The 851,947-nt window shown below is 47.1% G+C and overlaps 180 protein-coding genes, 4 long non-coding RNA genes and 5 other non-coding genes across 305 annotated transcripts; 88 read left to right on the top strand and 101 right to left on the bottom strand.

Moving 5' to 3' along the window:
* Positions 1-8,400: 8,400 nt before the first annotated feature.
* LOC6532024 (CCAAT/enhancer-binding protein) lies at positions 8,401-10,953 on the top strand. The gene has a single exon (XM_002092766.3). The coding sequence runs from the start codon at positions 9,031-9,033 to the stop codon at positions 10,399-10,401; it is 1,371 nt and encodes a 456-aa protein (XP_002092802.1). The 5' UTR covers positions 8,401-9,030; the 3' UTR covers positions 10,402-10,953.
* A 20,642-nt stretch (positions 10,954-31,595) lies between these two features.
* Positions 31,596-38,281, bottom strand: LOC6532023 (tubulin beta-3 chain). Of its 2 annotated transcripts, none has more exons than XM_002092765.4 (4): positions 37,993-38,281; positions 33,043-33,151; positions 32,737-32,981; positions 31,596-32,678 (listed from the first exon to the last, which is right to left on the bottom strand). In XM_002092765.4, exons 1-4 carry the CDS (start codon positions 38,047-38,049, stop codon positions 31,725-31,727), a joined length of 1,365 nt encoding a protein of 454 aa, XP_002092801.1. In that variant the 5' UTR covers positions 38,050-38,281; the 3' UTR covers positions 31,596-31,724. The 2 variants fall into 2 exon arrangements, with proteins under 2 accessions (XP_002092801.1, XP_015051664.1); XM_015196178.3 differs by having other exon boundaries at positions 32,737-32,978.
* Positions 38,282-45,958: 7,677 nt separating this feature from the next.
* On the bottom strand, positions 45,959-50,045 carry LOC6532022 (long-chain fatty acid transport protein 1). Its single transcript, XM_002092764.4, has 4 exons — positions 49,926-50,045; positions 48,276-48,573; positions 46,741-48,217; positions 45,959-46,422 (listed from the first exon to the last, which is right to left on the bottom strand). Coding segments are annotated over exons 1-4 (2,085 nt in total). The 5' UTR covers positions 49,927-50,045; the 3' UTR covers positions 45,959-46,113.
* A 3,073-nt stretch (positions 50,046-53,118) lies between these two features.
* Positions 53,119-69,082, bottom strand: LOC6532021 (protein CBFA2T3). Of its 2 annotated transcripts, XM_039372399.2 has the most exons (7): positions 68,660-69,082; positions 59,269-59,515; positions 58,065-58,070; positions 54,839-56,172; positions 54,596-54,775; positions 54,412-54,537; positions 53,119-54,301 (listed from the first exon to the last, which is right to left on the bottom strand). In XM_039372399.2, the coding sequence occupies exons 1-7, from the start codon at positions 68,660-68,662 to the stop codon at positions 53,939-53,941; spliced, it is 2,259 nt and encodes a 752-aa protein (XP_039228333.1). In that variant the 5' UTR covers positions 68,663-69,082; the 3' UTR covers positions 53,119-53,938. The 2 variants fall into 2 exon arrangements, with proteins under 2 accessions (XP_039228333.1, XP_039228334.1); XM_039372400.2 differs by lacking the exon at positions 58,065-58,070.
* Positions 69,083-75,555: 6,473 nt separating this feature from the next.
* LOC6532020 lies at positions 75,556-77,664 on the top strand. Its single transcript, XM_002092762.4, has 2 exons — positions 75,556-75,828; positions 75,887-77,664. The coding sequence occupies exons 1-2, from the start codon at positions 75,826-75,828 to the stop codon at positions 77,234-77,236; spliced, it is 1,353 nt and encodes a 450-aa protein (XP_002092798.2). The 5' UTR covers positions 75,556-75,825; the 3' UTR covers positions 77,237-77,664.
* Positions 77,665-79,761: 2,097 nt separating this feature from the next.
* LOC6532019 (sphingomyelin phosphodiesterase) lies at positions 79,762-87,032 on the bottom strand. 3 transcript variants are annotated; one of them, XM_039372203.2, is made up of 7 exons: positions 86,507-87,032; positions 82,857-83,043; positions 81,486-82,803; positions 81,218-81,426; positions 80,864-81,158; positions 80,621-80,806; positions 79,762-80,206 (listed from the first exon to the last, which is right to left on the bottom strand). In XM_039372203.2, the coding sequence occupies exons 1-7, from the start codon at positions 86,507-86,509 to the stop codon at positions 80,149-80,151; spliced, it is 2,256 nt and encodes a 751-aa protein (XP_039228137.1). In that variant the 5' UTR covers positions 86,510-87,032; the 3' UTR covers positions 79,762-80,148. The 3 variants fall into 3 exon arrangements, with proteins under 3 accessions (XP_039228137.1, XP_015051663.1, XP_002092797.1); XM_015196177.3 differs by lacking the exon at positions 79,762-80,206 and adding an exon at positions 80,234-80,409 and having other exon boundaries at positions 86,507-87,031; XM_002092761.4 differs by lacking the exon at positions 79,762-80,206 and adding an exon at positions 80,234-80,409 and having other exon boundaries at positions 86,514-87,031.
* Positions 87,033-87,614: 582 nt separating this feature from the next.
* On the bottom strand, positions 87,615-89,866 carry LOC6532018. The gene is made up of 3 exons (XM_002092760.3): positions 89,326-89,866; positions 88,898-89,269; positions 87,615-88,732 (listed from the first exon to the last, which is right to left on the bottom strand). Exons 1-3 carry the CDS (start codon positions 89,677-89,679, stop codon positions 87,860-87,862), a joined length of 1,599 nt encoding a protein of 532 aa, XP_002092796.1. The 5' UTR covers positions 89,680-89,866; the 3' UTR covers positions 87,615-87,859.
* A 133-nt stretch (positions 89,867-89,999) lies between these two features.
* LOC6532015 lies at positions 90,000-102,093 on the bottom strand. Of its 5 annotated transcripts, none has more exons than XM_039372310.1 (8): positions 101,714-102,093; positions 100,242-100,639; positions 92,476-92,561; positions 92,128-92,377; positions 91,379-92,060; positions 91,189-91,322; positions 90,986-91,126; positions 90,000-90,921 (listed from the first exon to the last, which is right to left on the bottom strand). In XM_039372310.1, the coding sequence occupies exons 2-8, from the start codon at positions 100,532-100,534 to the stop codon at positions 90,753-90,755; spliced, it is 1,755 nt and encodes a 584-aa protein (XP_039228244.1). In that variant the 5' UTR covers positions 100,535-100,639; positions 101,714-102,093; the 3' UTR covers positions 90,000-90,752. The 5 variants fall into 5 exon arrangements, with proteins under 5 accessions (XP_039228244.1, XP_015051662.1, XP_039228245.1 ...); XM_015196176.2 differs by having other exon boundaries at positions 101,770-102,093; XM_039372311.1 differs by having other exon boundaries at positions 100,242-100,625; positions 101,770-102,093.
* On the top strand, positions 93,570-97,008 carry LOC6532016. Its single transcript, XM_002092759.2, has 2 exons — positions 93,570-94,872; positions 94,937-97,008. The coding sequence occupies exons 1-2, from the start codon at positions 93,955-93,957 to the stop codon at positions 96,170-96,172; spliced, it is 2,154 nt and encodes a 717-aa protein (XP_002092795.1). The 5' UTR covers positions 93,570-93,954; the 3' UTR covers positions 96,173-97,008.
* Positions 102,094-119,351: 17,258 nt separating the features above from the next.
* Positions 119,352-136,894, top strand: LOC6532014. Its single transcript, XM_002092757.3, has 2 exons — positions 119,352-120,055; positions 133,621-136,894. Exons 1-2 carry the CDS (start codon positions 119,690-119,692, stop codon positions 134,137-134,139), a joined length of 885 nt encoding a protein of 294 aa, XP_002092793.1. The 5' UTR covers positions 119,352-119,689; the 3' UTR covers positions 134,140-136,894.
* A 3,879-nt stretch (positions 136,895-140,773) lies between these two features.
* LOC6532013 (lipase 3) lies at positions 140,774-147,595 on the top strand. 2 transcript variants are annotated; one of them, XM_002092756.4, is made up of 5 exons: positions 140,774-141,376; positions 142,742-143,310; positions 143,534-143,692; positions 146,812-146,896; positions 147,094-147,595. In XM_002092756.4, the coding sequence occupies exons 1-5, from the start codon at positions 141,304-141,306 to the stop codon at positions 147,405-147,407; spliced, it is 1,200 nt and encodes a 399-aa protein (XP_002092792.1). In that variant the 5' UTR covers positions 140,774-141,303; the 3' UTR covers positions 147,408-147,595. The 2 variants fall into 2 exon arrangements, with proteins under 2 accessions (XP_002092792.1, XP_015051661.1); XM_015196175.2 differs by lacking the exon at positions 140,774-141,376 and having other exon boundaries at positions 142,580-143,310.
* LOC6532012 (ubiquitin-protein ligase E3C) lies at positions 147,482-151,850 on the bottom strand. Its single transcript, XM_002092755.4, has 8 exons — positions 151,237-151,850; positions 150,456-151,176; positions 149,991-150,402; positions 149,813-149,934; positions 148,990-149,754; positions 148,789-148,933; positions 148,031-148,730; positions 147,482-147,971 (listed from the first exon to the last, which is right to left on the bottom strand). Exons 1-8 carry the CDS (start codon positions 151,570-151,572, stop codon positions 147,804-147,806), a joined length of 3,369 nt encoding a protein of 1,122 aa, XP_002092791.1. The 5' UTR covers positions 151,573-151,850; the 3' UTR covers positions 147,482-147,803.
* Positions 151,851-152,280: 430 nt separating this feature from the next.
* Positions 152,281-153,840, bottom strand: LOC6532011 (7-methylguanosine phosphate-specific 5'-nucleotidase). The gene is made up of 2 exons (XM_002092754.4): positions 153,644-153,840; positions 152,281-153,562 (listed from the first exon to the last, which is right to left on the bottom strand). Exon 2 carries the CDS (start codon positions 153,445-153,447, stop codon positions 152,488-152,490), a length of 960 nt encoding a protein of 319 aa, XP_002092790.1. The 5' UTR covers positions 153,448-153,562; positions 153,644-153,840; the 3' UTR covers positions 152,281-152,487.
* A 224-nt stretch (positions 153,841-154,064) lies between these two features.
* LOC6532010 lies at positions 154,065-162,736 on the bottom strand. Of its 2 annotated transcripts, none has more exons than XM_015196174.2 (6): positions 162,582-162,736; positions 159,711-161,064; positions 158,682-159,651; positions 158,455-158,621; positions 154,503-158,392; positions 154,065-154,436 (listed from the first exon to the last, which is right to left on the bottom strand). In XM_015196174.2, the coding sequence occupies exons 2-6, from the start codon at positions 161,061-161,063 to the stop codon at positions 154,304-154,306; spliced, it is 6,513 nt and encodes a 2,170-aa protein (XP_015051660.1). In that variant the 5' UTR covers position 161,064; positions 162,582-162,736; the 3' UTR covers positions 154,065-154,303. The 2 variants fall into 2 exon arrangements, with proteins under 2 accessions (XP_015051660.1, XP_002092789.1); XM_002092753.4 differs by lacking the exon at positions 162,582-162,736 and adding an exon at positions 161,438-161,785.
* A 711-nt stretch (positions 162,737-163,447) lies between these two features.
* Positions 163,448-164,766, top strand: LOC120320961. Its single transcript, XR_005560481.1, has 2 exons — positions 163,448-164,507; positions 164,597-164,766. It is a non-coding gene; the product is annotated as an uncharacterized LOC120320961 (long non-coding RNA).
* Positions 163,824-163,910, bottom strand: LOC6532007. Its single transcript, XR_005560911.1, has one exon. It is a non-coding gene; the product is annotated as a small nucleolar RNA Me28S-Gm1083 (small nucleolar RNA).
* On the bottom strand, positions 164,055-164,143 carry LOC6532006. Its single transcript, XR_005560909.1, has one exon. It is a non-coding gene; the product is annotated as a small nucleolar RNA Me28S-Gm1083 (small nucleolar RNA).
* On the bottom strand, positions 164,294-164,377 carry LOC6532005. Its single transcript, XR_005560912.1, has one exon. It is a non-coding gene; the product is annotated as a small nucleolar RNA Me28S-Gm1083 (small nucleolar RNA).
* On the bottom strand, positions 164,542-164,629 carry LOC6532004. Its single transcript, XR_005560908.1, has one exon. It is a non-coding gene; the product is annotated as a small nucleolar RNA Me28S-Gm1083 (small nucleolar RNA).
* Positions 164,759-167,202, bottom strand: LOC6532002 (H/ACA ribonucleoprotein complex subunit 4). Its single transcript, XM_002092752.3, has 6 exons — positions 167,069-167,202; positions 166,640-167,008; positions 166,312-166,563; positions 165,845-166,119; positions 165,213-165,617; positions 164,759-165,150 (listed from the first exon to the last, which is right to left on the bottom strand). The coding sequence occupies exons 1-6, from the start codon at positions 167,079-167,081 to the stop codon at positions 164,938-164,940; spliced, it is 1,527 nt and encodes a 508-aa protein (XP_002092788.1). The 5' UTR covers positions 167,082-167,202; the 3' UTR covers positions 164,759-164,937.
* LOC6532003 lies at positions 165,675-165,814 on the bottom strand. Its single transcript, XR_005560906.1, has one exon. It is a non-coding gene; the product is annotated as a small nucleolar RNA snoR639/H1 (small nucleolar RNA).
* Positions 167,203-167,608: 406 nt separating the features above from the next.
* On the top strand, positions 167,609-168,295 carry LOC6532001 (28S ribosomal protein S17, mitochondrial). Its single transcript, XM_002092751.4, has 2 exons — positions 167,609-167,798; positions 167,866-168,295. Exons 1-2 carry the CDS (start codon positions 167,691-167,693, stop codon positions 168,223-168,225), a joined length of 468 nt encoding a protein of 155 aa, XP_002092787.1. The 5' UTR covers positions 167,609-167,690; the 3' UTR covers positions 168,226-168,295.
* A 113-nt stretch (positions 168,296-168,408) lies between these two features.
* On the bottom strand, positions 168,409-179,058 carry LOC6532000. Of its 3 annotated transcripts, none has more exons than XM_039372558.2 (9): positions 178,813-179,058; positions 175,436-175,524; positions 171,961-173,374; positions 171,265-171,904; positions 170,939-171,207; positions 169,760-170,867; positions 169,172-169,698; positions 168,816-169,035; positions 168,409-168,755 (listed from the first exon to the last, which is right to left on the bottom strand). In XM_039372558.2, the coding sequence occupies exons 2-9, from the start codon at positions 175,458-175,460 to the stop codon at positions 168,675-168,677; spliced, it is 4,284 nt and encodes a 1,427-aa protein (XP_039228492.1). In that variant the 5' UTR covers positions 175,461-175,524; positions 178,813-179,058; the 3' UTR covers positions 168,409-168,674. The 3 variants fall into 3 exon arrangements, with proteins under 3 accessions (XP_039228492.1, XP_039228491.1, XP_039228493.1); XM_039372557.2 differs by having other exon boundaries at positions 178,819-179,058; XM_039372559.2 differs by lacking the exons at positions 175,436-175,524; positions 178,813-179,058 and adding an exon at positions 174,049-174,088.
* A 998-nt stretch (positions 179,059-180,056) lies between these two features.
* Positions 180,057-182,260, bottom strand: LOC6531999 (RNA polymerase II-associated protein 3). Its single transcript, XM_002092749.4, has 6 exons — positions 182,001-182,260; positions 181,670-181,947; positions 181,403-181,611; positions 180,684-181,270; positions 180,341-180,626; positions 180,057-180,277 (listed from the first exon to the last, which is right to left on the bottom strand). Exons 1-6 carry the CDS (start codon positions 182,154-182,156, stop codon positions 180,186-180,188), a joined length of 1,608 nt encoding a protein of 535 aa, XP_002092785.1. The 5' UTR covers positions 182,157-182,260; the 3' UTR covers positions 180,057-180,185.
* Positions 182,261-182,329: 69 nt separating this feature from the next.
* On the top strand, positions 182,330-183,327 carry LOC6531998 (dnaJ-like protein 60). Its single transcript, XM_002092748.4, has 4 exons — positions 182,330-182,496; positions 182,556-182,667; positions 182,721-183,049; positions 183,110-183,327. Exons 1-4 carry the CDS (start codon positions 182,453-182,455, stop codon positions 183,276-183,278), a joined length of 654 nt encoding a protein of 217 aa, XP_002092784.1. The 5' UTR covers positions 182,330-182,452; the 3' UTR covers positions 183,279-183,327.
* A 142-nt stretch (positions 183,328-183,469) lies between these two features.
* Positions 183,470-183,947, top strand: LOC6531997 (uncharacterized serine-rich protein C215.13). Its single transcript, XM_039372593.1, has one exon. It carries the CDS (start codon positions 183,508-183,510, stop codon positions 183,835-183,837), a length of 330 nt encoding a protein of 109 aa, XP_039228527.1. The 5' UTR covers positions 183,470-183,507; the 3' UTR covers positions 183,838-183,947.
* Positions 183,850-194,850, bottom strand: LOC6531996 (arylalkylamine N-acetyltransferase 1). Of its 2 annotated transcripts, none has more exons than XM_015196172.2 (4): positions 194,568-194,850; positions 185,646-185,819; positions 184,560-184,712; positions 183,850-184,494 (listed from the first exon to the last, which is right to left on the bottom strand). In XM_015196172.2, exons 2-4 carry the CDS (start codon positions 185,778-185,780, stop codon positions 184,060-184,062), a joined length of 723 nt encoding a protein of 240 aa, XP_015051658.1. In that variant the 5' UTR covers positions 185,781-185,819; positions 194,568-194,850; the 3' UTR covers positions 183,850-184,059. The 2 variants fall into 2 exon arrangements, with proteins under 2 accessions (XP_015051658.1, XP_002092782.1); XM_002092746.3 differs by lacking the exon at positions 194,568-194,850 and adding an exon at positions 186,742-187,192.
* Positions 194,851-196,406: 1,556 nt separating this feature from the next.
* Positions 196,407-199,278, top strand: LOC6531995 (N-alpha-acetyltransferase 35, NatC auxiliary subunit homolog). Of its 2 annotated transcripts, none has more exons than XM_015196171.3 (6): positions 196,407-196,588; positions 196,679-197,048; positions 197,112-197,679; positions 197,741-197,922; positions 197,985-199,022; positions 199,084-199,278. In XM_015196171.3, exons 1-6 carry the CDS (start codon positions 196,536-196,538, stop codon positions 199,222-199,224), a joined length of 2,352 nt encoding a protein of 783 aa, XP_015051657.1. In that variant the 5' UTR covers positions 196,407-196,535; the 3' UTR covers positions 199,225-199,278. The 2 variants fall into 2 exon arrangements, with proteins under 2 accessions (XP_015051657.1, XP_002092781.1); XM_002092745.4 differs by having other exon boundaries at positions 196,676-197,048.
* On the bottom strand, positions 199,259-200,530 carry LOC6531994 (programmed cell death protein 2). The gene is made up of 3 exons (XM_002092744.4): positions 200,167-200,530; positions 200,025-200,109; positions 199,259-199,970 (listed from the first exon to the last, which is right to left on the bottom strand). Exons 1-3 carry the CDS (start codon positions 200,433-200,435, stop codon positions 199,281-199,283), a joined length of 1,044 nt encoding a protein of 347 aa, XP_002092780.1. The 5' UTR covers positions 200,436-200,530; the 3' UTR covers positions 199,259-199,280.
* A 376-nt stretch (positions 200,531-200,906) lies between these two features.
* On the top strand, positions 200,907-207,478 carry LOC6531993 (protein tamozhennic). Of its 2 annotated transcripts, none has more exons than XM_015196170.3 (5): positions 200,907-201,471; positions 204,200-204,361; positions 204,427-204,626; positions 204,688-205,956; positions 206,025-207,478. In XM_015196170.3, the coding sequence occupies exons 2-5, from the start codon at positions 204,238-204,240 to the stop codon at positions 206,820-206,822; spliced, it is 2,391 nt and encodes a 796-aa protein (XP_015051656.1). In that variant the 5' UTR covers positions 200,907-201,471; positions 204,200-204,237; the 3' UTR covers positions 206,823-207,478. The 2 variants fall into 2 exon arrangements, with proteins under 2 accessions (XP_015051656.1, XP_002092779.1); XM_002092743.4 differs by lacking the exon at positions 200,907-201,471 and adding an exon at positions 202,452-202,906.
* A 525-nt stretch (positions 207,479-208,003) lies between these two features.
* On the top strand, positions 208,004-209,273 carry LOC6531992 (venom allergen 5). Its single transcript, XM_002092742.4, has 4 exons — positions 208,004-208,644; positions 208,698-208,802; positions 208,855-209,014; positions 209,067-209,273. Exons 1-4 carry the CDS (start codon positions 208,094-208,096, stop codon positions 209,073-209,075), a joined length of 825 nt encoding a protein of 274 aa, XP_002092778.3. The 5' UTR covers positions 208,004-208,093; the 3' UTR covers positions 209,076-209,273.
* LOC6531991 (antigen 5 like allergen Cul n 1) lies at positions 209,267-210,380 on the top strand. Of its 2 annotated transcripts, none has more exons than XM_039372591.2 (5): positions 209,267-209,802; positions 209,860-209,964; positions 210,021-210,180; positions 210,237-210,278; positions 210,333-210,380. In XM_039372591.2, exons 1-4 carry the CDS (start codon positions 209,267-209,269, stop codon positions 210,243-210,245), a joined length of 810 nt encoding a protein of 269 aa, XP_039228525.1. In that variant the 3' UTR covers positions 210,246-210,278; positions 210,333-210,380. The 2 variants fall into 2 exon arrangements, with proteins under 2 accessions (XP_039228525.1, XP_039228524.1); XM_039372590.2 differs by having other exon boundaries at positions 210,329-210,380.
* Positions 210,378-211,498, top strand: LOC6531990 (scoloptoxin SSD43). The gene is made up of 4 exons (XM_002092740.3): positions 210,378-210,916; positions 210,971-211,069; positions 211,130-211,289; positions 211,359-211,498. Exons 1-4 carry the CDS (start codon positions 210,378-210,380, stop codon positions 211,380-211,382), a joined length of 822 nt encoding a protein of 273 aa, XP_002092776.2. The 3' UTR covers positions 211,383-211,498.
* LOC6531989 (uncharacterized protein DDB_G0283357) lies at positions 211,394-218,047 on the bottom strand. 3 transcript variants are annotated; one of them, XM_002092739.3, is made up of 7 exons: positions 217,860-218,047; positions 215,152-215,173; positions 214,455-214,830; positions 213,873-213,982; positions 213,225-213,804; positions 212,868-213,172; positions 211,394-212,801 (listed from the first exon to the last, which is right to left on the bottom strand). In XM_002092739.3, exons 3-7 carry the CDS (start codon positions 214,702-214,704, stop codon positions 212,709-212,711), a joined length of 1,338 nt encoding a protein of 445 aa, XP_002092775.1. In that variant the 5' UTR covers positions 214,705-214,830; positions 215,152-215,173; positions 217,860-218,047; the 3' UTR covers positions 211,394-212,708. The 3 variants fall into 3 exon arrangements, with proteins under 3 accessions (XP_002092775.1, XP_039228521.1, XP_039228522.1); XM_039372587.1 differs by having other exon boundaries at positions 214,455-214,820; XM_039372588.1 differs by having other exon boundaries at positions 217,875-218,047.
* A 252-nt stretch (positions 218,048-218,299) lies between these two features.
* LOC6531988 (beta-1,4-glucuronyltransferase 1) lies at positions 218,300-220,179 on the bottom strand. Its single transcript, XM_002092738.3, has 4 exons — positions 220,040-220,179; positions 218,996-219,981; positions 218,784-218,937; positions 218,300-218,727 (listed from the first exon to the last, which is right to left on the bottom strand). Exons 2-4 carry the CDS (start codon positions 219,784-219,786, stop codon positions 218,503-218,505), a joined length of 1,170 nt encoding a protein of 389 aa, XP_002092774.1. The 5' UTR covers positions 219,787-219,981; positions 220,040-220,179; the 3' UTR covers positions 218,300-218,502.
* Positions 220,180-220,444: 265 nt separating this feature from the next.
* LOC6531987 (helicase ARIP4) lies at positions 220,445-227,727 on the top strand. The gene is made up of 8 exons (XM_015196169.3): positions 220,445-220,740; positions 221,494-223,923; positions 223,985-224,592; positions 224,648-224,846; positions 224,910-225,606; positions 225,662-225,773; positions 225,830-226,063; positions 226,113-227,727. Coding segments are annotated over exons 1-8 (5,037 nt in total). The 5' UTR covers positions 220,445-220,738; the 3' UTR covers positions 226,868-227,727.
* Positions 227,728-227,791: 64 nt separating this feature from the next.
* On the bottom strand, positions 227,792-235,633 carry LOC6531986 (histone acetyltransferase KAT6A). Its single transcript, XM_002092736.4, has 5 exons — positions 235,444-235,633; positions 234,081-234,949; positions 233,938-234,021; positions 229,139-233,876; positions 227,792-229,074 (listed from the first exon to the last, which is right to left on the bottom strand). Exons 2-5 carry the CDS (start codon positions 234,941-234,943, stop codon positions 227,887-227,889), a joined length of 6,873 nt encoding a protein of 2,290 aa, XP_002092772.1. The 5' UTR covers positions 234,944-234,949; positions 235,444-235,633; the 3' UTR covers positions 227,792-227,886.
* Positions 235,634-236,051: 418 nt separating this feature from the next.
* LOC6531985 (serine/threonine-protein kinase Genghis Khan) lies at positions 236,052-242,730 on the top strand. The gene is made up of 11 exons (XM_002092735.3): positions 236,052-236,204; positions 237,197-237,415; positions 237,477-237,748; positions 237,805-240,708; positions 240,768-241,044; positions 241,112-241,540; positions 241,606-241,812; positions 241,876-242,061; positions 242,118-242,211; positions 242,278-242,474; positions 242,545-242,730. Exons 1-11 carry the CDS (start codon positions 236,177-236,179, stop codon positions 242,643-242,645), a joined length of 4,914 nt encoding a protein of 1,637 aa, XP_002092771.1. The 5' UTR covers positions 236,052-236,176; the 3' UTR covers positions 242,646-242,730.
* A 51-nt stretch (positions 242,731-242,781) lies between these two features.
* Positions 242,782-248,195, bottom strand: LOC6531984 (E3 ubiquitin-protein ligase RBBP6). 2 transcript variants are annotated; one of them, XM_015196167.3, is made up of 8 exons: positions 248,082-248,195; positions 247,036-247,220; positions 246,741-246,975; positions 245,933-246,686; positions 245,545-245,870; positions 245,108-245,257; positions 244,754-245,047; positions 242,782-244,688 (listed from the first exon to the last, which is right to left on the bottom strand). In XM_015196167.3, exons 2-8 carry the CDS (start codon positions 247,199-247,201, stop codon positions 242,915-242,917), a joined length of 3,699 nt encoding a protein of 1,232 aa, XP_015051653.1. In that variant the 5' UTR covers positions 247,202-247,220; positions 248,082-248,195; the 3' UTR covers positions 242,782-242,914. The 2 variants fall into 2 exon arrangements, with proteins under 2 accessions (XP_015051653.1, XP_002092770.1); XM_002092734.4 differs by having other exon boundaries at positions 247,945-248,152.
* A 316-nt stretch (positions 248,196-248,511) lies between these two features.
* LOC6531983 lies at positions 248,512-253,677 on the bottom strand. 2 transcript variants are annotated; one of them, XM_039372567.1, is made up of 5 exons: positions 253,606-253,677; positions 251,224-251,337; positions 250,520-251,159; positions 249,974-250,454; positions 248,512-249,868 (listed from the first exon to the last, which is right to left on the bottom strand). In XM_039372567.1, the coding sequence occupies exons 1-5, from the start codon at positions 253,610-253,612 to the stop codon at positions 248,795-248,797; spliced, it is 2,316 nt and encodes a 771-aa protein (XP_039228501.1). In that variant the 5' UTR covers positions 253,613-253,677; the 3' UTR covers positions 248,512-248,794. The 2 variants fall into 2 exon arrangements, with proteins under 2 accessions (XP_039228501.1, XP_002092769.1); XM_002092733.3 differs by lacking the exon at positions 253,606-253,677 and adding an exon at positions 251,759-251,845.
* Positions 253,502-253,993, bottom strand: LOC6531982 (MICOS complex subunit Mic10). The gene has a single exon (XM_002092732.4). The coding sequence runs from the start codon at positions 253,859-253,861 to the stop codon at positions 253,616-253,618; it is 246 nt and encodes an 81-aa protein (XP_002092768.1). The 5' UTR covers positions 253,862-253,993; the 3' UTR covers positions 253,502-253,615.
* Positions 253,994-254,075: 82 nt separating this feature from the next.
* Positions 254,076-256,603, top strand: LOC6531981 (carboxylesterase 5A). The gene is made up of 2 exons (XM_002092731.4): positions 254,076-254,735; positions 255,091-256,603. The coding sequence occupies exons 1-2, from the start codon at positions 254,324-254,326 to the stop codon at positions 256,506-256,508; spliced, it is 1,830 nt and encodes a 609-aa protein (XP_002092767.1). The 5' UTR covers positions 254,076-254,323; the 3' UTR covers positions 256,509-256,603.
* Positions 256,604-256,610: 7 nt separating this feature from the next.
* LOC6531979 (muscle LIM protein 1) lies at positions 256,611-259,767 on the bottom strand. Of its 2 annotated transcripts, XM_015196165.3 has the most exons (8): positions 259,399-259,539; positions 259,154-259,313; positions 258,499-258,601; positions 258,340-258,436; positions 258,183-258,279; positions 257,836-258,132; positions 257,453-257,773; positions 256,611-257,380 (listed from the first exon to the last, which is right to left on the bottom strand). In XM_015196165.3, exons 1-8 carry the CDS (start codon positions 259,511-259,513, stop codon positions 257,110-257,112), a joined length of 1,461 nt encoding a protein of 486 aa, XP_015051651.1. In that variant the 5' UTR covers positions 259,514-259,539; the 3' UTR covers positions 256,611-257,109. The 2 variants fall into 2 exon arrangements, with proteins under 2 accessions (XP_015051651.1, XP_039228528.1); XM_039372594.1 differs by lacking the exons at positions 256,611-257,380; positions 257,453-257,773; positions 257,836-258,132; ... (1 more) ...; positions 258,340-258,436; positions 258,499-258,601 and adding an exon at positions 259,654-259,767 and having other exon boundaries at positions 259,066-259,313.
* Positions 259,768-261,259: 1,492 nt separating this feature from the next.
* Positions 261,260-265,685, bottom strand: LOC6531977 (glycerol-3-phosphate acyltransferase 3-like). Of its 5 annotated transcripts, XM_039372586.2 has the most exons (7): positions 265,411-265,685; positions 264,807-265,010; positions 264,507-264,749; positions 263,794-264,030; positions 262,530-262,763; positions 261,770-262,026; positions 261,260-261,700 (listed from the first exon to the last, which is right to left on the bottom strand). In XM_039372586.2, the coding sequence occupies exons 1-7, from the start codon at positions 265,543-265,545 to the stop codon at positions 261,397-261,399; spliced, it is 1,614 nt and encodes a 537-aa protein (XP_039228520.1). In that variant the 5' UTR covers positions 265,546-265,685; the 3' UTR covers positions 261,260-261,396. The 5 variants fall into 5 exon arrangements, with proteins under 5 accessions (XP_039228520.1, XP_002092763.2, XP_015051650.1 ...); XM_002092727.4 differs by lacking the exon at positions 262,530-262,763 and having other exon boundaries at positions 265,411-265,683; XM_015196164.3 differs by lacking the exon at positions 263,794-264,030 and having other exon boundaries at positions 265,411-265,683.
* A 533-nt stretch (positions 265,686-266,218) lies between these two features.
* On the top strand, positions 266,219-268,711 carry LOC6531976 (transcriptional coactivator yorkie). Of its 2 annotated transcripts, XM_002092726.4 has the most exons (5): positions 266,219-267,199; positions 267,434-267,525; positions 267,976-268,131; positions 268,385-268,437; positions 268,508-268,711. In XM_002092726.4, exons 1-5 carry the CDS (start codon positions 266,349-266,351, stop codon positions 268,610-268,612), a joined length of 1,257 nt encoding a protein of 418 aa, XP_002092762.1. In that variant the 5' UTR covers positions 266,219-266,348; the 3' UTR covers positions 268,613-268,711. The 2 variants fall into 2 exon arrangements, with proteins under 2 accessions (XP_002092762.1, XP_015051649.1); XM_015196163.3 differs by lacking the exon at positions 267,976-268,131.
* Positions 268,712-269,208: 497 nt separating this feature from the next.
* Positions 269,209-271,579, bottom strand: LOC6531975 (ras-related protein Rap-2c). Its single transcript, XM_002092725.3, has 4 exons — positions 271,103-271,579; positions 269,744-269,881; positions 269,510-269,627; positions 269,209-269,435 (listed from the first exon to the last, which is right to left on the bottom strand). Exons 1-4 carry the CDS (start codon positions 271,235-271,237, stop codon positions 269,278-269,280), a joined length of 549 nt encoding a protein of 182 aa, XP_002092761.1. The 5' UTR covers positions 271,238-271,579; the 3' UTR covers positions 269,209-269,277.
* Positions 271,580-272,189: 610 nt separating this feature from the next.
* On the top strand, positions 272,190-272,849 carry LOC6531974 (60S ribosomal protein L39). The gene is made up of 3 exons (XM_002092724.3): positions 272,190-272,296; positions 272,383-272,486; positions 272,701-272,849. The coding sequence occupies exons 1-3, from the start codon at positions 272,294-272,296 to the stop codon at positions 272,747-272,749; spliced, it is 156 nt and encodes a 51-aa protein (XP_002092760.1). The 5' UTR covers positions 272,190-272,293; the 3' UTR covers positions 272,750-272,849.
* A 476-nt stretch (positions 272,850-273,325) lies between these two features.
* On the bottom strand, positions 273,326-274,372 carry LOC6531973 (60S ribosomal protein L12). The gene is made up of 5 exons (XM_002092723.3): positions 274,286-274,372; positions 274,156-274,217; positions 273,981-274,054; positions 273,738-273,918; positions 273,326-273,591 (listed from the first exon to the last, which is right to left on the bottom strand). The coding sequence occupies exons 2-5, from the start codon at positions 274,190-274,192 to the stop codon at positions 273,386-273,388; spliced, it is 498 nt and encodes a 165-aa protein (XP_002092759.1). The 5' UTR covers positions 274,193-274,217; positions 274,286-274,372; the 3' UTR covers positions 273,326-273,385.
* An 860-nt stretch (positions 274,373-275,232) lies between these two features.
* On the bottom strand, positions 275,233-276,929 carry LOC6531972 (eukaryotic translation initiation factor 5A). Of its 2 annotated transcripts, none has more exons than XM_015196162.2 (4): positions 276,796-276,929; positions 276,029-276,236; positions 275,583-275,784; positions 275,233-275,522 (listed from the first exon to the last, which is right to left on the bottom strand). In XM_015196162.2, exons 2-4 carry the CDS (start codon positions 276,232-276,234, stop codon positions 275,451-275,453), a joined length of 480 nt encoding a protein of 159 aa, XP_015051648.1. In that variant the 5' UTR covers positions 276,235-276,236; positions 276,796-276,929; the 3' UTR covers positions 275,233-275,450. The 2 variants fall into 2 exon arrangements, with proteins under 2 accessions (XP_015051648.1, XP_002092758.1); XM_002092722.3 differs by having other exon boundaries at positions 276,800-276,858.
* Positions 276,930-277,005: 76 nt separating this feature from the next.
* Positions 277,006-285,482, top strand: LOC6531970 (acid-sensing ion channel 2). 14 transcript variants are annotated; one of them, XM_039372575.1, is made up of 14 exons: positions 278,743-278,865; positions 279,845-280,176; positions 280,237-280,582; positions 280,642-280,778; positions 280,828-280,924; positions 280,988-281,175; positions 281,224-281,306; positions 281,358-281,405; positions 281,463-281,550; positions 281,608-281,729; positions 281,783-281,884; positions 282,113-282,229; positions 282,345-282,484; positions 282,538-283,296. In XM_039372575.1, exons 1-12 carry the CDS (start codon positions 278,764-278,766, stop codon positions 282,121-282,123), a joined length of 1,656 nt encoding a protein of 551 aa, XP_039228509.1. In that variant the 5' UTR covers positions 278,743-278,763; the 3' UTR covers positions 282,124-282,229; positions 282,345-282,484; positions 282,538-283,296. The 14 variants fall into 14 exon arrangements, with proteins under 14 accessions (XP_039228516.1, XP_039228513.1, XP_039228509.1 ...); XM_039372573.1 differs by having other exon boundaries at positions 282,113-282,484; positions 282,549-282,646; positions 282,975-283,296; XM_039372574.1 differs by having other exon boundaries at positions 282,113-282,484; positions 282,538-282,646; positions 282,975-283,296.
* Positions 277,156-279,112, bottom strand: LOC6531971 (cell wall protein DAN4). Its single transcript, XM_002092721.4, has 2 exons — positions 278,829-279,112; positions 277,156-278,769 (listed from the first exon to the last, which is right to left on the bottom strand). The coding sequence occupies exons 1-2, from the start codon at positions 279,110-279,112 to the stop codon at positions 277,227-277,229; spliced, it is 1,827 nt and encodes a 608-aa protein (XP_002092757.2). The 3' UTR covers positions 277,156-277,226.
* Positions 281,874-285,324, bottom strand: LOC6531969 (potassium voltage-gated channel unc-103). Its single transcript, XM_002092719.4, has 14 exons — positions 284,447-285,324; positions 284,146-284,389; positions 284,015-284,085; positions 283,849-283,959; positions 283,634-283,788; positions 283,457-283,577; positions 283,276-283,396; positions 283,095-283,213; positions 282,973-283,027; positions 282,779-282,914; positions 282,582-282,721; positions 282,329-282,522; positions 282,171-282,265; positions 281,874-282,119 (listed from the first exon to the last, which is right to left on the bottom strand). Exons 1-14 carry the CDS (start codon positions 285,314-285,316, stop codon positions 281,981-281,983), a joined length of 2,571 nt encoding a protein of 856 aa, XP_002092755.1. The 5' UTR covers positions 285,317-285,324; the 3' UTR covers positions 281,874-281,980.
* Positions 285,483-285,813: 331 nt separating the features above from the next.
* On the top strand, positions 285,814-287,623 carry LOC6531968 (gamma-soluble NSF attachment protein). The gene is made up of 7 exons (XM_002092718.3): positions 285,814-285,974; positions 286,037-286,104; positions 286,302-286,417; positions 286,478-286,672; positions 286,740-286,810; positions 286,889-287,243; positions 287,440-287,623. The coding sequence occupies exons 1-7, from the start codon at positions 285,910-285,912 to the stop codon at positions 287,476-287,478; spliced, it is 909 nt and encodes a 302-aa protein (XP_002092754.1). The 5' UTR covers positions 285,814-285,909; the 3' UTR covers positions 287,479-287,623.
* Positions 287,624-287,985: 362 nt separating this feature from the next.
* On the top strand, positions 287,986-290,295 carry LOC6531967 (cofilin/actin-depolymerizing factor homolog). Its single transcript, XM_039372592.2, has 3 exons — positions 287,986-288,132; positions 289,619-289,809; positions 289,891-290,295. Exons 1-3 carry the CDS (start codon positions 288,130-288,132, stop codon positions 290,141-290,143), a joined length of 447 nt encoding a protein of 148 aa, XP_039228526.1. The 5' UTR covers positions 287,986-288,129; the 3' UTR covers positions 290,144-290,295.
* A 10-nt stretch (positions 290,296-290,305) lies between these two features.
* On the bottom strand, positions 290,306-296,812 carry LOC6531966 (integrator complex subunit 1). Its single transcript, XM_002092716.4, has 3 exons — positions 295,368-296,812; positions 294,328-295,307; positions 290,306-294,274 (listed from the first exon to the last, which is right to left on the bottom strand). Exons 1-3 carry the CDS (start codon positions 296,683-296,685, stop codon positions 290,411-290,413), a joined length of 6,162 nt encoding a protein of 2,053 aa, XP_002092752.1. The 5' UTR covers positions 296,686-296,812; the 3' UTR covers positions 290,306-290,410.
* Positions 296,813-296,944: 132 nt separating this feature from the next.
* LOC6531965 (CCR4-NOT transcription complex subunit 11) lies at positions 296,945-298,062 on the top strand. Its single transcript, XM_002092715.4, has 4 exons — positions 296,945-297,364; positions 297,431-297,570; positions 297,632-297,797; positions 297,854-298,062. The coding sequence occupies exons 1-4, from the start codon at positions 297,119-297,121 to the stop codon at positions 297,983-297,985; spliced, it is 684 nt and encodes a 227-aa protein (XP_002092751.1). The 5' UTR covers positions 296,945-297,118; the 3' UTR covers positions 297,986-298,062.
* Positions 298,052-300,494, bottom strand: LOC6531964 (inner nuclear membrane protein Man1). Its single transcript, XM_015196152.2, has 2 exons — positions 300,337-300,494; positions 298,052-300,072 (listed from the first exon to the last, which is right to left on the bottom strand). The coding sequence occupies exon 2, from the start codon at positions 300,060-300,062 to the stop codon at positions 298,110-298,112; it is 1,953 nt and encodes a 650-aa protein (XP_015051638.1). The 5' UTR covers positions 300,063-300,072; positions 300,337-300,494; the 3' UTR covers positions 298,052-298,109.
* Positions 300,495-300,772: 278 nt separating this feature from the next.
* Positions 300,773-303,217, top strand: LOC6531963 (LIM domain-binding protein 2). Its single transcript, XM_002092713.3, has 2 exons — positions 300,773-300,931; positions 301,178-303,217. Exon 2 carries the CDS (start codon positions 301,213-301,215, stop codon positions 302,944-302,946), a length of 1,734 nt encoding a protein of 577 aa, XP_002092749.2. The 5' UTR covers positions 300,773-300,931; positions 301,178-301,212; the 3' UTR covers positions 302,947-303,217.
* A 299-nt stretch (positions 303,218-303,516) lies between these two features.
* LOC6531962 (allergen Tha p 1) lies at positions 303,517-304,014 on the top strand. Its single transcript, XM_002092712.3, has 2 exons — positions 303,517-303,754; positions 303,816-304,014. Exons 1-2 carry the CDS (start codon positions 303,559-303,561, stop codon positions 303,956-303,958), a joined length of 339 nt encoding a protein of 112 aa, XP_002092748.3. The 5' UTR covers positions 303,517-303,558; the 3' UTR covers positions 303,959-304,014.
* Positions 304,015-304,102: 88 nt separating this feature from the next.
* Positions 304,103-305,353, bottom strand: LOC6531961. The gene has a single exon (XM_002092711.3). The coding sequence runs from the start codon at positions 305,276-305,278 to the stop codon at positions 304,175-304,177; it is 1,104 nt and encodes a 367-aa protein (XP_002092747.1). The 5' UTR covers positions 305,279-305,353; the 3' UTR covers positions 304,103-304,174.
* A 547-nt stretch (positions 305,354-305,900) lies between these two features.
* Positions 305,901-306,932, top strand: LOC6531960 (probable protein BRICK1-B). Its single transcript, XM_002092710.3, has 2 exons — positions 305,901-306,087; positions 306,724-306,932. Exons 1-2 carry the CDS (start codon positions 305,967-305,969, stop codon positions 306,831-306,833), a joined length of 231 nt encoding a protein of 76 aa, XP_002092746.1. The 5' UTR covers positions 305,901-305,966; the 3' UTR covers positions 306,834-306,932.
* Positions 306,933-307,327: 395 nt separating this feature from the next.
* On the bottom strand, positions 307,328-308,384 carry LOC6531959 (ejaculatory bulb-specific protein 3). The gene is made up of 2 exons (XM_002092709.3): positions 308,230-308,384; positions 307,328-307,840 (listed from the first exon to the last, which is right to left on the bottom strand). The coding sequence occupies exon 2, from the start codon at positions 307,827-307,829 to the stop codon at positions 307,449-307,451; it is 381 nt and encodes a 126-aa protein (XP_002092745.1). The 5' UTR covers positions 307,830-307,840; positions 308,230-308,384; the 3' UTR covers positions 307,328-307,448.
* Positions 308,385-308,949: 565 nt separating this feature from the next.
* On the bottom strand, positions 308,950-310,558 carry LOC6531958 (adenylate kinase). Its single transcript, XM_002092708.4, has 4 exons — positions 310,373-310,558; positions 309,686-309,922; positions 309,459-309,626; positions 308,950-309,394 (listed from the first exon to the last, which is right to left on the bottom strand). The coding sequence occupies exons 1-4, from the start codon at positions 310,472-310,474 to the stop codon at positions 309,179-309,181; spliced, it is 723 nt and encodes a 240-aa protein (XP_002092744.1). The 5' UTR covers positions 310,475-310,558; the 3' UTR covers positions 308,950-309,178.
* Positions 310,559-310,810: 252 nt separating this feature from the next.
* LOC6531957 (xyloside xylosyltransferase 1) lies at positions 310,811-312,450 on the bottom strand. Its single transcript, XM_002092707.3, has one exon. It carries the CDS (start codon positions 312,272-312,274, stop codon positions 310,844-310,846), a length of 1,431 nt encoding a protein of 476 aa, XP_002092743.2. The 5' UTR covers positions 312,275-312,450; the 3' UTR covers positions 310,811-310,843.
* Positions 312,451-312,683: 233 nt separating this feature from the next.
* LOC6531956 lies at positions 312,684-314,921 on the top strand. 2 transcript variants are annotated; one of them, XM_015196151.2, is made up of 7 exons: positions 312,684-313,012; positions 313,238-313,403; positions 313,462-313,778; positions 313,840-314,025; positions 314,083-314,214; positions 314,276-314,401; positions 314,443-314,921. In XM_015196151.2, the coding sequence occupies exons 1-7, from the start codon at positions 312,821-312,823 to the stop codon at positions 314,455-314,457; spliced, it is 1,134 nt and encodes a 377-aa protein (XP_015051637.1). In that variant the 5' UTR covers positions 312,684-312,820; the 3' UTR covers positions 314,458-314,921. The 2 variants fall into 2 exon arrangements, with proteins under 2 accessions (XP_015051637.1, XP_002092742.1); XM_002092706.3 differs by having other exon boundaries at positions 312,686-313,012; positions 314,464-314,921.
* LOC6531955 (radial spoke head protein 4 homolog A) lies at positions 314,918-317,406 on the bottom strand. Its single transcript, XM_039372568.1, has 4 exons — positions 316,995-317,406; positions 316,723-316,915; positions 315,749-316,667; positions 314,918-315,695 (listed from the first exon to the last, which is right to left on the bottom strand). The coding sequence occupies exons 1-4, from the start codon at positions 317,300-317,302 to the stop codon at positions 314,986-314,988; spliced, it is 2,130 nt and encodes a 709-aa protein (XP_039228502.1). The 5' UTR covers positions 317,303-317,406; the 3' UTR covers positions 314,918-314,985.
* A 99-nt stretch (positions 317,407-317,505) lies between these two features.
* Positions 317,506-319,862, top strand: LOC6531954 (synaptic vesicle 2-related protein). The gene is made up of 9 exons (XM_002092704.4): positions 317,506-317,819; positions 317,960-318,088; positions 318,143-318,399; positions 318,449-318,573; positions 318,634-318,697; positions 318,755-318,880; positions 318,943-319,014; positions 319,071-319,465; positions 319,520-319,862. Exons 2-9 carry the CDS (start codon positions 317,977-317,979, stop codon positions 319,803-319,805), a joined length of 1,437 nt encoding a protein of 478 aa, XP_002092740.1. The 5' UTR covers positions 317,506-317,819; positions 317,960-317,976; the 3' UTR covers positions 319,806-319,862.
* A 702-nt stretch (positions 319,863-320,564) lies between these two features.
* LOC6531953 (obscurin) lies at positions 320,565-339,415 on the top strand. 8 transcript variants are annotated; one of them, XM_002092703.4, is made up of 38 exons: positions 320,565-320,971; positions 321,836-321,957; positions 322,036-322,167; positions 322,233-322,403; positions 322,466-322,631; positions 323,945-324,037; positions 324,184-326,284; positions 326,849-327,160; positions 327,227-327,383; positions 327,447-327,532; positions 327,593-327,728; positions 327,793-327,977; positions 328,039-328,599; positions 328,710-329,570; positions 329,626-329,731; positions 329,787-329,968; positions 330,133-330,207; positions 330,846-331,012; positions 331,078-331,192; positions 331,262-331,501; positions 331,556-331,924; positions 331,988-332,244; positions 332,302-332,513; positions 332,569-332,708; positions 332,768-332,960; positions 333,019-334,011; positions 334,073-334,374; positions 334,428-334,609; positions 334,670-334,839; positions 334,893-335,033; positions 335,089-335,274; positions 335,333-335,570; positions 335,634-336,215; positions 336,284-336,984; positions 337,046-337,178; positions 337,240-338,891; positions 338,970-339,075; positions 339,132-339,415. In XM_002092703.4, exons 1-38 carry the CDS (start codon positions 320,963-320,965, stop codon positions 339,270-339,272), a joined length of 12,675 nt encoding a protein of 4,224 aa, XP_002092739.1. In that variant the 5' UTR covers positions 320,565-320,962; the 3' UTR covers positions 339,273-339,415. The 8 variants fall into 8 exon arrangements, with proteins under 8 accessions (XP_002092739.1, XP_015051635.1, XP_039228487.1 ...); XM_015196149.3 differs by having other exon boundaries at positions 321,833-321,957; XM_039372553.2 differs by lacking the exon at positions 330,133-330,207.
* Positions 339,416-339,516: 101 nt separating this feature from the next.
* LOC120321097 lies at positions 339,517-339,893 on the bottom strand. The gene is made up of 2 exons (XR_005560651.2): positions 339,756-339,893; positions 339,517-339,698 (listed from the first exon to the last, which is right to left on the bottom strand). It is a non-coding gene; the product is annotated as an uncharacterized LOC120321097 (long non-coding RNA).
* Positions 339,894-339,994: 101 nt separating this feature from the next.
* LOC6531952 (oxysterol-binding protein-related protein 2) lies at positions 339,995-342,874 on the top strand. Its single transcript, XM_015196145.3, has 9 exons — positions 339,995-340,221; positions 340,290-340,520; positions 340,581-340,801; positions 341,144-341,402; positions 341,456-341,653; positions 341,713-341,914; positions 341,976-342,101; positions 342,160-342,383; positions 342,444-342,874. Exons 2-9 carry the CDS (start codon positions 340,486-340,488, stop codon positions 342,544-342,546), a joined length of 1,368 nt encoding a protein of 455 aa, XP_015051631.1. The 5' UTR covers positions 339,995-340,221; positions 340,290-340,485; the 3' UTR covers positions 342,547-342,874.
* An 86-nt stretch (positions 342,875-342,960) lies between these two features.
* LOC6531951 (PAS domain-containing serine/threonine-protein kinase) lies at positions 342,961-346,286 on the bottom strand. 2 transcript variants are annotated; one of them, XM_002092701.4, is made up of 3 exons: positions 346,092-346,286; positions 343,395-346,022; positions 342,961-343,334 (listed from the first exon to the last, which is right to left on the bottom strand). In XM_002092701.4, the coding sequence occupies exons 1-3, from the start codon at positions 346,177-346,179 to the stop codon at positions 343,093-343,095; spliced, it is 2,958 nt and encodes a 985-aa protein (XP_002092737.1). In that variant the 5' UTR covers positions 346,180-346,286; the 3' UTR covers positions 342,961-343,092. The 2 variants fall into 2 exon arrangements, with proteins under 2 accessions (XP_002092737.1, XP_039228499.1); XM_039372565.2 differs by having other exon boundaries at positions 346,143-346,280.
* A 291-nt stretch (positions 346,287-346,577) lies between these two features.
* On the top strand, positions 346,578-350,150 carry LOC6531949 (peptidylglycine alpha-hydroxylating monooxygenase). Its single transcript, XM_002092699.4, has 8 exons — positions 346,578-346,905; positions 347,342-347,399; positions 347,465-347,552; positions 347,609-347,681; positions 349,077-349,209; positions 349,264-349,312; positions 349,368-349,706; positions 349,772-350,150. The coding sequence occupies exons 1-8, from the start codon at positions 346,717-346,719 to the stop codon at positions 349,938-349,940; spliced, it is 1,098 nt and encodes a 365-aa protein (XP_002092735.1). The 5' UTR covers positions 346,578-346,716; the 3' UTR covers positions 349,941-350,150.
* LOC6531950 (transforming growth factor beta-1-induced transcript 1 protein) lies at positions 347,711-348,427 on the bottom strand. The gene has a single exon (XM_002092700.4). The coding sequence runs from the start codon at positions 348,291-348,293 to the stop codon at positions 347,730-347,732; it is 564 nt and encodes a 187-aa protein (XP_002092736.1). The 5' UTR covers positions 348,294-348,427; the 3' UTR covers positions 347,711-347,729.
* A 101-nt stretch (positions 350,151-350,251) lies between the features above and the next one.
* On the bottom strand, positions 350,252-356,960 carry LOC6531948 (putative transcription factor SOX-14). The gene is made up of 2 exons (XM_002092698.4): positions 354,890-356,960; positions 350,252-351,900 (listed from the first exon to the last, which is right to left on the bottom strand). Exons 1-2 carry the CDS (start codon positions 355,466-355,468, stop codon positions 350,422-350,424), a joined length of 2,058 nt encoding a protein of 685 aa, XP_002092734.1. The 5' UTR covers positions 355,469-356,960; the 3' UTR covers positions 350,252-350,421.
* Positions 356,961-358,409: 1,449 nt separating this feature from the next.
* Positions 358,410-360,068, top strand: LOC6531947 (protein phosphatase 1 regulatory subunit 15A). The gene is made up of 2 exons (XM_002092697.4): positions 358,410-359,522; positions 359,578-360,068. Exons 1-2 carry the CDS (start codon positions 358,761-358,763, stop codon positions 359,785-359,787), a joined length of 972 nt encoding a protein of 323 aa, XP_002092733.1. The 5' UTR covers positions 358,410-358,760; the 3' UTR covers positions 359,788-360,068.
* Positions 360,069-360,200: 132 nt separating this feature from the next.
* Positions 360,201-363,203, bottom strand: LOC6531946 (anaphase-promoting complex subunit 2). Its single transcript, XM_002092696.4, has 8 exons — positions 363,045-363,203; positions 362,467-362,983; positions 362,172-362,410; positions 361,930-362,110; positions 361,169-361,870; positions 360,846-361,109; positions 360,543-360,784; positions 360,201-360,486 (listed from the first exon to the last, which is right to left on the bottom strand). Exons 1-8 carry the CDS (start codon positions 363,105-363,107, stop codon positions 360,286-360,288), a joined length of 2,409 nt encoding a protein of 802 aa, XP_002092732.1. The 5' UTR covers positions 363,108-363,203; the 3' UTR covers positions 360,201-360,285.
* Positions 363,204-363,514: 311 nt separating this feature from the next.
* On the bottom strand, positions 363,515-365,311 carry LOC6531945 (zinc finger protein CKR1). The gene is made up of 2 exons (XM_002092695.3): positions 364,974-365,311; positions 363,515-364,914 (listed from the first exon to the last, which is right to left on the bottom strand). The coding sequence occupies exon 2, from the start codon at positions 364,870-364,872 to the stop codon at positions 363,670-363,672; it is 1,203 nt and encodes a 400-aa protein (XP_002092731.1). The 5' UTR covers positions 364,873-364,914; positions 364,974-365,311; the 3' UTR covers positions 363,515-363,669.
* Positions 365,312-365,511: 200 nt separating this feature from the next.
* On the top strand, positions 365,512-366,635 carry LOC6531944. The gene is made up of 2 exons (XM_002092694.4): positions 365,512-365,976; positions 366,047-366,635. Exons 1-2 carry the CDS (start codon positions 365,566-365,568, stop codon positions 366,431-366,433), a joined length of 798 nt encoding a protein of 265 aa, XP_002092730.1. The 5' UTR covers positions 365,512-365,565; the 3' UTR covers positions 366,434-366,635.
* LOC6531943 (AP-3 complex subunit sigma-2) lies at positions 366,627-367,626 on the bottom strand. 2 transcript variants are annotated; one of them, XM_015196142.3, is made up of 5 exons: positions 367,469-367,626; positions 367,322-367,413; positions 367,061-367,263; positions 366,790-367,006; positions 366,627-366,730 (listed from the first exon to the last, which is right to left on the bottom strand). In XM_015196142.3, the coding sequence occupies exons 1-4, from the start codon at positions 367,535-367,537 to the stop codon at positions 366,795-366,797; spliced, it is 576 nt and encodes a 191-aa protein (XP_015051628.1). In that variant the 5' UTR covers positions 367,538-367,626; the 3' UTR covers positions 366,627-366,730; positions 366,790-366,794. The 2 variants fall into 2 exon arrangements, with proteins under 2 accessions (XP_015051628.1, XP_002092729.1); XM_002092693.3 differs by having other exon boundaries at positions 366,627-367,006.
* A 159-nt stretch (positions 367,627-367,785) lies between these two features.
* LOC6531942 (nuclear receptor 2C2-associated protein) lies at positions 367,786-368,483 on the top strand. Its single transcript, XM_002092692.4, has 3 exons — positions 367,786-367,904; positions 367,955-368,045; positions 368,111-368,483. Exons 1-3 carry the CDS (start codon positions 367,870-367,872, stop codon positions 368,402-368,404), a joined length of 420 nt encoding a protein of 139 aa, XP_002092728.2. The 5' UTR covers positions 367,786-367,869; the 3' UTR covers positions 368,405-368,483.
* A 384-nt stretch (positions 368,484-368,867) lies between these two features.
* LOC6531941 (5-aminolevulinate synthase, erythroid-specific, mitochondrial) lies at positions 368,868-370,854 on the bottom strand. Its single transcript, XM_002092691.3, has 2 exons — positions 369,498-370,854; positions 368,868-369,350 (listed from the first exon to the last, which is right to left on the bottom strand). Exons 1-2 carry the CDS (start codon positions 370,735-370,737, stop codon positions 368,974-368,976), a joined length of 1,617 nt encoding a protein of 538 aa, XP_002092727.1. The 5' UTR covers positions 370,738-370,854; the 3' UTR covers positions 368,868-368,973.
* A 136-nt stretch (positions 370,855-370,990) lies between these two features.
* On the bottom strand, positions 370,991-372,698 carry LOC6531940 (senecionine N-oxygenase). Its single transcript, XM_002092690.4, has 5 exons — positions 372,418-372,698; positions 372,161-372,347; positions 371,926-372,097; positions 371,329-371,864; positions 370,991-371,269 (listed from the first exon to the last, which is right to left on the bottom strand). The coding sequence occupies exons 1-5, from the start codon at positions 372,600-372,602 to the stop codon at positions 371,102-371,104; spliced, it is 1,248 nt and encodes a 415-aa protein (XP_002092726.1). The 5' UTR covers positions 372,603-372,698; the 3' UTR covers positions 370,991-371,101.
* Positions 372,699-372,880: 182 nt separating this feature from the next.
* Positions 372,881-374,171, top strand: LOC6531939. The gene is made up of 4 exons (XM_002092689.3): positions 372,881-373,253; positions 373,325-373,518; positions 373,570-373,649; positions 373,701-374,171. The coding sequence occupies exons 1-4, from the start codon at positions 373,212-373,214 to the stop codon at positions 373,991-373,993; spliced, it is 609 nt and encodes a 202-aa protein (XP_002092725.3). The 5' UTR covers positions 372,881-373,211; the 3' UTR covers positions 373,994-374,171.
* Positions 374,016-377,906, bottom strand: LOC6531938 (alpha-catulin). The gene is made up of 6 exons (XM_039372566.1): positions 377,537-377,906; positions 377,227-377,407; positions 375,631-377,156; positions 375,246-375,563; positions 374,974-375,180; positions 374,016-374,450 (listed from the first exon to the last, which is right to left on the bottom strand). Exons 1-6 carry the CDS (start codon positions 377,564-377,566, stop codon positions 374,334-374,336), a joined length of 2,379 nt encoding a protein of 792 aa, XP_039228500.1. The 5' UTR covers positions 377,567-377,906; the 3' UTR covers positions 374,016-374,333.
* A 415-nt stretch (positions 377,907-378,321) lies between these two features.
* LOC6531937 (uncharacterized protein C6orf136 homolog) lies at positions 378,322-379,420 on the top strand. Its single transcript, XM_002092687.4, has one exon. It carries the CDS (start codon positions 378,576-378,578, stop codon positions 379,335-379,337), a length of 762 nt encoding a protein of 253 aa, XP_002092723.1. The 5' UTR covers positions 378,322-378,575; the 3' UTR covers positions 379,338-379,420.
* LOC6531936 (THO complex subunit 5) lies at positions 379,351-381,661 on the bottom strand. The gene is made up of 6 exons (XM_039372569.1): positions 381,502-381,661; positions 380,655-381,446; positions 380,488-380,600; positions 380,342-380,429; positions 379,752-380,288; positions 379,351-379,696 (listed from the first exon to the last, which is right to left on the bottom strand). Exons 1-6 carry the CDS (start codon positions 381,574-381,576, stop codon positions 379,454-379,456), a joined length of 1,848 nt encoding a protein of 615 aa, XP_039228503.1. The 5' UTR covers positions 381,577-381,661; the 3' UTR covers positions 379,351-379,453.
* A 51-nt stretch (positions 381,662-381,712) lies between these two features.
* LOC6531935 (cytochrome c oxidase assembly protein COX15 homolog) lies at positions 381,713-383,232 on the top strand. Its single transcript, XM_002092685.4, has 4 exons — positions 381,713-381,917; positions 382,004-382,106; positions 382,164-382,296; positions 382,355-383,232. The coding sequence occupies exons 1-4, from the start codon at positions 381,825-381,827 to the stop codon at positions 383,205-383,207; spliced, it is 1,182 nt and encodes a 393-aa protein (XP_002092721.1). The 5' UTR covers positions 381,713-381,824; the 3' UTR covers positions 383,208-383,232.
* A 44-nt stretch (positions 383,233-383,276) lies between these two features.
* Positions 383,277-386,540, bottom strand: LOC6531934 (stomatin-like protein 2, mitochondrial). Its single transcript, XM_015196140.2, has 7 exons — positions 386,270-386,540; positions 386,103-386,204; positions 385,834-386,041; positions 385,571-385,770; positions 385,366-385,510; positions 385,192-385,307; positions 383,277-383,586 (listed from the first exon to the last, which is right to left on the bottom strand). Exons 1-7 carry the CDS (start codon positions 386,315-386,317, stop codon positions 383,305-383,307), a joined length of 1,101 nt encoding a protein of 366 aa, XP_015051626.1. The 5' UTR covers positions 386,318-386,540; the 3' UTR covers positions 383,277-383,304.
* On the bottom strand, positions 383,614-385,184 carry LOC26536167 (fizzy-related protein homolog). Its single transcript, XM_015196141.3, has one exon. It carries the CDS (start codon positions 385,053-385,055, stop codon positions 383,697-383,699), a length of 1,359 nt encoding a protein of 452 aa, XP_015051627.1. The 5' UTR covers positions 385,056-385,184; the 3' UTR covers positions 383,614-383,696.
* A 456-nt stretch (positions 386,541-386,996) lies between the features above and the next one.
* On the top strand, positions 386,997-388,859 carry LOC6531933. 2 transcript variants are annotated; one of them, XM_002092683.3, is made up of 4 exons: positions 387,103-387,261; positions 387,368-387,413; positions 388,108-388,144; positions 388,421-388,859. In XM_002092683.3, the coding sequence occupies exons 1-4, from the start codon at positions 387,193-387,195 to the stop codon at positions 388,680-388,682; spliced, it is 414 nt and encodes a 137-aa protein (XP_002092719.1). In that variant the 5' UTR covers positions 387,103-387,192; the 3' UTR covers positions 388,683-388,859. The 2 variants fall into 2 exon arrangements, with proteins under 2 accessions (XP_015051625.1, XP_002092719.1); XM_015196139.3 differs by lacking the exons at positions 388,108-388,144; positions 388,421-388,859 and adding an exon at positions 387,553-388,004 and having other exon boundaries at positions 386,997-387,261.
* Positions 388,860-388,869: 10 nt separating this feature from the next.
* Positions 388,870-393,367, bottom strand: LOC6531932 (G protein alpha s subunit). 3 transcript variants are annotated; one of them, XM_039372589.1, is made up of 9 exons: positions 393,246-393,367; positions 390,918-391,421; positions 390,737-390,833; positions 390,548-390,668; positions 389,967-390,095; positions 389,734-389,913; positions 389,543-389,667; positions 389,276-389,358; positions 388,870-389,204 (listed from the first exon to the last, which is right to left on the bottom strand). In XM_039372589.1, exons 2-9 carry the CDS (start codon positions 391,191-391,193, stop codon positions 389,058-389,060), a joined length of 1,158 nt encoding a protein of 385 aa, XP_039228523.1. In that variant the 5' UTR covers positions 391,194-391,421; positions 393,246-393,367; the 3' UTR covers positions 388,870-389,057. The 3 variants fall into 3 exon arrangements, with proteins under 3 accessions (XP_039228523.1, XP_002092718.1, XP_015051624.1); XM_002092682.4 differs by lacking the exon at positions 393,246-393,367 and adding an exon at positions 393,023-393,159; XM_015196138.3 differs by lacking the exon at positions 393,246-393,367 and having other exon boundaries at positions 389,276-389,349.
* Positions 393,368-393,742: 375 nt separating this feature from the next.
* Positions 393,743-395,507, bottom strand: LOC6531931 (probable transaldolase). Its single transcript, XM_002092681.3, has 3 exons — positions 395,351-395,507; positions 394,680-394,803; positions 393,743-394,612 (listed from the first exon to the last, which is right to left on the bottom strand). Exons 1-3 carry the CDS (start codon positions 395,445-395,447, stop codon positions 393,838-393,840), a joined length of 996 nt encoding a protein of 331 aa, XP_002092717.2. The 5' UTR covers positions 395,448-395,507; the 3' UTR covers positions 393,743-393,837.
* A 324-nt stretch (positions 395,508-395,831) lies between these two features.
* LOC6531930 (U3 small nucleolar RNA-associated protein 25 homolog) lies at positions 395,832-398,228 on the top strand. The gene is made up of 3 exons (XM_002092680.4): positions 395,832-396,176; positions 396,236-396,940; positions 396,997-398,228. Exons 1-3 carry the CDS (start codon positions 395,861-395,863, stop codon positions 398,130-398,132), a joined length of 2,157 nt encoding a protein of 718 aa, XP_002092716.2. The 5' UTR covers positions 395,832-395,860; the 3' UTR covers positions 398,133-398,228.
* Positions 398,229-399,793: 1,565 nt separating this feature from the next.
* LOC6531929 (calcium-transporting ATPase sarcoplasmic/endoplasmic reticulum type) lies at positions 399,794-408,777 on the top strand. Of its 5 annotated transcripts, none has more exons than XM_002092679.4 (10): positions 400,019-400,136; positions 402,973-403,120; positions 403,196-403,213; positions 403,298-403,380; positions 403,456-405,627; positions 405,687-405,802; positions 405,865-406,101; positions 406,162-406,279; positions 406,349-406,466; positions 408,519-408,777. In XM_002092679.4, the coding sequence occupies exons 2-10, from the start codon at positions 403,003-403,005 to the stop codon at positions 408,545-408,547; spliced, it is 3,009 nt and encodes a 1,002-aa protein (XP_002092715.1). In that variant the 5' UTR covers positions 400,019-400,136; positions 402,973-403,002; the 3' UTR covers positions 408,548-408,777. The 5 variants fall into 5 exon arrangements, with proteins under 5 accessions (XP_015051619.1, XP_002092715.1, XP_015051618.1 ...); XM_015196132.3 differs by lacking the exon at positions 408,519-408,777 and adding an exon at positions 407,967-408,229; XM_015196133.3 differs by lacking the exons at positions 400,019-400,136; positions 408,519-408,777 and adding an exon at positions 399,794-399,886 and having other exon boundaries at positions 406,349-406,667.
* An 8-nt stretch (positions 408,778-408,785) lies between these two features.
* LOC6531928 (WD repeat-containing protein 47) lies at positions 408,786-410,458 on the bottom strand. The gene is made up of 5 exons (XM_002092678.4): positions 410,279-410,458; positions 409,948-410,105; positions 409,483-409,885; positions 409,199-409,422; positions 408,786-409,144 (listed from the first exon to the last, which is right to left on the bottom strand). The coding sequence occupies exons 1-5, from the start codon at positions 410,312-410,314 to the stop codon at positions 408,919-408,921; spliced, it is 1,047 nt and encodes a 348-aa protein (XP_002092714.1). The 5' UTR covers positions 410,315-410,458; the 3' UTR covers positions 408,786-408,918.
* Positions 410,459-410,644: 186 nt separating this feature from the next.
* LOC6531927 (solute carrier family 12 member 6) lies at positions 410,645-419,832 on the bottom strand. Of its 12 annotated transcripts, none has more exons than XM_015196128.3 (22): positions 419,648-419,832; positions 418,418-418,573; positions 416,292-416,483; positions 415,815-415,948; positions 415,674-415,756; positions 415,502-415,604; positions 415,303-415,408; positions 415,111-415,240; positions 414,932-415,050; positions 414,643-414,861; positions 414,431-414,587; positions 414,117-414,376; positions 413,803-414,055; positions 413,386-413,748; positions 413,138-413,324; positions 412,864-413,079; positions 412,693-412,800; positions 412,328-412,381; positions 411,608-411,700; positions 411,155-411,288; positions 410,953-411,092; positions 410,645-410,895 (listed from the first exon to the last, which is right to left on the bottom strand). In XM_015196128.3, the coding sequence occupies exons 2-22, from the start codon at positions 418,551-418,553 to the stop codon at positions 410,804-410,806; spliced, it is 3,279 nt and encodes a 1,092-aa protein (XP_015051614.1). In that variant the 5' UTR covers positions 418,554-418,573; positions 419,648-419,832; the 3' UTR covers positions 410,645-410,803. The 12 variants fall into 12 exon arrangements, with proteins under 12 accessions (XP_015051614.1, XP_015051616.1, XP_015051612.1 ...); XM_015196130.3 differs by having other exon boundaries at positions 418,442-418,573; positions 419,648-419,824; XM_015196126.3 differs by having other exon boundaries at positions 419,671-419,824.
* Positions 419,833-420,977: 1,145 nt separating this feature from the next.
* On the top strand, positions 420,978-423,152 carry LOC6531926 (nucleosome assembly protein 1-like 1). Its single transcript, XM_002092676.3, has 6 exons — positions 420,978-421,121; positions 421,608-421,715; positions 421,799-422,267; positions 422,334-422,474; positions 422,538-422,726; positions 422,790-423,152. The coding sequence occupies exons 2-6, from the start codon at positions 421,630-421,632 to the stop codon at positions 423,018-423,020; spliced, it is 1,116 nt and encodes a 371-aa protein (XP_002092712.1). The 5' UTR covers positions 420,978-421,121; positions 421,608-421,629; the 3' UTR covers positions 423,021-423,152.
* LOC6531925 lies at positions 423,018-424,678 on the bottom strand. The gene is made up of 5 exons (XM_002092675.4): positions 424,348-424,678; positions 424,073-424,279; positions 423,950-424,022; positions 423,713-423,888; positions 423,018-423,655 (listed from the first exon to the last, which is right to left on the bottom strand). The coding sequence occupies exons 1-5, from the start codon at positions 424,676-424,678 to the stop codon at positions 423,225-423,227; spliced, it is 1,218 nt and encodes a 405-aa protein (XP_002092711.3). The 3' UTR covers positions 423,018-423,224.
* Positions 424,645-429,697, bottom strand: LOC6531924 (histone-lysine N-methyltransferase 2C). Its single transcript, XM_002092674.4, has 9 exons — positions 429,023-429,697; positions 428,846-428,968; positions 428,619-428,788; positions 428,371-428,561; positions 426,340-428,303; positions 426,134-426,278; positions 425,775-426,073; positions 425,407-425,715; positions 424,645-425,347 (listed from the first exon to the last, which is right to left on the bottom strand). Exons 1-9 carry the CDS (start codon positions 429,615-429,617, stop codon positions 424,698-424,700), a joined length of 4,446 nt encoding a protein of 1,481 aa, XP_002092710.1. The 5' UTR covers positions 429,618-429,697; the 3' UTR covers positions 424,645-424,697.
* Positions 429,698-430,105: 408 nt separating this feature from the next.
* On the top strand, positions 430,106-431,454 carry LOC6531923 (protein-L-histidine N-pros-methyltransferase). The gene is made up of 3 exons (XM_002092673.4): positions 430,106-430,321; positions 430,379-430,663; positions 430,715-431,454. Exons 1-3 carry the CDS (start codon positions 430,229-430,231, stop codon positions 431,252-431,254), a joined length of 918 nt encoding a protein of 305 aa, XP_002092709.1. The 5' UTR covers positions 430,106-430,228; the 3' UTR covers positions 431,255-431,454.
* Positions 431,359-433,267, bottom strand: LOC6531922. Of its 2 annotated transcripts, XM_002092672.4 has the most exons (3): positions 433,157-433,267; positions 431,632-433,100; positions 431,359-431,571 (listed from the first exon to the last, which is right to left on the bottom strand). In XM_002092672.4, the coding sequence occupies exon 2, from the start codon at positions 433,077-433,079 to the stop codon at positions 431,649-431,651; it is 1,431 nt and encodes a 476-aa protein (XP_002092708.1). In that variant the 5' UTR covers positions 433,080-433,100; positions 433,157-433,267; the 3' UTR covers positions 431,359-431,571; positions 431,632-431,648. The 2 variants fall into 2 exon arrangements, with proteins under 2 accessions (XP_002092708.1, XP_015051607.1); XM_015196121.3 differs by having other exon boundaries at positions 431,359-433,100.
* A 233-nt stretch (positions 433,268-433,500) lies between these two features.
* LOC6531921 (regulator of nonsense transcripts 3B) lies at positions 433,501-435,271 on the top strand. Its single transcript, XM_002092671.4, has 3 exons — positions 433,501-433,661; positions 433,719-434,861; positions 434,918-435,271. Exons 1-3 carry the CDS (start codon positions 433,569-433,571, stop codon positions 435,158-435,160), a joined length of 1,479 nt encoding a protein of 492 aa, XP_002092707.1. The 5' UTR covers positions 433,501-433,568; the 3' UTR covers positions 435,161-435,271.
* Positions 435,156-437,830, bottom strand: LOC6531920 (DNA ligase 1). The gene is made up of 6 exons (XM_002092670.4): positions 437,725-437,830; positions 437,603-437,665; positions 437,257-437,547; positions 436,564-437,196; positions 435,883-436,508; positions 435,156-435,829 (listed from the first exon to the last, which is right to left on the bottom strand). The coding sequence occupies exons 1-6, from the start codon at positions 437,739-437,741 to the stop codon at positions 435,216-435,218; spliced, it is 2,244 nt and encodes a 747-aa protein (XP_002092706.1). The 5' UTR covers positions 437,742-437,830; the 3' UTR covers positions 435,156-435,215.
* A 236-nt stretch (positions 437,831-438,066) lies between these two features.
* On the top strand, positions 438,067-439,287 carry LOC6531919 (mRNA-decapping enzyme 1B). Its single transcript, XM_002092669.4, has one exon. It carries the CDS (start codon positions 438,159-438,161, stop codon positions 439,260-439,262), a length of 1,104 nt encoding a protein of 367 aa, XP_002092705.1. The 5' UTR covers positions 438,067-438,158; the 3' UTR covers positions 439,263-439,287.
* Positions 439,288-439,457: 170 nt separating this feature from the next.
* Positions 439,458-441,323, bottom strand: LOC6531918. Its single transcript, XM_002092668.3, has 4 exons — positions 441,171-441,323; positions 440,245-440,435; positions 439,912-440,189; positions 439,458-439,854 (listed from the first exon to the last, which is right to left on the bottom strand). Exons 1-4 carry the CDS (start codon positions 441,217-441,219, stop codon positions 439,590-439,592), a joined length of 783 nt encoding a protein of 260 aa, XP_002092704.1. The 5' UTR covers positions 441,220-441,323; the 3' UTR covers positions 439,458-439,589.
* A 2,474-nt stretch (positions 441,324-443,797) lies between these two features.
* LOC6531917 (homeobox protein ceh-17) lies at positions 443,798-445,144 on the top strand. Its single transcript, XM_002092667.4, has 3 exons — positions 443,798-444,365; positions 444,470-444,663; positions 444,906-445,144. Exons 1-3 carry the CDS (start codon positions 444,092-444,094, stop codon positions 445,095-445,097), a joined length of 660 nt encoding a protein of 219 aa, XP_002092703.1. The 5' UTR covers positions 443,798-444,091; the 3' UTR covers positions 445,098-445,144.
* Positions 445,145-446,014: 870 nt separating this feature from the next.
* On the top strand, positions 446,015-447,619 carry LOC6531916. Its single transcript, XM_002092666.4, has 3 exons — positions 446,015-446,303; positions 446,358-446,697; positions 446,854-447,619. The coding sequence occupies exons 1-3, from the start codon at positions 446,101-446,103 to the stop codon at positions 447,529-447,531; spliced, it is 1,221 nt and encodes a 406-aa protein (XP_002092702.1). The 5' UTR covers positions 446,015-446,100; the 3' UTR covers positions 447,532-447,619.
* Positions 447,572-449,942, bottom strand: LOC6531915 (leukocyte surface antigen CD53). Its single transcript, XM_002092665.4, has 5 exons — positions 449,493-449,942; positions 448,636-448,824; positions 448,387-448,572; positions 448,074-448,274; positions 447,572-448,002 (listed from the first exon to the last, which is right to left on the bottom strand). Exons 1-5 carry the CDS (start codon positions 449,556-449,558, stop codon positions 447,784-447,786), a joined length of 861 nt encoding a protein of 286 aa, XP_002092701.1. The 5' UTR covers positions 449,559-449,942; the 3' UTR covers positions 447,572-447,783.
* Positions 449,943-450,569: 627 nt separating this feature from the next.
* LOC6531914 (transcription factor Ken) lies at positions 450,570-457,668 on the bottom strand. Its single transcript, XM_002092664.4, has 3 exons — positions 457,047-457,668; positions 452,896-453,065; positions 450,570-452,839 (listed from the first exon to the last, which is right to left on the bottom strand). Exons 1-3 carry the CDS (start codon positions 457,053-457,055, stop codon positions 451,222-451,224), a joined length of 1,797 nt encoding a protein of 598 aa, XP_002092700.1. The 5' UTR covers positions 457,056-457,668; the 3' UTR covers positions 450,570-451,221.
* A 1,534-nt stretch (positions 457,669-459,202) lies between these two features.
* Positions 459,203-461,177, top strand: LOC6531913 (trifunctional enzyme subunit beta, mitochondrial). Its single transcript, XM_002092663.3, has 4 exons — positions 459,203-459,362; positions 459,612-459,771; positions 459,830-460,004; positions 460,060-461,177. The coding sequence occupies exons 1-4, from the start codon at positions 459,299-459,301 to the stop codon at positions 461,068-461,070; spliced, it is 1,410 nt and encodes a 469-aa protein (XP_002092699.1). The 5' UTR covers positions 459,203-459,298; the 3' UTR covers positions 461,071-461,177.
* Positions 461,169-462,459, bottom strand: LOC6531912 (NADH dehydrogenase [ubiquinone] 1 alpha subcomplex assembly factor 3). Its single transcript, XM_002092662.4, has 3 exons — positions 462,109-462,459; positions 461,437-461,635; positions 461,169-461,384 (listed from the first exon to the last, which is right to left on the bottom strand). Exons 1-3 carry the CDS (start codon positions 462,357-462,359, stop codon positions 461,244-461,246), a joined length of 591 nt encoding a protein of 196 aa, XP_002092698.1. The 5' UTR covers positions 462,360-462,459; the 3' UTR covers positions 461,169-461,243.
* A 63-nt stretch (positions 462,460-462,522) lies between these two features.
* Positions 462,523-464,915, top strand: LOC6531911 (ceramide phosphoethanolamine synthase). 3 transcript variants are annotated; one of them, XM_015196120.2, is made up of 2 exons: positions 462,523-462,772; positions 463,463-464,915. In XM_015196120.2, exon 2 carries the CDS (start codon positions 463,523-463,525, stop codon positions 464,681-464,683), a length of 1,161 nt encoding a protein of 386 aa, XP_015051606.1. In that variant the 5' UTR covers positions 462,523-462,772; positions 463,463-463,522; the 3' UTR covers positions 464,684-464,915. The 3 variants fall into 3 exon arrangements, with proteins under 3 accessions (XP_015051606.1, XP_039228936.1, XP_002092697.1); XM_039373002.2 differs by lacking the exon at positions 462,523-462,772 and adding an exon at positions 463,017-463,127; XM_002092661.4 differs by lacking the exon at positions 462,523-462,772 and adding an exon at positions 463,165-463,281.
* A 785-nt stretch (positions 464,916-465,700) lies between these two features.
* On the top strand, positions 465,701-467,953 carry LOC6531910 (scoloptoxin SSD14). 2 transcript variants are annotated; one of them, XM_039372882.2, is made up of 3 exons: positions 465,701-465,777; positions 466,123-466,887; positions 466,951-467,953. In XM_039372882.2, the coding sequence occupies exons 1-3, from the start codon at positions 465,773-465,775 to the stop codon at positions 467,894-467,896; spliced, it is 1,716 nt and encodes a 571-aa protein (XP_039228816.1). In that variant the 5' UTR covers positions 465,701-465,772; the 3' UTR covers positions 467,897-467,953. The 2 variants fall into 2 exon arrangements, with proteins under 2 accessions (XP_039228816.1, XP_015051605.1); XM_015196119.3 differs by lacking the exon at positions 465,701-465,777 and adding an exon at positions 465,911-466,025.
* A 185-nt stretch (positions 467,954-468,138) lies between these two features.
* LOC6531909 (TAR DNA-binding protein 43) lies at positions 468,139-471,681 on the top strand. 7 transcript variants are annotated; one of them, XM_039372977.2, is made up of 6 exons: positions 468,139-468,242; positions 469,267-469,518; positions 469,578-470,150; positions 470,210-470,841; positions 470,901-471,044; positions 471,110-471,681. In XM_039372977.2, exons 2-6 carry the CDS (start codon positions 469,278-469,280, stop codon positions 471,179-471,181), a joined length of 1,662 nt encoding a protein of 553 aa, XP_039228911.1. In that variant the 5' UTR covers positions 468,139-468,242; positions 469,267-469,277; the 3' UTR covers positions 471,182-471,681. The 7 variants fall into 7 exon arrangements, with proteins under 7 accessions (XP_039228911.1, XP_039228910.1, XP_039228912.1 ...); XM_039372976.2 differs by having other exon boundaries at positions 468,140-468,242; positions 469,264-469,518; XM_039372978.2 differs by having other exon boundaries at positions 468,143-469,518; positions 471,110-471,193; positions 471,224-471,681.
* A 61-nt stretch (positions 471,682-471,742) lies between these two features.
* Positions 471,743-477,381, top strand: LOC6531908 (benign gonial cell neoplasm protein). The gene is made up of 5 exons (XM_002092658.4): positions 471,743-473,482; positions 474,767-475,120; positions 475,175-476,140; positions 476,202-476,883; positions 476,939-477,381. The coding sequence occupies exons 1-5, from the start codon at positions 471,988-471,990 to the stop codon at positions 477,072-477,074; spliced, it is 3,633 nt and encodes a 1,210-aa protein (XP_002092694.2). The 5' UTR covers positions 471,743-471,987; the 3' UTR covers positions 477,075-477,381.
* On the top strand, positions 473,598-474,689 carry LOC26536030 (partner of Y14 and mago). The gene has a single exon (XM_015196114.3). It carries the CDS (start codon positions 473,772-473,774, stop codon positions 474,381-474,383), a length of 612 nt encoding a protein of 203 aa, XP_015051600.1. The 5' UTR covers positions 473,598-473,771; the 3' UTR covers positions 474,384-474,689.
* Positions 477,382-477,414: 33 nt separating the features above from the next.
* Positions 477,415-479,101, bottom strand: LOC6531907 (protein 60A). The gene has a single exon (XM_039372981.1). The coding sequence runs from the start codon at positions 478,894-478,896 to the stop codon at positions 477,526-477,528; it is 1,371 nt and encodes a 456-aa protein (XP_039228915.1). The 5' UTR covers positions 478,897-479,101; the 3' UTR covers positions 477,415-477,525.
* Positions 479,102-479,551: 450 nt separating this feature from the next.
* Positions 479,552-483,460, top strand: LOC6531906 (U4/U6.U5 small nuclear ribonucleoprotein 27 kDa protein). Its single transcript, XM_002092656.4, has 3 exons — positions 479,552-479,718; positions 479,784-480,077; positions 481,925-483,460. The coding sequence occupies exons 2-3, from the start codon at positions 479,836-479,838 to the stop codon at positions 482,256-482,258; spliced, it is 576 nt and encodes a 191-aa protein (XP_002092692.1). The 5' UTR covers positions 479,552-479,718; positions 479,784-479,835; the 3' UTR covers positions 482,259-483,460.
* LOC26534543 (eukaryotic translation initiation factor 6) lies at positions 480,245-481,416 on the top strand. The gene has a single exon (XM_015196113.3). The coding sequence runs from the start codon at positions 480,584-480,586 to the stop codon at positions 481,319-481,321; it is 738 nt and encodes a 245-aa protein (XP_015051599.1). The 5' UTR covers positions 480,245-480,583; the 3' UTR covers positions 481,322-481,416.
* A 323-nt stretch (positions 483,461-483,783) lies between the features above and the next one.
* Positions 483,784-485,647, bottom strand: LOC6531905 (thioredoxin-related transmembrane protein 1). 2 transcript variants are annotated; one of them, XM_039372982.2, is made up of 4 exons: positions 485,315-485,647; positions 484,950-485,111; positions 484,709-484,883; positions 483,784-484,541 (listed from the first exon to the last, which is right to left on the bottom strand). In XM_039372982.2, the coding sequence occupies exons 1-4, from the start codon at positions 485,485-485,487 to the stop codon at positions 484,059-484,061; spliced, it is 993 nt and encodes a 330-aa protein (XP_039228916.1). In that variant the 5' UTR covers positions 485,488-485,647; the 3' UTR covers positions 483,784-484,058. The 2 variants fall into 2 exon arrangements, with proteins under 2 accessions (XP_039228916.1, XP_002092691.1); XM_002092655.3 differs by having other exon boundaries at positions 483,784-484,520; positions 485,315-485,644.
* Positions 485,648-485,883: 236 nt separating this feature from the next.
* LOC6531904 (synaptosomal-associated protein 29) lies at positions 485,884-487,137 on the top strand. The gene is made up of 2 exons (XM_002092654.4): positions 485,884-486,244; positions 486,314-487,137. The coding sequence occupies exons 1-2, from the start codon at positions 485,977-485,979 to the stop codon at positions 486,898-486,900; spliced, it is 855 nt and encodes a 284-aa protein (XP_002092690.1). The 5' UTR covers positions 485,884-485,976; the 3' UTR covers positions 486,901-487,137.
* Positions 487,138-487,393: 256 nt separating this feature from the next.
* Positions 487,394-489,246, top strand: LOC6531903 (inactive peptidyl-prolyl cis-trans isomerase shutdown). The gene is made up of 3 exons (XM_002092653.3): positions 487,394-487,551; positions 487,618-488,362; positions 488,430-489,246. Exons 1-3 carry the CDS (start codon positions 487,493-487,495, stop codon positions 488,985-488,987), a joined length of 1,362 nt encoding a protein of 453 aa, XP_002092689.1. The 5' UTR covers positions 487,394-487,492; the 3' UTR covers positions 488,988-489,246.
* Positions 489,122-489,867, bottom strand: LOC26534659. 2 transcript variants are annotated; one of them, XM_039372983.2, is made up of 3 exons: positions 489,717-489,867; positions 489,502-489,660; positions 489,122-489,448 (listed from the first exon to the last, which is right to left on the bottom strand). In XM_039372983.2, the coding sequence occupies exons 2-3, from the start codon at positions 489,638-489,640 to the stop codon at positions 489,255-489,257; spliced, it is 333 nt and encodes a 110-aa protein (XP_039228917.1). In that variant the 5' UTR covers positions 489,641-489,660; positions 489,717-489,867; the 3' UTR covers positions 489,122-489,254. The 2 variants fall into 2 exon arrangements, with proteins under 2 accessions (XP_039228917.1, XP_015051598.1); XM_015196112.3 differs by having other exon boundaries at positions 489,502-489,862.
* Positions 489,868-489,907: 40 nt separating this feature from the next.
* On the bottom strand, positions 489,908-511,079 carry LOC6531900. The gene is made up of 9 exons (XM_039372973.2): positions 510,845-511,079; positions 500,761-501,074; positions 500,265-500,543; positions 496,790-496,943; positions 496,393-496,660; positions 496,218-496,321; positions 495,718-496,084; positions 495,451-495,660; positions 489,908-495,383 (listed from the first exon to the last, which is right to left on the bottom strand). The coding sequence occupies exons 2-9, from the start codon at positions 501,044-501,046 to the stop codon at positions 493,422-493,424; spliced, it is 3,630 nt and encodes a 1,209-aa protein (XP_039228907.1). The 5' UTR covers positions 501,047-501,074; positions 510,845-511,079; the 3' UTR covers positions 489,908-493,421.
* Positions 504,582-510,847, top strand: LOC6531899. The gene is given in 6 exon segments (XM_039372984.1): positions 504,582-506,443; positions 506,445-506,498; positions 506,501-506,728; positions 507,073-507,154; positions 507,234-507,482; positions 507,542-510,847. Coding segments are annotated over 6 exon segments (1,113 nt in total). The 5' UTR covers positions 504,582-506,152; the 3' UTR covers positions 507,751-510,847.
* A 1,928-nt stretch (positions 511,080-513,007) lies between the features above and the next one.
* LOC6531897 (facilitated trehalose transporter Tret1-2 homolog) lies at positions 513,008-519,152 on the top strand. Its single transcript, XM_002092648.3, has 5 exons — positions 513,008-513,291; positions 515,748-515,907; positions 516,582-516,720; positions 516,791-516,999; positions 517,829-519,152. Exons 1-5 carry the CDS (start codon positions 513,278-513,280, stop codon positions 518,906-518,908), a joined length of 1,602 nt encoding a protein of 533 aa, XP_002092684.1. The 5' UTR covers positions 513,008-513,277; the 3' UTR covers positions 518,909-519,152.
* Positions 519,153-519,281: 129 nt separating this feature from the next.
* LOC6531896 (NTF2-related export protein) lies at positions 519,282-520,006 on the top strand. The gene is made up of 3 exons (XM_002092647.3): positions 519,282-519,386; positions 519,445-519,531; positions 519,603-520,006. The coding sequence occupies exons 1-3, from the start codon at positions 519,378-519,380 to the stop codon at positions 519,906-519,908; spliced, it is 402 nt and encodes a 133-aa protein (XP_002092683.1). The 5' UTR covers positions 519,282-519,377; the 3' UTR covers positions 519,909-520,006.
* LOC6531895 (gastrulation defective protein 1 homolog) lies at positions 519,952-522,073 on the bottom strand. Its single transcript, XM_002092646.4, has one exon. It carries the CDS (start codon positions 521,969-521,971, stop codon positions 520,004-520,006), a length of 1,968 nt encoding a protein of 655 aa, XP_002092682.1. The 5' UTR covers positions 521,972-522,073; the 3' UTR covers positions 519,952-520,003.
* A 268-nt stretch (positions 522,074-522,341) lies between these two features.
* On the top strand, positions 522,342-524,988 carry LOC6531894 (FACT complex subunit Ssrp1). Its single transcript, XM_002092645.4, has 3 exons — positions 522,342-522,537; positions 522,617-524,191; positions 524,250-524,988. Exons 1-3 carry the CDS (start codon positions 522,484-522,486, stop codon positions 524,799-524,801), a joined length of 2,181 nt encoding a protein of 726 aa, XP_002092681.1. The 5' UTR covers positions 522,342-522,483; the 3' UTR covers positions 524,802-524,988.
* Positions 524,989-525,011: 23 nt separating this feature from the next.
* On the top strand, positions 525,012-527,142 carry LOC6531892. Its single transcript, XM_039372284.1, has 4 exons — positions 525,012-525,142; positions 525,198-525,353; positions 526,615-526,779; positions 526,841-527,142. Exons 1-4 carry the CDS (start codon positions 525,053-525,055, stop codon positions 526,994-526,996), a joined length of 567 nt encoding a protein of 188 aa, XP_039228218.1. The 5' UTR covers positions 525,012-525,052; the 3' UTR covers positions 526,997-527,142.
* Positions 525,438-526,546, bottom strand: LOC6531893 (putative HVA22-like protein g). Its single transcript, XM_002092644.4, has one exon. It carries the CDS (start codon positions 526,414-526,416, stop codon positions 525,550-525,552), a length of 867 nt encoding a protein of 288 aa, XP_002092680.3. The 5' UTR covers positions 526,417-526,546; the 3' UTR covers positions 525,438-525,549.
* Positions 527,143-528,300: 1,158 nt separating the features above from the next.
* On the bottom strand, positions 528,301-529,754 carry LOC6531891. Of its 3 annotated transcripts, none has more exons than XM_039372880.1 (2): positions 529,525-529,754; positions 528,301-529,443 (listed from the first exon to the last, which is right to left on the bottom strand). In XM_039372880.1, the coding sequence occupies exons 1-2, from the start codon at positions 529,633-529,635 to the stop codon at positions 528,988-528,990; spliced, it is 567 nt and encodes a 188-aa protein (XP_039228814.1). In that variant the 5' UTR covers positions 529,636-529,754; the 3' UTR covers positions 528,301-528,987. The 3 variants fall into 3 exon arrangements, with proteins under 3 accessions (XP_039228814.1, XP_039228815.1, XP_002092678.1); XM_039372881.1 differs by having other exon boundaries at positions 528,301-529,427; positions 529,525-529,611; XM_002092642.3 differs by having other exon boundaries at positions 528,301-529,753.
* A 3,103-nt stretch (positions 529,755-532,857) lies between these two features.
* LOC6531889 (venom metalloproteinase 3) lies at positions 532,858-584,583 on the top strand. 9 transcript variants are annotated; one of them, XM_002092640.4, is made up of 15 exons: positions 532,858-533,921; positions 539,432-539,555; positions 545,191-545,634; positions 558,702-558,797; positions 568,785-568,914; positions 569,446-569,708; positions 570,448-570,552; positions 577,157-577,299; positions 578,373-578,428; positions 579,568-579,694; positions 580,055-580,219; positions 580,280-580,511; positions 580,653-580,732; positions 580,989-582,686; positions 583,829-584,583. In XM_002092640.4, the coding sequence occupies exons 2-14, from the start codon at positions 539,484-539,486 to the stop codon at positions 582,385-582,387; spliced, it is 3,312 nt and encodes a 1,103-aa protein (XP_002092676.3). In that variant the 5' UTR covers positions 532,858-533,921; positions 539,432-539,483; the 3' UTR covers positions 582,388-582,686; positions 583,829-584,583. The 9 variants fall into 9 exon arrangements, with proteins under 9 accessions (XP_002092676.3, XP_039227832.1, XP_039227838.1 ...); XM_039371898.2 differs by lacking the exon at positions 578,373-578,428 and adding an exon at positions 577,460-577,512; XM_039371904.1 differs by having other exon boundaries at positions 532,859-533,921; positions 581,616-582,686.
* On the top strand, positions 540,291-540,955 carry LOC26535414 (S-phase kinase-associated protein 1). Its single transcript, XM_015196110.3, has one exon. It carries the CDS (start codon positions 540,377-540,379, stop codon positions 540,857-540,859), a length of 483 nt encoding a protein of 160 aa, XP_015051596.1. The 5' UTR covers positions 540,291-540,376; the 3' UTR covers positions 540,860-540,955.
* LOC120320959 lies at positions 547,531-553,607 on the bottom strand. The gene is made up of 2 exons (XM_039371896.2): positions 549,069-553,607; positions 547,531-548,352 (listed from the first exon to the last, which is right to left on the bottom strand). Exons 1-2 carry the CDS (start codon positions 553,018-553,020, stop codon positions 548,276-548,278), a joined length of 4,029 nt encoding a protein of 1,342 aa, XP_039227830.1. The 5' UTR covers positions 553,021-553,607; the 3' UTR covers positions 547,531-548,275.
* Positions 584,584-584,760: 177 nt separating the features above from the next.
* LOC6531888 (transmembrane protein 14 homolog) lies at positions 584,761-585,448 on the bottom strand. Its single transcript, XM_002092639.4, has 2 exons — positions 585,288-585,448; positions 584,761-585,225 (listed from the first exon to the last, which is right to left on the bottom strand). The coding sequence occupies exons 1-2, from the start codon at positions 585,361-585,363 to the stop codon at positions 584,963-584,965; spliced, it is 339 nt and encodes a 112-aa protein (XP_002092675.1). The 5' UTR covers positions 585,364-585,448; the 3' UTR covers positions 584,761-584,962.
* Positions 585,449-585,765: 317 nt separating this feature from the next.
* Positions 585,766-586,113, bottom strand: LOC122319560 (merozoite surface antigen 2-like). The gene has a single exon (XM_043206968.1). The coding sequence runs from the start codon at positions 586,111-586,113 to the stop codon at positions 585,766-585,768; it is 348 nt and encodes a 115-aa protein (XP_043062903.1).
* A 738-nt stretch (positions 586,114-586,851) lies between these two features.
* On the top strand, positions 586,852-587,199 carry LOC122319559 (merozoite surface antigen 2-like). Its single transcript, XM_043206967.1, has one exon. It carries the CDS (start codon positions 586,852-586,854, stop codon positions 587,197-587,199), a length of 348 nt encoding a protein of 115 aa, XP_043062902.1.
* A 1,124-nt stretch (positions 587,200-588,323) lies between these two features.
* Positions 588,324-588,822, top strand: LOC6531885 (early nodulin-20). Its single transcript, XM_039372634.2, has one exon. It carries the CDS (start codon positions 588,366-588,368, stop codon positions 588,771-588,773), a length of 408 nt encoding a protein of 135 aa, XP_039228568.1. The 5' UTR covers positions 588,324-588,365; the 3' UTR covers positions 588,774-588,822.
* A 632-nt stretch (positions 588,823-589,454) lies between these two features.
* On the bottom strand, positions 589,455-590,062 carry LOC6531884 (cell wall protein DAN4). The gene has a single exon (XM_002092635.4). The coding sequence runs from the start codon at positions 590,013-590,015 to the stop codon at positions 589,521-589,523; it is 495 nt and encodes a 164-aa protein (XP_002092671.1). The 5' UTR covers positions 590,016-590,062; the 3' UTR covers positions 589,455-589,520.
* Positions 590,063-590,886: 824 nt separating this feature from the next.
* On the top strand, positions 590,887-602,911 carry LOC6531883. Of its 2 annotated transcripts, none has more exons than XM_002092634.4 (8): positions 590,887-591,551; positions 593,196-593,473; positions 598,913-599,158; positions 599,391-601,356; positions 601,418-601,516; positions 601,580-601,829; positions 601,891-601,979; positions 602,041-602,911. In XM_002092634.4, the coding sequence occupies exons 2-8, from the start codon at positions 593,308-593,310 to the stop codon at positions 602,252-602,254; spliced, it is 3,030 nt and encodes a 1,009-aa protein (XP_002092670.1). In that variant the 5' UTR covers positions 590,887-591,551; positions 593,196-593,307; the 3' UTR covers positions 602,255-602,911. The 2 variants fall into 2 exon arrangements, with proteins under 2 accessions (XP_002092670.1, XP_039229266.1); XM_039373332.2 differs by lacking the exon at positions 590,887-591,551 and adding an exon at positions 592,582-592,686.
* A 1,992-nt stretch (positions 602,912-604,903) lies between these two features.
* LOC6531882 (sestrin homolog) lies at positions 604,904-615,328 on the bottom strand. The gene is made up of 8 exons (XM_002092633.4): positions 615,173-615,328; positions 608,803-608,988; positions 606,744-606,926; positions 606,306-606,672; positions 605,861-606,179; positions 605,606-605,789; positions 605,442-605,552; positions 604,904-605,367 (listed from the first exon to the last, which is right to left on the bottom strand). The coding sequence occupies exons 1-8, from the start codon at positions 615,221-615,223 to the stop codon at positions 605,281-605,283; spliced, it is 1,488 nt and encodes a 495-aa protein (XP_002092669.1). The 5' UTR covers positions 615,224-615,328; the 3' UTR covers positions 604,904-605,280.
* Positions 608,995-613,391, top strand: LOC120321224. The gene is made up of 2 exons (XR_005560811.1): positions 608,995-611,686; positions 611,747-613,391. It is a non-coding gene; the product is annotated as an uncharacterized LOC120321224 (long non-coding RNA).
* A 155-nt stretch (positions 615,329-615,483) lies between the features above and the next one.
* Positions 615,484-624,694, bottom strand: LOC120321223. Its single transcript, XM_039373334.2, has 3 exons — positions 624,407-624,694; positions 623,563-623,811; positions 615,484-615,862 (listed from the first exon to the last, which is right to left on the bottom strand). The coding sequence occupies exon 3, from the start codon at positions 615,784-615,786 to the stop codon at positions 615,523-615,525; it is 264 nt and encodes an 87-aa protein (XP_039229268.1). The 5' UTR covers positions 615,787-615,862; positions 623,563-623,811; positions 624,407-624,694; the 3' UTR covers positions 615,484-615,522.
* On the top strand, positions 618,121-619,277 carry LOC6531880 (purine nucleoside phosphorylase). Its single transcript, XM_002092631.3, has one exon. The coding sequence runs from the start codon at positions 618,240-618,242 to the stop codon at positions 619,245-619,247; it is 1,008 nt and encodes a 335-aa protein (XP_002092667.1). The 5' UTR covers positions 618,121-618,239; the 3' UTR covers positions 619,248-619,277.
* Positions 624,695-629,289: 4,595 nt separating the features above from the next.
* On the top strand, positions 629,290-633,666 carry LOC6531877 (lethal(2)neighbour of tid protein). Its single transcript, XM_002092628.4, has 2 exons — positions 629,290-629,649; positions 632,339-633,666. Exons 1-2 carry the CDS (start codon positions 629,364-629,366, stop codon positions 633,577-633,579), a joined length of 1,527 nt encoding a protein of 508 aa, XP_002092664.1. The 5' UTR covers positions 629,290-629,363; the 3' UTR covers positions 633,580-633,666.
* On the bottom strand, positions 630,088-632,036 carry LOC6531878 (protein tumorous imaginal discs, mitochondrial). 4 transcript variants are annotated; one of them, XM_002092629.4, is made up of 2 exons: positions 630,619-632,036; positions 630,088-630,465 (listed from the first exon to the last, which is right to left on the bottom strand). In XM_002092629.4, the coding sequence occupies exons 1-2, from the start codon at positions 631,937-631,939 to the stop codon at positions 630,263-630,265; spliced, it is 1,524 nt and encodes a 507-aa protein (XP_002092665.1). In that variant the 5' UTR covers positions 631,940-632,036; the 3' UTR covers positions 630,088-630,262. The 4 variants fall into 4 exon arrangements, with proteins under 4 accessions (XP_002092665.1, XP_015051593.1, XP_015051592.1 ...); XM_015196107.3 differs by having other exon boundaries at positions 630,088-630,460; XM_015196106.3 differs by having other exon boundaries at positions 630,606-632,035.
* Positions 633,667-633,736: 70 nt separating the features above from the next.
* Positions 633,737-636,667, bottom strand: LOC6531876 (protein lethal(2)denticleless). Its single transcript, XM_002092627.3, has 2 exons — positions 636,468-636,667; positions 633,737-636,187 (listed from the first exon to the last, which is right to left on the bottom strand). The coding sequence occupies exons 1-2, from the start codon at positions 636,508-636,510 to the stop codon at positions 633,921-633,923; spliced, it is 2,310 nt and encodes a 769-aa protein (XP_002092663.1). The 5' UTR covers positions 636,511-636,667; the 3' UTR covers positions 633,737-633,920.
* Positions 636,668-636,770: 103 nt separating this feature from the next.
* Positions 636,771-640,272, top strand: LOC6531875 (tumor necrosis factor alpha-induced protein 8-like protein). Of its 3 annotated transcripts, XM_015196105.3 has the most exons (4): positions 636,771-637,031; positions 638,356-638,424; positions 638,622-638,914; positions 638,982-640,272. In XM_015196105.3, the coding sequence occupies exons 2-4, from the start codon at positions 638,361-638,363 to the stop codon at positions 639,255-639,257; spliced, it is 633 nt and encodes a 210-aa protein (XP_015051591.1). In that variant the 5' UTR covers positions 636,771-637,031; positions 638,356-638,360; the 3' UTR covers positions 639,258-640,272. The 3 variants fall into 3 exon arrangements, with proteins under 3 accessions (XP_015051591.1, XP_015051590.1, XP_002092662.1); XM_015196104.3 differs by lacking the exon at positions 638,356-638,424 and having other exon boundaries at positions 636,773-637,031; XM_002092626.4 differs by lacking the exon at positions 636,771-637,031 and having other exon boundaries at positions 637,100-638,424.
* LOC6531874 (39S ribosomal protein L43, mitochondrial) lies at positions 640,197-641,095 on the bottom strand. The gene is made up of 3 exons (XM_002092625.4): positions 640,857-641,095; positions 640,681-640,787; positions 640,197-640,620 (listed from the first exon to the last, which is right to left on the bottom strand). The coding sequence occupies exons 1-3, from the start codon at positions 640,991-640,993 to the stop codon at positions 640,286-640,288; spliced, it is 579 nt and encodes a 192-aa protein (XP_002092661.1). The 5' UTR covers positions 640,994-641,095; the 3' UTR covers positions 640,197-640,285.
* A 219-nt stretch (positions 641,096-641,314) lies between these two features.
* LOC6531873 lies at positions 641,315-648,857 on the top strand. Of its 2 annotated transcripts, none has more exons than XM_015196102.3 (8): positions 641,315-641,548; positions 641,606-642,031; positions 642,097-642,790; positions 642,967-643,952; positions 645,405-646,265; positions 646,324-646,524; positions 646,709-647,572; positions 647,626-648,857. In XM_015196102.3, exons 1-8 carry the CDS (start codon positions 641,540-641,542, stop codon positions 648,253-648,255), a joined length of 4,671 nt encoding a protein of 1,556 aa, XP_015051588.2. In that variant the 5' UTR covers positions 641,315-641,539; the 3' UTR covers positions 648,256-648,857. The 2 variants fall into 2 exon arrangements, with proteins under 2 accessions (XP_015051588.2, XP_002092660.2); XM_002092624.4 differs by having other exon boundaries at positions 641,316-641,548; positions 642,085-642,790.
* LOC26535829 (protein angel) lies at positions 643,992-645,228 on the bottom strand. Its single transcript, XM_015196103.2, has one exon. It carries the CDS (start codon positions 645,107-645,109, stop codon positions 644,045-644,047), a length of 1,065 nt encoding a protein of 354 aa, XP_015051589.1. The 5' UTR covers positions 645,110-645,228; the 3' UTR covers positions 643,992-644,044.
* LOC6531872 (peptidyl-alpha-hydroxyglycine alpha-amidating lyase 2) lies at positions 648,545-651,086 on the bottom strand. The gene is made up of 6 exons (XM_002092623.4): positions 650,542-651,086; positions 650,124-650,322; positions 649,949-650,062; positions 649,803-649,890; positions 649,528-649,627; positions 648,545-649,471 (listed from the first exon to the last, which is right to left on the bottom strand). Exons 1-6 carry the CDS (start codon positions 650,946-650,948, stop codon positions 649,168-649,170), a joined length of 1,212 nt encoding a protein of 403 aa, XP_002092659.1. The 5' UTR covers positions 650,949-651,086; the 3' UTR covers positions 648,545-649,167.
* A 179-nt stretch (positions 651,087-651,265) lies between these two features.
* Positions 651,266-655,786, bottom strand: LOC6531869. Its single transcript, XM_002092620.4, is given in 10 exon segments — positions 651,266-651,812; positions 651,929-652,011; positions 652,079-652,210; positions 652,384-652,522; positions 652,524-652,689; positions 652,692-652,720; positions 654,654-654,800; positions 654,854-654,926; positions 654,983-655,440; positions 655,498-655,786. Coding segments are annotated over 10 exon segments (1,584 nt in total). The 5' UTR covers positions 655,767-655,786; the 3' UTR covers positions 651,266-651,724.
* LOC6531870 (protein lethal(2)essential for life) lies at positions 653,550-654,543 on the top strand. Its single transcript, XM_002092621.3, has 3 exons — positions 653,550-653,706; positions 653,803-654,190; positions 654,253-654,543. The coding sequence occupies exons 2-3, from the start codon at positions 653,803-653,805 to the stop codon at positions 654,426-654,428; spliced, it is 564 nt and encodes a 187-aa protein (XP_002092657.1). The 5' UTR covers positions 653,550-653,706; the 3' UTR covers positions 654,429-654,543.
* Positions 655,787-656,327: 541 nt separating the features above from the next.
* On the bottom strand, positions 656,328-657,657 carry LOC6531868 (amine sulfotransferase). Its single transcript, XM_002092619.4, has 3 exons — positions 657,232-657,657; positions 656,640-657,170; positions 656,328-656,577 (listed from the first exon to the last, which is right to left on the bottom strand). The coding sequence occupies exons 1-3, from the start codon at positions 657,564-657,566 to the stop codon at positions 656,427-656,429; spliced, it is 1,017 nt and encodes a 338-aa protein (XP_002092655.3). The 5' UTR covers positions 657,567-657,657; the 3' UTR covers positions 656,328-656,426.
* Positions 657,658-658,442: 785 nt separating this feature from the next.
* LOC6531867 (high affinity cAMP-specific and IBMX-insensitive 3',5'-cyclic phosphodiesterase 8) lies at positions 658,443-682,238 on the bottom strand. 7 transcript variants are annotated; one of them, XM_002092618.3, is made up of 20 exons: positions 679,939-680,125; positions 679,131-679,252; positions 673,689-674,306; positions 673,553-673,637; positions 667,200-667,312; positions 664,935-664,991; positions 664,659-664,864; positions 664,441-664,500; positions 664,305-664,359; positions 664,082-664,180; positions 663,831-663,941; positions 663,588-663,757; positions 663,300-663,510; positions 662,083-662,250; positions 661,926-662,024; positions 661,613-661,861; positions 661,324-661,546; positions 661,095-661,252; positions 660,764-661,034; positions 658,443-660,705 (listed from the first exon to the last, which is right to left on the bottom strand). In XM_002092618.3, exons 3-20 carry the CDS (start codon positions 673,956-673,958, stop codon positions 660,563-660,565), a joined length of 2,748 nt encoding a protein of 915 aa, XP_002092654.3. In that variant the 5' UTR covers positions 673,959-674,306; positions 679,131-679,252; positions 679,939-680,125; the 3' UTR covers positions 658,443-660,562. The 7 variants fall into 7 exon arrangements, with proteins under 7 accessions (XP_002092654.3, XP_039228182.1, XP_039228181.1 ...); XM_039372248.1 differs by lacking the exons at positions 679,131-679,252; positions 679,939-680,125 and adding an exon at positions 681,785-682,238 and having other exon boundaries at positions 662,083-662,223; XM_039372247.1 differs by lacking the exons at positions 679,131-679,252; positions 679,939-680,125 and adding an exon at positions 681,785-682,237.
* Positions 682,239-685,068: 2,830 nt separating this feature from the next.
* LOC6531866 (protein dead ringer) lies at positions 685,069-707,682 on the bottom strand. 3 transcript variants are annotated; one of them, XM_015196100.2, is made up of 12 exons: positions 706,993-707,682; positions 697,569-697,735; positions 697,334-697,484; positions 696,907-697,246; positions 696,730-696,845; positions 692,142-692,214; positions 688,782-688,965; positions 688,239-688,386; positions 687,675-688,162; positions 687,243-687,341; positions 686,502-687,025; positions 685,069-686,271 (listed from the first exon to the last, which is right to left on the bottom strand). In XM_015196100.2, the coding sequence occupies exons 1-12, from the start codon at positions 707,077-707,079 to the stop codon at positions 685,916-685,918; spliced, it is 2,733 nt and encodes a 910-aa protein (XP_015051586.1). In that variant the 5' UTR covers positions 707,080-707,682; the 3' UTR covers positions 685,069-685,915. The 3 variants fall into 3 exon arrangements, with proteins under 3 accessions (XP_015051586.1, XP_002092653.2, XP_039228186.1); XM_002092617.3 differs by having other exon boundaries at positions 696,730-696,830; XM_039372252.2 differs by lacking the exons at positions 696,730-696,845; positions 696,907-697,246; positions 697,334-697,484; positions 697,569-697,735; positions 706,993-707,682 and adding an exon at positions 693,539-693,708.
* An 18,610-nt stretch (positions 707,683-726,292) lies between these two features.
* Positions 726,293-733,469, top strand: LOC6531865 (aquaporin AQPcic). 3 transcript variants are annotated; one of them, XM_015196097.2, is made up of 3 exons: positions 726,293-726,362; positions 732,369-732,918; positions 732,999-733,469. In XM_015196097.2, exons 2-3 carry the CDS (start codon positions 732,388-732,390, stop codon positions 733,215-733,217), a joined length of 750 nt encoding a protein of 249 aa, XP_015051583.1. In that variant the 5' UTR covers positions 726,293-726,362; positions 732,369-732,387; the 3' UTR covers positions 733,218-733,469. The 3 variants fall into 3 exon arrangements, with proteins under 3 accessions (XP_015051583.1, XP_002092652.1, XP_015051584.1); XM_002092616.3 differs by lacking the exon at positions 726,293-726,362 and adding an exon at positions 731,546-731,631; XM_015196098.2 differs by lacking the exon at positions 726,293-726,362 and adding an exon at positions 732,006-732,103.
* Positions 733,470-734,353: 884 nt separating this feature from the next.
* Positions 734,354-737,305, top strand: LOC6531863 (aquaporin NIP2-1). The gene is made up of 5 exons (XM_002092614.4): positions 734,354-734,962; positions 735,023-735,242; positions 735,848-735,893; positions 736,062-736,620; positions 736,979-737,305. The coding sequence occupies exons 1-5, from the start codon at positions 734,369-734,371 to the stop codon at positions 737,198-737,200; spliced, it is 1,641 nt and encodes a 546-aa protein (XP_002092650.2). The 5' UTR covers positions 734,354-734,368; the 3' UTR covers positions 737,201-737,305.
* LOC6531862 (aquaporin-2) lies at positions 737,300-738,438 on the bottom strand. Its single transcript, XM_002092613.4, has 3 exons — positions 738,182-738,438; positions 737,724-738,126; positions 737,300-737,664 (listed from the first exon to the last, which is right to left on the bottom strand). Exons 1-3 carry the CDS (start codon positions 738,307-738,309, stop codon positions 737,479-737,481), a joined length of 717 nt encoding a protein of 238 aa, XP_002092649.1. The 5' UTR covers positions 738,310-738,438; the 3' UTR covers positions 737,300-737,478.
* An 83-nt stretch (positions 738,439-738,521) lies between these two features.
* Positions 738,522-739,019, top strand: LOC26536223. Its single transcript, XM_015196095.2, has 3 exons — positions 738,522-738,632; positions 738,683-738,755; positions 738,814-739,019. The coding sequence occupies exons 1-3, from the start codon at positions 738,571-738,573 to the stop codon at positions 739,003-739,005; spliced, it is 327 nt and encodes a 108-aa protein (XP_015051581.1). The 5' UTR covers positions 738,522-738,570; the 3' UTR covers positions 739,006-739,019.
* Positions 739,020-739,199: 180 nt separating this feature from the next.
* On the top strand, positions 739,200-739,738 carry LOC6531861. Its single transcript, XM_002092612.4, has 3 exons — positions 739,200-739,334; positions 739,396-739,465; positions 739,523-739,738. The coding sequence occupies exons 1-3, from the start codon at positions 739,276-739,278 to the stop codon at positions 739,721-739,723; spliced, it is 330 nt and encodes a 109-aa protein (XP_002092648.1). The 5' UTR covers positions 739,200-739,275; the 3' UTR covers positions 739,724-739,738.
* Positions 739,739-739,823: 85 nt separating this feature from the next.
* On the top strand, positions 739,824-740,070 carry LOC6531860 (immune-induced peptide 18). The gene has a single exon (XM_002092611.4). The coding sequence runs from the start codon at positions 739,826-739,828 to the stop codon at positions 740,024-740,026; it is 201 nt and encodes a 66-aa protein (XP_002092647.1). The 5' UTR covers positions 739,824-739,825; the 3' UTR covers positions 740,027-740,070.
* Positions 740,071-740,201: 131 nt separating this feature from the next.
* LOC6531859 lies at positions 740,202-740,917 on the top strand. The gene is made up of 4 exons (XM_002092610.3): positions 740,202-740,369; positions 740,430-740,513; positions 740,570-740,636; positions 740,695-740,917. The coding sequence occupies exons 1-4, from the start codon at positions 740,287-740,289 to the stop codon at positions 740,890-740,892; spliced, it is 432 nt and encodes a 143-aa protein (XP_002092646.1). The 5' UTR covers positions 740,202-740,286; the 3' UTR covers positions 740,893-740,917.
* An 87-nt stretch (positions 740,918-741,004) lies between these two features.
* LOC6531858 lies at positions 741,005-741,441 on the top strand. The gene is made up of 3 exons (XM_002092609.4): positions 741,005-741,097; positions 741,155-741,218; positions 741,273-741,441. The coding sequence occupies exons 1-3, from the start codon at positions 741,027-741,029 to the stop codon at positions 741,417-741,419; spliced, it is 282 nt and encodes a 93-aa protein (XP_002092645.1). The 5' UTR covers positions 741,005-741,026; the 3' UTR covers positions 741,420-741,441.
* A 200-nt stretch (positions 741,442-741,641) lies between these two features.
* LOC6531857 lies at positions 741,642-777,139 on the bottom strand. Of its 3 annotated transcripts, none has more exons than XM_015196092.2 (5): positions 776,999-777,139; positions 743,965-744,070; positions 743,637-743,897; positions 743,322-743,568; positions 741,642-743,262 (listed from the first exon to the last, which is right to left on the bottom strand). In XM_015196092.2, the coding sequence occupies exons 1-5, from the start codon at positions 777,011-777,013 to the stop codon at positions 742,446-742,448; spliced, it is 1,446 nt and encodes a 481-aa protein (XP_015051578.1). In that variant the 5' UTR covers positions 777,014-777,139; the 3' UTR covers positions 741,642-742,445. The 3 variants fall into 3 exon arrangements, with proteins under 3 accessions (XP_015051578.1, XP_002092644.2, XP_039228004.1); XM_002092608.3 differs by having other exon boundaries at positions 741,642-743,259; XM_039372070.2 differs by lacking the exon at positions 776,999-777,139 and adding an exon at positions 760,104-760,476.
* Positions 777,140-777,236: 97 nt separating this feature from the next.
* LOC6531856 lies at positions 777,237-777,981 on the bottom strand. Its single transcript, XM_002092607.4, has one exon. The coding sequence runs from the start codon at positions 777,968-777,970 to the stop codon at positions 777,299-777,301; it is 672 nt and encodes a 223-aa protein (XP_002092643.1). The 5' UTR covers positions 777,971-777,981; the 3' UTR covers positions 777,237-777,298.
* Positions 777,951-781,674, bottom strand: LOC6531855 (phosphatidylinositol 3-kinase catalytic subunit type 3). The gene is made up of 8 exons (XM_002092606.4): positions 781,515-781,674; positions 780,823-781,444; positions 780,672-780,767; positions 780,531-780,616; positions 779,589-780,475; positions 779,258-779,531; positions 778,829-779,190; positions 777,951-778,771 (listed from the first exon to the last, which is right to left on the bottom strand). The coding sequence occupies exons 1-8, from the start codon at positions 781,583-781,585 to the stop codon at positions 778,326-778,328; spliced, it is 2,844 nt and encodes a 947-aa protein (XP_002092642.1). The 5' UTR covers positions 781,586-781,674; the 3' UTR covers positions 777,951-778,325.
* Positions 781,675-781,863: 189 nt separating this feature from the next.
* On the bottom strand, positions 781,864-785,605 carry LOC6531854 (integrin alpha-PS5). 2 transcript variants are annotated; one of them, XM_002092605.4, is made up of 7 exons: positions 785,436-785,605; positions 784,440-785,340; positions 784,270-784,372; positions 783,450-784,164; positions 783,029-783,391; positions 782,220-782,964; positions 781,864-782,151 (listed from the first exon to the last, which is right to left on the bottom strand). In XM_002092605.4, exons 1-7 carry the CDS (start codon positions 785,603-785,605, stop codon positions 782,011-782,013), a joined length of 3,138 nt encoding a protein of 1,045 aa, XP_002092641.2. In that variant the 3' UTR covers positions 781,864-782,010. The 2 variants fall into 2 exon arrangements, with proteins under 2 accessions (XP_002092641.2, XP_039227999.1); XM_039372065.1 differs by lacking the exon at positions 785,436-785,605 and having other exon boundaries at positions 784,440-784,945; positions 785,001-785,131.
* A 111-nt stretch (positions 785,606-785,716) lies between these two features.
* On the bottom strand, positions 785,717-795,714 carry LOC26535009 (phosphatidylinositol 3-kinase catalytic subunit type 3). 2 transcript variants are annotated; one of them, XM_039372068.2, is made up of 8 exons: positions 795,572-795,714; positions 788,058-788,679; positions 787,907-788,002; positions 787,766-787,851; positions 786,824-787,710; positions 786,493-786,766; positions 786,064-786,425; positions 785,717-786,006 (listed from the first exon to the last, which is right to left on the bottom strand). In XM_039372068.2, exons 1-8 carry the CDS (start codon positions 795,640-795,642, stop codon positions 785,717-785,719), a joined length of 2,688 nt encoding a protein of 895 aa, XP_039228002.1. In that variant the 5' UTR covers positions 795,643-795,714. The 2 variants fall into 2 exon arrangements, with proteins under 2 accessions (XP_039228002.1, XP_039228003.1); XM_039372069.2 differs by lacking the exon at positions 795,572-795,714 and adding an exon at positions 788,750-788,897.
* LOC26535249 (integrin alpha-PS5-like) lies at positions 788,977-792,972 on the bottom strand. The gene is made up of 7 exons (XM_039372063.2): positions 792,665-792,972; positions 791,663-792,569; positions 791,493-791,595; positions 790,673-791,387; positions 790,252-790,614; positions 789,445-790,189; positions 788,977-789,376 (listed from the first exon to the last, which is right to left on the bottom strand). Exons 1-7 carry the CDS (start codon positions 792,832-792,834, stop codon positions 789,236-789,238), a joined length of 3,144 nt encoding a protein of 1,047 aa, XP_039227997.1. The 5' UTR covers positions 792,835-792,972; the 3' UTR covers positions 788,977-789,235.
* Positions 795,715-795,919: 205 nt separating the features above from the next.
* Positions 795,920-799,698, bottom strand: LOC6531853 (integrin alpha-PS5-like). The gene is made up of 7 exons (XM_039372064.2): positions 799,509-799,698; positions 798,513-799,413; positions 798,343-798,445; positions 797,523-798,237; positions 797,102-797,464; positions 796,293-797,037; positions 795,920-796,224 (listed from the first exon to the last, which is right to left on the bottom strand). The coding sequence occupies exons 1-7, from the start codon at positions 799,676-799,678 to the stop codon at positions 796,084-796,086; spliced, it is 3,138 nt and encodes a 1,045-aa protein (XP_039227998.1). The 5' UTR covers positions 799,679-799,698; the 3' UTR covers positions 795,920-796,083.
* Positions 799,699-800,291: 593 nt separating this feature from the next.
* LOC6531852 (exosome complex component RRP4) lies at positions 800,292-801,396 on the top strand. The gene is made up of 2 exons (XM_002092603.4): positions 800,292-800,823; positions 800,882-801,396. Exons 1-2 carry the CDS (start codon positions 800,377-800,379, stop codon positions 801,329-801,331), a joined length of 897 nt encoding a protein of 298 aa, XP_002092639.1. The 5' UTR covers positions 800,292-800,376; the 3' UTR covers positions 801,332-801,396.
* A 672-nt stretch (positions 801,397-802,068) lies between these two features.
* Positions 802,069-807,883, top strand: LOC6531850 (oocyte zinc finger protein XlCOF28). The gene is made up of 3 exons (XM_002092601.4): positions 802,069-802,344; positions 805,809-806,891; positions 806,948-807,883. Exons 1-3 carry the CDS (start codon positions 802,183-802,185, stop codon positions 807,740-807,742), a joined length of 2,040 nt encoding a protein of 679 aa, XP_002092637.1. The 5' UTR covers positions 802,069-802,182; the 3' UTR covers positions 807,743-807,883.
* On the bottom strand, positions 803,164-805,424 carry LOC6531851 (caspase-1). Of its 3 annotated transcripts, XM_039372071.2 has the most exons (4): positions 804,917-805,424; positions 803,744-804,315; positions 803,389-803,676; positions 803,164-803,330 (listed from the first exon to the last, which is right to left on the bottom strand). In XM_039372071.2, the coding sequence occupies exons 1-3, from the start codon at positions 805,066-805,068 to the stop codon at positions 803,420-803,422; spliced, it is 981 nt and encodes a 326-aa protein (XP_039228005.1). In that variant the 5' UTR covers positions 805,069-805,424; the 3' UTR covers positions 803,164-803,330; positions 803,389-803,419. The 3 variants fall into 3 exon arrangements, with proteins under 3 accessions (XP_039228005.1, XP_015051573.1, XP_002092638.1); XM_015196087.3 differs by having other exon boundaries at positions 803,164-803,676; positions 804,917-805,423; XM_002092602.4 differs by having other exon boundaries at positions 803,164-803,676; positions 803,744-804,312; positions 804,917-805,423.
* A 106-nt stretch (positions 807,884-807,989) lies between the features above and the next one.
* Positions 807,990-808,670, bottom strand: LOC6531849 (cytochrome c oxidase subunit 6A, mitochondrial). Its single transcript, XM_002092600.4, has 2 exons — positions 808,511-808,670; positions 807,990-808,369 (listed from the first exon to the last, which is right to left on the bottom strand). The coding sequence occupies exons 1-2, from the start codon at positions 808,605-808,607 to the stop codon at positions 808,137-808,139; spliced, it is 330 nt and encodes a 109-aa protein (XP_002092636.1). The 5' UTR covers positions 808,608-808,670; the 3' UTR covers positions 807,990-808,136.
* Positions 808,671-808,932: 262 nt separating this feature from the next.
* On the top strand, positions 808,933-812,243 carry LOC6531848 (serine-threonine kinase receptor-associated protein). Its single transcript, XM_002092599.4, has 3 exons — positions 808,933-809,452; positions 811,065-811,730; positions 811,788-812,243. The coding sequence occupies exons 1-3, from the start codon at positions 809,332-809,334 to the stop codon at positions 811,985-811,987; spliced, it is 987 nt and encodes a 328-aa protein (XP_002092635.1). The 5' UTR covers positions 808,933-809,331; the 3' UTR covers positions 811,988-812,243.
* On the bottom strand, positions 812,108-813,036 carry LOC6531847 (eukaryotic translation elongation factor 1 epsilon-1). The gene is made up of 3 exons (XM_002092598.4): positions 812,877-813,036; positions 812,501-812,806; positions 812,108-812,422 (listed from the first exon to the last, which is right to left on the bottom strand). Exons 1-3 carry the CDS (start codon positions 812,955-812,957, stop codon positions 812,270-812,272), a joined length of 540 nt encoding a protein of 179 aa, XP_002092634.1. The 5' UTR covers positions 812,958-813,036; the 3' UTR covers positions 812,108-812,269.
* A 78-nt stretch (positions 813,037-813,114) lies between these two features.
* Positions 813,115-814,602, bottom strand: LOC6531846 (putative gustatory receptor 59f). The gene is made up of 4 exons (XM_002092597.3): positions 814,501-814,602; positions 813,540-814,449; positions 813,336-813,488; positions 813,115-813,285 (listed from the first exon to the last, which is right to left on the bottom strand). Exons 1-4 carry the CDS (start codon positions 814,560-814,562, stop codon positions 813,178-813,180), a joined length of 1,233 nt encoding a protein of 410 aa, XP_002092633.1. The 5' UTR covers positions 814,563-814,602; the 3' UTR covers positions 813,115-813,177.
* Positions 814,603-814,692: 90 nt separating this feature from the next.
* On the top strand, positions 814,693-816,003 carry LOC6531845 (putative gustatory receptor 59e). Its single transcript, XM_002092596.4, has 3 exons — positions 814,693-815,628; positions 815,685-815,840; positions 815,896-816,003. The coding sequence occupies exons 1-3, from the start codon at positions 814,693-814,695 to the stop codon at positions 816,001-816,003; spliced, it is 1,200 nt and encodes a 399-aa protein (XP_002092632.1).
* Positions 816,004-816,120: 117 nt separating this feature from the next.
* LOC6531844 (sodium channel protein Nach) lies at positions 816,121-818,277 on the top strand. The gene is made up of 6 exons (XM_002092595.4): positions 816,121-816,820; positions 816,877-816,973; positions 817,039-817,142; positions 817,222-817,300; positions 817,571-817,925; positions 817,991-818,277. The coding sequence occupies exons 1-6, from the start codon at positions 816,129-816,131 to the stop codon at positions 818,248-818,250; spliced, it is 1,587 nt and encodes a 528-aa protein (XP_002092631.1). The 5' UTR covers positions 816,121-816,128; the 3' UTR covers positions 818,251-818,277.
* Positions 818,278-818,624: 347 nt separating this feature from the next.
* On the top strand, positions 818,625-821,569 carry LOC6531843 (protein brown). The gene is made up of 8 exons (XM_002092594.4): positions 818,625-818,787; positions 818,893-819,125; positions 819,265-819,857; positions 819,910-820,104; positions 820,172-820,277; positions 820,330-820,431; positions 820,489-820,945; positions 821,002-821,569. The coding sequence occupies exons 1-8, from the start codon at positions 818,625-818,627 to the stop codon at positions 821,187-821,189; spliced, it is 2,037 nt and encodes a 678-aa protein (XP_002092630.1). The 3' UTR covers positions 821,190-821,569.
* LOC6531842 lies at positions 821,180-825,535 on the bottom strand. 3 transcript variants are annotated; one of them, XM_002092593.3, is made up of 9 exons: positions 825,259-825,534; positions 824,984-825,047; positions 823,872-824,926; positions 823,675-823,809; positions 823,480-823,614; positions 823,355-823,416; positions 822,687-823,297; positions 822,412-822,572; positions 821,180-822,351 (listed from the first exon to the last, which is right to left on the bottom strand). In XM_002092593.3, exons 2-9 carry the CDS (start codon positions 825,044-825,046, stop codon positions 821,754-821,756), a joined length of 2,820 nt encoding a protein of 939 aa, XP_002092629.1. In that variant the 5' UTR covers position 825,047; positions 825,259-825,534; the 3' UTR covers positions 821,180-821,753. The 3 variants fall into 3 exon arrangements, with proteins under 3 accessions (XP_002092629.1, XP_039228000.1, XP_039228001.1); XM_039372066.2 differs by lacking the exon at positions 825,259-825,534 and having other exon boundaries at positions 824,984-825,112; XM_039372067.2 differs by lacking the exons at positions 821,180-822,351; positions 822,412-822,572 and having other exon boundaries at positions 823,099-823,299; positions 823,356-823,416; positions 825,259-825,535.
* Positions 825,536-825,671: 136 nt separating this feature from the next.
* Positions 825,672-829,498, top strand: LOC6531841 (ras-related protein RABF2a). Its single transcript, XM_015196086.2, has 4 exons — positions 825,672-825,772; positions 825,872-826,150; positions 827,179-827,312; positions 828,388-829,498. The coding sequence occupies exons 2-4, from the start codon at positions 826,108-826,110 to the stop codon at positions 828,994-828,996; spliced, it is 786 nt and encodes a 261-aa protein (XP_015051572.1). The 5' UTR covers positions 825,672-825,772; positions 825,872-826,107; the 3' UTR covers positions 828,997-829,498.
* Positions 829,499-832,173: 2,675 nt separating this feature from the next.
* On the top strand, positions 832,174-832,971 carry LOC120321064. Of its 2 annotated transcripts, none has more exons than XR_005560608.2 (2): positions 832,174-832,433; positions 832,558-832,971. It is a non-coding gene; the product is annotated as an uncharacterized LOC120321064 (long non-coding RNA). The 2 variants fall into 2 exon arrangements; XR_005560607.2 differs by having other exon boundaries at positions 832,544-832,971.
* Positions 832,972-837,388: 4,417 nt separating this feature from the next.
* LOC6531840 lies at positions 837,389-838,404 on the top strand. The gene is made up of 2 exons (XM_002092591.4): positions 837,389-838,072; positions 838,221-838,404. The coding sequence occupies exons 1-2, from the start codon at positions 837,428-837,430 to the stop codon at positions 838,317-838,319; spliced, it is 744 nt and encodes a 247-aa protein (XP_002092627.1). The 5' UTR covers positions 837,389-837,427; the 3' UTR covers positions 838,320-838,404.
* A 7,653-nt stretch (positions 838,405-846,057) lies between these two features.
* Positions 846,058-846,958, bottom strand: LOC6531839 (cell death-inducing p53-target protein 1). The gene has a single exon (XM_002092590.3). The coding sequence runs from the start codon at positions 846,553-846,555 to the stop codon at positions 846,211-846,213; it is 345 nt and encodes a 114-aa protein (XP_002092626.1). The 5' UTR covers positions 846,556-846,958; the 3' UTR covers positions 846,058-846,210.
* Positions 846,959-849,254: 2,296 nt separating this feature from the next.
* Positions 849,255-850,375, bottom strand: LOC6531838. Its single transcript, XM_002092589.4, has one exon. The coding sequence runs from the start codon at positions 850,190-850,192 to the stop codon at positions 849,605-849,607; it is 588 nt and encodes a 195-aa protein (XP_002092625.2). The 5' UTR covers positions 850,193-850,375; the 3' UTR covers positions 849,255-849,604.
* Positions 850,376-851,947: the final 1,572 nt, after the last annotated feature.

Here is an 851,947-nt window from a genome sequence, read left to right as displayed (position 1 = left end):
AATGCTCTAGAGGATTTGCGTGGTGGGCCCACTTGTACACAGGAGCACGAGTATTTCGCCATGTCCTTAAATAGAGGTTCGCGGAATGGGGCAAGGGGCAGGGGGCGGTGTGGCGGAGTGGGCATGGCCACGTGCAGCGACTAGCAGATAGCAGCAGATATAACATATAGTGGTAGTATACAGTAGTAGCGCAGATAAATCGATACACTCACTGCGCCCCGATCCGCGATCGAAGATGATGCATTCCCCAGCTGCAAATGGTCATCGTTGCCTTTTCCAGCCATCGGTGTCGTTGTCGCCAGCTTGTCTCTTCCGCGAATAAGCCAGGTCTTTGGCTGCAGTCCACCAGTCCACAAGTCCACAAGTCCAGGCAAAGATCGAGACCCACTCCGACTCCGATCCAGGAGCAGGACCACAGCCAACGGCTGCTCCGCTCCTCTCGCATTTAATTAGATGGAATATAGGAACTCGATGGTTTGTCTACCTGCCCGGGCTGCCTAATGATTTAAATTAATCATAATGACTGTCAAAATAGAACGTTTGCCGCTGCCAGCGGATCATATAAGGATCGATCCACGCAGCGGGCACCCGATCTTGCAGACACTAAGGGAAAACTAAGGACTTGGATTTGGATATATACCAAATACTGTTAAAGGGTAATAACTTATATTCCATTCCATTAGATGAAGATAAAGTTAAATGATCTTAACACATTCACAATAGGCCATAGATATAACGATGGATCATCACATCCATTTGACATATGCAACTCTGACTCAGCCATTCTACTGGTAAACTGTATTACTTTAGTTTTATATTCTACCTCACCTTTTATTTGAGAATGAGTTCTGCACTGCCAAGTATTTCTCCGAGTGCAGTTCGCTGCAGCTCCTGGTCCTGCTGACATTTCATCATACTCACACGGCCTGCTGGCTTCTTGGCTTGTTGGCTTCTTGGCCTGCAAGCCTGGTCTAAGGTTCTCACAATTGTAGACGCGTTCTGTGCAGCGCTTACTAATTGGTTAGTTGGCTGAGGTTGATGCTGATGCTGAGGCTGGGGTTTCCACAGTCTGCAGCCATCTAGACCCCTTTCTCCGCCCCTTTCTCCTCCACAGTCGGCAGTCCGCAGTCCGGTGGCTCCAGTGCGGCTGTCTTTCTAGGCGATCGTCAGCCTGTCTGGAGGAGAACTGTTGGCCAGGAGGCTGCTGGCCAGCTGGGAACAACTGCAACATGCTGTAGTTTTTGCCATCGCACTTTCCGCGGAATTCTCCTCAGCTGAACATTTCTAATACTTAATTATTTGCCAGCGCTCGCTTGCCGTTCTACGTGCACTTATTCCAGAGTAGAGAAGCGGGAATGAGGTGGATACTCCTGCTGCTCGGAATCCGCATTATGTAATCCTGCAGAGTTCACCTTCAAAAAGCGGTGGACAGATCATCTAGGCGCTCGGATGGCATAGGTATATTCCCATTCCCAAATATATTTATAACTCGAGAGGAACGGTTTGTTCCATTTACGATTTCGAACAACTTTTGATTTTGCAGCTAGCCATAGCCGCATATGTGTATTTCTATATACATATATATAGACTTTTTTACTATTTATAGCGCTACTTGGGCATTTGCCTTAAGCCAAAGCCAAAGTGTTTTAAATAGTCGAAATATGTAAATTTCTCTTGCTGTTTTGTCTTTTTCGGTTTCAGTTTGGTCATGTGGGAAAGTATCTGCGAAATGTTGTGTTAGGATTCGCATTGAAGACAGTCATTCGAGTGACTGACTGGTGATAGAGCAATAGTAGCTGCATAAGATGCACTTGAGATACCAAATAGAAGTGTAATGAGCAAAGTAAGCAAAACTCCCCAGGTATCATTTAAAATAGAATATCTATTATCTGCGCAGCAAGCCGGTTGATTTACACACTTTACCTACAAACCACCGAGCACACTCCTTATACAGATGGACCAATGAATACCAGTACTCGTATATCTGATTGAATGCAAGAACGTGGCACATGAGTGCGATGCATGATCGCCAGAAAGCGAGTGGCTGAGCAGCTCAGGTGTCTAATTGGGCGCTGGGGTGACAATGAACCACTTAACCAAGCCCCAGCTTCAACTCCAACTGAAGCTCCAACTCCATCGCACTAAGCCAAAGCCCAGAGATTGACAAAGCCGGCAGAGAAAACCGCCAACGCCAGCTCAAAAGTCGAACCAATTGGCAATTGGTACAGGCGATCGCAATGTTTTTGCCTCATGAATAACGCATAAGGAGCAGGGAGTAAGGATTGGGCTGGGAATCGGCATCCACATCGGCATTGGTATCGGGATCGGCAACGGAATCGGAATCGAAATCAGGATCGAGGCTTCGGGGCAATTGTCTGGTCGCTTGTGTTACAATTTAAATAAAATTGCGGCTGCCTGCGCGAAAACAAAAGGAAAAGCTGCGATTTCAGTTCTTGCTGCTCTGTTCCTCGAACCCCGTTCCCTGATCCCAATTCCCCGTTCTCGGTTTTCGGTTTTGGTTTTGGTTTTGAGAGGTGCTTTTGGGCCGAAGTGCAAGTACCGTTCGCGCACAGGAAACAAAAGCACCGCTACAATCATAAAACGATTAACAGGTCGTGACCGCTTCACCTGATTACCGGTAGTCCGGTAGTCCAGCTCATTTGCATGCAGCTGGTGCTGTGGTGTGTGTCTTTTCTCGGCGACCAGTGACAAGTGCAGGAAGTTCTTCGCCCTCCAACCACCACGCTCCACCAGCTCCACGCAGCTCCAACTTCCTCGCCTTCCGCGCATTTCAATTCACCCAATATTAATTATGAAAATCAAAAGGCAGGTTGCGCAGATTGGTGCGTGCCTCGCATGGAAGTGGGCTTCTCGGTGGAGCTGCTTTTGGCCCAACTCCAAACCAAAGCCCAAAGCCCAAAGTCAAAAGGCACTGCCAATCGGAGCCTCTACAAATTAGAACAGAATTATCCCACGCATCTCGGATAATGTACGCGAAATACTTGATCGATTGCCAGCGATCTACGGCTGCTTGTACTCGGTCTCCAACTGACAACAACGGCAGACAAGGAGACGGAGTCTCAGGCTGAGACTGAATCCGAGGCTGAGGCCATCAGAACGGAAAACAAACTGAAAACTGCAAACTGCCAACTGCCAACGGCGGAGAACAGCAGCTTGGGATCTTCGTCGATGGATCGTCGATGGCACAACAAATTTCAGCGCGTAGAACGGTAACTTATTTTTTCCTCCCCGCTAACTAGAGGGTATGTGGGGTAGCTTGGACCGGAGATACATAATATGACACTTCATTGCTCATTTAAAGTAAGAAGAAAGCTCCTATACTAAAGTATCTAACAGTACTCCAGTTATCTGTTCATCATTCTGCAGAAGTTTGGAGCTAGGATATTGCAACAACTTGTAAAGATCCTTGAACTAACAGGTAGCCCTCATTCGATTCCCATCTCTCCACCTGACTGGGAGCCACTTATTGTCAAGCTGCGCAGAAGCCACAGAGGGCATGAGGGGATCGGGATTGGAGCTAGCCAAAGGAGTTGGAGGAGTTGGAGGAGGAGGAGGCTCACTCAGCGATGTCTCCAGTTTGGCTGTGATAAAATGTGCGTAAGTGATCAGTTCGAAGACGATGACTGTGGATCGGGTTGGGAATGGGGTTGGGGTTGGGGATCGGGGACTCGGACTGAGATTCAGACTGCCAGTGGCAGTGCGACTTGGGGTTAAAATTCCTGGACTTGGCGATGCTTGGCTTGGCGTTTTTTGTGCTGCTGCTGCTCAACTCTCTCGGCACTCGGCAGCATTTTAAAATTACAAGTATGTAATTTTGCTGAAATCAAGCGCTCATATGAAAATTCCACTGGCAGAGGCCAGTGCTGTCGATCCATCGATCTCGTTCTCGATCACATCGGCAATTGTGGGGCATTTTTAATTTGTGCCAGGCTTTGACTTTTGCCTGGTAATCAGAGCAGTGGACAGAGTCGCCTGGCAGCGGACTGTGCGACCTTATCGCGCCCACTGTGCACAAATGTACAAATGTACAAATGCACAAAAGTACAAATGCACACACAAAATGTCAATTCTGCGCACGTCGCTTCACCAGGCATCCCAATCAGTCGTGCCCCACCGATCCCCACCAGACTGCGAAAGGGGGTGGTGGACCAGCTCCTGGCGAGGCTCCTTAGCCTCTGGCCGGGCTGGCAGCTCGTCATCATTATCTCTGCGCTCTGCCAACATCACAAATAATATGAGCAAGCCACAAAAAGGCAGCACAATCGAGGGCCCAAGAGCCGAGCTCCGCTGGCCTGCAAATAAACTATTTCAATCAATGCGTTTGTCGTCGGGCCATCGATCGCATGCCAAAGGTAGTTAGGCATCCCATAGGATGAGTTGTTGGCTCATCGGGCATTGGGCATTGGGCTTCGGGAATCGGGATGCTTTTTCGTTGTATTTTCGAGGTTCGGCCGATGGGCATGGAAATGGGCGCAAAGGTGAGAGGCAAACCATAAATACCAACGCTCAACTTACAATTTACTTATGAAATTTTACAAATTCCTTTGGATTTTATAGAAAATACTTTGGTAATTATTCATTGTTTACCTAATATTACTTTTCTAATACGAATGATTTACTTCTATTACTCGCCGTATTTTCAGATTTTGAATTGCACGAATTGGCGCCAACTGTCAAGCAGGTAACCACTCGCAAGCAGTAAACAACCGCATATACGCTGCTTGCCTAGATGGCGCCACATAAACTATCGGATTAACTGCTTAGCAAGCAGTTGAATATGCTTGTACGCCTATCGATATTGTTATGTTTATAACAGCTTTTTGAATTCAAATTTAAAGTTTTCAAACGCAATTTAACTATTTACGCACCGTTTGAAAATAGCTGCGAAAATAAGCAGATTCGAAGTAATAAGCAAAGTAGCCAGAGGACAGTAAGTTAACATATGTAAAGCTTTTTTTATCATTTTTAATATACAAACTTTTAAATTTCTTAAGATAAAAAAAAAACAAAGTTACAAAGTCAACGCTACTATTTAAATGTTAATTTTTAAAAATATTATTAATTGAAATATTTTACAGTGGTTGGCTGAGCTCGATTTATTCTCACGCTCCTATTAATTGGGAAGACTTTTCTAAGCAGCAGGCAGCGAAAAGTTTTCGCCGAAGAGCCGACTTTCATTGCCGAATCGCCTGGCATCAGCATTAAATGTTATTCATTTCTGTACTCATCAGCACACGGTGACAGGGAACGGGCTCGTTTTCAGTGGAAGTAGAGTCAGAATTACAGAGGTGAAGCACAAAAGCACGAGAATCCCCTTTTGGAAAAGAGTTTGGGGTCGTCGAACTGGCTGCACTCTAAATGGTGTTAAGTACACTGCAATTAGGTGGAAATCGCCGCAGTTTTCGCTAACTGGGCTTTGTGAAAAGTATGAATTCGTCTGCGGCGATTAGTCAATGCAGCAGCGTGCTCATAGAACTGAAGAGCTATTCTATCAATTCCAAATGCAACAGAACAAACCACCTTCATAGGATGGTCTTTCTTATAAACAGGGGCGTGAGAATAGAACGAGTAAGTAACCCCACACCCATCGACTCGAGTTCACTTAGATTGGGGCTCGAATTTAAGGAAGTGCAGCGTTGAATTGTAGAATTGGCTACGCGTCATCGAGATAAGGTGACTGATATGGCGAATAAAATGAAATCAAAACAAAACACAGCACAGCACAACGCCGTCTAGAAATCATTGGCCAAAACTCCCAATTTATAAACACAATTCAGTCGGATTTTCGCATGTGTCAGACGACTTTTTGCAGAGTGCAACGAACGGCAGTTGGCTTTTTGCTTTTTGCTGTTGGCTGTGAGCTGTGAATTGTGAATTGTGGCCGCTACTCCTCGTATTTGTTTTGTTTACGAATTCGCGGCTTTTAGCCGTCTTATCAGTCGTTTGCCAAAATATACGAGTATAAATAAGACTCTTAGGCACTTTGCGCGTGGTCGTTGTCGACGGCAGATAAACACGCCTACGATTGCCAGCTGGGGAATCGCTTAAACAGATCAAGGAGATAAAGAGGTGTTTTATCTGCTAGACTTTCTCCAAATTTAGTATCAATTGGTAAATATTTATGATTTGTGCCAGCATCTATGGTTTCTTACTCAAGTTAAACAAAGGGAAATTTCTGGGGGCGCATAGCATTTGCATTTCTAATCTTATCACAGCTCATATTTTGCGTATTTATTTAAAGGAATAAACAAGGTATGTCTGTATCTTGTATCTTTATAAGAAACTATTAATTTCAAGTGTTTATCTTAACTTTCAAAAACAGATTTAAGAACGATTGTGGATCAATCATTTATATTTTATAATTTCATAGAAATAGGTAACTTAAGCACATCGAATCTTTTCAGCTATAAAGGGGAGCCAGTAAATAAGTGACTTTGCTTTGCTTTAATCCCAAAGCCAATAAACCAGTAGTTTCCCCATAATCAACATGATAAGATAAGGCGGACAGGAATCGATCTTGCCTCATTTAAATGGCGGATTTCATCATCTTGCCCAGCTGACGGACCCGCTATCGATCGATGTGGAATCAGTTCTTGGGCAAGAGCACCCCACAATGCAATCCCCCAAGAACAATAAGGGTGCAGTTAAGAGCATTTTGAAATACGAATATCTTTGTGGACGCACAAGGAAGCACTTTTGCACAATCTCGATGGAGTCATCGATATGGGCGATATTCGAATCAAATTCGCTGCAATAGCTTGACTGATAAGCGCGGCAGAGAGGCTGTCCTGTCATCGACGGCGGAATACCCTCTTATCGTGCAACGGCGCACGGGGCGTATGAATAATAAGGTCCGGGTAAACAAAAGGTAGATACACAGGCAGAAAAAAGGGGGGAGCGCAAGAGGGGCGCACCTTCGGCAAGTAAACGACAACTTGACCCAAATTGCAGACTCGAAAACCTGGGAGGCGAGCAGAGAAAGAAAGAGCGCCAATGGAGAATGGAGAAGAGCGAGAAGGGAGGCGACTTCACAAATCGCTGCATTTAAATAAACAAAACTACGAGGCGTGCTAATTTTGATGAATTTCATAACACGGTCTTAATTTTAATAAGACATCGCTGCCTATTACGTGAAAGCTCCCCGATGCGTTGCGTTCCGACTGCGAAGTCACGCATGCGCGCCAAAAACAGGCCCCAATCCCCAGTCCCCCATCCCCAAGCTCCAAGTCAACTGCACTTCTGTGTTTCTGCTTTTCTGTATTTCTAAGGCGAAAGAGCGAGGCGAAACCCAAACACGAATCGGAGTGGGCAAGGCTCCAAATTGGGGGATAAATGGGGGTCGGAGGTTGCGGGGGGTTACGCAGCGGAGTGCCGGTGTGTGCGGGCGTGGTGTTGTTGCTGCTGCTCTTCTCCCAAAAAAGCAAAAACCGAAAACTAAAAAGAAAAAACCAAAAAGCAAAAACCAAAAACCAAAAAGCGAAAAGCCACCAAAATGAAAATGAAAGCGAGAGCCAAGGAATAAAAAGCGCTGGCTGCGCTGCCGACGTCGCTCGTCGTGTTGGTGTGTGTGTGTGCTTGCTTGCGCTTGTGTGGGTGTGGGTGCCGTTGGGGGCTCCCTTTGTGTGACGTCACGCGATCGCCGAATCGCATTGAGTTTTTTCACGAAATGAATGCGCTGCGTGCATCAGCTTATCACTGGCACTAAGTTTTAAGATAGGAACTTGATAAAGCAACTCATTTTGATTAGCATTTCTTTTTAGAGTTAAGCTATATTATAATCATAGAAAACATTACAAAAATGCATGTTTCTTTAATAAATTCTTATTCATTTCCTGTAGTATTAAGTTCCAGAAGCCAAAGAATTATCTCTAGAAATCACGAATGCTTCAGCATTAAATGCACATTGCTGCCTGGTTAATGACTTGCAGTGGTGCTTTTGGCCCGCAGCAGCAAAAAGCAAAAAGCAAACGGCAAACAGCAAACGGCAAACACAAGAACTTGGCCAAGTGAACTGCCTTGCGACGAGAGTAAAAGTGATTGGGAAAACTCTTGCTTTTTTACCTGATCGCGGCTCTCGCTCTCATCCACAGGTAGTTGCCATTGCCTGCGTCTTTACTATCGTGCTTGTGCTTTGCTCTTGCTTTGCTTTTGCTCTGCTCGTGCTGTGCTGCTTTTGCTTTTGCTGTAACGGCGACGTCGGCGCTTTGGGGCTTCGGCTTCGTTAGGGAGCGGTACGAGCGTGTGCTGGTGTGCGGTATGCGGTGTGTGTGTGTGTAAGTGTGTGTGTGTTACATGCGCTGGCCGCTCATTTTCTTTTTCTTCGCCTGCGTCGCTGCGCCAAAGACTTTTTCACTTATTCACTTTGCCGCGTTCGCGTTCGCGTTTTGTCACAGTTACAATTTACCACTCGTCGGCGACGGACGCGCGCTCTCCTCCGCTGGCCAAGAAAATCAAAGAAAAGCTCGCTCAGCTAACGGTTCTTCAGGAGCGTTTCTAACACCAACACAAGTACATACACGTACACACATACACACACAGCGAACGGCAGTCGTCAGGCCGTCTCGTATAAAATCTGTTGCATCACTGCTGCGGCACTTCAGTCGTTCGAACGCGTGCGGCCCGAGAAGTGCAGTTTTGCAGTTTCGAGTTAACAAAAAAACCTAATCAAAGTAAACAAACTCAACTGAATATTTTGCGCAAAGAATCGGAAAGTCGAAAAGTCGGAAAGTCGTAAACTTGTAAAGTCGGAAACTACGGAAGCTACGATGCTCGGCTGCAGTGACCACTTAGGCAGCCTAAGATGAAACTTACGGATACGAATACGAATACGAATACGGATACGGATTAGCGAGTTATCCGCGTTGAACATTTCCAAAGACCCACTTACCTCAGTGCAATGCTTTAGGCGCCAAACCCATCAAGTTTATTCCAAAATCAGAACTCTAAAAAGCAGCCAAAATTAACGCTCTACAAGGCATCAAGATTCTACCCTCCTTCGCGCAACTGAAAATGCTGAACATGGAGTCGCCGCAGATGTACGCCGATGCCGTTCAGACATTGGCCCAGCTGGACCTCAAGAAGGAGCCTCCGCTGCAGCAGGCCACCATTGGCCAGATCACCCTGACGGCCATGTCCACGGCGCAGCAGCAGCAGCAACAGCAGCAGCAACAACAGCAGCAGCAGCAGCAACAGCAGCAACAACAGCAGCAGCAACAGCAGCAGCAGCAGCAACCACAGCAGCAGCAGACTACGGATGCGAACAACAACACATCGCAGGACGCGTCACTGCTGGTCAAGCAGCACGCCATGCACCAGATGCAACAGGTCGCCGCCCTGGGCAGCAACAACAACCTGCTGCAGAAGCAGATGCTGCAGCAGTACACCACCCAGACGGACCTGGACGAGCTGACCACCCAGGAGATCACGCTCGATCTGCAGCACCTGATAGACGACCAGTTCAGGGACACGGAAACGCTGGGCATCTTCAGCGACATGGTGACCAGTCCGGGCGGCCTCTCCGCCACCCTGCCGCCCAGCGGCATGGTCTCCGCGGCGGCGAAGGTCCTGCAGCAGCAGACGCTGCGCAACCAGCACGGCTACGGGGGCAGGGGCGGCGGCGGTGGGGCAGGAGGCGCGCTGGCCTACATGCCGCAGCCCGTGCACGCCACGTACAACAATTCCAGCGACGAGAACAGCTCCGTGGGCTCCGACTCCAGCACGATCAAGGAGGAGCCCATCGATCCCGAGTACAGGCGCCACCTGCAGGAGGCGGCCAGCCAGCAGGCAGCGTTCATGGGCAACGGCGGCGGCCTCTACAACGGCTACGGATCGGGAGCGAACGGGCTGTCCGGAGGCGGAAACCCACTCAATGGGGGCAACACGACGCCCAGCAGCAATGGGAGCAACGGCAGCACGGGCAGCAGCAACGGCAGCCAGTTCACCAACCTGACCACGGCCAACGTCCTGGCGCACCACAACCTGCCCCACCTGGCGGCCGCCGCAGGAGCACACAACCTGCTGAAGCAGCACAGCAAGCTGCACGCGCAGCAGCAGCACCAGCAGCACCAGCAGCAGCAGCAGCACCGCAAGCACAGCAACAAGCACGTGGACAAGGGCACGGATGAGTACCGCCGGCGGCGGGAGCGCAACAACATTGCGGTGCGCAAGAGCCGGGAGAAGGCCAAGGTGCGCTCCCGCGAGGTGGAGGAGCGGGTGAAGAGCCTGCTGAAGGAGAAGGACGCGCTCATCCGGCAGCTGGGCGAGATGACCAACGAGCTGCAGCTGCACAAGCAGATCTACATGCAGCTGATGAACCACGCTAATCCCGAAGTCAGTCGCGTCTGCCGCAGCTTCCTCAACACCAACGAGCACTCGCTGTAGCTGCCGCACAGCTAGTGTCCTGTGTGCATGTGTATGCATGTGTGTCTGTGTGAGTGTGTCTCTGTGTGTGTGTGTGACTGCTTGAGTGTGTGTGCTCCAGCACGTATGCAAGTGTGTGCGTGCGAGGAGACTCTGCTAAATCAAAGATTCAAATGCTGTGTGGGTAGCTCGTAAGTCCATTCTCCTCCTGCTCTTCATTCTTCACTCTTCAGTCATCAGTCTTCAGACCTCAGTCTTCACTCTTCTGACTTCAGTCTTCAGTCTTCTGGACGTAGACTCTTCTGCCGAACGCTCTGGCATTCCTTTGTACATTTACTCTAGCCCCATTTCTTGTTATCACTGTAAAGCATATTTTTGTACTTAATTCTTAACGACTGTAACATATATTTCGCACGTTTTTTATACATAATCTTATACGTTACCATAATACGTTATCATAAAGTTAAGCCAAAGAAAAATGTTAAAAATATAATAATGTAAAAAGAGAATAACACGCAGGAAAGAAGAACGAAAATACAAACTTCAAAACCTATTAACTATTTATACATCTAATTCAAATGTGTACATTTCTCGATGGTGTGCGGCTTCGTCCTTTGCTTGATGCCTTGATGCATTGATTCATTGATTCATTGATGCCACGCCCACTCCCACGCCCCCGCCCAGCCCCGCTTGACACACAACATTAGCAAATCTCTAGTTCTTAAGTCGGAGCATCAAGCAACGCTTTACCAGCACCAGCCCCAAAAGGAATCCATCCCGAAATCCAATGATTTTTGGCGAATTCCAAGAGTTCGCTGCCGAGAGCGTAGAAGATATGAATGCTATTAGTTGTAAGGCCAACGCAATGTTCTCATTTTAATTTATATATTCGTAAATTAAATATACACAAACCAAGAAAACTGTAAAGCAAATCTAAATAAATTAAATAAAATTTACCATATACACAAAAGCGATTTGAATTGATTTGATTTGGTTCCTGCCTTCAACTTGCACGTTAATTTCCACAGTTTAGCTACCAATCTGCAATTAGCCAGCACCTAGCCACAATTCGATGTAAAAGCCCTGCCAAAAAGTGCCTAATTAAATGTCGGCCATCCTTAGGCGACAAACGAGAAGACCAGAAGAACAGAAGAACAGAAGATCAGAAGGCCAGAAAGAGACGCACCACATTGGCGATTGGTCGAAAGGGACAGAGGGACATACGGAGGGCAGTCTTTCTTCTGGGCTGTCTTCTGTCCGCCGTCTTCCGTCCGCTGTCTTCTAGCCACGTCTTCTACCCGCTGTCTTCTGTCCGCCGTCTTCAGATGCGACATATACGACATGGCAATGCATTTGGGGCTGCCAGGCGCGACAGTTGGCCGATTAGAGGGGCAGGAGGCGGGGTGGAGGAGCCCAGACAATCGCAAGGCGGCCGTGTTGACACAATTTGACAGTAAGACAAACCCGAAACGAAACGAAAAGCAAATTTATAAACGACAAAGCGAAAAAGAATTAATGCAACTCGAGAAACCGACAAATTAACGCGCCGCAGAGAAAGCCCAAACAAAAGCCACAGAGCCGCAGAGCCAAAAAGCCAAAAACAGAAAAACGCATGCCGACCTGGGGCAGATAATCACTTACAGACATTTGGGCTCGAGCTAAGCCCTTTTGGTCAAAACTTTCTTTCCATCCGTATCTGTATCCGTAGCTGTAGCTTGTATCTGTATCTTGGCCAACTGCTGCTGCTGCGTGCGCCCAATTTGTCTAGCTGCATTGTTGAGTACTTTGATTGATGAAAGCTAATTGCGCATGCACTCTGGGCCCAAAAGTGAAATTGCCTCGAACTCGTGGGTGTCGCTCGGTAGCCACAAACCGCAGCCACAGCCACAAAAAAATCCCAATTTAAGCCTGACTTTGATAAGGGTTCTAAGCAGCTTACAGTGAAAGTTGCCCCCACCTGCATCCATCCCAGCCAAATGCATTTGCGTTTTGGCAAGCGCTCAGAAATCGCCGCACAATTACTGCCCAATTAGGCGCCGCGGCAACGAGGCGTATGAGTTATGAGCGGCGGCAGCGAGAAGTGATAAATTCGCAACTTGCAACTGCAACGGCAGACGAGGCAGCAAGCACACTTCTCCCTGTCTCACCTGATAAATGCTAATTGCCGCCAAGAAGGAAGGCTGCGAGATTTAACGATGGGCGGGCACTTTGAATTTATTAAAGAATTAATAAAGATGCTGGCCATCTATCGTTTGCTTTCAAGCAATCAAACAGAATCTATTGAATCATAGGCCATGGTAACTGGATATCAATGGGTTACATGATCGAGCTCAAGCTTGGCGGATTGCATCTCCCATGAGCTCCAGCTCCATCTCTAGCAGATCCCGGTTTGGATCCATCTCGATGCCGTTGTCATCCAATCCATCTTTCACACTCCAGTTCCACTTTGTCCGCTCCGCATTGTTGTGGCTCCAACATCTTGACTCCTCATCTCGTCTTCAGCTGCAGCGACTTTAAAAACCATAACGGAAAAAGTGGGTTACTTCACTTTTATTTTCGTGCCACAAGCAAACGATAGAGATAGAGAGAGAGAGAGACAGAGAGAGGTGCAGAGAGCAACTTTACATCTATTCATCTATCTCCATTTTTCTTTTTAGCACAGATTGAGTAATAGTTAGTTGTTTGGCTTATATCTTAGAGCCGGGCTTCGTTCCCCCGTTCCCTCTCCTCTCCTCTGCGCTGCCTACCAACGACGATCGTGTGGCGAACGCGGTGGTTTCACTTTCTATGCCGACTTCTACTTCGCCTCCGACTTCGCCTCAGACTTCGACTTCGACTCCGACTTGGAGGCAGACAGACTTTTGCTTTTGCTATCTAATACAGCCGCCGCAACAACAATGGGCCATCTAGCTGCACTCAGCGAAAAACCAGGCTCTTTGAACCGCAATAGCTAAACCAGAACATCTGTGAGCGGGAAAATTTTTATCTTACCCTGGAGATTTAGTTGACTGGCAGCTGAAGTATGCAAAAATATTCACAACATACCCGCAGTATTCTCGCAGTGTAGCGCTCACCTCTTTTTCTTCGCGCTTTGTGTTTTCCTTCCACAATACATCGACTATTTTCTTTTCGACGACGCCATACGCCATACTCCATACGCCATGTTGGCCCAAGTTGAGCAGAGTCCAAAAGCTGAGGCTCTGGCTGAGATTCGGCTCCACTCGCGTAGCCGCGGCTTGTATCTGTATATGTATCTGTATCTGTATCTGCATTTGTATCTGTAGCTGTAGCTGTTTCTTTTAGCCGAGTGTGGGGGTTATGTAATGGGCCAAGCCGAGCGCTGTTGTTGCCGCTTTAAAGATGCCTTTTCTTTTGTTGGGCTGTCTGCTCTGCCTGATGACCAAGTTAAGATATTATGTTCGTTATGTTGCGCTTATTAACGTGGCCCACAAAAATTGTTCAGCATTTCAGTTTTGCCTAAACGAATTTTCCGTTATAAATCAAGCGAGCCACGCAAAATAGAGACATTTGCCGCGTTGGCCAGATGGTAAGCCATCAAATAGATGGTGCAGCCACAGTGACCCACAGCGAAAATGATATCGCATCCCCCTGCTCCCCTTCGCCCTTTCCCAAACTCTCCTTACGCAACTTGTGGAGTGGAAATGCTATCCATCCATCTACCTTTTCTCGGTCCAATCAGTCGGCACTGCCATTTGAAACAATTACGCAGCTCCAGCGGACATTAAAGAGTAGTAAAAGTATGCAAAGTATGTATTTGGGGAAAAGTGGCCCACCTTAGGGAATTCAAAAGCAATTTATGGACCTAACTACTGGGTACTAGGCATAACTGGGTACTGGGTGAAGAAAAGGCTGCAAAGTGGAAAGCAGTCTTACTCTTGACTAACTAATGTGTCTCTTAACTATAAGTAAAGCCTATTTCTTGGCCAGTATTAAGAAAAGTTCAATGCACAAAGAACTTAGTGCATTATCTTCAGGGTAATGCACATCAGAAATTCATAGCTACTTAAAGGTAATCCCCTTACTATGAGTAAGGTGTAAATAGTTAATGGATCATTATAAAATAGTCACTTAAACAACCAGGTGCAATGGGTGAGTAAGTAATATGAATACGAAGTGAATAGAATAAAGGCCCAAATAAAATAGCAAAATCAAAAGAAAGCGAGAGCAAGAGGAAGGAAAAGAGGAAGAGGGCGAGACACAACAAAACTAAATCTAAACCACTCACCCAAAGACCCATTGGCCTACTTTTCTTACAGGCCCAGCAGCAGCAACAACAATAAAAATATAAAAAATGCTAGAAAATAATCTCAACGCCAACACACACACGCATACACACACACACGCACACATGGCTAATCAGGGCGTATCTGTGTGTTGGTGCGTCCAAATTTACAAGGGGCGCCCTTTTCGAAAAAGTCGAAAAGTCGAAAAAACGAAGTCTTCCAAGAAAGCTGCGCGCTCTTCTATTTTCAGCTGCGCGTTGGCGTCGCCGTCTTTATCAATCTTCCGGGGGGTGGGGAGGGGCAGGGGTAGCGGTACGAGGAGGGCGCGAGGGGCGGGTGGTTACTTATCTTAGGGCAAGACCCGCGTCCGCTGAGCGAAAGAGATGGCTGCCGCCGCGAAGGGCCAGACACTTGTTGCAAGCAGAACGCCCCACCAAAAAAAAAATAACAAAAAGAGCAAAACGGAGCAGCAACAACAAATTGACCCAATTTCGAACATTTTTCCCTTACTGCACACAGATACAGATACAAATACAGATACAGATACAAGCAACGCCACACAAACAAACCCAAATATGCGCCCCGAAGTCGTAAAGAAATATGTGCACGCAGAGAAAATCTTACAAAATGTTATAAATTGTACGAAATCATACTCTTTGAAGAGCTATTATCTATATCTATAGAGTTGTAAACTGTTCTTATAGAGATGTAAGTTCTGTTAAGTACCAACCCCTTTCTCTCCGTGTAAATGCGGGTAAGTGTGTGTGTGTTATGCTCCCCTAAAACTGAATTGTTGTTAATTGTTGTTGCTGGTGCTGTTTGTTGTTTGCTCAGTGGCATTGTTAAGTTCTTCGCCGGTGGGTGGGGAGGGGGGTGGCAAGGGGTGTAGGGGGGTTAGGGGAGGGGCTGCAGCAGCCCAACACCAGAATTCACTTTCAATTTTCGGGCACTTTTTGATTGGGCGCATGGAAAGAAATGTTCTATGTTCCATGCGGCAGGAACAACGGCAGACAGAGCAACACACATTTTCTTGACTTTGGGAAAAGTGGGTCAGCAGCTGTAAAATAGACTCCACCAGACTGGGCCTCCCCCCACCCCCTGCTCCACTCCACCCCCCGCGCCAATCAAGTCGGAAAAGAGGGAAATGTTTGTGCATTTGCGGCAGTGGAATGTGTCTGGATGTGTGTATCTGCGATCTGACGCTGTTTAGACGGTGTCTATTTCTCCTTCGCTTTTCCTAGCACGTTTCCCCCCCCTTCCGGCCACCCTGCCCCGCCCCTTGCCATTCGCCCACCCGCGGCCCACTGTTAAGTAGGTCAGCACTTATGGCCCGATCCACGAGCAGTTTTCATTATCATGTGCAGCTGATGCAGCGATGAGGCTGGCAAACAAGAAAAGGCAAAAGTATCTTTCAGTTTGCCCCTGTGTGTTGCAACTTCTGGGCTAGTAATGGCGAAAAGAACGCTTTTCGGGCTTTTATGTCTAAACAATGCAGCAGCAACTTCATAAAATGTGTCTTTCCATGCGGAAGGAGATAAAACAATTGGGAATGGAAATGGGAATGCTTCTTTAAAGCACTGCCATCGTGATGGATCTCTACCAGAAACACAAGTAGAGGAGTATATGGAATATACAAAATGGAATTGAATGAGTTAGCCATTAAATTTTAGAGTTAGATGTGGATATACCCCCTGAAATCAAGAGTATCTTATCCATTAGCCAGTATCTTAGTTTCAATAGCAAACGATCATAGACATCCGAAAGATACTCTCCCAGAGCATGCGTATCTGTGGCCATTTCACGAATTTGTCATTGTCTCCTTGGGTCTGCAGGCCATCCCAAATCCCTTGGCCATCCCATTGGTTTTCGCTTAAAAATAGCACCAAAAAAAGGTTCTTTGCGACCCAGAGAACAGAACAATGGGATGGGGCATAAATATGTGTGGCTTCTGGTTTTCTGCGTCGCATTTCTCATAGCAGCCGCCAGAATGCCAGAAAGCTGCCAACAAATAAATAAATAAGTGAACTGAAATGAAATAAAATGAATTACATTTGTAATTAGTATATGTACACAGATCTACAAACTAGTCGTGAAATCATGTGCTGTATATTATGCTTAAACATGTCAAGATCACAATAGTCTTCATATCACTGCGATTGGGGAAGTGGAGCGTATGTTCTTGGGCTCTTTGGCTGCCGAGATGAGGAACTTGGGTACTTGGGAACTTGGAAAGGGAGAATTGTGGTCTGCGATAACAAAAAGGGCTGATTGTGGGAACAATAAGGCTTATTTACACTGTGCAGTGTAAGTGGGTCAATTACTTGATGGCTTCCTGTAGGCAGTCACTGCGTGAATCACAGGTGTGAAACTGAGTCACTTTATTAGGATGGCGTGTCCCTGAAGATTTCACTTTCTCCGCTCTGCGATTTGCAAAGTAATTCAGACTCCTCTTACTTTTAGAAGACCCTTTAAAGGGTTATGTCTGAAATCGATTAAGATTAGTAAGTAAGTTAGCAGCGCTTAACACTTGTTGCCTCAAGTCGTTTCCTATTTGGCTTCGTGTGCACTTGATTTTGGCGCCAAAATCATAAGTCCGCAGCCGCCGAGTTTGCAATGCCATTGCCTCATTTCGCCGGCTTGAGCTTGAAAGTAAAAGTGGTTTGGCTTTCTTTTGTGGCACACGCTTTTGGCGCTGCTTTCCAACCACTTTGGCTTGGGTGGCCGCCACCACCACCACCACTACCACTACTACCACCAGTGCCACCACCAATACAGCTGCAACACGCCGCCAACGACGACGACGACGACAAGTTGCCGTGTTGTCGAGTCCAAGGTCAAGAGGAAGACTTTGAAAATGCCCCAACAATGTGGTCGTGGATGTTGCCGCTGCTGCTGCCTCTGCCTCCAATTTGGATGAATAATGCAGGAGACTCCCAGGTAAGAGTGAGAGTGAGAGTGAGAGTTTCGGCGGGGAGGGGAAGGCGAGGTATCAGTGGGTCTGAAGATCGCGCTTTGTCTGCTTACCGTTATGCGGGCCAGTTCCGGTTTACGACTGGCTCACTAACTGGTTGGATGGAGATGGAGATGGCGATGGAGATCCGATACGATGAGAGTGGTTTTGGGGTCCCATCTCGAAATGTAGTCCATGTAACTGGCACAGCCACCGATGACGCAGGCGACGACGGGTTTTCGACGGCTTTATGATTACGCGAAGAGCAGCGAGATGTTGGCCTAAAGACCATTTAGCAGCGGATCCCAGCTCAACTCACCTGTTGTGGCAGCATTGGCGGCATTATGCGTAGTTAATAACCGTTAACGGAACTGCACGGAACCCGCAGGAGAAATAGTTGCTGTTCGGGGCACCCAAATTTCATTTGAGTTCATTTGATTTAAGTTGGCTAAAAGGGGAAAGACAACAATTAAGCGTAGCTGTTGCAATCGGGGCGAACTAAAGGAAAATGCATAAGCGTACGAGTATGTAACATAATATTATTACGATTATATTTTTCGGGGTAGTTAAGGCCTTATACAATCGCTTATATATCGCTTATGTATCGCTTATGTATCGCTCGCCCTGTTAGCTATGACTGCCCCGTGTTATTTAATTGCCGGCAGCCAACGAGAAAAACGAAGGAAAATAAAAAACAGCGGCAAATAAAATGTGTTTTTAACTGTTAATGCAACTGCTTATGAAATGAGGTTGCCTCGACAATTAACTCGCAGTTGGCCAGGCCTTTTGCCCGGACTTTTATGTAAATGAGCTCCCAAAGAGCGAACCCAAACAGCATAACCCTCCAAAGGAAGTTAAGCTCAACTCCGTTTTAAGTGGGTGTCGCGTGGGCAGAGATGTTTGGCATTTGATAGGGCCAAAACCAAAAAAAAACAGCATCGAAAGGCGTCAGAACCAGCACTCGGCTTTAATTGCTATTTGAGTTCGTAATTGCGGACAGCAAGTCGAGCTGCAGTCTCAACTGCAGTAGATTTGGAATGTTTTAGTGGAAATTTCAAAGATAGTTATGGGATGTTTTGAGTGGAATTTGAAAGATAGTTTTGGGATGTTTTGCGTGCAATTTGAAAGATAGTTTTGGGATGTTTGGAGTGCAATTTGAAAGATACACATCTATAGAATATATCTTTGATTGATTCGCAGTACCAAACACCCCTTTGCTCCCTTTGTCCGTGCACTGAAAGCAAGGCAGAAACCCAGAAGACAGAAATCAGAGAAACAGAAAGACGGAAAGTCTTGTTTTGATTTATTTCCCTTGCCTTTGGCTGAACAAAAACAGAAAAAAGCGAAAGTGGCCGGGCCAAGTCGACACCTTTTCACTTTCAAGGCCGCGTAATCAAAACGCTTCGACCGTTGTCAATACGGTCGAAACAAAAAACAAACACAAACACATAAACCCAAATACAAAATACAAAATAAAAATAAAAATAAAAATAAGAAGGAAAAGAAAAAAGACAGCGAAAGACAGCGAGTCACGCATGTGACCCACAGCACGGAAGTCGAACGCCGAATAAAATTAGAAACAAATAAAGTATCTCAAACAAACCAGCAGCAGATACTGTATCTTTTATCGCCATGTGTGGTGACTGGCGGTGCGTTTGGGCCCAGAATCATGAATGGGATGCAGTTCAGTGGGCCAAGCGGCTAACGGCAGTTAGTTGGCGGTTATCTAAGACATGCTAAGCAGCTGGCGACGCAACATCGACTGACTTAGGTCAGTTACGTAAGCCGATTCGAAAAGCGTTAGTTTATCTGACGGATGCGCCGCGCACAAGCGGAAGTTGTAGGTCGTATGTGGATGAGACTTTGATTTAAAGTTATTTTATTATATCTAGACTGGGAAACTGCGATGATCAGTTAATATTCGGAAATGCCTTCCTATGCACACCATTTAATATAATATCTTGTGGTTACAAGATACAAGACTCTGCAGTTGATAACTCCCGCTGGAGCCGATGAAAAGTGCACTTCGTGGAGTGCTCTCAGTGTGAAAATTGTGGAAAGGAAACCCAGCGCCACAGAAAAAGACTTGAACTCAAGTGTTGAAGTGTTGTCTTGAGCAAACAAACAAACAAACAGGAACAACAACAACAGCAACAACAACAACGACAACAGCATCGACAACCGCGAGACAGACAAACTTACAGGCGGGACACCCAAAGGGGTGGAAAAGTGGGGAGTTGGGAGGGGGGTGAGTGGGCCAGCGACAGCCACACACTTGTAACTGCATGCTAACATGTTTCGCCTAAAAAAACAAACGCAAAGGCAGCAACAAATTTCATTTATTTATTAAACGAACAAAAAAAAAACAGATATATAGGCAAACTTGTTTATAGTTGTGCCGCTTTTTGTTGTTGCCCGCATATTAAACACTCACACACACACACTCGCTTTTGGCCAGGTTGCAAGTGCGCGTGTGTGCGTTCGTATACGTATATGCAAATGGGAAGCGCCGACCATCCGCCTAAATTCATAAGTTTTTTGAGTTGACAGCGGTTACATCACTTCACCGTTATGCGTATGACATTAATTTTTGCATTTAATTCGGCGAGGGGCATAAATCAATTTCTTCCCCTAAATTCCAGCGCAATTTGAGGAGCAGCTCAATCAAAAGAGTCACGCCGCTCTGCCTGTGGTTCTTTGTTGGCCAGTTGCAAAATAGCCGCGTTTTGCCCAATATTTACCATTTCCTCACCGTTCAAGCCCGGCTTTTTCCCTCCAACACTCAGTTTTCCTTTCGCTTTCATTGACGCGTGAAGTGGCTCAGACGCAGGGCAGGAATATGGCAGTTGGATACCCAAATGGTCGGATAGTTGGATACTCGAAGAGTGGAATAGACCAACAGCAGCAGCAGCCAACCACAGCAAAGCGGCCAGCAGAAACAGCAGAGTGCACCGAATATCTACATACACTATACTGAGATAATGGAATCTTAAGGCGCAGAGTTAACTGAAAAGTGGGATAGCTGAATACAGCTTTTGAAAGTACCAAACATGGTAAGCCCTATTAACAATTCAGTGATTCAGAGTGACTCATACTGTGGTACTAAAGAAATCTTCAGATATTTAAAATTGCAGATTAACATCCCAATGATTCAAGGGTTTTTCCAACATACACGATGCTAATGGTGGCAACTCATAAATTAACTTAGCTAATGGACTCCCCACTCAGGGCAGTCCAAAATGCTTAGTTAATGTGCATTACATTTTCGTGATTCTGATCGATATCGCCAGCGAGCGTCTCGTCTCCGTAGTTAATAGAGCTTTTGTTGCAGACATAATCAGCGAAGCAGAAAGTCGGCCCCAATCCCCCAGTGCCCCAGTGCCCCCTCCCCCTTCAAGTGGGTCCCCAACTCCACGATGACTGGGCTCCACGGTCCTTACGGCTGCCATGTGCTCCACGTTCGCCGGCTTGGATCTCTGAGGAGCGCGCAATGGAGGCCAATGCATAACCGATGCTCCCGATCGAGCTCCAACTCCAGCTCCCATTTTAATTTCAATTGCAATTACAATTTCAATTTTTTAGTTCAATTTCAACTATTTGTCAGCGCGGCAGCATGTGGGCCATCCTGCATAATGCCGCGTATCGGGCGATCGGCCCGTCGATCGGCGGTCGATAATTGATAATGGAAGTACGTGTGTCTGGATGAGGGGGGTGCATCGCTGGCTGCAAGAAAGGGGGGAAAGACGGAGGAAAGACCGCGGCACGAAAAGCGGCCAGAAAATGAAGCGAACCAACCATAATAATATTAATTCCAGTGTGCGCCTCCGCTCGCCTTGGTATGTGTATGGTGTATGTGTATGGGCATTGGTATGGTATTGGTATTGGTGTTGGTATGAGAAACTGGGTCAGCGTGTCGACAAATATATGCACACATGTAAGTTGCTGCTGCTGTGTTGTTGCTGCTGCGCTGTTGTTGCTGTTGCTGTTGCTGCGGGGAGCGATAGAAAGTGAAAACGAAGCAGCAGCAGCGACTACGACAATAAAATGGCTATGACGAACGAGCTGCGGCAAGAAAATCACATAATCGCCGTCGACAGCGACGCCAGCAGCAGCAGCAGCAACAACAACTACCAACAACAACAACAACAACAACCACTTGAGGAGGCAGAAGGGCGATCGGCGGGCAAATGAATTATAATTTAGGGAAAATTATGCACGCGGCACTGCGAGCGAGCATAAGTAAATAAATAAATAAATAAGTAAATGGGAGGCATACGAAATTGAGGCACAAATCAAACGCACGTCGCCAAAATGGGTGAAAATAATAAAAAGCGCTGCTTTCGAACCTTTTTCCACTTTTGGGTGGCCCTTTCCAAAGCTAAATCAAAACAATTACTATACATTTTAATGGTCTTTGCAGGCATTAATCAAAACAGATCACATAACACCACACTTTGGATCAAGTGGGCTGCGCGAAGAGGTTTCGTATTTGGGCAGGTCGTTAAGCTTTTTATAACTCCTTGATTAGGCCAAAATTATATGCTGACTCTGCTGGAATTCAAAAACGATAATAAGCGATAGGGAAAGTATTTAAAATAGCAGTTTAAAATATGCAGCGATATGGCATGGCTGCCAAAATTCCTAATCACAAGCATAATCTGCAAAATGCTCAAATATTACGTATACGCCAGGGCAGCCACTGGATTCCAAGATGCCACTAGTGACTAGTCTAGGCAACACATTGCACAATCGATCCAGCGAGATCCTATAGCAAAATAGCAAAATAACAAAATATATTCGAGGCTAGCAAAAAAGTACCGAAAATCCATTCCATGTGGAAATTAGCGCACGTTTGGCGACTGTTTGCCTTTGAGAGGGCCATAAATTGATGTGCCCCGAATAAAAACAAAAACAAATGCAGAGGGAAGCCAAGTAGATAAATATGTCAACGGCAGTACAAAGGGAATCAAAAAAGTGCCCGATTCCCCCGATTCAGCTGCCAAAGCTGCACAATCAAAATCGTGACAAGGCAATTACAATCGGCAAAGCGAAAGGGAGGCGGCAGGAGAAGCTAAAGCCGAAGTCGAAGCCTTTGGGCCAAAATCTCTGGCCAAATGGTCAGCATTTTTGAGTGAGCTGTGTGAGGTGAGGAGCTCATGTAGGATTCAGTTTTGGAGGCAGCCCCCGCCAAAATACACAAAACGAGCTATGCAACCGGTTAAGGATAGGCCCGGCACCCCCCACCCCCCACCCCCCACCCACAATCCACAGCCCACAATCCACAAAACCACGCCCAAACAAGAAAGCGCGTGGAAGATTACGGCCCCTGATTAGGCCAAACAAATCTGCGATGCGTCTGTGTATCTGTATCCGTGTATCTGTACCTAAGTATCTGTACCTGTGCATCTATAGCTGTGCATCTGCATCTGTGTATCTGTGCATCTGCATCTGTGCTTGTGTGCCTGAGTGGGCAGAACTGCAGCCCCAAAGAAGCAACCGTCGACCAATATAGCGCTGGACTAACTGGCTGGGCTGCTAAGCTCAGCGAAGCGCTGCAAAAATGCACAAAAACCAACAGTTGCGAAAGCTCCGAAGATACTCCAAAGACCAGCCAAGTCGCAGTCACAGTCGCAGTCACTGTTGCAGTCACCGTTTGGCGATGGACCCGTGACACGGATCACTTCTTAGCTTCTAATGCTGCAATAACTCTCACTTTCTTTTCTTAAGTTTTAGATGCAACTGAGCCTATCAACCTTCTAGTATCCTGACTGCCTCAACTGAACTGCCTGACTTCAAGTCAGTCATTTTCCACATAAGCTCTTTGATTAGCTTTTGGCGTACTTAATCGCTCGACAAATTGCAGACAAATAGCTGGCCAACAGTTTGTGACCCAAATTGGCGACTGCGTGACTGCTTTCTCGCCAATCACGACCCACTGGCCGTCCCCGTGACGAATCGCTTGCATCTCTAGGCGCTACTAAGTCACTAAGTCACTAACTCAGTCTGTGGGGCGGTATGCGAGCTGCCCCCTCTGCTCTGCTGCTCCCCTGCCATTCCATTCCATTCCATGCCATGCTGCTCCAAGAGTCGGAGTCCGCATCCAAGCCACTCCAGCCCCGATCCGTTTGGCATACATATTTGCTAGTAGCTGGGTTTTGTTTTGTTTAGCGCTATTGGCCCGGGCCTGGTTATATCATCGAGCACTCTTACGACGTGCCGCAGCCAAATGGTCAACAGCTTGGTCGCTTGGCTGGAGTCGCTCCAGCCGACCAGCACACCAGCACACCAATAGACCAGCCGACCGACTTAGGAGCCTCCAGTGGCCAAGACATGCACCGAGAGAAATTTTGGTAAGTAGTGCTTATGGGGGAAGATGGATAGATACTCGTGTCTCATCTTCTAAACTTGGCATTGCACATCCTATAAGAGCTAGTATATACACGCTGTTCGTTAGCAGTATTTTTGATAATTTAAATATTTTTAAAAACTGTTTTTTTCAGTGCACACTGTCTTCAGTTCGAGCCAAAAGCCCGAGCGCGCGCTTTATGCATTTTGGAAGCGGTACGCGACGCAAACGGCGCTAAATGGCCGAGTGGCCGACTGGTTGCTTGGCTGGTCAGCTGTCCGATCGTTGGATCGTTGGAGCCCCCCTCTCTCCAGTCCCCACTCTCCCAGTCCCCAGTCCCCAATCGGCGATCCACAATCCCCAATCCCCGCTGAAGTCTTCGCCACACTCTCACTATTCATTCATTCAGTTGAGCGTCGCCGCTCGCTGTATTTGAATAATGTTTGACCCAAATTCGAGTTTTGTGCGCTGTCTCTGTGTCGTTTTATTTTTCCCTCCTGACAAGAAAGTGTTAGTTACTAACAAAAGCCTGGCTGAAAAGTCAACAATGTCTTTTATTTCATTTGGCTTTTTCTCCCCCCTTTTTTTTTTGGTGTTTTGCTCTCGAACGGCTTTTATCATTCTGCTGTAACAGACAATCGCCAATTTTGGGGCTGCGTGTGAAATGTTTCGTTCAGCTCGCCAAAAGTCGGATATTAAGATGCCAAAATATGACACAAGAAATCAGCGAGCGGATTTGGCTTACACGAAAATCGTAAAACTGAAACTGCAGGGGTAACATCGAGTAGAAACATTCGAGAAACGCACCGCGCTGATTCAGACTAGTAAACATCACTATAAACTATACATCGTCCTTGGGCTTTGAGTCAACAGTTTATAAATAACAACAAGCCATTAGCCATGCGAAAGTTGTTGATAAATATTCAATTTGTATCTGGGCGAATCCCAGAGGGCCTGCTCTCAGATTTCGAGATAGATGAGTGCCGGAAAATCATTAGGCCTTCGATTGGAAAGCCATGTCTGTGGGTCTAATTACAACCGAAAATCAGTGGCTTCAGCTGCAAAGGTGCAGCACTGGATAACACTTAATATTTGCACTAACAATTAACAATTATTTGGGTTAACTATCTGGTGAACAGCAGATCCAATCCGTTATTGTGCCCAAAAAAATGCTGCATCATTGGCTGCCGTTAAAAGGCCATTTTACATATGACATAAAGCCAAACAAAACAAGAGCCATGTGCTCATGTTCGTGCTCAACATATCAACATATTTGTCTTAATGTCCCCCGTTGGCCGAGTGAAAAATCCGTAGCCAGCACATTAAACATTAAACATAAAACATAAAACATTAAATCACGGGGGAAAAGAGAGCGCGCCGAGCTGTTTACATGCAGTTAAACTTGATGAAAATGTCAAATGTTTTTGGCTTAAGACAAAGGCCACAGCAGTACACACAAAAAATAAGCACAAAAAGTGGCAAACAGTGCAGCCCACAACACTCACAACACACTCACTAAACAATCGGCAGGCAGCCACGAATACGTGAGCTTACGAACGTGGCCCCGAGTGTCAAAGCCCCAAGCCAAAAACCAGGTGGGAACTTTGAGCCCTAAAGTGAATCACTCGCCGCAGGAGGAGGTAGGTGAAAATGGAGATGGGAAAAGTGGGCACTAGTAGCATTATATAGCTGGGTATTCCAAGGACTGCTGCCTAGAGGTCTTACAACTTGGGACTCTTCAGGAAGGTTCCAGATTTAGTTGCTATATGAAATCTATAAGATCTGGTAATATCTATAGACTATAGACCACCATAATCACACCCATTTGAAGTGTAACGCCTGGTCATTCATTTGATTTGCTGCATGAATCAGTCGCCAATCAAAATATCTATCTATTTCTATATCAATATATCCATTTGCGGAATCACTTGGACCGACAACATGCCGTTTCTTCTGGAAATTCTTCACAGCTGCTACCTTGCACTGTTTAGAATTTACAATGACGCACTCATAAATATGCACCAGATTCGGCTTCTGTAGAATTCTGTAGGTATCTTTGTTTATCAGCCGGGAGTTCAATATATGCCGACTGCGATAAGCCTAGGAACTTGCTTCCTTTTAGCACTCGGCCTCATCGAAATGCACATTAATTCCACTGCGATTGAGAGTGCAGACCGGGTTCTGCCGCATCTGTATCTATGTATCTATGTATCTATGTCTGCACATCTATGGGGAACCAGGTATCTATGTATCTGTGCAAGGCAATCCATCAGGCGACAGGCGGCACAATCGAATTAGCATTTGCATCAGGTCGCATTGCAAATGTGCCGCAAATCTGCTGCAAGTCGGTGGTGAGATGGGGAGTCGGGGAGATGGGGTACGTTTCATTCAATTGGCAATACTCGTAGTTATTAGCACCTATTTACTTGGCTACTTGCTAGCTGTGGCAACAACGCATTAGACAAATTGCCCGACTTCGATTGGATTGATTTGCAGCAATGGCAATTACAAATGGCCAAAGAAGAAAAAGTATCGCCACTCGCCGCTGTCCGCCGCCGTTTCGTTTTGTAAGCCAGAAAAGCCAGAAAACTGGGCCGGAGTATATTCCTGGGAATATACTCGTAAAATAATGAAAATGTGCCATAACGGCACTGCCAGTACTTCAGCACTTTAGCACTTCTGTATGTCGTCTTCCGAATTAAGTGGAGCTAACTGTTGGCCGCCGTCGAGCTACGTGCGTTCAGCAAATGTCAACGGTTAACAAACCCGGCCCAAAATTAAACCCCACTCGAGATTCCACGAATTGGCAGGCGATAAAAAAGCGCCGCACAAGATCTCCGCCTGTGAAACAGTGGCCAGTACCAGTGGCCAACTACAAGTGTTTTGGCCATTATGCAATGCACTCAGAGAAGAAGCACTACTTACAGACTCTCAAGTATCTTACAGATCTGAGGTATAACTTTATGAGTGCAGATGCCTCTAAGATGAGTCTAAAGTACCAGCGTATACACTCTTTTTAAAATGGCATTCGGAGTTGCTACTTAAAAAGTATCTGAGTCCTGAAAGTATCTGAGTTTCTACAAGTATCTTTTATATCTGCTTCGCCTTCGCCGAAAGTGTCAATGAATGGGCCACTTTGGCAGTGCCCACTGTAATAACCACGGCCTAATGCCCCGCCCCGCCCCTCATTCGATGCCAAAGTTAATTAACACACAATCAGGCAACGCACACATGCAAAACCCTAGTTCAAGCGACTAAAGCAAAGAAAAGCACCGAGGCACCAGGTGGAAAAACCATCGCAAAACACACGTCGCCACTTCAGAGACCGCGAGAATGCACCGAAATTAGCCGAAACACAAAACACCAAATACAAAATACAATATACGAAGTACGAAATAAAGTTAGAAAAAATAAAGGAGATGAGGAGAGGAAAAGCGATGAAAAACAGAAATTAAAGTTGCAAGATTACAACAGAAGCAGATTGGAGCTGCATGTGTGTTTTGCTTGGCAGAGGAGTTAAAGTTGCAGCTAGCATGCCATGTGAACCAATTTGTGGCATCAATCTCAGGCGTGATGTGAAATTGGCCAAGACGCCCAGCCAACCAACTAAGCAACTAAGCAACTAAGCAAGTAACCAAACTAAATGAATCGCGGGAATGGCATTACTTATTCTGCGCGGATCACTTGACTCCTCCGATTGGGAGGTGAGTGTGATGCAACTTCACCCGGGTGATATTTTACCCAGTTGCATGCAAATGCAAAAATGATTGATAAATGAATGGGCCGAGTCGCCTATTAAAAGTCTTTAGGTCTAAGCAATCCAGTTGGCCAACTGAATTGGGAGCGTATCTTCAAGATACTCTGGTATCCTTAAAGTTGCTTTGGCTCGAGAACATCGGAGATCTTCTAGTTCAACTACCAAAAGGAGACTAGGAATGCAATATTTGTAAAATGGTATAAATAGAGAGTAATATGCAAGCACTTCTCGCATTCCTCTGCAACTATGAACATAAAATGCACACGTTATTGGAAAATGCGGAAAGTGATCGATGGAAGTGGCCAAAAGCCTATTACCAAATAGCCGCGATTCGTCCTTGAGTGCGTGGTGCATTCGGCGTAGTGCCTTGATTTGCACGAGTAATTTGCATGTACTGGGCCAACTTTTCGCATATCATTTGCTATTCGCTTATGACAGCGCTGGCTGCCCAATGGAAAGCCGGGCCTGTTAGCCAGGCCAAGTAGAATTCGGAGGAGGCCCAGCCCAGGTGGAGGCACTTCCGCTGCACTTAGTAATGCACTTGTTGTTGGCCAGAAACAGAAACAGAACAGCTACAGAAACTTGGCAACGTCGCAAGTGAACGTCTGCCAAACAGCAATATTAAGTATGAACATGTGAGCCGCGGTTTTCGCTTTTGGATTCGTTTGTTCGTTAGTTGTTTTTCTCCGACTTTTTGGACTTTTTGGACCCCGTGCGGTCGCATCAATGACCAAGTCAAGCGTGTATTTTCGTGTGGGTCTCTGGCTCCGCCGATTTTCCTAGCTGCAATTTGTCTGCTCATTGTTGTTCTACTCGTGTTTGTCTGCGAGCCGCAGAAGACAGCCACAAAAAAAAAATGCTGATGATGGTGGTTGTAGAAAACTGATGGCTGAAAATCAAAATGCGGCGCAGATCGGGTTGTCTAAGTCCAATCTAAACTAGTCGAGGCGTTTGCGGCGGCTTTTGGCTACCACAGAGCATTGACGTGTTGTTCGCATGCCCCCCACTGCCCCCCTTTTGCCCCTTGCCACGCCCCTCCGCCCCCTGCAACTTTGCCACCTCAAGCGGGTTTCGTTTTTTGGCTTTCCGAAGAATCGGCGACTAGCTGCAAAAACAAGATTTTTCCTCGATTTTCCTCTGCCGTACTAGAGTGCAATGCACTTCCCCGGGCAAAGTCTCCATCTCCGAGTCACTGCACCGAGATCCAAGAGCTCCAAGAGCTCCAAGAGCTCCAAGAGCTCCAAAAGCCCCAAGAGCTCCACGAGATCCAAGCGATCCAAGCGATCCAGTGAGTGAGGAGTTGGCAAGTACATGGATAGCTGGGTAGGTAGGTTGTTGTCGTCTCGGGAAACTGGGTCAATCACTGCAGTGCCGCCTTCCTCGCTCCCCGCTCCCCACTACCCACTCCCCACCTCCCACTCCTCACTCCCCACTCCATGTTGCTGATCTCGGACTGAACATTTTGGATTTTCTTGCCTCCGTCTGCCGGACGACTGCGACTATAAGGCTCTGTGGATAGTGGATATTGGATGTTGGCTGCTGGATGTTGAATGTTGGATGACGGCGCCAAATGAGTGTAAGTTGGCAACTATTTATTGCTTTTTCATTTGCCTATTCCCCGGCGATCTGGTTGCACGGCAAGAAAAGAAGCTATGCTCAGCAAGTTGGACATTTGGGATGCGTTTCTTGAAGATAAAGGCAGCCAACGGGGCATACATGTTGCAAGTACAAGTTTGGTTAAAAGTATCTGGAATATTAAACATTACTTCTTCTACCTTAGATAAAAAGCCTGTAAATCTTTTTTCCTTCCTTTAAGTGTCTTCAAAGTAATAACAGCTGAGATCTGTAGGAATAAATTGGAAAACGCAAACTCGTTTTGGCAGACGAATGATGATATCTCCGCCAGAGGAGTTGGCCCACTTTTCAGAGCAGGGTTCTCAGCCTGAACTCCTCATCTCCTCAGGAAGGGGAACTTCCGCTGGGGATAACCCTTGCTGACCCGCCGGAGTGACATAACTAATAACTAACGGTTAAGCGCACTCTAACCACTTTAGCCACTGAGAAGTCAGACGGAGCGGAAGAACGTGTTATAGTGTTTTGCTCGATGTTTTGGTTGGCTTGGAAAAGTTCTCGGTTCTGGCCGTCATTCAGAAAAGCCGGCCGGCTCTTTCGGTCGAAAGCCGAGCAAAACTGGTTCTCGTACTTACCTCTTCTTTTCATTATTTTCCGTGTGTCTGGGTTTTGTTCTAAGCCGACTTTGCTGTTGGCTGGCTTTTGGGCAGAGCTTTGCCTTTGTCACGAGACCGCTAACGTGGCTTTAATGGCTTTTAATTCCGCCGAATTTGTCGCATATGAGTTCTATATGAGAGGCAGTTAATGGCAGGGTTTGTGCGACTCTGAGATCCGCTCGAGATTGTCGTGCATTATGTGTGGCAAGTAGAGTTTTATGTGAAAAAAATGCGGTTAATTGGTTAGATCTTTCGAGAAAATTAGGCAGTAATATTTGTATAAGAGAAAGATGGCTTTATCTTAAGTCCGCAATGAGAAATAGTCTTAAGCGCGTCGTTTAAGCAAATTTTCCATTTTAAAAACAATTACTGGGTCATACTGAGTCATGTTACTGAGTTATACTCGTTGTCTTGCTAATTTCAATTAGGTCTATAGTTTATATTCCTGAATATACACCGTTTTATACGAGTAACTAAAATAGCTTTCATATTATCTTTTAATTTTAATTAATAATTAATTCTTTGGTTTATCTAAAAAAGTTAATAAACTTTGGAATATTTTTAAACAAAGTGACAGTTACACGCAGCGTTGCCACATGCGCTCAAGAATATTCCAATTCGACTTCCAATTGGCGCTTTCCAATTCTACACGTTATTTACTTGACGCATGTAATATACATTTTACACGTGCTATACATACATTTCTGCTGTAACGGAAGTTTTCTGTTTAAAAATTATTGTAAAATTGCAGTGAAGTTATCTATTGAAAAGTTTTTATTAATTATAGGCAACGGATTATACATAATGTGTATATCAGAGCACAAAATAGGTAATACAGAAATAACTCACTCTTGAGCGTATAAACTCACATCACAATAAACAAAGACAGGATTTAAAATTTGAAATAAATTCCATTTATTACTTGTCAGAAATGTTTGCCATTATTAGTCGTTTATTGGGTACAAATGTTTTTATTCATATAAAACTACAAGAGAAGTACTGCACACGAATACAAAGTGAATAGCTTGTGCCCTAAGATTATGTAATATGTAAATACAATTACGGATGCTTTTTGAAATTGCCTTTTATAGAGGATCGATCTCATGACGATGAGAGTTGTCGTTCGATTATCTTTGGATGAGCTCCTTTATCGTGTAGCCCTAAACGTATGTGTCGCCAAGTGGACGCTGGACATTCTCGAGGTGAGATTTCTGCATAAATTCGATATCCTTTGAAATACTAGATACTTGCGGTTCCCTCTGCTGACGTGGCGATATATGATAAATAGTAGTATAAAGTTGGGGTGGTGAATGAAGTGATGGTGGGTGGAAAGCGGGTGAAAATGGCTGCGAGAAATGCGATAGACGTGCCTCCGTGTAAAGTGTACTTGGTATATATGGTAGAGTTTATAGTATATAGTATATAGCGCAGCGGAGGTGACAAGTGCCGAAAATGAACAAAGAGATGAAGATGCGAGATGCGAGATGTCAGATGTGAGATGATGCGGGAGCAGCGATGATGGATGAGCTGGATGATGGGGAGCAGCGGAAACATTGGGAACATTGGGAACATTTCCGTTTGATGTTCTAACTACGCTTGACCTTCCTGTCCGTCTGCATGTCCTTCCTGTCCGTGTCCGTGTGTGATGATTGTGGTGTGTGGTCTGCGTCTGCTGTGACTGTGTGTGTGTGTGTTCCACGGCGGTGGTCACAGGATGCTGCAGTGCTTGGCCGCCAGCTGGTGGCGCATGCCGCGCAGAAAGCGGACATCCCTATGCCCCCCGCCGTCACGCACGCCCCTCATTCCTCTGGCCACACCATTAAATACAATCGCCCTCGACCTCCTCCTGATTGACCTCCGGGTCGAACTCGTCGTCGGCGGTGGCCTCCTGGTACTGCTGGTACTCGGAGACCAGGTCGTTCATGTTGCTCTCCGCCTCGGTGAACTCCATCTCGTCCATGCCCTCGCCGGTGTACCAGTGCAGGAAGGCCTTGCGCCGGAACATGGCCGAGAACTGCTCGGAGATCCGCTTGAACAGCTCCTGGATGGCGGTGGTGTTGCCGATGAACGTGGAGGACATCTTGAGGCCCTTGGGCGGGATGTCGCACACCGCCGTCTTCACGTTGTTCGGGATCCACTCGACGAAGTAGGAGCTGTTCTTGTTCTGCACCGCCAGCATCTGCTCGTCCACCTCCTTCATGGACATGCGGCCCCGGAAGACGGCGGCCACCGTGAGGTAGCGACCGTGGCGCGGATCACAGGCGGCCATCATGTTCTTGGCGTCGAACATCTGCTGGGTCAGCTCCGGGACGGTGAGGGCGCGGTACTGCTGCGATCCCCGCGAGGTGAGCGGCGCGAAGCCGGGCATGAAGAAGTGCAGACGCGGGAATGGTACCATGTTGACCGCCAGCTTGCGCAGATCGGCGTTCAGCTGGCCGGGGAAGCGCAGGCAGGTGGTCACCCCGGACATGGTCAGCGAGACCAGGTGGTTGAGGTCTCCGTAGCTGGGATTGGACACCTTCAGTGTCCTGAAGCAGATGTCGTACAGCGCCTCGTTGTCGATGCAGTACGTCTCGTCTGTGTTCTCCACCAGCTGGTGGATGGACAGGGTGGCGTTGTAGGGCTCCACCACGGTGTCCGAGACCTTCGGCGAGGGCACCACCGAGTAGGTGTTCATGATGCGGTCGGGGTACTCCTCGCGGATCTTCGAGATCAGCAGGGTGCCCATTCCGGAGCCAGTGCCGCCGCCCAGCGAGTGCGTCAGTTGGAAGCCCTATGGAATTATATGGAATCAGCATCGGATTATCTCGATCTTAACTAAGAGTACCAACCTGCAGGCAGTCGCAGTTCTCGCACTCCTTGCGGACCACGTCGAGCACATGGTCCACCAGCTCGGCGCCCTCGGTGTAGTGACCCTTGGCCCAGTTGTTGCCCGCTCCCGACTGTCCGTACACGAAGTTGTCCGGCCGGAAGAGCTGGCCGTAGGGACCGGAGCGCACCGACTCCATGGTTCCCGGCTCCAGATCGAGCAGGATGGCCCTGGGCACGTACTTGCCGCCCGACGACCGCGTGACTGCTGAAAGAGGATGCGATTAGTGAAACCCACTGGGTCATCTGGTGACATGGCAAAGTGTTACCCGATGCCTCGTTGTAGTAGACACTGACGCGCTCCAGCTGCAGGTCGCTGTCGCCCACGTAGATGCCATTGCTGTCGATGCCGTGCTCCTCGGAGATGATCTCCCAGAACTGCGGGAGAGTAAAGGATGTTACAAAGGTGTACTTGAGGCAGGATGCTAGGATCATAACTAAAAGAAAGCCATATATATTGAACTTTGCCTTTTCATATTACGCTTCATTAAGCTGCTTTGATTAGGAGTAATTAGCATGAGTTATTCAAGCTTTAGTCTATTAAACCAATTAGCAAATTTCCTGAACGCAACGAATGTTTTATTCAAAGAAAACTGGTTATCTTTCTCAGAATATAGTAGCACAAGCACTTGAGATAAGAAGCTGCAGCCCGCATCTTGGCAGCTCCTTATCCACCGCTCAAGCGGAGATCTTTCATCCTTATCAGCCACCCATATGATGTCTTTATGGACGCAGTGGCGCACTGGGCGATTGCGGACTCTTTAGCCGGCACAAAGCCCCACTAAATATTCCCGGGGTCGTTCATCAAGTTGAGTAATTGTGCCCACCCAGCCATGTCAGAGTTCATGTTGGGCACTGACATATGGCCGCGGCCACAGAATCCGCCCGAAATCCAAAAAAATCTGGAGAGGCACAGAAGAACCATTCTAGCTATCCCTGTTCCCGCCTCCTCCTCCAATGTCGCAATGTAGCAATGTGGCAATGTGACAATGTGACAAACAACAAGGCGCAGCCGCAGCCCATAAAGTTTGAGGTTTGGAGAAGTACACAAGTATATATATGGGCTAAATGCGGATGCGGATGGCCATGTGTCCATATATCCATATGTCCATATATCCATATGGCCATATAGGGGGCCTACGATGGCGCAGTCAGAAGTGAGACAGATTGCCCCGAAAAAAGGGAAAACCGAATTTATGTTTAGTTTTTCAAACGTCAGTTTTGGACGCCGCCGAACATCCGAACATGCCCTGATTTAGTGCTAAATTTAAAGAATGCGTCCGGGGCTGGTAAAAATTAAATACAAAATACAAAAAAGAAAAAAGAAAACACTGCCCCTCTCTCACTGTATGGGACAAAATTTCCACGACACGTCGCTCCTGGGGAGAAATGCATTTAAAAATAGCAGAGCAGAGCGGAATGGGTTGGGATGGGATGGGTTGGGTTGGGATTCTTTGGTTTGGGTTGGATTCGGATTGGGATTGGGATAGTGGAGAGGAGAGATACACTTCGGCGACTGCTGACTCATCGGGAGCCAAGAATTAGAGACTGCAGGCCAATGACCCACCATTAGATGGGGCCACCCCCCTAGACTCCCCCTCCAGTGACCCCATCGAAATGCGATAAATTACTATAAGTATCTCATGGATACACAGCGATGGATCGCGGCGATTTATTGAGGAAGTGCTCTGCAATTGTTGTGCTGCGTTTAACAAGAGCCAAATTTGGGCGCCTTTTGGAGATCATTGGGCGACTATTTGGGGATCGGTTTTGGGGATCGGTTTTGGGGATCAGCAGGGATCGCTCTCCACCGGAGCGAGACGCTCTGTGGCTTGGCAACAGTGCCCGAGATTCTTCGCCGGGGAAACGGGGGAAATAATAAAAATGTTAGCGATGTCAGACGGCAGTCTGAGTTGTTTCCCTTTGGCACTTGAACTTGACGTGTGCGACTATAAACAAAGGCACTGCGCACTGTGGATGGGGATTCAGATGGGGATGGGGATACAACTAGAGATGGGGATCAGACTCTAAAGAGAAGAAAAAGGAAGGAGGAGTGGAGCTACCCATGGCGTCTGCATTTCTTTGTTTATTTAAGGCCCGGCGGAGAGGGGCAGAAACAACTACGGCAACGAAGTGAATCTCAGCCAACTGCAATCTTAGCAAGATCATCAAATTTAATTGGAGTGTGGCCGCTGCAATTATGAAGCTCCAACAGCGAAGCTCGGCTCAGAAGGCCGAGCAAACAGAAAACAAAACCACACGCGGCAGCAACAAATATGAAAACCGAATTAGCACACAAAACTGTTGAAGTGAAAAGTCGTTTTTCACGGCCTCCCCTTTTCCATTTCCCCCTCTACTTTTGGGGCACGACCATCGCTGATCGCTTTACTTTTACATTCGACTAATGCTGCAACTCGGATTTTCATTTGCCAGCTAATGGATAATGGCTTTGTCGGAAAAGCGTCGGCCTTTTCGGTGAACGGCAGTTGGAAGTATAAATGGACGCACAGTTAGATTGCAATTATAGATTGATGGCTTTTCGGCCAGATTTATTTCGGGCAAACACGATCGCTGGCGAGAATTCAATTTGCTGGGGAAAACTAATGTCGAATCGGATTGGTTCTTCTAAAGTAAATGGTCTTGAAAAGCCTCAAGCTAGATAGTTTATGGGGCTGAGATGATAGAATGTCCTAAGGAGTATATATGCTTCTTTCACCTTATAAGGTAAAGTCTCTATTATGAATGAAGCTCTCTGACAATTAGTTTTGCAGGCTCTCATCCAACATCTGTTCTAACAGCTCTTTACTTCATGCAATTGGCTTTCAGCTGGAGAATAGAGTCTAAAGACTAGAAACTGACAACTAGCAACTGGCCAGGTCTAAGCCCCCTTTGGAGTTGCGACCGCCGCCCCTGGCCACGCCTCTAGCATGCGATCTTCTGGCGACTGGCAATCGAGACGCCCTCATTAAGTGTTGCATGTCTGGGAGCCAGAGACTCCTCCACTCCATCACTGCATTACTGCTGCACTTCGTCTAGGAGGGAATCACTCGGGCGTGAACTTGGGCTCCAAGTCTTCTCGCTGCCGAGGATCGCTGACTGTTCAGAGTGTCGGAGTGACGGAGAGTGCTATTTTCACAAGATACAAAGCATTTGGCATCCGACGGGGAAAATTCCTCAATTGCAGACCCCCCACACCATGCCACACCACCCACTCCTGACTTTTGTCTTGCCTCGCAGCTGCTGCAGAGTGTCAAAAAAGAAGGAGGAAGCCGATAAGATTCCGAGGGAGAAGGAGCCGCGGGTTTATTGACTTCGTCGATCTGGACGGCCTTTTGGATTCGTATTCGGATTCCACTTAATCTCGCAGGCCGCGCACTTAGTATGCATTTATCGTCGTGGCTCGAGCCAAAAGGGGAGTCGCACAGTGGTATCCTGTAATCGTATACAGGACAGGTCCGGTGAGTCACTTCCTTCCTTCTTCTGCTGCTGCTGCTGCTGCACTTGTGCGGTTTTTGGCACCGACAGGGGACAATTCTTATTCAAGAAACAGCTTGCCCACTCAGCTGTTAGTTTTTTTTGTCAGTTTCTCTGCTTTTTTTTGGGTCTCACATTACCAGGGGGAAGGGGGTTCACTGCTCAAATTACCAGACAAACTTCCCATCATATCTCATTCAAGTACTTATATACCTACAAACGCTGCCCCATAAAACTGCCCCATTGCCATTGCCGAAACAGCGAAACACCGAAATTCCGGGAAGCCGAGAAGGCAGGCGAGTTTGCTTTCAAATAGAAGCTGCTGACTAGTCGCCGCGTTGTTGATTGACTCATATCAAATGATTAAGATCCGCGGGCTTATCTTTCGTGAGTGTACTACGGCTATGTGGTTTTATCAGCACGGCGCTCCAAATGCGACCCACTTAGCAGGGGGGCAATTCGGCGATTGTACAAATCTGTGGCATTGACATTGATGCCGCAGAAAAATGCACTCAGCGGGGACTTGTCCACTTGCCCACTTGTCCGCAACATCGATCCCAAACTGGTATGGCCAAAAAGCAGCCGAGTTGGCCAAAAGCCGGTTGGCCGCCTGCCTCCTTTTCGCGAAGAGCTGCACTTTGTTTTTCGGGCCTGCTGATTGAGTGGACTATCCTATACGAGTATGTGCCCCACTGGAAATCAGAACCTAATTGCTACGATTCGCTGGCATTTCTCGGATTTCCGTTGCTCATTCACTCCGATTGATAAAAGCCCAGTAGTTGGCATTATTGTCGCCTACTTGCTGATCAGTCATCGGATACTCTACTCTAAACGAAATTCTGGGGAAATTGAATAGAAACAGCTGCGAATCGGTGGATATTGGGGAACCCGCTTATAAATATTTGTATATAGCTGCGGCAGAAACTATTATTTATTTATTAAACATATATCGGATTAATGTGTATATTATACTCATGGTTATTTATGATTTCAGCCATGCCTTTCGGTTGCTACTCCAGTGAGTACAAACGCGAGTCAAGTTATATGGTCCGACTATAAAGATTTCTTTGCCTACAATTACTTCGTTTATTGCAATTTTTGTGGTTTCTCTGGAGCGCAGGAAACTCAAGCAAAGCGAAAAGATTTCTCCGGTCAGATAATTCGAGAGATTTCCCTTCTTGGCCAACTGCAGGGCAGCGAGGCAAAGTCCGCTGGAAATTGCAGAAGTGCCGAAGTTTTCTCGCCGATTTGCGCCTCACTCATAATTCTCCCAATTATTCAGCCAAACTTCCCCTCCCCACCGCAATTTCCCCGGGGAGGGTTTGCCATGAATCACTTTTCGTGATCTGCAGCCGGCCCAACCCGTTTTCTTTTCTTCGTTTTTTGTGATTTCTGTGTTTTTTGTGATTTTTGCGAAGCAGAAAGGGCATTTTGAGTGCCAGACGAACTCTGAATAAGTTTCTTTGCCCGTCCACTTTTTGCACTTTGCATTTTTTCATTTTTTATTTAACGTATTTTTTGTTGCTTGCGCTGTTTTGTTGTTAATTTTCTTTCGCTTTAATTGCTGAATGCGCTGAAAAAGGCGGCGACATCGATCATTTTGGAAACTCATTGAAAAACGTTTTCGGGCAATCTGAATAAATTAAGTGCCACCAGAAATCAGCCGAAATCAGTCGAAATCAGACGAAATCAGCGACTGACTCGAGAAAATGTGAGCTGCAAAAGAGACTAGTAACGAAACGTACCTTAGCGCCGATCTGGTTGCCACACTGGCCGGCCTGCAGGTGAACAATTTCTCTCATCTCGAAAGTGGCGATTTGTGGAGTGGAAGGCTAAGGCTGGAATCGGATCTGGCTCTCAGTCTGGAGAAGGATGCGCCGCACGGTCCGAGTATCTGCTGGATTTTCAGACGTTCAGATGGTCAGATATTCAGATGTTCAGAGGTTCTGATTCTCAGCTTTTCAGGTTTCAGAACGAAGGCGCAACTTCACCGCACAACGCACAAGACACAACTGATCGGCGGAACCAAACTCGAGTCCGTCGACGATGTTCTGGTGACTTTGAGTCGACGGCGACTCGAGTGCCAGAGCGAGACGGCCGATCGCACTCACACCGAGGCAGCGGCAGGCACACAGATACGCACACAGACACGCGCGCACAGTGGGGCCAATGCGGAGTCCACCAGCTCAAAACTCGCCACATGGCAGTATGAATTCACATGAAGTAAGTGAGCAAGTTACTTCAAAAAAGCTAGTTCATAGTTACTTTGTGGGTAGTTATGTTTAATTCGAATTAATCATTAGTGACCAAACACAATTAGAAAATCTCGCCAGTGACACACTCCCTTTCACTATCAAGTTAAAATTTTTAGAGTTACTTTATCGCACATTTGCATTATTGTTTATTGTTTTCAAAAATGACTGACTGAGGCACTCGAGCTGAAACTCAATAAAAATGTTTATAAATTAGTACTAAGCTTATCCATATCTGCGTATCCCAGAATTGGGCATGAAACACGCTTAGTGCATGTTGTTTTGTACCAATAAAAATGAAACAGTGACTGTATTATGACTGGGCTAAAAATACTCGTATGTTCCCAGAGGAGGGGTGGTGGCCATGGGGTGGTCTCCAATCATTTTTGGTAATTCGAAAGTTTATGCGTCAATCGGCGGAAGTTGGGCAAAAGTTTGGCAAAAGGAGTTGGGCTTCCTGCTGCCTGCCAAGTTGGTGGCAAGTGTAATTTGGAGCCGCCTTTCGCTTATTCGTTATTAATTTCGAATCGCAGAAAATCAGAGAAGCCCACATATATCGTATATGGCATATAGTAGCATACTCGCAGTCGCTTTCCTGTTCCTAAGTTCACACATTTTTACGCTGTCAACTGCAGCGACTTTCACGTTCTAATTTTATCCGGCAGAATGCACAGGTATGCAACTCGACTCCCCGACTCCCGACTTCTCCGTATCCGCATCTAAATATATGTATCTGAATCTCAGTCCTGCGAGTGTGTGCATTTTCCGACTGTGCGGACTGTGTGCACTTCCACAAAAGTGTCACCGCAGTCATTAGAAATGTTTCGTCCTCTTACATGTGTTTTTCCCTCGTTGCGCAGCTCCTAATGCACTCGGGCAAAATGGAAATGAAAACGAAATGAAGATGCAGATGCAGATAAAGATGGAGATGGAAATGGAGAGGAAAAGCGAGATGCCGTGTGGAAAACGTGGTATTTTTAGACAGACTCCGCTCCGCTCGGCTGGCGACTTTCCCGACTCGCAGTTCGTGGATCTGGATTTGGATCTGCGGCGTCAATTTTCCCATTTCCTCGGAAATCAATCAATGCCCCAATGCAAGACAATTTGTAGTCGTTTTACTTTCTAATTGCATTCAAGTTGAAAGACCAAGAGCAGGCCTAAACGGGCCCAAGTGGGGAGGAAGTTCGGACTCATCGGACTCATACTCGGACTTTTGCTTCTACTCCTCAAGTGCCTCTGTTTTTCCTATTTCCATTCAGCGGCAGTCAAACCGCAAAATTCACTTTAAATTGGATGGCAAAACAAGCATGGCGCTGCGGATCGGAGCATCCATATCTCTATGCCTCTGTTTGCTAAATTTAAATGCGCCACAAAATAATCTCGAATTTACGAGCTCGAATAGACAAAATGTTGTACATTCATGCGCAACAAGAGGACAACAATCTGCAGGCTCGTGTTCTGGAGGGCAGCAGTCTTTTGGCCAGAACTTCCAACCTCCAACCTCCGAACTCCAACTTCCGACTTACAGGTCTCTGGACCAGCGGACAATGTATGCAAATGTGGCTGACATTGTATAGAAATGTCAGTGGGCGTGGGCAACAGAGGGAATTAGTGCCGAAACTGACTGCATCGATTCAAAAAAAGGGAATCGAACTAAAGAAAGAGAGACGAAGATCACTAGAATCGCTAGAAGTGAGTACTGCATCCAAGATGCTCCCAGCTGAGTAGTTAAACTACCATGCCAACACCATTAAGATTTAGTGATAAATGTGTAATAGTAATACTATAATATTTTTTCGACGCAATGGGGGCACTAAGCTGCCTTCCAAGAGGCCCTGCAGCTTAAAGTTTCGCAACAATAACACCAATACATACATCCTTCGAAAAGGACCCCTCGTTGGGCAGCACTACGCTCGTGACGAAACACACCGCCGTATTTCCACAAAGCCCACTAATGCCAATGGAAAGCGCTGGCCTGCATTCTGTGTGTGTGTGTTTGTGTGTGTGGATTTGGGTGTGTGCGAGTGTGGTCACCCCCCGCCGCCCGCAAAAAGTAACAAATGTTTTTTTAGGATTTGTGTTTTGGGAATTTTTGCACTTGTGTAAATGCGGCTCGCACACGCACAAAAAACACCCACACACACACATCACAAATTTGGGCAAAATATATACATACATACTCGTAAATATATGCGTACAATGCGAAATGTAGACAGCATTTGTCTTTGTGTTTTTTGTATTTGCGCATTGCCATAGTCAAATTTATTCGCAAACAGCAAAAACAACACGGATCTGCATACTAATATATATATATATTTATATATATATGTAGATATATATGGATGTGCAACAGTGCAAATGTTATTACCGTGTTTACATAGTCGCACATAAGCAGGCAATTGGTTTTGATTGATTTGCCAGGCAGGACATGGGATATTTTAATTTCTTGCCTACTTTTCGTCTCTTAATTGCAATTTGTAATTGGCATTTTAATTTCTGCTGCTGACAATCCTTTTTGTTCTACACACACTTTTTATATTTTTATGTAAAATTAATTCTGCATAATTGCATTCTGGCTGCATGAGTTTCCCTGCTTCTTTTTTCTAGTTTGTTGGGTTTTTTGAGTTTTGTGGGCTCTTTTTGTGGCCGTTGGCAGCATTTTAATTGAACTTGATTGATTTTTGCTGATGTTGTTGATGGAAAAATAATATTGTTGTAAAATCATAACAATTCACGTTGGCAGGGGGCAGTGAAAGCCGGCAGCTACACTTTCATCCCGAGGCCTACGGAATCGAACAAAGCATAAACACCTGTGCTTTCAACCCTTTTTTCCAGCTTTTCCCTTAAAAAGTGCGGCATGCTGCGAGCTGGCATCCCTTAAATTTCCACTACTTTTGCGAAAGTAATAGCAGTGGAAATTGGGGAAAAGCCAAATAGTTGTCAAACCAAAAACACATTTATATTGGCCAGTTCGCCGCTGCTGGACACTTTTTCGAAAGGAAAAACCGAGTTCAGCACTCTGCCCACCCCACCTGCAATTAGCCAGCCCCGCAAAGTTGCAACTTTTAGCAGAAATTTATGCAACTAATTTTTCGCATAGTTTTTTATGGAAGCACCGCATTTGCCTGCGCAGCAACGAGCAGCTAACATCTGCTGCTCTGGCTGCCGAATAGTTTTTGCTGCCAATTAGTTGTTTTAATTGCAAAAACGTTGCCAATTATGCAACACGAGGCGAGACAAGCAGCAACAAGCGTTTGCACCGACACCGACACCCAGAACGACACCGAAACCAACCAAATGACAATTTAATTGTTATGGCCCCGAAATCGCGCATACGCCATGTGGCCGCAGGCTCCAACTGCCCGAGGACTCCTTGCACCTTTCCAGCGCCTGAAGACAATATCGGGCATATTCAATATATCTATATACATACATATATATATATGGACGAACCGCCGCAGCCATTTCAATAAATCTTGGCAATGCCCTAAAAATATTAGCATAATAAAAGGCGCGACAACAAAGCAGAAGGGTCAACTCAATATCGGAGGAAAAGAGGCGGGTGCTTCCAGCGCATTTGGCACATTTACACAAACAGAAGGCCCAAGGAGCAGCAGATTTATGTCAGCAACAAGCTATCAGGCAACTGGGATATCTCAACCACCCACCTCCCCCTCAAAACGACCTTAATACGCATAATTTGGGGGCGGCAAGTGGGCGGCGGTGTCATATAATGTGCTGCAGGCTTCGATCAGCAATAAAAATTCAAATTTCGCCCAGGGCGCACAAGAAATGTTCGTTGTGAGATATAGATACCCTGCAGTCGGGGTAGTATGAGTGTGATGGTCACTCTTCCTCAAATGAAAGTAAGTTCGTTAAGTGAATATGTAAACTCCTTTATCATCAAACAGATGAGAAACTTACAAAAAGAAAACATTGTGATTGGTACAACCTCTCATTTGTAGGTAATTCAAAGTGCGATCAACTAGCGAGGGTGCTGCCTATCTCCTCCTGGATTTTCATATTAGGTAATGTGTGTGATTGCGTGGATATGTAGATGTTGCTTCTCGCCCACGTATAAACATTATATTGCCCGGGGAACGGGAAGCGAGAACTCAGCTGAGTTGCCGCCTTCACATTTTGGCCAATTGGCCAACAAGTGTTGCCAAATTGCGTTGCGGTTGCTGGCCATAAATAACGGTACTTTTGTCATTTATACACATAAATTGCAGCAGACGCTGAAACGCGAAAAAAGAGCGCCAACGAACGCCAGTTCCGTCCAGTAAGCCGCGTTGCAGGAGAGCTCCACGTTACTGGCCACGTTCTGCTTTGGTTAAAATGGTAAAAAAAAAAGAAGAAAAAATAGCTCGGCACAGCATAGGCCTCCTGCCATTCGTCCAGCTGGGATGCCAGAGCAGCAGAGCATCAGGAGGCCAGGAGGCCAGGAGACGCCACCACGAGTGCCCACCAACTAACGACATTGGCGACACAACGCAGCTGTCGCTCGCCGTTTGGCAATAATTGTTTAATATGCGGGCGCATAAAGCGGTGGCCCCATAAAAAACAACACAGCGGATTGGCCGAGCGGAGCCAGCTGTGTGCCTTCAAAGTGAAATGGTGGCAGGGAATGGCTAAAACCCGGAGAAAGCAGCCCACAGCGCACACACGTGTGTCCTGTGGTCCACTGGCTCTGCTGCAAGCTGTCACGTACTCCCTATCAACTTGATTCGCTGGCAAACTTTCCGTTCCCGGAATCCGCAATCCGGAATCCGACATCAATGCCTAGTGGAAATGAATAGGAAAAAGTTTTTGGAGCGCCGGCAAAAGTAATTGCGTTACAAAATGCCAATGCGGATTGAGGCGCCCCCGAAAGTATGCAGCACACTGGGGCAGCCCAATGCAGTTAATTACGAAACTGTCAAATCCAAAAGGTGCCACGAATCAAAAGGCTCACACACACTCAAAGCCACGGGAAGATGTGTGGCAGGGGGCAGAATCGCCAAATAGGCAGATCAGCTGACAAACAGCCGAAATTCCGTAGAAAAACAAACAAAAAAGCACACAAACACAAAGCCATGGGTCGCATGTCGAGTGTGTGTTGCATTGTGTGAACTTTTGACGCTCCAGCACAAACACACAACAAACAACACACAACACACACACGTTTGTGAAATATAATTCCGCCGCATTGTTGTATTAAATGATGTCAACAACAGCCGTCCAGCTGAGCACCAACTACCAATAGCAGCTCGAGTCTCCGGCAGTCGAGTCCCGACCAAATCGAATTTAATTGCATTGCCGCCGCACGTTGGCTTTTAATTAATTTTTGCTGCCTTCTGCTGCTGCTGCAGCTCAGTCAGCGCCCCAAAAAGGCCAAAACCAAACAAGCTAAGCTCACTCACACAAACACACACCCTGGCTCTCTTTGGCCAACAACAAACACAAGCGACAGTCGAAGCTCGACAGGCCAACATCAAACGTCATGCACAGGTGCAATGTAATTAGCACGAACTGACAAAGCTCGCCAAGGACCCGGAGTGGGCTAAAAAAGGGCGAACTGCGACGGGGAGTGGCAGTGGGAGTGGGTGGCGGTGTGGCAGTGGCAGTGGCAGTATGAAACATAAAAACAAAAGCAAGCAAAACCTTTAAGCCCAAATGCATACAAGCAGAAGCGGAGCGATCCAAACCAATTCAGCCAGCAGCAGTAGCAGCCACACCAAGTGGCACAAGCAGGGCGAACGGGGTGCCGACTGATCAGATACCCTGTAATTATGGCAGATTAATTTCTTACCAAATGTAAGAGAACGAGCTTGTAAGGTACCTTTAATTTCACAGTCCGCCCAGAAGTAGGCAACACGAATTCACATTCCGCATGTGCACTTTCGCCGCCCGAAGATGCCCCATAAAAACGCTAGCCAAATCCGGGACTAAGCCGAGCAATCAATTTGGCATACCCCACTTCGGGAAAGGGTACGAGAATGGGGCGAAGGGCAGCAGCAACAGCAGCAGCAACAGCGGCAGCAGCGGAAAGGAAAGGAAACGGAAACACTGGTGCCGTTTGGTCGTAGCTCCACTGGCAGCGTTTTAATAGCTTTGGAATTCCAATGGCAGCTGTGGCGCCGTCGCCGAGCTTCGGCCTCCGCCGCCCAACGCCACCCACTGCCACCCCAAACCAACCACCCACCGCCCGTCTGTCCACCCTAGAAGCCTTCTAAATGAGCCCAAAAAGGAGCAGGAGCAGCAGCAGGAGCAGGACGAACGGGAAAGGACGTTCTTGTCGAACATTTCGAAAAATTATTGAGAAATTTTTAATTTTCCCACTTACGCAGGCCAGGCGCACGCGAAGTTACAACAACAGCAACAGCAACGGCAACAGCGGCAGCAGTGGCAACTGGCAACAGCAGCAACAACACCAATGTTGCAACAACAACAACAACAACAACTCCGCTGCTGCCTGTTGGTGTCAGCTGCAATGGCTGTTTTTGTTGTTGCTTTTATTGTTATTAGCTATGCGAACGTATTCATGCACTTCTGCACCCACAACTGCCATTTTGTTTATGACATCGACGATGGCGTCGCGAAAAGGGCGGCGGCGGCGGGGGGGCGTGGCCGGGGAGTTTGGCAGCTGCTGCAGCTGCAACTTTATGTGCATTTTGGGCATCCGGCTTTTACATTGTGTATCGGAATCCCCAGATCCCTGCGACACTGAAGTTCACTCGATAGAATGTTCGAGTGCCCAAAACAAGTGCGAGTACTTCTTTCACTCGGAACCTCTGTCGCATGTTGTGTATCTTAATTAGGCATAAGAGATACATATCTGAAAAGCGCATTCCAGGAGCCTTAAGACCTTTCTTATATTCCAAGTGAAACGGCATCCTGCGAAATCGAAAAGGAGGAGGTGCAACAACTTTTAGCCATCGCAGAACCTTTGGCTTCCCAGGAGCAGCAGCAGCGCCATTCTCGCTGCCTTAAAAGTGGCGCCCAGCTTTGTTTGCCATTTCTTCGTTTTTTATGATTGCCTGCCACAACTTTTTCGCCATCGCCATCGACATCGATATTGGTGGCCATCGACGATGTTGCGCTGCTGCGCGGCTGCGGTTGCAAGATCTTGCCTTCCCTTCTCCTGCCATTGTTTTGTATGGATTTTGCACATCGTTTATCTTAGGCGACGGCCAACGAAGTCGCAGCTGCCGCAAGCGAGCGGAAATGGCGTTAATGTTGCAACAGCACAGCAGCAGCAACTGTAAAAGTAGCAACAGCAACAGCAGCAGCAACTGCAGCAGCTGCCAATGAGCGAGAACTTAATCTTGGGGATTTAACACTTTCGATATATCTTGTGGCGGTAGCAGCATCTTCTGGCCGTAAAACGTATTGGCTCCCATTATCGGTTAAGCTGCCATTTTATGGCCAAGAAACGCGCCCGGCATTTTGGCCCAGCAGCGAAACAACTTTATCACTATTTCGGCATTTGCGCATTTAGGTATTTTGGTATTTCGGAATCAGTCGTTGTTTAAGCGTTAAAATTACATAGGGACAGACAAGCGTTTTGCTATTTACACACAGTGCGAAGTGGCTGGAATACAATTATGGGCACGACAAGGTGCAACTCCTGGCTCAGAGTCCCGCCTTTCCGGACAGCAGCGACTCGTACTGCTCCTGGCTGAGCGGCCTGTAGATCCCGTCGCGATTCAGGTAGTAAATGGGGTCTGAGAGCTGGCCAATGTCGTATGCCTCCTTGGCCAACTCGCGTTTCTTCAGCTTGAAGGTGGCGGTGCGCGGAATCTCGTCCAGCAGTCGGATGAAAAGGGGGCGGGCGTAGGGCGGCAGACTGCCCCTCAGCACCACGGACAGGTAATCCATGTCCACCTTGCGATCCGGATCCACAATCGCCGCCATTCCCGCCTTGCCCTCCACATGGGGGATCTGCAAAGATAAGCGGGCCGATAGTGAAAATCAAGGTTTGCGACTTGTTTCAGGTGGTGCGAGTGTGTTATCTACATGGCACAACCCAAAAAAGGTGACTAAGTTCCACATGGGTAGTTCCCTTGGCTGCACTCAAACAATAGTTATATATGCGAACTACAAGCATATTTCAGTTTCCCACTAAACGGTAATCAAAAGCAAATTCGATTCACCAGTCTCAAGTGGTCTCCAAACCATTTGATGATAATGATAAGCTCCCAATTATTTACGATTCCTATGGTGCAAACTAAAAGAGTATCGGAAATATGTGAAACCCACCTGCACACCGTAGACCACGCAGTCCTCCAAGCCCACGCAGTTCGTGATGATGGCCTCCACCTCCTGGGTGGCCACGTTCTCGCCCCGCCAGCGGAAGGTGTCACCCGTGCGATCCTTGAAGTAGAAGTAGCCGAGTATGTCGCGCACCACCATGTCGCCCGAGTTGAAGTAGACGTCTCCGGAGGTGAAGACATTCCGCAGGAGCTTCTGCTCCGAGGCTCCCTTGTCGGCGTATCCATGGAAGGCACTTACCGCCCGCCGGGCATCGACCTTGCCCACGAGGAGACCCGCCTGCCCGGGCAGACACCTGATGCAGTGACCCTTGGAATCCTTGAGCGGCTCACCCGTGTACTCGTCGCAGCGCAGGACTTGGACAGGGTAGAGCCGGGCTCCGTAGACGGGCACAAATCCGATGGCGCCCACGCGGTTGGTGATGTTGATCAGGTTGGAGTTGCCCTCGGTGGCGCCGTAGATCTCTCCTACGTGCGGAATGCCGAACTGGCGGACGAACTTCGACCAGATCTGCGGCCTCAGTCCGTTTCCGTACATCAGGCGCAGGCTGTGCTTCTGCTGGTCGGGCTCGTAGGACGTGGCCAGGAGATAGCGACACAGCTCCCCGATGTACTGGGCCACTGTGCAGCTGTGGCGATTGCAGTCCAGCCAGAAGTTCCTGGCCGAGAACTTCTTGCGCAGCACCACCGTGGAGCCATTGAGAATGGCATTGCCCACTCCCACGATGCCGCCGGCGGTGTGGTAGAGGGGCAGGGGATCGTACACCACATCGTTGCTGGATATCCTCAGCATGTAGTAGGATCCCGCGGACATGAAGAGGAAGCGCAGGTTGGTGATCACAGCTGCCTTGGGCAGGCCCGTAGTTCCGGAGGTGTACACATAGAGCAACTTGGAGCGCGCTTCTTCTGGACGCGCAGTACGCGGTAGCTGCAGCTTCGTTTGGGTCTTGAGAGCACTAACCAAGTCCACTGCTCCTGGCAGCAAATCATGTCCAGCCACGCCCCGCACCTCATCATCGGTGTATTGATAGATGGGCACATCCGCCAGCTGCTCCTTCTCCCTGAGGGATTTCAGCACATCCAGGAGTTCACTGCCCACAATCAGGGCCTTGGCATTGGCCACCCTAATGGAGTGTAGCAGCGACTCCCCGCGCAGATTGGAGTTGATAAGGGCCGTGATTACGCCCAGCTGGGAGAGACCCAGCCAAATGCAGGGATACTCCAGACGCGTCTCCATCAGCAGGGCCACACAGTCGCCCTCCTGCAGGCCGCGCTCCTTGAAGTATCCGGCGATCTTCTGGCTAAACTCCAGAGCCTCTGCAAAGCTCAGCCGGCGATCGTCCATCACAAAGCACGTCTTCTTGGGACGACGTCTGGCCTGCTCCTGGAAGCAGCGGGCCACAGTGAAACCACCGCGGTCCTTCCTCAGCAGGTAGATGTTCAGAGCCACAAAGCGCTGGAAAGCCCTGAAAGAGTTGGAAAGTTGGTAGGTTCCTCCGGGAGATTAGCCACACGTATACCCACTTCAGGTCTCTGGAGGCGGTCATCACCAAGGCAAACACGAAGGTGGGATTTCTCAGCAGGAGCGCCACCACTGCTCCCAGTGTTAGGCTGGCCAGCGCGCTGTCCCAGCAAAGGCCGACGAAGATGCACGTGGCCACCAGGACGGTGCCCAGCCGGGTGGCCAGCTTCTGCTTTAGGTTCAGCTCCAGCAGGATCTCCATTTTCCCGCCAGCCTGTTCCTGCTCCTGCTCCTGCTCCTGCTGCTGCTGCTGATCCTGACCCTGATCCTCAAGATCGGCGCGCTTCTCGTTCTCGCTCACTTCAAAGGGCAGGGGGCGAGAGCAAACATGGTCAAAATAGTTAGTCAAAAGTTGTTCAATCGTGCGATAGAATTATGATTCTAGTGACAGCTACGGCAAGGCCTTATGGAGCACTATGTGGATGCCACCCTTGCGATTCCGTTTCCAGTTCCCAGTTCCACTTGTGCCTAGGGCAACCGACTGCGAGCGACTGAGTGATAAGCGCACCATAGCGTTTCCACAGTCTGATACCGATTTACTAACTGTTTGTGGACTTGTGGGCCGCAAGTTCTTATCAGCCGCCATGAGCAGTACGTGTGGTTTAGGGGGGAGTAGGGGGGAGTGACAGGTGCTTAGGGGTCGGCTGTGAAAATCCCCTCATGCACTAAAAACATTTGTTCGCACCCAGTTTAATTTAAATAACTGGAATGGAAAGCAAGATGTGGCCAGCTACTGCACTCATTACACTACGCTCTCCCTATGATGGCTAGGAACTATTTAGGCCAATATAATAGAAACATTATCTTACGATCTTGTTGGGTGAGAGTGGCTAATTACTTTTACATCATTATAAAAGTGTTTTATGTGGGAACAGGGCTAATTGCTACATTTCATACAACATTTACGACCCAAGCGAATGTTTTTATTATGGCGACTTATATATGGAAATTTTCCTAGTCTCCAGGTGAATAATCTTTCACTAATCTCCTCGAACTCCTAGATTGGATGGCTAAGTGGGCTCCTGAGAGGGCAATCAGTCCATAAAACGGCTCCAGCCATCGAACCTCCCTGCTGGGAGCAGCAGAACCCAACTGAACTGAACAGAACTCAACTGAACTGATATCACGGCGTCTGGGGCTCTTTGTTGTGCCGGCTTATCGCGAAGCGCCAAACAATGGAAAGGTGTTCGAAACACTTGTTAATAATGCAGTTATGTTTTGCACAGGGAAACGAGTAGGAAACTGGTGTAATCGGAACCCACAGAGCACACATGGGTTAAGGAAGCTATCAAGTGACGCGCCGGCTTCAAAGTTCATTGCTACCGATTATGCGCGATTATGGATGGGTATATATGGCATATGGGTGCTATCTCTATAAGTCTGTGGGGCTGTATGACTTATGTTCTGGCGTTAACTTAAGCCAGTGGACCTTGACTTATTTCGTATGCCAGTCACAGAGTTTTCCCAAGCGCCTCTGCGCACACGCAGTTCTTGGCAAAACTTTTGGTTGCTTGGTAGATTTACTAGTTGGTGTGGCCTTCAAACGAGTTACACTATGATTTATTTTTTCGTTTGGCGACATTTCGCATCCCCATGTCACGATCAATGTAATTCACTTTTCAGTGCCAGTGCAGCGCCCCCCAGTGACATACTTTTTATTCGCACGATCACAACGGTTACTTGCACGGAAAACCAGAACACATAGATGTTGGTGTATATAAGGAACGACTAATCTGTTCACCCGACGGCGGATCGTCGAAATAACTGCTGCTGCGAGGGGGAGCCGGCTTTTATACCCACAGACGTTCTGCTTGGAGAGCGGCGGAGAGTAAGAGAGCTAGAAAGAGCTGAGAATGAGAGCGGTGGAGAGCTACAGCCTCCGAAAGTGTAACTCAGTGGAGAACCTGCTGTTACGAGATCGCTTAACAGCTGTTGAGTTAACAGAGCCCTGTTATCTCGCTTGAGTAATTAAAAGAAGAGATCTTACAAATTTCATTGCAACTTTATTCAGAGAGCAATAATTCAAAAAATTAGTTAATAATGCGTATATATAGAAAGCCAAAGTCTTCTACACAAGAAGTGGCAACTGCGGGCACTGCTGATTTAAAGTGCCCGCCAAACTCTTGGAGCAGCAAAGTTTGGCCGTTCTACTTAGCAGCTGGCCTTTCCACCTGTTACAGCGAAACGGAATTTTTTAATTAAGCTTTTTTATTTGCCAACAAAAACAGAGCCGGAAAGTAATTTGCACCCTCCCCCCACCCGCACAGCACATACAAACAAACAAAAAAAACAGCAAATGCTGTGTGAAAATAAATTAACATAGGGCAGCGTCGCTTAGCTGTCAAATGCCGGCAGCACAAATATAAAAAATATGTGCATACTTTCGGGCGGCGCATATAAAAAATGTGCTCATACTTTTTGGCAGCTTTTTGAGTTATCGACGGTGTGAGAGCGAAACTAAGTGAGCGCATATGCGTTTGTGGGTGTGTGTGCTGGTCGTGCCGGCTGTTTTTGCCGCTCTCTGTGTGTGTGTGCGAGTGTGTGAATGTGGGTGTGGGCGCCTGTAATTGACACATGTTACGCGCACAAAAGAGCCTGCGACCCGGGGCTCAGGCTCAGTCCATCGTTATTATCGACAATGGCGCCGCCGAAAACACACACCAACCCACCCACCCACAGGACTGCCGCACACACACACTCTCCCGCTCGCACACTGCCTCTCGCTCCCACCGCCGGGCTTCCATCGTGCCTTGATGTCAGATGCCTTTGCTGCACAGCCTTCAAATGCAGGCTCGCAGACACGCAAACTGGCAGCCTCAGTCAACTTTGTTTGTAGCCGGCGAAAACAAAAACACACACACACACTCGCAAAGGAGAGGCCCAGAAGCAGGCTACCACACACACACACACGCATACAGATGCAGGAGGAAAGTTAAGGGTGACGACTGTGAGGTACCCAATGATTCACTTTAAATATGTTAGCAATAGAAAGATGCTTTAAAGACAGTACCTGAGGTAGGCAATGTTGTATGTTAGTTAACTGATGACAGTAATTCGCTGTTGCACAGATGGCGAAGCTTCGAGCATGCCCCGCAAACTCCTGCACGGCTGGGTATGAAAACAGACCCACACAATTTCACCGGCACAGCCGCTTGCTGATAACGTTAACGTCAGCTGTGCGGCACTTTGGGCCACACGTGAGTCCTGGCTCGGGTTCAGGGCCAAAAGAGCTTGGCCAGGGGGGTGGTGGGCGGTGGGCGGTGGTAGGTGTTTGGAGGGCGGTGGGCAAAGTCGTGCGCAGGCAAGCGTCAAACGGTTTGTACCTTAAGCCCCCAGGCGACGGCATCCCTGCTGCCCCCCGTCCCCCGCCCCTCGCCCCATGCATTTGGCATTTGTTTGTGTTGTCAACAAAAGTTTCTTTGAAATCAGTAACAGATGTCGATTGAAATGGCACAATTGCTGCCAGCTCGGCAGCTCGGCAGCTCTGCTGCTCGGCAAGTCGGCAGCTCTGCTATGTCGAGCATCGCCGGGTGGCCGCCACTTATGCTGAATATTTTTATGCCAGACGCACACACAAGAGGGCCCGGCCAAGATATCCGGCGATGGGAGCGGGCTCATTGTGCGCTAGTTGCCTGTCACATTTTAATTAAAATTTCAGCACCCAAGTTTTAATGTTAATGCATTGGCATCGATTGGCGCTGCGAAACAATAGAAGAGGGCCGTGGGCTTTTTAGCACTCCACTTGGGGGCATGAAATTCGGAGTTTCGAGAGATTAAAGAAGCACTATATTTGGTCCTCGTTTTCCGGAATCCTACTCGCAACAGGACGCGTATCTTGCACACTTCAGCCCCCAATTCTGCAGACTCAGCGCTGCTAGGTTATATAATTAAGGGATTTGCAGGGCATCCGGATTCCGGAGTCCGGACTTTGCTGCGCCCAGCACTGTCATCCCTCTTCAACCTCGCTGCCTGTTGACAAGCTGCTTCTGTGGGAGCTTGGCTTGTGGCTGCTGGCGATAACAAACGATAACTGCATGTTAAATAGAAGCCAACTAAAGGCTGGCCGGCACAAAGGGGTAATCGAGTGGGGAATGGCCGGGGACTGGAGCACTCCCCGGGAGATGGAAATGGTAGCACATGCGAGCTGGACGTGCAGCCATTTGAATGTGCATGTGAATCCCACTCGCAACCGGAAGTGGTAGTGGTATTGGTAGTGGCAGCAGGGGGAAGGGAGGGTAGTGGAGTGGAGCAGTGCTTTAGGAAATCACTCAGGTAGCAAATGCCACCATCATCATCATCATTGTTGTTGGCTGAAGGCTGAAGGGTTGCAAAAAAGCGCACAGCATCCAGACAAAGGCAAAGCCAAGGCAAGCTGCTGCCCCTCTGCGAGTGTTGGTGTGTGCGAGTGTTGCTGTCTGTGTGTGTGTGTGTGTGTGTGTGTGAGTGGGTGGGTAGCCGCAGGCCATGTGTGTGCGTGTGCAACAAATGTTGTGGGCGTCCTTGGAAGTAAAGGAGGGGGACTAACGAGCTTTTGCTTGCTCGCTTGCAATGCGACAGCAGCAGGTGTGCCATACATGCACACACACACAGACGCAGATACTCACCCTGGCGCTCACACAGATACTTACATACGCACACCGACAGGGAGCACACAGCTGAGTGACGATAATTGAAATTTCATCACAGTAGTTTGTGGTTTTGTAGCACACTCTCAGGCGCACACCCGCCTCACACTAATGCGCTTTTCATGGCCTTCTTTTAGGCTGCCAATCGAAATGTTATTTTCTAATTCACATTTGGAAATGGGAATCGAGACTTCAACTTCAACTTCAACTTCGTTTTCGGTTTGGTTTAAAACACTTTATTTCTTGGGTTTCTTGGTTTTCGTTTGCCGGAGCCTTGCGGCCCGCGTTTTTGTAGGTTTAACATTTACTTGGTATTTGTTTATGATAAAAGTACATTTAGGTTTTAGGTTTAGTTTAGGGAGTACAATAAATACTAATCAATAAATTAAACTCGATCAATAAATTAGCCATAATCGTAATCATATCCGTAGTAATATACTGTATTGTATTTTATTAATAAAATCTACTATGTTCAGTTTTTTGTTTTTCTCTTTACTCGCTTTGGGCTGCTTACACAGAATACAGAATTACTTACAGAATTTCACTGCTTCTTGATTTGATTTAAATGTTTTTGCTTGCTTATGTAATTCCTTATTAGTGTGCACATATTGTTATTAATATTTATGTGATTCTTGCGCGAAGTGCTGATGGTAAAAATGCGATTTCATACATTAAGTCACAGGCTGAGAATTGCTGCATAAATTCCGTAAAATGTTTTGTGAGATTTGTGAGTAATTAATATTGGTTTTCTTCCTTTGGATTTTCAACCCATTTAATTCGACCCGCTCATTACGTTGACCTTCTTGAAACGTTGTAATGTATAAACTTTAGTGAAAATGCACATCAATCTGTATCTAATTATGCGATTCTGAATTCTGGATGTTAAGCATCATCTACTTCATCATCTTCCCTCGTTTTTGGTTTTTGGATAACTCTATATTAGCTGCATACTTTTAAGTGTGTGTATATGGTTTCGTGGTTCACCCCCTTTAATTTGACTAGCACAAGTACTTCTTCTTGGGTTTCATCATGCGAATGCGTCATTTGGAGCCCAACCCGTTGGCCACCAGCGCACCTGGAGTGGCGGCGGCCACAGCAGCAGCCGCAGATCCACCGCCACCTCCTCCTCCTCCTCCACCGCCTCCTCCTCCGCCGCCGGACTGACCGCCACCTCCCGCTGCCGCACCGCCGGCTACTCCTGCCCCAGGTCCTCCAACTGGAGCACTGCCCGCTTCACGGGCTCCTGCTGCAGCAGCCGCAGCAGCTGCCGCCGCCGCCTGCAGGTGGGCCGCCGAGTTGGGAGTGGGTGGTGAGCGGGTGGCCATCGCGTTGCGCAGACTCAGGTTGCTGGCCGAGTGCAGGTGCTTGGCGCTCAGCTCACTGGCCCGGGAGTTGCCACACACCTGGAAAGCACAGAAATAGGCGATCATAAAGTAGCTACCAACGGAGTACAGGAGGAAATCCCTGGGCAATCAAGTTAAAATAGTATTTGGTATAATAATAAAGCACCCACCTGATGGTGACTATCCCAATCCCTGTATTGGCACGAGGCGCTGCAGTATCGGGCCATGTTGCAACCTGAACAGGTCTCCGTGGCCTTGCGGCCGCAGTTCCAGCACTGCTGCTGCAGATTGCTGCCCTGAAAGTGGTTGAAAGTTGAAAAACTAGGTATTAATTAACCAGTTAAGTGCACTTACATTCTGAGCACTGGGCATCGAGGGCGACTTGTTGTCCAGATCCCGCTCTCCGCTGGAATGGCGGCTCATCTCCATGAAGAACTTCTCCATGCGCAGGCGTTCCTGGGTCATGATCTCCGCAGCCCGCGTCTCAGCAGCCACCACTGCCCGCTGGATTTCAATGACAGCTTGCCGCTTCACCTGGAGAGGATTATGGTGTCATTTAACAAAAAAATACCTAAACAAAAGGGGATGGTGCCTCACCTGTGTCACTGCATCCTCGGCATTCCGCTTGAACTCGGCGACCTTCTCCTCCGTCTGGCGGCGCAGCTCCGCCATGGCAGCCGGGGTGACCTCCTGGCCGCTGTTGGGATGCTGCGGCTCGATGCCCCGCTGCTGGAGGATCGTGATGGCGCGCTTCGTCTTGTCCACCATGGCGGAGATGCAGTTGAGCATGGTGTGGATGTTCTTCCACTCCTCCTCGCCACCCGCTCCCGGAGCACCGGCGGCAGCTGCATTGGGATTGGGCTGGGGCTGGGGCTGTGGGTTTGCCGCCCTCGGGGGCGGGGCAGCGTGCCTGGCCTGCGCCTCGCTCATCCGCAGATCCCGTTCGTCGCGCTGCATGAAGGCCGCCGCCGAGGGGAGTCCTTCCGCGGAGGAGACGCCGTAGTCCCCGTAGGCCACCACCGAGTGGGCGGGATGCAGGGTGAGGCGCTTGCTGGGCGGCGGAGGATAGCCGGCGCCACCGCTGGCCATGTACTCGCTCCACTCCTGCAGGCCGTTGTGGCCGCCGTGCTCCATCATGGAGTCGGAGGAGCGGCGCTTGAAGACCGCACTGCTGCCGTTTGATGTGGGCGCCTCCAGCTGGATGAATATGTCCCCGAACTCGGCGCTGGCCACTCCGTGGGGCGCGAACTCCATTACCGCCTGCTCGTTGTTGGTCACGTACTGCAGGGCGGATTGGTTGGTGGCCCTGGCCAGGGCCAGGATCTCCCGCTGCACCAGGGCGATGCTGTTCTTCAGCAGCGGCACCACGTACGGCCGCAGTGGCAGATTGATGGCCTCCTGCAGGGCCAGCCGGAACTCCTCCACGGAGATGCTGCCGCTGCAGAGGGACAGCACCAGGGCGCGCACCCGCTCGCTGACCTCCGGCTGTCCCAGCTCCTGGGAGAACTGAACGAGGGCGCCCAGGAACTTGCGCATCTTGGCCACCAGACGCGCCTGCTCCACATGGGCGGCTGCTGCGGCGGCGGCGGCTGCGGCCAAGGAGGCGGCGTGCTGACTGCCCGGTGTGGGTGTGGGCGAGGTGCCGGAGGATCCCACGCCTCCGCCGCCCGAGGAGCAGCCATTGACCACCGGCGAAACGCTGGCGTTGCGCTGCGGTCGCTGGTGCAACTGTAGAGGGGAGTGGGGCGATCGGGGGGCCAGGCTGCGAGAGCTGTCCGGCGGCGAGTCCGGCGGAGTGCGGCAGAGGCGATCCCGCTCGCGCTCCCGCTCCCTCTCCCTGTCCCGCTCGCTCCTGCTGCTGGAGGTGTGGCTGCTGCTGTCCTTGCTGCTCGAGGATGAGGAGGAGCTCTTGTCCCCGCCGCTGCTGCTGGCTGTTTTCGTTGGTGGTGGTGGTGAAAAGAGAGGAGGAGAAGGAGGAGGACAAGTGGTTAGTTGCATGTTCATCCTGGAACATGGGAAACAAGTCCAAGTCCAAGTTGGAGACCAGGACAGGATGTGCAGCCCAGGCGCATTACAAATGCATTAGCCGAAACCGAGGAACGGAAATATTATATATGTGCCACCTAACCACAACAAGCTACGGCACTTGTCCCACAGATCTGGTCAACTGCGCAACTACACACAACATACAACCCACTACACACGGGATACTGGATACTACATACTGGATAGTGGATACTGCATACTGGATGCTGGATGCTACATACCAGGCTCACTACAAACCAGACCAACTGCCGGCCGGCATTAACAAATTTGTTTGAACATGGGAAATAAATTAGCAAACATTTTTGGCCCTTGCCAAGTGTGCTGTGTGTGTGCTGTGTGTGTGTGGTTTGGGCCCAGTCAGGCAAGCAAATCAAGCACCACATAACGCACTAATTGCAGGACGAGTGGACGAGTGGGAGGATGTGAAAGGATGTGGGTGGATGTGGGAGCATGTGGGTGCTCTGCGGTACGTGCTGTCCCATCGCAGCCAACCATGATCCTGCCAAGCGATGGTGTAGCTCAAAAATGAAAGCTTAACGCAAATCCGCAGGACGCAGCTGGACATAGAAGCTGCTGGGAAACTCATTGTCAGGCGACGAAATGGTGGCAAAGTGAATTGGTTTCAGCATTTGGAAAGGGTTCTTGCTCAGTAGGAAATAATAAAGTAAAATAACTTTTAGTCTTTTAAATGGCACATACATAGGACATGAACTTTTTATAACCATGTATAGTTAGTCCTTTAAAAACCAACTATTTGCATGTATTTTCAACCTATTTGCAGGGTCTGTGCTGCATACAAATTCTTGCTATCAATGTTGCAACATAGAAGTCGCTTACTTTCCCGAATTCCTGAAATGTGGCAAGCATTTGGCACAAAATAAAAGGCTTAGGACACATTTGTCGCCTGTAACGACCAAACACACACAAACTTTGTTTGCACAAGCTAATGGAAATTGTTTATGGGTGTGGGTCGCTGCTTCGGTGGTGTGGTGGTTCGGTGGGTTGGTGGGTGAATGGGTGGCTAGATGGTGGCTGACAGACATTGTGGGCGGCGAATGTTGCTGATGACCATGATGATGAGCACGATGATGACGACAACGACGATGGGAATGGCAGTCAGTTGATGTTGCCGCTGATGCTGATGCTGTTGCTACTGCTGCTGCTGCTGTTGCTGCTGTTGCTGCCGTGCGGCTGCTGCACAGTTTGCTTTTGTGATAATGATTGTGGATACAGCTGCAACTGGCTGTGTTTTCACAGCCATTCAGGCACGCCACCGCCTTGCCAATCGAAGGGCCACACGACCACCCAGAGCCACCTCCACTGCCAAACGAATGGGAGATGGCAGACACACGGATGCGGATACAGATGGTCGTGGTGGAGTCGGAGTTGGAGTTGGAGGCATCAGTCAACCGACTCGGCGGCTCTTATCAAACGCCAAGCATAGACAATGATGGATCACATGCTGCCCCCCTCCCCCCTCCATCCCTTCGTTTTTCCGGGTTTAATTGGCCATTGCCACATCCCTTTTGCTCCGCCTGGTGTGGTGTACAATTGTAAAATATTGCACTTGACCGGGCTTAAAAGTTTCGGTTTGTTTTGGTTTGGTCCTGTTGCGGGAAAGCCTCAACTGCTGACCCAAAGTTGCTGGCCGAGTGGCAGCTGCTGCCAAGAAAAACCCCACGCAAAACCGAAAAACTATTTACGAAAATTCTGTGTTGACAATTCACATATTTTCTAAAACATAATGTTTCGAGCGGAGGACTCGGGTGGTTTCGACTGCTGGCCCAACATTTGCCAGCTCCATGAGCTCCCTCCATCGATTTAAGGTTACGTATACGCAGCGTGGTCCCAGCCCAGCAACATGCAACTGTGTGTGTGTGTGTGTGTGCGTCCCTGTGTGTGTATGTATGGGTGCTGTGTGTCTATGTGGGCAACAGAATTTGCACAGCTGCGTCCCATAGATTGCAGTCGAGCGCACAAAACGAAACGTTGGCAAGTTTAGTTTGTTGTTGGTGGTGCTGATGTTGCTGTTGTTGCTGTTGCTGCTGCTGCTGCTGCTGTCATTGCTGTTGCTGGCATAGTCATTTGGGAAAACAATCATTTTGGCAAATATTCATCATGCACTGCTTCTGATTATCATCGGCAGCGGAGCGGGCAAGTGGGCAACTGGGAGGCACACACACACAGTTGAGAGCTGTGTTTGCCCGGAAAATGCTAATTGCTGGTGAAAGGAAAGAAATTCAAGCGACTTAAATGCCGGGCCACACATCATTTGCCTGGGAACAGGCGCAGGTAGTCCACAGAATCCGGACAATCCGCAATGATCCCCTTTTCCGACGCCCCTGCTCTAAAGCAGGCAACAAAATGCTGGTCTGATGCTGGGAACAATGCCAGCAGCGGTTGCCGTTTTTTCCTCCTCCTCCTTTTTTATTTTTTTGGAGGAAGAGTTTTGGGGTGCGGTGGAAACTAGCAAATGCTTTTGGCCTTTTTCATTCCCATACACTCGTGAAGCCGGCAGACTGCGGCCTGTGGTCCCTGTTCGGTTCAGTTCGGTTCGGAAAACCAAAAACCATTTAAAAGTAACGAATCCGAAATGCTCTGATGTGCAGTTCCAGATGGAACTCAAAGTGGAGCTGGTAACTGGGAGCTGGTAACTGGGAGCTGAGAACTGGGATCTGGGCCCAGTTTAAAGGATGGCGGAGCACGTACAGCTGCTCAGGTTCACACCATCAAGTAAACAGCTATAAATATTGGGGATTTTGAACGTACACTGCCACTTCAAGTGCTCAATCATAAACGTGGTCATCCTGCACTTTAAGCTTGTTACCCTAAGTAGCTTGCTTTGGCATTGATAACTACCACTAGTAGTCACTAATTATATATATTTAAGTAGCCTGTAAAACTAGTTCCCTGTTACAATGCGCACAACTTTCGCCCCGTTCTTTTCTCGCAGTGCAGTCTACTTAATGTGCTCCACTCACCTTTAAGCCGACGACTAATTGCCGCCGCTGTGGCTGCCGCCGATGTTGTGTTGTTGGTGGCCGCGGCGGCTGCCGCTGACGCTGATCCCGCCGTGGACGATGACGCGGGTGGCACCTGGACGGCCGCGGCGGAGGCCACCGCCAGAGCGGCACCCGCTGCCACCGCCGCTGCCGCCGCCGCAGCTGCGTCGTAGGCGTCCTTGTCGGTAATCTCCTCCTTAATTATCGCCTTGCCGTCGAGCGCCATCTGGAAGCAGGAGGGGAAGTGGTTAGCTGGGTGGTTTACTAGAAGAGATACTATGTGGGGAGGAGCTGGTGCCCACACCCAGCTAATTTAGACGGCAGACTGTGCAGGTTGCCAGGCTGCAGGTTTTCTGGTTCCCAGGATCCGGGCGATAGACGAAAACATCAAGTGACAAAGTTCTCACATTATGTTTTCAACTTATTTGATTTCAATTTGATTAAATGGTTGTCTGACATGCAAATTGGGCGCACCCGCAATACCGAAATACACTTTCAAAGGCGGAGACCTTGGGCTTTTGTTCGCTTCGAGAGGAAAGAACAGCTGCCGCTTTAATTTGGCCAAATTGCTTTCATTTTAGAGGCGCTTAAGTGCGATTATTTTAAATATTCACTTGCCATTCAACACAAACCAGCTGCCTTAAAGGACTCTTAGCAGTCCTTCATCCTCATGCTTTGCACTTGAGAGTTGCCCCAAAAAAGGATTTTAAGCAACTACTTTGCTTTAACAATGGGCGCACCTTTGTGCAGCAACTAATATGGTATCTATCAATATTCTACAAATTCTCGGCCTTTTTTTCTGGCCTCCAAATGGCGCAGACCAAAACCAATTTGCAGTCAAAGAATGCCGACAGCTGCCAGCAGTCCGCACGCCGTAGACACCTGTTTCGTAATTGAGTCGAAGAACTTTTCACTCGCGGCGGCCGACTAAATGAAAAGCCATGGGGAAACCTGGCCGATTTCTCAAAGGGGAGAAATCCCAATCGAGATCGGGAACGCAGCCTTGCTAATTGACTCGACACTGCGCTTCCTGTTTACCCACCACTGCGACCCACTTCCCTGGCAGTTCCGGCCGCACAACCACCATCCACCCACCACCCACGAGCCAGCCACAATCCACCCACTCGACGCACCACGCAACCACCCATCTTTCCACACTCCCCACCTGAAAGTTGTTCATGTCCAGCTCGCATGAGGGGAGCATTTTTGTGTTGATTTTTATCACTAAAATATGTAAATACCTTTGCGGACTGTGGGAGTTTGTGCAGCTTGCCATGCTTTCGTGTAAGCAAGGTAGCTGGCAGGAGGGGGGGAGAGGGGGAAAACACGGAGAAAAGCCGCTGGAAAGGCGGAAAAACCTGCTCAGTTTCATTCATGTTTTCGATCAATCTCTGCCCGCCGTTCGAGGTGCAAGAAATGTTTAGAGCAATTGTTTAAAGTCAATCGTCGCGGCCGGCAATATTTACAATCGAGTGGGGATACCTCAGCCCCCCTTTGCAGAGGGGGGAGGGTGTGCAGCGGGGGGCAGTGGCAGCAGCTGTTTGGCATCAGAGCGAAATTACACTCAAATGCCGCAAATGAAATTCTATTAAAAACAAACACTTGACACGCCGCCAGCTGCCGTTCGCCGTTCGCCAAACTGAGGGCCGACTAATGACGACCCAGCCCCTATTCCCACTCCGCTGGGAAAGTCCCATTGGATGGGATCTTCTGCTATCCCCCAGTGGCGGGAACACTTGACAAGTGTTTTGCAGCGAGGTCTTTCCACAGTTCGCAAAAAACAGGCAGACAAAACATGCGTGAGGCGGTGGAGATGGAAGTGGAAGTGGTAGTGGGTGGTGGTGATGGCGAGGCAAACAACAAGTGTTTGTGAAAGGCGGCAGGTGAGCTTAATTGGGAAGTGGGTGGAATGGGATGCCGCTGGAGGGGAATGGATATTCGTAGTGGTGGTGGTGGTGGTTCTGACTCACTTAATAGCCGGCAGCTGCCGCCTTTGGCCCTGGCTATGACGAATGAATCAAATGTCAGGAGCAGTCGTGTCGTTGTCGCTCAAGCAGCTGTCGCCTGTCGTCGCCAGAAGGCGCCCCCAGTTCACCCAAACCCCCAATCCCCTCCTCGTCCTCGGCCTCGTCCAGTGTAAGGCAAGCACTTCAAAGAGCCGGGAGCCTCACAAGCTTCCATCGCAGCAAAATGGAAAATGTCGCCCGCAGAAGTTTTTCCCACAAAACTTGGGCCAGCTGAAGCCGAAGCTGTAGCTGTAGCTGAATGTGAAGCGGCAGGAAGGAGCGGGATCCAGGCTGCAGGATCCAGAATCCAGGATCCTGGATTTGGGGGGGAAATGGGGTAGAGACGGAGGCTGCGACGGCTGCCGGCGAAATTGCCAAGAGGAAAAGTAATTATTTAAACGGAGGCAGCACAGTGGGATAGAAGCCCAATTACGCACTCACTTTTGGGGGCATATCAATGGCGTGATTTATGGGCACACATGTACCCAGTCATCAAGGAATCCCATTTATTGGGATGCGGTTTCCATTCTGAGTTGGAAATTTGCACACCTCTGTGAGTTAAGGTGCGTGTTTCCTTTTGAAGTTAAAACAATTCAGCCTTTTGATTTTGATGATTACTCTGGAACTGCCCCACTACCCACATCTTGCCACAAGCGGTGGCATCTTCTATAGTAGTCATCACTTCACTTGCAGGACTATTAGCAGCCCCTGCTCGACGATTTGACAAATGAAGGCCAACGGCACCATATATTTTCGCTGCATAATTTTCAATTAGGCTGGCGGAAATCGTAAAAAACAAAGGACACATTTTAAGCGACATTCATTTAATTCCCAGTGGCGGGAGACTGGCCGCTGGACACCAAAGCATTTTATACTTTTATCCCTTTTGCTAACAAAAACACCCACACACACAGGCACACTCCCACACACACACAAGCACACACAGATTGTAGGAAAGCTGGTTAAAAAGGACGAGGAGTGGTTAACGAAAAGGCGCGCCAACTGAAATAACAACAACAAAGGATGTGGAAAATGGGGAGTCGGTTTTTCCGGGGGTTGAAGGCCAGCTGAGCAGGAGGAGGGAGGAGGGAGGTGGGGGGTGGATGGGAAATCACAGCACAGCTGCATGTGCTTGCCCGGTAAGCTGCCCATTTACCCTGCCCCCCCGCCCCCCTCGTCACTCGCCATCCCCCGCCACATATGTGTGTGTGTGCGAATGACAAGCAACTGGACCTCGGAGCTCGGACCTCGAAACTCCAACCTGGGACTACCGGACTGTTGGACTCCCGGACAGCTGGACAAGTGGACTGCCGGACAGCAGAGTCCGCATTGTGCGTCATTATGCGCAAGTGGCGCCCGACCCGCGTCCCGCTTCTGGGAGGGATTACTGGCGATGGGAGAATGGCGAATGGCGAATGGTGACTGGCGACGACACCTGTGCAGCAGCAACATCGTTTCGCAGTTAAAACTTTTTGCAACTTGCTGCGTCAGCTGCTTCATTACACATGGAGCTACAAATGTATGCTGGCGCAGGCGAAAAAGTGGGTTGTTCAAGGAGTTCTGGCACTCTGCGTTCTGGGTTCTGGGTAATTAGCGTTAAGTGGGCGGCCGGCGTTCTGGGGTTAATTGCACGGCAGGCGACTACAATTACAGACATTCGTTTTTCAATGGAGATGTGAGAAAATGCCTCAAAGTGACTACTAAGCTTTTGATTATGGCCCAAAAATCGATTTGTTGACTTTCCCAGCGAAAGGAACTATCAATTAAACGAGTATAATTTATATATTCTTTACTCTGTCTACTCATTATATATCTCAGTAGGGCTTATTCTTTAAGCCCTTAAGATATTTGTTTTTAATTAGATGGGTAAATCCTTTTACTGATATTGGTTTACCACATGTTCGAATTCGACACCCTGCTGATTTGCAAACTAAAAAAGAATCGTTTTCACCCCTAATTCGTGCTCATTAAATGGCAATGCGATTACATAATTGGCCACTGACTGGCTGGAAGTTCAGGGGCAACCCTCGTCAACTATTTGCTAAGCGCCTCTCAGTCTGCCAAAGTGCCTCTGCATGTGTGTGTTGGTGTGTGTGTCTGCTGGCAACGTGCCGCAGCATTGGCGTCATTTTAAATTACACATCGCACACACACACACACACACACACAGCCACGCAGACTGACAACGAGCAACAGGAAGGGGTGCGGGGGGTGGGGGGTGTGGGGGGTGTGGCAACAATGGCAACAGCAACACCAGCATTTTTACACTACTCGGCCGCACGTGCGAAAGTTCCTGCCACGCCCCCCTCTCCCCGATTCACCCTTCATTTGCAGCCTGTGTGGGGCGTAATAAGATAATGGCTTGTCACAGGGGCAACAGCAACATCAGCAGCAGCAGCACAAACAGCAGCAGCAGCAACATCAGCAGCAGCAGCCGCAACTACGAGGCAAAAACAGTTGGACGAGTGTCGCGCTTAATCGGCTTTATGGTCTGTTTTATTTCCGATACGAACTGCTTTATGTGCTTAATAAGGGGGGAGAGGGGAGGGGGGCATGGGGCATGGAGAACATTTGGCTGCCACATGTTGCCCGCAAAGCGTATTTAGGCATCCCAATTATGCCAGCGAGGCAGCTGATGGCCGCCAGCTGGCAAAGTTGCTGCTCGTTGCTGCTCGCAATGCTCGAGTTGCTGCTGCTGCGGGAATGCAATTTCCCGAGCTGTGTTGTTGCAAGCGAAGATTTTCCAGCTGCCACCGCTGGCGGCTGCTGGCTGGTGGCTGGTGGCTCGTTCTCCTCTGATTGGAAAATCGTTCTGCCAGCCTTGCAGCAGCACGTGACGCTATTCAAGTTTTTGCCAACTTGTCTGCCAGCAGCAACAGCAACAGCAGCAGTGGCAGCAACAGCAAATGGCAACACATGGTGGCACGTGTCGACGCTGATGTCTCTAGGCCAAAAGGCTGCTCTAGACGGCGGAGCATGTGCCACCGCTGCCGTTTTCAATTAAAAATTGCGAGTGACAGCAGGTGTGCTGTATCTGCTCGCTCGATGGCCCGACCGTTGCAGATACACATGCAGATACAGATACACATGCAGATACAGATACACATGCAGATACGGATACACATGCAGATACGGATGCAGAAGCACCTGGGCGGTCTAATAGGAGCAGCATACGAGCACAGGACACAGGATACAGTCGCAGGACTTGGGGATTGCCCAAATCGATGAATGTTGCCCCCTTTGAACGAGCAACACATGCCACTCTTTTTTGGCACAAATCTGTGGCAGACACTCGAGGCAGCAGCTCAAACAACTGTGTCCTGACAACTTACAACCCTGCTCCTCTGCTCCTCTGCCCCTCTGCTCTTAATCTTCTTCTGCTCTTCATCTGCGGCATCATCTGCGTTTCATCTGGGGCAAGAAATATTGCGCCAGCTGTGCCAGCTGCTTCGTTGTCTTTCTCATCCAACGCCCCTGCTCCTCCTCCTGCTCCTCCTGCTCCTCATCCACCTCGACCATCTCGACCACCTCCTCCTCCTTGGAATGTGGGAGTGTGCGGGACAAGGTCAGCCCAGTCTGGGCCGGAGATTTAGGGCTGCGCTGTGGCGCCTGGCAAATCCAATTCAAATGCCGGCAGGGGCACTTGGTATTTGGTAGCCTGCCAGCGACTGGCGTCTGCGTTTCTGCCATCTGCGATTGTACTGGACATGCGGCACTCGTGGACTCTCGTGCACAGTACAGTTTTTTGTCCCGATCCGGCAGAATGTTTAAAACATAAGAGCCCCTGGACGGGGCGTGCAGCTGGAGCTCCGGACGGGCGCCGTTTGTGGGCGGGCTAAGGTTAATGGCTAAGACTTTGAAATATATGGCCAGGCGGCGAGGAGATTTCAGCGCAACTCATGGAATATCGAATGGCATACAAGTAAATGGTTTGAGCCATAAAATCACTGTTCTAGCTCTTTCCAAAATGATATCCACGTTACTTAGGGTATCCAAACTATCATAAAGACAGAGGTAGGAAGTTAAACGGACTGTAACATTTTAATAATGAGTTCGGACCACCAAAAGGTCAAGGAACACATTTAGACTCCTCCAAATCACGGAAATAGTTTCGGACTTTGGGAAAGCGTATACTTAGCAAGCACTCAATTGAAAATATAAACCTCCCATATAGTTTTCCCCAACGAAACTCAACTAAACTGTGGTGTATCCATGGTATTTGCCCCATTGTTTCTGGCGTAGAGAAATTCGTTGTTTTTTTTGGCGCTGGCTTTTCCTATGACATTTTTGCTTGCCCCCAAAACATTCTGTGGCCCACGTCTTTTTAATAAGCTGCCACTTGCAGCGCCAACAATTCCGCAGTGGCGGGGCGGTGGAAAAGCCACAACAGCGGAGTGGAAAAAGGCGAGGAAAATCGAGGAAAAACGAGGAAAAACGGGGAAAAACGGGGAAAAAGGCAGGCAGCCAGGCGAGCAGAAGAACTAGGAGTAGGAAAACTGAACTGGATGAGAGCGACGCCGAATTTTGTTTTTGACTTTTTCGATTAAGCGTATGCAGCCCCGCTCGCCACTTTTCCGCCTTTCCACTTTTCCGCTTTTCCATTCGGCGACTGCTGTTAGTTGCTGTTCTGTGTGTGACATTTGCGCGATTTTTTGGCTTTTCTTTTCGTTTTTCCACCCTCTCGCCCCTTTAGAATCCATGCCACCCGTGCTTTGCAATGTTTGCGTTTGGGCTTCAGGCGGAGTACTCCAATCTGCTCCACTCCCCGCTCCCCTTTGGGGGGGGGGGGATCCACTGACAAGTCTAATAAGCAAATTGACTTATTTCCGGTCGCCATCGCATCGCATCGCCATGTTGTCTGTTGTTGGCTCAGCTGCGCCAGGCCGCAAACAAAATGGCGTCTCATTAGTCAATGTCGTCTAGGCAGCATCTTAATTGCAAAAGGTGTGAAAATCCAAAGTTTTTCTGTTTGTTTTGGGTTTTCCCGCACTGCCCCGCTCTGCCCCGCTTTTCCGCTTTCCCGCCGAAGTTTGCCTTTGCCTTTGCGTTTGCGTTTGCAGTGCTAATGATTGATTGAGCCCTTGATGGATTGCCCGGATTTGCAGGCACATGGCGAATGTTGAATGTTGAATAGCGACTGGCGATTGAGGGGGGAAATGGGAAACGGAGGAAGGGGGGCGGGCTAATTTGATGCCAACAGCTGCACTTGTCATGTGCATTTTCACCTGCCTCAGGTTCGCCAGTGTTTTGTTTGCCCCCGACCATTACGCTAATAACTTTGCCCTTTTTCGCCGCTGTCCATTTTAAATTCAATCACCATGTGCAACCAGCCAGCCAGTGGAGTAGTAATCCCCTTCTCCACAAGGACATGCATTATTTAGCAGGACTTTGTTGAATGCCTGATTGCCCGCTGATTACCGATTACCTATTACCTATTGCCTATTACTACCCAGTAGCCAGCTGAGCTGCCCAGCGGCCAAAACAAAATTAAATTGCTGACACTAATTGGTCCTGAAATATATTGTATCTATTTGCCGAACACGATTAGGCTGTCCACTTGGCCCGTAGGCATTTCAAATGGCAGTGATTCGAGGCCAAATCGATTGGTTGCTCCAAATGAAAAGAATAGTTCTTATCTCAGAGTTAACAAATTGATTACATAAATTGCCATATGAATATCTTCTCTCAGTAGAACAACTACTTCGAGACAACTTGTATAGTTGATATCCACGAAGTGACATATGTAACATACTCCTGGATTATCGCATTTGCCCACAGCTGGGTATCAATTAGTCTAACCCCCAATTAGGACCCAGCCCTGCCACTAGCACTTTTCGCCTTTTTTGCGGTGCCACTGCGCTGTTTAATGAGCAGCGGCAAAAAACGAGAAAAAACACAATACAAAACAGACCGCTTCGGCGGAGTCCACAAGCTGTTAAAATGTTTATGCAGGTGTCATGCCAATGCAAAGGAGATGGTCGAGATGGAATATGGAATATGGTATATGGAATATCGAATATGGTAAATGGTGAATGGTAAATGGTATGTGGAATTCAGAATTCGGAAGAAAAGAGCAGCCGCACTGCCAAAAACCATAACAATAGCAGCCAAAAGGAGAAGCCGGCCAAAAGGCCAAAAGGCAGCTGGCCTCACACCGAACAAGTGTCCGCATTCCGGATCCCGCTCCCTGCATCCCTCCACTGCATCCCTCCACTGCCACCTGCCCCTTTGGATCCGCAGTGGCAACAGCTGCCGAGCAGCCAAGGCCAGATCCACCAGGTGATTTCCAGAATGAGTCACCACCACGGAAGATCGCCAGATCAAACCAGCAGATAATGCGAGCATTTGAATCAAGAATTGAGGATTCAAGATGATTATTGCTTATTGAAATCAGAGAACAGCATCTGCTCTGGAATATATTTCTAATTTTTGAATAGCTTGGTTCTTCCAGTAATGAAACTTGTAATGCCTGGTGAAAATTCGCTTTTTAAGGGACTGATTCAGCTGATAGCGCAATCAATTAGCCCTGGCGGCACTCAAAACTTTACTGCCAACCATAAACTGTGGGCTGGAAAAGGCCCATCTGGGCGAGGGTTTCCTACCCAGAGGGAAGTGACTTCCCAGTTACCAGTTACTAGTACTCAGTTTCCAGTTACCAGTTACCATTTACCAGTACCCAGTTCCCAGATGGAGGCTGTTTGGCCACCAGAGCTCGGGGTGCGACCACTGATATACGGCTGTAGCTGTAGATATGTAGCAGCAGATGGAATCGACAGACGGTGGAGGCAGCAGATCCGGAGCGGCGACACATGGCAGCCAGCTGCAATTATTTGCAGTTGGAAGTTCTGTTTCTGTTGGGAACGCGGCGCGGCGCACAAGGCCATCAGAAACAGACGGCGGCGGCGGCGGGCAAAGTCATGGACCAAATACCCACTGGATGTTGCCCCCTGCCATCCAAAAAGCGGCAAAAAGCGGGCAAATAATTTATAATTTCGCACGTGGAACTGACAAAGCAGCGAAACTGAACGGAGGAAGTAGAGGGAAAACGAGATTTCCCTCCTCGCAACGTGTGGCGTCTTAAACTATTATTCGAGCACTTGACAAACGACAAACGAATTCGTATCTGCAATTCGCTTGAGCTACACAGTTGTGTTGCCCAAGGAACAGATAAAAAACAGATGCGACCATGTGTAGATACATCTGTCTCTGTATGTGTGTGTGTGTGTGCAGATGTGTGTGCTCTCCTTAAGGCCAAAGACACTTTGAGTGCTTGAGTGGCGGAGGACAGCTGGCCGCAATCAACATGTGTTGGCCGTAGCTCATGTTCATCGAGATACGTCGAGATACAATTTGCATGGACTCACCATTTTGGCAGATCGCTGCTGCTCGTAGATGCTGGAGTGTATCTTCTGGGTTGATTTAGTAGTATGGTGTAGTATTGCAGTAGTTGTATCTGCGAGATACTTTCGCTGGACCTAGCACTTGGCGTTAGTGTTATTGTTTACCAACGAATCATTGTCGGAACGGCGGCGGCAGCGCGAAACGCGAACCGGCATCTCGGAGTTGCGGCAAGCGACTGGCTCACAATCTGCCTCTGAATCGGATGCAGAAACGCAATCTACAGCTGTAGCTAAAACTGAATGGATGCGAAAGTATCTGCGGGTTGGCACACGCGAGTATCTCGGATGCGATTCGAACTGCGAACTTCACTGCGAACTGACACAACTGAGAGTTGCCGCGGAGCTGAGCACGTCCGTCCAGTCGAAAGTGGCGTTTGTTTGTGAGGCGACTGGCTGCTCTGCTGCTCTGCTGCGGACCAGGTAGCACATGTTCGACCGCTCCGCTCGGCAATCCGAGCGCCATTCGGACGGCGGCTGGCATCCGCATCGGATTCGGGATTCGAGGCGCCTGCGCGTTTGCACATGGAACAGCTGTTCCGGCTGTGCCGCTCTGCCCGCTCTGCCCGCTCTACCACCGAAACTGGCAGCAGGGCAGGCAGGCAGACATTCGCTGGCCCGCTGGGCTATTAACATCAGCTGCTGCCGAACTCAGACGCCCCTCCTCCCTGCTCCCTCCACTTGGAACAATCTGCCTGAGAGGCAGCTGAAAAATTCCTTTTCGACAGCAGCACAGCAGCTTGTTTCGCATTTACTCCACTGCTCTGCCTTGGCATTCCACTTGGCACTGGCCTCGGTCTTCAGCTCAGCTCCTTCAGCTCAGCGCCCAACTGCGTGCCGATATTTAAATAAATTGCCAGCCAATTCTCCCCCCCTTTTTGGGGATTCCCCTGCCAGCGGGAAAGTGGGCCTTATGCGAGTGTTCACACCATGTCAACTGCTCAGTGGGTCCACCCCCAACCCGACTCTGGTCCACCCCAACCACGTGAACCACGTGAAGTGGCAAATGGGAAGCGATTCGGCGCGGTTCGCTGCCATGCGGGATCTCCAATTGGAAGTGGTCGCATCCCGGGCTCAACAGAGATCAGCGTTCAAGAGCAATTAGTGCGGGAGGTGGTGAGGATACACATTTGCTCGTCGTTAGTGCATTCGCTTTCCTAATCCCTGGGAATACACCCAATCATAGGGGTTCATTTGGGCAGGAAACTACCAGATGCGCAGGGGAGAAACTATTCCATGAGAGGTGAGTATAATGAACTTAAGCTGAACTAACTAACTTCAAATTCAGCTTGCAGCTTAGGGTGCTATACCTATGGTCCCAATCCAGTTGGTCAACCCATTCCGCTGGCAATTAGCCACCGATTGACACATCTGTCCCTGGGGCCATGCCATCTGGTGGCTCCATCAATCTACGCCTGCGAAGACGTTTCAATACATTCCTACAAATTGACCACCGCAATTTAAACAAAACCCGCTTTGGCCAATAAGTGGCCATTCATCTTGTCCAGCAGCCGCAGCTCCCCGGATTCCCCGCCCCTCCATGGGCCAAAACTTGCCACAACCGAAAACCCTAACACCCCAAACCACAAACTTGAACGTGGAGCGACAGAGAGGGCATATTTGGCACTCCGTGCTCGGAAAATCCAGGGGGTGGAGTTGGGTGGTGCTGGGTGGTGGGCGGAAGGCCGCTTCTTTTACTACTTGGTAGCAGTTGGCCATGGCAGCGAAGTCGTCGTCGTCGTCGTCGTCGTCGGAAGAGCAGCATCAGGCGGCAAATAATGTAAAACGCCATTAGGCGAGATTTTCTCATACAAACAACAATTGTGCATTGGCACACCAGCCTGACGTCGTCGTCGTCGTCGTCTGGGATTTCTGGGGGGGATTGGTTCGGCATGGCGCATGGAATGGGAGCGGGATGGGTTGGTTTTGGGTTGGTTTTGGGTGGCTGTGGGCGTTGGACACAGCATTTTTTATGCGCATTTCGCACTGGCAGCGGCAATGGCGAATGGCGAATGGAAACGAGAGAGAAGAGCCGGAAAATTCTCATGGAACGTGGAGCGTAGCAAACGAAAACAATTTTGGGCCGCGCTGGCTGGCAAGTGGCAACATTTGTTGCTGCTGCCACCGCTGCTGCTGCTGCTGCTGCGACAAATTGAATGAAATCACGGCAATTTGGAGTGGCATACATCGGCAGGCAACAGCTGCGACCAGACCGGACCAAAAGTCCGCTCCCAAATGGCCAGTCGCAAAAAGCATGGCACTGGGAATGGCCATGGATGTGGATGGGGATGTGGATGTGGATATAGATGGGGATTCAGATATAGATGGGGAATGTGGGGGAGGGCAAACAGCGGAATGCTGTTGACGCATAATTGAATTATTAATTTTTATTTTAAACAACGAATGACACATTGTTGCTGCCGCCACTGCCGTGCCCCCTTTGCTGCATATGCGTCACATGCGTCACTTGCCACTTGCCACTTGCCACTTGTGTGTTTATCTGGCGAAAGGCAGCGTGTATCGCTGCGATAAGGAAGTTGTTTGCTCAGCGGCAGTTCGGCAAACAAAATCAGAGCAATCCCGAGCAACCCACCACTACCACCACTACCATCATCGCCACCCACTTGATGCGTCCTCTAGGCCAGCAGGTCAGAATGAAGCTGTTTGTTTGGGCATCTCCCTCCCTGTGTGCGGTGCTGCCGGGAAGGAGGAGGAGGAGGAGGAGGAGGGTTTCTGGCTGGGAGTAGCCAGATATGGGAATCGGCAACTGGGTGTCGGCAGATAACACTCCATGGATGGTAATGGCCTTGTAAACTGGCCACCCACTGGGCGGGTTATTAAGATGCCCTCGTGCTTCTCTCTCGCTACTCGGGCTTCTGCTCCCAGCTGCCTTTCCAGACAGCCGGAGACAGTTGCTCAGCGGTTGTCCTGTCCAGAGGCGAGGAGGCAAAGGACGCGCTAAAATTGTCGCCGTCAGCGGCAATCCAGCAGGCCTCTCCTGTCCTCTCCTCTCCTCTCCTCTCCTGTCCTGGTCGCTCCTGTCCTGTCCTGGTCTGTCGTGTCCTGGCCGGGACATGAAAAGCCAAAGCCAAGCCAAAGCCAAGAAAGGACCTGCCTCGCAGCGAGCAAAGTGAAGAGCGCAAAAACGTGGACTGCAACTGAAGTGCGGACAATGCAGGGCGTTTTGAGGAGGCGAAGTGATGCTGCTGCTGCTGCTGCTGCGTGACAGCAGCAATTACACAGTTGTGCTGATTTCTCAATAACTCACCACTGACAGCACTTTATCAGCCATCTCCGAAATGGGAATTTGTCTTAAATTAGAAACAGCACTGACAGCAGCCACCAGCGGCAGTGGCAACCACTACTTGCAACAGCAGCAGCAGCAGAAGTAGCAGCAACAGCAGAAGTAGCAACATGTATGCATACTAAGCTCTAGCCACAGCAGTCGCATGCCCCAAAGACACAAAAACTCCATAAGGATAATATGCGTATTTCTGTGTGTGTGTATGTGTGTGTGTGGCAACTGGCAGCTCTCAGCCGCAGCAGCAGCAACAAAAGCAGCAACAGCAGCAGTAGAAGCAACAACAACTAGCAAGAGTAACCGTTATTAAAGATTTTGAATACCTAATTATGAAAATGTCAGAAGCAAACGTTTTTTTGTTGCGCAGGGGGAGGTGAGGGGGTTGGAGCAATGACAGGAACGGGCGTAATCTCCGCCAGGACTCTTTCGGCTGTGTGGGTGCGAGGATGTGGCTGCCACAGCTTTCCTATGCCATAGTTGTTGTTAGCCGCAGCAGCAGCAGCAGCAGCAGCAACAGCAGTAGCAGCAACATGAAGAACAAACTGTGTTTGTGATGTGCCTGGCAGCCAAACACGAGCTTCCTCATCTCGGCGGAGAGCAACAAAAACATGGAGGGGAGGTGAGGGGGTGGTAGTGGGAAAATATGAAAAATTCCATTTTCATGTCACTCAATTGAATTTCCATTCAAACTGCTTTTTTCCTTGGCCAGATTCTCTGCGTTTTTTCCCACTGACTGACGGTGACGTCGAGCGCGAGCTCTTCCATTTCCACCCCCCTCCCTCCTCCTCACCCATTTTCATTTTGGCCCATTTTCCGCAAACACACACACACACACACGCACACACACAGGTTGGAATACGCAGACATGCGGGCGTTTTGTATTTTTGGGCTTTCTAGCCAAATTAATTGCCTACGGATTTGTAGTTAGTTGCCATCGTCATCGCTTTTGTTGTTGCTGTCGAAAGCTCAAACACAAATACAGGCACAACAAATGCCTGCCACACACACACACACACACGCACACACACGCACACACACACACGAGCGCGCACACAGAGAAAATCACAATGGTTTTGGCCAAAAGTCCTTTTTGCCTTGACTGCATTCGGGTTTATGGCAAAAATAAATAAATTTTGGGTTTATCTCAATGGCACACAAGTCATTTGCAGCTGAGATTTTTTTGCTCGCTTTCCTATCTCTACTACTATTTCCCCAACCAACCAAACAACCAACCTACAACCAACCTACATACATCGTTTTTTCGAACATCCCCATACTCGTGATTATTTTTTTATTCGTCCTGCACTCCCCTTCCCCCTCCTCCCCCTGTGGTTGCTTTTTGATGCCAAAGGTGAGCACATGTGATGGTTCCGGGTTCCGGGTTCCGGGTTACGACCTCCTCTTTTTCCAGGGTTGTGGAATGGGGGGAGTTGGAGCTGGAGACTGTCGAGAACAATATGTCGGGAACAATTGAAGCATGATGTGGAGATCTGTGGACTTTGGACACGAGCTTACATCGGATTAACATTGTGCTCAAGGCGTTCGAGTCTGTCGAACTCGAATGCATTAGGTTCCTCCAGCGGTCACAACCGATTGTTGTGCCATAAAGCATCTGGAAACCAGCCAGCAACTGGATGAATCCAGGTGGAGCTTTGTCACATGGAAGGAAAACAGATGAACTGGCGGACAGTTGTGCTCAGATTGTAAAGAGGAAGATGCACATCGAAAGGACACTAAAGAGGAAGTATTTAAAAGGTTGTCGAATTAGCTTGACAGCCTAAGCTTTTCAAAAAATCCATTTCAAATTATTTTTTAAAATTTTTCACAATGCTTTCTTTGGAAACATGGTCTGAAATGTATAAAAATAGTCAAAAACCTTCAGAAATTACTTTTTTGCATAGCTTAAGACCCAAACTAAATATCCCTAACGCAATACTGTAGATTTTGAAAAAATTCATTTTTAACCATTTTTCGATTTTTTTATAAGGGGTAACATCATCAAAATTTGCGAAAAATTGACAAGAAATAAATCTTTCATACTGGAATGGCAATCGATTTGGGATGTAATTACGAGCTAAACGAGCTATAACACTCGTGTTTTGGACCATGGAATCGACTGCTTTGGCCAAAATAGCGATTTTTGGGTCGAAAAATCAAAGGGTCACTTCCAGAACTTGGTCAAAAATAGTCAAAAACCTTTGAAAATTACTTTTTTGTGCGTCTAATGACCCAAACTAATGATTTCTAATGCCATCCAGTCGATTTTCAAAAATCCATTTTTTGCCCATTTTTGCATTTTTTGTAAGGGGTAACATCATCAAAATTTGCAAAAAATTAACAAGCATTAAAACTTTCAAATTTGAATGCCAATCGATTCTGGGTGTCATTACGAGCTCAACGAGGTATAACACTCATGTTAATAGCGATTTTTTGGCCCAAAAATCAGGAGTTTACTCTTATTACTAAGCCAACAAGTATCTCAAAACTCTAAAGTAAATGTGTCGCACAGCTAAGGATGCAAACCAAAGATCCTTAATAAAGCTAAAGGAATTTGTGTATGTATGTACATATATGTATGTATGTATCTCTGTTCTCAAGAAAACCTTATAAAATTAGAGACCATCGCTTTAGCCCAAAGCAACTCAGCTGACCCGAACAGAACACCAGAATCTGTGCTCCCAGGACTCGCAGGACTCTCCAGACCCTCCGCAGCCACCGCAAATAAGTGTCCTGCGATTTTTGGGCATGCAAAATGGTTTACGAATGGGCACGGTACAGTGCCTGCTTTTGTTTAGTGGCCAGAAGCGATGCCAACTGCAGTCGCAGCCCACTTGCTCCTCCTCGTGCTTATGGCCCATACACCACACCACTAAACCGCCCACCGCCCCTCGTGCAGATTTATTTATAAAATTTAAGTTTAAACAAAAGCGAGCAGCAGAGTGACCAATGCGACGACGGCGGCGGTGGCTGCTTTCCATGGCGCCTGCTCCTGACAAGCTGACAGGCCTGCTGAGCCTGCTGAACCTGCTGAGCCTGACTCTGGATGCCGTATCCTGGATCCTGGTACCAGGCGACATTTCCACTTGTCATGCTTTTGCTTGAGTAATTAAATAACAATTTCCCTCCGCGCTTTACACGCTGGCCGAAACAATGGCGCACACGCCATTGACAGCCCCTGGAAGTGACGTCGGATCGGGATCTGGTTGGCCAAAACCGGACGACAACTGCCTGAATACCTCGATGCATTCCTATGAGAATGAGTCTTTGGGTGAAGTGGAATGAAATGGCCACAAGTTGAGGCACCACCTCCAATCTGTGGCAGTGGGTCGAGTTCAGCAGATTAGCAAGATATTTTACCACTTAAGATTAGAATATGGGGATGATAGCCTTAGTACTACTACTAGTAATTATGCAACTATTCGGTGCAACTCAAAACCAATATTCAAACTAACATCTATATTGTAAACTTACAGACTTTGCAGCACTGGCTGCAAACTTTAATCGGAACTGTTACTTGTCAGGCCCACACTTCGCAGCAAGTTGGCAGCACCCTGTAATCATTTTGAAATGCGAAGTGCTCATGTAAATCGTTGCTAGTGCTTTATTCAATACCAGGAACAGTGCGGCTTCCATTAAATCAGTTTTGGTATACAATCCTCTTCCATGGAATCGTGGCAACTCTGACTCGTGATTGTCGCCATCTTAGCTCGCCTTCTTCCCTTCATGATTGACAATCCCCACGTGGATTCCTTCTTTCTGAACCCTTCAATTCCCACGTGGATTCCTTCTTTCCGGACTCTTCAATCCGAGGAGTTAGTTGCAAGAGCACGCAATGGCAAGAGTTGGCACCAGTCACATACATTCACACCTAACCTATTGCCTCCACTTCGCAGTCGAAGCGCTTCTGGAACCGAAACCAGCGCTCGGTGTCCCTGCCCAGAAGCGAGTTGGTCGAAATAAACCCCATGGTGCCCGGCAGGAGCGGCGCGGCGGAGGGAGCAGCCGCACCATCTTCATCCGGACCGCGGATGACGGTGGAGACCCTGTTTCGCACTACTTCCTCGCCGCGCAACGGGTTCCCAAAGTTGGCTGGAAGACCCACTTTTGTCCGAACTCCGAAGCAAAGCTCCACGTCTAAGAATTTGCCGAAGATGCGTGGTTCTCTGCTCCCCACCAAGTCAGTTGGAACTTCGAGTAAGTCGAGCAACAAGGAAAACCTGCATCATCGCAAGCCAGGAAGTCGCCACCTGGCTGCAACTCCCTCAAGACGCCCACCGCAGATGGATGAGTTGGGTCACGACTGGCGGAAATCATTCCAAGGAGAATCCGCCCGGGAGAATAGTAGTAGCCCCCAGCTGACCAGTACACAAGTTGCTTCCACAAGTTCTACTGTCATTTCAAGCGACGACGACGATTACCCCGATTTAAAACTGGCAATCCTTGGGAAAAGGATCCACAAACTCACAGGAAAGGCACCGAAAAAGGCTGCCAAAGATCACAAGGCAGGAAAGGTTGCCCCTCCAAGGAGTCTAGGTGCCAAGATCAAGGCCACCAGCCAGGTGACCGATCCCAGGCGCAGCAAAGTGGGTGCTTGCGACTTCGTTTACCATCAGAACCTGAAAGATAAGATCGCTGTGACGACGGTGATGCCCCAGTTCTATGCCCTTTGGGACTCCTCTCCCCCGCCAGATTGCCAGCCGTCGACCAGCAAGTTGAATTCACCTCAGAACTCGAAGAGTCTGCCGACCAGTGACGCGGACTTCCTCTTCATCGAGGACCTGGAAAACAGGCGGGCGGTGGAAAACCTGATGCCCGAGCTGCTGACGCCTCCGAAAGCCTCCTCTTTGCGGCCGCTGGAAAGGAATCCCCCGACTCGGGACTTGTCTTCCTTGTTGGGCGACGACGATCACTTCCCGCTTAGCATCTCCGCCGGCGAGAGCTCGCAAAGGGATCCATTGTGGAGCTCCACCTGCATTCGCTGGCAAGAAAGGAAGGAGCAGCACTGGGACGGCGCTTGGCGGGAGAACGACCTGTGTGAGAGCGCCATGCGGGAAATCCCAGTGCCAGCTGCTCCTCCGGAGAGCGTGGAGAACTGGCGAGCCGTCGAGAGCATCTGCATGCGAATGCGGGGCGTCGATGTGCCGGACAACCAGGGTTTTGTGGAGGAGGAGCCCTCCTTCGATGAGCTGCTCGATGTGCTCGGCGTCTGGGAGCAGGAGGCCAAGCAGGAAGCCAAGAACTAGTGGCAGAGCAACTGTTCCTTCCTCAGAGATCTACATATATGAGCAGCATGCTGCGTTTAACTTCAGCCTTAAGAACCTGCACTCTAAGTACCCAAGCTCTTTTTTTTTAGTAAACAATTGTAACTATTTTTTTTGAAGCAAGATACAATTTATTATGATTATCCGCCGAGCTATTCAATAGTTGTATTACCTGCGCATTTCTGTGGCCAAAAACCAATATTGCCGCAAGAACTTGTGAAGTCTGCCATGTTAGGCAAATGTTTTAAACCATTCCTCGCTCACTCCCCGCATTTTGCCAGCTTGTAACAATAAATAGTGAGTGCAGCTGCAGCAACAATGGCTGGTAAAAACAGCAATGGCATCAATTTTTTGTAACATGTTGCCAAACATGGCAAGCGACGAGACCACGCCCACCGCCTGGAGCAGAAGGACTCCGCCCTCTGCCGTTGCCACTGATACTGATACCAATGCGAGTGTGCCAATGTTGCTGCTCCTGCTCCTGCTGCGGTGGCCACTTAAATGTCGTTATGTTGTCGGGTCACGCGCACTGCCTCCTGGCTCCCCCACACCCATGTCCACATCCATAGCCTCGTCCTCGTGCTCGTCCATGACCATGTCCTTCGACCTCTTCCCTTTTTTTTGGGCAGCGGGTCAGAGGGAAAAACAACTTTATTGCCGCAGCAATTATGCGTAGCTAATAAAAATGTGCGGAGGTGTTGGCAGCAGCGGGGGGTCGCCAAATCGGAAAATTGCTTGTTGCTGGGGGAGAGAGGGGGGAGTACAATTTTCCTGGGGCAGGCAGCATCGACAGCGCAGCGATTTATGCAAGCGCGAATAATTAATGCGCTGATTTATTTAAAAACGTGTTTTGGCATTCAAATGAAGGCGCCCATTTCTAAAGAGCGCCGCTCTTTGCTCCATTAACCCACTGCAAATTGGCAGAAAACTGCGGAAATGGCCAAAAGTGCTACGAAAGTTCGCAGGACATTCGAATTTTCAGCCATTTTAAGTCGCAGCATTTGAGTGGCTCAGTGGGGGCATTAATGGGTTAACATGTGTGAATTCTCGCGCTTTGTCGAAATGCAAATTTATTTGCCAGCTTTTGACAGCAGCAACAATCGCATAACCAAAACAAACAAGGCCAACACGAAAAAAATATGGAAAACGCGGCTGAAAAAATTGGCAAAAGAAGGAAAATCAAATATGTTAAGCGGCATTTAAGCGAATGTGCCTGCCACATGAGATAATGCCACGCCCCCTCCACCATCCCTCGTTTGTTTGTATATTTTTCTAAAAATTTGCAGGCACTGCATTGTTGTACTTTTGCCTGTTTTGGGTCCCTGTGTTTGTTTGTCTTTTTGTTTGCTTGTTTGTTTGTTTGCCGCACACACACATGTGCGGTTCCCAGCGGCGGGTGCGCCCAAAAGTATGCAAGGCAGCCAAAACAGGAGGCAAATCAGGAAAAAAGGAAGGCGGCACACGCCACTCGTGGGTGTAATGGTGTGCGGAGTCAGGAGTGTGGGGTGTGGAGTGTGGCACTGAATGCTTCGCCGGAGATGTGGGAAATGTAAACGGAATTGTTTTGCTCGATGCTGCCCGCTTGTGTGTGTGTGGGGAGTGAGTGTGTGGGTGTGGGTGTGGGTGTGGGGTGAGTGTGGGAAAACGTGCGGGTGTGTGTGTGACAAAGGGATAATGACTGGCAGCCAGGATAACCCATCCCCCTACCCACACACACACACATCTAGCGCTGCGTGTCTTATCACCAATGAAGGAAAACACGCACGGCCGCTCGACAAGCTCAAGGCAACGGCCAACGGGGCGTATTGACAACGACTAGGATACGCCGAGCCCGCCAATTCCCCTGCGTCGCCATCGGTGCCCGAGTTTGCTCAAAGAATCAGCGTCGGTTTATGCTGCAGGGCAGGGATTCGATATTTCAAGGGGAGTCGAAGGGGAGTGCATTGCGAGCAGGTAATCGTGACTATTTCAGCACACTCTGCGCCACTCGATAAGCTTTCAGTTGGCAACTCAAACAATGCGAGTTTGTTATGCCTTAATTGATGTTATTAGAGAGACGAATCATTAATTAATACATTATACTTATTCATGAAGTCGCTTGCAATGCAATGTTTATTTTATAACGAATTTCCTTTTTAAACAATTATGTATGTAATTTCCTCTGTTGGGATTTTTATTCATTACCATTACATTTTTGAATTACACCAATTACTAATCATCCATTCGCATTTGTTAATTTAGGCTCGTTATCAATTGCTTCGCTTTTCAATTTTCCCGCGCAGCTTCGATACATTACGTCGATTACCGATAGCCACCGCCTGTTATCGATGCGCACTACGTAACGTAACACTGCTGCCAGCTGTTACGTCGCTGTTAAAAACAGTGCTGTAAGACGCAAGAAAGTGCCTTGAATCGCCGGTAAATTTAAATTCAAATTTGAATTCAAAGCTTAAGAAAGAATGCTGTTTTATTGTAGAAAACAAAGCCCAAAAAGTAGAAATATATTGTTTTATAAAAATAATTGCACTTTATTTAAGTTAAGAGCTAGATTAGCATTACAGTTAGGTGTCTAAAAGGTAATTTGTTCAACAATTTCCATTGCGTAGAAGGGCGCAACCAACCACGCCCACAAATGCTGCGTGGTGGGCAACAGCATCGACTCGACTACAGTTAAATGACTATTCTTCACTGACTCAGTTTCCGAGGGGCGCTTGTAAGGTTTCAAGGCGGGCAGTACTGGGACATCATTGCGTTAACGTTAACGTAAACTAAACAAATGGTTTTAAGCACTAGTTATCACATAGTAAACTTATGGGGTAGGACTTCTCCTTCGTTGCGATTGCATTGCATTGACTCGCAGTTGGCGGACCTCAAACGATCGACTTACATCCGAATCAGCGATATCCCAGCAGATATTTGGGCAGGTAAGTGATGGAGGACAGGAGGCTATAGCTTTTGGGCAGAAGAAAGAGTTGGGGGTAAGTAGGTAGGATAGGTCATTTATTGTCATGGGCACTACAGAATCTGGCCACCAGCGATATGTACAGAGTCCTTATTCCTTAGTAAATCAACCACCAACGTTTACAATCACCACATCGAGCGGGCCATAGCCATCGCTGGTGGTGGCCGCCGGCACTTCAGTCCGCTCCTCGGCGCTGTTCGATCGTAAGTTTATAGGTTTTAGTTGTTGCATGGACCACACCAGTGCGAAAAATAAAATGTGTTATTAAGCAGTAATAGTATGTTTGAAAATGCAAACAACTACAAATATCTGATGGCTTAAACTAAGTGAGTGATTACAATTACAAGTCGAGCTTCTACCGACACCACAGAACACCACACGTAGTTGAAATGAACAGTGCTTACGAATTGGTCAATCCCTTGTAGAACCAGGACTTCCAGGACTTGGACGACTCCTCGTCGATCTTCGACTCGACCTCGGCGCAGAAGTGCTTCCGGTCGTGGGAACGCCCACTTCGGCAGTCGCAGATGAGCCGCTTCTTGCACTCCGCATCGCAGGTGGGACGCGCCGGCGAGTTCTTCCAGTAATATCTGAAAGCAGGACCCAAAACTGTGTAGAATCGCAACTTTGTAAGCACCAGAACCTACTTGTAGTACAGCTCGAATAGCTCCTGATTGTTGGTCAGCTCGTTGAGCAGGTTGTTCCAGTCGCTGGGACGCAGCGCCTTCATGTTGTACGCCGCTCGGGCGGTGTAGAGCTTGTACCAAATGGGGTAGCCGTACAGATTGGCCTCCTTGAGATTCATTATCCAGGACTCGTGGTCGATGACCAGGCGCGTCGTCGCATCGTGGTCGCCATCCACGTAGTAGATCCGGTAGCCAGGATTCAGATCATAGTAGGGCGACACAGAGGGTCCAATGTACGCAATGCCATTGGGATGGTCTGCAAAAGGGGCAATACATGAGGCTGCTGTGATGTGGCTCCAAGGGATGTGGTCTTACTCAGATCGTGGGGATCGTAGAACATTTCGAACTCATCGTAGTGCGTGTGTCCGTAGAACTGGGCGGTCACTGTGCTCTCGTAGCGCGATATGATCTTGTAGAAGTTGCGCGACCAGACCTTCAGGCAGTCCGAATGTCCTGGCGGAATGTGCCCTATGACATGCACCTTTTCGTTGGAGAACTCGGCGCTTTGCAGCTCGTAAATGAACCTGCACAGTAGATATTCAATTGAGACATAGTTCTTATTTCCATCCAATGATTTCCTTACCATTGCAGCTCGGTGGCGGGATCCGTGGAGTTGAGCAGCAGCCACCAGTTCTTGTTGTTGCAGTAGTTCATGTTCAGCGAGGTGATCCTGAATCCGGGTCGCACCAGCACCGAGTAGAAGGCACCGCGTCGCACCGTGTGGGTCACACTTTGGGGCAGCCAGCGGCGCCACTGGATGTCCAGCTCGTCGTAGAGCCAACTGATGGAGATGTCCACCTGGTTGACGTACGGCGGCGGAAAGCTGTTCACCGGAGCGCTCTCGTGGTTGCCCAGGGCGGGGAAGATGGGCACTCCGGGGAACATTTCGACCATCTGCTTCACGGTGTCCTTGATGATGGCCAGGTTCTCCTCCTTGGTCTGGTTCCACACGTCGTGCGGCGGCAGATCGCCCGTCCACAGGATGTAGTCGATGTCCTTGTGGGTCTCCGCTATGTGCGACAGCATGTGGTCCACCGTCCGCTTGGGCGTGTCGCACTTCCGGTAGTCGCCCCACTTCCCTGCTGCCGCATTGGGCGTGGCAGGACGTCCGCTGCTCAGGCGGCAGCAGAGCGGCTCATTGCAGTCGGCATTGGAGCCCTCCGCGTAGTGGGGATCGTAGTGGGTGTCGGAGATGTGCAGGACCTTGAAGAAGGGTGCCGCCTCCATGGGAATGGGCAGGTCTGCGAGGCGCGGTGGCTTGGGCACTGGCGGGAATATGACCTCCCACTCGTGATACGGATTGTACACGTCCGCGCAGCCATCGCCAATCACAAAGCTGCAGAGCTCGTCGGGACTGAGGTTCACCCGCTTCAGGACGTAGATCAACTCGCTGCCGAAGAGCTGGGCCACGCCCTGGCAGACGCGGGCACTCTGGATGTTCAGATTGGTGCAGTAGTCCGTGATCATGCGGATGAGCTCCGCGTCCGTTTTGCCGGACTGGATCTGATGCTGCAGCATGCCGGCGCCCGCTCTGCAGGCGGTGCAGGTCACCTTGGACATCACGCTGTTCTCGATCTCGAAGGCCACCTGCTTGAGGTTCAGCAGCTTGAGGGCCTTGTCCACGAACGGTGGGTAGACGAGGCCATCTCCGCCGGCCACATCGTACCACAGCATCCTGGAGCTGGCGGTCTGGTTGTGCCGGATGCTGACCAACCGCTGCAGGAACTCCGCGTCCGTGCTGTCCGAGGAGAGGACGCGGTGGGTGCGATTCGGATGGAGCACTGGCTCCAGGTGGGGCTGTATGCTGCGCGGCTGCTCCTCAATCACCCAGCTCTCCATCTCCGGCTGCGTCCAGTTGATCTGCGGCTTGAGGTGCGTGAACAGGAAGGGCAGAGCTCCAACTGCGGGGGAGGTATCATTTAGAGGCTGACTTCATTTCCATTCGTTTACTCACCATCTGCCAGTGGGAGCACGGCTATGAGTACCAGGATGAGCCAGCATTTTCCCCTGGGATTGGGATTGGCATTGGGATAGGGACTCGGCCACGGCGGCTGTTGCTGTGTCATAATGTGGATAATGTGGGGACTACGCCAGGTTCGACGCTTCAACCAGGTGAGGTGGACTGGAGTGTGCTGCTTGACCTACATAGCCGGGTTTACCCGGAAAAAGAAAACAATAATAATGATATTAAGAGACAACCACAGCCAGTTGGAGATTCAAGAGTCGAGAGTCATTATCTGGTGGAACGAGTTCCATTACGCCGCCTTTGTGGGCAGGAGTAGGAGTATGTTCATCAGCGGTGTGGTATGTCATCAACGTTTTCGGTTTGTTTTGGCTGTCGGCATGCAGTTTCTTTCGCTGCCTGCCTGATTAATGGGTAGCACAATCATAAACATTTATGTAATGCAGGGGACAGGCTCTCAAGTAAACCGGCTGCCATAACTCTTTTATAGCTACGCGTTTGCGTGTTTACCCCCTTGGCAGCTCAATGGAAATATTTGCCAAGTTTTTGGACTTTTCCAGAAGGCATGGCGTTGTGTACTCTATGCTTCTGCCCATGGAAAATCCATCAGCCAAAAGTCAGCTCATGTTTTACCGAGTTATTACATCTGCCGCCACAACTGAACCAGAATGAGTGAATGAATGAATGCCAAGCCTGTTTGCGAATCCTGCTCATTTATTCAGCCGTAAAGGTATCTTCTCCACGCAGACCATAAATTGCCCCTTGGCTTTTGTCGCATTACGTTGCCTGGCCACAAATCCCATTGCCCCTTCCCAACTAACCACTCCCCCCCCCTTCACTCCCAGTTGACCCTTTCGATGGCTCATCACTGGGGATTCCGAATCTGCATTTCAATTTGTGTGCTGGTGTTTGGCGCTTTCGTCAACATTTGACAGCACTTAAAATCTCGTTAGCTGTAATGGCAGACGTGTTTGGACGCCCACAACACAGCAGCAACATTCACAAACATTCACAACATCCACACACAGGAGCAAACAGGAGCAACCTCATCGACAAAGTCGGCCAACTGGGAATGCATCCGCATCCACATTAGATGGAATTGTGGCGGCGCTTCGTTCGGATTGACAGATACATTTGCAGTCCGCAGTTGCCGGCGACTCATGTTTGCTGTGTTTATAATATAAGCTTATAATCCACTCACTGATTTCTGAGATGGCCTTATCAGGTCGCCTTATCAGCATCTGTTGCCCAGATGTAGTTGGTTGAAGAGCTTGTGTACACTACACTATTTGCCCAGAGGTTTGCGCTATCAAGCTGCAGTTGTTTTTGGAGGAAATGGCTTTATCAGTGTGAAGTAAATAGCACGCAATATAAATATGTTTACCCCCCACAGCATTTGAACAACAAAATGGTTAAGATAAGCTGTTTAGGTATTGAATTTAATTGTTGAAAATAAACTTGTAAGAAATACATCAAACACTTGTGCAACGATTTCTTGTGAATAGTATGCTTAGTTTACTTTTGCAGCCACAGCTTTGTGCGACATTTAATGCATTTAATTATTATTGGCGTTCAACAAAACACTTCAAGAGGCGTCTTTGACCCTGGGTCATCCCTCGAGGCATCCAGTGGATGGTTCGCCCAGCCAAAACAGCTTTGTGTCACATGACACGGCGTACAAAGTAACAATCAAGTGCGAGTAAACAAAACAACTAAAGCCAATTGATTTGCTCGTGGCGGCGGCTTTCTGGGAGCTTCGTGCTTTGTGGGGGGCCAAACCCACACCCACACCCACATTCACAGCCACATCCACATTATGCGCCCCACTCAATGCCATCCAATTGGCATGGCCACAACAAATCGGCCGACCATGCCTGCTCACACATTATCCGTGATCCATGAGCTGCAGCTGGAGATGGAGCTGGAGCTGGAGCCAGACAGTCGGATGGATAGACAAGTGTCGCACGAAGGTACATTGCCCCTAGACGAGCAGAGAAATCGTGCAAACAGGGTGCAAAGACTTTTCATTTGCGAGCGAAAATCGAAAGTGCTTCTCTAGGGCGCTAAAAACTGAGCTTGGTCGTAGGAAAACTGCATTATTAACGCATTTGATGCGGAGGGCGGGAAAACTCGTTTCGCGGACAAGGTTAACCGAGGACAAGACTAATTTCCAGCTGAATGCAGGTCAAGTTACAGCCATCAAAAAGGCATTACAAAACTATCAAACGCTCGAAAGCCAGACTCTTTGACTCTTTAACTCTGTGGCCAACCGGTTTCATCGAGCATATTTACTACACCTGCAGCACGTGCTCAGCACAATGGATTTGGATTTGGATTTTTGGCACACACACATCACACAACACACACCATCTGCAGCTGACCCCAACCGTTCTGCTGTCCAGCTTTCTCATTCACAGCATTTTGGGGGGCTAGCCCCATTCATTTGGGGCTAAAGGGCCGCAACGGGAAAGAAATGTGTGCGCGCCCGAAAAACTTTCACTTTCTTTAGAAATTATTTTTGATAATATAATTTCTTCGCTTTGTTGTGTCGGAAACATGTGCTAAATGGAGTGGGTCCCACGCCCAAATCATTTACTATCTACCCTCTCAATCTCAATTTGAATCTGAATCTGAATAGTAATCTCCCAGAGCTCGACGCACTGCGTCCAACTTGCTGCCTTGGCGGTTAGAGTCTATTGTATAATGCTGCAGTCGCGGTCACGCTGCATGTAATGTTTTAATGGACATTTCTGGTTTTATAATAATTAGGAAAGCCACGGAAGATGAAAACGAAAGTGAGTTTCTTTTCTCTCCCTTGGATATTTCGTGGCTAATTTCCCAAGAGTGATTGATAGCTCTTAATTGATTTCACAAAAGAAAGCTTCGATCGGCAGAATGTGGCCCAGAATTGGCCCATTTAACCCGAGGCACGAATGACTAAACACAAATGAATTGCTATTTAAGGCACGTAGGTGCTAGAAAGGTGACTTATTCCGATCTTCCTCCCTCCAATCGAAGACATTTCGATCTTCCACGCACTTGGTATTCATGGTCAAGCTTTGGGGAGCGCGTGTGGCTGGTTTGGCATTCCTATGGACGAGATGGTGGTCAGTGGTCAGTGGTCAGTGGTCAGTGGCCAATGGAACAGCCTCGTCATGACCAAATACTGGCCCATTTATTTGCTTTTGTGGCCCGAACACTTTGGTTAGCGGGGGCTAATTAAACATGCAGCCACATAGCCACTCGAATAGCTCGCGTACAGCAAACTGCACGCAAATAGAAACAGAGAACAAAATGCCAGAATGCCAGAATGCCAAATGAAAGCGCAAAGAAGCGCGTAACCAGAAGTTCGCATTTGGATGGATCTCAGCCTTATACGAGTATGCAAGTCTGTGGAATGGAGTGGCGGTGATCCTTAGAATGGGCTGCGAAAAGTGAAACAAGGCGGGGATTTCGCAAGACGGTCTGCGCATGCGTGACAAGTTACAAGAAACTCAAAGTGAAATGCGCAAACGTGTTTTTCCTCTGACGAAATGTGTAGCGGTGTAGAAAAGCGGGCAACTGGTTTCGAATCGAAGTGAGTTTAAGCCAAACCAAAGCGAACCAAAACACGAAGCTAAACAGAAACTTCGCATATTTACCATTTACCTCTTCGAAAAGCGCTCAAAAATGCACAATCGATCCGAAACGGGCACTTTTTGGGCCGAACTTTCGTTCTTGACCCACAACGAACCCGCCTTTGTTCTTTCGATTTCTGTTTTCTTGATTTCTTGGTTTCTGGATTTTTTGTAGCGCGGCTCTTTCCCTTGTTGTTGTGCCTTTTTATTTTCTTCGACGACTGCCACTTTTTCTTTCCTTCAGTTACACTATTTATAGGCAGCAATATTGTGCCATAACTCGCAGCTCTCTGCTCCGGTGACTGGCCTCATTTATTTGCGATTCATTTGTTTGGCTCACGACTTTTACAGTCCGAATTATGATCTCTTCTTTTTTCTTTATTTTTTGGTACGCTATGCACTACACACTTGTCGCTTTTTCGGTTTCTTCTGCCTGCCGCCGAAGATTTCACCCGCCGCACTGAAGAATTCGCGTTTCACCGCCCAAAACAATCCACAATCCAAAATCCAACCGCTCGCCGCGAACCGCCGACACTGAATGCCAGAAGACGAAGACTTGGACGCGGCATTGAGCTTTGAGTCGAGCTTCGGTCTCCAAAAGTTCATGGAAAGAGAGCAGAGAGAGCATGGGGCTCGGATCCGAAGAGAGAGCTCCAGAGAAACTGGGAGAGAGCTTTCGACTGGCGTGCCCGCCATTTGACAATTAACTGCTCATCTCTCAGCAGATTTGCTACCCATTGTTCCAAGCGGAAGCCTCTAGTATGCGAGTCTGATACAATCTAGTTCTATTGCAATACAGCCTCATTATCTCGTTTACGATCTGCTGACTCTGGAATGAGTGTGCTAGTCAGGCTAACTCTTTGTTAACGTTCGTTTCGACCACTAGCATATTTTTATATTTTGGCATGACTCAAATTGGTAGAGTCTAAGTTCCGTTTACTAAAAAACTACGATTTTTAAACAGTCTGGTTTGAGCAAATCTAGTCACATTCCCACACCTTTTTGCATTATAATTTGCCAAGTTTAATAGCCAACTTAGTTATCTACACATAGTTTAAAGTGTCACTTGGAAGGTCTTCAGTTTGCGTTATGATAATGACTAAGACCTTCCCCATGGCGACTAAGCCAAGTGTTAATGGTTAGTTAGCTGCCAACACGCATTCGCTTTATTCCTCATATTTACACATTAGACGAGGTACATTATATGTGAGCTTATATCTTATATGCGTACTACTGTATTCGTGGGTGATATGGCCACCGTGACAAACTGTACAGACTGAAATGGGGGCTGGATCCATCAATCAAGTTCTGGGCTTCTGCTCACCGTTGGGCCCCCGCACCCGCATCCGTACCCAGGTGATTTATGAGCAGCGCCTATCAGGCGGAGGACTCGATTGACGCACTCGACGAGTCATCGCACGGCTTGTAAATGGAGAACACCTCCTGCTTGTAGCTGAGGAACCGGCGCAGGCTGCTCGGATCCGGTTGCACCTGGTCGGAGTCCGGATCTGGCTGGTCCACATCCCGGATGACGCTGGTGGCTGCCCCATCGCGGCTGGGATGGCACCTCCAGGTGAAGGTGGGTGGCCGCAGGCCGCAGCAGCAGCTGCTCCTGTCCATCTGATCCGTGGGCATGCCATCCTGCACTTTGCCAGGCGGACAGCCAAGGAATCGCAGAACCTTCTGCTTGACCAGCGACACAGTCCGGATGGTTTGGGTGAGGAAGGTGTAGAAGATGGGGTTCAGGGCGCAACTGAACAGGTTCAGGATGCCGAAGCTGAAGTACAGCAGCCAGTCGATGGGCTCCGAGTAGGAGCCAAAGAGCCGCATGATCAGGAACACCCAGGCGGGCAGTCGCAGGCAGATGAACACCGCCATCATCAGCAGCACCACCACCACCATCCGGCGATGCCTCGCCTCCCTGGCCAGAGCAGCAGCGTTGGTCTTCTTGCCGGGATCCCTGGCCCCTGAACTTGGACTCTTGGGTGGCAAGGGAGTCTTCTCCAGGGCAAAGGGCACCGCCACTCCCATGGCACTGACCAAGGTGGAGGGCATGAGGAGGTCGTTGCCATTCGACATGGTCTTGAAGTGACCCTCCTTGGGCTCCTGCTGCTGCACCTGCTGCTCCTGGTGGTAGTGCCGCCGCAGCCACAGTTGCCTCGCAATCACGGCGTTCAGCCAGAGGAAGGACACTATGCAGGGCAGGAAGATCAGGGTGAACAGTATGACGTAGTAGAGTCCGACGTCGTGCTGAAACGGAATATTTATAGAATTGCATAAATTGTTTTCGACCCGGCTGATAAGATAATCCGAACATTGATTCAACAACTTGACAGCCCCCGCCCAAATCCCCTTAATCGCTGTCAACTAAGCGAGTATTAAGCGATAATCCCATCCAGTCAGTCGTTGACTTACGTCGCCGGCCAGGCACATGTGCACCATTTCCAGCTCGGTGACCACCAGCTCCTCGGGCACAGCGGTGGCCCCCTGCTCCTCCATCCCGCCACTCTCATTGCCAGTGTCCTCGCCAGAGTCCTCCGCATCCAAGAGAAAGATCTTCTGGTAGTCGTAGATGCCCAGCAGCGGGCCAGAGGAGCCTATGGAGCAGGCCCAGATGAGCAGCATGCACAGGGTGCTGAAGCGCTTGTCGGGACTCCAAAATCCCAGCACGGGTCGCATCACGGCCAGGTAGCGGTCCAGGGCGATGGCCACCAGGGTCAGGCTGCCGGACAGCACCGACGTGGTCGTGATGAAGGGCACGAACTTGCACATGAAGCCACCAATGGTCTGGGAAGAGATGCAATTAGTTTCTATTACGTGTGGCCAATCTCTTCGATATTCACCCAGAGCTGCAGATACTCCGCCTGGAACTGGGCCATGTAGGACACGGTGCAGAAGACGCTGGAGACGAGGTCACTGCAGGCGAGGGAGATGAGGCAGGCCCGGAAGAAGGGACGCAGCTTCCGGCGGGTGTTCACGTAGAGGGTGCCCAGGTTGCCGGAGAAGGCCAGCACGAAGAGGATGCCCACCACGGCGGAGAAGGCGTGCCGCTTGAAGCGGTTCAGCTGGCTGAGATCGCCCACGAACACGCCCGGAAACGGCTGGATGGAGGGACTCGGCGTGGCCTCTCCGCGCTCGGCGAATGCCCATTCTAGGTACAACTCCAGCTGGTCGAAGGTGTAGTGGAGCAGGGCCATTGGCGCACTGGAGCCCGAAAGTATGCCGCGCAAGGGTTGCGAACCTGAAAGCTTCCGCCAGCAAACTGCCGCTCAGCCGACGAGATTTATGACCAGCGACTACCGATGGGTGGTGGATTGTGGGTGGTGGTTAGTTTAATGTTTCATTATCGGTTGCCGCTTATCGGCCAGATTGCCATCCGCTGTCATTATTATGCGCAGCTCGTTGCACACGCCATCGTCGCCAGGATGATGAAGATACGAGTGGCAATCACTCATCCCATTCCCATTCATGCCCCAAAAAGCTTCTTACTACGGCGGAGTAAAACAGCATAGCTGTATTCGGTAGCAGTGGTTCACATTTATTTGCGACACTTTCGTCCTTTACGAGTATAGCACATTTGTTTGTTTATTGTCTCCTTTCGGTTGCATAAGTTCGGCTTCAAAAAATACAACGCTTTCAACGCTTTCAATGCTTTCAACATATATGTATGTTCGTTTGATACATATATCAATCTAGTGTAGAGCTAACTGTAAGCTTAATGTACAAAAGAACTACTCAAAACTTCTAAACTTAACAGCAAAACTATGATTAACTTTAAACATTAAACTAGGAGTGCTAGGGCTAGAATCTAGAAAACGAGCTTATCGAATAAAGCGGAGTGGGCAACCAATGAAACAATGAAACAATGAAACAGTTTATACAAACATTTAACGGCTAGCTACGAATACAGATTACAAAAATTACAAAAATTACAATACTAAGCACTCGAGAATACTTGGAATCAAATGGCAACTCAATCAGAAATCAGAAGTCACACGCACACACTCACTCGCGCCCACACAACACATGCCTCGATATTGTTATTGTAATATATATATATATATATATATATAGATATATATATAGTACTCGTATATGGAGCTAGGTGTATAGTCTTTTAACCAGCATAGTTCTTGTAGGATAGTAGTTGGTAGTAATCGTAGTGGATAAGGTAGCTTTACAACGACGGATAGTTCAGTGTTTGTATTAGAAAATGCAGCGAAGCTTTGGGTTTTGGATTTAGGGTTTCTGTGGTTTTGGGGAGTAGCGCTTAGTAGAAGGACTCGTGGGATGCGTCCAGGCACTGACTGGCCATGTGGAGGGTCAGCGCCTGGTAGGGCAGCGGCTTGCCCATGCTCAGGTTGGCGGTCACGTAGACCAGGTAGCTGGCGCCCGGCGTCAGGTTCATTATGGTCTCCGTCTCGATGTTGTCCGGACTGCTGGGTAGTATTAGATCATATTATGGAATATCATTAACATATATGTAGACTGTTCCGAACCCACCTCTGCTGCCGCTCCCTGCAGGCCATCCACTCGAAGTTCCTGTACTGCTCCACCCGCTTGGGCACAAAGTCCATGCAGTAGTTGGTGAAGTCCACCACGCTGCGGTTGCGCTGTGGCAGGTTGAACACAATGATGCAGTAGCTGCCAGTCGAAGGGGCATGCAATGCGGTTAAAATAGTTTAATAGAAGACTTTGCAGCTCACCTCAGCTCGCGCTCATCCGGCGAGCCGTTCCAGGCAATGGTGGCTCTACTGCACCTCGTGCGCACATTGAAGACCGTGGTGTTCTGCGGCAGCTCGGGCAAATCCCGGAACAGAGCCTCGCTGCTCAGGGCCACCTGGAAAGTAGTAATATATACTATATATTCTGGACCAGACCACATAGTCTACCTACCATGACTTTCTGGGCGCGCAACGCCTCATCGTCGTTGCTGGGCTCGAAACGCATGAGATACCGCTGCCCGGGAAGGACTCCCTTCTGCCGTATGTACGTGGGACTGTAGAAGGCCTCCGTTGTGCCCACCTCGCTGCGCTGGCGCAGCAACTTCACCCGGATCTCGCTGCCCGAGCAGGGGATGAGGAGGTGCCTCATAAACGGCTCCTCCAGCTGCCGCGTCGTCTGCGGCACCTTGAAGCTGTACACCTGCTTGCCGTGCTGCCCGCCGATCTTGAGTTGCATCAGAGCCTGCTGCTTCAGGGCCAGCGGTTGGGTGCGGTTGAAGTTCACCTGGCTGCTGGCCAGCCGCAGGGTGAGGTTCTGGCGACCCTGGTGGACGCCAAACAGGTCCAGGTGGTAGCTGCTCCGCGGGAGCAGGCGGCGCAGCAGCTGCTGGCGCCTCTTCCCCGTGCACACGATGTGCACATTCTGGCGGGGATTGAGCCGCCTTTCCCGCTGCGGTGGTGCGCCCCAAATCCCCTCCAGCGGACCACCTGGCGCCGCGCAACTGGGAGTCATGGGTCGCTGGTTCGCGTAGGCGGCCACCGCCTGGCAGAAGTGGGTGAAGCTCATCCGCGGCGTGTCCGTGGAGAGTCGCTGAATCACCAGGCAATAGTGCATGGCATGGAAATCAAACTTGCTGAAACGATTTGAAGTAAGTGATATAGTATTTGTGAGTACTTGTTGTAAAAGTATGTAGAACTCACCTCATTTCCCACTTGACGAACATCTCGCGCTTCCGCACGCGGTTCTGGGTGCGAATGGCGATCCGGTGCGTGGCGTTGAGGAGGGGCCAGTCGTGCTGGGGATGCTCCGCCAGGGCGTCCACCTTGAGGGCTCCCGAGTGGCGGGCGAGGACGAAGAGGTCGTACTGGCCACGCAGGGCGCAGGGCAGCACCAGACTGCCCACAGCCACACCTGGCCCAGGTGCCACTGCCGCCGGCCGGAGGGGGTTTCCTGCAGAGGCGGTGGCAAGGTGGAGAAGGAAAGGGGGTTAGTGGAAGGAGGGACTTGGACTCGGACTTGGACTCAGCTCCACAAAGGGGCGGACTTACCTGTCTGATTGTAGTACATCTTGCGGCCCACGGGCGCCGAAAAGCGAATCGTCAGCGGCGTCGAGTCGTTCAGGTTCAGCACAAATCTGGAAAACAGAAAAGCAGAACGAGATGAAGATGAAGGCGGCTCTTCGAGGGGCGGAGTAAGTGAGCTGTTAACGCCCTTTGTCAAAAATGATGACACTAAATTATCACACGCAATTTGTTTAGCCGCCTGTCTGCGCCGAACTGAGCCAAATGAGTCAGCGGCTTTTGCTTTTGGCCATACCCTCACCAGCAGTAGAAGATCAGTTTGTTGGGCTGGTGGGTGAGTATGAATAGCTATCTTATAATTTCATTCATATTGATTTCAAAACATATGCAAAAACCTCAGAAAGTGTGCATACTTCTAGCTACCTTGGCCTAGCAAGTCGCTTTGATTGTTCGCTGTCAGAAAGAGTATCCACTCTTCGACTGCCGCTGTGCTTTCGCCAGCTTTGTTTATCCATCTTCGCTGATGCTGCTGCAACTTTGTTGCAGCCAAAGATTGAGTCCAAGTCCCCTGGGCACTGGGCACTGGCCCTTCGCTGAACTTGCTGGCTCTTGTATTGTAATTAAATGCGAAATTTACGAGCAATTTTTCTAATGACAAACTGCTGAGACAAATGAGCTCGCCGATACACCCACATGGACACTGGGGCATGCGGCATGGGGCACATGGACACAAGGAGCTGGCAGCTGGCAGCTGGGCTAGGATGCAGTTTTTCGAGGGGCAGGATGGCCATTGGCCATTGACCATGCCATTGCAGCAAATGACTCATTGACTTGGCGCGATGGCCGCCCATCTCGAGTTTTATTTTTATGACCGGCTACTTCCGGCCAACGCCATGGCCCATCCTCCGCGTCATCATCCCCCGCAAACCGGAGGAGCGAACAGAAGTTGGTGCGCCACATACCCACATAGCCATGTTGCCACATAGCCATTATACCATATAGAACCATATAGTGAGTCCGTCGTATTTTTGGCCGCCCTGCCAAAAGGTTTGGATTGATGGAGTGTTTTAATGCATTTCGACCATTGTTGGCGGCGGCGCCACTGCGACTGAGCAAATATTTGCTTTAATTTAAGCCTTGCATGTTGCAATGGCGATTGTTTGTGGATTTCTGTTGCTTTTGTTGTTGTTGGGGGCATCCTCGTTGTCGGCACGCTGACAGCAGTCAATTATACAAGGCAAACATCGGCCAAAGGCGAAAGTTGAATGCGCTTCCGTATGCGAAACTCCAGAATGACTTAATGCACTTATATCTACCAGCCAGCAGTGGGTGTTTAATGGACAGCATTATCATATTACACCGATTTTATTTAGTTTATATTCTTTTAATGACCCCAAACCCATATACCCACGAAATAGAGTGTAGGACAGCCGTCACATCACCTGCCCACTGAAATTCACACCAGCCGCAGTTAATTCGCAATTGTCCGACGTGACAGAAGCAATAATGCGGTGCCATAATCCGGGTGTCATCATTACCATCTTTCTGGTGCTGATTTTCCAGCCCGTCCAGGGGATTGTGAATCCTGCGAACGAGACGGCCAACACGGTGATCTTCATGCTGCCCGAAAAGGACTTGGGACCCGAGGTGTGGAAGGCCGGAGTGAGCTGCCTGGATAGGTTTTCGCAAATCTTCTTCTATCGCAAGCCGACGGAGCGCTTCACCAGAGCCTACAACTTGATGCTGGTCAATGCCTTCAATCTGTCCAGTCCCGCGGATCAGATCGTGGCGGGATTCAGCAAGCTCATCAACGAAGCAGCCACGAATCCCACGAATGACAGGGAGGAGCTCTTCCAGATGCGCGTGGCCACCGATTACAACAGGACGAAAGCGACCAAAGATAGAGTTGGGGGGGAGCTGATCCTGGCGGACAACTATGTGATAGTGGTGGACTCGGTGAATCGACTAAGAGTCCTGATGAACAATACAGTCATTAAAATGCGATCCTGGAATCCAGGAGCACGTTTCCTGGTCCTCTTCCACAATGCAACTCTGCGGAATCGCGCTCTTGACGTAGCCACCAATATCTTCAAGGACCTAATGCACCTGTTTTACGTGCACCGAGTGGCGCTGCTCTATGCCAACTCCTCCATGAACTACCATCTGCTGGTCAACGACTACTACAGCAATGTGAACTGCCGCATTCTGAATGTGCAGAGTGTGGGCCAGTGCCACGATGGCGAACTTTACCCCAATCTAGCTGTGGTCAAGGCCTCCATGGTGGACTACGTATCGGGATTCAGTCCCAGGAACTGCACCTTCTTTGTCTGCTCCTCCATCTCCGCTCCCTTTGTGGAGGCCGACTGCATCCTGGGACTCGAGATGAGGATCCTGGGATTCATGAAGAATCGACTAAACTTCGATGTGAGTCGCACTTCTGGTGCTAAGCTAAGGACTAAGGACTAAGAACTAACTACCCACTGTTTAGGTTAACCAAACCTGCAGCCTGGAGTCACGTGGCGAAATGGAGGACCATACCAACTGGACTGGCTTACTGGGAAAGGTGCAGAACAACGAGTGTGACTTTGTGTTCGGCGGCTACTATCCGGACAACGAGGTGGCCGACCACTTTTGGGGATCCGATACCTATCTGCAGGATGCCCACACCTGGTACATCAAGCTGGCGGACAAGCGACCCGCCTGGCAGGCGATGGTTGGCATCTTCGAAGCCTACACCTGGCTTGGCTTCATTCTGATCCTCATCATCAGCTGGCTGTTCTGGTTCACCTTGGTCGAGATTCTGCCGGAGCCAAAGTACTACCAGCAGTTGAGTCTGACGGCCATCAATGCCCTGGCCGTATCCATATCAATAGCCGTCCAGGAGCGACCCATTTGCGAGACCACAAGGGTGTTCTTCATGGGCCTCACGCTGTACGGCCTGAACGTGGTGGCCACGTACACGTCCAAGATGATAGCCACCTTCCAGGATCCCGGCCACCTCCATCAGCTGGACGAGCTGACGGAGGTGTTGGAGGCGGGCATTCCCTTTGGCGGCCATGAGGAGAGTCGCGACTGGTTTGAAAACGACGACGATATGTGGATCTTCAACAGGTACAACACCTCGCCGGAGTTCATACCCCAGACGGAGAACCTCGAGGCGGTGAAGTGGGGCCAGCGCTGCATCCTCAGCAACCGGATGTACACGATGCAGTCCCCGCTGGCGGACGTCATCTACGCCTTTCCCTACAACGTCTTCAGCAGTCCGCTGCAGATGATCATGAAGGCGGGCTTCCCCTTCCTCTTCGAGATGAACAGCATCATCCGCCTGATGCGCGACGTGGGCATCTTCCAGAAGATCGACGCGGACTTCAGGTACAACAACACGTACCTGAACAGGATCAACAAGATGCGCCCCCAGTCCACGGACACGGCCATCGTCCTGACCACGGAGCACCTGAAGGGACCCTTCTTCATCCTGGTGGTGGGCAGCTGCTGCGCCGCCCTCACGTTCCTCGGCGAGCTGCTAATCCGCAGCTGGCGAAGCCATCTGGTCAGCAGGAGCAGCGAGCAGCAGAACAAGAGGAGAAGGAGGAGGAGGCAGCGCAGAGGAAGGAAACAAGCAAAGGACAACCGCTGGCAGCGCCAAGTTCAAGTGGCTCCAGTCGTTCGATTTACGCCAGTCAAACGACGCAAAGTTTTCCAGGGACAAACAAGTCAAAAGTAAACTAACCCAAACTAACTCCCTAGCTGGCTGCGATAAAATTGACTCAATTCACATAAATTTGCAATTGAGAGACACTGACTCTGACTCTGACTCTGAATCTGACTGGCAATCCCCAAGTCCCCCTCCTCCTTCGCTGTCTGGGGCGCTTGTCTGGTCTATAGTCTATATAGTATATAGTATAGCATAGTGTATGGTGGTCTGGTCTGGTCTGGTCTGGTCCGTGCCGCTCGGGTCGCTTCTGTTACTTTTCACGCGAAATACTTAAAATCAGAGACAAAATTCTATTTTTGCAAACAACAACGGCGGGGAGTCTGTGCCCGTGTCCGTGCCTCTGGGATTGGGATTGGAATTGGCATCGGTGGGGGGGGAGTGGACAGGAGAGTGGGGGGACAGGGGACGAGCTGCCTCCGCCTTCCGCAAATTGACAATCAGCTTTTCCAGCTTTCCCAGCTGCTTCGCTGTTGCACTGTTTCACTGCGCTGCTGGAAAAACACTGGGAAAACTCCGGGCGAAAACAGAGATAAAGAACGAGTTAAGCAGATATCCCCATAAGTGGCGCATTCGCTGATTGCAAAGGAAGTTACTGCAGCAGCCAAACAAATATCAGAAACTCCGATATCGGATGGCCCAAGTTTCGCTTCGAGTCGAAAATATCCCAAATGGAATTGCAAGTAGCGCCGCGGAGAAGGGACAACTTTTGCCGAATTATGTGAGTTACGGGAAATAAATACGCTGATTCTTGGGGAATCCCATTGAATGGGCAGTAATCTAGGTTGGTGGAGCTTAAAGCATTCATATAAAAACGTGGAAAGTAATAAATAAAATTGAAGAATATACGCAGCATACTTTCGAAATAGCAAGGAATGGCTCTATAAAATATTCTATAAATTCAATGTTAGCCGCAGATACTTTCAGCATTCAAATGAAATCCGCTAGATACTAGATATTGGGAGTCATAAATCAGATTGCGCCTTGAATAATTTCCCACGGCAACTTGTTGAGACAATTTATCATCTGTTTTCATTAATGGATCTGGTGGCAGACACTGAGTGCCTTGGATTACTCATCATCCAATCCAAGCGAAGCCAAGTGCAAGTGGAGTTCGCCCACTAGCCCAGTTCTCCCATTTCTCCCAGTCCAACAGTCTCCCATTTCACTTGTGATCCTGTTGTCGGCCAAGAACATAACAATTATTTGATATCTCTATTATTCCGATGATACTGATTCTGTGAGTGATTCACGCCGCAAACAATGCGAAACAAAGACGCACTCAATTACTCACACCGAAATGGGCACAGTGAGCACTTAGTGTCCGTAATTCGAAAATGGCTTTCCCCTCCCTTCCCTTGTGGCATCCCATCCCCCTCCCCTTTTCCCCTTTTGCTTTTTGGGATTGGGAAATTTTAGACTATTGAACTATGCTGATGAGTCGTCCGACTAGGAGCGACGCCCCTCTGTCTGTTCGGTTCGCTTTGGTTTGCACTTGGCTATCTCTCTGCTGATTCTGATTCGGATTCTGATTCTGATTCCGATTGTGATGCTGATGTTGATACTAATGCTGATTCCTATTCCGATTGCGACTCGGATGCCCATTCCCATTACAGCTCCCATGCCGCAGACTCAACCTCAGACGGACTGCGTCTGGCCGAGTATTTTCGTACTCTGACAAGTGCTAAAAATACTATACCCACTACATGCCCACTCGCAGGAGATCTTTTCTGGCGGCGCACAACGATGACGCCGATGTGAAGTGAAGTGATGTGGATGTGTTGTGGATGTGTTGTGGATGTGGATGTCGATGTGGCTGCTGGGTTTGATGATGATGATGGGGCATTGGTCATTGTGCGAAATTCAGTTTGTTTTGCTTCTGCTTCTGCTTTTGCTTTTGCTGGCCGGCCGGCAAGGTCTGCGTAGTTTCAGTTGCGACCCGAAAACAAAAAGTCGAAAACTAAATTATGCTTCGTATTTTATGGCAATTTGTTGCTGGGCCTGTGGCTCCTTTGATGCGCTTACAAATAAATAGTTTCACGCCATAAAACTGGAGATGCGGGCGGGTTTGCCGAGTGTCGGCCGGCAATAAAAGTTGTTTACACGCCGAGCCTGCGGCGCACATAAAAATGCAACGCCAACAACAATCAAACAACAGCATCAACATATTAACAACATTTTGCCTCCATTCCCTGCACAAGTCGCCCGAAAGGGAGGATTAGTTGGTGGATGGGTTCGTAACGGGGTGGAAAGTTGGACCAGGGAATTAAAAGCATTTTAATATGAATGATAATGCATCTTAATTGAAATATAAATAAAATAAACCTATGTGGAATTAGGTAGGTTAGGAATACTAACTCACTTCTGACACATTATCATCAGAACACTTAGTTTTAAGAGGTATCCGCCTGTCGAGGCAGTTCCTCCGCTGGCAGCCACACATTCACCTTTCCGGCAGTTTTGGGGTTTGTTTTGATTTCAGGCCACTGACTGGCTGCCCCAACTAGCGAATGCCACAGGTGGCCGCCAGTGGCATCCGCGTCCTGAATGATCGACTTGCGAATGCGAATCGGGAACTCTGTACTGCGTACTCTGCACTGGGAATGGGAATGGAAATGGGAACGCGAACGGGAGCGCATATTGCGCCGTCGAATTAAGTCGTAAAATTAATATTTATGATTTGTTTGCGCAAAAGTATAATGCGTCCTCCCCTTGATTGGCGGCATGGCGTGGAAGGATACGCACGGGGCCACTGCCAATGGGAATGGGTATTGGGAATGGAAGTGGGAATGGCAGTGGGCATGGCAGTGGGCATGGAAATGGGTATGGGTATAGGCATGGCCTGCTGATTCTAGCAAAACGCCTAATGGCTGCACGCGCCATAAACGCGATTCTTGCCAAAGCTGCGGCTCTTTAGCAACAGTGCCAACAACTCGCTCCTTTCACACGCTCAGCAAGCCGGGCAACTCGAGCCGAACGTCACGTACTCTGGTTCTAGTGATGGATCTGGGCTCTCGGATCTCCGATCTCCCATCTACCATCTCGCATCTCGGATCTGGCTGGTCACTCGAGCTGCACTGGGGCAATTGGAGCACTCTCGCCGGGTCGCGCGACACCGATGTACACTCCATACGAGAGGGAACAAAAATGCAGAGGAAAAAACTCTAAAAACGAACCGAAAAGAAGTTGACGACAAGCCACGACATTAATTTGAATGTTTGCTCTGGCATTCTGTGGCAAATGATCGAGTGTTATACGAGCCGAGGGCTTCCAGTTTCCCCGCGTCGCCAAAACGGCAAAAAAATCTAGGCACTGGGTGCACGTTCTCAATGGAGAAGATGAAAACTGAAATCCCGGAGTCCAGAGCCTAAGCGAAAACGTGACGGGCCTCTTTTGACCCAGGCCCAAGCTGCGGCCCATTGGAAACCAATGAAAATCGTAAAAAAAAGAACGTTACTCATACGCCACGTGCAACGCAGTGGAAACAGTGGGGCAAACTCGAATTTGCTGCACGAAACTTTAAGCTGTACCATAAATATATACCCAATACAGTCGATTTAATGCATTTAGGAACTTTTACCTTAAGAATAGCTACTCGCTTAAATGAAATTACCAAGAATCTAGCTTCATTCTCCACCAAAAGCAATCACTGATGAAAGTGACACACTTGTCCCAGTCCAAGAGGTTTCACTAGCAACGCAGCCTGCCCCACAGTGCGATTTGTGGTGGCAGCTGGAAGGACAACAAAACCCGCACACTAGACAAATAAGAAGAGGAGCTACGGAAACACACACATGGAGAAGCGTAAAAAATCTGGCTGTGGATGGTTTTTTGTTTGGGCAGCCACACGTCGTGGTTATAAATTATTTTTTGCTTCTGCTCCTGGCTGCTCTCCTTCGACTTGGAGAGGCGTCCCTAAGTTTGGCTCCTCCGGCCATCTTTCGCATTTGTTTGGCCGTAATTTGATTTGTGTGGCAGGCGGCGTCGCCAGCGCACTTAGCCGTATTGCCACCCATCATCGCAAACCCAGAAAGCCAAAAGCCTGAACGCCAAAAAAGCAGAAAGCAAAAGCCGCACTCACCGCTTCCTCTGCCGCTCCGCCAGAGCTATGTGCACGGGCACGTCCACGTAGAGGTCCTCCAGGTCGTCGAAGTCCTTCAGCATCTTGCGGTACCGCTGCAGCGAAGGACACTTCTGCGGCGCAACTGGCGTCGCCCTGGCCGCCGGCACACCGTTGTCCGGAATCAGCGGGTTCTGCAGCAGCTCCGTGGAGTCCAGGATGATGCGGTTGCTGGCCATGGGCAGGTGGGAGATCTCCGCGAGCAGCGACGGGCTGAGCAGGAACAGCAGCAGCAGCTCCACTCCTGGCGACATGGTGCTCCTTGCTTTTAGTTCACTTTGTTTGCTTATTTTTCACTTATTTTCTTCTTTTACTGGAGTTTTGGGGTTTTTTTTGGGATTTTGACTAGGTGAAACAACCTTTGAGTGCGAATTGATTTGCAATTTTCGTTAAATGAATTGCCTTTTGATTGGCGTATCAGATAACTATGGTTTCAATGCTCGGCAAATTGGATTAATTTCTTGTTGGGCGCATGTTTATTAATTGAACTAGAGGCCACTTTTAATTGGCGACCAAAATGCACAGAATAGTTTACTTAATACGTTTAAATTGAATCAGAAACTCTTCACAAAATGCTGCCTTTTCTCCTACATAATTTATGAACTCAAGTCTTCCCCTTCTTATTGAGTTTTGCAGTTCTAAACTTTGCTAGCGTTAATCCACTTGTTTTTTAAACTATAGGAATACTACTTTCCAGCATCTCCAGCACTTCTAATAACGTTAAAAACTTGAATGCCTGCAGTTTGTGTTTCCCTAGCAATTTCTCCTTGAATGAAAGCTTCACAAATGCGCTGGGATACGAGATATTGTGTTTCTGCCCGACTTTTAATTCTCTGCCTGCCCCGAGGAGAAATAAATTGCGTTTCGCTTCTAATCCGTAAAGCCGAAAATCCGACAATCCGAAAATCTGAAAAACCCGAGATGCGAGATGCCCTCGCCTGGAGTCGCCTCCACCCTCCTGCCGCATCCACCCCCGCGCTACTCGCCTCCTGATTTTCTGTCCTCCGCTCAATTAAGGCCTGTCAAACCTTTGACACACGTCGCCTGCTGCCTGCTGCCCCCAAAAATCCCCCCAAAATCCCCCAGCTGCCACCCACTTTTCTCCTTCGGCCAAGAAAACGGGCAAAAAATACAAATAAGAATTTCCTTGCGACTTTTTCTTGGGGGAGTTACGCTGTTACGCTGTGCGTCGGCTCTCCGCTTTGGAGATTTGGATTCGGGCCCCAATTAATGGGGGGCTGCAGTGAGTCGATTCTTGGAACTGTTAGATTTGCTAATTGCGGCTGCCGCTGACCTTTCGCCCGGACTCCCCCACTTTAATTACGCTTCTGCGAATCTGCGAATCTGCGTGTGCCGCAACAATTGGCCGTGTGTCGGTGTGGGCGGCGCGAAAGGGGGCGTGGTTGGGGGGTTGGGGTGTTTGGGAACACCACCTGTGGCTGCCGATACACGAGCAATTAGCCGATGGCCCACGCACGAGCACTCCTACTTTTGCGTGGCGAGCGAGCACTTTTCATAAATTCGTATTTTGATTTGTGGTTGCACGCATAGTTGGGATTCTTCAGCGGACTTTCAGCCGGCTTTTCCGCCGCCCCGACTCGGGAAAATTGCTTGGGTTTCGCGTACGAATTTTCCGTATTTCCACTCGCGTAGCAGCGTAGCACACGCGACCGTTTCCCGGGTGCGGAAGTTCAGCTCTTGCCACTTGCCGCCACTTGTTTCCGCAGTTTATGTTTCTGCTTCTGTTTCGGATTCTGTTTCGGTCTCTCGCTCGTCCTCGTCGTCCGCCTGCCTTGACGTGCAAACGCAAAATGCCCGAGAGTCGTGCGCAAAGAAAGCCAAAAAGCCCGAGCGTCGAGAGCAGGAAGCGACTGCGACGCCAGCGCTGGCAGCGACTGCGGCGGCGACCGAGGCGGCGACGCCAGCTGCGGCAGCGGCAGCTCGCAAGGAACGAAGAAGGCCCCAACGAAAAGCCGAAGACGAGCCGAAGTCGACACACGCACACACACTCGCGCACAAAAGCCGAAAAACGGCAAGATGGAACGGTACTCTGGAGCATCGACTGTGGGATACCCGTTACGCCGTCTTGGTTGCAAATATGCTGCATACTTACAAGCGCCGCTCGCCAAATAAGGTGTGCGCCATAAGTGTGGAGTAACTTTGATTGCACAAGTGAGTTTCGAAAGGGGGAACTATGCCTCATGCTTGAAAGTGATTAATTGATAAGCACCTCTCTACCCAATGTGACGAACTCTGCCCCAAACCAGGCATACCCCTTCTACCCCGCGATTAACGGGTATGGGAAAAGAATAAGAATAAGAATACGAATACGAATAAGAAAAAGAAAAACAATACATACACTCTGGCTCTCCCCTAATTAATGCCCTCGCTTTGGGCCTGCCCCATTGATGGCTTGTGTGGCCGCTGCTTTGTGTCGCGCCAACATTTTGTGGATTTTTGGATTTCGTTTTCAATGAAAACCAGAACTGAAGCAGCCAGCCAGCCGGGCAAGAACAAGAGCCCAGAATCGGCGGAGCAGCTTGATGTGCGTTGATTTTTTTATGTGCCGCACGTGACTTTCGGTGGAAAGCCTGAGCGCCACTCGGCCGCGTCTTGGTGGCCAGCCGCCTCGGATGGGGAATGGGGGGCATCCCCGCCAGCCAACCGCATGCAAAGTGCCCCACAAGAAATCGGAGCTGGCCGAAACACGGAAGATAAACATTAGATCCGAGTGCCACTGGCACAGGCAGTGGTGGAGTGGAGGAGTGCCAGTGGCACGGAGGCGTCGAAGTGCAGTGGAGTGTGGATTGGGCTGGTGGATTGGGGATTGCATGGGGTTGGTGTTGTGGATGCAACATGCGATGAGGCGATGCTTTGGAAACGCTTTGACAGGCGAGTGTTTGCCGATTCGAGTCCATGTGCAGCTGGGTTTGGGTCTGGGATTGAGACTGGGACTGGGACTGCCCATTACATGTGTCCCCGAGAGATTAGGGCCACTCTAGGGCGGCGGGCGCAGCTGTATCGGTTTCTCCAGCCAAGGCTGCGGCTGAGTGGAGTCCATTTCGGGGGATTAAGTCATTAATGGCAGCAGAATACACATGTTATTCAACTACTTTTAGCGCAGTTTATAACAGTTAGTTAATAATAAGTTAACATTTAACTTCACTGCTCTTAATAAGCCATACCAAACTTGAAGGCACTAAGTTTCTATGATTGATATGCCAACATTTAGAAGTTCACTTGTTTTTAAGCCAACTCACTTTTGAATATTCGGCTCTTTTTGTTTTGTAATTCAAGAGCCAGCGAACCAGAAGCCTCGTAAATGTCAGCTCCAAGTTGTTATGAAATTTTCGCTGGCATTATTATGCATTTTGCTGATATAAACAAATTAGTTTTTGCTGTGCTCCGCCTCTTCCCCTATTCCCCTCCCCCGCCGACGTGCCCGCTATTTGGCTGGCTTCACCTGATTGTGTGTGTGTAAGAGGGGGTTTTCCCGGAATTCTGACGGCAGAAAGCGAGGGAAAAAGGCAAAAGGTAAAACAGCATTTTTGGCCTGTGACAGGAAGGAAATGAGTTGCGTCTGGCCGTAGCGCAGCAACAAATTAACAGCAAATTAGTTAGAAAAGCAGCCGCCTGCCTTAGTGACTTAATCAGTGGCACTGTGGAGCAGTTGGGGCTTGGGACAGGGCGGAGCAGTGACAGGGATTCCTGTGGCAGGAGGCAGGCGGCTGGAGGAAGAGCATCGCGAGTTGACAACCGCCAACCTTGAAGGCGCCCCTTCTCCAACCTCCAACCGCCAGCTTCCAACCTCCATCATCCATCCGCCGTCCACCTGGCTCCAGGTCCAATCTCATGCATAATGCAGGCCGCTGTCAGTGCGCCTCTGTCCGAATACCCTGCCATCCCCACCAGCTCCGATCCCCAGCCCATGGCCCATGCCCAACTCCATCTCCATGACGCCCAGGGTGGCCCAGAGTCGGCGTTGCATTTTCAACAAATTAATTATTGGCGAAGAGGTGGAACAAGTCACTTAGCTGCCGAGCAGAATGGACCCTTGCCTTGTTCCCGGCCATCGAACGTTAATTTGGCAGCAACTTAGGCCCTTTCGGCTGGACTTTTGCTCTTAATTGGGCCCCGATTTTGGTTGCTATATAATATTTTATTTACATAGAATGAACATCTATAATTGAGTGATTGCTCACGAATATTCCGACTGCAAATGTTTACTCAGCTCTCCACTTTTAATTGAACTGTGTGTACTTGCACAAACTGAAATCCTTTTAGCCGCCTCCTCCTCCTCACTTTCCCTTTTTTAGTTCAACCATTTTGGTCATATATATCCTACACACTTTTGATTGATTTTCTTTAAATTGCTGACACGCCAGTAAATGCCGCGCGAATCAAATTGAGTGCATTTGCTGTTGACACAATACTTCAGCTGCTCCGTTTGTGCAACGATAGAGTCAACACGCTGCCCCCGACAATCGATCAGCGATTTGCGACTGCCACACTGTAGCACTGAAATATTGACGAACTGCCTCCTGACTCCTGGCATCTCCACATCCTGGCATCCTCGCGTGCTGGCATTCTGGCATCCAGCACCAGGCACCGAACCAATAAGTTCAGCTCCAATAAGAACAACATTTTTGCCTCACACTCGCACTTCATCAACGCAAAATGATTGGCATGCCTCCGTCGGCAGAAGCTATAGCCGCGCAGTACTATATAGCTGAAACTGAAGCTGTGGCAAGTGGCAGGGGGTAGGGGCATGGGGCAGGGGCAGGGGACTGGCGACGTTGGCGGCGAAAGCCTCCGACATGTGTAAAGGAATCGTTTAAAATAAATGACAGGCGGGCCCCCCATCCCCATACCAATACCCATTCCCATTCCCATACCCATACCCATTCCCGATCCCCCATCCCGATGGCCATGTCGAAAGCGAAACGAAAACCCTACTCCCGCAAAGAGTTGGGTCCCCTGGCTGCATAATTACCCCCAGAGCGGAGCACACGGCAGATCACAATAATCAATACGGCCAGGCCAGAAGATTCGGGAGCAGGAGCAGGACTGGAGGGCAGGCAAGGGGACGAGACGGAGCTGGCCGAGTTTTTGTTGTTCCTGGGCCGAACTCCTTACCGCCGAACTGAAAGTGGCGTGTGTGGTCCGGCTGCTCGTTTTTTACATGTTTTCGGTGGCTCTGGCTTCGTTTGAACTTGGGCGCCTCTCCTGCAGCTCCTCCTGCAGCTCCTCCTGCTGCTCCTACTCCTCCTGTGGCTCCTCCTGCTGCCTGGGAGCTAGATTATTTGTTTACACGCATCCGCAAACGGAGCCACTAGGGATGCAGAGCACGATGCAAATGCGTGGGTTTTGTGGGAAAAGCTATAAATCAATCCTTTCGTACAACATGCTGGCTACAGGAAATGCTCCACCAGGATATGCCCAGGCTAAAGAATTAAAACTGAACTCCAGTGCTTTAAATCAAGTGCTTTTTAAGCCAGCTATGCTGTTTTCTGAATATAGGTTAACTTGTATTTGAAGCTTAAACATTTGAGTCTTTATTCCCTTCATATGCATATATTACCTACCATATACTGGAGCACAAATCCACCTCTTATCCCAGCCCTCGTTCAGCGAATTATCATGCCAGCTTTCAGTCGGCACAGAAAAAAAAGGAAAAAAGAAGCCGCTCAAGTTTTTAGCACCTTACAACACCTTTGAATGGCAAACTTTGCCGCGGGCCACGAAGACGGGCTCAAACACCTGGCTCTTTGGCGTGGACAAATTGCTGCCACGCCCCTGTTGATTGACAGCGGAGGCGTTGGGCGGAGGGCGTGGCCTGGTTGAAATCAAAAACTTGCTAAACTTTCGGCTTATCCCTTATGGCCGAGTGGGCGGCCCAGTGAAAATTGTCAACTTGGCACGCATTTTATTAAATGAAAGAATTTTCCTTAGCTACAGTTGGTTGGGAAAAGTGGAAAAGTCGAGGGCTGCGAGGGGAGGGGCGGTGAGGCTGCTGTTTCTGCTGTCAAAGTTACGCAAAACAAATCGGAAAAGGCCAACTCACACACTTGCCCAGCGAAAAAAGAAGCAAAATGAGAATGAAAAGATAAGAAAAGAAAAGAAAGGAAAGCATAGGGGGAAGGGGAAGGGGAAGGGGAAGGGAAAGAGCGTTTTCTCCGTCCTGCCAGCGACAAAGTGGAAATTTTTTAATTGCATTTTTGCCAACTGTCGCAGCGGATTATTGGCAAGCAATTCATTCCAGTGGAAATTGCAGCGGAAAATCTCTTCGCATCGCCAACACAAAAGTTGCATTAGGCCCCCTCTCCATTTCCCCGTCTCCTCCCCGCGGAAAAGTGAAAAGCGGGGGTGGTACATTCAACGCAGAATTGTGCATTTTCCTTGAGCGAACCATTGTACACTTTCGAATCCTGCCGCTCGTTTTGTTTTCTATGAAAGCAGAAGGATATTGCTACTTATGCTAATGATGAAATGCAGGCAGCAATGGCAGTAGATATAAAGGATCCACATTGTCCTTTCAATTGCTTGGCTTTGAATCATTTTGGCTGAAATCAGGAATGACTTCGAAATCCTGTTAGGTGCACAAGCTGACTTGGCAGTACTTTGAATAATTTTCCCATAACTCTACCTCCCAGTTACTCGAATTAAATGTTTTACCATGGAAATTTTAAATGGCAGCCAAGTGCAATTGCATCGTAAAGTTACTTTCCACCCTTTAAAAAGCATTCTCTAAGTATAATCTTGTGTCCCTAGGACATCGCTTAGATATTTATGCGCAACTTCACAGAATTCCCAGAAATCTGCAGTTGAAATTGTATCTCGGATCAAAGAAACTTTTGCTTTCGTTTCAAGATTACTTTTTCAAGTTTCGTGCCAAATTAAAAGCCAAACACTTGCCAACACAAAAACGCACACAAAAACACAAAAAACTCCTGCCAACAAAAGCCGCAAAAAAAATGAGATACATTTGTATCTCTTGTTTTTGCTTTTTGCCGTTGTCATGCTGACCATGTAAACAATTTAATTCGCTGGTTGTTAATGATATTTCCCGATTGTTGTGCATAAACAATGCAATACGGTGGCGCAGCTCCACGTATTTTAATTTTCTTGTTTACTCAGCGCACCAGCACAAAATCAATAATACTAAACCAAAGTTTTTGCTCTGCGCTTCAACTTGTTGACCGCTTTTTCGTTTTGGCTTAAACGTTTCGGCCGCCTGTCATGCGATGAAAGAGCTTTCTGGGCCCATGTTATGCGTCGCCACCCAGAAGCTCAAGTTCGCCGGAGCCCACGTATTCCATCATCATCATCATTTCGATGCGCCACCATCGTGATCATCGTTTTGGCCGCCCGAGAAGTTGTTGCTCGATAAGTTGTTGCTGCCACGCAACCGTGGATCTTCGCTCCTCCTCCACTTCTCTGCTCCTCCGCTGCTCGGTTCCAGTGAAAAGGGACAACCCCCATATCGATCATCATCATCGCCATAGTCATCGGGATCGGGATCGGGATCGTTGGGAGCCAAAAAGAAACCTGGCTTGCAACAACACCCGGCCAAATGATCATGATCGATGCGAATGTTGGCAATAGGCACAGAGCCGAGCTGAACAAGCTGGCCCTAAGGCAAAACGGCGTCTGCGTTTGATTTGTTTGCTGCTCCTGCTGCTCCTGCTGCCACTGGCCATTAAAAGTACAATGACCAGAGAAAAATAACGTTATTAAGCCATCCATCCGCAGGCAGGAATCAGGGAAAAACCAAAGCGAACCGAACCCACAAAAAACCCTCCGAATCGGGATCAAAACAAAGAGACCGAGAATTGGCCAAAACTCACACGCAATCGGAGGACTCCTTGGATTTATTGAGCACCCAGTAAAAACAATGGAGTTGAGGCATATTGGTGATAGTATGCCCAGTTAAGCATTAAGTAATATAAATATTTTATACCAATTAGTATTATCTTCTTATCAATATCTTACAATATCAGAATTAGATATCTTCCAATACGTATTATTTCTGAACAGCATGAATCTCTATAAACTTTAGATATGTCTATAAGGTATCTTAAAGTTGACACTGATTTTAAGTAGTATTTGTATCAATTCCAGCTCGTTTGAAAGCGAAAACGTTGGAGGTCCAACCTGCGTAAACAAAACTCGATGTGGCGCATACCCAGTTCATTCTCGTTGGCATTTTGGCCATATTCCTGGCGGGCTAACTGTTTATCACATGAAAGAAGCGGCTAATTGGCTTGAACCGTGAACCGTGCGGTTTTCATGTTTGAGTTGGGTTGCGGATTTAGAACGTTGTAACGAACTGTTTTTCCTATTTCGGCTCGCTACGAAATGCAACGGCTAGCTCAGAGATTTTGTTTGTTCGTCCCACCAAATTTATGATTTGTGTGATTGCCCGACCAAGAAGAAGACAGATTCTCAGATTTAACCACTTTTATTTATCGTCACTTGTTGACCAGGATTCGGTGATCCTCGCCGCTGGTTGCACGTCGTTGCTCCTTCGTCGTCCTTCCGTCGTACGCCTGCGTCGCTGCCGACGGGGATCCGTACCGGCTCGCCTGGGGCTTAGGATGTTATGGGGCAGGGTGTATCGTCCACGAGTTGAGCTAGCGCTCCCCTCCGAACCACCGTTGCGACCACTGACTCCACTGTCCCTTTCTGACTACGCTAGGTCCTCGCCGAAGGATATCCTGCGGGCTCGACCGGGGCTTAGGATGTTATGGGGCAGGGTGTATCGTCCACGAGTTAAGCTAGCGCTTCCCTCCGAACCACCGTTGCGTCCACTGACTCCACTGTCCCTTTCTGACCACGCTAGGTCCTTGTGTTCGCTCGTCCTTCGCTGATCTTCACGTGCGGCGATCCACTCTGGATGCCCGCTTGACGCACTTGTGTTCCCGTCGTTTCACTGTCACTCGGTATCGACTCTTCGCGTACTTCTTCGCTTTCCGTATGGCTGTAAGGCCCTCGCGTACTTCTTCTTTACTGTCTGGCTGTAAGGCCCTCGCGTACTTCTTCTTGACTGTCTGGCTGTACGGCCCTCGCGTACTTCTCCTTGACTGTCCTTGTGTGGCACTTCCGACCGTCTGATCGCACGCCCGTGTCCGGGCAGAGCGCCTCGCGCCCGTACTCTGCGCTTGCGCGTATGACCTACGCGTGTTTAACTGACTGACTGTCCCGAGCCGCGCCGGCGCCGTCCCTTATATCGGCTGCGGGAATCCCGTTATTTCCCGTTTTGCACACGGCTCGCTCGGGCACAAGGTCCAAACACGTCCCGTTAGTTCACGGTGCGTCCTCTTTGTGCCTGTCCAAAGTCCGCACCGTTACCGTATGACCTCTACGCCCTTGGCGGGTTCGAGTCCAAGGTCCAGCGCGGTACCGTTAATTCACGGTCTCTCCGCTTTGCCGGGGTCCAAGGTCCATTATTTACCGTTCGACCTGACCGCCCTTGGCTCCTCTCGCATTCCAGCCGTCTTCGCTGTTGCTATGCCGATCTCCTACACCCGGATTTGTGGGGAGTTTTAAGACTCCTCACATCTCCCCCTTTCTTCGGAAGATTTCAAAAGAATGCTGCTTCCGGCGGTCCTCTGCTTCGGTGTCTCCTTGCATGGGCAACTTCCTCAATCACCTCTCGTCGACCCTGCGCCCTTTGTTCTCAGCCTGGCAGTCGCAGCTTATTAGACCCCGTCGTTCAGCGTCTTGACTTGGCATCTTGAACCTCCTTGCGCCTTCCTGATCGCAGCCTTACGTCTCAGCGTATTCGAGCATCTCGACGTGGCATCTTGATCCTCACCGTTCCATTGTCCTCACGTCGACCTGCGCCTCCTTGATCTCAGCCCGGCAGCCTCAGCCTAGTAGACCCTGTCGTTCGACGTCTCGACTCGGCATCTTGATCTTTGCGCCCTTCTCCAGCCTCCTGTATCTGTTGCCATCCGCTTCTCGTCACCAGCTCCGCATTTAAACTTGCCGCCTCTTCCTCGCTTCGCATCTCTGGCAACTCCACCGATACTCACCATGATCGACTTATCGATGTTGGCGACCGGCGTTGCCACCTCCGATTCCTACCGATATTGTCCCATCGCTGATTGCGCGATCGAGTTATCGATATTGGCGACCGGCGTTGCCACTTCCTGTTCCGATGTTCCGATGTCGTGCCGATTGCTGCCAATAGTGTGGCAGCGTGTTGAAAATCAATTAAAATCCAGTATTTGTTGTTCCCTATCGATCTCACTATCGATCGACCGCTATTATCGTAGCGCCCCCATCCCGATTTTCTCCAGTGTTTTGATGCCCACAGCTGACTTGGTTTGTTTTCATCCAAAGAAGCTTTATGGTGTCATCCTTGCATTCTGATGTTGGGGACCACCGCTGGTACGTCCCTTCTTGTTCCGGGGCTGCTGACCCTGGACTCCAAGCGCACTGGAGACCATCCTGCGGCAGCACGTGCCCCCCTCGCTTCCGCGCCTGCGGCATCCTCGCGCCGACCTGCTGCTGCGGTTGTTTCCGCACCTTCCTACCAAGGTGGGCTGTGTCGTGACCCCCATCCTCCTGTGTGCCAATCCACACGTTGATTACCTCGGAAGCGATGCTCAACGATTCGCTAAGAAAGCCTCCTCCTCCCCCGTCGTCTCTACCACGATGATGCCATCCTGGCTCTCGGCATACGGACTCCCTCGTCCGGGGATGGAGTCGCGACACCAGGGGTGACGCCCGAAGCTGGAGATAGGAACCGGAATCCCTACTCCATCTCGCTCCGGGCTGTTCCCCAGAGCCGGTCTCCCGCAACTCCCTGCTGTCGCTTGTTGCGCGTGTCGTTGCGAGCTGCTCCTCCTGGCCTCCGCCCCGCGCTTGAACTCCTCCTTCTGAACGTAGGTTGGGCGTTACGATACCCTGTATCGTCTTCCCCCTTCCTCTTCTGAGAGACTGTCCTTCAGCTCTGCCTCCAAACCCCGTGCTTCAGGTGTCTTCAACCCAAGGCTCCTCCTCCTCCTTGTAGGCTCCTTGACCAGGATTTCCACGCCGGTCTCCTTCCACGATTTCACCATCTTCCCCTCTGTTCTTTTGGCCAGGACAATCACGGTTGGGCGCCAGATGTAACGAACTGTTTTTCCTATTTCGGCTCGCTACGAAATGCAACGGCTAGCTCAGAGATTTTGTTTGTTCGTCCCACCAAATTTATGATTTGTGTGATTGCCCGACCAAGAAGAAGACAGATTCTCAGATTTAACCACTTTTATTTATCGTCACTTGTTGACCAGGATTCGGTGATCCTCGCCGCTGGTTGCACGTCGTTGCTCCTTCGTCGTCCTTCCGTCGTACGCCTGCGTCGCTGCCGACGGGGATCCGTACCGGCTCGCCTGGGGCTTAGGATGTTATGGGGCAGGGTGTATCGTCCACGAGTTGAGCTAGCGCTCCCCTCCGAACCACCGTTGCGACCACTGACTCCACTGTCCCTTTCTGACTACGCTAGGTCCTCGCCGAAGGATATCCTGCGGGCTCGACCGGGGCTTAGGATGTTATGGGGCAGGGTGTATCGTCCACGAGTTAAGCTAGCGCTTCCCTCCGAACCACCGTTGCGTCCACTGACTCCACTGTCCCTTTCTGACCACGCTAGGTCCTTGTGTTCGCTCGTCCTTCGCTGATCTTCACGTGCGGCGATCCACTCTGGATGCCCGCTTGACGCACTTGTGTTCCCGTCGTTTCACTGTCACTCGGTATCGACTCTTCGCGTACTTCTTCGCTTTCCGTATGGCTGTAAGGCCCTCGCGTACTTCTTCTTTACTGTCTGGCTGTAAGGCCCTCGCGTACTTCTTCTTGACTGTCTGGCTGTACGGCCCTCGCGTACTTCTCCTTGACTGTCCTTGTGTGGCACTTCCGACCGTCTGATCGCACGCCCGTGTCCGGGCAGAGCGCCTCGCGCCCGTACTCTGCGCTTGCGCGTATGACCTACGCGTGTTTAACTGACTGACTGTCCCGAGCCGCGCCGGCGCCGTCCCTTATATCGGCTGCGGGAATCCCGTTATTTCCCGTTTTGCACACGGCTCGCTCGGGCACAAGGTCCAAACACGTCCCGTTAGTTCACGGTGCGTCCTCTTTGTGCCTGTCCAAAGTCCGCACCGTTACCGTATGACCTCTACGCCCTTGGCGGGTTCGAGTCCAAGGTCCAGCGCGGTACCGTTAATTCACGGTCTCTCCGCTTTGCCGGGGTCCAAGGTCCATTATTTACCGTTCGACCTGACCGCCCTTGGCTCCTCTCGCATTCCAGCCGTCTTCGCTGTTGCTATGCCGATCTCCTACACCCGGATTTGTGGGGAGTTTTAAGACTCCTCACAACGTTTGATTAGACTTTTCAGTCATTTCAAAAAAAGCTCAATTAGTTTAATTGTTGATTGTTGCGTTATGATAAATCCTTTATTTTATTTGTATAATTTAAAAGCTTTTTTGGCATTGCGGGCCGTGAAATGCTCAACATAGTTCGTAAAACCTTGGTAAAACCGTCTTAGTCTTAACTATAACTATTTAAGCTTCTTTAAAGTTTTATCCTTCAAAATGCTGTGCAGTCGAGTCAATTTCCATTGAATTTCCAGTTTGGTAATTGCAGGCAGTCAACTGCGAAACGGCTAAATTGGTTACCCTTATGTCGCTTTGTCTCTGGCTTAAAATTGATTGAAATTATCAGCTTTGGTTTTTGGCATCCACTGCTTTCCTGTCTCCCACACCCCCTTGTATACTGCCACGCCCCTTGCCACCCAGCGGTCACCACCCACCATCCACCGCCCACTTTGGCTCTCAGTTTCAGTGTGTGCAACATTAAATGGGTTAAACGAGGCAATGTGTCGTCGTTGTCGACATTTGCCAAAAAGGCTTACGCTTGTTACTTAATTGGATTTGGTTTGAGCTACAAAATTACAGCCAACATTGCTCACAATAACAATAAAGCCGTAGTTAAATTGCTGCCATTTATGTGGCCAGTGGCGTCGAGACGAGTGTGTAATGAAATGATTGCCATTGCCATGGCCATTTTCATTCCCATTTCCTCGAATCCTCATCTGAATCCGCATCCCAATCTCCGCCAGCTGCGCTTATCGCAGTCGCACAGGCACATAGATTTTCTGGCAATGAAGCCTGTCACAAATCCGGCAAAAAGAGCCTGCACATTGTAATTAGCCTGGCCAGGACGAACCTATCTCCAAATGCCAAAAATTGAACGCATCGCCGGCACAAAGCAAATCCAGTCAACTGCGGGGATATTTAGAATTACTATTTGTCGTGAGCACTACATTCGGCATCTGACACTCAAAGCATTTAAACCCAAATGACATTGAATATTATTGCGAGTTTAACGAGATACAAATACTGGTCATAAAATAGGCTTTTAATGGAGGCAATAACTTTTCTACACAGCTAACGACACCAGCTAACGACCCACATCGCAATCGCGCCTATTTTCAAAAATTCATTTTTGGCCAATTTTTGCATATTTTGTAAGGGGTTACATCATCAAATTTTGCAAAAAATGGGCAAAAATAAAAAATGTAAAATTCGAACACCAACCGATTAGGGATGTGATTACAAGCTAAACGAGGTATAACACTCATGATTTGGACCATGGAATCGACTGCTTTGGCCAAAATAACGATTTTTTGGTCGAAAAGTCAAAGGGTCACCTCCATAACTACGCCAAAAATAGTCACAGGCCTTTAAAAATTACTTCTTTGTGCATCTAAAGACCCAAGCTAATGATCCCTAATGCAATCCACAAGACTTTTAAAAATCCATTTTTGGCCAAATTTTGCATTTTTTGTAAGGGGTAACATCATCAAATTTTGCAAAAAATTTAAAAAAAATAAAACTTTCAAATTTGAATACCAATCGATTCTGGGTGTAAATACGAGCTAAACGAGGTATTACACTTATGTTTTGGACAATGGAATCGACTGTTTTGGTCAAAAAGCCGATTTTTTGGTCGAAAAATCAAAGGGTTGCCTCCATAACTAGGCCAAAAATAGTCACAAACCTTTGAAAATCACTTTTTTTGCTTTTCAATTTTGCAAAAAATTGGCAAACATTAAAACTTTCAAATTTGAATACCAATTGATTCTGGATGTCATTACGAGCTCAACGAGGCATGACACTCAAGATTTGGACCACTGAATCGATTGTTTTGTCCAAAACTCCGATTTAACTAACGAAAAAACCGACACTAAGCCTCAACTAACCTTAAAATATTTCAAATAATTATAAAATATATCTTACCACGTGCACAGAATACTTCAACCAGAAAATGTCCTAATTGAATGTTTTAATAAATACTTGAGCAAACAAATCCCCTTTGAATTAGCTTCATATGCCTGATGTGCCAGGGAATCTCTGCTGCTCTAATTACAATATTTAAATGACTACCACCTGTTTAGGGAATGTGCAGGCAACTTAAAGGCCGAGCCACACAAACTGCACATTTTAGTCGGCGTGGCCTTCTAAGCCAGCTAACTTTGAGGTGCAATAAGCAAATAACTAGCCAGCTTTGCTCCGCTTCTCCTACTTGCCACCAGAAGCCACTGATGAAATGATAAATTCCGCAATAATGGAAACCAAGAGTGCTAACCTCAGTCTGCTGAGGTCGAGGAACTGGCAAGTGCCGGAGTTGCAGGAGTGCCTTTTTGGTTAATGGCTCCTGTTTCGTTTCGTTTCGTTGTGAACCGAAAAAGAGCAGGAGCAGGAGTGCCTCGTTGCCGGAATGCTTGCCATTCAAATTCAAATTGTTAAATGGCAAAACTAATGCCGCTCGAAGCCAGCTGGAAATTTTTGACATGCCTTTTACATTTCCAACAAGGATCTCCGGCGACCCCCTGACTTTCCGTTCGCGGGAAACTTGGGAAACTTGCAGCTAGGAGCTCGGAACTAGGAGCTAGGACCTAGGACCTAGGAGCAAGGAGCTTGGGTGTCCCGAAGACGAGGAGCAGGAGGACATCCTGGCAGCATGTTGGCAGCTCGGCCGTCAGTCTGTCATATTCGTGAGTCTTATAAAATGTATTTACATTCTGTATATTGTATATGTATTGTATTCCTAACTGGGTTCCATCATGCTCGCCTTTGTTTTGTGTCGCCCGTACTTCGTTATTTTGTTTTTCCTCGCTGTGGCAACATATTTCACTGCATAATTTCCCGGCTGATGTGACTGTTGCCCCCCTATTCCCCACCCCCCTTGCAACGCATGCAAATGACAACAGCAACATCACGAGCGGCAAAAACAGGCAGCACTAAAAAAGTTGACAAGGGGCAAGCCGCAACAAACGTCTAACTGACAGTCGTCGCTGGGCTGCTATCTATGTGCAAAATATGCTCAAGGCATATCGAATATTACCAGAAAGGATATCGGTTTTGGTTTTGTTTCGTTACCTGAATTCAAAAGTCAAATATTGTGTTTGTATTCTCCAACTGCTTGTTATGAATCAGTTCAATAAACATTACTTATGCTCGTGAATGTGCGTTTTGTTTCTGATTTAACTGAGCTAGTAACTCTCGCATCCTGCCACCCTACAGCTTACAGCTTACAGGGTACTCTGTAGTCGCGTTTCGCGAAGAATCTGCCGCCTGGCAACCATTTTTTCTGCTCCAAGCTTGGCTTGTTATCATTTTTTAATAACATTGTTGCGCACAGCGGTGAAATTTGCATAAAACACACAGCGGGCGACTGGCGACGGGACAGCAAGTGGCCGAGGGAATCGGATTCGGGGATTGGGAACAGGGAACAGGGAAGTGGCAAATAGGAGATGGGAAATGGGACATTGGACAACATGTGGTATGAGTAATTTCTGGCTTAAGCACAAGACAACGACACGAGCGTGCTTTTGTGATTGCCAGTGTGTGTGTGTGTGTGAGCGGGAATGATGCGATGGAATAAAACAATTTTCATACAAATTCCGTGCATTTGCATAAATTTCATGCACTCCGGACGTGGCGATGTCGTCATTTTCATTTTCATCTACTTAGCGCTGAGCGATGCAACCGCCGGGGGCGGACGCAGCGCAGGTGGGCGTGGCTGATGAAGGCATCGGGGCACGACACTTAAAAAATACGAGAAATATGGAAAAGTGGATGTGAGGAGGGGGTACCTCCCCATTCACACGCCTGCAAAAGTTAGCGGCACAACTTTTTGTCGCTCGGCAATAATCATAAAATTTCACTGCATATGAAACAAAAAACCATAAAAGCGGTACCAAAAAGGGAGCACAAGAAACGTGATTGCAGCATAAAAGCGTCATTTACATGCCGTTGTCGTTGTCGTTGTCGTTGTCGCTGCACTTGCATCACTCGTCCTGCCACCGTGCCAGCCAGATGTCCTGGAGTCCTGCCATCCTGCCATCGCAGGACCATCCTGGTCCATTTGCGCATGCGTCGCAAACTTTTCCGTTTGCCATTTGCCGCCTCAATAGTTCGCAGTACCCAGTTACCAGTTACCAGTTACCAATTCCCCGCCCCACGGCTTTATTGAGGTTTTGTTTAAGCTTTTAGCGTAGTTTCCACATTTTCGGGGGCAGGAGTACCAGCAGCCAGGGGCTACAGCTACAGCTATAGCTATTGCTGAAGCTTTAGCTACCCATTCCATTCCATTTGGCCAAAAAAAGTTTTTTCGGTTCTGTGTTTGGCCGGCAGCATTTTTGCAATTAGGCAACTGTTCTATACGAGAGTACATTTCTTTTTTACTTCTCTTTTAGTTTGCCAAATGCAATGGAACTTTTCATTTTCGGCCACAGTTGCAGAGTTTTCATGGCTAGCAGCATTCGGCCCACACACACCCACACACACACACACACACACACACACAGAGAAATTCACATTCACGCAGAGGGACAGAAATTGGTGTGTAATTGAGACCGAATGTAAGGCCATAACAGCCTTTGAGCTGCTTTTTTATTTGCAGCATTTTCGAAGTGGAATATTTATTAAATTATGAGTGGAAACTCGCATACGCAAAAATTATTTAATTGGATATGGTATGGTATTTTTTCTACGGCCATGCCAGACGAATATTTCATTTGATAGTCCGGCAAACGGGATGGATTTTTGGATTTTTTATTTAAATGGAAATTAGCATGTCTGGTGCAAAAGGGTCTCTCGACAAATTTGCTTTTCATATAGGCTCCGAAAAGTGTGCTGCACTTTAATATATTCTGTTTCCCCCGAAGAAGGTAGATCTAACTCAGTTGAATACTTTCCCAAGAGCTTCTCTGCATACTCCATTAATACTACTTTAAGTTTGAAGTGACTGTAACTCCGTTATCGAGCCATCCCTAATCCCATCTCCACCTGCTGTTTGGCATCGGCAAATAGTATCTGACCCCTTGATCTATTTGCTTGTTGAACTTGTGCTTGGCACTTCATTCCATTTAACGCCAAGCAAGCGGAAGGCTCATCAATATGATGGTCGGGTCGCATTATCAAACGTATTTATTTGGCAAACAGCAGGAATAGCATAAGCATGAGCACGGGCATAAAGATAAACCAGGAGGCTCTTATCGGCCGAGATGAAAGCAAGAAAAATGACAACAAATGGCCACGGAATGCCCAAGGAATGGCCAAGGACACACACGAACACGAAACTCGAGCCGGATATTCGCATATTTGGCTATTAAGAAGGGGCAAGAAGGGGGGAAGACTCTGCGGATACAAAAATATTGCGCACGTTGACAGCTTAACGTACATAATTAATGTGACAATCTAACGGAATGCGTGTGTGTGCGGACATTAATATATGGGCATTCGGCCAGATAAACATGTTGCCGAAATGATCAGACCGAGTGGCACCCGGTGGTCCACACAGATGACGAGGCATACATTAATTACAGGCCCACAACCCACAACCCAAACCCAAAGCCAAAACCAAACCGTTTTGGCCTGCTGGCCAAGTTGACTGCTCGGCAAAGCTGCGAACTCATTAAAGGAGCAGGCAACGGGGCGTATGCGTGACGCGTGCTAAATAAATTGAGAGACAAACAACAAACATTAAAAGTTTTTATTGCCCAAATGCGTTCTCAGCAGAAATATAAATGCGCACATCCGCATACGAGGCGGATCGCCGGCATTCTCGCCAACAAAAAGCATTAAATTACTTTATAATCCGTTTATAGCTCTGCCCGGAAGTGGTCCAGACTCAGACTGAGAGCAAGCAAACAAACAAACAAACGAACAAACAAACGAACAAACAAGCTAGCAAACAGACAAACTGGCAAACACTCACGACCCGCCCCCTGGGAGGGCAGCTCAACAGCATAATCAAATCAAAGATTACGTTGAAACATTGAAATTACGTCTAGGGCCGAAAGCACTCATACTCGCAGTCATAGGCACTACCACACACACGCCGCACACGGACACATACACACACAGTCGCACAGTCACACAGTCTCACGTTCACCCACCGCCTCTTCTTCTTTCGCGTCCTTGTTGGCCGAAATTAAATGCTTTGGCCCTGCTCTACCAACTTTTTAATACCCACAGTGGGGGAATCCAGTACATTGCCACCTGAATACTCACCCCCATCATCTTGTGGCACTATTAATGCTACGTAGCTTCAAATCAAACCACAAAAGGTAGCAAGTTTAGATTCAAAGGCGACAATAATCATAATTAACACGCAGAAATGCCTCCGTGGTACCCATTACACTCGAGTCTCGGGTATTCCCCTGCCGCCAACGAACAACGAAAAACTCACAGCCTAACGTGGGGCGCCACAAACAATTACAAACATAAAGCGGGGGGCTGTACAACTTTGACCCTGGGAAACGTAAACAGCAAGAACTACGGAACTGTGGACCACAAAAAAAAAGAACGGTAATAACTGTGCTTCATTCATGCACACAAGGTGATTCGTGTGTCTGCGCACTCTCTCCCCCTCTCTCTCTGTCTCGTGCTCTCTCCCGCTCTCTGCCTCGCTCGGCTCAGTGGCTCTCGTGCGAGCTGCAACGTCCTGCGGTTTCTCTTTGGAAAAGGTGGCAACCCTGCAGAGCGCACATTTGCGAGCCAGAAGCCACGGCTTTTATCAGTTGGCTCGCTGACTTTGTCCTGTGAACTTCGGCGCGCTGGCAGGTCCTGCGAAGTTTCCGCACTTGCTTTGCTGGTGTGGGTGCGACGTGTTTTGTGAGTGCGCGTGTGTGTGTGTCTGTGAGAGGGCGCCAACTTTTCGGTGAGACTTTGGCCACCAGTAAACAACAACAAAGCAGAGAAACATTGACAAAAAATCAAGAAAGGCGGAAAGGACGAAGGACACAGCCTGCGGTCAGGGAAGCCGCAATCAAAAATTGTAAACAAACACTGGAAATCGAGCAAAATCAACAAGGGAAGACGACGCCGCCCTGTAGGCAACGATTCCGCTGCTAGCCAACATGGAAATGGACGTCAACCGCCCGACCGGCCGCCATGGCAACCTAATGACCATATCCGCCCGCTGCTCCAACAACAATGCAACCGGAATTGGAGCAGCGGCTGGAGCTGGAGCCGCCGGAAGTGAGGCACCGCCCAGCGGCTGCTGCGGCATCTTGGGCCGCCTCCTCTGCGTGAGTCGCCACAAGGCTACGCAATCGGTGGCCGGCAGTGATCCCTTCTCCCAGCTGCAGCTGCAGCGCAAGGGAGTCGCCACACCTGCTGCCGTTCCCGGACAGCGACGCCGCAGGACGCCGCAGGAAATCTACTTCGAGAGTCGCGGCAAGTCCTGCAAGAAACTGCTGAAATTCAATGGCAATTCCAACAAGGTGAGTGGCGAAGTGCAAAGAAGAAATGGTGATTCGGCGAATGGCGCATGAAATCCTTGCTAGCGAAGCTGCTGCATTCAGTGGCTCCAATTGACTTGAAGTGGCATACTCAGAGCACACTCTAGCATTGATTTTGGCATGCTCCTACTTTGAAAGTATTTGATTTGAAAGGGGGGAAAGATGAACCAAAAGGGTTAGGGAGCAGCCTGCATCTTCCTTTGAAGATTCTTGAGCCAAGGAATAAGTGGATAATTAATTTGCACTTTGACCCAGTGCAGCTGGAATGTCTTAGGAAGCCGGCTCCTTTTGTGGCACAGTGGAACACCTTGAGGGAGTCCCAGTGCTTATCGCATAATGGAACAATCCCCTTCTCGAGCGCATGGCAAACAATCCTAAAAGTGCATAAATTTTACAGTCTCCTGGCTACATTGTCATCCATTGCGAGGCGAAGACCCCAAAGCCGGAGTCCTGGCGCCAAAGTGCCACGAGCCATGAGCCACCAGCCAGGAGCCACGAGCCATGAGCCACTCAACCGTAAGGTAGCCAATACCCAGTAGTCCTCCCCCTTCCCCTTTCCCCCACAACTATACACGCGTGTGTGTGTGTGGGGCCTTTGTTATAAATTTTGGAAAATTTGTAGCAAAAGCTGCGGAGTGAAGTTCGCTCGATTGCCCCCGGTTTGTTTGCTTTGGCCTAGGTAAAATGGAAAATGTAATGCGATGGGTTGGGTTTGGGTTGAGTTGAGTTGAGTTTGGAAAATAGGGCCAGGAAACACATACACCACACACACGGAATGCTTATGCCACTTTGCATATAAATCATTCGGCATTGTGGCCAGGGCGCAATGCGCTTATGAAATATTTCGTTTGTTTAATGCGCCAAAAGACAACATTCCACTCCGCACAGTGCCACACACAGTGGCTCTGAAGTTTACCCACTTTCGTTCGATATCCCCAAATTCCCACTAATTAAAAACGTGCAAAAGAAAAGCCAATCAAACAGGTCGATGCACAACAATGGCTGCGTGCTCCTTCTATTCCGAAAACCCCAGGAAAAGAGATGTTCAATTATGGCACTGCACTGTGAGAAATAACTACCCAATGATAACTTCCCAATGATACTTAATGCTTGGTGGTTCCAGTGAATGGTTACTCTTGAAGTTCATTTGCGACCACTTGAAGCAGTAGATTGCGGAGTCTCTTGTTTCATTATCAGCAGCTACTATTTGTGCCACCCGAATTTTGTTTCTCTGCACTGGATGTGTCTGCATCAAATGCACATTTCGCACACACACTCACAGTCACACTCACACTCACTCGGCCCGCAATCTGCTGGGCATCACGCACTGGAGCGCAAGCAACAGGATGAATTTGTTAAACAACACGAACACGAAGGATCTGCAGGAGCTCTAGGATTGGGCTGCGGAGCGGAGTGAAAAAGTGAAAAATGAAAAACCCATTCGCCCTATCAAGTGACATCATCAATTTCAGTCTATTTTGCACACAGTCGACTTGTGGCCCTGGTTGTCCGGTGGTCCGGTCTTTTGGTCGTCGTGGTCGTCCTGGTAGTCCTGCTCGTCCTGGCAGTGCAACAATGCCAAAGGACATTAACACCAATCCGTTGACAACGAGTACAGAGGAACGATGGAGACATAGACGCTCTCGAGCCCGCTCCTGTAAAATTCAATTCGAAAAGCTTTACTCGGTCATTGAATCAAGCGCTTTGAGCCGCAGGAGCAGGACAAGGAGAAGGAGCAGGAGCAGGAGCAGGATGCTTTGATGAACAATCTGATTACCCCCAGTTTCGTCCTCAAAGGGTAGTTTACACATCGTCCCCCATCGATTTTATAATGAAGCAATAGCAACAGCAATAGCAATAGCTTAGGTAAAACAAAAACTGTTTGTTCACAGGATAGGGATAAATGGTATCCATTTGCAACCACCCAAAAAACGGAAATCAACCCCCAGATGGTTGTACATAATGTTGCAAGTGAAATCTGACGGGTGGAGTTTACCCTCTTAACCAAATGCGATAATGCTGTAAGACATATTTACATTAACAGCACAGCTCGAAGTGGGTAGAAGGTGTCTGAGGAGTCAGGGAATACCGCAGCATATGCGAATTGAAAGTGAATCCATGGAGTCAAGTCTCGATCGAGTGATATGGCCCATTTGCCTCATTATTTGAGCGCCGACAATGGCTAATGCAAAATCCTTTACTCTTTAATCTGCCCATTTAGTTTTAATGAGCCTTTCTTCATGCCGTGTAATTAGCTTGCCGAGCGCACAAAGGCCAATGCAATCAAGGACTCAACGAACTCGCCGAGCGAAAGAGTATTATGAAAAAATGAACGTCCTCATCGGGCGAGGCGGAAGTGACTAGCCGCTGGCCCTCCCTTTTCGGCCCACTTGCCACCCCCTCTGAATGTCCTTGTAAGCTGCTGACTGTCTGCGAGCATCGTTATGTCCTGGCTCGAGTGTGAGTGTGTGAGAGTATGTGTGTGTGTGCTCTTGCATATGCATATAAAAGGAAGAAAATGCCATCAACATTGCAACGTTGTAATTGCCAACAGGCAATGAAGAGCCACAGCCCGAAAGCTGAAGGCGGAAGGGGCGTGGCGGGGAAAGCGCAGCAAACTGCCAACTGCCACATGTCCTGCCAGCTCAGCTCCAACTGAAAAAAGGACTCGCCGCCTGGTCGCTCACTCGCTACGAGGGTCACTCGTAAAATGTTCAATTAGGGAAAGATTTCATCATTTAATGTAAACAGGATTTCCGGTCAAATAGAAAGCTTACCTACTTATTTGGGGCCAGTTGATATGGTGGTACTTTGATTTACTACATGCAAAACTACATATAAAGATAGTTATATTTGAAATTATGCATATGGGTCGTGAATTTTGGAAGCACGCTCCTCGCAGGACATGTGCGTTGGCCGACTGGGCTGTGCGACACTTTTAGCACACGGCTAATGTGTTTTGGCTGGCGTTGCTGCTGCATTTTCCATGATGAAGCAGGCAGGATGCAGGATGCAGGCTGCAGGATTCAGGATTCAGGAGGCAGAATGCTGAATTCATGGGCTTTGCGGTCCACTCCAAACTGCACTGTCCGTCTGGCTGACTGATGAGCTGGCCGGCTGAGTGTCGCCTCTGGTTTTGCTGTTTGCTGTTTGCTGATTTGGCCAACTGACTGTATCCCATTTTCCAACTATTCATTATAATCAGGCCTGATTACGCCCGCCCAAAAGTTAAGCAGGCCAAGTCAATTTGGGAGTGTATTTATTTAACTGGCGTCGGAAGCCGGAAAGTTGAATGCGGACTGTTGGGTGTTGGTTGTTGGGTGCTGGGTGTGTATAAAATAAAAAGTCATAAAACTGAGCTGAACCGTTGATCCAAGTAGTTGAAACACAGACCCTTTTTTTGTGCCGAGCAGATGAAGCGGTTCGCCTGCCTTTATTTGGCTGAAGGGAGTTTCTCTTTCCTTCAGTTCCCCTCATTTCCCTTTCCCTCACAAGCTCCTCTTTTTCGTTGGCGATGACGATGACAAGGGTGCTTTGCCGCCTCACTGACTAAATAAAATTGGAATTTATTATCATGATTTGTAGCAAGAAGCAGCCAAGAGACAGCGGCAAAATGGCGGGCATAAAAAGCACAGCATCCACAGAAGCCATGCCATCCCATTGCTCCTCATCAGTTCCGAGATCCGAGATCCCCGACCTCGAAACCCAACTCCCAACTGCCTGACTCATCCTCGAATCCTGAGTCCTGCTGAATCCCGAACGCCTAACCCAAAGTCATAGACTTAGATAAGTAAGCGGGGCACTCTTAAATTTATATTCCCCGGCAAAGATTTAAATCGCTCTGGTCAAAGTTGAAGGCAACGCCTACTACTATCGGGGCGGAGGCTGTTGGAGAAGGGGGCGTGACAGCCGCAGAAGGCTTAACTGTGCAGTTCCTTGCTGGTTTATTAGGGTTTTCCCTCCAGCTGCTAAGGCGATTTGCTGCCACCCGCATTCAAGCTGATGCAGCTGGCCACGGGCCGTATGCGCGATTTTGCTGACTGGTTTCTCGGCTCCTTTGTGGTAAGTGCTGGGTGGAATGGATGGAGGAATAGCAAGTGGCAAGTGGCCAGGGGAACTGGCGGCTTACAGCTATCAATGAGCCACTGAGTGGCAGGTTTTCTAATTGCGGCGACTGCAACATGGCCAACAGGATTTATGGGCCTAGGCCGACTTTAGACTTTAAGTTTAAGCCAAAGTAAGTTGATTGTTGTTAAATGTTAAAGCACTCGAATAAGATTGTCATACAAAATTAGTAAGTCCAACAGCTCCTATTACCAAATTAAAATTCTTCAGCCGTTTCAAAACCCCAACTGCCCCCAAAACTCGTAGAAAAGCCCTGGCTTACGCTTGCAGTTGAAGCTGGCCAAATATCTTGGCCACTATTGTTAAGCTTCCCGGGGGAAGCTTACCTGCCCGGTATTTCTTGTTTAAGCCACAGTCTGCTGTCACTCTGCAGTATTCGGCTTCCAACTACAAGTGGGAAATGGGAAATGGGAAAAACTCGTAGCTACATATTTTTGTGGCTGTCAATGTTTTCGCTGGAATTTTCCATCTCCATGGCGTATTCAAAGTGGGACCGGTGGGATAAGCCTAAGTTGAAGTGGAAAACGCTGCGAAGGAATGTGTAAGTGCAGCCCACGCAATTTCATTTCACCTGTCAGCTCAATGTTGCAAAATAAAGGTATAAGTAAAAATGAAAATATAAATAAAAGAAAAAATAAAAACACAGCCACGTACTTGCTAACTTCTCTATACACACAAGCCAAAATGTTCGCTTTTTACATTTTTTTGGAGCTAAGCTGCCGGCTCTCTTCTGCCTGTTCTGCCGTGACAAATTGCGTTAATGCCAAGTTAAGCTGCTGGGAAGGTTGAAGCACCTGGTGGGGGGAGGGGGGGTTTTTTGGCTAAGAGACTCCTCGACCATTTCACCTTCACCTCGATGGCTTTCTTCTGTGACTCAGCTCAGCTGCTCCTTGCAGTTAATTATTGCTGCATCCATCTAGCACGTCTGTCTGTCCATCTGTCTGTCTTACCTTTACCCCAACCCCAATCCCCTCCAGCTTAGCCTAAGTGCTGAACTAAAAGAGACACTCAAATTTCAGGGAATTTCGGACCACTTTCCTGTGCCACTATTTCCCCACTTGGCACACAGCTGCCGCTTGATTAGCCCCGAAAAAACAATTCCTGCCATGTGCCACATGTGCTGTCAACAATATTTTGGCTCTCCACCCACAGGGGCGAAGGAGGAGCATTAAAAAGACATTTGAGCCAAAAATTAAATGAATTTCTCCTTTGGCAGAGGCCAACGTGGAGAAAGCAGTCCGCCTCCCAATTTGCCTGCGCATCAATTTAATTCAATTTATTATCTTCGCTCGAGCGAGCATGTTAGGGCTAATTCAATGAGGTAGACAACGAAATAGCTTGAAATTCCATGTCCTCCGGAGAGTGTCGTCCTTAAAGTGTCTTGAAAACGGGGTAGCGGGGCTGCCTGGTGAATTTTGAGGCAGTCACTGGCAGAACCTCCAGGAATCCTGCGAAATCCTTCGAGGCACGCGAAAGGCTCGGTTGGGATGCGCGATATTTGATGGATGGCTTGGCATCGGTGATATGCTAACGTGCTGGCAGCCAAACAGAATGTGAGTGCCAGCCAAGGACGGCAGGACACCCAGACACCAGGACATCAGGAGGCCTGCCTTTGATGTCGAGCACTCACATCGCAATAGCAATCGCACAATGGGACAACTGGGTCGCACACAATGGGAATGGGAACGAGCATTTAGACTGGCGGCGAACAATGATATGGGCTTTCAAGGCTGTGATTGGAAATTGTTTGCACTTTCCGTGAATTGGGTGGGTGGCACTGGGCCACCGTTCTATTGAACTCTTCCGCGAATCTCCAACTGCTTGGCGCAACAAACATGCCTTTGAATTCAAAGTTATCAATCTTGAAAGAGTAATTCCACGCGAGAATGGCAAAAATGGCAAGTAACAATAAATTATGAAGTCTTTCCATTTTTGACACAGAAACAGATGCTTGTAGAGCCCTGTTGATTCGCATTCAAAATAGGTCGTATACCAAGCCATCTTTATCATTGATATACTCGCTGGTGCAGGCCGTCATGATGTAGCCATTAAAATGTGTTATTAAATTTTTTATTTATTTACTTGCACCATAAAGATGGCGCATAAATTCCAAAATGCCGCATTTGATATACTATCGCCCGTTGTGCCACTGCCGAAACGGAAATTCTAGCCGTGTAATGGGTTAATGCCCGGAGCCGAAAGACAATATCTCGGTCTTTAAAGCAGTCTCGAATAAAATGCTATTTTATGTCGCCATGCCGAGGAAATGAAGCACGAATGGCTAGTGGTGCGGGTAAGGTTGCCCAGTTTTATGTGCCGCCATATAAATTCGGTTGGCTGGCACTGAGAATGGGACTGGGACTGGGAGTCCTCGGATGCGAGTACTTGAGGCTCCGCATTACGTTTATGGCTGCCTAAATTAAACACAAGAAGCCAGCCAAAGACGCCGAGGAAACCAAAGTGGCAACGGCCCAAAGGATCCTGAGCAGCCAGCGGAGCCAAAGGAGACGAGGGCAGGGGAAATTGCTACAAGTTGCTTTATTTTATGCGCATATTTGCGCATATTACTCATACGCCCGGCTGGCATACATCTTCATTTAAGGCAAACGTCTTTAGCCCCGAGGAGCAGCTACTCCTCCTGCTCCTGCTCCTTCTCCTCCCTCGCAGCAGGCCTGGTCGTATACTTTTATTTTATTAAATTTTCATTTCATTTCGTCTCTCAGACATTGCCATACATTACACGTCCAACATGTTGCATGCCCCGGCTGAAGCACTGAAATTTTGGAAATTCGTGAGCATTTGCCGCCGCTTTAAGATGATTTCCATGGGCTGGAAATGGGAATGGGTATGGAGTTCCCAACAGGGGCTGTCGCTCATTAAAAATAACTGAAAGAAGCATTTCCTCGCTGATTCGTTGATTGCCAATGAAAAGCGCAGATGTGGGAGATTTATAAGCTGGTCCGATGGGTGGGCCTCGACCTGATTTATGGGCCTCCGTCTGAATGGCAAAGTGAATACACGGCGGGGCCCACCGTTTTGTGTCCACAGGGATATCGGGCTCAAAGCTGTTTCCGTTACGTTCCGTTTCTGTTTGCCCGTGGGGAAGGTCGTGACCCGACCCCCGAACCACCAATCCACCAACGCACCAGTCACCCAACCTCCCAGATTCCCAGTTTCCCAGCTTCCCGGTCGCCCTGGGCCATTGAGCACCACACAAATGGGTTATTGATGAGCTATTCTGCGCGGTGACTCGGCTCGGTGGCAAAGTTTAGAGCCCAGTCTGTGAATTGAGGCGTGACCGGGACCTCTGCCCCTAATGAGACAATCCGAGGCCGAAACATTCGGGCCACAGGACTTTAAGCCGCCACTCCTGACTCGCATTTACCGGGTAACAGTACTTGGGCAAACTTCCGCCAGCTGTGAGCCGTGGTATCACGCCCAGGACACGTCTCTCCAGCCAAATTGCAGGAGTGCAACAGTGCAGTAGTGCAAGGATTTGCCGGATTCGATGCCATTTTTGATATCTGCTGTGGCGCATAACTTTGCAAGTCTGCGATTGCCTGGCAGCTGGGAAGGCGGCAGCTCAAATTTCATTAGTGCTCAACTTTAAATTGTGGCACATGCGTGACTGTCGCTCGTATCCTTCCCCAGGACATGAGTCCCATCACCATCCTCATGCCCATCCCCATCCCCATCGTTGTCTCCGCTGATGTCGCACTTGTCACATAAATGTGCTTAATCTTTTACACCGGCGAACGCAGAATCCCGGGATCCACAGAGATGACAGTGTGTGCTTCGCTGGAAAATGGTGGAAAATCTCGCAGCCTGAAGACTTGGAAAATCAGAAACTCGGAAACTTTTGCAATGACAAAATGCTGTAACATTTATGAAAATTAAATTTAATGCGAATTTGCCGAGGTATGGCATTGATTTCGATCAAAAAGTTTCAGGGCATTCCTTGAAAAAATTGTTAGCTTTAAAGTTGGGAAACGGGAAATAAATGCAATGAAGTAAAGAGAATTGGCTTATAATGGGTTTCAAATGAAATTAGAATGCCATTAGATGCGCAAAATTAAATCAAAAATATTTTAATTTGCATTTTAGAGGAAACTTGATTAGAGCTTCATGTTAATGAAATGAGAATTTGCCTTTCAAGGCCGAAAAGTATTAAATTCCATGGTAGCCGCAGTAATCCCCTAATAAACGACGGCATTTACATGGCTGAACTAAAAGCAATATCTATATTTCCGCTCGCATTAACCCCACAATCCAGAGTACAGAATCCAGGATTCAGGATCCTGGCACTGCCAATAGTTGCTGCTCCGCATCCTTCCGCAAAGTTTGCCGGCATTTATCGCCCATGGTGCAGCGACTGTAGGATTGCAAGTGGATTCCCATCCAGCCCCGAGCTGCCATTTCCCACTTTCCACTTCCCGCATCTCGCGTCCTGCATCCTGCATCCTGCATCCCACTTGCCATTTCCATGTAGCCGGGACTTGTCTAACATATCAAATTTGTAGCCACGCATATCCTTGTGCGACTCAACATGTCAACTAGCGCTGCGAGGATAAAGGACGAAGGATGGAGGAAACTTTCAGCAGCCACTGCCTGCTGTAGTTTGGCAAAGAACTTTAATTTGTGCATTACTTGCGACGCCGCAAGGACTCGCGAGCGAAACTTTGTCATATAGAAGTTTACACCAAGTTGCGGCTGGCGGGGATGCGGGGATGCGGGGCTGGGGGCTGCCCTCTTTAAGCTGCTCGTAATACAACTCATTAAATTTAGAAAATACTGGCGGGCAAAGTTTCGCTGTGGGCCCATCCGTTGACATCTACATTCAGCCATAAACTTGGCCAACATGGCCAAGATGGGCAGCAAGATGGTGGACCAAGTCGCCGTCTTGGCCATCCGGGAAGCCAGCGGCGATTCCTAACCCGGAAATTTAAGTTCACCCTTGCAGTTTAATTGCAACGGATGTTGGCGTGTAAATTATTTTGTCTGCCTGCCACACCACCAGCAGCAGCTATTCCATTTCTGTGCTAATGAGCAACTTATTAAAACTTTCGCCAGCCTCCGAGCTGCCAGGACCTCCTGAATAGCTCCACTCGAAGGACAAAGAATGCCGATGCGGATGCGGATGGGAATGCGGATAGTGGAGCGCGTGAGGCGCATAATGAAACACAAACAGGAAATATCCGATACAATTGGCACTGGCAATCGAAGACAAAGCCAGCAGATAAGTTTTACAATCAGCCAAAAACTCATTTACGCTCTCGAAAGGCGGCGAAATGAATCGAGGAAAACTCCAATTTCCCCCAATCTCAGTAAACTCCGTGGAATGCTATTCCGCACACGTAAGAATGGCGTAGAGAACTCGAGGCGAAGTTTGCACAAAGCTCACTTTTCACCGGATGAAACAAAGGCTCTGCTTTCAGGGAAAAATCTGTGATATTGTGATAAACTATAGCTTAGAATGTTCCACACTTACCATACTTTCACCTCTAATAATTATATTAGTAGATATTGTTGCAGTCACAATATTCTACAAAAATGGAAAGCATGGTAGTAACTACGTAACTAGTTTAATCTTCCAGAAAGCTCCTTTCTCCATCTTGGCGGAAAACTTGCTCCACCCTGTCTCATCAGAAGTGTTCATAAAATCCTCGAAGGACCTTCGAGTGGAGTTGCGTGCTGGGATGGATGAGTGGGCTACAAGGATGGGGTGGCTAGAAGGAACTCGATGGGCCGGGGGCTCCTCAAGTGCTTAGACAATCGTGTTGAAGCTTTGATTTTCGAGCTTATGCTGGATTTGGAGGCACATCGGCAGGGTGCTCATGAGGGCGGGTAATTAAGTTGAAGTGCCCAGAGATATACACTCGTACCCCCACGCACACACAGACCATTTGCCTAAGTAATGCCCGACGAACCGACTGACTGACTGACTGACTGAATGACTGAGTGACTGACTGACTGGCAAAAGTGTTGAAATGTCTGCGGCAGCACTTAATTAATTAATGTCGAGCGAAGCGAACGGGCGAGCGAAATGAGAAAAGTTTCTGTGCTCAGGACTCAGGACTCAGGAATCGGGGATCTAGGGGTTCCGGGGGTGCCAAGGGTTCCAAGGGTTCCAGGGACTCCAGGGATGCCAGGGACCCCAAAGGATCCTGCAAACTTGGCAGCTATTTGTTGAGTTGCAGCCGTTCAATATTTGTCACCGAACTCATTAAGCAAATTAATAGACAAAGTTGCCAATTGGCGACAATGGAGCTCGCCTTCTCGGGCTGCGCGTTCGGGTATTGCCGTTTGCCATTTGGCATTTTATTTACCGAACCGAAGCTGAGAAGCCAACTGGGAATGGGAATAGGGTCGCCGTGGACTTGTGGTGGCAATAAAGTGGCGCGCCATAAAAACCCAAAGTCAACAAACGATTCCAGCGGAGAGTCGCAGAAATCGATTACGGACGCCTCAAGGAGGAGTTCCCTGCGACTGCGACTGTGAATGTGAATGTGAATGGGCATCGACGACCCAGTCCTGGCCACGTTTTCGATTTCGCCACTCGGCATTCGCCACCTGATGCCAGTTGCCCTGGACCACCTCCCCAGTGCTCGCAGTGCTCCTAGTGCCCCACATCCACATCCACGTCCGCACCCAGTTCCCATTTATCTGCGCTCCTCTGCGAAATTGCCAACGTTGCAGCTCAAAAGCGGAAGTGATTTTCCAGCGTGTACGTGTCTGCTCTCCCCTGCGTGTATGTGTGTGTGTGTGTGTGTAACTGTGAGTGTGTGCGTGTCCCTATAAATAGTTGTGGGTGCTGGTGCTGGCAGTCACTTTGGAGTAGGGATATTGGGTATACCACTACCAGTTAATCAAATAAAATAAAGTACATAACTAGAAAACAGGGATCATTACAAAATATTAAAGATTAATATAAACTAGGAGATATACAGCAAGTTTAAAGTAAAGCTAAAAGAGCACATGTAGTTCATAGTACATTTTTCTTTTATTTATATGTAGGGTATGTCCGCACTTCCAATCTCCGTGGGCATTAGTGACTTCTGGGCCACCACTGGTGCATCCTGCTGCATAAACCCCACAGCCAATATGTGTGCTCAGTGCCGAGGGGGAAGGGGGTGGTGGGGTGAGGGGGTGACAAGGACGCGGATGGCAGTGAAGGATTTTATGACCCTTGATAGTGGCAAGCGATTTGTTGCGTGCATCGGTGGCTGCCGTTGCATTTTCAATTTGGCAGCGCGCACTTTTGGCGTCTTTGAATAATGCAATGGCAGTCGTGGTAGAAGAGGAGAAGGGGAGGGGAGAGGGGGAGGCGGAGGAAGGCAACCAATCAGTGGGGTATCTGTCGTCACTAAGCTCATTTTGGCAGCTTATTAGGCAGTCGTAGCCAGAGCTACAGTTCCATTTTACCCGCTTCTATAATTTCCAAACACGAGCGCGCAATTTCAGCGAAGCCAATCGCGTCATTTGGGGCAAGTTGACAAATATGCAGCACGTGCTCTGGCTCGCCACAAGGGCAGTTTGTGGACCGGATTGATGTGCCATCCATGTGCCATTTATGCAGCCAGAAACCCAAAAACCCAGAAAGCCAGCAAACTAGATAGCCAGACATCAGCTTGGTTTTTCCGCGGAAAATGTGATTTTCGGTGTCCCATTACGGGCAATAGCGTGAAAAATATGCTTCTAATTGCGCAAAAGAAATGGCAAACGAGGCTGGAATTTTAAACAGAAAGATGACATAATTATCTAGGAAAAATGGAAAGTACAAAAATAGCTTTAAACTCTGTAAACTTTCCAAATGGTCAATTATCGTTTAATAAGATGCACACGTCGACTTCCATTAAAGAGCTTTCGGAATTGTGGAAATATTTTGCAGACACTCTGCGCGTTTATAAGTTAAATGCCTTTTCATCAGTATCAGGCATTCACCGGCAGGGAAAAGCGTTCAATACTCATTAATGTTAAAGGCGATTTCCCATTTCCATTTGCAGCTTAATGTGCCGTAGCCGGGCTTTTCACCTCCATTGGAGGCATCTCCATTCAAACACTCAATGGCATCGATCGGCCTCATTGTTTTCGGTCAGCCGGAGTCGAACGTAAATAAAACGTAAGCGGATGCATTTTTAAGTGCCCTGCGATGCATTCATTTAACACAATTCACCTGGCAAAGCCCAGTTGCGACTCCAGGCATATGCGAATCTATATTTTAAAGTCAAAATGCAGTACAAAGGCGTGGAAAATCAGGGAAAACCAGGGAAAATCTGGGAAGAATTCAGAGCCCCCGGGGCGAATTTGCTCGTGGCTGCAGCTGCAGCCACTTCAATTTCAAAAGCATCAGCTCCTGCTGGTGGCTGCCTTCTGGTTATGTTTCCAGGCTCCTGCGGTGGCCACTGGCCGCTTTTCCACTGGCTTTTCACTTTGGCTCCAGATTTTCCCACTCCACTCCACTGTCCATTTGGCTCCCCTTTTCAATTTGCTGGAGTTTTCTTTGCAGCTTGCCAGCGCAGGAGCCTTTAAGCCAAGTTCAATGTTTGATTAGCCCCTCGGAGCAGCGTGCTTCCTGTTTGCCGGACGCTTATTAAGCATACGCCTCGTTGTGCGCAAATATTTGAAATGTCTGGCATTTAGCGACTGTGAAATGTATTAATTATGAACGAGCAGCGTGCATTGACCGCAGCAACCGCATTCAAAATGGGCAAATGAAATTGAAGCCACGCGCTTGCAGGACAGTCATTTTGGCCAATGATAAACTAGCTGACGAATTTCATTTAGGGCTTCTGTTGGCCAACTGCGGTTTCCGTGGCAGTGACATGAATGTCAATTTAATGCGAAAATGCAGCTTTGCCAGCAATTGAGCAGAAGTGGGCAAATGCACAGGGGACACTGCCTAAGAACAACAGGTGAATGGGAGGGCAAGTGAATTATGAAATCAGATTATATGTGGTGGTGTAAAATTCAGCAGCATAAAAGCGTCAAAAGCAATTCCATGTCGATTTTATGCCAATTTAATTCGACCAAATTAAACGAAAGCCTGTTTGGCAATAATTGCCCACTTAATGATAAACACTCGCAGTGGACTTGATTAAGGTGCAGTTTCATGGCAACCGAATCCGATTCCAAATCCCGGCTAAACAATCTGCACGATTTTAATTACGATTTTCAATTAAAGTGCGACACAGAAAACCAATTTGCAATTGGCTCCGATGGTCTGCAAGAGCTACACGGAGAAAAAAAGGCTAGCTAAAGAGTTTCTAGTTTCTAAAATATACAAATGTGCTTTCAACTGAAACTCTAGTATAACATGCCCCATCTGAATCTGAGATAAACTCGTTGTGTATTATTAACTTACTATTTAGACCACATAATTTGCCGCAGTGCACTCATGTTTCATCATCTCCGCCTCCTTTCAGATACTGCTGTATCCCGAGGAGGGCTGGGCGCGGACCGCCTCGTCCAGTTACTGGACCATCACGCCCTGCTTCTGGCAGCCCAATCGCTGCCGCATCGTCGAGTGCTCCGGAACCCAGCGGCGCGCGACGAAGGCCCGGATGCTGCCACTGGAGCAGCAGGGATCCCTGCTGATTGCCGGACACTTTCGCCGGACGACGGCGCCGGGTGGAGGAGCTGCATCGCCGGCGGGGGGCGGGGCAGCGGGCAACGGGTCGGTGGCTGCCACGCCCACGCCCGCAATACCTGCCGATGCAATCCGGACGGGGTCAGCGGGCTGTGACAAGTCGCCGCCCGCGTGGAACGACGAGTTCAAGCTGTATCTGACGTCGAACATCTCGATGGAGGACTACAACATGGGCTACTGCCTCACCGGATTCGTGGAGCGCCGCTGCCAGGTGACCAACACCTTCCAGATGACACACTTCGCGGTCATCAAGCGCCAGTGGCCACCGTCGCCGTCCAACCTGGGCAACTCCTAAGGCCCCGCATCCCACTTTTGTAATTGTGATCCGACCTTTTGTTCCGCATTGGAATCGAAATGAAATTAATTAGGGGGCTGTGGCTGTTCTTACTTTTGGAGCATTTTCCGAGTTCTTGACATCAAAGATCCGCACAGTTAACAATTAATAAATATTTCAATATTTCCCTGAATTCAACATGCCAAATACTGTTGCATACTTTAAGGCGTTTTGTGGCAACGTACATTTAAATATTTCTTAGAAAGGCAAAAGAAATTAAGATCAGACACAGTCCTTTAAAGCAAGTAGCACTTAAGTTTTTAGCATATAAGTAGAGCCAAAATGTTTGTTGTGCAATCCCGAATGAAAATCAAAAGAAAAGTTCGCCAGGTCTTTAGAAAATGTAACATAAATTGCCGAGGCCACTAGATCATAAGGCTTAGAAAACTAATGGCGGAGGGGAATCCTTAAGGACGTACTGCACTTGCCGTAGTTTAGCTACATTTTCTGCATGTTTAGTGCGTAAATTGTAATTTTAACTAAATGTGCAACAGAAATGGGAAAAAGAGAAAACTAGGAAACAAAAAAACTTTACGTGTGCTTTCAGTGTTGTGTAATTTGAAAAACGGAAACAAACCGGAAAAAATAAGCGAAAAAACCAAATACTAGTAACTGTTAAATGCTAAATGAAACTAAACCGCTTTGCCAGCTCACACACACACACCAGCACGTACTAACACCAACACATACTCACACCAACACACAGGCACCCACTTACACACTCGCACACTTAAGCCGGGACGGCTACTTAATGCTTCAAAAAGTGCAACAAATTGAAACTTGTGCTTGTCGAAGCATGTGATTGTGAGTGCTCACTGTAAGCTGCTACAGTATACACACATACAAGTATTTACGAGGCTGCGTGTGTGTGTGTGTAGGAGCTGGTACTCTTTTCTACTACATACGAATATGTACTTTAACGGCCATGTTTGCGAAACCTATTGCCTTTAAGCTTTAAAATATAAGCACAACTCAACTGTATTGCAGGCAAGCAAGTCAACAGCTTCGAGCGATGGCCATTGGCACTGAACAGCAGTTTGACGACAGGCGGGCATTAAAGTTAATTATTTAACGAGCTGTTTAAGGCAAACAAACATGATTTTATGCCTCGTAAGCCGATTTCCTGTTTCCGGCACATTGCATGGTCACATTGCAGCCCAAGCGTGCTTCTCTTGGAGGCTTGGTCACACTGCGATTCATATTTTCGCTCTTTTGTAGCGAAAGCGAAGTAAACTTGTTAAGCAAGTGCTAAAAACTGCTGATTACTGTCACTGGCCGCTTAGCCGACTCTACGCTAATCTAAGGAACTAAGCCCCTAAAAATCTCTATCTTTCTCTCTCACTAACTCCACCCACTGACCCACTCGTGCTACGGCTCTATCCCTCTTATTCACTCACTTTGAGCATGATACGCAACGTATATCAACAATTCGTCCAATGATTGGAGTCTTCTGGCGCCACAAATTGCCACGTGTCAAGTTGGCAAGGCCGGAGCTCCAATTGCCAAAAACCCTAAGTGTTAAAAAACAATGAAACCAAACGTAAAGGAAACCAAAGCTAAGTCAAAACTCAACGTAGGCTAAGGATAGTTTAAAAATCCATATTTACAAGCTAGAATATGAATCTATATATATATTATATATATATATCTATATATTTGTGTGTAGGCTGAACCTTTTTGCGTATTTATCTGTGTATTTGTATAACTGTATTGCGATTACATATACAATAACATTTTTGCTGTAGTTCGCATAGCTCGCTTTTAGGCGCTTTTACACGCAAGCGAATAAGGCCGAAACCTCTAAACTCCCTTTTTTGCTTCAGTCGTCAGTTTGCAGATGTCCCTGCCACTTTGCCCCACAACTTATTGATATTGATATTTAAGTATCAGGTACCTGCCACAATCGACACGAAAACCAAACCAAACAAACAGAAAAACTCGAATATACATAACTATTTATTGAGCGATTACGATTACGTCTGTGCAAATATTTGTGTCCATTTTAATTAGAGAGAATACAAAGATGTCCAGATGTCAGAAAAATCAAGTTATTTTTTAGAGATCACTCTGTCCCAAAATAAAACCCGCAAATCGATGTCGTACACCCGAGTTGTATAAATGTTTATTAGGGATTCTTGCTCTCTGTGTGTAGCAAATATTTCCGCGCCTATGCTTAAAAACCAGACACAGACAACAGACACGAGTTGTTCGGCTTAAAGCTGAACAGCACTTGCAACACTTGCAACACTTGAAAACAAATCGAACAAAACACGCATGAGCTTTTTTGTAGTTCTATTTAAACACTTTAAATAGCAAACAAGTCAACAAATAAATCTATTTTCCGTGCTGCCGAGCACAGGGAATAAATTAATGTTAAGCTTCTATCGAAATAAGCGATGTAAGCGAGCATAATTAGTCTAATCGAGAGATAAGGTAAATCGCTAGAAAAAAAAAGGAAAACAAAAAAAAACGGCAGAAAAAAGGCAGTAAAAAATCAAATCAAATCAGATGGAAATGCAAATGAAAATATAAATCGAAATCGAAATCAAACACGCCGATGTTAATGCAACTGCATAAATCAAAAGGGAATAAAGCCTCGGCAAATGCAATTTGAGCTGGCAGTGGATTCGTGTAATGAAAATAAATACCCCAAAGGTATGTAGAATGCAGTTGAACATGAGAAATCAAAACATTGCAAATAAAAAAGGAAAGCAGATGAAAGCTGTTTCTCTGGGCTTACAATGGGTTAAATCAGAGTATCAAGGTATCAATTCAATACCCGATACCCTTTCCCTGGTGGGTGGTTCAGCTTGGGGCCAAAGAGTATTAAATATCCAGAAAGATGTCTTCAAGAAACTCGTAATAGCAATGACATGGGCAAGCGTAATCAAAATTGATTTACGAGGTAATGAATATTGTAGAATATTTTAGCCCGCAGCCTGCACTCTCCATTCATTACAACCGTATGCTAGAATGGATCGAGGTGCCCAAGTGAATATTCAATCATTTAACCTGCCACCCAGCACTCCTGGCCATTTTACGGCGAATCAAAGCAGATCTAACCCCTGAAGTGCGCCAAGCCATTAACTTTTGTCAGTGTGCGAGACACACGCGGCGGCCAAGGAAGAAGGACGCAGGATGCAGGATGAAGGACGAGTGGACACTTGAGCACAGCTGGAAATGCACCTGCAACTGCCGCTCACCTGTGCACCTGTTCCCGCTGCGCCGGCGGCATAAATCGCGCCCTTCGCTTCAGCTTTCAACAGAGATGTAAGCCAAGTTAATTGCTTTTTGTTGCCTTTTTCCAGCTCACTTTTGCCACGCTGGCGTTTCTGTTTCTGCTGCCGTTTCTGTTTCTGTTGCCTCTGCAATGTCAACAATGAAACTAACGGCGGGCGGGTCCTAAACTCCCCGCCTTTCGGACCCCAGGATCCGAGGACCTCAGGACCTGAGGACACCAGAACACCAGCACACCAGGAGCCATCGTGCTGTTGTTCTTGCTGCTCCGGTGCTTATTTGAACAGCTCTTCACAAACAAGAAGTTGGCAACATGGAAGCATTTACGAGCGCATTTCGCGCAGCCATTTTGTTGCCTCCTGTCACAGGACACGGCCTAAACCTTGGGCTCTGAAGTCCTGGGAGATCCGGACGAATCAGGAAATGAAAATGGTAAATTCAGCAGCAGCGCAAAATATATATTTTCATTAAATACGACGAAGCGGTAAAGTGGCGCCAGCTCTCACGCTATTTGCACTGTCATTAGAGCCAAGGATACAAACTTACAAAATAAATTAAATTAAGCCGAATTTGGGAGAAGCATTTGATATTTATTGGAAATCCTTAAAGACCTTAAAGGTGTCTGAACTATACTTCTAGACACACATTTTGTAAGTGAGAACTTCACTTATCGAGCTTCAAGTTTCTATTTCCTGATTTCTCTGCCAAAAGAAAGTTCTTTAAGTTGGCGACATTCAACGATTTATGCGCAGAGAAACAGGCCACTATTATTAATGATAAAGACCAGGAATCCTTCAGGGGACAACTCGGCGAACTCGGATGATTTCCGTTTGGGTCCTCAATCAATTTACAATTCATGCTGTAAGCCGAGGAAAAGCCGTCGCTAGAAATCGAAATCAGTCGTCTGTGAATATTGCAAAATGAGCTTCCGCCTTTTTCTTGGCTCCCAACTTCCGGCAACAATTTCCGTTTCCTCATTACCTTGCTTTTTTTTTTGTCAGCGCCGCTGCCAGGACGAAGTCCTGGCGAAGTCCTTGAAGGCCGTGGGGGCGTGTTTCCGCCCCTGCCATATGACAATTTATTACGCTCGCAGCTTCGATTTAAATTGCTTGACAATTATTACACAATGACGAGGGACGCCGGCGAATGAAAAATGTTCCCTTCGACAATTTACCAAGCGGCACGGCTGCCACGCCCCTTTGCCCCCGCCCAGAATTAATGATGGCAAATTTGCAAAGTTCACAAATTTCTTATTAGTAGTCCATGGCTAAGGAAGTGGGCTTTCCCCGCTTTCGCCACACCGCCCCCCTCGAATTCTCCCACTTTCACCGCACGTGGGTTCATATTTCATTTTAGGCAGTTAGTTTTCCGGCGCAGGAAAATGCTGGTGGAAATGCTGAAAATGGTGGTGAATGGCGGTGAGTGGTGCACCTCCCAGTGGCTTCAAGTTTTCGCACTTTTGCCACCAGACGGGGAGGGGGTGGGGAAATTTCGCAAGCGCTCTAATTTGAATTTTAATTGAGGTTCTCTTTGTGGTTTTCCCTGTTCCTGTTTTCCTGTTTTTCCGAGCTCCATTTTTCTGTTTGCCTGCTTGGATGGATGCCTGCTTTGAAAATTAACAATAATTATAAATAATTGATATGCCGAGCAGGTTTTCCTTCGCCTTCGCTGCGGAAATGAAAATACGTGCCCGAGATTACTATAAAAAGAAGCAAGCGAAGGAGCCTCGATTTATTAAAAATATCCTTTATGACTCACCAAGTGGGATTTATACCGCAATTGGAGTCCCTTTGTAAATGTTTGACAGCCGGCAATAAATGAAAAATAAATGTTATGCGATGCAAAATCAAATCAGAGTGAAAATCTCCTGTATACACATGCACATTTAAAGTGAAATGCAGAAAAAACGACAAAAAACAGACACATAAATAATAGGGGAAAACATCCATCGCGGCGGCAAATAAATATAAATAAAAAATCAAACCCAATATGCAAATGTCAAACAAATAAAAATGGCAAAATTGCATCATATATCTGCTCTGATTTATCCACCGGCTGCCGTGTGAGAAACATCGCTGTAAATATAAATTTAATTGGATGAAACAAAATACGCAGCAGCAACAATTCAATACAGCAACTGAATTGGTTGGCAAAGAACTCTCACTCTGTCCGAGATATGCAATTATTTCGCTGGCTGCCATAGAAATTGTAAATTGAATGAATTATTTTATAGAGCCCGCACGCCGAGAAGATAACACAACAAGTGGCGCCCCACGTTTTTAAATGATTGCCATTCGCCGAGCTGCGCATTTACATGGCGAGGCATTGCAGCTTAACAACTCTGATACCCTATTAATCGGGGTGCTTTGGGACATCAGATGGACTAGTTAATGCGGAACTAATTAAAAGGAAAATGTGAAATCATTAAACCCCCAGACAGCAGACACTGCATCTCGAATTCGCCTGACCAGAAAGTCTGGCGATGAATGATGGAGACGACGTTGATGATGACATTATCTCATGCTCATTGAACGCAAATGTGGCGTGCACGCCATAAAGGAGCCAGCGAAAGGTGTAATGGCCACAGGGACTCGCTGTAGCGACTAACACATACCCTACTCGAGTAAATACTGCGAGCTGCTTACATATGTATTCTGCATAGAGACATATTATTTAGTTAGGCATCAAATAGATCATAAGATATACTTTACTTACTGACCAAATTACCAACTCCATTTCACTTTATTTTATTCAGCTTTAAAGAATCTCTGGCATTGCTTTCAATCAGATTGCCATTGCTGAATTTGCATCTTTAAGGCAACCGAATTGTGCATCCACTCAGCGCGTAAAATGAAAGAGAAATGCTGAAAAAGTGAAGTATTTATAGAGCATTTTAAGAACTTGGCTTGACCAGAAATCAGAATATGCACAAGAAACATTTCCGACGACTGAATGCCCCAGCCCCATTCACTGCCCACATTTTCACCTGATGTCACTCATTGTGCAGTGAATTGTTCTGTTCGAGAGGCTTTTGTACTTTGCCATGAAATGAAAGTGGAGCTCTAGATGTGGTTTCTGTTTGCCAAAAAAAAAACAAAAAAAAAAACACTGCACAAAGTCAGAAATGTGGGGTTTTCGGTGTGTGTCAGAGCATAGGAGTGATTGAATATGCTCTCTTTGGCTTGCATTGGTTGGAAAATATGCAGTTATTACATAGATATTATATTGTTGTTCCATGGCTAGTACTTTCAGTTCAGCGCCCCTTCGTTTTCGGGCTGAAGCGCTTAGGGCGCATTTAAATTAACTTTAATGGCGAGCCCATTCAGGACCTCCTCCTCTCCTTCTCCCTTACGTAGTCCTTCGGGAACTACGGCCCCTCGAAAAGCCACATTTACGCCAATTACTTAACAACTTTAATGAGCGGGGAATGGAAAAAGAAAAGGGGGAGGAGCATGGAAAAAACTGCTACATCGGGGGAGGAGCCAAAGTAGCCAGCGCGCACTTAATACTAATGGCTGTCATTATCCTTTATCCTTTGCCTGTCGCAACAACTGTCTATCCTATCCACTAGTGCCCTCTCGCTCCCGCCATCGTCCGTCTCCCTTCCGCCCGTGTGCGAGCATTGTGGCTCTTTGTTTGCACGCACATTTATTAGGCAAACCAAAGCGCAAACTTCGCGCTGCCGAAAAAAGCCAAGAACTGGGCTAAAACAAAGAAAAATTAACTTAACTCAATTTACAAAAACTTTTATTTCTATTTTTTTTTTGGCTTGTTTTGTTAGCTGTTGACAAAAGAAGGGAAACGAAACGAAAACGAAAACGAATTAAGCGCCGAGCAGGGCAAACTTTAAGTAGCTTTGTGCGAGAAAGTATTAAAATCACATTTCAAATGGCTCCCTGGGATGAGGAGATGGAGGAGGAGGAGCTGGAGGTGGCCAGAGATTCCCTGTGCAGAAGGACAAGTGGCCAAAGGGATGCCACAGCCAGCCAAGTGTCCTTGAGTCATATTTACTGAGCTGAAGCATCTCCCCTTGATTTTATTTTCATTTGCCAGCAATTTCCTTTCTTTCTCGAGCTAAAATGAATTTCCATAAGTCAGAGTCCACAACTTTGTGGCTTAAGTCGCTTAATATGTGATGGGACTCTAAAAGTTCTCAAGTTTGGCCATTGAGTTCATATCGAGGAGCTGCAGTTTGCAGAGTTCGAATGGCAGTGCCATTAAATAGCTGACCTCTGCGCTCTAATATTGCAATTTCTGGCCACAGAAACCACTCGATCCTATCCGTATCATTCTCAGTGACTCCGCAGCTGCATCCGCACTCCATAATAATTTCACACGCCCTGTGTCGCGGTCGCTTTAATTAGCACGATTGCATTTTCAACACGTCCTGGCCATTCAGATTCAGGCACCTCGCATAGGCTGCCCCGCATCTGCTGTCCACTGGCAGTCACTCAAACATGCAGTCCCTCAAACATTCGGTCATTCAGTCACACAGTCATTCAGTCACACAGTCATTCAGTCATACAGCCAGGTGGTCAGTCGCTCATTATACATGATGTGTACTCAAACGTCGGTGCATATTTGATTTCGTCTCCGCATCCAGATGCATTGTGCAGCAGCCTGCGGTTTGCTCCTCATCAGCTCGTCGCTGGCATGGAAACTATATGCATATACATGTATGTATATGGCGCCAAATCGGTGGAAAGTTGTAAGTAAATTAATCCGACTAATTTGCGCACGGTACTCCAGAGCAGGTAATTTGATCAAGTGCTCGAAATTAACACCATCCAGCTAGAGTTTCATTTCAATCAGCTGCCCTTTGACTTTAGTTTCCTGGCTACAAAGTTCATCAATTTAATATATATTGTAAAAGATTCCCAGTCTAATCTGAATGCGATTAGCTAAGAAAGCCAATAGCTACACATTAAAAGTGATTTATTTGCTGAAAAATAGTAGCTACTTCGCAACTGCATATCTTAGCGTTTCTAGGCCACCTACGCATCGTACTGTACACATCGATTGCCAGTCAACAAAAGGTGCAAATGTGTTTATTTAAAGCTCCATTCAGAGTGCCTTCCCCCTGCCCCTTCCCCACACCGACACTCTTCCCAGCCCACGTTGCGTATACGTATTCGCAAACACAAAAACCCAATGCGAGTGCCCCGAAAGCCGTAGTATCCGTTCGCACGTCTCGTGGCACCAGTCATGTCTTAAGGCCCGCACTCCAAGTCGAGCAGAATGAGTCGCGGATGGGTGTTCTACGCATGGATTGTGGTGGTGGTCTTCTGGCCTGGTGCCGTCAGCGGTCAGGGGACGCCACTGATAGACTCCGTGTGCCAGGCGGTGCAGCGACAGCAGCTCCAGTGCCAAGTGCATCGCGTGGAGACCGCCGATGGCTACCGGCTGAGTCTGCACCGCATTCCCGCGCCCCCGAGTCGTCGGTGTCCGCAGCATCTGCGCCCCTACCTCCTGATGCACGGCCTCCTGGGATCCGCTGGGGATTTCGTGTCGGCCGGAAGGGGCAGATCCCTGGCGCTGGAGCTGCATGCTCGCTGCTTTGACGTGTGGCTGGGAAACGCCAGGGGCACCACCCATTCCCGCGGGCATCGCACGCTGCAGACAAGTGACGCCCGCTTCTGGCAGTTCAGCTGGCACGAGATTGGCATCTACGACCTGCCCGCCATCGTGGACTACGTGCTGGCGCGAACGAATCGCCGCCAGCTGCACTACGTCGGCCACTCGCAGGGCACCACCGTGCTCCTGGTCCTGCTCTCCCAGCGGCCGGAGTACAATGCGCGCTTCGCCAATGCCGCTCTGCTGGCCCCAGTCGCATTCCTCCAGCACCTGAGCAGTCCGCCGCTGCGGCTGCTGGCCAGCGACAGCTCCATGGTCACGGTGCGTATACTTGATGCGTGCTGCTCTTGTCACTCGGGCAAGTACGCAGTTGCCTTGAGGAGATTAGCATTTGTCTAGTTCAGCTCTCAGTGCTCAAGCACACTTACTTAGAAATACTAAGTAACCAGGTGAAGAAAGTAAAAGGAGTAGGGAATAGAAAATATTATATTTCAATTTAAAAGATAAAAGCTAGGAGATAAAAGATGGCATTCTCTCTGTGCAGCTGCTGCTGAACAAACTTGGCCTCCACGAGCTGCTCCCGGCGACGGCGCTGACCCAGGTGGGCGGCCAGTTCTTCTGCACCGCCTCCCGGCCCACCTACGCCCTCTGCACCCTCTTCACCTCCCTCTACGTGGGCTTCAGCGACTATCCATTGGATCGTGTGAGTACGATTATATATGCGGGCCATAATTTAGCCAACAAAGCGCCCGAAACTTTTTTCCTCTCGTATGCAAAAGTTTTTATTGCACTCTGGAGTGGGACCAGCACACCCATCCCCCTTTCCCCCTTTCCCCCTCAAGGCCACCTCCCCCACCCCCAAAACTTCCGGAAACAGACAAACATACGTACTATCGAGGGCCGAATGCGAAAAACGGATGGCGGAAGGGGGCGGAGGCCTTAGTTTCGGTAATAAAAGTTATTTGAATTTAAATGCGTAAACGAGCTGCTCCTGCCGGCCAGAGCTTCCTGGCTGCCAGCCGGAGCAGCACCATTGTGGATGTGGATGTGGATGCGGATTTAAAGGGGATTAGGACGGGGTGATAAATGCCCAACCGAGCGGGTTAATTGGTGCCAGGGTACGAATGGTCAGTTTGCAGGAATCAAAGTAACCTGTATTCACATTTAATTACTATACAAAACGAAATATTTAAATCCAAATCAGTTGTATGTTTTATATTAAACTTAAGAGCATAGGTGCGTATGAACATAGATCACATATTCTGAAGAATTTAAGTTCAAAAGTAGTATTTAGAGTATTTCCGCATAGACTCTGTAGCATCCAGAATGCCCGCCATAATGTGCAACCGAAAGGTGCTCGAAACTTTGCCCTGCCCCCCGGAAAACGCCGCTCCAGCTGGCGGCTAACAAGAGTGTAACACACATTACGTATACGCCACGGTGGCCCGAACACTTTTTGTTTCCCGCGCACACGGTACATTTAAATTTTGCTTTGCCGTGAAATATGGCAAATAAATCGCGAGCGTGCAACGAAGGAAGCAACTTTATGGCTTATCTGTGTGTTCCGAGTGCTAGTGTTTTCGGGGCGCGTGCTCAAAAGGCTTACCATTCGGATCCGAAGTGAGTTAGTTGGGGTGTTTTTTGGGCTGTATTTAGGGTGTTTTGGGGGCGGAATCGGGGTCGGACCTGGGTGCCAAGTGGCGTTTGTAAGTTATTAAAGTGGCGCTTTGGCCAATTGGCTGCGGCCCTGGACACGGCGATGCAAAGCTGGATTTGGACTTTTTTAGTTGCCCGTGGAGCACAAATAAGGGTTAGGAAGTTCTCTTCACATATGCGGCCATAAATAAGCACTTCAGGCGCTGAATAATCCAGGGGATAAGTGGGTAGTGGAGGCCTGGGATGCACGTTTTAAATGCATATAAAGTAAATATGGTAAAGAGTTCAGTTAAAACCAAGGAGATTATTCAAACTATAGATGTAGCAAGGAGATTATTCAAACTATAGATGTAAAAGTTATTTCAAGTGATTGGAGTACCCGTTGAATAGAGTACACTTATCAGTATCAGCTGAATGTTGAAGCAAAAAACTGTGTCTATATAGGGAGCTCCCCTCCGAAAAGTAGTTGCCAAACTGCTATTTGCGAACTATTGTTTCCGATGCGACTGTTTAACTCGGAAAACAAATTCCCGGAGCTACTGCCACTTGACTCGAGAGCCACAGATACTGTGCGCAGTCATAACCTCCACGAACCTCCGAAAGTCAACAAACCAGATCCGGCAGCGGAAAATTGTTAAGCAAATACATGGAAGACGCCGAGCTTGAGCAAATGGAGCGAGGCGATGCTTGCGTTACTAGCGATACTTGCGACAACTGCCGAACATGCCACATGCCACCCAGATGGAGGTCCGAATAAATATTTGTGCATATTTAGTAACCCGACGACTCTCCCACACCCACGACCCCCAAAGTTCAACACTCTTGGAGGACTGCACTGCGTCGAATAAGATTGCAGCTGAAGTGCAGAAAAATACAAAATTCGAGATGTAGGAAAAATAAATGCAAGGGATGATGGCAAAGGAAACCAAAAGAAAAACTCGGGAAACACAAACAAGCTGGCGGCACAAAATTGCCAGTATTTGCCACAAGTTGCAGGCTGCCTGCTGCTTGCCTGTAAAAAAGGAGAGGGGAAAATGGTAAATGGAAAATGGGAAATGCAACGGCCAGGCGGAAAATCAAATAAACATCAAAACAAAAAATGTGTCGCCGCAGGACGCATGCAACGTTTCAATGGCTTGTCATGGCATTTTAAAGTCGGCCGATTTACATAAAATGCTATAACTGAGGGGTCGCAAAAAGTGGCCAGCATCACGGAGGCGGCAAAAAGTGCACTGATTTTTTATTCAGAAACTCTGTTTAAACAACGAATTTCGGATTTAAATGGCATTGCCAGCAGAGCTCACGAGCAAAACTCCGCAATTAAATTGATGAAGCTCTTCAGTCCCATTTCATTTGCAATCAGTAAATCAATCAGGCAATAGTTAGTTTTCTATAGACAAAAATAAGCCTTATAGCTAGAAAATAAGTTGTTTAATGTTAGAGGTAGAAATTTATAGAAATTAAGAACCTTATGAGTGCAAACCCTCTAGTAAGTAAATCGATATATAGCTTATTTAATGTGTGCATTGAAGAGAGCTTTCTCCAACGCATTTCCCGACCAATATGAAGACATTCACCTGTGCCAGCCACTTGCAACGGCATTTCCTTGGAAAAGGACTTTGTGTAGACCTCCCTCAGCCGCCTTTTCAAATCCGTTGGCAATTCAATCAGTGGCCCTTGGCCCGTGGCAATATCAATATCAATCTCGATACAAAACTGAAAGGCTCCCTGCACTTACCTTAATCAGGGGCTGAGAATGCGGCAAGTGAGCGAGTAAACGTGTAAGCGAGTAAGCAGCTAATTTCAAAACAAATACCCGCCATATAAACTCAGCCGGCGCCTCCTCCGCAGGATCAAAGCAAGGACCTCTTGGCCTTTGGCCCGAGTCCTCGCTCCTGTGCCCGTTCATGTGTGAGTGGGCGTGTGTGTGTGTGTGAGTGCGAGTGTGGGCGAGTGTGCTTGCGTGCACTTCCGCATATGCTTTGTGTCGCAATGAAACGGAAATAGCAGCCTGAACACACACCGATACACACATGAGTGGTCAGGCACAACGAGGGGGGGGTGGTGAGGTGCACCGGAGTCCTGTTTCCGGCGGTTGATCATAAAATTTAAGCATTGCGGCAACTTAAGCCTAACAAAATGGCCTGCCTGCTCTTCCGTTGCCAGAACATCTTGCCACGCATCCTGGAGACGACGCCGGCGGGCATCTCGCGGGGCCAGCTGCAGCACTTCGGGCAGCTCATCAATAGCGGTAAGTCCGATGTACTGCGAGAAATCAGATGGAGTTTCAAACATTTCTGGATATAATTTTCTATATACCCTTACATCACTTCCTCCATCAGTAAAGATTAGCCTAAAAAGTTTACAAAATGTTTGAATCTTTAAAGAGAGAACTATTTTCTCCGTCCATGTCATCCTTGTGTGATAAGTCTGTCGCTTTGTTTGCAGGCAAATTCCAGCAGTACGACTACCGCTCCCCCCGGCTGAATACGCTGCGATATGGCCAGGCCACGCCCCCCTCCTACCAGCTGGCCAATGTGCGCCTGCAGCTGCAGATCTTCCACGGCAGCAGGGACGCGCTGTCCAGCCTGGCGGATGTGCAACGCCTGGTCAGAGAGCTGCGGAACAGCGTCACGCAGATGTATCAGGTGCCGGGCTATAATCACATTGACTTTCTGTTCGCCTCCTCGGCGCCCCAAGTGGTCTTCGAACGCATTATTCAACAGGCCTGGCAGCTGGACGTGGCGTTGGCGGCGCTTTAAGGCGGCCATTCAATGGATATTCATGGAAAGAAGTGCCAACAAGGGGACTCCTCCGACGGAACAAACGTGCGGACTGACAACGCTGGCCCTTTATTGAAATATTCTTAGCTCGCGTTGATTTACATTTATATTTTGTAATACGAAAAACAATCTGAATCGAACTACAAAGAAAAACATGGATAAACAGACCTCATAAGCTTGATACTTTACACTAAGCAATTGCGGTAATCAAATGTACATTGGTAATAGATTAACTGGAATAGTTTTCCTGCCTGTCAACATGCCGTCCTGCGATCCATTCGCACTGCCAGGTGGGTGGATTGTATGGGATTTCGTATTCGTCTGTGGGGGCTGTGATAATTGGATATGTTTTCGGGGTCTCTGGGGAGTGACAGTTTAGCTTAGTTCGAAGCCAGCGCCAGACTGTATGGCATAGAGCAGCTTCTCGCGCATTTGTTCGACGGTTTTGAAGGGCGGAAGCTTCAGCAGATTGGTGCAGGTGCTGGCCGTGGGCAGACGTTCCATGTCTCCCGTGTTTTGGATAAAGAATGGTGGGTCCAGGTCCTGTCATGGAAATCCAAATAAGTAACAAAGGTTCGCTTAAAATACGATGCAATACCAACCTTAAAGCCCAACAACGGCGGCCTGGAGCAGCTGGTGACAAATTTAAGCAGCTGCCGGCGCTGCAGATCATCAAAACCTTCCAACACCTCCCAGAATGCCACAATCGAGGGGTGCTCCGGACTGAATTCGCCGCCGTATTCGCAGTGCCTCTTTAGATCCTCCAAGTCAATGGGTATCTCAGCACCCGAGATGAGTATTTGCAGCTCCTTGTTGCTGAACATGTACAGCCATTCGATGGGCAGAACGTTGGACAGACCCTTTCGGAAGGCGTTGCAGTGACTACGTATCTGCACGTTGAGCTTGTAGTCGGCTATCAACTGCAGGTACTCAATGCGATTCGAGTTGGTCACGGGAATGCTTTGGCCCTGCGGCTTCAGCTCCACGATCTGCGTCTGACCCAGCGAACTGCTTGCCACGGTAAAGTCCAAGTTTAATTCGCTAACATCGCCCGAGTAGTCCTTCAAGTAAAGTAGATTGCGGTACAGCTCCGGGTCCAAGGAGGCCAACTGGTGGATGTCCACATCGGAGTATTTACCAGCCAGCTTGGTAAGGAAGAACTCGGCCAATGGCAGTTCGACCAATAGGTTTTCATATATGGACTTGCCCAGGATGCGGCCAATAAAATAGTAGTGCTTCTCGTAGTCTTCGAAGAGATCGGCCACATTTGGATTGGGATATAGCTTGTTGTCCGTGGTCACCCTAAATAGATAAGTAGGGAATCATAAGCTAATGGTTTGAATACTTCGGTAATACTTACATAAAGAATCCACGGTTGGGATCAAACGCTGTTTTAATCAGTTCTGACAGAAACTCGCGAAAAACTCCACCACCATCGATGCCTGCCTCATCGAGACCGAGCGAGGAAACAAACTGTATGCGGAACTTAAAGCGCAGATCCGGTTCTGAAAGTAAATAATTAATGACGTGGTGTGCTTAAGGTCGTTATGTTGCCACCAACCATTTTCCGGACGCAACTTGTCGTATGCGTCCTCGTAGAGATGTGACCGCCTGACAGTGATCAGCACGGAGGGTCCTTGGAGAAAGGCTTGCATATTGCCCTGCACCCGCATCTTGTTGGCAGCAACCAAGCTCTGCAGAATGCTGACGCGCTTGTTAAAGGCCACCACAAAGGGGATCTCGCGCAAAATGGTTATCGAGCGGATCTGTTTCGTGGACATGGGTGGCCCGTTCTCGAAGTCTTCCCGAGTGAAGTCTCGAATCGGCTGAAAGGGTCGTATTCCACGCAGACGACTGCTATGGGTCAGCGGAAGATCTGTGGGCCTATCCAGTGGTAAATCGAGCCGGGTGACGGTCCAGTGAGCCTCCGGACAGAATCCTAAGCGCAGGTCGCGTGTGTGGATCTGGTTGAGCACAAAGACGACCACATTAAGCAGGTTGGCCCAGATTTGTTTCTGATGCCGCAACTTCTTGTCGTCGGCCTCCGTGTGACCCAGGACCTTGCGGTAGTTGGCCAGATTGCTACGGGTCTCTGGAAAAGCCAGCTCCACTAGGCCCATACTGATGTCCTTCAGCGTCTTGGACATTTGCACAATTTCCGCTATGGAAAAGGGCATGAGTCGCACGTGGTTGATGGTGGTCTGCACCTGCAGCAGCAACTTGTCCTCTACAAACTCGACATCATGCAAAGTGGGCAGCAGGCGTCCAAAAAGCATGCAGAAAGTGGCCAAAAGAGGAATAGTGCGATCCACTCCTTGATGTTTGGCTGCGTGAAGAAATCTCTTTAGTAATTGTCTACTCAGCTGGTTTTACATGGTACTTACGCACAACACCCTTGGAAATGAGGGTTAGAGGAGCAGAGAAACCTAGTTGAGTGGACTCTGCAGCCAACTTAAACCACACAGCCCGTATGAATTTTGGAGTGAAAGCCAACGTATAGAGTAATCTAAAAGGAACAATGGATTAGATATTGCATAGGAATATTGTGGATAGGCATCTCACTTGTACTCGAAGACCGCATGCTTGTTGTATATCATCAGATTGTGACAGATCTCGCAAAGCGCATAGATGAGGTGACTGTTCTCAATGTGCGGATCTAGCTGCTGAACAATGAAGTCCACCCGCTCCGTTTCGTTTAGTATGGCAATGGACTCCAGTAGACAGTCGCGCTCTTTGACACTCAGTTCCCCGCTCGTCCGGCAAGTCTGTTCCATATCGTAGTCCAGGGTTCGAGCCGCTGGCAGCCCTTCGTCCTCCTCATCCGAGTCCTCGGAATCGTCGTCGCCGTCCCTGTGACGATGTGGAGCATTGGCATGGCCGCGAAGCGTAGACTTGGGCAGCTGCAGTATGTTGGGCATCATTTCGGCAATGAGGCGGACGTAGATCACCAGCAGAGGGCTCTGCTGCAGGGTGGCTACAAGAGAATAACGATTAGTGATGGCTATAAGGCCATTCCTTGCAACTTACCCAATTGCCTACGATCGAGAACCATGAGGGAGTTGAGTAGAAAGGACGAGAAAATCGAGTCAATCCGCTTAGCCTTTTGGCCAGTTTCTGCACTGTGGAAGAGAAAGCTGCGTCGACTGGACGTGCTGTCAGATTCCGCTGGTCCTGCTGCCTCCAGTGCGTCGAAGAGCGAACGCATCAGCAAATCAAATGGGAAGTCCACATTCAGCGCAAAGCAGGGTAGCACAAAGTATCGCAGAGGATCCGTGTGCGGCGTGGCCAAGATGTCCCGAGTGAAGTTCTGGCAAACCGCCATTGACATAGGCGACATCTGGCCGCCGGCGGAGGCCTTCTTAGCTACTTCCAGCGGTCGTAGCAACAACTGGAGCAGGGCTTCAGCCAGCGGACTCGGGGCTTGCAGGGTCTCTCCGTCTAGCGGCGGACACTTGTCGTCCAGCAGCCGTCGCAGTCGCACAAAGTAGTTACGGGCAATCAGGAAGCCAAAGACGCGCTCCAGATACTGAAACAACACAGTCTCATCCTCCATATAACGCTGGACAGAGGACACGGTGGTAAAGGTTTCCAACATGCGTAGTGGAATGGCCTGGGGCGTGTGCGACAGACTGAGCTGTAGCAGGCAAGTGTCCAGCAGCTTGCAGAGTCTCAGAAGCCACATAGAGTCAGGGGAGGAATGCTGCAGCAGACGAGCGGGCTGGCGAAGAATCTGTTGACAGACCTCAATCTGTGGGGATTGGGAGCAGCATTAGGGAGTTGGAAATGGAGTACTTGAAGGGAGTATTACCAATCGCTCGCTGTCCTTGGCCTCCCGGCTGCTGTAGAAGAAGTTGAGGCGCCGCAAGAGGAAGGTAAGACTTTCATCCTCCACGATACGATCCTTGTGGCCCATTAGATAGACGTCGAAAGCCTCCCGTTCCGCTCGCTTGCGACGCTGGCGGTGGATGAAGGAGCGGGCGTAAGACTGCAGCAGCACTGCCCCGTTCTCCTTCTGGCGCAGCTCGTTGCGCTTCTGGCGCTCCAGGGCCGCCTTCCGGATGACAGTGTCCCGGTCGCAGGTGTGCGAGGCTCCGCCCAGACTTTGCACCGGCCTGCGGCGGTACTCGCCGTCAAATCCGAACATGACGCTGCGCTTTTGGTTTGCTTTTGTGTCCGGATCGGATTGAATCCACCAGCCTTTTGGTTCTGCTTGTTCAGTCGACGCTCCTCCGCATTCTTCACCTGACTGCGGTGGCGGTCGGAATGCTGAGATTCCGCGGTGGCTGTGCTGCACTTTCTGCTCGATCGGAAATCAACTGTTTTACACGTGTTTCCTGCCGATACGATCGAATTCAAAATGCGTAAAATCCCAATTTGCCAATGATTTGTATATTTCTCTTGTATATTTCGATAGCAAGTTATCGACAGCTGTCCCAGCACTCGCCTGGAATGACTGGCAGGTTGTCCATCCCTAGTCGACGGCGCGTTCCAGATTCCCGTTTCGATAATAACCGCTTCGAAAATTCCGGTACGTGTTTTTAGTGAAAAATGTTAACCAAAAATGTAATATATGGAAATTATAAAATTGATTTATAATTTTAATAATTCGAAAACTGAGTAGCTCTTTGAATTAACCGTGAAAAAAGGATGGCTATATAATACGCAGATTTCTGAAAAATTGCATGCCATTGAAATCCGATTTCAAATGATTGCTTAATCCAAATTGATTGGAGGTCTCCACTTTACAGAGTTAACAACAAACAATCCATTTTATCTTTACAATGTAATTCCTGACTAATTCCTGTAATTCCTGGTAAAACTATCAACTGATCCAAGCACCAATCCAAATTCCTTTGCAATGCACAACGTTCTCTTTAATATGATTTGAGTCCATGAAGTATACATTCATTCGTTAAGATGAGTAAAATGTTTAAGCCTAAACCACCTAATTAGTAGCTTCTGTTGTGTTCCGGTTAGCAACTAGAAACTAGCCTGCTAATGAGAGAGCAGGAGCGGCACGAGTACATTTCAGACCAATTGCAGACACTCCCTGCGGGAATTATAGCGAGCTCTGTTTGACGGCCTCCAGGCTCAGCTTGTGCTGCTTCTCGATGAGAGCGAGCAGGGTCCTGGGCACGTCCATGGTCTGGTCATCGACGAGCACTATGTCGAAGGTGTCCATGTACTTCTCCATGTTGGCTTCGACATGGTCGAAGAGGAAGCCGATCTTCATGATGTGCGAGGAAGCGGGCACCCCGGAGGCCATGTCCGCATCCCCAATGGAGTCGCCCATGACTATGATGTGGTCCCTGGTGTGCACCAGGTCGTAATACTCGCTGGTCTCGTTCAACACTGTTTCGTTCTTGTTGAAGGTGTGAATCATCGGCTGTTGAAAGCCATCAAGCAGGCCATCCCTGAACTGAAGGAAGTTGGACACTACCTTCACGTTCGGATGCAAAACGTTGGCCTGGCGGAGCACAGAGACCACCGAGTTGCCCAGGCCGGCGGAGAAGACCAGCGTGGGTATGTCTAAGCGCTGGAGGTCCGCAAAGAACTCGTGGGTGCGGTCACGTAGCGCATGCTTGTACTTGCTGGCTATCTGATCTATTTCCGACTGGTCGAAGGCGAAGCCGCTGGTCAGCTCGCCCGACTTGGTCCACCACTCGATCATGTACTGCACCTTCTCGGCGATGGGCATGTGGGGATCGATCTCGATGGGCCGGTACTTGTGGTACAGCTTGTCCGTCTCCGCCTTGAAGTTCTCCGGCAGCGACTGGCAGGCGTTGAAGATCCCGAAACTGGAGGGCACTGCGCCGCCGTCCTCCGTGCGCTGCTTGGTAATGGTGTAGTCGAAGTCGGAGACGATCTGCATGCGCTCTGGTCCGCCGAAAACGAACTCGTTGATAATGCGCTCCACCTTTGCCGGGTCCCGCATGCGGCAGTGGTCCTGGGTGAGGGCCGGAATGTCCTGCACACGGAGTCTGCCGCCGGCATTCTCTCGCTTCTCGTCACAGCCCATCTTGAGCAGTCTTCTTGTCCAGCAGCTTAGAGGTCTTCCCCTGATCACGGTGACAGAGTATCTGAACTCTGCGCGAATCGATCAACAAAATGCGCTGAGCTTTCACCAGCGATATCTGCGAAATGTTTAGGCAAGCGATTTAGTTCTGCTTATATTGGTGATCACCTGTGTCGGTGGTTCTATATCTAAGGCTGACCTTGGACGAGTGTTTTGCCCACTTTCTTGGTCTGCGTGCAGCGTTCTCAGCTATCAGCTGGCTATCGAAGCTCCGTCGTGACAAGCTTTTATTTATTTATATAGACTATGCCCGAAAATCAGTTAAGAGCGCTGCGTAAACAATGGATTTAGTTTAAACGACGTTCAGCTCACTTCCCGTTTCACATGCCAAGCAGCTGTTCGCAAGCGAAACGGTTGGTATTTGGAACGGACAATCAGCTGGCGAGGGCGCCAAATTCGAAATTTCAACCAGTGAACGGTTCGCCAACGACATTTTGTTTTCCAGGCGAAAGAAAACTGTCCCAAAAGTAATATACTCTGCTTAGCCACATATTTCTTCGTCTCACAGGGCAAACCAAAAGAAATACATATTTAGAACTCAAAGTTAAACAACATTTTTGTTTTCATGTACCTAAATTTAATCATTTTAGTTTACAATGATTACAACTCATGCGGCGTGATAATGGAACAAATTTAAGTGGCCTTTCCAACTGAACAATGCTATACATCATTAAAGTAACTGATCGTTTATGATGATGATAATAATAATAATAGTAATCATAATAACAAAATAGTCTATAACTAAACAGTTTACATATTTAATATGTATCCGTATTCGAAAAATGTGATGAAAAACCGCTCAATCTTCGATTACGATGGCAGCAGGCGACTGCTGATTCCTAGATGGCACCTGTTTATTGACCTGCTCCAAGGCATGGAACTTCCACTGGGCCGGCAAAAACTCCTTGAGTTTGGGATCCTTCGCCACATGGCTGCAAGAAAATTGATGGATACATTAATAAGCTTTCGACTTTTCGCAGGATTCTGCGTACACTCACCGACTGAGAAAACTGGCAGTTAATCCGAATGTTTTGAAGCGAAACACGCCATGCTCTGGTATCTTGACCATGAAGTGCGAGCCCTGCACCTTGGCGCGGAAGCGCGGCAAGCCCTTCGCGACCATGATGCCGTAGCAGGTCTCTTCTTGTGCCAGCTGAGCTGTGGATACGTTGGTGAGGTTTTGGCCATAAGCAGCAACCGCATCCGGACGCACTGCTGCGGGAGGATTTGATGGCACCGATTGTCGTGGTGGCAGGTGCTCTCCAGCAGCTGGAGGCTTTGAGGGCAGAGACACGCGAGCAGATGCCTCACCCACCGTAGGCAATTTGGCTGATGCTGCAAGCGTCTCGACTGGGAGGGATTGACGTGCTGTCACTACTGACGGTTTTGCATTCACCGGCAGGGATTTCCGACCGGCAGCTGTGGCTGGTTTTGGATAAAGCCTGACCACATTGCTCGGTCCCGTTGCACCGGGTCGTAGTAAGGGTAGACCTTTGGAAACGGGGGACGATTGTGGTCTGATTACGGGAGCTCGGGCTGCCGGAGCTGTGGCCGTTGAAGGTGCCGCCTTGGTTACTTGTTTATGTATCCCGGTAATGGAGATGCGCTTGTTGTTGCTGGCACTCTGGACGGATTCACGTGATAAAGTCTTCTCATTGCTATCCAACTTGGTGATCGTGATGCCTCCAGGAGTCAAAGTGTTTCCACTGCTCAGTAGCTCCTGCAGTGACTCGTTGATCTTGGTGTATGCTGTTTTAGCTGCTTGCAAGTGTGTAGAGGAACTAGTTGTGAACGTTTCGGGATCACCTTGCGACGTGGTTACCTGCACCTGGGGTGTCAGGTATTGGGTGGTGGGAGGCGTATCCCCGATCTTTGCGGGCACGTTTGCAATGAACGGCATGAAGCCACCACTCAAGTGGCTGGCGGCCACATCTTTGGCAGGTCGTAGAGATGGTTCTGCTGAATCTGAGATCGTGATTTGCAGAGCGCCACTGGAAGGCAATGTTTGTATGGTGAATCCTGTGCGCTCCACTTCCTGCTTAATGTCGGTCACTGCCAGCTGATCATCCTGCTCATCGATTACCAGTTGTCTCTCCGCGTCATCATCTTCCTCATCACTGTCAATGATCACCACCGGTGGCACCTCTTCTTGACTCTTTTCTATTTCCACGGACAGCTGCGACGGAATTTTGACCACATTTAGACCAGAAGTTGCGGTGGAATTTTTGTGTTGCGCTGCCAGCTTTGCAGTCGACTCTGTGTCGATCTCGAAGTGCACTTGTCCGTTTATGTGCAGCACCCAGAACGCCATGCTTCGGCGATGGCGCTGTACGGGAATGGAGTGCTCGCGCTGGTAAACCTCGCGCAACATCATCTTTCGATCGACGCTCTGCAGTAGCACCAGGACCGGCGGCGGCATGTCCAGGCTCAGCGGTCCAAAGTAGATCTTCTTCTTGGACGATGGCGTCACGAAGGCATCGTAAGGCGCATTGGGAAAGAACTGAAGCTTCACCACCTTCTGCCTCTCCTCGGCCACCTGCATCACGCTGTGAATCCTGGTCAGCGAGATCATATCACTAAAGGAGGGCACGAAGATGTGGGAAAAGTCATCGAATATGTCGAGCACCACCCAACGGTGGTCTGTCTTGTGCAGCTCGGGAATTTGCAATTCATCGACATCGTTGTGGTTAACCTTTCTGAACTCGATATTGCTCCGGATTCCAGAGGCGCTGCTTTTGCTTTTAGTAGAGGCTGGGCTAGTCTTGGCAGATCCGGCAGAATGCGTAGAAGTGCCAGGGCTTAAAGCAGAAGCTAACGCCGTAGACGTTGTCGCAGTTTCAGGACCACCTGCAGCAGCTGGTTTGGAAGACTTTGCCATTGAAGGCGCACTTAATGACGATTCATCGCCCTGAGACTTTCGCTTAAGGTCCCGTGAGCGGTGCTTCATAAGTAGCGAAGTTGGAGGCGGAACATCTGCTGTCGGACTGCTCAAGGCTTCAGAAGATAAACTGCCGCCACCCAGCAGCTTCTTCTGGTGTTCCCGGATGCGCTGCTTCACCAGCAGCGAGCACAGCACATTGATCTTCTTGGTGAGCAGCGGATGAGTCATCGGCGTCGGTTTTGTGCAGGCATTGCCTTCCATATGTCGCAGAAAACCCTTCACTAGCCAGAAACTCTGTCTGCCCTGCATCACAACTGCGAGACGGTTGGTGTTGTCATTCCGAGTTGAATTCATTAGCATTCGAGCCATCAAGGGCAGTGCCTGGGGATCGGGCGCAAACTTGGTGTTTACAACTCCGATGGCGCCGCACACAGAGGGCATCAAATTGGTCGTGGTAGCCGCCAGAAAGCTGTGAGTCTTCATTTGAACATCCCAAATAAATACGAAACCAGATTCAAAGGCAGCGAGGAAATTCGTCCACTTGATAATGCAAAGAATCTCCTCGTTGGGCGACGGGATTATTTTGCTCTCACGCTGCAGCGCCAGGTCAATATCCTGCATCTTTTTGCTTACCAGGGTATTCATGTTCTTCACCACCTCGTTGTAGAAGGACCGGAAATTGGGGGAGTCCACTTCCGTGGAACTATGTGACGATCCCGTGGCTGCAGCAGCCGCAGCTGCTTCGTTGGCCATTTCAGAAGCAAGAACGTCCACCGAAGCGGCATTGAGGGAATAGCAAGCGGCTATGCGGGGCACTTGAATGTCCAGCTTATGGGCCGCCTTCTCTTGAGCAGGAGGCTCTTCCGTTTGCAGTTTAATGCGCTTGCCAGGAGTCGGCCCCTTGATGGGGTTTTCACTCTTCTTCTGGCACACGCTAGCATCGCTGGCATCGGAATCGTTCCGCACTTCTATGACAGAAGTTTGGACAGGCTTTTTGGTCAGCTCCCGCTTTCGCTGTCGATCGATTTCCTTGCGATAGTAAATGACGGCACTCTGAATGCGCATCCTAAGCAGCTCAGCCGTCTCTGCAGTCTCCTGGCGAGCTATTTGGTGTCGCACACGATCTGCCCGTCTTTGGTTTAAGCGCTGGTAAGAGCTCATGGGAATGGAAACGGCTCGCCGGCAAAGATATTGATGCCTACGGAAGTAGTTGAAAATCGCATCCAACTCCATTGACCTTTGCGTAGGACTCTCATCCTTGAACAGGGAATCAGCTGGTTTCGGTTCTTGTTTGAATTCAGTCTTTTCCGGAGAGGTCTCCGCTGCTTGAGTCTGCGGATTCGGATCCTCTTCGATCGTTTTTGGCTCCTGCTTAGGTTTGGATTTTTTTTCCTTTCCTTTCTTCTTGGTCGAAGTCTCCTCCGGCGGACGCTCGAAGCTGTAGTGAGCCCTGACAGCTAGATCCAGATTAAAGTGGGTCACTGGTGCGTTCCACTGTTCCTTTTCGATTATCACAGGCTTGCCATCTGGGGAGTCACCGCCACAGAAGCACTTATAAAGCTGGTGGGTCATGCAGAACGTGGCCAAGTTATCTACATTCGACAACCGTCGTAGTCCCACAAAGCAATGTCTCAACTTGGCCAGGTCCGTGTCCTTCACATAGCACGGTTCGCTTAGAGCAGGAGCCGATACCTTTGCATTGGCAGCGGCCGCTGCAGCAGCAGCCGCAGCGGCAGCCGCAGCAGCAGCGGCGATCTTCTTTTGTTTCTTGCTTGTGGGCGATACCACTTCCTTTTCCTCCTCGTCGAACATGGAGTCATCGAAGTCTTCATAGCGCTTCGGCGCCTTTGTGCAGCGTCGCTTCTTGTCGCCCTGCGACTCATTGATCAGCAGCGTTTCATTGTCGGTGAGCACCAGTGTAGAGGTAAAGTCCTTCTCCATCTTGGCCAGTCGTGCTGTGGCCTTACGGCGCAGGTTGAAAGCATCTTCGTTGGAAATTCCGCGCCCCTGTGTAAAAGTACAGCTTATTACTTTATAGTCACATAGAATGGTAATATATTGAGTATTACATCTGCGGCTTCCACGCGCATGACACGACCCTGCTCTGCACTCAGGCAACGACAATCCAGAACACACTCTGCCCTGCCGCAGTGATCCCGCACAGGTAGCTCTGTACCTGCCAAGCTGGCGCATAGGCAGCCCAGCTGACAGTGATCCTTACTGCAAGGTTTGTTAGCTGGAGAAGAAAGTAATTCAGATTTACTATTTAGTATCAGGTAGTAATAAGACAACTTACCATCTGCTTTCCTGGCAGCAGCATCTATGATGGTGGCATTTAATCGCCTCAGTTCGTTGGCCAGACGCTTTTGCTTGTTGGGCAGTCGCTTTGGCTTGGCGCCCGACTTATCCGTATCCTTGCCAGCCTCCTCCTTCGCGGGACTCGGATCGGAGGACCTGGGCAACGAGCTATCGCCTAACGCATCCGGGTCCTCGCTTATGAAACTGTTCTCGCTGCAGCTGATGGCCACAGTGTTGATCATATCGTTGATCATGTCTGCGCAGGCCAGAATCTCGGCATCCGGCTGAGGTGGAAGCATTTCTCGGAAAGCGAACTCTTGGAGCTTATTGGGCTCCTCTCTAAAGCTTTTGTCTAGGTGCTCGGATCGGTCCACCACGCGGCGTACGAGAATGTGATTCCGATCGTTGAGATAGGGAATAAAGAAGGTGAAGCTCTTTCGACGACCAGCTGGTGTTTGGGAAGCCTGCTCCTCTGCATCCTTCATGCTGGCGGGCGGCGCCTGCAGTGTAGACACACTAAACTCGGCCCACTCCCGCGTTATGTCGTGATGGGGCAGTATGTGCTGCAGATACCGCTTGGCGATTTCGTCCAGTGGTCGGCCCAGCTGCGGCATCACATCAAGCTGCACATTTGGCATGCTTACCACGGCCATGCTGCCCCCAGCGAGAAGCAACGCGGCCGTGTCATCGTCCAGCGGCCTCTGTAGCGGTTTCTTTGATAAGGGGCAGGGGCGGAAGATGGCGGGCAGCGGATACTGGTTAAGGATCTTGGGGTTCCTTGGTGGGCTCACTCTTGTGGGAATCACTTTCAGTTCCTGAAGAATGCGGGCATCCAAGCACTGGCTGCTGCACTTCAGTTCCTCCGCTTCCTTGCGACTGAGTCTGCTGAGGTATGGAGACTTCTCGCGCTTCAAATTATTGCCCTGGGCGCCTGGCAGGCGCACCATCTCACCGTCCACTTGTATTACCTGGAAAATATGGAATTGATTGATAAAAGTCCAAATAAAAGTGTCCTTCAAAAACACACCTGATAGTAGTAGTTGGAGTGCTCGGTGGCCACATAACTGGCCGCCTGCCAACCTTGGCGGGTGAATGGCATTTGGGAGTCGGAAGCCTGAAGCGCTTGCATGGCACCGATTTTCACCTTTCGCTGGCGCTGCTTCCGCTGCAGCTCTCTGTATACATTGGCTTCGTTGTTGATGATTCCCATCTTGTGGTTCTTGCAACGCTGCAAGTACTGCCGCCTCTCCCCCACCGTTCTCAGACGCTGCAGTGCCTCCGGAACGGCTGGCATGTCCATCGGTGGTGGCATGCTGTGCGAAGTTACCTGACCATCGTGTCCCATGGGCTCGAGCAACTTGTCCTTGTCGTCCTGCTGCGAATCCGAGTCATTGATATGATGCTCCCGCATGTAGGCGTCCAATGACTCGCTGACAAAGGCGGAGTTTCCCTCCGTGGTCTTGCATTTGTTCGGCACCAGCGGCGTGAGCAGCATGCCCGGCTGATGAACGCTCTCGTCGAAGCCCACGAAGTCTTCGCTGCCCTCGTCCTCGGATGTGCAAAATGTGACCGCACTGGGTTCAGTGGGCATATTGTCTTCCCGCGCAAAGTTCTTAACGCGCACCTTACTAATGAGCATGTCCAGGAACTTACTGCCCCCGCCGGCCTTTTCCGTTTTGTCTGTCTTCTCGGCACTGGAGCAAGTGCTGGTCTGGCCACTTTGCTCCTTGCTGGGCGTGGCCGGGGTTGGAACATCCTCGGAGGCGGCGAATTGCGCGGGCGACTTTGTGGGTGTCCTTTCAGCAGCCTCCTTGGAGGGCGCTGCATCCAGGCGATCATCGCTATCATTAATGACCCTGGCTTCTTCGGTGATATCGGGCATCTGCTTAGGCTTCTTAGGCGGCACCTCCGCAATGGCAGTTGTTTCTTCAATGAGCGACAGACTTCTCTTGCCCGTTTTGAGCAGCTCCAGTTGCTGCTTCATCTGCTTGGACAGCTCCTCGGCTCCCAGAGGTTCTGCCACGCGGTACACCTCCGTCTCTTCATGCTCTACGATTCTGCCCATCTTCTTGTAGTAACCAACTAGGCTTCTAGACCACTGGCGCACGTTCTGCAGACGGCGTTTGATCATCCGCTTGAGACGCGGATCGAAGAGCAGGATACGGACTCGCCGGATGATGCGGACGCGGTGGGTGCGCCGCCGGCGCCAGGCATAGTTTCTGATGACGCAGCGGGGACTGAGGGCGTACACTATGAACCTCTCGACGTTCCACCAGTTGCTCTGCAGGAAGCCCTTGGACACGGGGTATTTTCGCTTGAGGTGCCGGTATTTGATCAGTTCTTTGCCTTTCAATATGATGGGGGGCAGTTCGTAAGTCATGCTGGAATAAGACATTAATGCGGGTTGTCAAAACTGTAACCTCAAAATCCAGGATAATTTGCAGTGCTAACTGCACTCTTGATTACTACGGGTTTACCAACACTGGCCGGAAAATAATAATCCCATTCAACACTAAAAATCTATGGCAAATTTTCACAAAAAAAACATATATTTTATTATTAGGAACTATGGTGTTCTTATTTTAGGAGTAAAAAACTAATTTTATGTCTGCAAATTTTAAGGCAGTTTGCCGAAAAAACAGATACACACACAGGTTAAGTGTGCTTTATATGCAACTCAATTGCAATTTTACAGGTTACTTTTGCCAGTAAAATACATGACTAAATGACTTATTATTTTTATTTGTTACGCACTTTTTGCAAACAGACTTTCTATCACAGAAACGGTGTATTCACGATTGTTGTTGTTGGCTTAGCGCCTTTTGCCGCACCCCCACACAAACAAACACGAGATGCGTTGCGATGCGAAGAGCAGCATCAAAACATGTTGGCTTTGCTTTCCGCACTTTTTCTGACAGCGAGCTGTGGCCAAAACTTTGGGTGAATCAGTTCCACGACGGATTCATCTTCCAGTTGCCATGAAGTTCGCCAGCCACACACAAGTACGCAATGCACTGCGATCAGATCACAAAATAATCCCGATTCCGACTCAGCGTCACCGCCACATGCGTGCTTGCGAGTGTGTGTGTGTGTGGGCCCGTGTACGAGCCCTGGCCACTGTTTACTTCCAGACATTTCGCGGGAACGAACGGCATGGACTAGCGGCTGTTGTTGTTGCTTCAGCAAGATTGGAATGGAGAGGGGGTGGCGCACGTGCGTCTTCCGATTACCGATAAATTGGTTAAGCGAATATGTTGGAAAAAGAAGGCGAGAACTTCGGAAAATGTCCTGTTTTTACAACACTCAACATATGATTTAGATTTAGCTACCTGATAATGGGTTATACCTGGTCTATGTATGCGAAAAGATTAGAAACATGCTGCAGAGGGAGAGTTAAAAGAAAACTATTTTATTTAAAACTGTTTTTTCACCAACACTAATTCTATAGGCTGTTCTGATAACTATTAACTGCAAATAAAACTAAAATAACTGAAGCGAATACCATTGCAAATCAGTTCAATACAAAAACGATGTACAGTACTTCCTGCTTTTTGAACAGCAGCGATATTCTACCTGCCACGTTGCTTAAGTTAAGAGCGCCTAAACCTTAAACTATTCACCCTCGCCCGAACAATATTAACTTTGGAATGGGTTTCCTAATAATTGAGTGCACTTGATTAATTCTGGACACTAAACGGTTATTTTAAAACCAATTCCCGGTCTTGCGGAAAATTAATCAATAACCTCAAAATGAAAATCCAACATGGCGGCGCAATGGATACAAACGCACACGATCGCATGCGTCACTCAAAAGCACCCTCTACACTCCGCACAAAATCTCGCTCACCGGCAAATGTCCTGCTGCATTGCAATTTAGCAGCTTTTGGGGTCCACTTACCTGCACTGAGAGCCACGAATTGGAGTCTGTTGGTTCGCCGGCAATTGTAAATCCGCAACTGCGCCCCAAAGTTTGAAATTATTTTTACAATTAACCTGCTGTTCTCGTTGACAACGCGACGGAAAAAAGCATAGGCGAATACACACACAAATAGTGACAGACAAACACACTGCGATAAATCCAACATGGCGTCCGATAGGCAGCGCGGCAAGGGATGTCGGAATGGAACGCAGAGCTGCTTAGGTAGGAAAAAACTCAAGCTGATATTTTCGGGTCCGCGAAAAACGTGTTTACACATCTGAACAGGCCGACCACAATCAAACATTGCCATACGATATAAAGATCGATATTGTGCTTGATTTTTCACATTCACATGTCGGTGGTTATGTTCTTTATCCAACGGCCGTCCCTCTTCTTCTTGCGCGCTTTTTTTGCACCCCTGCCCCACGATTGCCCGCCCAAAACAAGCAGGCCAAAGATTTCAGCTGTTTTAGGTTATGAGCACGCATGACCTAGTCCAATTAAATAGAAGTCACGTGCTTTTGTTTCTTTTATTTGATTTTCAAAGGATTCTAACAATACGATGTTTTGGAAAGTGCTGTACCTGAAAAAGTGCATGTAACGGAATTGAATTGTAGCAAAGTCAGTGGAAAGTCGCCAAAAGCACAACTGCAATTAGAAGAAATACTTAACTTAGAATAATGTCTGGTTAAATCACACATTTAGTTTCTTGTGAAAACATTCAGTAGGACCTATTGGAGTAGGATTTGTTGCGGTTAATGTGAAAATCATGCCACATAATTCAGTTTTTTCTTTTCAACATTTTCACTAGAAACTTTTCAAACGAGCTTTTTTATTTACCTTGTTGTCTCAACAACATGCCATGCGAACTGAAAATGCAAACGAGAGTCAATTGTTAGGCAAGGTTGTTATTATATTGGGCAGAGTGCATTAGAATTTTGTGAGAATTGTCAGTAGGACCTATTGGAGTAGGATTTGTTGCGGTTAATGTGAAAATCATGCCACATAATTCAGTTTTTTTTTTACATCAGTAAAGATTTAAAGGTTTTATAGCAGAACGAAAGATTCTCGCAGAAGAAATAGTTAGTTGCAAGTATATTTACCTTTACAAATTCCTGTGGTATTTAATGTTTTTCAAAAAATCTCTTGTGAGCCCATCTGAAAATATATAGTCTCTTTTTAGAAATGCAATTGAAAAAAATGAGGCTTGTTTTTAAATGTGAGGCATTTCAGTAAGACCAATCTCGCATTCAACAGGAGAAGTTTCAATTTCAGATAGGGGCGAAAGTTAATGCTCATCACTTAAAAAACTTTTAAGTAAAATTTAGTAGTTTAATATTTACCTCTTTTATTGAAAAAGCAGTCCAACATCACATGATTTACCAATCTGTAAAGAGGATACAAAAAACTGGGTTAGAGTACTTTCAAACAAATTTTCGTGGTTTTCAAGCGACATTATTTTCAGTAAGACCAATCTCGCATTCAACAGGAGAAGTTTCAATTTCAGATAGGGGCGAAAGTTAAGGCTCATCATAAGAATTAGATAAAATTTGAAATGAATGTGTTCTCACCTTAATTCCGATGTTTATTTGAGGCACGTTTATAGATTTTGTTCCGCTGATCTGTAAATATATATTGGAATTTGAATTATATTGGATTCAGACAAAGATAGCCCACATTTGTTATAGTTTTTAGTTTTTCAGTAAGACCAATCTCGCATTCAACAAGAGAAGTTTCAATTTCAGATAGGGGCGAAAGTTAATGCTCATCAGAACTATTACAATCTAAAAATAATTATCAAATTGAAACTAACCTAATGATCACTGTCACTCCGCTTTGTCCTTTGAGAAGAATTCCAAGCTACAAGAAATGGAAACAAAAATTAAGTTAATAAGAAGTCAGCAGGTAATCAAACAACTCAAATGAGCTTTCCGATTTTGCGTTATTTTCAGTAAGACCAATCTCGCATTCAACATGAGAAGTTTCAATTTCAGATAGGGGCGAAAGTTAATGCTCATCAGATAACGCATGGGAAAGCCACACTTGAAGGCACTCAAATATGTAATATGAAACTCACCTTTAGTCTGCAGAGCCCTGCCTTTCTAACTGAAAAAAACCTAGGAAAAAGCTGAGTCCTTAAAAAACTAGCAAAAGAGTTCCACAATAAAATATACAATTTATTGCATTGCGAATGTCACTTAAATGCATTTGTAATTTGTATGCACTTCTACACATAAAAACACTCCTTAAACCTAACAGCTAGCAATTGGTAGGTGGCTCTACAAAAAAGCGTAGAGTTCTCTTTAAAACCTAATCCTACAGAAACTATAGATTTCTATTCCTGAGCTTCGTCTTTCTCCCTATCCTTGTCCTTCTTCTTCTTTTTTTTCTTCTCCTTCTCTACTGGCTCTGCCTCCTCCTCAGCAGCTTCTGGGGCCTCCTCATCGCCCTTGTGCTTCTTCTTCTTCTTCTTTTTGTCCTTGGAAGGAGTCTCGTCGGATACCGCGACCGCCGCAGTTTCCTCAACGCTGGAGGTGCTTAACTTGCGCTGCAGGAACACATTTAGTAAGTAACTGAAAAGCGGAATGAAACCGATTTCAAAAAACTTACTTTGCTGGGTTCACTGGAGCCATTCGAGGGGGTAACTTCTTGAGCTGCTGGCTTCTTGGCATTGTAGTCGACATAACCAGTCAGCCACTCCTTCGGTGTGTTTTCATTGGGCCTTCCGAACTTGTCTAGCTTGCCGGCGGCAATGAGCGCCTTCTTGGCCGACGCCTTTGGGCCCAATCCCCACTTGCGTGGGTATGTGTCGCGCTCCATGATCACTCGCTTGATCTTGGCCACCACACCATGGTCACAGGAGGCCATGGTGGCTGTGGTCATGAGGGCGATAGCCAGGCAAATGGCCTCGCCCTTGGTGGTGCATATGACGATCTCCTGATCGATCTCGATGCCATCCTCGTAGCGCAGGACACCTGGCAATGTAATCTTGGCACCATAGCAAACGGCGTTGACCTGGCGAAAGAAGAGGCTGTTAGTGGACATCAAAAGGGGGTTTTTTTCTGGAGAAAATGTCGACCGAAAAATCTTTGTCAAGCGCGCAAGATCACAGCGCTGCCCAACATACACACATCAGCAGCTTTGTTGTTCCCAATCATAGTCACAGGTGCCCGTGGGGATTGCAAGCACCTGCCGGCTTAATATCATGGGGTAGTTCGTATAAACCCAGTTCCCAAACTTACAGAGCTGTCCTTCATAATGATGCGCTTGTGGTTGACCAGCAGACCTTCGAGCGGCTTGATCACACGTCGCAGCATAGACTCGTCCTTGTGGTTTTCGTACAGCCACATGGCGTCCAAAACATCGTGCATGGTCACCATACCATCGCGCTCAGACTGAATGCCCGAGCGGACACGACGGAGCTCCAACATCTGGCCACCGACACCCAGTACGAGACCCAAATGGACGCACATGGTACGGATATAGGAACCGGCCTCGCAACTAACCCAAAAAACACCTGATCACGTGAGTAGGCAGAATTGGAGAAGAGAAAAAGACGAGGTTTTAACAATTACATTGTGCATTTGCGTAGTTAGGCAAATACTGGTGTTTCACTGGCTTGAGCGGGCTGCACCTCTGCAGGATAAACTAATCCAGCAGCAACGCACCAGCTCTGGACGAAAGTAGACAAACGAAATTTCTGACTTACCCATATTGCGGTTTTCATCGTAGTCCAACAGCTTGCTGTCGTAGACAGTACGAACGCGCAACTGACGCTTTACGGCGGAGATGAGCGGAGGTCGCTGGAAGAGGGCACCGCGCAGCTTCTCCAGGCCTTGACGCACCTTGGCCACCGACTCCACGGCTCCGTGCAGCTTAAAGATGGCCACGTACTCCTTACCGGCGCTCTGCTGGGACTTTACCAGACGGGTAGCCCTATCGATGCAAACAATCAGGCAACCTGCAGGAAAAAAAAACACGCGGCACACAATGAGGTTAGGTTTGTACGGGGGGAGGCGAGCACGCGGTTTACTTACCCGTGACTTTGGGATCCAGAGTGCCGGAGTGGCCCGTCTTTTCAACCTTGAGGATCTTTTTGATCCAGGCCACTACCTCGTGAGAGCTGGGGTTGGAGGGCTTGTCCAGGTTGATGAAGCCCGTCTTCATGTACTCCTTGATGTCGCGGTTCAGGGGCGACGATCCGTGAGCCAGCGGAGTGTAGTGGTTGGAACGGATGTTCAGCTTGTCGAAGTTCTTCAGGAGCAGCGGCCATTGCGAGGTGTCCAGCTCGGCGATCTTGGAGGATGGCTTGATCTGGAAGTTGCCCTGCTTCTGCAGCGTGCCAATGTCATCGCCGTCCAAGGGCTCCTCCTTGATCTTCTTCTTTTTCTTCTCCTTGCGTACTTCTGTGGGCGTATTATCCGTTTAATTGGGGCCTCTTTTAATTTATCACTTTCGAGACTTACCCACGTCGGCCATTTTATCTACGTTTTCTGCTAAATCCACTAATAGACGGAGAGAAACCTCCGCACGTGTTGCGCGCTGCGAGAAAATGAACGAAAAACACGTGGAGCGCGCGGTCTATCGATAAGTACTACGATAGCTTTGCGCAGCACTGCATTGCAAGCAGATACCGATACGTACGTGACAATCTTGCGATATGTCTTCGTGAGTCAACCTGTTAAATACATTTTTAATTAAAAGTTTGTATTATTTGTAAATAAAATACATTTTAATACATATAAGTTTAGAATAACCACTCTTAATTATTGTTTAGTACGTTCTAACTATCATTCGAAATTAAGTTGTTCATAGCTCTTAATTTGTTAATAATAAAGTGCAACAGTTATGTCCAAGGATCCACTTGTTTATTATTATGAAAAGTCAACCTTGCCTACTTTCTAACAGGAGCTTACATGCAATTGCTATTGGCGGGAATTTTGAAATCTAAAACAGCTGCATAAGAAGAAGAACTTATAGTTTCAATCGAAATATTGATATCGATACTATCGCGAGTGATCGACCAGCTGTCGCTTTCAACCGGTTGTTTATTTTTGCTAAACTTTTAAATCAAAGTCCTGCAGCGTAATGTCGAGGCGAGGACTCCTTCTAATGGGCCAGTGCATGCCCTGCATCAAGCAGAATGCCTCCAAGATTCGCATTCGCCGCATGGAGCTGGACAAGAACCTAAATATGGTCGGCAAAACATACATAAGATCTCGCCTCAGGAGATTTCATATACTTTCATATACTTTACTTGCAGTACTTCAAAAAGGACGAGTTCTACTTCGCCCACGATCCGCAGAAGGTGTGCAAGACCGGGGACGTGGTCCTGATACGGGAACTCCCCGAGCGCCTCACCCGCCTTATCACGCACAACGTGGAAAAGGTGGTCTATCCGCTGGGTGACATAACGGACCCACTCACTGGAAAGAAGGTGGTCGTGGGCAAGTACCGTGAGGACATCGAGATGGCCAACCAGCTGTTCGGCAAGTCCGAAAAGGCCTTCGACTACGAGAAGGCCCCGCCCCGTGGTCGCCTGGAGGGAACCAAGGACTTCACCCACGGGGAAACATACATCAAATACCACGAGGATGGCAAGGACCAGCCGTTCGCCGTTTAGAGAGTCGCCGGTCGTTTATCAGTTAAGTTTTCCTTTTGTTTAATAGTAAAGTGCATTATTATGACGTACACATTTTGCTGGGTTTTTTTTTTATAAAATTGGCTAATCAATTTAATAATAGTATTTCATATTTCGGATTCTTAGGAATGTTTTATATGACTACTAGGAATTAAAAAGACGGTCTTAAAAGATTTCTCTACATATTTTATTTAAATGGTCGATAATTGTTTTGCATTTATTGATGATTTGTTTTCTATACGTATAAATGTATTCATTTTCAACTTCCGCTCGCTGATCAACAGTTTTTGATTATTTAATTTTCGAATTTTCCTAATTCAAACGATTTTTCCGCGTTGGGTGCCAGGACACATCCGCAACATCGAAACATGCAGCACACGCACATATTTTTGGAGTTCAGATTCGGTCCGTGCCATAAATTAAGCTGTATACTAATCACATTCTCTTACGATCCTAAAGTTGTACTGGAGTATGGGGTTTGCCAGGTGAGCGTTGTCGTCGCACAGTTTTTGCTGCAACAAAAAGAAGGCTATAGTCGCTGGATTTTGCGGAAATGAGCCCGGAAAACCCACCTGCTCCAGGTCGTGGCTGGCGCGGAGCATGAACTCCCGTAGGAAGTAGCCACGTGCGGGAAGATCCAGGGCCAGGCTCAGTTTGTTCTTGCCCTGCTGCTTGAGGATCTTCACTCCGCTGGTGGACTCGGGCTCATCGTCCTCGTTCAGCTGGGCGTTGGCACTCGGCTTGGCCTGATCCTCGTCGACGCAGATGGACCACTGCAGCGGCTTGTTGGAGCTGTTGGATATAGAAGAGATATGATTGTGAAGGATTCATTAACAGTCCTTGTATTTGTGCTGGAGACTAGTAACAGTATCTTTGAGATACTATCTTAGCCAATACGGATACTTCTCTTCTAGAGTCATCAACTAACCTCAGATGGAGCTCCAGGCTACTGGCCTGCAGATATCGCGACACCGGAACCACATAGCTGACATTGAGGTAACTGCCCAAGGTGGGACAGAACTGCTCCACGTCAATGGTGTGGTTGTACTGGGCCGCCAGAACGCAACTGGACACACTCCAGCAGTCCAGCTGGAAGGGCGGCAGCACGGACTCGTCGGACTTGGGCGCCTGATCCTGCCCAGAGGTGGACTGCACCAGGCGGTAGACGGGATCGTCCTTGGCTCGGTCTGCTGCCACCGTTTCCGTTTGCTGGGGAAACTTCTTGGTCAGGGCGTCGGTGCTGTGTGAGCTCTTGCCAAGGAATCCCGGCTGGGCCTCCAGAGCGGCGGAGGTCTCATTGCCTGTCGAGGCAGCGGGTTGGGTTTCTACGATGTCCGGATCGTGCTCCTGCTCCTCCGCCGACTGCAGATCGTCCTCCACGTGCTGCTCCTTCACATTGGCATCCACGTTGTCTGGCTGAGGCTGAGTCGGCGGCAGTTCCTCAAAACAGACGGACTAGAGAGGATACAGCATGTTATAGCCACTTGATGTGCGTCATTCCAGCTAAACAACTTACCTGACAATTGTCGCTAACCGACTCATCCCCATTGCACTCCGCCGGCTGCCCGAAGATGGCCGTCTTGATGGCTTTCTGCCTGATCCATTCCAGACTCCGCTGACTTGCAGACCGCCGGCCCAGATTGGATTCCCGCAGGCCCGCCTCCTGGTACTCGAATCCGAACACCTGGGTGATGGGGTTGTCCACTGACTCGTTGGTGTTGCTCAGGTTCTGCAAATCCAGGGCATCGGGATTGTCGCTGCTGTTTCTCACGGGAAGAGCCGGTGGCGGCACGTCCAGAGCTTGGGCTAGTGGACTCTGGGCGGACTCGGTGCTCACCTTGTTGGTGGTCAGTGCCAGATTGGCCGTTGGGGGCGATACCGTCTTGTAGACGTGGGTGTAGACGGTTCCAGGATTGAATTTGCGAATGGGATGTGCGGCGGCGGAAGGAGAATTGGAATCATAGGCATCGGAGGCGGGACTGGCGATGGTGCCCACTACCACGATGTGCTCGTGCAGCTTCAGCTGCGACTGCTTCTGTTGGGCATCGATGTCAATGGAGTTATTCTCAAAGTCCTGAGGCAGCGGAATGGCCTGGGGCGGCTTCTCCGTGGAGGCCACTGTGTCGTTCAGGGCAGCTGGAGGAGCCTTAGCTGGTGCAGCAGGAACCACATGTACCGGCTGAGGTAGGTGCAGCTTCTGACCCGCCGCCTGACGCAGCACCTCCTGGGTTGGCGGCCACTTGCCCTTTTTGCTGCTGATGGTCTTGTTGCTGAATCGCGGTGCCGTCGTCGTGATGACCCCGTGCTTCAGACTCTGCTGCTGCTGCTGCTGGCCAGCGGACACCTGTGGCTTGGTTAGCACCGCCGCCAGGTCCTCCGCCTCCTCCTCGGCTGGGCGGGATCCGGGCGGACGCGAGGTGCTGGTGGCGTACATTTGTCGAATGGGCCAGGGTCCGTGCGTCTTGTTCTTGAAGAGCGTGTGCAGGTTGTGGAAGTAGTGGCGCTCCTCGTCGCTCAGGTGCGTTGGACCCGCCTCCTGGCGGAACATGCCGGCGCCAAAGAAGCCGTCCGCCTGTTGCTGCTTGTTGTGCTCCACAAAGTACAGAGTGGACACCGCCGCGAGACTACAGGATGTGGAAATGGTGGTTATTTAATATGCTAAACATGCATGATGTTGCTCCAAGCTGCAACTTACCAGGCTGCCATTACGATGATCAGCAGGAAGATGACGATTTGCAGGGAGCGGCTGGAGCAGACCTCGTACCCATCGCGCCGACTGCCGTAGGACGTGATGGCTGCTCGCTCCGGCAGGATGCAGCGCGGCTCCAGCAGATCCTTGGCACGCAGTTGCTGGCTGTTTTGGCCGATGTTGGCACGCTCCAGGTGCTCGATGCGCGTCTCCAGCGAGCAGGTCACCTTGCACAGCTCCTTCACGGCTCCAATGTTCTCCATCAGGATGCGGTCCTTGAGAAGGGTTCGAAGGTTAGTAAAGAATTAAAGGCATTGGGGAATGGATCCCACCTTGTTGACCAGCAGGAATTTCTCAATCACGTTTCCGTTGGGCAGCACCACGCTGCCAGCCTCTTGCACCGCGTCTGGAATGACCTCGCGCACCTCCTGCGCAATCACGCCGGTGTCCTCCACCTCCCGAGTGTCGCTCTCCCGCCGGAGACCCGAGTGCACGGCGAACTCCGGCATGTAGCGGTAGCGCACTATCCGGATCTTCTGCAGGTTGCGCAGCTGCACGGAGGTGTCCAGCTCGCCGATCTCCTGCTTGGCGCGACTGTCGCTCGGCTGGACAATGTGGCCGGACACCTTGAGATTTCCGTGCACCACCAGGCTCTCGTCCGGCCGATCCGTGTTGATGCCCACGCGGCCCGTGTGAAAGACGGACTCTGGGGTCAGACCTCGCTGCCAGCACAGATCCACGTCGGACTCGAACTGACCCGGATTGGAGGCACGCACGATGATCTTCTCGCTGCCGTGACTCACCACCGGGAAGTTACCGGAGATCGTGTGCACATGCAGACCCACCACCAGCTGGAAGAAGCGCTGCTCCGGATTGGGACGACCCTTCTTGCGCATGTTGTTGTTCGTCGTCTCCGAGAAGTGCAGACGACCCACGGTGATCTTGCTGACGATGTGCTTCTGGAGATCGATGCTGTGGGAGGAGTTGTTATATGATATATACACCTATATATAGCTATATGTACTCACGGAACGGGATGGAAGGCCTTCTTGGAGCGATCCGACTGGCTCTGCTCCACGCGGATCGTCTGGTTGGGCGCCTCAAACTTGACGCCATAGAAATGCAAGTGGAAGGATTTGATTTTCTCGAAGCCGGACGGTGTCTTCACGAATTTGGCATCGCCTTGGAGGCGCGCATGGCAAGTAACCTGGAAGTGGTTCTTCTTCTGGCACACGTACGCGTCGTCCGAGACGCTGAAGTTGAAGCCCTTGTCCGCGTCCACGCGGTAGTAGATCACAGACAGCTCCTGGAGGCTCTGGTCGAACAGCTTGTGCCAGTTCTCCGGCTGGAAGCCGTTGAACCGTATGCACTGGCCCCCCGCCGGATCGCCCGCCTCGCTGCCGGATCCCGAACCCGATCCCGAACCGGAGCCAGTGGCCACGCCGCTCGGCTGTCCGTCCAGACTGTTGTCCGCCTGGGAGTTCACGGCAGACAGGGCTGGCGAGACGGAGGCGGAACAGTGTGAGGGCGCCGGCGTGGGCGTGGCCAGCGAGTGGTGGGAGGAGCGCAGGGGACTCATCTGCAGACCCGCATCCACCTTGGGAGCACTGGCAAAATCCGGGCAATCCAGCTGCGTGGACATCTTGCGCTTGCGCGACAAGGAGTGCACGGGCGTCGAGGGAGCGGACACGCGGTTCAGGGACAACTGGCTGGTGCCGATCACCTGGACGCGATCCCCCAGCCCCAGGGCGGAGGTCAGGGTGCAGGTGGACAGGTTCTGGTAGCTGCCGGACGCGTACATCCCCGCCCCGGCTCCATTGTCGTAGTAGAGCATCTGGTCCTGGAGGATTCCGTCCTGGTGCTGCTGGTGTGGGTTGAACATCTGCTCGTTCAGCTGCTGCTGCTGTTGCTGTTGCTGCTGTTGCATCTGCTGCTGCTGTTGCTGGTGGCCGAGCAAGTTGCTCGGGTTTATGATGAGCTCGGACTCGTGCTTGATCCGCACATCAGTCTGCGGAGCCGCAAAGTGGTGTTGCTGCTGCGGCGGAGAGGCGTACTGGCCCAGATCCGTCTGCAGCATGCTGGCCTGGTGCTGCATGGGCGCCAGGCCCGGGTAGATCAGCTCTCGCTGGAGCGGCATGGCCATCCCATGGGCCTCGCCCAGCGGACTGTAGGCGGGCTGCGAGTCCGGCGGACTCTCCGGCAGCTGCGGATGCACGTGGCTCTGGGCCTGCGCCGCCACGGGCGTGCTGCCCACGCGGCTGGTGTTGCTCAGGTGGGCATCTAAGCCGTTCATGGGCGGCGTGTGCGGCGACTCCATGTGGGAGTGTACTCCTCCTCCGGCAGATAGGTGACCATTGTGGCCACTGTGCCCTAGCTGGATGCCATCGGCGAAAGCCCCCTGGACCAGCAGATCCAGATCCGTGTCATCCAGATCTTGGGGAGCTGCAACCGTGCAAAACGTGCTGATTAGATCAGAAAATGTATAGATTTCTCTAAGTGTAACACAGTGTTACTTGGGAATTACTTGGGAAACTAGAGAAATCTGAATAGTTCTGGATGTTGAGCTCAGATGTAGAAGTTACAGTGGCATAAGTGTGGTTTAATTTTACAAGACTACGTGGAACCTACTACTACTTGGCGTATAGAGCCATTGGGCTCTCAAGTAGCCAGTTTGTTCCGGAGAAATATACAAATTCTATATGCAGTGCTGCGGGGGCAAGGAGTAAATGGGTAAATATTGACATCCAATATTTTATTATCTTTCGAAGTAGAGCAAAGTCCGGGAATCGCGAGCTGCTCAGACTGCGAATCAGAATGGCAGAAAAACATTTCAATTATGGGGAAATTAAGTGTGGCACGTTTCTGAGGGGGCGTCTACCAGCCAGTCCACCAGTTCACCAGTCCGCAGATAATTATAGTTGAATCAAAAAAATATTCATTTTCGGGGCACTGGAAAACGGGGAGCAGCCGCTGATAAGCCCTGAAATTCCCGCTCTGTGTTTGATCGATACTTGGCCAAGCGGATTGTTGACGTGCCGAAAGTGAGTTGTATTGTGTAATTTATGCAGGTGCTGCGGTTGGGGGATTCGCTTTATTATGCTATGCTTATGCATTACCGCTCAGGTTCTTGGGATAGTCCATAGCTAATGGTGGCTTATAGATGCGTCTGCAGGACTCCAAATCGCGGCTTGCCTCCACTCGGCGACTTGGCGCGCACTGATGGCCAAGTTACCTGGCTCTAACTGCCAGCATCCATGCAGACCTCATTCGATTCCCAATTCAACTTCGATGCTTCTGCTGCTGATGTTGCTGCTGAGTTGCTGCTGAGTTGCTGCTGCTGCTGCTGCGATCCGCTGCATCCGATGGAACAATTATCTAACGCACGTATGAGCGAGCATACGGTTGATGCACTCTTCACAACTGGCTGAGCAGCGAAAATGCCCGAAACGGGCCGTAAAACTAATAATCAAACTATGGAGTCCACTGCCAGCGGATCGGCATGGTAACAACAGCCGATGAAAACGAAACCTAATTGCTCGGAATGAAAATGGGAGCCCTCGGATCGGCGAAACTCCAGCAGCAGATCATCGCATTCAGGGCTTTGGATCGCAGTTACTGTTTGTGCAATTGTTCTGCGGTAAATTAGTTAGCAAATGCTCCTGTTTCTAGCAAAACTGCTTCCACAATCTATCAAGTTGGGCTATGGACTATCTCTTGTGTTTGCTTAGTCACTGGGCACTCTGGGCACTCGCGACACGTCGCACATGGACAGGAAACATCTGGGCACTGACTGCGGCCTGCGGATTCATAGCCGGAGTGCAAATATTTGGGCTTCCGTACCCCGGAGTCGGGTTATTGATCAAACAACCTGCTCCTTTCGTGTGCCGCCCAAGTGGCATGCAGTCGGAATTGTATGGGAATATATTAAACGGTTCCAGCTATCATATATCCTGATTGCCTCAGTCCGCCTGCTCCTATGTAGGTGGGTGTACGAGAGCAGAACCTTTGGCTTTGGATCCATAACTTGCTCATTTTGAATACTCTTTCTCTGCACTGAATGAATCTGAATCAATTTATACTTGAATTATTTGAACAGATGGTTATAGCTTTGGCTGGAAATGAGGGATTTCGCCTTTGGCAATATATCCCTAATCCTGCATCCCCTTCTCCTGTGTTCCTTAAGAACCAAAGTTCTCAACTTTAATTAGAAGCAGTTTAAAATGTTCGACTTCATAGCTCATGGTATATGGATGTATTGACACTCAAGAGCGGGTATACCCAGAGTGGGTTGCCCTTTCTGGCCAAGAGTAGCTGTGGGACAAGAGGCACCCCTACCCCAACTTATCTATTTCTAGTATCCACTTTGGCTGTCAATGACGAGGAGAGCCGGGCCAGCCTTCAACGGGGCCACTACAAGGACCCCATTTGGATTCGGGCACAAACACTCAAACACTTGCGGTAATTGAATGGATTTGGCAGTCGATTTGGGCGCTTTCTACTTACAGAGTTCGAAGAAATCAAGGTCCATATTCGAGTCACTTCAGAGCATCCTGTCCGGTGGCTACAGCATGTCTGATGGTCGTCTGGTGGGTCTAAAAAAAAGCAGAGAGATGAGACCCTGAAGTGCCGGCGGTGATGGTTGGGTTCCAAGTGCCAATTGGGCACATCAAGGAAGTGATGAAATGTTAAAGATTTAAGCACAAAACGATTAACGTTATCTGGCATTCATAAAGTAGAGCAAAGTCAGCTTAAATCTAGCATTTCAATGCCCGGGAAAAAACCCTTTTCCTTGCTTCATCTCGTTTAAATGTGTGGATTAAATGATTTTGAAATTTAAATTTCATTTCCGGTGATAAGCTCAAGAATTTCGCCGAAAAGTTTCCCTTGCAAATGTTTTTTTTTAATGTCACAGGAAGTGGCAAGTTTTAAACTAAAACATTTTCAAGGAAACGACAAAACGAAATTCTAAGCAAAGGTGGGGAAAGTACAAAAACCAAAGGGGATCCCATATTCATAAATGAAATAAAACAAAATAAAATGAAATTGACTTAAGATGGCTGCTCCAGCTATAGAACTTGGCTATATGATTACCAATCGGAAATTGGCACAAGTTCACCATGAATACCCAAAGAAATCCTCCCCCAAGTCGGAAAGTACACAAAAACACAAGGTCCGCGTGCAAATGCGACTGCTGCGATGCAGAATATAGGCACATGTGTATACTGCAAGTTGATATCTGGGATGTCTGGCATCAGAACAACGCAAAAAGAGAAACCAGTGCCAGATAAGTGCTGCGATTTCGATGAAACTCGTCTGTGAGGGGGCTTATCCGCCACTGAGCGCCACGACTCCATCATCGTTTCATGCTCATCCGATGTGGAGCGTCTGCTAATTTGCAGGGAGCACGTGACTGCCGATTTGCAGTGGATGCGAATGCACAGAGTGACACAGAGCCCGGAATTTTGGAGAGCAAAGTGGCTGGAATGCCCGGCCACATTGCAGCGCAGATAAGCCAAAATGTATGCTACAAAAGGTGTTTGGAAACACGCGGCGTATGCGCAATATTAAGGGATCTGCGTTAGTTGGCCGAAATCGAGGAGTTCGGGTGGCTTTAGGTGACTTCAGGTGACATGTGGTTACTTGTGGGTTTCGTAATGGTCTGTGGCCAGCCTTGGATCGATTTTAGCTGCTCGCTCGTGCAATCCGATGACCGAAAGTGGTTTCTGAACCAGGCGGGACTTTGCCTTCGCTTTGTCATGGCTGGCTGTCGCAATGATTTTGATTGAATTAACGCCTTGGCTTTCATGTAGGTTCATGTGTATGTGCGGATAGACTTGTCCCGCGGCTGTTTGCCCGTCGGATAAAGAACGCTTCCTCCTATAACAATAAAATGAATGGCTCAAGTGATTTGATTTAGTCGGCGGCAGGGCAAACTAAAAATAAACCCCACCGAAACCCAAACTCAAACTCAAACCAGACTTGCGATCGTGACTCGAGTTTCACTTGAAGATGCCAGCAGAAATGAAAACAAAATAAATCCAAAGAAACCTGTAGCTGCTGTCCGACTATTGATTGGTGCTTTGCCTCTATGACGGAGTCGGAAGTTGGTGGTTTCTTGGGCTTTTCGACTGAGACACTAGAGTCGTGGCCTAAAGTCATCCTTGAGGCTTCTGAGGCTCCGAATCGGCCATCTCATCATGCCGGCGCATTTAGCGTTTTATTAGCATTTCAATAAACAAATAAAGCAAATCTGCGAGCGACCTATAGTGCTCTCAAATGGCGTGCGGCGGCTCAAAAACACGATTGCACGTAAGCGGCGGTAAAATTGAGCCATAAATATGAATAAATTGTATTTGGTACGTTGTTGGTATGTTGTTTTTGTGCTAATTGCCGCTGGATTGGCATGGGATTCACTCGGCCAACAAGTCAATTATGGCCAGCACACCGCCGCTCTACTATGGCCAAAATCTGGAACCCATGACTTCAATTTGACCAGCCGCCCAGCCCAAAATCTCGTCCAGATGAGTTTATCAAGATGTTCGTCGACAATAAAGGGAATTAGCACCGACTGCCTAACCAAGTGCTCAAATATGGGAGCAGTGATCTGGCCGAGAGCATATGTTTCAATCTATGTATCTATGTATTTTAGTCCCTAGACGGAACTGCGTCACTTGACATGAGTCACTCAAGGAGTGATAAGGCGCTGGTCAAACCCAAATTTGAACTGGATGTGGAGTGGAGTGCGCTTAGGATTTCATTTGGAATGCAAATGTGGCGGATGTGAGAGAGGCGAAAAGAAAGTCGGTGCCCGATCGGGATGGCATGGAATATTCCATTTGTTATTTCTTATTTGTTATTGATCGCATATTTAGCATCTTTTCGGCGGCCGCGATTCCAGTTAGCCGGACCTCAGCCCCTCCCCCGCCCATTAGCGCCAAAATAAACTATGCTAAACAGCTTTCAGAGTCACAGCCAGAGCCAACTTCTTCGCCATCTAGATTGTTATTTATAAGTATCTCGACTTGACTTTTTTTCTTCTGAATTTTACATACTGCTCTCCGATTTTCTGTTTTTTCCATTTTTTTTCAGTTATTTTTCTGTATTTTTTCTTTTTTTTTCTGTTTTCAGTAACTGTGGCTGGTGCTCGAAAAGCAAACCAACCGGTTGACTTTATGTCTTGGCCCGATGGCTCGCTGCTAGCGTCTTTTTGGGCTATGGGACACGTTTTAGCTGTTTGCCTTTATTTTGCCGATCTTCTCGTGTGTTTTGCTGCTTTTGGCTGTTTTGGCTTTTTAGTGCTTGGCACTGGCTGAGCCGAAGATATAGTCGCAGATCGGAGATCGCAGATCGGAGTAATCTCCGGCTACCGAGAGCATAACGATCGAACTAATGGAATGAAGACGTGCACTTGGCGACGGCAAACAAAAGCGATAAATAATGCAGAATGAAACCCGTTTCTGCCGCATTCTTATTGTTTTATAATTATTTTTTTTTTGACTTCACCGAACATTGAACACCGAACAACGTGGGGGGAACTACGGCTGATTGCCATTTGATTTGCAGTGGGAGGCTGGGCCCATTGTCTCGCTGTACGGATGTACAGATGTGTGTGGATAGGTGCACCGATTTTGGCCAGATTCGGGGTTACGTATACGCCACAGTGGCTGCCCAAACACTTGTCACAGCAGTGAAATCGCCACTTCACTCTACACACACATGTTGCACTCAGAACTCAATCACCAGCGTGGCTATTGGATTATTGGATGGGATGCATTGGCCAAAAGATTTGATCACTGCGATTGGTTTGGATTAGCTGGGATTAGCTAAAGTCGCCTTCCAATTAGACGCACACACACTGGCACACCCGCACACTCACTTACACTTACACTCGCACGAATCGCCGTTACTGTGATTGTTTACGAATCTGTGCTGTGGCTTCACTGTGTTATAGTCGCTGTCGGTTATAGTCGATGTTTTACGCTCCGTATACTCGATGCACTGCCTCTAAAGTCGCGCCAACTAGCCGCCTCTTTCGATTCCCCCGATTAACCGCGATCTCGGATCCGCGGAGCGACTGCACCAAGTCGGTTCGACAGCAAATCTCGAATGAGCGATAGCCCCCAGCTCGCTCGATTCCCGTTCCACCTCGCTCGCTTGGACTCGTGGAATCGGTCTCTTCGGAGCGCGGCTCAATCGGGGGTTGCCACTGCGCCTAGAGATCGCGGCTTGGAGATCGCAGCTTGCAGCTTCGGAGCTTCGTGCTCCGAGGAACGGCAGCTGGGCGGGATTTATCGAAAATAGAAACATGAAGATTTAACTTGCATCAAAATGATGCGGCTTGTTAAAAGCGGTTCAGCATAGGTATCTGGATTAAAGATGATTGATTGAGAGAGCAGCAGATCAGAGAGCAAAATAAATCAAAAGCCAGAACAGGGTACACATCATTCCATCACTCGAATGGCTCCAGCTCGACTGGCAGCTATCCGGGCGCCAAATGGAGCGACAACCCTGGATGAAGCGCTCTCGCGGATTCTCTCGCGGCGAGAAATTGATAAATCGCAGCCCGCGTTGGTTAAGAAAAATGTAAATTAAATTATAACTAGCGGCGACACAATGGGCTTAAGTAAAACCCGGCCCCTGTGCTTAGTGCAGCAGCTCTCACGCAATTAGTGGGCCGCCCGGGTGCCTCGGTCCGCGGTTCTCGCCGAGATTTTCCCTCCTCTTCTGCTTTGTTGGGGGCCCCTTCTGGTGCTCCTGCGATGATGGTGTCGCTGTAATGATATGTGCGCGGATCGGATAAACCGACTGATCAGCGCTTCCAACTTAACGTCGCTTAATGGAGTTGTTGTTCTTGCTGGCAGGCCCATTTTAGGTGGCTTCGCAGATTGAATTAATGCGCTGATTTATGTAAATTACACTAATTCGTAATTCGTATTACTCAATTGGTTATTCAATATTCATGGTCTGGTCGGGCAAGAACGGCTTGTTTGCTCAAATGGTCTTTTGCATATTGGATTTTCGGCTTATACTAGGCTAAAACATGAGTCACACCGAGAAATTCCCAGCGAGTGTAACTAGCGTAACTTAGCGTATCTAACAAGCGTTGAAATAAACACATTTCGCATTCTGCGTAACGTATTGGGATCCTATCTACACATCCTCGTTGTATTTTAGTGTTTAGTGTTTAGTGTTGGTTTTTGAGCTAACAATTTGAAGCAACATAAGTACATTTAAACTTGAAACATTCCAGGGCTTAGGCTACTCCGTAATCCTTGAAGAGGTTGTCGAGCACAGCTGGATTCTTGTTTGGCCAGTTCTTGATGGCGTTGAAGATAGACGAAACCACTATGAAAAGGGAAGACGCATGACATCAAAACAAAATTGTGCGAATTACGCTTTGCCACCTACTTTTCTTCTCCTCTGCGGACATGAGCATGGCCAAAATGGTGAACTCGTCATTTTTGCTGACCTCCAGCAGCACAGCCGCCGTGGTTGGCTCCTTATTTGGTACATAGTAGTCGTGAATGGTGCGCAGCAGGTCCGCGAACGTGTCCGAATCGAAGCCTGCTCCCAGGATCTTACACAGATTCGGCACGTCAATAGACTTTAAGTATTGGTATTTCTGCGGACCACTCAGCTCCTTCCAGGTGACATGGAACTGTGCGGTGCCCGTGGGTGCAGGCGGTAAGGAGCGCTAAATCATAAAGATATGGTTTAATAATAGCTTGGCTTTGTTTTTGAGCGAACCTACCTCTATTGGACTGGGTGGCATTGCGTTGTTGCTTGATGTTTGTTCGATTTTTTCAGTTTGCATGGTAGTGACTTTTGGCGCCTTGACTTCTGGGCTGCCTTGTTGTGTGGTCTTTGGTGTAGAAACTGCAGGCTGAACCTTGGAGACCTCGACAGCCGCCTTTTTGGGTGAACTCGGCTTAGTCTCGTTGTCGGATTCAGGCACATTCGTGGTATCCTTCTGTATTTCTTTGGGGGCTACCACAACTGGAGCTACTTTGACCGCAGACTGCTTGGTAATCTTGGCTTCTTTGGAGGACGCAGCAATGGCCTCAGCTTTGGGTGGACTTGGTTTGTCTGGCATCGGCTGTGGTTTTGATCTTTTCACTTCCTCGATTGCGCCGCAATTACTATTAAATATCTTGTCTATGTCCTCATCCGAAATGCGTAGTTTGTTGCTATCATCGCTAATACCACGAGGGGATACCACGTCTACAACGGGTACACGGCGCATTGCCTTCTTGGAGCGCTTATAAACAGGCTTGTCGATTGGCAAGATGTCAATCATGCCAGGACGATCGGGCGTAAAGTTTGGCCCACTTTTGGTGGCTGTAAGAAAGCCAATGAAAACGAGGACATAGTATAAGTCAAAACTAGATTACTAGGTAATTAAAATTAATGAAATTGACTAACTTTAGGTAATATCTTATAGTAAATGATCGATTGTTGGATTATAGTTACCAATCTTGCGCAGACGTTCGTTGATCCTGGCCAGGCTTTTCTTGGCCTCGATGTTCTTGGGCTCGATGGCCAGCACAGTGGTGCAGTCCTTCAGGGCTTCCATGTTGTTGCCCAGGGACTCATTGGCCTGCATTCGCCGGTAGTAAGCCTTCACGCACAGCTTGTCCAGTGCAATGGCGGCCTCGCAGTCCTCCACGCAGAGCTCAAAGCTGCAAGGATACAGAAGATGTAGTAAAGAAGTTTCCAGAACATTCTAAGCAGTCCTACCACTCCTGTTTTAGGTAGCACAGGGCCCTGTTTATGTGGTATATAGGATCGTGGGGATAGACGGCAATGGCAGTGGAGTATGTGATGATGGCCTTTTCGTACTCCGCCTGCTTGACGTAGGTGTTTCCACGATCCTTGATGTCGTTGGCCTTCTTGTGCTGCTGGGCCACAGGATCCACTGGCAAGTCCTGTTTCTCCGTGGGTGAGCTGGCCGCCGAGGATGAGGGGCTGTCCTTCCGCGACTTCTCTGACTTGACATGGCTGCGCACTGGCACATCCTGCATTAAAAGTGTGTGGTTTACTTGGTAATTTCTGGTAATTTAAAGCTCACCTTATTGGCGGCAGAATGCGGCGCCTTTTGGAGTTCTTTCTCTTTGTTTTTGATGTCTTGCTCCCAGGAGTACAAGTCCTTCACGGAGCTCTCGTACTCCCGCGCGTTCTGGCGCACCTGGCGCTGCAGTTCGAAGGCCTTTTCCTGTGCACTCATGCTGGTTGCCCTGTCAAGTGACTAAAGAAATATTAAATGAATTTTTGTTATTTCTGTTGCTAGCGCTCCAACAATCTGGCAGCACTGCCCGCTGTCGATAGTTCAGTTGAGTTGCTGTTTCATCGGACAGCGCTGCCAGCTCTTTTTCGTCGCTGGCCGCTTGCTAGGGTTGCCAGAGTGTTTGGGGTCAAAAGCCCACGAATCAGCTGTTTTTGTTTTGATTGATTTTATTTTGAAAACTACTTAAAAATTATGCTTTTTCCGACAGAGTACAAATAATACTAATATCGCACACAATGCTGAGGCTGTGCCTCCCCACTCGAGCTGGATATGTGCGTAAGTAAGGACTTCACGTCTAGGAAAGTTGTTATGTTATGTAAATATTTGCCTATTGCGCAGTTTTTCCCACGACAAACCAAGAAAACCGGAAACGCACTATGAAGTTTTGAATATTCGCAATGATTGCAGTAGCCGAGAAGTCCGTAATGCCTTTGTCCAGCTCTCCAAATTGGTAAGTAGCTCCACGATTCCAAGGGATCGTTCTAAGCCCTGCATTTCGCACAGTACCATCCAGATGTTAAGAGCAATGCAGCGAGTCCGGAGAGAACAGCCCGGTTTGTGCAGATCTCCGAGGCGTACAAGACCCTGATAAAGCCGCAGCGGAGAAGAGACTACGATGACAGCCTGCTGTGGCAGCCACCGCGCTCGGATCGCAGTCCCGTGGGCGAGACGGTCAGTCCCGGCCAGGCGTGGGACGTGCGACCCAACTACGATCCCAATCCAGGACCATACTATGGCATACGGGGTCTCAAGAGGGTCTCCAACTGGCAGGTGGCAGTGGTTCTAATGGCCCTTGGCTTCTTTGGGGCACTTTTTGGCTTCACCTCCGTCAGGTGAATGATTATGAACCAAGCCACTCAAGTATTTCACTAAAAATCCGCCATTTCCTACAGGTCGTCCTTTCAGCTGAGTCGGCAGATACAGGATGAAATCTCCGCAGAGGCTAATTCCCACCATGCCGCCGTTGTGGCCGATGCGCAGAAGTACGGCAATGAGGAGCAAGTGCGTCGTATGGTGGACCGCATGTCGCGGAGTCCTTTCAACCAGTCTTCCGCTAAGTAATCCCATTTCCCCCCAGTAACTTTGGTCAAATTAAACGTGAAAGCAGATAGCTATTTTTGAATATTTTGTTTTGGTTCAAGGCAAAGCAAACGCGACAGTGTTTTGCCAAAATTAAACAGTTTCGTCGGCCTTCATAGGCGATTTGCAAACTGTGCAAACAAGCAGGGCGACTACTTAAGCACTCCGGCCGCATCCATCGAAGCATATTCAAATCAATCCTACTACCAACATGAAGTCAACTATTCAAATGGGCACCCTGTGCATCGTGGTCCTAGTGCTCTGCTGCCTGGATTATTCCAATTCGGCTAACTCCACCTCTTCCAGTTCCCCCAGTAGCTCTTCCTATTCAGACACGCCTAAGAAAGTGTACCTGAGCAACCTCACGTACTCGATTGTGAGAAGGATCCGTGTGGGCACCACCACCACCAGCAGCACCAGCAAGAGTTCTAGGACCAGGAGCAACAGGAAACTGAACGCCAAGAAGACCCAGGCCAAACGGAACCAGGCCAAGCGCTCCAGCAAGAACAGGAAGTCGAACTCCCGCCGCGCCAGGGGCTAAGTTGTTATCCAGTTGGTTATAAAGACAATGTTTTATTTTGAGCTCGTTCTAAACACAAAACACTTAAGTTTACCGTCGCAACGGGCAAATTAAATTATATAAATACGTAACTTGTACTGTTTGTTTACACTACTCTGAATCGAACGTGGATACACTACCGGGAACCCGCCACCGCACTACAAACTAAAGAATCACATAGTACAAAATCCGAACTCAGATCGTCTACAGCTTCGTCTGCAGCGCCTTCGCAGGACCCACTTCCTTGGCCATCACCTGGATGCCCAAATGCGGTGCCGCCGGCTTGAAGACCACCTCTCCCTCTGGCTTGTAGTCGGCGAACAGCATGCGGTACACCTCGTGGAAGCCCAGCTTCTCCATCACCCGGGCGGAGTAGTGGCTGGAGCAGAGCACGTGGTACACATTGATGCCGTTCTCCCTCATGTACTCGTACGCCCTCTCCGTCAGGCGGCCTGCGATGCCCAGGCCCCGGTAGTTGGTGTCCACCGACAGGATCTTGCCGTCCAGGATGAGCTCCTCGTCGGGGTACACGTCGAAGATGTTGAACTGCTCCTCCACGTGGTCCATCAGCGAGAGGATCTTCTTGAATTTGGGATGATCGCAGGAGTCAGCCGCCTTCTCGGGCACATCATCGGGGGACTACTCATAGAAGGAGCACAATTAGCTATGCAGGATGTGAGAATTCGTTAAATAGGTTCACTTACCGGACGCCTCATCAGTCCGTTTAGGAACAGACCAATGATCTCGCCCTTCTTGTTCACCGCCTTGTATGAGCAGTTGTCGGGCAGGGGCTTCAGGGAGTACTTCTCCAGCTCCTTGCACTCTCCGAGATCGAGGAACGTGTTCAGGGGTTCATCCTGTACGGAAAGAGGGAAATGGAAGCGGATTAGATGCCAGTTCTAGGCCAACCATTCGGATGTAATTGCTCATCAATCAGGGGATCTTGTGGCCGGGACAAATTGGCGGCGCTATTACGCGACACGATCGTGGAATTGATCAGCCACTCAGGTGATTTATGCACGCATTGCCGTGGCTTAAGATTTTCCAGTAATTTATTGAGCCAGCTGGAGAATTGCGAACGGAACTCGATTTGCATATCGACATCGCCGCCGGGGGGCGGCTGTGGCCAGCGGGCGTGGCATGCATACTAATGCATACTAATCAGCGGTGGCTTTTTATATGTGCAGTGCACAATGTATGTATAAATATAGGTCTTGAGTACCCAATTGGTCTTTGCAGGGAGCCTTCTCATTGGCCGGCCCGATCTCGCACTGGAACCTGATCCACTCAAGATCAACCGAGCACATTGGATTCAAATACAGATTCAGTTTCAGGTTCAGTTTGAGACTTAGTTTCAGATTCAGATCGCCAAGAGTCGTGAGGCGAGACCAGCTGAAAGCTAGCCCTGACATGGATCATGTCAAGAGACCTCACGACAGCCGAATACTGTGCTCTACAAGATGCCACCTGCCCCAAATCGGAATTCCCGCTGGAGTTCCCAGGGATTGGCCCAACCCAAAAGCGCAATTAAGTCAACTTTAGTGTGCGAACTTCGATCTGAATTAAAGCCTAATTAAGACGAGTGCGCAGTTAATTGAAATTCGTTGGAAATTATTTAAATTCACCTTTTGTGCGCTGCCTCTCGATTCAAATTATTTGGCAGGTATAATGGAAGTTATAAATTCTGAGCCACCTAATCGGAAAGCCAGGTGTTCGGCATGATTGGCTTCCATGATATGCAGCCCAAGCGGATTACAATACAATGGGCAGCAGTCGGGATCGGTACTTACCTTGAAGAAAAAGGTCTTGAGCATGGCTATCACCGCCTCCCCATCCTCCGGCTGGATCAGTTCGATGGTATAGGGGCAGTCCTTGTCGACGGCGCCTGCGGCTGCCTTTCCAGAGACGGTCAGGGCGTCCTCCATTTTCTGCGTCAGCCGGGCAATCGGATACAAGTCGTTCAGCTGCGAAACGGCACACAAACAAATCGTTCAGATACTTTGGATATTGGATAGTGAATAGTGAGTATGGGATGGGGGATAGAGGGGCGGTGCATAGAAAACATTATTATTTATGGCTCTTAGATGAAAGGCAGCTTAATTTGTTTTGAATATTTCGTAGCTCATGGATGACGATGCCGTGCATTTCCATTTCAATTTTCACTTCCATTTTCCGCGAATGTTGTTTTTATGTTCGCCAGCGACAGGAGCCATTAATCATGGAAGCGAATCTAAGGTCGCAGTTCTTGAGGGTGCTCCAAAAACATATAGCACATGGCCATCTGAACAGGATCAGCCATTTGTGAGTTATTAACTGGTAGAAACTAGCAGCCTAGATGTGGTTGTGATATTCACTGAATATCATTTTGCTTATATTAATTATTGGAGGAGAAGAGGTGGGTTGTTTATGAAGCCTACTTAAGGTTGCAAGTTTGTTTATACAGCTGTCTTGGGTATATATTGGGACACACTTATCTTATGGCTGGCCTAAAACAGCTTCAAGTGATTTATTAGTTAGTTAGTTTGGGTTGGAAGAAGTCTTCCCCATAAAAATGGGGAGTTCTCGAGTTCAGTTGCACCTCATAAAATCACGTATCATTCACTTGTGCCCCATAAATGCCAATCGCACTCGCCGAGTGGCCACTAAACCGATCCAGAAGGCATTTGCGAAATTCGCACATGCCAAATTACAGAACTGGCTGCCTTGCCCCCCAAATGGCCAGGAACATTGGCCCTTGAGTGGTGTTTACTCGCAGCGAGACCACTATTAATCCGGTCTATTATTGGATCCCCACTGGTATTTATAGAGCGCCACGGTGGCCCCAAAGGAGTGGGTGGATCTGGGGTGGTGCCTAGGTGGTGTCCGCTGGGCGGGAGCCACACTTACCCCACATCTGGAGTCCAGCATCATGCTGGAGAGCAGCGACTGATCCGGCAGCTTCTGCACTTCCATGTTTGGTTTTTTTTCTTGCTGCTTTTGTTTATTGCAAAACGCTTTCTTTTGTTCTACGTCGGCGGTCAGTTTTCTGCGGGGCGACGAGCAATGCGGGGAGGGCGGGGGTTCTCGGGAAAATTTATGGCGAATTTTTCCCTTATTTAAATTTTTTGTTGGCGCGCACGTTTTGCGATGTTTTGTTTACTTCGCCGCCAACGAAATCGTTGTTTGTATTTGGCGCTGTTTGGCTTTTAATTTTACTTTGCTTTGATAAACAGTGGGATACACAAACACAGTGATCTTTGGGTCTTCGACTGGCACTCGGAACCAGAGATTGGTGCTGGATGAAAGGATCAATCCTTCGTCCTGGCGCGCGAACTCGATGGGCCTGCGAGCAAACAATGAATGCCAGAAGTCGGGCCCGTTTGCACTTTATATAGCCAGCGGAGAGTGTATATGGCGAGAGAGTGTATATGGAATCGGATTTGGATTCGGACTCGGATTCGGAATCGGATTCTGAATGGGGGAATCGGAATCGGAATCGAAATCGGATCGGTCTAAGCGCTGAGCCCCGCACGCCGGCTGTTCACTCGCGACTGAGAGAGTCACTGGATGAAGCCAGCACTTGCCGGTCGATTCCATCGGTTTGTGGGCCACATAGCAGTCTATTTGCTCGGATATCGACGGCAGAGCGGCAGATCGTGACAGGTTTGCCCTCTCTTGGGCCTCCAAGTCGCGCGACCAGTTTGCAGCCGTTTCCTGGACTCTCCAAGATGGGCCTTTCCCCACACGACACTTCCGACGTGAAGTTGGGCGTCGTGTTTGTGGTCAGCGGTTCTTGACATTTCCCTCTTGGCTCGGCTTAAACAAAAGTAAGACAAAAAAACCTAGACCGCAAACTGGTTAGAAATTAGTGCAACCAAGTCGAAAGTCTAAAATGTGCCGGCTGGCAAGGTCAGTTGGCCAGGTGATCGGCTGGAGGAGCAGGCTCCTCCACCAGGAAGGTGTCCACCGCATTGCCATTCTGCTCAGGTCTTTCTATCTTACGATCTAAGCATTTCCAAACCATATATTTTATATTCAAGACAACACTCCAGCACTGAATTTATAGTTAATTATGAGCAGTGAAATGTGTATGCACCAGCTATTTTCTCGTCGCCGACCACGGGGCGTATGAGTGATGTGCTTACAGCGTGGAATGCTACAGTAGCCCTTCGAGAATACCGAGTAAACAAATCGAAGGGGCACACCCCCGAAACTTTGGCCGCAATTAAAAGCCACACGGCGTATGCGTACTATTACGGCAGTGAATGATTTACCCACGGCGGACTGGCCGATCATCCCGTGCCGATTTTGTTTACTTTCCGCTCGCAGCTGTCGCGTATTTTATTTTCTTGTGTTTTGTACTTTTTCTTGTTTTTTTTTGCTTTTTTGCTTTGGTCGTGCAAACGGGCAAAACGGAGCGCACGCCGCTGGCTCAATTAAAATGCGACAAAAGCAACAGAAACACAGCGCTATTTTGGAGGTGGAGGTGGAGGTCTCTCCCAGAAATCGGCGGATCGTTGGCTTGGTGGATCTTCGGATCGGCGGGGTGCTCATATGGATATTTACATTCTTCGCCGTCTGGTTTGTTTGGTTTGGCGCGCGCTCTCCCAATTATCACCCATGAATATCTATCTCTATTTCTCCGGCTCTTCGGCGCGATTAATACGGAATTATTACGGAATTATTCCGGCCATTAACTCCCGCGATTCACAACAAATCTGGCTGATATTTTATATATATATAACGCCTTTGGATTATTCAGTCGGTCATAAAAACAGACCGCAATTAGCGGACAACAAATGCAAATTGTCAACGAAACTGTTTATCATGCACAGTCGCTGGAAACTTTTCATGGATAATTTTGTTTACGATATTATTATTATTTTAGTGGACGGTTTGTCCGCTCATCCAGTCACGTTGTTATCTCTGTGTTTTTTTGGGAAACTCGTTTCTGGTCGTCTGATCTGGGTGCCACTCAGATGTGGAGCACTAAATTTAGCCCAATCGCCCAGAGTCGCGCCTCTTTTCATTGTCTGGGCTCCAAGACCTTCCTCCAAATGACTCAGTGCTGGGTGATCGGGTGCAGGTGCAATTGGAGTATAAATACACTTGAAACCACACTTGGTGCCATATCCGGTGGGTGAGTAAAGACGCCCGATGAACGCACACTTAGGTGGATATTTTCGACTTAATAGGTGGGTAGCGCAGTTCCCTTGCATTCGAAGTGCGAGTCCAAAGCGTCGAATCATGCTCCTAATGATACGCCGCAAAGTAAAGTCTTAAATCTTGAAGCTTAAACGACGATCGCTGATTGAGCTGCCAAAATTGTCGAACGGCTGCAAAACGGGTTTGCACATTCTGTGGGGTCTGCGGATTATGCACAACGATATCGCACTAATTGACAGATACAAATGTTTACTGCACCATAACTTAGTTACACGCATAAGTTAAGTACTGGTAATTACTCATTCAGTCAATAAAGTGAATAGGCAATCGCATAAAGTGTTGATGGTGTAATTACACTGAATGCTGATTTGAGCGGAAGTGACAGTGTGGCATGGAAAAGACGGAAAGGAACCTAATAGTTACTCAACTCGAGTGTTGCACTGTGTGGCCCACAGTGCGAATAAGTGATATTGCGGCGCGATTAACTTCAAAGTGCTGAGCTGCACGCCGTCAGCGCCTCGTTGCGATTTAGTTTGCATACGGATAATTAAAATCACAGCGCCGTTTAGCTGAGCACCGAGATGGCTGGCAATTGTGAGTTCAATCAAGATGATTGTAATGAAATGCGTCTCTTCACCAGAAAACTAGTGAACTTTCCCTAAGAACTGCGCTTAGTGTGGCGGTGGTTCAATCAGTTCAATCTCTAGTGGAACCCGCTCAGATCAAGGTCCCATGCAAATCCACACCAGCTGCAGTGCACGGATCATTTATCAGCATTAGTAGACTACTCAGGTAATGCCTGAACAATTATTTAAGGAACACGCCAAGTCGATTAAGATGCGATAGCCGCCAGTGGGCGTCCTCTACTAATTTATATGCTAACTAGCCAGCTGGAGAATCTATCTTTGTCCACCGATCTGCTATCTGCTGGCACTCGATGTGTCGCAGGTAATGAATTAGTTATTAAATTAAATTGTCATGTAATTTCACGGCCTGAAATCAAAGTCATACGTTTCAGTTATGAAGGCTGTCATGGGCAGTGATAAAATTAATTAACTCAACTTAAACAACTTTTTAAATACTACATGTGATTAAATGAATTCATTAGTTTATGGCTCGTTTGGGTAATATAAGTTTATGAATTTCAAGTAGAGTCCTCTTCATTTTCTAAAGTCAGTTACCTGAAAACTCAATTATTTATTATAGAATATTATTAGCTGCTACAGATTAAATGCAATTACACGTGTTAGAGTACTTTGAATATGCAAATACTGCCCAGAATTCACAGTATTGAATACTTTTCACCTGCGGGACGGAACCGAGACATACCCACAATTAGTGGTCGCTGTCATATAAATCACAACTTTTCATTTGCATTCGCCATAAATCATTTGAATGCTGCACTGTGGGATCGGTGCAAGCGGTTTGGGTGATCGGACCATAAACTTGGCCGCTTTGTCACCAGCTTTTCCGACAGTTGCCACAAGCCGGAACCGATTTTCTGCGTTTAGGCTTGGACACCCCACCCATGGCCACTCCAACCGTGTGGAGCTGGGAGCTGGGATCTGGGCAGACAACTTCGGAAGGCAGAACGTGACTGGCAAGCGAGAGCCACATCTGATATGCAGCTGCAGTGGAGCAGGGGCAGCACAAGTGGAGGGCAGTGGCCAGAGGCCAGAGGCTTTGAAAGTTTGATTCAGCTTAATAGAGTTAAAAGCCGCCTAATCGGATTAGCCGCTCCTCCTCCTCCGCCAGCGTGGCCCCCACGCCAATCCATTGCCAGAGAATGAGGCACTAGCTCCGCTTGTCCACTTGTCCGCTTGTCCGGCTGCCCGGATTCGCGGAGTGGGTGGAGCTTTGGAAGCCAGGCCAAGTCAGACAGGTATGCTCGACGAAAACCCCTGGATGGTCATGATATATAATGCTTCTATTAAAATATATTACTAGGCACTGTTTGGCTCCAGTAAAAAGATTAGAAATGCAAATTTACTTAAATGCTAGATCAACAAACACTGTAATTAAGTTGATAAGCATACAACATGGTAACAACCAACGATTTATGATCATTTCATGGGAGAAATATTGTTGTATGAAGTTAATTATATAGAAATTAAATACTCAATCAGTTTGTGCAACAAATTATTCAATATGAGTAAAAAATTTCCATAACTTTGGTCACCACAATCAACTCTTTGAGTTCGTGAAACTATAAAGTAACAGCTTCATTTGCTAAGTACGAACTAGTCGATCAGTTGGCCCCCAGCTCTGCAAACCGCTTATTGTGCAGAATTCTAAATGCGGCATTCTAAACACATTAGAATTAATCTGCTGCTATCTGCGAAAAGTGCACGAGTGGCAAACACAATTGTTTGAGCTGGTGAAACGGAAACGATCCAAATGGATTATCGGGCTATTCACACCAGGCATATGGGTGCTCTGACTGCTTGAGCACGACTCATTTGAATTCATTTGAATTCGAGGCAAATTGCTCGTTTAATTCCACATGGAAAATGCCGCATATGCGATGCATTTCGTTTCCATAAACGAGCGGGCAGCCCCAACCACTCAGTTCCATCTGCAAATTACCCATTTAAGTTGTAAATTGCATTTTGCCCATTTCAGCAGCAAACTTCATTTAAATTCATCACGGGCCCGGGCAATTTCCTCATCCTGAGCAGCCATCCCGCTGAAAGGGATGTCTGAAATCCCGACCAATTCAATCCGGGCTAGTTACCATTGAAATGCAAAATTCCAGCCAGCCAGCGGATAATGTCTGCCATCTGCTGGGACAGAAGACGGGCGAAAAAAGGATTCAAAGGATCTGCTGTTGTTGCAAGCAACAGTGAACAATGAGCTCTGGCCTCCTCCTATCTCGCTGGCACACACATTCGTATCCTTCCCACTCCTTGTCCCCTTTTTTCACCCAGGCAACGGATGCAACGCCAGCCACATTGCGCATACGCCATGTGCACCGCGCTTGAAAAACACTGGGAAACACTGTTTAGTCACACTCTCTTCGCTTATCAATTTGTTGGGTTTTTAGTTAATCAGGCTCTTGATGTGACATAACGTCGTACGCGACCTGATTAATTTCCTTATCAACTTTGTGTTTGCTGGTACTGTAAGTACTATTGATAATAAATTTTAATCAACATTTAATCAAATCAGACGTGCCAAAAGACCTTATATCTTTTGCATCAAAGCTGCACTCTCAGGAGTTTCTAGGAAAACCATAAGTGCAGATAACAACCTGTACTTTCTCTCAGTGCACAAGAAACGCACGGCAGCGCAAATTGCTGGCAGGAAGCCAATCGAAATCCGTGCACCAGTGCACAGGCATCATCATCGCCACCGTCACCGCCATCGTGATTATACTGAATCCTCGCCATCCTGTACCCACCCGCCTGGAACACGACGGCCTGGAGCAACAGAACCCACTGGAGCAGCAAGAGCAGCAGGAGCAGCAGGGGGAACAGAAGCAGCAGCGGCAACAAGCTGACACTCTGACAATGTTGGCGCCATTTTGCTGTTTGTCTTTCCTCTTGTAATAAAACGACATCCTCGACTCGGGAGGGATACTCGAATGGGATTCGGAGTGGCGGAGGGGGTCGGCTGAAGGGTGTTTTAAACACTTGGGCGACTCCGGAGACCGTGGAACGGAGTCCGGAGTGGCGTGCTCCTTCACAACGTAATCATCATCATCGTGGAAGGGGCTTTGTGTGGCACGTAGTCAGGACGCTTTGTCAGTTTGCCGGGGGCGGCGTCTGTGTAGTCAGCACTTTGCTCGACTTTTGTTGACAGATTGATTTTGATGTGTTTTCATTGTTATTGTTTGGCTGAGGGTCCTTTAAAGCGAATCTCCGGCTGCTCGGCGCTGATTTGGGGACTCAACTGCGCTGGAAGAGGCAACAAACATTTTAGCCTAATTGGTTGGCTCTTGAAGCGCTTTGACTAATTGACAAAGACTTTTCCCTGGGCTTACGGACTTAATGAACTCTCTGAATGGGAGCTGCAATATTCATGGAGTTTCATTTATTTAATTGAATGAGAAATGACCCTCCATAAATCTACGCGCAAACAAGGAAAAACTAGGCAAAATGGTACAACTTTTTCGCCTTTTGCATCCAGTTGGGTCGGGGAAATCTTTTGTATCGAATGTACAGATTTTTCCGCATTTTTACTCATTGGTTGTTTGGCCAGAAGGGTCAGCTACAGTGCGGCCTCGCTAGCTTCGATCTATAGGTTCTTATATACTGTCCAATTAGATATACTGCCTTAAAAGTGCATTTTTTTTTGCGAACTTAAGTCTGAAGAGGAATTATTCAAAGCATTTAACTAGTGAGTAGTTGGAGCCATCGAGGCCACCCTGTAATTAAATCCAATTAAGTCAGGCGTGCAGAGCGCCCAGTCAGCTTTATTGGAGCGCATTGAAAAGCCACAAAACCGTGCGGCAGGGGCATCAAATGGAATGAAATCCAATCAAATCGATACAAAATGCTGTATAAAAGTCGTGACTTCGAGGGGGGAGGAGAGTTGGCGAGGGTCCTGCTGCCAGATGCTGGGAATTTCAGCTTTTTCCTCCTTTTGCTGCCTGCGGCGTTGCTCATACGCCACGTTGCCCCCAAATCAATTGAAATAAATAGGATACACATGGCTCGCAGTGTGAGTATCTCTGTGTGTGTGTGTGTGTGTTTTGGGGGGAAGTTGGCCGGGAAAAGAAGTTGTTTTTCACATATTTGCTTTTCCCAAGGGAAAAGTCCAAGGACCGAGATTTTCATTGCCCGTGTGCAGTTTGCTGGTATTTCATTTACTTGTCTGCTTGTTATTGGCAGCCCAGTCGTGCGTGTGGGCCACGATTAAATTTGGTCAATTGTCACGCCCTGCGGTGGGCGATGGACTGCCCTTTGGGCTGGAAGACTCGAAACCGCCCTGCGTTTTTGCCTTGACAACGGGTTGAGCCACAAACAAGTTCCCGGATCGATGTGGCCAGCACTCCACTTCTGTTTGGAGCACTTCTCAGCGCGAAATACTGGAAAAGTTTTCTTTGATTGGTGAGGAGGATGGCCTGTTTCTTCACTGCTGATAAGAAATGCTATCTTATCGGGGGCCAGCACTTCAAACGATATTTATGCCTTGTTAGACAGTCAGTGGGGTGATTAGCTTTAACAGTGTCTTTGAAATATTGCTATTTATAATTTATAGTTAGTACTTGTACTGACTCATATCCATCCTTAATCCCTACACTTTTTCAATTACAAACATGTAAAGTGCCCACGTCAACATCTGTGTTCTCAAGCAGCTCGGCAATTTAAACTATTTGATTTGGTCGCCTGCCAAAAAGTCGCGTCTTGGGCGCCTAAGTTTTCGCTGTTCGCATTTAATTAGGACGTGTGTGCCGTTTGGGAAACACTGCGGTCTTTATGTACACATATAGAAATAGATATAGTTTATAGTGAGTGTTTCTTGTTTTATTCTCGGCGAACTTGAAATGGAAAACATTTGGTGGCGGCGGCACAAATGTCACCGCTGGTTTCTAAAATAAAAATGTATTTTCGTCGGCAACTTACGCGTGAAATTGGCTAATAAGTGGACCTAATGCGCCGCCTCCTTTGATTTGGATACTTCGAAGCGTTAAATTCGCTGAATTTCGGAATTTGTGTTGGAGATTCTCGCCCGTTTCGTTCCGATTCGACCGACCAAGTGAACCGTTAGCACGTTTTTCAAACAATGATGCCCAGCTTTTACAGGCTTGAGAAACTTATATGTATTCGAATATTACGGCCGGAATTCTTTGCGCGATTTGGGACCAATGTTTTCGTGTTATTTTTTAATGGCCAACGAAAACACATTGAATTGCAATGAGCAAATGAGCGTTGCTTAAATAGTTCGCCGGTCGAACTCAGAAACTCAGTCGCTTCCAATCCCAATCTCTCTGCCCATCTGTTCTGCGTTCTACTCATTCATTGAGTGGGTTTTCCTCCTCTTTGGGCTCCCAAGTTCTCTCTGCAGACCACTCAATGCCGGCAGAGGAAGTAATCAGTGGATTCAAGTGGGGATTTGGGGAAATCCGTGCAAATACGTTATATAAATTGACGTACTAAAATTCGAACTCTATTGACTCTCCCAAATATGTTGCATAACTCTAGGCGCTGTATATTCAAGCAAAGTTTAAAACTTAAAATTAACTGAATTTTAAAGAAATCTAATAAAGAAAAATAAAATATAATTTTTAAAGACGTATCTTTGTAAATATTTTAACTAATTTTAGAGCTTAATAATCCTACATAAATAAATTATTGAGACGAATAAAACCACTGTTTCTGTGAACATTTTGACTTTCGGTTTAAATGAGTGTTCTGATTTGAGTAAATCGCCACTAGCAAGAGAGATTTGGAAGCCGAGGCTGAGAAAGATAGCGATTTGGGGAGAGCGAGCGAGTGAAAGTGGAGCCTCCGTGGTAAACAAACCAATCCAACCCCTCGGTTTCAGTTTTTACTCGCAACTTGGATACTTGTAACACTCGGAGTGGTGGTCAACCCCAAAATCCGTGGGGCGGGCGCCGCGTTGCTCGAAATCCGGAGTGGAACCGCGGAGTGAAAGCGCGAGCGAGCTTTTCCGCTTCCGATAAGAGCGGTCACAAACGCGGCTGATAAGGTTGTTGAATGCTTCGATTCAGGGCATATTTTGTCTGTTTTAGTCAAAATTGGGCGAACATAAGTGAGATTAAGCAGAAAAAAAAAGAGCTCGTACTCTGAACCGTGCTTTATGAACCGCGAAACTGTTCTGATCGGTCTGGATCGCCGTCTGGGTCTTGAAAAACGCTGGCTTGCACTTTCAGTCATTTTGTTTAGTTAATGGGCCAGCCCCCAGTCCAATGAACTACGCTTTTCTTGTTTACCTCCATTTTCACCTGACTCAGCATTTGAACTTGGTAACAGTTGTAACGGTCGACGCTGTTAAGAATAACAGTGCATTGGAGAAGGTGCCAAGGCTTCAATTCCGCCATTTTGAATGATTCACTTGACTTTTGGGTAACTTACAGAAATTCTATGCTGAATACATAGAGAAATCATGAGAAAACCCCTAAAATAGTTCCTGGCTTTTGTTTAAAAGCTTTGAAAACATTTCTAATTATAACAGTACACTGTTAGCTTTGCCAGGGCTGCCAAGTTACATATTGGCGGGCAGAAAATACTAAATGCGCTTTAGCATGTTCTACTTTAAGACTATATCAATGAAATATTCTTCTTGTAATAAATGATATGGTTATCAGTCTTCTAACCAACATGTAGCCACCGACAATCTTCGCAAATACAATAAATTAGATTTAGATTTAGATTAGAAACGGAATATTATGTTTTCCTCGGTATCAAGCGGTATATTTGCAGCATAAAGGCATGGCTGACCGTTCGGCACTTGGTCACACTAGAAGTTACATATTTTTATTCATAAGAAAGTAGAACTTTTATAAATAAAAGAAAATTTGTAGCACATCGAGCTACAGGTTGACCGCCTGCAGAATATAGGTACAACAGATGTATCCCTCGACTTTGCCGGCGGAGGCAGATCCGAGCACCATGAACGGAAGGTGAGCCCAAGACCACCGGCAAGAACCCACAGATGTGCCTACATACAGAGCATAACCATCTAAATTTACATACACACATATCCACAGCAGCGTTGCGGAGCCTCCGGACTTCCAGGCGGTCACGGCGGCCGCGGCTGCCGCTGCCCGGGCCCTTAGCTTGGAGCAGGACGAGTGGAGCGTGGGCGAGTGCGGATTCTTGGAACCGGAGGTGCAGCGCACCATGCGGAGCGGCAGTGCCGCCGAGGACATCACCCAGTACCCCATGCACGGCTGGGTGGACGTCACCAAGGAGTTCCACGACGCCTGTGCGGAGCTGCAGCCCGGGGAACTGGCCCAGGATATGCTATTCGGCCTATTTGAGGCCATGTCAGCCATAGAGATCATGGATCCCAAGATGGACGTGGGCATGGGCTTCGACAAGCAGGATCTTCCGCCGCCCTCATTCGAGGCAGCCATTGCCGTGAGATTTCCCTTTCTGAGTTCTAGTTAAACTATGTGTATCTTAATAGTGAACTCTTTGCAGACGGGCGCCATCAAGCTGGACGATCTCACACCCTCCGAACTGATTGGCATCTATGATGCTCTGTTTTCCTGCCTGGTGTCCTGGCTGGAGGGCAACTCCATGGACCAGGTGCTCTTCACCTGCCTCTACCTGCACGCCCCCGCGCAGATCAAGGACAAGGCGCTACGCGTCTTCTGCACTGCCGTGCGCAACCTCATCGTGGTCATTAAGAACATTATTGCTGTGGCTGCTGTCAATGAGGAGGAGGACTTTCAGCTGTACGGAAATTCTGCTCTTCTGGCTGCGGAAAAGGCGCAACCAGCCAGTGTTTATAGCTCGCTAAAGGATGTGGAGGATGAGCTCATACGCAAGTGCAAAAAGCTGACTTCCACGGAGGACTGGATGGCTGTGGTTCACCGGCTGCGCTTCATGCGCCATCTTTTCCAGGTGATCTACCACGTGGAGCAAATGGCCAGCAACGATACCGTCGATGACAAGGTGGACATCTACAAAATCTTGCTTGTGGCCTCCGAGATGCTGCCAGGAATAAGGAATACCTTGGATCGGGGCACACAACCCGAGAAGGGGTGTAAGTGGTCACACAAGACTTCCGTTTGTAAATGCTGAGTATTTCTATTCTTAACCTCTAGCTGAAGCTCCCAATCCCATGGGTTTCTCTCCGCGCATCCACGACCGTAGCCAACCACCCGCGTTTCCGCGTAGCATCAAGATCAGGGATCGTCCGGCCAGCTATCAGTTTCTGGAGGAAATGATTTCGCGCTTCAAATACGCCTGCAAAGTCACCAAGTACAAGGATTACTATTCGGCGCTGGTGGGTGACTAGTTAACTTGTAACTTAATAACAGAATTTATAATAACACACACGCTTTCCAGAACTTCTTTATCGAGTACAGCAAAAAGTCGGGCCAGTGCATCCTGTCCAGAAGCGTGCTGCAGAGCCTATTCAGCGCCAACATGAGGATGGCGCATGGAAAGCTTCCCATGAAGCAGTTCCTGCGCCACTCGGTTCAGATCTTTAACTCGCCACCCGTGTTGAATGCCAAGCATCCAGTGGCAGCCGATCCCAAGGTCCAGCAGCACCTGGAGAACTTCTTCCGCTATTGCTTCAACATGAACACCTTCACGCAGTTCATTCGAATCTGCGGCTTCAATCGCGCCAGACAGCGGGATAAGCTGGCGCGTCTGATAGAAAACTTCGACACCATCCAAGTGGATGCAGCGCGACTGGACTCTATGATGAACCAACTGGCCAACGAACGAGCCATGGAGGGAAACGAGCCCATGGCCACCGCTCTGAAGCACAGCACCCACTTCTCTACATGGGTGCTGTACAACTGTTTCCGTGCGATGCTGATCTTCCTGATGTCCGGCTTTGAGCTGGAACTATATGCTGTGCATGAGTTCCTCTACATCTACTGGTACCCGTACGAGTTCCTCATTGGCTTCCTGGTGTCTGCGCTGACGCGAACGGAGAACATCCTCCTGGCTCAGGAGGAGTACGCCGAGCACCAAAGTAAGATTCAGTCGGGCGGCGGCGGAGCGGCCAAGAACCGCAAGGCGGCCAAGCCGAAAAAGAACAAAAAGACTCAAAGACCCTATCGCGCCGAGATCGTCTTCTACCACGCGGTCCTCAGCCTCTGCGGCGGAATGTACAAAGCAATGGGCGCCTTGACCAAAGATGGACGCGTGCGCTTGCCGCTGTCCAAGTTCGACAACGAGGAGATCCGCTATAACAGACGCTTCCTGCCCTTCGCCACTCTCACCAGTCCGCCGCCCGTCTCGTACGCTGAGTTCAAAAACATTCGGGAGCACATGATGCGACCCAGTGTCGAGGATCTGTACACCTATGCGGCCAAGCACTTTGACCAGGCACGCAATGTTCTCGAAAGCATTCAAAACCCAGATCAGGAGGTAGGTCAATGGAGTTTCTGAATTGATTATCATAGATTAAGATGTGTTTCGTTTCCTGCAGATGCTGGACCTCTTGCAAATCGCGCGGACCAACTTTGTGGTGATGAATGTGCTGGCCCGCGGTCACCAGAAGGAAGTCAAGCGGCAGCCAGAGTTCGACTTCTCCAAACACAGCTACTTCCCCATCATCAAGCTGAAGTAAATATTCACGTGTTCCGTAATTGACAAGAATAAAATTTAAATGTACGCATTTTAATGTCAACTCTGTTCCTCCTCCACAATGTCCTGCTTGATAAGAAGCTCCTCCACGTAGCCATCGATGGGGCAGCTCTTGGCGCAAGTGTAGACGGCCAGGACGCCCCAGTCGAGGTTTTCGTCCTCTAAAAGAGTCAGTGCTTGCGGCATGATCTGGAACTCGAACTGACGGCTTCCTCCGCAACCGGTGCAGTTGGGCAGCTTCTTTAGTTGGTCCTCCACCGTTTTGGCTGTATTGGTGATCCAGAGTGGCTGGCCTCCACGTTTGTAGCGCACAATCTGATCGGGTTCGGTTGCCGTTTGCTTTTTGAACTGTCTGAAGGTCTTGTCATCGGCGGCCGCAGAGTTTCCAAAGTACTTGTCCATCTCCGCCTCGGAAACATTGCTCAGGTCGCCCGTCTTTCCACTGGCCTCCAGCTCCTGGAACTCCGCCAAACGTGCCTCGTCGTTCTTGTCGTCTTCGCCAGATTCCACGGGATTGCTGTCCATAACAATCTCAAATTCTGGGAACACGATTTGTGTCAAGGGGTTCACGGTGGCTGCACCTGGTGCCCCGCAGTTCGGCTTGTGCTGCGGCCAGTGGGCCCTCTGGTGGTCCGATGAGCAGTAGTGGATGGCCTTGCATTTACTGCAGGCGTGCGGAGCATGGCAACCGCAGGCGGCGCACAGCTTCTTCGGGCAGGGAACGGCGGGCTAAGAGAACATATTGAAATAAAAGTGCTTTGAAATTATGGCTGCTATAGCTACCAGGGGTTCTCCCACGTCACTCGGCTCTTCCTCCGAAAAGAACTTGTTCTTCCGAGGCAACTGCGACCTCAGTACTGTGAAATTGCTGGAAGTCAGGGTAAGGTTAGGTTTCTAGTCGGTTAGCAGAGCTGGAAGGGATTACCCTGCACTTTGGGCCTCCTGGCAGTCGGGATTCCGGCACAGGAACACATAGATGGACCGGTGAAAGTTGAACTCGTCATCGAAGGGAGCGTAGAGTTGAGCCAGGAAGGATTTGGGCGCCTGGCACTTGCTGCACTGCAGCTGCGACGTGGGCGGCAGGGCTTCCAGTTCCAGCCAGGCGGGCTGTCCGCCCAGCTTGCTGGGGAAGTAGCGGTTGCTCAGCCAGGCGCCATCGTCGCTCTTCTCCGCAAATCCCAAATCAATCTCCATTTCCAGAACAAATTGAAACTCGTGTTCAGTGTGACCGCAGGTGGAGCGCCAGAAAATGCCTCTACAAAATCCACATACTTTTGAAATTCAAAATTTGAATACCAACTGAAATTTGGGGGAATCACACTTTTCGGTATTTAGAAATAGTTATAAATTACATATATATAGTTTTATTTGTTAATTTAGCCAATACGATACACATTTCAAATAAAATATTACTTACTTTATTGCATATTTACATAATAACATAAGGAAAAACTTACACATTTCCATATAATTACATTAATCTGGAAGAATCGCAAATCTCATTACTCTCAGACAAAAAAATGGCAAACATTTGAAAATTTTAGAGATTGGCTCACACAGATGAACCCTTCTTACTACGCCTCTGGTAATAAAGCTTATATGCCATGCCATGGATTTGGTATTTTCCGCAAAGTCTTCCGTGGCGATCTCCCGGATTTTCGCCACTTCAGTATGCGGTTATTTCTCACGGTTAAAAGTTCTCCTCTCCGAGCTGATTAAACTGGCTAAATTGCTATTTTATTTACTGTTGTGATAAACGCGTGTGAAAAACAAAGACCTTCCCATTGTCCACGGCCACAAACGATTCACCAACGAAGTAGTGTGCCGCGAAAAACGGGCGGAAAAACGAGTTTTCCCCGATTTTGTGTGATTGTGAAAGCGCAGCGAGATTTGTCAACGCAAACAAGCAAGAAGAAGAGCCAGTGGGCAGCGTAATATTTGTTAATAATAACGGCTGCGAAAACAACAACATTGCGGAAGCAGAATCTCCGACTTATCGCGTTTCCGTCGCAGCAGGGCTAAAAATAAACCCACCCACGCTCCACCCCCTCTCAAATCGCCACCCACACCCCGCCCACCGTCCACCTACCACCTTCCGCCCACTCCCCCGCCCACACCCACGCACAAATTTGGAGAGGTGAACTTGTGTTGACTTTTCCAGCGCGCGGACTTTTCCGGAGGAAAATGCAAAAATGAGAGTCGAGCAAGCAGCAGACCACTGGGAATTTGCGTAAGTCTAAGGCGGCTGCTTCCTGTTTTCGGATTACAGGGTATCACGTGCGCTCTCGTGGGCGAGTGAACTAGCAGGCTCAAAAGTGAGCACCAGATGTTTGATGAACAAGTGTTCACTGTACCAGCGCACAGAGAGAAAAGTGTGTGTGATGTGTGTAGGAAATGTAGTCTAGGTAGGAAGACTATATAAAGAAGAAATAGGTTGGTCACCAGCACAGGGTATCCCCGCTTCGAGGCCCTGGCGTTGGCTCGCCTTCTGGCTGCCAAGGAAAGAGCCGGGTGAGCTTTTACTTGCTAAATTTAGTGCCGCATTGCTGAAAATAAGAATGGGAGCACCCTGCCATCGGTTGCCGGTAGGCAGACTCATATACTCGTACGTACATATGTATAGGCATAATCGCCCCTGATGGCCAGCATATGTATATGTATGTATATGCATAAGTGTGGTGTGGTGGATCTGTGGCCAGGGCACATGGCTCGAAACTGTTGCATGGCCCATCCTCGTCCTGGCCAATCGATGCCTTGGCTTGAATCAATAAACGCCTCAAATCCCTGCCATATTGCGTCCATTGTAATGTCAGCACACGAATTCTCGGTCCATCGAGAGGCATTTTCACTCGGCTGCAGGCATTTACTAGTGGCATGTGTCCTGGCCAGGCAATAAATATTGAAAATTCAATTAGCAGACGGACGGGCAGCCGAAATGCCATGAATTTATCACCGCCTGAGTGCGAATATGCCTGTGGTACTCATGGTAAATAAGTAACTACATGCATTCCATACTCAGTCCTTGCTACACCTCACCTGCTGCACCTGCATGCTGCCTATTGATTTTAATCCGCCCTGCAATCATCTTGCTTCATTTGGCCACTGAATTTATGGGTTCCCACGAAAGCTCCACTTTCTTCGGCTCGCTTTTCCATTTCCATTTCCCACTCTCATTTGCCATTTCCCATTCCCACCAACAATGTGTGCTGTTTCGGCGCTGGAAAACATTAATTAAAACGCAGTGGACTGGGAAAGCTATCAGTGGCATGCATATTCAATTGATTCATTATTTGAGGACATCATACATGCAGTGTTCTGCCCATTAATTGGTTGACTGTTTAAACCGCCTTTATCATTCATATTTGGGGAAAGCATTATTATTAAGTGGTAATGATATATGTACATACGACCCGAGCACAAGCAACTAAACAGGAAGTTGTCAGTATGTGTATCGTCGAAATTATTGCATAAGTAAATCAAATTCTAGAGGAACAAAAGATTTATGTGATATACTCTTATCACTCCTCAAGCTGTCCTCCTTCACACGCCGTTTATCCGGTTCCTCTTGCTGCCTCTTCGCCGTTTACTCAGTTGCACTGCACTTGCTTCTCCACGCCCGCCTCATTGCTGCTCATTCGCATTCTGATTGGAGCGCGGAACGCCAAGTGAGTCACTCCACTCCCCAAGGTTGTTCAACGTAGCGCCGCTCTGGGGCTCTCCGTTTCTCCCACTCGCAACCGCATCGAATGCCAAAGGCCAATGGACGATCTTTGGCTCCACGATAGCCGATATCAATATCATCGAGATAGCCAGTCAAGTGGCTCGGTTCTCCAGTTTCTGGGGCCAGGGGCGCGATAAGGCCAAGCGATGCCATCGAGGGGCTTCTGGGCTCCTATCGAGCACTTGTGGGCTTTCTTTCGGGTCAGCGAGCAGATAATACCCATTGGTGAGAAGTATCCGCCAGGTGAAGCTCACGGATAGTAGAGGGTTGCACTCGAAATCTTATAAGTAAGCAGTGCCTGCTTGAGCGTTATCTAGTATCACCATATTATTAGCGACGAACCTGGACATTATCTCCAACTTAAGCGTATTACACTTGCTGTATTTACTACACTCATTTTCACGTATAATAGGTAAGCCTACAAATCGTTCGTGATTAGCATTTCCGACCTTATGACTCACCGATCAAATACAACGAACAGCCACATTTAGATGATTTCTTACACTTCCTTATCTTTTGTTTCAAAAAGGGGCCCCACAGATTAGATTAGCTTTTATAAATAAACAAATTTTGCAGTCGAGGGTTGATTAATCTCAAAATAGCATATTAAGACATAAAATATTTTGTTTTTTGGTTTTTTATGGGTACAATTATAATAAAGGGCGCATTCTTTTGTCCTGAAGATAGTTAGACTTTTGTTTTTTAATGAATACAAAAACCATTGATTGTGGACAGACTCAACTTCTAGTTTCTTAAATTCCGGGAAACCCCCTCCAACTGATTTTCCCCGCCAATGACTCAGCATCCACTGCAATGGAATGAATGGCTGCTAGAGCACAGCAAACGTAATCACAGGTGAGCTTTTTGTTGTCAACTGATTCTGTCGGCGAGGAGGGGCAACTACTGGTTGCTTTGGGTGCTCCGCTGGCTGGGAGGAAATTGATAAGGAGTCGGGAACGCCACTATCGATGACGGGCCCCAAATGGAGCCCATTGTTTGGTCTTATCTGCCAGTTATTGTTACTCCATTCGAACCCAGTTAGTTGTTTATTTATTTGCTGCATGCCTCGATGGCGACGGCGTGCGTCATGCGGGGAATGCGGGGAAGGATGTGATTCGGGTGATTCATGCCAGAGAAGTGCATCCCCACCCCCTGGTGGAAAATCAATAGCCATGATGGCGTGCTCTGGCCTCTCGAGATGTTGGCCGTAGTGTAACCTTGCGTTTTTGTTTTGCAGGAGCCGGAGGCGACTTGAATGAGAGTCCTTAGCCCGAGATGTCAGATTTCGTGCCGCGCGACCTCATCCCCGATCTGTGGGATGAGATTCTCCGGCGCCACTGGATGTTCCTCGAGACGGAGGAGAGCATACAGAAGCTCGAGGAGCGCAAGCAGCTGGAGGGTGAGTTCGTCGCCTTAACATTGTCCCAAATGGAATTTAGCAATCTTAGCAAATCGCATTCACAGGCTGCCTGAAGGAGTTTCTCTGCGTGGTGCAGCACGATCGCAAGTTCTTTCTGCCGGAAACAGGACATGTCCTGCGGAGGTCTGTGCTCGAGCTGCCCGACTTCTCGGCCCAGAACGCCATCGTAGCCTTCGAGACCATCAGCCAGTATGCCAACAACCTGTTTACGAAACCCTGGCGAAAGGAGTATCGTACTCTTAAGGTGGATACATGAATATATATATTAAATACCGAAATCTAACTGAATAAACCATCTTCCGCAGACCTATTCGGGATGCTTTCAGCACGACATCCAATCCCGCCTGCTGGACGCCGAGCAGCTCTTCCTGGCCATGGGCTATCGCCGGACTGCCGAGGACACCTTCGTCCTCGAGGGTCCCATCTGTCCGGATCAGGTGACGAATGTCTCGCGCGACGCAATGGCCGCGTACGTGGAGTGCCAGATCATGAAGCACATCTACGCGGGTGTCACGGCAGCGGGATACAGCTGCACTTGGAAGGACATCTTGCAGTTCCGCGAGCGCTATGTGGGCGGAACTTCCACAACCATCAAGGAGATGGTCAGGCAGCTGAGTGAGAAGCGTGTGCGCAAGGAGCAGCCACCGATGCAGGAGAACACGTACAGCAATGTGGCGTCAGTTGCGCCAGCTGCCTGCGCTATGCGCGGCAACAACGTAGCCCATCATCCCAGCAGCGTCGGCACTTGCGCCCTGCATCCAAATGGACTGAACGATGCGGGAAAGTATCTGCCGCCTTACCCAGTGCCTCCGCCGCAGCAGCCGCACCTGCCTGGTCCGCTGATGACGCATTCTCGCAGCCTGGAGCACTACCAGGAGCCGCATGCCCATCTGCCTCACCGCCACTCCTTCGACCAGCAGCTCCAGCAGCAGTGCCAGCTGCCGCACGTCTACGAGGCGCCCTATGACTGTCTGGATGGCCTGAGCATGGGCAGTAGTGCCTCCTATGCGGCCGTGGCTGGAGCCTACAATGCACCGGGTAACCGCTATCCGCTGCCGTACAACATCTCCAGCCAGCTGAATGCACCGTATGCCTCGCCCGGCGACCCTTATGGCAATGGACAGCATGCGAACATGTACGCCACGCTGGAAAAGTCGGGTCCAGTCCACAGCTGTGACTACCACCGTCGACAGCCGAGCACTTCTGCAGCTGCCGCCGCTGCCTTGGCGGCCATGCAGCACCGCCAGAGCACCTATCCGCCGGATCACCACCTCATTGACTTTGACGACCGAGCACATCTGACACAGCATGACTTTGGGACGCACGACTACGATCCGCAGTATGCCGAGCTGAGGGGTCAGGTGCAGCCAAGCATGCGGGGTAATCCGGCAGCCATGTACGCCACCTACGGGGGCTACGACCTGCCTACCACGCTTCCGCAAGCGCCGCCACCGACCGGCCAGGACATGTACATCTACGCACGGCCTGTTCCGAAGAGCAGCCGTATGCGGGCTTTAGCCGAGGCGGGCGGCATTAATTCGACTGAGAAACACCCGCGATCAGCGGAAAAGCAAGTGAGTTTTAAATCTAACATCGTCATACGTATATAGTTTTTCTTACGGTTGCCTGATTCTTTAAGCAGAACACCATGGACAATAATCGCAAGATGCACAAGGAATTGAAGGAGCGGGGCAGTCGTACGGCTCCAGCCAAGAGGTCCGGCAACGAACGTGATATACCCACCACCATTTCGGACATGAACAGCTACGACTCGGCCAGTCTGGATGGATTTGTGGCCCTGGACAGCAGTTCGCCGCCTCTGATGCCCAAAGTGCAGGAGGGCGTCGGCAGTTTTGAGTCCTGGAACTATGTATTCAAGAACCTCGAGCGCTCCGGCTACACCAAGGATCTGGGAGACCGCGAGGATTTGCTGGTGCAGAGCTTGGACCTCGATTCGCTGGCCATAACCAACGGCGGTGCAGCTCCTCCGGCGGAAAAGCGCCGCGAGCCCGCGAAACCCACAAATGGAGAGAAGGCGCGCACGCTGGAAAAGAAATCCGGGACGGGGCGACGCGAGGCGAAGGTGGTGCAAGCTCCAGCACCAAGTCCTCTGCCCAATAGCAGCAGTGCCGGCGTTAAGAAGGTCAAGTCCGCCTTGAAAACGGCTGTCGTGGACAATCGGGGTACCGGGTCAAGGAATCGCACGGGTGCTGTGCCCAAGCAGCCGCCGACGGTGTCCCCGCAGCTGATTGTGACCAGTCCGAACGAGTGGAGCTGCAGCTTCTGCACCTTCCTCAATCCGGACACCAAGCGCATCTGCGAGATGTGCTGCCGCAGCAAGGACTTCAACCTGGAGGCCGCAACGGCGGCTTCCTCCTCGGCGGCTGCTGCGGCGGCGGCAGCGGCCAGTGTGTCGCACGCATCCTCGACCTGCGTGTAGGATGCAGTGCAACGGAACCCTCGTTAGTGATACAAACAGTGTATAGCTTCATATATTTTTTATACGACCAATGTAAGCCTGTGCGCGTGTCTCCAAGATCTAGTCTCGAAGTCGTCGTTCGATGGCAGGCAACCCTTTGTTATCCGCATTCGGCTCCTTGGATCAGCGGATGGCGCTGCAGACGGGTGATGCAGATGGGTCTGCAGTCTGTACATACGAAGTATTCTAATTAGTTACCCCTACTCGTAAACACACGCTTTAATTAGTTTTAGATTGTTTCCCATTGTTAAGGGCGCTTCTGTTTCAAATTACGTGCCTCCCTGTATAAGTCATCTATATTATACATATATATATATACAGCATATAGACATTTATATATTTGTACGTGTGCATGCGCCGAGAGGAGCGAGAGAGTGAAATTCAAACTTGGAAGTTTTCTAGGAAATCAACTGATAATATATACCTTATGCTAATAGTTGCATTCACAATACGTATTTCCGACAGTAAATCAGAGTACATAGAGTTATATACCGATCTTGCATAGATAATACACCTATAGCCTATAGCCGTAAGCGACATAAGCGATTTCAATTCGAAGAACCGAGCTACGCATAACGCAACATAATAAATCGAACAGAACTGGTACGGGTTGTAAACTTGAAGATTTTGATTCACATTTTACGAGAATGAAAACGAGACCGAGAACATGAACAGAGTACCACGTCACCCCACCCACCCAAGCTATGTGACAATTCCCAAAGCCATTTGTTTAAATGTTAAATGTTACTATTGTTTCCTGTTGAAGCATCCCCGTAGTAGAATCGAAAGCACTCGAGATATTTTTGTAAGCGATACCACGTACCTATTGCTCTATGTTGAATAGTTTATTGTATTTTTTGTACACCTCCGTTAACGTTTCGAGTTCCAAACGCCTATCTGTGTATGCCATTGCCAGCAAACCGAAGGAATATATCTAGACTTTAAACCGACTAAGGATTAAGAATCGATGAATCGTTGATGAATGAAACCAAGAAATTTCACCATGGCCATTTAGGCACAACCTTCGCTCAAACCATTTTATTACATAACTTTGCATACTATTACCGAATGAATTTAGCGGCAGCTCTTTCTAAACTCCCTAACGAAAAAATAACAATAAAATACAATTTTGACATATCCAAGCTTTGTTTGAATGGGGGAACATTCCACTTTACTCAACCCCACCTCACCCCGAATACTGATTAAATTAAAGCTCCCGCTCCGTGCTCCAAATGTCCCCCAATCTGCTGCTCGCCGTGATGCTGATGGTGCTGCTGCTGCCCATGGCTGCCGGGTACAACTACTGCAACAACAGGACCCATCTGTGCGACCTGGCCGGGAGTAAGCACTTCATGTGCAAGCTGGAGGAGCTGAAGCCCTACGGAGGCCGGACTAAGTACCACGCCAGCATTCCGGACACCAAGAAGGTGCGCAAGGAAATACTGGGCGTGCTCAACACCTTCCGGAACATGTTCGCCGGCGGGGAACTGGACCTACCCGAGAACAAGACATTCCCCAGCGCCAAGCGGATGAGAGTGCTCATTTGGGACAGTGAGCTGGCCTACACGGCACGCACCCACGCCGCCACCGTGTCCTTCATGCACTCCGAGTGCCGCGCTACCGTGCGATTCCCGATGACGGGTGAGATCCTGGTCCTGTCGCCTCCTACCGAGCACAAGTTCAGTCTAACGGAGTTGCTGGGCATTGTCTTCGGCCAGGTTTTCGACGAATACAAGACTGTAAGGGATCCGCAGAATTTCCCCAAAACCCTTGATTCCGAAAGGTGAGCATGAGCCGTAAAGTTCTTGGAGCTTGGATAACTCTCAACTGATTTAGGCACTACCGCGCGGGGCACTTCTCCCTCATCGTCAACGATCGGATGTCTCGAGTGGGTTGTGGGATCTCCGTGGGTTCCAACTGCGAAAGGGACGGCGAAGTCGGGTGAGACCCAGGATCTTTCCACTGATCCTCCCCTGATCATCTGCTCCCCCAGCTTCTGCCACTTCCTCACCTGCCACTTTGATCGCACGAACGTGAACGGAACCTTTGTCTACAAGACGGGCAAAGCTGCCACTGGCTGCAACGACTGGAAGAGCACCGCCAGCATCAAGTATGCGAATCTATGCGAAAACACTGGCGAAATCTTTCCCCGGGTGAGAGGATACTCCTCCTCTGATTTTTTTGCTATAACGTGTATACTTGCAGGAAGATTAGCGACGTTAGTCCTTTAATTTGCCGAACTTATTGAAAATCGTTTCAGACTGCCGTTCCTTTTAATTCACGTTCTTAATCATAAAACGATCTTTAGATATTCAAGGACCCTCCAGCAATCGAAGGTCCTTTTCCCTTTACATCACAACTCATTCAAGTTAGAAGTTTCCCTAACTGTTTAAATTCCTAGTAAAATGATTTTGAGTGCCGTGCTGCCTGTGATTTTGCTTTTGCCCTTGGCTTACGGCTACAACTACTGCAACAACAGGACCCACAGGTGCATCCTGGAGAATAACGTGCACTTCATGTGCAAACTGGACAAGATTCCCTCGCTGGGTGGTACGCGGTACTATGCCGTTGCGCCGGATACCCCGAACCTGCGGTCGGAGATTCTGCAGACCATAAACCGTTTTCGCAACCAGTTTGCGGGCGGCGGATTCAGGACGAAGGAGAACATGACTTTCGCGCCGGCCAGACGGATGCGCCAAGTCTTGTGGGACAGCGAGCTGGCGTACATGGCCCGCGCCCACGCCTCCACCGTGTCCTTCAAGCACACCCTGTGCCGCTCCACCCTGCGGTTCCCTGAGGTGGGCGAGTGCCTGTCCATGATGGTGCCCAAGTACAAGCACACTCTTCGCGAGGCATTGCACAAGTTGTTCAAACTTATGTTCGACGAGCATCTGAACATTAAGGATCCAGATGCTCTTCTCGAGGGCTTCCATCCCATCAGGTGAGCCAGGGACTCCTGGGATCCCAAAACTTGGATAACCACGAAGTGCTCCCACAGGGATTACATCTGCGCACACTTCACCATCTTCATCAGCGATCGGGTATCGCGCGTGGGATGTGGCGTTGCCGTGGGAACCAACTGTCGCCAAGGGTCCACCTCCAAGTAAGCGGCTGTATCCTGGCCGGCTTGCTAACTGATGCATCCTCCTGTTTCCCCAGCTTCTGCTTCTTCCTGACCTGCCACTTCGACTTCGACAACGTGAACGGATCGTATGTCTATAAGGCAGGTAAGCCTGTCTCCTCCTGCAAGGATTGGGGCACAGGCAGGTCCAAGGAGTTCGCGCATCTGTGCAGTAATAATGGTAACCTTTTTCCCGCTGTAAGTACAAGCAACTGCAATTCCAACTAGACTCCCTCAAGATAGCTTCTCCACAGGATCATTAATGGGGCCTAGAGGAATTTGAGTTTTTGTTCTGGGTAATCGGCAGTTCGTTTCCTTTAAAATCAGATCTAATCCAATAGTCTAGCTAGTAACTGACTGCTTTCCATTCCACACCGTATAAATTCGAAGTAAAGATGATCGGGAGCCTTTTGGTACCTTTGATACTGCTCCTGCCAATGGCCTCCGGCTACAACTACTGCAACAACAAGACGCACAAGTGTGTGCTGGAGAACAAAAAGCACTTCATGTGCCATCTTCAGGACTTCCCCATCTACGGGAACGACACCAAGTTCTTTGCCTCAGTTCCGAACAACTTGAAGATGCAGAGGATAGTACTGGACATCCTCAACCAATTGCGAAACGAGTTTGCGGGCGGAGAACTGACGACGAAGGGCAACAAGAAGTTCGCGAGAGCCAGGCGGATGCGCCGGCTCTTGTGGGACAAGGAGCTGGCCTACATGGGCCACAACCATGCGTCCACCTTGTCCCTGATGCCGTCGCCGTGCCGGTCCACCCTGCGGTTCCCCCACGTCGGTGAGGCCATTGCCCTGGTGACCCGCAGGGAGAAGGTCAATCTAAAGGAGATATATTCGATGGCGTTCAATTCGATGTTCGCCGAGTACCGGGATGTCGTTGATCCAGACGGTCTCCTCCAGGCCTTTGAACCTACCAGGTGAGCTGGAAAATATGGTTACCCCGCACCTGTGGTGATCCTTCGCTGCCACAGGGACTCCAAGGTGCACTACTTCACCAACCTCATCAGCGACCGAGTGTCACGCGTGGGATGTGGCATTGCCGTGGGCTCCGACTGCCATCCATCCTTCAAGTGAGTACGCTGGTGTCCTGGTAGCGAATGTGTTTTCCCCCGAACCCGCTGCTCCACCAGGTTCTGCCACTTCGTCACCTGCTACTTCGACTTCAGCAACCTGCCTGGCTCGTATGTGTACAAGGCCGGGGATCCCACCTCCTCCTGCGACGACTGGGGCGTTGTTAGCTCTGATAAGTTTGCGAATCTCTGCAAGAACAGCGGCGAGATTTTCCCCCACGTGAGTTCAGGCTGCACCCACTCTAGCACTGGCACCCACACCCACTTTAATCCTTACTCCGTTCCGCAGGATCAGGGCGATCGAGTTGAGTGAAAGTCGGATGGTGAGGTGTTTAGTATATTCGTACATTTATATATGTTTTTCAAGCACAGGAGTCCGACTTAGAAAACCTCCCAGAACCCGAAATACAATCCTTACATTTCCTACGATCCGTTTCGAATTAGTTTCTATGCTGATGCGAGTTCGGGCTCTCTTCTTACACGGCTACTTGGAAAATGTACTGGGTTTCCAATTTCCTACGCGGTTTACATGTAATTCTCTACTTCCATCTAACAGCTAACAGACTTAGTCGGTTGTGCCTCACTATCGTTTGTCTATCTGCGATCTTCGAGTCAGAATCGAGGGGGATTTGTCGAGTGAAACCAGCTTCCTCTTCGGAAAATGTCGTTAGCGTACGAGATAAGCAAATATTGAACATTCAACGACTCTAAATGAGGACCAATTGACCTTCAGACTAAGTTTGCATTTTGCGTATTCGTTAGTTCGAGTAAGTATTCGATGGAGTTAACTTGGTTTCGCCCTGCAGGTTGCCCCTTCACTTCACCATCGATTTGGGCCTAAAACGCGCACAAAAGTGCCGACTAGCTTATTCTAGGGTTCGCTGCTGTGGATAACATGTGACTAGTGGTGTCATCTTTGCGGGAACTCTCGACTACTTCATCACCAACTGCAGCCAAGTGTTCTGATTGGAATGTGTCCGTTTGCGAAGGGCACTGGAATGCCGCTCATCCTCTAATCTTCCTCAGGGCTCAAGCCTTCTGCTCCACTCACACTCTACACTTAGAAAAATACATATAAATACGAGGGGCAAAGCAGCTGGGGAGTACTGATGCAGAAGTTGCAGGGATGACAAGCTCAAGGACTGGGCAAATGGGCTACATAGATTTCGAAATATTCGCCGGTAAAGCGGCGGCCAAAGAACACACTCAAGGATATTTAGATGTTCATCTGCAAGGTGGGTAACTTGACCTATCAATTAACTTCGTGGTGCTTCTCATTGTCCGATTTCGTTTCCGTTTCCAATTCGATTTTCGATTCCCCTAAGTCCTACGGCTAAGACCAAAAATATACTCCTACCGCCCGGTGCGCTGGTAGTGATCCCCCACTTTCCCACTTTCCCCCGATTCCCACTTTTAAAGCCCCTAAAGCGGCTGGCCAATTGGCGTTCCACACGTGATACTCCCCGATTCCCTCTATGTAACATATATCAGTATCGGTGCAGCATTACCTTAAAATAATGTGCAAACACTCAGTGCTAAGTACGTGAAAAGACGTCTCCCTCATAACATGTACAATACGGATAAATAATTGTAGTTGTTCAGCAAATCCTTGGGGGAATCCGCGTCCGGATGTCGTCCCCTACAAAATGTTGCACCCAGATCCGTGCATCACCTCGCTGATAAACATGGGCGTGCCAGCGCCCAATCCTCCGTCCGTCTTCTGGTGCTCGTTCTGCAGGAATTCGAGGGGATTCAAGATTACGGATAAGGATTACTGGACACTCCAATGGCAACTCACATCATCGTAGTCGCAGTCGAAGTAGTGACTCTGACAGTCCATGCAACGACAGCTCTCGGACATCTTGCAGGTGATGCCCCACTGCTTGGCCAGGTCCTTGTAGATCTCCTTGCTCGTCTTGTTGCTCATCATCTCCGGCGTGAGCAGGCTGGTGTGGCAGTTGGGCGGCTGACCCTGCTGGTTCTGCCGCCTTCCACTTCGCCCGCTCCTGGACGCAGATCCCGATCCGGATGCAGATCCGCTGCAACACGCCTCCTGGCACATCTGGCCGTTGGCCGAACCAGGTCCCGAACTCGCAGTGCCACCTAGGATTCGATAAAGTGGTCATCCCTATGGAACTGAAGATGTAGATCCTACCTTCACTGTAGTTGGCGTAGCTGCCCCGATTCAGGAGCGGATCGTAAAAGTTGTGGCCACCGCCGGATGACGCCGCCGCCTGACTGCTGGTGCTGGCCGCATCCCTGTCCTCGCCGCTGGCCCGCTCCTCGCTGCACTGCACGCACTGCTCGTCCTGGCACTGGCCACCCTGATCCTCATCCGCTCCTGCTCCGCCCGCGTACCGATCCTCCAGTCGGCGAGATGGTGAGGCCGCCATCTCAGTTTCCAGCAGGAACTCGTTGATGCTCAGCTGCTCCTCGTTGTCGCTGCGCAGCTCCAGTTCCGTGACGCCCTCGAAGATCTGCTCGCCGTCGTTGTTGTTGTTCGTGTTCTGGATGTGGTTGCCGTGGCTTGTGGCTCCGTTGTTGTTCAGGTTCTGCCTGCAGTCCGGGTCGTTGCAGAACTCGCCGGCGCCCCCATTCCCGGCCAGCTGCTCCAAGGCGGCACTCAGCTGGGCGGCACTGTGCCGCGAGCTGTTCGCCGAGCTGCGCCGGCTGTTCTGGTTGGGAGTGGCGCTGTCCAGGGACAACTGTCGCTGGTGCTGGGACAAGCGCGTGTTCTGGATGGGATGGAAACAGCCAGAGTTTATAGAGCAGCATCTGGTATCCTCACCAGACTTGGACTTACCTCCTCTAGAACATGCTCGTAGGAAGGCGGTGGGGTGGTGGGCACTGTGTCCGCATCCGTGTCCGCCAACGACTCGTTGATGCACGGAGTGCGGTTCTGGTTAAGGTATCCTGTAATAAGTTTGGCGAAATGCGTTTTTAGAAAAACAATGGAACACCGAAGGGGAAATGCCCAATAAGCTTGACTTGAACTTTTCCAGGATAGAAGGAGGTGCAACAGTAGGGGAAATATTCGTGCGTGGAGAAATGTAGGATCTGTAACTACCATTTTACCCAGTCATTTACATACGAGTATGTGCTTATGCATGCGATGTACTACACAGAAAAAAAAAAGGTACAAAGGCTGCCGAACTACGAACATTATGATAATAGTCTCAGTTCTCAACTTAAAGCTAGTTCTTATCGGATTTGTAAACGTAAATACAAGTTTTTAGATAGATTCTTATAAAGTGTCCTATTCCAGGATCTTAAAATGATTCCTTGTTTTTCCCAAAAGCCTAATTTTACTCAAAAGATATTTGCTTTGTTCGGGATACCCACTCTGGATTTCTTTGTGTGCAGGATGCTACAGTGTCGTTCTTACCCAATCGCATGGTGCTGCTGGTGGGCGGCAGGAGCAGCTTGCGCTCGCTGCTCAGCTGGCCGAGGCTGCTGGAGTCCGCGAGGTCGAGGCTGGAGCTGCTGCTGGCCTCCACCGCCTCCTGGAGCGGCTGCGGGTTCTGCTGCTGGCTCTGGGCGCCCAGGAGCGCCTCGTTCACCTGCGGGTCGGGGTCGTGCTCCTGCGAGGTGCTGCGCGAGCTGCCCATCCGGAACTTGAGCTTGAAGGGCGCCATGGGGTCGGGTCCACCTGCTCCTCCTGCCTCTCCTGCTCCGCCTGCTCCTCCTGCTGCCGCTGGCTTGTGGTTACCTTTCTACTGCGATACCTTTTCTATTCGAACGGGCATGGGTGCTGCGGCAGACTTGACAACACCAAGAGTACGGAAGAGTTACAAGGATTACGGAAATTACACAAGAAGAACGAGAGCGAGAGCGAGTGAGAGAGGTGACGAGAGGGAGAGGGAGGGAGACAGAAAAAGCTTTACAATACGCTTCTATTTCAGAAATGGTGACTTAAGTACGAATAAAAAGAGTAATAAACACAGATTTCCATCGGATTTACGCCGATACGAGTATAAATACGAGCGGAATTAAGTCTCCGTTTTCAGCTCTTCTCGATTTTTGATTAGTGGCATGCAATTATCTTGATTATTCATAGTCATCAAGCTTACTGCCTAAATTACCTGGGTGTTCAAAAGCAGTGACCTGTAATTGAAAGAATTTTAAAGGTGACTTAAAGTATGCTACATAATATATCAGAGTTCAATCAAGTATAACAATCGTTCACAACAAATAACTAAAAGTTTAAAGCGAACCGCTTTCCATTCCCCAAATGGCCTTGTTCCGAATTTCCATATCCATCTGCTCTCCACAAGGAGATCACCATCGCCACCGTCTTTGGCCACACCCACACACCTGGGCTGTTTGTGGTTTCATTAGGGCACGACAAGTGGTTGGAAATCCAGGTAACCACCCTCCTCTACGCCCCTTTGTCATTATTATGCAGATTGCACCGAAACCCACTTTCGCATGCCCATCCAAAGGATGCGAGCTGCACAAAGTCTGTCTCGGGTGCAGGCGAACTATTATTATGCTTATTGCGCCGAGGAAGCTCATTAAGTCTCGCATGGAGGCGTCCTTGAAGGATATACTAGTGCCTCTGCCTCTGCCTGTGCCTGTGCCCCATGTGGGTGTCTGCATCCCAATTAAGCCAGCCGTGCTCCGCCTATTTGCATGCCGATGCCCATCAGCTGCTGATTGATAACCCATCCGCCGAGCTGGGCGGGATTGGCTCCACATAATTCAACAAACATTCGAATGTTGGCATATTTGCCGACAATAAACTGCCAATTGCCGCTGTTGACTCGGCAAGCGAAATCATATGGAACTGCTGATTGGGTGCAGGCGCATCCCCACTCACCCCAACCCAACCCAACCCACCCGAAGGCCACACAATCCTGGCAGGAGGTGAGTCATTTGCTTAGTTCCCACTCCCTGTCAACCTCCCACATGCCAAGTATTTTGTGTGCGAATTATCCTCGCTTGGGAAGCGTTTGATTCCAGCGACGGGGAGGAGGAGTCGACGTATCTGCTTGGGTATCGGTGCTCCATGAGCTCGGAAGTCTGGATACTCAAGAGATAAGACATTTCCAAAGAGCGTTTCCTTTTAATTGGATTGACTTTAATGAATGCAGCAAACATTCATCATGAGAAAGCCCCAATCTGACCAGGATTGGCGGCCATCGGATCAACAGTTGCAGCTAGGTGGCCCCCACTCGCTGCTCGGATGCATATGCATTCCGGGAAGTGGACTATGAATTGTTCATGAGACGGGGGACACGGAGTCGCTCTGATATGGCAGCCAGCTTAATCTTTAATCGAAACTTTGCGCTTTCGACTTTTCGCTTTGACTTTGAGCAATGGCAGAGCGCATTTGACATTCTCATTAATTTCGCAGCAGACGGGCTCCTAGTTTTACGGCCCGGACAGTTGGTTGTTGGTTACGTGGTGGTGTCATCCTGCAGTAAATTGTTTTTCCCTGCTCCTGTCGTAAACAGGGACATTAAAAAGTTGACTTGACTGGCTTCGGCTTGACTTGACGGCCGTGGAACTCAGCTTGCCCAGGCATATTCGGCCAATGCCAATGTATTAATAGTGGCTTGACCCAGTTGCACTCCCCCTGTTCCTGTTCCTGTTCCTTTACCATTCTGCTGCCAGGACCAGATCCAAGTCACAACCAGAAGCACAGCCAGAACCAGAAGCCAACCAGCAAGTGCAGCCTGTTTGCCGTGCAATTGACGGAAGCAAGGTCACTTCTCATCCCGGGCTTAGCCTGCCGCCACTTTCTGGATAATGGTCACGATATTTAAATGTCCTCTTTCGCCAAGTCCTTTTTACCCCCCTCCTCGCTCCCCGCGGGCAGCTCACCCTGATTAAAACGCTTCCCACTTTGTGGCCATCAGCATAAAAAGTACACTGAGCGAAGACGCTTTACGAGGAGGCATGTAGTCCTTACAGAAATCATTACTATCAATGTAAGCCAAATCAATTTCAAAAATTTTCTGTTATACTTAAAAAAAACTCATTTTTAAGCCAAATATATATAGAATAGAGCAACTTCTAGAAATGCTGTTTATCTGGTTGGTTGAAATTGAGCTTCAAAAACTGTTTTCAAAGTCGCTTTCCGTTTCATGCGAGACAACGTTTTTTCTCCGCATTAAAGTCGAATTGCGGGCCATAAAATCAGTCGGAAAGTCAGCTCTTTGCCATTATCGGCGAGAAATGAATATTTTAGCTGCGTTTTTTACGCCCAAGTGCCCATCTAAGTGCTTTGTGGATTTTTGGGGCACTGCCACTGGCAATGGCACTCGAATGGCAAGCGGGTGCGGCACAATTACACAAATTGGATATTAATTGGCTGCTCCCGAACCTGTACATGTGCCTGCTCCTAAGTCCGCCGCTGACACTCGCAGCGCAATTAGTGGCCATCGAAGGGCGCCCAGGTAAACAAATGCGCCTCGGGGCGAAAGGATGGGGCCTGATAAGGGTGTCCTTCGCGCCGGATATCGATATCGAGGTGGTGGCGATGATGGAACGCCTGGGCAATGGCATCATCGACATTGGGACAGATATTGCAGGCGTCGCAGGATAATGCGTCTGTCGCTGGAAAACTGATACCTAATTGGGCAAACAGCCGGGGGCTTCAAGTCGTTGGATGGATGGATGGTTGGATGAATGGTTGGATGGATGGATGGGTGGGTCAGTCGATGCTTGTTTTTTCCCTATTATTTGCATTTTTCCTTTGTGTCCTGCCCGTTACGAAAAATCGAAAACACGGACGAACCGACTGGGCAGCCTTGGAGCGCCGAACGGCGAAGGATGAAGGACTCACCTGCGGCGGACTTACAGCCGGATCGGATGGGGATTAATCAAGTTCTTCTGGTTATTCCCGACTTCTTTGCTGCTCGCACGGAAATCACCTTGCCTCATTGCGCGTTGCGATTTTTTTCGTTTTTCTTTTTCTCAGCACTCACAATAAATAATCCACTGGGCCCTCTGATTGCCACAGACTGCGGAAAGCTGACCGATGGAGCGAGCTTTTATTGTCCTGCGAAGGCGACGGCAGCTTTTTGGCGGAGCACGTAGCTTGCGAAAGTCCTGCGCCGGCGCTCTGCTCCTTCCGGCATTCGGCCTCCACGCTTTTCCTTCACACGGTCCATCCTCGCGCCCTCTGCTTTGGGCGCCAAATTCGCGTGGAAGCCCGCAGATGACAGTACTCCGGCACTCACACCCCTTTCAAGGACCTCCAATCCCCAGAAACAACGATCAAAGTACTTCTAAAGTCGGGAATGTATTCCGCATTTTTAATACTTTACTGTCTACAAATCCATTGGTTTTTTTTCGTCTTCATATTCTGATATATTGTAGATCACTTACTTATTTAAAAAGGTTTTTTTGTCTAGTTAAAGTTAATCCTTGCTTTTCCGTAATGAACAAAGACGCATCAATAAGACTTACATTATTAACTATTTTATTTATTTCACTAGGATTTGATTCTTCTTGGCTTTCAACAGCAGGCGTGGATCGTTTTTGTACCGCACGAATATCTCACTTTTGAAGACGTCGAACTTTCGGCGATTCGCATTATTCTGCTGCTCTCGCCAAGCTGGTCTGGCCTGCTTCCTTTGCAGTCCCCAGTGGCCGGTGAAAACAGGAGTAAGGACGTAGAACTGATAGCCAGCTATATGCATCTCATATACCTGCAAGTAGGAAGTCTTTGAGCAATGCGCGGTTTCTGCGTTCTAATTGTACTCACCTGGGAGTTCCTGGTGAACCCATAACCCAGAAATCGTTCGTCGTGCGCTGGTGCGTTGTCCACAGATATGTAAAATGGTTCATAGAGGAATTCAAAGTTCGTTACGATGTGACTGACAGATACTTCCGTCTCATTTGTGTTGGGGGACAGCCATCTGAAGTACAAGTACATTTATTACAATTGATTTAATAAGTCTAATTGGGTAATCATACTTCGAGAAGTTAGTTGCGTATTGGTTGTAGATAAAGACCTTTTCGTGAAAAGGCCTAGCTAGTCCCTTTCTTATCAGGCGCACCAACGCAGTCTTGGAGCGGGGAAACGTAGCCCTAACGTCTATTTCAAATGTGGGGATTACGTAGGCACAGCTCTTGGTGCAATTGGCTGTCCTGAAGAAATGGTTCAGTTGGGGCACACTGTTCGTGCTGGGAACAATGTCGATGTCGGTGAGAAAGACGTACTTCGTCTGGCATCCCTTGCGTGCCAGGTTCCTCATATGATTTTGGGGATATGTGTTTCTCTGCCGCCACTGCAGGGTCTTCAAAGAGCGAAACTTGAGCAGAGCCTTGAGCGTTCTATCCGGGTACTGGCAGTCGAATTTGCCCTTCATGTTAGGGGGAAGGGCGGACATGCGGGGCAACTTGTCAAAGTCCCTCGGTGTGAGTAGGTGAAAGGTGGCATTTTCGCGAATGTTGGCGAAGCACAGGCGCATGTAGGTAACAAAGTACTGCAGGACCACAAATTCCTCGGGACCAGCTGCAAACAGGGCCACGGACATCTTGCCCTGCCAATTGGCGGCCACCTGGGGCAACGAGTTGAGGCGCTCCACTGAAGTCTGGGTGGCCAGGCACACCAAACTGCTCTCCGTGGTGTCCGCGTACTGTTCGCCCAGCAGAGCAAAGTCCTTGATCCTGTACAGCTGCTGGTTGTCCCAGCGGCCGTAGCTCAGGTCGATGTTATCAAAGGCCAGGGAAGCGGAATTGTTCGGAACTACGAAGCCGTCCATGTTGTTGAGTGGCTGGAGCAGCGCATAGGCGATATCCGAATGCTAGGGACACTCTATGGCCGCGGGACTTTGAGGAGTGGGCGGACACCTCTGCGGAGCATCTCCCGCCGGAGGATACACCTTCAGAAGCCAAAAGATGTTGACCGAGAGGAAGGCCAGCACTATTTTCAGCGAACTCCAGTTTGATATGTGGCACTGGCAGAAGGGACGAAAGATAAAATACTATATCCTTTAAATGCAACCTTATAGCTACCATCATTCGAGCAATCGAGTATCACAATGCAGTTATCTATCAGGAAAACACAACCTTAATAACACATAAAAGATATACTTAGAAATGTCCTTGCAGTGTGACCGCATTCGCCAACTGGCCGTTATTCGTCGAGTAACTGGTTCATTCCATCCCATCTTTGTATCGGATATCGATATGTTTCTTATCTCTTTGTTATGTTCGATTCTTATATAAGGAAATGCGAATTCATCATGTTTTAAATGAGTCATATGAACTTTTCCCAGAAATAAATGCACACTTTGAATTTAACAGTTTCACTGTTCAGTTTCCTCCTCGTTTCGATAACTATCGCCCATGAGTCGTGCAGAGAGCCCCACAAATCGGTCATTCATCGTGCAGTCTGACCGTTCAGCTGGGCAAAACTTTGTTCATATCTATGTAGAGTAATGTATACATTATATACAAACGTACATGTTGAAAACAGCGAGAAAATAAATCGAGAATAACATTTTAAATTAATATAATAACAATCGGAAGGACCTGGTCCTCGCAATCAAAGTGGCGCACGCGATAAGCCGAGAATCTCACGAACGTTCACCAATTAAGAGAACCTCCCAATCGTGCATATAGAAAAACATCCATATGTATAAAATAACAATAATTAAGAACCTGCGTTGTTAATTATTTTATCTAAAAACCCCGTTCGCCGGCTGCATGTAAATGTACGTAAGATTGCTGTTGTCCGAACTGAAAACGAAAAATTCTGCTTGTAATTCAGGAAACATTCCCCCCCGTAATGTGCATATATAATTGAATTAGTATTTATAATGATAACTCCCCCAAACCGATTTCATTTGGGTTGTCCTTGAGTTGTCCTGATCGTTGAAAGGGCCTCTCTTGAGGAGGCCTCTAATAGCCCACTTATGGGCCATTAAGAGACCAAAATCCGGCCCGGTTACGATTTCAGTATGTACTTGGTATGTGAGTATGTAATGTGCATGCATGTGTGGACTGCAAAAGGCAAATCGTGGTCAAAAGTTCTTCTCCAGGCAGCAAATGCAAGACCACGATCGTCCAGTTACCACTCAGGTTGCTATATAGCACCTGTAAGTAGAACCTACTTAGTATAATCCATCAAAAGTCGGACAGGTATTACACCTGTATGTATGTAAGTGTGCAAAAGTGCTTCTGAAAGTGTCAACAGCCAAGAGTTTATCCATGCCAAGTAAATAGGAGTCTGCCCAGTGAGTTGATAGCTTCCGATACACATACAGACCTCCCTGCGTAGTGGATACCACGAATTAAGCAGATCCAGTTCATTACAACGCCCCTGTCCCCAAAGAGTTGTTAATGGTTTTCGTGACCTCTGTTAGCGATGGGATAAGTTGGGTTTTCTATTGCTTATCTGCCACTTAGGTGTGGAAACTCTAATTTGTAGCTAGTATTATAATAGTCTATTTCTCTTGCTTCCACAGGGATAATCCAGAAGCCAACATGGAAGAGTCAAACCCAAATTACCATCCCGATGTTAACCAAAGACTACAAAAGCCGGAGGGTTGGCCCAACGTCAATGAATTCCATCCCTCCATGATGTATCCGGAGGATCCCAGGCGGTACTTCCACAATGCCCCCACAGAGCCACAGCTTCAGCCGCAGCCACATCCGCAGCATCATCCGCAACACCAGCCGCAGCCACTACCGCAGCAACACCAGCCACATCCGCATCAGCAGCCGCACCAACATCCGCATCATCAGCAGCAGCAACATCCACAGCAACAACCGCCACTACAGCCACATATACAGCCTCCCATTTCCTTACCCATACCCATACCCACACCCATGGAAGGAGCAATGGAAGTGCCCGTTAAGATGCCAGAATACTGCCCCGAGATTAGCCAGCCTGTCGACCCCGACCGGGTCATAAATCCCCTGGCCGAGGTAGCCAAGAACACAGTACCTTACGGCCACAAACGCAAGAACTCGGCGGCAGAGGATCAGGCGGCGAACAAGAAGCTCAGTCTGGCGGCGGCCGCCGAGGAGAAGAAGAACAGTCACCTGCGGAAAAACATCCGCGACGTGATGAACGAGGACAATCTGGACTCAACCACGCTGGCGGCCCAGCGGGAGGAATCGGAACGCTTGGCTCGCGTTGCTGGTCAACAAAAGTCAATGCGCGAGATCCAGAAGCAGGTGGTGCACAAACAGATCTTTCGCATCCTGCAACTGGACGAAAGCGAGGGCATCGAGAGCTGTGCGGTGGCCAACCCCGTCGAACACCACCCGCCCGTCGACTTTCCGGAGGAGGAGATTGCCTCGGACACGTTTGACGAGTCGAACAGCAGCAGCCTGAGTGGTGGCAGCATTGAGGATGTGCTACACAAGGAGGCCAGCGTGCAGCAGCCCAGCGAGGTTGTCACAATAGATGATAGCTCCGACGACGACTGCATTCTCCTCTCCGAGGAGGAGGAGGAGGAAGAGGACGAGGACTTAAACGAGTCGGACGACGCCACCAACAGCGGGATGCATGTCAAAGATATATACAATGTTCCCGATGAGAACGGACAAGTGGTGGTCAACATGGCGCATCCGGAGGGCGAGGAGACCCTGTACCTGGCCCCGCAGATAGCGAAAGTGATAAAGCCGCACCAGATCGGCGGCGTCCGCTTTCTGTACGACAACATCATCGAATCCACACGGAGGTACAACAAATCGAGCGGTTTCGGCTGCATTCTGGCCCACTCCATGGGCCTGGGCAAGACGTTGCAGGTTGTTTCCTTCTGTGATATTTTCCTGAGACATACCTCGGCAAAGACGGTGTTGTGTGTGATGCCCATCAACACGCTGCAGAATTGGCTAAGCGAGTTTAACATGTGGGTGCCGCGCTACTCGGCGGACGGCAATGTTCGCGCCCGCAACTTTGACATCTTTGTGCTGAACGACCAGCAGAAGACGCTGACGGCTCGGGCGAAGGTGATTCTCAACTGGGTGCACGAAGGCGGTGTGCTTCTCATCGGCTACGAGCTGTTCCGATTGCTGGCCCTCAAGCTGGTCAAGACGCGCAAGCGAAAGGGCAGCGTCATCCGGCCCGACGGCATGGACTCCAGCAGCGATCTCATGAATCTGGTGTACGAGGCCTTGGTGAAGCCAGGACCTGACCTGGTAATCTGCGATGAGGGGCACCGGATCAAGAACTCCCACGCCGGCATCTCGCTGGCCCTGAAGCAGATCAGGACGCGGCGCCGTATTGTGCTCACCGGCTACCCCTTGCAAAACAACCTGCTCGAGTACTGGTGCATGGTGGACTTTGTGCGACCCAACTACCTGGGCACTCGCACGGAGTTCTGCAACATGTTCGAGCGGCCCATCCAGAATGGCCAGTGCGTGGACTCCACGCCGGATGACATCAAGCTCATGCGCTACAGGGCGCACGTGCTGCACTCCCTGCTGCTGGGCTTCGTTCAGCGGCGATCGCACACTGTGCTGCAGCTGACGCTGCCTCAGAAGTACGAGTACGTCATCCTGGTCAAAATGACCGCCTTCCAACGCAAGCTCTACGACACCTTTATGACGGATGTCGTGCGCACAAAAGCTTTTCCCAACCCGCTAAAGGCCTTTGCCGTTTGCTGCAAAATCTGGAACCATCCAGATGTTCTGTATAATTTTCTGAAAAAATGTGAGACTGATTTAGATTTAGAAATCGACGAGGAGGTTACCAAGGGCGCTGCCACGCCCATTGTGGAGCCAAGTGCAGATTCTTCCTTGAGTTTGGCATCGCCTCTCGAGAAGAAAATCAATGGATCCGGGGATCCGATCAATAGTATCGAAACGTTTTCCAAAGCCGAGAATCAAACTCTATTCAACATCCCCGCATCATCGGATTTGAATGCTAAATATTTAAATAAGAGGTATGGTATTAGATAATACTTTCAATATATTCAGATCATTTATATAAATATTTTATTGCAGTCCCAGCTTCTATGACGAAAAACCTGAGCCACTTAACTATGGATCGTTCGGTAGTGAGGCTAAGAACAACTACTGGATGGATTCCAGTATTCTACCCAAACCGGGATGCGTGGAAGTTATTAAGCAAACGGACACAAACATGTCGAGCAACTTTGAAAGTATTACGGGGTCTTCGGAGATCGTGGATCTGGACACAAACGAAATAAAGACCGTCGAAACGACGATACAAGCGCCGTGTACCAACAATCAACTAGATAATGGGTGCAATGCAAGCAAGACAAGTGAATGGAACGCCGGAGGCAGTAAAAACGTTGGTGGCGTTGCTGCTGCCGAGCCGTTTAAAAAACTACTCAAGAGCAAGCAGCGAAACGATGAATTCTCGTGTTCGTGGGCTGTGGACTTGATGAAGAATTATGTGTCGGGCCTCATATCGAATTCGCCCAAAATGGAGATATTCTTCTGCATCTTAAAAGAGAGCCTGCAGTTGGGAGATCGTATTCTGTTGTTTAGCCAAAGCCTATTAACCTTAAACTTACTAGAAGTCTATCTAAAATCCAGTTATGTTCCTGGAAGCAATCAACTGTGGACTAAAAACAGCTCTTATTTTCGTAAGTATGCACATCCGCTCATTGGAATTTCTCTAACCGTTTGCTCCGGATTCAGGTTTGGATGGTTCTACTTCCTCGCAGGAAAGGGAAAGGCTAGTCAATGAATTTAATGCAAATGGTAATGTTAAGCTTTTTTTAATATCAACAAGAGCCGGCTCGTTGGGAATAAACCTCACCGGAGCGAATCGCGTAATCATATTCGATGCTAGTTGGAACCCCTGTCACGATACTCAAGCTGTATATAGGATTTATAGGTACGATATTAATAGGGCTATTATATCACTACAATGCTCAATTATATGTACTCTACTTTCCAGGTATGGTCAGACAAAGCCGTGCTTTGTGTACAGAATCGTAATGGACAGGTGTCTGGAGAAAAAGATCTACGATCGGCAGATCAAGAAACAAGGAATGTCCGATAGAATCGTCGATGAATGCAATCCCGAGGCTCATCTCTCCATGAAGGATATTACCAATCTGTGCCACGATTATGACTCTGATGAAGACACAGTCGAGGAGGTAAATAAATCAGCAGGCGACTTGAGTAAGCCAGGCTCGCCGTCCGAGGATGGAAGCAAGCCAGGAAGTGCAAAAATTAAGATTGAGGTAGATCCAAATATGTCGCCAGAGGAGTCGTCGAATAAATCAAATAGTGGACCCACGAAGCCACTAGACGATCAAAATGAGCCTAAATCACCAAACGGTGCCTCTCACTCGCCAATCAAGAACGAAAAGAACGATGGCCAGGAACATACTGTTCATTTCGACGCTATAATAAACACTATTCTCGACATGCATAGGCACTGTGTTACAAAGGAGCCCTTCTTGCACGAGAGTTTGTTGGTCGACCAGAAGGACAGAAAGCTGTCGCAAGCGGAAAAAAGACAAGCTCATCGAAGCTACGAGCTGGAAAAGAAAGCTGCCGTCAATCAGAGATTCACCTATGCACCTGCGAAGATGCACTACAAGATTGTGAACAACGATGGAACGGTGATTACCAAACCAATGAACCAGGTAAGTCACTTACATCTAGATGCAGTGCATTTGTTAATGTTTTTCTAACCCATAGCAAATAAAAACCAATACATCGTCCTCAACTGGAGGCCGATCAACCCGATGGATTCCGGCTGACGTTTGGCAAAGACAGGGGATGACTGCCCAAGAAATGACATTGCCTCTTGGTAAAACGTTGTGGTTTCTAAATGAACTCCAGATATTTAATACGCATTTATTTCAGATGTTGTCATTCCCACAAATTCGGCCGACAAGGCCAATATCATTCTAAAGGCTGGTCAAAGAGTTATGGTTCTGAAGTCGGCGAAGGGAATTTACATGCAGTTGGACAGCGGGAAGATCATAGCTATAAGGACCACGGCCAAAACAGAACCAGAAAAGACAAACAAGGACGATGTGATTGACATAACTGACGATGGTGACACCGATACCGCGAAGCCTCAATCTCCAGAAGAAGGTACGAACTGTAAAATTGCCTTTGGTTAAAAGTTAATATCTTCTTTTAGATGTGAAAGATCTGACTGCTGATGACGAGCCACGTGTAGTGAAGAGCAAGGAATCCACTCCGGCGACAACTAGCCGAACAGAAATGCCTACAAAGGATAGAAAATCCACGGAGAACGTGCATTTTAAGCCGCAGACACAACCAAATACTACTTTAGCCACCCCATCCAATCATCATCAGATGCCTTCTGACTTAAGCTACCCACAGCCGTCGCAGTCACACCCACAGCAGCAGTCGCATCAACAGTCGCAGCCACAGTCATCGCAGCAGCAACCGGCGCAGCAGCCACCTCCACCGGCATACAAACATCAGAACCACGTGCCGGCTGCCGGCGAAGGTTACAGCAACGCCAATAGTATTCAGCCCAATGCCGCGCTCCCACCGCATCCAGGAGCTCCAAACAGCGAGGCACCGCCGCCAGCGGATAGTTCATACTTCCAGCCTAAGCCCTTTCAGCACACATATCCTCCCCAGTACTACGATTACTACGACAATAAGCACAAGTCCGCACCACCCGCTTCCAGCTACCACATCAATAACTACACCTCCTACGGCAATCTGAACTTCGCACCGTACCATTCCAACCTGCATCCACCGGCGTCTTACATCGGCGCTCCGTCGTCTTACGTCAACTCAAATGTTTTCCCCCGGCAGCATTGGAGTTCGGTTGTAAACTCACCAGCGTCAAGCGAGTCTATTCGACAGCCATCGTACATCGGTAGTACTTACCCCATCAACGAATGGTCGTCGCAATAGCGAGTGTAAATAGACTATGGTCCAATATCTACGTGTCCAGTTCAGGGCGAAGCCGCCATAACGAGCTCAAATATACTCAGAATATTAGTTACTGTTCATTTTATTGCTTTGACTCACATTACATTTGAGTTGTAACGATGTTTGTGCATGTGCATGTACTGTATAGATGATTGGTCGAAAGGCAGTTTTCAAATTGTTTCTCTTACATTTTAGAATGTATTTAAAAAGCGTTATTTGTGTGGGCGATATATATGATATTTATTCTGTGTTTTCCAAGTTAGAATCGCCCAATAAGTAAACTTAATTATATTAGACAATTAATAAGATCATATGTATGTGATCAATAAACCACTAAATGCTTCCTATACTTATTAACTTTCTATTTCCTGCGGCTTGCAAATCAGAATTGCTTGCGAACACATTTGATTTTTACCTTGTCGTTTAGGTGCCACCTTGACTGGACAAACAGAGCTCGGCCTTTATTCCTTACCATTATTTTCCTCTAATTTATTTATTATTATTATCGTATCATAGTGAATTCCTTTTAAACGCATAATTACGCTAAGTTGTTAGTTTTCATTCTGAAAAACAAACAAAATCTAAATAAATATTCATAGCTCGTAACATACTGTCTAAGCAATCGTTCTACCCAATTGTATTTAACATAAAACCCACGAATAGAAAAACTCATACGGAATAACATTCGAAGATTGGTCTCTTTTTGTTAAGGGCAGCCATGCCCAGAAGGACACTAAACACACATTGACATTAGTCTAGATAATAGCAGATTCGATATAATAAACAAGCTTTGATTAAACAATGTTAGATCTAAGCAATAAAGAAAAGTATTAAACAACAGACACGCTCACGACGCTGAATCATTTTTAACCAGGGGATGGTTGGTTGAGGGAAACAGCCAGCGGATTGGATTGTTAAATTGACGTAATATATATTTATTTACAGCACACATTTATGTACAAGCATACTTAATAAAGTAACATATAAAATGTGCGCATCTATTATCTGCGAATAGAACCGTTGAGAGGTAAGTAGGGGGGATACGTGGAATACATCGGGTTGGATGGAGTGCCTCGCTGCAGCACGCAGGCATCCGGGTACTGAGATTGCATATTCATCATCTGCATCGGAATCTGCGAGTTGGGGTACTCGCTCCCCGAGCTATAGCTTCCAGTGGGCGGGGATTGCTGCGGCGACATCCGGTAGCTGTTGATCGCTCCGTAGGGTGCCATCAAATTCGGACTGATGTGGACATTGGCGGTCCTGTTGTTGCCGCTGCCCATGGGCGCCGAGGTGTGCTGCACCGGTGCAGAGGGCGTGTTGCGGGTGTTCCGACTCGTATTTTGCGCCGAAGAGATTGGCGGGATGTTCATGTTGCCCGGATAGTACTTGTACTGCAGCGGCGTCACCTGCGTTTGCAGCATGTTGGGTGGCGTCGAGATGTTCCTGTTCTGCATGAGCAGATGCGGCGGAGGAGTCATGGAGTTAGGCGGAATAGGATGGTGCGGAGAGGGGGCCAGATTCACCTGGGCACCCGGTGACGTGTTACACGGCTGGCTCTCCAGGCAATTGGTGAGCTGCTGCAGCTTTGACAGGCTGCACAGATTTCCCGCCAGCGAAGCTGGTGCGCCAGCACTGTTTGCCGTGGTTATCGAGTCCTGACCTGCCTGCCGCTGATCATTGTTGCCCGCCGTCGGCGGACCGCCTAGAGAACTGGAGACCGGCACTCGCGGCGCATTCTCGGTTGCCGGCATGTTGTTTTGCAAGTAAAAGTTATTGACGGCACACGCTGACGATGGCTGCTCGATGCGCTGGTGCGTGTTAGCCAGCGAGTGCACGGAACCGTTCAGTGACATCCGCTGCTGGATGACCGCCGGCATGCCCACAATGTCATAGTTCGAGGGATTTGCCGAGAAGTTCTGACTGATTTGCGGGATGGGCACGTAGTCGATGGGCTGCATGTTCTGCTGGTGTCCGTGCTGCGAGAACTGCAGGTTGTGCAGAGAGTCGTGGTGCGACTTGGAAATATTTGGCGCAGCTCCGCCCTGGGGAATCTGATGATGAGTATTTGTTGTGGTTGTGGGTGGCGCCGCGTTCTTAGCGTCGCGTTGCTGGGTATTTCCGCTGCGTATTTGCTTGGGCGTGGTGGCTCGGTGCGAAGGTGTCGGTGAACTAACTGCAATATCCGACTGTAGAGTGAAGTTTATAGAAATTAATACATAACACTAGCATATAGAAAGTGGTATCCATTACCTGGGCATTCAGTTTCCTGCTCTGGTGCTGGTGCTGTGGATTACTTAAGAGGTTAATATTTGACGAGCCTTCTGGCGCCAGATTTAAATTCAAGTTGTTCTGCTGCTGCATGTGGGAGTTCTGGATGGACATGTGCATGGGCGTGGTAACCGGCTGGTTCTGCATGGAGCAGTCGGAGAACTGCCTGTGCGGCTGATGCATATGCACATTGGACGTGGCTGAGATCTCCTGAGGACCGTGCGCGATGGCGGTGCCAATGTTGGCCGGCGATTCCATGTTTATCTGGGCACTGATTCCGCAATCGTAGTGCTGCATGGCCGAATTCGCCGAGGACTCCGTGTTGTAAACCATGTTCGGATTGACGTCGGACTGGCCGCCTCCCACTTGAAGATTAGCATGCTGTGCAGTGGCGTGTATGTTGGAATGCCCAATCTTGTTGAGCTTTCCCTCGCGCGAAATGACCGATGTCGAGTTGACGCCGTGTTCGACTTTTTGCTTGGCCGGCACAGATCCCGCCTGGGAAATAACTGGATTGGGCATCAGAACCGTGGACTCTGTCGCGTTGGAGTTGCTCTGCCGGAGCACTGGGTTCTGGACATTGGCCAGAGACTTCATTTGCTGCGCTTGCTTCTGCTGAGTTACGCATTTCTGATTGTACAAGGCCTGATTGTTGGCCGCGTACTCGTTGCAATGCTGTACATGGGCATCCTCGCGAGCCGTGCTGACCACATTGACACTGGACACTACCTTGGGCTGCTCCTCCTTCTTGCCACTGTTTTTGCGCTCCACCTTGTGCTTCTCCTTGGTCTGGTGCATCTGGTGATGGGCGTGCATGGCCAGATTGGCGGACTGATAGAGGTTCTGCGTAAAGTTGTGCGTGTACGCCATGGTCGTGGCCAGGTCCTTGTGGAACTGCTTCTGTCCCTTTTGCGATGCGTCCAGGTGCGAGAGATTGTAGCCATAGTACTCCCACTGCCAGTACTGCGAGGTGTGATAGTTGGGCATCTGATTGAGTGGGAACTGAGAGGGAATGGAGTTCTGTAGCTGGGCGTGCTCGTTACCCTTTAGTTGGATCTTGTCCCGGATGGGAATGGGTGCCGATGGCGCTCTTGCATTTAACTTTTCCTCCTCCTTGACCTGCACTAGTTGTTGATCGCTTTTGATACATTCTTTTTCGAGTACCACCTTAGTCTTGCTGGGATCGATTTTCTTTTCGCAGCTAGATGCCTCAGGCTTTACGACAGGCACCTCTGGCACAGCTTTTTTAATTGCCTTATCTTTGATGTCGACAGCTTCTTTGGCCATCGGGTGCTCCACTTTTTCTGGCGCAGCCTTGACTGGTGGCTGTGCTGGTTGCTCCACATGAGAGGAAACATCAGTACGGTTTGATGGCGGATTAGATACCGGGGTTTCAGTTTTCTTTACCCTCTCTATTTCTGGTGGCTTCTGTGAAACCTCGCTTGGCTGAGCGGGCAGAGGTTCCTTAGGTTTTTCCTTCTGAACACTTGCAACTGGAGGCTCGGCCACTGGTTTCTGCACTGGAACCACTGGTGGATTGAGCGCAGAGTCCGGCGAAAGCTTCAAGTAGTTCACATCCAACTCCAGTTTACTCTCTTCCGTGGAATTGGCGATCTTTTCCGTAACCACAGGAGCATGTACGCGCTCCAATACTGTATCCGCAGCCACCGCATCCGGTGCCACCGGCTTCTCCGGAGTCTTAGCCTTGGGCTTTTGCTCGGGAACTTCAAGCGGCTTGGTCTCCTTTATGATAGCCTCCTTGGGACTTTCTTTTGGCTGCGGTGCGATGGCCTTTGGCTTGTCCTCTGTATTATATTTTACATCCTCAGTGTTGTATGATGTAACATCGGAGAACAAGGTCTTTTTGGTTTTCTTGGCCACTGCATCGAGCACTTGGTCGCTGACGCTGTTGGGCTCAGCATCGTGCTTTGCCGGCTCCTGGTTTTTGACAGGACTCTCCGTTTTTGCCACTTTAACCAACTCTCTGGTTGTGTGACTCGTCGACGCAACTGCGACTGGATTTTCATTGAACTGAGGCTCCTCGGAGCGTTTACCATTGGACTGCTTTCCTCGCAGTTTGGGCACAATGTTGACTGGTTTGTCAACATGCTCCTTTTCCACAACACTCTTGCAGATCTCCTTGGCAGCAGTTTCTTCCAATTTCGGGCCGCTTTCGGTGCTCAAAGTTTCCGCTTGACTTTGAGCTGGCGGATTCTGGTCACTTGAATTGGCATTGCTCTCAAGCGGCCGGTCGAAATGCTTCCTTTTGTTGGTGTGGGGAATCACGTCGTTGCGCTTGGCCAACCTTTGCGCTCTTTTGGTCAACTGTTCCGAAAGTTCTTTAGAAGATTTGCAGTCCGAAGAGTCGGAGAGCTCGCCAAAGGACTGATCCTCAAGGGTCGGCTGAGGTGCAGTCAGCTTGGGTTTTTTCGCCTCATTAGACGCCGACTTTAAGAACTCCTCCGGATATGCACGTTTTCGCTGGTTTTCCCTTTCATCCAGTAACTTTTCAGAGCTGGGTCCCCGATTCTTCGCAGGCAACTCGGGAGGTTCCTGATTCACCTTCGAAGAGGTGGGAACACTCTGCTTAACGCTGCTTTTGTCTTCATTAATTTCCTGGAAATCTGACTTTTTCTCTATTTGGTTGTTCAAATATTCCCGATTGGAAATGGGCTTGATTATGTTGGGTAATTTGGACACCGACAGCAACGGACTCCACCTCAAGCAGTCGGGTTCTATGATTATTCGAGTCTTACTGCTCGCCATTTTGTTATGGTGGGCCACAACCTTTTTCCAGTCAATTTTCACATTAATCTGATACCTGATGTCGCCATCGTTCTTCCTCAGCTTGATGAAGTTCAACAGCTCGAAGGCCAGGGCGATGTCGGAGATAGCCAGCCCCGTTTTAATGGCTATGTCCTTGAAGGTGATCTTTGTGTAGTTGCGATGCTTGTACAAGTACTCCAACACGACTGATTTCCAGTAGGAAAAGTAGGAAAGCCGACCCAGATCCGAAAGTGGCTTCTCCGGAGTGCCCAACTGTCCCTCCTCACGGCTTAGCAGGTAACTGAAGTCGATCAGAAACCGACCGTAGCCTTGCCTCTGGTACTGCGGCATCGTGAGGATGCAGGACACATTGTATTTTTGGGTGCAGTGCTTTTCCTTCGAGAAGTAGCCAACCAAATGGCAACCGCTTTGATCATTCTTCGTAAGAATATAGAACAGAAAAGGTTCTACGTCGTAGTAAAGAGTTTTGTGGTCGAGAAAGAACTTGGCCAGCAGGCACAAGTTCTGGCAATATATCTTGTTGACATTGCCATCCACCTCGAACACCGATATGTTTCCCTGTCTGAATATTTCAGTGCCTGGGGGCTGCTTCCAAATGCATTTATTCTGATGTCTGTCCAGCACAGATCGACTCTTTGTGTACTTGAGGCAGAACTCGCACAAAAACAGCTTCAGTAGCCTGGCGTACTCTTGCGGAAATGGGCTGGAGTACCAGGTTTCAATGTCCCACTTTCCAATTTGGATCGACTTGGGACTCTGGGTGTGCTGACCGGATTTCAGGCTGACATCGTTTACCTTCTCTATATGATTATTGGACATTTGAACGACGGCCTTGTGGAGAACCTCTTGATACAATTCCACGTCCGTGGCGGTGACGCCAGGCGGAAGGGGCTGGTTCTCAAAGGGATTGGTCCGCTTCGTGCTTTCCTCAGGCACTTCCTCATCGTTGTTATTTTCCCGCTTCCCATCAGCTTCGCTGTGGGTTTCTCTGCATCGTTCAATCTCCTCCAGCAGTTGAACTTTCATAACAGTCTCCTCTGTTAGATACGGAATGTCGTCCTCGCACTTTTCGTACGACTTGCCCGCTTCCAGGGGCATGCTCTTCAAGGGAACAATCTTTTTCTTCTGCCCATTGGCAGTCTGACGCTTGATGGTCATGCCGCCAATTGGTGCAGAGCTCTTCTCGGGAGTAGACGAAGCTACTGGAGTGCTCTTTTGCGCTCTATTTGCTGCGGGGGACGTGGCAAACGTGCTTGCTGTTGGCTTGGAGTAACCGATTCCTTTGACACTGCTATTGTTTTTTGATTTCACAAATATGTCGATGGGGTTTTTAGCAACGGCAGCAAACCCCCAATTCTCACTGCCCAATTCATTGTTTTGCGGGGAGCCTAGGCCATCGCCGGTATTGAGTTTAGCGCAGCTCTGCTTGTCATTCTCAAAGATCTTTCCCTTCAGCGTGCTGCGATCTGTGTCGTAGTCTTCCTCGTCGTTTTCGTCATCGCATTCGGAACTGTCGCTGGAACTCTCGCTGGAGTCCGAGTCTGAGCTGGATGAAGTGCACGAATCCGAGGACGTGCTCTCGTCTTGATCGTTGTCATCGCCATTTCTGTTCCTGTCGTCGTCCTCATCGTCTTCGTCTTCACTCTCGCTGGACGAACTCGTGGAGGACAGATCCGAAAAGGTACGCTTCCGCGTTTCCTGGCTAGCCAAGTAGCCTCCCTGTAATATTTGCGACCTCTTTTGCTTGCTGGGGAACTCGAACTGGTCCTCACTGTGGTTTAGTTTCCTAGAGCTTATGCTGGCGGGCATTTTCCTTCTCTGGCCGTTGCCATCGTTGTAGACGCAAAGTTTTGAGGTCGAAGGACTCTCGATGTTGCCGTCCCTTTTGATGGATTGGCGCTTATTGGAGGCATACTTATCCGAGGGGGTCATTCTAAAATAATAGATTTTCCTTTTTAATATAAATAGTTTGGTTTAAATGTAATTAAGATTACCTCTCAGTTTCCATTTTTATTCTTGAATTGTCTTTCTTAACCAACTTCGGCGTATCTAGGCCTTGTTTGCAGCACGTTTTACACCTGAATGGGGAACGAAAAGGGTAAAATCCTGTAGAGCTCACAACGTATGGATGACTCACCTGTATGGATGCTTCGGCTTCTTGTCTGGAATCGTATCAAGGCAAGTTAAGTGAAAGTGGTCCTTGCACACGAAGCACTGCAGCAGACAAGGGCCCCGGTTTCGCATTTTGCAGACGGCACAATCCGCGCAGTTCTGGCAATCCCAGATGGTGCCCTTGGTGACGAGCATGTAGAGCAGCACGTAGGATTGCGACTTGCACCTGCCGGCGATATTGGCGCAGGTGGTGTGCAACGAGATCCCACACTGCTTGCAGGAGCTCAAGGGCTCTGGGATACCGTTGAGGTTCTTCTGCGAATTTCCCGAGCAGTGGGTGCAGGACTCCTCGCCTTTTATGACCACATCCGAGACGGGTGCACATTTCCGTGGAGTTGTCAAGGATTTGCCCTTCTTGTATAGCTTTCCCTCCTGGATGAGAAAGCCGGCATCCACGGCCTTCTTGATGGATGCCTTAATGACGGCCTTAAAATCCACATTCGGCGACAAATCGATGCAGTTGAACTTTTGAATGTAGTTCTCAATGCTCTTGATGGTGGATCCCTCGCATTCGCCCAGGTCGTGAACCGCCTTGGCTACCAGCTTGTACAGATTGGTGTTCTTGTCCACCTTGACGCGACGCTTGGCCATCGGGGCCTTGTAGGAGTGCAGTCCCTTGTTGTAGACCTTGATGACAGCTCCCGACTCGACAGCTTTTTCCAGCTTCTCGGCCACAATGTCCTCGTGGAACTTGTGGTGTGTGCCGATTGCCTGGCAAATCCTCTGCACGGAGGGCCTCTGCTTCTGGGACCTGATCTTCGATATGGCCTCGAGGATCCACTGCTTCCAGGTATCCATGTTGATATCGTGCGCCGATTCCCTCATCATGGCTTACTAAAAAGAGGTATTTGGTTAGTGGATGCACAGTAGATAACTCTGCCTTATTCAATCTGTTAATCTGTTTTCATGTAAGTCTATATTGGTATTCAATAGGTAGCGGATTTCAAGATACACAAATTAAGGTACTTTAACTTCTCGAAGCTGGATGCATCTCAAGGAAGCAACCTTTAAGAACCTATGTATATCTTTCATTCTACTGTCAAAACATACGTGCTTATAATTCGATTGTACTATAAGAAGTCGAGTAATAAGCAATGGGCTATTTGCACTTCTGAAATGAACAGCCCCCGGCCTTTAGAGTTCATTCAATTGGAACGAAACGCTACAGAGAAAAACACTTTGCGGCCGTAATTCGCGCAAATCGAGTATTCCGAGCAGTTTCCGCACAACTATCCCATTTTATGTACGTATCCACTTTACAAAAACTATCTGCTGCATACACACATATCCAGATACATATGCGAGCCAGTACGCTCGTGTGTACATACGTTTATTATTTCGAGTGCGGTGAAAGTAGGCGCAATTCTAATCCGATGCGCGAATATATCTCAGCTTCGCGTTACACGTTTGGCGAAGAACGCATCTGAAGGCATTTAGTATCTCGCAAACAATAACAAATATTAATTTTGCAATGAAGTTTGATCGCTACTGAGTATTAGAAGGCTTTATTGAGGGCCTATGTGCACTGCGCCACAACAAAAACGCGGCTAAATGCCGCGGCGACGCATTTGGAACGGTGGAATGGAATAGGAATGGGGCCCGTTAAATTAAATTTATTTACTTAAAAAAATGTAATTCTTTGACAATGTTAATACGTTCTTGAGGAAATCTCTTAAGTTTACTAACTTTTATTAGCCATCTACAGGTTTACATGAAACTTGTCATAATCTTAGATTGAATAGCTGGAAATATATATTTTAATGTCGTGAGCAAGAAGCTATTTTCTGTAGCTAGAATCTTTCATAAATGTTTGTATCTATAATAAATATTTAGTTTTTTACGTTATTTGCAAAAAGTTCAGCTGATCCACGCAGTGTGGCCGCTCTGGGAAAAGCCTAAATACCAATTCGAAACGCGGTACCCATAGGCTGCCTTGAGACCGTAGAAGGGTCACTCTGTTTTCCCAACGATACGGAACACTACAATTCGACAACAGTTCGGCTTTTCTTTTTGCACTATTTCGGATAAATATGGTTTAGGCCAGACGGAACAACAACTAAGATGGAATACGAATCTTCCGAGATCAGTGGTAATACGCGCGGTTCGGTGACACCAAAATCGGCACAGCAGCGGCTGTGTTTGTTTCCATGTTGACCATTTGTTTTTTTCGCACTCTGCCAACCGTACATACATTACATACATACGCATATAAACAATTATTTATTTATATCTGTGCGGAGAACCAGCGAGCATATAGCCGAGACTTGTTTGTGTTGGGTATATAGGGTATATTGGGCGTAGGGTACGGTTCCATACCTAATATATCCTCCTGCACGGGGGGTCGGTCTAACACACATGCAAGCCCCGCATACATATTGAAAAATCGAAATGGCCCGAATATGAGTCGTAAATAGTGGTGGCCAATAGGAAAATGGAAAATATGGGAAAGCCGTGAATGCATGGAAACATAGTGGAATCTATTAGGAGTACGGCCTTCTACTCGGAACCCATTGTTCTCCGGCCCAGTCACTGTGTCGAGAAGCACAAGTCCGGGTCTACGTTCCCCCACGTTTCGGCTCGGGCCTCCACAATTACAGCCATAGCCATAAGCAAACCCACCCGTTTGAGCTGATTTCTGCCCCCCCGAGCCGCATTTCCGAGTTGGAAGGAGCCAGGTGACGGCGACGTCAGTGGGTGCGGCATTGCTGCGGGGCTGGCTGATGTTTGCGATGCATGTGTTGGTCGGCTTTTTGGGCTAATACAACAATTGCACGCATTCTTAGCCGAGTTTTTAACTGCTGTCTGCTTATACATATTTGTTTTTTATTAATGCCAACGATACTTACAGTCTAGGTTTATATGCTCTTCTACAGAACGTTTTATACCCTTTCTTATTTCTTCATTTAATATAAATTTTAGAACATTGTACTTTTTTTTAAATAGCTGGCGTTGATTTAAAACAAAGTACCTACTTAGTAAATACTTTTAATGTTAAAGTAACTAAAGCAGCCAAATCCGTACTTTCATGGATTCAAAGTGGTCATATCTTTAGTGACTCAAGCAACAAATTCTTCATTGCAGATATAACCACAGGAAGCTGCAAGAAAAGACTCACATTTCTAAAGTACATTCTAAGCGACACCACAAGCGATCAAAAATGGGCGGCCGAGTTCGGCGAGGACACGGAAGGGCATCAGTTTTCGTTGGATTACCTGCTGGACACCTTCATCGTCCTCTATGACGAGTGTAGCAACTCTTCTCTGCGCAGAGAGAAGGGTGTCTCTGATTTTCTCAAACTATGTAACTATGCTTATTACGAACCTTATGTCATGAAGTACTTAAATCCTGACTTACCCCGTAGCCAAACCCTTCGTGCACATAGTGCGAAAGCTTCGACTAAGTCGAGATGACTTCGACATACTCAAGATCATCGGACGCGGTGCCTTTGGAGAAGTCTGCGTGGTTCAGATGATATCCACCGAAAAGGTGTATGCCATGAAGATTCTGAACAAGTGGGAGATGCTCAAGAGGGCGGAGACGGCCTGCTTTCGCGAGGAGCGGGATGTGTTGGTTTTTGGGGACCGGCAGTGGATCACCAACCTTCACTATGCCTTTCAAGACAATATTAACCTGGTATGTCAGCACTTCTCTACCATCTCCTTCGTCATTAGCAGCTTTCTTTGTTTTAGTATCTGGTAATGGACTATTACTGCGGCGGCGATCTGCTTACGCTGCTCAGCAAATTCGAGGATAAGCTCCCCGAGGACATGGCCAAGTTCTACATCACAGAGATGATCCTGGCCATCAACAGTATTCACCAGATTAGGTACGTGCACAGGGACATCAAGCCGGATAATGTACTGCTCGATAAGCGCGGACACGTGCGCCTGGCTGACTTTGGATCCTGCCTCCGACTGGAAAAGGATGGCACCGTTCAGTCCAACGTGGCCGTAGGCACTCCCGACTACATTTCACCGGAAATTTTGCGGGCCATGGAGGATGGAAAGGGTCGCTACGGAACGGAATGTGATTGGTGGTCCCTCGGAGTGTGCATGTACGAAATGCTCTACGGAGAGACGCCCTTTTACGCAGAAAGTTTGGTGGAAACCTACGGCAAGATCATGAACCACCAGAACTGCTTCAACTTGCCGTCACAGGAAACCCTGAATTACAAGGTATCGGAGACATCTCAGGACTTGCTCTGCAAACTGATATGTATACCCGAGAACCGACTGGGTCAGAACGGCATCCAAGACTTCATGGATCACCCCTGGTTTGTGGGCATCGACTGGAAGAACATAAGGCAGGGACCAGCACCGTATGTGCCGGAAGTGTCAAGTCCGACGGATACCTCCAACTTTGATGTGGACGACAACGACGTCCGGTTAACGGACTCCATTCCACCGTCAGCCAATCCTGCCTTCTCTGGATTTCACTTACCGTTCATTGGGTTTACCTTCTCGCTGACCAGCAGCTCCGCTTTGGACTCGAAGAAGAACCAGAGCTCGGGCTTCGGTGATGACACCTTGGATACAATAAGCAGTCCGCAGCTGGCCATTCTGCCAAGCAACAACTCGGAGACACCGGTAGACTCAGCGCAGCTCAAGGCACTGAACGATCAGCTAGCGGCTTTGAAGCAGGAAAAGGTGGAATTGTCAAAGCAACACAACGAGGTTTTCGAGCGGCTCAAAACTCAAGACTCTGAACTCCAGGACGCCATCTCTCAGCGAAACATCGCCATGATGGAGTACTCGGAGGTCACCGAGAAACTCTCGGAGCTGCGAAACCAGAAGCAGAAGCTCTCCCGGCAAGTCAGGGACAAGGAGGAGGAGCTTGATGGTGCCATGCAGAAGAACGACAGCCTGCGTAACGAACTGCGAAAGTCGGACAAAACGCGGAGGGAACTGGAGCTGCACATTGAGGATGCCGTCATCGAGGCTGCCAAAGAAAAGAAGCTGCGGGAGCACGCAGAGGATTGCTGCAGGCAGCTGCAGATGGAGCTGCGGAAGGGCTCCTCGAGTGTGGAGACAACTATGCCACTCAGCATTTCCTCCGAGATGTCATCGTACGAGATAGAACGCCTTGAACTTCAGTTCTCGGAAAAGCTAAGTCATCAGCAGACCCGTCACAATATGGAGTTGGAAACATTACGCGAGCAGTTCAGCGAGTTAGAGAATTCGAATTTGGCACTCACCAAGGAGTTGCAACAAACACAGGAAAGGCTGAAGTACACTCAATTGGAGTCGATTACCGATTCCGCCGAAACGCTATTGGAATTGAAGAAGCAGCATGATTTGGAGAAGACCTCCTGGTTCGAGGAGAAGCAGAGGTTAAGCTCCGAGGTGAATCTCAAATCAAAGAGTCTCAAGGAACTTCAAGCGGAGGATGACGAGATCTTCAAGGAGTTGCGAATGAAACGGGAGGCAATTACCTTGTGGGAGCGGCAAATGGCGGAGATTATTCAATGGGTGTCCGATGAAAAGGACGCGCGTGGCTACTTGCAGGCCTTGGCCACCAAAATGACGGAGGAGTTGGAGTATCTGAAGCATGTGGGCACCTTCAACAACAACGGCGTGGACAATAAGAACTGGAGGAATCGTCGCTCTCAGAAGCTGGACAAAATGGAGCTGCTCAACTTGCAAAGCGCGCTGCAAAGGGAGATTCAGGCCAAGAACATGATATCGGATGAGCTGAGTCAAACCCGATCGGACCTCATATCCACGCAGAAAGAGGTTCGGGACTACAAAAAACGATACGACTCCATCCTGCACGACTTCCAGAAGAAGGAAACCGAACTGCGGGACTTACAAAAGGGAGGCTTAGAATACTCCGAGTCGTTCTTGAACAAATCAAGCCATCATGGCCTAAGCAGCGCCTTCTTCCGGGACATGTCGAAGAACTCCGAAATTATAGATTCCGCCGAGAGCTTTGGCAACGAATCCAGCGACAATTTCACTCCCAACTTCTTCCAGTCCGGCAATTCGGGCATGCTCTTCAACTACGAGCCAAAGTATGCGGGAAAGAACAGCAAGGACGTTTCGTCCATGAAGGAAGCTTCGGTCAGCGACTTGTCGCGCGAGGAGAGTGACCAGTTGGTAAAGGAATCTCAGAAGAAAGTGCCCGGCAACACGGCCATTCATCAGTTTCTGGTGCGCACATTCAGTAGTCCCACAAAATGCAATCACTGCACATCGCTGATGGTGGGACTGACACGGCAGGGTGTTGTGTGCGAGATCTGCGGATTCGCATGCCATACGATCTGCTGCCAGAAGGTTCCCACCACGTGCCCCGTGCCCATGGATCAGACAAAGCGACCTCTGGGAATCGATCCCACCAGGGGAATCGGCACGGCATACGAGGGCTATGTAAAGGTCCCCAAATCGGGGGTGATTAAGCGTGGGTGGATTCGGCAGTTCGTAGTTGTTTGCGACTTTAAGTTGTTCCTCTACGACATTTCGCCGGATCGGTGTGCATTGCCCAGCGTGAGTGTGTCCCAAGTGCTGGATATGAGGGATCCCGAGTTCTCGGTGGGAAGTGTGCGCGAAAGTGACGTCATCCATGCCGCCAAGAAAGATGTGCCATGTATTTTCAAGGTAAACAGACTGCCATCGCACCATCTCCCCAGACTAAACATACATCTTCCCCATTGCAGATAAAAACCGCCCTTATTGATGGCGGTCTCTCGCTGAACACGCTTATGCTCGCCGACAACGAGTCGGAGAAGTCCAAGTGGGTCATTGCCCTGGGCGAACTACATCGAATATTAAAACGAAACAGCTTACCAAATACTGCTATATTTAAAGTTAACGAGATTCTGGACAATACCCTGTCTTTAATAAGAAACGCATTGTGTTCCGTCATCATATATCCAAATCAAATATTGTTGGGCACCGAAGACGGCCTGTTCTACATTAATCTAGACCAGTACGGTAAGCAATCAGATTTGATCAAAAGTGACAACTGAGGGCAGATCTAATTGCTAACAACCCTTTTCAGAGATCGCTCGTATTGGTGAAAGCAAGAAGATTCTTCAGCTATGGTACATTGAAGAGGAGCAGATCCTCGTTATTCTTTGCGGCAAGCAACGCAACTTGCGTTTATTACCTATAAGGGCATTAGAGGCTAGTGATGTCGAGTGGATCAAGGTGGTCGAATCAAAGAACTGCATATCTGCTTGCACTGGAATAATTCGCCGTTTTCCCAACATCGTTTATTCATTTATCATCGCTCTGAAGCGGCCGAACAACCACACACAAATCGTAGTTTACGAAATAAATAGAACGCGCACAAGACACCAGAAGACTTGCGAATTTACCATTGGCTATATGGCGCAGCACCTGCAGATTCTGTCCGACATGCGATTGGTTGTAGCTCACCAAAGCGGATTCACCGCATACTTCCTTCGCGGAGAAGCAACTGCAATGTGTGAGTAGTAATGGCTTCCGTTTTGTGTGTGTTTTCTGTAACTTATTGGCATCTTTCAAAAACAGCTTTGGTTCACCCGGAGAACCAGTTATGTGCATTCTTGAACTACTCCGGAGTGGATGCGGTCAGGGTCATTGAAATTCTGTGCCCAAGCGGTGGCAACTTTGGCGAGTACTTACTGGTGTTCCAAACTCTGGCCATATACGTGGACCTGCAAGGGCGGAAGTCTCGGGATAGGGAAATTATGTACCCAGCCTTCCCTACGTATATAAGTGAGTAAAAACGAGATCTTGTTATGACTCACACTGTATAATTCTTTTGTGGATCCATTCTAGCCTTTTGTGATGGTCACTTGCTGGTGTTTTCGGATACACATTTGGATATATTCAATACGCAGACTGCCGAATGGGTGCAATCGATTGGACTGAAGCAATCACTTCCCTTAAACAATCTGGGAAACGTGGTGCTGTCCTCAGTCAATGACACTCCCCTCATTGTTTACCTATCCAATATTCACACAAGTAAGCTAAATCAACATTTCTTTATCAGGGTCATAAAACACATGCTTTTTTTGCAGAGGGCCTTTTGCAATACCGTGACGGAAATCGAAAGGGACTTCCGAGCATAAAGCGGAGATTCTCCATCCGAGAGATAAACAAGACCATCAAAAGGTTGGGGTTCAGTTAACACATTGGCGCAATCAATTCGAATCCTCATTATTTGCTTTTTATTTGTAGTGATCGTAGATCAAAGATGATATCGGCACCGACTAATTTCAACCACATTTCTCATATGGGGCCAGGGGATGGCATTCAAAATCAACGACTCCTAGACTTACCAACAACGCTCGAAACAGCCGATCAAGCCTGCAGTCCAATAATACATTCGCTGAGTTGCATACCCCAGAGTAGAAAATCAAATTTTCTAGAACAAGGCAAGCAGCATTTGATGCATGAATGTGTTGTGTGTTTTGCCTAATGCCAATTATATTTCTGTGCTTTCAGTGGATGCAAACTCCGATGACTACGGCAATGATAACATAATCTCCAGAACCCCCAGTCCAATGGCATCTTCCTTCATGGACGGCTTAAGCAATAATGATTAACTTCAGTCAATCTCTACACGTGTAATGTAATCGATTTTTTAAGATAACTGTTTGTAATAAACATATTTAATTTCTCGAATATCAATTCACCGTTTTTCATCTCTTAACTTTAGATCATAGCAAGCAAGCCATTCGATTTACATTTCCTTGAGTAGTTCTGTTTTATTTGTTTACTTAGTTGCATGATAAATACATACATTAAAAATCTTTGATTTGTACACAGAAATCTTCAATATTTATATTCTTCTTATCTCGTAGCCTACCGTAACCTACTTCTTTGATTTTTTCTTCTTTTTCAAAATCTTACTCTTCTTTTTGCTCTTCAAATCCTTGCGTTTTTCGCTTCTCAACGACTCGGTTGACGAATATTTAGAATGTTTCTTCAGCTTCTTATCCCTCTGCTTCCTGTGCTCCATGCCGTTGTCCGAGGACGCGCCATCATTCTGTATCGTATTATCATATTTTACAACTAAACTGCTCGACGAACTATTGTCGACGAACTTCCGGAACGGGTTGTCCGGACGACAGGGCTTGGGAGGAACAGCCACGGCCGTTACAGAGGAGACCACTCTGCTGTCGCTGGACTTGGTGTTCCTGGCCGTCCTTCGATCCGAGTCGTCGCTATTGATTTGATCATGTTTTCCGTGCTTGGAGTCGGAGCGCTCCTTGTTCTGGCGCCTATTTCTGTCATCCTCCGGAGTTCTTCGTTTATACGACGAACGCTCCTGCCTCTTTTCTGAAGGCGCCGTCCGGTCGCGGGATCTGTTGTCCCTCTTCCGGCTGCCATGACGATCTGACCTGCCTCGATTCGCATCGTCGTCGGAGCTCTTTGTGATCGCCTCCCGTCGCCTGCCCTTTGACTTGTCCGGCGAACGGCTCCTGTCATTGGAAATCTTGTTTCCCAGCCTCTCCTTTACCGACTTGCTGCTGGTACGCCTGGGTGAAGGGGAGCGATCCTTGTCATTCCGAATGACGGAACGGTCCTTGCTGTTGTCCTTGGAGTTGATAATAACCTGAAATTCCACGGGCCTGATGGCGTTAATGGCCTTGGCAAATATTGCGTTTTCAGCCTTCCGCAGGACGTCTGAAGTGATTTCCGACGGATCGTCGGAGACGCCGGCCGATTTTTTGGTGGCATCCTCCAAACTTAAAATATTTTCCTCCATTTCCCATTTGGATAGATTGACAGAATTAGCCTCGCTGAGTTTGCTTCTTGGGCCGAGATTATCGTCGCTAGCAACACTCACATTTAGGAAGGAATGGCTCTTCTTCGGACTAACGTTTTCAGTAGCGTTGTGAGCAGGTGAAAGCTGAGCCGCGTTTATCTCAAAGTTGGAACTGGCCCTGGGAGATGAGACTTTATAATTTGGCTCATTCGCTAATGAGCTGTTGTTAATATCAGAGTCGGATCGATTAACAGAGGAGCTTTTCTTCTGACGATCCCCTTTCTCCTTCCTCGCGCGCTTATCCTTCTTGCTTTTCTTGCGGTCAGCCTTGTCCTTGTCCTTCTTCTTCTTCTTGCGATCCTTTGACAATGGACTCTTTGCCTTGTTCTCCTTGCCCACATTGGTCTCCATTTCAGAGTCGTTGATGTCGGGTTGGGAGGCCATAATTCTGGCCCTTGCAGGCAGATAATCGTCGTGAGCCCTTTCCGGCGTTTTCGGCGTACATTCGCGTTCCCTCAACTGGGCAGCAGTCATTTTCGGTGTGGTGATCTTTGCTGGCGGAGTCAGGCTCCTATAGCTGCTGTCGGTCGGCTTCGGCTCCTTGCTCTTGCTGCGCGACCTGTGCCTTTTTCGTGGCGCCTCTTCGTGTCGGTTGTCCCTCTTCTTGATGCTTTCCGCCTTGCTGCTTTGCGATGCTTCCGAAGTGGTCGGGTGCTTGTTCCTGTAGCCGTCTTCATCCGTCAGCTGCAGCGGCTCGAATCCGGGGGGAGGAGGCTCAACTGGCTCCGGCTTTGGAGCACTGGGCTTGTTATACGGCTTGTCCCGGTAATCACTCTTGTAGCCCGGCTTTGGAGAAGCAGAGCGGCGATGGCCAGATCTTAGAAGAAGAGAGTAGATAATCTATTTAGACATTTGCACAGAAAAGGCGGGTGGTACAACTACCTTTTGATTCTGCCACCTGGTGACTTAGAGCCATCATTCGGCTGGCGACTAGAACGAGGGTGACGTATATGCCGTTCATAGCTATGTTCTCGCTTTCTTTCCCGAGATCGCGGTCTCTTGTCCTTGAGATTATCCCTGGAGTTGTCCTTGTCGTACATGGGCGATTTAAAGCGATGCCGCTGTCTATCCGGGGACCTTGATCGGTGGCGGTCGGAACTGCGAAATCGGTCCACCTTCTTCCGCTCCTTCTCCTTCATGATGCGATTGAAGGCCTCCAACGGATCGTCAATGAGACTGCAAAACATTGGCATTACTTATTATCCCAGGCTTCTGCAATGCCTTAGAGATACTCACCCGGAACCGACCTTCGCTGCCACGCCTTGGTATATCGAGGCTAAATTGGGGGACTGAAATGGTTGTGACATATTCATATTCATACCTCCGCCTGCAGCTCCGTACGGCGTACGCATTGGGTGTACGGCCTGGTTTTGATACGGCACATAGCTGCAATTTTAGAAGTTAATTACAATTCAAAAAGCTTAACGTTGATTGTAAGCAATACTGTTTTAATTAGGAATAACCAATATTCAACAAAGCATAAAGGCTCGTTAGCCCAGAGCTTAAAATACTCTTAACTAGTGTGTGTATAGTCTCTGTTGGAACTTAAAAATATTGAGATCAGGCAGGACCGGCTGCGTATGGATTCGTCAACACCTCGGAGTTCCAGTGGCTTCGACACTTGACTCAATCCACGTGGTGGCGGGATCCAGACGGGTGGAAAAGAAACCTACCTTAGGGGAGGCCTCTGTCCCATGTTGTTATACCCGTTGTTGTAGGCTGGCATGTGGTGGCCCATCATGTGCATTGGAGGTGGGCCGCGCTGCATTTGCATATAAGGGGGCTTATAGGCACTCGATCGACGAGCCTCTTCCGATTCGGCCATCATGTGTCCCTGGTAGCTGGGCACGGTGCCAATGGGTGTGGGCAGGAGACTTCGGTCCTTGTTAGCAGACTCCGATTTCGATGGACGGTGGTGCTTGTGATCGTGTTCGGAAACATAATCTGACCTGTCCCGGCGGTGAGAGGACTCACTTCTTTGGGAATAACTGGGGGATCTCTGAAACGATAAATAACTAATTAGTATCTATATTGCACCTGTGTTAAAGATGTAGGTCTCACCTTGCTTGGAACTGATGCGGAATCGGCAGCAGGCTGGGGCATTTTTATTGTAATGTTATCCTCGTAGTCCGAATCATATTTATCTTTCTCCTTTTGTGATGGTTCTGTGGTTGGAGGAGGCTCGGGAGATTCCGATTTTGGCGGATTGCTGCCATTGGTTTCGGATTCTTGTTGCTTTCCAGGTTTCACCTCAGTCTTTTCTGGTTCCTCCTCCGCGACCGGCTTTTCCTCCACTTCTTTTTCAACCGGAGGTTTTTCCTCAGTTTTTGCTGCAGCTGGCTTAGCCGCGCTTTTGTTGTACCCGGTCTCGTTTTTAAAGGCGTTCACTGAATTTCTCAAGAACCGATTAGGTATAAGGGAGCCAGGGGAACAGTTCTTTTCCTTGCAGTCGGGGCACTCACTATCCTCTGACTCCAATAAGGAAGTTCGCACGCAGTCGTCACAAAAGGAACTTCCGCAGCATGGTATCATGACAGCATCGACGAATATATCTCGGCAAATGCCGCAAATCAGATCCTCCGGTATCTCCTGGTTTTGTACAGCAGGCAGCACAAAATCGGATGATTCATTCTCAGCCGCGTCTGGCTTGTCCCGGAAAGAGCGCGGAATTCCTGTGTTCCTTTTCACCTCTTGCTGGTCCTTTCCCGTTACAAATGGACAGTTCTTGATCCAGTGACCGCTCTTCTTGCATTTGTTGCATCGGTAGGATGCGGGAACTTCGCCCACTTGCGATTGCCCTTTAATACGATGGTACCTAAGCAGAAAATACATTAGATATGGGCTTTTGTAAAGATTTTAAACTACATACGTCTTGGGATCATAGTCGACGGTGCTCTGCATCATCATTGCCTGGATTTTGTCCTCCTCGGTGCCTTGCATTTTGGAAAGGTCCATGTTGAAGTTGTCCTGCTTGGCAGGAGCCGCCGAAAAAGCATTTTCTGCAGCTGGTGGCTCCCAGCCCTTTTTTGCGGGATGGGCAATGGGAATGCGCGATATGATAAGCGTTGTGTTCTTGGGAATGAGCACTCCATCGTCCTTGTACTCTGGGGAGGCAAAGTATATCATGTAGCAAGGGCAAACACTGCGGATTATGGTGGACATACCTTCTTTACTCTGCGCATTTGTGATCTGAAGATCAAAGTCGATTATTTTGCCCAGTCGCTTCTGCTGCACAATCTCCCTTTTCAGGTCCCCGACAGAAATGTGAAGTCCATCAAACGTAATTGTATCAAAGTTGAGGGTACTCTTAAATTTATAGTGTACCGACATGGTTGCACACGAAAGAAATCTGCGATGAAGATATTAAATACGATTATCTTATAGTGTCCAAGGCAATCGGGTTATCAGAGAATATGTACAGAATATGCTTCATAAATATCTTAATAAGCAAACAGATAAAGCTGTTTACATAACGTTTACAAAGCTAGAGTAAAAAGTTAAAAACGTGTGGGGGTGCGCTGCAATCCTAAAAACCTGCTTGACACGCTTACTGGTCTGTCTTAAACTGATACTATGCCATTAGTCGAATTGTGGGAAGCACGAGATTGCATAAAGTATCAAAAGATCACTTGAATAGGTTTCAAACAACATCAATCCCTGCTAGTTATGAAATCATAGTTGGTTGCATTGGATAAGGTGAATGTGGGAACTTCATTATAGGAGCTATGCTATAATTACAGCGGCGGACCAAATATGTTATAAATTTACGAATTTATTGGCCTTTTACCAAAGTATTCTGAATATAGATTCCCAAATTGCACCACGCACTTCATTTGAACCACGGATAATTATGCCAACATAAGATCATACGTACGTACGTATGGTACGTATGCGAAGTTGCACAGTTCCGGGAACAATCTGCTGATATGCAAATGTATGTACCGCCTAGAATCCGATCAAATCCATGATCTTTCTGCGAAGAGCGTTACGCATTTTTAGCACCTTTGCATGGCAGCAGCATAAAATTGCATGTGCATAAAAATACACACGCGAAAACATACATATGTACGTACACATCGGTTTTCTTCCAAGATAATGGGTTGCTCGAGCTTAAGCCGCACTTGAATTGTGTTGAGGATTGCAAGGCATTGCTGTTCCCGCGTGTTGTTTACTACCGGCTAGCAGCAGGCATAAAATAGCAAGTACTTACACTACTTTGCAAGCACATAAAAACTCCGACGATTTTATTTTTTTCCAATTTTCTAGAGATGCGTATGTGCCGCAAAAGCACTAGAGATGTGAAATGCGGACGCACACGCGGGTATCGATAGAAGCCAAGCTATCGATATCGATGGTAGAGTGTGATTTATATTGCAAAGTGAAAGTTTTAAAAAAATGTAAATTATTGATTTTAAGTGATGTAAAGGTAAACATTTGGTAAAAGTCGAATTGTCCGGAATGAATATTTGATCATTTGTTTGCAAGGCAAGCAGGTAAACATTGGTTCTTTTTTGCATGAAACGATGGAATGGAATGCAGTGCAAACATATTACTATCGATCATTTACAAATCAAATAACTGTTAAGTTGCAGTAAATAAAGTGAAGTGAATAAAGAGTAAATAAAACGGTAACAGAAATCTAATTTAGGGGATAAAAAGGTTCAAAAATTTATTAACAGCAGTTAAACCGAACTACAACCATATTTTGCTTATCTTAGATCCAAACAAATTCGATGCAATTTTAATTTAGTCTTAATTCGAGTATTTACATTAACAACTTTTGCGACAAAGTGCTCATATAATCTAATAAAATCTACTGCTTTTTGTATCACCGCATTTTCGATATTTGCACGTGTTCTTAAATATAATACAGGATTTCTAGTTACAAAGAAGTAATAGGGTCACGCAGATCAGTTCTAAAAACTAACCAACATAGGCAAATGGATTGTAGGGAGGCGGATAGTAGTTGGGGAAGGATTGACCTGGCTGGCCGGGAATCGTGGCGGTTATTAACCTAGTGACGGCTGTGGGAACGACAGAAGTGGAGAAGATGGTGGTGTAGGCGGTTCTGGCACCGAAAGTCAGTTTCAAGACCTTGGAACTCGTTTCCGTCACCATGGACTGCTGAACCTCGGTGGAGGTAATGAACTGCTGGGGGGGAATGGGCAGTAGTGGGTTGAAGGGATTGAATGGGTTGATCGAGAAGGGATACTGCGAGGATGGCGTTGGCATGGAAATGGTGGCGACATCAGTGACGTATTCCGTCTTCTCGACGACACCCACGGACTTGGAGAGCGTTCTCATGATGGTTTCGGTTCCTCTGACCAGGGGCACCACATGGGACTCCCAGATGGTCTCCAGTTTGATAACGGGTCGCGTGGAAGTTATCAAGCTGTTGTGCAGCGTTTCTGGGAAACTAATCGATTCCGGGATCAGGGGGATCAGTGGACTGGTAACATTACTCTTTGCCTCAACTTTGAGTTTCGGCTTTATCTTTGCGTCGAATTTGCCCGTATTGTCTTCGTCTCCGAACTCCAGGTCCAGGTTGATTTCCGACCCGGCCTCGTCCAAACTTCCTTCGAAGTCCTTGAAGTTCTTCGAGGGATTGAAGTCGTCGCTCAAGGGGGAAATGGTTTGGGTCACAGTGATGAGACTGGTGTAGTCGTAGGTCTGAACCAGGGTAACTTGTATGGTTTCGTTTCTTTTCGCGTACACAACTGGGAGGATCTGGGTTTTCAGCTTTGTGTGCGTTATGGAAAAGGACTCCGTTATGGTCTCCAGGCTGGGGGTCTCCGTCTCCTCGCCCAGATAGATGGGTTTCAAGGTCGTAACGCTGCCCGTTAAGGTCTTAAGGTCATCCGTACTGGCGGTGGCCTCCAAAATGTTCTCCGTCAACGGACCATCGTCTTCGGAGTACTCCTTGGTGTGCTCCTCCTGGATCACCTTCTCTATGGTGGATGTGACGGTCAGGAAGCGCGTTTTCTTAACCACTCCAGCCTGCAATCAAAGGTAAGTATGCCATTAATGGGGTTTATGGTCGTGGGAACTTCAAACAAAGAAACTGAGTTTGTTTGAAATGGAAAAAACACACAGCATAATTACCTGGAATATAAACGGAGTCTTGATGGTTGCAATTTCGTAATAGGTGTCTATAAATGGTTGGGGTGTAGATATTTCCACGTTCAGCGTCTGCACAAAGTATTTGGAGTTGGGGTCGTCGTTGTTGTTGTTCGCAACGGGTCCGTTTTGGGAGCCGGACGCCTCTAGATCCCTTCCATTGTTTATGGCCTGGTTGGTGATGATGTCCACGGGTATCTCCTCACTTGGCGCCGTGTCGTTTTGGATTGCGCTGGGCAGATTGGGGTTGGCGTTCTTCCTGATGTTTACTTTGGGCTTCGGCGAGGACTTGTACTGCCATCGTCCAGGACGCCTGTTGAGCTTGAAGGCGTTGGGACTCACCACCGACACTGGCTCCTCCTGCACAGCATTCGCGTTGGCTTTCGTTCGGTACGAGGGACGCGAGGTGGTTTCAGTTGCTGATGGAGCTACTGCCGGCTTGGCACTCTGGGTGTGCTTGTTCCTTCTGCAATGGAAGTGGGCCAAGTCTGTAAAAAACACTAAGATACCTTTGAAATAGGGGTGTAATACCGCTTTCCCTTGGGTCGAGAGGGCTTCCTGGTGCCGGATGATCCTCGGTTGTCGCGGCCACTTTGGTGGCTTTTCCTGGGCGGCTTGCTGGACAGCTGGGTCTGGGTGGAGAACTCCTTGAGAGTCCTGCTCGGCTGGATCGAGGGCGTGACTGGCTTGTTGGTCCGCGTCTGTCGCGGCTTGCTCTTCTTCTCCACACTTGAAACTGCGTGGACATGCGAGACCTGGGAGACCTTTGAGAATTTCCCAGAGTCCTTGGTTGCCGTTACGATGCTCCTGAACTCGCTGGATCTCGTTTGGTAGCCATGGACGGGCTCCTTCTTGGACGCATATACACGTTGGCGGTCGGCCTCGTTTTTGGACTTAAAGTTCACCAGACGGTAGGTTTCCTCGGCGAACTGCTCCGGCTGGCGGGACAGCAGGTCGTATTCAGGGGTATTCAGGAGGGTCTGAATGGGCGAGTTGGAGAGACTTATGTTGTAAGATTCAATCTGGGATGTTTCGGTCTCGGGCATGACATTCGAGTGAGTCACAATCAAAGGCGTTGGCTTGATGCCGACCTTCTCCTTTTCTTTCTTGGTTTCTTTCGGCTTGGTCTCTATAATATTCACTATCTCGTGTGTGTCGTTGGACTTGAGTTCTAAAATATTAAGGCATAAAATAATAGTTTCCCTATATTGTTGGTGACGTAGTAATGCACTTACCGAAGGCTGGAGAGCTTTGGGGCGAGAAGACCATGACGGTGTTCCCAATAGTGGTGGTGAAGTCCAGGAAGCCATAAACAGTCTGAGTTAGCAGCTCAACATCGCCGCAAGTAGCTGGGGAAAGGTATCCGAATTCGGTGTTCAGTTGAGTTTAGGAGTTTATAAGCCATAGAATGACTTTTTGTATTAGCTTACAAATATACACATACTCGTAAATATGAATTCAAGGCAAGGCGCTCTCGTAAAGTACAAGCGCGAAATTTCTTTGTAAACTGGTTTTTTGAAAAAGTTTTTCTGATTGGCAGGCGCAATTACTCAAGAAAATATACATTCAATTTATTAATAAGCTGACAAAGATCGAAACGATTGTGATTAAGATATGTTACTGCCAAACAATAGGGTAAACAATAGGCCGAACGCTGTAGGTCCGGCAGCAAATCTAAGGTATAATATATGCGACAGTTGGGGACAGTTTGCTGGTTTCTCCCCCCTACAAGGAGGTGTTAGAAAGTTGATCTTAACTCTATAAACTCACCGCTTCCGAGGGCGCAAAGAATGAGCAGGTAGCGCAACATGTTTTTTGTATTGTAAAACTCAACGGGTGAAAAGCGTAGAAAGGTTTGATAAGATCTGAAAACCGAAGAAGTTAATATTGCGATAATTACTGGCAGTTGTCAGGCAATTAAAAGGCTTTCTCCCGCCGAACCGATTTGAATAATGAACTGCCTTTCAATTAAGCTGTTATGGCTATGGATACAGGTGTAACACACAACGTGTAATTAGCGCTGTGAAGACTGGACCATTGCTATAACTTCTTGGTCCAATTCGTTGCGTAGGGCTTAATTGAGGCCATAAACAATTAAATTGGCCACTCGTGAGCACTTTGGGCCAGCATGTGGATGTGGGCTTGAAAGCCAGTGTGTTGTACTCAATTCGGGGTTATCTATGCAAGTGGCCACTGGTTATGTAAGATTCCAAGTACTCGGCGAGAAGGCGAGGAGGAGTTGGGCCAGCATTGTTTGGATTTCGTATGCTCGCATTGCGATCGATCGATCATTAGTTACAAAATGAAGTTGAGCCAATTTGCTGACAGCCAACTGGTGTATCGTTAAGCATATTCAGCCATCGACCGCTAACTTTTGGCATTGAATGGGTAAACTACATATGTGGAGTGGGTAAAACTGGGTAGGGTGGCCCCTAATGATGGAGCAGATATGTGCACGATGTATGTATTACTATACATTATCTGGCGATCTTTCGCGGCGGCGGATCACTTTGGTCTTTGGAAGGCGCCGTGCCAAATGCCTTGGCTCCCACAGAACTGGTCAGATCACTTTTTGTGGCAGCAAAACATTGAAACGAGTAGTTTTCGCACCCACTGTATGTAACTAATGCACACGCACACTCGCAAGCACAAAGACAATCGAAAGCATTAGGTCATTGAGAAACATTGAATAGAGAAAGGCTCCAACTTAAGCTTCAGTCTTGGGTCTTGTGTCTTTGGGTCTTTGGTATTCAGTTTTTAGTTTTTCGACTTTAGTTCCCGTTGTCGCGAAAGGTAATCGATTCAGTTTCTTTTCTTCCGCGGCACAACTCACTTGCACTTCAGGCTCAAGAGTGGGTTTCTCAGTGGTTTTTCATTGGCAGCTCATATTTTCATTCACGTATTTTCGTTCGCCAGCTACTTGCCACATACACGTACATACATATACAACACGCTCAAAAGTGCATTTTTTTAAGCACTTATTCGGGCCAACACTGCACTGATCTGGCTAAAACATATTCCGAGCGAAATCATGAACTCCGCCGCTGCTGGCCGAGACAATTATGAAACTGTAGCAGCAAGCCAAGCTATCGGTGGGTCCAACGCGAAGCATACAGCTGGAGTGGCAACGAATCCGAATCCGAATCCAAACCGAATCCGAACGTATCTGAATCTGAATGTGGATGTGAATCTGAATCCGAGCCCGAGTCCGATACCCGCAGCTACCATGGCCCATGCACACATGCGCAGTGTCGGACTCCCGAAGAGAACGGCCACATCGGCGATGGTAATGGTAATTGTGGCTGGCGAAGAGTAGGGTTACTCGCGCCGATCCCCAAACCAGTTTGCCACTCTTGCTTTTCCGCTGCGAGACGCCGTGGGAATAACTAAACTTTCGGTGGCCAAAGACCAACTTTGCGCCATTTGCAGCGGCTGTTTCAGCTTCAGCTTCAGCTAGCCGAAGAGTTTTGAAAAACGCTTTTTCCAAAACGCTCTCGAACAGGCTTTGCCAAGTAAGTAGCTCGGATTGTGTACAGTTTAATGTAATACAAGTAATTAAGAGGGGAAATTGCCAAGAATATCTTTAAAAAGTTTACAAAAGACCCCGTTTCATTTACTCTTCATGATTCACTGCTGATTCCAGCGGCTCTGGCAGCAGTCGTAGGCCACGCCCATTCCGATGCCCAGTCCCAGCCAAATGGGATAGGTTTGTGGTCGCGTGAAGAACAAGGTGAAGGCGCAGCCGACGATCAGGCCACTTCCGCCCTTCATGCAAAAGTCCGCCAGGCACTTGTCCGTGGTTCTCGTCTCCTCGCTCACAGCCGGAGTCTCCTTGACTGCCGGCTTGACGACCTTCTGCGGTTCATGGGTCATTTTCGATCTTGGAAGCAATATTCAAAAATTTCGAGGTGTATATGTTAATTGTGGGGGAAATTGACGTTTAAGCCAAACACATGACATTTGGAATTTGGGAAATATATGAAGCTCATAAATAGGGTTTCATTTATATTATTATATTCGAAAATTCGAGCTTTGAAGATTCCTAGCTGAAATGACAGCTGATTTCAATATTTCTATAATATATATGTATGCTGTAGCTTTGAAATGGGGCCATCTGGGGTTAACAGCATTCCGACGGTGACGTAGGCTGAATAAATAAATACAACCTCAGCGCAAGGAGATGGATAAGTGCCATAGCCATAGTTACAAAATCCTAGGCAACAATATTTTTGTGTATTTTCGCCATGGCAACGAAGGGCTCGCGTGCCTCAAAAGATTGCGAACAGTGTCGCCCAAGTTCAAAACAGGGAAAGATGTGAAGCAACCGGACGAAGCATGGATTGCAGAGCGAACTTCCTGGCCTACTTGGCCGTGTTTTTTCACCTACTCAGCGATTACTGTTTCGCACCTGTGCAATGTGTGGACGCACCCTTTATACACATTCCGGGCAACGGAGTCATATCCGGCACCTATCTGAAGATGTTCCGGACCCAAAACATCAAGGCCTACCTGGGCATTCGCTACGCACACGCCCGGAGATTCCAGCCGCCGGATATCGAACTAACACCGTGGAAGGGCATTTTCAACGCGACCGTCTTCCAGCCGGACTGCTGGCAGAACGCCATGCCCTCCGTGGGCAGGGAAACGGAACAGATCCTCAAAATCATACAGTCCGACTCGAGTGCCCAGGATGGGGAGAGGAAGTTCGAGGAGAACTGCCTGTATCTGAACGTCTTTGTACCTGATGGTATGTATGGTGTGCTTTCATTATGTAGATGGGTCTTTGGATCAATGCATTGGCGATCCTCGTATATCTTCGCTTGTTAACTCTTTTAGGCTCTCAGTTTATGTAAATATTTGTCTCTTGTTAGTTTTGAATTTATAGTTTAATATTGGTCGGCTATCATAATGAATCTAAACACAATGGGGTTGGCATAGAAATCTCTCGGGCGGGATTTAGGTTGAAATTTGTATGCAAATGCATTCATATCGAATATCAACCGTCGGTATTTCTGGGTCACCCCCACAAAACGACCTTGTTGATGTAAAGATAATGATTTTAAAAAGGTTAATTTGGCATTATACTTATGTTTCTCGACCAGGACTGCCCGAAATCAATGGTTACGCTGTAGTGGTGTGGATCCATTCCGGCGACTTCTCCACCGGCAGTCCGGCGGATGTGGAGCCATTTCAGTTGGTCTTTAAGCAGAAGGTGATTGTGGTGACCTTTTCGTATCGGCTAAACATCTTCGGCTTCTTCACCACCGACGACGGCGAGGCCCAGGGTAACTATGGCCTCATGGACCAGTCGGCAGCGCTTTACTGGGTCAAGAAGAACATCAACTTCTTTGGCGGCGACTCCAACCGCATCACCCTGATGGGCCATGATGCGGGTGCGGTGAGTGTGGCGCTGCACATGACGTCGGGTGAGTGGTCGAAGGGTGGCTTCCACAAGGCCATCATCATGTCGGGCAATCCGCTGAGTCCCGTCAAGATGCCGTACGAGTACGAGGGATCGCTGGACCAGGTGTCCAGCACCTTTGGCTGTCCGCGCAGGCCGACCTCGATGTTCATCCAGTGCCTGAAGAGGATCGATGCCAAGCGGCTCTCGGAGAACCTGCCCTCGGTGAGCTGGGGCCCTGTGGTGGATTTTGGGCTGAGCAACACCTCCTATCCGTTCATCGAGAACCAGCCGGAGATCCTGTTCAAGAAGGGCAGCTACCACAGGGTGCCCGTGATCATTGGTGTGACCGATATGGAGGAGGTGCTGACCCTGTTCAAGGACAACCTCGACACGGACATCAGCGCCGCCGATCTGGAGGGATTCTTCAACGACATCGCCGTGAACGACATGCACAAGCTGGTGCGCAACTACGAGTGGTGCTCCAACTACGAGTTGATATCCGATGCCATCAACTTTATGTACGCAAACGACTCGGATACGGACGCCAAGAAGTCGAACAGGCACATCATCAGTGCCCACACCGAGAAGTTCTACATCTCGCCCATGCAGACGTTCGCGGATCTGATCAGTAACGACAGCCAAGTCTACAGCTACCTGTTCAGGATGCGGCCGCGGTCGGTGCTCCAGGATCTGCCCAGTTGGATAAGTGTGCCCAAGCACTTCGACCAGGTCTTCGTGTGGGGCAATCCCTACATGACCAACTCCGTGGACTGGAAGTCGACCGACAAGAAAATCGCCGACATCATCATGACCTTGTGGGCGAACTTCGCGAAGACCTCGAACCCCACGAAGTCAAATGTGTACGTGAAGTGGAACGCCATGACGCCCAACAACGACTCGGTGCTCCTGGTCGACGAGAGCTTCAACACGGACAACCTGCTGAACAACCAGCGTATCAACTTTTGGCGATCGCTGTACCCAAAGATCCTCGTCTACTCCGCCGACTGCTGCAACTCCACGTTCTCGGGCGGCGGCCTGGTGATGGCCACTTCCACTTCCGTTCCAATACTATGTACCCTTAGCATTATCGCATTATCGTTAATATATTTTGAATAAAGAGATCCTGCAATAGATGCCGCTTTGACCCTCTCCAAGCAATCTGTCCTACCGTTACTTATTATTATATGAATAAATACTTGAAAACAGCAGAACCACATGTACAAAGTTACCACTTGTCGTTTATTGGTCGTTCGAAACTTATAGGATACTGGTTGTGGTTGCTACGACTGCCATACATATCATATCATAGGAGTGCCTCAGAAGTCCCAACGATTTCGAAATATTGTGTTGCATACTTTTACACACCTATCCTGTGGATTTCTGAGGCATCCCCAGTAAAGTTTGGAAATTCGTTTTCGCAGGTGGAACAATGAAGTTCAAGTCGGAGGTCAGAATGCATTTTTCGGTACTTATCTTCGAGACTTATACAATTTCTATACTAACCACCGCCAACTGATTCGCCCTCGATACTAAATGTTCATTACTAAATGTCGTTGTTTTGGAGCTAAAAGTACCCTTTAGTGGAAATGCAATACTACACCTATTCGTCAGCCTCAAAAATGTGGGCACCCAAGGACTAGAAACCCCAATACGAATCTTGGAGCTTATTGCATACTGGGGGGGATTAGTTCTTGAATGCGCTTTTTTGGTCGAGTTCTTAAGCCATTGTCAGTGTGCCAGCTCCGATGCCGTAGCCCACGCCCTTGGGTCCGTAGAACTTGCCGTAGCAGGAGCGGCAATAGATGCCGCCATCGGGTCCGTCGTTCAAGTTGGTCGAGTCCAGGTACTTTCGGCACTCCATGCAGTAGAAGCAGAGCTTGTGCCACACGTTCTTGGCGCTCTTCACCTGTTCCGCGGCGAAGACCATGAATCCGCATCGCGGACACCCGTTCTCCGACTTCTGTCCGTTGCGATCGATGGTTCCCCAGCTGCAAGAGGCAATCAGAAGGGTTGACGATCTTTAGCAACCATGGATCCACGGATGCAGGAGAAGTGCTTACCAGCTGGGCGTGTACTCGTAGTTGGTGGACACCAGAGTGGGAGTGTGTCCGTACCCAACTCCTTTGGGACCAAACAACTTCGCGTAGCAGAGCTTGCAGTAGATTTTGTCATCCGGTCCGTCGCAGGCGAGCACCGAGTCCAAGGGTCGGGTGCACCTCTCGCATTTGAAGCACTTCCGGTGGTACATCTTCCCCTTGGACAACTGCAGCTCGGCCGCAAAGACCGCGCCACCGCATCGGGGACATCCCTCACCGTCCGGAGCCATGATCGAAGTGGTGTCCGGAGCCACGAAAGGTCGCTCGGATGCCAAGTTATCCTCACTGCAAGAATCGGGGATTGGATTTTGAGGAAGATGTGTTCCTTGGAGAGGAAACACGCTTACGTAATGCCGTCGGTTTGCAAGAAACTGGATCCACAGGCGAATCCGTAGCCATGGGGTCCCCACTTCTTGCCGTAGCAAGTCTTGCAGTAGACCTCATTGTCCGGACCATCGCACGCGATAATGGAGTCCAGGGTTTTGGTGCAGTCCCGACACTTGAAGCACTTCCGGTGCCAGGGCCTTCCCTTGGAGAGGACTTGTTCCGCGGCAAAGACCACGCCTCCACAGCGTGGACATCCCTCACCGATGGGCGCCTGGATTTGCTCCACATTAATGGCGGAGGACTTGGGAGCCATGTCGCTGAAAGCACCAATGTAATTACCTCGTTTTGGTGATGGTACTGATCTCACCTTTGCCACTCGCAATCCTTGATGTCGGACATCAAGCCCAAGGACGAAATGCCGATGTGGCCGTAGCCCCTGGCCCCAAACTTCTGAGCATAACATCCTGCAATGCCAATGCTTCTAAAGATCCCATTTATCTAAACTCTGGGGGTTTGAAATGTACCTCTACAGTAAATGTCCTTGTCCGGACCATCACAGTGAAGAGTCGAGTCCAGCGTCTTGTTGCATTGCACGCACTTGAAGCACCTCCGGTGATAGCCCTGCGATAAAGAAGAGCACCTAAGCGAAGGGCCGACGAACCCAGAAGACCCCAATAGTTCACCTTTCCTCTGGCCAGCATCTGCTCGGCGGCATACACATATATGCCACACCGTGGGCAGCCCAGTCCGTCGGGTGCTTTTGGGGGAATCTTCGGCGGAACGAAGCTAGAAAGATTCCAAGCCCCCCTCAATCATACCGCTCTGCATGGACACTCATTAGTGGGGGGACATCTTAGTCACCCACTTGGCGAGAAACACAAGGAACACTCAAAGGTCGGTCGTTGTGCCCGAACAGAAAACGAATCGGGGGAGTACACGAAATCCACATAGACAGCGACGAGGAGATGGGAATAGAAACCTATTAATAGCACGTGAATAAGCCTACGACTACTTTGTTTTATTGTACATTTATTTTATCAATTTACAGTCGGTGGACGTTGTAAACAAAGATACAAGAATTATTTCACCAAAGACCACAATGTGTGTTTGTGTGTTGAACATTAACAATCGGTAGCGTTAGTGGAATTTTCCAGGGAATCAGAAACTGGATATCCCTGGTGGTTTCTGCCCAGAAAGTTAGGTGGAGGGGTCTGATTTTCAGGGGCGTGGAAAAATTTAAAACATACAGGTTCTAATAGAAAGCAAAACTACACATTTAATTCAAGGAATTTTACACAATTTTCATACAAAACATAGTTGTTCTTAATTAGTCCTTACTCTCTGTTTAAGTGGGCGCCAGTGTCCGTGGACAGGCAGCCGGCACCACCACCGAAACCGTATCCCTTGGGACCGTATTTGCGACCATGGCAGTTTTTGCAGAAAAGCTCCTTCTCGTGCTCCGTGCAGTTGGTCGAGTCCAGGGCCTTGTTGCACATGCCTGAAACGGGCATTAGTTAGTTATCCGCCACGAAGGACCTCGAAAGGAGCAAGGGGATCCGGCTCGAGGGACCAAAAATACTTACTGCACTTGAAGCAGGTCTTGTGGAATTTGTAGCCTCCGGCAACGCGCTCCTCGGCAGCGTAGACCGACTTGCCGCACGCGGGGCACTTGGGGGTTTCAACGGGAACGAAAGGCATTTTGTTCTGTGTGTGTGCGTGTGTGTCTGCGGGGGCAAAAAACTGTGATTATGGCTAACTGCAGCGGCAATGCGTGGATGCGTGTATGGATCGGCGCGATCGAATTATATACATATAAATATAATCCTTGGGATATATACCTCGGAGGTACTCTGTGAAGTAGTTCCTATTCGTCGGAAATGCCGCGGACTAGACTGGAAAGATTCTGTACACAGGTAGTCTATATTTGTGGATGCACACGGCACAACTAAGAAAATACAGTTTGCGTAATAAAAACAGCACTTTCTGAATATATCATTTATTTATCATGCAATGCCCACGGCTCTGTGTATGTGTACTCTATGCGGCTATATCCACGCCGATGTCTCATTTCTGGGCTGGCTGGTAACCGCCCAGTTTGCCTAACTTGGATTACTATATGCCCCCCATCAGGAATTCGCCTTGCCTTGGCTTTAAGTACTTTGTTTTAGTGCACTCTCAAGTGCGAGGCATGCAAGATTTGGGTAAAAATCGAAATATATAATGGGCTGCTTCTCACGAAGGTTCTGTACTACCCATATTACCAACCAACCACCCCGCCATCAGCCATATGTAATCTGATTTTACGCAACAATTAATTTATTAGCTTTCGACACGCACACCGAGATCCGCGCAGATGTAAATATGTATGTTTGTAGTCTAAAAATATATGCACACCCATGCGATGTGTATCAAAGTACATTCATGGCCTTATTTTAGTCTTAGAAATTCGAAAATAGCTCATAACTGCTCAACCCAGATCCATAAATAAGCACATTACGCATTCGTCTCTTGATCTGTGTAAGAGCACAGATCGCTCTTCGATCTTAAATCTATTGAAATTGGAAGCGGATTTGGAATCGGAATCGGATTTACACGCCATAAAATGCTCGAAAATAGGTTCCAGTTTTCGAAAAAGCGCTTTTGAGAGTGGATCGAGTAGCCACAAGTGTTTCATTAGCGGGGCCACATGAATATGCACATGAATGTGGATGGAGTGAAGCATCTTTTCATCATCGCAGGCGATGCCCATGTATAAACATATCTATAAATAGAGGGGCACTGGGTATTTGTTAATTGTAAATCGCTCACTTGCGATTGGCAATGAGCCTAACAATTTATGAAGGCCAGGCCCAGGCCCATTGACTCGACAAATCTGACGATATGGGGTTTGTTTTGCCAGCATTGTTTATCCGATACCACCATCAGTTTTGGCGACAGTTCAGGGTTAGCTCGCCTCACCTCGCCAGAATGCCAGAATGTCGGGAATTAACCACTCAATCCGATCGATCGCCTCAAGCTCGGAAACGAGCGATATACGGAAGTGTATCTTAATTACCTGTATGGGTGGACAATTAGTGCAAAATAGATACATACATACTGGCACAGCTCTGAGTCACTCGTATTATTAGCCGCGCGGCGCATAATTATGAATATGTAATCCATTTATTAGCCATCTCTTTGGCTTCGCTTAGCTCCATTTAGGTATGTATGATATGCAGCTGGCCAAAAGCATCCCCACATCAATAGGTTGCTGACCTGGTCTCGCTCCATCCAGCTAAGTGGCCTCACCTTCAAGCCCATTCTTCGCCAGAGTGTGGCTCGTGTGGTTTAGCATGACAAAGAAATGAATTTACAGCGAGTCGAGTCCAGATGTTGTGATAATCAGCTTATCAGATATCGTTTATTTTTACAAAATAGATAAATTAATTAATATACAAATAATTATTATAATTGTACATGTGACTTCATCGTTTATTTAACCATCCAATTGTTAATCGTAATTTATACAAATTACAGTCGCTGCAATACAAATTATGCAAAATAATGTATATCATTTACAGTCACTGCAGAAATATGGTAATTTAGGTGGAGTCCGACTTCAGCCGATTGGCAAACTCGACTTGCTGGATCTCCCTCCACTCCTTCTTTGGCTTCATGCGCTTCAGCTGTCCGTCCCAGACCAGATCAATCAAGCCTCCCTGCTTGGCGATGACGCTCTTCACGCGGTTCGCAAAGTCGATCGCCGATTCTCCCTCCTGCCTGTACATCGGGGGCAGGTACCACACGTCGCAGACGATGGCCCACGAGGTCATCATCATGTACAGATACTGCATCATCGAGTACTTCGCGCTGTTCCAGAAGGCATCGCCGAACCGCGGATCGTACCTTCAAGACGGAGACGGAGAGACCGCATGGATGAGATATAACTTGCACGCCAAAACATCCAGTACTCACTTAATGGCCACTGGATAGATGACGCCGCCAACTTCGAAGCTGCCCTTCTTGAACTGCATGACCGACGTGTTGTTGATGCAAGTGCCCTCCGGGAAGATGAGGATCGGTGGGTTGTTCGGATCGGAGACGTGCTGCTTGAGCCGCTCAGCCACCAAGTGGCGATCCTTGGCCTCGCCACGCTCGAACCAAATGTGGGGAGATGCTCTGGCCAGAGCCCTTTGCAGCACACCCAAGAAGCCTCCATGGCGTTGGCCAATCTAGAAAGTCAGACAAAACTCTTATTATCTGGCTTGGGAGATGCTTGGTGCTACCGCAAACACAAAAAGCCAAAACATTAAACATGCAAAACAAAAACCATCACCACAACAAGCTTAAATTCGGGTTAGTACCTGCACGTGCAAATTTTCGATAAGTGTCATTTCTTTTTAACGGCCTAGTTGATTTTTTAGAGCATTTCCACATGGGCTTGAATTCTGACACCAGTGGCTTCTTTTGTGTAAATATGATGTAATTGAAATGAATTTTTCTTTGTGACTCGGAAACTGAAGGAAATGTCTATATATATAGCTAGTCCCTTTCCCTTATTGATGTCATAGGGAAAAATAAAAAAGCATTCAAGCGTTTTACCACTTTAAACGGGTTATATGTTTGTGTGATTCTATGTACTACAGGAAACTGAGAAAGTAAGATGTTAAAAACCAAAGATCGTGATTATTTCCATAGGGGGGTTAGTAGCTTCAGGTTCCAAACGTTGCCTTACCAGCGAGTAGGTCGAGTCGCACATCAGGACCAGCACATCAATGGGGCTGGTGTGATTGGCAACACAAATACCGGATGACGGGCGATTATCCTCATTGTGGTAGGTGATAACCGCCGATATCGCGCTGGACAAAACGCCGAAGCACATGCCGAGCACCTTGTGCACGAGATCCCGCTTGAAGGGCCCATCCTTCAAGTATCCCACTGCAGCCGTGCACACTGTTAACCACACTACCTAAGATGGCACAAAACGAGAATGGGAACAGTGAGGGGGTTCAGTTACTTAGAGCTTCAAGTTCTGGATAGGCGGTCTTCTTCAAAATCATCGGGGGTCATCTCCACTCGTCTTTGAGACATTACGTTTACACTTTTGGCTGATAATTAACTCTGTGACCCACTGGTATACCGTGTTTCTACTAGGCTGCTCCTAGGCGTAATCTAAAGGTTATCATTTGCACTTCCGTTCCGTGAAGCGCACCCCGCAAACAAAATTCACCGGGGAAACCACGGAAAACAGCTGAAGCTAATCGACAGACGTAATAGACCGCGGCACCGGGGGAGTCATAAACCAAGTAATAAATAAGTGAATTTCATACCCATGGCGCTTATCTTACCTGGTTCGCGTTCTTGGATACACTCAATACTCCTGCACGGCACGAACGAATAAGCTAGAATCAGCAAACTACTTTGCAAATAACACACATTAGGCGGGGACGAAACAAAAGCCAGTACTGCAACATAAACTAGGACCACATGGAAAACTGCACCTCCAATCAAAAATTCATGCATGCATTCTCGAATCGACGTTCTGCCTGGACTCGGAACGTCTCCGACTTATCAGGCGGTAATAGTATGAAGTAATTCATGTCAGCAAGGTGGGCCGAAACTTATCGATGCCTGTAGGTATGTTAATATGCGTCGGGTCTAAACTCCATGTACACACAGAGATAATGGCTATCTGCCAAGGCGTTCACATGGGAACTCTTTGATAAGTTTGGGCGAATGGAAACCAATAAAGCCATTGCGAAATTTATCGGCAGTTACCAGGCTGTTAGCCAAAGTCAAAGCCAAAGTCTGAGGCCCAAAAGTCGAGTTTCTCCTTATGGGATAAAATGATCGAACTGATAAGTTAGAGCGCCACGATTTAGTATGTTTAGGTACAAGAACGGATTACAAAATGTGCTATTTCGGGTGTTACATGCATGCATTTTAACTTAAATGATACCAGTTTATGTGACGAATTTAAGATAAAATTTCTTTCTCACCAAAGAGTAGGTACAATCGGTCGATAATATAGCCACATCCAAGGGAGAGGTGTGGTTGGCTACACAGAACCCAGAAACTGTGGGCTTATATTGCTTATTGTGGAACTTGATAAATGAGGACATAGAACTTGAAATAAGGCGGAACGTAATTTTGAATGACAAGCTCGCTAGAGAAAGCCGTACAAATCGAAAAGGTAAACAAGCCACAATAGAGTTTGATAAAACTGCAAATAAAACCTAGGAATTAAATAGTTTTTATTAGAGAAGTAAATTAAAAGACGCACACAACACAAATAAATGGTGGTAAATTATGGAAAATTAACAATTGTTAATCACAAGTTCGCGGTACTGCGATCTTCTAGTGAACGTTAGTGCAAGCAAATTTAGATAACAAAACGCGCCATTGGGGGTCGTCCGATACTCTACTGTTTGCCCAAAGTAACTGAAGAGCTTTTCGCTGAAATGTAATCTACTGAGGAAAACATTCCTCCGCTAGTAGGAAAAGTTTTACCAGTTCTTGTCCGTTGGGTCCCTTTCTTTTCATCCTGTAAGATAACTACTCGACCGCCCAATCCCTATGCATGTTGCTAGTTGAACGTCTGAAGAGGAATACATTATTTAAGCGCATCCTTTGGGGTAATTTGTCGCATGCATGGGAATCGGGACGATCGGGTAGTTGTGGAAAACCCACTAAATGAACCAAATGTACTCACACCAACGAAGCAGACCAATACTCGGAGGGGCATTAGGATCACGTATCGGATGAAGAAGCCAAACACCCAGATGGAGGTTATTTTCCAGGAAATGAACTCGTAGTGCCTATTGGTGCGTGTCAGCATGTTCCAGCTCTTGAGCTCCTCCGCCTCGAAGCGCGACGTAACATCGTCCTCGATGATCGCCTCCACGCCAGACTTTACGTAGTCCAAGCATTTCTCAAAATCGAAATTGATTTCATCCTGCAATTGGGTAATGGTTCTTGGATTAGATGCCCATCTACAAAAATGACTTCTTACCTTTGTGGAGGAAACTGGTTTCTCTGGAGCGGGCTCCTGCGCCTGGGGCAGCAGCACAGCGTCCCTGGTGATCAAGGTGGCTCCATTTGTGCCTTCTTTGGAATCGGCGTCGTCCACTAGTTGCACTCCCTGTTTGTCATCAGTCTTGGGATTTTGAACGTGTTGGTTTTCTTTGGATGCTGTCTCTATACTAACTCGACCGTACTGAAAATATATGTGATTAGTTGTTAACGAGGTCCAGTAGGGGATTATCTGCAGATAACGGTATCGCAAGCATATCATCGAACGAGGTAATGACTGGCACTTTGCATGTGTCAGCGGAGTGGCAAATGTGAACTTGGGCACTTCTGACTCACGGATTCTTGAAGGATAGCCGGAGAACTACTCGAAATTACTGGCCAAGCAATGTTTTCTGGAACTCGTCTGTATTGCATTTAATGCGTAGGGCAGACGTAGTTTGATGTACTCCAAAAGCTGACTATATTTATGGACTTTGGAATAGCTTAACTATTGGCCAGACAGCACCTTTCCAAGACCGCCGTTACCTTGGAGCACCTCAAATCGGTTCATGCCAATCTGCAAGCCAAAGCCAAGCAATATTTACCTCGAATATCCTTAGGAGGAGGTTCACGTACGCTTTTCGGACGCCGATTGATTTGTTTATGGCGGAAATAAATATCAGAAATGAGAGGAAGCCCCCGAGGGGGATCCAGAATATGTCCAATAGCACGTCGATCATTTTACATTTGGTTCATGGGACATTAGTTATTGTCAAGCGCAAAATGCCTCCGAATTGTGTCGTGCCAATATATACAATGTTAAAATACTTTTTTGCTGTACGGCGAACTAGAGATGGAACTTGGCTGTGTCGAAAACCTGTCTCGTGCTTGCAGACCTGGCCCGCGTTCATCCCTATCTCTGCCGGGAACAGACGAAAATGGGACGATTCCGGTCAGGCAGGAGACGGTAAGGCTTGTTCCATTGTTAATCGTTTCGAAAGGGTTGAGGAACCTTACACTGAAAACAACAAAGGTAGTTTACATTTAGCTTTGTAGTAATTAAGTATGCGTTCATGGCTCACCTTCGTTAAAACTCTGGATGAACTTATATTCACTTAGCAAACAGTTCACTTATGCCAAAAAATAATTATGGTGAGCATAATAATCTATAGTTTTATAAATGGCAAACACTTTTCACATTTATTACACATCTCATAAGTTTTTTGCCCTAATAATTACAGAGTAAATAATAAATCTTGGCAAAAGCTAAGTAATATTGGCAAAAATCGTAATCGGTTTGCGGAATACCCCTGACATTCCGCAGGTGCAGCCACGAAGCCGATTACACAGGGTATGCTGGAAACGGAATGGACAAGTGGATGGGGCTACCTATCTGGCAACACTGGGCTAATTTTATTTTATGTTGGCAGTTCCGTAATTATTATTATTACTATTATTTATTGCAACGAAGTTTAGTTTTTAACACCTTAATGTTATAGTTTCGCGCAGCGCGATGGAGTGATACGTATATGGAAGAACATATATGTGCGCGTGCCTAATCGCTAAGATAATTCTATGTAGTTTTCGTTTGTATACAATAAGTGCCTTTTATATGTTAACGACGATGTCAGCCAGCAGCAATACAAACAGCCTGATCGAGAAGGAGATCGAGGACGAGGACATGTTGTCGCTGATGAAGTCCAACAACCTGGTGGTGCGGGTCAACCAGGACACGGACGACAACCTGCAGGCGCTGTTCGACAGCGTCCTGAATCCGGGTGACGCCAAGCGCCCGCTGCAGCTGCCCCTGCGCATGCGGAAGCTGCCCAACTCCTTCTTCACGCCCCCGGCGCCCTCGCACTCGCGGGCCAACAGCGCCGACTCCACCTACGACGCAGGCTCCCAGTCGAGCATCAACATCGGGAACAAGGCGTCCATCGTCCAGCAGCCGGATGGCCAGTCGCCCAACGCCGCCATACCCCAGCTCCAGATCCAGCCGTCTCCCCAGCACAGCCGCCTGGCGATACATCACTCCCGAGCCCGCAGCAGCCCCGCCTCGCTGCAGCAGAACTACAACGTGCGCGCCCGGAGCGACGCAGCAGCAGCCAACAATCCGAATGCCAATCCGAGCAGCCAACAACAGCCCGCTGGGCCCACTTTCCCAGAGAACAGTGCCCAAGAGTTCCCAAGCGGCGCCCCGGCCAGCTCGGCCATCGATCTGGACGCCATGAACACCTGCATGTCGCAGGACATTCCCATGTCCATGCAGACAGTGCACAAGAAGCAGCGCTCCTACGACGTCATCAGCCCCATTCAGTTGAACCGCCAGCTAGGCGCCTTGCCACCGGGATGGGAGCAAGCCAAGACCAACGATGGCCAGATCTACTACTTGAAGTGAGTATAGACTACTTTAGGAATAGCTTTAGTAGCATTAGTTATTACTAGGTCTTCGAATATCGATACCGTTGAGTACAAAAAGAACCCAAAATTAACTTTATGCACAATCTTAAGATCTCTTCTCGTGAGTCACAGAAATCACTTGACTTCGCTTAAAACTTATCTCTTGAACATTACTAGCTTAACTATACCTAAAACAGCACGCTCAACAATGGTGTTCTCTACTTGCAGTCATACTACAAAATCTACGCAGTGGGAAGATCCCAGAATCCAATATCGCCAACAGCAGCAAATCTTGATGGCCGAGCGAATAAAGCAGAATGGTAGGTTCCCTCTGTGATTTCATGCCTTAGATATATAAGTCGTTAACTGCCTGTGGCTGCGTCTCATTGTTAACCCACTTAACTCACCTAAATCAGAGGACTAATTTATGCTAGAGACCAGGCAGGGACCAAATAGGCTCTAACTCATTTCATCTAACGCATGAACAGCATACGCAACCGATTTCAGGGAGTCCATTCCGTCTATTTGAACGTGTCAATGCACTTTTCGGGATTGGGTTGGAGTCTGATCATTTTGGCATTCGGAAGTGGAAGTTTGATTGAATTTGCTTTGAGGAGTACTCCCTAATTGATTTTGAATTGAATTGTGCTGCATGCTGGGCGCAAATGCCCCTCAGTTATCATCCGCTTACACTGCAGCATTACGTTGAAGACATATTTTAATTTGTTTTTATTTACTTTGGTTTGTAATTCATTGTTTTTGTTCGATAGATGTTTTGCAAACTACAAAACAAACTACCACATCGACCATTGCTAACAATTTGGGTCCACTGCCGGATGGTTGGGAGCAGGCAGTTACCGAGTCCGGAGATCTTTACTTTATAAATCACATTGATCGAACGACTTCATGGAACGATCCCAGAATGCGTAAGTCTCGCTCCAACACCCCGACTAGCGTAAGACCACGAGACACACACAGATATCGTAGCGATATCGCTAGATAACATTGAGTGCGCAGTGGGCGGGGGGCCGATCACGTAATTCCCATGGCATCTCTGCTTCACTATACATAGTACTGATCTTGAGATAGAGGCCGAACACTCCACACTCCTTATCTTTCCACGCCTTGCCTTAACCATGCCTTTATTAACGCCTCCATCTTTGCCGTATATCTTTGCAGAATCTGGGCTTAGCGTGCTCGACTGCCCAGATAACTTAGTGTCTTCCCTCCAGGTAAGCATTCGCAGTTGCCAGTTGGATTACCGAGTTGCACTCCACCCATTCACCACTTAACTGCTTTCAGATTGAGGATAATCTTTGCAGTAACTTGTTCAATGACGCACAGGCCATTGTAAATCCGCCGTCTTCCCACAAACCTGACGATTTGGAATGGTATAAAATTAATTAATTCAATGTATACATCTGTATTAGACCTAAAAGTTTTATATTTTGTATTATTCTAAATTAAATATTTTTCAAATTTTATAGTATTTCTTTATATAACGAAGTTTGTGTGTTTCTCATTCGTGGGCGCCTTCTTATTGGGTTTTCAGGGCTTCCAAATCAACGCGCTGATTGAAAAGAAGAAATTGGATGGGCCAACTAATTCAGATGACTTTCGAATGACAAAGAGAGAGTTCAGGTGGATGGAAGGTGTGGTCAGTTGCGATGACTCATGCTGAAACCCGAATAGCCCCGACTCATGTAAAGTGCAAGCCAAGAAGTAAGCAGCGTGAAGCTTGCGTTTGGACCAGAATTCACGATTCAAGCGCCCAGTTCGCAGATTCAGCTTTACGTGGCGCCCAATTCATCCATATACCATGATATATACTATACCATGAGTCAGTAGTATAAATTTTCTAATTTGCCCTCGGATTACTTATTTTCGAGATGTCAAAACAGTCATCGTTCGAATTCTTTCAGCAGCTTTCATAGATGATAAGAGTTAAGACTTGCGTGTTTTCAACAGAACTACAGAGTCGAGACAATAAAAAGTCCGTCCAGTTTTCGTTATCTATTAAATATTAGTAATTTTATTTTTAACTATAATAATCTTACAATTTTACAAAATTTCTATAAAAGCGTACAACAACAGTAATTTTTTTTTTGCCGATTCTCTTGCGTCAAATTCATCTCTCGAACGATGGTGGCGAATACTTCGTTTACGTTTATCCGATCCTTAGCTGATGCTTCGATAAATGGACAGTCCCACAGTTGTGCCAAGGCATTGCCTGTAAAAGCGGAGAAAACAGGAGCATAAGTATGGAGTATAAGTCTGGTCTGGATATGGGATATCGGTACGTACCTTCAGCGGTGGATACCTCTCTTTGGCAATCTAAATCGAATTTGTTCGCGACTAGTAGGATGGGTGCTGGCTGACTTCCTTTAACTCGAGTGATCACATTTTTCATACTAGAAATATCCTGTGGAGCAGAGCGAGACCATTAGTTGGCATTAGTGGGAGTACGTGAAAGCGTTTGGGGAACAAAAAGTTGAGCAAACACAATGGTGACCGCGCAGGAGCTTGCGGCGTTCATACCTGAAATGTTTGATGGTTCGTAAGTGAATACATTACAATAAAACCATGACCATTTTTGATGTAGAGATCTCTCATGGATGCGAATTGCTCTGTGCCCGCGGTGTCCAAGATTTCCAAGACGCACGGCGAGCTGTCCACCTGCAAGAGAGCGTAGGGTAAAGTGCATTAGTACATTGTCTTGGGGCGTTGAACCCAAAGGAGGAGAAGGAGATGGCCCCAAAAACGTGGGCAAACAGTCGTTCTCTTGGCCCGGGTGGGATTAATTGAAATAGTTATTTGCTCTGCCAGCAAAGCTGCAGTATTAGGGGTTGTACAAGTGCTGCCCACAAAACGGGGTGGTACATACGATGGCGGGTGCGGGCATGTGCGAATGCGGAAGAAATGCTCGCCTTTGTCTTTCAACATCATTAGATATATTTTATTTGCCGAAGGCGGCTCTTATGCGCCTGTATCAGACTCGTTTCCGAGATTCATGCAGTATCAGATATCCGACGAACTTGTAGCTGCGAGTGAGCACACACGCATGTGTCACTCAGCTACTGATTCCATGGCAAAAAACGAACTCACGTCGCAGTTAATGCGAGCCATTTTGCTTTCGCTTCGGCGGCAGTAATGCAGTTCTCAAAGGAGGAAAGCATGGCAGGATGGATCTGCAAACCAAATGTTCCGCAGTATTCGGTTCCAGCTGATTGATTCATTCTTTAAATACATGGGCTGCTTTGCCAGCGATGACAAACTGTGAACTTTTGCTCGGGCTGCGATACAAATGGCACCCTGCTCGGCGTAGAATGCACATTGTAGCTTGGGAACTAGTTTGGCAGGCAGGCCGAAACGAGAATTGCACTGCAAGGGAATGAAAATGCAGGTTTCGGAGTCGGTCGGTTGGCGTTATCAGTCCGCTCCCTATTTAATAAAACCCCCCCACCGACAGCGGATGCGAACGCCTATGAATCATGTTTGCGGGCTGAAAACTGGCTTGGCCATTAATCCTTGCAGCAACACCCACGCCTATGCTCAAATATGCACATTTGGATGCACAGACGCCAGTGAATTTATGAATCTATATGTGGCCGTTCGTACATACGTATATGTATGTATGTATGAATGTACAATTAATCGCCCATTATATGTATCTACATATGTGCACATACATACATACAAACGGACATACATCCGTATGTACGACCGTCTGTGCCTGCTGTGCTTACAGACGTTCGTATGTATGCGCGTGATTACGCTTAGTACATACATAAATATTTATGTAGATCTGTATGTGCGTGTGGCTGCGTTTGTAAATTGATTATGTCTGGCCGATATCCCGTGCATATGCAGGCCCAAGTTGACGTTTTATGTACATACCTCGATTTCCTTACGGTAGAAGTCCTCGATGGTGGGATCGTACTTTTCAATAAAGCATCCCGAGACGAATTGCACCGTGAGGGCCGATTTACCAACTCCCCCCGACCCGAGCACAACAACTTTGAATTCGCGCATTGTTAAATCAGCTTTTTGTGTTATTCGATGCGTGCAATATAGATGCAAATGAGTCTGCTGTACGTGTTTATATTTAACACCACTGTGTGTATGTATTTCAACTCAAAAACCGTTTACAAAGCAAAATATTATGTATGGGTTGACATTGCGTTTCGATTCGCACGTAATGCACGGAAGTTCGGTGACAAAACTGCGCTCTGTTTGTGCCTCGTCCTCAGCAGGAAGCGTTTTTTACTTTTCTTAAACACATATTATATTGTAAAATATAATAATCAAATGATAATTGATAAATGATGACACTGACACTTATGGGAAAATGGAACGATGCATATGTATAGAGGAAATGAAATAATGGTTTTAGAACAAAAATGTTAGGGGCAGATACACACGACTATTGAAACCGCTATCGATAGCCTCTAATCGGAATGTCGAAAAGAAACTAATAATATAATGATATTTTATTAAGTACTTGACAATAAAAAATATTTATTCGCCACCGATTATAAAGGAACGTGACCGAATTAAAACATTATAACAATAATTGCTCCACCTTCGAATTAAATTTTACCAAGTTGCATGTTTTTCGTGTTAATATTTTTCTATTGTACATTTTGTAAACAGTTACTATTTTTGTGATGTATCTTCACTGAACATTAAGATAGTCCTTTTAGAAAAAATATAGTGATGAAACAGATGCAAAGGTATATCAATTTTATATAAAAATAAATATATATATTACATTGCAGTCACAGCTTTATTAAAATATTATATGCTTGGTGTATCTTATCGGGTTTAACCTAAGTTTGCAAAATATTAAACTTATGGAAATAGTAATAAATGAACAAAGCTACTTTAGGATTAATATACATTTTTAAACCCTATCACGGCAATAATAAAATGTACATTTTACAAGGCATTTTTTGTTCTCTCTCATCGTTCCGTATACCATCATCTTTTGGAACCGTGAATTTATCGATACTTACCCAGCACCAATGCTTCTTCCTTTCCGGTTTGGTTCTTTCTTTCCGGTGTGGCTCGTTGAAAAGATTGGACGAAATGGTGGGAAATAATTTTATTTTGGTTTTTGATTAAATGTTTTGAATGTTTCGAGATACTAAAACTGTCGTAACTTCTTTCTCCATCAGGCTGCACACAAGTCGTTCAGAATAAAGCAGAAGCTGGCTAAGAAGCTGAAGCAGAACAGATCTGTTCCCCAATGGGTTCGCCTACGTACTGGCAACACTATTCGGTAAGCTCGTCGTTGATTTTGTATTAAAATTTGAGTGTTGCGGGCAAAGTTGCCCAAATCAATTGCCTTCAATTGTTAAGTGCGTTGTCACTAGCGCAATTTGCACGCATCTATTGGTTAGCCTTGATAACATTAAGAACCTTTGTGCAACATTCTCTTAGTCCACTAGGATAGTTAATTAGCCATTCTAACTAAAACTCCGTTTTTATTTCAGTTACAACGCTAAGCGCCGTCACTGGAGGCGTACCAAGTTGAAGCTGTAAGCTGTAGCTGTTGATTCCAGGAGCTCCGCAACTTTGTGGAATGCTGAAGATCTTTTCGAGAATATGAAATAATAAATTCGTCTACAATATACGGATTAAACAGCCCGTTTTATTTGAATCTTGGGCAGTGGGTGGGATCATGCATATACAAATGCAAACGGGTTTAAATCAACATCTGGCGAAAATGTGAAAGAAATGTGCATCCTCCCTTAACGAAAACTGGAAAGTTTCTTATCAAGCATGTGCTTTTAAGGCGGCATGTGCGAATTGTTTACGTCTCATATAGATTTTTGAGCATAGAGCTTCTAAATATATATCGGGGTAACAACAAATGCAAATGTTGCATTAATGTACGCAAGAGTTTTGTGCTATTGAGCTTAGGCCTAAAAAGAATTCAACAGCTGAACCGAACTACTAAAAGATTTTCCTGTTGCACTTCCAAATTGGCAATGCTCCTCCGTGGTTTCGATGCATCTTTTGCACTTCCCAATTTTCCTGTTGATCAACAACATTTCACTAGCATATCCATTATCACATTCGCTACCAAAGTCGGCTCGAAAGTAAAATTCTGTCCGATTGGGTCAATTATTACAGACTGTATCGCGTACAATTTATTAATTCTGTATCAAAAACTGTTTATTCCGCGGGGACTTCAATGGAGCCCTCGTTCAGTTCGTCAATAACATCGTGAGGGTGCTTTCCGTCAACGGTGCAGCCGACGCTCTGGGCGGTTCCCAGAACTTCCTTGCAGGTTCCCTTCAGCTCACGGGCCATGGACCTGGGCCTCATCACGCGGGCGATGGCCAGAATGTCTTCGAAACCGATGTTTCCACTGTGCTTGACTGTGAATGAGGAATATCTCCTGTTAATGGGGTGAGCAAGCACAGAACCATCCATTGCATGTGGGCAGTGCGGTGGGAGCATAAAACATGCTCCACCAAACGCCGGCACAGGCAGCTAGAGTCCAGGATTCGCGGGTAATACTCACTGTTCTTCTGCTTCTTGCGGTCACGTGGGGGTTCCTTCAGAGCCTTGATGATCAGCGAGGCGGCGGAGGGAACCACGGAGATGGCGGCCTGTCGGTTCTGGATGGTCAGGCAGACGGTGATCTTCAGACCCTTCCAGTCGGAGGTGGCCTTGGCGATGTCATCACCGATTTTCTTGGGAGACTACAGGAAATGCTTTTGTTAGCGCGAATGGCACAGGTAAACAAACCGATTTGCATGCTTACCAGACCGAGGGGACCGATCTTGGGGGCCAGGGAGGATGTGGCACCGACTTCTCCGCCCACGCAACGCAGGTACACTGTAATGTGGATGCAGAAATTTGTTATAGTAGGCAATCCTCTATTTCGAACTTCAGTTTGTTCAAAGCTCAACTCCTCACATGAACAATGGTTTACTTACCCAATTTAACTTCCGTCGGGTCGAATTTGGGAGGCATTGCGGTATCTTGGCTTGAACAGTCGCTGTAAGGCAAAGATTACATTAGTTTTCGTAGATTTTATTTGAGACATTTTCAGCTCATGTACTTTACCGCAAAAAAGACACACAGAAAAAGAAAGAAGAAGCTATCGATTTCCGGGAGGACCGTTTGCAAGTGATGTATCGCCCAGTGCTATCGGATAAAAACTGTAAAAACTGAAACGCGGAATTGAAACAAACTTAACGATTTCTTATATATTTTAAAGTTAGAATATTTTGTATGTAACTTTAAAACAAGTTTATTTGGTATACATGTTTAAAGATTTAAAATTACAATTCTGATTGAAATCTTTTTTTCGTCTACATTTGCTCAGGGGTAGTTTTGTATCTAATATTGTATAGTATTTGATTGTTAATATTGCTGTAAAGATCTTAAATATATTTTTATGGCATTTATGTATATTTTATTTAAGTAATGGCTATTTGCTAACTGAATCAATGTGTATTTAAATTAGGTTTAAAAACTTACAGAACCAATTTCCGATACCATTTGTATATCGATTGCTCAACACGGCTATAAAACCATCGGTTCATCTTCTTATCTTTCAACTTATGAAAATTGTTTTTGTTGTTATGCTCCCCTTATACATAGCTTTTCAGAAAGCCGGTACATCAATGTTGTAATATTATTCATAGCATTTTGCACATATCATATCATATCACATATCATGGTTTGGTACTATACGAAATTCCGACCTGCCTCAAACGATATGCCTGCATTTACTGTATCCCAGTTTCTTATTTTGTTGAGGACAATGTTGGACTACAATTTTAAATGTAGTGTAGTAATTCTCAGTAGCATTGTCAATAATACAAGTTTTTCTTAAACCCATTCAAAACCGGTAGCGTCACCCCACCTGGTTCCCGCCGTTTACCATCTTCATGCTAAGTGACGCCATTCATTCGACCGTCCAGCGCAATTTGTTTACTTTCCCCATCTGGCTTTGCGAATTAAGCTTGCTAAAATATGGAGTTCAGACGCAATGAAAAGCAGGCGTATCATAGTTTTACGGATGACGTTTAGGTAAAAAATTTTATTGGCAAACGTGTATCTTGTTACTTAGTTATTCAAACATGGATGCTTCGAGTTTCTGTTATATTAATTACAATCGTTAGAACCAGATTTCAGATGTAGAGCCAACTAGCCTATAACAGCATCTTTGAATAAATTTGTTTCAGATGTAAATGCAACAGAAATTTACAGCGTCACATTTTGCCTATTTGTCCAGAGCAGTATTGGTTTTAATTGCGATAACGCACTCCTCTCCGCACGCCTTGAGAACGGTGCACTGAAAAAGCATAATACAATTAATTTCCGAAAATATAATACGGTGTCAAGGTAAACTTACCAGTAAGTCCTTGCCACTGTCAAAATCTGAACGCAATTGATCACCCAATTCGCCGTCTGGAACCTTCAAGTCTTCACGCAAATCTCCGCCCTCGTTCAACAAAGTAAGGAAGCTATCGTCACTAATAGCAATCAACTGAAGGTCCTCCCTTTTGACATTGGGCACATCCATGTTATGAGTAGATGGGCAAATATCTTCATATCTGCAAAGACGATAGACACAGAAGGTGTTAAGTAACAGGATCTGGATTTGGCTTGATGTGGCGTCGCCGCGGTGTACACTTTTTCTTCATAAATTTATTGATAACTTTGGTCCAAGATAAGATTACTTGCGCACACTTTCCGTTGATTACATTCGAGAGCAGCGCAACGCAGCGAAGCTTCCTTTGTGCTCTCCACAAATGCTGCTGTCACAAGAATATTCGTACAATAAACGAGTATACTCACTTCTTGTTGGAGAAAATATCAATGCCAACCATGTGAACCTTGGCGTGTCCGTGCTTTCCAGTCTTTGAAGTAGACATCTCGACAATCTTGCATGGCCGCGACTTCAGCATGACGAATCCGTTTTTGCGCAATGCCGAACATTGCATGGGATAGGTCGACGATGCGCCGGAATCCGTCGTCTCGAAATGATCGTCCATATCAGCCATATCTACCGCACAAGAAATGATTGGATTAATTATTTGTCGATTGATTGATTTGGCGACTTAAATGCATTCACACTTAGGCACAAAGACACTAGCGGGTGTAAAAAGCACATTATATACCTCGGCGTTCTATGGGTACATACAGACACAGACGGATTCGCAAATATGTATGTAAGTGCGAGTGTGTGCAAGCCGAAAAAATGCATTCATATGTATGTATATGTATATACGTATCGGCGAATGTATGTATCCGAAATGTCGTATGCCAAATTGCACACCCAGGCACTTTAATGTTCAAACATTTAATTTGGCAAAGTCATCGAGACACGGCACTCGAAAGTTGTGTACTGCATATTTGCACATGTGTGTGTGTGTATGCATGTTTGTGTGTGTGTTAATACTTTCTTTCGCACATTACTGAATGTGCCGAGACGACCGGAGGTTAATTCTAGCTTCCACGCAAATTTCGACTGTTTCGCTTGTCTGTAAGTGCCCTTAAGCTCGCCCGCCGCTTCTCGGGCGAATTTGCAATTTTTTTATCCGCAAAAATGCAAAATTACTAACCTACTTGCAAAGTCCAGTGACTGTTCCAACCGAAGATGTAAAATGAAAGAACCCTGCTATCGAATCAAACCCACGTTTTGTTTCCGGTCAATAATAAGAAACGCGCAGTGCTGCATCTTAGCACCCGGATTTTCAGCGCCGGTCGCTGTGCCAAGTTTAGGAACGGTGGAAGTGGAACGGGAAAATCGATGCAATTTTTTTTTGCAAAACTTTAAATGGCCTGCCAACTCAGTCTGAATTTAAAATCAAATCAATATACATATGTGATGTATCTGCAAATTGTAAATTGTAAACACTTTTGGTTTATGTATTTATGTTTTATTATGTATTTGGTGCTTAAAATGTCTCTGTAAGTATAAATAATGTTTACGACTTTAATTTGCTCAGTTCATTAACACAAGGTATATGTATAACTTGAAGGCTACTGCAATTTACTGCTGATTTACTTTTTTAAAAAATACCTCGATGGGCAGCGACGGTATGAAATTATCGTTTTCCAGGTGCGCAATTTTTCTGGACCTCTGCGGCTTGGCCCTTGCCTTAATATGGGGCTGTCTCATTTTTAAAGTTCCACTGGAAATTGTCATGATTGCCGATTCCGTGACTAAAGCGTGCTTTTCCTCAGCTATACCATCAGCGCGAGATTTTGGCAAAGTGTGACTTATCGCCTGCGTTGCGTTTCGAACGATAACGCTGTCATCGACGTTCGTCGATTTCCGTGTGCTTGCTGTTGTTCGGCGCCTAAGCTTGTTTATTGATTCGGAATCAACTGTTGTGTTTTTCGTGGGTTCTGGCATTGCAGTGGTGTTCAAGTGTTTGCGCCGTTGGTAAATTCTTTTCGGTAAAGTCTTTTTAAATTCTGCCTTGGCTTTGCTGGAGTCTGTAGAATTCCTCGAAATCTGCACCGGAACCTTTTTGGTCGAAGCCAAAACTCGCAGCTTTCTCAGTTTTCTGTTGACACTGGTTCTTCTTCTTGGCGTGGGCGCTGTTGTTGTTGTAGTCGTTTCCGGCAACTTGGTGTTGCTGTCTAGTACAGATGGAGTTGTTAGATTCTGATCGTTCTTCGGCGTTTCCCTAGTGGTAACTAGGTTCTTAAGGTGCAGCTTTAAAAGTTTCAGTTTGGTTTCAATGCTCGAGGAAAAGTTTTTGGTCGCCTTCAGGGACTTCAGTCTATGCTTATAGGATCCTTTTGTAACATTCGCCGTAGAAGTAGAATAGACGCTCTGTACGGGTTGCGGTGTTGTCCACTTCGGGGGATCCTCCGAAACTGCAGCCTCGGTTGTTGTGGTGCTGGAGGTAGTGGGGCTGAACCAGCTTGGTCTGGTGCTATATCTGTACTCCATGTCCAACACCGTAGTTCTCCCCGGAAAAGTGAATGCAGTGGTCGTGGTTGTGGTTGTGGCCGTTGGAGGCGGCGTAGTGGGCTGGAATAGCTCGGTGAAAAGCTGCTGGGGCCTTTCCGTTGTGAGCACTTGAATACTGGGGCGAAACTGCTGGTCTGGTGCCGGAGATTTCGGTAGTTTCGATGCGGAATGGGGCAGAATGACGTCGTCCAGGGTGAAGTAGGTGTGCGCCACGTAGTTGAAGTAGGGCAAAGTAGTGGTCGTGGTCACCGGCAGGTCACTGGTCATGCTCTGCGAGCCATATTGGTCCTTAGCATACTCCTGGTACGGAACTTGGAGGCAGTTTTCGCGACACTTCTTCCAGCCGTCGTTGAAGGATTGGGATTCGGAGTGGTTCCAGTGACTCGGAGGGCCAAGTAGGCGTTCTGCGCTTGGCAGCGTTCCCGCCGTCAAGGGCACGAACGCGTTGACAGGGGCTACACTGAAAGCAACGGGTGGGTGTACCGGGGGGGAGCTGTACTCAATCGTGTTAAGCTGGGCCGCCACGAAGTCCACTGGGGAAGTGGCAGTGGCAGTGGGCGGGGATGTGGCTTTGAACCCATTCACATTGCTCAAGTCCCTGAAGATGCTCCTGAAAGAAATGCAGCAGGATTACACATGTGCGCATATGGAGGATGTGCTGATAGAGACCTCTTGGAATTACCATAGGCCTCGTGGAACTGAACAGGTGAGTGGACGTATCTGGGCAGCATTTGCATGTTGCGCATGTAGTTTTTAAGTCGCATTTTGCCCACCAAAATGGGGGTCCTGGTGTTGTACCAGTAGAACTTTCGCATGGCGTTCGGATGCTGTCTATAGAGGACAATCGCCGGATGATCCACGGGCCACATCTGAAACTCGAGACGAGCGTTCAAACTTTCGCTTTTCCTGGCGCGAAATCCGCTTGGAATACTTACCTGGCGTTTCGGCCTCATGTAGGTGGAGGATGCCTTGATGCTGAGCAGTATGTAAAGCAGTCCTGAAGCAGAGCAGGTGAGCTTAATGGGAATTTAGTTGAGTTAAACCTCCATACCAGTGGTCATGTAAATGACAATAATGCTGCTTTTCACTTTCCCCAACATCTTGAGCGAATACTTTTGGCTGCAGACAATTCAAGACTACCAGCATTAGTTTTCCATCCAAACTACTTGGTACTTGGATGGTAATCAAAGAGATTGGGGCTTTTCACGGCGATATACACCTGCCAGATCACTCACGTTTGTGGTGCTGAATATATCTTTGGTTGCGGTATGAGTGCATTTACTCTCCTGATGTTCTTGGAAAAAGGGGTCCCAAAAGGTCCTTGGAAACGATTCAATATTCTAGCATTATATCCGCCCAGGCTGCCGAGTGAATGATTGTGGCCGAGTCAGTGCCCAGATGCTGCATCCAAATGTTGGCGTGTGTGCTATGGAGCATAAAACTCAACGCTTGGACAAGCTCATCTTCTGTTATAATTGTTGCATCTATATGATTGAGCACACTTTCAAAAGGTATGCACACTTTCCAAGTTTTCCAAGCAAAGCAATTCTTGATACCCATTAATGCAGCTGCAGTTTGCGTGCTTCATTCCCAGTAAAATGTGTAAAGTATAAATGTATGCAACATTTATAAGCTATATTTCCTTCTTATCTTTCCATTAATCTTGATGACATTTTGCGCTTTAGGACGCTCTCAACTTTGCGTGCCTCCATCGGCATTTAAATAAAGGATTGACACATATATTCGAATTAGTCATGAAGAAATTGTGGGACGGATTTCATGAATACGAAATGTGGCGGAAGGCAGTGGCGATGTTTCGTGAATTTATAAGGACTTTCCCGACGGCCTTTTGTGGATTTATAAGGTCTTTTGTGACAACCTTTTGTGGATTTATAAGGACTTTTCCATCGACCTTTTGTGGATTTATAAGGACTTTTCCAACGACCTTTTGTGGATTTATAAGGACTTTTGTGACGATCTTCTTTGGATTTATAAGGACATTTGTGCAAAAAAAAGGGTAACTTTTATCAGTTTAAGGATGTTGTCTACGGTTCGCAAAACCAGCATTTCCTTGCAGGCTGCTTTGGATTTTTGTGCTCGGCATTTCTGGATGGAGCACGGTTACCATATTGGTTCTTTTAAAAAACAGATACGAAACGGACTCCACGACCATAGGGCTGTCGACTGCCTATCTTCGCTGGACAAACACCTTCCCATCGATTGCAATCTGTTTGACAAAAACGCAATCGGGAAGCGAATTCCAGGACGCAATAAAGAAACGTTTTGGTCCCAAAATACCCTACGTCATAATAAGAAGTTTATACTCATATATTTTTGTTAACCCTAACAGCATCAACGCAGCATCAACCGCTTGCAAGAAGCCGAACTCGTGCAATTTTGATATCTTTGAATTAAGAAGAGAGGTGTCGCATGGAACGCCATTTGGATTATATGTTAACTAAAACAATTTATGTACTTTCAGTTCTTTCCAACAAATTGCACTGTGATCTTTGAGAAAGTATACTTTCGTGAAGAATTGCAGCCAGATTGCGAAGAGATATTCAAGTTTCATGAGACGGAAATGGGCTACTGCTTTCTGGCAAACAATCTATTGGACTAGTAAGTTTCATAAGTAGTTGGAATCATAAATAAAATATTTCTCCTCCAGTAAGTCTATCGAAGAGATGCCTCTCAGGTATTCTTCGTTGGAAAAACACCGAAATCTGCGATTAATTTTACGACGATCTCCAATATATGGGTATGAGGTGTGCTAAGCTCCAAGTTCACAAATAGCTGGTATGGGCTACAATTCAATTTATGTTTCTTAGTTGTACGTCAACAGCCCTGAGGATCTTCCCTTCTTCAATGCCTTGTCCTACAGCATCTCACACGAACCCCAAGTACACGCCTTCAACGTCGAGGAGATTGACAATCACGAAGGCGTCATCGACGAGCCTGTTTCCCAAAGGAAGTGCAAGTTCCCAAGCGAAAGTTCCGTCGAGGGGTTTCCTTACAGGTGAGTAGAAAAGTCCTTCACCGGAGTTACCACCTAATGTTTCCCCAGCTTCTCGACCTGCATGTCCATCATCCGGAGTAAGTTTGAAATGGAACTGTGCAACTGCTCTTTATTCAGCCCCCAGAATCGCAGTACGTTAGCCACTTTAATATAAAGACTTCATTGACCCCTTTCATTTGTAGACGAAAGTATCTTTTGCGGAATGTTGGATCTCCAATGCTTGGACAACGGTAATTTAGATTACTTGGGCAGATGAGAAGGAAATCGTTGTAATCGTACAATTTTAGCAAAGTTGGCATCTAGAGTGAAGGATTACGTTGGACAGAACATGGCTTGCTTGCCATCCTGCGTGGAGCAGCAGATAAGTCTAGTGGGGTAAAGGCCCCATCCCCGAACTGGTTTATTTCCCTGGTAATACCCCTTCTTTTATAGGTCCCAACTAGATAAAAACAGCTCATATATGAATCAAGAAAACGTCGTCGATATTCAAATAGCCTCTCCACCCACAGCGAGATATCACCGAACAGTCACCCAGACCAAACTGGATCTAATAGGTATGACTACCCAGTCGGCACACATGGGATTAATTTCCAAACCGCTTTTTTAGTTGGCATCGGAAGTGTGGTAGGACTCTTCTTCGGCGCATCCCTGCTGAACCTCTTGGAGATCATATCGTACTTCATAAAGACGGTCAAGACTATGGTTTTTGGTTAGAACCTTTATTGATTTTCGCTCTTCAACTTCGCAACAGCTTGTGCACAAATGAATAAAATAATTCCGCTTGGGGGGCAATCATATGTGAGCCCTAATTATTATTATCGAACAAATCAAGGTGATAGTTAGCGATTTCGTTTTCTATAAAGACATTTAGGTCTCGGGAGTTATCATTCTTAACTTTATGCACAGAGGTGTTAACATTTTGTTTCTTATAACGCAGCCCAACTCTGAAAAGAAGAACATGAGACAGCATTCTCCCGCACGTGGCATTTGCTTACATTCTTATGGAGGGTATGTCAGGAGAGCTCCTCATTTTGTCGGAGGACTTTGCTCTCAGGTAGCGGTGCTTGATATCGACGCCAGAATGTTCGTCCTGCAAAGGAACAGCATATGGACTCCACTTAGTTAAGCTCTGGATTGATGTCCGTTTACTCACATCTCTCATGTTGTAGGTTATTACCAAGTTGTTGACGAAGCTCTCCAGGAATTCCGGATAAGAGTCCAGTACGTCCAGCAAGTCGTCCCTGTGCAGTTTATGGATATCACAATATGTCAGTGCTCTCACCACACCGTTCGACTTCCCGACCGTTGGGTATATACACGGATTCTCGCCGAATATATCGTTTTTACCTTAAGCATCAATAGTTTTAATTCAGCTATCAATTGATCACTGAGCTCGCTTAACTCACCTAGTACAACAATATTGCCGGCTCTCTGGATTTCTATGGACCCCCTGGCTATGAAAAACAAGGAGGTGAGTACATCTCCCCGGTGGACTAGAATATCACCAGGCGGAGCATGAGTTGTTTTAAACTTGAGGGAGAACGCTCTGCAATTTGAAAAACTAGTTCCTCCTTCTTGCGAATGTCGTGGCACGCAAACTCACCGTAGGCAACCAGGACTTGCCTCCGAGAAAGCCGCGCATGTCGTCAGCAACTTTCTGTTCAGGTGCAGGCAAATGTCCGCTTGCAGGCACTCGGGGAATCCCTTGAGCAGCGAGTTCATGTCGATGCCATTCGTATCTAGAAGGCAGTGCATTAGCATGGGAAAAGATATGATAAAATGATAAATAATGATTACAGGTCCACGCGTGCTGAAAGTACTCCTCCAGTCGCTGCCTGAGCGGGTTGGGAATCTGCAGAAGAGGAAGGTGCTCAGTTCTATGCTATACTATGCTAAATAAGGATGTGCGTGCTTGGTACCTGGTGGAAGCGAATAAACTCCCTAACGCGCAGCATTTGGGTGTGATATCTGGCGGTTCCAGAGTATAGCCTTTGAATAATGGCAGATACGTTTCCAAAAATACTTGCATACATAAGAGCTTGAAGAGGAAATTAAAGGTCTCAATACACGTATTTAGAGAAATATATCGAGGTTGCCTACATCCAACGAGCATCACGCAAATAGTAAATGCCTTTTCAGCATCAGTATTCGGTGCCACATTGCCAAATCCCACGGAAGTGAGCGAGGTGAACGTGAAATACAAAGCTGTGATATAGCGCGACTGAAAGAGGATCGTTTTAGAGTCATGCGAATCGTTTAGGTGGTCGAAGGGAAGCTCTACCTTTATAGAGGGACCACCAGTTCGGTTGTCGAAATAGGGTTCTTGAATATCGTAGGCCAACGAATTGAGCCAACCGATGTTCTTGGAAGCGATAGACTTTTCCGCATTTCCAATCGCATACCTTAAATAGAGTTAAGCAATTCCAAAAACAAATCGACTAATATCAGGCTAGTTTACCAAATGCATGCCAACCAATGGGCAATTAAAATAAAGGTCGCCATCAACAAAATAAGAACTGCAGCTCCGTATTCCGAATAACGATCTATTTTTCGGGCCACGCGAACGAGTCTTAAGAGTCGAGCTGTTTTTAAAAGTCCTATTAAGGTAGTTGTCTGAAATGCGGAGTGCAGGCGTTAATCAATTCCACGTAGGAGTGCATAGATGGATCTCACCTCGTCGGTGTCACTGCCCACCAGTAGCAAATCGAATGGAACAGCGGCCACCAGATCGATTAGGAACCAGCCGCTCAAGTAGTGAACGGCTATGCGCCCAGGATGGGATACCTAGAACGAGTGTGGATTACTTTAACTTCCAATTTGAGTACTTCACCCAGCTGACCACTTCGTCCTGCGAGTTGACAAAGGTCGTTCGAAAGTTTATTATGATGTCGACAATGAAGGTAACATCCACTGAAAAGTTCCATTGATAGCTAAACTCATATAATGCAACATTGCATCACTAGTGCTTACCAATCAAATCAATGATGACAATTGGGTCGGAGTTGATGTACTTGTTGTTCCGCCTCTGGTAATCCTGTTCGCCCAGCAAAAAGGCAGCCACGTACGGCGTGAAAATGGCCGTGTACATCACCAGAATCAGTATTATCCAGTCCCACACAGCCTTGAAGGGCGAGTAATGCAGGAGAGTCCACTTGTGGTAGTAGTTGTTCTGCAGCTTCTGGTCCAGCAGTATGTTTCCCCCCAGGGAGGTAATCTGATACAGGATAATAACTCATGAATATAGTACTTCACTCGGCTGACTCAGATATACCATTTCGTTGGGATCCTGCCCTCCCTTGGGCTCACTCTTCGATCCGAGCAGAGCCTCCTTGTCTAGCATGTCGTCATATGAGCTCCCCAGCACGTTGTCGGTCGCTTTTTCGGCCTGGCCGTATTTCTGGTTCTTGAACATGCACTCGTAGGAAGTGCCTTTGTGGGTCTGGAAGAGATCGGCGTTGTTTTTGCGCAGTGGATCATACGAGCAATGGAGATCGCAGTCCCGCCTGGCGGACACCTGATAGTTCTTAATATACAGCTTCTTTTTGTCGCACTTGATGCATTTTTTGAACGTTTTCTGCTTCTTGTGCTGACTTGGCTTGGGTTCGATTAGGATACTATTAGTTTCGACTGCATTTTCCCCCTTGATGGGCTTCACTTTCTTCAAACACTCCCGTTTATTGTTGATTTTGAACAGTAGAGGCGAAAAAAAGCAATCTGCAGTGGTTTTCGGGAACGATCTTTCCTTCGATTTCGCACCAGCCTTCAGTTTTAGTGCTTCATCATCGTTAGTGGGTCGAGTCCTGAGGAATTTGTGGTACACCAGAGTGTTGTGGTCGGACACGTTCTTTGGAAATCTGGCCAAACTCTCCTTTTTGTCGTCGAACATGCTGGCGTTAATCAGGATATCTGAAACGAAAACCTGCTTTTTTTCAATCTTGTTCAGGTTGCACATGAGCGAGAAGAGTTCCCTCTCCACAAATTTGTTCGATTTGGCAGGACAATTTCGTTTGAATTCCTTCAAAGGCGGTTTCTTAGCGGCTGTATCGTTTAAATTGTTGTTGGACATGTACAGCTCGCATTGCTGCACTATTTTATCCAATTTTCGAATTTCGCTCAGTTCCACGCAAGATTTGTGGGACATTTTTAATTCTGCAAAATATGGAAACGAAAAAGTATTGCAAATTATAATCAAACATTCGCAAAGCTCAGAATATGCGGATTTGGAAGCAAATTTAAATAGATCTTCGCTTAAAAAAGCACGAAATCTGATATTTTCACTTACTCTAGATTGAAATTGGCGAAAACTGCGATTGCTTACCTAATGCACTTTCCTATTTACTCGGAAATCAAAACAGAACAGGTATGGCATGCACACGAAAAAATCAGAATTTTAAATTAATGTATAGTGCATTAAAATCACATCAATAAGATATTTGTCGTTACATATTCTTATACTTTAGAGAAAGATTCTAGATAAATTAAATATCTAAATTAATATATGTTACTACACTCCATTTTCATTTCAAAGTCACTTGCATTATAGAACAACTATTTATTACCAGTGTAATCAGGCTTTGCTTTTTTAAAATGTTTGGACATGCGTACTGCTTTCGGTTTTGAAAGTTTCGAAACCACCGTGATTTCCGAATCATTGTTATTTTACTTCTCGCATTCGGTCACACTAAATTCAAACGTAAACAATTGATTTTTCCTGCTAAACAAAAATTGTTGAAAATGTCGGGAATAGCTGCAAAAAAGATTGCCGAAGCGGAGGACCTGGTGAAGCAGGCCGAGAAGAGGTATTCCCAACAGAAGCATCCTTATAAAGAGGTTCCCAAATACAACCAATGTGTCTTTGCAGCTTGAAGTTGTCCATGCTAAAATGGGTTCCTGATTACGATAGTGCTGCGGATGAGTATTCCAAAGCTGGTAAGTTTCACAAAGTAGCTGTGACTAATGTCATCCACAGTATCTGCATATCTATGAAATCATTATGAGAGCAATAAGATTTATAGATACTATGTATTTCTAGCACCCTTTTTTTCTAGAGCATCCGTAACTTTCAAGATACACACATATTGGTGTACATACGTATCTTAATCTTTGTTGTGAATTTTTTATTCCAGCCACTGCATATCGAATAGCTAAAAGTTATGATAAGAGCAAGGAGTGTTTTCTAAAGGCCATCGACGCCTATAAAAACAACAAGTCCTGGTTCCATGCTGCAAAGGCATACGAGCAGGTGAGCTTAAATTGACGTTAACATATAAGTTTAAGACCTCAAAATGTGCACATATTCTAGATAATTTTGCTGTCTAAGGATGCCGATAAGCTGCACGAAGTTGAGGAATACGCCAACAAATCGGCAAGTCTGTATCAACAGCATGGTTCCCCCGAGGCAGCTGCATCCGCCTTGGATAAAGCCGCTAAGTTAACTGAATCCAAGCATCCTGACATGGCCTTGCGGTTCTATCAGCATGCTCTAGAAGTTATAATGGTTCGTGCTATTTTCCACAACTTTAAGCGCCCATTCTTTAACTAGTTATTGCATTCTTACCCGACAGATTGAGGATTCCGTCCGTCAAGCAGCTGAGTATGCATCAAAAGTATCCAGGATACTGGTCAAACTTAGGAGGTATGTACATATTTTCGCCGCATATCACTCTGTGGATTCTTAACTGATATAAGTTATTATTGTTTATTATCACTCCAGGTACGACGAAGCCACAAATGCGCTCAAAAAAGAGATCAGTTTGAATCAGCAAACAGAATCATACGGACAAATTGGACGCCTAGTTGTGGCCTTGGTGATGGTACAATTGGCTCGCGGGGATTCCGTGGAAGCAGAAAAGACCTTTAGGGAGTGGGGAAACTGCTGCGAGCCGGAAGAAGTGTCCACCCTGCAAACCCTTTTGCAAGCCTTCGATGACGAGGATCCCGAGTTAGCTGCCAGAATGCTGGCATCCCCATTTATCCGACACATGGATGTTGAGTACGCTATTCTATCCAAAAACATTCCACTACCTCAGGGTATACAGCTGGAGAAGAAAGCTGGCGAAAATGCTGTTGTGAGTACTACTATCCTTAAATTGCAATCTGCAGCTGGGATTTTTGTTTTGTAAATTTGGCTCTTATTATGATGTTATCGATATATTATATGTTATTATATGTTATCCATCGGTTAAAAGCTATATGAGTAATCGATAGGAGCATTGCTAGGACCCCCAAAAAGCTAACAAGAATTTCGTATTTTCTATTTTGCAGGAAACCAACGACGCCGAGGACGAAGGTGGCTTGTGCTAAATTTCTTAATGTTTGGTCTGCTTGTTAGTCAAAATATATTAATCGTTAACAATAACGCTTTTAAATATTATATTAACTGTTAAATACAAATTTCATCGCAATCGTTGTACTAATTAATAAATACTAAGATCAATACAATATAAAAGAGAATACCATTAGCTTGGGGAAGTGTGGATATTGCAGAAAAAAATATACTAATCAATTGTTGCTACGAAAAGTTAAATTATGTACGATTTAATTTCCTGTGTTCCAAAACAGCGAATGTATTAAGATTCAAATTTGTAATTCTGCAGGATTATTACACGATATTATAGTACAATATATTAATATTAATAAATACATACTCATGACTTAGAACTTAATTACGCAAACAATTAGTGTTTTATAGCGCGCTAAACCATTTGATTATTATTTCAAAGAGCAAATGAGTACCATTCCAACGTTCCAAAGGCTAAGCAAACGATGCGGCGCGTCACGACGCATGTTGATATTTTGCAGTGGCCTGGCAACCCTAACCTGTGCGAAATAACCGACCAAATTGATTCGTCCGGTTGTTCGTGAAAGAAGGCGGAAGGTTAAACAGTATTTGTAAAATATATACTCGGCGAGGCAGCAATTTTAGAATTGTGAAAGCAAAAAACTACAGGAAAAATGGTACGTACACTTGGGACTCTAATTCAAATTCGGTGGGAAAAGCGGCCGGTCATTGTGAATTATGGGGAGCGATGTGGAGTGCGAATAATGTCTTCGATTCGATGAATCATATAAGCATCTCTCCTTTGAAATCTGTATATACATACATTTAGATAAGTGTGTATATATTAATCATACATATATTTCCACTTTTTTTTGCCTATATGTTCGTTGGCCATATTCGGGCATATACATGGTCATGATTGTGTGCGTATACATATATACCAAATTAGTCATTGGTAGCAGCGGATATTACTCATTTATTGGAGTGTTTCATACATCTCCGCCGACACTCACACTCATAAATGGCAAATTCGCGAAAGGCAATCGCGAAAGAATGCTCAAAAGTGGCAGCTGGAAAAATGGAGCGATTAAAAATTGAAATGTTGGAAAGAGAAATGCACACACATTGGATTTTCATGTCTATACATATATATATTTTTACACACTTGAGCGTGTGTGGGTATACCGCTTTTTTTATAATTCGATGGCTATAAATATGTGCGTATGTATGTATCTGCGGGGCAATGCTTAATGCTTATTTTCTCGCAGACGCAAAATGTGTGTATGTACGTCCATATTACCATACAGAAATATGTATAAATATATATCCATACATGTATCCGCAGGCATACATATTTAAGGTGTGATCGTTTCCTTGCCGCCTTGCGGATGTACATACATACATACATAAGTACGTGTGATGTCTGGTTGTGTGTGTCAGCAGACGGCTGTTTGCATGTGTGACGATTTTGATTTTCTCGGCATTTTCCGAATATTATGGAAAATCGGGCATTTTCCTCCGATTTTAAGCGCAACAAAAGCGTGGGGGAAAAAGCCACCTCCCTTTTGGTTTTCCTTCTCCCTTTTGTCGGCTTGTTCTCACCCTTAAACTTGCCGGCACTTGTGAACTTACCCTTGAACTTTCCGAATGCCGGGAAAAAAGAAGGGAAAATGAGGCTGTAAATGGTGCCACGCCCACCGCTCCCAAGAGCCAAATCGGTGTGCCAAGTGTGCGCACGCCTTCACCGGTAAAACTTCTGCGGTAGCAGTGCAAATAAGTAGCATAAATTATTTACCTTTATGTTTGTTATTGCCGGCAATCAAAGAAGTAAAATTGCAAAGCCGAAAAGGGACGGCAATACTGTCAGCTGAAAGTGGGCAGTTATGTCTGCCAGTCAGTTACAAGCGCACACACGTACATATGTACATCAGTGAGGTATAGGGTGCCTCGAGTCTTATGCTGAACCTCAACTGCACTTATTGTTTTTACAATTCAAAGTACTGGGCGTTTCATGAAGATTTACTTAAAGTTAATACATACATGCAAGAAACACAACAGATAGAGCACCCTGTATCATCGCACACATTGCCGAAGACAGTTTGGCGCGCATTGAACATTCAAATACAATCTTTGATTTCTATCTTTACCTTCTTTTTTTTAAAGGCTTCTGGTGTAACTGTGTCTGATGTGTGCAAGACTACATACGAGGAAATAAAGAAGGACAAAAAACATCGCTATGTGATTTTCTACATTCGCGATGAGAAGCAGATTGATGTGGAGACTGTGGCAGATCGCAACGCCGAGTACGACCAGTTTCTAGAAGATATCCAGAAATGCGGACCCGGAGAGTGCCGGTAAGTTTCGCCAGCTTGGAGACCCCTAAAGAAAACAAAACTAAATGAATCATCTAACTTATCATCTATTCGCTTGCGCAGGTACGGACTGTTCGACTTTGAGTACATGCACCAGTGTCAAGGCACCTCTGAGAGTTCAAAGAAGCAAAAGCTGTTCCTTATGTCGTGGTGTCCCGATACTGCCAAGGTCAAGAAGAAGATGTTGTACTCCAGCTCCTTCGATGCTCTCAAGAAGTCGCTCGTGGGCGTGCAAAAGTACATACAAGCCACTGATCTTTCCGAAGCCTCCCGGGAAGCCGTCGAGGAGAAACTCCGGGCCACCGACCGCCAATAAACTGTACGAGCACTGTGCATTGCATTTAACAAACAAGGCATGCATGAAACAGCGATGGAAACACGTATCCTGTTGAGATCGCCAATTTGTATGAGAATTTTCTACATAATTTGTATTTTCAGTAGAAATAAAGAATGAAATATTTAACTTGACCAAGTCGCGTTTCCAATGTGGTAAAAATATCGTACCGCAGATACACTTTATTATTAAGAGCTAAGATTACAATATACATACGATGACGGTTCTTATATCTTTTAAACCGAACGCTTAATAGCCATGCTGAATCACTAGAGTCTGGAGAACCTTGCGAATCTGGTGGCCCGTGTTCAGGCACGACTTCAAGCCCAGCGAGAAGGCCACCGTAAGGATGTCGATTGCGTGTTCCTGCAGCAGCACTGACATCTCCGGCAGATTGTCGATGGCCGTCGCTGCCACCGAGGAGTTCTCGTCCCGCAGGCACTGAATGTAGGCGTTCAGGGTGCACAGGTTGATGTCCGAGTTTCCGGGATTGTGCTTGAGATGTCTGATCAGGATGATGAAGGCGATGGAGCGAATCTGGGCACTTGGCGAGAATATAAGGTTGAGCAGTCGTTCGAACAGCTCGTTGATGAACACAAATCTCTTGGAAGTTAGGCACTCTAGCTCCTGCATAGGACCCAAGACCACATCCTCGGTGTTGGCCTGCTTAATGATCTTGACCAGATCGAGGAAGTGCGGCGATATGTCCGTGTAGTTCGATCGACTGTACGAGCCCAGGGTAAGAACCGATAAAGGACCCCTACTGCTGCTCGAATCGATGGGTGTTTGCGGGATCACTTCTATTGGTTCCTCAGCTACCACGGGCTTGCTGACCGTTGGCTTTACATCGAAATGCTCATCCAGATCGTACTCGTACTTAACCTCCTCGTCGTCCAACTCCGTGGCCGAGTGCGACTTGTGCTGCAGCAGGGCAACGGCCTGGACTAAAACCTGGAGTTTGCCCAGTGAGGTGTATTTGGCAGCCAGTTCCTTGAGGATGCCCACGTACTGTTCGATGAAGAGGAGAGCACTTGAGGGATTGTAGTTGATGTAGGCCTGGAGCATCTGCACAAACTTATTTAGCATTTGCAATGCCTCCTTTACGTTGCTGTGGTGCTTAAAGAAGTTGAAGTAGCACGATAGCGTGTTTTGGATCTCGTTCTTGTACGCCTCCTCGAAGATGGTTGGTTGCAGCAGCTCCAGTGTCCTCAGGATCTGTACAAATCGGTGGAAGTGGTGCTCTTCGCGCAGGGCCTTCATGCTGAGCTGGGCCCGACCCTGCATAATGGACGACAGCACGCCCAGCTGGCGAAGGAACAACAGCGGGTGGGAGGCAGCCAGCTTGCGGAGGAGCAGCTCGGTGTCCGTTGACAGGGTTTCAAAGTCCTTTTTACCCACCAGGCTACCCAAGCAGGTGATTAGATTGTTGGACACCTTGTCGGCCTGACAGCCCTTCAGATTCTGCAATTTGTACGCCTGCTCGCCGGTTTTGCTGGGTTTCAGGAACTTGATGCGCGGATACATGATGTACATCTGCTGCAGGACCTGCAGTTTTAAGTAGTCGGACACCGAACTGTTCTCCACATGCTCCATCACCTTGACCATGAGGTCTCGTCGCTTCTCCGTGAGCTTAAAAAGTAAGTTCATTCGCGAGCAGAGCTTGAAATCATAGTTTTTGCTATCCAGTTTGACCTCGGACAGCCCTTCGTGCAGGATAAAGTGGGAAAACGGCTCCAGTTCAGAGGTCCTCAGCATGAAGAAGGCATCTGGCCGTACGTTCTTCGACATGTATTTCTCACGGCCCTTCCACAGCTTCGGATTGGTGGTCAATGCCTCGAAATAGTTGAGGACCGTGGCGTAGTCGTAGTCTTCGTGGAAATTCTTGAACAAGTACTTGGCAATCCTTTCAATCGTGTCCCAGTTGGTTTGGTGGTTGATCAGGGACAGCAGATAGAATCTAAACTCGCTACAGGACTTCGAGAACAGGAAGCGCTCCTTCATCAGCTGCGTTGAAACAATCTCAGGATCCATTTCGGACAGCCAGTCGATGAAGAGTCCGTTGTGGAAGAGCTGGTCGCTCTTGGACTTAGCCACAGTCTTGCAGTCCTTGGTCTGATCGAAGCTTTGAACGATTCCCCTGACGATCCGCTTTCTTGCCACCAAGGCGGTATTCGCCTTGAACTGCTGCACATAAATCTCGCGCGAGTTCCTCAGCATGAACACCAAGCTCTCATGGTATAGTTCGGATTTCTGCAGCAGACTGGAGTCGGCGAATGAGTGCTTAAACACACTAAAGTTCTTTTGCAGAGCGTTCTCTAGTATGTGGTACTTGTCGCTGTGCAGCATGCAGCTGAAGAAGGTCCTTAAAAATGTGCAGGCGTGACGGCTCATTGTGACTTTGCAACCCACGGCTAGCACCTCTGTTATGGCGTTAACCACATCCGCTCTATTGCTGTGCGGGTTAGCTAGCATGTCTAACAGTTTTTGAATCAAGGATCGGCAGTCACTTCTCGACTCAGTCAATTGGTCGGGCTGCGTGAGAATGGTTTGGGCCACTTCCTTGGTGGCCAGGATGTTAGTGGGACTGCTATCCGAGTCCGAGGAATCGTAATCACCGATTTCCACGGTCTCCAGAATGACCACACTGATCTTGGGCAGATCTGGCACAGTCTGCGAGTGGGAATGCAGATCAAGTGCCTGTACGGTGTAGTGCCCGTTCTTTGCACCCCGCGCCTGCTGAATCTCAATCAACTGGGCCAGATATGCCTTGTTCAGTATGGCATTCTTCACCAGATCAAACTGCTCCAGCACAGCGGTGTCCAGCATTGCCAGCAGCTTGGACATCGAGTTGACCGGCGTGCCGAAGTTTTGCACAAAGAGCACAATCTGATCAGGCGTTAGGTCATTGAGAGCTGCCTCAATTAGTCTGTCCACCGAGGAGCGGATCATCTTCAGCTTCAGCCAGTCGGGCAGCAGTTGGACCTGTTCCTGCGGCATGCTGGGCAGAAAGGCCACAGGCGCCGGTCGTCCGGGCGGAAACCAATAGTCCAAAATGGGTATCGATTCGGGCATGTTGCTGTTGGAATATGTGAGCAGGATAATAAAGGCGTGGATGATATTAATATGGAGCGGCAGCTGTACTCCATCGTCAAACTGAACCATCAGCAGGTCCGGATACTCGGTCCACTCGTATGGTTCGTGGTACTCCCTCAGCTTAATTATATAGTTGTTGAACATGACAAAGAGGCATTTCAGTGTCTGAATGCGGTTCTCGTCGGGCACATAATCGTAGTCCTCCTGGGAAATTATAATGTGCTGAAACATTGTGCTACGCTCTACAATCAGCTGCGCCATATCGATGACATGATCGAGCATTTCGTTCACCGGATCGTTAAGCGTGTGCGCCGTGATGAACTGAATGTAGGCCATAATCAGCTCCGGACAATTCTCCACCTGGCAGGCAGCTCGCAGCTGGGGAATTATAAATGGTTTGACCTCGAAGAAGTGTGGAATCTGTTGGAGCGACTTCAAGAGCCATTCGTTTTCAAAGTCCCCAGAGTGCCTGAAGATTATCTTCAGACCCGAAAGAGCAGCGACTCGCGATTGCTTAACGGTGGACGACAAGCGTCTAAATATGTAGTCCAACAGCTCGCACACGATTTGGTGGCTGAGATTCCCGTCAAATATCAAGTTTCGCAGGAAATTGACTAATTCGGCATCGCGGCTATTCTCCTCGTTAATGATGTGCGCATTGAAGAGCAGAAATTCGCACAGGCATTGCACTGGAAGATGGCTGAAATCGCCCTCGCTGTTCTGCACCAAGTCGGAAAGCCAGGGCATGGATTGCGTGGTGCCCTGCCGCTGAATTATGTCCAGCAGCAAGTCCGGCTTGCGGCAGCGACAGAACAAGTGGCCCAGCTTGTAAGTCTGATTAAGGAACTTAAGCTGATCCAACACCATGGACGGCACTTTGCGCGGAGTGCCCATAGGATCCATCAGCATGAGCTGAGTGATCAGAATCGCAGTTTCCTCGGTGATAACGGCATGCGGTGATGTTTGGGCAGCCAAGTAAGTCTCGAACTGCAGAATGTGATCCCTTTCCATGGTTATTATCTGAAAAATCTTCACTTTAGAACCATCAAATTGCTTATATATTAAACACGCACCTGCAGCTCATCCTTGGTGGCCGCTGAGTTGTTAAACTGATTCGTTATACAAATTTCCATCATCATCTTCATTGTGGGATAGTGATCCCAGCAAAAGGCTCCAAACGAGGATGGATTGTGAGCGGATATCATGAGCAAAATAAGCCACGCCTTCCAGTAAAATGCAATGATGGCCAGCTTTGGTGGCTCGTAATCGGAAGGCAATCGAATGTTCTCCGGATGATGGTACTCCGACATGCTGAACAGGAAGTCGATGATGTCGAATTTGTTGGCTTGCACAGCCGGAATATTGGTGGCCTTCATACCGGAAACTCGCTTTATGACTAGCAGCAGGACATCAAAGGTGTTTGCAATGGAGAAGGGAATATCCTTGGTGATGCCAATCAATATGATTCGCAGCAGCGTCTCCTCGTGAATCGGCGTCTCAGAGATAATCCTCAGGATTGCCCCTCGCTCCGGCTCTGAAGGCCACTGATCGCAGCGTGAATACTGCTCCGGACTGTCCAGCAGTAGCAGCTTGTGCAGCGCCTGGTGATATTCCGCTGCCGGAATCTTAAAGACCGTAGGCACTGTTTCGTACATCCAGGACACTGTGTCCAGTTGAATCTGCGACATCTGATTGTACAGCTTGAGTAGAGCATGGTTGTTTTTGGTGTCCCGATTTGTTTTGAGGGACAAACTGGCTTCCCTGGCTTGTGGCGTGGCCGACAGAAACATGCAAAGGCACACTATGTCCACCATGGAGTTAAAGATTCGCTCCTTAAACTCGAACATTTCGATTTGCGGAGTCAGATCTTCCCGTTCACTCAGAAACGTCTTGCAAAACTTGACCAGGTTCACATCGAAGCGCAGCATCCGCACCAGCTCCCTTAAGAAAACGCGCAGGGTGCGCAGGCAGTCGTCCCGCTGAAGTAAAAATTCCTGGTATATCTCAGCCAAATTTGCAGCTGACTGATCAGCAGATGTTTGAAACATTGTGGCTGGCAAGTATAAGTAAATGATTAATATTGCAATTTTAGAAATAGTTTTTTTTCACTTACCCAGCATCCCCATATTGTTTGGATTCCTGGTGTTAGACAGCTCATTTTGCACGACCAGTTTCATAACAGTACTCAAGATTTCCGGCTGCAGAAATATCATCTCCTTTAAGCAGGACATGTAGTGGTTTATCAGGGGCTTGGTTTTGAGCCGCATCTTCACCAGGACCAAGAGCACTTCGTTGTCCTGCGTGTTGCGTCCCTTGATGTTAAAGCAGATGTACGAGAGCAGTTGCTGGGCGAACTTCACCAGTTTCCCGTTGTGGATCCACAACTCCAAGCGGGAAATGCTCAGACATCGTACCTCTGCAATGCCGGAAGTGGTGCACAGGAACTTTAGGAAGTTCCTGGTGTAGTTATCCTGCTGCTGTCGCTTGTTGAGCTGATCGCGAATGGCGTCGCTAACATGCTTCTGCACCACAGCATCGCTGAATCTGGATTTAGTAGTGCACATGGCGTCGGAAACTGGTTCCGATTCGGTATTTAAGGGACTTGCATCCAAGCTCTGAGTGGAATTGTCCCCGGAATCGTCATCCACGGTCATGCTGTCCCTGTGTGCTTGCCCAGAAGGCAGGGCCGTGCTCACATCCCAGCGGAGGAGACTAATGTGTGGAGTGCGGGTTTTAAAAGCAGCGCATATATTCTTCACGAGCGGAGCACATAGTTCATTGTCCGCCCAGTAGCGCTCATTAACCGCATCGTCAATGTAGATGCGGAGCAGTACCTCCGGCCACTGGGAAATCTCCATAAAGCCACGGGTCAGCAGATTGGCAAACAGGATGTGCAGGTTGGTATTGTACCGCATTTTCACGTTGGCCTCCCGCCGCAGGAAGGATAACAGCGCGCAGGCCACTATGTCCGTGCAGAATATACTCGGTTGCAACTTGGCCACGTAGATAAGGGCCAGCAGGGCTATGTTGTCCACCTTGGAGCGCGAGGAGCTCGTCGTTGTCTGCTTAATAACGCCGCATACGAGGCGACCCACAGTCTCGCTGTCATTTTGCTCCAAGGCCGCGTATATGGTACCGACCACGGTCTCCAGATCGCAATCGACGGCGAACTGCTCCCAGGTCTCGCACTGACTGCTGCCGGCGGAGATGTCCGGGGCGCCCGCATCTTTCAGGTTGCCCCGAAACCGCTTGCTCGAGCTGGCGAGTGCAGAGGAGGCTTCCCGCTTGCGGTCCGACGAGGACATGCCCTTAATGGGCAGGATCTTTGATTTGGAGTCATCGCGTACGCTCTTGCCGAGCGCGAAGAGTTCTCCGCCCAGCGGAACCTTCTTCTGCGATCGGTTGGATCCGCTTCCTTTCCCGCGATCCATTTAGTGTAATCTGTTCGCAAATTAAGTTATTTTCCGTCCATAAAGATGGATAATTCAAGCGCGGCGCATTATATTTTGCTTTGCGATTTACAACCGTGCAACGGTTGCAGTGTGGCCAGACTGCATGTGCATGGTTTCGGCGGCTAACGCACAGAGGCGTCGGTGGTATTTCTTTGATTGGGAACGATGGAAGTTTAGAAACATTCTTAAATATAAAACATAAAACTGATTTTATATTTTATCTTCCTATTTTTTGCAAGTGTGTAATGCAATACCGATAAGCACACATTTGAATCCATCGTTTTTCAATTGTTTTATTTTATTGTGCAGATTGTTTTTAAGAACCTTTCAGAAAGGTCACACTAAAATTGTTTACAAAATTTTGTAGCAAACATTAAGTCTGGTAATTTTAAATTAAAATCAGCGAACCACCATGTTCCTGTCCATCGCCCCGCCCCTTATGGACTTCGAGGACGAGCTCCTCTGGATAAATCAGTCGAACAGCGACAAGGTGGAGATCATCTACGACAAATCCAACTACGTTACCCCCAACACAAAGCACCTCATCGAGCAGGCTTTCCTCCAGCCACTCAGTCTGCAGAATCAGCACATCCTCTTCGACGATCTGCTCAAGCAGAACACGGACATTGCGCGCCAATATGGACTGACTCCGGACAAGGTAAGACTCGAAGGCATTCCTCGATATATGTCTCATAACCGTGCATCCTTGTTTTTTCCACCTCAGCTGCCTCTGCTCGTGGAAAACAATCCTCTGATCTCCATCGAGATTCTGCTACGACTGATGACGACCTCTGACATAACTGAATACTTCAACGTACTGGTTAACATGGACATAACACTTCACTCCATGGAGGTGGTAAACCGGTACGAATCCAAAACATCGAGTATTTGAGCCTTCTTTAACGTGCTTGAGCTCTCATTCCAGACTAACCACTTCCGGACCCTTGCCCACTGAGTTTATCCACCTGTACATCAGCAATTGCATCTCCACTTGCGAAACAGTCAAAGACAAGTACATGCAGTCTCGTCTGGTGCGACTGGTTTGCGTATTTCTCCAGTCCTTGATTAGGAACAAGATTGTGAATGTTAGGGTATGCTCTACTACCATTTCCGTAATTGTGCTTAGTAACTAGATTGTTATTTTTAGGAACTGTTCATTGAGATCGAAGCCTTCTGCGTGGGTTTCAGCAAAATCAAGGAAGCTGCTGCCTTGTACCGACTCATCAAACACTTGGAAACAGGGGAGAGTGCTATATCGTCCAATTCACTAGCAAAGTAGAGTTTAGCAGCTTTTTAAGTTTAAAACTAGTTCATAATTAACCAATTAAAGCGACAACTCCAGATGTACATGTAAAACAAATTCGCATTTAATAACTTAAGTATCTAATGTAGAGTTGTGTGTTTTATGAGTGAGTGTTGGCTGCCTCGTTGGTGTGAAAGTAAAGTGGCTCGGCCGAGGGCTTGGGGAAACGGCTCAGGTAGCGTTCCAGTCTTAAGAATTTAATCGAAATCAGGCGCTTGTCAAACCACCAGCCGTTGATCTCGTTGTGAATCGTGCCGGCGTCTTCCTCACTGGCGCAGCGGATGTACACGCAGCAGGACTGGACGTCCAGTTGGACATCGCAGATCTTGCAGCGTGATCCAACCTTCTCGATAATCGACTCAACGATGGACTGCTTCAGGTTGGCCTGATCCACTTCTGAGGAGTCGAACATGTGCCTAATCTTTAGGCAGGGAGTCGGCGGGTTGGCTATCTTGTTCGAGTTGTCGAAGGCGGGACTCTGCCACTTCTTAACCAGGCCCACATCCTTTTTGTCAACGTTCCTGTTCCACGCAATTGTGCGCATTGCCTTCCCGTCACGATTCACCATTCCGAACAGCACACGGCTATCGTTTTTCTCCAACTGCTTGAGCGCCTTGTTCCAAGAAGACATGTGCTTTGAGCGCTTCTTGGCCGGCAGAAACTTCTCCTGCAGCTGGTTTATGATCACCTCGGGACTCTCGGACTGGGAGCTTAAGTAAATTAGCTCATTGATTATATCCTTTTGGAACTGGTCGACCGCCAGCAGGGCTTCCTTCTGTTTAACACGATAAATTACCACCGCAATGTATACGATGAGAAATCCAGCGACTATCAAGAGAAGCGTACCGATTACGGTGAAAAATCTGGTTATTTTCTTTAACACAATGCATTTGAGCGGCAGATTGGGCTCAGAGAGCTCGAAGTGCAAGGTCTGTCCAACGTGCTTTAAGGAATCGACCACTTGGATGCTCCACTGCGGATTCTCGATAATCAGATATTTGGCAGCCATTAAGTTACTGTGCAGATTTCCCCTGTGAGTCTTTGGGTTGCTGACCATTTCCTTCACAAACTCTCCCATTTCCAAAGCAGGGGACAAACTGGCATCTTTGCAGTGATGGAGCCTGGCTCGCTCGTTTAGATGCTTAAAAAGCTCCTCGCTCAAATCCAGCGCACCCCTTAGTGAATCTTTTGCTATGCAATTCACCCTTTCGCTGATCACTTGCACATCGTTGGGGTTACATAATGTATACTTCAGAGCGGTCTTATCGATGGGACTCTGCTCAAACCTCTTGCCCACATAGAGGACAGTGATTATTGTCAAAAATATTAAGAACAGCGAAATCAGCACTCGTGGTATTACATAGGGCCTGATGTCGGGATTCTTGATGAAGGATTTAAGGTCCGACAAAGCGAATCGAGTAAGCCTTTCGTTCCTAGGCGGGATTCTCGACGCCTGGCCAGTGGGATAGTTGAACTTCCGCTGGATTGTGGTGTCCCGAAAGCTGAGCAGTCTATTTACCACGCCTCCATCGGATAGCTTAGCTTTTCCGCTCGGTTTTCCATAGTTATTTGATGTGTCTATGGCGTACGGCATGGAGCATGGCTGCCGGTATTTGCCATTTAGTCCCAAGCTGTGGGGTGAGCAGTCCCCATCGTAATTGGAAGCCACAACCGGTGGTGGGGCGTACATCTTGGAGGCAGACAACTGAAGCGGGCTCGAGTCGTTCTCATCGAAGCTGCGATTGAAAGCTGAGGAGCCTCCGGTGAGGTCCAAGTCATTATTGTTGTCAAGGCCATTGGCATAGCTTTGGGGCGGTTGGGGGGCGTGGTACTGTTGGTACTGTGGAAATGGAGGCGACTCTTGTTGCTCCTTGGAGTACAGAACGTACTTGTTGCTCCTCTTTTTCAGCTTGTCGGCGCGGGTGTGCTTTCTCAACTTTTCGATGAGAACCGCTCTCGTTGTTTCCGTCACCGGAGTGCTGGGGAAGCCGCTCTGGATTAGCTTTCTATGCAGCTCCTTGTCGCTCAAACTGTTCAAGCTCTCGGTTGACATTTTTCTCGTTCTGCAAATAAAACAACATTTTTTTAGAGTGTAGGACAAACTGCAGCACACATATGCATACACAGGAATGTGCATATATAACTGCATAGCAAAGCACATTTTCACAAGCCCTTGAAAATAAGCATAGGGTTTTCGGGTTTCGGTGGCTGTTAGCCAATAAGTTTCCGGTTAGGGCAGATTAATAAATTACGAAAAAGTATGTTTACAATTCAACTGACACAAGAAAATGTGCGAAATAGTTGCATTTTATAAATACCTAACATACCTAAACAAGTATTCTAATATATAAAAGTCCAACACTTTCGCACCACACCATGGGTTTGCAATGTCACAGGCCGAAATTACATAAATATAAAATAAACTACCAACGTTAAAGCAACAGTCTTACAACCATATTTTGATTACAAATTTTTACGGCACGGCACATACTAAATTATTAAGTCAAGGGTGCGGCGTGGGATAATGTGAAACGGAATGAAAATGGAATAGGATAGAGTCGCTAAGATATATCGATAGGTTTTTTATACAATTAATCACATATTTAAAATACATTTTATGTACAATACGAATACGGTGCTATTGCCGTATTGAAAAACTACAAGCAGTATTGAAGGGTTAGTTTTATTTATCACAATAAGAAATATTGGTTTAAGAACATGGAAACCTTCAAGGCGATAGGCCCTCCTCCCGCTCGTTCCAAATGCGAAACAAACCCACGCTTGCGTTCTCACGTATCGAAATCTGCTATTTGGAAAGCGATGGCAAAACTATCGGTGGAGGCCAATCAGTTTTCTTAAATTGTAGATACATTTATATGTGTTTGTGCTTTAAGAATTAAAATATTGTATGCCTTTTGCAAGGTGCGTATACGAAAGCAGACTGCCTGCACTGAAATCCGGGCGATGCGGCCCTCCGCAGCGTTTTCCATTTCGAATGCGAACGGGCCGTGAAAAGTGTGTGTGTGTACACACATATTTTGTAAATGCAGTGCGACATACAGACAAGTGCATACACATACGCATGGGCACCATAAAAATATACCGAACCCGAAACGCCGAAACGAAATAATAATGGGTTTAAACTAATGGACTCCTCTCCTTTCATAGGCCGACGCGAATGCCCGATAGAACCGACAACAGGCATGAATCGTAGGGGTTTGAACGCTGGCAATACGATGACTTCTCAAGCGAACATTGACGACGGCAGCTGGAAGGCGGTCAACGAAGGCGGATCAATGCTGCCCGCGTCCAACTCGGCGGTCCTCAATCCGGACGGAAGCAACCAGAGCGGTTTCGCGCAGGGCGGTCTGCCGTACAACTCGGGCGGGAATCCGTACCCGCCCGCCGGCCAATCCTCGCCAGCCGGCAACCAGTCCATCGTGTTCCAGAACTCCAACCAGCCTGGCTCGAACACACCTCAGTATACCTCCTCACCTGCTCCCTCGGGCTCATCGACACCCGGACCTGTTGGTGCGCAGAACATTCCCGGCAACTACCCGCAGTCGGCGACGGCGGGCAATTTTAATGGTCCAGTTGGCGGGCCCTTCGGCTCGCCCTCCTCTGGACTCGGCCAGTTTAGCCGGCCGGCCAGCTCGGGCACTCCGTTTAACAGCGGTCAGGCCGGGCACTTCTCATCGCCCACAGTCTTTGGCGTTGGCGGGCAGTTTAATCCGATGCCGCCAGCGTCCCCATTCGGCCACGGTGGCAATCATCCGATGATGGGAGGGCCGCAACAGATGGAACGCATCGACCAGGGCTTCAGGCGACACAATTCCTATTTCAGCCATACGGAACACCGCGTCTTTGAGCTGAACAAGCGGCTGCAGCAGCGCAACGAGGAGAGCGACAACTGCTGGTGGGACTCGTTTACCACGGAGTTCTTCGAGGACGACGCCCGGCTGACTATTCTGTTTTGCCTGGAGGACGGACCGAAGCGGTACACCATCGGGCGCACGCTCATCCCGCGCTTCTTCCGCAGCATATACGAGGGCGGCGTTTCGGATCTGTACTTTCAGCTGAAGCATGCTAAGGAGTCGTTCCACAACACATCCATCACGTTGGACTGTGACCAGTGTACGGTGATCACGCAGCACGGCAAGCCCTTCTTCACGAAAGTCTGCGCCGACGCAAGACTGATCTTGGAGTTCATGTACGACGACTACATGCGAATCAAGTCATGGCACATGACCATCAAGGGACACCGCGAGCTCATTCCAAGGTCCGTCATCGGCACCAGTCTGCCTCCTGACCCGATGCTGCTAGATCAAATAACCAAGAACATCACGCGGGCTGGCATAACCAACTCCACCCTCAACTATCTGCGCCTTTGCGTCATCCTCGAGCCCATGCAGGAGCTGATGTCGCGGCACAAGGCGTACGCCCTGAGTCCGCGCGACTGTCTAAAGACAACGTTGTTCCAGAAGTGGCAGCGCATGGTGGCTCCGCCCGGCAAGAAGGATCCACAACGACCACCAAATAAGAGGCGCAAACGGAAGGGCTCCAACTCGGGTGGTGGCAACAACTCGAACACGCCGCCTGTGACGAACCAGAAACGTTCCCCCTCCGGTCCCAGTTTCTCCCTCTCCTCCCAGGACGTGATGGTGGTGGGCGAGCCGACGCTGATGGGCGGCGAGTTTGGTGAGGAGGACGAGCGGCTGATCACCCGGCTAGAGAACACGCAATACGACGGAACCAATGCCGTGGAGCACGATAATCACACCGGCTTCGGACACGCCGACTCGCCCATCTCCGGCTCGAATCCGTGGAGCATCGACCGGGCGGGAGCCATCCCGGCCAGCCCTGGGAACGGAGCTGCCCCGCAGAATAACGCGAATATATCTGACATAGATAAAAAGAGCCCCATTGTATCGCAATAGAACTTAATAAAACATAATATTTCGCTATATTGTCAAATGTATTTTCATACTTGCATGTAAAAATATTTAAATAAAGCTTTCAAGTTTTAGGAAATGTATATAAGACATACATACATATTAAATCTATATAATTATACTTTAAGTCGTCTACTCTATACACTATCTATTATATAATTAAACCGTAGGATACTTCTGTTCTTGTCTTGACTGCCTTGCAAAGTACTTAATGTGTTGTTTTAGTAAAACATAACTTTTAAGCACAACGCAAAAACATTAAAAGCTCTTTATTTACCTTCTCATCGCATGGAACAGCAGGTGCTGTCTTACAAATTGGGTACAAGAATGCTTTAGACATATCTCAGATGCTTCTAAGAAATCAGAATCCAGAGATGGAGTATCAAGGAATGCTATCATTTACAGCAGATTGAAGTGTGGTGGTACGTGGCATCTCATCAGATATTCGGATTAGAGTCCAATTGCTTACAAATCCTTACCCTTACCGTGATTTTGCCAAGTCCAGCTCCTTTGCGCATGCACGAATATCTGCGGGATACAGATACACAGTTTCTGCTCCACATTCAGTTATACTATACCGTCGCGCGTTCAGGAAGGATGCTATTTCTCAATAAAAACCGAGTGCTTTCTTTGGTCGTTAATTTTATTTTTCTTATCATTCTCATTTCATCGAGCGTCCAAGCAGATGAGAGAAACATAAACAAGCTGCTGAACAACCAGGTGGTGGTCAGCCGCCAGATTATGTGCATCCTGGGCAAGAGCGAATGCGACCAACTGGGCCTTCAACTTAAAGGTAATAAGCTTGTAAAGAGTCAAACACATCCGTGTAATAATTTTGTATTTCTTACTTACAGCTGCCCTGCCAGAAGTTATAACCAGGAAATGCAGGAACTGCTCGCCTCAACAGGCTCAAAAAGCGCAAAAGCTGACCACATTTCTGCAAACTAGATACCCGGACGTTTGGGCAATGCTTCTAAGAAAGTACGACAGTGCCTAAATGGCATTAATATGTTATTCACTTGCATCGAATATAATAAACTAGTATCGACATCATCCCTAGCATTTGGTTTTGTAGCTTAGGGGACTTTCTAAGGATTAGGCGACTGAAAGAAATCCCTTCTTTAAATAAAACATGGCTTTGTACACATGACTGTCTCTTTACATCTTATTATTACATAAACTCTAAAAGTACGTCTTTAAAGAAGCCAGGCCATCATTTACTGTGGCTCTCTAGGTAAACTGTTGTATTGTCCATGGCCATAAACTGGTGTATACTCAGTGAGGACAGCATTTTCATCTGGCCCTGATACAGCACATCGGCGATGATCTTTTCCGCATAGATAGCCTGTGTTCCGTCCATGGAGCGAAGCTTGTGGGCGATAATTTTTCCAAAGTTGGAGAAGTGGTCGTCTAGCTGGCTGTCTGCACTCTTTAGGGCCAGCGAAAAGAGACGCTCAAAGTCAATGGTTGAAATGTCCGCCCGGAATTTACCTGGCGGCGGCTCGTTGTCCTCTGAAATCTGCGACGAGACCGAGGAGGATCTTTTCCGGATGATGTGATTGGTTTTCAAGATCGGGCTCAGATTACTGATCAGTTTGTTCTGGTTCTGGGCGCCGACGCGCTTGCACTGCGGCGATTCTGAGTCGCCGGGCGGAGACTTTATGGCGTCGGGCACGGATTTTCTGCGGGCGGACAGCAGCCTGTTGTTAGCAGGCACCACGATTTCGACCTCTTTGATGGTAGCGCCACTTGCATGGCTGTTGGTGTTGTTGACTGTCTTAATACTGATAACGGGGTCAACGGCGGCGGTGGCCTCCTCGAAGATGTTGGCACAGAATTCGTTGGCGCTGTTGTTGGGTGACAGCTTGCTTGGATCTACCGACGACTTCGGTGGCTTGGACAGGCTCTCGGCGTCGGAGAACTCGTCGCAGTTCTCTGGCGCCACTAGCTGCACGGAGCTCTCCAGGCAAACCGACGACTGTTCGCGTTTGCACTTCTTGTCGGCGGGGATCTCCTCGTCCTTCAGGAACATTAGGGACTCGAAGTAGCGGCGCTTGGGGCAGTAGGGCTCATACTTCTCGCCCTTTTTCTTGACCTCGTTGTACTTCCTCAGCTGATGACGAAATGCACAGCGCAGATTGTTTATCTTTTGCTTTGTTCGCTCCACATTGTACATCTCGCCGTGCTTGGTGGCCACCTCGATGAGCTTCGCGTAGGCCTCCTGCCGGCGGCTGCGGTTCCTGAAGTCCGCTGAGTCCGCCTTCCACAAGCATGGATTGCTTTTGTATTCCTCGATGAAGTCGTCGATAAAGTCCATTTTTTGTTTACCAAATGAAAAACACTGTAGTTTACGGGGCCACCTAGTTTATGTTTGTGTGTGTGTGCGTGAGTGGCATCAATAGCTATCGTTTCGTTCGGTACGTTCCGATTGGCACACGCGGAATCGGAACGCAAAATGGGTACATACTTTGCTTGCTTGCCGTTATTCCTTCATAACAATTAATCACCCCACAAAACCCACGTTATATACAAAATGAAGTAAAAGGAAATATATATATTTTTATTTCATTATTCATATTTACCCGTTATTGTGGCCGAACAAATATTAAAATTCTTGCTTTCCTCGCGCTTTCCCGCCCAATATTTAAATAGTAGTACTGCTCAACATAAAAGAGCTTACGGAGTGTTGTAAAACGCCGTTGAACATTAGCGCCTAATGTTACTTACCTTTAATTGCTGATATGTAAAGATTCTTTTTATCATGTTTTGTACATTAATTAAAGGTATATTAAGAATTAAAGAATTTAGTTGGTGGAGTAGGAATTACCAAGAATCACCGAGGAGAATAAACGATTGTTGGTGAACAGAGTAATACTGTGACATTATCAATATATTGTATTTATCGATGGTGCCAAATATACGTCGATAAATGTCCCGGCCCATCTCATCTCTCCTCTCTAGATAAACACAATTAAAACGAACAGAAACAATAAGGATAAATAAAGATGAGTGGGGCTCACAGAGAGGCGATCCAAAAGCAAATCCACCAGGACTGGGCGAACAGGGAGTATATCGAAGTGATAACTGCCAGCATAAAGCGAATCACCGACTTTCTGAACTCTTTCGGTAAGCAATCTGTCCACTTCCCTAGCATGTGTATGTGTGTGCGAGTTTTATTCACACTGGGATTGGTGGTGTGGGTGAACGCATAAATAATATTGCTAACAAATATTCATCAGTGACACTGACTTTATTTACTTGAGTCTTATGTCAATAGAAACAAACATTGGTTGCTGCGATTAGTATGTATGAATAACAATATATGTATCTACATACGGATATGTATCTTGGATAGGGCTCAAAACGAGAAGAGGTTTATCTCTACCCGTATTAGTCACTTAATTTGGGTAAGCTCTCTCAGCTCTTCTATGAATAATTTAAAGCACGCTAAATACTGTGATAAATGATAAGCCAAAGAGTGCGAGGTAGTTGGATTCGGCAAGTCATGCAAATGCGGCCTAATTTTTCCTACAGCAACCTCCTTTATAGGCAACCTTTGAAAGTTGTAAATGCAAATATTATACAGTATAACTAAATTAGTAAATTATATTCTTTACAGCGATGGAAAGTATCGCTCAAAACAAGAAGAATATTACTAGAATGTGTATAGCGATATAAATGGGCCTAATTCAAAAGTTTCCCTAATATAATTTAAGTATAATGTTCTTTATTTTATCATCATGTCCTACCATTCCTTTTCAGATATGTCTTGTCGCTCGCGTCTGGCGGTGCTGAACGAAAAACTAACGATCCTGGAGCGACGCATAGACTATCTGGAGGCGTGTGTCGCCCAGGGGGAAACATTAACGTAAACGCTGCCCACAATCTTACACTAAGCTTTGTACATTTATAAGTAATTAAAATACTGATATAATAATTAATTTCACGATGTGAATTTGCCCTGACATTAATAATTCGCTGTACATTGTTCGTTCTTTGAAGGACGGTTTTCATGGTTGAGTTACTTGCGGCCATCGGATTCGATTCATTGCCCCTTTTAAGAATAAGTAATAATATAAGTAATAACTCAGAACCAAGCCAAGCACGCGATGTTTTTGCCAACTAACGTAGCTGCTTTTTCTGTCAATGTTAATGCAAATCGTCCGCCATATATAAGCCTCTTATTAGGGTCTAGTCGTAATCTTGTGAATGTTTTTTCTAAGACCTTAATTGTTCTTAGATTAATCATCTTATAAGAAGCAAGAGAGTAGACTAAAGTGCTACGTTTGTCATACTCAATTGATGTGCTTACTGAAACCTGGTAAATCCCCCTTTGATACGATTGAAACGATATACTACGCAGGTGTACAGTAAAAAACAAATCTCTTTATTCGGAGCACGATCGTAGAAATAATTTTGATGAACATATAGACGTAGACCTAATTAACAGTGCACATAACAAATTGCTTCCTGAACTGGGATCGCAGTTACACCTTGATTCCGGAGGACTCGGCGGTGGCGCGGTAGCGCTTGATGTAGATCTCCTCGGGATCGAACTTGGCCTGCAGCTGCTTCCACTCCTCGGGCTTGTTGTCGATGATGTAGCGGATGACCTTGTCGGTGTTCTGGCGCTGCCTCTCGCTGCACTTGCTGCACTCCGTCTTCAGAGCATCGGGCAGGGACTTCTTCAGCTCGCGACCCTCGGGCGTGCACTTTCCGGTGTCCACCAGGCACTTGAAGTAGTTTCCGAAGAGGCGGTCCGACTTCAGGATCTCGTCCACATCGATGTTGTCGTACTTGGTGGTGTACTTATCTTCGGCGGCGACCAGCACCAGTCCAAGGACGAAAAGCGCAATTATCATCTTCATTGTGGAGTTGGCTGTGGGCGAATTGGGGTAAGTGTGTATGATTAATCAGCACTTTTCGGCGACTTCGTATACGTTTTGTGGCTTAGTGGGTCTGTCGGTCGGGCAACCAGTTTTGTGAGCGGGGGATTTTAATGGGCGATGGAAATATTTTAACTAGCTACTGAGCTGACTGCATTCGCAAAATGTGTCTATGGGACATATCAGATATGTATGCAAATTAATGCATAGCAAGCCCACTTTGTATGCGTATCTGAAACACATTCGTTGACTGAAAAGATGTCACTGTTTGCACACAATGAAACTGGTTGCCCGTCTGGCTTCGTCCATGAGTGTGTGGAATACCACCAGCCACTAGCCACCCGAACCGATCGGCTCCAAAAACTATGAACGGCGGTCTTACAATGGAGCTCGACTTATGGCGACTCGGAGCGGGTAGATGTGAAGCAATTCAGCTGCTGGAACTAACTGAGAAATGTTTCTATGAAGTGGGCTTTTATACCTGGGCCCACTTTTTACCTGGGATTGAACTTCAAGTGTAACACACACAGCGCTGTGAGCCTGTGTTCGGGCTCAGCTCGTATCCATATAGGATTGCACACACTTTAGACTTTGAAGCGCAAATCGCTATTGCTGAAAAGTCAACCCAGTGATTAGTCAATCGTCGTTATTAATTTATATAATATATGTGCGATAGTTATACACACTTAATTTGCCATTACCATTAGCCAGGTGACGTCTGAGTACTAAACGGCGATCGAAAGTCGGTCTATAAGGGATTCGCAGCCACGATGGACGGGCAAACTTGATCAAATATTATTTGTTTACCAAATTTAACGATCTCGTTAACGATTTCCATTAGCGAATTTCTCATTTATTACACTTGAGATCGCGCTAAATGACCCTTCGATTGACGTTTTGAACTTGATTGCAATAATAGTTCTCCAAACAATTAGTGACTTTCCATCTCACGCTAAAGCCTCGATTCCAAACTGAGTCAGACGTATTATATTCCAGAAGCTAACCGGAAAACAATTGTGGGATGTTTAAACTTGATGTTGTTGACCGAAAGTCATCCCTCATTTGAACGCAGCCCAGTTTAAGGCAGTCATATTTAGTAAAATTTAGTTGTATTTTTTTTTATTAAGTTGTATTGTAGTTACAAATAGTGAAATGTAAAAAGTAACAAACACTTATACATTTTAGAAATCTGTACAAGGAAAGTAGTCGACCTGCAAAGGTAATTTCGTCTGTTCAGGATTCCCGGATGCAACTTTAGGCTTGACGTTGTGTGTCTCAAAATAAATTGTCAGGAGGCAGTTATCAGTAGTTGATCATTGCGCGGGAACAAATCATAACTGGATCTGGGCAGGACGCTTGTTTTGGAATATAGAGTCGATGGTGGAGAAGACGTCGCTGGACTTCTTGGCGGCGTCGACCTTGAAGTGCAGACCCCTCAGGCCGTAGTAGTCGACCAGTGGCTTTGTCTGCTTGTGATATGCTTCCAGTCGCTTCTTCAGAGCCTCGGCGTTGTCATCGCTGCGACGGATTAGAGGTTCTCCAGTGACCTGCAAGTACGCAAAGTGGAGTTTCATTTAAAGTTCTTGGAGAGGGTCCTATAGAGATACTTACATCGTCCGTCATTGGCTTCTTTGGTGGGGCAAACTCTTCGTGATACGAACGCCCGCTGGCCTGGTGGATCAAGCGGCCAGTGATGCGCCTCACCAACAGACTGTCGTCGATGGCAAACTCGATGACGGCATCCAAGTTGGTTTTCCTCTTGTCCAGCAATGTGTCGAGCTGGAAAGAATACATCGAATTAGACCCTATAGTACAAAGCGCTGAACGCGTGCGACTACCTTCTCAGCTTGAACGACAGTCCTGGGGAATCCATCGAGGAGGAATCCGTTCTTGCACTCGGGCTTATCCAGGTTGGAGTCGATCATGTCCACGACCAGTTCGTCGGAGACCAGTTTGCCGGCATCCATGACCTTCTTCAACTCGGCTCCCAGTTTGGAGCCGGATGAAATCTCCGCGCGCAGCATGTCGCCAGTGGACAGGTGGCACACGCAGAACTTCTCCTTCAGCAGGGGAGCCTGAAATGGCATAATTAAAAACATTGATAAGTTTCAGTTGAAGCTAATCAATTTAGCACCACATCGGAAGGTAAGCAATTAACGATCGGCTAGATAAGATGCATTTCTTGTGGCCGGGAATGTTCTGGTCGGCTTTTAATAGATGGTCTGCATAACACCCAATTGATTGCTTAAAATTGTCACACTTAATTCGCCACATCTCGCCAAGGTTTTGATTTCATTCAGGGTCAAGAGAAAGACACCACTTGACGCATATGTACATATTTAGTACATGGATACATACATCCAAATTTCCATGTACACATCGTCTTATATAACTTCACTAGTTTTAATTCTCTTTCATGGCATATTTGCAAACAAAAGCCGCGCACTTGAACACGTTGTATTTATTTATAGACTATATGGCGTCCGTGTCACCAATAACACATCATTATGTAACTTTGGACCCACCTGCGTTCCTTTGCCGGAGCCCGGTGGCCCCAGGAGAATAGCGTTGATCCCGATGTTCTGGGGCTCATATCGCTCCACTGGTACTGCTGCATTCGGCGCCATCGTTAACTGTATATGCTCGACTGATTCTTCGGGTCTGCTCCTAATTCATAGCTAAACGGAGCCAGAAATGAAGGTTAAAGATAAGAAACGCTAGGAGAAATCACTCACACGAAGCACCCTGTGCGAATGTGACCACGAATTCGGCGTGTTCCCACTCTCTTACTTCTCGCCTATCGATAACATTGTTACATCGCTTAAATATTTGAAAAATATCTATTAATATATTGGAAGTAGGGTTGGTTTTTCCGTTCCTTTTATATAAAAATGTATTTATTGTTTATCTGCCATCCTCTATACCCACATCTCAATATTCCGGCAATAAATAAACGTTTACAGTTAATTTATTTAATATTCCTATAACAATTTTATTTATTCTGGAATTCGCGTATTACAGTTGCCATGGTACATTTTAATATTGCCCTCGCACCGGAAATAAGCGTCGAATATCTGTGAGTATCCGTGATCCTTCCACCAGGTGCACAGCTGGCGGTTCCAAATGCAGTCCAGTCTGTAGATTAAGTTTGGGTACTCGTATCCCAGCAAAGTGAAGAAGTCCTGGTCGCCGAGGTGGCCCTTGAAGGAGTACTTGGCGACTAGGGTGTGCACCTCCGTGTGGGTCAGCTTCTCCAGGTAGGACTTTGAGTTCCGGATGCGGTTGAGGAGCAGCAGGACCACGCCGGAGTTTAGGCCAGGATAACCGTGGTGCACACGGCTATGTTGGTTGCTCCCTTCGTTGTTTATCGGATAGTAGGGATTTCCGAAGCTGGTCTTCGGATACCGCACGCGGTAGCGGTAAAGGATGTGGCGATAGACGGGGGTCAGTTCCGGTGCCAGTCCGTAAAGCTGGTGCGGCAGAAAGTTGTCAAACTCGTTGAACAGCAGTCGGACATCGGATCGGAAGACTATATCACAATCTAGCAGAATGGCTCTGTTCAGGCTCTGGTCGGCGATCCTGTGTAGGCCGAGGGACAGGAAAAAGAGGGAGTCGCTGTAGTACGAGTTTGGGGCTGAGCTAAAGTACGGGGACAACTTGGCGGCTATGTCCTGTATGATGCTGGAGCAGACCTTCACGTCGTATATGGTGTATATTACCGTCCGCCGGAACCGCCGGATCTGCCGCTGCAGAATCTCCAGCACCGAGGGCTGGCTCTCACTGTCCGTGATCACGTGCAGGTGCAACTGGGCACTGGTGTGCTTCAGCAAGCTGTGGGCGAACAGGTCGAACTTGAGGTTCAGGTGGTAGTTCTCCCGGGTGTAGATGACAAATATGTTGTAGTCCGAGGATAGGCCGTTTAAGTGCGAACCCAGCTCCAGCTGGGTGGCGGAGTAGTTGAGCAGGTAGTGCGTGGGCCTCAGCACCGGGGGAACGGCCGGGGTCGTGGCCTGGATGTCGGGATATCTCGCCTCCTGCTTCTCCGCGTGCGAATGCTTGGTGAGCCGGTTTGAGAGGAAGGCCGAGAGGATGTTGCCGCGAACCAAGAGATGCGTGTTGGCGAAAACAATCAGAACGCACACACAAATAAATATTAACAAGAGAACTAGCTTCTTTTGCCACCTGCAACGCAGCAGGGTCCAAGCCCAACTCTTCGGCTTCTGGCGGATTGAGTTCCGCCGATTGATGATCAGGGTCACGTTCTCCTGATCCTCCAGCAGCTGCGATTTACACTTCATTCCGTACATATTGATGTCCGCCGGAAACGTTTTGTGTTTCTGGCTGATTAAAGTCTTAAAGCTGTTCTTGGCCATTTCGAAATCAGCGGAGGAGCACCTATTGCAACCAAGCACCAAGTACGTCAGCATCAACGAACATATATCCCATACGGAGCCCAACGTTAGAAAACACTAAACGGAAACTCTGAGCAGACGAGCAGAAGCGCACAGAACATTTTTGACGGCTATGAACTTAATTAAACTAGATCGATAAAGCGAGCACGGCGTAAAAATCAATGCAAGTCTTTTGGGGGCAGTGAGACCGTTATTAAGAATCCGGAAATTGCCAAACCTATCGAACGCCCCCCACTTTTTGGGTCAAAATTTTGGACCCACTACGGATGTTCAGAGGTAAATGTGATTAAAAAACAGCGCATTTTAGGGGGATAAATAGCATAAGCATTCAGTTTTATTTCCAAAATAATTTGAATCTGCCTATCGATAACCAGCGATTAATCATAATCACCGTAATCTGAAATCATGCGCAGAAGTATCTTTTTTATCAGTATAAGTACATGTTATGGTTGCTCCAGAATTACAAAAGCCACTGGACTACGCTGAGAAAATGTAATAGCTTGGGCCTGCGACCGATTGCAAGAATTCCACTGGAGACCAGAGTTTCTAGAAGACGACCCCATGGACTGCCACCATCGCATTGAAGTGCCCCTGCGGGCCGGAAAGAAAATGAAGAAGCGTCGGGAGCTGGACGCCCTGATAGCCTCCCAGTCGTCCTCGGGCAAGAGAGCCAACCGGAGAGTCCCCGGAGCCACCAACTCCCAGGACAAGCTGCTCTCCGTCTCGACCGACGACCCTGAGGATTACGCATGGGTAAGGTATTTTTACGCTTACGATACGTGCTGCTTACATCCACAGTCACTTACATACTCGATCAAGTACAAGGTTAGCTGTATTTGTATCTATGTATCTGAACCTGCCCAATTGAACTTTCCCAGCTAACGCGTATCCAAAGATACACATTCATTGGGAATTTCTACTTACATATGTACAAAGAGCGAAATATGTAGCAACCCAATAATATTGCGTTCTTTTCAGACAAATGTCGCTGGCAGTCGCCGCAGCCATCGGAAAATTGCATATTTCCGCATGTGCGGCCCGCTTTTATTCGGCATTATGGGCATTCTGATTGTGGGCATTTTGTACTGGCTCTACTTCGATCTGCGCCAGCAACTCACCGACTATCGCCAGAAGATCGAAGAGGGTATGCTATATATACAGGCTGAAGCGTGCGGTGCGTCCTCACTTATGTAATCTTTCAGTGTCTGCCATGAGCAAGAACTTCCCGGACACCCTCCAAAGATGGCACGAGACTTCGTCCTACCTGCTGAAGAACCAAACAGCCGTCATTTCGGAAATAAATGAGCTGCAGAAATCCATGGAGAGCCTGCGTAACAACTTCAGCAATCTGGAGGCGGCCGTGGCTGCTCAGAGAAACCACGGAAAGGACGAGAAGTTGGTGGCTGACTTCGGGGCCAAGATAGAAGCTGTGGCCACCGACATAGAGGCCATCAAGGAGCACTACAATAAGTACACCGAGATGCAGAAAACACTGCAGGCCGACACAGAAGCCTTAAAGGTAAGTCCTTAAATCTGTTACTTTGAGTATCAACTCAGTAATAAATGTGAAACCTCTGCAGCTCAATCTCTCGCAACTACCGACGCTTCAGTCCAACGCTTTGCCCGCAAACATAACAGATGATATTGCTGCGCTGAACAAAACCACTTTAAATTCATTTAAACTACTGGCCAACGATCTGAAGAATGTGAATAATACCCTAAGTCAAACAACGAAAATCCTCAGCGAGGAAATATCTCTGCACAAGGTAATCTCTTCCACAGTCGGTGACGTTATCAGCTCTAATTTGCGTTATTTATTGCAGACGAAAATAGACGACCTGCTGGATCGATCTGAAAACATTACGTCCCATGTGGCCACCATAAGTAACAGCTGGCCGGAATACAAGCAGAAAGTAACCAGTTTCGATGAGTCTTTGGAGAAAATTGAAAAAGAGGTAGGTCCGGCGAACATGATTATTGGTGGATATACATATACTAAAACTTGATTAACTCCAGATAACGCTGGCAAACAGCAAGAATAATATGCTGGCTGCTTCCGTGGATCAGCTGAAGAACTTTTGCATTCAGAGCATGGGTAGTATTAAAGCTCCCAGCGGTGAAGACGGCTCCGTAGTTCCCAAGGTATATATTATAATATACGTATGATTGCTTATCTTCTATAGAGTCTCAATGTTTGATTACAGCCCGAAGCGATTGCCGCCAAGCAGGAAGTCATAAAGCCGTCTGCAAATGCCACAGTGAAGCTCCAGGAACCCCTGAAGCTGTAAGCTGCTGCATTGCCTAGTGATGCCCGTTGTATTACCAAATTTGTTCGATTCCGTAATTAGCCATTAAGACCTCATGGGTTCCATGTGTCGGAGTTACAGCCAACGATAACTAAATTACATTTACATTTATTACACACGAAAACTGCAATGTACATATGGTTCGAAGAGCTATTTAACTTAATGACAATTTATAGGATGACGATGTGCACGTGTGATTTCAGTTAAGCAGTTAAGTTTACTTTTAAAAGTCCGTTTAGAATGAGTAAATGTACATAAGGGAGCGAAGTAAGTGTAAGTCCAACTTTATTCACTTTAGATACACGATATGTATTTTATTTGCAAGTAATAAATCAAACTAAAGCTCACAACGTAAACGCAGCTAATACATTTTATTGCAGAACTTGAAAGGAAACACATAAACAATCAATTTAATTTATTTCAGTCATCGTCATACTGATCGGCGAACTCGTCATCATCGTAATCCTCGATATCTTCAGCCACATACTCGGCCTTCTGCTGCTTCCTGAGGAGCCACGCCTTGTACGCTTCCTCATCCTCGACAGTCGGATCATTGGCCTCGATGAAGTCCTCTGCGTTGTGAGGGAACTCCTCCTGCACCGTCGGCAAGTGCTTGAAGGGAATGTTGCGGGCGTAGTACTTGTGGCCCCAGCCCAAGTATATCGATTCGCAGGTCTTCTCAAAGATGAACGTGTAGGCGCCTGGCCAGATGTTCGACTGCATCACGAGCATTCGCTCCTTCTGATTCGTATACTTGCTGGTCATGCGGACAAGCCAGGAAACGGGAATCTCGGGGTTCATGTCATTGGCGCAGGAGGAGAGGATACTGGGACCCAATTCGGGTTGATTAAAGCCCTCGATCATGCCCTCTTCCTCGCCCTCCTCCTCGCCTTCCTCCTCTTCCTCCTCCTCTTCGATCTCCTCTTCCATCTCGCCCAGCATTTGCATTTTCAGGTACAGGGCCAACGCCTTTTCCCGCTCCTTGCGAGCCTTCTCCTCGTCGTACCATACAACGCGGCCCTGTTGGTTGAGAATATTCGACCGGACATGGACCCAGGCCACTGGAGTGGCCAGCGATCCCAGTGGTTCTACCTCGTACTTCTCATTTTTCAGGAGCATTACGTCGTTATCTGCAAAACATTGCGAAGTATTGCTATGCTAATAGTGAATGTCGTATGCCCACCTTCTATTTGCTCCTCCTCGCCTTCGTTGAACTCCTCCTCCTCTTCTTCCTCCTCCTCCTCCTCACCCTCGTCCTCTTCCTCGCCATCGAACATCCGCTTCTCCTTCTTGGTCATCCGCCTGTAGTAGCCCACAGGAGCGATGTAGGTACCCGCGGTGATGCGACCAATCAGGGCCCGCAGGTAATGCTTCTCCTTTCCAGGAAAGCAGGGGTAGGAAATGACATCCGCCTCCAGATCGCCAGTTAGGAACTTCTTGATCTGCCGTGACACGACAATCTGCCGCGGAGTCACTATGGGGAGCTCGATCCAGTCGTCGAAGAGCGAATTCACAACGAAATAGGAGTACCTATTGCACCCCTTGCCAATGAACTCCGGTGGAATGTCGTAGAACTCCATCTCCTCCACCAGGGGAACGGGCGCTGCCTGGGGCCTCATCTTCTCCAGCTCCTCCGGCGGAAATTCCTCCCAACCATAGATGCCCGGCGTGAGCTCGGGTCCAATGTGCGGCGGCGGAGGCTTGTCCTCCCTGTCCTTGCGCATCGGGAGCGGAATCTGCTTCTGGCGCATCTCGTCCTCCATCATGACCAGGCGCGAGGCGATCTCCTCGCGGGTCAGCGAAGCCTCCACTATGTAGTAGGAGGCCTTCAGCCCGTTGATGCAGCCCCAGAATCTGCACTGCATGATCGAGGGATGTGTCTGCAGCCGGTTCATGGCGCTGGCCAGCTGGAAGATGTCGTCGTTGCTGATGCTAAAGCCGCACTGTGCCCAGTAGAACTGCAGCTGCTGCACTCGTTCGTTGAAAGTGACGAAGTATCGCATGGAATCGTCGATGACAATGCGCATCTCCTCGTTCGTCCTCAAGTCCTCAACCGACATGTCCTCGCCCATCATATCCTCTCCTTCAACGATGTAGGGCAGCTATGTGAGTCGGGTTACATGGCGTTGATGCTTATATACATATCAAGTTACTAACCTTCATGGATTGGAGAATTTTCTTGGCCACCCGGAAGAAACGAACCTCATCGAACACCCCGCTGGGAGGAAAGCGTTCTGGCAAGTGGAACTTCTGTTCGCGAACATTTCGGCTGAATTCCTCGAAGAAGTCTATTACATTCGGAGGACGTTCGTCAATCACGCGCTTTATGATATCACTAAGATGATCAAACCTGTGCGGATGATAGCCGACATGGGTAAAGGTGTATGACGATATCTTATAAGATCTTCATCTTTATGAAGGATACTCACAGATTGTCCCCACTGAGAGTGCTATACTTCTGCAATATGGACTTGGCCACGTTCAACTCATAGCCAATATTCGGGGCCTCGGGATTGCGGGCATTGTGGAGGTTGCACTGCGAATCAAAGGCGCCTATGGATATGGTGGTTGTCGAGGACGAGGACGACGATGTGACCACGTTGGAGCACTCGGGAGATGCCTCCTCAGCTGCGGGCTTTTCCGGCTTCTTCCTCCTGGGAACGCAAACTGGTGGAGGAGCAAAGTGCGAACTGCTCGTGGAGTCTAATGAGAAATTTTGGCAGGAATCGAGGTCCATCGCGATGTGATAGTGGAACTCTGATCTATAGTCCTTAAAAACATGTGTTGTTTGGCTTGGGGAAACCTAATAGTTGTAGCTATAATGCTTTGACAAGCAGCCTATTAAGTTATTTTAGAGATTGCATTCAAATAATATTTACTTTTATTGAAGATGTTTAATAATAATCTTGTTAAATTTAAAAACCTTTGAATTGCGCGCTTTCTATCGTTATCGATCCCAGAGTTCGGAAGACAGTCTTCAGTCGTTACCTTAAAACCAGTTTGGGAGAATCGGTGGTGTTGTATGCTAGTTGTTTACATTGCTTCTGATTCTCAGTTGCTTACCAGCGAAAAGAAAGTGCTTGAGAAAGTTTTTGTTGTGGTACTACATTCTTGTGTTTCCCTAATCAAAGCCAAATTCAAGTTCGCCAAATCGGATTTGTTCGAATAAAATGGATAAAACTAGGTGTATCTGCATTCGAAGACATAAATCACAGTCTTAAAATCGAGAACAACTTTCTTTACGGTTGAGGAAGGTAAAATACGCTTGTGCATACCAATATCATAAATATCATAAAGTACTACAAAAAAGGGTTAATAAATATGATATTGTAAATAGTTGAATTATAATCCAAATCAAGAAGTTACAGTTCATTGACCCAGTAACGTTCCTCAGTGATTCTAGACCGCAAGATGTACTATCTGAGCAACGAGCCAGCCGCCCATTCCTCTCCTGGAAACACCGCCCCTCGGGAGGTGCACTCATCCACCTTGGAGCTGAAAACGGTGTCTATAAATCCGGATGGTAAGTGGTCCGAAGAATTTCACACATTTCGGGTAACAAGCGCACCTTTCACAGATACCTACACTGTTCAGCAGGCGATCAATGCCTTCGGTTTCGGATGGTTTCACGTGAAACTGTCGCTCTTGGTGGGCCTTTGCTGGATGTCCGACTCCATGGAAATGGCCATCCTCAGCATCTTGGGTCCGGCTCTGTTCTGTGAGTGGAATGTCACCAAATTTCAGCAAGCATCCGTCACTACGGTTGTGTTTTTGGGCATGATGTTGAGTTCCAGTTTTTGGACGCAGCTGAGCAACAGATATGGCCGAAAGTCGGTAAGACTGGCAGGTGCTCCGCTAATCTACGCTAATACCAAATTTTCAGGCCCTCACCTTGTTTGGAGTACTTCTGGTTCTGTACAGCATTCTGAGCTCGGTGGCTCCCAGTTATGCCTGGCTCTTGACCCTCAGGGGTCTGGTGGGCTTCGCCATCGGCTGCGTTCCACAGTCGTGAGTAGTTCCATGGGCTAGGAAATGCCGCGCCACCTAAAACTTTCTTTCACCCAAAAGAGTTACCTTGTACGCGGAGTTTCTGCCCACCAAACACAAGGGAAAGTGCGTCGTATTGATGGACGTGAGTACGTGCCCCTATGTGTGGAACCTTTGTATCACATTTTTTTACTGGTTTCAGTGCTTCTGGGCCCTGGGAGCTTGCTTTGAAGTGGTCTTGGCCCTGGTCGTCTACCCCTATTACGGATGGCGTGGTCTCTTGGCACTTTCGGCTACACCCCTACTGATCTTCACCATCCTATCACCGGTAGATATACCTCTTAAGGAACATATCGTGCTCTTATCAAATGTATCTCTTATCAACTACAGTGGCTCAGCGAATCCGCTCGCTATTACTCCTACAACGGGCACAATGACAAGGCCATTAAGGTTCTGGAGCAGGTGAGCAATACCTTTGGGATGTATATCAAGCAAGCTCCAAGAACCTCCGATTGCAGATTGCTCATAACAACAAGCGCCATATGCTGATGGGTCGGCTGATGGCCGACGACGAGCCCAGTTCCTCGGAGAGCTTCAGATCCCTGCTCAGCCCGAGCCTGTACAGGACGACCATCCTACTGTGGTTTCTATGGCTCGCCTCGGCCTTCTGCTACTACGGCTTGGTGCTGGTTACGACGGAGATGCTGGTGGCCAGGAACAAGGAAAGCCATCCCAATGAGTGCGTGACCTTCATGACCGCCGACTTTATGGACCTGCTGTGGATCACCCTGTCTGAATTTCCCGGAATATTGCTGACCATCAAGGTGGTCAAGCTGTTTGGCAAGAAGAAAACCATTGTCCTGCAGTATCTGGTGCTGGTTCTGTGCACCTTGGTCTTGATGTCGGTGGAAAGGTAGGTGTGCTGCACTCTGTGATGAAAACCATAATCACTTTCTTCCAATTCCAGTCGCTTCTCAACTTCCGTGACCCTCTTCATTGCGCGAGGCACGATATCCGGCATCTTCCAGGCCATTTACGTGTACACTCCGGAAATATACCCCGCCGCCCTGAGATCCGTGGGAGTTTCGGGCTGTTCCGTGCTGGCCAGACTCGGCGCCATGCTGACCCCTTTTGTGGCGCAGGTGCTGATGGACTCCTCCAGGGTTCAAGCCATGTCCACATACGCAATCGTGGGCCTGCTGGCCTCCATAGCCTGCTTCTTCCTGCCCAGGGAAACTGTTGGCTACCACTGATTGCACTGATACTATAACTTATTAACTTATTACTACCATTAAACCCATTAGTCCCTAGAAGCTGTGTGCATATTTCATTCGGATTGCCTAGTTTTAGGCTTCGTGGGCTGGGAATCTGTAAAGTTTACAATAGATTCTATTGTTGCACTAAATTAAGATGTTTCCAAGTAACAAAGCTTCCAAGTGGAAAGCTCTAGTCTAGCATTGGCATAAATATTCAGTAGGGAGGTGTTAGTAACTACCACTTTGGGATGCTCTAATTGGTGACTAATCTCTACTTTGTAGGCCAATTTGCCCCTTTGATGAGTGCCATCCCCCACTTGTGGCACCATTTATGATTTCATTTCAGGTGACAGGAGGAAGTGCAGTGCAAATTAATTAAACAAGCCAATATTTCAGACCATAAACATGGCGAATAACGTATGGGCAGAATAACGTATAAATAACTTCGTGCCCGCGTATATATTATAATACTTAATTAAATATGTATGCTGGCGCACTCTGGGTGCCGAAATCTATATGCACTCCTCTGACAGCCACAAACTTTTCGACCGTCCACTGTGTTCGGCATCTAAGCACATGGCTATGCACATGCAGATGCAGATGCAGATACAAATGCAGTTGCAGATGCGGATGGGGATGGAGATGGGGATGCGGATGGCGATGGCGATGGCGAGTCCGAGGTGCATGTGCATTATTTTTAAATTGTGAAACGATGTTCGAGGGGAGCTTTTGTTGTGATCAGCGAATATCGATCAGTCGTACAGTTGTCGGGATGCAGTTAAAATCATTGGTATCCGCACGCAGTAGCCAATATATTTCACGCGACCGCAGTTTAAATTTAAACCTATTCCACTTTTGAATCGGACTGGCCCGCGGAAAAGCGGAAAATTCCTCGACTTTTCAGTTATGACAAACGAACTCGAGTGCCCCGTAGCCTAGACTAGTGTTCGTAGTGTTCGATACTGGGCTAATCCTGCCCATGATGCCTCAAATCCAGTGCAAATAGTGTATTGGAAATAGAAAATTCGAAATCGCCCCAGTAATAAGTTATGCAATACATTTTCGAATTCGTGCCAATGTGCGTGAGTTAATCAATTGTGTGCGAAGTCGAGTGAATCGAGTGATTCGAAGTCAAAATAATCAAATCAGCCGGAATGGATGCCGTAAGTTATGCGTGTCCGTCCGGAAAATACACCATAAATCGGTCTATGAACATGTGCCAAATGTACTTATTAATACTTCTGGCCAACCAGATGTACATAAATTGTGTGAGATAAAAGCTACAGTGGTCGTCCTGCAAGAGAATAGATCCTAGTTAATGGATGTTTGCTACTTGCAAGTATGGATGTGTCATAAGATCGTAACTGGTTAACCAGCTAGTGAGGATTAAAGTGAAATTTTGTTTTTCAGTTTGAGTGCTTTAAGAAAGGCAAGGAAATGTGCACCCCATAAAAAAATGATACAAGTGACCTTAAAACCAAAAGACCTAATAGTATCTTATACTCGGTGAAGAGATATTTCTTGAATTTGAAAAGTGGAAAGTGCTACGAAAGTGCTCCGAAGGTGCTGCGAAGTGGGTGGGAGTCCATCGTGGCCGGTTCCACTGTGGTCTCGGATCATTGGCCCGAAGTGAAGAACCCAGTTCGAGGGAGAAAATCGGGGGATCAGCTGATTCGGCTGATTCGGCTGCACAAGCTTTGCACTCAGTAAAATTGGACATCGAAATAAATAGCCGAGCCCGCGTGTCTATGTCAACGCAAAATAGACTTTCAGCTAGCGGGCTAAATATTGCTCAGGCACTTTTGTTTGTGAAACACCGAAGTCGAACGCGTTGAAAGATCAAATCGATATACAGCTCCTATTTGACGGATTGCATAAAGCCCCTGAACTTCCGGTCACTGAAATTAACGATCTATAGTTGCTCTTTTGGTGCCAGAGAAGCGCAATGGGTGAACGAAATGTGTGTGACTGTGGAAGATAGCTTTAAATGGAAAGTTCATACATAAGATGTCGGTTTTACCCAGCAGGTGGCGGATATCGTGTTTGTGAGTCGGGACTACCAGGCCCAGTCGCTGGCCTCGGACGAGATCAGCGTTTCTCGCGGGGATCTGGTCGAGCTGATAAGTTCAAAGGCTTCCGAGAAGTCAAGGTGAGTGATGGTACTGTGGTACTGTGGTACTATGGTACCCAGAATGTGGTATGACACTAAAGGAGGCGAGTTTTGCAGATGCTTTGTGCGAATGTTCGATAGCGGGGACTCCCCCAAGGAAGGCTGGGTGCCCATTGAGATACTTGAGTTCAATCCCACCATGAGTGGTTCGAATGGCAAGGAGAGTGGCGATGCGGAGTTTAGGAAACTGTAAGGGCTATCAACTCACTCCATCCAGTTGGACAGTTCGATACTAGTTGTAATGGCCGTTATAGAACCATTCTCAGGGAGCTGGTGGAAACCGAGGAGGAGTTCTCCAGGGATCTGCTCCACGTGGTGGAGAAGTACATCAAGGGCATCGACAAGCCGGTGGTGCCGCGCTCCGTGCGGGACAACAAGGACATCATATTCTGCAACTTTCTGCAAATCGCCGAGTTTCACAACAAGTAAGCATCCTGGATGTAATCAGGTGGACAGGAGTAAAGGCAGTTAACACTTGGGTTTGCAGCGTGCTGAAGGAGGGCCTTAAGTGCTACAGCAACCAGCCGAACATGGTGGCCAAGACCTTCCTGCGCCTGGAACGGGACTTCGACAAGCATGTGGTGTACTGCCAGAACGAGCCCTTGGCCCAGGACTACCTGGGCTCGAATCCCGATGCCAAGAAGTACTTTCAAGTAAGTATCTAATATATCCAGGTATCCTGGTATCCAAGGTATCCAAGGTATCCAAGGTATCCAAGGTATCTAAGATATCCAGGTATCCTGGTATCCAAGGTATCCAAAGTATCCAAAGTGCCATGTAGTCCGCAAAGCCAAATGCTCCCCCGTTTGCTGCAATTGTGGGCAGAAATCAAAAGCAATTGAGAATCGAATAAACTGCGAAGCTGAGCAAGTGTGGAATCGTCTTCAAATATTATGCGTGCGCTGTGTGCGAGAATCGGAATCGGTTTATTTTTAAAGGCAGACGCTTTCGAATCCAAAGCTTTTGCAGTTTTCAGTTGCTTCCGAGTAGTGTTCGCGGTCGTGTCGTGCTAATTATTCACATACGTAACCGTTGCGCCCTAGGTACTTGAAGTTTAGCCCCTAACTGGACCCATCTCCATCTAGTCCCCCTTCCTCTTCCAATTTACTATCTCCGGATAAAGAAAGCCCTTCAGTCAGTGAAATTCTGGGAGCTGTGAAAGCCCATTCAGGTGAATTCACCTGACGTGGAGTGACTCCGCAGCCGATCAATCGAGTGGCTGGAGAAAGAGCATTCTCAAATCGATCCGTGGATATTTGTGACTTTTCGCCCGTTATGCAACATTTCCGAAATTTTACTGTGCGAGAGTATATATATTTATTAAAAGATACGCCAATACGTATACATTTATAAATATATGCATGCGAGCAATTTTTCCTCAGCCCACATATTCCGACCTCAGATCTAAAAGTGTTTAAATATATACTGGCGAAAATATTGTAACATTGACTTTAATGAGTTCACTTCTACTCGTTCGTTTCGAAATTGGTTCAGCAGTGAATATTCGTGGTTGGTGAATATGAATATGAACATGAGCATGAGCACACAGCTCATTCACAGAGTGAATAAAGTGAACAAACATTTCAGTATTCGAATGCGTACATGGTGTACATACACACACGCGTATAGCCTTCCAAACCACAGTACTACATGCATATATAGACTATAGACAATCATTCACCGACGCACGCACACGTATCCGTTTTTGCAACAAGTGATAAATTTTTAAACATCGTTCCAAAAATAACCCCAAACGCGAGAGGGATCGAGAATGTATATGTTCGCCAGGCGGTGGGCAGGCGGATGCAGAAAACCACCAAGTCCGCAACCCACCAAAAGTGTTGTTATTTCATTTCGAACTTTGGGATTGGGAATTGGAATGGACAGATAGTCCAGTGACCTTGCAGCATCTGTAAATGTATCTGTATCTGTAGCCAGTACTAAAGCACCTGTTCTTACATTGCAGGAACTTTCGAAACAGCTCGGAGACGACAAATCTCTGGCAGAACACCTCAAGCTCCCCATCCAGAGAATAAACGACTACCAGCTTCTGTTCAAGGTTTGCCGACATATCCGTACCCATACACCTGTTTCATTCACCTGTTTAGTGTTAGTCCGCTCCGCCCCGATCTTAGTTAAGCTCATCCCCGTGCCACGCTTGACCGCCAAGTTGCTAAAGACCTTGATAATAATTTGTTTTCGCAGGACTTCATTAAGTACTCGCTAAGCTTGAAAGAGAACGTTAAAGACTTGGAGAGGGCCTTAGAGTTAATGCTTAGTGTGCCCAGTAGAGCGTACGACAATAGGTTTCTTTCCAGCATCGAGGGCTGTCGTGGTAACATCTACAAGTTGGGCCGCCTGCTCCTCCACGCCTGGTGCAACGTGGTCGACAAGGAGGGCAAGGCGCACGATCGCTACTGCTTCCTGTTCAAGTCGCGCATTCTGGTGACCAAGGTGCGCAAGATATCCGAGAACCGATCCGTGTTCATACTGCAGAACATCGTGAAGCTGCCCCTCTGCAACATCGAGCTCAAGGCCGACGAGAAGCAGATCCACTTGAGTCTGAAGGCGCCGGAGGCCAACTCCTTCCTACCCATTGACATTAAGCCCCATGGCCCAGAGGCTCACTTGACCTGGTTCAACGAGATCTCTAGCCACATCAACCAGGACGTCACCTTGCAAGAGCACACCGCCGATGACCTTAAGGTCGACGCGTCCCAAATCGCTTCCGAAAGCGAGCTAATCCTCCATCTTCCGCAACGGGCCGAAGCCCACGATCCGAATCTCAGTGTCCGTCCCTCGGACGTGGCTGAGAACTACTTCCTGAGCAAGGAGACCAAGGAGCGGCTTCAGCACGAGCAGCAGGAGCTGCTGAAGCTAGAGCAGGAGGCCATTGAGCTGTACAAGAAGCAGCAGTCTTCCAAGTCCATCTCCTCCAAGACCGAGTCTGTGGAGATCACTAGCTCCCAGATCAAAACTAGCTCGGAAGTCCGTAAAGAGGCTCCTGCCAAAGTGGTATCTCCTTCTCCTCCACCACAAGCTCAAGTGAAGGAGGTTACTCCAGTGAAGGTAGTGACACCTCCACCGCCACCGAAGGAGGTTACTCCTGCGAAGGTAGTGACTCCTCCACCACCGCCGCAAGTGGTTACTTCTCCAGTAAAGGAGGTTGCTCCTCCACCTCAGCCTCCAGCGGTCGCTTCTTCTGTTAAGGAGGTAACTCCTTCGCAGCCCGAGCCTGTCAAGGCTGCCTCTCCTGCCAAGGAAGTCCAGAGTAAAGTGTCCTCGTTAGCTTCACATTCCAAGGAAGTCGAAGCTTTAGCGGCGACAGAGATTCGTGAATCTGTAACCGAGACCAGGTCAACTGTAGTCGAATCAGGCCAGTCAAGTGAGATCCGAGAGCAGATATTAGTCACAGAAGAAGAGAGCTCCTTAGCCGGTAAGCAAGCCGAAGATCTCGAGCGAGAACCGTCACCATGTTCGATTCCAAAGATCCAAGTATACCGACCCGTAGAATGCGAAAACCCTGTGGTAACCAAGCACAAGCCCATCGAGCTGAAAGACATTGTTGGCTACAGCGAGTCCCTCCGCGATGGAGACACCGCTCCTCCGGGGGGATCGCAGGGCCGCCAGCAGGGGTACACCGCCAACATAACCGACCACGCTTCACTAACCATCTGGAATAACCGGCTAGCCAACATCGCCGGCGATCGCAGCGGGGCCAACCAGCACCTGCAGCAGTCTGGTCCCCCGCCGCCGCCCATTCCGCCCAACTTCACGCGCATGCCCGGCTTCTTCCAACCGCTTCCACTAATCGCTTACGAGACCACCATCGAGATACTAATAGTCAAGGCACGCCCCCCCTCACCGCCGCCTCCGCCGCCGCCCACCATCAAGCGCCTCCTAGTCCATACTGAGAGTCTAGAGCAGCGGACGCAGAACTTCTTCGAGGGCATCTATGATGCGGCCTCCTCGGACACATCGCTTCGCAATGCCAAGCAGAAGATCCGCAGCATCAAGAGCACGGTGCTCAAGTCGAAGGACTCCACCAACTATGCCCAAGACACCGTGCAGAAGGCCAAGGCCCGCGACTTCCTGCACATTTTCACCCCGCCTGTTAAGAAACGACCCATTTACGAGATCGTTGAGGAGCCCGTTAATATCTTTGAGCTTGAAGGCGACTATACCGAGTCTATTGCTGACGATTTCAGAGAGCCAAGTGCCGATTTCGAAGCCAGGGGCCAAAGCGTCGGTGGTATGGATGATTATTATTCTGGCTACTCGAGGGCTTCAACACGTCGCTATGAAAGTAAGTTCGAAAGTATGACCGATCCGACCCATCGGTCTGGAATAGTTATGTATTGATCGGTTTTTGGAATCCATCGTCGGATGCCCGTGTTAAATGTGCTCTAATGTGCTCTGAAGCCAGTTAAACTCAATGTCTGGAATGTCGTAACTTACTCCATAATCAACCGAAACCCCACTGATCTTTCAGTGTGACTCCGTGCGACTTCTTGCAAGACAACATCGGTTTACTTCATGTGATTCACGTCTATCATCCGCACATAAATCCGTTGAGTTAATCGTAAATAACTTTGTTTTAAACTATTCTTCACATTTTACTCTTCATTGTTTACACACGTTGTTTACTTTACAAATAACACCTTATGTGTCTACCTCTTATCCTACATTGAATCCCAAATCTATCCCATCCTTGCTAGTTCCTGTTCAGAATGAGAATTGGTTTCCGAAGAGGGGTTCCTGGAATCTCTGGACTCTCGAGATCTCAGGAACACCTCAGTCTAAAATTGAATGATCAGTTCCAACTCGACCCACATCTAATAAACCTTTCCGCCTCTGGCCATCCGTAAAGCCAAATCTCGGGACTACGACCGGGGAACCTCCTATGACAGCACCGTTGAGCGATCGCAGTATGGCATAAGCTCCAGGCGGGATCGCAGTTCCGTCGACAAGGTCGAAGCCCGTTCCTCTCTGCTGGCCACCGGACGCACAGAGAGCCGTGCTGCAAGTCGCGCCGAAAGCCGAGCCGAGAGCCGTGCCTCCTACTCTGTGGCAGAATCGCGTGCCGGAATCCGGTCATCGTCCCGTCTCCAAGAGGATCGACCCCTGCGCTCCGTCGACAAGCCAGTGGTGGTCAAGATGTTGAAGAGCGTGCAAGTGGAACGTAAGTTCGTTTGACTTCTATGTTCAGGGATAAGGTTTTAAGTGATTATGTTTACTGCCCGATTAGCTGGAGAGACTGCCCACTTTGAGATCCAATTCAAGGATCAGCCAGGCCTGGTTACTTGGCTGAAGGACAACAAGCCGCTGGAGGACCGTTTGGCCGACAGAATCACCCAAACTGCCGCTCCCATGAACTCCTACCGCTTGGACATCAAGAACTGCAGGTGGGTAACATCATCGCTTTATCCAATTAAATTTATTTAAATGCTTTTTCAAACTGTTTCCAGCGAGACCGATGCGGGTACCTACACCATTCGGGCCCAGTCCGCATCCGAAACGACAACTGTGTCGGCGCAACTGGCGGTTGGTCAAGGTAAGAGTATATATAAGGAGGGTTTGAAGCCATAAGATGACTAGCTTATTTGCCGTGCAGCTCCTGGTCATGATGAAACCAAAACCAATACGGAGCCAGCCTTCCTGGTGAGCTTGAAAGATGCCGAGATGATCGAGAACACTCTGTTCCGTTTCATGATCAAGATTATAGGAGATCCCAAACCACGGGTTAAATTGTGAGTTTACAAGTTACTTTTAAATACAGCTATATGATAAATTGATTTTCTTATTCCGCCACAGCTACAAGGATGAAAAGGAGATACTCGAAACCAATGACAGGATCCAAATTATTCGGGACAAGGACTACCTCGGTTTCTATGAGCTGGTGATTGCCGACGTGCAGAAGACCGACGCGGGAACCTACTCCTGCAAGGCCACCAACAAGCACGGCGAAGCCAACTGCGAGGCTGTCGCCACCACAGTGGGTGAGTCCCATAAAGATTGTCCAATAAATATCACGTAATTACCAGTTTGTAAATTCCACAGAGGATAAGAATCCATTTGGCGCACTGAGCGGGCAAATTCTGCCAGCTGGAGAGAAACCGGTCTTCCAATGGAAGCGCAACGGCGAGGAGTTCGATCCCGAGGAGCGGTTCAAGGTGCTCTTCGGGGAGGACGAGGATTCTCTGGCCCTGGTCTTCCAGCATGTGAAGCCCGAGGATGCGGGCATCTACACCTGCGTGGCCCAGACCTCCACCGGCAACATCTCGTGCAGTGCCGAGCTCTCGGTTCAGGGTGCCATCCAGACCCTAAACCGGGAGCCCGAGAAGCCCACCCTGGTGATCGAGCACCGCGAGGCGAACGCAAGCATCGGCGGCTCGGCCATCCTGGAGCTCCAGTGCAAGGGCTTCCCCAAGCCGGCGGTGCAGTGGAAGCACGACGGTGAGGTCATCCAGGTGGACGACAGGCACAAGTTCATGTACGAGGATGAGGAGAGCATGTCGCTGGTGATCAAGAACGTCGACACCGTCGACGCCGGAGTTTACACCATTGAGGCCATCAATGAGCTGGGCCAGGACGAGTCGTCCATTAACTTGGTAGTAAAAGGTAATAACTTAAACATCCCCAAGTGAAAGTCCGTTGGTATCGTTTTTTTAAATTATTTATTAAGCTCATATCAATTATATGCTGCGTACTAATCCTATACCCCCATTAAGCTCCACCTAAAATCAAGAAGATCACGGACATCACTTGCTCGGCCGGCGAGACCATCAAGATGGAAATAGAAGTGGAGGGCTTCCCGCAGCCCACCGTCCAGGTGACCAATAATGGCAAGGACGTGACCGCCGAGAGCAACGTCAAGATCTCCTCGAGTTCCATTGGCAAGAGTCTGGAGAAGGTCGTTGTCGAGGTGAAGGAGATCAAGCTGTCCCAAGCGGGCAACTACTCCATCAAGGCCACCAACGATCTTAGCCAGACCTCGGAGTACTGGAGCTGCACGGTGAAGTCGAAGCCGGTGATTGTGAAGAACTTCGAGAGCGAGTACATCCACGGGGAGAAGGAGAACGTCCAGATGACGGTGCGGATCGATGCCTATCCGGAGGCCAAGTTGACTTGGTACCACGACGAGACCGAGATCAAGATAACCGACGCGAAGTACACGGTTAGCAGCGACGGCAATGCCTACACCCTGAAGATTACCGGAGCCACCCGTGTGGATGCTGGAAAGTACACCGTGAAGGCCACCAATGAGCACGGATCGGCCACCAGCTCCACCCAGCTGCTCATCAAGTGCGCTCCTGAATTCACTCACAAGCTGAAGAACATTACTGTGGCCGAGGGCGACTCCAATGTGGAGCTCGTGGTGGGTGTGGATGCCTATCCTCGCCCGCACGCCAAGTGGTACATCGATGGCATCGAGATCGACGAGAAGAGGAACGACTTCCGTCACGTGGAGGAGGGCAACGACTTCAAGCTGATCATGAACAAGGTGGCCACCAACATGCAGGGCAACTACACCTGCAAGATCATGAATGACTATGGGAAACTGGAGGACAACTGCGTGGTGACCGTCAACTGTGAGCTGCAGTAACTCCATATATCGCATATATCTGATCTCTACTGTAATTTCAGGCAAACCCAAGGTCAAGCGCGGGCTCAAGAACGTTGAGGTTCAGGAGGGCAAGTCCTTTACTTTGGAGGTGGAAGTATACAGTGAACCGGAGGCCAAAATTAAATGGTAAGCAAGTGAGAAATCATAGTTCAAACCTTTATTAATCTGCTGCTTTGTTCAGGTTCAAGGATGGTCATGAAATTTATGAAGATGCGCGTATTAAAATCTCTCGGGACACGCAGCGCATTGAGAACTACTATCTCACCTTGAATCTGGCCAGGACCGAAGATGCGGGCACCTATGAGATGAAGGCCACCAACTTTATTGGCGAGACCACCTCCACTTGCAAGGTGGCCGTCCTAAGTAAGTATAGTTATGCAAAAAACCACTGGGTTCTTTAAGAAGGTGAAAAAAAGAACAGGGTGTGATACCCAAGGTAGCCAAGGAGTGATACCCATATGTATTCCCGACCCCCGAATATGTCACTAAACCTAATCTCCTGTCTCCAATATGAAATTCTGATGCAGCTAGCGAGGCTTTGTCTCTGGAACAGACCGTGACAAAAACTATGATTGCGACCACCGAAGAACCTGAAGAAGGGGGTAAACCAAACCATTTCCAATGCATCAATTAAGCATCACTATAAGCACCACTAAAAATATAAATACTTGGGGAATGCCATGAATGAGAACGAATCGAAATAATTCTAAATATAAACGAATTAACCCTGAAATGACAAATAACCAAGAAGATGTCGCAATAATTTCATATGCACGCCCATTGTACATATCACATATAAAAGCATTTCATGTCACATTTAACACAACCACCTAACTCAAAGTGTACAGAGAATATAAATCAAACGATGGCCTTTAACAAGATGTAAGAAACGCGAATTTGTGAGCATCGTGAATGAAATTAGCATTTAAGTGGACTGATTTTAATAATTGCACGACCATTGGGGAACTGAAAACCGATCCTTAAGTTTCTCAATCTACTGTAAACTTGTACAGTTGACTTGATAAGATATCTCACATCTGTAATACACTACGATAAGATGGTTAGCTGGTCACTAGGTCCTTGGGGTCCTAACTGACCTGTAAGATACCAATTACTGAAGATGTTGTAAGTGCTGCACTGCCGAAACTAATCCTACGAATGATCTATGCACCCTGTACAGAATTCTAATAGCACACACCTCTGCATACACACAGATATTGACACAAGTCTTGTCTTATAGCCGTTCCGGAGATCGTCCACGTCGATGTCTTCCAGCAGCACAGCTACGAAAGTGTGCCCCTCAAGTACGAGGTCATTGCCACGGGCATTCCCAAGCCGGAAGCGATTTGGTACCACGATGGAAAGCCCATCACGCCCGACAAGCACACCGCTATCACCGTCGATGGGGTTTGTTCTTATCAAACACTTCACTTCTTAAGCTGCGACTTACTTTGAATATCGCAATCCTGCAGGACCACTACAAGCTGGAGGTGCAGTCCCTGGATCTGGTGGACGCGGGCGAATACAAGGTGGTTGTGCAGAACAAGGTTGGCGAGAAGTCGCATCAGGGAGAGCTTTCTCTGTCAGGTAAGATGACTTTCCTATCTTCCTATTTTTCAGTTGAAATCTAACACATCTAATATTTTTGTATCGTAGGCATCGCTGAATATCGCAAGCCAATTCTGACCCAAGGTCCTGGACTGAAGGACATAAAGGTGAACAAGGGCGACAAGGTCTGCGAGCCAGTTGTCTTCACAGCTGATCCCGCTCCTGAAATAGTCCTGCTCAAGGATGGTCAGCCCGTCGTGGAGAGCAATAACCTCAAGCTGAAGGTGGAAAAGAAGGACGCAGAGAACGGATTGGTTCAGTACAGCTGCACCCTGAACATCTTGGAAGGTAATAGCTGAACTAGAGTCTCGTGAGAAAAATATATATCTGACTAAATTGCAGCTGAGATCAAGGATTCCGGACGCTATGAACTGAAGGTGAAGAACAAGTACGGTGAGCTGGCCACTAGCGGATGGATCGACGTGCTGGCCAAGCCGGAGATCTCTGGCCTGAACGACACCAAGTGTCTGCCCGGCGACACCATTTGCTTCGAGGCTCTCGTCCAGGCCAATCCGAAACCAAAGGTTTCCTGGACTCGCGGCAACGAGAACCTCTGCAACCATGAGAACTGCGAGGTCATCGCGGACGTGGATGCCGATAAGTACCGCCTGGTGTTCCAGTCGGTCTCACCCAGCGAGGACGGCAAGTACACCATCACAGCCACCAACAGCGAGGGAAGGGCCGCCGTGGACTTTAACTTGGCAGTACTGGGTATGGACTCATCATTGGAGTGGAATCTTCAAACCCCTTCATTCATGATATATTTCTTTTCAGTGGAGAAACCCACTTTCATAGTGCAGCCCGAGAGCCAGAGCATCCACGACTACAGGCCCGTTTCCACGAAGGTTCTGGTGCACGGTGTTCCACTGCCCACAATTGAGTGGTTTAAGGACGACAAGCCCATCAACTATGAAGCCATCAACAAGCCCGGCAAGGACAAGCTGTACGCCAAGGAGGACACCAAGAAGGCCTCCGACCAAATCGAAAGTGTGCTGGACATTAAATCCTTCAGGGAAAACGATGTGGGAGCGGTAAGACCTCACTCGATTGGTGACCTAATCAGTTAACTAATGGATTGAACCCATCAGTACACCTGTGTGGCCACCAATGAAATCGGAGTGACCAAGGCGCCCTTCAAGCTGGCTCTGCTGGCCCTCGCACCCAGCTTCGTGAAGAAGCTGGACAACGCTCTGGATGTGCTGCAGGGTGAACCTCTTGTGCTGGAGTGCTGCGTGGATGGAAGCCCTCTGCCCACTGTCCAGTGGCTCAAGGACGGCGATGAAGTCAAGCCTAGCGAAAGGTAGTTCATATCATGTCATATTCATATTCGGAATCCTGCTAAACCTCTACTATAGTATTAAGATTTCTACCAATCCGGATGGCCTGGTGAAGCTGGAGATCAACAGCTGCCAGCCCAATGATTCGGGAGCATACAAGCTGATTATATCCAATCCTCATGGCGAGAAGGTGGCTCTGTGCGCGGTGGCCGTTAAACGTAAGATTCAAAGAAAGTTCACTTCAAAAAGGACATACAATCATTTCTGACACCTTCAGCTGAGGAGATGCAGCCCAAGTTCCTCAAGCCCATCACCGGCCAAACGGTTGTCGTCGGTGAACCCCTGAAGCTGGAAGCCCAGGTCACTGGATTCCCAGCACCGGAGGTCAAGTGGTACAAGGATGGCATGCTGCTGCGCCCAAGTCCGGAGATCAACTTTATCAACAGTCCCAATGGTCAAGTTGGCTTGATGTAAGTACAAGCAATATGAACTGAGATTGGTACTCATCCCAGGATATTCTCACTTCAGCATCGATGCTGCTCAGCCATTGGACGCCGGAGTCTACAAGTGCGTGATTGCCAACAAGGGCGGCGAGATCGAGGGCGTGTCCAAGGTGGAGATTGTGCCCAAGGAGTCGAAGCCCGTGTTTGTGGCCGAGCTGCAGGATGCCTCCAGCATTGAGGGCTTCCCCGTGAAGATGGACATCAAGGTGGTTGGCAACCCGAAGCCGAAACTTCAGTGGTTCCACAACGGCCACGAAATCAAGCCCGATCCCAGCCACATTGCCATTGTGGAGAATCCGGACAACAGTACGAGCCTTATCATCGAGAAGACAGTGCCCGGTGACTCCGGACTGTACGAGGTGATTGCCCAGAATCCCGAGGGATCTACCGCCTCCAAGGCGAAGCTCTACGTGGCTCCCAAGGCTGATGAAACAGCTACAGAGGAGGCGCCCCAATTCGTGTCCGCTCTGCGAGATGTGAACGCGGATGAGGGTCAGGAGCTGGTGCTCTCCGCTCCGTTTATTTCGAACCCCATGCCCGAGGTGATTTGGTCAAAGGATGGCGTAACCCTGACTCCCAACGAGCGCCTGCTGATGACCTGCGACGGCAAGCACATTGGACTGACCATCAAGCCGGCCGAAGCTGCCGACTCAGGAAACTACACCTGCCTGCTGGCCAACCCGCTGGGCGAGGACTCCTCCGCCTGCAACGCCAATGTCAGGAAGGTCTACAAGCCGCCGGTCTTCACGCAGAAGATATCCGACCAGCAGCAGGTGTTCGGCAACAACGCCAAGATCCCCGTGACTGTTTCCGGCGTCCCCTATCCGGACCTGGAGTGGTACTTCCAGGACAAGCCCATCCCCAAGTCGGACAAGTACAGCATCAAGAACGACGGCGACCACCACATGCTGATTGTGAACAACTGTGAGAAGGGCGACCAGGGCGTGTACAAGTGCATCGCCAGCAACAGGGAGGGCAAGGACATCACCCAAGGACGTCTCGACATCGTCAATGAGATGTAAGTAATTCTTTGGCCTCTGAAGTATAGGGATACTTTACTATCACTCTTTTCTTTGCAGTAAAAAGCACTCCCGATCGGAGCCACCAGTGTTCCTGAAGAAAATCGGCGACTGCGACATCTACGAGGGAATGGTTGCCAAATTCACGGCATGCGCCACCGGATACCCGGAGCCAGAAGTCGAGTGGTTCAAGAACGACCAGAAGCTCTTCCCTTCGGACCGGTTTTTGATCGATGTGGAGCCCAACGGCCTCCTCAGGCTGACCATCAAGAATGTGACCGAGTACGATGTGGGCCGCTACTCCTGCCGCATTTTCAACCCCTACGGCGACGATATCTGCCATGCTGAGCTGTTCTACGACTGTAGGTCATAAGAAATACTCTGTGAGCTATGATTAACCAGCCTCCCATTGCAGCACTGGATAGTCAGCAGAAGCCCCTGGAGGACCAGTACACCGATTTCAAGAAATACAAGAAGTCTGGTGCTCCCCCGCCGTTGTCGGAGGGTCCAATTATTTCTCGGATGACCGATCGTGGACTGCTCCTGACGTGGAATCCCTCGGTGCCTCTGACTCCGCGCTATCCCATCACTTACCAGGTAAGTTAAAGAGCATCTAACCCACACCAACAAGGCTGATCCTTCAACGACAAACTCCAGATCGAGATGATGGATCTGCCGGAGGGCGATTGGCGTACGCTGAGGACGGGAGTTCGCAGTTGTGCCTGTGATATCCGTAACCTAGAACCATTCAGGGACTATCGGTTTAGGGTGCGTGTGGAGAACAAGTTTGGTGTGAGCGATCCCAGTCCATATACCCAGACCTACAGGTGAGAGAGCAGAATGTTATTTGCCTTCCCATACTAAATATTCTTGCTTGCAGGCAAAAACTGGTGCCTGATCCACCAAAGACGTACACCTATCTGCCTCCAGGCACTGACTTCAGGCCAGAAACCTCGCCCTACTTCCCCAAGGACTTCGACATCGAGAGGCCTCCACATGACGGCCTGGCACAGGCTCCTCAGTGAGTATTGGTTTATATCTATTATTCGTAATACCTATAGCTTTCTTCCACTTAGATTCCTGCTGCGCGAACAAGACATCAGCTACGGCGTCAAGGATCACAACACCGAGCTGATGTGGTTCGTCTATGGCTATCCCAAGCCCAAGATGACCTACTACTTCGATGACATGCTCATTGAATCGGGTGGCAGATTCGACCAGAGCTACACCCGCAACGGACAGGCCACGCTCTTCATTAACAAGTGAGTTGGAAAGGGATACCTTTGAGTATAGTAACATCTGATTCTCATAATCCTACAGAATGCTGGATCGTGATGTTGGCTGGTACGAAGCTGTGGCCACAAACGAACATGGCGAGGCTAGGCAACGCGTCAGACTGGAGATTGCCGAGCATCCCAGGTTCCTCAAGCGCCCAGATGAGACCTTCATCATGGCCCGCAAGAATGGCAGGATCGAGGCCAAGCTGGTGGGCATTCCGCTGCCAGAGGTGCATTGGTTCAAGGACTGGAAGCCGATTGCCGACTCTTCCCGCATCAAGGTAAAACGAAGTGAATACACCTTTTATCTCTCTGCCAAATTTAACTTTAAATTTTATTTACAGATTAGCTCATATGACCCCGATATCTACGTGCTCTCAATCCACGACTCGATCATCAAGGACGGCGGCTTGTACTCCATCAGTGCCAGGAACATTGCCGGATCCATTAGCACGTCGGTCACCGTGCACATCGAGGAGAACGAGGATCAGTATATCTACAAGACCTACGGCAGACATCCATACGTGCGCTCCAAGCAGCTGCGCTACCAGGACAAATACGACATTGGAGACGAACTGGGCCGTGGAACCCAGGGCATCACCTACCACGCCGTGGAGCGTTCCTCCGGCGACAACTACGCCGCCAAGATCATGTACGGAAGACCCGAGCTGCGACCATTCATGCTGAACGAACTGGAGATGATGAACACGTTCAACCACAAGAACCTGATCCGTCCATACGATGCCTACGACACCGATCGCAGTGTGACCCTGATCATGGAACTGGCTGCCGGCGGGGAGCTGGTCAGGGACAACCTCCTGCGTCGCGACTATTACACGGAGCGTGATATTGCCCACTACATCAGGCAGACTCTGTGGGGCTTGGAGCACATGCACGAAATGGGAGTGGGACACATGGGTCTAACGGTAAGAGATTCTATACAGAGATAGTGCCATAAGTTCAACCACCTCAAACTTTTCTTGCCATATTGCAGATCAAGGATCTGTTGATCTCCGTGGTCGGCGGTGATATCATCAAGGTGTCTGACTTTGGACTGTCGAGGAAGATCAACAGGCATAATCTGTCCACGCTGGACTACGGAATGCCCGAGTTTGTTTCGCCCGAGGTTGTGAACAAGGAGGGAGTCAATTTCTCCCACGACATGTGGACTGTCGGCCTGATCACCTACGTGCTCCTTGGAGGTCACAATCCATTCCTGGGCATTGACGACAGGGAAACTCTGACCAAGATACGCGAGGGTCGCTGGGACTTCAAGGACGAAATTTGGACCCACATTTCAGATGATGGCCGCGACTTCATCAGCCGCTTGCTGCTCTACAGTCCAGAGGAACGCATGGATGTGAAGACCGCCCTGAAGCACCCCTGGTTCTTCATGCTCGATCGCCAAGTGTACGACCACGACTACCAGATCGGAACCGACCGGCTGCGCAACTACTACGACCACTTCAGGGACTGGTATGCCAACGCCTCCTGCAAGAACTACTTCCGCCGCCGTCGCCTCAGCGGCTGCTTCCAGCATCCGTCCAAGATGGTCTATCCCCCGGGTCATGTCTACACGCCGGAGAACACCCCGGAGCCCCTGCCTGAGCCTAGGATCAGGGCAAAGCGCGAGGAAGTGGTTTCCAAGTACTTGCATCCCGACTACGAACTGGGACTCATTCAATCGGAGAGTCAGTAAGTATAGGTTTGAAATAAAGGTGTATCATCTTCTGAACTGCTCTCTGCTTGATTCCAGCTACCAATACGGACCGGATACCTATCTGCTGCAACTGCGAGATGTCAACTTCCCGGTGAGATTGCGCGAGTATATGAAGGTGGCTCATCGCCGATCGCCGTCCTTTGCTTTGAACGATTCAGTGGATTGGTCGGTGAGTAAAGTGGGAATAGATCCATGTCTGAATGTGTCTAATTGAGAATGTATCCGAGCAGCTGCCCGTGATCCGCGAACGACGCCGTTTCACCGACATCATGGACGAGGAGATCGACGACGAACGCACCCGCAGTCGCATCAGCATGTACGCGGCCAACGAATCCTACTCCATCAGACGACTGCGCACGGAGCTGGGACCCCGGCTGGATGAGTACACCGAGGCCGACGCCATGATCGAGACCCAGCGGGAGGGCTATCCGCCCTTCTTCCGGGAGAAGCCGCAGACCATAGCCATAACCGAGAACCAGCCCAGCCACATCCACTGCTTCGCCGTGGGAGATCCCAAGCCGTGTGTGCAGTGGTTCAAGAACGACATGGTGCTGACCGAGAGCAAGAGGATCAAGATATCGGTGGACGAGGACGGTCGCTCCATCCTGCGCTTTGAGCCGGCCCTTCACTTCGACGTGGGCGTCTACAAGGTGGTGGCCAGGAACAAGGTGGGTCAAACCGTGGCCCGTTGCCGCATTGTGGTGGCCACCCTGCCCGATGCCCCCGACTCGCCCGAGATTTCTGCCAACAGCGGCACCGAGATCCTGCTCCGCTGGAAGCAGCCACGCGACGACGGCCACTCCACAGTCCTCTGCTACAGTCTGCAGTACAAGTTGAGCAACTGCGATGCCTGGACCACGGTGGCGGACAACATTGACCACGAGTTCTATTTGCTGCACGACTTGCAGCCCAATACAAACTACCAGTTCCGCCTGGCCTCCAAGAACCGCATCGGCTGGAGCGAGATGGGCATCCCAGTGAGCGCCTCGACGGTGGGCGGAGATGCACCCAAAATCCACATCACCAAGGCCATGAAGCATTTACAGCAGCTCACCGAGAACGGGCATCAAGTGGTTCCCGAGGAGGAGCGCGTCCACACCGACTACCACTGTGAGCGGGAACCCCCTAACTGGGTGACCGACTCCTCCGTCAGCGACAAGTACAGCTTCATTTCGGAGATTGCCCGCGGCGAGTTCAGCACCATAGTTAAGGGCATCCAGAAGTCCACCGACACCGTGGTGGTGGCCAAGATCCTGGAGGTGACCGACGAGAACGAGGACAATGTGGTGGCTGAGTTTGATAACTTCAAAACGCTCCGCCACGAACGGATCCCGGCTCTATTCAGTGCCTACAAGCCGCTGAATGTGCCCATTGCCATCTTTGTGATGGAGAAGCTCCAGGGCGCCGACGTGTTGACCTATTTCAGCAGCCGGCACGAGTACTCCGAGCAGATGGTAGCCACTGTGGTGACCCAGCTGCTGGATGCCCTCCAGTATTTGCACTGGCGTGGCTACTGCCACCTGAACATCCAGCCGGACAACGTGGTCATGGCCTCCGTGCGCTCCATTCAGGTGAAACTGGTCGACTTTGGATCGGCCAAGAAGGTTAACAAGCTGGGCATGAAGGTCACGCCCTGCGGCTCCCTGGACTTCCAGCCACCCGAGATGATCAACGACGAGCCCATATTCCCGCAGAGCGACATCTGGTCGCTGGGAGCGCTCACTTACTTGCTCCTGTCCGGATGCAGTCCATTCCGCGGAGCCGACGACTACGAGACCAAGCAAAACATATCCTTCGTTCGCTACAGGTTCGAGAATCTTTTCAAGGAGGTCACGCCCGAGGCCACGCGCTTCATCATGCTCCTCTTCAAGCGCCATCCCACGTGAGTACACTTAGCTGTCATCTTCCTCATCTCCATGACCAGAATCACCAACTACACTCTTTCCTTTTACAAATTCAGCAAACGGCCATACACCGAGGATTGCTTGGAGCACAGGTGGCTCATGTCGTCGGACTACATGGTCAGGAAGCGCGAACGTGCCATCTTTCTGGGCAGCCGTCTCAAGGTAAGGAGTGCAAGTAATCTATGTTTGGCGTAATCCTATCTCTATTCTTCCACCAGACGTTCTGCGACGAGTACCACGACCTCAAGAACGCCTCGGCCACGTCGTCCAAGGTCCTGAACACGGTCGCCGGCGGACCTACCCCAACTCAACTACTTCGATCGAATAGCATCCAGGAGGAACTGCTCACAACATTTTAGTCAATTAGCTGCGAAGTAGTGTTAAGAGAGATGTTGTTTTTATTTCTTGTATATATGGAATATATATAAGTGTACAACATGCAAATTCTATATATATAAATATATTATCTGGTTAATTAAAGCGAAACTATTCAAATTCAAAACTGCTCAATGGAATCAATCAAATGAAAATGGCCTTCGGTGGATATATATAGCATACCGTTTTCGGGTATTTATAAAAATAACTTTTCCGGTGGGCGTAATAAACATTTTCTGTTTGCGTCTATGGGAACATTCTCTGATGATTCACAACCTTTAAAACTTTTAAATTATTAGACACTTTTAATTGCAATGGCGATAAATATCTTGCGGATTGCGGTGCTGGAAAGCGCCGAAATCCAAAGCTCCCGAATATTTTTGAATTTTTTGTAGTGTATAGTCTCCAAACTGTAAGATTATAGAACTGCATAACGGCAATTGCATTTAAGTAAAACGTATACTAACTGTAAGCTTAATCTGGAATTCAGTCCCCTCTAAATGATTTTGTTGTTTATTTTAGTTTTACTTCGTCAAAATTTATTTTTTTAATGGAGTGCCTACTGTATTTACAAATACAGACAGGTATAACCAAGCGGTAAACAACAAGAGTAATCACAAATCGATTCAGCGAAAGCAACTCTGCGAAAGCTCGCTCTGAAAAGCTGGCGAAAGCTTTCTTATCACTATTGATTAAATTTTCGTGCACAGCTTATACCTTAGAGTAAGTGCTAGGTACAACACGCAAACACCTCAATTAGCTCAATAGGAAATTCAGTTTCGTCGCGATGTGAGGCGAAGCAAAGCAGATCTCAGCGCACTCACATAACTCACAAGCCCAGCGTTCATTAGCAGCAGAGAAATCAATGAGTGACAAGCCCTGGTCACAAGATTACAATCCATCGAAATTGAAAACGAAGGGAGAGAATAAAAGGTATGAATCGCCCAGGTGTTTATGTACCCACTCCCACAGCCAAACTTATCGGCTTATCTCACCTTCAGAGTCTAATCCTTCCCAGATATCGGACTGGCCATCGTTGGCCCCGCAACACACAACAATTCCACTCACATGTCTTTCCGTGCGTAAACTAATTGGTCTCCACAGCACAGGGTCAACTAGCAGTCAATTAACCCACAACGACACCCTATAGCAATCTGATTCCAGTCGGTTAAAGCTGCACCTGATTCCACACCCAACATGGCAGAGGGCGACTACGCGGAGCATGTGGAAAGGTGCGTAGTTCGAGTGACTCCGGGTGACATTACTCATCCGCCGTATCTTATCACCCATAGAACTGAGCTTCCGGCCCCGATGATATCCCGCAAGGAGGTTAGCATCTGGGCCATTCTGAAGAACTGCATCGGCAAGGACCTGAGCAAAATCACCATGCCGGTCATGCTGAACGAACCACTTAGCTTCATCCAGAGGCTCTGCGAGTACATGGAGTACGCACAACTGCTCACCGAAGCCGCTCATCAGGAATGCCCGGCAGACCGGATGAAATACGTGGCGGGTGAGTGTTATCAAGGGTTACGCCTTATCAAACCACCGGTTATTGATCAGCGTTATTTTCCAAAAGTACTTCGATCCCTAAAACTGTCGTGATGTTCAAATTATTATAGACTGTCTGTATCTGGAAAAGTTGATATGCCTTATAGAGTACTCGCTGGTTATGGTTTATTTATTGACCACTAATGATAAGGCTATTACTCTTGAGAACTAGCCAAAACGTATTGTCTGTGGTAATGGATTTCTTTTCCACACTCAATAATGAGTCTTCATATCTTGAAATATGCACATATCTTATACAAGAGTGAAAGATTTATCTTCCTTATTGATACAAATTATTTTTCAGCATTTGCCGTATCAGCATTAGCCTCCAACTGGGAGCGCCTGGGAAAACCTTTTAACCCTCTTCTTGGGGAAACATACGAGCTGCAGAGGGGCGACTATCGAATCGTCTGCGAGCAGGTGTCCCACCATCCTCCAGTATCTGCATTTCACGCAGAATCCAAGGACTTCAAGTTTCACGGCACGATTAGTCCAAAAATCAAGTTTTGGGGCAAGAGTGTTGAGGTGAATCCGAAGGGAACTGTGACCGTTGAGTTTCCAAAGTAGGTTTCGCCGTATACGATTTGTACAAGTATACTTACCTAAGTGTTTTTAGATGGAACGAAAGTTACAGCTGGACTAATGTCAATTGCTGCGTTCACAACATAATTGTGGGCAGGCTGTGGATTGAGCAGTATGGAAAGATGGAGATCACTAACCACGCCACTGGCCATGTGGCAAGTCTCACCTTTAAGTCCGCCGGATCTGGAGCCAAAAACTTGCACCGAGTAGAGGGATATGTGAAGGATGCCAGGTAAATATAACTGCATAAAAGTTCGACAGAATGCTAATCCGAATCGTAAATCAACTTAGTGAAACCAACATATACTTCCTTTATGGCAAATGGACCGAGTTCATTAAATGCTGCTCTGCCGAGTCCTACGTCCAGTTTTTGAAGCAGGGAACCAGGAAGAACGATGAGTACGATGGCTCCCCGAACGGAACGCCAAAGAAGATGTTCTCGAAATTGAATAGTTTTAAGCTTAACTCATTTCGCAGCCTGTCCATTCAAGACGTAAGTGTAAGACTTTCTTGAGTTACCCGCGAGGAGTATCTCAAAAATTATTACATTTCAGGGCGATAGTTACCCGCCCATGGAGCAGGAAGGCGACATCCCGAAGAGTGACTCTGCATATTCACTTGATATTCCTGACTCGACGACCCTGTGGAGCTGTAAGCCCCGACCTTCCAATTGTAGCGAGGTGGGACATCTCCCCGGAAACACTGAATCGCGGTCTCATGTTTACCCTTTCATTGCAGTACTACCAGTTTACGCATTTTGCGCTGCAGCTTAACGCCATGGATAGCAACATGAAACCACCGCTGACACTATGCCCTACCGATTCGCGACTGCGACCTGATATATTACACCTAGAGGAAGGTAACTTGGACGGTGCCTCCAAGGAGAAGACTCGCCTCGAGGAGAAACAAAGGCACACACGAAAACAAAGGAAGTCCACCAATAGCGATGACTGGTCCCCCAGGTATAAAAGTCTGATTGCTATTTTGGAGTGGATTGCTCATTGTGCCAATACCCATTTCAGGTGGTTTAAGTACGCAACTAACCCCCATACCAAAATCGACGATTGGCTGTACAGCGGGGGATATTGGGACCGCAAATACGACAACACCGATACGATATTTTAGAAACATTTTGTAGCGGGCTTACGCTTACAGTATATATATTTGTAAAAAGTTTGCGAGCTGTTTAAACTTAGGAACCATTAAAACCTGGATAATTGTAATGGTTGGCAGGTAGAACATTCCAAATCCCACCGTTTGATACCATCACGTTCATGTATGACCACGTGATTGTACGATCTGGTGGGGCAGTTGACCTTAGTCAATCAAGTCGCACAAGAATCCATAATGATATTTAGTTGAACGCTTACTTTTCGTAGTTTCTATGTATGTGTATAGAAAGTTGTTAAATCGTGACGATTCCATATGAAGCTATTAAAGTGTTATTCAGTTATTTGTTGCGCTAGAGCGGACTGTAATTTATTTAATTTGCCTGCGACCGATGAAAGGTAAGATCATTTCGATTAAAACCCCGTAGAGTAACAATTTAATTGATTTATTCATCTACATGCTCTTTCGCCGCAATCCTTAATTGTCCTTTCACAAATGTTGCTATTTACATATGACAGTATGCTCAGGTTCGATTTACACATGTACAACGTATTCAGAACTTCATTTTAGATCAAGCATCTTGGGTTTCGTGCTCACGTCGTGGAGACTAACTACGTTGTAAGTGGAGACGCAGGGCTGAAGCTTGTTCTTGAATATATCGTTCTCGGATTTCGAGGAGCATATGGAACCCCCGATTTCCGGGTGGCTGGAGTCAGGTAACGAGGCCCTCAGCTCGTGGTTGCTCACTGAGGTGTTTAGCTGGAACTGTTTCGCATAAAGTGTGTCCATTTTGTTGTGCTTGGCTAGAACGGCAAAAGGATCCTTTAATCACAAACTACACAGCAGACGCAGAAGTACTGTACCTTCATTAACGCACAACTTGTTTCCGGTCCTGTGGGATGCCAGTCTGGCTTCATCGCTGCCCCCAATCGAGGACTCCTCGATGTGGGAGAAGCTCTCCTGCGGCGAAATAGTGGACAGCACCGAAGTGCTGGAATACAGGTAGCCGGAGAAATACAGATCCGGATTGGCCTCGTGCGCCTTGCACGGCACTATCCACGAGAAACTGAAAGCCGAGGGATTCACCTCCTGGGTCAGCCAGGGATCGGTGATTAACTGGTGCATGGTGCAGCGGTACTTGGGATCCTTGTTCAGCATGGAGCTCAGCAGACGGTTCAACTGCTCGGACACCGCTTTCGGTATTTGGATCTCGGCCTTCAATGTCTCTTCCACATCGATGAATGGATTTTCGAAAAACATCAGAACGTACAGAGTGACTCCAAGGGCCCAGATCTCCAGCTCGGGACCCACGTATCTGTTTCCGGCGAGAACCTCCGGACTGCAGTACTCCGTCGTGCCGTAGAACGTGGAAAAGAATTTGCCCTCCTCCATGAAGGTCGCCGATCCGAAGTCAATCAACTTTATGGTGAAATTCTGGTCGATTATAATGTTCTCGTCCTTGATGTCCCGATGCAGGATCTTCTGTTCGTGCAGATAGTTGACGGCATCTGCCACCTGCCGGAAAATGTAGCTTCCCAGCTTTTCGTCCATCAGGGGCCGCCGCTCTATGAACGTCCATAGATCCATGCCGGATCCGTGCTTCTCCATGACCAGCTGGTAGAAGAGATCGTTTTCGAAAACATCCAGAACGGACACAATGTTCTTGTGGTTCAGGGTCTGCAGCAGATGGATCTCGATAGGAACTTCCTTGCAGTCGCGGCTCTTGACCATAAACTGAGAGCAGAGCTTCTCCTTGAGAATAAACTTGGTGATCACCAGCAGGCGGTCGGTGTTCCGGAAAGCCATGTTCACATACCCATAGGCCCCCCTGCCGATCTGGCGAATGGACGTGTAGTATTTGCTGTAGTCACCCAGGTACAATTCGTCCTCGTACTTGGACACCAAGGACAGAGAATTAGGTCGGCTGGAGTTTTGGACAGCCGTGGTCTTTATCACCTGGCCCAGCGATTGCTCAACGGTGCTGGCCATGCTGTTGAACGTGGACGTTAGGTTTGCATAGTTGTACTTCTCGCCGTCCAGCCGAGTGCTGGGGTTTCGGCACACCCAGATGCAGTACACCCGGTTGGAGCACGGCAGTATCTGGAGGAGCACGGAGTAGACTACCTCTATGACGGAGCCATCGGCGTGGATGGCCTCCCCCACAAAGCTTCCGTTAATGGAACTAAGCAGTCTGGTGGCGGGATTGCTGCCGGAGGCATCACAGGTCTCTGTGGACACGGACTTCGCCTTATCCAAGGACGACTCATTCACGTGCGAGTTCGATCCTGCCTCAAACTCGTCGGCGGGAAAACTGTTTGAGGCATTAACAGGTGTAAGGATGTCATCTATGGTACAATCATCTGGCTGGCGGACATCGCAGAATAGTCCACTGCTGCTCTCCAGATTGCAGCTCAGGTGGCCATCGCCCACCGAAGAATGTTCGTTGTTGGGTGCCGTCCGGTTGGTCGAGCTCTTCTTGCAAGATTGCAGCGAAGAGTCGTTGTCCACGACGAAGGGATCCGTGTCCGGCTCCCAGTCGTTGCTGGTTATCGAGGTGTTGGACACATTGGGGCTCTTCTCCTCGCGGGAGTCCTTGCCGAAATTTGGTAGGATCGCGGATATATGCATGTTCATTATCTTGTCCTGGCCATATCCGAACATCAGCAGTGAGAAGGGCTGGTTGCACATCAGTATGTTCCCTATGTCGTCCACCACAATCAGGCCACTGAGATTCTGGAACACCCATACGGTGATGTTTAACCCGGTTTTCCCCGAATGGGAGTACCCCGCGGAAGCATCCTCGTCCAGGGCTAAAAGCAAGCACAGGGGAAACTTGACATTATCCGTGGTTCGCCCAGTAGCTCGCTGCTTCCGCAGGCTCTTAGGGATTTCACGGCATTCCGGATCGGGGAGCTTTATGAACGGGATAAGGGCGACAATGCTGATGCCCACAACGCTTTCGATGGATTCGTAAAAGAATATGGTGGCGGTGGTGGAGTCTACGGAGGTTATCACTCCGGATCTATCGGTGCTGATGTGGCATATGTGCCTCTCCACAGGCTCCGCGACGGCTATGTGTCTGCCATCGCTGCTGATCTGCCGGATCCAGAGCGAGACTAGGATTTTGCTGCCCGTCTTGGTCTTCATCTCGATCACCTTTCCACTTAGTAGGACCACCCGGCCCTCGTCGCCTTCGATTTGCATCTCCGCCAGGGAGGAGATGTGGCTCTCCGTCTTTCCGTTGAGCAGGTCAAAGAATCCCTTGTTCCTCAGCTCCTGGGACGTGTAGCCCAGCAGCTGACAGGCCTTGTTGTTCACTATAAAGATTTGTCCCGTGTTCGCGTCGATGGTGAATATCGCCTTATTCGGGTTGATCACCTTCGAGGAGTGCAGATTGGGGGGCGGCATGCTGAAGGAGCTGGCGTCCATCATGTTCAGCATGCCGGACGAGTTCTGGCGACTCTGGCTTTGGGTGCCCATAATGGGGTCATCTGGGAATTACACGATTGGTTGTAAATAATTGAGTACCGCTCTTGAGTGTACGTTTGAAACATTTTTACCATTAGCACATCGGTTTCTGGAGCACTGGGCATTCGAGCTACTCAGCTTACCAGCGGCTTGGTCGGTCACGTCGCCCTGGTCCTCCATTTAAACGTTGGATGTTTTCCAAGTCCCAGCGGTTCCAACTTGAGGCCTGCAGCTACATTCAAATGAGCGCACCGTAAACATTGGAAACTCTATTCGTAGAAAATCAATTGAATGGCGCATGCGAAAAGGAGAATTCACCAGTGGGTCGAACGGAATGCAGCCCCGTATAATTGGGCAATCTTTTGTGGGGTTTCCCTATGCGTTGAGGTGTTCTTTCAAATACTGCATTCAAATAGTTTGAAATAACAATTGTATTTATGTATTTTAAGGCAAACAAGTGAATTTCCGGTTGATCTTTGAATTTACCGCTCACTGCTGGCCTGCAGCCCTGGCGTCGTCATCGATATAATGGCTCTGGGTATCGATTACTGCCTAGAATACACCTACATATATATAAACTGGGCCTAGCTACGTGTGGAAAAATATCGGAGAGAGCAATACAAAACGTATTGTTCTTCCAAACAGGAAGGCTGTTTTTCTTTTTCTAAAAAGTATTCAGTGCAGTGCACACTCGAATAAAGTTCGAATACGGGAAAAATGCCACGCATATCCGAAGTAGCCGCTGCCGTGGGGCTGCTCCTGCTTATCGGAATGATAAGTGTGGACGGCCTTGTGAAGGAGGGGGATTACCAAAACTCCCTTTATCAACAGAATCTCGAGTCGAACTCCGCAACAGGCGCAATAGCTTCGTTTCCATTCCTAATGCCCAACGTTTCCCCCCAAACCGTAAGTCCAGGTTCCAGAAACACTAGGCATACACACAACACCTTACGATTTTGCTCCATATGGATGAACAGATGAACAGTACGCATACAATCCCAATCAGATTGAAAAATTAGCTCCATATATGTGGCTCTGGGTTTTCCCATATCTTTCGCGCGGGGAAAACCCATAAGTGTACTGTGCAAATTTTTCCATATGGTCAGTTATAGCCGAATACACACGATTCGACACCCACATGTAAGGCCCTGAAACCGAAACCTGTAGATTGCACTTCTCGAACCTGCGCCGTAGATACGAATTTGTTTTACGAGGGTGGCGAAAAAGGGCAAAAGAGCCACTGAAGGCCATACTCCTATTTGAATAATACTTGTTGACTAATCCTATATGCCTATTCTCTCTAACAAAACTAACAAATATATATATATATATATGCAAATAGCCCGATCTGTACTTGTGCACGCCCATCAAGGTCGACCCCACTACCACCTACTATATTGGTACGTTACTACGAATGAGATACATCCTTTGAAAATACTTAAGCTAACTTTTCTACTTCAAATAGTTGGCTTCAATCCCAATGCCACCATGAACACGGCCCACCATATGCTGCTCTACGGATGCGGAGAGCCCGGAACCTCGAAGACCACCTGGTGAGTTACAAGTAATGTTTATAGACTCGTAAATACATGCATATTGTTGCGCACAGGAATTGTGGCGAGATGAACCGAGCTTCCCAAGAAGAGTCTGCCAGTCCCTGCGGACCCCACTCCAATTCCCAGGTATGGAAATGCCCAGAAAGGCCACCAGATAGACGCTACACTACACATTTATGGGGTTGACAAGTTTCGGGGCTGCGAGTCTACAGGTTGACAGGCTAGGCAAATGGGTTGTCCGTTCTTGATCCAGAATACCCGAGCGCTGATCCTTTTGCGACAGAGGTGGCACTTGAAGCACTTGGCATGCCACTTGGTGCTTAACGCAACCACGGCTTGGCGATTAATGGGCTTCTCACAGCCTGAGCAGCGGGACGAAAACAGTTCTCGGTAGTGCGACCTGCAGAACAGGTATCCGTTCACTTCAAAGAAGCTCGTCGAGACTAGCGACTTCCTGCAGCTCACGCACCGGAAACACTTTTCGTGCCACTTGCGCTCCGCGGCAGCCACGCCGCGCTCAAGGATCGGAGTCCGGCACGCGGAGCACCGGACGGCATGCTTGTCCAGATAGCACTCGCTGCAAACCACGTCGTCGTCCACTGCAAAGAACAGCGTAGGATCCACCACCAAGCCGCAGTCCTTGCAGGTGAAGTGGTGCGGATGGTACGCCTTGCCCGAGCTGCATACTGCCCTGGGCCAAATCTCCTCGTTGCATCTACAGCAAATCGAAGTCGACATGCTGCAAGACAGTTTTGTGATAGAAAATTATAATTTTAAGGGGGAAGTCTGAAAGTCAGTTTCAAAGGCCGATTTTGTCTTGTTGTGACAGAAGAGAACGTGTTAGCTTGTATTACTTTTAAAAGTGATTATAGGGTATATTCATAAAATTCGGATAATTCATAAGTAAATCCTTGGCAGTTAAAATTAATGACAATTTCAAAAGACAAATTAATTAATTAGCCGCTTGTTTGTTTGCTTAATAAGGCTTTCATTAAAGATTTTTCACGTCACTCCGACATTCCGAAATGTTTATTTAATAAAATCTAGTTAATATGTAATATCTAGTAATATTGAAAATCATTTTTTTGTTTTTTTGAGTAAATAATTATTAGTATTTTTATCACAGCATTCGAAATAGTGGTCCATATATGGAATGCCGTACCTCGTTGAGCTCATAATTAAAATTCCAATCGAACTGTGTTTTCAAAAAAATATATTATTTTTTTCACATTTTTTGCAATTTTTGATGATGTTACCCCTTACAAAAAATGAAAAAAAATGGTCAAAATTTATTTTAACAAAGTCGGTCAAAAAGTGATTTGGTTGGATAGTATTGGTAATAAGGAGTAAAAAACTGTAATTTTTTTCGCTTTCCGACCATTTTGAGCAAAATTATACCGAAAATAGCAATCGAAAATATTGAAATTTTGGCGAAAATCGTTTTTCTGCTTTTTTGCCATTAAACGGCATCCACATGTGCTAATAGTTAATTCTACTGGACTAACACTTACCTCTTAACAGATCGTTTACGCTTGGGCCAGAGACGCTCAAAAGTTAAATCTTCCCGAGGGAGTGGGTTTCAAGGTGGGCAAGAACTCGCCCATCAAGTACCTGGTACTGCAGGTGCACTATGCCCACATTGACAAGTTCAAAGGTGAGTACTAGAATGCATTCAATATCAGGATCTATAAATGTGTTTTTTTTTCAGATGGCTCCACTGATGATTCTGGGGTGTTCCTGGATTACACAGAAGAACCGTAAGTTCCTTGTTACAAAAGTGATTCATAAAATTAATTAACCCTATCCCGACAGTCGTAAAAAGCTGGCTGGAACTCTGCTGCTGGGCACGGACGGACAGATTCCGGCCATGAAGACGGAGCACCTGGAAAGCGCTTGCGAGGTGAACGAGCCTAAGGTCCTGCATCCTTTCGCATACCGGGTGCACACCCACGGCCTGGGAAAGGTGGTCTCTGGCTACCGGGTGAGGACGAACAGCGACGGCAGACAGGATTGGCTGCAGCTGGGCAAGAGAGATCCCCTCACGCCCCAGATGTTCTACAACACCAGCAGCAGGGAGCCCATAATCGAGGGAGATAAGGTCGCCGTTAGGTGTACTATGGAAAGCACCCGCCATCGAATAACCAAAATAGGGTAAGTACGCAGTGACCTGAATGCAGCTGGAACACGCTTTTAATCAAACTCTGGATTCATAACAGTCCCACGAACGAGGACGAGATGTGCAACTTCTATCTCATGTACTACGTGGATCATGGAGAGACGCTCAACATGAAATTCTGCTTCAGCCAGGGCCCCCCCTACTACTACTGGTCCAATCCCGACACCGACCTACACAATATCCCACATATCGAGGCAAGCACCTTGTAATCCGCTCGCCTAGAGCCAGGCAATCAACCAGGAAATGCGGAAAGAGAAACGAATGTATACTACCTTACTGTCTGGATTATTTTATCGTGTACAACAACTAATGATGGTTTAGCCTCATTCTGTATCCTGTTCTGTTGCCCACCAATGATTTATGTAAAATATTTGTGCGTGTAAATAAACATATGTAGATAATTCGCGAGATCCGCTGGAGATCCTATTAAGTGTATTCGGGAACAATTAGCTGATCGCCGCAAGGTTAATCCCCCATTCGAATGCAAGTCCACTACGCAGTAAATGAGACTGCTCCGACGTAAATATTTTCAATGCAAAGCATTTTATTCTCGCGTTTTTTGTATGTATATAGAATTTATGGAATATATGGTATTATCTGCATACATATACATATTTTTATATATAATTTGGTGTAAAATTATAAACGTACAATTAGATTAGTTATAAATTACACAAACTTAAATATCTCTCACATTTTATAATAACTTGCAAACTCGTACTTGTTAGTGTTAAACTCTAAATGACTACCGGTTGGCTGAGGCGGCAAGTCCTCAAATGTGTAGGCTAGCAGAGCTCCGTTGTTATCGTGTGCGGCGTAGTTGAGATCATTGTGTGTTTCAATTACACTTCCGGTGTAGTCTTGTTGCGCGTATGTACAAGTGCTCCCGATGGCGTCCGCCTCCACGAAGCTGCTCCCATTGAAGCCGATCTGCGGCGAGTTGGAGGTGGTCAGAATGCTGCACTCGCTGTCCTCGGCGGCCGACGGGATCGCGTTGAAGTCGTCGGCCTGGAATGTGTGCCCACCGTCCGGTCCGCCGTAGGGCAGCGTGCAGGTCATGGTCATGGTCACCGTCTGGGGCCGTGCCACCTCGAACTCCACCTGGTGCGAGGAGCTATCCCCGCCGCAGTCCTCCGCAAAGCAATCGTGGCTGTCAGGCACATATGGAGGTATTTGATGGCTGGCCGAGTGCAAGTTGGCGTCGTTCACAATGTTGTCTTCGGAGTCGAACACGGGCTCGTTGAGCGGATTGTCCAGCAGGCTGGACTCCACCTTGAGGGTGAGGCCGTCGCTCGTGGGATTCACCTCCAGGTAGGGCAGGTACCGCATCACCTCCTCGGAGAGCTCCTCGCGGTCGTTGATAGGGCTGATACCGGAGAGGTTGTCCATCAATCCTGCGGTGGGATCCGACTGGTTGTGTTGGCTCTGCGCCAGGCTGCTCACATCCAGCTGCGAGTCCTCGTTGCCGCCGAGGAAGAGCGGCAGGAACCGGTGGACCACCTCCGACAGGTTCTCCCGCTGCTCCAGCGGACCCGAGCTCAGCTCTGAGTGCAGCTTCTCGTCGCAGTCGGCGTTGCTGTGCGTGCTTAGAGGTAAGTATTCAGACGATTGATAGCTTAACAGATTATCGGCTGAGGGTAGTATAATATCCGCGGAGTTGAGCTGCTCAGCAGACTCCAACTTAACTTCGTACTTAGGCTTGGAGGTATCACCCGAGTCGTTCCTCAATCGTTTCGAAGCGGAACCCGATTGACATGTAGAGGTAGATCTTTTGCTTTTCCGGCCGGCAGTGGTGGTGGTTCCATTAATTGCAAGTGTGGTCAGTGAGTTGTTGTTGTTGTTGTTGTTGGGCGTGTCATTTCTGGCTTCGCAGCCGTCCGCGTCCTGGTTGGGCTTCAGCGATCCCGGGGAGCGCGTCTGCTTCTTCTGGGGCCTGTACTTGTAGTTCGGATACTCGATCATGTGCAGCTTGCGCAGCTTCTCCGCCTCGATGATGTACGGCTGCTTGTCGTCCTTGCTGAGCAGCTGCCACCGGCGGCCCAGCTCCTTGGAGATCTCCGCGTTGTGCAGGTCCGGAGTCCGCTCGCAGATCTTGCGCCGCTCCATCTGGCTCCACACCATGAAAGCGTTCATGGGTCGCTTGATATGGCCGGGCGAATGTTTCTTGGTCTGCAAAGGAGAGGAAGGGGAAAGCGGGTTTTACTATCGCCTTAATGTTGTTGGATCATATCGGCACAAGTGGTAGGTAGTTATAGGTATCTTAGATGTGCATGGTAATCCCCACCCAGCTAAGCCCATAGATATTACCCTAGGCCAGGCGAAAAGTGCAGTGCAGCGCAAGGAAAGTGAGTGAGTGAGTAATATTGAATATACTTCCGGCATTTCAGAGCCCATAAATTACTGCACTCCCTTGTTTCCACAAAGTTATGGAACAACGAAATTTGCTTCAGCTTTCGGAAACCGCAAATATGTAGGCAGATACGCTCCGTTAATTCGTTCATGCGAAAAACACATTTACCTATTGTACCTGCGTATATAAATGCCGACTGACTGCATATTAACGTATCGCAGATAAAGAGTTAGGAAACAAATTCACGCCAGTGGTGTACAATATACATATATGTACATATACACATATATATGCACTTATTATATAGTACATCTGAGCAGTTCGGCTGTGTGGCCGACATATATCGTACATGCACCGCGTATACCGCCTTGTCTATGGCGGTATGTATGCGTTTGTATCAGTGCGAAATACGTATCCGCAGCGTTTGAAGTTCAATGTCCCTCGCCAAGGTTAATAAAACGCTCCTAAAACGAAATATGGTTTGTGTCGTGTCTGTGTGCACTTGTATTGAAATGTGTTTCTGCTCGGTGTGTGTGTTTCTGTTCGACTGTTGAGATGCTCGGACAAGTGGGTCCGCTTCCTGGTAGCCCCTTCATCTGTTCCCTAAGCATTCCGACCAACCCAACCATCCCAATCATTTGACCATCTGATCCAGGCTGATCTCATGTTATGAGTAGCCATGTGGAAACTGGGCCCGCGAGGCCAGGAAGACTGACTTGGAATAGGTCATAGCGGTGGTGACGCGCCGCCTCGTTTGGCCAATGTGAATAACCGTTTTATTCACGCCGCGAGAGACGGCAGAAACCACCTATTAATAGCGTTAACTTCGACCTTGCAGCAGTTCGTGCACCTCGCGAGTTCATCCACATCCGAAGCAGAGGCGATACCCTTGGCGCTCCGAGCTGAACCGACTCGCGCTGCGAAAGCTGAGCGGGCTGAGTGGAGCAGACGTGGTATTGGGGCCGACGGGATGCGATGCTCCATCGGCCATTGCCTCAGCCATTGCCACTGCCACTGCCACTGCCACTCTGCCATTCTGTTGCTGTTGCTGTTGCCTTTGCCCTCGCAACTCTGCTCCGAAACTCAACTCACTCTCAATGTCGCCGACGTCGTCAGTCAGACGGTTCAGTTCAAGTCTAATAAGCAGCCCGACTCTTGTAGACACAACACAACACACTCGCACTCACACCCGGGCCCAAAGCACACAAACACACACATACACATACACATCCACATCCACGTACACGGATGCGAGGAGCAGGGAGCAGAAGGGCTCCAGTTTGCAGACACCCGCATCCGTGCCATACAGCTACAGATACATTTACAGATACACAAACACATGCAGCGATGTATCTATGTGCGCTCGCTCTTCGGGGAACAAGTAAAAGTGATGAAATGGGGCTGGGGCTTTCGATTTTAACCGTTCTTACGCTTAGATCCTAAGGTCATCAGCTTGAATACTATATTAAACATGCTTTTTTTGCAGCACAGATAAACATGTAGTCGCAGAAGTCAACGACTCAGTTCGTGTGTACCCGCTTCCCAATGCCCTGTTCCCAGTTCCCAGTTCGCAGTGCCCAGCTCCCAGTTGCCAGTTGCCAGTTCTATATATGCGAGTAATACGCAATTGAGCGTTCTGTTCGTGACGCCAAAGGCGAAAGGCAATGGCAAAGGCGAAGCCATTGCCTCCTCCATCCGTCCGCACTAATAACCGTAAAAAACAAACTGCTAAGCAAGGTCAATGCACCAAATGTGCTATGAGTGCTGTGAGTGTGGTGAGTCGCACTCGAATACAACGCTCATTTGCTAAATTTCGAATTTCCAGTTAGGTAGATAGTGCGTTCTTGATTTCCCCGCCCAGGTGGCCGGTAAACAAGATGACGAATAGATGGGTAGATGGATAGATGGGTAGATCGCCATAGGGAAGTGGCGAGCGGTTCCGACGAAATCATATCAGCATACGACGTATTGCTCACAAAATATAAAAGTACTATCCGCCCGACCAACATATCCATATCCATCCGCACTCTGGCACCAGATACATATACATACATATCTACAGGCTACATACATACATATATGCAAGCTCGACAAATACTGTGAGTCATCGGGGAAACGAAACGCGGGTACAACCGCCCCGTAAATGAAATGCACGGGGACAAAAACTGCACTTCCATGCGCTCCACGAATGTATCCGTGTATCTATGTATCTATGTATCAATGTATCTGTATATCTATGGATCTATGTATATATGAATCCGTGTATCCATGGTCGGGACTCATCAGCACTTAACCATCCATCAATCCTGGCTATTTCATCATAATAAGTCAGCAGTGAGTTTGAGCTACAATTCAATTGCTAATCTGCCATTATTGTTTTGCCTGCTGGTATTTGTAAACAAAGAAAATAATCGCAAAAAACTTGAATCTAATCTCGACGAATCTTATCAGTCAAACTTTTGTTGACCTGTCCGGCCTGCAAAGTATTTGTGTGGGCTCTCTAAGTAGGTCTCCCTGCCGAATATCAACCAAGTTCGCCTTGCCGAGACCGAGACAGCTGGGTGCGATTATCTACATAAATAGTTCCCATTAGAGGCGATAAGAACTGCATCGCTGTCGTGGTGATGGAGCGGATATTCCTATCGGACGAATGGCCCAATGGTGATGGTGATGGTGACTTCACCAAATGAATCCCCGCCTGTTTGGGCAGAATCTCTGGGTAAATGGTATGCAAGATCAGGCCTACCTCTGTTAAAGCACAAAATCGTCAAGCACCCAATTTCCCTCAGTGTAGACTGTGTTACTCACTCGAGTCGCATCCGAGTACGGGGTGCTGGAGTTGACAGGAACCCGTGCAGATCCGAACACCAGGCTGGAATCGATGCCGTTCATGCTCAGTGTCATTTCATGGCCGCTGTGGCTCGGAGATCTTTCGTCGTCCATTTCGGATTCGGATTCGGTTGGGGGGGTGACGAGCTGGCTGCTGGTGGGGCTGTGGTCGAGCCTGTAAGTGTGGGTGCTCCGGGGTTCCGGGGTCTTGGGGCGCTTCGGTGCAGCTGCAGCAACAGGCGCGGAAGGCGAAGTCACAGCCGCTGGATGAGTAATAGCTGGCTGGCTTTGTGTTTTTTGCGCTTCTGGGTTTTGCGCTGGCAAAGGCGAAGGCAAAAGCGAAGGCGATGGCGATGGCGAGAACGGTGGCAAAGTGTGGGGTGGTGAGTCCGCTTTCGGGGCTGGATTCCTTCGCTGGATGGTCGCTGGTCTGGCTGAAGTGACTGGTCTGGCCGATGTGGCTGGGGTGGTTGCTGGAACCGTTGGCACTGTTCCGGGGCGCAAGCTTAATGGTGGTTCGGTGGTGGTGGTGGTGGCCTGGTTGGGCTTAGCTATCATCTTTCAGTGCGTTTGGGGCCGCTGCTGCAACTGCATCCCAGTCCTGGTCTCGGTGTCTCTATCCCAGCGATGATGTCCCGATCCCCGCTGGAGCATAGTAGCCGAACCAGTGGCAGTGGGTTGCCGATAGGGTGGAGCGCTCCGTTTCTCCGATGCTCCGATGCTCCGGTTCTCCGGGGCTTTATCACGAAATTATGTGGTGGGCACTATGTCTACTGTGGGCACTCTAGGCTGTGCACTATGTGTACTATGTGTACTATGTGCACTATATGCACTATGTGTCCGTGGTCGCAGTAAGATCGGGCTGTTTCTGTTTCATTTGGCGCACACTGCTGCACATGTGCGCTGCGCGTGTGTGAGTGCGAGTGTGAGTGTGCACTAGGTATTGCTCCTCAAGGTGAAACTGGTTCCTCGTTATTTATTTATTTTTTGCTGTTTCGCTTTATGTTTTGTTGTTGTTGCTGTTGCTGCTGCTACTGCTTTTGTTGTTGTTGTTTGCAATATTCCAAGACTCACGTTCGCTGCGTCCGTGTAATGAGCTTGCATAGGTGTGCGTGTCCGTGTCGCTCCCTCACTCTCGCACTTGGTAAATTTTATTAATTTATAAATGCACTGAAACTGAATTAAATAGATTGGCTCGCATTTATGTGCAGAGAGTTACACACGTATGTAATGATATGTGTGAGTGTGTATCTGTGTGTGGTCACTACTAATACTGCTGCACTCGCGCTTTCGACTGTGTTTGTTTGCTTTACGTTTAAGTGTTGATTTTGAAACACAAATGTTTTGATAATGTTTTGATGTTTGAACTCCAGCTGGTTCCAAATGTTTCTGGCTTCTGGCCAATCTCGGTCTCGGTGTTATCACTCGACAATAAGCGGGATCGGTTGCTTATATCTCAGCTCTTTGGCTGCCACGGTTTACACGCACTCAGGTTTATAGACAGAGTTACTAGACTTGGCTAGACTTATTTCGAATTGTTCTACACGCCGCGTTTAGTTGAGTTGGGTCCACCGTGTCCTGGCCAATCTACACTAAACATCGATTCGAATCCAACTGAATCCCAACCGAACTGAACTGAACTGTGAACTGAAGAAGCACCAAAAACGAAACGAAACTCTCGGCGCAGCGCAACGCAACGCAACGAAACCGAAGCGATGAGATACGAGTTGGGTTTGGATTGGAAGTGGAATCGGATTGGAGTGGAGTGGAGTAAGTGAAGAAACGAGCGCGACGCGAGCGAATGAACTACGCAAAAGATTTTACGTTTTTACGTATTTTGTTGTACATTTGTGTATTTGTGATTTTGTTGTGCTTGTTTCTTATGCAGCCCCCATGTACTGCGCTGTATGTAATTATGCATATATGCCTTGCATATACAGCATATATGGCTCTGCTCTCTCTGTGTGGGTGCGTGTGCTTGTGTTTGTGTTTGTGATTGCTTCCCGACCAACGTCGATCGCTCACAGCTGTTCAAGTGAACTGACTGCAAAGTTTACTTTACTTACGATTTGATTCGATTCCGCAGCACGTACATATACATATACAGATACATGCACCCATGCAGCAACAGATATACGCGCTGTCGTTGTGTGCGTGCCAGAGAGCGAAAGAGCGCAGGTTTTGCGAGAGCATGTGTGTGTTTGTGTGTGTGATATCAACCAGCTGGTGTGTGAGTAACTGGACTTGCGGGGAGGGTGCAGGAGGGGTGTGTACATGTACGCTTATGAATCAGCTGTTCCACTATGTATTAATCATATGGCTGCTTAATCTGTACGTGTGCTGTGTGCACATACTGTCGAGAATAAATACAAATGCTCGTATATATGCGTGTAATGTATGTGCGCATGAATATCAATCCGTCTTCTGTTTATTTCAGACGGTTCCGAACGCTTTTAAGTGCGGAAAATCTGAATATTATACGTAAATATCTGATATTATATGCATGGCTATATATGTATGCAGGCACTATGCTGCCAAATACAAGATCTCGTATTATATGCAAAACTGGCGTGCAGTTAACGTAGAGTACTCAAGTATTATGCGAGAATATAGAGATAACTATACATATTGACAGATACAAGTACGATGTATATATGTACTCCATACTATTTATCTACGGAATGACGCAGCGGAACATGCACTTGCATTTTCATACAGTGTCAGGTATTAATATCGGTTAAAGAACCATGTACATGTGTACGTATGTACATGCATTGTACATACGAGTATGCATGATTTAATTGTGCTCGGACACACGGAAGTAATCGAGTTGATCGCTGCGACCGCAATATTTCATCTTAAGTTTTAAGGCTGCGAAATATTTCAAAATATATTCACATTAAATTCTCAGTTCATTTATTACAAAATAAACAAATATATTCTCTACATATTTCTTCTAATTGGAGTAGTATAACTTGATCTGTGCCTTGATGTTTTACGTTCATCGATGACTCCGCAAAAACCAGAATCATTAATGCTGAATCATCAATCATTCAGAACATGATCAATTTTGAAATTATTGGCTTCCTAGGAGTTAATGATTCATCAATTTGTACATCGGTGTTACATCAACATTAAATAAAATTAACCATTCATCGCCATTTCTTAATATTGTTGTATACAATCATTATCTGAATATGATTTGACTAAGTTTAAAATATTTAGTTCTGAGGAAAATAAAATTTTCAACAATTAGAAAATTTTCAATCAATAAATACGCAATATTTAAATAAAAAAAAAAGAACTTAATATAGTTTTTAATCAAATCATTTTCATAATAACCTATTGATCTTAATAAAACTCGATATCCCGATTAAGAAATTCACAGAATATAATGCTTATCGATAGACAGCAGCTGTCCGTTATAAATGTGAAAAATTTGTCGGGTGCGAAAGTGAATGGTCACAAAAACAACAATACCCAAGGTGATTCAACGTCTGTTATCGATAAATTTTCAGCTCTAGTGAAAAAGTATGGAACTATTCTGGTATAAAACGTGTAAAACTCTGAATATTATTGTGCCTGGACTTTATATCTCGCTATATACGCTAGAAACGAAAGCAGAACTAGCCTACAACTGAAAAAACTTTAAAGTGCAAAGGATCAGTTGCACGACATACGTAACATTTCGCCATTTCACTCCATATTACATTAGTTAATCGCAGTAATCATGGAAAAATGTGTCTCAAATTAAGCTGGCCACCATGCCCCCCAAAGCCAAGTTCAAGAAAATGGCCATTCGCAAGGGATTCCCACCACACCAAGAGCATAATTGTGTCTTTAAGTTCAGATGTCGCCATTTCACACCCTTATGGGCGCGCTGTTTGACCCCTTCCTCTTTGTTCTCCGCCTGATTGCAAACATGAGTTCCCCCATCTACGAACAATATCGGTGCGGGCCGTCACGTCCCCTCTCTGCTGGATCCCGCTCCATGTGGAAGCCAAACAAGGTGCATAAGGAGGCACCCGAGGTCAAACCGCTCGAGGTCCCCGAGGATTTGAGGATCCCAACCCTGCAGCCAGACCCCCTAGATCCGCTGGCCACAATGATGTCCTTCAAGCTAATGGCCATGGACGTAGTAACTCAAATGCAGACCGCCCTGCACAAGTGCGTCAACGCCCAGAGTCCGCCGGGCACCAAAATGGCGGGAATTGAGCTGGACGCCTTGCGGCGTTGCGTGCCGTCCTCGTGCTACTTCTTTATTGACCTGCATCCGCACCACGGCTTTAAGGATACCGCGGAGGAGTGCCCCACTAGTCAAGTCTCCAGTGACCGGAATAACAACGCAGGCAGTTCGGCAGCATCGACTGCCAAGAGCTCCTTGCATCGGCAGCGTAGTATTTCTGAGTGCAGTGAGGACAGCTTCATTTGCTTCGAGGACGACGCCGAGGAGGAGGATGAGGATGTCGAAGACGAAGACGACGACTACGACGAGGATGATGACGATGACGACAGCAGCAGCGTGCAGTTTACAGCATGCGGCGAGGATGAGAATACCGAGGAGCTAAAGGATTGCCAGTGCAGCGACGACAGCTCGACCCCCGTCAAGAAGGTGAGTTTTTGCGTGGCATAAATTTGAGTATCTAATAAACAATTAATGCCCACAGGTTCGTTTCAATATGAAACCCGAAGTTCACGTAATGCTCGCCTGGGACTATGCTTATCGGGCTGCCAGGAAAAGCGAATGGCAGGTAATGGCGCGAGATCGGGATCGCTTTCAGCAGCGGATTCGACGGATTTCACCCATTCTGAACGCCGTCCTGACCCCAGTTCATCGAGAACGTGTCTATCAGGCTCGATTCTTGCATGAGGACTAGCCGGTCCACATACCTGATGTAACTTTTGATGTACAGATTACAGTTTAGAACGATTACAACATTAAATTAAGCACAAGTTGTTTGCGTGTATAAAGTTATCGACTTAGCCACTGCGTTCGTGATTGATTTTATGAAACCAAAAACTGTTTAACCCTGTAATATCAAAACCAAGTACACTTTTCTTCGTTTTTAGTTTTAGAGCCCTAAGAAGTTTGAATTTGTTGATAACGGGATTAGCATATACCTTAATGTAACTTTAAATAAATTAAGCATTAGACGTATTTTTCTGTGTGTTCTCAAGCCAAACCAGTTTGGGCAAAGGGCTTTGTGTGTACGTGACTGAGCAGAGATAAGCTCAGAATAGAAATAGATAACACGACAGGAAAAATCTACGTTATGCATGGAACAGTAAATTTCATAAACGTTATCACGTTCATTCATTATTTATTTCATGATTTCTTCAGTCGTTTGCAACTTGGTTTTGGTAATCTCCGCAACTTATTTTGCCAATTGATAAACTCCACCCGAGAATATAAGCTTGTGCTCTCTGACTTTTCGCTGCAAAAAGTGTTTCAGCTCTTCCTGAGTAAACTCCACTCCGCCGCTGTGGGAGGCAAACAGCTTCAGCATCTGGTGGATTCGGTCAATTGGCATGGAGTCCAGATTCGTGAGCATTCCAACAATATAGGACCAAAAAACCTGCGAAGCTTAATGCATGAGAAAAGCCGAAAGATGACACTGTTCACCACACTTACTTGGAGTTCCTCTTCCCTTTGATCGCTGGCCGAAGCCATTGCGGATTCCAAATCCTCTTCGTCAGCTTCTGCGAGGCTCATGTCCTCGAACTGAGACTTTTCCGATTCCTTTTCCAACAGAGTGAAAACTCCGGGTGTCGTTTCCGAGATCAGTCCGTGGTTTTGCCAAAAACTCAGACGGCGTCGCAGTGCAGAGGGTGGAACTTTCGTAATGGAGCTTAGATCCTCGATAGTCCATTCATCTAAAAAATGTTATCATGCGGTTGTAAAACTGAAGAATCTGACTGCTAAGTTTAAACTCACTCTTAGTTTGGAAGTGGTATATAATGACCGCCAAAATGGGGCTCACAACCATTTCCATGGTTCTGTCTCCGATCTCGATTTCAATATTTACACGACCAGTCACTGTACGCCAGTTCAGCGTGCGGTTACCCTTGTAAGCCTCATAGGCTTTGGTGTACTTCTTGAACTCATTCTCAATCTCCTCAGGAAGTTGGAGGCTTTCTTTATTGAAGGACGGCCAAAACTGGGCAGAAACAATTAGCGAGGAGATTTCGAATAACTGATCTAAAATGAGATGGTTTGTTTAATGTCAAGTATACATTTGAAGGTGAAAAGTAACCCACTTTCAGTTCGGTTGCCATCGCTGTGGATGTGCGCGTTAATTCGCTTGGAATCTGTTACGTCTTTCAACATCACCTCACAGCTGTGCAGTAGTGATTCCCCAAATCGGATCTTGAGCAGTTCCAGATTTCGAATTTCCTTTTCGGAATTGAAATCTAACTGGGCCAGCAGTCTATCTGCCATTAGATTGCGATATTCTGTCATGAACAACTCCTTACTGCCGTATATGTCAACCACCATCGATATAATGTCAGCCGACCTCATCTTCCGCGAGCTGTTGTACTGCATGATGCTGGCATCTATTCCAAACGGATCCGGCTCCCAATTTTCCCAGTTGCTGAACTCATCGGCACCCGAGTCCTTGCATTCCTTAATTGATTCTCCCTTAGCGAGTTCCTCGGACAAGTCCGTGGGTCCCTCTTCAGTCAGCCCAGTGACTACGCGTCGCACTGTGTCGTTTCGTTTCCTCAGGTAATCTTTGATTGGTGCCGTTACCATCTCTAAGATGACTCCCGTGCTATCCAGATGGCGAATAGCTTTGATGGCTGCCACGTAACCGGTCAATATGTCCATGGTGTTGACTCCAGGATGCAGAATCCTTGCCTCTAGCGAACTCCTAAGGGATTCAGTGAGGTAGACTCTCATATCAATTTTCTCCATGCAGATCTTCAAGTCATCTATAGCCGGTATAGAATCTGGATAGTCTGTTTATAAATAAATGCATATAGTTAAGGGTTTTTTGACTGTTTCTAAGGACACATACCAATTATAATGCTGAAGAACTGACCAATAACGCTTTGCGCAAAGGTCTCGTACATAAAGTAAGTCAGTTTAACTTTGAAGGATTTTACAGACTCGGGAACTTCGATATCGCTTATGCTGTCCTTAGACTTCCACTCCGTGAATATGTTTGTCAGCCAGGACATTATAACGTCCGACAGCCACTGCAAAGGTAGTTAATAAGTGTTCCAAGATGATAGCTGCAGGAAATCCTATTCCACTCACAGTTTCCAGCTGCTTAAGATGACTTCTGTCGAAAATTCCCATGCATGTGTCGTTAATGTGCTCCTTGATTTTCAGCTTGATGAGAGCCGTCAGAGCACTCCCAGTTAGACGGTCTATGAGGTTCATTTCGAAGAGTTTCATGTTGGTCTTGTTAACCATATCCGTCAGCCTTTGGCAGCAGCACTGCTCTGCGTCGAAGTTGCAGCCAATGCAGAGGAGCTCATCAAAAACATCCGAGTCTGATGGGAAAAGAAAGTGAGTATGCAAACTACATGGCTATGTGTCTAAATCATACCAACTGTGGTCAAAGCGAGATTTGAGGCCTTGGTAAAGAGCTTAAAGTGCACCCAGTAGAATGCCCCAACGACCACACTGAAAGTGGGTGGCAGTTGAGCCAGCAAGGAGTCCCTTAAGCTGTTCTTGATGCCATCCTCCTGCATAAGCTTTACCGTTTTAGCAGCGGGCTTTCCCCCAGTACCAACTAGCTGGATCAGCCTGGGCTTCACCTGCATCAGGCTCTGAAAGCCGTCGTGCAGCTCATTGATGGCATCTATGAACTGGGTGAATAATCGGTTCTTATCGGGCAGGGCTTCTATGGCCAGAGCTCGGTCGTTAATCCCGCCCTGCAATTCAGACGAGACCAAGCCGGCATGGAAGTGCTTCCAGAACTTGGGCACCAGGACATTCCGAATGGCCGACTGGATTTCCAGGTCCACCAGCGCCGCAAAGGTGTCTATGCTCCCCAACATATTCAGGTGCTGGCGAACATTTTGGAATACCTTCTCATCAACCGGGTCATTGGATATGGCGCTCTGTAAAAGTGGCTGAGTGCTAGGACCAATCCTTATTACTAAACCGAAAGAATAAACCTACCGCTCCGCCCAAAACTGGAAAGATTCTCAGTACATCCGCCCACAAGGCGTCAAAATCGCACATCGTTTGTGTGTAATTACTTTAGACGATACAACATTGCTTGAAACTCGAAATCAAATGCCAATGGTGATGACAGTGTTATTATCGATAAAGCTCTTCCATCCAAATCGATAGACGATGATTCTTGGATTTATCAGATATTATATATCTATTATTAATTCTTTCATACAATTCCTTACCATTTTCCAATTCCCACCAGGATCGCGCCCACAAATATGCACAATAATTTTACTAAAATAAATTATATTAATAGATACGGGGACCTTAGTAGCCAGAAAGTAAGAAACAGCAAGAGTTTTAGAAATACATATGTATATCTTCATGTTCTGGCAAACACAAACAGTTAGAGCTAAAATTAAATTGCATACGACTTATTTACATACATACAAATTGAGATTTGAGAGCCAGCGTTGATCTTGCATAGGAATATAGTTGGATTGCGAATTTATTTAATTTTATTGTACTGTGTGCCTCACCCGACACACGTCCGTGTGGTAGCCAACATAGATTGGATGCGGATGCCATGGCTAGGATGGCTAGCGACTTAAGGAGTATAACTACGAAACTATCGTATCTTCAAATGCGTCTGCTGGTGTTTTTTCAAGTGGTCGCTCCTCACAAACCGGCGACAGCACTGCGGACAGGCGTAGGGCTTCTCCCCGGTGTGCGTTCGTATATGCCGGTTGAGGTCGTCCTGCCGCTTGAACCGCTTCTCGCACTGCCGGCAGTGGAAGGGCCGATCCTGGACAAACTGGGGCATTCCGTACGTGCCGGGTCCGTCCGCCGGCGGTAACTGAGAGAGGGTATTTACAATTTCTTCGGTCGGCTCGTATTTTACCTCGGGCTTGGCCTGGTTAAGGAAATCCGGAAGTTGGCTTTGGTTGTGGCCATGGTTCTCCAGAGGGTGATGATCAGGAGTGACGATCTCGTACTTTTCGCTGTGCTCCGACCGCTCCAGCTTGATCTTCAGCGGCTTGTGGGGGCTGTCGACCATGTGCGTGGGCTGCTGGTGGTGGTTTTGCTGCTGCTGATGGTGGTGCTCCATGCTTGGGTCCCCGCAACCAACCATGGCGGCCATGAAGTGGAAGCCAGAGTCCGACTCCGACTGAGTCTGCTTCTTCGAGGGCTTGAGCCGAACTACACCACTGCTGCTTGGTACCGTTCGCTTCGGGGTGCTGCCCTTTAGCTGCCGATCGTGGGTAGCAAGGTGCTTGGTGAGGTGGTCGCTGCGGGAAAACTTCTTGGTGCACTGGATGCACTCGAAAGGCTTCTCGCCAGTGTGCGTCCGCAGGTGCCGGTTGAGCTCATCGGAGCGCGTGAATCCCTTTCCGCACTTGGGCTCGCTGCAGACGAAGGGCTTGATGCCAGTATGCCAGGTGAGGTGGGACCGCAGGTGGGAGCTCTTGCCGTAGCTCTTTGTACAGTTGTCATACGGGCAGACGAACTTGCGCTTGGGATCGGAGGCGTGCGGCGTGGCCATTAGCTTTACACTGGGCGTTATCCGGATCTTGGAGCTGCCGCTCCCGCCATAATGCGAGTCATCCTCCAGCTCAGTCTCAATTCCGTGATGGGGCACATTCTCCATATTCGCCTCGTCGTGCTTCAAGTCCCCGAAAATCGTCGAGGCCCGCAATATCAAATCGGACGCCTGCTCGTGTATGTTTGCGCCGCTCAGCGTGGGAAACGCTGGTGGTGGTTTCATGGGTTCTATGGGCGTTGATGTCGTCAGCATTTGGGGTGTGGGCGTGTTTGGTATTACTTGTGACATTGCGCTTACGTTCGGGGCTCGCTAGCGCCCTATCCGGAGTGTCTGGAATCGAGAGTTGAGATACTGTACTGCCAGGTGCGCGACTACCTCTCCCTAATTACCCAAATTGTGTTTATCCAAAACTACACTCCTGTACAGGAAACTGTGTTCAGTGGGCGTCGGCCTAGGATTTATCAGTTCTGTGGAGCCTCGTCACCATAGCCAGCACGGAAAACGGTCTATAATCGTTTCTGGCGTCCCGCACACATTTTCCAATTGTTTACGGCTAGCGCGAATGCATATTCCAGTGGATTTGCTTATTTTACTTTATTTTATTTATATACTGAAGTACATCTATTTAATTGCGATGAGATAAATCGACTAGTCGATAAGTGGAAAAGATGCGACTGAATGCGTGTGCGGACCTATCGGATTTTAATTTTGTAGTTATCGATTGCTCTTATTTTGTATTCAGTCTAATAATTAAAAATATATTTGAAATTGACATTAAGTTAACAATATAACTTTGAGTGAAATAACTTTCTTTGCGGTAGAACAACAAAATTTTCATCGCTTGCCTTGTTTAATAAAATACTAAAACAAATACTGTATTGTTACGATGGCTGTATGCTTATCGATAGTTCGGACTCGTCCATCCCCAATCTGCACTGCAATAAAATTCAATGCATGTTTACAATTTGTTAGTTTGCTGAAATGCCAAATAAATCCGCAGATCTGGGCGATACGCAACTGACCAGAAGACAGAGGAGAAAGCAGACGATTTGGACGCGTGAGAAGATCGCCAAGCTAATCGAACTTTACCGCTCATCGGATTGTTTGTGGAACCACTATTCCGAGCTATATAAAAACAAGGATTGCAGGGCTAAAGCCATCGATTCCATCTGCGCCTCGCTCGGGATAACGAAGCACGACTATGGCAAGAAAGTACACAACCTGCGCAACCAATTCAATGCGGAGCTCAAGAAATTGGAAAGGAGGCTCGAGGAGTCTGGAGGAGATCGAGATTCCGAGAAGGCTTGTCGATGGGAGCACTTCAAAACGCTGATGTTCCTGCGATCCGTTATAGAACCGCGACCAGGATATCAACAAGGTCTTCCGGGCAAGGTGGGCTACTTCGAAATCGAAATCTTTACGCCATAAGTTAAACAATATATTTGGTTTTGGTTTTTGGTAGAAATTGGTGTCAAAGCTGGACATGTGCTACCCAGATCAGGATGTGGAGAAGCAGAGCCAGTCCTCAATAGAAAGCTTGGAATCCAAATTCATAGAGAACGATGCAGAAGCAAGTGAGCCTCCAGAAGTCAGCGAACCCATTCCGATGCCTCCAGAACCTGCGCCGCCTTTCAAGTTCTGTGATACAATTCGAGCTGTCGAAGCGCCCGCTGCTCCAGCTCCCATCCACATACCATCAAGTGGTCGGGATCAATGGGACGCTTTTGGAGAACTAATCGCCAGCGAATTCCGCAATCTGAACTCAGAAGTTTCGCGCAAGAGGCTGAAGCGGAAAATAATGCAAGTTATGCTGGAAGTCGGCGAAGAAGATGATCTTGCAAACAGTTGATTGTAAAATGATGTACATGTTTAATACAGGACACCCTTTTAAATGTAAATCTTTAATAGAAGCAGCACACAGATCATTCAAAGACTTCATCGCAAGACACTTTGTATGTACATTTTAAACACCTTTCAATATAAAACGGAAGTGGTTAGACTTCGCATTGTTAAGCTATCAAAAACTTGAGAATCGTACTTGCTACTGGTAATTCATTAGCATTTTTATTAACGTAGGGGAGATATATAGAGTACGTGGGTCCTTATATTACGAAACAGTCGACAGCTGTTGGAAATTCATGAAGGACTGCGAAAAAGCACTAGATTCAACAGATTACAATTAGACGAGAGACTTATCAGACGTACATTTGTCAGAACTTAAAGTCCTTAATGGCCTGTGGCAGATCAGGTAGCTTGATGTCTTTAATCTGTTGCGGAATGTTCATACTCTTCACGGCGCTCACAGCTCGGGCAGGTGCAGCCGAGATGCCCGCCTCCTGCTTGACGATCTTGTTCTGCTCCTCGATCCTGGCCATTATGTCGTTCATATTTGTCTGCAGGACCATTCCGCCCATTACCAGTTCTGAAACAAAGTCATTATCAATCTGAATGGATTGCAAAGGATTGCTCTCCCAACCTGAGAGGATGTGGTGGACGGCATCGGCGTGGAATATCAGGTCCAGCTCACACACGTTTTCGAAACACTTGTCGAGGGTTTCAACGAATACCTGGATCAGGTCCAGGATTCCCAGTTCGCTCTCCGAGGAGTCCACACAGAAAACGAAGTACAGCGTGGCATAGTGCCTGTAGATAAGCTTGTAGTCCGATCCGCCAATCAAACTGGTAAGGAAGAGGTGCTTTTAGATATCCCGGGTGTATGTTTAATAGAATTGCTCACCTCCCCCCCTCCAGAAAGTTGCAAACATTATCATCCCGCTTTGACACCAATTGGAAAGTCTCCTTGATTATTTGCTGCTGCAGGCTTTCATCCTACAAATGATATTCCCAATTAAATAAGAACTCGATTATATGTCGCAGTACTTACGAAATACTGATAGAACTTCGAAAGCCTCGGCTTCCCGTGATTGTTAAAGACGAGTATGGCTTTTATCATCTCAACTTCTATGATAAGTCAACAAAAAAAATGAAAATGTTGTTTAAACTGCCAGCTGTTTTGGTTTTTCGACCAGGGCTGCGAAATCAATACTTGGCATAGCATCTACAATATCGATATATCTTTATACGACGGTTCTATTTCTAAAATCTAACAAGATTTCTAATAAAAACTAATCCAAAAAAATATGTATATTTTCAAAACCAAAATTCCATAAATTTGTTAGTAAAGATACGTATAGTATGTTTTGGAATTTCAGATTGTTGCCCATCTCTAATATCTCTAACCTCGCGGTACCCGATTTGTTTATTTCCTGTTTTTTTTATTAAATTATGAATATTTTAACAAAAGTCAAGTACAGTTGCAGGTACTCTTAGTTTTATTTTGTAAATCCCCTAGTTAACATATAGTTTTCAGGGTGAGCTCGGTCTTAAACAAAGATGTGAAGCAGCACGGAAAGCAGTTCATGTTCGATACGCGGGAAGAAACTTCTTGGAATTCAGATGAGGTATCCAAAGTTTTTGAAATACATACATACGCTCGGGAGGAGCTAACTCCAAGCAATCATTTCAGGGAACCCCCCAATTCATTACCATTAGCTTGGAGGAGCCACAGAAAATCTCAGGATTTAGTTTCCAGTTCCAAGGAGGATTCTCTGGCCAAAAATCGGAAATATTCCTGTACTCCGCTGACGGAGCCCCAGTACACCAAGAACCGTTTTACCCAGAAGACATCAACTCTCCACAGCTCTTCCAGATTTTGGACACAGCCCGGGACAAGCCGTGCTCCAAGCTGAAGTTCGTCTTCGAGTCCAGTACGGATCTGTTCGGTAGAATCATTGTTTACGATCTCCAGCTGTTAGGCTAGGGTCTGACCCTTTGGATCTGACCAAATGTGTACATTATCTACTCTAATCAAAGTGTATAAAATCGGAATATTATCTAAAGTTGCATTATCAAAAACATTGGCTCGTAATGGGATGGTCATGGTTATCAGGAATAATTGTGCTGATTCACCCTGCCTCTGCTTAAATTGATATGGACTAATTTCATATAAATATTTCTAACAAGGTAAGCCCTTTTAGGTTTCCGAACTCACATAAATGTCGGGGAAAAACGCCTATTCATATCTTTTCAAAGTGCTTATGACTGTGGATCGAGGTTCATTGAAAATGTTTCCACGCAATTCCTCAATTTGAATACCATTTGCATGAAACTTGCTCGCGAAACACGCAACTTCCTAACGAAGGTGACACTATAGTCCATGGCCTATCCATGTCCTAAGTGCGTCATCAATCAGCTTAGCCCATTCCAATTGAAATTTCGTTGTATATATTGCACCAAAACCAATGTTTATTTGTCCAAAACCGCACAGATAATTTAGGCATAGCTTAATATTTCGAATGCTTCATTTATGGTCATGTTTCAAAGGGGCAACTAGGCTGCAACCGAGATCTCCAGGCGAGGGCAATTGGGAATGCCACATTCCAGGTCGGGGGACGTGTCCTTGTGCCAGCAGCTCTCCGAGTTGCAGAACATGCATGCGTTGGGCGAAAGCGGGACGTTCGTGGACAGGTCCACCATTTCCCACACTTTCTTCAGATCGGTAACCAGGGCGTTCATCATTTCGAAAGTGTGGAACGGGGTGGGGGCCAGCCGGAGTTTCTCCTGGCCCCGGGCGACAGTTGGGTAGTTGATCGACTGCAGGTAGTGTCCGAATTGTTCGATCAGCACGTTTGAGATTTGACTGCTCTTCAGAGCGTCTCCGATTTTAATGGGAATGATGTGGCTGGGGGTTTCTTCAACGGGAAAACCTGAAATGGGGCGAATTATAGATGCAGTCAGTAAACTGAAAGTTAAGTGTCTTCTTCTATATATAGCCAGCACTTAAAATAAAACGAAAGTGCGAGAATAACCTTCAATTCGTGTTACATAAATGCCAGAATTGGATTACGCCTTACCTTCTCGTTTCAGCAAGCTTTTCAGGTAGGAGACATTTCGCTGGTGCAAGTGGCGCAGCTGGCGACCTTCCTCCGATGCCAGGATGTTGACGGCCTCCAGGGCGCCACACAGCACCGTGGGCGGCAGTGAAGTGGTGAAGATGAAGCCAGCCGCATACGAGCGGATCATGTCGACCAGGTTGTGAGTTCCAGCTATGTAACCCCCAATGTTACCGAATGCCTTGCCCAGGGTGCCCGATATGATGTCCATTTTGTGCAGCACTCCATCCCGTTCACCGACACCGGCCCCATGGTCGCCGTACAATCCCACGGCGTGCACCTCGTCGATGAACGTGATGGCCCCGTGCTCGTGGGCCACGTCAAGCAGCTCCTCGAGCGGGCAGATGGCCCCCGTCATGGAATGTACCGTCTCAAATGCGACGATCTTGGGCACGCTTTTGTCCGTCTGCTTCAGCAGCTGATGCAAGTGGTCCACGTCGTTGTGCCGGAAGATGTGCTTGGGAACGCCGCTGTTCCGGATTCCCATAATCATGGAAGCGTGGTTGCCTGCGTCCGAGAATATCTCGCACCCAGGCAGAAGCTTGGCGAGCGTGAAGAGAGTGGAATCATTGGCCACGAAGCATGAGGTGAAGAGCAGCGCAGCCTCCTTCTGGTGCAGCTCAGCCAGCTTACTCTCGAGGCGCTCGTGGTGGAGAGAGTTGCCCGAGATGTTTCTGGTGCCGCCAGCCCCCGATCCGTGCCTGTCGAGCGCATCCTGGACGGCCCTCTTGACGCCGGGGTGGGCGGACATGCCCAGGTAGTCGTTGGAGCACCACACCGTGATGGGCTTCTCCCTCCGCTCCGAGTACTCCAGGGCGTGGGGGAAGAGCCCGTCTCCCGCCAGGCGGTTCACCTTCTTGAAGACCCTGTAGGAGTGGTCCCGCTTCTTTTTCATGATCTGCTCGTTAAAGAAGCGCTCGTAGGGGAAGGTCTCCTTGGCGGATGCCTTGCCGGGATCGGCGGTGGCAGTTGCGGGTGCGGAGGCACCAGCATTGCCCGCAGCAGTGGCGACGTTGGCGTGGGCGTTCGCCCCCGTCGAGTAAGACCTTGTAACACTTGCGGCGACGAGTGAAAGTTTCTTCTCGCCCGAGCTCAAGGTCTTGCCAACCACGGGGCAGTGGCTCCCGTAGGATTGGCACAGCGTCTCCGCGTAGTTGCGGATAAAGCTGGCGGTGAAGCGATTCAGAAAGGGACACTGCATGATGAGGCGCTTTTCCACTTTTGAAGACCCGACCTAAATCAGCGAACTTTGAAAGCGAAGTGAGGTGTTTCGAAAATTATGCAAGAAGGTGATTGCGAGGAGGCGGGCGAGTGTGGCCAGAGCTGCTGAAAGTGTGCTGCCCACAATCAGCTGACTGGAAAAATACCAACAAACATGTTCAAACAAATGTTGGCGGCCGTTCAAAAAATGTTTGTTCGCGGATAAATGTTCAATTTTTCAAACTATGCTGCCATGGAGTAAAAATTTAGATATGTTATTTATTTCAAAGTAAAGAAAAGACGAAAGATACCGTTTTTGCAATAAATAACCTTGTGATTGATCAGTTATTCAGGTTCATTCGAATCTAGTTGAGCTTAATGAACGTTTCGTCATCCAGAATCGCAAAGTTGTCCTCCCGGAAGTGGAGCAAGTTCTCATTGAAGCACTTGCTGCTTTCGTTGTGCAACTTGGTCATCACAGGCTTGATGTTTTTGATTCCTGCCGTATTCGACAAGTCCGTAAAATAGTCGATCTGGAAAATAGGATAGAATTCAAAACCAGATAGAGGAATAAAGTCAACCTGCATCTCACTTGTTTGGGACCCAGCATGTGGGCATGGCGTTTTCTTAAACCTGCCTCCCAAAGTTTGCCCATCCTGTCTCGGGTATCTTTGAGCATGTCCTCCGTGGACGGCAGCTCGTTGGATCCGGTGTAGTAGCTCATGATGAACCTGGCCTGGATGTCCATCATTTGGGCGGCACACACGTAAAACGGCAGTCCGATCAGCGCCATGGAAGGGTTCCTGATGTTGATGCACTGCTTGTACAGCTCCTGCACGTAGTTGTCCTCCACATGGATGCCCGAGTCGACGGTCAGGAAGGGAAAGGCGTACTTGTAGCCCGTGCAGAAGAAGATGGTGTCAAACTCCTCGTAGGATCCGTCCACGAAGTGGGCCCCCTTCTCGTCCAGCTCCCGGACATCGGGCTTCTGCTGGACGTTGTCGAAGAATATATGTTGGCCGATGTCTGTCAAGTGGTGACTTATGGTGACCCGAACCGCCGATCGGGAAATGATGTTGGACAGGTCCATGCCACTGGGTCCAGCTCCAATGACCAGAACGGATTTACCTAGAGCAGCACAGACACCATGAGAAGTTTCTTGTGCTCGCACAAGTTCTGCTGTAGTTACCCTCGAAAACCTCCCTACTTCTGAAGTCGTGGCTGTGCAGGAACTCCCCTTGGAACCTATCCATACTCGGAATTTGGCTGTAGTTCGGGGTGTGGTAGTGGCCATTGGCCACCAGAACCTTGTCGAAGTACTGGAACCCTATTTTGTTCGTGACCAAATCCTTGAAGAGCACCTGCAAGCGGTTTGGTTAGGTTTATATATATGTATATCTATATAGAGTGACTCTACGACTTACTTGCCACTTTGCCTTCCTCTGCAACACCCGAATAACGTAGGTATTGAACTTGATGTGCTCCTTCAGCTCGAAATGGTCCGCGTACTGGTTCAGGAAATCGCAGATCTCGTCGGATCTCACATAGGAAGCCTCGTTCTCTGCGATTTGGAAGTCCGGAAAGCCCATCACCTCCTTGGGCAAGTTGGTTCTTTGAAGTAGCCCGAAAACTCTTAGAATATCAAATGTTCTTTCGTAGATTTGGGTTTAGTTTTTCGTACCGTAGGTTCTTGTACATGCTGCTGTGGACATCGATGCCATTGACCACACCTGTTGCCTCATTGTACACCCAGGTTCCGCCGATTCGGTCAGATAGCTCGAACACCGTGGTCTTGAATCCATTTTCAATCGAGTGGCGGGCACAGCAAAGACCCGCGGTTCCGGCCCCAATTATGCAAACGCTCATTATTTTATAGTATATGTAACAGTTTATAATTTTATTAATTGCTAAGTGTCTAGTTGCGATAGTTGCTAGTCCAAATGCCTCCACGAAACTGAGGATCGCACCGTGATGAACTTTATGGCTTCCCCGCCTGATTGCCCTGGAAAAGTGGGGTACTTGGAATCCATGGAGAGGTTCAGACATTCAATTAGTATAATCAAGCTAGACCCACATAAGCAGCTTGTCTGCTCTGCAGTACGTTTAATCAGAGTATCTTGTATTCGCAATCCGGATCGCTGTGCTGGTTTTCTGTAATCGCGCTGATAAGTAAGAGCATAGAGCCTCTGCTTTTGTCTCGCTTTTTGTTTATAAGTGAAACTATATAGTATATACTTATTATATTAATATTTACACTGCTGATAGGAAGCATAGGCAACACAGATGTTCAAGTGTACTCGATTCGCTGTGCAGTTCAAGGTTTTGGTAATAATGGGCAGAACCGTGAGGCCAACTTCTTTGAGTTTGTCTTTCCCACGCTAAACTGCGAAACCAAATGTGAGAAAATTTGCATGGGTCAGGCGGATTGGGAACGTACGTGCCTCAGTAGCAAAGTGCACGTCGAGATCTTCCAACATGGGGCTACCAGCTTGCATATGCACCAAAGTTCTCCAGCTGGCGAGTATCTTCGAGCACAAGGACACTTTGAATTGCATTGAATGACAGTAACTAAGTTAGTAAATCATTAGATTGCCACGGTGGCGGCGCTGATTGTGAAGAGATTGTCGGACAAGCACTCGGAAAGGGTGTTCGCCATCAACAAGAAGCAGTCCAGGGAGTGGACCCTGCTGAACAGCATCTCCTGGTCGAAGGAGGGCGATGACTTCGGCACGCTCACCTTCCTGGGATTCACCTTCATTGCAGCCGTTCTCCTGCTCACGAGGTAAGTGTCTAGTGACTATGGTTCACCAGTAACAAGTCCATCGCCTTTTAGGATCATCGAGGGCACCTCGAACTATGCCACCTGTGAGATCATTCTGCTGACCTGCGGAGTTCTGTTCTTCACCATAGAGGGTAATATGACTTTTGGGATGTAATGTCCGACTGCTGAACTGTCTCCTCCAGGACTTCTCATATTCTTCACTGTGGAGCAGCTTTCCGAGGACCTTCTGACCTATGCCTATGCATTGGGCGCACTTTCCTTCATCTGCGCAGCACTTTTCGCTCTGGACTTGATGTTCTTCAAGAACCTGCTGAAGCTAAGGAGCTCCACCGCCCAAACGGAACAGTTGAAGGAAACGGTGGCCCTCAAGGTGTACAATCTGTCCCAGGAATCGAAGGCAACCTGCTGCAACATCGTGCCACAAACTCACATGGTGAATGAGAGCAGTAAGAACTATCTGCGAACCGATTTGTAGAACCCAGTGAAAGAGCTTGAGATACATATCTGCATCTGCGTTACCTTTATTGCCGTAACATTCGAATGTAGTGAAACAAAATATGCATTATAAGATCGTGCTGCTGAAACAACTAATTGGACGCGTACTGGTACTCGTACTCGTATGTTAATAAAGTTAATAAAGTTTTCGACATTAATCAACGCTAGAAGCGGCGCAACTAATACACAGAATGGAACGCAGTGCCAACAGTGTAGACTACGATAGTAAAACCCCTGGGCTCCTGCTCCTCTCAGAACAGCAGGAAGGACACCCTCGTCCTCCGTGCATCCCCCTTGGCTCGGCGAGCCATCCCGTAATGTCAGGGAATGTCGCTGCTGCTCGTCGTCCCCTTGGAATCGCACATGCCGCCGGCCATGTTCTCGTTCGACCGCTCCGACGTGAGTCCTCCGGTTATCCCAGTTAAATTTAGTTTGTACTGCAAGGCGGAGCAAGGATTAGGGTGGTGTTAGTAGGAGTAGTAGGGGCTGGCACTGCGGCTTACGAGTGGCCAAAGTCAATTGGTAGTTAAAGTTCAGTTGGGTTGGTTAAACACTTGGGGGGAGTAACTAGGGGATCTTAACAAGCTAACAGGCTACTAACATCAACTCAAGATTCAATACATTAAAGATACAGAGATACAAAGATACATACGTAATAGAGAAAGATACAGCGCAGTCTACATTAGCATTAGCATTTAAAAGTAAAAGTTGGAAAGGTAACTTATAAGATTCGTAGTAAGAAACGGGGAAAGCACATCCGCCAACCAAAAAACCAAAACGCTTCTCCTGCGAACGAAAAGCTCTAAAATCATACCTGTAATAATGCATGCTTTAATATCACAGTAAACTATAGAAATCATACACATCGAGAGTCTGAAGTACCCAGTAGTACCCAGTAGTACCCCGTAGTACCCACTACATATAGGAAATGGCCGCGTGGCCTGGCCTCGGCCTATTTACCTTAGTTGCGCACTCAAAGCACTTCGACACTACTTTATTTATAACGTTCATAAGGTTCTTGGTTTCCCTGATGACGTGATCGACCTTCACGAACGTGGCAGCTTTACCAACCGTGTGGTCTTTGACTGTAAACTGGAGTGCTTGGACAAAAGTCGGCACTCTATCTAAAATGTTGAGGAGATCCTTTTTGTTGTCACTAGCGGGGACCTATAAGTTTCCACAATTAGAATGGCCCATAGCTCTTGGCCCTTAGAGATAAGCTCGATGATTACCTGGTATGAAAAGTGGCGGAGGACTTTGTAAAGTCGGTTGGCCTCCTCCGCAAAATATTCGGCTTGAGTAAACAAATCCTGAGTTGTTCTTAGAGAACCGTTGCCCTTGGTAAACTGATACATTAGGAAAGCCATCGCGGACATGTTCTTGGCTCTCTTCAGTATGTCGTTGTCGTCCGACAAGTCTTCGCTCCATTTTGATTGATATGTGTTCAGATCTCCGTTGTTCTTGCCTTCGAGGCCAGAATACTCAACCATTTCTCCGTCTTCTGTTGCAGGTACACCGGATTTTGTTAGTTTGTCTGAGCTCTCGCATTTCTGGGGAAGATCGGATATACACACATTACTGGGTTACTCTTGGCGGTAGGTGGTGGTTGGTACCCACCTCAGCATCAGCTTCTCTATCACTCTTGGTGGTGTTGATTGAAACGAGGATCTTCTTGGCGATCATGGAGATCTCGTTCGTCAGCCACTTCCACATGTCCGAGAAGGACTCGAAGTTCTCGTTGGCCGCACTGCTGTTCGAGTACTTCCACAGGATCTTGGCCGCAATGAAGACCTGCGGCCCGTAGATCCTCAGGTTGATGGCCAGGCACTTGGCCTGCACCTGCAGCCGCTCCGTGGGCGCAATGTGCTGCAGCAGCTTGCAGATGTCGAAGATGTGGTCGCAGCAGTCGTGGAACTTCGTGGAGCGCTGATTCAGATTGTCGATGTCGTAGTTCGTTGCCAGTACGTGGAACGACTTGACCAGTTTGGAGCAGATCTTGAGCGACTCGTTGAAGTCCTCGATCTGGCTGGACACGGAGACGACCAGCTGCTTGCACAGCTCCTCCAGGCTGCTCAACATGCCCAGCTCGGGATCTGAGCGGCCCTTCACCTGGCCTCCCACTCCACCCGCACCTCCCACTCCACCAACTCCGCCGACTCCGCCGCCCTCGTGCTGATCCTTCATGATGGTGTTCAGGTACAGGTCGAACTCCAGCTTGCAGTTGTCGCAGTAGGAGAGGATGTTCTTGCGGTGATTGTGGCTGATGTAGGGGGAGTCGGTGAAGTCGTGCGCCTTCTCGAAGAGCTTCTCGAAGGCGAGGGAGAGCTCCTCGCGCAGGTCCAGGCTCTCGGAGCTGAGGTGCTTCCTGAAGTTGGTGTTGTTCACCATGCGACCGCCGCCGCCGCCCGCCGCGGAGGGCAGGTTCTTCTCCGACTTCCACAGGTCGTCGTCCAGGAAACTGAAGTAGGCGTCGGAGTTGTTGTTGCCCTCGCCGGAGCCCTCGTAGTAGCTCATCTGGTACTTGTACCGCTTGATGAGGTTCACAATGCGCTTTATTGTCGTGTAGATGCTCTCGTTCTCGTAGTTCGGGTTGCTCGCCTGCTTCTCGAAGGGCATGTGCTTGGCTGAGTCGAAGATGCTGTCCTTCACCACGAAGTGGATGAGGTCCATGGCCCTGCGGATCTGGCAGAAGACCGTGTCCCGGTTCTCCTTCACGATCACGCAGTCGCTGTGGATCAGGCTGTTCTTCGACGACGTCAGCAGGATGGCGATGGACTTCTCCAGGATCTGGCGTGCCGAAAACATCTGGGCCCGCCGCCGTTCCTCCTTGAACGAGTTGCGATGGTGGCCAGTGAGGTAGGCCAGCTCAATCATTTCAGTTCCGAACACGGAGAAGGCCCGCACGAACTCGGTGAAGTTCATGACCGACTCCAGCTTCTCCAGGCTCTCGGAGGCCCGCTTCTTGGCGGTCAGCAGCTTCTTCACAACAATGATGTCGACCAGCAGTAGGATGCGCGTGACGGAGGACAGCAGGGAGCGGGCAGCCAAAATGATGGCTCCGTAGTCCTTCAGGGGCTCGATGTGGTGGCGCAGCTCCATGCCGCTTAGAGGTGAAATATCACAAAGTCGTTCAATAGATTTTCCTGCAACCCAATCAAGTGCGTTACGATTGGTGCTTTACCAAATTACCAAGCTGGGAAGGATATCTCTTACCTGCATCTCTGGCCTCCTTCGCCGCCTCGTACATGTCTCCCTTGATGTCGATGTTCTCCTCGGCGATGATCTCGCCAATCGTTATAAATCGCTCCACGGCAATGTTCAGTAGGTGACCTATGTTCCCAAAAGTGGACATGATCTGCTCGTTATCCATATCACGAACTCGAAAGCGTTGATTCTGCAAGGGAAGGAGAGTCCGCATTGGCAGTGGGTTTGGTTTCAAGGCCAATCAATAATCGCAGAGGACTTTCAGCCCGAAAGTTATCCGCAAAGGAAAGTTATTCCGGACAGCCGGTGGGGTACTTACGTTTACAGTTGATTGAGTGATTCCGTACATCTTGGATACCTCGGTTTCCAATAGAAAAACTGATTATACGTAGTTTAAGAGTATTCGCCAAGCGAGTTTCACGCATGCAGCATTTTTATTTACTTCCTATTGATTTTTCTCAATACTAGGGCTAGCAGAGTCGCGTAGACATTGGAACTAAGTCAAGAATTTGGCACTCAATAATACGGACACCGATTAGCGCGTCATAGTACGAGGCTCTATAGGTTTAAGCTCAAATAAAAGTCGATTTTTCAGCCAGCGAAAGCTCCTTAGCTTAAATTAGTGTTATATAGATAGGGGGCTGTAAACAACGTGTTTACCTGCAGACAGATATATGTGTATGCCCCCAGATTTGTGTGTGATTCGAGCTTGTAACAAATTGGTCTGCGCAGGAAGTCTGCGCACAAAACCATATAGTACTGTAAAGTGCAACAGTTTCCCGTCGCTCGGGACGCGGAACTCGAAGGGGGTACCAGTATTCGATGGATTCATAGTTAGAGTATATACTTCCTCAAACTTAAAACCACGTACTTAGATGAAATGCTTGAAAAAGTATTCAAGCTTGTTCCACTCTTAAAAGGAGTCAACATATCTCAGGTAAGGTATTACTTGCATAACCAGAAACACTACCTACCACCAATATAAGAATATTTTTCGTTGTAGTAAGAGGTTTTGTTTCAAATTTCATAACTTCCGGTAACGGAAATTAATATACGAAACTAAGCAGGAGTGACAACCCTAGGCAACGGGAGTTCCGCTAACATCACCACTGGCACTTGAACGCGCGGCACCTGGTCACACTGCGCACCAACGACCATATGATTTTTGCCGAGTATTTTATTTCCAAATGTTGTTACCTAAACACGAGCACGTCAAATTCCTGAGGGCCACAAACGAAAAACAGCCGACTATCCAGGATCGGAATACTATTTGAATGGTGTGATCTGCAGACGAGCTAGATCCGTATCGAGGGAAACGCAGTTCCGGTGAAGACAGAAGCACACAAAGTCCTTGCAAGATGTTGCGAAATTTCGGGATTTCATCAATAAGAAGGAGCAGCTGGATGGCCAACTGGTGCTCCAAGGAGCGGGCGTGGGCGTCCGCCATGCGGCTAAATGCAGCTGCGCCGGCAAAGTGTCCACAAAAATTGTTAAGCTGCCATGCCGGCGATAAGCTCCAGCAAAGTCGAAGGGTTCACGAGAGCACCAATGCGGAGAGGGTGCCCGGGAACCCCAAGGAGAACGAGAGGAAGCCGGAGGATCTGGACAGGGCCTACGAGGTCCTGAGGACCACGCTGCCAAAACTGTTTGTGGAGCCCCTGGACTACTCCATTTACAGCCCAGGTCTGATCTTCCACAACAACATTACGGGCAAGCACACGGTGGGCCTGTATCACTACGTCAAACAGATCGCCATTCTGCGAACGGTGGGACACCTGAAGTACGCGTACGTAAAGTTTGAGGTGCTCAAGATCACGAAGCACCAGGACGACTACACGGTGAGGATAAGGTGGCGAGTACGGGGCATTTCCGGCCTGAAGGTCATGTTCCAGTTCTGGAAGTACAAGATCTGGCAGCTGAAGGAGGTGCTGAAAGATCAGGAGGCGTGGTACGATGGCTACTCTGTCTGCTATCTGGGCGACGACGGGCTGATCATCAAACACGTTGTGGACAAAGTGATGCCGGACGAGAGTCGGGAGGCGGTTGAGAACCCTTCTGCGACGGCACTACCTCCCGGATCCTTGGCAGCGACCTCTTCCCAGAAGATCAACTGCCAATGAAGTCGTAGCTAGCTTTAAATGTTACTTATTTATTGTATTACTAATCGTAATAAACGGAACTGTGAGAACGTTTAGTAACCGCATTCGAACTTTGTACAACATTCAAAATTCAACCGTCACTGCTTGAACGCATAGACCGATCCCTTCTTGATATATTTGTAGGGCCGTGAACGACTCCGCTTGGCAAAGGCGCTTATGTAAGGCTTCTCCTTGTTGTACTCAATGGTGTTCTGCATGGACCCCTCGGTCTCGAGGAATATATCGAAGCTGTAGATGGTGCGGAAGAGCTGCGCATACAGGACGTGATCGTTGGGCTCCAAGTGTTTGGGCTGCAGGGAGTTGGTCCAGAACTCCATCATCTAAAAAAAAAAAAGGTTAATAGGTCATTGAAGGAAAATGAAATCAAGTTCAAACCTTGATGGCCGAGTTGTTTTGCGAGGTATTGCATCCGTTCCAGTGCACGTTCAGAATCCATAAAGGCATCTCCAGTGGATAATTACTCGGTATCCTGATGAAGCACTCCATTTTGGCGGAGCCCCGGACGATTACAGCGCGGTAAGAGTTGTACGTAATACCCTTTTCGGCGGACGAGGTATTCAGTACGTCTGAAATTTGCGAGTGAAACTCCTCATGTGTGATGGCCGTCCATTGGACGAGGCTGCACGACAGGCCGGCTGGATAGATGTTTTCCTTCAAGCTATACAAATCAATATCCTTGTAGGTCAGACCGCGAATCTGTTGGCTTAAACGCTGCCAAGAGTTAAAGCGCCTGGCAATGCGGTCAATGATCTCCTTGTTGTTTTTGTTCAAGTTCAGCTCGTGGTTGTACAGCATCGAACTGTTGACGGTTGCAATCGAGCACATACTTTGCAGCCAGCAGAAGGGTTTTCCGAAGTCCTTGGCCTTGAGATAGCGCACACATTCTTCAGCTGTTAAGTCCGAGCTTCGAAGCTGGAAGAGCATAATTTGATTTGTTGTCCAGCGTTGGAAAACGAAGTTCTTACCTCGTGTTGAATTCCAGGAATGGGTATTTCATTGCCCAAGTCATTGGGGAACAAGTGCCGCAAAAGGTGGTGCACAAAGTTTGTATCACTGTGAAAAAATGACAAATTATTTATATTATTTATTTCTTGATGTGTTCTAAGCTTACCCCTGGCTGTTGGAATTGCTAGAGTAGATTATTTGGCCCCAGACTGTGGCACACTTGATCAAGTCGAAGTAGCGGATTTGCAAAACGAGCTGATTCGATCCAGCGGCTCCAATCTTTAAAGTTCAGGTTAATAAATATTTTGGAACTAGCAAACAGTGTCTTCTTACCGTCAAGCAAATGTGTAGTGGATGCGGAGCGAGTGCCTCTTCCAAGCTGTTCTCCCCAATCTTATTCTGCTCCCCAATTTCCGTTTCAGTCTGTTTGTGGTTCAATGTGGAGTACTTTTTCTCCTTAAGCAACTCCTGCATTTGGGCCTCGCTCTCATAGCCAACCACCTCGGCGGTGAAGGACTGCTCCTCGCTGACCCGCTGCAGGGATTGCAGGACAATGAACAAAACGTAGAGTGGCTTTGGCAGGTACTTGACCACGGCGCTTAACTTCCATTCCACGTCCAGGGATAGTTGCAGTGCATCGTGTAGCGGTTTTGTGGCGCTCTGCAAGGTGCGCAAGGCGGGCGCGAAGGAGACGTACCGCTGAGCGTGGCTAAGATTGTCCTGGAGCAGTTCCTGCTTGGAGCTCAGCAGGGCGCTGTACTGCTTGTCGAGTTCCTTTCGCAGACGCAGCTCGCAGTCGAGGCGATGAAGGTGCTTTTTGTGGCTTGACAACTCCTCCTCGTCGTTGGCCATGTCTGGCAGACTGCTGGAGTACTCGGCGTCTGAGAGCAGCTCCAAGCTGGTGTCCCTGCTCTTGAACTTCTGGCAGCGCACAATCTCCTTCTTCAGGTGGCTTACCTCGTACAGAAGATTCTGCAGCTGCAGCCGGCTGAGGTCCACCTTGCACTTCTCCAGGTGCAGCTTGTCCCGGCCGGCCTTGATCTTGTGCTTCACCTCGCGGTTTGCGTGCTTCAGCGCCACGAACATCAAGGTGGCCGCAGTGCGCGCCTCATCCGTAGATTGTCCCTGCTCGTGAAAGGCGGATTAGGAGCTGTGCGAAGGGCACGGAAATCAAACTTACCTTGCTCTTCGCCTCCTTGATTCCCTCTATGGCCTTTTGCAGCTGATCGAACTGCGTGTTTAATATCGTTTCCATTTTATTCGCCAAAATTGTAAATTGGAAGCCGCAAAAATTATTTTGTTAACAATGCTAAAATAAAGTGACCAGACTGTTCGAGCCGGTACAACTCGCCGGTACATTTCGAAATGATTTCAGTATATTTGTATTTCCTGCAGCTGCGGTCACACTCGCAAGCGGCTTTGTAAATATAGTTAAAAACCAAAGTATCTCTTTAAATATTTGCTGTAAGCTAACGTAAATCTCCCTGAACCTTAATTAACACAATGCTGCGAATGCTCCAGAAGAGAACCAGTCTTATAAAGCTAGCGGTGCCCGGCCCCCGACTTCATCAAACGATTGCGCAAACAGCGATAAAGGTTGCATTGCCATCATCACAGTGATTACATATAGAAATGTGTTATGTTATAAATAAAGTAATATTTTGATACGCTCTACACTGCAGGAAATCCCAGTGATAAAGCCCATCAGCACACCGAAGAGCGACAAAACCGTCGGAAGATGGTTCCTGGGAGTCAGCGGCATGGTGTTTGTGGCCGTTGGTCTAGGTAACCAATAACTACATATTAAGTTTGTAGTTCCTTACGAATGTGAATCCTTTCCAGGCGGAGTAACCAGGCTGACAGAGTCCGGTCTGTCCATGGTAACTTGGAAGCTAACGGGTGAACGAATGCCGCGAACGCAGGAGGAATGGTTGCAGGAGTTTAATCTATACCAACAATACCCAGAGTACAAGCTGTGAGTACTTTCCTAGATTCTTCCAAAGCCGGGAGCCACATGTATACTCTGCTTTTAGAAAGAACGTGAATATGACTGTGGAGGAGTTCAAGTTCATCTTCATGATGGAGTACATGCACAGGATGTGGGGACGTGCCATAGGCGGGTTCTTTCTCTTGCCCGCCGTTTACTTTTGGAAAAAGGGATACTTCTGTGCGAAGACCAAAAAGAGCGTTCTGCTGCTGGGCACTCTGATTGGCCTGCAGGGTCTGATGGGTTGGTACATGGTCAAGTCCGGGCTGGAGGACAGGTTCCAGGATCCGAACGATGTGCCACGGGTCTCCCAGTATAGATTGGCGTCCCACCTGGCAGCTGCCTTCGTCCTGTATTCGCTCTCACTGTCGAGGGCCTTGTCCCTGCTAATCCCAACCAACACATTCGTGATCCAAGCCAAGAAAGCATTTAATATCAAGGGCCTGACCCATTTGACAAAGGCAATGGTCCTGCTGACTGCCATTTCCGGAGCCTTTGTAGCCGGACTAGACGCCGGACTGGTATACAACTCGTTCCCGAAGATGGGCGATCACTGGATTCCCGAGGACATGTGGAAGTTTGCGCCAATACAGAAGAACATCACCGAGAATCCGACGACAGTGCAGTTCAATCACCGCATCCTTGGTATTAGCACAGTAACGCTGACCACAGCCCTGTGGCTGGTGACCAGGCGGATGCAGTTGCCCAAGCGCGCCAACTGGGCCATCAACGCCGTGGTGGCCATGGCCTGGACGCAGGCCACGCTTGGAGTAACCACCTTGCTTAACTACGTGCCCGTGCCTTTGGCGACGGCCCACCAGTCCGGCTCGCTTATTCTGCTGAGTTTCGCTTTGTGGTTATCGCACGAAGTTCGGCTGTTGAAGTATTTACCGAAGTAAATAAATAGTTGTTTGTTGAACCAAATCTAATGGCTTCGCCTTGAAAGTAACAACGATAAGTGGGACAAATGTAATAGCAACAACCGTTTATTCATTCCTATTCAATATTCATTTTCACACTGCTTTTATCCTCCTGCAACTCCTTGTACTCAACACTCTTTGCGTTCAAGCAGGCACCCACACCCTTTACGTTTTCCGAAGACTTGGTGGCCTGGTTAGAGGTGGAAACGTGATTGTACACCGCCAGTGCCTGGGCCACGAAGCCATTGACATCGCCAGGATTCGAGGGCAAGATCATGGTGTTATTCGTCTTGGCCAGTTTCTTGAAGGCTCCAATATACTGCTCGGCCAGGGTGAGGGAAGCAGCATTCTGTCCATCCTGAAATGCAGAAAACGAAAACAACGATTTGAAATCAAGAAAGATAAGAAACTTTAGCTAATAATAAATATAATTCATCTGAGCACAAGGAATACGTCGCAATTTAGTCCTCATCTTATGCCTTGGAACAAACTGAGCCCAGAGTTCGTCTCCTTGGACGTTTGCTGTTTGGTGAAAACGGTCCAGAAGCGAAGCGTCTCATCTGCGCCGCCAGTCACTATGGACTCGTTGTCCGGGCTCACGGACAGATGGAGTACCCGCTGCGTGTGCCCGGACAGCCTGGCCACCTGCTTCAGCGAGGGATAGCGCCAGGCAATGACCTGTGGCTGCGCGTGTCCGTGGGTGGTCACCAACTCTCGAGAGTCCCTAGCCCAGGCCAGGTTGCTGATCTGGGCGCCGGTGTTGATGCACTGGACCAGCTTCCCGGTGAGCACGTTCCAAAAGCGCAAGCATTGATCGGCGGACCCACCGCCACTGGCCAGCAGACCGGATTTATGTGGCGACCAGCCTAGCGCCTTGACCACCGCCTTGTGCTCGTCGAAGGCGTAAATGGGCTCTGGCCAGTCGTCCGTCCAAACCAGCAGGCGGTTGTCGCTGCCACCGCTGGCCAAGTAGCGATTGCTGGGCGACCACTGTAGGCCACACACCTCTAGCTTGTGTCCGCGCAAGCAGCGTGTTATGTGCGTTGGGGGATTACGGACATCCCGCTGCAAAATGGAGCGATCGCGCGAGCCACTGGCCAATCGGTTGCCCCGCCAAGCTAGCGCAGTTACACGCGCCGAGTGCCCGTCCAGACGGTTTAATTGCTTCTGTCGCTCAGCATCCCAAATGGTCACGTAGCCGGACTGGGTGCCGATGGCCACCTGACGTCCCTCACCATGCCAGCTAACTGCTGTAACCAGGTTATCCTCGTTGTTGAAGTCGCACAGTCGCGTCACCTGTCCACTGACTGCACTCCAGAGATAAACCGAGCACCCCAGGCCAACGGCCAGCGTGTTTTTGGACGACCAGTCAATAAGGTTCAGGTAGAAGTCATCTTGCAGCTCTGGCGCATCGAGTATCTTGTACGGCCGACGTGGCAGTCGGCGCACGGGTCTTTTGGAGATGCTGAGCAGCCGCTGGCTGCTCTCGCTGATGTTGGAGAATGGTGTACGCACCGGCGGCGAAGAGCCTTTGGCAAATCCAAAGATGCGGTTGTTATGCCGCTCCTTAAACTCCTCTGACTGGGCATGGACCTGTGTGCTTTGCTTGCAGTTCTCCAAGGACGTTATATTCTCGTCCAGGAACTCGTTGCGCAACAGACTGGAGTACACAGAGTTCTGGCACTCACTGGAGTCTCCTGGAGCGAGTGCGAAGTTGCGGTTCCACTGATTACCAGCTCGCGTGGGAATGCAGCGTAGATCGAGGTACTCCTTCTTTCCGCCGGCGACGCCCCGAAGCAATCGTTGTTCATACTCCGGTTGAAACATCTCCGAATTGAAATAATTGTTTGTCGTGTGACGCTTGTCAGAGTGTGCACCGATTCCAAAGGGTTTTAGGGGAAATGCCTAGCATCCTACCTAATCGGATTCGAAAGTTTGTGAAGTCTCCCGGCGAACTACTTACCAGGTGGGATAGGGATTTCGCTATGGCCAGCAGACTGCGTGCTCTGGCATCCGCCACTGCTATTATGGCAGCCGCCTCTCCGCTAGCCTTGTTGATGTGCTCCTGGCGCTCGGCCTCTGTGGAAGAAGGATCCATGAGTATTTTGTACATTCTATGAGGAACACTGCCGCTAACCGGAGGCTAAAATCCTGGACTTCCGCTTGCCCTCGGCAATGTTGATTTCAGCCTCGCGAACACCCTCTGATTCCAGAATAGCGGCTCGTTTTCGCCGCTCGGCCTCCACTTGCATCTGCATCGCCTCGTGAACCCTGGTGGGCAGCTAAAAGAAGAAGCTATCAGTTCATCTCTACTTTACAGTCAACAGAAGAATGTGACCTACTCGGATATCACGGATCTCGTATCGCAGGCAGGCAATGCCCCACGCCTCGCTGGCCTTGTTGATCGAGTCCACGATGCTGACGTTGAGGGACTCCCTCTCGCGGAAGACCTTGTCCATTGACATTTTGCCCAGCTCCGATCTCATCGTCGTCTGGGCCAGTTGTGTTATTGCGAACTCCGGATCCTCCACGCCATACGACGCTTAACGGTGAGATGATATAACAGATATGGTGACGTGCCGGTGCGTATGGATTGTGGACCTACCTTTGTATGGATCAATGATGCGCAAGTAGAGCACGCCGTCAATGCTCAGGGTCACGTTGTCTGAGGTAATAGCACTCTGTTTGGGCACATCTATGGCGATTTCCTTCAGGCTCTGGACGTATTTGATTTTGTCCGCCACCGGTACCAGTATGTTGAGTCCGGGGTCCAGAATCCTATGAAACCGTCCCATGCGCTCCACCACCCAGGCCTTGAAAACGGATCGGATTGGAGTGGACTGCAGGCAACCGTGATCTGTCAATGGAACCTACCTCTTGCTGGGGCACAAACATAACACACATGTTTATCGGGGTGGAGGCCTTTCCCCTCCGAGATTGCGACGGAATCCATGAGCCGGCGAGCAGGAAGTCTTGCTGCAAGTAGGAGTATTAACGGACCGTTAGCCCATCGCAGGGATGTCGACGGATCCGGAACGTACCTGGACCAAACTGGGAACGAATCTTTTGTTCAAAAGAAATCTCGACATTTCGCAATATATGTGCCGATTTTACGAGTCGAAAAATACTAAGAAGAAAACATTATGATAGTCCGGAAACAGGGTGCCTCATGTCGCAGTGGCTTGAGAATCGATTAATTTTCTCGTTGGGGGTATCTGAAACGGGTAAATTTTTGAACTCTTTTCGAATCGGAAAAGTGGATTTCGAATGTCTCTTAATTGAAATCAAATATTGCTGTGGCAAGTGACAGTAAGTAATGAGCAACCACATAATAATTGTTTCTGAATCTGGCTAGTTCTAACCCGATTTATAAAGAAGATATATCTTCGCTATAAAGTCAAGCGGAAACTTTAAAATATTTCACCTACTATACATTTGGTCAGCGCCAACCAAGACCGTTTCCAGATGAATCGGACTCGCGGTTAACTCAATTAACCGGGAAACGACAAAGGCAGCAGACACAGGGACCTTTATGGTGTCGCACCAATGAAAATTAAATCTAATAATCGAACATATGTCCGGGTGCACGCATGTTTGCTGAAATCTTGACACTCTCACTCTGTTTGTGGGAGTGCTTACCATTAGTGGCTAGAAATATGGTGCAAGTGACGCATTAAGAGCATCAAGGAGACCGCAGTAGCCCACCCAACCCACGGCCATCGCCATCGCCACAGCCATCGCCATCAAGCCACTAAGCCGTTAATAACGGGTGCGTTCCTGCGGTCTTTTAGCTGTCGTCGGTTATCTGCATCATAAATTTGCCATCACCCTGTTTAAGTCAGAGGATGTTTGCCCCGAATCGGGTATAAAACGAACCGCGGCGCGACAAAGCGGCACAGTCGTCTTCAAATCCCAGCGAGAATCGTTCCCAAGTGCACCAGGCAAACGGTCAACGGCTGGAATCATGAATCTATACGTGCTCCTGGTGGTGGTGTCGGTGTTCCTGCACTTCATTCAAGCAGCGCCCAGTGTGGTAAGTACATCGAATCGGTTTTTAAAGTGTTTTCGAGAAATATTCAACGGAAAGCCACGGTGCTTGTGTGTCCGGACTACAATTACTATAGCTAACTATGTTTTAGGATATTTCCAACGACGAACTGCTGGATGGAAAATATCTTTGTGAAGGTAACGAGACATCCTGAGGTTTTCAAACAAAACGTGGGATATTCATATTGTATATACTCGAACTTTTGAATTAGTTTAACCAGCAGCTAAGCTTATGTACAAACCCATTAATATCCTTATTTCTTATTATTTCGATTAGATTTTCCAGCGTTAAGAGAGTTGTGTGGAAACAGCGCGAGTTTGCGACAAACTGGATTTCCAAACGACGACCTTTCCACGTCGCCGTTGTTTAACGACTTTTACAAGCTCTTCCAACGCAATGTAAATATTTTTCTGGCCAAAAACAAGAGCCCCGAGTCCTTGCAAGAGCGCTTCTCGAGAACAGTTTCGAAACGCGGCTTGGACAGCATTGGTGGCGGCCACTTGATAAAGCGGACGCCACTTGATAGACAGCTCCTAAGCGACTAGAAATTCCACAATCCCCCAACTTCCGCACCACTCCATTGACTTTGACAATATCGAGGACCGAGGACGGAGGACCGACATGAAACTGAAGTGTACATACATACATAAGCAGCATGGTCTTTCTTTAAATATGCGCATATGAATTGATGTAGCTCCTAATTGTTAATAAATTATTGCATTTGTAAAGAGTTTTACTTTCACCCTCTGTATATACCCAAGTCTACACTAACCACTACACTATGACTTACACTAATCATTTACTACCGCAAACACATGCTGCCCCAAAAAGCTGGCTCCAAGAAGTACGATGGACCCTTCATAGTGAGGTGAGTGAGTCCAACACAGTGGTACAGTGGTACGCTCAACAGTGGCACGTGAATGCCCATCGTGCGACACGCTTATCAGGTATCTGAGACTGGGCTGCTGCTATCAGGTCTTATCCGGATGTTATCGAAATGGGTGCTATATATAAAGCACATAAAGTATGTAAATATGCAGATAACAGATCCGCTTAATACGTGGCTATCCCTGCCTGCCCGCCTATTTACCATTACTCACTGAAACTAATCCCCAATCACTGAAACATATGCCCCGATCCCCAGATTGATTTCGGCTGCCAATGGACAAACGGTCGTCTGCTACGAGTGCAGCCAGTCGGACTTCAAGGCGAAGTACTCCGTGAAGCCCTGCGGAGATCGCTTCGCGCCCGGCAAGATCGGGTCGGGCCACCACCGGGACCTGGTGCCCTACCTGGTGAGGATGGACCCCCTGTACAAGGACACCTGGAGCAGTAAGCTCAAGCGCAACTTCGACGAGATCGACAAGGCCTCCGCCAGCTTCAGCATCCTCAACCAACTCGTCTAGTGATACCTGCGGCGACAGCACCTAAATGCAAATGCAGATGCGAATGTAAATGCCCACGGATACGGATTGTAATAGCGGAAATACTCTAAAATGCTTCATGTCAAGGGACTATAGAAAATAAAAGAAATAAAACAGGCGCATCCTGATACAGTAATTGAAAAGCTGAAATAATTGAAACGAGCGTGTCTGTTATTAACATGTTTATTTATTATTCTTTAATGTTGAGTTTTGTGAAAGGTCATACCAGATCTAAATGCAGCGAATTTTTTGTTTTAATCAAGGGACTATTTAAATACAAATTACATTTGATAATTATATTTAAAACAGTAAGTCATTAATATTTTTATTTACTTGCATTACGGCGATGGGGATAACCTATAACAATTCATATTGACGAAGGTGCATCCTTTGAATAATGTCTCTGCAATCATTAAACACACGTTTAATGTTTTCTGTGTCAACGGCGCATGTGAAATGTGGATAGCAGTAGTGTTTTCCGTCTCCGCTAGCGGTAGATATACGCTATATAGGAAAGAGTTAGAGTTCCAATAAGTTGGATAGTTTGGCTAAGAAGATAAGAGATTATAACCCACCAGAAACTCGTCTCGTATGAAATATTTTGCTCGTATTACTTCTGGGTCGTCATTGGATTCCATTATTGCGTCACCTGTGTCGACAGCACATTTGAAATTAGACAAAACACATTATCCATTAAATTTCTTAAGTTAACTTGGGCATGGTTTTCATATTTTAGAAAGGATTTCTGGTCCAGATCTGATTGTTGAATGAGTTCCTCGCCGACCTACTATACAGCTGCCAAAAGATCTGGGTGCAACTATGGGTTATACTATTTTACTTACTTGGCGTTTGGTATTTGTTAAACTCGGAGAAATATTCCGACAATTTACTTTTTCCAGCCTTAATTTTCTCTGCTAACAAATCTTGCTTATTTAAAAATAGTATAATAGAAATCGTGCGAAGCCATCTGAAAAATGAGAGAACAGCTCTTTAGTTTCTGAACCTCGAGATTGGCTCAAGTTGCAAGGTTCACCTGTTGTTCCAAATACTCTTGAACAAATCCAAAGATTCTCGAAGTCGATTTTGGGTGGGATCCTCCCGCAAAACCATGTTATAACTTGAGCACGCAGTTACGAATATAATAGCAGTTACATCATTGAAACACTGAATCCATTTCCTACGCTCGTCTCGCTGTCCTCCGACATCAAACATGCTGCACACAAATATACATTAGTTCTAGAATACCACTGGCGTGGTCACACTTACTGAAAGTTTACTTTGTCCACTTGAAATCTTGTTTCAAATATTCCAGAAGTCAAAACACGGCACCGAAGAATATCCTGCTCATTAGGGGTGTAGTTTGGATTCTTGATTGTGCTCACTCGGTCCAGGAAGCTTCAAAGCGGAATATCAAGTGTATAAATGAGTACGAAGTTGTTTTCAGTGCCTAATAGCTTCAACGAGCTTTAATACAGGTACAAATGCGGTTTAAGTACAGAATTCTACTCATTCTAAAGCTCTAATACTTCTACAGACAGACAACTAGGTATTGGTGGTGGCTCTATATCCAGATAGCCATACTGCAGCAAAGCAACAATGTTCGAAGATTACTTGATCAAGCGGTTTACTTTTTAGAATTAAGAGTTGCATACTTTCGATCCAACGATTTCGATTTCTGCACTTCCCAGAGAAACACACAGTTAAGCGTTCAGAGCAATTGGCATGCACTCCGTGGTTAATAAATAATGAAATCTGTTTGTATTGCTACAGAAACTATTTGTTTGGCTGAACACACCGACTTTGGAACTTTAGAATTTAGAATGTCAAGTGTAAGGGGCGTTACTTACTATTTCGCACAATCGATTAATTGATACTCATTCGACCTCTCATAGGTTTGAAGAACGCCCTTGTCTTTCCATAGTTCTTCTGTATGTTCATAAAATTCAGGAGGATAATTAAAGTCCGGACCTGCGAAGTGAGTAGAGGAGAGGTGAGTGTTTAATATAGACATAGGCTAGTGCGGCAGAGCCACTTACTAGATGCGTAATCCTGAATGTACTCCACTCTGGGTTCATTTTCCTTCTTTTCTAAAGCTACAGGTGGATTAAGTGTGCTCATGGCTCCTGTAATAGTCTGCAATGTTGGGAGTGTTAGGAATGTAATGTAAGACGAGTTTAGCAAGACGAGTTGACTTGAAATTGCTGGCGAGGAACTCACCAAGATAGCGTCTCGAATATTCTTTTTAATATCATCAATTTTCTGTTTCTTCTCCGAGTCAGAAAATCCGTCGACATGCAATATTCGCATTTGCTTGACTATGGTTGATTTGCCGGACTCGCCCGCCCCCAGGAGGAGCAGCCTGTGTGTGGCCCTGTAGAGCTGTTTGTCCTTCTGCAACTGTCTAGATATTGCATCGCTCCGGCGCTTCTGGCTCTTCGAGTCCTCCGAGCTCACGTCCGACTGCTTGGAGGTGGGCGACCCAAAGCAACCCATCGCAGCCCACGGGGTCCACCAACACGTCGCTCGGTTTTCCTGGTTCGCGTCGGGCGACTCGGCACCCCTTGTGCTTTCTCCGTTCTGCTCCAGTATAGCTGAGTGCTTGGGTTCCTCGGATCTAACCACAATCCCTTGTGTGCTCGTCGGTCTCCGGTCTCCGAACTCCGATCTCAGTGGCACCACCGTTGGCGTTGGCTCAGCGCTTCAGTGGATCTCCGCAGCAGGCTGCATTCGGTGGTACAGTAGATGGAACAATGAGTAATGGATAACAAAGTGCGCGCACCAGAACTTTCAGAACCAACTAGTTAACTTTTCGAGATTCCCTAGTCTAAGCTAACTAACTGAGCAGCTCCAGCAGAAACCTATTTTGATTGCATATCCAAAGCCATCCTGCATGCAAGGGATCAGGAATCCACTTCAAAGCCCCTATATCATCCGGGTGCGCGTGTGTAGCGCCCCAAATTGGATGCCTAAGCCAAGGCGACGCTGCTGACATTGCCGCCCACGAAAGTCCCGTGAGTCACTGGGTTTCGGGTCCCAAAACCGCTGGCAAAGCATCGGAATCGGCATCGGCATCGGAATGAAAATCAAAATCAAAATCAAAAATTACTCCACGCAGCGCGCGTACATTGGCGTTGGGCGATTGGAATTCATCACATTCATATTCACATCCATATTCACATTGGCAGGCGCACATTCACAGCCATATTCACAGGCACATTCACATTCACATCGACATCGACATCCACAACATCGGCGTAGTGTAACAGGTGAAGAAGGGGGCGGAGAGGGTGGAACTCTCGCGCATACTGGGCAGCAGGTACGCATGTATATAGAGATACCAACCCAACATAATTCCATCTGCAGTCGAGGCTCGGACGGAAGGGTCCGGATACGCGGATTCGATTAGCTTTGGCTCGAATGTGTGGTTCTATGGTCTAAGGTCTACTCTGTGCACGGCAGGAGTGGGGCAGTGGAGGAGTGGAGGAGGCACGCGTATATTAAAAGTATTTAATCTAGCAATTATTGCCGACCGACGGGAGTCGCAGGATGTACATTTGATGTACATATTTACTATACCCTATACACTATACATGGCATCTGCATAGGCATACAGGCGGAGGGGGTGGTGGGAGATATGTCAGATTTGGCAGATATGCAGATTTTAATGTAAATATATGTACATAAATTCATCGGAATCGGAATCGGGATCTAAGCGGGCACGGGCACAGGCACGGGTACGGGTACGGGCACTGGCACATATATATCTCACAGATATGAGTACACACCGTTGTGTATCTACTCGTATATACGTGCGTATGTATTTAGATATATACACAAGTTCTCGGTTCGCATGTGTGAATGGATGTACATAAATAAATGTATGTACATATATCAATACGTAGTGCTCCGTGCCTCCGAATCCGAATATTTGCCATTTCTTTGACACTTGGTTAGGAAAACTATATTATACCTATACCATCGCGAATCGGATCGAATCGAGTCGAATGGAATGGAATCGCATCGCATCGCAACGCAACGCATCTGCTCGGATTGGTTTGGATTGGAAGGGATTGGACTCGATGGATGGGATTGTATTTTGAATATTCATGCGCGAACGATTTTTCACTGATTTCAGGTTTAAGGACATGGGACGCAGGTCGCAGGTCGCAGGACGCAGGACGTCCGAAAATCGGTAGGTCGCTCGAGATCGAGGGGCTGCGGGGGCCACGGGGGCGAGTCACATCTCTGCGCGATGGCAATTACGTGTGCGAACGCGACTATTCCCTGCGTTCGACAATGGTTATTGTTTACCGTGAAATTACCGAACATTTTTATTCATGGGAGCAACTTCGGGCCAAGACTATGGGTGCACGACTCGGTTGGGACGGTTGGGAGCGACTTTTGGGGGTCTGAAAAACTGGCAATTCTATCGCACCCGACGCGCCAGCCACTGTTTTCCGGATTCCCACTGTTCTTGGTCTCTGCGTGCTCGCAATTCATCAATTTGTAGCTTAAAAATTACTTTTAATACCAGTACTAACTCACTTTTTATATATTTTTTATTTTATGTATCAACCTAGGGATGCAACGAAGTAGATACTTTTATCGATAGTCAGCCCGCCTATCGGATAGTGCGGGCGCAGATGTAGATAGATATATTACTGAGGCAAAAACTTCTATGCAAAATGATTATGCGCTATTTAAGCTCATTAAAAAGTTACCTTAAGTTAGGGAATAAAGTATCCGAAACTATGTAGATTAGTAAATCCCAAGAACATCGGTCCGATACTTTACATGGGGAGCCTTCTCTACAGGCTTGCATACTTATTTTACACGGGCGTGTAGAAACCCAGTTTGAAGTTTTTTTGATAAGGTATCAAATGTATCTTTATCTGTGATATAATTTGCATATTTTGTTTATTTTGTAACCTTTTAGCATTCACTGTTAGCATCCCTATCTACAACGAGTAAACATGCAAATATATGACACATATATTTATCACATAAATATTTTCCATTACTCTCAAGTGAAACTAGTCATCTGTTTTAAGTGTATTGTTTATTAAAGTATAAAATCATTGTCTTTTAAGAAACGAATGTATTCATCCTCCACCTGCTAGCGGGTCCAGAGGAACATCTACTTAAGATAGGTCTTAATCAAATTCTCCAGCTTAACAGTATCCACGGCGAACTTCCTGATGCCCTCGGAAAGTTTGTCGGTGGCCATGGCGTCCTCGTTGAGCAGCCAGCGGAACCGGCTCTCGTCGACGGTGATCTTCTCGATGTCCTGCAACTTGGCGTTGCTCACGGACAGGTAGGTGACCACCGACTCGGTCTCGTTCTCCAGCTCCTTGAGTAGCGATGGGCTGATGGTGAGCAGATCGCAGCCAGCCAGGGCCTTGATTTCGCCCACGTTGCGGAAGGAGGCGCCCATGACCAGGGTCTTGTAGCCGAACTTCTTGTAGTAGTTGTAGATGTTGGTCACGGAGATGACGCCCGGGTCCTTGAGGGCCTCGAACTTCTTGGTCTCCGTGTTGGCCACGTACCAGTCCAGGATGCGGCCAACGAACGGCGAGATGAGGGTCACGCCGGCTTCGGCGCAGGCCACGGCCTGTGCGAACGAGAAGAGAAGCGTCAGGTTGCAGTGCACACCGTGCTCGTTCTCCAGGATCTCGGCCGCCTTGATGCCCTCCCAGGTGGAGGCCAGCTTGATCAGGATGCGCTCCTTGTCGACGCCCAGGGATTTGTACAGGGCGATCAGCTTGAGGGCCTTCTCCACGCTCTTCTTGGTATCGAAGGACAGGCGGGCATCGATCTCGGTGGACACGCGACCGGGGACAACCTTCAGGATTTCCGTTCCAAACAGCACGCACAGGTAGTCCATGGCCTCGGCCACCTGCTCACTCACGGAGCTGGAACCGAACGTATTATATGTAGCTATGTAGCTTTGTGTGCCAAACACCCAAGTGAACTGCTTACCCCTTCTTGCCCTTGGCGTACTCCACCGCCTTTTGGACCAGCGGCTGGTACCGCTCCATGGATGAGGCGGACAGGATGAGGGAGGGATTGGTGGTGGCATCCGTGGGCTTGTAGATGTTGATGGCTGGAAGCAATAGGTAAAGTATTTGCATAAGTGCGGGGCCAAATTACATTGCGAATTCTAGAAAGACCTCGAAACCTGTTGAGCGACTTTCATTTTTCAATCGCGCGACCGAAAATATCTTCGAACTTTTCAGATGTCTGAGCAGGTTTGGCACTCCGATCCGAAACCTTATCTCTCTGACACTCTGTAGTATACTTTACTATAGCGGTCACATTTCTAACACACGTAAGCACCTAAGGTCAAACTAAAGTCAGCTCGGCTTTGCTTTTCACTTTTATTTGATCTTCACTGCGGCAGATACGACAGATTCAGATATGATGGCCCATCGGTAATGTTTATCTTTTGGATAAATCCATGTATCCTATGTATCACCGGACCGGGAATGTATGTATATATGATTGTTTATTTGTCTCCGAGATCAGATCCACAAACATACGAGCATGCGTTTGCATTTCTAGACTTCCAGTTTTCAGACAAGCTTACGTTCGCTTTAAAATCGGACTCATCTTGCTTAAAGATATATCTTTTCCCATGGGTGCGCACTTACCTTCAAAGTCGCCGGTGTCAGCCACAATTGTGGTGATTTTCTTGAGTTCCTGTAGTACCGACATCTTTTGCTTTTTCGCCGTGCGATCACTTCCCATTTCCCAACTTCAGTGCAATAAGACCGCCATTGGAGCGGCAATTTATACCGTCCGGCTCTGGAAAAATACCAAAGAGCCCCAACTTGGGATTGGGAATCGGTATTAGGGGGATTCCTGTTAATTAAACGGACAACATGCTAAAATTACGAGTAGTAGTTCGTTAAAATAACTATCTTCTGGGAATCATTTTATTATTGGCCACCTGACGGGATTAACTGAAAATTAGTTAATCGTTTGTAATCTACAGGAATTTCTGGGCATTTTATGTGATGTCTTAAAAGTAAATAATTGGGATTTAAAAATTAGGAAGTACGTATATTTTAAATGAATTTAACGGCTTTTTTGCTGACAATTCACCACACGTAATCTGTGCGAGCTATCGATATGTTTATCGGACGCCTCAATCAAACCATATGTTAGTTGATCCACACGTGTGTGCGAAAGATACTAGTAACAAACAGTTTAAAATGAAACAAAAACACTCGAAGAACAGGGCGAAACCCTACAAGAAACCAACTCCCGCCCGCCGAAATGAGAGATTCTCGAAGAACTACAGCTTCATCCAGAGGAGCAAGCAAATGGAGGAGTCCCACCGCAGAGAACGGATGCCCACAGCACCGAAACAGGAATACGAGCCCGTGGCAGAGCTGCTGCCGGAGATCCAGGACGATGTGGACGAGACTGGGTTTTATGAACAGCTCGTAACTGGTTTTAATAACATACCCACAAGTAATCATCTTTATGGTCAAAAAATCTAGCTCTGTTTTAACTAAGAATATTGTTTTCAGGTGACATTCTAAGTTCAAAAGCGGAGGAGGAAGAGGATCACTTTATTGCCGTGCCCAGGAAGAGCAAACCCAAAAAGGAAAAGCGTTCCGTAAACTTAAGTGCCGACTTGGAAACATACAATTCGTTTTCGAAACGCTTCGATTTCGAGCTGTCCACGGACAATATCAACGATTTGATTGCGAGAAAGGACGTTAAAACAATCAAGAGCAACTGGTCAGCTTTGGGTAATGTAAGGTTCGATATACCACGACTGGCTGACGACTTTAAGGAGCCCGACTGCAGGGAGCCCAAGGACATTGCGAGTTCGGGAGATCTCCAAAAGTTGGAGGTAAAGGCGTCCATTTGTGGGAACGCCAAGCTGCCACTCACCGCCCTGCAGTCCCAACTCTTTTACATCGCCAATAACTACCAGGATGTATACTTTCCCCACCGAACACATGGTAACGCCGAGGATATTCGCTATGTATACTGTCTGCACGCCCTGAATCACATGTTGAAAGTCAGATCTCTGATATTGCGCAACAACGAAAAGGTTTCGGCGCTGGCCAAGACACAAAAAGTGTCGCCCAACGAAGTCTCTATACCAGAGAGCTACAGGGACCAAGGACTTAAGCGAATGAAGGTGGTCTTTGTAGTGCCCTTTAGGGAATCGGCTCTAAAGATTGTTAATATAATCGGCGATCTACTCTTTGGCAGTCAGGATGGTAAGTGCAGCCGTTGACAGCAGAAACACTGAATAACCAGTCATTGTCCTTTACAGATCAGGCCAGGAAAACCTCGATTGCTAACTATGAACGCTTTCTGGCAGATTACTCCGGGAATACGATATACTTCCCGAAAACCAACCCAAAGCCGGTGGACTATGAGCAGACGTTCAGTGGCAACACGGATGACAACTTCAAACTAGGTATTCGTTTTACGAAGAAAACCATGTCCCTGTTCTCCGATATGAACTCATCGGACATGTTGATCGCGTCTCCCTTGGGACTGAGAATGCTTGTAACAGACAAGGAGAGCGATTTTGACTTTTTGAACTCCATTGAACTGCTGATAATGGACCAGGCCGAATTGTTCCTGGCGCAGAACTGGGAGAACCTCCTGCACTCCCTGGACCACCTTCACCTGCAGCCGCAGAAGCTGCCCGATACGAATTGCCAGAGGGTTCGAACTTGGTGCCTGAGTGGAGCATCAAGCTTCTACCGCCAAACCCTGTTCTTCTCGTCCCACGAGCTGCCGGAGTTCCGAGCCGTGATAAACAGCAAGTGCAACAACTACCAAGGAAAGGCGCGAGTCTCGAACCTCGTCGAGCACGGAGACATCAGGAACGTTCTGACCCCAATACAGCAGGTCTTCCGCCTGATTAATTGCTCCAGTGTTGAGTCGACTTTCGACGACCGCTTCCAGTACTTTGTCAAGAATATTATGCCCCAATTCAGTAAGCCCGGCTTTTCGCACTGCATGCTCTACGTGCCCAGCTACTTTGACTATGTACGGATACGCAACCATTTCAAAACCGAAATGGTCAGCTTTGTGCAGATAAATGAGTATACCAAGAAAGAAAAGATTTCCCGGGCGAGAGATATATTCTTCCACAGCGGAGCGTCTGTTCTATTGTACTCGGAAAGAGCACACTTTTTCCGGCGCACCCGGATTAAGGGCATCCGGAACTTGATCATGTACCAGCCGCCCAATTTCCCGCACTTCTATTCCGAGATGATCAATCTGATGCTGGAGTCGAATCAGAATCCGCGCGATGGATTCGGGGACGCAATGTCCGTCAGTATCCTGTACACCAAATACGATCTGCTAAGCTTAAGTAACATTGTGGGTAGCGAGAATGCTGTGAAATTGACCTCGGGCAAAAAAGATTCTTATCTTTTCTCCACCAAAACGTAAATGATTTCAAGAGCTGACTTTGAAATATGTACATATTTTGTTTTCAATTAAAATATACTAATTGTTAACGCAAGTAAATAGTAATGTATGTGATAACTTTCAGTTGTTGCTCTATTTTGGGACCCAAATGCTTTTGTGACGTATAGGTTTTAGGAGGAACTGGCTAGGTGATTGATCTGATGTTAAGGGTGGCGATGTCTTCTCTTTGTCATTACGCAATTTGAAATTATGAAAAAATGAATAATTGGCAAATGGTTGTGTAATAACAGGCACCATAGGTGTGTTTTGCTTTGATGAGCTAAAAGTATTTGAATTTAAGTGGGATATTCACTTTTAACCATTTTGATAAAGGAAGATTGGCTAGAGCAGAAAATTACCTTGGATCTCATTGGCTGAACTTGCATTATGTAATAAAAGGCAACAATTACACAGCATGTGAATGTTGTTATTATTATAACGTATATTTTTATTATTATTATAATGCATAGTATTTTGGTTTTTATTATATGATTACCCCGAGCATTTTGATAAGGAAAGCTACCATTGTTCTTCTTGTTGAAATCCTGAATTATCAAAAGGATTCAGTGGCCATTTAACATTATCAATTAGCGCGTTCTTAAATATACGATATCCAGCGGTTGACAACCGCATCAAACCCAGATTTGCTGGTACCAAAATAAATCACAATTTCTGGCTGCATTGTCATTTATCAACATTTTTAAATATACACATAGGTAGCTTATAAAAGTTCTGGCCTAGACATATAGAGGTAAAATAGTAGCCAAATGCATATTTATGGGTCTCTGTGAAAAGTCGTAATAGCTGCTGCACAAGGCGGATAGTTGATGGCGGATTGCGGATGGCGGATATCATACGGCAGAAACGTGTGCGGAGAGCGCTCTTGCCAAGATGTGAGAGTCCGAGTCCGTAGGGGCATTACAAGCCTATAAATAAAAATAGTCGACGGCTGCCAGTCTCTGCTGAAATTGGGGAAAAAGGCAGAAAAGCCAAAGAAAGAATGACGGATTCGTAGGCCGACTGGGTGATGCTCTTTCCATTTCCAATCCCCTTTTGGATGGATCCCAGTTTGACTAGGTTGGGCATGGGAAATAAGTACTGAGGCTGGGAAAGTCATTAAGGAGTGGAATGTGAGAAAGAACAAGTAAAATATTTAAAGGGCAGCTAGGGATAACTATGATATATTCTAAACTAGTGAACGTGGATTGGAGTAAGCATAGCCAGGTGCCAACATTTCCCAAAACCCATTCAAAAGGACCCTAAATATGACCCACTTGAAGCAGTTCGCAGCCAAGGTAGAAACACCTTTGAGTGACAAACCCTTCCACACAACCCAGCATAATTTCCCCAGATTGGTTTAAAAATACCGATTTCTAAATATTAGACAAACACACGTGCATTTCCCGAACTACGTCTGCACTCACACTCCCAGGCAAAGGCACAGGCACAGGCACAGGCCGAGATCACTTCGGCCACATTGCCATTGCTCTAGACTTTCGTGGCCGTGCGCTCCCGCGGATCCGAGAAGATCGGGCACATGCATATGTACATACGTGTGTGGATGGATGATGCCCGTGCTCGTGTGCCCATGGTATTCCCACCTATACCTACCTAGTCACATATATCTCTAAGGGGAGAAGTCTGCCTCGGCGAGGTACGAACGAGCTGCACGAGCAGATCTGAACCGCCACCATTCGAATTCGGATCGCATTGGAGACGATAGGATAGGATAGGTGGTAAGTGCTCGAAAGTTTGTGCGTGCTAAAAGTATTTTCCCGGGCCAAAATAGAGAGTGTATGTAGTTTTGGGAATTTTGCCAAAATATATGAATTTTGTAATTCAAATAGACACTCTCATCGAGCAGCGTTCTCCTTGCGTTCAGTTGCCGTTGATCGTTATAATAGCGCGATCTTTGTGTTAGCTCTTGGTCTTCCGACTGAAATAAATTATTATATAATAACGGAATTTTTGCTAGGAATAATAATTGTAAGTTTTGTTGATTTTCTGCAACAACTCCAAAGCGAATACGCCAGTGATTTACTCCAAACTGCCAAATCCATTGGGTAAACCAAATAAACCCCTGAAAATATCAAAATATTCAAACGCGCGCTTTAAAGAAAAAACCAAAACTGGAAACCAAAAGTTATTGAAATGCCTACATATCTACATACGAACATGCTTACACTCGAAAACCGTGCTTCAAACTCAAACTCAAAGTGTTTTTGCCCCCAGTTTACCTGCCACCCCGAGAGTCCAAAACTCTTAGTTCAATCTATCTATCTACATATGCAATATCCGTAAGGGCGACGATTCGGTGACCTCGACCTCCGCCTCCGGATAGAATTGAAAATTTGAATGTCACCAATACGTGAGCACTCCACGAATAGATTCGATCCGATCCGTTCCGATCCGACACAGATGTAAAGTTTTCCAAGTGCCCGAGCTCTATGTATCTGTGATTGAAAATCTGGTTATGCAATCGCAACCGCAACCGTTGGGAATATTCGTACCCGAATTCGAATGATCCATAACTCGTACTGCACCTGTAGCCCATGTAAAAAGCTCTAGAACACGACCTCTAGAACCCCTCAACTGCTCACAATCGTAGTTTAATGGTGGTTACTTCGGTTAGTGACTGTAACAGTTGTAGGAAATCCCTAAAAACACTGAAAAGTTTCATATCGGATAGCTAGAAGTACATTCATCCCAGGAGCTTGCCCCAAACAGCTTTCTTTGAACCCACCCAGCTATTATACAACCCCTTCGGTGGACATGTCAATCGGAAATTCGGATTTGGATTCGGATTTGGGGACGTGGGAAGCGTAACGCACAAGTGTCGACATCCATTAGCGTGGAACAGAGATATCTCTGCTCGCAATATCATAAGCCGTTAAATCGTACATATAACCGCGCAGAATAGGAATCTTTCTCCCTACGATCGTCTCTCTGTATATGTACTCAAACTTATTTATGTGGTCCTAGTAGTACATATCTCTATATCTTTATATCTACGAATGTTCAAAATTGAGCTGTATTTTTCGGGTGCTAGGACGCTATTTTTAGCCCATCTCTCGGACAGAGGCGATTTTTTGCTCCATAATGCACACACACATGTGTTCATTAGAGGTATATAGGCTATATGCATGATGATGTTTTCGAAACACACGTCTCTGTGCCCAAAATATAAGTAGTTTTCGAGCACATTGCTTGACAGTTTTTCAAAAACAGAGTAACGCCTTTTGAAGGCGGCCAACTCTAGGAGCCTAGTTATCAGAAGTTACGTATGTAATTATGCCCCAGCGTCCCCAGCGTAATATTCAAGTATTATGCGAGTTGGCTGCCGTTCAAAATTCCCCGTATGGCCTGATTCTAGTGTCTGGTCGCGAAAAAGATTAAAATTAAAATTTAAAAATGTCGCTGCTGGCGAATACCTGGCACCCAGATCTATTTATTGCGGGCTCTTGATCTCGATCTCATTAATTTGAGCACAAAATGCGCGAAAAGAATAGTGTTGCTTGTTGTGTGGCCGAAACAGTGCGGCTGTCTCTGTCGCTCGCTAAGTGGAAATATGCGATGTATTAATAAGTTTAACCATTCGTGATAAGGATTTCAGTTCGATTTACACCAGAGAAAGCAGTAAAAACATTTCGTTTTCGAACGCAATTACAACTTGACTTTTAACGGTTGAGGTATTTTCTAACAAAGAAACTTTTCAGTTGTATAAGTATTAAGCATTAGTTGTTTGCCTCCTGATTAGTTTGTATTAATTGCGGCAACAATTTAAATTCCTTACCCACCTCAGCTATCGGTATTATTGAACACGGAAACTCAACAGTTAACCATCGCAGTTAAGACTCCCAGTTATCGATAACGCCGGCTATCGCAGTTAAGTAGCACAAATTGAACGCGTCAGTTGAAGTTAAGCGAAAAGGTAGGATAATCCAAGAACTCCAGGAATTACGAATGGTTAAAAGTTAGATAAAGAGACAGCTCTGCACAAATAACGTAACTGGCACGATATACGTTTTCAGTCAGCCCTGTTTTGTGCGAATAATGTCGTGTCATAGTGAGACAGAACGGCGATAGGCAGTAAATCGCGGCTTGGTACTTAGTGCAATAGTTATCAGCACACATATTCAGAAAAAAGCGCCATGGGTTATATTATATAGAGAGTCAGTGGAAAAAAGTACTTAACACACGCAGTGCGTCGTTTAGCGAGGTTAACGTAGGAGCAGAGCACCCGGATCACTGACCAGATCCCCCAATCCCCCGCAGAAACCGAGAATAGAAAATCGAGAACTGCGTCTGTTGTGCGAAGTGACACGTGTGTGAATCTCATAAGCGGAGCGATTTGGCCAGGGTAACAGCCCCCAACCAGACCATCATAGTAATGCAATATTCCAGCATATTCTCCGACCTGATCCGCACAATCCGATCCCAAGTTGGCGCGATAACTGCGCGACTATAGTGGCCAGTTCGGGCCCGATCAGAAGTGACCGAAATCGGGGAATTAGCATGTAGCACCTGTGTATGTGCGTATGTTGGAAAGTACCCGTGAGCCGAGTACCGTGCACATGCACATGTACGACCACTTATTCAGAACCTAATGAGGTAGTTTTAACTGCAAACGTACATGCCAGCACAGATGTACCTATGTACATATGTGTGTGCAAACATACGTGCATACACACTTGCTATTCCAGTCAGTCGTTGAATAGAGCCTAGAATACAGCAAAATAGCCCTGCCAGAGAATTAAAATGAGCCCCTTGCCTTGTGTCTACTTTCAAATCGCCACCTGAATCGCCCGGAATCTGGACGCAGGCCACTGAACGAAGAGGATAACGAATCAAGATGGAAGACGGTCACTCGAAAACCGTCGAACAGTCCCTCACTTTCTTCGGAACGGACCCCGAGCGCGGCTTAACCCTCGACCAGATCAAGGCTAACCAGAAGAAATACGGACCCAATGGTGAGAGTCGCGCGTAATCCCCCGCCGCATTCCGAGACCAAATCGACTGACGTGTTTGTTTTCTTATCGTTACAGAGTTGCCGACCGAGGAAGGTGCGAACACAACCCGAGCAGATCCCCTGCCCCTGCCCCTACGTCACTGTATGCATTAATTATAATAACCATTGTATTCCACAGGAAAGAGCATCTGGCAGCTGGTCTTGGAGCAGTTCGACGATCTGCTGGTGAAGATTCTGCTGTTGGCAGCCATCATCTCATTTGTAAGTGCAGCAGCAAAAAGAAAACCCACCCCTAAACTTAGTTACGACCACTCTCTTCCTATCTGCAATCCCTAGGTTCTCGCCCTGTTTGAGGAACACGAGGAAACGTTCACTGCATTTGTAGAGCCCCTAGTTATTTTACTTATCCTGATAGCCAACGCCGTGGTGGGAGTATGGCAGGAGCGTAACGCCGAGTCGGCCATTGAGGCCCTCAAGGAGTACGAGCCTGAGATGGGCAAGGTGGTGCGCCAGGACAAGTCCGGCATCCAGAAGGTGCGCGCGAAAGAGATCGTGCCCGGTGATCTGGTGGAGGTGTCTGTCGGTGACAAGATCCCTGCCGATATCCGTATCACCCACATCTACTCGACCACTCTTAGGATCGATCAGTCCATCCTCACCGGTGAGTCGGTCTCCGTCATCAAGCACACCGATGCCATCCCCGATCCCCGCGCCGTCAACCAGGACAAAAAGAACATCCTGTTCTCCGGCACCAACGTTGCCGCCGGCAAGGCCCGCGGCGTCGTCATCGGCACTGGCCTGAGCACCGCCATCGGCAAGATCCGTACCGAGATGTCCGAGACCGAGGAGATCAAGACCCCCCTGCAGCAGAAACTGGACGAGTTCGGTGAGCAGCTGTCCAAGGTCATCTCCGTCATTTGCGTGGCCGTCTGGGCCATCAACATCGGCCACTTCAACGACCCCGCTCACGGAGGCTCCTGGATCAAGGGTGCCATCTACTACTTCAAGATCGCCGTCGCTCTGGCTGTGGCTGCCATTCCCGAGGGTCTGCCCGCCGTCATCACCACCTGTTTGGCTCTGGGCACCCGCCGTATGGCCAAGAAGAATGCCATCGTCCGCTCCCTGCCCTCCGTCGAGACCCTGGGCTGCACATCTGTCATCTGCTCAGATAAGACCGGCACACTCACCACCAACCAGATGTCCGTCTCCCGCATGTTCATCTTCGACAAGGTTGAAGGTAACGACAGCAGCTTCCTGGAATTCGAGATGACCGGCTCCACCTACGAGCCCATCGGTGAGGTCTTCCTTGGCGGTCAGCGCATCAAGGCTGCCGACTACGATACCCTGCAGGAACTGTCCACCATCTGCATCATGTGCAACGACTCCGCTATTGATTACAATGAATTCAAGCAGGCCTTCGAGAAGGTCGGCGAAGCCACTGAGACCGCCCTGATTGTGTTGGCCGAGAAACTGAACAGCTTCAGCGTGAACAAGTCTGGCCTGGACCGCCGCTCGGCTGCCATCGCCTGCCGCGGTGAGATCGAGACCAAGTGGAAGAAGGAATTCACCCTGGAGTTCTCTCGCGATCGTAAATCCATGTCCTCGTACTGCACCCCCCTGAAGGCCTCCCGTCTGGGCACTGGCCCCAAGTTGTTCGTGAAGGGCGCCCCCGAGGGTGTTCTGGAGCGCTGCACACACGCCCGCGTTGGCACCAGCAAGGTTCCTTTGACCTCTGCCCTGAAGGCCAAGATCCTCGCCCTGACCGGCCAGTACGGTACTGGACGCGACACCCTTCGCTGCCTGGCTCTGGCTGTTGCCGATAGCCCAATGAAGCCCGATGAGATGGATCTGGGTGACTCCACCAAGTTCTACCAGTATGAGGTCAACCTGACTTTCGTTGGTGTTGTGGGCATGTTGGATCCCCCCCGTAAGGAAGTTTTCGATTCCATTGTGCGCTGCCGTGCCGCCGGTATTCGTGTTATTGTGATCACTGGCGACAACAAGGCCACTGCCGAGGCTATCTGCCGCAGGATCGGTGTGTTCTCCGAGGACGAGGACACCACTGGCAAGTCCTACTCGGGTCGCGAGTTCGACGACCTCTCCCCCACCGAACAGAAGGCTGCCGTTGCCCGTTCCCGCCTCTTCTCCCGTGTGGAGCCCCAGCACAAGTCCAAGATTGTTGAGTTCCTGCAGAGCATGAACGAAATCTCCGCTATGACTGGTGATGGTGTGAACGACGCCCCCGCCCTGAAGAAGGCTGAGATCGGTATTGCCATGGGCTCTGGTACCGCTGTTGCCAAGTCTGCCGCCGAAATGGTGCTGGCTGATGACAACTTCTCCTCCATCGTGTCTGCCGTTGAAGAAGGTCGCGCTATTTACAACAACATGAAACAGTTCATCCGCTACCTCATCTCCTCGAACATTGGTGAGGTCGTCTCCATCTTCCTTACTGCTGCCCTTGGCCTGCCCGAGGCTCTGATTCCCGTCCAGCTTCTCTGGGTCAACTTGGTATGTCCTAATGGCGTATTTACCATTTGGAGTGGTTAGTAATTGTTACGTGGTCACAGGTTACTGATGGTCTCCCAGCCACCGCTCTGGGCTTCAACCCCCCTGATCTGGATATCATGGAGAAGCCCCCCAGGAAGGCCGATGAGGGTCTCATTTCCGGATGGTTGTTCTTCCGGTGGGTTACGCAAAAGCACACATCCTTTAATCGGTATTAACTTGGCCTCAATTGCATTTTAGTTACATGGCTATTGGATTCTATGTCGGCGCTGCCACCGTTGGTGCCGCCGCCTGGTGGTTCGTGTTCTCCGATGAGGGACCAAAACTGTCCTACTGGCAGCTGACTCACCATCTGTCCTGCTTGGGCGGTGGCGACGAGTTCAAGGGCGTTGACTGCAAGATCTTCAGCGACCCCCATGCGATGACCATGGCTTTGTCCGTGCTGGTGACAATCGAAATGTTGAACGCAATGAACAGGTGAGTGAGATAACGATTGATGGACACGATAGATACGAACCAAACGCCTTTGTTTGACAGCTTGTCCGAGAACCAGTCGCTGATTACCATGCCCCCATGGTGCAACCTGTGGCTGATTGGATCAATGGCACTCTCCTTCACTCTTCACTTTGTTATTCTTTACGTCGATGTCCTCTCCGTAAGTATCGAGCGATGATAAGCCCTTCTGCGCCTCGGAAACTAACCCAGCCACCCGTTTTACTTACAGACCGTCTTCCAAGTGACACCGTTGTCTGCAGAAGAATGGATAACTGTGATGAAATTCTCAATTCCTGTAGTTTTATTAGATGAGACATTGAAGTTTGTTGCTAGAAAAATCGCAGATGGTGAGAGTCCTATATATAAGATGCATGGGATTGTGTTAATGTGGGCTGTCTTCTTTGGCCTGCTGTACGCTATGATGCTTTAAGAATATAATTATAATCCATAAGCCCAACTTCATTATTCTAATTTCTAGTATAAAATGTTACTAAATATAAACAGAAACAAGAACCCACAATTATATACATCTAACGTAACGACTTTAACCCCATGAAGTTTGTTCCCAAATACTACTGATTTCCACCCGGTGTCACAGAATTGACTGGTGGCACCAAAAGATGGGCCGACTGACTCGCTCCTGGCTTTTGGCTTTGAACAAACAGCGTTAAATGATCAATATTTTCTATGAGCTAACGATTTATCTAACACGCGTATACCCTACATAGATATCTGTGTTTGTATATTATTAAATTTAGCAGGATTGCTTTTTGTACATACAATGCTCTATATACATAAGAAAGTTCGTCATTTAATTTCACCGGGTTGTCAAAAAAAACCGTGTAGGGAAATCCAAGTCTCTGGAAATGAGATGGCTGTTTGTATTAAACCAAACTTTTGTAACTTAACCATTTCGTCTCTGTGTTTAGTAACTGAAATACTAAAGTGTAGGCTTAACCATGCAGAAGAACAAAACATTACAATCGACGAATGTTCACGAACAATTCTTGTTTAATCCCATTAAGTAGAACCAATACCAATAACCTTTCCAAGTCGAATCTGTGCGTTGATGTTTAAAAGATTCCAACCGAGCGTCCTAATGTTTTAAGAGTGGTATCTATCCTATCCTTTCCCTGGGTTTGTTTAACGTAATTGAATCCCCCACGAGTATTTACCGAATGCAAATATTGGTTCATTCATTCCATTATTGTAAGAATTTTTTGAGCACAAGATATTAAGAAGATAAGGACACGGTACGCAGTTAGCTCCCCAGATCTGGGCGCCACAGCAGCGTCTCGGTGTCCGTTTCCATTTGTATTGTATTGTATGTACATCTATGAGCAAATGATTAGGATCAGGACTCTGGCAATCGTACATAATGCAAAATGCATCTGAGTATCTGAGTAGCCGAATAGAAAATATTGGGGACTTATTGAAAGAACATGTGTAACTTATGTCAGTCTCAGTTGTAAGGAGTTAAGTAATCCTTCTACCATTCTATAGAATACCTACTTAAATTAACATTATACATAGTTTACTCTGTTATACAATTAGAGACGCTGTGAATTGATTAAACAAAAATTACCTACACCTAACATTAAAGAAATAAATTATGCAGAACTAAACCGTGCTGGCTCTACGAAACCGGACGACTGGGCTCCCAGAATCCCCATGTCCCAACGCTTATGTTCGCTGCCCCAGTTCATATTTCTTAATTCCGTTTGCTTGCACGATGCACGTGACCCGTTGGTGCACCTGAATCCTTCTTGGCCGACGACCTTTTCGTTTCCAACTACCCAGCTACCTACCTACCATCTCTCAATGAACTATTGTTTTATTTTATACAGTCAACCCCAGATTTCATTAACTGGACCCCGATTAGTTACCATAACACAAATTGAATCCATCCCTGCTTTAGAAAAGTACGTGCAGTTATTACATTATGTCCGGGTGCGCCAAGTCGATGCGAATGTAGAAAAGAACAATTGCTGTACATTATGGTCTAGTACATTATCGTCGCACTCGCCGGCATAACCGAGAACACACAGTTTTGAAATTCAGCATGTAAGATATCTAAACGTAAACGAAACAATAAAACAAGAAATCCGAACCCGGCCTGTGTACTCTACTCAATTACCCCCCTTCCCCCACAATCCAAGTAGCACCACACGCCCAACCCACAGTATCAACCCGAAACTCCAATCCTCTAGGCTGTAAGTACGATCCCACCGACGCTGCCAAATTCCAGAGTTTCGGAAGATGCCGCCCGCTTAACCCAGTGGTACCCAGTGCCACTCCATCGCCATCCCACCCACGAGTTTTGGTTTGCTCTTGCGTTGGTTAACCCCTTCAGATCGAGAATCCCCGGTAATAATGCGTATTCGCCCCCGAAATTGTAGTTCCTGATGTCGTCGTCGACAGGATGTAGAGGTTTGGACCACCAAAGCCGATACGAATGTGAAAGTGAATGTGAAGGAGGACAAATTTTTCTGCCTTTATCATTCGTGTATTAATCGCTAAGCCAGCCCTGTTACTTGCAACTGCAACATTAAATCCAACATAAATCAATTTATTTGCCTTAGAAAGTAAAATATTAATGGAACTGTGGGTTAGTAAGAACGGATTTAAATAAATATATACCAAATATATAAATTAGAACGGGTCTCTTTCACTTGCGGTCGGGTTTGTTTATTTAATAAATTAGATCAGTCTGGACTATTCTGCGGAAATACAATATCGACAACGAAGTTAAAGCCGTCACTGGACCACTGGACCACTAGGCCACATGGAGCCTTGCTCCTACGAGGGAGGTAGAGCCCACAGGGTGGCCGTCTTGTCCGCCGACGTGGAGATGAACGAGAACTCGGTCGGATGCCACCGGATGGTGATGGCCTTGTCCTTGTGCTCCGCCACCACCACGGAGGACAGCTCGTGGGCCAGGTCGCCCTGCAGATCCGTCAGCCGGATCGAGTTGTCGTAGCTGCACGTCAGCATGTAGTAGGCGGATGGGGAGAATCGGACGCACCTTTGAGGAAGTGAAAGGTTAGCCAAGTGGGGGAGGATATCTCCAAGTTACTACCTTATTTCGGCGGTGTGGAGATAGAACCGCTGAATGGGCCGGTTGCCCCGGATGTCGTACAGCGTACAGGAGCTATCGGCGTGCCCAGAGACCAGGAGCCTGCCCGTGGGATCCACACAGACCGCGGTTACAGCGGAGCTCTCCAGACCGCCATCCTTCCGATCGCTATCCAGGGTGTTCACAGAGACGTTCACTCGCAGATCCCAGAAGCGTATCGTTTGATCCTGAAACAGAGAATCGTAAATGGTTATAGCGCGGCTGGGAAAGATCTGCTGCAGACCCACCTGGGATCCCGACACGAACATCGCGTTGTTCCAGCTGTAGAGGGACAGGATGTGGCCAGTGTGACCACTGTAGGCCTGGAAGGGAGTGCCGGATCCGCAGTCTGTGATGTAAATCTTGCAGTCCCCGGCGCCGCCGCTCGCCAGCAGCCTGGACTTGGTGGACGAGTCGTCCAGGAAGCACATGTCCCGCACGGTGCCGTCGTGCATGTTCAGCTCCATCTCGTGGCCCACCAGCTGGTTGGTGTCGTTGTTGAAGCGCATGTACTTGATGGTCTTGTCGTTCGATCCGGTGGCAATGAGCTCCCCATCCCGCGACCAGCAGGTGCAGTATATGGATCCCCGATGGTGCTTCGTGCGCTTGCAGAGAACGGATGGGGGATACACCGCCGTCTGGTGTCCATGTCTGCGTGGAATTTAAGGGGAGACACGTTTGAGATGGGCAAGCTACTTAATCAATTTAATTACCTCAGCTTGGAGAGCGCGGGGTACTGGCAGATGCGGAAGGTCTTGGAGTTGGAGCCCACCGCGTACAACTTTCCATTCGGATGAAAGTCGACGCTCCGAATCGCCTGCGAGTCCGACAGTGTGGTAACCGCCTCGAAGTGCGGCCTTTCTACATCGCCCTGTGGCAGAGAAAATGGTCAATGGTCAATCAATGGGTTAAGTGTGTACATGTCATTCGGATCGGATCAACCCAGATGCATATGTTTAGACTCTTTTGTTTGCTGGCCACCAAAAGTTGCTTGCGTGTTCAAAATAAACAGAGCCATCTTCAATGGCGGATCGGCACTCGCACCTTTCCCAAATCCAGGTCCCTCGATTCCGAATTCATGAATGGAGCAGTTGCCGAGGATCTCTATAGTTTTTCACACGTATTTCGAGTATTTTCCGGAGCTTGGATCGGATCTGCTTCGCCCACAAAATGTCTAAGCCATCCAAGGTAATAGAACGTACAACTCGCCACGGTTGAAATAACAAAAGTGGGGAGAAACCACCGAGTCGTAGTGTTGGTCAATCTTTCGGATGCATTTGATTTTACGTTACGATTGTAGAAAGATAGGTAAAGTATCTTCAAAGCGCTGTTTACTCCGTTTCCAAGCGACGTTACCAGGGTAAATAAATATATGTATGTATAGATCCAGTCGAAATGAAATGCGTGCGGTTCTTATTGTTACAATTTTTCGATATTTTATTTACGTAAAAATAAAATATTTGGACATATGATTGAATATAACAAATTAATAACCTTCTTTAAAAATTTGATTGATTCTTAAACTTGTCTAGTGTTGCGAACTCTTATAAAACTGAGCGATTAATGCTCTTAAGAGTAAATTGTTATAACTTCTCGGCCTCCTCCACGAACCATTAACACTTTTTCAAGGCCCTCTGTTAATACCTCCAGAAATTCCATATCTACGAAATGAATAGATGGTTAGTTTAGGCTTTAGATACTCTCGTTTCAGATCTTACAATTGCTTTCACGCTCCGCTCTCACTTCCCTAGGTGGTCCAGGTAGATTCATTATGACCAACTGGGCGTCCTGGGACTTTTCTACAATAACCTCGTTTAGTTTTATTGCTGTGTGCATGCGACGAACGTTGAACTCGTCCCTGTGGAAAAATATAAGAACAATTAGGACACCATGTAGTGGCCACAGATAGCTGATCCATACGGTTTCACACTGGACTTGAAGTCTCCGTCGGCTTTCTCTGTCGATTCATCCTTGTTAGACGTAGTTTCGGGTGTGTCCGCATTCTCGGGACCATCCAAATCAATTGAGTTACGTTTCTCGTCGTTTTGAGAATCCTGCAGAGTTACAAGCAGTCACATTATCAGATCTCTAAATTAGTATGAGCCTTGAGTTCGAATGACAAGTGCCGTCGAAGTAAAAAACTCAAAAATTCACGTAAAATCAACCATGTAAAAAGCGAAAATATCAGTTAGAACATAACGCAAGTTAACTCAGGAATGGATTTCGCGTTCTACTGTGGATTATGCTTCAAAACTAAAATGTTCCAGGCTTACATTTGATGAGTCGTTGATCTCACTTAACTTTACTTATGTCTTATGTGTTTATCAAGAGATTAGAGACAATGGTAAATAAAAATCTTAAGGCAGTACATACGTGATGCTGTGTTTCTTCTATAGTTGGATCGGCGAAGCGAACTTTAGACGCCGTTTTGGTGGCGTCATAATGGTGGTCTACAATTGTTTGAACCTGAAAATGTCACCATGAGGAGTATGAGAAAAGGTTGGAGCAGAGTGGATGGGCCAATATCAGAGGAGAGGTAGCTATTCTCGGGATGCAAACCGGAAACGCAAAGCAGGAAACGCTATTTTTACTTTATTTCCCTAATGATAGTCGAACAATATAGATGGGATTCAAGTCCCATTGCATTGACTTAAAATAAGGATTTTGAATTTAAAGTTTACCGACTTTTCTTTATCGCATTCGATAGGTTATATATTATTTAAGAAAACTTTGTTTAAAACTGTCGTAATACAATATAAGAATTATTAAGTACGCGGTCTAAAACTAATCTTTCTAAAAAAGGAAAACATTTTATTCTAATCATAGATTATTGTAGAAAAAGACGCGGTGTTGAGAATAATTTGCAATTTGACAGAGTTATAGTAGATAGAAGGGTGAGCATTAGCAACATCACATTGACACAACATATAAGGATTATGGTAGGTATGGAGATGAAAGGAGCAGGTGCTCCTGCCGAGAAATGCACTGATGAGATACACACAATCAGGTTTCATACTTTCATACAAAGTTCGGGCAATGAATAGTTTGTATCTTGATATATCGATAGATAGGCAATCTGTTTATACTCTTTACCAAAGACATTTTATTATCACTGGGTGTTTCCTTAAAGTCCATTATAGTCTGAACCTTTTGATTTTCAAATATATAAAGTGTAAAGTTTTAATTTGGATCTCAGATAGTAATATGGTATGGAAATTGGAGTTCATGAGAAACAAAGGGCAAAATGGTTTCCTCTTAACAATTACTGAAATCAAAATACGCAACCTTCAAATCGAACGCATACAATAACTATGCTAATAAAGATTAAAGTAAATGAAAGTCTAATGTGCATTATGGCCGTATAAACAAAACAAGAATGAGTTGAATGATTGATGTTCTTCAGTTCGCAGAAGTACAGATGACGTGGCTGACAGTCGCCCCAGATGTGGACCACTTACCACTTTGGAGTTTTCTTTCTTATTTAAACCTAATGCTCTCAGCATCTGATTACGCTGTTCCATCATCAGGGTCCGCTCGTAGGTATAAGCGGAAATATCGCTGTTGTTCTGCAGTGAGCAACGATAAAATCATTAATGTGTTTGAAATATATCCTTGCTGCCATATCATACCATCTCAACAACTTCAACATCGGCCTCGATTCGAAGATGGTAGAGGAATGTCTTCAGATCCTTCTTCATTTGAATCGAGTTGTCCTCGATTTGAGCAACTGTGAAGATCCTTAGCTTGCAATTGCGCCAGGTGCGGTGTTGCTTCAGCAGGAAGGGCAGCAACATGAGCAGACCACCGTCGTGGACAATCCACCAGATATCAATGTTGCCACCGATCTGAAGAGAAGGACATGTTACACATTGAAAACTTGGGATTCGGAGCGGTAAATACTACTTTGTGGTTTGATTCTGGGTAGAAGTTGATGCCCTTGGGCACCATGAGGGCCATGTGGCAGGCGGCAACAGTGCGGACCGTTTGGATGAAGGTCTTCCAGCTGTTCCTGCCCTCCTGACGCCAGCTGTACGGCCATCCGATGATGACTGTGTTGGGCTTCATGCCCCCCAGTCCGATGGTTTGGATGCTGTGTGCAGAATTCAGTCATTAGTCGCCTCAGTCATCCCTCAATTGCTAAGCCAACTTACACTGAGCTGAGGCCTTCACCAATCTGCTGGGAAACCAGGACATCGCAGAAGCCCTTCACCTTCTCGTCGGTCATGTACTTGCGCAGCGTGGCCTTCGCATCCACGGCTTTGTTGGTGATCTTGGTGTGGTCGCCCTTTATCACAGACACACAAATCGTCAATCCCTTGCCAGCTTTCAGCTGTGTGGCAAAGGAGAATATCTTCCTGTACTTTGGCAAGAGGTTGTCGTTGAGCTTCGAAAGCACCAAAATTTGGGGACGCCAATTTTTCGTATGCGGTGGGCCTTCCTCCAGGCGGAGGAGCGAGTACCTGGCGGCGGTAAGGGCCATTCCACGAATGCCATCACCCCACTCCTTCTCAGCACTGCAATCAGCGGGGTTACTAGATGCTCTGGGTGTATTTTTGTGATTAACTCACCCTCGGTACTCGATGTATTTGTAGATGATGATGGCCATTCCCATAGCAATCAGTGCGAAATACCAGGAAGTCATGATCATGACTGATATGCACAGGGTCAGGCCGATCAGCGACAAGCTCCAGTGGTAGAACTTGAAGCGTGGTCTCCAGTTGGGAGTCCTCAGCAGGGTTTGCACGGCGCAGGCCAGGTTGACAAAGCCGTAGCACATGAGGAAGAACATGGAGAGCAGAGGAGCCAGCAAGTCCACGTTGCCTGTTTAAGCATAGATAATATTATCACAATGTATATATAAACGGTACGATCCGATGCTTACCCAACAGGATGCCGCACTGGCAAATGACGATGGTCAGGAGCAGTGCACGGGTGGGTTCGCCACGCTTCGAGGACTTGGCAAACGGAGCCAGGAAGGGGATGATCTCATCCCTGGCAATCGCCTGCAGCAGGCGAGGTGCTCCAGTTAAACTCTGCAGACCAGCGCCCAAGGTGGAGAGGAAGGAGCCAATCAGAATGACCCACTGATTTGGCCAGGCAATGTTGGCTACTACCAGTTTGCCACCAATAGACTGACCGAATCTGGAATAGCAGGGAAATAAGACGTGAAAGAGTCAGAAGAACTATGCTACTCACTTGTCCCTCAGCAGGAGATTGTCCACTGTGCCGGCAAAGAACATAACGCTGGACAAGTAGACAGTGCTGGTTGTTAGAATGGCACATATCGTTCCGATGGGTATGCTCTTCTGGGCATCAGCCAAATCGCCCGACCGATTGGAGCCAGCCATGATGCCTAGTATAGATTGGGTTGAATATCTGAACAGTTATATCTGCAAGATTGTATTAACCTGTGACCGATGGGAAGAAGATGCCGATAAGAAGGGTAAACGACGTGGTAATGTCGGCCATGATTTGGTTGTATGACTCTCCACTGGTGTTCTCAATGTCGATTGCATTCTTGCCGTAGGATATGAACTGGCCCTTCTCCAAGAACGAAGGGAAGATGTTGTCGTAGAACACTCCGCTGGCCAACCCCTTGATGCCCTTGACTTTGGTCACGTTGTTGGCTGTGGAAGCAGGATGAGGGATTTTAGTTTCAATGCGAGAACTAACTCTTCATGTATGGAAGCAACTTACCCAGGTAGTATTCCTCGCATTTCCCATCTGGGCAGTATATGTCGCGTAAGAAGGAGTCTTCCTTTGTGCAATTCTCGAGCGGGATGTCCTTCAAGAGTCGTTTTCCCAGAACACACATGCTGCAAACAGGTGAGGGATATTAAGTGGCTGCTTAAGGAGCATACTCGGCGCATACTTACTATAGCTTTTCGTTGCCATGGATATTGTCAAATATTCCCACATAGACCGCTATTATCGAAAGGATGACGCAGGCCAGGGCTACCGTCGCGAACTTATTGACGAACTTCACCCCCAGGAACACAATGAGACCTTGATTTGGTGGCGAGACATTAATGTTTGCTCCTTAGTAGTGGGGAGCAGGCTTAACTCACCCATAAAGATGAGCAGCAAAGTGCCGTAGACTCTGAAATTGTTGTACATCGCGTCAGCATCCTTGGTGAAGTCCCCAAATATCGATGCCCACGGCGCCATGTATGTCTGCAATGAATAATTAATGAGTGCTTAAGTAATGGCACTTTTGAGTGGAACTGCGACTGGTAGTGGGAGTGGAAGTGGGGGCTCTTAACTTACCAATACGATTTCCACGGCACCAACGATGTACATCGCCGCTGCTAGTGTGGTGCCCGTATAGAACAACATTCCCACCGCTCCACCGAATTCAGGGCCCAGGGATCTGTTAACGATGGCACCATTAGAGCTGCTACTACTTACTACTCACTACTAATGACATTGCAGTAATTACCGTGATATCATGAAGTAACTCCCGCCCGCCGGAACCACCCCGTTCGTTGCAATGGCCGACATCGAGATCGCGGTTAGCATTGTCTGCAAAGAGGAATCGGATGAGGTCGAGTGGGAGGGCTCAGCTGCAGGATGCGCTTACCACACAGCAGCAGGTCAGAACAATCAAGAATCCACACACGGCGCCAGCCGTTCCAACAACCCATGTTAACCGAATGAACAATATGACACCAAAGATGTTTTGAATGCATGGCAAGAACACTCCAATTAGGGTACCTTATGAGACATTCACACGTTAGAGCGTTAGATATAAATGGGGAATGCTTGGGGGAAGTGCGCCATAAGTCACCGGGTCCATAAAACCATTAAAGGAGGTGCCCGAAAGTATGCACTCAGCACCTCGACAGGCAGACTACACTGTTGCATACTCTGGGACAGCTCTATAATATTCCGCCGCACAGTGAAGGCTGAAACACTTTGAGGGGATTACAGCAATCATTGGTCCACAGCTTTGTTGTGCTGCGAACATTGCGATTCCATTGTGCGGCCTTTTATTTGTACGCCTTTCAATATGGGGGAACATGGCACAAGTAAGTTAATTAATGCGCGGCGAACATACCCATTCGAGCCGATGGAGCTGCCGGCTTTGCATCGGGATCGGTGGCCGCTGGTATCGTGTTCTCATAATTGGCAATTGATGAAATGAACGTTGATATATGGGGCCTGGTCTCCAAGTCATCGTCGTACAGATATAGATTTGGGTCGATGCTGGACTTCTGGTTCTCCTCCGCCCTGTGGATATCCCCTGAGTCTGTGGAAAGAGGAGCAGTGGAGATTGACTGGAGTTAGAACCTCTCACGTTATGTAATCAAGCTACTAAGTAGCACTATTAATATACTAGTATATACAAAATAATAGACGAGACGAGCCTGCGATCCAACGCATACCTTCATTTTTGGTTTCGAGAACTGTACCATTGTGTTCGGATGGTATTATTTCCATTTCATCCGAATCATCTTTTGCACTGTTACTTTGCATGTTAACGTTGGTTGTTTGGCTTCAAACCCTTGCTCTAGATTGCACTTTGTTCACTTAAAATTAGGTAACACTAGAACGTGGTCGAGAACTAAGAACTAAGTGGGCATGGTCCTTCCGCAGGCGGAGCTCCACGCATCGGCGTTATATAACCGAAAGGCGTGGCCGATGCGGTGTATATATTCACATGTCTGGGGACGTGTGCCTATATACTCGAGATTTGGGTTTTCGGGAGTGAGCTCCTAATCGGCAAATGCCCCAGGACCTCGGAATCGGAATCTAGGCGGGTGTGGGTGTGGATCAAAAATTGCGTGCAGCAGGCAGGGATGCTGCTGCTGCGAAAGTTGAGCCAGCACGGGCCACAAAAAAAAAAATATGTAACCGATTAATTTAGGTCAAGGATTTTCAGGCCGTCGTCGTGGGGCGGTAAATAAATGCCGTAGAGTCGTCCTTTTTCGCCGTCAAGCGGCTCTCGAGCTGGCCAAATGCACCGAAAGTGCGGAATGCAGCTGAAAATGGTTACGAAATGAGGCCGTTGTATGGGAATGCGGGGTAATCCGCGACACCGAGTGCCCCCAAATCCGGGCTCCGGGAAAGGACTTTGGACACACTATGTGGTTGAACGCACTTGTATTCATGTATTTGATTATTGTTAGAATTTCGTCGATTGTTTAAAGTATGTTATTTGTTAAAGGTGCTCAAAAAGAACTGGTTTCTCATGTTTTCTCGTTTTTTTGTTGTATTTTTTTATGTTTTTTTAGGTATTTTGTATTATGCGAAAGAAGACTCCTTCTAAAGTTATTTTAGACGAGCGAAAACGCTCAGATGTATGCTACTTTTCGTTCGGATTAATAGAAAAACTAAGAAAACTGTTGGTATTCGGCCGAATAAAAATTATGTTGCCCAGGACCCTGAGCGTTCAATTGAGATGAAATCGAAAGCTTTTGTCTACACACATTTTTAATACACACACACTCGCCGCGGAGAGCGAAATCGAGAGCGATGCTGAGCTGAGCTGGGAAGAGTGGAGAGCAGAAACAGGAGAGCGGAAAGGGGAGAGCAGAGCAAGAAGATTGGAGAGAGCCTCGTTGCAGGTGTACATTTCCATTTCTTGGCCCACAGCCCAGTGGGCCCACTGAACCCAGTGCCTTGGCCAGGACCTGCCCACCAGCCAGCTAGCCAGCCAGCCACTCTCGCCCAGCATCCGACGGCCGCTGGAAGGGATAGCGGGAAAGCTGCGCCGCCTGGATGACCCTCTCTCACTCTCTGAATCTCTCTCTTTCTCTCTCTTGATGAGAGCTTTCGGCAGGTACAACGAGCTTTGGCTTACAGCAGCCGCGAAATGTGTCACCAGGACATCCTGGACTCGGGCAACTAAGGGCAACTGGGGCAACTCGGGCAGCTGGGGCAGCGCAGGATAGTATTGCAGGGCCGTAAGCTCTATCCGGGCATACAGTAGTCACTCGAGGGAGGGGAAATGCGTGTGCCTGGGGTGGGCAGACGAAGTGCGCTGATGGAACGAAACACATCAAGGAGCAGGCACAATCTCTTCAAAGTTAATTGTTCGCGTGTATGTATACATCTTTCTTAGTATCTATCTTGCATTCCTTAAAGTCTTCCAAAGGCAGCTGGTATTTTAATAATAATCTTATAATTAATTATAAAATATAATAAATAATAATAAGAAAAATAAAAAGCAAACATCCTTACCATCGTACGACCCATAGTTCTCACCTAGGGTTTCGTCGTGAATGTCCCCCAGTAGCTTGCCGCTCGCAGACTCATCCTGGTTGTAGTCCAACGCGGTGTCCTCGTCAGCTTTCGTAACTTGAAATCTATCTGGCATATTTCCGGATGTAAGGCACTCTGAAATCGGAATGACATTAGTAGCGTCGCTGGCACCACGGAGACCCTCCGGAGGGCACGGCTAGGAATTAGCGATCAAAAGCATTCCCGACGATCGCTAGTCCAGTGCGGCTGGTTCCGAATTCACATAAGCCCCCAAGATAAGGATACCATTTCGTTTGGTTCCGTATTCCGTATTCCGAATTCCGAATTCCAAAGCCCACAAGATACCAACTAATAAGACGCTTAGTCTGGCCTCTTCATTTCGGCCGCACCTCAACTGGTGTGATAACCCGTGATCGAAGGTATCTAGTCAGTCGCACTATTTGCATAAGATTAGTCCGCTATCACATGACCATCGAACTTAGTGGGTGACTGCCCGAAATGGGCAATTGCACCTGCGATGTATGCTCCACTTTGGGCCAGAGATAAAGGCCGTTTCCGATCTTTGGCGCTAATCGCTCCGCACTCGCTGCTGCGAGCATAAGATAACGACCATTTAGTGCCATTTAGTGGGTCTCGGCGGTGTTATGTCACCGGCTTGGTTACATAAGACACGACTTGGCGGCCACCCAAGATGCGGTGCGGAGTGGCAGCCGTCTTGTGGGAACAGTTTTGGCGGTTCCCTGACCCTGCCACTGAGATTTGCACCGACTGCTTGAAAGGCGCGCAATCCGCGCAGGAGGGCGCTCAGCGAGATCGGGCTCATCCCGAACCCGGGAACGAGTCAGCTGGCCCAGGTGTTGGCCACCAGCAGCGCGCTGATAGGTGCACAAATCTGTTCCCATCGATTGGGTCGCTCACAGCCGCGTACACACAACGCGGGGCAGATAGATTAACGCAGATACGGGTCTATGTACGTGGAACACAAAGAGCTGCAAGCAGATACATCCAAGTCCGCATGTGCACACACGCACGCACATACTCGTACGCAGATATGTACGTAGCTACGTAGAGGTGGTGGTGCAGGATGGACTGGACGGTGTTACCTAACCCGAGGACGTGCCCACCCAGGCCAGGCTAGGCGAGGCACTGGACACTGGACACTCGTCGTGCGGGAATGCTTTTGGCCCTTGGCTGGGGGATTCGATTTACTTGGGCAAGCGCCTTCAACTCGCCTTCACCGACGATCCAACAATCCGCTCCACTCCTCTTCAATCCTCTCCAATCCGATCCAATGCGATCCGATGCGATCCACTTGTGCTGGGCAGAGCCAACGGCAACGTCCTTTGAGGAATTGTGTTTACTTTCGGGGGCTTCGGCTCCTGCTGCCCAACGTTGGTGAACTTTTCAATTGTACGAATAAAATAAAACTATCATATTAAAGGCGCATGAGTAATACAAAATGATTTTCCAGCGTATATACTTTGGAATCGCGAGTGGGGGAAAGCGTAGTATTAATGAAAAGTCTAATTGAAATCAAATGTAAACGCATAGGGGACGCCGAGTGGCGATTGTATTTTGGAAAACACGTCCGCCAGAGATATGCTTATGGCAATTAGCACCCATGATACCATCTTATGATGAATCCGCCTCCTCGTCCGTGAACGCAGAAAAGTACTGATTCCGCGCCAAGTTTACAAGGCAGTGAACAGAGTCTAATTGGCTATGGCTATATGGGCATCTGAAGTGCGCCGATGTGGGTGTACGTGTGTAAATGCATATATTTTATATATATATATATATATATCTTGAGGCCTAAAATATTTTTAATTTCCAGAATGGCGCGTATTTGGCATAATTTCAAAGTTTACACAGTACATTCCTGCCACGTATTTAGGCTTTTTTTGCTCTAGAAGTAAATAAACCCGTAAATCGGAACAGATTAAGCGGAATATGTTCAATCCCGTGCTTTTTTAGCTGGCGCAAATCCAAAATTGTTTAGAATTTACTAATCACAAAGTGAGCCGATAGTTGGGTGAGCATATCAAAACTTGTTGGTATACGTCCTAAAAAGGAACGGATTTGAGAAGAGCTCTACAAGTTGCTAATATATTTAAGCTCAGGCTCTTTTAATTTTAAGTTTGGATCCTTTAAAAAGAGTTTTAACTCAAGCCTCAGCTGTTTTATTCGGTTTTATTTGGCCGATAGTATCGATAGGCAATTAAGGATCAAATGTTTTCCGACTCTTAAATCTTATCGCTATATTGCTAAAGCAAAGTTTAATTTGCTGAAAATTGTCAAATTAAATAGCTAATTATGTATATTAAATTAATGAAACTAACCACTGATCTGGTCCAAAATAGAAATAAAGTTTTAATTGTTAGGGGCACTCTTGCCTTTGCTAAGCAAGTAAATGGATTTAAAGTGGAAGATTAAACAAACTAAATTTATATTATATAAATAAAATTTGTGATTGACCTATTTAAGTTATTAATTAAAAGTATAGATATTTAAAAATAATTGTTGTACTTTGAAGGTTTGCGTCTCTGCTAGGAAATGAATGTGACCGTAGCCCGTCATGAAATAGCACGTTTCGAAAGAAAATGGACTCCTCACCCACGAACCGAAGCGTTCCTTTTTGAACATTTTCGTGGCGGTGCTCATCGTGCGTCTGTTCCAACCGAAGGTAAGTGGCGAATTTCTGACTGATTGCCGGCAATTCGGAGGCCCAATTTACCGCCCAGGCACTGACTGTTGGTGTCCGTGGTCAAAGTGGTTGCTAGCCCCCGAATTCCGCCTACAAACGGGCTTCATTCCGTCCACCACGTGTTTTCCCAGACCGCGATGTATGGTAATTCGCTTGAATCGCACATGCACACACACACACTCGCACGCCTATTCGCCGAATGGCGTATTAGTTTTTACAACGCCCTTCTATGAGTGCGAATATGCTACATGTTCAGTAATATTCAGTTGTAAGCGTAAATATGTAGCTCCCTTGTAGCAAGTGCACCCAGTCTGGGATGGCAACGCAGTGGGAATTTTCTGTATAAGAATCTGCACATATGCATGTGCACATGTGTACATCAGTCTGTACATCACTTGCGAAAAAGTTGCAGAGTGCAACATTTCCAGTAGCAACCGAAACCGAAACTAATCGAGAATCTTGCAGTGAGATCAGCATTTATTGAACAATGGACGCCCCAGCCGAAGGAAACGTTGACCCCGAGTCCTGCAACGAAATCGAGGATGAGAAGTCCGGCTCGGACTGCCAGTCGATGTAAGTAGAGGGGTTTGGAGGGGTGGCGACATTTTGGCAAGCGCAGCGCAGCAGAAAAATGACGCACACAACTCACTTTTTAGGCCCGCCTACATGAACTCGGTCTTGCGGCGGCAGTACCTGCAGGAAATGGTCAAGACGCTGCCGGCTCCGGTGCAGAATCGGATTGTGTTCCTCAAAAACCTACAGCTGGAGCACCTGAAGATCGAGGCCGAGTTCTTTGAGGAGGTCTACAAGCTGGAGCAGAAGTACCAGGTGCAGTACCAGCCGCTGTTCGACAAGCGCAGGGAGATCATCGAGGGCAAGGTGGACCCCGCCGAGGAGAAGCCCAAGTGGAAGGAACCGGAGCCATCGACCGACAACGAGGCCGATGCCGAGCAGTTCCGCGAGGCTCTGAGCAGTTTGAAAAGTATTCCCAAGGATGCCAAGGGCATTCCCGGCTTCTGGCTGACCGTGTTCCGCAACACGGCCATTCTCTCTGAGATGGTACAGCCCCATGACGAGCCCGCTATCCGCAAGCTGATCGATATTTCCATCAAGTACGACGACGGGGTGAGTTCTTGGCCACATTCCAGCAGTCCTGTCCACCTAACCCGCTTTATTTTTATTTCATTGTAGCATTCGTACACCTTGGAGTTCCACTTCGACAAGAACGAGTACTTCTCCAACTCTGTTCTCACAAAACAGTACGTTCTGAAGTCCACCGTGGATCCCGAGGATCCGTTTGCATTCGAAGGCCCAGAGATTTACAAGTGCACGGTAAGCTAGCTGGACACTCCAACACCAAGGGATGACTAAACGAATGCACAAATCAAATTACAGGGGTGCACCATTAACTGGGAGAAGAAGATGAACCTTACTGTGAAGACCATCCGCAAGAAGCAGAAGCACAAGGAGCGCGGCGCAGTGCGCACCATCGTCAAGCAGGTCCCAACGGATTCCTTCTTCAATTTCTTCAGCCCTCCAGAGGTCCCGACCGACCAGGAGGAAATTGATGACGACTCCCAGCAGGTAAGCTCAGCCGAGATCAGGTTCCGCTGGGGCTCTTGCTGATCTGTGTTTTGTGCTTTGCAGATCCTGGCCACCGACTTCGAGATTGGTCACTTCTTGCGCGCCAGAATTATTCCAAAAGCAGTGCTTTACTACACTGGCGACATCGTCGATGATGAGGACGACGAGGATGAGGAGGAGTTTGACGAGAACGAGGAGGACGAGTACGACGACGACGATGCACCGCCAGCAAAGGGCCCCAAGGGGCCTGGCGGTAACAAGAAACAGTCGCCCAACGACTGCCCAAATCAGTAGGTTGATGTGGCCGGATTACCGATGTAATGTATATACATAATTCAAATTTGATTTGAAATATATTTTTGGTGAATAAAAACTTAACTACAAACGATATGAGCTGAACTCGAATAAACCTACATGATATTAGAACTCGGTTGACTTTGATTTAAACATAAATCTGCTGAGGTAGCTATTCTTGATTCCTGATCCGAACGAGATCTGCTAAGCACCACCTATAGCCAGCAGCTTTAGCTGTTTTTTGGACAAGTTGTAGGGGTAGTGCAAGCTGGTGGGTACAAAGATTTGCCCCGTTATCTGGCTGTCGAAGTTCTCCTCGTAGCCCACTGTGTAGCCATCTGGTATCCTGGCCGCCTTTTGCCACGTGAAGCATTCCGGCGGAGTGGAGTTCAGCGCGTAAAAGGGATAGTCGAACGTGTTGATGTATATGTCGACGCAGAGGCCATGGCTGCCCAGGTGAAGTTGGCTGGCCACCGAAGGCTGCTTGAGGCCGCAGCTGCCCAGCATTATGTTCCGGTGGCAGGAGTAGACGAAGGTGCCCTTGTCGCGGCTCGAGTGGAAGCACTGCACATGCTTGCCGGCCTTGGAGTGGTCAACTGCAATGGGATCGAACCCGGGTCCGGCCATGTCACACGCTACAATTTAGTACGTTAATTACTGGGTGTGGCTGAGATAACACTTGAGATACCGACTGTCTATGCTTTCGATTATGTGGTGTGGCCGTAAGGATCTGCCCACTGCCGAGGCCAGTTGTCCGCCGAAGCTGAAGCCAAACATGTAGCCTCTCTTTGGGTCGAATCCCTGCCTAAACAGCGTTAGGATAATGGAGGATATGGCTCCGGTGAGGACGTCAAAGTATGTGTACAGCCTTTAAGTGGCAGAGAATGAGAATCGGAGCTTGGGTGCATCATAAGGCTAGTATTACGCACCACATGTACGAGGAACTGGCCACCACACTGTAGTCTATGCATATCACGCATCCGCCGCGGTAATAACTGAGCCCTAAAATAAACTTTTCAACTTTGGCATCTACATATGCATAAAATGCTCACTTTCAATTAGTGACAGCGCCCACGCGTCCGAACAACTTTGAATCCAGCCATGCAGAACTATGGCGAACTTGTCCGAGGGCGAGCACCCTGACCCACTGAGATCGTAGGCATCGTCGTAGGCCGAAGTTTCCATGGTTTTGGTGTTGTTCTTGTAGAACACCACCTTCATGGTCTTCTGGGCATCGTACTTGATTCTCTGTTGATAGGCTACATAGAAAACATCGACATGACGCTGTTCCAGCAGAAACTTTCTCCAATCTCCACTAAATCCATACCCAAAGTGTCATTTTGTGACTTGGCTGCCTGCTTTTGCCTCAGAATCGCATATCTAAGATTCAGTTTCGAGTGCGTCCCATCAATTAAAAGAACGAAGCAAACAATTAGGATTGAGTGGAAAATACTGAACAACTGCATCGTTATCTGGAGTGTTAACTGAAAACGAAAGGTAACAACAGTACAAACTTCGTATAAAACCAGTTTTGTGTGCCGCAAAGATAACAATTCGATATGGTCGGCAATCGATGAAGAATTGGCTTTGGCGCCAAAAAAGAGGCTCCATTCAAAAGTGGTGCTTTCTATTAAATATTGCATTTTCTTTATTTCCATTAAAATGATTCCTCTTTTCCTATGTAGAGCACTTTTCATTGTCATCAAAATCTAGAGAGTTGAGAACATTCACATCCAGTTCTGGGTCCGCGTACTCCAGGATATTGAAGTCGTCGCCCATTTCGGAAGTGAGCGACTTGAGTAGGTCATCGTCGTCGCCCTCGCCGAGTCCTCCCAGAAGGTCACTGAATCCGACGTTCTCCAACTCCACGGCGGAGGAAGTGGCCTCCTGCGGCTCGTTCATCTTTACATCCTGCTCTAAGGCCCTGCCTTCAGATGGCTGAGATTTTCCACTTATGCTCAACATGGGATTGTTCTGCGTGATGGGAGTATTCTGCATCATACCCAGCCGCATTACATCGTTTCCCATGAACAAGTCCGAGTTGGCCCCCATGAGCATGGGCTCCGTGCTGTTCTTCTGCAGCAGGTTCCTGAGCTTCTTGTCCCCAATGGGTTCCGTGCCGTACACCGTGTTCAACTCTATCCGATTGTCTACGGTGGTCATTTTTAAGGTGCTGGCTGCTGTTGTGTGCACCTGAGTCCTCTGCATCGTAGTCTTAATAACTAGATTATCGTTAACGTTCGGCATCACATGATGCGGGTTGTGGTTGTTGGACGTCACCTGCGCCGGGCCACCAACATAGTTGGGCATGTCGTAGGCATTTCCATCTATACAAAATGCGCGTTATAGTAACTGTAACAAACAAGACTTGAGCTGCAGCACTTACTGTACGTGACAAACATGTTCGGCTGGTCTTCCTTCAGCTTAGGCGGTTGCTTCCACACTCTGCCCAATTCCTCCTGCTTCTGTGGTTTTGGTGGCATAGGTATTTTGTTTTGTTCTCGTCTCTGACGCAGTGCTGAGCGATTGTCCTTGGCCTTCTGCAAGAACGGCGCCTTCTTTTCGTTGCACAGCGAACGCCACCGCTTTAGAATCTGCTTGCAGCGGTCATTCCAAATCGGAAACAACTCCTTCAGGTTGGGATGCTCCGTATTGGCATACAGCACTGCCGAAATGGTGGCCATGAGTCCAAGATCTGCAAAACAAATAGGTTAAAAAGCATTTGAACCCAACGCAAAGAAAATGCATTCGTACCCTCATCCTTGCGCATTTTTTCCGCCGTCTTTTGAGTGCCAGCGTTTAGGGTTTCCGTCACGGGCTCCACAACCTTTTGCTCCTCCTCTGGTCTCTTTTCGGTTTGCAAAACAACCTGGCTCATTATAGTTTGCATATTCTGCTTATTGGCATTGGGAGGCGCCTGTTGTCGGAACTGCAGCTGTTGTGTGGGATTAACTGAAATATTTCCACCCAGATATAGCTGATTGTGAAACTTCTGATCCTGTGGCAACTGGTTCGGAACCATGAAACTGTCTACAAGCACCGCAGGTGAATCCCTTTGAGGAAAAACAAATTAATAAGCTAGGAATAGACTGGCATATAGACATGAGCCTTACCGCATTGGTTTTTCAATAACTTCAGCTGATGACACCGTATTAACAGAGTTAGCCATGTCCAGTTCCGGGACATTTGGCGAAGCCAAAGTATCCAAAGGATGCCTGTTAGCGAAGACAGTGTTCGAAATCTCCGTTTGCAAGGGATCTGTAAAAATTTAAACGATAAAACCTGGGAATAAAGTAGTCAGAGGTGCTAACACAATTACCAAAAACGTTGGAAACTGGTGTCGTTCCGTTCTTGTTCTGGATTCCCATTGGCATTTGCTCAATGAAAACTGTTTTGTTCTCAGTTTTCAACTCCGATTTGACTTTCTTCAGGGTCTTCGCTGGGCTCTTGCTCACCGCCAACGTGTCCTGGTTGGCAGAGCTCTTGTCCTCGGGCCGTGTGAAGTACACCTTCATGGAGGCATCGATTTCGTCAGAGGAATCTGACTCGGCCATGACAAGCTCTCCACCTTCCAACAGAGGTTTTCCGAAGAATGCCTCTTGCAAGTACACGGGATAGGCTTCAATCAGCTTGTTCTTTTGCTTCTTGCGTATGATTTTCTTCTTTTTGTCCATGGGCATAAGGGAATTTAATTGGTCAACAACGTTCGCCTCCTCGCTGTCCTTCTTGAGACCTCGGTTGCGCACGGAGAATCCACCAATGCCCAGCTTTTGCAGATTGCGCTGTCGCTTTTTGCGTAAAATGTGCACTCCCTCGTCGTTGGTGGAGATGGTGAAACCCTCGGGAATAGCGTTCTCCGTCCCATCCCAGACCATGCCGTCTTTGTACTTTTCCAGCGCCTCCTCGGCGCCGCCCTCCAATTGTCCATCCTTGCCATTGCCGATGGCTTGTCGCATTTTGCGCTTGCGTTTGATCTCCGTTGACAATGACTTGATCATGCCCAATCCGCTCTCGCTCAGGCACACGCCGTCAATCCAGTGGAGGGCTTCTGGGGCAGCATCGGGCATATCGCTGGATAAGGTGAGATGATTGCGCTCGGCGCCGCCTTTGGCATCGAAGGACGGACCGGAGTTGGCTGTGATGTGCACAAATGCTTTGCTGCCCTGGGAAGCTATGGCCAGCGAATCCTCGTTACCAAACTTGGAATCCGTCAGCGAGTTGGTGCTTCTCGTGGAGCAGCGGCACTTGAAGCACTTGTACACATTGTTGTCGTAGTGGTCAATGGTTAGCTGGGCATTGACGGTGTCGCAGTGGAAGTGCGCCCACAGTTCACAATGCTCGCACTGGATAATCATCTCGCCGTTGCTGTACGAGACTTTGCACACGGGGCATGAGGATTGGCTGGTGCAGGATGGACACTCGAGCATGTTGGATTCCCCAAACTCGTTCTTCTCGGTGGGGTTGCGACCGCACTTTTGACACAGCGTACAGAAGGAGCACTTCCAGTTGCCCGTGGGCACGGTTTCCAGCGGAGGATTCACACAGTAAATGTGGTACGAAATGTCGCACTCGTCGCACAGAAGAAGGCGCGCCTCGTCGTTCTTCTTGCCACATCCCTCGCACACGGTGCAGTCCAGGCATCGCCAACCCTTCTGCAGGATGCCTCGCGAAGGCTTTACGCCGGCGCAGTACGGATGATAGCATTGGCCGCACTGCGCGCAGGTGATCATCACCGAATCACTCTCAATGCCCAGAGAGCCGCACATAACGCAGATGTCTTGCGCTTGGATAAACTTGTCCCGCGCCGAGCAGAGCAGCAGCTTTTTGTCGCTAGTCAGATCAGTTTCTATGCTGCGACTCAGGCAGCGATCGCTCGAGATGTTGGGCAGTGCAAGCTGGCGCCCCTTGCCTCGGGTGCTGCGTTTCTTGTTGATCTGAGACATCACACCCATGCGGTGTAGAACGAACTTTCCGCTTCTACCGCGAACACTCGTAAGGCACACTTTTTTCTTGCCGGTGGGTAGCTTGTGGAGCTCATCGCTCGATGGATCCATTGTGGGTTTGCCCTCCAGCGGGTCAAGTTCGATTTCCTTGAGGCTCAGTTGCTCGGACGACGAATCCATGGCGGACAACACGATCGAGTCAATTGCCTGTTGAGATGACCCCGGGCCCGACGAATTACTCTTGCAATTCGGACACACGTAGTCGTAGTCTGGGTTCTGCTCCTTCTTCTTGTGGTAAGCCGTTAGATCCGCCTCTTCGTCACACGTACTGTGCACAAATCTGAAAGGAATCCATGGATAATGATCGAATAAGCATGGCTAATCAGGCAGAAGCGAGTGAAACGTACTTGTTGCACCAGCTGCACTTGACCATTTCCTTGTGCGATGCTGCTCTGTATGCTTTCTGGCAAATCGGGCAGGAAAACCCCTTGTTCCGCTGCTGATAACACGAATCGCAGATTGTATAGTGGCTATGCCAGCGGGAGGAACTGCCGCCGCCAGGAGTTCTTGATCCACAATCCGTGCAGACGCGACAGCGCTGGAAAGAGTCTAATAAGTACTGGATAACACTTTATTTCAGTCAATGCTGGCTTACATTGCACTTCCAGCCATATTTTGGAATGGCTGAGATGACTGGCCGCAAGCAGGAGGCGTGGTAGATCTTCTGGCACTGCTCACACTTAACGTACTTGGTGTCGTTCGAGTCTTGCTGCCTGCAAATCTGGCATTTGGTGCAACGCGCGCAGTTCCAACCGGAACGGGTATCTAAGGAAACACAAGGCATGTAACTAACCAAAATCGATGGTACTTGACAGTAATTACCTGGCAAATTGGCCAGACCAATGCAGGTCGAATGAAAGTGGTCTCCACAGGTACTACACATGATCAGCTTGGACAGATCCCCCAGCGAGGAGCAGGACAGACACTCCACATTATTGTCGCTGCCTGTAAGTCAAGCCATTAGTTTCTAGGAGACTTTACTGCCCAAGAATCACTTACATATCACAGGCACCTGGCTCAAGTGCTCCGTGCAGAAGACCGTAAAGCTCTCCAGGATCAGAAGGCAGCCAGCAGCGGCGGCACACGGCCAATGGTGCACCTGACGGCAGTTCATCTTGCAGTTGATGGAGGCCCCGTAGCGGCCGCAAAAGTTGCACTTCTGCTCCAGGAACTCCGCAAAGTGCGTGGCAAAATACGCGGCATCCGTATCGCTTATTTGACTTTTGCGCAGCGACCACATTATACACATGCGGTGCACGTAGACAAACCCCTCGTCCAGAAATTCGGCGGGATGAACCACCTCCGGCTGTCCAATCTTGTCCAGCTCGTAGTGGCACTCGCCCGAATTGGAAGCAGCCTGTTTGGGACCGTAGAGCAGCCTGGATCCGTCCTCCCTCAGCCGATCCGTCGGATATTTATCCTTGATCTCAGCGGGCGCGGGCGCCTTTAGTTGGAGAATCTCGCCCTGGCCCAAGGCACTCTTCTCGCCGAGATTGCATAAACAGCACAGCTTGCCCGGAAACTTCTCCGGGAAGTACGGCAGGTCGTCGGCCACCGCCTTCTCCTCCATGCTCACAACAACGTTCGTGCTCATCGCGGATTGATGCGTTTCATTAAAATAACAAAAAATAGCCGCCGCTTATTTTGTATACATTACTCGACAGCTAAATAAAATGTGAGCGTGCAACGCGCCCCAATGTTATCGTACAGGCGTCGAAACTGTCGGGAACGATGTAAGTTCGCAGAGAGGGTAATGCAAACAAGTTAATGTATACAGTAATAGGATACTCATTTAAAGGGTTTTCTTATACAATATATTTATATATTATATATTTAATAACATTCAAAGAGCTAAACAAATATTTATTTCTTCAGATATTTAAATGCTATTTATTTTAAGTAAGTACCAATTTATTAGAGCTCTTAATACTTGGGTATTAAAATACTGAATCATTTCATTCAATAGTTTAATGTTATATTTAAATAAGTTAGAACTTTTGTGGGTGCTGTCACGCCTACTTATCGATAGACTATTTCTAATCGTATGCAGCTGTTTAAACTGCAACTCTGCAAGACACCAGAATCCAGCCCTGGAAAATACCGTACTTCAGTTCTTCAAACGGGAAAATGATGGCACAATTCATCTAAAACACACAACCGTAGAAAATGTAAATAAAAGCACAATTATAAATTAACTTTGTGATCATGGCTGTTTATCGACCCCGCGGCACCCTGGCCAGGGTAATCCACGCCAAATTCCACAACGACAACTCTCTGGAGGACATAGACACCCGAAAGGTAACTTGCATTCCCGAATTAAGATACAAATTTTCCTACAATATGGATGCATTTCAGTGGTACTGCCTAAACCATGAGCTGCCGCCGAGATTCCAGGCGAAGTTCGTGCCGCTTGAGCCGGATGCCACTACGGTGAGCTGGCTGGAGCGCACCAAGGCGCTGTCGGCGAACATCTGGACCCACTTGTGGCACGCACTGGCGCGTTCAATCCTGCAGTTCTTCATGACCCAGACGGACATCAACGGATTCCTAAAGCGCGGCTCCATGTTCATACTGTCAGAGGAGCAGTTCCGCAAGCTGCTGGTAGCAGGCGGCTTTCAGCCTGCCAGCGGCCAAGAACCTGTAAACCAAAATGCTCTTGCACTCGACCACCACTCATCTTTCCTATCGTAGGTCACGTTACTGGACATCGGAGCCGGGGACGGTGAGATTTCGCTGCGAGTGGCCAACACCGTGTCCGAGCTGAGCGGGAGTGCCGGGCTGCGGGTCTTCGCCACCGAAGCCAGTTGGACCATGCGCGACCGGCTGAAGAAGCTGAACTTCAACGTAATCACCGAGATAGACGGACTGCAGAACCTGGAGTTGATTCTGTGCCTCAACGTTTTGGACCGGTGTTTCGATTCATTTAAGCTGCTGGAGGACATTCACCTCGCACTCGCTCCCAATGGTCGAGCCGTGGTGGCCTTAGTTCTTCCCTACATGCACTACGTTGAGACGAACACCTCGCATCTGCCGCTGCGCCCGCTCCTGGAGAACAACGGGCGGCAGGCGTCGTTCGAGGAGGAGGCAGCCAGGTTTATGGAGCTGCTGGAAAACTGTGGCTTCCGTGTGGAGTCGTGGACCAAGGCGCCGTACTTGTGCGAGGGAGATCTCCACCAGTCGTTCTATTGGTTAATCGATTTAATCGTTGTCATTTCCAAGAAGACATTCTAGATCAAAGCTTCCAGATCTTAAAACAAATCTATCTGAAGTAATTGTATCCTCGTTGAGTTAGGTGGCTGCATTGAGAAACTGAGCATTTATACTTATTACAAATGTAGGCTATAAACTAGTTAAACAATTTATTCTAAAAGAATTACCAAAAATGTAAATGGATAAACACGTTTAAATTAAAGTGCGAGTTCGAAACTGAATACTGTTCTCGTTATTGTTAACTTATTGTAGTTATTCTACGGCATTGGTTGGTTGGTACTTCATATAGTTCTATACATGTAGCAGTAATCAGGTAACTTGTTATATGTGACGAGCACCTGCTTAATATCATAGGTCAATATAGTCAAAGGTATTCTGTGAACTAAACTAAGCCTTACATAGTCTTTGGTAGTGATTAGTGATTTTTGTTGCTGGTGAACATAACCTGTAGGTAGTTATTGGCGTAGACAATCTTTTCGGTATCTTCGGGAGCAGGATTGTGCAGTGGCAATATTTCGCGATAGGGATTGTCCAATATATTGTAGGCTCGCTCGATGGCAATCTTGTTCTTCTTGGCGGACAGGTTGATAGCCGCACAGTCGGACATTGCCTGAGCCTTTGAGATCGAAGTATAGCAAATGGGGACACCAAAGGATCGAATAATACTCGACAAGCAGCCCGTCCATTCGAGTTCAACTGGAACTTTCTTTTGCACCAAGCTTGCAATTCTCTGGGTTACTACACCAGCGCCGAAGAAATCGGGTTGTAGGATAAGGAGCAAGGTGGGATCCACGTTAAAAATGCTGGAGTATTGTGAAAACGACAAAGGGTAAAAGTGCTTCACCACGGTTTGCTCAAAGTTCTTGTCGCTGAAGCTGATATCTACTGGTCCGATGTGCCCAAGGGTTCTTCCAATGAAGTGTATCTCCAAGTTACGAATGCTTGGGTACTGCAGAAACAGGAAACGCAAGTGCATGTCCTGAAAATAGCGCAAGGTTTCCTCAGTGGCGCCCGCCACGTAAACTATGACAGCTTTATCCGGATCTGGGACCCAGGAAATGTGCGACAAGGCCAGACACAGACTTGCGATGCCGCTGAAGGAGGAACAGGTCGCGAATAGCTGGTACGATTCCAGATCGGTCCAGGGTGTGTCGCTAACCCTCATGTTTGTGGCTTCGGTGAATGCTCTAATTAGATGCGACTCCTTAATAGGGCAGCTGCGGTGGAAGTCCCTGATATTCACTAGACAGTTCAATTGACGAAACGGAGTTGCAATCAGAGCCAGAGTCTGGCAATCCTGTGGGGTGTGATAGCCCCTGACTAGACGTTGGTGCGCCTCGGAGCAGAAGGCCACTCCTGCACAGCGTGCACAGTCCTCGAGAGCTTCAGTGCTGAAGCACACATCGCATACGGCCGGGTTGCCGATTAGTTGACTCTCCCGCTGATGCAGGGGTCGGCCCAACTTGACCAGCAGGACCATCATTAGCTGCGAAATAACGAGCTGAAGCTTCCTGCGGTTGGTGATCCTGCCGAGCAGCTTCAACGGGTGATCGATCTTCATGGACTTCTGCAGATCCCCCAGCACCTGGCAGAGTGGCTGGTGCTCTGGACGATCTGCCACAAGATGCGACACGCTGCAGTATCGCTGGATTTTGCATCCTCTGCAAATCACTTTGGGCCTTACGTGTGCTTTCTCCAGAAGCGTCTGAAGGAAGATTAGGTTCCTTTCCAAGTCATCCGAGTCCTTCGTGAAACCTTGTATTACTTCCGTCCAAATCCTTCCCTCATTCGAGACGCAGACGATGCACTTGAGGAAGGATCCCACTGGTGGATCTACAGGCACCATCGTTTTGTAATGCTCAGATTCCTGAAAGCGATGCGAGTCAGTTGTGTCGAGCTCTAGAATATCTTTTTACGCATTACCTTGCCTGATTTTCTTGTATTTATCCGATTCTGGCATTAAAGGTGCATAAATATATCGAATCTGTTTAAAAGTTGGGCAGGTAGCAGTGTGCCGGTCAAAAAAAGCGCTCTTCCAAAGTGGTTCGCAAAGAACTAGTTCCAGTTCTAGTTATTCGGTCTAATTGCAAATGCTCAAAATGGCACAGCTTTTGCAGATTTTACATTTCCCAATGTTCAACGAACTAAATATGCACTTAAATCTTTGATATACTCTATTTTTATACTGGGTATAAAGGTTAATGGCATCATTCATGAGCTTGAGAATTTTTACTAGTTCGAGTCGAAAGTGTCATCTCTATCGGTTCCACATCATGTTTGCATTTGTTGGCTTTTCGGGTTTGTTTTGATTTTTGTGGATAAATAGAAATAAAAAATGGCTGAAGCTCTGGCCGAGGAAAAGCCTAAGGAAAAGCAGAGGGGAAACCGGCGCAAGGACAAGAAGGACAAGACCAGCCAGATCGTCAAGGTAATGTCCAAAATGCATAGATCCCACGAGCCGCCCAAGCTAATGCACCCTTTTCAGATTGTGATGCGGCATTTGCCGCCGACCATGACGGAGGCGGACTTCCTGGATCAGGTGGGTCCTCTGCCGGAGAACGACTCCTACTACTACTGCAAGGCGGACTGGTCACTGGGCCACGAGGCCACCTGTCGCGCCTACATCGACATGTCCTCCAAGGACATAACCGAGGTGTTGCAGTTCCGCGACCGCTTCGACGGCTACGTCTTCGTGGACAACAAGGGTGTCGAGTACATGGCCATCGTGGAGTATGCTCCCTTTCAGTGCTTTCTTAAGAACAAGGCCAGAAACGACGACAGCAAGGTGAACACCATAGAGAGCGAGCCCCACTACCAGGAGTTCATCAAGCGGCTGGCCGAAGAGCGTGAGGAGGCGAGCCGCATGGGCGACGTCAAGATCGACTTCAACTTCGACCGGCGAACAGACGAGAAGGTCAAGTCTACACCCCTCCTGCAGTACCTGGCCAACAAGAAGGAGAAGCGCCGGGAGGAGGCCCGCAAACGGAACGAAGAGAAGCGGAAGCAGCGCGAGGAGCAGAAGCAGTTGCGACTCGCAGAGCAATCGGACGCCAACAAGCTGAAGGAGGCCGAAGGCGTTGGAGCAGACACCAAGAAGCCAGCCGGCAATAACGTCAAAAAGGATGGCAAAGATCCGCAGTCGTCTGGATCCCAAGCCAATGATGCCAAGACCTCGCGCTCCAAACGACGAACTGAGCGCGATCAGAGGCGCCGGGAGGAGCACGAACAGCGTAAGCTTGCCAAGCGGGATAAGAAAAAGGATGATGGCCAGGGCAAGCAGGACAGGCAGGACAAGCAGGACAAAGGCAAGCCATCCAGCGGCAAGCAGAACAAGAATTCGAAGTCCATGGACATTGTTATCTTGAAGAAAGAGAACAAGCCAGAGCCCAGCGACACTTCGGACTTGCCATCTACTTCCAAGGCGGCGGAGGCCGCCAGAGAAAAGGCTGGGACTGAAAACACCGAGATTCCAGAAGCTCCCAAGGCATTTACACAGGCTGCCAGAGGTCACAAGGAAAAGGCATCCAGCGTAGAAACACAGCCAGCAGTGTCCTCCCACGAAACTGCAGAGGAAGCCATCAAGGCTGCACAATTTCGAGCTTCAGAGGAGCGGCGCATTCGCAATAAAGTTGGTTTTACAAAATCTCTATTTCCACATTTTACTAACCCATTCGATTTTTACAGGATCGACCCTCGATTGCCATTTACCAGCCCAAAGCCCGCATTCGTGCATCAGATGAGCTGCCTCACAGTGCAGGCGGCAAGGATGGTTCGGATGGAGAGGCTTCCGTGGTGGAGGAGAAGACTTCCAAAAAGAACAAACGCTCCAACCGACGCAACAAATCAAAGCCCAAGGAGGTCAAGGAGTGTGAGCTCGAGACTCGACGCTTGTCCAAATCCTCCGAGAGCGGCAACAGTGTCAAATAGCGATAACAGACTTTATTGTTAAATAAATCGTGTACACGTGGATATAGGAGACTGGTCAGTAGAACTCGTCCTCCATCTCCATCTGTGTGCTCGACTTTTGATTATTTTTAACCTGATCCTGTGACTGGTACATGTGGGCCACCTGATTGGCGTCCGTTGCATTTTCGCTGTTCTTGTCGTCGCGTATCCGAATGAACCGAGGGAATCTCAAGGAAATGCCGCGCTCTCCATCCACAATGCCTATGGCTGCTCGGTGGATCGGGCTGAGCGATAGATCCGCACATTTTACTTCCCACACCTGGACCGGTTCAAACCAGTGATCGGGCTCCAGGCTGGGGTCGTATCTGTAGTAGGATTTGGCGGTGCTGGTCACATGCTTGCCCAAGAACTCGGAGTGCGTTTGCAGATCCTCATCGGTGAAGCCTGTTCCAATTTTGCATATGCTCTGATACTCCTCGTTCTCAGTGTCATAGCAAGCAAGCAGGAAACCTCCATAGGTTCCAGTTCGCCGGCCCTTGCCTTTGTAGCCACCAATGACCACTAGATCCAGTGAGTCGCCCACATTGGATAGGTAGTCCTTCTTCAATTTGAGCCAATTCCGGGATCGCTTGGCAATCTCATAGGTAGCCTCCTCATCCAAAGTCTTCACCATGAGGCCCTCGCAATTTCCTATTGAAATAAAGCTTTAGTAAACAATTTTTAGGTAGATGGGCAGGGCAAACCTTTGATAGATTCCTCTAGGAACTGCTGCACTTCGTCTATGTCATTGGTGTCCAGAGCAGTGGCGAACTTCCACTCGCCCTCGACCTCTTGGAAATGCTCTAACAGGAGCTTGCGACGCTCTGACAGGTTTTTGGTCACCAGAGCGGTGCCATTTATGTACAGGAGATCGAATATGTAGACACAGACTTGAACCTTGATTTCTTCGATATCAACGTTTTTACGTTTGCGCGTGCTGAGAACCTGGAAGGGCAGAATCTGCTTTCGCTCGACATCCCAGGCCACAATTTCGCTGTCTATGATGTAGGACTTTATGTCGCCCTTGAGCAGGCCAGCGCTCCTGGCAATCAGATCCGGATACTTTGCCGTGTTGTTCTCGGAGTTGCGCGAGAATATGCTGATCTCCCCCTTTTCGTTGCGGTGGATTTGGGCCCGCTCTCCATCGTACTTCCACTCGCAGGTGATTTGCATGCCGCCGAATCTCTCAAATACCTCATGGACCCCCTTGGTGGGCTGGGCGAGCATGGGCCTCAGCGGCATGCCGGGGTGCATGGGGCAGCGTTCCTGCAGCTCCTTGATATCGTACTTCAGAATGGCCGGAATAATGATGTCGTAGTTGGGACATTGGCTGCAAGACTTGGTTAGCATCTGAATTATTAGCTAAATCTTCAGTTAGTTCTTACCAGTATGCAGTTTTTAGCAGCAAAGTGGTCTCCGCTATTTCATCCTTATAGACTTCTGGCACCTTGCTAGCCTTGCAGTCATCGATGTGGTTCTTCTTGACCAGCCCAACGGCCAGAGCTGTAAGCAGACTCTGCTCGGCAATGCCAATTCTTAGCTTGCCAATCAAAGATCGAATGAAGAAGCGAGCCTCCGACGATCGACAAGCCACAAACATATTGTACACTTGGTCCATCTTCGACTGGCCGGATATCTTAGCTATTTCCCGCAGCTTTCGGAACACATCTCTCACATTCAAGGGCGCTGGTTGGAACATCATGCGCTGCGAAACGCGTGACTGCTCGGCCACAATGCCCAGATCCCCGATTAGGTGCGTTTGCGATTTAATGTGAGCCAAGTTACGCCCCGTGGCCTTGCAAATGGCCTTCATCAAGGTGGTCTCGGCCACGCCCAGCTCCAGTCCCTCGTAGGCGGGCGCCAGTTGGTTGATGCTGAGGTACACGCTGGGCACCAGATCATCCGGGCTAACCAGCATCACCGAACAGAAAAAGTTGCTCAGCGTGTCGATCATCTTAAGCCGGCCTTTGGTCTCCTCGATTACTTGAAATGTGCGGGCCAGTGCCAAGTAGGGAGTGCTGGAAAGGATGTCCTTTGAAATGATTCACGTTGGAGGCAGAAAATCCTGCATTACTTACACCTTTTTGTCCTTCCAATAGGCATTTTTGAGCGGATGATAGGAATCGGCAGATGGATCGTAGTTTTCCATATCCTCCTTAGTGGCGGAGGTGGAGTTCAGACCTATGGTTGTGACCTTCTTGTCCGTGGTTTTGTCCTCGACATCCTTTGGCTCCGTCTTAACATTCTTCACTGGACTTGTCTTCTCCTCGGAATCTACAGACATAGGTTCTACCTTGGCCTTAGTTTCCGGGGAGGCACTCTCGCTCTTGATGAGAGGTTCATCTGGAAGTTCAGTCTTCGCATCAATCCTATAATTTGTCGAGGAATTTAGTAATGAAACACAAAAACAGCGGAACAGTTTACTTTGGAACTTTCTTGGGTGGCGAGGCGCTGTCGTTGGCATCGGATTGCTTCTTGAAGAAGGAGCTGAAATGAGATATTGTTAGATTGACAATAGCTTAGCTTTAGGATATAAGTGAATTTACGTTATAGACTTTTGCATTTTGATGGAAAAGCTGTGTTCAAATAAATATAAATTGCAATGCAATGGATTCCCGCCAGTTTCTAGAGGCGGCCTAAAATATCGATATATCGAAATGGGAATACCGTTTTTACGCTACATAATTGAGAAGTTATACCACAGCAAATATACATTAATTCATAATGAACAATGTGCTGGTAATTGATGGAACCCAGCTTTATGCATTTAGATTGACATTATTTAATATACTTCGAAATATACAAGAAAACATTAATCGATATAAGGATGTGTATATAATCGCTCGGTGTGACCGCAGGACAATCGCTGCCAAACACAGGAAAACATCAAAGCAGCAGTGTGACCAGAGCTCCGTTAAATTCACAAATAATTGCAATTCGCAATAGCACAGCCAAAACCGAAGATTACATACAATTTACAATGGCCGACGAGAGCATCACGCGAATGAACCTGGCGGCCATCAAGAAGATCGACCCGTACGCCAAGGAGATCGTGGACTCGTCCTCGCACGTCGCCTTCTACACGTTTAACTCGGCGCAGAACGAGTGGGAAAAGACTGATGTGGAGGGAGCCTTCTTCATATACCACCGCAACGCGGAGCCCTTTCACAGCATCTTCATCAACAACCGACTGAACACGACGTCCTTCGTGGAGCCCATCACCGGCAGCCTGGAGCTGCAGTCGCAGCCGCCGTTCCTGCTCTACCGCAACGAGCGTTCCCGCATCCGGGGCTTCTGGTTCTACAACAGCGAGGAGTGCGACCGCATCAGCGGCTTGGTGAACGGACTGCTCAAGTCGAAGGATCAGGGAACAAATGGCCAGGTCCAGCGAAACGCCACCCACGCGCCCCAGCAGCCAAAGCAGGACAGCAACCAGCCGGCCAGCATATTCAACATGCTGACCAAGGCCCAGAAGGACTACAATGCCCAGGTGAGCGGCGGGCAGCCGAAGACGCCGTCGGCGGAGAACGTAACGGCCGGCAATGTGTTGAAGTTCTTCGAATCGGCCAAGCAGGCCACGGCAGAGTCGTTGTTCCACCGCGTCCAGCCACTCTCCGTGGACCAGCTGGAGAAACAGCAGCGGGCAGCCACGCCTGGCGAGGATTTGTTGCCCCCGGCGGGCAGGGACAACCAAGAGAGCCGGCTGTCGCCCTTCCAGAAGACCCAGCAGCTGAACATCCAGCTACTAAGCGACCTGAAGATAGGTAAGAGCTACACCACAGCTCAATCTCCGACAGGTGCGCCTTCCTCGTCGGCTCTGATGGCCAACGACGATGCCGGCAAGTGCTTACGAAGACTTCTGGCTGGCGACAAGCCAGGGCCGGCCCTGATGCCGCCCACCATGTTCGACGCGCCCAACAACGGCAATCCGGAGCCACAGCAGCCTCTGCTTAACTCGACGCAGTTCGTCCAGGCCTTCACGTACCTTATCCAGAACGATAAGGAGTTCGCCAACAAGCTGCACAAGGCCTATCTGAACGGCTGTTCCAATCTGCTGCTGGACTCCAGCCCTACATATCAATAAACAGAATTATTCAACATTTCCGAAATGCAGCCCATCTTTTCATTTGTTCGCATGGAGTTTAAATCGAGTTCAAACCGAGTTAATTTACAAAATGTAATAGCTATAAGCCGACAAGGGCAGTTGTAGATTTAAAATCTAGAAGCCCCGCAGGATGGCATCCATTTCCAGAGCAACCTTAAGAGTTAACTAACGTAGTTGGTTTTGTGAAGTATTCGTATTTATTTACAAAATGGTTAACTAAGCCAAAGGGGCGTAGAAAAGGTAGTTGAATGGCAAACAGAATTCAATAAACATAAATTTAGTAACAATAAATAACAACGTTTTTATTTAGATTAAGACCTTCAGCTTCGATAGCAGGTAGTACAGAAAACAAAACAGCCACAGGCTGAAGTCCAGGTGGCCCACCCCCGCCGACGTGGATGTGGCCACGGTGGTCAGGTTCTTCCCGTATCCCTCAAAGGACACCACGCACTGGTAGGCGTCGGGATCATCGTCGGTGTCGTAGGCGGCCACCACCGCGCTGCCATCGAAGTAACCCTCCTCGTCCTCGTACACCATGGGCTCCCGCTTCACCACGTCCATGTCGTTGGATCTGTAAGATGGTTGGATGAGTAAACAAGGCTGGACGAAGATAGGCGCTCATCCTTACATGATCGTGATGGTGGGTCGGGGATACACATTCGTCACGGTGCAGTTCAGCTGCGTCTCGTTGTGGATCGTCTTGTGGGACAGCTCCAGGGTGTAGTTCCTCAGATCGATCACCTGAACCCGCTGGTGGCTGGAGAAGGTATGCTGCGAGGTCTGCACCACGCACTTGTAGTCGCCGGTGGTGCTGATCGTAGGGTTGATGAGCGCCAGCGAGCTGTACTGCTTGCTCGGCTCCGTGGAGCTCTCGTAGGTGCTGTCCACCTCGTTCTTGAACTCGGGCTATCAAGGAAAGCGGTTAGCATCTGAAACCCATTAAATCGCTTGGCGCACTCACGATGGCATATGGAGGTGTTCCATAGATCCACTGATATATGGACTTTTCGTCTCTGTACCACTTGACGGTGATGAACTTCGGGTTCTCCTCGACCTCGTAGTCGCACTCCAGGATCGTGGGCTCCATCTCCTCGTTTTGGAGCACTATAATCTTGTCTTCGGACTCATCCCTTGTCGGATAGCATAGCACATCTGAACGAGAGCGAATATCACCCATTAGAACGTGGAATTCAGAAACTAAAAGCTTTTGGCAAGACGAGGTATTGAAATTACAGAACACATTACTTGGAATCTGCCACTGGCAAATCCAAAACACATTTTTCAGCGCTTGTATACAAATCTATATAATTTGGCGAATGGCGTATATTTACGAAAAGCGAAAACGCGATGAGCGGATGCCTGTTTCGTTTAAAAATAGACACTAATAACAAACAAAAAGCTAGAAAATTGAACATTTTTCACTCGGTGCTTTGTCATGTGTGCCAAAATTCTGAAAACTCTGTCCCATTTTATTGAGTTCGTATCGCTGGAAACTTGTCGTTTTCTAAGATCTGTTGCTTGGACTTCAAAATCACTTGCACTTTTTTCACTTTGATATAATTTTTAAATTTCTTTCGAACACGAAATTCACTTAAGATCCTTGAGCCCGTTTTTATACGAATTTTAAAGGATATTCCAAGTTCACGGTGGCCAGTTGTTTATATTCCGTTTCAGCACATGTTAACTCAAAACCGAATGTGAATGGATATACGTTCGTATTTATAGGTATCCGATTTGTCATTATTTTTCTCAAGGTTTGCGCCGATGTACACTCGCCACATTCGTATATTCGTTTATATGCGCCTTCTGAATGATTTCATTTCTTAATTTAAAAATGTCGTTTCGCGTGTGCAACACTGGCTGGATCGCCACAAGATGTGGTAGTACCTCTGTGGAGTAGTCCGATGGCCAGAATGGCAATAAGCAGGGGATCCATAACAGTCACTATCTACACTTCCACTTCCTCGTATGCCAGACTTCTCAACCGATCCTAACTCTGCGGTCTGCTCGGCATGGTACGTCTATAGCAACTGAATGCTCTTGGCCACCAGAGAACCGAAATTCGAAAACTGAAAACAGAAAACCGAGAAACGAGCGCTCTTGGCCAAAACCACGCAGCGTAACCAAACGAATTCGAATTTAGCCGAGATAATGCCGGCACTTCCTCTCCGGCACACGATCCTCCTTCTCCCATAGTCGTAGCCCGTGCCACTTGACTACTTGACTTGGGCACGACTCTCGGAGCACAGTAGCGCATGGACATGTGTGGGGAGATCGCTCCGCAGCTGGCCAGGCACCACCACCAAATCGCCACGGCCCTGCATGTGTGGGGGTTGGAGAACCTTTCCGCTTCGATACTCTCCGCTGCTCCTAGCAGCCGTTGTTGCCTACTCGAAAACCAGTTGGCGGCCCAGCTGAGGCCCACTCCTACGACTAGGGATAGCCAAGGGCCAGTTTCGAAACCGTTAAAGGACGTGCCACTGCGGATGGGGGGTGTCGCACCCAGTCCTTAAGGACCTTTTCTTCTCGGCCGAGTGAGGGGCTGTTGTAACGTTCGGCCTTAATGATATGCTGTCGCCATAGCAATAGGGATCATTAACATTCCACTAGTTCTATGGAACTGAAATCTTTAATAATGTTGCTCTGGAATGCTTGTTTAATACTTATTTTAAAACATTTTATGTTAGGGTATTACACGTTCAGTTTCTCATGTGCTTAAGTAGATCCATTTGCGCTTTGCTTGAGGTTTTGTAAAGACTTAGCTGCTCGTTCCAACTCGCTGATTAGCAAAAGAAAAGGCCTTCGCCACACGAAGCCAGTGTGTAAATACAACACACCTATGATAAACCCTTTTTTCTTTACTTTTTCTAAGCTAACGTCAGTTGGCTTCAGAATGACTCGAGCAAACGTGATACTTCTACGATCTATGAGTTCTAGGCTCAGCTGCACCCACAACTCGCACAAAACCAAGGCTCGTTTTCTTGTGGGTTGAAGTCAACTTAAAGTTGCTTCCCATTTTTAAGATTGTATACGTTTATAATATGGTATAAACCGACTAATTTGTAGTTTTACAGGATCTTTGGGGTGGGTTTGGGATCGGGTTAAACACACATTCCATCTGGGTTACGTTCAGGTCGATCACCTCCTACCTGTGGTTAGTACTTGACGTGGAATGAGTTACGCACTTGTAATCATCAGTTGTTCCTTTTCTTTGCTTAATATTGTTATTTTTATGCAATCAGAATAGCCACTTACATAGTTACTTTAGAAATGAATTATCATATTCTTATTATTTATTATTATACCCCAAATGATTACCATTACTATGCAACACAGTCGTTTATTCCAAGACTTTCTTTAGAGTAAAAGAAAAACTCGCAATGGCTTATTAGTATGATTATGATTTACATAGGCTTGCAATTTAAGTAATGGCTATTACGAAGTAGAGTTTCCTTTTGCACGAGTGTAAGTTTGAGTATGTGCATCTATCAAGTTGTTTTTCTAAAGACTTACTCGTTCCAACTCGTTGGCTAAGAAAAGAAAAGGCTTCACTCTACCATGCAAATGTGCAAAGAAAATCCACAAGAGCTACTAAGACCATTTTTCAACTGCAAAGAGGCACATTTCTCTATTCTAAACTTATACCTTGTATGTATTATACAGCTCAGTGAATCAAGTTGTATGCGGAAACTGTTTTATTAAGTATTGTTTTAAGAGATTAGAGCAACATGCCTAACAACACAGGGTAGCAGCCTTCCTATTCGCAATCCAGTATTAGGGTGTCCAAAAAACGATTTCAGCGTAGAGTAAATAAAAATTAGGCAAGTCTCTGATTAACAGGAATTAACTAATCGAAATAATCCGCAGAGCAAATAATTGTTTCCGAAAACAGGGGTTGTATCCTGGCAGCGCCTTTAAACAATGTTTCAATCAGCCCAATATTATAAACAAGAAATATAGTAAGGTGTCTGTTATCCATTGTGTTCGGTACAACACCATTTGTTTTATCAAGTTGCGGAGGCGCTCTACTCGTGCAGGCAGACTGCCAGATACCCTTTCTTTTTCAGATTTTAAATTCGCATAAAATGCACAGCTTAGTTGCAACGATTGTGTATTCTTACAGAGTTACTATCACGTTCAGTACTCGAAATTAGGGATTCTTTTTCATATAGTTTTTGTGCTATTGCAAAGACCCATTTTTCTTAATCGCAGAGGAAGGACATTCCAGCTTCATGGTTGCCCGATAAGCCAATTTAATCTTCTGAGTGTTGCTTTTTGAGGCCTGTGAAAATTGGTGCACTTGAAAAAAAGTTCTGTAAAAAGTGGGTAAGAAAATCTTTTCAATTCGAGTAAAATTCCTGTGAAAACAGGACTCCTGAGTGACTATGAAACCTTGGCAAAGAATCAGCGGTGCAACCAATGAAACTGACAAAAGTAACTCCATTTTTCGGGCACTTTTATCTAGTAAATTTAGGGAGTGCATAGCATTTTGGCGCAGTGCACGACACGCGCCGGAAAATAGCATTTCCACCCTTATGTCGAGTGGAGCTCGTTAGCACCGCCTCCAAACGCGGAAACGAATGAAATTTTCCGTCCCGTTCTCCCGAGACAAGTGCAGCATCCTTGTTCGGCCAACGTGAATGTCCTGTAGTTGATACAATCGTAATCGAAGCTTATTTATTCAAGGGCAGTTAAAAAGTGTGTGCTGCCGCGGAGCTACTATAACTATGTGTTTTATGGCCGAATGACTCATTAGCGGGCTGTAAAATTTCAATCGAGTGCCGTGTGTGAATTTACCTGCAGATGCGATGGAATTTTCACTGCTCAACAAGGCCAACTTCGACAAGGATTGTTTGTACACCGCCAACTCCGAGTTCTATAACAATAGCGCCAATGGAGGGCTGTCCGTGGCCAATCACATGAATCACTACAACCTCATGATCGACTCCGGCTACAAGCTGTGCGCCAACGAGTCTGCGATCCGCGGCTCCCTCAACCAGGAGTCGAGCTTACTCTTTTCCAAAATCACCACAGTCTCCGAATTTTACCCAGCCACCCACAACATTGGCTCCTACAACACGGGTAAGTTCAGTAGCCATTGTCCCATCCACTGCACATCCATCGAGCCAGTCTGGACTATAACCCTGTAATCTCGAAACCTCTTGGTGCCTTTCACCTTGCCATAGACTTCCATTTGAAGTCCTTTGGAGACGACGGCTTGAGCCTGACCGACAAATCAAAACAGAGGCGGATTCGTACCACTTTCACGTCCAACCAGCTGAACGAGCTGGAGAAGATCTTCCTGGAAACCCACTACCCAGACATCTACACCAGGGAAGAGATCGCATCCAAACTGCACTTGACGGAAGCCCGAGTTCAGGTGAGGAAGACCAATGAATGGGTGGTTAAGTAGATGAGTAGTTATAGGATATGTATCTTTCACATTACAATCTGTTGTATAATATAAACATTGAATGTGTTCATAGTAGCTATTTATGTATATAGTAGCTATGGAGTCCTTTCTTTCACTAACCTTTCTAGGTCTACAATAATCGAAACCAGGTTCAAGGATACAAAACATTCGAGTAATCCACTTTACAATACCAATTACCTGTATTTCAGGTGTGGTTCCAGAACAGAAGAGCAAAGTTCCGCAAGCAGGAGAGGCATGCAATTTACATAATGAAGGACAAGTCCAGCAAAATGGATGGCCGGAAGAATCCTGCGGCAGGATCGAAATACCTGGGCCCATCGCTCAAGGGACCCCAGAATGGCCATGCCCGTCAAATGAAATGCTTATATGATCAAATCTAGAATCCACTAATATCTATGTAAATATTAGTATACTTTTGATGAATGCAGTTATTTTGATATTATTTATACCGACTACTTGGAGCGAATTGCGTTAAATAAATAAGATCTGTGTAACACCCTGCTTGTTTACCCCTGGACCCGAAGTCACATCCTCTGGGACAACTGGCTTAGCAGCACCCTTTCGAGGGCTCAGCCGGCTAAGCCTGTGGGAAGGAAAACAAGGACTTTGCTGGGGGTTGAAGGGTCACCAGCTACAAGTAGCGAACCTCACGCCCTTCAGGGTAAATTGTCATCCAATTACCGGGTGGAAAGTGGATTGGATCGGCATTAAAGCGAGTAATCAGTTGATGGTGGCGATTCGGTTCGCTCAATATAGCAATTGTTGTGTCATGCCAACCGCAAAGATTGAATACCCCTCGAAAACCTCTCAGATATAATTACCAAGATCAAATTCAATTGCAGTTTATTGAAATCATATGTGCCTGGGTATATCTACCTCAGAAATTACCACTTTTGTTTCTCGAGCTTGCCATTTATAAGTGATTTCCCACTTGTAACACCTCAAATGATTTAAACTAACTATGAAATCTTCGTTCTTTTAACATTTTTCTGTACTTTATAAGTGAAAAGTATACACAGATTCTAAATATACCTTTTGAATCTTAAAATACAATTATTTTCTACTTTTTAACGATACCTTAAACGTACTCTTCCATTTCTGAACAGTATTTTTACATTCGCATAGAAATTCAACACTTTAATTTTTTTATTTCAATTTTCAATACAAATTCTTTTTATTTCAATTCTCCAAGGACTTTTTCAATTCCATCGTTCCCAAGGAAAGCAGTTGAAGTACCCTCAATGCGTTCGAAAGCAAAAATACCGCCATCTGCGGTATTAATACGCGAACGCGCTAGGGATTTTGTTGCTCTTCTGGCCAGCTGCATGTTATTTGTTAATCGGCTGGTTATAACACTTTATGAATTAAAACTAATCACTGACGATGCTGCGATCGAGGATTTCCTGCGCACTGCCACCCAGGAGACTGGTGTCCTACTTCTCGGCGGAATTCAACAAGGTGGCGCACGAGGGACCGGCAAAATTCGCCACAAGCAGCAGTCATGCCGTAACGAGTGTGGATTTGGATCTGTTTGTCAATCCGGATAACCGGCCCATGGACCTGGTGGATCGGCTGCTCAAGCTCAGGTGGGTGTGACTACAGTGAAAGTGGTGTCCCTACTCATAGTATAACGCTTGCAGGAAACAGAAGGAGGCCAGTTTGGTGCCGCTGCTTCCCAGTGTCTTGGTCAAGCAATTGCTGGACTCCACCAATCCCCAGGAGGCGATTTCGGTGCTCCGCAATCCCATCCAGTACGGCCTCTTTGTGGACCAGTTCTCCGGCTGCTTCCTGTTGGACTTCCTGCTGCACAATGGCCACGCGGTGGAATCGGCGCAACTGGCCACTATTCTTGTGGACAGAAACTTATGCAACAATGAATTACTGGAGTCCCTAGCCCTCCAGTCCTTCTGGTCCTTCGCCAAGGACTTCAAGCCCTTCGAGTCCTCTCAAGTTCAACCTCCTGCCAAAAATGCTGAAGTGGTAAGCCAATCCGAATCCAGTATTAATAGTTATGAAAAGAAGTTTAATATAGAGTTATCAGCTAACCAGCTGGAATCTATATTCACTTGTAAACTCCTATTCCTTTGTTCTTTTTGGCATTTTACCAATTTCACTAATCATACCTGCATTTACCAGGAAAAAGTTCGTGTGAAGTTCATTCGCAATTATCCCGACGATGCCAGCGAAAACACCGAAGAGAAGAAACTGGGTCGGGCCATGGTTCGATTGGGCTCCGGCGAAGGGTCCTTGAAAGAACTGAAGCAGAACGTTGCCCTACTTGGCTATGTCATATCCGGACAAGTGCCTGAGGCCTCCAGCTTTCTGACCTCGAACCCAGCTGCGCTGCACAAGGAGACTCTATCGGCCGCCCAGAGCATAGTTGAAAGCCTTAAGCTGGAGGGATCCGAAGAGCTGCTGAAGTCCCTGCAGGAAGCCCTGGACAAGAGTACCAAATCGAATGCCATTCAATCGCTGCTGGAGAACAGCGTCAAAGCCAGTGTTCAGAAGTTTGAGCCCAAGCTGTTGGCCGACTATGGCGAGTCCTATCAGGAGTGGGCCAAGAAGTTCGAGGCGGCGGTACAGCGCCAACTGGAGATACAGAGTGTGGACGAGCGCAAGGCCAGCATCCAGAAGACCCTTAGCGAACTGGAGGCCAAGCGCCAGAACCTGTGGTTCTTCGAGAACAGGGACGACATCGACATCCAGATCTACAAGAAGAAGGTCCACTATCCCAAGCGCTGGTTCGGCAAAAAGAAGAAGCCCAAGGCAGCTGATACCTTCTATGTGCCGCCGAATATCACGCACAACGGCTAATCCTCGACCCTTGTCAACCCGTGGCCACAAACAAGTTAGATCCAATTGTTTTTAAGCTTTAATTAAACTACTGGAGAGTTAATCCAAATTCAAATGTTGTTTCTTTTCTCGAACGTTAAATTGTTTAAAATTACCATAACGTAACATTGAGGGTCACAGTTATATTCATTCCATCTCAGTTTACAACATTTTTTTTATACTTTTTCTTTGGAGTTTCCATAAATTTTTGCATCCTTAAAAGCTAATCGTCTGTCATTTGTGCATGGCCGAGGGCAGAGCAGTTTTTAAAACCCGCTGCCCGGGTGCTGAAGGGGATAGATTGATGGGCGAGGGCATGTCGTGCCTCTTATCCTGTATGGTTAGGGGCAAGAACTGCTGCTGCTTCTTTTTCCGGTTCATGTTCATGGGATGGGTGTTGTCGTTCTTGCCGAACAAAATGGTCAGGTGGACAGCACAGAAGATTCCCAGGCTCTGTGCGAATGCGAATGTGGATTGGTTCTTAATTAGTTTTGTGAACTAACAACAATGCAATCGGGACCCACCTGGAAAATGGCTATGACGGCAGCTCCGAAGGCGGTGATCAGCAGCCTGTTCCTGATCTGCTCCGACACGACGGCCAGGCATCCGCGCTTGTAGTGGGTATCACATGCTGACTCGTAGGCGTGCTCCGGACGCGAGCAGCAGGACCAGGGCAGCGAAAGTCGGCGGTAATCGAGAGGTCCGTCTACGCCGCAGCATTGCAACTAATTGGAAGCAAACGAGGATGAATTGTGAAGCCATCTCTACGTCAAGATACCCCAGCACTCATAGGCTTGTAACCCTTTGTGGTGTGTCCGTACACCGCTCTCGACTCACCTGCGACTGCATCCTGTTCCACAGATGTAGGTTATCCACCTTGGTGCGCGAAAACTTGTCCAAGAACTCGACAAAGGAGTCGTCGATGAAGATCTCTACGGAAGTGGGTAGGTTCTCCCTCATGGCCAGAGACCAGCCGCAGATGATGAACTGAACACAGATGCAGGCGACCAAAAGGGCGGCAAACTGGGAATGTTCCAAAGGATACAGGTAAAATGGGAACTTCTAGAGGTAAGACATGACCATTACCATGCCCAGGAGGCAGCGCTTGCGTTGATTGGTGGCCTGGCAGCCCATCCAGCAGAGGATGAAGGTGACGGGTCCCAGGCAAAGCAGAATCGCGGCCGGAGCCCACAGCTTGTTCTGCACCATGCCATAGTAGACCGAGTGTCCCCAGAGCAGGGATGTTCCCAGGAAGATCTGCGCAGCTCCAGTCAGCTGTAAGGGAGTAGAGATAAGGATAAGCGTAAGGATAGCAAACGCTGCTCTTATCACTGCCTGCTGATTTTCATCTCAAGGCCCCGCACTCTGGGTGTCCTTGGACGAGGCCTCAGCTGCACCGTGTGTATTCGGGATGTGCCCCTGCACACCATGGATGCTTTGGCGATGGGGTCTACTCCCTTTTGACGTCACATGCCGAGGAGCCCTATGTGCACGCATGTGTATACTTGCGCCTATGTACTTAGCGCAGCTTTAAGTAGCTCAAGGTCGCCGCAAGTCGGGACCAGAACGCAAGGCATTATCCTGCCAGCGATGTATGTATGATGTATGTATTTGCGTACGATGTATGTAACTGGTGTAGAAATGCACTGGCGGGTGTGTATCGATGGTGTTGTCTACATGAGTAGAATTGACTTACTTTCGGAAACTAATTAACTCCATTTGTCGAGACAGAAGGGAGGGCAATGCATTTGGGTTTCTGTTTTAATGATTTCTTTTGAAATATGCAAATATGCCAATCGGGAAATCTGAAAATCTTAACGACCCACAAACAATCAACATGCATACATATGTACATACATACGAGCATGAGTACAATGTAGGCTTATGTAATTTGACAAGCATGTAGTTGTGGCCCCGTTTGGACGCACACCAATGCAACTTACCGCTAGGAGCACCACATAACTGTAAACCAAATACTTAAAACATTTAATTTTCTTCGGCAATGCCATGCTTTCCCGTTATCCTCGCTGTCCCTGTCCCTTTCCCGCAATCACTGAACTACCGTTAGTAAACCGAATCCGACTGCGATTGTGTGCATATGTCGCAGTGGTATTGATATTGGTATTGGTACTGGAGTGCGTGTGTGTGGATTTTCGATCTGGTGCTGAAGTTCTTGGGCCGAATCTTGGGATTCGTCGGATTAAGATTCCGATTCAGATTCCTATCTTGCGGATGGCTGTCTTTGAACACCACATAGTCGCGGGCTTTAACTCGCGTTCCCGACTGATCGGATGCAATTTTTAACTAAAAATAACTGTTAACGTTAACTCCGAGCGACTCGAAATCGTCCGCAGTCGAAAATACGCATTCGACGGTCTGACCAGTTGGCTCCTTGTTTTGTTATACTTCAGCAACCAGCAGTGCGAATATTATCTATAACCGTCGCCTCGCTTGCGAATCGCGATTCGATGACAGCGCCACTTGGGCGCCAAAAGCCGTTACTTTTCAAGGGGGAGTTCAAACAGTGCTGTAATTGGTAGTAATTAGCACAAAATGGTTTGGTTCTCGAAAGTAACAAACTGAAATTTCAGTCCATTTTACTTATTGTCTCTATAAGCTGTAAGGGAATTTCCTAAATCATTTATGGTTGGCTGATTTTAAAGACTTTTTTATTTCATATGGTCCCTAATTGATAAAATATACGTTTTATAATTACAAAAATTGTAGCTAATTTGGATACTTATCAGTGTGCTTAAATATTTCATATTATATAACATTTAAATTAACTATTCATTTTGGTATTGGGCTGCCAACTCAGCCTAAGAAAATACTAAGCCACTCGGAAAATACCAAACTGGTAACGGCTTTGGTGGGCGCCAAAATTTGAATAAAACTTACAGTGCGAAATATTTGTACCTGAAAAATATAATTGAATAATAAAATTTTACACAAAACACAGCGTCGGTTTAAAATAAAGTATATTTCTAAAAATGATCGAAAGAGTATAAACAAAACGGAAATGCTTTTCTGATTTTATTACGAGCTTGCGAATTATACTGTACACTTTACACACTTTAATTGGCGATTTTAGGAGGGAATACGTAAAATCTTAACACAAAGAGTGTATCCAAAGGTTTGGGCAATGAAGTTCATGCAAGACGGGTTGGAAATACAATAGAAATTAAAATACCTCTCGTATAGACATATGCTTACAAATAAGTGCTCCACTGTGAATGGACCAGCCGCTTAAAAAGTATTGGATTGGGCGTCTAGAGCAAGGGTGTAAGTAGTAGTGGTGCATTTGCGGGGAATTGGAATCGGGATTGGATGTCGAATACAACTTAAATGAGAAAGCAACGTGAATGGCCTCCGGGGTGCGCATTCGAAATGATAAACGATCAAGGATCATGCGAATTCGGATGTGGAGCTCCAGGCCGTTGCGTGAAATATGATCGAGCGGAGTCGAGTGAATGTGTTGCGTTGCGTAAACTTACGATTTAAATTTAGATTTTACATATTTATACAATAGGCAATTAAATCTGCTACTGCTACTATTTAAAATTCAGGTCTCTTTGCAATTGTCCGTCCGGCGGCGAATCACCTCGGATCGACTTGGATCGGATCGGACAGATGGGATACTCTCGGATTATGCGGTAGCCGATGCCCGGGACACTATTCGCGCAGATTCTTCGTCAGCAGCAGGTTATTGTGGTGGCCGGACAGGTGGCGGACGAGCTCCTGGACCGACTCGAAGCACATGGAGCAGAAGCAGCAGCTGTACCGGTTCTCCGTGTCCGCCCCGTTAGTGGTGGTGATGACGTTCCGGTGAACGGAGCACAGATGCTTCAGCAGGTGGGCCTTCTGCTTGAACATGGCCACGCAGAGGCGGCAGGCAAACGGCTTCTCGCCTGTGTGGACGCGCAGATGGGTCTTGAGGTTCCAGGACATGCCGAACTGTTTGCCGCAGTACTCGCATCGATACTCCCGCACCGAGGAGGCATGCGTGTTGCTGCCGGCTAAGTTTGCAGCGGACCCGGAGGCAGACCCACTGCGTCCCTCCGGATGGTCCAAGTTAAGGCTGATGTGCGACAGACTAGAGAGTCGCGACTGCAGATTGGGCATTGCGGACATGGCTGCGTTCTGGTTGGACTGCCACTGATACACAAACTGCGGGCCCAAGTGCATCGGCATCTCGGGACTCTGGGCTCGATTGCGCTGCGCCTCCAGCAGATGCTTCCTGTCCGGCGTCAGTGTGTCCCCATTTAGTGCTCCGTCCTCCAGGTGCGCCAGCATGTTCTTCTCCGATCCAAAGCCCGAAATGGGCGAGGTTGTGGACTTGGCCAGGCGCAGTTCCTCCAGTAGGCTGTGTGGGTACGATGTGAACGGCTGGTTGTCGCTCTGCGTGTTGTGGAATCCGGGTCGTCGCTTCCGATGTGGCGTCACCACGTAGTTCTCCGGCGAGCTGTTGATGTCAGACCCATCGGACAGCGGCTTCATTACGTCCTTGTGCGAGTCGAAGAACAGGCCCTTGCGCTTCGTGCTTTCGCTCGCTGTCACTGCCAGGTCGATGCCGCTGTGGTCTGATCCGGATCCCAGGGTTCTGCTTGCCGAGTTCTCGCTCTTCGTTCGAAGGTCGAGTGAAAGGTTGACGGGATTTATGGTTGAGCTGCTGCTATTGTTGTTGTTATTATTATTGTTGTTGTGGTGATGATGGTGGTGCTGCTGGTGGTGCTGGTGGTTGCTGCTGGCGCTGATGTTGCTGTTGCTACCGCTGGTGCCGCTGGGCGGTGCATTCGAGAGATTTACAATTTCGTCCGTGTCCTTGTCGCTCTTGTTGTCCTTGTGGGTGCATTCGTCATCGTCCTCCTCCTTGCTGTTGTGGCCACCGCTCCGCTCGCACTCGGCCGCGCTCTCGCAGTTGTCGTTGGAGTTGAAGGCGGACGAGAAGTCCGCGGCGTTGCGCGACTCATCTACGCTGTCCACCTCGTACTTGAGCGTCTGATCTGGCTCCAGATTCTGCGGGCTGGTGTACTGCTGCTTTCGCCTGTCTGCCCGATCCCGCAGGCCGCCGCACTTGCTGCTCAGATAGGCGGAGTCGGTGGTCTTCCAGCTGTCCGACTTGATCTGCAGCAGCAGCAGCAGGTCGTGCAGATAGTTCACATCCCGCGAGGTAATGCACGTCTGCCCGGAGTACAGGAAGTCCAGCAGGAACTTGAAGTAGGTGGCATTTACGTCCGGAAAGTATACGGTGGTGGAGCAGTCGCTCAAGTGGGTGTCCTCCAGCAGGTTCCTACGGCAAGCACGAGGCATTAGTAAAGTCTAGAGGATGTATTTCAAGTAGATTACCTTATCAACGGACTGGCGGCCGCCAGGACCAGTTTGTGGGCGTGTAGCTTCACTTTATTCTCGCAGACGATGGTCAGGTCCGCCGGGTGCTCCCCTCTGAAGGCTGCTCCGATTTCTTTGAGTATGCACTCGCCATGCTTGCTGTATTGCAACATCAACATTCTTTGAAACTGCAAGTGGAAGAGCAAGTATGTCGGGTATCGTTAGATTTCTGCTATTTCTTTGGCCCAGATCATGGGTGTCAAATTGCCAAGAGACCCACATCAACTGCAGAACAAATTTTCCATTTCTACTCAATTGTATTACTAGGAAAAAATTGCTCAAATTCATCTCTTAAGGCGCAATCGCCGAAATAGGTACAAATTAGTACGTATACGTAATATTCCATTTCCTAACACGCAATCTTGACCTAGGACAAGTATAATTATGAAACCGTTATCAGTGGCTGCTTAGTACAGGAATTCAGAAATTGTTTATGATTCGATTGTTCTAAAGCGAAGAGCTTGATAATAAAAATTTAACATGAGGTGTAATTTTTGAGCAATAAGTTATGCGTTATTTTTCTTAAAAACTAGAACCATTACTGCCGATTAGAAAGTGTGAAATACTTTCAAAAGATAATGGGAGATCAAAGAGTAATGGCTTGTTTAAAGACCAACTTACGGAAGTTCGAGCTATAGAAGTTGAACTGTATGACTACTCCATGGAGTTATTAACGAATGTATGTGGAGCATGTGGTAAAAGTGAGGCCAGTGAAATAGAAAGTTGTGGAATGGGAAGTCTGCATCTTTTTGCTTTGGTATTACACAATCCGCCTTTCACCGCCTGTGTCGCCCTCTCTTTCCCCCTCTCCACCTCTCCCTTGCACTTTCCAGCGATTGTGTCATGCACGCACACAGGCGCACAGCGCTTTTTGTTAGAAAAAGGATCGTGGAAAGAGATTGGAAAGTGCTTTCCATAACGGTTTAGTGCGACACATTACTGGAATTTCAGCATGCGATCGTGTGTCAGTGTGTGTGCTGGCATTAACAAACTTCCCATAAAGCAATAGTAAATGTTTACTAATCAGGTTTTTAGGTTTTTCTGTACTTGGTGTTTTTGTAATACTGCAACCCACAATCGTTATACGTGCATGTGTATTTGTGTGTGTGTGCTTTGTTGGAAAAGATGAAAGCTTCACTTCATAGAGCTCCACTATGTTGTTGTTGGTGCTATTGTTGTTTGTGGTAATGTTGTTGCCTCCAAAAAAGCTTTCCCGCTGTGTTGTACTGTTGTTGTTGCTGTTTCTTTTATGCGATGAAATTGTTACACTGAAATTCGCTGGCCTGTGCAATTGTGTCGTTGTACACAGGCAGAAAAATGTGGACTTGCAGGTGAATGTGCCATTCAAATTTGATGGATCATTTACATGTGTATCAAGTGGCATTTTGAAACGTAAAATTCTGCTTTTGTGAAGTTAAAGCTCAGTTAAGTAACCTACTTTCTAGCTGCAAAGTGGAAATCTTTTGAAAATTATGTAAAATGTGTAACACCAAGCCGCCTTTTTTCTCTGTGTAGCGGACTGTATCTGTGTAAGGTCTTGCGCGTGTGCGTGTGAGTGTAGTGCAGCGGGACTTTTGCAAGTGTGCGTTCACTGGGGGGCCACCATTATTGTATTGTGCAAGAGCATGGCTTGTAAGCTCTTTTCGGTTGCGCGAGTGTGAGTGAGTGTCTGCATGGCCCCACGAAAAGTAATAAACCAAAAAGCGAAGCTAAAGTTCAGCAGCAGCAGATCTCGAAAACGGAAAAAACGAAAAACTTCGGAAAGATAGTCTTGCTTTTTGTTACGCTCTGCTGCTTCTCCCCACCATTACCCCGCGACCAGCCCCCCTTGGCTCCACCACTCCTTTTGCATGGAGACGAACGAAACGTTCACTTTCAATAAAACTTGAATGACTGGCTTGGCGGAGAGCAAGAGAATGGAAATGGGAATGTTGTATTTGGCTTGGGAATGGCAAGCGAAAGCTGAGCATGGATCTTTGTTTTTCGCTTTTTGCAATGGAGTGGGGGATCTGGTGTGCTCATTCTAACGCTAGATAAATTCCAAAGCGGTATTGACAGAACATATACAGATGTATGTATCTATGAGTGTGTGGTTGTATACTTAATGCTTCCACGAATCAGGGCCATTCACTTTCTACAAGTTTCTCAGCGGATTTCGCAATCAAAATCTGCTTGCGAGTAGAGCATGACTAAAGATCGTTACCGCATTTAAGGCAATCAAAAGGTGAAAGTTCATGGTAATAATTCCTTAAATGAAGACGCCATAGGGATACGTACGTATGTACGTCCGTATGTATGTTTGTGTATTTCCCAACATTTCTCCTCTCTCTTCGCGGGACTCACACACTCGCGCTCACACGCGCACTTCGGCAAACTGGAAATGAGAATGAAAGGGACAAAGCGAAAGAGGAGAAGAAGGAGGAGGCGGAGGATCGCGGGGAGGGCGATACGAAAACAAAACGCGCTAACTCACAACGCGCGCATAAAATCACCTTTCACAAAAAGCTTTTCTCCTCTCTATGCTATGTATGTATGTCTGTATGTCCAATGATCGGGGTATAAAGCTAAACAACGAAACAGACATAGCGACATATAGACATATAGACGGAGAACGCAATCGTTTGTATATGTATATTTCCACACTTTCCGATTTTTGTCGTCGTCATCGTTCCCATGTAATGTAAATGTAGTTTTACAATTACTCTTTCCCCTGCGCTTTGTGGTGTGTGTGCAGATTGCGTGAGTGTTTACGAATATAAAGCACATGTGTCTATTTCCAAGTGGAAGAGAATGGCAAAGGGAACGGAAGCGGGAGCGTGAGCGGGGGCTACAGGAAAGGGGAACTGGAAATGGAACTGGAAACTGAAATGGAACTGGAATCGCATGGATCTTATCCGATCGAAGGCCTCAAAAGAGAAAGCTATGCGGGGTTTTGAAAGTATTATAAGCTCGCGTAAAGGTAAAAAGTTAAAAGGGAGCGGAGCGCGCATTCAAACTCGTTTTCCTGCCCTCTCTGTCGCTCCATCGCAGTCGCATTCTCCTCCTTTCCCGCTCTCTCCCGCGCTGCCCCTGCCCCCTTTCACGAAAGCTCTGACTTGCTGATCCGAAAAGAAGCGAGGGAAAATGGCAAAGAGTCGCCGTCGCCGTCTTCGTCGTCGTCTTTCGTACTTGTTGTAAATGCTACACTCGTAAAAGTGACCCAAATTTGAATTGCATAACTCCATAAGCTGGGCGATACGGAGAAAGATAGGAAAGGGGCTCGTAAGGGGTTTACAATGCGCTAGTTTCGTGGACGCCGTCAACGGATCTACGTTTTAAAAATATGCCAGATAAGGGGCCAACTAAACGGGGAAATCAAAGATCTCCTCACAACAGCCTTTCTAAGTTTTCCCCACACCCACGCGCCTTGAACTGAAACCCCTCCATCTGGAAAAACCTACGCCCCTGTCTTTGCTAACAGCATATTTTGTAACATCTGCGCGATCGTGTAACCGCATGCATGTGTTTGTGCATGCGTGTGTGTGTGTGCTTTTTCACCTTCACTCTTATTGGAAAGCAGTTAAGTTGGTCGAGTGCGTGCGCCAATGTACGTATGTTCGAACGTAGATATGTGTCTTCAAATTCCATGACATGCATACGATCGCACCAATACACGGGCGGTATTACGCAGACAAAAGCACGCGATGAAGGTCACTAAGCCTTTCTTGTCTCCAGTTGTTGTTGTTGTTTCGCTGGGTTCAGTTGTTGTTGCAGTGCTAATGATGTTCATGACGACGAAGATTGGATCGCCACGAACCGAAGCTTCGAGGCAAAGTTTTGGATACCATACGATACCAAACGTTACGATACGATGCGATCCAAACCGAGCTTGGAATGTTTTCAGTTTTCTGCTTTTCTGTTTTCTGCTTTTCTGTTTTCTCTACCACTATTAAGTTAGTTTCTGACCTTGGCTGCTTTGTGTGCTTAGGTGCACAAAGAGCCACACACACGTATCGCGGACGCAGACGCAGACCCAAAACCCCGACTTTTATCTCAGCGATGTTGCAATGCCCAAAGATGATGAAAATCTCAAACGTCGGAAAAGCTTGCTGCCGAACGGCGGGACTCACCTCTTTCATTAAGTTGGTTGTTCAGCAGTTGGTTAATCCCAGTATGAATATAGTCTCATTCACTCGCGCACTTTCTGTTCTGTTCTGATCGCCTAATCCCTGCGATCGGCCATTTACTGCTGGCTGCTCAGTGGAAACGGAAACTTTCGATTTCATTGACCATGGTTTGTTTATATTTTTTGGAGCCAATTTCACAGAATTTCGCAGATTTAAAAATTTCTCTTTGGCTTTTCCTGTTGCCTCTTTCTCTTCCTCTTCTTTTTATGCGACGCAACGCAAGAAATATCCACCAACACACTGGCAATGCTCACTTAAACGCACACACACTCACAAAAGTTCACTACAGCGGCACAACTACAACTACAACGGCAACATTACTTTAACTAGGTTGAAGTTTTGTTTTTTCTTTTTGTTTTATTGCGAAATAAAAAACTTGATTGGTAAAACTTTTTCTGGCGCGAGCGCGACTGCGAGTGCGAGCGGGACAAAGGAACCGATCTTGCCTCTCTCTCGCTTTTCGATTTCAGCTTCTGCTTTTGCTTTGCTTGTGCCTGTGCTTCCACTTTCAGTTTGCGCGCGCGCACGTCCGTTCACTCGGAGCCTTTTTTTTTGACTGTGCGGTCTTTGCGAACTTTGCGAACGATCGCTACTACCGACATATCGATATCGATACCGATATACCGATGCAAAGAGAATCAGTCTTGTTTTTCTCTCTTTGCTTCTGCTAGCAGCCAACCAGCAACAACAACAAAAACGGATCGTTACAGTGGGCTATCGGAGTATTTTGCCACCTGACTCAGTGAATTTTAACTTTTAGTTACTTTGCCTGTTGCTACATTACTTACGTATTAAAAATAAGCTCGAGACCAAATATAAATTGATTAAAAAACACATAATAACACATCGGAATGCATGTATTCCTTTAGTTATTAGATTATTTTGTTCCAATATTGTTGTATTTCTAAGAGCGATAATTTCACCTGCCATATGCTTCTTTCAACCACTGTAAATGTCTCTTCAATGAAAGAGAGCGGACATTTCATTTCCCGCCAAAGTGTGAGCTTTCACCAGGGCCTTTAAATGTGTATGTATGTATGTTGTTTAAAATTTACATAAACGTTAATACAATAATTTGAAAAAATATATATTCACATAATTAAAGTATTGAATGTAATATACGTACGCACATAAATTACGCCATCTGCAAACTACTATGAAGGGTCATTCATAATAAAGGCTAAATAATACCAGTGTTCAGTCTGCATACCTTCTTTTACTTAAAATAATAGTTTAAAATTATTTCAAGATTGCGTACCACATATGTAGAAAGGATTCTTGTACAACAATATTTTACTGCAATACTAAAGAAATGCGTACCGAAACATTTCACCTTGATCTCCAATAAGCAGCCATCCTTTCATTATTTCTATCCTTTGTGAGTCCTTAACGATCGCTCATTTGAATGCACACGCCACCTACATTTGCATCTTACCCTTTACTATCCCATTTTGGGAAACCATTAAATTCGTCCTTGAACCTAATTTCTTTCGTTGGCAATGAAAGCAGCGAGTGAAACGAATTTGTATGCAAATCATTGAGGAAGTAATAATGGTTCCATAACGACAGTGCATTTTATTTATAATCTATTTTAGGTTTGAAGATAGAAATTGAGAACTGTGTAGATTCTACAGGACTGCAAGAGTGACCTTTGGAAGTAATCCTTTCTTTCGACCATTTGCATGCAGCTATCTAGTTGCATTGTGGTTCAAGGACACGGTTAATGGTTTTCCATTGTGGGAAAGGGTATGCAGATTGTAGGTGACGAATGGGCGCGCAGATGGACATCGTAAACAGTTAATAGGACAATCAAGATCAAGGTCATTGAAGAAATCTATCCCTATATGGGTCTCCTAGATTGTTTTGCACACATTTGAATGAAGTTGAATTGCGTAAGAATAGAAAACGATTTTCATACGCAGTATGGCAAGCGAAAATAACTAAGTATTCCTTTCTATTTGAATATAACTAAATAATATATTTTAATTTGGAAACTGTCGTTTTCTATGATCTACGAATAAGCTCTTCAGAAAGAGTATTTACAGTTCGAAAGCTCTTTATGCACTAGCTTTCGATAACCGATAGTATGCAATGAGTGCCGATAGCAAACCGCGATCCGGCATTCATCACTAGCCAAACAGCTGCAGTCGCAACAGCGAGAAAAGCGAGAAGAGAAATTCGAAAACTTTCGCAAAATGAGCCTTCAAAATGTCTGCCGTAGGGGCAATTCCTTCAACCTGTTGAACGTCACCAGGAAAGGTGAGTTATTGCTGCAGGTGCTGTAATGGACCCAATCCCAAAGCTATACTGCACCGGTTGGACTTTGGCTCTGACAATTCATAACGATTTGTGGCAGCAGCAGCCGATTGAATCTGAAAGGGCCAAAGTCCAAACTCGAGTTCGCAGTGACGTCTTGCGGGGCAAAGATAATGATAGTGTATGGGTACATCATGATTAAAAATAAAGTGAAACGAGAGTGCTAAGGATAATCACGAGCCCCTTTTCCAGTTCAATGCCGCACTTTATCGGCCGCTGTGGCGAATCCACAACCGAAGCAGAAGAACGGCCAGAATATTGTGCTCGTCGATGGCGTCCGCACACCCTTCCTGACCTCCGGAACCACCTACTCCAAGCTGATGCCCCACGAACTGGCCAGGCACTCGCTTTTGTAGGTTCACAATCCTTAGTATCCATGAAGAATTTTCTCATACCGCTCCATTCAACAGGTCGTTGTTGCAAAAGAACCGCCTGGACAAGGAGCTCATTGACTACATCGTGTACGGCAGCGTTATTCAGGAGGTGAAGACCTCCAACATTGCCAGGGAGGCAGCCTTAGCAGCTGGATTCAGCAACAAGACACCTGCCCACACTGTCACCATGGCCTGCATCAGTTCCAATGCGGTAAAAGCCTCGTTAATAGTTACTTAAAATTCGAATCTATGACCACACATTGCAGGCCATCACCACGGGCATGGGTCTGATTGCCACCAACACCTACGATGTCATCGTGGCCGGCGGCGTGGAGTTCATGTCTGATGTGCCCATTCGTCACTCCCGCAAGATGCGATCCCTGCTCCTGAAAGCCAACAAGGCCAAGACCCTGGGGCAGCGGCTGTCCCTGCTGTCCACTTTTAGGCCAGATTTCCTGGCCCCCGAGCTGCCCGCCGTGGCGGAGTTCTCCTCCGGCGAGACCATGGGACACTCGGCCGATCGTCTGGCATCCGCCTTCAACGTATCCCGCAGCGAGCAGGACGAGTATGCCCTGCGATCCCACACCCTGGCCAAGGAGGCCCAGGAGAAGGGCTATTTCACCGATTTGGTTCCCTTCAAGGTGTCCGGCGTGGACCAGATCGTGGACAAAGACAATGGCATCCGCGTGTCCAGCCCCGAGAGCCTGGCCAAGCTGAGGCCCGCCTTCGTTAAGCCCTACGGCACTGTGACTGCAGCGAACGCCTCCTTCCTGACAGACGGAGCCTCTGCTTGCATTATCATGACCGAGGAGAAGGCTAAGCAGCTGGGCCTGAAGCCCAAAGCTTATCTGCGCGACTTTCTGTACGTGTCGCAGGATCCCGTCAACCAGTTGCTGCTGGGACCCGCCTACGGAATTCCCAAGCTGCTCAAGAAGGCCGGACTTACCCTGAAGGACATTGACTCCTGGGAGATTCATGAGGCATTCGCCGGACAGATCGTGGCCAATCTGAAGGCTCTTGACTCCGACTGGTTCTGCAAGACGTATTTGGGCCTGAGTGAGAAGGTCGGCACCCCCGATCTGTCCAAGTGGAACAACTGGGGTGGTTCCCTGTCTATCGGCCACCCCTTCGCCGCCACAGGAGTCCGCCTCTGCATGCACACGGCCAACCGCCTGGTCCGCGAAGATGGCAAGCTGGGAGTGGTCGCCGCCTGTGCAGCTGGAGGACAGGGCGTGGCCATGCTTATTGAGCGCTATCCGGGCGCCACCGCCGACTGAAATCGCCAATTATTCGACAAGGAGGAGAGTGCAGTTTGACTGCGAGATTGCTAGCTTTTATACACTTTACAACTATGTCTATTACGAATAAAGAAATCTGAATTTTACAAAACAGTTTAATTTCTAACAAAGCACCAGCCTTTTAAACAATCATTAGATGTGTCTAAGTAATCCTACTCGGTCTCGTAGAGCTCCTTCTTCCGCAGCTTTGCTTGCAGAATGTCGTTCTCGTTGTAGGTGAGGTGCAGTGGGGGTATCAGGGCGCAGGCCACCATTCGGTTCTCGGCATTCAGGAAGTTGAAGGTGGCACATGCCTGCAAATAGTGCGATTTAGTAAGGATCTTAAAGAGGGAGTGGAGTACCTACCTGCTCCGTGCGCAGGACCTCTACGTTTATCTTGTACTTCTTCATGAATTCTATGATCCTCTTGGAAAGCGCTGGCGGCGGCGCTTGGTCGCCAATGCCAATAATTAGAACGTCGATCTTTGGCTCTAAGGTGGGGAAGAGGCTAAGACTGTCCTCGTTGATGTCCTCGAAGCTGTTTACGTTCCAGGATAGAACCGATCTGGAAATATCAACATACCAAATCAGATGTAACAAAACATTTCGTTATTACTCATAGATATTAGTTGATTGCTTATTCTAGTATGGGTACAAATAAGGCATGGACTTGCTGACCGTTACAAAATGGTTATTTCAAATCGGAAAATGTCTTACAATTGAATTGAAATACAGGGTATACAGTGATAATTTGCTAATAGCCTTAAAAATGATAGAAATCATGGAAGTTTAAATATTCAACAAATCTTTAACAATTGCTTGATTTTACATCAAATAGTTGTAGTATGAAATTTTTAGCTGAATATTGTGATATTCTTTGACTTTTTCATTACAGCTTCTTGACTTTTGCTAAAAAAATTCAAGGACTGCGTAATTAAATTTTAAGAATTGGGATTGAAGGATCAGTGCCATGGCATAAACCACATGCACTTGTTTACATAATTGTGCGACCCACTGCATCCGACGATGGCCACAAACCTGGGGAACACGGAGATGGGGCCAATGAGGACCATGTCGTTGTTAAGCCTGAATCCGTACTGGCTGTAACCGGTGACCATAAGACCCAGATCCGTTTCGGTGTTGAAGATGGTGACTTTTGTTTTCCCGTCGTGGTCGTAGGCCTTGCTGAAGTTAGCCGGAATCGTGTGTAGCCGGCGACATGCGGGGCTGCGCGGCAGCAAAAGGTTACGACCCTGCTGGCCCACCGTCCTAAGGGTCCTTGCAATCATCGTTTTGTGTTAGAAAAGTAATTAATGGCTATCACAACAATTTAAAACTATCAAAATAGACTGAAGTTGAAAAGTTTAACAGGCCAGAGTGGCCGGAGGTGCGTAGTGCGGGCTGGCCGAAATGTTATCGATAGCGGTGGATGCCATCGCTATTGAACGATATCGCGCTGCGCTGGCCACACTACTTGGCCATTAATTTACGAAATTTACGAACAATTAACATAAACTTTTACATTTATCCGTGTGTTTTAGCAATAACTATATATCTATGTGCTGTTGTTGACTACGTCTAAGTGCCACAGTGTCTGCAGGCTGCAACTCCAACAAGTTGCTCGCAATTACCCCCATCGCAGTAATAAATACTGCAATGTTTTGATACAGTGTATATTCGTTTGCAATGATTCAGCAAGGCGGTGAGTGCAACTTCCCAAACGCAATTGCCGTGCATATCTTCTATATCATCTAAATTACTTCGATCGTCAATTCCAGCCAATGAATGGCTCCTATTACCATATACCATATGCCCACTTATCAAGGGGCACCTCTCCGCACACATACACACACAGAGGCACGCACGCCCTATGGGTGTGTGTGATGGATTGCTGCGTGCACGCACACACCTGCAGCCAATTAGAAGCCCCGTTAATCGGCATTGGCAGTTAAAAGGTTACTAATAGCGGCTATAATTCCCAGTGCCTCGCCAAAAGCTTCCGCAAATACCAGCAGATAGTGCGCCACTCAGTGGAGTAGAGCAGATAGTGCGCTGTGGTGGGTGGGCTGTGGAGAGGGGTTGCTTGTGTATGTGTGGGTGCCCAAGTGAGCCGATTTAGTCATCCAGAACCTGACCATATTGCTCTGTTTTCCCTATTTCGTCACTGCAATCGCTCCCTAAAATTCCTTCGATAAGAATGCGTTGCCAGTGGTTAGTTAACTTTCGGATTTTAAAGATCGTTATGACTTGCACATACATATGTATTTGAAAGAGTGATTTCAAAATCATTTATGTGACTTACTTTATGTCGCGCGCTGCTTATCTCGACAATTAGTGTGCTAACACCTTTGATACACCATATTGATCAGCTTCACCTCTTTCCGCCTTGCAGTTGCTCCCTGAAATCAGCCCGATAAGAACCTAGTGTTAAGCGCTACCTCAAAGTGTCACCATGATCGGACCCAGTTCGCAGATCAGCAAGATCCTGCTCACCCTGCTGTTTCTGCTGATCATCTTCTACGTTTTCATGGACGTGGAGCTCTACCTGCGCATCCATAACTACACCATCGAGCGGAACTACCACACGAATGTCTCGCTGCCCGCTTCCGTCGTGGGTCAGTCCACCTCGGAGTCCGGGTCCGGCAGCATCAGCAGCAGTAGCAGCAGCAGTATCAGTACGAAACTCCCCACCGCCGGCGATCGGCAGCCGTCCTACGAGGACCACACCTGGATATCCTGTGATATAAACCCACTATGCCATGTGACCGTGAAGGCTATTCTGCTGGACCACACCAACCACTACCTGTTCGCCCCGCTGGCCACCATGTTCGACAACGTGATCGGCTTCTCGCGCTCCACCTTTATCACGCCCAACATGATATCGTTTTTCCACGTGGGCGTGGCTTGTCTGGCGGGAAAATTGGTGGCCTCGGACAGCCTGGGCTATCGGCGGCTGGGCGTGCTGCTCTTCCAGATCCGCACCTTCCTGGACGACCTGGACGGGCATGTGGCGCGCGTGCGCAAGCACATACGCGGCGAGCGCTCGGAGATCGGCACATCTGGCTACTATGTGGATGGCCTGTGCGACGGACTCGGCTGCATTGCCCTGCTGCTGGGCATATTCTTTTACCTGAAGAACAATCCACCGCGGAGGGGCTACTCCATCATACCGATGAGCGACTCCAAGCTGCCGGAGCCCACCATGATGATACCGAAGATGAAGGCCACCACGCGTAAGGTGGCCAAAAACGTTATCAGCTTCACGGGCCAGCTGCTGCTGAGCTCGACGGCGTGGAATCGCTACATTGCCGTCTACCAGAACATGCTGGAGCGGGAGGACGTGAGCGGCAACCAGTCGCATTGCCAGGACTACGTGTTCAAGTCCAGCTGGTTCTTCTGCGTCGCCTGGATGTGGCGCATCGTCAACGTGCACGCCCTGCTGCACTGCGTCCTGCTGAGCATATTCTGCGACAAGCTGTGGGACTTCCTGCGCGCGATCCGGTACAGCGGTTATATTATCCTGTTAGTTGCTATCTGTTTAACTGAAATGCACATTCTGGAGGCCCAGAACTACATTTTCAACTCTACGGCGTGCAGTAATATTTCACTGTGATTTTACTAATATTACGAGAAAATACAATAATATTTGTGTAGTGCAAATCAGCGATGCCTTTTTTAATTGTGTATAAATAATGTACCATAATTGTTAGCCAATCATTAATATTTCGAAACCAACTAATGCATTTTGTCATTCAAGCGCGGTCTGCAAGAGCAATCGAAACTCCTTCAGCTGTAAATAATAAATGTTATTGATTAATAAAGTCTTGGTGTTTTAATTGTGAGAATTTCCATTTTCGTTGGCATTTATTTATATTTTGGTTTATTAATCACAAGGATGCTGGCGATAATTTAAGGTGATTAATACATGTTTCACTTTAACAGAAGTCGTGCTTTAGAACGCAAAGTTGTTCTTTTGTTTTGTATCCCGTTTTATTTAACATTTAATTCCGCTCAGAACAAATTTGGAATCATAATTGTATGTACGTATGTATATTCCCTAACTTACAGCCGACCGATTGTACAACAAATTATGGTTCATCGATTGTTCGGACTTATCGATTGGAGGTGCACTAGCCACTATCGCTATAAAAAATACTAAAGCACCTGAATATTCAAACTTTGAATTGGAAAAACCGTTATTAAATAACCATTCGTTTATTTTAGGTTTTGTTTGTACTATCAGTAAAACATTCCGAATACAAGGTTAAAGTCTAGCAGACTTCCTATTAAAATCTGTTATTGGTCATTTATGTAGATTAGTTTTCCTTCACGGTTCGCTGGCTCCCTATTTTTAGCCTAGAAAACGTTTCAAACCGACCTTAAGACGGCTTATCACTAGCTGCCCGATAAAAAATGCGTTATACCTTATACAATTAAGTGGCTACTGCTGATTTTACTTCTTTAGTTCTCGCCGGCCTCTTAGTCACAGTAAACTTTCTATTTCTGACGTCTCACGCTTTTGGATATGGATTCGAAGCGGCTTACATTAGGCGATGGACTCTTGTCTTATCTTCAATTAAAAACAGATAACGAATGGATATATAAAGCGCCCTGTGCCGTGCGATTTCCATTTAATTAATTCTTTCCTTGGAATTCATATAATTCTAAATTGAAGCTCGCAGTTTAAGGATACACACAATAAATGTCGTAAGTTCCCAAAGGTGTTGTCTGTGAATTAAAAACAAAGGGAGCAAACTACCATGGAAAATACTGCGAGAAGGGATATATCAAAGTATTCTAAGCTTCCTATGAAATAGGACTGATATAGGATATGGATTGGGCCTCTCGATCGCAGCAGCCGGTAGGAGCTGAGCCCGGAGTCCGAATCCGTCAGAGTTTCCATTAAACATGTTGTATGGGGAGCTATTCGACGCCTTTGGTGACCTATTAGTCGGGTACGGTGACCGATTCGATGGCAAGTGTCCCCCCGGAATGAATCGCACTTACCAGCTTAAGTATCCTAAACGCGGTCAATCCGTGATCTCATTCCAGGTGCTGCAAGAAGTATGCCGTCTGCTGGATTATCCTGGCGGTGACCGCACTGGGTGTCACCTTGGGCCTGGTCTTTGGACTGCGGAGCAAGGCGGAGGAGCCCCGTCGCATTGGCGCCGTGGCCTCGAATGGCGTGGGATGTGCGGAGGTGGGCGGCTCCATGCTGGATATCGGAGGCTCTGCGGCGGATGCGGCCATAGCCACCATGTTGTGCGAGGGCGTGATGCTGCCACACAGCTTGGGCGTGGGCGGTGGTTTCGTGGCCACCATTTACTCCAGAGAGACCGAGTTCAGTGAGGTTCTAATTGCCCGAGAAACGGCTCCAGCTGCGGCCACGCAGGACATGTTTGTCGGAAAGGAAATCACTGGCGCACTTTCCTGTGCCGTTCCCGCCGAAATCTATGGCTACTCGGAGCTGCACGACAAGTATGGCCGCCTGCCCTGGAAGACGCTCTTCCAGCCCACCATCGATCTCTGCCGGCGCGGCATCCTCGTCTCCAGATACCTTTCCGGAGTACTTCAACGCGAGGAGGAGCGCATCAGAAGCGAGCCCTCCATGGCCGAGATCTTCATCAATCCGAAAACGGATGAGGTGTACAAGGAGGGCGAGGTCATGTACCGACACACACTGGCCGAAACTCTGGAAATCATCGCGGATGAGGGCGCCAAAGCAATCTATGGCGGCGGCAGGGTGGGCAGGAAGCTGGTCGAGGATATCCAGGCCATGGGCGGCATTGTCACCGAGGAGGATCTGCAGAAATACCAGTGAGTATGGAGTTTATAACCTAACTAGTTGCTATGGAATATACTTGACATGCGACCTTGCAGTGTTCGCTGGGAAGTGCCGCTCCACTCCCACTTCAATGGCGGCTACAAGCTCCTCACCTCCACGCTGCCCACCAGTGGGGCCGTGTTGACCTTCATGCTGAACGTGATGGAGCCGCTGTACACGAGCAACACGGACAAGTACTGGCAGCGCTTGGTGGAGACTTTCAAGCACGCCTACGGGCATCGCACCAACCTGGGCGACATCCACTATGAACCAGATGTACAGGAGGTGTACGAAAACCTCATCGATCCCGCCTTCGCCGCTCAGATCCGCAAACTCATTTTGGACGACAGGACCTTCGAGGACATGTCATACTATGGAGCCAATTTCGCCAATGAGGAGGATCATGGTACAGCGCACATTTCGGTTTTGGCGCCAAATGGCGATGCCATCTCAGTGACCAGCACCATAAACAGCCATTTGGGAGCCAAGGTGAGGTCCCGCCAAACCGGCTTCATCCTGAACGACGAAATGGACGACTTCAGTACGCCCGGAAAGATAAATACCTACGGCATACCCGCCAGTCCCGCCAACTTCATCAAGCCTGGCAAGCGGCCGATGTCCTCCACCTGTCCCAGCATCGTGTTGGATACCCACGGCAATGTTAAGCTGATTGTGGGTGGTGCCGGTGGGTCCAAGATCACCACCTCCGTGGCCCAGACTATTCTCAGGTACTTTGTGCTCCACGAGCCGATTGAGAAGGCGGTGAATTCGGGACGACTGCATCACCAGCTGGCGCCAATGCACATCGACATGGAACCGAATGTTCCCAGGCACACTGTGGCCTATTTGAGAGCCATTGGACACGACATCGTCTTTCTGGAGGACGACAAGGCTTACTCCGCACAGACGGCCATTGGAATCTTGGGCACTGAACCACACCCCGTCTGCGATCGCAGGAGAGTGGGTAGCGCGGTGGTGGTGGAACCAGATGTATTAGATTAGTGCACATCAGATTAGATTAAAACGTTTTTCGTGTTCATCTGAATGAAACAAATTAAATTTAAATTAACTTTTCGAATTCAAATCTTCGGTGAAAGCACAATGCTGCCTAGCTGTTTTCGCTGCTGGGCAGCACTGCTAGTTTTAGTATTTCATATGACAGTACAAAGCTCCCATAAATTCACGGATCACTTTTAGTATTTTATTACCGGTTGGTATTTCGCACTAGCCCTAGCTCGGCCACACTGCGCATACGTCAGGCGATACATACACAGGAAAAGAAAATCGAAACGGAAAGCCAGGAAAATATGGTTCTCTCGTCTGTAGAAAAATTGTTGAGCTATCAATTGTAAATATTACCTGTTTCCTATTTCGCACCGATTGAAAGTGGATGTGCAGCGAAAGCGTGTGTTGTGTCGAAAACCGAGCGTGGAACGTACAGTGAATACCTGATTTTGCCTGGGTGTGAATCGAATTCGTGTGAGAGAGCGTGCGATCTGAGACCTGAGATCTGGGATCTGGGATCTGGGATCAGAAATCTATATCTACTTGCCATACGCAGAGTCAGAAATTACAGCCAGCATCTAATCCCTATCAATAGTGTAAGAATTGTTGTGTAACCACCTTTTAGGACCGCCCAACTGCGTCGTCTACCCATTTGTCCTCCTCCCGCCGATTGCGCTTGTGTGTGTGTGCGCTTGTGTGTGCCACACACTTGCACACATACAGATGCCAGGATTGGATATTTGTATTTAATTTATGGGGTTTTCATTCATTGATTTTCCGATACCCATCGCGATTCCACACTCACAAATGTCAGTTTACTTGCAATAAGTGGGTGAAATATCTGTATTCTTGAGTAGTTCAAAACATGTGCTATATATATGTACATAAACTTGAGTTTGGGCTCTTTTTATTTGTTTATTAACTAAATGTACGTAAAATTCCTATTTAACCAATGTTGGGGTGTATTTAGAAGGTTTAACTAGATTAACTAAAAGAATCAATAATATATCAATGTTTCTAACACTGCTTAAGTAATTTAAGTTCCTTATTAGTTTTTACTTTATGATACAAAGTTCAGAAATATAGGAAGATTTTAGATTCTTTTAGGAATGTTCATTTGTGCTATTAGTAGGTGAACCTTATATAAATGTGTGCATAGAGTGGTTCCGGGGAACCTTTTTGTGTTGGATATATTGTGGGATGCATCTGGATAGAACGGATGAACTGAGTGAGTGCATTCATGAATGCAGCGATGCAGAATATGTGGGATGCTTCAGTTGATTGAATGACATGGTGGATCATTTCTAGAGCGAAGTGTGAGCCCCCTGCGGCGATAGATTTCTTTAATGCCCTCTCGTTTCTAGCAGCCTCCTAGGAGATGGATTTCGTTCAAGTGTCGGAGGAGGAGGGTGACGAGCCCATCGAGCTGCCGGCTGAGGAGGATGGCACTCTGCTGCTGTCCACCCTGCAGGCGCAGTTTCCTGGATCCTGCGGTCTGAAGTATCGCAACATGGACACGAAAGCGGTGCGCGGAGTTCGCTCCAACGAGGGCCGACTGTTTCCACCCAGCGTGGAATCCGGCTGGGGCGAGTACCTGTACTTCTGTGTCTTTCCCAAGGGTAAGTTTCAGTTGCATAGCTCACCGATGAACCCGTGATAATTCTGTAATCCCCCACAGAGAACAAGCGCAAGAGCGACGATAACTTGGAGAACTCAACGGCCAAGACCAAACGCATCGAGACCCGTCTCCGCTGCACAGATCTCATCGTGCTCGGCTTGCCCTGGAAGACCACAGAGGAGAGCTTGCGAGAGTACTTCGAGACCTACGGCGAGGTGCTGATGGCCCAGATCAAGAAGGACACCAAGTCGGGCCAGTCCAAGGGCTTCGGGTTCGTGCGCTTTGGCTCTTACGATGCCCAGATGCGCGTGCTCTCCAATCGCCACCTCATCGACGGTCGCTGGTGCGAGGTTAAGGTGCCCAACTCGAAGGTGAGTCCTCTCGAAAGTCTACAAATTACACGCCTAATAAAACCTCTGTTTTTCCAGGGCATGGGCCACCAGGTGCCTTGCAAGGTATTCGTGGGTCGCTGCACCGAGGACATAAACTCCGACGACTTGCGCGAGTATTTCTCCAAGTTTGGCGAAGTCACCGACGTGTTCATTCCCCGACCCTTCAGAGCTTTCAGCTTTGTAACCTTCCTCGATCCCGACGTGGCACAGTCCCTGTGCGGAGAGGATCACATAATCAAGGGTGAGTCACAGCAGTTTGGAGAAGAATCAATCAATCAATTACCAAGTCACTTTCCTCAGGCGTTTCGGTCCATGTTTCGAACGCTGCCCCAAAGGCCGAGCAGAACAGAAACCAGCAGGCCCAGAGCTATAACTACAACTCGGCCAACAGCTTTGGCATGCACTCATACCACCCACAGGGTAACCACATGAATCCCGGCCGCAACGGACACCACAGAGGTAATAACCAACACAGTGCTCACGGCGGTGAGAACTCAATCATCGCCAGTAATCACAACAACATTGGCACCGCCGGCTACGGCATGGGTGGCAACAATTACGGCGGCAACTCGGGCGGGGGCTACCACAACAATGGCAGCAATCACTCCAGTGGCGGGAACACAAATCGCCAGGACGGCGGCAGCCAGTACAGCAGTAGGCAGGCGAATTTTCACGGAATGAACCAGCCCCACAACGGCAACGTGGGCGGCAGCAACGGCTGGATGAACCGCGGCCACCTGGACATGCCCAACCTGCAGGCGCTGGGCATCAATTCGCAGGGATCAAGCTCCTCCAACCAGGGCCAGAACATGAGCAACCAGTCAATGCTCAATCTCAACTCACTGCCCATCAATCCCGCCCTGGTCGCTGCCGCCTTGAACCAGTGGAGTCTGGTCGGCAACCAGCTGCAGAACCAAAACCAGGACCAGCAGGCAAGCCTCCACACCTCTATCATTGTTTCAAACAAAAAACTCTTTCACTTACTCCGCAGGGCGGCAATTTTTTATCGTGGATGGCTCAGAACGGGGGCCACAACAACGCCAACAATTTTGGTGGACGGAAGGGGCCGAATAACCCGAACAATCCGGGTGCCAACGGAATGAAGCCCGACAACTCGGGCTGCAATGACCCACAGGTAGTTGAGCAGTACAATTCCCGATAAAGGCTTGGAACTCACCCAGATTCTATTTGCCATTCCAGAACGGGAACAGCGGTTGGTCGAACCAGAGCAGCGGATCTCAAAACTCCGTGGAGAAGTCAAACTTTCTGTAAGGCGGTGCCTGCTGGACGAGTTGGTACCCATTAATGTGGTTAACGATAACCAAAACCTCTGTAGCTTACTTAAAGATATATGTATTCCACATATAAACAAGTTAAGAATTGTATTTAATATGTAATAGATATTTTGATAATTGTAAGCAAGATGACACTGGATGGCTAATAACACAATTTATAGAACACACTTCGAAATAAATTCTGCGCCAAAGCTCAGTATAAAGCTCTTCGAATGGTGTCATTTAAGTAGGATTGAGCCTAAATCGAATTTGTTTTGTATTTTGTTTAATTTAGCTTACCTAGGTATGATTACTTATAAAGATTGTGCACATTTAGGGCTGGATCTGTGAAGAATTTCCATTATAACAAGGTTTTCTTTTAGATATCTAAACGAAATGGCAGAGCCTCATTTCAGAGGAGAATTCATCTAAGTTGTACATTAATTTCAAATACTCTTAATAATAAAACTTGTGGATTGCAATCCAAATAAACCATGACATTTTATTCTATTATTACACCCGGTCTTGAGTCGTATATTTGATGCTCAAACAAATAACAAAGTGTGCTTTTATTTCAGTTTGTAATACATCTTTTTTAAATTTTGCTTTTACATTTTTGTTTGAGTGAACGCGGAGAATACCCTTAATGCGGAAGCTTTGCATTAGCGAAAATACAACCCTGCGTGTTCCATTCCGTCATTTTTCTATTTATACGAAGGCGGCAATAACGGAATTTGCTTTTGACGCGCAAATTGCGGCGCACTTTGCGAATTTTTGTGGCAAACAGATGCAATCTGCTCCAAAATGAACCACATCATCCAGGACAAGTACATTCCGCAGCAGCTGCTCTACTTCATAGCGGGCAGGCGCTGCTGCCAGCAATTCCCGTGCACATTCCGCACCAGCGAGCACGAAGCCTTCGCCAACAGCGCTCGCTCCTTGGGGCTGCGATCGCAGGTGGTCCATGTGAATGGGAACAGCTGTGTGAAGGTGTACAAGCAGGCGTGTCGCCACTACCTGGAGGACCCCAAGACGCTGGTGCTGTCCTCGGGTGCAACGCTGAACATGTTCACGCTGCTGGGCAGGAAGTCGCTCATGGGCAAGGAGGATCTGGAGCTGTCCGCGGACCTGGTCTCGCACAAGCCCAGTGCCTCGGATTTGCCATCACTGCATCTGCCGCTGCCAGCTATACGGCCCCCTTGCCTGCGCTTTTGGACGGAGGCGCAGCTAAAGTTCTTGGCTGCTTTTCCGGGTCACCCGCTGAACGAGGAGATCATGCAGTCATTGTACGCCAATCGGGTGATGGTCTTTAATGCCGTTCTTTCCTGGGACAAGTCCGTGTTCCTGCCCCTGATCATTCTGGATGACTGCCGAAACAAGAAGTCTAACGTCAAGATCATCTGCATCGAGAGGCAGGCCATTCTGGCCACCTACAACAGCCAGCGAATGGCCAACTTTTTTGGCGAGCAGCTGGGCGAGACGGTGGGCATCCAGTTGCCGTACTTCAGCGCCGTTAGCTCCAGCACTTTTATTATTTTCTCGACGGCCCAGTACTTTCTTCGCTCCCTGGTCAACCAGCACTTCCGAAACATCAGTCACCTGGTAGTGAACGATGTGCACCTGCATGATCCCTATACCGACATTCTGCTAAGCGAGATCCGCATGGCCTTGAATAGCCATCAAAACATGAGGGTGGTGCTGCTGTCGCAAATGGAAGACCCCAAGAAGTTCATCGACTTCTTTGGCGAAGGATCGCAACTAAATATGATTACGCAGCCGGAGGTAGGACCTCGCGTCTCCTACTTGAACGACCTGCACAGCTGCATTGCCCTGGCCGGAATTCACAAGGGTCCGGACATCTACAAGGAGGTCCCGGAGGCTTTCCGCTCCAACAACCCGCGCAACGAGCAGATGGACAAGTGTCTGCAGGCCTACGGAGAGCTGGGCACAGATGCCGCCCTACGTCCCTTTCTGTACGCCGTAAACTACGACCTGGCTCCCGTGAACTATCGCCACTCGCAGAACGGCAAAACGGCGGTGCATTTCGCCTCCGAGCTGAACAAGGCCAATCATCTCCGGCTGCTACTCTTCATGGGCGCCGATCCCTACATCGTGGACCTGTACCAGCAGAACGCCATCTCGCTGGCAGCTATGAACGGCAACCACGAGTGCATTGATGTCCTGAACAGCTACAGCCTGCACGGTTATGTGGTGAAGAGCGCCAAGCCGGATTTCATGGACTACGATCTTATCATCGACATAATGTATCTACTGCGCACCAAACCGGAGTATTCGCCAGGTGAGTGTGCATTTGGGGAATCATTAAGTTCAGAAATGGTTAGAATTCGTAGAAACGGGTAGAAAATCTAGATAGGAAGTGGTTAAAAGTCATTGGGATAATATTCAAACGACGATTTGAAAAGTGTGCTCGAATCGGCTGAAAGTTACTGGTTCCCCAAGCTCCAAGCTCCAGTGCGATTAATCGAGCGAAAATTCGAGCTCGCGCGCAAAAAGTTCCATCCTCAAAGCCAAAGCTATCGATTAGTATCGCCTGGCAATTGGGCATTGTTTTTTATAGAAGCAGCAAGATGAGCACCTATCTACAGAGCAGCGAGGGCAAGTTCATACCGGCCACCAAGCGGCCGGATGGCACCTGGCGCAAGGCGCGTCGCGTCAAGGATGGCTACGTGCCCCAGGAGGAGGTGCCGCTCTACGAGAGCAAGGGCAAGCAGTTTGTGGCGCAGCGCCAGGCCGGAGTGCCGCCTGGCATGTGTCCCCTGATGGCCGCCGAGTCGAAGAAGGAGCGCGAGAAGCAGGAGCGGACCAGGGCCAAGAAGCAGGAAAAGGAATCTGGCAGGCAGCCAAAGGCGCCGGCGCCCGGCGTCCTGGTCATGCCGCCCAGCACGTGTCCGCCACCCAAAGTCAGTCAGCAGCAACAGCAGCAGCCCTCTGGCATCCGGGACATCAACTCGATATCCAAGGCGCTGGAGGACACCCTGAAGCTGGACGCGCCCCAAGAGGTGGACCCCGCCAAGCAGTTGAAAAAGCTGCGCAAGAAAATCCGTGAAATCGAACAGATCGAGAGCAGGATCCAAGCCGGCGAGCAGAAAAAGCTGGACAAGGACCAGCTGGACAAGGTGAAAAAGAAGTCGGAGATCCTGCGACAAATCAAGGAATTGGAGAGCACGCCGCGCTCATAGCCCAATGCTCCATCTCCAGCTCCAGCTCCAGTTAACTCAGATACTGCTATATCCTCTCACCTCGTGAACAAATCACCGACCAGAAGTCGTGCCGCCTCTACACGAATGAACACATACATGCCTATGTCTGTTAAATAGTTATATTAGTTTTAGCCGAAGATGTCAAGCCATTTAGTAATATCGATCTATTTTAGTAATGTATGTCTGTCTTGAAACCTAGTTCATACGAATGGAGAATCGCGCGTTAATTTATGTATAGGTAACTTTGTAAATCAGATTTAATAAATTAAACCCATTTGAAGCGAACGCTTGCAGGCTGCTCCAAGTCAACTTACTTGAAGTTTAGAAGATTAGAGAAAGACTACTCCGTTTCTTATTTTCAGGCAACATCCTCATCATTTTGCCCACCTACTACCACATTGTCAAGCTGAACTACATGATCCTGAGCCACTGCCTCACTGGCAGCCTGCAGGAGTGCTCCATATACCTGCTGTACGACAACATGCGGAAGGAATACGTCGAGGCGCTGGTCAATGGTCGCGATGACACCGTGAAGGTGGTGCTGACCACGGAGATAATCGAATCTCTCTGCCTGAAGGTGCCCTTCAAGTACCAAATAGACACCGCCTGCCGGGTGAACAATGTTTACGATACCACAAGCTACAGCGGCGAGGATCGGTTCGAATGGGTGGCCAAGGACTCCTTCCTGCGAAGGGAGCTAATCCTGCACCCCAATAGTAAGTACTCGTCACACATAGCTGACACTAACTGATGCAGTGCGTTTTCCGCAGAAGGGGATGCGCAATGCTTCCGTCTAATAAACAAGGAGGCCTATGAAGAGCTGGGCGAGACAAGTCAGCCTAGCCTGCAAACCATGCAGCTGGACAAGGTCTGCCTGGCAATAAAATTACTCTCGCCCAATATGATTATAAGCGAGTATCTGGGTCTGACCATCTCACCTCCACCGCTGATCAACGTGCACCATGCCGTGCAGTTCCTTAAGAAAATTGACGTGCTGGATGACGCCGAGGATGTGACCTGGCTAGGCTGCCGGCTGATGGACATTCCGGTTAACTGCCAACTCGGCCGCATGCTGATCTTTGGCATATTGCTGCGCTGCCTGGATCCAATACTGACAATAGTCAGCTCTTTGTCGACGGCGGATCCGTTGGGCATTCCGTTTACCGAGGACATCGATCACTTGTGGGACAGGTTCACCATTTACATCCAGAACAGCATCAAGAAGGAGCGGGCCTTTCTGTCCGACAATCAGTTTTCCGATCACTTCATCTTCGTGCGCTTGTACAAGGAGTGGCAAAATCGCATGCACAACAGGACTCCGCCGCTATACCTCAAGGATGAATATGATTTTATGCTGAACGGGCTGATGGAGCACCTCGCCTCTATTCGTTCCGAGATTGTTAGCTCCTTGCGAGCAGCCAATTTGATCCACAGCCGAGGTAAACTAAGTATGAACAGTCTCAACCAGATGTCCGGCAATTGGCACATGGTTAAGGCGGCGCTGACGGGCGGGATGTACCCGAACATTTGTGCCGTGGACGCTAGGAAGAGTGCCCTAAAGTCGGCTTTTTCCGGCAATATTTACATGCACCCGAACACCGTGCTCCGGGACTTCTTGGAGCCACTAAATATTTCGGCCCAGAACTTCCGCACACCGTGGATTGTGTGCAACAAGCAGAAGAACCACATCGTGTACGCCACCCTGGTCGTTCCTCTGGCTGTTGCCCTGTTCTCTGGTAAGCTCGAATGAAGTTTGTGTTATTATAACATGGTAATCATTAATTTTGTATTATTTAGGCCATCCACGGATTCGCCTCTCCCCGATTTGCGACAGTGAAATGAGTTTGACCGATCGCAACGTTAACGTCTTTATAGACGAATGGATCTGGATGGTTATGTCCAAGGCAACTGCGGAGATGATGATGCGAACGCGTCATTACTTCTTTCGAATGTACCACGACCTGCTGAAGCACTGCAGCGAACTGGAGCTGTGGCGCCGCGACTCCGAGCCAGTTTCCCATTACACATTGCTGACTGATACTCTATCCAAAATCTTTGAGAGCGAGGATGTTTTCGTGGGTTTCTCTAAGCCCCCGCCAATAACCTTTCTACCAACTCCTCAGCTGCCATCCTTGTACCTCCTCGCCGTGAACGCCCAATTCAGTTGGGCCCGGGAAGTGGAGGAGAACATGCCACCGAAACCACAGCATTTTAACTCGCATTTCATCGAGAGGCAGTTCTTTGTGCTCTACGCGGGAGGCGATTGCGAGGAGTTCCACAGCAAAAACACGCCTGCCTTTCTTGAAAGTGTTCTCGCTAAGTTTGTCAGACCGATCGAGACACCCAACAGACATATCTTTGTGATCCTCTACAGAAAGGATCCAGACGTGATGCTCAGCATCAGTCGAGCCAAAACTGTTAATGGTGTATTTGTGTTGAAGGAATACTTCCGAAACAACATTCCTGTGTTTGAAATTTTGTAAGTCCGATTCAGGTTGCGTAGAATACTCCCATCTAATGTGCTTTCCTTACAGAGATGCGTGTGTGTCGTTGAATGTGAAGATTCCAGTGTTTGATGGTCGCCTAATGTCTGCGCTAATTGACAAACGTGTCGGAAACTTAATTATGGATTTGTTTGCCTTCCGACACCACTGGATTCACAAGCGATAGAGCCAAGTGCCTGGGGCATAAGTTCTATGCTAATTCAAATTGAAATAATGAAGAATAATCCGAACGTACGTGCTGGACCAAGTAGGACTTGATTGTGCCTTTTATTGCTGTGAAGTGAATGTTAATTTTAAATGTATGCCATTTAAATGAACGCTAATCGTTATCAAAATACGTATTTTTAAGAACCATAAGCGAAATGGAACCACCACTTCTTTGCGAGCATCGCAGTTTTGACCTAAATATGCATCCCAATTATGAATTGATGTGAGAAAATAAAGAAGTATCTTTTAATACTCTAATCTAATAATTAGCCACAAATGAAACTCTTGAAGAAACGAACTTCAGTTAGGTACAGCGCTGTATATTTCTATAAAAATATTCGAGATTAGTACAGAGATGGACATCTACACAGAAATGCTTTATAGTGCTTAGCCTAAGTGGTAAATTGAATTCAATGGCACCCGCAGGATTTCACAATCATGTTTCTATACTTTTTCAGGTTCACATTCTCGTCGTTCAGATGGTACAGAACGGGTAGTGCTCCCAGCCTGGTCGGAGCGCAGCAGGGCTTGGGCACCTTCTTGGGCTCCAGCAGGTGGACCAGTGTCTGGACGATCGCATGGTTCGTGGCGTTCATGTGCGCATTGAGCGGGAAATTGCACTCGCCGCTGCAGTAGAAGGCGCCGTAGCCCTCTGGGGCGATGATCCAGTCGTGCCAGCCCAGATCCTTGAAGTCTATGTACAGGGTCTGCATCTGGCAGCTGCGCGTGCTCTCCATTGGTTCCAGCAGTGGAACGTTGTTGGGCGACACCGACTTCTTGCGCTTGCGAGGATGGCTGGCGCTTCGCTTGCTCCTGTGATGGCTGCTGTGGGCCGTCGCCTTGATCAGCTCCGGTCCGCGGAAGAAGCCGATCATGAAGGGCTGGAACTCGTCGTCCACCTTGCGGTGGATCAAGCCAATGTCATCCAGCTTGACCTCGCGATCCGGTCGGTTAACAGCGTGTGCTCCTATGTAGATGCCATGATTGTCCTTCGACTTGACCAGCCACTCGTGCAGGCCCTCGGTCACGTTAAGCTCCAACCAGCCCACGTAGTCGCCGGTGGTGTTCACCGAGGACAGCGGCTCCATGGTGTGCTGGCCGAGCGTGCCGGTGCCTATTGAGTAGACGGTGATGGTGAATTCCCTGTTGGCGGTCAGCCACTTGCCCTCATTGGCGTTCTGGTAGATGCGCAGCTCGGCCATCACCAGGTAGTTGTCGTTCGGCACATTGGAGACGTCGAACCACAGGCGCCGGCCGTGCTCGTGACGCAGTTCGTCCACGTTGTGGTGGCGCTTGTTTAGGAAGGTCATGATGATATCGCTCTCGTCGATGGCCCGCTTGTCCAGGTCGGTGATGAAGTTCTTCTGCTGGTGCTCATCCTCATCATCCTCGAGGTCGGCGCTTCTCCTGGCTCGATGACCCCGCTCGTAGGAGTCGTCCTCATCCTGATCGCTGAGACCTTCCTCGGCCGTGATGCGGTGGTAGACGTCCAGGAGGAACTTGGGCGCCGACTTTCGCAGCGACAACTGGTGGCTGCTCAGGTGCGTCGGCCGCTCGGCAATGCCCAGGAACTCGAGGATCTCGTAAGAGACGTCCAGCTTGTCGTCCTCGCTCAGCACCCGGTGCATGATCGTCTGGTCCTTGCCGTTGTCTATGTAAATACCCGACTGAGTGGCCTCAACGGCCGGCGGCGTGGTCGCCACGAACATGAGCAGAACCAGTCCGAGTCCCAGGGAAGCGAGCACTGCAACGGCCTCCGAGGTGTTTCGCAGGCCCGACATTATATCGTGTTCCGGACGGATCGGTTGCGATCGCTGTTTTTCTATATCTACGGCGCTATCCACTTGCGACAGCTTCAGATGTGCAGTAACATTTAGTTGTTTATTTCGAGAGTTCCAGCGAACCGCGGATTCTGAAAATTCTGACGCACTTACGGATTGTTGTGTGTATCTTAATCTTCAAGATGCATTTTCTTTCAATTTCGGGGGAGTTGGCAGCCCCGCGTCTTGGAAAATGAATCGGTCTTTAAGATCGAACTAGAAGATCAGCCGCTATAGTAGTTCATTTTAACGGCGATCGTGAGCAAATAGTTTAATAGTTTTTATCCAAAGATAAAATGAACTCAAAAAGTTTATTTACATTTCTTGATAATAGGCATTATATTTTCTAAATATTTTATATTTTTACATGTACTTTCAAAACTTTTCAATAGGGCGGTATAAATCAAAGAAAAGCATTTTATGCATTGAATAAATGTATCACAATACAGGCATTAGTTAAATATATTATAAAGCTATTATAATATAAATAGAACACATTGTTGTTAATAAATAATAATATTCAAATAAAAACATATTGATATACGATATGTGGTCGATACATCGCCGTGAGCGAAGATACCAACTATCGATATCCGATTGGTGGCTGTGTTTTGCCCTTACATCGCATCCCTTGTATCCTCAACCGCATTCCGCATTCCTCATTCCGTTTCGGCGTCGCGGCGAGATAACGCGCGTTGTTTATTTGGTTTTAGTTTTAAGTTAGCGCGTTTTTACCCACCGCCGGTGTCGCCCAAATAATGCTAGACACAGCCTAGCGCAACGGTGAGCGGGATACGTGCGGCAGCATGGGAGCACACAGTCTAACATCCACTTCGAATCCACTCCAGGCAAACCAACTATCAATCAAACCGCCACACAAGCAGAAACCGAAACGGAGCCATGGGCCGCAGCCGGAGTCCCGCCTCGCCGGCGCACAGGAGACGCGAGAAGGAGCGATCTGAGCGAAAGAAGCGCAGAGAGCGCCGTTCCCGGGAGCGGGAGGCCATCGGAGTAGCGCCAACCGGAGGATCCGGATCTGGAGGCGCCGGTCGCCGCGACCGGGAACGGGATCGCGACCGCAGTCGCAGCCGAGATCGGGAGCGGGAACGGGAGCGCGATCGTGCGCGGAGTCGGCGATCTAGGTGAATAACAAAGTGTAGTGTACCAAACGCCAACAACGATAAGTATAAAACTAGTCACTAAAATCTGGGATGTGGGTCACAGTTCAGGGGCGTGGTGGACACACGCTTAAAAGGGTTCACTTAGGTAATACAAACGCAACCAATATCTATAACTTTAGGATAGGTTTAGGGAGTGTTTATGTAGATTTAGGAACTCATTACTCAAGAGGGGGCAACCGACCCCTTAGACCCCCGAAATCCCCGTCCAGAACTTGTTTATTTACCCGCAAGTATCGATAGACCCCCACTCCGATAGGCAGGCAATCGATGGCTATGCAGCTCTGGCGGCCCAACATAAGAAATTACCACGTGAAGTGAAATTGTGCGAATTTCATCACGCCGCTTAAATTGATTTCCGGACATATAAACAAAATCCAGAGCGCACCAAGCAGCAGGCTCAGTCAGGCCAGTAAATCCGAAAAGAGAGTAACCACCAGGAAAAGAGAAATCACGTACATACAGAGAAAATGGCGCTGCGCGTGCAATTCGAGAACAACGACGACATCGGCGTCTTCACCAAACTAACCAACACATACTGCCTGGTGGCCATCGGCGGATCCGAGACCTTCTACAGCGCCTTCGAGGCGGAGCTCGCCGAGACCATCCCGGTGGTCCACGCGAATGTGGGCGGCTGCCGGATCATCGGCCGCCTCACCGTGGGCAACCGGAACGGCCTGTTGGTGCCCAACTCCACCACCGACGAGGAGCTGCAGCACCTGCGCAACAGCCTGCCGGACGCCGTGAAGATCCAGCGTGTGGAGGAGCGCCTTTCCGCGCTGGGCAACGTTATCGCCTGCAATGACTATGTGGCTCTGGTCCACCCGGATCTGGACAAGGAGACTGAGGAGATCATCGGGGACGTGCTTAAGGTGGAGGTCTTCCGCCAGACCATCGCCGACAACACACTGGTCGGCTCGTACGCCGTGCTGAGCAACCAGGGCGGCATGGTGCACCCCAAGACGAGCATACAGGACCAGGACGAGCTGTCGTCCCTGCTGCAGGTTCCCCTCGTGGCCGGCACAGTGAACCGGGGCAGCGAAGTGCTCGCCGCCGGCATGGTGGTCAACGACTGGCTGTCCTTCGTGGGCATGAACACTACGGCCACAGAGATCTCGGTGATCGAGAGCGTCTTCAAGCTGAACCAGGCACAGCCCGCCACAGTGACGACCAAGCTGCGTGCGGCCCTTATCGAGGACATGTCCTAAGCGAAACTGTCCACATTTTCTACTTGATATAAGGATTATCTGTTATCTTCTACAACATTTCATTTAAGAAATACAACACACAAAACTAAAACAAAGACTCAGAGCTGCAACCATCTATTTACAATTTATCAATGGAAGTTGTAGGAAATTAGTTAGAGGAATTCTACTTTAGGTTTAGGTATTCTTTTTGAAAAAAGAAAATTAGTTAATACAGGGACTAAAAGCTTTATTTTACATCCGGGAATGAAATTCTCGAGCATATGCTTAAGTTCTATACCTTTTCTCCATTTTTACATAATCTCAAGCCGGTTATTCAATACATTTATGTATTTATGAGCGCATTGTTGCTTTGGGTCCTCAGATGATTGCCAAAAATGTAGACGTAAATGAGATCTTTAATGAAGGCAACCGACCGGTTGCAAAGTGTCGCATTTCGCGTAATTAAAACTTCATATTGCACAATCGGGTGCACAAAGCCCAAGGTCGCCCTAGTTATTTCCCAGGCTCGCTGCAATTCAAATGCAATCAACTGGTCCTCAAACTGTCACTCAAATGAAATGTATAGAGCACTCACAACTGACGATGCACATTCATGGTTTGCAGATCGCGGTCGAGGGGCGCCGGAGGAGGAGGAGGCGGCGGAAGCAGCGGCGGCAACAGCAGCTCCGGACCATCGACGTCGCGAAGGACGACGAGGAACAATGCGGCGGCCACAGCTGCCGACCGACCCAAGATCAACGAGGCGGACTTGGAGGGTAAGTCGCCGGAAGAGGTCGAGATGCTGAAGACAATGGGATTCTGCACGTTCGACACCACCAAGAACAGGAAGGTCGAGGGCAACGATGTCGGAGAAGTGCATGTAATCCTGAAGCGAAAGTACCGCCAGTACATGAATCGCAAGGGTGGCTTCAACCGGCCGCTCGATTTCGTGGCCTAGCAGTCCATAGCCATCGCCATCGCTATCACCATCGCAGCAGCCACATCCTTTTCCGTTGCCCAACTAGTTTGCTACGCTTTTTTACTTGTCCGTGCCCAATGGGCAAAGGGCGGCGGACGAAGACCTGCAATTTTATGCAATAGACCGGTTTACGAAATTCAGCCAGCTTTTGGCCCCTCAAAATTTCCACGCATCCAGCTAGTTCTGCAAGAGGACAGCCTCGCCACACTCATACCTCAATTAGTTATTTAGTAGTTTAAGCCTGCAGTGCGCCTTTGTTATAGAGTTGGCCCCCAGGTTAATTTTACAACAAAAGTCTGGGGCTGAAAGCCATCCCAGCCGTTCTCGGATGGAGAATCTGCTTTCAGCTGCAGTCGACGACGCACGACGATTGCTTTTTGAATATTTCAAAGTAATTAACAATTGTTTTTGTTGACATCTCGCCATTTTGTACGAATACGAATACGAATTAACTGAAGCCAGCCTGAAACTCAAATTCACAACAGCAAAATTTCCAAACTCACATACAGACAATTACTTAAAGTATTTGAAAACTCACCACAGCCCGAAACGCACTATCCGCATCCCCATCCCCATTCAGTTCCTGATCCTGATCCCGATCCCGATCCCAAACGCAACCGAAAAACCACCCAACAAACTTCCTCCATACGCTGCAATAGTACAACTTTTACAACCAAACAATATATATCAAATATATATGTAAATATAGAAATTATTATATACACACACACCACAAGTACCTTACCCCCGATGCCCCCAGAATGAACCTAACAATAGCCATAGCAATTTGTTGAAAGAAATATTATTTGTTTAACAATCAAAATGTTGTAATTAATCCAGTTAATTCCGATTTAAATCACAAGTGCCAACAGATCAGGCAAGCAACGCTGAAGATGAATCACGTTTTATAGAGATATTTGTATAATCATTTTGTACTCTTTTTATAAGATAGGCCACAATTTGTACGCCTCCACGAGCTAACTATTTTAAGCCACAGTTACCCATTTTTTTTTGCGTTTGGAAAACAATATGTATTGGAAAATTTGAACCATTTCGACCAGCACCACCCACACACATCTTATAACAATTATTTGTAGTTTTACACAAACGAAATTGCAGGGATTTTGTCTTATTTCATATTCTCCTACAATAAACTGATAATAAATTTGTAAAACCATCAACACACACTCTTTATTATTGTTAAATAGAATAGATCTTGGAATTCGACGAAGCCATAAAAACGAAACAAATGGTTTTTCCATTTCAAATATACACACATGTGCGAAATTTCATGGGAATTGTGAAATTTTCCGAATTATTCAGAAGCAAGCAGAGCCCACAGAATAAACGAATACAGTTTAAATTGTTTTTACTTTTATTGTGTAATACGAAAATTTAATACAATTTGCGATTGAAGATCAATTACAAATGAAATGCTTAAGAGAAGTTAAATGTGTGGAAATCGATTTGAACACAAAATACAATGCTTGGCAAAAGGTAAAAGTATACGACTAAAGTTAAATTTAGTTATTGTTACGCTTGCTATCGCTTAAAGGATTACAATTTTGTTGTACATAATTATGAAATACATGAGGTGCCGTTTTCTGGCTAGGATTAAGAGGGGAAACAATCGTTTTGTGCGCAAAGGCAGAGCAGAAGTAATCTATCTGCCCGAATGATGCTTGGTAAGAGGTTGTGTTTCTCTCGATTCTGAGTGTTAGTCTTTTTGTTGCCGCTACTGATCGCTAAGGCTGAAGTTCCGGTTGAACGCAACTGCACCTAATCGCCTTTGCGAGGTTTGCGCTTGCGCACCTGTTCCGTCTTCTCGGGCGCAGCATCTCCGGCCTGCTTGGGCTCCGACTTCTCTTCCTTCTCCGGCTCAATGTCGGCCTCCTTATCTTTTGTGGCCAGATCTCCCGACTGCTCCTCACTGTCCTCTTCCTCGTCGTCATCTTCTTCTGGCTCTTCCTCGTCGCTATCGCGTTGCTCATCCTCGTTCTCGTCGGCATCGCCATCATCCTCGATCTCCTCGGTGGCTAAATCCTCCAGGCCCTCGGTCAAATTGTCCTGGGACTCGGAGAAGCTCTGGCGCTGCGATTTCTTGGGTGGGTAGACAAAGTCCACAAGGCACACGAGCAGCAGCCCCAGGGCAGCGCCCACGAAGATGGTGGCGATGGCAAAGAGGGCGTAGGATCCCCAAGTGGGCAGGCCGTATTCCTCCTGCAGGCGCCCGTTGAAGTCCTTAAAGAGTTTTTGCGTGTGCTATTAGTACATGAACCCAACATACAAGACAACAGCAGAGAGCAAAGACCAGAGTAATGAGTGATGGGCGGCAATCTTTGGGTCGGTCACCGGGATCAACCCGCTGATAAGCTTCCGCTTATGTCTCATGCAGTGAACCGATGTGATAATGAGCTAGGTGAACGTACCTTCAGGGTGTGGGACAGCTTGAAGAAGTACGACAGCACGGACATGTGGATGGTGTCGGGCTTCTTCCAGGCGGACAGCGGTTCGATGCTCTGCCACTGCTGCTTCTTTACGAAGTAGAGGAGGGCGTCGCCATCACGGGCTCCACGATACTGCCGAAACTCGCCATCCTTTACGCTGGAAATGATTTACGTGGATTATGCTGTGTATTTTATGGACTACAAAGGGCTATGTGTCGCTCACTGGTAGATGGTGGGCAGGGCGGTGACGAAGAAGCGTCCACTGAGCGAGGGCGACGTAGTCACATCGATCTTCGCCACCTGCACCTGCACATCCTTGGCCACGCGGGCAAACCGTTCCCAGGTAGGAGCCAGATTCTTGCAGGCCGGGCACCATGGAGCAAAGCTGTGAAAACAGGGAGAAACATATGTTTAGTACAGCTGCCGATGAGTCATCGCCACCACAAAGGAATGTGTGGAATTCCGGAGAACGAATAAAGCAGATTGCCGGCTGAAGAAAGCCGGCGCACCACGCCCCTTCTCGTTACGTCAGGGGCAAAAGGGTTTCATGTGGGTATGGAGTACTCAGAGCTACCCTTTCGCACTCACAACTCGATCATCCATTCGCCCTGGAGCATCAGGTGCCAGTTGTCCTCGTCCAACTCGATTAACTTGCCACCTGGCTGCAGTCCTGACTGCGCTGCCGCCGCCGACTGCGCAGTCGCCGCCAGCAGAAGCAGCGCCGCGCATGACGCGGCCACAAAGTGCGATGTGCTATGCATGTGGTGATGTTTTGGTGATTTCCTCCGCCGATTCGTGTCCTGAAACCTGTGACGTTCGGCTGCGACAATTTGCTAAATTAAACTAAAGCTCCCGTCTTGGTCAGTTCCAAAAAGTTACAAAAACTGCGACGCCTGCTGGAAAATTGACGGAACGCTGGTTCGATATCCGTCAGAGATGGCAGCCGCTTTTTTCCCCGCTAGATGCCCAGTAGGGGCATTCCTTATTATCTCTTCATATGGTTTATTACTTTTTGAATTCAGCTAAAAGATATCTGGCACACAAATTTTTATATGTTTTTTAAAAATTATTTCAACTATATTCAAGCCTCCACCGTTCTAAGCTTTGCAAAGGGCGATTAAACTACATATAGCTACTACATTCGTACCATCCCTATTGCAATCGATAGCTTCAAACAACAACAAAGAAAATAAAAGTTTACGAAAACACAACAAAATTCGACATTTTGGAAGTTTCTCTTGCCCAAAGAAATGGCCCATAACTACCTGCAGCCCGTGCACGACCACTTCGATGACGTGGACAGATTCGAGGACGTGGACGACGACCTCTTCCTGCAGAACAAACGGACGGGGGCAGCAAAGCTTCCGCAGCAGAGGAGCACCAATCCCTTCGAGATGGATGACGATGACGAGGACGAGATAACCTCGTCGCCATCAGTGGCCGCACAGCGACTGGCCTATGCTGAGAAGCGAAGGGCCATTGAGCAGCGAACTCTGGACTCCACCAACAAGAGCTTGGGTAACCAAGGGGTCAATTGCTAGCCAATTAAGGGGCGTTATTAATACATTTATCTCTTACAAAATATAGGTCTGCTCTACGAAACCCAGGAAGTGGGCAAGGCAACGGCCGTTGAGCTTGCCAAGCAACGGGAACAGTTGGAAAAGACATCACATCAGTTGGACGAGATCAGCTCCACGCTGCGCTTTAGCCAGCGTCATTTGACTGGCCTGAAGAGTGTCTTTGGTGGCCTCAAGAACTACCTCTCGGGCAACAGGGATCAACCCCCCACCGCGACTGGTTCGCCAACGGGCAGTCAGTCATCACAGGAGGCCAATAGCAACATTAATCTGGGTGCCTGTGGCGGTGCTAGCCCCTCGGCACCGCTTTCACCAGCGGAGCGGTACGACAACCATCCAGTTAGCCAGCTGCGTGGTGATCCCAGCAGCACCTACCATCCCCAGCGGCAGGCGGCCAATCCCTTCCAGGCTCAAATCGATTCCAATCTGGAGGAGATGTGCAGCAACCTGTCGGTGCTGAAGATGCTGGCCACCGACCTGGGCGGCGAAATTGAGTCGCAAAACGAATTGCTAGATAACATGAACTACAAAATCGAGGACGTCGACTTAAAGATCCACAAGCAGAACAAGGACATGAGCAAGCTGCTGAAGAAGTGAACGGAGAGCATTCGTTTACCATTGTATTGATCATTGCTTAGAATAGCCCTTCTTTAATATACAACTCATAGCCATACCATATCGCACGGTGAGCACTACACAGGCCATTAAGAATGCATTCCTCATTATGTTTCCTAGTTTTTTATTGTTACACACACCAAAAATTTTCTCATTGGAGTGCTGGTAGTTGGAGAGCGATAAGTGTTCAGTTTTAAATAAAAATTCTTATAAATCGTACATAAGTAAAGCCATCTCGTTCAGACTATCTTCGTTGCATTGGTTTGACATGCGGAAACAATTTCCTTTTAATCTTGGTTGTCGTTGCATTATTGCCGAGTCATTTCGGGAAGATATCTAGAGTCGCAGAATGACTCAAAATTAAAATATCTAATTCCTTGTCTTGCTATTAGTGTGAACTTAGTTTGAATCCGATAATTTCTGACCCAAAGCTCGCAATCGATATCGACAAAGGCCAGATACCATTCCAGATACCATCGCTGGAAAGCTCCGTTATATGAAGCATCCAAAAGAAAAGCGCCAAATCAGCGAATTCCGCAGTTCGTTAAATAAATAATCTGGATATTTTGAGAAAATGGAGGAAAACTACCAGCCCTTCACCACTCAGTTGCTCAAGAACCCCTTGTCCTTTTCGTGAGTACTAAGATATCACAGCACTAATGAGCACGTCGTTGTAATCGTTAATTTGCGACCCTGCAGCGATCTCGTGGAAAAAGGTGCTGAGTTCGAGCTGGACATGTCGCATCAAAACCATACCAGTGATCTGGGTCTCGACAGCGAAAGCGACTACGAGGATGCGGAGGATGTGGACAACGAGGAGCTGCGTTCCCCGTGGACACATTCCTTCGAAGAACTGCGTGCTCTGATGAGCGAGATCGACGAACACATTTACAAGCGGATCACTCGCACCGGTCACGTGGATCGGGATGCTGTGCCGATCAAGGCGAGGGTCTCTGTTCGCTACAGTGGCTACTGGGAGGGCGAGTCCGCTCCCTTTGACTCCTCCTTGCTGCGGGGCACAAAATTCGAGTTTGAAACTGGCCAGGGAACGGTGGTTGAAGGCCTAGAGGCTGCCGTACGCACCATGCGTCCTTACGAGCAGGCCGAGTTCATTATCTCCTACAAGCTGCTCTTCGGAGAACTCGGTTGTCCACCAAGGATCAAACCCAAGGCGGATGCGCTCTTCAAGGTGGAGGTTATTGACTACTCGCTCATAGGAGATGCGGATGGCATCGATGCTATCCCCAAGGAAGACCGCGACAAGTTCTGTGTGGTCTATCCCAAGGCACAGGACTTGCACCTACATGGCAAGGACTGCGTGAAGCGCGGCCGCTATCGCAATGCGGTCACTGCCTTTGAACGGGCGGTGAGCTCACTGAACTACTGCCGAATGGCCAATGACGAGGAGGAACACAAGCAAACTGAACTGCTTATTACCCTAAACGTAAGTGGTCCTAGTGGGCTTGTAGGATGCGAATCTACCAAGACTTTGACCAAGTAACTTTTCGCAGACAAACCTAATGATCGTTTACAATAAGCTGAATAAGCCAAAGCGCGCCTGCATCATGATGAAGGCCCTGAGGCATCTGACCGTGGATAATCCATCCTGTAAGGCGCTCTTCCAGGAGGGACGCGCCCTGGCCGCCCTGGGCGAGTACGACTTGGCCCGCAAGGCCTTCCTGCAGGCGCAGTCCAAGCAGCCTGAGAACAAGGAGATCAGCGATGAGATCATCAGCATGAACAAGAGAATCAGCAAGTATAAGGAGGCTACTCGCGATCTATGGACACGTGCCTTGTCGGTAAATAATTCAAAGCCAGAAGTCCGTAAAACGGCCGCTCAGCTGGAGAAAGAAGCTAAGGAACAGGATTTCAAAGACAGCATGGAAGATTTAATTAGGCAGTTCAAGAACGCTTCAGATCAGAAAGTGACCTTTTCCCGTAAAACTTTTTCGGACGCTCAGTTCGACACCACTTGCAAATTGGCCAAGGAATATGACCTGAAGCTAACTTTGTCTCCCGTCCAAGAGGATGTATTGACTTTGTCTAAGCCGGAGGTCAAGTCCGCTTAAGCTTACTGACAGCCAGTATTTCGTACTCATTCCAAAAAAATAAAAAAAAAAATTACCAAATATGACGGTAATTTAGTTCCCAGTTCTAGAAGAGCAGTGCATTTAGTTAATTCCATATTAGCAACCGGGTTATCTTATGGCCCGAAGAATGTTAAAGTTATATTTTATCTTAAGTGCCAAAAACTGAATACGAATCAAAACAACCTAAAGTTGTTATAAGCTAGAATAAAAGTAATGTACGGCAGCTACTAAACCTTAATTATTTATTTACTTTCCATTTCTTTGCTGGAACTCCGTGGACAACTGGCGATGCAGACACTCCAGACACGCACATCCTTTGACATGCCCAATTGTGGGCTCCAGGATATGAACCTGCTGGAGCTCAAAGCTGTCGGAGTCGTAGCTGGTAAAAGATTCCGATTTCACAAACTTGCAGCACACGCATATGCAACCCAAAATGACTGGAAGCATGAGGAAGTTAGAAAGTTTGGTTAAAAGGCTACTTCATTCGTACTTAGGGAAAGTATCCAAAGGAAGAACAGCAGAAGCGGACAGAAAAAACTGCTGACCATGGGTAGTTCGCTTCTGCTTGTGCTTGCATTTCGGCCATCAATGCCCAGGACGTTTTGAATAAAAGTTTTCGCTTCTGCCATTCCTCGAAGAAAGGGAATTTCTACTATAGCCAAAATTAAAACTTGGTTGGACCAGTTCTTTCGATGCTCCTTATACCTTTTTAGTTAAACGACTGCCTGTGGCTACATGCTAGTTCCCAATTCAAAGCGAGGGATTGTTCAGTTCGCAATAGATTAGGAAACAGTTGTGACTTCCTGAAATGTAAATGTGTTTTTACAACCTTGTTACTGCCATTTCCCAGAATTATTCCCCTGCCTCCCCTACATAAAACTAGAAGACGGATTCAATTAGTTATGAGGTGCTTAAAACAGGGACATATTTTATTTAATATTTATGTAGTGTTTAATTTACACAAGCTCCGTCTCTGACCGCCGTGCACCATTTGTATCCCTCGAATCGTTTTGCAGCAGACTTGTCCAGAAGAGCAGCCAGTACAAATATAATAATGGAATTTTTCAGCATCATTGTAGCGTTGATATTGTTCATCAACTGGTTTATTTTTATAAAATGAAGGTTCTGTTTGCTGAGACTAAGTGTACATGGAAAATCAATTTGAGATGGTTTTCTTTTAATGAATTTTCACAGTTCGTCTCTATTCCGTGTACGGCACATTACAAATTGTAAGAAATATAAACACTGAAAATAGGCTATTTAATAAAAAAAAGTTGTCAAAAGTGGTTTTGAGCCCGGACAGTTGAGTTTTGTAGTCGCACGTCTTACGTTCTGCACCACGCAGGCAGCGCGTCGCCGCTAAATATATCTCTACTAGAACTAGCTCGAACCGGTTCCGAACGGGTAAACGACTCTAACTTGAAGTGAAATTCAGACAGCGTGTCTGGAAGTGCGTCCATGGCGTTCTGCGTTGAGTCGCGCATTCCTGGCGAGCACACGACCATCGAGTATATCGAGTACAGAGTTTTTATTGAGTATAGAAAAGTAGAAAATGTGCCCCTCTATTTGGCCGGATTAATGAGTTTGTAGTTAATTCCGATTATGCATGAGGAGAAGGCAGAGTGAGGAATGGTGGGATTGTCCTTCGGTGCTCGAATCCGGTTTTAAATCCGCGAGTTTTATCATCCTTGTTTCCCTCCACACCTTTTTTGAGAAATAAAATGAAATGAAATGAAATATTCGACTGACTGTTAAAACCCATAAATATTTATTCATGAATATTGTTTTTCCTGGCTTAATGTTACATTTTACCATAGTTTGTTATGATTACTCGTTTAGTTATTGGCATCTGTGGAATACTCGTACGTGTCATATTTGCTTACACTTTTAATTTGATATAACATATATTTTTGATTACCAGAACAGCAAAATGTTATACATCTATTTTAGTAAGATATTGTGTGTAGTTAGCCCACGGATTCTGTTTTTCAAATCGGCACAGGGAAATGGGCTGTTACTTTTGATTTTCTGCGCAGACATTCAATTCCGCCTCAAAATAACTTTTCTGATTACATAACTCTGCTTAGTTTTGATTTTGAATTAACAGAACTTTAAAAGAATAATGTGAATGTGTTTTTTCAATCCTGACTTTATTTACTCTTAACTATGTAATCGCTTGAACTGCATACATCGAATAGATTTTCGGCTTACATTTATTAGTTTGTTATTATTGTTGATCATGTAACTGGTGGGTTTTCCGGTTGATGGGTCTTATTTCGGTTCGGTTTTTATTCGGTTTACAGGGATATGAGTTGCAATTTGATTACTTGCCTAGCTCTTCGAGTTTTATTTAAACACGATTATAGTACTTAATCCGTTGGCATCTCAAAGGTTCATATAAAATTTGAAGCTCCTCTGTTCAATGTTTAAAGTAAACTCCGCTTACTTCGCTACTTTAAGTGCCGATTGGGTAATTTGTTTTACTTTAAAACTATAAATACCTTGTCTGAATTGACAGTTTATGTTTCTGTGTATTCACTTGCGACCTAAGTTAAGTTTGAGCAAATTGCGGCATTACATGTGCTAATATTTATGTTTATATCTTTCGAACAGCCGGTACATAATTTCTTATCTATATTTACTTGATAATTCCGCTTAGACTACGTTGCCGGTTTCATTTTACAGGTACACATCCAGTTCAACTAACAAACATGCAACATCGATGGCTTATTTCCATACTCCATATGCGTTCACTCAACAAATTAGTCGCCGTGAAACTGAGAAACTTTCTGGTAGGTTAAATGAATGGCAATTCGACTACTTGATTGGTTTAAATAAAGGTATTTCCATAATTCCAGGTATCTCAATTTCAAGGCGGCTGACTTCCTGTGTGCAAATATGGTTATATGACTGAATTTAGTTTCTAGGGTCTAGGTACATATGTATGTATGTAGGCAGGTGTCACAGCTACTGCGCTAAACAAACAACAACAACGAACTCAAGTTACAACAATTTCAATTCGCGTTTAATTATATATTCCTGTTTCCAATGTTTTCACTTACGGCTAAATATGTTTGACACAAATTGAAAATTACTTCGAGCCGGAGCAAATAATTTATCACACATTTTCAGGGACTGAATAAAGTTGGGGTTCTCAATCGAATGCCTCTACACTTGTAATAATGTAATATCAAAATAAGGTGAGAAGCAAAGCACGCTTTCTTCAGATTGAATCGTTTCTGAGTATCTGGTGCTTTAAATATCCCAACTAGCTACAGGTACAAACACATACAAATATCTACGAGTATTATATTAGTTTCTATTCTTGTATATTTGAATATATTTTTATATGTATATATAATTATTTTCAACATGAATACACAACAATGGTTATATAAATTCTAGAAATGTACGTGTAATTATTGTTTTTCCGTTTTTCTGTGAGCATTTTTCGTATTTGGCTTAGTTTCCGTCTACTCCACGCACATAAAACATTTCTAAATATTTGCCTTAACTATACAAATGCACACAAATAGGGATTTGATGCAACTTGATTAACATTTAGGTACATGAGTCTCTCGTTAGCACAGAAAACATAAAGTACAGTGAGCACATAGATACACTTACACTTACATTTACATTCACATTTACAGATTAGGGATCTCGCCTTCCGGGTGATGTATTCTGCTCTATAAACAAATGCACACACTTATAAAACGGAAAAATACCTCCGCCCTCCTAAGTTCCGCCCTCCAAAGTAGTCTTAAGAATATTTGTAGTAAAAAACCAATCAAACGATCTCTCATTTGTGTAAATTGATTAGTTGTAACCTTTGTATATTTGTATATAAATTTATATATATTTTAAAACTCAACGATTTCCATTGCACTTTCAACATTGCTCTCAAATTAACTGGCGCCCAACGGGGGGCAGCCAGGGGATATACACACGAAACTAAAACAAACACCAGGACAAACACACCTGACCTAAAGCCTACGTTAACTTCGTTACGTTCGGTTATTACAATCGAGTCTTTCCGCCACCATCTGAAATCGCTATCGATCTGAAATTAGGTACTAAGGAACAGCTATCCATCCCACCGTGATGACTGATAAATAGGTACTTTCGCATAGGAAACATGAAGGTTCGATCCTCCCGCGCTCTCTGCCAATCTCCGCCCATCTCTGCCGATCCAAATGAGGTGTCTATAAGTAGTCGACTTTAGCATAATCGCCTAGTTAAACTCTTTACATGTACAGTTAAGTGGGTTGCTTAGCTCGTAGATACACACATACACGTTTATATATATATACTTATAAAAATAGTTTTCGATATTGGGAACAACAACGTTTGCGTTCGACCGTGTTCCTTGACCTCGGCACACAGATCCTACCTGCTACGCCCTGGCTATTACTTCTTAGCTCCCGCTCCGGATGCATTGCCTTTCGTCTTCGCCTGGCTGCCCAATGTTGCAGCTGTCGAAGAGGCCGCCTTCTTGCTGCTGCTGTTGCTGCTGCCCGCAGGAGTCGCTGTTGCAGCAGATGTCGCTGCCGTCTTGGCTGCAGTTGCTCCTGGCTTGGCCACCGCTTTTGTGGGGCTGGTGGAGCCGGCCTTAATGGGCTTTCCTGCTGGCTTCGTGGGGCTGGTTTCGTTTGCCTGTGTCCTGCCTGCTTTCGCGGACTTGGCCGACACGCTGCTGCTGGCCGCGCCCTTTGCAGCCGGGGGATTATCCGTGCTCCGGCTGCTGGACACATCGACTGGACCACCTGTGGTGGCCACCTTGCCACTTGCCGCTGAAGGGGCAATGGGCTTTTGATTCAAGGCAGTTTTTGTAGGCGTTGCTGTTGCAGTTGCCGCTTGCGACTTTTGTGTTGCTGCCGCTGTCGCTTTTTGGTTTCCTGTTGGCTGTTCCATTGCAGTGGCTCCTCCACTCGGCGTGACCTTTCCGTTCGTCGCACCAACACTTGCTGCTGCAGCTGGGACATCCGACTTGAAAGTGGACATAGCAGCCGTTGGCTTGCTGCCAGCGTTGGTATTTTTCTTTGCCACCGATGCTGATGTGGATGTGGACTTGGCCTGCGGTGCAGCAGCAACAACTGCCGATGGAGCGGCAACTGGTGTGATTTTTGCGACCTGTGTTGCATTCACCGCAGCTGCAGCACCAACGGCTGATGGTGCAGCCGTAGCTTTGAGTGGAGCGGCTGCTTTTGAGGCACCAGCCGCCACTGTTGCTCCTGGCGAAACACTGACCACTGTGGCAGTTGCAACACCAGGTGCTGGCGATGCTTTTGTGCCACCTGAAGCAGCAGCAACACTGGCCGTTATTGTGGTCTTAAGTGGAGCTGTTTTATCCGTTTGAGACACTTTAACCGAAGCAGCTACATTCAAAGCCATTGCTGCAGCAGGCGTTTTGCCAGCAGCGACTGTTGCTGTTGCAGTTGCCACACTTGCTGCTTTGTTGCCACCAGCAGCAGTAGCAGTTACAGTTGCAGCACCTGATGATATTGTCGTTTTAAGTGTGGTTTTGCCAGCAGCCATGCTGGCTTTGCCATTTGCCGCAGCAGCAACTGTTGCTCCTGTGGCAGCAACGCCGACTAAAGTGGAAGGTGCAACACCAGCTGGAGGCGGTGATTTGGTGGCAGCAGCAACAGTTGCTGACGTCGTGGTGTTGCTGCTGGCCAGCGTAGCTGCAACAGTTGTGCCGACTGTGGCCGAATTGACTTTGGTTGGCTTCTTCTCCCCGCCCCCCGCGAAGGTGGACATGGTGGTGCACTCACGTCCGCTGCTCTGCGTTCCGGTGGCCAGGACCTTTGTGGTGGCCGGCTTATTGTCCTTTTCGGCCGAAATCAGGGGCTGCTTGCTGGGGCTAATTTCGGTGGTGGGCGACTTGTGGGTGCCATTCTTGGCATTCGTCTGCAGGTTGCCGCTGCTGCCTTGCTTGCTCATTGACTTTGGAGCACCTGGTCGCTTGCCCACAGTCGCCAGGGGCAGGCACTCGACATCCACGTCCACGTCCAGGGTCAGTGGCTTGGCCTTCTTGTGCGCCGCCTTCTTGGGCGAGGCCTCCTCCTCGATGAGGATCTTGGTGTTGGTCACGCCGTCGTAGTTCTGGCTCTGGTACCGCTCGGCGTGCAGGTTGACACAGGGTCTGCCCGCTGGTCCCCACTCGGCGGTGGGCTGCAGCAGGTGCTTGATGCGGTCCCTGAAGCTGAGGCTCTTGGGCGCCCGCCAGATCTCCTGGAAGGCCACCAGAAAAATGACCAGCACGGGCAGCAGTCCCACGATCCAGCCCACTGCATCCGCCCACATGGGGTAGACATAGTGGCCATACTTGGCCGGCTTGTACTCCACCCAGTTGAAGAACAATATGAACTGGCAGAGATTAAATAGATTACGGATATAGCTACATAATCAGTGGTCACCGGGAAGATGAACTCACCAAGAGGGTGGCTGGCGTGATGTAACGCCACATGATGCCCCAGAAAAAGTTCCAGAACCAGGATCGCTTGCCAATCATGCCCTGAATGTCGTTGAGGAACCGCTGAGAGCCATAGATCCAGGCAATTAGGATGCACTCCGAAATGGCAATCAGCAACACGGACCAGTTGGCCGCATACTTGTCCATCAGCTGCAGCCAGTACATGCCGCTCTAGAGGATTGGGAGTAATGTAGTCATACACTTTGATTACCGCTGAGAGATACCCACATTGGTGGTGAAGCCGAGACCGCCGATGTAGCCGAAAATGGCCACCGACAGGACCACCCAGATCTTGTACTGCCTCAGGTTGGGGAACCTGTCCAGAATCGCCGTGGTCACCGTCTCCATCAGGGCGAACTGGGAGTCCAGTCCCAGGGTCAGCAGCATCACGAAGAACAGAACGGCCCAAACGGGCGACACGGGCAGCCGGGTGACCACCTCCGGATAGACAATGAAGGCCAGACCCGCGCCCTGGTCCACCACCTTCTCCACATCGACGTTCAGCTCGTGGGCGAGGAATCCAATGATGGAGAAGATCACCAGGCCGGCGAAGAAGGAGGTGGCTATGTTGCAGAAGGCCACGATCAGCGAGTCCCTTTAATTGGATTTGGTGTAAGAGTGAAAATTTCCAGTTCAAATTCGCTATCTTATAAATTTGCAGCCATGGTAACTCATTTCACCCAGTGGACTTATCGCGTCTAAGTCCATCGGAATACTATAAAACTTACTTGTAGCAGTTGTTGGAGAACTTGTTGTAGGACGAGAGCGTGATTAAGCCGCCCCAGGCCGGGCTCAATGCGAAGAATATCTGGACTGCAGCATCGCCCCAGACCTAGTGGATGGGAGTGGGAGGATGAAGGCCGTGTCCATGGAGCAGTTTAGTTTTTTGCATTCACCACCTACCTGTGCGTTGGCCAGCTGCTTCCAGTCGGGCGTCAGGTAGAAGATAATGCCCGTGCTTGCACCGGGCAGCGTGACTCCCCGGACGAAGAGTATCACCAAGACGACGTAGGGAAAGAGGGCCGTGAAGTAGACCACCTTGCCGGAGGACTGGACGCCCTTGCACAGGCAAAGGAACACTATCGTCCACGCCAGAAACAGGCAGGCGGCCAGTGACATCTTGATGCTGCCCGTCTCCTCGATGCCCTTGGACAGTCCGAGCACAAAGTTGCTGATCCGAATGGAAGATAAAGCCAAGTTAAAACGCATTCAAACCGAATGTAGTTATGAAAACAGGTAAATAATCAAAAAATACATAAAACAGCAAATGATTCTTGTGCAAATCCATGTGATAACCCACTTGAAGTACTCCTCGGCTGGTGGGCGCTTCAGAGCTCCAAGTGCCAGGGCGGTGATGTTGTTCTCCGCCGCGGAGGTGGAATTGTGGCAGGTGCGGAGGTAGTAAGTGCCATTGGTGGCCTCGCACTGGTCCGCCTGGGCGTAGGAGAAGCAATCTGCAAGAGACTTTGGCTGTCAGCAAGTTGGATCTGGAAGTAAAATCTCATTCCCTTTACCAATCCCCTTCCCAATGCCCTTTCCATTCCCCCACTCAATTATGCAAACAGCGTTTTAATATTTATGAACTATTTGCTGGGTTGTGCAACCCGGCGTTCTGCAAGTCTGGCAACATAATTAAAAGGACAAAGTAGCAAATCAGAGGAGAGCACAAAAGGCGCTGTGCCCAGCAAACATAAAAAAAGGTCCGAATCCTTTGGCGGAAAAGGGTTGAACGAAAGGATCTGGCAACTGGCAAATTTGACTGCTTGGCGGCGGGGGTGAAAGGTCAGTAGCAGAGCAATCTGTCTTTCGCTTTCCCTTTTTCGGCAGTACATAAAGTCCATCCGACTTGATCTGCCTAATGAGACTTTAACTTCAACTAGGCACTGGCAGCTTGTTGGAAAACCCACTTTCATTGCCACTCCCACAGCCCACAATACTCGATTTCCTGAGCAACCGCAAATTGTATTTACCTGTCAGCCCGCAAATGCCAGCCGCACAAAAGTCAGAAACTTCCAGTTTTGGTTATGACATTTGACTTATGTGCGCCGAGTGCCACAAGAGAAAGTGTCGCCGTCGAAGTTTTCCACCCAAATAACCGCAAAATGACTGGCTGACAGTTGATTTCCACTTGCATGGAGAAAGAGCGAGGCTGGCGAACATGTCCTTTTATGAGCAGGAGGACGTAAGCTGCAGGACATTATTGCTGGCAGTGGCTAATTGCGAGCTAAATTCGTTTGCGAACTGAAATGGGTATTCAAATCGATTTATTGAGCAGCCCCCTCTTTCCAACGCCCAATCAGCGCCTGTCAATAAACATTACTCATACGCCCCGTTGCCGCATCGAATTAAACCATCGCTAGATTCAAGTTTAAATTCCGAGCAGGCCCACATGCACACAAACATACATATACACATTTGCCAGAGCCAGAGCCATTCATCAGCTTCATTTTGCGACGGGGAAATAAATTCGAGAACAATTTCGTGTGGCTGGCGGTTGATGGTTTTGTGAAAAACTTCAAAGTGTTTACACGCCGTTTAATTTGCCTGTCTGCCTCTGTTTGCATTGCAATTAATTTGATTACACAAACGCACACACACACACACACACGAGTTGTGCGAAATAAATTCTATTTGAAAGAGGAACGAGGGCCCCCCAACCAATTCGCACATAAATAAATCCTGGGCGGAGTTTGTGTGCCGGTTGCAAAAGGATACCGACTTTCTTATTCAACTTGAGTGCTACGAAAGTTGTTCTTAAATTTTGTGGCCTTAGGTTTGATGGCACATTTCGATGGCACATGGCTGATGTTGTGGATGATGTGTGTGAAAGGCCAGACTTTACAGAGTCAAATAAGGGGGTTTTTTTAGTGGGCAGATCATTTACCTTATTAGCCACATCAAAATGCTGGCCAAATATTTACTGAAAAACATAAGCACACAAGTAAGTGGAGAGCCAAACAGAGTGCGACATTCGATCCGTGGACAAACAGAGTCAAACACATTTTAATCGTGACACTAAAAGTAAACATTTGTCATCTAAAACAGACGAGGACAAAGGCGAACGAGGTCAGGATGCTGGCAGCACATCGGGCGGCGAATCGAGAAGTGTCAATAAATAAAATCCTTAAGAAATTGCTTGTCTGCCGAGGCAGGTCCTCCCCTTCTTTCCCCTCCCCCTGCACCCTCCGCAGCATATACACACACAATACTTTCTCGTCCTGGGATCCCCGGAGCTTAGGGAAAAGCCAGGCCCAAGGTTGAGTTTTCCACTGCCAGCGATTGAGTGTCAAAAACAGTTAGGACATAATTGTTTGTCATTTTAACAATTTCAAGCTGCCGTGTTCGCTTCCCAGAAGGTGAAATGCTGTGCGCCGAGGGACTCCACTCAATATCCAAGACCCTCAATAGCATCCATTATCGATTTCTGGGCTATCACAAAAAAAGGAAACATGGAAATGGCTGCCAGCCTGGGACCTAAGTCCCAGTCAAAGTCTGATTTCGATTCCGAGTTCCTGGTGGATTACCTTGCCTTCGCCTTATATATTGATTTTATACGGATATACAACTGGTAGTTCCAGGAATCCATTTCGAAGTGTGTTCAAAAACCATGTTATAGCCTTGGGAAGTTAGAATTTATATAACACTTTCTTGTTAATCAAAAACAATAAAGAAAGTCTCCATCCATTCACTTGGTTTCCTATTTCTTCACCGAATTAACCATTTATGACATGCAGGAAATGTAAATTTTGTTGAATGCCTCACAAATGCCTTCGGTCTGTCATCCCTTCTGACCTACATAGAAAACTTGCCACGCTTTTCCGGGAAAGTATGACAAATCCACCCGCCGCCCAGCTCCAGAATCCGGAATCCGGAAGAGTCGGCGTTCAATGGTCGTTAAAGATTTATGTGATTCGCGTGCGGAACATTTTAAAGTGTTTCTGGCCAAGAAAGTCACAAGCAGACTTGGGAATTCACAAGGAAACGCCTTCGCCACACAAGCACACTCTTATAGAGTCCTCAGACACACACACACAAACACACACACATACAGACAAACACAGAGAAAGCTCTCACCTTGCAATGTCAAGCGAGGCACAAAAACAATTGCCTACTTCAGGGCGCCTAGGAATCCTCCATGCGTTATTGTGATTGTGCCGCCCCTACGTCTTGTTTATTATTATAATTCTGGGCGAAAGTTTGTTCATACTTTTTATTTGCTTGCGTGTGCGTGAAGGGCAGGAATGTGGAGGCATCAGCATTTGTGGGGCCGAATGAATGATGTACTTTTGATCCCCTGGCATTATGCTAGCCTCCACTACTATTCGGATATTTCGGAAGCGAACTTATCGAGTTTTTATTTTACATTTTTGCCCTGACTTGCGAGTTTCCTTGAAAGTTTCCCAGGGATTGTGTGTGTTTATCTTTGCTGCGTCGTCCCGAATCAATTGTCTCCGGGGTCTGCTGGTTACACAACCATTTTCCTTATTTTCCCCACCGCCGCCCATCCGATTTGCCTGGCCATGTGTTTTGCCAAACGAGCCACGTGCCGCCGATGGACACAAACAAAAACAAATGCGGAGCAGAGCGGAATAAAATTCCACTTTTGACAGCCTGCAATTTGCCTAATTTATTACCCGAAAAACGTAACAAAAGATGAGAATCTGACATCCGCTTTTATCTTCCACTCTCCCGCCCGTTTTCCCCAAGTGTTTTGGCCTATTAATTAATTGGAGCCATCACACTATGTGCTCCCCAGGGGATAAACACAAACTCACACTTTGTGCTCCAGGCGGGCTCGCAATTCTGCCACGGCAGCACCGGCGCAAACGAGGCGAACATGTAGAAGATGGTCCAGGCGATGATCAGGTTGTAGTACAGCATCACTATAGCGGACACCAGGATCATGCCGGTTCCCAGGCCCCGGAACAGTGGGCAGAACCTGCGGTAAACGGCCACGGGACCCAGGGCGGCGTACTGTCCAAAGGAGAGCTCCATGAACATCAGCGGCAGTCCGGCGATGACCAGCATGATGGTGAAGGGGATAAGGAAGGCGCCTGAAAGGGAAAGCATTTCATTAAAGTTTTAAATCAAGTGAGTCAAGTCATGAGGTGCGTAAAAGGATGCAGTCACAGAAGCCTTGTATCTTCAGCACGCAACATATTTTGTTGCATACTTTTAGGCAGCAACGGTGATATGAAATCCCTTGGGATTTACACGCAAATTGTAATGGATATGTGTACTTATTAGATGTATTTCGTAGATGAAACCCACCTCCTCCGTTGTTGTAGCACAGGTAGGGAAACCGCCACACGTTGCCCAGGCCCACTGAGTATCCGAGCAGCGAGAGCAGGAAATCGAAGCGACCCGTCCAGGTGCCGCGCTCATGTTCCGACTCCCCAGCTCCGCCGGCTCCTGGCCCAGTGGCGTCCAGTTGGATGAGCGCCGTTCCGGAGGCACAGCCACTGATCGCCGTAGAGGGGCAGACCACGCCTCCTCCGCCTCCGCCTCCAGCTGCGCCTCCGCCTCCGGCACTTCCGGACTTGCTGCTCTGCCCCATTTGGGTGGCAGTTCTGATCCTCCTCCAGCTGTGGAATATGCAAATATATCAATTTATTAGTTCGTTTAGTTGGTTCTCACAGGTGACAACCCGCTGGCCAACTGCCAACTTTCACAGCTGGCCCAGAGCTCTTGCTATATGCAATGGGCCATACTGATGGATGGAAGTGGCCTCGATGCAAGCCAAATGAAAGCAATTAGGAAAGGCCACCTCACTAGGGCTTCATTGCCTTAGATTAAACGAAAGGGCTCATATTCGTTTGCCACATAATATTGCACTTATATGTAATCAGTTTCCATAAATTCATTCACTTTTAGCCCCAAAACTTTTCAACTTGAATAGCCAGTGCAGAAAGTTACTTGATTAGCTGTTGAGTGCAAATACCTTAATTTGATTATCGATGCCAGAAGCTACGAGTTGAATATAATAACGAATATGGTGTTGTATTGCAAATTGGTTTATGGGTTTCAAATTCTATTCACGTTCATTTGTGGAAAAAGTTTGTTTCCCATGGAAAAAACATTTTATGAGCGAATCCCTAGAAATTTCATTGTTTTGGCTTTAACATGGAATTATCTATTTCTTAAAGACTATTATTATTAAATGGGATTAAAGGAAAGGTGTGCTGCAATTGAAAGTGGCTACTACAATACTACGACTGTGACAAGGACAGCCAACTTAGACTTAATGCAAGTTCAATGGATTTAGTATCTGTAGTCGCATTTGCAATTTCCGTTTCGTTAATTAAATACGCAGACTCGAGGCTCGAATGCTTTTTTTCCATTTCAGGAGGTGGCAGCTTTTGTGCGCCGAGGATAAATGAGTACTCAAGAAAATGACGCGCCGTCAATGGCACTTGATGCTGGGCGCACTCACACTCACTCACACTCACCCACACACACACACATTATATATGCCATATAGACCAACTGTCACACTTGCTGTACTGTAGTGGCCGTAACATCGTGTGATGGGATGGGATGGGATGTGCGATGAGAAGTGGGCGGATTTGCCGGCTTTTCCGCACTGCTTGAGAGTTTTTTGCCTGGTCACGTTTCGGTTTCATCTCCTTGGCAGCGAGATGAGATGAGATGAGATGGCGTTTGTTTTTTTATGCCAATTTGTTGACAGCCTCGTAATTAGCCAGTCAAATGTGCATTTGGCCGAGTGAGTGTGCCAATGAGGTGCTGTTAATGTGCCAATGATGAGCTCCGTTCGCCGGGGGAACCGGAAAAATGCAGCCCCAAAGGGGCAACGCCGCTGGGAAAATTGGGTGGGGGAAAAACCACAATACCAATTCGCAGCGCCATTTTCGAGCAAGGTTGTTTTGCTCCTGGCCTGGTTTTCCCCATTGCCATTCAACTTTTTTTTTGCGGTCCAGCATTCCGGCTGCAACAATTTCAGGCCACTCCGCAATGCCAGTGGCATTTGCTTAGCAAATAGTTCCTAATGATTCCCGGCCCAAGAATGCGATTCAGCGGCGACGCACAGGGAAAAACCGGAAAAACCAAACAAAAGGCTGAAAAACAAAAAAAAACTAAAAAACTACTGCGAAACAAGCAATCACACAAACAAACAAGCAAACAGGCGGCAATCCAACTGCAGTACAAATAAACATTTAGCTTTGTGCGAACTTTTCTGGAAATGCTCCAAATGGTCGCAACACAATCGCCTGACAATGAAAATCGAGAGGTGGCAGGCGGAAGCGCCAAAGTTTCCATGGGAAAGCGTGAAAAGTGCCGGGAAACTTTTCCTCCCATCGGTCAGGTGAAACGACAGCGGTTTGGCGTCCAGTGAAAAAACTAAATATATATCTTATCGAGCACTCAAAAATACAAATCACAAAATGACTAGCTTATATATAAAAGGAAATCCAATGAAAACAAGAGGGAAAATAAATTTAGTTACCCCTTCTTTTTATCAGTGTACCAAAATCTGCGCAAACAGTTGGCATTTCAGTTCAGTTCGGCAAATAAACGGGTTGGGTAGTTTGCCAACTGAAAAGCAAACTTTGACCAACTTACTGCTCAAATTTATGTACGAGTCCTGATTGAAGTAACATTTTTTTATGTTTGAATTCACAGTTGAGTACCCTTAGTCAACAGCTTAATTTTTCAGTGTACTTTCATTTACGCCCTTTTCAATGTGGCCCAAAAATGCGCCATTTAAAACAAAGCTTATTTGTTATGGAAATGTGTTTTAATTACACGACTGACTAACAATGTCAAGGTCGACAATGCACATTTGTTAATTATTAAATAATACATGTGTAATTGATACATTACATTGTGATAGAATTGTTTGAGTTCCTGGAAGCCTTTACTGCTTTTTCCAAAAAACCACATAGCAAAATCCCTATACATAGAGCAACTAATAATAGTGGCCACGTGTGTGAACAAATAAGTCTAATAAGAGAGTGTGTGTGGGGGCGTAACTCCTTTTCCATTTTCCGCCCAGCCACCCCCCGCTCCCTCCCCCTTCTCCCCGCGCTACCCTCGCTCTCTTTGCCTTGTTTGTGTTTGGTCAATTCGAGTGTGAAAATGTTTTCGAGCTTCTGCCGCCGCTTGTTTACGCTTGATGAGAACGAGGGGGGGAGGGGTTGTGGGTGGTTGGGCGGCTTGCATAGAGCGTCCTTGGGAATGTGCAGTGCAGCGGGAAGGTGGAGCCAGCTTACATGGGCTGCATTATAGTTTTCCTGTTCGCTTTCTCTTCCTTTTTTGCGAACAATCCGCCGACAGCGTTTTCCGCCTTTTGGCATTTCATAATTTTCCCTATTTTGACATTTTTATGCGAAAGTTAAATTTTCCCTGCGCCTGCAGCCCCAAGGCGAGACAAGGGACCTTCGGCATCCCCATTATCCCCATCATTCCCCGTCATCCCCACCACCAATCCCCATCTAGATCATCATCGCCCCACCACCACCAGTGGCATCTGTGCTCTCTGCTGTTGCACAAGTCACGGCAATTACGAGGGGCCAAACTGGGGGCATTTGAACTTGAACCCACGAAGGCTGCCCACAAGCGGCGAACAAAGCGAGAGGCGACCTTCGCCCCCCTGGCGAAAGTGGGTGAAAGTAGGCGCAAGTGGGAGTGGCTTAGGAGGCGGCGTAGGCGCAGGATATGCAAAGCAGCACTGCAGAAAATAAAGCACTTCGTTCATTGTCAAGCAATGAAATTGTTCGTTGCACTCATGCATCACATTTCAAAAGCTTACAGATACTCAAATTCCAATTTCATCGATGAATTTCTTCATTCTGTTAATTAAGGTATAAAATATCAAAGCATGAACATTTCAGCTGTCAGCTTGCAAGAGAGGCTAATTTGCGGCTACCTCCGCTAATTAGGATTTTTCATAAGCCCATAAACCTTCGGATATCTCGATTTTCACCGCGTTGACAAACTTCAAAGCCTTGAGTAATTATGCAGTGTCAAGTGTCGTCCTCAAAAAGTGGATGCAAATGAATCTTGCGGAGGGAAAAGAGGGAGCAGAGGATGCTGGCCTCTTTGCTCGCAGTTCAATGAGTTATTGGTGCTATTTCAAGTGCTCGACGGGCGCTATCGATTATTCAGTTTTGCGGGAGCTATAGCTATAGATATAGATATACTCGTAGATATATGTATGTATATGTGTGGATGACCATCGACGGAGGCCAAGCGCACGCACACAAATTTGTCTTGATGCAACGAAGTTACCTCTGTTCCCCAGCTTCTCCTGTCCTCTCCTCCCCCCGGAAAATGCTAGAGGAAAACAGATTTTCACGTTCTATTGCATCGCCTGCTGCCCACCTTCGTCCTTCGTCCTTCGTCCTTCGTCTTGGGTCCCCGGGGCTCCTGTAGCCGCATTAAATATTCATCTACTTCGTCATCGTCTGTCGTCCTTCGTCCTTCGCTGTCATCGTCCTGGTAATCGCAAATTCAGCGCTAAATCACAATCAAAATGCGCGTAAAGTGGCATTTCAAGTGATTCGCCTCTTTTTTTTATGAATTCTAAATTGCAAATCATTTCGTTGATTAAATTGAAAACTGTTGGCGATGCGACTTCCTTCGCGGGAAGCAAAGTTTGGATTTTCAAAACACAAGTGCAGTTCTATGCAGACGCCGAATCTTCTGAATCCACAATGAGTATAATATCGCCTGATTAATGATGGGTATTAAAGGAAATTGCTGCCTGTACTGGTACTGGTACTGGGTACATGACAGACAGTTTAATAATTTAGGCTACACAATTTCTCCATTAGCCTATTTTTAGGTTAATTGCCATATCGCCGTATCGATTGACAACTAAACGCGTTTGGGTTTTCAGTGGCCGTAAGGACATCGTGTGCAACTCGCTATTAAATTTCACACAGCTAAGTGGGAAAAAATGCATACATGGGATGGATGAATGAGTACACAAGGACGAGGGAGACAGCTGGCAGTTAAGTGAATTATGTCTGCAAATGATTTTTTCTTGTCACCCAGTTTTCGCAGAATTTCCCCCCATTTTCACTTTGCACCACATTTGCACCTTTGTGCACATTTCCATGCTTTCGAGTGCAGCTGAATGTCGAGTGTGTGCCGTGTGTTTCGTGTGTGCCGCTTTGTTTCTGCCCTAAATTTGCAATTTAAATGTAATTTCTCAGGGCAAATGGGTTACTTTTATTTGGTTTATGACAACTGCACACCCAGGCAAAACGCACCGATTTAATGCTTTCAGACAAGTGGGCGGAAGTGGGTGTTCTGCTTCCTTCGGTATGAGTATGAACTCATGTGAGTGAGTATACTCGTACTCATAAGTATTGCCAAGCGAAATGTCCTGGAAAAGGATATCTTTACAAAGTTACTATATTCAGATGAAACATCTTTTTTAACTACCTTTTCTTCATTACATGATAACATAGCCCTGACATTGCAGCTATTAAGTTTCTGAGTTTCTGAACTGAATGTTCCGGCTTAGAGTTTCCTCCAGTGAAATGGATTTTCGAAAGTGTAGCATTTGCATTTTTCCCGGGTAAACAGAAAGTGAAATGGAATGGGGAGCATCCGAAAGAAGCTTTATGCCGATTAGCACTTGCAGAATTTTCATTTGGCCAGAAGTTTGCAAGCCGATTGTGTTTGTGCCACGGCGATGTCGCCATCTGCGTGCAGCTGTTTTCCGCGGTTTGTTTTTCCATTTTCGAGTGGTTTATTGTTCGCTGCCAAGGCGGTGAAAACCATTAACAAAATGTCTTTGGCGCCGGCCACTCGATGCACTTTACTCATCCTGGCACTATCCACTTTGCCGCACCAATTCCATTGCCAAGGATTTGGGAATGAAAGTCGCGATTCCCAGCTGGCTGAGTCCCAGATGCGAATCTTTTCGCTGACTCTGCTGGGAGTCTTCGTTCTGGTTCTTCTGGGCTTCGCGGGTGAGTTAAGATAGCATTTCATTGCCTCGATCAACTCGCAGAGCGGAGATTTCCGATTTCCTGTGTCCCTTTGGCCAGGATGTATCTGCTGCTTCTGCCGGATCTCGCGGGCTGTGGAATCGACTTCCGATGGCCTCGATGTCTACGCCCCGCGCACCCAGAGCATCGTGTGGCCCACGATGCCCCAGGAGGCGGCCCGCGTCCTGGAGATGACCTTCCTGCACGCACCCAAGGTCAACTGCCTGTGCCGCAACTGCTGCATTGCCAGAAACTCGTTCTGCATCGAAAACTGTGGGGTCATCACACACTATGCCTAGGAATTACTTTGCACTTAATTTGATTAAAAGTAAGGCAGTTACTTCTTAGCTATTTTCATTAACTTGATGCCCGACCTGTGTTCTATAGTAATAGAACTGAAGTTTTGTTTATGTTGCCGTGATTGCTAATTTTGTTTGGGTGTTTTGATTGCGTAAGTTATGTATTTACGTTGGGATTGAAATCCACTTGGCATCTTTCTTTGGCATAAGTTGCGAGTCAAATAAACAGCTTTTCTGTTGATAAGTCTAACTGGAATCGAGGCCTTTAGTTTGTTCAGTTGCATTGGATCGATTGGCGGAGCACCATGAGCCCCTCCGTCCAGGTAAACAAGGCCAGGTGGATCTTGCTGCTGGCCACCTCGGTTTCCTGTGCTCACCTGGCCAAAGCTGATGACAACTTTACGGGTAAGTGCACTTGGAATGCCACCTGCGGTTCGTTTGATTTCTGTTTTTCCTATCTGCGTATCTCTGCCTTTCGCGAAAGATTTTGACTGGCTTAATGTAACGCAGCTGCTGCAAATGGCTGAATTCCAGTACGAAAACAACACTGGCGCCAATTCCACGGAACTCGACTTGGCCACGCTGGCTGACACCCCCATTGTTGCTCCAACGGATGCGGATATCAGCACCAGCTTCAAAAACGAATCTCCATTCGAGGACCTTCGACAACATCGGCACTTTGGCCGCTTTGTCTTCATGGTTCTGCTGCTGCACATATCCGTGGTGGGAGTTGGTAAGTCAACTTGTTTCATAGTCGCATCATACTAAATCTTATGTATTTGCCCTGATTAGGAATCACCATCTACAGCTGTGTGCACTGCAGATGGAGGAACCTGAGGAAGCGTTCCAGAATGGAGGCACAACGTCGGCTGCAGCTGACAAACCTGCGGTCAGAGCACATTCCCAATTCCCGGGACTGCCCGTGCCACGGATGCATTTTGGCCAGGGAAATGCTGCAGGGCTTGATCATGCACCAGTTACACGAGCTGGTCGATTGCTGACATGGAATGCAAGTGCAACTGGCGGACAAGAATTTGGCAGGTGCACATGAATGCCAGCTTGTGGCAATATGGATGGAAGGACTACACTTCCCAACAAAGTTGTGACAAATTATACGTTCTTAATAGGCTTAGGATCATGGCACTGAGATACTATTCTAATGTATGTTAATCAACCATAAATATGGCTATTATCCATATGAAAGGAATTATCCCTCCTAAAAGGATTAGTGCCGCAAAGAATGAAAGCACTGGGCCTTGGACTCCTTTGTAGAGTAACTCTTTTTCACCCTGGATTTATGTGACCACCCAGGTAATAATCCTTTCCAGGTGAACGGCGCACAGAGCGTCTGTGCAACCTGATTAGGATTTCACATGTTGCATAAGAGCCCGCCTTCCTAGAAGGAGTCGTTCGCTTAAGCGGACACAAATGTCAATGTTAGCCACACAACTAACACAACCAACACAACCAACACAACACAAACACAATCGCCTTCCCCACCAACACATTGCTACTTACAGCCATATTCATGTATATTGGCAGTTGCATTGTCAGGGAAATGCAACAACAGCTGCCGCGGAGAGATAGTGAGTGAGGGGAGCGGGAAATGTGGGGAAAGCGGGGAAAAACTGTGCTGACATGCACAAGCAGTTTAACAGCTTTGTGCTGTAGGTCAAAGTTCACCGAGTCTGCAATCGCCTCATATTTAGTTAAGCCCGCAGCTAGACAATAAGTTTACTTTTAAATGGTTCAATTTACTCGCTGTCTCTGGCACAAATATTCAAATATATACTTATTTACCTCAAGGAAAATTGAATTTACAAAAGGAATCTATTAAAATGACGGACTTGCCCTACAAAGACGGTCGTGGCTAATCCATTACCTTGTCAAGTTGCCACTTAAGCCCTCAAGAAGTTCCCCGGTCGAGTAGTCAGCAGATCCGCCACATTGCGTATACGCCAGGGTGACACAGTCACAGCCAAGCAACAAACAACGAACAACAAACAGCCAAATCCCGCCATCCATCAGGATGTGGCTTTAAGTCTAATGCACTGGATACTCGTACCACGTTGTCAGCGATCACTTTTCAGCCAGGTCGGTGATGTTTTTATTGTTATTTGATTGCGATTCAAATGTACACACAAAGGGAAAGCGCTCGGAGCCAAGTGAATAAAATAACAAATATAAAATGGCAGGGGAAACGGCAAAAAAGCCGAAAAACTGGAAAACCTGAACTTGAGCCCTGGCAAACACGCACAAAACACGGACAGGCCAATGCCAAAAGCCCAAACGCGAAGGAAACAACGCACGTTCATGTCGAACAGGAAGGAAGCCACAAGGCACACAGGAAAAGGAACAAAAAGCGACAGAACGAGGGAAATGGCGCAGGGCAGGGGTACCTAAAAGGGGGTTGGGGGATAGGGGGAGGTAGCAAGGACCTTAGAAGAGGAGGAAGAAAAGCCCGCTCCAAGGGCAAGGATGCTGAGGTAGCGAGCGACGCAGGCTGCCACAGCAATCACTATAACAAAAGGCACGACAATCACAGGGCAGTTCCATTAAAAGTAACTGCGGTTTACTAAATGAAACTATGGAAGCGATTCAATTGAATTCGGAAATAAGTAGTAAGGAATAAAGTAAGTAAGTTATCAAGGGATTTCACAAAAGTATTCATAATGATTCAATGAATTAAACTTCTTCCTAGCCGAAATGGTCAGTTTAAAAGGAAATCCCCAATTTTTTCCTTACACTGGATTTTATATTATCCAAGGTTGGCATTACTCCCTAGGGTTTTTTAACCTTAAGGACCTTTAAGGACCCAAGTCCCACTTATCGATGCCCCACTGTACGACAATAACAGAAACTCGACTTAGACATTCCAATAACAATGCCCCAGAAGAGCGAAGAAAATGCCCACCAACTGGAAGCCCCCTTCCAGTAGGAAAAACTTGGGCAGCCGGAGCAAAAGGATAGCGAAAGTAGTAAAAAGTTATCGGGACTCGGGACTTGGGACGAAGGTGCCGCCAGCAGTGCGGGCACAAGAGGAGTGCCTCAGCGGGCGGAGGCTGGAATTAATTTTGCGTTCATCCACGCTTGGCTGGAGCGGAGCACGGTGGCCCGGGAACGAGGTGATGCGGAAGGGACGCGGCTGGAGGCACCAATCCTGGCCAACTTGGGGCAAATATTTGCCCAGCCCGAAGTATCCATTCGGCCCGGAATTGGATGCACCTGATGCCCAGCCAAGCGCTTGCAGGCGGTAGCAGCAGCGGGGAGGAGTTCCTGGCATGTACATGCAAATTTATTGGACACGACTCTGAGATAATGCAAATTACGCTTCCAATCAGGTTTCAATTTCAGCTCACTGCCAGAGCAAATTCGCCGTAACTAACCAGATATTACAAGCCAAATGGATGTAGAGTTGGCATGAGGTAAGCCTTAAACACCAATCCTTGAAGAAGAATTTGTCTTTATTTTGCAATGATTGTTAAATTACCTGACCTCTCCCAAATGCGTTTCGTATTTTCTTAACTTTTTTCAGGGGTTTGGTGAGCTGCACTCTTAATTACTTGAAACTTTGCACAACTGTTGTCTTAAGTTATGTTGAGTCCTGGTTTAAACGTTAAGTCCGGCCAAACTTTCGCCTTAGCCCAAGGCTTCACTTTCACTCGCAGTTCTCCCCCGAAAAGTGTGCTACGAAAATGTTGCAGTTGCAGCGAGTTTTCATGGCCACCGCCAGCGAATCCGGTGACCAGCTGCTGGCTGTGGCCCTCTATTGCAATGCAGTGGCAGGCAGTGGTAGTCAGTGGCAGGTGGGATGCAAGGGTATCGGGATGGGCTGTAATCAGACTGCATTAACGCCGAATTAGCCGCACAATGCAGTTATCCTGGGCGCAGGACGTGGAATGTGCAAGGGAACGCCGTCTAATTGGGCCTGCCAACGGGCTCGTCCTGCGGGAAGGGACCTTGGCGCGGCCTAGGGCTTTAATTGTTTTAAATATTTACTGCCAGGACTCGAAGGACACTCCCACCAATACGCACACACACACACACGCACAACTCGCACAATCGCACACAGATACATGGGCACGCGGGACTTACACAATTAAGAGTTCGCTTTGGGTTTTCCCCTTCGATTTTCTTCACTTTTCCGCACTTTTTGCGAGGATCTTTTCGTCCTGAACAGAAACTTCAGCGAATGCCACAAGGTATGTTGGTAGCTATATTTTTTGGACAGTTTCTGCGCTCTTGTTGTTGTTTCGCCTGCTCCCGTGGGTGGATCGAAAATTACGGACACGTGGAGCATCCAATTTGGCGGACAATTCGAAAGCAACTGAAAGTGAAACGGAAGCAGCAGCAGGAGATTTCCCGCTGAAAGGCGGAGGCGAGAAAAGTGAAAAGCGAGAGCAGACGCTTTTCTTTTCGGGAGCGTGGAAAGCTCAGCGGCAGCAGCTTTTCCACCCACGCTCGCTTGCCATAAAAGTTTATGGCAGCCGTTGGGCGCTGCTTTTGATTTGCAATTTGATTTACGGCCCAATGGAATGGAATGGGAAATCAGGATACTGGCGAAAAAAGGGCAGTGGGAGTGGTAATGCCTTTGGGGTCACTGGGCAAAAATCGGCTTACATGGCGGATGGGGAATACAAACGATCGGAAATCAAGTATACGCCCAGGGGTACATCTGCTTGTCTAGTTATTAAAATACAAAACACAACAGATTAAAATACAAATTTAGAATTTCATATATGTATGCATATTTCTTTGCAGAATTTCTCGCAGTGATATCTTTGGTGGGCAGAGTAGTGAGTAAGCGTCCTTGAACAATAACTCACTTATGCATGTGCATTTACATCTGGCTGTATGTGGGTGTGCTGTACAGTGTTCAGTCGATGAACAATGGGCGATTGGCCAATTAAAGTGCGAACTCAAATGCCGTTGAAGGGTTCACAAAATCATAACTTAAAACTTAACTTAAAAATGCTGGTTCGGCGGCAAAAGGGACTTCCACTTTACGAGCATCCCGCGCCAGCGGTCGATAGTTTGGCCCACCAAAAGGGGGATAAATCCAATAGAGACACACATCGAACAGTTGGCCAGGCGACCTTCAGGAGGAAAAGCTGCCCCGACCTAGACACTGAAACACTGAAGCATTGGGAAAGCGAGAGAAATCGTGAAAACAGAGAGAGCGCCCAGGGTGATACATTTATTTACGCAAGTGTTCGAGCTTAGCGAACGGAAGCGGAAGTGGGAGTGCAAATGGAAGTGAAAGTAAGGCGGTGGGCGAAGGGCGGTGTGGGGTTGTTTTGTGAGATAGCGCCGAACAACGTAAGCCGCTTACAAAAGCTCTCGTATAAAAATGGGGAATAACAAAGTTTCAAACAGTCAGATAGTTTCCGAGCGGGTAGTTTTCGCACTGTGTCCTTTTTTTTAGGTGCTTATATTAGAATCCGTAGTTTCCCCGCACGTCTATCCGAATTCCCAATGCGCAATTCGCATTTACCCGAATTTCCGCCAGTTTCTGAGCAGCATTTGTGCCACAGTTGTTGATGCATCCCCACCATTCTTGTTGTTGGGCCAGGTTATGAATGAAAAGCTTTCTCAATTCAGCTTTCCTGCGGCCCTCGGGTCATTTTCACGACAGTTTTCGTATTCGCAGCTCTCTTTTGCTGCTCTTTTTGTTTCAGAACGAAGGGTTTTAAACAGGGGGTGGGCGAAAATGGGGTGGTTTTTGTTTACTTTATCATACAAGTAAGCCAAACAAAATAAACAGCACATAATGAGTTGCTATTTTGCAAAACAAACATGTTGCTAAAGGTGCAGAATGCGTGAAAAAGGATCGAGGTGCTAAGAGTGTGCACAGATTTGTTACATTCAATTTACAGATACCTCTTTCAGATACAACAGGGCATGCTATAAATATAAATGTATTTATTCTACAGATCCCCAATTGGGTTCTAGTCTCGGCTAGTCGCCAAAGCTCCCCAAAAGCTAAGCCCCCAAACCCCCAACCGCACACCCCCAAGAAAGGAAGCAAAGTAACTGTTCTGGCGGTCAGCTGTGCTGATGGTCAAGCAAAGCAAGAATCTTTTCGCAAGCATGCTTTGCGAGCAGGCGCGTGCGAGCGAGAAGGCAGCGTACGGCGGCGTGCAAAAAGAGAGAGACAGAGCGAGTGCAAATTTGCTTTGGCTTTGCGTGTGTGCGTGTTGCGATCGCAGCGTCAGCGTCGATCGCTGCTCATAAATAAAAAGCCGCAGCGAAGCCGCTTTGCCAGCCAGTGTGCGTTTGCTTTTTGGCATGAAATGAAATTGTCGCTGCTCCGCGTGACCCGCTTTTCTCGCAGTGTATGCCAGTGTTTTCCCGGAGATTGTTGATATATCACCACGCGATCGAGTGCTTTGCTTAGCGAAATTATCTGAGGCAGGCGATTTAATTCGCGACTACTTCGTTACATAAAGGGCAACGGAAAGCGGAGGATTTCCATAGATTAATTGCAAAACTGCTTGGACTAATTTGCCTACATTATAGCCGGGCAAAATGAGTGTCGAAAGGTAATGAAACATATCAAAACAATGCCAGTTCGTGTATTTGTGCTAAACACTCGGTGTCGTCCAGTCATCGCTGCTTTCTGCGGACCTACTGTCTGTGTCTGGTCAGCTAAAAATACCCCCTTCGACTTTAAACCCCAGCCACCGCAAACAAGTTTTCGGTTTCTTTCGGTTGTGTCAGCTGTCTCAGGTGGGTGCATTCGTGTTGCTAGGGTCCGTGGTCATCGGAAAGGTTCTGAAAGGTACTCCAGATGCGAGATTGTGGCTACATGTTGGGCCCCTTCGATGCCAGCTAATCGAGTTTCCAATAAAAATATAAAAAAGAATCTTATCACTACATTACTAACTGCCAGCCAGATTCGTCTATGGGTTTTTTGGCCAAAGTGCTTGGTGATCAACGAAATGGTCTCAGAGGAAAGATTTCACTTACTTCAGCGAAGATAGTAAATAATATTAGTTTCGAATTGAGGAAAGGTTGATAAGATACGCTGGTATTTACCAGACAAAACACGTGTTCATTGAAAACAAAAGTACATTTTTCGGTCTCAGACAAAATTTATAGAGCTATTTGCATTGTTTTGAAATGTGCACAGACTTTATTTACAGCTTATCAAGTCTCACGATGAGTTGAAATATTTCAACACCGATTAGCACATCAATCAATGGCTCAATTTCGTTGCCTTATTGAAATTAATGAAAATTGAATTGAGCCCAGCAGGCTCTTTAAGTCCTTGCACATTAAATGTAAATATTGATTGATTCGAAATTACTCATCGGCGTAATGATGGAATTTCACTTCTGGAACCTCCCTAATTGGATTGGTTAACCCCCCATTAATTTGTGATAAGCCCGCTGCTTACGGCTTGAATTACTGCTAACCGAGATTCTACCCATATCTTATCTTGAACTTTGGCATCTGGTGTGCCAATTAAATTCAGTTTAGTTCGGCTATTACGCATACGCCGCGTATACCGGAACCACCATGCCAACCAGTGGTGAAATGAATCCTCGATTGAGTGGCATGGCGCCACCAGCTGACTGGCCTTACCCCTTCTTCGGCGCTCCACAAAAATTGCCCCAATTAAGCCAAATCATTTGCGGGCTGCCCATTCGATTGGTTTACTCGCCCCAATGATTGTTTTACTGGAGTGTGTGTCCATGTGGTATAAATTATCTAATTTGTGGTGTCAACAGTGGGCGAGCGTTTCGGTTTATAGAATCTGTATCCGCAGAATCGTGCAGGCGACTCTTTCAATTCACACATCGGAACACATATTGATGGGCAAACAGCAGTGGACTTCAGTCACGCCGATTGAAAGTGATTGGAAAGTTTGCCTGGCAATTTAAGGATCATTGTGGGCCTATTTTCTCGAATCAGGTGCACTTTATTTTCGTTTGTTTTGGTACATTGAACCGCTGACATTATCTGCGGCACTTCCTTAATCAATCGCTTGAAGCAGACGATTCTGCCGGCGATACTGCCGTGTTATACGGCCCAAGTCCAACACTTTGAAATGTTTTGTTTTGCCAAAGATCGCCTTACTTTGTTTTCCACATTCCCCTCACGATTGACAGACTTATGGAGCTACCAATGCTACGGGTGAGTTTTAGGCGTCCAAGGTTTGCATTTTGCAGATCAATGGCAGCGCAAAGGGGAAGTATTCAGATTTTTTTGGGCCTATGAATATCATAATATTGTATTGTATAATTTATATTGTATATCAAAATTGTCCATCAATTTGGCAAACTGTGCCACAAATATTTATATTGGCCAAAGAGGAAGAAAGTTTGATTCGGTTCATTAAACGTGACTCCAAATTGACCTTGGCGAGCGATAAAAAATACATTAACATTATTTAAGCAGTTGAAACACAAGCAAAACAAAAAAGCTTTTGGCAAAAGAGCGAGAGATCGAAACGCTCAAAAATCGCAGTGTTTTTGTGCGTTTCCCATATTTCTTATCGCTCAGCCAAAACAAACTCAGCTGGTTTCTGCTGCTAAAAGTGACGTATACCTGCTCTTCTTATCACGGGAGGCTTCTCGCGCTTTACTTTGCCGTGAGTCAAGTGCGAGCTGCCCGGATTAAAGTGCAACTAAATGTGGTAGAAGCAAGAAAGGGGAATGGGGATGGGGATTGGGGAATGGGGAATGCAAGTGGATTGATTTGAGTGGCGTGTGAAAGGGTTGCCCGCTGTGCCGATCCATGAAATTGCCAATAATTGCGAGTCATTAAGCCCATTAGGCTGGCAAAGTGTTGGAGCACCTTGATAATAAGCCAGTCCATTGTCTATGCTACCCTATAACTGAACTCACAGCTTTTTCAGGCTGGCCAGTTTCTTTCAGCTTTTAGTTTTTAATACAATTAATAAAGAGAATTTATCTGTGTCATTGTATGAATTGAAATACACCTGTATAAAGCAACTTATATTTGAATTTCTCCCTTCATCTTCCTCAACTAGAGATGACGAATATCTCAAGTTTGTGCCACACTCAAAGTCCTATCAAGTGGTCCCGGGATCTGAGTTTCAGTGCAAGAAGGCCAACTATAGCTCCAGGAAACTTTCCACCATCGACGAGCAGGACGACGATGTGGCCAACCGGCGGGGGATGATGCACCAGGTAGGTTTACAGGGTACACATTCACAAACTAAGGTAGCTGGCATATGAAAAGTATCTGAGAACGTTGCTTTCTTAAGTTAGCAGACTAAATAGAACATTTTAAGGCCCAACCCATAAAAATCCAAATGAAATTGGGGACTATAATCTTGTCAGCCACTCGTCGAACATTGGACATCTCTGGGATTTCGCCTCCTCGTGCGTGACAGATACTAAATATTCCGTGAAGGACAAAATGATAAGATACGCAATTGAACTTTCTTCACGACACGATTAGAAAACGCTTCTGTTGGGGGCTACATGTGGCGGACATGTGACGGAGCCCCTGGAATTGTACAGCACGAAATGGCACCGAGTGTCATTCAGATTCAGGGTGTCCGTGCTCGGTTTGCTGGCGTCACAAATTGATAGGGCATAGACTCTATCAATGATCAATGGTTAGCGATCCCAGATCGTTTGTCACCATCAGCGCAAATCAAAATAATGTTGTCCGTGATGCAATTGCAACTTCAATTGATGGCAATTGCTGCTGGGTTGCGGCCACATTGATGAACTGATCGTTAGATTCGATTAAAACCAGATGGCGCATGGCAACGGGAATCTATTACATAGTTGCTTACTTCGATTTATTTAAACATACAAATTACATTAGAACCCTATACTGTGTTCCCTTCTAGATTGTAGCTACCTGTGCGGTACTCTTACTTTCCGCTGGATGTGGCATGCCCATTGGCTTCTCGGCCATCCTGCTGCCCCAGCTGACGGACAACAACTCCACCGAGATACCCATTGATTTGGAAACGGGCTCCTGGATAGGTGCGTTTAACTAGATGATCAATCTGGATCTTGATTAAAAACTTACATTAATTGCTGTTTATTCCCACAGCCAGTGTCCATAGCTTGGCCACCCCATTTGGATCCCTGCTGTCGGGACCTCTGGCGGATTACATCGGTCGCCGCAGGACCCTGATCCTCTCAGTGATTCCCCTCCTCCTGGGCTGGAGCACTCTGGCGATCGCCAAGAGCATCAAGGTGGTGATCTTCGCCCGCTTCCTGTGCGGATTCGCCACCGGAATTCTGGGTGGACCCGGACAGGTGAGTAACTCAATGCCACTGGCCAGGGGTTCGTTCACACCCGGAATACCCAGAATACCAAGAATACCCGCATTACGCAGATTATGCGGAACCGGATTGTCCGAGTGACCCATTAACCGTAATCGGCGGAGCCTTGAACTCCCCCAAATGGCGCTCCCCCACTGGGAACACAAAAGAGCAGTCGTGGCAGGTGGACAGATCGTCAATTGGCCACTTGACGCTGGGTATTCCATTGTCCCGGCTCCTCCAGTCGCTTCCATTGTGTCTCAGCCGGCGCTGTTTATTTACGAGCCTCTTATGGATATGTCCGTGACTTATCCAGCGGCCAAAGTGATAACGATAGTTATCATCAGCGGCGGCGTCATCGCTGCCGGACTTTAAATGGCCAGCGCATCATTTGCATTAGAGCACACAGTATATGCGTAGTAGTTCCGGATTCTTGACCTTAGTCTATAATAACGTGGATGCGGATTACGGACAGGCGTCGGGGTGGGCGGGTGTTTTGGATGGATGAATGGGCGCGTGTTCCCCCGGCTTTCGCTTAGTTTTCATTAATGGTTCGCCGCCTGACGTGATTTACGATTTTATGATTACCGTCCAAGAGTTCCCACAGATTAAGATGTTGATGCTTTTGTGACCCTCAAATAGATCAAATTGTTTTGCTGGCGAAAGTTCTAGCTGGGTTCAAGGTGGAGGTGTATCAGAAAGTAATAGTGTTTATTTGTATTATTGATGTGTGGGAGGTTTTGTAGATGGATTAGCTGGCTTAGGATAGATAGATACTACTATGCTGTCTTTCATTTCATTATTTCCCTTTACCTTCTTAAAGGTGTACATTGCTGAAACGGCGGAGCCCAACCTGAGAAGTCTGTTGATCGGAGCTCCATATGTGGCCTACTCGTGCGGCATCCTGCTGGTCTACTCCCTGGGCTCCATGATGTACTGGCGGAGTGTGGCGTGGTGCGCCAACGTCCTGCCCCTGCTGGCCATGCTGTCCATCTCGTTTATACCGGAGACTCCGGCCTGGCTCCTCCGCAATGGCCATGAGAAGCGTGCCCTGCAAGCGCTCTCGTTCCTGCGAGGCAGCGAGATCAGTGCCCAGAAGGAGCTGAATGACATGAAGCAGCGGTTGGCCAAGGAACGAGTGACCACCAGGACGAACGAGAACATCTTCCAGCTGTGCTGCCAGCGAGTGGCCATCAAGCCACTGGTCATCGTGATCGCATTCTCCCTGCTGCAGATGTTCTCCGGCACCTTCATCGTGATCTTCTACGCCGTGGACATGATCTCCGAGTTCGGAGCGGAGTTCGACGCCAAGCAGGCGGCGATTGCTACGGCGGTTGTCCGGGTGATCTGCTGCATGGTGTTCTGCGTGATCCTGATCTTCGTTCGGCGCCGCAGGATCATGATGGTGTCGGGAATCGGTTCCGGCCTGTTCTGCCTGGTGCTGAGTGGCTATCAGTATGCCAGATTCGATCAGCCCAAAATGTCGTACGACGTTTTCGTGGGTGCAGGATGTCTGCTGGGCTACATCATCTTCAACACAGCCCTGATGGTGATGCCCGGTATCATGATCGGCGAGCTGTTCCCGGCCAGGATACGCGGAAGGACAGCCGGCGGAGTGTTTGCCTCCATGAATGTGGCATTGTTCATCTTTGCGAAGAAGTTTCCCGCCCTGCAGGCCATGCTCAAGATGCGTGGAGTGTTTCTGGTCTTCGGTGTGTCCAGTTTCCTGCTCACTGCCTTCATGTGCCTGTTCCAGCCGGAGACGAAGGGTCGCAGCCTGGAGCATATCGAGGACTACTTCAACGGGGACAACTGGCTCTGGTTCCGGCGGGATCGAGGCTACAAGACGGTCAACTTACAGCCCCTGGAGCCACTGAAGGACACCCGGGGGTTGGAGGCCTAAGTCGGGGGGCTTTAGTCTTAAAACAGGTCTTAGCTTAGCTAGTTTTAGCCATACTCATAGTTCTAGCCACAGTGCCTCGTAGTCGCCCTAGACTCGCTCGATTTTCCAGTGACTCCCGATTGGGAAACTTCGACAGGGAATCTTCAAATGTTAAGTTACCAATTCAAATTGTGATCGCTATGCTTTAAATTGTATCTAATTGTTAATTAAAATTATGATTAGAAATAAACAACTTTAAAACTTAGAGCCGTTTTTATTTCTCTGGGATAAGTCGAATTTAATTATAAACTTGTTTTTAAGTCTGTGTTAGACTTTAAGCTCTTTAGATTTTCAAATAATTATTGGGGGTACTCATTATTAACGGATGAAACGGATATGCCTTTCAAATGATAATACTAATATTTTTCTACGAGAGTATTTTTTTTGCTCAATCAAGAACGGTCACTCTAATTGAAGAACTGCGGGAAACATGAACAGCGTGAGTTGGAAATATTTTGTTATTTTAGCAATATAAAAGAGCAATCATTTTTTTAAAGGATATTAAAGCCAAGGTCGAGAGCTGCGCACGTACTGCGGACACCTTTACGCGTCTGTACTACGCCTCTGTGGACAACCGACGCCATGTAAGTAGAGATTCCGCCTGGAAAGTCTGCATTTCATGGAAAAACGAAACTCAAATGAAATCCGCTTCCAGCAAATAGGACGTCTCTATTTGGACAACGCCACCCTCAGCTGGAATGGAAATGGCGCCACCGGTCGCCAGATGATCGAGAGCTACTTCCTGGAGCTGCCCACCTCCAACCACCAGTTGAACACCCTGGACGCCCAGCCCATTCTCGATCCGGCTGTGGCCAACCAGCTGACCTACCTGATCATGGCCGGCGGCACCGTCAAGTTCGCCCATCAGCCGATACGCAACTTCCAGCAGACATTCATCGTGACCGCCGAGAACGACAAGTGGAAGGTGGCCTCCGATTGCTACCGACTGCAGGAGGTGTGAGACCTACTCACTTGTTGTAATTTAAGCTAAGCTAAAGATCTTACGTCGTAACGAGTTTATTTACATTTCTAAGCTCTTATAAATAGATTGACTACCTATTTGTCCGCCTCTGTCTTGGGCTTCTTGGTGGCCGGCTCGTCGGCGGGCAGTTTCTCGGAGAAGATGGCCTTTGGCTGCGTCTGCTTGTAGGCCGGAGCTATCCAGTAGGGATTCTCGGCTGCGTCCTTGGCGTACTTCAAGATGGCTTCCCTGGGATCCTGGTCGTCGTCCACCCGCTTGCTCAGGCCAAGATTACGGATGACATAGGAGGAGAGAGTGCCGCCGGAGCTGGCCACGCGGCCACCCTGACCGCTGGTGATGGGCAGGTCCGGTCGCTGGGACTTGACGGGATCCATGCGGGCCTTCTCCATTCGCTTGCGCGAGGTGCGGGACTTCTCCTGCCTGAACAAGGGTAGGGCGTGCGGCGTAATGATCTGAGAGACTCCCACCATCTCCATGGGCTGTCTCTTGCGATGCGTCTTTACAACGCACAACTTGGCGCCCCGGATGCTGCGCTGCTCATCGTAATAGCACTTAATGGTTCCGTTTCCACAGCTCACGAACAGTTGGTTGAGTTTTGGGTGCCAAAGGGTTTTCACCACGTGCGCGTTGGACACGGGAATCCGCTGCACTTCCTCGTAACTCTTAGTACTGTAGAAATATAGATTCGCTTCGGCCTGGCCCTTGGGCAGCGATTCTCCGGTGACCAGCAGCCGGTCGTCCGGACTGAAGCAGCAATCTGTTGTATCGTAGCGGGAGAACAGATTCGTCCAGGTATGTAGCGGCTGTTTGAACTGCCGCAGATCCCAAAGCTTCATGGTCTCGTCGTTGCTGCGAGTGGCCAACTGCTGACCCATGTACGAGAACATAATGGAGGTGATCTCTGAGCCCTTCTGATGCGCATCCCTGACGCAGTGCGTGGTGTTCACAAACATCTTGCGCGTGTCCCAGGTCTGAATAGAACCATCCACACATCCCGCTGCTATGAGTGTGGCGTCCCTGTTGAAGTTACACGATGCTGCGTTGGTGCGGAGGCCTCCCTGTGCCCTTGTCTTGATCACCTGCACCTGCTCCTTGGACTTCAATCCCTGCCAGATGCGCAGAGTCCCGTCCAGAGCTGCGGTCAGGAACTGCTCCCTGTTAAATGGATGCCAGCAGCCGGAGGTCAACTGTGCCACGTGACCCTTGGTGCGGGACATGTCCGAGATATACTGATCGCCCTTGCAGCACTCCAGTTTCTCGAATCCATCGCGGTCCAGGACCTTGGCCTGGGCGTTTCCTGAGATGACCAGAATCATGTCGCCGGTCACGGAGTATTGGAGAGAGCGTATGGGATGGTTTTCGCACGGCTGTAGCTGCCGGAAGCTTCGCATGCCCGAGTCCATGCCGGCAAAGTCCCAGAAGCACATGTCGTAGTCTATGGAACCGGAGACCAAGCGGGCACCCGAGGGATCGCCAGCCAGGGCAAGGACAGCTCGGGAACCGTGCTGCATCTGCACCTCGTGGGTGTAAGGTATGCGTTTTGCAAGGCTTTGTTCGTCATCTGAATCTTCATCGGAAGAATCATCATCGTCATCAGAGTCTTCGTCTTTGGACGCTTCCTTTGTGGTTTTCTCCTTGTCTGTGGTCACAGCTGGTGGTAAGGGACCTATGACTTCCTCCTCTTCCTCGCCTTCCTTAACATCATCTTCCGGTTTGGGCTCCTCCTTTTTCTTGTCCATTCCCGGGCGGGTTACTCTCGCCTTTTCGATCTGCTCGTTGATGTCGAACACCTTGGCTGCCTTGCGACCGAACCCGCTGATGCCCATCACTTCCTTGAGGTGCTGACTCTCCAGATCCTCGGCCACATCCTCGATCTGCCGAATCATCTGCTGCTTGTCCATTTTCTTGAATCCTCCGCCATCTCCGCCGGCTTCAGTGGACACCTTTGCATCTTCCCTCTCGGTTTCATTGGATTTAGGCTCTGCGGGCGCCTTGTTTACATTCAGTTGGATTTTCCCGAAGGAAATTTTACCGCGTTGCATAGTCTTAAGCCTCCACGTTTAGTGAATTTCAAAATTTTTAGTAAAACTATTGTTATTCCTCTGGAAATATACGGCTATTTTGTAAACAAGGAATGAGAGTGACCGTTGTCAATCCGAATACCAATTCGGTATTTTAAAAGATCTACAGAATTGGTTTGGTATACTATAGTGCTTAGATTAGTTTATTATTATTTAACAATTCATGGAAGACTTACATTTAAATGTTTATGTAATACATACATATTGGTAATACTGGAAGCTACTGAGTAGAAATATTAAAAGCTTATTTTGCTTATTTTCGATCTGTACATTAAAAGTAGTGCACCCAAAAATACCGAACACAAGTACGGTCACTTTGATTGCGTTTGGCTGCCAGCGGCGTCTAACCTAAAATTAGGCGCGCAGTGTTGTTTTTTGTCGGCCGGAATTATTGCAAATTGGAGAGGATTTCGCAAGGCGGCGTAATTTATTGTTAATCTATTATTTAGTTACTTGAGCAGCAGAAGCGAAGGATGACGGACTCGCTGGAGTACAACGACATAAACGCCGAAGTGCGCGGCGTCTTGGTGAGTCGCAAAAAACCCGGCGTATTTTCGCACATTTCGCCTGACTGTGGTTTCCCATTCCCCTCTCCTTGCAAAAAAGTGTTCCGGACGCCTGAAGCTGACCGATCAGAATATCATCTTTAAGAACACAAAGACCGGCAAGGTGGAGCAGATCTCGGCAGAGGACATAGACCTGATCAATTCGCAGAAGTTCGTGGGCACCTGGGGACTGAGGGTGTTCACCAAAAGCGGGGTGCTCCACCGCTTCACGGGATTCCGCGACAGCGAGCACGAGAAGCTGGGCAAGTTTATTAAGGATGCCTACTCGCAGGAGATGGTCGAGAAGGAGATGTGCGTCAAGGGCTGGAACTGGGGCACCGCTCGCTTCATGGGCTCTGTCCTGAGCTTCGACAAGGAGTCGAAGACCATCTTCGAGGTGCCGCTGTCGCACGTTTCGCAGTGCGTGACTGGCAAAAACGAGGTCACCCTGGAGTTCCACCAGAACGACGATGCGCCGGTGGGTCTGCTTGAGATGCGGTTCCACATACCCGCCGTGGAGTCGGCCGAGGAGGATCCGGTGGACAAGTTCCATCAGAACGTGATGAGCAAGGCCTCAGTCATCTCGGCTTCGGGCGAGTCCATCGCCATATTTAGGGAGATCCAAATCCTCACGCCTCGTGGTCGCTACGACATCAAGATCTTCTCCACCTTCTTCCAACTGCACGGTAAGACGTTCGACTACAAGATTCCCATGGACTCGGTGCTGCGGCTCTTCATGCTGCCCCACAAGGACAGTCGACAGATGTTCTTTGTGCTCTCCTTGGATCCGCCCATCAAGCAGGGACAGACGCGCTACCACTACCTGGTCCTGCTGTTCGCTCCCGATGAGGAGACCACCATTGAGCTGCCCTTCTCGGAGGCCGAGTTACGCGACAAGTACGAGGGCAAGCTGGAGAAGGAGATCTCCGGGCCGGTGTACGAGGTTATGGGCAAGGTGATGAAGGTGCTGATCGGTCGAAAAATTACCGGACCTGGTAACTTTATCGGACACTCCGGCACGGCTGCAGTGGGCTGCTCCTTCAAGGCCGCAGCTGGATATCTGTATCCCCTGGAGCGAGGATTCATCTATATCCACAAGCCACCGCTGCATATCCGCTTTGAGGAGATTAGTTCTGTGAACTTTGCCCGCAGTGGCGGATCCACGCGATCTTTTGACTTCGAGGTGACGCTCAAAAATGGAACTGTCCACATCTTCTCCTCCATCGAGAAGGAGGAGTACGCCAAGCTCTTCGACTTCATCACACAGAAGAAGTTGCATGTCAGCAACATGGGCAAGGACAAGAGCGGCTACAAGGACGTGGACTTTGGCGATTCGGACAACGAGAACGAACCGGATGCCTATCTGGCTCGCCTCAAGGCTGAGGCCAGGGAAAAGGAGGAGGACGACGACGATGGCGACGACTCGGATGAGGAGTCCACGGATGAGGACTTCAAGCCCAACGAGAACGAGTCCGATGTGGCCGAGGAGTATGACAGTAATGTGGAGAGTGATTCGGACGACGACAGCGATGCCAGTGGCGGCGGAGGCGACAGCGATGGCGCCAAGAAAAGGAAAGAGAAGAAGTCCGAAAAGAAAGAGAAAAAGGAGAAAAAACACAAGGAGAAGGAGCGAACAGTAAGTAAAGTTCGTTTATTATTATAGCTTATAGAAACATATTTTTTTGTCTTGATAGAAAAAAGCCTCCAAGAAGAAGGACTCGGGCAAACCAAAGCGCGCCACAACCGCTTTCATGCTATGGCTGAACGACACGCGCGAGAGCATTAAGAGGGATAATCCGGGCATTAAGGTGACCGAGATCGCCAAGAAGGGAGGCGAGATGTGGAAGGAGCTGAAGGACAAGTCCAAGTGGGAGGATGCGGCGGCCAAGGACAAGCAGCGCTACCACGACGAGATGCGCAACTACAAGCCAGAAGCGGGCGGTGGCAGCGACAACGAGAAGGGTGGAAAGTCCACCAAGAAGCGCAAGACGGAGCCATCTCCATCCAAGAAGGCGAATACCTCCGGCAGCGGCTTCAAGAGCAAGGAGTACATTTCGGACGATGACTCCACTAGCTCCGACGACGAGAAGGACAATGAGCCCTCCAAGAAGAAGAGTAAGCCCCCATCCGATGGCGATGCCAAAAAGAAGAAGGCCAAGAGCGAGAGCGAAGCAGAGGAGAGCGAGGAGGCCAGCAATGCCAGCGATGAGGATGAGGAGGATGAGGAAGATGAGGCAAGCGATTAGGCCCATAAACACAACAAAACAATTCCATAAACACGCCTCAAACACCCATGTTCCCAATCTAGTTTACATACGTCTAGTTAAGTTAAGTGCTGCCTGTTGGATACAGACCAATACGTTTTTGTTTAATTAAAACTCAACAACAAATCGAAAGCTGAAGTAATTAAACACAATTGATAATTGCCTGTAATGATGGATATCAATCGGTTATTTTTTCGGTTGACTTGCTTCTGCTACGCTTATAATGACGCTGTATGCCAGTATTTAATGGCTATTTGGCGAACAAAGTGATGGCCACGTGGACGCAGTTTTTCCTATTGTTTGGGCTGTGGCACATTTTGCAGGCAAGTTCCCCCATAAGCTGGCTGGGATTATATACCGAACATTGACCCACTTCAGGTTCAAGGAGTTGCCAAGTTCACGAACATCGAGTGCTTAGGTGCGGACGAAAACTTTACCACCATTTCTCTGTGCCGATTGTACGCCGTGAAGAGGGATGTGGTGGAAATGAGCTTGAGGGCTCGCATCCTCCAATGGCCAAAAGGACATGTATCGGTGAGTTTGGTTGCTGGCTTAGGGCAACCATGACATGGTTGAATAGCTATTTGTAGTAGAATTTTGTAGTCCAGAAAACAAGTATTTTAACAACTTGGAACCTATCCATGCTTAAAACCAACATAGCCCATTTATTTTTGATATAATGAAATAAGTACAACCCCGGTTGGGGTTTTAAAAATCATGTTGCTAAACGTTAGAGACGACGGCGGCTGACCGGTTGACGTTGCTGACGGACTTCCTGGCCACTGGTCTCAATCCTCGACTTGACCAGCAGATCCTCAACATCGTCATGCAGATCCTCCAGCTTGGTGGCGGAGGAAATGCCTATTGCGGTCTTGAACTTGCGTTGAGCTCGGCGATTAAGGATTCTCTGCGTCTCCGGCGACAAGAGGTTCTTCATGGCCAAGTCAGTCTGGGACCTATTCGGTTGCAGGTGTGTGGTGGCCTTCGAAGCGCCCACCTGAATCTCCTCAGAATCGTCGTGGAGGTTCTCTAAGCTGCCAACTGGACTGGAACCACTGGAGAGATTTTGGACAGAGGCGGTGGCCGAGTCAGTATCCTCGGATGGCCTGCCTCCAATTCCTTCTCCAGTGACGTCCTGCATCAGATTGGCACTCATAAGGGGAGTAGGTCTCAATCTCGACCACAGTTTGGCCACAAAGGGCCGTATTTGGCTACGTGCTAATAGCTGTGTCATCGAGGAAAAGGCGTCACTTAGGAGCTTATCCTTGCCCCGGTGCAGGAAGTGATCGATCTGCTCCTGCCGCTTGGACAGCACCGGACGCAGGATGGCGTCGAACATCCAGACATTGGCGGACGGAGCGGACAGCACGATCCACAGGACCAGAACCAACTTGGTGGGCATGTAGAGCGGCAGCCAGGACAGAAAGACGTCCGCCAGCACCTCGAAGGTGATCAGGAAGGCGTACACTATCCAGTACTTGGCCCAGGCCAGGAACTCCTCGTCTCCGCTGTTCAGAGTCTTGTAGGTGTGCCAGGCCGGTCGCATGGTGCCATAAACGAAGAACAGGAACTGCGATAGAAGGCTAAACAAACACATATCTAAAGTATATTGCGGTTATTAGGACTGTCAGAATAAGAGTAATTTTTTGGAAAATTCCGAATTTTATGCATGAGGTATAATCGAATTTGGCAGTTTTAGAGCTGACTGATGATCAGCAGTTAGACGATATGTGTAAAGCATAGCCTGCTGGCATCTAGTACATTGTAGTATAAAGCCATCATGTTTATCCCTCAGATGCGCATGCAGCTGCTGAAAAAGGCCAGTGGCTATAAGCCCTTTCTATATAACATCTGCCAGTCGGATGTGTGCGAGTATCTGGAGAAACGGAACCACCCCTTCGTAAACATCATCCTGAGCAGTTTCGGGAACAGAACCAATGTGAACAAGTGTCCAATTCCAGTAAGTTGGCATAGGTTATTATTCTATACATTGCTATTTTCACTTCCTCTATTATTTATAGTCGGAAATAGTCTTGGAGCACTTCCGGTTCCCCGTTAAGATTCTGGATATAATGCCCCTGCCCTTCGGGGACTACGCACTCTTCACCACCTTCAGTTTCCGTCGAGCGGAGTTAGCGCAGGTTAAAGTGTATTTCACATTAACAGAGTATCGCTAAAGGCACACAAATCACGAGCCGAATATTTGTAATAAACATCAGACGCGGTGCAATAAACCAATTAATAAATTTGCCATAAATTTGTTAACTGGCCGTAAAAGAGCTTTCCGATTTGATTATCCCTTTGTAATTGCAATAAACGGATTTTAATTAAAATTATTAATGCGTGCATATTATTTGAGTATAATGCGCAAATGGTTCTGACACGTGGGAACGCATTTTACTGAAAAATCTGGCTCATTCGGGTGATTTTCGACCGACCCAAGGTTAGGATCATTGGCTTCTGATTCAGATCGATTTTTGGTCGAAATTTCTTTCGCACAAAGAGCCAAAAAGTCTTGACCCTGCCCAAAAGCCGAACGCTCATGACATTTCGGATAGGCATTCAAAAAGCCATCAAGAAAAGGTTCCCATACCAATTTACCATTCACAGAAATCTCAACAATTGAAACCGAAACCCAAATCAATTGTAATTGCGTCTAATAAATGAAATGTTGACGGAAATAACGCAGAAAATGTCTGGGAGCCAGAGAGGGGGAGGGAAATATTACGTGTGCGATTGTAAAAGGCAAATATACAATTACCAGCATGCATGCATAATTAATTTGTGGGTCAATTGCGAAAACTTGAACTTCAATTCAAGTGGCTTTGGCTCCGATCTCCACTGGGGTGTCATCTTTGGCACAACCACAGGCACAGCGCCTAGGAAGTGATTTTTTGTGGGATTTCGGGATTTGCATAAATGCTGCCAATTAATTTTGTTATGCAAATTAATGGCAAACAATTAGCGATGCGAGACAAAGCCGATTTATTAATTGCACGTTATTATTATTGTTATTTTTTTACAAAATATGTAAATGCACCAACTTATTTCGCACTCCGTTTCGTTCTTCGTGTCGTGTTTTTTTCCTCCATGTCAATGGCAATGCGCGCTTTATCGCTGATTAACCCAAATTTAAATGGAGCTCACCCCAGGCACTCGTTCCATCCAAAAATTGAGAATTGAGAAAAGTCCGAGCAAAGGCTAAGGAACTTTGGCCAGGAGCTAATGACTCCTCGACGTGGGTGCAGGCAGCTGATGAAATAACCTCTGAATGCAAATGATTAAGTGCACTGGAAGATGTTTTAGAATCATGTATATGTTTTTATAATTATACCCTCTTGGCTGAACCAGTTTCCATGCTCTCTTATGTATATATCAATAATTTGTATTCTTTAACCTTCTTGGTAAGAAAGGTTAACTCTGGTTTCTACATAATCATTATACTCAAACAAAATACAGGAAATTAATAAAGCAATAAATGTTATTGAGATGATAAAACACTTTATTGCTTCTAGAATTTGTTTCGACCCCCATCGAGAATTTGTTTGCCAAATCGGATCCACGGAAATCATCGATAAGCGAAATTAAAACAAATTGCTTTACAATGCGGTGACGAATGCGTCACTTACATTGCGGTTGTTATTGCGAATTTGCTGAGTTTCGGATTTTGATCAAGATTAATAGTGTGCTAATTGCATTAAGATTGTTGCCAGCAGCAGCAGCATTCCCCAAAAACACCGCAACACGCGTCGCGACCGTTGCAACAAGTTCGTTGCTTCAGTCTTTTGTTTTCGCCTGCCTGCCCTTCGCCGTTCTCAATTAATCAGCTGCATCGCCGCCGTCAAAGGTCGGTGCAAGTGTTCTGCTTTGCGTTCAACAATTTATCGGCCGCAGTTTTGTTCGCCAATTTGTAATAACAATGTGGGCCAATGGCCAACAAATCGCTACTGATCGTTGGATCATCGATTCCTGGCGCCGATCCATGAATCAATTAACATGCCCGTCCGCTGGCATTGAACTTTTCTAATTAAAGATTAATGGAGAGTCGCGCCGCAGTGGCAGCTGCTTCTGTAAACTCCCCATGAGTGATTCAACGCCAAGATTTTGGATTATCCGACTCGGCATTTATTTAGTAACGTCTTAAAAGGGCAGCAAAACTAAAATATTGCTACTTAGGATGACCTGCCTCTGGCACGGCTGAAGATGACTTATATCCGCCCTGCTGCTGGTCCCCCGATCTTTGGCTCAAGTGCATGGAATCACGGTGCATCTCAGCTGCTTGTAAATACTGAGGGGAATATTGCCTTATAGAGCGCTCATGCTGACGGCGATGGCCAGCCTCATCCTTTCCAATCTGCGCCATGAGATTCGACAGTTCTTTTTTCAAGAGGTGGTTGTTGATCTGCGGCTCGCTAGCCTGCTCATCCACGTCTTTTGGCATTATCACGGCCCCCAGTTGTGTTTGCATAAAGTTGCGACAAATGTTTCTATTGACTTCTTCATGCCAGCGAACGCCTTCCTCGACAAGTGGTCCGAATATTCCCATAGCGTGCTTATCAAGCAAATCAAATAGGTGATTAGTGCTGTATGGGGCACTGAACCATAGGCCTACGGACAGGATGAACTTGAGACCAGCATAGAAGGAAAGCCCACCGACTAGGAAGTCCGTAAGGACTCCAAGTGCCTGCAGCAGTGCATAGATTACCCAGTACTTCAGCCAGAGTACGATGAAGTGCCTTCGGCCTTGTCCAAAAGCCCGCAAGGTGCTCCATCCAGGTAGCAGGGTTCCATAGTAAATATACACCAGGCGCAGCATGTCCTCTACTTAATGGAAATATAATTCAGAATAGCAAACAAGTTATAAAAGGAAGGGTTTTGTATATTGTCGAACTGAGTTGATAAGCGTGGAGAGTGTGTTGTCAACAATTTCGAAAGACGTTTTAGTCGAGGAGCTCTTTGCCCATAATCGATGGTGATGGTGAGCAGCGCACTGGTTTCCCACTGAAAATGGTTTATAATGATTGAGCTCGCATTCCGAAAAGCGGAGAGACAATCAAATAATTCCTTGTCACTTCCTAGAGTCGACAACAAATCTGTGGCCAGCACTTGGCATCGGCCATCAGTGGTTTGAGCCAGGCTAAGTGCCTGGGGGCTTTGGCCCGCGGCTTTCGCAAGACCAGGAGCCAGAAACCATGGGTATCCGCGTGTGTGCGCCTGTCTTTTGGCCAGCTTTATGCATATTTATAGATTTGTTTGGCCGACTAACAAACCAAAATAAACTAGAGCGCGGCGAGGGGAGATAGAGACCCAGTTTATGGGCCAGATTGTATTAATGGCGGCGCCTTTTGGCCAAAACGGTGCTAGTGAAGCTGGTCCATTGGGCATTCAGTAGTCCGCGCAGCAGTAGTAACTGCTGCTTCGACCTGACATAATGGAAATAATAATATAATCGATTTGGCTACAACTTTGCTCAACTTGTTCGGCCTGTCTGCCCCTTAGATTTATGAACATTTCTTCGACTTCAATCGGGAGTACGTTTATCCGCTTCACTTGCTCGATAATCCTAGTTTTATCCCCCTGAATAGTTTGGCACGTAGTTTGTTTGCCCTATTACACAATTTTAATAAACCGAACGGTTTGTTTGACCACTTCGTGTATATTTCGCAGGCGGACTTGTAGATTTCCAAACAAAGTAGCGTGAAATGTTGAAAATTATGCAAATGTTTTATGGCTTTTCTTTGTTTGTCTGTGTAGAAATTATCGGGGGAAGAGTCGCACATAAATATCGAACCAATCTGGTGTGGGATGTATATTTAAATGGGTTTTGTTTCCTTTTTTATGTTTTTGTTTATGTATTTTATGTATCATTTGCGTATGATGACGCCTCGTTAACCGTTTTCATATGGGTTTTGTGGGATAAGCGGGGATTACAAGCTGCATACGACGATCTGCCAACTTTTTTATCGGAGATTCGTACCTCCGCTGCGGTTGCCCAACTTTGTTTTTTGGTTACCGATGCGGGCTGATTGACATTGACCCTTTGACACGCATAAATACATGTACATGTATGTGTGGAGATGGGCGGCGGTATATATGTAATTTGATTAATTGAGCAGCTGGGGAAGCACATTTTCTTCCATGACCTCTAGTCATTAAATTATTGACCCTAAAAGTGGCGTAAAAAAGCCATTTTCATAGGGAAACCATCATTGAGGTAGGTTTCTTAGCGAAACCTTCTTAAATTTTAAATTTATTTCGTATTGCTTCCGCACAAAATCTACATTACGAATCGAAATGATTAGTGGTGCTCACTAGCGTATTATTAGGGAATTACAAACCTCTGTGGAATCATTCAACCTCTTCCCAGGAAAAAAAACTCGTTTGGGGTTCAACAATTTTGGGGCTGACATGAGCGAGAACAATTGCCAAAAAGCCAAAGAAAATGTGTCAAGCAATATTTAATGCATGCGACTTCAACTCGAATGCGATGCACTGTGAGAAAGGCACGATTTGGCCAATAAACAGCGCAATTTTAAGGTAATGTAAACAAATGCAAGGTAATTAACACGAAATCCGCATAAAAGTAATGGGTTCAATTGCCAAAACGAAACCTGTTCGTTGCGCTTCAAGATCCCCGATTAGGGGGAGGGATTTGGGTTGGATTTTCAGTTGGATTGGGGGTGCCGATGGCTTGGAACTCACAGCCCATTAATAGATACTATCTCCAACTGCGACTTAAATGTCGCATGAAGTGCGGCACTCAGATCTCAGATCACAGATCTGCACGGGCTGTTTGCCGCATTCAAATGGGGTCGATGCGGTGGGAGGAGGCATGGTGGTGGGAGGATGGGTCTGGAGATCTCGGATCCCACATCTCGTGTGCCTTCGTTGAGTCATTCGGAAATCGGTTCATTGCCGTTTCACCCAGAGAGCACTTGAATGTCCTGGTTATCATCGTCGTCCACAGCTGCCCAGCTTACGTAGGCGGTTCAGTGTGCCCCGATTTGACGTGGAACCCGGCCCATTGAGATCTTCACAGCGATCGCTCAATGTGTGACAATTACCTTTTAATTGGCCCAGTTTGAATGGACCGACTTGATCTTATTTTATAAGCACTCATGTGGGAGTCCAATGAGTGTTTATCAATGCGAATACTGCCATTGAACTTGGTGTGAACGAAACGATTTTTTCTAACGCTTTTGATAAATGATTTCGGTTTCCTTTGTCTTGGATTTGAATGAGCGAAGTGCCGCGTTTGGAATTTCGAATTAGAATGCCGAAGTAGGTTAATCATTTTTGGGTAGAATTTTCAGACTAAGCCTTCAAAGTTCAGTTGGTCATTGAAACACTTGCTTTGTGTACAACACTACCTTTTGTTATCAAACAATCTTATCGTGAGATCAAACATATCGTCATGTCATATCATTTGATAAATAGTTTAAACAGCTAATGGGTTTTTGGACCAACTTATCACTGCCATATATCAACCGTTAGACACAGATCACGAATGCTGGTATGTGATGTGATTTGTTCTATCAGAACTTCAGTTTCCTGTACAAAGTGTCGGCGATGTCAATGCCCAAATGACACCTTCCTTCCTAATTAATTTAACATTCGACTCGCCAATCAAACAACGTCGAGTGATTCGGAAGATGCCCGGCTGAAGATTAATTAAAGCGGGTCTTTACAACATTAATCAGTCGGATTGCATTCCACTCAAAGAGTCATTCAACGGCGAATGAGTTCGAGTCCGAGTCAAAGTCGGAGCTAGTGGCCAAAAGCCACTCGAAAGCTGGCTCAAAGCGAAGCTCGAACTATGGAACGAAAAATGCAAGTGTTTTATGTTTTCGCTTTCGTTTGCAGCCGAGCTTTCAAGGCTTTGGCTTTGGCTTTCGGTTATGATATAGCCAGCAGATCGTCTAGCAGCTATGAGTTTTGGCCCAAAGCTCCGCTCTCGTACCGCCGATGGTGCCATCTCGCTCGTGCAGCCAGCTTTGGATCGGTTTTGGACTCCGTGGAGCGTTCCGAGCGATCGTTAACTTTAGTGTGCGCCGACCTGTTTCCGTAGACGGCCACAAAAAACCGTCAAAGACTTAGCCACCAACTCTTTTGGACTTTGATTTCGATTCGAATTCGAGAAACGGTCGCTGAATTAAATTTCCAACAAAATTCCCAAGTGACTGTCTGCTGCCAGAAAATATATATTTATACATATGTAAATATATAGATGTATCATGTATGTCATGTATATAAGTGCATTGGCAAGATCGTGACGTCAGGGCAGCTCAAAAGTGCAATTCCCCAGCAAAACAAAGCTCAATTTGCGAACCGCCGATCCGCCCGCTTCAGCCCGTTTTCGTAATAGCATCGTGCCAGTAAAAAGCCAGTAAAATAAAAAAGTTGATAAAAAAGTGAATCTGCTGTTCGGCATCCCGCTCGCACCCACAGCCAATCGTACCGCTGCACTCGACGTCGCCGTCGCCGTTGCCGTTGTCGTCGCCGCGCTCTTCATTGTTTATGTTTTTTTGTGTTCTTCCCCCCCAGAAGGCGGGGAAGCAAGTAATAATAAAAGCAATGGGGCGAAATTGAGTGAAAAATAAATTTCGTTTACGAAAAATAATCAAAAAATAATCACAGCGAATGAGAGGAAAAAATTCACTGCCAAGCAAATTTCACGCCGTATTTAATCTTTGCTCACCGACCGCCTCCAGCTTAATCGCTGCTCGTCTTTCTTTCCGCCACGTTCCGGTCGCGATCGCGAGTGTTCTGTGCCCCGATTCTGGACATATAGCTCCGGCTTTAGCCCCAGTAACGGCCACCGATCTAATCCGATCTCGAGTCACCACCCAATCCCACCCACTTTCAGTTTGAGTGTGAGGGCTGTGTGTTCTGCCGCTCGCCGCGTCGCGTTGTCCAGTTCAGAAGAGCACTCGGAACAGATATCCTTAAACTTGAAAAATCCACAAAAATCCAAACCAACCAGATAGTGCTGTGTCCGCCTCTGAAAGTGCTGAGCAATTCTTGAAAACACCACGAAAATCCGTTTGGTTCGCAGCTCTTACTTGTTTACTTGGCCAGTTAAGCAGACAGGATCAAACTTAGGTGAGTTATAATTTTCTTAAAATAATTTAAATTACTATGAAAAAGGGAAAGAAAGTTACAAGTAAAGTTTCAATGTGAAGCATTTCATAAATGAAGAAATAGGGTTTTAAAAATGTACTTTCTGAGCCAGAAGAGTAAGAGTTCCTAGAATTAACATTAAGTAAATTAGCACTTTCTAGTTTTTTTCCTCAGCCAAATTTAATCCAGGTATTAAAGCACCTGCTGGATCAGCAGAGCCATAACAATTTTGATCTGCTGCGATCATAGATTTTTGATTATTACCTCATATACCACCGAAAAGTGGTTGGGTGGCTCCTACTAATTTGCAGACAAGTTTCGGGGCATAATTATTACCACACATGTGAGTTTTGGTTTTGAACTTGCTAATTGCGGAATCGAGCAAGAGGAAATGAATGCCACATGGGACATGGAATATGGAATATGGGATGCAGTGCGTTGTCCCTATAAAACGAGATTTTTAGAGCAGGATCTTGGCTCTTGGGCGGGGGAAACGGATACTAAATATATGTACCATATGTACGTGCATACGATTGTGCACAAGACTTTTGTCTGGCTTTTAGTTCGGCCCACAAAATGGGCTTGTTTCCCAGTTTTAAGTTCAGTTCGAGCGGGTTTTGTTTTATATTTTTGTTTCGCTGGAACAACTTTTCGTGCGGACTTGTTGTTGTAGTTGGTGTTGCCGTTGGTGTTGGTGTTGGTGTGTTGTGGGCTTATTATCCCATTGTTGTTGTGTGAGTTTTGGTGTTTTCGCGTTTTCCGTTGCCTTTTGCGAGCCTCGTCGGACCAATGCGATTTTGTAATATTGCTACAGTTATTATTGCCCGCCACGCTTTGCTCTCCGCATTTCGTACTGTATTTTAGTGATTTTGCTGCAATTATTGCACTTTTGATTTCAACAAAGAGGGAGAGAGAGAGCGCGAGAGTGCGAAAGAGCCGAGCTTTGAGCTTTCGCATCGGCCTTTGTTCGATTATAAATCCGATATCCCCACACCCCATAGATACGCCACTTTCTATGCCATTGATATTCTGCGGAACAACAGCCCTTCTGGGCTTTGTCCGGATTTTCCAAATAGAGGCATTATTTGTGCCATTCGATCAGCGATCATTCATCTGATTCAGGCGTTCGGTTCGCATTCAATTCATCTTGTATCGATTGTTTTGTTTCTTGGGATGTTTTCAGCTTTTTCATTGACATCGGCGAAGACGAAACCCGAGTAACCTGTTTGTTTATATTTTTATTTGTGTTGTTTCAGTCACCAGCGCAGCCACTCAATTTACCAACTTGTTGTTGCTGTTTCAGTTTGTTTAGCATTCATGGAATAGTTTGTCGGGGTAGTCAATGTACTCAGGTTATTTTTTTATTTACCCATAAACTGTTTGTCCGCAAAGTGTTACTTAAGTTTAACCTTTTGCGGAGTCATCATTTAGCGAATTTCTTTGATATTTTGCTGGCATCTCTTGTAAAATCCTGTTCAAAATTATTTAAGCACGACATTCGAAGCAGAATAATTTATTATTTTAGCAAAAAACGTTTACCTATTAATAGACCGCTTAAATATTTATTCTACTTTTAACTTGTGAAGAATTTATATGTATATCCTCTACATTATCTTAGGCAAACTTAGTCATTATTTATTATTGATTATATGGGCATCCATATTTATTGCAGGACCATAAATTTTCCATTTAAATGTTAAAACTTTACGATTGCATTGCCACAAGCGATAATCGAAAAAATAACAAAAGCCAAATGCTATGGAAATAAAGTTAAAAACCCATGCAAACCATCGCACAAATCGAAGCAAAGTTGAAGTCAAACATTTTAGCCGACGTCTTCTTCAATTTCAATTACAATTTCACTTTCATTTTCATTTAATGCGGTTTATGGCTTTTCCGACTTCGACCGCAACGCCGCCGCCGACTGCGCAGTCGACTGCGACGCCGACGCAGCACGCAATCAGCGCAAGTGCTTGTTGTTTTTGCAGTTTGTTGTTTGTGGCAAAGTTGCATGTTGTAACAACGGCTGAAAAAATCATAACAATTGCAAGAGCAGAAGCCAGCAACAACACTCACTCAGTTCGGAAATGCAACTTTTTACTATGCAGCGTGTTCTTTTCAAATATTTCACTTATTTTCTTTCGCTGCCTTTTCGCTTGTCATTTTTGCCCATCTTTAAATTTAATTAGTCTCGCAGATTACGTATACGTAGTGTGGTTTTTTGTTTGCCACCTCTTCGTCGCCTTTTCTCTTTGCGCCTTGCAATTTTTCAATATTTGCGCATTTTATAATGGCATTTTGATTATTATTTCGCAGGGGCGGAGGGGTACAGATGAAGATAAAATAACTTCAAACTTGTTTTCGGTGATGTATCTGTATTTTTCGCGCCCCTCCTCCAGCACATTACGTATACGCACCAGGGGCCACATGTCTTTGTTGTGTGCAGAACCATCGGCAAGATGGTCTTGGCTAACCATCTAATATACATAAATGAATAATATGCTCAGGAACAGCTGCTTAAGACAAACATTTGGGCGACGGCCCTGAAACCAGTTTGAAAGCCATGATCTTCGATGGATTATGTCAGCGAACCTAGAACTCAAATGGGACTTAGTCCAATATTAGTATTTGACATTTGGCCCGCACTTTATATATTTTTGTTCGCCAAATAGCCAAAATTTGCACAGCTGTTTCTTCAGCTCAGCTCAACTCGGATTGTCAAGCTTTCAACAGCGAGCGACGAGCGACTCAAGGTGCAGGTTCCCAGACCGCATTCATTGTTTTATCATTATAAAACAATGGTCGAGAGATTCGCTCGCCCTTTTCCAACAGGCACACAAATGCAAAAAGTTCAGGTCACAGACACTTTACGTAATCCCCGCCTCCACTTGATCGCTGTCTGCAACTTGCAACTTGGAATTGTCGGCGTTGTATCTGGTAAATTTATTATCTCTTGGGCAAAATGTTCGCAGTTGAACTTTGTTATGTCACATTGTGGCCGATTTATGTGTGATCCACTTATTTTTTCTGCGTCTGGATGGGAAATGGGTTGGCTGCCGTCACTCATGCGCCCTGTGGTTCCAGTTCTTCTTTCAGCCAATGTCGCTGGCAGACAGATATACGCGATATACCCGATATACGCGGAAAATGGGTTCATTATCAAGCCAAATGGAGTGCTACTGACTCAGGTGCTGACACAGGTTCCCCCAATCCCCGATGCTTATCGGCCAACAGAAGCAGCTGTTTGTCTGACACACCGCAGAAGGAGGAGAGTGCGAAGAGAGAGGTGAGGTGAGGTGGCGATGTGCTGGCCAACAACTGTCAATGTCAATTTAAACTAAAACGCTGACGCCCTCCAAAAAGATCGAGACAACGAGCTTACAACAGAGCCGCGCTCGGAGGGTTGTGTCAGCAAATCATTAAGAAAGCAAAACTTAAAAGCAGCAGCACACAAAAAATTCCCATAAACCGAAACAGACGCTGACTTTATGGTAAAAGCAAAGGCAACGGCAAAGGCAAAAGCAAAAGCCACAGTCCCAGCCACAAGACCCACAAAAAAAAGGGGGAAAAAAGAAAAACATACTCGGCCAGGCGGCATAATTATGCGGAAGCTGACAATGCAACTTGCTTTTCGGTTTTTGGCTGCTTTGGCGGCTTTTGGCACAGTTCCACTTCCATTTCCACACTTTTGGACTTTTGGGTTAGCTTCTGTTTGCAATCGGTTGACATTTGATGATGCGTATCTTTTTGTTTTCTATATTTTTTTTGTTGTTTCCCCCGTGAACCGTAATTATATAAAAAATATGAATGGGAATTATGCAAGCAAGAGTATAAGTCAAAAAACAGTTTTGCCATAGCCGTAACCTTGAGCTGGCTCAGATTTAGATTTATGCATGCCCACATATGGCAAATGATTCGACCCTAATCGGCCTTAATTATGCAAATGATAGACCGAATCGAGTTGCCATCTTGCCTCATAACTGTTTCTCTATTTCCACTGATTTGGTGTGTATTGTAATATGTGAATCGGAATATAAACAAGATTGTTCGCGGTCACCTAAAAGCCGTGACGTTTTGGTTTTTTACTTTATTACTCTCGCTCGAAGCGCTTGAAGTTCCTGATAATTTGGCGTGCAGCCAATGCACATTAGTTGCTATTCACTTAAAAGTCGTCAATGCTCTCGATTCGCTTTTGTTTTTGGGTGAAAGTCGTGCCTCGAAGGTTGCCAAATGGCACTTTCTGTTGGCATTGGTGATTTTCTTATGGACTTCTGCGAGTTATTACAAAGCCAGGTGACCTGTGGCCAAGTTGGAAATGGTTTTCATATTAATAAGAAGATTTACACACGTAAAATACCTATCACATCTTTGGACGTAATTTGCAACTTCCTTGCCATTCTTGTAATTTCAAGTTCGTGTTCTAAGTCTTTCGTTTCGAACCGCTTTCGACGTTTACTCAAAATATCAATAGCATTTGTTCATTTCTGCGCCCATCGGCCTAAATTCGAAAAAAGTGCACTTTCCTTGCGCTTACCTACAAATTTTCGCCAATCCATGAGCAAGTGTTTGGGGGCATTGGCCTTGGGCTTTGTACCACCCATTTTTGGCAATTGCTCAGCCGAACATTTCATTACGATTGATGATGATTGATTCGCCAGGCGAGACTTTCTTCCACTTGAAGTGGGCCATGGCAGCTCGGATCTTGCAGCACGTTGCATGCAAATTGTGCAAAACCTTTGGGATATAAAATGTCATGCAATTTGTCGTAAACGCCGCTGAGAAGTTGCAACACGGCAACCTGAAGCTGCTGTTGTTGTTGCTGTTGATTTTGCTGCTTTTGTTGCCGCTGGTCAGTTCTGTTTGTTTTCTTGGTTGGTTTGTCAAAAGGTTTCGATGCGATGGATGCTGTTAGCTCCCCGCCACGCATCGCTGCATCATTATTGACAATTAGCCGCATTCGATGGCGGGCGGATGTGCAACTGCAACTGCAACTGCAACAGCAGCAGAAGCAGCAACACAAGCAACATAAACAGCAATCAACAGGGCCGCAATACAAGATTGTTTTATGCCTCGAGGCTGCTTCTTGGCCTTATGCAATAATTAATTACTCGGCCAGCGGGCCAGAAAACTAGGTTTTCTTTCTACAAAACTAAAAGTAAATATTAATTGAAGCAGCAATTTGAGCGTTTGGGTTGCAACAACAGATGCTTACTGTACTTGCCTTACACACATAGTGCCCATTTGAGCATGACCAGGACGGGTTTCTGTGCAGGGAACTAATGGTCATGTGAGGTGGCAAGACCATTATTTTGGAAATAAATACTTTGCATGCTGCAGTTGCGTGAATATATTGCCAATTGGGATTTGGCTGACTTTGGGCTGTAGGCGACTAATAAATATAATTATACTTCAATTACCCAATTACTAATATAACTACTACTTATTTGACACAATTAATATTGTATATCCGTTTCCTCTTCATTTCTTTGCAGTTTAAGCATTTTTAAGGATTATATTAGCACCCTAGGCGGCCGACTCAGTAAGATGTCCTCACCACTGGTCCTTCTCACAGCGCTCCTCCTGGCCAGCAGCACAATATGCCAGGCACTGCCAGATGTAAGTAGCCTTAGTGGCCAATGCCAATTGCAAGAACTCATCAATCAACTCGGTGCGATATAAATAACCTTTGGGCACTTATAATACCATAAAGCCAGCTGTTAACGGATAAAAAGGGGCAAAAAAAACCAAACAACAAGTGGCCGCCAGTCGGCGGTTTCATTGTCATTCGCATTGTGCGTAATTAGCATTTCGAGAAATACAAAACATTTTTTGTATATTAATTAAATTACAAAACAGAGCGCAGAGTCGAAGAGAGTCGTCAGTCTCAGTCGTTAGAAATAAAACATTGGCATTGTGTAGTGGGCCAGGTTTCTGAGTGCGCTTGTATGTACGTATATCTCATTGACATACAGCACAGCTTTTGTCTCTGGTTTTTTGCTTTTCGTTTTCAAGAAAAAGCTCGGCCAGCAAAATTATGGCCAAGGTCGGACGTAAAAAGTTCTTGTAATTATTTCAAGTGAATTTCATACCGTCCCTCATTCCCTACGTTTGTTTACTTACTTTTATTTTATTATTTAGCTGTCGTTGGCCATTTGCCAGCCGTCTTCCACTTTTCTCTTTCATTGTCACTGCTTTTGTTGCGGAGGTTATGGTTTTGCTTTGTCTGTTGGAAACTTGGTGATTACAACAGATGGCGGTTTTATTTCGCCATTGAACTCCAAACTAAACTTCCTGATATGGCAGATAAACAGATTGTAATATATGGGTAATAAAGTTCGTGGTTTAGATTTTACTGATAGCTAACAGCAGGCCCTGACTTTTTGAGTCGAAGCTCTGAATTTTTGAAGAGCCGCTCGACACCGGATTTCGATTCAAGAATGGTGCGATTCGAGACAAGGGATGGCAGGACGATCCGAGTGAATCTCGCTCTGCTCGAGAGATCCTTGGTGATCCGCGAGATGTGCCGCGTTGGCCAGGTACCAGAGGACGAGGACTTCATCCTGCCACTGCACGGAATACACAGCGATGTCCTGCTGAAGATCCTGCTGTGGGCAGAGTACCACGAGAAACACGAGGAGCCCGCCTGGGTGGCCAAAAAGGATCCTCTTCCGGCCGAGGAGATTGAGCTACAGACATGCGACTGGGACAAGGAGTTCCTTCGCGTGCAAATCGATAGCATTTGCGACATCATGGAGGGCTGCAACTACTTGGACATTCCTTGGCTCTACAAGCTCTGTGCCCAGAAACTCGTCTTCCACAGCAGACGCGAGCCAGTGGCGCAGTTCAGAAAGTACTTGGAGAAGATCCCATCCTTAAACGAGTTCCAGGCCCTCTTCATTGAGCAAATTGAAAATTTATAGGTAGTTTTTTTTATCAATTCAGAACGTTTGGATTAAAATGGTGTTCGAGCTGTAATAAATATATCCAAAATATAAAGAAGCAGTTCTTGAGAGTAATTTTACGTTTTGGAAACCTATTATTACATTTTTCATGAGAGCCCGCATTTTTTGATTTTCCCTTGACTTTTTTGGAACACTTATATATAGACCATGATGGCTCGGTCCGATTTTGGGGCAAGTTCGTGTTGGCGGAGACATCGACCCCCTGGCTTTGCCTAAGCCGCATAAATGGTGCTGGCCTAAAGAGGTGGCCCATAAACGACTTCGTCTCCGTTTTCCACTGCAATTAAAGTTGACACGCTACACCAACAACAGCAGCAGCAAAAATACATACATACATAACTAAAACAAGCAAACTAGCAACAACTTTGACGAGGCCCTTCAAATCCCAGCCGAGCATGAAAAGAGTGATGTAAAAAACGAACTAAGGCTGGGGCATGCAAAACACCACCAGAATATCGATTCGGATTCGGATTCGAGTGAGTCAGCAGTCGTTTTGCCGTTTTGCAGTTTTGCTTTATGTGCTGTCAGAAATGCAGAAAGAATATGAGATATCTAAATGTTTGTGGGCCTATCAATTGCCGGCCAAATAAATTAAGCCTTTAATTGTGAAATCCAGAATGCTGTGCCGCACGATTCGTTGTTGTTTCCTGGACTCGTTTATTTATTTATTTATTTTTTTTAGCTACCGATCTGCTCTTTCGCTTTTTGTCTACAGCTGGCTGCTCTGTGTCACGGTTTCAGATTTGGTTTATTTCTATTTAATCATTTTTGAGCTCGGGTTATCAGGTCACGTTCTCCCCGCTGTTTTTATGCATCTACTTGTGTGCGTGGGGCTACAGGAAAATCGGGCGAATGTCAGTGAATGAGTAATTGTCGGTTGTTTAAGAGATTATGCAATCGGAATGGTAACTCATATAAAAATCATACAAAAATGCTAAGATCTCAATTGATTAGCTACAGAGAGATATTAAGCCAGACCAACGATATTGCAGAGATTCTTTAATAGGTACTTAAATAAAATGGGTGTATTAAATCATTTCCACTCTTTTACTACCTTCAGATATTGCTAGTGAAGTTTATAATTTTGTAGAGGAATACTTTAGCATTCGCTCCGCCATATTCACGCAATTGCCAGAGCAACAAATCACTCAAATTCGCCATTACGATTAGACGCAGCCCATTCCGGAGGTTTCGTAACACCCTGAACTTTTCACACTTTGTTAATCGCTGGCATAAACACAAAATTTCCAAAGGCGAGTGAAGTAGAAACCAGAAAATTTAACGCCGACAGAAGCGGTTGCTAATTTCCGCCGCCTGTCAGCCGAGGCGACAAGGTCAACACACCCAAATATCCAAGGAAATGGATTGAAAAGAGGCGAACGCCGACAAGTTTGCAATTTGTTGGACGGTTAACCATCCGCAAAAGCTAAAAGCCCAAAACGAAGTGCCAAAATCTCCAAATTCATTTCTTTGTATTTGACTGACTGCGCGAAAGGTCGAGTGACACTCTTTCGAGCGTCTGCCGCTGTTGACTTTGACCGGCTGATACAAAAAAAAAAAGCGGGGAAAACAATTGCACAACAAACACTGTTGGCCATAAACAGTGTATTGGCCTCAACCAGAGCCAATTTGAAGCACACTTTTTGCGTTAATATGGCTGCTACACCTTTTACTTTGACTTGACTCTGATTGCGCTTGGTCGCCGCCGCCATCGAAACTAAAGTCGTCGCCATGCCGGTTATAGCGTAGCGTACACCGGGCGTATGAGTAATCTCGCACAATTTCAGTAATTGCCCGCGCACCAGCAGCCCCCCAGTAAAAATCCAAATCAAGCAGCAACCCAGCAGCTAGCCATACAAATTACAAACAGCGCAAATTTCACAACATCCGTCATTGCACTCGGCGAAAACCGAAAATAAAATCAAACTTAAGCTTGGACAAATAGCTGGGTAAACAGCAGCTTAATGGCGATCGAATCGAATGACAACTTCAGCTACGACTGGATTTGCTTCGACGGACATCTAGACGCCGATAATTTTCGTTCTCGAGTTCCTAATGAACTGCAATTTGTGGGCTGGCTTGGGAAATATGATATTAAGTGCAGAGAACCATGCTAGCAATAAGAAGAATGGTTTCTATTCTGCAAGGTATCCCGAAAGATGAACTATCAATGTAATATGCAAAAAATATTAAAAAATAATTATTTATAGCTCATAGAACACTTAAATTTAAAAGTCACGAATAGCAGCTAAAATAAAAACTCACTTCTTAAAATTAAAGACACAATTATTCACGCAGCCAGCATGCCGATTATCTATAATTAAGTGCTAGCAATTGTCTGCCGAAATTTGTGAAAAATTTACCACCGCTTTCGACACCTTTTGAGTTGTAATTTCGGATGGCTATCAATGATTTACATAATGTTTAGGCCATTTGGCGGCCTTAAACCGTTTTTCCGGCTGCAAACCTTTGGCAACCCTGGTTCTCTAATCGCCGCTGCTAATCTTGTTCATTGGATGCCGCCTTTTTTGCATAATTCGTAATTGCTGATCGTAGTTGTTTCTCGCTCATTTGTTTTTAATTGCGATTAATTGGCCACAAGGGCCGCAGAGCTAAGTGTTGATTGGTGTCTGGGTGTGGTCGTTTAACTGAGAGATTTGCATACAGAGAGGGCAAAGAATAATGGCGATTGCTGCAGGTGCAGAAACTTTCCAAATGTGGCCAGCCGAGAGCCCTAGAGCCGCAGCCACAGCCAGAGCCAGGGATTGCACTCAACTCCAATTGCACTCGAGTGGCCAACTCAACGCCTCATCGAAAGAGTAGCTGCCTGCGTCTGTTTTCCTTTCTCAAGCCTCAGTTTCACTTTCAATGGGGCGACGACGACGACGGCGATGACGGCAAAAGTTGCTCAATGCGACCCCAAACAGCTGGCTCCTGTTGGCTGTGGTCGAAAACACGTTTCAAATGAAAGTAAAAACTCTTTGGCATTGTGCCGAGTGGAGTCGAGACGCGCGTCTGAGCGCCAAGAGTCTGGTTTTTCTTCTGGCGTTTGTTCACCTGCCAGCCAACTTTCCGCGGGATTACAATTATAAAAGAATTATCATGCTGGGCTTACGGCTATGCCCGCCAGTGTCATCACCGCTTAGCGGCGATCGTAACTGTAAAAGTGATTCTGGTACTTTGGCCAAGACAACTGGCCATCTTGTTCGCCTTCGTCTTGGTCTGCTTTTGCGATTTCTGCTTCTTTTCGGCGGTTTCTTGTGCGGCGCTGTCGTCATTTGCAGTAAGTCCATTTCTGACTCACTTTAGGCCATTTTGGGCAAAATAAATGCAAGAAATTTGCCTAAATTGCAGGCCGCTTGCCGGCCTGCAAGTTCGTTGCCTGAGTCTTTTGTTTTTGCTCTTGCGTCTTAGCCGTTGTTTAAGGAAATTCTACTCCAGCTTTGACCCTGTAACAGATCTTGTTTTTGTGGCCGCTGCTGATTGGATTGCAAGTGAGATGCAGATCTGGCAGATAAATAAAACGGAAATGCATTGGATGTACGAAAAAACAAACATTGAGTCATGTAGAATGTCAGTTAGAATGGCACGCTGACTGGCACTTTGGGCACTCAAAGTAGCTTATGAATGAATTTTAACTACTTCATTTACAGAAATAAACTCGCATTGGAAATTCCGCACCATTCTTCGGGGGCTAAACAAACTGAATAGGGGATTGAATTAGCTCTGACCACAGTGGCAGATTAAAAGCCCATTAATATCAATAAGAAATTAATTTGATTTTAATTGAAATTCGCAATTATGGCCAGCACACAATGTGCTTATAAAGAAAAAGTTTACACGCAAGTCGGATAAGATTGCTATCCGATATTTATTTCTTTGCTTCTTGTTCGATTCGCCTCGTTTGATTCGGAAATACTTAAATACATGTGTGTCTGCTCACAATAAATAAATCTATCAAACGCCAAACGCCACATTGACCCTGACCCAGTTGGCGAAGATACTCAAAACCCAGCCGATTCGGATACGGATTCGGATTCGGATTCAAATTTGACTTTGGCTCTGGCTTAGTCGATAATCTCCAGATAGCTCTTGAGGGTCCAATGCAAACACGAACCAAGAGAGAGCGCCACCAACGAGGCTTGGCAAACAAACACTCGATTATTGCATTGAGTTATTGATCATTTTTCAATTATCCCCTATCCCATTTCCATCTGACAATTGCTACAATTTGTTGTCATTGCCCAGGGCAACTAACCTGAATTCGTTTTCTGCCTCTCGTTTTCCAGTTGCACAAACAAATGACGCCGGACCAGCTGCAGTCAGTCTTCCACGTGGACACCCACGACGCAGTGCCCCACTATGAGCTCGTCCAGCTCCACCACCACGAGAATAACCACAATCGCCGGCGGCGCAGCATCGGCGAGGGGCCAAAGGTCAACGCCGCCCTGCCGCCCCACCACGTGAAAAAGGATCTCAGCAAGAACGCCTACTACAGCGAACTGAAGCATGAGGCTCTGGGCTCGGGCGGCAACCACCTGTTCGCCCCGGAGGTGAGTGCCATCAAGTCGCACAACGTGTCCTTCAGCGCCTTCGGCCAGCACCTGAACCTCTCCCTCCGCGCCACCCAAGGACTCTTCAAGGGCGCGCCCCACCAGCTGCGCATGTGGACCGTGGGCAGCGAGCCCAACGCCACCCACGGCCTTGACCTCCAGGAGATCGTCCACCAGCAGGTGAGTCCTCAATTTTGTTACTATTCAGCTTAAGAAGATTGCTCTAGAGATTTCCCTAAAAGGGAATATTAGGTAGGTTTTTCTGCTCAATACATAATGTGTCCTATTAAATGAACATTTTTTTCCTTTTTACTAAAATAACGTAACTCGCCATCATGCCCAATTTAGTTGATATTACAATATCGTTTCGCAGTTGATTGGCCCTCTTATTAGTGTCATATATTTCCCTGCCCTAAATTGGCTTTTTGTTGTAAGTGTTTTCCTTATAAGTCTTTCTCTTACTGCACTTTCATTGCTTACATCATAACGTAAAAAATTACTACTATGCTTTTTGTTGCGTTTTGCCTTTGTACGTTTTCTGATTTGTTGATTCGCCATACTTCCGCTTGAGGTAGGCACATATTTTGTTTCAGCTTTTATCGGGCTTTTATAAATTGTTTTGTTTGGTTTGGCTTGCTTTTATCTTACAACACTTCGCATTGCTATTTTTTCAGGCATTTAATTATCTGTACTGCCTTTGCTTTTATACGTATCTAATCAGAGTTAATTGGGCACGTGATAAAGAGATTTTCTTTTATTTACGTATACACTTTTGAGCTCGCATTTAATTACGCTTCTTTGTTATCTTTGCTTGTTACGGTGAGCAAGAAAAATAATCACGAACACGGCGGAAAATCATACTTAAAGTCAAGGACAGGTGGAAATCTGATTAACAGATTGACTGGAATATTCAGCAGGCTTAAAGGCTTAAACCTTTTTTTTTGCTTACCATGACGCTGGGTAATTCGTGTTGGGTTCGAAATAATAACAATCGGTATTAATATTTACTCTGTCCACCCACAAGTTCCTAACGAAATTCAGTAAGTCGCGTTGAGCCGCGAACGTGACTTTTTGTAATTACTGATAAAGTTCACTTTCTTTTCATGGCTTGTTTGTGTATATAATTCAATTTTCCCATTTACCCATTATTCATGTGGTGGGCGTGTTTCTGGCCTGCGAAGTACAATCAATTGATCGCACTTTAAATTACGAGTCTTGTGCTCGGCGGATGGTGTAAGGTCTGCGGGGTGGGTGGTTTCTGAACACGGCATAATTTTGAATGCAAGACACCACACTTCGGAAATGAAAGTGAAATGTCATGTCAGGCGACAGCCGAAAAAGAAATGAACCCGGCGACTCGAACTCTTATGTCTTTGGACTTTGCCAACTGCGGAGTTTCTGTTTCTTGTTGTTGCCTTTTTCTGTGATTTATGTGTGATAATTTCTGCTTTAAGCCTGGCACTGCGAAATGCGGAAAGATTCGTTTGACTTTTCCTACATTTCTTAGGGGATTTTGTCGTCACTTTTAATTAAAAATGGGAAAAATGGAATAAGCTGCTGCCGCTGTGTTTTTGGGCAATTTTTGCGAGATTAAGTAAGCCATGCAAAGGCATTTTCCCCCTTGAATCTGGTGACTTGGCAATTATTTACGTTTTCTGTTTTTTGATCTCATGCCACAAACAAATGGCCTCAAGATATAGACCACATAACTACAACATTTCAATGTTTTCTATGTCGGATTTTTATTCTTTTTTCTTTATTTTTTTTTTTGAATTTTTTTTTGGTAATGGCGGCACTTTGTCAGAGACCTTCCAACAGCAGCGGTCGAAGGAAACATAAAATGCCATGGAAAAAACATTTATTCTAATTTCTGACATTCTGTATCTTTTTTGTGCCTTATTGTTTGGCAACCGCAAAAGTACCGAAAAATAATTTTCCATTGATATTTGGTCCGAAGAACTGACCCCGTTTCGTTTTTTTTCTTTTTTTCGTTTTTACGTGGACAAAGGCTGAATAGTTGTGATGCCTCACTGCTTTGACATCATTGTAATGGGGTTCGCAAATAAGAATCATATATACACTATTTAACTTCATTTATTTCTTCATATACAAAAATCACGTCTGATCGCTATGACCGCAAATTACAAGAGAGAAAGAAAGAATACAGTTCAGTTCAATTAACATCGATATATAAAATGTTAATCCGCTGTTAAGACAGCTGAAGCACCGGGTGACTCCGCTCATAATCCGTACATGCCGCCCGCCAATGCGTCGTCCAGCATGAAGGCTCCTTGTGATTCTTGATCCGTGTGTTGATCATAATTATGTTGAAATCGGAAGTGGACAAAGCTTTGTGATTGACCTCTTTTGAATGCCAGATTTCGTCTTTAATGTAACCACTCTGACTAGCGAGTCCGATCCAGGGTGCAGTTCGACGACTCGGCCTATAGTCCATTTAGCTGGTGGTAGATTATCATCCTTTATAATGACTAAGTCGTTGATGCTAAGATTATCTTTGATTTGGCACCACTTTGGCCGAGTTTGCAAGTGTGATAACCAATCACGAGACCATTGAGACCAGAATTGTCGCGTCATGTGTTGTTGTGCGAGAAATAGTTCACGCAAAGGCTTATTATTCGGCCGACCTTGTGGCGGTGCCAGTAGTGCGTCACCAATTAAGAAATGTGCTGGAGTTAGTACTTCTAAATCGTCAGGGTCGGCGGTTAGCGGGCAAAGTGGACGTGAGTTCAAACATGCTTCAATCCTGATCAAAACTGTAGTAAGCTCCTCATACGTCTGCTTGTGGCTGCCGACGATCCGTTTAAGATGATGCTTCATTGCTTTCACGTTTGCCTCCCAGATGCCACCAAAATTGGGAGAATATGGAGGTGTGAAATGCCACCTTGTCCCATGTTGACATGTCGATTCGTTTAGGGCTGCCTTGCAAGTGATGGGCTGGTTAAGCGATGTACTCGCGCCAACAAAATTTGTGCCGTTATCACTATACATATGTTGAACTTGTCCTCGACGTCCGGTGAATCGCGTAAATGCTTGCAGGAAGTGCTCTGTTGAAAGTCCAGTGACGGCTTCCAAGTGGACCGCCTTGGTTGCTAAGCATATAAAAATGGCTACATAGCCTTTGTAGGTGGTTGATCCTCGTACACGCGCGGCTTGAAGTTCAATCGCACCAGTGTAGTCAACTCCTGTTGTAATGAACGGACGAGTTGGGGGGTTGACTCGATGTAATGGCAAGTCACCCATCAATTGCTTCGCTACGACTGGAGCTACCTTAAAACATGTGACGCATTTCCGGATGATTCGCCTGACTGCTTGTCTGCCTCTGGGAATCCAGAATTTGTAGCGTATGTGAGCCAGTGTTAATTGAGCGCCGCCATGTAGAGTGAGCTGATGAGAGTGTTGAATTACCAAATCTGTAAATAGGTGACAATGAGGTAATATAATTGGATGTTTTCGAGAAAAAGAGAGATTTGAATGCTTGAGACGGCCACGAATCCTCAAGATATTGTTGTCAAGAAACGGTGTAAGATTTGAAAGTGTGCTACGGGGTGGTAACGGCTTGTTCCTTTTAAGCGCTTGGATGTCGGCGTGAAATGTATCGGATTGTGCAAGGCGAGCTATGCAGCACAGGGCCTCATCCAGCTCGTCAGGAGAGAGTGATCCGTGACTTCGTTGTGCTCGAGCATGAGCATTGTGGCAGAATCGTAACATGTATGCCGTGACACGTAGCAGTTTTGTATACGACGAGAATCGGTCAATAATAGAATCCTTTGTGTCTGACAAGGTAGTGAAGGCTCTAATTTTTATGGATTTGGCCTCCAGATCCCGTTCTTCTGGATTGAGCAATTGTGATTGCGTGTTTGGCCAAATATTGTGTGGTTTGCATAGCCAGGATGGGCCATGCCACCAAATATCAGGTATTTGGCTCGGTGGTAAGCCTCTGGTTGCGCAATCTGCTGGGTTTTCCGATGTGTCTATGTGGTGCCACTGAGCCGCTGAGGTGTGGTCGAGAATGTAAGACACTCGGTTGGCTACAAACGTTTTCCACCTAGTAATGTCTCCTTTAATCCAGTGCAGAACAATGGTAGCATCGGTCCAGTAAAAGGTAGATATATGTGCATTGGTCCATCGGTTATTCTCCAGCACCCATTTGGTGAGTTTGGTAGCTAATACTGCACCGCATAGCTCAGTGCGCGGTATTGTTAACGGCTTGGTTGGCGAAATTTTTGATTTTGCGACGATGAGCGTTGTATAGAAAGTCCCATCAGACTGTTGGGTGCGTGCATACACTGCTGCTGCGTAAGCACTGGAGGATCCATCGCAAAAGGTGTGCAGTTGTATCTCACTACTAAATAGTGGCGTAAATTTGACGCTGCGTGGTATTTTGATCGTCTTAACCTTCATTAGTTGCTGTCGAAATTGTTGCCATTTGACGGCAATGGTGTTGGGAACTGGCTCATCCCAATCCAGTGATGTACTCGATCCGTCCTCGCGATATTGCTTCGCTAGTGTGATTTCTTTCAATATAATCTTTGCTGAAATTACAACTGGAGCGATTAATCCAAGAGGATCAAATAAACGTGCTATGGTCGATAGGATTTCTCGTTTTGTTATACCGGCTGGAGTATTTGCTAGTAATTTATAAGTGAAGCAATCTTGCTTGGGCAACCAGTACATACCCAGTGTTTTGATGGTGTCCGCATTGTCCCAACTGAGGGATGTCTGCTTGCATCGATGCTCGAGAGGTATCGTTGCCATCAGATCCTGGTCATTACTAGCCCATTTTCGTAGCTCCATGCCAGAGGATTTTAAAGCTAGCATAGTTTGCAAACTTTTCCGTATTGCTGCCTCTTGTGAATGATCGCCTGAGAGAATGTCGTCGACATATATCTCATTTTTGAGAACGTTGGATGCCATAGGATATTTTGTCTGTGTGTCTTCAGCTATTTGATGGATGACTCTTATAGCTGTATAAGGTGCAGACGCTGTTCCAAACGTGACGGTAGTTAAGCAATGCTGTTTGATGACTCCATCCGCCGCCCGCCATAAAATCCTCTGGTACTGCGTGTCATCAGGGTGGACATTGATACAGCGATACATTCGTTGTATATCGGCAGTGAAAACAAACTGATATTGTCTCCAATTCAAGAGAACGGCTGGCAGATCATTTTGCAGCGTGGGACCTACACATAGTACATCGTTTAACGATCTGCCATTTGAGGTCCGGGCCGATGCGTCAAAAACGATACGTTGTTTTGTGGTGAGGCTTTCTTCTTTGAAAACTGCATGATGTGGTAGCACGCATGATGCAACATGCCGACCGTAGGAATCCGTGGTTATGGTTGAGTTTTCGCTCGTCTCTGCCAACGTGATTTGACCTAGTTGAAAATATTCTTCAATTCCTTTGCAGTATCTGATCCATTTGTCTGGGTCCCTTTGAAGGCGCCTTTCGAGTTGAAGATATCTGTTCAGGGCGATCTGATGAGATTTTCCGAGCGTCATACTGGGGTCAAAGTTCCTCTTGAATGGCAAACGGACTTGATAACTGCCGTCTGGTTGACGTTGATGGGTCTGCTTAAAGAAAGACTCGCACCATTGATCTTCTTTGGAGAGCTTTGGGCGTTCTGGAACTGATTCTACCTCGCAAAATACCTTAAGCAGCTCTTCGGAGTTTATTATGGCATGATTACATCGAATGTGGCGTGTAATATGCGTGTTGCCAACATTGCCTAACAGAACCCATCCGAGTTGAGTATTCTGCGCTATGGGTTCGTTTGGCAAGCCAATCTTAGTTCCAGGTAACAAGAGTTGTGCCATAAGGTCGGCTCCAAAAATGATATCGATTCGCTTGGATCTATAATAATAGGGGTCTGCGAGCATGAGACCATGGATATGACTCCAGTTTCCTGCTGGAAAACTTTGACTTGGCATGTGTGATGTCAACGTGTTCAAAACATAAGCATCGTCGACCTTTAACGAGAAATTTGGGTTAGTTGCTGTTTGCACCGAACAACTTACGATGAATTTGCAGCGTCGTCCTGAATCTTGACCGACTCCGGTGATTGAAGTGCGAGTTGTGCTTCGGGAGAGCTGGAGAGACTGTACAGCATGCTCCGAAATGATAGTTGCTTCCGATCCTTGGTCAAGAAGCGCGTTTACCGTGGCCTGGCATCCTGTCTGTGTGTTACTGAGTACAACCCGAGCTGTTGCTAGTAGTACCTTTCGATGAGTCATAGATGAAGTTGTAGTTGACATGCACTGTAGAGTCGGCTTGGCATCTGAACTGGCTGCTGAACTTTGGCATGATGTCGAGGAGGGTATCAGCGTTGGCTGTGTTGCTGGAAAATGTAACATCGTGTGATGACGTTGACCACAATGAAGACAATTCTTGTTGCTGGGGCAGCTTGCTTGTGTGTGCGATTTTCCCAGGCAATTGAGACACAATTTTGCCTTGCTGGCCACTTCCTTCCGTTGGTAGCAATCCATTGAAAGAAATTGCGGACATCTTCGAAGTATGTGTAAGTTGCCACAATGATAGCAAGCGGACGCGGAAGCACCCGACCTGGTGTGGGCGCTGTGCACACGCACGCGTTTAGTACCGTCTGAAGTTTCATTTGACTGTTTCATGCCGCTGCACGCGTTACGGCTTTCAATAGCGTCTAACGTAACAAGTCGATCATTGAGGAACTGTTGCAGATCTTTGTATGAAGGAACGTCAATCTTGCTGCCCAGATGATGCTCCCAAGCTGTGTGAGTGTCTTTGGGTAGTTTGGTTGTTAGATAATGAGTCAACCAAAAATCTCCTCCCTGTAGTGGCGCCTTGACGGTATTGCAAGCGGCAATGCAGACGTTGACTGTGCTAACCATAGACCGTATGTCAGCAGATTTTTCTTTCGAAAGATTCGGTAAGTTGTAGAGCATGTTCATGTGGCTGGCGAACACAATTCGTGGGTTGTTATATCGTTGTAGAAGTGTGGTCCAAGCGACTTCATAGTTTGCTTCAGTTAAAGCGATTTGGCGAATGTCGTTGTCCAGGCCTACTGGTAATGCTTCCTTTAAAAAATGGAACCTTTGAATCTTATCCAGACGCTCATTATTGTGAATTAAGCGTAAAAATGCATCATGAAAACTTGGCCAGTCCGCGCAGTTGCCAGAGAATTTCGGAACTGGTAATTTTGGCAGTGGTATCCGTACTTCCTCTACATGTGTTGTTATTGTAGAGTTAGCTGATTCGTTGTGCGTCACTGTGCCTGGATAAATTCGTTTCTTTTCTTCGGCCACGAAACAGTAAACTTCCATGCCCAGGTCTTCGAATTGGCTGATTGTATTTTGTTGCTTATACACACTTTCTTCGTAGTCTGCCATGCATATAAGTGTGTGATGCGCCTGATGAAATTCTTTGTTAAACTCGTCGATTTGATTCAAACGTTTTTCGAAATATATTTCCGTTTTCCGCGCACTCGAGTCTTTTTTCACATTACTGAACAAGCGCTTCAAAGACTCAATGCGGTCAGTTTGAACTCGCACCAGTTGATCAAATTTCGACATTGTTTATACTGACGTTGCTCCACTGTATGTAATATGCACAAATGCTCGTATGTTATCGGTGTTCTTCTTTGACGTCTTGTTTTTTTGAGTTGGCAGAGATTCCGGCAAATCTAACGGAATCGAAGGGCAACGGGACTTAGCTCTGTCGTGATGAGAGCGAGCGCGAATGTTTGCGTATACTGCTCTGTCGTGATGAGAGCGAGCGCGATAGAAAACGTAGGCACGGTGATTTATCTGGATGAAGCCGACCACGAAGATAAAATTGCCAAACAGCTTTTAGCAATTATTAATTATGATTCTTATGAGCAAGGTTCCCCTCATGGGCCACCAATGAATAGTTGTGATGCCTCACTGCTTTGACATCATTGTAATGGGGTTCGCAAATAAGAATCATATATACACTATTTAACTTCATTTATTTCTTCATATACAAAAATCACGTCTGATCGCTATGACCGCAAATTACAAGAGAGAAAGAAAGAATACAGTTCAGTTCAATTAACATCGATATATAAAATGTTAATCCGCTGTTAAGACAGCTGAAGCACCGGGTGACTCCGCTCATAATCCGTACAAAGGCTTTAATGGCCGGGGAAAATGTTCCGTTTTACGGTGTTCGATTGCACATTAAAATTAAATTGTAAAATAAATGAGAAAAGTGCAGCACCCATTGGTTTTGCGGTGGAAATTTCTCTGCCTCGTCGTGGAAGGTGGAAGCCTTGTTTCGTGCCTTTTCCACCTAGATACTCCAATAGTTGTTGTTTAATACACAGGCATGCCAAGGAATTAAAAGGCAAATATAGCAAATACAAGGCGTTGCTCGGCACTCCCACTGCCGCATTCAATCGATGAAGGCGATAGGCCGCACTCAAAGGTCAGTGCAGCCGCAAAATACCAGAAATGAGGCGAAATGAAAACAAAAGTCGCACAGGTCTCTGAAAAAATGGAAACGCTCGAAAAGGGGAGCGTTAAATCAAGTAAATGGGACTGTTGTACCAGAAGTTGTGGGCCACGATGATTTGTGTAGGCAAAAAGGTGGGAAAACTGAAAATATACACAGCAATTGTTTGAATATTCAGTTTAAATTAATGAACTCCAACCAAAACCCTATAAATGGGGTTCCAGTTATGAGCTCACTTTTATCGAAATCCACTTTTGTATTTCACAGTGACTAAATCAATTAAGTAAAAAGTGCAAAATACCTTGCGGGTTCGCTTTGTTGATTCGGCTCAACTTCCCTATTCGTTTGAGTAACAAAACAGAAGGTACTCTTATAGCAATCAGCTTATGAGCAACTGATCGGGGATCACGGATCATGACTGTGGCGAGGAGAACAATCCGCGGGGCCACCTGCCCGTTCGGGTCTTTGAGGCTCCATAATTACCATAAAACGGAGCCGCAAACGAAAGACTTAGGCAACGAACGTGGGCATTGGCGGGCATTAGTGATTCCACCCCCCAGCCACTTTCGATATGCAGCTGCCAGCCGATGAAAAACTGAAAGCACGGTAATTAAGTTTTCAAAATGCATTTTTGATGGGTGCTAACTCGAAGTGCATAATTAAAAAATAGAGTGTGCAAGTGCAGTAATGAAATTGTAATAGCATTTGCTGCATGCCACTTGCCGCCGCTGCACTCGTTTCACAAGACGCAAAATTGTATCTTGTCATTGCAAAACGATTCCAACTCGTTGGCGGCGGCTGAGGAGAGAATGATTAATGAGCTGGCGATTTGGCAGCTGAATGAATTCGAAATTAGCTCACTGTGTCCCACTCTCTCTCTCGCGATTTGCAGCTATTTTTTAAATGTGCGGGCGATGCAAGCTGCGATTCCGCAAAAAATCCACAAAAAAAAACACGAGGGGTAGCAGGAAAACGTTGTGGCTTAGAAAGCAGTTTCGCCTGCATTTCGCTTGCTCTCCCGCGTCTTTTCCTTTTTTTGCGGCTGCAATCGGTTGCATAATGCCGCCAAGTTGCTGCCACGGCCTGACAGTTTCTATGGTTGTTGTTATGCTCATGTTGCAGCTATTGTTAACGCCGCGCGGCTTGCCTCTTTGTAGCCAGCAACAAGTTGGCCCAATTGCTCCCTTTTAGCAGTGATTAGGTTGGATCGATCAACTGGCATCCGTGCTGTCCGTGCTATCCCAATCGCAGTTCCTCCTAGAGCTCAATGGGTCACATAATTGGTCGAATAATAGACTTATAATGGAGGTACAGCCTTGGCATTGTCTTGGAATCAAAGCCAAAGTGCCAACAACAAGTCCAGTGCGACTTGACTCACATACAATGCATAATGGTGCGTAATAAACAAGCTAACTGCCAAAGCAAATCAGCCGACACACACACACACGCATGGCTAAATCCGAAGTTATTATTATGCGCAGCTCGAATCCGGCCAATGCGGCGTATGCGTAACGACGCCAAACAAATCAACGGACAAACAAAATAAACCAACAAAAGCGACGCCCACACGGCGTCTAATGCGTTAATTGTCGGTTAACTTGGCTAAATGGCTCGTGGACCCATGGCGCGCACAAAACTGAAAGATTGTGTGGGATCTGCTATACACTCTTTTTCCGTTTGAAAGTTGAACTTTCGTTTACCCAGCAGTTCGAACAATGGCAAATTATCGTCTCTTTTCGCTCGGGTTAAGGGTCTGAGACTAATGCCCTAACCTTCTTCTCGCTTCGGCCCACAAAAAAAAAAAAGAAAAAAATCGAATGGAGTTCAGAGGCTAATTTTCACTTTGCCAAGTTCGCCGCTCCGGGTCATTTGTGTCTTTCTTCTCTCAACATTTCGGCTTAATTTGCATAACAAAATTGCCAAAGAAAGAGCCAACGAAAATGGGCTAAAAAGTTTCAGCCAGGAAGTTGTTGAGTCTGGGGGCTTTTACTTTCGTTTTTGGTTATCTAGGTGGCAGAGTGCTGAAGTGTAGCACTTAAGGGGCTTGGCTTTAATGGAAGGGCTTTCCACACCAAATTTTACCGATCCTTTAATAATGTTTGGGTATAAAGGCTCTTTCTTCTCTATTTGGTCATTTAAAAGATTCTGCTGCCCGAACAGTGAAGAAAAAGCCTCACCTTTCTCCAACCTTTCTCTGGTCAAGCAAAAAGCATTCATGGCAAAATGTTTGTGCCTAAGTGAGCAATAAAATTATAGACCAAAATCAAAGCAAAACCCTTGGGGCAATCGAGAAATTCACCGCTTACGTAAGACAAAAGTTGCAGCCAAACAAAAAAGGCATTCCGGTCAGAGCCTAATCTCCGCAAAGAGATCTGCATAATGTCTTGTAGCCATTTGTAATTAAAAAATTTACGGCGCCATAAATAAAAAATATATGTATATATATATGTACATATGGCTGGATTCAATGGAAGTGGAATCGAAGTGGAAAAGTCGATGAAAAAATGCGCGACAGCAAACAATTTACAATTTGCAAGTCAACTAATTAAAAGTGCAGCCGAGGGAGAGAACAAATAAGTCAAACTGAGAATGGGTCCATGTCCATGCAAAGTCAAAAGTGGAGTCAAGAGCAAACGGAGCAGCAGAATAAGTGGCCAATTGACAGTTCATAAATACTATATGGCCAAAACACTTGGCCAGGCTCCAAGCGTTGACAACTCGACACTCTGAATCGGGCTAAGACTTGGATTTGGAATCGGATTTGGCTTCGGACTCGGACTCGGATTCGGATTCAGATTCGAATTCGGACTCCAGCTCGGATTCATGGCAGCCGAAATACGTGTGGTGGCGTGGGGGTCGCCACTTGCCACTTGTTGCTTTGAACTTATTTTTCCACAAGGTCGTCGTGTCCAACTAGCGAATACAACAACGGCACAACAGCGGTACAACACGTTACAACAACAACCAGCCGGCGACAGCGACAGCAACAACGAATTAAGCCATAAATGCCTGCTGCACATGAAAAATTTGAGTGTGTCGTTGTTGCTGCGTGTCCACACGCTTGGCGGTCACTTAACAAACTTAACAAACCTAACCAACTTAAACAACTTGGCCAAAACCACGCCCCATTCTGGACAGCTCGGTAATTCGATCGAAGCGATAAGTAATTGCCAGGCGCTGCCGAATTGCTGTTAAGGGTGTTCTAGGCTGGTTAAGTGGCTAACAGATGTTTTCTATAAAAGGATATTAAATATAAACAATTAGATGACATAAATAGAAATCAACCAATAGATTTAATAACAGTAAATTAAGTATCAGAATATAAATTGATGTAAATTATTGGTTTGGATTGGTTTGATTCCCTGAAGACCAATTGAATAAATTTAATGAGGCTTCATGCATCATTCAAGTCTAGATTATCATCTGGCTGACAGCTCCCATCAAGCAAAATGGCCAATGGCTCCGAATCAGTTCTCACCCAGATTTTGGCACTTGACTCACTTTGATGCATACGAGTACGTATACGTAATGCCATTTATAGCTCCAGTCGGGCGTACTGCGATTAGTAACTGTAGATTCCGATATTCGGACGGGGGCAGTTATGATTTATGCCTGTAATTTGATAGAGTGCCGGCACGACAAGTTTTTGAGCCTCGGACGCGGTCCAATGCCAAATGCTGCGGCCGATGTCAAGTGTCAGATTACATTTATTTCGATATTTATTACAGAACCCAATCCAATTGAATGGAAACGAACGGAATTGAATGGCCAGGCTACGCAGGGGCAATTAATTTAATTAGTTTGACCAAAGCGGGGCTGAAGATAAGCCGTTGAAGCTTAAATTTATGCTAATTCGCGGCTAATATCCCCGGGGTATTTGCTCGCCTCTCGCCTTGAATGGCCAATGCAAGAAAATGCGAATCGAATGTCTATGTCACAGGATTGAAAAACAGTTTGGACTGCGGACAAAAAAAAAATCTAAATCGCATCTAGAGCAGTTGGCCAAATGTCAGAAGCTTAGGCTTTAAGCCGTGCCAGCAGCGCCATTTTCATGGTCAGTCTAAAGTCTGCCGCGGCACACACGGCGTATGAGTGACGTGCATGCTGAGGCGTCACATTTGCCAGCCACGAGCATAAATCAAAGCTCGGTTTACCGCTACAGCCTCCACTGCCCCATGCTCCTCCAGCTCCAGCTCCTGACTAAGTGGCCAAGTCCTCCTACCTCTGGCACCTTCTTGTGACCAAGCCAAAGCTGCATTTAATTAAATTTACCCACTAACCACGCGTTTTGTCTTGGTCAACTCAGCTGCGGTGTACATTTGTTATGCCACGGGGAAAAACAAAACGAAAATTGCCTTAAATTTCAGTAATGGCCAGCTGCGGCCGTGTTCCATGTATTTGCTTTACATTTCGCGGAATGTGCGGAATTTGGACCCGTAAAAATATGTAAAATGCTTATTTAATTGCATTTTTATACAAATTATATTTTATCACCGCTGTGCTGTCTAACATTTATTAAAACGAGTGTTATGATTTGAGTGGCTGTATTTAGATTTGCTAGTATATATATTTGCTCACTTTGCATGGCACTTTTAACTATTGACATCAATCTATTACGTTGCTTGTAATTGTACACCGAATCCAAACATCATTTATATGGCTAAAAGATTATTGTTAAGCTTACTTGGTGCAATAGGCTAACACTTTTATGATTATGATTTTGCTTCAAATGAGTAACTAACTATATGTACTAAACTTTATGTCTGTTTCTTTTTTGCAGCACAACAGCAACGATGTGGGCGAGGTTTTCCAGGATGAGAAGAACATGGCCGCGATCTTGATGCGGCGCCACATGGAAACCGGCGACCTGATAATGGTAAGTGGTGCAAATGTGAACAGGTCCGACCCCACCCACCGCTGGTCGCAAGGTCGTTCTGCTGCACTTGCACTGCAATCAATGAACGTGCCACAAGAATTTCAATTAGCGCTCGCCATTAATGGTGGTTCTTGGCGTTGTTCGCTCGGACTTTTTTATTCCGATTCGGAATCGGTTTGTGTTGTGTTCGATAGATTTTCTTGTTGTTATGACAAACGGCCATTGTTATGGTCAGTTTTGGACTTGGCCATGTTAACTGCCGGCTGTCGACTGTCGCCCATTTCAATTTCAGTTTCAGTGTCTGTGTGTCTGTGTGGCGGGCATTACAATTAAACGCCCGTTGATCGGATATTCAGAACGATGGCGGATAATTTGCGGATTTAGACAATTTCTGCTGATTAAGCATTAATTTATCGCCGCAAAAGTGTTCGAGCCAAATGGGCAGCTGTAAATGTAAATGGCCGACGTAAAAAAGGTGTAGGAAAATCCAGGGTCGACCGATGGATACCCAATTAAGTTAGCTGGATTTCTAAAAAAGTAACTCAAGAACTTTGGGTAATTCCTATAATTATCCAGCTGTTCTAAGCCATCAATCAGCAGTTTGATATCCTTTGCCTGCTCTCATATTTATCGACTGCATACCCTGTATACCCCATCAGTGGGTCGTACTCCTTTGTTGACTGCGACTGCACCTTGGACCAATTTGACAGGAGTGAAAACTGTGATGGCGTATGGGCGATAATGCCGAGATAAATTGCATTAGACCATAAATGCTCATGTTGTTAGAACAAATACGATCGTTTAGGGGTTTCGATATGGTTAGGAATCAGCATAGATAGCTTGCGGCCTTGGTAAATGGTCAGCTTAACCTTCAGCCGCCGACAATGAACAGAATATTCTTAGCTACTGAATTCTGCTTACTTTTCATTCATTAATCCATAAAAATGCAAGTATTATAGTATTTCCTCACCGCCAATTATCAAGGCTGCCATAATACTTGGTACATTGTGCCATTTCTGCTTATGCTTTATTTAATACCCAATTTATTAAAGCCTTTGCCATTTAACCAGCATCAGATATATTCTGATGACGTTCAATTTAAAGACAATTGGCAATCAACATTGTCCGAGCGGAAATGGAGTCCAATATGCAGGAACAAGTTTTGGCATGGAGGAAGTCTGCCTAATTACCGGCCATTGTGTGTGGGCTCTTTTCTTTTTCACTTCAATTCATGGCGGGTGGAAATTGAGACCAGGCTGGTTTGGTGGGAAAAAGAAGTGAAGCCAAAGAACAGAAACCTTTTCAGCTTGGGCTGCATGGTGAATTGCACAAGCAAATGTCACAATTCAAGCAAATTAATAATCAACTGGCCGATCGGACAACAAATGAGCGGCGGAATCAGAAATGGCCAGCAAATATTGGCAGACAATAAGGTCAATAAACAAGCTTCATAGCCAAAAGTTGTGGGGCCTCAACTTTGCCTCTCTGTTTTATTCAGGGGCCTTTATTTTGGCAATTTCTTGAGCTGCGCTGACGTCTGCTTGGGTTTAATTTGTTAAACAAAAAGTTGGATAGGAATAAATGTGTATTTCTGATAATAATTACTGACAGCCAATAAAAGGTCAAACAGCAATGTCTGGCCGGTCCGACTTGACCGACTTGTTATGGCCAAGTGCGCCGCTGCACCGGCCGACAAACAGAAAAATTCATAAATAATATGTAGAAAAGAGTCAGCTCACATGTGAGCATGAAAAATGTTTGCTGCCTGACATTTGGAGGCGCAAAGCCGGCGAAAAGTTTCGCAATTGGCCAAATCCAACATGAAAACCAATACCAATACCAATACCAAAGCCAAAGCCAAAAGCACTGGGACGCAGCTGTGCTGACCAAATCCAGTGGGGCTTCCGGCTTCGGTTTTGACCTTAAACGGACGGGCTCTCAAACTTCTCGCCATCGAGATGCCGCTGCCGACTTGTAATTAACCAGAAGTCGAAGATGGCTGAGTCGGCGGTAGTTGCGTAAGACTTCTGCTAGCCCGATTGATCGGATCATTGTTCAGAAAAAATGCCGACAAGCTGGGAGGCCGGCACCACCTCCTCCAACGCCACCACCTTCTATGGCCACTTAATTAGCGCCACCGAAGGAGTTGTCGACCATATAAATGTGCGTCTTACTTTAGGTAATTGTAGTCTCTGGCAAAACCAGAAAGAAGCATTCAAAATATTTGCCTACAGTGGGGTGAATCGGTGCTGTAATCAGTAGATTTCAAAAAGAGCAAGTCCGTAGGCATAAGCTTGAATTGGAAAATACTTCAATAAATACAATTCCAAAGAAATCTACCACTTTGATTCCCTGATAAAATGGTTACCTTATTTTCAGCACTTGTCCAGTCTGTCCACTGTACGAAAGACTTAAGACACGAACTGCTTTTGGCCCATTGCAAAACGTTTTCAAAGGAAATTTCGAACCCACATTGTTTCTGTCGGCGATTTAATTTAATTACAGCTTACTTAAGAGTGGACTTACACGCACCATTCGATCAAATACCCGTACTTTTGTTGTGTTGGGCCCAATGATTTTTATTAAATAAGCTTCATTAGTCAGCTCGGTGTTTATAGATTCTTCACGAGCTACGATCCAACTATTCCCACCATCAGCTGCTATACTTGAAAATGATGCATCCCATAGCCCATGTTATTCATCATCTGTCCGTGTGGGAAACAAAAAACAAAAAACCGAAAATCGAATACGATTCAATATGTACATGTCGGAGGTTGAAGGTCGCCTCGTATGCCCTTAGCCGACCTGGACTTGAACATCGAGTTAAGTGCGGTGTCCATTATTTTTGAGCCACCCACTGCCAGCGGTGGTAATGTATCCAATTTGACCCAATCAATGTTGACATTGACTCGTAATTTCACACAGAGCAACTCTTACATGCGAATATTAATTTCACGGCCAATTACGCTCAGTGTCTGAGTTATGTTTCTTTGGCTTGCGAATAGTTCCAAAAATTGATGACATTCATTTTAGAGACGGCTAATTGTTTTGGCCAATTACATTGCCACCCCCCATCCCCTCCCTCTGGAAATTTATCAAAACGAAACGAGCTCAAGGGAACCAGACAATTCGAACAAATTGTAATAATAACTCTGTGTTACTCTTCTTGGCCCGTAGTGTTTACGGTCATTTGTGTATGCACTTGAACAAATAAAGTACGAGTATTTCTTGCGGGAGGGGTGCGGCAAGGCAGCTTGATTAATGCTAATTGCGGCCAACGTCAGTCAAATCCAAAAAAGACGATGCGTGCGGTCCCTGATGAATTGGCTGCATACAGGTGATGTATGCATCTTGTGTCGGCGCTTCGACTGCTAATTACTATTGCCCGCTGCTCTGAAAAGTTTGGCCCTGAAACTGAAAACAAATCCACAAAATGCATTTCAGCCACCTTTCATAATGAGAGAGTGGCTTACGTAAGAGCAATTATGCAGCACTCGTGATATGCATCTCTCTATTAATGGGCTTTCAAAAACCTTTGGGTAAGGTGCACAGGCAGGTAAAAGTATCTTCAGGTAACTCAGCGCAGTTTAAACTATTAGAGGGGGATTTGTACAATGGGTTTATGTAACACATTCCGCAGTGAAATGAAATCTTTTGTCTAAGAACATATTTAGTGCTTGTAATGTCTTTGAATCCCTATTACGGTTATAACATTTAAATCGTTTCTTATTAATATAAATTATTATTTAGGCATTATTCTTGTTCGATCTTCTTCATTTCCTTGCCATTGCTGAACTTTATCAGTCACACCTTTGGCACACTCCCCTGTAATGCGGTTTGCCCTTTTTTCATTTGGCATTTGGTGCCACTGGAAATATCAATATTGCCATTTAAGCAAACTGAGTTCTGTAAACGGTGGGCCAACAACAATGAAAACAACATGGAGAATTATTAGGTAGCAGTGGCGACATTTGGACACGGCTTTCAGCATTTTGGCCAACTCTATTAGACGGCAATCGCGGCGTCATCATTAAGCAACACTCATGTCCAAAGTGCCAAACAAGTTTTTATTCGTCTCAAGAGAGCCTCTTCTTCTTGGCAGCCAAAGTCTTCTCACCTTCCCAACTAATTGCTAGCCTTGATATTTACAAAGAGTTCACTGTATGCATAAACGCGTCTATTCGATAGTTGCTCTTCTTGGCTGGAAATTCTATATCTGAATAACTGGCTGACCGCCGATTTGATTTGCATTTGCAGCCGCCGCAGTCGCAGCAGCAGTCGCATCATCGTCAAGTGTTAAATTGCACAATTTATGGGGCAAACACGGCTTGACATTCAGGCGGGAGAAGTGCAATCAATGCGCCGGCGACATTTACAAATGTTATACAATTTGATGTCTATATTGGCATCGGGTTTTGGCTGATTAAAGCCGAAACTTTCAAGCCACTTGATCCGGCTGTGGTCATTGTGCAATGAGTTTCGGTTTGGAGCGAAATTAATGCAAAATAGTTTTGCAAATTGGCATAGATACCCCACCCTGGCCATATATACATGCATATATCGTATAGTAAATCGCTTTATGCGGACGACACAACCCCCAACTGACGAGTTTGTTGCCTAAGTCTTTCGTTTTTCGATTTCGGTTACCCGATAGCCGCAAGGAACTCGACTTGTCCGTAAGGAAAACTAGAGTGAAACTAACTCGAGTCGACATAACAACGAGCGTGTTACCAATATTCATAAGCCAAAAGCCAACTTTGCCTAGCAGCACATATGCAGATCTGTGGATCTGGAAACTATACATCTGGAACAAGAGATGGCAGCGTGACACGAATGAAATCCACCGCTATCCATCACGATCGCAGTGCCATGATTGCCACGCATGGCCCGAATACAAAGGACTAAATGCCGCCAAGTAACCGTTTTTCAATTACACCCTGTTGCTCATATTATTTAATCGAAATGCACATTTTTTTCTCCATTTTTTTGTGGCTTTGGTGGGCTGTGGCTGCAATTTCCTCGTGAAAAATGTTTTTTAATTGGTGCGACGCGATGTGGCAAGCCACCAGATGATAACAACATTTCTGGCGGGTGCCGTTCCAAGACTTTGGCCGCATATTGCATATTAATAAACGGTCATATCGGTTACGTCAAGGCATACTTCACAAACACTATTACTATTTTTTGGGAAGGGGAGTTGAGCACGAGCCTGATATTTTCACGCTTAAGACAGTTAAATTTGATAGTTGCCCGCTGATGGGGATTCAATTTGAGGCTCTGCTGTCTGCCGCCGGATCCAATTTCAATTAAGCGGATTAATCGATGGCAAACGAAAGGGGACTTCCATTAATCAAGACACATAATATTCGGAAATCTATATGCGATTAATAGAAAGATTTGATTGGTATTTAAATGGGATAAGAATCAAGTGAGAAATAGCCCCTTTTAGGTGGCAAAAATCACTTCAATCTAGATAAGATTGCTGGACCAGATTGATTCTTTGGCAGCTGAGTGGTGGTCACACACCCAGTCCGTCAACCTTGAGACGCCTTCACTTCTGAGACACTTCTAAGTGCAAGGATAACCTGCAGTCACTCAAAACCGATTGTGATGTCGATGTCGACTCCACTTGACTTTGACATGCAACTCGAACTTCATTAGGCCTGGTTCATGCGCCTGCCTGGCTGCCTGCCCACTTGGCCAAATGCTTTTCCATCTGGCCGCAGTTGATGGCGCGGCAACATGAAAGACATAGCCCCTTTCCCCCATTCTAAACCCCAGTTCGCATTGAACTTGCTGCTGCTGCTGCTGCTGCTGGTGCTGCACCAACGCACCAAACATCACAACATCACAACAAATTATACCAAAAAAAGCTGGCGAGCAACCAAAAAAGTCACGGCAAAGTGCGTTCTAGTGGCAGATACATTTTGTGAGCAAATTAATTTTGATTGTCGCGATTGCTGGTGGGGCAGAACCCGAGAACCGCTGTGTGGGCCAGGTTCTTGAGCCATTGGCCACCGGACTGCAGCCATGGGCGGTGGTCGATTTGTATTCTTTTATACTTGTAAGTATAAATATTCATTGACCAGCCGGGGCGCATATACAGATGCAGATACAGATACAGATACAACGCACAGATACAGATACAGATACAGATACAGAACACAGATACAGAATCCATGGCTGAGTGGGCCGCCCGAAGGTGGGTTCGGAATATTTTTAACGAGCTGCTTTATGTAAACAAACTGTTAACACGGCGGGTATCTCTCGGCTGAACTAGCGAGGCATTAGTATCCGTTCTTGTTCTCATTGTCAGTCTGTAGTTTACGACTACATGCACTCGCATTGAACAGCGATCTTAAGAGTCGATTAGATTTAACCTTGACCAAGATGATAACCCAAAAAAAAAAAAAAAAACTGGAGAAAAAAAACTAAAGCGGCACACACCTTAACGCATTTCCATTGATGCCGCATCAAAAAGAGCATAATTATCGCTTTAAATCAAGGTTTCTAGATCGAGATCGAGACCGAGATGTTAGGCACTGTAAACCCGCCAGATATTCATACAAATGCAGTGTGATTTGCATTTGAATTTGATTGCTGAGCGATCACAGACCACTTCTTTTCCAATTGACAGCCATTTTGTATCGGCTCTGGGCGGTAACGCCACCGAGCTGGGCAAACAGCAAACGTCATGACTATAATGATGATCGCCGCTCAAACTGATTCGAATGTTCGTGTCATGAATTTGCACAAATTATGCTAATTTCCCAAAATTACAAACCGCAAAGTGATTTTTTGTATTGCTTTATCCGCTGCTCCTGTGTTTCGGTGTCTGCCAATTTGGCAGTATTTGGTATTTGCACATTCGAGCGCTTTGATGCTCTTGGCTAGCCAAAAAAACCAAAAACCAAAAACCAAAAAAATAAACGAGGCAAAAACAAATACGAATAGGTGTTAATTTTGATTGTAAGTAAATCTTTGGTTCAGTGAACTCCTTTCTGTGGCGTGTCACATTATGCAACCGCCGTTTGCTGATTATCTGCGATCTGCGATCTACAATCGTTGTGGGGAGAAATATGTTAAAATGATTTACATTTAATTGAATAAAGGAAGGAGCGAACGAAAATATCATCACAAATCAATCAAGCTCATTGTCAGTTGATTGCGATCGCTGGGCGTTTCTGCAGGTGCCAATCAGACTTGTCTACTCTGTACTTTCTGACACATAAATATGTGTGAAAGGCCCCAAGAAACTCAAATGCTGAATTGCTCAAAAAAAAAACAGCAGTAAGCTCGCAGATGTAAGCGTAATTCCAAATCGGCTCTTTGCTCCTGCAGATATAACAATCGTTTTGTGGGTGATTACATAAACAAGACAGCTCGGCGGAATCGGACAACTTTATTTTGGGCCAGCTGAAAGCAGATACTCGTTGTATCTGCCAAAGCCAAAGTCTGTGCGGTGTGTAAGCTGCGTGATTTGAAAGCAATTTGCTGTTTTCCCCCTTCCAAGCCCCCTGCTTTTATCCCCCCTCCAATCCATCCGATATCGAGCGACGTGTAATTGGCCTCGCAGCACTTGCCGACAGCCGGAAAATTATAAGGTCCGCGATTATCTTAAAGTATTTGGATCTTAATGCTGGCCACGCAGCTGTGGGAATCTTGGGAAATATTTTGATCGGATAGTGGGTCAATTGGAATTAAGGCAAATAAGCTGGGATATAACTCGCCTAATTCATTGGGAAGTTATTATTGCGTCGCTCATAAGTTTAAATGTTTCTTATTTACGAGATAACCCAAACCTATTGCTACTTCCTTACCATTCAGTAAGCATATAATCAAATATTCAAACACTATCCATAACATACCCCTATCATTTGTATTTTATTTACATTCAGAGGTTCAAAACTCACTTCCTCACCCATTTCGATAGCTTCGGCATTTCAGATTGCAATGACACAAGTAAAAGCTTTTAATTTCGCCTATAATTAAGTGGCAATTACCCGGCCGAACTTTCAACACGTTGGGCATAAAAGCACATACATAAATCGCATTTGGGTAATTTATTAATTGGTTTTTCGCATAAATTGCGTTCAAGGCAAGGCGTTTGAAAATTACAGGCTATCACAGTTGGGCAGTTACATAACACATGTACCAGAACTCTAACAGCGAAACAAACCCGAGTCGAATAAACGTTAAACAAACGTTAAGTAAGTCTGAAATCAGCACAACATACGCCCAAAACGCCTTGACTGTTTTTTTTTCAGCTTCTCTGCTGGCATTTCGGTGGAAATGCGGAAAACGCAACTAAAGTGGAACACGAAAAATTTGTTACTACCACTCGCTTAACTGCCACATGCCGAGAAAAATTGTAGTGAGTCGCGCCACGCTAAATTAAAAGACCTGCCAAACAACAAATAAAACTAAATCCGCAGCCTAAATAAATGCTATATGCTATATTGCTATATGGCGACAAATGCAGAATTAATGATTATTTTAGTTGAAAGTGAAGAGACGGGAGGAAACCAATGAAGTTGTTTGCCCAGCCTGTTGACACCTTCTCCGCTGCCTTTCAATGACTTTCAATGTGAATGCCAGGCATTTATCGCGCACATTTATCATACGCACTGTGTGCCAAAAGCCATTTAAGTGTCGCTAACTCAAATATTGATCATATTTCAAGTGGCCAGCGATGCTGCAACGGGCGAAGAAAAGGAGGCTGCTCGAATAATTTCCAATCGCACTGGATTTGCATATATGCACCGAAAGAAACTGAGACGTTGAGCATTTGAACATAAATTGTAATTTTGCATCTACACACTACATGGTTTCTCTCTGTGCGCCGACTGTTTGGCCCATGTCATCTGTTGCAATTTGTTGCTTGGCTTCGCTTGCAATTTGTTTATGGCACATGTCGTTTTTGTTTTTGCTGACATTTAACTGAAGTCGCGTGTGCGAGGACATTGAACTTTGCCGTTTGGTGCTGGCCTGAGTTTTTGGCATTTTCAATAAGTGCTCAAATATATTGAGAGCAAAATCAAGTTCGCTGCCTAAGTCATTCGTTTTGTGTTGTGCCCATTTGCTCTCATGGGAATTTCAGATGAGCAGTGCATTCCCACCGATTCCAGTTCCAGATTAAGCATTAGCTAAAGAAATATGTAGCTGACTCAGGTCGAGAACAATTACAGTTCCACAGTTCCACAGTTCCATTTCCTTAATGCGTTTTATGTTAAACATGATCTCAGCTGGTGGTCAGTTATCGCAGTGGCTCGTGTGTCCAGCTGACTTGACTCACTGGTAATATTTTAATTATAGCATTACTGCCGCGACTTAATTAGCCCTGATCACGCCTAGTGGCAAGTGGGTGCTAGTACGCCGATCGATAAACAAAAGGCCAATTAAAACTGAAACGAAGTCGTAAGCAAATTGAATCGAAAGCATTTTGGTGTCTTGAAGTTCAGCCAACAATTTTGTTTCTAACCTTTCTCAAGGTTACGTCTGCGGGCTGTGTTTTATTCAAATAATTATTGCAATTACAGAGGCGATAAACACGAACCACCGAGAATACGAACCGAGAACAGTGTGGAAACACAGCTTATCTAGATCGCAGATTATTTGCATAAAATGTTCCACTATGCAAATCGCAGCTAATTTTTATGACTTGGCCAGCGTCATTCAAACGCAACTCATATTCATATGCCACTTCATACGGCCGACTGCAGGCCAAGAATGTTGAGTTGAATTGAATTGAAAAAAAAGTTCAATAAATTATCTAAATGCTCCGCCCGAAATGGAGTTCGCCGGCGTCAGTGGTTTGACAAATGTCGATGGAAATTTAATGCCATTAAGCCAGCCAGTATAACTTTTTAGTCAGCTGAGGTACAAGAAAACCTTATTTATCACTTGGCCAGCCATAATCCCCGTGCCTGATGTATTTGCCCCTGATTAATTGGCCAACTCACTCATTTCGAACATTTCTTCTTGCAGGAGGGCAGCATCGGTCACGATCTGGTGATCAAGCCCTTGCCACACGAACTGAGTCCCAATCCGGAGGAGTCGCATCACATCATCTACAAGCGGGAGGCATCCGCAGCAGAAGACCAACTGAGTGACTTTGGTAAGATTCATTTGACATTGCCGCCTTAATTGAAGCCATTGAGAAGCAGGCTACGTTCCTAATGGGCGCATTGACCCATAGAAAGCCGTAGAAACCCCGCTCCTATAGCGTGGCCCATAAATCTTCAGCTGAAGATCGACGTGATGCCGATAGCATTTCCTGGCTCGAAAAAAGAGCAGCATACTCACATATTCACCAGTGAAGAGTTCAATGCAACAATTCGCCCTTCACTGAATGCATTTACCCCTGGCGTTGCGGTGGCGCCAAAATTCCAGCGATAATCGCTGTAAAATTATTTATTTTATGCCCGGTATTTCTCGCCGCAGAAACTGATTTTTCCACTGTCGGCTTTGCCGAAATGCCCCCAAAAATTATACCCAATACAGTTAAGTGTGTGGCTACCTGACTTGCCAGCTTCTTATATCATAATAAAGACATTCCACCACTCGGTTTTGCTTAATTTTTGTTTAATTCTCCGTTTCCTGATCATGGTATTTATTATTTATTCGCCTTATTTTTTCGCTTATTCAGCCTTCATGGAACCTGATGATCTGCTGGCCAGCGAGAAGCTCGAGAGGCTGCAGCGCCGCCAGCGTCGCAGCAGACGCAGTGCACCCAGCAGTCCCGACTTCGAGGACCTCAACGACGAGGACGAAGGCGCCCTGGACGCAGAGCCCCAAGTGGCCGAGTCCCGCACCAGATCCCGCCGTCAGGCCCCCTACATCATCTATCCGGAGGTCTTGGTTATCGTGGACTACGATGGCTATCGGCTCCATGGCGGCGATAATCTGCAGGTACGTGTGCGTGACAGGGCCGCAAAAAAACTGAAAATAAAACTAAAAAAGGGGAAAAAAACTGAAGAGAGAAATTAAATGCCGCTGGCTCCAATGAAGTTGTTTCGGCAATTGCAGACAGCTCGGATTGAGTTTGGGATTGTCTCTGCGTGCGCGGATTTCAGCCGCGATACCAAGCCGTCGATATGGCATATGGTATATGGTATCCAACCCAACCCGGAGGGGATTTTGAAGTCTGAGGATTGTAAAAGTTGTTTTTTGTGCGCTACATGTGTAGATACTATGCGAGTCGAGACATGTGCTCGCATTGATAGATAGGTCTGGTTGCGAATGAGACCCGAATCCCCGAGGGGAATTGCCGATTTATTGGAGCAATATATTTTATTAGAGCCATGGAAAATCTCTTTGCAAAAAGTAACTCGAGCAGTTAAATCATATTTGCCTCCTACATCAAAGTGTACGATTTATTAGAGTTGGTTAAACGCTCATGTTCTTAGGTAGTTCTTTATTTGTGATTCTTAAGCCAGAGTTGCCGAAACACATGCTTCAATTGTCATGCACATCACTCGCGCTCAAGATTTATTTGCCTGCCTGATCTGGGTGCGTTCTAGCCTCGTAGAATACCTAGAACCCGGAGATGCGGCTCAGATGAAAGCCTTATAGAGATGGGACTGCCCGACAAGGACAAACGTGCATTGTACCCAAAGCGAAACTAACATAACTTGTGTCTCTCCGCCAGGTCAAGCGTTACTTCATCTCATTCTGGAACGGCGTCGATCTGCGTTACCGCCTGCTGAAGGGACCCAGAATCCGCATTAGCATAGCCGGCATCATCATTTCGAGGGTAAGTACTCCGAGCACATCATATTTAGATGATAGAATACCTAAAAAATATTCTGAGCAAGGGTTTCCCATCCAAGCCAACCTCCTTTAGAGTAAATACCCCACAGCTGCATCATTACACAATCGCAGCAATTCAACTTTCATTTGGCTAATTGAGTAATCCATTTTGGAAGCCAAACTTTAACCCCTGGCCAATTGGGTCTTGCCAATCGGGCAGCTCTCCTTCGGAGCCCAAGTAGCCCCCAGCTAGCCCAGTAAACTGGACCTGGACCCAACTCCGAATGAACTGTCACGATCTGGGAATGTGGCAGCAAAATGTGGCAAAAAAACAGGCTGAAGAAACATGCAACGCATGCGCTTCGTGCGATTCGCTAGAAAAAATGTGAACAATCAATTTGGTTATTTGCTTGGCCATAGCACACAAAAAAGCAGAAAGCCAGGCCAGCAAATTTTAACAAGTTTTTTACTCGTGCTCTGTGTTTTGTGGAACTGACTGAACTGAATGTTTTTCTAGAAATTAGCGACGAAAATTCGTTATGGGCACGCGAACCGAGTTGGCCAAAAAAAATTGAATTGGATCTAACCTTCTGGCACTATTAAGATTTCCTGAAATGGCTTTTTAAGTAGTGGAATCGGTGTCAAGCATTTTTAATTGGGTTAAACTGCTTTGAGGTGGCTAAATCGTTTTTAAAGCCCATTTCAAGCTGGATCAAGATTATCGTATGTGTCATAAAAACCACACAAAGCTGGCTTAAGTCATAAATCTGAGCAGCACGTGGCAGAAGCTCAGTATATTAGAAGTGTCTAGGGAAATATGACTAATGGCCATAAAAATATGGCTTTAATTTCCTATTACAGCGCGCTGTGGCGTCGTGAGCGAGCTCTTTGATGTCTGCTAACATCTTTCACTTATCAACATTCAACTAATTTGATTGCATAAGCGAAGACCATAAAACACTTTGACAACATTATAGCATCGTGGCTTTGTGTCTCGTCTCGACCCGTCTCAATACTCGAATACTCAGACTTTCAGCCAGACTTTCAGCCAGACTTTCGGCCAGACTTTCTCACACAAATCAGATTGGCGCTGCTTCAGGAAGCCATTTGTAGTTGGCCAAGAGAGTGGAGAGCGTAGAGAGTGGGCCAAGAAAGTGGAAAATTGGCACAGCGAGTGGGGGAACAGAGTGGTTCACCTGCAGCAGTTGCAGTTGCAGTTGCAATTGCAGTTGCATCGAGCTGGCTGCCCACACGACAACTCCGCATATCGAGGAGACACCGATGTCGACGGGTTACCCTAAGTACGTCAATTGCCTGTGCCTGTAACTTTGCTTCTCTGGCTGTCTGCCTTTCTGGCTCCGCAAAAACTAAAACTAAACTAAAAAATCATTTTCAGAGCGCATAAATAATGCAACAGCGCCTGCTGCAACTGCGTGTTGGCCGTGGTTACATAATCTAATGGGCCACGCTAACTGCAGTCGCAGTCGCCGTCGCAGTCGGCAGCTAGTTCAGATCAGATTTTTTCGGCTGGCATGTTTTATTTTCCTCTTTGCCCAATTTCACACACACATGACTTCCTCTTCTATGCCCCCCACACACACCAACACACACCAACACACATAGGTGGTAAATGCAAAGTGCGTATCTGGTGGATACAGGTACTTAGTATCTTAACATATAGCATCCGTCGCTAAGCATTTTCCACTTTTTGCCACGATAATTAATGTGGCCACCAGAAGTGGAGTAGTGGAAGTCGGGTAATTACTCAGAATTTGGATTGGGCAACAAATTATTGGATACACATATCCGATAAGTCGACGCAATGCAGAAACAGGTAATCCGATCGAATTTATTGGATTTTTGAGTCATTTTATCGGAAGAGATTGGCCAAGTAGATTGTTTGGCCAACAGGAGCTCGTGCCGATCACTTTACGTGCTAAACTTAAAAATATGAGTGCGAGGTGCGCTTTGGAAAACCCAAGAAACTTGACCCCAATGCCAGCAACAAAACACCGAAAGCCAATCGTTTATTTGATAGAACAAAAAGCCAGCCCAAGCACGAAATCAACAGTCACATAAATTAATCACCCATTGACAAATAACTAAGAGAATTACTTAGGCCCCAACTTCGGAGAGTTGTTCAATTAATTGATTCTAACTCGAAGCCCAAACAAATAAACCAAATAAATAAGCCGCAACAAAATGACAACAAAACGCCGCCACATTAATAAGCCATAAACTGCGTAACTCAGACTACTGCGATTGAGGTCCGAAGGCGTTAGAAACTGCAAATGCGCTACTAGCCTGGTTAAAAGCATATTTTACTTTTTTTTCTATTCCGCAGGGGCAGAACAATGAGCGCTGATCGAGTGCCAACCCAGTTACTTTTAAACGCGAAATGCGAAACTTGGCTAAATCAAAAATTCTAATCGAGTGGCCAGCGCTCAAATTACATTTTGCCAGTTGAATATTAAATGGTTTTTTAGTATGAATGGGTGGAAAAGGGTAGATTCGTTGGCAAAACTATTCCGTCCTATCTAAAATTACGCTTATAAAGTTTAAAGCCATATTTCGAGGTAATTAAATGCTGGTGGCAATAAATTAGCTCCAATAAAACGAACATTATGTCTAGCTGGAGCATTAAGTCCCCCTGCGAAACTTAATACTAAGTAACAGCACGTCGAGCTCTGGCATATTTCTCCATGTTCGCCACACGATACGCACCTAATAAATTGCGCATACGCAACGTGGCCGCATTGAAATATGTATGTGGCGCAAGCGCAGCGCCAATGCGTTCGACACTTGTAGCAAAAATATAAAAAAAAATAAGAAATCGTTGGCGAAGGGGGGAGGGAAGACAAAAGGGGCAGGTTGTTTAACTTCTAACGGAAAGTTGCCTGCAATTAATTAAAATGTTAATTAAATGTCACAGATAAAAGTTCAAGTCAAGTCGGTAGCCGACTTAGACTACCCCCACGCCAATTCCGATCCGATCGCAGTTGATCTGATCTGATATATAGTGTTGGCTTTATAAATCCATATCTATGACTTGTTATGATCACCTGCGCCGCGCTATCAGCCCAGGAATTCCACCCATTTGATTAATCGATCCGCTTGACTAGAGCCAAAGAAAGAGTCGAGTGGCAGTCCATTCCTGTCCAGAATTCTGCTGCCCGCGAAACGGGGTATCCCAATCGACATTCTCCACTCGACTCTTATCTCGGCGTCTCTATCTAAAGTGCCACAGAAATGCCAAATAATCCACAACGACACACCCAAGTGCTCCGGTGCCTCGCTGCCTTTTGCCAGTCAGATCTCATATTTGCAAGTTGTCATAACGAATTCCGCGCCTAACGACGCCGCACTCCCAAAGTTCGGGATAGGGCTGGCCAGCCGTCCAGCAGTTCAGCAGGCCAGGTGTTGCCCCCAGGGCACATTTCTCGTACTCCCAGAGCCACTGCTCCCATATCCCCATCCACAACCAAAACCTTATCCACATCCCCAGCCATATAAGCCGATGGTATATAGAGTGCCGGTAGCCAGAAATGCAAGTGCCAGACAAACATAAATTGCATTAATGCAAATGGAAACGTGCGGCTAGGCAAACAAATAAATATTGGCCGGGGGTGCTGTTGGAAAAGCCGGAAAACTCGCCGCCAATCGAGGGGCATTTCAACACCCTTACGGGAAGTGGCTTTAATAGTAAACTGTATAGCACTTTTAATCAACAGAGTTAGGGAGTATTTCTTTGGCATGGTGCATCGCCTGTTCGCCATGCCCCATTGCAGGGTATTGGGAAAGGAAAAGTGTCCCCCAAGTTGCATGTCCCATGTCCCATATCCCATATCTTGACCCAAAAGCCTGTCTCTCCGTGGGTGGTGCCCGATCGGCCGCCTGTCGCCCAGTGCGATTTATCCGCTGTGTGGGCGCCGAAAGTCGCCGCGTACTACTATATGTCATTGGAGGGGGCGGATGGGCGGTGGCTACACCTCTTTCTGCCCAAGTCTGGGTGTGTGTGTGTGGCTAAGTGGGCGTGGGCTGTCCAGCACCACCACCACCCCGTTAAGCAGTTTAGGGGGCCTTGCGAAATGCTAGAAATTACGGGCAGTTGCATTGACAGTTGCTTTATGCCGCCGCAAGATTTATATGCGCCGCCCAGGGAAAGGAGCTGGAATACCGGGCACCGGTTGCGGCCGAAAAATTAAATTAAAATATAACATTTTGGTTTTAATTACGCACAAAAGGCCATTGCAAAACAGTCGCGAGACTTTGGTTTATTTTCAGTTTTTTTGGGCGAAAGGCAAACCGGTCCCGGTTTTAGTGGCTCGGTTACATTTTTAGGTCCTACTGACAGTTTCTTTGATAATATTTCGCTTTTTTGTGCCCGAGTCCGATTATTTGACAAATGTTTGTGTTTGTTTTCTGCCTCCACTCGCCGGGGCAACCACTTCAATTGTGCAATCGGTAATCAAAGATGTGCCAGGTCATCCATGGTCCAGTGGTTCCGCGGGACTGCCAGCACCGGGAGACACATTCCCCTACATTCGCCTGGCTGTCGTCTATCCGCTGGTGGTCTACTCCAAAGTCCGAGGGTTTGTCTTTCCCATGCCATGTGACTGGGTCGCTTATCGCGAATCTGGAGATCTGAGCAGCTAAACTAATAGTTAAGGAAACGGTTAGCCAAGTTACGACACAGAAACTGAAATTACAGCTTATCAGTGCTAATATTTGCTCAATTATGAAGTGAATCCACGATTGCTATTGCTTTGCGTCTGTGAAGCAGTTACAACTCCAATCAAGCTCATAAGCAAACAACTCGAGTGAAGCATCTTCACACCAGACAGAGACTGCTCTAATAAACCACTCAAAGTGCAATTCCACAACAATTATTTGTAATTTCGTGGATTCCAATCTAAGCCAGTGCCAGTGCCTTTCCCACTTGGCCACAAGGCCACAATCGAAGCATTTAAAATTCTTGATAGTTTTGTCTGTCGAAAATTACCAAAAAAGCAAAACAACACAAAATTCAATTCAATTCGAGCTGTTGCTTCTTTCGGGAGAACGACGTGCCCGCACTTTAAAGTGATCCAAGTGTCGGAACGTCCGAGAAATCTGACGGGAGTGGATGGAGTTTGAGTGCTGTAGCTTATGGATTCTCATCGGCTTTAGAATCACTTTCAGATACAGATACACCCAATCGAGCGGATACGTTTCGCAGCTCCTTTGGCAATATATACAGATTTCAAAACTGCGGTGCTTGTGCGATCTTAGATCACTTTGTCAGACCGTGTTCATTTCCTAGACATCTGCTGTCTCTCCGACTAGTTGGTAATTTATCAAAAGACTTTGACTTCGACTTCGACTTCGTTTTGGTTTTGGCTTAGCTTGGCATGGTTTGGCTTAGCCAGCTGAAAGACGGAGTATCTGCGAGATTGTTTCCAGCTGGCAAATGGCTGCAAATCAAATGTGTCAACCCAGTGCGGATTGTCACCTAACTTTGGTTTTATCACCTGCACCGCCGCTGGTAACTGGAAGTGGAAATGCAACTGGTTCGGGCGAACAGATTAGCCTTAAAGCGGAATTAGTATTAACATATTCATATTGATTTGCCTAGGGCTCAAAGTGATTGACAATTGTGTTATTTTAATTTATGTACCTGTCACTTCGGTAAATCTAAACGCCCCTTCGGTCACGACATGACTGCTTACGTACCGTGGATTTACCTGGTTTCACGGCTGCTGGAGCTGCCCTCGGATGCACACAGCTGATGAAATGGCCACTGCAACTGCAACTGCAACTGCCACTGCAGCTCCAATTATGCAACGCACAATTGCAACTGGTTTTTGTCCACTGGGGCAGCCTAACAGTCAAAAACGACGAATTTCCAAAGGAAGCCCACACGACTTTGACTTTGCCCGGCTGGATAAGCATCTACACTGCTAAATAAAACGATTGCTTGGGAAATTATTCAAATGTAAAAAGAGGCTTTTGGTATCACCAATAAAAGTACTCTGTTAACTGCTTTCCTTAAGAAACACTTTATCAGATTTCTTTTGTTTTCCGAACTCTTTCCCTTGCAAAATCCCACAACTCTTGTTTAAGTGCAACTAATGATGATCTTCTACTGCATTGGCATTGCTTATCGCCAGGCTCGACTTTGGCAGCACGTTTTTCACGTTCACTTGATTTCCGTTTCGAGTTGGGTTTCCAGTTTCATTTTCACCGCCGAATGGGCCATAAATATTTCACTCGGCGCTCTTTTCATTCGCTACATCTCATCCAGTCAAATGCCAAATCAGTTGCATCACCGCACTGGTGGCTTCCTTGGGCGATTTCGTCGAACATTTTGCAATTGGGCACTTGCCTACTGTATTCTAATGTGGGTCACCGGGTTCATTTGGGCTTTTACGAGCCATAAATGTCAGCTTCAAGTATTCACTTTAATGGGTAATATCTGCAAATATCATGGGATGGGTACCAGGCAGACAGTCGCTTGCCACACAACTGTCAAGTTTCAAATACTTAAGGTTTATGCAGCATTAGCTCCCTTGGCACTCTCATATACAAATCAGTTGTTCTAACTTGTACTTTACTCATTTACATTTCAGGGTCGCGATGCCACTCCCTATCTGGAGCGCAACCGAGTGGGTCGGGATGCCATTGATTCGGCCGCCGCTCTCACGGACATGGGAAAGTATCTGTTCCGGGAACGCCGACTTCCGGTCTACGACATTGCCGTGGCCATTACCAAGTGAGTGGGCTTCGAAGTGGGGCCTGAATTGAATTCTCTTTGCAGAAACGACAGCTGATTTCTCTACGCGCGTTTTCCTCTGTCTTACCCCTATAAACCTATCCACTTTACCAAAGATCCCCAAGAATTACACTTATTTACAATGTCTACTCGTGTCTAGGTATGATATGTGTCGCAGGCGTAAAGGAGGTCGTTGCACCAAGGGCACAGCGGGTAAAAAGATTTCAAAGAAATTCCAAACAACTAGATTTACCCCACAACACTCATGCATTACACATAGAACATAGAAACACAGAAACACTGATACACAGAAACACTGAAACACAAAAATCACTGATACACAGAAACACAACCAGAACAAATGTCATTGCGGGTGTTTAACATAGTTTAGTCAGTTTTTGGTTTGCACCTCTAGAGCCACAAGAAACACCTGAAAACCCCAGTAAAGTTGACTAAAACTGCGTGTGGGTCTTATAAGCGATACTACCACAATGACACGACACACATACTCACAATAAAACACACAAAATCTACAGCATTTAGGCGAAGGAAAAACTAAATCGCAAAGCGTTAAACTAATTTGAGTAGCGGATCGGTCCATAAGGCATAAAACCGGTTGATTTATTAAGTAATTTGTATCTGCTTTAAGGTCTCATTGGTTGAAGCGAACATTTACATCAAGACTTGGTACTTAATAGTGGTTCATGCGCCTAAATTAGTGGATACTCCCTATGGAAACCATAACCCCACCCAATCCGCTGAACTTGAAATGATTACATTAGCTACAGTAGTTTATCTTAGACTTCGGAGCTCCGAAGGTAGGATTCTTTCGCCTCTTTTCCCGCTCTCGACTCCACAAGTGCAGCCAGCCCGCAATATTGGTGCGCAATTCCGCGAATCCAATTGGGCAGGTCCAATTGGCAGTGAGACAACAAAAACTATCAACTATGAACTAACAACTAACAACTGTCGATCAAAGCCGAGAGGAGATAATTGATTAAATGACGCTGAAAACCCCCGAAAGCCAACGAATCTAAAATTTCTACGCATTTCTGATCAATTTTCGCCCGCAGACTCGATATGTGCCGTCGCACCTCCGCTTATGGTGAATGTAATCGCGGTACCGCAGGTAAAGACCCAACTAGCTGGCAATTTGTTAGCCAACATCTGTACAGATAAATGCAAAAAGCCACACGAAATGGCTGACAAAAACACAGAAGTTAAGCGAACGCGCTAAAAATAAATAACATTAAAGGCGGCCACCGCCGAACCCAAAAATGCGTCGCTCCATCATCAACCAAATCAAGCGAATTTAATTGAATTTCATGCACGTCTCTGTCTCTCTCTCTCTCTCTGTCTGTCTCACGCTCTGTCTCCGTCTCTGTCTACTGCTGGTCCACCTCTCTCTTTCCGCGATCGGCAATCTATATCTTCCATGTGTCTTTGTTTGTGTCGCACGCGCCCCTTGTACAGTGGGCATGAAAAGAACAAGAACAGGAAGCGGCTGCGCATGCGCCGTACCACCAATGCCTGTCAAACTGTACAGGTCACTAAAACCCATCTGAATCTCCAATTGGAGAATGAATCTTCTCCTGTCTTTGCATTGTACAGTCTCTTCTGCTGCTTCCGATCTGTCTCATTCCGTGTACATAGTATCCATGATCAACGGCTGTTTCAGAACTCTCTGGAGAATTAAAGTCTTACGAAGAATGGCTGTAAAGTATGCTACCAAAATGTCGATGAAAATTGTGAGGAGTTCTATACAAATGTTAACTTTAATGATAACTTTATAACTTAAGAAGGGTTTTGGGCCTACTAACTCTGGTCTACTCAACACTTAAGACAGCTATTTAACTTTAATGGGCTGTGGACACACCATAATCCGGCGTTGGTAATTGTGGCTAAACTTACACACTCAAATGCACCTACTAACTAATTGCTAACTCGCATCAAGGCACAACCACTAAGCGACCCGCTTCTCCCAGCGGTTACAGTTATTATGTAAAAACATATTTTAATACGATGTTCGAAAGTGAAAACACAAGCAAATTGCTCAGTTGCGAAAACCGAAACATTAGATTTTTCATTTAATAACTGCAACGGCGACGGCGATGGCGATGGCGACGCGAAAAAATTGTCAACTTCCTGTTGGACAAAAGCAAACAAGAAAAAAAAACAAAAAAAATAATAAAGAAAAGAAGAAAATGCCAGTGAGTAAGACAACCAACTAATTGCCTCATTTCGGTCGTGTGTTTTCTTTCGGAAAAGGCTTCGCTTACGTCGGTGGCGCATGCGTGGTGAACAAGCGACTGGAGAAGGTGAACAGCGTGGCCATCATCGAGGACACCGGCGGCTTCAGCGGCATCATCGTGGCTGCCCACGAAGTGGGACACCTGTGAGTAGCCCCCTGACTTGACCCCATCCATTTGCAGCCGTGTTTTTGTGATGCTTGAATTGCTTTGAATGTGATTACCATCACAGTATCACATTAATATCTGCATTCCAATACTCGCATGTGACCTACTCACTTTCGTTGAGTACTCGTAAAAACGGACTATTACCCTGCAAAGCCAAACTATTTAGCGATTCGGATTTCATTGGGCGCCAAGTCAAATAAAAAACATGAATAATTTCCGCCGCTGCAAACTGGTCACTGAAACCCGTTCGCATTTCCGTTTGACATCATTCGGCGTGCAATTAATCAATTACCATATTTTGCCCCTCAATCATAATGCGTCCCATGCTCGTTTCACAGGTTGGGAGCGGTGCACGACGGTTCTCCGCCGCCCAGCTACTTGGGTGGACCGGGCGCCCAGCGGTGTCGCTGGGAGGATGGCTACATCATGTCCGATCTGCGTCACACGGAGCGAGGCTTCCGATGGTCCGCCTGCACGGTGCAGAGCTTCCACCACTTCCTGAAGTGAGCTACTGGCTTCTGTACAGTTTCGAAAGGTATTAATGACTCCGCTTTGCTTCTCAGTGGAGACACGGCCACCTGCCTGCACAACGCCCCACATGAGGACAGCGCCCTGGGTAGATCGCTGCCGGGAACACTGCTCTCGCTGGACGCCCAGTGCCGCAGGGATCGGGGAACGTATGCCTGCTTCAAGGACGAGCGAGTGTGTGCCCAGCTCTTCTGCTTCGACGCCCAAACGGGTTACTGTGTTGCCTACAGACCAGCGGCCGAGGGATCGGCCTGTGGAAATGGTTATGTAAGTAATGTGAGAGCTATCACGCCAGAAGTTCCCTTGAACGGACAGCTTGCTGAACGGACAACTCTTTTAAACGGACTCTCTCTCTTGAGCGGACAAATAATATAAATTCGATCATTTTTGTTTACCCAAAACTTTCAGCACTGCCTGGATGGTCGTTGTACACCACTGCCCTCGAACATCATTCCCGATTACGGACACAACTACCGTTTAGTCTACAAGTGAGTATAGTAGAATGGGTAATTTAATTAGAAGAAGACTGTTTTCCAGTAGTTTTGTTGTGTAAGCTAAGAGTACTCCTATTACTAAAATACACAAAAAAAAACACACATAATAATTGAGTTCCAAGTACACGAATACACTCAGAATGCAAATTTTTAATATACAAACTTTTACACCCTTACACACCAATTCGGTACAACAACAATACCAACACCCAAAAATACAACAAACAAACCACCACAACAACAACATTAGTAAAATCGACAACAAGAAAGATGCAACTGAGGATATTGAGAGTAGTAGTGAGGAGACCGAGTCCCAAGAGGACGAGACTGAGAGTGTTGAGGATCAGGATGAGGGCAACACTAGCAGCGAGGAGCAGGAGGACAACCAGGTCGAGCAGAGCTCTGCAGCTGGCGTCGCTGCTGTGCAGTCGACAACAACCGCCAGAACCACGACGACAACCACTGTGCGCACCACAAGCACCAGAAGCACCGCCAAGCCAAAGTCCAAGTCCTTTGGCTATCTGCATCGCAGCCTTCCCGAACGACAGTGGGTGCAGGACAATGGCGTGCTGGTCACGACGCGCATCAGCAGCAGCGTCAGCAGCAGCAGCAGTAGCAGCACCAACACCAACGCTGATTCCGCAGCAACATCAACACGCAGGCCAACAACAACAACCACACAAACACCGAACCTTTTCCAAATCTATACACACGAACTACGCAAACAAATCGAATACTATTTACACATGCTACAGACACAAAAACATGCTACCAAATTGCAACCAGAACAACAGCAACAGCAGTCACAACAACAACAGTCGATAGTCGAAATCCCCTTGGTTCAAAAACGCCTTACAAATTATAGTGTAACCAGCAGCAGCAGCAGCAGCAGCACCAACAGCAACAGCAATGGGGCAAAACCACAGGCGCCGAGCAACAAGGAAGAGAACCAGAGACAGCAGCAGGTGCAGCAGCAACTTCAGGATGGGCTGCCCGATGAGGAGAACGAGGCGACTGCCGGCATTCAGAGCAATGAAGCGATTGAGCGGCAAAAACGTAAGTTCCCCACAACACCCACAGCAGCAACAAGTGCTGCGCAGAAATCAGCAACACCGGCAACACCAGCAACACCAGCAACACCAGCAACATCGGCAACATCAGCAAAACCCACACCAAGCAACGCCAAACCGATAACCACATCATCATTTCTCGATGCGTACTTTAAAAAACTGCAAGCCTTGCATGACGGTGGATCGACAAGCAGCAGCAGCACCGCCACCTCCGTGTCGTCATCCGTCAGCTCCGCAACAAGCAGCAAGCAGCAGCAGCATTCGCAGCAAGTGCAGCAGCAGCAGCAACAGGCGCAGCAGCTGGCGCAGCAGCAAACCGATGGAAGCCACTTTCTGAAACGTACGCCCCATCGGAGTAGTCTTAAGGCATACAAAACTAGTAGTAGCAGTAGTAATAACAGCAGTAGTCAGTCCCAGCAGCAGCAGCAGCAGCAGTATGCGACAAACTACATTGGCGACACCACAAACAATCTGCCAGCGGTGTTGGACAACAGTAGCAGTGCGTCGAGCACCACGGAGAGCGCCAAGAAACCCAAAATCAAGACACAAAAACTCATACGCCGCACACGAGTCATGTAAACGCAAACGCAAACGATCTGAGGATGTGGCAGACAACCCTGATACCAATTAGCATAAGCTACTCTACCTACTGCTAGCCAGACAGAAAGAAACACAGATCCGATACATAAAGCTGCTTGCGAAACCAAACCGAAACCAAACATCCGAAAGAACCGAAGGCTCCCCATCCAACATCAAAAACAAGACCACACACACTATACAACGCAACACGCATCACACACAATTTCAAACCGATTGATACCGATACCGAAACCGAAACTGAAATCGAAACCGTTACCGATTCGTTATCCTTGCGTGCGGTAAGCCCAAAACCAATCCAGCATTCAAGTCGGGTTCCTAACTCCCCCTAGTAGTCTAAAGCTTTGGCCTAGAGTACCGTAGAGCATGGATGCGCGATAGTCATAGCAGTATTATTATCTACCACGCTGCCTGGCCTCTAATAAATGCATAATCCTGGTTGTCAAGGTCGGCGCATCGAAGTGCAAGTGCTAAACTCATGCGTAACGGTCCATTTACATAGCTATAATATGGATTACCCACGTACTTTAAGCATTTGGCATCTGGCATTGCATCGATCATACCTAATCCCGTAGCACGGAGTCGCCCTGAAAGCGCTCCGAACAGTAGTTCTTGAATCTTACTTTGGCATGACCCTAAGCGTAACCTAGAATTTCATTTCAGACCACCCCCGATTCGAAACGAAACGAATTCATTGCCTCCGAAAGGCGGGCACTGCTCGGTTAGGACATTTGCATTCACACATCCGCAGAACTCATAAAGCATGCTTGAAGAATTCTCTCATACCACCTATCAATCGAGTTCGACGATCGCTGATTCTTTCCCTAATTGCGCGGTTTATTTTTTTCAAATTGCATAGAACACTCGCCCCATACATTAAAAAAAAAAATATAAAATCGAACTAGAAACCAATTTGCATTGAAACATGCAAACACACCAAAACACACCAGCATACAAACATACACGCTCTTTCTCTCACACCACCACACATGCATACACACTGTTTGAAGGCAAAACCGATCGAAACTTTATCTATATCAGAACATCTTTAACTGTAGCACCTAAGTATTCTATTTGATCTGCAAGAGTGGCATGGAATCAAGAACGCATTCTGCATACTAAAAACAAAATAATTAGACAGCAAAATGGCAAGAGTGAAACAGAGTAATTTGGCAAGTGGAAACGCATGGAATGGAACACACGCACATACCACACAACCACCCACACAATTAAAAATGGCTGGCGTCTGCAAAAATATATATATCTATTGCATACGAAGTAAACCTCCCAAATTAGCCCATTATTCTTGCACGCCCCACGAGAATTGTATTCTACCACAATCACTAATTTCCTGCGTTTTTCTCTCTTTCTTCCCCGCTTCCGTTTTCGTTCCGTTCCCGCATTCCGCATCCGGCATCCACAGTGGTTAACTGGAAGCTGTTTCCGTTCTAGTGAAAGTGCAATGCAGCCGCATTGGGGAACGTTTGGAACTGGCACGCAGACGTCACTGCCATCGAAATTGGAAGGAATGTTTGCAGCTTAAAGTGTTTTTAGCTAGAATTTATTACTATTATACTCTGTACGAAACCCTATTGATTTGTTGTTAGTTCTAGCCGCAACTAATTTAAAAATATTGTCTGTTTGCTGAGTGCAACGCAGCAGCCGAGCAAAGTTGTTATGTTCAGTACACGCATATATTATGTAATCTAATTTAATGCAAAATGCAAAAAATGTTGTAAAATAGTACATATATAATTCTGTAAAAAGTTCATCTACACACTATGCACTTTCGGCAGACAACCTAAATTATTCTTTGAGCCACAAATCAATCGAAAGGAAATTTAATAATAATCCCACTTTCCAATGTGATAAACATATCTAATTTGTACTCTTTACTTAACAAATATTTATCGTTTCCTGTTGGGAAAATGCTAGAAAGGTGGCGAATCAATAATACACCTACCTTGCCGCACTTTGCCTACAAGAAAACTCAAATTATTCACTTCATTATCGTATTAAATTTGTTAGAAGCCTAAATTCTAAAGAAATTCATCACTCTACGTTTACCTAGCCTAATGCTCCTTTTATACAGCAACAAAATGTAATAGCTAAGTTTTAGTTGTAGTTAACTGAACATCTTATAATAAATGAAACTGTAAATTTATCACACACACAAAAGAAACAAAAACTAAGTTAAAGAATAAATATACATAAAAGATTTGAAATTACAAAATGGTAATTTTCTTTATTACATGCGAGCGAACTGGGAAGTGGAGAAGCTGCCTGAAAGTATGCTTTGAAATTTGACATTGTGGTCATTGCGAACAGAAGAACCGACTAAAAAAACTTCCTCAGTTAAAAGCATATGTGATAAAATATATTTGCAGCAAGTACAGTTTCTTATCACTATCTTAGAAGTGACACAGCGCATTACCAAAGATCCATTCACCAAAAAAGTAAAAAAAAAACCTATTCAATACGAATGAAAAGTTAAGGTAGGGTAATCTCCTGGCAAGTCCAGCATGTTTGCAGGGGCATCCATGGCAGGGGAATCAGCTTAAGGGGCCTTTGTGGGGGTGGGCAGTAGGTAGCGATTGTAGGTGGCCACATTCTTGACCAAGGCGGCCACGGACAGCATGCAGACCATGCCGGCGGGCATTAGTTTTCCGGATCGGTTCCAGCGGGCGCCCATCATGCCGGCCAGGAATAAGGAGGTGCCTAGCTGCAGAAGGGGGCGTGGCGAGTCCTGGGAGTTCAGGTGGGCCCCATAGCCGAGCAGCGCTCCGAAGGCCAGACCGGCACCCAGCGAGGGAATGGAACCTGGAATACACACATAGGTTGCACAATCGACATGACCAGTGGTACGGGGACTGCCAACTCACCCGCCTTGGCGAAACCCATGATGCCTCCGGCGGCAACCGTGGCTGCGTACACATATCCGAACCAATCCACCGGCATTTTGATTTACTATTTTATTTTGATTAAATTACGGGCTAACCTTTGTTTTGGTGGCAAGTGGAGGTGTAAGTATGACCTTTCCTTTGAAGAACGAAAATCAGCTTTGCAGCGTACGACATTCGACCATCTGGCAGCACCGTTTGGCGGTCTTTTTGAAATTCATTTCTGCAACAAACTTCCTAATCAGAATATAAATGTTAGGAAACTTCGTAGAGCCTTAAAGTCATTACAATTGAGCGCGGACACGACAGACTAAGCGGACGACTCGCCTATTACCACCATTTTAGAAGTACCAACTCCCCACCAATACTGTGATAACTAAAATGTTTGCTTTTTATATCTATTTATTTATTAATTTGACCCTTTCATTGTTCCAATTAACCACACCGACACTTTATCTGTTTATCCCCTACGATGGCGCCTTCCTTCTGCACGTTTCTCCGCGCGCTTTTCCTGTCTCTCCCGGCGAATCTCCTGGCGCCTCTCCTGGCGCCTCTCCTGACGCCTCAGCCGGCGGAGCCTGCGAAGCTTGCGCCTCAGCTTCTTCACCTCCTCGCTGTCGGAGCTCGAGGAGGAGTCAGTGGCACTCTCGGTGGGGGTGGGGACCGTCGTGGTTGTGGTAGTCGTCGTCGTGGTGGTGGTGGTAGTGGCCGAAGTCGAGTTGCTGGCCGTTGAAGTTGAATTAGAGGCACCATAGACGGTCGCCACGAGGACAGCAAGACCAAAGGCCAGGACGAAGTTGAATCTCATCTTGATGTCTTTCTGTTAAACAATGTACTCAAGTACTGACAAACTCCGGATCTAAGTGGGGTATTTATAGGGTCTATCTGGAGCTGTTTGTTCCAAAATCTGAATCTGAGCGAGGTATACATTTGATCTTAAAATGTGGTGTTGTTGAACAAGTCTGGAAATGGATGTGGAAAGTTCCTATGTTTTTTTTGGTTGTTTTTTTAGCAATGGAGCTACTGTTTGCGCCGTGCTATTTTTAGCGGTTGTGCAAACACAGGCCTAGAAGAAGCCGCTTAACTTAGACGACATTTATAATAGAACATTCGCTGTAAAGCAGCAATGGTATTTTATAATAATTATTTATTATAAGAATTATATAAATAAATATTGTATTAAGAAAGGCCGCTATATAAGCTTTTCTCTCCATTAACATATGAACTGATTGTTTCTATTTTACTCAATTCTTTTATTCATAAACATTTTCTATAGTCACTTCTTATCCAAACACTATATTTGTTTTTGTCTACGCTTGGAAACTGTTTCAAAAGTCAACAACTGCTTCAATGTTTAACTTCACAAGAACAACATGTTCACCTTTTCAGACTTTTTCAGCAAAACACTGAGCCACGTGCCAGATGCTGAGATGTAGACCACGCTTAGCTTCAGATTCAGACAAAATCTTTTCAGCCCTATAAATACCCCACTTAGATCCGGAGTCTGTCAGTACTTGAGTACATTGTTTAACAGAAAGACATCAAGATGAGATTCAACTTCGTCCTGGCCTTTGGTCTTGCTGTCCTCGTGGCGACCGTCTATGGTGCCTCTAATTCAACTTCAACGGCCAGCAACTCGACTTCGGCCACTACCACCACCACCACGACGACGACTACCACAACCACGACGGTCCCCACCCCCACCGAGAGTGCCACTGACTCCTCCTCGAGCTCCGACAGCGAGGAGGTGAAGAAGCTGAGGCGCAAGCTTCGCAGGCTCCGCCGGCTGAGGCGTCAGGAGAGGCGCCAGGAGAGGCGCCAGGAGATTCGCCGGGAGAGACAGGAAAAGCGCGCGGAGAAACGTGCGGAAGGAAGGCGCCATCGTAGGGGATAAACAGATAAAGTGTCGGTGTGGTTAATTGGAACAATGAAAGGGTCAAATTGATAAATAAATGCATATAAAAAGCAATCATTTTAGTTATCACAGTATTGGTGGGGATTTGGTTCTTCTAAAGGACACGAAAAACATTTTGACAAATTGTTTGTCAGATATAGAAACTGAATATTTGGGTCCGTCTTTGAAAAGGAAAAAGATGCTCCACAATTTTCTTTACTGAATAGTCCTTCAGTACGAAGTAGTGGAGCGCGAACTTAATCGCTTAGCAATTCTCTAATGTAAGTGATCATTGGGAGTTTATGTTAGATTTTCTTTTCTTGTGAATTAATTCTCCATACCACCAAGTCATCCTAAGCCATCTGATCATGGAGTTTATGTTAGATTTTCTTTTATTTAGAATTAATTTTTCATGCCATCATGTCATCTTAAGCGATCTAGATCATTGTGTATGCTTACTATAGGAAGTTTGAATATGGATTACTGTGCAAAAGGCACAACATATTTATCTATTTGATAAACAATGGGCTGTGTTTGCACATATGCTATGAATACATTGAGACAGCCAATCAAAAAATCCGTATTGTTTATTTAGTAACGAATTAGAACTTTCCACAGCCATCTTCTACAGCTTTCGCTTTTACACAAAAGATTGTCTCGTCTTTTTATCATACCCGTTACTCGTAGAGTGAAAGGGAATACTAGGTTTGTTGCAAAGTATGTAACAGGCAGAAGAAAGCATTTCCGACTATATAATATTATATATTATTTATATTATATTCTATAATAGCTATAATAGGAACTATGGAAGCTAGAGAGTTAAGATTAGGCACACAGTTTCCAGAGATATAAACGCATGTTGACCCATGTTGCCACGCCCACTCTAACGCCCACAAATAACCAAAAACTGTCAGTGTTGAAATTTATTCCACTGCACTTCCACTAGCTGAGTAACGGGTATCAGATAGTCGGGAAACTCGACTGTAGAGATTCCTCTTGTTGAATTTGATCTATTTGTCTTGAGAAGTATGCGAAGAGTACTGTAAAACATTCAAAGCAAACACAGATTCAGCAATTAAAGCGAATTAAGTGGATCTTGCCTATAAATACTCGGATTTAAACTACCATCTACACAGTACTCCATTTTGTGACAAGCTGAGCTGAAGATGCGTTCCCCATTCGTAATCGCCTTTGGTCTTTTGGCCCTGGTTGCAACCGCCTACGCCGTTACACCTCCAAGTCCGTCGCCGTCGCCATCGCCATCTCCATCTCCAAGCCCGTCGCCATCTCCAAGTCCGTCGCCATCGCCGTCACCAAGCCCGTCGGGTTCGCCCACGACTACGACTACGACGACGACCGCTTCCCCGGTTGTCCCCAGCACAACATCCACCACTGAATCCTCCTCGAGCTCCGACAGCGAGGAGGTGGATAGGCTGAGGCGCAGGCTTCGCAGGCTCCGGCGGCTCAGGCGGCAGGAGAGGCGTCAGGCGAGGCGCCAGGAGATTCGCTGGGAGAGGCAGCAGGAGAGACGCCAGGAGAGGCGTGCGAACAGGAGGCGCCAATATTGGGGATAAACCGAACAATAAAATGGGCAAAAAGAAATAAATGCATAAAGAAAAGCAATATTCGTAGTTATCACTGTAATGGTGGGGAGTTGATACTTTTGAGAGAAACGGAAAACATTTTGACCAAAATGTTAGTCAGACATAGAAACTTAATATTTGGGTTCCTCTTTGAAAAGGAGAAAGATGCTACACTATTTTCTGTACTGAAAAATCCTACAGGTCGAAGTAGTGGAACTTGAAATTAATTTTCTAAAGGAAGTTTTCATTGGGAGTAAGTGCTAAGTTTTCTTTGATATAGAATTCATTCTTCTTGTAGATACAATGAGCCATCTTGATCTTTTTCTATTCCTTCTAAAGGTTATTTAAATAAGGCTTACTGTGCAAAAGGCTTAATATTCATCTATTTGAAGAACAATGAGCTGTGTTTGCACATATGCTATGAATACATTGAGCCAGCCAATCAAAAACGCCGTATTGTATTACTAATTAAGTAACGAATTAGAACTTCGTGTTTTGGTTTGGATGATCCACGCCCAGTTTGGCGAGAAAGCTTGGAAAGCTATGGAAGTTTGATGGTACATACTGAAATTCTGTGGAGGGCTAAAAACATTTCTCTAAAGGGGTCTAAAAGTATGCTAAACAAAATTGCCGTCTATAGAGCATTCATATAAGATTTTCACACTTCTAGTGTTTCGTTTTCATATAATCGTTTTATTTGCCTTCAGATACAATGTCTTATGAGCTGGGCTTCCCATCTTAGCCACGGCGGTTCTGCTGGCGCTGGCGCTGGCGCCTCACCCGGCGTCTCTCCTGGCGCCTCTCACGACGCCTCTCGCGGCGACGTCTCTCCCTGCGCCTCTGCTTGGCCGACGAGGAGCTGCTGCTGGAGCCGGAGGACGATGAGTCGCTGGAAGAGGGGGAGCTGGTAGTTGGAGAAGTGGAGGTTGTGGAAGGACTGGTCGAGGATGAAGTGCTGGGGGTGCCAGAGCTGGTGGTGGACGAGCTGGGAGTGCCGGTGGTGCCTGTAGTGCCTGTGGTGCCTGTGGTGCCAGTGGTGCCAGTGGTGCCTGTAGTGCCTGTGGTGCCAGTGGTCCCAGTGGTGCCCGTTGTGCCCGTGGTGCCGGTGCTGGTGCCAGTGGTGCCCGTGGTGCCTGTGGTGCCTGTGGTTCCTGTGGTGCCCGTGGTGCCTGAGGTGCCACCATAAGCGACGAGGACGACAAGACCAAAGGCCAGAATGAATTGGAATCGCATCTTTAGCTCCGTCCGTTGAACACTGTACTCAAGTACTGTATCTTCTATGATTTTAATTGGCGTATTTATACGCATCACCCACAATTATTTCGACCCATTTTCAGAATGTGTGTGTGGGCTATCAATCGTCATATGCAGCACGTGGCTCAGTAGGATACTCTTCTGACAATTTGGCAGATTAATGCCGAAAATACTTTTATTTGGACAAGTCAACAATGGGGCAATTGTGGATTTGTTAGAACTAGCTTTTTCTTAGCAAGTGTGCAAACACAGGCAACTCGGATATTGTTTTGTGTTCTTTTCTATAGCTATTCAGCCATTCTTTCAGTGCTTTAACACTTTGCCTTATTTACATAGCAACAGATGCGTATGTGGCACTTAGATATTTTGAAGGATGTTCCAAAGTAAGATAGCACTGCCTTGAACTTTTTAACAAAGGGTCAACAAGTAGGCTTATTGTGGGATTTTTACTGCAGCAAGTACTATAATTTAGGAAAAAGATGATCCCTCAACACAACATGTATATGCATTGCTTACACATTTCTTATATTCTTTATGACATGATTTTTGAGGGAGTAATTAAAATCAATTCACTCTTTAATGCAAGAAGTTCGAATGATTGAAGCTGAATAATTAGGGATAATAATAAACGACAATAAGTTATTCTGTGGAATCTTAAAGAAAATAGGCCTCCAATTTTTTAAATTCTATTCTATTCTATTTTGAAAATTAAAAGCAAATCGAATCAACGGTCACACTGCGTAACGGTCATGCCGCGCAACGTTGCCACTCGTCTCAACAAATACCAACCGAACCGCTGTCTGGTATTTCCGCCCCGACTGCGCACTGGCCACACCATCCACCGTCTTCGCTTCGCCGCCCGCCTTCTAAATTCGATTCGTTGGTGTTTTTCGCTGCGCTTGTGTTCGTGTGTTCGCGTTGGCGCTGTCATCATCATATCGCATCGCTCCGCTACGAAAACCGTGCCAATTGTCCGTTTTTTATCTGCCAGCGAGTGCGTTTTAATTGCCCGCCAACCGGCCGGAGTCGAAAATTTACGTGCACCATTCTCCAATTGGCTAAGTGCCTTTAAAACGGTGCAACAAGTGGTTTTTACACTTTTTACCAACCTTCAGTTCAAAGTGCCTAACAAACACACTCACACACATACACCTACATAACCTACCTGACCAGCGCGCATATGTGTGCATGAGTGTGTAAGTGATACAACAACAACAGCACATAGCTACGAAAATAACTAACTGCTTTCGTCGCAGTTTTTCTGCAAGTGTATGGGTTAATTGCGCCGAAAAATGTTAATTAATTGAAGCCCAATTGGAAATCGCCAGTGGAATAGCAGTATAGTATAATAGTAGTGACACGAAAAGCTAAAACTAAGATCTGATCGCAGATCTGGTAAGAAATCCCAAACGCGAGGATCTGTATCGCGTGTGTGTGTCAATCAATTTAAATATAGATCACAAGTGCACTTAAACAAACAAAAGGGAAAAAGACAAAGAAGTGATTAACTGACAGGTAATTAAAACTGCTCTTCTTTTGCATATATTTTGCGCGTTTTCTCTGGCAGATGGTATTTTCCTTTCCTTTATTGTTTTTACCTTTCTTTAGTCATCGCATCGCGCACTTGCCCACTCTTTCGCTTCTAATAAGACTCTTCTTTTTATCGGTGTGTCTGGAGTTTCTTGTTTTGCCACCCATACAATCGCACGAATACCTGTACAGCGCACAGCACACACACACACGTCGGCTGATTGGAATGTGTGTGCTTTGTTGTTGCCGTTCTCAATACATATTTGTTGTCAACGGTTTTTGCTTATCAATTGGAAAGCACAAACACAGCTACACCTGCACTTCTTATTGGCTCTCGCAGCCCTCCTGTTGGATAACAATAATGAGTGGCAAGTTCTGTTACGCCTGGCAAAATAGTAATATGCACTCCTGGGAGCTGGCGCTTTTCATTTTCCATTTCCGCTGCACATTTGTACCTTTCTTTCTGTGTCAATCACCTGTTCTGCAGCGCTGGCACTTTTCACATGCCAACCGCCGGCAAAAAGCAGAGGCAGCAACAAACAAATTAAAACGTGATATATATAGCCATAGCCCCGACGAGGTGCCAACTTTTGATCGCCAACTTTTGATTCCCACCGAATTCCATTCGAAATGTCCAACCAAATCCCATTGTGCTCAGAGTCTTATTTGCACTAATCCCATGCAAATTCCAATTGGCGCGTTCCCATACAGTCCATCATCGCTATGTTGAATTCCTCTGGCGATCTTACGGTAGTTTGATTTTTGTAGATTAGCTCTTGTCAAGCTGAAATGGCTCGTGAACCTTTAACTGAATGAGAGCAGATATGCAATTTTTCAATCACTTACTGTTTGGTTCTATGTACTGATTATGGCCTAGCGAGTTTTCACTGTTTTCAGTCACCGATTTTGGCGGCTTCAAAATTCTCTGCTGGCAACACTGATGCCAATTCGCCATGACGTGGACTCCTGCTCTCGCCGCACAGTCAGCTGTCTGAATTCGCCGGTGTTTATGTTGTGGGCGCAGGAAACTGCCAGTTGATTTCAAACATTCGAGCGGCGCGCAAGGACATGCCGCAAGGATACGGAAGTCGCAGCCCCTAGGAACGGAAGCAACTCCTTCGTACGTGCTCCATTCGCTTGAGTCTGTGCTCCTCAATTATTCACGAAGCAAAACAAAGTTTATGGCTCTGCAACAGTCCGCCGTTGCTTCGAATATTTTCGACTAGTGCAAGGCGAGCCACAAAAACAATGCAATGCAAAAGACAAGTGTCGAGCTAGAGAGTGAGAGGCACATAGCGAGCAGGAAAGAGAGAGCGGCAGCAGCCGCTCAAGTGGCAAAGTGCAAATGTATTAAATAAATAACGAAACGAAGCTGCACAGCGAGAAAAAATCATTTTAATCATTACCTTTTTGCAATCAAACTGAACTTTTTAGAGTAAAGTAAATTTGGGCAAGCGCGAGATGCGAAAGCTGAGTTCATCTAGTTTCTCTCAGTGCAAACTAATATGTGCCTGCGGTTTGGCTAGTTTCTGCCCTGCCTTTTGGCCGGCTTTCTAGGCGCATTGCATAAGTGTTGGCCATTTCACCTCACTCACTCAAGCTCTCTCCTCCCTCCCCCACTACCCGCAGATAAGCAGCCGACGTGACGTACTCGGGCGGATTAATAATTGAGCAGATAGCGGATAGCAGATAGCAACTAACAGATATCAGATAGCGGATAGCGGACACAGCAGGCCCTGCAATGGAGTCCATGGAGTACGAGATGGCACGCAACATGACGTTGCTCTTCTTCCTAGAGCGGCTGCTGGACAAGGGCGAGCCCCGCACCGTGCACGACCTCTCCTGCCAGTTCGGCAACAAGGAGTTCACCAAGGAGATGCGCCAAATCGCCGGAGGCAGTCAGTCGGGTAAGTTTAGCAATCATACAGATGCCACTTCGAAACTAGCAATCCAACATAGGCCTACACATACACCATAGATCTAAGATGCAAGTAAAGTGCAAAGAAAAAAGTCTGGCATATTGATTGAATTGGAAACAGCGCTCTTTAATCGGAAAACTGGATCGAATAAAGCTCAAGAAAGTGCGCTGAAAATGCCGTGGCATTCAAGCAGCTCTCATTTAAAATGTCGCCGGCCGAGCCTGGGAAATTGGAAACGTGCACGCGGTGGAAAGCAGCAGTGGACAGTGGACACTGGACAGTGGACACTCTTGTTCGGCTGCGGAACAAACATATTTGTGCACCTGCGGGTTTGCGTTGTTTGTCACAGTCACAGTCGATGATTGTGTTGTGCATGTTGCCTTCGAGTGGTCGGCGTCCAAGTGCACATGTCATTGCCGTTTCCATTTCCAATTGCAATTTCAATTGCGATTGCCAGTTTGCCGGAGGGGAGTCTGTCCGCCTCATTTTCCAACTGCCGGTTCATCTCAATGCCAAAAACCACAAAAACATGCCAAGGGTTTATCGCCTTTCATTGCAGCCGCCGCCAAGCTGCAATCGATAATGCTCCCCCCATTATGTTTTCCACAAGTGGTGTTGGCATGGGTGTTGGTTTACAACTGGTCTACGAAAAACAGGCAAAGACTCGAGATTCTCGACGTACACGTGTTGTACTTCCATTGACAACTCGGCACATGGAAAACTCGGAGCCACGCTGTTTATCAAAGTGCACGGTTAACTAACGCGAGCGACTAAAAATAGCCGCAACAAACAACTTTCGGTTTTTATAAATAGCCACCACTTAGCTGGGAGTTGGAAGTTGGGAGTTGCGAGCTGGGAAGGTGCAATGCACTTTCCCTCGAGTTGGAGATATGTGAAGACATTTGTTTGATGTTCTCACTCCGGAGCGGGGGGTTTTGAAAAAGAGCCACAGGAAATGGCACGCATTTGTTGGCTCCGCACCTCAGGGATTAATAGCAAATCATTTAGCTCCACACAATCATCATGAACTTGAGTTTGTGTGGGAATGGTTTTAGAACTCTGCTATTTAAAAGAACATTACGCTTGTACTGTATAATTGTATGATTTTTTCGCTAGAAATGTCAGTATTTTGTCAATAAAATAAAAAGTAATGAACCAAATATGGAATGTCCTACCTTGTTGAAATCGTGATAAAATTCCCTATTCAGTGATGTCCCCAGCTCGGAATTTTTTATTTTGACTATTTTTCGCAAAATTTATAAAAAATGAAAAAATTAGAAAATTTGAAATTTTTAAAAATCAACAAAGAAGTGATAGAAATGGTTAGTTTATGTAAAAAGCTGCACAAAACCTTTGCTGTGCGCTCACTTTTAGCCAAGTTATGATCGAAGAGCTGCTCGAGAATATCAACTTTTGGCCATAATTGTGACAAAGCTGGCTTACACTGCTCTAGTCCTTCACACTCTTCGAATCCACTAATTGCAACAAGAAAACAAACATTTAACAAAATGTTTATCACATTTGTTGATTTTTAGCCCATGTGCGTGACTCTGCCGCCAAGACAAATGGTGTTTACCCCGGGTGAGCCACATTTTTCGCAGAAAAAGTTTAGTCTGTGACTTAAAGCGCTGGTTTTACTTTTGGCCAAGAACGCAAGAGAAAAAAAGGTGGAGAAAGTTCAGGGAAATATGCGGCGCGCACGCAAATCGCAGCTGGATTAGGAGAACAGACTAGGAAAATGAATTAATGGGAAATGTCAAGGTCTTGTAATTATAAATAGAAAAGAGTCAGTTGGATATCCAAGTATGAAACTATCGAGCTAGTGATAAGCAGTTCCTTGGACAATGACATTAATGGCAACCCCATTTCGACCACTAAGCCCGGTTTTTAGCCCAGTGGGACTGAGCTGAAATCCCAATATCACAAACATATTTTATGCCTCTTCAGTTTTGTCAACGTGTTGTTTGCCCAACTTATAAGCCGTTAAGGCCGATGGGACCGCATTTTGCACCCCGGCGACTGCCGCCCACAATAGACCCATCCGCATCCGATTCGCCCATTATTATGTGGCTTTTGGCCAGGAAACTTTGTAATAGAAAAGTGTCGATTACGTGACAAAAATGTTCAATTGAATTTCAATAAAATTGCATGATATTCTGGGGACCTGAGACGGAGACCACATCCAAATCCATTTGTTGCTTCAATAATAAATGGAGGTGTGTGTGTGCCACCATGCATATTCCCATTCCCCAGCGATTGATGAGGGTTCTCTCTCTCCCTCTCTCTTTCTGGGGGGAAAACATTTTCGGGAAATTAACGTTGAAAGCAATTTTCTAGAAAGAGGTAGAGGGAGAAACTTAAACGTCGTTTATTGGGTTAGACAAACAGTTTGGAGAGTTTGCTGAACTGAAACTCGTTAATGGCGAGCTTAAATTTCGCTGCTAATTTAACGGCCTGCCAGAAGTAAACACGACCATTTAGCTCAGTTTCTCAGTTTATCGTTTTGCCATTTTGACTTGCCAGCGGCTTTGAATAATTGCACACACAAAATGTGAAATATATACAAAATAGAAAAAATAGTAAAAATATGTGGAAAAAAAAAGCACTCGCACCAAAACAGGCCAAGCCTTTTGCGAAGGTTCGCAACTGTTTTTCTGTGTGTGTTTATTTTTCGCTTTGCGTAATCGATTGCCAAAGCAAACAAAACACACGGGCAACTGGAAAAAAGTTGTCACAGCAAATGAAATAAATACTTAAGCTACACAGAAATCAATTTTGGAACTAATGGCAGAGTTGGTTTATTCGCACAGCCGAATGAAAAGTAGAAAATCAAGATAGAGTGTTGTCTATATAATATATACATGGAAAAACTTAGTAGAATAACTTACCTGAATGCTGTAACTCTTTGCTTTTTATTGATTATCAATTTTTTACCATTTTTGTATAGATTAGATGACTTTAGAGTGATTGGCTGTTCGATCTGGCAACTAATTTTGCTTAAACCTTTTGCGTTTTCGCCACGCATTTGAATTTCTGACATTGTCGTAAATTTAACGATTTTATGTCGAGGGGAGGAAATCCTTTAACGCCTGCCAGCCGGTGCTCCCTGAAACCCCCGGAAAGACGCGGAAATCCACCCGGGAAATCCCCCCTTCAAGTTCCACATTTCCCGGCATTGCGTGTGTGCAGCCAAGGTTTTTATGCTTAAGTTAACTTTTCCTTTTCTAGAGAAAGAAAATGGAACTCGCATTGATTTTTGACATTAATTGCAAAGGGCGAAGCATTTTGTTTAAGGCGAAAGTGAGTGTGGCACTCATTATTTGCGAAGAGTGTGCCATTTGTTTCTAATTGATCGCTGCTACCCGTTTTGACAACCAGGACGCTGTGATGAGGCGAAACTAATGAGTTCCTAATGAAGTCACGACCCTGAGAATGGTCTATGCTGGAGGAGATGGATGGTGAAGAGGGGGGAGATGGTTCCCAGCCCCCAAGTGAGTCATAAAATCCGGAGTTTACGGCCAGACATAACCCTTTACCTGGCTGCTCCTTACTTCCTCACTTACATTTCGATTCACAACATCCCGGGGAAATGCTTCCATTTCGTTTCGTTTGGTTTTACGTTTTACGTTTTCTTCAATAAGCGGCAAGGCATAAATATACATAAATTTATGGCAAGTGTCCTCGGTGCATTTGAAAATTGCCACCGCAAAAAAATGTGTCCAAGTGGGTCGAGCCGTAAAATGCGGCAGTGCTGCCCCAAAGACGCCCAAAAACACCCAAAAAACCCCCAAATCCGTAACACCTGCTCCACATTCACGTTGGCGGGTGCTGCCAAAACAGTTTGCTTGCCAAGAATTGCGGCTAAGCACACAGCACACAGCCGCAGACAAATACAAATCCAAATATTAGCCCGCCAAGTGGCCAAGTTGTATATATTTGAGAACATTACATTACATATTCGTGCTGGGCGTCCGCCATCGGTAAATATTAATATTGATATGCCATGAACTTCGATTTGTTCCACAAATTTCAATTTCTCTAAGTAAACATAAAATTGAATTACGCTCGACACCCCTTTTGGTTCGACCTCCTGTTCCTTGGGCGGTGCAAATTACTAGCCATTTGTCAGTTTTGTGGCTCATTTGGCAGCCGGGAATTGGGATAACGAGATGTTTGCCCGGGGATTACACTACGATTGACTGGCCAAATCCGTCGGCATTTCAGCTAGCTAGCGCACACCTTGCATAATGCCAGTCCGATTTCATCAATCAGGGCTCGCTTCCTTATGCGACTTTACTACAGCAGAGTTGTGTCAAATGCAATTGAATTAATTCATGTCTGGCATTATGGAGCCAAATTCGAGTGACACGCAACAAAACCCCTGATCTATCCATCGCTGCGCGTTGTCTTGTCACGTCATATCACCCAAAACCAAAACCAAACAATGCCGAGCACAGCAGATGGCTTTGTGGGTGGGGTGGGGTGGGGACACATGGAGTCTAGTGCTCATCGCATTCCTACCAATTGCGGATGATGAGCTGGAAGTGGAGGTGGATGTGGATGTGGAAGTGGTGGGTTGGGTTGGGATGCCCCGTTTTGGGACGCCGCGGCGGCAACTACGAGTATGACCTGATTTATCATATAAATGGTTTGCTGGCTCACTCAGTCGTTTCCACGGCCTGAGTGCATTCACTTTTCATTCGGCTGGCACTACACTGAAAACAATTGGGCAGTGTCGGAGGGGTGGGTGCCTTTGAGTACTATGTTACACAACTTTAAACGAACCATTAGTACCTAAAATCACTCTTACACATTATGTGTGAATCCTAAATGATTTTCAAGAGAAATGAAAATATTTAATCTCCCAGTGCAACAACACAAAGTCAAATCTGCGGCAGAGCTTCCCTCATTCATGCAATTGTAAACTAACTTTGAATCCAGAAACTTTAGCCAACTTTACAAACCAAATCAACAACACAGAAGCAGAAGCAGGCAGTACAAAACACTCATGATTATTCATACGTAGACATCTACATACATGTGCCATATGCGGATGGATGTGAGCCCGTCATTTGATGGTTATGCGATTAAACAATGTTGTTAATTATGGGAATCCAGGCACATGTTTGCCGCTGATATAAGCACGAATCAGAGCAATGTTTTCACAATCCAGTTGTTGAATTGTTAAAGTTGGGAGTTGAAACTATCAGGTTGTGCGCGGGATTTCACCAACTATGCTACACTAAGTACTTACGCTTCTTTCGAACGCACTTTCCGAGTTGACAGATTGAAAGTAAATTAATTACGCTGGCGTAGCTGCAACATTTTTACTGCATTAGCCACCAGCCACCCACTCGCATCGATGGCAGGGATCACCCCTAATGGCCACCTAATTGTAATTGACATCTTTGCTCCGGCGATTGACAGGTCTGAAGAAGTTCCTCGCCCAGTACCCGGCCATATTTCTGGTGGACGGCGACTACGTCCAGGTGAACGCCTATCAGCACCACAATGCGGACGACGGCGGCTGCGGGGGCAAGCGGGACTACATCCAAGAGGCTAAAGACTACTTCAAGAACAAGATGCTGCAGTACGGAGCGGCTGCCGAGGTGCCCGTTCGCAGTCTCCTGGGCCACCGGTCGCAGGCGTCTCCCCAAGTGCGTCACATATCGGGTGAGTTTTATAAACGGACGCAAAGGAAGTGTTCACAATCACGGCTGCCACTCAAAACTAATGGACTTAATGCGAACCGACGGTGTTACTGCGCACCGCCAAATTATTCGGGCATTAAATCGATAAATATGAACAATAGCCCAGTCTTTATTAGCATTTAAAGTGGCAACCTGGACTGTAACTACATATGCATCACTAGCTTCCTCTGACCCTCATCATATTTCCCACACAGGTCAACACATCAAGGAGTTCACCGACTTTCTCATGAAGCACACGGACACCTTCAAGGTGACGGACGACTACGTGATGCTGGTGGGCTGTGAGAACATGACGGATCTGCCGGCGCGGGATCGCCTCCACCTGCCGCAGTCGAACATCGATACTCGGGGCACGCAGCAGATGCTGGACTTCTTTGCCCAGTGCATCGAGGTGAAGGGACCGTTGCTGGTGGACCAGTTGTTCCACCTGCTGACCACCAACTTCCCGCAGGACCAGTGGCTGCGCATGTTCAAGACGCCGGGCGACTTGAGCTCCTTCCTCAAGCTCTTCGCGGACTGCTTCCACATCCAGGCCAATCTAGTCACCCTGCTGCAGAAGCCCAAGCTCAGCGACACGCACATCCAGCAGGCACAGGCGCAAACCCGGGAGCAATTCAATGCGCTGAACAATAACAACAGCGCCAGCACTCGCAAGCAGGAACCAACACCTGGAGTTGGAGTTGGAGGTACTGGAGTTGTCAGCTCGGTGCAGCAGAGACTGCAATCGCCGGCACTGCGGAGTAATGGTCACACGAACAACAACAATGGCAGCAATGGCAGCAACATTAATAACAACAACAGCATTGCCTGCCCCAACTTCAAGCTGAATGCCCCCGTTTCGAATGTGATGGGCGGGCAGAGCCAGGGCCAGTTCGGGCAGCCCAAATCGGAGCCAAGCTCTGGCTTCGACAGCTACGTGCCCATGTCGGAGCTGAAGCTGGAGAACCTGTGCGAGAACAACTATCCCAGTGCGAACACCTGCTACGGGCCCATTAATAACTCCAGCCAGCAGGCGCAGCAACTGCAGACGCAGCAGAATCAGCAGCAGCAGCCGCAGCAGGCGACACAGAATCCGGCGGAGCAGCGTTTGAATAGTGTTAACCAAACGCTGAAGCAGCGCATCAACACCCTAGTTATACGGACGCTAGCCGAGAACCTGGAGAAGGACAAGCAATCGCTGGCCAACCAGCAGGGCGGGCCCACTTCCCCGCACGCCAGTCCCGTGCATTCCATTGCCAATACGAGTTCCAACCACAATGCCAGTAGTGCTGCAAATACCGCCAATAGCAACTCGAATGCGAATCCGAATCCGAACAATGCCAACCACTCACCTAGTCATAGTTACTTCGTCGGCGACACCTGGAAGATAAAGGTGCTGCAGAACACCACGGTGATAGCGAATGTCAAGCAGTCGGTGTTTGTGACCGACATCATACTCAAGTATGCGGCCAAGAACGAGAACATAGTGGTCTCCCTGGACTGCGAGGGCATCAACCTGGGCCTTAAGGGAGAGATCACCCTGATTGAGATTGGAACGACACGGGGCGAGGCCTTCTTGTTCGATGTGCAGTCCTGCCCGGCGATGGTCACCGATGGCGGACTGAAGACCGTGCTGGAGCACGACCAGGTGATCAAGGTGATACACGACTGCCGCAACGACGCTGCCAATCTGTATCTGCAATTTGGCATCCTGCTGCGGAATGTGTTCGACACACAGTCGGCACATGCCATCTTGCAGTATCAGGAGAGCGGCAAGCAGGTCTACAAGGCCAAGTACATATCGCTGAACTCGCTGTGCGAGCAGTACAACGCCCCCTGCAACCCCATTAAGGATCAGCTAAAGCAGATCTACCGCAGGGACCAGAAGTTCTGGGCCAAGCGACCCCTCACACGCGAAATGATGCTGTACGCAGCGGGAGATGTCCTGGTGCTCATCCACGATCAGCTTTTTGGCAACCTGGCGCGGCAGATCAAGCCGGAGAACCGGGCTCTCTTCTCCGAGCTGTGCACCGAGCAAATACTCATGCAGATCAAACCCAACGAGGTCAAGATACGCAAGAAGCAGCGCAAGGTCAGCACTGAGGTGTCCGATCTCAAACAGAAGCTGGCCCAGACCAGCAAGAGCATTGTACTCTCCAATCGCGAGATACGCTTGCTGCGGTACGTAATAGTCTACATTTAAACATTACCTATGTTAATTACATTTGCTAATAACTTGCAGCTATATGGACCTGACAGAGGACGAGAAGGAGCGCCTCAAGGGCTACTACAAGGTGGCGAAGAAGCTGGAGAAAATGGAGTCCGCCGGCAATCCCAACAAGTGGGTTTGAATCGATTTCAAAATAAACAACCATCCAACTGACCATTATAATTGTGCTTCCAGAGATCAAAGTGACTCAGAGGATGAACCAGAGCCGAACGAGAACGACGCCTTTCCCAGTTTGGATTCGGTGCCCTCGGACAACTCGCTTTCGGGCACTTTTTCGCCACGCTTCAGCTCAGAGCCACCCAGCCTGACTGAATCCATGCAAATGCTGGAGGAGATTCTCCAGAACAAGTCAATGGATCGCATTGCCCGTATTGACAAGCTGGAGGCCATTCTGACGACTGCCACCTCGCTGCCATGTGAACAAGTTAGTACTGACAAGTCGCTTACACTTTTTTAAGATACTTTAATTCCCCATTTTTCTGCAGATTATAGCTTCTAATTCTATGCAAGAGCAATTGGGTTCGAGCATTGCGACCACCGAGAATCTGCAGATTATACGCGAGAAATCCAAAAAGTTAGTGCTGAATTGTGTGTTATCCCTATAAATTATAACTCCTAAAACACTCTGCTTACAGCATTAAGAACTGCAATTGCCAGGGCGAACGGAGTGTGACGCCCATTTTGCGAACGACTGACAAGCGAGTGGTGAAGCTGGTGGACGCCGAATCGCAGACCCTGAGTACCGGCGACGTGGTCATCACCAAGATCTTCTTCCAGGACGAGCACGAGCGGGCCAAGGAGGCAGCTCTGCTGAGCAACTCGCCCGCGAAGCGTGTGTCTCCCACATAAACATTTCGACCTTCGAACAATGATTCCTAACAAACAAAGCGCAGACATACTACGTATTATTATTTTGTTTTATAGTCGAGGGGCTTGGCCTTGGGTCCCTCGACGCTTAACGACTTTGCAATAACTTTCATACCCAATTGAGAAGCAATATATTTTGTGCCTAGATGTTGAACATTGCAATAACAATAATATATGATCTACCAATTGTTAACTACTCGCCCCCGGCCCCATTCCTTTTATATAACAATCGACAAGCCTTGGCGATGCAATCTAGCGAATCCCTCTTCTCTGGAAAAGCTTACGAGCCTGAGAATCTGTGTGGAATTCGATGAGCAGCGCCAAACAAAACTAAAATTAAATCTGCGTTGGACCAATGTGTATTAAATCGTAATGAAATTATTAAATGCAGTTTTCTAGAGGTTTCCTAATATCTTTGTCGCCATATCAAAAGAGAACTAATTGTATTTTAACCATAATATTTTATAAACCGAATCGATTATTCAACTCAATTTAAGTTTAACCAAACAATCTTCTTAATTATTATCAAATTGTGTAGTCAATCTAAGTAAATGAGAACTAATTGTAATGAAAGAATACTGAAATGGTACGATTATAAATTATATATCTAATTGAATAAACATGTATATACCAACATTAGAGAGGACTATTTCTTTTCGGGTTGCTTTATTAGACACCAAACACCAAGAAGATAAAAACATTTAGTATTCTGTGTGCTTACATATTAGTAATACAAGTTAAGCGCGAGATGGAGATCTCCAAAGAGCAGTCACAAAATTTTGGGTATCGCAGTTCGGCTGATCTATCACATAGAACAAGCGTTGGTAAATAGTTATGGTTAGTTGGTAAATAGTGTGTTTTATCTGAGAAGAAATATGTACTTCGATTCCAAATCGTACAATCGAGTTACGCCTTATTTGTCTTTCGTTTGAAGTTATGAAGTGGTGCTCTCTTGTGGTTTCTTATGTATTTCTAGTTTCTGTTGTATTTATGCGATCGTTTTTCATTCAAGATTAGACTAGACACCAAAAATCGACGGATAAAATAATTTCCAACGGGAAATTGTTTGATTTAAAGTCACATGTACATGTACGAGTATTTGGATTGTTGAACACCCATTTTAAAGTTGTGTAAACCTTCTAAGTATATTTTTGCTTAATTCTAGAAAGAGCCACTGCTCGAAAATATGTATTCATGATTTGACAAAAAACACTCAACATTAAAATATGCTTAGTTTCCAAATTATCCAGCAATTGCATTGCCACCCTTAAAACCGCGGTATTTTCGTTAAATTCGTTCATATTTACTCACTTTAAACAGCCTTGTTTGAGCTCTTGTGTCTTAATTACTTAATCACTTATGACTTAAAGAGTTTCACCTACAAGTTGCACTCGCCGTTCCATTGATGCAAGAACATGCGAAGCGATTAATTTAGTCTAGTCTCTATATTCTCTGTGTAAGGGGAAATTATACCTAGGCCAAATATATATACTTGTTCTGTGTATCAATTATTTGCAAAGGAATACATGTGCCTGTATATATATTCGGTAAAATCACATCTTTGAATTGCCACAGCTCGCTAGTTTTATGTACAATGGTATCTAACTCGCTTGATGGGCCTGAAAACAATTGGATATCTTACAATGCCTAATGTCGTACATACAAGTATTCTGCTTTGTAGAAACCATTAACTCGGCATTTTCAGTTTGCTTACATGATAGTTTTACTTCACTTATCCTATAAATATTGCACAAATATACGTAATAGAAATTGAATTAATACTACAAATGGTTTGTAAGCTCTTTGAACTGCATCCATATTTTGTATATTTTGTATAACCCATCAAAGCGTGGAATTGAAATCCTCCTGCTGGCAGGACAACTATATTGATCCTATATGCTATCCTTAGCATTAAACATTGTGACTTAAGTATTTCGTTTGCATTTCACGCGAAACCTGCATCTCGACAAAAATGTCAAATGTATCTACACAAATCTACACAAATGGTACAGTAGATTTGTTCATCTGAAAGTTGTGAGTACCTCCACTCAACAAAGATTTTAGCTTTGAGATGGAAAGTTAGCAAACAAGGACCAATTAAGCGTTAAAGTTGCCTTACCCTGTAGCAAGTGTATATTAAATTCGTATAATGCCGAATAAATTTGAAGCTCGGCTTTTTTTATATATAGCTGACACTTGACCTCGTCAGCCAAGACGGGTGTCAAATGCATTACAACGACATTGAATGCCTTACAAATATATTTTAGATGCGATACACACATTACAGTCATTGATAAGCTGATTAAAATACTATCAAAATAGACATTTATACTTATTATCTCTCCATCAAAAGCTCGACAATTGCAATCACCGTTTTCTGTCCGCAACACTAAACTCAGGATAATAATTGTAATCAAGGACGAATAAGAGATCATAAACGGGGGAAGTGACGTCAGGGAGAAAAGAAAACATGGGGCGTTTAATTAAAATAAAGTTGTATTTATTGCGCTAAAATAATTAAACAAAACATAATACATATGTACAGTGATTATTGCTTGCACATTCACGAAAGGGAAACAGACAGAAAGTTTTGCTTTTGAGTTCAGCTCGATTTGGGAATTATTTTCCATCTTTGCATTGTGGTTGTATACGTGATTAATTTGCGTGTGGCTAACCATAGACACAGACTATTGTTAATTGAGTAGTAAGCGATTCACATTCATTTAATGGACACCGATATCGAATGGCTATTAATTGCTGTCCATGCAGCTCAGCATTTACTTCTTTCTTTCAAAAGTGTGTTTTTCAAAAGTGTGTCTTTTAAAACAGTGTTTTTGCGGCTCTTTCCGCTTTTTGGGATCCTGCAGTCTGCGTTTCCGTTTCCGTTTCGGCGAATTTCCGATGCGCTCTCAAAATAACAAAATGTTTTATGCATGTGTGGGTATGTGTGTGTTGGTGAGTTGTTTTTTGGGCGTGTATATATACGTATGTTTATTCACTTAATGAGATCAAGTCATATAGCGCATTATCTCGCGCAGAGCATAGAGTAACTCGGCCTGATTACGGGCTTCCATTATCATCAGATTCACATGAACCTGTGGGCCAGATATCAGATAGAGGCGATTAATGGCTGTGCAATAAGCACGCAGACTGGGTAAATTCCACTCACCTTTTCACTGTCCTGCAGCTCGACCAGCACACTATCGTAATCCTTGGTGGTAATTCGCTCGGGGAAGCAGCAGGCTGTCTTTATAAACATTTTCAAGGGGCGCACAAGGAGCTGGGAAGCAGAGATATTACTTCTGATACTTCCTTCCAAAGCTGCGTGCTTACCTGGTTCACCTCACCATAGTCGTAGTCGTCGTGGCGTATGCCGTAGATGCACTGAATGTAGTTCCAAATGGCGCGCCGGAACTTGGACGTGTCCACATTCTTGATGCCGCCCATGGTGCAGTACGTGAGATTGTAGGCAGCCCGAAACTTGGCGTCCAAGAAGGTGCCCACATCGTTGTACAGCCTGACGTGAATGGAAATGGAAATGGATAACGCTCAGCCCAAGTGAGACAACAGGTGTGGCACATCACTCACCCGTCCACCAGCGAGTAGCCGTGATCCTCCCAGGAGTAGTCCTGGATGCGAAACGTGTTGATGCTCTCGGTGCCGCGGCGGGCAAAGTCCTGGTAAATGAAGTTGGCATCGTCCACGTAGTGCGACAGGTTGGTGGGCACGGACACAGTCGCCTGCGGAGTCACGGCCGCCAGCTCCGCCGTTTGCTGCTCCACCTTCTGGAAGCGGCTGCTCAGCTCCGCCTCGCTGCACTCGTCCTGCTTCTGGGACAGGACCTTCATGCGCTCCATCAGCGCCTCCACACTGATGCCGTGCTGCTGCGGCAGTTGCTGCGCCGTGGCTGCAAGTGAATCAAGTTAGGCAAGGACTCTCAGGGAAACTAAGTATCCAGTAAGGGCTTCTTATAGCTACAATTTACTACAAGTGGCAACCCTTTAGCACAATGGGAATCTTCCTGTGCACTCACCCAAATATCCATTAAGGGCCGTTGCATCGGATCCGTCCGCAGCCGCAGACACGGAGTCTGGTGGAGCTCCTCCATTACTGCTCGCTGCGGTCTGGCTATTGTAATCCGGATTTGCATTGTTGAGCGATATCTCCGATAGTACGGGCTTTCCCTTCTGCGGATCCGTCAGCGAGGTGGGTGACGTGATGAGGATGGTGGGGGCCACTGCAGCGGGCGGGCTCTTCAGCTTGGGACTGGACAGTCCGTCCAGCTTTTGTGTGAGGCCGCAGGAGAACACAAAGGACGACAGCGAGTGGAAGTGCGAGAGCAGGACCATGGCGTGCACCACCTCCGACAGCGACCAGCTGTTCTTCCCCTTCGTGAGCCGCTGGAAGAGCATAAAGTTTTCATATTGCGGATGCCGCAAATGAAGCGAAGTCCGCATGGCGGAGTACCCACCTCGATGTGCTCCTTGCGCAGCAGCCAGGGACGATGGGCTAATATTTTATTGATATCGTATATGGCACGTAGTTTGGCGGGTATAAAGTCCAGGCCGCCCAGCCAGGCGCTATCTCCTCCCTGGTTGATGAACTCCTTCTCGTACCGCTTCACCAGATACGGACACTGATGGCGGGCAGCAGCCTGCGGTTTGAGTAAATAGAGTTCGCGATGAGTAAACAGAGATACCATCTATTTCAAGACGTAACTTGCAGTTCGCGTCGTATTAATCGAGATTTACTTAATACTATATTGCCATTGACAGCTGCCTGCGCCTTTGCATACGGATTTCGTTTAATCGCAAATAATATGGATTATAATAATAAGCTGCATATAGACTTTAACGAAAGCGAGCCACCATCAATTATCCCACGAGAAATTCAATGATTCGCGAGGGTATTGGTTTCAGGTAACATTTTTCTAGGCATTACGTAATTGTTTTGATCTTCTCGCCCAACCTTGGCCCCCAACCTCCAGCCCCCGCTCTCCACAATCCGAACTCCACACACTCCACGCATCTCGGCGTGACCCACAATCGAAAATCCCCCAGAGCGCGGGACCTGGGAGGGATCGCCTCCGAGTGAGCCACCACCTGAATGGGTGCCAAGAATACGTGGACACCTATTTTGATCGCGGTGCGGGCGTGTGTGTGCGCCCATGTTTGTGACCCAAAACAACACATTTTCGGGCATTCAGAGCAAAAGGCCCATTGTCTGCCTCGCGTTTGGCCCCTGCCTTTCTGTTTTATTTTGTTGTTTGTCATTAAGGAGACTTGGGCAGGCAGGCAGCGGAATCGTGGCACCCTGGCACCATGGCATCATGGCATGGCCTGACAGACCATCGTAAATCTTAAATAATTTTACATTCGCCGAGGCCCGAATCTACACAAAGGCAGTGCCAGAACCCGTGCTGTTCTCTAGGCGACTCCTGGGTGCACTTTCCCGCCAAAAACAAAACATGATATGAAAATGAAAACGAAAATCTCTCGTGGAAAGCTGGCCCAATTGTAATGTGTTCATTATTAGCCAACGCAAACGTCGGCCAAAATGTCACCCACAAACAGCAAATGTATACGTACTCTTTATTGGGTTAACGATTCTTGCACACGTACAACTTGGGCTATAAATTCTATTCGGGGGCCAAGAAGCCAACTCATTTGCTCCGAATAGCGCAGAAGAACAATTGAAAATGTTGAGAAATAATTGATTAATGCGTTTTGTCTATTCTAGCACTTCGATCTCCCAATTGCAGCAATGAAGAGCCAAAATAAATGGCCATCAGCTGCGCAATGCATGTAACTGAGAGCATAAATCAATTTGAATTACGCATTTATTCCCCACTTTTATGGCCGAAAATGTTTATTATAGATCTTAATTATGATTGCGAGTGACTTACTTAGCGCGAGATGCGAATAACGAAAGGAATGTTAATCACTAGCAGTATATTGCCGAATTAATAGTACGACTAATATTCATTATATATATTTATTAAGACAGTTTCATGGCATTTGCAACTTAGTTCTTTGGTACTTTTCTTGATGTGGCAGCGAGTTTGGTCGGAAAACCATCAAAGAATACATGATGAATTCGATCTGAAAGCTAAGCTCTTTGCTATATCTGGCCGCAAGCCATGGCCCCCCCCCTCATTTATAAAATGCATTCGGGCACAGGTGGATGCGAATTCAACAAAAACGCCAAATCCAGTTCAAAGCCACGGTTCCCCGCACAAGATGCACAGTACGTGCTGTGAATGGGTTTTCCAACAAAAGGTCAGACAAAACAATGCAAATGCGATCCAGCAGCACCGGATTCCCTATTCGCTGTCTAGAGCTATGTGCTCCCATTCACAGCAGGCTATGTTCTCCATTGGCCCAATCAATGGCCATTGTTCCGGGGCAGTTTGGCAGCGAAATACATTTTTGGAAATAGGAATAGGAATAGGAATTGGAAAATAGAGTGCGCTGAGCTCATAGCTTCATGCATTTGAGTCGCCCATTCAGTTTAAAGCTGAGTGTACTCACAATTATGGCCAAGTAGTATCTGTAATCGTTCGGCAGCGGACCATCGCCCTTCATTATAAAGTTCTGGGTGCTCAGAAAGTGATCGTGGAACTGGGGATGGTATCCAATCACTTGGGTCACCTGATCCAGGTCATCGAGCTCGTCCATGTCAAAGTCAGATGCTCCCGTTGGCGTAGCAGCGAAACACTGAAAGATACCGGATTTTGTTAGATTACATTTTACATTACAATGGAAAAAGTGTATTTAACTGATATATGGTTTCGACAGTGAACCAATTTGCAGCAGCAAATTAAATTACTAATTAAAATCGCTCATATTCCGCCCATCTAAATACAGCCAAAGGAAAAGGGGCAGGAGTAAATTAAATTTATTTCTGTTTAGAACAGTTCAGTGCTTGGGAAATTAAATCTTCGTAACACGAGAGCCCGCCACACAGTGGTAATTGATATTCAAATTAATTTTACTGCAAACGCATTGCGTATACGAGATGTGGCCCATGCCATTTACCAGGCCTGAATTCTTTCAGGGGGCATTTGCAATTTAAATTCCAGCGCAAACTTTCGAAACTTATTCCCTGCTCGAAGCAGAAATCATAATGTGAAAACAAGAATCCGAATGCTCTTATGCCGTTCGCAGGCTCCCCATTTTGACAAAGTTGTCAGTTTTAGGCACCGATTTCGTCGACCATCACGTATACGCACAGTTGGCAGGAACATGGGCTCTACGCAACTTGTGCTCCCAGCAACAGGCGCACAAAGGCAGTGCACTCATATTGAAATGCGGAATTTAATAAGTTCGGACCTACGGAGCAATTTGCTTGATGTTCCGAGTTTTGCTGGATTTCTGGCACATCAATGGCCGGTGGTCATGGCTACTGTGGCAGCCACCTGTAATAAGGATTTATGCTGCAATCAAGATGCTTTGCAGCTGCACTAGACATAAGCCCTTTCAAGAAGCCAACCATTGTGGTGCGCTCTCTAATTGAAATTTTCTTGCCTTTGGCTTATCGCACCAGCAACACAGCAGGACTACGAAAAGGGAAGCCAACTGTTTAACGGCTGAGAAATATTTATAAAAGCAGGCATGTGCCCTGCTGATAACAGCTGGCCACCACGTCGTACGCTTAACGCACTCGAATGTGCGGCGAGTATTCGATTAAATGGGTAACTTAATATATTCCTAATTGATCGATGGCCTAGACCCGCCCCAGCCCCGAAACCCAATGCTAATTGTGAATATCAGGTTTGGTTTTAACCTCAGATTGCACCCACTCAACACTCGCACTGCGCCACACCTGGGGATGAGCCGATGGATGCCGAGTGGGTTGCACCCACGCTCCCGTGTGAGATTCATATTCATAATCGGCTAACTGGACCGCTGACTCCGGTCAACTCAAGCTCATTAAGTGCCATCACTTTGCGTGATTAACTAATTCGAATGTCGCAGATGTGTCGTGTGGTGGTAGCTGCCTCCTGGGCCATAACAAATGTCGAACACGCGTAAACAAGAGTAGCGCCATTAGTCAAAGTGATTTATACGTATGCAGATCGAGGAAGCGAATCTTTGGGCCCACCTAATGCCGCTGGCCAATTTAAATACGTCCAGTTACACTGGCTAATTAAAAGGGTGAGTCGCCGAGAGATATGCAAATGGCACTGCGTTGACATTTCCATCATTATGGGTTCTCTTTGTGAATCCATAAATACACGAATTGGCACACTCACACCCACGCTGGCGGGCAAACCCGTTTGGAAAACAAAAACTAGTTTTTGTGACACACTACCGACCAACAAACTACCGACCACCGACCACCGACTGCCGACGAACAACCCGATCCCAGTTCCAGTTCCAGTTTCGATCCCAGTCCACTCCGGCAGCCAGCGGCTTTGAGCGGAGCTTAGGCCAAGTTTAATGGGCATGTACACTTATAGTGCATATCCATTTCTGAGCCTCAATGCACACACACTACAGCCTGCGGTGTGTAACATTGGCACGAAGCTAGCATTTCACTGCTTCTGCCTTTCCATCCCCTTTCCATTCCGTTTCCATTCAGTTTCCATCCCGTTTCCACCGCCCTTCCAGACGAACTTCCCTCCTCCGTCTCGGCCGTAACCTGTTCGTCCGCCATGGCGTATACGTGATAATTAAATCGTGCCTGTGCTGTGGGTGCATTTACTAAAGCCACCCACTTGGTAGGCTTAAAAGTGTGTTAATCAAGATGTGTTCAGGGTCTTTAGTTTCGGGAGTGTGGGAGGTGTAGAACAAACAGAATGCAGCATTATTTCAATTATTGCAAACGAGAGACTTACAACATGTAACATGACGCATTTCTGAATTAAATGGTACTGATGATATTAAATACAAACATCTGTATTCTACTCAAAGAACCAAACCAGCCTGCAAATGAAATTTGACTAATTCCCATTGCTTACATGCCATTCAACTCATTATTTTCCATTTTGCGGCTTTTGCTTCTGCGAATTTTGAAGACAACAACAAATCCAAAATCACCGGAAACGGATACACTTCAGCATGCATAAAAAGGCTCATAAAAAAGTGAGTGAGAACAGGGTGCCCGCCTGAAAGCAAAAAGGGGGGCAGTGGCCCCAATCAATTCGCTGCTGGCCGAAGACTTTCCGCGCCAACTGTTAACGTGCGAGATCATGGAGCGTGGCGATTAAATCAAAGATAATGCCTGCAGTGGGGCGTGAGAAGTGGTTGCTCTGCGAAGTGTTCACTGTACGGTGCGACTGGCGAACTGGCAATTTGTATCTGCCGGATGCACGAGTGAACGCAACTCTTTACGCTCTTGGGCTTATGTTAATCGCGGGCAATTAATTGCTGTAAACCTATTCTGATTTCCTTCGCACTGCGCCAGCACAAAGTAAGCCAAATTAATTAATTAGCATAATTAGCCGCGGGAATAACAATAAATTAACTGTAGTTTCAGCTCCGCCCAAATGAGTCTGCACAACTCATTGTCTTCTGCGGGCCGCAGAACACAGAAAGCGCTGAGTGTCAACACGGCCCCAAACAGATTAAAACAAAAGCTGGTAAACAGGCAAATAAATTAGCATAAATGGTAGAATGCCAGCGAGCGAGACGGCAACAGCGCGCCGAAAGAGACGGCTAGAGGGCGAGATAGGGGGCTCCAAACAATAGGCGAGTAAACAAGTAAAGTGGAAAAAACGTCAGGTGTTATAGAAATGCAAACTGAAAACAATGACAGCAAACAAAATCTATGAAAATGCGAGGCGTGGAAAACAATAATAAAATAATAAGCCTGAAAAGTGAGCCCGAGTGCCAAATACCCACTCTCTTCGTGGCTTTTCATTTGCAGTTGTAGGAAAGGCTTCAAACATGAGTAGAATGTGGCCAATGCCGGTTAGGTTTCCCACTTGATAAGAAAATAAACGCCTGAAAGATTGATCAAAGTAGGTTTCCCATGCCTGATTACCATAACTCGTTAGTCTGCGGAGTCTGTGAGAAGAAAGTCGACGCAGCGCTTTATAGTTAGAACTATGAAAATGAAGCACGCCAGCTTAAGCTCCTCCAAATGGGTCAATTACTATACTCCGCCAGATCGCCCAGATCGGAATATAGCCGCCATATAGCTTATCACCGCCGTGCACCTGAGCACTACTCGTGTGCCATGAGAATCGGAATCGAGTGACTGCCGAGGACTGCTCACTTACACTGCTCGCAAAACCAGGTGCTTGGCTGTGTGCGTAGATAAAGCGACTTGTCTAGACGTTATAAACTATTTTCTATAGTTCGTGACACACGAGCACGCATACCCATACACATACACACTCGCCCATCTGAACGTGCCAGTATGGGTGATGTGTTTTCGCGAGCTGCACTTACAGTGGGGCATACTTAATTAATCCGGCAAAGTGGAAGCGAAACAATCAAGCTGGCATCGCCTGATTTGCATATACATGGCTGAATAATAGGTGCAAATAACTCGTATAACTATCACACTCTAGATACTCCTGCATTCAAGATACTCTCAAGAGAACAAGCTCTTCTTCTAACTTAGATATGAAATATGAAATCCCCTGGGGCAGATATCCATATCCACCTTAGTACACACACATAGTATACGTGTGTACTTAAATCACTTGTGCGTGTTTTTCTCGGTTCGCGTGGAAGGCGGTACGTGTTTTTCCAACCTCGGATACCTAAATAAAAAAAAATAAAAGCTGTCTGGCACTCGAAGCGACACTTTGTCTGCTGATAAAGTGCAACAACACGGCCAACTGCTAAACGGCGAATTGCAAACGGCAAATGGCAAACAATCATGACAAATTATTAGGTCTGTGTGTCTGCACATTGTGTCTTTGTGCCAATTAATTTATATGGTATACGAGATAACGCCTCGCGATAGGAAACCCTTTGAATAATGGGCACATCGAAGCGCGCAGATCGTTCAGTTAATAAATTTTCATTTGGGTTAACGAACTCGCAAACAAAAGCCTAAAATTCTCAGATCTCTAATATTAGGCGCCTAAAATTAGCGAATAGTTTGCGTACATTTATACACTCGTGCCAACGATTTATGTGCAAAATATAAAGCAGACTATAAACTTGGATTTTTATTGGGGATTTATGGGGATTTGACTTGGCCCTTATGCGAAAGATAGTGGCTGCTGAGTCCGACTTCCGGCTGTAGAACTAGGCCACAGCGGCATGTCATCAGAGTGCATTGCTGCACTCGAGTGCGATTGATCTCAATCACTCGCCCAGCCAGTCAATCACTCAATCAGCCGCCTTTGCCACTCGGAACGAGGCGAAAGCCTTTTTGGACTCCTGCCAGCGTGCGAATGGCGCACATCTGTTTGCTCTGCTACTTGGCCGACTGAGTGACTGGTCCAAGCACCACCCACACCCACCCTCAGCCACTCACTCTCGCCCGAAAACAACCCACACCCACCCACTTGGCCAGCACTCCCCTCTCGTTCCCCCCCACACCGCACAAATTGTGTATTTTTATACAATTTATACTTTCATTGCGTAAATAAAATTCCTGGCCTGGCGCAGATGCCTGATGCCCGATGCCCGATGGCGGCGGGCTGTTTACGTTCGCTGTCATTGAGTATCGGGGAATGATAATTGAAATTATTATTACTTCCACTTTGATTCGCCTGCAAGTGCAGTGCCTGTGTCTGTGTCTGATTAAAGTGCAGCCACAGCAGGCAGTTCGCTCTTTAAAGGGCAGTTTCCATGTCAAAGAACAATCGAGTTATATGAATCTATGGTTTCCTTTGGGTAGATTAACTCTGATGGAAATGAGGACCAAATTGGTTGAGCATTTGGAACAATAGTTGCTGATAGTGTGAGGGAAGTTATTGTTTTTAGCGGCTAATCAAGTGAGTTCACTTTTCACTTTTCAGCCTACTCTAATTGAATTTATTCCAAGTCGCAATTACTTGGCATTTGCATCAATTTCGCTGATTAGCTGACCCAGTTTGGCAATCGAGTTCGCCATGAAAACAAAGTGCCAGAGTCGCCAGCTTGGCGTTATCTATTCCATAGCACTACCATAGCTCCACCATAGCTCTACCGGGTCTAGATCCAAATGAGAAATATCAGAAGCTTATCAGTTCTTATCGAGCAGGTCTTTCGCAAATGTCCGCAAGCCTTTCTGCACACTCACTGCGCACTAAAAAGTTGGCAACTCGAACTTAGTTTGGTTAGCAAACTCTACTCTACTCACATTTCCAGCTTCTGATGGTTATTTTGGCAGCGTTTGCTGCATTTCCAGCTGCATTTCACATTTTTATGATTTTATCAGCATGCCTGCAACAAGAATTTCAAACAAAAGCACGCATTTTTCAAATAACATCCTTTCATATTTGCAGTGCGGTTTTAAGTTTTCCTGCTCTGGCAAAAGTTAATTACGAAGCTGTGGAAAATGTGCGCCATCCGAAAACACAAAAGCACGTATTACATTTCAGCGTATGAATAAAAGTGAATAAAGTGAAATTAATTTCTGGCTGGCCAGGCAAAAATATTGTGCACGATATGCACAGCAAATCTCGTTGGCATCGTTGATTAAAATCTCTGCTTAATAATCACATCATTAGCCAGTTACCTGAAACATAATATGCTGTCAATCTGGTTCTAAGTGCTCAAGCGCAAGCTCGAGCTCGACTTAATTACACATTCTTTTCGCTGGGCTTAATGTGCAGCGATATGTGGTTACCTATGTATCTGGTATGTGGTTACCATAGACACAACTTTATCTCAACTATGGGTTATAATCAGCCAAAAAAGCATGGGTGGAGACTCCTTCTAATCTCAACCAGAAAGAGTTTCATAGGACAACTACTGTCCATAGGACTTACATCTAGCTGGATGAACTTACATCTTGAGAGATTTGTCCCATATCCGCGTAGTAATCGACGGCGTAGTACATGAGTTTGGCGGAGGACTCGGGTCCAGTTGGATGTGGATGCGACGCGGACTCGGATTCGGAATCGGCGGTTTAAGTTAGTCGCAGTTGGTAGCTGCAGCGTCGTTCGCAGTGGGAAAATAACCAGTTCTCGCCCGGCTCTTTGTTTATGGAGCCACGAAAGTGGAGCAGCCGCCAAACTGGAAATGCACCAAAGGAGGAGGCTCGTCCGCGGATCGGATCGTATTGGATCGTATCGTATCGGTGCGGATTGGATGGCTGACTTGGGGCCAAACCAGATTTTCTTTCGCTGGTCGTGCGTTTCAGGGTCTCCCTGTGCAACTTATACTGCGGCTATTGATTGCGTTGCGACTTAAGTGGGCTTTGGGTCTTCTCAATCTGCAGCCAGTGTGCACTATCACTATCAGCGGAGTATCCCGAGGTCGCGGATTGTGGTTCAAGCACTTGTAGGTGTAGCTCTGGATCCTCAGGACGTTCTTCTCGTCGGTGATGGCGATTCCTTGACTCGAGTGGCTAAAGCATTGGCAGTTGGAGCAGATGATGTTGATCTGGTTTTTGGTTTTCATTTGTCGATTTGAGCTGCTGACCCTTCCACTCTGCACTTTGTTGGTTGTGCTCCTCAGATCTGTATTTAGCTGCTAGCTGCGGAAGAGAGAAGAGATCTTCATTAATTATCATATCACAGCTCTATAAAGTTCGCTTCCCACAGCAACAACTCGTTTGCGGCTCTTCGACGCCTTCAATTAGCATTCAAATGCCAGTCAAAATATTCACTTTTCGTCGCTTTCTTTTTTCGTTTTTTCAGTATGGGTATGGGTTTTGGTTTTGGTTTTGGCTTTGGCTTTGTTTGAGTATTTCTTGTTGGTTTTACTGCCGTGTATTTAGCAGGCCTGCACAGACAGCGTAAAAATCGCGCAATGCCAAAAATAAAAGGCAAACATCGGCCACAAAGCAAAACGCAGCACAAAAGTTGGTAAACAAACTGGGAGCTGTGAGTTGGGAACTGCGAACTGCAAACTGCGAACTGGGCACTGGCAATGGCCAAAACGGGTTCGCTCCTCTTCCTGGGGCAAGGTGAGATTTCCAAAAAAAAAAAAACAAAAAAAAATCAAAAACAAAAAACAATAATGGAGCGAGCGACGGGCGAATGTGATACCGAAATTAATATCAACTGCAAACAGGGCATTTTTGGCAGCCTGGCGCAAAGTGACAAACAAATAGCCAACCGAAAGTGGGGAAAGATATGGGGGCAGCAAAGAAACAAGCCCAACAATGGGCACAACAAGCCGAAACAAGGCATTCAGATTCGGATACACACTCGGATTCAGATACAGATACAAATACAGATACAGGTTCAGCTACAGATACAGATACAGATACAGCTACACCAACAGACACAAAGTCGGGGAAGTAAACAAACAAATGGAAAACAGATGATAGAGTTACAGGCCCGGATGATCTCTTGCGGTTTTTGGCCCCGCATCGAAGCCTCGTCATCGTCATCATCAAAGCGAGTCACACAAACGTGGCTGTGACATTGTAGGCGGAATAGAGACTGCACTGGCATAACAAAATACCAAATAGCCACACAAATCGGGAAAAACAATCGGTGACAAAGGCTGCCATTGTAACCGAAGCCATTTGGCGCGCACTCGAATAACATAAACAGCGCTACAAAGTTTCTTATTAATAATTTTTTATTATCGACCACGTCACGAGCATACTAAACGCTTCGCCGACTCCCCAATCCAATCCCATCCCTCCAAGTCGCACAAATCAGATATGAACAGCTGGCCACTGGATTCGTTGACAGAGGTGGTCATGGTAAACATGGCCGAGACAAAGTAGCTGCTTTTCGCTGGTTGGCCCAACTAATTAGCGAAAGTATTGAGCCGAACCCCGGCCTGGTCCAGTCTACTCCAGCACACTCCAGACAGGCGATGCACTGGCAGAAAGCACCGCTCACTTACTGCCAGTTTCCACACAGAAAAGCAATGTTTTCCCCAATCTTTTCCCCAAATTGATGGACTCCTGAACTGGATTGCGATGCTGGGATGGTAGGAATGGGTTGCCACTAGCAGTTTAGTCCAGTTCATCGCAGTGTAGTCTTGAGTGTCTTGTTTACCGTCGGCGCTGAATGGACGTATTTAATTTATCCACTCACACCAGCACTCCAATCGCGAGTTGTGCCTGCGATGGATGCGATGCTGTAAACGAACTCTGGCGTGTGGTGACATTGAACGGCGTCCACAACACACAGCACACAAACACACCAACACAACAAGTAAACAACGGACGGGGCGTTGCCTATGTGCCGCCATGCGTATGAGCGTTATTATCACGTATACGCATGGTAAACATGGTAAACAGCATCTTCCCCGCCCCCCCAGAGGCGGCAGCATGGGCGTGGCTGCCCTGACGCTGATAATTAAATCTAATTTGCACTGACTGCTTTGACTGGTGCTTAAAGACTCTGATTGAACTTTGGAAAGTGAAAACTATGGAAAACGCAAGGGAAAAGCTATCTCCGTTTCTACATATAGCATGTAAGAGATAAGTGAGCTTGGATGTTCAAAAGTACTCATTTTTTAGCTACCTAGTTAAACCCTTTTTGGAAAGCCGTTGCATATAATTTAATGCAGTTGTTGGCTCTCGCTTTGTGAATTTTGAAAACAGCTGAATTTCGGAACTCATCAGCCAATTTTAACCAGACGTCATGGCGCGCCTTTGTGGCTTTGTTTTTCAGACAGAATCTGGCTTTTTGTTTTCAGCGTCATTCGAGTCACACCTCCTGTTCCCTGCGGTTTTAATAAACCAACCAGGAACAAGAGTCATCTGCCTTCAACTTCTTTCACTACCGAACCAGTTTAAATATTCAATAGTAAGCCACACATACAAAGAGTCATAGCTATGCCCTAAAAGTCATTTTTTGAGCATTTCTTAAAACTTTTCTTTGGCTGCTATTAAATTCGAAAAGTGCCGAGGTTTTGCGCCGATTTGGTGACCCATCCAACTCAAAATGTGCAACTGGGAGTGCTGCAAAAACAGGTCGCCGATTGCCAAGCGAATGGCGGCCAGGAAGCTCCTGCAGCTGGAGGAGGAGGAGCGCCGGAAGCCCAAGCTGGTGATCCCGACGCCCCAGAGCCTCTTCTACCCCTTCGACGAGGTGGAGGCCATGGCCAAGTACATTGTGGACGTCAGTCACATCAAGCCAAAGTACGGCCTAATCTGCGGCAGCCTCCTAGGCAACATGGCTTCCCTGGTGGAGGAGCCGGTGGTCATTCCCTACGAGGACATACCCAACTTCCCCGACGGCATTGAACCGGACTGCAGCTTCCTCGTGGGCCGGGTCATGGGAGCGCCCATTATCGCGCTGGTCAACCGATTCCACTCCTGCGACGGCTACAACCTGGCCACCTGTGCGTTGCCCGTCCGCGTGATGCAGCTGTGCGGGGTCAGGACCATCATGCTGACCGCCGAGGCAGCGGGCGTGAGTCCGGGCTACGACCTGGGCGACATAATGCTGGTGCAGGACCACATCAATGTGGTGGGCATGATGCACCAGACGTCGCTGGAGGGTCCGAGTGATCCACGCTTTGGCAGCCGCTTCTTCTCGATGGTGAATGCATATGACAACGACCTTCTGACGAAGGCACACGAGATAGGCAAGCGGATGGGCATCCAGAAGTTCCTGCACAGCGGCGTCTTCGCCTGCGTGGGTGGTCCCATCCTCGGTACGCTGGCCGAGGAGCGACTGCTGCGCACGCTGGAGGTGGGTGCGGTGGGCATGTCCCTGGTGCCGGAGGTTATAGCCGCCCATCATGGAGGTCTGAAGGTGCTCGCCTTTGTGATAATCAGCAAAGCGGCCAGCGACAAGGGGAACGAGGAGAAGGACAAGGAGAACACCGACACGGACGTGGACTCCAAGCAGGAGCGGGAATCCCAGGAGGTGGTGCCTCCGCAGAAGCTGCAGGCCTGCTCGGATCTGATCGGCCGACTTCTGTACAGCATGCACCTCGAGCTCTGACATGCGAAAATAGACTTCTCTCGACTTCTTGTTTTTGGGTTCCTATTTTCGGTGCCGCCAGTGTGCTGCCAACGCGGAAATAGCCACAGGTGCAGCTGTTGGCGCAATCTGCTCGGGGAGGAGTGGGAGTGGTTCGGGAGTGGGGGTTTCAAAATGTGAGATGCGAGATCTGAGATGGCCAAGTGGGAAGTGAGAAGTGTGAGGTGCGAGTGTGCCAGGTGTCACGCTGTCTAATGGACGCCCCAAATGGCCAGCCATCAAAAGCAGAGAGTACACGGGACGTATACGTAATGTCCAATGTGGGCCAGTTGGGCCAGCTGTAAAATACATTTAATGGCAATTAGCTGGGAACGAAAGCCGAGCTATTCTGTTGCACGTTTGCACGGCATCGTACATAGTAGTAGTGTATCAAAGAGCGTATCAATTAATAGGCTAAAAGGCTTACGATGCCGCATTATCAAAACGTCGTTAAATGATTTCCTCTGTTGCCAGGTCATGAGGCTCCTTGTGGGACGGGCCAACTCCCCGCAGATTAGCCTGTTTTGTAATGGCAATTACAAACTTGCACTGCCAGCGCTTCTTTGTTCGTCATTGTGGCTAATTTTATTATTCGCCATTGTGCGGTGCAGTAGCAGCGCGATGACGAACGGCGATTGTGCTGCTCATTGACGCTGATTGTTCAGATACAAGTGCACGTATATAGCGGGCTGTATGCGAGTATATGGGCTATATGGGGTATAGCGAACGCCACGAGCTGTTTGCCTTGCAATTTGCGAATCGCGCTCGTCGCTTTGCTTTCAGCTGTTTTCAGCTGTGCGATCATGCGGCTAGAAAGCTACATTTTCCCCGGCCTGCACCGATTTTTCGCCGATTTCCCCCGTTACCTCCGATTTCGTACGATTTTCCCAACTGAGATTTTGGCCTGCGGCACTACGCCTATGAGTTTTCAGCGGCCAGTTCGTTGACCTCCGTTGCATGAGCTTATATTGCTACTTCAACTGGCCACCAAGTTGCAGTTCTGACTGCGAATGAACGATTATTGTCATCGCCAATGCTTTCGGCCAGTTCAGTGCACTGACATTATGCACGGTTTTATTTTGGGTGGCATTGTGCGTGAGTATCGGTGTCAGCTGGCTCGCAGATGCAGATCTGCATCAGCAGATAGAAAGATACAAAGATACAGAGATACATAGGCACTCAGATACTTGGACACTTGTATACGTTGTGGCATTTCAATTGCACTGCACTGAGTGCAACATCTGCCCGCTATTTTGGCAACTCAATCGTCAACAAGGATCTAAATTTCGATCTTCGGCTGACGCAATTCAAATGGCAGGCAGATGCCGATAAAAGCACAAATAAATGCTAATTATAATGCCACGGGCTAATTATAATGTCAAGTAGGTACAAATCCATATGACGCTCCAACTATTAATTTATTTAATTGAATCATAAATGGAAATTTAGAGCTAATTTGATTCTATTAGTTTCTTGGTAAATAAATTCAACCCCAACTATTCAGCTACATGGCAATTTAGAATTTCGCACGCAAAATTACTTTTGCATTGTAATTATTATTCGGTTGTAATGCAATTCCAATTGTCCAATTTCACACAAATCCACATAGAATGATAAAAGTTGAAAGCCGAAAGCCCAGCAAAGCAGCAGCAGTAAATGAATGGAAATCTGAATTTGGCAGTTGCTATGGCTTTCCCGACGCACTTCTAATCGTTGGCAACCATAAACAATATTTGGCGATTAGATTTTTTATATATTCACTTGACTTGAATCGGACCATCGCCATTTATTGGGCTACTGATATACCTATAAATTGTTAGCTGTTCGCGCTGTTTGGGAAATCCATGTATTGATTAGTTAAAACGACTAAGAACATAAACTAAAGCCCCTATGCTTCCACTTTATGGAAACTCTTTTAATAAAGTCTTTTCAATTATGGCTAAATCAGGAAGTTTCCCACTTGGATTATGCTTGCAGTTAGCTGCATAACAAGCGCACATACCCTTGAATCTTGAAAACGGCATGGAAACTACTCTGTTTTGTTTGCAACTACTTGTAATAAGTAGGTAAGTGCAGAAGATTGCACAAATTAACGGCAGGCAAGCTTAGCAGGCTGCAGTTGCAATTGTTGCTGTTGCTGTTGCACTTGCTGCTGCAGTTGCTGCTGCAGTTGCTGTTGCGAGTTCAGTCACCTCGTTTTGCGCCCATAGAAGTGACTATAATTTAAGCAGCATTCGTGGTGTAAGTAGTGCGCACACAACAAGCAACACGATTTTTAAACTGTCCGCATTAAACATCAAGCAAGTGATAAGAAAACATAAGATACCATGAAAAAAAGTAGTTTAAACCTGCAATTTAAGGAGAACAGTGCAAATTTAAATGTGTGGTTATAAGAAACTTTTACCGCATTACTGGAATCTGTAAGCCAGGTAATTATTTATATGTGAAGCTCATTGAATAATTGATGTTGGTGGCCGCAGGTCATTGGAAGACCCATGACGGTTGTTTTCAAACCAAAAGGACGAATTCGTGTGAGTTTACATCGATACGGTTGTTTCTGGCGCTCGAAAGCCGCTTAACTGATTGCAACATTGATGGAAAGCACATATCAATTGCCCTCTCAGCCGATGGTTCAAGTGATTTCCCATCACACACTCTCGAACACTCAAACACTTACACTCACACACTCGCACACCCAATCACCCAATCACCCAATCACTCAAACACTCAAACACAATAACACACACACACAAACACTGGCAAACGGCAATCTTAATGCGCCTGGCAACAACTAAGAGGCAGCAACAACATCACGAGCAACAGTTGTTCGAGTGCATGAGTATCTGTGTGTGTGTGTGTCTCTGTGAGTATCTGTGTGGCGCGCGCCAGAGTGTGTGTGTATGGAGTATCTATGTGTAGCGGCGACGGCGACGGCGACATAGCAACCGTTTATCATAATTGGCATTAACTGCCAGCCATTCCTCAATTCTTTTCGGCCCGGAGCATTACGTATACGCCGGGATGGCATGGACGGCATGAATGGCGAAGAATTCATTGCCGGGCAGGGGCCTTAATTCGCAGGCTCAGCGTTTTCGTTCTTCTTGTTTGTCTGCGAATTACGCTCATGTCGGCGTACTTAATTGTTTCATCAGACGTATTGTGCGAGTGTAACAATGTACCAGCCATTGTTGTGTGTATGTATGGCCGCAAGGACCATGTCATGTGCAGTTCGGAACATTTGGCTCAAATGCTGCCAACCAGCCCAAATGCTGATAGATGCCCAACAAGCTGCCTAATTAGTGGATGGCCAACTCGAAATAGAACTGGAAATGTCTGAAACAGAAACTGAAGCTGAAAGTGAGACGAAATAGCCGCGAGAAGCGCGTAATCGCGTAATGGACACCGTAAACAAACGCAGCCAACAAAGCGGCAGTTTACCAAAACCGTGTACGCGGCTTCGCAGTGGGGCGAAAAGAGAGGGAGAAACGCTCGCCGAGCGAACACGCCGCCTAATTTAGATTCCCGTGCGGTAGGTCAAGTGCCAATTTCCTCAACTCCAAGTTGTGTGGCAGCAGCGGCGAATCCCATGCTGTAGAATTCGAATCACCCGTCTGTCTTACATTCGATTCTTCGTCTCAACTCTTCGCCCCTCAACTTTGACAAGGAACCGAACCTGTTGCTGGCATGTCAGCCCGTCAATCCGAAAAGTCCCTGGCCGTGGCCAAAAAACAGCATTGGGAAAACAGCCGGAATTGGCCAGCAACCGCAGTTTTCACATGTGGAATCTGCCAAAGATTTGTAGGATTTTTGTGGATTTTTCAGGGCAGCCATGTTCCACTGCCAGCCAAGTCAGCCCACTTAGGTAAGCTGCTACTCCAGTCGAGCGTTCAGCACAGGAAAAAATAGGTTTCTCAGAACTGGATATATGTACGTTTGAAATATTAAAAAATGTTATGTTATTTATGAATAACAACCCTAAGTGCCACATAGATTTGCAACTTGGAGTGGGAGCCAATGATAGCAGATAGCAAGTAATCAAGGAAACATTGTAACTACTTTAGATAAGCGAATATTAGTTAAAGTGCATTGTGTTTCTTCCAGTGCCAATGGTTTTTTGCAAACATTTTTGCTACACGCCAGTCCCTAATGGAACATTCCATTTCATCCGAAAAGCCTCTTACGGACATCCCTGGCCTTAAAGGACATGTGCAGATGTGAAATGTTGTCGAAAATGTAGTAGGTCTGTTGATGTATTCGGAAAACTAAAGTAATCCATAGGTGGAACCCAAAAACTTACCCTTTGTTCTCCGTACTAAAACTGTCTGCATTTGCTTGATAGCGTTGTTTGTAATCTCCTTTAATTTTGGTTCATTTGCTCGAGGGGCACACAGCTACTTTCTTATTTAAAGTGTTAAGGTGTTTGTCTTTAGAATCGCGTTTTTGATAACACAGAACATATATGTGGTAACTAATTGCTGGATGTTTTCCCTCGGAAATCGGGAGGTCGGGAAATCGGCGAGGGGCTTCAAACGTAAAACACGAAAAACTGTGGATAAAATGCTGTTTTGATCAGAGGAAACGAAAGAAGTTGGCACGCGATTTTCGCGCGTTTTTATCTACTATTTATGGTTCTTGGCCGGTACCGATTTTTTGATTTACGCGCTCGTTAATTATGTAAAGTCCGATCCCCAAACCACCCAATAAAACGAAAAAACCGATTGCATTTGGCGCGAAAATAGACAACGGCAAGCGCACAGATAACAATAATAGTTTATATTTAAATTTGAACAACAACGGCGGTCAGCATCGTTTAATTTGTTTACGCGGCTCGAGTTCGTCGTCATTCGACTATGAGGCCAATCTAATTTATGCTCCGCCGCTGTTGTTCTTGCTATTCTTGTTGCCGTTGTGGTTGTTGTCTCAGTTTTGGGTTTGATTTGGTTTAGTGCCATTCGCATTCGGACTGGGCTGCTTGGCGCTGCTTCGCAGGAGATTTCTGTAGTAATTTTCCATGCAATAACAATGATTTTCGCTTTTTCTCGGCCTTTTATTTCTCCCTCTTTTTATTTTTCTTTTTTGGACGCTATCTACATTTCTTATTTCGCGCCGCTTGCAGTGCCCGAAATGGAAATCGAAATTACCAGAAGTAACAGAAGTAGCAGAAGTAACAGCCGTAATAAAATTAACAGCAGTAACAAAAGTAACAGAGGCGAGAACGAACCAAGGGAAAGAATAAAAATAAAAATGGTTATCCGAATTTTCGGAGCTTCCTGATTTCCCGCGATCTTGCGCTGCGAGTGCGTGTGCGAGAGGGGGGAGCGGCAGGGGGAACAGATATCGGGCGTCTGTATCGCGTCTGTATTTCCCGGTCTTCCGCCTTCTAGCCGGACAACTGAACGCGGCCAGCGACAAACTTCAACTGAAGCAACTCGAATCGAGGCGAAACGATACGAAATGAAACGAACAGCCGAAAGACGAAAACCGCCGACGATACAGCGCACAGCATACAGCAACAGCTACAGCAACAGCTACAGCTGGTATCGCAGCCCCAAAGCCCCAGTGCAACAACAACAGCTGATGGCGGCGGAGAGCCGAAAAGCGCTCGCCACACTGCGCGAAAAGTCGGCCACCAAGGGGGCAGTCAAATGCTCAATAGTATTCAATGCAACACAGAGCTAAAATCACCAACTATAATGTGTAAAGTATGTAATGGTAGGTATATAGCCCAAGTAGCATATTTGTTGTTTAATTTTTGTAGTATAATTCGAAGTAGCTTTAATAGCGGTTTCCTAGCCAAAGAGAATCTGCATTTAAGAAACATCTTTTTAATAAATATAATTATACATATTTATTTCTAATTTTATTGAGATGCCGAGCAATTGTTTTCTGTGTAAGCTTATTACGAGCGACGAGCCAAACGAGAGGTCGGCGAGCGGGAGAGCAAGTGAGTGGGACGGAGATAGCAGGCACGGCAGCAACAGGCAGAGGCAGTCGGTGTGGGGCAGGGGAACCGGGGGGTAGGCGCATGAGAGACGGTCGCTATGACTCTTTGTTGCACCTACTTTGTTGTCGTTGCCAAGGGTTAGAGTTAAGCTGCATCCCAAATACGCTACACAAATACGATCAGGAGACTTTCAGAATCGAAACGTTGCATTTCATAGATAACACAAGAAACTGATCACTCTTAAGATAATACCATTTGGAAACTGTTTTAAAATAAATTTCTTTAAACTTGTTAAAACCCAGTGAAAGGTATGGTTAGCATTTCATTTAATTATTGACAATATATTTCTTAACAAAACCTTGTTCTGTTAAGTTTAATAGGTAGGGTACCCGACTAAGCCAATATAACCCGTACCAATGAACCGTTCTTTTCTTTGCCCTGCGTCTGAGCTCCTCCAATTCTTTTTAGTTCAACATATGTGAGGAGCACATGGAGCAACAATAACAACAATGACGACGCAGCGACAACAACGACAAAAGCTCCAAATGATTGAACTTAAATGGCAGGGGCCTAGAAAGCAGGGTGTGCGTGTGTGCGACGCAGTGTTTGTGGATGCAAATGTGTGCCCGGTTATCAACACTTTTTAGTCGCCAGCCCTCCTATCTCGCCCCTACCCCTCCGTCACGCCCCTTTCCCCTCCCCCTCCCCATGCTAGGGCCCAACAAAATAGTCAGCATTTGCGGGCGTTCAAAGCTCAAAGCAAAAGCAAGAGCAAAGAGTCCACAGGCAGCACTCTGCGTCGTGATCCAATATCACCGTCCACTACTATCAGCACTAAAAGCAATAGTTTTCGAACTCGAATGGGATTAAAACTCACTGGTTTACGAGCCGAAAATGTTTGAAAGCCTCTAAATAGCTGTGCAAAAGTGTGCTTTAAAAAGCATGCTTTTCTGCAGAATTTAAGACTTCAAATATGGCATCTACTCTTCTACAAGGACTTACAATTTAATTTACAGAGAGAGTCAGCGACTAACTAAAGTATAAACTATAATTTTATACAATAGAACATCTACTGTATCTGAAGCTCGGCAGGAAGACTTCGCAGAGCCATGGAACTTGCTTTGTTTACCCAACAGAGACTTTTTCCGGCTCGAGAGTCTCCAAACTGCCCCGCCTCCCTTTCTTACGCCCAAAGAGCGAGTATCAGGCGGACTGCAATAAGTGGCGGCGACAAATAAAATGCCCGTCCCCATTTTCATTTTATAGCCAGATCGTGAGACAATAAAATGCAAAGGCAATGAATGCGCTGGACAGAGAAATTAATAAGCGCTCGAGTGCAAAGTACTGCTCGCCACTATCATAGGCCGAATGCTGTTGATTTGCATTACAGCGGCGGAGTGGGGGGAATCGCTTATCAGCACTGGGAGCCACAGCAGCAGCGGGCTGATAGTGATAACAGCGCCGATACCGAAATACACACGTTGTGTCGGTGTGCGTGCCGCAGATTATTGTTATTATTGATTAATAAACAATTGTCTCACTCACACCGCACATACTAGCTGAAGTCCACAGAGGCTGGACGTATGTTTGTCTATACCCACGGCTATGCACTGTCAACCGTCGACTGTCGACTGACGACTGTCGACCGATAAGGAGTGACCGATTTAGTTCTGTACTCGTAGTTCATGCGGCGATAGCCAACCTCGGACGCAGTTGACCCACAAAGAGGGGCCACAAACATGAAAGACATATGCTCACACTTATTTCGGTACGCGCCCCAAGAAAACGCATAGATCACTTGAATTAGCGAAAATGATGACTTGCCACATTACGCACTACTATCACTTGTATGTTGTTGTCGTAGTCTTGTTTGCCTTCAGAACAGTGTGCTTTCTCTGCAAGTTATTATTTTAATATTTAATGGTGTACTATAATAGGATTTTAAATTACTTTATAGTGGATTTCAATTGCTCTTTCGAGCTCGTTTTTCTGTAATTTTTAAGCACATAAGCCATATTAATGCTGGAATACATTGTTAACAAAGGATTTTACGAATACAAAGAAATTTCACACTTAAACTCATCTGTAACAAAAATGTTTTTAAACTGATTTTCTCAAAAAATGTAGCTGCCAAAATGGGTTATTGAATTCCAGTTCGCACAGATCCTCCGGCTAAATTCCTGTAAATCGTTGTGCACCTTTTTTCCCTTCAGTTTTATCCTTTTTGGATAATTGGTGGCATGACATATCAGTGTTTCAGCTGGATGACAGGACAGGTAAATGTCGGCAAAAAGCGACAACAAGGCCAACTATTTCGTGTTTCCTTTTTTTTGAGCAAACTCGCTGCAGTGGACACAATAAATGAATCACGAAACGCGGAAAAAACCCACATGAGCGAGGCAGCACCGGAAAATCGTCGTACCATTCGCGTCCGTAGGTTCACATTTAATTGCCAGGTGGTTCGGGGTCCGGGTCATTCGCGAGTCCTGAAAAGGATGTGGGCTCGATGGCGGGTTAAATGTGGCAACGGATGGTGGCCATATCAGTTGTAACCCGATAAACGGGTTGCGTTTGCATGAGCACACCGGGGACACCCCTTCGCCCGTCTGTTGCCACCCCGATTGCCCTTAGCAAATACATCTCAGCGATGCGTTAAACCGCCAGAGCCACCTTAAAAGCCACCCAAATCCACCCACAACCAGCCAGACCAACGAGACCACAACCGACTATTTGCTATTGGGATGACGCCAGCGTCGGACGTTAATCTGCCCAGCAAATTGGCCATGGGCTGATTGGTTTTGTACCTGTTGCGTATTCCCACCTGCAGTTCCGCTGCCCAGCGCTTTCATTTTGACCACATGGAAGCGCTCGCCATGTAGGAATTCTGCTAATTACTACATGTATGTTATGGTTTTATCCACCCGCAGGCCGTACAACATCCATCATGCTAGGAAATGCAGCCATTCAAATTGTAAATACTCAACGGGGGCAAAGCAGTGGATGTGTTTCAAAATGCAATTGTCCAACTGCTTGCTATTCCCCTATTCACTTTGCCTGCAAGGAAAAATCCACATACCCTTTTCATATTTAATTTATATACCTTACATAAATTTCCGAGCTTGTTTGTATCATTAGTAGTCAATTTTCAAGATGTGCGACTCTTTTTGGCCAAGTTATGAAGGTGAGTCTCAGATTTTCCGACCAAAAATACGTATTTTAGCCAAAACATCGATATAATGGTGTAAATCTTGATTGGTATACCTTTTTGAACTCGCAATTGCATTCCCAATCGATTGGCATACCAATTTGAAAATTTTAATTTTTGTCGATTTTTCGCAAATTTTGATGATGGTACCCCTTACAAAAAATGCGAAAATTGGCAAAAATCCAATTTTCGAAAACCTGCAGGATTGTGATTTGGGTCTTTAGTTGGGATCATTAGCTGTACAAATAAGTCATTCACTAAGGTTTGTGACACTTTTTGGCCGAGATATGAAGAAAAGTCTCCTATTTTCCGACCAAAAAATCAGAATTTTGGCCAAAACATCGATATAATGTCTAAATCTTGATTGGTATACCTTTTTGAAATCGCAATTGCATTCCCAATCGATTGGCACACCAATTTGAAAATTTTAATTTTTGTCGATTTTTCGCAAATTTTACCCCTTACAAAAAATGCGAAAATTTGCCAAAAAATTGTTTTTAGAAAATCACCAAAATTGCAAGAGGGATATTTAGTTTGGATCATTAGCAGACCAAAACAGTCATTATTTTCGATGTACGACGCTTTTTGCCCGAGTTATGACAGTAAACGTATTTGGAAAGCTCGAATATTTGAGGTGGGTTCTATTCCTAATTTTGCAGTGTTGTGTCCATAACAATAGATTTTAGATAGCAGCCCAAATAAACATATATTTAGCCTCATGACCATTAAATTGCTTTTTTCTCGAAAATAAAGCAATAACCGGAAGCGGTGGCGCCCCGCATGGTTGCTTTTATAACTATAAATTTGAATTATAAAAATATCGATAGCATGCAAAATCCAGTTGGGACTGCTATCGGTGGGAGGCGCAACAGCTGATTTTGATAGTGCCGCCCTGGTTGTTTTTCGGTTCAAGTTGAATTTTAATTCATTTTCGCCGGTTATCACAGAAATGGCCCCGCCAAAGGCTTCCAGCCACCGCCCGGCGGTGCGGCGCAAGAAGTCGGGCACTCTGGTGGACTCCATCCTGGACAGGTACCTCAACGTACGCTTCTTCAAGTACCTGGTGCTGGAGCCGGCCGCACTGCCCATAGTTGGCCTGTTTGTGCTCCTGGCGGAGCTGGTCATCAACGTGGTGGTCATCCAGCGGGTGCCCTACACGGAGATCGACTGGATCGCCTACATGCAGGAGTGCGAGGGCTTCCTGAACGGCACCACCAACTACAGTCTGCTGCGCGGTGAGTTACTGTGCCGCTCCTGGTTTATTTTTGGCCACAAGTGACCCCATTTCGCATCCGGATATCGCTCCGTGCACCTGTTCTTGTTGGCTTCATGGGAAAAGCGTGCTGTGACTATTACATATTTACTTTTCATTTTAGGAAGGGAAATTATTAAACATAAGTATATTGTTTTACTGAGGATAACTTAGTTTAGCTTATCCTCTTTTCAAGTAAGGAAACAGTTCTCACGTTCAATTATAAAATAGATATTTAGGTTATTTCTCTAAATACATAAGGAGATATTCATTGCTTGTTTGAAAGTAAGGAAGCTGATTAGCTATGATGTTTACAAACTAATGTGAGATTGACTCAATCTGAAGGATTGGAAGTCAGGACAGCGTCGGATTAATACAAGTGAATGTAGCCTCGCATAAACACAGAGCTTGCCCGGCCCGATTGACGGTCAATTTGGTTTATTCATCTCGAACCGACACGTATTTGGAATACACTCCCTCGGTTCCCGCCCGAACTTAGATTAGCAACAATAACGTGCGTTAACTTAAGACACTAGAAAACAGAATCGGCCATCGGGTTGCCAACGCCTGTCAGTTAAACATGGACTTGATCTTGTTTATGAAGCCTCCGCCTCCGCTGTCGCCTTGTCCGGATTCGGATCCACCGCCTTCTTTCGCTTTGCTTTCCTTGTCGTTCGTCCGCTGGTCTTTGCCTTCGCTTTCGGCTGCTCCTTGTCCTGACTTGGAGGATCCTGATCCTGCTGCTGCTGCACTGGCTCCAGCAGCTGCTCCTGCTCCTGGCTCCTCACTCGCTCCTGCGCTGCAACGAGAGATGTGGACAGAGAGAAAGACGCCGTCATTTAACAAAGTTCGCACATAAAACGCACGTATATTTCAACTACGAATTCAAGCTCCAAGGTACATTTAGAGATTGCATTGGTAGATCGGGAGATTATTTACGTTGCTTTCTTACTGCCGTCTTTGCGATTCGCGATTCCGTGGATCTGGCCAGGGGTGTCCTCCTCCAGCTCAGCGTACGCCTCGATTAAAGCAAGTCGCTTCTTGTCCAGCTTCTTGCCGGATGGCACCGTGATCTTGACGTGCACGTAGTGATCTCCGTGTCCGTGGGCATTCACGCGCTTGAGTCCTTTGCCGCGCAGCATAATCTTGTGGTGCGACGAGGTGCCCGGCTCCACGTTGATCCACTGATCCTCGTAGACGCCCTGGACGCGAACCGTGCCGCCCAGCACCGCCTGGGCCAGGGATATGGCCGCGTCCGTGTGCACATCGGCGCCCTCGCGCCGGAAGTAGTCGCTCCGCTCCACGCGGAACGTGACGAACAGCTCCTTGCTGCCCACCTGCATGCGCACCGTTTGTCCGTTCTCGATGCCAGCCGGCACCGGAACGGTGACCTTACGGCGCTGCACCGTGCGGCCTTTGCCCTCGCACTCGCTGCACGGATACTTGATGTGCTGCCGCGTGCCCTGGCAGTAGCGACATGTGGAGCGCATCACAAAGGGTCCGGTGGACACCGTTTCGAAACCGGTGCCGTTGCAGTACTGGCAGCGACCCGGCTTGGTGCCCGGCTCGCACTTGGTGCCGGCGCACTTGGGGCACTGGTCCACCACGTTGACGTTTACATCTTTGTTGACGCCGCGAGCCGCCTGCGCAAAGGTCAGGTCCATGACCATCTCTTGGGCCTGACCGAAACCGAACTTGGAATCGGCGAAGTCGTCGAACGAGTTCGTTCGGAAGTTGCCCTCGCCGAAAATCTTGCGGAAGAGCTCCTCCGGGTCGATGCTCGAGCGGAACTGCCAGCTCTGCGAGAAACCATCGGGGCCGAAGCCACCGGCTCCTCCGCCGGGGAATCCGCCACCCTGGCGACCCATGTTCTCCGCCGTCTGTCCATAGGTGTCGTACTCACGGCGCTTCTGCTCGTCGCTGAGCACTTCGTAGGCCTCGGAGACCTCCTGGAACTTGCGGCCCGCATCCGGATCCTCCTTGTTCGTGTCCGGATGGTACTTCTTGGCCAGCTGGTAGTAGGCCTTCTTGATGTCCTTGCCGTTGGCGTTCTTGGCTACGCCCAGCGTTGTGTAGTAGTCCTTGGCCAGGAGGTTGCGCGTGGTGTGCAGGCGGCGCACTTGGGGTGCGTCTGCCCGGTTACTTCCGCTCCAAGCGCTGGAGAGGATTCGGTAGGAGGTGGAGCGGGGCGTAGAGCACGCGGCTGCCGCCAGGCAACGGCGCACCGCTGGCAGCTGCCGGAACACGAATAATTTTTTACACGAAATCATCATTTTTCCATAAAAGTATCAGTTTTTCAGCTTTTCAACAACATGCCGTAACATCCATGCTGTCCTACAAATATCTCTCTCTCGCTCGCACCTTCTCAGTGTGGCCGCGCTGGTAGCGAGCAAAAATACCAACCGGCACGAAAGCAGATAGAATACCGCTAAATACCGTTAAAGTTAAAAAAGGCAGCAGTTAAATTAGTAAATTATTAATTCTGGTTTTAAATAAATGGTAAATGTTATTCAAGCCACAAATCACTGTCTCCACGCCCAAGAGAATAAAATATCTGCTCAGAATATAAAAAGAATGTTGAAGTAATAATTAAAGTTTATACATACATTACTTTCTATATAACATATGATTTCATGTTAACTAATAAAAATCTATGTCTTCTGGTTTTCTAGGCGACACAGGACCTCTGGTGTATCCCGCTGCCTTCGTGTACATCTACTCGGCTCTCTACTACGTCACGTCCCACGGCACGAATGTGCGCCTGGCGCAGTACATCTTCGCCGGAATCTACCTGCTCCAGCTGGCCCTGGTGCTGAGATTGTACTCCAAGAGCAGGAAGGTGCCGCCGTATGTGCTGGTGCTCAGTGCCTTCACATCGTACCGGATCCACTCGATATACGTGCTGCGCCTCTTCAACGATCCGGTGGCCGTGCTGCTCCTCTACGCCGCCCTTAATCTCTTCCTGGACAGAAGATGGAGTCTCGGAAGCATCTTCTTCAGCTTGGCGGTGGGCGTTAAGATGAACATACTGCTCTTTGCGCCTGCCCTCTTACTGTTCTACTTGGCTAACCTGGGAATACTGCGAACGATCCTGCAGCTGGCTGTCTGCGGCGTGATACAACTGCTGCTCGGAGCTCCATTCCTGCTCACCTATCCGGTGGAGTATATGCGTGGCAGCTTTGATTTGGGACGCATCTTCGAGCACAAGTGGACGGTGAACTATCGCTTTTTGAGCAGGGATCTTTTCGAGAGCCGATCCTTCCACGTTTCGCTGTTGGCCCTACATCTGCTGCTCCTGCTGGCCTTCGCCAAGCCCACCTGGACCTTCTTCCAGAGCTACGTGCGCCTGCGCCGCATTGAGGATCAGCTGCAGCCACAAATAGCCCAGCAGAACCTTGAGCTGAAGGCCCAGAAGAAGCCAAAGAAGTTGGAAAAGGACAAAGAGCAGAAAAAGTTTACACCCGAGCAGCAGTCCTTCCTGAAGGCCTTCGAAAAGAGCCTGCAGAAGGCGTCCGGAGGCAAGGCAGCTGCAGCTCCCGCCCAGTCAGAGCCGGAGCGCTATGGAATCCACTTCGATCGCTGCACTCAGCTGGCCCTGCTGCCGTTCTTCCTGTGCAACCTGGTGGGCGTGGCCTGCTCCCGATCCTTGCACTATCAATTCTACGTGTGGTACTTCCACTCGCTGCCCTATTTGGCCTGGTCCACGCCGTACTCCTTGGGAGTGCGCTGCCTGATCCTCGGACTCATCGAGTACTGCTGGAACACCTATCCCAGCACGAACTTCTCCAGCGCTGCCCTGCACTTCACCCACATCGTACTGCTCGCCGGTGTGGCCAAGCAGCTTGTCCAGACCATGCGGATTAATAATGCGGCCAAGAGAGAGCAGCAGGATCAGCAGAAAAAGCTGCAGTAAAGGGTTGATCTTCTTAGCCACGAGTGCCACATAAACAGTTTTGAGTATGCCAAAAAAAGTTGAATAAAAAGTACATTAAAGCAATAAGTTGTCACATTCTGATATTGTGAAATTGGTAAAGGGCGTTGTGAGTGAATCTGCAATCAATGAAGGCAGCTTTAAAATTGAATTACTTTTATTTGGGTACGATAGTCTTTCGTATCGGCTCTGTACAGAGGGCGGGGAGTTGGTTACCAACTCGTCCCGCGATAGATGCAACCTACTATCTACATAAAATAACTTAAACAATGTCCGCTTAAAACTACAAGTGCAATAATGGTGCTGTGGCTCGAGGCTCTGCGTCAATCGCTGCCCACCGCCGTGGTGGGCGTACGCATTGTGAGGGGCGTTGCTGCGGGAGCAGTCACTGCCGGGGGATTGGGAGAGGTAGGAGCCGCAATCGTCGTCGTTGTTTCCTCCGCCGGCACACTGCTGCTCCTCTGAATGCTGAAGAATCGAAGAAGCGTCGTCTCGCTGTTTCGCCTACTGGAAGTTGGGGTTTTTGGCTGCGCTTGTGATTGTGAATGGGAGGAGCTGCCAACTGGCGTACCACCGCCCCCGTCCGTGTGAGAGATGCGTCTGCGGGGCGTGGCATGTATCCTGGGACTGCACTCGGACTGTCGCAGGCTCTGGAGGCGTGGAGATGCCAGCACATCGGCCTGCTGCTCCTCGCTGATCTTATCGCTGAGCGTCACATGGGCCCTGCCACTCATCAGCTTCTGTTTGCGGATATTCGTCAGCCAGTCCACCTTTTCCTTCGCCTTCCGCTTGGGCGACATGATGCCCAGATGGGGTGCCTCGCCATCCAGCACGTAGTTGGGCAGGTTGGAAGTGGGCGAGTAGATTGCAGCGGAGATCGGAGGCGGATTGACCGCCTCAGCAGTCATCGCTGCTGCTGCTGCTGCCGCTGAAGTGGTTGGCGGGGAGGTGTACATGTGGTTCACATTCTCACTTAAGGGGGAATGGCTTGGTGTGCTGAGAAGCTTGTGCAGTGGCGAGACATCTTCCGCCGCAGAGTTCTCCTTTTGCCTTTTGCTCGGGGAGGCATCTTCCTCGTTTATGGGTTGAAGTTGTATATGTCTGCAAGCAGTTTCCTGGCTAGATGGTCCGAATAGCCGCCTTCCACGTGACTCGAGTGGCTTAGCTCGCTTCTGGGGCTGTTCTGTGGCTTCCGTCTCCGGACCAGCCACGCCCAGCATTTCCAGAAACGAACGTTTGGTCGTCGTCTTTTCCACGGAGCCTGGTGTCCGCTCATTTTGATCCATAAGGCGCTTCAGTGATCGTGGCGTGGACTCCAGATCTCGAAGATTGTACTTGTGATTTCCAGCAGACGGACCAAAAGCCTTCTTGCCGAATTCCCTGACATAGGAGGCAGTTCCTCGGTACTTTTCCGCCCGCTCCGCCTCGCTGAGGCCATCCAGGTCGGGTCCAATCCGCCAGATCTTGTGTCGCGCATCATCGCTGCACGTGACAATGGGGCAATCGTGGCTGGAGCCCCAAGCCACGCAGGTCACCTCCACCGTGTGTCCGGCCAGTGCGACGAGCGGCTCCTCGGCGTGATCCAGGTTCCAGATGTAAGCCCGCTCGTCGCTGCTTCCGCTCAGCAGATACTTGCCGTCCGGGCTAAGGCAGGATTTGATGTAGAACGTGGAGTTAAGCAGTCCCTTGTAGCAAGCCAGCGGGCGCGGCGAGTAGGAGGCCAGATTATAGCAGTATATGGTGTTGTCCATGCAGTTGGCATACAGCTTCGTGCCCGACGCATCCACAATGAGATTGGTGAAGCCGCGGAATGTTGAGTGTCCGGCATATGGCAGTTTGTGCCTTGGCAGTGGCTCCTTTTTGTAGGCTGTGTAGTTGCGCCGCAGGTCCCACACCTTGATGACTCCATCACCGGCGCCACAGGAGATTAACGTATCGTTGTCCTGAAAGGCCAAGCCGGTGATGCTGCTCGAGGTGGTGCCTCCGGCCATCTTGGGAGTGCGTGTGCGCTGCTTTCGCTGCGAAACTGGAGTGCCCGGTCCGCCCGTGTGTCCGCTGTAGATGCAGTTGTCCACGCGTGAGGTGAGGTCCATATTGAGATTGGCCCTGATGTCCCAGATGAGAATGGCGCCATCACGACCGCCGGTGGCGAAGACAGCGGGATCGGTGCGCTTAAAGGCCGCCGACTTAACGGACCTTGTGTGGCCCACATAGGAGTTCAGTCCCCGGATGCCAGAGCCCGCCACCTCCCACAGTCTGGCAGTGTGATCGCCCGAGGCGGAGACAAAGCGCATCTGGCCGGGAGCCCATTCCAGATCGAAGACGGCGTTGTAGTGGCACTGGGGACCCACCAGGGACTGTTCCTCCGGCTGGTGGTTCCGCTGAGTGGTGTCCTGCAGCGTGATCTTGCCGTCCTCGTTGGCGATCGCCAGGATGTGCCGGTAGCCGTCGCAGTTGGCAAACTTGGCGGAGAAGATCGGCGGTTCCGGATTGAAGTCTGGGCAGTAGTTGGCCGGCGCAATGCCCCGCCAGCTGTCCTCCTTGGCCACAGAAAGGCGACGCAGCGCAAAGTCGTAGGTCCTCTCATTGCCTGAAAATGAAAAAAACCAGAGGAGAAACCGTGAAAATAGTGCCGTGGCTTTGTTTTCCACGGAACTTCTGCAAGATCAGCAGTTTCCAATGGAGCAACAAGTCGGATTTCTTCACACCCCAAGCAATCCTCCGTAGTTGGGTGGCCTTTCAGGATGACCAGTGACCATATGGCCAGGAAAACCCTCCGAACCCTTTGAAGCCTTTTCAAATTCAACACCTTTGACCACAGGAAATTCGAGCGCCAAAAGTGGGATTCTCCCGCCAAGCGAAAAACTCACCGTAGCCGTGCTCCCTGGCCCGCAACTTGTTGTAAATGTTCATCGTGCAATCCTCTGGGCGATTGCTCCACGAATTCTGCGTTTTCCACTTTATTTTCTGCTATTTCCTTTGAAATAAAACAACCTTCGGTGCATCGAAAATATTTTTCAACGACGCAGCTGGACTCTTGGGCAGTGTGACCGTGCTCAGATAGGAAGAACAAGCACTCTGTTGCGAAAGAGTGGAGAACCGCCAAAACGCAAATTAATACTAAAGAAGAAAGAACGATTTGTTCTCTTATACTGGCATTTGGTTGCTAAGAGCAGCTGGTCCCACAGGCTGATATTTTGTTTTTGTTGCTGTTCGCCGAGTTGTTTTATGTTTAATCGAAGTTGCGCATAAATTTAGCTGCAAATCGTACGCAGTTCGCGGGCTTAAATGCAGCCACCCCCTTTCAGTTGCTTTCGCTAGCACTTGGATTCCGCAGTAGTGGTCATCAGGCACACTCACACCCCGCACACATACTCAGAAACGAAGCAAGGACTCAAGGATTCGATTCAAGGACTGCAGCAACAAAAACACAGGTGAGCGCCAAATTGGATTTCTATTCTGGTTTCCAGGGGGATGAGGAGTGGGAAGGGGCGGGGAAGGGCACTATACACATGCCTGTTGCAATCAATAACACCCAGAAGGCAAAGAAACCCTCCTGCTGGGCAAACGGAACACGCAAATGCAGGAAAACCAGGAGGAGCATGGCCCACTTCATGGCCTCAATGGCTTCGATGGCTCAACGAACTGAACTGCCCAGTGGTTTCGGCTGTAGCGCACTTCCGCCCTCCACTGGCGTCCTTGGAGGACGCGGGAGGACCCACACCTCCTTTTCCTGCGAGGGGATAGGCCTTCTTTTATTGCACTTCGCGTGACCTTAACCATTTGGAGCAGTCCGTGTCATGGCACGGTGATATGCCAGACGTTATCTAACTGGAACTGGAACTGGAATCCACTTAGTTAAATTAGCAGCCAGGGATGCCCTGCTCTAGATTAAGCCTAGTCACGCCTTGGCTGGCTAACACTTCTAGTTAATGCCTACGAGCTTGTGTATCTAAAAGCTTGAACTCTGCTGACCCGCCAGGGGATTCCCCCCAGCACCCCGTGGCACTCCACCGCTCACCTAGGCCTGCTCTGGACTCCTTGTTTGGACAGTTGGAAGCGCTGCCGCATTTCCATTTTGGGCTTCAGCACGTACGCCGCGCCGTTAGAACGACCTTATAAATACGGACAGAGTGGCGCAGTTGGTCATCCATTATTAATACGGCAGCATTCCTATATCTGTGTGTGGAAAGCAGCTAGAGTTGTGGAGCTCCAGCTCTCAGTTACTTTGACTGTACATTGTTTATATCAAATTTACTCGCTTGTATGTTGTGTTCATGACATCGCCTTATGATAACCCAATTCAAATTCCCCAGTATGTCTCATTATCGTTAGACTCCTTTTTTGTTTGTTCAAAGCTTGTGACGAACGCTGGATAAGAAATAATTTGTTAAAAACAAAGTTCTGTTTACTTATATTAGTTGTTACCATTTATTACTTTAAACAGATTTAAGTCCTGCAGGACTATTCTCCAATGTTTCATTTACAAGCACTTTAGTTAAAGTAAAGTAGTTGCATTTTCAAATGACTCATTGTAGTTAAAGGTAGGCCACACCGACTGTTTTATTGCCCACTTCACCTAGAGCACAAAGAAACGCAAAAGCACAGAAACACTGCGAAGAAAGAACCAGGTTCCCTTTATCTAGAGATACGGCGCTGATGTACATTGCCCAATCATTCATGTTTTTATATCTCTGTCTATAATTCCCTTATCAATGCTTGCAACTGGAATCGGTGTAATATATGCGTGATATATAGCGACGATGTCGGTGGCCGGGCTTCGACAATGTCTGCTGCTGTGGAGCGTCGACTACTGGAACCTGGAAGGTAAACCGCGGAGGAGTGCGGAGCTGGTTTGCTTTTCAGTTGCCACCATTCAGTTTTCAGTTTTCCTCGGTGGCGGAGTTGTTTCTCCGTTTTGTTTGCTCGTATTGCTTGGATTTCTTTGCCACAATGCTTTAGGCAATGAATATGCAGCGATAATAATGTATGAATCTGAATTCCACCCCTCCCTTCCGCTTTAGTCATGGCGGACAATGTCTTCAAGTCGCAAGATATCGGGCTGCGGGCGCAGAAGAAGATCCTCTCACGCATGGCCACCAAAAACATCGCCAAGACCTTCATCGATGGGACGACGGCATCGCTGCTGGACAACCTGTACAGGCTCTGCAAGATGCACACCGGCAACAAGGCCAAGGCGGAGAAACTGATCAAGAACATCATCAAGATCGTGATCAAGATCGGTGTGCTCCACCGGAACAATCAGTTCAGCGATGAGGAGCTGCAGAAGGCAGAGCTCTTCAAGAGAAAGTTTCAGGTGAATCTTAAATATTTAAACTAAGTTATTGGGTATCGAAACTTAACACAACTTTGTTCTTTTACAGAACACCCAGCTGTCCATCATATCATTCTACGAAGTGGACTTCACGTTCGACCTGCCCTACCTGCAAAAGTCAATAGCCGAATCGCAAGTGGCGCTGAAGTCGATTGTGCAGCCGCATCTCACAGAGAAGTCGCTGGGCCGCATCGACGAGGTGTTCGATTTCTTTGGCGAAGAGGCGCTGCTGGAAACTGCTTTCCGACCGGACTCCCCCTACCGCGAAGTGATGGGAAAGATCGTGGCGGACATAAATGCCGCGATGGAAACGGGAGATATCTGAGGAGATCCGCCAAGCGATCCGCCAAGCTGAGCTGTAATTGCGTGCTATGAACGAAAGGCTATCTATCGAAACCAAAAAGCAGCCAGTAGCTAGTTGCGAATGGAAAACGCTTGCTTAAAGCTCACCCACCAACACCAACACCAACACCACCACCAAAATGTAAAATCTAGGTATAGAAATGGGCCAGCAGCGGCAGTGGGAGCTGAAAAAGCTGGTAAAGAAAGGAAAAAGACATGTGTTTAAGGAAGGGTTTAGTTTAGTTTAACTAGTGATATACCATTGACAACAATATCAAAAGTGTAAAGACGTCCGTATTGTTTATTTTGATGACAACGTTAACATTTGTGTACTCAAGGTCTATATAGTAATAATTAGGAAGAACCAAATGCATTTCGCCAAAGGAATTCACTAATCGGAAATTGTAAACTCGAGCAAAATGCTTTTATCGGTGTGTAAGTCGTTGATCGTATGTGTGAAAGTAATTATATAGTATATAAGTCTAAGTGTTAAATGGGAAATACTTCAGCACATAAGCAATTAATTATTCGTGGTCAACTTTTTGATACTCCCAAACTCGCTGTGTGCACCCGCAAGTAACTATATCAGCGTCTGGGTCAGACCTTTTCGTACTTAATCACCCATCTCACCTGCAGTCGTTAGTCGATGCTAAGTTGGTTATGCTAAGTCGTCACCAGAACCTGTTTACCCCGTTCTGCACGTCTATGTGTATTTCTATTCCATTTCGTATTCCAAGCCTCCAAGGGGTCAGTAACCTTAAGCATTATTTATGATACTCCCACAATGATATTCAATGATCCAAGTACCCGAAACATATCGAAACCTTATAAAAGACATCAATGCTAAGGGGACAATAAGTTATTTGCATTTTTCTATGACTTTTGGTTCGATATTCCGGCGATGGAAGCACAAGTTTAGTGGTTTAGATTTTAAATATTTATTTGTTTACCAACAAAACTATGTTGACTATGAAAATAAAAGCAACAACTACCAAACAGTCCTATTTCCTATTACTCAGCCCGCTTTTTGTTCAGCGCATCGTGTGCTTCCTCGCCAGCTTCGAGTTGCTGCTGCCGGAACAACTCGATGAGCTTCTCTGTGGCGGTTTGCGGCGTATCCAGCGGCTTGGAAGCCTCAGCATTGGGGTAAGTCTGACCGGTGGCCTCTGGCGAACGCAGTAGGAATGGCGTCCAAGGGCCTTGGATGGAGGGCACTTCAGTGTGCCACATTTTCCGCAGGCGGAGAGAGCTGGAGTTGCCGTTTTGGGTTTTTAGCAGGTCAATCCACTTGGAGATCTCCTCTTGGGTGTTGTTCCTGCAGCTCATCCACTCGCGCTCGCCATTCACTAGATATATTTTGGTTATATTTGGGTTTTAGGGACCATCTCTGTATGATGTATACGTACAATACTCCGCCACCAAAACTGGCGTGCGATGGCGCCTGGGCTTCACATAGACCACAATCCCGGGATTCTCCTTGGCGAAGTCCAACAAGTGGTTCTCAATGAAGTCGCTTTTAAATTTGTCGTGGAATTAATATTATTATTATTTTATATATAAACATTTAAAGAATTGTGCTTACCGCATGCCTCTGCTGGATCCATTATTCTTGCAGAACTTCAGGGTGATCCTCTGGAGCTGGCAAACATAGCGTCCCACTCCATTTTGCAGTGGTGCACGCGGGAAGCCGGACTTCAAGAACAAGTGGCTGTTCGACATTCTGTATTTGTTTTTAATTCAATACAGTTTTTAACTATTCTTTAGAGTTCGTAATCAGAGACGACGTAACCGCATGCCGCAAACAGCTGACAGCTGACTCTCTCTGGCCAGAGATGACCAGTTAGCTATGAACATTAAGTTTCATAGCTATAACACAAACCTTTGCGTGAGCTGGAACATATCGCAACGGATATTTTATGATACATAACTAAATTTTAAGTATGTCGCTAACGAAATATGAATAGTAACGAGCGTTTGAACAATAGTACAAAGAATTATATTTCTAAGCATTAGAAATAAGTGCTGGCCAAATTATCGCATCCAAGTTCCCATCTCTGACGCAGGACAGGGTTGTTATTCACTGTCTCCGCTCTTTCGTTGATAAAGAAGAAGCGGCACAAAAGGGAAAACAAAAATGCAGGCGAGGCGTCGCTTTTCATTTGATTGGAAAAACACGAAGTAGAAGCGGAGTAGAAAGCGTGCAACGTGTAAAAGTGGAGCACATGCAGCAGGTCTAATCAGCTCCAAACCTACATAGACTGCAAAATGGCCACCGTAAGCATTAAATCGCTTTTTAATCACGAATGCAAATGAACAGCTATTTGCCTCCAGACTTTTGTAGGCTCAAAGTTCTCCAAACATGTTTTAGTTGACGGAGAGGAGGGGGAGGAGGAAGAGGAGGAGGAGGAGGAAGATTCCGCCGAGTCCGGTTCCACTTCGTCGTTCAGTTTGCAGGAGTGCATCGATGAGTTCAGGGCACGCCGCATTCGCCGTGTGTCCACTCAAAGTCGCGACTGCGAGACCAACAATAACCACACTAACATGTCCAGACAACTTCCCCGAGTCCGCAGAACTACGGACGCGGAACTGATTAACCAGAATCGCTGCAACAAGGAGCAAGAGCGCAAGGGAAAGCCCTGCCAGAACGGGTTCTGCTACTGCTTCACCAGCGACAGCGGAGACTGCGGCTCCACGGCACCGCCACGTGACCAGCACGTGCGATTACCAAGGCGCAGCAGGCGATCTGAGTCCTCCAAGGTAAGCCACAGCCCAGCCCACTGCAGCTTCCACATTAAACTAACATTTTACAGCCCGTCAAGCAGAACAATCTGGGCAGCCAGCGGCAGCAGGCGGAGAAACGTCGTCAAAGCGAGCCGGCCAACATAAAATTCGGCTTGAAAACTCCCTTAACCGCTGTCAGTCGCTTAAGAGCAGTTGCCGGCGAGGATGAGCCGCTTATACACATCATCCAGGAGCTGCGCGACAACTGTGTGGTGTCCGAAGTGCGCGTGAATCGCCAAAAGCTGTCAGATTCCGGCTCCAGGTGCCGGCACAGAAGCACACAACAGACAAGAGAGACCACTAAAATGCTTGCCTACGAGCCCATGCCCTACAAGCCATCAGCTCCTGTTTTGTCCAACATCAGCGAACATGAATCGGCTGTGGAGGAGGAGCAGGAGAAAGAAAGGCTGGCCACCGAGTCCCCAAGTCGCAAGAGCTCCCATTCTCGACGCAGTTCCGGAGCAGGTGGACGTCTGCTGCAGAAGCGCCTCTCTCAGGGCCAAGTCAGTTTCAAGGCGAGGGACTCCCAGCTGCCGCCTCCAAAGCCACCGCGTCGCAGCTCCCAAAGTCTGGATGGGAAGCTATCGCAATCCTCGCTCACCTCCACGAATCCTTCGGTGCGGGAGGCGGAGCGAGTGCTGGACGAGTTTCTGCGCAAGCGTGGCGTTCAGGTGCCTATGAGCAAACTAGAGCCTTCGCGCAAAAAGGACAGCAAGCGCAGATCCTTTCCCATGGGTAAGTTATACCCATAAGCCCTAGAAAATGAAACCGTAACCAAATTAAATCTATTATACCAAAAATCAAATGTATTTACCAAATAAAGAGTTTTGTATCCAACCATTTGGCTTACGGTTTCATTTTTTGGTTCCTTGGTTTTTCGATGTTTTTACGAGTTTTGCTTCTCCCTTTAGCTGAGGTAGAGAAGCCCAGGAATCCCCGGAGCCACAAGCAACTGCCCACCTGCCCCTCGCTCAGTGACATTGAGCGCGTGGTGGAGTCCAAGCGGGGCTCCAATTACGCCCGGAATATTCGGCAGGAGAGCAGTCGAAAAGGAGCGGCCACCAAGGAGGTTATTCTTGGCTGGACAGAACCCAAGATCACCGATATGCTCAACTACGAGGGCAAGACTGTCAGCGAATTTAGGACTCCGGCGGAACCGCAAGTGGGCATTGGATGGCAAGTGCCTAAAGCACAGCCGCAGCCTGTAGTGCCAAAAGTCTCCTTGGACACTGTCGACGGAAGTGTTTGCGAGAACCTAGCATCCAATATGGTGCACAAGGAGACGCCCATCAAGTATCCCAATCGAGTCAACGCAGCAGGAGGTCAGGCCAGTCAGAAGTTCATCTGGGGCGAGCAGTGGCGGAATCTATCGCCTTGGAAGGGTAACAAGCCGAAAAACCTTGGCAAGAAGTCGAAGAACTTCCTGAACAACTCCAAAAAGAAGATCCTGCGCTTCGTCTCGCCGAAGAAGTCGAATCAGGAGGAGCACCCGCAGGTGGATCAAATCAGATTCACTCCCCAACAGTGCACTATTGGCGTACAGACCTCTACTTCGCAGCTGGACCTGCATTCACAGTCTCCGCCGGGGAGCTACCACTCCCCAATGCAGACCACACCCTCGGGCACGACCACATCCACCCGCCAGCAGCTGGACACAGAGCAGCCGTACTTCGATTTCGAACGCAAGGTGAAGGCACCGACGCCTCCAAAGAAGCTGCCCCGTGCCAACAGAGCCCGCAAGCTGGACTTTCAATCAGCACCAGCAGCACCCACCACCTATCGCTCGTATCACAAGGATCTCGACCAGGACGCTACCATCTCCAAAATGGGCTATCTGCTGAGCAGCATCAGAGCCAAGCTGGAGGCCAGCGATGAGCAGGCAGTGAGAACCTTTCAGGTGAGTCCTTTAACCCTTTGCTCTATAATTAGTGGGGCGTTTTAGTTTCGTACCTTTATTGATGAGTCCAAGATAGCGTGAAGGGTTAAATACTAGACAATGGTGAATACTGCACCCAAGGCGTAGTGATCTGAGCCCAGGTGGTGGTTAGGAATCAGTCCCGTTCCCATGCACCTGTTGATTGAGGGCAGTGAGTAGACACTGAGGGGCAAGAGCGTGTGCCTGCTCCGCGATCCTAGCGAGCGCAGGATGTAGTCCACGATGACCCAGTCGTTCTGGTATGTGGAGGCAGTGCCTTCGCCCGAATCGATGATCTGGAAATGCAGGGGTTCTGGGCTAGCTTCGGATTCCGCATCCCCATTTTTGCCAATGAGTAATTCAATGGGCGAGGAGTCGGGCTGGCTGTTGAAGTCACCAGTAAGGACGATGGGCGTGTCGGTAGAGAAGGAGTGCAGCTGCTCCAGAATTCTTCCCACCTGGGCGCAACGGACATCGCTCCGTTTCTGGTTGTACAGTAGGTGTGTGGTGGCCACCACGAACTCCTTCTGCTGCTCCTGCTGCTTTCTGAATCGGAACCTGGCAAACAAGGCCACATTGTCGCGATTTAGCAGGGCCACCGCCTGGTCGTGCAGCTCCACGGCTTGGTGGTCCAGCAACTCGAACTTCGAGCAGTCATAGACAATGGCGCATCCGTCCGTTCGATGGCCGGTCTTCTTTTTGTACACATAAGCCAACTTCTTGCCATTGCCCATGCAAAGTCTTTGGACGAGCACTGCCAGGTGATCGAACTGCATCTCCTGCAGGCACAGAATATCCGGATCCAGTTTGAGCAGCTCCCTGAGAAGGTTCTGCTGGCGGCGTTGCCAAGTGAGGAACTCATGCGGAATGCCCACGTACAGGAACAGGTGCTCCAGAAGCAGATCCTGGGCCAGGATGTTATACGAGACAACCTTGAAGGTGGACAACTTGTGTGGGCCTCGCCCCACAGCCTGATCCCCAACTGGCGTCCAGCGCCTGTTGCGATCGTAGCTCGTCTCCATCTCCTTCGCTTTCTGTTTGCGCTTTCCGCTGGCGCCTTTTGCTTGGCTGCTCACGCTGCGCCTGATGATCCGTGATGTCGCCTTGAGTGAAACGTTGTGCAGCAGGGATTTGTACATCTCACCAGGTGCGCCTCGCCATGTGCCCGAGCTCCTGGTCCTTTCGAGAGCCTTTCTTTTCCTGTATTTCTGGATAGCGTCTGAATTTGCGAGTGGTGGAAAGGGAAAATCTGTTGCTGTCAGCTGTTTTCGCTTCTTGTTTTGCGCTCTCCTTCGCTGGGCTGCACTGCAGCTGATATCGATAACGCGGCGGTACTCAGACTATCGGAATTCAAAAAATTCCATTGCGTTAAAAATATATCGTAAATATTAGTTAGTCCTCCAATAATAAGAGTATAATTTTTACCGTTTGCAGGACTGCTCCCGCTTTGACCGCCAAGAGCCTCAGACCAGCCATCTGCAAACCGAGAGCTACGACTGCACAGACGGACCCAGCAGTGGAGCAACCACACGGCTACAGCGTGATATCGACAGCGAGCCCATTTACTCGGAGATCGAGGAGGACTGCCTGCGGATTAGAGGGAGTCCGCACCATGAGGTTAGGACCGCGGCGCAGATCATAGACCACACCCCGACTCCAACGGAGAGCTCTACCGCGTATGTGAGTGAGACTGTGCCTGCTCCGTCGCCCTGCCGCGATGACATTAGTGCCATGTACGCCAGGGTGCAAAAGACGCCGAAGAACTCACCCCAAATGAAGCCACTGGCTAAGCCTCAGATCAGTTCCCAAGCCATTCAGCCACAGAAGAGTACTCAATACTCCCCGCCGCCGATTACACCTAATGTTCTAAATCAGGCTGTACAACCCAAAAGCTGCATCCAGTCTAATCCACCGCAGCCAAGCACCCAGATGGTTCCACCTCTATCGACTGCTCCTCAGCAGCCTGTTGCTTTGGGTCACTTTCTCCACGAATCCCTGAAGAACGGCAACTTCTTCCAGTTCATGCCTCTGCCCGAGGAACCGAGTGGAACGGAATCCTCCTGCTCAGCTAGTCAGACCACTGAGTCCTCTGTGATTCGCCAGCCGAAGTTAAAGTCGCCTTCACCACTTATCACCACCCACCAATCTTTGAACAACATCAGTGAGCAGCATTCGCCGCCCAAGCAGAACCGGAATCTTTCTCGTTCAGAACTCTCCCTGCAGCGCAGCGAGATCTTCCTGGACAATCTGTGCCGCAGTGAACTGGTGCTGGATCGCCTGGAAAAGGTGCACAATGTAAGTGCCATTGTAGTTTTTGCCATGTGTCACAGTTCTAAGCCAAAACCCTTTACAGAACACTTCCAATCAGGACTCCGTTTCGTATGACATGCCCAACGATGGTGGAGAGCAGCTTTACGCAGATTACAGCTTGGTGGGAGCGGACAGCGCCGGCAGCTCCTTCGTGACCAACGATTACGGCTCCGGGCAAATCGAACCTGAGCCGGCTAACCAGAGCACTCCGAAAAAGAAGCAGAACCAGCGGTTTACAACCAAGGTAGAGATATTTGTTGACTCCCACTAGAGCTTAAGGCTTCCGCTTCCGCTAGCATCTGACATTTGACATCTGACACTGCAAATCCTGTACATAGCCACTATCACACTGTACTCATCCAAAGCTATCTGAAACGCACTACAAATATAAGATTGTTGTTGAAACTGAGTAATGATTGATCTTTCAGCCCGCTCCCAATTTGACCATTGAAATTAATGATGGCCAAGCCACGTCGCTGCGCCATTTTGGCCACAATATGAGCATCAGTTGCCCCACAACTCCCCAGCAGGCGGCGGCCGCGCAGGCAGTGGATTCCTCCACCATGCACAACAGCAGCAGTTTGGGTGAGCTAATGCAGACGGTGCCCAATCCCAGTGACAGCCAACTGATGTCAGTCAGCGCTCTGGCCCGCTACCGCCTGCTGAAGAATGCCCTTCGTCGTTCGTTCCGCAAGGGAAAGGACTTCTTCTTGGCGGAGAAGCAGCGCCTGGCTCAGAGCCTCAATCTCTCGAGGGATCAAACGAATCAGACGGATGGGGAGCTGGATAGCAGCACCTACTATGCCAGCTTCAACGTGGATTCCTTGCTAAGCGATTCCTTGAACGCAAATGATCAGCTGGCCCAAGCTGTGAGCATATGTCGCCAGATGCCCGAACTGGAGATCTCTGCGGAGATGGTGGAGGCGGAGCGACTGCTGCTCTTCTCTACGTTGCGAAAATCTGCTCCTCTCGGCTGCCAATTGAATGATGAAGCTTTGGCTGCACGGAGGAAATCCCAGTGTCTTCTAATCGACGCCATGGAACTGCCGGTGAGGGCGGATGTTAGCCGGGATATGTTCTTCAACTACCACTACATCTGCACCTTTGAGTGCGGAGGTCGCATTCGATCCACGCAGTCGGTGGAGTGTCAGAATGGCTGCGCCATCTTTCGGGACTGTGGCTTGGAGTTCTATGGCGGCGAAAATGCGGACTCCTTGGAGCTGCGCTGCCAGATCTTCATGCTCCGCCTCCGCAAAGTTTCCACTCTGGCCTTGGAGCCGGCCAAGTCACTGGTAAGTAGCTTCAGTTGTCCTCTGAGGCAGTTCGCTAATGAGTTACCTTGCAGCGACGTGGCAGTGGCAATTTGGGTTCCGCCAACTCAAGCTGTTCCGCGGGCTCTGGTGGTGAACAAATCATGTCCCGCTTTCGCCTACATGCTTCTTTCCAACTGCGAGCTGTGGACCTTTCACCATTTCAACTGGTGACCAATGAATCGAGATCCAGCGATAAAATCTGCCTGCGTAGTTCTCGCTCCTGGCAAGTTCCCCTAAGCACGCACACCAAATCCACGAATCTGGGACCTGCTATCTCCATTACTGGAAGAGTGGACCTACGGCTGCCCAAGATTCGGTTCTCTGGCTACCTAAATGTTCAGGATCCGAAGACCCAACACCACTGGAACCGCAGATGGTGCAGTCTGGATGGCGTGGTGTTATCAGTTTGGCAACATGAAGTTAATCTGGAAAGTGACACCCCGATTTTCTCGTTGGAGTTGCCAGGATTGGGACAATCCCTGATAGCTGCTGCTCCACGAGAACTGTGTGCTCGGGCGAGAAGCTTTCTGCTGCAAGGAAAGGAATCTGATTACGAATCGGGAGTCTTCTTTGCTGCCGATACGCAATCGGAGCTCTCGGAATGGCTATCGCACCTAAATGAGGCTCTAGCTTTCGCCAGGCACTGGCTGGGTTCCTCCTGACAGCAGCTGCTTTCCGCTACAATTTTTATTTTAATATGTGTTAAAGTTTTCTATTTATATTTGGTTATGTTTAAGCTATGCTCAGATCTTTCCACAAATTGTAAATTGTTTGCCATGCAAACGGGGCGATCCTACCAAAATAAGTCAAAAATTTGTAAGAAAGTTGGAGATTTCCGTTTCCTAGCTGTAAGCTCATATGTATAGGAACTAACATTCCGTTTCCTGGGGGGGTATAGTCCTTGGAACTAAACCATCTGGATCATCTGAACCCTTCAAAACCGATGTCCTGTGGGCTGTTCACGTCACAACAACAACAGTTTATTACATACATAATTTACATGGGCTACGATAAGTTGATAAGATACAGATACGATTATATATTTGATATAGGTTACAATATGGTACACAAGTATGTTATATGCGCTGGTTGCCCCCGGTTATCTGCGAAATCGGTTATCCATGCTCACGTCCCCACATCCTCACATTCGTGCCTAGTTAGTGCCTACGCATAACTATTACATTTAAGTATATGTACTATTTAAGCTGCTGTGTAATTTCGCTTTCATTTCGTTTTCGTTTGCTCATTACAGTGCAAAACATAAGAGTCTGAGGTTATGTTTGTTGTGGTATTGTTTTCAAGCAATTTACATACTTAACTTGTACATTACTTAAGCACTTACTATTCTCTATTGATCTGACAACTGGTCACGTTAAACTGTACTTGGTGTTTGTTGGCTCTGCTTAGGCTTAGGATCTTTTATAATCTGCTGTAATCTGTTGTGTATCTGATTTGGCTCTGATTGTGGTTCTGTTTCTGCTGGTAACTAGTTGTGGTGAATTTATGGGTCTAAGGATATGCAGGAGCGCAGTGCAAGTCGGGTCCTTCTGAGGGATTCGGATTTGAGCTTAGGCTCAGGCCAGCACATACTTCCACACTCGATTCGTCTGGTGATTGGTTCCGATCTCGGTCACATACAGCGCCGATCCATTCACACTGACCGCCATGGAGTGCGGATTCTTGAACTCGCCCCAATGGCCGATGATCGTCTCCGAGCGCGGATCGATGGTGAATCCCCGCACCGGCAGCATGGAGGTGGGTCCATTTACGGCGAACACTATGTCTCCGAAGCTGGCCACTCCGAAGACGCGACCCAAATCCGGTTCCTGGATGGTGGCCGCCGGTTCACCCTCGCCGTGGGAGGATATCAAGCCAGCTCTGTTAAAGATTACTAGTTGATATTCTGTAGTTATGGCTAGTTTAGTTTGGCTTACTTGGGACAGACCACCCTCATGTTCTCCCTGTCCGCGATGCACAACAGATCCAGGTGTTCCAGCAAGGTGATGGCGTGTGGCACCTGCAAAGAGAGGAATTCTGCACAAAAGATCGTTAGTGTGTGGAATTTTGGGTGCGTTATATAGTTATTAGTTAATAGCTTAGAAAAAATTTGTTAAAATAGATGTGGTAACATAGCAAATTAAATTTAATGTAAGAGAAAACTGGTTTCTTAATAAAATGATGGACCATAGTAAATATTAAGTATACGCACCGGGTGGCTGGGGAATCGTACGTAACAGCTTGCCAGCGGCGTTGAACTTGAGTATGCGGCTATTGCAGTAGCCATCGGCGATGAAGAACTGTGGTGCGGGTGTATAGTGAGTTCGAAAGCCAAACAGATCAACAGGTATGTCTTACCTCTCCGGTGGTCGCCACCGCAATGGATGTGGGCTTGCACAGGTGTTTGACGGATGAACCGGGCCTAAACCGCTTGCCAATGGTGAGCAGGGGCTTGTTGCTGAAGGGCTTGAACTAATGGACACAGAGTGGATAACGTTAAGGGATTGCTTATTGCCGTAAACTGTACACCTGCCTTGAAGGCCTGGTGCATGGCCACATCCGTGATCCAGTAATTGCCATGCAGGTCGATGGTCAGGCCATGGGGCATGTAGAACATGTTCGAACCCCAGCCCGACTTGATGGCTCCCGTCTTCGCGTCCAGCACGTAGATGGTGTTCTCCTTGATGGGCCCGTACTCAATAAGGTAGTATATATTGCTCTCGTTGAAGGTGCTGCAAAATTATTGGCCATATTAACAGATGTATATTCACTTTTCCCCGTGTACACATTGTATAAAGAACCAGATCCTAACTATATATCACAAGTAACATTGATTGCACTCTCTCCTTTCAGTTGTCAATAAAAACAAGAGATCAGGTTGATTGGTTTATGTTTCCTGTGTACATATGGGATAGACACTTGTTACCAGGCAGCGCCAGCTGTTGACCTACTTTACATCCCAGTAGCGCTCGGCGCGATGGAAAACCACCGGACTGCCCTGCGGATCCACGGCCACGGCGGTGACCTGGCCAAAGCTGTGCTGCTCGGTGGGCCAGTTCTCCACGAGCACCGGAGTGGGAACACTGGCCGCCGGAAGGGGCACGTTGTCGTAGCTGCGTTGGTTCTGCAGGGCCACTGCATCATCGTCGGCCAGCGGCAGTGGCTGCTCCGACTTTGCAAGACCCTTCTCCTGGAGCCTCCGCTTGATGAGCGCCCGCACCTGGTCGAAGAAGCGCTCGTTGAGGTTGACACCTGGTCCCAGGTCCATGGCCATGTCCGCTGGCAGGTGGTTGCTGCTGCTGGGCGCCACACATCCCAAGCTGATGGCCAGCAGCGCCACGAACAGGAGGCGCGACATTTCCTGGAAGTCCTGCGATTTTCTTCACCCAAAACAACGGCGGTTTTGGCTTCGGTTCTGGCTTCGCTCACTCGATTTTCCTCACTGCCAACATCTGTTGGCGGTGTCTATATGTCGAGCTGGCAATAGATTAACTGCCTCTGCTCCAGACACACACACACACACTCGCACACGCACTCCCACGCTGTTCGATTTTCGCTTTCACTGCGACGCCTGCGCCTTGGTCCTGCACAGTGGGAAAAAACTACATGAAACCAGCCAGTGAAAAGTTCACCTAGTGGCAGTTAAAGGGCTTAAAGTAATTATTCGAGTATACATTTGTGAGTAAGAGGCAGAACATGAATGACTGTCTGCCATAGATTTATTAAAAAAGTGCTAGGAACGTATAAATATACATATTTGGTTTCTTTGAATTTAACCTGGAAAAGTGCAGAAGAAGTCGCTTTCGCTTCACTGTGGCCCTGCCACAAGCCGTCGTGAATGGAAGAGCCTGTATTGATTTTCCAACAGCCCCGCGGAAACAGTGCAGGCGAAAAGTAACGCGACACTTGGTACTTTTTACTCAGCGCGAGGTGCGATAACAACGGGGAAGACTAACTCGTTTCCATTAGATTATTTTGGAGCCGGAGCAGGAGACTCAAAGTGGGTATCCTCCTGGAGTGATTTTCGTTTGGGCTGCGGAGTCATTTGGTCGGCAGTCAGTGTGTTTGACGTCACAGCGAGCTGTGCTGGCGGTGAGGGGGCGTGGCGGGGGCATAGTCTGGAGCGGCTTCATCCTACGCCCCCCAATCCCAGTTCGGCTGGGTCCAAATATAACCGGTGTCCGTCATCGAGCAGTAGGCATTGTAGTAGCGTCCCGGCGAGCTGGGAAATTGTGAAAGTAATCGCAGAAAACGGAATCAGGGGAAGGAAGCAAAGCTAATTTCGTTTCCACCGTGCCATTGCACATTCCGGGTGCTCGCCCGGAAACGGAAACTCACCGGCAGTAGGAGAACTGGGGGCACTTGCAGCGGAAGAGACTCTGGAACTCCTCCTTGCACACCTCGTTCCACCAGCAGGTGCGCTAGAATGCATTGTAAAACCAAGGGTTAGCTCGCTGCTGCAATGTACCACCTGTTATCCATAGCCACCTCGCTCATGTAGCCGTGGACACTCTGATCCGAGTAGCTTCGCTTCGAGAGATGCGCCTGCACAGGGCAGAAGAGTAGCGTCAACACCAGAAGCAACAGTCGTGACGTCACGGGCAGCGAGTGGGCGGCGGACTGTAATGGAGCGAAGAAAGTGAAAACCCTTTTGAAATCGAACTTTCCCAAGATGCGACACATGTAACCCTAAAGTGCCTAAAATCAGGCAACGTATTCTTTTTACTTTGACTGCATTAAACCGCAAACTTTTGCACACAACTCCTGTGATTTTTGTTTATTTTCGGGCTCACCATGCTGTGGCTTCCTCTGTTGACTTCTTGACTTAGCCTCCGCTCCCAAAGTACAGTGAACACTTCACGTGCCGCACGTCCTGCGATGAATGTCGCCTGTTCTCCGATTTTTGCCTCCCTTTGGGGCGGTGGCGTCGGCATCTCGGCTGCCTTGCATAAGCATAAGTATTGGCCCCGTTCGCCCTCGGCTTTCAGCTTTCACTACTTTCACACTCATACACACACACACACAGCCAGCAAGTGCACTGCTGCACTGGTGTTGGTGTGCTTTTGGCCCATTTCGATGGGTGATTGCCTCACTGTTTGGCTGTGCTGGGTACACAACCAAATACAGGGCCTGTCCCCAAAATGTTGGGAGCAAAAACCGGAATAAAATGCACTAGAGCCACTGATATGTACATAAACATATATTTTTCTGGTATATTTTAATTAATGAAATATATGATTGATGCGGCCCTAATTCAACCAAATTGCTGGCATAAATTTCAAAACAATGCTGAAAAATTCCTTTGTTCTCAGCGACGTCATCTCTTTCGTCTAATAGAAAACGCACGCGACGTGACTCAGCAGAGGAAAAGCGAGAAATAAGAGAAAGTGGCGGGTGCTTAAAATAGTTCATAAAGTCATTTAGTGGCCGAAGTATTTTCATATTGGCCACATCAAATCAACAGTCTCAACAGGTAGAAAATTATGAAAATACCAATAGATATATATCTCAAAAAGAAAAGGGGGCGTTAAAATTTCGAGAAATTCTTCTGGCATTTTCCAGAACACATTTTGCACTTTGGATTTTCTGAAAAGTATTTGCAGGCGTTTCAAATGTATACAGAACAGAATTTGCATACAAACCGCGTGAGTTTGTGTAGGCTGGCTTTTTAGTACTTTGCAAATGTGTTTTCTTCTGGAACAAACAATGGGAAACACTATCAGTTGAACTCCGAAAAAGGCTTGTCTGCTTGGTGACTAAGTGACTAAGATGGAACATATAGAATCTTCTTTGGGTCACCATCTCAGCCGAGTGAGTCTCCAAATCATCGACTCCCACGGAAACAAACAAAACAGGCTGACAAGCGTTCGTAGATTCGCACCAAAGATATGTGTTTGGCATATATATTTGTATAGATTCAGAATGTTCTCTAGCGAGAATGACGCTCGTTTAAATTTAGATGGGAAATAAATTTTCATATTTTTAGCCCGCGGGGGAAGATGTAAACAATCTGCTGAGGGTATAAAATCGTATGAATGCTCGAAGAGCTCCATCAAAATCGCAATAGCCGCGAATCGATACAGACGCGTTTATCAACGTGAATTCAATCTAAAAAGGTACGAGAAAGGACAAAGCCAACGTGGAATATATCAAATATTATTATAGTGAAGAAGTGCAGTGATTATCGTGTCTCTTCTTCTCGATCAAAGCAGATGTCCGTAGTGCCCCTGATGTTCCGCGACTGGTGGGATGAGCTCGACTTTCCAATGCGCACCTCGCGCCTCTTGGACCAGCACTTCGGCCAGGGACTAAGGAGGGATGACCTCATGTCCTCCGTGTGGAACTCCCGCCCCACCGTGCTGCGCTCGGGATACCTGCGCCCCTGGCAGAAGAATAGCCTGCAGAAGCAGGAGTCCGGTTCCACCCTGAACATCGATAGCGAGAAGTTCGAGGTCATTCTGGATGTGCAGCAGTTCTCGCCATCCGAGATCACCGTCAAGGTGGCCGACAAGTTCGTCATCGTGGAGGGCAAGCACGAGGAGAAGCAGGACGAGCACGGATACGTCTCCCGCCAGTTCTCCAGACGCTACCAGCTGCCAAGTGAGTTCACATTTCTATCAACAATAAGCAGTTCATTAACCATGTATATTGCTTCCGCTTAGGTGATGTCAATCCCGACACAGTCACATCCTCCCTCTCCTCCGATGGCCTGCTGACCATCAAGGCGCCCATGAAGGCGCTGCCTCCTCCGCAGACTGAACGCCTGGTGCAGATCACACAGACTGGTCCCTCCTCCAAGGAGGACAACGCCAGGAAGGTGGAGACCTCCACCGCCTAGGGCTGAATCCTTTTGTACCGCCTTCAGTGTTAGTTAGTTTATGTCTACGTGTGCCTTAAATATTCGACTCTACATATTTTATATCAATTAAAACGAATCTTTAGATAAACATTTACATAACGATGTGCTTTATTCGTATCTGTTATCTACTTCTAAGCACTCAAATATTACACTATCTTTATTCTTTCCACAGAATTATAGTTTTATATTCACTTTTCTTAATGCTTATCTTGCGGACCATTTAGGAGCAGTAGTTCGTCCAAAGTCACTCCGTTCTTCGCAAGAACCTCTTGTATGCGGGCATTCGCCTTCTCAATTTGTTCGGGTTTCAGTTCGTCCTTGTAGCCATTGACTGCCCCACGTCTCACGAATCTGGAAGATTACAAGTGAATAGTTATTCAGAAAATTATAAGATTTTATCTTACGAATGCGTCTCTTTCCCAGCGTTTTTGTGTCGAGACTGGGCCAACTCCCACAGATGATTAGTTGTGGGATTTTCTGAAAAGCAAATTCATTAGCTTCATTAGATCAGTGTTTCCGTATACTCTTCCAACTTTTCATTTCCGCGAAAGACAAATGCTTCAGCAGCTGCTCCATTTGCTGATCGTTGATGGGTTTATCCAGAAACCTGGAGACATCGTTGATCACTCCTCGCAGATCTTTCTTCATCATTTCAAAGCTGGTGTAGAAGACCCAAGGCTCGTTTCTCAACTGGTAGAACTCATGTGCATGTTCAATGAACTCCGTTGCAAAGTCATCCGTGGCCAACATCTCATCAAAGTACTCGTGCAGTGACTTTCCGTAGTGAAAGCCAAAAGTTACCCCGTGGTAATACCGCGAGACACAGGAGTCCAGAGGGCTTCGGAACACATAGATCACTTTGTGGTTTCCTTCCCAAAGTTTCGAGGGCAGAAGAGCCAGCGGAAGGTGCGACTTAATCAGTCGTGGGGACTTTAGCTCCTCAATGGGCTCGAATGCGCGGTTTAGGTCTTTAAAAACGAGGTACTTGAACCTGGTAGACACAGAGGTGTAAGTATATATACACATTCATGGATAGCGATATACCCACTCGAGAAACGGAGTTCGTAGCTCCTGATCCTTGGCCAATGCACCCTGGAAGTCGCAGTTGTTGAGCAGCAACCAAAGTAGCTCCTGCATCCAAGTGGTTCCACATTTCGGCAGAGTTACGATCCAAACGTCGTCATCTCTGAGCTTCAAATCGTGCACCAAACCGAGAAACTGCTCCGAGTCTGCCCTAAACAAAAGCTTTCGGTTCGCCCAGTCTTTATCGATGAGGTTGGTGGGATAGCTCCGCGGCGTGACCTGAACCCGATCCATGGCGATAGCTTACTGAGTTTGAATGGGGCATATAGTTGAGTGAATGGCTGGTTGGGGCACTATTCAAGAGAAAGGCCTACTCAAGTTGCTCACTTCTCTCTTCGGCATTCCGATGATAAGATTGCTCTGTAGTTATTGCTGTTTTCTTTTGATTATGGCTGGTTGGGGCACTATTCAAGAGAAAGGCCTACTCAAGTTGCTCAGTTCTCTCTTCGGCATTCCGATGATAAGATTGCTCTGTAGTTATTGCTGTTTTCTTTTGATTTGTTTTTAATGGGACGCTTCATTCATTTATTTCGCTTGATAATAACAATGAAAACAAGATATAGAGAAATATTAGGTCAAATGCACGAAAAACTTTGTTTTCATATCGAAGAAAGTAGCTTTGAAATCGAAGAGATAGGAATATAAGCTGTATGTATAATGCTACATGTTTATGAGAGTAGCTGCTGGTAATGATAATGAGCCACTTAATGCGGTCATGATAGATAATGGAGTGCCAACCACAGGAACGTAAACAACTCGCTCATAAAACCATTAAGTTACATACAGTATACAGTATAGGGGAAGCAATTATTTATTAAACATTTATATCACCACAGCTTACAGACTATTAACGAATATTATCCAAGACACACTCGGCCACTTTGTCGAAAGCAATTAGAGAGACGCAAACTTGCTGTAGTTGGCAAAGTCATCCATGTTCAGCTTGAAATCCCGCAGATTGCTGTCCGACCAGAGATCGAATTCCCGGATGATGTCGGCGGTGAGCTCATCCTTGTGGCTGCCCACGACTCCGCGGCGAACGAACCTGTGTGTGGAGAGAGACGAGGTGCTGATTAGCCTGCTCCTGGATTGGATCCAAGGACCTACCTGAATTCCTCCACCTCCCGTCCTGCAGCCGCCTTCATGCTCTCGAACTCCTTGACGTGGTTGCACGCGGGATTGTCGCGCATGCTCTCGAAGGAGAGGTGTCGCTGCATCTGCTGGATCTGCTCCTGGCTGAGAGTGCGCTCCAGGAACTGGGCCACCTCCGCGATAACCTGGCCCAGCTGACCCTTCATCCGCTCGTAGCTGGTGAAGAAGATGTTGGGCTCGTGGCGCAGCTGCCAGAAGTCCAGGATATGCGGCCAGCAGGGCGTGAAGTTCACATAGCCATCGATGAAGGAGTGCATGAAGTCCGACTTGGTGCCCTGGTAGCCCACCATTCCGCGCCAGTGGTGGAAGTACGAGATGGCCGCGTCCTTCGGGTTGCGGTACACATAGATTATCTTGGGCCTCTTGCTCCAGATCTGCCGCGGCAGCATCCAGGCGGGCAGATGGGACTTGATCAGACGCGGAGAGGGCAGCTCATTCGCTGCGGCGATGGTGTCGTGCGGCACGTTGGGAACCACTCCGTTGAATCTGGAGAGGATTGATGGATTAGTACACTATCCTAAACTACGCTGATGGCTTTGGAACGCACTCAAGGAAGGGCGATCGATGCGTGAGATCCACGCTCTTGGCCGTCTCAAAGTCACACTCGTTGATGACCAACCAGGCCAGCTCCTGCATCCAGGTGGTGCCGCATTTTGGCAGAGTGACAATCCACACGTCGTCCTCCCGGACCTCGAAGTCATACACACGATCCAGGATCGGCTGAAAGGTGTCCGCCAGGCGGCAGAAGCGCTGCTCCCAGTTTCCGACCACCGGAACCGATGGCTGGCTGCTGGCGAAGATCGAGGAGTATCCGCCACTGATGGCCAGCTTGTCGATCTGCTCGAAGGGCACGCTCTTGGCAAAGAAGCTCGACTGGGGCATCTTCAATCTCGGGTGGGTAAGGCTCAAGTGGGCGAACGATTGATCGAACTGATCGGCTCGGCAGTTGAAACCGCATTAAACGCTGCTCGAGAAACACCCATGGATCGGCAGCAGAATCTCGGCTCTTTCCTCGACTGGGAGATGGCAGCGTGACACGATCGTTAAGGGATCTCAAGTCGGAAGGCATAAAAACATAGTTATATTTATATAAAATATAAAATGTTTGCTCGCTTTGGTGGCAATCTAGTTATGCTCTTAAGTCAAGCCCTATATTTTGACTATATCAATTTACAAAACAGCTTTAAAAATGGGAACTAACAAACTTTTAATAGCCATTTTTAAATGTTTAAAGCCAATATCACGCATCCATCGCCAAAACAAAAAGCGACATTATGCAATTAACGCGTAACCGGACTCGTTTTTTACACATATGCGACACGATTTTGGGCTGCCTGAATCGATGGTGCTGTAAGATGGAATGGCTTTCTTTGTTGGGACGTCCGAAAGAAAGTTTTTGGGCTGAAAAAGCACGCTTTGTTTACCTTTCGATCGAGGCGGCCAGGTGAAATTAAGAAGACGCTTTTGGGCAGTCGTCGAGTTGGAAGAATGCCAGCCATTAGCTGCTGAAAACAGGTTGTTTGCATTCACAGAGGGTTGGGCTCACATCAAATAAATAGATGATATATCATTATTGACAGAGTGTATGAAATACTAATGGAGCTGTTAAGCAGATATAGAATCGTATACTGGGCTAGAATTGGCCAAGTTGGCTAACTTGGCCAACAACCTTGACCCCATACCCCAAATTTCGCTTTCTCGATCGCTGGCTTTTGTAGATAATTTCCATTTTGCTGGATTTTTATTTGTATTATTTGCGTTTGTTTTTGTGTTTCTGTTTGTTTTTTTGTTGTGTTGTGTTTGGTTTTTTACAATAAATTTGACTAAATCTTAACATTTATAATCCTTAACCTGCAAGGAGCAAACAGATGTAGTAACAAATATACATAGTTGTATGTAAAGATTTATCATTTTTTGTGTTCAGAAACATGTAGTAGTACCGTATCTATAAATATTATATGTATACATATATGTATATTCTTCATAACGTGTAAATTGTTTTCGCATTTTACTTTACTTAGCATTCCACATTACGATCAGCTTTTGCTTTATTTATTCAACTTTAGCGCTTTTGTAACTCACGCGATTTAATCCAATACATTCAATTGAAACACACACATATTAACAACATTGAATATGCAAATACATTTATATTCTCCTATCGCTCAGTTTTTTGTTTGCCTGTTTGGGTGAATTTTCCGATTTAATGCGATCAGTAGTGGTGATACGAAGTGTGGGAGCGGAAAATGTGGGTTGGTGGGTGGGTGGTTGTTGGTCGTGTGGAGCAAACAGGATGTGGGTGGGAACCTTGCCACAAAGTTGAGGAGGTGGAAAGGAGGACTGGGGGCGTGTATATAACTTCTATCAAAACATTCTGAAGCACGGATTTAACACCTGGTAACACATACAAATTACTGTAACTCTGCGAATGAATGCCGATATCGTATGACATATATAAATATATATAATATGCTTCGTAAAAGTTGTATAAATTGTATATATGTATATTGTATATATTATTTTGCTTTCATTTTCAATTTCATTTCATTCATCATTTAGTTATAACAAGAACGTATTATCAACTCGTATTAATAGATCTGCTTTATATATGTATATGTAATTTGTTCAGTCAATTAGATAAAAAGATTTCAAAAAGGATTTCACTTAATTGGTAAACATTTGCGTTTAGTTTGATTTCTCATACCGTATGCTTAGAAAGCTAAACAACATTAATAGTATTAGTTAGGATAGCTCATCATTTCGCGTTTTGCTTCAGTTAGGAAAATAGGTAACTAGATAATTAGGTAGTAAAAGGGGCCCCATAGGATTTCATATGTCTCAAGAGTGGATTCGAATTAGTTTGTTTCAGTTTTACTTGTAGTTGTTAGCTGGTTAGCTACTTAGCTAGTCGCTAGTGATAGTAGTATATATGTATTCTGCTTGCCTATGTATGCCGCATGTGCATATGTATCTAGTATGTATAGTCTTCGTCTAGCTATGGCCTTGTACTCGTTCCGAACCCGAATCCAAATTCAAATCCAAATCCGAATCCGAATCCGAATCCTAGTCCGAATCCGATCACGATTCTGACTTGGACAGCAATTAAACTATATTTACTTGGCCTTGCAGTATTCAACAGAGATTGTCTTCATGATGGGAGAGAACTACGTGCTTGTAACACTTGGTTCGGTAGTACCGCTATAGGGTCGCCAAAACCGTTATACTGTTATACATTATACCGTTGCCAGGTACAGTGGAGCGCACGCCATATGATCTGGTCCATATGCTGTGGGACTTCATGCCAGCATGCTAGCTTGCTAGCAAAGCATGCTGGTCTGCTAGTCCGCTTTCGTTAGCCTAAACACATACACATTTATATGGGGATGGAGGGACATACACACTCACGCACACACAGACTCACATGGTATATATGTATATTTATATAGAAATAGAAAGTTCGCTTCTTGTGATGCATCTTAAACATTTAATTTTGAGTCCAGCCCAATAATTGTTTACTTGTTTGCCTTAGTTAGTTTTGCTTTGCATGATACCGCATTTGTGACACCGCTCAGAAGGGGCACCACTTCGTTAGCCAGCCAATCAAACCCACTCCGTGACCCCGCCCCCAGTCCGTTGGTCCGTTCAGAGATAAGTGTGGTGGGGCAGTCCAGGGAGCGGTTGGACTCGGGTGGGCTGCGACTTCAGTGGATTCAGGATTAGGCCGAGAGACTGCGGGTCCGGAGTCAGACGTCGCAGGACCTTCGACGCCGTCACTAGAGCACGTCCTCCATCTCGTTCTCGCCAATAGTGGAGGTACCTGGCGCGTGGGCCGGCAGTGGCTTCAGTAGACCCGAGAACAATCTCCGGAAGGCCGTATGCTATTTGGAGTTGGCCATCTTGCCCACCGGTGGCTGCTTGGCCATGATCTCCGCCAGCGTGTTGACGCCCTGCTCGTCGTACTTCTTCCACTGCGAGTAGTTGATCTGCATGTAGGTGATCAGCTGCGGCATGTCGATGAAGCCTGCAAAGGATGTTAGCCATTAGTTGCTGCTGTGCGGGATCTGCCAACACGAACTCACTCTCCCAGGCGTGCATCATGTCCTGTATGATGTATTCGATGAAGCCGATCTGGCTCTTTGGTATGCTGCAGGTGGCCCGATCGAACATCGGCATCACGATGGGCAGGTGGCGCTGCTTCTCCTCGTCCGTCTGCATGAAGTACTCCTCGGCTATGCGGCGTGCCCACTCAATGCAGAACTGCATCGGCCTGGCGGGATTACTCACATCCGCCACCTTGATCAGCATGCGACGCATGAGTATGGACGTCTCCTCATCCGTCTGTGGGTTGTGCTAGTGATAAAAAATACGAATTAGCTGCTATTCAATATAGAGTGAAATAGGGGGACTTACATCACGTGGCTCCTCGCCGCCAAAGACGCTCACGAACTTGGCCAGGTGCTCAAAGTGGCGGGTCATCTCGGTGGCCAGGATCATGTCGATGATGGTGCTGCGGGCCGACTTGTACGTCTCCTTGTCCAGGTTCTTGAAAATGTTGATCTTATCGTCGCCTGGAAGTATGGAAGTATTTCAGTGAATTTAACTGACTTAAGTGCTTATCAATTGTTAGGAATACACTAACCCAGTGTTAGCTTAAAGGTGATTGCCGCGTGGTGGTTCTCCAGCACGGTCAGGTCATTGTACAGTACGGCCAGGGCGTCGTTCGAGTTGCACAGGAAGGCGGATGAGCGACCAGGATGATCCACGTCGTGGGCGGCGGCGGCGATCAAAGCGGTCGCCTCCTCCATGCGATCCATCACCAGCATATCCTTGTTGGTCAGTTGGGTGATAAAAGCGCCAGTGGCCTAATGTGACAAAGGTTTTGTATAATTTGAGATATTTCTGGCAAGGATCAGCTAGCAGGAACGCACCTGCATCACATCCGCGGCATGGGTGCTGTTGTGATATGTGTTGCTCTTGCGGTAGTGGGCCTCGATCACTGCCAGCCAGGCCTTGCACACGTTCTCATCGATGTTCAGGGTGGCAAAGACGTCGAAGCGGCGGAACATCTCCATGCCCAGGTAGAGCAGCGGGTGGTAGTCGGTGATCTCCTCCAATTTGAAAATATCAAAGTCCCAGCTGAGAGATTCGTCTAGTAGTTCCATGATGATGGGATTGGACTGCAAGACAACGTAGTTTGTTACCTTCTAGATACTAGTAGACTGATCTGAATGGAATACCCACCTTCATTTTGGCGGGCACAATGGCAGCGGTTCTCGTGGAGCTGCCAGTGCGTATGATGGAGTCATTCGAGCTGCGGCGCGATGAGTACACGCTGGGACCCTGGAAAAGCCAAACCGAGTTAGATGCATAGCCTATGGGTTGGAGGTATGACACTTACCGTGAGCAGGGCACCGATTAGATCGGTGGCTATGGGATCGTCGGTTCGTATCTCCTTCATTTGCGGACTGTAGAGTCCTTCGCGCTTCAGGAACTCCAAGACCTTGTCTATGAGACGCGCCTCATCGGCCGAACAATTCTCCTGTACTTGTGATAGTAAATTGATTATCTAATGTGCGAGTGCGCAGTGGTTGCGTTTGGTTTGTTTTTTGTTTTTGTTTTCGATTTTGGTTTTTTTTCGGTTGTGTTTGTTGGTTTTGAGATTTGTACATTTGGTTTTTTTTTTTTTTTTTATTTTGGTTAGCGACGCACAGCGAGCAAATCGAGCGAGCGAGCGAACGTGCGAACGAACAGTTTGGTACATTTGTAATATTATTTGTAATATTTTTTATGAGTTGGTTCATTGTTCGAGTACACAAAACATAAAAGTAAAAAAGAGAACATAACAATTAAGAGATAAAAAGAGAATCAATCTAAGAACATGGTGGCTTAGATGTGCTGTTACTGTTGAATTTTTGGGATTAGTAGGCATTACGTATATGACAAATTAGGAGCTCAAATGAGTGAACAGTGAGGCAATGTGGGTTAAAAGTGACCCATTGTCGGTTCTTTTACATCAAATACATTTGACTAGCTTGGAGTGTGCTTTCTTGCTTGCAAATCTTTAATTACAGACTAGTCCCTGTTCGGGCGCCACTTGTTACTAAGCTGCTGTTCGGGCGCCACTTGTCACAAAGCTGTGTTTCAGACCCCTTCGATTCGATAGCGGAAATTGGATTGATTAATTTGATAATTAAAAGCAGAGAGCTTGCTGTCATCCCGTGGCCCTCGCATAGACAAACACCGATGGTCAAAGTCAGCACCACTCCAATCCGGTAAATGCATTTGCCTTCGGATCTCACTGTGTGTCGGTGCCTGTGTCGGGGGGTGCGGGTGTGGATGGTCTGTGTGCTTGTGCTTGTGCAAATATTGTTGCTAATGTTATTGCTGTCGCTGCTGCAGTTGCTGCTGCTGCTGTTGCTATTGCTGCATATGCTACGGGGCATGACAGGACACCAGAACACCAGGACACACACACACAGACGGAGCACGGACGGACAGAGGCACAGGCACAGGCACAGGCACGGACGGCAATTTAGCAATTTAGGCAATCCCAAAAGCCCTCCCAAAGTTGCAACGTGCTGCAGCCACAACCCAAGTGCGGAAGCGGAGTCATACTTTAGTGATGGGTGCCTCCAGTGGCAGCGACGTCAGCTTGGCCAGGCTCGTTCTTCTCAATCCGTCCGAGGCGATGGAGCGGACATCAAAGCTGCAGCGCCGCACCGAGTGCAGGGAGCCCCGAGGCGCCTCTTTGGGCTGCGGCAGCGTGGCTATGAAGTCCATCTGCCCGCCGGGCACATCAAAGTTGAAAATCAGGTGCGTGGGTGCGCTGTTCGTACAAAATTGCCAATTAGACTCACTCGGTGGCCAGGGGACGATTGGAGTGGAGGACGATTGGTCACTCACCTGCCTATGCAGGCCACCGGCACGACGCGCACGTGCATGGGTATGCCCTCCTGGCTCTTGCGTCGCACCGTCAGGATGCCGTCGAACTCCTTGATGTTCTTGCACTGCTCGCTGATGGTGGAGAGGTCCGACACAAATATGTCCTCCAGCTGCTTGCTAATGATCTCGTCCTGTTGTCCAACGCGGAAATCTCATTAATGCCGCAATCGCAAACAATCCACCCGCCCACGCAGACCCACTTACCAGCCGCATGTTGAGCAGCCTCTCGGTGGCACGGTTCGCGTACTGAATCCGCAGCAAGTCGTCCGTGATGAGCACCACCTCCTTTAGCCGGTGGAGAGCCGTGTAGAGGGCCTGGGGAATGAATGGGGTAGTGAGTGTGGGTTTACAATTTCATTGGCCTGCAGGACAGCGCTTGCACGCTTCCATTTAATTGAATTAATTTGCAGAAGCGAATGGCCGGCCGAGTGACGGTGGGGCATTAACTAGATTACCTGTTGAGTGGACATGACATTGTGCGGCCGGATGATGGAGTGCAGTATCTGCTTCAGTTCCACACTGCACATGGCCAGGTTGGTCGTCTCCGCTACGCACTGTGAATACACAAGACACAAGGTGGACACAAGGCATTGTAGCATCTGTTTCTGTTTCTGTTTCTCTTTCTGCTTTCCCCTTAGCAGATCCCTTCCAGCGATGGGGCAATTAATGGAAACTTACTCTATTAACGCCAGCGTCCAATAGAGCAATTAGCACATCATCCTTTTCGAAGAAACTGCAAAAGTCGTTGCTCGTAAGTCGTAAGTCGTAAGTCGTTAGTGGAAATTGGCGCCCAACTGCTGAGCACCGAACTCACCTCTTCTTGCAGACTGCAATTATTGTCGTTAAATGGTGGCCGTGTGTGTGACGAATGGTTCTGTGGGTACGGCACCGAGAAGAGGAGACGGCAAGTTTTATAGCAAAGTGAAAAGTTTATGAAAATGGAAAAGTTTCGAGAAGTTCCGAACCCAAACCCAACTTGAAACCCATTTCACATCTGGCACTTTTTAACCCACTACCACAACCACTACGCACCTCGCAATGTGCTCCGCATCCAGGTTCTTGGAGGAGCGCGCATCAATTATGATTAGGTGATAGCACTGGGCGGTGGCGTAAGACTTCTGCAGGGTGTCCAAAGCCTCCTCCTTGGACTTGACCAGCGTGACGTCCAGCTGGTGGCGCTGGCAGGCCGCGGTGATCGCCTCGCAGATGCTGTCCGACTTGTGGAAAACCAGGAGGGCCTAGCGGAGGGTCAAAGCCATTGCACTGATTGAATTGCCCCATGTTGCAAGTGGTCCGAAGAGGGCTTACCTTAAGTGGGGGATTCGGTGGTAGCACGGTTGGATACTTCAGGTCCATGAGATTGCGCTGCATCAGGACATAAAAAAAAAGAGGGAAGAAACGTGAATGGGGGATTGGTGTCAGAACAGGTGAGACAACGTGTAAAATTTAATATAAATCTGCAGCTCCTCCGGCTTTGCCATCAAAATAAGAGGGCTTAACCCGGCTTCGCATTGCGTATGTACAGACGTATCTGTGTATCTGTATCTGTATACAGATGGATATATATATTTATATATATCCCCAGCCAGGAGGTCCAATGCGTGTGTGTCGTCGTTCGTGTCGCTTAAATGATGATAAATTAAAATAAAATTGCTCGCTGCTGATTCTGACTTATGTGTGGCACGCTTGTGTGCTGCAGATTTATAATACGAGCACATTAAATCCGCTGAAGGTGGGTGGGGCTCAGTGTCAATCAGAGGAATGAAAATGTAATCGGAAATGTATCACAACACGCCGTAAGACGCGGCTAAGGCGGCAGATTGATGGCTATGCCAATGCCACTGCCACTGCCAATGTCGCGTTGGTAAAAGTTGGTCCTGCGAAAGCTGAAAGCCTGGCAAAGCTACCTGGAAAGTGCGGAACTCCTCCTCCTCCGTCGGCGGTTGCTTCTTGCCCGCCACCTGGAGATGGAGTTTCGGCACCTTGGGCAATCGACGCTCGTACAGACTGTGTGTTTTGCGCTCCAGGCAGATGACCTTGCGCCGAAGGACCACCGAGTCCTCATGGTCGTGGCCCGGTGTCAGGGGTTCCTCCTCCGCCGCATGACTCCTTTCCCCCTTCGGGTGTGTGCTCCCGTCGAGGCTCAGATTGTTCAACAGCAGGCCCGGGACGTCCAGGCTGCGTATGGCCTCGACTATTTCCGTCTGCAATGCACTGCGTCCTCCTCCGCCGAAGGACACGCTCAGCGGCCTTGTGTTGCGGCGCAGGGGGGTCATTATGTCACGACTCTCGGCCTCCACATTCGCCTCGTATTCCAGCTCCATTTCCTCGGGCGTTTTACTCGAATTCCGTCCCACAAATGGCAGGGAAATGGCCACCGGTCCTGGAGTCCTGTGCAGAGGCCGAGGCGGAGACGTGGCCGCCGAAATCGTTTCCACTTTCATTTCCGGGCAGGCACCCTCGCTCTTTGGCCGAAGGCCTCCGTTGGTCGGCATTGCCGGTGAATCTGAGTCCAAACCCAAATCCAAATCCAAATGAGCAGCGCTTATCAGCCGGCTGCGAATGCTATCGTCATCTGGCAGCGTTCTTGGTCTTTCATTACGGTTATCTCCACTCCGATCGGATATAGCCGCAATGGCTATGGAATACGGCTCCGTATCGGAGTCCGGCTCGTTCGACGGATTCTCTCGACCGGCCGACGAAGAGGACGACTTCGCGGAGGACTTGCGGCGAAAGACTTTGCTGAATTTTGGCAAGCAGTTGCGCATTCTGCTAATTATAAACCAACACTCGACCACGACCACGACCACGACCACTGGCCACTCGCAGAGAGTGGGGCGAACCAATCCGTAGTGCAATAACAATGACAGCGACAAAACAATTACACTCGCCACTTGAGGTCCAATGTCTTAGATCAATAACAAGTTGTTTGCATAAGCTCCGCGAACGTACGAATAGAAACGCGTCGCGTCGCGAGTGGCATTTCCAACTTTTCCACGCCGTCCTCTAATGCGACAATCTCGATCTCTATCTAGATCGGTATCTCTATCTGTATTTGTATCTGTACTGTATCAGTATCTGTATCAGTATCTGTATTTGTATCTCTATCTGCGGCTGTCTGTATCTCGATCGGTGATTCAATGCGGAATCAGTTCTGAATAATTCACAGGTCTTGTGGTCGAAAGTAAGCGACTTCGCAACGCTCAAAAGTCGAACTGAAACGGAATGAATTGAGTCGCGTCGATTGGGGGTATAATCTCTTTCTTTGCCTTTTGATTTCCCACCTTCAATGTTAATTGATTTGATTTCTCTGGTAGCGTATTGTTTATAGGCAAAGCACACACACACACACACACACACGCATCGCGACTCACTGGTGTGGGTGAGCGGCTATTTAAAGCGGAATGTAAACCGAAAAGCGCAACGCTCTCCGCTCGGCCCGCTGCCATATAAACTGTGTTGCCCCTGATAAGATACCTTATCAATAGACGTAACAGCCATGTGGTTCAACCCCCAATCCCCGATCCTCAACCCCAAGACCCCCATGATCACAGTACGGATTGGCAGACTCACCTGGTAGACGTCCATCGGCTCATCTTCCGGGGTGAGGGCGAGGGCTAGTGATGACTTGCGGTGACCTGGACGGCTGTTCCCGCCGGATGAACTGGTGCCCGATGTGCCTGTGCCTGCGTTTGTGGGGAAAACGGAAGAGCGGAGGGGAAAAGCGTTAGGAGGCGAGGAAAATTCCCTGAAAAGTATGCTACGTTTCTGAGCGTTTCGGGGCTCGCAAGCGCTGCATACTTGGGGGCTGTCGACGGCACGACCACAATCAAAATGAATGGTCACCGCACACAAACACACTCGCAAACACACTCACACTCGAACACACACACATATAGAAACAACCACTCAGTTACCAACACTTTGACAGGGACACGCACGCACATTAATTCCTCTTGTTGCACGTTTTATTTAATTATAAACGTTGGCATTTCAGAAACACTTTATAAACGGGCACACGCACACGCATACACACGCGTGTGTGTGTGCCGGCAAAAGGGTACAAAGGTCCTTGGGGGCGGTGCTCGAGCTTGGGCTTCCTATCTGTCAACCGAACGGGGGATCCCCCGAGGAACTAAGCCGCACAAATTGTATTTCACTTAATGAGAAACAGGTCGGGCCTTCAACAACCCACTTTATGCTGCTTTATGCTGCCTTGTGCTGCGGGGAGCAAACTAAACAAAAATCCTGCGAAAAGGATGCCATGTAGCCATGAAGCTGGCGCGGCGAAGCATAAGAAAATAAAACTTGCAATCCAATAGATCGACCTGTTCAACCTTCAATAATTCCCAGCGCATTAAAGTTTGTGTACATATTTAAGTGGGGAATTTCAATCCATATTTGGAGCTTTGGAGCTCGGCATACCTTTGCAGCAGTCGCTCTGCAAGCAAAGTCCCCCAGCAAAAGTTTGGGGGAAATTAAAATTCTGCGGCTTCTCGCAAGTTATGTATGCTTAGGCCCAAACAATTTTTAAGACCCCAAATGATTGACCAAACAAACTTTCTGTGTAACGAAATTTGTTCGTGGCTTTTGTGCGGATTCCCTGCAAGCAAATTAAAGTTATCAAAAAGGCATTTGGGTCTTGTTCGGGGGCTTTTCTTTTAACTTGATAAGGAATATATCCACCTGGCAAGCTGCTTTCATGTCAAGTATGCATTATTTAAATTATTTACAATATTTGTGTTACGACATATTTAAGCTTATAATGCTAATTGAAGCCTTCAGCATACACAATAACCAGCCATTCACTTGCAGTCTTATTTTTTGTGAACGTAATTGTTCAACAGGCATTTCCTGCTAAGCGGTTATTTTACAGCTAAACTTCATTTAGTGCAACTGTTTTAATTAATTATATTTCTCTTCCTGCTCTATTTTATTCCCACTAATCTTAATTTGTTCTGCGCACTGAGCTCTCATCTTCTTAAGCTCTTCCACCTCTTGAATGCATAATTTTCATGCAGTTGCTTCTGGGAAATGCGATCATAACTTTTCACATCTTTCTCAGTTGCCCAAAGTTTTAAATTTCTGCACAAGCTGGCGGCAATTTACCTAGCTGCCAACATTTACTAAGGATGAAAAGTTGATGAAGAAAACTTTAGTGCTGATTTTTAATTGCCAAGACCCCTTGGCCGGGCATCATCATCATTTGGGCCAACCCAAGTCACTCCCCAGTGGACACGCATGTTAACCGCATCATCAAACTCCACTTTGACCCCATCAGAGTTGGGGATCGAAAGAGGAGGTGGAGGTGGAGGTGGAGGCGGAGGCGGTGGAACCTTACCCACATTCAGCTCGGACTCGGAGGCCGGACGCGTTAATGAATCTCTGCCTGGTGTCGTGGACGTGGGTGTGGGCGTGGGCGTGGTCGTGGCTGTCGTCGGATCCATGGCTAGAGATGGGCACTGTCTGGCCCCCAGGGCCATTCCCATTCCCACGCCCACTCCCCCGCAGTTGCAAGTGCTGGAGATGGGAATGGGCATGGACATGGGAACGGTTACGGTTACGGGAATGGACAGAGGCATGGAACCCTCCTGGCTCACATGGGCACTGGTGGTGGTCGTCGTGGTCGTCGCCGATCCAGCCAAATTCGGCTGGCTGGAAATTATCATTGTTTGTGTTGTTCGTTCGCTTGTCGCTTGTTATTTATTCCTTGGCTTTGGCACTTCTGGTTTTTTCTTGGATTTCTTGGTGTTTTGCAAATGAAGTCACACAAATTCGCATTACATTCGTGGCATTATGCTAATTGTCATTTATGTGCAACAGTTTGTTTATCTGGCTGCGGCATTGATTTCACACAATTAGTGCGTAATGATAAACTGCCCCACATGCCCAACAGTCGCACACTACATACGCACAGCCCACAAGATACGGCACACAGCACAGTACACAGCACTCTTAATATAAATAGCCGGAATGGGGCATAAACAAAAACTAGCCGGGGAAAGTACGGAAAGTGGGGAGTACGGGTCTGTGCCTAGTACATACCCATGCCCATACCAATACCCATTCTCAGACCCATACCCAGACGGGATCCGTGTGCGTTGTACATGAAGTGGGGACAGTATGTTTGCGCTTATTCAAATGGGTCGGGTGTATCTTATCGTTGGTGTTATTTTTCGGAGCAGCCAGCGAGTAAAGTGGAGCGGAGTGGGGGCGGGGGTGTTGTAATCTAAGCGAAAATCGATAAATTGTTTAGATAAAAGGCGGCCAGCAGCCGCTGACGTCTCTGAATTTCGGGGGCACCTTAAAACTGGACCCACCAAGTGCCCCACCAAGTTACTTACTGCCTGGGCTCGCACTCCTAATCATAGTACATAGAGTCGGACACAGAGCGGCGGGAATCGCGGACGCCTCAACTTTTTACTCTCGGATGCACTTGGGTTTTTGCACTTCTGCACGCGATCGAGTGGCGAAATTGCGGGGGATAAACCCTGAATCAAACTGGCAAACTGGCAAACTGGTAACTGGCAACTACAGCTACCAAAAAATATGGAAAATGGAATTAAACGCGAGCCGGACTGGGCGAAACGTCCGTTCTAATCCGGTATGAAGAACTGTTTGCCAGATGATAATTCTCGCACGGATTTTCAAACTGCCAGAGGCAGTGGACTGCGAGCACCGACTGCGACTGCGATGGCGATTGTGATGGCGTTGGCGATGGCGACTGCGAATGTGCGCTGCGGCAAAAGCTAACGGTCTGTTTGGCAATCCGTGAGATACTTTTGGGGGGCGCTTATAAGGCGCTTAGCCATATAAAGGCAGGTGCAATGCCATCGCAACCAGAAGCAGAATGAAATTCAACTCAAATTCTATGAGCGGATTAGCAGGGGCTCCCGGTCAGTCCCGCTGGCCGAATCGCATTGGGCCCTCGGCTTTTTGGGGCCTTTTGCGCCTTGGGCCGCCGTTGTCATGGCGACCAATTAATTTGTGATAAGATAATATCAGGCAAGTTTGCTCATAGTATTCAGATGTTTAGGCTGTGTGCGTTTTGAGATACGGCACAGGTTCGGATACAGGTACTCTTTTGCCCAGATGCAGATACAAAAGCGCCCAGATACAGATACAGTTACAGATAGGCCGCAACGCGTGCACAATCTACATCTGGGGGCTAGAATGGTTGGATGGCTGAATGGCTGGATGGTCGGATGGCCGAGTGGCCCTGGGTCGAAGTCGGTATCGAATCGGCAAAAAGCCCTATCTGGGCCGATCTTCTTGACTCAGCGATAGCCGGCTGCCGGACTACTGGACATATGGCCGCCGGAGGAGCGCTCGTCTATGGTAATGGGAAACCCATATTGATAGGGAGCATTCACTGGTCGAGGGGTAATCTAATCTGCCTGCTCCTATACCTTATACCTTCACGTGGCTAAACTATACGTAATTTGTGTAAGACCAGCGAGAATCGCCAAAGTCGTAGTGTCGTACTACTAAACGACTACGACTACGCGGGCGTCATCGCTCAATTTCCCATTTTTATGGGGAACGCTGGCTGATAAACTGCAGAACTTTGACGCGTGGGATTAGCCGCCCATAATGAATCGAGTAGCGTCGAGTCGAGTCGAGTTGAGAAGCGTCGACTGATCGTTCGGTTTGTTTTCTTTGGCTGTGATTGATGTTTTGGCGCCATTCCGTGTGCGATCCATTGTTTACAGGGGCTCGCTTTCGGAATCGGAATCGGAATCGTACTCGTACTCGGAATTTGACTAAAACTCAGATGCGTATTCGGATACCAATTCGGATTCAGATTTCGATTCGGATGCGGGTTGGAAAAGAGAAGTGCGAGTTCGACGTACTTCGATGCCGATGCCGATGTCGATCTCGCTCTCCTTCTGTTCTTATACGGCTGCTGTGTGCGACTGGCACAAAACCAGATATTGTCATGTGAATTTTTGCATATTAATTGAGGCTTTTTCACAGGGCGTTATTCGGGCAACCCACACCCATCAATGGGTCAAAAGTGGGCTCTGAATTGGGGGAGTTAAAGGGTATCTGGTTAACTGGCTATCTGCGTATGTGGTGGCGATTGGAGGAGACCAAATCTATCCAGAGATCGCTACTCGCTACACTTGTTGCTGTGGTTGCCGCGGTTGTTGGCACACTTAGTTGCGAAGTTTGTTTTGATTTTTAACACTTTTTTTATATTCGTGCGCGGCTATGCACACTTTTGTTGTATTTTAGAGCACGCTAAGCTGTTTTTTTCCACCTCGGGCGAATGCAGCCAACGAATTTCAGCGCGTACATGATTTTCAGTCGGCTCTATGCGTTTTTAATTGCAATCGCTTTGGATCGACGACTGGTTGGCCCTGGGTTATATGTTATATAGATGTTGTGTGTTGTATAAATGTAGCCACGACTTGGCCAAATTCAAGCTACTTCAGCTGCATTAGATGGCGTTTCGTGGCGACCAGTTTGCAGCTGGCAGTCTCTTCTTTTTTGTATTTCCAATTTGGCACTTGCATCCAGCGCGTTACTTTGGCACTGGCTATATAGACGCCGAGTCTGATTCCGATTCCAATTCTATATGGCACAAACACTGCGAATCACAAATGTATGTTGCGGCGACGTCGACTGCAACTGCGAGCGCGGAACCGTCGCGGCGAAAGAATCAACAGCAACTGAACTGACTCCGGTCTCCGACTCCAGCTGTTGCGGCCGCTCGGAGAGAGCGAGCTTTGCATTTGATAATCGAAGCTCGCTCTCCGGCTCTTCCACTCTCCCATTCTCCGATTCTCTCCCACCCCAAATCCGATCCCCAGACGTTTGCTGAGCGCGATCAAGTTTCAACGATGCTCACTCGCTCTCTGGGCACGGCTCCACCGAAAGCGGCAGCCAGAGAGCAGGAGAGAGAGCGGCAGAGCGGGAGAGAGAGAGAGTGGGGCGGAGAGCGGGAAACTGTTAATTGGACGGCGACACAAAACAGCTGCGCTTTGGATCCCCGACAAGCGCCAGCTGACTCTTACGAGTCTGGGATCGAGTTACCTGGCCAAGCTGTTGGCTTGCACCGCACTTCTGATACCCTGCATTGCGACTTAAGGCACAGCTTTCAAACTAATTAATGAGTCTTCCAGTACAGTACTGGGTATTCTGCCATCTAGCTAGTCTAGACAAAGTGTCTAAAGAGAAGGACAAACTGCTAATACCCTGTAGTTCAGTAATCAATCATAATCCCGTTTTATCTAGCATTAGTTAACAGCCACTTGAGTCGATTGGCTGAAACTCAGTGCATTGTAAATCATCAGGAAATCTGAAGAAAAGGAAATGTGCAACCGATTCCGAGATTCCCACTGATAAGCAGTACTACGAGTACTATCAAACAGCAGAGCGGAACCTCTTGAGGGTGGAGTAGCCTCACTTCAGATTAGAAGAATCCAATCAGAACCAGAAGCAGAAGCCCAAGCAGATTTCCTCAATCGCAGCACTTGTCTACTTTAATAGTCTCTATTAAGTATTCAAGGTAACCGACGCCTCTCATTAAAGGGTATCACGGAGGGAAATGATGCTGCCAAGAGTATCAGGTATCAAAAAACACGCAGAGAAATGATATCTTAACGTTTTAATGATTTCAGACTGTTACTTGAGAGTTTGAAGTCATTCCATTGAGATACTTTTATCAATTTTACATTAATTTGCTTTTTCTTTAATGGAAACAGAAATTCAACCTTTCCATTGAATTGAGAAATTTTCAAATTGCCAGGAATAAATTATTCAAACTCTCAAAAATGCCTTCCAAACTATTTGTGCACCCTTCTTGAGAACCAAGGCGGCGGATTGTTTCGGCGCATGAAAGGATGTTGCCCCCTGTCCTGGCCATATCAATTTACCACTCTGAGCAGCTTTAAGAGATTAGTTCTTAGTTCTCTACTTACTTCCAGTGGCCCGTCGCACCACGCTGTGTGTGAAGTTGCCCAGGGCGGCCACCGTCACAATCGAGTCCTTTTTGCCGGTGCTCAGCTGGTGGAAGACAAGAAGTGAACACCGGGAGTTCGAGGCGCATTCGGTTACCTTTTCGTAGTCGGCCTCGCTCTTCGTCTGCAGCGGATTGAGCAGCACCTGGCCGCACAGGTTGTCCCCAGCCGTGCTGCCGTTCCCGTCGCTGGGCGGCTGCAAGGTCACGCCCCCACAGCTGCAGCGACGGAGGCGGCTGCGGCGGAGCTTGATGCAGAACAGGCGGCTCTCGTCCTTCTCAGAGGCGTCCAGCGGCAGGGATCCTCGTTCGCCGGTCTGACCAGCGGCGGAAGGGGCGGGGGGCAGAGTGCTTGGTGAACAGCCCATGGCTAAGAAGTCCTGCTTCTGATCCTGGCCGATGTGCTGATTGCGTTGCGGTTGCTATGCTAAATTGCTCTTGGTTGCCTTGTGATTTTGGTTTTCGGTTGGCTGTGGGTTCCGGATCCAAATCCGTATCCGTATGCGGACTTTGGCTTTCCGGGAGTGCACGGCTTACTCCTTCGTCCTGGGCAGTGGTGCTGCCTTCTTGTGGTTGCTGCTGCTCTGGTTCGATGCTTTCGATTCTGGACGATGTCGTTGTTGCTGGCGATAACATAATTGAAACATTTTTGGGCTGCGGTCTGCTGATTGATTGACTGATGGCCAGCGAAGATACTGGTCACATGATCCAGGGAACTGCAAGAGGCAAGAGCGAAGTGGGTGTTGGTTAATTGGCATACCAGGCAAGTGCAGTGGCTTTTTTTGTTTGTTTGTTTGGGGATTTGCATGTTAGATTGGTAGATTGCTTTTGTAAGCCCACGAAAGGTCTTAAATCCATTAAAAAGGCAATCGTGCAAACAACACATTTTATATAACTTTATTACCCGCTGCTTTCAGCCCACTAATTAGTTTTCTGTTTAAAAATTAAACATGTACTTAAATGAGTACAGCCAAAGCCTTAAATATAAACAATATAATGTAAGGCTCTTAAATAAGCGTATTTATGCAAACCTTTCACATTAACTTGAGCTCATTATGGCGAAACATGAAGCCCTAAAATATTAAGTTTTTAACTATTTTTTTAAGCTATTCCACAATCCGTAACTTCTTTGTTCGGTAGCCTGGTGCGCACTGACCTACATTAACATGGAACCTCTGCGTTGCGCTTTTTTGATAATTCCCAGCTTAATTAGTTAAACTAGTTTAATTGACATTGATAAGCCGGCAGAGTGATAAATGACGCGTTGCAGTGCATATCTGGTATTTTAACTCGATTACGAAAGGCAGTTCGTGCCGCAGTTGCCCATTCAAGCGGCGTTTCATTGAAACTCACATCGAATATGGACAGAGCACCCGCACAATTGTCAAAAACTCTTGGCGATTGTTATAAATTCATAAAAGCCCAAATATTGGCAATGATTATTGGAGCCAAGGCGAGAAAAAATCGAAAAGGCGAAAATAACACGAAAAAAATAATAATAAGAAAACAGGGGCCCTTGAACGTGACCAGCTCGCTGCATATGAATAATGCCCAGTTCGAAGCTATATTTGCGTTTTCCATTCGCCAACGACTCCTGTCTGCCATATTAAGTTCGCGTCCCGAAAAGTTGACGAAACCTGATAGTCTGAACCCTCGGAGGCACGTATCAAACAATTGACTTGTGGGGATTTGTGGGTGTCATATATAATACAGCGCTTCGTACATATCTCTGACATCGTTGGGGTTGGAGATGGGAATGGGAATGGGAATGGATGTCGATGTCGCCCCGACGTTGTTCTCATTCCGGCTGTCAGTTGGCCTTATCTTGGGGCAGGCAAATAGAAAAACCCTATGTAGCTGGCTCGTGTCTGCTAGCCAATTTTAAATATTTAGATAAAACCCGAACGAAAGCGAAAGAAGCAAATCAACTGATACGCAGCGGAGTGTGGAGTACGGAATACGGAGTACGGAGTTGGGTGTACGGGAACCCTGCGAGCACAGTTCAGATTAGTCACCAAAAGTCGTACCCACTTCAAGAGGCAATTGGAGCCCCTTCGCCACGGCAGATCAAGTCTGCGAGTGAAATGTCTTATGTCGCTTCGGTGGGACAGGAAAAACAATTCGAAGGGGACGCGGCGGGAAAAGATAGTCCTTATCCCCGGCGACGTTGATTGACTTGCTAAAGCGAAAGGCTGTCTTTCATCTGCATTCGCACATAAACACATTCACATCCATAAGGACACTTGTTGTCGTCCCACTGTCTGAATCCGTTTGCATTGTTGGGGCCAAAGACAAAAGGCGTCACAACAGAAGACACAACCAGGAAGACAGGCGAGCGCAGGAACATAAGTACAGAGAGAGATATGTCACTGAAATTGGTCATCTATTTGGAATGAGTGTTTTATGCCAGAGAAAATTGTGCTTTGAATTTTAAATGCTTAAAGCTTTTTTCGTCCAAGCCAAACTCCAATCCTTTGCTTAGGTCCTTTAAGCTGGCTGCAGTGTGACCTTGCTCTCAAAGTAAGGTCCAAATTATTTTGCGTGCTATGGTCACGCTTAGCTTGAGCTGAGGCATTTGCCTTCAAAGTTGCTCCTACTTTTTTCTCCGTGCAGCATCCGATGGCGCTTCAAGCAAACTCATCCACATTTCTAGCAATGAGAAAACTACAATAGAGATGTCGGAGAATCAGCTCCGCGTACACATCAGTCTATGGTGTGTTTGTTGATTTAAACAAATTATTTTTAGCCCGACCATATTAAAATGAACAAGTAATGGCTTTCGCCATACACTCGGGCTCATTTAGGTTTTCAAATAAATAACGAACGCTGCGAACGCAGCATAATTTGTTTACCGCCGCCCAGGGAGGAAGGCGGTTTTCACATTGCTCAGCCGCCCTGTTGCCAAGCTGTGCCTTGCTCCTCCTTGCTCCTCTTTGCTCCTCCTTGCTGTGCCATGCACTTCATCGGGGCCTCGAGCTCCTGTGCGGCGCCGCTCGGTATGCAACTAAAAGCTCGAGTGCCAAGGAGTGCCAAATTCTATTAGCGGTCCCCGACGTCGACGTCAACTCATTAGATGCAGCCAGTCACGGATGCTTGGCCCCAGCTCGGAGCTATTAGTATGCAGGTGCTTGTGGGCACTCGGATAATAGCATCATCAGGACGCCTGTGTGCGAGTGCGAGTGCGAGCGCTCCTAATAGAATTTCCTACCGATTACCAATATGTACTCAAGAACGTAGGTATTTGGCAGCCGAAGCCGGGCCATATACGAAAAAGCTGGCCGAGACCAAAAATGATGATGAACACGGAGCATGGCGCACCGCATTCGCATTCGCATTCGCATTCTAGCGAATTTGTATCTAATAGTTTTTGCACGCTGATGCTTTGCAGCTGCCGATCGCGCGGCTTCGGCTTTCTGTTTACATTACATGCATCTGAATCCGAATCGGAATCGGAATTGGAATCCGATCGACAGCTATATACAAATGCCGAATAATGTAGCGGACACTCAATGTGTGTGCACTCGACTGAGATCCATTACAAGTGCCTAATTTGACTCGAAGTCAGGTGTTGAAATGGAGTATTTAAGTTTACGGCCTGCCATAATTCAAGACACTTTGCTCAAGTGAACGACTAGAAAAACAGTTCCAAGTAAATTACAAAAAAAGACGACCAAAAAAACACAATCTTGACTCTTTAATTGGTTTTTCGATTGAGTGCGAGATTAAAATGTTTTGCAAATATGTATCTAATATATTCAAATTTATTACGAAATAATGTTAAGAACTTCATCCAATCGAAAACGATCTGAAAAACCAATTAAAAAGTGTGGCAACGAAGAAAACGTGTTGCATATATGGATTTGCCCGCCCAAAAGGGGCAGTCCATATACAATTTAATGGCCCATTATCATCTCGTATGTGTCCTCCAATGATGGAAAACCTTGACGGTGGTCTCTCGAGGAATTTCATGTTCAGAACGTGCGTCACAAGTGTCAGATATATGGCCATTGGCCACATAGCTCTGGCATCCTCGAGAGTCGTCTACGATCGCGGACCTTGGGACTTCACAATGGAACAGCTACTAATCGCTTACAGGCGGCGGAAGGTTGGATCGCCACTAATTAATAACGAACATGAAAGAACACTCCAAGTTGCACACATCTGTGTGTGTGGAGGACCAATACGATGTACTCATGTATGTATGAGTATTTGAGTATCTGCGACTGCTTACAATATCTATGGGACTTCTGCGACTGCTTCGGAATTTGCATTTCAAATGCCGATCTCAAGTGAGATATAACAAAATGGAGGAATGGGAGAGCAGGGAATAAGTGTCGCAACCTGGAAGATTAGACAGGGACGGCGCTATTTGGAGCTGATTGCCCCAGTTGACAATGCAAATGCAAGTACAGACACAGACACAGATGCAGATACACAGATGCAGATACACAAATGCAGATACACGGACGCAGATACAATGTAATGGCACATTGAGCATAAAGTTGGACGAACTGCAGACACCATGGCACTTTGGGTTTACGGGTGACTGGGTGACTGGATGACTGGGTGACTGGGAGTGGGTGGCATTGCATAACCCCAGACATAGTAAGCATTTGAGGTGGAGGTGGCCCCCCTGGAAACTCCCAATCAGTATGCACGCGAGCAGCTCGGATTTATTTGCTGTTAACAATAGCTGCGAAAGCACCTCGCCAACGTCGCAACAACAATAACAATCCATTTTAATAAACAGTTAAAATCGGGAATTAATTAAGCCAGCCAACTGATTGGGCGACAGCCTATCGCATAGATAGTGAAAACGTACTGAAACTACACATACTCATATTCATACTCAAACTCATACTCATACTCATACTCATGCTCATAGCACACAACTCATATCGTTGAGAGCCATTAGATAATCGACGAAATGGGCCAGTACACGCGGGATGTGGCCGAAATAGAAACTAAAAACCACTACTACATTTTTGGCCAGCAGTGAAATGCAAAATGCGAAATGCTGAATGCAAAATGCAAAACACGAATGGCGAAATGCGAACGCAGTTTGCAAACTTATCGCCGTCTGTTTATAAGTACGAAATGATATTTTTCACATTGTTTATGACCAGTATGGGCATCATTGCTCACCAATTTTAAGCGCTTTTTATGTGCCTGCCTCGCGCCTATAAGAAGTCACTTAGAGTCGGTCAGGTGGGCTAGTTAAACTGAAAACTGCGACGCCAGTTGCATGAAAATATTCGATTTTATTCGCCTCATTTCATTTCGTTTCATTTAATTTTATGATCTTTTTGGAGGACGTACGGCGAACGTTGCCAGCTCCAAGGTGGCTTTGCATTGCTATTGCTGTGGAGGCTCAAGGACTCAGGAGCTTAAGGATACATATGCTACTTAAAAAGGAAAACAAGCAACCCATCGATTTGTACATGTATCTGCAGAGCCATGTAATCGCAAATTAGGCGAATCGGAGCCCAAAATGTATGTCCAAGCGCAGTACATATACAATACATTATCTGTTGACGTACCGAAACCAAAAATTTGTCGTTCAGCTGGTAGTTGTTGCTTGGCCGCCTGTTGCTCGTGGACGTGGACGTAGCTATGCGCTGCTTCTTATTCTTATTTTAATATTTATATCAGACTCTAGACTCTAGATATAAATTAAACAAATACACATGAGCACAGTGGGCAAAGAGGGGCAGGCACACGCACACACACACGCACTCATAATAATAAATATTGCCGCACACACACGGACACTTCTTCGCAATAACAAAACATTTCGCTGCTCTTTCTTCCACAAATTAGAATTTATTTTAATGCGCGGGGGTCACGTTCATAGAACGGATGTTGTTGCTGTTGCTGTTGCTGTTGCCGTTGCTGTAGCTTTTGACGCACAAGATATTGCAAAATATGTATACACATCGCCACATATATCCATACGGCGAGTTGTAAGCTGCAAACTCAAATTCAATGCATTAAAAATAATAACAATGGCGCGGTCACGACAGTAGTAGGAGCTATTGAAGCTATAGCAGCGGCAGCGGCAGCGGCAGCAGTAGCCCCGATAACGCTCCTACCGCCAACGTATCTGTATCTGAGAGATACAATTGGCTCACATTTACTGCCAACACTCAATCTGAACGGCACACACGCACCCCCGATATATGGCACACACAGCTCACAGCACACAGCACAGCACACACATGCAAAAGCTACTTGTATATTGATCACAAATCGGGAATATGATTGTCGATTATTGCGGCCACGGAGATAACCGAATTTTCGGCGGTCAGCGGGTGGTGCAACGCGTGCTCTTGGGTGGCATACACCTACAGAATTCAGAACTCTGCTCGGGGCGGTCGGCGTTCGGCGGCCGGCGACGAGAGAAGAACGCCCAAGATTTCGATTCACGAGATTCAGCCGCAATCCGCGTCGCGATCCGCAATTCGCAACTCGCAATCCGCAATTCACGATGCCCGATCGACGACGGTTGCTTGTCAAAGCAAAACGTCAAACTGATTCCTCGCTCAGCGATACGCTACGATACGAAATTCAGCAGAAACAGAAGCAGAAGCAGAAACAATGGCAATGGCAGGCCAGAAGAACGCGAGCACACAGAAGAATCGCGGGGAAGAAAACTAAAACTAAAACAATCTCTGAGATACAAATTCGTGCGAGTGCCAGTACGAGTTCGAATCCGAAACCGAATCTCAATCCGAATCCGAATACGAATCCCCGAGTCCGAATGCCGAAAACGAGCGACAAGTGACGATCGCTAGTATCTGTATCTGCACTGGGCAGGGAGTGCGCTCCGAAAGAATCTCAAGTAGCTACACAAGCGAAGAATCGCGAAGAGAGCCGGAGAGAGCGCGGAGAGCGAAGAGCTTTGAGAAAAGCTTTGCTTGTAAAAGTAATAACTGTGTGATTAGCCGCTGTTTTTAAACTTAACTGAGAGAACAAACAAGTTGGTGCTCTTAAAACAGCTAACAGTAAGGGAAACCGTATTAGCTGATTCCGAGTTGATAGCAGAAACATTTGTATTTATGCATCTAGAAGTCTACATATGCTTTCCCTTTCAGCTGTCCTACAAGGATATTGTATATTTTTAAAATATAATTATTTTTGAGATGTCCAGGTGACGTCTATGTAAATCACATATGACATATTTCCAGCAAAGATATTCTAGTACTGAGTCACTGGGAAGTACTTTATTTCTTAAACTTATTCGTTTATTAGTAATGTGCAACTGAACAGCAAATTCAAGACTTATCACAAAAATAAAACATTGAACTCATCAATTCGTACATTTGTATGGATTTTAAGTCATCTGAGTATTTTCGTTTCAAGTTACTACACTGCAAACTAGAGTGCAATACTCTGCAGCATCGCATCTTTTAATGACAGAAATTAAAACATCATTGGCCAGCGAACAATTGTCCACAGAACATTGCGGATTACGACTGAGTGGACTAAAATAATAATAAATAATAACGGAAGCCAATGAATCATTTATGGCATCGTAAGATAAGCTGACCCAAATAAATCGCGAACCCGTGAGTCACTACTTCACTACTTTCGTCTCACAAAACCAGCAAATATGGGATATTGAAGGTGGGATTTTCCAGCTGAAGAGCTGCCATCCAGGAGCTGCCCATGCAAACTGACAGGACGAAGGATCGCAGTTGTGGCCCTTACATCAACGGCTTTCGCTTCGCTCGCTTGGCCCCCGGCTAGTGCTCACACTCCAGATGGAGATGGAGATGGAGTCTGCACGCAGCCAGAATCCAGCTTTATAGAGATTGAGCCCCCGGCAAAGGCACACCAACACACACCATTCTGCAAACACACACAGTCATAGCAAGCGCACGTACACATGAGCACTTCTTGATGAGCTTATATGAGCAATGGGATTTTTGCTGCCTGTTTTTGTTCTTTGGGTAATTGTAATTGCATTTGTGTTTGACCAGGCCAAGTGCCTCTATCGGTCGACTGCAGACACACCACCATCAATTAGCCAGGAGCCACAGAAAATGGCGGAGAGCCTGGGCGCCAGAATCCGTCGGTATATGGGCGCGATGGCCACCATTACCACCATTTGTTCTTAAATTTCACCTATTTCATGGCACTTCTCAGGCCGGAATGTACACAGCTTTAAGTTGGATGTGGGGTAGGGGTTTACCTGGCCAACAGAGCCTTAGGATTGGGCCACTTTCCCGGAAAACACTGCACTTTTGCGACGACCTCCGCTCACTCCAGTTCGGTGGACAGTAGTAGTAGTAGTTGTGGGGTAAATCACAAATCACAACTGTGGATGGCGGACCGATAAAAAATCAACGTGCATTCACTGCCGAAATGTTTTCCCACTGGAAAAGCGTGCTGGCCGCGATTGTGATTGCGGTTCAGCTTCTGGCTTCAACCGATGCCCGATGGCACTAGATAGACACGATGTGGGCCAAAGCTAAAGCTAAAGCTAAAGCCAAAGCCAAAGTCGGTTGCTTTGGCCAGAAAGCGGGACGAAATCGGTGTGTCCGTGTGCTGGCACTGCGTGTGGCTGTGTGTGTGTATCTATATCTACATACACGGCTGTGGTGTGCGCGGTGCGAGCTGCGTGTATCTATCAATTCTGCCGAAACCGAACTAAAAACTCTCAAGTGTGCCAAATGGTACATAAGTCGAGTGCCGCTCGTCACGCATCTTCGTGCCTCCAGCCGAGCGTTTATGTTGAGCAGCTGAGGCTGAGCAAATATGTTGCGCACGGATACAGATACAGACACAGACACAGATACAGATACAGACACAGATACAGATGCGGATACGGATAGGAGCACGGATACAGGCACATATACAGATACAGATACAACACGCTTGTTGCATGCCCGCCAAATGTTGAGATACCAAAAAGCTCCGCCGATAAGGGTGGCATCCAAATCGGAGTCCGCATCGAGGGGGATGAAATGGTCATCGGCAGCGGCAGCGGCAGAGGCATCACCTGGCCTGCCCGGAAAAGTAGGCAACAAATGGCGCCAGGGCGCAAGCGTATCTGCGTATCTGCAGGAGCAGCTTTCATGCTCCGCAACATCCCGCTAAAAACAACTGTTGCGTGTGGCACACTGCCACTGGTACTAAAAAGCCACACAATTGTTGTATTAAACACATTATACACATGTTTGTCTGGAGCCAAGGAACCCCCTCCTGGCAGGAGCCACCCACCACCACACATCCATCGACCAGCTGGCGCTTCGGGTAATTTTACATTTATTTTTAAAGCTTAGTTTGTATTGGTAAATAATAGAGGTTACTTCCCGCTCGACACCAAAAAGGGCAAGCCGTCGTACTTTATGTATAGTACATGCCTCATGCGCACAGTGGCGGGCATGTAAATAGGAGTCTTGTGTAGCTAATGAGAGTTGTGGGTTATTTTTGGGGTCTAGTCCTTGCTCAGTAAGCAATTACAGCTGCTGATTTATATATTTATTCTACATTAACTGGGCTTGTAAAGTAATGTTAAAGAACTATGAATATAAAAAGAATATCTTTATTAGAGATTATTCTTATTTTAGAAATGCAAGCCTGAGGACTATTTTCTCAACCGCCGGTGTACTTCTCTCGGGGGATGCGATGTATCTCGCTCGCTGGGAGCACATTATATAAAATTTATAAATACTTTTAAGCGCGGCCTGTCAAGGTGCGTTTGTGCCTGTGTCTGGGTGATTCGATTTGGCCTGGCTTAGGGGGTCCATAGGTCGATTGGCTGCCGACTTTATTACTGTATTATTGGCCTTTAATTTGAGCCTGAACAGCAGAATTCTCGTGCGCACACAGAAATGAATTTCCCTGGCGTCGGCGACGACTTCCTTCCATTCTTGTCGGCTAATTTCTGTAATGTTTTCGATTCTTTCCTTTGTGAGGCAGCAAATAAAAAAAATGCCCGGGGCCGGAATACAAACGATTTATGAGCGGCAGGACGAACCTTGGACCTTGGACCTGATTAGTTGGGCAATTTGAGAGCATTCAACACGTGACCCGCTCCCTTTGAATAATTTATTTTTGATTTTTTCGCAATTTATTGTGGCCGCTGAACCAGGGGTTAAAAGCATGCCTTATTATCGGCATTTATTTTAATTAATGTGCAACGTGAAAACCAATTATGTGCTGCTGGCTTCTAGGAATGGTCACGGAATACCTCAAATATGTGTTGTCTAATTGGAAACACGATGCCCAGTGCAACGCAAATGCATCCCGTGTGCAGGCCTTATTGAAATTATTGAAATTCCACACCAAATCGAAGCAATTAGGGCCAGTAGAAATTAAAGCCCTTTGCTGCTCCTTTTGCCTTCGACCAGGACTTTAGTTGGGGCTTAAGCTCTCAAGGATATTTAATCCAATCTGCCTAAATTAAGTCCTTGGGGCAAATATTCATTTACTTAGCTATGTCTGCCAGTGCAGAAATCCAAACAAACAGGGAGTATATGCTCATAGAACCATCTTTAAGATGAGACAATGGAGGTTCAGTACTGCATAGACAATAAGTTTGAGTCTTGAAACTCATGTGCATATGAAATATTTGCATTGCACAGTACAATCTATGCTGTAATGTATCCTTTTAATGTGAGAGAGCATGGGTTCACTTAGCAAAAGTTGCGAGTTTTAAAGCCCAGGAAGCTGAGACAACATTTCCCACCTTTGGCGGTTTACGGCCAAGGTCTTAACGCACTTGCCACTTACCAAGGTCCTTTTGGCCAGGCTGCGTCCGCCGTACGCAAGTCATTAGGCTGATGGGTCTGGAAGCCCACCACCACTGGCACCACTCCGGCCACCACATTATGCATTAATGTAGTTAGCACTCGAGCTCACCTGGACGGGAATACGGGTGAGGAAGGGTGGCGGGGAAAAGTGGAAAGGTGGACTAAGCGGACTAAGCGCAGCGCTTGGCCCTCGGGGTGCGAAGTATTTCACGCATCCATTGTTTGCAACAACATTTGCTTTTCATCACTTTGTTTGGGCTGCCATCAATGATGATAATGATAATCTACGGCCCCTTCTGTGTGTTTATGACTTCTTCACCATGTCAAAATTGCAGGAGCTCGGGATCGGGCCTTGAAACAAAATAAAAAACAAAGGAATATGTTTTCCTTTTACAACGCGGAGAAGGCAAAATATTATGTCTTTGGGTACGAGTGCTTTTATGCTGTTTGCCCGGGCACTTAACCCAGGTTCAACGGAATGGTGACTCCATGGTGGATCCATGTGCCCCCAACCAAGTGCGTTAATTAGCCAGAGGGCCAGAGTTTTATGGCCGCGATAGATTCGAATGCGCATTGAACTAAAATTAAATAGATTTATTATTCAATAAATTGAACGCTTATGCTTAGAATATGCTCTTCAATTTGCTGTGGCATGCCACCTTCCGCTTGGCTCTTGGGCTTTGGAGCAGTTGTGGTGGAGACTGTGGGGCAATCGAAATGGTGTGTGGGTGCCAAAAGCGCTATTTAATTTTACGACAGATACATTTATGCTTATTACTTGTGTTGATTTTACGTCTAAAATATGTCTACGATGCGGTCATAATGGATATGCATGTGTGTTACTGCGGTGTGATGCGTGATTGTGTGCTTACAAACTAGGTTCCGATATAGTATATAGTATATAGTATATAGTAAATATATGTAGTTTAGCATATGGCCTAAGAACTAAGTATTGATTGATATGTACAGAAGCCTTGCAGCCTAACACAAAAAAAGGAGAAGTTCGTAAGAGGATACAACAGATTTCACGCTAAAAACAAATTGGTGTGTGGGGGTAATCGTAACCTATTCATATATCATATATATACGGGGGTATTGGTTGTATGTATCCGAAGTGATGCACTCGCTTATGTAAGTAATGGCTATCGATAACTACACGCTCGCTGGCTTGTCTTTTATGCAAATGTGGAAATGGAGCACACACGCATCCTATATACTTTCGATAATGTATATATATATATTCCATGATCTTCTACTGGCGGCATATCGCACTTGAGTTTCGGGCGGATGGACACGGCGATGGTGGCGATGATGGCGATGGTGGGATGGGATGGTGCTGCATGCATGAACATCGAATGCTGGGATGCGCCTAATGCGCTTTTCATGTCCTGTCCGCATCCTTAATGCTCCTGTGCTCCTGCCGCATGCGTGTGTATGTACATTTAGGTTCGGCATCTGTGTGCTTGTGTGAGTTTAACTGCTTTTGTATTTTTCTGAAAAATATGACTTTGGTATTCCTTTCCTTTCCTTTCGTTTCTTTTCCATGCCGGTTCTCGTTATCCTTTCTAGCTGACCACGGCATCCTTGAGCAGGGGCACACCCACACCCACACCAGCAACTGCAACAGCACCACCCACCGACGAAGCACCACCGTTCAGGAGGATTTCACTGCCCTCCATGTCCTGGTCGGCTTCCTCGCTCTCCTGTTTGACTGGCGATCGATGCGATTCCTCTTCAGCGGCTTTCGGCTCCTCCTCCTCATCCTTCTCCTCCTCGGCTGTTGGTGCTTCAGCGTGGCAGGGTGAGCTCGTCCTTGTCTCGCTTTGGGACAGCGGCACATTGGCCACCAGCACCCCAGAGTACTTGACGCCATTAAGCTCCAGATTGACAATCAGCTGCGGTTCCCCGTTATCGCCCGTTCCTGGAAGGGATTAGGTTTGTATTAGTGCAATGGCCATATGTCCAAGTGGTTGAAACCTAACTACTGTAGGTCAGAGCATAACGGACATTACATTCTAGTTTAAAGGTTCCTCTCTGAGTTTTTAATGGTATCCAACAAATTCATCTCTGCATTTCGATTTAAAGAGCTACTTCCATTTTCATACTTTTAACTTTGCAATTATCTTTATTTGCTTGGCCCTATGAACTTACCATTCCGTGCCACTTGAAACTGCATGCCGGACAGCAGGCTAAGCGTCTCGAGGGGATTGAGCTTGCCACTGGACGAGGCATCCTTGTCCTCGGACGGCAGATCCTTTCCTCCACTCTGGGGCTTAGCGCCGCCCTTCTTCTTGGTGGAAACGGGCGAGCTGTGGCGATGACCCACCGACCCACCGGTGGTGGTCGACGTGGTGGGTGAGTTCTCAATGGCCGAGTCATCGGACTTGTCCAGATGGTGGGTCTGGTGGTGGTGGTGTCCGTTCATCTGCTGCGGTTCGCTGTCGTCGTGCATCGAGGATGAGTTGCCCGTGGTGTTGTGCTCGGCGTGGGCGTAGTCGTCCTCCGGTTCGCCCTCGGATGCGGCATCCTGCTGGTGGCCCATGGATGGGTGATGGAATCCCGCAGCTGCTGCCACAGCGGCCATGTTGTGTGGATTCAGGTAGAAGTTGGCGGGAAAGCCGGGCGGAAGGAGGCCACTGCCCACGCGCTTCGCTGGAGGCGGCTGGTCCACAAATCTGGTTGAAAAAGCCAATTCGGTTAGTTAGGGAAATGCATCAATGCATTCTTACGTAGTAAAACAAATGTCTAACTAAATCCAATGTGTTTTAGTATGGTATCATTTCTTTAAAAGTATTAGATAGCATTTTGCAAGTAAGTAAGGGTACAAAAAGGTGGAATACTGGATGCCTCGACTTCCTGACACTTTATCCTAGGGATGAGGAACCAACTTACTTGTCATCCTGGTCCACGGGCTCTGGAGTGGGCTCCCGTTCGCGTTCGCGCTTGATGTTTGTGAGATTTGGAGGCGAGTCGGAGAGGTTCAGGGCTTCGCTGTAGCGGAGAATGGAGAGAACGTGAGTGGTTAGTGTCTTCGCTGTACAGCTATGTTTCGCTTGCAGGTGGCGCTATTTCTATTGCCTGTGAAGTTTGTAAGCTAGATGGCGCCAGCAGCCTGTTCTACTTTAATAATAATATTCATTGGAATATTACTATCTGCTATTTAAGTGAAACCTGAATTATCGCTGTGGCAAAAAAAATACTTATTGCCTTCTGAACTCAATGAACCATAGGCATAAACCAGTTAGAGTGCGTTCAATCAAACTGGTTGCTAATGAAAACATTTGGCAATAAACAATTTAAGTTGGCATATCGTCAAAAGCTTACCGTTGCTGCGGCGAGGTGTGTGCCGAGCCCGGCGGGCTGTTGTTGTTGTGGTACATGTGCCACAGGGCCACCTGGGCACTGAGTGCGTCGTGCTTGCTCAGATCCGGACTCTGCGACCGCTGGCGCTGCTGCTGCAGGTGGTGTTGCTGCTGCGACTGCTGCTGCTGCTGCTGGTGGTGCTGCTGCTGCTGCTGGTGCTGTGAGTGCTGCTGCTGGTGGGGATGATTGGCGCCCAGAACGGGCGGCATGCCCTGCTCCTTCTTGGCCTGGATCAGCTGCAGATACTCCATCATCCGGCTCTCGATCTCCTGCTTGACCAGGTTGGGCATCTGGCCAAAGGCGGGAGCGCCCATCAGGCGATGATGAGCTGCTGCGGCTGCAGCGGCGGCCTGTGCCTGCTGATTGTTGGCCACCGCGGCATGGGTGACCAGTGCCAGCGGCGACATTTGCTGCATGCCACCGGGGAGGGAGGGTCGTGAAATGGGCGTCTGTGGGGTATATGGGTGTACCGGACACATTAGTACCAGAGGCTCATAGCTAATCCAAGCTTTATGTTGTACTCACCATCGGCATCTGGTTGTGCATGGCCTCGTACTGGCCGTAGCTGGAGCGACGTCCTTCCCGGCGATTCCCATCGATGGCCGCCTGCAGCTCCGCCGGCGTGCTGAGGTTCTTCTTCTCGCACTCGTACGGGTACAGATACTTCATGTATCTGCAAGATGCATAAAATTATTAATAAGCGCGGCAAACAGACGCGCTGAGCGGCAGCGGGGGAAGTGGGAAGGGGGAAGGGAGGCAAACTTCACGTTGATGTCCTGTTTAAGTTGAATTATCGTGTAAATACGAAAGCGACAGGCAAACAAATCACGATCCCACAGAGTGAAGTGAGATCCACGATTGCAGATCGATTGTTGCTTGATCGCTGCAATGTTTGATTGTCCGTTTCTGTTTGTCCCGCATCTTGGGCTGCTGATGGTATTTGTGTTTGCCTTGGACATAGCTCAACGTGGCAGGTACCAGCAATGGGATGGATGGTAGTGAAGGGATTGATGGTAGCAAAGGGATTGGAGGAGGGAAGCATGCATAGAAATAGGGATATCCACTTACTGGGTGCGCAGGGTGAAGGCGGCACTGGTGATGCTGGAGGGCAGGTGCAGCCCCTTGATGATCTCCTGCCACAGCTTCTTGTTGATAACATCCACCAAGCCGCCGCGGGCTATCACCAGATTGTACAGCTCGTAGAGATCCAGCACAGATTTGGCCATGATCGGCAGCCGATTGATCGGAGTTCCTGAAATGGGAATAGAATGGAGGGGGTGTGAGTGGGGGTTTACTAAACATTCGAATCCGAATTCAGTTGTTTGCGCAATGAAACTTGTTCTTGCACTTGGCGATGTTTTCCATTCAGCTCGTTAAATGCACCAACGAGCAAAACACGATTTAAAGATCCATAAAACAGATTTATCTCCCCAATGAGTGCAGCACAGAGATTCCCCCAATCCAACTCCCCCACTCCTACTCCTTCTCCCACTCCCACTCATCGATCACGGAGCAATTAACACTTGTAGCCCCTGTAGCAGCTGAAAAGTGCAGACCGGGGCCGATAAAAACTGAAATAAATCCTAATTGTTGCTCGATTTGAAACACACACACAGTGCCGGCCATATATACACATGTTTGTACATATGTTGGTCTGTTTATGGCGGCTAATCATCATCATACACATTGGCATTCTATTGGCCTCTATTTGCTATTGATTTGTGCTATTCAAATTTCTTTTCTACTTCCCTTTTTATTGCACACTGAGAGAAATTCAGGTGGTTATTTGTAGTTCTGATACTAAAGTAAAATAGCTGCTTAAAGAGTAAATTACATACATATGCTTGTGTATAATTTTCTTTAATCATATGATCTTTTTATTTAGCGTATTTAGCACTTGAGATCCCTAAACTCTTTTTCTCGTGCAGGGCACATGAAAACGAATAAAAAACTAATCAGGCTGCATAATTGCTGGCTCTGTACGTGTGTAACTCGAATTTGTATAATGCTGCGCGGGCTCCTTTCCTTTTTACGATCCAACTACCAAATACCAAATACCATATCATTGAATGCCGCCTGTTGCTGCCCCATGGCTCTAAAGATCCAACGATCCATCGATCGATCGACTTTCGGTTTCGTTTTCATTTTCGTTGTGTTTTATGAGCCCCAGAGGAATCAATCAAACTCTTTGATGGACGTGTTGATTGAATGAAAATACGTTTGTTTTTTATGCATATAAACAAATTGAGTGGCGAGGTGATGCTCGTATCAAAAAGGAATAACACGAAACCAATGAACAAACTGGGATATGCACATGTGCCGTGGCAAAAAGATTCGATCGCCATCGATCGCTGCACGAGCCACAAACAAAAAACAAAAAACAAAAAAACAAAAAAAATCTCGGGGAGGACGCACATAATCAAAGGCAATTTAATGATCAGCCCCGGCCGCCCGTCACTCGAATCGATCATTAAACTCTCCGTCGCATAGGAATCTCGTCGAATCTCCTGCCCAGGGGTATCGAACCGATCCGATCCTATCCAAACCGATCCGATCCAAGTCGATCCAAGTCGATCCAATCCGATCCTATGCCAAGTATCTGAACAAATCGCTGCTCCTGACACGCACATGCCGACTGCTGCTGACTTATTATTATTATTCTTCCTGGCAGCTTTTACATTTTTTTACTCTGCGGTTTTCTTTTTCTCCTTGTGGCTTTCAGACTGAACTCTTTTTGGGGGCACAACTATTTATTTATTCGGCTGCATTTGTTTTCCTAGATGTCAGGCGTTTTTAATGGAAATTAAACGAAACTTGATCGAGTCTGAAATCATAACGCCACCAGCGCCGTAGGGAGTGGTATCTCCCATTCCGACATAGTCGTTCTCCCAGTTCCCAGTTCCCAGTTCCCAAATCTCAGATGGTGGAGGTGCCTGGGCGTGGAGCACTGGGAAATATCTACGAAAATAGCGCCCATGTTGATAAGTGATTGACGTCTTTTAATTAAGAATTGCGCCGCTCTTCGCTGCACAAACAACTCACGGCAAGCGATCCACATTTATTTCAAATACATTTATTTATACACATACCTATTTGGCATAATTTCCGTTAGTTAGTTGTACAATTGTACAATATCATTCGGTTATAGACACATGGACACGGAATACTTTGTACGCCCGAGTCGCATTTTTCGGCGCTTCCTTCTCATGGCGGACGACAACTTTAGACAGTCTCATTCTACCCACTGGGCGACCCCCCTTTCCCCATTCCTGCACCTCCGCCCCTGGCCTGTCCCCACCCCACCCCCAGAAAAATAAAACCCCCTTTGCAGTGACCGCGACGGGTGAGCGTGCATATGTCAAAACTTGAACGCATGTGACAGATTAAAATCCATTAAGTTGTCAGGGATGTTCCACGCATATAGGGCTGTGTAAGTATGTCTGTTCAGAGCATAGATTTAATATACTTTGTATGAAACGCATACAAAATTACATAAAGTAAACAAATATTGCTGTCTACAGCATAGAATTCCTAGTCTATCCAATCAAAGCTGTGCATACTAGATGCAAATTTCAAGACTTAATTATAGTTGCACACGAAATAGATTACCTTTTGAGTATATTTCTGCTGCCCAGTTTATTTAAATTTCATTCGTTTCATTTCCCCTTCTATGAGAGTTTGCCGTGGGTCAACATCACTGTACCCGTACTATTTCCCTGGAACACGACTTGTGCAAATACAAACAAATTTAATGCCCTCTCAGGTTGCGAGGCAAACACACTCGGCGAAAACTGCAGGACGCTCAAGGATTGCAATGGGGATCGCCAGCCGGAAGTTAATTTATTGGAAAAGTACAGTCACGCCAGGCATTAGTAGTGGGTGCATGCCACCGATTTCCCTCGCATTCGGTAATGCCCATAATTAATGACAAAAGTGCAGGAAAGCATACTCGCATGTATGTATAAATAGGCATTTGCTCCGATTGCCGCTGCAAGTCGCCTTTAAAATTTAAGTACCAATATGCATATGGTACCCCCTTTTTCCTCAGTGTGTGTGTGTGTATGTGACAGTAATTTGAAGTGACAAAATGACAAAAAGTCAGCCACCAAAATGATTTCTCTACTTCTCTCGGTTTCTTGGTTTCTCAGTTTCTCGGTTTCCTCTTCACCAGAATTTCTGCATATTTTAATGGCTCCCCTTTTGCCCCCTCGCGCTGCTCAAAATCAAACGTCAAAGTGCCGAGAAATTTATTCAATTAACATAATTTGAGTGAGCCCCAAAAGCACTTGGCTGGCTGAGTCAGCAATCCGTCATCTGGGCCAGGGATATGCAAATTCGAGAACTCAGATTCGAGATACAGCCCCCAATAGTCCCACCTTCCCACCTCTATGAGCCCCTTGAGGAACTTCAATGCAATGTGCAACTTACCGCGCTTCTGCATAAATGAGAACAAGTCGTCCAGGAACTCTTTGCGCTTGGGGTCATCGTTGATTTCATAGAGCTGCAATTAGAAGTGGAAATATATAGATAACATAGGGTTTTATTAGGCTAAGTTTCTTAACTATAATGCAAATGCATCCCAATAACCGGCCCAATAAAATGCCCACCCGGGGGCGCCAGAAAAATTAAACAGCATCAAAAAGATAATTATAATTTATCGAAAAAAACCTATTTATAATTTAAAAAAAATAGTAATGATGTCATATCAATTCTACATTTGCTTTTAGGTAGATAAACATACAAAACGCGCCATTATAAGCGCATTAGGCCGTTTTTATAACAAAACAATCTAACAAAAGACCCAACAACTTGACTCTTTAGGCCAATGGTTTGGCACAAAATGGAGTTTTGGCTCACTTCTGGCCTTTTGTTGGGCCAACAATAGACGCACATGATGACAGGGGCGCGTGTTAGGTGTTTCCATCCCTGTCTCTCCTGCATGTTGAGCATTGTTTGCTGGGGGTTGATAGAGAAACATTCCCCTAACCTCCAACCCTGCTACACTGGGCTTTTGTTAGAGTGTGAAGAGCTCAATGAGCGTGAGTGGCACAACGGATAATTAGGTGATAAAGATAGAGCCGGAGATGCGAACGAGGGAAGTACATAAATATATCTGCCATTTATACATTATTATTTATCGTTGCTATGTGCTGCGGTTTTCCTGCGGCTCATGCTTTGACCTTTGCCACCAGGAACCAAGTTTGTGGATGGAAAAACCCTAGTCGCAACTTGGTACGAGTATGTTCAGAATTAATGACAACATCGGAGTGAACTCATCAAATTCGGAATTCATCATACTTTCCGCCTACTGCAAAAAGAAAGAAACGAAGCCGAGCTGGAGATGGTGATGGTAATGGGTACGGAGCTGAAGCTCAAGCTGGAGCTGGAGCTGGATACTCAACTCGAGCCCTGCACCATCCGTGGTGCACATTCTAAGTCAATGCGAATGATGAACTGCCTCCTTCTCCATCTCCATCTCCGTCCCCGTCTCCTTTCGCCTCTCCACCTCCTCGCATAAATGATTTAAAACCAAGTCAGACTCGGAGCCTCGTCTTTGGCCGGGCACTTTGGACTCCAATTCTCCTGCCAACTTCTTTCCAAACTGGCTGTGCTGGGGATATTTTTTATGATTCTCGACGCCCACAAGAGCTATAGGAGCAGTGCCAACACAAAACCTTCGTATACTCGTACGTATATGTGCGGCTTTATACCGCTCGGGGTTGAGCCAAACACAAAATAAATTAATTGAAATTCAACTGGATTGGTTCCTCGAAGGATTCGTTGCTTTTCACTGATTACACTTTGTGCATGTGGATTTGTGGTACCTCCTGAATTTGATCTTCGGAGATGAGCATTTTGATGGGGCTTCACACTTGTTTAGCTGGTTTCCTGATTTCACAACTATATTTCACTTGTTTTTTTGGATGCACAAAAAAATTCAGTCTTCGATTTATTTCATTGATCAACGCGACGATGCAACGCCATCAAAGGTCGTTTATCAACTAAATTTGTGGCAGGAGTCTGGATCGAAATGCTGCCTGCGTCGCTGCCGCCGCACACACACACACACACGCGCACCCATACCAACACAGGCGCACATGTGTTGTATCTGTGTACCTATAATATTGCCTGCCTGTCTGGGGTACACGTATTAATAATCATAAAATGAAGTCCCGCTTTCACGCACAAGGGTTGCAAACCTGCCTGCGCCTCATTTTCCAATATCTTTTTCGAATTTCGATCCCTAACTTGCATCACAGCAGCCGCAAAACCGTTAAGCGCTACCAATATCTCTCCCAAATCCGTGGCAATAAAGTTATAAGGCCGGGAAACGAGTATTCTATCCCCTGCCACGGTTTCCTTAGACCAATCATAATCGTTTTTATAACTATCGAAGATGTTGCTGCCTGAGCACACACATGTTTTTCGGGATCTGGAATTGGAAGTCGAGAATCGGGATCCGGGATTCGGGGTTCGGGTTATAAAAATAATCTCACTTATTTGTCGCCTAGTCTTAGAACCCGACAAATCCGCTGCCTGGGTGCTTGAAATTTGAATCCTTGATTCTGGGAACTCTGGATTTCGGCTGCATTTTCGCCAGATCGATTCCCTTTGCCTGCCCCTGTGTGTGGGTGTCATTTATAACTATCAGACACAGATATAGATACTATACAGATGACCTAGCATATGGATGCAAAAAGGTTCCAGTGGGCATTAAAATTTATATGGACAGGATCCCGTTGCACGGCCCCTGGTTCCTAAGTGTTGTCCTGCGGCATCGAGTGCATAATTCGACGACCAGCACTCACACATCGTTTTCTATCCGAAGCAGCCACAGATACAAATACAGCTACAGATACAGATACAGATACCGCCGATACAGATGCAGATACATCTGCAGGTTGCCGGCATATTTATTTAAGAATTTCACACTCATTACTCGAAATGTGTTCAACAGACTTTCCGTTTCGTTGTGTTTTATGTTTTATTTCATCTCTTGGCTCTTATAATTTTCTTGGGAATGCTACAGCTTATAATGATCGTGGACTGCACTGAATAAATACCAATTAAAATGTTCATTAACGCTCTGTAATGATTTGTCATTTTACATATTAAGCAGTTTGTTTTGGGAATCGCAAAGTTCCATCTGCATATATGAGTAAAATGTTTAGTTGTAGTTTAATAATTAAACAAACTCTTGATAGATTGTTAGCATTCTTAAACTTCCCTATCACCCGATTTTAGAACGTAAGCTCTGCAAAAACTAAGTAAGTTCTCGATCAACTAATTACAAATGGCAAAACACGCGCCAAAAAAGCGTCAGATTGAAAGGAAATGGCACAATCTCCACGATTGAATTCATCGACAAGAACACATAAATATATTTATATAGAATATTATTGGAAAATGCTTGGGTCTATAATTAAACATAATTATTCAGTACGTACAGATAATTGACATTGATTAATGAGAGCAGGGCAGAAAGAAACTATATAATACAAGAAATGAGCAGCGAAATGTACCAAAAATAATATTTTTGTTTTACTTGTTGTCTTTGTCTTCGTCTGCGGATGGATGGATGGAAAGATAGATAGATATATAGATAGATGGATGGCTGACTGGATGACTGGCTGACTATCTGACTGATGGCCAAGACTGAGAACTAAAATCAGAGCAGAGCGCACTGTGAATTTTACTTAAAGTTGGGGAAAGGCGAATGGCTGAGAAGCCAGCGAATGAATGAACGTATCTGTAGCTTTAGCTTTAGCTGTATCTGTAAGTATAAGTGTAAGTGTATCTGTGCGATACTCTTTCAAAATGGCTTTTCTCGCCGTCGCCGCTATCGCTTCAATTAACATAATTAACGTTTCGTCTCGTTTCCACAATTAATGAAAGAGCGAAACAGCCATTTTGAATGTGTTGCCTGTGCTGCGAGGGATTTATCCGACACCTACAGAAAGCCCAAGTTGGAGGAGGCCAAAGGGAGTTGTGAGATATATTTATATATATATGTATATGTACATATGTATATATCTGGTCAGCCGGTTTCTGCAAGCACATCATCATCATTCAAGAGCCGCACACGGTGTAAGCGAAGGTGTTAAGCGTGAAGTTACAGATACATTTGCGGCCTTAGCTGTGGCAAACTGCGGCCCCATCCACGAGATACATAAGTATCTTTTGCATTGCATTGCGAGGGTCAAAGTTTTTATAGTGCATAGAGAATGCGGGCTCCGTTTGATGGATAGCTATGGCCACAGCTACATGGCTATTTGGCCGAAAGGGAGCAGCAGAGCAGCAGCGAGAGTGTGTGTGCATTTAAAGTTAATCGAAATTCGGTTTTTATGACCCAAGCGAGGCGAGGCGAGTCAGGCCCAACCAAAACGAACCAAAAGCTGTCGAGGTTCACACACTGTAGCTGTATCTGTATCTCTATCTATATATGTATCTGTAGATGTATCTGTATCTGTGCCTCGATTTTGGCAACCACATTTAATGACCACACCAAAAAGTTGTGAGGATTCGAGGGGATTTCGGGCCTAATTGCTCGGATACTACTACTCACTCGGTCAGCATCTGGACCTCACATGCCGGGGGATGCTGGCCAGCTATTTTCTCACCAAATTAACGCCCTGAAAAGGGCTACATTAATTGCTCAATTGCAAACCGGAACTATCGTATCGCCTGGAACGCCTCAAGGCGGCACTAGCATTAGCCGTGCCACGACCAGATCCGAAACGAGATCACAAACTGGACTGCTTGACTGCTGGAGAGCTGGAGTGCTGGACTGCTGAAGTGCAGCATCTTCCAACTGGTTTCGATCCCCTTCGGCCAGGTGGGAAGAGGATGAGGCTGAGATACTTTCCCGCTGGACTGCGACTGGCTATTAGTAGTTAATTGATAGCTTGCCTGCATCTTGTTTACACACAGTTTTGTCGATTTCAATTGACTGAACCTCGGCTCCCCCTGTACCCTTCCCTTCTCATCTCTTCCATTCCCCCACCACTCCACTAACCTGTCTGACTTGTTTGAACTGCTCTTCAAAGCTCCATCCATTATTCTGCTGCGATGAATTGGAAGCCTCGCTGGACGTCGACGAGTTCGATGCGGAATTGGCTGCAAAGTGGCGGGCTGAGTGCAACAGTTAAACACAAATGGATCGCCGCCTGCCACGCGATAGATAGATACCAACCTTCTTTGCCGCTCGGCGCTGCTGTGGGGGATGCGAACGAGAACTGGTGGCCACCCACTCCTCCACCTCCTCCGCCACCGCCTCCTGCTCCTCCGCCGCCCGATCCTCCTGTTCCACCGGGTCCAGTGGTGGCGCCTCCATTGGTGGCCGCATTGCTGTTGGCGCTGGGCGTGGGGGTGGTGCCTCCGTTGTAGCTGCTCCCATTGCCACCGCTGGGCGCCGAGCTGACATGGCCAAAGGCCACCGAGTTGTGGGGCAGTGGGAAGCCCGAGCTGATCGTCGTGGGCAGCATGTTGGCCCCGAAAGCAGCGGCATGTGCTGCGGCAGCGTAGTCCTGTTCCTGCGATTAAAAAAGGTATTTAAATTATAATAAGGATATTAATATACAATATCCAATCCAATTGCTTGGCACCAACTCAACACTCACCATTAGGCCCACCTTCATGTCGCGCACCTGCATCTTGAGCTTCTCGAGCACGTCGCTGTGCTGGAGATTTGGAATGCTGTGTAGTCCGCCGATGCCCATGAAGCTGCCCAGAGCGTTGAGCGGATGATTCGGCGGCAGTTGATGGTGATGGCTGTGGGAAGAGGATTGTGTTGCAGAGATTACACAGATCACTGCACCTCCGCAGCCAGGACATTAATCAGGAGCAGTCACTCACCTCAGGGGCAGCTCGGTCTGCGGTTCGGGGCTGGCGAAGCTGCCTCCGCCGCCGGAAACTGTGTGACTCAAGCGGGCTGCAATCGCCGCCTTGGCGCTCAGCTGATGATGCTCCCCATCCACGGAGTCGCAGTCGCGCATCTCGTCGTCCGTTCGATCACCATGTGACTGCACAGAAAAAAAAGGAAAGTGCATCATTTGGAAGTAGGTTTGGAAGTTGTCTTTATAAAGCTTAGAAAACTAATATGCCTGTCTTTAAATCTGCATGTTTAAACACCCAAAAACTGGTACTATTAATACATATGTACTAAGCTACATTTCTCGCAGTGCACCTAGAACCAAAAACAAAGCGACCCCTTGGAGCTGATGCGGAATTAATGGCGGCGCTTATGTCAACAAGCTGCCCGCTGGGCAAGCTTAATACGGACACTTTGTCAGGCGGCAAATCGGAATCAGAATCGATATCGAGGCACTCTGAACTGGGATCACTGGGCGTGGGCAGTGGTCATTGATCCAGCTGAAGCCACTCGATTCTGGTTTATGGCATGTGCCAAGAGCCACATTAACCATGGCACGCCGCGCAATTTCAATTGAAAGCAACTGAAAAACCAAAGACTGCGAGTGCTGAAAGCTAAAAGCTGAAAGCCACTTCCTCCGGCGGGGTGACAACAAAGGTAACCACTTAATAAATTAACAATGGCAGACCCAGACCCACAAAACGGCAATCAGCCCAGAGCGGTTCGCTGGATAGCTGGATAGCTGGAGGGTTCGCGGGGAGCTACTGGAGCTACTCTCCGCTCCTGGCCAGCTAGCCAGACATGCTAGCCGTGACTCTTTGCCAAGAAGTCCGCCACGCATGGCCGGGAGTGTTGAAGTCACCAGGCAAAGCCCAAGTCCGCAGGCTGTAAGTTCGATGCAACTCCATCACGGCTTCTTGGTTTTTATGCATTTGGAGAGGTGCAAATTAAGCGCATCTGTGACTGTGTGCAAATCGGGAATTTTCAATTTAAACACAGCCAACGATGCAGCCGGAGGAGCAGGAAGAGCCAAGCGGAGGAGCAGCTGGGGCCAGACAAAGTAAGCCAGGCCAAGCCAAGTCTCGGTCTCATACATAGTACACATGTGTGAGCTGTTTGCTGCATCTTGCAGTGTGTTCAACATTTATCGCCTGGCGAGTGTCGATGGTGCAGCACTGGTGTTGGTACTCGAGGTTTGAGGTGCTGGTGTCGCTGTGGCATAATCATAAGTGCAACCAAAACCAAGGCATAGACAATGGCTCGACCATAGAGAAACGCAGTTCCTGGAATTCTTTGAAGTCGGCGCGAATGCAAAGCGCTTCTATGGCCAAAATGTTGCACATGCACATTTGCACACGCAGTTGTGTCATGTCTTTCCAACGCTTTTCAATTGCTAAATGCGGTATTAAGCTATAATAATAATTACATTGTATTGCGATTTAATTGAAATATTGCCAAATCAAAGGGTATATAGCACTAGAGCTGTGTTAGTTAGCCGCTTACTCGCTTCCATTTGCGAATGTGTGTATATCAAATTAATGTAACTTATCGCAGGCATGCGAAATACATGCAGATGCTCGGCTAAATGCAGTCACTATGTGCATGTATGCGTTTTAGTTGCGGTCTGCTGTTGACCAGGTCCAAACAGCATTGTGGTCTGGGCACCGCCAATGGCCAACATTCAAGATCCAACAACCAACAAGCAACGGCCAACGAAAAGCGGCATGCAGGCCATGCCAACTTGCACCTATAAAATGTCTAATTAATGCACAACGAATTTGTGCCGCTTTAATGTGGCGGTTGCAAGTGGATTGCATGGCGCATGGATGTGGATGTGAATGTGGATACGGATCGGCAGATGGAAAAGCTCAAAGAGCGCGCACATGCAATTTATTTGAGAAATTCATCAAAAAGGTAACAAAGTTGCACCAAAGCAACCATTAGTATCTCAACTAGTGGTAGCTTTGTTAATAACAATTTGAGCTATGTTAATACGTAAATTCAGTTGGCTGGAGGAAAAGGCGGAGGCTCCACCATAAAGGAAGAAATCCATCAAAATCACCGCAACAATGGCCATTCCAGATATTGAATTTCGTTGGAAAATCGACAGAGCTTCCGTGGAATATATAGTCGCGGTATAGGAGACGCATAAATCACCGTGAAGCGATAAGGTGTTCCACTTGGAGGGCATTAGGTGCCCATCCAATGGAAGGCGGGAAAACACCCAAACACCCAAACACCCGCACAGTGCGGAACTCATGGACATGGAAAGTCGACTAATGGCGGTGTACTATCCGCCATATGTATATACTATGTACGCTAAGATGGCTATGACGAAGCCACCTGGTCGGGGGACACGGCAGTTCCATTAATTTCTGCGTTGATAAAACGCTACTGTTATCGCCAGCTAAACACGAAGTCTCCCACTGCTAAGGCAAGACATTAAATCGCAATTAGACCCACAGACAATGAGGAAAACTCGGTCGTACACATGTAAGATAGAGATACTACTCCAAAACTCAAACAAATGCATGTGGGCATGGGTATTTTTATTTTTTTTTTTTGAGGGGGGGAACAGAGGGGCGGCACCTGTGCAATTTACTTTAATAGCTTTCGATGCACCGCAGACGGAGGCAACTATCTGAGTGGCCTGCATAGGAAAAATATTTAATATTTTTGCCACAGACCGTACTTAGCCCCCCTCTTCCGCTGCCTTTTTATCGCTAATTAGTGTTGACATTACATTTCGATAGAAGTGGCTGGAAATAATGTAACTTAATTTATTATCACTGCATTCAGAGCTGAACACTACAAATGCAATTTGCCTAATTTCCATTCGTTGTTTGACAATCGAATACGACAAATATGTAGGAAATTGCTAGCAGTTTCCGGAGGCAACAGATATGGACAAACGGACAGACAACTGGACGGACGGACAAGCGGACAAATGGACAAACGGACGGACAGATGCCGCATGTGCAACATGCCGTGCTAATTTAAAACAAAAGGACGCACCGCTGCGACCGCTCGGAAACCCATAATGCGACAATCCTGAAGCGAAGCTGTGAAGGGCGCTGCCGGCAAACAGGATCAGGATATTGCTACCAGGATTGAGTCCTACATACATAGCACATATAGCACATATACAGCAGCCCATTTAAGGGGCGTTTATTGTGTGAAGGATTAAGATTACGAGCCGGCGAGCATGTGTATCCGCATTTGTTTCTGTTTTTCTGTGGCTCGAGTCGCCGGTTTTACAACTGAATCTCCTTGTTTTTTCGTTGTCCTTCTTCTTGTTTTATTTTTTTTAGCCCGAACTCTCTTGACAACCAAAGGCCTAATGTCCTTATGACTCAAGTGGGTTCGCCCGGAGTCTCATTTGAGGATCAGACCGGGGCGTACTGGCGTCTTAAGTTTATTACGTTCGTCTTATTCAAATCGTAGGTCTGAGTAATTAGGCACATTGTTTAAACTTTGCTGCAGGAGAAAGGAGAAACTCGGAGTCCTAAACCAATAAAGCAAGTAGTTCTTCAGGGTTAATGGAGAAAACAATTGGAGGTCTAAATTAATCAATATATTATATAGAAGATCTTTACAAAATTTAATTTTATAGGCAGGACAGGAGTGTAGGGTTACAAACATGTGCTGACAGATATCTCTGCTATAAAAATAGATCCGTAGACATGCGTATGTCATATCGTGAAGCCTGTCAAAAACATAATCTTGCATGACACGATGGCCTCTGAAGATGAATTCTTCGCTCTTAATCTGCGGGAGATTTTATGGATTTCATAGATATCGGTAAGTTGCTTATATTAATCAATAGCGAATCGCTTAATTGGACCCACAGCCAATTGAGTGAAGATTTGAAGCCATTGTTGGGTTAAAGCAAACCGTTAACAGGCCACAAAGAATGCGTTTTTATATGCCAATCATCCCCTCGAGCTGGCTCCTTTCAGTTTTCCGTTTCGCTGGCACATGTGTGCGCGGATCTTATAACTGAATAAATATATAAATAAAATTACCCATTTACGCATGCACCCCGTGGCGAATTATGTATTTCAACGCGATGCAACTGCAGCAAAAAAAAACTGCAAGCCAGCGGCTAAAAACTGAGGAGATGGAACAAAAAAAAGGGAAAAATAAATGTGTAAAAAGGGACAAAACATGTGCAACGTGGTCTTCGGGCAACGCAACGAGAGCATGGAAATAAAATTAAAATGCAAAACGTATCTGAAAGATACAGATACACGTACTGTATGCCCGCGCACTCACACAGATACGCGCTTAATGGTCGCGTGTATGAGTGAGTGTGTGCGTGTGTGTGTGTGTGCGTACAAACGCGATTTCATTCGCTCGCCAAGCGTCGAAGCGGAAAAAATAAGGCGAATAAAATATAAAAATGGAAACAAATAAAGCGGGCCAACAAACACACACTCACACACACACACACACACACGCTATGGCAAAGCATAATGGCGCTGGCTGTACAGAGTGCAGGCCCCTTTCCCCTCTCCCCATCCACCGCCCCCAAGCCAACCCCCTTAACCCTTTTAGCACGCACGCCCATGTAAGACGAGCGCGGCGGGCAGACGAAAAGTTTCGCGTAAACAATAAAAGATACAAATACAAAAAACGAAACCGGTTAAAAACAAAACTACAAAAAATACAAAAAAAAAGGAAGGAGGGGGAGTGGTGAAACGGGGGGGCGAAACGCAACGGTTAAACGGCAATAGTTGGGCTGGGTTCTACGTCCGCCAGGGGCGTAGTCGGGATTTGAATCAGGAGGGTGCCAGGAGCAAGAGCATACAAAGAAAATCAACTGTATCTATGTATCTACAAGATACTCGCTTGTTTGGCTTAGAAGGAATAATTGCAAGGAACATATCATAAAAAACAATGCATAAATAGAAAATATATTAGCTAATTTAAATTACACTCTTTCGCAAAACCAATAAACGTATCATAATGGATGCAAACATGGCTCAAACTACGCCCCTGCTGTCTGGCCAACTCCGAGTCGCACTTCCCGAAGCTCCAGCAACTCCTTGTGCCTCTCCAGCTCCAGCTCCAGCTCCAACTCCGACTGCGGGGTGGATTCACTGCGTCTAGCTTCGATTGCAGGCGGCAATAATTAAAAACTGCATTATTTTATTGCCTTGGCCAGCCCGCAAGTCCGCCTGTCTTGGTCTCTTGGCCTCTTGGTCTCTTGGACTCTTCGTCTCTTGGACTCTTCGTCTCTTGGACTCTTCGCCTCCTGTTCTCTTGGCTTCTAGAGGTATTGGTGGCCGTCTGGACGGCAAAGAGCCCACTTTATTGGATGCGAGCGGCGCAGGGCTGGTTGCAGTCGCCTGCCCGAAATATATCTGTGTTTTACGACTGGGTGTCGCCACATGAGGAAAGTTTCTACGACCGCACTTTCCACCATTGTTAATCAGGAATTGTTGCCGCGCACAATGGCTACACTATTCGGGTAATGTGGCCGAAACTCTTTTAAGTCAGTAACTGAATTGTGAGTTAAGCATTCTATTAGTTAAGTGCAAATATCCACATTTTAAGAAAGTACTTTCCGTAATTCCCCAAAAACACTGCGTTTAAGAATCGATAGTAACTACGTATGGATTTCAGTTGCGATTGCTTGGCTTCTTTATACAGAAATTATACAGAAAGCAGGGCTGTTGTTCAGGTGCGAGAGGTGTGGAAAAGAGGCTAAATTAAAACAAGGATGTTTTCAGTGCCAAATGGCAAATGGCAAACAGAAATTGCTGTTTGCCAGCGCGGTTATTCAATTTGTTGGCGCTCACGCGATTTTCTCGTTGGCCAATTGGCACGCCCATTTCTGTTTGTATGTGGGGCGAAAGGGAGGGCGATATGTGCGGTGCAAGAGAGAGGGCCGAGTTTTATTAGCGCGATGATAAATACACTTTTTATCCAGGCCCCCAAACACACACACACACACACACACAGAGAGAGGAGTACACACAGATACACAGTTCGTGCCCTCGCAAATTCGCATTTTGTTTTGCGATTCGCGATTCGCGATCGTTTTTCGTGGCGCTTTTCGCAATCGGCAGCTGTACTGGAAAAATCCAATTAACAGTTTTATTAGCTATGGTTGGCAAAATAATTCATAAATTCATTAAAAACAATACGAAAAGCGCAAACTGTAATACAGCCAATAATAATCATATTTTTTACGAGCTCTTTCTGCTTTTACGGCCCTGTTTTCATTGGCTTTTTGTGCTTTTTTTGCTTTTGTGCCGTTCTGACATTTGTCGCCATGCACTTTTGAGTGCCGCAAACTGCATTAGTAGTTAATTAAATTTTTCCCCCTAATATACAAGTATATCCATATATCCGAGTGACGTGACAAATCCCCAGCATTTGGACATTTGGGCAGTTTCAAGTTCGCGCCCCGTGTGGAAACTAAAAGCTAAACAAATTTCGCTTGTCATTGCGATTGAAAGCGCCACCAAAAACGAAAAAATAAATGTAAATAGCTAGAGAGTCAGGGACATGTCCAACCCCCAGAGGCCCCACCAGATACTTAATCAAATATTCCCCCTGCCCGCTGGTTATGCAAGAAGAAGAGCCCCCACAAAGAATTTAATAAAAATCGCTGCCTGTCAGCGTACAAGAAGCCAAACAAATTATAACAGGTGCCGCTGCCGTCCGACCCAAATGATGTCTGCTTCCAGTGGCGGCGGTGCAAGGGGATGCAAGGGGGGTACTCACAAGGCGGTGTGAGCCAAGTGTGAAGCAGTTAACTCGTTTCGGTATGAAATGTAATATCAAGTTCATAACAATGACAGTTTGTGCTGCATGCAGTCCTGTATAATAATCACATGTATTCATTGCTGCATTTTATTCGGAAGAAGAATGAGTATTTCCCATGGAACTACGATTCCAAGCAAGGCACTGCAATTAAGTTTACAACTCTTCCAAAATTCCAAAATTTCAGGCTGGCGCATTAAAGTGGTCATAAATAAATGTGAGCCAGAGTGTGAATCAGTGCAAACACCAGCAGCGCCAGTTAACCACCACTGAGATTTCGGGGGGTTCCCCCAACCCAATTCCACTGTGATTTAATGTGGGAACTCCGCCTGGAGCACGTGCAGTGAGTCCACTAGGAATCAGAAGCCAGAAGCCAATTGTCTCAAGTCATGTTCGCCGGCTTGATTTAATTTAAAAACGATTCAAAAATTACAGACAGCAATTCGGCGATAATTTTAAACTCTGCGTTTAACCCAAGTAATTAAAGTGCTGCTCGGATGACGATGCTGGGCAATGGGCAATGGGCATTGGACATTGGGCACTGGGCATTGGACCATACACCACGGACCATTGGGCACGACTTCTGCGCTGGGACTGGGTTTCATTCGAGAATTTATGACTTTTTGACAGCCCACATTATTGTTTAATCGTGACTTTTGGGCTGAAATTGAAAATGCGATCTAGTGGCGGCCGCAGGATTTGATTTGAATAGAACTGCGGATCGGATCGGATGTGCGAATGACACCAGCATGTCGTTTCCATCGTAAGAACCAAGCAGTGGGGTTAATTAGGCGACAGCACCCACATGTGGACCCTCAATTGGATGGGTTGAGGAACCCCTCAATTAACACCAGACCCACAAGGAGTACATCGATCCGGGGTACATCGATGACGAATGGGCCTGGGCATCCGAGTCCGAGATTCAGTCGCTGTTTGCACAGCCCATCGCCTCCGCTTCTTGGCCAAAAGCGAGGCTATTAAAAATTATGTAAATAGCCAGACGGACGGAAGGCCGGCCGGCAGGTCGCCAGTAACTGACTTACTGTCTGTCTGAGTGAGTGTGTGAGTGAGTGAGTGAGTGTGTGAGTGAGTGTATAAAGTCTGGCTCATTGTTGATCGAGCCGGCAATGTCTATTAACAATAATAAAAATGAAAGGAAAACAAAGGGGCAGGAAAAAACTAACAAGACTTTTATTGAATTGAAGAAGTCGCGATGAGATGGTGCTGGAGATGGAGATGGAGCTGCATACCTGAAAGCGAATGGCCGAAAGGCCTGAAAGGCAATAAAACCCATTTAATATTCATTTAAGGTACTAACAAATAATGCAAATATTTGAACAATTTATTTACATATGAACGCCATCAAAGAGCTTGGATTGAAAGATCTCTTTCAATCGGTGGAAATTGTGAACGATCGCTGGATCTTGGGATCTTGGCATCTCGGGATCTCGGTCCCCAAAACAGATGAATCTATTTGTATTTATGAGTGTGTTATGCACTTAGCTCGATCAACCCGTGAGTGTATATCGCGCTGGACGTGAGTGTGTCCGTACAACAAGCGTCTTGTATGCGACCATTTAGCATGTCACCTTTTAACGGCTCTCCGGCAAACTGAAACGCCAACTGAAAAGTCAGCAGCTTCCCCCCGCTTCGAATTCCCCTTCTCGCCGTGTCGAGTGAATAAACATATATTTTTTTAACATTATAATTACGTTTTGAATCATCTGCAAACAATGTGAGTCGAGCTGCAGAAATTGCCTTTGCCTTTTTTCGAGCACGAAAGTTGAAAACGAAACTTAAGTATGAGTTGCTACCCAAACAAGAGATCATTATGGCCACAAAAGCGATCGCTAAGGATTTTCTCTAAGTGCCGACGGCAAATCGGTGTTATTTTTTCGAATTACGAATGAATAGATTCGGCGCACCTGTTCGAGTATCTTTGCCCATCAGTGTCACTCATTTTCCATTCACTCCCAAGATTGAATAATATTTTTCGCGTGGCAAATGGATATTGATGCATTAGTAACTCAAATTACCACACGGTCGAGAAGAGAAGAAAACAAATCAGATTCTATATGTGTTGGATAGATGAAAGGTTGAATATCTAATATTCATTTTCGTGCTTGACAAATTTCATTTGGTAAAAATAATACCTCGCAGCGCTTCCAAGAATAATTATAGGGAAATATGATTTTCCATCAGTGGCCGATGGCTGATTGTAAGCAATAAACATGCATTTTTAAACGCGTATTTCTTATACGAGTATGTATGTTTGTGAACTTTGTTTATTTGTATTCTTCATATCAGATTTTATGATGTGATAATAAAGAGGTAATTTAGCGGCACTTACTGACACACTTTTCTCCTGGAAACTTCTACAAAGTATGATTATGCCAATTAAGTTTATTGCACGTAATTATGTTTTTACCGAATTTATGTTTCCATTTTAATGCCAACTAATCAGCTTGTCACTTAAACTTTAAAAAGGGAAAATCTAATATTTAAGATGGTGAAATACACTCAGTTAAGGTCCTTAAATCATGGAAACTCGATAATAATCCTTTCCACAGCTCGAACTTGGAATGTGGTTACATTAGGGAGTTACATTGAGTGACAATAAGTTACTTTTCTTACCAAATCGTCGCCCAGATCGGAATCGCGTTCAATGTTGCTGGTTGAACGACCGCTACAGTCCATAGTAGGGTGCACTCGCAGTTGCATCGAGCCGAATTGGATCACCCTGCTCGAATGTCACGAATATAACGAATAGTACGAATATTGCGAATATTACGACGAATGTTTCGCTGGTTGCGGTTGATCAAAGACCTGCGCAGACCTTTGTTGATTTCTTAGCTGATGTTTAATTGGCACAGCGCACTTTTGTTGTTGTTGTGTTGTTTTTAGCTTCTATATGGCATTACTTTGCGGCCTGCATTTGGTTTTCTTTTTCTCGTGAGCGCGAACCGTTATTTGTGATCGTCGATCCCCTTCACACTTTATTCTGGTCGAAGGAAACCAGGAGAGTGCGCTTAAGAACCGTTCACTTGGATTTAATGCCCTTCTGTTTGTTTGCAACTATTTGCGGTTGTTTGGTGCGATTTGGTTCCCCACTTTAATTGTAGATCAAGAGTCTTACTGCACACGCTCACACACACACAGAACACGATGATTGTTATTAATCCACATTGCGACGTTATCTAATTACAGTGATGTGTCGATGTGTCCATTTGAAAAGCCGTTATCCGACCGCACGACCGACGCTCACGGAACTCCAATTGGCACAGAGTCTCGTCTCGTCCACTCGAAAGTTCAAATCGATCTGAGTGGCCAACAAGAAACTATATGCAGCTCAACCATTCGCGGCCATAGCAACAAGATGAGGCAACATTCCCAAATGTTGCCGACGAAAATGTTGACGGAGCGGCTGTTCCAATCAAACGAGTGGAATCGGAACGGCCGTTCCAATCGGAATTGAGAGAATTTTTTCTCTTTGAAATGAAATGCTCGCCAGTGTGTGTGCATCTCGTCTCTGTGTGTGAGTGCCTCTATGGCCCACTCGCTCGCACTCACAGCGGCGAGCGACATTTGCCGGCCTGCTCGCTCCTCGATTATTTTATCTGTCCGCAGGCAGCCAATCGGATGGGCGGGAGGTGGTCAATTAAATTAAAATTGTAATCGCAATCTATGCACTGCTCGATTCGTGTGTGTGTGAGAGTGTCCGCAATACGCCGCCTTCTTATTCGCTCGTTCCGATACACTCACACTCGCGCACACCTGAGGCAGAGGTGTGCTCGTGTATCCGCAGAATGTGGACAGAAAACGCAGATACACTGTTTAACACATTAGCTTACTGGGGTGAAACCAAATCTAACAGTTTATTGTCTTTGTTTTCGCAGAAACTTATTAATTTAATTTTAGTTAAGTCTACATTATATCCATATTAAGTTACTTGCATAATTATAAAAAAGTATTACTAATTAATACTTTAAATGCAAAATAAATGTTAACTAGTTGGTTCCTAACTTTTGTAGTTCAGTGTTTAGTTTTGCGCACTTGTTCTGCCTCACTAGCGTATCTTTCAATCACGTTATATACGCGATTCCATTGAAGAGCGCCGCCCTTTTCATTCGCCGAATCGTCCTGTTGATTTTGCCAATCAAATGGGAGGGGCCTTTCAAGTGTCTCGCCGATAAGTACACAAAAGCTGGCTAAAAACAATTGCCAAGTAGGGGGTGGAGGGAGGCGTTGGGAGGGCTGTGAGTGGGAGTGGGAAGGAATGGGAAAGGAAGGGAAAGGGAAAGGCAAACGGTAGGTTGATTAATGATTTGCGAGATAAATTGCACTTGTAATGGCCAAGGCGGTAGATAGATGGATGGATAGATTGCTGCTGCCACCCACCCAACAGACAGGCACATCCACATCCACAGCCACATCCACATTCGCATTCACCCACCCATCCAGATAGTAAATAATTTCCGTTTGTCGATTTTCACTAATTTGAAATTGATGAAAGGCAGCGACGCCGAAGTCGGCAGCGGCAGAAGTGGAAGAAAGAGCAGCGCCAGTGGATCCACACACTGCGAGAAAATATAATGAGCTCTTAAATACACAAAGGAATGTGCTAACGAACTGCAGCCAAAACATATAGTAACTGCTCCTCTCTTAAAAGATATTTTAATTAAATAACTCATCATCATACTTTTATGACTTTTATTCTTGCAGCTACCAATTTTATTTATTAATTTGAAAAGCAACCTATTTTAAGCAGATTTTCCTGTGTGCAGCTGAGTATATCAATTTTGGTCGACTTGTCTGTGAAACAAACAAGCCGCGAACGCTGCGGCATGTATCTGCATCTGTGGATGTACAAGTATCTGTACATGTATCTGCACATGTATCTGTATCTGTAGCTGTATTTGTATCTGTATCTGCTTCTGGGTGTCTGTAGGGGAGGCTACCCTACGAATACACCCCTGGCAGCCGCCCAGGAAAAGAAGAGCCACGCCAATGACGAGGCGTCGTCCGACCCACCGACTTGACTGATGATGAAGTGAGAAAGTAATTAAATACAATTTTAAATGTGACTAATGAGACGACGTCAAATTCATGGGGCAAAATGGAAGGGGCAGCTTTCTGGGTGCGATCTAAGGGAAGTTGCAGTCAAATGAATTCATCAGGCGTATTTGGGAATTCGAGGGAAATGTATAAAATTGAACTTAGAAGTGCCTGTTTCCCGATAACACTCCTGTTTGGCACGAATTCGTCATTATGAACTTTCCACTTTTCACCGCAAGCTGAGCCCCCATTTGATTTTCTAACAACGTACAACACGGCTGTAAGTGAAATTTGTGTTTAATTCATGGATACACATATTGGCAAATATTGGACAGGGGAACATCGTTTATTTGTCAACACGTCCATTTCCTGCATTTTGTGTTTTAGCCGAAAAAAGACGTTAGCTGTTGGCGGAGGGAAATGGGAACCCGAACACAAAAAATGAAATACGTACTCGCAACAATTTCAAAATAAATAAATGAGATAGAGAAACCGCCGAAAAGCAGCAACAACCACACAAAGCCAAAGCCAACAGATATATGTACATATGTATAGATGGATATTAGTTGAAGTTGTTATTGTCCAACACATCCGTCGCCGCCCGAAGCTGAAGCTTTTAGGCCTCATTAGTTGATGAGTATTAAGTGATTTGGGAATTACACATTTGACATAAATATCTCCCCCCTCCATCCACCTCTATCTGCCCGCTGTGTGAACTTCACAGAACACTCTATTGCTATCCACGATAGCCAAGCAACTCGATACGCTGAGTAAGTGACTAAGTGTTGCGGCTGGATCAATGGCCGGGGAATGGATAACTATATGGCCACATAGACTTGGTCACCTGCGCAGTGCAAACAGCAATCCCGAAATCGACCTCACCAGATGTAAACAGATAGTTGTGTTCCAGTGTATGACATGATATATACCCACTCCTAGTTTCCCAGTTCGAAGAGGTGTAGTTTAGCAACCATTTGTAACACACAAAGAGGCTTTTAAATGTATAACAGCACAAAGAGTTTTAATGGCTAATTAATTGACTGCATAAATTAATTGCCCCTGCGAATGTAGATCATCCAGTTTGAGCTGCCTGCCTGCCTCATCGCATACATAAAAAATGCGAATATAATTACATATAATTAAGCGGCTATTTACAGTTTCAACACAGGGAAAGAGGGCGAGAGGGGTCAGCAGATCGATTAATTAAACGCCATTTAGGCGATCATTAATCCGGGAATGCAATTTGTCAGCCAGTTCAGTTCAGTCCGCCAGCGGATCGATGTGTGAGAAAGCGAGTTTCAGCTGTTGTCGAACCCACTCTACCTGTTTGCCTTCCTAGCCCTTGGGCTGCAGACCCGATAGACTCGAGATCCACAGACCCCACAGCCATGGAGTCGGAGTTAAAGCCAAATTGATTGACCATTGACCAGATCGACATCCAAACGAATGAATGAATATGAGCGACGACGACGACGGCGGCGGCGGCGATAATTGATGATACTTAGTTGTATTATGGATCCGATGGGATCCATTTGGCCATTTGGCAGAGACCTTTGGCCCAGGCCGGGCTTCACTAATAGTTTGGCCAAAACACTGCGAGTGGCAATCGGAAATCCACAACCACAAACAGCCAGACAGTTGGAAGTGATCGAAGATCGAAGTGAGCGCAAAAACGAGACCTCCGATTCATTCATAAAATGCAGCTAACTGTCGGGAGCTTGTCAAGTTGGGCAGAGTGTCTCCATTATGGTTGTGACTACGGCTGTGGCATCACCGACATCATTAACGCGGCCACATAGCCATCATATTTATTTAGATGATCTCTTTCCCATTTCCATTTGGGGGCACGATTTTTAATGAAGTCGAAGCTGCGAACCAGCGGAGCCTGGGAGCGGGAGTGCTCGAAAATAGAATATCAATTTGGGCAGAAAGCATAACGGATGCCGCTGTCAATATTTTGACAGTTCTCGCTGCCTAACAGGAACCAGCGAAACACACCCAACTACACACGTACAGTATGTATATGGGGATATGGGGGTATACTCTATATAGCCAGGCGACTTATTCCCGGAATGGTTACATCAAAACTTTAATTGAATTTCGCTCCAGCGCCGCGGCGACTGCAACTCATCAAGATGGAAACGAATAAATGGAATAAATGGAATTCTGTGCGCGAGCGGTTGAAGTAAAATGATTAATATGCGCTAATGTTTTATAACTCTGCCCTTTTAATATTCGTCCTGCCCCGAGTGGGGAAACAATAAACCCAACTGAAGGCGATGACGCTGCCTCCGCCACTCATAATCCAGAACTCAGTATCCAGAATCCAGTATTCAGTATCCAGAATCCAGAATCAGCGGCATCCAACATCGAGATTCACCTCAGGGCCGCAACCTCAGACATGGCATTAAAAATGCCAAAAGCGATAAAAGAATGAGCCGTACTGCCTTTTGTCTGCCACATGGATATACAGACATACATACATACATATATATAGCCCATATGCATTCGATTCTGCGGATCTGGACACATCAACTGTTTGACTGATCTCGATCTTAACTGCTAATGACTTTAATCGTTAATCTCTGACATAAAAGATTTGATTGAAGCGGATCTGGGCTGAAGTGCAATAAATTATTCCGAATATATTCCCATATTCCCACACACACACACACACTCGCACATGTTTTGTTAATTTTGTTCATTTGGAGCGGCACACAATAAACCAAATTGGATTATGGGGATTGAACCTGATTTTAATTTTATCTCTCTCTCTTATTTTTGTTTCTTTTGCGCCAAATTCTGCACTCGAGTGATGTTTTGTTGTTTAGGAAAAATAAAAAAATATATATTAAATAATTTCATTATGCACAGCGAACGCACAAGACATTGGCGATTGTGGGGGCATGAAAACAGAAACCCACAATGCTCACATGACATCAATAATGACATTGAATTGTCGTGGCTCATTTACCATTTACCATATACCATTTACCATTGCTTTCACCAAGCAAATTCAGAGTGTGTGCTTTTATCGGGCTGCGAAGAAATGAGAAATGACAATATAAATATAATAACCATAATAATGCCGCTCACTTGCGGGGCTTCTGTGCAGTGGCCAAGTATCTGGATTTGGATTCGTGGGCAAACATCGCGCATACGACACGTTGTGCTATCGATTCGAGTGACGCACACCCACACCGCGCACATTGTCATGTGAGGAACTGAAGTGAAACTATTTCGATCGGCGCTGGCAATGCGAATGGGAATGGCTATGGCTATGGCTATAAGCTATAGGTATGTTGATGAGAATGGGAATGGTGTTGGGAATGGGGATCGGATTTTAAATCGAATCGAATGCGGCGAACAAGTCCAGCTGTTGACGTCCATTCGTTGGGCAAACAAACAGCATAGAACTAAACCGAAATAAATAAATTAGCCAGCCGGAGATCCATTCAAATCGGCTGAAACCCTAGAAAAGAAAAAAAAGCACAAGATTGACGACAGCGCCAGCGACACACGTTGATTAATTCATCTGATGGCCGGCTGACACTTGCGGCGCCCACACACACACGAAAAAAAAAAACAGAATAGTAAAGGCTTTGGATATTTGCAAATATCTATTCATTCGTTAATCCGCTGCACAGGAAGTCCGCTCATTCCCACCATTACGCCCATTCCATTTCCATTCTCCAGCCGAATGAAGAATACGCATACGCCCCGTTGGCCGCCCGCTGAAATCAAATCCCCATATAGCGTAACATCAAACAATCCAACAGTTGCTGCTGTCCGTTGCCGGATTCTCATTTAATTTGGGTGACTTTTATAAATCGCTACATATCGCATAGTGTTCTGAATTTTCCGAATGGAGCAACAACAATCGCATTAGTGTTTGTTTTCTGGCCGAGGCTAATTTCTATTTATCAAAATGAAACTATATTTCTGTATCAACTAATGAAGTGTGTTTATCAGGGACTTTTTCTTGAGTTTCAGCCCAACAACTGGGAACTGCTAATCTCAGCTTGATTTACGCGATGCTTAAATAAACTTAATAAACACAAATTGAACAACATGTGCTAATGAAGACAACCTTAATCTAGTTTAATTTATCGTTTGTAATTGAATTGTACTCTAGACATAGGTAGGATATATACTCCTTAGTTATTCTTAACACTCTACAATTGCGAACGGATTTCTTAATTTTGTCTAGCCGGACTGGCATAATGAGCGGCGATTAGCCTTTATGGCCCCTACATTCACGTGAAATACATATATATTTTTGCCATTTTATCTGGCTCGTTGCATCGTGGCTCTGCCTAAACTAAACACATCTGCCAGAGTCATATTCAAATTAACTTGTCTAACGCTTATTAGCGGCCTTTGACCTTTCGTGTCGGGCCAAGTGACATGGCTTCGCCAGTAAGTCAGGCTCTTAATTAATGTGCAAAGCAATTAATTGCAAAAACTGCAATGCCTGTAATGCCTGTAATGCCATTACAGAATGGCTGTAATGGCGGAGTGGAAATACTTCAGTTTCAGTTTCAGTCGCCTGGCCCCTTGCACTTATTGATATGTGTTTATGTGTTTATGGACAACGGGGCGTATTAAATTTACAACCGCATATTAAAATGTTGCAGCAAAATGGCCGCTCTAGACCAACTTCGGCCCCAGTCGACAACAGCAACAACAACAACAACTACTACCAATACAACAACAACAGCAACAAATATGGCAACAAAAAGGCCGAAAATCAAAAGACTTCGAAATGCGAATTATAATAAACGTCGTCGTTTCAACGGCAATAAATAATAGACAGCAACGAACTGCGAATAACTTTTTACATCCATCCATCGAACTGAGCCCCTCTTGATACCAACCATTCGCCGGCCAAGGAGCAAGCGAGACGGGGCTACCCGCAGAGCGGGATGGCGAGATGGCCAGAGCCAGACGGTTGGCTAAAAAACGCATGCACTAAATTATGTGCACCGTGGAACCGAGCTCACCTTGCTGCCGCACAAAATCCCAGCTAAAAGGATCTAAATTAGGAAATGTCAGTCGCTCATCAGTTGGGGATGAGAAAGTTCGAAAGAAATTGGCAGGAAACTTGCCATTTTATGGGATTTCTAGCAATATAATGAGCCCTTTTGTTTTGCAAAGACATCTCAATCGTGTTAGAAAAATGGAGTGAAAAGTTGCTAAGAGCAAAGATGGTTATTAAAAAATTCAAAGTAAATATAATCAGCAGGTTTTAATGATTAAGGTAACTGCGTAAAAGTATGCAATCAATATGGACTCATACTTTCTGACATTTTAGAGAATTAGCATCGATTTGTAGACTTTGTAGTGTATATTTAATGAAGTGTTTTTTGGTTGCGACTTGACCCACTATTCCCGCATTGGCCGATTGCTCGCTCGCTGTGCTTTTTGTCAAATGGAAAATCATACTATGACTATGACTATGACTATGACTATGACTATGGCTATGAATATGGATGATGTATTTGCAGCTTTTTCGCCGGTTCGTTCCTCTTCGTGGTTTATGCCCAAAAGTGCACCAGCTCAGCTCAGCTCAGCTTACAATGTAGCAAAAACAAAGCCGGCAAAAACGGAGTTGTGTTTTCCCGATTTTTTAGTTGGCCACCAATGCAAGTTCGAGTTAAGGGCAGCCTGCTGCTGGTGAGAGTTTCGTTGGGTTGGACAGCAGCCAATTGCTCTGGCGGCTGAGGCTGATCGATTGCAAATAGGTATGGAGCTGGGGATCCAAGCACCCAACTTGCCCCCGAAATCGCCAGCAAACTCGCAGCAGAAACTGCTGCTGCTGCTGCTTTTGAGCGCGATCATCAGGTCGATAATTGATTGCCACATAATTTATGTCATTTCATGTGCGTGCCGTTTGCGAAATATGAAATGCAGCGATGCGCAGCGAATCGGACTCCCAACTCCCAGCCGCAGTCGCAGTAATGGCCATATTCGCAGATGCCGTCGCCATTCGCATTCACATTTGTATTCGTATTCGCATTCGTATTCGTTGGAGCTGCAGTTAAAATTGCTGTCGTTAATAGGTTTCGTACTATTGTTATAATGCGTAGGCTCCACCTCCCCAGCTGCGACTGCTTCAACTTTAGCTTTAGCTTTAACTTTAACTTTAACTCAAGCTCGGCCCAAGTCAGGCTCCAAAACTCCACAATGTTTGTTATGTTAATGAACTGCCAAGGCTTGCAGTCCGAGTTTGACTTCGCTCCTCTACACAAGGGGAAAAACCCTGGAAAATTGTGTGCCAATTTGAAATATTCTAGGGCTATAAAATAGTAGTCTTGCGCAACTGTACTTTTTAAATGGCGTGTGACCATACTTCTGCTTATAAAGTATTAAAGTCTAGATTAATATTGTTGCAATTGCTATTTAAAACTTATTATTCCACTATTATTCTCTCTGTAACTTTGACTTCGAGCTCGACTCGAGCCCAACTTTCATCATTAAAGAAAATTATAGCCAAGTGGCTGTAATGCGACGGTGGGAGCGAGCGAGACAGCAAGGCGGAGAGAGAGCGAGAGAGGGAGAGGCTGAGGAGGAGGAGAAGGATGACGACGTGGACCGTTCCACACAAAATTTTTTATGACCAGAAATCCGTCAACATATTAACACTAAATATTAAAACGTACGAGCGTGTTTATGCATACACCGCACACCACACACCACACACCGCACACCGCACATCCAGGGGTGTGCATGAGTGTGTGTGTGCGAGTGTGTCTGAGGCTGAAATGCCGGCGAAAAGACCGCAAAAGTGCTCGCCCATCAAGTAACCGACCGAGCAACCGGGTACAGAGTTCACTCCATGGTAATTTGCGACTAGAAATCGCCATCTGATAGGACCAGGGTTGCCAACAGCTTCCAAACTATAACTAAAATAATAATCTTACTATAGTGTTTACTACCTGAGCTATGCGTATAAATATCATATAATGTCAATGGCCTCACATTTCAGGAATCTCCAAGTTATGAAGAATACATTCTGGCCTTAAAATAAACCGAAAATAAACTACCGATCAACGAGTATTAATTATAATTCGTCAGATGGGTAAAAAACATCATCAAACTCGAGAGTATAATAAACAATTTAGTCAGATCGCTCCACACTCGAGCGGTTTGTTACCATATTTAGCCCCGGGACCCTAATATCATCAATTAACACACATTTATAGATCCATTAGATGGATAGCTAGTGCAGAGGAAAGTGGATAGCGCTGTGGGAAGCAGAACTAGAACAGATCGGAGTGGGTCAGCGGGAAAATCGATTTATAACCGCATTAATAACATGTATTTAACCAGCCCGCGGGCGGATCCCTCTGCCCTCTGTCTCTATAGGGAAGTCCCCTTTGGACCTGCGATCCCGAATTTCCACACCACATCGATCACCAGACACTAGACACCCGCACAGTTTGGCAGACGGAGAGGCGGGAAAGTGGGAAAGTGGGAAAGGGGATGGGGATGGGGATTTTGGGTGGAGCTGTGGAAATAATTGTGGAAAACAATGTTGTGGTCGCGACTCTGGTCGTGGCTCTCACTACGCAGAATCTGCGGAGGGGCTCTTCTGGCGGGGGAAGATTCAGGCATTTGCTTCCGCTGTGGCAGCGATGAAAGATGCCGAAATACTTAAACGATTTTTAATAATTTTACGACTTTTCTGCGAACATGTACGCATAAAATACAACAAATGAAGAGCAAAGAGCTGCGTTATACGCCCCCCAATGATTTACACACAGGCTCACAGGCAACTCCGCCGAGTCCGAGTGCTCCCATGATCGGGTGCTCCTTCCTGCTCCAGGGTGCGAGCAGGGAGGACAGGGAGAACCAGGTCTGTGGCCGCCGCATCCCGGAGCCACCTCTCCGCCGGTTCTCCAAATGAGTTCATTTTGATCTCTTTACGCTGCGTTGGTGCCTCGCCCTTTGCCATCGCCGCTCGCTATTTTATATTTATACACAGCCCAGGCCAGCAAAATATTCATAACAGTATAGGAGGTATATCAAGATATGCATATACTAGAATATAGTATATATAATCAAGCACCCATCAGATTATCTCACGTAAGTAACACATACTTTGATTACCTCTTCCACCTGAAAAGAATATTACATTTCCAATAAATTGCATTGGTCACTACTCTTCTGACCTCGACTGTGCTGCTACCCTGTTCCAGGGTGCAGCCGTTTTTGATCTGCAACAAGTTTACAGCTTGTAGTGCCGTGGCTGTGATTTCTTGCCGCATTTAATAGGCGCACTTCAAATGGCCTCTCAAATGATTTCCCTGAATTGCTTTATTAGGCTCCGACTGAATGGCAGCCGCAAAACTGCGAAAACTCCTGCAGGCCACGGGGTGAGTCCAAGTGCCCACGCAAGTGATTTGCCATCCAGCCCCGGGCTTTAATAAATTTTATAGTCACACGTGTGGAAGGCAGCTGGGAATGGGAACCAGGATCGCCACCTATTCGATTGCCACCTGGGAAGGCATTCATATCCGTGCATATATCACGGCCTTGTTTATTACTAATTGAATTTGCTGCCTCCGCTTTCTGGAGCTCGATCTGCGTATCAATCTTGGTTCTCAGACCCCCTGGTTTCCCAGTCTCCAAGTCTCCAAGTTTCCAAGTTTCCTTGTTTCCTAGTTTATTCGAGCTCATAGGTGGAGGTGCAGTCAATGGGCCGGCAAACAGGTGTGAAAACTCTTTCGGCTTGTCCAAACCGAGGCGACAACTTCCTCTGCCCGATTTAAGCCGCCTTTCATTCACTTTTCGGCCAGTTCCCACGCTCTTTAGCCTCTTTAGGCTGCATTCCAAACGCTTCGATTGTTGGGCAATTAATTAGCACTGCGTGAAATTATCTCACACTCGCACTGCGCAGGGAAAAATGGGGCTGGTTTTTTGGGGGGCGGAGGTGTGTACACAACAATTACTGGGGCCTGGGAAAATACGATTGCACAATTCCAAACACAATTTGCAGTGATTCTGTTTAATGAGGTTTGGAAGCATGCTACATTTTAAAAGGCAAACGGTAAATGTTTATAATAATTTGAAAAAATATTTAGTTCAAACTTGGCAATGACAATTATATTAAATATAAATGATCTATTAAGCGGACTTTTATTTCAAATGGTTTCAAATATTCGCACTAGTACAGCAAACTCAAAACATGCAATCAATTTGCAGTATTGATTGCGCGCTTTATCGAACTCAAATGCCAGCCTGGTCACACTGCGCCTGGAAAACTCAGCTTTCCGGGCGTGGAGTACAGCCCGTCTTTTCGGCGGTGTCCAATCACAATTAAATGCAACCGACAATTACGGCGCACATTTTTATGCCCGCCAAAGCTGTGCAAGTTCCCACAGTGCGACTGCGAGGGGAGGACCTTCACGCCGCTTGACCACTCCAAAAAGTGGGGTGGGGGGATGGAGATGGGAGTGGGGCTGGGCAGGCGAAACATTTAATTAGCTAACTCAATTAAAAGAGCGTAAAACGAATTTATGTGGTCTGGTCTGCTGGCGGCTGGCCAGTGGAGAAACACACACATCAGGTGTTGCGGCCATAAAACGAGTGTGTGTGTGGTGTGTGGTGTGCATGAGTTTCGTTCACTCTGCGCTCAATATGTGTGCTATCTACTTTTAGAGCGCCCCTCGCCGTTCGATTGAGGTGTGGTTATAAGCGCTTTTTATGTCGAATAGCTCACCTGGCGATGAAACTGCAATCCGATTGGCTGCCTGCGGACAGATAAAATAATCGAGGTGCGAGCAGGTCGGCAGATGCCGCTCGGCGCCGCGAGTGCGAGTGAGTGGGCCATAGAGGCACTCACACACAGATACGAGATGCACACACACTGGCAAGCGACGAGAGCGTGCGCACACAATTTGAATTTGTTGGAATCGAAACGAAACGGGCCGAGAACTCGTACACATTGTGGGTGGTGGAGTGGTGGGGTGGTGGAGGGGTGAAGTGGTGGTGGGATTGGAAAGAGGGGGGGCAATCTTAATGCACAAGTACTACACACCAGATACATTTGCATCTCGTTCTGAATCTGCCATTTGCTGCGCGGCTCTCGAGTATCTAATCAAAGTGCTGCTCAGTGGCTGAGCCAATGGGAAGCTGCCGTCTCATGTGCTCGTTAGATGGATAGATTCACTTCATGATTGATATAGGACTTTGCCCATTTAAGATACCAGATACATATAGTATATAAAAAAGATACATATACAATTTATAGATTATATAACCAAATACCTAGTCGAGAAGTTTAAGTTACGTGACCCCTTATCGATTAATCCAATTTCTAGAATCCGATTGAACAAGTGGTGTTTGTGTATCTTTCAGATGTGTTAATCAATTGGAAAACCTATTGAGCACACTCCAAGCCGGCTTAAATATGAATTACGTGTTTGGGAACTGATCAAAGCAATTGAAGGAGATGCAATAATTGTATCTCTAGGGCCAAGTTAAGCACACAGAACCGAGTTTTCTGCTCAAATTCATGTGTAAATCGAACCACAACAACTTGTCAACACTTCAGACTTTAGTTAAGCCTATTAAATGGCCCAAACGCTTTGTTGTTTCCGTCGTCGAAATGTTTTGGGCCAGGTCTCTTTATTTGTTTGGCTTTTGTGCTTTTGTGTTTGTCTCTTTATTTGTAATAAATATGTTTGGCCAACGAAGGGGGGATTCGAAGCGAAGTCCGTCTCGCACTCGAAGTCGGATATGGAGTTGGAGTCTCGGGCGAAGGTGGGTTATTAATTTCACAAGTTTTGTCTGAGTTTTTCACGCTGGCCAGCGCTTATCGGGTTACATAATTGTCGTTGCATTGTCTCCCCCGCTTTTATGCAGTGTAATTATCGCACATCGCCGGCGACTTGGAGGGTTTCCCCCAAGGTTCTTGTACTATCATAATCAGGATAACCGGAGAACTGCTGGCGCAGGGGGGGGAACTGAACTGAAACTGCTGCCTTGTAATTGAGTAATTTCCACTTGAATTTCCCCTTTCAATGTGTGTTTTCTTTGCGACTTTGTGTGGGATTTGAGCAGATTGCTAGTCGCAGGACTTCTGCGTATCTATTTCCGTTTGCCTGTGGTCTCTCGGTCGGCTTTGGGGATTTTTGCGGTGGCATTACATTTAATATAAGAGGAATTCGAGGGGTTGGGTCTTCGGTCTGTGGTCTTTCTGGTCTCTGCCTAGAAAGCTAACAAGTTGAGGGCCAAAGAAAAAAATAAAAAACAGGGAGCAGATCAAGCGGTTCTGGCACTTTCTGGCAGCGTGACGAGTGTGAATTTCAATTTGAATTCGAAATTGGTAACAATGATGCGGCTCTTTTGCTCAGCTGACAAATAACTGAACTGTAGCTGTGAGGAGGGTAATAACGATGCTGTTGCAGAGACAACAACGAGCAGACGTGCCTCCTTGCCAGTGTTTGTACCTTGATAGAATTTCAATTTGCCCGGGCGGGAAACACAATAAAAAATCTATTAAATTTCCATCTAATCACAAAAGCAATTAATCATTGACACTATTTAGGCGCTTATTAAGCGAAACAGTGCGGCCTGGGGGAGAAGTTCAGATCCGGAGCTTACAGAAATGGGTGCATTGTTATGCTGATGCTGATGCTGATGCCGATGCCTTTTGTTGGAGATACAGATACTCGCCATGCAGATACAAATGCAGATACAGATACAAATGAAGATACAAATGCGGCACAAGGCGACGGACACGTAATTACAATTCCTTTGGCCTGCGCGGTCATCATGTGTATAAAAAGATATTGTATCTGCATCCGTGCGCTGGCCGAGCGACATTGAATTATCATCTCTCATCTCATTTCATATCCCGTCTCTGAAAAACGCCTTTTCGGGGTTGGGTTCGGTTTGGTTGACAAACTACAAAATAATAATGTGGCATTCATTGTGCGGCAAAGAAAGGCGGAATGGGGATGTCTGGTATTGTCATGCAGCGACAAGATATTTACACAATTACTCGACTCGACTCAACTCTACTTCGAGCTGGGTATATTTTCACATACTGATTTTCCATTTTGAATTTACGTACAAAGCTAATTTATCATCCGGTCGCGGCTCGAAAACTGTAAAAACGCCGTGATGTTTTGTCCCGCTGAATGGATGCCAATATTTTCCCGTCCCGTCTCGGCCAGTGCATAAGTATTATAACCGCAAAATAAATAACAAATATAACAAACGATGCGACCCAAAGGTACATACATACATAAGTCTCGGCCAAACCCCGTCGATTGAGGCTGTCAACGGGTACGCACAATAAAAACCTTTTGTCCCACTGCGTGAGATACTTTCAACTGCACGGAATCGAAGGAATATATATGTATGTACACATGTGTATGGATATATTGTACAAGCTGTGGACATGGGCAAGTGCCTAATTATGTGGCCGAGTCAATTTGTTCAGCCATTCGACCCATTCCGACTCGTCGCCGCTTTTTGTTTGACTTTTCTCGCTGCGGGCAAACAATAAATGTTTTGTAGTGATTAAAAAGTAGTGTGAAATCGATTATACGTATAGGTATAGGTATTCACATACGTACTCACATTAACCAGTTCCAGGGCCTCCAGCTCCAGCTCCACCTTCTCCTCCTGCCCCTAATCCTCCTCATCGCTGGACCGGATACATCCGATCTCTGTCACTCACTCGCCTCGGCCGATTGTCAATATTTGGCCGACTTTAGCGATACATGTTAATTCCTGTTAATCGCCGCGAGTCGGGTATTTTTGATCTCTCGAATACGTCAAGTTAATGTCCACACGACGCTGCTTGGATTTTATACGAAAGGAGCGGATATTACCAATATTTCATTTCTGGAAAAAGGCAGTAGTCTATACACATCTCAGCAGGTTCTTTCAAATCATGGCTTAAGTTATAATTTAAGAAATGAGCATATGTAATAAGTCATTAATTATAAATTGTACAACTTTCTTAAAGATATCCAATCAAGGAGTTCCTTTCTATGGCAAATATCTCCAAGTCCTTATATAGTATTATCATAGTGTAATTTTAAGCAATGTATTGTATGACCTCTAAACCTGCAGTAAACAAACCCACCCCCGTAGTATTATGTGATATTGTGGAAGCTACTTCCACCAAGGAGGTGGATATTTCACAGCTTGAAGAAATGAAGATGTTAATTTTATAACATATAATTTGTAAATTATGAGTCGAAATTTTTTCCACTATTGCTTTACAAAGTTCTTACTAAATGTGTAATACCCTCATTAAGGGTATCAAAAGCTGGAAAATGCATACGAAAGCTTGAAAAGCTTTTGGTGGCGCCATAAATACATAATTAGAGCTGCGTTGGTTTTTGGAACCTTCGCTGAAGAAATGTTTAACAAAATTGAAACGAAATCTAAGAATTAATAAATTGGAATTCTTTGAGAAGTATTTTAAATGTACAACTTCACAACTTAGCTTGGAAACTTACAAAGATAAAAATGCCTAAAAGTATGCACCCATAATTGGAACATCCTAAAAGTATGCAGTATCTTCTGAAAGTAGCTTGTGAGCAAACCCAACCCTTTTGTAACGGTAGTAACAGAAGTCCAATGCTCCCATAAAATTCGTTTATGAGTTCATAAACTCAGTAAGCTCATTTCAGCACTCTATTTACAGTCTACTCACAGAACAAAACTGTTATCATTTGTTTTTACAGCCCGAGCAATGGTCGCCCGCCCAATAAATTGCTTTCCGATAAGTGATATCGAAACGGGCCTCCAATATAGTGGATAAAAAAGTACCTCCCCCATGGCAGAGCCCTAAAACAAGCACATCGTATTGCACGCGAATGAAACTAATCAAATAAAAAGCCGATCTTTGCGTCAATGCGGAATTGCTATAGGTTTTTCTATAAATCCATACATGTACATATAGGTGATAAGCCCCAACTAGCATACACTGCGCGAAACAATGGCAAGCCATTGCGGCAGCTACTCACCCACCACGAGCAATTAGTCTGGTTGCTCAAGCACCGAAAGAGATCACTTCAATTTGTGATGACCCTCTACGCAATAGTTCGCCGAAAACCTGTCGAATCAAAACAAAAGTCGAAAAAAACGCGAGGGCAAGTGGAAAGTTTTGGTGCTCGACCAACCGGATACCACGCAGACTTGTTTAATGGATGGGCAAAGTAGCATGATCCCTTTGCAACGTAATGCTCAGTTTTACCTGTCACTTGTTGATGGAACAGTATTTGTAACTTAAATATTCAAACATTCTATGTATTTCAAGCCTTTTGTTGTTAATCTTTGCGTGGAGTATTTAAGGCATACTCATCCAATGCTATTTCATTATCAGTTTCAATTGGGCCTGGTAACATTCCACTTGTGTAGTTCGGCTAAGGAAGCCCGGCTGTTGATCAGACCCTCGGCACTATCTAGATTGACGCGCATCGCATGTGAGCAGGGTATATACCCACCTGGTGATTGGGTATCGTGTCTAATGGCACTTACGGTTTTTTGCTGCCTCGATTTTATGGCATGCCTTTTTGCGATATTTGATTTTGATGGGCGCTTTGGCTTTTGCTCTTCGGTTGTGTTAAGCGGCGACATCGTTTACTCTCCGCCAGTCAGCTATAGCCGTAGTATAGCTATAGTCAGTCAGTCAGCCAGTCGATCGGCGCTCGAAAGCGAAACTCACATGCGTCGCACCGGCTGCAGATACAGATACAAATACCCGTTCCGCAGATACAGATACTTACTCGCACACCGTCCGCGAGTCAGGAGTCCGAATTCGCGACACGCAGTGAAGTTGTGCACGGCATCCGATTCATGAAAATTACCATTGCATACGGCAAATTCAATTACCCGCTACGTCGCGACAAGTGTTTCACAAAAAGAGAGGAAAAGGCGAATAAAGTTAATTTCAAGTAAAAGTGCGAAAAGTGGAAATGCCAGTGCAACAGCAGCAGCAGTCCGCGGTCATCGGTCAGCAAGTGAAGATGGGCAGCAGCGAGGAGCCACCGAGTGGCAAGCAGACGCGCAGAAGGTGCGACATCATTTGCTATTTATTACAACACTATTTCGTATACCCATTTCTGACACACTTTCGGCGCTGCCACGTTGCGTATACGTCACGTGCGCACAAGTGACAAAAAGGCAGCAAAAACAAAAAGTTAGCATTTATTTTTGGCTGCGGCATCGAGAACCGCAGTGCAAATACAAGAAAACACAAATGCCGCCGCTTTGTTTATATGTTTTGCATTTTCGCAGGCCGTTTAACCAGTTTTCAAATTGGCGATTTTCGATTTTCGATTTCGGTGACTCCCGAGGCGGCTAACGAGCTGCGCTAGACAGCAATGAAGTGTCCATAAATCAAGCGAGTCTGGCCTGGACCAGTAAATAATATAGCATAATAATAATAATAATAAGATATGAGTATAGGATGCGAAGTGGATCGAACACTGTGTCACATGCGCGGGTGTTTATGATGGCTGGTGGATAAGCATCTTCGAAACATCAATCGCTGCCATTCGGCTCTTTGATTCGACGCGGTTTCATTGAATTTATTTATTAATCTAGCGAGCCAAATTGCTTCTACCTCGATCGCTGGCACACATAGTTTCTACGTCTATGTCCATAATTTATTATCGAACTTCAAATGTGTTCCGCCGCGGAAAGGTCTATGCAAATCCAAATCTTTGGGCGCAAATCTTTTCGCCGAAGGTGCGCGTCATAAGGCGAGTGAGTGATTTGAGTGTCAAGGCCACAAGGAAATCCGAATCCGTCATGGAAATCCGCATCGCGATAAAGCTTTCGATAAGTGACGTACTATCGAACGTGAGTGATAAGTGATATCTCAAGTGGTTGCCATTCAATTGAGCCAGGAATCTTTCGGGTAAGTTTTCCAGTCATCGCAACCTTGAAGGTAAGTGTAAACAGGGCTATTAACCCCCTCATCCCTCTTTCCTCTTGATGCTCTCTTATCGAAAAGGGCGCGCCACTTCAGTCAATCTAAGCAATTTTATGGGTGTTTTCAAATTGATTATCACTCGCTTGCCGCTGATTTTGTCATCTGTTGATTTATTTTATGGCACTTAATTATTTCATTTGTTCTATCATTTCTTGGTCTTTGTATCGGCTTTGGCTTGTCTTATCACTTGGATAGCGCCACTCGAGACGAACCTGAGTGTTTTTCTACTTAAAAACCACTTTTTCATTAACTCTAACCTCAGCTTCTGAGGTGTTCTGATAATTGGCGGAAATATTAGGCAAATATGACTGTCATATTTATACTTATTTTTAATTGTACAGCATGCATGACTCCATGTGTCCAAATATGGGAACGGTGGGTTTTCAATTGTTTACTCGGGACTGCGTGACTATGTTGTTTGGTAAATGTATTTGTTTAACTTATGTAAATAACAGACGTGTATCATGTCATGGATTTGATGAGACAATCATATTTTAAATGACAGATTGACTGGACAGATTGATTCGTAATGGCAGTAACACTCTTTCGAAAACACTTTTTAATCATTTCAAATTTTAAATTATTTTTCTTGTGAAATGGCGAATATTTTGGCAGTGTTCTGGAATGAACTCAGTGAATCATGATATGAATGTTCTTACTGCAATCAACAAAAACCCGTTTGCAAACTCCACTGGCGCTGCTTTGCACTGCTTGCCCGCAGCAAAGCGCATATCTACGTGAGCTAACTACCTTGATAACGCTATCAAAAAGCTCGCTTGTGCTGGAAGGCGAATGTAGAATGTGCATGTAGAATGTCGAATTAGTGGTTGTCGACATTTGATAGCCAGAGTAATCATACGCCGTGGTGTCCAGCTGCGACGTCGACTGCGCAGCCCAGCCGCAGTCGATCGCGCGTATTTAGTATTTAGCTGGAGGCCTTTTTCCACGCTCAATAGCAAACAAACCATCGATCGGAACGCAGGTTAGTTCGGCTCTCCGTGGTCCTCAGTGTGCGTTAATTAATTAGCAAAGCTGTCGCTTAATTTTATTATTTTTGAAGTGGGCAGAGAGTTGGTTTCGATATAAAAAGTGCTGCGGCAAATGCTGTGCGCAAAACGCGTTTTCGAATTGGCGGGCTTGCACTTTTGAATTTCGTTGACTGCTTTTTGGGTAAAAGAAATAAAAAATAAAGAAAAAACACAGTGAATAAGAGTGAATCAGAGTGTGGAATATTTCCATATATTGAGGAGAAGGAGAGTGAGTGGAGTGCGTGATTTTGAGTGCGAGTTCTGCTTTGGCACGCGTATAATGGCCGATAAATGTTAATTTTATTCAAATATGCCTGGGTTATCTAGACTTTCAGCTTTCCATTTCTGTGCCTTATCGCCGCGTCTGGCCATAAAAAGTAGTGTTCCCACTCCCACAGCGCCACTGGCTGCTTTAAACTTTAACCAGTGATCAAACAAGCGAAGAACAATAGAAAACACCCAGGCAGGCAGGCGAGCACATTTATACATTTATTAATATTGTTGTTTACCGACTGCCGCATTATTGACTCGTAATTATGTGCATTATTTAGCATTTGCACCTGATGATGGGCGATGGGCTAGCCTGCAGCGGCGAAGGTAATTGCCAGTGATCCCACGATTGCGCAACTACCTCGGCGGGTAATTAGATAAGGTCGGATTGAAATTCAGCTGCAACAGATCTCTATAGATACTGCCATTTGACATTCATCTAGCACGAAAAAGCGAAAGCGACTCGAACGGAGAATGTTTATTTTTAAAGAACTGTGCCACGCTTTTTGGTTTTTTGGAAAACGTTTCCACTCTGTGTGCGCATACATTAGTTCTGCCCGCTGTTCTACTTTAGCTCTTTAGCTACACAAATATACTGACATATATACACATTCATATATATATACATATATGTTTGCCCCCAACCATTGTTGTTTTTGTATACTAATTAGACGTCGGCTGGTGTGGCGGTCTTATCAAAATTATCATTGAAAAATAAGTATAGCAACACGATTGGCGGGGTCACTCGATTCTTGATTCTCGATTCCAGCTGCTATAAAATGAAAAGCGGCCTGATAAGTACAAAACGGAATTTCTGGCCTTGGATCAGGCGATTTTGCATAGTGTCCGCGCCAAATTGATCATTTTATGATACCTTAAGTACCAATGTATTATGTGGGCACTCGCAAATATTTCCATGTATCTCCCACATACCAGAATACCAGTATAAACTTGGCATTTGGTGTGTAAGAAGTCGGTTCTCGCCTGAAGTTTTTTATCTGCGCAATTCGAGAACTTGAACTCACACTCCCACCAAAAACCGAAAAATGAAACCAAACAAAGTGTACAATTTTTCAGCTGCCTTGAAGGTCGCAGCGTCTGATAAAGTTGTTAGCAGACATTTTTTATAAGGGGGTTACAAAAAGATTTACAAGTGCCACATTATTAAATAAATATTTAGTTTCAGCCTTAGAGATCAGCATTCGAACAGCGATTTCAATTGCATCTTCTTAGAGTTTGATTAAACAGCTGATCTTATCAGTAAGCTGAGTTCAATACTTTTCAAACTCTACGTCTAATTAGTGACTTACTAAACGAAGTCTCGATTTTATATAAGTTGGCACATGCTTTCGATTTAATTTTTTTCGGGGGGAACTCACGAGCTAGTGCTAATCAAATTTGATAAATCAATCAAGTGGCGAATCGCGTGCTCCGCCGCCAGATTGGTGGCTCTATTAAACGGATCGCGAGTTGGCCCAGTTGTAAAGTCATCATATGATTGAGAAAACCGGTCGGACACGGAACAGTTGGCCAGGCTCAAATTGGGCCAGTCAAGTGTCCGATATGGACACTTCCTAAACTCGTATGGTAATTGCGCTTGACTAAGCCAGTTGCCGGTTTTATGCCAAAACCCTGCGATTCTTCACAGTTGGTTGATGTCATTCAATCCCACGCCATCATATTTGCGCTTGGCAAACCGCCGCAGGCACTCGGAACTGCGATTAAGTTGGTTGCTTTGCCACTTGATAAGGTGCTCTGCCCTGGGGTTATCAATCGGGTTGTGCTTCCAGCCGCCATTGAGCAACGTGTAGTTCCAATTCAAGACTTTTGCAACAGGTTCGTTGCATAATGCCTGAGCTGCAGCTTAATGCTAGAGCCACTCAGCTCTTATCGCCTCGCACACTTTGGATTATCAGTTGGACTGCACATACGTGTGGCCAGAAGTGGCCAAAAATAGCCGTTCGCACTTCTTGATTAGAAGCCACATCGGACCATAAATTCACTGGTGACCAGCCTTCGTGGCAGAAGAGAGGGAATTCGTAGCCTAGGTCACTGCCGAGTGATATCAGTGCTTGGAATAAGAGTTATTTGCCAGTAATTAGCAAATTGTCTGCCAAATAATTGAGAAAGCTTTCCACAAATCACACAAATCATAGTGTGAGCAATCAGCTTTCGAGTGGCAAAACCTCGTGGCCAGCTGATAAGACATAGGCCGCTATTTTAGCCACCACATCAGGAACCTTCAGCTGCCGGAGCACCTGACTTGTTAGAGTCGTGTGCTGGGATCTCGTCGTACTTTTGACCACGTCTTAATTGCCCGCCGTATTTACAGCCGTAAATAAACGGGCCAACAACCTGTTGCGCAACCCGAGCGTCAGCAGTTTCCATTGCGCTGATAAGCCGCACAGATAAGAGAGCAGAGCCTTGGCTCCAGGAAGAGGCTGCTGCTGCTATGAATGTAGATCAATGGGGTCTAGGGCTTCCGCCTTTGGCACCATAATGAGCTTCAATTACAATCCAGCTGGCAATTGGAATGCCATAAAGAGGTATAAATACACACGTTGTTTCACTTCAATAAGTCGGCACCCGATCGCTATCGCAATGTGGAAGAGCCATAAATGCGGGGCGATGTCAAAAGTCTGACGAGTAAATCCGATTTGAGTTGGCCCAATTATTGGCCAAATTAAGCCTGTGATATTGCGCCGCCAGACACCGCCAATCCCAATACACCATCACTCAGCTCGACGATATCAGTTATCAGCCGAGTGACAGTGGTTGTGGCGTGCAGTTTATGGCCAACATTTTAGGGCCACTAGCAAAAATCACTTCTTAAGCAGCAACAGCCATTAGCCATTAGCAAACAGCCATCAGCAAACAGCTTTCAGTTATCAGCGGCTTATCAGCACGGATTGATTAGCTGTTCTTCAGGCTAACAAGTTTTTTACGACGCGCTTCTGGCCGAAGGTTTATCACTTTATCGCTTTATCACTCTATCACCAACTTAGTCATAATTAGCTAATAACAACGCGCACTGATAAGGAAGCTCCTCCAGAAGCTTCCCAAAAGCTGGCGATCGAAGCTCCACATCGAAAGCTGCACATCCTCGCAGCTGAGCTTTTGTCCCCGTTCTTATCGCACACCTCTGTTAATTAACAGACCCCACTTCCGCCAACATCAGCCATTAGCACTATCAAAACTCCCCAAAAAAGGCGCATCTAGAACCGCCCAGTCACGTCCCATCACTTAGACAAACGACGAGAATGGATTATAATTTTAATACTAATAATTAAGAGCCATTTGGGCCCTCGGGGCATCGAAAAGTGGGAAATCGTGGAGCATGCAGCGATCCCATGAATGATACGTGATCCTTCTGGGCATGGCAAATATGCTGATGAAGGCGCAGGTGGTAATTAAATTATTAGCTTGTGCTTTGCATTCGATGGCTGGTGGTGTGATTTATTTTTAAACTTTCGATCCATCGCGTGTTGATTGTTTTGCTTTTTAATCTCTTTGTCTCTTGCCAAAACGTGTCGCTCTCTTTTGACCAACTGTCAATGAGTTGGCCAAACATTTGCTCTTGGCCAAGGGCCAAAAGACCTCTGCAGTGCTATTTTCTCCACGATTTTATGGCTATGGAAAGCGATAGAAAACATTAGGCGTGGTCAGGGAGGGTCAAAAGTTCTGAATAGATCACCTGAGCTGAGCTACTGTTAGTTTGTTTATGCAACAGCGGTGATTTGAAAATATTTGCATATTTGCTGTAAATTATTATTATTTATTGCCAGCTGCCGCTGCAATTGTTATTGAGACACATAACTACGCAAATTGCGTGCCATTTGATAGACAGGCGTGCCGAGACTTGCCGTGATTTGTTTGCCACATTGCGTACCCCGATTCACGCAACGCATCCTCAATTGCAGCAATTGCAATTGATAGGCATATCGACGGTGGTAATTGATAGTGCGGCACTCTGTTATCAATACGCAGTGGCCAGCTTCAATTGCCAGCGCGTCACGCATTTGCACAGCATAACAGTGTTCCGCCCACCGCCCCTGAAACACTGTAAATAATCATGGCGATTTTCAATATCAATTACAGCGTAATGCCAAGTTTACAGCTCGGATTTATGATCGTCATGCTATCAAAATTACGTATTTCGGGGGCTATATTTACTGATAATGCCAGCATTATTGCTGAGCTGATTTGCCTTGGCCCATATTTTCAAACTAGTTACTTATTGAAAAAAGTCTTAGCCTTTGGTTTATATAATACAAGAATCATCAAGCAATTTGAAATAATAAAAAGACTATCTTTTAGCTCTTTATTATTATAATAATTCTGACAAGCTACTGTGAATGAAACCTTGTTTTTACAAGTTCGCTAGCTGAATGTCAGTTAATATATGTCAGTTAATATCTGCCCTTGCTTCCATGGAATATCAGCCGTATTGCTTCTCACATTTTATGACGCTTTAAGCCCGTTGGCCAGGAGAGTGGGAGCGAGAAGGAGCATCGCTCCAGAGATAATCGCACAAGGCGATAGAAGCAGAGAGCCGGCGAGAGCAGCGAATGAGCGTTTAGGATGCTCATAAATTCTGGACACTTGACTTTTTTATGCTCACCAGTAGGATTCGCTAATTTCCCAGCCTTTGTGTGTGTTTGTGGTTTGCTTTTCGAAGTAAGTGTGTGTGTGTGTGTGAAAGTATCTGTGTGTCTGTGCTCTCTCACAGGGGCTAAAAATGGGCTTTTGATTTACGCAATATTATATAGACACAGATATAAATATTTGCCTATGGCTACTCCACCGCCTCAGATTGACATTGACAGTCGCGCTGCCGCTTTGTGAATTTTCACCAGCTCCGGAAAAGATTTATTATACAGTGCGATTTGCGATCTGCGTTCTGCGATCTTGAAGAATTAGTTTGACAAGTGTCAAAATGAGCCACGAGATTCGGTAAATATCGCGCACTCAAAATCTAAGAAAGTCTAAAATAAGAGGACTTTCAAGTGTGTGAACAAAAACGGGGATTTAACAATCACAATAAACGGATTAATTCGCAGCGTTGTGAACTCCAATTGAATCGAGTGGCTCTCAAGCGATAAGAGTGACAAAGATTGGTTATTGTTTTACGACCATACCATGATTTGATTCGCTTGTTTTTGGGGCTATTTATCTATAAACCTAATTGACAGCCGAATGGCAATCACCAGTCGTACTATGTTTAGTACACGGTACTTCAAGTCAGTCCAAACATCGATGCCATTCGCTTGGTGGCCTTTGCACAGCAGGCATCGCGTTCCGGATCAACGGCATCGGAAGTTTGGAAAATCGATGCCATGTCAATGAACCGCCAGCAGCAAGGGATGGATCCGCAAGGGGTGGAAAACACCCTGGAAATCGTCCAGGAAGCAGAGCAGTTGCAAAGGTCTTGAACTACAAAGTTCAACTAGAACTACGAAGTTGCACAATAGTCCAGATTGTAGGAGTGTGTCGAGGAGATTAGGTGCGAATCGGAGGGCTTAGGGAATCGATGGGATGGCATTAGATAGGATATGATTGATGAGCTGCCTAAGCAGCTCTACTTAGGTCTACTTAGAGCAGGGAAAGAGACGGCTGCTGCCGTGCGACAGAGAGGGTAGCAGCTCGCTGTTTAGTGTGGCATTATTCAAGCGCTTCTCTGGCCATTTCAGTTGCTGTAAGGTGTTCAAAATGAAGGGATCGACGCTGGACAAAATCTCCGCCTTCCTTGGCGAGCTCATCGGCACCGGCATCCTGGTCTTCCTGGGCTGCATGGGCTGCGTGAAGACGGACCTCTTCCCCAACAGCCATCTGCAGATTGTGCTCAACTTCGGCTTCGCCGTCCTCATCGCCATCCAGTGCTTCGGCTGCGTCTCCGGCGCTCATCTGAATCCCGCCGTCACCGTGGCCGCCTACATCTACGAGATGGTCAGCCTGCGCATGGCCTTTGCCTACTTTGCCGCCCAAATGCTGGGCGCCTTCATCGGCTACGGCCTGCTCATGGTCCTGCTCCCCGGGCCCACACTCACCGTGGGCGCCGGGCTCTGCGTGACCTTGCCCCACGCCACCGTGACCCCGGCCCAGGCCTTCGGCATCGAGTTCGTCATCACCTCCATCCTGGTCATCGTCTGCTGCGGCGTGTGGGATCCGCGCAACTCCAAGTTCCACGACTCCGTGGGCATTCGCTTTGGCCTGGCCATCGCCTGTCTCGCCTGTGCTGCCGTAAGTTAAACCCAAAATCCATTCTCGAATGGAATCCAACTCCGGAATGTGTTTATTAAGCAGAGAGTTATTCGTTTTAGGGACCCTTCACCGGCGCCAGCATGAATCCGGCCAGGTCCTTCGCACCCGCCCTGTGGAACAAGCACTTCGAGAGCAACTGGATCTACTGGCTGGCCCCACTGAGCTCCTCCGCCATCACCGCCTACGCCTACAAGATCGTCTTCCGCCGCGAGGTGGTGGAGGCGGAGATCACCTCCAACGAGAAGCTGCGGCAACTGGAGGACGTGCAGCTGTCGTAGAGCCACAGCCACATCCACAGAGATTGCTGTGGGGAAAGCCTTAACTAATTTAGTTAATATCTAAGATGCCGAATTTTATAATAATGCATTCGTTGTACGCTACTGTTAGCAGTGTCTTCACAAAGTGCTCGAACCTTTCGATGGCGATCAAGTGTACACACTCAAGCCTTTGAAACCATAAACGACTTGGTGAACACACCAATTGCCTTCAGTAATAAAGAACATCGAGATCTGTAATCTATAACAAACCAACAACTGCGTTCTTTAATGGTTTTTACACTAGATTGTGAATTGAAAGTTTGGTAGTTATTTGGGGATTTTCTAGGGAAATGCTGTGTGTTTGATAACTCACTTTATCTAAACACTTTTCACTCCTCAATTTAGATGTCTTAACTTGATTGACTCTAAGTAACTACGTGGCTTGAATTTCTATAAGCTTTTTGCAAAAATTGAAACTGAAAAAAGCTCCTGAACTTAAGCAGTCTTTGGAAAATCTAGTCATAAGATTTTCGAATATTTTAGTACCTCCAAATCGACCAATCAAATTGCCCCTAAAAGTCATTATCAGGGGCGCTAGCCAACCAACTATATCCAGTTATTGTATGTTACCTACTCTATTTGGGATCATAGTCCAACTATGGAGCACAAATGATGTATGTGCCATGTGGCTTAAAAGGGGACTAAGTGCTATGGGTGATATGCTAATGCTGGATTCACGCCACTCTTCTGAAATTCCTGAATATCATGGGGCGATTCCTTCGAGTAGCTTTCGAATACCATAGGCCAGGTTTATTGGCCTTGTTGTGGCTGGCACAAGAAGTAGAAGTATTGGCCAAGAAAACGGCGCCCCGTTCGCTGTTCGCCGTTCGATAAAGATCTTAATGAGATAAGATTGAGCACAAATCGGGGCGAAATGGCAGTGGCGCTTATCAGGCCGATAATTACGGCTGAGCAAAGCCCCCGAAAATCGCCTTGATGGATTGATCCATCCTGAATGGTTGGGCAGGGGGACGGGGGCTGCTCCCAAATCTGCGCTCGATAATTAGCATTAAGGTTTTATAATGGATTTTGATTGATTGCCGTAAATTTGCTGGCGCGCTGGGTCACTTGGGGCAGCCGTCCAAGCATTTCGGCAGTAGAGTTCCGTCAGCATGTCGCAACAGAAGCAAAAATCACTGGAGTCCAATCCCACCGCCAGGTGGCGCCTGGAAGGACACCACCGAAGTGCGATAGCCTGCTTCTTCGGAGAATTTGTGGCGACTGCCGTCTTCGTCTTCATCGCCTGCATGGGCTGTGTGGAGACGCCCCTCTTCCAGAACTCGCACTTCCGCAGTGGCCTCACCTTCGGCCTGGCCATCCTCATTGCCATCCAGTGCTTCGGCTCCGTCTCCGGTGCCCATCTGAATCCGGCCATCACCCTGGCCGCCTGGCTGTACGGCGTGATCGGTTGGATCAGGGCCATCGCTTACTTCGTGGCCCAGGCTGCCGGAGCCCTGATTGGCTATGGTCTCCTGGTGGCTGTGCTGCCGGAGAGCGCCATCCAGGGAGTGGACAACCCGCCGGGTGTTTGCGTGACAGTTCTGGCCCCCGGGATCAGCGAACTGCAGGGTGTCTTCATCGAGTTCCTCATCACCTGCTGCCTGGTCATGGTGGCCTGTTCGGTGTGGGATCCGCGCAACGCCAAGCTCCAGGACTCGGTGCCCGTGAGATTCGGCCTCACCGTCTCCTGTCTGATCCTCACAGCGGTTGGTATTTGGTGCTTCTCACTATCCGAAGTGTTACTGAATGGGGATTCTTGTTTTTAGGGCCTCTTCACGGGAGCCAGCATGAATCCGACCAGGTCCCTGGGTCCCGCTGTTTGGAACGACTCCTGGGCACACCACTGGATCTACTGGGTGGGTCCTTTGGTGGCAGGAGCTGTGACCTCGCTGATCTATCGGATGGCTTTCAAGGGCGACGAGGAGATCGATCTGAGAAGTTCCGATGCCAAGATACGAATGATCGGCGAGGTGGTAGTAGTGCAATAGGTCTAAATCGAATAATAATCTATATATATATATATGTGCTAGTTGTAATAAAGGAACCACGAAATAAATTAGGTCAATTAAGTAATCAAGCAGCAGTTGTATTATTTTCATAGCATACAGTTGGGATGAGGCGATATTGGCACTTTTTTGGAGGCTCGATTTTTAAGCGAATAAATCGAGTTATCAAAAAGTCCATAGGTCTTTAAAAACAATCACCAATGGCCATCGATAAGAAGCCCTTAAAAATTGCTCCGTTTGATAGCGAGTGAAATATTTTGTGCGACAGCAGGCTTAAATCATATTGATTAGATGGCCTATAGCCACTGTCTAGTGGGACACTAAAACTCACTGCCTTGTCACGTTCTGAATTGTCTTGCAACGTCATAAAGTGGACACACGCACTCGAGTGAATGGAATGAGCACCAAATGTTTGGCATTAGTTGGTTAGATACGAGTACATATGTAGCTCCGCTGGCTGATAACCCACCTAAGGCGATTAGACGAGATTGCCAGCGATTAAGAGCAGGCGATAGAGTATGCGATTCGCACCATTGAGTACTTGGCCTGGAGTGCAGTCCACGTCGGACCACGTCTCCGTTTAAGTCAATCGCTCCTCCCGACGCACGGCAATCATGGCAACATCAGCAAGGTGATTGCCGAATTCCAAATTCCTTGAAATCTATGTTTAAAATCTCCAAAAATCTCTTCAAAAAGAATGTTAGCACAGTGTGTGAACTTAAGCAGTGAAAACCATTTATTAAACCCCCAAACTGAGAGCAACTTGTACTTACATGGGATAATCCTCTCTATTCCGCAGCCAATCCAACTGCTGGCTGCTGCAGCGCCGCCAGCTGGACAACATCACCACAGTTCTTGCCGAGATGATAGCCACCGCCATGCTGATGTTCCTCGGATGCATGGGCTGCGTCCAGAACTCCGTCTTCACCAACTCGAACTTCCAGAGCGCCGTGAACTTTGGCTTCGTGGTGCTCATCTGCATCCAGTGCTTCGGCTGTGTGTGTGGTGCCCATCTAAATCCCGCCGTCACCCTGGCCACCTACGTATACAACAAGATCTCGCTGCCGATGGCTGTGGCCTACTTTGTGGCCCAGATGGTGGGCGCCTTCATTGGATACGGACTGCTGAAGGCGGTGCTCCCGGAGAACGCCATCTACAGCACGGACACCCCCCATGGCGTGTGCCTCACGTCGCTCAACAGCACCCTGACCCCTTGGCAGGGCCTGGCCGTGGAGTTCCTGATCACCTGCGTCCTCATCTCCATCTGCTGCGGCGTCTGGGATCCCCGCAATGCCAACCAGCAGGACTCGGTGCCGGTGCGATTTGGACTGGCCATCGCATGCCTGTCGCTCACAGCGGTAAGTTGGTTATTGATTCTATATTTTGTTTTGTAGTCCACCTCACCAACTGTTTGTCCGAGTAATAACGATACTGATAGTGATGTCTGCTCTTAAGAAATATCAGATTGAAGTCCACTATGCTAAAATTCCAATCACTATCTGTTTCCAATTTATCTGGCAACTGCACTTGACTTTCTCGCTATCGATGAGAACCTTTCTTCCATTCTTCAAATGGCAGATAATCAGTTTTAATACACACATGAAATGAATAATATATTTTGAGTTGCCAAATAGGCAAATGATAATATTTCCATCTTATCAAAATAGAAACATCTTGCAAACACTTTCTAAATAAGCAATTTGAAATCCCCTGCAGGGCCAACTGACTGGAGCTAGTATGAATCCAGCCCGATCTTTCGCACCTGCGATCTGGAACGGAGCCTGGGATGACCATTGGATCTACTGGGTGGGTCCCATGGCGGCAGCCCTGGTCACCTCGGTGATCTACAAGCACGCCTTCCGGCGGGAGCTGGATGAATCGGAGGTGGACGAGACCACGATGTCAACCAAGCGAACTTCGGAGGCGGAGCTCGCCTAGATTGATGTACTGCCCATAGGACAAGTTATCTTTTAAGTTCGTGTGAGTTGAAAGCGGTTAGTTTTAAGTGCGAAGCGTGCAAATAAATACCTTATATGATTCCTACGGCTGACGACTTTATATTTAATCTAATGTAAATGCTACGCTTATCTGTATCAGATTATTTTCACGGCACCGCGCACTGCTTATCGTAAATATTTAATGGCTCAAGCACTTGATCAAATAAGCCACACGGTAGCCAAAAACGTCGAGCTTAAGTTTATTGTTACACACTCCGCTCAGTTGCACACGGGAATTTCCAAGGGCTTATAACGTGGCGTATACGCATTGTTCCACACAAAGGGAACCATGATGGCGGCCAAGATCTGGCCAGTCAGCTGCATCAGAACCGAGTCCGGATTGCCGTAGTAGATGGCGGGCACTAATGTCCTGGCGGGATTCATACTGGCTCCTGTCAGTTGCAGCTGCAATAGGTGCATGAAAAAAGTTATAAATACTTCGCATCCAAAGCCTATAAACTTACCCCAGCGAAACTGCAGGCGACCACCAGGAGACCCATGCGAATGGTGACCGAGTCGAGGAACCTTCCGTTCCGCACATCCCACAAGGCGCACCATCCGAGCACGAAGACCGTGGTCAGCAGGCACTCGATGGCGACGACCTGGGCAGTGGACAGAGAGTGCATCGGTTGCACCAGGCAAATGCCCGGCTTGGCGTTGGCCACCACTTCCTTGGGCAGCAGCTGCAGGAGCAGGAAGTATCCAGCGAAGGCCCCAGCCATCTGGCAGGCCACATACATCAGCATCACTTCCAGGGCGATGTAGCCCAAGAAGTAGCAGGAGATCGAGATGCAGGGATTCGCATGGGCTCCGGATACGAAGCCAAACACATGCATCACCACCATCACCGTCAGGCCATAATGAACGCTATGGAAAAGAGTATTAGCAGTGGGGTAAGGTAAAAAAACTCATTAGTAATCACCTGGCCAACAAGAATTTGTTCTCACCACCTTGGTTCATTGACTCCCCCATGCAACCGAGCAAAATCAGTAGAGCAGTGGCACTGAACTCAGTGGCTGCGCGTATAAAGGTAAAGAAGTCCCAGATCATCGTGAGTTATCCGTAATATTTATGTATCACAGACGATTTGAGCAAGAAACTAACTAACAAAAAGATTACTGTGTAACTATATCTGAGTTTTGATTGTCCTCCTGCCGAATTCGAGTGTTGAAGTGGCTGCTTAACAAATGTTTTCGCAAAGCAAGAGGCGTTAGGTTTACTTGGATGATTTCTTTACTCTTTTTGAATTAAGTTACGAAATCTAGTTTGCGTGGGGAAACTTATTAAAGAAATTATACGTAAAGCTTAAGCATGTTTCGGGGGGCTTATAAAATCCTTACCTTTTTAAAGACAAGAGAAACCATGTTTTTATGGTAGGTACTTCCGCTGTGTGCATTCCCTTCAATCCACCCTTTTATTACAGCAAGAGACGGCCGTTCAGCGATCTATTTGACAAAGGGGGCAGAGGCAGTGGCGGTATCGACACGTATCATGTTGTGTGTATCTTTTGTTATCCATTATTTCTATGACTTATAAAGAACATTATTCCGCAAGAAACATTTGCAGGGTAACAAGGGAAAAGAGGCAAGGATCATGGAGCTAACCGCACAAATCGAGTCACTTGAAATGCAAATCAAAGCCCTCGAGAAAAGTAAATCAGCTGAGGCGAAGGCTGCAAAGGGTGAACTTATATTAGTCCTCAAAGAGCTTAAACAAGCCCTCCGAAACATAAGAATGAATAAATAGTATTAAAACTATAACTATTACTGTACTTCTAATGGTTAATGGTGGTTATTTTACATTTATTTGACATGCGTTACCAAAGCGCCACCTGTGGGACAGAAAGATTGCATAGCATACTTTTTGGCTTATCGAGGAATGAGATAAATATGTGGTTTGTTATATATATTTCAGTACCATATTTCTAAACAGCCTGTTTGTAGTTTCATAAAAACTTTGGAACAACTTTCAAACTTTTTGAAATAATCAAAATTAGCTGGTTTCATTTTCGTAAACATGCACATAAACCCAATAATCCGATCTATTCTCAACCATTTCAGAGGTCGCACCATCAGGTAAGTTGCATCCAGTAAGTTTATAGTATAGATAAGATGTTGTGCTTATCTTCGAACATAGAAATTATCTGGTTGTCTTGCCCGATCACAGTCGCATAGAAAAACAGCTAAAGCTGGAGGATCTGCGAAGCGTAAGTTGCTACCATACACGGTAGATGATATATCAAACCACATCCATACGTCGACAGGAACGTGGACTCTTGGATGTGCGATCCCATGAGCTGGCACTCCAGCAAAAGCGCGTTGAGGCCAATCTAACCGATCTGACGCGCTGCATCAGGGGCATGGAGTTCGATGTGAAGGTGCATTCCAATCCCGGGAGGAAGGAGAGCAAGCAGGCCCCGCCAAGTGATAAGAAATCACCCAAAGTTGGTGATTTCAGCGAATAGCAAAATCCCCTCGGGTGCTTCCCAATCCCAGGGGCACTAGTATACGCGGCGTATAAAAACAAACACTTGCTAGAGGCTGGCATTCACTTGAGATTGCCAGTCATGAAGCTATTCGCATTGTGCTGCCTGCTCATTTTGGGCCTCCTCGGCTTCCTCGCTGCTCCCGGCGCCGCCTCGCCATCGCGTCACAGTGGACCAGGATCCGGACCTGGATCCGGAAATCCATTCAGATCTCCAGGCCCACAGCAACGACCATTCTACTACGACGCTCCGGTTGTAAAACCGAAGACTATGTACGCTTAACGTTAAGAATGAAACAATAAAAGATTTGAAACGGCTAAACTAAATTAATCGCCCCGTTTTCTTATCACAAATCAAAGCGGCCTTCACACACAGCTGTGCACGAATTATAAATTTCGTGATATTTATTTTAACATAAATTACAAATTCTAAACTTCATATCAAAATAGCTGCTTTTACCCATACGTCAAATCCACATTGTATATTCATAGTTGTAAGATGTTTTTCTGCCACACACTTTTCATTAAATCCCAAAGTTAAGAATGTTTGCTTTCATGCGAATTCTAGGATCCATGTCATGCACCAGACCATTTCAATCACAGGTGCTCTGTCGAGAAGGTGTTGGGTATGTATTTTATTTTTGGCAATTTCCAAACATGCGAATATTGAGCATCTCCTTAATCAGTTGGCCTTCTAAGGAGTTGCACAGAAATTTACAGAGGCATCTTTACCAAGGTAGACAAAATAATCTATACATATTTCCTCACACGTAAGTTTATACTATTATTTAAATAAACACTATAACTACAATTCAAGATCCCACAGACGTCAATTCGCCGACAAATTTTCCGAAAAGGGCAGAGGCGAGGAACTTAACTATGTTCTTAAGCTCGTAAGTATCGAAAGTAATTTATGTTAAGAAAAACCATGCAGAATAGAGTATTCCTTAGGCCTCTGAGCAATTTATGAAGATTAAAAAGGACCGGATTAAAGAAATCGCCAGTGATATCGAGAAACTAGAAGAGGAGATCAAGAAATTGGAATCCCGAACTAGCCACCAATCAAGGAAAACTAAGGAGCTTCTCATACAGGAGTTAAAATCCCTGAAGGAGCTGCTGCAGCGATTCAAAACGAGTCTCGAAAAATGAGCAGAATAAATTCTATCAAACGGTAGGCTATGAGATTAAAGTTGAACATAAAAACTCTACCTTGCAATAGTTAATATTTATATAGGAAATTCCAAATTATTTCCATAGGTTCTGGCTAGCCCCGTGAGGATACAATGTTGAAGGTGGTTGAGAAGCTTATCCAACTGTTGCGACCCAAAATGTGTCAGTTTGCACAATCCAACAAGTAAGTTAGTTCTATTAGTAAACAATAACTTCGAAATTAATGCATTTTTCCATATAGGAACATATCGAAGCATTTGTTCGAGAAAGCTAGGGCAGAGGAGAACATTCATTTCCTTAAACTGGTTTGTGGTCTCGAAATGCCAAATTAATCACTCTATAAACTTAACTTCACACAGCAAAGAGAACAGCTGAAGACGCTGCGGCAAAAGATTCTCAGCCAGAAGAACGAAGTCACAACCAAGATCATCAAGGTGGATAAGCAGATACAATCGATGGAAAAGAAGGAAACCGACGGCTCGCAGAGGAACCATGAACAAAATTAATAAAGTGTGGCAGAAATCATAAGTTTGGTTTTGTTTTGTATTTTATTTAAAATAATTTGTATCTCTCATTTACACGCTTTACAAAGAAGCCTTCTACGACAACTGAAGCCCAGTCCGCGGCCCTTTTCAAGCCCCTCTTTAAAGTGGGAGCCTGCTTATACGTACTGTGTATATATCATATATGGTAACAATTTGTTTTGCAGCGCAAATGGAAAATATGAATTAAAATGAACTTTCATTTAATATGGCATTCAAACAAACATATATAGGGGTCGTATATATATCAACATAGTCTATACAAAGATACAAATAAATACAAGTACAAGTAAGAATCAAAATCAGAGACGACTGCCGATTGTATGATGCATTGACATATATAGGTCTCGTTCTTCTCTTAGGACTATGCAAAATAATCATGTGCGCATTTCATAATTCTTTAAATCGTTAGTTGTGGTGGTTGCAGAAGTCAAGAACGTAAGTACAATACATTTGTGGTAGTTGAGCAACTTGGAGAGAGTGGTTCCCATACGAACTAAAACTAGAAACTAACTAAACTTGACTTGACTTGGTCAAGTGCTGGTTAGGCCAGAAGAGAGTGTGTCTGTGTGTCTGCTAGCTGAGTGTGTGCATCCTGTGTGTGTGCTTGTGAGGTAGGCGATTCATCATCATCATCATAAGATTATGGCATACTACTTCCGAGCGCCTCCTGATCCTCGCTGGGTTTCTTGGGTTCGGTTCTGTGTGTCGGGGTTCGGGGTTCGCTTCTAGCTTTCAAATACTGATCAACAATGCCAGGAATGTCTCTCTGTGTGTGTCGGGTTGGATGTGTAGCTATGGATCCTGCTTTCAACTTAAGACTAACTCTACGGCTAACTCTAGTCGATTCCCAGTCACGCTCTCTGCCTGCGAACGTGACTGCGGTGACAGGCTTTAAATCTATAAACTAATGTAACATGAAACGGCGATGGGCTGCTGCTGCTGTTGCTGCTGCTGCTGCTGCTGCTCCTTCTGCTGCTGCACTGCCTCCTAACTGGGCAGTCGCTTGCTGGCCAACTCCAGCTGCAGCTTCTGCAACGCCAATGTCTTGTTGATCTCCACCAGGTCGCGACTGTGCTTGGCCGCCTGCAACTGCACCTCCAGGATCTTCATGCGCATCATGTGCTCCTTGCTCTGCATCTCCATGAACATTCTCAGCTCAAAGTTGTTGCTGCTGTTGGCATTGCTGCTGACCGCCGTTCCCGTCATGGCCAGTCCATTGCTGCTGCTGCCGGACCGCTCCAGAGCCTGACAGTCCGAGGATGCAGGCACCGAAGTGGCCAGGGCTGGTGTCTGGTCCTCGCTGCCCAACAAACTACCACTGCTGGTCCGCTGTCTCTTGGACTGTGGCTTCATGCTATCCTCGTCGTCCTCGTTGTTGTTGTTGTTGTTGTGCTGGTGATGCATGGCGACTTGGGCCTGTGCCTGGTGCTGGTGAATGGCGGCGGCTGCCGCTGCTGCTGCACTGGGAAACTGGCCAGATCGGAGGGCATTTAGGGCCTCCAGCGTGGCGGATATGTTGTTCATGTTGAAGTTGGCCTGGAAGCCGGACATGTCACCTCCTCCGGCCATAAAGGCACCGCTCGAATCCAGGGCATTAGCTGCGGAGATTGTGGCGGGACTCTCGGCCTCGTGGATTCCATTGCGACTGATGCTGTGATTGGGCGACACACTGAGGCGCTCGCCGCCGCCGTGGATGTCGCTCTGGTTGAGGTGGTGATTGTTGAAGGTCTCGTTGAAGGTCTCGTTGTTCTCCTCCTCCTTGATGTCCACATCGCACAGTTCTTGCGGCGGTGTGCGGCTGCTGCTTAAATGAAGAATGCTCAATAAAGATCTCTTCGAACTTCCATCAAGCCATCAACTTACTCATCCATGTCGTGGTCGTCGGGATTGAATTTGTAGTCCTCGCGGTACTCGAAACCCTCCTCCAAGGCCAGGGGAATCTTGGAGTAGTCAATGCCATCCAGAGCCTCCGATTTGCAGGCCTTCTTCGCCTCCTGCATGAAATCCCACACCTCAAAGGTGAAGGGAGATGGCTTCTTGCGGTCGGCCACCTCTGCTCCAAACCTGGCCAGGCGATTGTTGTAGTCCAGGATCTCGTTGCGAGTGCACGCTGAATAATGGAATCGAAACGTTAGATATGTCATGAAGTAGTTAGTTTGAATAAAAAGAAAGACTTACCCTTCATGCGACGCCACTGTTCCTTCAGGCGATTGCAGGTGCGATCGGTGCCAAACTGATTGGAGAACTTTTGGTGGATGATCTTCCAGGCCTTGTTCTTCACGGCCGTGAGACCAGCATCCAATCTCTTGTTCTCGATGATGCGCATGTCCTTGCGACACAGATCGAGCAGGTATTTCTTCTCCTGGTGGTTCCAGTTCTGTGTGCGCTCCCTCTTCTTGTACATGTTCATGGATGGGCTGTTCATGTACTGTGTCATTTCTGCAAGTGTTCGATGATTGAATTGAGAATGTCGTCTTTGATAGAGAGATCGATTTGTTGAACTTACCCGTCTTCAAGTCGACGCCCTCCAGCAAGTTGTGATTGGAATTTTGCCAGTTGGCGGCGATCTTCATAAAAGCCTCCAGATCGGTGGCCGAATACTGTTTGTTGACCTGCAAAGGAAGCAACGAGTGGCATCGAGGTGAGAAATCAAAAATCTGTATTGAGCAGTAACTAATAAGTTTCGGGAGTCGTTTGCCCACCGATTAGTGCCCAAATTACCCGCATATTTAAATTAGAGGCCCCAGTACTTGGGCATGCAAAACTCGTGTCGAATTCCCCACCAAACGAAAGCGCTTTGGGACGCACTCGAAAATCCAATGAACCTGACGATGAATACTGTCAAAGTCGAAAGCAATCGAAAAAAGTGGAGTTTTTCGGTATTTATCAGAGTGCTACTCGGAGCACATCAATTAGGTTTTTGTGCTCGGACAGTAGGGTCAGTGAAAACAAAAGGATTCTGATTCGGATTCTGATTCTCACTCCCATTCTGATTTCGATTCTGAGTCGAGTCTTGAATTCCTTCGTGTTGTTTTCTTTCTCTTATTCCACTGGATTTGCTCTACCCTGAATGATATCTGACTTTGACATGAGCAGCTATAGATGCAGTCACATTAATTGATTTTCAATTAGCAGACAGGCGGACAGATGAACCGAAAGGGGGAGAAAGGGGGAGGTGTGAGCGATATCGGGGGTATATGGTATATATGGTATCTGAAACGTCCAAGGCGTAACGAAATGGGCTAAAAAGAATGTGAATACGAACAATCGAATGAATTGAGCGGAGTGCTCAAGACAAAAAAAAAAAAACGTACAAAACCATCAAGCATAATGAAACGCCATGAAACGCGTTTTAATTTATAAGCTAACAAAACTCACACAAAAAGCAGCTGCCGACATTTTGTTTGCTTCGAAAATGTATCTGTGCGGTTGCTCAGTATCCGCGTAATGGTGCGATTGAGTGGGGTGATCAAGAGTCATACTGACAGCCAATTATATCTAATCAAGTATATTCAAATGTACTATATAAATATTTCAGAATGTGCATTTACTCAAAGCGTTCTTCACTCTGACTACTTCGGTTGTTCCCCCGTTGAATCGGGCGCAAATTCCCTCATAGTTTAGTAATAAAAACATTAACTATGTTGGGAAGGCCCTGAAATTATCAAATCAAATAGCCCCATGCAGACATGACTCAATCGAAACGAGCTCAACTGTACTGGCTATACTCGTATAGCGTCTCCCCAAAAACTCTTTCATTGATCGCTCCCCCAAAAACACAATCGTCAATCTTAAGTACGTTTTATGGTGCTTTATTTTATTTCATTTCAATTTTGTTCAGTTCCTTCCGTGCCCCTCCTGCGCCCCCAAAAACACCCACAACTCTGGGCTGTAGAAACTGCGCCATGTGTTCAATATTTATGCCGTATCTGATTTACAATTTATACTCAAACTCGTATGTGTACCTCGTACACTCGAACTACGTATCTAGATACATAGACGTGTATGTACATTCGCATTTATCGCGTACTCGAAGACTGAAAGGAGACTTAGTCATTGGAGAACGCGGCGCGTGCGCTCATTATTATTATTATTATTATTTGAGCTCTTCCTATATGTAAACTCATATTTATTAGCAAACAATTAATTATTACCGCCGACTATTACGCTGTTTAAATTTTAGTCATGAGCTCCGGCGGGGTGGTTAAACCTTTCCTTTTCGGAAGGTACACGCAAAGAAAACTCATGTATGGTCATGTGCAAAACTATATTTCCATGGAAGGGTCCTAATCTTGTGGGTTTCCCCCACTTTACTAATGTTTTTTCTGTAAATCCATTCAGTTTTGCGTTACTGGAAAAGTACCACTCACAAAATTGACAAGAATTCTTCTCAGTGTGTTCAAGGAATGCCAGAATCATTTAAATTCGAGTCGAGTGCCAATTACTCGCCAGGGTGGGGCTCCAGCCAAGTTAGTCAAAGATGAAGTTGGAAGATGCCAACTGTGAAATTCTGTGCCCCAAAGAACTCGCAAATGCGGCCATTTAAAATCATCGCCGCTTCTCCATTGACGCAGAAAGGATCTCCGAATCGATTTGATGCCGTTTTTGTTTTTCATTTTCATTTTAATCGGAAAAGTGTCTCTACAGCATTACGTCAATCATATGTATGATTGTTTGGCTGCCACTCCGCTTTTGGCACACTCATAGAGGTAGGTAATCACTCCAATCAATGTGACTTCAAAACTAAGCATTGAAATTAAATAAGCAAACTGGTTTAGATTTTGGACGTCTGTGAGCGTGTTGTATATGACTGTTTGCTATCTGCCTTTGTGGGCTGTTAATATAAAGCGAAATATAATTACCGAATCTACATGCTCTACTCGAACCCAGCGATTGTGAACCTACACACTACACACACAACTCTCAACCTTGTGCCTTGAAATAAAGCCCGGCATTGTTGGCTCTTACGGATACTTATAGTTATGGACCAGACCATGTCCGATATATACAAGTATATAGTACACAGCATAAGTATCCATTCCGCGGCGAAATCCAATGCCCCGGCAGGCGTCTGAACAATTACCGCAAATCAACGAACGTATTCTGCGGCATGCCTTAGTATCTGAACTATCTTTGTCATCGGGTCGAAGTGGCGTTATAGTTCCGACTAAATGGGTTATACCTCCAAGTGGAGCACATACACTGGCACACACAGCACTACGGCTTTTATGACGGAGTACAGCTACGGTCAGGCCCTGAGTTCGAGTAGATGTATGTGTGTAGATCCGAATCTGAACCTGGGGAATCGTTAAACTTTGAAGCACTTGAAATGATTCTACAAATTCCCACTTCCCCCCGCCACAGCAGCTGCCTAAATTTGTGTACGAGTATTATAATAATTACGCGGAGAAAACTAAAAACGAAATGTCATCGAACGCTCGAGTGGCCGAAAAAAGAGCTCCCCATCCTGCGAGTTTCTTCTGCTCTGTTCAGTTCTTGTTATTTTTTTTTTATTCGGCTCATTCGACTCGAGTGGCAGCCATTCATTGATTTGAATGCGTGTTGTTAAATTGGGAAAAAGTATGAACAAAATCAAAGAAAAGAATCTCTTGTGCCCTGTTTATTGTTCTAACGCCGTTCGCAGTAGTTCGAGCCCAAGTGGCCACCCCACTCCAAGTATTTTCTCGTAATACTCAAGTGGAAGCTGCTCTAAGGTTGCGTTATTAAAATCAGCATTTTTAAGAAGGAAATTCACTACCAAGTTGGAGGGAATGTGGCATGTGGCTCATAGGCAGTAGTAATCAGCCGTAGCTGGTAGTGTCTCCTTGGAACACTTAATGGTATTTAACCAAATGGGTGGTTTACTATTTGCAAGAATCAATAGCTGGTGTGGCAAAGTAGCAAAGTGGCAAAGTTTCTCCTTTAAATGCGCTCAGCTGGCGCAGCTGACGGAAATTGACTCATGGCTCACTTCAGCTCGATTCAGCTCGACTCAGTTGGGTTCAGCCAAGTTTCTGTTGGATCCGCAAGCCGCCGAGGGCGAATTATGCTCCAGGTGTGCATGACACGGGTGCCGAAACAACAAATTTATTAGAAATTGGCTGCACATACACACACTCTCTGTGTCTCTGCCACATTTATGCAAACAAATAAACTAATTTCATGACGCACACGCGCGCCTGCGCAGTTGTCAGCAAAATATTTAGTTGTGCGAGTGCTTGTGTGCTACTTACAATTGTAACTAGCTGAAAACACTGTGAGATTTTCTTTGTCAAATGCGGCTTTGTCTGCGGCAGAGCTGGCCTACACCCAAAAATAAGCGGCGAGTGAGAGCGAGCTGCACTGAGAACAACTCGATGGGAGTTGTCTTGAAAGAACTTTAATTTATAATAATGTTGATGAGGTAAGCTAAGCTGTTATGGATTTGTCATGGAGCAGTGCATGTTTAGCCTACCAAATTCTGCTTCCCAATGTCACATAAGCATTTCTCCCAGTGTACAGATATGGAGTGCGGTAAAGACGTAGAAAAAGGTAATAGAAAAAAGCATCGACTCGAGCGGGTTCAGTGACTTCCACTCCTCGTCTGCGACGACGACAAATTGCGTTTTGTGCGGTGACAATTGCCAGGCATCGGAAATCCACCTTTGCGCATGCGTAGGTCTGGCGACTCTAGCCTCTAGACTCCAGACTTACTAAATTATTATTGTTCGCTTTCATTAGTCAGCCCCAAAAATCCAAGCCTCTTGCATGCGAAATTGCGCAGCTGTGCATAGCTTCGAATCGGAGACACAGCCAGAGTTAAAAACCAGAGACAGAGCCAAAAGCCAGACTGTGTGACAGTTGTAGATATGGCCAAGTCAAATGGATTACCTTTATCTTCGATTCCCAGACGTCGCACACTCCCCCGAACAATTGGAGCACTGCGGCAAGTCAGCTTTCTGGAGCACACCCTGGCAATATGGCTGACAAGTTCATTACTCCGCTCCATCCCCATCCACATCCATGCCATCCACAACTTTGTGAGCCGAGGAGCTGCTGCTAACTGCCTTATTTGGGCCCCCACAATTGCTATTTGTTATAAGCTATTGTTTTTATGCCATTCGCAGCATGAAAATTGGTTTGTCACTCGGCTCGCCAAATGAGTGTGTGCTATGTACACGGTAACAACATTCCGCGATCATAAAACACATAGCTAAGCGGCGTGCTCTGAATAACTGGCGATTCTATGATTTTAAAATTCTAAGATTCTATGATTTTAAAATTCTAAGATTCTATGACAATTTGTGTAAGCTTCCAGGAAGTTAAGTACAAGCCAAGAAGTGGGTATTTACATTTCATGACTTGAAGTGTAAGAATTTTGTAGTTCAATTTAATTCACCAGAATCATAAGCGCATGATAAGATTGTTTAAGATATGCACCTATATATATCACAAGCAATTCTGAAGAATTATTTAAATACTTTTTTTTTAGATCCTGACTCTTGCTTGTGTAAGTCAGCTTCTCTGTGGTACTTGAAATCATACTATTTGAATGTGTTTACTTTCTAAAGCTGCTTAAATCGAATCAGATGCGTAGGTATTTCTGGATCTGTAACTTGATGTGGGCCAACTTGGATCTGCCATTGCTGCATGTGCCGGATTGGATTGTTATTATTATTATTTATAACTCTCTAACCGGCGGACTCGAAAGTCCAATAAAAAATAGGTGGGGATGAGAGAAAACCATTCTGGACAGTTCAGGCGAGTTCAGTTGGGGCATTTGCGGCGTTTTGGGTCATTTTGGTTAAGTCATTTTCCAAAAATTCATTTGAATATCGAAATTGTTAAGTATCCATATGTGCTTGTGGCGGTCGAATGCCTAAGTGCGTGTGTGTGTGTGTGTGTGTGTATCTAATTTCTATTTGTATTGGGCATTAATGCTTTCCGACTCTCTACGTTTGTGCCCCCTGCCCCCTGCATCCATCGAAAAACTTCTTTATAATCGCATCAAGTCATGATTGCGCCCCAACTACGAATCAACTTTGGTTTTTTCGATTTTTGTTTTTTTTTTTCCTTTTTAAATGTACTTTTGTTGTAGCTGTTGTGTATGGCACTTGAAGGCGTTCAAAATAATTTCTGGTTCCATTTAAGTTGGACTTAAAACGAAAACTGAGCACCCAAAACCCAAAACCAAAAACCGAAGACAGAAACCCGAAAACTGAAAACCGAAACTCCTCAAGTAGACAACGCAACTTGCCCGAAAAAATAAAGAAAGCCCTTCCCCGCACTTGAGGTTTCTCGACTTGTTTCTCTCTTATTTTTTTTTTTGGCATTAATTGTTCCCTGAACCGAATCTAAGATTGATTGAACGAGTTGAACGAACCAAGACTTCTGAGTTGAGTTGAGTTGCGTCGTCCCGCAATGTAAATTATGGCACTGCGATTACCATTAGAGGCAGAATGAGTCGGATTTTCGATGCGAACCATTTAGAATGATTTGTGCTGCGATCTGTGGCCTTTTTATATATCGATTCAGCAATTCAGACGACTTTAAGCCAATGGCAACGTACTATAGCCCCAGTGGCCACGCCCCAATAATGGCAGCAAGTAGCCGACGCCCTGTCATGTCGCAATGCGCAATAATAATTACAAATGATCAGATGTCAATTCTTATGGCGATATTATTTTACAGCCTGCCCGCCGGCTGGAGTTTCTTAAACAAATGAAATTTATTGTTAACGGTTAGTGACCCGAATTACACGTATCGCTTATTTATATCTGACTCGATTCGATAGATGGATGGACGCTCTGTGTGTGTGTGTGTGTAGTTGTGTGTATGTGGCGTGTATCTTTAAGTAGCAAACAGAAACAGCTCTCGACTCTGACTCTGACTCTGACTTGGCCCCTTAAGCGTTTTAATTGCGCCAATGCCCGATCGGACCCACAAACTGAGTGACTGACTGAATGACTGAATGACGACCGCCTACAACTACGCGATCCAGCAAGCTCGAAGCGGCGATAATGTATCTTTGTATCTGATCTTAATGTGCTCAGAACGCGGAGCCCAGCAGAAACGAGCTTCGCATCAGCGTTAATAAGTACTTGCTACATAGTCTGCGTTGCGAGCTGAATTGATCAAATGAAATGAACACGTTCATTATGGACACTATGCTATGGGCTATGCCCATTCAATCGGCGGAATATGCAAAGAATTCGTATTGGAGAAAGTCTCGATCCAGCCACAAAGATCTAATGATCCACAAGTGCTCGTCTTTACATGAATTTAATTAAAAGTGGAAAATTACAGCCTTCTATTGGAGCTCTAGATTAATAGGTATGCTGCACATAAATCCCAGAGAACAAAAGCCGACATTTGGGATAATTAAGTCAAAAACTGATAAGATCCCGACTTCACTTTCAATAGAATCCCCTTGGAATTAGTGCAAAGCAGCAACCCCTTGCCGCCCTGTCGCCCAATTGACAAATGCTAATTCTCGCTTTTCAAGATACATTTTGCATTTGGCACTTGAGTTATGCCAAGGCATTAATTCAATCCAAGAGCATGAATGTTATTCATTCCGAGCGAATGAAAAAGTAGCCACGCACATTACTTGCAGCGCTTGTCAACCCGGGTGGGAATTCATATATCTACAAACATATCTATGTATATATGTGCAATATAGATTGAGATACACATCTGTGTATCTGGCGGATTGCCTTCTGAACTCATTGCTCACTTTGTCGCCCCATTCCTGGAACGCAGCGCTGGTTCTTTATGATTTTGCACGTACACAACGCGAATTGAATGGGTCCTGGGAAACTAGAGGAAATCAGAGCATGGAAGCGGAAACTGCAGCTGGGTCAGCCATTGTAATCTGGCACAATTGCCATTGCAATTAATATGTCATAAATATCGCCTGGCTTTGTGGCCACATAGTACTGTATGCGTATCTGTATCTGTATCTGCGGCGGTGCAATCGCAATTTAAATGTTTGACTTGGGCCCGTTTATTCACTTATCAGGCGGCTAAAGCCAAAGGAAGAAATTAATTTAATTGCGCGTAAAGCACAAAATTGTTTAATTATGCCAAACAGACGACACAACACACATCGCACAGCGCAGTGGAAAATGTGTTAACTAATTCTAGGTAATTTAACCAAAGCCGATAGCTGATAAAAGCGAAACCAAGCCAAGCCAAGCCGCATGGAACGCCAAGAGAAACGCTCCCATTTGGCATTGTTGACGCCTTCTTTGTATAGTTTATAACTTTTTATTCTCCCCGTTCCCCTTTTATTTTTTACCCATTTTTCGTGTCTAATTTACGTAAATTGTCGGAAAAGAGCGGGTGTGCCTGTTGAAGATGGGTGCGTGAGCAGAGCTATCTTAGACTGGAACTACAAAAAGGCAGCGGAAGTCACAGTTCCACGAAGCTGGTTCCCTAATTCGCCTTTAAAGTGTGCAGCAAGCGTATTAGAAGTTCGTCGAAAACAATCTGCAAAGCACTTTCATTCGCATTTGGGGTTTAACTATTAATTAGACACACATTTACCCACATGGTGTCCGGTTTCAGTGATTTGCTGAGCAAATTTACTTGGGCATTTGATTAGGCCCAATTGATAGTAACACGAAAACAAATACGCACTCGTAAAGATATGTATCTGTATCTGTAAATGTATCTGTATCTGTATCTGTGTACGTACTATTGGAGGCATGTCTGCGAGTGCTGGGTGCAGTCATGAGTATCCAAAAATAATCACCTGGGTCTTATCGAACTAAATAAATATTAAATTGTAATTAAAGTCATGGGAACGAATGCCAACGAGTGTGTGTGCGTGTGTGTGAGTGTGTGTAGGTCAACAGAAACAACAAATGCTAAGACTACACATAATTTAAAGCTCTTTTGTTTATCGATGTCGCACACCTCGGCGTATTTGTATCTGTAATTGATAAATAAGTCGTCGAGACTTTGCCTAGCATTAAGTCAACTGATATTTAATTGCTAATTGCATCGTTTAGGGAGCTTACTGCGACCGTCCACGGCACTATCAATAAACTAAACTAAGTACATTTGATAGATAACCTTAATTAAGCTGTCCGCCGCGTATCGAATTCCTTGAATTTCTTTCAACTTTTCAGCTTTTCTGTTCTCAAGTGACAAAACAGCCCAAGGCGCCCACATGCAAAAGGAAAATCAAACTCAAAATCAAAAGCACAACAACCGAATAACCAAATAAACGAAACCACAAAACAACGAAAAATTTGTTTGTAGTGCACACCTGGACGCAGTTGGGTATCTAGATACTAGAATCTAGTCTGCCCGGCAACAATCCATTGATATCGAACTGGAGTTGAAGTTGGCGCTTGGGGTCGTGGCTGTAGGTCCAGTATCCAGTATCTGCATCTGTGCCCGAATTTCCAGACTCCCACTGCCCCCCCACTACCCTCCCCTATCACTCAATTATTATGCGCAAGTGTGACGCATGAATCATACCTATAACCCATATAACCTATATAGCCATTTATTTGCGGCTGCGGCTGCTGCCGCCGTTTGCCATTTGCTCGAAAAGTCATGCGCTTTAAATTTTAATAAATTAATTTTTGCCTTTTCGTTAGTGCCTTTGCTTGTGCTGAGTGACTACCTCTAGTATAGTTCGATGTGCATACATGTATATAGGTGCTCGAAATATGACTGGTCGGCCAATTAGTCGGGGAATACGAATGTAAGGGTGGTGCTCCGAATGATTCCCAGTTGATGATATATCTCATCAGTCTGTGTAGTACATATATTAGCTAATCATAGAGTTAATCACTGATGTTAGCTTGCTCAACACAATCGGAGACGCAGATGCAAGGACATCCCATGATGAATAGTCGTTGCCCCATCGAATACCCAAATCAGCTGTCAAGCCGCAAATTAGTCGGTAGAAAAGGAAGCTGAAAGTCGTCTGTCTTGGGGTGTGTTCATGGATCTCTCTCACCCTTGCGACTCAACTCAATGCCAAATGGATGAGTGACCAAACGACCGAGCGCAGAATATTTGGAATTCAGCATAAAGGCTGACGACATTTTTAATCCTAAAATCAAGACTAAAGTCAGCGAGTGAGCGACTGAAGGTGGGGGAGTGCTGGTTCGTGATCAAATCTCCGATTTTAACGCGCATACCTGCGTGGCGATGGTGACGATCGTGAGATCGCATCGGGGACTCGTATTAAAATATATAACATCCTCTGCCCACTCACTTTTTGAATGGGGGGGACCCTAACTGAAGTCGTAGAATCAAGATTAGGTTTAATAATTCCGAGTGAGTAGCTCTGGCTTCCTCTTCGCCTGTAAATTTGTCTGTCGAACCAAAACTGAGACGTGTGAGGGATTAGCAGTCGCTGTGTGTATGTGTCAAAGTATCTGCCGAATTACTTCGAGTAAAAACTGAAATCATGTTACTTTCGGTTTGGTCGCATTCATTCCCCCTCCCAACCCACCGACCAATTCGAAAGAAATTAAACAAGCTGAAGGTATCGGGGCAAAAGGGTGTGCGCAACGTAAGGAAGTGCTGGGCTTCTCTGCGCTTCTCGCAACGCGCTATTAAAATACAGAACACACCCAAAAAATATTTTAACGACAACGAAAACAATCAAATCCGAGGAGAAGAACGAGGCTCAGAGACGTAGAGCAGATCTCATGATGATGATGACAAAAGGCTGATCGGGGTGACAGTGCGATTTATGCCTAAATGGTACGCGTTGAAGCATAAGTTATGCCAGTGAACGGAATAAAAGTATCTCACAGATGCATAGCTACATGCAGACAAAGAATCAACTGCAGGCGACAGCAATTGCCAGGGTTAATCATTATTGTGCGCACATCTGGAATCGCACTGGGAAATCTTCAAGTTCCTGGAGTTCATATAGGTACTTAGGCAAGGAGCAGTTATCCTATCTCATCTTTGAATAGCGCAAGGATTGGCCAAAGCAAAAAATATCTAGATACTATTAGGTATTCCAAAGATACCCATCAGCTAATCAGTTAGGGTAAAGAAAAGAAACAAGTTTGAATGTCCTCAATTGTATCTTGCGGTCATAGAACATATAGTATTATAATTCGTATATTTAAATTAAAAAGTATATCATTATTCTACTCCAAGTACAAGTACACCGACCCCCCTCTGTTACTTGTCGACTTTGAGCGAACTTTTCAGAACTCTGACACACCAAATAGCTCCAAAGGACCAATGGCCTTCGGTTGAAGTAATTCTTGAGTTCAGTTTTCAGTTTTGAGTCCATATCACACAGCTGTCATTATTCCAATAACTGGTTGGACATACAGACGCATGCAAGGCAAACAAAAACCCCGGCAATGCGCAGTTGTTGAAATTGTACAAAAGGAACGGAGGAACTGAGGAACTCGAACACACTCATAATCGCTGAAAGAGACGGCAATACGCCGGGTGAAAGAGTGAGGCGATGGCTCACTATAAAACGATAATCCTATTTTATTAAGTGCACGCCATGCGAAATGCTGAATTCCCGGCCACGACAATGAAGATCATTATGAGGATGATGACGCCGTCGACAACCCCTTTTGGTTCCATCGATTCCCATTTCCATTCCTATTCCTATTCCCATTCCCATTCCCACTCCGATTCCGATTCCTCTGCTGCCTTGCTCTTTTGCACCACTATGCCAACTGGATGCCCACTCCGACGACCACCTACCCTACGAGTATATTGCGCCCATGCCGTATTTCAACATTAGCTAATCTCGGTATTCAGCGAAAAAATTCCTATTAATTCAGCGAGGTTTCAAAAGCGAATGAAGGGTATTGGCACCAAAAAGAAAAAAGAGCACTCAAATGTGGGCCAAGTTTTGAATTTCCGACATCTGCGTGCGCAAATCCTCCTTTGATCTCGTTTCATATAATGTCGTTATGGACAAGATGTGACTCTAAATGAATTAGTTAGCTGCTTCAAGCTCACATTGAATTGAAAGCTACTTTTTCGTGGCCAACGCATCCTTGAAATCCCAATAAATCGCTTCTAGTTTAGGAACACTATCTACCCACTTTTCGGCACCTTTACCATTTCAGGCTGTCATTCAATAGAAGACGGACTTTGGGCGTTGCCCCACCGGCTGCGGCTACCTGAGATGATTTATGTTGTCCTGTGCTGATCATAATTCACGAACATTTCAAGGCAATCAAGATGCGCCGCGTGGAATGAGTAGAATTGATATTTTTGGGGCGGAGAATGAGCAGAAAATGCGTTTCCATTTCACGATTATTGTGACTAATTGCGTTTGATTGTCAATTGGTTTGCATGTTGCAGACAAATAAATTAATGGCCCACCAGAGGAATAACAGGGAGCACCCGGAGTTCGAGCGGGTGCCTTTGGCCCGCATGCAAACACATGGAAGGCGGAAAAACTGGCGGCTTGGAAAATGCAAAAGCCACGAATTCGGTGGCGTGAAAAGTTTACCCCAAAAATGCAGTGAGATCGAGAGAGAGGGAGATCGGGTTAAATGGCAGACCAAGTTGCCATGTGGTGGGATAGCAAATAAGAGCGCGCTGTGGGTACCATCATATTTACAAGTCGATTGCTATTAATTCGTTACTTAATTGCTGCTCTTATCGAGCGGCGAGTCGCGTTCTTAGTTGGGGGAAGAATGTTTTGTATTTCATAGTCGCTCATTGAAAATAATTAAAGTTAATTAAGACGTTCTCCTCGGGCATGCATGCATTGCCTAACCGTATCTATAAATTTAAATCGCCACTAATTGAGCGACTTTCGGGTGACGCCGCGGACTTTGGCCCTCCACTCTACAGATTCCCATCCAATGTTGCAATATCTAAGCCAAACCCAGTCCAGTCCAACCAAAAATACTCGTCTGCGGCATTATCAAAAATATGAAGCACGTGCATTGATTGATTGCCAGTTTATTGTTTCGCCCCACGGCCGGGGGATTAAGTTCCGAAACTGAAAAGACGCTTTTCGAGGAGGAGTTTCCATTACCAGTTGGGATGGAATTGGGATGGCCACGTGAGGTGGTCGCGTGTGTCGCGGAAAAGCGTGAAATCCCATTGGCAACGTTGCTCGGAATAAATAAGCTCGAGCATCATTATGAGATATTCACTTCTGGCTGGTCGCGTTTGATAAATCGTGTTTTTCAGTTTGTCAATTCAGCTATTAGATTTAATAAGCAAACCCAATGGACTGTAAAAGGACATATGCATATAATACATATTGCTATTGAGGAAGACACATAATCTTTTTGGATTGTATAACTTTGATCTTAGTGCTAGCTCATCTCTAACTATATTGCTTATCTATAATATGAAATATTATGAATATTTTCCTTTAGCCACAACTCACGTCGTCATCTCTGGGCCAAAAAGGATCTGTTGATAGGTGAAATAAAGAGCCTGGGGCCCAAAAGCGGCATCCACATGAGCATAACATGAGGTGACTCAACTTGGACCGGCTGTGTCTGTCGCCTGGCTTGACTGACTGACTGACTGACTGAAGTACTGACTGACTGAGGATGTGAGGTATTGACTGACTGATGGACAGATGAACAGATGGACATGTATTGTTTGCGACGGCCGCTTTTCTTACACTTGCATTAATTTTCCGCTGTGGAAACTATGGAAACTATGGAAACCCAAGTGAGTGATGGAACGAATTTGCATTCGACATTTGAGGCGCTCACAATCGAAGACGGGGAAACAAAACCCTAGCCTCGATATTAATATGGAGAATTCCTTAGCCATTAGCATAAACATTTCGATCGAAAGCCTTTCAGCAATTGGCTTTAAAGGCAATCGCCGCCGTGGCTGTCCTCCGATTGCGAGTGTCAGTGAATATACTAATTGTACGTTGTCAATTGAGGCTTTTTAAATATTTATAAGCATAGAACCAATAAATAAGACAACTTATTTCAACGCCAAATGAAAGTTGGCATAAGCGGGCAACCTTTCAATTTGAATTTCACATCGAATTTTTATGGCACTTGGAAATTAAGTAGTCAGTAGCAGCGGCACAGATACAGATACAGATACAGATATATGTATCTGTGAGATACACTCACATGCAATCAGATCAAATCCCATTCCAGATGGTGAAAATGAGCCATGGAAGAGCCATAGCCCTCAACTAGCAGATACTCGAATGTGTGCTTTTGTGGCCATTATAAATAAATTTCAATAATTGCCAATCCAATAGGCAGCCAATAAAAGGGGGTTGTCAGCTGACAAAGCTCCAAATGTGGCCGAATGGTATTTTCGATTAACTGAATTTGCCCAAATGTTGGCAGCAGCAAGAGTTCTTATTAATTTGGGAATTATAATAAAGATTTACACTACTATCAGTGTTGATCAGCTAATAACATAATCTAAAGTTACAGTAACGAATTGAAATGCCAGAGAATTTTACTCGATTTTTTTAAGAGAAACAATCCAAATCAATCTGTCACTTTAGTTATATGACTTTACACATCGCCATTAATTTTAGTATCCTATAAAGCATTTTCCTAGTCATTTTCTATTTTCAGTGAGCGTTACCAGCTGCAAGATCTGTACTCTGTACTATATGTACATAGACAGCATCCTCCGAAAAGTCGGATGTGTGGAATCGAATTAATGGGGAGATTTTCCGCGGCAACATGGTACGAATGTGTAGCCGCAGTAATTTCGATTCGTATTGCTCATTACAGCCACTTTTTGGCCAATTATGATTATGCCATATAAAATAGCGTATTCCACGATTATCGGCCGCGGGTCTTGAGCATGTGTTTGTAAGAGCGGCAATTAATAAAACAAATGTGGTCGTTTCGTTTCATCCTCCTCCATCCGCCGCCGAGCATTTTGAGTGGAAACATATCGGGCACATTCTCGCCCGACTTTTCAATGGAAAAGCCAGCAAGTGCGGTAAGCAGGGAAAAGCAGGGAAAGGCGGGTAAAAGCAGGGGAAAAGTTGCAAGAGGCGCACGCCCTGAATGGAAATCGTGGAGGGGGGAGGGTAGGGGACTATGGTACATATCGGGGAATATGATTTGTGTAAAAGTTCGGCTGTGATTAAGCACTCGAAAGTGTAATTGCAGCCGTGTGTGTGCGTGCACTTAAAAATAGCAGCCCCCAACTAAGACCATAACTAAAGCCATAGCCATATGGATCTGAACGATCCTATACTTATGCGATCTGAACGATCTGAACGATCTGGCGACGGCAGCTGGTGGAAAAGTCGGAGCAGAGACAGAGAACTGCGACGATGAATGCGAGTGTGAGTGCGAGTGCTTCAAGTCAATTTTTGAATAATTATGAATCGTTTTTCGCTTTCGTTGTTCTCTAATTATAACAACATCATAATCATAATCATACTCGTGATCATAATTTCATATTTGGCTGACTCTTCGCATTTTGCGGCGTTCTTAATGTGCCAAAAGTTTATTTGTATCCCGCCAACACACAGATACAAATGTATCTCTCACATATGGCGCAGCATTTTCAATATTTCCCAAACGAGCGAAGCACCACACATTTTCTTCATTTTTCTTCATATTTCAAATTTATTGCGATTAATTTTTAAATCAGATACGTAACCATTTGATTGCAAAACATAGTTGACAATGGAGAGCATCTCCCCAGCAGTCGAATTCTTTCGCATTCGCGAAGTTTGATAAAACATGGAGTTTATCAATCGTTTGCCAGCTACTTAGTCATTATTATAATGTCGCTAAACTAAGAAGTACTAGCCTTTTATAATTATCAATTAAAAGAATTTTGGCACATATCCGCCTGAAGACTCCTCGGTTTGGTTATTTTAGAGTGGTAGTGGTACTAAGTGGTACTAAAAATCAGCGGAATTATATAAGTATAGTGGGGGAGGAAGTGATACGTCAATGGCTTAATTGTACAGTGTGCATATGCAATATTGCTTTATGGGTCCCGGAGCAAATAAATCGCGAAACACAAATCAGAGTTGCCTTTTATGGGTGCAGTTCGCTTAAGTTAAGCGAATCAGCAGCGCCGGAAATTATAGAAATTAGCGATGCCAATAATATTGAGCACAAATTAATATGCAGCCAAGAGATTACGCTAAATTTATATGTACGCCGCGGCGTCGAGTGCGTGCCAAATAAAAGGTACTCGCCGATTCAGATTCTGATTCGGAATCGGAATATCTCCATCGGTATGGTATCTCTATCTCAGTTCATGCTTCACTTTATAATATGCTATTTATCTAGCCCACACAAATGGCGGGCGAAGATACCAAGACATTTGCCAGTTTGCCCGTTTGCCAGTTGGCTAATGACTAAGACTAAGGAGTGTCAGTCAAGTCACACAAACTTGGCTAATAAAATAGAAATTAGCCAGTGCGCGCTGATTCATAGGGCGTATGAAAATGCGGCACTAGAACGTTATATTGGCCAATATTTTTGAGGTTTTCAGCGCTTTTGCTCGTTTGTTCCTAGTTTATAAGCCCCACTGTTGCTTTTTTAATATTTCCTCGAAATATCCTTTTTAAGGATAACGCGAAAGTACTATTTCTGTGTTGACTTCGATACACATGAGTGTAGCAAGCAATGAAAGTCCCTTGCCCATGTTTGTGGTCCTCTTAGAACGTTAGAACCAGCAACCCTTTAAAAAAGTTTCGGCGTAAGCCAGCTTCATATTTACCATTTTGATTGTCTGTTTGTGTGCGTTTTGTTATCCTTTTCACAAGTCCTTGCGAAAATTTCACTCGTGTGTTTGTTGATAATCCCAAAAGCGAGAGTTTTGCAAGTTTATCGTATTTGTTTTGTTTGATTTCTAGTATTTCGTAGTTTCTGCAAGCTAATTGCACATGTTCACATTGGTTTATTGGTAAATTGGTTTATATGTGGGTTTCTTGGTTGTGTAAGCACTCGAAAACCGATTTAAAATTGTGTTTAGCACTAGGTTTCATTGGGCGGGTTTCTTAAGTGATTGATGGGGGAAAAACGCCGGATGAAAGCCAAGAACGTTGGAATTGTGCCGCTGCGCGCGTTCGCACTGCTTCACGTTTAGTTACTGACTAAAGGGCCGCATTTCAAAATTTTTTTAAAATCATTCTTCTCTGCCGGCAGCGGCGGCGACTGCGGCCGCGGCAGCGACAAACACACAACAACAACAACGACGAAAAACTAATAAAATCAATTTACAAACGCACACAAGCACGAGCGTAGCCGAAGACGCTTCGTGTGCACTTCGTGCCAGCAACGAAACATGCTGAAGAGAGCAATCCGGGAGCGGCGCTCTCGCGCTTTGCTAGTGTGCGTTGTATTTGGCTTTAAATGTGGGCCAAAAGTAATGACAATAGCGGCAATTGTACTTTAACTTGGGCTGATTGCCAACTCCGCTCTCTGCCGCTCTCTTCGTCTTCGCATTTCTTGCTCTCCGCCGAGTGGGAGTAGCAAATGGACGAGCAAAACAAAAAGCAAAAACGCGGCGGCAACAACAGCAACAGTGCGCTCTCCTCAACAAAAAAAAAAAAACAACAACAAATATCAAATCTGAATTATTTGCCCAGCCAGCAAAAAAAAAAAGTATCTCGTTTTTTAAGAAGGATGTTGCAGCTGCATAGCATAATTTCGGGAGTATTACTCGGGTAGCCTCCCCCTTTTTTATTATTCTTACATAATCACCGCGCTTATTGCTCAAATTTCACAGCGAACGAACGAGAGGAATCTAATCCGAAGGAACCCTCATGTCAACGACCGTTATAAGAGCTACCAACCAACCCGTCCGTAATTACACACAAAGTTCCATATCGCATATACATAAATCGCAATTAATCAAGTGCAAGCCAATGCCACTATATATACCAACCCTCCCGAACTTCCGAACTGGCAAACCCTAACCCAAACCTAAACCCAATTTCAATCCAAATCCCAACAAGTTCAAAAACTCCGACGTTTTGCGAACCATAATTACTCTCGCTCGCACACACAGTGCCATCCCGCTCGCACTCACTCTCACAAGCGGCTGCTACTAAAAATGTAATCATTATGCTTTATCGTGATAATCAGCAAAGGCAGCAGTCGCAGTGGAAATCGCAGTCAGGAGAAAAGTTTTGTGCCCTTTATGAACAGGGTGTCAAAGGGTATGCCGCGCATGGAGGCAACGGATTATGCGGGGTTACGTTAGGGATATCTGCTATCTGAGAAATATTCGAAAAGCCTAACCCATACCCCTTCTTCTCAGCGAACAGTTTCGTTACCTTCGAACTTCGCCTTTGATTTCTATAGGTGTTTGTTATGGTTGCATTCTACCCCCTTCCCACAAAGAGATTTGAAATATTAAATCAAATTGTTCGACGCAATCATGGGTAGAGTACTAAAAAGGTCTTCAAGACATGGCCATTAAGCAGCAGCTGCCAGCACAGCCCTTAGCCCTTAGCTCTCAGCCCAAAATGGGGTTACATTGAGCCCCTGACTAATTGATGGGTATCAAAGTGCTTGCTTCACTTACTGGAGAGAGCACGGAGCAAAGCTAGTACATAACAAAGGGAAAACCCTAGCGCAAATATACATTCGAACTAGCCAGTAGAGGGAGCGAGGGATACGTGTAGGTTGTGGTAGGTGCGAGCGAGCAGGAGCGAGCTGCCAGCACATCCAACTGGCAAACAAACAAACTAAATTACAACAATTCCAAAAATTTATAATTGTGCTCAGGCGAACGCACACACCCAAACTCACACACACACACACACAAACACATAAGTCAAGTTAGAAGTTGAGGAACCACCACCCAACCCAGTCACCACCCCATCATCCTGGCGTGGTAATCGTCATTGGCATCGGCATCATCATCTGGGTTTTTTGCCTTCTCGCCTTACAACCCGCCGTGGGAGAGGGAGGGGTGAACGGGTGGCGGGGAGGGCTACTAACAAAAAGCAAAAAACCGAAGGACCAACAACAAAAAAGGCAGTTAAGTTAAAATGTACTTAGAGTTTAAGCGTAACCCCGAAATCCCAACCGAACCCGAAACGAGATTGTGTGTTTTAAGCGTTTTAGTTACCCCTCAGCCCTACCCCTTCTCCTTCCCCTCCATCACCCGTACCCCTACCCCCACCGCTACGCCCATGGCCATGCCACCCCTCTCTTTCCGCCCATCCGGCCATCCTGCTCGCTCCTTTTGTTGTGCCTGCCCCTTGCGAAGTCAGCCATCTTGTGCGGCGTTATTAAATTTTACACAAATACTAAAAATGAAATCAAAATTTTCTTATTACAATGACTATTTTGAGACCATCCCCGCAGCCCACCCCTCCACGTCCTTTTCCGCCTGCTGTCCTTTTCTTTTCCTTTCCTCTTTCTTTAGCTCAGCTCTTTTATCCAACTTCTGCTTCTTTTCCAACAGCTGTGCCTTGAGTCGATTCGATGTCCTTTGAAGGGTGGAGGAGTTGGGAGCTTTTGAGGATACCCTTACCCAAGAGTTTGTAATAAGTTGCGACTAAAGTAACTTACTTTAGTTGATTTACTTCAACTTATCTCCGCATAAAACTTTTCTAAATAATCATAAAATCTATAAATCCGAACGCTTTGGTTCTACGTTCATTAGCATTCGAGAATGTGTATCTTACGGTAAATATATCTATATAGTAAGTGAACTTGCTAGTTCGGTGTCGCCCGAAATTAAAAACCGATTCCATTGCTCGTTTCTCATTGCTGGCTTTATGTGCCATGCGACTGTGTGCGTAGGAATGAAATCGTACTTATGCCACTACTTATCGACTGCATTCATTGTTAGTACTCAGTAAAACTTTTCAGTTTTTGGCTGTTGACCCCTTCAAGCGCCCCAAACCCCCAAAACCGCCCAATAACACAATTCAGTTGAGAAAACTTCCCTCAGTGGAAGTCCTGTAAATGTCCGAACGAAAATCTATAAAAATCAATTAGAAAATTTTCCAGCAGCACAGGAAAATCCCAGTCAGTGAGCGCAAATGTTTTACGACTTCCTGTGCCAACTAAATAAATTTGAGCATTTTGATTCTACCTACCAAACAGCAAAGACAGCAAGACCAAAAAAGCAAACTACCTGAGCATACATACTTAAAATTTTAATTAAACACTGCCAAGGTTGAGTGCCTAAACAAATCTCGCCCGATAAGCCGGAATGCGAGGCGAAGGAACAAATGCCAACGATATAGGATACAACGAAGGACAAGTGATGAATAATACCAATCACGTACGGCAGGGTACCTCAGGGGTGGGGAGGGGGAGGGGGCCACCTCCGAGGCCTAATCAAAAGAGCATTGTAAACTAAGCCAAGACAAGATGAGAATTCCAATTCTGAAAGGATCGTCAAAGATCTGGCAGGCAACTCAGAATGCGTAATCTCACACCAAAATGCTGCAGCGCACAGAAACAACAAATTAAGTGCCGGCACACACAGATACTCAGCACACGCACACACACGCGCTCACCTACACCACACCTTCGCAGGGCTATCTACATAAATCTATGGAATGAAAACATTTTTCATGCTTCCAAGATAGAGAGAGTTGCACTCAGAAAAAACACGTGTCATCAACTATCTACATCTGTTATATATATTTTATGATATCTACAGCATCTTTAGCTTGTCTGCTAAAATTCCCAAGCTGTTATAGCTTCAAAGAGATCGCTCGATAGATAACTTAAAGGAGCTTCCCTACTCCTCCTTCTTTTAAGACGTTAAATATTTCGGATTGATGGTAAACTTTGAAATTAAACTTTATCGCACTGTTATATGTAACCATTCCAAAGAAACGTTGAAGTTTCTCCCAGTGTAACAGCCCAGAGAGTGATCCATTGGGAGACAATTAGTCGAGCTGAGACAGGCTTCCATCTCGTCCCTCGACTCAACCCCCGACCCCGCACCCCTCACCTTCCGAGCCATAACTTGCGTTAAAAGGTCAAGCCGACTCTTTGATATGGAAGCATTGATCTATTGTCCCTACAGAACAGTGTGTGTGCATTTTATACGCTCCGTTCTTAGTGCGATATTCCCTTTATTTCGTTCTTCTGCCGGTTCGAACGTTCTTTTTTTAGTGAGTTGGTTCGTCAAAATGATTGATTTGTAGGTGATGAATTACAACAACCACAGCACCGAAATATCGAAGGCATTCTAAGGTTGGGTTAGTTAAGAGCCAGCCGACAGATAGATAGATAGATGGATTCACGGATAGCCGCATGGATGTGTTGGATGCGTTGGATGTGTGAGAAAGGTATGGGACATAGTGAGGATTAAATACGAAATTTTCCATTTAAAAATATCTCTCTCATTGTTCGCATTCGTTTTTTGTTTGGCTTTGTTCTACGCTCTGCGTTTGCTCATTTTCCTTTTTTTTCTCGGTTCAGGGGGAGGCTTAAAACGTTTTCCACAGATAAATCTGATATCGGGATTTGGGAAAATTAATTATTGTAGCCATGCACGTTGAACAATGACAATGTGGGAGAGTCATCGCCGAGGGACGGATGTCTGTCATTTAGTTGACGAATTTCTAGGCATTCTAGACAGGACTTCTTTTCAAAAGACGGGGATCTCCAGCGAAGATAGGAAAGAAATCCCATTAAGGGTAGAGAGTTGTTCTATTATAATATGGGCCTTTTTTATATTTTATATGTAGGTATGGCGGAGATAGTGTAATCAAATTTCTAGAAAAAAATCCATTACTAGATTTATTAGTGCTGTTTAGCTTTCTCTACCGATGATCCTTGTTGGCTGCCAGGAGCAACGGGCATGTGCACTGAAGTCTCTTGAAACTTCGGGACTTGGAAACATTTTCATGTTCAATAGGCAAGTTTGATACCCTTCACACGCAATCATTCCAGTTCAACAACTCAATTCAGCGATCTCCACTCCACTTCAAAGGGCACAACCCCTCCTCCCACCCGATGAATCTCCACTGGTCGCAACTAATTCGCACATCTTTCCGCAGTTTAATGCATCATTTCGGCATTTTGGTCTGCCCCTCCAGCCACTCGAATTCAAAATAGCTTGGAAATACATGTTGCAACCACCCCTTTCAGTCACCGAAGGGTGTACTTCGCGGTTGGCGATGAAAAGCGGGCGGGGAAATTGATGGAAAATTTGTTGCCCATAAGACAATGGCTTTGATTTGTACATAGCCAACGGAACGGAAGAGGGCGGTGGTTCGTTAATAAAAATCTGAGGGCAGAATTCGAATTCAAATGGCTTCATGGTAATCAAGAATTTTGGCCCATTAATACAGTTATACAAAAAGCCATAAATACACAAATTCACAAATATTCACATAGAACTGTGCGTAGATATTACATTGAATACATTAGATTATTGCCTGGGATATTCCATCCTCCCTCGACATCACCGTCATCATCATCATCAGGGGCAGCCCATCCATTCTAATGCGTATCTCGGGGTAAATATCTCAACTCGACGCTTTGTGTATCTGAGTATCTGTACGTTGCTTTGCTCGCGCAACCCCACAACTAAAAAGTTGCTTTGTGTGGTGTTGTGTCACTTTTCCTTCGGCTTCATGGCTAAATATGTAAATACATTTGCCTAACTTTAGAGCCGAGCTCTGTGAAGTGCGATTTGGCAATCTCCCAATCTGCCACAAAAGGGGGAAAATTGAAATACGCTTTCAACGCCGCTGCGATTTGAATTTCAAATATCGAGCGAGTACAGTTCCCGCCCAACTAGACAACCCATAGATGCAGATGCGTAGATGCCTCTCATAACTTGGTCCGGTCCACCACCACCCATTTTCGCCGAGTGACTCAGTTATTGTCATTGCCAGAGACTTGAATTTGTTTAATAATAGTTGCACCCCCTGGATTTAGCACTCAAAAATGGCGCGAGGGTTGCAGCCTCAGCAGTGGATTGCATTATTAGCACAAATCTGGGGAAAGGGACACCTGTTCAAATGGTAATTGAATCTCCGTAGTTCAAAATGGAAACTGAGACACACTCGCAGTCTTATGGATCGTAGGCTTGCGCATTCGTAATCTGCAAACAAAGGACTTTGGCCCAAACAGCTGCGTAGTTTTGCAAGGCGAAGAAGGCGCAAAACTAGTTCCTGAAACTACGCATATGAGGCAGATGGAACATGGGCAACAAAGACGCATTTTGGCTTTTCAGATTTCAGTTTTTCATTGATTTACGCTCTGTGTTTTAGGCTACACTGAGAAAAATCCAGGATCAAGTTATATCACTCAAAGATTAAAGTGAATATATAGATTATCTTATGTCTTCTTCGCCACATTAATGTCTACTTCAAATATGCTTCTATATATGAAAATATTATTTATTGTATATTACATTTATTATATTTTTATATATTTATATTTTCTCTCTGTGAGCGTTTATCCTAAGACTTGGATGAGTCGCAAAATTTGAGAATGGAAATGGATTCCCCGGCATTAGACGCTCTTATTATATTCACTTCCATAGTCGTATACCCATTCCTGTTTCCAGCGTCAAAACAAGGAAACCATAAACCATTAACATGAAAAAAAAGGATAACGTGTTTCTTTTGTTATCTCTCCCCAGTTGCTGAGACTGGCAGTCTGTGTGTTTGCACAAGACGCAAAAATATCTACCAGGAACATGCCGAACTACACAAACAACACAAACAAATGCGGCCGAAAGAACTACAAATAAGGCAAATCCCAACCCAATGGATGGAATGAAATGCCTCAAGGTACGAATCACATTGCTATTGCTCAGGTAGCCAGGAGGCACCACTAGAATCGTTCTGCGTTTTAGGACTTAGGGTGTTCGACTTGCCCGAGCTCAAATTTAGTTTCGGTCTCGGTTTTTGCGTGCGACTTTATTCTTTATTCTTTCTTCTTATGGATCTTAGAGGTACAGTTGCTACCGGGATCGGAAGTGCCATTTGATAGCACCCTTATTCAACTCTAGTGGGCTGAACGTAATGAGATAGTCGGATTTTAGAGGGAAGATCTCATGCTGATTCGCATTTCATTGTTATCATGACAACTATAGGCATATTCATTTAGCCGGAATAGATAAATCATATTCAAATTAAGGTTGAAAGTACCTTCTGTAGGTAGGTTAAACATTCAAGATCATATAATACAGAAATGGTATCTTCCCAAGGATATAAATATATTGAGTTTAGGTAAACGGAATGTCTGCATTTTCATAATGTTCTATATTTGCGCTTTTAGGACCAACCCAACATCCTTATGTCACTGACATCCAGAGTTATGAGCAACCAGGACACAATGCGCCCCTTTAGTCCCGTTAGCTTGTGGCTCCCTCCGTTTATGGGTCATCCCACAGCTTACACTGCACACTTCTTGTGCTGGCATGTTTATGCTCCTCCTTCTCATGTCCTTATCGCAACATGTGTTCATGTCCTGGGTCGCCAACTGTTGACATCTTACAGTTGCGGTCGCCGTAGTCGCTCTTCCTTCGCTGCCCGGACCTTTCTTATCAGCATCAGCAAAAGAGAAAAGGACGAAGGAGAAGGAAAAGGATAAGGAGAGGGAGAGGGAGAGGGGAGCACGCAATATTGTGACAGGCTGCAACACCTTTGCAATGAAATTGCGAGCGGCAGGACACATGCCATTATGCCAGTCGGCCCAGTTTCCATTATGCTGCATATTTAGTAGCATTTAGCTGTCGATGTCCCTATCCCGATATCCTGATCCGTAACCTGAATTCGAGCCCGAGGTGGGCTATGAACCTGACCTATGGGCACGTATGTGTGTGTGTGTGTTTATGCATATGTGCACATGTTACTCACACGCACGAAGAGCGAGAACAAAACAGAGACGAAAAGGACGACGGCAAGGACACACACACGCGCACCTTTCGCTGTGTGCGAGAGAGGGAAGCAGAGAGATAGCGATAGCGAGCAATGGAGAGAGGGAGAACGATACGCAGACATGTGCTTGGCCGCAGTTGCCTTTCCCCTCGCACCCATCCCGCTTTGGCGTTCTCATCTCGCCTCTCTCCCACACTCTCATCCTCTCAACACGTGAGCAAATGTTATTGTCCTTTTCGCGCGTCGACGGCGCGTGTCTGTGTGAAATCGAGTGTGTGTCAACCTCTGTGTGCGTGACCTCAACAGGTGTTATTGCCATTTGTTTTGACGGCTATCGCCCTCTCGCTTCCTCCGCCGATTCACTAAAATTCATTAATGAAAGGAGAAGAGTTCAAAAGGACCCATAGAAAGTAAAATTACTGTTAAACCATTTAAGCCAAAACATTAAGTAGACGACACTATCATACATATCTCTTGATAAGCAAAGTGTTCTTAAATAAATATAAATTAATATTCGATATTAAATTACAATGTATTGTTTAGGAATAATAGAAGCAAGAGTACTTAGAGTAAATTGACTGAAGCCCTCGAAAGCTGAAATCAATTCGATCCCATTTCTATCCCCCAAAAGAAAACAGCAATTCAAATTATGAATTCGGTTTCATCAAATGCCCAGTAAGTAACGAACACAAAAAGCAACCACATCAATTTAGCTCGGTAGTACCACCGTATCTACATATATATCTATTTTCTAACGAAAGCCAATGAAAAGCAACAGAAATAGAAATACAAAAAAGAAAAAGCAGCCGCAGCAGCAATAATAAAAAATCAAAATGGGCGCTAGAATAATGCATAAAAAAGTCTCAACAAGTCAGACAACTTTGCGCTAAGTACACAATACATTTCTCACACACAAAGCCAAAAGCAGCAAACCCTCTACACAAACACATCTGTATCTATGTTCGGTTATATGTAGATTGAAGTACATATGTATATATAGCAAGTAACCAAATAACCAAAAGCTGAGAACTCAGAACTGAGAACTGAAGCGAAAGAGTGAAAGACAAATTGTTTTCAAACGTCGTAATCAAGAAATGATTTCTTAAAATATGCGCGTTGTCGACTTTTTGAATTCGGACCCATTACAATGGAAATGAAGGAGGTAAAAGGGGAGATTCGGGTTTTTGACCAGTGCGATGTTTGAAATACCCTAAAAAAATGAAATCACAAAGGCACTGAAGAAAACTTGACTTTGAGGGAACATTTTCCAAGTAGCGCATCAATGGGGTTGTATTTTAAAAACCGATTGAATGCTTTATTGTGATCTTAAGCGATCTTAACTAAAAGGACATGAAGGACATCTACATACTTGGGATGCCAATAAGTTTTTAAATGCCATCCCAAGGATATCTGTGCTTTTTATGATGTTAGAGCAACTATGACTCCCAGTTGGCAACTAATGTTAGGGTATAGACAATAGGAAAAGTCTCGACGGACAGGCGGAGATGAACTCAGTTAGGTGAAATGGAAGCACAGAGAGGACAGGAAGCAAAGGGATGCGAAGGGCCAAGGGGATGCAAAACGCTCGAAGATAGTTTGATAAGTCCCGGAGCGCAAGGAGACGAGCGGAGATGGAGATGGAGACGGAGATGGACGGAGATGAGCGGAAGATGGAAAGGAGTTTCCGTTTGCAACAACCAGCTGGTTTTTTGGGTTTCGACAATCTTATTGTTGGCGATAAAGTACAGTTGCTGTGTTTCATTGCTGTGATTCTGTGGTTGCAAACGACCAAAGACACTTGAACCAATTACGAAAGCGTCGTCGTACTTGAAGGGATATGTATATCTATATCTATCTGTACTATATATATGTGCGACTCTAATGGAAAATGCATAGAATGACACAGGGCGAGCATTCCCGTATCTATCTCCATTTGTGTATATGAATTTATGATTTGATTACACCAGCTCAAGTGTCGCCGTTTGTGCATCTTTCGGATACACATTTGCTAATGGCTTTTGTTTACTTGAATTCGAGGAAAGGGCAGCTGGATCCGATTCGGATTGATTGGTGTAATGTGTGCTATACGTTCGCCCCTCGATTGCGGATTGCTCATTGCTTGTTATTCAAGTTGTGCTCAACTCTCGAGCCTCAAGCACTTGAGAACCAACAAATTGTCGCGTTTCAATCACCCTTCCTCAATGCTGCCCCAAATTGCCGCACGGGTTCGAGTTCCGCTCCATTGTCAACCGAATCGGGGACGACGTTTTCGGTTTCCAACAGCAATCCCCTATCTGAGTCCGGCCATAAAACCAAGTGCGTCCCTTTCTGTCTGAATGAAGTGGATGCCGCCGACTCTAGTGGTTGATCAAGTTAGAAGGCCTCAATTAATGGAAATTATGAATCACTCATATACCATTTACCAATTGCCAAGATAAAACCACTCAATTCAGCGCAGATAGGACATCAAAAGGTTCCGTAACTGAACAAAATTCCAATATTGTCTGGGACCTATAAATGTATCTATTTAACCCACTCAAATTCAAGCAGAAGTTCAAAAACAAATGTTAATGGATGTTAGGCAATCGCATGTAAGGTAAGCACATTGATTTAACTTTAGGTTGGGCACAGGACAGGCTGAAAGGACGCAGGATACGATCAGGCAGTTTGGGGGTGCGACAACATTTATTTAATGCGTTGACAAGGATTTGTTTGGCGAGAAGAGACGAGAAGGGGGCAAAGTGGGTAAGCCCGCTGTTCGAGGCGTTGATTGTGGGTGGTTTAATCGCCCACAAAGCAACACAGCCACTTGAAACCCTTTTCCACTTGCAAGTTCCACCATTGTTGGTCTAGCTTCTCTGAAGTGGAAAGCGGGAAAGCGGGAAAGCATGGGTATCTGGGCCATGGGGAGCGTTCTGCGAAGAGAGTAACTCTTAAGTCGCCATCAAATGATTCCCAAGTCTAAGTTTAACAAATGCATAAATAACGAATAAGAAAGAAGCACACACACACACACACACCCATACAAAAACATGCCCAGACTAAGTAAATTATCAAAGTTTTAGGCTCCACCCAGAAGTGCTGTTGTATGGGTGTTTCTATATGTACTACACTCATGCACGTTTGCGGTCAACATATTAGTAGTCTAGTACTATAGTACTCTAGTACTATAGTCTAGTTTATAGTTATTATCTATATGCTATGTGTCATTCCATACATGATGTCATTGCAATACTTGAAATAAGCTCTACTTCAATTTATTTTATTAAGATAAATGTATGGCTTAGTCATTCCACATTGTTGTGAACGCAGGTGTGTTGTATATATATTTGCTGATATGTCGCAGACTCTAACTGGTTTTTTGTTAAATGTAAACAACATTTAAATTAGCGAATAAAAATGTATTATTAATGCGAAAACATGTTTATAAAGGCAGCAAGTCGAGAACCCAGCGGGTGCGACAGAGAGGGGGCTAGGCGGAGTGCGAGCGAGAGGCAGTGAGCAATTGTTAAAAACAAAAGGCAGCAGTGCTTTGTGCAAAGATTAGGGCGGGGCCCATCCCAAAAGAACAGCGAATGACGAAAAACCGTCGAGTGGAGAGCAGCCAAACGAAGTCAGGCATTAGGCGAAGTTAATAAATTATTAAGTTAGATTGGCAATCGCAATTGGTAACGAAACACGGCTTCAACATGGCGATCCAACTGACGCAGGCGAAATCGGAGAATACTATACTTACGTATATCTATCTATATGCTTTTGGGGTCTGTCAGCGCCGAATGGCAGTATAATCACGTAGCCGAAGGTGGGGGAGAATTAACTTATTATAAATAAATCTATCTGTAGCTACATTCATAAATTCCGCACAAAAAGCATTATAAATTTAAAGTCACATCCAGGGGGCTGATCTGAAAGTTCTGTATTTGAAGTATATTTAAAATTAGTTTCAGCAGTTTGTACGTTTTTTAAACAAGTTAGATTTCAACTAGTTGGTTTTTTGAAGTTTTCTAAACATGTTTCCATTTTTCTTTCTGACTAATTGAACTGTCAGCCAACTTTTCGAGCCCCCCTCGCACTTCATTGTGGCCCAAAGCTGTCAAGTTTCCCCCCGGCGACTGAAATGCGCTCGAAAACTAGTTCTGAGCCTTAGCCTCCACTTATTTTGGTAATTTTGTTGTTATTTCTGCACAGGCATTTTAATTTCAAGTGACGCAGAAGCCTTTGCCTTTTATTTGTCTTGCCGTTCGGCGTTAGATTTTCGTGGCTGGGCACGTATTAGCATACGAATGTATCTCGCAGATACAGATAGACCACACGGCACATACCTTTGCGGCATACTTAACGCACTCGAGTGACAATAATTGAATTCATTATGGGCATGGAAAAAAGTTGCCTGGGCCCAGAAACAGAAAACCAAAAAACTGTCAACTGGGAACTGGCCACTAAAAACGAGATGAGATGAAGGGCGCGGGGTGTAGGAGTACTAGGATTAACAATGGCGGGTAATTAACCTGATAGATCCACTGGCCTTGGGATACCAAAAGCGGCGCGGGAGAAGCGGAGAGTCTGTCACCAATCGTCGATTGTGTTACCATTTTTATTTGGGCTACGTGCGGGTTTTACTTATTAGCCGCCTAATTACCATATAGTCATAGCACATATGTAGTAGCCGCTTCTTAGCCATAAAGCGGTCGTTCTGGCCCGCTTTCTAGCCATGATCTTCGTGCAAGTTAAGTTTTCGCAAACCCAGCGGGCAGAAGATACACAAACGGGAAAATCTTTATCAGCGCGGAGGTCAACAAACCGCGGATATCGCTCAAGTCCCCTCCTCCTTCCCCTCCTCACATAATACCCATATACATACATATTTATATATATATATATATATAGCTGGCTTTGCTTATCAGATAATTGAGCCAAAGGTAAGCAGAGTGCGCTATGTTAGCCGTCTGTGACTCAAGAGCCATAAACTTGGCAATCGGCCTACGGTAATTTCAGGCCCATAAAATCCCATTCGCAGCGTTTTGATTTTGCCCGGACTATTCGATGACGGTTTTTTGGTTTAGATAACTAAATATTACCTATGCATTCTCCTTTATAGTGTCTTGAAACCAAGCACGTTGATGCAAAGTTACATTATCGTTAATTTGCCTCACATTGAATAACATTTTTGAACTCACCATAAAAAAATGTGAATTATTTGTGCGATTGATCAAATGTGATATGCATTTGGCTTTCTTTTGTTCAATTTATTCACGAGCCTTTTGAATCCAGCGTCATTGAAAGTGCGGGCACGTGCATTATTTATTTAATTTGCACAAATTTTGCGCATATTCGCAAATCAAACGCCGAATTAAACCGCACAAAGCAGCGAGCGGCGAAATCGAGGGATCTACTTAACCGCAGGCAGCGAAAAGCTAAAAACTTTAAATAGAAAACGGATAACTAAAAACTTAAAAACTGATTGGCCAAATCGGAGAGCCAAACCGAAGGCGTCGGAAGGTGCACTGAAATTGTGAGCGGAATCGGGCGATCGAGGAGTGGAATATATGGAATCGGGCAGAGCCTCACATAAATAATGGGTGCACACATAAGCATACGAGTACACTCGCAAAAAAGACGGGTGCTTAAAGCACTGAAAGCCCAACTAAACAAGTGCCTCAGTGCTGCTGCTCCTAATGTATTTTTTTTCCTTTTGCCTTGAAACCCTTGTTGCGCCCAAGTTCTCGCTGTTTGGAAGGAAATTTGCTGACAATTGCAAGAGATTTTTCTTTTTCTCGGTTTTCCCATCTATTTTGTTTTTGCTTTCGCCTCGCATTTCGCCCTACGTCGGCGGGGGGTGGGGTACTCTTGGGCTGCACTTGGTGGTTAGGGGGTTAGGAGGGGGGGAAGGTGGTCTTATTTCAATTTACAACCAAGTGACGAAGTATCACAATTCAATGTTTAAAGTTTTTATCACGTTGTGGACAACAACAACTGTAGCGAAAACACAGCGCCACACTCAAACAAAACTAAACCGAACAGTGGGGCCCCTAAGTGAACTACTCTGCATCAAATGAAATGTTACACTTAAAAAAATAACAAGGACTATTTATTTGAATCTTTGACAAACTCAAGTTTAACCGCCACTTGTAAGTATGCAACACCAAATGTTTGCAGTGTAACTCTTGACTAACAAACTTTGTATCTTAGATTAAGGAAATCAAATGTTCAGATACTATATTGTGAGGCCAGCCAGGCTTCACTGTACTTGCACGCCGGCTGGCAGGCCAACACAAACAAACAAATGGAGCAACTGCAGCCAGCCAACTGCCAGGCGACAGATGCGGGCCAAAGGAACGGAGTGGGGCATGTGGCAGGAGGAAGGGAGAAGGGGCAATGAGGGGACAGGGAACCCCACATACTGGGGCATGGGCATGGGCATGGGCAGTATGCAAAAGCCCCCCTTCTGGCCCCGCGCAATATGGTTAATATGGCGCGACATTTCGTCCGCTGCCGTTCGCTGCTCGTTCGCTTAGTCAGCCCGCTGCGCTCGATGCTCGAGAGGGGGGCACAGTCCGGAGGGGGGGGAAAGGGGGCACTAAATGTTTAGTAACCAACTGAAATAGTAGCACTCGTGTTAGTATCGGTTCATGAAAAACGAACGGCAGCGAAATAGAATTGAACGAAAAATAAATGAGAGCCACTTCGCTTTACATAGAGTTTCGCATGTAGCTACACAACTTGCACTTGGCTTTGAATATGAATGCGCATACTTGTGCACAGACGGGGTCAAGATAATAGTGCACTTGCATAGAAACCACATGGTATTGCACAGTAGAGTAAAGTTTAAGAATCTGGAAACTACTAGTAAACATATTTCAAGGAAGTTTCTATACTATATGTTGTAGTTTGCTGACCTCAGCTGTATCTGCATGGGCAGGGGCGTGGGCAGAGGGGGCTAGGGGGCAGCTGGCGGGGAAAGTAGTAAGCTAACAACGTCAGCGTAAACTGATTACCACCGGACGATCTATGGAGCTGAACTAGCGGCACGTACACAGCGTTTTTGGGCCAAAACCCGAGATGGGGGCTTATGGGGCTTTAGTGCTACGATGGGAACCTTCGTTTCGGGAGTTGGGTTCGTGGTTCGTGGTTCGTCGATGGGGAAGACAGAACGACGCGACGGCCCAAAAGTTCCAGTTAAAAGCGAGTGCACATAGGAAGTCAGAGCAGAGTTAAGACTTCAATTACAGTGGCACCCATGGGTCGATTGTGAAATTATAGACGAACTACCTTTGGGTTCCTCGAATTCGAAATAAGGCGAAACGCAAAGCCAAAAGCGATTACCAATTTATGGAACGTGCTAATATTCTACCACAATGCTAGTATTTCGGTATGATGGGTTCACCTATCATTGATAGTTGGGTATCTACAATGAATGCATTGACTTAAAATACGAAAAACTGCAACTTAAGCTGACTGGGTAACGTGAATCACCTATTTTACTCTAATTAGCTATCTCAGCCTTTGTATCTCATCGAGCCACGATATCGCCACATTCGTAATGAACTCATCACCATAACGATTAATCTTATTCACTCAATCGACTCGGAAACTCGCCGCTTTATCATTATCACCAGCCGGCAAAGTTGCAATTGCGAGACATAGTTGGAATTCCGCGACTTAGACTTAGAGCTTCAACACCCACCGCAAACTGCACGTAGTGAAATTTAGCTGCCAACTAAACCAAACATGCTGCGATCTAGAAAATGTATCTTTCAGATGCACACGCTTTCCACACCCACACATCTGCACACACATATCGCACAAAAAGGCGCACACATAACTCCAGCCTGGCATTCCAAGTGACTTTGCACACCAAAATGAACACGTGCTGCATTCGGCCCGGCTCGAAGGACCACGACCAGGGAATTGGGGCTAACAGCGGGCGGGGAGAGTGGTCTGGAGTTGGGGCTGGGCCGCCTGGTGGCCTGGTGGCTAGGTGGTTTGGTGGCTTGCAGCCACAGACAATAACAAAGGCCAAGTTGAGTGCAGTTGGCAGCGGTGACTCATGCTCACTCGCTCGCAAGCCCGCACTCCCACTCCCACTCACTCGCACTCACAGCTGCACGGCGCTCTCTTCGGGAAGAGTGGCATATGGATGTGGATGTGGATGTGGATGTGGATGTGGATGTGGATGTGGCATGGTGCTCCGATAAGAGATTCCTGCTACTATTACTCAAAATCGCACAGATCGAGTGTGTCGTAATAGTAAGCTATAATAGCGAAAACGGAAATGATGATTACACAGTTTGTACACAGTTTTCAGCCTTTGCTAAATACGAAATGAATTGAGAAAGTCCTAGAAATGGCAATTGCCTAAGGGAAGGAAGCACAGTGTCACAAGTTATTCTTCAGATGCTACTGCTGTTTTGAGTTAGCCAAGGCCCACTGTGCGTTTGGTCTGGCACGACCAACGCAGTTGGCCGCCTGGGAGTAAGTGTTCATATGGATGTGGCCGCGAGTGTGTGCTGCTGCCGGCATGTTCGTTTGTTTGTGAGTGCGTCGTCTGGCGGCAACTTTAGTGGCCCCGGCTAACTTTTAGCAAAAGTTTTAGCTACGAATACCTGCCACTAACTAAAACCACAGGCACACAGACCTAGAGCACAAGAGCCGGCCGCAGAAGCAGAAGCCGAACTTTCCACCACGCATCGAACTATGAAAATCGGAAAAGTTTGCAGACAGAAATTTCCAGCAATGCATCCGCACAATGGCGAAGTGGACGCAGTGCCTCCCCCCGGGAACTCCCGCAACTCACCGCCCCGCTCGCCATCGTCGTTAAAGCCGTACTCCTCCACACGTTTAAACCAGTGCCAATTTCCAAAAAATCCTCGCAATTCCAGCAAAAATAACGTAAATCACACGCGACGCGCCAAACAAACTTGCAAGCACCGAACGAACTGTAAACGAACAGCTGTCAAAGTGCGCGCGCTCGAAGAGACGGGGCTGTTATGCAGCGCACAGCTGTTCGCCCCAGGGCTGCATTTCGGCGGGCATTTGAATGGCCCAGTTGGATGGGCATCATTTATTGCTGGTACGAGGATATACTGAGATCCGTCTACTTGACAAACGTCGAGCGCTTGATTCGCTCAGCCTCCCTGTCCCTGGCATCCGAGTCCGACTCGGAGGACGAGGCCTGCCGCTTCCGAGCCGAGTGCTCCGATGGCTGAGCGCTGGTCAGCATCCTGGCGGCGATGCGCCGGAAGAACCAGAAGCGACTGAGATACGCCTCCGCGCCCCGGCTGATGAAGTACAGCTGCAGCGGTCGCTGGCTCCGCTGCGGATGCAGCTTCCGGTTCCGCTTGCTGCGCGAGTGGGAGAGCATGAGGTCCAGGGCGAAGGTGCAGTGCAGCAGATAGATGGCACCGGCGTAGAGAGCCACGATGGCGTTATTCCTGCAGCACGCATAGAAGCTAGGCCACCGCTTGGTGCGGAACTCCTCCAAGGTGGCCACGTACATGTTGGCGTACACGGTGACCATGTGGAGGACACCCAAAATGCCGCCGAACAGGGCCTCGTGCTTCATGGTCGGCCGCTCGGCATAGAAGGCGCCAATTAGGGACATGAAGCATATGATGACCGATCCCCCGTAGGTGCCACATAGCAGGAAGATGTGGGGAATGTCCTCCTTCTTGCAGCAGGACCAATGGACGAGGCAACAGCCCAGGCTCAGCAGCAGCTCCAGCATCTTGAACAGAAACCAAACGGGCTTCTTTGAGCGCACCTGCATGTTTGCTCGAACAATGGGTTGTATTGCAATTGAGACAAGATATATGTGGATACATTTGGGGTCCGGACAACGGACTACGGACTTTTAGCTACAGGCCACCTATGACTAAATAGTAGGGAAGGTTTTCAAGCGTGTGGATAAGCTAAAAAGTTGTAGGAGCCTAAAGTAATCAGTACATACTCGTAGTTGTAATAAGTTAACAAAAGTATAAGATAATGGTATATATGTAAAATAAGTCTAGTGTACACTTTTGATGTTTAACAATTTACATTGCTGCAACTCAGCCAAAAGGATGTGTAAAAACTGAACAAAGATTACTTGCTCCTCCCACAATTTTTTAGCCAAGCCATGCCCTTTACTTCCGCCAGTACTGAGTGAATCGATGAATCTGCTCCACCAGAGCCGGCATCACCGCCGTAATGGACACATCCAGAAGGCTCTGCAGGTGCTGCACTGCCTCCTCGTCGGTCAGGCCCAGCTGCAGGTTCTCCTCCACCTTCTTGACCGCCTTGTCGGGCTCAAGCGCGATGTCCGGCACAGTGGCGTCCACCATCAGTGAAAACAGGTTGAGCATCACGTTGGCATGCCGGCGCAAATGCAGATAGGCCGTGTAGCACTGCTTGCGGAACTCGTGGTGGTGCTCAGAGCTAATGCCGCCCATTGCCTCCACCATCTCCTTGCTCAGCTTCATGGGCGGCGGCATGGGCTTGGGATCGCGACCCAGAATGTAGCCGAAATCGATGTGGAAGAGCTTGCCATTGGTGGTCAGCAGCAGGTTGTCCAAGTGCCGGTCGCCCACACCTGCAAGGGAGATCAGGGATTAGCAGAATCCGTCGGGTTATCCGCCTGCGGTCTTACCCAGCAAATAGGTGATCACACAGTAGCCCGCGCAGCTCTTGATGTAGGTGTCCATGACCTCCGCCGAAATGCCATAGGGTCCGTTGTCGCACGGATGGTGCTTCCGGAAGAAGTTGTGGATGTTGCCCTCCCGCGCAAGGACCTCTGCCACGGTGCACGAGTCGACGTACTGGAGGAATCCATGCTTGGAGCTGGTGGCCAGCACTTTGTAGGGCGTCAGCTTGAGGTCGAGGTTCTCGCGCCTCAGCAGCTTGTCCATCAAAGTGATCATCTGCAGGATGAGCTGATCTTGACGCAGATCATCACCATGCTTGAAAATGGCAGCGTACTCGTGATGGGCAATCGAAGTGACAAACGTGAGCCTAGAAACAGGATAAGTATTAACCAAGTGCTCTCTGAATATTTTGTGGTTTGCTTGGGTAAGCATACTTGGCTGGCATTAGGGCGCTCTTGAAGAGCGAAGTGCGCATGGGCACAATCTTGGTGATGTAGATCTCCGGATCCAGCGGAAACGGAATGGGCTCGAAGTTGGTGAAGTTCACCTTGAACATGTCCTGTTCGGCCAACAGCTTCTGGAACTTCTCCGTCTTCTTATTGCGATTCCCCGGCTCCTTGGCCACTAGTTTCACCAACTTGACCAGCTCGTCGATGAAACGCCGCTGCTTCCGGAGGTTGTAGAAGATGCCTCTTAGGTTGAAGTTGCCTGTGAGGATGAAAGCACATTAGAGAAAGAACCAGCGTTTGGTTGAATCGCACACACCGTTCTCTAGCACCTTCAGAAACATCTTGAGCACCATGGCGTACATGTCGTGGGCCCGTTCGTCCTGCTTCCTTACCGACTCCACTTCCTCCACCTCGATGGACAAGTACCAGTAGAAGTAGTTGGCCAGCGTGGCATTCGTGCAAGCGCGCTGGATCAGGAATGTGCAGAGATTGGCTGGAACACTGCCAAAGCTGATGCCCTCGGCCAGCATGAGGGCATTGGAGTTTGAGTCGCAGGGCAACGAACTGCTGCCAGGAGTGGCGGGAGCAGAAGGGTTCGGAAGCGCAACCGATCCCTGACCCCCACTTCCACCCGCTGATCCGGGGCTCACTGACTTATCGCTCTTGATGGCGGCTAAAACACTCGCCGCCCGCTGATTGGCTGGAATGACCGAGGCGTGGAGTCCACTGCTAGTGGCGCTCAGATCGGATAAGCTGCTCTGATCCAGCAGAGATCCGTTGTCGTCCAATATGGACCGCACCACATCGCGCTCGGGAAAGATGCAGCCATGCAGGTGGACAATGTGCCGCGGATCCTCGTACTTCAGCGCTTGCACCAGCTGTAGCAAGTAGAGCAGCAGATCCTCGTCTGGCGCTTGGGCCAATCGACTAACTGCGTATTTGCGCACCTGGGGATGCGTGAATGTCGGACTAAGCAGCTCCAACGCATCCTCCACGTCCATGGGCGCCCAGTTAGCCAGCATCCAAAGCGCCTGAGTAACCTCGTCCTCTAACTTCCAATTGATGCACTTCAGGAACTTGGTCAGTGCCTTCTTGTGCGAGGAGAGGTAGAACCGGAACTTCCAAACCAGATCCTGCTCCTCGCTGCTCAGAACATAGGTGGGTGGGTACCTATAGACAATCGTGTGTAGCTGATCGCGAATGCTGCGGGGATACCATACATGAGTGGGTTTTTAATCTCTGCAAATGTGAGGAATACCTGGCTGTGGGCTTGGCATCTCTATCCGAGATGCCTGAACGCTCCGAACGGGCCAATCGATGGTGCTTCCGCTCGACCAGGTTTTCCTGCAATATAATTATGAATCAATCTTTAAACACAACTATTCTCGAGCTTCAATACCATTTGAATCTCGGAGTCCGGCACAGAAACCAGTTTAGGCTTGGCCGGCAGCTTGTATTTGACGTCACCCTCCGGCTCGAAGTAGACCACGGCGTACTGAAAGACAAGATACAGCTCAGAGCTGGCCGAGATCAGTGTTCCTATGACTCACGTTGTACATGTCATCCACCACGATTGCTGGAAACTCGATCATGAGGAACATGTAGTCCGACATACGCTTCTCGCGCTCGTTGATCACCTCGATTTCGCGGAACGTAAGTCGGTCCAGCCAGTCCACCTTCTGCACCTGGCCGTTCCGGTGCTTCTTGGCCAGCTTTCCCAGGCGCTGCATCTGCGACTTGGACGACTCCTTGCCCTTGCCGGGCGTGCGACTGGGAAAGTTGCCATCGCCCTCGACTCCCAGCCACACTCGCAAGTCGTACATTCCCTGGCGGAACATGCCGTCTTTGCCGAACACCGAGATGGAGGTGCCTCCGATGACCGTGGTCTGGCCGGCGCCCGAGCAGTCCAGGATGGTCAGCACTAGCATGGCGCTTCTGGGCAGGTCGGAGAACTGCAGGGGCAGCGTTACCCACTCGTTCCAGCTCCATCTCTTCCCAAATGCCTTGTAGGAGCTGGTCACTGGGAGGCAGTAGGGCCTGCCCTGGTTGAACACCTGCAGGCGCACCTGGAACGAGGGGTGCTCCTCGGAGTACAGGCCCGAGAATCTCAGGATCGGATCCTCCAGCAGTTTCTCATAGTCCGGCTGGCGCTTCTTCCCTTCGAGCGTCCCTCTGTGAAAAGCCACAATGGTTGCATTCGGCGTTGGATTTCCCCACGTTTTCCGTGGCCTTTTCCACTTACACCTTGATTTGCACACGCTCGTGGAGCGAGGAGCTGTGTATGTAGCGGAAATGGTCATCGGGCTGGTCCATTTTCCTGCTGCCAAATCCAATTCACTTTTTCATTTATGCGTAATTTTCGCGGAGCAGCAACAACAGCTGTCCACAACAGAAAACAGCTGATTTGATGGTGAATCGCGGCGAAGTACAGTGGGCGCCCGCTTAGACGTAAGTTGCATTAAGAAAACCCAATGGAAACACTTTTTGGCATAACTTCTATGATTATTAATTCATTTTATTTGTTGATTAGGTATTTATTTATTTTTTTGATTATTATTTTATTTGGTTTTAATAAATATGCTTAGGGCGGATTATGTACTAAATATTCGCCGTTTTATGCGTTTATTTACCCTTTGCTGCAATATAAAATATTTTATCAACTTTTATAACTCTCTTAAACAACTGAAAATATTATCTTCAAAATGGGCAAAAAAGGTAGTTGAAAATAGCAGAGCTTCTTAATTATCTGAGTAAGATTCTTGTTCAAGGCTGATTTCTTCCTGGCTGCCTTCCCGATCTTCCTCAGGCTCCTCCCTTTTGGGGCTTTGCTCCATCAGTCTCTGAAGCTCCTCCCTCTTGGCGCGCTTAAAGAATCGGAGCTGGGGATTGTAAAGCCACATATATAACAGCATTAGGGGACACACTATACAATATACAGTAAACCCACCTTGTAGAGAACATAGGTCAGCGCAGCGAGCAGCAGAAGTCCAGCGATCAGGGCCAGAATGATGTACCAGATGGGCAGTGGTGTCTCTGAATACTTGAGAATCACGTTTGGCTTGATATTCCGCTTGATCACGATCGAGCTCGATGTGGGATCGCGCTTCGTGAACATCTTCAGGTCGGTGAAGATGACAAAGTACTTGAAGAGATCCACGACATTACTCAGGTCCACATTGAAGCTTATATTCAGGTTGATGGGCTGGTCGGGCTTCAATTGCAGCTGCATTTCCGCGCGGACGCAGATCGTCAAGTTGCTGCTCTGGCAGCTGAGCACAAGAGTGCGATTCACGGAAAGATCCTCTTGGGTCAGGAGGTCCTTACTCTCCACATCCGGTGTGATGGCATACTGATCCTGCTTGATTTCCCTGCGCTGTCGATTCTCAGAAGATACGATCTCTTCACTGTGACTAGCGTCCTCCAAGGGGTACTCCATAGCCAGGGTATTATCCTGGTCGTACAGCTTGATGGGCAGCAGATGGGCACCATGGCTGGCCTGCATCTGTAGACTGCTCAAATTAAAGATGGGCTTGATCACTGCAGATTCGGCCGTTCTATAAGCTATGGGTATGGAGACGAACAGGGAGAGCTCATCTAAGATGCTGGGCCCATGACTTTTGATCTCGTAGCTGTTGCTAACTTCTGCGGAGTAAGGATATTCCCTGAGGACTAGTAGGCCATCTGCGGGTCCACTGAAATGGCGAAAGGATTTAGTCGTATTTGTGCAATATTTAAAGGTTTGCCATTCGATCCTACCTACTAGCGTCGATCTCGGCGTATTCCTTTAGGCTGATCAAAGTGCTCAACCTGTTATCCTTCGGGTTCTGGTCGATTCCCGCAGAGGATACTGCTGCCTCGATAGTAAGAGAGTGTCCACGGAGCTGGGTGACGTCGAAAGTGATGGTTAGGGAGTCGATGTCGCCTTTGGTCATCGCTTGTTTGCCGTTCAGGTCGCACATCATGACCTCTTCCCGTACCCTGCAGTTCTCAGGAACCTTGGAGAAGGGCAGCCGGGCGGAGCTGGTCACGTTTAATTGGGCCACGTAGGCGGGCTCTCCACTGTTGGTGATCTCGTACGTCAGACTGAGGGATTCATTGGTGCCCAAGGTGAAACTAGAACTGGGAAGCATGTCTGATAAGATGGAGTACAGTACTAAAGATCGAGAGATAAGCTTACTTCACATCCTTAGTGCTCAGATGCAAATCAGATACACACACATTGCGGGCACATCCCGTGATGAAGTGGATCTTCTCCGTGGTATACGTGGGATCCATGGGATCGACAACGGCGCAGGTTTCGCAGAACTCTTGTTGCGAAACAGGGATCTTCTTCGCCAGTTGGTAGTGCATCTGGAGATCGATGGGCGTGAGTATGGCACCGGTGTAGCGCACCTGAACCCGAAATTCCTGGCACCTCTCGTTTAATTCTGCCTCCGCCTGGAAGGTCACCTCACTGTTGTTCATGGGGGCGAATTTCACCCGCTTTAGGACCTCATCTATGACAATCCGGATAGTTAGCTGCTGATGCTGCACCTGCATTGACTGGGAAGTGGTGTTCAGCCAGTAGCAGGCGGTGACCGTAACCATGTCCCGCTCCGGCTTGATCTCTCGCGTTTGCGACTTCAGAGTGGCATGAATTTTGGCGACCGGATACGTGCGGTATAGATACACTGCCTCGGCACCGGGGGCTCCAATCGCCAGGTCATTGAATCCGTTGCCATCTATGTCCGATCCGCGGGAGAGTCCGTGTCCGAACATGTGGGCTCCGTATGGGCCAGGCTCCCTCAAGGGAGCATCCAGTCGCTGACTCGGCTGGTCCGGCAATCCGTGCTTGCTGCCCAGGAAAATGAACACCGCTCCGTTTCCCTCAAAGGGCGCTGCCACGGCCAAGTCTATGGAGCGCGTATTTGAAATCTTTAGTTTGAATGCAAAAGCTGGTTTCCTACGATTTTCTGTTCACGATTTCTTATCCTCTGCATACTTGGGGGATTACTCACCATTGTATCCGTCGTGGTTAATATCGCCCAGCCTTGAAAGGGAAGTTCCGAAGCGGGCATTATTGCCCAATGACAGGCGAATAATCTTTTTCTTAAAGAAAAACTGAAGTGAAGATTAGAACCAGTTGTAGTCTGAATCATGCCAACTATGAAGCCATCGGATTACTTACCATTCCCTCGTTGATGAACACGTATATGGCGCCCACGTCATGGTAATCCTCGAGAGCGTTAAGGGGCGCCGAAACGACCAGATCCGTTAGCCCATCCCCATTGAAATCATCGGCCACCATGGAGTATCCAAAGTACTCGCCCAACTGCTCTCCTTGGAACACATGATCCTCAAGGATATCTTTTCCCTGCACGGTGAGAATATATGCCTGGCCGAAATCCACATTGGAATGTGGCGCGGTGGCCACGTAAAAAAGTTTATTCCGGTTGTTTATGCTAAAGTATCCGGAGCTCACGGAGTAGCCAAAGTACTTCTTCTTTTTCAAATGTTTCAGTTTCAACGTTTTTGATTCATAGTTCTGTGGGATGACATCTCCTTTTTGGCGTATTCTAGTCGATGGCTCTTTCCGCTGGTGCAATTCCAACGCTCCTTTCGAATAGCCGACGCCTACGGCCCCGCTCAGCATCTCAGAGTTATCGTCCGTCACGTGGGCACTGAGCCCCAGTTCTGCCATTGTAGCATTGTACACGCCATGCCAATGAAGTGAACTGATGGAATTTACCTTGCTCAGCGGAGGAGTTTCTGCCACCGTATCCTGAACCCAGTAGCAAACTCCGAGCATTTCGCCTATGTACTCATTCTGATAGACGAAAAACCGGGGTGCACATACGAGTAATTTATCCGTGTCCTTGGTGCCTCCATCCATTGAACCGCCCAACCACTGGAAGTCCTTGCCGTGCAGGAAGGTAGCGGAATGAAAGGGTCTACCATTTCCCGTGTTATCCAGGACGTACGGCCGACAGGATCCATTTGCCAGGGAGCATCTGAATACAGCTCCAGTTTCATTGACGGTGCTTTGCGAATCCAAGGTGGACTGTGCCCGAGGTGCTCCCACGAAGATGCTAAATGGACAACGAAGTTTTGTTAGGATGAACATTTGCCACATTGGAAACTTCATGGAATTCCAATCGCCAGTTTCACTAAGACTACATATCACCTCGTTGGCCGGATGACAAGCGAATATCCAAAATAGGAGCTCCTCGTTTGACTCAATCGGGTTTTCAGATGCTTTGGTGCATTTATCACTTGATTCGGAAATGGCGAAAAGTTGAATGCTGCGCTCTGGTATTCCAGAGCCAGAAAAATGAGGATCAGGAGCCGATACATTTTATCATTATATATAAATCTATATATAACTATCAGCTTGGAATGAGCCTTCAAGTTCAGCACAACTGAACAACACGAGAAGTCAAATTCAAATGAAGCTTAGGACGCAGTTCAGATAGTGAGCATCCAAAAGAGTAATAACTTATCTTTAAAAAATTGTGAGTAATTGAGCATCACGTTGGCATGCCGGCGCAAATGCAGATAGGCCGTGTAGCACTGCTTGCGGAACTCGTGGTGGTGCTCAGAGCTAATGCCGCCCATGGCCTCCACCATCTCCTTGCTCAGCTTCATGGGCGGCGGCATGGGCTTGGGATCGCGGCCCAGAATGTAGCCGAAGTCGATGTGGAAGAGCTTGCCGTTGGTGGTCAGCAGGAGGTTGTCCAAGTGTCGGTCGCCCACACCTGCAAGGGAGATCAGGGATTAGCAGAATCCGTCGGGTTATCCGCCTGCGGTCTTACCCAGCAAGTAGGTGATCACACAGTAGCCCGCGCAGCTCTTGATGTAGGTGTCCATGACCTCCGCCGAAATGCCATAGGGTCCGTTGTCGCACGGATGGTGCTTCCGGAAGAAGTTGTGGATGTTGCCCTCCCGCGCAAGAACCTCTGCCACGGTGCACGAGTCGACGTACTGGAGGAATCCATGCTTGGAGCTGGTGGCCAGCACTTTGTAGGGCGTCAGCTTGAGGTCGAGATTCTCGCGCCTCAGCAGCTTGTCCATCAAAGTGATCATCTGCAGGATGAGCTGATCCTGACGCAGATCATCACCATGCTTGAAAATGGCAGCGTTCTCGTGATGGGCAATCGAAGTGACAAACGTGAGCCTAGGAACAGGATTAGTATTAACCAAGTGTTCATTGAATAGCTCGTGGTTTGTTTGGGCAAGCATACTTGGCTGGCATTAGGGCGCTCTTGAAGAGCGAAGTGCGCATGGCCACAATCTTGGTGATGTAGATCTCCGGATCCAGCGGAAACGGAATGGGCTCGAAGTTGGTGAAGTTCACCTTAAACATGTCCTGTTCGGCCAACAGCTTCTGGAATTTCTCCGTCTTCTTATTGCGATTCCCCGGCTCCTTGGCCACTAGTTTCACCAACTTGACCAGCTCGTCGATGAAACGCCGCTGCTTCCGGAGGTTGTAGAAGATGCCTCTTAGGTTGAAGTTGCCTGTGAGGATGAAAGCACATTAGAGAAAGAACCAGCGTTTGGTTGAATCGCACACACCGTTCTCTAGCACCTTCAGAAACATCTTGAGCACCATGGCGTACATGTCGTGGGCCCGTTCGTCCTGCTTTCTCACCGACTCCACTTCCTCCACCTCGATGGACAAGTACCAGTAGAAGTAGTTGGCCAGCGTGGCATTCGTGCAAGCGCGCTGGATCAGGAATGTGCAGAGATTGGCTGGAACACTGCCAAAGCTGATGCCCTCGGCCAGCATGAGGGCATTGGAGTTTGAGTCGCAGGGCAACGAACTGCTGCCAGGAGTGGCGGGAGCAGAAGGGTTCGGAAGCGCAACCGATCCCTGACCCCCACTTCCACCCGCTGATCCGGGGCTCACTGACTTATCGCTCTTGATGGCGGCTAAAACACTCGCCGCCCGCTGATTGGCTGGAATGACCGAGGCGTGGAGTCCACTGCTAGTGGCGCTCAGATCGGATAAGCTGCTCTGATCCAGCAGAGATCCGTTGTCGTCCAATATGGACCGCACCACATCGCGCTCGGGAAAGATGCAGCCATGCAGGTGGACAATGTGCCGCGGATCCTCGTACTTCAGCGCTTGCACCAGCTGTAGCAAGTAGAGCAGCAGATCCTCGTCTGGCGCTTGGGCCAATCGACTAACTGCGTATTTGCGCACCTGGGGATGCGTGAATGTCGGACTAAGCAGCTCCAACGCATCCTCCACGTCCATGGGCGCCCAGTTAGCCAGCATCCAAAGCGCCTGAGTAACCTCGTCCTCTAACTTCCAATTGATGCACTTCAGGAACTTGGTCAGTGCCTTCTTGTGCGAGGAGAGGTAGAACCGGAACTTCCAAACCAGATCCTGCTCCTCGCTGCTCAGAACATAGGTGGGTGGGTACCTATAGACAATCGTGTGTAGCTGATCGCGAATGCTGCGGGGATACCATACATGAGTGGGTTTTTAATCTCTGCAAATGTGAGGAATACCTGGCTGTGGGCTTGGCATCTCTATCCGAGATGCCTGAACGCTCCGAACGGGCCAATCGATGGTGCTTCCGCTCGACCAGGTTTTCCTGCAATATAATTATGAATCAATCTTTAAACACAACTATTCTCGAGCTTCAATACCATTTGAATCTCGGAGTCCGGCACAGAAACCAGTTTAGGCTTGGCCGGCAGCTTGTATTTGACGTCACCCTCCGGCTCGAAGTAGACCACGGCGTACTGAAAGACAAGATACAGCTCAGAGCTGGCCGAGATCAGTGTTCCTATGACTCATGTTGTACATGTCATCCACCACAATTGCTGGAAACTCGATCATGAGGAACATGTAGTCCGACATACGCTTCTCGCGCTCGTTGATCACCTCGATTTCGCGGAACGTAAGTCGGTCCAGCCAGTCCACCTTCTGCACCTGGCCGTTCCGGTGCTTCTTGGCCAGCTTTCCCAGGCGCTGCATCTGCGACTTGGACGACTCCTTGCCCTTGCCGGGCGTGCGACTGGGAAAGTTGCCATCGCCCTCGACTCCCAGCCACACTCGCAAGTCGTACATTCCCTGGCGGAACATGCCGTCTTTGCCGAACACCGAGATGGAGGTGCCTCCGATGACCGTGGTCTGGCCAGCGCCCGAGCAGTCTAGAATGGTCAGCACTAGCATGGCGCTTCTGGGCAGGTCGGAGAACTGCAGGGGCAGCGTAACCCACTCGTTCCAGCTCCATCTCTTCCCAAATGCCTTGTAGGAGCTGGTCACTGGGAGGCAGTAGGGCCTGCCCTGGTTGAACACCTGCAGGCGCACCTGGAACGAGGGGTGCTCCTCGGAGTACAGGCCCGAGAATCTCAGGATCGGATCCTCCAGCAGTTTCTCATAGTCCGGCTGGCGCTTCTTCCCTTCGAGCGTCCCTCTGTGAAAAGCCACAATGGTTGGATTCGGCGTTGGATTTACCCACGTTTTCCGTGGCCTTTTCGACTTACACCTTGATTTGCACACGTTCGTGGAGCGAGGAGCTGTGTATGTAGCGGAAATGGTCATCGGGTTGGTCCATTTTCCTGCTGCCAAATCCAATTCACTTTTTCATTTATGCGTAATTTTCGCGGAGCAGCAACAACAGCTGTCCACAACAGAAAACAGCAGTACAGTGGGCGCCCGCTTAGACGTAAGTTGCACAAAGAAAACCCATGGAAACACTTTTTGGTATAACTTCTATGATTATTAATTCATTTTATTTGTTGATTAGGTATTTATTTATTTTTTTGATTATTATTTTATTTTGTTTTAATAAATATGCTTAGGGCGGATTATGTACTAAATATTCGCCGTTTTATGCGTTCATTTACCCTTTTTCTTACAATATAAAATATTTTATCAACTTTTATAACTCCCATAAAAAATTAAAAATATTCCCTAAGACATTTATCTTAAAAATGGGCAAAAAAGGTAGTTGAAAATAGCAGAGCTTCTTAATTATCTGAGTAAGATTCTTGTTCAAGGCTGATTTCTTCCTGGCTGCCTTCCCGATCTTCCTCAGGCTCCTCCCTTTTGGGGCTTTGCTCCATCAGTCTCTGAAGCTCCTCCCTCTTGGCGCGCTTAAAGAATCGGAGCTGGGGATTGTAAAGCCACATATATAACAGCATTAGGGGACACACTATACAATATACAGTATACCCACCTTGTAGAGAACATAGGTCAGCCCAGCGAGCAGCAGAAGTCCAGCGATCAGGGCCAGAATGATGTACCAGATGGGCAGTGGTGTCTCTGAATACTTGAGAATCACGTTTGGCTTGATATTCCGCTTGATCCCGATCGAGCTCGATGTGGGATCGCGCTTCGTGAACATCTTCAGGTCGGTGAAGATGACAAAGTACTCGAAGAGATCCACGACTGCACTCAGGTCCACATTGAAGCTTATATTCAGGTTGATGGGCTGGTCGGGCTTCAATTGCAGCTGCATTTCCGCGCGGACGCAGATCGTCAAGTTGCTGCTCTGGCAGCTGAGCAAAAGAGTGCGATTCACGGAAAGATCCTCTTGGGTCAGGAGGTCCTTACTCTCCACATCCGGTGTGATGGCATACTGATCCTGCTTGAGTTCCCTGCGCTGTCGATTCTCAGAAGATACGATCTCTTCACTGTGACTAGCGTCCTCCAAGGGGTACTCCATAGCCAGGGTATTATCCTGGTCGTACAGCTTGATGGGCAGCAGATGGGCACCATGGGTGGCCTGCATCTGTAGACTGCTCAAATTAAAGATGGGCTTGATCACTGCAGATTCGGCCGTTCTATAAGCTATGGGTATGGAGACGAACAGGGAGAGCTCATCTAAGATGCTGGGCCCATGACTTTTGATCTCGTAGCTGTTGCTAACTTCTGCGGAGTAAGGATATTTCCTGAGGACAAGTTGGCCATCTGCGGGTCCACTAAAATGGCGAAAGGATTTAGTCGTATTTGTTCAATATGATGGTTTGCCATTCAATCCTACCCACTAGCGTCGATCTCGGCGTATTCCTTTAGGCTGATCAAAGTGCTCAACCTGTTATCCTTCGGGTTCTGGTCGATTCCCGCAGAGGATACTGCTGCCTCGATAGTAAGAGAGTGTCCACGGAGCTGGGTGACGTCGAAAGTGATGGTTAGGGAGTCGATGTCGCCTTTGGTCATCGCTTGTTCGCCGTTCAGGTCGCACATCATGACCTCTTCCCGTACCCTGCAGTTCCCAGGAACCTTGGAGAAGGGCAGCCGGGCGGAGCTGGTCACGTTTAATTGGGCCACGTAGGCGGGCTCTCCACTGTTGGTGATCTCGTACGTCAGACTGAGGGATTCATTGGTGCCCAAGGTGAAACTAGAACTGGGAAGCATGTCTGATAAGATGGAGTACAGTACTAAAGATCGAGAGATAAGCTTACTTCACATCCTTAGTGCTCAGATGCAAATCAGATACACACACATTGCGGGCACATCCCGTGATGAAGTGGATCTTCTCCGTGGTATACGTGGGATCCATGGGATCGACAACGGCGCAGGTTTCGCAGAACTCTTGTTGCGAAACAGGGATCTTCTTCGCCAGTTGGTAGTGCATCTGGAGATCGATGGGCGTGAGTATGGCACCGGTGTAGCGCACCTGAACCCGAAATTCCTGGCACCTCTCGTTTAATTCTGCCTCCGCCTGGAAGGTCACCTCACTGTTGTTCATGGGGGCGAATTTCACCCGCTTTAGGACCTCATCTATGACAATCCGGATAGTTAGCTGCTGATGCTGCACCTGCATTGACTGGGAAGTGGTGTTCAGCCAGTAGCAGGCGGTGACCGTAACCATGTCCCGCTCCGGCTTGATCTCTCGCGTTTGCGACTTCAGAGTGGCATGAATTTTGGCGACCGGATACGTGCGGTATAGATACACTGCCTCGGCACCGGGGGCTCCAATCGCCAGGTCATTGAATCCGTTGCCATCTATGTCCGATCCGCGGGAGAGTCCGTGTCCGAACATGTGGGCTCCGTATGGGCCAGGCTCCCTCAAGGGAGCATCCAGTCGCTGACTCGGCTGGTCCGGCAATCCGTGCTTGCTGCCCAGGAAAATGAACACCGCTCCGTTTCCCTCAAAGGGCGCTGCCACGGCCAAGTCTATGGAGCGCGTATTTGAAATCTTTAGTTTGAATGCAAAAGCTGGTTCCCTACGATTTTCTGTTCACGATTTCTTATCCCCTGCATACTTGGGGGATTACTCACCATTGTATCCGTCGTGGTTAATATCGCCCAGCCTTGAAAGGGAAGTTCCGAAGCGGGCATTATTGCCCAATGGCAGGCGAATAATCTTTTTCTTAAAGAAAAACTGAAGTGAAGATTAGAAACAGTTGTTGTCTGAATCATGCCAACTATGAAGCCATCGGATTACTTACCAATCCCTCGTTGATGAACACGTATATGGCGCCCACGTCATGGTAATCCTCGAGAGCGTTAAGGGGCGCCGAAACGACCAGATCCGTTAGCCCATCCCCATTGAAATCATCGGCCACCATTGAGTATCCAAAGTACTCGCCCAACTGCTCTCCTTGGAAGACATGATCCTCAAGGATACCTTTTCCCTGCACGGTGAGAATATATGCCTGGCCGAAATCCACATTGGAATGTGGCGCGGTGGCCACGTAAAAAAGTTTATTCCGGTTGTATATGCTAAAGTATCCGGAGCTCACGGAGTAGCCAAAGTACTCGAAGCTCTTCTCGTTCAAATGTTTCAGTTTCAACGTTTTTGATTCATAGTTCTGTGGGATGACATATCCTTTTTGGCGTATTCTAGTCGATGGCTTTTCCCGCTGGTGCAATACCAACGCTCCTTTCGAATAGATGACGCCTACGGCCCCGCTCAGCATCTCAGAGTTATCGTCCGTCACGTGGGCACTGAGCCCCAGTTCTGCCATTGTAGCATTGGACACGCCATGCCAATGAAGTGAACTGATGGAATTTACCTTGCTCAGAGGAGGAGTTTTTGCCACCGTATCCTGAACCCAGTAGCAAACTCCGAGCATTTCGCCTTTGCACTCATTCTGATAGACGAAAAACCGGGGTGCACATACGAGTAATTTATCCGTATCCTTGGTGCCTCCATCCATTGAACCGCCCAACCACTGGAAGTCCTTGCCATGCGAGAAGGTAGCGGCATGAGAGGGTCTACCATTTCCCGTGTTATCCAGGACGTACGGCCGACAGGATCCATTTGCCAGGGAGCATCTGAATACAGCTCCAGTTTCATTGACGGTGCTTTGCGAATCCAAGGTGGACTGTGCCCGAGGTGCTCCCACGAAGATGCTAAATGGACAACGAAGTTTTGTTAGGATGAACATTTGCCACATTGGAAACTTCATGGAATTCCAATCGCCAGTTTCACTAAGACTACATATCACCTCGTTGGCCGGATGACAAGCGAATATCCAAAATAAGAGCTCCTCGTTTGACTCAATCGGGTTTTCAGATGCTTTGGTGCATTTATCACTTGATTCGGAAATGGCGAAAAGTTGAATGCTGCGCTCTGGTATTCCAGAGCCAGAAAAATGAGGATCAGGAGCCGATACATTTTATCATTATATATAAATCTATATATAACTATCAGCTTGGAATGAGCCTTCAAGTTCAGCACAACTGAACAACACGAGAAGTCAAATTCAAATGAAGCTTAGGACGCAGTTCAGATAGTGAGCACCCAAAAGAGTAATAACTTATCTTTAAAAAATTGGGAGTAATTGAGCATCACGTTGGCATGCCGGCGCAAATGCAGATAGGCCGTGTAGCACTGCTTGCGGAACTCGTGGTGGTGCTCAGAGCTAATGCCGCCCATGGCCTCCACCATCTCCTTGCTCAGCTTCATGGGCGGCGGCATGGGCTTGGGATCGCGGCCCAGAATGTAGCCGAAGTCGATGTGGAAGAGCTTGCCGTTGGTGGTCAGCAGGAGGTTGTCCAAGTGTCGGTCGCCCACACCTGCAAGGGAGATCAGGGATTAGCAGAATCCGTCGGGTTATCCGCCTGCGGTCTTACCCAGCAAGTAGGTGATCACACAGTAGCCCGCGCAGCTCTTGATGTAGGTGTCCATGACCTCCGCCGAAATGCCATAGGGTCCGTTGTCGCACGGATGGTGCTTCCGGAAGAAGTTGTGGATGTTGCCCTCCCGCGCAAGAACCTCTGCCACGGTGCACGAGTCGACGTACTGGAGGAATCCATGCTTGGAGCTGGTGGCCAGCACTTTGTAGGGCGTCAGCTTGAGGTCGAGATTCTCGCGCCTCAGCAGCTTGTCCATCAAAGTGATCATCTGCAGGATGAGCTGATCCTGACGCAGATCATCACCATGCTTGAAAATGGCAGCGTTCTCGTGATGGGCAATCGAAGTGACAAACGTGAGCCTAGGAACAGGATTAGTATTAACCAAGTGTTCATTGAATAGCTCGTGGTTTGTTTGGGCAAGCATACTTGGCTGGCATTAGGGCGCTCTTGAAGAGCGAAGTGCGCATGGCCACAATCTTGGTGATGTAGATCTCCGGATCCAGCGGAAACGGAATGGGCTCGAAGTTGGTGAAGTTCACCTTAAACATGTCCTGTTCGGCCAACAGCTTCTGGAATTTCTCCGTCTTCTTATTGCGATTCCCCGGCTCCTTGGCCACTAGTTTCACCAACTTGACCAGCTCGTCGATGAAACGCCGCTGCTTCCGGAGGTTGTAGAAGATGCCTCTTAGGTTGAAGTTGCCTGTGAGGATGAAAGCACATTAGAGAAAGAACCAGCGTTTGGTTGAATCGCACACACCGTTCTCTAGCACCTTCAGAAACATCTTGAGCACCATGGCGTACATGTCGTGGGCCCGTTCGTCCTGCTTCCTCACCGACTCCACTTCCTCCACTTCGATGGACAAGTACCAGTAGAAGTAGTTGGCCAGCGTGGCATTCGTGCAAGCGCGCTGGATCAGGAATGTGCAGAGATTGGCTGGAACACTGCCGAAGCTGATGCCCTCGGCCAGCATGAGGGCATTGGAGGATGCGTGAATGTCGGACTGAGCAGCTCCAACGCATCCTCCACGTCCATGGGCGCCCAGTTAGCCAACATCCAAAGCGCCTGAGTAACCTCGTCCTCTAACTTCCAATTGATGCACTTCAGGAACTTGGTCAGTTCCTTCTTGTGCGAGGAGAGGTAAAACCGGAACTTCCATACCAGATCCTGTTCCTCGCTGCTCAGAACATAGGTGGGTGGATACCTATAGACAATCGTGTGTAGCTGATCGCGAATGCTGCGGGGATACCATACATGAGTGGGGTTTTAATCTCTGCAAATGTGAGGAATACAATACCTGGCTGTCGGCTTGGCATCTCTATCCGAGATGCCTGAACGCTCCGAACGGGCCAATCGATGGTGCTTCCGCTCGACCAGGTTTTCCTGCAATATAAATATGAATCAATCTTTAAACACAACTATTCTCGAGCTTCAATACCATTTGAATCTCCGAGTCCGGCACAGAAACCAGTTTAGGCTTGGCCGGCAGCTTGTATTTGACGTCACCCTCCGGCTCGAAGTAGACCACGGCGTACTGAAAGACAAGATACAGCTCAGAGCTGGCCGAGATCAGTGTTCCTATGACTCACGTTGTACATGTCATCCACCACAATTGCTGGAAACTCGATCATGAGGAACATGTAGTCCGACATACGCTTCTCGCGCTCGTTGATCACCTCGATTTCGCGGAACGTGAGTCGGTCCAGCCAGTCCACCTTCTGCACCTGGCCGTTCCGGTGCTTCTTGGCCAGCTTTCCCAGGCGCTGCATCTGCGACTTGGACGACTCCTTGCCCTTGCCGGGCATGCGACTGGGAAAGTTGCCATCGCCCTCGACTCCCAGCCACACTCGCAAGTCGTACATTCCCTGGCGGAACATGCCGTCTTTGCCGAACACCGAGATGGAGGTGCCTCCGATGACCGTGGTCTGGCCGGCGCCCGAGCAGTCCAGGGTGGTCAGCACTAGCATGGCGCTTCTGGGCAGGTCGGAGAACTGCAGGGGCAGCGTTACCCACTCGTTCCAGCTCCATCTCTTCCCAAATGCCTTGTAGGAGCTGGTCACTGGGAGGCAGTAGGGCCTGCCCTGGTTGAACACCTGCAGGCGCACCTGGAACGAGGGGTGCTCCTCGGAGTACAGGCCCGAGAATCTCAGGATCGGATCCTCCAGCAGTTTCTCATAGTCCGGCTGGCGCTTCCCTTCGAGCGTCCCTCTGTGAAAATCCACAATGGTTGCATTCAGCGTTGGATTTCCCCACGTTTTCCGTGGCCTTTTCCACTTACACCTTGATTTGCACACGCTCGTGGAGCGAGGAGCTGTGTATGTAGCGGAAATGGTCATCGGGCTGGTCCATTTTCCTGCTGCCAAATCCAATTCACTTTTTCATTTATGCGTAATTTTCGCGGAGCAGCAACAACAGCTGTCCACAACAGAAAACAGCTGATCTGATGGTGAATCGCGGCGAAGTACAGTGGGCGCCCGCTTAGACGTAAGTTGCACAAAGAAAACCCATGGAAACACTTTTTGGCATAACTTCTATGATTATTAATTAATTTTATTTGTTGATTAGGTATTTATTTATTTTTTTGATTATTATTTTATTTGGTTTTAATAAATATGCTTAGGGCGGATTATGTACTAAATATTCGCCGTTTTATGCGTTCATTTACCCTATTTCTTATAATATAAAATATTTTATCAACTTTTATAACTCCCATAAAAAATTAAAAAAATACTCCCTAAGACATTTATCTTAAAAATGGGCAAAAAAGGTAGTTGAAAATAGCAGAGCTTCTTAATTATCTGAGTAAGATTCTTGTTCAAGGCTGATTTCTTCCTGGCTGCCTTCCCGATCTTCCTCAGGCTCCTCCCTTTTGGGGCTTTGCTCCATCAGTCTCTGAAGCTCCTCCCTCTTGGCGCGCTTAAAGAATCGGAGCTGGGGATTGTAAAGCCACATATATAACAGCATTAGGGGACACACTATACAATATACAGTAAACCCACCTTGTAGAGAACATAGGTCAGCGCAGCGAGCAGCAGAAGTCCAGCGATCAGGGCCAGAATGATGTACCAGATGGGCAGTGGTGTCTCTGAATACTTGAGAATCACGTTTGGCTTGATATTCCGCTTGATCCCGATCGAGCTCGATGTGGGATCGCGCTTCGTGAACATCTTCAGGTCGGTGAAGATGACAAAGTACTTGAAGAGATCCACGACATTACTCAGGTCCACATTGAAGCTTATATTCAGGTTGATGGGCTGGTCGGGCTTCAATTGCAGCTGCATTTCCGCGCGGACGCAGATCGTCAAGTTGCTGCTCTGGCAGCTGAGCACAAGAGTGCGATTCACGGAAAGATCCTCTTGGGTCAGGAGGTCCTTACTCTCCACATCCGGTGTGATGGCATACTGATCCTGCTTGAGTTCCCTGCGCTGTCGATTCTCAGAAGATACGATCTCTTCACTGTGACTAGCGTCCTCCAAGGGGTACTCCATAGCCAGGGTATTATCCTGGTCGTACAGCTTGATGGGCAGCAGATGGGCACCATGGCTGGCCTGCATCTGTAGACTGCTCAAATTAAAGATGGGCTTGATCACTGCAGATTCGGCCGTTCTATAAGCTATGGGTATGGAGACGAACAGGGAGAGCTCATCTAAGATGCTGGGCCCATGACTTTTGATCTCGTAGCTGTTGCTAACTTCTGCGGAGTAAGGATATTCCCTGAGGACTAGTAGGCCATCTGCGGGTCCACTGAAATGGCGAAAGGATTTAGTCGTATTTGTGCAATATTTAAAGGTTTGCCATTCGATCCTACCTACTAGCGTCGATCTCGGCGTATTCCTTTAGGCTGATCAAAGTGCTCAACCTGTTATCCTTCGGGTTCTGGTCGATTCCCGCAGAGGATACTGCTGCCTCGATAGTAAGAGAGTGTCCACGGAGCTGGGTGACGTCGAAAGTGATGGTTAGGGAGTCGATGTCGCCTTTGGTCATCGCTTGTTTGCCGTTCAGGTCGCACATCATGACCTCTTCCCGTACCCTGCAGTTCCCAGGAACCTTGGAGAAGGGCAGCCGGGCGGAGCTGGTCACGTTTAATTGGGCCACGTAGGCGGGCTCTCCACTGTTGGTGATCTCGTACGTCAGACTGAGGGATTCATTGGTGCCCAAGGTGAAACTAGAACTGGGAAGCATGTCTGATAAGATGGAGTACAGTACTAAAGATCGAGAGATAAGCTTACTTCACATCCTTAGTGCTCAGATGCAAATCAGATACACACACATTGCGGGCACATCCCGTGATGAAGTGGATCTTCTTCGTGGTATACGTGGGATCCATGGGATCGACAACGGCGCAGGTTTCGCAGAACTCTTGTTGCGAAACAGGGATCTTCTTCGCCAGTTTGTAGTGCATCTGGAGATCGATCGGCGTGAGTATGGCACCGGTGTAGCGCACCTGAACTTGAAATTCCTGGCACCTCTCGTTTAATTCTGCCTCCGCCTGGAAGGTCACCTCACTGTTGTTCATGGGGGCGAATTTCACCCGCTTTAGGACCTCATCTATGACAATCCGGATAGTTAGCTGCTGATGCTGCACCTGCATTGACTGGGAAGTGGTGTTCAGCCAGTAGCAGGCGGTGACCGTAACCATGTCCCGCTCCGGCTTGATCTCTCGCGTTTGCGACTTCAGAGTGGCATGAATTTTGGCGACCGGATACGTGCGGTATAGATACACTGCCTCGGCACCGGGGGCTCCAATCGCCAGGTCATTGAATCCGTTGCCATCTATGTCCGATCCGCGGGAGAGTCCGTGTCCGAACATGTGGGCTCCGTATGGGCCAGGCTCCCTCAAGGGAGCATCCAGTCGCTGACTCGGCTGGTCCGGCAATCCGTGCTTGCTGCCCAGGAAAATGAACACCGCTCCGTTTCCCTCAAAGGGCGCTGCCACGGCCAAGTCTATGGAGCGCGTATTTGAAATCTTTAGTTTGAATTCAAAAGCTGGTTCCCTACGATTTTCTGTTCACGATTTCTTATCCCCTGCATACTTGGGGGATTACTCACCATTGTATCCGTCGTGGTTAATATCGCCCAGCCTTGAAAGGGAAGTTCCGAAGCGGGCATTATTGCCCAATGGCAGGCGAATAATCTTTTTCTTAAAGAAAAACTGAAGTGAAGATTAGAAACAGTTGTTGTCTGAATCATGCCAACTATGAAGCCATCGGATTACTTACCAATCCCTCGTTGATGAACACGTATATGGCGCCCACGTCATGGTAATCCTCGAGAGCGTTAAGGGGCGCCGAAACGACCAGATCCGTTAGCCCATCCCCATTGAAATCATCGGCCACCATGGAGTATCCAAAGTACTCGCCCAACTGCTCTCCTTGGAACACATGATCCTTAAGGATAGCTTTTCCCTGCATGGTGAGAATATATGCCTGGCCGAAATCCACATTGGAATGTGGCGCGGTGGCCACGTAAAAAAGTTTATTCCGGTTGTATATGCTAAAGTATCCGGAGCTCACGGAGTAGCCAAAGTACTTCATCTTTTTCAAATGTTTCAGTTTTAACGTTTTTGATTCATTGTTCTGTGGGATGACATCTCCTTTTTGGGGTATTCTAGTCGATGGCTCTTTCCGCTGGTGCAATACCAACGTTCCTTTCGAATAGATAACGCCTACGGCCCCGGTCAGCATCTCAGAGTTATCGTCTGTCACGTGGGCACTGAGCCCCAGTTCTGCCATTGTAGCATTGGACACGCCTTGCCAATGAAGTGAACTGATGGAATTAACCTTGCTCAGAGGAGGAGTTTCTGCCACCGTATCCTGAACCCAGTAGCAAACTCCGAGCATTTCGCCTTTGCACTCATTCTGATAGACGAAAAACCGGGGTGCACATACGAGTAATTTATCCGTATCCTTGGTGCCTCCATCCATTGAACCGCCCAACCACTGGAAGTCCTTGCCGTGCAGGAAGGTAGCGGCATGAGAGGGTCTACCATTTCCCGTGTTATCCAGGACGTACGGCCGACAGGATCCATTTGCCAGGGAGCATCTGAATACAGCTCCAGTTTCATTGACGGTGCTTTGCGAATCCAAGGTGGACTGTGCCCGAGGTGCTCCCACGAAGATGCTAAATGGACAACGAAGTTTTGTTAGGATGAACATTTGCCACATTGGAAACTTCATGGAATTCCAATCGCCAGTTTCACTAAGACTACATCTCACCTCGTTGGCCGGATGACAAGCGAATATCCAAAATAGGAGCTCCTCGTTTGACTCAATCGGGTTTTCAGATGCTTTGGTGCATTTATCACTCGATTCGGAAATGGCGAAAAGTTGAATGCTTCGCTCTGGAATTCCAGAGCCAGAAAAATGAGGATCAGGAGCCGATACATTTTATCCTTAAAATGTCCACTCTAATTTATATTATATATAAATCTATATATAACTATCAGCTTGGAATGAGCCTTCAAGTTCAGCACAACTGAACAACACGAGAAGTCAAATTCAAATGAAGCTTAGGACGCAGTTCAGATAGTGAGCACCCAAAAAAACAATAACTTATCTTTAAAAAATTGTGAGTAATTTCTAAAATTTGAAATTATTTATTCATCCATTTAGTGTAGAGCTTATCATATTGCAGATCCAAAGAGGTCATGTGCCTATAAAGGCAACATAGTAAAAATAAATGTTAATAAATAAATTAAATTAATAAATTATTAAACTAAAATTAAAACTAAAAAACTAAAATAAGAGGCCGTTTTATAAAGTTTTATGATATAAAATGGCCTATTATTACCAAGCGCACCCAATTATTTTTAAGTTTTTCACTTGGCCTTTATATTTTACAAGTTAAAATATACGTTATTTTTTCTGGATATCTTCGTAATAAGTACTTTGGAATTTCAATAAAATTGTTTTTCAAATTCCAATTCGCCGCAACCGATAGACACCGTATTTGCGGCGAAGAACTTGAACCGGCTCCGAATTCGGAATCAGAACCGGTTCCGCGAGGCGCGTGTTTCGCCAGCTGTTGCTCTTTTTGCCTCGCTCAAAATTAAGTTTTTGTTTACCTCGCTTTGACCAAACTGAGATGTCCACCAACGCGGCGATAGAACTGGCCCTGGACCGCGTGGACTGGCGCGACCTGGCCGCGCAGACGGACCACCAGCCGAGAGTGTATACACCCGGGGAGGTCCTGATGCCGGAGGCGGGATTCATGCGTGGCCACGGCACCTTCGTGGAGGACGAGAATATTAAGGCCTCGGTGGCCGGGGTGATCCAGAAGGTCAACAAGCTGATCTCGGTACGTCCGTTGAAGAGTCGCTATGTAGGCGAGATCGGGGACGTGGTGGTGGCCCGCGTCAGCGAGGTGCAGCAGAAGCGCTGGCGAGTGGACACCAATTCGCGGCTGGACTCCATCCTCTTGCTCTCTTCGGTGAATCTCCCGGGCGGAGAACTCAGGCGGAGATCCGCGGAGGACGAGCAGATGATGCGGCGATACTTGGACGAGGGAGATCTCATCTCTGCCGAGGTCCAGGTGGGTACTTCCTATCTGGCTGGTACTGGATTATTCATACAAACCTTTTGTTTCCCAGAACATTTTCGAAGAGGGCACCCTATCCCTGTACACGCGCAGCTTAAAGTATGGAAAGCTGTCGCAGGGCATCCTGGTCAAGGTTTTCCCTGCTCTCGTCAAGCGGCGCAAGATGCACTTCCACAACCTGCCCTGCGGCGCCTCCGTGATCCTGGGCAACAATGGCTACATCTGGATATCGCCGACCAAGGGCCAGGAGCAGGAGGGCGGCGAGGGAGGATTCGCCCAGAACTTGAACGAGCATGTGCCGCGCGCGGACCGGGAAGTGATCGCCCGGCTAAGGAACTCCATCCTGGCGCTGGCCAAGTGCAAGCTGATGATCTACGACACCAGCATCCAGTACGCCTACGAGGAGTCCTTGAGGTACGAGGCCCACGAGCTGCTCCAACAGAATGCCATCTACGACATCGGGCAACAGACGCAGGCTCGACTGAGGGACGCCGACGAGTAGTTTGGGAACTATATTTTATATTCAAGTAGCTTAAATAGAGGTTAATGTTTTTTCTACTGCGGAAATGTTCGTTATTTAGTGGGTTCGAAAACGACGGATTTTAAAACTGCATTCGTGGGCAAAAAGTTTAAATACACTGAACACCCATTAATACTATCGCAAATGTTCTTCCTTTTAAACTTTAAATGAAGTTATAAATAGGAGAATTTATTTTGAAAATATTTCAGGGCATTCATTTAAAATTTGGTGATTTTGGATTATGGAAGCTGGTTTGCCACTAAAAAGTAAGGTTTTTCAAAGCCCACGAACTCTATAAAAATCATTTGCTGCATATAAATGAAGTACTATTTGCAATAAGCGAACTTGAATAGAAAAATATATATTTTTTAGTTAAAAGTTTAAAGTTGAAAACACTTTTAGTTTAGAAGCAGTTAAGTTATTGATATTTTATCAGGACACGCACCGAGTGGCAGCGCAAAATGGAGATCCGGCAACGCCTTGGCGGTTCGTGCACAAGAAAAGTGATTTAGCCTTGATGCTGATTTCATTTACGTGCAAACTGGGCATTGCTGTTGATTTTTTGTCATCTCATATTAGTTAGAAACTTTATTTGGGACAAATAATCGACTGTTTAAAATAAAAAAAAGCACAAAGATTACCAAATATAGGCAAAGAAAATTCACGACTTGAATATTTTTGCGCAGAAACATCGATATATCGATATTTTTTTGGTGCACATCCCTAGGAGACGCCAAGCGATTGTTTTCCTCGCTTTTCCAATCTGTGCGCACTTTGCAAGTGAATTTCCGCGTTAATACCGCCGCCCGGATCGAGTTACTCCAATTGTCACCATGGCCGAAAAACTAGTGGCGCGCGAGGCGCTGCTGACCGAGAAGAGGGTCTGCCGCTTCTGCCTAACAGAGCAGAAGCTGGCTTCGATTTTCGAGGAAAATCCCCGGGTGAAAACAACCGCCAATCTGCCGCTGCAGATCATGGCTATTACGGCGATCGAGGTAAGCGGCTTAATCCAATGCGCCCAGCTGGGTTCTGGCTTGCACTAACAACCGACGCGCATAACTTTGCTAAGAAACCGAATCGCGGGTTTCCGCATCGACTGCGAGGCGTCTTGGCTAAGTTTCCCTGCCCTCTCCACTGCCCCGTCTTCCGTTTTCCCAGCCGAACGTCCTTGAAAAGTGGGACCAGCACATAGCCCAATTGGTTGGCTAATCATTGGGGTTTCCAAGTTTTGGTTGGGCCAAGAAAAATGGAAATTCCCTTGAATTGGGGCAACTGTACTGCGCCGCACGCACACTTCTGCGGCAACAGCTGATCGCCCTGACAGCTGTCAGTTGTCATTGGCGCCAAATTTGAATCGAATTTCCACAGTGATAGTCTCAAAATATAATAGATTCAAAATTTAGTTTTGAACAGTTTAGTTTGGCTGAACAAAACTGTTTCCTTTATTTAGTTAAAATGACTAAGCGTTTTTCTGCTCAATTAAATTGGCATCTAAACAAAGAAGTCGAACACTTAAATATGGTCTTCATTAAGCAGTGTTAACTTCATTAAGCAGTGTTAACTTCATTAAGCAGTCTTCAATCGAATTGCACTTAAGGTTTATACAATTTCACTGATTCATTCATTATTAACTTCTATTCCTCATATCAACATACGCAATCAATCGTAAACGCAATCTCATATCGTCAAACGAAGTTTTTGTACATGTTTCTTTTTTTTAATTCAGTTTTATTCGTACGCATATCAAATATAAATGTTTGCGTGTACATATAAGTATGTATAAATCTTCATTGTGTAATCTTATCTCAAATTTGTGGGTTTGCTATTGGCAAGTGTAGCTTATGCTTAGGGAAGTCATCTACTTAAGTGGGTAACGAATTTCGTCAATGATAAGGCCTGAATTGGGCTTGGGAAAGGGGAATGGATGAAAGGTTGTCGGCTGCTTTATATCCTTCGGGATAATCGCACGCGTCAGCTAAAACTAGACTTGAAGTGAATTGGAATCCAACGTGAATAATTGCGGGAGATGGTTGTACAACCTGTGTTAAAACTTCGAAAGGAGATCGCTTTTTAGCCAGCCTTATTGCCGTTCGGTTTCTCGCCGAAGCGCAGTATGCGCGTCAGCATGGAGGTGAGGCACGGTATCTGCTTCTGGCGATCCATCATCGGAGTGGCGGGCACGTTCGACTCAAAGTCTAGGGCTACGCGCTGGTTTACGAATGTGAGCAGGGTGAGCATGTCGTACTTCTTGCCATTGGCATTTAGCTCGCGGATCAGTGACTGCATGTACCAGGAGCCGTTGTTGATGTTGCGCCAGGAGAAGTAGCCTAACAGTGCAGAGCGAGATGTGAAGTGATGTTTACGGAAATATTTTTATAAGCGCATAGTACTTACCCGGGATGGTTGAGTAGGAGAATAGGAAGTCAGCGTGTATGGGTATCTTGTAGCTCGTCGAGGACTCCCCATCCGTCTCGGTAACGCCCTTCTCCAGGGTAATCCCTCCGTCCAAACGATCGCCCTGGCAGGCTTGGATGAAGAACAGCTTCGGCTTGCCCGCCAACGAGGGGCAGAAGGTGGCAGTGAAGTAGTGCCAGATGTTGTCCAGCTTGTACTGTGTATCCTTGGCGTAGAGGTAGCCGTGCTCCCCGTGCGAGAGGATGGCCACCGCAAGGCAGTCGTTGTCCGTGTGATCCTGCTCGGCGGCCTTCTCCACGTGCTTCAGGATGTCCCTCAACTTGCAGTCCTTGTGCACGGTCACCGCAAATCCCAGGTTTTCAAAGGCCTTCTTCAATTCCTGGGCATCTACATTCGTTCCGGTGCGACTCTTCAGCGAGGGTATGTCGAAGTATTCGTGGTTGAAGATTAGTGCCAGTCCGCGATGCTTGTGATTCATGTTGTATTCGCTGGCATACCGATCTACGGGCATTCGGGCCACAAACTTGTTGGCCGGCAGAGGGGAGGCGCTGCTAGGAAGTGCATCAAAATATTAATAGCCATTTGATTTGCCGGCCGAAAGCCACGTGATAAGATAAGATAAGGTATAGATCGCAATAAGCCATGTTTAGGAGTGCAAATACGAACAAATATATTTAGTTGTAGAAAAACTGATGTGTATGATTTCCTCACTAAATAAATACAACAATTGATTTCTAATCACAAGAAAATACTTTCACACATCAAACTTTGGGCAAGCTCTTCAATTCGATTAGATAAAGCATTTGTCCAATATTTGTCATAGTCAATTGTATTTCAATAGTCGATAGGATTTTGCAAATTGCTGATAAAAAGGGGAAACTGATGATTATATGGATATAGCTTGATTACGCATTTGGTTTACATAGGTTTATAACTATTCACTTGGAATATTTTTACTTCACATTATGAAGATTTGTTCAAGGCCCTAAGATGATAAAATATATCATAATTTAAACAAGAGCAAGGCTGATTTTGGAAACTAGGATATTACAGTTCTTCCAGCACTTTGAGAACAAAACAAACAAACAAACGCATAAAGAGTGCAAAGAAGAGAGAGGAGAGAGAGAGAGAGAGAGCGGCACATGGACTTACCTCGCTGCAGTTGCACCACCAACAACAACCGCCTCCGGCGTACAGCCCTTGGCATCGGTATTATCAGCCATTATAATGCTGCCCCGATTTGCTGCTCCGTTCGAGCTGAGAATTCCAACTCCGTAGTTTCTGGTTACGCACTCGTCGGTCATTTTCTGTCCCCTCTTCTTGTTTTGATTGTTTGCGTTTCTCCTTGTGTTTCCTCTTGCCTTTTGTTCGCTCCCTCCTGCTTATCCCTCGCCTTCACTCCCGCTGCGCTTGTCTTCCTCTTTCTCTGCTCAAGTTGTTGCGCCCTTTTTGGGCTGATTCTTGTTTTATTCCGGCGCTGCTTCTGCCGAACTTCTATTTCTATCGCTCTGAGTTGGCCAAACTTTCCGCAGCACAGCTGTTTTCTGCTTCTGTGCCAGCTTTTTTGTCGGCGTACAATCGACCGAATGTCCTTTTATGGCTCAGAATCGGACGTGTTTAATCAATCAATTAACGGAGGTTAAGCGTGCTCGCAGCCGCGAAAACAAACTGCGAATGCATGTAGTGGTGTGTATGCACTTGCCGCCAAGCGACGATGGCCGGCCGTCGATAGCACAGCCGACTAAACATCGATTGGGTGAAATCGATTAATTTAATAAAGGTGTTCTTGTCCCTGGCGCCCCTGCATAAATTTAAACTTTTACATAATGTACATTTTATGGCAACGAAAAATCCCATTGATTTTCAACTAAATTAAGAATTGGGTGTATCATGTACCAAAGATAACATGGACTTGAACATGTCCCCGAATAGTAAATTACTGTTGGCAATTTGGCTTAAACAGGGAAATCCCCAAATAATTATATTAAATATAGCTTCCTAGTTAAAAGTTACCCACACGTTTACCCTATCTATACTAAAACAGGTCTACGCCGGCGACGGAATGCCAGAGCACATCTGTCTGGAGTGCCGCCTTCTCTTCGAGCACTGCTACCGCTTCAAGCAGATGTGCAAGCGGGCGGAGACCCTCCTGCGGCAATATCCCCTCACCGGTAACTGGCCCTCGCCGCTGGAGAAGCCCCGTGCGCCCATGACGACGGTGGTGGCCAAGAAGTTGCCGATCTTGCCAACAATGGCAGACTCAAACGAAACGCCCAAAAAGCTGCTAAACACAATGGCCAAGTCCAATCAGTTGCTCGTCGAGAACGTCCAGGTGTTGGAGACCACATTGATACCCCACAAGTTGGCATCGGGTTCCTCTCCAGTACCACGTCGTTCCCATGCTTATGAGCTGAAGGTGGAGAACAACCAGGAGCTCTCCATGGACGATGTGCAGAGCATGCTGGAGGACATGGCCAGTGAACTAGAGAAGGAGTTTACCGAAGTCCCTCCGAAGGCGTCACCTGCCAAGCCAAAGGTGCTGAACAAGTCTTCGATTAGGATCTTGAACAAGGGACCCGCTGCTCCGGTGGAACCGCGCTTGGCCACTCCCAAAGTCAAGCGAGATGACAGTGGTAATGTGGCCATTGTGACCGAAGTTCTTGACTCGGAACTCCCATTGGATGATCAGGACGATCCGACAAAGAACGCCGAGAAGGTGGCCACCGACGTGTTCCCGTGTCCCGATTGCGAACGCTCCTTTCCGCTGCAGCAGCTGCTCGAGATCCATCGGCTCAATCACACTCGCTCGCGCAGCTTCCAGTGCCCTCAGTGCGAGAAGAGCTTCTTTTCCAAGTACGACCTGGCCAAGCACAATTTCGTGCACACCGGCGAGCGGCCTTTCAAGTGCGCCATCTGCTCGAAAGCCTTTACCCGGAAGGCATTGCTGCACCGCCATGAGCGTACCCACACGGACGTGCCCAAGTTCATCTGCGTGTACTGCGAGAAGCCCTTCCTTTCGCGCCAGGAGATGGAGAAGCACGCCGAGCGGCATCAGAAGAAGCGTCCATTCCAATGCGGCGTCTGTACCAAGTCATTTGCCTTCAAGCAGGGATTGGAGCGTCATGAGGTAGGTTGATAAGCATATTTGGAAAGGCCCTAGCTAATGATCATGCTCACTTGTAGGTTGTCCACTCCACCAATCTTCCCTTCCCCTGTCAGCACTGCGAGCGAAGCTTTTCCACCGCCTCCAAGCTGGCACGCCACCTGGTTGCCCACGCCGGAAAGAGAGCGTACCCCTGCAAGTACTGCCACAAGTCCTACATGCTGTCCCACCATCTCTCACGTCACCTGCGCATGCATACGCAGACATCCGACGCCTCGTTCGTGTGCAGCGAGTGCAAGGTCTCGTACAGCAATTACAACGACCTTCTGGAGCACTCGCTTATCCATGCCACCGCCAGTCTGAAATGTCCCATGTGTCGAAAGCAGATCGAGGATGTCGATAGTGTCGAAGGCCACATGGAGCAGCATAAGCAAAGCGAGCGACATGCCTGCGAGTTCTGCGACCACATCTTCTTGACACAGAAATGCCTGCAGCGGCACATCGAGGACGATCATGTGGTGGACATGGAGCCATATCAGAACGAGTTCGAAGACGACGGCGAAGGCGATGGAAAGGAGGAACATCTCGACGAGTTTGAAGATGTGGACAGTGTGAAGCAGGAGGAATTCGTGACGGAATACCTAGAAGACGATACTCTCGATGATGATCACCTGGACGATAGCGACGACTCCTTCACGCCGCCGCCTCCGAAGCAGCGTAAAACCAATCCTCCCAAGGGCGGATTGGCGCAGCAATCATTGCGGCAAACTCGTAGCCGGGATGTTCAAAAAATCTCTTCGAAGTCTGCGAAGAAGGAGGACAAGTCTCCTCCTAAACTTGAACGCTCCCTTAAGAATCGCCGATCCGCGAAATAATAATAGTGTACGGAAAGTCTACCCGTGCTTTATGCCTTTACATTAGAGTTTATGTATTCTATTTTATTGGTATTTATAATTATTCAATCTGACTTATTTCTCCTTTAACCAAAGGCCTTTTAAATAAACTCCTCACCAAAATTCCGCTATCATTCATTGAAATGGTCGTTACCCACCTTGTATAGCTAAACCAGGATGCAAGATGCATGTCCATATGTCCCACATATCTGATTCTTTAACGGATGTCCTCGCTCTTATTTGATCTTTATTGAAGCGCCAACTGGTGTTTGGGTAAATGTGTTTTCTGTGTATTTCCGCCTAAAGTTCAGTTTACATTAACGTTTATCACTACCAAACAACGAATACATCCCCGGGGACCGGAGGCGGTGGCCACCTAGTGCTCGTAGCCGTCGGGCAGGGGGTTCACGTGGGGGTTGTGGAACAGGCTCTTGTTGCCTTCACCCCATGGGAAGCGCTTCTCACGGCGACGCAGGTAATCGTACTTGACGAATTCCTGGCGAGGCTTGTCGTGCTCCTCCTGGTGCTTCAGGTAGGCGTTCAGCATGCACAGTCCCACGGCGGGCACGGCAACGAAGAAGGACAGGCGCTTCCACACCTTGTAGCCACCTGGAGAATAAGATGAGCAGGGAAAGTGTGTTATAAGATGGACTCCTTCGCCAATCGATCTTGCCCAACAACCAAATTACATAACCTTAACCTTACAAAAGGAGACGAATTTGGCCATTGGGTCCCTGAACGGACACTTACCGGAGTGCTCGCCGGCCACGGCGGCGGTGCCGGACATATTCCGGGCGGCAGTAGCGCCGAATTGGCGGCGAATTGCGTGGTTTAGAATAGCGGACATATTTTCAGTCGATTCCTGGCCCGAATGAAAATTTGCTGTTTTGACAACTAAATAGGGATGGGCTATGTGCAAGAAATGTCGTGACTTGTTCGCTGTTGGACATCGATAGTGCACGGCAGTGATTTCTTAAGTATGTATTATTGTGCAGTTAATTGGTGAAATATACAAAAAAAAAAATAACAGGAAATAAAGCAATTAAATACCAAATGAGAACTCCGTAATTTTTAGTTATACCTGGCATTCCTCTCCTGCCGTGACACAGCTCTAGCTAATCGGCCACCGCGAGAAGTTATCGTCTCACGCGCCCACCGCCGGCGATAGCTACTGTGTGTACGGGCTATCGAGGCTGGAGTCGGCTACCAATCGTCCATCCACAACAACAACGTGTCGCTTAATTATTTTCCCCTCTTGTTTATAAAATTGAACGCATCAGATTGTAAATACACTGCACACCGCTGCAAGCCCGCAAAACACACGGCCACAGCAGCACCTCGAACTTAAGCAACGAACGGGAAAATCATTATCGTACGGGCAGTGAAGAGCAATTAACCAGGAGAAGGCAGCAATCCAAGTACAAAGTAGCCCTTAAAAACGCCAGCTATTTTTTAAGTGCACAGTTCGCCAGGCGCTCGGCAGACATAACGGTCGCTACACTCAAAGAAACCCACAAGTATTACGGACCACACACCCACACAGTCACCCCACCAGCACTACCACCACCAGCATGGCTGCCAACAACTTGCGACAAATCCCGCTGACCTGCAGTGGCCACACGCGACCCGTGGTCCACCTGGACTTCAGCGACATCTGCGACGCCGGCTACTTTCTCATCTCGGCCTGCAAAGGTAAAGTCCGTGGGATTGGCCAGCAAGTCGCATGCGATTTGCCGTCCTTGCGCGCTATATATAGACCACTTTCCGTCGTCGCACAGTGGTTGTCATATCTATCCAATTGGGTTAGAAGTGCAAATGCGTCACTAGCATAACCTAGGACCTTTTCTTAAAATGCAAACGTTTCCTGCTGCTGATTCCACAGGACATGAATAGACCTAGTGTAGAACTAGTAGCAATAGTTTACTGTTTCCTGATAAAAAACAAGGCGTACTATTGCTGATTAGTTCAATGTTTAATAGAGTTTTGTAGGAAAGGCAAATAATGCTTGATACAGAAGGCCAGCGTAATCGTTATGCCGAAAAACAAGTTATGTTGTCCATGTTCTTTGATGGATTATTGCGTTCGTAGAAAGGGTGCTGCATCAGATTGGCGAATCATATGTAAACACGATGTAGCATCATGTCTAGCCTGTGGGAAACCTTGACCCAAATGCAAAGTCACTTATCGCGAGCGAAACCTGTTTTCTGAGAGTGCGAAAACCCTTTTGCCGCCACTCGCATGCTACAATTCGCATGCTACATTCGTGTTCTTTGCCTTGAGGTGTCAGCCAGTCGATGCGATTGCAATTGCCATTGCAGTTGCAATTTGTTAGCTATTGCTTGTTTTTGTTTTTTTTTTTTTTTTATTTTACAAGCACTTTGCATTCGTGGCTTTCGCAAAATGCTGCTTTTATGCGGAAAGAGCGCTTGTTCCCACTGCAAGTTCAAGTTGACTTCGTTATCGCCTTTTAACGTACTCGCTTCCCTTGTTTAGCAACTTTTCGAAACTGCTCGTTGTGTGCTTTCGGTTCGCTCGGTAAATGTATTCAGGAAACTCCTTGGAACTTCTATATTTATATGCTGCGTATATGCAGCTGCCGTTTGGCTGTCGGGAGCGGAAAGATTCGCCTGGAAGATTCTGGCCAGTGGATACACTTTCCTGTAGCGCTATAGAGCAGGAGATCCGCTGAAATGTATTCGCAAATTATTCGAATACAGTATTTAATGTGCGGTTAATTCATGCGGTATTCACTCTGATGAATCATTTCAAGTTTAAGGCCACAGTAATTGTATAAATTAGAATGGGGAATTACATAATGCACTTTATTTTTGTTAAATGCGTTTGTTTCCATCAGCGAGATAAACAGTAAACCTTTCTCTGCAAAGTTCAACTAGAACTAGTCGCTTAGAGTTTCTAAACAAAGCTGGCAAACACTAGTAGAAGTCCTTCAAATGGCGAGAGTTAGGGGATCGTCGATCACACAAATAGAATGCATTGATAACCATTCATACTGCGAAATGAAATGTAGCTTCGATCGAACTAACAAGCCGCGTCCCTGCACTGCAGCACCCTGCATCCCGATCCCAATCCCGCCGAGCGGAGCAGTGCAGTGTCAGTGCCAGTGACGTGAACTTGGGAGCTCGCTTGCATGATTGCGAGCGGCAGGCAGCCAGGTCGTTGGCCTTGGCGGCAGGCATTGAGTCAAGGTGGCTTCCGTCCGCGTCCGCTAATTTATGCACGCACGCTCGCCGGCGGGCGAAAGCGAATGCAACTGACCGAGAATCGTGAATTGTGAATCTTGCAGATGGCAGCCCGATGCTGCGGCACGGCGACACCGGCGACTGGGTGGGCACCTTCGAGGGACACAAGGGCGCCGTGTGGAATGCCACCCTCAACCGAAACGCCACTTTGGCCGCCTCCGGAGCGGCCGACTTCACCGGCAAGGTGTGGAATGCGGTGAGCGGGGCCGAGATACACAGCTTCCAGCACAAGCACATCGTGAAGAGCGTGGCCTTCGACAGGGATTCCGAGAACATAGTGACTGGTAGCAACGAGAAGCTGGTGCGGGTCTTTAACCTGGAGCAGCCCGAGGCACAGCCGGAGGAGTACGCCGGACACACGGGGTCCATCAAGCGGGCGCTCTTCTGCCGCGGCGACAAGTGCATCATCTCGGCGGCCGAGGACAAGACGGTGCGCCTCTGGGACCGCATGACGGGCATCGAGGTGCAGCGCCTGCAGTTCAACAGCAATCCGAACAGCCTGGAGATCTCCAGCGACAATCACATCCTGACCATATCGCACGGCTCCTCGATTAGCTTCTGGGAGATCGACACGCTGAAGAAGCTGAAGGAGGTGAAAGTGCCGACGAACGTGGCGTCGGCCAGTTTGCATCCGGATAAACATGTATTTGTTTGTGGCGGCGAGGACTTTAAGATGTACAAATTCGATTACATCACCGGAAACGAAATTGGTAAGAGCCAGTACCTCCGTGAATATTCTTTAATCCTAAAACACTTTTCGCCTACAGAATCTTTCAAGGGCCATTTCGGACCCGTGCACAGCGTGAAGTTCAGCCCGGATGGCGAGCTCTATGCCAGCGGCTCCGAGGACGGCACACTCCGGCTGTGGCAGACCACCGTGGGCAAGACCTACGGCTTGTGGAAGTGCACGGAGCCCACGGACCTGGGCAATTCCATCAGCTCGCCGCGCGAGGTGCAGGCGAACTGATGTTGGCGCAGCAGGAGTCGCTGCTACACAGCCCACGCTGCACCGGCGACGCAACGGAAGGGCACGTGATTTGGAGCTACGGCTGAGATCCGATTATCAGAACAAGAACAACTCGTAGTGTGGGCTACAATAACGATTCTTCATATTCCAACGCTGAACTCTCTTATTGGCATTAAATGATAATCACACACAAAACTACATTGTGAAATGCAATAGAAATAAATAACTTAAGTGTCGCATTTGTGACTGGATGTAAGTGGATGCAAAGGTTCCTCCCGTGGCTTAGATGTGGGTGCCTGTGGCCCAGCCGTGCAGGTAGATGGTGGTGAAGTTCAGCAGTGGTTCGCCCTGGTGCACATCCGCGCGATTCTGGAGGTGATCGAACCAGCGGGAGAGATTCAAATAGGCCTCCTTGTCCACTGGCGAGAGGGATTTCTGAAAGGGTTCAAATAGATTTCAGAACATTCCTAAATGGTATAGGAACTAGAGCTAGGGATTTAATCCTATACTTACCACAAGATCGTAGATGGCATAGTAGACGGCCAGGTCGGCCAACGTGATAAAGTGGCCCACCAGGTAGGATTTGCTGGCGAACAGTTTGTTGAAGTCCGCGAGAAGCTGCTTGGATACGTATTTGTCCTTGGAACCGGGCGCCACGTAGAGCACGGAGAACTCGATCCACTGGTACACCTGGGCCTCCACTTCCCGCGACGCCTTGCTGTTCTGGGCGGTCTCCGACTTGGATTCGCTGGCCAGGCTCTCCAGGATCGTGGCGAATCCGGCCACGCTCTTCTTTTGGCCACTTGTGCGCGTTACGACCTTCACAACAGAAAATAAATTGGTGGGGCGGTGAGAATCTTTCGATTTTCAGGGTCAGCGTTGGGTATACCTGCTCCTCGTTGAGATGCACCTTGCCGGGATTGACGCCCAGGCAATTGGCTATCTTCTGCACTGTTGCAACGTCGCACATGGTCAGCGAAATTGAAGTTATTATATTTGGCGTGCAAAATTGCAAGATACGATAATACTTCAGATTGGCAGAGTTGCACCAATCGCCTGGCAAATATCGATAAGTATATGCTATCGATTATCGGCGACAGAGGCGCCAATTTTAAAAGAAACTTAAGTAAAATACTTTTGTATATTACGCGATTCTGTTCGCTTAAAGTACATTGTTTTATATTTAGATATTAGGACTGATTTCTAGTGATATTCCCCTGAACCGACTTGGACAAGGCCTCATAGGTGACATCATATTGCAGCAGGAAGATGAAGAAGTCTGCAGAGGCCACCAGCAACTAAATATGGCAATTAAATTATTTGCAATAAAACTGTAGAGCACACTTACAGAAGTTAAAAATTTGAGGTCTAGATTTATGACTCCACATACCAAATGCTGCCGCACATTCGTTCTCATTTGGATAATGTAATGGGTAATGGCATCCTGAAGATCATTTCTGGTACACGACACTCTATTCAAAACAGTCAAGCACCTGAAATGCTAAAGATATACATATCAGCAATGGTCTGAATTTATTTTGGGTTATCCCACCTCATCCTGAATAGTCTGATTGAAGTACAGGATGCAGCATACCTTCCCCACGTGCATGGCCAGCCAGAGTAGCATACTTAACCACTTGGCCAAGTCGGCCATCGATGGATTCTCGATGCCCTGATAGACGAGGAACAGGACGAGGTTAAAGTTCAGGAAACATCCCACAAAGAGCAGTAAGATGGAGTACTGAAACGTGCGGTTTACCACTTTGGTGAAATCAATCAGATCTGCATGATGCTTCCGGATTTTTTGGACCTCCGATATTCGAGGGCTTTGCAAATGAAACAGCTCCCGCTCCAGGCTTTCAGTTAGCTTCCTTTGACGCCATGCGATCCCTTGGAGGAGGAGGTAGTACTGGATAAAGGATATGCTGCTTATGATATTGGGCATCACATAGCTGTTGATGCTCAAGATCGATCTGTATACAAGGCATTTCTGGGTCCAGATATTAAAGAAAATCGCTAGACAGGTGAAAATCCCCACCAAAAACATATGCAGCCTAATGAATCTCTTGGTCCTGTTGGAGTCTATGGTGTAAGCTCTATCTATATCGGATCTTACGATATTCCTCATCACCTTAGGAGCCCAGTTTCCACACTGCCAAGTGAGGAGCATTATGGAAAATATGTGAACCACATAGATGGCAGACTCAGTGGCACTTAGGTAGCGGTCCAAGGATAACCTCTGTGTGGTGATGAGCACGAATTCAAAGTAGGAGCCCAAGACGAACGATCCATACCACAGAATCATCCAACTCAAATGGACCAACCGGTAGATTCTGTATGGGCAGCCCGGTAGAATGGTTATGGGAGCTGTATTTGCCAGAACGGCGATGAGTAGTAACCAGAATACAGCCCTATGTAGCTCTTTGTATCTTTCTGCATATTGTGGATTGGAGGAAGGTGGTCTGCAAACCAGGAACTATAGATTTATCTACCTTTAGATACTGTCTACTCACCCTTCTCTTGGAAAAACCCTAAGTTTAGCGCCTGGCGTTGGTGGTTTCTCTGAGCTCCGCATGTTGACTACTTAGGATTTAAGTTCCTGAAATCATTTAGGCCTGTCAGTTGCTCCAGTCTAATCATCAATCACATCAATTAGAAGTATGCGTCTTTTACCACTTTTAATCATTAATTAAAGCGGGCTCGGGATGGACACTTCGTACTGGGAGAATCTCCTGCTGACCATCAATCGGTTCTTTGGCGTGTATCCAAGTGGGAAAAGGGGCGTTCTCCGCTGGATCCACTCCCTTTGGAGCCTGTTCCTGCTTCTGTACATCTGGATTGGCAGCATTGTCAAGTGCCTAGAGTTTACAACGGAGATACCCACGATTGAAAAACTCCTCTACTTGATGGAGTTCCCGGGAAACATGACAACCATTGCCATTCTGGTTTACTACGCCATATTGAATCGTCCTCTTGCTCATGGGGTGGAGTTCCAAATTGATTGCATAATCTCAGGACTCAAGGGAAAAGCTAAGCGTCTGGTCTATAAGCGACAAGGTCAGAGGACTCTACATCTAATGGTGACCACTGCAATCTTTCATGGCTTGTGTGTTCTGGTGGACGTGGTGAACTATAAATTTGACTTCTCGACCACTTGGAGCAGCAATAGTGTCTACAACCTGCCTGCCATAATGATGAGTCTGGGCGTACTCCAATACGCCCTTCCCGTCCACTTCCTCTGGCTGGTGCTGGACCAGATGCGGATGTGTCTAAAGGAGCTAAAGTTGCAGCAGAGACCACCGCAGGGTACGACCAAGTTGGATGCCCGATACGAGTCCGCTTTTGCAGCTCTAGTAGACGTGGGTGGAGGATCCGCATTGATGATTGAAGAGATGAGATCCGCCTGCAATCTTATTGAGCTTGTCCACAACAAGTATCTATCGAGATTTGGACCTTTTCTGGTGCTAAACCTAATCAATTCCCTGATCAGCATTTGTGTAGAGTTTTACTTGATCTTCAACTTCTTTGAGACTCCTCTCTGGGAGGAGACCGTGTTGCTGGTATATCGCCTGCTCTGGCTGACCATGCATGGCGGACGTATCTGGTTCATCCTGGCGGTCAACGAGCAGATCCTGGAACAGGTAATCATCAATATCTAAATATAATCCAACCGGATTTTTAACACTCCACACCCCAGAAGTGTAACCTCTGCCAGGTGTTGAACGAGTTGGAGGTGTGTAGCGCCCGTCTGGAAAGGACCATTAATCGATTTTTGCTGCAGCTCCAGAGGAGTATTGACCAACCCCTGGAAGCCTGTGGAATCGTCACGCTGGACACTCGCTCTTTGGGCGGGGTAAGTGGGTGGCAGTCGTCCAATTAACCCGTTTGTAGCCTTTGTCCATCGACAGTTTATCGGCGTTCTGATGGCCATTGTCATTTTCCTCATACAAATCGGCCTGGGCAATAAATCGCTAATGGGTGTCGCCCTCAACAGATCCAATTGGGTTTACGTTTGAGGTCCTTTGTCCTTAAAATCGCTTCACAATCAAACAAAGAAATATAGCACTAATGGAGGTCTAACATATAAGGCATCTGAATAAAAGCAGTGGACAACTACCTGCGATTTTCATTGGGTAAAGAAATGTCGAACGAACGACTGTGGCTTTGGATCAGAGGAGTCACTGCCAGGATCCTTCGAGGACTCTTGGCGCTCCTCAGGTTGGTCTTGACTGGTTGCGCCAGGTACTTCGACCGGTTGAGGGATGTCGTGGGCCAGGCAGGAGCCGAAACAGGTCTCCTAGCGCTGAGCTTGTGCGTCAGCCGGAGTATCCATGTGCTGGAGAGGCTCTTTTGGCTGGCGGTGGTCATAAGCAGTGTGATCGCCGCCCTGGTGCTCAGTCGCCTCCAGTTGGAGCGCTACTTCAGCTCACCCACCGTGATCTCCGTGGACCGAGACTATCGCGGCTGGAACGGATCGCTGCCAGCAGTCACTCTGTGCTACTATGACCACATCGATTCATTCAAGGCCAATGAGTACATTCAGGAGGTGTGGAATGTGTCCATCATCGACGAGGACTACTTCTACTTCATGGACTTCCTGTATGCCGTGGTGAACGCCACCGCGGGCAACTACGCCGAGTTAGCCAAGTTCGCGGAGGACGAGCGCTTCGACCAGATCGACCTGTACGAGATGATCCAGCGGGTGGACAGACCCTTCGAGCAGGTCATCAGCAGCTTCGACTCCGGCTTCCAGGTCCATGTCCAGAGGGTGATGACGGAGCGTGGAGCCTGCTACGCCATCAACTCTCCCATGTCCACGGTGCTGAGTGGCCAGTGAGTGCTTAGGGAATGGGTTTACTTCTAGGTAATCCTGTCATCCTCCGTTTCAGACCAGTTGCCTATGAGTTGATGCCACAGCCCCTGTCCTGCCAGTATGGAAAACAGCAATGCTACATCCGGATGGATTTGTATGAAAGCACGGGAGTGGTGGGTGATGCACAGTGGCCTCCATTGAGTAGAGTCGCTATTGAATTATGAAATCAACCTTTCAGCTGGACGTCCATTCGCCATTTGAGGTTTCGGCCACAGAGGCGAACATTGTGGCCCTCCACAAATCCGACGAGATAACCGCCTCGTTCAAGGTGCTGGAAACGGTGTAAGTAGACCAGACCGCCGGATTACATTACACCATCATCCAGACAGAGAGATTGATTTATATGCTTCCCCATCTCCAGAGCATCAAAGAACTTACGCCAACTGAGCGTCGCCCAGCGCAAGTGTGTGTTCAACAACGAGGAGACATCCAACCTGAAGGTACATCATATATGCCCATATACACAGCTTATCTGGTGGATGCCCTGCGTTTCGGTTCGGCAAATAAACAAATTTCCCAAGTCAAATGAAACAGCACCTGATAAGCCATATCAGTGCAAGGAACTCGTATTTCATAGCAGGGGATGCAGGGAATCCTGACTTGGATTCGCCAAAGGAATGTGCTATTATCTAAGCACGTGCATCACTACATCACACCTATCAAATTCACTTCATAGCCATTTATTTATATACTTCCGTTTGACTATGTAGATCTACAGCAAGTCCCTGTGCCTGGCCAGATGCCGCGCGGTGATGGCTCTCGAGATGTGCAACTGCGTGCCCTTCTTCTACCCGTACGTGGATGGACCCAGTTGCAATCCCGCCGGATTCGAGTGCCTGCTGGACTTCAAGTGGCCCATCTGGGCGCTGCACATCTGCAAGTGCCCCTCCACCTGCACCGAGATCGAGTACACTATGCAGACGGTCAAGAAGAGCTCCTGGGGCGTCAAGAACAACGAGGAGGTGGCCAGCAGCGAGACTGCCACCTCCAGCTTCCGCTGGGATCTGATTCCTCCGAAGGTGCGCATGCGACGGGATGTGGTCTACAGTTTCGAGGACTTAGTGGGTAAGTGCCTTTCGAACTTTTATTTATAAGCTGTCATATAAATGTATCTCGTATATGTTGTACAGTATCCTTTGGAGGTGTACTGGCCCTCTTCGTGGGCGTCAGTGTGATGGGACTGGTGGAGATGGTCCATGTGCTCGTCCAAAACTTGCTAATCGACGTCTTCACGGTGCTCCGCATGGTGTTTGGTCGACTGCGGCGCTGCTGGCGAAGAGACGACCACAAACCGGAGGCCAACCACCACCATGCCCGACTGCATGACTTCAACGAGCGCCTCTCTTTGGCCGACACCGCTGAACTTCCGCCGTTTGACTACGTGAATTGATAAGCGACAATTAGCTGGCAAACCAAATGCGGTCAAAAGTTTAATGTTACTGGGCTGGGATGGGCTGGAGCGGGGATGGCGGTGGCTGATGGATCCGTTGGGGGTAGAAAACCATGTCGCCGGCATCGGCGATGCCCAGTTGCCGCTCAGTCTTTCACGCGAACAGTCGACTGCGTCTGACCGCGATTTCGTTTGCCCAGACAGATTTAAGGTTTCCTCCCAAAGATCCCAAGCAGATATGCAAATACATTGTAAGCGGCGGACCCTCAGATAAGATAAGCCTGCTCCGGAGGCGATAAGGCGGTACATCGAGTAGTCAGAATTATAAGAGTTCGTCGGAGAGGTGACTGAACCCGTCGAACCTAGCTTGAACCATGCATGAATCCGGCGGCTCGTCGTCGGGTCAGGGACAGGGCGGTCCATCGCTGTGCCTCGAGTGGAAGCAGCTGAACTACTATGTGCCCGCCCAGGAGCAGAGCAACTACAGCTTCTGGAACGAGTGCCGCAAGAAGCGGGAGCTGCGGATCCTCCAAGACGGTGAGTCAATGCTCCGGATGTGGATATGGATGTGGATGTGAATGTGAATATGTCTATGGGAATGGGACTGATTTGCGGTCTGGCCCGGTTCGATTTGGTTTGCAGCCAGCGGGCACATGAAGACCGGCGATCTCATCGCCATACTGGGCGGATCCGGAGCGGGTAAGACCACGTTGCTGGCGGCGATTTCGCAACGGCTGCGTGGTAACCTGACCGGGGATGTGGTTTTGAACGGCATGGCCATGGAGCGGCATCAGATGACGCGCATCTCCAGCTTTCTGCCGCAGTTCGAGATCAACGTGAAGACGTTTACGGCCTACGAGCATCTATACTTTATGGTGGGTCCTTCCATATCCTTAATGATCCTTACTAAAAGAACCTTTTAATTTATAAATAAATGTTGCTACATCATTTATTAAATAATCTTTTAGTTTAGTTTACTAAATGACTTTCCATACCCTCACACGTCCTTCCCAGTCCCATTTCAAGATGCACCGGCGGACCACGAAGGCGGAGAAGCGCCAGAGAGTGGCGGACCTGCTCCTGGCAGTGGGCCTGCGGGACTCCGCCCACACCCGCATCCAGCAGCTGTCGGGCGGAGAACGAAAGCGACTCAGTTTGGCCGAGGAGCTGATCACCGATCCCATATTCCTGTTCTGCGATGAGCCCACCACGGGATTGGACAGCTTCAGCGCCTACTCGGTGATCAAAACATTGAGGCACTTGTGCACAAGGAGGCGGATTGCGAAGCACTCCTTGAACCAGGTCTACGGCGAGGACTCGTTCGAGACCCCGAGTGGCGAGAGCAGTGCCAGTGGCAGTGGCAGCAAGTCCATCGAGATGGAGGTGGTGGCCGAATCGCACGAGAGTCTGCTGCAGGCGATGCGGGATCTCCCGGCTCTGGGAGTCCTGAGCAACAGTCCGAATGGAACCCACAAGAAGGCGGCCATCTGCTCCATCCATCAGCCGACGTCGGACATCTTCGAGCTCTTCACCCACATCATCCTGATGGATGGGGGCAGGATTGTCTACCAGGGACGCACCGAGCAGGCGGCCAAGTTCTTCACAGAGTGAGTGGGCTCGTTTTTTCCGAGATTCCTTGCTATATCCTGAACATCTTAGCCTGGGCTACGAACTCCCGCTGAACTGCAATCCCGCGGACTTCTACCTGAAGACCCTGGCGGACAAGGATGGCAAGGAAAATGCCGGCGCTGTGGTCCGGGCGAAGTACGAGCACGAGACAGATGGACTCTACAGCGGGAGCTGGCTGCTAGCTCGCAGTTATAGTGGGGATTACCTGAAGCACGTGCAGAACTTGTAACTTCTAGCTGGATTCAAGTGGGGAATATCTTTCTGACACTCCAAAACATGTCTTATATTTCAGCAAGAAAATCCGCTGGGTGTATCAGGTGTACCTCCTGATGGTGCGCTTCATGACCGAGGATGTGCGGAATATCAAGAGTGGTCTCATCGCCTTTGGCTTCTTCATGGTAAGTGCTTACCCGCTATGCCAAAGTAATATTTTCTAATCTCCAACTGCAGATCACCGCTGTAACACTATCCCTCATGTACTCCGGGATCGGAGGACTCACCCAGCGGACAGTGCAGGACGTAGGTGGATCCATCTTCATGCTCAGCAACGAGGTGGGTGTCTCTCTCCTTTCTCTCTCATTGGTAACTAATGCAGCATAACTTCTCTAGATGATCTTCACGTTCAGCTATGGCGTGACCTATATATTTCCCGCCGCCCTGCCCATCATCCGAAGGGAGGTGGGCGAGGGCACCTACAGCTTGTCCGCCTACTACGTGGCCCTGGTTCTCTCCTTCGTGCCCGTGGCCTTCTTCAAAGGATACGTCTTCCTGTCGGTGATATACGCCTCCATATATTACACGCGTGGCTTCCTGCTGTACCTCAGCATGGGCTTTCTGATGAGCTTGTCCGCGGTGGCAGCTGTCGGCTACGGGGTATTCCTCTCCAGCCTCTTCGAGTCGGATAAGATGGCATCCGAGTGCGCGGCGCCCTTCGATCTGATCTTCCTGATTTTCGGAGGCACCTACATGAACGTGGACACAGTGCCTGGCTTGAAGTATCTTTCGTTATTCTTCTACTCCAACGAGGCACTGATGTACAAGTTCTGGATCGACATTGATAATATCGGTGGGCTGAAACTCAGTACATAACCAGGACGCATAGTTATCAAATGTCATTTCCAGACTGCCCCGTCAACGAGGATCACCCGTGCGTCAAGACCGGAGTAGAGGTCCTTCAGCAGGGATCTTATCGCACCGCCGACTACACCTACTGGCTGGATTGCTTCAGTCTGATTGTGGTGGCGGTTATATTCCACATCGTGTCCTTTGGGTTGGTGAGGCGATACATTCATCGCAGTGGTTACTATTGAGTGCGGCGCTTTTATTATACTAATTTCAGTTTACACTGTTACAGAACTTGTTTCAGCTTAATTTCAGTTGCATTGAGTACACGTGCAGTTAGTTAAGTAAAATTTGTAATTTTTAAGCACAAACTGTTCTTAATACATCTAAACTTCAGTGGAAAATATTGCATTCATCAAACTTGAGTCGCATAAAATAAATCCCATATAGATCATATATGCCGTTACTAAAAAAAATTTAACTTGAATTTTAACTAAATTTGAGCTCAAGGAAAAGTCTGGGAGTCTTGCGAGTCTAAGAGGCGATCTATAAGATCTATATCAGATTATTTTACTTATACCTAATTATACGGTTGTCTGTCATTAAATATAAAGTGTTTGTTTTTCAAGAGACCTGACAGTTGAATAAATTAAGCTAAAACAACCAAAAAATAATGGAAACAAAAACGAAGTAATATTTCTGCTTAAAATGGCTAAAACGTATGGATACGTCTGGCTGCTCCATCACCGACTCCTGTTCTTTGCCAATGTAAGCATTACCTTTTCAACAATAATTCTTTGAACCCTACTTTTCTAGCAGTCAAAGGAAATCTGTCTCTTGGCCTTGCCTCCAGAATTGTTGCTGTTGCCTACGGGTGGCATTTGGAACTTTCGCGCCGAGCTGTTACTTCCTCCGCCGCCAAAGTAGGGACTGATGTTCTGCTGGTCCTTGCCGGTGAAGTTCTTTTGCGCCGACCTGCGAGACTCGCAGTCCATGTTCTCGCGCAGCGCCAGTCCGCCTAGGTTGCTCTTCGATGAGCTGTTCTGCAGCGAAGGATTGGGACGGATGGGCTGTCGTTCCTTGCAGAAAAGATCCTCGGAGATGCGATCCACTATACTCGATTGCGTGTCCGTATTTGTAGGCAGGCTCATTTGACTCAGACCGAAGGAATCGATGGAGTTCTCGCTGCCAAAGATGTTGTGCAGCGATCGCACTGAACCTGCTGCTGATCCTCCGACCGATGTTTGCGATAGGAGCAGTTTACGCTGGGCAAACTCCTCCGGACCGATGTAGCCTGAGAGGCGGGTGCTCGACAACCGCTTGGCCTCGCATTCCTGGCTTCGCGCCTGCAGGTAAACGTCATCCGCATTCTTCCCCGCAATCACGCTAAAGGCAAACTTCTTGGCCAGCCTGCGAAGAGTGGAAGTTCCAATAATGCTTATAGCAGTATAATATCAACCCCCTACTCACCTTAGCAGGGTTTCGCTATTGCTGGATGAATGTCCCAGGTAGAATTCCTGGAAGATGCGCTTCACAATGCGAGTAAGATCCGCCGCATGCTGTCGGAATTGCTCATGCTTCGGTGTAATTTTCTTCTCCTGCAGTGCCTGCGACACAGCCCAAAGCAGTTTCTGTGACAATAAAAGAGATAAGTTATGACGATTATAGCAAGCCATATACCAGGGCATATTTAAGATATACCTTTTGAAGAATTTCATTTTAAATATACATAAATAGGGGCTCACCTTTCGCTGGTTATCAGTCATGCTGCTATTCGGCGTGGCGCTCATCTCCGAGTGCGCTCGGTGCAGCTTACTCGCCAGTGGCGTACCGCTTGCAAAAGAGGATGGGTTAACCAGGTTGCTACTGCTGCCGCTCATACCAAGACTGAGCCGCGTCGGGCCAGTGGTAGCAGCGGGTTGCTGCGCCAACTTTAGCTGAACACCCGCAGTGGAGGAACCAGCCCCAATGCAGAAACTCTGACTCTTGATCTTCAGAGCGCGAGGAGTCAACCCACTGGGTCCACTGCTCTCGGCCCGGAAGAGCTTGCTGCTCTGACTAGCCAAATCAGCTGAATCCTCGTCATCGCAGGCGTTTCTTTTCCGTTTCAGGAGCGACTCAAGCTGATTACTGCTGCCCTGGTGATCCGGAGAAAAGAGAGCCCGTTTTGAGCGCTCTACGCGATTCGCAATCTCCGGCTTAAAGAGCGGTTTGGGAGGCATTAGCTGCTGTTGCTGCAGAGTTTTGGCCGGACTTTGGAATAAGGCACGCTTGGAGGTTTCTCTCGAAGGTCCTGGCTTGATGAGATCAGTGCGGTAGAGGCGCTTTCGAGCGGATGATGATGGCGTCTTGCGGGCTGGTGCAAATGCATCATTAACAAAAGTTCGTTTGCTTATCTAATCAAAGCACTTACCTTTTTTCTTGCTGCCCGGCGTCTTTCGTTTGGGCGTGGCCTTGCGTTTATTTCGCGCTTTTCTGTAAGCCAAAAATATAGAAATTAGTTTGTGTTTGGAGTTTTTAATCTTAAAAGGTACCCACTTCTTATCTAGCATAATTTGTGGTCCAATTGAGCTGTTGAGCTTCTGTGAGTTGGTGGCTAGATTCGCAGAGGAAAATATGGCACGTCGTTTGGCCAGGTGACTTAGGCGATTGCCAGGCGATTGGGTTAACATTCTGTAAGGAGTTAGGATCAGTTAGTTATTTGATCACACGGTTATCTACTTCAGTACTCACTTCATACGCATGTTTCTCTTCTTGGCACTCGAGGGCGATCTCACATAGGACGTGGCTGTTTCCACGCCCACATAGCGGTCCACCACGGACATGCTGAGGTATTCGTTTTGTTCGGCAGCCTTGTTTAGATTGTAGCTACGGAGGGACAAGGATAATGCAGATAATGCCGGCACAAATTAAAGCTTTTAATAACGTACCTCAGTCCATGATGTCTCACTCCAAGTACATCCCGCCAGCCCATGTTTTGAGCCTCCGAAAGACTGTGAGAGGGTCGAAACAGAGAGGTTGTTTCGCTAATGCCACTGTCCTCGATTGTGGGCGTAGATGCTGGGCTATCCTTGGAGAGAAAGTTCAGTACGCTTGACTTCATGCTTAGCACCATTTTGATGACGTCCACATCGGGTGCAGTCACCGAGGGCGGCGGACGAACTCCCTGGAGGCAGCGACGAATGCGACGATACAGTTCCCTTTCTCTCCTGCAGTTCTCCAAGAAGTGCGACCGAGGATCGTTGGCGTTAAGCTGGGTGGCCGAAAGGTCCATCGTCTGCTCATCCACAAAGCTGGACTCCGTGGGCGCATTCAGCGAGCAGCGTGCCCGTGCGTCGCTGGTGCACTGCGACTCTTCCAGCACCTCGGGCAGATCCTCTAGCCTGGTGGGCGGCTCCTTTTCCGGTTGCTCGTCGTTTTCACCGTCCTCGTCGCTGTCGGCAAAGAGATCAGGCGAGCGTTCGTTGTTGAACTTTTGCTGCGAGGTGTTCAGCGAGGTTTCCAGCACGTTGGAAAGCCGTGGATTAGCATTGGAGGGTCCAGGTTTATCCTGACTTTCCGGCTTTGCGGTCAGACTCTTAATTTTTCCATCGAAGGAGAGGCTGCCCGTTGTCGTAGTGGCTGTAGAAGTCACAGCCACTGATACGGCCATGTCCACGGCGTTGCAGCTGTTCTCCTCGATGAGGGTGTCGTAGAACCGGGGAAAGACAATCTTGCCCGGCGAGGGACGACGGACGGCAGGGGGCTCCACCTCCGGCAGCTTGAGGTTCTGCAGCTGGGAGCCATACAGACGCTTGTTCACCTGGCCATACGGACTGTCTCCAAAGCCCAGGAACTGCGATTCCTGGCTGCCTGTCTTCGAATTAGGTGGCGTTGGGGTTTCCTTGATGGGCTGGCTGCTCAGTGCTTTCGGTTTCATCAGATACGGTAAGTTCATGTGATCCTCGTCAGATATGTGGCTCTCATTGTTTTCACTGAGCGAAGACTGTAAAATACGGAATTTCAGCAAGCTCCCATCCGCAAGGATAGCATTTAATCTTACCCCGCTTCCTGTGGAGGGCTCCGATTCGTAGCTGTTGTTTATTTTGTTCCCAATAGTGGCCATTCTTCGAATAAAAATAGATTTCTTGTTGTAGTTATAGCTTCCTATAGCCCGAAGTTATTTTAGGCACGCGGCATTTTGTACAGGCTGCTCCAGTTTGTGGAGCCCAAGGAAAAGCGGGAGTGGCGGGGAAGAGGTAAGTGAAAGTAAACACGGGAAAGCCACGGCCGCTTTTCTTATCTAAGTCGCATCAATCTTGATGGCAGTGCATTTACCTTTTGGAAATGTGGCACTTTTCCCAGGTGAGGAAAACTTAAGTCACCCAAGCGAAAAACGCGCGTAGAAGTCCCACTTTTGCGGGCATTTAACGCGGCCGAGTCGCACGCTGCACGTCTTTCACAAATATCCAGTTGTGCCCGCGAGCTTGTAGTTCTTAGTTCATCCTCACATTCGCCTTGAAACACTCTTTAATTAGTTAATTTATCTATTAAACACTGTTGTTAAAATTCGCCGCCTGCATGAACATCTGCCTGCTTTTGGCGGTGGTACTAACGCGTCTGGGAAATGCCATTAGTGATGGGCGATAGCTGTGCTATCGGATGACAGCCGTCAAGCGGGAAACAGTGTCGTGATTTTCGTTGTAGTTCAACCAATCAAAATAAAATATAAGTATATTTCTTACGAATTTATTTATTTATGTGTAGAGCAAGTTTATTATTTGCAATAATATTGTCCAGTGGCTTAAGCTATATGTGGCAACAGTAACTATCGCAGCTAGTGTCAGCCCTGGTAAGCAGCTGTTCGCGCATAACATCGCACAATAACAACAAGCCTTCGAATTTATTAAATCTTTTATCTTTACTGCTGACTGCGCGCTTTTAATCGCAGCGCCCGTTTTGAAAACCCCCACCGAGTGCGATAAATTCAGTTGGGCCCAAGAAACCATTCGCAACAGGCCGCCAAAGGGCCAATTACGCGCTTCTCAACCACTGGCCCCATTAGCAACAACAACAACAGCAATAGCAACAACCACTGCGCCAACAACACATCATCCCATCCATTTTACGGAAAACGTCACTAAAATCCAAGGAAAGCGATGCGATTAAGCCGCTAGTCTCGGCGAGATGCGCGGAATCGAGGGCAAAGTGCTTGTTCTGGGCTCGCGAGGTAAGCACACACGCCCCGTTTCCCATTTTAATGGCCATTCGGCGGTTTCCATTCAGAAGTCTCAACGATCCGCATAATGCAAGCAATTCCATCAATTGCCCAGTGATAAGATTCATAACCGGGGTGAGCCGATAAGCCGTAGCCTTGAACTCCACTGGCCCCAATTGGGAATCTGCAAGCAGCAAGCTGCAATCTGGATTCAGGTTTATGCAGCAGAGCTGAAGACACAGAGTGTCTGGTTGGGATCAGCCTATGAATTGCACCACAAACGAGGTCTTCGCTCAAAGATCACAATGCCTTTAGGCCAAATTTGGTGACTTCAGTAGTACGCTTCAGTAGTACTCCAAAGATTAAATCTGTAGCAGGTGAAAAGAATATCTTCTATGAAAAGATCCCCAAATATACTGTAATTTATGTAAAAATTTCAAGGTTGCAGAGACCTCATGTCTACCTTTCAAAACCAACCTCATCTTTATAATAGCTGGCCTTTTTTGCAGTGTAATCGGCTGTTGAATTTGAAATGAATTTGTTTAAGTTTGCCACAAGGTCAACTAAGGTGGCTCTATGCACAGCGATTGCAGTAAGTGGCTGCATATGCGCCAAACAAAGGGATGCATTGATAAAAAGGCGGTACTTTCCTCGAAATATATGTTCTTCCCATTATCGTCGTATGATTCACTGCATGCACTGCAGCCCCAGGGGCATATTCCTTGTCCGATCAGTCACAGAGGGGCTTTTCTCGGCCGCAAAAGTGTGCGGCAAACAAAGAATCTCGTGGTTGGTACGCCATTTCTTATCAGTGTTTACCACCTTTTGTGGGCTAGTGCGTCTCCAGTTTTTTGTTTATTTGGCTCAATTTGCGTGATTAATCAGTGGTCAATTAATGCGTGCGCTATTGCGCGTTCACTGACTTCAAGCTGATAAGCTGCACGGCATTATGTTTGAAGCAAAATAGCGCTCACGGGTACACTGTGAGACAGTATTGTAATTTCCAGATTAATTGCTTTATTTATGTTTTTGTGTTGCAGGTGTGGGCAAAACACGTTTGGTCATCCGCTACATAAAGAACACGCTGCACAGGAAGGAGAGCGAGGTGCCCACGATAGCCGTGTCCTTCTTCACGTGCAACATCATCCTGGACGAGGTCAAAATTAAATTGCAAGTGCGTATCCTATCCACACAGCCAGAATATGTATATCAGTGCACGCAACTCTTTCGGGGCAAACGCAAATGGAATTGCCTCGTAAAAAAGCCGAAGCCAAAGGCAAAGCCACTAATCCTATTTGCCGGCTTGGCTGCCGGAACGCTAATCTGGGTTTATTTTGCCACTGGCTCCGCCGCGGGTCCTGTTGGTCCACCGCCTCCTCAGCAAACTCCTCCGCCCACTGTTTTGGTCACTTTATTTGTCCTTTTTTGTTTGCAATTTGTGCGTCCGCTGCACTTTGTGTTATTCGTTTTTTTGTGAGCTCGTTTCTCCTTTTTTTTTATAGTTTATTGATAAGCTAAACGGGAGCGGCAGCAGCTTCCCCCGTTGCCAAAGGGTTACCACCCACTTGGCCCTGGCTGCCATATTTACTCTTCGGTGATCCCGATTTTATGCGCAGCCATATAACAACGGCCACTACAATAGCCATACGTTCACTTGCAACGTCGAACTGTTTTTGCCCTTACAAGATTCATGGGTGGCTAGTTGGATAGGCTTTAAGCAGAGAACTTTTGAAACTTTCTAGTAAAATAGCATTGGTACTCAATATTCAAGCCCTTAAATCCGATTATAAAGCGTTTAAGCAAAGCAATATTTTTTCGTGCAAGAAGTGTTTGCTCAAATGCACACGAATGTCAAAAGAAACAGGTCAGATTTGCTTTTCCCCCGGTTGACCCCAGTTGACCAGCAGAAGCAGTCGCCGGCGCACAATAAGTATGAATACATAATAGGATATAGTTTTCGGATTCCGCTTGTTAGTTTCGCTTGCGGGGCTCTTTGTTTCTTTGGCGAGCTTTTGTGTGCTTCGATTTAGTTTTGCCAATGAACATGTCGTTGCCCCAAAATTTTTATGATTCGCATAAAGAGGAGCCCCTTGAAAAGACCTGAAGCAGGGATCCCACCACCAATATGATTGTTATTGCTGTGGGAAAACGCGACAATAAAAGGGCAATTGCAGAATAAGCGGGCAATGACTCAATTAAATTCAAGTGGCGTACGAACTCTAACCACTGGACACTTTCTCTCATTGTAGATTTGGGACACAGCTGGCCAGGAGCGGTATCGGGCGGTGGCGCCCATGTACTACAGGAATGCCAACGCTGCCATTCTGGTCTTCGATCTGACGCAGTACAAGACCTTCGCGGAGATCAAGTCGTGGATTCAGGAGCTCCACCGCAATGTTCAGGATCCGATGATACTGACGCTTGTGGGAAACAAGATGGACATGCAGGCGCAGCGAGCGGTTTCCCGGGAGGAGGCGTTCGTGTTTGCCACCTCCATTGGGGCAAGCTACTTTGAAACCTCCACCGAAACGGATCAGGGACTCGAGCAAGTGTTCATCTCCACTGCCCAGGGACTGGTTCGCCTGGCGGACGAGGGCAAGAGCCCATCGCTGCGCTCCTTCGAGTCGACTGATTCGCTGGCCTACACCAACACCAACACTGCCTTCAGTCACACGGTGGCCGCCCTGGCCAGGAGCTCCGGCAATGCAGCATTCCGTTTGCCCTACGTGGACATTGGCTTGGCGGTGGAGGGCGAGGACGTGAAGACCAATGGCGTGGGGCGGCTGGAGACGGCGCCGTGGAGCATCGAGCACATAGCCCTCGGCGAGGTGGAGCGGCCCAGCTGGTGCTGCTACTAAGATCTATCAGATCCCTAGGATCCATCTCTGTGAAAGAACCAATGTGATTTTAACAGAACCAGACTGCAGTTCGAATATGGGCTCAAGGGCCAACCAGCATCGTTTAAGCAATCAAGCAATCCAACTCCAGAAATGCAAAGACCAAAAGCAGCCGCCGCAACAGCAAGAAGCGAACTTGGCTTGAAGCTATGTATTAATACACTGATTAGGCTAGATCCTCTCCACGATCCTCTAGATCCACTGACAAGGCGCTGGGATAACCGCTTCATCATAATCTTAGTTCTTAATGACAGCTGTATACAGCAATTGCCGCGTGCATATTATGACTTTATACACTTGTTTCGCTATAAGCCCATTTGACTTACCAATCCTAAGATTAACTCACAAACACAAGGAGCAGCACTCACGAAACACTCACCCACAAGACATTAACACAAACACCAATTCATGTACAAAGCATTTTATACTGCATGCCTATAATAAATGTAAATGTAATAATGTATTTCGGGTGCTTTGTCATTTTGGGGCGCCTTTTGGGGGCTCCACGCCCCCAATGGCGAATCATCGGGCCAATGGCAGTGCAAGTGCATTAACTTGGCCATTAACGCGGCATCTTAACGTGTAATTGGAATTTAATGCCCTCATAACAATGCCAAGGGTTACAATTGTATTGGCTCCACCGGCCCCTAATGCCTTGGCATTAAGTTTGCCCCCAGAAGCGTGACCTGGTATTTTTATCAACCCTTGTGCGCCACTTTGGGGCTTTGGATGAACGTGCGTTGTGGATTTTAGGAAGCAATTCCCGCGAAGTTCGTTAGTGAAATGTTTCTCTGTGATTTCTGACTAAATGTGATTTCCTAGAAGAGCGTTTCCAAATCGAGTGAGCATCCCGCTTAATTATGAAATTATTGTTCAAACAAAAATGTAATCTAATATATTAAGTGATTGAGCAAAGAGTGGCTTTTCTAAAATAAAATTCCGGACTGCGTATGACAGACTAATTGAAATGAAATCAATATACGCCACTGGGCAGCCCAAGTAAAAACTGAATCCATAATGAAATTCTCCACGGCGCCACTCACTCCGGAAGCAGGCAATTGATTGCCCATCGGGAGGCCAAATCGAATGGGTAAATGTGGTCGTCAGTTGGCTGGCAAGTTCATAAAGCACCGAAAGCAAGCTAAACGATTAGCTAATATACATAACTTATGGTCAGTTGAGTCCTTATGTATAAATAATATGTGCAATTTAGCGTGAGATGCCGGCGACGAAAGACACCGAAACTCATTCAAGTGTCATCAGCCAGCCGGATGGTTCAGTTTGCGGGTCCTATATAGCCATTCCCATACCCATACCCATACCCATACCCATAGCTATAGTCGTAGTCTTAGTCGAGGCCAGCTGGACTTCCTGGAACACTGGGACGCGGGCTGTGGCGCAGTCAGCCCATTGATTTGCCATTAGGGAATGGCAAATGAGTTGGCGCTGGCTCGTCTGTATCTGTGTGGGTGCACTCAGCCGGAAGCGATGTGTGTGTGACTGAGTGAGTGTGTGCAGAGATGCCTGGCAGATAAATCCGTGACTTACACCCACACACGCACAACATATGTACGTACCTCAAAATCTGAGCTGCTGCTAATGGTGTTTAGACGGCTTAATGATGTGGAAATGCATCAATGTAATCAAGGTGAGACAGGAGCACAAGCAGCATATATATATATATATACAAAGATATATACGAATCCTGAAGATATCCTGCGGGCGTGGCCACACAATCTTGGTTTGTGTGCAGCTGGGTTAACCAAGCAGCCTGTTGTCCGAGCAAATTGCTCACTTCAGTCAGGAGCCTGTCAAGGCGCCCAATAGCCCCATGTGCAACACTAGCCATTAGCATTCTCTGACTTTGATTGCTGCCCCTCACCTGCTGCTGCTGCGGCTGCTGCCATTCACAATCGAGTGAAAATTATATTACTGACTTCTTTGAGCACACATGGCCTCCTTCACTCCTTCGAATGATTGAGTTTTCTGTCATATAAAGTGAAAAATTGGGTTATTTAAGGCCTTAAACAGTTTCTACGGCCTCAATTGGTGAGGTGAATCCTTTGCCTTGCAACACATATCCTTATAGGATATCCTAATAGTATATAAAGTAAGCAAACACCTTTCAATTGACCAAATCCATTATCGCTCCATTTAGTGTGCCTGCAAATAACTATTTTTGAGTCACCGGCTTACAAAGAGCTGACAATTTGATCCCGTCTCATATATGGAGATTTCTATTTGCTTTTAATTCCGCCTATGGACATGCAGTTAGGCGGCAATGGCCGATTTTGGATGGGTGGGCCACATTTTTATGTGGAGAGCATGCATATAAATCGAATTACACGTCCTGCTGGCATATTTACGACCCCCACATGCATATACAGATATAGATATGCGTATATTTTGTCGACGAGCGTTAGAATGTCAAATCTACCAAAGTTCTCAATGCCACATAAATTGCTGCTACACAAACACACTCACTCACATACACACTCACACACACACGCAAATCAAGTATGCAAACGAAGAACGTTTGTGCGACTGTGTGAGGTGTGCGAGCTCCCCTTTGTTCCTTCGTCCTGCCAACTGCTCCCTCCATCCTCTATCCTCTATCCTCCATCCTGAATCCTCTATCCTCCATCCTTCATCCTGCAGCCACCCTTCTACATCGTACTTTCCACATCCAGCATATCCGTTGCCATCGAATTTTGAATATTTATCAAGCGCCTCGCTCGGGGCTCAGTACGTTCACGCTTTTCTGATGCATACTTTATGGCGCCGTGTGCTGGTGTGCTGGTGTGCGTGTGGACGAGTATCTGTGTGAGTGGCAACTAGTTGGCATTGTTAGGGATCCAGCTGAACTTCCACTGACCTGCACGGCGCACACATCGTGTGCAGCGGCTTTTGTGCACTAGTTCTGGTCCACAGACAGAACAAGCAAATTAAATTCGAGTGGGAAGTAATGAATTCTCGGCGCTTTAAGTTTTAATTTATTCGCCATTAAAGTGACATCTAACCCTATTCCCAGCAGAAAGCAATCATTCCTGAAGGGAAAGTTATCATAACTAAATTTAATTTCTTTTGGGATTATGATGCCAATTCAACAATTATTATTAAATGCCAGAGTAGTATACTCGTACATTATTAAATTCTTACCTTAAGTTAGATTAAAGTACTACATTGATTTTCTTTTCATCATCGCTATTCTGTTTATTCTGTTTATTCACACACAATTCAAGCGGCGTCATAACAAATTGATTTTCCCACAACATTATTCGCATTATCGCATATTTTGCTAGCAAATGCGGATCAAGATTGCCCGAAATCCAATTTTCAGCGCTCAAAATCAAAGAGCTTTTCCGGTGGAAATGTGTTTGTTTTCTCTCTCTGCGCCGGTAAGTGCGGCAAATGAAATTCCGTTTCGATTTGGCATTATGTTTTAAGTACATACCGAAGAAAAGGGTGTTTGCCACATTGACAATTAATCCAGTTAACATGCAATCAGCATTTCAATCGCAGGACTGCGACTGCAGGCAGTCTTAAAGGCAAACAGACAAGGCGAATTTGCTCCTGGAGATTCCTTAAATGCCAAGATGTCGGGCTGCCTGCAAAGTTGGTCGCCAGCCAGATGCTGAAAGCAATGCAGCGACATGGAAAATACCACAGCGGCGAATGCACAGACACGCAGGATGTGGATGCCAGGACGAGGTTGAAGGATGGTGTGGAAGGATGGGGATCCGGGCCTTCTGGGCTTCTGTGCTCAAGATGACGGTGCTGCGGGCCAGTCGCTTGAGTGGAGTGTCCTCGTCCATGTCCCCAGCCCAAATCCCGAGTGCATAGACAGATGCTGCAGCTCCAGCTCAAGCTCAAGCTCACTGAACAAAAATCCTATGTAATATATGAGTAATTAAAAAGATCGGTTACTAAGCCAAAGTGCTATATCTTGAAGTATAACCAGCACACAAAAAGTGCAGATTTCATTTTAAGTTTAACCACAAGTTTTTTTTCAGTGTCTGCGCAAAAAGGCAATCTCAGGCGGGGAAAAGGAGAAGGCAACCTGGGAGGAAAAACGGAGAGGGAGTGGAGTGTGGCTCAGACCAAGGCAATCCAAATGCAATTTAGTGTCATTTTAATTGAGCTGCCCAGGCAATGTCTTGGGTCTCTAAACGTATTACCCCGAAAAAACGACGCTCGAACGCAATGTTCCCACAGAGTTATTTATGGGGACGCATAAAAAAGCATTTGAATGTCACTTAACTCAATAAGTGCCACAAAAGTGCAATTGTTTGGTCATAAATTGTCCTGGAATCCAAATCGAAGCAGCGCACTTTGCTGCAGGATTTCAAGGATTTTCTTCGGAACAATGTGAAACAATTGAGCAAATGGAGTTCCTGTTTTGTTGTTGTCCTAATTGAGTTGGGTGCCTTGGTCGTGTATTAGACTCGAATCTATTTATCATAATTTGCCAGCAAATTACTTTTCGCCCACCACACAGATGGTGTTGTTGCCAACTCATGTTGCCAATTTGGAGTTTCAGGTAGCTGGGCCGCCAGGAAAATGGCTGCTGAGCAAATATGGCAGCCATTATCGAGATAAGCCCACGCCACGCACACAGCTGTAGGCTCCCCAAAACCAAAGGATCCTTCTCGTGGGGCTTAAGGACACCATTTGTCTAGACGAACTCCAGCTCGACTTGGTCTTACCATCTTTTTGCTTTGCTACCCTGAAATCTGTGGTTGGCAGTTTGATATTCAGGCTAGAAAGTAGAAGAGAGTAGAGCAGCAGATATATGAGTAGTTGAAAAATCCATAAAAATTTAAAATATTCTTTAAATTAAGCTGAATTTCATTTGTTGATTTGTTTCCATTTTATATAAACTCTATCTGCGGATCTGCGCTGTTAGCGGTTGTCCAATTACTGGAATCCTTTTGGCAGGGTATCAACTGAATGTCGAACACAATTGAGATAACTTCGGCATCCTTTGTCCGCATGCCCCCCATATCATTTCCCTGCGACTCGATGTGCTGTCATACGAATTGTGAGACGTCACTGTCACACGAGAGTGAGCCATTTTCCTGCTGTTGTGTGATGCCAACACTTTGGATTGTGTTTGTGCCTTCTACTCGCCCCTCTGGTCGTCCTCCTCCAACGGGGTCCTGTATCCAGGATGCTTCCCACTCGCCCCCCGCAGAGCCATTTGCCATTTTTAATTGTTTACCAGCAAAACAATAGGCGGACAAAGCTTTTGTTTTCCCCGATTCCGATTCCGATTTCGATTCCGATTCGATGCGAATCAAGAGTGCTCTGCGACAAAACAAAAACACGTCTAAAAAATCGAGGGCGAAAATAAAAATGAAAATACAAATCGTATTGCCCGCAACAGGTTCAAAACGAACTAAAACGGCGGGCTTTAAGTTTCAAGCGCACAGGGACATTCGATGAAGTCCTGAATGACCCCTTGAAATTTTCGAGTTCGCCGATTTTGCGTCGCACATCATTTGTCTGCTGACTGGGCAGCCATGAATCTGCATTAATTTTTTTTTCCAGGCACCACCTCTGGGGAGCCATGTGTGTGTGTGGGGATATAATTTCGGGTTATGGCGATTCGGTGCACATGGAGGAGCTATTAACAAACGAAGGCTGGTACCTTGGCCGACGTCTTTGTCTTCGGACTTAATGTTAATGCTGTGTGCTTGCCGGAGGTTGAGCATCGGGCTCGAAGGACCAAGGACTTCATCTGCTGGTCAGTGGGTGGTGCTGACGTTTGACATTGACTGGCTGATAATATAAATATCATTGTTGCTTGCACATAATTAAGCCGGACAGTCGACAAAGCCCTTCAACAAACGCACATCTACAGTGGGGCAAACTAAGTAAATTAAAGTTAAAACAAAATATAACCCTTGGATTCTAAATGGTTTTCATGTTCCTTATTAAATGATGAAATCAGTTAATGAAATATGAAAAAATGTAATTACTAATGTATCTTAACTTTGAAGCTTGCATACACAACTGAAATCAAAGACCACGTTGCGTATGAGCAATATAAATCACTGCTTCGTAATGTTTCATACTTTTGGATAGTGTTAGTTTCCAGTGTTTCGCTGGGCCACCATTCGAGTGCCAGCCACTGTCTAATATTTGATTGTGTTTTTAGTCCTGCTGCCAGTAGCTTTAAGTGTGTTTGTGTGCGTGGCAGGCTGGGGATAAGTGTGTGTGTGTGTGTGTGCGCTGTGCCCTGGGAAATGGGAAATAATGCGCCTAGTGCCAGCTCCAGTTGGCAGTTTGTTGGCTTTCAGCTTTGGTCGCTAATTAAGCCTGTTTATCGAAGTAAGTTAGCTGTTCAACTTTCGCTCCAGAGCCCTTTGTTCCTTGTTCCTAGCCACCGCCCCCGCCCCCGCATCCACCGCCAAGATGATCGGCTCAGTTTAGTTTTATCAGCTAACTAAATTAGCTGTCTGCCGGTTGGCATATGTATGTACATATGCAGTATATATGAATGTGTCTGAGTAAATAGAGTGCCACAGGGTGTGTAGGTGTGTAGTGTCGCCACAACTAAATTGAGAGCGTTTCTAAGTGCAGTAATAAAGCGATTCTGGTAAATGCCGCAAAGCCTTCGAGTTCGGCTCTAATTGAGTAAATTATCGGGGGAAATGAAAATGGTTGGCCAGATGCGAGCGAACTTTGTGGCAATGTCTTGCTGATGTGTGGTTCTCCTGTGTCATTTGCCTGCGGAATCGGGCTAAAAAGTGGCTCTGCGGTTTGCTTTGTTTATGACAATTTATTGGCCGCCAACATTAATTAAACGGCAATCAAGGTCAGGAAACCGCAATTAAATTGCGACCAGATAGTTGAGAAAAACCATTCACATGCAAAGTGAAATGTGTGGACTCTGGCCAACCCAATTTTCCGCCCAAAAAGGGTTCGTTTGTAAGCCCTCTTCACTTCGAAGTTCACCTTTTGGCAAAAGTTTGCACACTGCATGCAGTTTATTTGCTTCATTTGAGCTGCTGACTGCATGAATCGAGTTTCGTACTGGCTCTGCCAACTATTTTATCCACTGAAATAAATCGCCGATTAAGCTTAAGTGGAAGCAGAAGCAAGTTTAACTACAGGAAAATTGGAACTATACTCGTATTCTGTTGGAAAAGTCCGTGCCATTTGTATTTTTCCCATGTCTCCAAATTTGCAATTGAGTACGAGCATTGCAAGAAAAAAAAGGCGTAAACATGAAAACAAGGCAAAAAAGAAAAATGTTGAATGGAACTATTTCCGGTCCATTGGTTGGCAAATATTTGCTACATTTGTTAGTCGTGAAAGCGGAAGAGATATCTACGGAGCCCAGAAACTCATGACAATTGCGGCAAGATAAATGTGCCCAGCGATGCGCGTGATTATTAATATTATTTTTCAATTTTTACCCAAATTCCATACTGAATTTGCCAGATTTCATTCAAACCATTGAGTTCCGAAAAGTGCTGCAAACTCGAGCTCGAATGGAATTTGAATCTGAATCCTGGGAGTCGCTGCGCAAACAGAAGGCCATGAATCAAGTTGAGGACAGCAGCCCCTGGTCAAACAATCAGTGCCCCTCTGGACAGCTGGCTACTTCTGCTCCTGATCCTGATCCCCCACTGAACTTGATTTGCACTCTGGGGCCTGAGCACTTGTTCCTGTGGATAAACGTTGGACTTGCTTGGACGAATCCCCGTCCAGTTTTGCCCCCTCCGTCAGAACTAGGAAACTAATGAGTGGGCGGACCATCCCTTCACTCCAACCAAAGTCATAATCACATGCACACAGACGAGGAGCAGCAGGTGCTTAAGTCATGAGGCTTTTAGGGAGTGGGATGGAATGGAGGGTGCCGACTGTAATTTGCTATTAATGGAGCGCAGAGCCGAGAGATTATAAGCGAATTTCAGAAATTATAAGCTCTAATGTCAACCAATTAGATGTGCACTGGCAGAACACCAGCGAAGTAATAAATGGCACCATTCATATCATTTTACTGGCATATTCACAAAGGTATGTAGTCGTAAAACCTCTTTGAACAACGATGTTCATGAGTCATGTTTTCAAGTGTGAAAATATGTTGAAAACACAGCTCGTTCTTATCGTGGCGCTTGTGGTTACTAATGATGAGCAGTGCTTTTCATTTTTACACAGATGCGATTCCGGAAAATACGCCCCCGGCTTGTTTTTGCCTCAATGATAAGCGCAAAGTGGTGGTTCAGACGAATTTCGCTAATTGGCAGGTGATAAGCAAAGTGTCCGAGAAAAGGGGAAATGCATGTAATTGACTCTGCCGCCGCTGAGGGAGCCATAAAAGCAGGTGATGAGCGGCGGGTTCCGGCCACAGTTAACGTGAATCTCGGCCAGCTCGAAGACGATGGACGCGAAAACTTTGATGCTGCTGAGCGCAGCCGTGGCCATATTCGCCTGCCACACGATCGCACAGCCACATTACGTTGAGGAGGAATCGGAGGAGGATTCAGAGGAATGGTGTCCGCCCAATGGCAACAATACCAACAATAATAACAACACCAATAATAATCCAAATAGAACCGAACACGACTCCGCCCTGTGCGCCAATTTCCAGCACATTCGCGATATGATCAACCAGACGGTGCTGCTCAACCTGATCGAGGTGCACTACAATTGCGACCTGAAGTTCCGCCGTGCCATGCGGTACTACAACACGCCCGGATTCGAGAAGACCACCCAGCAGCTCACGGATACGAATGCCTACCACACCGTTCTCCGGGAACTGCAGTCGGAGAGCGTGGATGTCGCCGACATCGAGACCGTTGCCGATATCTTCCACTGCATCATCCTGCCCGTCCGCAAGCCCGACCGCAACTGCGACTGCAAGGCCGTGAGGCACCACACCTTCGTTGGCGACCTGCTCGCCATCATGCCGCAGCAGGAGGTGCACAACTACGTGGCACAGTCGCGGGCGAACCTCACCAACTTTGGCAACTTCACCCGGGCGGTGGTCTCCAAGGAATTCCAGGCCACGCTGAAGGCCAACATTGTGAGTAGATCACGTTTTGTCCTTGCCACTCCACTCGTGCTGCATATAATAGGCTGAATGCAAAGCATTCCAAACATTTTATTCACACGAGCGTGGCAGTGTAGTTTCCACCGCCTTGTTCCTCATTCTCGCTCCCATTGTCCTGCAGAACAAACGCGACGTGGTGAAGCCACTGCGCACCCTGCGCAAGAACGGCTGGAACATCCCGGAGCTGCTCCGCGCCATGCTGACCATCTTCCAGTGGTGAGCGGAGCACTCGCAGCTGGAGTGCGGAGTATTCAGTGTGCCCCCCAATTGTATGTAAGCCCAATAAAGCAACAAGTGAAAGGAAAGGCACTCACGCTTGACACCTGTCCATTTCGTGGTGGGTTTGGGAGTTGGGAGGTGGAAGGTGGGAGTGGGTGGTGCAATTAACAGCCGTGGTGCCCGGCAGGACATCAACAAGTTTTCAGAACAGCCTCTTCGCCTTCAGCGGGCTCCATCCGCTGTAATTGACATCCATTCGTGACTGCAGCGGAAGTGTCGAGGAAGGAAGGATTCGTGTTGGAGATAATCAATCAAAGACTTTTCGCGTGGGTTCTGTGCGCGTTTTGTTCTTTTCACCCCATTTCTGCTTCAGCTCATTTTCATTTCCAGGAAAACCTGAAGTTGGCAAGCGTTATCTACAAGTTTTCTTGAAAACACTTTGCATTATTAATTGGGCAGCTCTTGAATGTTTGAAGTAAGTTATTTGAGTCGCGGAAATCAAAGTTCCAATTTGAAGTCGAATTAAAGTCTTCACATCTATGTAGTATTTTCGACTTAAAACTTAAAGCCTAGTAGTCACCGTCCTTACTAACCGTTTTGTAGTTGAGGCCCCCCGTCGATGGCGAGTGCTTTCCCATTAAGGACAGCCCTCCTCTGCCACTTGGGTGTCCCAGCTGGGTATTTGATTTGCCATCAGTCTTCCGCATTTTAGGCCAACGTATTTCAGCCATCGACGGCAGTGGCTTATCGGATGGTTATCGGGATTTGTGGCCCGCTTGGCGGCACTTGGCAAACGAATTAAGACTCGTTACACTTTCACAGCTCGCGCTCAATTTGCGAGCTGCCAGCTGGCGGGGGGTAGGCCCCCAGCTCCTTTGGTCCTTCGGCGAGGACTCTACCTATGCAGTCGTGCAATTTGAGCGGCACAAATGCCTGCTCATGGCAATTGATTTATGCCAGCGACGTGACTTCATTTCGGAGCAGGACACGGATTTGGATTCCGACTCGGATTCGGGGCTACAGCACCTGTTGTCGTCCTGGCATTTATTAAATTAACAAAGTAACAACCTCACTGCCAGGCGTTTGTGTGTGGGCGTGCCTATCCTGTGCAGGCCAAAGTCGATGCCATTATGCATTATAACTGTATAAACAAATCGTGAGCGTGCCACGCCCACCGCCCCCGCCCAAAGTACGTGCCTCGCAGAGCAGCAAAAAAAAAACCCACTCGAGTCCTCGAATCTGGCAGCTCCAACCTGAAACGTGGAACGTGCACCATGGACCGTCCCCCGGCTCGTGTGTCAATCAAGTTAAATGTTAATGAATTACTCGGCATCGAAACAAGGATATGCTGACAGGACCAAGGAGAGTGGGTCCGCCACTTGTTTTTCTTTCTACACACTCCGGTTTTGCCCCGCCTCCAGCTGCGGTTGGGCTGACTAGTGGCTAGGTCCTTGGCGAAGTGTGGTGACTTTGGGAGGCTCAGGCCAAGTCGAATATAAGTGTTATATGATACCAAAGAAAGTTGATCCTTGACTTGGATGTTTTCCCACGTTGTAAATCATAAATTTTAAACTAATTTAGTAACACTCTTTTCAAAGTAAGGCACTCAAAGGAGTTTGGAATTATGCAACAATATGTAATTTTTCATAGCCTACTTTTAGGTAGCTTATTAAAAGAGCTGGCTGTTATGGGAAATTTGGGCCGCCTCCATGACCATTTAAGGGGTATCAAGCCAGTCGAACCTCCACCCTGACCACGGTCGCTTTCACTGTCATTGCCATGGTCAGAATGGAAAGACTTTCGCCTATCTGGCCGTGGCCCGCCTGTCCGCGTCCTTCTTCCTTCTGACAGCGAACAGGGGCGAAATAAATCGTTGCATACTTACGTGGGCAAACAATTTGCGCCCTCGTCTTCGCCTGCGAAAATCGAGAATGCGGGCACTACGCGTAGCTACGTGTCATTGAATTCATTACGCCGTCAGCCCTGTTATTTTTTCCATTTCCTCGGGGCGCATGCACTAGATTAAACGGGCAAAAACCAAAAACACCAAGCATAGTCAAGCAAAAAGGTGAATAAGAAAAACAACAACGCAGCAGCGATTTGCCTGTTGAAATGAAATAATTAATTAACGCTGTCGTTGCCCGAATCGTGATTTGCTTGCCAAACAACGCCCGTGTGTATCTGTGACACCAGCAAACACCAGTCAAAAGGTCGACCACCATGCAAATGGCAAATGGTGTGTTTATTTTTGCAGCGCCAGCGTATTTACATTCGTCACTAATAAGGCTGCATTCCGGCTTTTTTGATGCATTCCGACAAGAAGATGCATCTGACGGATGCTATGGCAATCGCTTTAAATCAAACCAGTGTAATTAAGCCGTCGGAGGGAAAACCAATTATTGCATCACTTTTAATGAATTATACATCCGCAAAGCGCGAAACAAAAAATGCACTGAAAAGGGAAAATTAATTAGTGAAATGCCCTTTGTGGTGAACCAATATTAGCACTGGAAAAGTATTTAACTCGCGAATAATGCACGAAAATCGATTAAAATGCTTTTTTAATCGCAAATTATAACAGATATTATAATTATATTCGAATTATACAACTAATAATGTGCCATATTAAGCTGGTTGATTTATAAATCAAATTAAATCACAAAGTCTATTCAGTGTATGCTCACATTTACCGCATTCCCTTCGCCCCTCGGGCCTAAAGAATCGAAGGCAAATTTGCCATTGCGCAATTTATAGAGAATCGTTACCAATTGTTGGCTTGATTTGTTTTCAAATTTTATTATGGTAACGAACGCAGCTCGGCGACAAATGCGATTTGAGTCGATTGATTTCCAGCAACAGCTCGATGGCCAAGTGCAATGTGCAATATGCTGGCTCTTTAGCCTTCCAAGGACTCGGCTCCAAATCGAGTTTCGAAAGAGGAGCAGGGCGTTGCAGGATAGTCTCTGTTTAGTATATGTTCACACATACATTTAATTATTACATAAAACCGAACTCGCTTTGCAAACTAGCAGATAGAATCGCCTGGAATGGCCAATGTCCTGTTTGCTCCTGAGAGCAGCTCCTTTTCTCCTCTTCGAGGGCCATTACTTTCGCTCGCCCTTTGTCTCGTACTATTGGGAATTGGAGCTGGTCTGAAGTGCGCTAAAATAATGTGTTTCGTTGATAAAATTCTTCCCACTCAGTGCTCTCATAACACTTCGGATTTATGGCCCGTGCTATCGGTGCTGCTCCCTCCGTCGAATCCGAATCCGCATCCGAATCGAATTGGGAAAGTGAAACCGCACGGGCCAGTGGCCATAAATAAATGTGGAGTATCAGCTAGCAAATCTCATTACTTGGACCCCGGCCATCTTGGCCGGCGAGGAATCGATGAAGCACCCAACTGGCATACAGCCAACCAGCCAACCATCCGACCCAATCCCGCCCAGAAGCCGCTTATCTGCGGCGGAAGATTGACCAGCCGAAGTGCATATCCCGGATACAAATTCCCCAGATGAATAATTCGAGGCATTGCAAGATTTCGCAGTGGCAATTCGATTCGATCGGCTTCGCACTCTTAACGAGCGTGTTTAAGTGAAATTTGCGGCGGCCAATAATGTATAAATTAATAGCCTTCATTCGAGTTCCGCGAGTGGGAAAGGACGCAGGACATGGCAGTTGTGATGAACTGATTTTCGCCAAACGTGAATTATTTAATGAGCCAGTGGAAAAGTATGAAAAGTATGAGGTTTACCTGATGATGCGATACTCTGAGCACTTGACAATGATTTAAGTGAAGAGTAATTTTTGTTTTTGATGCATGTAAATTAATTTAAAACCCTTTGTGCGCGCTTCTTTTCGCATTCGCATTCCGTGAAATGTGGCAGCCGACATAATAGCCCAGTTTAATACCATAAATGTTTTACAAGTGAGACAGCTCCTCTAGTTGGCAGCAGGCCAATGCATTTTCCGCAAAAAGAGTCATGAAAAGTGGCAGACAATGGAGAGCAATGAAAAATGCGAGGAAACTATAAGTCCTCTGCGAACTTTCCAAATAATAATGGAATGGCCATCTTTGGCAAATGCCCTAATTATCAGTTAGAACGCACACTTGCCACACACATCGGGGCACTGGAATAGTTTTGGCCCGGTCGGCGCGGTCGTGAGATGAGCTCAAGTTTGGCCAACTCCAGCCAGCAGGAATATTATTATTTTTTCTGTTGACTCTTATCTCGGCTACCAACTACTTTTGCCAGCAGGAGGAGGGGAAAGCCGGAATCCTTGTGGCCTCTAGAGTGGCCATGCGGGCGTTGCTTTTCTAACCAGCGCAAATATTTTAACCTACAGGCCAGGACAAAAACCGGAAAAGCCGGGCTAAAGGAGACTGCGGGGTTGGCCAAGTAAATAAATGTTTTCGAGATAAACTGGCGCTTTGTGTGCCGATTCACTTGCCCTGCTCTTCTGTTTCGCCTTAAAGCCTTAAAGAGTTCCAAGTCGCAGAGTCGCCGAGTTTTTTGCACTTTGCATGCAAGCGCTGAAAATCCGCAGCATGCCAATATGGCAGCTCCAAAGGACTCCCTTTTGGGAAACCCTCGATTGTGTGTCCTGCCGGCTACGTGACTTTGGCACGCGTCGCGTTCCGTCTGCTGACCCACGGCCATTTCCCATTGTTGGTCATTAATTTGAAGGCAAGTGTGTGTTTGGGGCTAAGCCGTCGAACGCGCGCCTTTCGTCACCAAACCGCACGCGTTTAGTGGTAGTAGTTCGTTCGCAGGACAGGGTGATCACCTCAGTATCTGTAATGGGTATCCAAAGGTATGGCAATCTAGTGAGCAGTTACTGATTATTATGCTGATGTTCTAATACCTTTTATGCACAAACCTATTACTAGAAGTAAGCGAAGTGGAGCACCCTGTTGGGGCATATGCTCTGACCACTTTGTCATCCGACTCACGTAGGGGACGCACGTATGGCAGCCCCTGAAAGGATTGTCCGCGCTCCGGTCAAGCTTGGCCCCGGCCCGGTCCTTGGCCATCAGCTCGATTAGATGTTGTGGCCTGGCTGCGTCCTTGCGGTCATGTTTTGTGGATTCAACCTAGCTGACCGTCTGGTCTGGCTTTTACCCTCTCTGGGAGTTTGGTAGTGGGAGTGGGAGGATTCGGAGTAAGTGTCGAAGGACCGAGAAGCGTTAAAAAATGTTTTAGCAGCGCATTTTTGGGGTTAACAGCGCGCACGTGCTGGCCAAAAAGGAAAGGGGTTAGCAGGGGTTGGTTAGAAGGGGATTTGGCCAAAAAGGTGGCGACAATGGCGTCGAGTGTTGAGAGCACTGGGCCAAAAGATTTATCTAGCCTGGCAGTACGTACGTGATGACAACAATTGTGTCAACCGGCGGAATGCCCGAGTGCCAGAACGCCTGAGTGCTGGACTGCCGTGAAATATGAGGAACATGAGGAACATGAGGAATATGTTCGAGTGTGTTTCGCACAGCCAAGTGGGGATGTCTTGTAAATCTCGATTAAATCTCCGGCAGACGTGTGCTCCTCGGAAAGACAAATAAACTGCAATCGTCGGGGCATATATCCTAATTCCATTTTGATTATCTGCCTCCGGGGGGCCGAGTGGCTTTGGGGCAATCGCTGCAGCTGTCTGGAGGCCCAACAAATGTCTAATGTGGCTGGGAGCCACTGCTATCTGCACTGCCATCGTATGCTCCACTTTCAAATCCCAGATGCAGAGCGGCCTCCTCCACTGTCCCCAAGTCCCAATTTCCCAGACGAGCATTAACGAACATTTCCTTTGCCTGCACCGTGAGAAAGGCTGGCCCAGCAATATCCCTTTTTAAATCTATTCATCTTCAGGTTAACTTCAATGATATAAATCTATTCAACTTTAAGGTAAAAAGAATTCAGAGTGCTGTTTCAGTTGAAATCAATTGTGTATTTATTCAAACGAATTCTAAGTACTTTATTGTTGCAGTGGCAGGTACCACGATGCAATCGAAACCCTTTGGATAACCGAAAGTCAAGGCAAAACCTGCTCCATTGAATCCGTGCAGCCATTAACATTTACGATTTCGCATCCGGGGGACACCCCATCCTCCCCATCCCCTCCCACTCACCCACTCACTAGCAAACCAGATGTTTGCCATCAAGGATTGGATGTGGATGGAATCCAGGTTCGGTTCGCAGATTGGTAGGCGTTTAACTGGCGATGGCAGCTGAAACACATCCTGTGATATGTGAAGTGAGGTAAAATGCATTGCAATTCTGGAAATCGACGAGGACTCTCTATTTGTTTGCAGTTTATCTGGCACCGGGAGTGGTGGAGCCTGTTGGCCCAGTGTGATCCCCTTAGTGAGTCAGTGGGCCGGAAAGCGGCTAAAGACTTGCAGCCAGCCAGCTGGACCAGCTTGTGTCTAAAGTTTTGCATTTTAATAGCCTCTTAACTGCCGACCATTTGCACAGTGTTTGCTTATGTTGCCCCACAGGTCGGAAGCTCTGAGTGGTGGCTGTCCTTCAGCCGAGTCCTTTTGGCCAGGTGTGGCTGGGCCCTGCCCCCTGAGATTTGCATGCGATTGCATTTTCAACTTGGCCAATTTTCGGTTCATTGTAGGCGCTTAGCCCCGCTTCCCCTGGAGTGAACTTGGATTTGATTCCGACATCGCAACGCATGCACGTCAGTTGGCTTGGTTTTTGGATTTGGGCTTGGGATAGAGTTTGTGGCCAGTAATAGTTTAATTGTTCCTGCAATCAACTGAGGTTGCATTGCTGAGATGCCAAAGTGAACCACAATCTGCTCCCAGATTGTGGACCTTAGCTCAGCAAATCGCTTAAAAGCGATTGGTTTTTGGAGCCGAGGCTGCTGGCCTCATTAAAATAAGCTTACTTAAGCTAATTCTGGCTATCTAGTTATTCTTGATACTTAAAAATAGATAAACTACTTAACTGCATGACATGAGGCTTGAAGTGAATTGATGTCAGGGGGATTTTGCATGGCCTCTGCTGGCTGCTGTTTTAATGACAGCTATTTGACTTGATGTGTGGCCAACAGGAGGAGTTCCATCATCATCAGGAGCACTGCTGCCAGCGCCAAGTCACGTTCTGGCTTGAATTTTCTTCGCTACTTGCTTTCTTTCAAGTTTTTCCCCAGTTTCACCCTGAGATCCCCACTTTCTGGCCGCTTTTCCCGTGGAAGATTCGTGACGCGACGAGATGCCACGCTAATGCACGCCCTGCAAAGTATGCAATAAATCTGGCGTTGGCTTGGGGCCACCTGTGCATGTGTAGGTGTGTGTGTGTGTGTGTGAGGGGGAAGAGAAAGGATTCACTGTCATCTGTCTATCAGAAGCATTAACAGCTTTTACTTACTTCATGGCAGCCGCTTTAACACTTGCCACAAAAGCAAATACGACCATCTAGGCCAGAGAATGCCAGAGAATGAAAGGCATGCGACAAAATGTTTGCTTAATAATTTCCTGCCACCACACTTGTGTTTGTTGCCACGCATCCAGCGGATGCCACTACAGCCACCACATGAAAGAAGCCGCCGGGTAAACAAGTAACCCCGTCCCGCCAGTCTGGGACTTAAATCCTTTCGGCTATGGGTCACCCCTTCCTGTGGTCAGGGGAATGTGCGAGGATGCCTTGGGATGCCCGGCACGTTTTGGTTCGTTGAAAACTTCAAACTGCCGCCGGTAAAAATCAAATTGAATTAGCCCAAGTGAAGGGTAAGCGAAAAAGTGGTTTCAGTGCGTTCACCGTATTGATTTGCGCTTTATTCAACACAATTCTGTATTACCTTAAAGCTAACTTAGAGCTACTTTCAGTTTCTCAGTTTCACTTAGTTACAAGTTATAGTGTTAAATATATCCTATGTCCATTTCAGATGATTAATTAGGTTGGCCAGCTCTGATCGTGTTGGGGAACCGTACCCAGGTTCGCCTTGCAGACGGGGCACGAGTGATGGATCTCGTTGAAGCCGTCGAGGATGCAGGGTATCAGCCAGCATCCCATGCCGCAGGTGGTGAACAACACGATGCCCGAGGCCACGTAGGCGATCGTTCGCCGCCGCACCTTGGTGGTCGTCTCGATCTCGTCGTGGCACAGTGGACAGATCATCAACGAAGATGTATTCCGCGGGAGCAGCGTCCTGGTGCTCAGCGATCTGTGAGGTGCCCAGCCCATGGCCTCCTCATACGAAGGCGGGGGTGTGCTGGACACCTGGGCGTAGGAACTCATGTTATTTACTCTTTCAGTCTTAGTTTGTTTCCACTCAATGTGTTTCACTTAATGCGAGAGCTCAAAGCAAACTAGTTTTCTGGACTAGCACTGCTGAGTTCTTGATAAGCGACTAATAATACTTCCAAGAAAAGCTACACCCGGAACAATTTTTATATAACTTTAGGAGAACTATTTATTTTAATAGTCTCATTCGTTCCTATGAATATGTATTTCACATATCTAAGCTTGTATAATCACTTTACATGTTACTAGCACTTTTAAGCCAATAGTTTAAATTTTAATAGCACTTTAAACCAAATAGGTTTGAAATGAATGCCACTTTAAAACAATTTCTTTAAGCACTTAGTCCGGATTTGCGAAAGTCAACCACTTAAGGCGAAGGCTCGGAGTAAACTGATTTAAGCACTTGCATTGCTGAGCTTTTCCGACATTTGATAAGCGACTTCGCAGAGCGCGAATAATATAATAATTCTGTGAAATCGAGTGTTTCAACAGATTACATTTTCTAGGTAATGAATGCAAATGCAATGGGAGGAGCAAACATACTGATAACATGTATATTTCGATTATATTGCACAACTTTTGAAATTTATGAGCTACGTAGTGCAGGGTACTTTATATTTCGGATATTTACTATTATCGCTTTTAATTCTTATCGCTCCTATTTTTAAGAAACTCTTTGCATGACTAATCTGTTAATAGGCATGAAAGTTATGTGAAACAGCTTTTAATGGCACAGAGCAACTGAGCAGCAGAGCACTACCTATTTTTCATTCATTTTACAACCCTTTGAAACTGATAATTTACAGCATTTCTTGGCTATAAATTAAATGCTTTATTTAATTAAAGCCAAGTGAAGGGCGAAAAGCCGAAATGGATTCAATCAGAGGCAAATTGCTGAATCTCAACTGTTCTTTAAAGAGCCCCCAAGCGATAAATTCGATTTGTGCAAATAAACGAGTATAGCAATCGGCATTTAGCCATTAAGCCCACGAATTTGCATATGTGCCACAAGACGCACAGTCATCCGTTGGAATTCAATAAATGCGAGACTCATCCATCACTGTCAACTTAAGCTGCATGCGGGCCGAGCTTTAATGTCGCCTTAAACGCTGCGCTTAAAGCACCGACCGAATGTCAAATGTGCCGTGTGTTGTGCTAATGAAATATGGACAAGACACACACACACACACTCACACACACACACGCGCGCAAAGAGACACACACAGAGAGCTACGACGACTAGGAGCATTGCGTATACGCAGTGGGGACCCGGTGTGCGGTGGCATCAACTTATCGATGCTGTCAATGAATTTCAGAGGCGAGTGTCTGAAATGAAATTTTTCCTAAGGCCAGTTGCACATGCTGGCAGGCAAAATTCAAATTCAAATTTTTCGAAAGCAATTACTCACGATGCTTTGATGTGGCTGCTCAGTTGCTTTGAACTCCCGCCGCCAAGCCAATAAGATGTATATAAATACTTGTGTGTATATATAGAGTAAAAATGAGCAACAAAGCGGGAATGCCTAGAATGCAGGCACATTTTCGCCAGCTATTTCAATTTTGAATGTCTAGGTCTTCCGCATTGGTCGAGGTAACCGAGGAGTCCTGTCGCCAGAAAGCAGCTACATTTCTGCGCCCTTTAAGCGCCTTTATGGCTAATTAAATGAAACTGAACAGATCCGCCCTAATTGCCGGCGTCAGCAGGTGTATTAAGAATTAATAAAAACGTAGAACTGCCTGGGAATGGACAATGTTCATGGGTTTTTATTGTTTTTTATTGACTGCCATGTTTCAGGGCTTTTAATTAACTTTTCGTATTGCCGTCGCCATGCGAACGGATTTTGTGGCCAAGCTTAGGGGTAGAAGGGTTTAAAGTAGCGAGAATGTGGCGAAATTTAAAATTCAGCTTATTCGCTCTCTCGTATTAATGTAATTTTGTATTTGTTTGCGCCGCACCACATGGCGTATGATTAATGCGCCGTCCGGGACTCGGCACATTTCATTAAATAAATTGTAATTTATCAAAAGCTATTCGCCCCTGGACCACAACCAACAAGCAGAAGCCAAAGCAAATCAAATAAATTACAGACAAGTTGAAAAACTTTGACCATTAAATGCCCCAAACCAAATACGGCCAATGACGACGACTTGTCGTTGTTTTTATTTTTTCCAATCCGTCGGCCAGTTGTTTTATACGCCCCAGCATTTCATTGCAATTGATTTTTGGTGTCAGCTGCACGCTCACCCGGAGACAGACATGTCCTGCCACCAGGACCGCCAGGACCGCCAGGACCTCCAGTTCTCCCACTGCCGGCGTCGACAAATGCTGTGATGCTGTGGTTGCGGCTCAAGTTTGTCGGCAAATTGAAAACTTTGTTGGCTGTGGGCTCTTGGTTAACTTGAGGCACATCAATACAACATTTTTCCATCGTCATCCCCTCGCACCCCATCCTCAACCCGATTCCAGCCCATTCCCAAATAAACAACCAGGCGAACAAGCCGCCAAAACCAGAGGGCTCGGTCGCCTGTTGTGGCCATCCTGCTGATTGCATTAACCACCCAAGATGGAGTCAAACAATAACGAAAATTTGGGGGAATCGAAGGAAGTATCGAAGCGGGAAATACCCTATTGCCATGTGAAGCAGAATGTCCTTTGGGCGGCTATAATGTTCCAAGCAAACAGAACCTAGAAGTTACTTTAAATGTTGTTACTTGCATATAAATTTATTTGACATACACTTATTGATTAATTAGCAAAAAGCGTATAGAAACAGGGTTCTAGTTATTAGCAGATTTAACTAAACAAGACGTCCTTTGAGCCGTTAAGTGCGTTCGAGGACTCAGCTTTTCGCACCGAGCATCCAAAGCTATTTCTCACCAACCAAAAATAGCTGTTCTTAAGGTGGCAAGAGCTGCTTGCTTTTAATATAAATAAATAAACAGGCGGCTGTCCGAACTGATGGACGTGGCAGGCAAATCGAAGCTGGAAGCCCAATCCGTTAATAGAAAATGGAAACTGGCTTAAAAACCCTTAGCAGAATGGCTAGCCGAAATCGCCTGCTCCCGCATGGCAGGCGCTGTAGAAGGAGGGAGTTTTGGGTGGAGGATGCACCTGGACCGAGATGGTTTCCTCGTCCAGCTGGACGTCGGTGCTGGAGAAGGGCGAGGCGCCGGTTATCTGGCCGTAGAGCGGCTGCATCACCCGGATGGTGGCCACCCGCTCGCGCCAGGTGTGCCAGAAGTGCTGCTTGAAGATGTGGCCGCCGAACTCGAAGATCATCGGGTGCTCCAGAATGGCCAGAGGCTTACCCAGCGGCTGGACAATGTTCAGCATCATGAGGCAGCGCGTCGCCTTGCGAAAGAAGTGGAAGCGGATCAGCTGCAGTGGCAGCATGCTGACCAGCTCGAAGCTCTCGATCTCCGGATCCTGGCCGCGGTCCAGGAAGCCCGGCTCATCCTCGTACTTGGAGAAGTTGTCGCAGCCGAAGAGCAGGCGATTGCAGGTGAGGCCTATGTGGTACTGGCGCAGTCCCACGCCGCGAATGTCCACCAGGGTGAAGGGATTCTCCACCAGCACCGGCTCGTAGATCTCGTCGTATTCGGCGAGCAAAACTTTCTGCACTCGGAACATCCCCGCCAGCGACAGCGAGTTGGGCTGTAATTTAATTGAAATGTCAATCAAAGTTTCGCCCGTCTATTTGTTTTCTTTGAGTTGTCAACTGCTGTGGATTCCCCGGCCTGCTGCGGTATCGAAAACTATCCGGCCAAGTCGATTATATCGTCGCCATAGCCATAGCGAAGTCAAAGCTACCTGAATGGTGCTTAAAAAATTATAAAACATTAAGGAAAGTATACGCTTATCCATTTTTGATTTATACCTTGGCATGCTCTTGGAGAACAGCTTCAAAGTGAAAAACTTTCACTTTAATAATTTGAAAACCCCCGTATTACTGCACTGCACCTCATTGAACATCAATTTCCGAGATAATCACTTGTTGGCGCTGCTCGTAAAGTTTACCAATGCCCGACTTAAAGGACATTTCATTTCCGATATTTTCCACCCAGCAAGGATCCAACAAGTTGGCAGTTTTTGCCATCACAGTTCTCTGTTCGACATGGCTACAAGTTCCTGGCCATAATCTTGGCTTATGACTGCCACAGTGCACATCTTTCGCTCTTCTTGTTCTGTCAGGGCAAACACTTTTAAAATATTCTGATTTATGACAAACTTTCGCCGCCCGTTTGCAACTTTTCGCAGTTGCCATTTGGCACTTTCCACTTTCAAGTCCATGTCCTTGCGCTCACCATTTCCACCATTTTCTCTGGCTGCCGGCTGGCAATCGGTGGCGGAATATAAAAGAAAACTCCGGTCCTCGCGGGATGCGGGCTGCTGATGCTGCTCACTTTGTCAGCCATTTAATTTAGCCACGCTTGCAATTGCAATTCCAATTGCACTTGCAGTGGGAACGTGGGAAAAGTGGGAAAACGGGTAAAGTGGGGAAAAGCTGTGGAAAGCTGGCGAGAGCTAGGGGAGTTGGCTGGGGAAGCTGGCGGAAGAGTTGTAGTGCGAAGTACTGTGTCAAGTGGCATCTTTGCTGTTTTCAAAGTAATTAGTTTGAAGGAAATTACGAGTGCGGATGCCGTCGTGGATGCAGACGTATAGTTAAACATAACTTTTTGCTGTCATGCTGCTCCTGCTCGTCCTGCTCCTCCTGACTTATCGCATTTCCTTTCAGGCTTTTCTCTAAATACTGAATACTGAATGCCTTGCTCCTGCTAATTTGGCCAAATTCGACAGGGCATATCAAATTGCATGGCCTGCTTCGGTAATTCGCCATTGATGAAGTGTGGTGCAGGTCAACGTGGAGCTGTCACAAATCACCCAGGATACATGGATCCCTAATGAAATCCTCGCAGTAGCCATCGCATCCAAATGAACAAATGTCGTCAGTGGTGTTGGTGTGCTTTGCAATTGGGGAATTAATTACAATTTTCTCGTTTGGCATGTTTATGATGGCACTCTCAATTAATTTCAGGGCTCGTTGAGCAGCCCACAATGTATTGTGGTTGCTTTAGGCCATTCCATTCGGGTTTATACGTGCAGCAGATTGCAAACTATCAGAGTCACCAAAAAATTTAATTCAAATATACTTCGCAATGTATTAGCAAGCAACTTTTCCTTGCTCCTGACCATCTAATGATTCGGCTTACAACGCATGAACCTTGTCACGTGTGCTCCAATTAATTTGGCCTTGTGTGAATTGCTCAAGTTGCTTACCATGTCGTTGGGGCAATTAACGCCGTAAATGTATTTCATTGTCCCGATCATGGAGTTTTCCACTGCCACCAACAGTTCGCCAGTTCGCCCATTTGGCCATTCAGTTTA

Source organism: Drosophila yakuba, chromosome 2R (assembly GCF_016746365.2).
Source record: "Drosophila yakuba strain Tai18E2 chromosome 2R, Prin_Dyak_Tai18E2_2.1, whole genome shotgun sequence".
NCBI lineage: Eukaryota > Metazoa > Arthropoda > Insecta > Diptera > Drosophilidae > Drosophila > Drosophila yakuba.
Note: the sequence above shows the minus strand (reverse complement) of the source record. Positions and strands in the feature narration are given on the sequence as shown.

What these genes read in the sequence shown, in the direction of transcription:
- LOC6532014 (XM_002092757.3), top strand. Translation starts at nt 119,690, where the DNA reads ATGGAAATGGACGTCAACCGCCCGACCGGCCGCCATGGCAACCTAATG. An exon ending in TCAATGGCAATTCCAACAAG is followed by an intron (nt 120,056 to 133,620) that starts GTGAGTGGCGAA and finishes GCCTCCTTTCAG; the next exon opens with ATACTGCTGTATCCCGAGGA.
- LOC6531923 (XM_002092673.4), top strand. Translation starts at nt 430,229, where the DNA reads ATGGCTGTTTATCGACCCCGCGGCACCCTGGCCAGGGTAATCCACGCC. An exon ending in AGGACATAGACACCCGAAAG is followed by an intron (nt 430,322 to 430,378) that starts GTAACTTGCATT and finishes GATGCATTTCAG; the next exon opens with TGGTACTGCCTAAACCATGA. An exon ending in CTGCCAGCGGCCAAGAACCT is followed by an intron (nt 430,664 to 430,714) that starts GTAAACCAAAAT and finishes TTCCTATCGTAG; the next exon opens with GTCACGTTACTGGACATCGG.
- LOC6531882 (XM_002092633.4), bottom strand. Translation starts at nt 615,223, where the DNA reads ATGTACTACGCCGTCGATTACTACGCGGATATGGGACAAATCTCTCAA. An exon ending in TGCGCAAGGAGCACATCGAG is followed by an intron (nt 606,673 to 606,743) that starts GTGGGTACTCCG and finishes ATGCTCTTCCAG; the next exon opens with CGGCTCACGAAGGGGAAGAA. An exon ending in GGCTACTCGCTGGTGGACGG is followed by an intron (nt 605,790 to 605,860) that starts GTGAGTGATGTG and finishes CATTCACGTCAG; the next exon opens with GCTGTACAACGATGTGGGCA.
- LOC6531992 (XM_002092742.4), top strand. Translation starts at nt 208,094, where the DNA reads ATGTCCCCCAATCTGCTGCTCGCCGTGATGCTGATGGTGCTGCTGCTG. An exon ending in AAAACCCTTGATTCCGAAAG is followed by an intron (nt 208,645 to 208,697) that starts GTGAGCATGAGC and finishes CAACTGATTTAG; the next exon opens with GCACTACCGCGCGGGGCACT. An exon ending in GAAAGGGACGGCGAAGTCGG is followed by an intron (nt 208,803 to 208,854) that starts GTGAGACCCAGG and finishes CTGCTCCCCCAG; the next exon opens with CTTCTGCCACTTCCTCACCT.
- LOC6532001 (XM_002092751.4), top strand. Translation starts at nt 167,691, where the DNA reads ATGTCGAGGCGAGGACTCCTTCTAATGGGCCAGTGCATGCCCTGCATC. An exon ending in TGGACAAGAACCTAAATATG is followed by an intron (nt 167,799 to 167,865) that starts GTCGGCAAAACA and finishes CTTTACTTGCAG; the next exon opens with TACTTCAAAAAGGACGAGTT.
- LOC26535249 (XM_039372063.2), bottom strand. Translation starts at nt 792,834, where the DNA reads ATGTATCGGCTCCTGATCCTCATTTTTCTGGCTCTGGAATACCAGAGC. An exon ending in TGTTCATCAACGAGGGATTG is followed by an intron (nt 791,596 to 791,662) that starts GTAAGTAATCCG and finishes TCTTCACTTCAG; the next exon opens with TTTTTCTTTAAGAAAAAGAT. An exon ending in TAACCACGACGGATACAATG is followed by an intron (nt 791,388 to 791,492) that starts GTGAGTAATCCC and finishes CGCGCTCCATAG; the next exon opens with ACTTGGCCGTGGCAGCGCCC.
- LOC6531867 (XM_039372245.1), bottom strand. Translation starts at nt 666,394, where the DNA reads ATGCGCAACTGCTTGCCAAAATTCAGCAAAGTCTTTCGCCGCAAGTCC. An exon ending in GATGCGGAGCACATTGCGAG is followed by an intron (nt 664,501 to 664,658) that starts GTGCGTAGTGGT and finishes CCGTACCCACAG; the next exon opens with AACCATTCGTCACACACACG. An exon ending in CACCTTTAAGCTAACACTGG is followed by an intron (nt 661,253 to 661,323) that starts GTTAGTGTATTC and finishes CCATACTTCCAG; the next exon opens with GCGACGATAAGATCAACATT.
- LOC6531933 (XM_002092683.3), top strand. Translation starts at nt 387,193, where the DNA reads ATGAATCTATACGTGCTCCTGGTGGTGGTGTCGGTGTTCCTGCACTTC. An exon ending in TGGAAAATATCTTTGTGAAG is followed by an intron (nt 387,414 to 388,107) that starts GTAACGAGACAT and finishes TGCCCCAAAAAG; the next exon opens with CTGGCTCCAAGAAGTACGAT. An exon ending in GATGGACCCTTCATAGTGAG is followed by an intron (nt 388,145 to 388,420) that starts GTGAGTGAGTCC and finishes CCCGATCCCCAG; the next exon opens with ATTGATTTCGGCTGCCAATG.
- LOC6531949 (XM_002092699.4), top strand. Translation starts at nt 346,717, where the DNA reads ATGCCACGCATATCCGAAGTAGCCGCTGCCGTGGGGCTGCTCCTGCTT. An exon ending in CCAACGTTTCCCCCCAAACC is followed by an intron (nt 346,906 to 347,341) that starts GTAAGTCCAGGT and finishes ATATGCAAATAG; the next exon opens with CCCGATCTGTACTTGTGCAC. An exon ending in CACTACCACCTACTATATTG is followed by an intron (nt 347,400 to 347,464) that starts GTACGTTACTAC and finishes TACTTCAAATAG; the next exon opens with TTGGCTTCAATCCCAATGCC.
- LOC6531972 (XM_015196162.2), bottom strand. Translation starts at nt 276,234, where the DNA reads ATGGCTGATATGGACGATCATTTCGAGACGACGGATTCCGGCGCATCG. An exon ending in GATATTTTCTCCAACAAGAA is followed by an intron (nt 275,785 to 276,028) that starts GTGAGTATACTC and finishes TCGTCTTTGCAG; the next exon opens with ATATGAAGATATTTGCCCAT. An exon ending in ACAGTGGCAAGGACTTACTG is followed by an intron (nt 275,523 to 275,582) that starts GTAAGTTTACCT and finishes ATGCTTTTTCAG; the next exon opens with TGCACCGTTCTCAAGGCGTG.
- LOC6531844 (XM_002092595.4), top strand. Translation starts at nt 816,129, where the DNA reads ATGTCGAACGAACGACTGTGGCTTTGGATCAGAGGAGTCACTGCCAGG. An exon ending in TCCACGGTGCTGAGTGGCCA is followed by an intron (nt 816,821 to 816,876) that starts GTGAGTGCTTAG and finishes CCTCCGTTTCAG; the next exon opens with ACCAGTTGCCTATGAGTTGA. An exon ending in AGGAGACATCCAACCTGAAG is followed by an intron (nt 817,301 to 817,570) that starts GTACATCATATA and finishes TTGACTATGTAG; the next exon opens with ATCTACAGCAAGTCCCTGTG.
- LOC6531986 (XM_002092736.4), bottom strand. Translation starts at nt 234,943, where the DNA reads ATGATGAGGGAATCGGCGCACGATATCAACATGGATACCTGGAAGCAG. An exon ending in AAGCCGAAGCATCCATACAG is followed by an intron (nt 234,022 to 234,080) that starts GTGAGTCATCCA and finishes TTCCCCATTCAG; the next exon opens with GTGTAAAACGTGCTGCAAAC. An exon ending in GCAGGAAACTGAATGCCCAG is followed by an intron (nt 229,075 to 229,138) that starts GTAATGGATACC and finishes TTCACTCTACAG; the next exon opens with TCGGATATTGCAGTTAGTTC.
- LOC6531896 (XM_002092647.3), top strand. An exon ending in CTGTGGACAACCGACGCCAT is followed by an intron (nt 519,532 to 519,602) that starts GTAAGTAGAGAT and finishes ATCCGCTTCCAG; the next exon opens with CAAATAGGACGTCTCTATTT.
- LOC26534659 (XM_039372983.2), bottom strand. Translation starts at nt 489,640, where the DNA reads ATGGCAGAAGCGAAAACTTTTATTCAAAACGTCCTGGGCATTGATGGC. An exon ending in CCTTTGGATACTTTCCCTAA is followed by an intron (nt 489,449 to 489,501) that starts GTACGAATGAAG and finishes TCATGCTTCCAG; the next exon opens with TCATTTTGGGTTGCATATGC.
- LOC6531892 (XM_039372284.1), top strand. Translation starts at nt 525,053, where the DNA reads ATGCCAGTATTTAATGGCTATTTGGCGAACAAAGTGATGGCCACGTGG. An exon ending in GGCCAAAAGGACATGTATCG is followed by an intron (nt 525,354 to 526,614) that starts GTGAGTTTGGTT and finishes TTTATCCCTCAG; the next exon opens with ATGCGCATGCAGCTGCTGAA. An exon ending in TGAACAAGTGTCCAATTCCA is followed by an intron (nt 526,780 to 526,840) that starts GTAAGTTGGCAT and finishes TATTATTTATAG; the next exon opens with TCGGAAATAGTCTTGGAGCA.
- LOC6531959 (XM_002092709.3), bottom strand. Translation starts at nt 307,829, where the DNA reads ATGAAGATGATAATTGCGCTTTTCGTCCTTGGACTGGTGCTGGTCGCC.
- LOC6531858 (XM_002092609.4), top strand. Translation starts at nt 741,027, where the DNA reads ATGTTGAAGGTGGTTGAGAAGCTTATCCAACTGTTGCGACCCAAAATG. An exon ending in CAGTTTGCACAATCCAACAA is followed by an intron (nt 741,098 to 741,154) that starts GTAAGTTAGTTC and finishes TTTTCCATATAG; the next exon opens with GAACATATCGAAGCATTTGT. An exon ending in ACATTCATTTCCTTAAACTG is followed by an intron (nt 741,219 to 741,272) that starts GTTTGTGGTCTC and finishes AACTTCACACAG; the next exon opens with CAAAGAGAACAGCTGAAGAC.
- LOC6531994 (XM_002092744.4), bottom strand. Translation starts at nt 200,435, where the DNA reads ATGGAGATTGATTTGGGATTTGCGGAGAAGAGCGACGATGGCGCCTGG. An exon ending in CAGGAGGCCCAAAGTGCAGG is followed by an intron (nt 200,110 to 200,166) that starts GTAATCCCTTCC and finishes CCTGACTTCCAG; the next exon opens with CAATTTCACAGTACTGAGGT. An exon ending in GTGACGTGGGAGAACCCCTG is followed by an intron (nt 199,971 to 200,024) that starts GTAGCTATAGCA and finishes ATGTTCTCTTAG; the next exon opens with CCCGCCGTTCCCTGCCCGAA.
- LOC6531875 (XM_015196105.3), top strand. Translation starts at nt 638,361, where the DNA reads ATGTCGGTGGCCGGGCTTCGACAATGTCTGCTGCTGTGGAGCGTCGAC. An exon ending in CGACTACTGGAACCTGGAAG is followed by an intron (nt 638,425 to 638,621) that starts GTAAACCGCGGA and finishes CTTCCGCTTTAG; the next exon opens with TCATGGCGGACAATGTCTTC. An exon ending in TCTTCAAGAGAAAGTTTCAG is followed by an intron (nt 638,915 to 638,981) that starts GTGAATCTTAAA and finishes GTTCTTTTACAG; the next exon opens with AACACCCAGCTGTCCATCAT.
- LOC6531961 (XM_002092711.3), bottom strand. Translation starts at nt 305,278, where the DNA reads ATGGACTTTATCGACGACTTCATCGAGGAATACAAAAGCAATCCATGC.
- LOC6531947 (XM_002092697.4), top strand. Translation starts at nt 358,761, where the DNA reads ATGTCGCCATTTCACACCCTTATGGGCGCGCTGTTTGACCCCTTCCTC. An exon ending in GCTCGACCCCCGTCAAGAAG is followed by an intron (nt 359,523 to 359,577) that starts GTGAGTTTTTGC and finishes TAATGCCCACAG; the next exon opens with GTTCGTTTCAATATGAAACC.
- LOC6531856 (XM_002092607.4), bottom strand. Translation starts at nt 777,970, where the DNA reads ATGCAGGTGCGCTCAAAGAAGCCCGTTTGGTTTCTGTTCAAGATGCTG.
- LOC6531878 (XM_015196106.3), bottom strand. Translation starts at nt 631,939, where the DNA reads ATGATGATTTCGTGTAAAAAATTATTCGTGTTCCGGCAGCTGCCAGCG. An exon ending in GACGGCAGTAAGAAAGCAAC is followed by an intron (nt 630,466 to 630,605) that starts GTAAATAATCTC and finishes CTCTCGTTGCAG; the next exon opens with CGCAGGAGCGAGTGAGGAGC.
- LOC6532019 (XM_015196177.3), bottom strand. An exon ending in CGTGCTCCCACTGGCAGATG is followed by an intron (nt 82,804 to 82,856) that starts GTGAGTAAACGA and finishes CCTCCCCCGCAG; the next exon opens with TTGGAGCTCTGCCCTTCCTG. An exon ending in TACAAGGGATTGACCAATTC is followed by an intron (nt 80,410 to 80,620) that starts GTAAGCACTGTT and finishes ACGATCGAACAG; the next exon opens with CGCCGAGGAGCGGACTGAAG.
- LOC6531981 (XM_002092731.4), top strand. Translation starts at nt 254,324, where the DNA reads ATGGATTGCAGAGCGAACTTCCTGGCCTACTTGGCCGTGTTTTTTCAC. An exon ending in GAACGTCTTTGTACCTGATG is followed by an intron (nt 254,736 to 255,090) that starts GTATGTATGGTG and finishes TTTCTCGACCAG; the next exon opens with GACTGCCCGAAATCAATGGT.
- LOC6531885 (XM_039372634.2), top strand. Translation starts at nt 588,366, where the DNA reads ATGCGTTCCCCATTCGTAATCGCCTTTGGTCTTTTGGCCCTGGTTGCA.
- LOC6531866 (XM_015196100.2), bottom strand. Translation starts at nt 707,079, where the DNA reads ATGCAACTGCGAGTGCACCCTACTATGGACTGTAGCGGTCGTTCAACC. An exon ending in CAGACCGAGCTGCCCCTGAG is followed by an intron (nt 697,485 to 697,568) that starts GTGAGTGACTGC and finishes CTCTTCCCACAG; the next exon opens with CCATCACCATCAACTGCCGC. An exon ending in TGCACAACCAGATGCCGATG is followed by an intron (nt 688,163 to 688,238) that starts GTGAGTACAACA and finishes TATACCCCACAG; the next exon opens with ACGCCCATTTCACGACCCTC.
- LOC6531918 (XM_002092668.3), bottom strand. Translation starts at nt 441,219, where the DNA reads ATGGATCCCCTGCTTATTGCCATTCTGGCCATCGGACTACTCCACAGA. An exon ending in CATCGGACTACTCCACAGAG is followed by an intron (nt 440,436 to 441,170) that starts GTACTACCACAT and finishes GCTCTCGTTCAG; the next exon opens with ATGTGCTATGCTATCCGACA. An exon ending in GAACACCTCCATATGCCATC is followed by an intron (nt 440,190 to 440,244) that starts GTGAGTGCGCCA and finishes TTTCCTTGATAG; the next exon opens with CCCGAGTTCAAGAACGAGGT.
- LOC6531970 (XM_039372570.1), top strand. Translation starts at nt 278,764, where the DNA reads ATGCTCCTGAAAGAAATGCAGCAGGATTACACATGTGCGCATATGGAG. An exon ending in CTCCAATATATGGGTATGAG is followed by an intron (nt 280,925 to 280,987) that starts GTGTGCTAAGCT and finishes TATGTTTCTTAG; the next exon opens with TTGTACGTCAACAGCCCTGA. An exon ending in CAGCAGATAAGTCTAGTGGG is followed by an intron (nt 281,551 to 281,607) that starts GTAAAGGCCCCA and finishes CTTCTTTTATAG; the next exon opens with GTCCCAACTAGATAAAAACA.
- LOC6531964 (XM_015196152.2), bottom strand. Translation starts at nt 300,062, where the DNA reads ATGTCAACCGAGAGCTTGAACAGTTTGAGCGACAAGGAGCTGCATAGA.
- LOC6531913 (XM_002092663.3), top strand. Translation starts at nt 459,299, where the DNA reads ATGAGCCTTCAAAATGTCTGCCGTAGGGGCAATTCCTTCAACCTGTTG. An exon ending in GTTGAACGTCACCAGGAAAG is followed by an intron (nt 459,363 to 459,611) that starts GTGAGTTATTGC and finishes CCCCTTTTCCAG; the next exon opens with TTCAATGCCGCACTTTATCG. An exon ending in CCTGCATCAGTTCCAATGCG is followed by an intron (nt 460,005 to 460,059) that starts GTAAAAGCCTCG and finishes CACACATTGCAG; the next exon opens with GCCATCACCACGGGCATGGG.
- LOC6531942 (XM_002092692.4), top strand. Translation starts at nt 367,870, where the DNA reads ATGAATATTTTAACAAAAGTCAAGTACAGTTGCAG. An exon ending in AAAGTCAAGTACAGTTGCAG is followed by an intron (nt 367,905 to 367,954) that starts GTACTCTTAGTT and finishes TATAGTTTTCAG; the next exon opens with GGTGAGCTCGGTCTTAAACA. An exon ending in CTTCTTGGAATTCAGATGAG is followed by an intron (nt 368,046 to 368,110) that starts GTATCCAAAGTT and finishes CAATCATTTCAG; the next exon opens with GGAACCCCCCAATTCATTAC.
- LOC120320959 (XM_039371896.2), bottom strand. Translation starts at nt 553,020, where the DNA reads ATGTCGAAATTTGATCAACTGGTGCGAGTTCAAACTGACCGCATTGAG. An exon ending in TCGCCTTGCACAATCCGATA is followed by an intron (nt 548,353 to 549,068) that starts CATTTCACGCCG and finishes GGGACAAGGTGG; the next exon opens with CATTTCACACCTCCATATTC.
- LOC6531850 (XM_002092601.4), top strand. Translation starts at nt 802,183, where the DNA reads ATGGCCGAAAAACTAGTGGCGCGCGAGGCGCTGCTGACCGAGAAGAGG. An exon ending in TGGCTATTACGGCGATCGAG is followed by an intron (nt 802,345 to 805,808) that starts GTAAGCGGCTTA and finishes ATACTAAAACAG; the next exon opens with GTCTACGCCGGCGACGGAAT. An exon ending in AGGGATTGGAGCGTCATGAG is followed by an intron (nt 806,892 to 806,947) that starts GTAGGTTGATAA and finishes GCTCACTTGTAG; the next exon opens with GTTGTCCACTCCACCAATCT.
- LOC122319559 (XM_043206967.1), top strand. Translation starts at nt 586,852, where the DNA reads ATGAGATTCAACTTCGTCCTGGCCTTTGGTCTTGCTGTCCTCGTGGCG.
- LOC6531876 (XM_002092627.3), bottom strand. Translation starts at nt 636,510, where the DNA reads ATGAACATTTACAACAAGTTGCGGGCCAGGGAGCACGGCTACG. An exon ending in GGCCAGGGAGCACGGCTACG is followed by an intron (nt 636,188 to 636,467) that starts GTGAGTTTTTCG and finishes TTTCATTTTCAG; the next exon opens with GCAATGAGAGGACCTACGAC.
- LOC6532011 (XM_002092754.4), bottom strand. Translation starts at nt 153,447, where the DNA reads ATGGGCTGTGACGAGAAGCGAGAGAATGCCGGCGGCAGACTCCGTGTG.
- LOC6531849 (XM_002092600.4), bottom strand. Translation starts at nt 808,607, where the DNA reads ATGTCCGCTATTCTAAACCACGCAATTCGCCGCCAATTCGGCGCTACT. An exon ending in CGTGGCCGGCGAGCACTCCG is followed by an intron (nt 808,370 to 808,510) that starts GTAAGTGTCCGT and finishes CTTATTCTCCAG; the next exon opens with GTGGCTACAAGGTGTGGAAG.
- LOC6531939 (XM_002092689.3), top strand. Translation starts at nt 373,212, where the DNA reads ATGGGGCTACCAGCTTGCATATGCACCAAAGTTCTCCAGCTG. An exon ending in GCACCAAAGTTCTCCAGCTG is followed by an intron (nt 373,254 to 373,324) that starts GCGAGTATCTTC and finishes GTAAATCATTAG; the next exon opens with ATTGCCACGGTGGCGGCGCT. An exon ending in TCTGTTCTTCACCATAGAGG is followed by an intron (nt 373,650 to 373,700) that starts GTAATATGACTT and finishes TGTCTCCTCCAG; the next exon opens with GACTTCTCATATTCTTCACT.
- LOC120321223 (XM_039373334.2), bottom strand. Translation starts at nt 615,786, where the DNA reads ATGAAAACCAAAAACCAGATCAACATCATCTGCTCCAACTGCCAATGC.
- LOC6531966 (XM_002092716.4), bottom strand. Translation starts at nt 296,685, where the DNA reads ATGGATCGCGGGAAAGGAAGCGGATCCAACCGATCGCAGAAGAAGGTT. An exon ending in AAACAATATGGGGATGCTGG is followed by an intron (nt 295,308 to 295,367) that starts GTAAGTGAAAAA and finishes TATACTTGCCAG; the next exon opens with CCACAATGTTTCAAACATCT. An exon ending in CCACCAAGGATGAGCTGCAG is followed by an intron (nt 294,275 to 294,327) that starts GTGCGTGTTTAA and finishes AAGATTTTTCAG; the next exon opens with ATAATAACCATGGAAAGGGA.
- LOC6531895 (XM_002092646.4), bottom strand. Translation starts at nt 521,971, where the DNA reads ATGCAACGCGGTAAAATTTCCTTCGGGAAAATCCAACTGAATGTAAAC.
- LOC6531842 (XM_002092593.3), bottom strand. Translation starts at nt 825,046, where the DNA reads ATGGCCACTATTGGGAACAAAATAAACAACAGCTACGAATCGGAGCCC. An exon ending in AGCCCTCCACAGGAAGCGGG is followed by an intron (nt 824,927 to 824,983) that starts GTAAGATTAAAT and finishes CGTATTTTACAG; the next exon opens with TCTTCGCTCAGTGAAAACAA. An exon ending in AATAGCGAAACCCTGCTAAG is followed by an intron (nt 822,352 to 822,411) that starts GTGAGTAGGGGG and finishes CACTCTTCGCAG; the next exon opens with GCTGGCCAAGAAGTTTGCCT.
- LOC6531932 (XM_039372589.1), bottom strand. Translation starts at nt 391,193, where the DNA reads ATGGGTTGCTTTGGGTCGCCCACCTCCAAGCAGTCGGACGTGAGCTCG. An exon ending in AAGAGTATTTGGAACAACAG is followed by an intron (nt 389,668 to 389,733) that starts GTGAACCTTGCA and finishes CTCATTTTTCAG; the next exon opens with ATGGCTTCGCACGATTTCTA. An exon ending in TAACAAATACCAAACGCCAA is followed by an intron (nt 389,359 to 389,542) that starts GTAAGTAAAATA and finishes TCAAATGTGCTG; the next exon opens with TCGACACAGGTGACGCAATA.
- LOC6531853 (XM_039372064.2), bottom strand. Translation starts at nt 799,678, where the DNA reads ATGTATCGGCTCCTGATCCTCATTTTTCTGGCTCTGGAATTCCAGAGC. An exon ending in CTGAGCACTAAGGATGTGAA is followed by an intron (nt 797,465 to 797,522) that starts GTAAGCTTATCT and finishes CATGCTTCCCAG; the next exon opens with TTCTAGTTTCACCTTGGGCA. An exon ending in TGACCTATGTTCTCTACAAG is followed by an intron (nt 796,225 to 796,292) that starts GTGGGTTTACTG and finishes TACAATCCCCAG; the next exon opens with CTCCGATTCTTTAAGCGCGC.
- LOC6531906 (XM_002092656.4), top strand. Translation starts at nt 479,836, where the DNA reads ATGGGCCGCAGCCGGAGTCCCGCCTCGCCGGCGCACAGGAGACGCGAG. An exon ending in GCGCGGAGTCGGCGATCTAG is followed by an intron (nt 480,078 to 481,924) that starts GTGAATAACAAA and finishes CATGGTTTGCAG; the next exon opens with ATCGCGGTCGAGGGGCGCCG.
- LOC26536030 (XM_015196114.3), top strand. Translation starts at nt 473,772, where the DNA reads ATGAGCACCTATCTACAGAGCAGCGAGGGCAAGTTCATACCGGCCACC.
- LOC6531916 (XM_002092666.4), top strand. Translation starts at nt 446,101, where the DNA reads ATGCTGCGATCGAGGATTTCCTGCGCACTGCCACCCAGGAGACTGGTG. An exon ending in GATCGGCTGCTCAAGCTCAG is followed by an intron (nt 446,304 to 446,357) that starts GTGGGTGTGACT and finishes TAACGCTTGCAG; the next exon opens with GAAACAGAAGGAGGCCAGTT. An exon ending in CTGCCAAAAATGCTGAAGTG is followed by an intron (nt 446,698 to 446,853) that starts GTAAGCCAATCC and finishes TGCATTTACCAG; the next exon opens with GAAAAAGTTCGTGTGAAGTT.
- LOC6531839 (XM_002092590.3), bottom strand. Translation starts at nt 846,555, where the DNA reads ATGAGTTCCTACGCCCAGGTGTCCAGCACACCCCCGCCTTCGTATGAG.
- LOC6532024 (XM_002092766.3), top strand. Translation starts at nt 9,031, where the DNA reads ATGCTGAACATGGAGTCGCCGCAGATGTACGCCGATGCCGTTCAGACA.
- LOC6531870 (XM_002092621.3), top strand. Translation starts at nt 653,803, where the DNA reads ATGTCCGTAGTGCCCCTGATGTTCCGCGACTGGTGGGATGAGCTCGAC. An exon ending in CAGACGCTACCAGCTGCCAA is followed by an intron (nt 654,191 to 654,252) that starts GTGAGTTCACAT and finishes GCTTCCGCTTAG; the next exon opens with GTGATGTCAATCCCGACACA.
- LOC6531937 (XM_002092687.4), top strand. Translation starts at nt 378,576, where the DNA reads ATGTTGCGAAATTTCGGGATTTCATCAATAAGAAGGAGCAGCTGGATG.
- LOC6531845 (XM_002092596.4), top strand. Translation starts at nt 814,693, where the DNA reads ATGGACACTTCGTACTGGGAGAATCTCCTGCTGACCATCAATCGGTTC. An exon ending in ACGAGCAGATCCTGGAACAG is followed by an intron (nt 815,629 to 815,684) that starts GTAATCATCAAT and finishes TCCACACCCCAG; the next exon opens with AAGTGTAACCTCTGCCAGGT. An exon ending in ACACTCGCTCTTTGGGCGGG is followed by an intron (nt 815,841 to 815,895) that starts GTAAGTGGGTGG and finishes GTCCATCGACAG; the next exon opens with TTTATCGGCGTTCTGATGGC.
- LOC6532022 (XM_002092764.4), bottom strand. An exon ending in ACCGCCTCCAGAGACCTGAA is followed by an intron (nt 48,218 to 48,275) that starts GTGGGTATACGT and finishes CAACTCTTTCAG; the next exon opens with GGCTTTCCAGCGCTTTGTGG. An exon ending in GCGTGGTCTACGGTGTGCAG is followed by an intron (nt 46,423 to 46,740) that starts GTGGGTTTCACA and finishes TTATCTTTGCAG; the next exon opens with ATCCCCCATGTGGAGGGCAA.
- LOC6531935 (XM_002092685.4), top strand. Translation starts at nt 381,825, where the DNA reads ATGCTGCGAATGCTCCAGAAGAGAACCAGTCTTATAAAGCTAGCGGTG. An exon ending in TTGCGCAAACAGCGATAAAG is followed by an intron (nt 381,918 to 382,003) that starts GTTGCATTGCCA and finishes TCTACACTGCAG; the next exon opens with GAAATCCCAGTGATAAAGCC. An exon ending in CAATACCCAGAGTACAAGCT is followed by an intron (nt 382,297 to 382,354) that starts GTGAGTACTTTC and finishes CTCTGCTTTTAG; the next exon opens with AAAGAACGTGAATATGACTG.
- LOC6531982 (XM_002092732.4), bottom strand. Translation starts at nt 253,861, where the DNA reads ATGACCCATGAACCGCAGAAGGTCGTCAAGCCGGCAGTCAAGGAGACT.
- LOC6531948 (XM_002092698.4), bottom strand. Translation starts at nt 355,468, where the DNA reads ATGATAGCTAAGCCCAACCAGGCCACCACCACCACCACCGAACCACCA. An exon ending in CGTACTCGGATGCGACTCGA is followed by an intron (nt 351,901 to 354,889) that starts GTGAGTAACACA and finishes TCTCCTTTGCAG; the next exon opens with ACCAAGAAACATTCGCCCGG.
- LOC6531889 (XM_002092640.4), top strand. Translation starts at nt 539,484, where the DNA reads ATGTCCTCACCACTGGTCCTTCTCACAGCGCTCCTCCTGGCCAGCAGC. An exon ending in AGGAGATCGTCCACCAGCAG is followed by an intron (nt 545,635 to 558,701) that starts GTGAGTCCTCAA and finishes TCTTTTTTGCAG; the next exon opens with CACAACAGCAACGATGTGGG. An exon ending in GCCCACGAAGTGGGACACCT is followed by an intron (nt 579,695 to 580,054) that starts GTGAGTAGCCCC and finishes CTCGTTTCACAG; the next exon opens with GTTGGGAGCGGTGCACGACG.
- LOC6531928 (XM_002092678.4), bottom strand. Translation starts at nt 410,314, where the DNA reads ATGAATTCGGAATCGAGGGACCTGGATTTGGGAAAG. An exon ending in CCCGCGCTCTCCAAGCTGAG is followed by an intron (nt 409,886 to 409,947) that starts GTAATTAAATTG and finishes AATTCCACGCAG; the next exon opens with ACATGGACACCAGACGGCGG. An exon ending in TGTTCGTGTCGGGATCCCAG is followed by an intron (nt 409,423 to 409,482) that starts GTGGGTCTGCAG and finishes TCTCTGTTTCAG; the next exon opens with GATCAAACGATACGCTTCTG.
- LOC6532013 (XM_015196175.2), top strand. Translation starts at nt 142,654, where the DNA reads ATGAGTCGCGGATGGGTGTTCTACGCATGGATTGTGGTGGTGGTCTTC. An exon ending in GCGACAGCTCCATGGTCACG is followed by an intron (nt 143,311 to 143,533) that starts GTGCGTATACTT and finishes CTCTCTGTGCAG; the next exon opens with CTGCTGCTGAACAAACTTGG. An exon ending in GCGACTATCCATTGGATCGT is followed by an intron (nt 143,693 to 146,811) that starts GTGAGTACGATT and finishes TTCCGTTGCCAG; the next exon opens with AACATCTTGCCACGCATCCT.
- LOC6531956 (XM_002092706.3), top strand. Translation starts at nt 312,821, where the DNA reads ATGGACTGCCACCATCGCATTGAAGTGCCCCTGCGGGCCGGAAAGAAA. An exon ending in CCGACACAGAAGCCTTAAAG is followed by an intron (nt 313,779 to 313,839) that starts GTAAGTCCTTAA and finishes AAACCTCTGCAG; the next exon opens with CTCAATCTCTCGCAACTACC. An exon ending in TGGAGAAAATTGAAAAAGAG is followed by an intron (nt 314,215 to 314,275) that starts GTAGGTCCGGCG and finishes GATTAACTCCAG; the next exon opens with ATAACGCTGGCAAACAGCAA.
- LOC6531904 (XM_002092654.4), top strand. Translation starts at nt 485,977, where the DNA reads ATGGCCCATAACTACCTGCAGCCCGTGCACGACCACTTCGATGACGTG. An exon ending in CTCCACCAACAAGAGCTTGG is followed by an intron (nt 486,245 to 486,313) that starts GTAACCAAGGGG and finishes TACAAAATATAG; the next exon opens with GTCTGCTCTACGAAACCCAG.
- LOC26535009 (XM_039372068.2), bottom strand. Translation starts at nt 795,642, where the DNA reads ATGGACCAGCCCGATGACCATTTCCGCTACATACACAGCTCCTCGCTC. An exon ending in TGGTGGATGACATGTACAAC is followed by an intron (nt 788,003 to 788,057) that starts ATGAGTCATAGG and finishes CTTGTCTTTCAG; the next exon opens with TACGCCGTGGTCTACTTCGA. An exon ending in AGCGCCCTAATGCCAGCCAA is followed by an intron (nt 786,426 to 786,492) that starts GTATGCTTGCCC and finishes TCCTGTTCCTAG; the next exon opens with GCTCACGTTTGTCACTTCGA.
- LOC6531921 (XM_002092671.4), top strand. Translation starts at nt 433,569, where the DNA reads ATGGCTGAAGCTCTGGCCGAGGAAAAGCCTAAGGAAAAGCAGAGGGGA. An exon ending in AGACCAGCCAGATCGTCAAG is followed by an intron (nt 433,662 to 433,718) that starts GTAATGTCCAAA and finishes CACCCTTTTCAG; the next exon opens with ATTGTGATGCGGCATTTGCC. An exon ending in AGCGGCGCATTCGCAATAAA is followed by an intron (nt 434,862 to 434,917) that starts GTTGGTTTTACA and finishes CGATTTTTACAG; the next exon opens with GATCGACCCTCGATTGCCAT.
- LOC6531861 (XM_002092612.4), top strand. Translation starts at nt 739,276, where the DNA reads ATGCACATAAACCCAATAATCCGATCTATTCTCAACCATTTCAGAGGT. An exon ending in TTCAGAGGTCGCACCATCAG is followed by an intron (nt 739,335 to 739,395) that starts GTAAGTTGCATC and finishes CTTCGAACATAG; the next exon opens with AAATTATCTGGTTGTCTTGC. An exon ending in AGCTGGAGGATCTGCGAAGC is followed by an intron (nt 739,466 to 739,522) that starts GTAAGTTGCTAC and finishes ATACGTCGACAG; the next exon opens with GAACGTGGACTCTTGGATGT.
- LOC6531944 (XM_002092694.4), top strand. Translation starts at nt 365,566, where the DNA reads ATGCCAAATAAATCCGCAGATCTGGGCGATACGCAACTGACCAGAAGA. An exon ending in AACAAGGTCTTCCGGGCAAG is followed by an intron (nt 365,977 to 366,046) that starts GTGGGCTACTTC and finishes GGTTTTTGGTAG; the next exon opens with AAATTGGTGTCAAAGCTGGA.
- LOC6531841 (XM_015196086.2), top strand. Translation starts at nt 826,108, where the DNA reads ATGCGCGGAATCGAGGGCAAAGTGCTTGTTCTGGGCTCGCGAG. An exon ending in GCTTGTTCTGGGCTCGCGAG is followed by an intron (nt 826,151 to 827,178) that starts GTAAGCACACAC and finishes TTTGTGTTGCAG; the next exon opens with GTGTGGGCAAAACACGTTTG. An exon ending in AGGTCAAAATTAAATTGCAA is followed by an intron (nt 827,313 to 828,387) that starts GTGCGTATCCTA and finishes CTCTCATTGTAG; the next exon opens with ATTTGGGACACAGCTGGCCA.
- LOC6531847 (XM_002092598.4), bottom strand. Translation starts at nt 812,957, where the DNA reads ATGTGCGACGTTGCAACAGTGCAGAAGATAGCCAATTGCCTGGGCGTC. An exon ending in TGCATCTCAACGAGGAGCAG is followed by an intron (nt 812,807 to 812,876) that starts GTATACCCAACG and finishes TCTGTTGTGAAG; the next exon opens with GTCGTAACGCGCACAAGTGG. An exon ending in ATGCCATCTACGATCTTGTG is followed by an intron (nt 812,423 to 812,500) that starts GTAAGTATAGGA and finishes GAACCCTTTCAG; the next exon opens with AAATCCCTCTCGCCAGTGGA.
- LOC6531973 (XM_002092723.3), bottom strand. Translation starts at nt 274,192, where the DNA reads ATGCCTCCCAAATTCGACCCGACGGAAGTTAAATTGG. An exon ending in CCCGACGGAAGTTAAATTGG is followed by an intron (nt 274,055 to 274,155) that starts GTAAGTAAACCA and finishes TCCACATTACAG; the next exon opens with TGTACCTGCGTTGCGTGGGC. An exon ending in AGATCGGTCCCCTCGGTCTG is followed by an intron (nt 273,919 to 273,980) that starts GTAAGCATGCAA and finishes CATTTCCTGTAG; the next exon opens with TCTCCCAAGAAAATCGGTGA.
- LOC6531859 (XM_002092610.3), top strand. Translation starts at nt 740,287, where the DNA reads ATGTTTGCTTTCATGCGAATTCTAGGATCCATGTCATGCACCAGACCA. An exon ending in CTATACATATTTCCTCACAC is followed by an intron (nt 740,514 to 740,569) that starts GTAAGTTTATAC and finishes AAGATCCCACAG; the next exon opens with ACGTCAATTCGCCGACAAAT. An exon ending in TTAACTATGTTCTTAAGCTC is followed by an intron (nt 740,637 to 740,694) that starts GTAAGTATCGAA and finishes AGTATTCCTTAG; the next exon opens with GCCTCTGAGCAATTTATGAA.
- LOC6531952 (XM_015196145.3), top strand. Translation starts at nt 340,486, where the DNA reads ATGGCAGAGGGCGACTACGCGGAGCATGTGGAAAG. An exon ending in GACCTTCCAATTGTAGCGAG is followed by an intron (nt 342,102 to 342,159) that starts GTGGGACATCTC and finishes CTTTCATTGCAG; the next exon opens with TACTACCAGTTTACGCATTT. An exon ending in AGCGATGACTGGTCCCCCAG is followed by an intron (nt 342,384 to 342,443) that starts GTATAAAAGTCT and finishes TACCCATTTCAG; the next exon opens with GTGGTTTAAGTACGCAACTA.
- LOC6531848 (XM_002092599.4), top strand. Translation starts at nt 809,332, where the DNA reads ATGGCTGCCAACAACTTGCGACAAATCCCGCTGACCTGCAGTGGCCAC. An exon ending in TCTCATCTCGGCCTGCAAAG is followed by an intron (nt 809,453 to 811,064) that starts GTAAAGTCCGTG and finishes TGAATCTTGCAG; the next exon opens with ATGGCAGCCCGATGCTGCGG. An exon ending in CATCACCGGAAACGAAATTG is followed by an intron (nt 811,731 to 811,787) that starts GTAAGAGCCAGT and finishes TTTCGCCTACAG; the next exon opens with AATCTTTCAAGGGCCATTTC.
- LOC6531971 (XM_002092721.4), bottom strand. Translation starts at nt 279,112, where the DNA reads ATGAGGCCGAAACGCCAGGTAAGTATTCCAAGCGGATTTCGCGCCAGG. An exon ending in GCCTATGGTAATTCCAAGAG is followed by an intron (nt 278,770 to 278,828) that starts GTCTCTATCAGC and finishes CATTTCTTTCAG; the next exon opens with GAGCATCTTCAGGGACTTGA.
- LOC6531987 (XM_015196169.3), top strand. An exon ending in GCTAAATATTTAAATAAGAG is followed by an intron (nt 223,924 to 223,984) that starts GTATGGTATTAG and finishes ATTTTATTGCAG; the next exon opens with TCCCAGCTTCTATGACGAAA. An exon ending in GCCTCAATCTCCAGAAGAAG is followed by an intron (nt 226,064 to 226,112) that starts GTACGAACTGTA and finishes ATCTTCTTTTAG; the next exon opens with ATGTGAAAGATCTGACTGCT.
- LOC6531925 (XM_002092675.4), bottom strand. Translation starts at nt 424,678, where the DNA reads ATGGAAATAAAGAAAATGCAATATTTAATAGAAAGCACCACTTTTGAA. An exon ending in GGCGCTGTCACTAATTGAAA is followed by an intron (nt 424,023 to 424,072) that starts GTGAGCATTTTA and finishes AGTTTATTTTAG; the next exon opens with GGCTCAGTTATTACCGCGGC. An exon ending in GCCAGTTCCTCGTACATGTG is followed by an intron (nt 423,889 to 423,949) that starts GTGCGTAATACT and finishes TGCCACTTAAAG; the next exon opens with GCTGTACACATACTTTGACG.
- LOC6531990 (XM_002092740.3), top strand. Translation starts at nt 210,378, where the DNA reads ATGATCGGGAGCCTTTTGGTACCTTTGATACTGCTCCTGCCAATGGCC. An exon ending in GACTGCCATCCATCCTTCAA is followed by an intron (nt 211,070 to 211,129) that starts GTGAGTACGCTG and finishes CTGCTCCACCAG; the next exon opens with GTTCTGCCACTTCGTCACCT. An exon ending in GCGGCGAGATTTTCCCCCAC is followed by an intron (nt 211,290 to 211,358) that starts GTGAGTTCAGGC and finishes TCCGTTCCGCAG; the next exon opens with GATCAGGGCGATCGAGTTGA.
- LOC6531946 (XM_002092696.4), bottom strand. Translation starts at nt 363,107, where the DNA reads ATGTGCGATTTTGACGCCTTGTGGGCGGATGTACTGAGAATCTTTCCA. An exon ending in ATCTTAAGCAGCTGGAAACT is followed by an intron (nt 362,111 to 362,171) that starts GTGAGTGGAATA and finishes CTACCTTTGCAG; the next exon opens with TGGCTGTCGGACGTTATAAT. An exon ending in AAAGGGAAGAGGAACTCCAA is followed by an intron (nt 360,487 to 360,542) that starts GTAAGTGTGGTG and finishes TAAGCTTCGCAG; the next exon opens with GTTTTTTGGTCCTATATTGT.
- LOC26535829 (XM_015196103.2), bottom strand. Translation starts at nt 645,109, where the DNA reads ATGTACAAATCCCTGCTGCACAACGTTTCACTCAAGGCGACATCACGG.
- LOC6531893 (XM_002092644.4), bottom strand. Translation starts at nt 526,416, where the DNA reads ATGTGTTTGTTTAGCCTTCTATCGCAGTTCCTGTTCTTCGTTTATGGC.
- LOC6531865 (XM_015196098.2), top strand. Translation starts at nt 732,015, where the DNA reads ATGTCAATGAACCGCCAGCAGCAAGGGATGGATCCGCAAGGGGTGGAA. An exon ending in GAAGCAGAGCAGTTGCAAAG is followed by an intron (nt 732,104 to 732,368) that starts GTCTTGAACTAC and finishes TGGCCATTTCAG; the next exon opens with TTGCTGTAAGGTGTTCAAAA. An exon ending in CCTGTCTCGCCTGTGCTGCC is followed by an intron (nt 732,919 to 732,998) that starts GTAAGTTAAACC and finishes TATTCGTTTTAG; the next exon opens with GGACCCTTCACCGGCGCCAG.
- LOC6531957 (XM_002092707.3), bottom strand. Translation starts at nt 312,274, where the DNA reads ATGCTGACGTACTTGGTGCTTGGTTGCAATAGGTGCTCCTCCGCTGAT.
- LOC6531855 (XM_002092606.4), bottom strand. Translation starts at nt 781,585, where the DNA reads ATGGACCAGCCCGATGACCATTTCCGCTACATACACAGCTCCTCGCTC. An exon ending in GAGCGTGTGCAAATCAAGGT is followed by an intron (nt 781,445 to 781,514) that starts GTAAGTGGAAAA and finishes GGCTTTTCACAG; the next exon opens with AGGGACGCTCGAAGGGAAGA. An exon ending in GATGCCAAGCCCACAGCCAG is followed by an intron (nt 780,476 to 780,530) that starts GTATTCCTCACA and finishes GTATCCCCGCAG; the next exon opens with CATTCGCGATCAGCTACACA.
- LOC6531851 (XM_039372071.2), bottom strand. Translation starts at nt 805,068, where the DNA reads ATGACCGACGAGTGCGTAACCAGAAACTACGGAGTTGGAATTCTCAGC. An exon ending in GGTGGTGCAACTGCAGCGAG is followed by an intron (nt 804,316 to 804,916) that starts GTAAGTCCATGT and finishes TGCACTTCCTAG; the next exon opens with CAGCGCCTCCCCTCTGCCGG. An exon ending in CTCCTACTCAACCATCCCGG is followed by an intron (nt 803,677 to 803,743) that starts GTAAGTACTATG and finishes CTGCACTGTTAG; the next exon opens with GCTACTTCTCCTGGCGCAAC.
- LOC6531872 (XM_002092623.4), bottom strand. Translation starts at nt 650,948, where the DNA reads ATGTCGCGCCTCCTGTTCGTGGCGCTGCTGGCCATCAGCTTGGGATGT. An exon ending in TACGATTCCCCAGCCACCCG is followed by an intron (nt 649,628 to 649,802) that starts GTGCGTATACTT and finishes TCTTTTGTGCAG; the next exon opens with AATTCCTCTCTTTGCAGGTG. An exon ending in ATGAGGGTGGTCTGTCCCAA is followed by an intron (nt 649,472 to 649,527) that starts GTAAGCCAAACT and finishes AATCTTTAACAG; the next exon opens with AGCTGGCTTGATATCCTCCC.
- LOC6531984 (XM_015196167.3), bottom strand. Translation starts at nt 247,201, where the DNA reads ATGTCGGTACACTATAAATTTAAGAGTACCCTCAACTTTGATACAATT. An exon ending in GTCGACTATGATCCCAAGAC is followed by an intron (nt 246,687 to 246,740) that starts GTATGTAGTTTA and finishes TTTTCTGCTTAG; the next exon opens with GTACCATCGTATTAAAGGGC. An exon ending in CCGCATCAGTTCCAAGCAAG is followed by an intron (nt 245,871 to 245,932) that starts GTGAGACCTACA and finishes TTATCGTTTCAG; the next exon opens with AGATCCCCCAGTTATTCCCA.
- LOC6531877 (XM_002092628.4), top strand. Translation starts at nt 629,364, where the DNA reads ATGGCCCCGCCAAAGGCTTCCAGCCACCGCCCGGCGGTGCGGCGCAAG. An exon ending in CAACTACAGTCTGCTGCGCG is followed by an intron (nt 629,650 to 632,338) that starts GTGAGTTACTGT and finishes CTGGTTTTCTAG; the next exon opens with GCGACACAGGACCTCTGGTG.
- LOC6531840 (XM_002092591.4), top strand. Translation starts at nt 837,428, where the DNA reads ATGGACGCGAAAACTTTGATGCTGCTGAGCGCAGCCGTGGCCATATTC. An exon ending in CCACGCTGAAGGCCAACATT is followed by an intron (nt 838,073 to 838,220) that starts GTGAGTAGATCA and finishes ATTGTCCTGCAG; the next exon opens with AACAAACGCGACGTGGTGAA.
- LOC6531912 (XM_002092662.4), bottom strand. Translation starts at nt 462,359, where the DNA reads ATGATTGCAAGGACCCTTAGGACGGTGGGCCAGCAGGGTCGTAACCTT. An exon ending in CCCATCTCCGTGTTCCCCAG is followed by an intron (nt 461,636 to 462,108) that starts GTTTGTGGCCAT and finishes TGATATTTCCAG; the next exon opens with ATCGGTTCTATCCTGGAACG. An exon ending in AGGTCCTGCGCACGGAGCAG is followed by an intron (nt 461,385 to 461,436) that starts GTAGGTACTCCA and finishes CACTATTTGCAG; the next exon opens with GCATGTGCCACCTTCAACTT.
- LOC6531997 (XM_039372593.1), top strand. Translation starts at nt 183,508, where the DNA reads ATGAAGTCAACTATTCAAATGGGCACCCTGTGCATCGTGGTCCTAGTG.
- LOC6531929 (XM_015196133.3), top strand. Translation starts at nt 403,003, where the DNA reads ATGGAAGACGGTCACTCGAAAACCGTCGAACAGTCCCTCACTTTCTTC. An exon ending in TGGCAGCCATCATCTCATTT is followed by an intron (nt 403,381 to 403,455) that starts GTAAGTGCAGCA and finishes TGCAATCCCTAG; the next exon opens with GTTCTCGCCCTGTTTGAGGA. An exon ending in AGCTTCTCTGGGTCAACTTG is followed by an intron (nt 405,628 to 405,686) that starts GTATGTCCTAAT and finishes ACGTGGTCACAG; the next exon opens with GTTACTGATGGTCTCCCAGC.
- LOC6531915 (XM_002092665.4), bottom strand. Translation starts at nt 449,558, where the DNA reads ATGGCATTGCCGAAGAAAATTAAATGTTTTAAGTATTTGGTTTACAGT. An exon ending in GTTATGTGGTGCTCCTAGCG is followed by an intron (nt 448,825 to 449,492) that starts GTAAGTTGCATT and finishes ACTCCCTTACAG; the next exon opens with CTGACTGGAGCTGCGCAGAT. An exon ending in GGAACAGGATGCAGTCGCAG is followed by an intron (nt 448,275 to 448,386) that starts GTGAGTCGAGAG and finishes GCTTCCAATTAG; the next exon opens with TTGCAATGCTGCGGCGTAGA.
- LOC6531968 (XM_002092718.3), top strand. Translation starts at nt 285,910, where the DNA reads ATGTCGGGAATAGCTGCAAAAAAGATTGCCGAAGCGGAGGACCTGGTG. An exon ending in CTGCAAAGGCATACGAGCAG is followed by an intron (nt 286,418 to 286,477) that starts GTGAGCTTAAAT and finishes CACATATTCTAG; the next exon opens with ATAATTTTGCTGTCTAAGGA. An exon ending in ATGCTCTAGAAGTTATAATG is followed by an intron (nt 286,673 to 286,739) that starts GTTCGTGCTATT and finishes CTTACCCGACAG; the next exon opens with ATTGAGGATTCCGTCCGTCA.
- LOC6531888 (XM_002092639.4), bottom strand. Translation starts at nt 585,363, where the DNA reads ATGCCGGTGGATTGGTTCGGATATGTGTACGCAGCCACGGTTGCCGCC. An exon ending in CATGGGTTTCGCCAAGGCGG is followed by an intron (nt 585,226 to 585,287) that starts GTGAGTTGGCAG and finishes TGTGTATTCCAG; the next exon opens with GTTCCATTCCCTCGCTGGGT.
- LOC6531936 (XM_039372569.1), bottom strand. Translation starts at nt 381,576, where the DNA reads ATGGAAACGATATTAAACACGCAGTTCGATCAGCTGCAAAAGGCCATA. An exon ending in CACTACACATTTGCTTGACG is followed by an intron (nt 380,601 to 380,654) that starts GTAAGAAGACAC and finishes TGAACTTTAAAG; the next exon opens with ATTGGAGCCGCTGGATCGAA. An exon ending in AGCAATTCCAACAGCCAGGG is followed by an intron (nt 380,430 to 380,487) that starts GTAAGCTTAGAA and finishes ATTTTTTCACAG; the next exon opens with TGATACAAACTTTGTGCACC.
- LOC6531940 (XM_002092690.4), bottom strand. Translation starts at nt 372,602, where the DNA reads ATGAGCGTTTGCATAATTGGGGCCGGAACCGCGGGTCTTTGCTGTGCC. An exon ending in AGCATGTACAAGAACCTACG is followed by an intron (nt 372,348 to 372,417) that starts GTACGAAAAACT and finishes GCTACTTCAAAG; the next exon opens with AACCAACTTGCCCAAGGAGG. An exon ending in AAGTAGGGAGGTTTTCGAGG is followed by an intron (nt 371,865 to 371,925) that starts GTAACTACAGCA and finishes GTGCTGCTCTAG; the next exon opens with GTAAATCCGTTCTGGTCATT.
- LOC6532021 (XM_039372399.2), bottom strand. An exon ending in CCGAGGATGCAGTGACACAG is followed by an intron (nt 54,776 to 54,838) that starts GTGAGGCACCAT and finishes AATCCTCTCCAG; the next exon opens with GTGAAGCGGCAAGCTGTCAT. An exon ending in CGATGCCCAGTGCTCAGAAT is followed by an intron (nt 54,538 to 54,595) that starts GTAAGTGCACTT and finishes AACCACTTTCAG; the next exon opens with GGCAGCAATCTGCAGCAGCA.
- LOC6531958 (XM_002092708.4), bottom strand. Translation starts at nt 310,474, where the DNA reads ATGGCGCCGAATGCAGCAGTACCAGTGGAGCGATATGAGCCCCAGAAC. An exon ending in GCTCCGGCAAAGGAACGCAG is followed by an intron (nt 309,923 to 310,372) that starts GTGGGTCCAAAG and finishes ATGCCATTTCAG; the next exon opens with GCTCCCCTGCTGAAGGAGAA. An exon ending in AGAAGCCAATGACGGACGAT is followed by an intron (nt 309,395 to 309,458) that starts GTAAGTATCTCT and finishes GCGTACTTGCAG; the next exon opens with GTCACTGGAGAACCTCTAAT.
- LOC6531945 (XM_002092695.3), bottom strand. Translation starts at nt 364,872, where the DNA reads ATGTCACAAGTAATACCAAACACGCCCACACCCCAAATGCTGACGACA.
- LOC6531854 (XM_002092605.4), bottom strand. Translation starts at nt 785,605, where the DNA reads ATGTATCGGCTCCTGATCCTCATTTTTCTGGCTCTGGAATACCAGAGC. An exon ending in TGTTCATCAACGAGGGAATG is followed by an intron (nt 784,373 to 784,439) that starts GTAAGTAATCCG and finishes TCTTCACTTCAG; the next exon opens with TTTTTCTTTAAGAAAAAGAT. An exon ending in TAACCACGACGGATACAATG is followed by an intron (nt 784,165 to 784,269) that starts GTGAGTAATCCC and finishes CGCGCTCCATAG; the next exon opens with ACTTGGCCGTGGCAGCGCCC.
- LOC6531914 (XM_002092664.4), bottom strand. An exon ending in GCCGCCAGTCCGTTGATAAG is followed by an intron (nt 452,840 to 452,895) that starts GTAATCTACTTG and finishes TGCTTGCCGTAG; the next exon opens with GAACCTGCTGGAGGACACCC.
- LOC6531843 (XM_002092594.4), top strand. Translation starts at nt 818,625, where the DNA reads ATGCATGAATCCGGCGGCTCGTCGTCGGGTCAGGGACAGGGCGGTCCA. An exon ending in ACGAGCATCTATACTTTATG is followed by an intron (nt 819,126 to 819,264) that starts GTGGGTCCTTCC and finishes CGTCCTTCCCAG; the next exon opens with TCCCATTTCAAGATGCACCG. An exon ending in GCGGCCAAGTTCTTCACAGA is followed by an intron (nt 819,858 to 819,909) that starts GTGAGTGGGCTC and finishes TGAACATCTTAG; the next exon opens with CCTGGGCTACGAACTCCCGC.
- LOC6531995 (XM_002092745.4), top strand. Translation starts at nt 196,536, where the DNA reads ATGTATCCCTCGACTTTGCCGGCGGAGGCAGATCCGAGCACCATGAAC. An exon ending in CCGAGCACCATGAACGGAAG is followed by an intron (nt 196,589 to 196,675) that starts GTGAGCCCAAGA and finishes ACATATCCACAG; the next exon opens with CAGCGTTGCGGAGCCTCCGG. An exon ending in AGGATTACTATTCGGCGCTG is followed by an intron (nt 197,923 to 197,984) that starts GTGGGTGACTAG and finishes CACGCTTTCCAG; the next exon opens with AACTTCTTTATCGAGTACAG.
- LOC6532016 (XM_002092759.2), top strand. Translation starts at nt 93,955, where the DNA reads ATGCGGTGCCATAATCCGGGTGTCATCATTACCATCTTTCTGGTGCTG. An exon ending in AGAATCGACTAAACTTCGAT is followed by an intron (nt 94,873 to 94,936) that starts GTGAGTCGCACT and finishes CCCACTGTTTAG; the next exon opens with GTTAACCAAACCTGCAGCCT.
- LOC6531979 (XM_015196165.3), bottom strand. Translation starts at nt 259,513, where the DNA reads ATGCCTTTCGTTCCCGTTGAAACCCCCAAGTGCCCCGCGTGCGGCAAG. An exon ending in AGATGCTGGCCAGAGGAAAG is followed by an intron (nt 258,437 to 258,498) that starts GTGAACTATTGG and finishes TCTTTATCGCAG; the next exon opens with GGCTATCACCGGAGGTGCTT. An exon ending in CAAGGACATTTACTGTAGAG is followed by an intron (nt 258,280 to 258,339) that starts GTACATTTCAAA and finishes TTGGCATTGCAG; the next exon opens with GATGTTATGCTCAGAAGTTT.
- LOC6531891 (XM_002092642.3), bottom strand. Translation starts at nt 529,635, where the DNA reads ATGCTGCGCCTGGTGTATATTTACTATGGAACCCTGCTACCTGGATGG.
- LOC26535414 (XM_015196110.3), top strand. Translation starts at nt 540,377, where the DNA reads ATGGTGCGATTCGAGACAAGGGATGGCAGGACGATCCGAGTGAATCTC.
- LOC6531996 (XM_002092746.3), bottom strand. Translation starts at nt 186,807, where the DNA reads ATGGAAGTGCAGAAGCTGCCGGATCAGTCGCTGCTCTCCAGCATGATG. An exon ending in TGCTGGACTCCAGATGTGGG is followed by an intron (nt 185,820 to 186,741) that starts GTAAGTGTGGCT and finishes GCCGTTTCGCAG; the next exon opens with CTGAACGACTTGTATCCGAT. An exon ending in TCAAGACCTTTTTCTTCAAG is followed by an intron (nt 184,713 to 185,645) that starts GTAAGTACCGAT and finishes CTTTCCGTACAG; the next exon opens with GATGAACCCCTGAACACGTT.
- LOC6531983 (XM_002092733.3), bottom strand. Translation starts at nt 251,798, where the DNA reads ATGTTGCGCTACCTGCTCATTCTTTGCGCCCTCGGAAGCG. An exon ending in TCTTTGCGCCCTCGGAAGCG is followed by an intron (nt 251,338 to 251,758) that starts GTGAGTTTATAG and finishes ACCTTTCCCCAG; the next exon opens with CTACTTGCGGCGATGTTGAG. An exon ending in CCAAAGCTCTCCAGCCTTCG is followed by an intron (nt 251,160 to 251,223) that starts GTAAGTGCATTA and finishes TTAATATTTTAG; the next exon opens with AACTCAAGTCCAACGACACA.
- LOC6532015 (XM_039372310.1), bottom strand. Translation starts at nt 100,534, where the DNA reads ATGTCGCCAGGAGTGGAGCTGCTGCTGCTGTTCCTGCTCAGCCCGTCG. An exon ending in GCGGAGCGGCAGAGGAAGCG is followed by an intron (nt 92,562 to 100,241) that starts GTGAGTGCGGCT and finishes TCTGTTTTCCAG; the next exon opens with ATTTGTGCTGAACCTGAACG. An exon ending in TGCAGGGAGCGGCAGCAGAG is followed by an intron (nt 90,922 to 90,985) that starts GTGGGTTCGGAA and finishes AATACTACCCAG; the next exon opens with CAGTCCGGACAACATCGAGA.
- LOC6531908 (XM_002092658.4), top strand. Translation starts at nt 471,988, where the DNA reads ATGAACCACATCATCCAGGACAAGTACATTCCGCAGCAGCTGCTCTAC. An exon ending in GCTAATCCTGCACCCCAATA is followed by an intron (nt 475,121 to 475,174) that starts GTAAGTACTCGT and finishes CGTTTTCCGCAG; the next exon opens with AAGGGGATGCGCAATGCTTC. An exon ending in ATTCCTGTGTTTGAAATTTT is followed by an intron (nt 476,884 to 476,938) that starts GTAAGTCCGATT and finishes CTTTCCTTACAG; the next exon opens with AGATGCGTGTGTGTCGTTGA.
- LOC6531927 (XM_015196128.3), bottom strand. Translation starts at nt 418,553, where the DNA reads ATGCCAGATAGATTTCAAGTTACGAAAGCTGACGAGGACACCGCGTTG. An exon ending in AGTTACTTCATGATATCACG is followed by an intron (nt 415,605 to 415,673) that starts GTAATTACTGCA and finishes CATCGTTAACAG; the next exon opens with ATCCCTGGGCCCTGAATTCG. An exon ending in AAATACATCGAGTACCGAGG is followed by an intron (nt 413,749 to 413,802) that starts GTGAGTTAATCA and finishes CGCTGATTGCAG; the next exon opens with TGCTGAGAAGGAGTGGGGTG.
- LOC6531960 (XM_002092710.3), top strand. Translation starts at nt 305,967, where the DNA reads ATGAGTGGGGCTCACAGAGAGGCGATCCAAAAGCAAATCCACCAGGAC. An exon ending in CGACTTTCTGAACTCTTTCG is followed by an intron (nt 306,088 to 306,723) that starts GTAAGCAATCTG and finishes ATTCCTTTTCAG; the next exon opens with ATATGTCTTGTCGCTCGCGT.
- LOC6531988 (XM_002092738.3), bottom strand. Translation starts at nt 219,786, where the DNA reads ATGGACGGCTTCGTAGTTCCGAACAATTCCGCTTCCCTGGCCTTTGAT. An exon ending in TACGCAACTAACTTCTCGAA is followed by an intron (nt 218,938 to 218,995) that starts GTATGATTACCC and finishes CTTGTACTTCAG; the next exon opens with ATGGCTGTCCCCCAACACAA. An exon ending in GGTTCACCAGGAACTCCCAG is followed by an intron (nt 218,728 to 218,783) that starts GTGAGTACAATT and finishes TCCTACTTGCAG; the next exon opens with GTATATGAGATGCATATAGC.
- LOC6531924 (XM_002092674.4), bottom strand. Translation starts at nt 429,617, where the DNA reads ATGAGCACGAACGTTGTTGTGAGCATGGAGGAGAAGGCGGTGGCCGAC. An exon ending in AAAAATGCGCAAGGATGAGG is followed by an intron (nt 425,716 to 425,774) that starts GTACGAATGCAT and finishes TTTGTTTTGCAG; the next exon opens with ATCTTGGACTCATGGCCACC. An exon ending in GAACATGTTTGTCACGTACA is followed by an intron (nt 425,348 to 425,406) that starts GTAAGTGCTGCA and finishes CATTTTGTATAG; the next exon opens with ATGGAAATGCCTACGACATG.
- LOC26534543 (XM_015196113.3), top strand. Translation starts at nt 480,584, where the DNA reads ATGGCGCTGCGCGTGCAATTCGAGAACAACGACGACATCGGCGTCTTC.
- LOC6531999 (XM_002092749.4), bottom strand. Translation starts at nt 182,156, where the DNA reads ATGAGTGCACAGGAAAAGGCCTTCGAACTGCAGCGCCAGGTGCGCCAG. An exon ending in TGCCACCCAGTCCAATAGAG is followed by an intron (nt 180,627 to 180,683) that starts GTAGGTTCGCTC and finishes TTTATGATTTAG; the next exon opens with CGCTCCTTACCGCCTGCACC. An exon ending in GTCCGCAGAGGAGAAGAAAA is followed by an intron (nt 180,278 to 180,340) that starts GTAGGTGGCAAA and finishes CCCTTTTCATAG; the next exon opens with TGGTTTCGTCTATCTTCAAC.
- LOC6531955 (XM_039372568.1), bottom strand. Translation starts at nt 317,302, where the DNA reads ATGGACCTCGATTCCTGCCAAAATTTCTCATTAGACTCCACGAGCAGT. An exon ending in ACTCTCAGTGGGGACAATCT is followed by an intron (nt 316,916 to 316,994) that starts GTGAGTATCCTT and finishes TCATCCGCACAG; the next exon opens with GTTTGATCATCTTAGTGATA. An exon ending in CGAGGAGGAGCAAATAGAAG is followed by an intron (nt 315,696 to 315,748) that starts GTGGGCATACGA and finishes AATGTTTTGCAG; the next exon opens with ATAACGACGTAATGCTCCTG.
- LOC6531862 (XM_002092613.4), bottom strand. Translation starts at nt 738,309, where the DNA reads ATGATCTGGGACTTCTTTACCTTTATACGCGCAGCCACTGAGTTCAGT. An exon ending in AACAAATTCTTGTTGGCCAG is followed by an intron (nt 738,127 to 738,181) that starts GTGATTACTAAT and finishes TCTTTTCCATAG; the next exon opens with CGTTCATTATGGCCTGACGG. An exon ending in TCGCCTGCAGTTTCGCTGGG is followed by an intron (nt 737,665 to 737,723) that starts GTAAGTTTATAG and finishes CACCTATTGCAG; the next exon opens with CTGCAACTGACAGGAGCCAG.
- LOC122319560 (XM_043206968.1), bottom strand. Translation starts at nt 586,113, where the DNA reads ATGAGATTCAACTTCGTCCTGGCCTTTGGTCTTGCTGTCCTCGTGGCG.
- LOC26536223 (XM_015196095.2), top strand. Translation starts at nt 738,571, where the DNA reads ATGTTTCGGGGGGCTTATAAAATCCTTACCTTTTTAAAGACAAGAGAA. An exon ending in AGAGAAACCATGTTTTTATG is followed by an intron (nt 738,633 to 738,682) that starts GTAGGTACTTCC and finishes CTTTTATTACAG; the next exon opens with CAAGAGACGGCCGTTCAGCG. An exon ending in GTATCGACACGTATCATGTT is followed by an intron (nt 738,756 to 738,813) that starts GTGTGTATCTTT and finishes TTATTCCGCAAG; the next exon opens with AAACATTTGCAGGGTAACAA.
- LOC6531922 (XM_015196121.3), bottom strand. Translation starts at nt 433,079, where the DNA reads ATGGTGCCTGTAGATCCACCAGTGGGATCCTTCCTCAAGTGCATCGTC.
- LOC6531941 (XM_002092691.3), bottom strand. Translation starts at nt 370,737, where the DNA reads ATGCAGTGTCCCTTTCTGAATCGCTTCACCGCCAGCTTTATCCGCAAC. An exon ending in AAGCTTGCTGAAACGAGAAG is followed by an intron (nt 369,351 to 369,497) that starts GTAAGGCGTAAT and finishes GCCCCATTTCAG; the next exon opens with GTTTTCCCGTTGAAGAAACC.
- LOC6531934 (XM_015196140.2), bottom strand. Translation starts at nt 386,317, where the DNA reads ATGTCGAGATTTCTTTTGAACAAAAGATTCGTTCCCAGTTTGGTCCAG. An exon ending in CATCATTGATCCATACAAAG is followed by an intron (nt 385,771 to 385,833) that starts GTAGGTCCACAA and finishes CTCACCGTTAAG; the next exon opens with CGTCGTATGGCGTGGAGGAT. An exon ending in ACGAGATCCGTGATATCCGA is followed by an intron (nt 385,511 to 385,570) that starts GTAGGTCACATT and finishes TTCTTCTTTTAG; the next exon opens with CTGCCCACCAGGGTTCACGA.
- LOC6531897 (XM_002092648.3), top strand. An exon ending in GGCGGGGGATGATGCACCAG is followed by an intron (nt 515,908 to 516,581) that starts GTAGGTTTACAG and finishes GTTCCCTTCTAG; the next exon opens with ATTGTAGCTACCTGTGCGGT. An exon ending in GGAAACGGGCTCCTGGATAG is followed by an intron (nt 516,721 to 516,790) that starts GTGCGTTTAACT and finishes TTATTCCCACAG; the next exon opens with CCAGTGTCCATAGCTTGGCC.
- LOC6531884 (XM_002092635.4), bottom strand. Translation starts at nt 590,015, where the DNA reads ATGCGATTCCAATTCATTCTGGCCTTTGGTCTTGTCGTCCTCGTCGCT.
- LOC6532010 (XM_015196174.2), bottom strand. Translation starts at nt 161,063, where the DNA reads ATGACTTACGAACTGCCCCCCATCATATTGAAAGGCAAAGAACTGATC. An exon ending in ACTCCAACTACTACTATCAG is followed by an intron (nt 159,652 to 159,710) that starts GTGTGTTTTTGA and finishes CATATTTTCCAG; the next exon opens with GTAATACAAGTGGACGGTGA. An exon ending in TGCTGCCAGGAAAGCAGATG is followed by an intron (nt 158,622 to 158,681) that starts GTAAGTTGTCTT and finishes TTTCTTCTCCAG; the next exon opens with CTAACAAACCTTGCAGTAAG.
- LOC6531900 (XM_039372973.2), bottom strand. Translation starts at nt 501,046, where the DNA reads ATGGGGCAGAGCAGCAAGTCCGGAAGTGCCGGAGGCGGAGGCGCAGCT. An exon ending in CCAGCCGAGGAGTACTTCAA is followed by an intron (nt 496,661 to 496,789) that starts GTGGGTTATCAC and finishes CATTCGGATCAG; the next exon opens with CAACTTTGTGCTCGGACTGT. An exon ending in TTCTCCAACAACTGCTACAA is followed by an intron (nt 496,085 to 496,217) that starts GTAAGTTTTATA and finishes ATCCAATTAAAG; the next exon opens with GGACTCGCTGATCGTGGCCT.
- LOC6531963 (XM_002092713.3), top strand. Translation starts at nt 301,213, where the DNA reads ATGAATCGTAGGGGTTTGAACGCTGGCAATACGATGACTTCTCAAGCG.
- LOC6531954 (XM_002092704.4), top strand. Translation starts at nt 317,977, where the DNA reads ATGTACTATCTGAGCAACGAGCCAGCCGCCCATTCCTCTCCTGGAAAC. An exon ending in GGTGTCTATAAATCCGGATG is followed by an intron (nt 318,089 to 318,142) that starts GTAAGTGGTCCG and finishes CACCTTTCACAG; the next exon opens with ATACCTACACTGTTCAGCAG. An exon ending in ACAGATATGGCCGAAAGTCG is followed by an intron (nt 318,400 to 318,448) that starts GTAAGACTGGCA and finishes CCAAATTTTCAG; the next exon opens with GCCCTCACCTTGTTTGGAGT.
- LOC6532000 (XM_039372558.2), bottom strand. Translation starts at nt 175,460, where the DNA reads ATGGACCTTGATTTCTTCGAACTCT. An exon ending in ATCATCGTAATGGCAGCCTG is followed by an intron (nt 170,868 to 170,938) that starts GTAAGTTGCAGC and finishes CACATCCTGTAG; the next exon opens with TCTCGCGGCGGTGTCCACTC. An exon ending in CGGTTAGCGACAATTGTCAG is followed by an intron (nt 169,699 to 169,759) that starts GTAAGTTGTTTA and finishes TATCCTCTCTAG; the next exon opens with TCCGTCTGTTTTGAGGAACT.
- LOC6531846 (XM_002092597.3), bottom strand. Translation starts at nt 814,562, where the DNA reads ATGCGGAGCTCAGAGAAACCACCAACGCCAGGCGCTAAACTTAGGGTT. An exon ending in ATCAGACTATTCAGGATGAG is followed by an intron (nt 813,489 to 813,539) that starts GTGGGATAACCC and finishes GTATATCTTTAG; the next exon opens with CATTTCAGGTGCTTGACTGT. An exon ending in ACCTCAAATTTTTAACTTCT is followed by an intron (nt 813,286 to 813,335) that starts GTAAGTGTGCTC and finishes TGCCATATTTAG; the next exon opens with TTGCTGGTGGCCTCTGCAGA.
- LOC6531943 (XM_002092693.3), bottom strand. Translation starts at nt 367,537, where the DNA reads ATGATAAAAGCCATACTCGTCTTTAACAATCACGGGAAGCCGAGGCTT. An exon ending in AACTTTCTGGAGGGGGGGAG is followed by an intron (nt 367,264 to 367,321) that starts GTGAGCAATTCT and finishes CTTCCTTACCAG; the next exon opens with TTTGATTGGCGGATCGGACT. An exon ending in CGTCCACCACATCCTCTCAG is followed by an intron (nt 367,007 to 367,060) that starts GTTGGGAGAGCA and finishes ACTTTGTTTCAG; the next exon opens with AACTGGTAATGGGCGGAATG.
- LOC6531962 (XM_002092712.3), top strand. Translation starts at nt 303,559, where the DNA reads ATGCTATTTCTCAATAAAAACCGAGTGCTTTCTTTGGTCGTTAATTTT. An exon ending in ACTGGGCCTTCAACTTAAAG is followed by an intron (nt 303,755 to 303,815) that starts GTAATAAGCTTG and finishes TCTTACTTACAG; the next exon opens with CTGCCCTGCCAGAAGTTATA.
- LOC6531873 (XM_002092624.4), top strand. An exon ending in GCGCAGATCCTTTCCCATGG is followed by an intron (nt 642,791 to 642,966) that starts GTAAGTTATACC and finishes TTCTCCCTTTAG; the next exon opens with CTGAGGTAGAGAAGCCCAGG. An exon ending in AGGCAGTGAGAACCTTTCAG is followed by an intron (nt 643,953 to 645,404) that starts GTGAGTCCTTTA and finishes TACCGTTTGCAG; the next exon opens with GACTGCTCCCGCTTTGACCG.
- LOC6531974 (XM_002092724.3), top strand. An exon ending in CGTACTGGCAACACTATTCG is followed by an intron (nt 272,487 to 272,700) that starts GTAAGCTCGTCG and finishes TTTTTATTTCAG; the next exon opens with TTACAACGCTAAGCGCCGTC.
- LOC6531938 (XM_039372566.1), bottom strand. Translation starts at nt 377,566, where the DNA reads ATGTACGGAATCACTCAATCAACTGTAAAC. An exon ending in ATAGAGAAGCTGATGCTGAG is followed by an intron (nt 375,564 to 375,630) that starts GTGGGTACCAAC and finishes GATCTTCCCCAG; the next exon opens with AAATGCGAGAGCTCAGACAA. An exon ending in GCTTTGAGTGCGCAACTAAG is followed by an intron (nt 374,451 to 374,973) that starts GTAAATAGGCCG and finishes TCCGCCTTGCAG; the next exon opens with TACAAACTAAATTTAACTGG.
- LOC6531860 (XM_002092611.4), top strand. Translation starts at nt 739,826, where the DNA reads ATGAAGCTATTCGCATTGTGCTGCCTGCTCATTTTGGGCCTCCTCGGC.
- LOC6531998 (XM_002092748.4), top strand. Translation starts at nt 182,453, where the DNA reads ATGCTGAGGCTGTGCCTCCCCACTCGAGCTGGATATGTGCGTAA. An exon ending in CGAGCTGGATATGTGCGTAA is followed by an intron (nt 182,497 to 182,555) that starts GTAAGGACTTCA and finishes CCTATTGCGCAG; the next exon opens with TTTTTCCCACGACAAACCAA. An exon ending in TTTGGCTTCACCTCCGTCAG is followed by an intron (nt 183,050 to 183,109) that starts GTGAATGATTAT and finishes CATTTCCTACAG; the next exon opens with GTCGTCCTTTCAGCTGAGTC.
- LOC6531977 (XM_039372586.2), bottom strand. Translation starts at nt 265,545, where the DNA reads ATGATCGACGTGCTATTGGACATATTCTGGATCCCCCTCGGGGGCTTC. An exon ending in TCCTCCTAAGGATATTCGAG is followed by an intron (nt 265,011 to 265,410) that starts GTAAATATTGCT and finishes ATATATTTTCAG; the next exon opens with TACGGTCGAGTTAGTATAGA. An exon ending in ATCTATCCAGTGGCCATTAA is followed by an intron (nt 261,701 to 261,769) that starts GTGAGTACTGGA and finishes TCCGTCTTGAAG; the next exon opens with GTACGATCCGCGGTTCGGCG.
- LOC6531993 (XM_015196170.3), top strand. Translation starts at nt 204,238, where the DNA reads ATGTCAGATTTCGTGCCGCGCGACCTCATCCCCGATCTGTGGGATGAG. An exon ending in AGGAGTATCGTACTCTTAAG is followed by an intron (nt 204,627 to 204,687) that starts GTGGATACATGA and finishes CATCTTCCGCAG; the next exon opens with ACCTATTCGGGATGCTTTCA. An exon ending in CGCGATCAGCGGAAAAGCAA is followed by an intron (nt 205,957 to 206,024) that starts GTGAGTTTTAAA and finishes TTCTTTAAGCAG; the next exon opens with AACACCATGGACAATAATCG.
- LOC6531907 (XM_039372981.1), bottom strand. Translation starts at nt 478,896, where the DNA reads ATGTCGGGCCTGCGAAACACCTCGGAGGCCGTTGCAGTGCTCGCTTCC.
- LOC6532012 (XM_002092755.4), bottom strand. Translation starts at nt 151,572, where the DNA reads ATGTTCGGATTTGACGGCGAGTACCGCCGCAGGCCGGTGCAAAGTCTG. An exon ending in CAAGTTGCGTCCGGAAAATG is followed by an intron (nt 148,934 to 148,989) that starts GTTGGTGGCAAC and finishes ATTTACTTTCAG; the next exon opens with AACCGGATCTGCGCTTTAAG. An exon ending in CCCAACCGTGGATTCTTTAT is followed by an intron (nt 148,731 to 148,788) that starts GTAAGTATTACC and finishes TTATCTATTTAG; the next exon opens with GGTGACCACGGACAACAAGC.
- LOC6531838 (XM_002092589.4), bottom strand. Translation starts at nt 850,192, where the DNA reads ATGTTCCGAGTGCAGAAAGTTTTGCTCGCCGAATACGACGAGATCTAC.
- LOC6531976 (XM_002092726.4), top strand. Translation starts at nt 266,349, where the DNA reads ATGTGCGCGTGCCTAATCGCTAAGATAATTCTATGTAGTTTTCGTTTG. An exon ending in ATGGAACGATCCCAGAATGC is followed by an intron (nt 268,132 to 268,384) that starts GTAAGTCTCGCT and finishes ATATCTTTGCAG; the next exon opens with AATCTGGGCTTAGCGTGCTC. An exon ending in ACTTAGTGTCTTCCCTCCAG is followed by an intron (nt 268,438 to 268,507) that starts GTAAGCATTCGC and finishes AACTGCTTTCAG; the next exon opens with ATTGAGGATAATCTTTGCAG.
- LOC6532018 (XM_002092760.3), bottom strand. Translation starts at nt 89,679, where the DNA reads ATGGCCCTGCTCCACTACACCTTCGACCAGCTGGAGTTGTACCTAGAA. An exon ending in CGGAGTATCTGCAGCTCTGG is followed by an intron (nt 89,270 to 89,325) that starts GTGAATATCGAA and finishes ATCTCTTCCCAG; the next exon opens with ACCATTGGTGGCTTCATGTG. An exon ending in ACATGTGCCTGGCCGGCGAC is followed by an intron (nt 88,733 to 88,897) that starts GTAAGTCAACGA and finishes ATTCCGTTTCAG; the next exon opens with CACGACGTCGGACTCTACTA.
- LOC6531969 (XM_002092719.4), bottom strand. Translation starts at nt 285,316, where the DNA reads ATGTCCCACAAATCTTGCGTGGAACTGAGCGAAATTCGAAAATTGGAT. An exon ending in TGTCATCATTGATTTGATTG is followed by an intron (nt 284,086 to 284,145) that starts GTAAGCACTAGT and finishes GGAACTTTTCAG; the next exon opens with TGGATGTTACCTTCATTGTC. An exon ending in CGGCAATATTGTTGTACTAG is followed by an intron (nt 282,523 to 282,581) that starts GTGAGTTAAGCG and finishes TTGATGCTTAAG; the next exon opens with GTAAAAACGATATATTCGGC.
- LOC6531931 (XM_002092681.3), bottom strand. Translation starts at nt 395,447, where the DNA reads ATGGGAAGTGATCGCACGGCGAAAAAGCAAAAGATGTCGGTACTACAG. An exon ending in TGACACCGGCGACTTTGAAG is followed by an intron (nt 394,804 to 395,350) that starts GTAAGTGCGCAC and finishes TATTGCTTCCAG; the next exon opens with CCATCAACATCTACAAGCCC. An exon ending in TACGCCAAGGGCAAGAAGGG is followed by an intron (nt 394,613 to 394,679) that starts GTAAGCAGTTCA and finishes GTTCGGTTCCAG; the next exon opens with CTCCGTGAGTGAGCAGGTGG.
- LOC6531852 (XM_002092603.4), top strand. Translation starts at nt 800,377, where the DNA reads ATGTCCACCAACGCGGCGATAGAACTGGCCCTGGACCGCGTGGACTGG. An exon ending in TCATCTCTGCCGAGGTCCAG is followed by an intron (nt 800,824 to 800,881) that starts GTGGGTACTTCC and finishes TTTGTTTCCCAG; the next exon opens with AACATTTTCGAAGAGGGCAC.
- LOC6531905 (XM_039372982.2), bottom strand. Translation starts at nt 485,487, where the DNA reads ATGCATAGCACATCGCACTTTGTGGCCGCGTCATGCGCGGCGCTGCTT. An exon ending in GGCGAATGGATGATCGAGTT is followed by an intron (nt 485,112 to 485,314) that starts GTGAGTGCGAAA and finishes CTGTTTTCACAG; the next exon opens with CTTTGCTCCATGGTGCCCGG. An exon ending in AGCTGTCCCACACCCTGAAG is followed by an intron (nt 484,542 to 484,708) that starts GTACGTTCACCT and finishes ATGTACTAATAG; the next exon opens with CACACGCAAAAACTCTTTAA.
- LOC6531953 (XM_015196149.3), top strand. An exon ending in ATGCCAAGAAGTACTTTCAA is followed by an intron (nt 322,632 to 323,944) that starts GTAAGTATCTAA and finishes CTTACATTGCAG; the next exon opens with GAACTTTCGAAACAGCTCGG. An exon ending in TTCTGGGCAGCCGTCTCAAG is followed by an intron (nt 339,076 to 339,131) that starts GTAAGGAGTGCA and finishes TTCTTCCACCAG; the next exon opens with ACGTTCTGCGACGAGTACCA.
- LOC6531880 (XM_002092631.3), top strand. Translation starts at nt 618,240, where the DNA reads ATGTGCAACTGGGAGTGCTGCAAAAACAGGTCGCCGATTGCCAAGCGA.
- LOC6531919 (XM_002092669.4), top strand. Translation starts at nt 438,159, where the DNA reads ATGGCCGACGAGAGCATCACGCGAATGAACCTGGCGGCCATCAAGAAG.
- LOC6531917 (XM_002092667.4), top strand. Translation starts at nt 444,092, where the DNA reads ATGGAATTTTCACTGCTCAACAAGGCCAACTTCGACAAGGATTGTTTG. An exon ending in CATTGGCTCCTACAACACGG is followed by an intron (nt 444,366 to 444,469) that starts GTAAGTTCAGTA and finishes ACCTTGCCATAG; the next exon opens with ACTTCCATTTGAAGTCCTTT. An exon ending in TGACGGAAGCCCGAGTTCAG is followed by an intron (nt 444,664 to 444,905) that starts GTGAGGAAGACC and finishes CCTGTATTTCAG; the next exon opens with GTGTGGTTCCAGAACAGAAG.
- LOC6531926 (XM_002092676.3), top strand. Translation starts at nt 421,630, where the DNA reads ATGGACGCCCCAGCCGAAGGAAACGTTGACCCCGAGTCCTGCAACGAA. An exon ending in GGCTCGGACTGCCAGTCGAT is followed by an intron (nt 421,716 to 421,798) that starts GTAAGTAGAGGG and finishes CTCACTTTTTAG; the next exon opens with GCCCGCCTACATGAACTCGG. An exon ending in TTGATGACGACTCCCAGCAG is followed by an intron (nt 422,727 to 422,789) that starts GTAAGCTCAGCC and finishes TGTGCTTTGCAG; the next exon opens with ATCCTGGCCACCGACTTCGA.
- LOC6531883 (XM_002092634.4), top strand. Translation starts at nt 593,308, where the DNA reads ATGGAGTCCATGGAGTACGAGATGGCACGCAACATGACGTTGCTCTTC. An exon ending in TCCGCCGGCAATCCCAACAA is followed by an intron (nt 601,517 to 601,579) that starts GTGGGTTTGAAT and finishes TTGTGCTTCCAG; the next exon opens with AGATCAAAGTGACTCAGAGG. An exon ending in CCTCGCTGCCATGTGAACAA is followed by an intron (nt 601,830 to 601,890) that starts GTTAGTACTGAC and finishes ATTTTTCTGCAG; the next exon opens with ATTATAGCTTCTAATTCTAT.
- LOC6531909 (XM_039372977.2), top strand. Translation starts at nt 469,278, where the DNA reads ATGGATTTCGTTCAAGTGTCGGAGGAGGAGGGTGACGAGCCCATCGAG. An exon ending in CTTCTGTGTCTTTCCCAAGG is followed by an intron (nt 469,519 to 469,577) that starts GTAAGTTTCAGT and finishes AATCCCCCACAG; the next exon opens with AGAACAAGCGCAAGAGCGAC. An exon ending in CGGGCTGCAATGACCCACAG is followed by an intron (nt 471,045 to 471,109) that starts GTAGTTGAGCAG and finishes TTGCCATTCCAG; the next exon opens with AACGGGAACAGCGGTTGGTC.
- LOC6531967 (XM_039372592.2), top strand. An exon ending in TGCGGACCCGGAGAGTGCCG is followed by an intron (nt 289,810 to 289,890) that starts GTAAGTTTCGCC and finishes TCGCTTGCGCAG; the next exon opens with GTACGGACTGTTCGACTTTG.
- LOC6531920 (XM_002092670.4), bottom strand. An exon ending in TATTGGAAGGACAAAAAGGT is followed by an intron (nt 437,197 to 437,256) that starts GTAAGTAATGCA and finishes CATCCTTTCCAG; the next exon opens with CACTCCCTACTTGGCACTGG. An exon ending in CTGCTAAAAACTGCATACTG is followed by an intron (nt 436,509 to 436,563) that starts GTAAGAACTAAC and finishes CAAGTCTTGCAG; the next exon opens with CCAATGTCCCAACTACGACA.
- LOC6531910 (XM_015196119.3), top strand. Translation starts at nt 465,979, where the DNA reads ATGTTGTATGGGGAGCTATTCGACGCCTTTGGTGACCTATTAGTCGG. An exon ending in TTTGGTGACCTATTAGTCGG is followed by an intron (nt 466,026 to 466,122) that starts GTACGGTGACCG and finishes ATCTCATTCCAG; the next exon opens with GTGCTGCAAGAAGTATGCCG. An exon ending in GAGGATCTGCAGAAATACCA is followed by an intron (nt 466,888 to 466,950) that starts GTGAGTATGGAG and finishes GCGACCTTGCAG; the next exon opens with TGTTCGCTGGGAAGTGCCGC.
- LOC6531930 (XM_002092680.4), top strand. Translation starts at nt 395,861, where the DNA reads ATGTTAGTTGATCCACACGTGTGTGCGAAAGATACTAGTAACAAACAG. An exon ending in TTTTAATAACATACCCACAA is followed by an intron (nt 396,177 to 396,235) that starts GTAATCATCTTT and finishes TATTGTTTTCAG; the next exon opens with GTGACATTCTAAGTTCAAAA. An exon ending in ACTCTTTGGCAGTCAGGATG is followed by an intron (nt 396,941 to 396,996) that starts GTAAGTGCAGCC and finishes TGTCCTTTACAG; the next exon opens with ATCAGGCCAGGAAAACCTCG.
- LOC6531989 (XM_002092739.3), bottom strand. Translation starts at nt 214,704, where the DNA reads ATGGCGCCCTTCAAGCTCAAGTTCCGGATGGGCAGCTCGCGCAGCACC. An exon ending in CAGCAGCACCATGCGATTGG is followed by an intron (nt 213,983 to 214,454) that starts GTAAGAACGACA and finishes AACTTATTACAG; the next exon opens with GATACCTTAACCAGAACCGC. An exon ending in ACGAGCATGTTCTAGAGGAG is followed by an intron (nt 213,805 to 213,872) that starts GTAAGTCCAAGT and finishes CATCCCATCCAG; the next exon opens with AACACGCGCTTGTCCCAGCA.
- LOC6532002 (XM_002092752.3), bottom strand. An exon ending in TCATTATGAAGGACAGCTCT is followed by an intron (nt 165,618 to 165,844) that starts GTAAGTTTGGGA and finishes TTCTTTCGCCAG; the next exon opens with GTCAACGCCGTTTGCTATGG. An exon ending in GCTCCAGTGAACCCAGCAAA is followed by an intron (nt 165,151 to 165,212) that starts GTAAGTTTTTTG and finishes GTGTTCCTGCAG; the next exon opens with CGCAAGTTAAGCACCTCCAG.
- LOC6531951 (XM_002092701.4), bottom strand. Translation starts at nt 346,179, where the DNA reads ATGGAGGACCAGGGCGACGTGACCGACCAAGCCGCTGGTAAGCTGAGT. An exon ending in CAGAAACCGATGTGCTAATG is followed by an intron (nt 346,023 to 346,091) that starts GTAAAAATGTTT and finishes TGTAATTCCCAG; the next exon opens with ATGACCCCATTATGGGCACC. An exon ending in CAAGTTGTGCGTTAATGAAG is followed by an intron (nt 343,335 to 343,394) that starts GTACAGTACTTC and finishes TTGCCGTTCTAG; the next exon opens with CCAAGCACAACAAAATGGAC.
- LOC6531903 (XM_002092653.3), top strand. Translation starts at nt 487,493, where the DNA reads ATGGAGGAAAACTACCAGCCCTTCACCACTCAGTTGCTCAAGAACCCC. An exon ending in AAGAACCCCTTGTCCTTTTC is followed by an intron (nt 487,552 to 487,617) that starts GTGAGTACTAAG and finishes GCGACCCTGCAG; the next exon opens with CGATCTCGTGGAAAAAGGTG. An exon ending in AACTGCTTATTACCCTAAAC is followed by an intron (nt 488,363 to 488,429) that starts GTAAGTGGTCCT and finishes AACTTTTCGCAG; the next exon opens with ACAAACCTAATGATCGTTTA.
- LOC6531857 (XM_015196092.2), bottom strand. An exon ending in GGGCGTCGACTTGAAGACGG is followed by an intron (nt 743,898 to 743,964) that starts GTAAGTTCAACA and finishes GAACACTTGCAG; the next exon opens with AAATGACACAGTACATGAAC. An exon ending in ACAGTGGCGTCGCATGAAGG is followed by an intron (nt 743,569 to 743,636) that starts GTAAGTCTTTCT and finishes TCCATTATTCAG; the next exon opens with CGTGCACTCGCAACGAGATC.
- LOC6531985 (XM_002092735.3), top strand. Translation starts at nt 236,177, where the DNA reads ATGGAATACGAATCTTCCGAGATCAGTG. An exon ending in CTCTGATTTTCTCAAACTAT is followed by an intron (nt 237,416 to 237,476) that starts GTAACTATGCTT and finishes CTTACCCCGTAG; the next exon opens with CCAAACCCTTCGTGCACATA. An exon ending in AGCCTTCCCTACGTATATAA is followed by an intron (nt 241,813 to 241,875) that starts GTGAGTAAAAAC and finishes GATCCATTCTAG; the next exon opens with CCTTTTGTGATGGTCACTTG.
- LOC6531950 (XM_002092700.4), bottom strand. Translation starts at nt 348,293, where the DNA reads ATGTCGACTTCGATTTGCTGTAGATGCAACGAGGAGATTTGGCCCAGG.
- LOC6531863 (XM_002092614.4), top strand. Translation starts at nt 734,369, where the DNA reads ATGTCGCAACAGAAGCAAAAATCACTGGAGTCCAATCCCACCGCCAGG. An exon ending in CGAGGTGGTAGTAGTGCAAT is followed by an intron (nt 735,243 to 735,847) that starts AGGTCTAAATCG and finishes TCTCCGTTTAAG; the next exon opens with TCAATCGCTCCTCCCGACGC. An exon ending in ATCATGGCAACATCAGCAAG is followed by an intron (nt 735,894 to 736,061) that starts GTGATTGCCGAA and finishes TCTATTCCGCAG; the next exon opens with CCAATCCAACTGCTGGCTGC.
- LOC6531874 (XM_002092625.4), bottom strand. Translation starts at nt 640,993, where the DNA reads ATGTCGAACAGCCACTTGTTCTTGAAGTCCGGCTTCCCGCGTGCACCA. An exon ending in GGATCCAGCAGAGGCATGCG is followed by an intron (nt 640,788 to 640,856) that starts GTAAGCACAATT and finishes CAAATTTAAAAG; the next exon opens with CGACTTCATTGAGAACCACT. An exon ending in AGTTTTGGTGGCGGAGTATT is followed by an intron (nt 640,621 to 640,680) that starts GTACGTATACAT and finishes AAATATATCTAG; the next exon opens with TGAATGGCGAGCGCGAGTGG.
- LOC6531868 (XM_002092619.4), bottom strand. Translation starts at nt 657,566, where the DNA reads ATGCCCCAGTCGAGCTTCTTTGCCAAGAGCGTGCCCTTCGAGCAGATC. An exon ending in CATCGATCGCCCTTCCTTGA is followed by an intron (nt 657,171 to 657,231) that starts GTGCGTTCCAAA and finishes AATCCTCTCCAG; the next exon opens with ATTCAACGGAGTGGTTCCCA. An exon ending in CGGGAGGTGGAGGAATTCAG is followed by an intron (nt 656,578 to 656,639) that starts GTAGGTCCTTGG and finishes CTCCACACACAG; the next exon opens with GTTCGTTCGCCGCGGAGTCG.
- LOC6531965 (XM_002092715.4), top strand. Translation starts at nt 297,119, where the DNA reads ATGTTCCTGTCCATCGCCCCGCCCCTTATGGACTTCGAGGACGAGCTC. An exon ending in ATGGACTGACTCCGGACAAG is followed by an intron (nt 297,365 to 297,430) that starts GTAAGACTCGAA and finishes TTTCCACCTCAG; the next exon opens with CTGCCTCTGCTCGTGGAAAA. An exon ending in ACAAGATTGTGAATGTTAGG is followed by an intron (nt 297,798 to 297,853) that starts GTATGCTCTACT and finishes TGTTATTTTTAG; the next exon opens with GAACTGTTCATTGAGATCGA.
- LOC6531975 (XM_002092725.3), bottom strand. Translation starts at nt 271,237, where the DNA reads ATGCGCGAATTCAAAGTTGTTGTGCTCGGGTCGGGGGGAGTTGGTAAA. An exon ending in TCTACCGTAAGGAAATCGAG is followed by an intron (nt 269,882 to 271,102) that starts GTATGTACATAA and finishes GCTCTCTTGCAG; the next exon opens with GTGGACAGCTCGCCGTGCGT. An exon ending in AGAGGTATCCACCGCTGAAG is followed by an intron (nt 269,436 to 269,509) that starts GTACGTACCGAT and finishes CCGCTTTTACAG; the next exon opens with GCAATGCCTTGGCACAACTG.
- LOC26536167 (XM_015196141.3), bottom strand. Translation starts at nt 385,055, where the DNA reads ATGTTTCAACCGGAGTATGAACAACGATTGCTTCGGGGCGTCGCCGGC.
- LOC6531911 (XM_015196120.2), top strand. Translation starts at nt 463,523, where the DNA reads ATGATCGGACCCAGTTCGCAGATCAGCAAGATCCTGCTCACCCTGCTG.
- LOC6531991 (XM_039372591.2), top strand. Translation starts at nt 209,267, where the DNA reads ATGATTTTGAGTGCCGTGCTGCCTGTGATTTTGCTTTTGCCCTTGGCT. An exon ending in GAGGGCTTCCATCCCATCAG is followed by an intron (nt 209,803 to 209,859) that starts GTGAGCCAGGGA and finishes GTGCTCCCACAG; the next exon opens with GGATTACATCTGCGCACACT. An exon ending in CGCCAAGGGTCCACCTCCAA is followed by an intron (nt 209,965 to 210,020) that starts GTAAGCGGCTGT and finishes CTGTTTCCCCAG; the next exon opens with CTTCTGCTTCTTCCTGACCT.
- LOC6531894 (XM_002092645.4), top strand. Translation starts at nt 522,484, where the DNA reads ATGACGGACTCGCTGGAGTACAACGACATAAACGCCGAAGTGCGCGGC. An exon ending in CCGAAGTGCGCGGCGTCTTG is followed by an intron (nt 522,538 to 522,616) that starts GTGAGTCGCAAA and finishes CTTGCAAAAAAG; the next exon opens with TGTTCCGGACGCCTGAAGCT. An exon ending in ACAAGGAGAAGGAGCGAACA is followed by an intron (nt 524,192 to 524,249) that starts GTAAGTAAAGTT and finishes TTGTCTTGATAG; the next exon opens with AAAAAAGCCTCCAAGAAGAA.
- LOC6532023 (XM_002092765.4), bottom strand. Translation starts at nt 38,049, where the DNA reads ATGAGAGAAATTGTTCACCTGCAGGCCGGCCAGTGTGGCAACCAGATC. An exon ending in GCAACCAGATCGGCGCTAAG is followed by an intron (nt 33,152 to 37,992) that starts GTACGTTTCGTT and finishes ACTCTCCCGCAG; the next exon opens with TTCTGGGAGATCATCTCCGA. An exon ending in AGAACTGCGACTGCCTGCAG is followed by an intron (nt 32,679 to 32,736) that starts GTTGGTACTCTT and finishes ATAATTCCATAG; the next exon opens with GGCTTCCAACTGACGCACTC.